Source organism: Dermacentor variabilis, chromosome 10 (genome assembly GCF_050947875.1).
Source record: "Dermacentor variabilis isolate Ectoservices chromosome 10, ASM5094787v1, whole genome shotgun sequence".
NCBI lineage: Eukaryota > Metazoa > Arthropoda > Arachnida > Ixodida > Ixodidae > Dermacentor > Dermacentor variabilis.
Genome location: NC_134577.1, coordinates 132,636,439 through 133,789,871, shown reverse-complemented (window position 1 = coordinate 133,789,871; position 1,153,433 = coordinate 132,636,439). Strand labels below are relative to the sequence as shown.

Sequence of the window (1,153,433 nt, the reverse complement as noted above, 5' to 3'; positions counted from 1 at the left end):
AGTCAGGGTGTTCGGTTTGGCAGCCGCTTTCTGGGGCTTGCCTCCCGGTCTCTGCTGCTCGGGCCCCCTGTTTTGGTTAAAGCGCGGTCTGTTCTGAGGGCCATTGCTGTAGTGGGGCTGCGGCTGGCGTTGCTGCAGGTTCATGTACTGAGCCACGGGGCCGTTCTGTTGGAGGTACGCCGTGTACTGAAGCTGCTCCGCCAGCCAAGCCTGGTAGGCCATGAGATCATTCTGCATCTGCATACTGTTTGCCGGCATTTCTGTCTTGTTCATTTGCGGCCGCTGATGGTTTTGCTGTTCGTGCGCTTGTTTTGGCTGGCGCCTACGTTTTCGCTGTTGTGCCTCGGACATGCTTGAGTGGTAGGGTGAAAAATGTGCACTTCCCGCACGCAACAAAATCTGCACCTCGTAGACCAACGGATTACTAATGCCAGACGCGAAGGGCGGGGCGACAATGACAATAGGATTAACAAGCACCGAGTCTAGTACACGACTATGCAGGCGGTCAAGTTACAAAATGATGCACGAGGTCACATACACCGAGGTGGAATCGAGCCTTGTGGCATAACCGATGCTCTCCTTTGTGCGTTGCAGGAAGCGTTGGGCTTTAGCGTCGACCGCAATTAGAGGAAGGAAAAATCGACACTCGCTTGCCTGTAGAGTTGTCCGCGCACAGCGCAAAGTGCACGAGGAGGTTTCTTAGTCGGGGGCGCAAAGCGCCAGTGAATGCTGTAGTGCGCTGAAACAACGTAATTCCTGGTTGACGGGTTCACATGGCCCCTGCTCCTCCGCTTCTCTTTGCAAATGTTTGGATTGGCTTGACTCGACCCACTTGGCCAATGCCATTCAACCGCTGTTGTCTACAAACCTTTCTTTACATGCTTTAATCAGCCTCAAAATTTTTGCTATTTAAGTACGCCTAATGTGGAAAAAAAATTGGAGCTGTGTTTGTACCATAGAGTTGGTATAACCACGGCCGCTCGATGAAAACTCGTTTTCATCGAGCGGCCGTAGTATAACCAACTCTAGAGGGAAACCTGGCCCGAAAAAGTGGGAACCGCTAGGGGCGCTAGGGCACCACGAGACGTTGGGCATTACAGGAGCATACGACAACGTAGACCGCAGCATTTTGTGGGATATTCTGGAAGGGGAAGGCTTAGGTAACGATTGTATACAGCTTTTGAGAGAGATTTACCTAGAAAATACTGTTTGCGTTGAATGGGAAGGGATGAGGAGCGCGGAGAAAGTTCATATCAACAAGGGACTGAGGCAGGGGTGCCCTTTATCCCCGCTGCTGTTTATGATGTACATGGTGAGGATGGAGAGGGCGCTAGAAGGAAGTAATATCGGGTTTAATCTCATACAAACAGGCAGGTACAGTAATAGAGCAGCAACTCCCAGGTTTATTTTATGCGGACGACATTGTGTTGCTCGCAAACAAGCAAAGTGATTTGCAACGTCTGGCTAATATCTGTGGACAGGAAGGCAACAATTTAGGTTTGAAATTTAGTGTTAGAAAATCAGGTGTTATTGTATTCAATGAAAACAGTGAACAGACAGTGGAGATACAGGGCCAAGAAATACCTCGGGTAACAGAATATAAATACCTTGGTATATGGATTAACGAAGGCAACGGATATATGGAAATACAGGAAAAAACCATCACAGTCAAGGGGAAGAGAAATGCAGCCATAATGAAGCACAGAGCGCTATGGGGATACAATAGGTACGAGGTCCTCCGAGGTATGTGGAAAGGGGTAATGGTTCCAGGACTTACTTTTGGAAATGCGGTTGTTTGCTTTAAATCAGGGGTACAATCAGGACTCGACGGAAACCAAAGGTCAGTGGGTCGCCTCGCATTGGGCGCTCACGGGAAGACTACAAATGAAGCTGTGCAAGGGGATATGGGCTGGACTAGTTTTGAAGTGAGGGAAGCTCGCAGTAAAATTGAGTATGAAGAACGGCTGAGGAATATGGATGAAAGTAAATGGGCTGGGAGAGTGTTCAGGTATCTGTACAGGCAAAACATTGATTCACAGTGGAGGAAAAGAACTAGGAAGCTTACCAGCAAGTATGCGGCCTGTGGGGTGGGCAACACAGCAACAAAGAAGGTCAAGCGAAAAGTTAGAGAGGCTGAATTAATCTCATGGGTGGCGGCAATGGAAAAGAAACCTGCCATGAGTAACTACTTAAGAGGAAAAAACGAAATCAGGAAAGAAATCATTTATGATAACTCAAAGGGAAGCTCATTACTTTTCGAAGCGAGATCGGGATGCCTTAGAACACGCACCTATAAAGCGAGATATAAGAAGGAAGAAGAAGCATGTGCTTGCTGCGGTAAAGCTAGGGAAACGACGGAGCATATTTTATTAGAATGTGAAGACGTCTACCCAGCGGTCGATTTAGGCACCACTGGCCTCCTTGAAGCCCTTGGGTTCAGTGGGAGCAGTGGTAAAGCAAACAGGTCCGCAATAGACATCAGTAAGAGGCGATCGGAGGATTGGTGGAAGAAAAGTAGGGAAACGACAAAAGACGGAGACGTACAAAAGCACAGTTCGCAATAGAGTATCAGAAAATTTGGACGTGGTAGTTCATAGTGTATTTTTTTTTCATTGGTTAACCTAGGTAAGATATTAGGTAGCATAGTAGCAAGAGCTTGGTGGCGCAAGCCACCGCCCCGTTCCAAAGGGGACGCTCATAACATCCATCCATCCATCCATCCGTTCATTTGAGGGATCGCCAGTCGTTTATGCGCAGGCGCGAGTAAGAGCGGGCGCGAGAGAGATCTGCGTGCGTCTATTTGTCGTACAAAAATCCCTCCCGTGACCTGATCCTAGTGCCTAGGGACAGCATCCTGTGCAAGGCCGATTCAAATAGGTCGCGAAGCTTCGGGCGAAAAGCGGTTCAGTACAAATTGCCACCGACATCAGCATGGGGGGTTATGGGCATAGAGTTTCTCACTACTTTACCTAGAGGGAAATCTGGCGCTGCACCCCTGTGGTATGCATGGGAATGCCGGTATATCGTGACTTCGGATTGGCATCGTTCTCGTAGAGGCAGGACACCTTGAAGACGCGCTTGGCAAGTACCGTTCCTTCTGTCACAATGATTCATTTTCTACTAGAACAGCACGTGAAAAGCTGTTTTACCTTTATTATTACGCGAAAACATGTTTTGTTTAACTATGAGAACTTGTTATTGTGTGTACGACTACATGTTACGTAAAAAGTATCAGCGGGCCGCTAAAGCTGGAGGACAGACGACAAGGTTTGCGCTCGCTTTGAAACAGTTGGTCGTCCGTTCTTGCTTTTCTTCGCTTGGTCATGCATTGTGGGTGAGTAAAGATGTGATATGGGTGAATAGAAACATTTTATGAAGATTTTACTTTGAGAACGCATTATTTGCGTAGCCATAACCACGTTTTAGACGAAGCCTCTTACAACACCAGCCAACACGAGCCTCGCAGACACATATACCGTCATTCCCATGACGGCACGGTGCCCCCTTAAGAAACTCCCATAGACGGTGGCGCCAGATTACCCTCTAGGTGTTATAGTGAGAAACTCTATGGTTATGGGCATAGAGATCATAGAGTTTCTCACTATAACACCTAGAGGGAAATCTGGCGCCACCGTCTATGGGGGTTTCTTAAAGGGACCCTGAAACGCTTTTGACGATTTTCTACAAACGTATTGAGTCGTTAGAGTAGGTCCTTCTGATCACTAATTGACACATCTAAGTGCTCCGCGTAAAGCGTGTAATTTATTATAAGGTTTTAAATATGCACATCGCTGCCGATCGCAGCGCACTGCTCGGCGGAATTTTAAGCCGCCCCTACCCATATGACCGAAATCACCCATACGACGTCAGTGGGGCGAGCTATCCGATTGGCTGACAAGGGCGCGTGATCGATAATTTTTCCAACTTTACGGTAAACAAATGATCTTCGTAATAGTTGGAATGTTAGTTAATTTGTTTTTATGAAAAGAAAGTAACATAAAGAGAATGCACAAGAATAATTTTTCAGTACACTCAAGCACTTCCGGCACACAGCATGTGTCGTCTGCTTGTGTTACAAGGTACTCCATTTTGACGAGAGCTCCGCGGTCAGAGTCGGTCTCAGTCATTTCGCGAGCACTATAATTCGACTTTGTTGCCTTGTGGACTGCAAACGTGGCGACTGGCAATATGTCAAGCTGCGACATCGTGTCCCTCTGCAAGGCAGCGTACGAGCGAACTGGCTGCTGCGCATCGGACTGCCGCTATCCGATCGGCGCCAGGATTTGCGCGTTTGTGGCCGTCACTTCACACCGGAAGATTACTAACGCAATAGCGTTTCCCGAGTCCGGTATTAGGGAAAAGGCAAGCGCAAGGGGACAGAGTCTGGCCGCTTGACTTTGCCGTAACGGGATGAGCCATGAGATGAGCAGAAGGTCAAATGCAAATGGTCTGCACGGTGCAGCCACCTGGTGGCACGGAGCTCAACCATACACAGTAGCAGCAACGAAGTGTATTCTTCTTTGCTGCTGGTGTGTATTTTTCGCAGGAGTGTAATCATGAACACGTTGTTTTTATAAATGTTTTAAATGTTTTACACTTGGTTAGAGCAATATTAGCGCTTTGTTTGGCTGGTTAAGCGCTGCACCAACAAGTGTATGGACCGTGCAGACCGATCAGGCCGCTCACGTACGTCTACGCTAATGTTCCTTCATCAGCTTGAGTTTATGCCTACAGTCATTTGCCGAAATGACCAGCTTGCCTGTGGTTACCGGAATACAAGACACGTTCGGCGCTACGACAGAATGCTCGCAACGCACGCTGCTTCGATAGCTCTCGCTTGGGGTCGACGGCCAAGCGGCTAGCGGAGCGGTCTCGCGCGGGCGGGGGCGGGCTCCAAAACAACCGGAAGTGGACGATGTGACGTCGCATCGTGACGGTGAACCAGTGAAGGCGGAGCTTAGCCCCACTCGCTCGGCGAACGAGTTGAGGAGGAAAAGCATGGCTAGGGAGGAGGGTCGCTTCTAATCGCTTGTAGCTCCATTAATACGTAACGCTTCACTTAAATTGTGGTGCGAATGTTCTACTTAAGCTGTACCCAACGCGTCTACAAAATTTGTCCGAACCGTTTCAGGGGCCCTTTAAGGGGGCACCGTGCCGTCATGGGAATGACGGTATAGACCGTTTCATCGGGCGAGGAGGATAGGGCGCGCGGAGAGCCTTTCCTCCTCTCTGGCTTGGGCGATCCGGCGCGGCGCTGCTTGAAAGTATTGCTGTCGCGTGCAGCGGAACGATTTCGAGATGTTTTAGATGGTACTTTGTGAAATTTACGCCATGTCCGTTCATATAAGGTCGTCAGGGAAGCCTTTCGGTGCATCGGTAACTACAGTAGGCGGAAATATCTCTTGGGGGCGCAAAAATGTAACGCGTTTTATCAACCGCGGTGTACGCACATTATCAGTCACGGTGTGTGTATGTGTTGCTTATATCGGTTTTAAATTCAACAAAGAAAACCGGTGACTGTATTAGCAGCATGAAATGGTAAATCTGCTGAATATCTGATCGCTTGGCGTAGGGAGTAAAACAAAGCATAAGAGCGAATGCTAGTGCACGGCCAACATAAGGCAACCACGAAGCATTTAAGCGGCAGGCGCTATCAAATATTTGTGATGCACCGGCATCGTTCTCGCGCATTTCAAGTCTAGTAGGCTCCAAATTACCACATGTCTACGCTAGCCTTCCTGCATGAGGCCGATGGCGCTGCTCAACACAGCGATAACTGCGGTTGGTGAACCAGCAAGGTACATATGTAAGCTGTGCGCTTCGGCATTGCCTTTTTGGCTTGCATACAGCCATAATATATGAGAGATCTCATAAAAAGAATGCGATGCCTATTTTTGAGGACAAAATTTCCGTAATACGTGTGAGTGCGTCGCAGAGAACGGAACGAACACAACCGAAAAAAAAAAATCGGTTATCATCCTCCTTCTCGAAAAAGCAAGAGAAAACGGGCTAACGCCTCAATAGGGCCTCGCATAGTCACGCCGCACAACATTTATAAATATATAAACGCTGATGCCGTATGCTTGGACCATGCAGTATATAGAACAAAGATATATGTAATCCAGCACCTACCACTGCTTAGGACGCTCGCGCAGTTCGTAAACAGTCCCTTTGCTGGACAAGCTTAATTCAGACTGTAAGGTATGCTGCTATTACTTGCCAAAACTATTTTATTCAGGGGCAGAAACCTCATCCATCGAACCAAGTAGTCAAGCAATGTAACCTGCAGCGAACAGTTTGAACGCTTGTCAAAGTATAACATCACAGCTCCTATCGTAGCAGAACGGTACCCACGCTCACGCTGTTACGATCGTCGCGTATGTTTCATGGCTCCTAAACCGCAGCTTAGAAATAGAGGCTAATACTGCAATACGGTCACATTAGTGATTGGAACATTCAGAAATGCACAATTGATCTCCGAGGCTGATTGTAGACTCGAATACGCGCGCACACATCGCGCTGCGTGTTCCGTGCACCTCAACGCCAGCAGAAATTCCGGCCATGACGCCTTAAACCACTTCAGCACGTCTCACAAAACCGTTTACCACGTAGAATACGCACGTCATACTAAACAGACCGCACGACCGCGAAAACAAACGCCAGAACCTACTGCCGAGCGTATATCTGCCACGCAAAAGACCGCTTTCACCCAAGCCAGTATGGCGCTGCTCATAGGCGGCGCCACTGCGCTCACAATATGGCGGCGCCTACGAAAAAACGGGCTCGTGTTGGCTAGTGTTGTAAGAGGCTTCGTCTAAAACGTGGATATGGCTACACAAATAACGCGTTTTCAAAGTAAAATCTTCATAAAATGTTTCCATTCACGCATATTACATCTTTACTCACCTACAATGCATGACGACGGGAAGAAAAGCAAGAACAGATGACAAACTGCTTCAAAGCGAGCGCGAACCTTGTCGTCTGTACTCCAACTTTAGCGGCCCGCTAATACTTTTTACGTATGATATAATCGTACGAGCAATAACAAGTTCTTATATTTAAACAAAACATGTTTTTGCGTAATAATAAAACCAAAACAGCTTTTCACGTGCTGTTTTAGTAGAAAATGAATCGTTGTGAAAGACGGAACGGTGCTAGCCGAGCGCGTCTTCAAGGTGTCCTGTCTCTCCAAGAACGATGCCAATCCGAAGTCACAATATACCGGCATTCCCATGCATACCACAGCGCAGCAGCGCCAGATTTCCCTCTAGGTAATGTAGTGAGAAACTCTATGATAGAGATAGTAGAACAACTCTAGAGGAAAAGCTGGGCCGGAAAAGTGGGAACCTCTAGGGCGCCGCCCTGTTGCTACTGGTCAATGTGGCCAGCGCAATTACTATTGAAAGAGCTGAGAACAAGTACAGGTCACCTTATGCTTTGTCATCTAAAAACGCATACCTGATGGCTTTATGAAGGTGGTACGTTAATATTAGTTTACAAAAAGCGATCGCTAAGTCCTTGACTTATGTAAATCACGATATATGCATTCATGCAATAAAGGATGACGCGAATTTCGGTTTCGAATCTGTTTTTTGGATGCGTAGTAGTTTCGTAGTTTAGGTTTGACATGCGATCGCGCGTCGACATCGGACGCTATGGCACACTCGTGCCTTATGTGCCACCGAAGCCCCGCAGTGGTCTGGCATATACCTTCACGTGTAAGTAAACGAATGTATCTCCTTGTTGAGAATATCACGCGAGTAGGCAGCTCTTGTGGTACAACACAATCGTTTGAGAAGCGTCACAGTAGAGCATTTTTCTGCATGCGGAGCGGTGTTTTTATTTGCAGGTTTCCCTTCAGTAGGAAATTGCTGGACAGGCGGACCAGCGCTCCGGAATTGTACTGGCGAAGCCACAAGCAACTGAAAGAATCTGTTTAATTGTTGCACTTTGAACAATCATGCTTCTACAAAGGCCACAGCAGAAAAACAGCCTGATGCCGAGTATTTCTGTGCCACGAAGTAATCAAGAGGCGAGTGCCTAATGCGGACGAAGTCGAGTGCATCGAGACTTAGAACGACAGAAAGCTGAGCTAGTCGCTAAGGATTCATTATGCAAAACAGAGGTGAGGCCTGCAGACAGGACACAAGAGTAGAGAAGTGGGCGGCGCTCGTGTTGTTTGCTTGTAAATACTCTACTCTTGTGTCCTGTCTGCACGCCTCACCTCCGTTTTGCATAACGAGTGCATCAACCCACATATTAATAGCGTAGGCGTTTTATAACTGTGCAATATTTTCAACACTTCCTTGCATGCCATTTCATGTGGAATATCTTTTCTGGTCACAAATTTGTGCAGCGAATCTATTTGCATGATCGACTCCGGGCCTGAGGGACCGTTCACTTGCACTTGGTGCTGAGTCTTTTGCATGTATTCATAAACTGCAGATATGCACATCAGATCCCTGCGAGCATTTTCAAAATTCAATTATTTTCGACAACAGGCACATATGCAATACTGACATAATCCCGAATACCACTAAGCAGCTGGGGCACATTTTTGTTGACCATACTCGCAGGTAAAATAAGTACATCATGTGGACAGCTCCAGCTCATTTTCCTTAAGTCAGTGTGTACAAGGGTTATGCAAAAATAATTTTCTCGCGCACCGATTATTTTGCTGTATAAGCAAGAGAACCCACCACGTTAGTGTAACGTATCTTGTGCATCACACTAATATGTGCTTTCATTTACCAAGTGAGATGAGTTACTTTTATGGCTCATTCAGTCATATCACACTGCAAGCTGCATTCACCAATCTTCAATTGGATTTTGCAAATGTTTAATGAAACATGTTTCTCTTTTATGCAGATGTGCAATGGCAAGCCCTTCCATGTGTTCGAAAAGTAAAATTTAAGCTCTAAATTAAAGAAGACATTTCTAGTCAGAAACAAGCAAAAATGGTGACTGCAGAGTATCAGAAGGCAAAGGTACAGAAATTATGAGAAGTGTCGAATGAGTTTAAGGAAAGGGTCGTATTTGAAGATGCAAGACTCTTTAGTGGAGGTCAAGCAAGTCAATATAGGTGGAATACTCTGCAAAATTATGCGAGTGAGGGGATGTCAAACAATGGGTCAGGAAATGCATTGTTTTTCTGTAAAACAAAAGCTGATTGCCATTACATAAGTCACTTCAGCATCATGATAAATTCAGAAATAAACCAAAAAACAAGACACGCAAAAATAAAAAAAAACATTTAATGATGCTCTCTCCACACTGGGATAAATAAAAACAAACACATCACATCTAATGTGGACATATCAGATGCCTTGTGAAACACTAAAGGAACAATTCAGTTTCGAGCTATGGCACTAGCCGCATAGATGTGGGGGGGGGGGGCCTTGCACTAATAGTGACAGTTACCACTGCATTTAGAAATTGAAAGCATTCGTGCAGACAAGGATGATTCTTTATATTTTTGGCTACCACTTCAAATGCCTCCACTAAGTGTTACAATGCTGCACGCAGCCATACTAAGGATGTCGCAGCAACACCTGCAGGTAAAAAGCAGAAGCAGTCAAAGTGCTGGTGTGTTCTGGACACTGTGTTTAAAAACTTTTAGGCAAGAAGAGTGCAAGAAGCAGACATAACAACTGCATTTATTTCCATAATTCCCCATTTGAATGGCCTTTTCTTTTTGCTTAGACAATGCCTACGCCTAGCCACAGCAGCTCCCTCATACAGACTCCGCAAGCCAAGAGGCCATGGAGCAAATGCAGGTAAGAGGCAATAAGCAATAGCACTGGTATCGAATTTCATCTAATTTCTTTTCATTTCATTTAGGCAGCCAGCACACCTCGAACGGCCACCTTGACTGCGTGTGTGTCACCCTAGTCGCCAAGGAAACATTCGAGGGAAAGTGACAGGCAATGTGAACAGCCACTTTTCCATGTAAACGATACTCTTTCTCTCGGATGACTCCTACGCCTCGCCACGCCAGCACACTTGTGCACAAAGATGCTGCAGAGGCACGTGCAGGTCAAAGGCAAGAAGCAGTGGCACTGGTGTCGACATTTACCCAATTTCTTTTTCTTACACTGAGGCAGCCAGCACACCTCGAACAGCCACCTTGACTGCGGGTGTGTCAGTAGATTCCTGTTGTACATATGCTCATAATAAACTTCAGTAAACTTGAACTTCATAATAAACTTGAAGGCAAATGGGACATTGATGCATTGTATTTTTGAACATTTATTGTACACATACAATATATGTTACACTTTGCAGTGCTACAGAGCGTATTTTGAAGCCTCCCCCTATATTTTGCACCTTCAGTTACGCATGTGTTGTGTGTCAATGCAGTTCATGTTGTAGCAGCTGCTTTGTCCGTGTATCGCACATTGGCTTAACGCGTGATATCCACATACTTCTCTCACATATACAAAATAAAGTTCTATGCAGTCCTCAGTGTTACAACAAAAAATGGAAGTAAACAATCCGATCATGGAATTGTGTTTATTACAGTGATGCCTATGACAGTTACTGACAAGTTGACAACTTGAACTGGTCAATCGGTCCATAGCCTCCTCTATTTTTCAGAAATAAAGGAGGCTATGATCCGTCATGGCAAGGAAGTGTATGTATACGTAAAAAAGGGGGTATATGTGTGTTTGTAGTGGGGGGTATAGGATTAGGGCGGTACGAAAAAATGTACCAACACCGTCCTCTAGACCCATTCCGTTAAGGTAGCGTAACAAAGCGTATTATGCATAAAGTTCATACAACCAACTCTGACATTACTACACACGCCAGGCGACGCGAGCTACATTTGTCATGACGCATTCGCGACTGCACCGGATGCCCTCCACATTATTCTCGTCAATCGTGTTCACTGCGCCGAGGCAAAAGAAAGATCATGGGCGCAGGTGCCTTTAAAGTATCTCGACCTTGCGAGGCACGGCTGCGCGTGCCAGGGGAGCTGTCCGTGCGAACACTCCCTGGCACACACCTGCCTCGGCGGCCCCAACCTACGTGCCGTTCTGCTTCGAGCTTTGATCCCCCCACTGTCCCTTGGGTGCCCTGGAGTTCCTGCGCCGCCTGCTCTATTATCATCTCAGGTTTTCATCAGGTTTCTTTATCATCTCAGGTTCAGGCTCTCCTGAGACTTCCGTTTGTCGGTTACATGCGCCCTACAGCTGGATCATTACTTATAATAATAAAAAAAAACGATCTATCGTCGCGACGATAGATCGCGAAAGCGGCTTTTGCAACATACTGCGCCCGTGCGAAGAGTATTACGGAACGCCAACGAGGAATCTGACGACAGCTTCGAGCTCGTAACTTCGTCGAGTGACACTCCTGCAACAGGCGTGACCGCTGAAAACCGCATACCGCCTGAAACTTGAACAGGATCATCCCTCGGTTGCATAACTGCCAGCTGTACGGCCAACATGGACCACACCCACACCGTCCCGCAACATAGAATAAAGAACCAACTTATAAAGCCCAAACACACGGCTGCACGCACACATCACAACACTACAAGCGAGACGCCATGCTGCTACGCTGCTACTGTTGCCGGATTAAAACTGACTACTGTCACCAAGTCTAGCAAGCGTCTCAGGAGCTGGCAACCTCGGCGCGTAGCAACATGGCGGCGCTCTTGCGGTTCCCGATTTTAATGCATGGGCCCTATGGGTAACTTGTCCTCTAGAGTCAGTATAGTAACTCTATGGTTATGGGAGCAGCGATTGAAGCGCGACTATGTTTGGAGGGAACAAACATTGGGGAAGAAAAACGCGTTTTTTTAATTCAAACGAGACACAGTTAGATTCATTCAACGAAAATAATATTCCTAGTTAATTTTATATATTCGTGATGAGTTAAGAAAATACAAGTTTAATTTTATTATTATTACTAAATGCATTTCTTTTCAGCGCCCATTGCTACAGGGGGCGTTGACGCCGCTATCACTCGCAATGCAATGCACGTCTTGAAATGGGCAGAAAAGCGCACTCGTAATGTTCATTTGTTGAAATACGCCCCCCTCACAGTTTGTGCTTTCTTGCTTGTCGAAGTTTGTCTGAATTTGGTGACGCGGGTAGCTTCATCGCTTCTTAATCTGTTCAGTCAAAAGCAGTGACCTGCGACCCCCAGATAATTGTGTAGTTGTTTTCGTGCGACTGCGCTGGCCGACGGGCTTGGCATCCGACAATAGGATCAGCACTCTACACCTAAAGCTTTCGTCGGCCTCCAAAAAAAGTATGTTCTGTGCAGGGATGCGATTTCGACAACCGTACGGCTGGCCTTTTCCTGCATCGCTTTCCGCGCTGAAAGCTCGAAACGCCCATCAAGTCGAATGGCGGGGCACTTGACAATATAGCTCGAAATGAAGGACAACAAAACAAATTTCGCGCCTTCGATAACAAAATGATGTCACTTCTGCTTTAAACGGACATGGCGTCACATTATTTTTTCTTCCGCCGGAAGTGTTCCCACCACATACAGATGGCGCTAAGCCCCATGAACTGCCTAAGCCCTAAGCGCTAAGCCCCATGAACTGCTTATTGAAGGCTACGTCTGGGAAGGGAGCAATAGAACAACGGAGAGGAAGGGAGGAGGAGTAGGTATGCTCATACACCAAGGAACAAATTGGCAAAGAATAAAGTTAACTTGCAAAGAACATGTCTGGGTATCAGGTACAATCGCCGGAAAAAAGGCATGGCTCGGAGTAGTTTATTTAGGGACAGGAGACAAATACAGGCAAGAGAACAAAGATCTAGTGAAGTGTCTCGATGACGATATAAAGCAGTTTGGAGAAGGTGCCGATATTTGCCTGCTGGGTGACATGAATGGCCACATAGAGGATCTGGATGGATACACAGATTGTAATAAGAAGTTGATGCTAGACTTCTGCTGTGAACGACACAACCTAGTTATAGTAAATAGGGAAACTAAGTGTGAGGGACAAATCACGTGGGAGTCCCGTAACAGACAAACGACCATTGACTACTGCTTAATGTCGCACGGGTTGTATAACAAGCTCGCAATAATGGAAATAGACGAAGAGGGGAAGTACAGCCTCGGAAGTGATCATAAGCGTATTAGTCTACAGTTGGGAGCCCTACTCAAAAGAGAAGTGCCGGGAAGCCAAAAAGAGTACGCAAAATTAAATGACGCGCAAATAGCGCAAATAGCGGCTGGCATAGAGGAAGCAATAGAGAAACATCCCATGGAAAGGTGGGATTATAATCAGTTAGAACTACTCATTAGTACAAAAAAAATGAAGTAAACGGAGTAAACCGCTGGAGAGGAAAGAGGAAGCCACGAAGTTGGTGGAATAAGGAAATTAGAGAGGCCATCGAACAACGACGGTGGGCATCTCGGGAACACAGAGAAGCAAAGAGGGCGCAGTTATCTGAAGAGGAAATAGGCCAAAAATGGGAATATTATCGACAAAAGAAACAACAAGTGCAGGTCCTCGTCCAGGCTAAAATAAAGCAGTCCTCTGATAGCTGGCTGGCTGAAGTTCGCGATGCAACTAAAGGGGGGACAAGAAAATTCTGGAATCATATAAGCTGGCTGGGTAAAGCTAATCACAGAAAACAGGAACAGATTCACGATACCGAAAGAAATTGTTTAGAGGGAGATGACGCTGTGAACTACATTGCTTCAGTTATAGCAGAGTCATTTAGGAAAGACGATAGGGTAATCGCCCCAAGTGAGGGAGCAACACAGAATAGCATAATAGGAAACAGCTTAGAACTGACCAATCTTAACTGGAAAAAGGCGGAAGCAAATGTTCCAAAATGCACGTCCGCGGCGATAGACGAAATTCCAATCAAGTTAATTAACGAACTTGGCCCAAGAAGCAAGGAAACGCTGATAAAAGCATTGGAGGCAGTCATAACAAATAAGCAAATTCCGTACAGCTGGAAACAGAGTAAAATGAATTTGATTTATAAAGGGAAAGGTGATAAGAAGAACATAAAATCCTTCCGACCAATTACGATAACATCAGTTATATATAGGCTGGCGATGCAGGCGGTGAAATTAAAAATGCAGTCATGGGTAGAAAGTAATAGAATACTCGGAGAACTTCAGAACGGGTTCAGAAGTGGTAGGCGCCTAGATGATAGTCTGTTTGTGCTTACCCAGTGCATAGAAATGGCTAAGGCGGAAAATAGACCTCTGTATTTAGCCTTCCTGGACATAAGTGGTGCATACGACAATGTGAACAGGGAAATCCTATGGAACATATTAAAGCTGAAGGTATCGCTAATGAGGTAATTGATTTTCTACAGGAACTATATCGAGAAAATAATGTTGAAATAACATGGGAAGGAATTAAGAGTACGACAACTGTCGAGGTTCACAAAGGATTAAGGCAAGGTTGTCCTCTATCACCGCTGCTGTTCATGCTTTATATGATAAGCGTGGAAAGGAGGTTAGAACGAAGCAATCTAGGGTATAATCTGTCGTACAGATTAGGCGAAAAGGTTGTTGAGCAACGACTACCGGGTTTAATGTATGCGGACGATATTGTACTGTTAGCAGATAGCCAGGAAGATTTGCAAACTCTGGTAAATTACTGTGGGGACGAAGGAGACAGTTTAGGTTTCAGTTTTAGTGCAGCTAAGTCCGGTGGGATGTTTTTCAACGATACAACTGATCAGGAGCTTACAATACAAGGCCATGAAATACCCCGAGTGGTCGAATACAAATATCTCGGGGTATGGATAAACAAAGGGCAGATGTACACGGAAAAGCACCAACAGTCTCTCATAGCAAAAGGGCGAAGAGATGCCGGGATAATGAAACATAAGGCATTGGGGGGGTACAACAGGTATGAGGTATTGAGAGGCATTTGGAAGGGAGTAATGGTGCCGGGGCTTACTTTCGGGAATGCGGTCCTGTGTTTAAGGGCAGAGGTTCAGTCGAGACTAGAAGTAAATCAGAGAGCTGTGGGAAGGTTAGCACTAGGTTCCCACGGGAAAACGACAAACGAAGCAGTACAGGGAGATATGGGCTGGGCATCGTTCGAAGCACGGGAAGCTCAGAGTAAAATCCTATACGAAAAACGTCTGAGGAAATTGGACGATAACAGGTGGGCAGCTAAGGTGTTTAAATACATATACAGAAAGAGCGTTGACTCACAATGGCGGAAAAGAACTAGGAAGCTAACCAGTAAGTATGCCAGACACGAGGACGAAGAAAGACAGAGCATTAAACGACAGGTTAGAAATGCGGAAGGTAAAAATTGGATAAATTCAATGGAAAAGAAGCATAGTGTGGAACTATATCGATACTGGAAATAGCAGATCAGGAAGGAGGCGTTTTATGATAACTCAAGAGGCAGTGCCCTACTCTTTGAAGCTAGATCAGGATGTCTTAGAACGCGGAGCTATAAAAAGAAATTTAACGAAGAAGAAGACACATGTACTGTGTGTGGTAAATATGTAGAAACAATGGAACACCTCGTACTAAAATGTGATGGTATCAATTCCGATGTCGATGCGGCCACAGTCACCCTTCCTGAGGCCCTAGGGTTCAGAGATAATGATAGTCATGCAAATAAACATGCGGTGGAAATTAGCAAAAGGCGATTGGAGGATTGGCGGCTCAAAAGCAGAGAGGTGACGTAAGGTTAAAAGGGTAGGAAGACGTATATAAAGAAAATCGAGAAATTCAATAACACACAACACAGATAAAAATAAAAGGCAAAATAAAAATCTGAGCATGGTGGCAACTGCCATCGCCCCGTTTCAAAGGGGACGCTCCTACCTTCCATCCATCCATCCATCCATGCCGATGGACCGCCATGTTTTGAACGTATGGGCTCCTATGGAAGCTTCGCTGCCAGGTGTATTTACCTTGCCCTGTGCAGCATCGTTTAGGGATTTTTGAGAAGGCGCGATGCATGCTGGCGCCGAGCGACGCCGTGGCGTGTTCGTCCTCGGCGTGATCGTTCTCTGGACCGCGCGTTGTTCAACATTGCTCATGTGATTGTGCGTGTGTTGCTTGTGTGTAGGTTGTAGGTTCTGTGTTACTTGGCGGAAAGCCGTAAGTGGTGGCGGTGCGGCAGTGCGGCTTTGGCCTCGGTGAGCTCTGGTACTACAGAATCTGCGTTGTGTGACCCGTGCTTTCTTGAGAACCCGGCGGTGGTGACAATTGAAATGTCGAAATGGCCTAGCGCCTCGGCAGCGAAGTTTTGCGAACCGCGATGTGGCGTCGCCATGTCCGACTTTGCTTAACGGACATCGAGGGATGTGCTGCTCGCTGCAAGTCATGTAAACGCAACTGCGTCGACCGCCCACTGTTCAGCGCTGAATGTGTGTTTGGTGTGCTGTGCTTGAAACGAGTGGTGCAGCGGAGGAGCAGAGGGGTGGCGGAGGAGCAGAGTGGCTTAGGGGCTCCGTTTGCGCGTTCACAGACATGTGCTCCCGTCTTGGTCTCATTAGCGGCTGTCGCGGGATTGTGGTCTGCTAGCTCCTTGCCTAGTATGAAGTTTACGACGCTAACACACGGCATGTTCACGTTTTCCCGCGCTATATGTCGTTTGCATGACGGCCGAGTTGAAAACGAGACATATGTCTGTGTTCTTTGCGTTTGTGTGTTGTAAATTACTTTCTATTGTGGAAGTTCTGGGAGTCTTATTACGCAAGGAGTGCGAACGCAAACATAAACACATATGTGTGAACTTTTGAATTACCCATAATACTCTTTACGACTGATAAGCGGACTACACGGTCTGTGTGAATCAGCTACCGTATGTTGCGACGCTCTTTCGTGTGGTAGAATGATGCATGGTGCGCGTTTATTTCTGTACTGTTGTAAAAACCATTTGTTTATTCACTCAATAGAAATGTACGGCTTCTTCGCCGCAGTACAGCTTAGTTACGCGGTGAAGCATACTAAAAGTGGGAGGGGGCCGCTATCCGCCAGCATAGTATGTCCACTTAGGCGACCTGAGAGGCGGAGGGTTCGCGAGTGTATGATTAAAGAACGCTTGCCCCTTTTCACTTTTAGTATGCTTCACCGCAGTACATTGCTTAGGCTTCACCGCGAAGTATTAGTGTATTGCGAGAAAGATAATCGTAAAAAAGCCTGATTATGCAACGTTTCTTTTGTAGCTTGCTATACCGCAATACAGGGGTGTAAATAAGCATCGTGCAGTAAAGCATACTAAAAGTGGAAAGGGCACATAGGTTTACATTGTGCTAATTATTTTCAATTATAGTTACGACACGACGACACGGCGCCGTGTCGTCGCTTTATACCTTCTTTTGTCCTTGTCTTTTGTTGTGCTGTAACAAATCTTGAAGAGCGACGATACAAGTGGCGAGATAAAATGCCCTACAATCTCGTCTTCTTCGTCTGAGCTCATGATTTTGCAGGAGTAGATAGCGCACGCGCGCGCTCCAAACCACGACGAAAACATATATCGAAAGGGCGCGTACAAACCCAAAGTGCCGCGAGATGGCGGCACGTCCCTGAAATTGCTTTAATCAGGGGTTCAATCAGCGCTCGACGGGAACCAAAGGTCTGTGGGTCGCCTCGCATTGGGCGCTCACGGGAAGACTACAAATGAAGCTGTGCAGGGGGATATGGGCTGGACTAGTTTTGAAGTGAGGGAAGCTCGCAGTAAAATTGGGTATGAAGAACGGCTGAGGAATATGGAAGAAAGTAAATGGGCTGGGAGAGTGTTCAGGTATCTGTACAGGCAAAACATTGATTCACAGTGGAGGAAAAGAACTAGGAAGCTTACCAGCAAGTATGCGGCCTGTGGGGTGGGCAACACAGCAACAAAGAAGGTCAAGCGAAAAGTTAGAGAGGCTGAATTAATCTCATGGGTGGCGGCAATGGAAAAGAAACCTGCCATGAGTAACTACTTAAGAGGAAAAAACGAAATCAGGAAAGAAATCATTTATGATAACTCAAAGGGAAGCTCATTACTTTTCGAAGCGAGATCGGGATGCCTTAGAACACGCACCTATAATGCGAGGTATAAGAAGGAAGAAGAAGCATGTGCTTGCTGCGGTAAAGCTAGGGAAACGACGGAGCATATTTTATTAGAATGTGAAGACGTCTACCCAGCGGTCGATTTAGGCACCACTGGCCTCCTTGAAGCCCTTGGGTTCAGTGGGAGCAGTGGTAAAGCAAACAGGTCCGCAATAGACATTAGTAAGAGGCGATTGGAGGATTGGTGGAAGAAAAGTAGGGAAACGACAAAAGACGGAGACGTACAAAAACACAGTTCGCAATAGGGGATCAGAAAATTTGGACGTGTTAGTTCATAGTGTTTTTTTCTTTTCTTTTTTCATTGGTTAACCTAGGTAGGATATCAGGCAGCATAATAGCAAGAGCTTGGTGGCGCAACCCACCGCCCCGTTCCAAAAGGGACGCTCATAACATCCATCCATCCATCCATGCTAAAGATATTACGAGATGCCCCGCCCTCCCGGCGGCGCGGACAGCCAGACAACGCGGCTGGTCTGAACAGGCGCGGGCGCTCGCCGCCTCGCCGCTTTGAAAATCCGCTTGTCCGCTTAGACGCTCCGCATGCTGTATGTGCGAGTGAAAGCGTGTGTGTGTGTGGGGGGGGGGATGGGTGAGCCGATGATGGTGGCTCAGTCTCTTGTGCGCAAAGAAGAAAAGCGGGGAGCAAGCGCGCCGCGCCTTCCGTCGCGCGTGATACATCGGGGGGAGTGGATGGAATTGGGGCGGGATCTAGGATTCTGTGAATCTGTGATTGCGCAACATGTTTATTTGCCTTGTTTGACCCATTATATACCATGACTTTTTCTTAGATACGTAGATTTATTGGAAACTTATACGTATGTTTAGATATCTTGTTGCTAGGTTTTGTGTATACGTGCAGTGAACTTTGTTTCCAGCGGCAATTTTTTGCCCTTTATCAAGCTGTATCTTAGCATTTGTATATTCCACTGTATCTTCGCATTTCCAATGTACGAGGGCGAGTCAAATGAAAGTGAGCCTACCCAGCCCGCGCAATGATGGTTCTGTTCATTATCTGCAAGGCCTGCGCGTAGCACGCAGGCATCTCTCATTTACAAAAGTGGCACGCAGGTGTGAGCGTAAATGTTCTTTAATGCGCTCATAAACTTGGTTGAACATGGTTGCGTGACGTAACGGACGCTCCAGAAGTTGAGCAGCGTGGTGCCGTGAGCTTTTTAACAGCTGAAGGTGTTTCCCGAAAAGAAATTACTCATCGTATGGCTGCCGTGTAGATTGAACATTGCATTTCATTGGCCACTGGGAAGCGTTAGAACAAACGGTCCAATGAAGGACGTGAAAGTTGCGAAGACGATGCCAGACTGGGACAAAGCCATCGTGCAATCACCCTTAACAAAATTTCAAAGGTTGATGAGCTGATGACACAAGAACGGAGGATAAGCATCTATGAACTGGCAGAGCGTGTGAACATCAGTCACGGTTCGGTTCACCGTCACCGTAGACGCTATAATTCATGAACATCTCGGTTATCGGCTCTTGTGTGCGCAATGTATGCCCAATATTTTGAATCTTCACCTGAATACGGAGAAGTTCGGCGCTGCCTTTACTCATCTGATCCGGTATTACAATAAGGGTGACGATTTCTTGTCTGCAAGTGTGATCGAGGACGAACCATGGTGCCACTACTACGAGCCTGAAACACGACGGCAAAGCTTACAATGGAAACACTTGAATTCACCACCCCCCAAAGAAAGCAAAGGCCACCATTTCCGCCGGAAAGGTGTTGTTGACTTTTATTTTTCGATCGTCAGGGGCCATTACTGATAGAATTTACTAAATCTCGAGAGGCTATCACTTGTTTACGATATTGTGAAACGCCGGATCGCCTGCGTATCGCAGTCAAGAACAAACAACGTGAAAAATTGACGAATGGGTTCATCTTGTTCCACGACAATGCCCATCTCCAAGTCGCTGATGTGGTTAATATAAAACTGGCGAAGTTCAAGTGGGAAATGCTACAATATCTGCCATACAACTCAGATCTGTCGCCTTGCGACTTCCACATTTTGGGGCAACCGAAAAAACGCCTCATGGGAACCAGATTCGTCTCGGACGATGACGTGAAAGTAAGCTGCAGACGTTTTGAAGCAGCAACCCAAGGAGCTTTATGAGACGGGAATTACGCGACTCGTTAGTCAATGAGAGAAATGTCTAAATGTCTAAATGCTCATGGAGGCTACTTTAAATAAAGTACCCCGTTTGTCATATATTTGCATTGGCTCACTTTCATTTGACTCGCCCTAGTATACTCTGCAGAACTCCTGCTTCTGATACGTGCTCTCTGCTGCCAGTATAATTTCGGTGCAATTACTCACGATACACGACCGGTGATAGATGTTTCTGCGTAATACATTGGAACAAATGACAGCGTCATTGAGATTTTTTACTGGCCATTGCATATGTACAAGGATGTAAACAAGGACCTTGAATGACAAAGTTTCATTAACATATTTGTCCTCAACTTGTTCATTTCATGGCCTTTACATTTTTCATATCAGCGACATGCACTGCTTTGCTGATTTCGAACTCATGTAGTTCTAAAGTTCATGTGATATTTTCTTTATTATTAAATAGACAAAAACATGGAAGCATTGACATCAGTTACGTTGGGCACGATTTTTGGCACATACGCATATAATATTTTATGAAAAAATACGTATTTTACTTGTATTGACAGTGCGTGGCGTTCAAGAATTCGTTTGCAGCATCTTTGGCAATGACAATGAGGTTATTATTCATGTATTTGATCCCTAGGCAAATTATTTAAGAGGAAGCTTAGCTTGGGCGCAACTCCGACGCGGCCTATTCAGATACATGTAAAACGCAGAAACGCTTTTCTGAGATAACTCCTGAATCGCTTTTAATGAAATTTGTTGCATTTGAGAGAGTAAGTTAAATTCTAGTGTCTGTTGGAAGCGGAATTTCGATTTAGGACCGGAACTTTGTTTAAAATATTTTGAAAAATTCGAAACTTCGAAAAAAAATAGGACCAAGTTTACAAATTAAGAGCTCTGCATCAAGAACAGATATCGCGGTTCTGTACACGGCACCCACTACACCATTTAAAGCGGACAAATAGGATATGTCTATTTGTATCTTACATGAATTGGTTATGTTATGTACAAGGGTTCTGCAAGAGCCGTATTTCCATAAAACTTAATTTTTTGAGACTCATGTGTGACATATCAATTTTGTCCGCTGTAGACGTACCATTATGTTCAATTCACGGAATTAATTGTTTCTTTTTCTGAAACTTTTCGATTTGTGCCACTTTTCAATAAAATATTGACGACATAAATTGAAAATTCGAAACAAACAGGCACTAGAATTTAAGTTTTTCTTTTAAATGCAACAAATCTAATCAAATTTGGTGCAGTGGTTGCCGAGAAAAACGAATTTTCGTTCTACGTGTATTTAGATAGGAGCATCCGACCTAATTTTTCCTCTTAGGAGGAGGCCGAGCTGCAACAAACTCGACCGCACTCCGCAATGCCGGCATGTCTGGAACGAATGCAACGCGAGCTAGAAACCTCCTCTGTAGTGCCTAGGCACAAGGGCGTAGCCAGGGGGAGGGGGGGCTTATGGGGCTTCAGCCCCCCCCCCCCCCCCCCCGAAATTTGGTCGTGCTGTCCATGCACCTCCGTCCAAAGCAACCCCCGGTGCCGGAAATCATTCTGAATTTTGTCTAGAACGTCTTTTTCGCGCTCAAAAAGACATTCCACTGCGAACATTGCGAACTCAGGCTGGATTTCCCGGCAACGCCCATGCACCGGGAGTCACATAACGCCCAAGCAGTCCCATCCGAGCACAAAGTTTCAAGGGCGTTTTGATGGCGAACGGGCTCGCCGCGGCATTTTGCGGAGGCCGCGGAATCTACGGCACGCATGGATGTCAATTCTGAAACTTGATGGGCATAAAGTTCTCATAAACTTTTTATGTGAAAGGGACATTAGCATTTCGGAAGTTGTGCTTTAGATTTTCGATTGTGGAATTTTGTGGTTTTATTGTTACTGTAAATATTTGTCGCCAAAGGTGCATTGACTTTTCTAAAGTCTTACAACGGGACATAGAAGGAGACAAGCCGAATCAACACACTATCAGACAAGTTGACAAATCCTGCTGCGAGGTCTGATGAGATGAAGCGTTGTGGTGGTTCATTTGTACTGTCATGACAAAAAAAAAAGAATATATCAACATTTCTCTTCACCTACGCCAAAGCATCCACATCAAGACGCTAAAGCCAGCCAAGGCATCTACGTTCTTATTTATTTTTTCTACTTTGACTTTTATTCGCGAGGACACATTGAGCCTCTTAAATTGTTTTGTCCTCGCTACCCTACTCACGTGCTACCAGAGCCAGCCAGAGCGCATGCGTTTTTCTCTTGTGGCACCGACCACCGCGCGACGCACTTCGATGCGCGTTCGTTTTTCTCTGGTCGAGCGGATTTTCACCTGGCAGATTTTTGGACGCTTTCTTTGTAGCAGACCTAAAAAGAAACTATGGTCGCTCGCCGCCATCAGTGTGGGGTCTCGACGAATTGCAACGCGTTCGCTTGAGTACAACCTCTCCGGAAAGTCTTGTCTCACCAGTGTAGGATGCAGGGCAGTATGCGTATGGTTCTCAGTGGACCAAGCGTCTCATGTTTTCTGCGATATTCCTTCAGTAGCCACATTAGGTGCCCAAAGTAGGCACTCTATTGTGGCCAACATACTTTTCGTTCTTTCATTTTGGTGCCCCGGCCCCACACACACACACAAAAATAAAGAAGACATTGTTGGGGCGCACCGAATTGTCCCATGGTGAAAGTTCAATTTTGTTGCTTCTTTTTTTGCGGAAAGTAATGGGCCACAGGACGCTTCAGTTGCCGCATACTCTTATTATATAGTACTGCGATAGCAATTATATGGACACTCCAGGCGCATTCCTGCCGTCGCCCTCATGTTTCGTATGAAGTCCACGGGCGATAACATCGTGACCGCGCGCCGCATGCTGTATGTGCGAATGAAAGCGTAGGGGCTCGTATGGGTGAGCCGAAGATGGTGGCTCAGTCTTTTGTGCGCAAAACATAAAAGCGGGGAGGCTTCCGTCCCGCGCGATACATCGGGGGGAGTGGAGCGACGGGGGCCGTGATCTACGAATCGGTCGTGGCGCAACATGTTTATTTGCCTTGTTTGACGCATTATATACACTGACTTTCTTTAGATACGTAGATTTATTGGAGACTTATATGGGTATCTAAATATCTTGTTGCGAGGTTTTGTGTATACGTGCAGTGAACTTTGTTTCCAGGGGTGCTATGCAGGATGCGCCGAGTTTGGCGAAACTCGGGATCTTCACGAGCTCTGGCGACACCCCAAGATGAAAGCACAAATGGCACCGAGACACAGTTTATCTTTCGACAAGCCTCCAGTTTCATTGGTTTATCTAGATTCACTCTGGCTGGCTATCATTCCTTGGGCGTTGCCTTCTGGGCGATCAACAAACTGGGGCTCACGTGATCATACCGTCGGTGCATGATCGAGCCTTCTTTCACTTGTTTGTCGTTCCACCGAGTGCATTACATGCACAAGCGAGTTATAAAACAAACGCATTTAGTACAATATTATTAGTTAGTTTAACGTGGCTTAGAAGCATTTTAAAACTTACAACATGTACACTGAATGTGCAATAGACTAATTTGTAATTTAGTACGCTTCGCATTATACCGCGAGGGAACGCTGTGGTGGCGTCATCACATCCATTCACCGGGCGAGCATGGCGGCTAAACATCGAAGAGGCCCAGTGTAAACAAACTCGTACGAGCTTGCAGTGCGCGACTTAGTGATCAGGCTTGACGATGACCACTATTTGTTGGATAGTTCTGTTCCTCCGTCAGCAATCTTTCCGTGCACCCCGTAAGACTCCCAATAGCTTCGGAGATTTTACAGATCGCAACGCGCACCTACTGTTCACGACGCAGTGCTGAACAAACAACTTGTCCGGTGTTGCTTCTGCGAGTGCGCCGAGTTCCTCCAATCTGCGTGACTGCGAGCGTCACGAACATTACATAGTGTGGGCAAAAGGCAGACAGCCTATATAGCTACGATGCGACAAGGAGGTGGTAGCGACGATAGATCTCGCTACCAACACAGTGAAGGAGACATCGACAAACTGCAGATAAGTATATTTCTACTGTTTCATATTTAGCTTAATAAGAGTGCACGGATTAAGTCACTTTCGTAGTAACGAACTAAAGCAGTTTAAGGAAGGCAGTGAGAACCAATGAGTATTCGTGCTTTTACATGCAAGTGGGCCCGCGAAAATATGGAAAAGATGAAGGTAACCTTCACTAACTTGGTGAGAAAACAGAAATTCATGAGTGACATTAAGCCCGCAAAATTTATGGAAGAGTATCTTTATCCAGGTGAAATATCAATAGCAGGTACTGATATAAAGCAGGAAACTTATACAAAAGTTTCATGGGTTGAACAGCACATGGAAGGCATTACCGAATCGTGATCGCCACGTTACCGATATCCTTGAAAAAAGTTTAGAATCATTGCATTCTACCGGTTATGCAATATGGGACACAAACCCGGAGGTTAACAAAGAAACTTGAGATGTCAAGGACTGCGCAGAAAGCGAAGTAACAAAAATTGTTGGAGATAGCATTAAGGCAGGAAGACAGTGGCGTAGTAAACCGTGGCAACTGATATGCTAGTTGAGATAAGGAAAAAAAAAAGGAATCGGCAGGCAGGCCATGCACGTATTCGATCACTTGTTGCCAATTCATAACAGGTGATTACATAAGCATGACAGAATGGATGTCAAGGAGAGAGAACTACAGCCGAGGATGGCAGAAAATTGCGTAATGGGACAAAAATATGATGTTTGTAGGCATAGGATGCAATCAGCTCGTATAAGACGGCATTGTAGGGTGAGGCATTTGTTCTGCAGCGAACAAAAATAGGTTTGTGGTGCCGACAGCAGAGACTCGTGAAGGTGCGGGGCCACCTCAGCTGCTGGCACACTAATCAACATGACAATTGGCTCTGAAAAAGAAAACCCCAGTGATGAAAAATAAAGCAACGTTGTCCCGACACATTGTTTTATTATGCATACTACATAAAGGTTTCCACAGTTAAGGGCACTTAGTACTAATAGTGCAACGAGCACTTTTCTTTGTAAATAATGGTTTGTATGCGGCCGATTCATTCCAATACACTTTTTTTGCAGCAAAACATTCTGCTGCTGGAGGCACTCAACTGCCTGGTGGCAGTAGGCGAGCGCCAGGCACGTGCTCTTGAGAGTGTGGCAGAGGTCCAAAGGGCTGCTCTGCAACAGTAGTATCGGTGCCCTCACTGCTCTCCTGTTCAAACCACAAAAGGCACCTTATAAAGGAGCTTTCAGTTTAATATTTTGTTTATTATTCAAGAACGAAAATAACATTATTGCAGTAAACATTGTGCTGTGCATATTAGGAGACTTGTAACATGCACTTGGTGTCCCTTCAAAATAGGCAAAAACATAAGACAACCTGTGCCACTCTTGGACCATGTAAATAAAAAATACACTAATGCAGCATACACATTGTGCTGTTTGTTCTTTCTATGTGCAAGAATACAGTGTGTGTTGATTAGCCACAAGATGAACGGTGTGTGTAATTCACAATGAAGACAGGAAACAGCAGGAGCTTAATAATGCTATCACCTATAGACTGTGCATATGACTGCAACACTCCCCGATTCAAATGTGCCATTACATGCATGTTCGATACCACATATTCTTTAACATTGTCTTATAATTGCATGTACTATAGTTCACACATCTTAAGCCCTTCAATAGCACACTTCTGATGTATCCATTTCATAGGCCAAATAATTGTACACTTTGTCCTTTTGTGTTGTATGAAAAGCAGCATCCTTTACAGTCGGATAAAACTTCAGAAGACAAGAGAGGCCCCGCCCAGATGACCAAAGCGCAGCAGCTGATTGCCTCCACGTCTAAAGAAATAGTCCCTCTCCAACGAGCAGGTATTAGTCTGTCTGGCGGCACGATGTCAGTCTAGAGTGCGTGCCCATTGGTGCAAGCTTGTGTTCACCTGCCTTAAAGTGCAGATTCCGCAGCCTCCTAAAGTTGTATCCGACGATAGAAACACGTAATGCCTGGCACCAGTTGCATAGACTTCTGCAACTTGATAGCACACAATGATCAGGAGCAGAAATCTATAAAGGCATCCCAGCAAATCTGGCTGGCCACACTTCCATTATGAGGGGCTGTAAAAAGGTCTCGCCAAATATTCCCATGACTTTCTTGAAAAAGAGGTGGTGTTTGGCACTTCTTTAGAATCAAAAACAGATTACAGTGAATGTTGTGTAGCACGTCAAAACAAACTGAGCTTGGTTATCTGCACAGCATGTAATGGGAGGTTGTGCTTCACATAGGATACAAACTCCTCTGTCCAGTGCAATTTTGAGGCCGGTATGGCACCTATTATGTCAACAGCGTCAATATACAAATCACACTTTTCACAGGCCATTGATTTCACCATTATTTTTGTATGATGGTTCTTTCAATCAGTGCTTGTATTACATGAGCAGGTGGATTTGAAAGCAAAGCTTTGTTTGCAAACCTTCCGACTTCCATAATTGTGTGGCAAGGCACTGGCATGTTGTCGAATAGCTCACACTTCCTCGGTCCTGCACCAAAGAAGCCGAATGCTATATTTAAAGTTGGATCGCACAACAATTCAACGGCACACAAAGAAGAGTAACACACACAGCAGAGCATTCTGCTGTGTATTTTTCTTCTTTGTGTCCCATCGAATTGTTGTGTAATTAAACTTCAAGCTTCCATACCAATACACCCAGTCTTCAACCTCACCAATGCTCTAGTTATGAGGCCACAATGGTGCACATCTTTGAAATTTCCTAACACAAATTAGCTCTCCAAAAAATCACAAGTGTTAAATTTTGCAGCACAGGTGTATGTACACGTGCCATATTCTTTACCACTAAACTCACAGGAATCAAAGGGGCAAGCATTAACCAGCCTTGCTGCTGCCGTTACCATTATCATCATGACACCAATGGAAAGACAGTGCCACGTTTCAGTAAAGGGAGTGCCGAAGGGAAAGGTGTGACAGCGAGGGCTTACAATAAAAATAACGGTTACGAGACATGTTCAATGCCAATATATGCTGCATGACACTCATCCTACTTTGGCACTGCGGCGAGCATTTACTCGTTTGAGCATATCACGTTTTGTGTAATCATTGCTCTAAAGCTGTACAAATGGTCTATTTGCTCTGCAATTTTTATTTTTATCATGGTGGGTTAAACACCCACTTTTCATTGGCATCTGCACCACATTTCTCCCGATATGTAATTTTGCCTTGGTGGTTCATGACATCTTCACGTACCGAGAGTTCTGCAGAGCATTGGGTGTGCGTTGCTCTACTGCTTAAGAATTAGAGCCCCATTATGAGACGAAAATATACAATTTATCCATCCAGAATAACGCCGCCCCCCCAAAAAATGAAGATACACTGAACCTCTGGCACATGCATCGACAATGAACAGAGCAAACAATCTGAAGTATTCTCTTCATGCAAGCCAACACACTAAGATTCTCAATGCATTTTCATTTCGCCACACATGCATAGGCACAACAGGCTTGGTGCAACATCCACATCTCGCGCTGCAACAAATTGTGCAATGCCTTGCTGTTTCATAGTGCGGCCGATAGATTACGCATAACCAAAATGCAGCATTGTGCATACTAAGTAACTTCACCAATGAAGAACCCCAAGTTCTTTATGAGATTAGGATTCATAGGTTACTTCAGACAATTTGTGATATCCATTTATCTATTTGTACTTAATTAACCTCTTTCCCAAGAAAATGAGCCATTTGGAAGGCACCCTGACAGACAAGTAGTACAATCGGCAAAAAGTCATCAACCAGCGAAAAAGTTAGTATCATAAGCAGCCGCATGTGAGATGTCGCTAACACAAAATTTAAGTCGGCAACACAGAAGTGACAAATTTGGCAATATGGCGTGTCTAAACATTGCTTCAATGTTAATCACAGTAACGCTGACACTGAGGGCGCCTTAATTCCTACGTACGTTCCGTCCACACACCCGACTACGTTTGTAATGTTCCCACGAAGTAGGAAGCATTCTTTTATATATGCCCGCTCAGCCGCAGTATTCTGGAAAGCTAGCCACCGCTTACGCACTGCCGCATCGATAAGCGCGTCAGACACATCTCTGACACAGTGGCTAACAGTAGTTTGATGGCGTCCAATGCAACGCTCGGCGCCGACGCTTCCCTGAAAACTCCCAGTCCCGTAGAAACGGAGGGCACAGATGACTTGCTCTACGACGGTGAGCGAATGAAGCCCGCCACGCTGTCTCCGCAGACGAGACTCTTCGCCTTGCTCGTCACACAGCCAGCGCACTGATGTCTTCGACAGGCGAAAATGACGCTGAAACTCCTCGTCGGTCATGTAGGTGAACGGGTCCGGACGGTCATACTGCCGCTTGCTGCCGCTGGATGCAATGAAACAGGCTGCTGCTGCCGCCGCCATGTTCCCGAGTTGAACTCGGAGGGGGTTTCGCGATGTACGAGTTTAGCACGAGTTCGCCTGTCAATCAAAACCAGAGGTCACGCCCCGCGCGAGGCGTGTAACTCTTGTGCGCGCACCCACTACAGTTGGGCCACGCCCAACTTATCTTCCGGCAACAGCGACGCGGTGTCGAGCTGAGAGGCATCAACAATCTTGACCGCCGACATAAAACACGCACAACGCACTGTCATCGGTGATGTACTGAGCACCACTATCAAAAACAAAGCGTTGACTGTCGCTGGCTTATGCATACATCTTCTCGGGCTGAGATGGCCCCACAATACGGTTTCATTGCCTGCATTGTGGCGCGTAGCACACACTAAATAATTATCGGCACGTCACTGTAGCTGCTTGCAAGGCGTCGATGCGCCGAGGGGGACGACGATGCTGAGGAGTGCGTATTGCAGCAGTCGTTTGAGATGGCTGCTCTGTCATCGGTGATGAAACGGAGCCACAGCGTCGTAAAAACGATCAGCGTCCGAGAATCACTCGCTCTCCTAGACCCAGTGCAATGGCATTTCTTCACAAGCACTGCGCACTCAACAGTTCCAACACCTTTATCCGTTCGAAGTCTGATTTCATAACTGCACACAAGAGCCCTCACCTGCCAAAATGCGAGTGCTGCGGTGTCGTTACGATATCCATCTGAGATCGCTGCTGGCTCCAGCAGAGGTAATCCGCAAGCACGTTCGACTGCACAACACACTCATATACTGCGTACATGCGCTCAGAGGCACCTTCACCGGGCAAGCGATGACAAGCGATGAATTTTGTCGCTGGGAAGCACGCACTTTTCGCAAAGTATCGCAGAGGCTTCGCGCACAAAGATAAACTGGTACATTTTCACTGAATTGCGTCACTCCGCACTCTAAAATAACATGCCGCCATTTTGCAGCGACAGCCGTTGTGTCGTTTTTAGTCGGTAAAGCGGGGGCCTTAATAGCCTAGTGAAGAGCCTGCGATGAACAGCCGTACCGCGGCGCTGCGTGTCTATTCCCCTAATAGAGAAAGAGTGGCCATGACCCTCCATGGATCATGACCGACTTTATTGAGAATAGCACTGCAGCGCCCCTAGGCGACTTATCACCGTATGAACGCCCTCGTGCGTGCGACGCGCTTCAATGTACCGCTTCTAAGCTTTCGCCTCACTGTCGCCACTCGCGGCAAGAAGTGCAAAATTTAATAATTTGCTCGATCTCCGTTTATCATCACAAATTTCTAGCGTTGAAAACGAAAAACAGATACCTAAAGAAATAAAAATGTTCGTTATTTTATTTGTTGTATTTTAACGTATTCGTTTGAGTGGAAGTGTAGGTGCGAAAATGCACCGCATGTACCCTGTTCGCATTCGACGGAGGAAAGAAAGATAGCATCAGAAAGAGGAGGCACGCCCTTGACGCGCCCGGGAAAGGCGTGGCAAGCGGCTCACGGCAAGTGTGCAGACAGACAGCGGGACAGTCACGGAATCGCTAAGTTGCGATAATCCGTTGATAACAATACGCCGCGCTGGCGCGTTTCGTTGTGCAGCCTTCTGCGCTTGAAACGTGGAAGCAGTGTGCCGCGCAGGGTGCGCTCATGTTGTCATACGCGGCTTTTTGTCTACATATTTGTTTGCCTACAGCTTCGGCGCGTTTCACGCTATCTCCGTTCACTGACTGCCGTCGAGCAAACTCGGGTAAAACTCGGGTGAACGAGAAACTCGGCGCATCCTGCATAGCACCCCAGGGACACTTTTTTGCCTTTTATCAAGCTGTATCTTCGCAGTTGTATATTAGATTGTATCTTCGCATTTCTAATGTACGAGGGCGAGTCAATTGAAAGTGAGCCTACTGAACTGAATAATGTGAGCCTACTGAACTGAATAATAATGAACTGAATGATTGATTCAGTTCATTATTTGCGAGGCATGCGCGTTGCACACAGGTATCTGTCATTTACAAAAGTGGCACGTAGGTGTAAGGAAAAATGTTTTTAATGCTCTCATACACTCGGGTGAACATGGTTGCGTGACGTAATGGACGCTACAGGAGTTGAGCAGCGTGGTGCCGTGAAGTTTTTGACAGCTGAAGGTATTTCCAAAACGAAATTACTCGCTGTAGGGTTGCCGTGTACGTTGAACATTGCATTAATTGGCCACTGTGAAGCATTCGAGCAAACGATTCAAACAAGGATGTGAAAGTTTCAAAGACGATCCAAGACCGGATCAAAGCCATCATGCAATCACCCCTAACAAAATAGCAAAGGTTGATGAGCTGATGAGACAAAAACGGTGGATAAGCATCGACAAACTGGCAGAGCGTGTGAACATCAGTCACCGTTCGGTTCGCGCCATAATTCATGGATATCTCCGTTATCGGCTCTTGTGTGCGCAATGGTTGCCCAAGATTTTGAACCACCGCCAGAAGACGGAGAAGTTCAGCGCTGCCTTGACTAATCTGAACCGGTATCACACTGAGAGTGACGACTTCTTGTCTGCAATGGTGATAGGGGACGAACCATGGTGCCACTACTGCGAGCCCAAAACACGACGGCAAAGCTTACAGTGGAAACATTCGTATTAACCACTCCCAAAGAAGGGAAAGGCCGTGATTTCCGCCCGAAAGGTGTTATTGACATTTTTTTTTCGATCGTCAGGGACTATTACTGATATAATTTGCAAAATGTTGAGAGACTAACAATTCTTTTTGTTATTGTTAAACGCCTTATCGGTTGCGTGTCACAGTCAAGAACAAACTACGTAGAAAATTGACGAATGGGGTCATCTTGTTCCACGACAATGCCGTCCCCACGTCGCTGATGTGGTTAATACAAAACTGGCAAAGTTCAAGTGGAAAACGCTGCAACATCCGCCATGCAGCACAGACCTGTCGCCTTGCGACTTCCACATTTTGGGGCAACCGAAAAGACAGCTCAAAGGAACCAGATTCGTGTCGGACAATGACGTGAAAGAGTCAGTTGTAGGCTTTTTGAAGCAGCAACCCAAGTAGCTTAATGAGACGGGAATCACGCGACTCGTTAGACGATGGGACAAATGTCTAAATGCTCATGGAGACTACTTTTAAATAAAGTACCCCATTTGTCATATATTTGCATTGGCTCATATTCATTTGACTTGCCCTCGTATATTTTGCAGAACTCCTGCTTTTTATACGTGACCTCTGTTGCCGCTGTAATTTCGGTGCAATTACTCACAATACACGACAGGTGACAGCTGCTCCTGTGTAATACATTGGAACAAATGACAGCGTCATTGAAATTTTTCACTGGCCGTTGCATATGTACAAGAATCTAAGCAAGGTTCTTGAATGACAAAGTTTCATTAACGTATTTGTCCTCAACTTGGTAATTTGATGGCCTTTACATTTTTCATATCAGCGGCATGCACTACTTTGGTGGTTTCGAACTGATAAAGTTCTAAAGTTCGTGTGATATTTTCTTTACTTATTAAAAAGACAAAAACATTGGAGCATTGATATAAGTTATTTTGGGCACAATTTTTGCACATACAATTATATTCTTTTATGAAAAAATACATATTTTACTTGTTTTGACAGTGCGTAGCATTCAAGAATTCGTTTGCAGGATCTTTGGCAATCGCAATGCAGTTATTATTCATGTATTTGATCCACAGACAAATTGTTTAAGAGGAAGGTATAGCTCGGGCCCAATTCCGATGCGGCTTATTCAAATACATGTAAAATGCAGAAACACTTTTCTATAATAAGCCCTGGATCGCTTTTAATGAAATTTGTTGCATTTGAGAGAGAAAGTTAAATTCTAGTGCCTATTGGAAGCGTGATATTGATTTAGGGCCTGAACATTGTTTAAAATATTTTGAAAAACTCGAAAGTAAAAAAAAATAGAAGCACGACGTTTACAAACTAATAGCTCTGCATCAAGAACATATGTCGCTGTTTTGTAAATTGGATCTGTTATTGCAGTCAAAGCGGACAAAGTTGGTGTGTCAATTCGTATCTTATGTGAATTGGTTACGTTGTATACAAGGTTTCTGCTAAAGCTGTATTTCCATAATACTACATTTCTTAAGATTCATGTGTAACATATCAATTTTGTCCGCTGTAGATGTACTAATAGTTGCAATTAACAGAATTGTGATTTCATTTTTCATTCCTGAGTTAGAGAGTTTTGAACTTGATAGCTTCGTTTACTGAAAATTTGCGATTTTGGTGAATTTTTATAAATAATTGGCAACCTAAATGAAGAATTCCAAACAAACAGTCACTATAATTTACGTTTTTCTTTTAAATTCAATAAAAATTGTAAATTTTGTTGCAGTTGTTGCCGAGAAAAACGAATTCTCCTTCTACATGCATTAAGGTTCGAGCACCCGAGCTGAAGCTTCCTCTTAAGTTTGTTAAAGGCTGCTTCACATCCTTGAGAGCAGAGGAAGGGTACACCAGAAACAAAGTGTAATGGTGCAGCGATGGAGGCAAAGTTCCATATAAAGCAACGGAAATAAGAAGCGATGCCAAGGAACCTTCGAAAGTCTTTCGGCTGGCGATCCCTCGAATGAACGTCTCATCTAGGGGCGCTATTCTGGCGGACGCCGTATCCACAGGAGACTGATTCTCGTTTTCATTGTTCGGTTGAAAGTATCCGTGGAACACAATTTTTCAGGAAATTTTCCGCTTCAAGAAACAGGGAAAATAAAGCCGCCCTTGGCAATACCTCCCTAGGGTACGCTATACCTGGAGCTTCGCATGCTGTCGCCCACGTGCGCCGCCGTCACTCTTGCCTTGCGCACTGCGACGGACAGCTGTGGAAGCGCTACGCCTTGGACCGCTTTGTCTAATTCGCAAGTCGTGATGCATTGTTGCAAATTTTGCGACAAGACCTTTTTCTAATCTCAGTAATTAAAAGAAACACATAAGAAATCTTCACGGAGCAGTATCTTTGCAGAACTTCGTACAGGCGGAGGCAAATATACCAAGTAAGAAACGAACCCTCGCATGTCATTTGTGTACTAAGATTTTTGCAACGCTTCGCGACTAGCGGCAGCACCACGAAAGTGAGCATAACTTCGAAGTGGAAGTAGATACATTGACGTTTGACACGTATGAAGGTAAGAAACCTCGCTCGATTATAGTTGCCATAAGGCATAACGTTTGACATGTCCTTTCACCCCTACACTAACCTGTGTGACATAATGTGCTATTTCTGTAATGACTCGAGCGTGCGCTAGTATTTGGTGTGCACGTAGTTCCGCGTAACTTGTCACAAATACAAAAATAAGTGTGTACAGAATTGTACGTAGACGTCGCCAGACTTAAACAGTTAACCATCCCGAGAATGTGTGTGACTGAAATAAATTGGCATTGCCACGATGTGCACACAGCTTTTAGGAAAGCTCACACGTGTGACAGCAATGTTTATTACTGTGTATTTTATGGCCACGTGTTCTAAAGTCTGGTGCCAGCGTACATAATAAGTCGACGTGCGCGGGATCAAATCCCAGGTACGGCGGCTACATTTCGATGGGGGCGAATGCTAAAACACCCGTGCGCTCAGATTTAGATGCACGCTAAAGAACGCCAGGTGGTCCAAATTATTCCGGAGTCCTCCTCTATGACGTGCCTCATAATCGGATGGTGGTTTTGGCGCGTAAAACCCCATAATTTATTTTTTAAATGAGTAACAAATGTCGGTACATTTGTCAACGTTTGGTGCCAAACACTGTAAATGTACTAGAAACCACAACATGCTGTACTCTACATTTTATAAATAAGTTTTTTATATAAAAAAAGCATGAGAGCTGTTGTGCGTACAACTTTTGGCAATGATGGACCCATACATGTTATACCATCAAAGTTGCTGCAATTACTGCAACCTGCTTGTTTTATGTTTGGATCAGAGTCCTTGGAATTTTCACCCTCTGGAACGAATCAGTGGAATGCAATTACAAGATACATGTGTTGATGTTTCTACTGCCTTTATTTCAGATTTCCTGTCCTGGAAAGATAATGTAGAGAGCGAGACTTGCAGCCATTTTGTTGCTTCTACTGGAAGACAAGAAAATTCGCCAGCAGTGTTCAGGCGGTATCTAAATTGTCCCCATTCCTGGACATGTACAGAACTCCCTACAAAGCAGCGCAAACGTCAGATTAAAGTTCAAGGCAGCAGCGAAATAGGCATACATTGCTTTGCAATGCTTGAAGTAACAGAAAGGGATAACAAAGTCTTTGTACTATTTCAGAAGAACCACTATGGACACCTTGATGCGATCGCTCATCAGAGGCTCTCTGTGGCTGAGACAAAAGTAATCGCAGGCGAGACTTTATGCATGCCATTCATTTCCAGTGTCACAAGGTCAGAATATAACTGCTGCATTCTCAATGACAGATCAATATTGTTTTTTAAATGCATTGCATCAACATGCTGCTAGCATTTAGTATTTAGCTACATGTACAAGAACAGACCCTAGTAAGGGAAGCTTTTTCTGAACTGAAATGTGGTTGTGTTCTTTTAGTAAAAAATAAAGGCAATTTACATTCGGACGCTATTTAAAACTGGATGTCTAGTTAACTGGGGAGGCTTATAAATAAGAAACAAATGAAAGGTGATATCTGGTAGACTATTTCATTTATAGTAATGAAACAAAAGAACAGCATATCACCAGATTAAGTTTGTAATGTGTACTACAGCCTGGATAGTGTCTTAAATGGATGCAAACATGGTTAAATTGCCCGTAGAATAAATGGACTGAATTGAGAAAATAAATTTGTAGGCTGTGTAAAGGCAAGGCGTCCTTATTTAATGAGTGAATTATTGTTTCATGCCTTTTCCCACCAACTGGTACCTCTGTGCAACAACTATGGCTCCCTGCAGCAGAATCCTTTGAAAGAGTCACAATACTTATCTGTCTCCCTGTAGACTGCAATTACTGTTGTTAGCCATTCGATCCATTTTCAAAATTCAAATAATTTGCAAACCCTTACTTTAATGGCTTTACAATAACCCTACAACAAATAAGTTTCAAAATGTCTTATCTCTGCCATTCACAGAAGCACTACGCTGCGTGTTCCTTCTGGCTCTGTCTATGTTGCGAAAAAAGGCTATGTGCGATGCCATTTGGGCAACTAGCCAATACCTTCAACATTGTAGTGGACATACTTTCTTTTTATTACTGTTATAAAATACACACTTATTTATTAGTCTGTCAGATATCGAAAACTGAATATGCACGCACTTCAGGTTGAAAACAGGGACCATTTCAATGTTAGCCAAGCTGTTCAACGGACGAAAAATATTTCAGAACATTGTGAAATATACAATTATAATATTCACAATGTTAAGTCAGAGGGCTGATGACCGAACGCCGTAGGTCTTAAAATCATGTTTTATTTTATTTTTAATATTGTTGATTGAACCGCTTGGTTAGTGTTAGCTGGGACACAAAGTGTATTGACACGTGTACTTATCTTTATCGGGCAACCACATTTCGCCGCCTAACAAATGTTATCGCACAGCGCGAGCCTGCATTTATCCGAAGTTTCTGGAAAGTTATCGATGCTTCTATCCGCTGTCTGTTGTCGCCGAACCTTATGTTATCTGATTTCATCACCTGACGCGAATGGTGTAGAACTTTGTGGAAGGCACGCGGGTCCGAACGATTAGTCTGGAACATTCGACGACTGCTCTATAAAAGCCGACGCGCTTGACCCGCAGATCAGATTTCCGACGATCGCCGACCGCGTTCGCCACCATCGTTGTGCTATAAGTGTAGCCTGTTTTTGTGGGCACAGGTTCGCCCAATAAAAGCTAGTTTTGTATTCCACCGTATTGCTGCTTTCTTCACCGTCACTACCACGTGACAATATGCATGGTTAGATTATGACACTAATTTAACAAGCCTTCTATCTGTTCCCCTATGACACGGAATTTGTCTAAATAGCAGCATGTTTAAGGCACGTGTTGATACAATTCTTAGGTTTTTGTAAGGACATCCCGGTTCAAGCTACATCAAATCTGCCGGCAAAGGTATTTTAACAACAAAGTACATGTTCACAGCTTGTATTCGAGAGGTCCGCAGCCTGAATCACTAAGTGATTAGACAAAAAGTAGTCTTGATGATATTCTTCTGCAAAGATAGCAACACGCAAATACAGTAGAGAGGGAAAGAAACTGCTTTTTAATGATTGGAAGTCCCTGCTGTGAAGAGTTTAGCTGCGTCTCTGGTATTAGTGATGAGTCCATCTGTCTGGACCTATTGATGTGCACCTGCACATCAATACGCACCTTACTGCACCTCAATACACCTCAACGCACACCTCAATAATACAATAATAATACACCTCAATAATCACTAATAAATCAATAATACACCTCAATACACACCTTATCTGCACCTTACACTATGCCGACCAGCAGTGGGTATAGTGTAAGGTGCAGCTCCTTTCATGGGGCAGTCCAGCCCTCCCAGGTGTAGTAAAAAGAGAGTGGGACGTCTGCGTAAATTAAAAAAAAAAACAGATGTGCAACCTTCTTGGTTGCTGATGAGTTGCTCTTTACAATTTTCAGGTAGACTAGCAGAAAGAGTGCCACCGAAGACCATTTTGCAAAAAAATCAAGGCAGGCACAAGTACCGCTAGCAGTCGGATGAAACTTGTCGCAAGAGAGCACCTTCGGAACATCCGCGATAAGTATAATATTGACATATCAGAGCAGCGATATCCCGATGATTTTATGAGTATGGAGTTATCGGTTAAAGAAATCGTAGAACAGAAGAATTTAACCAAAGGAAATGAGCTGATGAGCCCGGAAAATGAGCCAAGTAAGGCAGGCCTCTTTTGTAACTCGCCTCTTTTGTATTGACACGTGTACTTATCTTTATCGGGCGACCACGTTTCGCCGCCTAACAAAGGTAATCGCACGCGCGGGACGCGCCTGCATGTATCCGAAGTTTCTGGAAAGTTATCGATGCTTCTACCCGGCTGTCTGTTGTCGCCAAACCTTGTGCTATCAGATTTCATCGCGTGACGCAAATGGTGTAGAACTTTGTGGAAGGCACGCGGGTCTCAACGATTAGTCTGGAACATTCGACGACTGTTGTATAAAAGCCGACGCGCTTGACCCGCTGATCAGATTTTCGACGATCGCCAACCGTGTTCGCCGCTATCGTTGTGCTATAAGTGTAGCCTGTTTTGTGGGCACAGGTTCGCCCAATAAAAGTTAGTTTTATCGTTCACAGTATTGCTACTGCGTTATTCAACGTCACCACCACGTGACAGTATTACAGGAAAGAGGGTGATCCGAGCAGTTCTGAAGGAAACTTTGAGCTTACCTTGATGACCTTCCCACAAGGAGAACTACTTTGTAAGCTAGGGATAGAGAAATTGTGTGTTGACTCTACGCATGGCACAAATAGGTACAAGTTTCAGCTGAAAACATTGCTAACCATCTCGGAAGATGGCTCTGGTATTCCATCTGCCTACTTGATTTCCAGGAGGGTTAACACTGAAATGATAGTGAGGTTTTTCGAGGTCATCAAGGAAAAGGTAGGTGTGATAGAGTGCAAAGCATTCATGTCCGATGATTCCTCTGTTTATGGCAACACATGGGAGCAAGTGATGAGTCCCTTGAAGAATCGGTGGTTGTGTATCAGGCATGTGATCCGCAGCTGGAACGCACACCTCAATATGATTAGTAGCATAAAGTACAGGAGTGTCACAAGAGAAACCTTGCACGCACTAATCAATGCACACGAAACAGAAATAGATGAGAAAGTAAAAGAATTTCTTAACCTACCTTCCAAGTTGCACATACAGAATAACTTTGCTTCCAAAGATCTAGAGGATCTGGAAAGCTTTACTAAATAGTTTGAGAAAACTTATGCAAAGAGAGTACTTCAGTGGGCCCATTGCTATAGAAAGCTGGTAGGCTTAACGACAAACAATCGCATTGGATCAATGCACAAGACTCTGAAGCACTCCTACTTTGGTGGCCAAGTAAACGTGCGGCTGGACAAGCTAATCTATGTACTGCTTACCTTGACAGCTGACAAACTTTTCAGCAGGGCTGTTGCACTTATAAAAGGCAAAGTTATAAAAAGTAAACTTATAAAAGGCAAACCATCGCAAATCTGCTATCTTCAAAAAGCACAAAGCAGGTGTTAATATTCAGACATCCGATATTGACAGAGTGGGGGATGGCGTATGGCAAGTAAAATCTCGGAGCATAGTTAACTTTCATCATATCGCGAAAAAGACTGGCAGGGCTTCCACAGGTTGTGAGCTCCATTGCAAGCACTGTGAGGCTTGCCATAACATGTACACATGTGCATGTCTTGACCATGTAACATATGTGCACATGTGCAAGCACATTGATGCTGTTGCTTTGATGGAGCTGCAGTCAAGCAAGTTGCCGAGCCATGAAGCCAGTTGCTCTGGTGTCTATCTTGATAAAGGTGGTCAAAGATTTTGTGTCATTGATGATCCCAGCTGTTTAATGGCCAGTGGTCAAGGTATGCAGAGCACAAAGCAATGTTCGAAAGAAGAAAAAAACAGTAAAAAGAATTGAAATGTTCAAAGTGCAAGCTGAGGCTGCTTTTCAACAGATATTGAAAAACCTTCATGAAACAAGTTGCGAGAAGATGGATTCTATAGAACATGACTTAACGAAATTAGTTAAAATTCACAAGCTTGCAGACGCGAGAGAGCCTGCAGGAAAGCTTATACTGGTGCCTGCAAACAGAAACCTTCAGAAACAGCGGAGGTATGCAGCATCCAAAAAGAGCAAATCTAAAATGGCACTAGGTCATCGGCCAACTATGCTGGAGCAAGGAGCAATAAAGCGGTGTCCTTTAGGTGGGGAAATGAACAGCAAAACCTTATTTATTCATACTGGGAATGACCATCATTACTGCAGGCCTGCAAAGTAAGCTTAGTAGTAGTGTGGTAGTAGCTTAGTTGTTTTGTAGAAAGTAGAGAAAATGCTGTTTTTGTTTAGACAGGCAGAGTACGGTTGTCATAAGCAAGGCATGCTTTGCCTGCACTATGTCATAGTTCAGTTTATCAGTGTGGCATGAGAAGGATTTCTAGGCTAGTTGTGTGCAGTGTGGTGTTGCAGATGGATGCACAATACTATGTGCAGCAGTGCAACTGTGGATTGGATGGTGGTGTGTTAGAGCGCGAGAGGCATCTCTGAGTTGGTCACATATGCAGCTTGTGTAAGTGTGTGTGTACAGTGTAAATCGACATTACATGCAGATGTGATGTCCAATCGTATGGTGTGTACGTTAGAGCACTAGAGGCACCCCTGAGCTGGTCACACGTGCTGCTTGTAAGTGCATGTGTGCAGTGTAAATAGACGTTATATGCAGACGTGCTGTCTAATTGGATGGGGCATGCTGCTGGTAGATGTGCAGTGGGCTTCTGCTAAGCTGAATGGATCTGGTTAGCCATATTCGTTACACAGTAGAAACAAGACACTTAATGCAAGCTGGCTCTGATGGCTTGCACTTGTTTTTCATTAGACCAAACTTAACCAACATGAACAAAAAGCTCTACACAGTGGGAACATGAAGTGATTACAGTTGTCCGAATGGCCCCTGCGTGCTTTTAAGAGTTCAGAAAAATGTAACATTTAAGGGCAAGCAAAAGTGAACTCGTCGGAACAGCGGAGAAAGCAACAGCTGAATTCCTTGAGGCACTACTACAAGGTGCTGCTGCTGATGATGACAGCAAATGAGCTGATTCTGAGGCATCACCAATAACACACAATAGCAGTTTACTGTATTGTCTGTACAAGTCATCTGAAGTATTTCGAGCAAGTTTGGAAAATGTTTTATCCTGACAACTGAATTATGTTGCACTGAGTGTGCACATTACAGTTATCAATAAGCAATTAAAGGCTGTGTATTACCTTCTTCGGTAATACACAACACAAACTAGTCCCCATAAGACTAGTTTGTGTTGACTTCTGCAGGTGCACACAACAAAACTGTGCAGCTTTTTTGCTCCTTTAATTTCACCTTAATGGAGAGTCCACTGTACGTGTATGTAATGTGGACGTATTGCAGACTTCTGGCTGTCACTGCACAGCCCGTGAGTGTTTTCCTTGGGAAATTCGCCTGCTGTTTGAATATGGAGATACCAGGGCGGAAGTATTTCAAGCAAATGACTTGACGGTTGAAAATTTGAGATGCAGTTTGCTTGCTTTCAATCCAAACTAAAATTGGCACCAAAAGGTTGCACGAGGCATTTTCTTGCAGCATGTGTGCATGAGCAAAATTTCTCAGCCAATCCACAATCATGATGCTGCACTCTGCAATGATCTTACAGGTGCACATTCCATCATTGGCTGCCCTGGACCACCTCAGCAGATTGTCAGCATGCTACGAGAACACCAATGTCTTAATGCTAGTAACCATAATAAACATATTGTCTACCGATACTGATTGACTACTGTTATTGCTGTCTACTGTACATGAAAGCTGCGCTAAACAATTTGGGAACAACCAGCGAGATTGTGCTTATTAGCTGCATTGCGAATATCCACAGACCTCAATTAAGGAACAGCAACACTAAGTGAGGTCACTTCACCACAAGAAACCACACTTTCCATCGAACAAAGATGGCATCAATGCACATACTAAGTGCCTTTCATTTTCAGGGGCCTGCAATTCTGCAATATCTTAAAATGGTAGGTGTAAAAAACGGTAATTTTTAAAGCTACTTTAAAACATCAGTGCATTTCGGTGAGCTGCCACAAAATATGAAACACTCTGGGCAAAAGAAGAAATGTTGAAAAAGTCCCGTAGCTATGAAACAAGAACACTTTCTGTGGTAAGGGGTGGAAACCACGTTTATTTTACAGACCATGATACAATACGTTGAATGTTCTAGAGGCCAGTCATTAGCGCGATAATTCTTCTTTGTTTAATTCCAAACTTATTTACTTTTGCCAATACATACCTCAATACCTGCACACAAATGCCCAGGCATATGTTAGTACCGACTCTTCGCACCGGAACTGTAATTTAAAGTAAAGCAAGAAGGTATTAAGATGAGTAATAGCTTGTCCCCTTTCAAACGACACGCATTTGTAGCTGTGCCATGCAAAGCTTTGCATTAGGACAAATCAAACAATGTACGTTATTATGATGAACGCAAAACGGAGCAAGGTGAGTAGCTTAAAATGTGCTGCACCTTTGCAGTTCCACATATTTAGATGCAACAATATGCAGCATGTTCCAGCAAACATTCCAGAAGTCTTTAAAGGAAAATGGAGTTGTCAGTGTGGAAACGCCAACTTGAGATTGCTAGCAGCAATACGCAGAAGGTATTAGTATGTGTTTCTCTAATGAGTAGATAATAGCTTTTAAAAAATCTGCACTGGAGGAATTTATAATACTTTCATGCAGCCTTCATTTGACTGTATTCAAGGAAGCCCAGAATAGGCAAATGCCAAAACATACCACATGCCTGACTTGCTATTGCATTGGTGTTCATGTCTCATTTATTATGGTGTGGCTGTCAAGTAAGCGACATTCCAGATTTAAAAAGCTGCCAGCGGAATTTTTAAAGGGAAGCTTTCTTTTGCTCTTCCACTCACTCTATGGCTTCGGATTGCAACTGTCTTGCCGATTATACAACTTGGGCCACTAGTTATGTCCCACAGAGTATGTATCAGATGCTGCCTGCTGTCTTAGACAATTGCCGTCCCGGGTAGAGTGCAGACCAGTGCCGGATATAATGAAAACCGAGGTGACTCGGGATGCCAAATGATTTAAACAAGCGCAGACATGAACTCCAACACAAATGCGCTTTCGACCTGCCCTCCCGCATTAATATGAATCAAGTAGCTTGTTGCTTTCAAGCAAGTGTAGGAGACCACGATTTCTCATTTTCTCAAAGTCTTTGCACATACAGGTAATAAGCACGACAGGCCTGCAGCTAGCAGCCAAATGGATGACTCCTTTAATTTCTTTCCTTGAGAACAAGAACTACAATGGCTTTCTTCATGCAGAACCTGAAATGCCAGTCTGTTTGTCATAAATGAAAAAAAAAACTTTGTGTTTCGAAGTGTTTTAATATCTCATAAATGTTATTCAATCAGGTGCGAAGTGCAGACTTATCACAAACATTTGAGGCCTTATAAGTACAGCAATGTGTCAGGAATGACAAGCGTAAACAACGAAAGAAGACGAGGAAGAAGGAGGGAAGCGAGCGGGTGGAGCCGCCATCTTGGAGAAGGGGCGCGCGCGGAGAAGGAGTGGTGGCCGGGGCGCAGCGTTCCAGGAGAAGACGGCCGGAGATCGCCACTCTGGGTCCTGCCCCAGTACCTAGGCGATGCAGCGACATCTCGCCCGAGTACCAGGCTCGGCGAGCAGCTGACCGACGCCTCCGGAACTACCGCTGCCCCGGACCTACCTGCCAGGACACGTCAGCGTTTACGCCGCTGAACGTAGACGCGCGGTGGCTGGCTGCAGCCAGTCACCGTCCCGGCTAGGGAATTAAGCTGGGCCGGCGCGCACCGGGAGCTCCAGCCGGCACGAGCCCCGCTCTGCCGGAGCGCGCAAGCTCCTCAGCGACTGTGTCTTCGTCTTTCGAGGCCATAATAGTGTCTTCCGAGGCCATAATAGTGTAAACACACTGTAAAACCTTTGACCCTTTCAATTTATCTTGGAGTCTTCTACCCTTTCCTGTTAATAAGTCACTAAGCACGGGGGCTATGCATGAGCCTATGCAGACTCCCTGTCTTTGCAGGTAAAACTCGCCATCCCAGAAAATGAATGTAGAACTTAGGTACACTTGAAGTAGTGTTTTCGTTATGTAGACAACTTTCTTGTTCTTATAGACACAAGTGTGGAAAAATTTGACGCAGTCTTTACGCAGATCAAAGACACCTTTGTTCAGTGCCTTCATCCGCCTATATCAACTACTGAAGTGATAGAAAAGGATGTCATCAAATTTTTGGATATAAAACTCAGATTAATGCAACATCACACGTGTTGGTCTTACGAACCACGAATCAATAAGCCATTGCTACCTTTTACGTCATCTCATTCTAAGCTGGTTAAACGAGCAGTGGCTAAATCATGCTATCGTAACGCGCTTAAATCATGCACGCACTCCATGCAAGATAGCTTACAGATCATATGGTAAGGGCTGGTTATCCCAAGCAGTTGTTAGTGTCAGTGTCAGAAACTATCCTCAGTAGTTTGAGCAATAGCAGAAAAGAAGAAAGGGCAGATTCGACGACAGTAAAGGAAATAATTAAAAACCACTGTAGTGCCTTATATTCATCATGTCTCCCATAGAATAAAAAAGGTAGCTAACAGAGCATGTGTCAAAGTAGTTATTTCGGCGCCGGATAAGCGTGGGAAGATGGGCAAAATGGTTAACAATGAATTCGCTCCAAGAGAGTGCAATATCAAACATGAAAATAAATTCGTGTCTTGTAAATAGGGAGTTGTCTACGCTATTCCGTTGTCATGTGGCAGGCTTCATGTCGGTCAAATGGGGAGATGCCTTAAGGAACGCCTGAAGGAGCACAACAATAATGTGCATAATACAGTAAAAGGGCATCTGGGCATCCACTGCAGAGACTGCGACACCAGGGCCTGCTACCCTGACTTCGCTAGAACACAAATTTTAAGTAAACATAGCAACCAACTAACCCGTGAAATCATCGAAACAGCGCACATCGCCTGGTCAAAAGACGCATCCGTCAGTAGCCCCTCCTGATCCATTACGTCCAAAGAACTAGCATTTTTAGCGGGAAGGAAATGATGATTGCAGTTATCTCCTCTGTTCAGTGCAGCGTGTATGATTGATTGCGAATATATTTTTCGTTTTTTTTGTTTCTTCTGTTGGTTGGAGCTGTTATATATTCTTCGTTCCAAGCAATAAACTTCAGTTGCAAGTCAGTGCTCGTCCATGTCGTTTCTCCCTGCTTGTCCCCGTGAAAACTTCGCTGTTCCGTTTCAAACTGTGAATTGTCCCTTGGGTCGCACTCGCAGTTCGACGTTGAAGTGCGAGGGGTGCGGACGGCATGGATATGCAATACAAACCTGCCGAGCTAAGTCAGAAAATAAGACTGCCTGCATTCTTGCGAGCGAAAGTCACATTGATGGTTACAGGACGCAAATGAAAAGGAGTCCAGTGACAAGGCAAGCACTGTCAGGACGGCTCCGAGGTCAGAAGACCCGGAAACCTCGATGCCAGTAGTAGTGGGAGTGCTGCAAGGACGAAAGGTGTCTGTACTGAGAGACACTGGATCCAAAATTGTTCTGGTAAGGCAATCCATGGCGCCGGAAAAAGATATCACCGGTACAGAAAGGCCAGTTCGATTGGCGGATGGTACAGTACAGCGAATGCCTATGGCTCGTGTATTGCTTTTGACGCCTTATCACTGCGGTTGGATTGAAGCCCGGTGCGTCAAAGAACCGCTTTACTACGTCATTCTTGGGAATGTGCCAGGAGTCAGAAGAGTGGATGATCCAGATCGCCTCTAGAGTTTTCCCAATATCCAAATTACAAGTAGGACGGACCATGAATCCACCGACGCCGGTGGCAGAGATAACGAAAGAAGTTCGGATCCGTATACCGGAGAAGCTACCATATTGTCAGTGGAGAAAAGTACAAGGAACCAGGATAGGAAAGATGTTCATATAAAAATATTTCAGGCACCGCCATGGATATGACCGCGACGGAAATGAAAAAAAGGCAAGAAGCGGACAGTACTCTGCGACGTTATCTTGAAATTTTAGGGAAATGGGTCCAGTGTAAGAAGAGCCGGGTCGTACATAAGTTTGAGAAGGTTGGAGAATTACTGTACCGAATAGCCAGAACCCACGATGGAAGAGAAACACGACAGCTAGTAATGCCAGTGAGTTTACGAAGAGCAGTGCTCGAGCTGGCGCACGACACTATAATGGCTGGCCATCAAGGAGTAAGAAAGACGACCAGCCGAGTATCAGAAGAATTCTTTTGGCCGTGCATGCAAAGTGACAATAAACGGTTTGTGTGATCTTGTGACATATGCCAGAGAACCACAACAAATAGATTGATATCAAAAGTACCTCTAGAGACTATGCCTATTATTGAGGAACCCTTCCAGAGGGTCGCAGTGGACATTGTAGGCCCTGTTAACCCAGCATCAAATAAAGGAAACAAGTACATCCTCATGATGGTGGATGTTTCCACTAGATATCCAGACGCTGTCCCAATAAAAATGGTGGACACGTACGGTAACAATTGCTGAGGCTTTGGTAGAAATGTTTACTAGGTATGGAGTCCCGAGGGAGATACTGACGGATAGAGGAACCTATTTTACGTCAGAATTAATGACGGAGATTTGCAGACTGTTGCCTCTGCAACACCTCTTGACGACGTCACATCACCCCATGTGTAACGGGCTGGTAGAAAAGTTCAATGGCACGCTCAGGAGCACGTTACGCAAGGTGTGCCAAGAGAAACCCCCAAAAAATGGGATCGCTATCTACCTGGACTCTTTGCATATAGAGAAGTGCCACAGGCTAGCACTGGATTTTCGCCATTCGAGCTAATCTATGGCAGAGCGGTGAGAGGCCATTAATTGTTTTGAGGAAAATGTGGTCGAACACGAAGTTGAAAGAAGAACAAAAGTCCTCGTATGTCTATCTATTGGAACTGAGAGATAGGCTAGAAAAAACCTGTCGCATCGCCCGAGAGAGTCTCACCGAAGCCCAGGCATCGTACAAGAAATATTATGATAAGAAAAGCCGGAAACGAGTTCTTCAGGTTGGGGACATGGCACTGGTGCTACTTCCGAATGACACCAACAAGCTAACCATGAGTTGGAAAGAACCATTCAATGTGATGAAGAGAGTAAGCGACGTAGACTACGAATTAGGAATCGGAGAAAGAAGACAAGTATTTCACGTCAACATGCTGAACAGATACGAGTTGAGACAAGAAAATGTAGAGGAAGTTGCAGGAGTGGTCATCACAGAATCGGACGCTGAAACTCCGAAGCAGAAATCCCAACTTATAGCAGCAAGAAAACAATGGGTCGAGAGAAAGTGGTGATTAGCCCCACTTTAAGCAAGGTGGAAAGAGAAGAAGTACAGACAGTGCCAAAAGAGCTCGATGAGATATTCTCGGATCTCCCGGGCAAGACGACAGTGCTCAAATGTAGCATTCGATTAACAACTGACAAGCCAGACAACGTAAAGCAGTATCCTCTCCCATTAGCGGTGCAAGAGGACATAGATAACGAAATTGGGCAGATGTTAGAATTGGGAGTGATCGAGCGTTACACCTCTGCGTACAATTCGCTTCTGGTGGTGGCAAAGTAGCCCGACGGGTCTGACAGATTCTGTGCCGATTTTCGGGGAATAAATAAAGTGTTGGTGGATGATTGAGAACCAATACCACGAGTGGATGTGGTCTTTGCGAAGGTTGCCAAGAAAAAGTATTTTTCTAAGCTGGACCTAACTAAAGGGTATTGGCAGATACCCCTTGACGAGGAAACGAAAGAAAAAACGGCCTTCTCATGTGCGCGGGGGTTATTTCAATTCAAGTTTATGCCATTTGGACTCAAGGCTGCTGCACAGACGTTTAATAAGCTTATGCGAATAGTATACTTCAGGGACTGCACAATGTGGAACACTATATAGACGACATCCTAGAAGCGACAGATACTTGGCAGGAACACTTGGAAACGTTGCAGGAAGTGTTCGGTAGGCTTCGCGCGGCGGCGATCACAGTTAAGCCGAACAAATGCCAAATTGGGTTCCATGCAATTACATTCCTTGGTCACACGATGGGCATGGGCCACGTCGCGACCCATACGGACACCTTAGAGAAGATCCAGAGTGCTCCTAGACCATTGAATAAGAAGCAGCTGAGATCTTTCCTAGGCCTTACAGGATACTATAGAGAGTTTATCCCTCACGCGGAGATAGTGAGTCCCCTTATCGATCTCACAAAAAAGAACGCTCCGAATATATTACCCAGGTCAAAATTTCATCAACACGCATTTGAACGATTAAAGAAATGTATAGCGGAACCTCCGGTTCTGAGGGCACCGGATCTCAAGAAGAAGTTCGTTCTGCGAACAGATGAATCACAAAGGTGTGTAGGGGCTGTGCTGCTGCAGGAGGCTGATGGTGTATTGCACCCTGTCCTTTATGCAAGCCGAAAGTTGAATGACCGGGAAACTACGCTAAAGCAGAAAAGGAATGTTATGGTTTAGTGTGGGCTGTCAAACGATTTCATATTTATTTATATGGGACTCAGTTCGTCGTGCAACCTGATCATCAGCCACTAGAGTATCTAAACCAGGTAAAGCACAACGCCAATGTCATGCGCTGGAGCCTAGGTTGCACAAGTATGACTTCTCGGTGCAGTGTATTAAAGGGCGAGACAACGTGGGTGCGGACTTTATGAGTAGAGTGATGTTTTAGAAAGCCAAAAGGTGCCACTACCAAAGTATAACAGTGCTGCGTGAATGGTGGCTCCGTTGACATTGGCGTATTGTTAAGACTCGGCAGAAGCTTAGGTGATGTGCGCGTGGGTATAGTGAAGTGCGGTCCATGGAGTGCAGTGAGGTGTGAACGAAGAAACGGCGAAGTGAAGTTATATGTGGTGTAGGGAAGTGAAGGGCAGTATCCATGTAAACCCAAGAGGTGACGAAGAGTGACTGAAGCTTTCGTGGAGCGGAAACTCGGAAAATAGGGGAGGGGGGGCATTGTCAGGAGTGACAAGCGTAAACAACGAAAGAAGGCGAGGAAGAAGGAGGGAAGTGAGCGCGTGGAGCCGCCATCTTGGAGAAGGGGCGAGCGCAGAGAAGGACGTGGTGGCCGGGGCGCCGCGTTCCAGGCGAAGACGGCCGGAGATCACCACTCTGGGTCCGGCCCCAGTACCTAGGCGATGCAGCGAAGTCTCGCCAGAGTAGCAGGCTGGGCGAGCAGCTGACCGACGCTTCCAGAACTACCGCTGCCCCGGACCTACCTGCCAGGACACGTCAGAGTTTACGCCGCTGAACGTAGACGCGCGGAGGCTGGCTGCAGCCAGTCACCGTCCCGGCTAGGGAATTAAGCTGGGCCGGCGCGCACCGGGAGCGCCAGCCGGCACGAGCCCCGCTCTGCCGGAGCGCGACAGCTCCTCAGCGATTGTGCCTTCGTCACGTCGGCCGGGACATCGGTGGCGCACGACGCCAGCGACGACTGAAGACGACCGGATTGCAACGACGGACCACAGACCGGGGTGACGCCGATACCCGCCCCGTACAGAAAGCGCCCCTACTATAGCGTATAGACGATCGCCGCACAGACGTTTGTTAACGCGGTAGTGCGAGCCTAAAGCATAGCAAGGGAGGACGCAATCCGTGTGCCATAAGTGGTGAACGTTACCGTGTGTTCCTGTTAAAAGTACATATCGAATGAATGTTGTGTGTGTGCTGCAGCTTGCGTTCATGTGTTCCTTCTGCCTGCTCAAGCAAGCGTACCATGCGTTAACGTATGCGTGCCACAATGATAATGGCTCATCAAGGGCATACTTAAGTTTTTCTTCAGCTATTTCATATGAAAATATCAATAATGTAGGGCTCTAAACAAATGTTAAAAATTTGCGCCAGGTGCATTCGCCTGATTTTAAGTGTTCACTTGGTTATTGGCCCAGGACGTAGCATAGGTTTGCTTCCGTCTTAGCCTTCCACGCCTACCAAGTCATCACTTTTTGTCTCTGAGATCGGGTAACTTTACTGGGTGAGATGCACGACAGCCTGCCAAATCTCTGGCACGTGGGCAAAGAAAGCTTAAGCTTACAATTATGCGCAACAGAGGTAGCTACATCAGTTTCTTCGAGCTGAGTTGAGAGTGTTTGCACGACTCGGCAAGGCTATGATGGCAACAATATGCACAGCCTTGCAGTAGACATGGTGTCAAGACTGGGTCACTGGGTACTTCAATCTCACAAACAGTTCACAATGGCGTACTTTCATATGGTAGACAACAACTCACCCAGGGCCTGACCCTACTAATGATTGTGCGAAAATTACAGTTATACGGATCCATTGCAGTGATTATACGTCCATACTGCGGCATTTGGTTACTGCTCTCAACACAGCACATGACGATGTCAACGTGGGCATGCATGCTTGCCACAATTGTTTGTAGAAGAATAGCATACAAAACCAAGCCATGGACAGAGGAGGTAGACACACAAGCGCTAACATTCAACACATTTAGTTGAAGCATGATGGAACATATTTGAACACGAATTCAGCAACTCACTCAGGGCCTGACCCTACTAATGACGGTGCAAAAATTACAGTTATACGGATCCATTTCAGTGAATATAGGTCCATACTGTGGCAGTCGGTTACTGCTCTCAACACAGCACATGGCGATTTCAAAGTGGCGATGTCAACATCATTAAAACTTGATTCACTAACTCTATCCTGGCTTCGAAATTTTGTTTCTAACAGGCAGCAGTTTACTTTCACTCACAGCTTTTCCTTGCCACTTTCAGATGTTCCATCCGGTGTACCACAAGGAAGCGTTCTTGGTCCCTTACTCTTTCCGATATATATTAATAGCATAACGAATAACTTATCATCATGCATGCGCATTTTCGCTGATGACTGCTTTATCTATCGTTCTATTAACAGTTCCAATGACCACCTGATCCTCCAACATGATCTTAACCAAATTATTAATTTGTGTAACACCTGGCTAATGACTCTAAATTCATCAAAATATAAAGTGATGTCCTTCACCCGCAAGCGCACTAAATTGGACTATTCTTACTGTATGAAAATGTCCCATTATCTCGGACCTCATCATTTAAATATCTAGGCGTAAATCTCTCTACAAACCTCTCGTGGACTTCTCACATTAGCACCATCTGTGGCGGTGCTTCTCGATCACTGGGTTACCTGCAAAGTAACCTTCGGAACTCACCTCCACTTATCCGCAAACTGGCATTTCAAACATTTGTTCGCCCTCGACTTGAGTTAACCGCTCCAGTCTGGTCTCCCCACCAAAATTACTTAATTAACATACTGGAATCAATCCAAAATAGAGCCGCACGTTTCATTTCCCGGAATTCTGACTACCATTCTAGCGTAACTCAAATAAAGATCAACCTTTCACTTCAGCTGCTAAGTAATCGTCGCAGCATAGCCCTTTTGTCATTATTTCATAAATACGCCCACCACACTAACAAACGTTCCCTACACCTAGAAACGTCATCGCACACGTTGCACAGATTACACAATCATCACAGCTTCATGCGCATCTATGGTAAAACAGAAACATTTAACTCGTCTGCGATTCCACGTGCCATTCGGCTCTGGAACAGCCTTTCCGACAACATAATTCCGGAGACTGACCGTGAAAAATTCAAGCACTCACTCAACTCGCTTAACCCTTGTTAACCATTGATCTCACATTCACTGTTCTGTGTTATTTTTCCTACCTTTTTCTTGTACTGTAATATGTTTGTCACAAATTTATAGAGTTCCTTTTTATTCTACTCATATGCAGCTTTATGTAACTAATATGTTTCTAACTTTTAGGCTGTCCACTTGGCTGGTGTTCTTCTTTATCGTTACTAGATTGTATGTACTTGATGCTATGCCTCCTTACTCAATCCCCATGTAGGGGCCTTGTAAGGTATTTTACAAATAAAACAATAAAAAAGTAAATGTGCATGTCACACAGCTATGACTTCCAAAAATGATCTAAAATTGAACCAAGGAAATGCAGTTTCTTTTTCTAATATTCCTACAGATGGCAAGCTTACGCATTATTTTTTATTAAATTCCGGGGTATTACGCGCCAAAATGAAGATTTGATTATGAGGCACACTCTACCGGCAAACTCCGGGTTAATTTTGACCACCTGGGGTTATTTAACAAGCCCCCAATGCGCGGCATGCAGGTGTTTTTGCATTTCACCCCATTGAAATGCGGGCGCCGCGCCTGGGATTCGATACTGCACCCTCGAGCTTAGTGTTGAACCGTCATAGGTGCTCCTGCATTGTGTGCCCAGCCTGTCAACCATCATTGTCACAATAATTAACTAGCCTTTTTTTCCTTTGATGTTACGCCGGCTTCTTTAAACAGTGGATGATTTCCGCACATTCTGTAATGAGTAGGGAGAAGACTGTCCTTCTGCTACAAGACGAAACATCCAAGAATGAAGAAAATTTAGTAAGGCTGACAACTGCGGCCAAAGTGATTGACAAGTTGGGCACACAGTGCGTAAGCTCACCATCTGTAGGATTATTAGGAAAATAACTCCAGTTTCTTCAAGCCGATTTTCGAAGTTATGGCTGTATGACACTCGCACTTGATTTGAATTAATGCTATATACGTTGCGTTGTGCTTCAAATAAACATTTGTTGAATGTTAGCACTTGTGTGTCTTGCTGCTTCCATCTGTGTCTTGGTTTCGTGTTACTCATCTACAATTGTGCACCAAGCTGAAATTGCTGTAGTAAATATTATCATCTGTTGGTGGAAGAAGTTTGTGTGTGACGACGCCAGAGATGTGCATCTGTACAACGTTCCTCAGGCTCTGGGATGCCGCACGGATTACAAGATGCTGTTAAAGAATTGATTTTTTGCTCTGCAGCCTGCCATCAAACGTAATATTTTGTACTTTTCACTATTAAGTGCGAACTAATATTATTAGCAATGCATGGTATTAGAAACATTCTGTGATGACGTACTGAAGTGTTTATTCTAACTAATGTTTAAGGCAATGCTGTTTTATATTTTTTTGTAAAGTAAATGCACTTCTTAGCAGAACTTTATATATTTCAAAAATTTTTAACTGAACTTATTAAAGCACAGGAGATCCAGAAGCTGCCACTGTGTGGGTTCATCTGCGATCGTTGAGGCGAATAGTCAAACCTATGGTCTTTTGATTCACAGCTGGATCTCTAAACCATTTCACCATGAAACATGCGAAGTGATACTTCTTTATGACCAAACCTGCACAGCTTCTACAGTGTTACATGCTAAATATGAAATGGAGTATAGTAAGTATTGTGAATAAAGGAAAAATCAGACATCCACCCGTACGTAGCTATTGCTACAAAGGAAACCCATACGGGTTCCTCGAAAGAAACGCTTCTAGTTGAAGAAAAATTTGTCCTGGTCCGGGACTCGAACCCGGGACCACCGCCTTTTCGGGGCAGCCGCTCTACCATCTGAGCTAACCAGGCGGCTAGCAGATGGCAGGGCGAAGTCGAATTTGTCGACAACACGAAGCAAAGGCAAGTGTTTGACGTAGTAGTTCTGCGGAAACTTGCAAGGTGGAGAGAAGTAATGAATAAAGGGAAAATCAGACATCCACCCGTACGTAGCAATTGCTACAAAGGAAACCCATACGGCTTCCTCGAAAGAAACGCTTCTAGTTGAAGAAAAATTCGTCCTGGTCCGGGACTCGAACCCGGGACCACCGCCTCTCCGGGGCAGCCGCTCTACCATCTGAGCTAACCAGGTGGCTAGCAGATGGCAGGGTGAACTCGAATTTGTCGACAACACGAAGCAAAGGCAAGTGTTTGACGTAGTAGTTCTGCGGAAACCCGCAAGGTGGAGACTATGAAGCGTTTCTTTCGAGGAACCCGTATGGGTTTCCTTTGTAGTAATTGCTACGTACGGGTGGATGTCTGATTTTCCCATTATTCATTATTTCTCTCCACCTTGCGGGTTGCCGCAGAACTACTACGTCAAACACTTGCCTTTGCTTCGTGTTGTCAACAAATTCGACTTCGCCCTGCCATCTGCTAGCCGCCTGGTTAGCTCAGATGGTAGAGCGGCTGCCCCGGAAAGGCGGTGGTCTCGGGTTCGAGTCCCGGACCAGGACGAATTTTTCTTCAACTATGAAGCGTTTCTTTCGAGGAACCCGTATGGGTTTCCTTTGTAGCAATTGCTACGTACGGGTGGATGTCTGATTTTCCCTTTATTCATTACTTCTCTCCACCTTGCGAGTTTCCGCAGAACTACTACGTCAAAGTAAGTATTGTGGTAGCTGATAATAGGCTTGTGTCTGCTTGGCAAGATAGCAGCAAGTACACACAAAGTCTACAAGACAAAAGACATCAAAGAACAGACAAGAAAACATCATGCCCATACTTTAATTAGAAGTTTTGGAGAAGCGGGGCACAATTTGCACCGAAAACGTTTTAAATGCACAGGCTAAACATTTTTGCTACTAAAGCTGGACTTGTTTCAAGTTCAATTTCTTGTGATGCGCTATGACTATCAATTGACAGTAATGCAGATGCCTGTATATTGATATCCAATGAGCTCACAGTTCTAAAAGTTCTGTTAAAGAATTCTATAAGCTCTTAAGGAAAGGCTACGAGCATCTTTGATAAGCTCTTCAACTACATAACAAAAATGGGGGTCTTATAAACCATCAGATGATTTCTCAAGGGTACGTGCACCACCAGCTAGACTGTTTCACCACAGATCCACAGTGGCAATGCGATTATGCACAACGTGAACATGCTACCAGCGCTGTGAGACTTTTTCGTGTCCTGCATGGGATGTTGTGAAAGGTCGAAAGGTTTAACTAAGAACCCACTGCAGGATTTGCACATTTTGGAAACTGCGACATTAGTTCATCCCTTTCATTATCTATGCCCTTAAATAATGATAAAATTGGCTGGGACGTTAACCATCCCGGCACACAGCGAGAGCTCGCCCTCGTACATTATACAAATTTCATGAGCCTAAGGAACAAAATGTCCTGTTCTTTAATGTCATCTATGCAGATTTGTGCTGTCCAGCACAGTTTTCCCAGTGTGATTACACTCTTGTAAGGGCAATATCGCTACGAAACACGCTTAGTTTGCAGCAGAACTTATTGAACTACAAGCTGCATGGTAACGAAATACTGAAAAATCGGAAGAATACTGAATGTTTTATGATCACGGTAACAATAAGCATTAAAATGGAAGTGTTAAGAATAGCTCCGCAAATCGTCACAGAAAGCTAAAAGTCATTCATAAAAACACCCAGATTTATTGTAAAATTAAGCAAATCTATTATGTTGATTTAGAGATCCAGAGCACAAGAGTATACGTAGTCTATGTTTGAGGACATGCACTAAGCAAACACAAAACAACGTGTACTCATTCACCTTGATGAAATGACTGCATAATCAAATGCGCAAACCTCTAACACTGCCGCGCTGCGAAGCTCGAATGCTTCAACTTGTATCGCAGGGCATTTGCATCAGTAAGCATGACTTTTCACGGCACGTTCGCTAAATCGTTGTCAACTCTCCCGGTGTTTGCGTCTTCGAAGAGATAAATCGTCGTAAGGAAAGAGCAGGACTGACCAAAACAGATGGCTCGATTGTTCACGGGACAATTCTACTATTACACAAGCTTTTGAGTACTATTTATTTACCTACCAGTCCTAAAAGAACGGTAACAAATGATCGTGTCACAAGGTCGAAAGTGCAGAATGCAGCATTCAGTTTACTCACGTTTACAGGGAGACGAGAGCCAGACACACAATTTTCGCTGCGGCGTGTGCACTTCAGGCGTTTAACCGCTTGCAGAAAAGAATAAATCAGATTCAATGTGCTATTTACCGCGTAGCATGAGCTCGAGACTACTTATATCATATTTGAATGAATGTAAACAACCACTATGCTTTTTTTTCTTCACCAATGCAGGTGGCCCTTCACAACGCCATCATCATCATCAAGGCAGAAACTGAAACCGTAATAAAAACACAGCATAACGACTTCCGGCTTGTTAATAAATAGATAAAAATAAATCAGATTATTTTTTCTCGTGCACGAATTTGCAGCATGGATTTGCAGCTAACACGCGTACGCGTGCGTACTGGACACACACACGGATGCGGACTACAAGGGTTGACCTAAAGGATTATTCTCGCGTATTCCAAAATAATTAAAAAAGAATGAAATTTGAAATCACTGCGCATTTCAGACAGTGGAACCAAGATGAACAAAAAAGGAAGTCTAAAATGCAGCCCCTTTCAAATGAATTCAAACTCCAGAAAGAGAGAGAGTGAGAAAGCTCCATTGAAAAAGTAGCTAGAGCATTTATCCAGAGTATTTACGCCTATATGCTACTCTACAGGGAATAGGACGAAGGAGAAAGGTGCTAGAAGAAAGTGGGCAGAAGAAAAGGGAGAAAAAAATGCAGGTCTTGTGATGTTATTAGCAGTAAGTATCCGATATGATTAAGGTAGATGATAAATGCAAAATAAAATCAGTCTTGGTGAGACGACGTGTGAGTCACAGTTTAGACAACAAACCAATTGACTTAATACATAAAAACTTAGAGGTCGTTGCGCTGTTTTCATGGGCAAGGCCAGGGACTCAGCATAGATGTCTATGTCAAGGGCCTTGGTCAAGTTTTTCCATGTTCATTTTATATCGACATTGCTCGTCTCTGTAAGCTAGGCACTGAAGCAAGATGTGCTCTAGAGATTTCATGGAGTCGCAGTTGTCACTTGGAATTGTGGCGTGGCTAATGTGAAAAAGAGGATTATTCATGTGTGCAACGTTCAGTCAAAGCTAGTGATAGCGAGTCTCGAAATGCTGTGGTAGACATTTAGGTAGCCTTGATTGTAATTCTGGGTCAATGTTGAACAAAAACTTTCAATTGCCTGAAGGTGACGACCATCTTCTACACTGTTCATTGAGCACATAGCACTTCGTCATAGCTGAAGCCTCGCTTTTAGTGAAAAAACACTTTTATAGATTTTATGTGATTTTATGTTTTTTGTGGGCTGCCTCATACACTTTTTCATTACCTGATATGCCGCAATGTCCTGGAAGCCACTGAAATGTTATCACATGCCTAGCGTTATATTCCAAGTGGTGTAGGTATGCTACGTCCTGCACCAAAATGTGATTGCATGATTTAGTGCTTTACGAGCAAAGACTTTGCAATGCTGCTTTCAAGTCTAAGATTGTCCATTGTTGTTGAAGCTGCCGTAGTATGTATTTTAGTGCCTGTTTCAGCGCGTACAGCTCGGAGCTCAAACAATGCTGACGATGTTACTCACTCTAAGCACCATGAAAATATCTGGCCAGCGGAAGGAACGAAAATACCACAGGAGGAGCTACGTTGTGTGGAGTAGCCATCAGCAAATATGTGCTTCGTAGTGGAGTACTTGACGCTCAAGGTGTAAGACACTTCCATTGAATATGGAACAGTAACTCGAATACTTGAATTTTTTTAGAAGTTAGAAGGGCCACAGTGAGGTCTGTGACACAAAGAGAACAAATCAAGATAAGTTATCTACTCAGTAAAGTACTGTAAAATGTGGGGCTATGTAAGAGGGAAAAAGATTGTCACAATGATCACAAAGAAATTGCAGGAAACTATACGAGGTGTGCTCAAAAAGAAACTGAACTTTCAAAATAGCGTGCGCACCGCCAGAGGGAGCGTGCTGTGGCTACTGAGCGCACGTAGTGGCAGGTTTAGACAACAAGCTGCCATTTACCACGTGTCGCTTTGACCGTTAGTTTGTGAGCTACAGCCGCTGAAGTGAGCAAGTGAGCAAGTGCGCAAGCTGTTCGTCGGATTAGTGCCAAATTGACAATGAAAGAGCTTGAAGAACAAAATTTGTACGCAAAATTTTGCTACAAAACCTTGAAAACCTTTCACAGAGAGATTTCATTTGCTTAGCCAAGCAAATGAGGAGGACATTACGGGTCACACATAGTGTAATGAGTGGTTTAAGTGTTTTGAACACGGCAGAATGTCGATCGGTGACGATTCCAAGCCTGTAAGACCTTCCACATCAACAGATGATGACCATGTCAAGAAAGATTGTTCTATGATTCGTGGAAACTGTCGTTTAACTGTTCGAGAAGTTTCTGACGAAGTGAGCATCAGCGGGCAGTTTTACCATCAAATTTTGAGTGACGAACTTGAGATGCGTTGTGTCAGTGCCAAATTCATGCTGCCCTTGCTTACTGTCGATCAGAAACAGACCCGTGTCGAAATCAGCCAGGAACTGCTTGCCACTGCCAATGACAATGCAAACTTCCTTGACAAAATCATAATAGGTGATAAGACATGAGTTTATGGCTGTGATATTGAAACGAACGCGCAGTCATTGCAGTGGGTGGCAAAGGGTCTCCTCATCCAAAAAAGCATTATCAATGATCAAGGTGATATTGGTTGTGTTTTTTTACTGAAATGGCCCCGCCTATCAGGAACTTGTACCACGCAGTCAGGTGGTAAGCAAAGAAGTCTACCAGAAAATTCTAGCGCGTTTGAGGGATCCCGTGTGTAGTAAGGGGCCTGGATTGTGGGAAAACCAGACTTGGATGTTGCATCATGACAACGCATCGACTCACGCGTCGCTCCTCGTTCGCAGCTATCTAGCAAAACATTACACTTTTGTTGAGCCCCATCCACCGTATTCTCCAGACCTAGCCCTAGCAGACGTTTTCCTGTTTCGCAAACTTAAAACCACATTGTAAGGACATCCTTTCCAAATCACAGAGGAGATTCAAGACAATGCGACAACAGACCTGCGCGTCATCCCAGGAAGTGCATGCCAGAAGGCTTTCCAAAAATGGAACAAACGATGGGAACAGTTTATTACCGGTAGAGGAGACTACTTTAAGGGGGAAAGTGCTCAAAATGTTGCAGAATAAGCAATAAAAATGTTATAGGAAAAGTTGGATTTCTTTTTGAACACACACCGTATACTCTTTGACAACCTAATAATTACACAGAAGCTCCACCCGCAAAATTAGAGTGCGTTTGCCCTCTGCGCCTCAGCTCTCTGAGGCATAGAGCTCAAGAGAGATGACGCAGGACTTTGATTTGGGCGAGTTGGTTGACAATCAGTTGGGGAAGGCAGCGCAAAGAACACAGAAACACAGAAAACGCGGAACACCAGACGAGCACTCTCTAGTGTTCCTTGTACAAAATATGCCGATAAGGATGCGTGTTCATGCCAATATATAAGGTTGAAATTTGTGCCCTTTGAATGTAATTTCTGCAGTTATTCCTTGTCTCAGGCGCTGTGATTCACCTACTATACAATACCTGCTACTTTAGTTCATATGTTCAGCAAAGTAATTTTCGACTACATCCACTGAGAAAATGCTCCAAGATTGGCTTAATATTGCTAGCATGGTCAAAAATAATTCAGACTGTACTCAATGAACGTGTGAAAAAGAAATTATGGGGTTTAATGTGCGAAAGCCATAATCTGATTATGAGGCATGCCGTAGTGGGTCACTATCGATTAATTTTGACCACCTGGGATTCTTTAACGTGCACCTAAATATAAATACACCGGTGTCTTTTCACCTTCATCGCGTTCATCGCCTTTATCGAAATGCGGCGACCGTGGCTAGATGTGTGAAAACCATTGAAAAACAAATTTCTGAAGATATTATTATGAGGTACCTAAATCATATATAAACCAAATAGTGCAAGCTGCATTATAACACAGAATCCTGAATGCTGGTGCACCTCTGAATAACAACTGCAGTGTGCATGCTACTCATCTTGTATACAATTTGATTACTTCTTGTTTTTCTTTTTTAGTTATGCACATTTATTTATTCACACAGTCCACTCAGCTACTTCTGAAACCTCTTAAGCTCTAAAAACAAATTATGGAGCTAATCATTTTCAAATTAACACAGGGGTTATGAGGGACACTGTAGTCACAGTTTCCTACATAAATGTCTAGAGAGAACTCCGACATTATTGTCTCCGGAAGCTGCAAGTATGGCAGTTCAGCCAGAATGGGAATGACAGTGTGACGACTGGTAGTACATAGATTTGCATAAACTTTGTCCTTCTTACTTCAAACGGCTTTGTGGCTTGACATGTTTATCATACTCTACAAAACATTACTTTATAAATACAACAATTCACGATGGTTATACATTTGAACAAAGACATATTAGCTTGCGGTGTTTAGAAAACTAGTAAACTAGTATGATTGTGTGGACATTTAGAAAGTGCAATAAGCAACACCACAAGACTATTTAAAGCCACAAGCACAAACACTAGACAAATACATGTACTGTCCCATGTTCTAATGGCAGCTGCATGATCGCAGCACTACAGTTCTCTCTAGCAATCCTTGTCGGAAAATATGGCTGTAGTGGGGAGGGCATCTGATTAATTTTGAACACCTGGGTTTCTGTAATACGGACTCAAATCGTGAAACATAAGTACCTTAATACTCAGCCCTTCGGCAGTGCGACTGCTGCGGCCAGCATTACCTTAAATTCAAGTAGTTTATTTTTTAGACCGGAAGTACCACATCTCCCAACAAAAGACATAAATACATGTTTATCAAGCACATATACCATGTTTCCCGTGTTCGTCCTTTCTTCGTGTTCCATCAATTTTGCGCTGTTCTCCTACTTTCACGCCATGAACCAACTAGTCCAAGCTACAGCCCTAATATAAACCATACTATCATGTAATAGTGCATAATTTTGCTTAGTGATGACTGGGCCAACTGTAATTTTCCTGTTTGAACACACAAAAACACGAAAAAAAAATAGATATGGCTTGTAGGCAACCATCCCTAAATTGATATAAATAATGTTATACAAAAATTATTCATCTATCAAACTTAATCTTTTAAGATAGACACTCAAATATTTTAGTACTTCTGAAAGCAGTCTTTTTCGTCACCAAGTGCCTAATCAAACCGCTGCTAATCAATGCTCCTTTGAGAACACCGATAAACATCACAACCGTGGTCGCACTGTGTTAACAAACACGAAGACGCGCGACATCGTCTGTCGGCAATCTACATGACATACAAACAATGCACATGGAAAATGTGCATTAAGATCACATAGACGTCGAAAGCAAACAACGCTAAGAGAGGGAATAACCAGAATGCATACGAATGCGCTCACCAACGCGCGCAATTCCACACACACATGAAAGCAATTTAAACTGCTCGTTACACACCTGCTCGTTGTTGAAACAACTCGTTGCCACGAAACGTGCGTTGAAACATATCGAAAGAAAAAATACTTGCGCCGTTCTTGCTAGCGCAACGCCGCACAAAGATGCACAATTTATGAACTTGTACACCGCCGTGATCTGGTTCGCAGTGGTGCCATAGAATAAAAAACCCACGTGCTGGCGAGTCGAACGACATGACGGAACATTCATGTCTGAAAACTTTTGCCATGCCCCTCTGTACATGTTGCAAACAGCAGAAGGCAAAGCCAGGCTCGTATCCAGACAAGACCGCGACTTTAGGGACCTTTTCGAATATCTAAGGGCATCAGTTGTACCTCTGCGTTACCTATATTTTATGCAGAGAAATACCCAAGTGCCTAGACCATTTGGTCACGTGACTTTTGCAACCACCTGACCTGAAGATCGGTCTCCTCTCTTTACCGCGACACCTATTCTGGACATTCCGCCATTTTCTTCGATGCTTACGTGATGTAGACACGACGCGAATAAAATGGCGCTGATGGCCCCATTTTGCTTTCGTAACGTGACGCCAACTTGACGTTTTGCCTAAGAAACTGAAATGAAGGCACTGAACGTAAGGTTCTCGGTAAAGCAAAACAGTTTTCCTCCACAGTAAAAATAAAGCAGCTAGCTCAAAGCGCCTGATGATTCCGTTGAAAACGCATCTCGCTTCCGTCGTCTGCTGCGTACAAGCCGTCGTCTGCTGCATAAGCTAGGATGCGTCTCCCCGGGAAATGGAATGAGTCATCGTATGTTGGCGCCAACGCTCTTGTTTTCTTCTTTGAGACAACATACGCGAGCTACATTCGCGCGGCTCGTCGCACCACAAATTATGCGGAAAGTCTCAGCAATGGCGGCCCAGCGCAACGTCACGCATCGTCAAAATGACGTTTACAAAACAGCCCGTCCTGTGACGCTCCTCACAAGATATTCCTTCAGACAATCAGCAAGCTGGCATAGCGGATATCTTGGATCGCCACCACATATTCGCGAATTTGCAGATGCATTGCACTGGCTTCTGAATGCTACAGCTCACATTCTTTTTGAAGCGATAACGTCGTAATACAGCTGCCAAGGACCAATAGATGTATTAGTCCATAAAATTTGCAGCTCTAGGTCACGTTTCGTCATCTTGATGAAAACACAAAATTGCATTTTGCAATATCTTCCCTTCCCGGCACAAATTTCAAAGCACGTGACCTCTCGACAGCCAATCAGAGATTAAACATGGCGGATAATGACGGCCGTGCAGCCGTCATGCGTGTCGAGAATAGCACCCTAGGACGCCGCCCTGTTGCTACTCGTCAATGTTGCCAGTGCATTTACTACTGAAAAGGCTGAAAACAAGTGCTTTGTCATTTAAAAACGCATACCTGATGGCGTTATGAAGGTGCTGCGTTAATATTAACTTTACGGAAAGCGCTTGCTAAGTGCGTGACATGTAAATCACGATGTACGCATTCATGCAATAAAGGATGACACGAATTTCGGTTCCGAATCTTTGTTTTTTGGATGCGTAGTAGTTTCGTGCAGTTTAGGTTTGACATGCGATCATGCGTAAACATTGGAGGCTATGGCACATTCGTGCCTTTTGTGCCACCGAAGCCCCGAAGTGCTCTGGCATATACCTTCACATTGACAAGGACAAACAAGGAGCTTTTCCGATTGGCCAGGTCTAAGGAAAAAAAAGAAGTACAAATTTGTTTGGACGTAACGGCAGAGTTCTGGCCAATAAATCAGAAGTGAAGTCAGTCATCCGCATTGAGAAGATGTCTGACTTGGATAAGATCTGCTAAGCATGAGCAATCTTGAATGCACTCATCCACCAGCGTTGTAGCGCTAACCTCCAAATAAAGGGCTTCCACTCCGAAACGTCTGTGCGTGTGAGGATCTCGTTATACGGTGACAAAGGGAGTACATATAGCGCCGCTTCTTAGTAAACAGTAAGTTTCTCAGACGTTTTCTGCACACAGCTATGCGGAAACTCACAAACTTACGCCCACTTGATCGCCAAGGTACGAAGAATAACTGAACGGGCGCATACTTGAATCAATGCGCCGAAGCATGGGTGACGGCGACTACACCGACAACACACTGTTAGAAGCTGAACGTTTCGTAACGGTCCATCCAGCAAGGGAGTGACTAAAGATAATACGTATTTTCTACAAGCTATTACAACGTACATACCATCTACATTACAAGCCTTGTTCCCAGCAAGAACAAATCTATCGCAACTGAGCACACCCGCGGGCGATCAGGCAGAAAATAAACAACCAAATAGTGACCGCCTGGGGAACTCTGAGTCGGAAAAGTGACATGCCGCTGTTTAAAAATATTTCATAAATAAAGAACGATGCGCTTAACACATCGAACGTGATTTAATTCATAAGCTGAAAGGATAGCTTGGAACACATTTTTAGCCCCGCTTTTATTTCAAGCACCATATGCGCTGCTCGCGCCGTTTGCAGAAAGCGTAATGAGCTTACATGTCCTTAGCAGCTGTAGCCAAAGCTTCGCGTGTTGTCCACGCCATCACCGTCTACAATATCCGCCGAAACAGAGGTTTGCAGAACCGCGCCGGCGTCATGTATATCCATTGTAAACAGTGAGGAAATGGAGGCAGCAAAAGCAAGCAAAGGACGCGTCACCACGCTATCAAACAGGGCAGCGTCCACGCGATCGGAAAGAGTCAATACTTTTTGCGTCAACCGCCGAAGTAGAACGCCCCCCCCCCCCCCCCCCCTCCTGCTGGTGCCCTGCGATCGACGGAAGACGGCGCCCCTCGTCCCCGCTTTGCTGCCATGCGCACGCGAGATTGAGCCACAGAACACCTATTTAAATTTTGAGAAGGAAAACTGTACCTTCCACAATGCAATGGAAGTAAGAGTAGCGGTGGTGTTGTGAACTAAAGTATACCACCGAAACATGCCGCTAGCAAAATGAAACGTAACATCATCATTATTACGTAATGGGCAATATGGCCGCTACGGTAGCGGCTGGTGGGGCTAGTTGCGCTGCTCGCTCGCTGGTGTTGGGCACTTTGTTACCGCTTTCGGGGCGGTATTTGTGTGTGCGGTACTCTAATGTGACTACAGATATTTCTCATGTCGCCAGGTGACCGAAAGGCTTCAATTGGCAAAAAAAAAAGAACGCTTCAAACAGGTAAGCTATAAGTCATTTAGTGTCAGTGGTGAATGAAGCAGTACATGCCTCACTTTTCGTACTGGTCAGGTGGAGTTAATGCTATCAGTCACTCAGTTTACAATATACAGAGACACAGATAGCCATCCGTTTAATGTAACTGAAAGCTGAAACTGAGTTTTCTCGTAGTGTTCGGCCAAAGCAGGGAGAACGGCGAATCTTCGCACAACTATATTTATGCAGGGCTACCCTCGTACTTGTCTTGCGCACAGTGCTGCTTGACGTGTTTCATAGTATATTGTCTGTGTTCAAGGATTTCAGCTATATTAAAAAGAAAGAAACATAAAAAGTGCTCGGCAAAGATGTACTGTCAGCAAGATACGCTCGAGCTGCCATGTCCCATTGTTTTCATAACACATTAGAGAGATGCATGAAGTGTAGGGGGAAGACGTTATGCTAAATTTTACATCACACACTGGGTGCTCTTGATATTTTCGCTGCAAATTTAGTATTCAGGTGCAGCACTAAAGGATTCGACACAAGTGGAGTACTCGTAGAAAGGCGAGGAAAGTTGTGGAGACAACAGTGCTTACAAGCACCTCTGGAATTATTGTGTGAATAAACAAAGACACTAAATAAGCAAATAAGTAAGGTCAAATAATGCTCACGTATCTGTGGAAAATCCAATTTACGGTTTCATGTTGAAAAGACATCTCGATTTGTGTATTCAAACAAGTCAAAGAGGTCGCAAGGAGATGCACGTTTCAACTGAGTAACAGAGGTTAGCAAGAGAAGCCTCAGTATGGAGCCAACGTTTGAACAAGCAAACATATTTGTGAGGGCCATCCCGAAGACAAGTTCCTACTCTGAGGCTTCCCTTGCTCGTCCACTGTTGATTGGCAGAATGTTAAGCCAAACTTAGAGTATATTTCAAAAAGTTTTTGGAAACACACTACTCAGGTTTTCTATCTGCTGTATGAAGAGAAAGAAAAATAGTTTTTATTGATTTCTCATGTTTGAAAAATATTGAGTAGGCCAGCTCTTTGCATTTGCCTATTCTAGCCGTCTATTACGGTGCAGGGCTAGCCTAGTTATTGATTTCATGCAAACTGTACATAAGCCTTTTGTAGTTAACAAATTTAAAATAATGCGCACATCCAGATCTAATTCTAATCCTAGCACTTACCATCTGAACAACGTTCTCTTGGATTTCATCATGTCATATAAATATCTTGGTGTACACATTACAAATAACGTAAATTGATCCATTAATATAATGTAAGTCATTAGCAATGGGAATCACATGCTCGGGTACTTATGGCACAATTTTTCCAAAGCAGCGTCTACGTCAGAACTACGGCTTTGCTGAACGTTTGGAGCTTGAATATGCAATATGGTATCCCAGTAGCATTAATCTTATTACTTAACTCTAATCATTTCATTCTTTCTCATTATAACCGTACCCCGAGTACCTCTAAGAAAACTAACCTAGCACTTATTTCACTAGCTAACCGCCGCAATGTCACCAGTCCTTTCACTATTTCATAAAAGTTTCCATCACACACCCCCCCCCCCCCCCCCCACTTCACGACAACTTCATGCTGCGGTCTCAGCACATTTGAAACCGCGTTGGTCATCGCAGTAAGGTAGGAATTTATTCATGGTACACGAAATCTTTCTTTCAATCTGTCGTCCCCCGTACATCTCAGGAATGAAACCACCTTCCGTCAAGTATGGTAGCCGTCACCAACAGCAAACTTTTTTTGCAAAACATTAGCCAATATTGTTTACTCAGCAGAATCGTTAGGTTACCAGAACTCGCTGCGCTTGTATGTGTGTTTGCTTTACTACTTTGTAACCGCTCCCGTCTTTGATGCCATATGGCCCTGAAGGTACTTTAAGTAAAAGATAGAATAATAAACTCCAGAGTGACTGCCAGGGTTTCAGTCAACTTGAAGTATAATATCCTCAAAATGGCATAGACCATTTTGGAAGGTTTTGAAATTATTTGCATTTTCATGTAAGAAATGAACGTTGTGAGAGAGCATGTGATACTTGTGGGTAATGCCCGTCAAGCTGATTTGTAAGAAGCAGATACTATTTGGTAAACTTGCAAATATTTCATGGTGAGGCACATAGTTCAAGAGGACCTGTTGTCATTATGGTGACTGTTGAGCGGCTTATGTCTTGGCGTGGGCAGCTTGCAGACCAATAATGTCTCTTTTGTCCATCTTCCTAAAAAGAGAAATGATGGAGCCATGCCAAACAGGCAAGCAAAAATGCTGAAACAAAAGTTAGTCGAATAAATTAAGAAAGCACAGTTCTAGGTGAACCTTGCAGAAACATACCTTGAGAGGATTCTGGCCCAGTGGGGACAAATTCACTGTTGACTTGTACGTACAGAGACAGTAGAGTGCAAAAGGCCGAACAAATATGAGCAGTGTCTTGGAGGTTGTAGTAGAAAGAAAATAGAGGATCAATTACTATGGAGGAAGTGTGGGTGAATTTGTGATTCATGTATGACTAAGAACATTGCACAAAACGTTCCATCACAGAAAAGCACGGGCACACACAACGTTGATTTGAGTATGCATTTCTTTCAATGGTTTCCTTCTGTGGGCTGTGCTTAGTGAAGCCTCGATTAGATGAAATTTCTTGCCTAATACTACGTAACAAACACAGTGATCTTGTTATGCACCAAAATCAAGAAATTCAACTGTATCACCGGAGCTACATTTGCATTAATGTGCAGTGATTTTATCGCAGCGTATCATTTATGTAGAAACAGCCAAAGCTATTTATTATTTGTGCAGTACTCCTTGTGGGGAACTTTAGCAACGTGGAAAAATAACAAGAGTCTTGTTTGAATTCCCTTTGAAGAGCAATAACTTCATAATTACTATTTTCCTCTTTTAAGATGTGACTACCGGAATTTGTTTTATCCGCCTCGTAGGCAAAGAAATTCAAAGTTGAAAATGCGAAGCAGTGCTTTTTTACTCACCGGTGCACACACCTAGAGGCTGCAAGGTTAATCCGTTTTCGTGGGTAGTTTCCAAATGGACTGTACTCGGCTTCAGCGGCAAATTTTCACGCTAGCTAGCACATTTTTGACGTGGCAGATAACTAACGAAGGAAGCCGTGCATGCAGCCATTATGGCAGTGAAACGCTTCAGCTGATCAAATTCACCGTCTTTAAACACGTTCGCTTGGTGGCGGCTATCGAATGTTGGACCCATAAACTGACTGAGATACTACTGTTATTTAGTTAAAATGAACCTGCGTGATTCTGCTCAAAGAAAACGACCGCCCAGTTCGCAAACATTACCGCCGTAGAAATTGAATCGGAAAACATCACATATTGTAATCGATACTAGCGGGCTGCTGCATGTCATACGTCAGTGAGGGCTTAAAACCTTTATTCAAGTAACAAAACAAAGACTTCAATAACCAAATTTCACTAAAAACAATTGTTTACTTAATTTACAGTAAAATGACATGTTAACTATGTTTGTCTGTTATTATATGTACATACATAGATCAAATATGGATGGATGGATGGATGGATGGATGTTATCAGCGTCACCTTTGGAACGGGGCGGTCGGTTGCGCCACCAAGCTCTTGCTATTATACTGCTTAATGTCCTACCTAGGTTAAGAAAAAAAAACACGATGAACTCCCACAACCAAATTTTCAGCCCCCAATTATGAATTTCGCTGTTGTACGTCTCCGTTTTTGGTCGTTTCCGTACTTTTCTTCCACCAATCTTCCAATCGCCTCTTACTAATCTCTACTGCGGATATGTTTACTTTTCCTCTGCTCTCGCTGAACCCAAGGGCTTCAAGGAGGCCAGTGGTGCCTAAATCGACCGCTGGGCAGATATCTTCACATTCTAATAAAACATTCTCCATCGTTTTCTTAGCTTTACCGCAGCAAGAACATGCTTCTTCTTCATCCCTATATTTTGCTTTATAGGTGCGTATTCTAAGGCATCCTGATGTCACTTTGAAATGTAATCAGCTCCCATTTGAGTTATCATAAATTGTTTACTTTCTGATTTCGTTTTTTCCTCTTCAGCAGTTACTGATTGCAGGTTTCTTTTCCATTGCCGCCACTCATGAGATTATTTCAGCCTCTCTGACTTTCCGCTTGACGTTCTTTTTTGCTGTGTTGCTCACCCTACAGGCCGCATACTTGCTGGTAAGCTTTCTAGTTCTTTTTCGCTAGTGTGATTTAATGTATTTTCTGTACAGATACCTCTATACTCAAGATCTAAGATTGTAGCGCGAAGTGACATGGACAGATACTAGAAGCAGACAGGATGAGCGCTAACCCTGAACTAAACTTTTATTGAAATTGACAACATATATATAGGTGATTGAAAATACCGCAGCATATGAACATGACAAGTTCTAAAGACATCAGTTAAACATATCAAGAGGTAGGGAAGCCAAAAATCAAACAACAAAAAGACACTACTTAAGATTATCACACGTCTCGTGCAGATACTGAAATTCGCATTCTAACAGAGACAATGATGTCTGGCTAACGCGAGTCTCTCCTAATCTTTTGGTGTGAAATGCCTCGATTATTTCCGGTGTGGTTTGGAATTTGTGTCTTGAAAGAATTTTTGTGCCTTAAAACAAAGGCTTACAACCGCAAATGAAACAATGCGACGCTAGATGTGAAGCATTAGGGTTGTTAAGTGATCGATTGCGTTCTTTTAGTCTAATATTAATGCACCTGCCGCTCTGTGCAATGTAAGTTTTCCGGCACTTAAGCGGAATCTGATAAACTATACCAGTGTTACAAGGCACAAAAGGGGACACATGTCTAACGCCGCAACCATTTTTTATTTTTTTGCCACCCTGTTGCTGTTTCCTATTTATCATAGGGCACATGATAGACAACTTGCGGGAAGCTGAGAGAACTGTATTGACGTCATATCTATTGGCCACGTTCCGTAAACCATGGGGCAAACTATATACATGGTTGCATTAGTTCAAAAGTTGTGCCAGTTTTTAGCGATGTTTATTTAAGTCGCGCCAATAGAAAGCTACAAAACAATCTTAAGGAATTGGTTGTGCATACCTTTCGATACGTAGATGACTACCTGGTGTTTCGTGCTTGCGGTAACAGCACCAAGAAAGCTACGGATATTTTAAATGTTTTGGGGAATGTGGTGAAGGTCTTGGTTTCACGTTTGAGCTTATCCAGAGCAACAAATTACAGTTTTATATCTGTGCTTAACGTTCCAGGAGGAGCACGTCTTTTGACACTATTCGCCTACGGCAAAGAAACCATTGCTTGAATTTTCTTCTTGTCATTCCAAACTTGTTAAACAGGGGATAGCATACTCAGCTCTTAGGTCTGCCATTGTTAAGTCATGTCCACACAATATGTAACAAAGTTTTTCACAACCGATACGTAGGCTCGAGAAGGCTGGTTATCCTGTGCATTTGTTATCACTGACCTGCGAAAAGCTTTCGAAGTGAGTTAAAAGCGCCGCTAGGAAACAAGAAAAACAGAAAAAGGTAAAAATGTTTGCTGCGGTGTACATAGGTTGTCCCATAGTTTACGGAACGTGGCCATTAGACATGACGCCAATACAGTTCTCTCGACCCTCCGCAAATTGGCTATCGTGTGCCCTATGATAAATAGAAAACGTAAACAGGGTGGCAAAAAAAAAAAAAAAAGATGATTGCGGCGTTAGACATGTATCTCCTGTTGTGCCTTGTAACACTGCTATAGTTTATCAGATTCCACTTAAGTGCGGGAAAACTTACATTGGAGAGAGCGTCAGGTGTATTGATATTAGACGAAAAGAACACAAACAGTCGCTTAAGAACCATAATGCTTCACACCGAGCGTCACATTGTTTCAATTGCGGTTGTAAACCTTTGTTTGAAAACACAGAAATTCATTTAAGGCACAAATGTCAAACCACACGGGAAATAATCGAAGCGTTTAATATGAAAACAATAGGAGAGACTTGAGTTAGCCGCACATCGCTGTCTCTGTCAGAATGCGAATTTCAGTATCTTCACAGCACGTGTGTTAATTTCAAGTAGTTTCTTTTCGTTGTTTGCTTTTTGGTTTCCCTACCTCTTGATATGTTTAACTGATGTCTTTAGACCTTGTCATGTTCATATGCTGCGGTATTTGCAATCACCTATATATATATGTTGTTAGTTTCAATAAAAATTTAGTTGAAAGTTAGCGCTTAGTCCTGTCTGCTTCTAGTCTCTGTCCGTGTCACTGCGCGCTACAATCCAAGATGATGTTACCGTATCAACTCGCCCAACTTTATATCCTTTTGCATTACATTCCTGTACAGTCTCCCAGCCCATTTACTTTCTTCCGTATTCCTCAGTCGTTCTTCATAATCGATTTTCAAAAATACTTGGCAGCGTCGAGCGCCCCTATCAGAAAAAGTACAAATTAAGGTAGGCGACCACATTACCGTAGCTCCGCTTGCGTGCTTCATGTTGGAACGCACCGCCGTTGATTTTTCGCCCTCTGTGGCAACCGCTGGAACTTGACAGCGTGCGGGGCCGCCATCGTGGGCTCAGAAGCGTTGCAGTTGCTTTCTGAGCTGCGCTACAAGCCTAAAAGCAGTGGGCTCAGCCTCGCACGATTTCACTCGCACATACAGTATACAGCGCGTGGTGATGATGTTATCGCCCTTCATTCGGAACGTGACGAAGACGGCAGAAAGAAGCCTGGAGTGTCTTTATAAATGCTATGGCAATGAATTCACGTTAATAGCAGAGATCTGCTTACGGGGTAAGCTGTGCAAGGTGCTCCCGTCACCAGCGTGGTCGACCCGCACTTGAGCGCCGCGCAGTGCGGTGGAGGCCCGTGGCGGCAGCTGCACTTCCGCTGCTACCTGGCTGGCTCTCCGCTGCAGGTCGTCGTGATGCTGCTGGAGTCGCACGGTGAACGTGCCGCCATGACGCGGTCGATTAGGGTCTGTGACCTCGAGTTGACTGCGCGCTTTCACCGTGTACAGCGGCGGGTCTGTCGACGAGGCCGGAACACCTGCGCAGAACGTGCTTATCCGGCGATTGCTGGCAAGCTACAACTGCCACTGAGGGGGACACAACTCTTGCGCACTGTTTTGGAAGGAGGGGATGGAAACAGCTAAGTTTATGATAAGGAAGTAAATAATAAAGAAAGAAACAAGATTACAAGCCACAAGCACTAAACAACCTAAGCCGGGACCCAACGAAAGCGAGTCCAAGCTATATACAATATCTACTCACGGACGTATTTAAGTTTGCGCCACAAGCTACATAAGCTTCATTACAAGTTGCTTTGCCATAACGGTTCGGCAAGTGCAGTTTACAGTTTGCCGAAAGTTCACAAACCCGAGGTCCCCTCAAGCCCAGTAGTAGCCTTTAAGGCAGTTGAATGTTGGGCTAGCTGGTGTGTTGACATGAGCACCACCTTGATACAGCGCGCAACGCGACGACATGACAGAAAGGAAGACAAACACAGGATACTAACATTGCGCCTGAGTTTGTCTTCCTTTCTGTTGTGGCGTCCCTTCACGCTATATCAAGTTGGCCCTCATGGCAAAATAGCAGACATAATAAACGAGTTTTGCGCCAAAACCACACACACAAGAAAGGAGACAACACTGGCGCGAACAAAGGGCCCGTGTTGTTTCTTTTCTTGTGTGTGTGTGGTTGTGGCGCAAAACTACTTTAAGTAGGATAACCAACTATCCCAGAAGTTCACTCTTCAAAATAGTAGACTTTACACGCTTTCCATTGTACGAATTATCCGACTACTTGCACCGTGTCTACGCCCATTGGTAGGGCGCACATCTACTTATGTCAACCATGGTCTTTTCTGACGTGAGGCCAGTGTTTACTTGCGTGCCCGTCAATTTACGCAGTCTAGAATTGCAAGGAACTTCTCGAGAACCACGCTTCGCTGCCTTCACGCACGACATCACGCGGCTCGTGTCGGCTCCTGCGACTCTGCACGAACAACAGTCTTCCGTTTCTGTCGCCTGTTCAAATATCGCCCTAGAGGCACTTGAAAGTTCTGCGACAACCTCGTGCAAGGCGGCTCCAATTTCTTTTTTCCGGTACATAGATGACATGCCCGATATATAGACGAGCATCCTGTGCACCAAGGAAGAAGAAAATAATAGAGAAACTACCTCTCCTTAGGATCTCATAAGATGTTCGGCCAAGGGAATTACAGCTATCGTGCACCGGAAGCCGATCCTGAGGTTCGGTGCAGCGTATCCTATGGACACAAACGTGTCGCTGCTCTCTTCGCATGCCGCACCTGCTGCGATCCTGCAGAGTGTAAGCAAGAGCAAGCCATGGCAAGGAAGAACCTCTACAGCAACTACTGAACATCAGAGTATTGCGGTCTTCAGTTGCTGATTATGAAACAGTGCAAGAAAAGGAGACGCAAAGGTGCGACCGTTCACCACGCACAAAGAATCAGAGGCGTTGACTGTGAGGCGTTGAATCAGCGAGGCGTTGATTTCTGCTCTGAGCAGATGCTCAGAGCAGACATTTCTCCAGGAAGAAGCAATTTCTTCACAAATACGCTGACCAATTTTATGACACACGAGCCAAGAAAGTTCTGGCGTTAGCTAGCAAAACCGGGGGCTTCGATCGACCAAATGGAAATAGACGGAGCCGTTACAGGTGACGCAAAGTGACGCCTTGAATCACTATTTCCAGTCTCTGTTCACCCGTGCTTCTGCCTCAGAGTTCAATCAAGCGGAATACCATTCCCGCATGCCTGACCTTGTCATAACAAAATACGGCATTCTGAACTTACTGCTACAGCTTGATGAAAATAAATCACCTGGGCCCGACGGATTACCCAATACATTTCTAAAGCGATACGCGCAACAACTGCCCTTCAAAAAATTTTCTCCTTATCCATAGAAACAGCATCCGCGCCCACCGACTGACTTCGTGCGAAAGTGGTGCCGGTGTTAAAAAAAATGGAAATAGGCTCTTAGTAAGCCTGTATAGGCCTGTATCACTAACCAGCTCTTGCTGCAAGTTAATGGAGCATATAATTAACAAAGTAGTCATAACCTACCTGGAAACCAACAAACTTTTATATGTAAACCAGCACGGCTTTAGGAAGGGACTATCAACAGTTACGCAATTACTTGAAATTACACATGGCTTCGCGGCTGCTATTACCTCGGGTTTGCAAGTGGATGCAGTGTTCGTTGACTATGAAAAGGCCTTTGATTCTGTCCCACATCGTAATTTAATTGAGAATATTAATAATATTGGTATTAATTCAAACGTAGTTTCCTGGATTGCAGCTTACCTCTCAGGCCGTACTCAATACGTCTAGTAAAGCAATGAAGTTGGTGAACGTTCGTGGTTATATTGCGCTTAGCCAAATCCAATAGCCTAGACGTTTGCTCTGGTGTTCCACAGGGATCAGTATTAGGAGCTACAGTTTTTTAATCTACATGAATGACATATTTTCCTGTGTCACTCCAAATGTTGTACTGAGATTATTTGCAGACGACTGCGTTGTGTACACTGTGGTTCGTTCACAAGATGACCAAAATAATGTGCACTTAACACTGATTAACATTGATTCTTGGTGTAAAACTTGGGATATGCAAATAAATGTAAGCAAAACATCATCTGTCACCATAACAAAGAATAAAAAACGCCCAGCTATTTTACTTACCTTTTATCAGTATCTACTGTGACGCGTGATAATGAAGTAAAATAATTGAGTGCAACATTTACTGAAATATTGAGTTAGGAATCTCACATAGATAACATATGTGCAAAAGCATACCGACAACTTGGATTTATCCGACGAAAATTGTCAGCTGCGCCCCCGCATATAAAACTAAACACTTATAAGGCTGTAGTAAAAACCATTCTTGAGTACAGCGCCATAGTTTGGAACCCTTCATCAGTTTTATCTGAAAAGGAAATTTGAAAGAATTCAAAGCCTAGCACTCGATTTTATTTATTCGCGTTACTCCCGCTACGATAGCGTGACACTTCTACGTAAAAGGGGTAGCACCTCGACGTTATAATGCTGACGACTAACTGCATGTATGAAATTACTTTTCCTGTTATATCACGATTGCATCAGTATAACTAAAGATGCGTACCTAAAGAAGCCACCTCACCACCGCTCCAAAAGAATCAACCATGACATGTGCATATGACCAGTTGCTGCTAGATGTGACTTACTCAAATTTTCATTTTTTCCTCGATTCATAGAACTATGGAATAACCTTCCCCACCATATTATGAATGATGTGTCACTTGATGATTTTGTTGCAAATGTAGAATATTTCTTTGAAGAGCAGTCCCTTTTGTATATCAGTTTTTAGCCATAGCTTTCTTGATTATGAGTCATGAATTGTATGATTCTACAGCTCTGCACACTTTTGATTCGATTATTTCTGTAAGCTGTGTCTTTTCATTCATGTTCCGGAACACCAAACATGTTCTACTACCTATTGTTCATTCCACTCCCGTCAGAGCCTCAGAACGGCTCACAGTATTATGAAATAAATAAATAAATGAATGAATAAATAAATAAATAAATAAATAAATAAATAAATAAATAAATAAATAAATAAATAAATAAGGCTTTGGCACGTACGGCGTAAAAATTGCACACGTGCCAACAGGAAAAGACAAGCTCGTGCAGGGGTAAGACTCTTCGGAAAAGTCAAGGTTTACAGGGGTGATCTACAAAATACCGTGCAAGAATTGTTGTGCGTCCTACACAGGTGAAACTGGAAATTTTAAAAGAATGATTTAGCAGCGTGAGATTGATGTCCAAAAAGACAATGCAAGCTTGAACGCCTTGGCGGATCCCTACATGACTACCAGCCATATCATTGTTTGGGATGCTGTGAGTGTAATCGCGGCAGAGTAGCGTCTATACTTCACGGCTGCTCTTAGAAGGTTTGCGTGTTAAATCGACTATACGCGTGACTAACAGGACGCGGGTTAATCTGCCCGAGATTTCCTGCGCACCCTGAGCCTTCGAAACGGTTTTGAAACGTTATTATGTTTTATTTCCTTTTAAACCTTACTCTTGCTCTCCATTTCCTTTTTTTTTATTCCTTTTAAACCTTACATTTGCTCTCCATCCGTACATACGTACGGATGGAGAGCAAATGTCCGTACGTGTTTTGATGTAACAATTCTAGGCCGATAGCTTCGGAGACACGACCATGCTAAATAATGTCCATCGCTCCGCTGATCTGTTGCTTAAACTTCATAAAAACGTCAAGGCTTATGGGGGCATGTTTTATGCGCATAATACGTTCATTTCATTTTTATTTTTATTTCAGAAGAGTCCCAAAGGCCAACATAGAGGGTATTACAAAGGGGGTGGGGCTAATAGAATACGTGAGTAATACAACAATTAGTAAACGTATTATAGGGAAATCGTAACACTACTACAAACGCTGTGGATTATTCAATAATAAAAAAATAAAAATGTTTACAAAGAAAAGCACACCGCAAGCATAGCACAAAATAAGTAAATAATGATACATGTGCACTGAATGCAAGTTACAATGCATTAAGAATTAGCACAGAGCACATATGTTTTCAAGGATCACAAAACAAAATAATAAGAATAGGCAAAAACAGTAAATTATCGCTAAAGAGGATCAAAATGAAGTTCTTTGAATACAAATGGTGAAATAAAGAGAAAAATATAGTCAGTCCGCGTGCTCAGAGTGCAGTAGTTCCTGGAACTTGATTATGTGGGTTCAGTGGCGATGTGCACTCACACATTATTGCAATCCATACCAGTGGCCTGTTGGGTTAGTTGGTTCATAGTTATACCATGAGAATGTCATCAAACTTGAAAAAGGGGAAAAACTCACCGACGATTACGACACTCCCTAATGTGAAATTTGAGCGCAGCTGTATACGTGTTTTCTTAACGCGATATACTGGCTGGCGCGCACAATCTTTCTCCTGCCGCACGTTCCAAAGGGAGCGAAGTGTGGCGCGTCTGCCTCGCTAATCAGGAGATCGCGAGAAGCAGCGCGCATTTGACGCGTAGGTCCGATTTACAGCAGCTGCCGCAGACAGATCTCCGCTCATGCAGTGCTTTTGTTTCCAACAGGCGACGCGCGCTACTCTAGCGCCATATCATAGCCATCGTCGCCTCACAGCCCGTCTTGCGCAGCACTGCGCTTCTCAGGCTTTCATTCCACCAATGAGGAGAGCGGCACTTCGTCGCGGGGACGTCGTGCCACCAGTGTCAGCGGTGACATCATCCACGGGAACGTCGCATCGAGCCTTAGTCGTAGCCGCTCGCCATCGCTCCGCGCTGGAGCAGTGATCCCCGTCACACACGCTGGTACCAGGCCCCGAACACTCAAGTTCAACAAATGGCCACAGAGGGCGAAACAATCGACCGCGCGGTGCTCTTAAAAAAACAGGCACACTACACCAATTAAAAAGGTTTCCCGGTGTGCGCATTATCTCCCGCTAGAGGCGCCGTAGTAAGCGCAATTTTAACCTACAAACTTTCTTCAACCATAAACCAAGTGTTTTTATTACATGACAAAGAGTACAATATTGTCATTCCTAATTTTACATTGTACTCTTTATTACCAACATTGCTGTTTTTTTTGCCATTTTAAACGCAAAATAGCGTTCAGCCTAATTCACCTCCCACGTGACCTCTGGCCTGAATTTAAAATTTTTACCGGTATGTTTGCGTGCACGGCAGGTACGGATTCTTTGCTTCGTACATCAGCTGGTTATTTTGTACTAAAACCAGTTCATTGCGCTTCGATATGTGTAAGCCCGAAAGCTAGTTTTATGTATGTGAGCCATGTGGAACACGTCTGCATCGAAGTGGGAGCCGGATCCTGCTGCGACTGGGGACGGCAATACCGGTGAGTCGTTTAACATCGTTCCTTTAATCGCTATGTAATATATTCGTTTCGTTAACTTACAGGCGGAGGCAAGTTAACAAACTAGAGTCTGCATTACATATGGGCACTCAGGACCCTCCGTTGCTGTTTCCGAAATAAACTTTCAGTTGCGAGGCCAACATTGTGCACACATTCACGAAAGAGAAAGCGATGTCGGAACGCGCGTCACATTTTTCACCTCGTTGTATCCTTAGCCATGGGTGACTGAGTGGCCTTATCAATATATTTTTTCCGAGTCCACCAGCAACTTCTTTCGTCCACAGAACCAAATAACCCTTTGATAAACTGACGCTAAAGTACTGAATTTAACTTATTAAACAGTTGCACGCAAGATAATTCACCCATATTTCGTACCTGTTGGTTCCAAATGCTCTTGCTGTTCAGTTTGGTTTACCTGAGGACATTGATTTTTGCAGTAGTGAAGTGATGCATCCCGTTCATGCAGAAAAGGAATGCATCATTTCTAATAGGTTCATGTCTTTCATCAATTCACTTGTGAAACCATCAGTGTGATGTCTTCTAGTGTATAAACGAGCGCGTAAATGTTCTCATTTGTGATCTTAATAATACTTAAGCTGTTGACATGCATTGTAGTTAGGCAGACATCCATTTTACGGAGAGTAACGATATTTATTTGCCATGCTGCTTAAGCACCCTAGAACAAACAGTGTACGTTTGCATGCGTTCTGTAGTCACAAGCCATTACAATGTATATGTCACATCTTTTCGCATTTTAAATTGCAAAATTGTGCTTATTCAATTTCTGATGCAGTCAAAATTTCTGTTCCAAACATGCGTAATGGGGACGGCACCAGTATACAGCAACACACTCCATGCACTAGGCATGGAGTGTGTTGCTCCATGAACTAGGCATGAGTGTAGGCATTTCGCGAAGGTTGTGGGTTCGGTCCCCACCTGCGGCAAGTTGTTTTTTCATCCACTTTAATTTCCATTAATGTATCGTTTCTTTATTTCATTTATTAAGCACAAATAATTTCCCCTATGTTGTCCTCGGTGTCTGTGTTTGTTAGCTTCTTATGATATGACTAATAAAAATCGGGCCCCTCGGTTAACCCCGTTTGTTCTCGTGTATTACATAACGAGGGTCTCAAATCCGGCAACATTGATGCCTTCAGGTAGCATGTTTGGGTTTATTGACCAGTTGCCTCACCCAAAAAAGATCACGTTCTCGTGACGCCTGCGGCAAAAAGGACGTTCCACGTCCGTCGCGAAGGTCTGTGAGTGGTGGCGCTGGCTAACACTCCTAGGGTTCTTCTAGGACACATAAATACCCAAGAAAGTGGATGGGGAAATGGCGCCCCGGTAGCCAATTGGTAGAGCATCGCACGCGAAATGCGAAGGTTGTGGGTTCGGCTCCCACATACGGGAAGTTGTTTTTTCATCCACTTTAATTTCCATTAGTTTATCGTTTCTTCATTTCATTTATTAAGCACAAGTAATTTCCCCTATGTTGTCCTTGTTAGTGTTTGTTGGCTTCTTATGATACGTCATTTGTTTGTAGCCGATGAGATGAAAGTTTGTTCATGTTTACAGGTCATCTTAATTGGTTCAAACATGAAAGAAAACACTACATGAGCTTGGATAAACTTTGCTGTATCTCATGTGTCACTGTTCTGCCCCAACATAGTCTGTGCCAAGTACATCTTGGTCATCACAGGAGCCCCCATCTACACCAACAGGAAGGGGCTGGAGCCGAATTAGCAAGGCGTTACACCACGATTATGCTAGGAGAATGCCAGCAAACTTGAGAGTAGGAAAAAATCGAGAGGCAGACATAGACAAAGAGACAGGAAGGTGGCTGGACTAACAACTGAACTTTCTTCATGAAAACGACGTCCCCCAAGTCCGTACTGAACATGCGCAGGCACAACCAAACAAAAACACGGTCGACACCATATCTATACACGTCTACAGTTATCAAGAAATAATAGCTCTTTCTTGGTTAGGAACACAGATGGCGCGCTTACACACTTCTCGGGGCCAAGTTTATAAATGCGATAGGCTTCAATCAGTTCTCTTTCCTGCTGAGTCTTAGCCTTCGCCAAGATTGAAACGTCATTGAAGATAGGATTACAACCGCACTCCTTACAATGCAGCGGAAGATTCCCTCCTGTGCCTGTGGGTATTAGATTTGCATGCTCACGCATGCGATCATTGACACAGCGGCCGGTTTGTCCTATATAATCTCTACCACATGTCAAAGGAATACTGTACACTACACATGTGTCGCACGTGCGGTGCTTCACAACATGCTTGGTATTGCACGTACTCTTTCGCGAACTGTGCTGCGAGACCCTACTGCAAAGTTTTGCAAGCTTACAAGGCGCAGAACAAACCAAACTGACGTCGTTTCTTGCCGCAACCTTTTTCAATCTATGAGAAATGCCATGTACATACGGCATGACCACCAAGTTCTTTTTTATTTTGTCGCGCACTTCGCGATCCTCCCTGTTTTTCTTTTTCAAACGCTTGTACACAGATTCAGCCACTGCTGTGATCAAAGTCTTTGGATAGCCTGCCGCTAACAGTCTCCTTTCTTGCTGGGCGGCACTGTCTTGCATTAGATGCGTACAACTCTTTTCCACCGCATTCGACAAGCACAAAGAGGCTATGCTACGCTTGACCAGTTTCGAGTGAGCGGATTGGTACGGTAGCAACGTCTTTTTTGTTCTTGGACTATAAGCCCAGCAAATGTGACCTTGAGTGTGAATTGTTAGAGTCAGATCTAAAAACTTGATGGAATTTCCTTGTGGTGCCTCGTGGGTGAAACTAAGATGCCGAGAGCAATGCTGAAAAACTGATAAAATACTGCAAATGATATCAGGGAGACAATCACCTCGTCTGACATTTAAGAGAACCAGGAAATCGTCGACATACCTGAACACACGGGCAACACGGTAATCGGTAATGGCGTCTGACAACGACTTGTCGAATTTCGCTAAGAAAATAGCGCACAGTACCGGCGCAACACTTGACCCTATACAGATACCATTCTTCTGTAAAAACATCTTGCCATCGAATTTAACAAAAGTTGCCGACAAGTAAAAAAGTACCAGTTCCATAAAACTCTCAGTCGAGAGGCCACAACTACCTTGAAAAGAAGTCTCTCCTTGGCATTCGATAGCTTCCCGCACTGCCACAAAAAGTTCTTCATGCGGAATAGAATAATACAGTTCTTCAATGTCCACAGAAAATGCCGTGTTCGCTGTTAGCACTCCCGATCTCAAAGCGTCGATCACTACCCTTGAACTGTCAATGCCGAATGGGTCCTCAGTGGCAAGGGCATTCAAAGAACGTTGCAAGAACCTTCCAACAGGCTTCTGCCATGAGCCTTCTTATGTCACTATGGTTCTCATAGGGTAGTCAGGCTTGTGCGTTTTTACAGTGAAAAATGCGGAAAGTACATCACCCTTGCTCTTCTTAACAGTCTTTTCTAACAGCTCCAGGTTAAGCCTTTTTAGCAGCTCCAAGGCACTTCTTTTCACTTTTTCTGGTTTTACGCACACAGCCTTGAAGTTTTTGCTCAAAGCTTCTTTGGCTTTCTTAGTGAACGAAGTATTCGGGAGGACAACAAACCCACCTTCCTTATCGGACTGCAGAAGTCCAAGGTCATTGTCCACGCAGAAACGTACAACAGGCCTCATGAGCTTTTCCGTGGGACCACGGGAAGGTCCTGCATACTGGAGTTGTTCGATACCTTCTGATATGCACCTTTCCTTCTCCTCGGGAGGCGCTTTTCGTGATATCTCCCGCACAGTGGCTACAAGCTGGTGACCACGCAAGCTCGGCGCCAAGGCGAACTTGGGTCCCTTGACCAGTAGGTCGTGCACTCCAGCTGGAACCGAAGCGTCGTCGAGGTAGATGACGCGTCCGGTACCCGGGTTTACCTTGCTGCGCTTCGGAACATGACGAAGCACGTCACGCCAAAAGGCTTCAACCAATAATCCAGCTCGGTGGATGTGTTGACGCAACCTAGCTGGTCCCAAACAGGAATCTTGACCTTGAAGGCACGTCAACCTGAGCCAGTCTTGCCAGTGCCTGACTTGTCTCCATGTCTCCGAAATTAGAATCTTCAAAATCCTCTTCCAGTGTCCCTCCGATGGCGGAAGTGCACCGAATAGCGCAATCACATCACCGGGTGGAACACCTTTCTTCATGCACTTGGAAAGGTATCGTGCCTTGATCGTGTAGTAAACTATGCCGTCCACACACACGCTAGTACGGACTGAAGAAGGAAAACAATGTAGGAAAGAGCCCAAGGAACAAGAAAATGAGTTCATGAGAGTGGCCTGTTGGGCTAGTTGGTACATGGTTATGCTAGGAGAATGCCAGCAAACTTGAGAGTAGGAAAAAATCGAGAGGCAGACATAGACAAAGAGACAGGAAGGTGGCTGGACTAACAACTGAACTTTATTCATGAAAACGGGTCCACTGAGGACCCATTCGGCATTGACAGTTCAAGGGTAGTGATCGACGCTTTGAGATCGGGAGTGCTAACAGCGAACACGGCATTTTCTGTGGACATTGAAGAACTGTATTATTCTATTCCGCATGAAGAACTTTTTGTGGCAGTGCGGGAAGCTATCGAATGCCAAGGAGAGACTTCTTTTCAAGGTAGTTGTGGCCTCTCGACTGAGAGTTTTATGGAACTGGTACTTTTTTACTTGTCGGCAACTTTTGTTAAATTCGATGGCAAGATGTTTTTACAGAAGAATGGTATCTGTATAGGGTCAAGTGTTGCGCCGGTACTGTGCGCTATTTTCTTAGCGAAATTCGACAAGTCGTTGTCAGACGCCATTACCGATTACCGTGTTGCCCGGGTGTTCAGGTATGTCGACGATTTCCTGGTTCTCTTAAATGTCAGACGAGGTGATTGTCTCCCTGATATCATTTGCAGTATTTTATCAGTTTTTCAGCATTGCTCTCGGCATCTTAGTTTCACCCACGAGGCACCACAAGGAAATTCCATCAAGTTTTTAGATCTGACTCTAACAATTCACACTCAAGGTCACATTTGCTGGGCTTATAGTCCAAGAACAAAAAAGACGTTGCTACCGTACCAATCCGCTCACTCGAAACTGGTCAAGCGTAGCATAGCCTCTTTGTGCTTGTCGAATGCGGTGGAAAAGAGTTGTACGCATCTAATGCAAGACAGTGCCGCCCAGCAAGAAAGGAGACTGTTAGCGGCAGGCTATCCAAAGACTTTGATCACAGCAGTGGCTGAATCTGTGTACAAGCGTTTGAAAAAGAAAAACAGGGAGGATCGCGAAGTGCGCGACAAAATAAAAAAGAACTTGGTGGTCATGCCGTATGTACATGGCATTTCTCATAGATTGAAAAAGGTTGCGGCAAGAAACGACGTCAGTTTGGTTTGTTCTGCGCCTTGTAAGCTTGCAAAACTTTGCAGTAGGGTCTCGCAGCACAGTTCGCGAAAGAGTACGTGCAATACCAAGCATGTTGTGAAGCACCGCACGTGCGACACATGTGTAGTGTACAGTATTCCTTTGACATGTGGTAGAGATTATATAGGACAAACCGGCCGCTGTGTCAATGATCGCATGCGTGAGCATGCAAATCTAATACCCACAGGCACAGGAGGGAATCTTCCGCTGCATTGTAAGGAGTGCGGTTGTAATCCTATCTTCAATGACGTTTCAATCTTGGCGAAGGCTAAGACTCAGCAGGAAAGAGAACTGATTGAAGCCTATCGCATTTATAAACTTGGCCCCGAGAAGTGTGTAAGCGCGCCATCTGTGTTCCTAACCAAGAAAGAGCTATTATTTCTTGATAACTGTAGACGTGTATAGATATGGTGTCGACCGTGTTTTTGTTTGGTTGTGCCTGCGCATGTTCAGTACGGACTTGGGGGACGTCGTTTTCATGAAGAAAGTTCAGTTGTTAGTCCAGCCACCTTCCTGTCTCTTTGTCTATGTCTGCCTCTCGATTTTTTCCTGCTCTCAAGTTTGCTGGCATCTCCTAGCATAACCATGTACCAACTAGCCCAACAGGCCACTCTCATGTTACACCACGAACAAAGACGCCATTCCAGAAGTATTTGGATGAGATATGAAGTTTACGGACGACTGTGTCAAGAGTGAAAAGAGCCTCCGCCATCATTCCACCAGCACGGATATTGGCCGAGTCATGCAGGTACGTTCACAACAAAAATCATATGTCTGTAGACGCACCTGCAACCTCTGAACAAGCACAGACGACGCTGGCCAAAAGAGTAAAAGAGTTCCGTCAGCTTGCCCTTCCTTAATGAGCTTCCTGTACTTGCCAAATTCCATTTGTGCCAAGTATAATTTTTTTTCAATGAATGCAAACTTTTTCATTCCACATTCTTGCTAGAGATCATTCCTCTTCCTCAGCCAGACATTAAAGGTCAACCGATTCTTTGCTCATACTTAATACTAGTCACTGTCTAGAAGCATAACATATCTGTAGCAGTATTTTCTAGTGTACGTTGCCATGTGCAATTCCTCTCCTGAATTAGCTGATGCAGCATTGGCGTGTGTCTTGCATTAGCCTTTACACTGTGTGCTATGTAGGATTTAAATTTTCTTAATGCTTTTCACTTTCAGTGCTTGCAAGGTAGAGTGGATTCTTTCTTGAATGCAAGCTTTCTCATTCCCATATTTAATTCCTAGACTCATTCAGGATTACTATTCTTGGTCGACAGCCTGTGTTTTCGCGCAAGCTATATTGAAGTGATTGATTGCAGAATCTGGTTTCGCTGCTGTCCGACTTGGTACTTGTGAGCATGTTACTTTTCTCGTATGTAAGAGCCTGGTCAGTTGCATTGGGGAACAGTCTCTCGAGCCAAGCACCTGCTCCTGCAGTCCGCACAGTGACATAGACTGCGAATTTACATGCACCGTGGTTGGTGCTCCCCGTACCGCCCCTCCCTGCTGCTGCCGTGTTCGAATTTTGCTTGTGGCCTTCCTCGGCCATGATTTGGCGTCAAAGGAGACTCTCATGCATGATTACATGGTTCTAAGTGAACGAAGTTGATATCGACATGTGTGGAAAAGCCAGCAAAAGTGGCTGCAAAATGGTGGTGTTCACAAAATACACCAGGCCCCTATTTTGAGAATGTGGGGCACCAGGTGTGAGTTATACATTAGTGGCATGCGAAAGAGCAAAAAGAAACGTGCAGGTAGGAAAGGCGGTAACGCTAAAATGCCGGGCACCTCATGTCGCTGTGTTGGCTGCGGCAGCAGATGCTTCCGTCACCCGATTGTTTCGCAGTGCAAGTTGCTCATCTTCAACGGCGACTGTCGGTGCAAACATGTCCGACACACTGTCAAATCTACTTGCGCTGCTGGTTGCTGCTTGTTACCAGACTACCATGTGCAATGAAGGCAAGCACTATGCCTACAGTCGGACGGTTGAATGTGCCGAAAGCGACCCGTTTGCGTGTATTCTCACTGTTGTGTGGATCGTATCCAATGTATATTGTATAGTGCCAATGTATAGATTGAGCGTTATGTTAGAGTATGCTGAAGTGATTTGATTGCAGAGTCTTGTTTCAATGCTGCCCAACTTGATCATGTTTGCCATGTTACATTTCTCGGATGTGGCGGCCTTGTCAGTTGCATTGGGCAACAGCCTCTTGAGGTAAGTGCGCTCCTGGTCCTGCAGTCCGCACAGCGACACAGACTCCCTGTTTACATGTACTGTGATTGGTACTCCCTGTTCGTCCTTTCCTGCTGCAGCCGTAGGTAAAGTGAGCTTGCGGCCTTTTTTGGCTGCGATTTGGCGTGAACGGAGACTATCATACATGATTACATGGTTTGAAGTGTATGAAGTTGATAGCGACATGGGTGGTATTGCCTGCAAAAATGGCTGTGTAAAGGGGGTTTATTCGGCTCGTAGAGCAGCAGCGACAAACTCAGCACCAGCAGGTAGGGCGCAGCCAGCGAACAAACTGGGTACGTGCCACGCGATGGCAACGGGGCTTTTCAGCCTGCCGATTTTCTTCGTCACAATCACCCCCGGAATTGAAGAGTAGCCATCCTGGCGACCTTGGAAGAGGTGGGCGGATCGTAATACTGCTTCAGCAGGTCAATGTGCACAGTTTCTCGCCCCCGACGACGCAGATCGGAAGATGGCGATACGGGTTCGACCACGTAGTTCACTGGTGATATTTGTGCAACCACGCGGTAGGGCCCATGGTACTTCGGGAGGAGCTTGGACGAAAGGCCAGGAGCAGCAACAGGCGGGACCCAAAGCCACACGAGTGAGTCGAGGGGGAGGGGGTGAAGGGGAGGATTGAGGTCATGGTGTTCTTTTTGGCGGCACTGTTGAGCAGACGTCAACGAACGGGCCAGTTGGCGGCATTTCTCGGCGTGCTGAGCAACCGTAGAAACAGATGAGCATTCGGCAGGGTCCGGCCGGTACGGGAGAACCGTATCAATGGTGCTGGAGGGATGGCGGCCGTAAAGCAGAAGAAATGGAGAGAAACCGGTAGTCGCTTGAGAGGCAGTGTCATATGCGTAAGTGACGAACGGAAGTACAAGGTCCCAGTTGGAGTGGCCAAATGCAACATACATTGATAGCATGTCACCAAGAGTTCTGTTGAATCGTTCTGTTAAACCATTGGTCTGTGGATGATAAGCAGTAGTAGTGCGGTGAATAATTTGGCATTCAGATAGGAGTGACTGCAGGACATCTGAGAGGAATACGCGGCCCCGATCGCTCAACAGTTCACGAGGTGCGCCATGGCGGAGAACGAAGTTGTTTAGAATGAACGAGGCGATGTCTTTTGCTGATGTGGCAGGCAAGGCGGCGGTTTCAGCATACCGTGTCAAATGATCTACGGCGACAACAATCCATCGGTTGCCAGCGCCAGTAGATGGAAGAGGCCCATATATATCAATGCCGACACGATCAAATGGCTGAGCTGGGCAAAGAAGTGGTTGGAGAGGTGCGGTGGAGAGATGCGGGACACATTTGCGTCGCTGGCAGGCAATGCAGGAGCGTACGTATTTGTGGACGAAGGTGTACATCTCTCGCCAATAATATTGTAGGTGAAGCCGTGTGCAAGTTTTTGACACTCCACCGTGACCACACTGTGGGTCAGAATGAAAAGCGGAGCAGAACTCTTGTCGTAGGTGGCGAGGCACTACTAAGAGCCATTTGCGGCCGTCATTGTGGTAGTTGCGGCGGTATAAAAGTCCGTCCCGGATTGTGAAATGCTGCGCCTGTCGGCGTAGCGCTCGAGGTGCCGAAGTTGCCGGAGGATTTGACAAAAAGTCGAACATCATGACGATCCATGGGTCTTCGTGTTGCTCCGATGCCATGTCCAGGACGTCAAGTGGTGAGATGTCAGGTCTGTAGGTAGAAGTACTGCTGTCGGAAGTTACTGCGAAGCGCGAGAGGACATCGGCGTCAGAGTGTCTGCGTCCAGAGCGATAGACGACACGCATATCATAGTCCTGAATTCGGAGGGCCCACCGAGCGAGGCGGCCCGACGGGTCTTTGAGGTTAGACAACCAGCAAAGAGCGTGATGATCCGTCACCACGTCAAAGGGTCGACCATAGAGATATGGGCAAAATTTTTGAAGAGCCCATACGATAGCCAGACACTCTTTTTCTGTTACTGAGTATTGGCCTCAGTTTTTGTGAGTGTACGACTGGCATAAGCGACCACGTATTCGGCATTAGGGTTCTGACGCTGTGCGAGCACGGCACCAAGGCCGACACCACTGGCGTCAGTGTGAAGTTCTGTAGGTGCGCTGGGATCAAAATGGCGCAAGATCGGCGGAGATGTGAGTAGGCGACGAAGAGTTGTAAAGGCATCAACGGAGGCTTCCGACCAAGCAGAAAGTTCATTGTCGCCTTGTAGGAGTTGGTTTAGTGGTGCGATCACAGTAGCGAAACTGCAAACAAAACGTCGAAAATAGGAGCATAGGCCAATGAAGCTGCGTAGTGCTTTCAAGTTAGTGGGCTTTGGAAATTCGGATATGGCGCGAAGTTTAGCAGGATCAGGAAGAATGCCTTCTTTGGAGACAACGTGGCCTAATATAGTCAGTTTTCGAGCCGCAAATCGGCACTTTTTTAAGTTAAGCTGGAGACCAGCATTCCGGAGACAGGTCAAAACTTGATGTAAACGCCAAAGATGGGTCGGAAAATCAGGAGAAAAGACGACAACGTCGTCGAGGTAGCAGAGGCAAGTATGCCACTTCACGCCGCGTAGGATGCCGTCCATCGTGCGTTCGAAGGTGGCGGGCGCATTGCACAGACCGAACGGGATTACAAAGCCGTGTGGTGTTACAAACGCGTTTTTCGAACAGTCAGCGTCAGCAATGGGCACCTGCCAGTAGCCAGAGCGGAGATCTAAGGAGGAAAAAAACTCCGCTCCTTGCAAACAGTCAAGTGCGTCGTCAATACGTGGCAACGGGTATACATCCTTTCGGGTAATCTTGTTAAGCCTTCGATAATCGACGCAAAATTGTATGGTGCCGTCTTTCTTTTTTACTGGGACGACTGGTGATGCCCAAGGACTACTAGAAGGCTGGATGACACCGCGATTGAGCATATTGTTCACCTGGTCATTGATAACGCGTCTTTCAGTCGCCGATACTCGGTAGGGACGCTGTCGAATTGGTGCATGGCTCCCAGTGTCGATAGTGTGCGAAACAGTCGTTGTGCGGCCGAGTGATGTTTCTTGGCAGTCAAAAGACGAAGAGAAGCCTTGGAGCAAGCGAAGAACTTCGTTGCGCTGCGTCGTCGTCAGGTCACTGGCAATAGCTGGCGCAAACGAATGCGGCAGTGACTGGGGAGGCGATGCCCCGAGAGCAGCAAGATAAGTGGAGTTGTCCAGCGTGTCAAATATTGAAGATGAGGTCAGTGGCTCTGCTCTGCCAAGGCTTTCACGGCGGTGTAAAGTAATTGGTTCAGCCGATGGGTTGGAGACGCACATGAGAGAGGCGCCAGCTTTGAACTCGAGGACGGCGAACGGCAGTGGTAGTGAAGGGCGGCGAACTAAGAGTTCAGACGGAGCGAAGAGTACTGTGCCGTCATCTACAGATTCGCAAGAGATACTGACAAGAGTGGAAGACCAGGCAGGTATTATGGTGTCGTCTGAAACAGCGATTTTGCGACAATGGTCCTTATGGTCAGTGATAATATCGGTCGAAAACTGAAACAGCTCGATTTCAGCACGGGCGCAGTCAATGATCGCATGATGTGTGGAGAGAAAGTCCCAACCTAATATGATGTGGTGTGAACATGATGGCAACACGATGAATTCTATAATATAGAGGACCTCCTGAATTACGACACGAGCAATGCAGGCGCCGGATGGCTCGACGTGCTGCGCGTTGGCAGTTCGAAGAGACAGTCACTTTTCCGATCTTGCGGCAAATACGGGCATCTATTGATGAAAGTGCAGCGCCAGTGTCGACAAGTGCTAGCGTCAATGTTCCTTCGATTGCGATTTCAATAACATTCTTCGGAGAAGTGTGAGGCCTTATACATTTCGCTGGCACCGCAGTTCTCGCCTCCTGAACTGCGATATTTAGTTTTCCTGGCGCAAAGGGCTCCGCCGCCGGTGCATGGGGGAAAGCGAGCGGCGGCGAGGAGAAGGTGAACGGTGAGCGGCGGAGAATGCGGTGTCGACGGCAGAAGGAGACTCAAAGGCGTCCGAATAGTTGCGGCGTTGTTGGAAACGTGGCGCATACGGACGCACATTGTTCGAGACGTTCGGTGTAAGCAGGCGACAGCGACGTGTCACGTGTCCAGCACGGCCACAATAAAAACAAATCGAACGGTTGTCTCCCATGCGCCAATGGTCTTGAGGTCGTGCATAGTTCACCAGTGGACGGACTGGAGGGGATACGGGTGGGCGCAAAGTTGGGCGAAGGGGGCCGTAGGTCTGTGGCGCAGGCCTCATCGCGACTTCGGTTTACGTCAGGGGAGCGGGCGTCGGAGCCTGTTGAAGAGAAGGCGAAATGTGGTCGGCTGCCTGCTCCTTGATGATAGATTGGAGAGCGGGCACCAACGGAGTACTCGGCTGGCCGTGTGCAAGTGGAATCAAGGAAAGCTGACGAGCCACCTCTTCACGGACGAGCTCCTTGATCTGTAGCAGCAGCGAAGTGTTACTCCGGGCAGCAGCCAAGCTCGACATTGAAGTGGCCTGAGGTGTAGGTTGGCGGGTGGCTACGCGTTGTTTGCGCAGTTCGTCAAAGCTTTGACACAGACTGACGAGTTCAGAGACTGTCGAGGGATTTTTCGCCGACAGCTTCTAGAAGGCGTCGTCTTCAATGCCTTTTAAGATATGGCGGATCTTCTCGGCATCAGGCATTGCGACGTCAACACGATTGCAGACGTCGACAACATCTTCTATATAGCTCGTAAATGTCTCCCCGAACTGTTGCGCACGGCCACGCAAACGTTGCTCGGCGCGAAGCTTGCGAACCGCGGGGCGCCCGAAGACCTCTGTCATGTTTGTCTTGAAGGTCGTCCATGTCGTCAGATCACGTTCGTGGTTGCGGTGCCACACGCTGGCGACACCGCTCAAATAAAACGACACGACACGTAATTAAGTTTTTTGGTGTCGTCCCAGTGGTTGTGGATGCTCACCCGGTCGTAGTCAGCGAGCCAGTCTTCGACGTCATGGTCTTCTGTACCACTGAAGATGGGTGGGTCGCGTTGCCGCAACGGGCCGGGGCAGACCACGGTAGTCACCGGGGCAGCGGGTTGTGGTTGTGGTGGTCCTTCTTCCGGAATTATGAAGACGGGCTGCAGTGTCCGATTACGAAGTTCCAGAATTCTGGTTGTACCCAGCAGCTCCACCAATTGTAAAGGGGGTTTATTCGGCTCGTAGAGCAGCAGCGACAAACTCAGCACCAGCAGGTAGGGCGCAGCCAGCGAACGAACTGGGTACGTGCCACGCGATGGCAACGGGGCTTTTCAGCCTGCCGATCTTCTTCGTCACAGCTGCAACATGGTGATGCCCATATTGAGAATGTGGGGCACCAAGTATGAGTTACACAGTAGCGGCCCCCCGAAATAACAAAAAGAAACGTGCAGGTTGGAAAGGAGGTAACGTTAAAATGCCGCGTAGTCCATGTCGCTGTGTTGGCTGCGGCAGCAGATGCCTTGCGTCATCCGATTGCTTCGCAATGCAAGTTAAGGGGACTGTCGATGCAAACAGGTGGGGCACTGCCCCATTTGCTTGCGCCGCTGATTGTCGCTCGTTACCAGATCGCCATGTGCGACGACGAAAGTGATCAGTTTACGTGCTCGCGTTAATCGTTTCAGCGCATCTTGACATGCAAATTTTATTTCCGCTCTTGTACCAGAAGGTGCACTGCTTTTCTTCCGCGAATAAAGTCGCACGTCCTGTTCACTCAGTTGTGGCTTGTTTGTATCGGCGTCAGTAGAGGCTCTTTAGTCTCCTAGCAATTAAAACTCGACAGCTGAGGCATGCCGCAAAGTCAGCAAAGCGAGCACGGCGCGTACCCAGCGTACGCCACCGGAAAAAAGAGGTCACATTCGATACTAAACTAAAGAAAAGCATTTCCGCTTCCTGTTTAAGTAGCGCCATCTGTCGGGCTCCCCGCTGAGTTCCATCTGCTGCCGCTTGTTATTTTCGTACCACTGTGGAAGGTACTGGTTCCCTTCTCTAAATTTCGTTCTTTATTCTATGCTGGTACCCCGGACTGACGACGCCACGGACGAGCGTAGCCCTCCCCACCTCACGTCACCCTGACCCCCCCCCCCCCCCCATCGGAAGCGCAGATGAGATCGACCTCGCGTCTGCAGACGCCGTGGCTGCCGACAACTCGGCGCATGCGCAAGCCGTCTCCTCTTCGCTCTTCCTCGGTTTTCCCCCTCATGGTTCCTCTGCACCCTCCTCTTCGCTATGACTTTTTTTATCTACCCTTTGTGCTGCACGTTCACTTTCATTCTTCGGTACATCCCTTCGCTCGCTTACGTGGACTGCGCCGACGCTCGCCGCAGGAACGAACGTGATGTTAAGAGCAGCGCTTCAAAAATCTAGAAGCAGACATAGACAAAGCGACAGGAAGGTGGCAGAACTAACAACCAGACTTCATTCTTGAAAACGACGTCCCCCAAGTCAGTATTTCAACATGCGCAAGGCACAACATATATACACGGTAATCACTTTATCTATACACGGCAACACCGATAAAAAAATGGAAGCGCTTGGTTAGGAACACTGATGGTACGGTTATACGCTTCACGGGTTCAAGTTTTTAATGTGACAGGCTTCTATCGACTCTCTTTCCTGCTGAGTCTTAGCTTTCCCCACGATTGCTACATTGCTAAAGGTGGGAGTGCAACCGCACTACTGACAACCGCACTCCAAGCGGGAGATTACTTTCCGTGCCTGTGGGCGCCAGATCATTATGCGCACGCATCCGATCACTCACACAGCACACTGTTTTCCCTACGTGAACTTTGTCACATTTAAACGGAATACTGTACACTACAAATGTGTCCCACGTGCAAAACGTCTTGACATGCTTGGTATTCCACGCACTCCTTCACGAACTGTGCTGCGAGACCCTCATGAAAAGTTTTGCCAGCGGACAATGCGCAGAAAAATTGACGTCGTTTCTTGCCACAACCTTTTTCAATCTTCGTGAAAAAGCGTGCACACACAGCATAAGCCCTAGACGAATAACCACCAACTAGCCCAGCTTTCTGCCTTAAATAACCCGTAGGTTCCTTCTCTCGTCTCGCACTTCGCGATCACTTCTGTTTTTGATTTTCAACCGCTTGTGCACAGATTGAGCCGCTGCTGTGATGAAAGTCTTTGGTTAGGCTGCCGCTAACAGACTCCTCGCCTCGCAGTACTGGCTTGCATTTGTTGCGTACATTTCTTTTCCGCCGCATTGGAAAAGCACGAGTTGGCTATAGCACGCTTGACCAGTTTCGAGGGGTGGATTGGTACGGTAGCAGCGTCTTTTATTTCTTGGACTATAAACCCAGCAAATGTGACCACGAGTGTAAAAGGGTAGGCTCAAATATAACAACGTGATGGAATTTTCATGAGGCGCTTCGTGGGCGAAACGAAGATGTCGAGAGCAAAGCTGAAAGACTAACAAGACACTGCGAATGATGTCGTGAGGCAATCCCTTCGACCGATATTTAAAAGAACAAGGAAATCATGTACATACCTTAAAACACGGGGAACGCGGTAATCATTAATGGCGTTAGAAAGAGACTTGTCAAATTTCGGTAGGAAAATACTGCGCAGTACCGGCGCAACAATGAACCCTTTACACATACCATGCTTCTGTAAAAACACCTTGCCATCAAAATTAACAAAAGTTGCCGACAGGTAAAAAGATAAAAGCACCATCAAATTTTCATTTGAGAGGCCGCAATTACCTTGAAAAGAAGTCTCCCGTTGGCACACAATAGCTTCACGCACTGTCGTGGCGTAGTTATAGAGCGCCCGCTTCTGCTACGGGAGGTTGCGCATTCGAGTCCCACTGCCGCCGGGCGCCCTCTGGTTCAAATGGGCACAAGTGTACCCCGGCCTGGCTTCTTTCAGGGGTGATACGCTTGGGAATCGGCCATTGGAATCTGAACCTGGCAACGTTTAACGCTAGAACGTCATCTAGTGAGGCGAGTCTAGCAGTGCTATTGGAGGAATTAGAGGGCAGTAAATGGGATATAATAGGGCTCAGTGAAGTTACGAGGACAAATGAAGCATACACAGTGCTAAAAAGCGGGCACGTCCTGTGCTACCGGGGCTTAGCGGAGAGGCAAAAACTAGGAGTCAGATTCCTGATTATTAAGAATATAGCTGGTAATGTACAGGAATTCTATAGCATTAACGAGAGGATGGCAGGCCTTGTGAAGTTTAGCAGGGAAGAAGTTTGCGCGTGTTGGTGAGATACATACAGACTCGGAAACAAAGCGCAAAAAATGACACAGGGACAAGCAGGAACACAGGACGAGCGCTACGTCCTGTGCTCCTCGTGCTGTGTTCCTGCTTGTCCCTGTGTCATTTTTTTGCGCTATGTTTCCGAGGCTTGTTGTGAACCTTAATAAGAGGTACTAATTGAAGGTTGTACACCTGTGCGACCTTCAATTATCATCATGCCTATGATGACCAGGAAGTCGAAAGCTTCTATGAAGACGTGGAATCGGCGATGGGTGAGGTCAAAAGAATATACACTGTATTGATGGGCGACTTCAATGCCAAGGTAAGCAAGAAGCAGGCTGGAGACAAGGCAGTGGGGGAATCTGGCATAGGCACTAGGAATAGCAGGGGAGAGTTATTAGTAGACATTGCAGAACAGAATAATATGCGGATAATGAATACCTTCTTCCGCAAGCGGGATAGCCGAAAGTGGACGTGGAGAAGCCCGAATGGCGAGACTAGAAATGAAATAGACTTTATACTCTGCGCTAACCTTGGCATCGTACAAGATCTGGACGTGCTCGGCAACGTGCGCTGCAGTGACCACAGGATGGTAAGAACTCGAATTAGCCTAGGTCTGAGGAGGGAACGGAAGAAACGGGTACATAAGAAGCAGATCAATGAGTTAGCGGTAAGAGGAAAAATAGAGGAATTCCAGATCAAGCTACAGAACAGGTATTCGGCTTTAACTCAGGAAGAAGACCTTAGTGTTGAAGCAATGAACGACAATCTTGTGGGCATCATTGAGGAGTGTGCAATGGAAGTCGGTGGTACCTCCGTTAGGCAGGATACCAGTAAACTATCGCAGGAGACGAAAGATCTGATCAAGAAACGCCAATGTATGAAAGCCTGTAACCCTACAGCTAGAATAGAACTGGCAGAACTTTCGAAGTTAATCAACAAGCGTAAGACAGCAGACATAAGGAAGTATAATATGGATAGAATTGAACATGCTCTCAGGAACGGCGGAATACTAAAAACAGTGAAGAAGAAACTAGGAATTGGCAAGAATCAGATGTATGCGTTAAGAGACAAAGCCGGCAATATCATTACTAATATGGGTGAGATAGTTCAAGTGGCTGAGGAGTTCTATAGAGATTTATAAAGTACCAGTGGCACCCACGACGACAATGGAAGAGAGAATAGTCTAGAGAAATTTGAAATCCCACAAGTAACGCCCGGAAGAAGTAAAGAAAGCCTTGGGAGCTATGCAAACGGGGAAGGCAGCTGGGGAGGATCAGGTAACAGCAGATTTGTTGAAGGATGGTGGGGAGATTGTTCTAGAAAAACTGGCCAACCTGTATACGCAATGCTTCATGACTTCGAGCGTACCGAAATGTTGGAAAAACGCTAACACAATCCTGATCCATAAGAAAGGGGACGCCAAAGACTTGAAAAATTATAGACCGATCAGCTTACTGTCCGTCGCCTACAAAGTATTTACTAAGGTAATTGCAAATAGAGTCAGGAACACCTTAGACTTCCGTCAACTAAAGGACCAGGCAGGATTCCGTAAAGGCTACTCAACAATAGACCATATTCACACTATCAATCAGGTGATGGAGAAATGTGCGGAAAATAACCAACCCTTATATATAGCTTTCATTGATTACGAGAAAGCGTTTGATTCAGTCGAAACTTCAGCAGTCATGTAGGCATTGCGGAATCAGGGTGTAGACGAGCCGTATGTAAATATACTGAAAGATATCTGTAGCGGATCCACAGCCACCGTAGTCCTCCATAAAGAAAGCAACAAAAGACCAATAACGAAAGACGCCAGGCAGGGAGATACGATCTCTCCAATGCTATTCACAGCGTGTTTACAGGAGCTATTCAGAGACCTGGATTGGGAAGAATCGGGGATAAGATTTAATGGAGAATACTTGAGTAACTTACGATTCGCTGATGATACTGCCTTGCTTAGTAACACAGCGGACCAAGTGCAATGCATGCTCACTGACCTGGAGAGGCAAAGCCGAAGGGTGGGTCTAAAAATTAATCTACAGAAAACTAAAGTAATGTTTAACAGTCTCCGAAGAGAACAGCAGTTTATGATAGGTAGCGAGGCACTGGAAGTGGTAAGGGAATACATCTATTTAGGACAGGTAGTGACTGCGGATGCGGATCATGAGACTGAAAGAATCAGAAGAATAAGAATGGGCTGGGGTGCGTTTGGCAGGCATTCTCAGATCATCAACAGCAGGTTGCCATTATCCCTCAAGAGAATAGTGTATAATAGCTGCGTCTTGCCAGTACTCACGTACGGGGCAGAAACCTGGAGGCTTACGAAAAGGGTTCTACTTAAATTGAGGACGAGGCAACGAGCTATGGAAAGAAGAATGATAGGTGTAACGTTAAGGGATAAGAGCAGATTGGGTGAGGGAACAAACGCGAGTGAATGATATCTTAGTTGAAATCAAGAAAAAGAAATGGGCATGGGTAGGACATGTAATGAGGAGGGAAGATAACCGATGGTCATTAAGCGTTACGGACTGAATTCCAAGGGAAAGGAAGCGTAGCAGAGGGCGGCAGAAAGGTGGGCGGATGTGATTAAGAAGTTTGCAGGGACAACATGGCCACATTGAGTAGATGACCGGGCCAGTTGGAGAAGTATGGGAGAGGCCTTTGCCCTGCAGTGGGCGTAACCAGGCTGATGATGATGATGATGACGATTGGGAAAGGAGCCTGCGTCCTAATCATTATCATCAATTCTATTTATGTCCACAGCGGGACGAAGGCCTCTCCCTGCGATCTCCAATTACCCCTGTCCTGCACCAACCGATTCCAACTAGCACCAGCGAATTTTTTAATTTCGTCGCACCACCTAGTCTTCTGCCGTACTCCAGTGCGCTTCCCTTCTCTCTTCCTTGGTACCCATTCTGTCACTCTAATGGTCCAACGGTTATCTAATCTGCGCATTACGTGACCTGCCCAGCGCCACTTTTTCAACTTTTTGTCTATTAGAATATTGTCTATACCCGTTTGCTCTCTGATCCAGACCGCTCTCTTTCTGTCTATTAAAGTTATGCCTAGCAATCTTCGTTCCATCGCTCTTTGCGCGGTCCTTAATTTGTTCTCCAGCTTTGTCAGTCTCCAAGTCTCTATCCCATATGTCAGCACCGCTGAAATACACTCATTGTATACTTTCCCTTTCAATGATAACGGTAACCTCTCGATCAGCAGCTCACGATGCCTGCCGTATGTGTCCTAAATTCCCATCAAAACCCTCTTGAGCAGAAAAAAGGTGATGTTTGGGCCGCTCACATGTGGGCCATTTCCAATGTGGCGCCCCAAATGGACCTATTTAGGTGGGTTAAGCCGTTCGCGTTGAGACCGAACACCCCCTTGTAACCGTTGAGGTCTCATAAAGGCCGAGCATCAGACCGGGAACGTGCTTGTACCTATTTTACCGGTAGGTGCCCGGCGGCAGCCCTTGCCTCCCACAGCAGCGCCGGATGCTCTTCAACAAGGCTGCCTGCGGTGGTACAAGAGGCGCCCAACTCACAAATTTTTATTGGGCCCTTTTTCGAGATGTGAACTCCCCCCTACGAGCAGTCGAGCATCAGGCGAGGGAACTTTCCTGCCCATTAGAAAAAAACAGGTGGGTTTTCCGGTGGCACCAGGACTTGAACTCGTTTCCTCCCGCATACCAGCCGGATGCTCTACCGCTAGACCAAGGAGTCGCAACTTTCCGCGGCGTTAGGCAGCAGCTCTAACATGGTGCTACTATCTGCCGTTGACCTACGTGCATAGCCTTCTAGAAGCTTGTTTAGAGAGGGCCGCCACACCCTCAAGCGTCAGCTGCCGAGACACAAGTATGTCTTCTGGCGTCGTCGAAATAGATCACGTCGAGACAGACCACGGAAACCTGACGGGTGGTCTATGTCGACGATGCTTCGATTCTAGATGGAGCGCACGAGCTGCTGGCTAAGGGAACGTAATTTCGCCTTTGCACCGACCTTTCGAAGTCGCCAGTTTCTAGTCACTGTCCATGAGACCTCACTAAAAGTGCCTTCCGAGAAAGAAAGGTGCCTATCTGAAGGTACGGATGAACTGCAGAATTCAGAACCTTCTCGTGGTCCTCGGTAAATATCATGCGGCCTATTGTACTTTTCCTCACCGTCAATTACCTTGTAATTCTGCACTCCGGTAGTGAAGGCGGATTTGTCGTTCTTCCATTCTGCGCATATGGAACTTGTGAAGAGGGGAATCGCGAAGATGTGTTTCAGTGGAGCACTGAAAGAAGTCATGGCAGCACCTAATGCAGGATAGCTTCGGGCGGAAAGTCTTACGTTTAGATGCACTTGTTACTTGAGCCACGTGCTCGGGCCAGTCGCAGAATTACTTAAGGTGCAGGAAGAAGCTTCGGAGCAGATGGACGGTACAAGCACCGATATAAACAAAAGAAAGGTTGCTGTTATCCGCTACATACAAACTTTCTCCCACAGATTAAAAAATATTGTTCGAAAAAGTGACATCCACGTTGTTTTTTTGGCGCCTAATAAATTGATGAGCCTGCGTAGAAACAAGCCATGGTAGAGTGTGTAAGCGCGACTGGACGAGGACGAAGAAACAGATACACAGACACAAGGCCAGAAACAAGGCCAGAAAGAATCTCAGCTACTGCATCCTAATTATTCGTCCAATTATTCTTAGAGTTATGGACTCCAGGGATAAAGTTAGAATTTTAAGCAACTGCTGGAAACTCAGAGGTACACAATTTAGTATTAATGGATACTTTTTCAGGTGAGTCGTTGAAATCCGCAAGAAACTTTGGAAATCATCGGAAGAAGAAAGAATTAAGGGTGTCAAGGTTAAACAATTTTTTTGACAAACGCCGAGTTGATAAAACTATGTACACTTGGAATGACGTAACAAACGAGCGGAGCAAGTGGCACGCCTCTCCCGATAAAACTACGGCATGAACTCATCACCCGGAACCCTCTTCTTTTAAAATCATAAATTTAAATGCCAGAAGCCTGGTGAACAAGGCTTTGCAATGCGGTGTTTTGAAACAGGACCCAGACATCTTGGTCATAACAGAAACATGGTTACGCACGGATATATGCGATGCGGAAATAACACCTTCCGGGTATATAGTGATAAGAAAAGATCGAGGGAGAAGGGGTGGTGGTGTTGCCATTATGTATAAAAGCAACATTTCATTCACGATTCTGCCAGTTGAGAGTGATATTGAAGCAGTATGGATTAAAACTAACTTAGGCAGTCGTTTTCATAGGTAGTGTGTACTGTTACGTTTCGCCTACGACGCGCGGTTTAGCCGGCGCGGCTGCAACAAAGCGGCAGACATTTTGGCCCGTTCGGCGTCGCCGCTACGCCTCCCCGCCAAGCGCGTCCAGGCATGTTCCGATGCCACGTGTCTTCATGTGCGTGTGTGAGTGTATGTGCATATTGGTGCCCACGCTTGTCGAAGCGCGGCAGCCGGGGAGAGGAGCTCCCAACAACTGTGAAGCGAGGGGGTCTGACAGGCGCCGACACGACAGTGTGAGCCACCTTCTCCTCCCCATTGTGCCCGACCGGCGGCGACACGACAGTGTGAGCCACCTTCTCCTCCCCATTGTGCCCGACCGGCGGCGACACGACAGTGTGAGCCACCTTCTCCTCCCCATTGTGCCCGACCGGCGGCGACACGACAGTGTGAGCCACCTTCTCCTCCCCATTGTGCCCGACCGGCGGCGACACGACAGTATGCGTCACCTTATCCCATTGTGCCCGAGCGGCACAGTCACGTGCTCGTCTATAGAGGGGTTCCTTCTTGCCCTCAACTGCGAGAGTATAAAAGCAGCTGCCCCCGGACGCCAAAGGAGGGCTCCGATTTCTTCTGTTGAGTAAAGTGCTCTCCCGTCTCTCTACTTCGGTCAACCTGACCGCCAACTCTTTGCGATGTTAGAATAAACAAGTTGTTTTGTTGTTACCAGTCGACTCATGCTTTGCCGGGACCTTCGGATGCTTCCAGTTGTACCCCAGGCCGCCAGGCCAACGCTACCCTTGGGGCTTGCGACCCAGGTGCAACAACGGGCGTCAGCGCCGAGTTCCCAACAACTCGCGCCAGCGGTGCGATTACAACAACTGTCTGCCAGCGGTGAGATCGCGACAGCGGAGGCCAGCAGCGAAGAGATGCAGTTGACTGTATGCTGAGCAGCTCAACAACGATCCGGGAGCAGTGCAACGAGCCCTGTGTGATGACTGGTTGCCTGCAGCGGAACGACTGCGCTGAACTCTTGGCTGCGAGGTTTGGTGAGTGCGGGACTTTCTTCTTCTGAGCTTTGCCAGGCTTTTGTTAGTGTCAGAAACAGAGCTGGTAATTGTGGTTGTCGTTGCTGCCTGGTTAGATTGCGGCAAGACAATAATAGGCAGTAGAGAAAGCAGCATTCAGAGCAGCCATGGATTTGAAGTCGTTGCGTAAACCGAAATTGCTGGAGCTTGCAAGAGAGTTGGGTCTGGATGTCTCAGACAAACTCAGAAAACCTGAACTGCTAAGGGCTATTCTTGAGTTAGAAGCTGAGGATGACGAGCTGTCGGAATGCCTTGAGACCATTGAGGAGAGGGAGACTGCAAAAAAACAGGAGCGAGAACGTAAAGAACAAAAAGAGAAAGAAAAAGAAGAGCGCGACCACGCTTTGGAAATGAAGCGTCTCGAGGTAGAGATGGAACGCGCTCGTAATGGAAGTCAGGCACACGGTGCAGGAGAACGAGTATTGTTCAAAATGACTGACCTGATGCGGCCGTTTAAGCTTGGAGAGGACATTGGTTTGTTCCTGGTTAACTTTGAGCGAACGTGCGAGAAGCAGGGGTTCTCTCGGGAAACGTGGCCACAGCGCTTGCTCACTTTGTTACCCGGCGAGGCGGCCGACGTAGTCGCTCGCTTGGATAGAGAGGAGGCAGAGGATTTCGACAAAGTGAAATCGAGTCTGCTAAAAAAGTAGAGGCTGTCAGCGGAGGCGTTCCGTCGGAAGTTTCGGGAAAGTGAGAAAGGCAAGAATGAGTCATATACAGAGTTTGCCTACAAGCTTATGTCAAACATGCAAGAGTGGCTCAAAGAAGAGAAAGCGTTCGGTGACCACGATAAAGTTCTGCAGTGTTTTGGGCTAGAACAGTTTTATAGTCGGTTACCTGAGAACGTGCGGTACTGGGTCTTGGATAGGCCAGACGTTTGTACGGTGGCTAGAGCCGCTGAGCTAGCCGAGGAGTTTGTGACGCGTCGGGCTCGCGGAGCTAAGGACGGTCAAAAGGGTGAATTTGGCTCGAAGTTTGAGAGGCCGAAGTTCACGCCCATGAGATTAAAGAGGGACACGCGTAGTGAGGATGCGAGTGAAAGCAGTCCGACCAAACGTAAAGAGACGGCGGCAGCCGAAGCCGAGCGCAGAAAGCGGTTCGAGATGAGGCAAGCGCGCTTGTGTTATACGTGCCAGAAGCCGGGTCACTTTTCGGCGCAGTGTCCGGAAACAACACCAAAAGTTGTGTTTTTGTCATTATGCAGCACTGACGAGAACATGAAGCTTCTCGAGCCTTACATGCGAGACCTCCTCCTGAACGGGAAAGAGTGCCGAGTGCTTCGCGATTCCGCAGCTATGATGGATGTAGTTCACCCGTCTTACGTAGAACCCCATATGTTCACGGGCGAGTGCGCATGGATCAAGCAAGCCGTGGAAGCTCATAGCGTGTGTCTGCCGGTAGCAAAAGTGCTTATTGAAGAACCTTTCGGAGCACTTGAAACGGAGGCCGCAGTGTCATCTATGCTGCCCCCTCAGTACCCGTACCTATTTTCGAACAGGTCCGATCTCCTCCTGCGCGAGAAGGGGCTTTTGTTTGGTGAGGCTAGCGTTCAGGCCTTAACCAGATCGAAGGTTCGGGAGCTCGCTGCAAAGGCGGTAGTTGCGGGGCCGACGTTATCAAACAATGAAAAAGGGTCAGAGGCGCAGCAAGCTGATATTCAGAGCACGCCCGAACTGAATAAAATTGAGTCTGTAGCGTTGAAGGCGCCAGATACTGGAGAGGAAATGCCCGACACGGGAAAGTTAGAAGAGCTATCTACAGATTTGCTCATCGCGCCTACGTCAGATGGACTTAATAGGTTGCTAAAAGTCAGCCGGTCGGCTTTGATAGCCGAGCAAAAGAAGGATGGCAGCCTAGAAAACATACGCTGCGATGTCAAGGAAGGTATCGCCAGGAAAAATGCGCGTTTTGTGGAAAGAGGTGGAGTCCTGTACCGGAAGTATCTAGACCGCCGAGGAGTGGAGTTCGATCAGCTGATCGTGCCTCAATGCTATCGTCAGGATCTGTTGCGCTTGTCGCACGGGGGTTCGTGGTCCGGACACCTAGGAGTTAAGAAAACTAAGGACCGTCTCTTGCAAGAGTACTATTGGCCAGGGTGTTTTCGGGACGCAGACCATTTCGTAAGGTCATGTGACACCTGTCAGCGGGTGGGCAAACCAGGGGACAAATCGAGGGCGCCGTTGAGATTGGTACCTATCATTACGGAGCCTTTTAGACGGCTAGTTATTGATACAGTGGGACCTCTGCCGGTAACAGCCACGGGGTACAGACACATTTTGACTGTGATCTGCCCAGCGACAAAGTTCCCTGAAGCAGTGCCGCTTAAAGAACTCAGCTCAGTTGAGATAGTCAATGCACTACTGTCCATATTTGCGCGAGTTGGTTTTCCTGCGGAAATCCAATCAGATCAGGGCACAGTGTTTACTAGCGCTTTGACGACAACTTTTCTCGAAAGGTGTGGGGTAAAGCTGTTACACAGCTCAGTGTACCACCCACAGTCGAACTCCGTTGAGAAGCTCCACTCCGTCATGAAGCGCGTGTTGAGAGCATTGTGTTTTGAACATCAAACTGACTGGGAGCTGTGTCTGCCTGGGGTGATGTTTGCATTACGGACCGCGCCGCATGCGGCTACGGGGTTTTCGCCAGCTGAGCTGGTGTACGGTCGCTCGCTTCGGTCTCCGCTTCGCATGCTTCGAGAATCGTGGGAAGGCAGGGGCGACGACCCAGTCGTGGTGGAGTACGTGCTTAAGCTCCTCGAACGCTTAAGAAGGGCACAGGAGTTGTCAGGTGAAGCAATGGCAAAGGCCCAGCAGAGGGCCAAGGTTTATTATGATCGGACGCCAGGGCCCGTCGTTTTGAGGTGGGCGATGAGGTCATGATATTGCGCACATCGCTAAACAACAAACTAGACGTGCAGTGGGAGGGCCCAGCACGAATTGTTCAGAAACTGTCGGACGTTAACTACGTGGTGAGTCTGCCAGGAAAGCGGAAAGCAGAGCAAGTTTACCACTGTAATCTGCTCAAACCTTATAGACAAAGGGAAGCAGTAGTGTGCATGATGGTAAACGTTCCTGAAGAGCTTCCGGTCGAGCTTCCGGGACTAGGCTCAGTGACGAACAGGGAAGACACCGGTCAAGTCATTAGTGACTTAATCAGTAAAGCATCGCTGTCGCCTGAGCAGAAAACCGAACTACACCAGCTCTTACAAGAGTTTCAAGGTCTGTTCTCTGAGAGGCCTGGTAGGACTTCTGTCCTTACTCATGACATAGAACTTACCTCCCCAGAGCCAGTACGATCCAAGGCGTACCGGGTGTCACCCCGCCAGAACGATATTATGGAGGCTGAGGTAAAGAAAATGCTACAGCTCGGTGTTATTGAGGCAGGTGAGAGTGATTATACCTCCCCTTTGATTTTAGTTGAGGTACCGGGCAAGGAACCTCGTCCTTGCGTCGACTACCGCAGGCTTAATTCCATCACTAAGGATCAAATTTATCCGATCCCTAACATCGAGGAGCGCCTTGAGAAAGTTAGTAGCGCTCAGTTTATTTCCACCCTAGATCTTGTCAGGGGTTATTGGCAGGTTCCACTTACAGAAGAGGCTAGTAGGTATGCGGCGTTCATTTCACCAATGGGAACATTCCGTCCTAAAGTGTTGAGTTTTGGTTTGAAGAACGCGCCATACTGTTTTTCAAGCCTCATGGATAAAGTGTTGCGGGGACAGCAAGAATTCGCTTTACCGTATCTAGACGACGTAGCGATATTCTCCGCATCCTGGTCTGAGCATATGGCACACTTGCTGGCAGTGCTAACCCGCCTGCGCGAAGCGGGCTTGACAGTAAAGGCTCCTAAGTGCCAGTTAGCACAGGCCGAGGTTGTCTACCTCGGTCACGTGATTGGTCAGGGTCGTCGCCGCCCCTCTGAAATAAAGGTGGCCGCTGTGCGAGACTTCCCGCAACCGCGCACGAAGACCGATATTCGGTCGTTCTTAGGTGTCGCCGGCTACTATCAGAGGTACATCCCCAGGTACTCTGATATCGCGGCTCCCCTGACGGATGCTCTAAGAAAGACAGAGCCGCAAACAGTCGTCTGGGACGAGACAAAGGAAAGAGCTTTTAGCGCCCTAAAGAGCGCCCTAACAAGCCAGCCTGTGCTACGATCGCCAGACTACACAAAAGGGTTCGTAGTTCAGTGCGATGCTAGTGAGCGAGGCATGGGCGTTGTACTGTGCCAACGGGAAAATGGAGAAGTAGAACACCCCGTCCTGTATGCTAGTCGTAAGCTGACCAGTCGTGAGCAGGCGTATGGCGCCACCGAGAAAGAGTGTGCGTGTCTCGTGTGGGCCGTTCAGAAATTGTCATGCTATCTAGCCGGCTCGAGGTTTATCATTGAGACGGATCACTGCCCTCTCCAATGGCTGCAGACCATCTCTCCCAAAAATGGCCGCCTCCTGCGCTGGAGCCTCGCTTTGCAACAATATTCCTTTGAGGTGCGTTACAAAAAGGGGAGTCTCAACGGTAACGCCGATGGCTTAAGTCGAAGCCCCTAACGTAGGAATCAGCCTCAAAATTGTTTGTTACTGATGTTTTTCTTCCTGAGGCAGGATTTTTAACATATTGCTTTTGTTTAGTGTTTCAAAGTGATGACATGCTTTCTAGTGCAATTTTCCAATTTGTGGACGCGTTCTAAGTGCTGCTAGAGTACTGTAAGGAACTAGGCAGTGGTATAAAAGGGGAAAGAGCCTGGCAGGGCTTAGTGAGGGTTGTGCCGTGCTTGCTGACTGAGCGGTTGAGTTTGAGCGTAGTTCTAACGCTTGCCGGGAACGAGAACAAAAATGTGAACTCTCTCGAAGTCACTTTGCAGAGTCCCGTGCGAACCTGAACGAGAGAACGAGGCCTTCTCTGTGCGCTGCGCTCAAGAAACGTCGAGGGACGCCCGACTTCGGTTATGAGCATCATTGAGCGACATCCCTCCGGACAGCGGATGCAGTCCCCTGTCCATCGGGATCTCCTTCCCCCGGCGGGGCGGTCTGTTACGTTTCGCCTACGACGCGCGGTTTAGCCGGCGCGGCTGCAACAAAGCGGCAGACATTTTGGCCCGTTCGGCGTCGCCGCTACGCCTCCCCGCCAAGCGCGTCCAGGCATGTTCCGATGCCACGTGTCTTCATGTGCGTGTGTGAGTGTATGTGCATATTGGTGCCCACGCTTGTCGAAGCGCGGCAGCCGGGGAGAGGAGCTCCCAACAACTGTGAAGCGAGGGGGTCTGACAGGCGCCGACACGACAGTGTGAGCCACCTTCTCCTCCCTATTGTGCCCGACCGGCGGCGACACGACAGTGTGAGCCACCTTCTCCTCCCCATTGTGCCCGACCGGCGGCGACACGACAGTGTGAGCCACCTTCTCCTCCCCATTGTGCCCGACCGGCGGCGACACGACAGTGTGAGCCACCTTCTCCTCCCCATTGTGCCCGACCGGCGGCGACACGACAGTATGCGTCACCTTATCCCATTGTGTCCGTGCGGCACAGTCACGTGCTCGTCTATAGAGGGGTTCCTTCTTGCCCTCAACTGCGAGAGTATAAAAGCAGCTGCCCCCGGACGCCAAAGGAGGGCTCCGATTTCTTCTGTTGAGTAAAGTGCTCTCCCGTCTCTCTACTTCGGTCAACCTGACCGCCAACTCTTTGCGATGTTAGAATAAACAAGTTGTTTTGTTGTTACCAGTCGACTCATGCTTTGCCGGGACCTTCGGATGCTTCCAGTTGTACCCCAGGCCGCCAGGCCAACGCTACCCTTGGGGCTTGCGACCCAGGTGCAACAACGGGCGTCAGCGCCGAGTTCCCAACAACTCGCGCCAGCGGTGCGACCACAACAGTACCGTCCCTCCGGTTGCCCCATAGATGCGTTGTTTCAACTTCGCAACTTTGTGGATTCGAATCTGCACCAAGGTGATAACATTCTCATCCTAGGTGACTTTAACTTACCATGGGCTGATTGGCTGTCCCAATCCCCTAGACCGGTAGAAGTCGCCAGTTGTGAACAACTACTAGAGCTTGCGTTTTGTCACGAGCTAACCCAGGTTGTAACGGATTACACACGAGTATGTGGAACGACCTCCTCTATTCTTGATTTGGTTTTTGTATCACCAGGCTTGATGCAGTCTCTTGTTTGCTGTAAAGTTGTGGAGGGTCTATCCGACCATAATGTTGTTTTGTTATCTTTAAACGTTGCTGCAGACATGCCTAATACTCATTCAAAGAAGTTCATTCTAGATTTTCACGCTGCTGATGACGTCGGTGCACTTGACTTCTTAGAACAGTCCCTCGACCAGTTTTTAATGCATTATCGTTCCGGAGCCGGTACAGACCTGCTGTGGAACACTTTTTCAAACATTGTACGACAGTGCATTGAACGTTTCGTCACCAAACGTCGCAAAATTGTCAGGAAGAAAACTCCTTGGATGACGAGGGAAATTACACGTATTAAAAGGAAACTGAAAAGGAAACGAAAAGCCAGTTCGCAAAACCCCACCTCACAATGTAAGGAACCCATTCGACAACTATGTAAAGAGTTAAAACAACTTGTTCGAGAGAGCAAGGACAGGTTTTATAGCATCACACTTTAAAATTTATTGCAGATGACCCCGGAAAGTTTTGGCGCTACATTAATCTTAAGGATAAGCGACCACACGTGGATGCGAGCCAAAATAACGATAAACAGGTTGACAGCTTTAGTGATTTTTTCTCGTCTGTTTTTACGCGAGATGACGGTACGGCTCCGCACTTTGTAGATAACTCCGATAGGGTCCCAATGGAGGATATAGTGATTAGTGAAGAAGGAATTCTTAACTTGCTCCTCAACGTTGCTATAAATAAATCACCTGGACGAGATGAAATACCCAACGAATTTTTATACAGGTATGCGGAGTGGGTTTCAAAATATCTTGCCCTTATATTTCAGTCATCTATTACTACCGGATGTTTCCCCAGTCCTTGGAAGCGTGCCAAAATTATACCTATACACAAAGGCGGCACAACAGCAGACATCAACAACTACCAGCCAATTTCCCTTACCAGCGCGTGTTCAAAACTACTGGAGCATATTGTATCAAAACATTTAATTATATATCTGGATTACCATTAGGTATTGTACAGCCGTCAACAGGGGTTCAGAAGAAACCTCTCCACGACAACTCAACTTAGAGAAATTGTACATGACCGCTCTCAAACCATTAATTCACGTGGCCAAACCGACATAGTGTGCCTAGACTTTGCAAAGGTGTTTGATAAGGTTTCTCATCCTAAGTTATTACACAAAATAGACGCCATATTTAAAAATCCCGCAATCACGAAATGGTTCACGTTTTACCTTCATTGCAGAGAACAGCATGTTCAAATTGGAAACTGCCAGTCTGTACCCTCACTTGTACAGTCTGGTGTACCTCATGGCACGGTACTAGGACCACTCTTATTTCTCGTATTTATTAATGATATGCCTAAGGACATCACTGTACTGTTGCGCTTGTTTGCCGATGACTGCGTAATTTATAACAAAATTTAATCGAGAGAAGACCAAGAAGAACTTAACTCAAATCTACAAAAAATTAAAAAATGGTGCGACGATTGGCAAATGGTCATAAACCCTGAAAAATCGGTGTATATGTCTATTTCACGTAAAAAGCGTGCCCTTAGTTACTCTTACTACATTGATGACAACAAACTTGAGAACGTTGAAAAACACAAATACTTGGGTTTAACTTCTACGTCAGGTTTACGCTGGAATACAAACACAGAAAATGTGTGCATCAAATCGCTTAGAGCTCAGTGGTCTTTGAGGCGGAACCTCAATCAGGCAGCCCCTGAAATTAAATGTCTTGCTTACAAAACTCTAGTTAGACCAATTATTGAATATGCTAAAATCGTTTGGGACCCCCACACCATAACTAACTGTCCTAAACTTGTCCGAATACAGAGGCTGGCTGCCAGGTTTATATTTAATAAATATCGTCGCATCCATTCTCCAACAGAGTTATGTCAATTAGCTGATATAGCACCATTTGAGCTCAGAACTAAATACGACAGATTAAAATTCCTCTTCGAAGTTATTCACAATCAAGTAGATATAAAACCAGATGATTATTTTGCGCTTCCTATGAACGCGTCAACGAGGCATCGTCATAGTATGTACATTCCTCCTCCACTCACCCGCTATGATTGCTTCAAGTTCAGTTTGTTTCCTAGGGCGATAAGAGACTGGAATTTGCAACCCGACTCTCTTGTAACCTCGATGTCCTTAAGGACTGCCTTTTTGGAAAGTCTTAAAAGCACATTTTTTTTTTGTAATAACACATAGTGAATTGCCCAATATGTATGCATTTAGTTTTACACGTGACTCTTATTGTGTCTATGATGATGCGGTGCCAAATTGTGTATGGTTTCTTTATTACTTTCCCTTGTATGTTGTATTTCATACGTCTTTCCCATTCTAAGACAAGCTTTGTGAGTCGAAGCTTGTAACTCGGTCGCATTCTATGTTTCTTCTTGTTGTTTTTATTCTCCACTCCTGTAATAGCCCGATGAGGGCTGACAGTATGAATGAATGAATGAATGAATGAATGCGAAAAGGAACATAAAACAATTTTATTGATTGTATCGCAGGTGTGGTGTACCGCATTCGTTCCGCGTGTGGACGACTCTACATTGGTCAAACTGGTAGATGCATAAATGATAGACTACGAGAACACAATAATAAAGTAAACAACATGGCTGCTGATGGTCTTCTCGCCACTCATTGCCAAATGTAAATGCAAACCCACGTTTAAAGAAACAGTTATAATGACCAGGAGCAGTAACGAGATGACGCACTTGATAATAGAAGCTAGAAACATATAAACATTTGGTGACGCATGCGTATGTAAGCCTTCAGTTTCATGATCCACAAAAGAGCTCGATTACCTTTGTTCGCGTTGAAGGTGGGCATGTCTGCATACCTGCGTGGCGAAAAAGTGCCTGCGTGTGGTTCCCTGATTTTTGTTCATGTTGATCGACACGTGTTGTATGACGTTTCGAGGGTGTATATAGTGACGAGAACTGGAAATAAATTTATTGTTGAAAGTTAGCGCTATGTCTGTCAAATGTGCCTTTCTGTTTTCACTGTCGTTCAGCTTACGCAACAACACAATGGGAGATGCCGCACCAACATGCTCCTATGGCAACCCTCATCATCTACCGAATGCTTCCTTCACGAAGATATATATATATATATATATATATATATATATCTTGGTGAAGGAATATATATATCAAAGGAAGGTAGGGTGTTAAGCAGTCAAGAGTACGGTTGGCTATCCAACGCTGGGGAAAGGGAAAAGGGGAAGATAGAGAGAGGGTATAGAGACGTACACAGGCAGTCATTGCGTCAAAGTCACTCGTGCAAATCAGACGTTTTCAGAAAGCACAAAATGCCTTCACTGCCTTCTGAGCCGATGATCGGTGGGGACGGTGCTCTGGCGCTGTCTGTTCACTCAGCGGACGATCATCGAGTTTCCTCAATGTGTTGGACAAAGATTGTCTTTTTGCGTGAAATTCAGGACAATGGTACAATAAGTGGTCAATGTTCTCCTCGCATTCGCAAACATCACATGCAGGACTACCAGCCATTCCAATTAGTGCTGAGTAAGCTTTTGTGAACTCCCAGCTACAACTGACACAGAAGAGACGCTTCGGCGCAGTCCGGCCGGAGATCTGAGTTGCAGTGAAGGGTTTAGTCTGTGCAGTCTGGTGCGCCTTGTATGTGGGGTATTCCACTCTGCTAAGCAGAACTTATGTGCTACAATGCGAAGTTGTTTCGCCGCGTTGATCCTCGAATACGGACGCAGCGTTCTTTGTTTGACGTGCGAGCTGCCTTATCTACGTGATCGTTGCCAATGATGCCGCAATGACCTGGTATCCATTGAAATAAGATATCATGGCCTTTTTCTCTGAAGTCGTGGGCAACTTCCACGATTTCGCACGTAAGCTGATCGTGAGTTCCATGTCGGAGAAACTTGCCAAGGTTGAAGACTGGGCGTGTTAGTATAACACATTAGAGGTTGGATTGTGCAACATTTTGACGAGACACACAGAAGAGAAACAGACACGACAGAGCCGTTCTTGCTACAACAGTTTTATTCCCTTTTGAGTGGAATAAATACAGGAAGATACTCAAAGGGGGAGAGCGAAAAACTTTACAAACAGGGCGCTTTACCAATGACAAGCCGGCTTTGTCACGTGATCAATTTTGCTGCACTCGACATCGAAAAAAAAGGAACGAGGATACAAAACTTCGGATTAGCGCGCGAGGAAATCAATTTCTTTTGCACTAGGGGAGACGGAAGCCATGCTTACGCATGCCTTCCGTCTCTGTTTTCAATGTTCTCTGCTATGCATATTAATGTCCGCAGTATGAAGAACGAACGCGACGGTCTACATATGGTTCTTGGGTCAATAAACCGACCGTTTGGTCTGCTTTTGTTTAGCGAAACATGACTTACAGCACATGATGATCATCTTCCATTAAAAAATTACCTGTATCATGGCCTCCTTCGTTCGAATATGAGAGGTGGTGGTCTTGCCGTGTATGTAAAGAGTTGTTATCCACAGTGTGTGTAAGATGAAATTTCTGTAACAAATTCCAATGTTGAGTGTTTAGCCGTATCACTGTCCAGTGTTATTGTAGCTGTTGTATACAGGCCTCCCGCAGGGAACAAACTACCTTTTTTCAAGTTTTTCGAAAGCTTACTCCTGAACCTCGCCAATTCCCGGTTGCCTTTCGTAATAATGGGCAATATTAGCATTAACTTCATGCACGATGATCACAGTAAGTGCGAATTTCATAGCCTTATAGCACCTTATGGTTGTTTAAATACTATAAACATGCCTACTAGAATTAGCGTTGCTACAGCTTCTCTGCTGGATGTTTTTGTCACAAATATGGTGTCTCCAGAAACGGAGTCTGGGCTGTTATCTTCTGAAATCAGTGACCACACCCCGATTTTTTGTCTTCTTCATCTGAAACGCATTAAGTCAGTATCCAAAAAATGCCTCCAGGGTAACTAGGGCCATTTCCGACGAAAATCTCGCCAAACTTATGGCTCTTATTCGGAATATGTGTTGGGGAACGTATACAGCATACCTGAAGTCAACGCGGCATATACTGCTTTTCTTGCCAAGTTCGTGGAATGTTATAATGCTGCGTTTCCTGCAATCGAGGTAAAACACAACTTCCGAAAGTCTAGAAAGCCGGGGGCTGATAAAGTGTTATATAACAGGATGCGTATTAAAAATAAAATGTTTCATGACTTTTTACGTACTCGCGATGCAGCCCTTTTTAGAGAGTTCTAAATATTTAGGAATAAGCTAAATAAAGACCTCAAATCTGCAAAATCAGCTTACTATACAAAACGGTTCTCCAGAATTTATAATGACTGCAAGAAAGTTTGGAGTGAGATAAACGAACTATTAAACAAACACAAGTGCAGGGGCCACTCAGAAATCGCTGCATCTAATTCCCAAGCTAGCGGAACTCAATTAGCTAACACCATAAACAACTTTAGCAGGGAAGAAGTATGGGCGTGTTGGTGGGATACATACAGACTGGGATAGATAGCGCAAAAAATGACACAGGGACAAGGCCACTCGTCCTGTGTTCTGCTTGTCCCTGTGTCATAGCGCTCGTCCTGTGTTCTGCTTGTCACTGTGCCATTTTTCGCGCTATGTATCCCAGTCTGTATGTAACCATAAACCACATCTTCATTGAAGCTGGCAAGCCTACTTTAGATCAAGCTCTCTCTAATGCTCGGTATGCAACCTCATTCTCACTTTACCTAACTCTATTTCGTTGCTGCCTGTGGTCCCACAAGAAGTAGCTACCTACATTGGGAAAATAAAAAAGCAATGTCTCAGCAGGCCACGACGACTTCAAAGCGATACCTTGAAGTATGTGTCTGCATTAATATGCGAGGTTCTAGCGTACAATATAAATCTGATGTTCACAAGTGGTACGTTCCCAGATGAACTGATGATTGCTCGTGTTTGTCCTATATATAAAGGAGGAAATAGAAATGAAATCACGAACTATCGTTCCATCTCCGTGTTATCGGTGTTAACGAAGGTATTCGAAGGAGCCAATAATAGTAGATTAAAAAAGTTCTTTAGCGCTCATAACATTATTAACCCCTCTCAGTATGGCTTTTTGAAAAATAAATCTCTGAGCAAGCTGTAGTCGCCGTTAAGGAAAAGATCATTGACAACATTGAATCTTGAGCATACACTCTCGGTCTGTTCTTAGACCTCCGGAAAGCTTTTTAGAAAACTGCGTACAGCATGAAATTCTTTTGAGTAAACTGAACAGTTACGGGATACGCGGAATAGCTCTAAACCTGAGGAAAAGTTACCTAAATAACAGAATACAATACGTTAAATATAATAATTTTGTTTCAAACCGTTTGCGCATTACCCAAGGGGTTCCGCCGGGATCTATATTAGGTCCACTTTTGTTTTTATTGTATATATAAACGAAATCTGTAACATACCTGATTCCCCAGATTTGGTTATGTACGCTGAAGATACAAATATTTTTTTCACATAACGTACTCTGCCGGAATTAGAAACTATCGTGAGCGCTTATCTGGTAAAATTATAGGCGTGGATGCAGGCGAATAACTTTAGCTTAAACTTGTCAAAAACCAGGTACATAATTTTCAGACTTATTAATGCCTCTGTTCATTACACACCTAACCTAATATGCGCCAACACAAACCTGCAACAGGTAACAACTCAGAAGTTTTTCGGTGTCTGGTTTAATGAACATTTATCATGAAACACGCATATTTCAAAACTTCTTATGGACCTTAGTAAAACTGTTGGTTGTCTTTACCGGATCAGCGATCTCTTGCCCGTTTTCCTTATAGTGTCCATATACTACGCACTATTTTTTTTCCAAATTGTCCTATTGTGCACTGGTCTGGAGCACTACAACAATAAGTAATTTTCAGAAGTTATTGCTTTCGCAAAAGAAGGCATTGCGGGCTATTGAGGGTTACCATGGTAGGCCGGAAAACCTACCCACATTACCACTCTATCATAAGCATAATTTACTTAAAGCAAACCATGTTTACATATTTCGCCTGTTACAATACATACATGGTAATCGTTTGTATTCCATTGCTCCAAACCGGCCTCCTACTAGATACCCCCTTCGGCAAACAGAAACTTGGTCCCTTAAACGAGGACAAATTACGGCAAACAATAACTCGAGAACCAGATTCCAGTCGTTCTTAATAACCCATCTTTAAGTGTCATGTTTGATCTCCTTAAGAACAAATTTAAAAAAGACATCAAAAAGTTACTAATCAGCACTGACTCAATATAATCTGTTTTCTACTTAGCGAAGCATCTCTTGTTTTCGTGTCAAGTTGTTCGTGTGTGTGTTTTCTTTAGCGACCTCATGCCATGTTTATACAGTGCCTTTGATTTATGGTGCACTGTCTTTGTATCAAAATTAATATTTCTCGTGGTAATACTGTCGTTTGATGCAACGTATTTTGCTCACTATCATACTATGTTAATATTTATTTCTGTGTTGTCACTGCTGTATCGACTGTTTTGGGGAACTGTGACCTCGTCAGGCTGTACCGCCTTTTGTCGCAGTTCCCTCTTTCAACTTTGAAGGAAAATAAACCTCAACCAAAACCTCAACCTCAACATACTTCCCACACGCGCAATCTCAGCGGCTTCGATTATCTCTCGCGTCAATTGGCTGCCATCTTTCCTCACAATCTCGAATTTCTTAAAGAATGGCTGACATTTGCGATTTCTACAATGTATCCCAAGATATCCGGCGACTGCTTTTCAAACATTATAATCACGCTCCTTTAATCTTTCGTTCAAACATCGTCCAGTCTGTCCGATGTACTTTCTGCCGCACTGAAGTGGCATAGAATATACTACTCCTTAAGTGCAGTCGACGAATTTCTTTCTGTGCGGTGTTTCACAACCTCGTTTCTGCGTGGCACCTGGGTTCTGGTGGCACCTGGGTGAAAAAAATTGTGGTGATGCCGTACATTCATTCGATCGCGCACCGTATAAAGAGGATTGGTAAACGATGCCATGTAAAAGTGGTGTTTTGCGCACTGGAAAAATTGCTGTGCATGTTTGCGAAAGTCCAAGAAATAAAAAAAAGACGCTGCTACCCTATCAATCCACCCACACGGTACTGGTCAAGCGTGGTATAGCGAACTTCTGCTTTTCCAATGCGGCGGAAAAGAAATGTACGCATCAAATGCAAGACAGTACTGCCCAGCAGGAGTGGTGACTGTTAGCGGCTGGCTAACTTTCATTACTGCAGTGGCTAAATCTGTGTACAAGAGGTTGAAAATAATATTAAGGGACTGAAGGGATAGCGAAGTGTGGGGCAAGATAAATAATATCCTGGTGGTTAATATCCGTATGTACATGGTATTCCACACAATTTGAGAAAGGTTGCATGAAGAAATGAAGTCAGTTTGGTTTTTTCTGCGCCTTGTAAGCTTGCAAAACTTTTCTTGGGGGTCTCGCAGCACAGTTTGCGAATTAGTGCGTGCAATACCAAGCATGTCAAGACGTTTTGCATGTGTGACACATGTGTAGTGTACAGTGTTCCGTTTAAATGCGGCAAATTTTACATAGGGCAAGCCGGGTGCTGTGTGAATGATCGGATGCGTGAGCATGATAATCTGGCACCCGTGGCATGGGAGGTAATCTGCCGCTACATTGTCAATAGTGCGATTGCACTCCCGCTTTCAGCAACATATCAGTCGTGGGGAAAGCTGAGACTCAGCAGGAAAGAGAGTCGATCGAAGCCTATCACACCTTAAACTTGGCTCCGAGAAGTGTGTAAGCGCGCCATCGGTGTTGAAAAAGGAACAAAAAATTAGAGCGCCAGACATTGACAAAGCGACAGCAAGGTGTCTGGACTAACAAGTGAACTTTATCCTTGAAAACACGGTCCCCCGAGCCAATATTGAACATGCCCAAGGCACAACATATAATGTACACAGTAACCACCTTATCTATGCACGACAAGATTGATCAAGAAATTGAAGCTCTTTCGTGGTTAGGAACACCGATTAGTTACTGCTGCCAATCTTGCGATAGAGTGTTTGGAAAGTCGTGCTCTGGCACGACTTTTCAAACTCTCCATCCTGTCCAGTAAACACTCCAGTGTACCGGTCCAATTCAGTCCGACCGGCTAATCCCCGACCAAGAAGGCGTGCTGCCATACCCTACGTTCCAGGGATAAGGAAACCTTGTCTCGCGTTCTGAGCAGTTATTACGTTGAGGTGACGCACGTGCCCGTGTGTAAGCTGCGGCAAGCACTCGTTGGCGGTAAGGATAGGCTTCCGAGAGAATCCTTTCCCGGCGTAGTCTATAAGATACACTGCGCAGATTGCGGCTACTCATACATCGGTGAATCGGGCAACTACAAATAGAGACTGAGGCAGCATCAGAAAGATGTCGAGAAGAAACGTACAGTTTCGAATGCCCTTTCCGAGCCTACAGGTGCAACGGGCTACAAGATGGACTGGGATCGCTCGAGAGTTATCGGGCAGAAAAGAAACCTGAAATCGCGTATATATCTGGAATCACTGGAGATACAAAATACATGTCACACGCTCAATCGAAATGAGGGAACCCTCCCCCCGTCATACACGCGCTGCTTACGTCACGTTTTGAAATACACATAAGCTTCCGTGAACTTTCCTTCATGCCATCGTGAACAAGGCTTCCATAGAGAAGCCGAAACGTCTTTTAGATTTATTCCTTTTTTAGTACTTCTTTTGGTCGGTGTCCGTCGTTTTATTCCTTTAATACAACATTATACTAATTCACAAAAAGGTAGAAGTTAAAGAATGAAAACTTAAAGGCCAGTATGCTTACTTCCAGTATTGTGTAAAATATATCCACCAAGATAATTTCCAATAGAATAAGGGACACTTGACTTCAGTCAACAAAGAGAACAGGATAGCTTCAGGAAGGGATACTGCACAATGGATCACATCCATGTCGTTAATCAGGTAATCGAGAAATCTGCAGAGTACAATCAGACTTTCATAGACTGATAGCTTTCATAGATTACGACATAGAGATGGCTTTCATAGATTACGACAAGGCATTTGATTTAGTAGAGATACCAGCAGTCATTGAGGCATTACGTAATGAAGGAGTATATACATGATGCTTAGGTAAATACCCTGACAAATATCTGCAAAGATTCCACAGGTACCTCAATTCTCCACAAAAATGTAAAAATGTACTTATAAAAACAGGGGTCAGGCAAGATTACAAAATCTCGCCAATTCCATTCACTGCATGCTTAGAAGTATTCAAGCTATCAAACTGGGAACGCTTAGGCGTGAGGATCAACGGCGAATATCTCAGCAACCTTCGGTTTGCAGATGACATTGTCCTATTCATCAACACTGGGAACGAGTTACAACAAATGATTGAGGACCTTACCAGTGAGAGTGTAAAAGTGGGTTTGAAGGTTAATATGAAGAAAACAAATATAATGACAAATAGCCTGGCAAGGGAACAATACTTCAGGATCGCCAGTCAGCCTGAGAGTCTGTGAAGGAATACGTTTACCTAGGTCAATTACCCACAGGACACACTGATCATGAGAAGGAAACTTACAGAGGAATAAAAATAGGCTGGAGGGCATACGACAGACATTGTCAGATCCTCACCGGAAGCTTACCACTAACACTGAAAAGAAAAGTATACAATCAATGCATACTACTGGTGCTAACATATGGGGCAGAAACTCAGAACTTGAGAAAGAAGCTCGAGAACAAGCTAAGCACCGCGCAAAGAGCGATGGAACAAAGAATGTTAGGCGTAGTGTTAAGAGATAGGAAGAGAGCGGTGGGGATCAGAAAGCAAACGGGGATAGCCGACATTCTAATTGACGTTAAGAGAAAAAAATGGAGCTGAGCAGGCCCCGTAATGCCTAGGATAGACAACTTGTGGATCATTAGGGTTATAAATGGGTGACAAGCAAAGTGAAGCATAGTCGAGGAAGGCAGAAGAGTAGGGGGGGGGTGATGAAATTTGGAAATTCGCAGGCCCTAGTTGGAATCAGTTGGCGCCGGCCTGGGGTAATTGGAGATCTTAAGGAGAGGCCTTCATCCTGCAGTGGAGATAAAATAGGCTGCTGCTGAAGGTGAATTCTGATTCGGTAATAATAAGAATTATTTCGAACATTGTTATACCACTGCGAATGTTGGTGACAGGGCACTATGTTATGTGTTCGTGCGTAAAGAGTGACGAGAATGTATCGTTTAATAATTGAGCGCTTTCTCGATTGCATAGCACGACACCGTTCGCGTTATTAGTAATTACGGCGTCAGGGTGGCTGCTTGGGTATAGTACATGGCAAAAACATCATGGGTTTGTAACGAGGATCAAAGAAACGGCACTTAAAAAGAACTCGCGTCTTGCACTTTAAAGGGAACATTGGCAGTCATTCTCGCATATTTTGTAGCGTTGGCATAAGCTACAAAGATTATTTTTGTCAGTATTCCTATAGATTCGCTTTTTCTTGTTGGTGAGGCGTGTGGACACCCGCCATGGTTGCAGTGGCTATGGTGTTGGGCTGCTATGCGCGTGGTCACGGGATCGAATACCAGCCACGGTGGCCGCATTTGGTGGGGGCAAAATGCGAAAACAGCCGTCTACGTAGATTTAGGGGCACGTTAAAGAACCCCTGGTAGTTCAAATTTCTAGAATCATCCACTACGGCATGCCTCATAACCGGATTGTGGTTTTGGCACGTAAAACCCAATAAGTTTGTTGAGGCGTGTGGAGTTAAAACATTTTGTTTTGATTACAGGAATGTGCGTGTTAATCAGATAAATGAGCGTACTTTTGGGCCACATCCAGTTATCTTTAACTGATCTCTGTAAATGATCGTCGAAGAATTGGGTAGACAGTGCTGAGATTTCCCATTTTATTCTGTCAAAGTTAGCTCTCTTGTTACATACTTCTCCGCGATTTGGCAACTACTAGGTAAGATAGCAATGTTACCGTAATGGTGTCATGGTGAGACAAACCATCAATGAGGACCAAGTTACAGCAAGAGTCTGGATTACTTGTTAAAGTTAGATCCGCAATGTTAGCAAATAAAGCCGTCGTCCGTGCAGGACAAGTGACTAGCTGGGCTAAAAAAAACTTTGAAGAAAACAGTACTCTTCTGTTAGAGAGGGTACAAAAGATAACATCAACCAGTTAATACTCTGATGGGTAAAACCTCTGAAAATAAGCAACGCACTGTTGGAAAAGCGATTGACAAGAAGGCTGAACCCTCTTATCTTGGTCTGAAAATGTGCGATAAATTATACCAACGAGTAATAATGTGAAATAACATTTCAGCGTGACACACATACATTCAAAAATGGAACATGTGCGGCAATGAACTGTTCTTTAGCAGCGAATGAAACAACCCCGCTTTTTTGTGCTTTCCGTCATTATGAAAAAAAAAATACATGCGATATAAAACAACGCTGATCGCTTTGGCATGCTGCTCCTGCTGCGCTGAGAATCCGCTCTCCTCAGAGCGCACGATCTTTGGTGTCACTCCAGTGAGTCACGCAATGCCTCATGTGCCGAAATATTCCTAGAACAACCCCTCGAAAATTTCTAGTCTTGCAGAAAAATCCATGCGTTTATGTATAGAAATCACATGAGCTTTTTTCAAGACTAGGAATATTTGAGGGCATCTCGGTATCCACTCTAGAGACGCGACAGCAAAGCTTGCCACCCGTAACCAACTAACCAACTAACACGTGAAATCTTCGAAGAAGAGCATATCGCCTGGTCAAAAGACGCATGTGTCAGTAGCCCCTCCTTATCGATTACGTCCAAAGAACTGGCATTTTTAGTGGGGGGGGGGGGGTGAGGGGGGCATATGATGACTACAGTTATCTCCTTTGTGCAGTACGGCATCTATGATTGACTAAAAATCTATGTATGTTTTTCAGTTCTCCTGTTTTGGGAGCTGTTATATAGACACGTGTACTTGTCTTTCTTGGCGACACGTTTCACCACCTAACAAATGTTATCGCACAGCGCGGGACGCGCCTGCATGTATCCGAAGTTTCTGGAATGTTATCGATGGTTCCATCCGCTGTCTGTTGTCGCCGAACTTTGTGTATGCACGACGCGAATGGCGTAGAACTTTGTGGAAGGTATGCGGGTTCCAGCGATTACTCTGGAACATTCGACGACTGATCTATAAAACCCGACGCGCTTGACCCGCTGATCAGATTTTCGACGATCGCTGACCGTGTTCGCCGCTATCGTTGTGCTATAAGTGTAGCCTGTTTTGTGGGCACAGGTTCGCCCAATAAAAGTTAGTTTTGTCGTTCACAGTATTGCTACTGTGTTATTTAACGTCACCACCACGTGACAATATCGTACCCAGCTTTTCTGGACACGAGGGCTTAGTTTTCGTGAGTGCCAGCACGTGGCGTACTGACCTTAAACTTTTCAAACTTCCCGCGGTGACGCGTGATGACGTCAACAAAACAAAAATAAAAAAGTAAAAGCCATCCCTGCGCATTGAACTTCGCCACAATGCTTGTCCCACCGGCGTTATAAGTGTTCTTGATAAGGCGTAGCCGCTCGTCGCCTGGAAATGACTTATCATGCTAAGAGCGTTTAGTCGCGACGAGCGACGATTCATTTGGGGCTTTTGACACGGTTTTCGTTTTCTTTTCCTTTTTTTTTTGATACCAAGGAGTAAACAAGCTAGGGTAATCGCCTGAAGCACCCCGCAGCCGCCTTTCCTTAGTGGGCCCATATTCTTAACGTCCGAACATCGCACAGCGTCTACGAGAGACGCCGTCATGGACGGCTTTTGATTTTGACCTAGCGATTTCGTTAAGGTGCCCCCAATTATTTCCCTAGCGGCTTTGCTATCCGCACTCATGCGCTACCGCAGCAGCTGCAAATCGAGATGTGCATAACTATTTAGATGGATAAATGGATAACTTGGTTTTGCACCTTGAGGCAAAAGGCACGACACAAGAATTGTACAAGCTGTCTCTGTGTAGTCGTCCGTTAACATGCTATGGCCGAAGCTGCTCACAATATTACGTCCCATTACTGGCCGCCGGGAAAGGTGCACCTTTGGGCATGACATATACAGTACTTCCAGTTAGTTGTGAAAGTACGGTCCTGTCACGCTTACCCACAAGCGTGAAAGAAGACCATTATTTAAGATTATTGTGCAGTAATATGTGCGGGATTTGCCTGTTCTCCATATTGTCTACAATGTTTCCATTTTGCCTATATAATATAGCCGCAATGTAGACTAGCAGATATCGAACGCCAAAATGGTTACCCATGCACATACTCAAAGACCTCGAGCACAACTCCTGACACTCGCTTGTATTCAAGAGTTGTGTGACTCCCAAGGACATCCTTAAGGAATGGTAAATAATAAAGTATGGGGTTTCACGGGCCAAAACCACGATCTGGTTATGAGGCACGCGGTAGTGGGGGATTCCGTTATTCATATTTAAAACAGCGCCAAAAAACACGGACAAGGGAGGACACAGGACGAGCGCTGACTGCCAACAACACAAATATTTCCGATTAAACGGTCTCGGAAGGCGCAACTGATGCAGAAAAAGAAATTCTGTAAAGTCAACCTGACCGCACGTAGCCTTTTGTGATGTCAACAATAGGGCTCCGTAAGCGTGTTCCTGGTGGCCAGTCCGCTTTCGATTTTTATTAAGAGGAAGCTTTAGCTCGGGCCCAACTCCAACGCGGCCTAGTCAAATACATATAAAACGCAAAACCTTTTTCTGAGATAAACCTTGACCGATTTTATTGAAATTTGTTGCATTTGAGAGTAAAGTTAAATTCTAGTGAGTATTGGAAGTGGAATTTCCGTTTAGGGCCTCAATTTTGTTAAAAATATTTTCAAAAATTCGAAAGGTTGAAAAAAGAAATAGAAGCACAGACATTATAAATTATAGCTCTGCATCAAGAACAGATATCGTGGTTCTGTAAATGGCATCCACTAGATCATTGAAAGAGTACAAATTTTATGTCATTTGATATATTACGTGAATTCCTTACGTTGTGCACAAGGGCTCAGCAAAAGCTGTACTTACATAATACTAAATTTTTTGAGATTCATGTGTAGCATATCAATTTTGTCCGCTTTAGTTGTACTATTAGATGCAATTCACATATGTGTTGCATCATTTTTCTTTGATGAGTTACAGCGTTGTAAACTTGAATGTTCCGTTTTCTGAAATTTTCCGATTTTTGCCACAATTTAATAAAAAAATTACCACCTGAATTGAAAATCCGTAATCAACCGTCACTAGATTTTATATATTTCTTTTAAATGCAACAAGCATCCCCAAATTTGATGCAGGGGTTGCCCAGAAAAACGAATTCTCCTTTTGCATGGATACCCGCCGTGGTTGCTCAGTGGCTATGGTGTTAGGCTGCTGAGCACGAGGTCGCGGGATCGAATCCCGGCCACGGCGGCCGCATTTCGATGGGGGCGAAATGCGAAAACACCCGTGTACTTAGATTTAGGTGCACGTTAAAGAACCCCAGGTGGTCGAAATTTCCGGAGTCCTCCACTACGGCGTGCCTCATAATCAGAAAGTGGTTTTGGCACGTAAAACGCCATAATTATATATATATATTTGCATGGATTTAGACAGGAGCACCCGAGGTAAAGCTTCCTCTTAACGCTGTTTATTCGAAGGTAAGCAGTTCAGTTTTAATATATATACCAGCGAACGTGTGCTTCCAAAAGCTTGCTTAATCGTAGAAGCGACGCATGACGCAATGATGGTGCAGGTTTACCGCGTCGCTGGCTTGAAGACAGTGAGCTGCCGAATGTGAACTGCTAGGTAGCGGCTCACGGAGCCGTGCCGAAGGGAACGTGACGAAATCCGGGGTGGCGACACTGGAGGCTCAGGCGTGTTTTTTTTTGTCTTGATTTCGCTTGCAGAAAGAGATAGTGCTGTAAATGGAGTCATTCGTTCTTGTCTCGTAGATTTAAATGCGGGTTTATAAGTAAACTCTATATCCCATGCAACCCGGAATGGGCGTAAGCGGGGAAGTGCACACACACACACACACACACACACACACACACGCACGCACACGCACGCACACACACACACACACACGCGCACACACACGCACACACACACACACACGCACGCACGCACACACACACACACGCACGCACGCACGCACGGACACACGCACACACACACGCACGCACACACGCACACACACACCAAATTGTGAGTTTTGTGTTTCGGCCATCTGGTGAAAGACTGTCGAACTCAGTCCTACGCGCGGGTACAAAAAATGGCATCACGGCATCGAACCGCTGCCAGTACGACGCGGAACGATAGGTGCTAACGGTTAAACGACTTAGCCACGGTTTCCGACGTTTCCGCAAGTGATACGCTCGGCTTTTTGCAGATACCACGTGAACTCTCACGACTGTGTGTCAAAAATCACGGTTTCCGACGTTTCCGCAAGTGATACGCTCGGGTTTTTGCAGATACCACGTGAACTCTCACGACTGTGTGTCAAAAATCGCTTTTGGGAACAATGTTATGCCATGTGTAGCGAGTCAAGAGAGTCATCAATCGAAAACAGTCTCCGGACAACATACGCTGCAGTGACTTTTACGATAGACGCCGTAGTTTTATCACAGCTACCGTTTATGTCACGAAAATCGAGTACAAATTTTCGTCGTTTCCATAGGCTTCCATTGCAGAATCTTTAACCTCTCTGGGAAAAGAATTCTTGCTTGCCACAGCGCGATCACTGCATTTAGCTCGGGTGCATTGTCTTCCAGCACATGTCTGTCACCTGCCTTTTTCAATAATCGCCCTGCAGCTTTTGTTATTCGCGAAAAATCCGCTCGTTCCATTGAAAACGCGCTATCTTCGTGCTCGCACCGCTTGGGGAGCTAGTTGGCACCTGTCCAGAAAAGCAGGATATGATTGTTCATTCGAAGCAATAAACTTCAGTTGCAAGCCAGTGCTCGTCCGTGTCGTGTCTCCCTCCTTGTCCCTGTCAAAATACGCGCTGTTCTGTTTCAAATATGGCTTAATTCCTTCCCATGTTATTTCAACATTTTCTCGATATATTTCCTGTAGCAAATCAATTACCTCATGACGGATACCTTCATAGTTTAATATGTTCCACAGGTCCCTCTTCACATTGTCGTATGCGCCGCTCATGTCCAGGAATGCTAAGCACTCATGCTGGGAAAGGCTGTACTGTTAAGCATTTGTCCCCGTTTGTGCGCTGTAGAATGGGAGTTGTGTACGAACTTCCATTTTCCTGCGGTCACGCATATATCGGTCAAACAGGTCGTTGCCTCAATATTAGATTGTCTGAACATAGGCGCTCACTAACGGGTAATGCCTACTCGCATGTCGCGCGGCATTGCTCTGAGCATGGGTGCACTCCAATATATAAAGACACCACAATACTTTTCACGCACAAAAATCAGACTACGAGGGAGATTATTGAGGCCTTCTATATCAGAAAAAAAGGGTCGCGCTGTGTAAGCATGCCATCGATAAATTTGCATGATAGTGAATTTGAATTTTTAAAAAAAGCAGCTCCATAACGTAGTATTAGATTAAATGGTTTCGCGTGTTTTTGTTTTTTTGCCTGCGCATTGATATGACGCCATGGATGGGAGAGCACGTGGCTATGGGTTGTGTACTTAAGTGTATGTATGCCTTCGAATAAAGTTAGTTGGGAGTTCAGCGCTGTCCTGTGTGTTCCTGCCTTCTGTCGTCGTTTTTTCGCGCTGCCCCTTCAAGATGTTCAACCAGTACCAACTCGCCCAAATGTCGATCCTTCCACAGAGGCCTATTTTCCGCCATAGCAATTTCTATGCACTGGGTAAGCACGGGCAGGCTATCATCTAAGCGCCTACCAATCCTGAACCCGTTCTGAAGTTCTCCGAGTATTCTATTACTTTCTAACAGTGAGTGCATTTTTAATTTCACCGCCTGCATCACCAGCCTATATATACCTGATGTTATCGTAATTGGGCGGAAGGATTTTATGTTCGTCTTATCCCCTTTCCCTTTGACATAATAGTTCTGCGGAAACCCGCAAGTTGGAGAGAAGTAATTAATAAATGGAAAATGAGACATTCACCCAAACATAGCTAAGTGCTACAAAGGAAACGCGTACGGGTTCCTCGAAAGAAAAGCTTTGCAGTTGAAAAAAAATTCGTCCTGGTCCAGGACTTGAACCCGGGACGACTGCCTTTCTGGAGCATCCGCTCTACCATCTAATCTATGCAGGTGGCTAGCAGATGACAGGCGAAGTCAAATTTATGAACAACTCAGAAGCAAAGGCAACAGTTTGACAAAATAGTTCTGCCGAAACCCGCAAGGTGGAGAGAAGTAATTAATAAACGGAAAATGAGGCATCCACCCAAACGTAGCTAAGAGACACCTACCCAAACGTCTTTCCTTGTATAAATAAAATTCATTTTACTCGGTTTCCAGCTGTGCGGAATTTGCTTATTTGTTATGACTGCCTCCAATGCTTTTATTAGCGTTTCCTTGCTTCTTGGGCCAAGTTAATTAACTTGATTGGAATTTCGTCTATCCCTGCGGACGTGCATTTTGGAACATTTGCTTCCGCATTTTTACAGTTAAGATTGGTCAGTTCTAAGCTGTTTTCTATTGTACTATCCTGTGTTGCTCCTTCATTTGGGGCGATTACCCTATCGTCTTTCCTAAATGACTCAGCTTTAACTGAACCAATGCAGTTCACAGCGTCATATCCCTTTAAACGCTTTCCCTCGGCATCGTGAATCTGTTCCTGCTTTCTGTGACTCGCTTTACCCAGCCAGCTTATATGGTTCCAGAATTTTTTCGACCCCCCTTTAGTTGCATCGCGAGCTTCAGCCAGCCAGCGATGCTTTATTTTAGCATGGACGAGGACCTGCACTTCATTATGCAAAAAAAGAAGTGAGGCGTGCAGACAGGAGACGAGAGTAGAAAAGTGGACAACACGAACGCGGCGTTCGCGTTGTCCACTTCTCTACTCTTGTGTCCTGTCTGCACGCCTCACTTCTTTTTTGCATAATGAATCCTTACCAACTAGCTCAGCTTTCTGTTGTTCTGACCTGCACTTGTTGTTTCTTTTGTCGATAAGATTCCCATTTTTTTGCCTATTTCATCTTCAGATAACTGCGCCCTCATTGCTTCTCTGTGTTCCCGTGATGCCAACCGTCGTTGTTCGATGGCCTCCCTAATTTCCTTATTCATCCAACTTCGTGGCTTCCTCTTTCCTCTGAAGTGGTTTACTCCTTTTATTTCTTTTATTTTGATACTAATGAGTAGTTCTGATTATAATCCCACTTTTCCATGGGATGTTTCTCAATTTCTTCCTCTATGACGGCCGCTATATGCGCTATTTGTTCGTCATTTAATTTTGCGTACTATTTGTGACTTCCTTGCATTTCTCTTTTGAGGAGGGCTCCCAGCTGTAGACTAATACACTTGTGATCCCTTCCGAGGCTGTACTTCCCTTCTTCGTCTACCACCATTATTGCCAGCTTGCTATACATCGCCTGCGACATTAAGCAGTAGTCAATGGTCGTTTGCCGGTTACGGTATTCCCACGTGATTTGTCCCTCACACTTAGTTTCTTTATTTACTAGAGCTAGGTTGTGCAGCTCACAGAAGTCTAGCATCAACTTCCCGTAACAATCTGTGTATTTATCCAGGTCCTCGATGTGCCCATTCATGTCACCCAGCAGAATAATATCATCACCTTCTCCAAACTGCTTTATATTGTCATTGAGACACTTCACTAGATCCTTGTTCTCTTGCCTGCATTTGTCCTCTGTCCCTAAATAAACTACTCCTCGCCATGTCTTTTTACCGGCGAATGTACCTGATACCCAGACATGTTTTTTGCAAGTTGACTTTATTCTTTGCCAATTTGTTCCTTGATGCATCAGCATACCTACTCCTCCTCCATTCCTCTCCGTTGTTGTTCTATTGCTGCTTTCCCAGACGTAGCCCTCAATAAACGATGGGTCTTCCAGATCCTTGAGATATGTTTCGCATAGCGCGTATACACCTACTTCTTCGTCATTTAACTGCTGTTCTATTTCTAACCACTTCGTTCTCTTTCTACCGCCTTGCATGTTTATGTGCCTGATCCTGGTGTTAAACTTCTTTTTTGTAGTTTTCTTTCTGGGCCTCCTTGTGGTCATTTTACTGGCGTCAGCCTCTATTGTTGCACCTCATACATTGTTTCTACCTACCCCTTCGCCATGAGCCGCAAAGGACCGCCTAAAAAAGCTACTGCTCGGGCTGCCAGGTTCGAGCCGATCTCGGCTCCTAGCCTTCCATTAAAGTGGATGCCATCTCGTGTGAAGCCTCCGCCAAAGCCTGCTCTATGCACTTCTCTGTTTATGTCTTGGTATACAATTTGTAAACAGGTATAAGGTGCCTCAGAAAGGCTGGCCAACGTTTCGATAGGAGGACCTATCTTCGTCAAAGGCGGCCTCGTCATCCTCGGCATGTTAGTTTCAAACGGTTAGTGCAGTGACGTCACGTGCGGGTGTTGTCGCTCGCGACTGGTTTTAAAGGCAGGTACTTCAGAGGAAACGAGCGCTTTCGTCCGACGTCTATGAGCTTCGTTCCCAAGATGGGGGGACAATAGCGGAAGAGTGGGAGCGTGGGGAGAAAGAATAAGATAAAAGGGGGGCGGGAGCCAGGGCGACACCGAGACAGAAAAAAAAAGAGAGAGAAAGAACAAGAAAGAGGAAAAAAATTTAAAAACGAGGGGGGGGGGGGGCTGGGAGCGCGTTGGGGATGCGGGAGGTTAGGAAGCATTTAGGGGTATAGTTGGCGGCATGTTCTTGTGGCATCAGAAGAGACGGTCAGGCGGTCAGTGCGCGAGTAACACAACAGAAAAATACAAAAAAAAACATGAGTTGAAAGAGTGACTTGAGTAGCATAGCAGCAATACGTCGAGTAATCTTGAAGTAGTTAAGATGGCGACGAGGAGTCTGCGGTGCAATGTATGGGGTGACTGAAAGGTAGCGGCATGGTCTTTCAAGGGGCATTGCCCCAGTCGCTCAGCGTAGGTGTCGTTACTGCGGAATCAAGAAATGGCGATACTCTGCGTTGAGGTGCCGAAAAAGGCATATTGACTTCGGAATGTGTTGGTGAGGGGGTTCCAAAAAATATATAAAGAAAAAAGAAGGGAAAAAAGAGGGGGGGGACCGAAACCGGAATAACAAACAGGAGGGTGACGTGCGCAGAAGCGGGCGGGGGCAAGTGTACATGGGAGAAAGGATTCGTACAGTTGATATAGGCGTAAAAACCTAAAAGAGTACAATAATTCGAGTAGTAGGCAGGAAAAAAATTTTCCAAATGGAAGAGTAGGTGAGGTTAAAAATTAAGGTTAGCTGGTGGCATAATGTGTTTTGTGTCTTGGTTGATGATATGAGAATTTCAGATTTAAGTCACCGTTTTAAAGATTCTAAGTTGCCGCGTGCCAAATTAATTTCCCTCGGGTGTAGGCAATTAAACTTGTGTATGAGGTATGACTCCGTATACTTCCTTTCGCGAGGGGAACGGAAATTTGTTTGTAGTATATATAGAGCCTTGCTTTGTCAACTATATGACCATGTTCATTAAAGTGGCTGGCTACTGCTTTGGGTAAATAGTGTTTTGTGTCCGCGCGGTGACCGTTGAGTCTTGTATGAATTTGTTGTCCAGTTTCACCTATGTATTATTTGCTACAAGCGGTGCATTCTAGACAGTAGACTACGTTGCTTGAAGTGCAGGTGAAAGCCGAAGTTACCTTGTATGCGTAATTCGACGCTGTAATTTTTACTGTAGTAGTAGATTGAATATGTTTGAATGTAGAGCACCTGGGGCGGCCACAGGGGTTGGTTCCCAACTTCCTCTTTGTCTTTAGTTTGGCGTGTACAAGAACATCTTTAAATTTAGTGTTGCGTCTGTAGGCTACTCTGGGAAGGTCGGGAAAAATTTTAAGTTTCTGCTTGCTGGTGAGAATTGCGTATTACTTACTGAGGATGTTATTCACGTTTGGGAGTGCGTGTGAAAATTTAGTAGTAAGAAGAGGCGTTGTTGTTCTTGTGATCCTCGGGCGGGGCTTGAGGACCTCGGCTCGATCAAGTTTGGTTGCAGCGGTGTAGGCTGTTTGAAGGTCACTGTTTGAGTGGTTCCAGTTTGATAGAGTTTCTTTAAGGTGATCTAGTCTATCTGTGTAGTCTTGGTTTTCAACGCAAATGCGACGTAGTCGTGTGGCTTGGACTTTAAAGATGCCTTGTTTGCAATGTCTGGGATGGTGGCTGGTATATTCTAGGTACCGTTGTTTGTCGAAAGGTTTCCTATACAGCATTCTCCTTAGCTCCCCATTGTCAATGTATGTTGTTGTGTCCAGAAAGTTTATGCGCTCAGTTGAGGATTCTGATGTGAATTTTATTGTTCGGTGAACAGAGTTTAGAAATGCTACATATTTATCTGCATATTAATCTAAATATCTGCATATTTAGGCAGGTCAAAATCCAATCGGCCAGAGAAAAACGAGTGCGCACCAAAGTGCGCCACGCAGTGGGTCGGGGCAACAGGACAAAAACGCATGCGTTTTCGCCGGCTCTAGTAGCGCGCTAGTAGCGAGAACAGAACATTGAAGAGGCTGAACGTGTCCTCGCGAATAAAAGTCAAAGTAGAAAAAAATAAATAAGAAAGTTGTTACCTTTGCTGACTTTACCCGCCGTGGTTGCTCAGTGGATATGGTATTGGGCTGCTGAGCACGAAGTCGCGGGATCGAATCCCGGCCACGGCGGCCGCATCTCGATGGAGGCGAAATGAAAAAGCACCCGTGTACTTAGATTTAGGTGCATATTAAAGAAACCCAGGTGGTCCAAACTTCCGGAGTCCCACACTACGGCGTGCCTCATAATTAGAAAGTGGTTTTGGCACGTATAACCCCATAATTAATTAATTAACCTTCGCTGGCTTTACTACCTTGACATCGATGCTTTGGCGCAGGTGGAAAAGATGTTCGTATTTTTTTGTGCTACATGACGGCGCAAACGAACCACCACAACGCCTCGTCTCATGGGACCTCGCTGCGTGCGTTGCCCACTTGTATGATGTGTGTTGATTTGGCTTGTCTCGTTGTATGGTCTGATGTTCGACTTTAGAAAATTCAATGTACTTTTGGTATCAAATGTTTATAAGAGTTTTATGCCCATAAGGTTTCGCAATTGAAATCCATGCACTCCGTAGATTCCGCACGATGCCGCGACGAGCCGGCTCGCCATCAAAACGTCCTTGAAACTTTGCGCTAGGATGGCGCTTCTTGGCGTTATGTGACTCCAGGTGCATGGGAGTTGCCGCGAAATCCAGCCCGAGTTCCTAATGTTCGTGCCGAAATGTCTTTTCGAGCACAAAATAGACATTGTAGACAAAATCCAGAATGATTTCCGCTGTCAGGGTTGTTGTGGTCGGCGGTCCATGACAGCACGAAAAAATTTCGGAGGGGCATGGGCTCAAGCGCCGTAAGCCCCCCTCCCCCCCGGCTACGCCAATGATTAATAAGATGCACATTGTTTTAGGCGTAAATCTGACGTTCTTTCTCAAGCGTCGGGGGTCCAAAATTGGCCTCAATGTCTTCGATTGCCTTAAAACCGCAATTTAGAACGTCCCAAACGAGCGCCGCAAAGGCATGCCTCCTTAGCAGAGGTCGCCTCGGTGTTTCGCAGAACTGACACGGTGGCGCTGACGGCTGAGCTGATCTAAAGCCCCTTTTATCAAGGGACTTTAAGCTGATCTAGAGTCACTGGAAAACATTTCAGAGTACCGCAGTCGTTTTCACCGCGCCGCCGACGCGTTCATTGGCCCAACCGTACCACGTGAATTTGTGGTGATATATACCTTCCTTGCTCCAGGTGGGCCGGCTGAGTCAGAGGGCAGGCAGCGGAGGTTCCCTACGTTGTTTGTGTTACGACTGTCGCGCTCGCATTTGACTGCAAGGAAATCATGCCTGGCTGCTGCGCCTTTGGGTGCAGCAACCGAACTGAGTCTGGAAAGACTTTTTTCTAGATTCCGACCGGAAAAAATGACCGAGAGCGTCGTTCTGCGTGGTTACACAGAATCAGCCGGGTGAAATTCAAGCCTACAAAAAACACCCGCGTGTGCGAGGTATAAGTACACCTAGCTTGTGCACTGTTTTAGAAGATATTTAAGCGAATTGCACGCGGTGTTAGCGATGCTACGAAAATAGGAGTTCATTGCAGGGATCGTTCGCGTCTTGCACGCTTGACGCGGGTACACGTGTACGCGTTTGTTGCTCAACACACGCGGTTTTTCCGTGCTCGTGGCACGCGAAGGCACACTTGTCGCACGAGAATTCCGCGTCCTCACGTGCACCAGGTACTCGTATGATTTCTCCGCGCACGTGAGCACGCTCTCGCTTGTGTGTGTGTGAAGCGGTTTTAGAGATAATGGAAGAGATAAGTGCAGTGCCGTAACTGTCTCTCACAGGAGGACACCTCAACAGCACTGCACGGGGAAAGGGGTGTGGGGAGAAAAAGATGAGAGAGGAAATGAGGACGCGGCAAAAAAAAAGCATAAGCGAATGCGGCGCTCAGAGCCCCACTCTTAGTTGTGTCGAACTGCAACAGTCAAGAAGTGCCGCCAGCGCACTCTTGACGATAGACGAGTCAATCGATTGCGAACGAAGGGAGCAACGCGGTGCGCAAGCACGGCTCTAAATACGTTCCCTTGTTATCAATAAAGCAACCTTCTTACGGCCACCACCGTTTGCATTACGCGCGATACATGGTGTCAGAAGTGCAGCTCGCTCACGGGACAATTGCCGACCTACGCCCGCCTGAGCCACTGCAAGTGGGCGACGACAGCAGTGGCGTCCTGGCAGACATTCAAGCAAGGCATCGAGCTATACCTGGTAGCAACTGAGCCCACGAAGCCGCGCAATAAGGAGCAGAAAGCTGCAAGTTTTTTGCACGTTGCGGGTCAGGAAGCAATTGGCGTGTTTAATACTCTGAACCTTTCACAGGAGGAAGCTAAAGACTACGACGTTTTGGTTAAATCATTTGAAAACTACTGCTTGCCTTAGTGTAATGAAACTTACGAGCGATATGTGTTTCGCTCGCATCGTCAGGCACACGGAGAGTCAGTGGAACAGTGCTTTCGGGATCTGCAACTAAAAGCAAGGACGTGCAACTTCGGGGATTTAAGAAATTACATGCTGCGGGATCAAATCGCCTATGGCATTTTCAACACTTCCCTGCTAGAAAAACTTCTTCGAAAGAAAGACCTGACCCTGGCCACATCAGTGGAATGCTGCAAAGCTGAGGAACTTGCCGAATCGCAAAATAGGGCATGGACGGAGGGAAACAAGATTGAACCTGTTTTACGAACGCGAAGTGTACACGGACGCTGAAAATGCCGTTACTGCAACTTGTCGCAAGCGCCAAGGAGGTGTCCGGCGTACGGCAAAGCATGCAACAAGTGCACGAAGCCTAATCACATCGCCGCCTGCTTTACGAACAAGCGAGCAGCCGTTGATGACGTGGTCGAAGGAGCGGAGAGTGACAGTGACTTCGACGTTTTGGAGATCAGAACCGCGGGAAGCAAGCGTGGCCCCGAAAGTCGCGACTGGATTGAAGCATTGAAGGAAGTGATGTACTGCTTAAGGTCGACAGGGCACAACAAAGTTAACAACGTGGCCGCTGACGGCTTTCTTGCCATCCATTGCCAGAGATGCAAGTGCAAACCATGATTTAAAGAAACAGTCATCATGAGTAGAAGTAGGTGTGAAATGACGCACTTGATAATAGAGGCCAGACACATATCAACATTTGGCGACGCATGCGTCAGTAAACCTTCCATTTCATTATCTTCAAGAGAGCTGAATTATCTTTGTTCGCGTTGAACGTGTACATGTCTGTGAATATGTGAGTCAAGAAACTGCCTACGTCCCAGTTTATATTCTTTTGTTTATTTTTCCAAAAAATGTTACACGTGCAGTAGACGGGTCGAGGGTGTATATATAGCGACGAGAACGAGAAATAAACCTGTTGTTGAAAGCAGCGCTGTGTGTGTCAGATGTGCCTTCTGTTGTCCGTGTCAAGCTTGCGCTATAACAATATAAGATCTGCCGTACCAACAAGCCCCTATTGCTATCCTCACCACAAGCTAACTTATTGCCGCATTCGCAGTTCAAAAGGCTCGGAACTAGGCAACAGCCGTACCCCACGAGGAGCATATGCGCCATTACGGGGGCGGCGAAACACCACACAGTGGAAAGGTGCACCTCACCGTGCAGTTAGAGAAACGGCGTGTGCTGCTTGAGTTCTTCATGGTAAAGAAGAAGCAATCCATCCTGGGCATCGGGACAAGTGAGCTAATTGGTGTGGCCAACAGAGTGAACGCGGTGGACAACAGCGAGTCATACGGAAGCTTAATGTAGGCGTTCCCAAGGCTGTTCACGGGCATTGGCAGGACGCGGTGTGAGTACAAAATAGTGCTTCGGAAGGGCGCTGTCCCTGTGGTACAGCCAACCCGGCGTGTGCCTTACGCCCTCAAGAACTCGATCGGATGAAGGCTGCGACCATCATCGAGAAGGTGGAAGAACCGCCAGACTGGGCAAGTCCCTTGGTTATCGTGAGGAATAAGAATGGAGACTTCAGAGTATGCCTGGATGATGATGATGATGATGATGATGATGAGTATGCATGAACCCGCGGGCAATTATTGGGGCGGTGGAGACAGAACACTTTCAGTTGCCGTGCCGGGAAGAAATCGAAGGTGAACTAGCGCATGGAAAGTATTTCAGCGACTCGATGCAAGCAGTGGCTTCCATCAAATTCCTCTCGACAAAAAAAAGAAAAACATGAGAAATCTGGGAGGAAGAAGTAGACCACGGGGTGCCGGCGTGCTTCGTGTCGGCTCCTCTATTTTCCTATGTTTTTGGTGGATTATCAAGCTTCTCGTGGTAATTCTTCATATCAGTGATCGGCGGACTCGTCAGGACGACTCCCCCGACACCAAGTTTCGCCAGGTGGGCCCATTTTCTGGCCGATAAGCAGCGCCTTTTGTCCCGCCACGCAGGCGGGGCAAGCTAAGCCTATCTCCACGTAGGCCACTATTGCCCGGCCGCCGCGGTGGCGGGGCGTGCCAAGCCTACCGTGTCGCCGGACCCCATTGGAGCTCCCAGTCTCCGACGGCAAAGTGCCAGGCCTTTCCTGACGTTAAATGGAAGTTGTCCAGGTAGAGGGAACAGAGATTAGGCCGGAAGATTTCGGTGAGGGAGCGGGGTGGTGCGATGTCAAGAGGAAGAAACAGGCCGATAGTGCGACCGAGTCGGCGCATAACCAGCATGTGCACATGCAGCGACGGACGGTAGCCACGTCGACTACGGGAGTCACCACAGCGCCATGGGCGTACAAAAGTAAGTACGCCCATAAAGTGCAGCAGATTGCCATGGCAAGCCGAATGCCAGAGTTACCGCCGGACGATTACAAAATCGTCGTACGCCCCCGAGGCGGCTTCAACGTGCGCAATTACGGGACGGATCGCATTTACTGCTGCCTACGTAACGCGGCGCGCGTAGGCAGAGAAGCGGCCGGGGACGATAGCACTGGCCTCAACGTTAAACAGAACGTCGTGTTGCTCAGCACGCCGTCTGAAGACAGAGCCAAACGCTACAGAGCCATTAGCAAGCTTTGCATCGGAGACCGAGAGTTCAGAGGCGAACACCTATCAAGCCACCCAGGAGAACACTTCCAAGGGCCTGATTAGGAACATTTCCAAGAGCGAGAGCTCGGGAGACATCATCGCTAATCTAGTGACGCAGCGCAACCTCAGAGTGTTGCACGCGAAACGCATGAGCAACACGGACAACATTATCGTTTTGTTCGACGGACTCCACGTACCGAGATACGTATATTACGGACATATGCTCGTCAGATGCTCCCTCTACAGGAAGCAGATTGACGTGTGCTACGAGTGCGGAAGGCTGGGACACTGCGCCGACGTGTGCCCCAATCCCAACGACAAGATTTGACGTGGATGCGGACGCAACAATCCGTCGCCTGACCATCGATGCGAGCCGCGGTGTCGACTGTGCGGCAAGGGACACTTCACGGGAGACCGCAGGTGCAAGGCGAGATACAAGACCCCATACATAGTAAAGCGTCGCCAACGAGAGCGAAAAAGACGAAGAGGAAGAAGCAGCCACAGCGTACGGCAGCGGTTACAACAGCAGCAGCGACTGTAATGGTAACGCAGGCTACTACCTCAATTTTCCAGACATAGACCTTAATTCAGTCACCGACAACCGAAGAGGACGCTCGACTAGCCGCGGCGGGAAGGGCGGCGCGGGAAAATCCCGATCCCGCTCTCGCAACCGAGCACATGCAGAGACCGAGAAGCACGTCGATGACGCGCAGTGGCGGCGACCCGGGCGCCGCACCTGTGGGCCACATCAACCAATAAAGTCACCAGCAGCAGCCGTGGCAGCAACAACAAGGTCACAGGAGCACTGGGCGATAGGTGAGCTGGGCGGCTGTCGCCGCTTCTCCCGGCGGCGGAGGCGCTCCGGCGGCGGCGGTGGGAACGAGCTCGAGCGAGTGATGGAGTGAGTTTTACAACAACGTCTAGAACCATTAGAATCAATAATTGTCGAGCTTAAACGCGAAAATGAGCTCCTTAGAGAGGAAAATTTCAAATTGAAAGGTAAGGCTCCACAACCGCAGCAACCACAGCAACGTCAAACGACGATGCCGCCGTCCTCGGCGCCTCGATCACCGACTCCATCACGGCCTGAGCCGGCCGGGATGGACACGGACAACGAAGGCAGCTCGGGGGAGACGGCGGATGAACGCGATGATCGTCCAGTTACCGCGAAAAGGATCGCACTAGATCCCGCAAAACCCGACACCAAACAGCGATGCGGCCTTTATGAGAAACTACAGAAACGAGTAGACAGCATCGAGAAGAGCCTCGAGGAACGTTTTACAAGACAGACGGCTCATATGAACGAAATGTTCAATAACGCGATAGCTAAGCTCTCTGAACAAACACAAATGTTCGCCGCGCACTTGGCGTGCATAGACGACATAGAAGCGAGGCTATCGCCAGCTGCAGGCAGACCAATCAGAACAATGAGCAAGCCGTATGCTAGACAGCAACAACACAATCAGCAGCAGCAAAACACGCTCACAGACGTAGAGACGCAACCGCAGCAGCAACCAAGTCGCCTCGATGGCGACGGGTTAAATTAAATGCAAGCATCACCATGGCTACACACGCAACGAAGCACACTAAGACTGGGAAACAACAATACACAATCTGGCAGTGGAACTGCCGGGGCTACAGGAGGAAGCGGGGTAATCTCCAGCAATTCATACGCAGCCGCGAGACGAAACAGGACGTGATCCTTTTACAGGAGACAAACCATCCGGTTAAACTAGCTGGCTACAAAGCCACAGACGCGACCGCGCCGGACAACAGGCAAAGAAGGAAACGGGCTACACCCCGCGTGGCGGGTGGCGCGGGGCCGGGGCCGATGGTGGGGCGCCGGCCGTCTCCCCCGCCACGCCCGTCGCCGGTCGCCGCCGTGCTCGTTCGACGTAACGTCAATGTGACGCAGCGAGAACTTGCCTGCGTAAAGATACCTTACGTGTTCGTAGAATTAATTCCTAAGAGCGGCCGAGGACTCTTCGTCCTTAACGTGTACAGTAAACCCACGCTGCAGCCCTGATTCGGGGACCTGCTGCGGGGCGCGCGCGCGGCGTCCGGCGGCGAGCCTCTACATGTTGCAGGCGACCTTAACGCGCCCCATGGAGCCTGTGGCTACACCCGAGAAACACCCAAGAGCAAACACCTTTGGGAAAACTCGCAAGACCAAAGGCTTGAACTGATCGCGAATCCCGCCAATCCTACACGCAGAGGGAACTGCGTGAGTGCCGATACGTTACCATACCTTGCATTCGTTTCGAATGTAACAACAGCGCACTGGCAAAATACGCAGGAAGATTTGGGGAGTGACCACGCGCTGATCGAGATCACGATAGGCACGGACCCGAGCGGTCGTCGTACTAACCCTGAAGGCAAAGGTCGTAAGCTCAAACTCGTGAAGTGGGACACATTCCGCAAGAAGCGAGAAGCGGGGCGAGGCGACGAGCCGATTACGGACATAGACGAGTGGCCCGAGAAGCTCAGAAGGGACGTAGACGCGGCAAGGAGCGACGTTCCGCCCGAGGCGAACCTCGAAATAATTGACAGCAGGCTCCTCCACGTGCGGGAAGCGAAGCCAACACTCTTAAAACGATGGAAATGTCAAAGACATAATAAGGCGTTGCGCAAACGCATAGCACAATTAGACAGAGACATCGAAGAACACGCACTCCAGGTATGCAGGGCACAATGGGAAGACACGTGCAACAGCCTCGAGAGGCAGATGACCGGGGCGAGCGCATGGCGCCTTTTTAGCCACCTATTAGATCCGGAGGAGACTCGGGCCGCTCAAGGCCACACGACTCGTAGACTAGTAAGAGATTATAAAGGCGATAACTTCCCCGAAGCAATACGTGACCGTTACTTTAAGAAGGCCGAAAGCATCCAGCACGCCGAATACGATGGCGTCGCCAACGAGAAATTGGACGCGGAATTTAGCGAATCGGATGTTCGGATAGTCCTGTTCAAATTAAACACTCGATCGGCGCCCGGCCCGGACCGGGTTATCAACAAGACTCTCCGCAACCTAGACGACGAGTCTATCTCCCGATTCGCGGCCTACGTCAATGACTTCTGGCGAGGGGGTTCCCTTCCTGAAGCGTGGAAACGGGCCCGCGTTATCATGATTCCTAAACCTGGCAAGCAAGTTACGCTCGATAACCTAAGACCGATTTCGCTTACGTATTGCGTCGGCAAAGTCATGGAACACTCAGTTCTTACCCGCGTGACCATCTTTCTCGAAGATCTTGACGCGTTCCCGCACACCATGCTAGGATTCCACCGCAACCACTCCGCACAGGTCGTATTGCTTCAGCTTAAGCACAAGGTCGTACACGACACTACCAGCTGCACTAAGGCAATTCTAGGCTTAGATATTAAAAAGGCTTTTGACAACGTTAAACACGAAGCGATCTTAAAAGTAATTAGAACATTAGGACTAGGCCAAAGAACGTATTATTACGTTAGGGATTTCTTCGCAAGCAGGCACGCATGTGTCGTCGTCGGCGACGAGGAATGGCCGGAACTTGAGACGGGTCCGTGCGGCACGTCGCAAGGATCCGTAAGATTACCATTTCGCTTTAATTTAGTTTTACTCGGTCTACCCAAGAAATTAACAGATATAGAAGCATTGCATCACAGTCTCTACGCGGATGACATCACCCTCTTGGTTCCTGGGGGAGGATGTGACGGTCACGTCCTGCGAACGCTACAGGCAGGAGTAGATGCGGTTCAGAATTACTTGCGTGGAATGGGCCTCGAGTGCTCGGCTACCAAGTCCGAACTCTTACTCTACAAACCCACAAGGAGAGGTCGTAAAACCTTGCGCGAATAGGAACGGGAATACTCCAAAATACGCATTACATTGGCAGATGGTACTCCCGTACCACACGTAGAGAAAATTAGAATCCTAGGGTTACACCTGCATGCAAACGGCCATAACGGAGAGACGGTGCGAATACTTCGTCGTTCGGTAGATGACACGATCCGACTCTTGCGTCGCATCACGAATAGACGCAATGGTATGCGTGAAGAGTGCGCGATCCGTCGCGTGCAGGCGTACGCGATAAGCCGCATAACGTATGTTGCCCCCTACCTGAAGTGGATCGGGTCCGAAAAAAAAACAAAAACAAAGTCGAATGCATGATCCGAAAGGCTTTCAAGAGGGCGGTCGGCGTTCCAGTCAACGCGAGCACCGACAAGTTTCTAGAGCTCGTACTGCACAACTCACTTAACGAGGGAATCGAGGCGCACGACGTTGTGCAATACGAACGATTATCGAGGTCAAAGGCAGGTCGATGCATCCTCAAGTCGCTCGGCATGGAGAAAAGACGGCGGTTCCCGCTTCGGTTCGCGACGGGGGACGCTCGGAGGCGTTCCGTGATGTCGGACGTGCGACGCATCGGCTCCGTCGATTTTAGACTGGAACCGCGAGCCAACACACGGCACACCGAAAATCTTGGTCTTATCCGACGCCGAACATCGCAAGGATCCTGCAGACACCAACCTGAGGCAGGTGGACCAATTTTCAGCGCTCTTACGCCAATCTGAAGATCGCATCATGCCGCGGTTGAGCTGACCCTAACGAGGGCTAAGCTCGGCGCAGTCGGCGTCGGAGGTTTTCCGGACATGGCGACGCAGAAGATCACCGGGTACGACCCGACATCCATGAATTGGACCGCAATCGAGCACAAACCCCGAGATGAGGACATCCTGCCCACCGAAAGTGAGTGTCTTCAAGCACTTGTACGCCTGCGGCAACGCAAGCAACAAGCGAACATGGCTACCAAAAGCTGCGTTGGCGCGGCGTCGCCGACGTCGACGGCGGCGGGGAATCCCCTCCGCGCCGGGAATACGGACGGTGCTCGCGCTGCGCCCCTGCTGCAAATGAAGACGGCTCGCAACTGGCGCCCGAAACAGACGGCCAGACTCCGTTCCGAGGACCTAATCGTGGTGTTGAATCCCCGAAGCACCCTGGACCTGAAAATGGCGTTCAAGCATGGTGACGTGGGATCTGCGGTGGCCCAATACGTGGGTGAAGTGGCTGCCGGGGATCTCGATGTGTGGCCCGTATGGGAACAGAACGTTATCGTGTGCGGAACCCAGACAACACCGATAGCTGACAAACTGATCAAAGATTTCGACCTGCCGGTAGGGGAACGCTCCTATCCCTTCCGCGGTCATCTCAAGCTGAATGGAGAGGTATGCAAGGGAATGATCAACGTTCGCGAGAATGAAACTTCCGCCTCTCTCAAGCCCAAGCTCTACTGGACGGAGAGCGAGATCGCCTTTGTCCGAAAATTGGGAACTACTAACGTGGCGGTGGTAACCTTTGAAGGCCGAAGACTCCCCCGTTACATACAATACAATTATGAATGCGTTCTGGTAAGGGAGTATAAGAAGACCATACCCGCTTGCGACAGATGCGGCACGGTGGGCCACTGGGTGCATAACTGCCCCCACCCAGAGGAAGGAAGATGCGGCTTCTGTGGCAAACAAGCCGGCTCCACAACGGACGGACTTGCAGAACACGAGTGCGCACCATCCTGCACGATCTGCGGAGGAGCCCACCTCACTGGATCCGCAGAGTGTGTAGAAAAATTCCGGAAACTTAAGCGGCCGGGATCAACGACCCCAGAAAGAGGAGCGGCAACGCCATCAACGCGGCAGCAACGAGCAGGACTACAAGAACCACCACAACAAAACAAGACAGGCAAGTCCGGACAAGCACCACTGGGACAGAAGGAGCAGAAGACGCAAAATGCTGTACAACCCGAGACCGGGCCGCAGCCGCCTTCCTTCAAAGCAGGGGATTTTCCCCCTCTTGGTAACTCTTCAAACAGGTGAGCAACTGGGCAGGAGTCGCCTCTCATTCCTTCTCTCCCCTCTCCCAATCTTCCCCAATGGAACTCGAGATGCAGAAAGAGCTAGAAGCTCTCAGGAGACAAAACGCGCAGCTAGCTAGCAAAATTCATGCACTGGAAAATGCCATGACGAACAGTCCAATTCCGTGAGGACCCATGGATGACGAGGGGGGTTCGGCACCTCTGTGCTCAAGCAGCACTGTAAAGTCGGCAAGCGCGTCGCCTACTAACAACCTAGAAGTCCGGGGGACCGCGCTGGAGCAGCAAATGAAGGCCTTAACGGGGCAGGTGGCTCAACTCCTAAATCTAATCAGTGAGCCAGTCGAGTCTGCCATTCAACTGCAAACACAGCAAATAGCCACAATAGTCACGCAACAGGGAACTCGAAACATCAAAACATGGATCCAAACTAACCCAAGACTCTTCCGCCGCACCGGTCCCATTAGAGAGGCCGGGCGTCCGAGCAAATTCCTCCGCGTAACCGAGGACAAGGAACATGAAGAATTTGCTGATTCACTGGATACCATTCAGAGTGCTGGCACGGTTATTCATAGCCAGCCAGAGTCTACTAATGCTAATCATGGCGCAGGGATCTAGAAAAAGGCAAGCTAAATCAAGACAGGAACCACTGTCAATTGTACAGTGGAATTGTAGGGGCTTCAAGAATCGGACTAAACGAGCTCATTTTCGTCTCTGCTTATAAACATTGCAACCTCTAGCAGCCATCGTGGCTCTACAGGAACCAGGGGCCTCAGCTAAAATTTCAGGGTACAATCCATCTACTTGCATCCTTGTACACAAAGCGTACACCGCACAAGAGGTAGACCTCGACCTACAGACAACTTATTCGTACACCATGGTCACAGTGTTACCTCTGCGACGCTCTGACCCACAAGTACACATCCTTAACGTATATCGTCCGCCCAAGCTAAAACGTATCACTTTTGCAGACATCTTCACCCGGGCACTGAAGATAGCTGGTCGGGACCCCTTACTTATTTTGGGCGACTTCAATGCTCCCAGTAAGGTGTGGGGTTACAGGAAGGAGGAGGTGCGCGGTAGGAAGCTAGCGGAGCTCATCTCCACGCTCGGCATAAGCTTTCAGACCGACCCAGCACAACTAACACGTGTTGGAAACTCCGTGACTCGGGACACTTGTCCCGATCTCACGCTTTCCAAACATATACAACACGTTGAGTGGTACAACACCGAAGACAGGCTAGGAAGCGATCACTGCATCATTAACACTTTAATTCATACCCGGCCCCTAAAAAGGCAAATAACTCAAGCGAAATTGCCGGACTGGACTGCTTTCCGTAAGTCCCTGCCGCAGGCCAGTCTTCTCGAGGAAGGGTACAGCTCGTGGGCTCAAAATCTTATGACAACACTCAAGAAAGATGTGAAAACCATACAGATTGCGGAGGAATGTCCAGCGGTGGATAATCATTTACTCCATCTCTGGGAAGCTCGCCGCAGTCTCAGGAAAAGATGGAAGTGTCAAAAACACAACAAAAGACCGACAAGACGTGTAACAGACCTGATCCAGCGGGCTGCCGAGTACGCCTCTCAATTAGCTGATTCAAACTGGGTTGATCGCTGCAACACGGCGGCCCGACAGATGTGAGGGAAGAATACATGGAAGCTCTTCCGTAGCTTGATTGATCCCGCTCAATCTCGAGGAGAAACACAGAAACACTCACAACGTGCTTTACACAATTTCCAGGGCACAACAACACAACTGGCAGAAACCTTAAGGGACAAGTATCTCTGCACCAAACAGGACCCTCGAGGTCAGGAATATCTCTATGCAGGATGAGATAATCCAGAGATGGATCAGTCGTTCGAACTTTACGACCTCAAGGCAGCCTTAGCCAAAATGAAGAGAGGCACTGCGCCCGGTCGGGACAAGGTTACAGTGAAGCTGCTGGCCAACCTCCCGGATCGCGCGTATGAAGCCCTTCTTGACTACATTAATGCCATATGGAAAAGGGAGACTCCCATACCCCTCGATTGGAAAACATCCCTTGTCACCTTTATTCCTAAAGCAGGAAAGGAAATAAATACGGACAACCTGAGACCTATCTCGCTCACATCGTGTGGGGGCAAACTAATGGAGGCGATGGTGCGAGATAGGCTCTCAGAATATTTGGAAAAGCGTAACACTTTTGCAGACACCATGTTCGGCTTCCGCCCACACAAGTCGGCACAAGACATATCATTACAACTCAATCACGACATATTACAGCCAACGGAGCACCCTCACAACGACAAAGTTGTCCTGGCCTTAGATCTAAAGGGAGCTTTCGACAACGTTAAACACAGCACTATCTTAGCACACCTCCGTGAGACCCACTGTGGCAAAAACACATTAATTTATATCAAGGAATTCTTGACGGATCGAGTCGCACTCGTCAAAATCCAAGACACTGAATATGCACCCTACTAAATGGGTATAGGGGGACGCCACAAGGCGCTGTGCTTTCCCCGCTTCTATTTAACCTTGCGATGATGCATCTCACGGCCCAGCTAAACGGTATTTAAGGCGTGCGGTATGCGCAGTACGCCGACGATATGACCACGCCTAATCGCCGTGTTTTCACTATGCAGGTCTTGCTTTTTATCATCTTCGGATGGTCGTCCTGCTTATCCCGTGAACCCGCACCGTCCCATTTACTTGTGCCAGCCTCAGGCATGACCGAAGCCTATTTCAGCGATACGCCAGCCCCGATACCGGCCTTTACGCTCGACGCTTCCTTCGGCCTCCCAACCACATCGACACAACCATCACCAGGAGAGGCTGATTTAGGCTGCCAACCCATCGACCTACACTTCAGTGGACACGGGAACAGCGCTTGTGGCACCACGCCTAATCGCCTTGTTTTCACTATGCAGGTGCGTATAATTGCCTCTCTTCATGCTAAAAAATCTGATAACCGCTACCTGGTGCTGTTCCCGTGTCCACAGGTGTTATTTGACACAGTGTACAACTGTTTTTCTGTTATCCTACTGTTATTACGTTCGGGGAATGTCGAGACTAACCCTGGACCTAACACACGTTCCGAATCTCTGCTTGCTATTGAATCGCTTCCTACTGATCCTTCAGAACAAATGAACTTTTTATTCATACTGCTTAAGGATCTTCACACTCGATCGCTTCAAAATTCCAAAACACAATCCGAACTAGCTGCTGACGTAAAGTCAATCAAAAATGGCCAGAAAAGCATTGAAACAAAAATTACTGGTCTCCAAAATCGCTTAGATTTACTTGAAGAAAAATTTAAAAACGTCGACCACGTAACCAAAGAAATCTCGGAAGTAAATGACAAGGTAAACAGTACGACCAGTCGCTTGGAAGTGCTTGACTTACACCTCGTTGACTTTGAAGACAGATCGCGCCGTGATAACCTAATATTTCGCGGTATCCCTGGCACAAAAGAATCGTGGCAAGAAACCGAGACCAAGTTAATATCAACGATTAAATCATTCTGCGATACATTTCCAGATGACGCCCTCCATCGCGCACATCGCCTCGGCCCTTTCGATCCTAACAAGTGTCGCCCCATAGTTGCAAAGTTTGCACATTCAAAAACCCGGGAGAAACTGTTCGCGCTGCGCGATCAATTCAAACAAAATAACCTTACAATTAGCGAAGACTTCTCGGTTCCCACCCGCGTTGCTCGCGAAAAGTTAATCGAGTTCGGTACCAGTCACCCCGGTTCCCCCAACTTTAAACTCCGCTACAATAAATTGTTTCTGAAAAATAAATGTTATATTTACGACGCGTGTACCGACAGCGTCCGTGAAAGAGCGCCGAGTGCATCTGGCACATTACAGAATGCTTCGATTCTACTACGTGCGTTACAATAAGGAAGCGTAAGGGGTAGTGGCCTAACATCACAAAAGGCGTTACCTTACTTGCCTATTCTTTTTACAAGCATAAGAAGTCTTGTGAATAAATTTCATTCTTTATCTTCGGCAATCGATACGTGCGATGCAAAAATTATTGCCTTGACAGAAACTTGGCTTCCTGCACATGTGCGCGATTATGATACTTTCTGTGGCGCCGGCAATTTCGCTGTCTACCGCTGTGACCGATCCGCACGTCGAGGAGGAGGCGTCCTTCTCGCAATTTCTAAAGATAATTCATAATTTCATATAGATATTAACACTGAACTTGAAACCACGTGGGCTTGCCTAACACTCGGTCACACAAAGATAATCCTCGGCGTTTGCTACCGCTCACCCTCGTCATCTACCACTTTCACTGAACAGCTGCACGATGCTATTAATCTAATTTTTCCCGTTTTCCTACAACATCGTTATTCTTACTCGGCGATTTTAATTTTCCAAATTTAATATGGAATACGCATCCACCCACCATAAAGCCTTTTTCCGTTCAGGCTAAAGATTTATGTGAACTGTGTTCCCTGTTTTCATTTTCCCAACTTGTGACTCAGCCTACCAGATCATCACTCAGAACTGCTAATACGCTTGATTTAATCCTAACTAATCGACCAGAACTTGCTTCCTCTATAACATACCTACCTGGTATTAGCGACCATACCTTACTGACATTCGGTTTAAAAGTCTGCTATCCCAAAAGAACAAAAGTTAAGAAGGGGACTTCCTTGGCAGCTTTCGAACGCTGTGGTTGCATGATGCATCGGCTCCGTCTTTTTTCGTGTGCTGTGTCCAAATTCTTGCCTCGACTCTTGTGATTTTTGGATCACTGGTGCTGTAAGTGACCCGCTGTCGAACGACACCTCTTCAGCGGAAATCGGACCTGTCATCTTCAGTTCATCGCCGTTTATTCGAAACATCCGAGCCCCCGCGCCCCTGCCGCGCAACGCCGGCAGCGTGCGTCGGCGGTAGCAGCTGCAGCAGCCATGAGTCAGGACGGTGTCGTCGACAGCGTCGACATGACTCCGGAAGAGATCCTCGATTGGCGCGAGAAATTTATTTACTCCGACACCAAGAAGCCTTCGCCAGCCTCGCCCAGCACCATAAAAACTCCATCGCAAGTAAGCCACATTCTGCCTCGTCCTCCTCCACTTCCAGCCGCAGAGTACAAAATAATTCTTCGTGTACATGGTGGAGTCAACTGCGCCAACATACATCCAGTCTCTCTCCGCGACATCGTCATCAAGTCCACTGGTCTCTCCACGGCTGCAGCATCGCTAGACCGACTCCGGGCCAACGCGATTAACAACACAATCATCATAAGCACTCCCTGCATGGACAGGGCTGATCGTTATTTGAAGATCGCCACCCTCACCATCATGGGCAAGAGCTACGAAGTCTCCACGCACGTGGCAAACCCTAAAAATTCGTGTAGGGGTATCACCAAGCTGCCGGCCTCCCTGGTAGAGGGGAACGTGTTGGCTAACCTTCGAGAGTCCAATTCAGCAATCAACATCCTAGCTGCTCGAAGAATGGGCTCTACAGACTCCATCTTGGTCACTTTCGAAGGCTCAAGGGTCCCCTTCTACATTGACTACCTCCGCACAGACCTCCGCTGCCGACCACATCGACAAAAAGTGGAGGCGTGTACTAAGTGCCGGCAGCTTGGCCATCGCCAAGACGTCTGCCCCAATGTGACCATATGTCTCTGCCCAAAATGCGGCATGCCAGATCCTCCTCAGGACCACAGCTGTACTCCCACTTGCATCATCTGCACCGGAACACACGAGACTGGTTCCTCACAGTGCAAACTTCGCTACAAACCACGGACACCGCCCCCGGCACCTCCAGAATCTAAACTGCCACTTCCGGCCAGGAACGCTGTGCAGGCCCCCGATCAACGCACTGGAGAAGAGACGCCGCAGAGCAGCAGCCGCAAGAACACTGCAGAATCGGCGCAGCTCCCACCATCGAAGCAAGCTTGGCCTCCGCTGACCCCACGCAACGAGGAGACACCGCCCATCAACCATAAAAAGGTGAACTGGGCAGGAGTAGTCTCCCACAATAGCAGCTCCTCACAATATGCTGATAGCTCTCTCATCAAATACTTGCTAAATCAGAACGAAATGCTTAAAAACGAAATCAAGCAGCTCAAAGCAATGCTCCACCCCCCATCGATATCACTGACACTCCTGTTGCTACTTCCAAACCACTCCCACAAACGCTTGCGCCCACACTCGCACGTCCTCCGACAGAACGCATGGACACGCTTGCATCCACTGCTACGACGGAAGCCGCAACTCCAATGCTGCCTTCATCACACACGCAGCCCCCACCCGCAAAAACGCAGAATGCCGAAATAACAGACACCGAGAACACCGTTGAAAACGCCATATTTGTCCTCACTGACCGCATGGACATTCTGGAAAACAAACTTGTTGTCCTTGAAAATCGACTACAGGGCAAGCTTCATTCATTTATTTGCGAGGCATCTGCACAGTTTTGCCGGTTTCAAGAGCTAATCGACAGCTGGGGAAGACGCGCCGCGACGTCACAAATTCCCGTCTTTCAAAATGACAATAATGATGAAGCCTGCCCGTAGTCTAGTCATCTGGCAGTGGAACTGCAGAGGGTTCCGCAACAAGCGCGCATCTCTAACACTATTTCTACAGAGTCTTAACGAGCTCCCTGACATTATAGCCTTGCAGGAAACACACGGGAAAGTCCTGCTACCTGGATACAATACGTTTCAAGACCCTCACATAGAAAAGCTTAACACTGCCATACTTGCAAGGCGACATCTTTCTGTTAAATGGGACACATTCAGCAGTATTGAAATCCCCCACGATTTCATCAAAATTCTACCTCAACGCCACACCCAACCCTATGCGTGTTGAATGTTTATAGCCCTCCCAATGCTCGACACCACCGCTTTGAGAACATGCTTGCCCAGGCCAAAGCTAACGCCAATAAACAGCCGCTAGTCGTAACGGGCGACTTCAATGCCCCCCATCAAATGTGGGGCCACTCCGCATCCACTCCTAAGGGAAGCGCTCTATGGCAGCACATACAAAATCAAGGTTTCACCATCTACAATGACTTCACTCTTCCTACCCGGCTAGGAAATAGCGTCAGTAGGGATACATCCCCCGACCTCACCCTAACTCACCGCATCACTCAGGCGACGTGGCAAAACCTCCAAAACAACTTGGGAAGTGACCATTACATCCTCGAACTCCGCGTAGATTTTAAGCACGGACCGTTAGCCACGAAACCACTAAGGCTTAAGAATTGGACGGAATTCAGAAAATCTCGCTGCAACACTAACGAAGAAACCATTACCAACATTGAGCAATGGGCGAATGCCTTGCAAGCAGACGTAGAGGCCCATACCACCACTCTCCCGCTAGACACACCCTTGGCCACAATTGACTCCAAGCTACTACACATGTGGGAAGCGAAGCAAGCTTTACTTCGGAAATGGCTGACAGCACGTTACAATCGTAAACTCCGAATCCGAATCGCCAAATTAGATATCAGATCCAGCAATATGCTATCAAATTGGCGGCGCAGCAATGGACTCAGGTTTGCGAAGGAGCGCATGGTACTCTCAGCACTAAAAAGACCTGGCAACTGCTCCGGCACCTGCTCGACCCCACCACGTCTAGGACCCACAACAACCACCAGATGAATAAACTGCTGCATGAACATGCAGCCGACCTGCCGACCATGTTCAGCAACCTGGCTTCCAAACATATGCCCCCTCCTACGCAAATACCCATGCCTGACTATGCTGGTGAACCCAATGAGGAGCTTTGCAGCCCCATCACAGAAGCGGAGGTTCGACATGCCCTCAACCAAGTTCGAACCACCACGGCACCAGGCCCAGACTCTGTGACTAATAAAACGCTTCGGAACCTCGATGAGCAATCCATAAGCAAACTCACCGAGTATTACAACCACTGTCTCGAAGAGGGAGAGATACCCCAACAATGGAAAGCAGCCAAAGTGATCTTCATTCCAAAGCCGAATAAGCCAATTCACATTGATAACTTCCGTCCAATTTCTCTGACTTCATGCATAGGGAAGATCTTGGAGCACGTAATCCACCTACGCCTCTCCAAATACATCGAACATAATCACTTGTTCCCTTCGGAAATGACTGGCTTCCGCAAATCTCTTTCTTGTCAGGATGTCATGCTAAGGCTCAAAGAAGACATTATCGAACCGAGCGACGCATGTGACACACAAGCGTTGCTCGGCCTCGACCTCAAAGGCGCCTTCAACAACGTGTCCCACTTGGCCATACTACGCGAACTTAGCAGTATAAACTGCGGGGAGCGAATCTACAGCTATATACGCAGCTTCCTCACGAAGCGCACTGCGACGCTACAATTAGGCAGCGAACAATCTGGCCAAATAAGTTTAGGAAGCCCTGGCACGCCCCAAGGGGCAGTACTCTCCCCCCTCCTCTTCAATTTGGCTATGCGACCTTTAGCTTTCACTCTCAAGAAGATTCCTGACCTCCGATTCACACTGTACGCGGATGATATTACGCTGTGGATGACCGGAGGCTCAGACGGGCACATCCAAGACACCCTCCAAGCCGCAATTGATCAGGTCGAGCAAGTGGGTCACGAGTTGAATCTCAGGTGCTCCCCCACCAAATCACAGCTTCTCCTTCTACGCCCCACAAGACGCTTCAGGACTTCACCCCCGAATGTCCAACTCACGATTGAAGGGCACCCTATACCCCAAGTAGACAGGATAAGGGTCCTAGGATTACACCTCCAGTGCAACCGAGCAAATCAGCATACCTTGCAAACACTACAAACAACGGTAGATAATACGCTCCGCCTGAGAGGGAGGATCTCCAACAAACACGGAGGGCTTCGAGAGAAGGAACTAATTCAGCTAATCAAGGCTTTTGTCTTAAGCAAAATCACCTTCGCACTACCGTATCTCTCGCTCTCTAGGCAGGAAGAGGATACTGTGGATTGCTTTACTCGCAAGATACACAAAGTCGCTCTTGGTGTTCCAATTAGAGCATCCACACAAAGGGTGAAAGCCACCGCCACACTAAATACCCTTCAAGAATTAACCGAAGCCCATCTATCATCAAAATACCATAGACTCACCACAACTGAAGCTGGGCGTGAGATCTTGAGACAACTTCATCGTGCTCCGCCATTCAACGAGAGCAGGCGGCATCAACTTCCTCCGAACATACATGGCCAATACCACATCCAGCCCCTACCCAGAAACATGCACCCCGAATTTCACGTCAAACGCCGCAAACATCGAGCCAAGGCGCTACAACGCAGCTATGGGCAGGCTGAAGGAGTGTACTATGTGGACGCTGCAGCCTACACCCCTAAACATCGTTATGCTTTAGCGGTCGTAGACAACCAGGGCAACACTGTTCAGCATCAGTCAAAACCAACTCGGCGGGTGACGCGGAAGAGGCCGCCATTGCACTTGCATCGGGGCTACTCGATTGCGACGTCATTATTAGTGACTCTAAGACTGCTATCCGGAACTTCAGTAGCGGCTACATTAACAAGCTCGCGCACTCTCTGCTTGTAGCTCACCCACCAGAAAAAGACATCGCTCTCGTATGGGCTCCAGCACATCAAGGACTCCATGGCAACGAAATGGCTCATGCCGCTGCTCGAGGATTCACGGACCGAGTGGCCGCAAATATGGGCCTAACTCTAAAACCCAATGACTCCCAACAACACACCAATAAAGAGACACTCGTCACATTCCATGAAATTTGCACACATTACAGAAACCAACGCCTATTGTATCCACCTCTCTCTGTGTCTAGAACGCGCCAAAGAGAAATACTGTGGCGACAACTACAAACTCGCACTTTTCTTACCCCGCGCACTTTGCACTTATTCTTTCCCGCCACATACCCGACACCCAAGTGTCACTTTTGCCCTGTCCCCATAGCAGATCTCTCCCATATCATGTGGCAATGCCCCATCAAAACTCCCCCCCGCAAGCTCAAACCATTAATTAGTAGCGAGGAGCTGTGGGAGACTGCCCTGCGCAGCTCCGATCCCACCCTACAGGACCGAGTCCTGAGGTGGGCTGAGGAGCTAGCGGAGGCCTACCACGACTGGTAGACGGACTTCTAGCCACATAATGTGGTGATGGACGCCTGCTGGGACTGGACTACTTAGACCTCCCTCTCTACCTCGGCTCCTCCCCTTTCTTAAAAGGGGAATAAAGTTCATTGATTCATTCAAAAGTTAAGAAAGTAATACGCGATTACAAGAAAGCCAACTTTGAAGCCATTACCAATGAACTATCGTCATTTATTCAAACATTTTTTGTTGATTTTGAGAACCGTATGGTCCAGTCAAATTGGGATATTCATGGTTATACTGCGCTCAGTTTTACAAACACGATACTAAGGAAGGACAGGACGTGGACGGACGAAGCGCTTCGTCCGTCCACGTCCTGTCCTTCCTTAGTATCGTGTTTGTAAAACTGAGCGCAGTATAACCATGAACGTTCACCAACTAGCCCCCTTCATTGCTTTACTAAATTGGGATATATTTGTAGACCAAGTACGCGTATTAACTGAAAAGTTCATTCCTAATCGCATCATCACTTCTAGTCCTCAATCCCCTTGGTACAACTCTTATATAAAGCGCCTATCTAAAAGAAAAAACGTCTCTATCGCTTAGCTAAATCATCTGCAAGTGAAACAACTTGGAAAACCTATAACGTTGTCAATCATCTGTACTTAACTGCACTAAAAATGCTAAAGGCAATTACTTATCCCATACATTACCTGACATGCTTACGAGAGATATACGAAAGTTTTGGCGCGTCATTAACCCGTCTTCTGATAGCTCGATCACCTTGAAAGATGAGTCAGGTGAAGTTATTCCAAGTGAAGCTTGCGCAAACATTCTCTGTGAATGATTTGCAAATAATTTTTCCACTTCATCGAACATTGATCTACCACACACAAAACACTACAACTATCTCATTATGCAACCCATAGCTCTTGACTTTGCAGGTATTGCTAGGCTGATTGATGATTTGCCTTTAAACTCAGCTCCCGGTTATGATACCATTAGTAGTATATTTTTGGAAAACACTAACACATACTGTTCTGTAATACTTGCTAATATTTTCCAGCAATCAATAAACACTTGTACTCTGCCTGCTCAATGGAAAATAGGGAAGGTGGTTCCGTTGCATAGGTCTGGTAACAGGAGCTCACCCCTGAATTACAGCCCGATTTCGCTTACCAGCACCTGTTGCAAACTTCTTGAACATGTTATATTTACTAATCTCGTTAACTTTCTTGACTCGAACTCATTTTTCACCTCTGCTCAACATGGTTTTCGCAAAACATTCTCATGTGAAACCCAACTAATATCTTTCGCTCATAGATTACACTGTATTTTAGACCGCGCCTCCTCTACCGACTGTGTATTTTTAGACTTTAGCAAAGCATTCGACAAGGTTTGCCACAAACTGCTGCTATTGAAGCTGAGTCTTTTAAACCTTGATAGTAACCTGCTGAAATAAATTGAGCGTTTTCTTACGAACCGTCATCAATTTGTTACTGCAAATAATTATGATTCATCATTGACTGAGGTTCGTTCTGGTGTGCCTCAGGGGTCAGTACTAGGGCCCCTACTTTTCCTGATTTATATTAATGACCTACCTTCTTCATTGACATCTCAAATTCACTTGTTTGGTGACGATTGCGTGATATATCGTGAAATAATTACTAACGACGACACTAATGCCCTTCAGTCTGACTTGGACTATGTGATTGATAGGTGCAACACTTGGCTTATGGAACTTAATATTAATAAATGTAAAGTTATGCGCGTGCAGAGGAACACCAGTACTCTTCCTACTTACTATCTAAATAAAATTCCTCTAGAACCCGTTAACTCATACCAATACTTAGGAGTTCATATAACATCAAAACTAACCTGGAACATTCACACTGAGTACATAATAAGTAAAGCTAATAGCATGCTCGGTTACTTACGCCACAAATTTTCCAAAGCAGCACAATCCTTAAAATTACTACTTTAGCAGTCATCAGTGCGTCCTAAATTAGAATACGCTGCAGCTGTGTGGGACCCATACCGTGAAAACCTTATTTCTTCACTCTAGCTTGTCCAAAATAACTCAGTCCGATTCATATTATCGAATTACAACCGTACCGCTAGCGTAAGATCAATGAAGGACAATCTATCTCTTCCATCACTTACATCTCGTAGAACAATAGCACGTCTGACACTATTTCACAAATTTTATTATCGTTCCTCCCTTCACAGTAACTTCATTTCTCAGCCTCATTACCTGTCGAGCCGCATCGATCATCGCCATAAGGTCGGCCTTCAAACAGGCAACACTAACACTTTCAGTCAATCTTTTTTTCCCAGATCATCACGGCAGTGGAACCACCTTCCCTGTGAAATTGTATCTATTACCGACAACAAACTGTTTCGTAAGGAATTAGCTAACATTGTATAATTAGGAATTATTAACATGTTATTTCATTTACTTGCCGTACTTACAAGCGACTAAGGACGACACTGGTTAACATTGTACTAACAGGAATTATCAAGATGCTACTTTGTTTACATTGTCTGTCGTAATAACAAATGTTGGGCAAGATATTACATAGTATTGTATAATTAGTAATTACTAACACGCTGCATTGTTTATTTTCCGTACTTTATTGTTATACTTCCCGTTTTCCCACTCCCCTCTGTAATGCCTTCGGGTACCATAAATAAATAAATAAAAAAATAAATCTGGGCCACAGAGGGAAACATAGGGCATATAGAGGAAAACCTGCAAGCAGCCGCCCACGTAGTGGATCGCTACGCAGAGCGCTGTGGACTTCAGTGTGCACCAAACAAATCAGAATTTGTGCACCTTAGACCAACACCTAAGAACACTACACAAATACATCTCTTTTTGGCTAGTGGTCCCATACACGAGGCCAAGGAGCTCCGAATTCTCGGACTTTTTGTCCACAATCAAAGAAGAGTCGACACAACACTAGAAAAGCTCCGCAAGGTTGGGGACCAAGTGGGCCGAATGGTCCGGCGTGTGTCCAGCAAGAGAGGGGGATTACGAAGCAGGGACGCTGTGCGGCTAGCTCATGCTTTCGTAACAAGCCGAATTCTATATTCGGTCCCGTATCTCTATCTGCGGAAACATGATGAAGCCAAAGTCGAAGTCATCCTCCGCAAAGCGATGAAGAGGGCCCTTGACCTTCCTGTCACAACTTCGAACGCGAGTCTTCTCGCTTTGGGAGTAGTGAACACCTTTCAGGAGCTCAAGGAAGCCCACCTTACCAGCCAGTACACACGTCTAGCTCAGACAAACTCGGGACGGCATTTGTTGGACCGGCTCCCCTTGAACCACACCTTTCACATTCAGGAGCGGATCCGAGTGCCCGAACTCTGGAGACGCGCCATCAGAGTTCGACCCCTCCCCACAAAAATGGATAGGGAAGACCACAGTGGTCGTCTCCAGGCGAGGGCGGACGCCTTGCAACGCCACTACGGCAACAAACGCGGAGTCTTCTACGTGAATGTGGCCGGTCCACGCCGCGGGGGGTGGTATACGGCAGCGGTCATTCACGAGGAGAAGCAAGTAGATGGGCTCACTTTCAAAGCCTCGGGCTCAACACATGCAGAAGAGGTAGCTATTGCCCTGGCTGCCTCTGACCCCCGGTCTCAATATATCATAACCGACTTGCGCGGGGCTTGTCGAAATTATGAAGCTGGTTGGATCACCCCACTAGCGGAATGAATATTGGCGAACTACAGCAACGGGGGAATCGATCCTACCCCCCATTGTCTGGTCTGGACTCCGAGCCACCAGGGCCTAGCAGGGAATGAAGCCGCGAACACGGCGGCCCGAGCACTCATATACCGGGCGTCCCAGTTAGACCGTGAGTACCTGGAATCCGAAGGCATTTATCTTGTAACATTCAAAGATATCACGACCTTTTACAAAGATAGGCATCACCAATACCCAACTCCTGCAAAAAGGGCTTGGCAGCGCTAATGAACGGATCTTGATTCGACTTTTCACTAACACTTTATTGTGCCCGGCAATCTTGAAACATTTCGATTGTTCCTTCACTGGCAAGTGAAGGAACTGTGGGGAGGTGGCTGACACCTACCACATGGTTTGGGCTTGTCAGCTAAACTCAGCTCTTCCCCTCAACCCTAACCCAACGCGAGAGGAGTGGGAGGCGACGCTACTCGGTTGCTCGGACCTTCAGGCCCAAACGGCCTTGGTCCAGAGGGCTAAGCTGGCGGCTCGTACCAATGGGGTCCCGGAATAGAGACTCCACCCATTGCGGAGCCCCATAAGGGCTATACCTCTCTTCCTGTTTTGAATAAAAGCTTTCAATCAATCAATCGGTTCGCGGCCGCCTGATCACCCCGCCGCTTCCCAAGAACATGCACTCGACACACTACACCGGGAGAGGCAACAAACGAGCAAGCGACTTTCAGAAGAAGTTTGGTAACAGCAACGAGGCGGTGTACATAGACGCGGCGCGATATGGAGGAGGGAGAAGCGCACACGCGATCGCGGGACCGCACGGGTAAATGCCTCGCGAGCGCCACGGTGACCACGAGACACACGGAGGCAGCTGAAGAAGCCGCGATAGCCCTAGCAATTGTCGCGGTGCCGAACGCTGCGATCGTGATCAGCGACTCGCAGGCGGCAATCCGCGGCTTCGCGCGCGGTCGTGTCTCGCGGGAAGCGGCCCGCATACTCCAAATTTCTGACGACGGCGACTCGTCATCGCCCTCGCAACCCCAAAATTCTACGGTATTCCTCCTCTGGACCCCGGCACACACCAATGTTCCCCTCGCGAACAACGAGGCGGCCCACGCTACGGCTCGAGGTCTCACACGCCGAGCCGCCGCTGATTATGTGGCCGCCGCCTCTGCCCCCGAGAGCGGGGCATCGGATCTGCCGGATCGGGACATTACAACAGAAATACAGCAACAAGAAACACACTGGGCGTGGGGCGATCGTCTAACCACGTTCAGGGACCTCACCCAACACTACAGACTCGAAAGACGCACATTCCCGCCACCGCACGATAAACTGAACTGGGGTGCTATGCAGGATGCGCCGAGTTTGGCGAAACTCGGGATCTTCACGAGCTCTGGCGACACCCCAAGATGAAAGCACAAATGGTACCGAGACACAGTTTATCTTTCGACAAGCCTCCAGTTTCATTGGTTTATCTAGATTCACTCTGGGTGGCTATCATTCCTTGGGCGTTGCCTTCTGGGCGGTCGACAAACTGGGGCTCACGTGATCATACCGTCGGTGCATGGTCGCGCCTTCTTTCACTTGTTTGTCGTTCCACCGAGTGCATTACACGCACAAGCGAGTTATAAAATAAATGCATTTAATACAATATTATTAGTTAGTTTGACGTGGTTTAAAAGCATTTTAAAGCTTACAAGATGTACACTGAATGTGTATTCGACTAATTTGTAATTTAGTACGCTTCGCATTATACCACGAGGGAACGCTGTGGTGGCGTCATCACATACATTCATCGGGCGAGCATGGCGGCTAAACATCGAAGAGGCCCAGTGTAAACAAACTCGTACAACGAGCTTGCAGTGCGCGATGTAGTGATCAGGCTCGACAATGACCACTACTTCTTGGATAGTTCTGTTCTTCCGTGAGCAATCTTTCCGTGCACCCCGAAAGACTGCGAATAGCTTAGGCGATTTTACAGATCGCAACGCGTACCTACTGTTCACGGCACAATCCTGAACAAACAACTTATCCGGTGCTGCTTCTGTGAGTGCGCTGAGCTCCTCCACTCTGCGTGACTGCGAGCGTCACGAATATTGCATAGTGTGTGCAAAAGGAAGGCAGCCGATATAGCTACGATGCGACAAGGAGGTGGTGCCGACGATGGATCTCGCAACCAACACAGTGACGGAGGCATCGACAAACTGCGGATAAGTATATTTCTACCATTTCATATTCAGCATAATAATAGTGCACGGATTAAGTCACTTTCGTAGTAACGAACTAAATGTCCAGCAGTTTAAAAAAGGCATTGAGAGCATAAGAGTGTTTGTGCTTTTACATGTACGTGGGCCCGCGAAAATATGGAAAAGATAAAGGTAACCTTCACTAACTTAGTGATATAACAGAAATGCATCAATGACATTCAGCCCGCAGAATCTATGGAAGAGTATTTTATCCAGGTAAAATATCAATAGCAGGTACTGATATAAAGCAGGAAACTTATACAAAAATTTCATGGGTTGAACAGCACATGGGAGGCATTCCCGCATCGTGATCGCCACGTTACCGATATCCTTGAAAAATGTTTAGAATCGTTGCATTCTACCGGTTATGCAATATGGGACATAAACCTGGAGGTTAACAAAGAAACTTGAGAAGTCGAGGACTGTGCAGAAAGCGAAGTAACAAAAATTGTTGGAGATAGCATTAAGGCAGGAAGACAGTGGCGTAGTAAACCATGGCAACTGATATGCTAGTTGAGATTAAGAAAAAAAAATGGAATCGGTGGGCAGGCCATGCACGTCTTCAATCACTTGTTGCCAACTTATAACAGGTGATTACATAAGCGTGACAGAATGGATGTCAAGGAGAGACACCTGCAGCCGAGGATGGTAGAAAATTACGTAACGGGACAAAAATATGATGTTTGTATGCATAGGATGCAATCAGCTCGCATACGACAGGATTGTAGGGAGCGCCATTGATTTTGCAGCGAACAAAAATAGGTTTTGTGGTGCTGACAGTAGAGACTCGTGAAGGTTCGAGGACACCTCAGCTGTTGGCACACTAATAAACATTACAATTGGCTCTGAAAAAAACAGCCCGTTATGAAAAATAAAGCAATGTTGTCCCGACAAATTGTTTTATTATGCATACACTAAAGGCCTCCACAGTTAAGGGCAGTTAGTACCCATAGTGCAATGAGCATTTTTATTTGTAAATAATAATTTATATGCGGTTGATTCATTCCAACAATCCACTTTTTTTGCAGCAAAACATTCTGTTGCTGGAGGCACTCAACCGCCTGGTGGCAGTAGGCGAGCGCCAGGCACGTGCTCTGCTGTCCAGAGGGCTGCTCTGCAACAGTAGGATCAGTGCACTCACTGCTTTCCAGTCGAGCCCCCAGAACACACCTTATAAAGGAGCTTTCAGTTTATTATTTTGTTTAATATTCAAGAACATGAATAAAATTATTGCAGTAAACATTGTGCTGTGCATATGGGACACTTGTAACATGCACTTGATGTCTCTTCAAAATGGGCAAACACGTAAAAACCTGGACCGTGTAAATGAAAAAGACACTAATGCAGCATATATGTCATTGTGCTGTTTGTTCTTTCTATGTGCAAGAATACAGTGGGTGTTGATTAGCCACAAGATGAACGGTGTGTGTATTTCGGCATGACCTTAATAATGCTATCACCTATAGACTGTGCACATGAATGCAACACTCCCCGATTTAAACATGCCATTACATGCATGTTCGATACCACATATTCTTTAACAATGTCATATATTTGCATGTACAAATTTTCACACAGCTTAAGCCCATGCATAGCTCACTTGTGATGTATCCATTTCATAGGCCAAATAATTGTACACTTTGTCCTTTTGTGTTGTATGAAAAGCGGCATCCTCTAGTCGGATACAACTTCACAAGAGAGGAGAGGCCCCACCCAGATGACCAAAGCGCAGCAGCCGATTGCCTCCACGTCTAAAGAAATAGTCCCTCTCCAATGAGCGGGTATTAGTGCATCCAGCGGCACAACGTCAGTGTAGTGTGTGTGCCCATTGGTGCAGGCTTGTGTTCACCTGCCGCTGAAGTGCAGATTCTGCGGCCTCCTAAAGTTGTATCCGACTATAGAATCACGTAATGCCTTGCACTGGTTGCACAGACTTTAGAAACTTGATAGCACACAATGATCAGGAACAGAAATCTATAAAGGCACCCAAGTAAAGCTGGCTGGCCACACTTCCATTATGAGGGGCTGTAAACAGTTCTCGCCAAATATTCCCATGACATCCTTGAAAAAGAGGTGGTGTTTGACACTTTAGAATCAAAAAACAGATTACAGTGAATGTTGTGTACCTCATTAAAACAAACTGAGCTTGGTTATCTGCACAGCATGTAATGAAAGCATGTGCTTCACATAGGAAACAAAGTGCTCTGTCCAGTACAATTGTCGAGTTCGCTGTAGCACCTATTATGTCATAGTGTCAACATACAAATTTTCAAAGGCCATTCATTTCACCATTATTTTTGTATGTTGGTTCTATCAATTAGCGCTTGTATTACATGAGCAGGTGGATTTTAAAGCAAAGCTTTGTTTGCAAACCTTCAGACTTCCATAATTGTGTGGCAAGGCACTGGCATGGTGTCGAATAGCTCACACTTCCTCGGTCCTGCACCAAAGAGGCCCAATGCTCTATTTGAAGTTGGATCGCGCAACAATTTGACGGCACACAAAGAAGAGTAACACACAAAGCAGAGCGTTCTGCTGTGTGTATTTCCCTTCCTCGGTCCTGCACCAAAGAGGCCCAATGCTCTATTTGAAGTTGGATCGTGCAACGATTCGACGGCACACAAAGAAGAGCAACATACACAGCAGAGCGTTCTGCTGTGTGTATTTCTCTTCTTTGTGTCCCGTCGAATTGTGGTACAATTCAGCTTCAAGCTTCTATACCGATATAATGAGTCTTCAACCTCACCAATGATCTAGTTATTAAGCCACAATGGCGCACATCTTTGATATGTGCCAACACGAATTAAGTCTCTGACAAATCACCACAAGCATAAAATTTTTCTGCACAGGTGTATGCACGTGCCATATTCTGTACCACAAACTCGCAAGAATCAAAGGGGCAAGCATTAACCAGCCTTACTGCTGCCGTTACCATCATCATCATGACACCAATAGAAAGACAGTGCTGCGTTTCAGTAAAGGGAGTGCCGGAGGGAAAGGCGTGATAGCGAGGCTTGAGGCTTACAATAAAAATAGCATTTACAAGACATGTTCAATGCCAAAATATGCTGCATATCGCTCATCCTACTTTGGCATTGCAGCAAGCTTTTACACGTTTGAGCATGTCACAGTTTGTGTAATCATTGCTATAAAGCTGTACAAAAGGTCTATTCGCTCTGCAATCTTTATTTTTATCATGGTGGGTTAAAGACCCACTTTTCATTGGCATCTGCACCACATTTCGCCCGATATGTAATTTTGCCTTTGTGGTTCACGACATCTTCACGCACACCGAGTTCTGCAGAGCATTGGATCTGCATTGTTCTACTGCTGAAGAATTAGAGCCCCATTATGAGACTAAAATATATAGGATTTGTCCATACAGAATAACGCTGACCCCCCCCCCCCCCAAAAAGAAAATACACTGAACCACTGGCACATGCGCCAACAGTGAACACAGCAAACACTGTGAAGTATTTTTTTCATGCAAGCCAGCACACTAAGATTCTCAATGCATTTTCATTTTGCCGTAAATGCATACGCACAACAGGCTTGGCGCGACATCCACATCTCGCACTGCAACGAATTGTGCAGTGCCTTGCTGTTTCATAGTGCGGCCGATACATGACGCATGACCAAAATTCAGAATTATGCATACTAAGTAATTTGTGCTACGTACTAAGTAATCTCATAAAAAAAACCAAGTTCTTTGTGAGATTAGCATTCACAGGGTACTTCACACAATTTGTGATATCCATTTATCTATTTATACTTCATTAACCTCCTTCCCCAAAAAGTGTGCCATATGGAAGGCACCCTGATAGACAAGTAGAACAATCGGTAAAGTGTCAGCAACCAGCGAAAAAGTCAGTATCATAGGCTGCCGCATGTGTGACGTCGGTAACAAAATTTAAATCGGCTACACAGAAGTGACAAATTTGGCAATATGGTGCGTGTAGACATTGCTTCAATGCTAATCACAGTAACGCTGACATTGAAGGCACCTTAATTCCTACGTACGTTCCGTCGACATACCCGACTACGTTCGTAATGTTTCCGCGAAGTAGGAAGCGTTTTTTTATAAATTCCCGCTCAGCCGCAGTCTTCGGGAAAGCCAGCCACCGCTTCAGCACTGCCGCATCAATAAGCGCATCAGACATCGCTGACACAGAGGCTCACAGTAGTTTGATGACGTCCAATGTAACGCTCGGCGCCGACGCTTCCCTGAAAACTCCCAGTCCCGTAAAAACGGAGGGCGCAGAGGACTTGCTCTTCAACGGTGAGCGAATGAAGCCCGCCACGCTGTCTCCACAGACGAGGGTCTTCGCCTAGCTCGTCACACAGCCAGCACACTGATGTCTTCGACAGGCCAAAATGACGCTGAAACTCCACGGCGGTCATGCACGCGAACGGGTCCAGACGGTCATACTGACGCTTGCTGCCGCTGGCTGCAATAACACAGGCTGCTGCCGCCGCCGCCATGTTCCCGAGTTGAACTCGGAGGGGGTTTCGCGATGTACGAGTTTAGCACGAGTTCGCCTGTCAATCAAAGCCAGAGGTCACGCCCCGCGCGAGGCACGTAACTCTTGTGCGCGCACCCACCACGGTTGGGCCACGCCCAACTTATCTTTCGGCAACAGCGACGCGGTGCCGAGCTGAGAGGCATCAACAATATTCACCACAGACATAAAACACGCACAACACACTGTCATCGGTGATGTACTGCGCACTACTATCAAAAACAAAGCGTTGACTGTCGCTGGCTCATGCATATATCTTCTCGGGCTGAGAGGGCCCCACAGCACGGTTTCATTGCCTGCATTGTGGCGACGTAGCGCACAGTAACCAATTATCGGCACGTCACTGTAGCTGCTTGCAAGGCGTCGATGAGCCGAGGGTGACGACGATGCTGAGGAGTGCGTATCGCAGCAGACGTTTGAGATGGCTGCTCTGTCATGGGTGATGTATCGGAGCCACAACGTCGTAAACACGATCAGCGTCCGAGAATCGCTCGCTCTTCTAGACTCAGTGCAATGGCGTTTCTTCATCACAAGCACTGCGCACTAAACAGTTCCAACACCTTCCTCAGTTCGAAGTCTCATTTCATAACCGCACAAAAGAGCCCTCACCTGCCAAAATGCGATTGCTGCGGTGTCGTTACGATATCCTTCTGCGATCGCTGCTGGCTCCAGCATAAGTAATCCGCAAGCACCTTGGTGCGCACAAAACACTCAACTACTGCGTACGTACATGCGCTCAGAGGCACTTTCACTGGGCAAGCGATGACAAGCGATGAATTGTGTCGATGGGAAGCACGCACTTCTTCGCAATGCATCGCCGAGGCTTCGCGCACAAAGATAAACTGGTACATTTTCACTAAACTGCGTCACTACGGGCACTATGGACCGCCATTTTGCATTGACAGCCGTTGCTCCCGCATTTATGACTAGTATGTCGTTTTTAGTTGGTAAAGTGGAGGCCTTAAGGATCCTGCGATGAACAGCCGTACAACGGCGCTGCGTTTCTATTCCCCTAATAGAGAAAGAGCGGTGATCACTGACATTATTGAGAATAGCACTGTAGCGCCCCTAGGCGACTTCTCACCGTATGAACTGCCTCGTGCGTGCGACCCGCTTCAACGTATCAGCTTCTAAGCTTTCGCCTCACTGTCGCCACTCGCGGCAAGAAGTACAAAATTTAATAATTTGCTCGATCTCCGTTTGTCATCACAAATTTCTAGCATTCAAAACGAAAAACAGACACTTAAAGAAATAAAAATGTTCGTTATTTTATTTGTTGTATTTTAACGTATTCGTTTGAGCGAAAGCGTAGGTGCAAGAATGCGCCGCATGTACCCTGTTCGCATTCGATCGAGGATAGAAAGATATCGCCGAAAGAGGAGCCACGCCCTTGACGCGCCCGGGAAAGGCGTGGCAAGCGGCTCACGGCAAGTGTGCAGACAGACAGCGGCACAGTCACAGTATTGCTAAGTTGCGATAATCCGTTGATAACAATACGCGGCGCTGGCGCGCTTCGTTGTGCAGCCTTCTGCGCTTGAAACGTGGAAGCAGCGTGCCGCGCAGGGTGCGCTCATGTTGTCATACGCGGCTTTTTGTCTACATAATTTCTTGCCTGTAGCTTTTGCGCGTTCCGCGCTATCTCCGTTCACTGACTGCCGTCGAGCAAACTCGGGTAAAACTCGGGTGAACGAGAAACTCGGCGCATCCTGCATAGCACCCCAGGAACGAGGCCGTAACTTTACGCTTGCTCCAAACACACACCTACCCTAGCCCCGCTATCTTACACCACTGCTATCCGCGTTTATATCCAACAGACGCGTGTAAAACTTGCAGACAAAGAGCAACGCTGCGACACATGCTCTGGAAATGTGCCGGCAACAACGGTAATCAAACCAGCTCCGTTCGCAACACGTCCATAATCGCGTCCGTTGCCGGTGTACGGGAAGGCTCGAGCTCGCTTCTTCCCGACTCCGCTCCGGATGTGGGAGCCGCCGGGGACCTTCTCCGTAGGCGTCTCCGCCGCTGGGAGGTGGCTATGAAAAGTTCAGAGTTGGCAGACTAGCTCTGGGCCGTCCGGCAAGCCGAAGATGCCGCCCGAGTACAAGGACTTCGAGCCGCCACCTGAGGCCACCACAGCAAGAAGTGCCGGACTATTCTTTAATAAAGTTTCTTCTTCTTCTAAGAAATCTGCACATTGAGTTCGCCGTTTGGTCGATACCGGTATCTCAGACTGCAGTTCGGTATTGCATCTGCACCCGAAGTTTTCCAGCGTACAATGAGCCAGATATTCCACGACCTTTCGGGAACGCGTGTGCACATTAACGATGGCTCTACGCAAAAGGAACACGATGAATGCCTGTACAAACAGCTGGAAAAGGCAGAGGCCAGGCACGTACCCAAGGGGGCGCCCGGGGGGGGGGGGAGCCTGGTTCCTCCTTTCCCGGAATTATGACGCATACACCCCTCCCCGCCCCACGCCACCACTTCTAACACACATTCCTAAAGCACCGCCAAATCAGTGTTGAAACTTGACAGCTATTCGGCGGTCAACATTAAGCTGCCTTTTTCCCTCTTTTTGGATGGCGGTGGTTATATCGGCATCGCCTGGGCTGTGAAGGTCAGTTCTCTCATCGATACGGTGCCCGCGGGAATAACTCGAGATGAATTAAGTTGTCACCATCTTTTCGACAGTCACGCGCGTCGCTGTTGCTTCGTTAGTTCAACCTTCTTTGTTTAGACTGAGCGAGGGACCAGGAAAGGGATTCGGTTCGTTGTCAGCTGGTCCGTATGCACGTGGAACGAGTTGCGGCCAGAGGAAACGCAAATTGCGCTTAACTTTTCATTTTACTTCAGTATTTCCTCGAGTAACGGCTTGCCGCGAGGCTGACAGATCTTCGGAAGCACATACCGTGGTATGGGTTAGATAAGGTGGAAAATAATATAACGCGAGACAGCGTCCATCGTCAAACTCTGCAATAACCCTCAAACTCATAGGAAATATGACTGTCACCCCCTAACTCGTCTGGTATTTGCCTAATTGTAGAGCGCTTTTCGCGCGAAATTGCCAACTGGTAACAAGAGTCGCAAGGAGTGGGGAAATTAGACGATCTACTAAGGGAGAGAGCCAAGGAAACAACCAAACAGGAAGGAAAATCGAAAACCATCAAATTTAACCGTTCTTTATGAAAATAATTATGGATCAAAATATTTTTATTTAAAAGGAAAGTAGAACAGAAAAAGAAAGTGGAGAACAGTTCAGTGGGTTCTGAATGACACTTCTACAGTTATTCGAGCCGCTTAACGTAGCCACTTCTCTGCTGAGCTAATGTAGGTGGTTTTCCAACCTTCCGCGGTGGTCTAGAATCGCAGTGCCCTGCGCCCTACGGGGTTGTACGGGACTGGCAGCCACGCATCGTTACGTAACTTCCCAAATAACAATACCAGTCATTTATGGCACTTGGTAGAACATAAACGAGTGATCCAAAAGAAGTGTGATCGCTCCGCAAATATATATTTCTCTATAATTCTTCCAGAGCTAATTAAAAAAAACGCTACTAAGTCGGCTAGAAATTAAGTCTCCAGTGAAGCCCCGCCCACGCCGTCATAACCGCCAGCCACTGTTCCTCCGCGAGGCTGCAATTCGTACTTCAAACTTTTCCAGTTACCCAAATAGGCGGTAACCACAAAAATAAAATTATTAGTGATTTTTATATCTTTCCCTCGCCTATTATAGTGGAATGGCCAAAGCCTAATTCTTTATTGAACTGAAATAATATGCTTACTTTGCTGCAACTATTTATTGTCAATTTTCACTTCCGTTCGCACTGAAGTTTCATGAGTAAAACGGGTTCAGCAGTGAAATGAACGGCACCGCAGAGTTTCGAAGAGTGAACTGCTCAGACTCCATACACTTTGTTCATGTCAGTTGCACACCTCATTGCTTCCGCCGATGGAAAGACTATTCAAGAACCGCAGACGCTCTGGAGGTATGAAGTACGATACCATTTCGAAAAGGCCGCATGACGACGATTTTGTTTGCTTCTGGGATTGGCTGGCGAAATAACACAACTCCACGCGGTTTGTGTGCCTTGGTTGCCAACTGCTGTTTTTTTAAGTTGTATTATACTAAAGTAATCCTTATTTTACACTTTGACTTCTTTACTTGTTCTCTGCAGTGTTCTTCCTTCGCTTCTTTCCTGCGCTAGTCCATTTGGCGTAATTCCTTATCTGCCAAGTAAAGGAGAGGTGTATCGCACAGGCGTACCTGTAAAATGCACCTTATTTCATTTCTCTTTTCTGAGTTCATGCGTTTTTATGGCGAATGGTGGACGTTATTCACAGTTGTACTAGTAAAGGTACCCCCCTCCCTCATTTGCGTATAAGTTACCTTTGGTTGCCCCCCCCGAAAAACAAATCCTGGATACGTGCCTGGCACAGGCAGAGGGCCCAACTTTGAATGCAGAAAAGTGCATTTTTGGACGTACTGAAATAAGCATCTTGGGTTATAAGATTAGTTCCACAGGTATTGAGTCAAATCCCAACCTGATAACGTTCCGTTTTTTTAGACCACCCTCCGCCTACGAACAAGAAAGACATTCAACGTCTGCTTGGCACTGTGAAGTATTTCGGGATATACTTGCCGTTGTTGTCAGGTCCCACTGAGACCTCGCGCAGCCTGATTAGAAACGACACTGTTTTCAATGGACGCATGTTCACGAGCGTGAGTGGGCCGAGCTCAGAATAATGCGGACTGAAGCACCCGTGCTGGCTGCCTTTAATCCCGAGCTTCCGACGAAACTGTCTACGGATGCGTCAGCATTTGCACTCGGAGCAGTGTTTTTCCAACAACATGGACGAGTATGGCGCCCGGTAGGCTACACATCGCGGGCACTCACAGACACTGAGCGAAGGTACGCCCAAATAGAAAAAAAGGCCCTGTCATAACATTCGGCTGGGAAAATTTAATGATTACGTTATTCGAAGGCATGTCGTTGTCGAAACCGACCACAGTCCATTATTGAAAATTTCAAAGAAAGAAATAGGCAACACACCACCCCGTATGCAACGACTATTTCTTCGACTGATAAAGTACGAGTTTGAGTACGAGAGGCAGCAAATTGGTTGTTGCTGACACCTTGTGACGAATCCCATCACAGGAACAACCAGAAAAAGGCACAACGGACGTTGAAGTTCATGCCATGGACGCCCTCACTGCCGTTGTTGGACCAGCCACCCTATCCCGTATGCAGGCAGCAACGGCCAGTGATGCAACGGCGCAAGACGTCATCTCCAGCCTGCAGTCGTCAATACCTGTGGAGGATGAGCTAAAGTCCTTCGCACAAGAAATTTCGGTAGTTATCGGAGTACTCCTCAAGGGAACCAAACTAGTCGTACCTGCAAGCATGCGAACAGAGATGCTGCGACAGTGCACCAAGGGCATCTCGGCTTAGGAAAATGCAAATCGAGGGCTCACAAGTTGATGCATTGGCCAGGAATGTCAACAGATATTGCCATTTCATCGACAGGTGCGACGCGTGCAAGAAGTTTGCTTATCGACAGCTTGACGAGCCCCTGTGCCCGCGCACGGTTCCAAACATGCCATGGGTCAGAGTTGGTACAAATATTTTTCAACACGCCAGAAAGCATTTTTTGGTTGTCTATGACGCCTACTCTAATTTTCCCGAAGTTGAGCACCTGAAGGAGACCTCTGCAACGACTGTCATTCGTAAACTACGTCAGATTTTTGCAAGGCGTGGATCGCCAATAGAAGTTTGCAGTGATGGCGGCCCGCATGTAGCGTCGAAAGAGCAAAGATTTTGCGGCTGGTAATGACTTTGTGCATACGTGATCAAAAATAACGTACAGCACGAAGAACTAGGACTGCGAGAGACTACATAACAGCGCTGTGTTTGTCGTCTCTCGCAGTCCTTGTCCTTCGCGCTGTACGTTATTTTTGATCATGAATGAATGAATTTATTGTTTTCTGGCGCAAGGGCCAATTATGACCAAAGAGCGCCAGGTCAGTGATGATGGGTTTGCAGTGGGTAGATGAATTCCGTAAGTTATTGTGACGTAGCTGTTAAGGGGCCTAAAAGCGATCTCTGTAAATTGCATAAAAGCTATATGTAATAAAATTATGGCAATGACTAATGAGTACTAATAAGAACACAAAAGATACATTGCGATAGAATGATCAAATTTTAAAATACTTGAAAGCAAACGTTTGCAAGACGGACTACTGCCAAAGGGAGCACTTAAAACGGAAGGGCCTGAAGGCATGTGCTGTATAGAAATATCGCAGCGGCATCCTCGTGAGAGAGGATGTGCTACGAATTCGTAGGGCTAACAACATGTAAAACAGCATCGTTTAAGAAACTTAGGACTGCTCTGGTGTCAAACAATGGTTCTGTAGCAAGAAACATTACTGGATGAAGGGGGATGTGCTGCCGGTATGCTTGGTGAAAGTGTTTCTTTCTCTCAGTTTCGGCTTGCCGACACTCCAGGAGGGCGTGGAGGACGGTGAGCCTTTCACCGCATCTACAGCAGGATGGTGGTTCATTTCCAGTTAGCAGGAACTGTGTGGCATATGTGTGTCCTACTCTGAGACGACAGAATAGGACATCTGTTCGTCGTGTTTTTGTTGCGGAGGGCCAATTACCCAGTTTTGGTTTAATCAATGAAGCTTATTATTTGTTTCAGCATCCCATAAGCGCCGCCAGTGGCATCTGAGTTTCTTTCGGATGAAAGGCTTTAGATCTAAGGCCGGTATAGCAGTGGTAGGATGGATATCTTGTGATGCAATTGATGTGGCAATTTGGTCAGCCAACATATTACCCTCAATGCCCCTATGTCCAGGTACCCAGTATATTATGACTTGCTGCTGAGACATGTACGATGTGCAAATAACGGAATAAAGCTCGGTAAGTACAGCGTTTCGATGATTGTGGAGGAACAGCAGGGCTTTTACAACGCTTAGACAGTCGGTGTATATAACGGCTTTGTGCAACTTTGCTTTCTTGATTTCTTTAACAGCAGATAAAATTGAATAAGCTTCCGCGGTGAATATGCTTGCTTCCGGATGCAGTCCATCGGACTCGGAGAAGGATGGTCCGATTGCAGCATAATACACGCCGGCATGTGATTTAGAATCGTCAGTGTAAAACTCTATGCACTAGTACTTCGATTGAAGTTGCAAGAAGTACTTTCGAATATGTGCCTCTGGGGCGTGCTTCGTCACCTCTACGAACGATGTATCGCATTCTATGGGCTTCCACTGCCATGGCGGCAATGGCTTAGCTGGGACCATCTGGTTTTGCTGAAGAATTAGAACTTGCATTTCCTCATCAAGCTTTCCAATTCGTAGAGAGAATGGTTCTCTTCCTACCGGTCGATTATTAAAGAGATTTGCAGATGCCACGTCGTTAATGCTTGCATAAAGGAATGGCCACAGTTTGCGTTCACTTTTGAAAAGTACATGAAACTGGAGTATGGACTCTGAAGATGAAGCGACCACTCATTAGCTTCAACGTAGAGACTCTCTACAGGACTTATCCTGAAGGCACCGGTCACCATGCGGATACCTAAGTGGTGAACAGGGTCAAGCACTCCCAGGGCGCTTGGACGGGCAGATTGATATACTATGGCCACATAGTCTAAGCGTGAGCGTATACGCCTTTTTTACAAGTTCATCAGACACTTCCTGTCGCTGCCCCAGGTTGTATGTGATAAAAGTCTAAGAATGTTCATTGTTTTAGACATTTCTCTTTTAGGAGCTTTAAGTGTGGAATGAAGATCAGTTTTGAATCTAATATGACTCCTAAAAATTTGTGTTGTGTGACAACTGGTATGTGCTCTCCATGTACTTCTACACTGGGCTCTGCAAATAGGCCTCTTTTTCGTGTGAAAAGCACACAGGAGCTTTTAACAGGATTCAGTTTAAAGCTGTTTTTCTCTGCCCATTTACACACCTTGTTCAAGCCAAGCTGGGCATTTCGCTCACAAATAGAAAGGTTGCATGACTTGGAACCTAATTGTACGTCATCTACGTATACCTAATAAAACATGCTCTGCGGCATAGATAAGCGCAAGGAATTCATTTTGATTACAAAAAGGGTACAGCTTAATACGCCTCCTTGCGGCACTCCAGTTTCTTGTGTAAATGGCCTGGACAGAGCATTGCCCACCCTAACGCGAAATGTATGGTTTGATAGGTAACTTTCAATTACATTAAGCATATTCCCTCGAATACCCATTTCTGAGAGGTCTCGCAAAAGCCCATATCCAAGTCGTATCATATGTGTTTTCCATGTCTAGGAAAACAGAAAGAAGGAACTGCTTATGGATAAAGGCGTCGCAAATGCCTGCCTCAATGCGCACGAGCTGGTCAGTAGTCGACCTACCCTCTCTAAAGCCGCAGTGATGAGGGTCGAGCATTTTATTCGATTCAAGGAAATGTAAAAGACGACGATTTATCATTTTCTCGAAGAGTTTGCATAAGCAACTTGTCAGTGCTATTGGACTGTAACTTGAAACGTCGGATGAGTCCTTGCCCTGTTTCAAGACCGGTACTACGACAGCTTCTTTCCATGAGGATGGGAGGTATCGAGCAGCCCAGAGTTAAAAAGTTCCAAAAGTGTCATCTGTGTATCAGTGTGTAGGTTTTTAATCATGTGGTACATGATTTTGTCAACTCCAGGTGCAGAGCTCATACACGAGCTCAACGCAGCTCTAAGCTCGGCAATATTAAAAGGACAGTTGTGTGGTAGATTTGGTCTGCATTTGCGGTTTCTTGACTTAAGTTCTGCTATTTGCTTATATTTAAGGAATGTTTGTGAATAGTTTATGGACCTTGATACACGCACAAAATATAATCCCAGGGCATCGGCCTGGTTTTCTAAGGTATTTCCTCGCTCATCAATCAAAGGTGATGGGTTGATCTGCTGCCCTTTTAGCCTTCTCAGCCCATCCCATACTTTAGCCTCCTGGGTATAGGAATTGATGCCTGAGAAAAACCTCTCCCAGCTTGCTCTTCTAGCCTGCCGTCTCGTGCTCCGTGCTTGCGTCTTGATGTGTTTAAATGCGATGTAATTTTCCGCTGTATGATATTGGCGCAATCTGCCCCATGCCTTATTTTGTCTTTTTCGTTCATTCCTGCAGTCTTCATTCCACCAAGAAACACATTTCTTACATGACTGATCATTTGTTTGTGGAATGAACTTTTCAACTACATCAATAATAAAGGCGGTAAATATGCTACAGCATTATCTATGCTAAAATCGCGTATAAAATCTTGTGATAAGTAAGTAGATTCTTTAAAACGCTTCCAATCAGCGGGGTCAAGTTTCCAGCGAGGTACCTGTGGGCGAATGTCGTGTCGTGTCAGTAAGTTTTAAGTTATTGGAAAGTGGTTGGTCCCGAATGGATTTTCTATAAGATTCCAGTCTAAGTAAGAAAAAAGTGTGGAAGCTCCAAGCGCTAAATCTATCGAGGAGTATGAATTATCCGCAATATTAGAGTAGGTGGATCTTCTCCTATTAAATAGGCACACACCGGACGTAACAAGAAAGGATTCGATCAGCCGACCCCTCGAATAAGTCCTGGAATCTCCCCAGAGACTGTTATGAGCATTAAAGTCCTCGACAATAAGAAACGGCTCAGGAAGTTGATTAATAAGTTCGTAGAATTCTATTTCGCTCATGTGATAGCTTGGAGGTATGTAGATAGCGCAGACAGCTATTAATTTATTAAAAAGAATTGATTGAAGTGAAACTGCCTCGAGGGACGTCCGAAGCGGCGAGTGTTGGCAAGCAATAGTTTTATTGACAATTAAGGCTACACCGCCGGATGAGCTGTTCACCTCGTCACGATATTTACGAAAAATAGTGTGTGACCGGAGAAAATTTGTCTGTGTAGCTTTTAAGTGCGTTTCCTGAACACACAGTACCTTTGGATTAGGTTTGTGTAGAAGTTCGGTTATGGTCGTCAAGATTGTGGATGAGACCTCTCACATTCCATTGCATAATTTGTGTATCCATTTTGATAGAGTTGGGTACTGTGTGCTCTGGAAACGAAACGTTCACCGGCTCTTTTAGGCACCGTGACGGGAGTTCTGTCTCTTTTGGAGCGATCGAGAGAGCCTCGCCGCTCATTAGGCGCTGGTGGCGCCGTCTTGCTCGTGGTTGTGTCCATCGCCTCTTGCGAGGCGCTGGACACGCGCTTTTCCGAGCACTTTGTTTCACGTGAAGGCCTCGGCACGTTGGACGAGACCTTCGAGGTCACCTGCCCGGAAGTGGATGGCCCCTTCTGCTTGGGTGACGGAGCAGCGCTCGCTGCAACCGCCGTGAGGGCAGGTGGCGTAACTGCCGACTCACTGCTTGTGGGTCGGATAGCCGCCGGAAGCCGTTGTGTCGCTACCCCCTAACGCGTCAAATCGGCAAAGCTGCTCTTAGGCAAGTATGACACCAGCCTACGGGCCTCCTTGAAAGATATGTTTTCTTTGACTTTGATTGTCACAATTTCTTTTTCTCTTTTCCAAGACGGGCAGGACCGCGAGTATGCGACATGCTCGCATCACAGTTGACAAAATATGGAGTGTTCTGGCACGTTTCGGAGGAATGTTCATTGTCACTGCACTTGGCACATATCAGCCGGCCTCGACAGTTCTGTGAACTGTGGCCGAAACTTAGGCACTTAAAGCATCTAAGAGGATTGGGCACGTATGGCGTAACACGAAGTTTATATCAAACTTTCCCCCGGGTGGGTCAGTCCGCGGGTGCCGTCTACGTGAAGCAGAGGCCAAAGAGGCGTGTTGCCTCCGCTGGGGGGCCTTAAAGGTCCAAACACCCCGCATCGGCTCAACCTCCAGGATCCTCCTTTCCACAGACACGGCTACGCCGCGCATGGCTGCACGCGGGAGGGTCCAACCCTCGTGTGCTCGGGTACGTGGTGTCACAACACACCAAACGCCTGCTGACGCAGACGCCCCTGCGGGGTTTTTGATCATGCATTACCAACTAGCCCAAGCAGCCACCCTAGTTTGTGCATACGATTTCAAGTCCCTGTTTTCCCAGCTCCAATGGACTCGCTAAGAAGGGCGTACAAGTGGTCAAACAGCTCCTGGGCAAGATTAAGAGCAAGAAAGAGGACTTCTATTGGGGCCTTTTCAGCTAAAGGGTTTGTCCTCTCGAAGGCCGATCACCATCGGAACTGCTAATTGGACGAAGTCTCAGAACGCAACTTCCAGATATAACCGGCCTCGGTGGACTCGGGAAGGACACTTGAGCCGAAGGTGAGTATCAGGTGTTTCGTCTTGATCTCTTTACCATCTCGCCTCATCTTAATTCGCTTACCATTTATGACATTCTGTTCACTGAAGCCCTCCAAGAGTTCAGCTTCAGTGAGCTCCAGCATGTCGTCATCCGAGACAACGCCGCGGGTGGTGTCCATAGTACGGTGCGGGGTTGCTGTTACTTGGGTCTCCCCAAATGACACAAGTTTCGGCAGTTTCTCATATAGCTTCCGACCGTGGAGCTCCAAGGGGAGATCACCACTTGCCATTCTCGACGCCTTATATCCTGTTACAAAAACTTCAGTCAAAGACTTGGAAACAAGGAACGGTGAAATATTTCCCACTAGTTTGTCTGGCTTTTCTGAGTGAATTACGTGGAATCGAGGGCAGTTGCGGACTTGTCGTCCGAAAAACTGAAAGAAATCTTCGGTGCGCCCTCGTTTCTGAGGGCGATCAGTTAGTTTAGGAAAAGCGTTTTCCATAAGTGTAGTTGGGTTTTCGGCCGCGATGCCAACCACCCACCATGGAGCCCAACAGGGGGACGTGACAGAAGTTCCTGCTAGAGAAACCCTGTCAACGCCAGCTGTACATCGCTGCTATAACCAAATACAGCATAACCAAGGCTGACCAGCCACACAGGGTTAACCCTTGCCGCCAAGAAGAAGGAAGTAAATGGAAGAGAGAAGGAGACAGGAAAGATGAAAAAGGCGACAGAGAAAGATGACCATCGTAGAGGAGGACAGGAAAAGGCGACTGCCGATTTCACCCAGGTGGGTCAGTCTGGAGGTGCCGTCTATGTGAAGCAGGGGCCGAAGAGGTGTGTTGCCTCCGCCGGGGGGCCTTAAAGGTCCAGGCACCCATCAGCGACTCAACCTCGAGATTCCCCTTTCCCCAGACACGGCTAAGCCGCGCACGGCTACACGCGGGAGGATCCAACCCTCGTGTGCTCGGGTACGTGGTGTCACAACACACCAAACGCCTGCTGACGCAGACGCCCCTGCGGGGTTTTCGATCATGAATTACCTACTAGTCCAAGCAGATACCCTATTTTGTGCATGCGATTTCAAGTCCCCGTTTTCCCAGCTCCAATGGACTCGCTAAGAAGGGCGTACAAGTGGTCAAACAGCTCCTGGGCAAGACTGAGAGCAAGAAAGAGGACTTCTATTTGGGCCTTTTCAGCTAAAGGCTTTGTCCTCTCGAAGGCCGATCACCATCGGAACTGCTAATTGGACGAAGTCTCAGAACGCAACTTCCAGATTTTTCAACGTCATCGTCAGGTCTTGTCCAAAAAACATGTTCAAGTATGGACTGCAGGACGACGACTAGCTCCTCTACAGAAGGGAGAGGTCACCCGCATCCTCGGAAATGGTAGATGGGAAATTAAGGCGCTAGTGCAATATCTGTGGCTTTAAGGTCGTACACCGTTCTGACAGAGGATGGACGAGTTTTCCTTCGAAATAGACAGCACCTTCGCAAAACACCAGAAGCGTTCCATTGAACCATCTATTACCGGGCGGATGACTGCGACGGCGCCCCCGATTCATCTTCGAGCGCAGTATCGCAGCAGCGAGCAGAACCTCCGCAGGCCACACAGAATCGACCACCAGCAGGCCCGCCCAACATTCCAGATTCACCGAGACGATCTACCAGACCGCGAAGACCCACAGATCGCCTGGCCCACACGCACGGATTCCAGCAGACTGGAACAACCTAGGAGTGTCGACTGCTACTCATTGATGCTGAGTGCTTTCCGTGTTTTCAGTGTTTTCATTTTTCAAAGAAAGGAAGATGCAACGGCCAACCAAGACAGCAACACTGTGAGAATGAAGAGAACAACGCGGTGAGCAAGCGCAGCTATAAATACGTTCCCTTGTTGTCAATAAAGGAATGTTCTTGTGGCCACCACCTTGTGCATTACGCGCAATAGAGGCGTCTTTTGTCTCTATGGCGTAACCAGTGCGAGGCAATTGCCGCGGGACATCGTCGCCGCGATCTGTTTCCACTTCTGGAGAGACTCTTGAGCTACTGTAGTTTCTGTCAGAGGAGTTTTTCTTCCTTGGCGACGAGTTCCTTCGACAGTGGTCATGCCGCTTCCTGTCGGTGGCTGATTGGCGCGTATGGTATAATTTTTGACCAGCCTGGTTCTTGTAACCGTCATCTCGTATGCGTCATCTCGTGCACACGATCTGCAGGCCACACAGGATCGACCGCCAGCAGGCACACCAAGCCAACCCAACATTCCAGATTCACTGAGACGATCTACCAGACCACGAAGACCCACATATCGCCTGGCCTACACGGCTCGTAGCATCACTACAAAATTATGTAAAGTGTGTGTCACGTCGTCATTGTACATAACCATTGTGTACACTATATATTTAACATCATTTTATATATGCGACAATAACTTATGTGTAACTGTGCGTTTCCGTGGGTCTATGCGGTTATATGTTAGTGAGTGAAGACTCGGACGCTACTTTGAAAACGTGCCGTGCATACAATGCTTCGTACTTTGTATATGTTATCGCCTTTCTGGAATTGTGCCGTGATTGTGATTGAGTGTTCGTATCGTGTCTTGTTGAAATAAACTTTTTCTAAACGTAGGACGCCGACGCCAGATTTTCTGCGACACGGGGCCCATCACGCTATCGCTTTAATAATTACACCATTAAAGGGACGTTATTGCTCGCATACATGTACAGATATTTGTAAATCTGCTGTGTTCGTTGAAGTGTGGTACCACATCGGGCACCCAGCTTTAATAGGTTGCGGACATGGCGACACTATCAAGAAAATGTTTTCCTTGCCTGATTGAAGTTAGAAGATATACAGGCTATCCCAAAACGGGGCGTTTATGTTGAACAGAGAGAAAAGTTGCTCAGCAGACTGACTAGCAACCGTACGTTAATTCTCCGAGGAACTGATGCGCCTCTGCGCAACAGCCTGGACTGCAGCAGCACAACGATTTCGTATAAGAGTCCTCACTTGCATCGGTTCCTCACCTTCGAGACTTCAAAAGTGATGTTATGCGTTACATTCGAACTGAAATGGCTAGTAGATAATTTTTAATAGTGAATTCTCAAGTCGAATACAATCTGAATAGCAAATACCATTCCATTAGACTATATATTTCTACTTCATTTCGCCTGATGACACATTCAAGGAGATAGCCAGAGAAGCCGCGGAGATTAGATCGGTAACGAGTTGCCGGTCTACCCGATTCACTGCGTAGAACATAGGCAATATCTTTTCCCTAACCGTGGCATTCATATTAACGTCCAATAATAGCCTTGTTTCCTTTTATCGGAAAGTCGATTGGTTCACCTGGGGCGGGTGGAGCTTTTAAAAGAAACACGGTTATTCCAGTAGGTAGTTCTAACTTCTTCAATAAGTGCATTTAGAATATTTGATCACTTTCTCTTACATATATGTCGTGGATATATATGTCTATGTGCTCTCACATTTACTTAGAAGTGCATTGGATATCTGCATTTCTTCGCGGCAGTTAATTAACCTGGCTTATTTCCCTTTAATGTTGTTTTTCTTTGATCATTGCCCTTTATCAATATTCCACCAACAAGGAGCTCGTGGAGAATGGCATGATGTGTGTAACGTGCCAAGGGAGACGACGCTTACAGCAGCATGGTCAGTGCAGGAAAGAACGAAGGTTTATTGAGAGCGTGGCTTATAAAGACATGAATGCATCGCGCTCAGTACACACTGCGCATTACGGATGCGATATAATCCGTACTGATATAATTAGTGCACGTGTCGGATACATCCTCCCTCGGGCAACAAACAAGAGACTTAGATACATATACACATTTGCCAAAACTTATGGCACTTGCTGAAAATGTTCATCATAATGAAGCTTCTGGGGAGGCCGGACGACACGAGTCGACCTTCTAGCAGCATGCGTCGGTTGGATGCCAGGCGAAGGATCGCCGTCACTTGCTGGTAGCATTGATCCTACGGCTGTTTCTAGGGATGACTCCTCGGAGTCTTACGCTGTTGGATCAACTGGTACTGCAGGCGCCGGCGCACGGGAGCTTTCACATGGTGGAATCTCCTCGCAGTCGTCACTTTCACCGCTATGCTGTTCACCCGTCCTAAGTAGATGTCGGCGGTTGCGCCGCAAAACACGGTGATCTTGCGTTCGTACCAAATAGGAACGTGGAGCAGTTTCACCAACGACCTTCGCTTTTGGGGACCACGCAGTCGCATACTGAAGCCTCACCTTTGTGCCTCTGCGCAGTATTGGAAAAGGCTTCACGGCCTTGGCTTGGTGGTGCTTCCTCATAGGGGTCCGGGACACTCTACCGAAGTCAGGAAGGTTAGAACGAAGTCGCCTTCTTCGCAGAAGCTCACCCGGACAATGCCCATCTTCCAGTGATGTTGAGCGATAGGCTAGTAAACCAAGCCAGAAGTCCTCCCTCGCCTCTCGAGTCTTTTTCAGGATGCCCTTTACGATTTGCAAACCTTTCTCAGCCAAGCCGTTTGACTGCGGATAACGTGGGCTGGAGGTTACATGGTTGAAGTCGTATGTTTTGGCAAATCTGGCAAATTCATGGCTTGAATACTGGGGTCCGTTATCCGTGCAAACTTCTACAGGCACGCCGTACCTGGCGAACATGGCACTAAGGGCTGCGATCGTAGTTGCTGCAGTTGTGTCGTCAAGTTTCTCAACCTCAGGGAAATTTGAAAAGGCGTCGTAAGCAACCACGTACGAATTTCCAGCACAAGAAAAGATATCTACGCCGACCCTATACCAAGCACATTTTGGAACCGGCCTCATTAGAAGTGGTTCATGTGGTCGCCTGTACGCGTACTTTCGGCAGGTTGCGCAGCTTTCTACTAGCGCAGCGAGTTCGCCATTCCAACCGGGCCAAAATACAAGAGTTCGGGCCCTCTCCTTGCACTTTTGCAATCCGAGGTGGCCAGCATGTATCCTGTTCAGGAAGCTTTGTCGCATACTCTTCGGTATTACAACTTCCGAGCCCTTCAGCACTATTCCATTAACGACCGACAGTTCTTTCCCGAAAGGCTTCAGTTCCCCATTCACCGGCTGCCCGCTTGCTAAGCTCTTCCTCACGGTCTGTAGGTATACGTCACGAGACGTTTCTTGCTGCAGTAACCGCTGCGTTGCGGAAGTGACCATGTAGCCCAAGGACTGCACCGCATGGATCTCCACGTCGTCTGTGGTACCAGAAATAGTGCCGACTTGATCTTTGCCCTGGTCAGCCGTTGAGCGTGACAACATGTCAACGAGAACCAGCTGTTTCTCGGGAATGTACTGCAAGACAAAGTTGTATTTTAGTAGCCGCAAAAAGAATCTTTGCACTCGCGGTGGCATGTCTGCGATTTCCTTTTGCGCGATCGCTATAAACGGCTTATGGTCTGTTTCGATAAGCACTTTTCTTCCGTACACAAACTCGTGAAACCTTTCACAGCCAAAACAAATTCCGAGTGCCTCCTTTTCAATTTGTGCATAGCTTTGGTCGGCTCGGGTTAATACACGAGATGCATACGCTACCGGTCGCCATTCACCATTGTAGCCTTGCAATAATGCTGCACCGACACCTTCTTTTGATGCGTCGCACGTTATCTCAGTTTCTCGTTGCGAATCAAAGATTGCAAGCAGGGGAGCGGTAGTCAAAACTTGCGTTAAGATTTGCCACTCTTTCGCGTGGTTTTCTGTTCATTGGAACTCTGCGCGGGACTTGATAAGCTCTCGTAAAAGCGTCGTTCGCTCGGACAACCGTGGCACGAATTTGCTGAAATAGTTGAGCACTCCCAGCATCCGCTGGACGTTAGTCTTGGACGTTGGTGTCGGCATGTTCGCGAAGCTTCCGATAAGCTTTGGGTCAGGGGATATGCCCGTTCGGCTTATGACGTCACCAAGGAATTTGACTGATTTCACACAGAACTTGCATTTCTGCGCGTTGAAAGTCAATCCTGCTTTTTCGGCAGCCTTAAGCACTTCCCTTAACCGTTCATCGTGTTCTTTTTTACTGGAACCCCAAACTAAGATGTCGTCAATGTATACCAGCATCCCAGGTAGGCCCTCGAATACTTGACTCATGGTTTGTTGAAATACCTCCGGTGCGGACGAAATGCCAAAGGACAGACGCAGAAAACGGCATCCCCCCAAACAGTGAAGAGAAAATGCAGATCTTAGATGTGCGCTCGTCAAGCGGTATCTGATGATAGCCGGAGTTCGCGTCAAGAAAGCTGAAGTACACAGCATTGGTTAAACGGGCTTCCAAATCCTCGCGCCTAGGAAGCGGAAAATGCGGCCGCTTTATGTACTTGTTAACAGCTCTGGGGTCCATGCACACCCGTAGCGTGCAATATTTCTTTTTTGTCAGAACTAATGGACTGGCCCAGTCGGTAGGCTCGTTCACTTTAACAATTATGCCAGCACGCTCCATTCTTTCAAGTTCCTTCTTTAGAGGCTCTTCCAGTGCCAAAGGAACTTGTCGAGCTGGTTGCACGACTGGCACCGCTTGAGGTTGCAGGACCATGCTGTATGCCTGCTGTAAACAACTTAGGCCCTCGAAGACATGACTGGAATTCTTGAGAAGTCCATCGTTGGAAATCTTGTCTACGGCGCCTACTTTACGCTGGACCAGCCCCAAAGCCTCACTAGCTTCTAGCCCGAGCATGGCCTGACGGCCATTTTTCACAACAAAAAATGTGACCGTAGCAGAAGTATTACGAAGCCTTAGTTCCTGCGTAGACGTTCCATAGCACGCTATGGTACCGCCGTTATACGCCCTCAGCACCGAATTGGTTGGCTGCAACTCTGCAGTTCCTCTCATTTGGCGGTAAATTGACATGGGAAACAGGCTTGCCTGCGACCCCGTGTCCACTTTAAAGCTCATCTCGCGATTTCGAACTTGGGCTTTAACCGTCCAATCCCTTTCGTGACTAGATTTCGTGATCTCGAGAATGTCTAAGTCCTCGTCTTGCTGTTTTTTGACTTCGCTCACTACCGCTGACGCGCAACTACTTGCGAAGTGGTTCAGCTTGTGGCACAAGCGACACCGCTTTCCAAACGCTGGGCATTGCTTCGGTTTATGCCAGCGGTTGCACTTACGACAGTGAAATTCTCCTTTTCCATGCTTCCGCTCTTTTGAGGTTGGCGCCGTGCACCTCGATACGGCTTCGACTCTGTCTTCCCCGCTACGCCATACTTCGTTTCGCTGTGCTGCCGTCTCCGCTGCTTTACACATTCCCTCTGCTTTTTGCAAAGTGAGTTGGTTGTCCCAAAGCAATTTCTCCCGTAGTCTAGGATCGTGCGTGCCAAATACGATCTAGTCCCTTATCATGGATTCTTGCAACATACCAAAATTACACTGCCCTGCTTGCTTTTTCAGGTCACGAACAAATTTTTTAAATGGTTCTCCCTCCGCTTGCTTTGTTGAACGGAATACATATCTCTCGTGCACTTCATTGCTCACTTCGGCACAATAGGCATCATACTTTCTCACCACTGTACTGTAGTCGGTCTTGCCTTCATTCAGCTCGAACTGGAAGCTGTTGAAGACGTCCAGCGCATCGTCACCCGCCATGCTCAGCAGGAGGGCTGCCTTCGATGCTTCCGTTTTCGGTTGGTCCTTTGCCGCCGTTGGCTGCAGAAATAACTAAAACGTCTGCTTAAAACGCTTCCAGTTTTCCGTGACGTTACCCGTCAGCCGCAGTGACTGTGGTGCCTTCAGCAGGTCGATAACGCGTTCTTCGCGGGTACGATTCCCCTCAGGCGTAGACAGGCAGCGGAGCAATTTCTGACACCATGTAACGTGCCAAGGGGGACGACGCTTAGATCAGCATGGTCATTGCAGGAAAGAACGAAGGTTTATTGAGAGCGTGGCTTATAAAGGACATGAATGCAGCGCGCTATACACACTGCGCATCACGGATGCGCATCCACGCTGATATAATCAGTACACGTGTCCGATACAATGTGAACGAAATTTTCTTGCGTAACTGCATGTCACAGATAGGCGGCTTCTGTGGCGAAAATGATATCTTAAGAAAGCAATATTAAAAATAACAGTTGACCTGGCTAAAACTACAATTGGTACCGGCAGACGATAGGCGGCTTCTGTGGCAAAAATTACTTCTTGCTTTAAGAAAACAATATTTCAAATAGCAGTTGACCTGGCTAAAGCTACAATTGGTACCGGCAGACAAGAGTCGCGGGCGCACCAAAGCCATTAAAACCATAAAAATTTTACTGCGCATACTTTCTGCGAGAAAGATTGGGCGTCCACCATTTGACAACGACAGCAGGATTGAAGACGTCATGTTCTTTAACGCATGTCATAAATATGTAGGCGTAGCGAGAATGTGTGAATGTAAACTTTCAATTGAAATAATGCACCATTACAATAGAGTATGTGTGCAGTTGATCTCAGCGCCCGCAGCGAAATCACGTTGATTATGACGTGAAGCGGGTCTCCGCAGGGCTCACTCATCCCTACTGTCCCACGGCGCGGTTGACGCGGCCCTTATCTTGAAAGCGATCTGCTTTGGGGCTACAGCCTGGAGGTCCGACGACTCGTAGCCTTGCGTGCGGAGAGTTCTCGTCGCTCGTTTTGCGTTGAAGCGATAGACAGCACGAAGGTAACTTCGCAAGCTGCCGGGATCCCTCATGTCGGTGTTTTGACAGCGAGTGTCCGCAGTCATTGAGCGTGAAGTGTTCATGTTTGCCTGTGGGCGCTGACACCACACTAGGTAATTTGGATAGTAAGGGAATTTTTACAACGGGGCCTTCTACTCTGGAGCATGCTGCTTATGGCGTGGTCGCGCGAGCCCTGCCTTGGATGCGATGTGCAATCCGGACAGTGCATCTAGGCAGGCATCCAGGCATCTAGGCGCACCGAGGGCCGACATACGCATGCGCGTCACCCGGGTTCACGAAGTGAAACGTCAATGTAATTTTTTGTTTGCTTTTTCACCGGTGTAAACCATTCCAGGGTAATTAGAGATGGCCGGTTGTATTACTCATGCGTCGTTTATTCAGTAGCACTTCGGGCGAGCATTAATCACTTTTTCAGTATAGCAAAGCAAGATAATATACGGGTCATACGCAATAAATTTGTAAGGAATTATAAATATCTTCCAAAATTAATATATTATAATTCGATTTGAACGATAACGTTGGCGGCAGGCAAAAGACTGATTTTAGCACGCCGACTTTAATGCTCTATGAAATGGCTTATAAGCACCATCATGTTGATCAAATTTGTTGCCTAAATTCCAACATGCATCAAATGCACAAAATAGAGGCACGTGGACTTATCTTTTTCGGGTGAGCGTTTTTCACCGTCTAGGAAATGTTATCGTTCAGCGCGGGACGCGCCTACATGTACCGGAAGTTTCTTGAATGTTATCGACGGTTATGTTGCCACCGAAGCTTCTGTAATCTGAATTCATGCACGACGGGAATTGTGTACAACTTTCCGGAAGACACGCGGGCACCACCGATTACTCTGGAACCGTCGATTACTCGTGTATAAAAGCCGCCGAGCTTGACGGGCAGAGCAGAATTTCCACGATCGCCGACTGCGTTCGTCGCTGTCGTTGTTCTCTGAGTGTAGCCTGTTTTTGAGGGCGCAGGTTCGCCCAATAAAACTAGCTTCGGCAATCAAAGTCACCGTCTTACTACTACGTGACAACAGCAGTGCGCTTTGTGCGAAGTTCAACGCAAAAAAAAGATTAATTATGGGGTTTTACGTGCCAAAACCACTTGCTGATTATGAGGCACGCCGTAGTGGAGGACTCCGAAAATTTCGGCCACCTGGGGTTCTTTAACGTGCACCTAAATCTAAGCACACGGATGTTTTCGCGTTTCGCCCCCATAAATCTTTCCTGTCTAACGTTGGTGGTGTCAGAGTTGTTCGGCGAAGTCTGGAAGCAAGTAATCGCCAACAAAAGACGACTTGATGACGCCACGTACCACCCACAGGTCGATGCGACGCAGCCCTGATCCGACACCAAGACCTAATTGCAACGGAACACAAAGAATAACCGACCTCGACGTGTTTCTCTACGGCAAGGAAGTCACTGCGCTTGTAGACAATGGAGCCGACTACTACATCAGTGGATTATTCCCCGCCAACTTGAAGAAAGCAAGACTGCGTGGGACGGCCCTCAATTCGAGACAGCTAGAGGACATCTAATAACGCCGGCTGGAATCTTCACAGGAAGAATTACCGCTCATGACCGGACCTACCCTGCTACCCTTGTTATCCTTCAACAATATTCACCAGACGTCATTCTAGTCATGGACTTCCTGAAACAACTCGACGCAATCGTAGGACTCAATGCTAAGCCGATAACGATATCAGAAGATCAAGCGATAACGCCGGAGAGCTCTCGTAGTTACTGCGCCTTGAGTGTGCTAGAAGATCAAGTGAGCATCCCACCTTGCTCCAGCATTATGATTTCCGTCTGCATCGAAACACCCGTTGACGTAGGAGGATTAATCGAGAGTGATCAACACCTATAGTGCTCGATCAGAAAATCTGCGTCGCAAGTAGAATCACTCGACTGCACGGAGGAAAAGCGAAAGTGATGGTGACAAACTTCAGCCACTAGTTCAAGCAGGTCAACAAGGGCATGGTGATCTCACATATGAAGGAAATTGTAGAAAGCCGCAGTGCGTTCGTCTTCTCAGATTCTGCCGCATCTACCCCGACGACCATAGTTCGTGAACCAGACTTCGACATAAATCCAAGTCTGCCCGTGAGTAAGCAGCAACTGCCTAGAAATCTTCGGCGATACAAAGACTGCTTTCTGACACCATCGAGGATTCGACGAACACCACTCGCAAAGCATCTATAACCGAAGAGTGCACTCGACCACTCAGACAGAGCCCTTACCGAGCTTCGAGGCGAGCACGTGAAGCTATAAGGCAAGAGGTCGACGAAATTCTGCGCGACGACATCATCCAGCGGTCCAAAAGGCCATGGGAAGCTCCTGTAGTCCTGATGAAGAAACAGGACGGAACCCGGCGTTTCTGCGTCGATTATCGTTGACTGAGCAATATCACGAAGAAAGACTTATTCCTCCTCCCATGGATAGGCGATGCATTGTATCAGCTCTGCAACACAACGTAATTACAGTCGATGGATCTGAAGACTGGCTACTGGCAAATAGAAGTCGACGAGAGGGATGGCGAAAAGACCGCCTTCAACACGCCAGACGGCATCTACGAGCTCAAGCTCATGCCATTCGGACTGTGCTCGGCGCTTGCAACCTTCAAGCGCGTGATGGACACAATCTTAGCTGGATCGAAGTGGCGGAGCTGTCTTGTTTCCTTGGATGATGTCTTCGTCATCGCCGGAAATTTCGACGATCACCTTAGGTGGCTTGCGACAGTACTACAGGCCATCAAGTCATAAGGACTCACTATGAAGCCGGAAAAGTGCCGCTTCGCTTATGATGAGCTTCTGTCCCTGGGCCACGTCATCAGCAAACCTGAAGTCCGCCCCGACCAGCAGAAGACGGCTGCCATCTCATAGCTCCTGCAGCTCATCGACAAGAAGGCAGTGCGTAGATTCATTGACATGCGCGTCTACTACAGGCGCTTTAAAAATAAATAATGGGGTTTTACTCGCCCAAACCACTTTCTGATAACGAGGTACGCCGTAGTGTGGGACTCCAGAAATTTCGACTACCTGGGCTTCTTCAACGTGTGCCCAAATCTAAGTACACAGGTGTTTTCGCATTTCGCACCCATCTAAATGCGGCTGCCTTGGCCAGAATTCGATCCCGCGAGCTCAACAGCGAAACACCATAGCCGCTAAGCAACCACGGTGCGACAGGCGCTTTGTCAAGGACGTTTCACGTACTGCTGAGCCGCTGGCACATCTAAATAACTGTTATGTCGAGTTGAAGGGGGAAACGCCGCAGGCCGATGCATTTTTTTTTCATTTCATTACCTTAAAAGCCCTCTAGCGGCGTTATATAAGGGCTGGGCGGACACATATTTATTTACATCAGTTTTAGGATAAAGAAGCACAAGCTTTAAATACAACACACGTGAAAATTAGGTACATAATTCTATCTAGTACATTCACAGATAGCATATCCTGTATATTTCTGTTTGTTTGAAGTTTGAAGGTTATTTTTTCTTTCTTCATTACAGAAAGAAGGAGCAAGAGCTAAAGGCCATGTGGGCTGACAGGGGCTCTTGCTCCTAAGCGCGTTCGGCTTAAATTATGATCCAATGTACGAGAAAAGCAAGTATAACAAGATAGATAGAATAAACTTTATTGTCCAACGGATAAGGTGATCTACCCACCCCTTGACACGCAGGTCAGGGGGCGAGTGCCGCCGCCTCAGATGGAGGCTAGGAGGTATTGGGTCCCAGCAGCCTCTTCAGCAATTTGGACGAGCCGGAGCTGGAGCTCAGAGTCCGAGCTGCGCAGCAGGGTCTCCCAGGTGTCTCTACTACCTATTTTGTGCGTTCCCCCGGGAGAGTACAGACATTCCCATATTATGTGATCGAGGGTCCTTCTCGCTCCATAAAGATTACATATATCGCTCCTGGCCTCGGGGAACATGTGGCTCGCCATAACCGGCTGCGGATACGTATAAGTATGTAGTCGTCTCCATGCGACTGCGTGTCTGTTGTTTAATTTTGGGTCTGGCGCGGATACCAGTCTACGAGCCAATCTATAATGCTGCGTATCTCCCCATATTTTAGCAGCATGCGCTCTCCGCTCCCTCGGTCATCGAGGGGCCCCGTAGCGGCTCGGCGGTAGGGATCTCGAGCCAGCTCGTGGGCCGCCTCGTTGCAGGGGACGGCTTCGTGCGCCGGAGTCCAAATTATTTGAATTTTTCTATCTAACTTTCTCTGGCCTAGGATTCTGGCCGCTAAAGGCGAGATCCTTCCCTTGCTAAAATTTTGTATGGCAGTTTTGCTGGCACTGTTCACAAATTTCGCGTCCGTTCCAGCGCAAGCTAATGCGATCGCAATTTCCTCGGCAACTTCTATGTTGCGCCCGCGCAGAGTGACAGCGGTGACGGGAATGCCCCGGCCGCTGACAGCCGTTGCCACCATAAAACTGCCGCTACCTCCCGCCGCGTCTACATAGGCCACATCATGTTCCGAAATATTACCGAATCTAATTTTTAATGCTTCGGCTCGTTTATGCCTCCTGTCTTTGCTATGTTCCGGGTGCATGTTTTTTGGCAGGGGGGTGGGGAATAATCAGATTTTTTCTCACTCCCCTATCTACTTTTTTTTTCATTTATTGAACCCTCAGTGCCAAAGGCATTAAAGAGGGGAGTGGTTACAAAACAGAAATACATAAATAAATACAATGCATATTACAGAACAAGTATTATCATCTTCCTGTTATACAATGTTAGCTAGTGCAGAACGAAAATGCTGGTTATCAATTATGTTGACTATATCTGCGGGAAGGCGGTTCCATTGGCGTGACGTGCGAGGCAAGAAAGACTGAAATGCAGTTTTAGTGTTACATGTTTCAATGCCAACTTTGTGACGATGGTCAATGCGATTTGACACGTATCTGGGGGACGAAATGAGGGAATCGCGTAGCATGGGGTGATGGTATAGTTTATGAAAAAGGCTCAAACGAATTGTCTGCCGGCGGGATGCTAGAAGAGGTAAAGAAAGATTAGCTTTCATGCTCGTTACACTTGCGGTACGGTTAAAGTTGGACAGGATAAAACGAGCAGCGTTATTTTGAACCAGCTCAAGTAAAGTTATCGGTTTTTCATGATGCGGATCCCATATCGCGGCGGCATATTCCAAATTAGAACGTATTAGTGTTTTATAAAGCAGTAATTTCAAAGAAGATGGAGTTTTGGAAAAGTTACGGCGCACGTAGCCCAAGATGCGGTTAGCTTTGTTAGTAATGTATTCAATATGGCGCGTCCAGTTAAGGTCAGTAGAAATGTGAACACCCAGGTATTTATATGAAGTAACCGCTTCTAACGCAACGTTATTTAGGTAGTATACAGGCGGAGAGTTGGCACTTCTTGATGTTCGCATAATTTTGCACTTATTAGTATTAAGTTCCATAAGCCATTCATTACTCCAAAGAGAAATGTTAGAGAGGTCACGCTGAAGAATGTTAGCATCGTCGGGGGATTTTATTTCGCGGAAAACAGCACAGTCATCAGCAAACAAAAGAATGTTAGATGATACAATGGAAGGGAGATCATTGATGTAAATAAGAAATAAAAGGGGTCCAAGCACTGACCCTTGTGGCACGCCCGAGTAAACTTCGCTGAAAGGGGAGTTAAAATTATTAGCGTAGACGAACTGCGATCGGTTAAGAAGAAAGTATTCAATCCATTTCAGAACATTGTAGTCGATATTCAGTTGGGTTAGCTTTAAAAATAATAAGCGGTGACATACCTTGTCGAATGCTTTCGAGTAATCTAGGAAAATGCAGTCAGCTTCTGATGCGCGATCTAAAATATGGTGAAGTTTGATAGTGAAACTGGCAAGTTGTGTTTCGCAAGAAAATGACCTACGAAAACCATGCTGTGCGGGTGTAAAAAATGAATTCGACTCGAGAAAGTTCACAAGGTTAGTGAAGATTACATGTTATAATAGTTTGCAACAAGTACTAGTGAGCGAGATGGGGCGATAATTTATAGGGGATGTTCTACTTCCTGACTTGAATAATGGAACCACCTTCCCGACTTTCCATTGTGTTGGCAGAGTGGAACTCTCGAGAGTCTGCTGAAATAACCTTGTTAGTATTAAGGAACTGCTGACAATTGTATTTTTTAAAAATTTAGCATGAAGGCAGTCAAAACCGGGCGATGAATGAAATTTTAGGGCATCAATAAGTTTAGCAACGCCAGATGAATCGATGAAAATTTGAGGCATAGTTGGGAAATTATACCGGGGTGGAACGGGATGTTTGGTGTTTGATGTACGCGAGAAGTTGAGAACAAAGGTTTCGTTAAGTTCTGATGCACATAAATGAGCCGGAATAGGGTCACCTGACGCGTCAGTTAAGTTAATAGATTCTTCGGTATGCGGGTTGATGACGCGCCAGAATTTTTTAATATTGGTAGATAGCATCGATGGTAAAGTGTCAGAGAGGAAGTTATCTTTTGCTTGCTTAAGCGCAGTTACATACGCATACGCATAGCGATAGCCTGGCTGTACGATAACGGCGCTTTTTTCTGTTAGATAGGCGTCTTATATGGGCGGTATACCATGGGGCTTGAGGAATAGAAGTGATGGTGCGTCTTGGAACATATTTTTGAGTTAGTTCTTGAACTTTGGCCGTGAACATATCCCAGTTAGCTTGCACAGAGCGTTCGTTAAGGTTTCTGAAGAAGTTTTGAGTAAAAACTGATAATTCACTGTTAATGGCATCGAAGTCTGCTCCAATATAATCTAGTATGATCTTTTTCTTTCTTGCTGGTTTAGGACAGGCAGTGTTAATGTTGAAAATGAGCAAAGAGTGATCACTTATGTTAGGTAAATAGGTGATGGCTGAAGCAAAGTCGGCTCGATTGGTTAGGATCAAATCTAAAGTGTTGGCTGTGTTGACAGAGATTCTGGTAGCGTTAGTGACTAATTGGGTAAGTGAAAAAACAGCATAAATCAAGAAAATCGCTGGCATCGGATGAAAATGGAGATAGGGTGGGAGGCTGGGTAATCCAAGAAATACTCGGAAAGTTAAAATCACCTAGTAAAAAGAAGGAAGCCGATGGAAATCTAGTGTGTATTATGTTAAGTTCGTCATGAAGGTCGTTAATAAACGAGCGTGGAGAAGGAGGACGATAGCAACACCGAATATTATTTTCTGATGGTCGAGAGTAACTGATGCCCAGACGGTTTCCAAGACGCTATTAGTGTAGATGCATGATGACGGTATGTCTTTCGAAATAGCAAGGAGTACGCCGCCTCCCCGTTGATTAGTTCGGTCATTGCGATATACTGCGAAGCGGTGTGCGTTGTGAAAGAGTTCATTATCGTGAATTTGAGATGATAGCCAAGTTTCAGTAAGTGCGATGATATGCGCAGAACAGTTGTCGATTGCCGATGAAAGAGAAAGAAAAGTTTTCTTATTCAAGATACTTCTGATGTTAGTATACAGAATCGTAACATCAGATGGCGATGATGAATGACCACTGCCCCTCTCGCGTCCCTAGGACGCTCCATGTGACGAAGCGCTTGATCCTTGGGGCGCGTGTTCGGATGGCTGCTCGATTTCATCGATTGTGTCGTTAGAAGGATTGTACATGAAGCATTTGCCGCGTATGTATAGCTTATTGTAGCGAAGGCGAAATTTGGGTGATCCCGGATGGCCAATTCCAAATTCGGTAAGTTTCCGTCTCGCAGTTAGAGTGGCGGGTGAAAAATCTTCGCTTATTGAAATTTTGTGTTCCTTGAAATCATTGCGATGTGATAGGATTAGCCCTTTTATTTTGTAGTTGGTAAACTTCGCAATGATGGGTCAGCATTTATTAGCGGAAAATACCCCTAAACGATGAACACGCTGAAATGGGTCGTTTGGTAGCGAGTCAAGAACCTTCGTTAGTGCATTGGTCAGTGTGCTTTCAGTTTGTTGCCAAGTTTCAGATGAATCTGTTAGTCCATGGAAAATCAAATTATCGCGGCGTGACCTGCCCTTCATATCACCTAGGCGCTTTCGTAAAAAATTATTTTGTACAGTTAAGCTTTCAATACATCCTTGCATGCCTGCAAACTCATGGCTGAAGGTATCAAGAACTTTCCCTTTCTCTTCTAGTTCATCCAGACGCTTCTGAACGTTAGTTAGTTTTGTTTCGATGCTTTTCTGCCCAGCCTTAATGGATTTAATGTCTGCGGTCAGCTCATGTTGTGCCTTCGAACTTTGTAATGAGCGGGAGTGAACATCTTTGAGCAGTTGAAAAATTACGGCCATCTGTTCTGCAGGGTCTTCAGGGAGTGATTCAATTTCTAATAGGGATTCGGATCGAGTGGTGGGGCCAGGGTTCGTTTCTATGTCACCGGAGCACAAGAGTAGGAAAGCCATAGAAAAGCAATCATGCACAGTTTCACACAGCACCCCTGGGCACGGGAACAGCAATAAGCAGATGTCATCGCTTTTTTTTTTAGCGTACAAGGAAAACGTACACACCTGCATTGGAGTAAAGCGAAAATCAGGAGCCATGCTTCTTGCAATGTTCCCGTGCCCACTGAATCCGAGGACGGAGTGGCCACAGCTTAAATTCCTTGCGTGCGATGATGCAGTCGTCGATGGGGTTGAACGGACGAAAGCGAGCGATTCCATCGGGTGCGCAGGGATGAAATATTTGTTGAAAGGGCCGCAGTCAGGCAGTGGCGGTGGTAGCATCTGAGCTGATGGGCATGAGGGAGATAGCGATTCCGGTATCAGCCAGGTGAAGAAGAGCGTCAGCGTAACCTGCATCGGAGCAAAGCGAAAATCAGGAGCCATGCTTCTTGCAATGTTCCCGTGCCCACTGAATCCGAGGGCGGAGTGGCCACAGCTTAAATTCCTTGCGTGCGATGATGCAGTCGTCGATGGGGTTGAACGGCCGAAGGCGAGCGATTCCATCGGGTGCGCAGGAATGAAATATTTGTTAAAAGGGCCACAGTCAGGCAGTGGTGGTGGTAGCATCTGAGCTGATGGGCATGAGGGAGATAGCGATTCCGGTATCAGCCAGGTGAAGAAGAGCGTCAGCGTAACCTGCATCGGAGCAAAGCGAAAATCAGGAGCCATGCTTCTTGCAATGTTCCCGTGCCCACTGAATCCGAGGGCGGAGTGGCCACAGCTTAAATTCCTTGCGTGCGATGATGCAGTCGTCGATGGGGTTGAACGGCCGAAGGCGAGCGATTCCATCGGGTGCGCAGGAATGAAATATTTGTTAAAAGGGCCACAGTCAGGCAGTGGCGGTGGTAGCATCTGAGCTGATGGGCATGAGGGAGATAGCGATTCCGGTATCAGCCAGGTGAAGAAGAGCGTCAGCGTAACCTGCATCGGAGCAAAGCGAAAATCAGGAGCCATGCTTCTTGCAATGTTCCCGTGCCCACTGAATCCGAGGGCGGAGTGGCCACCGCTTAAATTCCTTGCGTGCGATGATGCAGTCGTCGATGGGGTTGAACGGCCGAAGGCGAGCGATTCCATCGGGTGCGCAGGAATGAAATATTTGTTGAAAGGGCCGCAGTCAGGCAGTGGCGGTGGTAGCATCTGAGCTGATGGGCATGAGGGAGATAGTGATTCCGGTATCAGCCAGGTGAAGAAGAGCGTCAGCGTAACCTGCATCGGAGCAAAGCGAAAATCAGGAGCCATGCTTCTTGCAATGTTCCCGTTTTTGGGTGGGGCCTTTGTCCGGATTTATTCCAACTTTGGCCAATATGGCTCTTCCTGTCCTCGTGGTGCTAAGTCTCTCAATGTGAGAGGTTCGCACCGCTTCCGCCAGTTCTGCCCATTTTTTGTGCACTCCTAGAGCCATCAGTCTCTCTGTTGATGTACACATGGGCAGTCCCAGCGCTTCTTTTGCGCATTTTCTCATTAGAGAATCAATCTTTTCTCTTTCCACCGCTTTCAAATCGAGATATGGCGTAGCCTAGCTCACCCGGCGGAATATGTACGCCAGCATAAAGCAAGTACGATGTAGAAAATACAAAAAAACAAGATAATGTGTACCTTATACAATGACTATGTGAAAGACATTTATGCTTCAATTTTTGTTTGTGCATTCACATTACAGCGCAGAATAGGGAATACATATATAGTGCATAAAAAATTTTAGTACTATAGCATTTTATGTATAAATAATTTGATTGTGCATGAGAAGGTTTTTTAAACATTGCTCAAAATTAGGCGCACAGAAATGATTTTGCTCAACGATGTTTAGTAGCCTTGGTATTTGATAGTTTATATCCTGACGTCCGTAGTTAGTACGCGAATTGTATTTTGTTGATTCGATAACGTAATGGGTATCGTGGAGAAGTGGGTGTGCTGACAACATGGAGCCATTTCTGACTAACAGACCATTTCTGAAAAATGATCTTTTAGTTTTTGCATGAATGTAGGTGCACAGGTTATGGCGGCAATTTGGTGGGGCTGGTTGCTCCAATCTGTTGCTGCGCGAAAAAAGAATGAGCCTGAAAAATTGGTAGTATGAGTGCGAAGGCGGCCAACTTGGTACGCGTGCCGAATGCGATGCGATATACGGACAGCAGGAATAATGTATGGTGATTGATTAAGTGAAGTATGATAAATCTTATGAAAAAGAAAGAGTTGAGATGCGGCGTCGATTAGCGAGTGTAACCAAAGCAGATTCTTTCTTCAATGACGACATGCTGACATCATAGGAATACGTTGAATGGATGAAACTTATGGCACGGTATTGCATCGACTCAAGTATGTTGATTAGATATGCTTGATGAGGGCTCCATGCGGCACATGCATATTCGAGTTTAGGTTTGATTATGCTTCTATAGGCTAGTAATATCGCCTGATTGGGCGCTTGCTTTAGGTTTCGTTTTAAAAAACCAAGAGATTTATTAGAAGGTGAGATGACGTTAGTAATATGTGTGCTCCAAATCAAGTCATTAGTAAGGGTAGACGTCTTACAAATACCAAGGTATTTGTAAGACGTCTACGTTATTTATTGAGTATGGGTAAGCTAGTGGGTTACGTTCGGCAGGAGAATGCCACTATTTTACATTTATTTGGGTTAAGTGTCATTAACCAGCAATCGCACCATTGTTGCAAGCGGTTAATATCCTCCCAAGGGAGATTTGGTCAGACAGCTTAGTAATTGTTCGATAAACGACGCAGTCATCTGCAAACATGCGAATATTGCAGGATACATGCAGAGGTAAGTCGTTAATATATATTGAGAATATCGCTGAAGTAACGTTGAGGCGCTTGTTCTTGCGCCTGTTCTTTGCGCTTATGTGAAGAATTTTTTTAGTGCAGTTCCCCATTTTTGTATTTATTTTATAAACTTACTCGTGTACCACGCTGGTAAAATTTTGTTTGGTAAGCATTATTTATAAATAAAATAAAAAAGATGAGCAGAGGCCCGAGGACTGATCCTTGTGGAACACCAGAAGTTACCGGTAGGGAAGCAGATGGGTTGTTGTTAATACGGACAAACTGCGAGCGGTTACTAAGGAAAGCTTCAATCCATCTCAATATATAGGGGTGCACGTTCGCCAAAGATGGTTTTAGTAATAGTCGTTGATGTGTTACCTTATGGAATGCTTTCGCGAAGTCTAGGAATACTGCGTCAGTCGCTGGTTAGTATCTAGATTAGTGTGGAGATCATGAAGGAAAACTGCCAATTGCGTTTCACAGGATAATTTCTTGCGAAATCCGTGGTGGTGAAAAAGTTTCCTGCGTCTAAAAATTTTATAATTTTTGTATAAATGACATGTTCTATGCTTTTGCAAGGTATGCTTGTTAGTGACATGGAGCGATAGTAAAGTGGATAGTTTTTGTTCCCTGATTTTTAGATAGGAACAACCCTTCTCACCTTCCAGTCATGTGGTATGATGCCATTTGAGAGGGACTGCGAGAACAGCAAGCACAAATAAGCAGCACTGATGTCTTTAGTATTTTTTCACACTCTTGAGTTTATGTTATCTACATCGGCTGAGGCTGTTAGTTTAAGATTGTCAATTAGAGACGAAATGCCATCGGCAAAGAAAGTTACTGATGGCCTGACACTAGTTGACTTGTTAATTCTAGATAGAAATGACCAGCAATGTTCATAGAAGAAAACTGACACAAATGCTGTGTGGCGACACACTCCGCGCATACTACTGCGCACCCTCTGTCTTTTTATCATCTGGCCCGGCATAACACAGCTGCACGCTGGATTGCATGGTAGATAAAACATAGCGCCACTGCCACGTCACCCGAGGTATGCGTCACCGACGATGGCTATAAAAACAGGCTGCCTGAATAAGAAAGACCGCCTTCTACCTTCCGCTACTGGGAAGAACGTAGTGTCGGTATGCTTGTCCGCTGCCATCGTTAGTCGAATAAAGAAGCGTTACGTTTTTATGTTGGGATTCGTCCTTCGGCAGGCAGGACATCCCACATCTGGTGACCCGGACAACGAACAACAACGCATCGCCATGGAAGAACAAGACGCCCGTCAACGACAGCTGGAACTTCTCAACAGACAGCTTCACACGCAGCAAGAGGTGATCCAGAAGCACGAGCAACAGCTTCAGGAACGGCACGACCAGCTCAATGGTTCCGTGCAGCAGCATCCTGCCAGCTCCGCCGAGGACGTCACAACCCCGGCAGATGGCATCCCGCACGCTGCCCCGCACGGCGTCTGGCGTGTCGCTGTAAAGCTTCGGCCATTTTAGGCCGACTCGCCCGAGGTATGGTTCGCCCAAGTCGAGAGGCCCTGTTCTCAATCGCGCACATCACACAAGACCGGACCCGCTACGACTATGTCGTCGCCCACCTCGATGCCCGCTACACCAACGAGGTCCGGGATGTCCTTGCCAACCCACCAACGGCCAACCTTTACGAATACCCCAAGACTGAACTCATTCGCCGCCTGTCACTCTCGGAAGACCAGAAGGTGCGACAACTTCAGTCCGCAGAACTTGCCGAGCGCAAGCCTTCGTAGCTCCTCCGCCACATGCGTGCTCTCGCGGGCAATATGGAAGTAAAGGATTCCTTACTGCGAACTCTTTGGCTTCAACGACTTCCACCGCACGTCAAGGCAATTCTGCAGGCTCATCTTACGCTACCTCTCGACCAACTTGCCGGGATCGCTGATCGCGTCATCGAGGTCTCTTTGCCGCCGTTGTCGCCCACCGTCGAGGCTGTCGCCGCACCACTGAACACCATAGAGCTTGCGCGGCGCAGCGACGATATCAACCGACAGCTCAGCTCCATTCAATGACGCCTGGATCAACACTTGCCGACGCGCCACTGGCAAAACCGTGGCCAGAACACCACCCCGTCGCAGCAGCCTGGTGACGACGACCGGTGTTACTACGATAGACGCTTCGGGGACAGAGCACGACAATGGCAACCACCCTGCTCCGCTAGAAATGAGGGAAACGCCAACGGCAGCTCGTAGCCACGGCTGCGAGCTGCCAACCTGGAGGCCGTCGCATCTTCGTCACCGACCAAATTACAAAGCAGCGGTTCCTTGTCGACAGCGGTTCCGACATTTGCTGCTACCTGCAAGCCAACCTTCAAGGTGCCCGTCCTTCTACGTCTTTCGAGCTCAGAGCGGCAAACCAGTCCACTATCAAAACTTACAGCTCGCTCCACCTGCACGTCCAGCTTAAAAACCTTCGCCATGACCTTCATTGCAATTTTGTCATCGCCGATGTCACAGAGCCAACCATCGGCTCAGACTTTTTGGCGCACTGCAACCTCCTTCCGGACTGCCACCACGACCATCTCATCGACGCGACAATGGGACATTCTGCGCCAGGACAGCGAGCGACTACCCACCAGCCAAGCATCAAAGTACTCGGCGTCGAACATAATTCACTGTACCACGCCATCCTCGCCGAATTTCCTGGTTTGACGCACCCCAGCGGGTTGCCACGCGACGTGCAGCACACGACCTTGCACTACATCCGGACCACCCCTGGCCCCCTGGTTTTCTGTCGCGCCCATTGCCTTGCCCCGGACAACATGCGCATAGCCAAAGCGGAGTTCGAAGTCATGCTCCAGGAGGGAATCGCCCGCCCCTCCGACGGCCCATGGGCCTCACCACTTCACCTCGTCTCTAAGAAGACCGAAGACTGGCGGCCCTGTGGGGACTACCGTGCCCCTCAATGCCCGCACAATTACGGACAGGTACACCGTTTACCACATACATGGCTTCGCCCATTGCATTTCTGGCTGCCACGTTTTTTTCCGTGCTAGACTTGGTCAAGGCCTGCACGCGGATACCTGTCAATCCGGACGACGTCCCGAAAACTGCAATTATTACTCCTTTTGGCTTGTACGAGTTTCCCTTCATGAGCTTTGGCATGAGGAACGCTGGACAAACCTTTCAACGCTTCATCGACGAAGTCGTCCGCGGCCTCGACTTCTGCTTCGTCTATCTTGACGACATATTGGTCTTTTCCCGCAACGCTGACGAACACTACAGGCCACTTCGTCTGCTTTCCCAACGCCTCGATGACCACGGCCTTCTCGTCAATGTCCCAAAGAGCACGCTGGGCGTTTCAGTCGTCAAATTCCTCGGCCATGAAGTTTCATCAGAGGGAACTCGACCCTTCCCTGAACGCATCTCAGACATGCAAAATTACCCTAAACCAACCACCGCTAAAGACCTTCGCCGTTTCCTCGGCATGCTGAGCATTTACAGGCGTGTATTGCTACACGCAGCCGATTACCAGGCTCCCCTCCATGATGCCTTGGCTAGTCTACGAGGAAACCAACCCGTCACGTGGACACCGGCTTTAACGGAACTTTTCGAAAAATGTAAAGCTGCTGTTTGTACTGCCACACTCCTCTCCCATCCTGTGCCAGACGCTCTCTTGGGGCTCTTCACGGATGCCTCTAGCATCACCGTAGGCGCCGCCCTTATGCAGCACGTAGACAACACCTGGCATCCCTTGGCGTTCTTCTCCAAGAAACTCTCAGCTCGCAAAATGACCCCTTCTGCGGCCAGTCCCACCGACAAAACCACGACCCCTGCGCCGTGGAGTTCGCCAGCTTACTACAGAGGACTTCTGGCGATGTGCGAAGCAGTTCAGCACTTTCGCCACCATCTCGAATCACAGCACTGCATTATCTTCACAGACCGTAAACCTCTGACCTGCGCCTTCTCTCAGCGCCGCGAAAAACTCCCGCCGGTCCAGCCGAACCAGCTCTCGTTCATCGCCCAGTTTACCACCGACATCCAACATGTCAGCGGGAAGGAGAACGTGGTCGCCGACGCGCTTTCACGTGTGGCAGCTATTAGCCCTGCGCAGATAACAGCTTATGTCCTCGCCGAGGCTCAGACTACGGACGCTGAACTGCAGGAGCTTCTTAAGGGCGGGTCCTCGCTACAGCTGCAGCAAGTCCACATACCTGAATCGACAAATACTATCTACTGCGACATTTCCACAGCATGAAGCAGGCCTTACGTGCCCATTTCCCATCGCCGTGGCCTCTTTAACCAGCTACATAACCTCAGCCATCCCGGCATAGACTTCCATGCAGCGGGATTGCCGCACCTGGGCGCGCTCCTGCATTGAATGCCAGCGCGCTAAAGTCACCAGGCATGTCACTTCACCACTCGGCGCATTCCCCCAGACCTCTGGTCGGTTTCAACACGTCCACCTTGATATCATAGGGCCCTTGCCTGCAGCTGGACGCTATCGCTACTGCCCTACCACCATCGATCGGTACACTCGATGGCCTGATGCATGTCACCTCGAGGGAATCACTGCGGAAGACGTCGCCTCGGCCTTCTTCGCCTGCTGGATTGCCCGCTTCGGGCCCCCTCACCACCGACCAAGGACGACAGTTCGAATCGCACCTTTTCCGGCTGCTCGGGCTGACCATCGGGTTCGAACGCTCGCGGACCACCAGCCACCACCCATGCGCCAACGGGATGATTGAACGTTTCCACCGACAGTTCAAAGCAGCCATCATGTGCCACCCGGACTCAACCTGGCCTGAAGCCATCCCAGCCGTCACCCTAGGAATTCGCGCCACCTGCAAGCCCGACATTCAGGCTACACCCGCAGAGCTCGTCTACGGGAAAGCCCTCCGCCTGCCAGGCGAATTTCTCGCTGCACCGCCATCCACCACTACGACGTCAGATCCCACCGATTTCATCGCCCTGCTCCGACGCAATTTCGCTACCCTTCGCCCGTCACCCGCAGCTCACCACTCTAAAACCGCCCCCTTTGTCTTCAAGGATCTGGCAACGTGCTCGCACACTTTTCTCCGCGACGACACCGTCCGCCGGCCTTTACAGCCGCCTTACAGAGGACCTTACCCAGTTCTCCGTCGCGACGACAAAACATTCACCCTGCTCATTAAAGGGAACGCCGTCCGCGTCTCTATCAACCGGCAGAAGCCGGCCTACACCGATTCCACCGAACAAGGGAATACCGGTACACCCACAGACGTCGATCCACGACCGCTGACATCGCAGCCTGCTTTTGTCACTACACGCAGCGGACGTCGCGTACGCTGCCCAGATTTTTTAAGCCCTGAGGGCTCTCCACTCCGCGGGGGGTGATGTGGCGTCACACTCCGCGCACACTTCTGCGCACCCTCCGCCTTCTTATCATCTGGCCCGACATAACACAGCTGCACGCTGGACTGCGTGGTCGATAAAACATAGCGCCACCGCCACGGCACTCGCGGTATGCGTCACCGACGGTGGCTATAAAAAGAGGCTGCCTGGCTGAGAAAGACGCCTTCTACCTTCCGCTACTGGGACGAACGTAGCGTCGTTATGCCCGTCCGCTGCCATCGTTAGTCGAATAAAGAAGCGTTACATTTTTATGTTGGGATTCGTCCTTCGGCCGACACGACATCCCACAGCTGTATTAAAAAGAATAGCACATTCATCATCGTCGACCGTTTCACCGTTCTCGTTGACTAACACAATACTGCTTATCTCCCGAGGATTGATCACTTGCCAGAACTTTCTTGAATTAGTGACCAGCATTTTTTGGTACATCTTCGTGAGAGAACAGAGTTTTTGAATAGGGGCCCCAATAGTTTGTGGCCCTAAAGAGCTTTGCGGGTGTTAGCGTTGGGGCACGCAGGAGTGAAGAGTTTTAGAATAGGATTTTACGTTTGCGGATAGCGTCTTGCACTGACAGCGCCACTACGGCGTCAAAGGAAAGTTATTAGAAATAATTAAATAAAGTATACACTTTATGTTAGGATTAATAATTTTGAATTGTTTGTATTCGCGTTTAATTACAATTTAGAGGTTATTCTGTAAGCAGCAAACAATCAGTTGCCCTTAATTTTGAGCAAAGGAACTTTAGTATCCTTCACCAGCCAAACTTAGCCGTGTTAGACCTACAAGCCACAAAATCCACAATCGAATTAAAAATCAGCGGCTTCTAATGAGTCAATCTTCTTAACACACGCTAGCTGAGAGAAAGCGATAACCGCAGTCACTTCTCCCAGCTTGCAAAGTTCACGCGTTACCGCAAATCGAACCCACTTTTGTGCTAGGTTAGAGCCGTCGCTTCGTTGGGTGCTACCATGTTTGCCGACGCAAAGCTTTTGGGGCCGCTATTTGGGCTCCCACCAAATCGGTGACATAGCGTTCTCAACGCAAAACCCAAACGCAGTTTGCGTGCTGCGCAGTGGCTACGACGCTATTTCTTTGGAGCCCCAAAACGTTTGGGGCCCCTATTCTAAAACTCTCTAATGACTGTTTTGCCTCCCGAATAGCTGATAAACATGCACGTTCCGTTGCGTCGTATTTATCACAGGCACATGTGTTTGTCCTGCCGTTTGCTGCGCTGCACAAACGTTTTTTTAAGTTTGCAACTCTCTTCAGAGAATTGCTGAACCATGGCTTTTGAAGTTGCGTTCGAAACGTTGTCTTTGGAATGAACCTGTCAGCTAGATCATTTATTGTTTGTTTGAACCTTTGCCAGTTAGCATGGATGTTGTGTTTGTTAAGGTATGCCTCGAATAAAATAACGAAGTCGTACAGATTATCAAGTATATTCCCGTAGTTGCCTTTGTTAATAAGATGTATTGTCTTTTGAAGTTTCTGGCATGGAATTGGCGCACAGTGAAAGTAGCATGAATAACCTTATGATCGCTATGTTCATGCAGATAGGTAATTGACGATAAACTGTCTGGTCGACTAGTTAGTATTAGGTCTAATACGTTAGCCGTGTCTTGTGTGACGCGCGTTGTTTCACGTACAAGTTGAGCGAGGTCAAAATTAAAACAAACATCAAGGAAATTTCTTGCTTGTGTCTGATTTACTAAAGATGGAGCTATACTGTGCCAATCGATATTTGGAAAGTTTCAGTCTCCGACGAGGAGGAGGTCAGCTTTGGGGTATTGAAACGTTAGTTTGCAGGGTACATTGCTATGTGGACAGGCAAAATCTGGGCTATTGTGAGGGGGTCTATAGCAAACGCCCAAAAGAACTGATTGTGGAGCGGCGTGACAATGAAAAGGATTTCCAAGATGTGACGCTAACAACAGAACACGATAATTGTTGACTGACAGCTATAAGGACGCCTCCCCCTCGTGTTGTCGTGCGATCCTTCCGAAACGCGTTAAAATTCGGTAAATCAGCCAGCACTTCCGATTCTGGAATATGGTCACTAAGCCAGGTTTCCGTGAGTACCAGCACGTTGCTTTTAGGTGTTAGTACAAGATTAGACACGTGTTCGCGTTTTGCAATGAAGCTTCTTATGTTAGTAAAGATTACCGAGATAGAAGTGCGTGATACAACTGCTATTCGGGGGCATCGATTTATTTTTTGGTTACGAAGTGGTTACTATACTTCTTTAATCGTCTGCGCAGCTTCATCGTATACGTAGCGCTTGGAACCTATATATAGCGTTCTGAAACGCTGGGAAAACGGCACAGACTTAGCTTTTGCGAAGGCGACAAGGTGCTTACGGATATTCCTAACAGCTGGCGAAAAATCTTCGGCAACGTTGAAGTCAATGCCTTTAAGATTACGGCCATTAGAAAGGGCAGCTTCCTTTATTTTAGAGAACACAAATTTAACTATAATTGGGCTCTTGCGATCAGGGGAATACCGACCATTTCGATGCGCTCGCTCTATTTCCTTAGGGCCAGTCGGTATTTTCACATGATCCGAGCAGCGGCGTCAGATAATTTTTTCTGATTCGTTTGAGGGTTCTGATGCTGATGGATCGGGGAGGCCATAAAAATCAAATTATTTCGCCTTGACCGGTTCTCAGCATCATCTACACGGCCATCCAGTTTATGAACCAGCTGCGTCGTTCGTTCACTGTCTACCCGTATGTATTGCATATCGGCTTGCATGGATGAAACACGTTGGTAATTGCCCTCCAGGTGTGTCAGCCTCTCGCTTAGAGTCTCTCGAAATGTAGTCGGAGGCATACATTTGTTTTTGAGATCTTTCATCTCAGCGATAATCGTATCTTGGCCAGCGGATACCTTCTTAATTTCGGCATGTAATGCGGCGTAACGCGGACCGGGGTTACTGTTAATATCCCCAGAGAGTAACAGAAGGCACCTGATAACACAAAGGCACCCAGATACAACACACAAGCAGCACTGCGGACTCGGTAGCTGCACAAGATAATAATTATTGGTTTTCTTAGCCAAAAGAGAGCTTGGTTCACAGACCGGGCATGAAGGACCGCAGCGGGTTAGTGGACCTCATCGTGTCAATGCCACCGAGCCCACAGTGCGCCAGGGGTAGTCGCTCCTCTTTTATAGGCAGCTGGATGGCTGTTGACAATGGCAGCAGAGCCAGTGGCGTTTCGTCGAGGATGCATTCTTTCACTGGCGGCGTCACCAGACGAGTTGAGTCCCTGTTGGTTCCGATATTCCATGTTATCACGTCATCGAAGCACGGATGCAATCGTCCGAAACTGACGCTCGTTGATTGTGCAAGAAAAGGCAGCAGCATTTGCATGGTAATTGACGTCAAAACCTGCACGAAGGACTGCAGCGTGTTAGTGGACCGCATCGTGGCAATGCCACCCAGCCCGCCGTTTCAAGAATTGAAATGGAGCATGCAATCGCCATCAGTACTTGTTTTGCGTATTTCGACGAGGACGCCGATACAGAAATCCACATTGACGCCAGTAGCCTAGGCCTCGATGCCATCCTAGCCCACAGGAAAGACAGACATGAACGGCAAGAACGTCGGGTGATAGCTTATCCTAGCTTGCCGTTGTCGAAAGCGAAAGAAAATTATTTTACGACCGAAAAGGAGTGCCTCGCCATCATTTGGGCTACAGCGAAATTCCTCCCTTACATTTATGGCAGGCCGGTCAAAGTTGTCATCGACCATCACGCGACGTGTTGGCTAGCGAACTTAAAGGGCCCTTGAGGACGCCTGGCGCAGTTGAGAATCATACTGCAAGAGTTTGACATCATTGTAATCTGATTGCCCATCACGCGCCCCCATGACGAGGATGACGACGCCTTGCTTAGAATAATAAGAACTGATGACTTCGCTGAACAGCAACGAGCGGACGCGGAACTAAAAAGTCTCGTTGAGTAGTTGGAAGGGAACATCGACTTTGTCCTTAGGGCATTTAATTGATGATTGTCTTCGTTTTCGCTTTAAGATCACCTACTCGTAAAGAAGAACTTCTTACCAGTCCGCACCAACTGTCTTCTTGTTGTTCCTTCAGCACTGCGTTCAGCATTACTACACGCCCTGCATGATGATTTGACTGCTGGCCACCTCGGATTCTTCCGGACGCTATTGAGGATACAGGAAAGATATTACTGGCCGCGCCTGACCGCCGACGTGGCCCGTTACGTCAAGTCATGTTGAGACTGTCAGCGGCGCAAGACACCACTGACAAGGCCAGCGGGATTACTACAGCTTACCGAGCCTCCTTTCCGACTAGATCCGGAGGAATTTGTTGGGACACTTTCCGACGTAAACAGCCGGAAATAATTGGATCGTCGCGGCGACGGACTACCTTAACCGCTTTGCTGAAACGAAAGCGCTGCCGAAAGGTAGTGCAGCCGAAGTGGCGAAGTTCTTCGTCACGAATATACTGCTACGACATGGTTCTCCAGAAGTCACCACCGACAAAGGAACGACCTTTCAAGTGGAGCTTACCCAAGCCATTCTTCAATACAGCCAGACAAGCAACAGAAGGACAATTGCAGAAGGACAACCCGCAGACGAATGGTTTTACGGGGCTCCTGAATAAGACCCTTGTCGACATGCTTGCAATGTACGTCGACGTCGAACGCAAGACCTGGGATGCCGTTTTGACGTACGTGACCTACGTGAGTGACCTACAGCGGTGCAAGAAACAACACAGATAATGCCGTTGAAACTTGTTTACGGCAGGAGCCCGACGAAGACTATCGACGCCATGCTGCCGCACGTCACCGACGAAGATAATCTTGTCGTCACCACCTATCTCCAGTGCGCCGAAGATGCCCGACAGTCCGCCCGCCTACTGATCGAGCACCAGCAGAGTACCGACAGCCGACACTACATCCTTCGACGACGCTACGTCCAGTACCAGCCCGGCGACCGTGTTTGAGTTTGGACCCCAATACGCCGACGTGGTCTTAGCGAGAAGGTTTTACACCGCTATTTGGAACCCTACAAAATAATTTGACGCCTTGGCGCACTCGACTATACGGTCGTGCCAGATGGCATTTCGCTATAACAGCGGCGCCACTCGCAACCTGAAATAGTCCACGTTGTGCGACCTGAGCTGTTCTACCAGCACTAACGAACTTTCTGACGGTGCATAGCGGAACTTTGCACTTTATTTTTTTGGACTGTGTTACTTTGGACTTTGATTCTTTGTTGTTTGGAAACTTTTGTGTAATAAGTGCGATTTTAAGTTTCGCTCTCCTGTCATGTTTGTAGCATCGGGACGATGCTTTTTGAGAGAGGCGCATTGACGCGTGGACTTTTTTACCTTTTTGGGGTGAGCGCTCTTCCCCGTCTAGTAAATGTTGTGACTCACTAGTGCCCGCGTCTTGCCACTGTCTTTCGTCCATTTTCGCGCGCTAAAAAAACCTTAGTTATCACTCAGCGCGGGATGCACCCGCGTGTAATGGAAGTTTCTCGAATGTTATCGATTGTTCGGTTGTCACCGAAGCTTCTGTAATCTGATTGCATGCGCGACGAGAATTGTGTACAACTTTCTGGAAGACACGCAGGCACCACCGATTACTATGGAACCTCCGATAACTCGTGTATACAAGCCGCCGCGCTTGATGGGCAGAGCAGATTTTCCATGATCGCCGACTGCGTTCACCGCTGTCGTTGTGTTTTGAGTGTAGCTTGTTTTTGAGGGCACAGGTTCGCCCACTAAAACTCTAGTTATGTCAATCAAAGTTTTGCTGCCTTCTTCACCGTCACTACTAAATGACAACAGCAGTGCGCTCTGTGCGAACTTCAACGCCAGTATTTCCTGTCTAACGTTGGTGGTGTCACAGTTGTTCGTAGATTCATTCTCCACCAGCGCATAAACTATGCAGTAGATATGGAATCTATTGTGCAAACTACATTGTGCAGTTAATTTTCATAAACTTCCTGCATAATGCATGGCTGCCTTCGTATTTACATTTTGCTTCTTATTTGTTCCTCTGCGCTATAAAACAAAGGTGCAAACTACATCGCAACGTTCGAAAGCAGCGCTTTTTTTCTTGCGCGTATGGTCAAAGTCATCGACAGCGTAGTCCCATTATATCAGCGCGTTATGTTTCTATCCACAAGCAAAACTTCAACACTCCAGTTTTATCTATATGGTTCACAAAATTACGTTTTTCCCTCAGGAAAAGCTAGACGGACAGCAGAAAATTGTTACGTACACACACTTTAAATCACTATAATGAGAGGCACCCGTAAGTGCGAGCGTTAAAGAGAGCACGTAAAGCTTTATTCTCAACCAACGCCATCGGGATTCGTGCCCATGGCACCAGCGTGCATTTGGGAGCTGGGCACACTAACCACTACGCTACCACCTTATCACGCATTACTTTGGGGCAGGTGTTATTTCAGATTTTGTAATATTTTTACGCGAACGAAGGATTAAGTACTGGAGACTATTTACAAAGTATGTTTACAAAGGACAAAGGATAACAGCAGCGCTGGCCAGTTCAGCCGACAGCTCGAGAGCCAGAGAGCGTTCGTCGTCCTCGTGGGGGCGCCCGCGTGCATCGTCCACAAGAAACACGCAATGTGCATGTATCCCCGGCAGCAGGTGCAGCGTCCCGGCGCGTATAAATATAGGTACTAACAGGATAGTAATATGGTTCGAGGCGTGCGACATGCACGATGTCAGCGGGATTCGGAGCAGATGAGGCACCGGTACTGACTGGGGCGATTTCGTACGTAACTGGAGGCACGGCACGCAGTACTCGATATGTGCCTATGTACTGAGACAGGACTTTTTATGACTGGCCACCGTGACGAGTCGGGGACCTCAGGAGTACCAGAGATCCAGGCAAAAAGTGGACGCCTCTGTCTTGGCGATCGTACAAACGCCGTTGCTTTTCTTGTTAGGTCAGGTGGTGAGCGCGGGCAATTTCGCGCGCTTGGGCTGCCCTGGTGATCGCGTCAAGTGCATACTCGCTGGTCTCTGCTGCGGCGCATGGAAGGGATTCGCCCAGTGGCAATGTAGGTTCTCGGCCAAACAACAGAAAGAACGGGTAGTAACAAGCAGTGTCGTGACGCGAAGAATTGAATGCAAAACTGACATAGCCTAGCGCACGGTCCCAATCAGCATGGTCGGATGAAACTTACTTTGCAAACATGTCTGTTAGGGTGCGATCCAGACACTCCGTGAGACCATTAGTCTGTGGATGGTAAGACGTAAGATGGGTAAACGCGGCAGTTTGAGCGGGGCCCCACGTAAACAGCACGTCCTTCTTCAGGAGATCAGCAAGCTGTCAGGCAATCACTGCGAAGTCTCTCACAAAGCGTCGGAAGTAGGAGCAGAGTCCTACAAAACTTCGGACGTGTTTCACAGACTGACGTATAGGAGAAGACGTGACAGCACGAATTTTCACCGGGTCTGGTTGAATAGCGGAAGTGTCAACGAGGTGGCCCAGCACTGTAATCTGCCGACGACCGAAGTGAAACTTCGATCAATTTAGTTGCAGCCCAGCCCCGCCGAACACTTGAAGAACAGCTGATAAGCGTTCAAGGTGTGTCTCGAATATAGGGGAAAATACGCGAACGTTGTCTAGGTAGCAGAGGCATGTTGAGCATTTGAACACTTGAAGCACAGAGTCCATCATACGCTCGAACGTTGCCAGGACGTTGGATAGACCGAGTGGCATAATTTTGAATTGATATAGACCATCAGCGGTGGTGAACGCGGTCTTCTATTGGTCCTTTTCATCCACAGAAATTTGCCAACGACCCGATACTTATGGAAAGCATTTGGCACCGTGGAGACAATCGGGGGCGTCGTCATTGCGAAGCAAGGGGTAGACGTCTTTCTTGTTAATGTAGTTTAGATGAGGACAATCCACGACGAAACGCCATGTGCTATCTTTCTAACAAGCCCCACGGGCGACGCCCAAGGCGTTAACGAAGAATGCCTTTGGCAAGCATCTTGTTCACTTCATCTTGAATAACCTTACGCTCTGACGCAGAAACTCTGTATGGCCGGCGATGAATAGGACTGGCATCACCAGTATTTACGTGGTGCTTAACAATCGAAGTCTGGCCCAATTCGCGATGGTTGAGGTCGAAGATGTCGTATTAGGAAACCAAAAGGCGACATAGAGCTGCTGCTTGTTCAGACAATAAGTCCGCAAAAATCATGGGACGAAATGTTGCGTCAGGGCAAATAGCATCCAGTGGACATGGTGAAGAATCTGAGCAGACATCTGCAGAAAACGTCGTGACGTTGTCATCTCACATAGCATGCAGCGTTGCAGCCGATTCGCCTTGGGGTAGAACTTCCTTTGTCGGGCCAAAATTGACGACTGGGGGTCATGTCCGGTTATCGGCGACGGTAACGACGGAGTGGGGCACAGTGATATTGCGCATCAAAAGGACATCTGGAATAGGTATGACGACGTAATCACCATCGGGCACAGGAAAAGGTGATAGCAAATCCGCGAATGTTAAGGATTTAGGCGACAGGCGGACGAAGGCGGTCGTACTGAAGTTGTTCGGCAGCTCGGCACGAATATGCGAGAGTAAAGGAAGCTCGAGGCAAAGCGCACCGGCAGATCAGTCGATCAAAGCTGAATGCGCCGTAAGAAAGCCGAGCCCGAGGATTAGGTAATGGGGGCAATTGGTCAGCACTGTAAAATAAAGAGGAAGGTGGTGGTCGGCGATACTGATACGAGAAGTGCATATTCCAGTGACGTCAACAGTGCTGTCACCGGCCATGCGTACCGCTCACGTCGTAGCAGGCGTGAGAACATTTCTAAGTCGACGACGGAGGTTACAACTCATTATGGACACCTGGGCTCCAGTAAGTAAGTTCTGGTTTGTTGGGAGCGTCAATAGAGGATTTCGACACGACGAAGATAATGCAGCACTACCCCCAGGAGCTGGATGGTCTAGTTTTAAGTCCTGGAGGGTTCATAATTGGTCGGCGATGTATAGCGGCCTGGCTGGGGCGACGGGCACCGACGGCGTTGAGATGACGGTGACCGAGCAGGACGACTCTCATCGACGGATACGCCTAAGGTTAGAGGCATACGGCGAGGCCGGTAAAGGCGCGGTTCGGCATATGGGCGAGGAGACGGGGAAGAGGTCCTCGACGTCCAGGAGGTGCGGCAGTGGCGAGCGACGTGGCCAACGCAGAGGCAACGGAAGCAAATGAGCTTGTCGTCCTGAGTTCTCCACTCGGAAGGGTTGCGGTATCTGGGAGGGGAATACAGATCGCTGCGAGGCCTAGCTGTCGGCACCCGTCGGGCGTCAGGTCGTGAGACGGAGTAGGCTGCAGGAAAACCGAGGTTTGTAAATTCTTGCCGCACAGCTGCCTGAATGAGAGTGATCGCTGGGGCTGGTTGGTCAATGGTGAGGTCAAGTGGGCCTGAATGGAACGGCCCAGGACTTGTAGACTCGAGCTCGCGGCGAACAATACGTGTGGCGTGCTCGTTTAAGGGTGTTGAAGCGGTAAGACCGACGATAGGCGACGTCGCCGCCGTGTTATGGAGTCGGGCCTACTGTGGAATGACGCGGCGGTTTTTAGCGAGCTCAAAGCGGTGGCATTCCTTTACAGTGACATCGACGGTGGCCACATTGTTGAAGACCGACAAGTTGAACGCGTCGTCCACGATCCCTTTGAGTATGTGGCACATTGTCAATCTCGGCCATTTTGTCCGGGAAAGAGTGAGCCCGTCTTGTATGAACGAGACATACGATTCAGTAAAAGATTGAACTCAGGTAGCAAGCCCTTTTCTAGCTGCCAGCTGCCGACCGGTGGGATTTCCAAAGAGGCCGCTGAGCTTCTCCTTTGAAGCATCCCAGCTACAGATCTCGTCCTCATGTGTCCGGAACCAGACACGAGGAGTTCTGAGGATAGGACATTCGCTAGCGTAATGATTGGGTCCGAGCGCTTGTTTTGGCTAACACACTCATACAGACTTAGCCAGTCTTAAACGTCGACATTATCTTGGCCGGAGAATATGCCAGGATCGCGGGCAGTGGTAACCGTAATGTATGCTGTTGGAGGGATCGCAGGTGCCTAAGCAGAAGAGGTGTTGTCGCCGGCAGGCATGGCGAAAAGCAGGACGGTGCGGCCGCTTCGGAGCTCCGTGGCGCAGTCGCGGAACTACATCATCATCATCATCAGCCTGGTTACGCCCACTGCAGGGCAATGGCCTCTCGCATACTTCTCCAACTGCCCCGGTCATGTAGTAATTGGGGCCATGTTGTCCCTGCAAACTTCTTTATCTCATCCTCCCACCTAACTTTCTGCCGCCCTCTGCTACGCTTCCCTTCCCTTGGAATCCAGCCCGTAACTCTTAATGACCGTCGGTTATCTTCCCTCCTCATTACATGTCTTGCCCATGCCCATTTCTTTTTCTTGATTTCAATTAGGACATGAATAACTCGCGTTTGTTCCCTCAACTGCGATTATCAGAGCTTGCATATTCACATTTCAAAATTGATCAGCAACTCTTCTCTTTGAGGTATACCAAACATGAATCCCATTACGAGTTTATTAGAACCAACTTCCTCAAATTTAAATGCAGGACGAATGACGGGACACAACTGTTAAATTGGCAAATTCGTAATCTGTTAAACCTATATACTGCTCTGATTGACTTCATGGAAAACTGTTCCTTTTTGCCTGCTTTCCGAAACCAGGCAAAGAGGCTTTTCTTAAATCGTGTATAAACCAGTTAGAAATTTTTTCCTCTGCTTTTTTTGTCAAGTGAACATATTTGTCATCTGAACATCTTTTTATTGTCGTATAAAAGATCCAGTTAGGATTCCTTGCTTTGTTTTCTTTTTTTTTGTCAAGTGAACATGTTTGTAGTTATTATACATTCTTAATTAGATTGATTTGAATGTACAGTGTATGTATATTGCTGGATGTGAATTTTTATAGTCTTCCTGTAAAAAAAATTGTACTTCGTAACTTACCATGTCGAAACTGTGCCTGCGTGAATTCAGGCTGTCTAGGGCCTAGTCAGGTGACCACGTGTGCCACCTTTAGCCATCTTCACCCCGACAACTGTATATTGTCTAAATTTCAATAAAGCCAAAGTCAAGTCAGCCTGGTTACGCCCACTGCAGGGCAAAGGTCTCTCTCATACTTCAACTACCCCAGTCATGTACTAATTGCGGCCATGTTGTCCCTGCAAACTTCTTAACCTCATCCGCCCACCTAATTTGCTGCCGCCCCCTGCTATGCTTTCCTTCCCTTGCAATCCAGTCCGTAGCCTTTAATGACAATCGGTTATCTTCCCTCCTCATTACATGTCCTGCCCATGCCCCCCCACCCCCATTTCTTTTTCTTGATTTCAACTAAGATGTCATTAACTCGCGTTTGTTCCCTCACCCAATCTGCTCTTTTCTTATCCCTTAACGTTACACCTATGATTCTTGTTTCCATAGGTAGTTGCGTCGCGATCAATTTAAGTAGAACCCTTTTCATAAACCTCCAGGTTTCTGCCCCGTACGTGAGTATTGGTTACAGACATGTGTTATACACTTTTCTCTAGAGGGATAATGGCAACCTGCTATTCATGATCTGAGAATGCCTGCCAAACGCACCCCAGCCCATTCTTATTCTTCTCATTATTTGAGTCTCATGATCCGGATCCGCGGATACTACCTGACCTAAGTAGATGTATTCCCTTACCCCTTCCATTGCCTCGCTACCTATCGTAAACTGCTGTTCTCTTCCGAGACTGTTAAATATTACTTTAGTTTTCTGCAGATTAATTTTTAGACGCACGCTTCTGCTTTGCCTCTCCAGGTCAGTGAGCATGCATTGCAGTTGGTCCCCTCAGTTACTAAGCAAGGCAATATCATCAGCGAATCGCAAGTTACTAAGGTATTCTTCATTAACTTTTATCCCCAATTCTTCCCAATCCAGGTCTCTGAATACCTCCTGTAAACACGCTGGGAATAGCATTGGAGAGATCGTATCTCCCTGCCTCACGCCTTTCTGCATTGGGATTTGGTTGCTTTCTTTATGGAAGACTACGGTGGCTGTGGAGCCGCTATAGATATCTTTCAGTATATTTACGTACGGCTCGTCTACACCCTGATTCTGTAATGCCTCCATGACTGCTGAGGTTTCGACAAAATCAAACGCTTTCTCGTAATCAATGAAAACTCTATATAAGGGTTGGTTTAATTCCGCACATTTCTCTGTCAACTGATTGATAGTGTGAATATGGTCTATTGTTGAGTAGCCTTTACGGAATCCTGGCTGGTCCTTTGGTTGACGGAAGTCTAAGGTGTTCCTGATTCTATTTGCAATTAGCTTAGTAAATACTTTCTAGGCAACGGACAGTAAGCTGATCGGTCTATAATTTTTCATGTCTTTGGCGTCCCCTTTCCCATGGAGTAGGATTATGTAAGCATTTTTCAAGATTCCGGTACGCTCGAAGTTATGAGGCATTGCTTATACAGGGTGGCCAGTTTTTCTAGAACAATCTGCCGACCATCCTTCAACAAATCTGCTGTTATCTGATTCTCCCCAGCTGCCTTCCTCCTTTGCATAGCTCCCAAGGCTTTCTTTACTTCTTTCGGCGTTACTTGTGCGATTTCTAATTCCTCTAGATTATTGTTTCTTCTATTATCGTCGTGGGAGCCACTGGTATTAAATAAATCTCTATAGAGCTCCTCAGCCACTTGAACGATCTCATCCAAATTAGTAATGATATTGCCGGCTTTGTCTCGTAACGCAATACATCTGATTCTTGCCTATTCCTAGTTTCTTCTTCCCTGCTTTTAGGCTTCCTCCGTTCCTGAGATCCTGTTGAATTCTATCCATATTATACTTCCTAATGTCAGCTGTCTTACGCTTGTTGATTAACTTTGAAAGTTGTGCCCGTTCTATTCTAGCTGTAGGGTTAGAGGCTTTCATACATTGGCGTTTCTTGTTCAGATCTTTCGTCTCCTGCGATAGCTTACTGGTATCCTGTTTAACGAGTTGCCACCGACTTCTATTGCAGGCTCCTTAATGATACCCATACGACTGTCGTCCATTGCTTCAACACTAAGGTCCTCTTCCTGTGTTAAAGCGGAATGCCTGTTCTGTAGCTTGATCCGGAATTCCTCTATTTTCCCTCTTACCGCTAACTCATTGATTGGTTTCTTATATAGCAGTTTCTTCCGTTCCCTCCCGAAGTCTAGGCTAATTCGAATTCTTACCATCCTATGGTCACTGCAGCGCACCTTGCCGAGCACGTCCACATCTTGTATGATGCCAGGGTTAACGGAGAGTATAAACTCTATTTAATTTCTAGTGTGGCCATTCGGGCTCCTCCACGTCCACTTTCGTCTATCCCGCTTGCGGAAGAAGGTATTCATTATCCGCATATTATTCTGTTCCGCAAGCTCTACTAATAACTCTCCCCTGCTATTCCTAGAGCCTATGCCATATTCACCCGCTGACTTGTCTCCAGCCTGCTTCTTGCCTACCCTGGTATTGAAGTCGCCCATCAGTATAGTGTATTTTGTTTTGACTTTACCCATCGCCGATTCCACGTCTTCATAGAAGCTTTCGACTTCCTGGTCATCATGAATGGATGTAGGGGCGTGCACCTGTAGGACCTTCCATTTGTACCTCTTATTAAGGTTCACAACAAGACCTGCCACCCTCTCGTTAATGCTATAGAATTCCTGTACGTTACAAGCTATTTTCTTAAGTATCAGGAATCCGACTCCTAGTTCTCGCCTCTCCGCTAAGCCACGGCAGCATAAAACGTGCTGGGGGTTTGATTGTTGTGTTCATATGGGAGGTTGTTACCAAGTACTACACCAGGGTGGCCAATCCTGCTCTGGTGAGAGAGCAGGATTGCCAGTTCTGGTCACCAGGATCAGGCCGCACTCCAGGCCTGTTTGTGCAATTTTATAAACACGCGGATTTTTTTTGATACGGTGGAAAATTTCGCGGCACCGGGATTCAAACCACGATCCTCTTGCACGCGAGGCAGTGCTCTACCTCTACGCCTCCGCTGCAATGTTACGCGAACGAAGGATTAAGAACTGGAGACTATTTACAAAGTATATTTACAAAGGAGAACTTCAGCGCTGGCCAGTGCAGTCGATAGATGGAGAGCCACAGGGCGTTCGTCGTCTTCGTCGGCGTGCCCGCATGCATCGTCCACAAGAAACACGCAATGCGCATGTATGAAGATAATTAACTCTAACTCGTTTATCACACACAGCAATAATAGTGAACGTCCTTTAATTAGTGCATTGAAACAGGTCAGCTAGATGAATTAGCTAAAATGCTGCGTATAGAGCAATTTTGTTAGGCAATTCTGAATTTCGAGTTACACATTAATAATGACCGCTTTCTCGTGTAATCCAGCTCTTTCATTTCTGTGCCACAAGTTATAAAAAAATATCTGACATTAAAAAGAATCACCCGGCCTCATATGGCCAGTGGACCTCAGCAGTGTTTCCCGAGTCGAAAGCAAAGCCCATCAAGCCCATCAAACAAGCCGCGCGAAAATCTGCAATGTAAGCCGGTAGTGACCCTTTCGCAGTTTTTGATGCGCTTGCTAAACTGCTGAGTAACATGCTGATTTCCAGGGGTGTCCGCATTTCGTGGCTGGCATTGCGTGGCAAAAAAGAAAAAAAGAAGAAAAGAACGCATGCTTGACTATACTTGCCGGATTTAGACCGAAAATTTCATTTCCGCTCATTTTGCGCGTGAGCGCCTTTATGCCTCTACTTTGAAGATTCGCAGTACGGGTTATTAGAGTTTGGGACGATGTCGCCGCTGCCACCATATGTAAGAGTTGGAGTCGGGCTTGTAGGACAATCGGAGGAACTTGTGCCGACAGCATTAGGTGAACAGGGTTTATTTACATTATTTACATTTGAACATCGGATACATTTACACAGTCTAGCGTGACTCCCAAATGGAGCTCGCAAGACGAGGCATGCAGCGAACGAGCACACAGCTCACGAGTACATTGACAAGCACAGAGCACGACGACGAGCACACTCTAGCCGCCGACAACAGCTGGTTTTATCCACTTCCTGTTCCCTAGATCCCTAGGTGAGGAGGCAAAACGTTCGACGTCTACGTGAACAAGCCGCCTGTCTGCGGGACGTTTTACCTCTCTGCGGGACGTTTTACAAACACACACACGCAAACACAGGTCTCAGTGCCCCCTCCGCGGGCAGACGACCTTTGCAACGCAGTCGTCGTGATGTCCATTGTCCTGCGTCCCCGTAGCCAGGTGGTCATGCCCGAACCCAGCCGGCGTGTCTAAATTCCAGAGCTGCCGTAGTCCGCAGTTCTTCAAAGGACGTTCACGATTGGTTAGCGCTGTCCTCGCTGGTTTTCTGAAGGGCGCCCCCACCGCGGATGGATCGAAACACGTGCAGCGGGCTGAAATAACTTGCACGTTGCCACCCTGGCACGACATTCCTAACAGGGTGTAGGAAGCGCAGCGATGAAAGTTGGCACAGCGCGAAAAGCGAGGTCGGCAGCGCAGCGGTCACGTCGGATAATGGATGACCCAGACTAGAGTAGGCGTGCGGCGCGGCAGGTGCCCTCAATCGTCGTCCTCGTCTGACTGCCTTTCATCATCTTTGATTTTATGTATTGATTGACTTCAGTGGAGTAGGATAAACAATTACATAAAAGAATAAGATAATAAATAGATAAACAATGGCAGCAGAAATGGGAGGAAATACGCTCACGCGAAAAACAGGTTCACTTCATGTAACGAGGGTCGTTTTTTATAATTGTATTAGAGTTTTTTTGAAACTATGCAGTACACCATGCATTCCTAAAATTCGTCCCCATATGACACTTAGCATATCTCTCATGTACTGGATATTTAAAACTGGCTGTAACATGCCGTTCTTAAATAATAGCGAGAAAACATGCGTATGACGATTGGATAGTGCTTACCAGCGGTAGAATAAGTAATTCCCTGCAAGAACTACAATTAAATGTCACTGATTAAAAATTTGTACTGAAAGATAAGCAGGGTAATATCAGAAATCTCGAATGTATAGCAAAAGCAACGGAAGAATTTTATACTGACCTGTACAGTACCTAGTGGAGTCAGGATACCTCCATTCGAAACAGTAATGAACAGGATACAGAAACTCCTCCTGTAATAAGCGGTGATGTGAGAAGGGCCTTGCAAGACATGAAACTGGGAAGAGCGGCGGGAGAAGATGGAATAACAGTCGACTTAATCAAAGATGGAGGAGACATAATGCTTGGAAAACTGGCGGCTCTTTATACGAAAACCATTGGCAGGGGTGACGGCAATACCTGCTGTACCTAACCACATCTTCCACACTTTGCAGAGCACCGACAAAGGGAGCCTGGATTATCGTGGGATGACTGCACACGTGCCTTCCGTGAATCTATCTGAATCTATAGAGACCGCACAACGTTGTGCACTTTGACTGAACTGCGCATCTAGTCATCAAGGCAGATCACGTCTTGGCTCAACCACGTGTTCATTCCTGCACATATCTCCTGGAACGCATTTCCTGGAAGCGGCATTGGCATTTTTGACGGCGATACTTGCTGCACCTTACCACATCTTCCGCACATTGCAGGTTAGAACTTTATTGCCTTGATTTTCGGTTATGCTACTCTGGTTCGTGCTATTCTGCTGTCACTGCTGCCAAAAATAAGACTGCTTGATCGTTGTTGTTTTGCTTCTGGATTTGAGCCTCTGATTCAGTATGACGAAGGAGCTCGTCAAGCTTTTTCAGGATCACAAGGACGAGCTTAAATCCGAATTGAAGTCATTTAAGGAAACAATCGATGGGAGCATGCGTACTGAGGAACGCAGTGTACGTGCTGACTTGGCAGAAATGAAATTTATCAGCAAAAGCTTGGAAGGCGCCAACCGTCACGCAGCAGCTACAATTGCGAAAAAGAGCTCCTTCAAAAAAGAAAATGAAACGCTTCGTCAGAGTCAACTTGCTTGAACAGGGCCTGCTTGAATGTCAAACGAGCCTTGTAAAAGAGGAACAATACTGCAGAAACGAAAACCTTGAAATCAAAGGGGTTCTGCATGAACCACATGAAATCCTTCCTGACGTCCTGAAAATATAGGCGATGCTGTAGATGTGCCCATATCTCATACTGACATTGATGTGTGCCACAGAGTACCCACAAAATACGACAAACAAACAAACCTAATCGTGCCGTTTCAAAGACGCGATAAGCATGTCCAGGTGTTAGAAAAAGCAGAAAGAAAAGACTAACCAATGCAACCCTGGGCTTGACTTCATCTTCCTAAGAGGGTACGCGAGAGAACTCGCCCATGTTCATAAATGAGCATCTTTGTCAATTTATGAAAAAGCTGCTCGGAGCGAGCAGCGCGAGAAAGCGCATGGAAGTATGTGTGTACAAAAAATGGGTCCATTTTCGTGCGTCGCACCAACACGTCTCCCGTACTGTCGATTCAGCGTGAGAGCGACATTTCACCGACACTTGAGTGAGGCTTTTACGCCCAGGTATGCAGACATCAGCATTCTAGTGGGTCATGGCTGAAAACAGCATTCCCCAGATGAACTTGCGCATATCAAAAGAATCAAGAAGGCAAGAACTTGGTTGAAATTCTTCCATTTAAATGCAAGGTCTGTCTTGCCAAAACGCGATGACCTATCTCGTATGAAAATTTCTTGCAACATTTTGTAGACTGCCTTTCGAATATTGTTGCTAGAACCTACCAACAGTCAATTGCAATCCTACCAGCTGTCTTTATACGTCCTAACAACACTCTAGTTATACCCCAGAAACAATTGGCCACCAACTCCCAATAGAAACGTGTTCATAGGATGTCTTTAGGCTTCTTACCAATTTCATATAAACCAATTACCATATATACCAATTTCATATATTTTCTGCCAGCTTCCTACCAACCACCTATTAACATTCTTCCAGTTGAAGAATGTTAGTAAACGTTCTGCCAACTTCCTACGAATCTCATATTAACAAGCCTTCTTTGAAATACCATATTAACATTTTTTTCATTTGAAGAATGTTTGTAAACGTTCTGCCAACTTCCTACCAATCCCCTATTAACAGGCCTTCTTTATACACCATATTAACATTCTTCCAATTAAACAATGTTTGTAAACGTTCTGCAAACTTCCTACCAATCACCTATTAACATTTGTCTTTATACACCCTATAGTAACATCCTATCAAGAATTGTCCAACGTGCTTCAATCGCAGCATGTTCATAGATGGTCTGTAAACATTCTATTAACCGTCAACCAACAAAAGTCTTTAGGCTCTGTAGTAACACTCTGGAAATATTTTACTTACATGTGCTTATGTACTAGCTACTGACGTCTCACTATCCCCCTAGTAACATTTGTCCCTCATACGACGTAGTAGCGTTGTGTAAAATGTTGTCAGTATGTGTGAACATGTTGGTAAAAGGCAGTATGCAACATAGAAGGTGCATGTACATGGAAAACAAATGTAATTTGCACTAAAAGAAGTTTATTCACACAAAGAAATTTGCAGGGAATTGTGAGAGAAGTAAAATAAAAATTATTCAAAATAATTAATGCATAATGACTTAGTTGATTATGGCATGGTAACTGTCGCATAATCTCTAGCAAGCGTCGATTATAATGTATTTTTTACATCCAGAGCTGATGTCTCTCACAATGTTCGCAGAGTGAACCGTGCACAGAAAGAAGATGGCCAGTGTTAACATCATGTTGAAGTTAGCACATCAAATATATAGAACAGCTTTTTAACAAGGTTCACATGCAATTTCATATGAATGCTAAAATTGTAACCGTCATCACTGTTTACTTGCAGAGCAGATGGCAAGGATGGGGCGCATTTTGCAATGCATATAATTTGCTACTTTGTATTTACTACGTGTTTTAATATTAGGAAAGTGTGCAAGGTCGTTTCCGCAAGAAAGGCAACAGCCTAAAACTATTGTTACAGCCCCCAATGTTGTGGCCTGAATAAATTCAGTTTCCCAAAATGTTTCCTTAAGCAATTCTCTGCCTAATTAATTTACTCCTGCAAAATGTTAATTACATGGTTTATTCATGGTGAAATTTGTAGCGCGCATAATAGACACGGACGCAGAGAAGGTGGACACGCGAGCGCTTACTCACAACTGTTCATTTTTGGAAAGACAGAACGTAAAAGCGCCACCTAGCTGCACCGAGCATGTGCAAAACGTGTCATCCATTTTTAGATAAACAAATTACCGAGCTTGAAGCAGTATTCAAGAATACAAATTCTTTGACAGTGATAGCAACCAATGGCTGACTGACGCATTTTTAAGCAAGCCTTATTATATGGAACGATTCTGTAATTGGACGTGTTCGTTTATTTTTACTCGAAAACAAAATATGAGTGTCAAAAAATAACGGTTCACAATGACATAGGTTGCAGTGGTTAGACAAGGGCGAATGATTTTCCTTCACACTCCCACTTGTCTAACCAGTGCAACCTATGTCATTGTGAACCGGTTCGCTGAAACATATGTCATTGTGAACCGTGAAATTATACGCTCAATAGTTTACTATCTCCCATCCTGTACAGCCAGAGTAGGAAAGAGCAAAGAATGAGCTCATGATCAGACAATATTTACCAGACGTTAAGTCATTGTGAACGCTGTGAAAACGAATAATTTGTACGCTTCGTGTTTATTTACAACTTCAAGCGAACCGCATGACGCGGCATAATTCAAGTATGTAAGAAAATCGTTCTTAAAACATTTCACGTCGTTACAGTTCGCGCTATAATAACCTGCAAAAATGCGGCATAGAAAACTGAAATGAAATAACATCGAAATAGTATGTTTATGAAGAATGATGGAAAAGAACATACCTTTTATTACAATTTGGAGACAGACAAAACTTCGACGCAGTGCTGTCTTGAGGAACAGCTGTTCGCTATTTGTGCAGTGTGCAGTTTAAAACAATGACAGTGCCAATATTAAATCACTTCACACGACACTGCATCGCAGCTGGCAGAGAAGCTGCAGAAACCTTCACATCACGGAACGAAGAAAGCACCGTGGGCTTCGCAAACACGTTGCTGGTTGGCTTGCATCAATGAATTAGCCACAACACAGCATAAGCATAAACAGCAGCAAAAATGGCTAGATTGCCTCCACAACGCGCGAGCAAACACCTACATCGCTCCAACCGTACCATGCCGGCGTCGCAAAGCAACTGATGGTGATTGCGATGGTCTCCATCTTTGCCTCGACTCGGACCACTGTCAAATTTGTGCGGATGCTCGAGATAGGTATGTGAAATTCTTTTCGCCCACCCGCTTCACCTTGACCGCCGCGGAACTAAAGCCCCTCGTTAGCCGAACCATTCCATCAACCCCCCCGCCCCCCCATACCATGCCGTGGTTGACGCACACCTAGACATTCATCGCCTCTCGGTGAAAGCTGTGGCCGGCCTTTGTGTGCGCACCCCTTTCTGGGAACTGCAATCAGCGGGAGGAATGTACCTCGTGGTCAAGGTTGAAAAAAAACTGACAAGACAGCCGGCTCAATTTGGTTGTGCAATTAGGTGCTGTATAGTTTTATCTTTCTGGAGAATTATTGTTCTGAAAACCGGCTTTTTTCTCCAAATGTAATAAACATCGAAAAATAAAATCATATAGAGTAAATTATGTGGCTATTCTATTTTGCACAAGTACATCCTTTAGCACTCGCTGCTTTCAAAGACAATACTTCGTTCCATGGTGTCCAGCGCGAAATAAGGCTGAAGCCTATTGTAGTAGTATTTTTATAGCCAAGTATACATGTCCAAAGCGTGGCGCCTATGACGTTAGCAGTCTTCAGACGCCAGGAGCACGGCAAAAGCATGGCCTTTGATATTGACACGTGTATCGTCGGGCGACCACGCATGGCCGCCTAACAAATGTTATCGCGCAGCGCAGGACGCGCCTGCATGTAAAAGAAGTTCCTGGAAGTGTCATCCAGGGTTCCGTACACTGTCTTTCAGCGCAACTTGTGTAATCTGATTGCATGTATGCGCGACGCGAATAGTGTAGCACTTTGTGGAAGACACGCGGATCCCATCGGTTAATCTGGAACATTCGACGACTGATCTATAGAAGCCGACGCGCTTGACCCGCTGATCAGATTTCCGACGATCGCCCACCGTGTTGGCCGCTATCGTTGTGCTATAAGTGTAGCCTGTTTTTGTGGGCACAGGTTCGCTATATAAAAGTTAGTTTTGTCTTTCACAGTATTGCTACTGTGTTCTTCACGTCACCAGCACGTGACATCTGGTGGAGGTGCTTTTCCTTCATGTACCGGACGCCCCCGACAAGGCGTGATCCAAGCCCGCACCGCAAAGACAGCACCAACGTAGTCCCAGACTATCGAGCAAGCCGCCGTCTTCAACAACTGCCCCCGGAGCACGGACTTCTACCGGAGAAGACCAAGAAGATTGTGACCAAGGTAACCCCAATGGCAGGCAGCGTCCCCCATCGTGCTCCAGCAGCCCAGGGAGCCTCCGACGTTGCGCGGTTCAACGTTCGAGGACCCGGAAAGCTGGCTTGAGACATACGATAAGGTTGCTGCTTTTAACAATTGAAACAGCGACGACAAACTGAGACATGTCTTCTTCGCATTGGAAGACGCTGCCAGGACGTGGTTAGAGAACCGAGAAGCCACCTCAACAACCTGGGAGCTGTTCCGAAGCGGCTTCCTGCAGACATTCGCAAGCGTCGTACGCCGAGAACGGGCCCAAGCGCTATTAGAAATCCGGGTGCAACTACCAAATGAGACCACCGCGATATTTAGAGAAGAAATGAGCCGCCTATTCCGCCACGACGACCCGGAAATGTCCGAGGAAAAGAGAGTCCACCTACGCATGCGTGGTGTGAAGGAGCCACCAGCATCGAAAAGACACTCGAGATGCGAAACCGGCAATTCGACCGCCGCACGAACTCGACATACTACACCGGAGTTCAGTCACTGGACACCGACAACCTACGCGAGACTATACGAGCGGTCATGCGGGAGGAGCTACAGAAGCTGTTCCCATCAGCACAGCCTCAAGTGGCTTCAATTGCCGATGACGTACGTGACAAGCTGCAACAACAACTCGGAGTAGCCCCTGAACCGCCGCAGCCTCAGCCGCAAGCGATGAGCTACGCCGCCGTCGCCCGCCGTCAAGGTCCCCCTTCACGACCGCGCCAGGGCCCCGTGACGCCGCCATTCCGTCGACCACCACCGCCGCCGCCAGCACGCCCACCCGTCGCCCAGCGCAGCTACCCGAGGAAGACAGACGTTTGGCGCGCTCTGCTACCCCTGCGGGGAAGCGGGTCACGTCTACCGACGATGTCCGTACCGGGAGATGGGACTGCGAGGTTTCGCCTTCAACGCTCCGCGCCCGCAGCAAGGTGAACACGGTTGTTAAGAGGAATAACTCTTAACAACCGATTAACCTGGGGCACTCATATTTCTGAGATCTGTTCAACTGCATTCTCGAAGCTCTGTTTCTTGAGACGAAAATTAAAGCATACTCTTAGCCATATTAAGCTCTTGGCTTATAAAACTTTCATTAGGTCCAAATTTGAATACTCGTCCGTAATTTGGGACCCCTACACTAAGAAAGACATCTATCAATTAGAGCTCATTCAGAGAAAGGCAGTACGTTTTGTTTTTCATAAATACAGAAGGTCAGACTCCCCAACACAACTTATGAAGGACAATAATATCCCGTTGCTTAGTACACGTAGAAAACTGAGCCGCATTTCTTTCCTTCATAAAATTTTGGCAGGAAAGCTTAGCATTGCTGCCCCCTCATTCCTATGGCACTCCACTACTCGAAGGACCCGACATTATATTGAACATGCATTACAGCCTATATTTGCTAAAATAAACTCAATTATGCGCAGTTTTTTTCCTCAAACAATAGCTGATGAGAACGCGCTTCCTGAATCGATTTTTTGCACTCCTGACGTGGAACAGGCCCTTCAAACTTTATTTCTTCAGTAAAAAGTAGGCAATTTCAATGTTCATTGCTTTAGTTTCTGCTCTGTCATTTTTTAATTTTTGATTCTCTTGTATGTTACATGCAATCTAATCTTTTTTTCTTTTTTTTTGCATATGCGTGCTGTTATGATTTGTATTTTCATGCCCCTCCTGCTTGGGCCAATCTGACCTGCAGTATTGTGAAATAAATAACAACACCCTCGCGATATCGCTGACTACCTCGCCGCTACTCAGTGGAGCTCTCGACGACCGTCGCGTTCGCCATCACCAGGCCGCTACCTCTCGCCGGAGCACCGACCATACACTGGCCCTGCCCGGGGCCGGTCAGCGAGCCCATATCCGGAAAACTAAAAGCAGCAACCGATGGAGGTGCGGTTGCTGTTCGTCGAGCTGACGAAGATCCTCCGCCACCGACGAAGACGACGAAGGAAGCATCTCGACGACCTAATGACGACACGTCGCTGTCCCGATGAAGTGAGGAAGCCAAGACTACACTGACGAAAGACGACTTGACGACACGACGTTCCAGCTTCAGTTCAACACGACGCAGCCGTGATCCGACGCCAAGACCCAACTGCATCGAGAGACAAAGAACCACCGACCTCGACGTACTTCTCGACGGCCACGCAGTCACTGCCTTAGCCGACACAGGGGCCGATTACTCCCTAATAAGTGGACACATCGCCGCCCAGATGGAGAAGGTGAAGACTGCATGGGAGGGCCCCCAAATTCGGACCGCTGGAGGACAGCTCATTACGCCGACTGGAATCTGCACGGCAAGAATAACCGTTCATGACCGGACTTATCCTGCCACCTTCGTTATCCTCCAACAGTGTTCACGAGACGTCCTTCTCGGCATGGACTTCCTGAACCATCACGGCACAATCATAGACCTGAAGTCAAAATCGATAACGCTGTCGGAAGATCAAGCGATACCGCCGGAGAGCTTTCGCAGTCACCACGCCTTGAGTGTGCTCGAAGATCAAGTGAGCATTCCGCCTCGCTCGAGCATTGTTATTTTGGTGGGCACTGAAACACCCGCTGACGTAGAAGGCGTCATCGAAGGCGACCAACGTCTACTGCTAGACCATGAAATTTGCGTCGCAAGTGGGATCGCTCGACTGCATGCAGGGAAAACTGAAGTGTTGCTGACGAACTTCAGCCGGGAGTTCAAGCACGTCAACAAGGGCACGACGATCGCGTACATCGAGGAAATTCTGGAAACCAGTAATGCGTTTGTCCTCTTGGATTCCGCCGCATCTACCCCGACGACGATAGTTCCCGAACCAGACTACGACATTAATCCAAGTCTCCCCGTGATTAAGCAAAAGCAGCTCAGAAGTCTGCTCCGACGATACAAAGGCTGCTTTTCGACGTCATCGAGGATTCGACAAACACCAGTCGCCAAGCATCGCATAATCACCGAGGAGTACGCTCGACCACTCCGCCAGAGCCCTTACCGAGTTTCGCCCCGAGAACGTGCAGCTATAAGAGAACAAGTCGGAAAATGCTGCGCAACGACATCATCCAGACGTCCAAAAGCCCGTGGGCATCCCCTGTTGTCTTGGTAAAGAAAAAGGACGGAACCCTACGTTTTCGCGTCGATTATCGTCGCCTGAACAAGATCACGAAGGAGGACGTATACCCCCTCCCACGAATAGACGACGCATTGGATCGGCTCTGCAACGCTAAATACTTCTCGTCGATGGACCGCAAGTCTGGCTATTGGCAAATAGAATTCGACGAAAGAGATTGCGAAAAGACGGCCTTCATCACCCCAGACGGCCTCTACGAGTTCAAGGTTATGCCATTCGGACTGCGCTCGGCGGCTGCAAGGTTCCAGCGCGTCATGGACACGGAATTAGCAGGATTGAAGTAGCAGACCTGTCTCGTTTATTTGGATGACGTCGTCGTCTTCGCCGGAAATTTCAACGATCACCTCAGGCGGCTTGCGACAGTACTAGAGGCCATCAAGTCGTCAGGGCCTACTCTGAAGTCGGAAAAATGCCGCTTCCCTTACGATGAGATTCTGTTCCTAGGCCACATAATCAGCAAATCTGGTGTCCGTCCAGACCCGCGAAAGACAGCTGCCATCACACAGTTCCCGCAACCCATCAACAAGAAGGCAGTGCGTAGATTCCTTGGCATGTGTGCCTACTACAGGCGCTTTGTCAAGGACTTTTCACGCATCGCCTAGCCGTTGACACGTCTAACTAAATGTGATGTTGAGTTCTAGTGGGCAACGCAGCAGGCCGACGAATTTGAAGAACTCAAACGACGCATGCAGTCTCCGACGGTACTTGCACACTTCGACGAGGTCGCCGATACAGAAATCCACACTGACGCCAATAGTCTAGGCCTCGGTGCCATCCTAGTCCAGAGGAAAGACGGACTTGAACGAGTTATATCTTATGCTAGCCGGTCGCTGTCAAAAGCGGAAGGCAATTACTCTACGACTGAAAAGGAATGCCTTGCCATCATTTGGGCTACACCAATATTCCGCCCTTACCTCTATGGCAGGCCATTCAAAGTCGTCAGTGACCATCGCGCGTTGTGTTGGCTAGCGAATATAAAGGATCCTTCAGGACGACTGGCGCGGTGGAGCCTCAGACTAGAAGAATACGACATCACTGTAACCTACAAGTCCGGACGAAAACACTCCGATGCCGATTGCCTATCACGCGCAACCATTGACCTGCCGCCGCAAGATGACGAGAATGACCACGCCTTCCTTGGAATGATAAGCGCGGAAGACTTCGCTGAACAGCAACGGGCAGACCCGGAGCTAAAAGGCCTCTTCGAATATTTGGAAGGGCACACCGACGTTGTCCCCAGGGCATTTGAGCGCGGATTATCTTCCTTCACGCTTCAAAACAATCTACTCGTGAAGAACTTCTCACCAGTCCGCGCCAACTACCTTCTTGTTGTCCCGTCAGGACTTCGTCCAGAAGTACTGCACGCCCTACATGACAATCCGACCGCTGAAAGCCTCGGATTTTCCCGAACACTATCGAGGATACAAGAAAAGTATTATTGGCCGCGCCTGACCGCCGACGTCGTCGGTTATGCCAGAACATGCCGAGACTGTCAGCGACGCAAGACACCGCCGACAAGGAAAGCCGGATTACTACAGCCAATCGCCAGCCAATCGCTACAGCCGCCTGGTGCCCCTTAAACCCTTTTATGGACGCTGACACTTCCTTATTTTGTTCTTTTCTTTGCTACGAGTGCTTCTTTTTTTATTACTTTCGTGTGTTTGCAGCAGCGGGTCGATGTTTTTTAAGAGAGGGGTATAGACACGTGTCCTTATCTTTATCGGGCGACCACGTTTGGCCGCCTAACAAATGTTATCGCGCAGTGCAGGACGCGCCTGCAAGTAAAGAAGTTTCTGGAATGTTATCGATGGTTCCGTACGCTGTCTTTCACCGCAACTTGTGTAATCTGATTGCATGTATGCGCGACGCCAATATTATAGAACTTTGTGGAAGACACGCGGGTCCCATCGATTAATGTGGAACATTCGACGACTGATCTATAAAAGCCGACGCGCTTGACCCGCTGATCAGATTTTCGAGGATCGCCGACCGTGTTCGCCGCTATCGTTGTGCTATTAAGTGTAGCCTGTTTTTGTGGGCCCAGTTTCGCCCAATAAAAGTTAGTTTTGTCTTTCACTGTATTGCTACTGTGTTCTTATCGTCACCACCACGTGACAATATCCTGGTTCTTGGTATCCGGAATGCCATCATTACGGTTGTCATGATGACCCCTTGTCGGAGCTCAAAATTTTGTCGCCGTGTTGTGAAGCGAAATCACAGAATATTAGGACTGCATAATTATTGCTTTTCAATCTGTTTTCACACACAGCAAGCTACCATCGCCGTAAAGCAGATCAGTTGACAGTGTTACTTTGCCTTCACTTTTATGCAACGTGCTATTAGTTTCCTTTAATGTGCAGAAGCCGTCGGTAGGAGGCAGGGACGAAAGCGTGCGAATAGGGACGCGTACAAAGCTACATTTTTTACACAGTAAGGATAATTTATTACTCTTTTTCAGAGAAATGTGTTACTTGAACGGAGTTCAGCTTTTCTTTCCATTCGACCTGTACGCTTCTCAGGTCTCACTCATCAGCAGCTGTATTTTGCAGCCTTTTGGACATTTGTGCAGCAACGTTCCAGCGCCGTTTTACCCTGAGTTTCGGCTCTTTCTCTGCTTTTAACAAATATCGTGACGTTACTAGGCTGACACGTTCCAGCTTAGGGCGTACGATTTATATAGCGGACTGCACTAACCTGATTATCTCGCTTTAAAGCTAATTGGTGGCCTTGCAATAGCTGTGCGTGGTAAGGGCCGATTTACGCTCGAGCCCCACGCCGCACCACCCGCCTGGCCGCACGCATGTGGTCGGGTGAACATTTGCACATTTCGCAGACTGGTGCACACATTTCGATTTACACTGCCTGCGCGAGCCCAGTGATACCAAAATTTGTGAGCCAGTGTGCGAAATGACCAGTTTTCTGCACGACCGCACGCGTCACGGCTCAAGCGTAAAGCGGCCTTTAATTAACCAGCCCCAAGGTCGGCATAAAGCTGTGCAACTGGTGCGCGGCCTGCACAGTACTCCGCTATCACACCGCTCAGGTGGTGTAGCGCAAGCAAATTTTCTCGGAGTGTACTGACGTCACCGCACTTCACGTAGTCCAGTAGAACCTTTAAAAAGATTAGTTCTAACAATTTACTAACACATTTCTTTAAACATTTTAGTAGCACTCCGTCAAGAATTCGCTACCGACTTCGATTGGGACTATGATTTAAAACAAAGAGCTTGATTGCCAAGTATGTCCTATATAGATATTAATGTGTGTTAGAAAAATTGATCAAAAACTCTCTAGTTACTTCCCATTCTAAATATTTTTCGGCAAACAGTACCAGCTGTGGACGTACTGAAGATACATGTCCTTCAGAAAAAAAAAACATAGTTTGATGATGTATAGTGAAACATTCCTTACACAAAAGCAACGAGCCTTTTGACGGAGCACTAAAGTTGTTATTTAGACAAAAGTTAAGAAGATATGTTAACGGGGCACTTAAAATATTCTATATACAAAAGTAAGAAGGAAGTCTTTTAACGGGGTATTTAAAATATTCTTTATACAAAACTGAGAAGGCAGTCTTTTAACGGTGTATTAAAGATATTCTTTATACAACAGTAAGACGGTAGTCTTTTAACGGTGCATTTGAAATATTCTTTATACAAAAGTAAAAAGGAAGTCCTTTAACGGTGTATTAAAGATATTCTTTGTACAAAAGCAAGAAGGAAGTCTTTTAACGGTGCATTTAAAATATTTTTTATACAAATGTAAAAAGGAAGTCTTTTAACGGTGTATTTAACATATTCTTTATACAAAAGTAAGAAATAAGTATTTTAACTGTAGATTTAAAATATGCTTTATACAAAAGTAAGAAGGAAGTCTTTCAACTGTGCAGTTAAAATATTCTTTATACAAAAGTACGAAGGAAGCCTTTTAACGGTGTACTTAAAATATTATTTATACAAAGCAAAAAGGAAGTCTTTCAACTGTGCAGTTAAAATATTCTTTATACAAAAGTACGAAGGAAGCCTTTTAACGGTGTATTTAAAATATTATTTATACAAAGCAAAAAGGAAGTCTTTTAACGGTGTATTTAAAATATTCTTTATACAAAAGTAAGAAGGAAGTCTTTTAACCTTGTATTAAAAATTTTCTTGGTACAAAAGTAAGAAGGAAGTCTTTTGACGATTTACTGAAAATATTCTTCATACAAACATAAGAAGGAAGTCTTTTAACGGTGTACTTAAAACATTGTTTATACAAAATTAAGAAAGAAGTATTTTGACAGTCTACGAACAAATGTTACTAGAATGTAAATGTGAATAGATGGTCAATAAAGTAAATAGAAAGTTGGTAGAAGTTCTAAATAATGTTAATAGGCATTTTTGTAAGGGATTGCTTCTCTTGGATTCCTGTGGTGCCCATTTTGATGTGCTGATGTTTACCGAGACATGGTACCGCGAGGATTCTGAGCATCTTGTGCTGCCGGGTTGCGGCCATTTCTATTTAAATCGGCGGCACAGACGCGGCGGTGGTGTGTCATTGCAGATAAATCTTCCAGGTTTCCAATTATTGAATGATTTTGCTACGACTACATTAGAGTATGAAATTTAGTGCATTAGAAACGGTAAAAACATTTTTGGCTTTGTGTATAGACCACCAAATGGCAGTATTCCAGCATTTCTTATTTTCCTTAGCAAGTAGAAAGAACGGACCAAGACCCATCATTATGCGCCTGGGAAGCCCCACAGAAAAAGATGACGTACTACGCAATCGCAATAAGCTCAGGGGCACAAATATTTTCATCAGTGAGGACTTCTCGTATGATGTAAGAAGGAAAAGACAATGCCTTTGGAAGAGCGCATTAGAAAACAGAAAAAGAAAAGAGAAAGCCGCACTAGTGTATGATAAAATGAAGAGAAACGGAGTGGTGTACGCATGGGATGAAGCCTCAAAGCAACGCTATCGGGTGACTGACAGCCCGTCTAATACAGGTACAAGAACCACTGCTTCCTTAAATGACTGACATGCGCATCCGGGCAAGCTTCGGCTACTGGACGTCAATGCCCGTAGCCTTGTTAATAAGGCTGTAGACCTGGAGCACGTTTTGCTTGAGCATCACCCAGATACAGTATTTGTAAAAGAAACGTGGCTACATGACGGTGTCCGAGATTGTGAAATATGCCCTCCGGGATATAACGTCATCAGAAATGACCGCAGTAGCAGGGGTGGGGGCGTTGCCATCTTTCTGGAATGCAGCCTTAAATACACGGTCCTTTACAAACCGTCTGACATTGAAGCAATATGTTGCGAGATTCTTGGACGTCCTGACTTGATTGTGGGATGCGTATATCGCGATCCGTGAAATACTGCCGCTAGTATTGATGCACTAAATAAGAAACTGCATGATTTACGCGTTCAGAACAAAAACGTTATCATAGCGGGGGATTTTAATGTTCCAGACGTTGAATGGGACGAAATGGAAACGGGTACACGAGACCGCGACGCAGGCTCGGCAATTATAGATATGTGCTTTTCACATGGACTTTCACAAGTAGTACGTGACTTTACTAGGGCCTGCGGTGATAGCAAATCTGTTCTTGACCTCTTTTTTTTTTAACTCATAGCATTCTATCGAGATAATATAGATTTGACATTCTGCCCGGGATCTTGGATCACTCGATTGTAAGATTGTCCTTAAATATAAGTTCCTTTTCAAGGGTCCGTAGGCTTATTTCATATTACAGACAGTTGAATGAAGCTGATGATACTGCAGTAATAGATGAACGTGCCTTCTCTTTTGAGAAGTTTGAAAAATTAAGTCAAAATGAATCTGCGCATATCGATAAGTTGTGGTTAAACTTTAAGCGAACGGTTAACAAATGTATATGCCGCTATGAACCTCTCAAATGTAAAACAAAACGAATGCACAGCCCATGGATTACGAGAGAGATCATGCAACTGGAAAGAAAAGTGGTAAGGCGTAGGGCACTTTATAAGCGTACACATGATTCCGCTGTTCGTGATGATATGTCAACCTTAAGTAAACAGCTAAAGTTAATGATGAAGGAATCCAGGGACAAGTACTATGGTGTGACTATGGATACTTTTCTACGCGAATCACCCCAAAAGTTTTGGAGGCACCTGACGTCAACTAAGAAGGTAGTCACTAAAATAAGCACAGAAGAGGGATTTATTGAGGATAAAGGTCATATAGCGGACGCCTTCAATAAATTTTTGCTAGTGTGTTCACCAGTGATGATGGAAAGGAGTCAAAGTTTGAGGTACGCCAACAGCTACCTGTTGCAGAGGAACTGCAGGTAACGTATGAAGGAATGTTAAACTTGCTGCTTAACCTAAATACAAAGAAATCGGCAGGTCCTGATGACACACCAAATATGTTTTTAAAGAGGTATGCTGAGTGGACTGCAAAGTAGCTCTTCATTATCTTCACGAAGTCACTACGGTCAGCACAGTTCCGGCAGAATGGAGAATTAGTAAAGTTATACCCGCATTTAAAGACGGTGACACCATGTCTACTGCCAATTATGGGCCCATTGCACTAACGTCTGGCTGTTGTAAAGTGTTCAAACACATTGTTCCTAAGTACATTCGGCTGTTTTTGTCATAGAAAAAATTCTTAGTAACTATCAACATGGGTTTGGCGAGGGCTGGTCAACCGTAACACAATTACTAGAAAGTGTTCACGATATCAGCAATGTAATCGATGGCAAGGGAAAAAATAGATCTGATCTTTTTCGACTTCAAAAAGGCATTTGATAAGATTAATCATAAAAAACTGTTAATTAAACTGAAGGCTATATTAGGAGATACAGGTGTAGTCAAATGGGTGGAGGACTTTCTTACTGAACGCCGACAGTAAGTCAGTATTGATGAAAATAGGTCCGAGGTCTGTGAGGTCAAATCAGGCGTGCCTCAAGGTTCAGTTTTGTGGACCTGTGCTGTTTCTGGTATATAAAAACTACCTTATCGAAGAATCGGCCACAGTTACCGCGAGGTTATTCGCAGATGACTGTGTCATATATACAGAAGTGAAATCTATTAGTGATCAGATACTTTTAAATAACTTCTTAGGGAAAGTGCACCAATGGTGCGACACGTGGCAGATGTCTCTTAACCCAGCAAATACTTTATGTATGACCACAACACACAAACATGAACCTCTGTCATTCACATACACTCTACAAGGTGAACCACTTCATCGCGTAACCGAGTACAAATATCTCGGAATTTTAATAATATCTGACCTTAGTTGGACACCACACATTAAAAAGTAGTAGGGAAAGACAACAAAGAATAGGCTATGACGTGTCCTTAAACTCGCTTCTCCAGCCACAAACTGACTGCTTAGAAAGTGCTCGCGCGCAGACACGTTAAGGAAAATCGATTTCACAAGTATTGCTACAAATACTCATTGTTCCTTTCGACAGCACGGGACTGGAATTGTCTCCCTGCAAACATTGTAAACGCAGGGACCCGCGAGCAGTTTTTCAACAACAACAACAACAACAACAACAACAACAACAACAACAACAACAACAACAACAACAACAACAACAACAACAACAACAACAACAACAACAACAACAACAACAACAACAACAACAACAACAACAACAACAACAACAACAACAACAACAACAACAACAACAACAACAACAACAACAACAACAACAACAACATTTTCCGAATATTTTCAACAATAGCGCGTATATTGCTGTATCACTGCATTCTATTGTTCCGTTCAGTGCTTGCTGTATTTTGATATATTGCTACCACTCCAGTCTTGGTCCTGATGTGGACCGACAGTATCTGTAAATAACATAAATAAAATAAAATTTGTTTTTACATGAAAATTAAAACAGATACACACTAACACTATGTGGTGATTTCAATATTGTCACGTCGTAGTAACGTTAAAGAACACAGTAGCAATACTGTTAAAGACAAAACTAGCTTTTATTGGGCAAACCGGTGCCCACAAAGACAGGCTACACTTAAAGCACAACGATAGCGGCGAACACAGTCGGCGATCGTCGAAAATCTGAGCAGCGGGTCAAGCACGTCGGCTTTTGTGGATGAGTCGTCGAATGTTCCATAGTACACCTCTGGGACCCGCGTGTCTTCCACAAGGTTCTACACTATTCGCGTCGCGCATACATGCAATCAGATTACATAACTTGCGGGGAAAGACAGCGGATGGAACTATCGATAACATTCCAGAAAATTCTTTTACAGGCAGGCGCATCCTGCGGTGTGCGAAAACATTTGTTAGGTGGTGAGAAGCGGTAACCTGCGCTAACCGTGGCATCATACAAGATGTGGACGCGCTCGGCAAGGTGCGCTGCAGTGACCACAGGATGGTAACGACTCGAATTAGCCTAGACCTGAGGAGGGAACGGAAGAAACTGGCACATAAGAAGCCGATAAATGAGTTAGCGGTAAGAGGGAGAACAGAGGAATTCCAGATCAAGCTACAGAACAGGTACTCGGCTTTAAATCAGGAAGAGGACCTTGGTGTTGAAGCAATGAACGACAATCTTGTGGGCATCATAAAGGAGTGTACAATGGAAGTCGATGGTAACTCCGTTCGGCAGGATACCAGTAAGCTATCGCAGGAGACGAAAGATCTGATCAAGAAACACCAATGTATGAAAGCCTCTAACCCTACAGCTAGACCAGGATTGGCGGAACTTTCACAGTTAATCAACAAGCATAAGACAGCTGACATACCGAAGTTTATTATGGATAGAATTGAACATGCCCTCTGGAACGCAGGAAGCCTAAAAGCAGCGAAAAAGAAATTAGGAATTGGCAAGAATCAGGTGTATGCGTTAAGAGACAAAGCCGGCAATATCATTAGTAATATGGATGAGATAGTTCAAGTGGCTGAGGAGTTCTACAGAGATTTATACAGTACCAGTGGTACGCACGACGATAATGGAAGAGGAATTCGATATAGTCTAGAGGAATTCGAAATCCGACAGGTAACGCCGGAAGAAGTAAACAAAGCCTTGGGAGCTATGCGAAGGGGGAAGGCAGCTGGGGAGGATCAGGTAACAGCAGATTTGCTGAAGGATGGTGGACAGATTGTCCTAGAGAAACTGGCCACCCTGTATACGCAAGGCCTCATGACCTCGAGCGTACCGGAATCTTGGAAGAACGCTAACATAATCCTAGTCCATAAGAAAGGGGACGCCAAAGACTTGAAAAATTATGGACCGATCAGCTTACTGTCAGTTGCCTACAAACTATTTACTCAGGTAATCGCAAATAGAATCAGGAACACCTTAGACTCCTGTCAAGCAAAGGACCAGGCAGGATTCCGTAAAGGCTACTCAACAATACACCATATTCACACTATCAATCAGGTGATAGAGAAATGTGCGGAATATAACCAACCCTTATATATAGCTTTCATTGATTACGAGAAACCGTTTGATTCTGTCGAAACCTCAGCAGTCATGGAGGCATTACGGAACCAGGGTGTAGACGAGCCGTATGTAAAAACACTGAAAGATATCTATAGCGGCTCCACAGCCACCGTAGTCCTCCATAAAGAAAGCAACGAAATCCCAATACAAAGAGGCGTCATGCAGGGAGATACGATATCTACAATGCTATTCCTAGCGTGTTTACAGGAGGTATTCAGAGACCTGGATTGGGAAGAATTGGGGATAAGAATTAATGGAGAATACCTTTGTAACTTGCGATTCGCTGATGATATTGCCTTGCTTAGTAACTCTGGGGACCAACTGCAATGCATGCTCACTGACCTGGAGAGGCGAAGCCGAAGGGCGGGTCTAAACATTAACCTGCAGAAAACTAAAGTAATGTTTAACAGTCTCGAAAGAGAACAGCAGCTTACAATAGGTAGTGAGGCACTGGAAGTGGTAAGGGAATACATCTACTTAGGATAGGTAGTGACTGCGGATCCGGATCATCAGACTGAAATAATCAGAAGAATAAGAATGGGCTGGGGTGCGTTTGGCAGGGATTCCCAGATCATGAACAGCAGGTTGCCATTATCCCTCAAGAGAAAAGTTTATAACAGCTGTGTCCTACCAGTACCCACGTACGGGGCAGAAACCTGGAGGCTTACGAAAAGGGGTTCTACTTAAATTGAGGAAGACGTACCGAGCTATGGAAAGAAGAATGATAGCTGTAACGTTCATCATCATCATCATCATCATCATCATCATCATCATCATCATCGTCGTCGTCGTCGTCGTCGTCGTCATCATCAGCCTGGTTACGCCCACTGCAGGGCAAAGGCCTCTCCCATACTTCTCCAACAACCCCGGTCATTTACTAATTGTGGCCATGCCATGCCTGCAAACTTCTTAATCTCATCCGCCCACCTAACTTCCTGCCACCCTCTGCTACGCTCACCTTCCCTTGGGATCCAGTCCGTAACCCTTAATGACCATCGGTTATCTTCCCTCCTCATTACATGTCCTGCCCATGCCCATTTCTTTTTCTTGATTTCAACTAAGATGTCATAAACTCGCGTTTGTTCCCGCACCCAATCTGCTCTTTTCTTATCCCTTAACGTTACCCCTATCATTCTTCTTTCCATGATAGGTGTAACGTTAAGTGATAAGAAAAGAGCAGATTTGGTGAGGGAACAAACGCGAGTTAATGATATCTTAGTTGAAATAAAGAAAAAGAAATGGGGGGCGGGCATGGGCAGGGCACGTAATGAGGAGGGAAGATAAACGATGGTCATTAAGAGTTACGGAATGGATTCCAATGGAAGGGAAGCGTAGCAGAGGGCAGCAGAAAGTTAGGTGGGCGGACGAGATTAAGAAGTTTGCAGGGATAACATGGCCACAATTAATAGATGACCGGGGTAGATGGAGAAGTATGGGAGAGGCCTTTGCGCTGCAGTGGGCATAACCAGGCTGATGATGATGATGATGAGCTTCACGTTCTCGTGTCAAAACTCTGTAAGGCTTCTGGCGGAGTGGTTGAGCGCACTCTTCGGTTATTATGCGATGCTTTGCAACTGGTGTTTGTCGAATCCTCGATGAGGTCGAAAAGCCCTGCTTGTATCGTCGGAGAAGACTTCTGAGCTGTTGCTGCTTGCTCATGGGGAGACTTGGATTTACGTCGAAGTCTGGTTCGGAAACTATGGTCGTCTGGGTAATTGCGGCAGAACCGGAGAGGACAAACACATTACTGGTTTCCAGAATTTCCTCGATGTACGCAATCGTAGTGCCCTTGTTGATGTGTTTGAAGACCTGGCTGAAATTTGTCATCAACACTTTAGTTTTTCGTTCGTGCAGTCGAGCAATCCCTCTTGCGACGCAAATTTCACGGTCGAGCAGTAGATGCTGGTCACCCTTGATGACACCTTCTACGTTGGCAGGTGTTTTGGTGAAGACGGAAATGACAATGCGGGAGCGAGGCGGGACGCTGACTTGACTTTCGAGCACACTCAAGGGGTGGTGACGACGAGACATCTCCGGCGGTATCGCTTGGTCTTTCGACAGCGTTAGCGATTTCAACTTCAGGTCGATGATTGCGCCGTGTTGGTTCAGGAAGTCCATGCCGTGAATGACGTCTCGTGAACACTGTTGGAGGATAACGAAGGCGGCAGGGTAAGTCTGGTCATGAACGGTAATCCTTGCCATGCAGATTCCAGTCGGCGTAATCATGTGTCCTCCAGCGGTCCGAATTTGAGGGCCTTCCCATACAGTCTCAACCTTCTTCAACTTCGCGGCGATGTGTGCACTCATGACGGAGTAATCGGCCCCTTTGTCGACTAAGGCGGTGACTGCGTGGCCGTCGAGAAGCACGTCGAGGTCTGTGGTTCTTTGTCTTGCGTTACAGTTAGGTCTTGTCGTCGGATCACGGCTGTGTCGCGTTGACGTGTGGCGGGTATGGGACGTCACCAGGTCGTCTTTCGTCGTCGTATTGTTTGCTTACACACTTCGTCGGAACGACGGCGTGTCGTTGTGCCGTCGAGGTAGTTTCTTCGGCGTCTTCATCGGCAGCGGAGGATCTTCGTCAGTTCGATGAGAAGCAACCGCACCTCCATCTGTTGCTGCTTTAATTTTCCGGATATGGGCTCTCTGACCGGCCCTGGCCTGGGCCAATGTATGGACGGCGCTGCGGCGACAAGTAGCGGCCGGGTGACGGCGAACGGGACGGTCGTCGAGGGCTCCACTGTGTAGCGGCGAGGTAGTCGGCGATGTCATGAGGGCGTTGACCTTCCCTCGGGCGTTGTGCGTTGAGGGCGAAGCCTCGCAATCCCAGGTCGCGGTATGGGCATCGGCGGTACACATGGCTGGCTTCGCCGCAGTGGTAGCAGAGCGGGAGATAGTCGGTGGCGCGCCAAATGTCCGTCTTCCTCGCGTAGGTGCGTTGGGCGACGGGTGGCCATGCTGGCGGCGACGGCGGCGGACGACGGAATTGCGGCGTTGCAGGACCCTGGCGCGGTCGCGGAGGGGGACCTGGACGGCGGGCGACGGCGGCGTAGATCATTGCTTCTGGCTTGGGATGCGTTAATTGAGGTTGCACCGCAGGAACTGCCAGCGATCGCTGGACCTCATCTTTCACGATGTCAGCGATCGAAGCTACTTGAGGCTGCGACGAAGGCAAGACATTGTACAGTTCTTCGCGCACAATGGCCCTGATGGTCTCTTGGAGATCAACGGAGCCCAGCGTTTGGATGGCGCACTGAGGCGTGAACACTTGGCGGTTGCATTGCCTAGTGCGCATTTCTAAAGTTTTCTCAATCGTCGTAGCCTCTGTCAGGAACTCAGCTACTGTCTTATGTGGGTTTCGGATTAGTCCGGCGAAAAGTTCTTGCTTTACGCCTCGTATTAAGAAACGTACTTTTTTCTCTTCGGACATTTCCGGGTCGGCGTGCCGGAAAAGACGGGTCATCTCTTCTGTGAAGATGGCGATGGTCTGATTGGGTAATTGGCCTCGGCTTTCCAGCAGAAGTTCGGCCCTTTCTTTTCGGACAACGCTCGTGAACGTCCTCAGGAAGTTACTGCGGAACAGGTCCCATGTTGCAAGGACGGACTCCCGGTTCTTGAACCAAGTCCTCGCGGCATCTTCCAAGGAGAAGTACGCATGTCGTAGCTTATCCTCAGATGTCCAGTTGTTAAAGGTCGAGATCCTTTCGAAGGTTTCGAGCCAGGTTTCCAGATCCTCCGACGTAGCTCCACGGAAGGTAGGGGGCTCTTTGGGTTGTTGAAGTACGACGGGTGACACTGGGACTGCCATTGTGGTTGTCTTGACCACAATCTTTTTGGTCTTCTCATGTAGAAGTCCGTGCTCCGGGGGCAGCTGTTGTAGACGACGGCTTGCTCGATGGTCCGGGACTACGTTAGTGCTCTTTGTGCGGTCCGGCCTTGGACCACGGCTTGTCGGGGACGTCCGGTACATGGACGAAAAGCACCTCCACAAGATGTCACGTGATAGCGATGTTAAAGAACACAGTAGCAATACTGTGAAAGACAAAGCTAGCTTTTATTGGGCGAACCTGTGCCCACAAAGACAGGCTACACTTAAAGCACAACGATAGGGGCGAACACAGTCGGCGATCGTCGAAAATCTGAGCTGCGGGTCAAGCCCGTCGGCTTTTGTAAATCAGTCGTCGAAAGTTCCAGAGTAACCGCTCTGACCCACGTGTCTTCCACAAAGTTCGACACTATTCGCGTCGCGCGTACATGTAATCAGATTACACAAGTTTCGGTGAAAGACAGTGAACGGAACCATCGATAACTTTCCAGAAACTTCTTTTACATGCCGGCTCGTCCTGCGCTGTGCGATAACATTTGTTAGGTGGTGAGAAGTGGCCACCCGTAAAGATAAAGGTGTAACCGTGCCAATATTGATATCTTAAGTGACTCTGGACCTGCTATAGATTTACTGCTGATTTTATAATGTAATGGTTTTCGGAATGAAATAGCATCTCCAACACGAATTACGACTTCATGCACATCTCTACTAGGCATATTTATCACCAACTCTCGTCCCGAAAAATTATAAGCTCCGATTATAAGCTGTGATTTGAGTGATCATTTGCCCATTGTATTCATGATGGAGAGACTGCAGCCAATCGAGAAATGAGAATCTGCAGCAATAGAGTATCGCGATATTTCAACATTCACGTTAGAAAATTTCCAAGAGAACGTCAGGCATGTTGACTGGAGCAAAGTATTGGTGGTTACATATGCAAATGCGTCCTATCAGAAATGCGTAGATCTTTTTAAACAGTGCTATTATGCGTCTTTTCCAATGAAAATATTTGGTTAGAGTGAAAAATCAAGGACACTTTGGGTTACTCGAAAGCTACTGAAAATTATTAAAATCAAAGATAATATGTTTCAGGCATTTCTTCAGTCTCGTTACCACAGTAAGCTTATAAAATTTAGGTCATTTAGAAATTAGCTTAGCAAGGTAATCAGGAAGTCGAAGGAAGAATACTATAGATGTATTTTTGATAATGATTGCCTGCATAACAGTGATGTTCTTTGGAAGAAATTAAATACAACTTTAAACAGAAACCCTATGTCTAACTGTATTGATCACCTTGTCGCTGATAATCCCATATTTAAAGGAGAGCAACTTGCGAACCGCTTTAATGAATTTTTTTGCAGATATAGGTAACGCTGCGAACACTTGTGTATCTGCTGCTGCGTGTATCCCTAGCCCTCCGCATTCTCTCTTCCTTCAGCCTACATCGATCGCAGAAGTTATAAGGGTTTTCGATGGCCATAAGAATAGCCATAGTCGAGATACCGATGACTTACAAATTTAGCCCATTAAGTATGTCTTAAATGAGATTGCACCTATCATTTCACATATCTTTAATCTCGCAATTTCTACTAACATTTTTCCAAATAACATGCAGGTAGCTAATGCAACCGTAATCCATAAAGGTGGGGATAAAAACACCCTTTCTAACTATCGTCCAGTCTCAATATTACCTGTTTTCTCGAAAGGGCTTGAAAATGTGATAATGCACGAATTGACAGTTTCTGTAGCAAACATAACGTCATAATAAGTCATGAATTTCGGTTTAGGAAACATTGTTCCACACAGAGTGCTTTTTGCTGCAAAAATAAATTAGTTTAGAGAACATGGAAAATAAATTGATGACACTCGGACTATACTTTGATTTCGGTAAAGCTTCTGATCGTGTAAATCACACCATTTTATTAGACAAAATGGAATGCTATGGATTTAGAGGAGTAGCGGTGGAATTAATTCGTTCATACGTCGGGGGTTATCACAATATACTGAAATAGGCAGATACAAATCATACGATCCTTGATCAGATACAAACCCTGATCATGAGAACGAAATTCTTAGAACGAGAGTAAGATGAGCTAGTTGAAAGGATTCATTATGCAAAAAGGTGAGACATGCAGACAGGACACAAGAGAAGGCAACTGGACAACACGAACGCCGACGATCAACTGAAGGGAGCACTGAGGCAAAAAGAAGAAAGAAAACACAAAACTCATCTGCGCAAGCTCTGGAACGGTGTCACCTCGTGTCAGTCGGGTACATGTGCAGGTCTACGTGAGAGAGATGTTAAGCCACTTAATCTCTTCCTTACGTAAAGTAATCGAATGCTGATTCACGCACGTACTTCCACCATTATAGATTTCCATGCCTCTACCATAAGACGCGTATCTTCATTCTTGTGCCTGATACAATATTGCGCATTCATCTAACTCTGGCGTGCAGTTGCAATCTTGGCAATAAATGGAAAGATTAGAAGGCGATCCACCGGTCAAAGGGACATTAACGGTTACTATAAAGTCAAGTTAAAGTGATAAAGCAATGCTCTAGAACGTCTAAGGCGTCAATATGTTCGCAAACAGAGCTTTAGTAACAGAGAAATTGACGTAAATGCATGACACGATTTGAGACCCCCCAGCGACATTCCGGTACTAGCCCGATGACGAGGGCACTCCTCATCCTAATTTATGTCACTAGAACTCAACTACCCGTATTAAAAAGATTATTTCATTAAGTTATAAGACGGAAGAAAATGCGACTTCTCTGCTTCTGTTCAATTCCAAGAAAAAATAACATTTTGACGTTACCCCTGAGTAGTATGGGTGGTCGAAAGGTTTCGTTTTCGCTCGACTCTGCGCGGCCGACTCTGTGCCGCGCGCGCCTTGGGGATTCAGTTGCTTCGTTATCGCGTCTTGCTGCGCTGGTTCTGCTGGCTCGCAAAACATGAATTTGGGACAAGCATCGAGAATGCCACGTCCATGTGATGTCGTAGGATGCACGAACGGCCCGCGGAACTTGGCCAAGGGCAGTTACAGCGGCGAATCCAACGTTACTTACCACAGTGTGCCAACGAGTGAACCTCTCCATTCGAAGTGGTTGAGTGCCGTACCTCTGCCACAGCGCCTTGGCAAAGAGCCGAAAAATCGCATAGTGTGCTCGCTGCACTTTAGTCCAGAAGATTACGAGTTCAACGCCGACTTAGTGAAGTCGTGTGGGGTGCCTTTCAAAGCAATGCTTTCCCGTAGCACTGTTCCGTCGGTCTTGCCTGCATCCTCCCAAGCGCAAGAACAACTGCAGGTCGAACACGGGGCAGTCAGTGCGGCATTTGGTTTTCACGAAGGAAAAGCTACAAATGTGCGAATATGTATAGCCATGACATACAGTTGCCGTCGTAGTAGTACGGAACGACGCCGGCAGCGCGAGCCCTCAGCAGCAGGTCATGTTCATCAGTGCTTAAATCGCTGAAGTCGAGCCCAGCATCGCGAACCAATGTGTCGTTGTCAGGGTCGTCCATTGCAACAAGCGTCAAAGTCGGCGTTATGAAATAAAGAACCAGCTTATCGTCGCGCGTTTTCCCTTCTGCTAGCCACCATAGTTCCGCTTTCGCGCTGCTGTCGGCTCTGTTTTGGCTTTGTTTCTGGTCGCGCGTTTGCGTTTTCCGCAGAAAAGCAGTAGCGCCGTCTGTGGGCACCGTTTTACTCACCAACGGCTCAACGTCAATATGAGACCATGACGTCACCACTCCTCGATCGGAGGATAGGCGATTTGAACTGCGCTACAGGTCCGCGGACGCTTCAGAACGGATTTTCTCTTAAAATAAGTCTCTTGTTCGCATGAAACAAGCGTTTCGAGGTTTCTGGAATGGTATTTCAACAGTCCACGTTTGCTTAATATAACCTTTAGTGTCCCTTTAACGACCTTTTATGTTCCATTAGCCTCTGATTGATAGACCGCCCCGTTTGTCCTCGTAGAACTGGCCGCAGCTAAAGGGAGCTTTAAAAACCACACCCATACGACACTCAGTAAAACTATTGCTCTTATTGTGCTTCACAGGACAAATATCTGTTCTTTTTCTTCCTTTTACCTGCTCCTTTTTCCTCTGAACGGCAGCGCATATCTTACCTAGCTTATTGGGAGCAGTGAAAGCAACATTACCATCATATCTACTTGCAACTTGTTTAAGCCTGTGCGATACTAAATGAATGTACGGAACAGCCACTACTCTTTTTTTCTATTACTGCTTTCTGTAATCACGTCCTCCCCCTCGAAATCGACTTCTTTAGGCGTTCAGCCACAGCGGCCACTGCTACGCTAGGATAACCTGCTTCTAACAGGCGCCTGATCTGTGCATTAAAACTGGCGCTAATTTTGTGCATGCAGGATATGGTTAGAGGAGACTTAAGGCACGACATGGAAATTCCGTTTTTTACTACTTTAGAATGCTTGAATTGAAAATTTAACAACGCCTTCGAAGATCTTGGGGAGTACTGCCAACAAACGTGATTTTGTTCGAAGACCAAGGAAATGTCTAGAAACTGAATTACGCGTCGCTGAGGAAATTCGTAAACTTCGTAAACTTTGATCCTCCTCCATAAAGTTGAAATTGCTCACTTACTGAGGTAGCAGCGGAATCGAATTCTTCCCTATTGCAGAATATCAGGTAACCATCAACGTAACGAAATATCTTATAACGCAATCGCCTAATGCTTTTTCTAAGCAGCTGTCAACCTTACACAGGTAAATATCGCTAAGAATAGGGGCAACTTTTGAGCCAATACAAATGCCTGATTTCTGCAAAAACACGCCATCTCTCCACCCGATCAGCGTTGAGTTTAAGTAAATTGAAAGAATTTCTAGAAAAGCTCCCGTGGAAGCTCCCAATGAGCTAGTTAAGATATGTGCTGCCGTGCAGAGGAAAAAAGAGCAGGCAAAAGGCAGAAAAAGAGAGATATTTGTCTTGTGAAGCACAATAAGAACGACAGTTTTACTGACTGTCGTGCGGGTGTGGTTTATAAAGTTCCCTTTAGCTGTGGCCAGTTCTACGCAGGACAAATGGGGTGGTGTATCAATCAGAGGCCAATAGAGCATAAAATGTCGTTAACCGGTGGATCGCCTTCTAATCTTTCCCTACATTGCCAAGATTGTAACTGCACGCCAGAGTTAGATGAATGCGCAATATTGTATCAGGCACAAGACTGAAGATACGCGTCTTATGGTAGAGGCATGGATATTTATAATGGTGGAAGTGCGTGCGTGAGTCAGCCTTCGATTACTTTAGTAAGGAAGAGATTAAGTGGCTTAACATCTATTATCTCACGTAGACCTGCACATGTACCCGACTGACACGAGGTGACACCATTCCAGAGCTTGCGCAGATGAGTTTTTTGTCTTCTTTCTTCTTTTCGCCTCAGTGCTTCCTTCAGTTGATAGTCGGCGTTCGTGTTGTCCACTTCTCTTCTCTTGCGTCTTGCCTGCACGCCTCACCTTTTTGCATAATGAACGAAATTCACAGAAGAATAAAAATGGGTTGGATTGTATAGGCAGACAGTGTCGGCTTCTGACTGGAAGCATAGCATTATCATTGAAAAGGAAGGTGTACAATCAGTGTGTTTTACCGGTGCTGACATACGGGGCAGAGACTTGGAAAGTGACAAAGAAGCTTGAGAACAAGTTAAGAACCGCGCAACGAGCAATGCAACGAAGAATGCTAGGAATAACGTTAAGAGACAGAGAGAGAGAGTGCGTTTTTGATCACAGAGCAAACGCGTATAACCGATATTCTAATTGACATTAGGAGAAAAGAATGGAGCTGGGCAGGTCATGCGACGGACGAGTTAGATAACTGTTGGACCATTAGGGTTACAGAGTCAGTACCAAGAAAAGTGAAGCGCAGTGGGGGTCGGCAGAAGATTAGGTGGGGCGATGAAATTAGGAAATTCGCGGGTGCTGGTTGAAAACGGTTGGCGCTGGACGGGGGTGATTCGTGAGCTCAGGAAGAGGCGTTCATCCTGCAGTGGACATGAAATAGGCTGATGATGATGTTGTTGATGATGATGATGATGATTAAATATTTGTATACATGTCCCACAACATTGCCCTATTTCAGGAAAATTCTAACGTTAAAATACATTGTTTTCTCCCAGGTCGAGAATAAATCATGCGTGCAACATTGTGAAGCGCTTGTACGAAGCTTTAGATTTGCGGCGTCGCTATTACAAACTTTGATACTTCAAGCCTTAATGACGTGTTGTGTTTGCATGTATTCAGGCGAAATGTGTTCTTGGCAGCTTACCCGACATGTTTGATTTCTTTTCCATATAAATAAATGTGGTGCTTTAAACCTTGGTGAAACCATTGGAATGTGCTTTAGGTTAGTTTCATCGCTTGGCACTGATAGGAAATTTAACATAAGATATCATCTTCGGCCGCATTGGATTTCACAGATATAAATTTGCTACAAGAAAGCACTAAACGTCAGTCACCACAGTTATCCCCCCTCTCCGCCAATAATTGTTTCTTTTCTTGGGACCGCGGTGTATGTGTTGACGAACATCAGAGGCAGGAATAAGCGTGGTATTTATAGGCATAATAAACTAAAGTCACGCGATTACCTTTTTAACTAATTCACTTAAGGTGTGGATCTCAATAAATAGATTGATATGCCCGGTTCGCACTTGCTACATGAGCATGCCAATTGCAAGAATTACGATTCCCCGCGCTTTCAATTGAGAGGAAACTCAGACGCCGGTGGGCGCGTGCACACAAACCTTCAAAGACACGTCACTGGTTCTGAATATAGGTAGCGTTTAATTAACGCTATAGAGCGTCACACACTAGACTGATAAACTAGGATAATGGATAATAAAATACTAAAAGTAATAACACGTATTTGTTCCAAGGGAAGCTTACCATATTATCCTCTCATAAGCTGGATGGCAGAAGTCAACGAGAAAATTCCATTGGCCAGCGTGTTTTCGGAGAATAAAATAACGTTCTGGGAACGCTGGAGGTGAGGTTACTTCAACACCTGACGGAGTTATTTCGACTGCTCAGAGTTTTGTTATGCGGTGTTATGTGCGAGCAAATAAAAGAAGTTGTTCCATCAGCACCTTCGTCGAATAAGCTACAAGTTCCGAATAAGTGCACGGAAGCGCAAACCTACAAGAAACGTGCAAAGTGAAAGACTCAGAGTGATATTGCGAGCGCAAATATTTCAGTGTACCTCTAGGCCAATCATATTTGATTCACTTGTCTTAGCCAAGGCACACCCCATAGGTAAGTTGTCGCGGCCATTGGACCCGCGATGCGGCAGAGAGGCTAGGCCTGTCGGTCCCGACGTGGGAGCGGCCCGCTTCGGGCTTGGAAACTAACGCGACCTGAAGGGCCTGAATAAAGTTTTTCATGCCATACCATGCGATACTCGCGTAGCAACGTTCCCCTTCCCACAGTTGCAACGAATTAAATAATAGGCGTTTCTTTGAAAACGAGCAAGAAAATTGTTCCGATTACATTCACTGAGTTAATCACTGCTGCGTACAGCATAGCATTTAGAATTAATTGGCTCTGCGCATGTTTGCGTAATGACTCCATGGGTATAGCATCCTGCCATAACGCAAAAGTTGATGGTTCTAACCCCATTTCTGCGCAAAGCTTCTTTTTTATTGAAGAGGTCCGAGGTCCCAAACCAGGCGAGACGGGAGCCTGCCTACTGTAGCGTTTTGCAAAGAAGCGAAGAAAGGGTTGCTTTAAAACTCACACGCCTATAACCGCCCCGTCTCCTGATTGGTGTTCGCGCAACCAACAAAATATATGATGGTGTTGGCGTGCGGCGTGGCACAGCGCGTGAGCGTTAGTGTAACAATACTAGCACCCCTCGTCACGCAGAAAGGCACTCACGGCGACACAATTTTTAGACCAATGCCTTCCGCTCGATTCTGTGGCACTCTTGCCCCCCCACAATTCAAGGCCGGCTGGCCCTGTTGATATCGCGGACGGAGCGTCGCTCTCACGCGAAAAGCACGAAAAGGAATATGACCGGAAACAGCACCGTTACAACATTGCGGCTTCGATACTCCACCTTCCAATTTCTGTGGGTGATCAGCATTTTTAAATAACACTAAGCGGTCCACATTATACTGCCGCCCTCAATTTGTTACTGCGTATTCAGCTATAGCAAACTCGCCCCGCGGACTCTTTGAAGGAGGTTTTTTAGCGCACGAAAAGGGACGAAAGACAGTGGCGAAACGAGGACACAGCGTTTCGCCACTGTCTTTCGTCCCTTTTCGTGCGCTAAAAAACCTCAGTTATGGAATACCAACACGCCCTAACCTACGCTCTTTGAAGGCTACGAGCCCAGCCAGCAGATCCAGCGGTCTAGGTTGAGCACTCCTACCGTGCAACAGCTTAAATTACATAGTGACTGCCCACGGTCATGATGTACGGCCAACCCCCCCCCCCCCCCCCCCCCCAAAAAAAAAAGAATGATGAGGCAATGCATCGTAGGAGCGACACCATATGTTGATCGTCAATGGCGACGGCTAGCCAAACTATGCTTCTATATATGAGTTCATCGACTGACGCAAATGGAGCTCGGGACATTATTTCCAACGCCTTTTTTGTCTCCACACTTACGCATTCATGCCACATGACTACAGGTAACACGTTAAAAGTGGCAATTAATCCAGATGCCGTACCTCTTCGCCTAGTTGATGCATTTCTGGTTTGGATGAATCTTCACCTGAGGAAGCATTAAGGTTCGGGAATTCAGGGCAGGACCACATGGTTCTCCAGCGTATGAGTAGGCGCGTGCTTCCTATGCCAATGCCACTAAATTCTATCATATCTCCCCAAATGTTTGCAAGATTTCATAAGTGAACGCATACAGAGACTCAGGCTCGCAGAGTTCTTGTTGCATATCGAGTACCATAGTGTACGAAGAGGATATCCTTCGCGGTGTATCTGATCGACTGGACACAATTTCTTCACGGCACAATGACACTGAGAATAGAATGCGACGCTCAAACCTGCTCTTTCACATAACGGAGGACGGAAAAGTTGGCTGGGCTGCGTCGGAGTAGAAAATTGTCGACGTCTGTGCCAAAAAACTTAAGCCTATCAGGCACGCACTTCGAAAGGGTGCATAGATTAGGCAAGCACGCTGATAACAAAAAGAGACGCATCATAGCGAAATTGACCTTTTATAAGGATAACGAACGCATCTTGTCAGCTGCACGAAAGGTTAAGGGCTCCGGGTTTTCGATACGAGAAGACTTCTCCCCAGCTACACGAGAAGCAAGAAGAAAACTTATCGAAATCGCGAAGGCGAAAAAAAAGTATTTTAAGCTCAGCGTCGACAGAATGCGCATAGATGATACAACCTACGTGTACGACGGCGTCACTGGCACAGTAGTGCAGCTGATCAGATAGCTGAAGCATAGCACTCGAACCCATGACTGCCAGCAGGCACCAGAACCTCGGGTCATACCGTCACTATCAATATCATTTACTAATATTCGAAGCCTGGCGCGCAAGCTTGGTCAAGTCTCTTTCCTAGACGATACAAGTTCTGACATTATCATTTTCACAGAAACATGGCTCCATCCTGACATTTCAGACAATGAAATAAGTCCCATACATGCCACGTATAATATTTACCGATGTGATCGCACTAATAAACGTTGTGGAGGCGTACTGATAGGTGTTAGGAAGACGGTAACATCACATTTAATTGATTCCGACACTAGGCTACAAATTGTCTGGGTTGCGTGCATGACTCGTTTTGATAGAGATTATGGGGTTTTACGTGCCAAAACCACTTTCTGATTATGAGGCACGCCGTAGTGGAGGACTCCGGACATTTCGACCACCTGGGGATCTTTAACGTGCACCTAAATCTAAGTACACGGGTGTTTTCGCATTTCGCCCCCATCGAAATGCGGCCGCCATGGCCGGGATTCGATCCCGCGAGACTCGTTTTGAAATGTTATTGTTAGGTTGCTCTTATCGTCCTCCTGACTCAAGTGTGTTGTTTGGTAGCGACCTGTGAAAGAGCATAACTCACGCCGTTAGAGCTTGTCCGGCTGAAAGTATTTCTCTCTTCTGCGACTTTAATCTTCCCTCCATAAACTGATAAACTTCATAAACTCCATAAACTCCATAAGCTCCATAAACTGGAAGCAGTTGCCATCGACCTGCCGCCTTTCTTCAGACTTCATCGCCTTAACATTGGATTTCAACCTGTCACAGATACTATGTTAACCAACTCGTTATTCCAATATACTGGATCTAGTATTGACAACGGTCCCTAATACTGTTGAAAAAATAACATATTTAGATGCTTTCAGCGACCATAAATTAGTGCAAGTAAACCTTAAAGTACCATCCCGTTTTTCTGGTGCCACAGCTAAGATAATTCGTGACTATAACAGAGGAAATTACAGGGTTATTAACGCTGAACTTGAAACATTTCTTGTCAGTGTATTACTTCCTTGTTTCAGTAACCGAACAGTTCAAGATAACTGCGATTTCTTCAAAAACAAGCTAATAATACGGGCTAGTCCACATGTTCCTTTAATTAAAACAACAAATGATAAACGCAACCCATGGTTCACTAAGTCCCCCCTTAACAAACTGAGAAATGAAAAGAAACGATTGTACGCGGGCGCAAAATGCGCGTCCACTCCAATATCTTGGAAAAAATACAGCTACTTCTTGGAAAGCTACTGCTCTAGAGTACGCGCTGCCCGATATATGTACTTTTCGCACGATTTGCCATCTCTGCTCACAACTAACACAAAGAAATTTTTGGAATCAGTGTCCGGAGCGACAGGACAGCAACATCATTTTGCATGATAACGACCACATTCCCATTCCAGACCATGACTGTCCAAACGCCTTCAATTCATTCTTTTCATCAGTATGCACCGTAGAAGACAATTCAAACGTACCTGAGGGGGCTGATCTTGACTATCCTTTTTTACAGCCCATCCACATTACTGTCGACGGCATCGCATTCGTTATAAATAATCTGAAAGTATCCACATAAGCAGGCGTTGACGACATAAACTCAAAGATACTAAAAACACGATATCAGTATCGAGTAAAATATTATCTCATATATTCCGGCAATCGCTATCAACAGGAATGCATCCCCAAGACTGGAAAATCGCGAAAGTCATTCCCATCTTTAAATCTGGCAATAGAAATTCCCCACTAAACTACAGACCCATTCACTTCCATCTGCTTTAGGATGCTAGAGCATATAATCACCTCCCATATTTACAATTATTTAGAGAATAATAACTTTTTCTTCGCGAACCAACATGGATTTAGGAAAGGTTTATCGTGCGACACGCAACTATTTGAGTTCACGACTGAATTACATTATAATCTGGACAAAAAACTGTAAAATGACTGCATGTTTTTAGATTTTTCAAAAGCCTTTGATCGCATAGCTCTCTGCCGACTAATTTCTAAACGGTCTTCGTTGTCCTTAGATTCACTAACGCTATCTTGGCTTCGGAACTTTTTTACAAATCGGCAACAGTTCACCATGGTTAATCATTTTTCCTCCCCGCTCTCTTACGTTTCCTCTGGTGTGCCACAGGGCAGTGTCCTCGGTCTGCTACTTTTCCTGATATATATTAACGATTTACCGAGTAACATTTCTTCTCATGTGCGGATCTTTGCGGACGATCGTATAATTTACCAAGAAATTGCTAGTACTGATGACCACGTAAAAATTCAAAATGATCTTGACCTTATTAGCAGTTGGTGTAGCACTTGGATAATGTCGCTTAATTCATATAAATGTAAAGTAATGTATTTCACTCGCAAACATTTCCTTTCGGACTTCTGATACTATATTAATAACAATCCTGTGCCTGTAGTTACTTCTTTGAATTACCTACGCGTAACCCTGACAACGAACCTTTCCTGGACTACACATATCAACAACATCTGCGGAAATGCTTCCCGATTCTTGGTATATTTACGCCGTAGCCTCCGTGAGACACCGACAAATGTGCGTAAATTAGCCTATCTCACATTTGTTTACACTAAACTTGAATTTGCTTCTTCATTTGGTCCCCTCATTACATTTATTTAACCACTATGCTAGAATCAGTTCAGAATAGAGCCGCTCGATTCATTTCACAAAATTACAACTGGAACGAAAGTATACCGCAAATTAAAAACAGTCTATCAATTCCTTCTTTGAACACTCGTCGTGATGTAGCACTTATATTGCTGCTTCACAAGTACGTTCACGGACCGAGGCCATCACCAATAGCATTTCAATTTCAGGATTCACCTCACGAAGGTTGCATAATCATCTTTCTTTCACGTGCATCTACGGCAAAACAGACGCTTTTAACTCATCTGCGCTTCCACGTGTCATTCGCTTGTGGAAAGACCTTCCCGATATCCTGGTAGCTGAAGTTAAAAAAAAGAAAATCCATCATGACATAAACATTCATTTCTTACAAGAAAAAAAAACTTCTTGTATGTTTTTTTCTTATATTGGAATTTTAGAGCTTGTGTAAACTTGACTCTTCGTTTATTATTATTAACAAAGCATTGTTTAATTTTGTATAATTGTTTGCTCTTTATACTGTGTAAACATTTTTTCCCTTCACCCGCCGTGGTTGCTCAGTGGCTATGGTGCTGGGCTGCTGAGCACGAGGTCGCGGGATCGAATCCCGGCCATGGCGGCCGCATTTCGATGGGGGGAAATGCGAAAACACCCGTGTGCTTAGATTTAGGTGCACGTTAAAGAACCCCAGGTGGTCAAAATTTCCGGAGTCCTCCACTACGGCGTGCCTCATAATCAGAAAGTGGTTTTGGCACGTAAAACCCCAAATATTATTATTATTCTTTTTTCCCTTACCCAATGCCCATTCTTCGGGCCTGTAAGGTATTTTGAATAAATAAATAAATAACCGACCTAAAGAATGAAAACCTGTGAATGCCTCTTTGCTACTTTGTTCCGTTATGTGAAAAGTACTTGCGAATAGATTACTCATGAAATTAGTATTATCAGCATGCTGAGGTGGCCGATATTTCGTGATGTCAACAGCTACGTGTACAGGGTATCATGTGTGCGCAATGAGGACAGTCGAAAATTTTAGACGCGCCAACCAGAAGAACGCAATACGAATAGCAATTTTCTTCTGCTGGGCGGCAAAAGAAATTTCAAGCAGTGCGATTGTCAGGCTCATTAGCCATGAGAGAAACCACGAAACATAGTTCAGTGTTCAGTACCCGCTTAGGCACATCAGGGTGCCTGCGGAAAACTTCCGCAAATACGTGCCCGTCTCTAGACAGCTGTGGCTCCCACACCGTCCTGCCTGAGGTGTCGAAATTGCTTCGAAGTACTCAAAACGAAATGGCAATTTATATCCCATATAAATCCTAGCTGCAACTAAATTTAACTTCGGCAATGTTGGTTACAAGCGAGTAGCGTGTATGCTATCATATTAATATTGGCACAGATGTGGGGTTGGTAATTGTCTTTTTTTGTTTCTTTAACAACCAGCAAGTATCCCCTAAAATGAGGGCGTGTGCATACCGTGGGTAGTGGATACGAGGCAATCCCTCAACGTATTTTCAATGTTTTGAGCTACCCAATTCTCAAAGTTCTGATTTCTGCGTCATTTCAGCGAAAGAGCGCCGTCTTTGTCGGTTGCCGCGTCGATGACGTCTGTTTTTTTCGAGCTCATCTTAACGGAGCGCCTTGTGGTTAAAGCTAGTATTTCTCCCGAAGGTCACCCTTGCTTACGCTTTCTGAAAGAAGGCCACTTCTGCTGCTCATAATGTTGATGCATTTGGTCTTCAAAGAAACAGAACAAAATTTAAACGGTATGGCATAGTGATGTTTTTTTCAAAAAAAGCCTTTTAGACAGCGATCCCTCTTTCAACTTCATTGGGTCCTGTATAGAGAAAGCAATGCATACCACTAATTTGCCATTTCGGCCCGTTGCTTTACTTCGCCCTGTTGCCCATTTCGCTCTAAAAAAAGTGCGCAGAAACTCCACTGGAGTTGTCTAAGTATGCGTAAGCATACCCCAAATATCAATTGGCCTACACATAACATTCAAATTAGCCCGCCTGCAAATTTAATTTGGCCCACCTCTACTACAGGCTTCTCCAGGCATTTTCTAAGGATCCCTATGTGTCCCTATGGGTATTCTCTGATCAATTTCCTGTTTTTTCGTTTCAATTCTTCCTTATCACTTATAAAGCTTCCAATCATCTACATTTACACTACCATAACGATTAAGTCTCCTAACCTCACCAATTACGCATTTTTGTGCAAATACAAGCCATTAAAGCTCTTGCGTGAAGGAGAGATCTTTCTGAGGTACTCGCTAAGGAATGCTCACGCATTAAAAACATAGGTTTGTTATTTGTTTTCTGTGCCACAATTATAGATGTCTCTATGGTTTAAGGGACTAGTTTGCGTTTTAGGTGCATTCCATGCTACAAGGCACGAAAGTTCTTTTTTCTACGTAACACAAATACACGCGAAACCCTGTAGCTATGTTTCCCAAGGAATAAAATCTGATTATAAAAGCGATGACAGAACAAATTAGTAACGCATTGCTATATTTGAGGAAGCCAAATATAAAATATAAGATTTGACTGGCACTCCTGAAAAACCCAAAACCGAAGCCAGAACTTCAGTTCTGTGTTTATGCCATCTAGTCGTAGACTGTAAAATTAAGTGCTGCGTGGCGTTAAAAAAGAAAAAAAATAACATCACGGTGCACGGTGTGGAACTGCTGTCAGCATGACGCGGAACAAAGGCTGCGAGTGACTCGTCACGGCTCCTGACATTTCCGCAGTGATACGCTCGGGTTTTAAGGATACCACGACAATTTGAACGACTGTATTCGAAAAATCGCTTTTGCGAACAGTGCTACGCCATTAGTAAAGTTTTGAGATAGGCATCAGTCGAAAGCTGAGTCATCGTAATACGAAAGTGTATTGCTGAATCTTTAACAGCTTTTCGAACAAAATTCTAGCTTTTCTCGGCATGACCATTGCATTCATCTCATGGGGATTGTCTTCTAGAACGTGTCTCTCATGTTCCTTTTTTATAATACACCTGCACTCTTAATTATTCGCGGAAAACCCACATGCTCCATTGAAAACGCGCTAGCTCCGCGCCGCGGCCGCTTGGTGCACTAGTTGATACATGTCTAGAAAAGCTGGATATGAGGGTATGAATGGAAACTAACTGGTACCAATCCGTCGGAAAAAAAAAAAACAGCGCGAAATAAGCCCGGAGGAAGAGACGTCAGCGCTTGTTCCTGCGTTGTCCGTGTTTATTTTGAGTTGTTTTTTCACCGATGGATTCCTTCTTTTGTTCGTTTTTGTCACTTCTGCGTAGAAGTAATCGTTTATTATCAATAATTAGTGGGTTCGATCTTTGAGGTTCGGTCTCTAGTACGGCCGAACTGCGACCGATAATGTAGTGCAAGTGATAGCAGATCTGTTCTGCGTAATCAAGCTATAAATGGCGTCATAAAAACTATAACAATATCAACTATAGTGTACAACTACAGTGTACTATAGTGTACAACAGTGTACGTATAATAAATAAAGGCGCCAAGACCTTAACTGGAATAGCCCATGATATTCAAGCCCTGATCGCATTTATCATATTAAGGCATATGGCAGAGCATGTATCCAGGAATGATATCACGGAATTTCAACCGAAGTGAAGAGCCCATCTCTCTTAAGGAGTGCGCGTGAAGCAAGGTTGGTTACATAACGATTTATTGGCTTAGCCCCAGCACAACGCTGTTATTCTAAAGGGTCCACTGTGACGGGACATAATACGTCTACTTTAATTATACACGCATCTTCGGTCAGAGTGCTAGCACCGAGACGCCTAATAAGTGTGCCATTGAGAGAGCTAAGGAAAGAAAGAGCGACTTTAGTTTTTCTAACAAAGTGCAAGAAGTCGTGCGATATCGCCATCGCACTGCTGTCGTCCCACGCACGTGACAGACATGCTCACCTTACACAAGCATGTTCGTACATTTGGTTGCAGCGATGCTTCATCACCCGCAGTATGCTTCGCAAAACATTGATTCCCACAGCGCGTGGCATTAATGTGATTAGCACTCTTTGGGAAGCGGTCGCACTTCTCTGTTTGATGTCAGTTTCTAGCCTCTGTCACGCCAACTTGGGCCTTTGGGTGTGTGACTGGGCACGGCAAACCGGGCGTGGAGGTTTGCCCTTGCCCGAACAGAGAGAAGTTGGCAAGTTGATTCATGCCTAATAAGAACAGCGCACTGTATGTGAATACGAAGGAAGGCGCTGACTTTCGACTGGAAAACTTGGTGAAGGAAAACGCTAATAGAGAGTCCAGCTGTGTATGCAGTTGGGCGAGCCGAAGAGGCAATTTAGAAGTGAACTTAATAGGTACTGAATGGCGTTGGCGATCCATGATATAGGAGCGGCGCACTTAAATCTGACACGCACATATAAAAGGGACATACCCAGGTGGTCACTCTTTGTAGGCGCGTCGCCCTCGGGGCATACACAACAGCGCCTGTGTTTGTCATATTTATGTGTGCTTGTCCGATTTAAGTGCGTTGCTTCTACATAACAGGAACAGAGGAGTTGGGTGATTGAGCATGTGACACCAGCAATGTGAACATTCTTGGCCAATCTTCTAGAATGGGTATGTGCCACTGGGGTATAATGCCCGGATGGGCACGCGGAACCAGAGGCAAGAAGCGAGCAAGTCTGCATCAAAAGCAGTCGACTGTGGAGCAAGAAGTGAACAGACTGCGACCAGAGAAAGGAAAAAGAGGAAAGGCCGGGAGGTCAACCGGCCCCATTCGCTACCCTACATTGGTTGTAAGATATAAGAGGGAGAGCACTGAGCGCATGTAGGAGGATGCACATGGAGCCAGTGACTAGAGCTTACATTGATCTACGTAGAACTGCAGAAGGTGTAGGTAAGAAAAGACTGCAATCGGCTACACAGATGTGAGCAATTTTTCCATGCGATGTGTCGCTTCCATGCTAATAACACTCATCGTGGGGTGGGTTATGCCAGAATACTCGATCGGAAAGATAAGTAGTACTTCCTTAGCAATACGCGTTGTTGGGCGAGTTGGTACACCGCTGGACGGTGGAAGCGAGCACGCAATGGTCGAGGCCGCAGCAGACTTTTTTGTGCTCTTTGCCACTTTGCGAAAGCTACACTTCCGTGCAAGCTACTTAATGTCTGTGGAGAGGCACTCCTTCTGTATACATGTACTTAATCAAGGCAACATCTATCTCTCCTTAAAGCACAAAGGCGTTTGATCATATCAGTATACGTGGACTTGGCGAGGCACTACCGTAGATTTCTTTCTCACACTCACTGAGACCTTCGTAGCTCTAACCTTTCTCTCGCCATAAGTTTTTCTCCCTTTGGGAGTTGTACAGCGGGCAAGTTGAAACAAATGCGCATTGCTCAAGTCATAGAAAGCACTTCTCGCGTCAGTATTCTCCATTTTGTTCGTTTCTGTGTGCATAGAACAACGTGAACATCTTTAAGACGTTATAAGCGAGAACAATACAACATGCACGACGAAGTCAGGCAATGTCGCAGACAATGGCACATACCCCTGTGGACTGCGGGCAGGGGGCTCCGGCATCTGTGACGCTCCTTTGAACGACCCTTGTCACACCTGCAGTGGTGGCGTAGAGGTGGAGCATCCTCCTCGCGTGCAAGAGGACCGTGGTTCGAATCCCGGTGCCGCGCAATTTTCCACCAAATTAAAAAAAATCCGCGCGATGATAAGATTGCACAAACAGGCCTGGACTGCGGCCTGATCCCGGTGACCAGAACCGGCAATCCTGCTCCCTCACCAGAGCAGGATTGGCCACCCTGGTCCAGTACTTGGCCACAACCTCCTATATGAATACAACAATCAAACCCCGGCCCTCTGTCCCCAGCAGCTGCGAAGCAACTGACCACGGCGGCGGTCAGACCTGCGACGCAGCAGAGCGTGCTAAGAATACCTGGATCCGGACAGGCCGCCATTGGAATCTGAACCTGGCAACGTTTAACGCTAGAACGTTATCTAGTGAGGCGGGTCTAGCAGTGCTATTGGAGGAAATAGAGGGCAGTAAATGGCATATAATAGGGCTCAGTGAAGTTAGGAGGACAAATGAAGCATATACAGTGCTAAAAAGCGGGCACGTCCTGTGCTACCGGGGCTTAGCGGAGAGGCGAGAACTAGGAGTCGGATTCCTGATAATTAGGAATATAGCTGGTAACGCTCAGGAATTCTATAGCAATAACGAAAGGGTGGCAGGTCTTGTTGCGAACTTTAATAAGAGGTACTAATTATAGGTCGTACAGGTGTACGCCTATACATCCAGTCATGATGACCAGGACGTCGAAAACTTCTATGAAGACGTGGAATCGACGATGGGTAAGGTCAAAACAAAATACATTGTACTGATGGACGACTTCAATTCCAAGGAAGGCAAGAAGCAGGCTGGAGATAAGGCAGTGGGCGAATATGGCATAGGCACTAGGATTAGCAGGGGAGAGTTATTAGTAGACTTTCTAGAACAAAATAATATGCGGATAATGAATACCTTCTTTCGCAAGCGGGATAGGCCAAAGTGGACGTGGAGGAGCCCGAACGGCGAGACTAGAAATGAAATAGACTTCATACTCTGCGCTAACCCTGGCCTCATACAATATGTGGACGTGCTCAGCAAGGTGCGCTGCAGTGAACATAGGATGGTAAGAACTCGAATTAGAATAGACCTGAGGAGGGAACGGAAGAAACTGGTACATAATAAGCCGATCAATCAGTTAGCGGTAAGAGGGATAATAGAGGAACTCCGGATCAAGCTAAAGAAAAGATATTCGGCTTTAACACAGGAAGAGGACCTTAGTATTGAAGGAACGAATGACAATCTTATGGGCATCATTAAGGAGTCTGCAATAGAAGTCGGTGGCACTCCGTTAGACAGGATACCATTAATCTATCGCAGGAGACGAAAGATCTGACCAAGAAACGCCAGTGTATGAAGGCCTCTAACCCTACAGCTAGAATAGAAGTGGCAGAACTTTCGAAGTTAATCAACAAGGGTAAGGCAGCTGACATAAGGAAGTATAATATGGATAGAATTGAACATGCTCTCAGGAACGGAGGAAGCCTAAAAGCAGCGAAAAAGAAACCAAGAATAGGCAAGAATCAGATGTATGCGTTAAGAGACAAAGCCGGCAATATCATTACTAATATGGATGAGATCGTTCAAGTGGCTGAGGAGTTCTATAGAGATTTATACAGTACCAGTGGCACCCACGACAATAATGGAAGAGAGAATAGTCTAGAGGAATTTGAAATCCCACAAGTTACGCCGGAAGAAGCAAAGAAAGCCTTGGGAGCTATGCAAAGGGGGAAAGCAGCTGGGGAGGATCAGGTAACAGCAGATTTGTTGAAGAATGGTGGGCAGATTGTTCTAGAAAAACTGGCTATCCTGTATACGCAATGCATCATGACTTCGAACGTACCGGAATCTTGGAAAAACACTAACATAATCCTAATTCACAAGAAAGAGGACGCCAAAGACTTGAAAAATTATAGGCAAATCAGCTTACTGTCCGTTGCTTACAAAGTATCTACTAAGGTAATCGCAAATAGAATCAAGAACACCTTAGACTTCCGCCAACCAAAGGACCAGGCAGGATTCCGTAAAAGCTACTCAACAATAGACCATATTCACACTATCAATCAGGTGATACAGAAATGTGCGGAATATAACCAACCCTCATATATAGCTTTCTTTGTTTACGAGAAAGCATTTGATTCAGTTGAAACCTCAGCAGCCATGGAGACATTGCGGAATCAGGGTGTAGATGTGCCACATGTAAAAATACTGAAAGATATCTATAGCGGCTCCACAGCCATCGTAGTCCTCCGTAAAGAAAGCATCAAAATCACAATAAAGAAAGGCGTCAGGCAGGGAGATACGATCTATCCATTGCTATTCACAGCATGTTTACAGGAGGTATTCAGAGACCTGGATTGGGAAGAATTGGGGATATGATTTAATGGAGAATACCTTTGTAACTTGCGATTCGCTGATGATATTGCCTATCTTAGCAACTCAGGGGACCGACTGCAATGCATTCTCACTGACCTGGAGGGGCAAAGCCGAAGGGTGGGTCTAAAAATCATTCTGCAGAAAACTAAAGTAATGGTTAACAGTCTCGGGAGAGAACAACAGTTTACTATAGGTAGCGAGGCACTGGAAGTGGTAACGGAATACATCTACTTAGAAAAGGTAGTGACTGCGGACCCGGATCATGAGACTGAAATAATGAGAAGAATAAGAATGGGCTGGGGTACGTTTGGCGGGCATTCTCAGATCAAGAACAGCAGGTTGCCATTATCCCTCAAGAGAAAAGTATATAACAGGTGTGTCTTACCAGTACTCACGTGCGGGGCACGTGAGTGTAACGCTAAGGGATAAGAAAAGAGCCGATTGGGTGAGGGAACAAACGCGAGTTAATGATATCTTAGTTGAAATCAAGAAAAATAAATGCGCATGGGTAGGACATGTAATGAGGAGGGAAGATAACATATGTTCATTAAGGGTTACGGACTGGATTCTAAGGGAAGGGAAGCGTAACAGAGGGCGGCAGAAAGTTAGGTGGGCGGATTAGATTAGGAAGTTTGCAGGGACAACATGGCCACAATTAGTACATGACCAGGGCAGTTGGAGAAGTATGGGAGAGGCCTTTGTCCTGCAGTGGGCGTAACCAGGCTGCTGCTGATGATGATTATTATGTCCCACCTGGGCCCAGAGATCGCAGACACAAGGGTAAGAATAGAGGTTTTCATCATCGTCGTTGTAAGGTAGCGCTATTTAAACCAATTGCTGGCCTAATGGTTAATCTACTTTGTCATATAACAAATTTAATCTTGACAACAGGTATTTTCCCCGAAACAATGAAGACGGGAAGAGTTGCTGTTTTGTTTAAAGGCGGTGCTTGAAGTGTGATTAGTATTTTTAGACCTATATCATTTCCACCACTGTTTTCAAAAATAGAAGAAAAAGTGAATAATACAGGGATTACTACCTAGCTTAACAATCACAAGTTAATCTCTCCCAGTCAGTATGGATTTAGAGGAAGAAATTAACTGAATCTGCGTTGCTCAGTATTAAGGATAAACTTAATAACAACGCAGAATATCAATTGCACACATTGGGTATTTTTTTATTCTATTATGTTATTTTTGTTTCTATTATGCCTAATACACTTCTTAGAAAACTACGGTATTATGGAATACGAGGCACTTCACTTAAATTATTGCAGAACTACCTTTCCGATTGTTCCCAGTATGTTGTTATTAATAATGACACGTCTAATTCAGAGCTAATAAAATTTGGGGTTCCTTAGATGGTATCTATCCCACAAACCCCTTCTGTTTTCCTTTGCGCGGACGATCCAAGTGTATTTTTTTCTGGTGACAATTTAGGTTCCTTAATTCCGTGTGTGAACTTGTGTTTTAAGAATTTATCTGACTGGCTTGTTACAAATGAACTCTCAATAAATGTTGACAAAACTAAGTACATTCTGTTTACCCCTGTTTACATAGCTCTTTATATTATTAATGATGTGGCATTCGAGTCGGGACCGCTAAAGAAGGTGTGGGGACACACTTCGCGCATATGTCTGCGCACCCTCCGTCTTCTTATCATCTGGCCCAGCATAACACAGCTGCACGCTGTACTGCTTGGTCGATAAAACATAGCGCCACCGCCACGTCACCCGAGGTATGCGTCACCGACGGTGGCTATAAAAACAGCCTGCCTGGCAAGAAAGACCGCTTTCTACCTTCCGCTACTGGGACGGAAGTAGCGTTGGTATGCCCGTCCGCTGCCATCGTTAGTCGAATAAAGACGCGTTACGTTCATACGTTGGGATTCATCCTTCGGCAGACACGACATCCCACATCTGGTGACCCGGACAACGAACAACAACGCATCGCCATGGACGAACAAGACGCCCTTCAACGACAACTGGAACTGCCCAACAGACAGCTTCACACGTTGCAAGAGGTGATCCAGAAGCAAGAGCAACAGCTTCAGGAACGGCATGACCAGCTCACTCGTTCCGTGCAGCAGCATCCTGTCGGCTCCGCCGAGGACGTCACAACCCCGGCAGATGGCATCCCGCACGCTGCCCCGCACTGCGTCTGGCGTGTCGCTGTAAAGCTTCCGCCGTTTTAGGCCGACTCGCCCGAGGTATGGTTCGTCCAAGTCGAGAGGCCCTGTTCTCCCTCGCGCACATCACACAAGACCGGACCCGCTACGACTATGTCGTCGCCCACCTCGATGCCCGCTACGCCAACGAGGTCCGGGATGTCCTTGCCAACCCACCAACGGCGAACCTTTACGAACACCTCAAGACTGAACTCATTCGCCGCCTGTCACTCTCGGAAGACCAGAAGGCGCGACAACTTCAGTCCGCAGAACTTGCCGAGCGCCAGCCTTCGCAGCTCCTCCGCCACATGCGTGCTCTCGCGGGCAACATGGAACTCCAGGATTCGTTACTGCGGACTCTGGCTTCAACGACTTCCACCGCACGTCCAGGGAATTCTGCAGGCTCATCTTACGCTACCTCTCGACCAAATTGCCGGGATCGCTGATCGTGTCATCGAGGTCTCCGTGCCGCCGTTGTTACTCACCGTTCAGGCTGTCACCGCACCACTGAACACCATGGAGCTTGCGCTCCATATAGACGATATCAACCGACAGCTCAGCTCCATTCAACGACGACTGGATCAACACTTGCCGACGCGCCACTCTCAAAGCCGTGGCCAGAACACTACCCCGTCACAGCAGCCTGGTGACAACGACCGATGCTACTACCATCGACGCTTCGTGGACAGGGCACGACAATGGCGACCACCCTGCTCCGCTAGAAATCTGGGAAACTGCAACGGCAGCTCGTAGCCACGGCTGCGAGCTGCCAACCTGTAGGCCGTCGCATCTTCGTCATCGATCAAATTAGGAAGCAGCGGTTCCTTGTCGACAGCGGTTCCGACATTTGCTGCTACCCGCGAGCCCATCTGCAAGGTTCCCGTCCTTCTACGTCTTTCGAGCTCAGCGCAGAAAACCGGTCCACAATCGAAACTTACGGCTCGCTCTGCCTGCACGTCCAGCTTAAAAACCTACGCCGTGACCTTCATTGGAATTTTGTCATCGCCGACGTCACCGAGCCAATCATCGGCTCAGACTTTTTGGCGCATTACAACCACCTTCCGGACTGCCGCCACAACCGCCTCATCGACGCGACAACGGGACATTCCACGCCAGGACAGTGATCGACTACCCACCAGCCAAGCATCAAGGTACTCAGTGTCGAACATAATTCACCGTACCACGCACTCCTCGCCGAATTTCCCGGTTTGACGCGCCCCAGCGGGTTGCCACGTGATGCGCAACACACCACTGTGCAATACCTCCGGACCACCCCAGGCCCCCCGGTTTTCTGTCGCGCCCGTCGCCTTGCCCCGGACCGCATGCGCATAGCCAAAGCAGTTCGGAGCCATGCTCCGGGAGGGAATCGCCCGCCCCTCCGACGGCCCATGGGCCTCACCACTTCGCCTTGTACCGAAGAAGACCGAAGGCTGGCGGCCCTGTGGGGACTACCGTGCCCTCAACGCCCGCACCATTCCGGACAGGTACCCCGTTCACCATATACAGAACTTCGCCCATTGCGTTTCTAGCTGCCACGTTTTCTCCGTGCTAGACTTGGTCAAGTCCTACACACACATACCCGTCAATCCAGACGACATCCCGAAAACTGCAATCATTGATCCTTTCGGGTTGTTTGAGTTTTCCTTCACGAGCTTTGGCATGAGGAACGCCGGACAAACCTTTCAACGCTTCATAGACGAAGTCGTCCACGCCCTCGACTTCTGCTTCGTCTACCTTGACGACATATTGGTCTTTTCCCGCAACACCGACGAACACCACAGGCACCTTCGTCTGCTTTTCCAACGCCTCGATGACCACGGCGTACTCGTCAATGTCCCAAAGAGCACGCTCGGCGCTTCAGTCGTCAAATTCCTCGGCCATGAAGTTTCATCAGAGGGAACTCGACCCTTACCTCAACGCATGTCAGACATGCAAAATTACACTCAACCAACCACCGCTAAAGACCTTCGTCGTTTCCTCGGCATGCTGAACTTTTACAGGCGTTTCTTGCCCCACGCAGCCGAGTACCAGGCTCCCCTCCATGATGCCTTGGCTGGTCTACGAGGAAACCAACCCGTCACGTGGACACCGCCTTTAACGCAACTTTTTGAAAAATGCAAAGCTGCTCTTTGCACCGCCACACTTGTCTCCCATCCTGTGCCAGACGCTCCCTAGGGGCTTTGCACGGACGCCTCTAGCATCGCCGTAGGCGCCGCCCTGATGCAGCGCGTAGACGACACCTGGCATCCCTTGGCGTTCTTCTCCAAGAAACTCTCAGCTCGCAAAACGACCCCTTCTGCGGCCAGTCCCACCGACGAAACCACGACCCCCGCCCCATCGAGTACGCCAGCTTACTACAGAGAACTTCTGGCGATATACGAAGCAGTTCAGCACTTTCGCCACATTCTGGAAGCGCAGCACTGCACTATCTACACCGACCATAAACCTCTGACCTACGCCTTTTCTCAATGCCGCGACAAACTCACGCCGGTCCAGCACAACCAGCTCTCGTTCATTGCCCAGTTTACCACCGACATCCAACATGTCAGCGGGAAGGACAACGTGGTCGCCGACGCGCTTTCACGTGTGGCAGCTATTAGCCCTGCGCAGATAACAGCTGATATCCTCGCCAAGGCTCAGACTACGGACGCCGAACTGCAGGAGCTTCTTAAGAGCGGGCCCTCGCTACAGCTGCAGCAAGTCCCCATACCTGAATCGACAACGACTATCTACTGCGACATTTCAACAGCGCGAAGCAGGCCTTACGTGCCCCTTTCCCATCGCCGTGGCCTCTTCAACCTGCTACATAACCTCAGCCATCCCGGCATACGCGCCTCTGCACGCCTCGTGGCCGACCGCTATGTCTGGCCCTCCATGCAGCGGGATTGCCGTACCTGGGCGCGCTCCTGCATTCAATGCCAGCGCGCTAAAGTGACCAGGCATGTCACTTCACCACTCGGTGTATTCCCCCAGACCTCTGGTCGGTTTAAACACGTCCACTTTGATATCATAGGGCCCTTGCCTCCAGCTGGACGCTATCGCTACTGCCTCACCGCCATCGATCGGTACACCCGATGGCCTGAGGCATGGCCCCTCGAGGGAATCACTGCAGAAGACGTCAGCTCGGCCTTCTTCGCCGGCTGGATTGCCCGCTTCTGGCCTCCTCACCGCGTCACCAACGACCAAGGACGACAGTTCGAATCGCACCTTTTTCGGCATCTCGGGCTGACCATCAGGATCGAACGCTCGCGGACCACCTGCTACCACCGATGCGTCAACGGGATGACCGAGCCGAACATGAGCCAACATGTGCCACCCGGACTCAACCTGGCCTGAAGCCATCCCAGACGTCACCATAGGTCTTCGCGCCACCTTCAAGCCCGACATTCAGGCTACACCCGCAGAGCTCGTCTACGGGGAACCCCTCCGTCTCCCAGGCGAATTTCTTGCTGCATCGTCATCCACCGCCGCGATGTCAGATCCCACCGATTTCATCACCCGGCTCCGACGCACCGTCGCTGCCCTCCGCCCGTCACCTGCAGCTCGCCACTGTAAGACCACCCCCTTCGTCTTCAAGGATCTGGCAACGTATTCACACACTTTTCTCCGCGACGACACCGTCCGCCGGCCTTTACAACCACCTTGCAGCGGACCAGTTCTCCGTTACTGGCCGAACAAGGCCAATAACTCCCCGTCTGCTGTGGCGTTTGATCAGAGCTGATGGTACTAGGGAGAACAGAAGTACGGACCGGATCACAGCTGTGGGTGGTTGCGAAACAGCAGTAGTCGAGATAAGCACAGAGACAGGCTGAGTGTCCTAGACGCACATGAGAACGGCGCCTTTAGAAAGCAGGACTGGCTCAGAGGTTTTGTTGAGTACATCCAAAGTGGCCGTGCGGTTGGTGACGCGAACAAGAGTGGGTGCCAGAGCAATCCCTTTCAATAAGCAACGGGCTGACGGTGCAACTAAAACGTCACCATCGGTGATGTCAGAGTTAACTAGCAGGAGTTGTTCGCGGCCAGGGGGCACCACACAATCGTCAGCAGTTCGTAAGCGAAGGCGCGTTTCGTGCACGTCGTCGGAATTGTAGGTCTCACTCAAGTTAACGAGGCGTTGACGGCACGAGATGAAAGCAGACGCCGAAGACAGAAAGTCACACCCTAGTATAAGCATGTGAGCACAGGAAGTCACCGCTGCGAACTGGATATGGCAGCGCATCCCGTCAATCGAAACTAACGGCGCATTGCGCCGATGGCCGAATGACAACAATATTTGCACCACGAAGGAGACATCCACTGTAGAGTGTAGTAACTTTGCGTATACGCGGGCATAAGCCAGCATGAATAATAGAAATAGCTGCTCCCGTATCAATCAATGCTAGAACTGGTACATCTACTACACACACGAATAAAGTATTGGCCGGGCCCGCTGGAGGAATTGTAGTCTGTGCGAGCCATGCAGCTTTCCCTAGAAAAAAAAATGCAGAATCTTGTTTTCCGGTCGGTAGTCAGGAGTGCGGGTAGCCGGTTGCAAGGGTGATGTCGAGCGTCGGAGAGGGGAGGGAGAGCGGCGGCACCCTGGACGGTAGTTGCGAGGCGCTTCCGGAGGTGGAGAAAGTGAGCGTGTGGATAGCCGGCGCTGGTAAGGACTCGGGGGAAGCAACGGGTCTCTCTCATAAATATCGTAGCCACGGCATTCTTCCTGTTGTCGTCGTCGGCAAAAACGCGATATGTGCCCAAGAATATCGCAATAATAGCAAATGGGGCGGGGAGTAGGCCGGGTAGTGTAAGATGCTGTGTCAGGCGGACGGGGTGGTAGAGTCGGCAGATGGTTGGGGGCAGTAGCAGGAGCAGTAGGCGCTGTCCGAACGAACGCTGGTTGCATGACCACAACCTGAGCAAACGAGGTTGTTGGGGATGGAGGGGCGCAGCTCGCAGTGCAGGTCATGGAGGACAGCTGCTCTTTGATGATGTCGCGCAGGCCAGGAACCGAAGGTTGAGGCTGGAGAACTGGAGGACTGAGCAGGCCGCACGCTTGAAGGTCTTCGCGTATGAAAGTCCGAATCAGCATACGCAGGAAGGAGGCGCGTCACCGGCGACAGGTTGTAAACGAATGGCCTGCAATGCGTGCAGGTGTTGGCAAGTCGCGATCACATCGTTGACGGTATTTGTATTCTTGATCGCCAGTGCGTTGAACGCGAAGTGGGCAATGCCATTTAGGATATGACGAGCACGATCAGATTCCGTCATAGTGGCTTCAACACGGCGATAAAGAGCGAGGACGTCCTCGATATAAGAGGTGTGTGTTTCTTTTTCTTGGCGACCTCAGAGCGGACGTTGGGAGCGCCAAAATTCTTCCGAAGCTGGTGTTTGAATACCGCCCAGTCAGGCAAGGTGCTCTCGTGGTTGAGAAACCAAGTGCTGACAACGTGAGTGATGTAGAATGCGACGTTCCGAAGCTTGTGCATATCATCCCAGCTGTTAGACTCACTCACGCGGTCATAATTGTCAAGCCAGTCGTCAACATGTTCAATACGAAGGCCAGCAAACATGGTGGGATCACGCTGCCGCGTGCTGACGGTTCATGAAGGAGCGGCCGGTGGGGCAGAGACGGTGATGCTGGAGGCTCCTGGAGGACCTTCTCGGGGCATCCTGGCGGAAAGGTGGAGCAAGCGGCGACCTGAACGAAGCTCCAGGGAAACTCGAAGGCATAGATGACCACGGAATCGAGAGCAGCCTCCCCCACTTGCGTGACAGCTGTTAAGCCTCAACGGTTTATTTCGCAGGTCGCGCGCTGAATACGATAACACTGGCCATGATGATGAATATATACAGATGAAGAAGATGAAAGGGTAATACAATGCTCACAATATACAAACCAGTGTTATAATGCCTTCAATTCTCTAAATAAGAAAGTTGTTACATCATGAACAAATTGTGAAGAGCAGGTGATCGCACCGATTTGATGAGGAAGGCCGTTCCAGTCTTTAGGTGCTCTGTAGAAAATGAGCCTGAAAATACATTCATGCGTGAATGTGGTTATGCTACCTGCTGGGGATGGCCAATATTTCGTGACCGGCGCGTTGGGGGAACAATGTATGGTGGTTGATTAAGCGTCGAATAGTAGAACATGTGGAACAGAGAAATTGTGGCAATGCGGCGACGAAGGGATAGAAGCGATAAGGAAGGTTCTTCAACACTCGCGACAATTTACAGAGACGATCGCTCGCAATCGCGATACCGCGCTTTGACTGAATACCTCTCTCAGAAGAACATATTTTCAAATGCCGCCATCGCAAGCCACCCCAGCGGAGGGAAACGGGAGCGCTCTTGCAGGTTTTAAAGGCAATAGAATTGGACAAGCAGCTGTAGCCTGAACAGATGTTTATAATGCTGCAAGTGCTACTTTACTGTGCGGCGACAGCATGCAGCGACAGTGACCGACTGTGATTGTGTGCCTAGGCTCATTTCTTTCTTTATCTCTACTTTGTTATAACTTTACCTCCCCCTCCCCTCTCTCACCAGCGTAGGGTAGCAAACCGGTTCTTCCCCTCTGGTTAACCTCCCTGCCTTTCGCCTTTCCTCTGTCTCTCGCTCTCTCTCTGCGTCGAAGTCGGCTATTGTGGGGATAGCAGAACCCGCGATCGTGAAGGCTGAGGGTTTGGTCTCCACCGGGCGGTGGCTGCTCAGTTGGAGAGAGCGGCAGTTGGCTGAGTTCAGCGAGAGACCCGGTTCAGACGCCAGAGCCTCAATTCGGTCAATGCGGTTCTGCAAGGCCTCTCGGCTCACCACCATTGGGGTACGATCGGATCTTAGCCCAAAATGTCGACCCTCGTCGGCCATGTCTACATTCGCATCGCCCTCTCTTTTTCGGCGTTCCAAGCGTTTGCGTATCTGGTTTACTTTCCTTCCGCTCTCCCGTGGTGGTAGTCTATCGATACGACACGCGTGTCTACTTTCCTCCGGCTCCTCGTCGCAGCGGTTCCGTCGTCTATGTGAATGTATATAAAAAGTTAGAAAGACAAGCTGCCGCTCTCCATTTTAAATTTCACATCTGTCATGGTACTGGAGAGGCCAGGTATAGTCCGGACTCCCGAGGAGCAACGCGCCTACGAAGAGCGACGTCCCGCATGCGCTTGGCGTTTTGTGATCGATATTCATCGGTCGGCATCGGGGCGGCAGAAAGTTAGGTGGGCGGATGAGATTAAGAAGTTTGCAGGCATGGCATGGCCACAATTAGTACATGACCGGGGTTGTTGGAGAAGTATGGGAGAGGCCTTTGCCCTGCAGTGAGCGTAACCAGGCTGATGATGATTCATCGGTAGCGTTTGCCGGCCGCTGGCGACAATTGCCTTCTTGTCTCTATTCCTATCTTCGCTCTTCGTAGGCGCGTTGCTCCTCGGGAATCTGGACTATGCGCGCATATGATGGGAATAATATTAGCAAATGCTGTCACAATGACCACCGATCAATACAATAAATGTGTCCTTGCCTTTGTTCAATGTTCTGTGTCACATCTGTATCGTTTGCTAAACAGCTTCGATTGTCATGCATCTTCGAAAGGTGGAATGGCTTATTGTTATTCAACTGTGTGAAATGCTAAATAGTGAGTTTCACTTGATATCCTTTTCCGAATCGTGGCTGAATGCTTGAAAGTGCCATATCACTTAAAAAGATAAAACTTATTATTCGGGATTAGATCGCCTGGTCGATACAACTATGACACGGCGGCGTCATTGGACAAGCAGCAACAGTGAACATGCACAGTGGCGTAGCACGGCGTGCGCGGTACGATACGTGATATCAATAAAGTGAGGCGAAACTTTATGTATTGCAGCTCCTCTAGGAGGCTCAGCTTTCGTTCCGCGCAATATAACGACACCTTTTTATAGGAGCTACAAAAACCAGTGCATGTTCACTGAAACTTTATTACAAAAATTATAACCGTTGCTGATATAATATCGATTTCTCATGTAAAGAATATCTGAATTACGCTTACAGTGACTTGTACATCATGGACAAGCTCAGCTAATAACAATCATGACACGAATCGGTGCGATGAAACAAAGCAAACCACATCATATAATAACCACCGATACTCCAACCTTGTTTGCAGAGGAAACAATTCCAAGCGACATAACTGTTCACTTGGTTGTTTTCGCTGTAGCGACTTCCCGCAATGAGTCTTTTACCGCTGAGTACGCTCGTGTATTGTCACGTTGTCGTGACGGCGTAGAATAACACACTGTCGAAAGCGTAACAAAATTACATTAAGACTTTGCTGGACAACCTTGTGTCTAGCAAAACAAGTGGCACTCAAAGCACAACGATAGTGGCGAACACAGTCGGCGATCGCCGAAGATCTCATCTACGGGTCACTCGCACCGGCTTTTATACATGACTCGTCGAAGGTTGCAGCGTAATCGCTGGTACCCGCCTCTTTGCTAAGCGCGACAGTGTAGTCACGTAATTATGCGTAGTTGACAATGGGAGCGAGCAATTACCAGCAAAACAGAAACCAGGACGACCTGCTAAAGACTAACCATACTTGAACTGTAGCCTAAAAAGACGGATTGTAATCAAAAGTACGCAGAAACATCCGAGAACGTGCTGGGTCGAGGGTTTTTTTCTTTGTCGTTAACAGAATTTGTAACAATCACCTGTGGCAAATACCACAATTCAAGTTTTTGACCGAATTAACTCCAAAATGGTTTCGCGTTTATTTTTAATGTTGTGAGGTACAAACGACTTCAGAGTTGTAACGCCTGTTTTTCCAAGTGATGTCAATTCAAGTATACACAAACAAAACAAATAAAAAAAAATAAATAAATAGCCTGACGTGTCATTTCACTTGTTAACGCTTATCGCATGCAATTCGTGTTCATGAACTGGGTAGCAGAGAATTCCCTCCACACGAACCCTCTCCTTAACATCAGCCATATAGCAATGCGTGAAAGCTTTTGGCAATATCAGCTAGTCTACTATTTCTGGTTGACTGAGAACATTGGCTACAACGTTATTTCGGTGTTTGAACTTTGGAAGGTGCATCTTCTGAATTGTGAGCAAATATCGGAACCGGCTTGGTTGGCACCGCGGCTGCAGTGCTCTGCCGCTGAGACGAGCTCTCGGGTTCTACTACCAGTCACCGCGGTCGCAATTCGAAGGACGTATAGTGCAATAACGCTTGTGTACTTCGATTTAGGTGCACGATTTAAAAAAGCTCTTTGGGATGCGAGACCCAAGACATGAATCAATATCTTAGCACCACTATTGAGGAGTAATGTTCTCCTTTGTTAATTTGAAATCATCATCATCATCATCATCATCATCATCATCAGCAGCAGCAGCAGCAGCAGCAAGCAAGCAAGCAAGCAAAGCAAGCAAAGCAAGCAAAGCAAGCAAGCAAGCAAGCAAGCAAGCAAAGCAAAGCAAAGCAAGCAAAGCAAGCAAAGCAAGCAAGCAAGCAAGCAAGCAAAGCAAGCAAGCAAAGCAAGCAAAGCAAAGCAAGCAAAGCAAAGCAAGCAAAGCAAAGCAAAGCAAGCAAAGCAAGCAAGCAAAGCAAAGCAAAGCAAGCAAAGCAAAGCAAAGCAAAGCGAGCAAGCAAAGCAAGCAAGCAAGAAAGCAAGCAAACAAGCAAGCAAGCAAGCAAAGCAAGCAAGCAAAACAAGCAAGCAAAGCAAGCAAGCAAAGCAAGCGAGCAAGCAAGCGAGCAAGCAAGCGAGCAAGCAAGCAAGCGAGCAAGCGAGCAAGCGAGCAAGCGAGCAAGCAGCAGCAGCAGCAGCAGCCGTTTTATGTCTACTGCAGGACGAAGGCCTCTCCCTGCGATCTGCAATTGCCCAAGTCCTGCGCCAACCGATTCCAAGTAGCACCCGCGAATTTCCTAATTTCATCGCTCCACCTAGTCTTTTGCTGTCCTCGACTGCATTTCCCTTCTCTTGGAACCCATTTTGTAAACCCAATGGTCCAACGGTTATCTAACCGGCGCATTACATGACCTGCCCAGATCAATTTCTTTCTCTTGATGTCAATCAGAATATTGGCTACACCCGTTTGCTCATCATCGAAACCGCTCTCTTTCTGTCTCTTAACCTTATGCCTAACAATCTTCGTGTCCTCGCTCTTTGCGAGGTCCTTAACTTGTTCTCAAGCTTCTTTGTTAGTCTCCAAGTCTCTGCCCCACAGGTCAGCACTGATAAAATGCACTGATTTTACACCTTACTTTTCAGTGATAATGGTAAGCTTCCAGTGAGGAGCTGAAAATGTCTGCCGTATGCGATCCAACCCATTTTTATTCTTCTATGAATTTCCTTCTCATGATCAGGGTTTCCTGTGATTAGTTGACCTAGGTAAACGTACTCCTTCACAGACCTTTGAGGCTGTCTGGCTATCCTGAACTCTTGTTCCGTTGCCCGGCTATTCATTATTATTTTTTTATTTTTTATTTTTTATGGTACCCTCAAGGCCAGAAGGCATTACAGAGGGGAGTGGGAAAATGGAAAGCACAATGAAATACGAAAAATAAAGAATGTAGCATATTAGTAGCATAGTAGCAGCCTAAGAATTATCATCATGGGGACTTTAACCTTCCAGAATTTAACTGGTAGAAAATGCAATACTCATCACGTACTTCATAAGCGCTAATTGATTTAATGCTCAACTTCAACCTACAACAAGTAGTTGATCAACCAACACGCTCACATGGTACTGCAAGTAATATACTCGATCTAATACTACTCTCTGATCACTTCTTTGTGAACAAAATACACACTAGTATTGTTCAAGGTATATCTGACCACGACATTCCAATATGTCACCTACCTCTGTCGTTTAGCGTACAAAAAGGTCTTTAAAAAGCACCGTTATCGACTTTGCGAAGTCGGACGACGCCAATGTTTTGAAGTACATGGCACATGAATTCACGGATTTTGCGGAAATGGCTTGCAATCCTTCAGCAGACGCAAATTCCCTCTGGACTAAGTTTAAAACAGTAATACATGACTGCATTGAACAATTTATACCGCTAAAAACAAGAAAATCGCGCAAATACAACCCATGGGTAACGCGTGAGGTAATTCATGCCAAACGAAAAGTGAGAAGGTTACGTCGGTCTTTGAAGAAGACTAAAAATCAATCGCTTCAGACATCAAAATTGATTGCCGCCAAGGCAGAACTTAAAATCAGACTAAGCCATTCCAGAAGAGAATATTTGATTACTACCCTGCCTAACTTCGTAAAAAGTAATCACACAAATTTCGGAATCACTTCCGTGCACGCAAAGTAATCCCGCCAGAACGACCCCACGATGAAAAAGTTTCTCAAGCTAATGCATACAACAAGTACTTCCAATCGGTATTTACTGCAGATAACGGGCTTGTCCCCTCAAGAATTCCTACAGGTTTCACCACCGACTCACTAAACATAAGTGACTCAGGAATCTTTAACCTCCTACTCGGATTAGACACGAAAAAGTCTAGTGGCCCTGACGACGTCCCGAACGAATTCTTAAAGTGATACGCAGAATGGTGCAGCAGGTATCTGGGATTATATATCGCATATCACTTTCAACCGGACGTGTGCCAGATGACTGGAAAAAAGCAAAGATAATACCAACCCATAAATCAGGTGACACAAACTCTCCTTCCAACTACAGACCGATATCACTAACTAGTACATCGTGCAAGATACTAGAGCATATAATTTCAAAACACCTAACAACATATTTTGAAGAGAATGGCATACTAACAGCCAATCCGCATAGATTTCGGCAGGCAATGTCAACAATAACACAATTGACTAAAGTTATACATGACCTAGCAAAGACTATAGACAACCGCGGTCAACCACATATAATATTTCTAGATTTTAGCAAAACATTCGACTGTGTGTGTCACAACAAGCTAATTGCAAAATTGGAGTCAATTATTGGAAATGGAAGCACTACAGCCTGGACTAGGGATTTTTTATCACAACGTTCACAGTTCGTTTTCCATGATGAAGCATCATCTGATACAGTTCCTGTGACATCTGGCATTCCCCAGGGCTCGGTCTTGGGGCCCTTACTATATTTAATTTACATCAATGATATCATCAATATCATAGCATGCAGCATAAAGCCTTTTGCAGATGATTGCATTATATATAAAGAAATAAGAAGTTATGAAGATCACCTCACTTTGAACAGATGGCTTAACGAGATAAATGCCTGGTGTGAACAAAGGCAAATGTCTATTAACATCAAGAAATCAGTGACAATGGTAGAAACAACATCATCATCATCATCAGCCTGGTTACGCCCACTGCAGGGCAAAGGCCTCTCCCATACTTCTCCAACAACCCCGGTCATGTACTAATTGTGGCCATGCCGTCCCTGCAAACTTCTTAATCTCATCCGCCCACCTGACTTTCTGCCGCCCCCTGCTACGCTTCCCTTCCCTTGGGATCCAGTCCGTAACCCTTAATGACCATCGGTTATCTTCCCTCCTCATTACATGTCCTGCCCATGCCCATTTCTTTTTCTTGATTTCAACTAAGATGTCATTAACTCGCGTTTGTTCCCTCACCCAATCTGCTCTTTTCTTATCCCTTAACGTTACACCTATCATTCTTCTTTCCATAGCTCGTTGTGTCGTCCTCAATTTGAGTAGAACCCTTTTCGTAAGCCTCCAGGTTTCTGCCCCGTAGGTGAGTACTGGTAAGACACAGCTATTATATACTTTTCTCTTGAGGGATAACGGCAACCTGCTGTTCATGATTTGGGAATGCCTGCCAAACGCACTCCAGCCCATTCTTATTCTTCTGATTATTTCCGTCTCATGATCCGGATCCGCCGTCACTACCTGCCCTAAGTAGATGTATTCCCTTACGACTTCCAGTGCCTCGCTGCCTATTGTAAATTGCTGTTCTCTCCCGAGACTGTTAAGCATTACTTTAGTTTTCTGCATATTAATCTTTAGACCCACTCTTCTGCTTTGCCTCTCCAGGTCAGTGAGCATGCATTGCAATTGGTCCCCTGAGTTACTAAGCAAGGCAATATCATCAGCGAATCGCAAGTTACTAAGGTATTCTCCATTAACTTTTATCCCCAATTCTTCCCAATCCAGGTCTCTGAATACCTCCTGTAAACACGCTGTGAATAGCATTGGAGATATCGTATCTCCCTGCCTGACGCCTTTCTTTATTGGGATTTTGTTGCTTGCTTTATGGAGGACTACGGTGGCTGTGGAGCCGCTATAGATATTTTCCAGTATTTTTACATATGGCTCATCTACACCCTGATTCCGTAATGCCTCCATGACTGCTGAGGTTTCGACTGAATCAAACGCTTTCTCGTAATCAATGAAAGCTATATACAACGGTTGCTTATATTCTGCACATTTCTCTATCACTTGATTGATAGTGTGAATATGGTCTATTGTTGAGTAGCCTTTACGAAATCCTGCCTGGTCCTTTGGTTGACAGAAGTCTAAGGTGTTCCTGATTCTATTTGCAATTACCTTAGTAAATACTTTGTAGGCAACGGACAGTAAGCTGATCGGTCTATAATTTTTCAAGTCTTTGGCGTCCCCTTTCTTATGGATTAGGATTATGTTAGCGTTCTTCCAAGATTCCGGTACGCTCGAGGTCATGAGGCATTGCGTATACAGGGTGGCCAGTTTCTCTAGAACAATCTGTCCACCATCCTTCAACAAATCTGCTGTTACCTGATCCTCCCCAGCTGCCTTCCCCCTTTGCATATCTCCTAAGGCTTTCTTTACTTCTTCCGCTGTTACCTTCGGGATTTCGAATTCCTCTAGACTATTTTGTCTTGCATTATCGTCGTGCGTGCCACTGGTACTGTATAAATCTCTATAGAACTCCTCAGCCACTTGAACTATCTCATCCATATTAGTAATGATATTGCCGGCTTTGTCTCTTAACGCATACATCTGATTCTTGCCAATTCCTAGTTTCTTCTTCACTGTTTTTAGGCTTCCTCCGCTCCTGAGAGCATGTTCAATTCTATCCATATTATACTTCCTTATGTCAGCTGTCTTACGCTTGTTCAGCTGTCTTACGCTTGTGGTAGAAACAACAAATAAGATTAAGTCAGGATTCACCTACCTTCTCAATGGTACACCCATTGAGAAGCGCAGCGGTGGCGTAGAAGTAGAACACCCGCCTCGCGTGCAAGAGGTCCGTGGTTCGAATCCCGGTGCCGGCAATTTTCCACCGGAAAAAAAAAATCCGCGTGTTGATAAAATTGCACAAACAGGCCTGGAGTGTGGCCTGATCCCGGTGACCAGAACCGGTAACGCACTCCCTCACCAGAGCAGGATTGGCCACCCTGGTGCAGTACTTGGCCACAACCTCCTATGAACACAACAATCAAACACCCCTAACTAATGTTCAGCAACACAAGTATCTAGGACTGACTCTAGCATCTGACTTGCATTGCCAACATCACTTCAGCAGCCACCCGTAAGCTTTTCTTCCTTAAGAGGTCCCTGAAATCTTCTCCCAGTCATATCAAACTGCTATGCTATAAAACGTTTGTGCGGCCAGTACTAGAATACGCCAACACGGTTTGGTTTCCTCACACAAAGACAAACATAGCCGAAGTGGAAAAAGTTCAAAGGAAAGCAATACGGTTTATTCACAACAAGTACAAAACCAGTGACTCGCCCACAGAACTCCTGGCTTTATCCGGAATGGACACACTGGTAAACAGAGCAGAGCAAGCTCGGCTAAAATTCATACACAACCTGTTGCACAACCATTTTAACATAAATCCTTCAATATACAGTACTTTCTCTGCGTCCCGTATTTCACGCCATAAGCATAATAAAATGTTAGTTGAGTACCCTTGTAAAACGGACACATTTAGACACTCTTTTTTTCCCTACTGCTGTTAGGGAGTGGAACCACCTCGACTCAGCAATAGCTGATATAGACTCGCCTTCAATTTTTAGTAACGTGATAGAAAAGAATAATGAATAACTGCTAGAAATACTTTAGTCTTATGCAAATTTGCTTTTTACATTGTTTAGATCTATCTCTTATGTTACGTTATGTTAGATTGTATCAAGTTATGCACTGTTAGGTTGTAAATGGTTGTGTTGCATTTATATTTCACGAGATTGTATTGAATGACAATTTATTGTATTTAAAACATCTCTTTTATTGTTATAGCTGACTTCACTAATTATATGCATGAAACGATGTCTTTCTTTTTATTGCATTTTGTATTTTTCCAGACTGTACTGTGTAGCTACACGTAGCGTATCTATCTAATTTATTGTACTTTATGTTTACATGTTCTATGAATAACGTTGTATCAACGCTTACATTGTAACAATATGCCCACCTGCTATGGTCTCGATAAGAAGACTGGCAGTATTGAAAATAAAAATAAATAAATAAATGAATAATATTAGTAATTCCTAGTTATACAATACTATGTAATATTTTGTCTAATGTTTGTAAGTACGACAGATAATGTAAACAGAATAGCATCTTGATGATCCCTGTTAGTACAATGTTAACCAGTGTCGTCCTTAGTCGTTTGCTGGTACGGGAAGTAAATGAAATAATATGTTAATAATACCTAATTATACAATGTTAGCTAATGCCTTACGAGAGAGTTTGTTCTCGACAACAGATACAATTTCACAGGGAAGGTAGTTTTACTGCCGTGATCATTTGGGGAAAAAAAGATGACTGAAAGTGTTAGTGCTGCCTGTTTGATGTCCGACCTTATAGCGATGATCGATGCGGCTCGACAGGTAATGAGGCTGAAAAATGAAGTTACTGTAAAGGGAGGAATGGTAATAAAATCTGTGAAACAATGTCAAACGTGCCATTGTTCTAGGAGATGCAAGTGATGGAAGAGAGAGAGAGAGAGATTGTCTTTCATTCATGTTACGCTAGCGGTACGGTTATAATTTGAAGATATGAATCGGACTGAATTAATTTGCACAAGCTCGAGTGGTGAAGTAAGGTTTTTATGGTACGGTTTACACACTGCTGCACCGTATCCTAATTTAGGACCCACTAATAACTAGTAAAGTAATACTTTTAAGGATGGTGTTGCTTTGGCAAACGGGTGCCGTAAGTAACCGAGCATGCTATTAGCTTTACTTATTATGTACTCAGTGTGAATGTTCCAGGTTAGTTTGATGTTATATGAACTCCTAAGTATTGGTATGAGTTAACGGGTTCTAGAGTAACTTTATTTAGATAATAAGCAGGAAGTGTACTGGTGTTCCTTTGAACGCGTTTGACTTTAAATTTAATAATAATAAGTTCCATTAGACAAGTGTTACACCAATCAATCACATAGTCCGAGTTAGACTGAAGAGTATTAGGGTCGTCGTTAGTAATTCTTTCACGATATATCAGGCAATCGTCAGCAAACAAGTGAATGTGAGATGTCAATGAAAAAGGTAGGTCATCAATATAAATCAGGAAAAGTAGGGGCCCTAGTACTGATCCCTGAGGCACGCCAGAACGAACATCAGTCAATGGTGAATCATAATTATTCGCAGTAGCAAACTGATAACGGTTAGTAAGAAAACAATCAATACATTTCAGCAAGTTACTGTCAAGGTTTAAAAGACTCGGCGTGAATAGCAGCAGTTTGTGGCAAACCTTGTCGAACGCTTTGCTAAAGTCTAAAAATACACAGTCTGCACAGGAAGCACGATCTAAAATATAGTGTAATCTATGAGTGAAAGATATTAGTTGGGTTTCACATGAGAATGCCTTGCGAAAACCATGTGAAAGATGATTTCGAGTCAAGAAAGTTTTCGAGGATAGTAAATATCACATGTTCAAGAAGTTCGCAACAGGTGCTGGTAAGCGAAATCAGGCGCTAATTCAGGGGTAAGCTTTTGTTACCAGACTAATGCAATGGAACTACCTTCCATATTTTCCATTGAGCAGGCTCAGTACAAGTGTTTAGTGACTGTTGGTAAATATTAGCAAGTATTACAAAACTGAATGGGTTAGTGCTTTTCAAAAACTTCCTATTAGTAATATCTTAACCGGTAGCTGAGTTTAAAGGGAAATATCAATCAGCCTAGCAATACCAGAGAGTCTAGAGCTATGGGTTGCATAATGAGATAGTTGTATTCTGTGTGTGTTGAATCAATGTTTAATGAAATGCAAATGATTCATTGAGAATGTTTGCGCAATCTTCACTTGGATTAACTTCACCTGACCCGTCTTTCAAGGTGATAAAGTTATCAGAAGACGGGTTAATTACGCACCAAAACTTTCGGAAATCTGTCGTAATCATGCCAGGTAATGTATGGGATAAGTAATTGTCTTTAGTATTCTTTAGCGCAGTTGAGTACACATGATTGGCAGCGTTATAGGTTGCGCAAGTTGTTTTACTTGTAGATGATTTAGCCAAGCGATAGAGACGTTTCTTTCTGTTAGGCGCTTTATATAAAAGTTGTACCAAGGGGATTGTGTATTAGAAGTGATGAAGCGATTAAGAATGAACTTTTCAGTGAATAGGCTTACCTGGTCTACAAATGTATCCCAATTTTACTGGGCCGAACAGTAATCAAAACCAACAAAAGAAGTTTTAATAAATGACGATAGTTCATCGTTAATGGCTTCAAAGTTGGCTTTCTTGTAATCGCGTATAACTTTCTTAACTTTTATGCTTTTGGGACAGAAGTCTGTTAAACCAAACGTTAGCAAGGAACGGTCAGTAATATCAGGTATGTTATAGAGGAAGCAAGTTCTGGTCGATTAGTTAGGATTAAATCAAGCGTGTTTGCGGTGTTGAGTGATGATCTCGTAGGCTGAGTCACAAGTTGGGAAAATGAAAACAGGAAACACAGTTCACAGAAATCTTTAGCCTGAACGGAAAAAGGCTTCGTAGGGGTGGATGCGTATTCCATATGAAATTTGGAAAATTAAAATCGCCGAGTAAGAATAATGGTGTTGTGGGAAAACGCGAAAAATGAGTTTAATAGCGTAGTGTCACTCTTCAGTGAAAGTGGCTGATGACGAGGGTGAGCGGTAGCAAACACCAAAGATTATGTTCTTGTGACAGAGTTAGGCAAGCCCACGTGGTTTGAAGTTCAGTGTTAATATCTATATGAAATGATGGCATATCTCTAAAAATTGCGAGAAAGACGCCTCTTGCAAATCGGTCACAGAGGTAGACAGCGAAATTGCCGGCGCCACAGAAAGCCTCATAAGCGAGCATATGTGCAGGAAGCCAAGTTTCTGTCAAGGCAATAATTTTTGCATCGCACGTGTCGATTGCCGAATATAAAGAATCAAATTTTTTGACGAGATTTCTGATATTTGTAAAAAGAATAGGCAAGTAAGGTAAAGCTTTTTGTGAAGTTAGGCCACAACCCCTTACGCTTCCCTGTTGTAACGCACGTAGTGGAACCGAATAATTCTGTAATGTGCCAGATGCATTCTGCGCTCTTTCACGGATGCTATCAGCAGACGCGTCGTAAATGTAGCATTTATTTATCAGAAACAATTTATTGTAGAGGAGTTTAAAGTTAGGGGGAGGGGGAATCGGGGTGACTCGTACCGAACTCGATTAAGTTTTTGCGAGCAACGTGGGTGGGAACCGAGAAGTCTTCGCCAATTGTATGGTTATTTCGTTTGAATTGATCGCGCTGCGCGAACACTTTCTCCCGGGTTTTCGAGTGTGAAAACATTGCAACTATGGGGTGATACTTGTTAGGATCGAAAGAGCCGAGGCGATGTGCGCGATGGAGTACGCCACCTGGAAATGCACCGCAAAATCATTGAATCGTTGATATTAACTTGGTCTCAGTCTCTTGCCATTATTCTTTGGCGTCAGCGATACCGCGAAATATTAGGTTATCACGACGCGATCTGTCTTCAAAGTCAACGAGGCGTAAGTCAAGCGCTTCCAAACGACAGGTCGTACTGTTTATCTTGACATGTACGTCTCACATTTCTTTGGTTATGTGGTCGACGTTCTTAATTTTTTTTTTCAAGTACATCTAAGCGATTTTGGAGACCAGTAATTTTGGTTTCAACGTTTTTCTGGTCATTTTTGATTGACTTGACGTCAGCAGCTAATTCAGATTGTGTTTTGGAAATATGAAGCGATCGAGTGTGTGAAGATCCTTAAGCAGTTTGAAGAAAACGTTCATTTGTTCTGAAGGATCAGAAGGAAGCGATTAAATACCAAGCAGCGATTCGGAACGTGTGTTAGGTCCAGGGCTAGTCTCGATATCCCCCGAACGTAATAGCAGTAGGACGACAAAAAAAAAAACAGTCGGCCTCTGTGTCGAGTAACACCCGTGGACACGGGAACAGTACCAGGTAGCAGTTATAAGATTTTTTTAGCATGACGAGAGGCAATTACACGCACCTGCATAGTGAAAACAAGACGATTAGGAGTGGTGCCGCAAGCACTGTTCCTGTGTCCACTCTTTGTCCTCTGCATAATAATCATAATAATCTTCAACCCCACCCTGTTTAGATCCTCAATCATTTGTTGTAACTCGTCTGAATTGTTGCTGAATAGAAGAATGTTATCGGCAAATCCAAGGTCGCTGAGATATTTGCCCTTGATCCTCATTCATAAGCCTTCCCTGTTAAACAGCGTGAACACGTCTTCCGAGCACGCAGGGAATAACATTGGAGAGATTGTGTCTCCCTGTCTGACCCCTTTCTTTATAGGTATCCTGCTGCTTTTCTTGTGTAGAATGATGGTGGCTGTGGAAGCTCTGTAGATATCCTCCAATGTACGTAAGCGTTCTGTACTCCTTCATTACGCAGTGCCTCTATGACTGCTGGTGTCTCCACTCAATCAAATGCTTTTTCGTAATCTATGAAAGCCATACAGAGAGGCTTATTGTACTCTGCGGATTTCTCGATAACCTGATTAATGACATGGATGTGGTCCATTGTAGAGTATCCCCTCCTGAAGTCAGCTTGTTCCTTTGGTTGACTAAATTCCAGTGTTCACCTTATTCTACTACACATTATTTTGGTAAATATTTTATATAGTACTGGGAGTAAGCTACTGGGCTTAATATTGCAATTTTTTAGCATCTCCCTTTTTGTGGTTTAGTATAATGTGTGCATTCTTCCAGTTTTCTAGGACCCTTGCGGTCGATAGACATTTAGTATGAAGAGCTGCCAGTTTTCCCAGCATTATGTCTCCTACATCTAAGATTATGTCGACTGTTACTCCAGCTCTTCCTGCCGCTCTTCCTCGTTTCATGTCTTGCAAGGCCCTTCAGACATCATCGCTAGTTATAGGAGGAGTTTCTGTATCCTATTCATTACTGTTTCTAATTGAGGTATCCTGACTCCTCTGGGTACTGTACAGGTCAGTATGGAATTCCTCCGCTGCTTTTACTATATCTTCGATATTGCTGATGATATTACCCTGCTTATCTTTCAGTGCATACATCTTGGTTCGTCCTATGCCAAGTTTCTTTCTCACTGATATCAAGCTGCGTCCATTTTTCACGGTTTCTTCAATCTTTCTCACGTTATAGTTTCGAATATCACATATTTCCGCCTTTTTGATCAGTTTTGACAGTTCCGCGAATTCTATCTTATCTCCTGAGTTGTCCACTCTCATTCTTTGACGTTCTTATTAGGTCCTTTCTTACTTGGGAGAGCTTGCCTACTGTTTGCCTTGGAGCCTTGCCTCCTATTTCCAGTCAGCCAGCCTAGTTACGGTTTCATTCATTGCCTCTGTGTCACCTTCATCTCTCTGTTCTAAGGCTACATATTTGTTTGCAAGTAACAGCCTGAATTTGTCCGCTTTTACCCTTACTGCTTCTATGTTGACCTGTTTCTTCTTGACCAATTTTACTCTTTCTCTCTTCAAATTGAAGTGAATCTTAGCCCTCACTAACCTATGATCACCGCACTTTACCCTACCTATAATTTCTACATCCTGCACTATGCTGGGATCAACAGAAAGTATGAAAACAATTTCATTTCTTGTTTCACATTAGGGCTCTTCCAGATCAACTTTCTGTTGCTATGCTTCCTGCAAGAGGTGTTCATTATTCGAACCTTATTCCTTTTTGCGAATTCTACCATCATTTCTGGTCTAGCGTTCCTAGAGTCAACGCCGTAGTTGCAAATTACTTGTTTGTCAGCTTGCTCTTTCCTGACTTTTGCATTGAAGTCGCCCATTACTACATTATACTGAGTTCGCGCTTTTCTCATCCCAAATTCAACATCTTCATAAAACTGGCGCACTTCATTATTATCGTGACTGCATGCTGGAGCGTAGGCTTGTACTACATTTATAGTATACCTCTCATTAAGTTTGATTAGGACTACAGCTACCCTCTCATTAATGCTGTAGAATTCGTCAGTGTAGTCCGCTATGTCCTTATGGATGAGGAATCCTACCCCGTATTGCTTCTTATCTGGGAGACCTCAATAGCAAATGACATGTCCGTTATTCAGCAATTTATGCGCCTCACCAGTTCTAATCTCACTAAGGTCGATGGTACCCCGGATAATGAAGTAACAAATGAGAAAAAGTTACGCAATTTCGCGCGGCTTACCTATTGTTATCGCCATGACAGTGCCCAGAAGTAGGCCACAGATCTTTAGCCTCACTCTTGGCATGTTGCTCTTTCCAGCGTCGTCCTAGTCAATGTAAGAGGTCCATTTCTAGTGTTGGTCCATCACGGAATAAGCATCAGTCTGTTGTACCTTTTTTAGAAAGCCACTAAACTGAATATTTTGAAGAACTGAAGCCGCTTCCCACCATCAAAGTTGATTCGTCACTCTTCGAGTGGGTTGTATTGTCCGCAGCACTTGACACACGCAGTACTTTCTTCTCGGATACAGAAGACCGGAAACTTGCGTCAGAGTGCAGCCCCTTTAAGTGTGGTCACGACGGAAGAACAGAGGAGTGCATTTCCGCGTAGTGGTATCCTGGCCCAGATTGTGGAAAAGTAGTGATACTACTAAAAGGAACTTAGGTGTTTTAGGGATAAAACATACCAGTGTTTCAGGTGCATTGCATGTATGAAAGCCTCACGTACAGCAAACGCCGTAAAAGCGTAAAATTTTCTTTTTCTCCTAAGACTCGTCTTGGAACTATTTTCGTGCAGCGGATAAGACGGGGCAATGCTCTGCTCAGTCACCACTGGCATCTTCAACGTAGCGGCTGCATGGCTGAATGCGCGCACGATGCTATTCACCTTGGAGCTGCTGCTGTCGTCGCGTTGCCTGAACTTGTCACGCACGCGTGGAACCGTTTGCGTCAACGTGTTGTTCGAACGTGCGCGACCGGCCGTATTCAGCCACTGCTTCAAACTTGCACGCGCGACAGTGCGCTAGCAGCGCCCCTTGTTGCTATGGCTACGGCAACATTGAGTGAGGAGGAAAAAACGACGTTCAGGTGAGGAGAATGAATCATTGAGACGACGATAGGACGATCAACGGTACGGCCTACAAGTAGAAATTGGGCTTGCTAAACAAAAAGCAAAAAGTAAAATATAAACGAAAATATGAATGCTTTGAATCTCGCGTGCCAGACGTTCCCTCAGATTTGGGTCAATGGAGCGCAAGGAAAAATAAAATAAAAATAATAAACAGAATACGGAATAAAAGCTCGAAGGCTAAGACCGCGACTTAGTGTGTTGTTCGATTCCGAGCGGCAGTGACTGTGCGTCGTCTCCATGTGCCCTCTTTGCCGTGCTTCGCAGTCGATCGTTCCGGCACGCACCGCCAACATGCACGCTTGTCCCCCGTCGCAAGTGCAGGCGACGGCGGTCTCGTCGACAGTTAGCAGACTTGCGTTCATTCCAGGGGACAGGACGCAAGACCTCAGAAACGCTCCCGTTTTCTTCTTTTATATTCTTTCGTCTTCTTCCATGCCTTCGTAAAAGCGAAGGTCAAATATAAGTCAATTCTCTGTAGCAGCTTATGTACGTCGGATCGATTCCTCGCTTGCGAACTCACAGTGGTAACATCGACTTGAATGCTCTCTAATCCGGCGGTGTTTCTGCCTTATGGTCGAAGCCTATTGCGAGCATCAGTCAAGTCTTGCAGTGACAGTACATAATACCATTCAATTAGGACGCCAGTGTCGGCAGCTCTGATTTTGAAACAATATCACGCGCATGCTGCAGCAACGTTGTATGGAGGCGCGAAACGAGACTGAGTTGCTTAGTTTAATTTTTTTTTGTAGTTTTTGCCTCAGAGAGATTTCTCCATTTTTACCGCATTTTCTCGCTACGCAGGAATGTCTGCCAACTACTGCTTTGCGCAAGTCCTTTTATAAACTTGAGATTCTGGGTTTCAACATAGCAAGATCGTAGCATTCCATCTTGGCCAGGCAACACTAGTAGGACTCACTTGAGTAAACAACTACATCTAGAGGCGATCCTTGACGATAGCCCTACCATCCGATTTCACGCCGGTAGCACCTGGGGGCTAGGTATGAAACAACTGCGGCTCGAGGTTATTCCATCTAAATTTGGTTAAACATTTTTGGTGGCCCAGGCGCTCAAGATCATAAATTACCTTTTGTTGCGCTTCCACGACGGTCACATGTATGATGAACATGGCACAGCTCACCGTATCGACTCGTATGAAGTATTTTGGCAATAGTTTGGCAGTAGCGGCAGGAGCTGACGCATCTCCGGTGAAATACGTTCTTGAAATATTACAGCCTGATTGCCGAGGCTGTGAGCCCACATCCCCGCACGGATTTCCCTGCCACATGTCTGCTATCAAAGTACCTTTCGGAGCGCCATCAGGACCAGTGGCTATAGCAAGTCCTGGCAGTCGTTTCCCTGCGTACTTTTGAAGTAGTGACACGGCCTGACGCATGTCCGATGAAACACGGTTTTGAAATGTTACAGCCTGATTGCCGCTGATGTGAGCCCGTATCACCGCATCGATTTCCCTGCCATAGATCTGCTATCAAACCACCTTTCGGTGCACCCCCGGGACCAGCGGCTATACAAAGTCCTGACAACCGTTTTCCTGCGCACTTTGGCAGTAGTGGGAGCATCTGAGGCATGTCCGATGAAACACGTTTTTGAGATGTTACAGTCTGATTGCCGATGATGTGAGCCCATGTCACCGCATGGATTTCCCTGCAGTAAATCTGCTATCAACGTACTTCTTGCAGCGCACTCGGGACCATTGGCTATATCAAGTCCTGACAACCGTTCCTGTGCACTTTGGCAGTAGCCGCAGTGTCTGATGAATGTCCGCTGAAACATGTTCTTGAAATGTTACAGCCTGATTTCCGATGACGTCAACTCATATCACCGCACGGATTTCCCTGCCATTTCCCTGCCATGCTATCAACGCACTTATTGAAGTGCCCCCTGGATCAGTGGCTATATTAAGTCCTGACAACCGTTTTTCTGCGCGCTATGGCAGTAGCGGCAGCATCTAACGCATGTCCGCTGAAACACGTTTTTGAAATATTACCGATTACCGATTACTGATTACCGATTCTGTGAGCCCAATCACCGCATGGATTTCCCTGCCATAGATCTGCTATCAACGCACTTTTCGTAGCACCCCTGGACTAGCGGTTATATCAAGTCCTGACAACACTTTTCCACCGCACTTTGGCACCAGCGGCAGCATCTGACGCATGTCCGCTAAAACGCATTTTCGAAATGTTACAGCCTGATTGCCGATGATATGAGCCCATATCAGCGCATAGCTTTCCATGCCGTAGATCTGCTATCAACGCACATTTTGAAGCGCCCCCTGGATCAGTGGCTATATGAAGTCCCTAAAACCGTTTTCCTGCGCACTATGGCAGTAGCGGCAGCATCTAACGCATGTCCGCTGAAACACGTTTTTGAAATGTTACAGCCTGATTGCCGATGATGGGAGCCCATATCACCGCACGGATTTCCCTGCCATTCAACTGCTATCCACGCACTCTTCGGAGCGCCCGTGGACTGTGGCTATATCAAGTCATGACAACCGTTATCCTGTGCACTACGGCAGTAGCGGTAGCATCTGGCGCATGTTCGCTAAACACGTCTTTGAAATATTCGAAGCTGACTGCCGATGCTTTCAGCCCTTATAACCGCATGGAGCTCCCTGCTGTAGATCTGCTGTCAACGCACTTTTCGATGCACTCCCGGGACCAGTGCCTATATTAAGTCCTGGCAACCGTTTGCCTGCGCACTTTGGCAGTAATGGGAGCACCTGAGGCATGTCGGCTAAAACACGTTTTTGACATGTTAAAGCCTGATTGCCGGTGATGAGAGCCTATGTCACCGCATGGATGTCACTGCTACATATCTGCTATCAACGAACTTCTTGGAGTGCCCTGCTGAGTGCACCTGCTGCTATATCAAATGCTGACAACCGTTTTCCGGCGCAATTTGGCAGTAGCGGCCGCACGAGACGCATGTCCGCTGAAGCAAGTTTTTGAAATGTTATAGCCTGATTGCCGATTCGCTGAGCCCATATCAACGCACGGGTTTCCCTGCCATAGGTCTGCTATCATAGCACTTTTTGGAGCTCCCGCGCGATCAGTGGCTATATGATGTCATGACAACCGTTTTGCTGCGCACTTTGGCAGTAGCAGCCGCATCTGATGCACGTCCGCAAAACACGTTTTTGAAATATTGCGAACTGATTGTGGATGCTGGGAACACATATCACCGCACGGAGTTCCCTGCCATAGATCTGCTATCAACGCACTTTTCGTAGCACCCCTGGACTAGCGGTTATATCATGTCCTGACAACACTTTTCCACCGCACTTTGGCACCAGCGGCAGCATCTGACGCACGTCCGCTAAAACGCATTTTCGAAATGTTACAGCCTGATTGCCGATGATATGAGCCCATATCAGCGCATAGCTTTCCATGCCGTAGATCTGCTATCAACGCACATTTTGAAGCGCCCCCTGGATCAGTGGCTATATGAAGTCCTTAAAACCGTTTCCCTGCGCACTATGGCAGTAGCGGCAGCATCTAACGCATGTCCGCTGAAACACGTTTTTGAAATATTACAGGCTGATTACCGATTCTGTGAGCCCATATCACCGCGCGGACTTCCCTGCCGTAGATCTGCTATCAACGCTCTTTGCGGTGCGCCGCTTGGACCTGTGGCTATATTCATCATCATCACAATCAGCCTGGTTATGTCCACAGCAGGGCTACGGCCTCTCCCATACTTCTCCGGTCATACCCCGGTTATATACTAATTGTGGCCATGTTGTCCCTGCAAACTTCTCAATGTCATCCGCCCACCTAACTTTCTGCCGCCCTCTGCTACGCTTCCCTTCCCTTGGAATCCTTTCGGTAACTCTTAATGATCATCGGTTATCTTCCCTCCTCATTACGTGTCCTGCCCACGCCCCATTTCTTTTTCTTGATTTCAACTAAGATATCATTAACTCGCGTTTGTTCCCTCACCCAGTCCGCTCTTTTCTTATCCCTTAACGTTACACATATGATTCTTCTTTCCATAGGTAGTTGCGTAGTGATCAATTTAAGTAGAACCCTTTTCATAAGCCTCCAGGTTTCTGCCCCGTACGTGAGTACTGGTAAGACACAGCTGTAATAAACCTTTCTCTTGAGGGATAATGGCAATCTGCTGATCATGATCTGAGAATGCATGCCAAACGCACCCCAGCCCATTCTTACTCTTCTGATTATTTCAGTCTCATGGTCCGGATCCGCAGTCACTACCTGTCCTAAGTAGATGTATTCCCTTACCACTTCAAGTGCCTCATTAAGTCCTGGCAACCGTTTTCCAGCGCATTTTGGCAGTAGTGGCAGCGTCTGACGCATGTCCGCTGAAACAGGTGTTTGAAATATTACAGCCTGATTACCGATTCTGTGACCGCATGGATGTCCCTGCCATAAATCTGCTATCAACGCACTTTTCGTAGCGTCTTCTGGACCAGTGGCTATATCAAGTCCTAACAACCGTTTTCCTCAGCAATTTGGTAGAAGCGGCAGCATATGACGCATGTCCGCTGCAAGAAGTTTTTGAAATATTACAACGTGATTGCCGATTCGGTGAGCTCATATCACTGCGTAGATTTCTCTGCCACATATCGGCTATCAACGCATTTCTTGGAGCGCCCTCTTGACCATAGGCTATATGCAGTCCTGAACATTGTTTTCCTGCGCAGTTTGGCAGTAGCGGCAGCGTCTGACGCATGTTCGCTGAAACACGTTTTGAAATGTTACAGCCTCATTGCCGATGATGTGAGCCCATGTCACCGCATGGATGTCTGTGCCATAAATCTGCTATCAACGCACTTTATGGAGCGTTCTCTGGACCAGTGGCTATATCAAGTCCTGACAACGCTTTTCCTGCGCACTTTTGCAGCAGGGGCAGCATCTGACGCTTGCCCGCTGAAACACGTTTTTGAAATATTACACCTTGATGGCCGAGTTTGTGAGCCCATATCACCGTTCGGATTTCCCTGCCATAGATCTGCTATCAAAGCACTTTATGGAGCTTCCGCTTCATCAGTGGCTATATGAAGTCCTGACAACCATTTTCCGGCACACTTTGGCAGTAGCAGCCGCATTGATGCATGTCCGCTAAACACCTTTTTGAAGTATGACAACCTGATTGCGGATGCTGAGAGCACATATCACTGCACGGAGAACCCTGCCATACATCTGGTATGAACGCACTTTTCGTAGCACCCCTTAACTAGTGGCTATATCAAGTCCTGACAACCGCTTTCCTGAGCACTTTCGCTGTAGTAGCAGCACCTGACGCATGTCCGCTGTAACACGTTTTTGAAATGCTACAGCCTGATTGCCGATGAAGTGAGCCCATATCATCGAATGGATTTACGTGCGATATATCTGCTATCAAAGTACTTCTTGAGCTCCCGCTGTTTTAGTGGCTATATGAAGCCCTGAAAAACGCTTACCTGCGAACTTTGGCAGTAGTGGGAGAATCTGGCGCATGTCCACTGAAACACGTTTTTGAATTGTTACAGTGAGATTGCCGATGATGTGAGGCCATGTCACCGCATGGATGTGCCTGCCATAAATCTTTTTTGGAGCACTTTTTGGAGTGCCCCTGGATCAGTGCCTATACGAAGCCCGGACAACCCCTTTTCCTGCGCACGTTGGCGGTAGCGGCAGCATCTGACACATGTCTGCTGAAACACGTTTTGGAAATATTACAGCCTGATGGCCTATTATGAGAGCCCATATCACCACGCGAATTTCCCTGCCATAGACTGCTATCAGCGCACTTTTCGGAGCACCCCTGGGCTAGTGGCTCTATCATGCCCTGACAACCATTTTCATGCGCATTTTGGCAGTAGCGGCAGCATCTGACGCGTGTCCGATGAAACATGTTTTTGAAATATTACAGCCTGACTGCTGATTATGTGGGCCCATAACGCAGCGCGGATTTCCCTGCCATAGATCCGCTATAAACGCAATTTTTGGAGCGCCCGCTAGACCAAGTCATGACAACCGTTTTCCTTCGCACTTTAGAAGTAGCGGCAGCGTCTGACGCACTTCCGCTAAAGAACTTTTCAAATGTTACAGCCTGATTGCCGATGATGTGAGCCCATGTCAGCGCATGGATGTGCCTGCCATAAGTCGGCTATCAAAGCACTTTTTGGAGCGCCCCCTGGATCAGTGGATATACGGAGTCCTGACAACACTTTCTCCTGCGCACTTTGGCAGTAGCGGCAGCATGTGACGCATGTCCGCTGAAACACGTCTTTGAAATATTACGGCCTGATTGCCGATTCGGCGTGCCCGTATAATCGCGCGGATTTCCCTGCCATAGATCTGCTATTTATGCACTTTTCGGTGCGCCCCCTGGACCAGTGGCTATATCAGGTCCCGAAAACCGTTTTCCTGCACATGTTGGCAGTAGCGGCAGCATCTGACGCATGTCCAATGAAACATGTTCTGGAAATATTACAGCCTGATGGTCGAATTTGTGAGCCCAATCACTGGGCGTATGTCCCTGCCATAGATCTGCTATCAACGCAGTTTTCGGAGCGCTCCTTGGAGCAGTGGCTATACGAAGACCTGACGAACGTTTTCCTACTCAATTCGGCAGTAGCGGCGGCACCTGACGCATGTCCGCTGTATTGGGTTTTTGAAATATTAAAGCGTGATTGCCGATTCGGCGAGCCCATATGACTGCGCGGTTTCCCCGGCCACAGCTCTGCTATCAACGCTCTTTTTGGAGCACCCCCTGGATCAGTGGCTACATAAAGTCCTGACAACCGTTTTCCTGCGCAATTTCGCTGTAGCATGTCCGCTGAAACACGTTTTTGAAATGTTACAGCCTGTTGCCGATGGACTAAGAAGTTTGCAGGGGCAACATGGCCACAATTAGTACATGACCGGGGTAGTTGGAGAAGTATGGGAGAGGCCTTTGCCCTGCAGTGGGCGTAACCAGGCTGATGATGATGATGATAATGATGATTGCCGATGATTTGAACCCATATCACCGCATGGAGTTGCCAGCCGTAGATCTGGTATCAACGCACCTTTCGTGTCCCTTCCGGAACCAGTGGCTATATGAAGCCCTGAAAACCATTTCGCTGCGCAATTTGGCAGTAGCGGCCGCATGTTGTGCATGTCCGCTAAACATGTTTTTGAAATATTACAACCTGAGTGAGGATGCTGAGAGCACATATCACCGCACGGAGTTCCCTGTCATAGATCAGATATCAATGCACTTTTCGTTGAACCATTCGACTAGTGGCTATATCAAGTCCTGACAACCATTTTCCTGCGCACTTTGGCAGTAGCGACAACATCTGACGCGTGCGCGCTGCAACACATTTTTGAAATGTTACAGCCTGATTGCTGTGATGTGAGCCAATGTCACCGCACGGATTTCTCTGCCATAGATCGGCCATCAAGGCACTTTTTGGAGCGCCCCATGGATCGACGTCAATACTAAGCCCTGTCAAACGTTTTCCTGCGCAATTTCGCTGTAGCGGCAGCATCTGAAGCTTTTCCGCAAAACACACTTTTGAAATATTACAACCTGATTGCCGATGCTGTGAGCCCATATCTCCGCACGGAGTTCGCTTCCATGGATGTGCTATCAACGAACTTTTCGGAGCACCTGAGGACCACTGGCAATATGAAGGCCTGACAACCGTTTTCCTACGCACTTTGGCAGTAACGGCCGCATCTCATGCATGTCGGCTAAAAATGTTTTTGAAGTATTACAACCTGACTGCGGATGCTGAGAGCGCATATCACCGCACGGAGTTCTCTGCCATAGATCTGCTATCAACGCACTTTACGTTGAACCCCTGGACTAGCGGCTATATCAAGTCCTGACAACCATTTTCCTGCGCACTTTGGCAGTAGCGGCAGTATCTGAGGTATGTCCGCTGAAACACGTTTTTGAATTGTTACGGCGTGATTGCCGATGATGTGAGCCCATGTCATCGCACGGATATGCCTACCATAGATCAGCTTTCAAACCACTTTTCGGTGCGCCCCCTGGACTAGTGGCTATATTAAGTCCTGAAAACCGTTTTCCTGTGAATTTTGCCAGTAGCAGCATGATCTGACTAATGTCCGATGAAACATATTTTTGAATTATTACAGCCTGATCGCCGAATTTGTGAGCCCATATTGGCACGTGTACTGATCTTTATCGGACGAGCACGTTTCGCCGCCTAACAAATATAATTGCAGAGCGCGGGACACGCCTGCATGTTGCCGAAGTTTCTTGAAAGTTATCGACGCTTCTAGCCCCTGCCTGTTGTCGCCGAACCTTGTGTTCTCTGATTTCATAGCATGACTTGAATGGTGTAGAACTTTCTGGAAGGCACGCGTGTCCCAACAATTAGTCTGGAACATTCGACGACTGCTGTATAGAAGCCCACGCGCTTGACCCGCTGATGAGATTTTCGACGATCGCCAACCGTGTTCGCCGCTATCGTTGTGCTATAAGTGTAGCCTCTTTTTGTAGGCACAGGTTCGCCCAATAAAAGTTAGTTTACCTTCACAGTATTGCTACTGTGTTATTCAACGTCACCAACACGTGACATCTGGTGGAGGTGCTTGTGCGTTCATGTACCGAACGCCCCCGCAAAGCCGCGATCCAAGCCCGAAGCCCGAGGACAAAACCAACATCGCCCAAGACCAGCGTGCTAGCCGCCGACTGCAAGGACTGCCCCCAGAGCACGGATTTCTACCTGAGACGAGCAGGAAGATTGCCACCAAGTCCACAACAATGGCAGCCCCAGTGTCCCCCGTTGTCCTGCAGCAGCCCAGGGTGCCCCGACGTTCCGCGGTTCAACATTCGAGGACCCGGAAACCTGGCACGAGACGTATCTGGGGTCGCTGCATTTAACAGCTGGAACAGCGACGACAAAGTGCGACATGTCTTCTTCGCAATGGAAGACGGTGCCAGGACGTGGTTCGAGAACAGAGAAGCCACCTTAACGACCTGGGACCTTCCCGAAGCGGCTTCCTGCAGACATTCACAAACGTCGTACGCCGCGAACGAGCCCAATTTGTAGTAGAAACCCGAGTGCAGCTGCCTAATGAGACCACCGCAATTTTTACAGAAGAAACGAGCCGCCTATTCCGACACGCCGACCCAGAAATGTAAGAGGAAAAGAAAGTCCGGCTACTGATGCGTGGTGTAAAGGAGGAACTTTTCGCCGGTAGGGTACGAAGCCCACTAAAGACTGTCGACGAGTTTCTTGGCAAAGCCACTAGCATCGAGAAGACACTGGAAATGTCGAATCGGGAATTCAACCGTCGCACGGATTCGACAAGCTACGCCGGAGTTCAGTCACTGGCCACCGACTACCTGCGCGAGACTATCCGAGCGGTCGTGCGGGAGGAGCTACTGAATCTATTCCCTTCATCGCAGCCTGAAATGGCTTAGATTGCCGACGTCGGACGTGAGGAGCTCCAACAACAACTCGGATGAATCGCCGCAGTCCCAGCCGCGAGCGATGACATACGCCGCTGTAGCCCGCCGTCACGTTCCCCCTGGGAGCACACGCAGGGCCCAGTGACAACCCAGTGCCGTCGTCCACCACCAACCCCGCCGCCAGCACGCCAACCCGTCATCCCACGCGGCATTCCAAGGAAGACCGACGTTTGGCGCGCCCCCGACCACCGTCCGATTTGCTATCACTGCGTAGAAGCCGGGCGCATCTACCGCCGATGCCCATACCGGGAGACGGGACTCCGAGGGTTCGCCGTTAACGCGCCGCGACCACAGATTGGCGAACGACCTCGCGATATCGCCGCCTACTCACTGGAGCCCTCGACGACCATCCCGTTCGCTGTCACCCGGCCGCTACTTGTCGCTGCAGCACCTTCCCTGCACTGGCCCAGCACGGGGCTGCTCTGAGAGCCCATATCCGGAAAACTAAAAGCAGCAACCGATGAAGGAGCGGCTGCTGTTCGAAGATCCTCCGCCGCCGATGAAGACGACGAAGAGACCACCTAGACGACATAATAACGACACGCCACCGTCCCGTCGAAATCGGGAAGCCAAGCCTACACCGACGAAAGACGACTCGACCACGCCACGTTCGAAATTCAGTTCATCACGACGCAGCCGTGATCCGACGCCAAGGCCCAACTGCAACGCCAGACAAAGAACCACCGACCTCGAGATGCTTCTGGACGGCCACGCAGTTACCGCCTTAGTGGACACAGGGGCTGATTACTCCGTAATGAGTAGACACATCGCCGCCCAGTTGAAGAAAGTTAAGACCGCAAGGGAAGGCCCCCAAATTCGGACCGCTGGAGGACAGCTCATTACGCCGAGTGGAATCTGCACGGCAAGAATAACCATTCATGACCGGACTTACCCTGCCACCTTCGTGATCCTCCAACAATGTTTACGAGACGTCATTCTCGGTATGGACTTCCTGGATCAACACGGCGCAATCATCGACCTGAAGTCGAAGTGAATAACGATGTCGGAAGATAAAGCGATGCCGCCGGAGAGAAACTGAAATGTTGCTGACAAACTTCAGCCAGTAGTTCAAGCACATCAACAAGGGCACGACGATTGCGTACATCGAGGAAATTCTGGAAACCAGTAATGCGTTTGTCCTCTCGGATTCCGCCACATCTACCCCGACGACCATGGTTCCGAAACCAGACTACGACATTAATCCAAGTCTACCCGTTATTAAGCAACAGAAGCTCAGAAGTCTGCTCCGACAATATAAAGGCTGCTTTTCGACGTCATCGAGGATTCGACACCAGTCGCCAAGCATCGCATAATCACCGAGGAGTCCGCTCGACCACTCCGCCAGCGCCCTTACCGAGTTTCGCCGCGAGAACGTGAGCTATAAGAGAACAAGTCGACGAAATGCTGCGCGATGACATGATCTAGCCGTCGAAAAGCCCGTGGGCATCCCCTGTTCTCCTGGTGAAGAAAAAGGACAGACCCCTACGTTTCTGCGTCGATTATCGTCGTCTGAGCAAGATCACGAAGAAGGACGTATACCCCATCCCACGGATAGACAACGCATTGGATGGGCTCTGCAACGCTAAACACTTCTCGTCGATGGACCTCAAGTCTGGCTATTGGCAAATAGAAGCCGACGAAAGAGATCGCGAAAACACCGCCTTCATCACCCCAGACGGCCTCTACGAATTCAAGGTTATGCCATTTGGACTGTGCTCAGCGCCTGCAACGTTCCAGCGCTGGATGGACACGGTGTGAGCAGGATTGAAGTGGCAGACCTGTCTCGTTTACTTGGATGGCGTCCTTGTCTTCGCCGGAAATTTCGACGATCACCTTAGGCGGATTCCAACAGTACTAGAGGCCATCAAGTAATCAGGGCTCACTCTGAAGCCAGAAAAGTGCCGCTTCGCTTACCATGAGCTTCTGTTCTTAGGCCACGTCATCAGCAAGTCTGGAGTCCGCCCCGACCCGCAGAAGACAGCCGCCATCGCAAAGTTCGCGCAGCTCATCGATAACAAGGCAGTGCGTAGATTTCTTGGCATGTGTGCCTACAACAGGCGATTTGTCAAGGCATTTTCCCGCATCGCTGAGCCGCTGACACAGCTAACCAAATGTGACGTCGAGTTCAAGTGGGAAACGCCGCAGGCCGACATATTTCAAGAACTCAAACGACGCATGCAGTCGCCGCCCGTACTTGCGCACTTCGACGAGCACGCGGATACCGAAATACACACTGACGCCTGTATCCTAGGCCTTGGTGCCGTCCTAGTCCAGAGAAAAGATGGACATGAACACGTGATAGCTTACGCTAGGCGGTCGTTGTCAAAAGTGGAAGGAAATTATTCCACAACCGAAATGGAACTCCTCGCCATCGTTTGGGCAACAGCGAAATTTCGCCCTTACCTATATGGCAGGCCATTCAAAGTGGTCAGCGACCATCACGCGTTGTGTTGGCTAGCTAACTTAAAGGACCCTTCAGGACGGCTGGCACGGTGGAGCCTCAGACTACAAGAATAGGACATCACTGTAACATACAAGTCCGGACGAAAACACTTATATGCCGATTGCCTATCACGTGCCCGCATTGACCCGCCGCCGCAAGATGACGAGGTTGACGACGCCTTCCTTGGAATAATTAGCGCGGAAGACTTCGCCAAACAGCAACGAGGAGACCCGGAGCTAAAAGCCCTAGTCGAGTATTTGGAAGGGCACAGGGACATTGTCCACGGGGCATTTTAGTGTGGATTGTCTTCGCTCACACTTCAAAACAACCTACTCATAAAGAAGAACTTCTCACGAGTCCGCGCCAACTACCTTCTTGTTGTTCCGTCGGCGCTGCGTCCAGAAGTACTGCGCGCCCTACATGACGATCTGACCGCTGGGCACCTCGGTTTCTCCCGGACGCTATCGAGGATACAAGAAAGGTATTACTGGCCGCATCTAACCGCCGATGTCGCCCGTCACGTCAAGACTTGCCGAAAGTGTCAGCGATGCAAGACACCACCGACAAGGCCAGCGGGATTGCTACAGCCGATCAAGCCTCCTTATCGACCTTTTCAGCAGATCGGGATGGACTTGTTAGGACCGTTTCCGACATCAACTTCCGGAAATAAGTGGATCGTCGTGGCGACGGACAATCTCACCCACTTCGCTGAAACTAAAGCTCTACCGAAAGGTAGCGCAGCCGAATTGGTGAAATTTTTCGTCGAGAACATCCTGCTGCGACATGGTGCCCCAGAAGTCCTCATCGCAGACAGAGGAACAGCTTTTACAGCAGAGCTCACCCAAGCCATTCTGCAATATAGCCAGACAAGCCACAGGAGGACAACTGCCTACCATCCGCAAACGAATGGTCTCACGGAGCGCCTGAACAAGACGCTCGCCGACATGCTAGCAGTGTAAGTCGACGTCGAGCACAAGACGTGGGATGCGGTCCTGCCGTACGTAACATTCGCTTACAACACGGCGGTGCACGCCATTCACGCCATTTAAGCTGGTTTACGGCAGGAACCCGACGAAGACGCTCGACGCCATGCTGCCGCATGTCACTGACGAGGAAAATCTTGAGGTAGCTACCTATCTCCAACGCGCCGAAGAAGCCCGACAGCTCCCACGCCTGCGGATCAAGAACCAGCAGAGGACTGACAGCCGACACTACAACCTACGACGATGCTTCGTCGAGTACCTCACGGCGACCGTGTTTGGGTATGGACCCCAATACGCCGACGAGGACTCAGTGAGAAACTACTGCGACGCTATTTCGGACCCTACAAGGTCATCCGACGTATTGGCGCACTGGACTATGAGGTTGTGCCAGACGGCATTTCGCATTCACAGCGGCGCCACGCACGATCTCAAGCGGTCCACGTGGTGCGCCTTGAACCCTTTTACGGACGCTGACCAACTTCCTTATTTTGTTGTTTTCTTTGCTAGGAGTGCTTTTATTTATTACTTTCGTATGTCTGCAGCATCGGGTCGATGCTTTTTAAGAGGGGGCTACTGACACGTGTACTTATCTTTATTGGGTGACCACGTTTCGCCGCGTAACAAATGTTATCGCACAGCGCTGGACGCGCCTGCATATATCCGAAGTTTCTAGAAAGTTATCGATGCTTCTAGCCGCTGTCTGTTGTCGCCGAACCTTGTGTCATCTGATTTCATCGCCTGACGCGAATGGTGTAGAACTTTGTGGAAGGCACGCGGGTCCCAACGATTAGTCTGGAACATTCGACGACTGCTGTATAAAAGCCGACGCGCTAGATCCGCTGATCAGATTTTCGACGATCACCGACCGTGTTCGCCGCTATCGTTGTGGTATAAGTGTAGCCTGTTTGTTTGGGCACAGGTTCGCGCAATAAAAGTTAGTTTTGCCTTTCACAGTATTGCTACTATGTTATTCAACGTCACCACCACGTGACAATATCACCGCGCGTATTTCACTGCCACATATCTGCTATCAACGCAGTTTTCGGAGCGCTCCCGGCACTACTGGTTATATCAAGTCCTGAAAACCTTTTCGTTGCGCATTTTGGCAGTAGCGGCAGCATCTGACGCATTGCCGATGAAACTTGTTTTTGAAATATTGCAGCCTGATTGCCGAATTTGTGAGCCCATATCACCGCGCGTATTTCCCTGCCATAGATATGTTATCAACGCAGTTTTCGGAGCGGTCCTTGGATCAGTGGCTATGTGAAGTCTTGACAAACGTTTTTCTACGCAATTTGGCAGTAGCGGCGGTATCTGACGCATGTCCGCTGTATTAGGTTGTTGAAATATTACAGCCTGATTGCCGATTCGGTGAGCCCATATGACCGCTCGCATTCCCCTGCCATAGATGTGCTAGCAACGCACTTTTCGGAGCACCACCTGTATCAGTGGCTATATAAAGTCCTGATAACCGTTGTCCTGCGCGCTTTCGCTGTAGCGGCAACATCTGACGCATGTCCGCTGAAACTCGTTTTTGAAATGTTACAGCCTGATTGCCGTTGATGTGAGCTTATGTCACCGCGTGCATTTCCCTGCCATAGATCTGCTAATAAAGTACTTTTTGGAGCGCCCGCTGGATCACTGGCTATATGACGTCCTGACAACCGTTTTCCTGCGCACTTTGGCAGTAGCGGTCGCATCTGTTGGATGTCCGTTAAACACGTTTTTGAAACGTCATAGCCTGATTGCGGATGCTGAGAGCCCATCTCACCGAACGGGTTTCCCTGCCATAGATCTGCTATCAACGCACTCTTTCGAGTGCTCGCTGGACCATGGCTATATCAAGTCCTGAAAAACGCTTCCCTGCGAAGTTTGGCAGTAGGGGGAGCATCTGACGCATGTCCGCTGTTTTAGGCTTTTGAAACATTACATCCTGATTGCCCATTCGGTGAGCCCATATGCCCGCGCGGATTCCCGTGCCATAGATCTGCTTTTAACGCACTTTTTGGAGCACCCTCTGGATCAGTGGCTGCATCAAGTCCTGACAACCCTTTTTCCTGCGTACTTTGGTAGTCGAGGCAGCATCTGACGCATGTCCGCTGAAACACGTTTTTGAAATGTTACAACATGATATCCGACGCTGTGAGCCCATATCACCACACGGAGTTCCCTGCTGTCGATCTGATATCAATGCACTTTTCGTAGCACCCACGGACCAGTGGCTATAATAATTCCTGAGAACCATTTTCCTGCGCACTATGTCAGTACCGGCAGCATCTGACACATGTTCGCAGAAAGACATTTTTGAAATGTTACTGCCTGATTGCCGATGATGTGAGATCATATCACCGCACGGATTTCCCTGCAATAGATCTACTACCATCTGACCCTCCGGAACGCCCCCTGGACCAGTAGCTATATTCAGTCCTGATTATCGTTTTCCTGTGCACTTTGGTAGTAGCGACAATGTCTGACCGATGCCCGCTGGAAGACGTTTTTGAATTGTTACAGCTTGATTGCCGATGATGTGAGCCAATGTCACCGCACGGATTTCCCTGCCATAGATCTGCCATCAAGGCACTTTTTGGAGCGCCCCATGGATCAGTGGCTATACGAAGTCCTGTCAATGGTTTTCCTGCGCATTTTCAGACCGGCTCGACGAAAAACGTCCAGGACTGCCGAGAGGCGCTCGACGTGCGTAGCGAACGTTGGGGTGAGTACTATAACGTCGTCCAAGTAGCACAGGCACGTGGACCATTTCAAACCGTGGAGAAGGGAGTCCATCATGTGTTCAAAAGTGGCAGGGCCGTTACATAGACCGAACGGCATCACTTTGAATTGATAAAGACCGTAGGGTGTTAAAAAAGCAGTCTTCTCGCGGTCGAGATCGTCCACGGCAATCTGCCAGTAGCAGGAACGAAGGTCAATAGAGGAAAAATAGCGGGCACCGTGGAGGCCGTCAAGGGCGTCATCAGTCCGAGCTAGGGAATACACGTCCTTTTTGGCAACCCTGTTAAGGTGCAGATAATCCACGCAAAAGCGCCATGAGCTATCCTTCTTTTTGACCAGTACAACAGGTGACGCCCATACATGGCGGTATAATATTGTTCTTGGCAAGCATTCTGCGAACTTCGGCATGAATAACTTGACGCTCAGCCGGTGACATTCGACACGGGCGGCGATGAATAGGAGGGGCATCGCTGGTATTAATGCGATGTTTGCCAGCTGTAGTTTGGGCCAAAGGACGATCGTTAAAGTAAAGAATATCGCGGTAGGAAAACAGAACGCGGTAGATCTCACAAGCGTGCTCGGACGGCAAGTCGGGCGCAATCATTTTCTGTAAGTCGGCGATGGTACAAGTTGCCGACTGCGATGGTAGAGGAGCATCGGCTGAATTTTCATCTACTGCAATAGATGCTACTGAGTGATCCTCGAATGAGCAAAGCTGGGCCAGAGACATCCCGCGTGGCAGCACTTGTGTCGTCAAGCCAAAATTGACCACTGGCAGGCAGACGCAATTCGCCGTAATAGATAAAACTGCATGAGGTACTGTAATCCCGTGTGTAAGGAGGACGTCTTGCATTGGAGCCGCAATGTAGTGACCGTCGGGGACTGGTGGGGATGACACTAAGTCAACGTAAGTCAGTGTCGAAGGTGGCAAGCGAACAAAGTCGACGAACTGACACGACTGGGGTGTGGTTCAGCGGGATCCAGAACAGGCAGGTCAAGGCGGAGAGTACTGGCGGAACAATCGATGAGAACAGATTGGGCGGAGAGGAAGTCTAAGCCGAGGATGATGTCGTGGGGACAGCGGGCGATGACTGTGAATAGCACGATAGTGGAGCGATCGGCGAAGGTGACGCGGGCGGCACACATACTAAATACGGGGGCTGTTCCGGTATCGGTCACACGGACAACAAGTGTCGTGGCGGGCGTGATTATTTTCTTGAGCCGGTTACGAAGGTCAGCACTCATTACCGACAAATGCGCCCCAGTGTTTGTAAGAGCAGACACAGAAACGCCGTCGACTTGCACGTCACGAAGGTTCAGATGAGTGGGCAACGTCAGTAGAGGATTTGGCAGCGTAGGGAGCAAGGCAGCGTCATCTCTAAGCGCTGCATCGTCTAGTTTTCCGGCTAGAAGCGGCGTGCGAAGGGAGTTGGCGAACAGGAGCGACGGGGCTGGGGAGAGCGGGACTGACGTCGTTGGGGCAAAGGCGAACCAGAATAGCGGTGGTTCGGTGCAGGAGAATCAGTGGCGGCATTATCGGAGCTTGCGGCATAGGAACCAGACGGCCCGTCTCGTTCCTATGGGGGGCTAGAGTAGGCAGTATAAGTAGACCGGGTCGGGGAACTCCAGCGACTGCGACAGTGCCGAAAAATGTGCCCGATTCGATGGCAGTGTAAACAAATAACTTGTCGTCAGCAGCGCGCCATTCAGATGGGTTGCGGAAACGTGGTGGGTAAGATGATGTGGGACGGTGCGGAATCGAAGAAGCTGGGTGGGTATCAGGGCGATAGGCCGAGCAGATGGTGTGAAGATCCATGTCTCCGAACTTCGGGCGTACAAATGCCTGGATCAGGGAAACCGTGACTGCAGGTGCGTTGGTGGGGCTGGAGTTGAAGGCAGCCGGATAGGTGGCCTCGATCTCACGCTGGACGATCCTGGTAACATCGCCAGTGTTGTTGGGACGAGGAGCGTCGGCACAGAAAGATATCGCTGGGGTGTTGGGCAGACGGGCAAACTGCTGGTCAATACGTCTGCTTCTAGCATGTTTCAGGAGGTGGCACTCTTTTATAACTGCATCCACCGTCGCCACGTTGTTGCAAACTAGCAAGTTGAAGGCGTCATCGGCAATGCCTTTGAGGATGTGGGAAACCTTGTCTGACTCAGTCATGTGTGCGTCAACTTTGCGGCAGAGAGCCAAGAGGTCTTGTATGTACTGTTGCGTACTCCAGGGTAGCGTATAGTACTGCTGCTGAGTAGTAGCGGCGCCTGCCCATCGAAGCTCGATCGACGTTACTTACTGGGTAGCGTGGCCTTGTCGGCGGGTTTCAGGCGTCCGGTAGACCATGGCGACCAAGCAAGGGCGAGACGATTTTCTAGTGCGAGACTTGCACGGTTTATTCAAGGGTAGATGAAAGAAAATGAGAACAGCATGCAGTCTGTAAAAGTACATTTCGGAGCCCCTTAAATAGGCTATCTACAATCCTGGGCGGGATCTTCTCCTCTCCAAAGAGGGCCTCTCCTCCTCTGGTTATACCGAGCCTGCTGAAAGGAAGAAGTCGTCCCGCCTTCTGGAATTGTAGACGCCTGTCCGCCTTCTGGAATTGTAGACGCCTGTCCGGCGGGATCTACTCCAGCGACTGCGACAGTGCCGAAAAATGTGCCCGATTCGATGGCAGTGTAAACAAATAACTTGTCGTCAGCAGCGCGCCATTCAGATGGGTTGCGGAAACGTGGTGGGTAAGATGATGTGGGACGGTGCGGAATCGAAGAAGCTGGGTGGGTATCAGGGCGATAGGCCGAGCAGATGGTGTGAAGATCCATGTCTCCGAACTTCGGGCGTACAAATGCCTGGATCAGGGAAACCGTGACTGCAGGTGCGTTGGTGGGGCTGGAGTTGAAGGCAGCCGGATAGGTGGCCTCGATCTCACGCTGGACGATCCTGGTAACATCGCCAGTGTTGTTGGGACGAGGAGCGTCGGCACAGAAAGATATCGCTGGGGTGTTGGGCAGACGGGCAAACTGCTGGTCAATACGTCGGCTTCTAGCATGTTTCAGGAGGTGGCACTCTTTTATAACTGCATCCACCGTCGCCACGTTGTTGCAAACTAGCAAGTTGAAGGCGTCATCGGCAATGCCTTTGAGGATGTGGGAAACCTTGTCTGACTCAGTCATGTGTGCGTCAACTTTGCGGCAGAGAGCCAAGAGGTCTTGTATGTACTGTTGCGTACTCCAGGGTAGCGTATAGTACTGCTGCTGAGTAGTGGCGGCGCCTGCCCATCGAAGCTCGATCGACGTTACTTACTGGGTAGCGTGGCCTTGTCGGCGGGTTTCAGGCGTCCGGTAGACCATGGCGACCAAGCAAGGGCGAGACGATTTTCTAGTGCGAGACTTGCACGGTTTATTCAAGGGTAGATGAAAGAAAATGAGAACAGCATGCAGTCTGTAAAAGTACATTTCGGAGCCCCTTAAATAGGCTATCTACAATCCTGGGCGGGATCTTCTCCTCTCCAAAGAGGGCCTCTCCTCCTCTGGTTATACCGAGCCTGCTGAAAGGAAGAAGTCGTCCCGCCTTCTGGAATTGTAGACGCCTGTCCGCCTCTTCTGCACGTTGCGGGTTCATGGAAGTTCTCTTCTAGGTCCAATTCGAGGACCTAGAAGAATTCGAGGACCTAGAAGGACCTAGAGGACCTAGAATTTCTGCCGGCGTACCTCAAGGGAGTATTCTGGGCCCATTTTTGTTTAACTTATATTTGAATGACATTGTTAACGTCGATCCTATGGTGAAATTTGTTATATATGCTGATGATGTGACACTGTTATTCTCTGCAGAAAGTACGGATGAGTTGATTCTGAGAGCAAACAGAACGCTTGCGAAATTAGACACATGGGCGCAACTTAACAAATTGAAAATAAACGTTAGTAAAACGAAGGCTGTCATATACCGTGCGAAAAACAAGAAAATTAACATTACCTCAGACATTAAGCTGCGAAACTCAAAAGTAGAACTAGTAAGCGCATTTAAAATACTTGGAGTGTATTTCAGCGAAAATATGACCTGGGACACTCATATCGACCACGTTGTGTCAAAACTGTCTCGCATCGTTGGATTGACATACGCCAACAGATACATTCTACCGTCAAAGGTTAAGCTTCTGCTGTACAATGCGTTATTCCACTCACATATGAAATATTGCCAATTAGTTTGGGGGAACACAACAAAAGGTAATTTGCAAAGAATCATGATATTACAGAAAAAAATGTTACGAAATATTCAAAACGTCCCCATGAGTCACCCTTCCCACCCTCTGTTCTTGAAGTACTGTGTAATGAAAATAGACGAGCTATATCCGCATTGCCTGTGTTCACGTTATAAGCTTGAAGTAAAAAATAACAGCTATTCCCTACTACGGTTGGCATCGCTTTCTAAAAGGACCACACCTTATGAGAATCGAAATACACAGCCATGGCTAATCAAAACGTGCAGAACCGGATACGGACAACAAATGGTAAACAGAACCCTACCGCATTTGCTAAATTTCTGCCATAAAAACGGTTTCACTCCCGAAACAGCATCGAACCAGAAACTGAAATTGTTCTTCTGTGACAAAGCTCCTTTCCCATGACAGAATTTCATGTGGTTCTTTCATCTCTGCGCATGTACGCTACACGCATTGCAATGTACTGTTTCATACTACACCAATGTGTGCCGTTTTATTTTTTGTTTTTTCCTTCATTATGTAGCGCTTTTTACTTGCAGTTTTTATGTTTGTACGTTTTTGTTTAACATTGGTCTATCACGCAGTTAACAAACTTTTTATTTCTATAGTACCTTATTGTCAATGTTATCGACAAGTTATTGCTGCATTAGTATTTATTTGTTTGTGATTTTTATGTTGCCATGCGAAAAAGTGTTTCTGTTTCTTCTATTTTGTTCTCCGGGGAGCTGGGAACTAGTCAAGCTGACTTGTCAGCTTTTTTTCCCGCACTCCCTCACTTCATGAGTGAAATAAAGATTATTATTATTATTATTATTATTATAAACCGGCACACACACACACACAAACAAAAGAGGCATGTGCACTGCGGGGATTCCGGCAGACATGTAGACACTCGAAACGGCCATGGCGAATTAGGAAGGCACGCTTCATTTCGACGAGGCCTGGTGGAAGGAGGTCGGGTGAGAGAAAGTTCTTTGTGCACGAGGTGCGGGACGCCAGCCATCGCAGGAGAAGTGACGCCTCATTTCGATGAAGGTGGTCGGACGAAATCCCTTTCGCCACGCTAACCCTAACAGTACGTGACACAGGGCTCTGTTGACGTCTGCACACGGCCGGAAAGCGCCTTCTGCGAGGCAAGTTGGTGACCGTAGGGGTTGCCGAACAAGTCCCGAAGCTTTCGCTTATGTGAATCCCAACTGGTGAACTCATCTTCGGGCGTCCGAAACCAAACTCGAGGTGTGGCCACCGAGGTAAAAGACTGCGTTGGCGAGCACGATAGTAGGGTCCCACCGGTTATTGCGGCTGACGTGTTCGTACAGGCTGAACCCGTCATCGACGTCTACCCCTTGCCCGAGAATACGCCAGGATCACGGGGAGCGGGGAGAGTGATGTAGGTCGTCGAAGTGGCAGCAAGTGTCGGAGCCGGAGGAGTCGAGTTGCCGTCGCCGGGAGCCATGAAGGAAGGCTCGACGTACCGTCCACTGCGAAGCTGCGTGACCAGGTGCAGGGAACGTCCACCTCCAGCAGATATGTTACGTAGGAAGACGCAGACGAAAACTATATACAATTATATTTACAAGAAAATACGCCGCACTCATCACTGAGCAGAGTCTCAATATAGTTGTTACCACCACCCACCCACGTCGCACTTGGCCAAGAGGCAACAGCCCACGCTAGCGTCCAATCATCGTCGTCGTCTTCTCACTGCGCGCCTCTTCGTCATCGGAAATACTGTTCCGTAGCAATATATATATATATACGGGGACACCATGACAAAAGCGCCCCCTACAAAGCAATAACCCGACATGAGTATGCATTCAAAATTCATGACCTAAGATAAACGAAAGCGCATGCGCGACCTCTGGAAAACCAGTTCTTTTTCTGCAATGCAATTGATGGTTTGCTAACTGAGTCACCATCGGCAATCGCTGCTGCTTCGATGATAAGTCCAGTACATTCATTAGAATGCGTAGATAAGATAGTGGTTTCTTCAAAACGCGGCATGCAGCCGCATTGTGTGCAATGAATACCTAGAAACCCTTCGCGCCCTTTGCGCACTTTATTGCTGTGTTCTTGTAACCTGACGTTAAGACATCTACCTGTCTGCCCTACATAAAACCGACCGCATTTCATAGGTATCTTATACACAACACCTTTCGAACAGACTGTATACCTTTTTCTATGATTAATACTGCCGATCCTTGTTCCTTAGCAAAAGGATTGGTTCTGACACAAATCTGGGCAAGTTTTTTTGGAGCAGAGAATACAACGTCGATACCTGCTCTCTGTACAATTTTTTTAAGTTTCTGGGATATTCCATGAACGTACGGGATAACAGCTGTTTTGTTTCTTTGGTCATGTACCTGAGGCTCAAAGCTGTGAGGATCGGTGCTAAACTTACTACGCAAGTTCTCCGAGACTGATACAAGAAGGCTGCTCGGGTACGCTGCCGCCCTCAACCGAGCTATCTGCGAACTGAAACTAGGTTCTCTCAAATGATAACATGAATCCTGTTATTTGACAGAACCTAGGCATTCGAATGAATGCACCAGACTTATCATCGAAGCAGCAGCGATTGCCGATGGTGACTCAGTTAGCAAGCCATCAATTGCAATAACAAAGAACTGGTTTGTCTGAGGTCGCGCATGCGCTCTCGTTCATTTTAGGTCATGACTTTTGAATGCACCCTCATGTCGGGTTGTTGCTTTGTAGGGGGCGCTTTTGTCTTGGTGTTCTTCCAGTATATATATATATATATATATATATATATGCATGTTCCTCATAATAAAAATCAGTTGGAAGTCAGCGCTTGTCTTCGTCGTCGTTTTTCGCCCCTCGTCTATGTATACGCTGTAAGTGATGATTGCTTACTAAGGCTTTCATCCAGGAAGTGAACACATCACTTAGAGGGAGCGCATGACAAGAAAGAACGTAAAATATTTCTTTTTATAAGTTTTTAGTGTGCAGAACTGTAGCTCAAGGGCGGCTTGTTAGCTCTGGGCTCATATACCCAACACATGTGTTCAGCTTTGAAATGCAAACGCAAGTCTAAAAGCCTGATGTTGCCCTGCGCAGCAAATTCAGTGGTGAACCTAAGTGGCCTATAATACTCATTGAATGAGGCAAGAATGCTGTCAACAGCAGGGTTTGAACAGTCAAAACAGCAATCTACATGAGAACTGGCGGCCAGATCAAGTAGTGATCTATCTAAAAATAGCAAAAAATCATCTACATATCTAAATACCTTTACTACGCCCATGTCGCGCAGCCGCACAGAAAGAGCTTTGTCACATCGAGCTAAAAACAGGTCCCTTAATATGGGCGCATTTGCATGAGCCTATGCAAACACCCTGCTTTTGCAGGTATATGTTATTGTCAAATTCAACAAAAGTGAGCCTGAAATAAAATGATAAAAGCTCTAAAAACCTTGCCCCACTAACACCACAAGCGTTAGAAAAAAGGACAGCGCCGTGCCCATCTATTGCCGCCTCAACACTGGGCACCAAACCCTCATGGGGCAAAGAATAAAACAAATATTTTATGTGGACAGAGAATGCAGTTAAACACTCGCCGTCGGCTCCATTTAAAAAGTTGAGCACGGCTGGAATCTTTGGTAAGGAACGGATCCGTCACGTTGATGGGTCTCAGGTTATTTTGCCGGAATTCTGCGAAGCACTTCTGCCACGTCCTGGATTCAGAAACAATGACACTAAAAGGGCAATCATCCTTATGGGTCTTGGCGGTGAAAAACATTTCTAGGCAGTCACCATGAGTGCCGTTGATTTTCTTAACAACGTTTGCCAAATTAAGACCTTACACATCTGCTTAGCTCGCAACCTTACTTTCTTCAGCGAAACGCGTCGAATAGGAATAAATACAGCACATACCGCAGCACAGACTTTACCACGGAAATCACCCTGCGTCTGCGTGGTGTATATCGCCACAGGAATAAGGTTACAAGGCAAATTGCCGAAGCAGTTGAGATAGCCAGAGCAGGTGACGATTGCGATAAAAGAAAGAGCTTCAATTTTTGGGCATAGTAGTCACATGACTGCTTTTCCTCCTTCCCTTTAGTGTGTCTCTTGCAGTGGCGTCCCATTGAGTATATGTATGCTCACCAGCAGCAATAAATCAATTGTTGAAAGTTAGCGCTCTTCCCGTGTTCCTTCTTGTCCCTGTGTCATTCTTGAGCTATGTATCCCAGTTTGTATGCAGACTAACCTGGACTTGCAGTCAAGATTAACCAAGGCTAAGCATGTATGCCTTAGCTTTCGCTAAGTACATCCTGGCATAGCCGAGCAAAGCCACTGTCAACTTTTTTGAACTGGCGCGTGTACACAAACAGAGTCGGTATTGCCATGCAGTAGTGACGGCAAAAAAACACGGTAGCAATACTGTGATTGACGAAACTAACTATTATTGGCCGAACCTGTGCCCACAAAACAGGCTACACTTAAAACAACGATAGCGGCGAACGCAGTCGGCGATTGCCAAAAATTTGATCTGCCGATCAAGCGCGTCGACGGTATACACGAGCCATCGAACGCTCGAGAGTAATCGCTGGTGCCCGCGTGCCTTCTAGCAACTTCTACACCATTCGCGTCGTGCACATATGCACTCAGATTACACAAGATTCACCGACGACATACAGCGGATAGAACGATCGACAACATTCGAGAAGCTTCCGACACATTCGGGGGCGTCCCGCGCTGAGCGATAGCATTTGTTTGACGGTGAAAAGCAGTCACCCGAGAAGGATAAACAAGTACACGTGTCTGTATGAAGTCCAGATGTCTGGGCAACAGCGAAGGTTGCCCTGAAATGTGTCATCATCATCATCATCATCATCATCATCATCATCATCATCATCATCATCATCATCATCATCATCATCATCATCATCATCATCATCATCATCATCATCATTCATCATCATCATCATCATCACCAGCCTGGTTACGCCCACTGCAGGGCAAAGGCCTCTCCCATACTTCTCCAACAACCCGGTCACGTACTAATTGTGGCCATGCCGTGCCTGCAAACTTCTTAAACTCATCCGCCCACCTAACTTTCTGCCGCACCCTGCTACGCTTCCCTTCCCATGGGATCCAGTCCGTAACCCTTAATAACCATCGGTTAGCTTCCCTCCTCATTACATGTTCTGCCCATGTCCACTTTTTTTCACTTGATTTCAACTAAGATGTCATTAACTCGCGTTTGTTCCCTCACCCAATCTGCTCTTTTCTTATCCCTTAACGTTACACCTATCATTCTTCTTTCCATAGCTCGTTGCTTCGTCCTCAATTTGAGTTGAACCCTTTTCGTAAGCCTCCAGGTTTCTGCCCCGTAGGTAGGTACTGGTAAGACACAGCTATTATAAACTTTTCTCTTGAGGGATAATGGCAACCTGCTGTTCATGATCTGAGAATGCCTCCCAAACGCACCCCAGCCCATTCTTATTCTTCTGATTATTTCCGTCTCTTGATCCGGACCCGCCGTCGCTACCTTCCCTAAGTAGATGTATTCCCTTACGACTTCCAGTGCCTCGCTGCCTATTGTAAATTGCTGTTCCCTTCCGAGACTGTTAAACATTACTTTAGTTTTCTGCAGATTCATTTTTAGACCCACTCTTCTGCTTTGCCTCTCCAGGTCAGTGAGCATGCATTGCAATTGGTCCCCTGAGTTACTAAGCAAGACAATATCATCAGCGAATCGCAAGTTACTAAGGTATTCTCCATTAACTTTTATCCCCAATTCTTGCCAATCCAGGTCTCTGAATAGCTCCTGTAAACACGCTGTGAATAGCATTGGAGAGATCGTATCTCCATGCCTGACGCCTCTCTTTATTGGGATTTTGTTGCTTTCTTTATGGAGGACTACGGTGGCTGTGGAGCCGCTATAGATATCTTTCAGTATTTTTACATACGGCTTGTCTACACCCTGATTCCGTAATGCCTCCATGACTGCTGAGGTTTCGACTGAATCAAACGCTTTCTCGTAATCAATGAAAGCTATATATAAGGGTTGGTTATATTCCGCAGATTTCTCTATCACCTTATTGATAGTGTGAATATGATCTATTGTTGAGTAGCCTTACGGAATCCTGCCTGGTCCCTTGCTTGACAGAAGTCGAAGGTGTTCTTGATTCTATTTGCGATTACCTTAGTAAATAGTTTGTAGGCATTGGACAGTAAGCTGATCGGTCTATAATTTTTCAAGTCTTTGGCGTCCCCTTTCTTATGAATTAGGATTATGTTAGGGTTCTTCCAAGACTCCGGTACGCTCGAGGTCATGAGGGATTGCGTATACAGGGTGGCCAGTTTCTCTAGAACAATCTGCCCGCCATCCTTCAACAAATCTCCTGTTACCTGATCCTCCCCAGCTGCCTTCCCCCTTTGCATATCTCCCAAGGCTTTCTTTACTTCTTCCGGCCTTACCTTTGAGATTTCTAATTGCTCTAGACTATTTTCTCTTCCATTGTCGTCGTAGGTCCCACTGGTACTGTATAAATCTCTATAGAACTCCTCAGCCACTTGAACTATCTCATCCATCTTAGTAATGATATTGCCGGCTTTGTCTCTTAACGCATACATCTGATTCTTGCCAATTCCTAGTTTCTTCTTCACTGTTTTTAGGCTTCCTCCGTTCCTGAGAGCATGTTCAATTCTATCCATATTATATTTCCTTATGTCAGCTGTCTTACGCTTGTTGATTAACTTCGAAAGTTCTGCCAGTTCTATTCTAGCTGTAGGGTTAGAGGCTTTCATACATTGGCGTTTCTTGATCAGATCTTTCGTCTCCTGCGATAGTTTACTGGTATCCTGCCTAACGGAGGTACCACCGACTTCCATTGCACACTCCTTAATGATGGCCACAAGATTGTCGTTCTTTGCTTCAGCACTAATGTCCTCTTCCTGAGTTAAAGCCGAATACCTGTTCTGTAGCTTGATTTGGAATTCCTCTATTTTCCCTCTTACCGCTAACTCATTGATCGGCTTCTTATGTACCAGTTTCTTCCGTTCCTTCCTAAGGTCTAGGCTAATTCGAGTTCTTACCATCCTGTGGTCACTGCAGCACACCTTGCCGAGCACGTCCATATCTTGTATGATGCCAGGGTTAGCGCAGAGTATGAGGCTTATTTCATTTCTAGTCTCACCGTTCGGGCTCCTCCACGTCCACTTTCGGCTATCCCGTTTGCGGAAGAAGGTATTCATTATCGGCATATCATTCTGTTCCGCAAACTCTACTAATAACTCTCCCCTGCTATTCCTAGTGCCTATGCCATATTCCCCCACTGCCTTGTCTCCAGCCTGCTTCTCGCCTACCTTTGCATTAAAGTCGCCCATTAGTATAGTGTATTTAGTTTTCACTCTGCCCATCACCGATTCCACGCCTTCACAGAAGCTTTCGACTTCATGGTCATCATGACTGGATGTAGGGGCGTAGACCTGAACAATCTTCATTTTGTACCTCTTATTAAGTTTCACAACAAGAACTGCTACCCTCTCGCTAATGCTATAGAGTTCCTGTATGTTACCAGCTATTGTCTTATTAATCAGGAATCCGACTCCTAGTTCTCGTCTCTCCACTAAGCCCCGGTAGCACAGGACGTGCCCGCTTTTTAGCACTGTATATGCTTCTTTTGGCCTTCTAGTTTCACTGAGTCCTATTATATCCCATTTACTGCTGTCTAATTCCTCCAATAGCACTGATAGACTCGCCTCACTAGATAACGTTATAGCTTTAATTGTTGCCAGGTTCATATTCCAATGGCGGCCTGTCCGGAGCCAGTGATTCTTAGCACCCTCTGCTGCGTCGCAGGTCTGACCGCCGCCGTGGTCAGTTGCTTCGCAGCTGCTGGGGACTGAGGGCCGGGGTTTGATTGTTGTGTTCATATAGGAGGTTGTGGCCAAGTACTGCACCAGGGTGGCCAATCCTTCTCTGGTAAGGGAGTGCGTTACCGGTTCTGGTCACCGGGATCAGGCCACACTCCAGGCTTGTTTGTGCAATTTTATCAACACGCGGATTTTTTTTCCTTGTTTTTATCCGGTGGAAAATTGCTGGCACCGGGATTCGAACCACGGACCTCTTGCACGCGAGGCGGATGTTCTACCTCTACGCCACCGCTGCATTGTTGAAATGTGTCATTTACACAGTAATGCGCGCCACTCGACTCCAGAAGATGCCACGCAGGGAAATCAGCCTTAGTACTTACCGTACTAAATCCCGATTTGCTAAACGAACATAAAAGCACTCTGCAAGTAAATATTACTTGCTGCCGACAAGAATGACGAAACGACAACTAACAACGATTGCTAACTAGCACTATCAGCTACTTCTACAGTGCACGCTGCTTCCCTCGTCAGCGCGACAGTGCAGGTGAGCTTGGCTCCGACAGATAACTAACCGACATCATGAGCATTCGCTGAGCGTTTATAAAGGTGCAAGTTTGCACGGTTCGAAGTTGTGAAATGACGGCATTCTAGCGACGGACGCACAGAGACCGTAGAAAAAAAAACTTCGCGTTTCACTCAGCCTGGTCGGGCGAGGTCAGAGATCATTTGTCTCGCTAGCTCAAAGATACATTTGCGTCTTCATCGAGATTATTCGTATGAGTCAGTAATGACAAAAACAGTGAGGTAAATTACCACAATACATACCTGTCACAAAGTGCAGCCCTATTCAGCCTTCATGGCGCTGTCGTGAAGCAGCTGGTAAGGAACCGATCCGCCGCGCTGAGGAGTCTCAAACACGATCTCTGTTGATCGTGTTTTACCGATGATATCGGAAAATCCGTATTGCCTGGCTGGGAGGTGCAACCGTAAACGAGACACGATATTTGTATCGCACCAAATTTCGATGGCAATAATGTTCGAAAGGCGTTCCATGAGCGCGGCAGCGAGAATGGTAAGTCTGAGAAGCGAGTGAAATAACTTTATTGGAGTTCCAGCGAAAACGCGAACTCGTCGCGCACCCCGCTAGTCCCACGTCCCGACATGCAGGTCTAACCCATGCCCACCATCCCGGGGACGGGCACTGCGGACAGCCAGGATTTGCTTGTCTAGAGCGGAGATACGTAAACGCGAGGCTCACTCCTCCTTGCTGAACTTGGGGTATCTCGACCCGCACTCCCGGAGAATGTGTACTAGCGTGGAGGTGTGCACGCTGGACGGGCAGGCGACGTCGCGATATACGTCGGGGTAAACCATGTAGAACGGCAATGCACGGATATGTGCTGGACTGTAAGTGTCTAAGAGAAACGGTTGGCGCCCTATTCCACTGAAAAGTGCAGCGGCTGCCGTGACCGTACTGCACTCACTCGGAGGAGAGAATCGCGCCCGGCCGTGCACCTGCCAAATTGCTTCGGTCCTCAGGCGCTAGGCGGCTGCGCATGCGCAGTTCGGCATCCCAAAAGGCGGATTGAGCTACCGTGACGCCGTCTTCCCATTTATTTTCTGCGGTGTTTATGTGTTACTACAGGAACTAACCCTGGGAGTGTTAGCCAGCGCCACCACTCACAAACCTTGGTGGCGGATGTGGAACATTCTTTCTGTCGGAGGCGTTACGATTACGTGATCTTTTGGGTGAAGGCAACTGGTCAATAAACCCACACGTGCTACCTGAAGGCATCAATGTTGCCGGATTCGAGACTCTCGTTATGTAATAAACGAGAAGAAAGGGCGTTCACCAAGGAGGCCGATATTTGTTATTCATATCATAAGAAGTCAACAAACATGGACACCAGGGACAACACAGTGGAAATTAGTAGCACTTACTGATTGAAATAAAGAAATAATAAATTAACGGAGTTAAAATTGAATTGCATATAGCTTGAAATTTAGCTTAAGGAATAGATTCTAAAGTTGCGTTTGAAATGTTTATTCCTACTGGTTGTAATGTCTTGAACTTGTGCATAAAGTATGATTCTCTGTATCTTCTTTCTCATTCAGAACGGAAATGACTCTAAGATGTAGAGTTTAGGTTCATCAAAGTTATGACCTGGTTGGTTGAAATTCTCGGCGACGGCTTTGGGAAGCTTCTTAGCTGTGTCCACCCGATGTCCGTTTAATCTGACCTTCATTGATTGTCCCGTTTTGCCGATATATTTTTTCTTACAGAAGGAACATTCAAGCATATGTGGCAGCTCATCCGTTGTGGGTGTAAGTGCATGACATTGGAATCAGGTTACTTAGAGGAGTAAACCTACCCAAATTTCATTTCTTTGTCTATGTCCCTTCATGCCAATAATACGAACTTTATGCATATTCCTCGCATAACCACGCGGCTTACTCAAAATTTCTGTTATAGATTCGTTATTATAAATATGGTATCAAATGAATTAATAATTTACGATATTTGTCTGCAAGAACATCGAACATGTGACTATAATACTTTAAGGAAATAGTTGGCGCCGTCGGTAGGACATTCTTAGGACCATCATTGGAAAAGTCCAAACGAGTTTCTCGCACCGCCTTTCCTCTCTGCCACGCTCCTTTCATGTATATACACACTATGAACCACCTCCCCAGACAGCGACAACAGAAGCAGCAGCAGCTGTAGCAGTTGTCGGAAAGTGAAAGGAAGAGGCTATCAAATTTCTATCAAACAACCAAGTCTTAGTAACGTGGTTGTCTGAAATTGCACTATCGTATCATAATGAAATTAACAGACGTGTGTTTAGGTGTACTGTTTTGCTGTTGCCGCGATAAATGGCTCCATTCACGCAGTCAACTCACAAAGGCATATTTTAGTACGTAAACATGGCGCCGTATTCTCAAACGTTCGCCTTCCGCGAAACTATTGCCTTGGCCACGCCTCCGCCAACGGTGCGCCCTGAATGGCTGCTTTGACAAAACTAGAAATTAACTTACGCCACCTAGTAGTTCCTATCTACGTCATTTTAACGTCAGGGTGTATTTCAGTGCTCCGGACATATATTGAATAAACGAAGACGTCTTTCCGTGTTCGGTTGCTGGTGGAGTCCAGTAGAGGGTAGAAAGGTGGTAGTTTACAGTAGTGTTTTCGATGGCATGTTGCACGTGTTGTTTCGAGTCGATTATTTGTTCTTTATTCTTGGTGTTAGGTTGTGTTCCCTTGTGGAAGTTACAAGTGTTGGTGGCAGTGTTTTGGAGCAGCTTACAGCAGCGTCATGAACAACTCACTGCTCGCGTGATTCCTCGCGCGACGGCCGGAACGACATACCCGCTCGAGCCGTGACACTTTCGCCATGACGGGTAAAGCTTTTCGGAGGAATTTCTGGATGACGAAGACTGCCATCCGGCTGCTTTGCAGTGAGCTAGCCCACTTGCTGCAGCCGCTGACCACGGGGGCCCTGAGCGTTGAGGATCAAGTCCTCTGTACACTCAGGTTCTTTGCAATAGGCAGCTTCCAGTCCTCAGTCGGCAGTGAGGCGACATGTCGCAGTCGTCTGTAAACCGCTGCATCGCGAAAGTCGCGTAGGCCATTCTAGTGGGTGGGAAGCAGCGAGGGTGGGTGGCCTTCCCACGCACCGCCAGCGAGCGATCAGCCATTAACCAGGGATTCTTGGAGCACGGCAGGCTCGGCGGCGTGACTGGGTGTGTGGATGGCACGTTCATTGCTATTGTCGCCGCGAAGCTGCCTCTTGCGCAGAAGGCAACATAAAGGTGCCGGAACGGCTATTACGCCTTCAATGCAATGGAGGTAAGCTTAAACAAAATTGCACCTGTAATGGAGCAACAAATATTGGACAGTCAATGGCATCACCGTCACACAACGGCGGAAACAGCACGTGATCAACTTATCACGCGGCGTACATAGTGCCCCGCTTTAGTTGGGCATTCCCGTCACCTACGACACTAGTCAGCCGGACGTACTTAGAAGCGATGCTTCATCGGGCTACTTCAGTGGGCCGGACGGACTGAGCGGCAGCCATGCAGCCGCTTCAAAATCCGTTCTAGTTTCTTGTACAGGTTCTAGCATTCCTCGGCACATGGCAGCCCTCATATTTATTTTACGAAGCTGTCGTCGTGTCTTTATCACAATACTACGTCAGAGGTCAACAGAATGGCGGAAACACGACGTGATCAACCCTTCACGCGGGGTACATCGTGCCCCGCTTTGGCTGGTGATTCCCAGCGCCTACGACACCAGTCAGCCGGACGTACTTAAGAGCGACGCCTTCATCGGGCTACTTCACTGGGTTGGACAGAGCGGCAGCCAAGCAGCCGCTTCAAAATCCGTTCTCGTTTCTTGTACAGGTTCTGGCGTTCCTCGGCACATGGCAGCCCTTGGATTGCTTTTACGAAGCTACCGTCGTGTCTTTATCATCATGTTACGTCAGAGGTCAAAGCAACGGCGGAAACAGCACGTGATCAACTTTTCATGCGGCGTACATCGTGCCCCGCTTTGGCTGGGCATTCCCATCGCTTACGACACTAGTCAGCCGGACGTACTTAAGAACGGCGCTTTAAACGGGCCGCTTTAGTGGGCGGGGCTGAGCTGCAGCCATGCAGCCGCTTCAAAATCCGTTCTAGTTTCTTGTACAGATTGTGGCGTTCCTCGGCAGCCCTTGGATTCCTTTTACGAATCTACCGTCGTGTCTTCATCACCATGTTACGTCTGAGGTCAACACAACGGCGGAAACAACAGCACGTGATCAACTTATCACGCTGCGTACATAGTGCCCCGCTTTGGCTGGGCATTCCCGTCACCTACGACACTAGCCAGCCGGACGTACTTAGGAGCGACGCTTCATCGGGCTACTTCAGTGGGCTAGACGGAGCGGCAGCCATGCAGCCGCTTAAAAATTCGTTGTAGTTTCTTGCACAGATTCTGGCGCTTCTCGGCACATAGCAGCCCTTGGATTCCTTCTACGAAGCTACCGTCGTGTCTTTATCACCATGTTACGTCAGAGGTCAATACAACGGCGGATACACCATGTGATCAACTTTTCATGCTGCGTATATCGTGCGCCGCTTCGGCTGGGCATTCCCATCGCCTACAACACCAGTCAGCTGGACGTACTTAAGAGCGACGCCTTCATCGGCCTACTTCAGTGGGCTGGACAAAGCGGCAGCCATACATCCGCTTCAGAATCTGTTCTCGTTTCTTGTACAGATTCTGGCTTTCCTCGGCACATGGCAGCCCTTGGATTCCTTTTACGAATCTACCGTCGTGTCTTCATCACCATGTTACGTCTGAGGTCAACACAACGGCGGAAACAACAGCACGTGATCAACTTATCACGCTGCGTACATAGTGCCCCGCTTTGGCTGGGCATTCCCGTCACCTACGACACTAGCCAGCCGGACGTACTTAGGAGCGACGCTTCATCGGGCTACTTCAGTGGGCTAGACGGAGCGGCAGCCATGCAGCCGCTTAAAAATTCGTTGTACTTTCTTGCACAGATTCTGGCGCTTCTCGGCACATAGCAGCCCTTGGATTCCTTCTACGAAGCTACCGTCGTGTCTTTATCACCACGTTACGTCAGAGGTCAATACAACGGCGGATACACCACGTGATCAACTTTTCATGCGGCGTATATCGTGCGCCGCTTCGGCTGGGCATTCCCATCACCTACGACACTTGTCAGCCGGACGAACTTAAGAGTGACGCTTTCATCGGGCTACTTCAGTGGGCTGGACGGAGCTGCAGCCATGCAGCCGCTTCAAAATCCGTTCTCGTTTCTTGTGCAGGTTGCTAAACACCCGTCGTTGCTCACTAAGCGATCCAGTGATATCTGGCTGCTCTTCTAGGGCTGCTCTTCCTAGGCCCATTATATAGCTGCTCATCCTAGGCCCACTGATGATTCTTGGTGATTTTTTACTGTCTATGTTGTTAAGTTGCTTATGTAAGCTGGGGACGTGCAACAGAACCCTGGTCCTGAAAACGAGATTCTAGATGCCATTGACGCATTGTCGGCTAAAACTGATGGACACCATACCGAGGTAATAGGGTTGCTATTAGAGGTTCGAGCTAATCAGCAAAAATTTGAGGAAGAAGTTTCCAGCTTAGACAGTAGGCTCGCCACAGTTGAGTCCCTACTGGAATTATATGAAGCAAATGAGAATGGCGATCTACCGAGAGTAGTTGATTAACCTGTGCGAGACGAAACTGCAGCAATAACTTCTTAGTTGGACGAGCTGGAAGACCGCTTTCGCCGGGACGACCTTATATTCTATGGGATTCCTGACGTCCCAGCTGAGAACTGGTCCGAATCTGAAACTAAAATTCGAAACTGGAAATCCAGTTAATTACAGATAACTATAATAGACGAAGCCATTTCCCGCGCCCGCAGGCGGAGTTCCTACGCAGTAAATAAACACCGTCCTATAATCGTAAAATTCTCGTCCTCAAAGCATAAGCAAAAGGTTTTCACTGAGCGAAATAAATTCAAAGGTTCTGACATTTCTGTAAGGGAAGACTTCTGCCGCGCCACACGCTTGTCACATTAAAAGTTGATTGGATTCGGAAAGGCTCGCGGACAGAAATATATACTACGCCTTAACCGTCTACGAATCGAAAAAAAAAGAAACTTACGTGTAGTGTTCGGTAAACTGATCGAGTCTGCGAAGTACACACAGAAGAACTTCGTTCAACAAATTCTGTCCTAGAATACAAATTCACAAACATAGTGGAGTCATGGTCCGGTGGCAAAAGAATATTTGTCTTTTGTGTTGAAATATTAGCAGCATATGCATTAAGCGGAATGCTTTATCTTCTGTTGTCGACACGTGCAGTGCCGATATTGTTACCTTGACAGAAACATGGCTTTCTAGCATAAGTGAAGACCACGAAATTTCGGCATGCGAGGCTCTATACCGTTTCTATCGACATGACCATGATATGCGGTGTGGTGGCGGTGTACTTATCGGTGTTCGTGATTCCACTACCACTGCTGCAATTGAGCTTGCGTCACCATTGGAGCTAGTGTGCACGCACGTAGGCTTCGAACGCAAAACTCTTATCATTTGCGTCGTTTACAGGCCCCCTTCGTCACTTAACACATTTTGTTCAGACATGCACGATGCCTTAACTAGTCAAATTTTACGGTTCCCTTCCACGTCACTAATACTCCTTGGATCAACTGGCACGCTGATCCCCATTCAACCCAAGAGTGCTGGTCTGAATATTCCGAATTCATCAGCCTTTGCCTCGATTTTAACCTGCACCAGCTTGTTCTGAAGCCTACTCGATGTTCCCCACACTCGGTTAATATCCTAGATTTAATCCTCACTACATCCCCGGAATTTGTTCCGCCTCTAACTTACCTACCGGGTATTAGTGACCATTGTATAATCCAGTGTAATTTGTAGTTCACAATCCCGTCTGCTACATCGTCCAAAGTTATTCGCGATTACAGAACCGCTTATTTTGCCGCAAATAATAACGAACTAGAATCTTTCAGCATTCACTACATCCTAAGTTTCCACTCCCGCTCGGTTGAAGAAAACTGGTCAATATTAAAGAAAAAGTTAAATCCCTAATTAACCGGTACATCCCACAAAAGCGTATTTATTCTAATTATCGCGCACCTTGGTTCAACTCGCGTCCTAAACGTTTACTGAACGAAAAGAAAAGGCTCTCCCGACGAGGAAAAATAACTGGCAATCATGAGCGTTGGAATGCTTACACAATAGCACTGAGCGACTACAAGAAAGCTGTAGCAGAGTCGAAAACAACATTTTTAGGAGCACACGTTGCCTTCTTTCTTGAAAGACAACCCACAGAAATTTTGGAGACTGGTCAACGGTAAAAAATTTAGTGTCATTGTGCCACTGTGCGATCTTAACAACGAAGTTGTCGATCGCAGTATCTGTTGTGAAGTGTTGAATGACGCTTTCATCTCTGTATTTTATGATTCTGTACTGTGCGCACGCGCTGATTTTTCTGATGTGCATTATTTTCCGATGCTTCCTATTACCATTGACCTTGATGGCGTTGTAAAGTTGACACAGACGTCAAAAGTTTCTGCATGCACTAGAGTAAATGGTATCAACTCGAAATTTCTTAAGGAACTATTACTTATTCATCTATGATTCTGAGCGAAATCTTTGCTCCCCCCCCCCCCCCCAGTCACTTCAAACCACCATACTTCCGAACGATTGGAAGGCAGGGATGGTGATTCCCGTACATAAATCTGCCAATCGTTACTCCCCACTTAATTAGACCTATATTCCTAACCAGTGTTCCCTACAAATTACTGGAGCGCATAATTTATTCACACCTGGTTTCATTTCTCGAGTCAAACTTATCTTTAACTCCTACCAACACGGATTTAGAACACGGCGACTGCGATACTCTTCAATCAAATATTGGCTTAGTAACATCACAGTGTTCTTGATCAGAAATTAAGCTGAATTCTAATAAATGTAAGGCGATGCATGTGTCCCGTGCTGTCAGAAATACCACCCTTCCTACGTACAACATTAGCAACATACCTGTAGAAAATGTTTCATCATGCAAATATCTTGGTATCCACAATACACACAATCTTACAAGGAACATTCATATAAATTACATTTACGGTAACACTAATCGCATGCTTGGATTTCTACGGCGTAATTTTTCGTCGGCACTGCAGCTGTCAAGTTATTTCTGTACAAATCCTTAGTGCGCCCTAAACTTGAATATGCATGCTCCATGTTCGACCTTTCTACTCTAAAGCTAAAAATACAATCGAATCCATTCAAAACCGAGCTGCTCGTTTTATTCTTTTGAATTATTCTCGTCATGTAAATGTGCCGTCAATGAAACAAACCCTTGGCTTGCCTAACCTAGAGTTACGTCGCAAATTCTTTCGCCTATGCCTTTTTCATAAAATTTATTACATTAACGAAACACCTAAGGATGAACAAATGTCCCCGCCATCATATATATCGTCATGCACGGATCATTGTTCTAACATTGAAGTTCGAACTTCTCGCACCAACGTTTATTTGGATTACTTTTTACCAAGAACGACGATTCACTGGAAGCGCCTTCCTGCCTCCATCACTGTCATTTCTGACGCCAGGAACTTCAAGAATATTGTTAACGAATTTATTTCTAATAATCACCACTTCGCCCAGTAATGCCTTCGGGCCTTGCGAGTATGACAATAAATAAACTAATTAATAAATAATTTATTAATTATTATTTTTAGTGGAGAAATAAAGTAGCAAAATAAACCATTGCCTTCATTCTGTGTTACCAGTCGTCTGTCGTACACCAAACAAAGAGTTGGTCTAATAAACTAATAACTACGGTCTAAGTGCCACTTTTGCATGCCTTGAAGAATGTAAAATGCTAGATTTGAAACTTATGCAGTAGTCGAGTTTGTCAAAAATGAGCTCCATTGCGCACTTCATAAATGGAAATAAGTTCATGCCTTTTAGTAAACCTAGATGCAGGTCGCAGTGCACTGTTTCTTGTTAGTATTGAAATGTGGGTAAGCTTGCCATAGGAAGCCTCCTTGCCCATTCTTGTAGGAACATCCAGTAATATCCATTGAACTGGATGACCATATTTTCATCCCCACTGAGCATCGTGTTTGCAAATAGGATCCTCAAATTACGGCTTGAGCAGTGGCACAACCAGAGAGGGTGCGGGGGCACACTGGGCACGTGCTTAGGATGTGTCGCAAGTGGTGTTTGTGATACATCAGACTAAAGACAGACTTATGACGTCTGACAATGACCAATATTCTGTTTATTGGTAGGAGTATCATAACATTGGCGCTGATCGAGGATGAACTGTTGGTTATTTCATTTTCCTTTAACTCTAAAAAGTGAAGTTAGTTGAGCAGTTGACTATTGCAGTAATTTAGATGTTTCGAATGCATTTCGGTAAGGAGACTAGGAGCGAAGACTTTCTTTTAGTGCCGTGACCTTATTTCTTGACTGTCTTGATGTTTGACACCATGTCCTCGTGTTTACTTTTGCACAGAATATTTTTCAGGCACCCGCTTTATATAACGCAAGAAGGCAGCTGCAAGGACACAAGGACGTCAATGAGCCAGCTCAGCACGACTCCACGTGGTGCAGAGGAGCGCACTCCAAAGAATCAAAATACATTGACATTCAATTTCGACGAGAAAACTAGAATGTGGGTATATTGTGTGTACCATTTGAACAAATGTCATCAAAGCTTTCAAAATACAGTATGTCAAACCAACATGAAAATTCTCAAGTGCTCTAGGCAGTCATTGCTGCATCGTATTTTAATGTAATGTCTCTCATGGGAAAGTCAAGAGTAAGTATGCTCTCTGGAGACAAACACATAGACGCAAGTGTCATGGAAAAGTTATAAATTTGTTTTAAAAAGTTTATTAGTATTGTGTGACGTCACTGCTCTTTTCTTACCTCTTAGCAGATATATCCATTGATAAAAAATAGTGGCGCAATGACATTGCATATTTGTGTAGTCACATAACACATATTTGCAATGAGCATGGAGCCTGTGTAAAAAGCAACAGCTCATGCTTGGTTGGGCGCTTACATAATTTAACAGCACGCAAATGGAAGGGTGCACATACAAACCATTGTCACTCTGTACTTTAAGTGCTCACATGAAGCAGACAGATTTTCATGTATTCCCTTTTATTTATTTTAGACCGAATTTTAGAGGTATGGCTTCCTCTTATGCTCCAGAAAGGGCAAGCATTGGGGGCAGAGTATCCCACGTTTAAGAAGTCATCGTTTACGTGCATGCTCACGACACCGGTTCATTAGAACCGCTAGCGGCTCCCGAAGCGATAGCAAGGAGTAATTAAGGCATTAGCATGTGTACACCGTGGTGCGCACATTACGCCTTAATTAGAGTCGCTTGCAATTGAAATTTAATTTGGCAGATGCAAAATTGTGGTTTCTCCTTCTGCAAAATAGTGATATTAGTGTTTCTGGCAGGTATAATATCTTTTCATTAGGGTTACTCAATATTGTTGCCAACCAAGTATGCTAGCGGAAGCAGGAATGTGTTCAATGCAAAGAACTGAGAGCATCTGAGTGGAACACTTGTTCATCAGTTGGCGGATGTGAACATAGAGTGTTAATCAAGCAATAGCCCCTTAGTTTGATGGCTTTAAATTAAGGCATTTTTGCACATAGTAAATTTCTGGACTTAAGGTAGAGTACATATTGAGGCGGCGTATTTGACGAAGATTCTGTGAAGCGCGATAATTTCTCTTACTTTAGCGTACCTGAACCACTTCACTAGGAAAACAGCTTTGGTTTCGCTTGGTTCGTTCATTGTGCAAGTATATGCATAACCGAATGTTAAATTCACGTGCATGAAAGCGATATATGAAACTGAAGGTTGCATTTTCTAATTTATAATTTGCTTGTTTGTTTGTCTTTTTTGTGCACTTTCCTGCCTTCACTTATGCTTATGTCGTTTGATGCATCATATTCATCACATCTGATTTTTGGTTTACATCTAAAGCCATGCTATACGTTAGTTAGATTGCATTTTCAGCTAGTCACAATATTTGATCATGTAATTATGCATGCTGCTCCTCAAAAGTATAGCATTCTTACCGTATTGCGGAATGCAAAGCTACCGTATATGAGAAGAATTCTGTTGCGCAAGATTTTAATGCGAGCGCACCTTGCAGTTTTAACTCATGTGCTACGCACTAAATACTACACGCTGGGCTTGGTGACACCACTGGCAGACGGATGCTGGTCCTGATTGCTTTTGTCCACATTGCTTGGCGGGCGCATTTCGCTGTAGGATCGATGGACCCGGCCTTGGAATGGGCTTCCTCTGACGAGCATGCGCAAGCTGACATGATCATCGCTGCATCGTCAATCAACCTTCAAGAACCTACGCCCCATGTGCGCCACGCGTGTCATCTTATCAGCTCGGTTACATCATCACATACTGACGAATTCAAGTATAAACACCGGAGCCTGTTAGAAGATTATAGCAGTGGGCTTGGTGACACTGCTGGCAGACGGATGCTGACCCCAATTCTTTTTGTCCACGTTGGTGATAAATATTTAATTTTTTTCCATTAGAGACGATTCAGTCATATTGACGGTGTTGCCAAGTCCACAGTCTTTGCTCTGTTTATTGTTTGATTGCGTGCATGGGATCAGATTTTTGCTACTAACCCCTGGAGATATAGAGCTAAACCCTGGTCCTTCTGATTCTGAGTCCGAGACACGCTTAAACAGTGAATTACTCAGAAAATTTTTTAAAGAGCAATCCAAGACAAATAAGACCCGTGTCGCACTGACTACAAACTTGAGACAGGTTGAATCAACGGTGGAAGGTGTTCAAACTAAGATTACAACTATTGAGCAACAACTTTGCCGAATGAGAAAAGCGAGCAAAGGTTGGAGAAGTGTGATGAAGCTTGCAGAAACACTACCAAACTAGTTCTTGAGTTAACTGCAAAGGTCGAACACCTTTGCAGAAATTTGCAGAAAACGAAGAAATGTTCAGAAACGTCCTTGCTGTTGAAACTAATTCCATGGAGCGCAGTCACAGAATTGGTACCAAAAAGGTAAAGCGCCTTCGTCCTATTATTTTGAGGTTTTATATCTACATCGACAAAGCTAAGGTCCTGTATTCCTGCTTCAAATTAAAACGTACGGAAATAAGCATTTCGGAGGACTTCTCTAAAAAAAATTCGCGATATACGTGCAAAATTATGGCGGTCTGCCGCTGAAGAAAAGAACAGTGGTTCTAAAGTTTCCCTCGTTTTTCAGAAGCTGAAAGTCTATGGCAAGCTGTATGTATGGGACACACTTTGAAATTGCAGAGTAGAGTTGCCCCTATCCACTGCATCTACGATATCCCAACGGTTGCCTTCTCAGTCTACTCGTACGGCCACGCGTCAGTGCGCTAAGAAGTGGCAACTATCTAGGAAGACGCTCCGGCTTGTTTCGCTCAATGCACGCACTGTTCTTAATAAGGTACGGTTACTTGAAGATGTAATTTTGACTTATCAGCCACACGTTTTAGTGATATATTCAACAGGGAGAAACGGGCTTTAGTGATAGCAGAAACGTGGCTACATTCAGATGTGCAAAATACTGAAATAGCGCCATCTTCCTACACGCTAATCGGTAGAGACAGAGGATCACGTGGCAGCGGAGTTGCAATTGCGATAAAAAACATCAAATTTACTCGCTTAGATGGCATCAACAATCACGAAAGCATATGGTGCAAATTGAAATTTTTCGATAAGAATATAACTTTTGGTGGTGTCTATCGTCCTCCGAATGCTCCCCCTGAGTATTTAGAACCTTTATATGATTACTTTCTGCAATATACCAATTCACGTTCAAACATCCTTATCACCGGCGATTTCAACTTACCCGGCATTCACTGGTCCAGTCCTTCCCATGACGGCAAGGATTCTAAAAATGCTGAGCCACTATTGCTTATTCCGTTTACCTTTTCCTTAAACCACCTCGTTTCGGAAGCTACCAGGATTTCCAATTCTTCTTATGTTCTTGGCCTTGCGCTTGCAAGCAGTTCGCTCCCTAACTGCTCTGTTAGTGTCAGAAATGGGATATCTGATCACAAGTTAATCGTGTTAGCATGTCCTATTTCTGGCTCGCCATCACCGTTCAAACTTCTGACATATTTATCAGGGACTTCACGCATGCGGATAACAATGCAGTGCTCAGCTATGTGAAGTCCATGTTCCCATATGTTGTTGAAATAAGGGACGTTAAGGGGTTATAGTCGTGTTTTATAGTATTGATATTTCACTGTGAACGCAGTTGCGTGCCCCTAAAGAAGAAGCGTGTCAACAGGGACTACCCATGGATGAATCGTTATTTGGTCCATCTAAAACGCGAGATTCAACGCTGTCGTAAGTGTGGTGACAAAGAACAGCTTGCAAGTCTTGTACAAACATTTCAGGCAAAAATGAACGCAGCAAGAAACAAATTTTTTACCTGCACTCTGTCCTCTTTCATGTTAGAACAACCCAAAAAAATTCTGGCGTTATTTGTCTAAACATAAAAGTGGTATCACAGAAATAAAAGCATCGGGCGTAATCATTGATGATTCCTCTATAATTTCTCTAAAATTCTACGCATTTTTCCAGTCCGTTTTAACGCTGACGGCGTCACACGCACACTTGCCATTTTACGCACTTTTTGAACCGATGCCTGAAGTAAACTTAAGAGGGGATTCTTCACCTCTTGTGTACACTTGATACAAAAAAATCACCCAGTCCTGACGAAATATTATACGTTTTTCCTAACAGATATGCAACCTGGGTAGCAGAGTATTTGTATAAAATATGTACAGCCTCGTTAGAATCGAACAACCTCGAACATCGCTTAATGCACCTAACCAAGCTCTTACCTCCTTGGGAGTGGCAGGTGATACAATGTGACATATCCTTTATAAAAGTTACAAAGCATGCCCCTGAGGCCGAAATCAGAATGCATTTCCTAGATTTACAGTACAAACACTCTTGCGCAGAGTTCTACACAGACGCTTCAAAGTCAACTGCCGGTGTATCCTATGCAGCCGTCGGCCCATCCTTCTCGGAATCCGTTGTACTGCATCCGGAAACAAGCATCTTTACGGCCGAGGCCTACGCATTACTCTCTGCTGTGAAGCATATAAGAAAATCAGAACTTCCAAAAGCAAAAAGCAAGAAGTTCCAAAAGCAGACTCTCTAAGCGTCGTGAAGGCCTTAATGTCACTCTACAAACATAAAAATCCCGTATTCAATGAACTGTATTCGGTATTGTGTAAAGCGTACTCATCTAAGCAGAATGTCATACTATGCTGGGTCCCTGACCATAGGGGAATCGAAGGTAACGTTCTGGCGGACGAGATGGCGACGTCAATCGCATCGCAAGCTGTTAACCCTACCGCTGATGTGCCTGTCACAGATCTGAGGCCTTTATTACGAAATAAACTGCATAACCACTGGCAGTGCACGCGGGACGCACAAACGAATAACAAACTGCACGTTATAAAGCCACAACTAAGTTTTTGGCCCTCCCCACCAAGATCTCGGCGAACAGATGTTCTATCCTGTCACCTCAGAATAGGACACACATTTGGCACCCATAATTATCTGCTGGAAGTGAACCTCCAACCTGTGGCAGATGCGGCGAGAGGTTGACCGTCCCCCATGTGCTCCTGGAGTGTCGGGAAGCCGAAACGGAGAGAAAGAAACATTTTCCGCTTGCATACCATTATTACATCCCTCTACACACGGATATGTTTCTTGGTAACGAACCACTTTTTAACACCAAGGCAGTCCTCCACTTTTTAAATGATGTTGTCCTACATGTAATAAGCCCATTAAACTCGTAGCGCATCCTCTTTCCAGAGGATGCAGCTGTGATAGATTTTTTATATAGCACATGCCTCTAGGTCCTTGTGTCTCAAGGGCTCAAACGAGGCCGTGGTGCTCTAGTGAATTTTAGAATCTTATATATTTTATGTAATATTATTATTTCGTAATGCACCTTAATGCTCAATGTGCAGGTCTTTTCTCATTGGCATAATCTTATTACACATAAACTTAATGCACATTAGAACGACCATTTTTAAGGCCCCTTTACAGCCACGTCCCATGAACTTCATAGAAGTCATAACTCCACTGCAAACTCATCAACACTGGCTTGGCGCTCTTTGGCCATACCTGGCCCTTGTGCCAATAAACACCATTCATTCATTCATTCATTCCTCATGCTATTTCATTACGGAATAAATTACCATAAGAATTAGTTAACGCTAATACTACCCAATCGCTCGTTCATCTTGTGAATGAGTTTGCTTTTGATTAAAAGCTTCATGCACATAGAGAAGGAAATTAATTAATTTTCGTCTGTGTTTTGTACTAAAATTAGGTAAAAATGCTGAATTGAGTGATCTGTTGTGTCCATGGTTTATCACTACTTTGTTGTTGAGTTGCAAACAACTATTGTTCTTAAATCGTATTTATTATTGATAATTCTAAATTACAAAGGCTGATGTTGCTTTATATTATATTCTTTATATATCTTTATTTTTGTGCTGTATTGTCGATTTCCAGCCTTGTTTGTTACAATTAATGTAAGCACTCCTGCTTGGGCCCGAATACGACTTGATGTACTTGTAAATAAATAAATAAATAATAATATTCTAAATTTATATTATTTATTTGTGAGAAACTGCACCGGATCAATCCCAACAGTACGAGGAAACTACATTCGTGAGGACACCAACAAAATAGGAAATATGATACGCCTCTGTACCACTGTGAGATCGGGCGAGATATTGCTGCAGAACCAGGACAAGAGACTGTTAGAAACAATGGGGTGCAGCCTGTACATGAATAACTTTATGTGAAATATAAGCAAAACCAGCTAGACCTGTGGCCTCAGATGAGAATATACAACACATTTCTGAATCTACTGTACTATGAGAGCCTTTTGTTGGCCTAGTTGGTGCATGTACCTGAAGTACTAAAGCGCCAAACAGACGGGACAAGAACGGACACGGACGAATGCTTACTAACAACTGATGCTTTATTGAAAGAAACACACAATATATACGCAGATATGGCAGCGAAACTCACATGTTGTCGAAAATCACTTGGTTGCCAGGTGATTTTCGACAACGTGTGAGTTACGCTGCTAGATCTGCGTATATATTGTGTTTCTGTCAATAAAGCATCAGTTATTAGTACGGGCTCGTCCATGCCTCTTCTTGTGTCGTCTTTTTGGCGCTTTAGTACTTCAGTAAATTTACTCTCTGTCCATGGGTATTTATGTGCCCTAGTAGAACCCTGGGAGTGTTAGCCAGCGCGACCACTCACAGACCTTGACGGCGGACGTGCAACGTCCTTTTTGCCGCAGGCGTCACGAGAACGTGATCTTTTTGGGTGAAGGCAACTGGTCTATAAACCCACATATGCTACCTGATGGCATTAATGTTGCCGGATTCGAGACCCTCGTTATGTAATGAAATAGAAGAAAGGGAGTTAACCGAGGGGTCCGATTTTATTTAGTCATATCATAAGAAGCAAACAAACATTGACACCAAGGACAACATTGGGGAAATTACTTGTGCTTAATAAAGGAACTAAAGAAACGATAAACTAATGGAAACTAAAGTGGATGAAAAAACAACTTGCCGCAGGTGGCAACCGAACCCACAACCTTCGCATTTCGCGTGCGATGCTCTACCAATTGAGCTACAGCGCCGCCGTTTCCCCATCCACTTGCTTGGGTATTTATGTGCCCTAGTAGAACCCTGGGAGCGTTAGCCAGAGCGACCACTCACAGACCTTGACGGCGGACGTGGAACGTCCTTTTTGCCGCAGGCGTCACGAGAACGAGATCTTTTTGGGTGAAGGCAACTGGTCAATAAACCAACATTTGCTACCTGATGGAATTAATGTTGCCGGATTCGAGACCCTCGTTATGTAAAGAACGAGATGAAAGGGAGTTAACCGAGGGGCCCGATTTTATTTATTCATATCATAAGAAGTAAACATTGACACCAAGGACAACATTGGGGAAATTACTTGTACTTAATAAATGAAATAAAGAAATGACAAACTAATGAAAATTAAAGTGAATGAAAAAACAATTTGCCGCAGGTGGGAACCGAACCCACAACCTTCGCATTTCGCGTGCGATGCTCTACCAATTGAGCTACAGCGCCGCCGTTTCCCCATCCACTTTCTTGGGTATTTATGTGCCCTAGTATAATGCTGGGAGTGTAAGCCAGTCCGACCACTCAAAGACCTTGACGGCGGACGTGGAACGTCCTTTTTGCCGCAGGCGTCACGAGAACGTGATTTTTTTGGGTGAAGGCAACTGGTCTATAAACCCACATATGCTACTTGATGGCATTAATGTTGCCGGATTCGATACCCTCGTTATGTAACAAACGAGAAGAAAGGGAGTTAACCGAGGGGCCCGGTTTTTATTAGTCATATCATAAGAAGCCAACAAACATTGACACCAAGGACAACATAGGGGAAATTACTTGTGCTTAATAAATGAAATAAAGAAACGATAAACTAATGGAAATTAAAGTGGATGAAAAAACAACTTCCCGTAGGTGGGAGCCGAACCCACAACCTTCGCATTTCGCGTGCGATGCTCTACCAATTGGGCTACAGCGGCGCCGTTTCCCCATCCAGTTTCTTGGGTATTTATGTGCCCTATTAGAACCCTGGGAGTGTTAGCCAGCGCGACCACTCAAAGACCTTGACGGCGGATGTGTAACGCCCCTTTTGCCGCAGGCGTCACGAGAACGTGATCTTTTTGGGTGAAGGCAACTGGTCAATAAACCAACATTTGCTACCTGATGGAATTAATGTTGCCGGATTCGAGACCCTCGTTATGGAAAGAACGAGAAGAAAGGGAGTTAACCGAGGGGCCCGATTTTATTTAGTCATATCATAAGAAGCCAACAAACATTGACACCAAGGACAACATATGGGAAATTACTTGTGCTTAATAAATGAAATAAAGAAACCACAAACTAATGGAAATTAAAGTGAATGAAAAAACAACTTGCCGCAGGTGGGAACCGAACCCACAACCTTCGCATTTCGCGTGCGATGCTCTACCAATTGAGCTACAGCGGCGCCGTTTCCCCATCCACTTTCTTGGGTATTTATGTGCCCTAGTGGAACACTGGGAGCGTTATCCAGCGTGGCCACTCACAGACCTTGACGGCGGACGTGGAACGTAATTTTTGTCGCAGGCGTCACGAGAACGTGATTTTTTTGGGTGAAGGCAACTGGTCTGTAAACCCACATATGCTACCTGATGGCATTATTGTTGCCGAATTCGACACCCTCGTTATGTAACAAAGGAGAAGAAAGGGAGTTAACCGAGGGGCCCGGTTTTTATTAGTCATATCATAAGAAGCCAACAAACATTGACACCAAGGACAACATATGGGAAATTACTTGTGCTTAATAAATGAAATAAAGAAACCATAAACTAATGGAAATTAAAGTGGATGAAAAAACAACTTCCCGTAGGTGTGAGCCGAACCCACAACCTTCGCATTTCGCGTGCGATGCTCTACCAATTGGGCTACAGCGGCGCCGTTTCCCCATCCAGTTTCTTGGGTATTTATGTGCCCTATTAAAACCCTGGGAGTGTTAGCCAGCGCGACCACTCAAAGACCTTGACGGCGGATGTGTAACGCCCTTTTTGCCGCAGGCGTCACGAGAACGTGATCTTTTTTGGTGAAGGCAACTGGTCAGTAAACCCACACATGCTACCTGAAGGCATCAATGTTGCCGGATTCGAGACCCTCGTTATGGAAAGAACGAGAAGAAAGGGAGTTAACCGAGGGGCCCGGTTTTTATTAGTCATATCATAAGAAGCCAACAAACATTGACACCAAGGACAACATATGGGAAATTACTTGTGCTTAATAAATGAAATAAAGAAACCACAAACTAATGGAAATTAAAGTGAATGAAAAAACAACTTGCCGCAGGTGGGAACCGAACCCACAACCTTCGCATTTCGCGTGCGATGCTCTACCAATTGAGCTACAGCGGCGCCGTTTCCCCATCCACTTTCTTGGGTATTTGTGTGCCCTAGTGGAACACTGGGAGCGTTATCCAGCGTGGCCACTCACAGACCTTGACGGCGGACGTGGAACGTAATTTTTGCCGCAGCCGTCACGAGAACGTGATTTTTTTGGGTGAAGGCAACTGGTCAGTAAACCCACACATGCTACCTGAAGGCATCAATGTTGCCGAATTCGACACCCTCGTTATGTAACAAACGAGAAGAAAGGGAGTTAACCGAGGGGCCCGGTTTTTATTAGTCATATCATAAGAAGCCAACAAACATTGACACCAAGGACAACATATGGGAAATTACTTGTGCTTAATAAATGAAATAAAGAAACGATAAACTAATGGAAATTAAAGTGGATGAAAAAACAACTTGCCGTAGGTGGGAACATAACCCACAACCTTCGCATTTCGCGTGCGGTGCTCTAACAATTGAGCTACAGCGGCGCCGTTTCCCCATCCACGTTCTTGGGTATTTAGGTGCCCTAGTAGAACCCTGGGAGCTTTAGCCAGAGCGACCACTCACAGACCTTGACGGCGGACGTGGAACGCCCTTTCTGCCGCAGGCGTCACGAGAACGTGATCTTTTTGGGTGAAGGCAACTGGTCAATAAACCAACATATGCTACCTGATGGAATTAATGTTGCCGGATTCGAGACCCTCGTTATGTAAAGAACGAGATGAAAGGGAGTTAACCGAAGGGCCCGATTTTATTTATTCATATCATAAGAAGTAAACATTGACACCAAGGACAACATTGGGGAAATTACTTGTACTTAATAAATGAAATAAAGAAACGACAAAATAATGAAAATTAAAGTGAATGAAAAAACAATTTGCCGCAGGTGGGAACCGAACCCACAACCTTCGCATTTCGCGTGCGATGCTCTACCAATTGAGCTACAGCGCCGCCGTTTCCCGATCCACTTTCTTGGGTATTTATGTGCCCTAGTATATACCTGTGAGTGTAAGCCAGTCCGACCACTCACAGACCTTGACGGCGGACGTGGAACGTCCTTTTTGCCGCAGGCATCACGAGAACGTGATTTTTTTGGGTGAAGGCAACTGGTCAATAAACCAACATATGCTACCTGATGGCACAAATGTTGCCGGATTCGAGACCCTCGTTATGGAAAGAACGAGAAGAAAGGGAGTTAACCGAGGGGCCCGATTTTATTTAGTCATATCATAAGAAGCAAGCAAACATTGACACCAAGGACAACATAGGGAAAATTACTTGCGCTTTATAAATGAAATAAAGAAACGACAAACTAATGGAAATTAAAGTGAATGAAAAAACAACTTGCCGCAGGTGGGAACCGAACCCACAACCTTCGAATTTCGCGTGCGATGCTCTACCAATTGAGCTACAGCGGTGCCGTTTCCCCATCCACTTTCTTGGGTATTTATGTGCCCTAGTAGAACCCTGGGAGTATCCCCTTCCCAAAGATTGGCGATCGGCTCGGGTTGTACCGGTGCTTAAGAAAGGCGAAGCGACATTAATAACGAACTATCGACCGATTTCCCTTACTTCATCTTGCTGCAAACTATTGGAACATATTATAGCTAACCAAATAAAAGAATTCCTAAGTGACAACAGCATCCTCACACCGGTACAGCATGGCTTTAGGAAGGGGTATTCCACCGTCACTCAGTTAGCTTCAGTCATCCACAGCTTTGCTAGCATTCTTGATAAACCTGGTCAGATTGATGTTGTATTTCTGGATTACAGAAAAGCATTTGATCTTGTTTGTCACCATAAGCTAATTGAGAAGCTCGAAATAATAAAACTGCCGCCATACTTAATTAGTTGGATTTCTGCATACTTAACTAAGCGCACACAATTCGTCAGCATAAGCGACTGCTCTTCAGATGAAGTGCCAGTTACTTCCGGTGTTCCTCAAGGAAGCGTGCTTGGCCCTTTGTTATTTTTAATATATATTAATGATATTGTAGAAGTAATCGCTCAACCCGTTCAATTAAGATTGTTTGCTGATGATTGTGTTTTATTTAATGAAATTAAATGCCACGAAGAACAAGTCCTCTTAAATTCTACCCTTCAGAGCATTAATTCCTGGTGCCAGCAGTGGAACATGGAGCTCAACATTAATAAAACAGTTTCTATGAGAATTACTAAAAAAAAGTACCCTTTACTGTTTACTTACGATCTTGCATCTCAACCCTTATCCGAAGTCGAGGAATATAGGTACCTGGGGGTAATCATAACGCACGATCTTTCCTGGAATAAACATATCTCTACTACATGTGCTTCAGCTTTAAGAAAACTTGGTCTGCTCAGGCATAAATTAAAAATGGCACTCCGGAAACCAAGCTGTTGGCTTACAACACCATTATAAGGCCTACACTAGAATATGCGGCAATTGTTTGGGACCCGCACACGAAACGCAACATCGATGCATTAGAAAAAATTCAGCGAAAAGCTGTGCGCTTTATATTTTCTAAATACCATCCAACAGACTCTCCCTCAAACTTAATGAAAATGAATAATATACAAACACTAAAATTGCGGAGGAAGATTGAAAGGATTAAGTTCCTCTATCTGCTTCAGAATAATCGGCTATCTCTTAATCCGCAGCAATACATACAACCACTAACAGGGCGATTAACAAGGCACCGGCACGCCAAGTCATTAACTCCGTATTTTGCCAGGACCAACACCTTTAAATATTCCTTGTTTCCTCGCACAATAACCGAATGGAACAACTTGCCCATATCGCTTCTTATTGACACTGACAGCATTGCATGCGTTGAAAGCTGAACATGCGACAGTTGAAAAGTTTTGTTTGCTCCTTTTTATCTTGTTTTGTTGCAGTGTTTCTGAAATTGTTTAATTTTTTTCCCTGCAATCATTCCAATGTAATTAATTCTTGCTCTTACTGTTTTGCTACTCATGTATTCTTGCATCCTTGTTGTTGTCTTTTTCTGTATTTCTGCCCCTCCTGCAAGGGCCACTACAAGGCCTGCAGTATTTTCTAAATAAAAAAAAATAAAAATAAAGAAAATGCGAAGGTTGTGGGTTCTGTTCCCACCAACGGCAAGTTGTTTCTTCATCCACTTTAATTTCCATTAGTTTATCGTTTCTTTATTTCATTTATAGCACAAGTAATTTCCCATATGTTGTCCTTGGTGTCAATGTTTGTTGGCTTCTTATGACATGACTAATAAAAATCGGGCCCCTCGGTTAACTCCCTTTCTTCTCGTTTGTTACATAACGAGGATGTCGAATTCGGCAACATTGATGCCTTCAGGTAGCATGTGTGGGTTTACTGACCAGTTGCCTTCACCCAAAAAGATCACGTTCTCATGACGCCAGCGGCAAAAAGGACGCTCCACGTCCGCCGTCAAGGTCTGTGAGTGGCCACGCTGGATAACGCTCCCAGTGTTCCACTAGGGCACATAAATACCCAAGAAAGTGGATGGGGAAACGGCACCGCTGTAGCTCAATTGGTAGAGCATCGCACGCAACACGCGAAGGTTTTGGTTCGCTTCCCACCTGCGGCAAGTTGTTTTTTTCATTCACTTGAATTTCCATTAGTTTGTCGTTTCTTTATTTCATTTATTAAGCGCAAGTAATTTCCCCTATGTTGGTGTCAATGTTTGTTTGCTTCTTGTGATATGACTAAATAAAATCGGGCCCCTCGGTTACCTCCCTTTCTTCTCGTTCTTTACATGACGAGGCTCTCGAATCCGGCAACATTAATGCCATCAGGCAGCATATGTCGGTTTATTGACCAGTTGCCTTCACCCAAAAAGATCACGTTCTCGTGACGCCTGCGACAAAAATTACGTTCCACGTCCGCCGTCAAGGTCTATGAGTGGCCACGCTGGATAACGCTCCAAGTGTTCTACTAGGGCACATAAATACCCAAGAAAGTGGATGGGGAAACGGCACCGCTGTAGCTCAATTGGTAGAACATCGCACGCAAAATGCGAAGGTTGTGGGTTCGGTTCCCGCCTGCGGCAAGTCGTTTTTTCATTCACTTTTATTTCCATTAGTTTGTCGTTTCTTTATTTCATTTATTAAGCTCAAGTAATTTCGCCTATGTTGTCCTTGGTGTCAATGTTTGTTTGCTTCTTATTATATGACTAAGTATAATCGGGCCCCCCGGTTAACTCCCTTTCTTCTCGTTCTTTACATAACGAGGGTCTCCAATCACGCAACATTAATGTCATCAGCTAGCATATGTTGGTGTATTGACCAGTTACCTTCACCCAAAAAGATCTCGTTCTCATGACGCCTGCGGCAAAAATTACGTTCCACGTCCGCCGTCAAGGTCTATGAGTGGCCACGCTGGATAACGCTCCAAGTGTTCTACTAGGGCACATAAATACCCAAGAAAGTGGATGGGGAAACGGCACCGCTGTAGCTCAATTGGTAGAGCATCGCACGCAAAATGCGAAGGTTGTGGGTTCGGTTCCCACCTGCGGCAAGTTGTTTTTTCATTCACTTTAATTTCCATTAGTTTGTCGTTTCTTTATTTCATTTATTAAGCGCAAGTAATTTCGCCTATGTTGTCCTTGGTGTCAATGTTGGTTTGGTTCTTATTATATGACTAAGTATAATCGGGCCCCTCGGTTAACTCCCTTTCTTCTCGTTCTTTACATAACGAGGGTCTCCAATCCCGCAACATTAATGTCATCAGGTAGCATATGTTGGTTTATTGACCAGTTGCCTTCACCCAAAAAGATCACGTTCTCGTAACGCCTGCAGCAAAAATTACGTTCCACGTCCGCCGTTAAGGTCTGTGAGTGGTCGGACTGGCTAACACTCCGAGGGTTCTACTAGGGCACATAAATACCCAAGAAACTGGATGGGGAAACAGCACCGCTGTAGCTGAATTGGTAGAGCATCGCACGCGAAATGCGAAGGTTGTGCGTTCGGCTCCCACCTACGGGAAGTTGTCTTTTCATCCACTTTAATTTCCATTAGTTTATCGTTTCTTTATTTCATTTATTAAGCACAAGTAATTTCTCATATGTTGTCCTTGGTGTCAATGTTTGTTGGCTTCTTATGATATGACTAATAAAAATCGCCCCCCTCGGTTAACTACCTTTCTTCTCGTTTGTTACATAACGAGATTGTCGGATTCGGCAACATTGATGGCTTCAGGTAGCATGTGTGGATTTACTGACCAGTTTCCTTCACCCAAAAAGATCACGTTCGCGTGACGCCTGCGGCAAAATGTACATTCCACGTCCGCCGTCAAGGTCTTTGAGTGGCCACGCTGGATAACGCTCCCAGTGCTCCACTAGGGCACATAAATACCCAAGAAAGTGGATGGGGAAACGGCACCGCTGTAGCTCAATTGGTAGAGCATCGCACGCAAAACGCAAAGGTTGTGGGTTCGGTTCCCACCTGCGGCAAGTTGTTTTTTTCATTCACTTGAATTTCCATTAGTTTGTCGTTTCTTTATTTCATTTATTAAGCGCAAGTAATTTCCCCTATGTTGTCCTTGGTGTCAATGTTTGTTTGCTTCTGATGATATGACTAATTAAAATCGGGCCCCTCGGTTAACTCCCTTTCTTCTCGTTCATTACATAACGAGGGTCTATTATCTGGCAACATTAATGCTATCAGGTAGCATATGTTGGTTTATTGACCAGTTGCCTTCACCCAAAAAGATCTCGTTCTCGTGACGCCTGCGGCAAAAAGGACGTTACACATCCGCCGTCAAGGTCCGTGAGTGGTCGCGCTGGCTGACACTCCCATGGTTCTACTAGAGCGCATAAATACCCAACAAAGTGGATGGGGAAACGGCACCGCTGTAGCTCAATTGGTAGAGCATCGCACGCAAAACGCGAAGGTTGTGGGTTCGGTTCCCACCTGCGGCAAGTTATTTTTTTCATTCACTTGAATTTCCATTAGTTTGTCGTTTCTTTATTTCATTTATTAAGCGCAAGTAATTTCCCCTATGTTGTGCCTGGTGTCAATGTTTGTTTGCTTCTTGTGATATCACTAAATAAAATTGGGCCCCTCGGTTAACTCCCTTTCTTCTCGTTCTTTACATAACGAGGATCTCGAATCCGGCAACATTAATGCCATCAGGTAGCATATGTTGGTTTATTGACCAGTTGCCTTCACCCAAAAAGATCTCGTTCTCGTGACGCCTGCGGCAAAAATTACGTTCCACGTCCGCCGTCAAGGTCTATGAGTGGCCACGCTGGATAACGCTCCCAGTGTTCCACTAGGGCACATAAATACCCAAGAAAGTGGATGGGGAAACGGAGCCGCTGTAGCTCAATTGGTAGAGCCTCGCACGCGAAATGGGAAGGTTATGGGTTCTGTTCCCACCTGCGGCAAGTTGTTTTTTCATTCACTTTTATTTCCATTAGTTTGTCATTTCTTTATTCCATTTATTAAGCGCAATTAATTTCCCCTATGTTGTCCTTGGTGTCAAGGTTTGTTTGCTTCTTATGATATGACTAATTAATATCGGGCCCCTCGGTTAACTCCCTTTCTTCTCGTTCATTACATAACGAGGGTCTATAATCCGGCGACATTAATGCCATCAGGTAGCATATGTTGGTTTATTGATCAGTTGCCTTCACCCAAAGAGATCACGTTCTCGTGACGCCTTGCGGCAAAAAGGACGTTCCACGTCCGCCGTTAAGGTCTGTGAGTGGTCGGACTGGCTAACACTCCCAGGGTTCTACTAGGGCACATAAATACCCAAGAAACTTGATGGGGAAACAGCACCGCTGTAGCTGAATTGGTAGAGCATCGCACGCGAAATGCGAAGGTTGTGGGTTCGGCTCCCACCTACGGGAAGTTGTCTTTTCATCCACTTTAATTTCCATTAGTTTATCGTTTCTTTATTTCATTTATTAAGCACAAGTAATTTCTCATATGTTGTCCTTGGTGTCAATGTTTGTTGGCTTCTTATGATATGACTAATAAAAATCGGGCCCCTCGGTTAACTCCCTTTCTTCTCGTTTGTTACACAACGAGATTGTCGAATTCGGCAACATTGATGGCTTCAGGTAGCATGTGTGGGTTTACTGACCAGTTTCCTTCACCCAAAAAGATCACGTTCGCGTGACGCCTGCGGCAAAATGTACATTCCACGTCCGCCGTCAAGGTCTTTGAGTGGCCACGCTGGATAATGCTCCCAGTGCTCCACTAGGGCACATAAATACCCAAGAAAGTGGATGGGGAAACGGCACCGCTGTAGCTCAATTGGTAGAGCATCGCACGCAAAACGCGAAGGTTGTGGGTTCGGTTCCCACCTGCGGCAAGTTATTTTTTTCATTCACTTGAATTTCCATTAGTTTGTCGTTTCTTTATTTCATTTATTAAGCGCAAGTAATTTCCCCTATGTTGTGCCTGGTGTCAATGTTTGTTTGCTTCTTGTGATATCACTAAATAAAATCGGGCCCCTCGGTTAACTCCCTTTCTTCTCGTTCTTTACATAACGAGGATCTCGAATCCGGCAACATTAATGCCATCAGGTAGCATATGTTGGTTTATTGACCAGTTGCCTTCACCCAAAAAGATCTCGTTCTCGTGACGCCTGCGGCAAAATGGACGTTCCACGTCCGCCGTCAAAGTCTGTGAGTGGTCGCTCTGGCTAACACTCCCAGGGTTCTATTAGGGCACCTAAATACCCAAGAAAGTGGATGGGGAAACGGCGCCGCTGTAGCTCAATTGGTAGAGCATCATCATCATCATCAGCCTGGTTACGCCCACTGCAGGGCAAAGGCCTCTCCCATACTTCTCCAACAACCCCGGTCATGTACTAATTGTGGCCATGCCGTCCCTGCAAACTTCTTAATCTCATCCGGCCACCTAACGTTCTGCCGCCCCCTGCTACGCTTCCCTTCCCTTGGGATCCAGTCCGTAACCCTTAATGACCATCGGTTATCTTCCCTCCTCATTACATGTCCTGCCCATGCCCATTTCTTTTTCTTGATTTCAACTAAGATGTCATTAACTCGCGTTTGTTCCCTGAGCCAATCTGCTATTTTCTTATCCCTTAACGTTACACCTATCATTCTTCTTTCCATAGCTCGTTGTGTCGTCCTCAATTTGAGTAGAACCCATTTAGTAAGCCTCCAGGTTTCTGCCCCGTAGGTGAGTACTGGTAAGACACAGCTATTATATACTTTTCTCTTGAGGGATAATGCAACCTGCTGTTCATGATTTGGGAATGCCTGCCAAACGCACCCCAGCCCATTCTTATTCTTCTGATTAGTAGAGCATCGCACGTGAAATGCGAAAGTTGTGGGTTCGGTTCCCAGCTACGGCAAGTTGTTTTTTCATCCACTTTAATTTCCATTAGTTTATCGTTTCTTTATTTCATTTATAGCACAAGTAATTTCCCATATGTTGTCCTTGGTGTCAATGCTTGTTTGTTTCTTATGATATGACTAAATAAAATCGGGCCCCTCGGTTAACTCCCTTTCTTCTCGTTCATTACATAACGAGGGTCTCGAATCCGGCAACATTGATGCCTTCAGGGAGCATGTGTGGGTTTCTTGACCAGTTACCTTCACCAAAAAAGATCTCGTTCTCGTGACGCCTGCGGCAAAAATTACGTTCCACGTCCGCCGTCAAGGTCTATGATTGGCCACGCTGGATAACGCTCCCAGTGTTCCACTAGGGCACATAAATACCCAAGAAAGCGGATGGGGAAACGGAGCCGCTCAAGCTCAATTGGTAGAGCATCGCACGCGAAATGCGAAGGTTATGGGTTCTGTTCCCACCTGCGGCAAGTTGTTTTTTCATTCACTTTAATTTCCATTAGTTTGTCGTTTCTTTATTTCATTTATTAAGCGCAAGTAATTTCCCCTGTGTTGTCCTTGGCGTCAATGTTTGTTTGCTTCTTATTATATGACTAAATAAAAATCGGGCCCCTCGGTTAACTCCCTTTCTTCTCGTTCTTTACATAACGAGGGTCTCCAATCCCGCAACATTAATGTCATCAGCTAGCATATGTTGGTTTATTGACCAGTTACCTTCACCAAAAAAGATATCGTTCTCGTGACGCCTGCGGCAAAAATTACGTTCCACGTCCGCCGTCAAGGTCTATGATTGGCCACGCTGGATAACGCTCCCAGTGTTCCACTAGGGCACATAAATACCCAAGAAAGTGGATGGGGAAACGGCGCCGCTGTAGCTCAATTGGTGGAGCATCGCAAGCGAAATGCGAAGGTTATGGGTTCCGTTCCCACGTACGGCAAGCGGTTTTTTCACCCACTTTAATTTCAATTTGTTTGTCGTTTCTTTATTTCCTTTATTAAGGACAAGTAATTTCCCCAATGTTGTCCTTGGTGTCAATGTTTGTTTGCTTGTTATGATATGACTAAATAAAACGGGCCCCTCGGTTAACTCCCTTTCTTCTCGTTTATTACATAACGAGGGTCTCGAATCCGGCAACATTAATGCCATCAGGTAGCATATCTGGGTTTATAGACCAGTTGCCTTCACCCCAAAAAATCACGTTCTCGTGACGCCTGCGGCAAAAAGGGCGTTACACGTCCGCCGTCAAGGTCTGTGAGTGGTCGCGCTGGCTAACACTCCCAGGGTTCTACTAGGGCCCATAAATACCCAAGCAAGTGGATGGGGAAACGGCGCCGCTGCAGCTCAATTGGTAGAGCATCGCACGAAAAATGCGAAGGTTGTGGGTTCGGTTCCCACCTGCGGCAAGTTGTTTCTTCATTCACTTTAATTTCCATTAGTTTGTCGTTTCGTTATTTCATTTATTAAGCACAAGTAATTTCCCCTATGTTCTCCTTGGTGTCAATGTTTGTTGGCTTCTTATGATATGACTAATATACATCGGGCACCTCGGTTAACTCCCTTTCTTCTCGCTTAATAAATAACGAGGGTCTCGAATCTGGCAAAATTGACGCCTTCAGGTAGCATGCGTGGGTTTATTGACCAGTTGCCTTCACCCAAAAAGATCACGTTCTCGTGACGCCTGCGGCAAAAAGTACGTTCGACGTCTGCCATCAAGGTCTGTGAGTAGCCACGCTGGATAACGCTCCCAGGGTTCTACTAGCGCACATAAATACCCAAGAAAGTGGATGGGGAAACGGGGCCGCTGTAGCTCAATCCATTCTGCTTCCGGCAGCCGAGCTGAGCGGTCAGCAGAATCATGGGCTCCAGTGGAACAGCGACAGCGGCCACTTTTTGCCGCGGAAACAGGCTGAGTGACGATAACGAATATGCATTTATCTTGCCCCAACTGCCTAAAGGACAAGTGGTGATTAACACCGTATTTTTGCACGGTGATGTTCGCGCCAGACCTTACAAGGCCGAGGAATTTAGAGACGCCCTACTGCCGACGGGACTCTTGCCTGACGTGGTATGCATAGGGGCGTACCAGATCAACCACGTCTGGGCAGTGACCCTCAGCGACGCGACTGCCACAAGAAGGATCCTGGACCTTAAGGAACTACAAGTTAAGGGACGACTGTGCGTCATCGTTGACCCGCAGTACCAGCAAGTGAAGATTAGGCTTCACTGGTTGTTGTACGGCGTTGCCGACGAGGACGTCCGGACGGCGTTCGCGGCTTTCGGAAAGGTGGAGGAGGTGAGCCGTGAGCGGTGGCGCGTGGAAGGCATGGGGACCAAGACCTCAACGACCAGGACCGTCCTCCTCAAACTGAAGGGCAGCGTGAAGGTTGAGGATCTTCCTCATCAGATCCGCCTCGGCGGTGAGTTGGACTTGGTCGTCGTTGCCGGTCGACCGATGCAGTGCCTGCGCTGTCACGGCACGGGACACGTCCGCCGAGAGTGCAGTGTCCCCCGCTGTTCCCGGTGCAGACGTTTCGGCCACGTTGACGCGGACTGCCTGAAGTCTTATGCCGCTGTGACATGCTCACCAGCTATTGACGTGGCGGCAGAGCACGTGATGGACGTGGCCGAGGCGGAGGATGCGGCTAAAGGAACCGGTGACACGGTCTCGACAGCTACAACTAGTGGGTCGACGACTCTGGAGGTGGACGGAAAGGCGGCTGAGGCTACCCAGAAACTGAGTAGGGCGCAATAGGTCGCTACGGCTGAGGGGCAGGCGACGGGAAGCGTCAGTGAAGACGCACCTGACGACGCGACCGCAATGCAGCAGGACGAGGGCGTCACCGACGACGACTGTACTGGGGCTCTTGCTGCCTCCGTCAAGCGCACCCACGACCAGATGAAGGACCGCGAGGATCGGGCGCCCAGCACCAGTGAAGGACCGCCGACGAAGACGCCTCATGGGAGTCGGATGGGTTACAAACCAAAGCCCAATGTACCGCCTGAAAGGAAGCCTGCCGACAAAGCGGCCACGTCTAAGGACATCAACAAACCGGGAGGTCCCGGAGGCGGCTAGCCGATGGCTAGTCATGAGCGGTAAGCATCATACTTTACTTTTCTTTTAGGTCAAGATGGCTCAAATACCGTCCCTTAGGATTGCCACATTAAACGTGAGAGGGCTGGCGGCTAGTCGTAGGCGAAGTCAGGTCCTACGGTTGGTCACTGACCACGACATAGACGTACTAGCCGTCCAGGAAACTAAGGTTGAAGGAGAGGAGGAGACCGGGAGCATGGTGCGACGTTTCACGACTACGTTTTTTGTGGTGGTTAACCATGCGGTAGGCACGGCTGGAGGGTGCGTTATTCTTGTGAAAAAGCTGCCTGGACTGCAGATTCAAAGTACTTTTTCGTGTCAGTCAGGAAGGATTGTTCTCTGTGATATTGTTATGTGTGATGCTGAATTCCGCGTCATATGCGTATATGCGCCGAATTCAGTAGATGAGCGCGTCCGTTTTTTTCGAACCTTACACAATATGTATGTTGTGATATGAGCGTGATGCTGTTAGGCGACTTTAATTGTGTGTTGAGTGCTGGAGACAGAGTCAATAATGCAGGTGTGCGTGACCGAAGCGGTGAAGTGTTATCAAATTTAATTAATGAAAATGAACTCGATGATGTTTATGAATGTCTGGAAGGGGGCGTCAAGTGACTTTTACACGTTTTCAGGGCAGCAGCCATGCGCGTTTGGACCGAATGTACATTTCATTGGATACAATTCCAAGATGCCACGGTTACTGTGTAGTAACAGTGTCGTTTTCAGATCACTGCCTAGTGAAATGTAACGTAGGTATAATGAAAAGGAGACATGTATTTAAATGGGACATGTGGAAAATGAATGCCTTGTTGCTAAATGACCAGCCCTTTTTACAGGTGGTACGGGATGCGGTTAATGAAGTTCAATGTGATGCTGCGGGAACAATCGTCGAGATGTGGGAATGTTTTAAACAAAAGGTTAAAATTAAAGCGATAGAAAGATCCAGTTGTAAAAAATTCGAGAAGGAAATGAAAGAAAAGGGTTTAAGAACACTGCTTGGGCAGCTGCTAACGCTTGAGTGCAGAGCGCCTGGTGCGTACGAAGACGATGTGCGAAACGTCGAAGGAAAGCTTGAACTTTTTGACAAGGAACGATATCAAGGTGCAATAGTGCGCGCACGAGCAGACACACTAGCGGCAGGGGAGACGCCCACAAGAAGGGCGCTCGGCTTGGAGAAGGCGTATGGACGAAGAAACCACGTCGACCAGATTTTAGTGAACGGGAATGTCGTTGAAGACAGTGATAGCATTCGTCAAGCCTTCTTTGAGTACTACCAGTCGCTTTTTGCATTTCAGGAAGCGAATGTTGAGGGTTTTAAAGCAGGTTTTCTGCATCGCATGCCACGTTTGAGCGATGACGTAAAAAAGCTATTGGAGGAAAAAATAATAGCGAGCGAAGTCGAAAAGGCAATCGACGATTTGAACATGGGTAAATCGCCGGGACCTGATGGAATCAGCGCGGGTCTATATAAAGCTTTTAAAAGAGAGCTGGCGCCTTTGCTTGCACATGTATTCAATGACGCATACGAAAAGAAATCATTACCACCTTCCTTTGGAAAAACGCACCCCATTCTAATACCGAAGAGCGATAAAATAGACAAACTCAGATTCGTGTCATCCTACAGACCGATTTCACTAACAAACGTCGATTATAAAATATTTATGAAAGTTTTAGCTAGCAGGCTTCAAGGCGTCATCAAGGAAATAGTCGCAGACCATCAAACTTGTGGCATCAAAGGGCGATCTATTTTTTCAAACATCCATAAGATGCGATGTGTGCTCGAGTGCTGTGACGTCACCGGAGGCGGTGTTGCAGTTCTTCAGCTCGACCTAGAGAAAGCGTTCGATTGTGTCGCACACGTTATATTGTTTGCCATCTTAGATCATGTTAATGTCGGTTCCATCATCACTGAGGGCGCGGCCTTGGCGTACCAGAATTGCACAACAAGATTAATTGTTAATAAGTCTCTCGGGGCCCCCATTAACATCATGCGTTCAGTGCGCCAAGGCTGCCCCCTCAGCCCGCTGTTATTTGCTATCTACGTAGAAGCAATGTGTGTAGCATTTAATGAAAATGATGGAATACGGGGTTTCAGATTGGCAGCGACAGAAGGGAAGTTGCTTGCATATGCAGATGAGATTGCAGTGTGTTGCACTGACAAACCGAGTGTAATGGAAGCAATATCTGTAGTAAAGCATTTCTGTGCCGTAACGGGTAGCAGAGTAAACTGGGGCAAATCGCTAGGGCTGTGGCGCGGGGACTGGTTTTCTGCACCCGACTATTTCGCGAACGCTAACTGGGTGAAAACTGCGACAAGGTATCTCGGTGTTCCCCTAGACAGGTACAATAGCAGCGATGAATACTGGAGGAACCAAACCAAAGAACTGAAAGAAAAAGTAGATAAATGGAAAGGTAATAACCTGTCCATGTTTGCAAGAGCGACAGTTTGTAACATGTTTTTTATTACTAAGTTATATTACGTCTTGCAAACACTGTATTGTTCTAGAGTAAATGTGCAAAGGCTGCACAGAGTGTTTGCGGTTTTCATCTGGGGATCAACATGGGAACGGTGCAGCCGAACAAATTTGTTCAAAAGAGTTAAGGATGGGGGTGTGGGCCTGGCGCATCTTTTTGTTCAAGTTGTAAACCGATCTTTGTTTTTTCGCGATGTGCGCCATCCTTTTCTGCGCACCGTATGCCAGCTAAGGTTGAGTAACGCTTCGCCGGCGCATGTTGTTAGCACGGCAAGCATGACGAGAACGCTGCGTGGATATTTCAAGGAAGTGGTCGACAGTGTACACTTCCTTTCTGTTCGTTTTACAAATGATTACCTTTGTGAAGTGAAAAGGAAAACATTGTATAGAGATGTATGCGACATTGTTTTCCCAGTGCCCTTATACAGAGCCATATACAGTGGAGGGCCAGGACAGGATGTACTTCAAAGAGTAAAACAAATGCAGGTACCACCAGGGGTAAAGACCTTCTTCTTTAAGCTACACACCGGAACGCTCTCCGTGAAGACGTTTCTGGAGGAAAGGGGTTGTCTCGTACCATGGGGGTCGCACTGATTGATATGCAAGAAGCCCGAAAATATAGATCACGTTTTCCTACATTGCTGGGCGGCAGTTTTCTTCTGGGACGTCTTAAAGCGAACCCTGAAGAAAGAGCTACCGGTGGACCCCCAAGGTATCAGGTATCTGGCCATTAAAGATGACGACGGGGTTCCCTATGACTTTGTAATGTTGAATGCTCTACACTGTATATGGCGGGCTCGCATGGCATGGTACCATTGCGATCCTGACGCTAGGCCAGCTCGCGTTTACTTCAAAGGATGTATGTCGCGATTTACTGAAATGCAGAAAATAGAAGAATGTGTACCAGATTGGCTGTCGATGCTAGAACCCCTGACAGCCATGAAGGAATTTTACTTAGACAACGCCAGTCCAATATGGACAGACGGCTCTATTGTACGGTTTCTTTCTTTACGTACCTTCCACTGTTTTCTTTTTCTTTCTCCTCCAGAGGTTGGAATTTTTTGATACATAAGTGTCTGCTAACTGTAACGTCTTAGTAACGTCGAAGACCGGCAATAAATAAAAAAAACCGCTGTAGCTCAATTGGTAGACCATCGCGCGCAAAATGCGAAGGTAGTGGGTTCGGTTCCCACCTGCGGCAAGTTGTTTTTTTCATTCACTTTAATTTCCATTAGTTTGTCGTTTCTTTATTTCATTTATTAGGCGCAAGTATTTTCCCCTATGTTATCCTTGGTGTCAATGTTTGTCTGCTTCTTATGATATGACTAATTAAAATCGGGCCCCTCGGTTAACTCCCTTTCTTCTCGTTCATTACATAAGGAGGGTCTCGAATCCGGCAACGTTAATGCCATCACATAGGATATGTTGGTTTATTGACCAGTTGCCTTCACCCAAAAAGATCACGTTCTCGTGACGCCTGCGGCAAAAAGGACGTTACACATCCGCCGTCAAGGTCCGTAAGTGCTCGCGCTGGCTGACACTCCCAGGGTTCTACTAGGGCGCATAAATACCCAAGAAAGTGGATGGGGAAATGGCACCGCTGTAGCTCAATTGGTAGAGCATCGCGCGCAAAACGCGAAGGTTGTGGGTTCGGTTCCTACCTGCGGCAAGTTGTTTTTTTCATTCACTTGAATTTCCATTAGTTTGTCGTTTCTTTATTTCATTTCTGAAGCGCAAGTAATTTCCGCGTTGTTGTCCTTGGTGTCAATGTTTGTTTGCTTCTTGTGATATGACTAAATAAAATCGGGCCCCTCGGTTAACTCCCTTTCTTCTCGCTCTTTACATAACGAGGATCTCGAATCCGGCAACATTAATGCCATCAGGTAGCATATGTTGGTTTATTGACCAGTTGCCTTCACCCAAAAAGATCACGTTCTCGTGACGCCTGCGGTAAAAAGGGCGTTACACATCCGCCGTCAAGGTCTGTGAGTGGTCGCGCTGGCTGACACTCCCATGTTTCTACTAGGGCGCATAAATACCCAAGAAAGTGGATGGGGAAACGGCGCCGCTGTAGCTCAATTGGTAGAGCATCGCACGCAAAATGCGAAGGTTGTGGGTTCGGTTCCCACCTGCGGCAAGTTATTTTTTCATTCACATTAATTTCCATTAGTTTGTCGTTTCTTTATTTCATTTATTAAGCGCAAGTAATTTCCCCTATGTTGTCCTTGGTGTCAATGTTTGTTTGCTTCTTATGATATGATTAATTAAATTTGGGCCCCTCGGTAAACTCCCTTTCTTCTCGTTTATTACATAACGAGGGTCTCGAATCCGGCAACATTAATTCCATCAAGTAGCATATGTGGGTTTATAGACCAGTTGCCTTCACCCAAAAAGATCACGTTCTCGTGACGCCTGCGGTAAAAAGGGCGTTACACATCCGCCGTCAAGGTCTGTGAGTGGTCGCGCTGGCTGACACTCCCAGGGTTCTACTAGGGCGCATAAATACCCAAGAAAGTGGATGGGGAAACGGCACCGCTGTTGCTCAATTGGTAGAGCATCGCACGCAAAATTCGAAGGTTGTGGGTTCCGTTCCCACCTTCGGCAAGTTGTTTTTTCATTCACTTTATTTCCATTAGTTTGTCGTTTCTTTATTTCATTTCTGAAGCGCAAGTAATTTCCCCGTTGTTGTCCTTGGTGTCAATGTTTGTTTGCTTCTTGTGATATGACTAAATAAAATCGGGCCCCTCGGTTAACTCCCTTTCTTCTCGTTCTTTACATAACGAGGATCTCGAATCCGGCAACATTAATGCCATCAGGTAGCATATGTTGGTTTATTGACCAGTTGCCTTCACCCAAAAAGATCTCGTTCTCGTGACGCCTGCGGCAAAAAGGACGTTCCACGTCCGCCGTCAAGGTCTGTGAGTGGTCGCTCTGGCTAACACTTCAAGGGTTCTACTAGGGCACATAAATACCCAAGAAAGTGGATGGGGAAACGGCGCCGCTGTAGCTCAATTGGTAGAGCATCGCACGCGAAATGCGAAGGTTGTGGATTCGGTTCCCACCTACGGGAAGTTGTTTTTTCTTCCACTTTATATTCCCTTAGTTTATCGTTTCTTTATTTCATTTATTAAGCACAAGTAATTTCTCATATGTTATCCTTGGTGTCAATGTTTGTCTGCTTCTTATGATATGACTAATTAAAATCGGGCCCCTCGGTTAACTCCCTTTCTTCTCGTTCATTACATAAGGAGGGTCTCGAATCCGGCAACGTTAATGCCATCACATAGGATATGTTGGTTTATTGACCAGTTGCCTTCACCCAAAAAGATCACGTTCTCGTGACGCCTGCGGCAAAAAGGACGTTACACATCCGCCGTCAAGGTCCGTAAGTGCTCGCGCTGGCTGACACTCCCAGGGTTCTACTAGGGCGCATAAATACCCAAGAAAGTGGATGGGGAAATGGCACCGCTGTAGCTCAATTGGTAGAGCATCGCGCGCAAAACGCGAAGGTTGTGGGTTCGGTTCCTACCTGCGGCAAGTTGTTTTTTTCATTCACTTGAATTTCCATTAGTTTGTCGTTTCTTTATTTCATTTCTGAAGCGCAAGTAATTTCCGCGTTGTTGTCCTTGGTGTCAATGTTTGTTTGCTTCTTGTGATATGACTAAATAAAATCGAACCCCTCGGTTAACTCCCTTTCTTCTCGTTCTTTACATAACGAGGATCTCGAATCCGGCAACATTAATGCCATCAGGTAGCATATGTTGGTTTATTGACCAGTTGCCTTCACCCAAAAAGATCACGTTCTCGTGACGCCTGCGGTAAAAAGGGCGTTACACATCCGCCGTCAAGGTCTGTGAGTGGTCGCGCTGGCTGACACTCCCATGTTTCTACTAGGGCGCATAAATACCCAAGAAAGTGGATGGGGAAACGGCGCCGCTGTAGCTCAATTGGTAGAGCATCGCACGCAAAATGCGAAGGTTGTGGGTTCGGTTCCCACCTGCGGCAAGTTATTTTTTCATTCACATTAATTTCCATTAGTTTGTCGTTTCTTTATTTCATTTATTAAGCGCAAGTAATTTCCCCTATGTTGTCCTTGGTGTCAATGTTTGTTTGCTTCTTATGATATGATTAATTAAATTTGGGCCCCTCGGTAAACTCCCTTTCTTCTCGTTTATTACATAACGAGGGTCTCGAATCCGGCAACATTAATTCCATCAAGTAGCATATGTGGGTTTATAGACCAGTTGCCTTCACCCAAAAAGATCACGTTCTCGTGACGCCTGCGGTAAAAAGGGCGTTACACATCCGCCGTCAAGGTCTGTGAGTGGTCGCGCTGGCTGACACTCCCAGGGTTCTACTAGGGCGCATAAATACCCAAGAAAGTGGATGGGGAAACGGCACCGCTGTTGCTCAATTGGTAGAGCATCGCACGCAAAATTCGAAGGTTGTGGGTTCCGTTCCCACCTTCGGCAAGTTGTTTTTTCATTCACTTTATTTCCATTAGTTTGTCGTTTCTTTATTTCATTTCTGAAGCGCAAGTAATTTCCCCGTTGTTGTCCTTGGTGTCAATGTTTGTTTGCTTCTTGTGATATGACTAAATAAAATCGGGCCCCTCGGTTAACTCCCTTTCTTCTCGTTCTTTACATAACGAGGATCTCGAATCCGGCAACATTAATGCCATCAGGTAGCATATGTTGGTTTATTGACCAGTTGCCTTCACCCAAAAAGATCTCGTTCTCGTGACGCCTGCGGCAAAAAGGACGTTCCACGTCCGCCGTCAAGGTCTGTGAGTGGTCGCTCTGGCTAACACTTCAAGGGTTCTACTAGGGCACATAAATACCCAAGAAAGTGGATGGGGAAACGGCGCCGCTGTAGCTCAATTGGTAGAGCATCGCACGCGAAATGCGAAGGTTGTGGATTCGGTTCCCACCTACGGGAAGTTGTTTTTTCTTCCACTTTATATTCCCTTAGTTTATCGTTTCTTTATTTCATTTATTAAGCACAAGTAATTTCTCATATGTTGTCCTTGGTGTCAATGTTTGTTGGCTTCTTATGATATGACTAATAAAAATCGGGCCCCTCGGTTAACTCCCTTTCTTCTCGTTTGTTACATAACGAGATTGTCGAATTCGGCAACATTGATGGCTTCAGGTAGCATGTGTGGGTTTACTGACCAGTTTCCTTCACCCAAAAAGATCACGTTCTCGTGACACCTGCGGCAAAATGTACGTTCCACGTCCGCCGTCAAGGTCTTTCAGTGGCCACGCTGGATAACGCTCCCAGTGCTCCACTAGGGCACATAAATACCGAAGAAAGTGGATGGGGAAACGGCGCCGCTGTAGCTCAATTGGTGGAGCATCGCACGCGAAATGCGAAGGTTGTGGGTTCCGTTCCCACGTACGGCAAGTTGTTTTTTCATCTATTTAATTTCCATTTGTTTGTCGTTTCTTTATTTCCTTTATTAAGCACAAGTAATTTCCCCAATATTGTCCTTGGTGTCAATGTTTGTTTGCTTCATATGATATGACTAAATAAAATCGGGCCCCTCGGTTAACTCGCTTTCTTCTCGTTCTTTACATAACGAGGGTCTCGAATCCGGTAACATTAATGCCATCAGGTAGCATATGTTGGTTTATTGACCAGTTGCCTTCACCCAAAAAGATCTCGTTCTCGTGACTCCTGCGGCAAAAAGGACGTTCCACGTCCGTCGTCAAGGTCTGTGAGTGGTCGCTCTGGCTAACACTTCAAGGGTTCTACTAGGGCACATAAATACCCAAGAAAGTGGATGGGGAAACGGCGCCGCTGTAGCTCAATTGGTAGAGCATCGCACGCGAAATGCGAAGGTTGTGGATTCGGTTCCCACCTGCGGCAAGTTGTTTTTTCATTCGCTTTAATTTCCATTAGTTTGTCGTTTCTTTATTTCATTTATTAAGCGCAAGTAATTTCCCCTATGCTGTCCTTGGTGTCAATGTTTGTTTGCTTCTTATGATATGACTAAATAAAATCGGGCCCCTCGGTTAACTCCCTTTCTTCTCGTTCTTTACATAACGAGGGTCTCGAATCCGGCAACATTAATGCCATCAGGTAGCATATGTTGGTTTATTGACCAGTTGCCTTCACCCAAAAAGATCTCGTTCTCGTGACTCCTGCGGCAAAAAGGACGTTCCACGTACGCCGTCAAGGTCTGTGAGTGGTCGCTCTGGCTAACACTTCAAGGGTTCTACTAGGGCACATAAATACCCAAGAAAGTGGATGGGGAAACGGCGCCGCTGTAGCTCAATTGGTGGAGCATCGCACGCGAAATGCGAAGGTTGTGGGTTCGGTTCCCACCTACGGCAAGTTGTTTTTTCATTCGCTTTAATTTCCATTTGTTTGTCGTTTCTTTATTTCCTTTATTAAGCACAAGTAATTTCCCCAATGTTGTCCTTGGTGTCAATGTTTGTTTGCTTCTTATGATATGACTAAATAAAATCGGGCCCCTCGGTTAACTCGCTTTCTTCTCGTTCTTTACATAACGAGGGTCTCGAATCCGGTAACATTAATGCCATCAGGTAGCATATGTTGGTTTATTGACCAGTTGCCTTCACCCAAGAAATCACGTTCTCTTGACGCCTGCGGCAAAAAGGGCGTTACACATCCGCCGTCAAGGTCTGTGAGTGGTCGCGCTGGCTGACACTCCCAGGGTTCTACTAGGGCGCATAAATACCCAAGAAAGTGGATGGGGAAACGGCGCCGCTGTAGCTCAATTGGTGGAGCATCGCCCGCGAAATGCGAAGGTTGTGGGTTCGGTTCCCACCTGCGGCAAGTTGTTTTTTCATTCGCTTTAATTTCCATTTGTTTGTCGTTTCTTTATTTCCTTTATTAAGCACAAGTAATTTCCCCTATGTTGTCCTTGGTGTCAATGTTTGTTTGCTTCTTATGATATGACTAAATAAAATCGGGCCCCTCGGTTAACTCCCTTTCTTCTCGTTCTTTACATAACGAGGGTCTCGAATCCGGCAACATTAATGCCATCAGGTAGCATATGTTGGTTTATTGACCAGTTGCCTTCACCCAAAAAGATCTCGTTCTCGTGACTCCTGCGGCAAAAAGGGCGTTACACATCCGCCGTCAAGGTCTGTGAGTGGTCGCGCTGGCTGACACTCCCAGGGTTCTACTAGGGCGCATAAATACCCAAGAAAGTGGATGGGGAAGCAGCGCCGCTGTAGCTCAATTGGTGGAGCATCGCACGCGAAATGCGAAGGTTGTGGGTTCGGTTCCCACCTGCGGCAAGTTGTTTTTTCATTCGCTTTAATTTCCATTTGTTTGTCGTTTCTTTATTTCCTTTATTAAGCACAAGTAATTTCCCCAATGTTGTCCTTGGTGTCAATGTTTGTTTGCTTCTTATGATATGACTAAATAAAATTGGGCCCCTCGGTTAACTCGCTTTCTTCTCGTTCTTTACATAACGAGGGTCTCGAATCCGGTAACATTAATGCCATCAGGTAGCATATGTTGGTTTATTGACCAGTTGCCTTCACCCAAAAAATTCACGTTCTATTGACGCCTGCGGCAAAAAGGGCGTTACACATCCGCCGTCAAGGTCTGTGAGTGGTCGCGCTGGCTGACACTCCCAGGGTTCTACTAGGGCGCATAAATACCCAAGAAAGTGGATGGGGAAACGGCGCCGCTGTAGCTCAATTGGTGGAGCATCGCCCGCGATATGCGAAGGTTGTGGGTTCGGTTCCCACCTGCGGCAAGTTGTTTTTTCATTCGCTTTAATTTCCATTTGTTTGTCGTTTCTTTATTTCCTTTATTAAGCACAAGTAATTTCCCCAATGTTGTCCTTGGTGTCAATGTTTGTTTGCTTCTTATGATATGACTAAATAAAATCGGGCCCCTCGGTTAACTCGCTTTCTTCTCGTTCTTTACATAACGAGGGTCTCGAATCCGGTAACATTAATGCCATCAGGTAGCATATGTTGGTTTATTGACCAGTTGCCTTCACCCAAAAAAATCACGTTCTCTTGACGCCTGCGGCAAAAAGGGCGTTACACATCCGCCGTCAAGGTCTGTGAGTGGTCGCGCTGGCTGACACTCCCAGGGTTCTACTAGGGCGCATAAATACCCAAGAAAGTGGATGGGGAAACGGCGCCGCTCTAGCTCAATTGGTGGAGCATCGCACGCGAAATGCGAAGGTTGTGGGTTCGGTTCCCACCTGCGGCAAGTTGTTTTTTCATTCGCTTTAATTTCCATTAGTTTGTCGTTTCTTTATTTCATTTATTAAGCGCAAGTAATTTCCCCTATGTTGTCCTTGGTGTCAATGTTTGTTTGCTTCTTATGATATGACTAAATAAAATCGGGCCCCTCGGTTAACTCGCTTTCTTCTCGTTCTTTACATAACGAGGGTCTCGAATCCGGTAACATTAATGCCATCAGGTAGCATATGTTGGTTTATTGACCAGTTGCCTTCACCCAAAAAGATCTCGTTCTCGTGACGCCTGCGGCAAAAAGGACGTTCCACGTCCGCCGTCAAGGTCTGTGAGTGGTCGCTCTGGCTAACACTTCAAGGGTTCTACTAGGGCACATAAATACCCAAGAAAGTGGATGGAAAAACGGCGCCGCTGTAGCTCAATTGGTAGAGCATCGCACGCGAAATGCGAAGGTTGTGGATTCGCTTCCCACCTACGGGAAGTTGTTTTTTTTCCACTTTATATTCACTTAGTTTATCGTTTCTTTATTTCATTTATTAAGCACAAGTAATTTCTTATATGTTGTCCTTGGTGTCAATGTTTGTTGTCTTCTTATGATATGACTAATAAAAATCGGGCCCCTCGGTTAACTCCCTTTCTTCTCGTTTGTTACATAACGAGATTGTCGAATTCGGCATCATTGATGGCTTCAGGTAGCATGTGTGGGTTTACTGACCAGTTTCCTTCACCCAAAAAGATCACGTTCTCGTGACACCTGCGGCAAAATGTACGTTCCACGTCCGCCGTCAAGGTCTTTCAGTGGCCACGCTGGATAACGCTCCCAGTGCTCCACTAGGGCACATAAATACCCAAGAAAGTGGATGGGGAAACGGCGCCGCTGTAGCTCAATTGGTGGAGCATCGCCCGCGAAATGCGAAGGTTGTGGGTTCGGTTCCCACCTGCGGCAAGTTGTTTTTTCATTCGCTTTAATTTCCATTTGTTTGTCGTTTCTTTATTTCCTTTATTAAGCACAAGTAATTTCCCCTATGTGTTCCTTGGTGTCAATGTTTGTTTGCTTCTTATGATATGACTAAATAAAATCGGGCCCCTCGGTTAACTCCCTTTCTTCTCGTTCTTTACATAACGAGGGTCTCGAATCCGGCAACATTAATGCCATCAGGTAGCATATTGTCGCGAAGACAATGTAACGCGGCCTTCTTTGCTGTCTTTCGGGGAATTTTGTGGGGTCCTTGACGCGGGGCAAACCTTTGTACCTCGACGGCGCCGCGGACAGTGCTGCCGCGCGGCCGCCGCCCCTGACGTCGCACCTGCACATGTCGCGTCGTCTTCTCACGCTCGGCTGTCAAAGGCCAATTAGTTATGGTCAGAGTGCTTTTGTGTGCAGAGTGTTGACGCGACCATTTCTTGACCCCTTGAACTCTGTCGCTTATTGGATGATGTCGGCTTGCCTGATTGGTCGGAGTAACGAAGTAGCCCATTGGTGGAGAAAAGTGTCTCTTGGATGCTGGGTAAACTTATTTAAGGAATAGTTTGGGGTAGTTTTGGTGTGAGCAAGTAGACCGCAGCAGACACGGCGCAACTACACCAGGGGAGACCGGGCCGGTCAGGCAGGCCGACGACGACGGGTATGACATCGTTCTATTTGTAAATATTTTTGTACAGTTTAAGCTTAAGGTAAATACCAAGAGAATAAATCTAGTTGTTCAAATGCTACTCTCGTCGTCGTACCTGCGGATTTGGACTTTCCCCTGCCAGAGCTCATCCCCATTCTTCTTCCGTCTCCCTGGTGAGTTGATGCGTCAGATATCTCACGGCTGCGTCACTTCGCTACAAAGTGGTGGAGTGTGCTGGGTACCGAAGGCCACGCACTAATATCATGGGCCGTGGCAACAAACCCCAAGAACCTAGCTCTAACAGCTCGAATATAACCGAACCCCCTACTGTTCTCGCTACCATGTCGACCCCTCAAGCTAAACCTTTCGTCGGACCGCCAGTCTTTAGAGGCACACCGGAAGAGTCAATAACCGAGTGGCTGCTTTGCTACGAACACGTAGCCTCCCTCAACAACTGGGATGAAGGGACGAAAGCAAAATTTTTATATTTGGCATTAGATGGCAATGCGAAAAAGTGGCACACCACGCAAATTCTAACGGGTGCCCCTAATACATGGGAAGAGTGGGCGACACTCTTAAAAACATCCTTCACAAGTCGTCACTCAGTTGAGATCGCATATTTGCGGCTCCAAAACCGAACGCAGCTGCCATCAGAATCTCTCGAAGATTATTATTATGACGTTGTGCAGCTGTGCGCCAGAGCCAATCCATCTATGACGGAAGAGGAGCGGATGCGGCACCTTACGCGCGGATTGCGTCCGGACGTGATGGAAAAAATCCTTATTGCAAACCCGGACAGCTGCTCTGCTTTCCTTGAAATTTTACGCCGAATTGATTGGGCAGCTTTTTTGATGACACGTGCATACCAACCAGAAGCGATCGGCACCCACCTCCCTGCCGGCCAGCAGTCGTGGTACCCACTCGCCGCGGCACCCTTCGCGGGAGTGACCCCCGCTGGAGCAACAGTGCAGCCGCCTCCAACATGTCTCGCCTCCTGCGCTGCGGCAGAGCGTCACTGCCCGCGAGAGGCCACCGACCGCGACAGGGACTTGAGGACGATCGCGGACTCTATAGCCTCATTATTTGACCGCCTGAAAGGTATCGAACAAGATGTACGTCGTCCTCCAGTGCCTTGGCCAGCGAAAAATACCCGTGACGACGACGAGCGACCACGCTGCCAGCTATGCGACCGCATCGGCCACTTTGCGCCCCAGTGCCGGCAATGGCTCCAGGAAAACGGACCCCAGGGGAAGGAGCAGCGCTCTAACTTTGAGCAAAGCAAATCCGACACTCTTTCCCGACTTCCGCATGATTCCGCACCAGCAAGCGAAGAAAATCCCTTACCGTTGCTGGTGCTGGATCATGTGGACATCGGCGAAAGGCAGAGAGAGGATTCATGGATGCGAGAAGTATTACAACACCTAGAGCAGCCGAGTGCGCCCGTTGCCAGAAAAACGAAAAGAACGGCACGGAGCTTTCGGCTGGTCGACGGTGTATTGTACAGAAGAGCGAAAGGCTTTCAGGAAGATCGCGCAGCACTCGTTGTCCCCAAGTGTTTGAGATCGGAGGTTCTGAGGCACTGCCATGACGACATCACGGCAGGCCACCTCGGTGTCAAGCGCACATGGGAGAAAATTCGCAGCCGCTATTTCTGGCCAAAGATGTTTTCCCATGTCAACAAGTACGTCCTATCCTGCTCTGAGTGCCAGAAACAGCCGCTCGCCCACAGAAAGCCAGCCGATCCCACCTGCAAGTCGCCCTTTCCAACAAGTGGGCATGGATTTTCTTGGCCCTTTCACTAAAAGCAAAGCAGGAAACCGCTACATCCTCGTGGTTACTGACTACCACACGAAATGGGTCGAGGCTGTCGCGTGTACAGCGGCCACTGCTGCAGAAGCTGCTAAAGCCTTCGTCGAGCAAATTGTCTTACGCCATGGGGCACCAGAAAAAGTGATAACAGATCGAGGGCAGCATTTTGTCGCCAACCTGACTGAAGAAATTTTCCGACTTATAGGTAGCGAGCATGCCACTACTACAGCGTACCATCCTCAAGCGAACGGCTTGTGCGAGCGCTTCAACCGCACGTTGGCCGATATGCTCAGCATGTACGTTTCTTCGCACCATCGCGACTGGGACGAATTTCTTCCGTACGTGCTCTTTGCATACAATTCTTCTACCCACGAGACCACCGGGTTCACCCCATTCTTTCTTCTTCACGGACATGAGCCCACACTTCCTATAGATGTAGCGCTAGGCGCGGAACGCGGTTTCGACTGCACACTGGACGCCAGGAAAGTGGCCCTCCGGCTGCAGCGTGCTCGCGAGCTAGTGACCGAACGGGAGAGGCGTCAGCAAGTAAAGAACAAACGTAGTTACGACGCTAAACGACGTAGTGCAGTCTACCATGCGGGGGACTTGGTGTATTTGTGGACTCCCTTCAGAGCTCGGGGAAAGACAACAAAACTCCTTCACCGGTACCACGGGCCTTTCCGTCTTGTTAGGCGAATCGGCGAGAACAACTGGGAGGTAGTGGATAGAACTGGCAAAAAACGCGACGTTGTTAATGTTGCGCGCTTAAAACCGTGCCACGTCAGACAGTGCTCGGATAATGACGACGAGTCTGTTGACGGACATCGAGAGGAGGTGTGTGATCCAAGTGGTGCTGTGCGCGAGTGCGGTTCGCGTAGTGATTGTGTGTACAAGACAGAGACTTGTGAAAGAGTGCGCGTCGTAGAAGACTCGGACGATGGGACGGAACTTTACTCCGACTGGAAGACATTCCACAACGAGGCCGATCCGAGAACTATCACTGCTTACGACACGGACACTGATGTGTATCACAGCGCAAGCGTATAACCTTCATTGTTATTTTTATTGTGTAGCGCGCGCGAATGAACTTTGTTTCTTGTCTTGTGCATTTTGTTTCCATTTTGTCAAAACTTGTTTGTTTTGTTTTACGTGATGCTAAATCTTCCTTACGGATACTTCAGTTTTTTATATGAATCCCTAATGTGCGCGTTTAACTCCTTGAGCCATGTTTTATTTTGTAGTAATGATTTGTAACGAGTGGGACACTCTTTTTCGTAGGGGGGAGGTGTCGCGAAGACAATGTAACGCGGCCTTCTTTGCTGTCTTTCGGGGAATTTTGTGGGGTCCTTGACGCGGGGCAAACCTTTGTACCTCGACGGCGCCGCGGACAGTGCTGCCGCGCGGCCGCCGCCCCTGACGTCGCACCTGCACATGTCGCGTCGTCTTCTCACGCTCGGCTGTCAAAGGCCAATTAGTTATGGTCAGAGTGCTTTTGTGTGCAGAGTGTTGACGCGACCATTTCTTGACCCCTTGAACTCTGTCGCTTATTGGATGATGTCGGCTTGCCTGATTGGTCGGAGTAACGAAGTAGCCCATTGGTGGAGAAAAGTGTCTCTTGGATGCTGGGTAAACTTATTTAAGGAATAGTTTGGGGTAGTTTTGGTGTGAGCAAGTAGACCGCAGCAGACACGGCGCAACTACACCAGGGGAGACCGGGCCGGTCAGGCAGGCCGACGACGACGGGTATGACATCGTTCTATTTGTAAATATTTTTGTACAGTTTAAGCTTAAGGTAAATACCAAGAGAATAAATCTAGTTGTTCAAATGCTACTCTCGTCGTCGTACCTGCGGATTTGGACTTTCCCCTGCCAGAGCTCATCCCCATTCTTCTTCCGTCTCCCTGGTGAGTTGATGCGTCAGATATCTCACGGCTGCGTCACTTCGCTACAATATGTTGGTTTATTGACCAGTTGCCTTCACCCAAAAAGATCTCGTTCTCGTGACTCCTGCGGCAAAAAGGGCGTTACACATCCGCCGTCAAGGTCTGTGAGTGGTCGCGCTGGCTGACACTCCCAGGGTTCTACTAGGGCGCATAAATACCCAAGAAAGTGGATGGGGAAACAGCGCCGCTGTAGCTCAATTGGTGGAGCATCGCACGCGAAATGCGAAGGTTGTGGGTTCGGTTCCCACCTGCGGCAAGTTGTTTTTTCATTCGCTTTAATTTCCATTTGTTTGTCGTTTCTTTATTTCCTTTATTAAGCACAAGTAATTTCCCCAATGTTGTCCTTGGTGTCAATGTTTGTTTGCTTCTTATGATATGACTAAATAAAATCGGGCCACTCGGTTAACTCGCTTTCTTCTCGTTCTTTACATAACGAGGGTCTCGAATCCGGTAACATTAATGCCATCAGGTAGCATATGTTGGTTTATTGACCAGTTGCCTTCACCCAAAAAAATCACGTTCTCTTGACGCCTGCGGCAAAAAGGGCGTTACACATCCGCCGTCAAGGCCTGTGAGTGGTCGCGCTGGCTGACACTCCCAGGGTTCTACTAGGGCGCATAAATACCCAAGAAAGTGGATGGGGAAACGGCGCCGCTGTAGCTCAATTGGTGGAGCATCGCCCGCGAAATGCGAAGGTTGTGGGTTCGGTTCCCACCTGCGGCAAGTTGTTTTTTCATTCGCTTTAATTTCCATTTGTTTGTCGTTTCTTTATTTCCTTTATTAAGCACAAGTAATTTCCCCAATGTTGTCCTTGGTGTCAATGTTTGTTTGCTTCTTATGATATGACTAAATAAAATCGGGCCACTCGGTTAACTCGCTTTCTTCTCGTTCTTTACATAACGAGGGTCTCGAATCCGGTAACATTAATGCCATCAGGTAGCATATGTTGGTTTATTGACCAGTTGCCTTCACCCAAAAAAATCACGTTCTCTTGACGCCTGCGGCAAAAAGGGCGTTACACATCCGCCGTCAAGGCCTGTGAGTGGTCGCGCTGGCTGACACTCCCAGGGTTCTACTAGGGCGCATAAATACCCAAGAAAGTGGATGGGGAAACGGCGCCGCTGTAGCTCAATTGGTGGAGCATCGCCCGCGAAATGCGAAGGTTGTGGGTTCGGTTCCCACCTGCGGCAAGTTGTTTTTTCATTCGCTTTAATTTCCATTTGTTTGTCGTTTCTTTATTTCCTTTATTAAGCACAAGTAATTTCCCCAATGTTGTCCTTGGTGTCAATGTTTGTTTGCTTCTTATGATATGACTAAATAAAATCGGCCCCTCGGTTAACTCGCTTTCTTCTCGTTCTTTACATAACGAGGGTCTCGAATCCGGTAACATTAATGCCATCAGGTAGCATATGTTGGTTTATTGACCAGTTGCCTTCACCCAAAAAAATCACGTTCTCTTGACGCCTGCGGCAAAAAGGGCGTTACACATCCGCCGTCAAGGTCTGTGAGTGGTCGCGCTGGCTGACACTCCCAGGGTTCTACTAGGGCGCATAAATACCCAAGAAAGTGGATGGGGAAACGGCGCCGCTCTAGCTCAATTGGTGGAGCATCGCACGCGAAATGCGAAGGTTGTGGATTCGGTTCCCACCTACGGGAAGTTGTTTTTTCTTCCACTTTATATTCCCTTAGTTTATCGTTTCGTTATTTCATTTATTAAGCACAAGTAATTTCTCATATGTTGTCCTTGGTGTCAATGTTTGTTGTCTTCTGATGATATGACTAATAAAAATCGGGCCCCTCGGTTAACTCCCTTTCTTCTCGTTTGTTACATAACGAGATTGTCGAATTCGGCAACATTGATGGCTTCAGGTAGCATGTGTGGGTTTACTGACCAGTTTCCTTCACCCAAAAAGATCACGTTCTCGTGACACCTGCGGCAAAATGTACGTTCCACGTCCGCCGTCGAGGTCTTTCAGTGGCCACGCTGGATAACGCTCCCAGTGCTCCACTAGGGCACATAAATACCGAAGAAAGTGGATGGGGAAACGGCGCCGCTGTAGCTCAATTGGTGGAGCATCGCACGCGAAATGCGAAGGTTGTGGGTTCCGTTCCCACGTACGGCAAGTTGTCTTTTCATCTATTTAATTTCCATTTGTTTGTCGTTTCTTTATTTCCTTTATTAAGCACAAGTAATTTCCCCAATGTTGTCCTTGGTGTCAATGTTTGTTTGCTTCATATGATATGACTAAATAAAATCGGGCCCCTCGGTTAACTCGCTTTCTTCTCATTCTTTACATAACGAGGGTCTCGAATCCGGTAACATTAATGCCATCAGGTAGCATATGTTGGTTTATTGACCAGTTGCCTTCACCCCAAAAAATCACGTTCTCTTGACGCCTGCGGCAAAAAGGGCGTTACACATCCGCCGTCAAGGTCTGTGAGTGGTCGCGCTGGCTGACACTCCCAGGGTTCTACTAGGGCGCATAAATACCCAAGAAAGTGGATGGGGAAACGGCGCCGCTGTAGCTCAATTGGTGGAGCATCGCACGCGAAATGCGAAGGTTGTGGGTTCGGTTCCCACCTGCGGCAAGTTGTTTTTTCATTCGCTTTAATTTCCATTAGTTTGTCGTTTCTTTATTTTGTGGCGACGAGCGACCACGTAGACCGTTAAAGTCTCGTGTTCTCGCAGGAGAGGAAGAACCGACAGTCCGTCTCTTAGCGTAGCATTCTTTTTAATGATCTCCTTCGGAACGCTAGCCCGTGCCGGAGCGCCAGCCGCTCGAGCCTCGTGTAGACGCGAGCGTCTACGTCATCCCTCGTGCGACGCCGATGCTGCTGCCGCTACAGAGGGCTCCCCCCCTAGAGAGGAGGAAAGTTCGACGAACGATGGAAAGTCCACGTGACGCGGCGTGTCTTGGCGTTGGTCTTGGGTGTCACGTGCGCAGGCGGCGGCGAAGGATGGAGCAGGGTCGCGTCGCATACTGGTGGAGCTGATGGCGCGGGTGCTTCGATGTAGGCGGGTTTGAGACGTTCCAGGGCAATTGTGTCTGATCGGCCGTTGACATTCACAACAAACGTCGTCGGACGACGCTCTAGAACACAATATGGCCCGGAGTAGTGTGGTTGCAAAGGCTTCCGCACGGCACAGTTACGCACGAAAACGTGGGTAGCAGAGCTGAGTGCGGGAGAAACGTACGGGGACCTTGCTTCTTGTGAACGTGTAGACACGGGGCGCATCTGGCTGAAGAAAGCTTGCAGTTCGGCAACGTAGTCGGCAGGTGATGGCATAGGCGTTTGGGGGGTGGCGACAAAGAAATCGCACGAAAGGCGTAGGTGGGTGCCGTAGACTAGCTGAGCACAGGAGCAACCTAGGTCACCTCTTGAGTGCGGCTCTGATGCCAAGTAAGACAAGGGGCAAATGTAGGACCCACTTCTCCGGCGATTCATGTGCCATAAGGGAGGCCTTGAGATGCCGGTGAAAACGTTCAACTAGTCCATTGGACTGAGGATGGTAAGCAGTTGTGCGAAAACGTGTCGTTCCGAGTAGTTTGAGTAGCTCGTTGAAAAGTGCTGAGTCAAACTGCCGACCGCGATCTGTGATTATTGTGGATGGGCAGCCGAACCTTGCGATCCACGTAGACATGAAAGCTGCTGCAACAGTGGGCGCTGAGATGTCAGATATAGGTGTAGCTTCTGGCCACCGTGTATAACGGTCGATGCATGCCAGTATGTAGCAGTAGCCTTTCGAGGGTGGGAGAGGGCCGACGAGGTCCAGGTGTATGGTGTCAAAACGAGCATCCGGTGGAAGAAAAGACTTGGCAGGCGGAATGGGGTGACGCTGGATCTTCGAACGTTGACACGACAAACAGCAGCGAACCCAGTCGCGAACTTGCGCGTTTAGCCGAGGCCAAACGAAACGACTGGAAAGGAGCTTCTGTGTCGCGCGTATGCCAGGGTGCGACAGGTTGTGCACGGTTTCGAATAGACGTCTGCGAAGGGATGCCGGAATGTATGGTCTAGGTTTGTCGTTAGAAGTGTCGCAGACGACGGATGTACCATCTGGGGTCACAACGACGTCTTCCAATTTCAGGGACGTTGAAGAATTCCGGAGTGTACGAAGTTCAGTGTCGTCACGCTGTTGACTGGCGAGTAAGTCGGCCTCGATGATGAAAGGTTCCGATGTCAACGTGGAAACGACATTGACACGACTGAGGACGTCGGCTGGAACGTTGTCGGTGCCCTTGATGTGGCGGAACGTTGTTGCAAACTCGGAAATGTAGGAAAGGCGTCGAACCTCGCGGGGCGAGTAACAGGACGCCGAACGATTCATTGCGTGCACAAGGGGCTTGTGGTCCGTCAAGACAGTGAATGCACGGCCTTCGAGGAAATGGCGAAAATGCTTGATAGCCAGGTAAACAGCGAGTAATTCACGGCCGAACACGCTGTAGCGGGACTGCGCAGGCTTCAGTTTCTTGGAGAAAAAAGCGAGTGGATGCCACACATTGTCGATGAATTGCTGCAGAACGGCACCAACGGCGTTGTTTGAAGCGTCGGTCATGATGGCAGTGGGTGCGTCTGGCTTTGGGTGTCTAAGCAGCGTGGCGTCGGCGAGGGCAGAATTGACTCTTGTGAAAGCGTCGGTGGCCTCTTCAGTCCACTGAAGCACTTGTTTGCGTTTGTTTACCAGGAGGGTGTCTAGCGGAGCCATAAGTCGGGCGCACTCGGGAATGAATCGGCGGTAGAAATTGACGAAACCGAGATACTGGCGAAGCTTGGTGAGTGTGGTCGGTCGGGGAAGGTTTTCGATGACGCGAATCTTGGACGGCAGCGGTCGAATGCCTTTAGCGTCGATGATATGACCGAGGAACTCGAGTTCGGTTTGACCGAATTCACTCTTGGCGGCGTTGATGACAATTCCTTTACTGGCAAGGCGTGAAAACAACAACCGCAAGTGGCGAAGATGTTCTTCTGCCGAAGAGCTTGCGATGAGAAGGTCGTCAATGTATGCAAAAACGAAAGGCAAACCTCGGGTGACGGAATCGATGAAACGCTGAAAGGACTGGCCCGCGTTCCGTAAACCGAAAGGCATGCGGAGAAATTCGAAAAGACAGAAGGGTGTGGTGATGGCGGTCTTGGGAATGTCATCTTCAGCGACCGGTAGTTGATGGTAGGCGCGAACGAGATCGATCTTAGAAAAGATCGTCGCACCGTGCAACGCTACCGTGAAGTCCTGAATGTTCGGTAGAGGGTAGCGATCAGGAACGGTGACGCTGTTTAGTGCCCGGTAATCACCGCATGGGCGCCAGTCTCCCGTCTTCTTAGGCACCATGTGAAGTGGTGATGCCCAGTTACTGGAGGAAGGGCGGATGATGCCAAGTTGCAGCATGTGTTCGAACTCCGCGCGAGCGATCTTGAGTTTCTCCGGGGACAAACGCCGGGGTCGGAAGTAGACCGGTGGGCCGGAGGTGACGATGTGATGGCACACGTCATGTTGTACCGGTTGCGTCCAGTCCGGCAGGCGCATCAAAGTGGGAAAATCGCGTAGGAGCGCGGCGAAAGGTTCGTCCAACATGGCAGAAATAGGCGCTATGGGCGATGTGCCTGATGATGGGACGCCGGGAACGGATAGCTGGGTCACGGAGTCGATGAGACGGCGTCGTTGGATGTCCACAAGGAGTCCGTAGTTATGCAAGAAGTCTGCTCCAATGACTGCATGACGGACGTCTGCAACCAGGAAGATCCAGCGGAATGCTCGTCGAAGGCCAAGGTTTAGCATGACGGAGCGTGACGAGAAAACTGGAATCCTGGTGCCGTTGACGGCTTGCAAAAACGACACAGGAGTCGCTTTTCGGTCGGAGCGCTGGGCGGGGAGAATGCTGACGTCAGCACCTGTGTCGACTAAGAATCGTTGTCCCGTAACTCTGTCCGTCACGTAGAAAAGGCGACTTGTGTGTTGGGCCGGACCACTCGTCGGCGTTAGAGGTCGGCCGGCCTGTTTCCCTGCCAAGCGCAGGGACGCCGACAGTGACGAGCGTCGTTTCCAAAACGGCGGTGGTAGTAGCAAACGCCAGGCGCTGTAGTTGAGGTTTCATTATGGGTGCCCGTGCGTCTTGATCTGCTGGAACTACGGCTGGGTGGGCGACGAGACGCGCGGCGATGTTCCGCTCCACAGATGATGCGTTCCAGGCGCTCACACAAGGAGTCGAGCGGAGATTGCACTGCGGAAGAGCAGGGAAGAGTTTGCAGAGCGGTTATATTGTCACCCGGAGACGGTGACGTGGCTGCGATGGTGGGGGTGGCTACTTCCATGACTTTGTCGGCCAAAGCGGCAAGTCCGGTAAGGTCCATGGTAGAGGCTGTCGCCAGGACCATCTGCACGTTAGCCGGGAGTCGTTGCAAAAACAGTTCGCGCAACAGCGTGTCGTCGATGGATCTCGCGTTGTTTCCGAGCAGCTGGCTCATTCGGCGAAGAAGTTGACTAGGGCGTCGGTCGCCGAGTTCTTCAGCGGACAGAAGCTGCTGGATGCGAGAACGTTGTGAAGCTGCTGTGCGCTGTAGCAGCGCTGCCTTGAGATCGTCATAGGCGGCGGCAGACAATGGGCAGTTCAGCAAATCTGCCACCTCGTCAATGGCGGCGGGCGAGAGCGCTGCGACGGCGTAATGGAACTTCGAGGCTTGAGAGCGGATACCAGCGACTTGAAATTGCGCTTCGGCCTGAAGAAACCACGGCGAAGGATGCTGGTCCCAGTACTGCTGGAGGCGGACAGCGATGGCGGAACAGGAGGGCTCACCGCGTTCCTCGGATGGGTTCTGGCCTTGAGCTCTCGTAGCGTCGGTCTGGTCCATGGTCGTCTCTACCACAGGAGCGTATGGCAGTATCACGTCCGGGTTCACCAAACTGTGGCGACGAGCGACCACGTAGACCGTTAATGTCTCGGGTTCTCGCAGGAGAGGAAGAACCGACAGTCCGTCTCTTAGCGTAGCATTCTTTTTAATGATCTCCTTCGGAACGCTAGCCCGCGCCGGAGCGCCAGCCGCTCGAGCCTCGTGTAGACGCGAGCGTCTACGTCATCCCTCGTGCGACGCCGATGCTGCTGCCGCTACAATTTCATTTATTAAGCGCAAGTAATTTCCCCTATGTTGTCCTTGGTGTCAATGTTTGTTTGCTTCTTATGAAATGACTAAATAAAATCGGGCCCCTCGGTTAACTCCCTTTCTTCTCGTTCTTTACATAACGAGGGTCTCGAATCCGGCAACATTAATGCCATCAGGTAGCATATGTTGGTTTATTGACCAGTTGCCTTCACCCAAAAAGATCTCGTTCTCGTGACGCCTGCGGCAAAAAGGACGTTCCACGTCCGCCGTCAAGGTCTTTGAGTGGTCGCTCTGGCTAACACTTCAAGGGTTCTACTAGGGCACATAAATACCCAAGAAAGTGGACGGGGAAACGGCGCCGCTGTAGCTCAATTGGTAGAGCATCACACGCGAAATGCGAAGGTTGTGGATTCGGTTCCCACCTACGGCAAGTTGTTTTTTCATCCACTTTAATTTCCATTAGTTTATCGTTTCTCTATTTCATATATAGCACAAGTAATTTCCCATATGTTGTCCTTGGTGTCAATGTTTCTTGGCTTCTTATGATATGACTAATAAAAATCGGGCCCCTCGGTTAACTCCCTTTCTTCTCGTTCTTTACATAACGAGGGTCTCGAATCCGGCAACATTAATGCCATCAGGTAGCATATGTTGGTTTATTGACCAGTTGCCTTCACCCAAAAAGATCTCGTTCTCGTGACTCCTGCGGCAAAAAGGACGTTCCACGTCCGCCGTCAAGGTCTGTGAGTGGTCGCTCTGGCTAACACTTCAAGGGTTCTACTAGGGCACATAAATACCCAAGAAAGTGGATGGGGAAACGGCGCCGCTGTAGCTCAATTGGTAGAGCATCGCACGCGAAATGCGAAGGTTGTGGATTCGCTTCCCACCTACGGCAAGTTTTTTTTCATCCACTTTAATTTCCATTAGTTTATCGTTTCTCTATTGCATTTATAGCACAAGTAATTTCCCATATGTTGTCCTTGGTGTCAATGTTTCTTGGCTTCTTATGATATGACTAATAAAAATCGGGCCCCTCGGTTAACTCCCTTTCTTCTCGTTTGTTAGATAACGAGGGTGTCGAATTCGGCAACATTGATGCCTTCAGGTAGCATGTGTGGGTTCACTGACCAGTTGCCTTCACCCAAAAAGATCTCGTTCTCGTGACGACTGCGGCAAAAAGGACGTTCCACGTCCGCCGTCAAGATCTGTGAGTGGTCGCTCTGCTAACACTTCAAGGGTTCTACTAGGGCACATAAATACCCAAGAAAGTGGATGGGGAAACGGCGCCGCTGTAGCTCGATTGGTAGAGCATCACACGCGAAATGCGAAGGTTGTGGATTCGGTTCCCACCTACGGCAAGTTGTTTTTTCATCCACTTTAATTTCCATTAGTTTATCGTTTCTCTATTTCATATATAGCACAAGTAATTTCCCATATGTTGTCCTTGGTGTCAATGTTTCTTGGCTTCTTATGATATGACTAATAAAAATCGGGCCCCTCGGTTAACTCCCTTTCTTCTCGTTCTTTACATAACATCATCATCATCATCAGCCTGGTTACGCCCACTGCAGGGCAAAGGCCTCTCCCATGCTTCTCCAACAACCCCGGTCATGTACTAATTGTGGCCATGCCGTCCCTGCAAACTTCTTAATCTCATCCGCCCACCTAACTTTCTGCCGCCCCCTGCTACGCTTCCCTTCCCTTGGGATCCAGTCCGTAACCCTTAATGACCATCGGTTATCTTCCCTCCTCATTACATGTCCTGCCCATGCCCATTTCTTTTTCTTGATTTCAACTAAGATGTCATTAACTCGCGTTTGTTCCCTCACCCAATCTGCTCTTTTCCTATCCCTTAACGTTACACCTATCATTCTTCTTTCCATAGCTCGTTGTGTCGTCCTCAATTTGAGTAGAACCCTTTTAGTAAGCCTCCAGGTTTCTGCCCCGTAGGTGAGTACTGGTAAGACACAGCTATTATATACTTTTCTCTTGAGGGATAATGGCAACCTGCTGTTCATGATTTGGGAATGCCTGCCAAACGCACCCCAGCCCATTCTTATTCTTCTGATTATTTCCGTCTCATGATCCGGATCCGCCGTTACCACCTGCCCTAAGTAGATGTATTCCCTTACGACTTCCAGTGCCTCGCTGCCTATTGTAAATTGCTGTTCTCTCCCGAGACTGTTAAGCATTACTTTAGTTTTCTGCAGATTAATTTTTAGACCCACTCTTCTGCTTTGCCTCTCCAGGTCAGTGAGCATGCATTGCAGTTGATCCCCTGAGTTACTAAGCAAGGCAATATCATCAGCGAATCGCAAGTTACTAAGGTATTCTCCATTAACTTTTATCCCCAATTCTTCCCAATCCAGGTCTCTGAATACCTCCTGTAAACACGCTGTGAATAGCATTGGAGATATCGTATCTCCCTGCCTGACGCCTTTCTGTATTGGGATTTTGTTGCTTGCTTTATGGAGGACTACGGTGGCTGTGGAGCCGCTATAGATATCTTCCAGTATTTTTACATATGGCTCATCTACACCCTGATTCCGTAATGTCTCCATGACTGCTGAGGTTTCGACTGAATCAAACGCTTTCTCGTAATCAATGAAAGCTATATATAAGGGTTGGTTATATTCTGCACATTTCTCTATCACTTGATTGATAGTGTGAATATGGTCTATTGTTGAGTAGCCTTTACGGAATCCTGCCTGGTCCTTTGGTTGACAGAAGTCTAAGGTGTTCCTGATTCTATTTGCAATTACCTTAGTAAATACTTTGTAGGCAACGGACAGTAAGCTGATCGGTCTATAATTTTTCAAGTCTTTGGCGTCCCCTTTCTTATGGATTAGGATTATGTTAGCGTTCTTCCAAGATTGCGGTACGCTCGAGGTCATGAGGCATTGCGTATACAGGGTGGCCAGTTTCTCTAGAACAATCTGTCCACCATCCTTCAACAAATCTGCTGTTACCTGATCCTCCCCAGCTGCCTTCCCCCTTTGCATATCTCCTAAGGCTTTCTTTACTTCTTCCGGCGTTACCTTTGGGATTTCGAATTCCTCTAGAGTATTTTCTCTTCCATTATCGTCGTGGATGCCACTGGTACTGTATAAATCTCTATAGAACTCCTCAGCCACTTGAACTATCTCATCCATATTAGTAATGATATTGCCGGCTTTGTCTCTTAACGCATACATCTGATTCTTGCCAATTCCTAGTTTTTTCTTCACTGTTTTTAGGCTTCCTCCGTTCCTGAGCGCATGTTCAATTCTATCCATATTATACTTCCTTATGTCAGCTGTCTTACGCTTGTTGATTAACTTCGAAAGTTCTGCCAGTTCTATTCTAGCTGTAGGGTTAGATGCTTTCATACATTGGCGTTTCTTGATCAGATCTTTCGTCTCCTGCGATAGTTTGCTGGTATCCTGTCTAACGGAGTTACCACCGACTTCTATTGCACACTCCTTAATGATGCCCACAAGATTGTCGTTCATTACTTCAACACTAAAGTCCTCTTCCTGAGTTAAAGCCGAATACCTGTTCTGTAGCTTGATCTGGAATTCCTCTATTTTCCCTCTTACCGCTAACTCATTGATCGGCTTCTTATGTACCAGTTTCTTCCGTTCCCTCCTCAGGTCTAGGCTAATTCGAGTTCTTACCATCCTGTGGTCACTGCAGCGCACCTTGCAGTGACCACAGGATGCTAAGAACGAGGGTCTCGAATCCGGCAACATTAATGCCATCAGGTAGCATATGTTGGTTTATCGACCAGTTGCCTTCACCCAAAAAGATCTCGTTCTCGTGACTCCTGCGGCAAAAAGGACGTTCCACGTCCGCCGTCAAGGTCTGTGAGTGGTCGCTCTGGCTAACACTTCAAGGGTTCTACTAGGGCACATAAATACCCAAGAAAGTGGATGGGGAAACGGCGCCGCTGTAGCTCAATTGGTAGAGCATCGCACGCGAAATGCGAAGGTTGTGGGTTCGGTTCCCACCTACGGCAAGTTGTTTTTTCATCCACTTTAATTTCCATTAGTTTATCGTTTCTCTATTTCATTTATAGCACAAGTAATTTCCCATATGTTGTCCTTGGTGTCAATGTTTCTCGAATTCTTATGATATAATTAATAAAAATCGGGCCCCTCGGTTAACTGCCTTTCTTCTCGTTTGTTAAGATAACGAGAGTGTCGAATTCGGCAAGATTGATGCCTTCAGGTAGCATGTGTGGGTTCACTGACCAGTTGCCTTCACCCAAAAACTTGATCTTTTTGGCCTTCACCCAAAAAGATCAAGTTCTCATGACGCCTGCGGCAAAAAGGACGTTCCACGTCCGCCGTCAAGGTCTGTGAGTGCTCGCGCTGGCTAACACTCCAGCGTTCTACTAGGGCACATAAATACCCAAGAAAGTGGATGGGGAAACGGCGCCGCTGTAGCTCAATTGGTAGAGCATTGCACGCAAAATGCGAAGGTTGTGGGTTCGGTTCCCACCTACGGCAAGTTGTTTTTTCATCCACTTTAATTTCCATTAGTTTATCGTTTCTTTATTTCATTAAGCACAAGTAATTTCTCATATGTTGTCCTTGGTGTCAATGTTTGTTGGCTTCTTATGATATGACTAATAAAAATCGGGCCCCTCGGTTAACTCCCTTTCTTCTCGTTTATAACATAACGAGGGTGTCGAATTCGGCTACATTGATGCCTTCATGTAGCATGTGTGGGTTTACTGACCAGTTGCCTTCACCAAAAAAGATCACGTTCTCGTGACGCCTGCGGCAAAAAGGACGTTCCACATCCGCCGTCAAGGTCTGTGAGTGGTTGCTCTGGCTAACACTTCAAGGGGTCTACTAGGGCACGTAAATACCCAAGAAAGTGGATGGGGAAACGGCGCCGCTGTAGCTCAATTGGTAGAGCATCGCAGGCGAAATGCGAAGGTTGTGGGTTCGGTTCCCATCTGCGGCAAGTTGTTTTTTCATCCACTTTATTTTCCATTACTTTATCGTTTCTTTGTTTCATATATTAAGCGCAAGTAATTTCCCCTATTTTGTCCTTGGTGTCAATGTTCGTTTGCTTCTTATGATATGACTAAATAAAATCGGGCGCCTCGGTTAACTGCCTTTCTTCTCGTTCATTACATAACGAGGGTCTCGAATCCGGTAACATTAATGCCATCAGGTAGCATATGTTGGTTTATTGACCAGTTGCCTTCACCCCAAAAAATCACGTTCTCTTGACGCCTGCGGCAAAAAGGGCGTTCCACGTCCGCCGTCAAGGTCTATGAGTGGCCACGCTGGATAACGCTCCCAGTGTTCCACTAGGGCACATAAATACCCAAGAAAGTGGATGGGGAAACGGAGCCGCTGTAGCTCAATTGGTAGAGCATCGCACGCGAAATGCAAAGGTTGTGGGTTCTGTTCCCACCTGCGGCAAGTTGTTTTTTCATTCGCTTTTTTTCCATTAGTTTGTCGTTTCTTTATTTCATTTATTAAGCGCAAGTAATTTCCCCTATGTTGTCCTTGGTGTCAATGTTTGTTTGCTTCTTATGATATGACTAAATAAAATCGGGCCCCTCGGTTAACTCCCTTTCTTCTCGTTTGTTACATAACGAGATTGTCGAATTCGGCAACATTGATGGCTTCAGGTAGCATGTGTGGGTTTATTGACCAGTTGCCTTCACCCAAAAAGATCTCGTTCTCGTGACGCCTGCGGCAAAAAGGACGTTCCACGTCCGCCGTCAAGGTCTGTGAGTGGTCGCTCTGGCTAAGACTTCAAGGGTTCTACTAGGGCACATAAATACCCAAGAAAGTGGACGGGGAAACGGCGCCGCTGTAGCTCAATTGGTAGAGCATCTCACGCGAAATGCGAAGGTTGTGGGTTCGTTTCCTACCTACGGCAAGTTGTTCTTTCATCCACTTTAATTTCCATTAGTTTATCGTTTCTTTATTTCATATATTAAGCACAATTATTTTCCCCTATGTTCTCCTTGGTGTCAATGTTTGTTGGCTTCTTATGATATGACTAATAAAAATCGGCCCCTTCCGTTAACTCCCTTTCTTCTCGCTTATCGCATAACGAGGGTCTCGAATCCGGCAACATTGATGCCATCAGGTAGCATACGTGGGTTTATAGACCAGTTGCCTTCACCCAAAAAAATCGCGTTCTCGTGACGCCTGCGGCAAAATGTACGTTCCACGTCCGCCGTCAAGGTCTATGAGTGGCCACGCTCGATAACGCTCCCAGGGTTCTACTAGGGCACTTAAATATCCAAGAAAGTGGATGGGGAAACGGCACCGCTGTAGGTCAATTGGTAGAGCATCGCACGCAAAATGCGAAGGTTCTGGATTCGGTTCCCACCTGCGGCAAGTTGTTTTTTCATTCACTTTATATGTCCATTAGTTTGTCGTTTCCTTATTTCATTTATTAAGCGCAAGTAATTTCCCCTATGTTGTCCTTGGTGTCAATGTATGTTTGCTTCTTATGATATGACTAAATAAAATCGGGCGCCTCGGTTAACACCCTTTCTTCTCGTTCATTACATAACGAGGGTCTCGAATCCGGCAACGTTAATGCCATCAGATAGCATATGTTGGTTTATTGACCAGTTGCCTTCACCCAAAAAGATCACGTTCTCGTGACGCCTGCGGCGAAAAGTACGTTCCACGTCCGCCGTCAAGGTCTGTGAGTGGTCGAGCTGGCTAACGCTCCCAGGATTCTACTAGGGCACTTAAATACCCAAGAAAGTGGATGGCGAAACGGCGCCGCTGTAGCTCAATTGGTAGAGCATCGCACGCGAAATGCGAAGGTTGTGGGTTCGGTTCCCAACTGCGGCAAGTTGTTTTTTCATTCACTTTAATTTCCATTAGTTTGTCGTTTCTTTGTTTCATATATTAAGCGCAAGTAATTTCCCCTATTTTGTCCTTGGTGTCAATGTTCGTTTGCTTCTTATGATATGACTAAATAAAATCGGGCGCCTCGGTTAACTGCGTTTCTTCTCGTTCATTACATAACGAGGGTCTCGAATCCGGCAACGTTAATGCCATCAGATAGCATATGTTGGTTTATTGACCAGTTGCCTTCACCCAAAAAGATCACGTTCTCGTGACGCCTGCGTCAAAAATTACGTTCCACGTCGGCCGTCAAGGTCTATGAGTGGCCACGCTGGATAACGCTCCCAGGGTTCTACTAGGGCACCTAAATACCCAAGAACGTGGATGGGGAAACGGCGCCGCTGTAGCTCAATTGGTAGAGCATCGCACGCGAAATGCGAAGGTTGTGGGTTCGGTTCCCATCTACGGAAAGTTGTTTTTTCATCCACTTTATTTTCCATTAGTTTATCGTTTCTTTGTTTCATATATTAAGCGCAAGTAATTTCCCCTATTTTGGCCTTGGGGTCAATGTTCGTTTGCTTCTTATGATATAACTAAATAAAATCGGGCCCCTCGGTTAACTCCCTTTCTTCTCGTTCATTACATAACGAGGGTCTCGAATCCGGCAACATTAATGCCATCAGGTAGCATATGTTGGTTTATCGACCAGTTGCCTTCACCCAAAAAGATCTCGTTCTCGTGACTCCTGCGGCAAAAAGGACGTTCCACGTCCGCCGTCAAGGTCTGTGAGTGGTCGCTCTGGCTAACACTTCAAGGGTTCTACTAGGGCACATAAATACCCAAGAAAGTGGATGGGGAAACGGCGCCGCTGTAGCTCAATTGGTAGAGCATCGCACGCGAAATGCGAAGGTTGTGGGTTCGGTTCCCACCTACGGCAAGTTGTTTTTTCATCCACTTTAATTTCCATTAGTTTATCGTTTCTCTATTTCATTTATAGCACAAGTAATTTCCCATATGTTGTCCTTGGTGTCAATGTTTCTCGGCTTCTTATGATATAATTAATAAAAATCGGGCCCCTCGGTTAACTGCCTTTCTTCTCGTTTGTTAAGATAACGAGAGTGTCGAATTCGGCAAGATTGATGCCTTCAGGTAGCATGTGTGGGTTCACTGACCAGTTGCCTTCACCCAAAAACTTGATCTTTTTGGCCTTCACCCAAAAAGATCAAGTTCTCATGACGCCTGCGGCAAAAAGGACGTTCCACGTCCGCCGTCAAGGTCTGTGAGTGCTCGCGCTGGCTAACACTCCAGCGTTCTACTAGGGCACATAAATACCCAAGAAAGTGGATGGGGAAACGGCGCCGCTGTAGCTCAATTGGTAGAGCATTGCACGCAAAATGCGAAGGTTGTGGGTTCGGTTCCCACCTACGGCAAGTTGTTTTTTCATCCACTTTAATTTCCATTAGTTTATCGTTTCTTTATTTCATTAAGCACAAGTAATTTCTCATATGTTGTCCTTGGTGTCAATGGTTGTTGGCTTCTTATGATATGACTAATAAAAATCGGGCCCCTCGGTTAACTCCCTTTCTTCTCGTTTATAACATAACGAGGGTGTCGAATTCGGCTACATTGATGCCTTCATGTAGCATGTGTGGGTTTACTGACCAGTTGCCTTCACCAAAAAAGATCACGTTCTCGTGACGCCTGCGGCAAAAAGGACGTTCCACATCCGCCGTCAAGGTCTGTGAGTGGTTGCTCTGGCTAACACTTCAAGGGGTCTACTAGGGCACATAAATACCCAAGAAAGTGGATGGGGAAACGGCGCCGCTGTAGCTCAATTGGTAGAGCATCGCAGGCGAAATGCGAAGGTTGTGGGTTCGGTTCCCATCTGCGGCAAGTTGTTTTTTCATCCACTTTATTTTCCATTACTTTATCGTTTCTTTGTTTCATATATTAAGCGCAAGTAATTTCCCCTATTTTGTCCTTGGTGTCAATGTTCGTTTGCTTCTTATGATATGACTAAATAAAATCGGGCGCCTCGGTTAACTGCCTTTCTTCTCGTTCATTACATAACGAGGGTCTCGAATCCGGTAACATTAATGCCATCAGGTAGCATATGTTGGTTTATTGACCAGTTGCCTTCACCCCAAAAAATCACGTTCTCTTGACGCCTGCGGCAAAAAGGGCGTTCCACGTCCGCCGTCAAGGTCTATGAGTGGCCACGCTGGATAACGCTCCCAGTGTTCCACTAGGGCACATAAATACCCAAGAAAGTGGATGGGGAAACGGAGCCGCTGTAGCTCAATTGGTAGAGCATCGCACGCGAAATGCAAAGGTTGTGGGTTCTGTTCCCACCTGCGGCAAGTTGTTTTTTCATTCGCTTTTTTTCCATTAGTTTGTCGTTTCTTTATTTCATTTATTAAGCGCAAGTAATTTCCCCTATGTTGTCCTTGGTGTCAATGTTTGTTTGCTTCTTATGATATGACTAAATAAAATCGGGCCCCTCGGTTAACTCCCTTTCTTCTCGTTTGTTACATAACGAGATTGTCGAATTCGGCAACATTGATGGCTTCAGGTAGCATGTGTGGGTTTATTGACCAGTTGCCTTCACCCAAAAAGATCTCGTTCTCGTGACGCCTGCGGCAAAAAGGACGTTCCACGTCCGCCGTCAAGGTCTTTGAGTGGTCGCTCTGGTTAACACTTCAAGGGTTCTACTAGGGCACATAAATACCCAAGAAAGTGGACGGGGAAACGGCGCCGCTGTAGCTCAATTGGTAGAGCATCTCACGCGAAATGCGAAGGTTGTGGGTTCGTTTCCTACCTACGGCAAGTTGTTCTTTCATCCACTTTAATTTCCATTAGTTTATCGTTTCTTTATTTCATATATTAAGCACAATTATTTTCCCCTATGTTCTCCTTGGTGTCAATGTTTGTTGGCTTCTTATGATATGACTAATAAAAATCGGCCCCTTCCGTTAACTCCCTTTCTTCTCGCTTATTGCATAACGAGGGTCTCGAATCCGGCAACATTGATGCCATCAGGTAGCATATGTGGGTTTATAGACCAGTTGCCTTCACCCAAAAAAATCGCGTTCTCGTGACGCCTGCGGCAAAATGTACGTTCCACGTCCGCCGTCAAGGTCTATGAGTGGCCACGCTCGATAACGCTCCCAGGGTTCTACTAGGGCACTTAAATACCCAAGAAAGTGGATGGGGAAACGGCACCGCTGTAGGTCAATTGGTAGAGCATCGCACGCAAAATGCGAAGGTTCTGGATTCGGTTCCCACCTGCGGCAAGTTGTTTTTTCATTCACTTTATATTTCCATTAGTTTGTCGTTTCTTTATTTCATTTATTAAGCGCAAGTAATTTCCCCTATGTTGTCCTTGGTGTCAATGTATGTTTGCTTCTTATGATATGACTAAATAAAATCGGGCGCCTCGGTTAACACCCTTTCTTCTCGTTCATTACATAACGAGGGTCTCGAATCCGGCAACGTTAATGCCATCAGATAGCATATGTTGGTTTATTGACCAGTTGCCTTCACCCAAAAAGATCACGTTCTCGTGACGCCTGCGGCGAAAAGTACGTTCCACGTCCGCCGTCAAGGTCTATGAGTGGCCACGCTGGATAACGCTCCCAGGGTTCTACTAGGGCACCTAAATACCCAAGAACGTGGATGGGGAAACGGCGCCGCTGTAGCTCAATTGGTAGAGCATCGCACGCGAAATGCGAAGGTTGTGGGTTCGGTTCCCATCTACGGAAAGTTGTTTTTTCATCCACTTTATTTTCCATTAGTTTATCGTTTCTTTGTTTCATATATTAAGCGCAAGTAATTTCCCCTATTTTGGCCTTGGGGTCAATGTTCGTTTGCTTCTTATGATATAACTAAATAAAATCGGGCCCCTCGGTTAACTCCCTTTCTTCTCGTTCATTACATAACGAGGGTCTCGAATCCGGCAACATTAATGCCATCAGGTAGCATATGTTGGTTTATCGACCAGTTGCCTTCACCCAAAAAGATCTCGTTCTCGTGACTCCTGCGGCAAAAAGGACGTTCCACGTCCGCCGTCAAGGTCTGTGAGTGGTCGCTCTGGCTAACACTTCAAGGGTTCTACTAGGGCACATAAATACCCAAGAAAGTGGATGGGGAAACGGCGCCGCTGTAGCTCAATTGGTAGAGCATCGCACGCGAAATGCGAAGGTTGTGGGTTCGGTTCCCACCTACGGCAAGTTGTTTTTTCATCCACTTTAATTTCCATTAGTTTATCGTTTCTCTATTTCATTTATAGCACAAGTAATTTCCCATATGTTGTCCTTGGTGTCAATGTTTCTCGGCTTCTTATGATATAATTAATAAAAATCGGGCCCCTCGGTTAACTGCCTTTCTTCTCGTTTGTTAAGATAACGAGAGTGTCGAATTCGGCAAGATTGATGCCTTCAGGTAGCATGTGTGGGTTCACTGACCAGTTGCCTTCACCCAAAAACTTGATCTTTTTGGCCTTCACCCAAAAAGATCAAGTTCTCATGACGCCTGCGGCAAAAAGGACGTTCCACGTCCGCCGTCAAGGTCTGTGAGTGCTCGCGCTGGCTAACACTCCAGCGTTCTACTAGGGCACATAAATACCCAAGAAAGTGGATGGGGAAACGGCGCCGCTGTAGCTCAATTGGTAGAGCATTGCACGCAAAATGCGAAGGTTGTGGGTTCGGTTCCCACCTACGGCAAGTTGTTTTTTCATCCACTTTAATTTCCATTAGTTTATCGTTTCTTTATTTCATTAAGCACAAGTAATTTCTCATATGTTGTCCTTGGTGTCAATGTTTGTTGGCTTCTTATGATATGACTAATAAAAATCGGGCCCCTCGGTTAACTCCCTTTCTTCTCGTTTATAACATAACGAGGGTGTCGAATTCGGCTACATTGATGCCTTCATGTAGCATGTGTGGGTTTACTGACCAGTTGCCTTCACCAAAAAAGATCACGTTCTCGTGACGCCTGCGGCAAAAAGGACGTTCCACATCCGCCGTCAAGGTCTGTGAGTGGTTGCTCTGGCTAACACTTCAAGGGGTCTACTAGGGCACATAAATACCCAAGAAAGTGGATGGGGAAACGGCGCCGCTGTAGCTCAATTGGTAGAGCATCGCAGGCGAAATGCGAAGGTTGTGGGTTCGGTTCCCATCTGCGGCAAGTTGTTTTTTCATCCACTTTATTTTCCATTACTTTATCGTTTCTTTGTTTCATATATTAAGCGCAAGTAATTTCCCCTATTTTGTCCTTGGTGTCAATGTTCGTTTGCTTCTTATGATATGACTAAATAAAATCGGGCGCCTCGGTTAACTGCCTTTCTTCTCGTTCATTACATAACGAGGGTCTCGAATCCGGTAACATTAATGCCATCAGGTAGCATATGTTGGTTTATTGACCAGTTGCCTTCACCCCAAAAAATCACGTTCTCTTGACGCCTGCGGCAAAAAGGGCGTTCCACGTCCGCCGTCAAGGTCTAGGAGTGGCCACGCTGGATAACGCTCCCAGTGTTCCACTAGGGCACATAAATACCCAAGAAAGTGGATGGGGAAACGGAGCCGCTGTAGCTCAATTGGTAGAGCATCGCACGCGAAATGCAAAGGTTGTGGGTTCTGTTCCCACCTGCGGCAAGTTGTTTTTTCATTCGCTTTTTTTCCATTAGTTTGTCGTTTCTTTATTTCATTTATTAAGCGCAAGTAATTTCCCCTATGTTGTCCTTGGTGTCAATGTTTGTTTGCTTCTTATGATATGACTAAATGAAATCGGGCCCCTCGGTTAACTCCCTTTCTTCTCGTTTGTTACATAACGAGATTGTCGAATTCGGCAACATTGATGGCTTCAGGTAGCATGTGTGGGTTTATTGACCAGTTGCCTTCACCCAAAAAGATCTCGTTCTCGTGACGCCTGCGGCAAAAAGGACGTTCCACGTCCGCCGTCAAGGTCTTTGAGTGGTCGCTCTGGTTAACACTTCAAGGGTTCTACTAGGGCACATAAATACCCAAGAAAGTGGACGGGGAAACGGCGCCGCTGTAGCTCAATTGGTAGAGCATCTCACGCGAAATGCGAAGGTTGTGGGTTCGTTTCCTACCTACGGCAAGTTGTTCTTTCATCCACTTTAATTTCCATTAGTTTATCGTTTCTTTATTTCATATATTAAGCACAATTATTTTCCCCTATGTTCTCCTTGGTGTCAATGTTTGTTGGCTTCTTATGATATGACTAATAAAAATCGGCCCCTTCCGTTAACTCCCTTTCTTCTCGCTTATTGCATAACGAGGGTCTCGAATCCGGCAACATTGATGCCATCAGGTAGCATATGTGGGTTTATAGACCAGTTGCCTTCACCCAAAAAAATCGCGTTCTCGTGACGCCTGCGGCAAAATGTACGTTCCACGTCCGCCGTCAAGGTCTATGAGTGGCCACGCTCGATAACGCTCCCAGGGTTCTACTAGGGCACTTAAATACCCAAGAAAGTGGATGGGGAAACGGCACCGCTGTAGGTCAATTGGTAGAGCATCGCACGCAAAATGCGAAGGTTCTGGATTCGGTTCCCACCTGCGGCAAGTTGTTTTTTCATTCACTTTATATTTCCATTAGTTTGTCGTTTCTTTATTTCATTTATTAAGCGCAAGTAATTTCCCCTATGTTGTCCTTGGTGTCAATGTATGTTTGCTTCTTATGATATGACTAAATAAAATCGGGCGCCTCGGTTAACACCCTTTCTTCTCGTTCATTACATAACGAGGGTCTCGAATCCGGCAACGTTAATGCCATCAGATAGCATATGTTGGTTTATTGACCAGTTGCCTTCACCCAAAAAGATCACGTTCTCGTGACGCCTGCGGCGAAAAGTACGTTCCACGTCCGCCGTCAAGGTCTGTGAGTGGTCGAGCTGGCTAACGCTCCCAGGACTCTACTAGGGCACTTAAATACCCAAGAAAGTGGATGGCGAAACGGCGCCGCTGTAGGTCAATTGGTAGAGCATCGCACGCAAAATGCGAAGGTTGTGGATTCGGTTCCCAACTGCGGCAAGTTGTTTTTTCATTCACTTTAATTTCCATTAGTTTGTCGTTTCTTTGTTTCATATATTAAGCGCAAGTAATTTCCCCTATTTTGTCCTTGGTGTCAATGTTCGTTTGCTTCTTATGATATGACTAAATAAAATCGGGCGCCTCGGTTAACTGCGTTTCTTCTCGTTCATTACATAACGAGGGTCTCGAATCCGGCAACGTTAATGCCATCAGATAGCATATGTTGGTTTATTGACCAGTTGCCTTCACCCAAAAAGATCACGTTCTCGTGACGCCTGCGTCAAAAATTACGTTCCACGTCGGCCGTCAAGGTCTATGAGTGGCCACGCTGGATAACGCTCCCAGGGTTCTACTAGGGCACCTAAATACCCAAGAACGTGGATGGGGAAACGGCGCCGCTGTAGCTCAATTGGTAGAGCATCGCACGCGAAATGCGAAGGTTGTGGGTTCGGTTCCCATCTACGGAAAGTTGTTTTTTCATCCACTTTATTTTCCATTAGTTTATCGTTTCTTTGTTTCATATATTAAGCGCAAGTAATTTCCCCTATTTTGGCCTTGGGGTCAATGTTCGTTTGCTTCTTATGATATAACTAAATAAAATCGGGCCCCTCGGTTAACTCCCTTTCTTCTCGTTCATTACATAACGAGGGTCTCGAATCCGGCAACATTAATGCCACCAGGTAGCATATGTAGGTTTATAGACCAGTTGCCTTCACCCAAAAAAATCGCGTTCTCGTGACGCCTGCGGCAAAAAGTACGTTCCACGTCCGCCGTCAAGGTCTATGAGTGGCCACGCTGGATAACGCTCCCAGGGTTCTACTAGGGCACCTAAATACCCAAGAACGTGGATGGGGAAACGGCGCCGCTGTAGCTCAATTGGTACAGCATCGCACGCGAAATGCGAAGGTTGTGGGTTCGGTTCCCATCTACGGCAAGTTGTTCTTTCATCCACTTTATTTTCCATTAGTTTATCGTTTCTTTGTTTCATATATTAAGCGCAAGTAATTTCCCCTATTTTGTCCTTGGTGTCAATGTTCGTTTGATTCTTATGATATGACTAAATAAAATCGGGCCCCTCGGTTAACTCCCTTTCTTCTCGTTCATTACATAACGAGGGTCTCGAATCCGGCAACATTAATGCCATCAGGTAGCATATGTGGGTTTATAGACCAGTTGCCTTCACCCAAAAAAATCGCGTTCTCGTGACGCCTGCGGCAAAAAGTACGTTCGACGTCTGCCGTCAAGGTCTGTGAGTAGCCACGCTGGATAACGCTCCCAGGGTTCTACTAGCGCACATAAATACCCAAGAAAGTGGATGGGGAAACGGGGCCGCTGTAGCTCAATCCATTCTGCTTCCGGCAGCCGAGCTGAGCGGTCAGCAGAATCATGGGCTCCAGTGGAACAGCGACAGCGGCCACTTTTTGCCGCGGAAACAGGCTGAGTGACGATAACGAATATGCATTTATCTTGCCCCAACTGCCTAAAGGACAAGTGGTGATTAACACCGTATTTTTGCACGGTGATGTTCGCGCCAGACCTTACAAGGCCGAGGATTTTAGAGACGCCCTACTGCCGACGGGACTCTTGCCTGACGTGGTATGCATAGGGGCGTACCAGATCAACCGCGTCTGGGCAGTGACCCTCAGCGACGCGACTGCCACAAGAAGGATCCTGGACCTTAAGGAACTACAAGTTAAGGGACGACGGTGCGTCATCGTTGACCAGTAGGACCAGCAAGTGAAGATTAGGCTTCAGTGATTGCTGTACGGCGTTGCCGACGAGGACGTCCGGATGGCGTTCGCGGCTTTCGGCAAGATGGAGGAGGTGAGCCGTGAGCGGTGGCGCGTGGAAGGCATGGGGACCAAGACCTCAACGGCCAGGACCGTCCTCCTCAAACGGAGGGCAGCGTGAAGGTTGAGGACCTTCCTCATCAGATCCGCGTCGGCGGTGAGTTGGCCTTGGTCTTCATTGCCGGTCGACCGATGCAGTGCCTGCGCTGTCACGGCACGGGACACGTCCGCCGAGAGTGGAGAGTCCCCAGCTGTTCCCGGTGCAGACGTTTCGGCCACGTTGACGCGGACTGTGTGAAGTCTTATGCCGCTGTGACAGGCTCACCAGCTATTGACGTGGCGGCAGAGCACGTGATGGACGTGGCCGAGGCGGAGGATGCGGCTAAAGGAACCGGTGACACGGTCTCGACAGCTACAACTAGTGGGTCGACGACTCTGGAGGTGGACGGAAAGGCGGTTGAGGCTACCCAGAAACTGAGTAGGGCGGAACAGATCGCTACGACTGAGGGGCAGGCGACGGGAAGCGCCAGTGAAGGCGCACCTGACGATGCGACCGCAATGCAGCAGGACGAGGGCGTCACCGACGACGACCCTACTGGCGCTCTTGCTGCCTCCGTCAAGCGCACCCACGACCAGACGAAGAACCGCGAGGATCGGGCACCCAGCACCAGTGAAGGACCGCCGACCAAGACGCCTCATGGGAGGCGGATGGGTTACAAGCCAAAGCCTAATGTACCGCCTGAAAGGAAGCCTGCCGACAAGACGGCCACGTCTAAGGACATCAACAAACCGGGAGGTCCCGGAGGCGGCTAGCCGATGGCTAGTCGTGAGCGGTAAGCACCATGCTCCGGGCCTAATTTACTTTTCTTTTAGGTCAAGATGGCTCAAATACCGTCCCTTAGGATTGCCACATTAAACGTGAGAGGGCTGGCGGCTAGTCGTAGGCGAAGTCAGGTCCTACGGTTGGTCACTGACCACGACATAGACGTACTAGCCGTCCAGGAAACTAAGGTTGAAGGAGAGGAGGAGACCGGGAGCATGGTGCGACGTTTCACGACTAGGTTTTTTGTGGTGGTTAGCCATGCGGTAGGCACGGCTGGAGGGTGCGTTCTTCTTGTGAAAAAGCTGCCTGGACTGCAGATTCAAAGTACTTTTTCGTGCCAGTCAGGAAGGATTGTTCTCTGTGATATTGTTATGTGTGATGCTGAATTCCGCGTCATATGCGTATATGCGCCGAATTCAGTAGATGAGCGCGTCCGTTTTTATTTCGAACCTTACACAATATGTATGTTGTAATATGCGCGTGATGCTGTTAGGCGACTTTAATTGTGTGTTGAGTGCTGGAGACAGAGTCAATAATGCAGGTGTGCGTGACCGAAGCGGTGAAGTGTTATCAAATTTAATTAATGAAAATGAACTCGATGATGTTTATGAATGTCTGGAAGGGGGCGTCAAGTGACTTTTACACGTTTTCAGGGCAGCAGCCATGCGCGTTTGGACCGAATGTACATTTCATTGGATACAATTCCAAGATGCCACGGTTACTGTGTAGTAACAGTGTCGTTTTCAGATCACTGCCTAGTGAAATGTAACGTAGGTATAATGAAAAGGAGACATGTATTTAAATGGGACATGTGGAAAATGAATGCCTTGTTACTAAATGACCAGCCCTTTTTACAGGTGGTACGGGATGCGGTTAATGAAGTTCAATGTGATGCTGCGGGAACAATCGTCGAGATGTGGGAATGTTTTAAACAAAAGGTTAAAATTAAAGCGATAGAAAGATCCAGTTGTAAAAAATTCGAGAAGGAAATGAAAGAAAAGGGTTTACGATCACTGCTTGGGCAGCTGCTAACGCTTGAGTGCAGAGCGCCTGGTGCGTACGAAGACGATGTGCGAAACGTCAAAGGAAAGCTTGAACTTTTTGACAAGGAACGATATCAAGGTGCAATAGTGCGCGCACGAGCAGACACACTAGCGGCAGGGGAGACGCCCACAAGAAGGGCGCTCGGCTTGGAGAAGGCGTATGGACGAAGAAACCACGTCGACCAGATTTTAGTGAACGGGAATGTCGTTGAAGACAGTGATAGCATTCGTCAAGCCTTCTTTGAGTACTACCAGTCGCTTTTTGCATTTCAGGAAGCGAATGTTGAGGGTTTTAAAGCAGGTTTTCTGCATCGTATGCCACGTTTGAGTAATGACGTAAAAAAGCTATTGTAGGAAAAAATAATAGCGAGCGAAGTCGAAAAGGCAATCGACGATTTGAACATGGGTAAATCGCCGGGACCTGATGGAATCAGCGCGGGTCTATATAAAGCTTTTAAAAGAGAGCTGGCGCCTTTGCTTGCACATGTATTCAATGACGCATACGAAAAGAAATCATTACCACCTTCCTTTGGAAAAACCCACACCATTCTAATACCGAAGAGCGATCAAATAGACAAACTCAGATTCGTGTCATCCTACAGACCGATTTCACTAACAAACGTCGATTATAAAATATTTATGAAAGTTTTAGCTAGCAGGCTTCAAGGCGTCATCAAGGAAATAGTCGCAGACCATCAAACTTGTGGCATCAAAGGGCGATCTATTTTTTCAAACATCCATAAGATGCGATGTGTGCTCGAGTGCTGTGACGTCACCGGAGGCGGTGTTGCAGTTCTTCAGCTCGACCTAGAGAAAGCGTTCGATTGTGTCGCACACGTTATTTTGTTTGCCATCTTAGATCATGTTAATGTCGGTTCCATCATCACTGAGGGCGTGGCCTTGGCGTACCAGAATTGCACAACAAGATTAATTGTTAATAAGTCTCTGGGGGCCCCCATTAACATCATGCGTTCAGTGCGCCAAAGCTGCCCCCTCAGCCCGCTGTTATTTGCTATCTACGTAGAAGCAATGTGTGTAGCATTTAATGAAAATGATGGAATACGGGGTTTCAGATTGGCAGCGACAGAAGTGAAGTTGTTTGCATATGCAAATGACATTGCAGTGTGTTGCACTGACAAACCGAGTGTAATGGAAACAATATCTGTAGTAAAGCATTTCTGTGCCGTTACGGGTAGCAGAGTAAACTGGGGCAAATCGCTAGGGCTGTGGCACGGGGACTGGTTTTCAGCACCCGACTATTTCGCGAACGTGAACAGGGTGAAAACTCCGACAAGGTATCTAGGTGTTCTCCTAGACAGGTACAATAGCAGCGATGAATACTGGAGGAACCAAACCAAAGAACTGAAAGAAAAAGTAGATAAATGGAAAGGTAATAACCTGTCCATGTTTGCAAGAGCGACAGTTTGTAACATGTTTTTTATTACTAAGTTATATTACGTCTTGCAAACACTGTATTGTTCTAGAGTAAATGTGCAAAGGCTGCACAGAGTGTTTGCGGTTTTCATCTGGGGATCAACATGGGAACGGTGCAGCCGAACAAATTTGTTCAAAAGAGTTAAGGATGGGGGTGTGGGCCTGGCGCATCTTTTTGTTCAAGTTGTAAACCGATCTTTGTTTTTTCGCGATGTGCGCCATCCTTTTCTGCGCACCGTATGCCAGCTAAGGTTGAGTAACGCTTCGCCGGCACATGTTGTTAGCACGGCAAGCATGACGAGAACGCTGCGTGGATATTTCAAGGAAGTGGTCGACAGTGTACACTTCCTTTCTGTTCGTTTTACAAATGATTACCTTTGTGAAGTGAAAAGGAAAACATTGTATAGAGATGTATGCGACATTGTTTTCCCAGTGCCCTTATACAGAGCCATATACAGTGGAGGGCCAGGACAGGATGTACTTAAAAGAGTAAAACAAATGCAGGTACCACCAGGGGTAAAGACCTTCTTCTTTAAGCTACACACCGGAACGCTCTCCGTGAAGACGTTTCTGGAGGAAAGGGGTTGTCTCGTACCTTGGGGGTCGCACTGCTTGATATGCAAGAAGCCCGAAAATATAGATCACGTTTTCCTACATTTCTGGGCGGCAGTTTTCTTCTGGGGCGTCTTATAGCGAACCCTGAAGAAAGAGCTACCGGTGGACCCCCAAGGTATCAGGTATCTGGCCATTAAAGATGACGACGGGGTTCCCTATGACTTTGTTATGTTGAATGCTCTACACTGTATATGGCGGGCTCGCATGGCAGGGTACAATTGCGATCCTGACGCTAGGCCAGCTCACGTTTACTTCAAAGAATGTATGTCGCGATTTACTGAAATGCAGAAAATAGAAGAATGTGCACCGGATTGGCTGTCGAGGCTAGAACCCCTGACAGCCATGAAGGAACGCCGGTCCAATATGGACAGACGGCTCTATTGTACGGTTTCTTTCTTTACGTACCTTCCATTGTTTTCTTTTTCTTTCTCCTCCAGTGGTTGGAATTTTTTGATACATAAGTATCTGCTAACTGTATGGTCTTAGTAACGTGGAAGACCGGCAATAAATAAAAAAAAACCGCTGTAGCTCAATTGGTAGAGCTACAGCTGCGGCAAGTTGTTTTTTCATCCACTTTAATTTCCATTAGTTTATCGTTTCTTTATTTCATTTATTAAGCGCAAGCAATTTCCCATATGTTCTCCTTGGTGTCAATGTTTGTTGGCTTCTTATGATATGACTAATAAAAATCGGGCCCCTCGGATTATTCCCTTTCTTCTCGTTCATTACATAACGAGGGTCTCGAATCCGGCAACATTGATGCCTTCATGGAGCATGTGTGGGTTTACTGACCAGTTGTCTTCACCCAAAAAGATCACGTTCTCGTGATGCCTGCGGCAAAAGGACGTTCCACATCCGCCGTTAAGGTCTGTGATTGGTCGCACTGGCTAACACTCCCAGCGTACTACTAGCGCACATAAATACGGAAGAAAGTGGATGGGGCAACGGCGCCGCTGTAGCGCAAATGGTAGAGCATCGCTCGCGAAATGTGAAGGTTGTGGGTTCGTTTCCTACCTGCGCCAAGTTGTTTTTTCATCCACTTTAATTTCCATTAGTTTATCGCTTCTTTATTTCATATATTAAGCACAATTAATTTCCCCTATGTTCTCCTTGGTGTCAATGTTTGTTGGCTTCTTATGATATGACTAATAAAAATCGGCCCCTTCCGTTAACTCCCTTTCTTCTCGCTTATTGCATAACGAGGGTCTCGAATCCGGCAACATTGATGCCTTCAGGTAGCATGTGTGGGTTTACTGACCAGTTGTCTTCACCCAAAAAGATCACGTTCTCGTGACGCCTGCGGCAAAAATTACGTTCCACGTCCGCCGTCAAGGTCTATGAGTGGCCACGCTGGACAACGCTCCCAGTGTTCCACTAGGGCACATAAATACCCAAGAAAGTGGATGGGGAAACGGAGCCGCTGTAGCTCAATTAGTAGAGCATCGCACGCGAAATGCGAAGGTTGTGGGTTCGGGTCATACCTGCGGCAAGTTGATTTTTCATTCACTTTAATTTTGATTAGATTGTCGTTTCTTTATTTCATTTATAAAGCGCAAGTAATTTCCCCTATGTTGTCCTTGGTGTCAATGTTTGTTTGCTTCTTATGATACGACTAATTAAAATCGGGCCCCTCGGTTAACTCCCTTTCTTCTCGTTTATTACATAACGAGGGTCTCGAATCCGGCAACATTGATGCCTTCAGGTAGCATGTGTGGGTTTACTGACCAGTTGTCTTCAGCCAAAAAGATCACGTTCTCGTGACGCCTGCGGCAAAAAGGACGTTACACATCCGCCGTCAAGGTCTGTAAGTGGTTGCGCTGGCTGACACTCCCAGTGTTCCACTAGGGCACATAAGTACCCAATAAAGTGGATGGGGAAACGGCGCCGCTGTAGCTCAATCGGTAGAGCATCGCACGCGAAATGCGAAGGTTGTGGGTTCGGTTCCCACCTGCGGCAAGTTGTTTTTTCATTCACTTTAATTTCCATTAGTTTGTGGTTTCTTTATTTCATTTATTAAGCACAAGTAATTTCCCATATGTTGTCCTTGGTGTCAATGTTTGTTGGCTTCTTATGATATGACTAATAAAAACCGGGCCCCTCGGTTAACTCCCTTTCTTCTCGTTTGTTACATAACGAGGGTGTCGAATTGGGCAACAATAATGCCATCAGGTAGCATATGTGGGTTTATAGACCAGTTGCCTTCACCCAAAAAAATCACGTTCTCGTGACGCCTGCGACAAAAATTACGTTCCACGTCCGCCGTCAAGGTCTGTGAGTGGCCACGCTGAATAACGCCCCCAGTGTTCGACTAGGGCACATAAATACCCAAGAAAGTTGATGTGGAGACGGAGCCGCTGTTGCTCAATTGGTAGAGCATTGCACGGAAAATGCGAAGGTTGTGGGTTCGGTTCCCACCTGCGGCAAGTTGATTTTTCATTCACTTAAATTTCCATTAGTTTGTCGTTTCTTTATTTCATTTATTAAGGGCAAGTAATTTCCCCTATGTTGGCCTTGGTGTCAATGTTTGTTGGCTTCTTATGATATGACTAATAAAAACCGGGCTCCTCGGTTAACTCCCTTTCTTCTCGTTCATTACATAACGAGGGTCTCGAATCCGGCAACATTAATGCCATCAGGTAGCATATGTTGGTTTATTGACCAGTTGCCTTCACCCAAAAAAATCACGTTCTCGTGACGCCTGCGGCAAAAAGGACGTTACACATCGGCCGTCAAGGTTTCGCGTGCGATGCTCTACCAAATCAGCTACAGCGGAGCAGTTTCCCCATCCAGTTTCTTGGGTATTTATGTGCCCTAGTAGAACCCTGGGAGTGTTAGCCAGCGCGACCACTCACAGACCTTGACGGCGGACGTGGAACGTCCTTTTTGCCGCAGGCATCACGAGAACGTGATCTTTTTGGGTGAAGGCAACTGGTCAATAAACCCACTCATGTTACCTGAAGGCATCAATGTTGCCGGATTCGAGACCCTCGTTATGTAAAGAACGAGAAGAAAGGGAGTTAACCGAGGGGCCCTATTTTATTTAGCCATATGATAAGAAGCAAACAAACATTGACACCAAGGACAACATAGGGAAAATTACTTGCGCTTAATAAATTAAGTAAAGAAACGACATTTTAATGAAAATTAAAGTGAATGAAAAATCAACTTGCCGCAGGTGGGAACCGAACCCACAACCTTCGCATTTTGCGTGCGATGCTCTACCAATTGAGCTACAGCGGTGCCGTTTCCCCATCCACTTTCTTGGGTATTTATGTGCCCTAGTAGAACACTGGGAGTGTTAGCCAGCGCGACCACTCACAGACCTTGACGGCGTACGTGGAACGTACTTTTTGCCGCAGGCGTCACGAGAACGTGATCTTTTTGGGTGAAGGCAACTGGTCAGTAAACCCACACATGCTACCTGAAGGCATCAATGTTGCCGAATTCGACACCCTCGTTATGTAACAAACGAGAAGAAAGGGAGCTAACCGAGGGGCCCGATTTTTATTAGTCATATCATAAGAAGCCAACAAATATTGACACCAAGGACAACATATGGGAAATTACTTGCGCTTAATAAATGGAATAAAGAAACGACAAACTAATGGAAATTAAAGTGAATGAGAAAACAACTTGCCGCAGCTGGGAACCGATCCCACAACCTTCGCATTTCGCGTGCGATGCTCTACCAATTGAGCTAAAGTGGCGCCGTTTCCCCATCCACTTTCTTGGGTATTTATGTGCCCTAGTGGAACACTGGGAGCGTTATCCAGCGTGGCCACTCATAGACCTTGACGGCGGGCGATGCTCTACCAATTGAGCTACAGGGGCGCCATTTCCCTATCCACTTTCTTGGCTATTTATATGCCCTAGTAGAAGCCTGTGAGTGTTAGCCAGCGCGACCACTCACAGACCTTCATGGCGTACGTGGAACGTCCTTTCTGCCTCAGGCATCACGACAACGTGATCTTTTTGGGTGAAGGCAACTGGTCAATAAACCCACACATGCCCCCTGAAGGCATCAATGTTGCCGGAATCGAGACCCTCGTTATGCAATGAACGAGAAGAAAGGGAGTTAACCGAAGTGTCCGGTTTTTATTAGTCATATTATAAGAAGCCAACAAACATTGACACCAAGGACAACATAGGGAAAATTAGTTGTGCTTAATAAATGAAATAAAGAAACTATAAGCTAATGGAAATTAAAATGGATGAAAAACCAACTTGCTGCTGGTGGGAACCGAACCCACAACCTTCGCATTTCGCGTGCGGTGCTCTATCAATTGAGCTAGAACGGCCCCGTTTCCCCATCCACTTTCTTGGGTATTTATGCGCCCTAGTGGAACACTGGGAGCGTTATCCAGCGTGGCCACTGATAGACCTTGACGGCGGACGTGGAACGTAATTTTTGGCGCAGCCGTCACGAGAAAGTGATCTTTTTGGGTGAAGGCAACAGGTCAGTAAACCCACACATGCTACCTGAAGGCATCAATGTTGCCGAATTCGACACCCTCGTTATGTAATGAACGAGAAGAAAGGGAGTTAACCGAGGGGCCCGATTTTATTTAGTCATATGATAAGAAGCAAACAAACATTGACACCAAGGACAACATAGGGGAAATTACTTGCGCCTAATAAATGAAATAAAAAAACGACAAACTAATGGAAATTAAAGTGAATGAAAAAAACAACTTGCCGCAGGTGCGAACCGAACCCACAACCTTCGCATTTTGCGCGCGATGCTCTACCAATTGAGCTACAGCGGCTTTCTTTTTATTTATTGACGGTCTTCGACGTTACTAAGACCATACAGTTAGCAGACACTTGTGTATCAAAAAATTCCAACCACCGGAGGAGACAGAAAAAGAAAACAATGGAAGGCACGTAAAGAAAGAAACCGTACAATAGAGCCGTCTGTCCATATTGGACCGGCGTTGTCTAACTAAAATTCCTTCATGGCTGTCAGGGCTTCTAGCCTCGACAGCCAATCCGGTACACATTCTTCTATTTTCTGCATTTCAGTAAATCGCGACATACATTCTTTGAAGTAAACGCGAGCTGGCCTAGCGTCAGGATCGCAATGGTACCATGCCATGCGAGCCCGCCATATACAGTGTAGAGCATTCAACATAACAAAGTCATAGGGAATCCCGTCGTCATCTTTAATGGCCAGATACCTGATACCTTGGCGGTCCACCGGTAGCTCTTTCTTCAGGGTTCGCTTTAAGACGTCCCAGAAGAAAACTGCCGCCCAGCAATGTAGGAAAACGTGATCTATATTTTCGGGCTTCTTGCATATCAAGCAGTGCGACCCCCAAGGTACGAGACAACCCCTTTCCTCCAGAAACGTCTTCACGGAGAGCGTTCCGGTGTGTAGCTTAAAGAAGAAGGTCTTTACCCCTGGTGGTACATGCATGTGTTTTACTCTTTTAAGTACATCCTGTGCTGGCCCTCTACTGTATATGGCTCTGTATAAGGGCACTGGGAAAACAATGTCGCATACATCTCTATACAATGTTTTCCTTTTCACTTCACGAAGGTAATCATTTGTAAAACGAACAGAAAGGAAGTGTACACTGTCGACCACTTCCTTGAAATATCCACGCAGCGTTCTCGTCATGCTTGCCGTGCTAACAACATGTGCCGGCAAAGCGTTACTCAACCTTAGCTGGCATACGGTGCGCAGAAAAGGATGGCGCACATCGCGAAAAAAGAAAGATCGGTTTACAACTTGACGAACAAGAAATGCGCCAGGCCCACACCCCCATCCTTAACTCTTTTGAACAAATTTGTTCGGCTGCACCGTTCCTATGTTGATCCCCAGATGAAAACCGCAAACACTCTGTGCAGCCCTTGCACATTTACTCTAGAACAATACAGTGTTTGCAAGACGTAATATAACTTAGTAATAAAAAACATGTTACAAACTGTCGCTCTTGCAAACATGGACAGGTTATTACCTTTCCATTTATCTACTTTTTCTTTCAGTTCTTTGGTTTGGTTCCTCCAGTATTCATCGCTGCTATTGTACCTGTCTAGGGGAACACCGAGATACCTTGTCGCAGTTTTCACCCAGTTAGCGTTCGCGAAATAGTCGGGTGCAGAAAACCAGTCCCCGTGCCACAGCCCTAGCGATTTGCCCCAGTTTACTCTGCTACCCGTTACGGCACAGAAATGCTTTACTACAGATATTGCTTCCATTACACTCGGTTTGTCAGTGCAACACACTGCAATCTCATCTGCATATGCAAGCAACTTCCCTTCTGTCGCTGCCAATCTGAAACCCCGTATTCCGTCATTTTCATTGATTGCTACACACATTGCTTCTACGCAGATAGCAAATAACTGCGGGCTGAGGGGGCAGCCTTGGCGCACTGAACGCATGATGTTAATGGGGGCCCCGAGAGACTTATTAACAATTAATCTTGTTGTGCAATTCTGGTACGCCAAGGCCGCGCCGTCAGTGATGATGGAACCGACATTAACATGATCTAAGATGGCAAACAAAATAACGTGTGCGACACAATCGAACGCTTTCTCTAGGTCGAGCTGAAGAACTGCAACACCGCCTCCGGTGACGTCACAGCACTCGAGCACACATCGCATCTTATGGATGTTTGAAAAAATAGATCGCCCTTTGATGCCACAAGTTTGATGGTCTGCGACTATTTCCTTGATGACGCCTTGAAGCCTGCTAGCTAAAACTTTCATAAATATTTTATAATCGACGTTTGTTAGTGAAATCGGTCTGTAGGATGACACGAATCTGAGTTTGTCTATTTGATCGCTCTTCGGTATTAGAATGGGGTGCGTTTTTCCAAAGGAAGGTGGTAATGATTTCTTTTCGTATGCGTCATTGAATACATGTGCAAGCAAAGGCGCAAGCTCTCTTTTAAAAGCTTTATATAGACCCGCGCTGATTCCATCAGGTCCCGGCGATTTACCCATGTTCAAATCGTCGATTGCCTTTTCGACTTCGCTCGCTATTATTTTTTCCTCCAATAGCTTTTTTACGTCATCGCTCAAACGTGGCATGCGATGCAGAAAACCTGCTTTAAAACCCTCAACATTCGCTTCCTGAAATGCAAAAAGCGACTGGTAGTACTCAAAGAAGGCTTGACGAATGCTATCACTGTCTTCAACGACATTCCCGTTCACTAAAATCTGGTCGACGTGGTTTCTTCGTCCATACGCCTTCTCCAAGCCGAGCGCCCTTCTTGTGGGCGTCTCCCCTGCCGCTAGTGCGTCTGCTCGTGCGCGCACTATTGCACCTTGATATCGTTCCTTGTCAAAAAGTTCAAGTTTTTCTTTGACGTTTCGCACATCGTCTTTGTACGCTCCAGGCGCTCTGCACTCAAGCGTTAGCAGCTGCCCAAGCAGTGTTCTTAAACCCTTTTCTTTGATTTCCTTCTCGAATTTTTTACAACTGGATCTTTCTATCGCTTTCATTTTAACCTTTTGTTTAAAACATTCCCACATCTCGACGATTGTTCCCGCAGCATCACATTGAACTTCATTAACCGCATCCCGTACCACCTGTAAAAAGGGCTGGTCATTTAGTAACAAGGCATTCATTTTCCACATGTCCCATTTAAATACATGTCTCCTTTTCATTATACCTACGTTACATTTCACTAGGCAGTGATCTGAAAACGACACTGTTACTACACAGTAAACGTGGCATCTTGGAATTGTATCCAATGAAATGTACACTCGGTGCAAACGCGCATGGCTGCTGCCCTGAAAACGTGTAAAAGTCACTTGACGCCCCCCTTCCAGACATTCATAAACATCATCGAGTTCATTTTCATTAATTAAATTTGATAACACTTCACTGCTTCGGTCACGCACACCTGCATTATTGACTGTGTCTCCAGCACTCAACACACAATTAAAGTCGCCTAACAGCATCACGCGCATATTACAACATACATATTGTGTAAGGTTCGAAAAAAAAAACGGACGCGCTCATCTACTGAATTCGGCGCATATACGCATATGACGCGGAATTCAGCATCACACATAACAATATCACAGAGAACAATCCTTCCTGACTGGCACGAAAAAGTACTTTGAATCTGCAGTCCCGGCAGCTTTTTCACAAGAAGAACGCACCCTCCAGCCGTGCCTACCACATGGCTAACCACCACAAAAAACGTAGTCGTGAAACGTCGCACCATGCTCCCGGTCTCCTCCTCTCCTTCAACCTTAGTTTCCTGGACGGCTAGTACGTCTATGTCGTGGTCAGTGACCAACCGTAGGACCTGACTTCACCTACGACTAGCCGCCAGCCCTCTCACGTTTAATGTGGCAATCCTAAGGGACGGTATTTGAGCCATCTTGACCTAAAAGAAAAGTAAAGTAGGCCCGGAGCATGATGCTTACCGCTCACGACTAGCCATCGGCTAGCCGCCTCCGGGACCTCCCGGTTTGTTGATGTCCTTAGACGTGGCCGCTTTGTCGGCAGGCTTCCTTACAGGCGGTACATTGGGCTTTGGCTTGTAACCCATCCGCCTCCCATGAGGCGTCTTCGTCGGCGGTCCTTCACTGGTGCTGGGTGCCCGATCCACGCGGACCTTCATCTGGTCGTGGGTGCGCTTGACGGAGGCAGCAAGAGCCTCAATACAGTCGTCGTCGGTGACGCCCTCGTCCTGTTGCATTGCGGTCGCGTCGTCAGGTGCGTCTTCACTGACCCTTCCCGTCGCCTGCCCCTCAGTCGTAGCGACCTGTTCCGCCCTACACAGTTTCTGGGTAGCCTCAGCCGCCTTTCCGTCCACCTCCAGAGTCGTCGACCCACTAGTTGTAGCTGTCAAGACCGTGTCACCGGTTTCTTTAGCCGCATCCTACGCCTCGGCCACGTCCATCACGTGCTCTGCCGCCACGACAATAGCTGGTGAGCCTGTCACAGCGGCATAAGACTTCACGCAGTCCGCGTCAACGTGGCCGAAACGTCTGCACCGGGAACAGCGGGGGACTCTGCACTCTCGGCGGACGTGTCCCGTGCCGTGACAGCGCAGGCACTGCATCGGTCGACCGGCAACGACGACCAAGTCCAACTCACCGCGACGCGGATCTGATGAGAAGGGTCCTCAACCTTCACGCTGCCCTTCAGTTTGAGGAGGACCGTCCTGGTCGTTGAGGTCTTGGTCCCCATGCCTTCCACGCGCCACCGCTCACGGTTCACCTCCTCCACCTTTCCGAAAGCCGCGAACGCCGTCCGGACGTCCTTGTCGGCAACGCCGTACAGCAATCACTGAAGCCTAATCTTCACTTGCTGGTCCTACTGGTCAACGATGACGCACAGTCGTCCCTTAACTTATAGTTCCTTAAGGTCCAGGATCCTTCTTGTGGCAGTCGCGTCACTGAGGGTCACTGCCCAGACGTGGTTGATCTGGTACGCCCCTATGCATACCACGTCAGGCAAGAGTCCCGTCGGCAGTAGGGTGTATCTAGAATCCTCGGCCTTGTAAGGTCTGACGCGAACATCACCGTGCAAAAATACGGTGTTAATCACCACTTGTCCTTTAGGCAGTTGGGGCAAGATAAATGCATATTCGTTATCGTCACTCAGCCTGTTTCCGCGGCAAAAAGTGGCCGCTGTCGCTGTTCCACTGGAGCCCATGATTCTGCTGACCGCTCAGCTCGGCTGCCGGAAGCAGAATGGATTGAGCTACAGCGGCCCCGTTTCCTCATCCACTTTCTTGAGTATTTATGTGCCCTAGTGGAACACTGGGAGCGTTATCCAGCGTGGCCACTCATAGACCTTCATGGCGTACGTGGAACGTCCTTTTTGCCTCAGGCGTCACGACAACGTGATCTTTTTGGGTGAAGGAAACTGGTCAATAAACCCACACATGCTACCTGATGGCATTATTGTTGCCGGATTCGAGACCCCCGTTATGTATTGAACGAGAAGAAAGGGATTTAACCGAGGGACCCGATTTTAATTAGTCATATCATAAGAAGCAAACAAAGATTGACACCAAGGACAACATAGGGGAAATTACTTGCGCTTAATAAATGAAATAAAGAAACGACAAACTAATGGAAATTAAAGTGAATGAGAAAACAACTTGCCGCAGGTGGGAACCGAACCCACAACCTTCACATTTTGCGTGCGATGCTCTACCAATTGACCTACAGCGGTGCCGTTTCCCCATCCACTTTCATGGGTAATTAGGTGCCCTAGTAGAACACTGGGAGCGTTATCCAGCGTGGCCACTCATAGACCTTGACGGCGGACGTGGAACGTACATTTTGCCGCAGGCGTCACGAGAACGTGATCTTTTTGGGTGAAGGCAACTGGTCAATAAACCCCCGCATGCTACCTGAAGGCATCAATCTTGCCGGATTCGAGACCCTCGTTATGTAATGAACGAGAAGAAAGGGAGTTAACCGAGGGGCCCGATTTTATTTAGTCATATCATAGGAAGCAAACAAACATTGACAGCAAGGACAACATAGGGGAAATTACGTGCGCTTAAGAAATGAAATAAAGAAACGACAAACTAAGGGAATATAAAGTGAATGAAGAAACAACTTGCCGCAGGTGGGAACCGAACCCACAACCTTCCGCATTTTTCGTGCGATGCTCTACCCATTGAGCTACAGCGGTGCCGTTTCCCCATCCACTTTCTTGCGTGTTTATGTGCCCTAGTAGAACCCTGGGAGTGTTAGCCAGCGCGACCACTTTCAGATCTTGACGGCGGGCGATGCTCTATCAATTGAGCTACAGGGTCGCCATTTCCCTATCCACTTTCTTGGCTATTTATATGCCCTAGTAGAAGCCAGCGATTGTTAGCCTGCTTGGCCACTCACAGACCTTCATGGCGTATGTGGAACGTCCTTTTTGCCGCAGGCGTCACGACAACGTGATCTCTTTGGGTGAAGGCAACTGGTCAATAAACCTACACATGCCCCCTGAAGGCATCAATGTTGCCGGATTCGAGACCCTCGTTATGTAATGAACGAGAAGAAAGGGAGTTAACCGAGGTGTCCAGTTTTTATTAGTCATATCATAAGAAGCAAACAAACATTGACACCAAGGACAACATAGGGAAAATTAGTTGTGCTTAATAAATGAAGTAAAGAGACAATAAAATAATGGAAATTAAAGTGCATGAAAAAACAACTTGCCGCAGGTGGGAACCGAACCCACAACCTTCGCATTTCGCCTGCGATGCTCTACACATTTGAGCTACAGCGGCCCCGTTTCCCCATCCACTTTCTTGGGTATTTATGCGCCCTAGTAGAACTCTGGGAGTGTCAGCCAGCGCGACCACTCACAGACCTTGACGGTGGATGTGGAAAGTCCTTTTTAGCCGCAGGCGTCTCGAGAACGTGATCTTTTTGGGGTGAAGGCAACTGGTCTATATACCCACATATGCTACCTGATGGCATTAATGTTGCCGGATTCGAGACCCTCGTTATGTAATGAAGCAGAAGAAAGGGAGTTAACCGAGAGGCCAAATTTTAATAAGTCATAACATAAGAAGCAAACAAACATTGACACCAAGGAGAACATAGGGGAAATTGTGCTTAATAAATGAAATAAAGAAACGACAAACTAATGGAAAATAAAGTGAATGAAAGAACAACTTGCCGCAGGTGGGAACCGAACCCACAACCTCCGCATTTTGCGTGCGATGCTCTACCAATTGAGCTACAGTGGTGCGGTTTCCCCATCCACTTTCTTGGGTGTTTATGTGCCCTAGTAGAACCCTGGGAGTGTTAGCCAGCGCGACCACTTACAGACCTTCACGGGGGACGTGAAACGTCCTTTTTGCCGCTGGCGTCACGACAACGTGATCTTTTTCGGTGAAGGCAACTGGTCAATAAACCCACACATGCTCCCTGAAGGCATCAATGTTACCGGATTCAAGACCCTCGTTATGTAATGAACGAGAAGAAAGGGAGTTAACCGTAGTGCCTGATTCATATTAGTCATATCATAAGAAGCCAAAAAACATTGACACCAAGGACAACATAGGGAAAATTAGTTGTGCTTAATAAATGAAATAAAGAAACGATAAACTAGTGAAAATTAAAATGGATGAAAAAACAACTTGCCGCTGGTGGGAACCGAACCTACAACCTTCGCATTTCGCGTGCGATGCTCTATCAATTGAGCTAGAACGGCCCCATTTCCCCATCCACTTTCTGGGGTATTTATGTGGGCTAGTAGAACCCCGGGAGCGTTATGCAGCGTGGCCACTCACAGACCTTGACGGCAGAGGTTTTTTTTTTATTTATTACCGGTTTTCAATATAACATCGTACATATGAATTTCACACTCATGACACAAATGCAAGCCTCTTGCAAGAGAAAAAAGAAGGCGAGAAACAAAAAAGCGCTATAAAGCCGTCTATCCGCGTAGGACTGACGTTGTCAAGTTAAAATTCCTTCATGACTGTCAGAGGTTCGAGCCTCGACAGCCAATCCGGTACACACTCTTGCATTTTCTGCATTTCAATAAATAAGGACATACACTCTCTGAAATATATACGCGCTGGCCAGCGTCGGCGTCGCAATGGTATCCGGCCATGCGAGCTCGCCATATAGAGTGGAGGGTGTTCAGCATAATAAGATCATACGGTACTCCGTCTTCATCTTTAATTGGCAGATACCTGATCCCTTGGGGGTCCACCGGTAACTCCTTTTTCAGCGTTCGCTTTAGCACGTCCCAAAGGAAAACAGCCGCCCAGCAATGCAAGAAAACGTGATCAATGGTCTCCGGCTTCTGACAGATCAAGCAGTGGGATCCCCACGGCACAAGACAGCCTCGTTCTTCCACAAACGTTTTCACAGAGAGCGTTCCTGTGTGGAGCTTAAAAAAGAAGGTTTTAACCCCTGGTGGCACCTGCATTCGTTTCACCCGTTTAAGGACGTCTTGTCCTGGCCCTCCACTGTATATGGTTCTGTATAACGGCACTGGGAACACAATGTCGCGCACATCATTATACAGTTTTTTCCTTTTAACTTCAAACAGATAATCATTTGAAAAACGAACTGACAGGAAACGCACGCTGTCGACCACTTCCTTAATATAACCTCGAAGTTTTCCGGTCATGCTTGCCGTACTAACAACATGTGTCGGCAATGCATCGCTCAACCTGATCTGACATACGGTGCGCAGAAACGGATCTCGCACATCTCGAAAAAACAAAAAGCGGTTGACAAGTTGTCGAACAAACAGATGCACCAAGCCCACACCCCCGTCCTTCACCCTTCTGAACAAATTTGTTCGGCTACATCTCTCCCATGATGAACTCTAGATAAAGACCGCAAACACTCTGTGCAGCCTTTGCACATTTGCTCTAGAACAATGCAGCACTTGCATAACATAATATAACTTCGCTATAAAAAACATATTACAAATTGTTGCCCTTGAAAAAATAGACTGGTTAGTGCTTGTCCATTTGTCCACTTTTTGTTTCGTTTCATTAGTTTGGTTCCTCCAGTACTCATCGCTGCTCTTGTACCTATCGAGGGGAACACCAAGATACTTCGTCGGAGTTTTCACCCACTTGACACTAGCGAAATACTCCGGTGCCGAAAACCACTCCCCGTGCCACAGCCCGAGGGATTTGCCCCAATTGACTATGCTGCCCGTGACGTCACAGAAATGTTTTACTACAGCAATTGTCTCAGTCACACTTGGTTCGTCTGTGCAACACACTGCAACGTTGTCAGCATACGCTAGCAGCTTCACTTCGGTTTCTGCTAATCTAAAACCACGTATATTGTTATTTGCGGTGATCGCTACACACATTGCTTCTATGTAGATAGCAAATAACAGAGGACTGAGGGGAGAGCCTTGGCGCACTGAACGCATGATGTTAATGGGGGCCCCCATAGACTTGTTAACAATTAACCTTGTAGTGCCGTTCTGGTACGCCAAGGCCACGCCCTCAGTGATGATGGTACCGACATTAACATGATCCAGTATGGCGAAAAAAATAACGTGAGCAACACAATCGAACGCTTTCTCAAGATCAAGCTGAAGAACTGGAACGCCGCCACCAGTGGCGTCACAGCACTCGAACACACAGCGCATCTTATGGATGTTCGAAAAAATTGATCGCCCTTTGATTCCACAAGTTTGATGGTCTGCGACGATTTCCTTTATTACGCCTTGAAGTCTAGTCGCTAAAATCTTCATAAATATCTTATAATCAATTTTTGTTAGTGATATGGGCCTGTAGGATGATACGAATCTTCAGTTTATCTAATTTATCATTCCTCGGAATAAGAATGGTGTGCGCTTTCCCAAAAGAAGGTGGCAATGATTTCTGCACGTACGCTTCATTAAATACTCCTACTAATATACGGGCCAGTTCTCTTTTAAATGTCTTATATAACGCAGCACTGAGTCCATCTGGTCCCGGTGACTTGCCCAAGTTCAAGTCGTCGATTGCCTTTTCGACTTCCCTCTCCATTATTTTCCCTTCTAATCGCTCCTTAGCTTCATCACTCAAACGCGAAATGCGGTGCAGAAAGTCCGCTTTGAAACCCTCTAAATTCGCTTCCTGAAATGCAAAGAACGACTGATAGTATTGGAAGAAGGCGTGTTCTATGCTCTCGTTGTCGTCAACAACAGCTCCATTCAATAAAAGTTGATCGACATGGTTTCGTCTTCCGTGTGCCTTCTCTAAACCGAGCACCCTTGTAGTGGGCGTCTCCCCTGCCGCCAGTGCATCTGCTCTTGCTCGCACGATGGCACCTTGATAACGTTCTTTGTCGAACTGTTCAAGCTTTTCCTTCACGCTCCGCATATCGTCTTTGTACAGACCAGGCTCTCTGCACTCAAGCGTTATCAGCTGCTGAAGTAGTATTCGCAAACCCTTTTCTTTATATTCCCTCTCAAATTTGAGGCAGCTTGACCTTCCTAAGGCTTTCATTTTAACTTTTTGTTTAACACATTCCCACTTTTCTGCTATTGTATCAGCCGCATCTTCGCGTATTTCATTAACCGCATCCCGCACTGCCTTTACAAAAGATGCATCATTTAATAACAAGTCATTGGGTTTCCATAGATGCCAATTAAATGCATGTTCCCTTTTCCTTATACCTATGTTACATTTTACCAGGCAGTGATCCGAAAATGACACGGGTACAACGCAATAACCGTGGCATCTTGGTATCGTGTCCAACGAAATGTACATGCGATCCAGTCGCGCATGACTACTGCCTTGAAAACGCGTAAATGTAACTTGACGCCCCCCTTCCAGACATTGAAAAACATCATCAAGTTCATTTTCATTAATTAATTTTGACAAAACGTCACTACTTCTATCACGCACGCCGGCATTGTTGGCTCGGTCTCTAGCACTCAACACACAATTGCAGTCCCCTAATAACACAACGCGCTTATTACAGCAAACATATTGTGAGAGGTTCGAAAAAAAGAGGACACGCTCGTCTACAGAATTCGGCGCATAAACGCATATGACGCGAAACTCAAAGTCAGAGATCGTAAAGTCACATAAAACAATCCTTCCATCCAGACAGGACCACGCACTTTGAATATGTAAACCCGGCAGCTTCTTCACCAAAAGAATGCACCCCCCGGTGGTGCCTACCGCATGACTCACCACCACAAAGTACCTAGTCGTGAATCGTCGCACCATGCTCCCGGTCTCCTCCTCTCCGTCAACCTTGGTTTCCTGGACGGCTAGTACGTCTATGTCATGGTCCGTTACCAACCGTAGGACCTGACATTGCCTACGACTAGTCGCCAACCCTCGCACATTTAGTGTGGCAATACTAAGAGACGGTATTTCATCAATCTTCATCTAGCGAGAAAAGTAGGCCCGGAGCATGGTGCTTACCCTTCACGACCAGCCCTTGGCTAGCCGCCTCCGGGGCCATCCGGCTTCCCGGCATTGTTTGTCGTCGACACTTTGATCACAGGCTTTCTTTCCGGCGGCACATTCGGCTTTGGTTTGAAGCCCACCCGCCTCCCCTGGGGCGTCTTTGTCGGTGGTCCCTCGGTGGTGCTGGTCGCACCCTCGCCTTGGTCCTTGGTCTGGTCGTGGGGGCGTTTGACCGGGCCGCCAAGAGTCTCAGTCCGGTCGCCGTCTTTCACAGCCTCGTCCTGCTGCACTGCCGTCATACCGTTGTCGGGCGGGTCTTCACTAATGGTTCCCGTCGCGGGGCCCACAGCAGTCGCGCCCTGCGCCTTCCCACTCCGCTTCTCAGTACCTTGAGCAACCGTGCCTTCTGCGCCGACGGTCGATGTCTCGCCGACTGCCGCTGTCGGTACCAGGTCTCCGATGCCTGTAGCGGCGTCCTCCGTCTCGACCACGTCCATGACGTGCTCGGCGGCCACGTCGTTCACTGCTGGGCCTGTCACGGCGGCGTAGGATTTGACGCAGTCCGCGTCAACATGACCGAACCGTCTGCAGCGAGAACAGCGCGGAACTTTACACTCCCGGCGGACGTGCCCCGTGCCTTGGCAGCGCAGGCACTGCATGGGTCTACCAGGGACGACCACCAATGCCAGCTCTCCGCCGACGCGGACCTGATGAGGAAGGTCTTCCATTTTCACGCCGCTTTTCAGCTTTAAAAGCACAGTCCTGGTTGTCGACGTCTTGTCGCCCAGGCCATGGACGCGCCACCTTTCCCGGCTTACCTCCTCCACCTTGCCGAAAGCCATGAACGCCGTCCGTATGTCCTCGTCTGCAACGCCATAGAGCAGCCAATGAAGCCTAAGCTTCACCTGCTGGTCTTGCGGGTCCACGATGACACACCGTCTACCCTTCACTTGCAGTTCTTTAAGAGCCATGAGGCGCTTCGTCGCAGTGGCGTCAGACAGGGTCACCGCCCAGACGTGGTTTATCTGGTACGCCCCTATGCATACCACGTCCGGCAGCAGTCCCGTCGGCAGCAGGGTGTCTCTAAAATCTTCGACCTTGTAAGGTCTGGCGCATACATCACCGTGTAAAAACACGGTGTTAAAGGCAACTCGTCCTTTCGGCAGCAGAGGCAAAATAAACGGATAATCCTTATCGTCGTCGGTGATCCTGTTTCCACGACCAAAAGTGGCCGCTGTCGCTGCCCCAGAAGAGGCCATGACCCTACGATCCGAACAGCTCGGCTGCCGGATGCACAATGCTACAGCGGCGCCGTTTCCCCATCCACTTTCTTGGGCATTTATGTGCCCCAGTAGAACCCTGGAAGTGTTAGCCAGAGCGACCACTCACAGACCTTGACGGCGGACGTGGAACGTCCTTTTTGCCGCAGGCGTCACGAGAACGAGATCTTTTTGGGTGAAGGCAACTGGTCAATAAACCAACATACGCTACCTGATGGCATTTATAGTTGCCGGATTCGAGACCCTCGTTATGCAATGAACGAGAAGAAAGGGAGTTAACCGAGGTGCCCGATGTATATTAGTCATATCAAAAGAAGCCAACAAACATTGACACCAAGGAGAACATTGGGAAAATTAGTTGTGCTTAGTAAATGAAATAAAGAAACGATAAACTAATGCAAATTAAAGTGCATGAAAAAACAACTTGCCGCAGGTGGGAACCGAACCCACAACCTTCGCATTTCGCCTGCGATGCTCTACCACTTGACCTACAGCGGTGCCGTTTCCCCATCCACTTTCTTGGGTATATATGTACCCTAGTAGAACCCTGGGAGTGTTATCCAGCGTGGCCACCCATAGACTTTGACGGCGGACGTGGAACGTACTTTCTCCCGCAGGCGTCAGGAGAACGTGATCTTTTCGGGTGAAGGCAACTGGTCAATAAACCCACACATGCTACCTGAAAGCATCCATGATGCCGGATTCGAGACCCTCGTTATGTAATGAGCGAGAAGAAAGGGAGTTAACGGAGGGGGCCATTTTATTTAGTCATATCATAAAAAGCCAACAAAGATTGACACCAAGCACAACGTATGGGAAATTACTTAAGCTTAATAAATGAAATAAAGAAACGATAAACTAATGGAAATTAAAGTGGAAGAAAAAACAACTTGCCGTAGGAGGGAACCTAACCGCACAACCTTGGCATTTCGCGTGCGATGCTCTACCAATTGAGCTACACCGGCGCCGTTTCCCCATCCACTTTCTTGGGTATTTACGTACCCCAGTAGAACCCTGCGAGTGTTAGCCAGCGCGACCACTCACAGACCTTGACGGCGGACGTGGAACGTCCTTTTTGGGTGAGGGCAACTGGTCAATAAACCCACGCATGCTACCTGAAAGCATCAATGTTGCCGGATTCGAGACCCTCGTTATGTAATGAACGAGAAGAAAGGGAGTTAACCGAGGGGCTCAATTTTAATTAATCATATCATAAGAAGCAAACAAACATTGACACCAAGGACAACATAGGGGAAATTACTTGAGCTTAATAAATGAAATAAAGAAACGAAAAAGTAATGGAAATCAAAGTGAATGAAGAAACAACTTGCCGCAGGTGGGAACCGAACCCCCAACCTTCGCATTTTGCGTGCGATGCTCTACCAATTGAGCTACAGGGGCGCCATTTCCCCATCGACTTTCTTGGGTATTTATGCGCCCTAGTAGAACCCTGGGAGTGTTAGCCAGCGCGACCACTCACAGACCTTGACGGCGGACGTGTAACGTCCTTCTTGCCGCAGGCGTCACGAGAACGTGATCTTTTTGGGTGAAGGCAACTGGTCTATAAACCCACATATGCTACCTGATGGAATTAATGTTGCCGGATTCGAGACCCTCGTTATGTAATGAACGAAAGGAAAGGGAGCTAACCGAGGGGCCCGATTTTAATTAGTCATATCATATAAAGCAAACAAACATCGACACCAAGGACAACATAGGGGAAATTACTTGCGCCTAATAAATGAAATAAAGAAACGACAAACTAATGGAAATTAAAGTTAATAAAAAACAACTTGCGGCAGGTGTGAACCGAACGCACAACCTTCGTATTTTGCGTGCGATGCTCTGCCAATTGAGCTACAGCGGTGCCATTTCCCCATCCACTTTCTTGGGTGTTTATATGCCTACTAGAAGCCTGGGAGTGTTAGCCAGCGTGGCCACACACTGACCTTCACGGTGGACGTGTAACGTCCTTTATGCCACGGGCGGCACGAGAACGAGATCTTTTTGGGTGAAGGCATCTCGTCAATAAGCCCACACATGCTGCCTGAAGGCATCAATGTTTTCGGATTCGAGACCCTCGTTACGTAATAAACGAGCAGAAATGGAGTTGAACGAGGAGCCTGATTTTTATAAGTCATATCATAAGAAGCCAACAAATATTGAAACCAAGGAGAACATAGGGGAAATTACTTGTGCTTAATAAATTAAATAAAGACACGATGAACTAATGGAAATTAAAGTGGATGAAAAAACAGCTTACCGCAGGTGGGAACCAAACAGACAACCTTCGCATGTCGCGTGCGATGCTCTACCAATTGAGCTACAGCGGCGTCGTTTCCCCATCCACTATCTTGGGTATTTATGTGCCCTAGTAGATCTCTGGGAGTGTTAGCCAGCGCGACCACTCACAGACCTTGACGGCGGACGTGGAACGTCCTTTTTGCCGCAGGCGTCACGAGAACGTGATCTTTTTGGGTGAAGGCAACTGGTCAATAAACCCACACATGCTCCCTGAAGGCATCAATGTTGCCGGATTCGAGGCCCTCGTTATGTAATGAAGGAGAAGAAAGGGAGTTAACCGAGTGGCCCGATTTTTATTAGTCATATCATAAGAAGCCAACAAACCTTGACACCAAGGACAACATATGGAAAATAGTTGTGCTTACTTAATGAAATAAAGAAGCGATAAACTAATGGAAATGAAAGTGGATGAAAAAACAACTTGCCGCAGGTGGGAACCGAAACCACAACCTTCCCATTTTGCGTGCGACGCTCTACCAATTTAGTTACAGCGGCACCGTTTCCCCATCCACTTTCATGGGTATTTATGTGCCCTAGTAGAACCCTGGGAGTGTTAGCCAGCGCGACCACTCACAGACTTTGACGGCGGACGTGGAACGTCCTTTTTGCCGCAGGCGTCACGAAAACCTGATCTTTTTGGGTGAAGGCAACTGGTCAATAAACCCACACATGCTCCCTGAAGGCATCAATGTTGCCGGATTCGAGACCCTCGTTTTGTAATGAACGAGAAGAAAGGGAGTTAACCGAGGGGCCCGATTTTTATTAGTCATATCATCAGAAGCCAACAAACATTGACACCAAGGAAAACATAGGGAAAATTAGTTGTGCTTACTAAATGAAATAAAGAAACGATAAACTAATGGAAATTAATGTGGATGAAAAAACAACTTGCCGTAGGTGGGAAGCGAACCCACAACCTTCGTATTTCGCGTGCGATACTCTACCAATTGAGTTGCAGCGGCGCCGTTTCCCCATCCACTTTCTTCGGTATTTATGTGCCCTAGTAGAACTCTGAGAGTGTTAGCCAGCGCGACCATTCACAGACCTTGACGGCGGACGTAGAACCTCCTTTTTGCCGCAGGCGTCACGAGAACGTGATCTTTTTGGGTGAAGGCAACTGGTCAATAAACCCACACATGCTCCCTGAAGGCATCAATGTTGCCGGATTCGAGACCCTCATTATGTAATGAAGGAGAAGAAAGGGAGTTAACCGAAGGGCCCGATTTTTATTAGTCATATCATAAGTAGCCAACAAACCTTGACACCAAGGACAACAAACGGAAAATAGTTGTGCTTACTAAATGAAATAAAGAAGCGATAAACTAATGGAAATTAAAGTGGATGAAAAAACAACTTGCCGCAGGTGGGAACCGAACCCACAACCTTCGCATTTCGCGTGCGATGCTCTACCAATTGAGTTACAGCGGCGCCGTTTCCCCATCCACTTTCGTGGGTATTTATGTGCCCTAGTAGAAGGCTGGGAGCGTTATCCAGCGTGGCCACTCATAGACCTTGACGGCGGACGTGGAACGTACTTTTTACCGCAGGCGTCACGAGAACGTGATCTTTTTGGGTGAAGGCAACTGGTCAACAAACCCACACATGCTCCCTGATGGCATCAATGTTGCCGGATTCGAGACCCTCGTTATGTAATGAACGAGAAGAAAATGAGTTAACGGAGGAAGCCTATATTTATTACTCAGATAATAAGAAGCCAACAAACATTGACACCAAGGACAACGCAGGGAAAATTTGTTGTGCTTACTAAATGAAATAAAGAAACGATAAACTAATGGAAATCAAAGTGGATAAATAAACAACTTGCCGCATGTAGGAACCGAACCCACAACGTACGTATTTCGCGTGCGTTGCTCTACCAATTGAGTTACAGCGGCGCCGTTTCCAAATCCACTTTCTTGGGTATTTATGTACCCTAGTAGAAGCCTAGGAGTGTTAGCCAGCGTGGCCACTCGCAGACCTTCACGGCGGACGTGGAACGTCTTTTTTCCACAGGCGTCACGAGAACGTGGTCTTTTTGGGTGAAGGCAACTGGTCAATAAACCCACACATGCTACCTGAAGGCATTACTTTTGCCGGATTCGAGACCCTCGTTATGTAATGAACGAGAAGAAAGGGAGTTAACCGAGGGGCCCGATTTCTATTAGTTATATCATAAGAAGCCAACAAACATTGACACCAAGGACTACATAGCGGAAATTACTTGTGCTTAATAGATGAAATAAAGAAGCGATAAACTAATGGAAATTAAAGTGGATGAAAAAACAACTTGCCGCAGGTGGGAACCGAACCCACAACCTTAGTATTTCGCGTGCGATGCTCTACCAATTGAGTTACAGCGGCGCCGTTTCCCCATCCACTTTCGTGGGTGTTTTTGTGCCCTAGTAGAAACATGGGAGTGTTAGCCAGCGTGGCCACTCACAGACCTTCACGGCGGACGTGGAACGTCCTTTTTGCCGCAGGCGTCACGAGAACGTGATCTTTTTGGGTGAAGGCAACTGGTCAATAAGCCCACACATGCTCCCTGAAGGCATCAATGTTGCCGGATTCGAGACCCTCGTTATGTAATGAACGAGAAGAAAGGGAGTTAACCGAGGGGCCCTTTTTTTTTAGTCATATCATAAGACGCCAACAAACGTTGACACCAAGGACAACTTAGGGGAAATCACTTGTGCTTAATAGATGAAATAAAGGAACGATAAACTAATGGAAATTAAAGTGAATGAAAAAACGACTTGCCGCAAATGGGAACCGAGCCCACAACCTTCGCATTTTGCGTGCGACGCTCTACCAATTTAGTTACAGCGGCACCGTTTCCCCATCCACTTTCATGGGTATTTATGTGTCCTAGTAGAACCCTGGGAGTGTTAGCCAGCGTGGCCACTCATAGACCTTGACGGCGGACGTGGAACGTCCTTTTTGCCGCAGGCGTCACGAGAACGTGATCTTTTTGGGTGAAGGCAACTGGTCAATAAACCCACACATGCTCCCTGAAGGCATCAATGTTGCCGGATTCGAGACCCTCGTTATGTAATGAACGAGAAGAAAGGGAGTTAACCGAGGGGCCCGATTTTTATTAGTCATATCATAAGACGCCAACAAACGTTGACACCAAGGACAACATAGGGGAAATTACTTGGGCTTAATAAATGAAATAAAGAAACGATAAACTAATGGAAATTAAAGTGGATGAATAAACAACTTGCCGCAAATGGGAACCGAGCCCACAACCTTCGCATTTTGCGTGCGACGCTCTACCAATTTAGTTACAGCGGCACCGTTTCCCCATCCACTTTCATGGGTATTTATGTGCCCTAGTAGAAGCCTGGGAGTGTTAGCCAGCGTGGCCACTCGCAGACCTTCACGGCGGACGTGGAACGTCCTTTTTACCGCAGGCGTCACGAGAACGTGATCTTTTTGGGTGGAGGCAACTGGTCAATAAACCCAGACATGCTCCTTGAAGGCATTAATGTTGTCGGATTCGAGACCCTCGTTATGTAATGAACGAGAAGAAAGGGAGCTAACCGAGGGGCCCGATTTTAATTAGTCCTATCATAAGAAGCAAACAAACATTGACACCAAGGACAACATAGGGGAAATTACTTGTGCTTAATAAGTGAAATAAATAAACGACAAACTAATGGAAATTAAAGAGAATGAAAAAACAACTTGCCGCAGGTGGGAACCGAACCCACAACCTTCGTATTTTGCGTGCGATGCTCTAGGAATTGAGCTACAGCGGTGCCGTTTCCCCATCCACTTTCTTGGGTGTTTTTGTGCCCTAGTAGAAACATGGGAGTGTTTAGCCAGCGTGACCACTCAGAGACTTTAACGGCGGACGTGGAACTTCCTTTTTCCCGCAGGCGTCATGAGAACGTGACATTTTTGAGTGAAGGCAACTGGTCAATAAATCCACACATGCTACCTGAAGGCATCAATGTTTTCGAATTCGAGACCCTCGTTATGTAATAAACGAGAAGAAAGGGAGTTAACCGAGGGGCCCGATTTTAATTAGTCCTATCATAAGAAGCAAACAAACATTGACACCAAGGACAACATAGGGGAAATTACTTGTGCTTAATAAGTGAAATAAATAAACGACAAACTAATGGAAATTAAAGAGAATGAAAAAACAACTTGCCGCAGGTGGGAACCGAACCCACAACCTTCGTATTTTGCGTGCGATGCTCTAGGAATTGAGCTACAGCGGTGCCGTTTCCCCATCCACTTTCTTGGGTGTTTTTGTGCCCTAGTAGAAACATGGGAGTGTTTAGCCAGCGTGGCCACTCACAGACCTTGATGGCGGACGTGGAACGTCCTTTTTGCCGCAGGCGTCACGAGAACGTGATCTTTTTGGGTGAAGGCAACTATTCAATATACCCACACATGCTACCTGAAGGCATCAATGTTGCCGGATTCGAGACCCTCGTTATGTAATGAACGAGAAGAAAGAGAGTTAACCGAGGGGCCCAATTTTTATTACTCATATCATAAGAAGCCAACAAACATTGACACCTAGGACAACATAGGGAAAATAAGTTGTGCTTGCTAAATGAAATAAAGAAACGATAAACTAATGGAAATTAAAGTGGATGAATAAACAACTTGCCGCATGTAGGAACCGAACCCACAACGTTCGTATTTCGCGTTCGTTGCTCTACCAATTGAGTTACAGCGGCGCCGTTTCCCCATCCACTTTCTTGGGTATTTATGTACCCTAGTAGGAGCCTAGGAGTGTTAGCCAGCGTGGCCACTCGCACACCTTCACGGCGGACGTGGAACGTCCTTTTTGCCGCAGGCGTCACGAGAACGTGATCTTTTTGGGTGAAGGCAACAGGTCAATAAACCCACACATGCTCCCTGAAGGCATCAATGTTGCCGGATTCGAGACCCTCGTTATGTAATGAACGAGAAGAAAGGGAGTTAACCGAGGGGCCCGATTTTTATTAGTCATATCATAAGACGCCAACAAACGTTGACACCAAGGACAACTTAGGGGAAATTACTTGGGCTTAATAAATGAAATAAAGAAACGATAAACTAATGGAAATTAAAGTGGATGAATAAACAACTTGCCGCATGTAGGAACCGAACCCACAACGTTCGTATTTCGCGTTCGTTGCTCTACCAATTGAGTTACAGCGGCGCCGTTTCCCCATCCACTTTCTTGGGTATTTATGTGCCCTAGTAGAAGCCTGGGAGAGTTAGCCAGAGTGGCCACTCGCACACCTTCACGGCGGACGTGGAACGTCCTTTTTGCCGCAGGCGTCACGAGAACGTGATCTTTTTGGGTGAAGGCAACTGGTCAATAAACCCCCACATGCTACCTGAAGGCATTACTTTTGCCGGATTCGAGACCCTCGTTATGTAATGAACGAGAAGAAAGGGAGTTAACCGAGGGGCCCAATTTTTATTACTCATATCATAAGAAGCCAACAAACATTGACACCAAGGACAACATAGGGAAAATAAGTTGTGCTTGCTAAATGAAATAAAGAAGCGATAAACTAATGGAAATTAAAGTGAATGAAAAAACAACTTGCCGCAGGTGGGAACCGAACCCACAACCTTCGTATTTCGCGTGCGATGCTCTACCAATTGAGTTACAGCGGCGCCGTTTCCCCACCCACTTTCTTGGGTATTTATGTGCCCTAGTAGAAGCCTGGGAGAGTTAGCCAGAGTGGCCACTCGCACACCTTCACGGCGGACGTGGAACGTCCTTTTTGCCGCAGGCGTCACGAGAACGTGATCTTTTTGGGTGAAGGCAACTGGTCAATAAACCCACACATGCTCCCTGAAGGCAACAATGTTGCCGGATTCGAGACCCTCGTTATGTAATGAACGAGAAGAAAGGGAGTTAACCGAGGGGCCCGATTTTTATTAGTCATATCATAAGACGCCAACAAACGTTGACACCAAGGACAACTTAGGGGAAATCACTTGTGCTTAATAGATGAAATAAAGGAACGATAAACTAATGGAAATTAAAGTAAATGAAAAAACGACTTGCCGCAAATGGGAACCGAGCCCACAACCTTCGCATTTTGCGTGCGACGCTCTACCAATTTAGTTACAGCGGCACCGTTTCCCCATCCACTTTCATGGGTATTTATGTGCCCTAGTAGAAGCCTGGGAGTGTTAGCCAGCGTGGCCACTCGCAGACCTTCACGGCGGACGTGGAACGTCCTTTTTACCGCAGGCGTCACGAGAACGTGATCTTTTTGGGTGGAGGCAACTGGTCAATAAACCCAGACATGCTCCTTGAAGGCATTAATGTTGTCGGATTCGAGACCCTCGTTATGTAATGAACGAGAAGAAAGGGAGCTAACCGAGGGGCCCGATTTTAATTAGTCCTATCATAAGAAGCAAACAAACATTGACACCAAGGACAACATAGGGGAAATTACTTGTGCTTAATAAGTGAAATAAATAAACGACAAACTAATGGAAATTAAAGAGAATGAAAAAACAACTTGCCGCAGGTGGGAACCGAACCCACAACCTTCGTATTTTGCGTGCGATGCTCTAGGAATTGAGCTACAGCGGTGCCGTTTCCCCATCCACTTTCTTGGGTGTTTTTGTGCCCTAGTAGAAACATGGGAGTGTTTAGCCAGCGTGACCACTCAGAGACTTTAACGGCGGACGTGGAACTTCCTTTTTCCCGCAGGCGTCATGAGAACGTGACATTTTTGAGTGAAGGCAACTGGTCAATAAATCCACACATGCTACCTGAAGGCATCAATGTTTTCGAATTCGAGACCCTCGTTATGTAATAAACGAGAAGAAAGGGAGTTAACCGAGGGGCCCGATTTTAATTAGTCCTATCATAAGAAGCAAACAAACATTGACACCAAGGACAACATAGGGGAAATTACTTGTGCTTAATAAGTGAAATAAATAAACGACAAACTAATGGAAATTAAAGAGAATGAAAAAACAACTTGCCGCAGGTGGGAACCGAACCCACAACCTTCGTATTTTGCGTGCGATGCTCTAGGAATTGAGCTACAGCGGTGCCGTTTCCCCATCCACTTTCTTGGGTGTTTTTGTGCCCTAGTAGAAACATGGGAGTGTTTAGCCAGCGTGGCCACTCACAGACCTTGATGGCGGACGTGGAACGTCCTTTTTGCCGCAGGCGTCACGAGAACGTGATCTTTTTGGGTGAAGGCAACTATTCAATATACCCACACATGCTACCTGAAGGCATCAATGTTGCCGGATTCGAGACCCTCGTTATGTAATGAACGAGAAGAAAGAGAGTTAACCGAGGGGCCCAATTTTTATTACTCATATCATAAGAAGCCAACAAACATTGACACCTAGGACAACATAGGGAAAATAAGTTGTGCTTGCTAAATGAAATAAAGAAACGATAAACTAATGGAAATTAAAGTGGATGAATAAACAACTTGCCGCATGTAGGAACCGAACCCACAACGTTCGTATTTCGCGTTCGTTGCTCTACCAATTGAGTTACAGCGGCGCCGTTTCCCCATCCACTTTCTTGGGTATTTATGTACCCTAGTAGAAGCCTAGGAGTGTTAGCCAGCGTGGCCACTCGCACACCTTCACGGCGGACGTGGAACGTCCTTTTTGCCGCAGGCGTCACGAGAACGTGACCTTTTCGGGTGAAGGCAACTATTCAATATACCCACACATGCTACCTGAAGGCATTACTTTTCCCGGATTCGATACCCTCGTTATATAATGAACGAGAAGAAAGGGAGTTAACCGAGGGGCCCGATTTATATTAGTCATATCATGAGAAGCCAACAAACCTTGACACCAAGGACAACATATAGAAAATAGTTGTGCTTGCTAAATGAAATAAAGAAACGATAAACTAATGGAAATTAAAGTGGATGAATAAACAACTTGCCGCATGTAGGAACCGAACCCACAACGTTCGTATTTCGCGTTCGTTGCTCTACCAATTGAGTTACAGCGGCGCCGTTTCCCCATCCACTTTCTTGGGTATTTATGTACCCTAGTAGAAGCCTAGGAGTGTTAGCCAGCGTGGCCACACGCACACCTTCACGGCGGACGTGGAACGTCCTTTTTGCCGCAGGCGTCACGAGAACGTGACCTTTTCGGGTGAAGGCAACTATTCAATATACCCACACATGCTACCTGAAGGCATTACTTTTCCCGGATTCGAGACCCTCGTTATATAATGAACGAGAAGAAAGGGAGTTAACCGAGGGGCCCGATTTTTATTAGTCATATCATGAGAAGCCGACAAACCTTGACACCAAGGACAACATATGGAAAATAGTTGTGCTTACTTAATGAAATAAAGAAGCGATAAACTAATGGAAATTAAAGTGAATGAAAAAACAACTTGCCGCAGGTGGGAACCGAACGCACAACCTTCGTATTTCGCGTGCGATGCTCTACCAATTGAGTTACAGCGGCGCCGTTTCCCCACCCACTTTCTTGGGTATTTATGTGCCCTAGTAGAAGCCTGGGAGAGTTAGCCAGCGTGGCCACTCGCACACCTTCACGGCGGACGTGGAACGTCCTTTTTGCCGCAGGCGTCACGAGAACGTGATCTTTTTGGGTGAAGGCAACTGGTCATTAAACCCACACATGCTACCTGAAGGCATTACTTTTGCCGGATTCGAGACCCTCGATATGTAATGAACGAGAAGAACGGGAGTTAACCGAGGGGCCCGATTTTTATTAGTCATATCATAAGAAGCAAACAAACATTGACACCAAGCACCACATAGGGAAAATTAGTTGTGCTTACTAAATGAAATAAAGAAACGATAAAGTATTGGAAATTAAAGTGGATGAAAAAACAACTAGCCGTAGGTGGGAACCGAACGCACAACCTTCGCATTTCGCGTGCGATGCTCTACCAATCGAGCTACAGCGGCGCCGTTTCCCCATCCACTTTCTTGGGTATTTATGTGCCCTAGTAGAACCCTGGGAGTGTTAGCCAGCGTGGCCACTCATAGACCTTGACGGCGGACGTGGAACGTCCTTTTTACCGCAGGCGTCACGAGAACGTGATCTTTTTGGGTGAAGACAACTGGTCATTAAACCCACACATGCTCCCTGAAGGCATCAATGTTGCCGGATTCGAGACCCTCGTTATGTAATGAAGGAGAAGAAAGGGAGTTAAGCGAGGGGCCCGATTTTTATTAGTCATATCATAAGTAGCCAACAAACCTTGACCCCAAGGACAACATATGGAGAATAGTTGTGCTTACTTAATGAAATAAAGAAGCGATAAACTAATGGAAATTATTGTGGATGCAAAAACAACTTGCCATAGGTTGAAACCTAACCCACAACCTTCGCATTTCGCGTGCGATGCTCTACCAATCGAGCTACAGCGGCGCCGTTTCCCCATCCACTTTCTTGGGTATTTATGTGCCCTAGTAGAACCCTGGGAGAGTTAGCCAGCGTGGCCACTCGCACACCTTCACGGCGGACGTGGAACCTCTTTTTGCCGCTGGCGTCACGAGAACGTGATCTTTTTGGGTGAAGGCAACTGGTCAATAAACCCCCACATGCTACCTGAAGGCATTACTTTTGCCGGATTCGAGACCCTCGATATGTAATGAACCAGAAGAACGGGAGTTAACTGAGGGGCCCGATTTCTATTAGTCATGTCATAAGAAGGCAACAAACATCGACACCAAGGACTACATAGCGGAAATCACTTGTGCTTAATCGACGAAATAAAGGAACGATAAACTAATGGAAGTTAAAGTGAATGAAAAAACAGCTTGTCGCAGGAGGGAACAGAACCCACAACCTTCGTATTTCGCGTGCGATGCTCTACCAATTGAGTTACAGCGGCGCCGTTTCCCCATCCACTTTCTTGGGTATTTATGTGCCCTAGTCGAAGCCTGGGAGTGTTAGCCAGCGTGGCCACTCGCAGACCTTCACGGCGGACGTGGAACGTCTTTTTGCCGCAGGCGTCACGAGAACGTGATCTTTTTGGGTGAAGGCAACTGGTCAATAAACCCCCACATGCTACCTGAAAGCATTACTTTTGCCGGATTCGAGACCCTCGATATGTAATGAACGAGAAGAACGGGAGTTAACCGAGGGGCCCGATTTTTATTAGTCATATCATAAGAAGCAAACAAACATTGACACCAAGCACAACATAGGAAAAATTAGTTGTGCTTACTAAATGAAATAAAGAAACGATAAACTATTGGAAATTGAAGTGGATGAAAAAACAACTAGCCGTAGGTGGGAACCGAACGCACAACCTTCGCATTTCGCGTGCGATGCTCTACCAATCGAGCTACAGCGGCGCCGTTTCCCCATCCACTTTCTTGGGTATTTATGTGCCCTAGTAGAACCCTCGGAGTGTTAGCCAGCGCGACCACTCACAGACCTTGACGGCGGACGTGGAACGTCCTTTTTCCCGCAGGCGTCACAAGAACGTGATCTTTTTGGGTGAAGGCAACTGGTCAATAAACCCAGACATGCTCCTTGAAGGCATTAATGTTGTCGGATTCGAGACCCTCGATATGTAATGAACGAGAAGAAAGGGAGTTAACCGAGGGGCCCGATTTTAATTAGTCATATCATTAGAAGCCAACAAACATTGACACCAAGGACAACATAGGGTAAAAACTTGTGCTTATTAAATGAAATAAAGAAAGGATAAACTAATGGAAATTACAGTGCATGAAAAACAACTTGCCGCAGGTGGGAACCGAACCCAAAACCTTCGCATTTCGCGTGCGATGCTCTACCAATTGAGCTATACAGCGGCGCCGTTTCCCCATCCACTTTCTTGGGAGTTTATGTGCCCTAGTAGAAGCCTGGGAGTGTTAGCCAGCGTGGCCACTCGCAGACCTTCATGGCGGACGTGGAACGTCCTTTTTGCCGCAGGCGTCACCAGAACGTGATATTTTTGGGTGAAGGCAACTGATCAACAAACCCACACATGCTCCCTGATGGCATCAATGTTGCCGGATTCGAGACCCTCGTTATGTAATGAACGAGAAGAAAGGGAGTTAACCGAGGGGCCCGATTTTTATTAGTCATATAATAAGAAGCCAACAAACATTGACACCAAGGACAACATAGGGAAAATAAGTTGTGCTTACTAAATGAAATAAAAAAACGATAAACTAATGGAAATTAAAGTGGAAGAAGAAACAATTTACCATAGGCGGGAACGGAACCCACAACCTTCGCATTTCGCGTGCGATGCTCTACCAATTGAGTTACAGTAGCGCCGTTTCGCCATCCACTTTCTTCGGTATTTATGCGCCGTAGTAGAACCCAGGGAGTGTTAGCCAGCGCGACCACTCACAGACTTTGACGGCGGATGTTGAAAGTCCTTTTTGCCGCAGGCGTCACGACAACGTGATCTTTTTGGGTGAAGGCAACTGGTCAATAAACCCACATATGCTACCTGATGGCATCAATGTTGCCAGATTCGAGACCCTCGTTATGTAATGAACGAGAACAAAGGGAGTTAACCGAGGTGCCCGATTTTATTAGTCATATCATAAGAAGCAAACAAACATTGACACCAAGTACAACATAGGGGAAAGAACTGGTGCCTAATAAATGAAATAAGGAAACTACAAACTAATGGAAATTAAAGTGAATGAATAAACAACTTGCCGCAGGTGGGAGCCGAACCCACAACCTTCGCATTTTGCGTGCGATGCTCTACCAATTGAGCCACAGCGGTGCCATTTCCCCATCCAATTTCTTGGGTATTTATGTACCCTAGTAGAAGCCTAGGAGTGTTAGCCATTGCGACCACTCACAGACCTTGACGGCGGATGTGGAACGTCCTTTTTGCCGCAGGTGTCACGAGAACCTGATATTTTTGGGTGAAGGCAACTGATCAACAAACCCACACATGCTCCCTGATGGCATCAATGTTGCCGGATTCGAGACCCTCGTTATGTAATGAACGAGAAGAAAGGGAGTTAACCGAGGGGCCCGATTTTTATTAGTCATATAATAAGAAGCCAACAAACATTGACACCAAGGACAACATAGGGAAAATAAGTTGTGCTTGCTAAATGAAATAAAGAAGCGATAAACTAATGGAAATTAAAGTGGATCAATAAACAACTTGCCGTATGTAGGAACCGAACCCACAACGTTCGTATTTCGCGTGCGTTGCTCTACCAATTGAGTTACAGTGGCCACGTTTCCCCATCCACTTTCTTGGGTATTTATGTACCCTAGTAGAAGCCTAGGAGTGTTAGCCAGCGTGGCCACTCGCAGACCTTCACGGCGGACGTGGAACGTCCTTTATGCCACAGGCGGCACGAGAACGAGATCTTTTTGGGTGAAGGCATCTGGTCAATAAACCCACACATGCTCCCTGAAGGCATCAATGTTGCCGGATTCGAGACCCTCGTTATGTAATGAACGAGAAGAAAGGGAGTTAACCGAGGGGCCCGATTTTTCTTAGTCATGTCTTAAGAAGCCAAGAAACATTGACACCAAGGACAACATAGGGAAAATTAGTTGTGCTTACTAAATGAAATAAAGAAACGATAAACAAATGGAAATTAAAGTGGATGAAAAAACAACTTGCCGCAGGTGGAAACCGAACCCACAACCTTCGCGTTTCCCGTGCGATGCTTTACCAATTGAGCTACAGCGGCGCCGTTTCCCCATCCACTTTCTTATGTATTTATGTGCCCTAGTAGAACCCTGGGAGTGTTAGCCAGCGTGACCACTCACAGACCTTGACGGCGGACGTGGAACGTCCTTTTTGCCGCAGGCGTCACGAGAACGCGATCTCTTTGAGTGAAGGCAACTGTTCAATAAATCCACACATGCTACCTGAAGGCATCAACGTTTTCGGATTCGAGACCCTCGTTATGTAATAAACGAGAAGGGAGTTAACCGAGGGGCCCGATTTTTATTAGTCATATCATAAGAAGCCAACAAAGATTGACACCAAGGAGAACATAGGGGAAGGTACTTGTGCTTAATAAATGAAATAAAGAATCGATAAACTAATGGAAATTAAAGTGGATGAACAACTTGCCGCAGGTGGGAACCGAACCCACAACCTTCGCATTTCGCGTGCGATGCTTTACCAATTGAGCTACAGCGGCGCCGTTTCCCCATCCACTTTCTTGGGTATTTATGTGCCCTAGTAGAACCCTGGGAGGTTAGCCAGCGCGACCACTTACAGACCTTGACGGTGGACGTGGAACGTCCTTTTTGCCGCAGGCGTCACGAGAACGCGATCTTTTTGAGTGAAGGGAACTGGTCAATACATCCACACATGCTACCTGAAGGCATCAATGTTTTCGAATTCGAGACCCTCGTTACGAAATAAACGAGAAGAAAGGCAGTTAACCGACGGTCCCGTTTTTATTAGTTATATCATAAGAAGCCAAGGAACATTGACACCAAGGACAACATAGAGGAAATTACTTGTGCTTTATAAATGAAATAAAGAAACGATAAACTAATGGAAATTAAAGTGGATGAAAAAACAGCTTGCCGCAGGTGGGAACCGAGCCCACAGCTTTTACATTTCGCGTGCGATGCTCTACCAATTGAGCTACAGCGGCGCCATTTCCCCATCCGCTTTCTTGGGTACTTATGTGCCCTGTAGAGCCCTGGGAGTGTAAGCCAGCGCGACCACTCACAGACTTTGACGGCGGACGTGGAACGTCCTTTTTGCCGCAGGCGTCACGAGAACGTGATCTTCTTGGGTGAAGGCAACTGGTCAATAAACCCACATATGCTACCTCATGGCATTAATGTTGCCGGATTCGAAAGCCTCGTTATGTAATGCACAAGAAGAAAGGGAGTTAACCGAGGGGCCCGATTTTAACTAGTCATATCATAAGAGGCAAACAAACATTGACACCAAGGACAACATAGGGAAAATTACTTGTGCTTAACAGGTGAAATAAAGAGACGATAAACCAATGGAAATTAAAGTGGATGAAAAAACAACTTGCCGAACCGAACCCACAACCTTCGCATTTCGCGAAGTTTGTAGATAGCACCCACTATAGATAGCATCCAAATCACCAAGCAAATGTGCAGTAGCTGCTTATGAAGGAATCAAACATTCCCCAGATGTAAGTACTGCGAATCTCTTCCTTTTCTTATTTATTTTATTTATTTATTTATTTATTTACCCACAGCGCCACAGTGGCATTACAGTGGGGGGTTGTACAAAAGGATATTACAAGGGCAGTCATAATGACAATGCAAACACTTCATTGTAAATAATATTAAAGAAAGGAACATAAAGCATTCCATTTTCGAACAGTGTGAGGAAAAAACGACCATCTTAAGCATATCGGTTCTTGACCTGAATTCACGCACTTTATGGTTAGGATCAACCCGCTCGGATCTGTAGTATGGATGAAAAATGTACTTCTCTCTAGGAATAGCAATCTTATCGTAATATACGTGGGATGTCGTGTCTGCCGAAGGACGAATCCCAACATAAAAACGTAAAGACTGTTTATTTGACTAACGATGGCAGCGGACGGGCATACCAGTAGCGGCAGGTAGAAAGCGGTCGTTCTCAGACGGGCAGCCTGTTTTCAAAGCCACCGTCGGTGACGTATACCTCGGGTGACGCGGCGGCGGCGCTATGTTTTATCGGCCACGCACTCCAGCATGAAGCTTTGTTATGCTGGGCCGGATGATAAGAAGGAGGAGGGTGCGCACAAATATGCGCGGCGTTTGTCGCCACATCACCCCTCCCCCGCGGAGTGGAGAGCCCTCAGGGCTTGTAAAAATCTGGGCAGCGTACCCGACATCCGCTACGTGTAGTGACAGAAGCACGCTGCGATGTCGGCGGTCGTGAAAGGACGTCTGTGGGTGCACTGGTATTCCCTGGTTCGGCAGAATCGGTGTAGGCTGGCTTCAGCCGGTCGATAGAGACGCGGACGGCGTTCCCGTTAATGCGCAGGTGAATGTTTGGTCGTCGCGACGGAGAACTGGGTGGCTGTAAGGTGGCTGTAAAGGCGGCGGATGGTGTCGTCGCGGAGAAAAGTGTGCGAGCACGTTGCCTGATCCTTGAAGACGAAGGGGGCGGTCCTACAGTGGTGAGCTGCAGGTGTCGGGCGGAGGGCAGCGATGGTGCGTCGGAGGCGGGCGATGAAATCGGCGGTGTCTGACGTCGCGGTGGTGGATGCGTGCAGGAAGAAATTCGCCTGGGAGACGGAGGCGTTCCCTGTAGACGAGCTCTGCGGGTGTACCCTGAATGTCGGGCTTGAAGGTGGCGCCAAGACCAAGGGTGACGGCTGGGATGGCTGCAGGCCAGGTTGAGTCCGGGTGGCACATGATGGCTGCTTTGAACTGTCGGTGGAAACGTTAAATCATCCCGTTGGCGTACGGGTGGTAGCTGGTGGTCCCCGACCGTTCGAACCCGATGGTGAGCCCGAGCAGCCGGAAAAGGTGCGATTCGAACTGTCGTCCTTGGTAGGTGGTGACGCGGCGAGGGGGCCCGAAGCGGGCAATCCAGCCGGCAAAGAAGGCCGAGGCGACGTCTTCCGCAGTGATTCCCTCGAGGGGCCATGCCTCAGGCCATCGAGTGTACCGATCGATGGCGGTGAGGCAGTAGCGATAGCGTCCAGCTGGAGGCAAGGGTCTTAAGATATCAAGGTGGATGTGTTGAAACCGACCAGAGGTCTGGGGAAATGCGCCGAGTGGTGAAGTGACATGCCTGGTGACTTTAGCGCGCTGGCATTGAATGCAGGAGCGCGCCCAGGTGCGGCAATCCCGCTGCATGGAGGGCCAGACATAGCGGTTGGCCACGAGGCGCGTATGCTGGGACGGCTGAGATTATGCAGCTGGTTGAAGAGGCCACGGCGATAGGAAAGGGGCACATAAGGCCTGGTTCGTGCAGTTGATATGTCGCAGTAGATAGTCGTTGTCGATTCAGGTATGGGGACTTGCTGCAGCTGTAGTGAGGACCCGTCCTTAAGAAGCTCCTGCAGTTCGGCGTCTGTGGTTTGAGCCTCGGCGAGGACATCAGCTGTTATCTGCGAAGGGCTAATAGCTGCCACACGTGAAAGCGCGTCGGCGACCACGTTGTCCTTCCCGCTGACATGTTGGATGTCGGTGGTAAACTGGCCAATGAACGAGAGCTGCTTCTGCTAGACCGGCAGGTGTTTGTCGCGGCGTTAAGAGAAGGCGTAAGTCAAGGGCTTATGGTCAGTGTAGATAGTGCAGTGCTGTGCTTTGAGAATGTGGCGAAAGTGCTGAACTGCTTCGTATATTGCGAGAAGTCCTCTGTAGTAAGCTGGCGAACTCGACGGGGCGGGGGCCGTGGTTTCGTCGGTGGGACTGGCCGGAGAAGGGGTCGTTTAGCGAGCTGAGAGTTTCTTGGAGAAGAACGCCAAGGGATGCCAGCTGGTGTCTACGCGCTGCATAAGGGCGGCGCCTACGGCGATGCTAGAGGCGTCCGTTAAAAGCCCCTAGGGAGCGTCTGGCACAGGATGCGAGAGAATTGTGGCGGTGCAGAGAGCAGCTTTGCATTTTTCCAAAAGTTCCGTTAAAGCTGGTGTCCCCGTTACATGTTGGTTTCCTCGTAGACCAGCCAAGGCATCATGGAGGGGAGCCTGGTAGTCGGCTGCGTGTGGCAAGAAACACCTGTAAATGTTCAGCATGCCGAGGAACTGGCGAAGGTCTTTAGTGGTGGTTGGTTGAATGTAATTTTGCATGTCTCAGATGCGTTAAGGTAAGGGTCGAGTTCCCTCTGATGAGACTTCATGGCCGAGAAACTTGACGACTGAAGCGTGAAGCGTGCTCTTTGAGACATTGACGAGCAGGCCGTGGTCATCGAGGCGTTGGAAAAGCAGACGAAGGTGCCTGTGGTGTTCGTCGGTGTTGCGGGAAAAGACCAATATGTCGTCAAGATAGACGAAGCAGAAGTCGAGGCCGCCACGACTTTGTCGATGAAGCGCTGAAAGGTTTGTCCAGCGTTCCTCAGGCCGAAGCTCATGAAGGGAAACTCGTACAAGCCGAAAGGAGTAATAATTGCAGTTGTCGGGACGTCGTCCGGATTGACGGGTATCTGCATGTAGGCCTTGACCAAGTCTAGCACGGAAAAAAACGTGGCAGCCAGAAATGCAATGGGCGAAGTCCTGTATGTGGTGAACGGGGTACCTGTCCGGAATTGTGCGGACGTTGAGGGCACGGTAGTCGCCACAGGGCCGCCAGCCTTCGGTCTTCTTAGGGACCAGGTGAAGTGGCGAGGCCCTAGGGCCGTCGGAGGGGCGGGCGATTCCCTCCCGGAGCACAGCTTCGAACTCTAGTTTGGCTATGCGCATGCGGTCCGGGGAAAGGCGATGTGCGCGGCAGAAAACCGGGGGGCCTGGGGTGGTCCGGATGTAGTGCAAGGTGGTGCCCTGCACGTCACGTGGCAATCCGCGGGGGCGCGTCAAACCGGGAAATTCGGCGAGGATGCCGTGGTACGGTGAATTACGCTCGACACTGAGTACTTTGATGCTTGGCTGGTGGGTAGTCGTTCGCTGTCCTGGCGCAGAATGTCCCGTTGTCGCGTCGATGAGACGGTCGTGGCGGCAGTCCGGAAGGAGGTTGTAGTGCGCCAAGAAGTCCGAGCCGATGATTGGCTCTGTGACGTCGGCGATGACAAAATTCTAATGAAGGTCACGGCGTAGGTTTTTAAACTGGACGTGCAGGTGCAGCGAGCATTAAGTTCTGATAGTGGACCGGTTTGCCGCGCTGAGCTCGAAAGACGTAGAAGGACGGAGACCTTGAAGATGGGCTCGCGGGTAGCAGCAAATGACGGAACCACCACAGACAAGGAACCGCTGCTTTGTAATTTGTTCGGTGACGAAGATGCGACGGCCTCCAGGTTGGCAGCTCGCAGCCGTGGCTACGAGGTGCCATTGGCGTTTCCATAATTTCTAGCAGAGCAGTGTGGTCGACATTACCGTGCTCTGTGCTCAAAGCGGCGATGGTAGTAGCACCGGTCGTCGTCACCAGGCTGCTGCGACGGGTTAGTGTTCTGGCCACGGCTTTGTGAGTGGCCCGTCGGCAAGTGTTCATCCAGGCGTCGTTGAATGAAGCTGAGCTGTCGGTTGATATTGTCACGTCGTGGTGACGTTGAAGAACACAGTAGCAACACTGTGAAAGACAAAACTAACGCTTTATTGGGCGAACCTGTGCCCACAAAAACAGGCTGCATTTAAAGCACGACGATAACGGCGAACACGGTCGGCGATCGTCGAAAATCTGATCAGCGGATCAAGCGCGTCCGCTTTTATACAGAAATCATCGAACGTTAGAGTCTAATCGTTGGGACCCGCATGCCTTCCAAAAAGTTCTACACCATTCGAGTCACGCGATGAAAGCAGATAGCACAAGGTTCGGCGACAACAGACAGCAGGTAGAAGCATCGATAACTTTCCAAAAGCTTCGGATACATGCAGGCGCGTGCCGCGCTGTGCGATAAGATTTGTTAGGCGGCGAAACGTGGTCGCCCGAAAAATATAAGTATACACCTCTCAATACCCCCCTCTTAAGAAGCATCGACCCGATGCTGCAAACAAACGAAAGAAATAAACAAAAGCACTCGTAGAAAAGAAAACAAAAAAATGAAGTTCGTCAGCGTCCGTAAAAGGGTTTAAGGCACACCACGTGGACAACTTCACATCGTGCGCGGCGGCGCTGTGAATGCGAAATGTCGTCTGGCATGACCTCATAGTCCAGAGCGCCAATACGTCGGATGACCTTGTAGGGTCGGAAATAGCGTCGGAGTAGTTTATCACTGAGTCCTCGTCGGCGTATCGGGGTCCATACCCAAACACGGTGGCCGGGCTGGTACTCGACGAAGCGTCGTCGGAGGTTGTAGTGTCGGCTGTCGGTCCTTTGCTGGTTCTTGATTCGCAGGCGGGCGAGCTGTCGGGCTTCTTCGGCGCACTGGAGATAGGTAGCGACGTCAAGATTCTCCTCGTCAGTGACGTGCGGCAGCATGGCATCGAGCGTCGTCGTCGATTTCCCGCCGTAAACCAGCTTGAAAGGCGTGATCTGTGTTGTTTCTTGCAACGCCGTGTTGTAAGCGAATGTTACACACGGCGGGACCGCATCCCACGCCTCGCGCTCCACGTCGACGCAAATTGCTAGCATGTCGGCGAGGGTCTTGTTCAGGCACTCCGTGAGACCATCGGCCTATGGATGGTAAGCAGTTGTCCACCTGTGGCTTGTCTGGCTGTATTACAGAATGGCTGGAGTGAGCTCTACTGTGAAAGCCCTTCCTCCGTCGGTGATAAGGCCTTCTGGGGCACCATGTCACAGCAGGATGCGCTCGACGAAAAATTTTGCCACTTCGGCTGCGCTGCCTTTTGGTAGAGCTTTAGTTTCAGCGAAGCGGGTGAGGTAGTCCGTCACCATGACGATCCACTTATCCCCGGATGTTGACGTCGGAAACGGCCCCAACAAATCCATCCCAATCTGCTGGAATGGTCGACGAGGAGGTCCGATCGGCTGTAGTAATCCTGCTGGCCTTGTCGGTGGTGTCTTGCGTCGCTGACAGTCTCGGCATGTCTTGACGTAACGGGCGATGTTGGCGGTCAGACGCGGCCAATAATACCTTTCCTGTATCCTCGACAGCGTCCGGGAGAATCTGAGGTACCCAGCGGCTGGATCGTCGTGTAGGGCGTGCAGTATTTCTGGACGCAGCGCTGACGGTACGACAAGAAGGTAGCTGGCGCGGACTGGTGAGTTCTTCTTCACGAGCAGGTTGTTTTGTAGCGTGAACGAAGACAACCTGCGCTTAAATTCCCTAGGGACAACGTCAGTGTTCCCTTCCAAGTACTCGACGAGGCCTTTTAGCTCCGGGTCTGCTCGCTGCTGTATAGTGAAGTCTCCTGGGCTTATTATTCCAAGGAAGGCGTCGTCGTCCTCGTCGTCTTGCGGCGGGGGGATCGATGGGGACGCGTGATAAGCAGTCGGCGTCCAGAGTGTTTTCCTCCGGACGGTGACGGTGACGTCATATTTCGGTGACGTCATATTCTTGCAGTCTGAAGCTCCACCGCGCCATCCTGAAGGGTCCTTTAAGTTAGCTAGCCAACACAACGCGTGATGGTCGCTGACGATATTCAACGGCCTGCCATAGAGGCAAGGGCGGAATTTTGCTGTAGCCCAAATGATGGCGAGGCACTCCTTTTCAGTCGTAGAATAATGAAAACCGACAAGTAAAAATTCTACTTGTCGGAAAACCGACAAGTAGAATAATTGCCTTTCGCTTTTGACAGCGACCGGCTAGCATAAGATATCACCCGTTCAAGTCCGTCTTTCCTCTGGAGTAGGACGGCACCGAGGCCTAGGCTGCTGGCGTCAGTGTGGATTTCAGTATCGGCGTCCTCGCCGAAGTGTGCAAGCACCAGCGGTGACTGCATGCGTCGTTTGAGTTCTTGAAATGCGTCGGCCTGCGGCGATTCCCACTTGAACTCGACGTCACATTTCGTTAGATGTGTTAGCGGCTCCGCACTGCGTGAAAAGTCCTTGAACAAGCGCCTATAGTAGGCACACATGCCAAGGAATCTGCGCACTGCCTTCTTGTCGATTGGCTGCGGGAACTTTGCGATGGCAGCTGTTTTCTGCGGGTCAGAACGTACTCCAGATTTGCTGATGACATGGCCTAGGAATAGAAGCTCATCGTAAGTGAAGCGACACTTTTCCGGCTTCACAGTGAGCCCTGATGACTTGATGGCTTCTAATACTGTCGCAAGCCGCTTAAGGTGATCGTCGAAATTTCCGGCGAAGACGACGACGTCATCTCAGTAAACAAGACAGGTCTGCCACTTCAATCCTGCTAAAACCGTGTCCATCACGCACTGGAACATTGCAGGCGCCGAGCACAGTCCAAATAGCATAACCTTAAACTCATAGAGGCCATCTGGCGTGATGAACGCGGTCATTTCGCGATCCCTTTCGTCGACGTCTATTTGCCAGAAGCCAGACTTGAGGTCCATCGATGACAAGTATTTAGCATTGCAGAGCCGATCCACTGCGTCGTCTATCCATGGGAGGGGGTATACCTCTTTCTTCGTGATTTTGATCAGTCGACGGTAATCGACGCAGAAACGTAGGGTTCCGTCCTTTTTCTTCACTAAAACAACTGGAGATGCCCATGGGCTTTTCGACGTGTGGATGTTGTCGTCGCGCAGCATTTCGTGGACTTGATGTCTTATAGCTTCGCGTTCACGCGTCGAAACTCGGTAAGGGCTCTGGCGGAGTAGTCGAGCTCACTCTTCGGTTATTACGCGATGCTTGGCGACTGGTGTTTGTCGAATCCTCGATGACGTCAAAAAGCAGTCTCTGTATTGTCTAAGCAGACTTCTGAGCTGTTGCTGCTTAATCACGGGGAGACTTGGATTTATGTCGAAGTCTGGCTCGGGAACTACGATTGTCGAGGTAGATGCGACAGAATCCGAGAGGACAAACGCATCGCTGGTTTCCTGAATTTCCTCGATGTATGCGATCGTCGTGCGCTTTTTGATGTACTTGAACTCCAGGCTGAAGTTTGTCAGCAACACTTTCGTGTTTCCTCCGTGCAGTCGAGCGATCCCTTTTGCGATGCAAATTTCACGGTCGAGCAGTAGACGTTGGTCGCCTTCGATGACGCCTTCTATGTCAGCGGGTGTTTCGGTGCCGACCTAAATAATGCTGGAGCGAGGCGGGATGCTCACTTGATCTTCGAGCACACTCAAGGCGTGGTGACTACGAGGGCTCTCCGGCGGTATCGCTTGATCTTCCGACAGCGTTTTTGACTTCGACTTCAGGTCGATGATTGCGCCGGGTTGGTTCAGGAAGTCCATGCCGAGAATGTGGTCTCGTGAACACTATTGCGGGATAACGAAGGTGGCAGGCTAAGTCCGGTCATGAATGGTAATTCTTGCCGTTCAGATTCCACTCGGCGTGATGAGGTGTCCTCCAGCGGTCCGAATTAACGGGCCTTACCATGCAGTCTTAACTTTCTTCAATTGGGCTGTGATGGGTCCACTCGTGACGGATTAATCGGCTCCTGTGTCTACTAAGTCGGTGACTGCGTGGCCGTCGAGAAGCACGTCGAGGTCGGTGGTTCTTTGTCTTGCGTTACAGTTAGGCCTTGGCGTCGGATCACGGCTGCGTCGCATTGACCTCTGGTTGGTAGGCGGCGTCGTCAGGTGGTCTTTCGTCAGCGTGTTCTTTCCTGCCAGACTTCGTCGGGACGGCGGTGTGTCGTCGTTGTTATGTCGTCGAGATAGTCTTTTCGGCATCTTCGTCGGCGGCGGAGGATCTTTGTCAGTTTGACGAACAGCAACCGCACCTCCATCCGTTGCTGCTTTTAATTTTCGGGATATGGGCTGACGGACCGGCCCCGGACTGGGCGAGTGTGTGGTCGGCGCTGCGGCAACAGATAGCGGCCTGGTGATGGCGAACGGTACGGTCGTCGAGGGCTCCACTGAGTAGCGGCGAGGTAGTCGGCGATGTCACGAGGGCGTTCACCTTCCTTTGGGCCCTGTGCGTTGACGGCGAAGCCTCGCAAACCCAGGTCGCGGTATCGGCATCGGCCGGCTTCGCCCCAGTGGTAGCAGAGCGGGCGGTGGTGGGGGGTGCGCTAAATGTCCTTCTTCCTCGCGTAGGTGCGCTGAGCGACGGGTGGTCGTGCTGGCGGCGGCGGGCGACAAAATTGCTGCGTTACAGGGCTTTGGCGTGGTGGTGGTGGCCGAGGGGGACCTTGACGGCGTGCGACGGCGGCGTAAGTCATCGCTTCTGGCTGGGGTTGCGGTAACTGTGGTTGCACCTCAGGCACTCCAAGCGATCGGTGCGCCTCTTTTTCACGATGTCGTCGATCGAGGCCACTTGAGGCTGCGACGATGGCAAGACCTTGCGCAGTTCTTCGCGCACAATGGCCCTGATGGTCTCGCACAGATCGTCCGTGGCCGGTGACTGAACTCCGGCGTAGCTTGTCGAATTTGTGCGGCCGTTGAATAGCCGGTTCCGCATTTTCAGTGTCTTCTCGATGCTAGTGGCCTCTCTAAGAAACTCGTCGACAGTCTTCGGTGGGCTTTGTACCATACCGGCGAAAAGTTCCTCCTTTACGCAATGCATCAGTAGCCGGACTTCCTTTCCTCGGACATTTCCAGGTCGACATGGCGGAATAGACGGCTCATATCTTCTGTAAATATCGCGGTGGTCTCATTAGGCAGCTGCACTCTGGTTTCTAGTAGTGCTTGGGCTCGTTCTCGGCGTACGACGCTTGTGAATGTCTGGAGGAAGCCGCTTCGGAAAAGGTCCCAAGTCGTTAAGGTGGCTTCTCTGTTTTCGAACTACGTCCTGGCAGCGTCTTCCAAGGAGAAGAAGACATGACGCTGTTTGTCGTCGCCGTTCCAGTTGTTAAATGCAGAGACTCTCTCATACGTCTCGAGCCAGGTTTCCAGGTCCTCGAAGGTTGAACCGCGGAACGTCGGAGGCTCCCTAGGCTGCTGCAGCACGATGGAGGACGCTGGGGCTGCCATTGGGGTGGACTTGGTGGCGATCTTCCTGCTCGTCTCAGAAGTCCGCGCTCTGGGGGCAGTCCTTGCAGTCGGCGGCTAGCACGCTGGTCTTGAGCGATGTTGGTTTTGTCCTCGGGCTTCGGGCTTGGATCGTGGCTTTGCACGGGCGTTCGGTACATGAACGCACAAGCACCTCCACCAGATGTCACGTGGTGGTGACATTGAAGAACACAGTAGCAATACTGTGAAAGACAAAATTTACTTTTATTGGGCGAACCTGTGCCCACAAGAACAGGCTACACTTGTAGCACACCGACAGCCGGGAACACGGTCGGCGATCGTCGAAAATCTGATCAGCGGGTCAAGCGCGTTGGCTTTTATACAGCATTCATCGAATGTTGGAGATTAATCGTTGGGACCCGCATGCCTTCCACCAAGTTTTACACCATTCGAGTCACGCGATGAAAGCAGATAACACAAGTTTCGGCGACAAGACACAGCGGGTAGAAGCATCGTAACTTTCCAGAAACTTCGGATACATGCAGGTGCGTCCCGCGCTGTGCGATAAGATTTGTTAGGCAGCGAAACGTGGGCGCGCCATAAATATAAGTACACATGTGTCAATATCGTCGATACGGCGCGCAAGTTCTATGGTGTACAGCAGTGCGGCGACAGCCTGGACGGTGGGCGACAACGGCGGCCAAGAGACCTCGATGACGCGATCAGCGATCCCTTCGAGTTGGTCGAGAGGTAGCGTGAGCTGAGCCTGCAGAATTGCCTGGATGTGCGGTGGAAGTCGTTGAAGCCAAAGTGCTCGCAGTAAGGAATCCTGGACTTCCATGTTGCCCGCGAGAGCACGCATGTGGCGGAGGTGCTCCGAAGGCTTGCGCTAGGCAAGTTCTGCGGACTGAAGTTGTCGCACCTTCTGGTCTTCCGAGAGTGACAGGTGGCGAATGAGTTCCGTCTTGAGGTGTTCGTAAAGGTTGGCCGTTGGTGGGTTGGCAAGGATATCCGGACCACCTTGGCGTGGCGGGCATCGATGTGGGCGACGACATAATCGTAGCGGGTCCGGTCTTGCGTGATGTGCGTGAGGGGGAACTGGGCCTCGACTTGGGCGAACCATGCCTCGGGCGAGTCGGCCCAAAACGGCGGAAGTTTGACAGCGACACGCCAGACGCCGTGCGGGGCAGCGTGCGTGATTCCATCTGCCGGGCTTCTGACGTCCTAGGCCGAGCAGGCAGGATGCTGCTGCACGCAACCATTGGGTTGGTCGTGACGTTCATGTAGCTCTTGCTCTTGCTTCTGGATCACCTCTTGCTGCGCGTGAAGTTGTCTGTTGAAGAATTCCAGCTGTAGTTGATGGGCGTCTTGTTCGTCCATGGCGATGCGTTCTTGTTCGTGGTCCGGGTCACCAGATGTGGGATGTCGTGTCTGCCGAAGGACGAATTCGAACATGAAAACGTAACGACTCTTTAATCGACTAAAGATGGCAGCGGACGGGCATACGAACGCTACGTTCATCCCAGTAGCGGAAGGTAGAAAGCGGTCCTTCTCTGCCAGGCAGCCTGTTTTTATAGCCACCGTCGGTGACGTATACCTCAGGTGACGCGGCGGTGGCGCTATGCTTTATCGGCCACGCACTCCAGCGTGCCGCTGTGTTATGCTGGGCTGGATGATAGGAAGACGGAGGGTGCGCAGAAATATGCGCGGAGTGCTTTGCCGCTTCTATATTTAGAAAAAAATTAAGCCTTAGCTTTCTCCCTCTTACTTCAAGGGGTTGCTGTTCTAATTCCAGTTTTATGCCAGACACACTAATGTATGTACTATAATTCCCAGAAACATAGCGGGCCGCTAAGTTCTGGGTTCTCTTTAATTTTAGTCTGTCGGTCTTTGTCGGCGGCTCCCATACAGTACAAGCATATTCTAGTACGGACCTTATATACGTTTTAAGTAGTAAATCCCTAGCGTCTTGCGGAAACATTCTCGCGTTACGGCGCAAAAAACACAAGATTTTGCAAGCTTTCCCAGCAAAGCCGCTAAGGGGCCGTGGAGAACAGACGGGCTTAGCATGGGCTCCCGCTTCTCGTGCCTGTCAACCAGGATTACGGCCAGCGACCAACTTCATTTTGCCAACTGCATAACCGACAAGACGAGAGAAATCGGCGGACACTAGCCACCATCAATTGAGTGTCATATTTACTGATTTCTGCAACGGCTGCACAGCCGCCTAGCTAAGCCCAACGCCGAACGAACGGCTGCAACCCCGTGGCGCGTGCTCGCGCCGCTCGAGCGTATCTGCGAGCATAGCACGGGCACCTGCCCACGCAGCGACGAGCTCTCGAGATGAGCGAAGCAGTAATAGAAGCAATCAGCATACCAAGAGAACAACTGAAAGATACAAACACAATGCAGATGGACCCGACTGAAGTAAACAACACAGAAACTGCCTGGAATCATGACGCAAGCAGCGGAAGAACTATTGAACGCGAGAGCATCTGGATCACGAGGGGCAGAAAAGGCAAGAAGGACGCAGAGCATCAAACGACACAAGAAAGCAACCCGTCCAAGCAACAAACGAATTGAAACCCACCACCACCGTAACAGCGAAAGCCCCGAATGCCGCCTCTACCAGTCGACGACTACAAGGTCGTATTCCCCCCACAACCAGGCCTCGAGCTTGCAAAGCGGAACAATGTCGCCATTATGCACGCCATCGGAAGAGCCACCTGTTTCTCGCAGCAGGACTTCGGCGCGAAAGTATGTGTTCAAGTGCAGAGAATTGAGAATCTGATTATTGCAAGCACGGCCGACTGGGAAGACGCGAAGAAACTCGAAAATATCAGCACAATACAACTTGGCGGCACTTTGCTCACTGTAAAATGCTACACGAGAACCCCGGACGATGTATCCAAAGGCGTAATAACGGGCTCTTACACTCCACGAGTGAAGGAGAAGTCAAGGCAAGTCTTCGCGCACAAGCGAGCTACACCGTCCTCCACGCTCGTATGCACGGGCAATCGTCCGCGGCCGTGATCTTTTTCCGAGGACCGCACGCACCTTATTATGTTCGCTTCCAGAGCCTCGACTTTCGATGCCGACCCTACCGCAAAACAGTGCAATACTGCAGAACCTGTGGAAACACGGGACACCACCAGGATGTCTGCCCAAGACCATTGCCAGCCTTCTGCTCTAAATGTGGCAAAACCTATCAACTACCCGACCCCGAGTGCAAACCCGCATGCAAGTCATGTGGAGAAGGGCACGAAACCGCAAGCAAAGATTACAAGAAAAGACTGAAACTCAACCCGCCGCCATTCAACATACGACAGCAACGCATCGACAGGCTCAAAGTGAGAGACAGTCACTGGAGCTCAGGCGGCGAACAATTCCCACAATTACGAAGCTCAACCCCCAGCTTGAGGGGCAGTGATGGCAGCACCGCGAAACGAAGTAGATCTAGATCTATACTCCAATCGCCTTCCCGATCACGCTGACGTTCGCACTCGCCCAAACGCGTGAGCTACGCAGATGTGGTAAGCGGATCGAATGGATCGAGAACCACGAGCAGCTTCAAATTCTTGTCGGCCGAAACTGCGGCCCTTCGGGCTCTCGAAAATAAGGTGCAAATTCAACATAACATGTTGCACAATCAAAACAGTCAACTACAAAACCAGCAGGCCCTCATCGACAAGCTAATCCAATGTCAACAGATACAGCGAGACAACATAAATAGGCTTCTACAAAATTGCGAGGAGCAAAACGATATGATTGATAAACTGCAACAGAGATGTACGAAAATCCAAGAGAACATTGCACAGCTGCTACCGTCACTTCCCGACGCAGATGTTCAATCCGTAGTTGACGCAAGAATCCAAATCCTCCAAGAAACTCTCATGAAAAGTACTCACGACACAATTGAGAAAATCGTCCAGGCAGCAATAACGAATTTTGCCGCAAGTATAGCCAATAAGGTCACCACGCTAGACGCCAAGGTGGAACAAAACGCGCAACAAAACAACTTCATAGCCCACATCAAGAAGACGTACGTAACAAAACAGCACCTCCACACGTCGCTAAATGACAGAAAGCGGCCGCGAGCAAACGACCGAAGTGCATCTCGTTCAGTTTCACCGACCTGCGAGCGCAGGCAGGGAACAGAAAGAACCGAAGATGGCGGTCCCTAATCACAGGACTACAAATGAGCTCTCGACTCTCCGCATATGGCAATGGAACCGTCGTTCCTATCGACCACGGCATGCTACCTTACAAGAATTTGTCAAACAAGACCCACCCGACCTCATAGCGCTGCAAGAAACAAATACACAAAACGTCGAGCTACAAGGGTACAACGCCCACGTACAAACAAAACGCACGGCAATTCTCACCAAGAAGAATCTCACTGTACAGCAATTGGAATCCGTTAATACACCGATCGAACACACCTTAATCGAAATCATACCGGAGAGGAAATCGCTCTAGAGCGTAATCGTAGTGAGTGTTTACACCCCTCCCAAAGACCCCTTTCAGACTTCGACCACCTTGTCCGAGAAATTAAGAAGCGCACCGATGGTCATCAAGTCGTTATAGTAGGGGACTTCAACGCCCAACACATGGCCTGGGGATATCAGACCACCACGAAGAAAGGAGCCCGAGTGCACGACATTGCACAGCAGCACAGACTCACCATGTGGAATGACCCACTCCAAACAACGAGGATAGGTAATAGTGTCTCCAGAGACACAAACCCGGATCTTACCTTCACGCTAAACGTGCCCTCGGCAGAATGGAGTCGACTCCCAGAAACCCTGGGCAGCGATCACCACATCCTTACCATCCTTACCACATCCTTACTAACCGTGGCTCACACTCGCAAGCCCGCTAGGCTTGGAACGGCCCGGGTAACGGAGTGGAAGTCATTCAGAGGCGTGCTAAATGTCGAGACCACCATCGAGAACATAGATAACTGGCTGAAGAAAGTCCGCGACACGGCAGAACTCCACATGAAAACAATAGAGCTGAATGAAGTTGTGCCAGCCGTCGACACGCACCTCCTCCACCTCTGGGAAGCCAGAAGAGCTCTCCTCAAGAGGTGGAAGAGACAGAAGTTAAACAAGAAATTAAAGAAGCGAATTGCCCTCCTCGCAGAGCCAGCACAGGTATACGCGGAGAGATTAGGAAGACAGAACTGGCACGCATTTTGCGAAAAACTCCAGGGAACCCTGAGCACAAAGAGGACGCGGCCTCCCCTTGCGTGCCCTTCTCGACAACGGCCCTACGAAGACGCAGCAGCGACAGAACCTCTGTAGGCTCGTGTACAACCACGCCGGATCGGAAGAGAACCTCCTCCGAGAAATTCAGAAGAAGCTGTGCGCGACCCACCGTTAATACGACGGCAGATGACAAAGTTTACGGTGGGAAACCAAACCCCGACCTTGACCAACCCTTCACGCATACTGAACTCTCCGCAGCACTATCGACGCTCACCAGAAACACCCGCCCGGGCAAAGATCGGATCATGAACAAGCATCTTCGGAACCTTCCGGAACCGAGCAGGCTACCGCAGCCCTGCTCCAGTACTTCAATGCATGCTGAGAGAAAGGAAAGCTACCGGCTGCCTGGAAGCACTCGGAGATTATCGTGATCCCCAAACCAAATAAACAGCTCGGCATCGAGAATTTGCGCCCAATTTCCCTTACCTCGTGCGTAGGGAAACTTTTACAGCATATGATTCACAACCGGCTAACCTCGTACCTCGAAGACAGTGGATATTTTCCAAACACTATGTTCGGTTTCAGGCAGAACCTGTAGACGCAAGATGTCTTCCTTCTACTCAAGGAAGACCTCATTGACCACCTGAGTACCAGAAGCAAATCATCGATTTTAGCCATCGACGTAAAGGGAGCTTTTGACAACGTCAGTCACGAAGCTATCCTCTGCAACCTCGAAGACCTCCTAGGCTACGGTTCTCGGACATATGACTATATCAGGAATTTCCTCACGGGCCGCACGGCCCCAGTTGGAATATACAACCTGCGCAGCGACAGCTTCAGACTACCTAGCAAAGGCACCCCGCAGGGTTCGGTCATATCGCCGTTGCTCTTGACCGTCGCAATGATCAAACTACCCACCCTTCTCGACGCGATACCAGACGTAAGACACGCTTTCTAGGCAGATGATATCACGTTATGGAAAAGGGCCTCAAACACTGGAAGACATGAAACACGCCTACAGGAAGCAGTAGATACCGTCGAGAGTTACTCGCACAAATGCGGCCTCCACTGTGCTCCCGAGAAGTCCGAACACCTCGTCCTCAAGTCAAGAACAAGAGGCAGACCACCCGGCTACGATGAACCCGACCCTAACGTCACCCTCAATGGAACGCCCATTCCAAAAGTGGAAACCCTATGAGTTCTAGGGCTACACATACACAAAGACGGTCCGGGGCGGCCACCCTCCCGCGACTACAGCGAACGCTATCACAGCTCACGCATTTCGTCAGGAGAGTTGCAAACAATAGAAGCGGACTTAAAGAACAAGACACCCTACGCGTGATGCAAGCACTCATCACCAGTCGAATAACATACGGCACGCCCTACCTCGCGCTGAAGAATGTAGAGGTAAAAAAATTAACATTCAAATACGGAAAGCCAAAAAAATCGCCCTGGGCCTACCATCTACGGCTTCGACAACGAGACTTCTCAAGATAGGCGTACACAACACCTGGAGCACACGCCCACCGGACGATCAGTGCTGCAAGGGCTAAGCTACGGTAAAACCTTTATAGCCACCATGGACCTAAAAGAAAGAATTCCTTCAAATTCTGCGAATCCCTGTGCATAGCCCCAATTCCACGCAACATGCACCCCACGTACCACAAGGAAAGAAGACAAGCCCGAGTGGGTGCTCTACGGCGAAGACACAGGCAAGGTCCGGACGCCAGATCCACCGACGCAGCCAAATACCCGCAAACAAACGCTTACGCCCTGAGCGTCGTAGATTCTCAAGGCCGAGACCTAGCGTCTGCCACAGTCCATGCACAAAACCCCGAGACTGCAGCAGAGACGGCGATCGCCCTAGCAACTATAACGTGCATGGACGCAGCTGTCATCTCCGATTCTCAAGCAGCCGTCAGGAACTACGCTAAGGGTCGCGTGTCGACAGCACTGAAGATATTGAAGCACCGCAGTACTCCGATCCCCTACACCTGCATGACATGGGTTCCTGGGCACGAGGGGCTGGAGGAGAACGAAGCGGCACATGCCCCGGCCCGAGGCCACACCTGCCGGGCCAACCCTTCCTACTCTCGAGACGCCCGGTCTGCGTCAGCGGAGGCTGAGACCGTACCCATCACGTACTTAGGGATCCTTCAACATCACAGGCTGAAACGCAGGGTGTACCCACCACCTCACCCAAACCTCAACAAAGAAGAAAGCACCACTGAGAAGACTGCAAAGTAATACTTACATCCACGGAATCATCATGCATCGACTGTACCCAACGCTACAAGGATACCACTGCCCAATGTGCGGCGTACCGGACACCTTAGCGCACCTGATCATCAAATGTCCATGGCATCTAGACAAAGACGCATTGCTTTCACCGAGAGACTGTTACAACGCCAGACAAAGCGAAGACCTCACATAAATGTGGGAGGCCAAGCTCGTCTCCGAGGACCTGGAACAACAACGACGCCTCGTCGCCAGGGCCAAGGAGGCAGCAAAGGCCAGAGGGTTCCTGGAATGAGGAGACCTTCCACCGAGAGTAAATCCGGGGCTTATCCCGGAATACTGTTCAAAATAAAAGTTTATTCCTGCTCCCAGCAATATAATCAACATCTCGATGCCAACATAGTTTTGAGGTGATGTACACACCTAAATACGTATATTCGAGAACAGTTTCCAGTAAGTGGCCATTTATGTTATAGACATAATTAGGTACATTCTTTTTCCTCGTGAAACACATGTACACTGTTTTTTTTTGCAAAGTTATATTCATGTGCCACTGTTCGCACCCCCGGTGCAATGCATTCAGGTCTTCCTGCAAAGCAAGTTATTCCTGGGAATTTTTCACTTCTCTGTAGACTACACAGTCATTAGCGAAGATTCGCATGCGGGAAGTAATATTCTCTAATATATCATTAATGAACACAAGAAAAAGCATTGGTCCCAAAACTGGCCCCTGTGGGACGCCTGAGATGACGGAAGTAACATTTGATTTGGCTACTGGCTTGGCATACTGACACCTTAAACTTAAATATTCCCTAATCCATTCAACGACCTTCTCATTCACATTTAAACAGCGGAACTTGGGCACTAAGAGACCATGATCTATTACGTCAAAAGCCTTTTTAATATCGATGAATATGCAGTCAATGATGCTACAACGACCCAAAGCTTCGCATACTTGATGAACATACTCGGTTAGTTGTGCAACACAGGATGCTCCTTGCCAGAAGCCGTCCTGATTTGGATTTAATAAGGGATTGAGATTATTCCTTATGTTTGCATATAGGATGTGCTCCAGAGTTTTACAGACAGTGCTTATTAAGTACACAGGACGCTAATTAGAGACTAATTCCCTAGGCCCGGTCTTATGAATAGGGACCACGCAGGCAACCTTCCAATCTCTAGGAAGAGAACTAGTGAGCAAAGATTTCTTGAATAGGAGGGCTAAAAAAGCAGATACAGATTCGGCACACAACTTTAAAAGGCCATTGGACAAACCATCATGGCCCTCAGCTTTGGACACATCTAGTCGTTGAAGTAATGCAGTAATTCCCCTTTCATATATTTCTATGGGCGCCATAAGATTAAGCTGAGCTGGTTCACGAGGGATGTCACAAGTTGTGCTGGGCCTAAATACCCAACTGTAAAAATCATTAAACGAGTGTGCCTTTTCAATACTGCCATCTATCATGTGGCCATAGTGCGCTATGGCTGGAATGTCTACATTATCTTTACCATTGCGTTTAATGCATCACCAAAATTCCTTTGGGTTCTTTTGGAACCTTGACTAGAAGGAGTCAAGGAAGCCCTCCTTGGCTTTTGCAACAGCCATCTGTAGAGCATTGTTAGCCGCCTCAAAGTTTGTTTTCGTCAAGGAGTTTCGATTCTTCTTATGTCTTTTAAACGGTCTTTGGAGTTTGTTATGAAGGCGTCGCAAATCAGCATAGAACCATGGCTTTTTCTTCCAACGCCTTGGTGACTGCACCCTTGAAGGAACAAACCTTTCCTGTAAATCTAATACATTGTTCTTGAAACTAAGCCACAGATCATTAACACTGCAAGTTTCTGACAAGGCCTCGTAAAAAGGAAAATAAGCTTCTAGCGCTAAGTCTATTTCTGCAGTATTAGCGTTCGAGTAATTCTATATTGTCAAAGTCTAGTAGGAGACGCGAAAGCCGGTGTCGAGGGCGTCTAAAGCACTTTCTCAGCGCAGTCAACGCGACGTCGTTGTCGTCTCTGTTTTTCTACTCGCGCGCTACCTCGGCGTCGTGTTCATCGCCTGGCACATATCCGCGGCGACCATAGAGGAATTGGCATTTGCCCCTCCTCTGAAAAGCTGGCATCGTCCCGATGCACCAACGTCCGAAGGCTGTGCACAGACGGTGCAAAGTTGAAGTCATGAGGAAAAGTATGGCTTTATACGAAGCACGTGCACAACCTCGGGCAGATGCCGCCGGCGTTTGGTGCAGTTATGGCTGTGGGGGACAACTTCATAATTCTCATCTCTGATGCGGCGCAGAACTGTATACGGGCCGAAGTATCTTCGCAGGAGCTTCTCAGACAGCCCTCGCCGACGAATCAGAGTCCAGACCCACACCTGATCACCGACGTTGTATGTGACAGGTCTGTGCCGATTGTTGTAGCGTTGGGCATCGTATTCCTGTTGTTCTTCAATTCGGAAACGCACAAGCTGCCTGGCTTCCTGTGCGCGCTGCGTAAACTCCTCGGCCCCAGTGTCGTCGTCACCGCACTCGTGTAGCAGCATTGCGTCCAACATTTTTGTCACTTCCCGGCCGTAAACGAGGTTGAAAGGCGTTACCCGTGTTGTCTCTTGGCGCGCCGTATTATACGCAAATGTAACGTATGGTAAAATTTCGTCCCAGTTCTTGTGGTCGACTTGGATGTACATACTCATCATGTCTGCCACAGTCTTATTCAAACGTTATGTCAGCCCATTGGTTTGGGGATGATAAGCCGAGGCCTTTCGGTGAGCGGTACCACTTAGTCGCAAAACGGTGTCCAGAAGCGCAGCCGTGAACGCAGATCCTCTGTCTGTTATGACCACTGCGGGAGCGCCATGCCTTAGAACGACGGCTTCGATGAAAAATCGCGCTGCTTCGGCTGCTGTTCCACGCTGGATAGCACCTGTTTCGGCGTACCGAGTAAAGTAATCTGTGAGGAAGATTATCCATCTCTTTCCGGCAGTAGACAGCGGAAGCGGACCTAAAAAGTCCATGCCAATTTGTTCGAACGGCGCTTGCGGTATCTGGACAGGATATAGCAGTCCAGCCGGCTTGCCGGGTAGGGCTTTGCGGCGCTGGCAATCCAGGCATGTCTGTATGTACCGTTTCACGATCGACGCAAGTCTTGGACAATAGTATTTTAGCCTAATTCTTGCAATGTGTGGGTGTAACCCAAGTGACGAATGCTCGGCTCGTTGTGACAGGCATGTTGGATTTGGTCGCGACGAGATGCGGGAATGACGAGTAAGTAGCTGCTACCATTAGGTGAAAAGTTCTTTTTATAGAGAACGTCGTGGCGCAAGCAAAACGAAAGCAGCCCTCTCGCGAATAACCTCGGCACGCTGCTTGTTTTTCCCTCCAAGTAATTGAAAAGAGGAACCAGTTTTCCGTCCTCGCATTGATGGCATAAAACGGCGACAGTATCTACCACGCCTAGAAAAGCCGCGTCTTCAACGTCGTGCATTGCAGTCTCAACAGGAGACCGAGAAAGGCAGTCGGCGTCGGTGTGTCGTTTCCCTCATTTGTAGACAACCATAAAGTCGAACTCTTGGAGCCGAAGACTGCAGCGTGCAAGCCGATCTGCTGGATCTTTTAAATTAGCCAGCCAGCAAAGTGCATGATGATCACTGACAACGGTGAAACACCGACCATACAAACATGGCGGAAATTTGAGGACGGCCAACACCAGTGCGGGGCATTCTTTTTCTGTCGTGGAATAGTTAGCCTCCGTCCTTGACAGCGTTCTGCTGGCGTAAGCAATCACTCTTTCGGTGCCGTCCTGCCGCTGTACAAGCACTGCGCCAAGGCCGACGTTACTAGCGTCGGTATGAAGAATCGTAGGAGCGTCGTCGTCAAAGTATGCGAGCACAGGAGCCGTCTGCAGCCGTTGCTGTAGGTCGTGAAATGCCCGTTGCTGGTCTTCGCCCCACACGAAGGGCACATCTTCTCTGGTGAGATGTGTTAATGGCCATGCGACGCACGAATATTCCGCAATAAAGCGTCGGTAGTAGGCACAAAGGACCAGAAAACGTCGCACAGCCTGATAATTGATCTCTGATGGCTTTGGGAAATTAGAAACGGCAGAGATTTTATCAGGGTCAGGTCGGACACCTTCACGACTAACAACGTAACCGAGAAATTGAAGTTCTTCAAAGCCAAAATGGCACTTTTCAGGTTTTAAAGTTAGACCAGCTGAGCGTATTGCTTCAAAGACAGTCTTTAGTCTCCGTAAGTGTTCCTCGAATGTGACGGAGAAAACAATCACGTCGTCGAGGTACACCAGACAGGTTTGCCATTTGAGGCCTGAGAGTATGGTGTCCATTAGTTAGTTGAAACGTTGCTGGCGCAGAACACAAACCGAAGGGGAGCACCTGAAATTCATAAAATCCGTCGGGAGTCACAAAAGCGGTCTTCTCACGGTCTCTCTCATCAATTTCTATTTGCCAGTAGGCGCTTTTCAAGTCCATCGACGAAAAGTAACGTGCGTTTCCTAGCCTGTCCAGTGAATCTTCGATACGCGGTAGCGGATAAACGTCTTTCTTTGTTATCAGGTTGAGTTTTCGATAGTCGACGCAGAATCGCAGGCTGCCGTCTTTCTTTTTTGCCAGTACGACAGGCCATGCGCAAGGACTCTTAGAGGGCCGAATAACTCCGTCCTCAAGCATGGTCTTCACTTGCGTTTGTATTGCCTCGCGCTCTTTAGGTGCTACAACATAAGGATTCTGCCGAATTGGTCTGGCGTCGGCTTCGGTGACAATACGGTGCTTAGTGAGCGGCGTCTGGCTAACTCGTGAGGTGGATGAGAAACAGCTCTTCAACTCATCGATGAGCTCAAGAAGGCTGTTGCGTTCGACGGGCGACAAGGTGGGACTGATGTCAACCACAGAGGCAGGCATAGCCACGGTGCACGTCGGGTGCTCCACTGAGAGGCCGTCTTGTACTGAGGTAAATTGGTCGAAGTAAGCAACAGCCGTGCCTTTAACAATGTGTCGACGTTCCCTGGTAAAATTCGTCAGTAGGAGTTCAGTACGTCCATCGTGTACGTTAATTACGGCCCTGGCGATAGAAACGCCTAGACACAGTACGAGTGCGTCGATGCGTTCGGCGACGCCAGCCCCGGTATTCAAGTTGTCGCAGATAACAGGTACGAGGGAATAGCTTCGCGGCGGAAGCATGACGTCGTCTTCGGCGATACGTAAGCGCAGTCGCTGGTGTTCCGCGGGGTCGACGTCGTCTGAGCTCTTAGAAAATGTGACGACGAGGTCACGGACATTAATCACTGCACCGTACTCTCTCAAGAAATCCATCCCTAATATAAGTTCCTTGCAGCACTCAAAGAGAATTACGAGGGCGGCGATGAAGGTTGCACCGGCGATTACTATTCTGGCTGTGCATATTCCAAAAGGCGTCATCAACTGGCGGCCGGCAGTTCTGATGTTGGGCCCAGTGCACGGCGTCTTCACTTTTCTCAGCCTGTCGTCCAGCTTTTGACTTATTATCGAAAAATGGGAGCCAGTATCGACGAGAGCGGCCACTTGGTGGCCGTCAATACAAACGACAAAATCGGCGCTGACGGCGTCGGTTACAGGGGGTGTGGTTGGAGTCGTCGAAGTTTAAGAGTGATGGGTCGTCGCTGATGGGGGCTCTTGCAAAGTTAGACGGTTTGCAACCTCACCCCCGGAGGTCGCTGCCTCTAGTTTCCCCGGCACGGGCTAGGGGACCTGCCCCTAGAGGTGTCAGGAAAATCGCGACGGGCCGGTGGGGTGTAACGAGCCGGAGAAGGGGAACGCGATCGAGGCGTCGCTGAACCATCCGGCCGAACATTTGCAGTATTTTCGTCGCAGGCACGTGCAGCATCAAACACAGGGTAACTGCAGTTGGGAAACCTTGGATACCCAGCTGCGCGGTAGTGCCACGCGCGGTAAACATGTCCTGCTTCGCCGCAATGAAAGCATAGCGGCCGGCGGTCAGCGGTGCGCCACAAATCGGTCTTTCGAAGCGGGTAGCCGGCAGGGGATTCGCCGTAAGACCGAGGCGCAGCGATCGGCTGGTGGCGATAGGGCATAGCCGGCGGCGGCTGTGACTGTCGAAAATAGGGCGTCGTAGGTGGCGGTGATGGCTGCGTCGTAGTGGTTGACGGTGTCAGCAGCATCGAAGTGGCGGGAGGTGGACGAGAGACAGCTTCCGCGTAGGTTAATCGTCGCGGCACCGCCTGCCGGTCGGGCGACGAAAATGCCTCTCGAACTTCCTCCCGAACGATATCAGCGACAGAAGCCAACGCTGGTGCAATAGGAGAGATCCCGAGCTGCCGGATCTCATCTCGCACAATCTCTCGGTTGACTTCACGCAGAGACGTGCCGCAGCTCTCAGATAGAATTGAAGCATTCACCGGTGAGTTCTTGCAATCATATTGGCGATACCGTTGCTGTAATGCCCCTTCTATAGCGGTAGCCTCCTTGGTGGATTCGGCCACTTTCGCCGGTGGGTTCCTCACGGGTCCGGCAAACAGTTCCTCCTTCACTCCGCGCAAGAGATAGCGTAACTTCTCTTCTTCGGCCATTTCAGGGTCTGCTCTTCGGAAAAGGCGGGTCATATCTTCTGCAAACATGGCAAGGCTCTCGTTTGGTTTTTGAATACGGGGTTCGAGCAGGTGCTGCGCGTTGTCTCTTCTGTCGCTACTAGTGAATGTATCTAGCAGCTGGGTGCGGATGGCATCCCATGTGGTCAAACTTCTCTCCCTGTTCACAAACCACGTCCGCGCACTGTCTTGAAGCGCAAAATAGACATTAGCTAGTTTTTGCTGGGAGCCCCAGTCATTATTTATTTATTTATTTATTTATTTGCAATACTGCCAGTCTCAGTTGAGACCAAAGCAGGTGGGCACAATTTTACAGAAAGAAACAAACAGGTCATGTTACATAGTACATTAAAAGAAAAAAAAGGAAAAACGCTTTCTTAACTACTGCAGAAATCACCAATAATACAATACTTTTGGTTGGTATGACAATATGGCCATAACAATATAACAACGTAGTTGGTATAACAATATAACAATATTGTATTACTTGAATTTATATAAAAAATAGCGAATGAATGACACTTGTAAGATTAGAGAACTTATACAGGTAATAGATAACCGCGCAGAAGCGGCGAGTTTGGGGTTTGAAATGCATAAATTCCACGCACAGAAATAAGTTTTACAGATATGTGGGTTAAGATTAAGATATGTGGGTGTGTTAAGTGGCGTCTTCTCTGTTTGATGTCTCCAGTAGGTTGATGAACGATGAAAGTGACGGAGAGGAAACTATGTCTGAGTGGAGGAGATTCCATTCTCTGATCGCACGAGGGAAAAGTGAAAACTTGAACGTGTCATTGCGAATACTGTACTGGTTTAGTGTAAATGGGTGATTTTTTCGCGACAGGCGTGATGTAGACAAAGTAACGTATTTAGTTCGGTCTATCTTATAACTGTCGTGCATTAGTTGGTAGATGAATTTTAAGCGGGCGTGTCTGGCCCTAACAGATAGTGTTTTAAGACCTGCATCAGCTAAGAGGTTTGTAGGAGAGTCATAGGGACTGTATTTGTTAAAAATGAACCTCACAGCTTTTCTTTGCACCTTTTCTAGTTTTGATATGTTAGTTGATGTGTGTGGAAACCAGATGATGTTAGCGCATTCTAAGACGGGGCGAACAAAAGTTGTATAGGCTAGTAGTCTGGTGTCTTTCGGTGCAAGGCATAAACATCGTCTAAGGAATAAAAGTTTGCGTAATGCGACTGAGGTAATATTATCAATATGTAAGTTCCATGAACGGGTAGAAGAGAATGTCAAACCTAGGTATTTGTGGTTATTTACTTTATTCAGGCAAGTGCCACCGAGGGCGTAAGAAAATTCTGAAGGCTTCTTTTTTGTTGTAAAGGACATGCATACCGATTTAGTGGTGTTAATTGACATTTGCCACTCTTTACACCAATTGGACACCAAATCGAGTGCTCTATTTAATAATAAGTGGTCTGCGTAACTGACAATTTCTTTATAAATAATACAATCATCCGCGAAGAGCTATAACTGGCGACACGCTCAAATGGCTCCAGCCAATCTTGGGCATCTTCAAAAGCGTCACCATGGAAACTTTCTGGGATGTTAGGATTCTGTAAGGTCACCTGCGATGGAGTTGCAGTAGCCATGGCTGAAGTAGGTAGACGCGTTCCTGCAGGGTCCTGCAAAAGGTTGAACTCGGGCGTAAGGCCTAGCAGGTGGCGGCTGTACCGGTGAACAGGAGTTTCGACGAACGCAGGTAATTCCGTGTTCGATGTATGGCTCCGCGAAGGGGTGCCGATCATGAGGCAATCCTACTCCGCACCTCCACCAGTGTCAAAGTCTAGTAGGAGACTTGAAAGCCGGTGTCGAGGATGTGTAGAAGCACTTTATCAGCGCAGTCAACGCGACGTCGTTGTCGTCTCTGTTTTTCTACTCGCGCGCTACCTCAGCGTCGTTTTGATCGCCTGGCACATACCTGTGGCGACGATAGAGGATGTGGCAATATCTTTCTTGCTGCATTCGATTTTGCCTTTGCATAAGACACCTGGATTTGGCACAGAACTTATTCATGATCACTGATTCCTGGCAGGACTAAAGTGGACGAAACCCAAGCTGGCCGATTTGTCAGCAGGAAATCTAATATATTGATTAGTGGAGTTGGTTGGGTCACCATGTGGGTCAATGTGAAATCATGCGTGATGTATACGAATTCTTTTCCTCCACCAGAGGCAGCTCCGCACGAGCTAGATCGTTGAGTGGAACAGAGCTCTGGTAAGTTGAAGTCTCCTCCTATCACTAGGCACTCTGCTTGTATCATTTCTACTGTTTTGTATAATTCTCGCATTATATCGACCGAGCTTCCAGGGGGCCTATAGAAGGAGCAAACAGATAAACCTTTCCCGTTTGGCAACCTAATCCGGCACCACACAGCTTCGCATGACCCAACTGGCACTTCAAAACGGGAGCAAGGTATAGTATGATGAACTAATATAAAGACACCCCCTCCGTGACTGTTCCTGTCTTTCCTGTAGCATGCGTAATCAGCCGGAAAAACTTCACTTTCTCCGATATCATGATCGAACCATGATTCTGTGCCCAGAACCATGGAGGGCTCTGCCATGCGCAGTAGGTTTTCCAAATTTTCCGTCTTATTTCTGATGGTTCGGCAGTTGACAACCAAAAAACAAATGTTAGATACTTATACCGGCTTGTATGATGCGCTCTCAACAACTTGCCCTAGACCTTCGTCATACACATATTTTGTATCATTTAGGTGCAGACCATCATACTTCAGTTTTACAGCACTGCCTTCACTCTTACGTGACTACGGCTCTACATCGTGCTTTCACACTATTGGGAAGAGCACCAGCACTTCATTCTGAAGGAGTGCAAGCATTCTGTTTGGGAGAGTAGAAGCACTCGGCTTGGAGGGGTAGAAACACTCTGTATGGGGAAGTACTATTATCTCTTGTGAGGAGAGTACTAGCTCTCTGCAGAAAAGTACTAGCACTCCACCGAAAGGTGGAGTGATAAAACCGTCAGGGAAAGGTCTGCGTCTCTCAAAGGGGGTCGATCTACTCTCGAAAAGAGAGTGAAATATGAGACAAGCTGATACTCCCTCGAAGAGAGTGCCCGGAACTCTCTTTGTTTTTAGAGTGCATTCGAGAAAACTTCCGATACATGTGGGCGCGTCCCGCGCTGAGCGATACCATTCGTTAGATGGTGAAAACCGCTCATGCGTAAAGATTAAGAAGTCCACCTGTCAATACTAACAAGGTTTGAATGGCGAACATTCAATTAGCCCTGTCGGCATGTGGCTATCATTTATTTATTTATTTATTTATTTATTTATTTATTTTAAATACTTTCAAGGCCCGTACGCGCTACAGGAATGAGTGGTACATATACACAGAAAAAGAATGCAGATCAATGAATTAAGTATTTGTTAGATGGCATGGAAAACAGCAGTCTCGAACCTCGATGAGTCAATAATAGTAGCGACCGATGTGGGGAGGTGGTTCCAGTCACTGCAGGTGCGAGGTAAAAAAGAGTAATAGTACGCGTTCGTGCGACAAAATAGCACGGAAACTTTATGAAGGTGATCTCTGCGGGATGAAAAGTAGGAAGGAGGAGTAAGAAGTTTTTCTTTTAATATCGGGTTGTGGTAAATCTTGTGGAAAAGGCAGAGACGACTGTATGCACGACGTACTGAAAGTTCCGGTATGTTAAGGGTTTGCTTCATGAGTGTTACGCTAGCATGATGAGAGTAATTAGATAGAATAAAGCGGGACACGCGGTTCTGAATGGCTTCGAGGGAGAGGGTTAGTGATACTTGAGGGGGATCCCATATGGCCGAGGCACATTCTAATTTTGATTGAACAAGTGTTTTGTAGAGCGTCAATTTTAAAGATGCAGGAACGGCGTAAAAATTTCTGCGTACATAGCCTAGCGTGCGATTAGCGTTAGAAGTTATAAATTCAACATGCTTGTGCCATGATAGATCGTGAGTGATGTAAAGGCCGAGATACTTGTAAAAATTAACTTGACAGAGAGGAGCGCTATTCAGAAAATACATGCGTGTGTCAGTATTGTTAGAGCGGCGTGATATGCGCATATATTTACATTTAGTTTCATGTTCAACGCATTGCAACATTTAGATAAATTGTTAAGGTCTTCTTGTAGTTTAGCGGAATCGGTGGGGTCACAAATCTTATGATATATTACGCATTCATCAGCAAATAGGTTAATTGAAGACAACTTTACGCAGTCAGGGAGATCGTTAATATAGAGCAGAAAAAGCAGAGGCCCGAGGACAGATCCCTGCGGGACCCCTGATGTAACTGACGAAAAAGCAGAGGAAGCGTTATTGGCAGTTACGTACTGAGTTAGATTGGAAAGTAAATCCTTAATCCATAATATTATTTGGGGTTTTACGTGCCAAAACCACTTTCTGATTATGAGGCACGCCGTAGTGGAGGACTCCGGAAATTTTGACCACCTGAGGTTCTTTAACGTGCACCTAAATCTAAGCACACGGGTGTTTTCGCATTTCGCCCCATCGAAATGCGGCCGCCGTGGCCGGGATTCGATCCCGCGACCTCGTGCTCAGCAGCCCAACACCATAGCCACTGAGCAACCACGGCGGGTTCCTTAATCCAGGCTAATACTAAAGGATCAATGTTAAGCTTATCGAGTTTAAGGTTTAGTAGATCGTGTGTTACGGTATGAAAGACCTTAGCATAGTCCAAGAAAATACTGTGAACGTCATAGTTATTGTCAGATGCAGCAAAAAGATAATTAATAAAGCAACCTAGTTGGGTTTCGCACGAGTACATTTTTCTGAAGCCATGTTGACAGGAATGAAAGAATGAATTGGTTTCCAAAAATTCAACAAGGTGAGAGTAAATGATGTGTTCCAAAAGTTTGCATGAGATGCTTGTGAATGAAATGGGACGGTAATTTTCGGGAGCATGCGCATTGCCTGACTTAGGGACTTGAACCACCTTTCCTTTCTTCCAGTCACGCGGCAGTGAAGAATACTGCAACGACTGAGCAAAAATTTTAGAAAGAATAAGACATGAAAACACCTCAGTCGATTTCAATATCTTTGAATTAATACTATCAGGCCCACTGGCAGACGAAATCTGCAGATTATTGATTAGCCGGCAAATACCAACACAGTCAATTATTATGGGATCCATCACAGGGAAGGTTGAACTTGGTGCACTCGGTAAATTTACGATAATATTGGCATTGAGGAAAGAGACAAACGCCTCATTCAAAACGCTGCAACATTGATTAGGTAGAACACTGGTGCCATCAGGGTAAGGTAAATGTATAGTGTTTGTTTTAGTGCCATTAACAACACTCCAAAACTCGCGCGGACTCGTTTGAAGAAACGAGGGCAGTGTAACATTCAAGAAGGTAGTTTTAGCGTTACTAGACATTTGGATGTACTCAGTTTACACTTGACGGTACGTTGACCAATGAGCGGGGTAATTTGTTTGCTTGGCCCGGCGGAATAATCGTTCCGTCTTGCTGCGCAGGCGTTTGAGGGTATCTTTCGTTGAGGTATATAACTGTCAATTAAAGATAGTAGTATATTTTTGAAAAGTTGCCAGTTATCCTCAACTGAGCGTTCGTCAAAACCGGAGATGTAAGCAGCTGTGAATGATTGCATTTCTGCCGTGATAGAAGCCGTATCGGCGTGCTTGTAATCGCGAACAGCCTTAAAGCTCTTTTTAGTAGAAACATGGGCACGCAAAGTGAAATGATTTATCAAGTGGTTACTTAAACCAGGGATATAACTAAGTTTGGAAACCAGATCAGGTGTAGTAGTAAAAATGAGATCAAGGATACTAGCGGTAACTGTGTAGTACGAGTAGGTTCATCAACAAGTTGTGCGAGGTTGAAATAGGAACAAACACCAAGAAACTGTGCGCATTCCGAATAATTTTTTGTGATAGTGGCGGTACCACTGTGCCATGAGATGTTTGGAAGGTTGAAATCTCCCAATAGAAAAAAATGCAACGTGGGGTATCGCGTAACTATATTATTTAAGATATCATGAAGTTCATCACAGAAAGAACGGGGTGCAGTTGTGGGTCTGTAATAACGCAAAAAATGCAATCCCTATTGTCAATGGTAATACGCACGCACACCACTTCTAAAGCTGACATGACTGGGACACTTGAGGAAGGAAGCTCTTCATTAACAGCGATCAAGACACCCCCACCGATACGAACATCGGGGTCATATCGATAAATAGCGTATTTTTTTTCACAGTCAAATATTTCACTGCTTTGAACTTTTGCAGAAAGCCATGTTTCGGATAGAATAACAATATCAGCGGAACATGAATCAATATAAGCCGAGAGTGCCGCTCGCTTGTTGCGCACACTACGCACATTGCTAAAAAGAAGAGACACACCATTTGCGTGGCGGGAAGATAGCTACGCAGACGAATTGCCAGTATTGCTTAAACGTGGGTTGCGATTACCATGTGACTCACGAGGGGAGTCAACTTCACAAACGTTATTAGTGGATGCGCAGTAGATGTAGCGCTTTTTGTTGATGATAAGTTTGTTAAAGCGCAGTGAAAAAGGTTGGCCGCTAGATTTTCCGTATTCAATTAATTTTTTTCGTGACAAGCGTGTTGATCTGCAGTAGTCTTCGCCTACACAGATGCCAGCTGTTTTCAGCTTAGCTTTCTGAGAAAGAACTAACTCTTTGGTTTTAAAAGAGGCAAATTTGACGATAACTGGCCGAGCCTTTAGTTGCACAAAAGAACCCAGCCTCTGCGCTCTGTCGATCATATTATCGGTAACGTTCAAGCTTAGATGACGCGACAGCAGTTCTTTAATAGTCTTCGGATTGTGCCCACGCCTCGTTCGCATTGTCAGATATGCCATAAAATAATAAATTGTCCCTTCGAGACCGAACTTTCAATTCGTCGAGCCTTGATTTGAGTACGGCATCTTTAGTTCTAACAGTTTGATGAACAAGGCGGTTAATTTCAGTTGGCGCCGACGCATTTTCAATAGATTCAACAACAGATTCTAAAGCTACAAATCTTTTTGTAAGATCTGAGACTTTTTGCGTAAGTGCCCCTTGGTTTTCCTCTAACTCGGCCAAAGATTCCATTACTTCCGTATGACGCTTGTCAAACTTTGTTCACAAGGCAGTAATGGCATCAAGCAGTTCCTTGTGCGATTTGCTAGGGTCAGGCTGAGGAGGACCGGGGTTTTGTTCTATGCATGTCAGCGCTTAACATCAGAAGTTTAACGACAAATATACAGTCAGTCAAGCTATCGCAAACAACACTTGGGCCCAGGAAGAGCAGGAGACACCGGTTGCTTGAACGTTTACAATAAAGAGACAGGGCTGCTCCAACATGCATATGAAAGCAGAAGGGGATTTTGAGCAACAACATCGTCGCTGCTCTCCCGTGTCCACTGAAGGCGGAAAGCCGATGCAAGTCCTTTAAATCACGGCGGCAAGATGCTGTCGGTGGCAGTGCTGATGCCGTGCTTGACCATGATGGGAAAGTGGCACCAGGGCAAAGCTCGTACTGGACATAATCGTTCGCTGTCGCCGAAGGTATCAACAGCGGTGATAACGGCAACGGCGTCGATGCAGGAGCAGTTGGTCCAACCGCAAGCGCAGGCGCGGATAGCCATCTGAAGAATAAGGCGATGAACTGCATATGAAAGCAGAAGGTCATTTTGAGCAACAACATCGTCGCTACTCTCCCGTACCCACTGAAGGCGGAAAGCCGATGCAAGTCCTTTAAATCCCGGCGGCAAGATGCTGTCGGTGGCAGTGCTGATGCCGTGCTTGACTATGACGGGAACGTGGCACCAGGGCAAAGCTCGTACTGGACATAATCGCTCGCTGTCGCCGAAGGTATCAAGAGCGGTGATAACGGCAACGGCGTCGATGCAGGAGCAGTTGGTCCAACCGCAAGCGCAGGCGCAGATAGCCATCTGAAGAGTAAGGCGATGAACTGCATATGAAAGCAGAAGGGGATTTTGAGCAACAACATCGTCGCTGCTCTCCCGTGCCCACTGAAGGCGGAAAGCCGATGCAAGTCCTTTAAATCCTGGCGGCAAGATGCTGTCGGTGGCAGTGCTGATGCCGTGCTTGAACATGATGGGAAGGTGGCACCAGGGCAAAGCTCGTATTGGACATAATCGTTCGCTGTCGCCGAAGGTATCAAGAGCAGTGATAACGGCAACGGCGTCCATGCAGGAGCAGTTGGTCCAACCGCAAGCGCAGGCGCGAATAGCCATCCGAAGAATAAGGCGATGAACTGCATATGAAAGCAGAAGGGGATTTTGAGCAACAGCATCGTCGCTGCTCTCCCGTGCCCACTCAATTATCAGCATTGAAAATGATGCTCCAGGTTTTTTGCCGTTAATTCACATATTGCGCATGTTAGCACCCTATATACTTATTCCCTCATGTCTTTGTTAATAAACTGTTGCAAGTCAGCGCTGTTTGCGCGTGGCTCTCTCGTATCCATGCCTGTTTTGCCTTTCGTCCTTTTATCCAGTGAATAGGCAACAAAACGACGCTTCCACCTGAGGACAGACAAAGCCGTAATAGACTTAGGTGCATGTAAAATACGCTTGTCAACAACAGTGCTTTATTGACAAGCATCGTAGTATATCGCCTTATTCAACATCACATCGCTGAATCGGCGTTTTTGAATCGACACTGTACATGGCCTGATTTCGTTTCCACATTTCGGCCTAGCATTTGAACGGCGTACTGCACAAAAAATAATCGCATGTGTCCTGTACTGCGTTGGCCACTGCTACGTTCCTCCGTCTTGTAGCGCTTTGAATTGAATCCTGGGGTTTTACATGCCAAAACAACGATTTGATTGGGAGGCAAGCCGTAGTGGGAGACTGAGGTCTTTAACTGTTACATATTTAACGACCATGAGCTTTTCAACGTGCCTCCCATACACATGACACGGGCGGTTTTGCATTTCGCTCCCATCGAGATGCGGTCGCCTCATCAGGGATTTCATCCCGCAATGTCGTCTTTATCAGCGCGATTGACACCATACACTCTAAACACCGCGGCGGGTGGTAAGGCTTCGAACAAACCAAAACGATACTCGGTATTGATCCGTACAGTACGTGGGATGTGCAACATTTTTCTGTTTATTTCGTCGTTTCTTCGTATGTTCACACCCTTGCATTCACGCTAATTTTCTTCATTGAATAAATAATTTGATCAGACGGAAGTAAATGTACTCGCATGACCACGTCTCAATTCAGTGCCTTCACAAGACTGCCGTAAAAAGCTTAACAAAGGCCCGCTTTGAAACAACCAGCATCTACATGTGCTTAAGTCATTACAAGTTTCGGAAAATATTCTTGATAGGCAGCCAGAGACCCTTGTTTCGATTCTTGCTTCCAAAGATGCAACACGTATTGCTTCTTTGAGATCAATCCAACTGGCCATGAGACTTGGCAGTCTTCTAGACCACTTCACAGTCACAGGCACGCCTAAATGTTTGCTATAAGCGGGTCCAGCTGACTACCCAGAAAGAATAGTTTCGACGTTTTGTTTGCTCAGCGATTTAAAGACGGCCCGCATGGAGGCCGGTTCCTGTCGCAGGACCAAACGTAGCAAGGGCCTTCGTCGCAGTTGATCTAGTGGTGGCGCAATAAAGAGCCGGGTGCGACGCGCTCTGAATATCCCGTTTCAATCGCCGAGCTCTGTACATACACATTGTCACACGAGGGTTGAATTGGCAATTGACTACCCAGGGGCACGGGTTTCGCCGCTCATTTTGGAGTCACAGGTGTACTAAGATGGAATTACACGCAGGACTCTCATCCGAAAGGTACCGTGCGACCGCCTGGATAGGTGTAATATGTAGAACTTGCTAATAGGCAACAGGCGCAAGCCTTAAGGAGTGTCGCAAAATATGCTGGAACCAGCCCGGCCCATTAGCGCGCTACATTTGTACAATTCTTCTTTTCACCACTTTCTTTACTTCAGAAAAGTTCTCAAACAGTACATTGCTTTTATTATTTGATGAAAAATATATATGAAGATCAGATTTCCGAAAAGAGACTTGTTGTAGACACACTATAGCATGTCATATTAGCAGATTACCTTCCTCCATTGCAAGGTCATCTGTTGTTAATGGCTGCCGATGTACAAAACGCGAATAATGAGGTCACGTACAAAAGGTGTCGTAGAGTTTTATTCCGAGAATCTGCGCTTCAAGTGAGAATATAATTACAGACACATGGGAAAGTCAACATTGGAGTGAAATCTTTATGCACCCTCTTCCCGCAGATGTCACATCTGTTACCAAACCATCAGAGGGTTTCACTCAGCGTGTAAAGTATGGCTTATGCGTATTTCGTATGAAATGCAAGGTTCTTTTTTTCCTTTTCTTCAAGGAGCGAGGGCATCTAAGTTCCTCCCGCAGCTGTTCTCCCTCAGATTAAAAAGTTTCAATATAGCGATCATGAATGATCTTGTTCGTTCATTCTGCAAGAATAATAAAGCAACAGGACAACATTGATTTGATTTGGTATCATCTACCGTGAAATTAATAGGGACAGCGAGTGAGTGAGGCGAACACGCAGGTTAACAGACGAAGAAAAAATATGCGAAGCTAATTGCACAAAGCGTGAACTACCGCGGTGTTGAAATGCAATTCTCATTTTAAATCTATTCCCGTGGCAAGCATGAGACAAACCACGGCCTTTGATCGGATGTTTTTGAAGTGAAAACAAGAGACACGGCACAAAAGGAAGGTCATACACAGGACAGGGGCTACTTGCAGCTCTTTATTCGACAACGTCGAGATTAAATATATATGAGACAGGCAAATGCGCAGATGCGTTTATGGAAAGAAATACAAGATATGAATATATGAACAACAAATGCCTAATTCATATGCGCGTCGAAGTATGCAAACTTCCTAGTTTCTTGTGCACAGGCTTAACGAAGACTCACTGACGCAACGGTCTCCCCTCTTTTTTTTTTATGCGACATTCTTCCAGCATCAAACGGGCCTGCTCACTGCGGCTTTTATCTAGACTCTTTGCGTCACGAAATATTGCCTCACATCCTTGGCAAGAGTTCATGTGATCTGACATATGCGTTCTTTTAGTCTTTTTTAATATTCAAGGCGTGCTCTCTAAATCTGTCATTCACACACCTTTCGGTTTGAGCGATATACCTTTTGCCACAGGTAAAGGGAATGTCATCGACAATTCTGCTGGTGCAGTTTAGATAGGGCCAACGGTGCTTTCGGCAACCTCGCCTTGTTTAGCATGTTGTAGCTATGCGAGGGCAAAGGCGGTGAAGTTTGCGCTTTAAGAACATTTGTCAAGTATACATAAACTAGCCCCACAGAAAGTTCTTCTAAGCCATATATGATCGGCCTCAGTTCTTTTGATGTCATGCTTCGAGAATCAAATTAAAAAGTATTGAATGGATAAATTATTTGTGTATCGCTGTTGGTGTTGCTTAGCCTTACCACTTCGTCAACAATAACTGGCGTAGAGGGAGAACAATGGCAGAAATGCTGATGCCTTTACTCCTGCAAATACAGTGTTGGATATGTCACACATTCACGAGCACTTTGCACTTAAGTGACGGACGCGAAAGACATCACTTGGCCAACGTAGGCACGAAATGAGAATTCATCAGATTTTATAATATTTCCCTCCAAGTAACACAACTCGCTATAGAAGAACCTCCTGAACTTAGTATGCTCGAGGTATAGGCTAAAGCAGCACAAGAACATGAATATACGCGGCGATTTCGTAGAAAGGCAACACACCAAAGACAGGAGACCAAGTAAATAACGGGGAAGGCAGGAGATGGAAATTCAAGACGATGAGCAAAACGAGAGCGAGATGAAAGCAGGAGCCAACGTTTCGACAAGTGGACTTGTCTTCTTCAAGGCGACATATGCTTTCCTGGCCGCAGTATATATAGGTGGGTTTCTTCTAAAGAGGAAAGGGTGTAAGGCGGGTGGGTGCGGCAACGAGCAAAGGTGTGTCAGCGTGTGAAATCGATAATAAAGGAGCGCTGTGCACAAGGCCAGTGACCTGGCCGTCTGTCAATCACGTGTCAACGCCCGCGTGTTAGCCGGCGTGTCAACGGCGTTTGACACGCCGGCTGGAAGAAAAAGAAAAGGAAGGAAAACGGAAAAGAAATGAAAGCTAAGAAACCAAAGCAAGTGCTGTTGTATATATCTTGAAATTTAGCATAGCGAATAGATTCCATAGCTCCCTTTTAAACGTTTATGCCTATTGGTTGCAATCTCTTGAACTTATGGATGAGGTATGATTCTCTGTGTTTTCTTCCCGTTCAGAACGGAAATTTGACTGTAAGATGTAGAGTTTAAGTACGTCAAAGTTATGACCTGGTTGGTTTAAATGCTCGGCGACGGCTTTGGGAAGCTTTTTAGCTGTGTCCCAGCGGTGTCCGTTTAATCTGACGTTCATTGATTGTCCTGTTTCACCGATATATTGTTTCTTACAGAAGGAACATTCAAGCATATAAATGACATCCGAACTTGTACAAGTCAAGCTAGATTTGACTTCATGTGTATAACTATTTGCGATGTTTTTAATTTTCATATCACTTTGAAGGTGTCTGCAGGTATTGCACATGGGGCGACAATATGCTTTAATTACGGGGGAATGCTGTTGACTGACTTTTGCGTGCACTAACCTGTCTTTAATGTTCCTGTTGCGGCGATAGGTAACCCTAGGTACAGTGGGGATCGCTTTTCTCAGGCGCTAGTTACTTGAAATTATTGGGTGTTATTTTCATAGGATGTTGCTTATGTTCGGGAGTATATTAGAATATTTTGTTACAAAAGCCGGCGGTCTCTCAGATTCTTGGGGGGGCTGTTTCTTCGCCAATTCCGACTGTCTCTCCAATCTTGACGTGGCATAACAGGCTCCATCGCGAGCAACTGGAGGATAGTTTCTTTCTGGTAGCTTTGTTTTAAGGTCATTATGTGGTGGATATAATCATGGTCTTCGCTGCAGATTCTTCTTATTCGCTTCGCTTGTCCGACAAAAATTTCTTGCTTGCAGGGTCACGGGTGATGACTGTTGTAGTCTAAATATTGTTGGCTATCCGTAGGCTTCCGGTAAACTGTCGTTCTCAGTTTTACGTTTTCTATGTAGACCGTCATGTCCAGGAAGTAGATCTGACTAGGCGAGTGGTGAGCAGTAAATTTAATACTCGGGTAAAAGCGATTGAAATGGCTAATCAAGTTGGTTAACGCGCTTGATCCGTGTTCCCATATTAGAAATATGTCGTCAGTGTAACGAACCTAGGTGTGGGGTTTTAAAGGGTAGGATTTCAACAGGTCTGCTTCAAGCTGTCCCATGAATATGTTCGCATAAGTGGGAGCGAAGGGAGTACCCATGCTTGTGCCGAAAGTTTGCAGGTAGTGAATAGAAACGAATTCGAAATAGTTGAGCGAAATAGTTGAACTCAACTACTTCGAATCAAATTCGAAGTGGTTAAGTTGAGCCTATTGTGTCTAATAAGAACACATCTACTGAGTCACTATCTAAATTTTTAAATCACCACTTGTCGAACATCCCCACCACCCTCCCATTTATCGTTGAAGACATGCCGCACTTCCTTAGAATTATCGACCGCATCAACGGCAACCAAATCGTTTCCGACCGCGCTATTCTAGTCACTTTGGGTGTTTGTGACCTTAACACCAACATACCCATGTGTGAGTGAATTGAAGCAGTTTCTAAATTCCTCGCAATTAATCCCCAAGCGCACACACCTGAAGTTTACCTGTCGCTCCTTAGATTAGTTCTCACGCTCAAATATGTCGAATTCCATTCTATATACTACCTGCAAATTTTCGGCACTAGCATGGGTACGCCATTCGCTCCCACGTATGTGAACATCTTCATGGGACAGCTTGAAGCAGGCCTGCTGAAATCCTACCCGTTAAAACCCCACACCTATCTACGTTACATTGACGACATATTTATAATATGGGAACACGGCACAAGCGTCTTAATCGATTTTATTAGCCATTTCAATCGCTTTCACCCAAGTATTAAATTTACTGCTCACCACTCTCCTAGTCAGATCAACTTCCTGGACACGACGGTCCACATAGGAAAAGGAAAACTGAGAACGACACTTTACCGGAAGCCAACGGATAGCCAGCAAAATTTAGACTACAACAGTCCTCACCCGCGAAGCTACAAGTAAGGAATTTTTGCCGGACAAGCGAAACGAATAAGAAGAATCCGCAGCGAAGACCACGATTATATCCACCACCTAAAGATCTTAAAACAACGCAAGCGGAAAGGAACTATCCCCAAGTCGCTCTCGATAAAGCTTATGATGCCGCGTCAAGATTGGGGAGACAGCTAGAATTGGCGAAGAAACCGCCCACACCAGAACCTGACAGACCGCTTGCCTTTACACGAAAATTTTCTAATGCACTCCCGAACATAAACAACATCTTACGAAACTATCATCCAATATTATCAAGTAACGCACGTCTGAGAAAAGCGTGTCCGGATGTACCTAGGTTTACCTATGGCCACAACAGGAACATTAAAGACATGTTAGTGCACGCAAAGGTCAGCGAACAGCATTCCCGCGTAATAAAAACATGTTGTCACCCCAGGTGCAAAACCTGCGGGCACCTTCAAAGTGATATTAAAATTAATTGCACCACAAATATTTAAACACACCAAGTCAAATCTAGGTACACTTGTACAAATTCGGATGTGATTTATATGCTTGGATGGTCCTCCTGCAAGAAACAATATATCGTTAAAACAGGACAATCAATGAACGTCAGATTAAACGAACATCACGCGGACACAGCTAAAAAGCTTCCCAAAGCCGTCGCCAAACATTTCAACCAACCAGGTCATAACTCTGATGAACTTAAACTCTACATCTTAGAGTCAAATTTCCGTTCTGAACGAGAAAGAAATTACAGAGAATCATACCTTACCCATAAGTTCAAGACTCTGCAAGCAATTGTAACCAATAGGCATAAACGTTTCAAAGGGAGCATTATAATCGGTTCGCTATGGTAAATCTCAAGCTATAGAGAACAACACTAAATTTGGTTTCTTAGCTTTCTTTTTTTTTTCCTTTTCCGCGCTTTCTCTTTTCTTCTAGCCGGCGTGTCAGACGCCGTTGACACGCCGGTTAACATGCAGGCGTTAAAACGTGATTGACAGACGGCCGGTTCACTGGCCTTGTGCACAGCGCTCCTTTATTCTCAATTCGACGCGCTAACACACCTTCGCTCGTTGCCGCACCCACCCGCTCCCTTACACCCTCTCCCCTTTAGAAGAACCCCATACTGGGCCGAGGAAAGCATATGTCACCTCGAAGAAGGGAAGTCCACATGTCGAAACGTTGTCTCCTGCTTTCGCCTTGTACTCGTTTTGCTGAAGTAAATAACGGTCATATTATAGTTCCTGTGGGACTGCACCGATATCGATACTTATCAAGTTAAAAAGCTAGCGAGGCTACGAACTTCGGCGATATTGCGGCTTATATGGATTAGCACCGACGATACAAACAGAGTACGTGAGCGCGCGTGCCCAAGTGAGCCTTTTAAAAGGCAAGTGCGTGTGAGCACCGGAACCAGACAGTGAAAATCAGCTCCACCAGTACAGCGTGCCGCCGCCAGCCCCGTCATGAGCTGGTGCGCGGCGCGCATCGGGCGGCAACGGTGAGACATTCGGTTATGGACGAAAAAATGTCAAGGCCATTAGGGTCATTTTATTGTTGCTTTCGAAGCAGCGTTTCTAAATGGAAGTTGTAGTCCGTTCACTGAACCTGACGCATTCGTATTTTTAGTTCTCATGCGGGGAGCTACAGCCTACAGCGAACTTGTAAGGATGTCTTTATATGTGGATTACATGAGCTCTCTAAATTACTGAAAGCTGAACACGGGGGTGAAACAGCACCGAACGTAAAATTTCTACGCGCTAAGAGGCAGGCTCCAAAGCTGGCAGACAACACGTGTTGGTGCATGGGTGGCAACAGCAGAGAGTAACGGAACAATTAATAGTTTGCTGTGACTGGACCACTGCGATGTGAGGCTCCATACAGAATATTCGCAAGCAGGAAAATGTAATTAGGGCTTTGCGCGCGGAATATTATGTGCGCATTAAGAATTAGCTAGAAGTAGCATGCGGTACCATTGTGCATAGAAATACCTCTCACTGCTTTCTTGAATTTGCCGCAGGCATTAACAATGAAGTCGTTGTAAGGTTAAGAACTATTTCTTCCCCTTTGATGTACAGGGGTAGCCATGCCGGTACTAGGAACAGGAGATGCAAGCCAGTGTTTACCTGTTTTAGAAGGCTTGTCAGAGTTCCGATTATCCTATACTTTTAGTAGAGATAGAGTTACTGTAGTCACAGTGGGTACTAGCAGGCTTAAAAAGGCTAACTTAACCCGGTTGTCACAGGCAAGTTTACGAGGATTGGTAGAAATGGACTTGGGCTTATTCGCTTTGTTGAACCGTTTGCATCTACTGACAACAAATTTCTCCGTGATAGCGATTGCGTACTTCGCAGTCTTGTCGTCGTTCACTTACTGACCTTTCAGGGTGGCTCACTCACCTTGGCGCTTACTTGACATCGTAAATCTAAATATTACGCGCTATCATGAGAGATGTCAAGTACGAACTGGCTGGGTAATGGATTTTCGAGTGCTGCGCTTCAGCTATTTCATCCATGGTTCAAGCACCCTCAGTCAACTGTACAAGATGTAGGCACGGAGAACAGTTTTGCTTGAAGCTCACTGGACATCTGGTGGTGGTGGTAACAACTTTATTAACAATCCGGCAAATTCGTGGCCTGGGCCTAGGCCGCCCCTGAGGAGGTCCGGAGATCCTGTCTCCTCGCCGCCTCACGGGCTTGCTGGATGGCCCATAGTTGATTTTCGAGGTTTGAGCTGCGCAACGCGGTCGTCCATCACGCCGCAGCTTCATCTGGGGAAACTGCATTTTCTTCGCATATAACGTCACATTCCCAGAGAATGTGTCTAAGAGTTGCGTGAGCCCTGCTGCATAGCTTGCAGTTATCATCTGAGTAGATGTCCGGATATATCCTCCTGAGATGGACGGGGTTGGGGAAGGTCTTTGTTTGTAGCTGCCGCCAGTCTACCGCTTGGGCCCTGTCGAGTTTGGGGTTAGGGGGCGGATAAACCCACCTTGAGTTTTGATAAAATTTTGTAATATCGCAGTATCTGGTCATTCTGTCCCTCTCTGTCCATGCCTCCGTTGGATTTCCAACCCCAAGAGAGGATCCTTCTTCGCGGGCGCGGAACGTGAGACCTCGCGCTACGCGGTGGACCTCCTCGTTGAGGTTGGGTACGGGGGTGTCGGGGGACGTGTGAGCCGGGAACCATATAATGTGTCGTTCCTCCGTCTCCTCGGAGATGACATAGTTCGCGTTGGCTTTGAGTATAGCCGCAGCCTTCGGCGAAATTCTGCCTTGTGCATAGTTTCTGACCGCCGTCTGCGAGTCACTGATTACGTATCTACAACTGGGGTTAACGACGGCTAGGGCTATCGCCACCTCTTCCGCTACCTCGGGGTTTTTTACACGTATGCTACAACAACTGACCAATTGTTTCTCGGTATTGAGGACGGCCACTGCAAAAGCACGTCGATCCTCGTATTCTGCCGCGTCTACGTACAGCGCTTCCTTGTCCCTACCGAAGGCTTGGAGTGAAGCCTTGGCTCTACTCTCTCTTCGACCCTGATTGAATTCGAGGCTCATGTTCTTGGGTATATGAGCCACCTGCAGCTTTTCCCTGATCGCGCTTGGAAGGGATGTCTTGTCGCCGTGCTGCTTGTGATAACTTATCCCGACTTTGTCCAGGATACTCCTGCCCGTTCGTGTCTTCGCTAGTCTTTCGAGTTGCGAGATTTGGTGTGCTTCAATTAACTCTTCAAGCGTGTTGTGGACGCCCAGCTGTAGCAGCAGTTCCGTGCTGGTGCTGTCTGGAAGGCCCAGTGCCATCTTGTGTGCTCTTCTAATGAGGGTGTTCAGTTTGGCATATTCGGCCGCGTACCAGTTGTGGTAGGCGGCCACATAGGTAATGTGGCTAATAACGAAGGAGTGTATGAGTCTGACGACGTTGGCCTCCCTCATACCCTGATGTCTGTTGGTGATTCTTCTGATGAGCCTCATCGTGTTCGTGATCTTAGTCTCCAAATGCCTGACCGTTTCTCCGTTGTTACCGTTCGATTCTATGATGAGTCCGAGCACCTTAATCTGCTTCACCCTGGGTATTTCTTGTCCGTCTTTGGTGCGTATGCAAATTTCTTCGTATGCAGCATGCTGGATGTAAGCCTTGGGGGGTCTTCCCCTAAGCGTCGGGCGGTAGAGGAGGAGTTCCGATTTTTCTGGTAGCAGACGAGACCGGTTCCGACGAGCTACTCCTCCACTACCTCGACCGCGGTCTGTAATCGCTGTTCGATTTCTCCGTCGCTTCCCTCGGACACCCAGATCGTAACGTCGTCCGCGTATATTGTGTGATGCACTCCCTCGATGGCGTTGAGGCGCTCGGGGAGGCCGATCATAATGAGATTAAAGAGCATCGGCGAGATGACCGAGCCTTGCGGGGTGCCGACGCTGCCTATGTTCCTGTCTTCGGATGCGAGTTTGCCCAGCGTTAAGGAGACTTTCCTGTTTGTGAGGAAATCCTTAACATAGCTGTATGCTCGGTTTCCTAGATTGAGTGCGGCAATGCTGCGTAGTATGGCTGCGTGAGCTGCATTGTCGAAGGCTTTCTTGAGGTCTAATCCTAGAATGGCCCTGGTACCTGTTGTCTTGTTGTCGAGTATCTGGTGCTTGATTTGCAACATTGCATCCTGCGTGGAGAGATGAGCTCGAAATCCGAGCATGGTGTCTGGATACGCTTCCACGTCGTCCAAGTGTGCGTCGATACGGGTGAGGAAGGCGTGCTCCATCAACTTGCCGACGCACGACGTAAGGGATATTGGTCGAAGGTTGGCCAGATCTGGGGGTTTCCCTGGTTTGGGGATGAGCACCATTTTTGCTCTTTTCCACTGATCAGGGATGCATCCTCGAGTCCAGCAATCGTTGATGCACTTGGTCAGTTCGGAGATGGTCTCGTTGTCCAAGTTACGAAGGGTCTTATTAGTTAAGCCGTCCGGTCCCGGGGCCGACTTGCTGTTGAGCTTTTGCAAAGCGGCCCGAATTTCCGCCTCGCCAAAGTCTCTGTCCAGAGAGAAATTGGGATTTCCCGTGTATTCCCCGTGTTGAATAGTCGGGCTGTGCGGAGCGTATCTGTCGCAGAGTTCGGAAAGGATTTCTTCCTCGTCCTTGGTGTGTGTGTGTATTAGCTTGCGCATGGTTTCCCGATGTGTTGCCTTGGTCTTGGTCAGGTCTAGCAGGTGTCGGAGCAGGCGCCATGTGTGACCGGTGCCAATCCGTCCGTCCATCTCGTTGCAGATCTCATCCCATTGTTGTTTACTAAGAGTTTTGCAGTCTTCTTCTATTTGTTTGTTGAGTAACGCTATGCGTTTCCTCAACTTCCTATTGTGTCTTTGTTTCTGCCTCCTGGCTTGAAGCGATCGTTTGGCCTCCCACATGTGCACCAGGCGGCTGTCGATCTTCTCGACGGGAAGTTCTGGCGTCACGGTCTTTGTTACTTCATTGACGTCAGCCATCACTTTTTCGGCCCATTGTTGAATGTCTGTGATGGGCGCGTGCGTCATTCCGGCTCGATTCTTGCGGAACTGGTCCCAGTCCGTCCATTTGAAGGTTTTATTGGGTTCGACCTTTAAATTCTCCAATAATTTCGTTTCGAGAATTCTGTGGTCACTACCAAGGTCTTCGAACGTGTTATTCCAATTCGCTCCTCTTGCGTTCTTCACCAATGTTAGATCGGGCGTGGTGTCTCTTGTCAGCCCTGTTCCCATTCTGGTGGGGGAGCTGGAGTCGGTGATGAGGGTCAGGCCTGTTTCCTGTATATCCTGCCATAAAGCCTTGCCTTTGGCTCTCGTATAGGAATAGCCCCACGCTCCGTGCGGGGCGTTAAAGTCTCCCCCGATTAGTAGGGGATGGGAGCCATCTAAAAATTTTATTTTTAATTGCGCATTTAAGTATGGTTCCACGCATTTTGGTTTGTTTTGACACTTCTGTTCGCCATGTTGCACTTGGCAAGAACGTAGTCAGGCGAGAGAAGACATCTAATGCAGAGCAATAAATTTGACACGTAACTGGTACTCAAAGATTGAGGTGTCGCACCTAAAGGAATCAGGTGATAATGCGTGCGTCAGGACGAACAACCTAGTAAGCATGCGCAAGTGCACTGACGCCGGCAGGCGCGTCTTGGTGTCGTCTGCTGTGATACTGTCCGGGTACCCGCTGTGGTTTCTCAGTGGCTATGGTGTTGGGCTGCTGAGCACGAGGTCGCGGTTTCCAATCCCAGCCTTGGCGGCCGCATTTCGATGGTGGCGAAAACACCCATGTACTTAGATTTAGGTGCACGTTAAAGAACCCCAGGTGGTCGAAATTTCCGGAGTCCTCCACTACGCCGTGCCTCATAATCAGAAAGTGGTTTCAGCACGTAAAACCCCATAAGTTATTCTTTTTTAAATACTGTCCGGGTGTTGCAGACCAGTGTTGTGGTGCAGCCAATTTTACTTGCAGAAGCACACGGCAATTTCTGCACAGCAGCCTCGCGTTTGTTCAACCGGCGTATCCCTGAACCGAAGGGTAAGCGTCGACTCGAGCAAGCTTCGAGGGAGTCTCGGGCATGACAAGAGGGTCCGTATCGTTAGACCCTGGCGGAAAGGAAGGTTTGCTGGCATCGATGCAGTTCATTCGGCTGAGCATGACCAAACCGCGGACGCTTTACAAACGGCATAAAACGCCTGTTTGGCTTTCCCGCGAATGAAATGCGAATTTAACTGCGCAACACACCTTGCTCACAGCCTGTGTAGTATGGTTGCGTGCGTCATGGTCGCGCAAGAGCGCTGGGCTAAGGTTTCTGGGTGCGCACAGTGAATGCGATGTCGCAGTGCAGACGTATGCCTAGCAATGACTCTACGCGGAGGTAATGTAGTGAAAACTGAAGGATTACGTAAAGAAGGGCAGACAAAGCAACGAACGCGATTTCTTCTGTTGGTGTGCGTTCTTTCCTGCCCTCGTATAACAAGAAAGTCAGACAAGTACGCTACTGCAAACTGGAGACCAAACACGCAAGCCGCAGTGCGCTCTTTCTTTAGCTATCATACACCCCTTTATAACTTCATCTCAATAGAGCAATAGCGCAAGGGACAGGATAACCGGAGGAAGCATCGCGTGCACTGTTACTCTATTACGTTACGACGCATACGAACCAATCCAAGCAATTGTTTCACCTGTATAAATACATCAATATGATGTAGAGATGATTACTTATTCTTGGGTGCTTTTTCTTCTCTTTGCTGGCTTCATTTTCGCTGAATACAACTCCTGCGTGTTCTGCTTAGCAGCACTATCGATCGAGTGAAAGTCATTACAAAACGATGAGGCCTCCTAGTGCAAGTTGCACGCCACTAGGAAGAAGCAAGGTTGCGACGTGCTGTATGTGGATGTAGTAATCAGGAGGATGTGTGCTGCCATTATTCGACTCCTTCACTTCAGTCTGGCGCAAGAGGTTCCTCTGTTTGCAGTGAAATGAAAAGCCTGAAGACTGTAACGTGCTCTGCTCACGCTTTATTGGGAACAAGGCAAGGCACGTTTTTTTTCCCTCTCAGCACCCCAAATTGCGGAATTGTTGGTGCACAGCAACACACAGACGGAATACAATAGAGCTGTGCCTAATTTCCGGACACAAGGTTTTTGCGACATCGTATACCCGACACTTTGTTTCAAACAGGCGCGCAGGTTTTGCGGCAACGACACAGCCCATTCACATAGAATATCTACATCATCGCCGCCCAAGGCGCAATATGAGATAAGATCTGGTGCGATGATGTTCAGATAATAATTTTGCTAATGTGATCGGTAGTAATTACCACCAACTCCTGATTGAGAACACACATACCTAAAGTCAGTCAACCTCGAGAATCTCCTTTATGCTGAAACCTAAACAAAACAGGAGGCAACCTCGAATTAAAACAATAATCACTGAATCTGGCAGCAAATTATATAGGCGCATCGAAACGTAAATTTTTGTAGTAATCAACACAAACAGCTGAAATTACCACAAGTAGCAAAGGGATCTCTCAGTGTTGTGTGAACTTTTTTATGTGAATAGCTTTTTTTTCTGCGTCAATGAAATAGTTGTCGCCCGTGCTGCTATTTTGCATAACATGAAAAATGGCAATAATGTACACCTAAGAATCTATCTACAATTTCTCAGCCCAATGAAAGAATAAACTAAGTTCATAATTACAAACTCGCATGAAGCGCATACAGCAAGAAAGTGCAAAATTGAGCAATGAAGTTTGCATTCAACACAGAAAACAGCTCAAATGATGAAATAAAGGAATCTGCGATATACACAGGTGCTAATGCATGTAAAGATATCAGATCCCATCGTAATAGATGACTCGCGTGAAGACATCGCAAAGCAACAAAGCTTGAAGTTCATCTTCACATTTCAGGGCCCCTTCGTTGGCCTTTAACAGTTGCTGCACACAATGATGTCACGTCACATCATGTCATGTCAGGATACAGAGATCAGAGTCTTTTATCTGATGGAGCAAGCGTCTGCGTGATAAATCGCTAAGGTTGAACTGTATGGTGAAAAATGCAAGAAACAATGTTGATGGCACCTGCATTCTGTTTTAACTTTCAAAAATAAAATGAAAAATTGTTGAACATGGGAGGTTCAGAATTTATATGCCCCAAATTGGGCCTTGGTGATGCATCTAGTAGTACGGTAATAGCGGCTTCGCTTGGCCAGTGGAAAGGAGACATCAGCAGGAATCAGAGTTATTCAGTGATGCACTTTGTGTTCACTCGCCCTTCAATAAAATGGCGCTTGTATACGTCATATATAATTTCTGGGTGGACACAACGTTCGGACAAACGATAAACAGCCGACGCCTACAGTTCAGTGAGAAGTAAGTCATAATGAAAATAATATAAAGCGGCTTGAGATCACAGAAATGCATCGCGGAGACTCGGCAAGAAAATATGAGAACAGTCAGGAAGTGATAATTCAAGAAGAAGTAGCCACACCAGCTACCGTTTTTCTTCCCGAAGGCCTCCCGGGTCGTGGGCATTTTTGTAGTCTCTAACAATCGGGCTTCTATGGGGGCGGCCATCGCACGGGACGGAATGGATGTCGGCGAAGGAACCTCCGCCTTCTTGAATCAGCGAAGCTTGCTGTGCTTGGGAGTAGCCAATGCGCAGGCCACTTCGTAGAGTAAGCGGTACTGGTTCTGCAGGGAGGTAGATTCCAGGTTAGTGTGCAACACAAAAGAAAGTCGCAGTTTTGGCCCGAAGCAGCAATTGCGATAGCATATTTGCAGAAGCTATACGAAATATGAATAGTACTTTTGTCGGCCGTATAAACCTGGAAACATTCGCTCGTAGCTGAATTAACGAGCATGGTGTCTGCGCGAACAAGCACCCACGAACACATCACACTCGATAACAGCGGACACTCGCAGGCAAAATACAGGTGCGAGCAAGCGCGGCAGCAGCAGAAATGAAGCGACATTGGTGCTGCGTATCGCTTCAACGCAAGAGCGGCGAGAACACAGCACGCACGAAGATATGAGCCGTCTGCAAATCCCTTTCAAGATACGGCGCACGTGACAGTGCGAAGTATGCACTTGTTGGCGGAGTCGAAGCCGCCCCCCCCCCCCCCCAACCTCCGTCCGGCGCTGCCTCCCCACTTTCCTCCCATCACGCGCGAAAATTAGCCGCGATCGTCAGAACCCCTTGCGCTCGGTCGGGAAATGTGCGGTTACTGCGGGAGAACAACGGCGCCTCCTCCTCCTTCTCTCTCGTCGGCGTTTCGCGCGACAATCTCCGCTCTCCTCCTGAACGCGCGCCAGATTGAGCCACGATCGTCGGCTTTCCTCGCGTGCTTTCACTCACAGCATAAGACGCGCGGGGATCAGCCTTGATATACGAAACATCACGGCTACGGCAAAAATGTCTCGAGTGGGAATCGCAATAAAAAGAAGAAAAAAGAAATACGGCAAAACTCATCTCACGATGACTTTCCACGGTATGTGAATAGCAATAAAGCAACGTAGCAACAAATGATATTCCTGAAGCCACGTCTGTTTAACGTGTCAAGTGGTAATTCTGAGACTGCCGTTGTTTCGGCTATATACCTCATAAATGTATCCCATCGTCCCACTTTGGTAAGACACTCGCTTGCCAAGGTTCCCCATGAGCATGGAGGGATGACGACGACCATATCAGGCTGTGCACTGAAGATGGAATCACGAAGGAATGATGTTGATTCGAACGACAAACGCATATAACGATAATGGCATGAAAAGAATGAGATTTGGTTCCTAAATTATGACGATGGTATAACGATGACAACATGACAATGACGACATGAGGACAATGAATTCATTACGACGAAGACGACAATGCCGTGACGATGACGGTGTGACTAAAACCGGCTGAACAAGTGGGAATGATCAAGATGGCAAGACGAAGACGACATGACGACGACGGTATGACAAATGCTGTTTGATCGTCGCTTTGTGACGACGAAGCAGTGATGACGTTGGCGTGAGAATAACGGCATAGTCACGCTTGAATGATGAAAGCATGATTATGGTAGAATTATGAGCAAGAATGACGCCGATGGATTGACGAAGGTAGTATGACGGCGACGGCCTGACAATAGGGCGACGATACTGAAGTGATTTGCGATGGTGAAACGACAGTGTGACGAAGAGGTGACGGCGTGACAACGACATGACGAGGATGGCGCAAAGAGAATAGTACGTTTAAGTTCAAATGATGACGATGCAACGATTACAACGGCATCTCGACGATGTTATGGCAACAAATCCACGAGACGACTGTGTGACGACGATGGGCTCACGATGATGGCTGGACAATGACGAGTGCAATGGCGTAATGGTGAATGTATTATGAAACCTGTGTGAAGGTGATGGCCTGACGACGACTGCACGATGATGGCACGACGAAAGTCTAACGATGACACATGACTCTGACCCCATGACAGCTCAGGTTCCTGAACCTGCCTTGGCATTTCCGCCCCAAACATGTAGGCTGGGCATACCTTCATAGGGGAAAAAAAAAAGCTTTGCTAGATTACTCATCTGTCCACTCCAACATAATAAGGAACGGGATATTCACTCCCTGTATTAAAGCGGCCATCTCGACGTCTTGCCCACATGCAATCAACGAAAGCTTTGCGTCCCAGGTGGAAATTCTGAGAGCGAGTTGCATGTAATTGTGGGAGCGTGTGGGAGACTGGCAAGGTGGATAAAGGCAAGGTCGCGGTCCAAACTCCTGGAAACAAACCGTCGAAATGTGGCCGTTTTACCATACGTGAACAAATTGGCACATGGCCTTAAACATGGCCTTAAACAGGTAGCAAGGCGTGACCACATTCCGAAAGTGCTTTCCGCACCTCGAAAGTTGACAGCAATCTGTTCACAGCTGCACAGGCAGAATGAAGAAGGTGGCAAAAAGAAAAACAAAGAAAAAAAATGATGCAGTATCAAACACACAGCCCCGTTGGTTCCTTGTGCCCGGGGAGTTGTGTATAAGTTACCATTATCCTGTGACGCATTGTACATCGGCCAAACTGGACGATGCGTTAATGAAAGATTAGGAGAACGCCGAAGATTACTTAGGGGACATTCCCTTGCTTAGCTCCATAAACATGGTAGCTCGTGTGGCAAGAACGACACGCAAAACAAGATCCAATGCAAACCGCTTTTCGACAAAACAACAATTCCATTTAGGCACAGGGATCACCTCGTGCATGAGCTCATGGAAGCCTTCCATATGCGGATCAGCGGAGATAAGTGCGTCAGTCAGACTTCCAGCCGCTCTTCAGACAGGAAGTTTCGGTTCCTGGCCAACTCAATCGGGTACATGTTTAAGGTGCTAGCCTTTTTTTGTTCTGTCTGGATTTTGCTATTTATTCGTGCATGAGTTTAGGGTAAACTTCATTTGTGAGTAAGCGCTCGTCCTTGTCTTTTCTCGGCTTATCCTCGTGCCTCCGCGCATGCGTTTTCTGTATGCACTTCAACCAACTAGCGCAACTATTTGCTCCCCTTCTAAACGAGCTGCCCGAGCAGAGAGTCAGTGCCACCACCGAGAGCACCTTGTCCTTCAGAACCGAATTCCTTGGTATAATATATCGCTAATTCAAAACACCTAAATAGCAGAACTGCGAGTCCGCCTAGTTGGCACAGATTCATCTTAAAACTTTTTGTGCGTAAATAAACAGGGACAAGGAATAGAAGAAACACAAGGACGAGCGCTAAATGGCTGCGAAAGAATTTCGTATTCGGGAGTATCATAATGTGAAGAAGCAGGAGCTTGATGTAGGCGAGCTCGTGCAACATACCTGAAGAGAAATCTGCGGAGTATAACCAACCCTTATGTATAGGTTTAACTGATTACGAGAAAGCGTCTGATTCAGTCAAAACCTCAGCAGTCATGGAGGCATTATGGAATCAGGGTGTAGACGAGCCGTATGTAAATATACTGAAAGATATCTATAACGGCTCCACAGCCACCGTAGTCCTCCATAAAGAAAGCAAACAAATCCCTATAAAGAAAGGCATCAGGCAGGGAGATATGATCTCTCCAATGCTATTCACGGCGTGTTTACAGGAGGTATTCAGAGGCCTGAATTGGGATGAATTGGGGATAAGAGTTAATGGAGAATACCTTAGTAAATTGCAATTCGCTGATGATATTGCCTTGCTTAGTAACTCAGGGGACTCACTCCAATGCATGCTCACTGACCTGGAGAGGCAAAGCAGAAGGGTGGGTCTAAGAATAATCTGCAGAAAACTAAAGTAGTGTTTAACATTCTCGGTAGAGAACAGCAGTTTACGATAGGTAGCGAGGCACTGAAAGTGGTAAGGGAATACATCTACCTAGGGCAGGTAGTGACCGCGGATCCGGATCATGAGACTGAAGCAATCAGAAGAATCAGAATGGGCTCGGGTGCGTTAGGCAGGCATTCTCAGATCATGAACAGCAGGTTGCCATTATCCCTAAACAGAAAAGTGTATAATAGCTTTGTCTTACCAGTACTCACGTACGGGGCAGAAACCTGGAGGCTTACGAAAAGGGTTCTACTTAAATTGAGGACGACGCAACGAGCTATGGAAAGAAGAATGATGGGTGTAACATTAAGGGATAAGAAAAGAGCAGATTGGATGAGGGAACAAAGGCGAGTTAATGATATCTTAGTTGAAATCAAGAAAAAGAAATGGGCATGGGCCGGACATGTAATGAGGAGGGAAGATACCCGATGGTCATTAAGGGTTACGGACTGGATTCCAAGGGAAGGGAAGCGTAGCAGGGGGCGGCAGAAAGTTAGGTGGGCGGATGAGATTAAGAAGTTTGCAGGGCCACAATTAGTACATGACCGGGATATTTAGAGAACTATGGGAGAGGCCCTTGCCCTGCAGTGGGCGTAACCAGGCTGATGGTGATGATGACTTGAAAACAGCGCTAAAATGACGCGGACTATAAGAAGAACTTGTACGACAGACAGGGAGCTATTGACAGTCGTATGTTTTTTTTTCTAGGCTGCGTCTTTTAACGCTGTTTTTTCTTCAAGTATCCTAATTGTCGGTGAAATTTTATATGCTCTTTCTATATTTTGGTCGCAGTGTCGTGAAAATTGCCACCCTGTAAAAGCCCTAAAGGGCTCACAGTATTGAAAATAAATAAACAAGCAAACAAACGCATAAATAATTCAGCTGTGGGTAGTTTACGCAAAATACGAGATCATTTCTAAGGGTGTGTTAAAAAAATGAAGGTTAGGGAAGTCAGTGGCAACTAATTAAAAATAATTTACGATCTCAATAAGAAGGGTGATGGTTTGGGCTAGTTGATTTCCCATGAGACTGTGTGGTGCAGCGCGGAGCGGGACATGGAAAAAAACATGGACATGGATATGGGACATCGGAAAAAACGAGGACAAGCGCTTACTGCAACCTGAAATTTTACTGTCTGATACAAGAAAAAACAACATAAAATATATGTATAGAAATAAAACATAAACAATAAACATGAGAAACCAAGATGTCATCACGGCTAACTGGTCGCGCTGCCATTTTCTAAGACTGCCTGCCAGCTCCCTTCGTGATAAGGCCTCGGGTGGCTCACTGATGCGTGGGCATACTTCACGTGCCATATTAGCCGACTCAGCGATGCCGCGTGCTCGATTCCCCCTTTGTGTGAGGATTACTTTTGTTTTTCAGCACAGAGGGGTGCATCCGCATGCGCTGCAGAATCCCCTCGAAATGTATCGCACGCTACGTAGGTCACAGTGACATTTCTAACGGTCGTCTGCGTGAGCATGCGAATAATGTTTAAAATGTAGAGGAAAGTTACCCTGAATGTTACCCGCATGCCCTGAATTGCAGCGCATGCGGATGTACCTCTCTGGTTCGAAAAACAAGGATAACCTTCCCAGAAAGGGACGATCGAGCGCGCATCATCGCAGAATCGGCTAGCATGTAACGCGAACTAAGCCCACGCATAAGTAAGCCATCCCTGGCGATATCGCGGAGTTGGCAGTAACACAATGTCAGTGCGACCAGTGAGCGGTAATGGGGTCTTTGTTTCTCCTCTTTATTGTTTATGTTTTACACACACACACACACACACGCAAACACACACACACACACATATATTTTATTTATTTATTTGTTTCCACAAGCAAGGAGGTACATGGTTGTGGCGGAAAAACAAGGGGAAAAAAGCTGCGGATATATATATATATATATATATATATATATATATATATATATATATATATATATATATATATATATATATATATATATATATATATATATATATATATATATATATATCCGCAGCTTTTTAGTCGCTTTCCCTCTGTTCTTCCTATATAGCCCCTTGTACAAGACAATCAAATTTTAGTTGGCAGCAGGCGCTTGTCCTCGCTTTCTCCTGTCCCGCTTGGCGCTGCACCACACAGTCTAAGTGAGAAGCAAGTATTTCTCGTCTAGCTGGTGCACAACCGCAAAGAAGTAGGCTTTGACTTGAAACAGACAACGTCTATAGGAACACACACATACTGCCTGCGCCGTTTATTCATGTATTCGTTTACTGCAGTCGCCTTTGTCGCACTAAAATGTACTTATTCACATTTATGATCTAGTAGCTTCGCCACAACCGCCTGAAACTTCAGCTACCAGCAGCCACTGCGGTGAATCTGGTGCATTACAAAACTTGACTTTGTTGCTCCACTTCGCTTGCGGGAGCAACACAATCTGGCTCTGAAAAAGAATAGTTACATTATAGCGCTCATTATTTATTTGGTTATCTGAGTGTAACTACTGCACAGCCCACTTTTGAGATACTGAGCCGAGATTAATTTAGGGACTTATCGTGGTCAACACTAAAAAAAAAAAACATGAAGCCTTTTGAAGCTTATCTCGTCCCTGAAGAATACTCGACATCTATGTTGCATGCATTTCCTTCCTTTGACACTGCGTGCTCGCTAATCTGCTGTCATGAACGCTGTGTCATGCAGTTCATGATTTTCAAATAGAAGGCGTGTAGCGTTAAAGAAAGTAAACGCCCGCATTATAGATGACACTTACTATGGCTATGTTTTTCTGCTTACACTGGCTAGACGAGTGTAGGTAGTGTGGAAAGTAGCCGTCTTGTTGTTTCCGTGTACAAAACGTACCACCGCCCACTTGCAGGAAAAAAGTAATTGTAGATGAGAACTACTTCCCACACCGAAGTTTTGATGAGCTTAGGTTGCAGAGGGAATACAAAGATGTTGGCGTTCAGAACGAGTAGCAGCATTTGGTCTGCGACTGTCGGCGATGTCGGTACACATAACTATACGGCGACGACAGCGAAGCTTTGCTGCAGGGACGGCATCGAAGTGTTGTCGTGAATGTATGCCATTGAGGAAGGTGAGCTTATTCTCCAAGAAAAAAAAATGACCTTACTCCCGGACAGTGTGTATACCGATAGGCTCTAAGATTCAGCTCTGTATTATATACATAAACAGGTCGTTTTCATGGGGTGTATACATTCGCGATGTATTTAGCGGCAGTTTTTAAAGATTTCTTGCTGAAAGAAAACTAATGTATCAGCTTTTAGTGTTCAGGCGAGCGAATATATGCAGCCAATGGGTGCGGGCGAAGTGCAACGTCTGCTAATGCGGAAGCGCAGCCTCTTCCGATTGACTGCATTCCAGTCAGCCAAGTCTAGCACAACACTTCATAGCTTATGCCCTGCATTGAAACACGAGCCTCCACCAAGTAGAAAAGAAAAGCCATATTGTTTGCGGACGAGCTAAGCCTCAAAAGGCGGATGATCTCCTTTCTTTTTTTGAATGTGTAGCAGTGAGCTCTACTGGAGGACCGTCACAGCGCTGCAGCACTTCTCTGAATAAGCGTGTCAAGAGGCTTCTGTCTCATTATTACCACCGCTTACGTACCAGGCAAGGCAGGAATGTGGGCCTGTGCTGTCGCACTGTGCGGGCCGCCATGAGGATGTCGGCGTGGCGCTCGGCCTTCAGCTGGTCTGCCAGGAAGGACGCCGCGCAGAAGAGGCCCGACGCAGTGGCTCCGTTGCTGCGATACGAGAACAAGGCTGTGGATATGGGAACAGCAGAACACGCGTTCTTTCCAAAACTCTGAAAGCTCAGGAGGAGTGCGTTTCCCCCCCTTTCTTCTCTATCCTTTTTTTACCACCCAATGGGAGTCACATTGACAAGCGCACTTCCATAGCATTTTTACGATGACCATGTTGCAGATATTAACAGATGTTACAAAGCTAAGTGTCGGACTCGTTCTTTTTTTATTTCTCGAATGTCGTCGGTGATTCTATAGCGAGGGAACGCTGTCTCATCAAATGGCATGCACGACGCAAATAGTGTTGCAGATTATGACACGCATGACAGCCCAAACATTTACGCTGGAACATACGACAAGTCATGTAAATATCCGACCCACTTGAGCCATAGCTGACCTTCCAAAAACAGACGGCTGTGCTTGCCGCTATCATAGTGATTTGAGTGCCACTTCAGTTTTTTCGGGACAAGTTCAACCTATAAAGATTTAAATTCCTGACATAGTCCTAAATTCCTCAAATAGTTTGGGTACTTTGCAATTCTTCATTCTCACTGCATCATCATCGTCATCAGCCTATCTTATGTCCACTGCAAGACGAAGGCCTCTCTCTCCCTGCGATCTCCAATTACCCCTGTCCTGCGCCAACCAATACCAACTTCCGTCTGCGAATTTCCTAATTTCATCACCCCACATACTTTCTTGCCGTCCTAGACTGCGCTTTCTTTCTCTTGGTACTCGTTCTGTGACCCTAATGGTCCACGGGTCATCTCACCTACGTATTACATGGCCTGCCCAGGTCCATTTGTTTTTCTCTTAATGTCAATTAGAATATCGGTTATCCCCGCTGGCTTCCTGATCCACACCACTCTCTTCCTATCTCTTAATGTTGCGCCTAGCATTCTTCGTTCCATCGCTTTTTCTGCGGTCCTTAACTTGTTTTCGGGCTTCTATGTCAACCGTCGAGTTTCTGCCCACAAGTTAGCACCGGTACAATGCATTGATTGTGTACACGTTTCTTTTCGAAGCTAGTGTTAAGCTTCCGGTCAGGATATGGCAATGTCTGGTGTATGCACTCCAACCCATTTTTATTCAATTGAATTGCAGCACTGGATCTTGACACGGACGTGAAAGAGGACAGGACGCGCTTTCATGTCCATGTCAAGATCCAGCACTATGACTTCAATTGATGCAACGAACCAACCAGCCCAAAAATCTACACTCCGTTTTTATTCTTGTACAGATTTTCTTCTCATGATCAGGCTGTCCTGTGAGTAACTTACCAAGGTAAACGAACTCCGCCGACTCTAGAGACTTACTGACGATCCTGGAATCTTGTTCCCTTGCACGGCTATTGATCATTATTCTTTGTCTTCGGCATATTAATCTTCAACCCTTTTCTTACACTGTCTCTTGAGGCCCTCAACCGTTTGTTGTAACTGGTCTGCAGTGTTACTGAACAGGATCATGTCATCTGCAAACCGAAAGTTGTTGAGATATTCACCGTTGATCCTGACTCATAGAGTGATGTGGTGGCGTAGAGGTAGAACATCCGCCTCGCGTGCAAGAGGACCGTGGTTTGAGTCCCGCTGCCGCGCAATTTTCCACCGGATTAGAAAAAATGCGCGTGTTGATAAGATTGCACAAACAGGCCTGGAGTGTGGCCTGAGCCCGGCGACCAGAACCGGTAACGCACTCCCTCACCAGAGCAAGATTGGCCACCCTGGTGCAGCACTTGGCCACAACCTCCCATATGAACACAACATTAAAACCCCGGCCCTCAGTCCCCAGCAGCTGCGAAGCAACTGACCACGGCAGCGGTCAGACCTGCGACAAAGCAGAGGGTGCTAAGAATCCCTGATTCAGGACAGGCCGCCATTGGAATCTGAACCTGGCAACGTTTAACGCTACAACGTTATCTAGTGAGGCGAGTCTAACAGTGATGTTGGAGGAATTAGAGGGCAGTAAATGGGATATAATAGGCCTCAGTGCAGTTAGGAGGACGAAAGAAGCATATACAGTGCTAAAAACCGGGCCCGTCCTGTGATACCGGGGCTAAGCGGAGAGACGAGAACTAGGAGTCGGATTCCTGATTAATAAGGATATGGCTGGTAACATACAGGAATTCTATAGCATTACCGAGAGGGCGGCCGGTCTTGTGAAACCTAATAACAGGTACAAATTGAAGGTCGTACTGGTCTACGCCCCTACGTCCAGTCGGGATGACTAGGAAGTCGAAAGCTTCTCTGAAGACGTGGAGTCGGCGATGGGTAAAGTCAAAACAAAATACACTGTACTGATGGGCGACTTCAATGCCAGGGTAGGCAAGAAGCAGAGTGGAGACAAGTAAGTGGGGGAACATGGCATAGGCTCTAGAAATAGCAGGGGAGAGTTAGTAGAGTTTGGAGAACAGAATAATATGAGGATAATGAATACCTTCTTCCGCAAGCGGGACAGCCGAGAGTGGACGTGGAGGAGCCCGAATGGCGAGACTAGAAATGAAATAGACCTTATAGTCAGCGCCGACCCTGGCATCATACAAGATGCGGACGTGCTTGGCAAGGTGCGCTGCAGTGACCAATGATGGTAAGAACTGGAATTAGCCTAGACTTGAGGAGGGAACGGAAGAATCTGGAACATAACAAGCCGATCAATGAGTTAGCGGTAAGAGAAAAAATAGAGGAATTCGAGATCAAGCTACAGTACAAATATTCGGCCTCAACTCTGGAAGAGGACCTTAGTGTTGAAGATATGAGCGACGATCTTAAGGCATCATTAAGGAGTGTGCAACAGAAGTCGGCAGTAAATCAGTTAGACAGGATACCAGTGAGCTATCGCAGGAGACGAAATATATAATCAAGAAACGCCAACGTATGAAAGGCTCTAACCCTACAGCTAGAATAGAACTGGAAGAACTTTCTATGTTAATCAACAAGCAAAAGATAGCTCACATAAGGAAGTATATTATGGATAGAATTAAACATGCTCTCAGGAACACAGGAAGCCCAAAAGCAGTGAAGAAGAAACTAGGAATAGGCAAGAATCAGATGTATGCGTTAAGATACAAAGCCGGCAATATCATTACTAATATGGATGAGATAGTTCAAGTGGCTGAGGAGTTCTATAGAGATTTATACAGACACGTGTACTTATCTTTATCGGGCGACCACGTTTCGCCGGCTAACAAATGTTATCTCACAGGGCGGGACGCGCCTGCATGTGTCCGAAGTTTCTTTAAAGTTATCGATGCTTCTATCCGCTGTATGTTGTCGCCGAACCCTATGTTATCTGATTTCATCGCCTGAAGCGAATGGTGTAGAACTTTGTGGAAGGCACGCGGGTCCCACCGATTAGTCTGGAACATTCGACGATTGATGTATAAAAGCCGACGCGCTTGACCCGTTGATCCGATTTTCGATGATCGCCCACCGTGTTCCCGGCTGCCGTTGTGCTACAAGTTTAGTCTGTTTTTGTGAGCACAGGTTCGCCCAATTAAAGTAAGTTTTGTCTTTCACAGTATTGCTACTGTGTTCTTCAACGTCACCACCACGTGACATCTGGTGGAGGTGTTTGTGTGTTCATGTACCGAACGCCCGCGCAAAGCCGCGATCCAAGCAGGAAGCAGGATCCAACCAACATCGCCCAAGACCAGCGTGCTAGCCGCCGACTGCAAGGACTGCCCCCGGAGCACGGACTTCTACGTGAGACGAGCAGGAAGATTGCCACAAAGTCCACTCCAATGGCAGCCCCAGCGTCTCCCGTCGTGCTGCATCAACCCAGGGAGCCCCCGATGTTCCAAGGTTCAACATTCGAGGAGCCGGAAACCTGGCTCGAGATGTATGATAGGGTCGCTGCATTTAACAGCTGGAACAGCGACGACAAAGTGCGACATGTCTTCTTCACATTGCAAGACGCTGCCAGGACATGGTTTGAGTACAGAGAAGCCACCTTAACGACCTGGTATCTTTTCCGAAGCGGCTTCCTGCAGACATTCACAAGCGTCGTACGCCGAGAACGAGCACAAGCACTACTAGAAACCCGAGTGCAGCTGCCTAATGAGACCACCGCGATTTTACAGAAGAAATGAGCCATCTATTCCGGCACGCCGACCCGGAAATGTCCGAGGAAAAGAAAGTCCGGCTACTGATGCGTGGTGTAAAGGAGGAACTTTTCGCCGGTATGGTACAAATCCCACCGAAGACTGTCGGCGAGTTTCTTCGGGAGGCCACTAGCTTCGAGAAGACACTGGAAATGCGGAACCGACAATTCAACCGCCCCACGAATTCGACAAGCTACGCCGGAGTTCAGTCACTGGCCACCGCCGACCTGCGCGAGACTATCCGAGTGGTCGTGCGGGAGGAGCTACAGAAGCTGTTCCCGTCATCACAGCCTCAAGTGGCTTCGATTGCCGACGTCGTACTTCAGGAGCTCCAAAAACTCGGAGTAACCCCTGAATCGCCGCAGCCTCAGCCGCAAGCGTTGACATACGCCGCTGTAGCCCGCCATCACATTCCCCCTCCGCGCCCGCGGCGGACACAGGAGCGTTTTTACTGGCCCAGAATGCGGGACACAGTCAAGCACTACGTCGCCAATTGCCCAGTACACGGGCCCATTCATCATTGTAGATCGCTTGAGTGACTTGACGTACACCCGGCGACGAAAGTTTACGGACCACGGGATTTCCGAAAACGTTTAATTACCGAGCAGCCTGCAGCAGCAGCCAGTAAAACTGCACACGACAACGCCGTTAGCATATTCTAGACGAAGTCCGAAATGCAAATACCAGACTGCGTTTCGAGGTTGCGGAGATATTCAGATTTTTGTCAGGTTTCATGGTCCGTAATATTTTCTCGCCGGGTGTACGTGGTGGCACTCCTCACGTCCGTTGGTCGTCGGTCTAGCCGGACCCAGTTAGTACATGTTGCTCGTCTAAAGCGGTTTCACCCTACGCTTTCCGAGTGATTTGGACTTGCCCAGCGGGCTTCGTCTGGCAACCGGGGAGTCCTACGGCATGAGCCGGGCGTAGAGAAGAGGAGGAAGACGTTAGCTGGCGCAGCCTCGGGACGCCATCTTGATTTTACCATCAACCCCGCCCCTTAAATAAAGCCGGCTCAACATTAACCGCAATATATATATATATATATATATATATATATATATATATATATATATATATATATATATATATATATATATATATATATATATATATATATATATATATATTGTAACGACGAGGGATCGACGAGTATGCGTAGCAGCACCGCCAAGAAACGCACTTTATCAGTCGTCCAAGGGAACAACAACAACGTCTTCGTTTTCCCCGCTTCACCTAAAAACCCGCGCTACTTCAGCGTCGTCCCCACTGGCGCATACCCGCTGAATTATGGTTCTGCGAAATATAGTTGTGACAATTGCTCCCCCTTTAGAAAAGATCATCGTCCCGATGATAGAGGCTTGGAAAGCAGCGGTAAAGAACTGCGCATTCTTGGCAGTCTTCAGAGTACGGCTTCATACGCAACACGTGAGCGACCTCGGGTAAATGCCGTCGGCGCTTTGAAGAGTGCGAGCTGTCTGGAACGACTTCGTAGTTGACGTCACTGATGCATCGGAGAACTATGTAGGGCCCGAAGTATTTGCGTAGGAGCTTTTCCGAGAGCCCACGCTGTCGAATAGGTGTCCAGACCCACACTTTGTCGCCGATGTTGTATGTTACGGCTCTGTGCCGAAGATTGTAGCGTCTGGCGTCACTGTCCTGTTGTTCGTGGATTCGCAGACGCGCAAGTTGCCTAGCTGCCTCTGCTCGGTGTCTTATCTCTTCAGCACCCGTCTCGTTGTCGTCAAATTCAAGAGGGAGCATTGCGTCTAATGTTGTTGTAACCTCACGGCCGTATACGAGACTGAAGGTCGTCTTGCGAGTGGTCTCTTGACGAGCCGTATTGTACGCGAAGGTGACATAAGGTAAAACGTCGTCCCAGTTCCTACGCTCTACATCTACATACATGCTTATCATATCAGCCAATGTCATATTGAGTCGTTCTGTCAGTCCGTTCATTTGAGGGTGATCCGCTGTTGTCTTCCGGAGGGCGGTACCACTTAGACGTAGAACGATATCTAAAAACTGGGCCATGAACGCAGTACCTCTGTCCGTGACGACTACTGCGGGAGCGCCATGCCTTAAAACGATGGATTCCAGAAAAAATCGTGCCGCTTCATCTCCTGTTGCCCGTTGCAGGGCACTTGTCTCGGCATATCTAGTGAGATAATCCGTGGTAACGATTATCCACCTATTACCAGTAGTAGACGTTGGGAAGGGGCCCAGAAAGTTCATGCCTACTTGTGCAAATGGTGTGGACAGTACGTCTACAGGGTGCAGTAAGCCGGTTGGTTTGACGGATGGCGGTTTACGATGTTGGCAATCCAGACATGTCTGAACGTAACGTTTAACGACCGCAGTAAGTCTCGGCCAGTAGTAATTCTGCCGAATCCGTGCCAATGTACGAGTGTAGCCCAAGTGCCCAGCAGACGGCTCGTTGTGGCAGGCGTGTAAGATTTCACGTCGAAGCGGTGATGGAACAAAAAGGAAGTAGTTGCTGCCGCTAGGCGAGAAGTTCTTCTTGTAGAGGACGTTGCGACGCAAGCAGTATGATGCCACCCCTCTTGCAGAGTCTCGGCACGCTGTTGGTTTATCCTTCGAGGTAATCAATAAGCGGCAGCAATTCAATGTCATCCCGTTGCTGGCGTGAAAGATCGGCAGTATCCACGAGTCCCAGAAAAACCGTGTCGTCATCGTCTTGTGCTGCCGGCTCAACAGGAGACCGATAAAGGCAGTCGGCGTCTGCATGCCGTTTTTCTGACTTCTATGTAACAACAAAGTCGAACTCTTGGAGTCGAAGACTCCAGCGTGCGAGCCGGCCGGAAGGATCTTTCAAATTAATGAGCCAGCAGAGGGAATGGTGGTCACTAACGACGGTGGAAGACCGACCATACAAATACGGACGAAATTTCAGAACTGCCCATACCATTGCGAGGCAAGCAGTATATATATATATATATATATATATATATATATATATATATATATATATATATATATATATATATATACGAGAAGAAAGGGGGTTAACCGAGGGGCCCGATCTTTACTAGTCATAGAAGCCAACAAACACTCACACCAAGGACAACCTATGGGAAATTACTTGTGCTTAATAAATGAAATAAAGAAACGAAAAATTATTGGAAATTAAAGTAGATGAAAAAAAAACTTGCCGCAGGTGGGAACCGAACCCACAACCTTCGCATTTCGCGTGCGATGCTCCACCAATTCAGCTACCGCGGCGCTGTTTTTCCATCCACTTTCTTGGGTATGTATGAGTCCTAGTAGAACCGTGGGAGTGTTAGCCAGCGCCACCACTCACAATCATTGGCGGCGGACGTGGAACGTCCTTTTTGCCGCAGGCATTACGAGAACGTGATCTTTTCTGTGTGAAGGCAACTGGTCAATAAACCCACATATGCTACCTGAAGGAATCAATGTTTCCGGATTCGAGACCTTCGTTATGTAATAACGAGAAGAAAGGTTTTCTTTTATTGTGATAAAGACTTGCCCTTAAGGCATAATTCTTGATGCGTATATGTGTATTATATGTGTGATGTCAGGCCTGCGTTGTGTATGAATTGAAGCAGTGGTTTGTGGAATCTGTTGTCATGTATCCAGCGGTCATAGCTGGTTGTCCACTGTAGCGGAGGCCGGCTTGCAGTAGGAGACGCGAGCGTTCCGATTTTAAACCAGTGCTTGTCTATATTAGTTGGTATGCATCTGCTTCGAGCACAGGAACGGAGCAGTATGGACACGTAGCACGCAGTGGTAAATGCGACCAGTTCCACCTTGAGATAACAGCCGCCATAAGGGCCACCCCGGCCTGAAGCCTCCTAAGCACAACTTCCTCCGCCCTAGTAAGGTGAACGGGGAGGGCGCAGACACACGGTGGGATAAGAGCGCGTGTGCCCTGCCGGAGAAAGTTGTTACGGGTTCGGAGCGAGTTAAAGGGTTGATGTGGGAGGGGAATAGGCGGAAGATCAGGATTAGGAGGGCAGTGTGCCTGCTGGTCAGCAACAATGTTGTGAGGGTTTGCTGAATGGCCTTGAATCCAGTGTACCTTGACGCAAGCAGCTGTCTTAGGGCACATTCACACCGGCGACTTGAGGAGGTCGCGCGACCATTTGCGACTCGCAATCAAAAAGCGACCGAAGGCGACTGATGTTCACACTGGCAAGCTCGGCTGAGCGCGACCCGCAAGTCGCAATCCCGGAGATTATCGTTCTCAGCGAGAACTCTTGGAATCTACGCGGAATTTGAACGCGACGCCAAAGGAGGCCGGATGTAGACACACGAAAGATCACTTCCGGTGCACCGCTGATTGGTTTATCAGTTTTGCGACCACGGTCGCGCGACTGAAAAATCGCGCAGAGAGCGACTGGCCCAAAATGGTCGCTTTTCAAGAAAGGCGACCGTTTGCGACCATTTGCGACTGGTCGCTTTGCGACCATCTTGGTCGCGCGACCACTGTCAGTCGCCGGTGTGAATGTGCCCTTACTATTCATAGTGTGTATTGTCTCGCAGATTTCCATCGCCTTATCAACCTTCTTGAGTTCCTGAATAGCCGCTAAAGAATCAGTGAAGATATCTAGTTGCTTGATTGTAGGCAGCTTAGAAGTCGCATCTTGCACAGCGTCGTGGATGGCTTGAAGTTCCATTACTAGAGCGCTGGCTTCCGTAGATAAATAGCGCCGGTGGCAGCTGATGAAATTATGCGTAGTACTCAGGAATGATGTCCTTCCGCCGTCTGGGAGAATGGCAGCATCCGTATAAACTTCGCAGGTGTTAGCGCATGCTGTATCGACGATATTGTGTTCGTGAATAATGCCTGTTGTATCGCTGCGTCGTAACTTCGTTGGCTTATTAGTTGTGATGCTGGTGAATTCCCAGGGGAGCATCAGACTGATTGTCAATCCGAGAGCCGCGGTGAAAATGAGCATGCAACACAGCGACAGCCGGAACAAGTTCCCTTTTTATTTCACGTGCTTTTTCACGTTGCAAAATTAGCTCTGCAATTGTGTTGAGCTGGGCATGTTCCTGTAGGGTTGGTATCGGAGTGATGCGGGGCAGTGCTGTGATTGTGCGCATAGCATCGCGATTAATCGTCTCCAACTGTGCTAGCTGTGCCAAAATCAGCCGTTGAAATTGTGCTTGGTATAAAATTCGTGGCTGCAAGACTGCACGCACCAACCGTCGAGCTACGTCAGTACGAGCTCCAGCTGCTTTTGCTGCAATGCGACGAATAAGGTGAAGTGTTTTTGTCGAACTCTGTCTGGTTTTACGGAGCCAGTGTGAACTACTGCCGGAGTGGTGAATATCGAGACCCAGTATGCGGACCTCAGAAGCCTCAGGGATTGTCACTGCGCCGAGTCTAAATGTAGAGGGGTGCTGCGAGATTCTAGTGCGTCCTTTCTTGTTGGCCACCACAACATAGCTTGATTTTTGGGCGGAAATGTCCAACCCTGCTTTCCGAGCGTAGTTGTTCAGCACATCAAGGGCTTCTTGAAGCTGTTGGGTTTGTCTAGATATATCTTTATGCATGGAACACAAAGTGACGTCATCCGCATAGATTAAGAACCTCACATCTGGAATCCGGTGTAGTTGCCAGGCTAGAGGTATTAGCGCAACGTTGAAGAGAAGAGGAGCCAAAACCGAACCTTGTGGGACACCTCTGTTCGATGTGAAGTATCCTTCTTACCTTCTATCTACTCTAATCGCAAATGTGCGATTCTGAAGGAATGAGTAGATTAATCTTATCACCCGCGGTGGAAGTCGCAGGTCGATGAGGTTGGATATAAAGATTTCATGGTCTATATTGTCATAAGCTTTCGTTATGTCTGTTGCTACTACCGTGCGCACAGCGTAACTGTGTGGAGAAACCTGTAAAACATCGTCTGAATAGATAGAGAGTCCGTCTTCAGTTCCCAAGTGAGAACGGAATCCAATTTGAGCAGGATGATATTTATCGTGGCGTTCAAGCCACCAGGAAACTCGTGTGGCCAGCATCGTTTCAGCGAGTTTGCAGACAGTTGAGGGTAGTGAAATTGGGCGTAAAGACTGCAGGCTATTTGGAGACTTTCCTGGTTTCGGAATCGCGACAACAATTGAATGGTTCCAATCAGGTGGAACGTTTCCACTCTCCCATACTTTATTAATAGCCTGAAGAAGTGCATCGAGAGCTGCTCTTTCCATGTTCTTGAAAACCTCATAAGGAATACCATCGGGACCAGGTGCTGTCAGTTGCTTCGAAGTTTCAATCGCCGCTATTAGTTCGGCCATGCTGAAAGGGATGGATATTTCGGATGTGGAGGTTGTGTCAGACTCATCAATTTGGGGGCAGTTTATAGGTGACGCTTGATCGTATTTCGGGAAAAACGCTCTAGCAGCGTGTTCTGCAAATTGATGTGGCGAACGCTGCATCGCTAACCTAACGCTCGCTGCAGGGTGAGGTTGCTTATGACCGCGGTCCATTGACCGGAACGTGAAAGGGGGTTAACCGAGGGGCCCGATCTTTATTATTCGTATCATAAGAAGCCAACAAACACTGACACAAAGGACAAGAGAAAATTACTTGTCCCTAATAAATGAAACAAATAAACCATAAATTAATGGAAATTAAAGTGGATGTGGGTGTGTATATATATGTGTCTGTGCATATATATATTATATCTTGAAGAGGCAGCGTAATATAACGATGACAGAGGGCAGGAACACACAGGACAGCGCTGAACTAAAAACTTACTTGCCTAGAGGTCATACACAAACCTATGTAGACAACCCATAGTCACGTCCTCTCCCATCGATGGCGTCATTATCAGTGCGCAGGCAAAAACGAAAAATACTGTAATCTAATACTACACTATGAGGCGGCTGAAAAACTCAGATTTGAATTTTTCAAACTTCAAACTTCAATTTATTTTTCGGTTGAGGGTCAGCTTGGACTCGATGCAGGTTCAGAGACATTTGAAAATTACCGGTTCAGGTTGCGGTTTAGTTGCGGCCGAAATTGCGGTTGGGGTACGACTTTTGGTTCGGTTCAGGTTCGGTTCCGCGCCCCTAGTTCTAAAGCTTGTAAAGCAGCACAGCCCTTTCAATGCTGGCAGGCACGATGCCTGTGTCTTGCACGCACGCGATGAACAAGGTCGTTGCTCAGCACACGAGAAGGTGGAAATAAGCAGCAGATTCTGGTGTCACGTCTCGGACGTTTGAGAAGCTGCTGCGCAAATGGAACTGCAAAGGTGTAGCAAGAAACCACAACGCAATCAAAACAAAAAAATGAAGCTTAACTAGGTCCTTCTGTGCGTCCATTAGGTTTTACACTGTCGCGTCTAGAAAAGTGGTCGGTGTGCATTCAGCTCAAGAGGGCGAGGGAAGTGATCGGCTTAAGCGCCACTGTACGAGGACGATGCTAGTTCTTCCCACACAACAAATTTGGGCAAAGGACCAGAGACCAAAAGCTACAAAAGTTTACCATAAGGAATCGCCGCAGCGGTCATCTGTCTGTCCATTGTCAAGAGCGCGTTTGCGTACCTCCGTTTATTGATTGCGCCGTCCTTGCCAGACAGAGATAAGGACGTGCACCAAATTACAGAAACACAGACTATCAGGCGGAATGACAAAACGTACGTTAACGCTGTGTCTGTCAACTTGCTTGGAGGCTATTTTGGAAGGAGCAGCATTTCAGCCTGACCGATCAGGAGTGGCGCGGTTGCGCAAGGTGTCTGAATTTCCTGGGAATAATTTGTTGAAAGGCAACGCGTTGCCATGCCTTTCGCCTTGCCCTTTCACCTTGCCGCGTGCGCTAAAACGCTGTCCGAGTTAGCATACCAATACGCCCCACACACACAAGAAAGGAGGTATTGTGTAGAAGTCCACTTGGCAGATTCTCCTGTTTGGCCGCTGCTAATTGGCTGTGGTCGCTAGTACAGCTGCATCCAATCAGCAGCGGCCGAAATCGAGAGTCCACTAGGTGAACTCTCACACAGTACCTACCCAGTGCTATAATTGTGCTGTCCAAATCTACGGCACAGCCACGAGGAGGAGGAGGAACGAACGTTTATTGCGAGTAACAGCGAGAAAGTGTTCTTTCTTCGCCCTAGGTGGGCGGCTCTCTCAGTCCAGAAAGCCGTTGGCTAATGCCGCTCCCGGGCCCGGTCCACCAGACTTCGCCTCCCACGTTTCCTCAACGGCTTGTAGCGGTTCTGAGGCATCATCTTGACTGTTTCTCTCGCCGTGTGGCCACAAGAACATCATCTGTTGGAGAGCGTCTGGTACATCACAATATCGGCATAGGTATGAGAATTTAGTGGGGTGCATCCGGTCAATGAGGATTGCATGAACATAGGTGTTCGTTTGTAGTCTGTGGAGGGCGGTGGCTTCTTCCTTGCTTAATTTTGGATGTGGTAGAGGATGTTGTCTTCTTTCCAGGCGGTAATGCTGCAATATTACGGCGTAGTTGATGGGAATGCCCTCCACCCTCGTCGCTTTCCGGAGACCGTGGGGCAGGAAATCCTGACTGGTATGCTGTCGGGCGACAGCATGTGCTTCTCGTTTCCTGCCAGGTGTTCCTGGCCTGGGGTCCATGCGACGTAGGTTTCGGGTAGTTCTTGGCGTCTTATTATTACTTTTCGAATACTTCACTGCTGCGGCCGAAATTCGGTCTTTTCGTAGGTTTCTACGTGCCGTTTGCGAGTCGCTCAATGTTATTGCTGGGACTTCGCAAGTGCCGATGCCGAGAATGATGGCCACTTCTTCCGGGGCTTCTGGATTTCTGGCCAGTATTGTGGCAGCTACTAGCTAATTCCCTTGGTTGTTGGTCACGGTAATTACGTATGCTCTTCTACCCGAGCATTCTGCCCCATCTGTATATCTCGTGTTGAGGTTCTTTGAGTATTTCTTGCTGAGCGCTCTAACTCTTCCTTGTCTTCTGTTTTTGTGGTATGTTGCAAGCATGTTGCGCGGTATTGGAGCGACTGAAATAGTCACGAAGAAGTCGCGGCATTGGGACTTTCGTGTCTGAGTATGCAATGAAGCATTCGCGGTATGCGAGTTTGCAAAGTACTGTTGTGCCTGCTCGAGTCCGCTTAAGGCGTTCCAGCTGGCAGGCTCTGTGCGCTTTACTCATTTCTTCCCCTGTGGTATGAAAGCCAATTTTGAGGAGTGTCATGGTTCAGGTCGTATTGGGAAGTTCTAGTGCTCTATTGATTCTTTTTCTGATGACGATTTTGAGTTTTTCAATTTCAGCTTTTTTGAGGAGCAGATACGGGGTGCCATATGCAATCCGGTTTGGATTAATTGAAAGACTTCTTGCTGTTTAATTGCTCTTCTTTGGGTAGTTATACGCCGAATGAGATAAGTTACTGGGGCTAGGGTCTTCTGAAGCTTCGGAAGTGTAGCTGTGCCAGAACCGCCTTTATGTATTGTGACGTCAAGGACGCGGAGGGAGCCAACTTGAGGGATATCGATTCCATTGAGTCTGGCGTTGGTATCTGGGGCGACTTAGGCTGGTAATCTTCCCCGGATTCTTGCCTTGAGTATAAATAGCTGTGATTTTTCGGTGGCGCACTCGAGAGGTAGGGCGTGGAGAGGGCGTCTTGAGAGGTACTGTTCTATCTGATAGATTGTCGCATGGAGGGTAGTTTGCTTGTTGGCCGGTTGTGGACGCTTTTGCCCATAACGTTATATCGACGGCGTATGTTGCATCGCTGAAAGCTTCGATGACATCGAGTCGTTGCGGGAGCTTAATCATGGCGATATTGACCAGCAAAGGTGAAATGGCGGACCCTTGTGGAGTTCCTTTGTTGGTAATTTCGAATTTGTCACTTCCGATGTTGCCGATGCTCACTGTAGCCATGCGATCTTTGAGAATGTCTTGTACGTGTTGGTAGGTGCGAATTCCGCAGTTTGTGTCTTGGAGACTCTGGATGATTGCTTCATAACTCACATTATTGAAGGCTCCTTTTACATCTATTGCTAAAATAGAGACCTTTTTGTGATATTCTAGATAGCCCGGGAGGTCTTCCTTGACCTGTAGGAGTATATCTTGTGCTGAGAGGAGCTGCCGGAAGCCAAACATGGCGTGAGGCATGAGTCCTGATTTTTCGAGGTATGTGGTGAGGCAATAGTGAACCATGTGTTCGAGAAACTTTCCCGCGCAAGAAATAAGGGAGGTGTGCCGTAAGCCGCTGATTTGAGGTGGCTTGTTGCTTTCGGCATCATAGCGACTTCCGCATGGTTCGATACTGCCGGGAGCTCGCCTTTTTGCGCGCAGTTATTCATTTAGTTGAGGAGTCCATTTAGGGCCTTGTCTGGGAAGTTTCGTAGGATCTTGTTGGTCACCTTGTCATTTCCTGGCCATGTGTTACGGGAAAATTTGGCAAGGGCTAGGTGCAGTTCAGCAACCGTGACAGGCCTCTGGATGGTAAGGTTTGGTTCACCTTCGTACGGTCGGGGAAAGGTGACCTTGGGGCATTGTCTCCTACAAGATTACGCTTGATTTCTTCGAAAATTCACTTTTTAGTTCCAGGATAGGAAGCAAATGATTTTCTTGAGGTCATTTCTTTGTTGGGTCTTGATTTTGGTGGTAGTTAGAAGGACTTGCAGTATATTCCAGATATTCTTCGTGCTAAGTGTGCCTTGAAGTCGGTCTAACAGCTTATGCCAGTTCGGTACGCTGAGTGATAAAAATAATAATAATAATACTTTTATTCATAAACAGAAGTGGTACAAAGTGCCAAGGCATTAGGAAAAAAGTTGCTAGAAAAGCAACTAGACTGGTCGTAGTAACCAGAAGGTCCAAAAGGCAGCGACAGGAAGGAACGAGAAAAAAAGTAGAAAAGAAAAAGAATGGAAAGAGGAACAACGAAAAGGGAAAAAGGAAAGAGAGAGTAAGGACATATAGTACATAGATCTCAAGCTTTCATCATCAGCAGGGGTAGATGATATTAATTCCACTCTTAAAAAATATTTTCACGTGGGGGTGACGTTCAATAACACAGTAGCAATACTGCGAACGACAAAACTAGCTTTTATTGCGCGAACCTGTGCCCACAAAACAGGATACACTTAGAGCACAACAATAGCGGCGAACAAGCTCGGCGATCGTCGAAAATATGATCAGCGGGTTAAGCGCGTCGGCTTTTATACAGCAGTCATCGAATGTTCCAGGCTAAACGTTGGGACCCGCATGCCTTCTACAAAGTTCCACACCATTCGTGTCAAGCGATGAAATCAGATAACACAAGGTTCGGCGACAACAGACAGCGGATAGAAGCATCGATAACTTTCCAGAATCTTCGGATACATGCAGGCGCGTCCCGCGCTGTGCGATAACATTTGTTAGGCGGCAAAAGGTGTCGCCCGATAAATAGAAGTACAGGTGTGAATACCCCCCTCTTGAAAAGCATCGACCCGATGCTGCAAACAAACGAAAGCAATAAATAAGCACTCGCAGCAAAGAAAAAAACAAAATACGGAAAGTTCGTTAGCGTCCGTAAAACGGTTTAAGACGCACCACGTGGAACACTTCAGGTCGTGCGCGACGTCGCTGTGAATGCGAAATGCCGTCTGGCACGACCTCATAGTCCAGTGCGCCAATACGTCGGATGACCTTGTAGGGTCCGAAATAGCGTCGCAATAGTTTCTCACTCAGTCCTCGTCGGCGTATCGGGGTCCATACCCAAACACGGTCGCCCGGCTGGTACTCGACGAAGCGTCGTCGGAGGTTGTAGTGTCAGCTGTCGGTCATCTGCTGGTTCTTGATTCGCAGGCGGGTGCGCTGTCGGGCTTCTTCGGCGCGCTGGAGATAGGTAGCGACGTCAAGACTCTCTTCGTCAGATACGTGCGGCAGCATGGCGTCGAGCGTCGTCGTCGGGTTCCTGCCGTAAACCAACTTGAACGGCGTGATCTGTGTTGTTTCTTGCACCGCCGTGTTGTAAGCGAATGTTACGTACGGCAGGACGGCATCCCAGGTCTTGTGTTCGACGTCGACGTACATTGCTAGCATGTCGGCGAGGGTCTTATTCAGCCGCTCCGTAAGACCATTCGTCTGTGGGTGGTAGGCAGTTGTCCTCCTGTGCCTTGTCTGACTGTATTGCAGAATGGCCTGGGTGAGCTCCGCTGTAAAGGCCGTTTCTCTGTCGGTGATGAGGACTTCTGGGGCGCCATGTCGCAGCAGGATATTTTCGATAAAGAATTTCGCTACTTCGGCGGCGCTATCTTTCGGCAGTGCTTTAGTTTCAGCGAAGCGGCTGAGGTAGTCCGTCGCCACGACGATCCACTTATTTCCGGTTGTTGACGTCGGAAAGGGTCCCAACAAGTCCATCCGGATCTGCTGGAATGGTCGGCAAGGAGGCTCAATTGGCTGTAGAAATCCGGTTGGTCTTGTCGGTGGTGTCTTGCGTCGCTGACAGTCTCGGCATGTCCTGACATAACGGGCGACGTCGGCGGTCAGGCGCGGCCAATAATACCTTTCCTGTATACTCGACAGCGTCCGGGAGAATCCAAGGTGCCCAGCGGTTGGATCGTCGTGTATGGCGTGCAATACTTCTGGACGCAGTCCTGACGGGACAACAAGAAGGTAGTTGGCGCGCACGGGGGAGAAGTTCTTCTTTACGAGTAGGCTGTTTTGAAGCGAGAACGAAGATAATCCTCGCTTAAATGCCCTAGGGACAGCGTCGATCATCATCATCATCATCATCAGCCTGGTTACGCCCACTGCAGGGCAAAGGCCTCTCCCATACTTCTCCAACAACCCCGTTCATGTACTAATTGTGGCCATGCCATCCCTGCAAACTTCTTAATCTCATCCGCCCACCTAACTTTCTGCCGCCCCCTGCTACGCTTCCCTTCCCTTGGGATCCAGTCTGTAACCCTTAATGACCATCGGTTATCTTCCCTCCTCATTACATGTCCTGCCCATGCCCATTTCTTTTTCTTGATTTCAACTAAGATGTCTTTAACTCGCGTTTGTTCCCTCACCCAATCTGCTCTTTTCTTATCCCTTAACGTTACACCTGTCATTCTTCTTTCCATAGCTCGTTGTGTCGTCCTCAATTTGAGTAGAACCCTTTTCGTAAGCCTCCAGGTTTCTGCCCCGTAGGTGAGTACTGGTAAGACACAGCTATTATATACTTTTCTCTTGAGGGATAACGGCAACTTGCTGTTCATGATTTGGGAATGCCTGCCAAACGCACTCCAGCCCATTCTTATTCTTCTGATTATTTCCGTCTCATGATCCGGATCCACCGTCATTACCTGCCCTAAGTAGATGTATTCCCTTACGACTTCCAGTGCCTCGCAGCCTATTGTAAATTGCTGTTCTCTCCAGAGACTGTTAAGCATTACTTTAGTTTTCTGCATATTAATTTTTAGACCCACTCTTCTGCTTTGCCTCTCCAGGTCAGTGAGCATGCATTGCAATTGGTCCCCTGAGTTACTAAGCAAGGCAATATCATCAGCGAATCGCAAGTTACTAAGGTATTCTCCATTAACTTTTATCCCCAATTCTTCCCAATCCAGGTCTCTGAATACCTCCTGTAAAGACGCTGTGAATAGCATTGGAGATATCGTATCTCCCTGCCTGACGCCTTTCTTTATTGAGATTTTGTTGCTTGCTTTATGAAGGACTACGGTGGCTGTGGAGCCGCTATAGATATCTTCCAGTATTTTTACATATGGCTCATCTACACCCTGATTCCGTAATGCCTCCATGACTGCTGAGGTTTCGACTGAATCAAACGCTTTCTCGCAATCAATGAAAGCTATATATAAGGGTTGGTTATATTCTGCACATTTCTCTATCACTTGATTGATAGTGTGAATATGGTCTATTGTTGAGTAGCCTTTACGGAATCCTGCCTGGTCCTTTGGTTGACAGAAGTCTAAGGTGTTCCTGATTCTATTTGCAATTACCTTAGTAAATACTTTGTAGGCAACGGACAGTAAGCTGATCGGTCTATAATTTTTCAAGTCTTTGGCGTCCCCTTTCTTATGGATTAGGATTATGTTAGCGTTCTTCCAAGATTCCGGTACGCTCGAGGTCATGAGGCATTGCGTATACAGGGTGGCCAGTTTCTCTAGAACAATCTGTCCACCATCCTTCAACAAATCTGCTGTTACCTGATCCTCCCCAGCTGCCTTCCCCCTTTGAATATCTCCTAAGGCTTCCTTTACTTCTTCCGGCGTTACCTTCGGCATTTCGAATTCCTCTAGACTATTCTCTCTTCCATTATCGCCGTGGGTGTCATTGGTACTGTATAAATCTCTATAGAACTCCTCAGCCACTTGAACTATCTCATCCATATTAGTAATGATATTGCCGGCTTTGTCTCTTAGCGCATACATCTGATTCTTGCCAATTCCTAGTTTCTTCTTCACTGTTTTTAGTCTTCCTCCGCTCCTAAGAGCATGTTCAATTCTATCCATATTATACTTCCTTATGTCTGCTGTCTTACGCTTGTTGATTAACTTCGAAAGTTCTGCCAGTTCTATTCTAGCTGTAGGGTTAGATGCTTTCATACATTGGCGTTTCTTGATCAGATCTTTCGTCTCCTGCGATAGTTTGCTGGTATCCTGCCTAACGGAGTTACCACCGACTTCGATTGCACACTCCTTAATGATGCCCACAAGATTGTCGTTCATTGCTTCAACACTAAGGTCCTCTTCCGGAGTTAAAGCTGAATACCTGTTCTGTAGCTTGATCTGCAATTTCTCTATTTTCCCTCTTACCGCTAACTCATTGTTCGGCTTCTTATGTACCAGTTTCTTCCGTTCCCTCCTCAGGTCTAGGCTAATTCGAGTTCTTACCATCCTGTGGTCACTGCAGCGCACCTTGCCGAGCACGTCCACATCTTGTATGATGCCAGGGTTAGCGCAGAGTATGAAGTCTATTTCATTTCTAGTCTCGCCGTTCGGGCTCCTCCACGTCCACTTTCGGCTATCCCGCTTGCGGAAGAAGGTATTCATTATCCTCATATTATTCTGTTCCACAACCTCTACTAATAACTCTCCCCTGCTATTCCTAGTGCCTATGCCATATTCCCCCACTGCCTTGTCTCCAGCCTGCTTCTTGCCTATCTTGGCATTAAAGTGGCCCATTAGTATAGTGTATTTAGTTTTCACTCTGCCCACCGCCGATTCCACGTCTTCATAGAAGCTTTCGTCTTCCTGGTCATCATGACTGGATGTAGGGGCGTAGACCTGCACAATCTTCATTTTGTACCTCTTATTAAGTTTCACAACAAGACCTGCCACCCTCTCGTTAATGCTATAGAATTCCTGTATGTTACCAGCTATATTCTTATTAATCAGGAATCCGACTCCTAGTTCTCTTCTATCCGCTAAGCCCCGGTAGCACAGGACGTGTCCACTATTTAGCACTGTATATGCTTCTTTCGGCCTCCTAGCTTCACTGAGCCCTATTATATCCCATTTACTGCCCTCTAATTCCTCCAATAGCACTGCTAGACTCGCCTCACTAGATAACGTTCTAGCGTTAAACGTTGCCAGGTTCATATTCCAATGGCGGCCTGTCCGGAGCCAGTGATTCTTAGCACCCTCTGCTGCGTCGCAGGTCTGACCGCCGCCGTGGTCAGTTGCTTCGCAGCTGCTGGGGACTGAGGGCCGGGGTTTGATTGTTGTGTTCATAGGAGGTTGTGGCCAAGTACTGCACCAGGGTGGCCAATCCTGCTCTGGTGAGGGAGTGCGTTACCGGTTCTGGTCACCGGGTCAAAGCGTCGATGTGCCCTTCCAAATACTTCATGAGGTTTTTCAACTACGTGTCTGCTCGCTGCTGTTCAGCGAAGTCTTCTGCGCTTAAAATGCCGAGGAAGGCGTCGTCATCTTCGTCATCTTGCGGCGGCGAGTCAATGGGGGCGCGTAATAGGCAATCGGCATCAGAGTGTTTTCGTCCGGACTTATAGGTTACAGTGATATCATATTCTTGCAGTCTTAGGCTCCACCGCGCCAGCCGTCCAGAAGGATCCTTCAAATTCGTTAGCCACCACAAAGCGTGGTGGTCGCTGACGACTTTGAATGGCCTGCCAGATAGGTACGGGCGAAATTTCGCTGTAGCCCAAACTATAGCGAGGCATTCCTTCTCGGTTGTAGAATAATTGCCTTCCGCTTTTGACAACGACCGGCTAGTGTAAGCTATCACGTGTTCATGACCATCTTTTCTCTGGACTAGCACGGCACCGAGGCCTAGGCTACTGGCATCAGTGTGGATTTCGGTATCGGCGTGCTCGTCGAAGTGCGCAAGTACGGGCGGCGACTGCATGCGTCGTTTGAGTTCTTGACATGCGTCGGCCTGCGACGTTTCCCACTTGAACTCGACGTCACATTTAGTTAGACGTGTCAACGGCTCAGCGATACATGAAAAGTCCTTGACAAATCGCCTGTAGTAGGCACACATGCCAAGAAATCTACGCACTGCCTTCTTGTCGATGGGCTGCGGGAACTTTGCAATGGCAGTAGTCTTCTGTGGGTCGGGGCGAACTCCAGACTTACTGATGACGTGGCCTAGGAACAGAAGCTCATCGTAAGCGAAGCGGCACTTTTCTGGCTTCAGAGTGAGCCCTGATGACTTGATGGCCTCTAGTACTGCCGCAAGCCGCCTAAGGTGATCGTCGAAATTTTCGGCGAAGACGACGACGTCATCTAAGTAAACAAGACAGGTCTGCCACTTCAATCCTGCTAACAGCGTATTCATGACACGCTGGAATGTTGCAAGCGCCGAGCAGAGTCCGAATGGCATGACCTTGAACTCGTAGAGGCCGTCTGGCGTGATGAAGGCGGTCTTTTTGCGATCTCTCTCGTCGACTTCTATTTGTCAGTATCCAGATCTGAGATCCATCGACGAGAAGTATTCTGCGTTGCAGAGCCGATCTAATGCGTCGTGTATGCGTGGTAGGGGGTATACATCCTTCTTTGTGATTTTGTTCAGTCGACGATAATCGACGCAGAAACGTAAGGTGCCGTCCTTTTTCTTCACCAAGACAACAGGGGATGCCCACGGGCTTTTCGACGGCTGGATGATGTCGTCACGCAGAATTTCGCCGACTTGTTGTCTTATAGCTTCACGTTCTCACTGCGAAACTCGGTACGGGCTCTGGCGGAGTGGTCGAGCGCTCTCCTCGGTTATTATGCGATGCTTGGCGACTGGTGTTTGTCGAATCCTCGATGACGTCGAAAAGCAGCGTTTGTATCGTTGGAGCAGGCATTTGAGCTGGTGTTGCTTAATCGCGGAGAGACTTGGATTAATGTCGTAGTCTGGTTCGGGAACCATGGTCGTCGGGGTAGATGCGGCGGAATCCGAGAGGACAAACGCATTACTGGTTTGCAGAATTTCCTCGATGTACGCGGTCGTCGTGCCCTTGTTGATGTGCTTGAACTCCTGGCTGAAGTTTGTCAGCAACACTTCAGTTTTCACTCCATGCAGTCGAGCGATCCCTCTTGCGACGCAAACTTCACGGTCTAGCAGTAGACATTGGTCACCCTAGATGACGCCTTCTACGTCGGCAGGCGTTTTGGTGCCTACGGATATTACAATGCTGGAGCGAGGCGGGATGCTGACTTGACTTTCGAGCACACTTAAGGCATGGTGACTACTAAAGCTCTCCGGCGGTATCGCTCGATCTTCCGACAGCGTTATGGACTTCGACTTCAGGTCAATGATTGCGCCGTGTTGGTTCCGGAAGTCCATGCCGAGAAAGACGTCTCGCGAACACTGTTGGAGGATAACGAAGGTGGCAGGGTAAGTCCGGTCATGAACGGTAATTCTTGGCGTGCAGATTCCAGTTGACGTAATGAGGTGTCCTCCAGCGGTTCGATTTTGGGGACCCTCCCATGCCGTCATAACCTTCTTCAACTTGGCGGCGATGTGTCCACTCATTACGGAGTAATCGGCCCCTGTGTCGACTAAGGCAGTGACTGCGTGGCCGTCGAGAAGCACGTCGAGGTCGGTGGTTCTTTGTCTGGCGTTGCAGTTGGGTCTTGGCGTCGGATCACGGCTGGGTCGTGTTGAACTGAAGCTGGAACGTCGCGTCGTTAAGTCGTCTTTCGTCGGTGTAGTCTTGGCTTCCCTACTTCTTCTGGACGGCGGCGTGTCTTCATTAGGTCGTCGAGATGGTTTCTTCATCGCCTTCGTCGGCAGCGGAGGATCTTCGTCAGTTCGGCGAACAGCAACCGCACCTCCATCGGCTGCTGCTTTTAGTTTTCCGGATATGGGCTCGCAGAGTGGCCCCGGCCTGGGCCCGTGTATAGTCGGCGCTGCAGCGACAGGTAGCGGCCAGGTGACGGTGAACGGGACGGTCGTCGAGGGCTCCATTGAGTAGCGGCGAGGTAGTCGGCGATGTCACGTGGGCGCTCTCCAAGCTGTGGACGCAGCGCGTTGACGGCGAACCCTCTAAGTCCCAAGTCGCGGTATGGGCATCGGCGATACACATGGCCGGCTTCTCCGTAGTGATAGAAGAGCGGGCGGTTGTCGGGGGCCGGCCAAATGTCTGTCTTTCTGGGGTAGCTGCGCTGGGCGACGGGTGGGCGTGCTGGCGGCGGCGGCGGTGGTCGACGGAATTGCGGCGTTGCAGGGCCTTGGCGCGGTCGTGGAGGGGGACCTTGACGGCGGGCGACGGCGGCGTAGGTCATCGCTTCTGGCTGGGGCTGCGATGACTGTGGTTGTAACTCGGGGACTCCGAGCGATCTCTGAACTTTGACAATTTCGGCGACTGTGGCCACTTGACGTTGAGGTCGAGCTTCTCTCTTACGACTGCCCTGATGGTCTCGCGCAGGTCGTCGGTTGCCAGTGACTGAACTCCGGCGTAGTTTGTAGAGCTTGTGCGGCGGTTGAATTGCCGGTTCCGCATTTCGAGTGTCTTCTCAATGCTGGTGGCCTCGCGAAGGAACTCTTCTACGGTCGTCGGTGGGCTTCGTATCATTGCGCCGAAAAGTTCCTCCTTTACACCACGCATCAGCAGGCGGACTTTCTTCTCCTCGGAATTTCCGGGTCGGCGTGGCGGAACAGGCGGTTCATTTTCTCAGTGAAGATCGAGATCGTCTCATTCGGCAGCTGCGCTCTGGTCTCCGGTAGAGCTTGGGCTCGCTCTTTTCGCACGACGCTTGTAAAGGTTTGCAGAAAGCCGCTTCGGAACAGGTCCCACGTCGTCAAGGTGGCTTCTCGATTCTCGAACCACGTCCTGGCGGCGTCCTCCAATGCGAAATAAACATGTCGCAGCTTGTCCTCGTTTTCCCAGCTGTTAAACGTAGCGACCCTATCATACGTTTCCAGCCAGCTCTCCGGGTCCTCAAATGTGGAACGGCGGGACGTCGGTGGTTCCCTGGGCTGCTGCAGCACGATGGGGGACGCTGGGGCTGCCATTGGAGTTGCCTTGAACACTATCTTCTTGGTCTCAGGCAAAAGTCCGTGCTCCGGGGGCAGCTGTTGAAGACGGCGGCTTGCTCGATGTTCCGGGACGGCGCTGGTGTTGTCTTTGCGGTCCGGGCTTGAATTACGGCTTGTCGGGGGAGTCCGGTACATGAACGTAAAGCGCCTCCACCAGATGTCACGTGGTGGTGACGTTGAATAACACAGTAGCAATACTGCGAACGACAAAACTAGCTTTTATTGGGCGAACCTGTGCCCACAAAACAGGCTACACTTATAGCACAACGATAGCGGCGAACACGCTCGGCGATCGTCGAAAATCTGATCAGCCGGTCAAACGCGTCGGCTTTTATACAGCAGTCATCGAATGTTTCAGGCTAAACGTTGGGACCCGCATGCCTTCTACAAAGTTCTACGCCATTTGTGTCAGGCGATGAAATCAGATAACACAAGGCTCGGCGACAACAGACAGCGGATAGAAACATCGATAACTTTTCAGAAACTTCGGATACATGCAGGCGCGTCCAGCGCTGTGCGATAACATTTGTTAGGCGGCAAAAGGTGTCTCCCGATAAAGACAAGTACACGTGTCAATAGACAGTTTTAGTTACACGTACGTAGAGGGTTTGCGTACGTAGAGCTTCTACGTGTGAGCAGTGCGCATGCGTAGAACGTAGCGGGCGCGCGCGCGTCTCACGGACGTACGTGAGATTCAATTCTTTGCGCGCGTTTCTTGCGCACGTAGACAGCTTCGCGCGGGAGTTCCGCAAGATCACGAACAAGCGATAGCGGGCCGCGCGCGCGCGGACGGCTCGCATCGAAACACGGCGACAGGATTGAATTGGCTGCCGCCGTGTTCACATTTCCCAATAGATGGAGCTACGGGGTCCCTCTTGGCGTGCGTCGCGTACGTGTAGCTAAAGCATTTCAGATGGCGTGCACGTAAGGTACGTAGGCTTCACGTTTGCGTACGTGAAGCCTCTACGCACTCGTAACTAAAACTGTCTAATATTACCCATGTATCTGCTGCGTACCTAACTTTTTTGGTTTCGCAGTCACTCTCTACAGGCATCTTACCATCCGTCTGGAAAGTGGGCAAGGTCGTTCCAGTCTTCAAATCAGGCAACAGAGACCCCTCATTAAGGTATCGTCCTATATCATTACCTAGTGTCCTCTGCAAAATCATGGAACACGCCATATACTCGCATATCATGAAAATTTTAGATTCAATCTGTTTTTTTTTCACCCTTGCCAGCACAGATTTCGAAAAGGCTATTCTTGCGAAACCCAGTTGGCAATGTTCCTTCATGACCTGCATGTTAATCTTGACAGTAACCTTGAGACTGATGCCATATTCCTGGATTTTGCAAAAGCATTTGACACAGTTCCTCATAAACGTTTACTGCTAAAATTGTCCCAGTTGAATTTACACCCCCCCGTACTGAAGTGGATAGAAGCATTCTTCACTAACCGCGCTCAGTTTGTTTTCGTTAATAACCATTATTCTGGCAGACATCAGGCGTCCCCCAGGGATCCGTCTTAGGACCTCTTCTTTTTTTATTTACATTAACGATCTACCAACGCATGTATCATGTAACATTCATATGTTTGCAGATGATTGTGTAATCTACCGCGAAGTAACCAGCACATCTGACCACACATTCATCCAGAACGATCTCAATAGTGTACAAGAATGGTGTAATCGCTGGCTAATGAACCTAAATCCTAACAAATGTAAACTCGTGTCTTTCACTCGCTGCCGTAACCCCCTCACATTTAGTTATTCCACTGCAGATGTTCCAATAGCATCAGTCGAATCATTCAAAAACCTCGATGTCACCCTATCTTGCGATCTGTCCTGGCGCTTGCACACTACTAACATCATCTCAGCTGCTATAGATGACTGGGATTTCTCAGGCGACATCTGCGTCATACACCACAACAAGTAAAAGCACTGGCCTATAAATCATTTGTAAGATCGAAACTTTAGTATGCACCTCCTATCTAGAACCCGCACCAGATTTATATCACAAATGCACTTGAGGCTGTGCAAAATCGTGCTACTAGGTTTATTCAATCCTCATATTCGTACGATATCAGCATTTCACCCATAAAAGCGGAATCTGGCTTGGAAACGCTTTCTTTCCGTCGACAGGTTGCCACCCTCTCTCTCTACCATTCTTTTTTTTTCAGCACCCTAAATCATCCACCGTACATCACGCGCCCTTCATACATATCATCGCGCCAGTAATCCACTTCAAGTTGCACGCGCACGTACCCGGACCACCACTTTTCAAGCATCATTTTTTATTCGAGCATCAAGGGACTGGAACGGCCTTGCACACGCCGTCGCAGCCATCACAAGCCCATCTGCCTTTACCGAAGCTGTTGTTACCCATATCTCAAAATGAACGCCTGTTTCTAATGTTTATTTTATTACCCACCCCTTATGTAATACCCCTCCAATGGTTTTTTTTTAAGTTATAAAGTGAAGATCTCGCTTAAACAATTTGCTTCGCACATCACACATCTCGCGAAAAACAAACAACATACATATATAGATACACAAAACTCTTAAAGAAAGGTTAGCTACATAGTCAAACCTAATTCTTGGGGCAATATAAATTATACAGTTCTCTGCCAGAACAATTAGGTACATAGATGGACGCAGATCTCAGATTATTCAGCAGAGTGGGGAAAGTGTAACGAGTCATTTGGTTACCATAGGTTGAACGCACATGCGACACATGCCAGTATTCCGTGGACCTGGTGTTATAACATGGGATGTTGTGCTCTAATCCAGCCAGAGATGAAACAAGGCTTACTTTCTGTTTGGTTTCTTTTAGGAATCCAAGAGCGAGGCGGTAGTTATACATATCACTGACTTTCATTACCCGAACTTTTAAAATAGGGGCTCAGATGGGGAGTCAAAGGCATATCACTAAATACGCGAACAATTTTAATCAGTTCATGTCCGTATTCTTCTGCTTGCTTTGTTACGTGAGCAATCCGCTTCTGCAGTTTGCGGTTACGTTTCATCTTTTTTCCACCGCTTCAGTAGTCCTCTTCTGGCATCCCAAAGATGCAGGAGGTGAGAGTCTACGGCCGGCGTGTCCATTGTGAGTTGGATGACTTTAGTGCGCTTGTCCGCCGTCTTGACGACTTCGATGAGCCACTCCAATATTTTCGATGTTTTCGTCAATGTCATGCTCTCGGAAGACCTTCCAGTCCGTCAGCCTTGCCGTTGCGGTTCTGCTCGGCTTCTTATGGCGCAGGATTTCAAGCTGAAGGATGTGGTGATCACTGCCGAGATATTCTCCCAGTCGGGTCACTTCGGCCTTGGATATCCCTGTTGTAAAGGTGAGGTCGCGATTTGTAACCCTGGACACAATGTTGCAACGAGTCCCACCGAATAACAGAAGCTGATCTCGAGAGCTATGCTTCTTGTGAGTGGGCGCGCTCGAGTGGCAATCGCAGAGATGAAAACACACGATGTTTTGAACATCAACCATAGTCAACTAAGACGTCGATGACGCAGCTCATGCTCATGAGTGGAGCCTGCAGGAACAAAATCCGCTGTCAAGAACTGGTGCAGTAACAAAACTTGGCAAGCTTGCTAATGATCCCACACAGTCCGTTTGCTCAAACAATACAAGTTTCCATGCGGCATATTCGTGTACATTGCGACTTACTCTTCCCTATGGACTATACCCAACCGAAACAGTTCTTTGCCGATTGTGGATTCGTATACGGCTCCTAAAATCTACAGGTGGAGTCCAAATCCTCGCCCAAGCGATGGCCCGCTCGGGTAACTACACAGATCTTAAAGGAGACACTTTGCTGGCTGCATGCGGCGAAAGTTATTGCTGCAGCCAGAAACACGGCATAATACAGGTTAGAGTTTGGATGACACCTGTCGCTTGTCGAGTCGGAATGGCTGGCGGTGCTGCCTGTGATGACCGCGGCACCTCGGAAACTTTCTAACGCATTTTTAGCTATAGTGCTCTATAAAAACGCATAGAGGCGGCCATTGCCGGCCCAGCAATCGGTAGCTGTGCGAGCCGGCGACCCTGGCGTGTCGGCCTACACAGACGTCATGACATCATCCACACAATGTTTTCTTTTTTCAATCCATGCATATACTTTCTTTCTCGACTTTTCTATCATTTATTTTCTTCTGCCTTAAAAGACGAGAGCAAAGCAAATGTCCGTATTCCGGTTGCCACCTTCCTTTCGGCCCCGAAAATTTATTTCAGGACTTGTAGCGTGAAAAGGACGGCGAAAGCCCAGTCATTGAGCGCCACATTTGATTTGGACAGGCGGGCGCTGTCGGCTTCAAGCGCCGCGGGCGACGCTCTACGACAGGTGCCGCTGCGTACGAAAGCTTTTTTCATCGACAGTTTAGGTCTGAAATTGAGCATTAATACATCAGGCGTGATGGCATTCAATGAAAACAGTGCAAAGACAATATCACTACAGGGCCAGGAAGTATCTCGCGTAAAAGAATATAAATACTTGGGTGCATTGATAAACAAAGGCAACTGATATATGGAAACACCGAAGAAAAGCAATAACACTAAAGGGAAAGAGAAATGCGGCCATAATGAAACACCTAGCGCAATGGGGATACAGTAGGAACGCGGTATGTGGAAACGTGTAACGGTTACAACACTTAAATTTAGAAGTGCGGTTGTTTGCCTGAGGTCAGGTGAACAATCAGGACTACATGGCAACCAAAGGTTAGTGGGAGGCCTCGCATTGGGCGCTCAAGGGAAGAACACAAATGAAGCTGTGCAGGGTGTTAAGGGCTGAACAAGTTTTGAAGTGACGGAAACTCACAGTAAAATTGATTATGAACAACGACTAAACATTTTGGAAGAATGTGAACGGGCTGGTAGGGTGTTCAGATATTTCTAGAGGAAAAACATGGAGGGAAAGGAACTAGGAAGCTTACCAGCAAGTATGCGACAGGTATGGTGGGCAACATGCCAACAAATAACATCAAGCGGAAAGTCAGGTGTGGAGATAATCTCATGGTTGATGGCAATGAACACGAAACCTGCTATGAGTGGTTTCGTGTTCGAAAAAAAAAACGAAATAAGGAAAGACGCAATTTACGATACCTCAAAGGGAAGCTCACTACTTCTCGAAATGAGATCACGAAGGCTTAGAACAAGCACTCAGAAAGCGAGATACAATAAGGAAAAAGGAGTGTGTGCTTGCTGTGGTAACGCTAGGGAAACGACGGAGCATGTTTTATTAGAATGTGAAGATATATGCCCAGCGGTCGATTTAGGCACATCTGGCCTCCTTGAAGACCTTGGGTTCAGCGAGAGCACGGTTAAAGTAAGCATGTCGGAAGTAGAGATTAGTAAAAGGCGATTGGAATATTGCTGGAAGAAAAGTGGGGAAACGACTGACACTGAAGGCGTACAAAAAAAAAGTTCCCAGTAGGGGTTCAGAAGGCTTGGACTATGGAACTTCCTCGTGTTTTTGTTTCCTTTCTTTTTTGTTTAACATAGGTAGGAAATTACGTAATATAGAAACAAGAGCTTGGTGGCGCAACCCACCACCCCGTTCCAAAGGGGACGCTCATATAATCCATCCAATCCATCCAACCATCCATCCATGCATAGATACATTTATTCATTAGCTTATTTGTCAACGCCCCGCGTCAAAAAGGGATACCAATAAATCATCATTATCATCATCAATATGGCTACGGAACAGTATTTGCAATGACAAAGAGGCGAGCCGTGAGAAGACGACGACGACGATTGGACGCTAGCGCGGGCTGTAGCCTCTTGGCCAAGTGCGGCGTATTCTTTTGTAAATATACTTCTATATAGCTTTTCGTCTGTGTCTTCCTACGCAACAATATAATCACTTGTGGGACAGTACGATGAGCGCATGGAACCTCTAGCAACGGCTTCTTGGAAAATAAGTTCCCCGATATGATATCACGATAGACCATGATAGAATATGTGACCGCGACTGAATCAGGACATAGAAAGGAAGAGCATACGCGGAAGAACGTCCATCGATCGAACTGCCAGATGCATCAATGAAAGACTAAAAGAGCATCAATATAACGTCACTAGAGTAATCTCGGGCCGTTTGGGCATTCTCTGCAAACGCACGTTTGAAAGTACTTCCCTTTTGTACAGGACTCGTAGCAGGATTAGCAAGGATGACAGGGGAAATTATGGAAGCCTGTGAAATTGCACAACTAGAGGAAAGGTACGCGAGCAAGCCATCAGTGCTGCTATCTGAAAGAGATACCATTTCTCGGTTTATCGTTGTAACTATGACCATGCCTTAACACGTGCACCACTGAATTTTTTTTTGCTGTCGCAATTGTTACTGCTCGTTCAGTAGATATTTATTGATGCGTGTGATGATGAAATCTATATTTGAAGATAGCACTGTCTCTGCGTATGTGTTTGTTTCTATTTATTTGTACAAACTGCAGTCTGAGACATCCACCCGTTCGTAGCAATTGCTACACAGGAAACCCATACGGGTTCCTCGGAACAAAAGCCTCATAGTTGAAGAAAAATTCGTCCTGATCCGGGACGGGACCAGGACGAATTTTTCTTCAACTATGAGGCTTTTCTTTCGAGGAACCCGTATGGGTTTCCTTTGTAGCAATTGCTACGAACGGGTGGATGTCTTGTTATTTATTATCCTTTTATCCTTTTATCCCTTTATTCATTACTTCTCTCCACCTTGCGGGTTTCCGCAGAACTACTACGTCATACTGCAGTCTATACAGACCAAGCAGGTGGGCGTATTTGTGCAAACACTCATGTAGGACAAGAATAATATGTGCTCTTGTGCTAGACATATGGAACAGACAAAAAAAAGAGAGCAAAGAGAAAAAAAAAGTAACAAGTTGTCCTTTTTGTGTTGCAAATAACGATATTCACACCGTCATGAAAAATGCACTTGGATAGTCAATATCACATCATAGTAACTTCTCATCAAAACAAAATTCACTTGCCTAGGCGATAGTAAAAATAACATGAATAAAAGAGGGGAAAAACAACATTCAATATCATTGTGCAAAATACATGAGTGGTGCCTGCTCAAAATTATCAGCAGAGAAAATTTCTGAGGGTAGATCATTCTACAGAACAACAGTATGAGGAAAGAATTAATTTTTAAACATGTTAGTGCGTGCACGCAAAGGGAGCAAATTGTGAGCGTGACGGTGTCGAGAGGCGCGTGACAGGTAAGGTTGAACGTATGTTCGTCCATTAAATTCAAGCGACTTGTACATCGTGAAAAGAAATTTTAGTCGGGCCACAGTTCTTCGCGCTTCTAAGGTAGGGATATGGTTTTTCGGTCATTAGTTGTGACGGCGAATCAGTGGACCTAAACTTGTTGAAAATGAACCGTACTGCTCGCCTCTGAACCATTTCAAGCTTAAGCTTATCCTTTATTCCGTATGCTAGAAGTTTTAAATTTGAAGGTGCTGTCTTCAGTTTATGACGCAGAAAGCCAAGCTTTCGAGAGGCGGATGCACAAGCGTTCGCAATGTGTTTCGACCACGATAGAGTGTTGGTAATGGTTATGCCTAGATATTTATATTACGAGACTTCCTTTATTTGTGTACAATTGATGCAATATGCAAATGCCATAGGTTGCTTTTTGTTCGTGACACGAAGTAAGACAGTTTTGTCAGAATTTAGGGTCATAGACCAGGTGGTGCACCATTCATTAAGCCTGGCCAAGCTAGTGCTTAACTGAACTTGATCATCATGGCAAGTAATCTCTTTAAAGACAAGACAATCACCTGCGAACAATCTGATGTTAATGTGTGGATGAATTGTGCTAGTTATATCATTAGCCCAGATTAAGAAAAGGATCGGGCCGAGTACGCTTCCTTGAGGTACTCCGGAAGGAACTGGTAATGCAGTAGAAGCATGGCCGTAAACCTTTACGAACTGACTACGCTTTGAAAGGTAGGCTCTTATCCAATTTATGATAAATGTAGGAAGGCCAAGTTTAGTAAGTTTTCCAAGAAGTTTACCATGAGGGACGCGATCAAACGCTTTACTGAAATCAAGGAAGATAAGATCAACTTGTCCGGAAGAATCAAGCCTTAGAGCGATTTCGTGAACAGTAGTTAAAAGTTGAGTAGATGTCGACAGTTTCTTTCGAAAGCCATGTTGAAATAGAGAGAGCAAGTAATTACTTTCAAGAGAATTAGTTATATAATGAGCGATGATGTGTTCTAGTGTTTTACAGCACGTGGATGTCAACGAAATGGGACGATAGTTTTCGATGCTTAGGCGATCACCCTTCTTGTGGACTGCAATGACACGAGCCACACGCCAGTCATCAGGTAAAGTCGCTGTGCCCATACATAAAGAAAAGACAGCTGTTAAGATGTGTGCAACAGGCTCGGCGTAACGGCGAAGAAAAGAATTTGGTATGCCATCCGGTCCCCCAGAAGATTTTTCTTTAACATTAAGCAATAAGGAAAACACGCTTTTAAAAGATATGAAGTCTGACACTTGGCACGCAGAAGAAGGAGCCTCCATAGCTCTATCAGCGCGGTTGAACACAGAATGGAAATATTCATTCATTATGTTGCATATTTCCCGAACATCGGTGATCACAATGTCGCGTTGCTTTATATCTTGAAAATGTGTGTTTCCGTTGTCAAGATATCGCCAAAATTTATCGGGATTGGTTTTTATGTGATTCGGCAAAGTATTCGGAAAATATTTTTGACGGGCAAAGGACAATGCGTCTGAAAGCTGGACTTGCAGGTGGCTAATAACTTCAGGATATTTGTTCCGGCGGTTTTTTTTTTTGGCGCGTTTTAACCTGCATTTTATATGTATAATTTTTCTGTCAATCCATGGGTTTCTTAGTTGTGGTTTAATAAGTTTAGTCGGCACGAAGGCGTCAATAGAGTAGTTAACGCAGGTCAAAAACTCACGCCACAGTGAGGTGACATCAGTTTTTGGTAAGTTGTCGATCAGCTTCCAAAGTTCATTAAGGATAGATTAATCATTGGCATTAATAAAGTCTTTAACATGCCCTCGCTGAGTCGCGCTGGCCCGTTAACATATCTTAATCACGATAGTCTTGGGCTAACATGAGATTCCCACTTGTGCACAATTGTATGAATATCAAGCCTGCGATGCTGAACTTCAAGCCCGAGAACTGAGGCGCCTGCTTTCGAGAATAGGAAGCACCTCACTTAATATTTTTTATTCAAGAATGCCAGCAGCTGGTTGGCGGTCAAGGAAGGCGTGGCACCGCTTTATGAACACGTATTACGTTAACACAAGTCGTCAGTACATCGCATGGTTTTATAATAAAGTAACTACCAGACTAATAATTAACGCGCATGACAATAACAAGTAAGCAAAAGGAGAACCCAGGCGCATCACCAAACCAGCCAAACAAACAACAAAATCACAAACATGAAAATAACTCTTTCAAGTGGCGAAGGCAAATGCAAGCTACTATAGAAGACGAGTCACGGTGGACAAAGAACAATCCTCGCAACGTCCCTTGCGTCACATTTCATGATAAGTTTCATGCCAATTTTGCTCTCGAAAAAAAAAAAAAACGCAGCGATAGGTTGTTTCTTCTCTAAATGGATGCGTTCCTTATTTTTCTTTCTCTAGAAATGGCAAGTAGACCAGGCCACGCGGTCAATATGTAGGCCGAGATGGGAAACACACTCACAAGCATGCGACCACGGTGGGCTTCTCAGATGTGCACTTCCGCTGCCAGCGCTCCACTTTGCCGAGGAGTCGCACCAGGAGGTCTACGGATGGCGGGGCGACATCGCCCTTGCGCCAGCCCTGGAGATGGAACTGCTTCAAAAGCCGGGACTTGGGAGACTGCATCGCACGGCCAAAACAAGGTAAGCTACACGTCTTAGTAGCAAACAGATGTTGGAGTAATGTTCAACTAAAAAGAAAATCGCACAAAATTAAGAATGAAAGAGCCACAATGATCAGAGGAAAAGTAAAAACATCTGCTAAACAGAATAGATCAGCGCAATCATAAGTAAACATATAGAAAATATAAATCACGCAATATAATCTTAAAATGCACCTTTCAACAAATGGTTCTGAGATTAACAGACTTAGCTGGGCTAGTTGGTTGCCGGCTTGATGGAACATGGCTATAACGACGCGTTTTGAGGACAGGGTATAGAAAGAATGCACCCAGAACAGTCGGCGACTGTCCTATGTCCATTTTTGTGTCTCCTGTCAACATAACTCGCCGTTATAACCATGGTTCGGAGATGTCACTGGAACTAAGGGTATTTTGTACAAGCGTCCATCCTAAGTAAAATCATAAGCCAACAAACACTGACACCAAGGACAACATACGGGAGTGGTTAATAAATGAAATAATGAAACGCATGCGGAGGTTGTGGGATCGTTCCCTACCTGCGGCAAGTTGTTTTTTTCATCCACTTTCATTTTAGATTAATTGATCGTTTCTTTTTTTCATTTATTAAGCACAAGTAATTTCCCCTATGTTTCCTCGGTCTCAGTGTTTGTTGGCATCTTATGATATGACTTATAAAAATCGGGCCCCTTGGTTAACCCCGTATTTTATCGCACATACTAAGTAATCGGTAGATTTTCATTCCATTTATGGGTTGTCAGCTTGCTTTTTAAATTAAAGATTCATTTCTACTGAGATACTTGTTCTGAAATACTTGTGCTCTTTCAACATTTTGCTGCAGCATGTTTTCAATATTTTTGGTTGCTGCTTATGACGGGTACCGTTTTCAAATTAATTTGGGACGCACAGTATAGATACATTCAGCAGTCTCAGCAGATGTGGCTTAACGCATCAGTTTGCCTGACTGGGCTGCATACTAACATTGTGTCCGACGAAGGTTGAAAAGTGTGTACTAAATACAAAATACAAAAAGGTATAGAAAATACATTAGCAGACACAGGCAAGAAAGAGCATATGCGGAAGAACGTATTTTGATTAAACTGCCACATGCATCAATGAGAGAATAAAAGAGCATCAATATAACGTCATTTGAGTAATCTCGGGCCATTAGGGCATTCTCTGCAAACACACGCTAGAAAGTACTTCAGTTTTATGTCTGAAAAATATAAAATACAGTTATTACAAATAATATCAACACTTAAGAAAAGTGCGCTCTCCTGCGCACAAAACAAGAGATAAATAACTGATGTGGTCAGAATTTGGTTCTTACTTGTATGACGTGTGCTTCTATTTTGGTATTTACTATGTATAAAATCTCATTTCATTTGTCTAATGTTACTCTAGTACACTGTAGGAAAATAAAAATAACAAATGGACACGTTAGGTATTTTACCAGAAACTGTCATGCAAAAAAGAAGCGAGGCATGCAGACAGGACACAAGAGTAGAGAAGTGGACAACACGAACTACTCTTGTGTCCTGTCTGCACGCCTCACTTCTTTTTTGCATAATGAATCCTTACCAACTAGCTCAGCTTTCTGTCGTTCTAAAATGTCATGCAGCAGTGCACAACCCTATTGCAAAAGTCAGCGTCTTCCAGTGCCTTCCAGTGTGAAACCAGAGCGTTTTTTGACACTGGATCGCACTGGGTACGCTGGCGCTCGCTGGGACTAACTGGGACACCAGTGAGAATGATGGATAAGAGCTGGGTCATACTAGACGAGACGCTGGTTCCACTGCCATGACGCTGGGGCGCACTGGTTTGCGCTCTACAGGTGCTGGTTCTCGCTGCAGTTCGCCGGTTCGCACTGGAAACTGCGCTGGTTGTGTTTGCGCCACACTGGTTCCAGTAGGCAAGGACGAGCGCTGCTGAATATTAAACGTTTTATAGAATTTCATGGCTTGATACTAGTCTCTTTTGCTAAATAACGCTATATCTTGGGGTGGTAAAACTCCATTTCGTGTCGCAGCTTGGAATATAAGTGCGTGAAGTGCCCTGTTTATTCAGTCACATTTGACACTGAATATCACTTTCGTTCTTTTGCATTTCCCCTTTGACTGGGCGGATAGGTAAATTCTTGAACGAAACCACGTAAGCGCAGAGGACGCCGCGTTTTTTTTTTTTTTTTTGCAGTTCGCACGTAACATACGAATGGGAGTTGTCGCCGTTATAGGAGTGTTATGGAGTGGACATGAAATCCAGAAGTCGTTCAGACGCATTTGAACGGGCCCCAAGTTCGAAGCCTACCGGCGCGCTGATTGATATTGTTGTACCAATAAGAAAGCTGAGGCGATTCGTGCACTTCCACTTTCTCTGTTGTACTATAAGAAGTTCTGAGGCTCGAATACACACATTTAACCTTTCGCCAGGTATTCGCGCCGAGATCGGTCCCCACCGAAGCTTAGGCCTAGCGTATCCGCCGAGTCCGTGTGCACGCTATCGGCGCGTCTAGGCTCAGGAATCAAGCCTAACAAGGATTAATCACTCTATATTTCAACTTTCGAATTGGTGTTCTTAAATAAACAATTTTTTTCATGTCTACAGTGCCAGCACAAGAAGCGACGAGCACCGATGTGACATGTCATACACACAGGTATATGTGCTGTCACCGAAGGCTCCAAGAAGTAGCCTACGCTTCTCTGACAAATATATGTGCCTAGACAGACGTGTTGACTCAAAGGCATCACAGAACTAAGAAAACGTTGCATATCCCTCGCGTGAAGACCAAGAAACAGGTACCAAAACCAGCAGTAATAGCCGACACAGCTTTCCGTGTCGGCGGTTCATTTAGGACATTTTTCGAAGTTAAAATACCAATTGCAAGTAAAAATTATGTGGTGGCACTTCCGAACACGCTACTGAATACGGACAGCAAATTTTTCTTTTTGGTACAGGCGTGAGTTTTAGTTGCTGGGCGACAGCGCATCTACCACGTCTGTGCGAGACGTATCTGTGAAACTAAAACTTCTCGATCTTGACATGGCAAATTATCCGCGTATGTTCAGTTGCTGTTAAAACTTGGTTAAATTCAAGGGGTTGCTTTGTGCCGTGGTCAACAAACTGTCGACTCCGTCCATGTGCCCAAACCATAAATCACTGTTTCACAGAGTGCAGGAATGCTGTATTTTTTTTTGGACAATCTCAAACGGCCGCTTAAAAAGGACATTGACATCACTCCATATTCAATTAGGTTTCTACCCTTTCAGGTTACGGGTGGTCCTCCCTATGACATGTTCATAGTGCTTGGTTTATACAGCCTATGGAAATGTAGACTGTGTGATCGCCATGCCGAAACCCGCGATCTACAAAATAACTATTTCGCGAAAGTGCTGCTTATGTAAGAAGTGTGTACACTGCGCAGGAACCTCCGCCAGATTGGATGACTTGTTGGATGCATGTGTGCGTTTGCCTGAGTTTTAAGTTTGTAGTGGTGTCCACTTTGCAATATACATTCCAGCTTTGTTTTCCATCTAAGAAAAAAAAAGCTGGCGTGGCGTAGCGGTAAAGTACCGCGTTTGGGATCTGTAGGTCCCACGATCGAACCCTAGTCAAAACATTTCAAGCTCTTTGTTGCATTCTGTATTAATATATATATATATATATATATATATATATATATATATATATATATATATATATACATATATATATGGTGTCCAGGCACCACGTATTTAACGCGTTAGAGCTGTTTTTCGCACCAGTAGCCAGCTCCTTCCAGCACGCCGCGCGTGCCCAGCGCCCGATAATCCAGCGCGCTGCACTGGACTCTGGGTTTTGCAATAGGGAAGGCCAGAAGGACCTATAGTCGGCGTTGCTCGTGGCGAAGCACAATGCTTGTATACAAGTTAGCAGACGTTAAGATGACACAGGCGAAAGATGGTGAACAGCGCGTCTAGTCCGTCTCCTCCACATCCACGCAGTTTTAGCCAAATAAATAAGACACGGACGAAGAACAGAAGCGCACGTTCACTAGTTAGGTGTCCGCGAACTTCGGAGACACAACCTCCGCTATGAATTTATTTATTTATTTACAAATACCGCTATCTCATTTTAGAGACATAGCAGAGGTGGGTTACATAACTTATGAACATAACATGTCAACCAACGTGGTTTAGGCAGCCCTTTCTGAAACTGATTAGTCGGCAATGAACGCAGAGAACCATCTAAGTTACTCCATAATTCAACAGTGTGTGGAAAAAAAGAAAACTTGTAGCAATCTATTTTTGGAACGAAGGGATCTATGTTTATTGGGTGAGTACGTCGGGTTACTCACGCAGTAGGTGTAGTTAGCGAGATAGGCGCTTGAATATTAGATAATCTGTGAACGATTTTGTGCAGCAGGATTAGGCGGTCACAAGCGCGATGAAACGACAATGGGTCCAGTGATAAAGCGTGTGCATGGGATGGCGGTTAAAACATACGGTCGTAACGGCCATAAATAAATCTAACAGCTTTTTTTCTGAATGGATTCTAATTTGGAAATATCCTATATGCGATAAGGCGACCACACTACAGAAGCATACTCTAAAACCGGTCTAATGAGTGATTTATAGGCCGTAAGCTTGCACTCTTAGTGCCGTGTTTTAAAGTTCGTTTTAGGCACCCTAGTTTTCGCATCGCTTTAGAGCTGACTATATTGATGTGATTATGCCAACTAAGGTTAGTTGTGATAGTAAGTCCAAGGTATTTGAACTCGTTAACTTCGTTAACGAGTTCAATATCTTATATAGTTATGAATAGTTATGAACGATTTGAAAGGCAATGTTAGTTGTAAGCGATTATAAACCGGTTGACGTTAGAAAAAAGAGCAGCCTCCTGCTACAGCTTGAAACCATCATTACGCTCCAAATGACACTAGCTTATCTGAAACTGCTGGTTGTATATGTTTTCATGGATTATTTGTGTTGGGAAAACGAACAGTTTTATTAAAAAAAAAAAGAGACGTATATTCAATTTACATATCGAGTCCGTGTAAGCCCGTACGGCTTGTGAGCGTGAGTGGGAAATCAGGCAAAGAATCACTTTGCGCAAGCAGTGACTGTGTGCAACATTATTTTTGTAAAATAGATGTAGCAATCTATATAGAAGTTTGACATGTGACGTTATACATACGAAAAATAATTATGTTTAAACGAGCCCAGGAAGCCTACCAATACGGTGTAGGCAATACTCATTGTATGCTGGCCGATAGTGGACAAATATTGCGTTAATGTGTATACTCACTTCCTCGGAAATTTTAAGATTTTAATCATTGAAGTATGAGAAATTTCACCATCCGTTTTATGAGAGCTTCATCATCATCATCATCATCAGCCTAGTTACGCCCACTGCAGGGCAAAGGCCTCTCCCATACTTCTCCAACTACCCCGGTCATGTACTAATTGTGGCCATGTAGTCCCTGCAAACGTCTTAATGTCATCCGCCCACCTAACTTTCTGCCGCCCCCTGCTACGCATCCCTTCCCTTGGAATCCAGTCCGTAACCCTTAGTGACCATCGGTTATCTTCCCTCCTCATTACATGTCCGGCCCATGCCCATTTCTTTTTCTTGATTTCAACTAAGATGTCGTTTACCCGCGTTTGTTGCCTCACCCAATCTGCTCTTTTCTTATCCCTTAATGTCACACCCATCATTCTTCTTTCCATAGCTCGTTGCGTCGTCCTCAATTTCAGCAGAACCCTTTTCGTAAGTCTCCAGGTTTCTGCCCCATATGTGAGTACTGGTAACACACAGCTGTTATACACTTTCCTTTTGAGGGATAGTGGCATCCTGCTGTTCATGATTTGAGAATGCCTGCCAAACGCACCCCAGCCCATTCTTATTCTTCTGGTTATTTCAGTCTCATGATCCGGATCCGTGGTCACTACCTGCCCTAAGTAGATGTAGTCCCTTACCCCTTCCAGTGCTTCGCTACCTATCGTAAACTGCTGTTCTCTTCCGAGCCTGTTAAACATTACTTTAGTTTTCTGCAGATTAATTTTCAGACCCACCCTTCTGCTTTGCCTCTCCAGGTCAGTGAGCATGCATTGCAATTGGTCTCCTGAGTTACTAAGCAAGGCAATATCATCAGCGAATCGCAAGTTGCTAAGGTATTCTCCATCAACTTTTATCCCCAATTCTTCCCACTCCAGGCCTCTGAATACCTCCTGTAAACATGCTGTGAATAGCATTGGAGATATCGTATCTCCCTGTCTGACGCCTTTCTTTATAGGGATTTTGTTGCTTTCTTTGTGGAGGACTACGGTGGCTGTGGAGCCGCTATAGATATCTTCCAGTATCTTTACATATGGCTCATCTACACCCTGATTCCGTAATGCCTCCATGACTGCTGAGGTTTCGACTGAATCAAACGCTTTCTCGTAATCAATGAAAGCTATATATAACGGTTGGTTATATTCTGCACATTTCTCTATCACTTGATTGATAGTGTGAATATGGTCTATTGTTGAGTAGCCTTTACGGAATCCTGCCTGATCCTTTGGTTGACAGAAGTCTAAGGTGTTCCTGATTCTATTTGCGATTACCTTAGTAAATACTTTGTAGGCAACGGACAGTAAACTGATCGGTCTATAATTTTTCAAGTCTTTGGCGTCCCCTTTCTTATGGATTAGGATTATGTTAGCGTTCTTCCAAGATTCCGGTACGCTCGAGGTTATGAGGCATTGCGTATACAGGGTGGCCAGTTTCTCTAGAACAATCTGACCACCATCCTTCAACAAATCTGCTGTTACCTGATCCTCCCCAGCTGCCTTCCCCCTTTGCATAGCTCCTAAGGCTTTCTTTACTTCTTCTGGCGTTACCTGTGGGATTTCGAATTCCTCTAGGCTATTCCCTCTTCCACTATCGTCGTGGGTGCCACTGGTACTGTATAAATCTCTATAGAACTCCTCAGCCACTTGAACTATCTCATCCATATTAGTAACGATATTGCCGGCTTTGTCTCTTAACGCACACATCTGATTCTTGCCTATTCCTAGTTTCTTCTTCACTGTTTTTAGGCTTCCTCCGTTCCTGAGAGCCTGTTCAATTCTATCCATATTATAGTTCCTGATGTCCGCTGTCTTACGCTTGTTGATTAACTTAGAAAATTCTGCCAGTTCTATTCTAGCTGTAGGGTTAGAGGCTTTCATACATTGGCGTTTCTTGATCAGATCTTTCGTCTCCTGCGATAGCTTACTGGTTTCCTGTCTAACGGAGTTACCACCGACTTCTATTGCGCACTCCTTAATGGTTCCCATGAGATAGTCGTTCATTGCTTCAACACTAAGGTCCTCTTCCTGAGTTAAAGCCGAATACCTGTTCTGTAGCTTGATCCGGAATTCCTCTAGTTTCCCTCTTACCGCTAACTCATTGATTGGCTTCTTGTGTACCAGTTTCTTCCGTTCCCTCCTCAAGTCTAGGCTAATTCGAGTTCTTACCATCCTATGGTCACTGCAGCGTACCTTGCCGAGTACGTCTACATCTTGTATGATGCCAGGGTTCGCGCAGAGTATGAAGTCGATTTCATTTCTAGTCTCACCATTCGGGCTCCTCCACGTCCACTTTCGACTAACCCGCTTGCGGAAAAAGGTGTTCATTATCCGCATATTATTCTGTTCTGCAAACTCTACTAATAATTCTCCTCTGCTATTCCTAGAGCCTATGCCATATTCCCCCACTGACTTGTCTCCAGCCTGCTTCTTGCCTACCCTGGCATTGAAGTCGCCCATCAGTATAGTGTATTTTGTTTTGACTTTACCCATCGCCGATTCCACGTCTTCATAAAAGCTTTCGACTTCCTGGTCATCATGACTGCATGTAGGGGCATAGACTTGTACCACCTTCAATTTGTACCTCTTATTAAGTTTCACAACAAGACCTGCCACCCTCTCGTTAATGCTATAGAATTCCTGTATGTTCCCAGCTATTTCCTTATTAATCAGGAATCCGACTCCTAGTTCTCGTCTCTCCGCTAAGCCCCTGTAACACAGTACATGCCCGCTTTTTAGCACTGTATATGCTTCTTTTGTCCTCCTAACCTCACTGAGCCCTATTATATCCCATTTACTACCCTCTAATTCCTCCAATAACACTGCTAGACTCGCCTCACTAGATAGCGTTCTAACGTTAAACGTTGCCAGGTTCAGATTCCAATGGCGGCCTGTCCGGAGCCAGGTATTCTTAGCACCCTCTGCAGCGTTACAGATCTGACCGCCGCCGTGGTCAGTTGCTTCGCGGCTGCTGGGGACTGAGGGCCGGGGTTTGATTGTTGTATTCATATAGGATGTTGTGGCCAAGTACTGCACCAGGGTGGCCAATCCTGCTCTGGTGAGAGAGTGCGTTACCGGTTCTGGTCACCGGGATCAGGCCGCACTCCAGGCCTGTTTGTGCAATTTTCTCAACACACGGTTTTTTTTTTTGTATTTCCCGGTGGAGAATTGCGCGGCACCGGGATTTGAATCACGGTCCTCTTGCACTGGAGACGGATACTCTACCGTCCCCGCAGGAGTTAAATTAAAAATTGAATTATGGTGTTTTGCGTGACAAAACCACTTTCTGATTATGCACGCCGTAGTGGAGGACTCCGAAAATTTCGACCACCTGGGGTTCTTTAACGTGCACCTAATTCTAAGTACACGGGTGTTTTCGCATTTCGCCCCCATCGAAATGCGGCCGCCGTGGCCGGGGTCCGATCCCGCGACCTCGTGCTCAGCAGTCTAACACCATGACCACTGAGCAACCACGGCGGGTCCCGCAGGAGTTGTACGCCTCATTTAACCTACAGTGGTGCCCTATTTGATCAGTCAAGGTGGACCAATCTGAGCTCGGTTATACCGCATGGATGGCACTCGGCTAGAGAACCTGGTATTTATGATCTGCACATGTGTGGCCACACATAATTGAGGATATATAATTTTTTTTTTAGGAGGGTTTCCGTACAGTGATAAAAGGAAGGAAAATACATTAAAAGAAAAACAAAAAAAAGGAAAAAAAAGGAACATAACATGTGATTTGAACTCGTGATCCTTCAATGTTGCCCGGAAAGGTAGCTCAGTCGGTTGGTTCGTCAAGCCAACGGTTACTTTCAAGCGCCAAAGCTCCTGCTCCGAGCCACATACTTATGTGGAAAGGGACTGATGTTGTCCGCGGCAGTCGATTTGCTGGCGAGGGCGAAATACCTTCGTGTAAATATAATAACCCTAATAGGACTTCTTTCAAAGAAAAAACAAAGAGAAGAAAAAGAAAAGGGAAACGGCTCAGAAGGCTATACTACGAGAGCTATGACTGATACTTTTCTATATATATGTATTCATCTCATCTATGGGATCGCATGCGCGCGCTGTTGGTTTTAAAGCGCAACCGTGGTAGGGAAACGGAAGGCGATATAAGCATGCGTACACATGCTGCGCACACAACATGCAGCAACAGCAACATGCAACAGCAACAACAGCAACATGCAACAGCATGCATGCGCACACAACAAACTGCCTTACAATATTTAGAATTGATATATATATACACACACAAAAGCCAATATAGGCTGCTCGACACTATCTCGCGCGTTTTTATAGCGAAGTACATCAGAACCGACTCGTCGTTCCACAACAACCATTTCCTGAGTGATCGCCAGATATATGCCGAATAACTTCCTGTCATTCAATAAGAATGTCTCTCTTTCATGCAGCCTACCAATTCGCGCTGTTTCGGTTTAGACAAAACAATTTATCATTCGAGGCGCACTTGCCAAGTTTGCCTCCAGTTAAAACTGCCTGCGATGCCTATAGTGCAGCTCTTATCTCGCTCAACATACACAGTTCTATATATGTGCATCCGGTGCAATGCTTTCCGCTGTATCAGCAATTTCAATGTCATGGCCGATCATGTAAGCAAAAGTAGCTGTTTACTATTTACAATATCCAGAATTGATCAAACGTGAAGTTGTCACCGGCATTCTGAGTGGTTGGAAGGCATAATTTCTTTGAAAAATGGCCGCCAGAGGAGCAGCGTGAACTCGAGCGGCTTTATACACTAGGGAAACTGCCTTAAAATATTTAGACTTGAGGGGAAGCTTCCTTAACAAACTATAACACGGCAATCAGCACTCGTATACGACGAGAGAAATTATTGAGACGTGGGAAATTCCCTTGAAATAAATCTGGTTTGCGAGACAAATGCTTGTATCTATTGAATCTCTTAAAAGATGAGGGGGGAAATATGCGCTCACCGAGAGGGCATCTTCAGCACGAGACCACCGCGAGGCACCTTACTGAGATGTAGAGAGCTTCGCGGCCGGAACGAAATCTCCCCTCTCCGTCGGCCCAGGGTGGAAAACGCGCTTTCCGATCGCTCAAGGTTGCGCGGATATTGTATAGCTCTAGCGTCTAGGAAAAAGCTTAAACAGGTGCGGGGGCGCCACGCATAGCGTGGGAAGCTAGCCGCCGGAATAGCTATCTCAAGTACTGCTGCTGGCGAGGGCGAAATACCTTCGTGTAATTATAATAACCCTAATAGGACTTCTTTCAAAGAAAAAACAAAGAGAAGAAAAAGAAAAGGGAAACGGCTCAGAAGGCTATACTACGAGAGCTATGACTGATACTTTTCTATTTATATGTATTCATCTCATCTATGGGATCGCATGCGCGCGCTGTTGCTTTTAAAGCGCAACCGTGGTAGGGAAACGGAAGGCGATATAAGCATGCGTGTCCATGATACGCACACAACAAACTGCCTTACAATATTTAGAATTGATATATATATACACACACAAAAGCCAATATAGGCTGCTCGACACTATCTCGCGCATTTTTATAGCGAAGTACATCAGAACCGACTCGTCGTTCCACAACAACCATTTCCTGAGTGATCGCCAGATATATGCCGAATAACTTCCTGTCATTCAATAAGAATGTCTCTCTTTCATGCAGCCTACCAATTCGCGCTGTTTCGGTTTAGACAAAACAATTTATCATTCGAGGCGCACTTGCCAAGTTTGCCTCCAGTTAAAACTGCCTGCGATGCCTATAGTGCAGCTCTTATCTCGCTCAACATACACAGTTCTATATATGTGCATCCGGTGCAATGCTTTCCGCTGTATCAGCAATTTCAATGTCATGGCCGATCATGTAAGCAAAAGTAGCTGTTTACTATTTACAATATCCAGAATTGATCAAACGTGAAGTTGTCACCGGCATTCTGAGTGGTTGGAAGGCACAATTTCTTTGAAAAATGGCCGCCAGAGGAGCAGCGTGAACTCGAGCGGCTTTATACACTAGGGAAACTGCCTTAAAATATTTAGACTTGAGGGGAAGCTTCGTTAACAAACTATAACACGGCAATCAGCACTCGTATACGACGAGAGAAATTATTGAGACGTGGGAAATTCCCTTGAAATAAATCTGGTTTGCGAGACAAATGCTTGTATCTATTGAATCTCTTAAAAGATGAGGGGGGAAATATGCGCTCACCGAGAGGGCATCTTCAGCACGAGACCACCGCGAGGCACCTTACTGAGATGTAGAGAGCTTCGCGGCCGGAACGAAATCTCCCCTCTCCGTCGGCCCAGGGTGGAAAACGCGCTTTCCGATCGCTCAAGGTTGCGCGGATATTGTATAGCTCTAGCGTCTAGGAAAAAGCTTAAACAGGTGCGGGGGCGCCACGCATAGCGTGGGAAGCTAGCCGCCGGAATAGCTATCTCAAGTACTGCTGCTGGAGAGGGCGAAATACCTTCGTGTAATTATAATAACCCTAATAGGACTTCTTTCAAAGAAAAAACAAAGAGAAGAAAAAGAAAAGGGAAACGGCTCAGAAGGCTATACTACGAGAGCTATGACTGATACTTTTCTATATATATGTATTCATCTCATCTATGGGATCGCATGCGCGCGCTGTTGGTTTTAAAGCGCAACCGTGGTAGGGAAACGGAAGGCGATATAAGCATGCGTGTCCATGATACGCACACAACAAACTGCCTTACAATATTTAGAATTGATATATATATATACACACACAAAAGCCAATATAGGCTGCTCGACACTATCTCGCGCGTTTTTATAGCGAAGTACATCAGAACCGACTCGTCGTTCCACAACAACCATTTCCTGAGAGCTTAAGGGATGACAAATGCGCGAGTTCTGTTCCCGAAGATCTAGCAGGTTTTACGTAGCACGTACTTATCTGTCTCTCTTAGACAGCTCGTTTTTACATTAGCTGCTGTGAAACAGTTAAGAAATGCTTTTTTTATGGCGTCAGAGATGAATTATCTACGCAGATTAAGCATTTGAAAGTGGCTATTTCATCACTGGTCTTCCCATCATGCTGCATCGCATATACGGGATGAGCAGCTCTATAGCTTAAAATTTATTCTTTTGTGTTGAGTATATAAGGAGATGCTGATCCATAAGTTTTTCATCATCAGCCTGGTTACGCCCAGTGCAGGGCAAAGGCCTCTCCCATACTTCTCCAACTACCCCGGTCATGTACTAATTGTGGCCATTTTGTCCCTGCAAACTTTTCAATATCATTCGGCCACCTAACTTTCTGCCGTCCCCTGCTACGCTTCCCTTCGCTTGGAATCCAGTCCGTAACCCTTAATGACCATCGGTTATCTTCCCTCCTCATTACATCTCCTGCCCATGCCCCTCCCCCATTTCTTTTTCTTGATTTCAACTAAGATGTCATTACCTCGCGTTTGTTCCCTCACCTTATCTGCTCTCTTCTTATCCCTTAACGTTACACCCATCATCCTTCTTTGCATAGCTCGTTGAGTCGTCCTCAATTTAAGTAGAACCCTTTTCGTAAGCATCCAGGTGTCTGCCCCGTACGTGAGTACTGGTAAGACACAGCTGTTGTACATTTTTCTCTTGAGGGATAAAGGCAAGCTACTGTTCATGATCTGAGAATGTCTGCCAAACGCGCCCCAGCCCATTCTTATTCTTCTGATTATTTCAGTCTCATGATCCGGATCCGCGGTCTCTACCTGCCCTAAGTAGATGTATTCCCTTGCCACTTCCAGTGCCTCGCTACCTGTCGTAAACTGCTGTTCTCTTCCGAGACTGTTAAACATTACTTTAGTTTTCTGTAGATTAATTTTTTAGACCCACCCTTCCGCTTTCTCTCTCCAGGTCAGTGAGCATGCATTGCAGTTTGTCTCCTGAGTTACTAAGCAAGGCAATATCATCAGGAATCGGAAGTTACTAAGGTATTCCCCATTAACTCTTATCCCCAATTCTTCCCAAAATTGTTAAGCCATGCGAGACTTTTGATATGGGTGTGCACGCACGTATTTTAACCATTTTGTGGTTATTATACGCGTGTCTCGAAATATAGATCTATGATGTAGTAGTTATGCGGAAACCTGCAAGGTGGAGAGGAGTAAATAATAAAGGCAAAATCAGACATCCATCCGTTCGTAGCAATTGCTACAAAAGAAATCCATACGGCTTCCTCGAAAGGGAAGCCCCAGTGTTGCGAGGTACGGGGCCCAGCGAATGCTCGCATGCAGAAAAAAAACATAGGTCGCATCAATCCACTAAGGCATGAAACACATCATTCGATATTACATCAACCACTGACGAGGGTAGGCAATTTACTCCCGTGCTCTGTGGGAAAGAAAGAAATCCTGAATAGTTTTGCGTGGCAAAACATTTCTCGTATTTTATGGGCGTTGTCGCCTCGAGCTGATGCATACTAAAGCTCAAGCATGCCTGTCAATACCATCTGATGTATGCAAGTAACCATGAAAAAGTGTTAACCAAGTTTTTTTCCTGCGACTTTCAAGAGACTCCCACTGTAAGTTATTCTTTGCTTGTGTAGCGCTAAAGACAACGCTATAATTTTTAGTAACAAATCTTGCAGCTATATTTTTCAGTATTTCAAAGCGTTCCTTGTCACCAACCATCGTGGGGCCCCATACATCGCATGGTTATTCTAACACAGACCTGACGAACGTCTTGTACAACAACTCTTTAGTAGCAATACTGAAATTTTTAGCGTTGCGCCATAGAAATTCTAATGACTTTCCTGTACTCGCTATTACATGATCAACGTGACGATGCCATTTTAGATGAGTGGTAAAATAAACTCCTAGGTATGTATATACATACACCCGTGACAATGCTATATTATCTAAGGTATATTGAAACGTACATGGATGTTTTTTTGCTAAATGACATGAAAACTGTGTTAGCTGGATTCAAACTCTTGTTCCAAATAAAACACCACTGAGCAATGCAGCTGAGATCACACTTTAAAATGCGGCAATCATCTTCAGAACTAATAGGCTTATGCAAAACACAATCATCAAAGTACAATTTCAAATGTGACAGGACTCCTTAACTTATATCATTGATAACTAAAGGAAACAAAGTGGACCCAGAACTAAGCCCTGGGGGACGCCATAAGGATGTCTCTATCGATGGCTGAAAACCATTCAAAACAACTACTGTTTGCGCAGCCTTAAGTATTCGGCAATCCATCCAATAACTTCTGTATTAATGTTCTATTTATGAAGTTTCTCAATTAACAAAGAATGGGGATGCAGTGTAGAATGCCTTCCTGAAATCTAAAAATATACAGTCTATGGAAAATCTTCCGCCCATAGCACTGACAATATAAGGTGTGAATTCAATGCATTGTGTCACGCAAGAAAAAAATCTTTCCTAAGCCAGGTTGAGAGCGAATAAACAGGGAATACCGATTCATATGTGCTACAATACTTGAGCACAAAACGCGCTCTTCTCATGCAACACACGTTAAAAAATCGGACGATAATTAACTACGTCATTTCACGGGCCAGATTTATGGACTGGAACTACTGCACCAATCCTCCAATCATTGGGCAGGGAAGCTTCTGCCACCTATTTTTCAGAGTATCTTCAAAAAAGGAGCTATAGGGTAAGCACAAGTTTTAAAGAAGTTATTAGTTAAACCTTCAGGCCCTCCGCCGTTAGCAGCGTTCAATTTCAAAAGCAACAGTTTTATGACACGTGTGCTGATAACAACGTCATCCATATCGCCTATCGGGGCTATGCATACTTGTGATACTTGTGTGGTCATCGTTGCTTGGAATCATAGTGGAAAACATGGAAGCAAAATACTGATTGACAGATTCTGCTTTAGCTTGGTCGTCAGAAAGAACGCCGTTTCCAGAGACAAGAGACAGAATAGATGTTGCCTCTTTTCCATTTCTTTTCACGAGCTTCCAAATTTGTTTGGGACATTCTTGATTCTCAAGTGGATAGCTTCACTAAAAACATTCTTGGCTACTCGAATTGCCTTTTTTATTTCTGAATTTCTTTCAGCTGCTTCCTGTTATGACTTGACAGCACTTGGTGAAAATTATGATAAAATATTTGCCTCTTCTGTGTAAGACCGCAACTCTTTCGGAAACCAAGGCTGACTTCTACTTTGTCTTTCATTTAGCACCCTACACGGTATAAAACGCCGCCGAAATTCTAGCGTTTTGTTTCTGAGGCAAGTCCATGATTCATCTGTATAGTCATACTCAGTTCTGTTGCAACAAGTAATACCCATCCAAACCGTCATTTATTTTATCAACCTGAGCTTTCGAATAGTTATACACATGTCTCGCCACTGTGTACGCAGGTTTTAGATGTGTAATTTCTATTTAAGATAAAATAGCACTGTGGTCACTAATTCCAGGAAAGACAACAATAGAAATTACCACTTGAGATTGGTTTGTGAAAATCAAATCCAGAGTATCATTTCCTCTAGTTGGTTCAGACACTATTTGAGATAGTGCAAACAAATGAGCAATATTCATCATTTGCTGACACAAGCGGCCCTCACTTGAAGTTAGTGATCCCTGATTTTTCCACAAAGCATTTGGGAGATTGAAACATCCGCCTATAACCAGGTAGTCCACCCGTACCGTTTCAACTTATCATCTCGAATAACATATGAACAGAGGAATCAGGTGGTTTATAAAAACTAGATACAGTCAAAACGCGTTATTTGGAAAGAGTCTGTTCACAGAAAATAGCATCACATTCTCTCACATTCTCACATACCCCCCGCCTCACTCAAAGTTCAGCCGGGCGCAGGCTACCACCCTGCGTCTACTACAAACAAACACGTACCCTTCACCCGCCCGCCTCCACCTTATATTTCCGGACGTCTACACTACCCCCCGCTGCCGGTGCTGTGGAATTCACCCGGCTACGCTTCCGCATATGCTATGGGAGTGCCCAGCACAGTACACCCAGACTAACACCACGACTCTCTCGTCGAGGTTGCATGAGGCTCTGCGGAGCTCCGCCCTCGACGACCAAGCCTGGGCGACCCAGCACGCCCGCGAGGCGGCGGCGAGGCAAGCCCTCGACGTCCCTTCGTGGGAGGCTTAGGCCCGGCCATCATAAAGTGCTGGTTCTACAATAAAAGTTTATTCCTCCTCCTCCTCCTCTCTTACAGGAATGGGCAGCTGGACAGATGAAATGTTTTTTCTACCAATATAAAAACTGCACAACCTCGAGAATCCCAATTTCTTCCGTAACTCGTGTAAGCATGTGGAAATACCTCATTATCAGCTATATTGTCACTTAGCCAGGGCTGTGCTCCTAAAATTATAGAGGGCTTAACCAAGTCAACAAGCGCGCTAAGTTCGTCAACATCATTCTTTATAGAACGACAGTTTATGACGATAAAAGAAACATCGTCATCTTTACGTTGATGTAGTCACTTCTGGGAAACAACTTGGTGTGGCCCAGCATTGTATACATCTTTCGCGCAATTGAAGAATAATGTATCGTACGGAAAGCTAACTTTATCGTCATCCTTTCTACGTGATTTTGTAAAATTGCACAGCCTTTCGCTTTTCGCACGCGCTACATCGGGAAAATCTTCATATATAGCAACCTGCCTATTTTCCAACTCTCTGGCGTTTTCTATAAAAACTGTTTCTTTTTTGTACGAGGTAAATAGTCGTATCAGAGGAAGATTTTTACCACTCTGAAACATCCCAAGGCGGTGCGCACAACCGATTGACAGGTTACGTAAGCCCAACTTAGATTCACACAGTGAAAAAATATATTCCTATAGTTCAAGAATGTTGCGCTCAAGATCTGCACTCTTTCGGGATTGTCGCTTTCATTGACGCCACAGAAAACCAAATTGCCACGCCTACTCTAGTTTTCCTGACTGTCGACTTTGGCCGACAAAGAGTTAATCAATTGAAGCTGGTCATCGCATTAGTTCTTGCACTCAGTGACGGTTGTGCAAAGTCGATCGAAGCTAGATAACTTTGTTTCCAGTGATGTAATGCTTCTGCTAAGGTCATTTATGGCGTGTTTATTCTGTCTGTGTTACTTCGATAGCGGGAAGTTTCGTCTTAATGTCTTCCTGACTGCCAAGCAGCGGCTGCAGTTTTTCTTGAGTTGTGGATCCCGGGATAATTTCGACTCTATGCCGTATAAGCATGAACACAACTTGAGACGAGCTTCACAGTCCGCGCCAGCTATAACTATTACAATAGAATGTACCATGAGTCAGGTATAAAAAACCGACGCATTTGACCCGCAGATCAACTTTCTACGATGGCTGCGTGTATTCGTCATGATCGTTGCGCTTGAGTGTCACTTGTTTCGCTGGAAACAAGCTCATTTAAGTATTATGACTGGTCCTTGTGCCACCGCTGTTCTTCGCCGTGAGTATAATGTGACAATATTGTCCAGGGATACAATGGCGATAGACAACATAAGATGCCCGAAAACACGGTCCATAACGTTGAAACGTGTCACGGGCATTGAAGAACCCATACAACAGTCGTAAGAATCTGTATAAGCCGTTGGATGACACAAACTCTCAGGATTTGGTATATTTTGGCTGTAGGATGGCGAGGGGTCGAGTGCAAAAAATATCTAGCCACCTGTATACTTTCAAGGGCGACATTTAAGCGAAGTTGTGGGTACAAGTCGAGCTTAGTTATGCTGTCAAGACGACAACAGTCTACTCAAGCGTGTTCACCCGTCTTTATTCTCTAGTACAACAACTGAAAAATATGGACTGTAGTTTTTTAACACAGAATGTTGGGCTGGTTGGTGTTGACGAATTTGCTGTGTCACAGTTACTAGCGCGATCGAGACTACGAAAAAAAAGTGGGACAAGACAACTGACAAGCTTCAAACTTCAACTAAAAATCTTTATTCAGAGAAAAAAAAACATGCAGCGGCTCAGATAAATGAGCAGACAGACGCATGAACGAATCTGCCACGTAGGAGACAAACAAATGAGCAATAAAGCCGATAAGCGCCCACAGGCCAATACAACCCACACACCAGGTTCTTCTCGAGGGACAACACTTCTTTAACAGTGAGTTCCAGTGATGGAGTGCTTACGAATTCATCCGTAGCTTTTGCAATGCAAAACGCCTCGACTATTTTCCTGACCACCTGGCTGAGCACTTGCGAGCAGAGCAACGGTGAGGACGACTACTACCACCGTGAGACCTGAAGTGGTACCGTATACTCAAAGGGTCACTCACAACCTACGGAAGGTGGCAGGCAGGTTTGGAGTCCCCCTTGTCTTCTCATCCCCTTTTACGCTGGCACGGCTGTGCCCTCGCACCTCCACTGATCCTAAAGGAAGGCAAGGCTATGGCAAGAACCATACCAAGCCTTATGAAAAATGCAATCTAGGAGTTGTGTACGAAATCCCCCTGGCGTGTGGCAAGCCCTACATGGGGCCTGAAAGATCGATCAGGGAACATGAAGAAAAGTTCACGAATGATGAATTGGCACAGTTGCCTGCGCACTGTAATGCCTGCCTCTGTGCACCACTTTTCAAGGAGATAAAGATTCTGGAGAGGAGCCAAGACCAGACTGCACGCGAACTGATGGAGGCATATCACATAAAAAAGAAAGGCCAAGACACTTTCATTAGGTTGTTTCAATCGGAGATAGATGTTTTTGATAATTCGTTGCCCCGCTAAGCTGATGAGTGTTCTTGAGTGCTGCGTTCTGCGCATGTTCTATTTGTCAATGTATTGCCACGCGTTGCCGTGAATAAACCAGCTGAAAGTTACCGCCCGTGTCGTTTTTGAGTTCTCTTCCGCCGTCCCCGTCTTTATTCGCAGTAAATGTGATATGCAGTCAACACCAACTAGGCCAAACTGAAGTTCTTCCAGAAGCGGTTGAAGTTAAAGTGGACGGATGCATCAACCCATCAGCATCCGAGATAAGCAAAAGAGGTTGAGATTACTGGTAGAAAAAAATGCAGGCAAGGGATTCATACGACCAGATCACGTACCGGCAAAGGCAGCGGTACAAGGTAGATAGAGAAGATTAAAGAGATGCATGCAAGAATGCTAGCAGGGGGGGGGGAGCATTGATAGCGTACCTGAGTAACTCAAAAAAAGTTCCTGCCCCGTTTCAAAGGGGATGGCAATATATAATCATCATCGCCATTACCACTGCAGCGGTGGCCACGCCTGTCGTGCGGGTAAAGAAAAAAGAGAGCTTGAAAACTCGCCTTCGTGCTTAGCGTTCGCCGCCCCCTTCATCCGGTAAATATTGCGGTTGCATAAGCTACAACTGCCGGTAAGCGGCAACTGCTGCATACCAAGCAGGGAGTGACTTACCTACACTTTAATATGAAAAAGAAGAACCCACCTGGCAAATATTTTTATTTGTGTTCGGCTGGTGCTACGAAAAGCCCACGCATATTTACGGCATACGATGAGCGACGACGGCCACAGCGAGGTCAATATGCAGAAGAGCGTCGTGCATAGCCTAGGTAGGACGCAGCACTTCCTGGCCAAGGCATGCCACGCACAGTAAGGACGCCTGAAGGGCAGCGCGAATACGATTAGCGACGAAAGGCACAGCAACGTCAATATGCACAACGGCGTCGTACTCAGGTTCGGCAGGACCCAGTTCAAGGCTGCGTCCCATTGGCCTGTCGGATCAGGTGATACCAAAGCTCCATTGGGCCGCACCCTTCACAGCGTGGATTGGAGCCCATTTTTGTCCATGTGGAGGCATGCCCGCGAATATGCTGTGTGTCCAACGTCACAGCTTACGCAGCGTGTCTCGTGTCTCAGTGATTGGATGAGTGTTGGTGGGCGGCGCATCGAGCACTGGTGAGTCGCCCTCGGCAGCTATTTATTTTGTTTATTTATTAATACTGTAATCCTTCACAGGTTATATAGGAGTGGGAAGAAAAATAACGAAGAGTACAGATTGCTAACAAGACAAAATAAAGAAAAAAGAATGATCCGAAAATAAGAAATGGAAGAAAATCCAAAACAGTACAAACTAACAGGAAAGGGTACACATCAGACACTGATTTTGGAATAAGAACTGCAAGCAGCAGACGCAGTAAAAGCATACACTAAAAAGAACAGCGATCAGCATACACATGAAAAACATACACTCCGTGAGCAACGCTTTTTTTTCTACAACGGCGAAACGTGCTGATCAAAATCTTGCACGTCAAAATCTTTGACGTTTAAAGTACCGACAGGGATTCGGAATGTAATGGCGACGTGTGTCTTGCAATGTCCTCCTTCAGTTGTGCCAGGAAAGGTGCTAGGTTCGAAGGCTGGCATAAGGTGATTGGTCGAGATTTTTTGCTGTAGCGTCTAATTTTTATTCTCTGAACGTTGACAACATTCTGGTCCTTCAACCCTTCCAGGAACTCAATTTCGCTGAGGTCTATGAAGCCTACCTGTGAGGTTACTTCCCGAACGGTATTCACAGAACAGTGTGGCGAGATGGCGATGGTAAGTTCACCAAACACTTTGAGGCAGCAGAGTTTCTCCTGATTGCTTTCGTGGACTTCAAGAGGCAGGCCCTGCTTGCGTGTTCTGTTGCTTTTTAACCTGTTTCGATGTGATCATTCAGAGATATTAGCACAAGGAAGGGTGTGAATACTCTTCCTGTCTTGTTTCCTTGTTCCTTGTGGATAGCATAGAATCAAGGAAAGCTTTCTTTGTTTTCATTGAGAAAAAGAAGCTTGCTTCGTAGCGCCCTATTCTAAGAGGAGATCCGTGAGTGGTTGGAAAGTACTAGCCATATCATTATCAGCAATGTTCAGCAGTAACATCAGGCGCCCACCGCGGAGCCCAACAAGGGGACGCCGCAGGACTTGTGAAAAAACGATTTCTGCGGAAGGCAGGTATACTTTATTGCTATATTCTAATATAGCCGTAATATGTAACCGTACCTCCGTGCCTTTAGACTCCACTTCAACTTGGGACATTAAAGCTTCCAAGGAAATCTATTATATTCAATCCATGAGACAGGTCAGGTCCACACATAACTAGGCTGCTCCAGTGGGCAAGAGCATGTGACTCGGGCATGTACCTTGGCTGTGTTCCTGAGCTTGAACCTCCGCTGGAGAACTCCACCGGTGACGACATCGGTGGAGACGTGATCAACGCGCAAGTGCCGGTGGTGCATGCTCCCAGTATGTGGCCAGAACACCGGGCACGTCTGCATTGGGAACACACACAAAATACATTGGTCAGTGTAAAAAGCAGAGGCGCAAGGCCCGGCGTCCGCTAAAAAAAAACTTGCGAACGCCTTCACCAGAACTGTTAGGCTGATGGAAGCCATAGTTCAGAGACGTTACCGAGCCGTCAAAGCTTGGTTGAAAACCCGTCTGGTCGGGATTATTCAGAGTCAACGGAGTCAACTTGGTGTTGGGCTAGTTGGGAACACATCTAACACAGCTCAGAGAGCGCAAATAGGTCCACTGGCAAGGAGGTACGCCCCCCCAGACGCAGACACACGAGATATGTCCCCAATGCGCAGCCCTGCGTATGGCGGACGCATCTAGTGCGTCTTTTGGTGTGCGGTCGGGAGTGTGCCTACTTGCGCTTTGTTAATTATCTATGGGGAAAAACTTGAAGACTAACAAAAAATCTTGAGAACAAGTTAAGTACCCCACAAAGAGCGATCGAAAGAAGATTGCTAGGCATAAACTTAAGACAGAAAGAGAGCTGTTTGAATCAGAGAGAAAACGGGTATAGACGATATTCTAATTGACATCAAGAGAAAAAAATTGCCGTTTTCCCGGGATTCTATAAGGAAACAAAAGCTCAAGAAAGTGGACGGAAAAACGGCGCCGCGGTCGGTGAATTGGTAGAGCATCGCACCCGAAATGTCAAGGTTGTGGAATCGTTCCCCACCTGCGACAAGATGTTCTTTTATCCACTTTCATTTCCATAATTTGTCGTTTCTTTATTCCATTTATCATTCACAAGTGAGTTGCCCTATGTTGTCCTTGGTATCAGTGTTTGTTGGCTTCTTAGGATACGACTTGTAAAAATCGGGCGCCTCGGTTAACCCCCTTTCTTCTCATTTATTACATAACGAGGGTCTAGAATCCAGCAACATGGATACCTTCAGGTAGCACGTGTGGATTTGTTGACCGGTTGCCTTCGCCAAAAATAGATCACATTCTAGTGACGCCTGCGGCGGAAAGCATGTTCCACATGCGCCGCCAAGATCTGTTAATGGTGGCGCTGGCTAACACTCCCAGTGTTCCACTAGGAAACATAAATACCCAATAAAGTGGACGGGGAAACGGCGCCGCGGTAGCTCAATTGGTAGAGCATCGCACGCAATTGCGAAAGTTGTGGGATCATTCCCCTCCTGCGGCAAGTTCTTTTTTCATCCATTCTCATTATTTATCATCTCTTCATTCAATTTATCAAGCACATGTCATTTCCCCTATGTTGCCCTTGGTGTCAGTGCTTGTTGGCTTCTTATGACTAGTAAAAATCGGCTCCCTAGGTTAACCCCCTTGCTTATCTTTTATTGATCCGAAATCATTAAATGGCCCATGAGGCGAAAATCCGGCGTTGGCGACGTGACCACGCGATTATACAACAGGGCTACGTACCCTCGGCCTTGAGGTCAGTCGACCCCAGGACTCTTGGTGTAAACTAAGGCAACTAACCCTAGGCAAAAGTCGAACCCGCAACTCTTACTGTAAATTAACGCTACGAATCTCGGCCATTGGTGGGCGACGAGCCCACGAATTTTCATGCAAATTGAGGATACGAACACTCGGCCTTTGGGGGGAGTCGAACCCACGACTTCTCCTATAAATTAAGGTTAAGAATCATCGGCCTATGCTTGGACTCGAATCCACGAATTTTGCTGCCAATTAAGCCTTTGGGAGGGAGTCGAACCCATGGCATTCACGGTAAATTGAGGCTATGAACCTCAGTCATTGGTGGCAGTAGATCCCACGACTTTTGCTGCAAATTAAGGCTACGTAGTCAGGACATTGGTGGGAGTCGAACCCTAGGCTTTGGTTGGAGTCGAATCCACGTCTTTTGCCGTAAATAAAGGCGACGAACACTCGGCCTTTGGGGGAGTCGATCTCACGACCTTTGCTGTAAATTAAGGCTACGAACTCCGGCCGTTGGTGGGAGTCGAACCCTAAGCCTTTGGTTGGAGTCGAAGCCACAACTTTTGCTGTAAAAAAGGCTACAAAGCCTCGGCCATCGGGGGGAGTCGAACCCACGACTTTTGCTGTAAATTAAAGCTACGAACCTCGGCCATTGGTGGGAGTCGAAGCCACGACTTTTGCTATAAAAAGGGTTACGAACCCTCTCCCATCGGGGGGAGTCTAACCCACAACTCTTGCGGTAAATTAAGGCTACCAAACCTCGGCCTTTGGTGGGAGTCCAACCCAGGACTTCTGCTGTAAGTAAGGCTACGTACGCTGCGCCTTTGATGGGAGTCGAATCTACAACTTTTGCTGTAAATTAAGGTATAGACCTAAGCCATTGGACGAGCCAAACCCACGACTTTTGCAGTAAATTAAGGCTACAAACCCTCGGCCTTTTCGAGGAGTCGTACCCACGACTTTTACTGCAAATTAAGGCACAAACCTCCGCCATTGGCGGAATCGAATCCACGACTTTGGCTGTAATTTAGTGCTACAAACCATCGGCCTTTGGGGGAGTCGAATCCTCGGCCTTTGGTTGGAGTCGAATCCACGGTTTTTCCTGTAAATTAGGGCTACGAACCCTCGGCTTTTTGAGGGAGTCGAACCCACGTCTTTTGCCTTAAATGAAGGCTACGAATCCTCAGCCTTTTGAGGGAGTCCAACTCATGACTTTTGCTGTAAGTTAAGGCTACGAACCCACTGCTTTTGGTTGCGGGTTCGACTGGTGGGAGTAGAACCGTAGGCCTTTCGTGGGAGTCGAATCCCCGACTTTTGCTGTAAATTAGGGCTACGAACCGTCGGCCATTGGTGGGAGTAGAACAATCAGCCTTTGGTTGGATTCGAATCACCGGCTTTTGTTGTAAATTAAGGCTACGAACCCTTGGCCTTTTGGAGGAGTCGGACCCATGACTTTTACTGTAAATTAAGGCACGAACCTCAGCCATTGGCGAAGTCGAACCCACGACTTTTGCTATCAATTAAGGCTACGAACCCTCGGCCATTGGTGGGAGTCAAACCCGCAACTTTTGCTGTAAAAGAGGCTACGAACCCTTGGCCAATGGGGGAAGTCGAACCCACGGCTTTTGTTGCAAATTAAGGCTACCAACCCTCGGCCTTCAGCGGGAGTCGTACCCAGGACTTTTGCAGTATATTAAGGCGACGAACCGTCAGCCTTTGGTTGGAGCTTAATTCACGTCTTTTGCTGTAAAATAACGCTACGAACCTCGGCCATTGGTGGGAAACAAATGCGCGAATTTTGTTCTACACTAAGGATAAGAAACCTTGGCCTTTGGTGGGAGTCGAACACTCTGGCTTTGCTGTAAATCAAGGCTACCAACCCTCGTTCTTTGGTGGGTGTCGAACCCACGACTTTTGCTGTAAATTAAGGCTACGAACCTCGGCCATTAGTGTGAGTCGAACCAAGAACTTATACTGTAAATTAGGGTACGAACGTGAGGCATCGGGGGAGCTGAACCCACGACATTTGCTGTAAATTAAGGCTATGAACCATCGGCCTTCTGGGGGAGTCGAACCCACGACTTTTGCTTTAAATTAAGGCTACGAAACCTCGACCTTTGGAGGGAGTCAAACCCAGGGCTTATGCTGTAAATTAAGGCTACGAATCCTCGGCCTTTGGTGGGAGTAAAAGCGTCGGCCTTTGATGGGAGTAGAATCCACGACTTTTGCTGTAAATTAAGGCTACGAATCCTCGGCCTCTGGTGACAGTCAAACCCACGACTTTTGCTGTAAATTAAGGCTACGAACGCTCGGCCTTTGGTTGGGGTGAAATCCACGACTTTTGCAGTAAATTGAGGCTACGAACCCGCGGCCTTTGAAGGGTGTCGAAGCCACGATTTTTTTATAAATTAAGGCTACGAACCTTCGGTCTTTAGTGGGAGTCACCCACGACCTTTGGTATTAATAAGCTCAACGTAATTAAGGCATACTTATTTAAGGCACTCGAAAGCACCACCTTTGCTGATAATGGAGGCGAATTTGCTTAAGGCGAATTTACGTAAGGTGCACTTAATTGAGGTTGAGTTAAGGCTGTAGAACCCACGACCTGGAGTGGGAGTCGAACCCACAAACGTTGTGGCATAATGCGTAAGCATCGTGCGGCAGTCTCAATGCTTTCAGCCACGTAGGAATAATTGAGTGCCCCTATGTGGAGTGACCTATTTAAATCTGACATGAAAATGGAGATAGACAGCGCAAGTCACTGCTCGCACAGAAGCCCATGCGTGGCATGTCCCGCTACTGAACATGTACAGGGCGTTCGAAATAGTACGCATCAACTGGTACATCAGCACGGATCAAACATCATTCAAGCTGTATCATTATCTTGTAATCATACCGAGTCAATGTTGTTCAGAGTGTTATTGAGAAACCACCAATTACTTTGTCATCCCTGACATTACAATAGTTAATCAAACGCAGTTATCTCACTTTGTCGTTGTTCTAATTTTCTAGACGTCAATTAGGCGGCTGTAGAGAATCCTAAGACGGGTCAATATGAAGTATTTCCAGCAAAGTAGACATCGCGCGTTCACTATTCTAGGCAAATTTAGAAAACTCGCAAAAAATGAGAAATACCACCTGATTGCCCACTCATGCTCACGTAATAGCCGCACCACCAAACAGTCTCAGTAGGAAAGCAAGGTTGTCATTCCAAGGTCGCCATTTAGGGCAGCATATTTCCTTGACCTCGGTGCCAAGTAATCGCCCGGAGCTGTTAACGAGTCGTGGAAAGAATAGAAGTGTTGTTAACGCCGCCGGTCGAGCCGATACGCGATGAACAGTTTTCCGGCTGACACTGCTGGATGGAGCTGCTACCCATGCGCATGGGCGCGCAGCCGCGCGGTATTTTCATATTTCGCGGACACTTCCTATTTGTCGCAAAACGCAAACACGCGTTATTGGGAACACCTACTTTCTTCTTGCGACTTTTCTCCAACCGCTCGATTGACATCTTGCCCACTATGACAATAATAAGCATGTTGAATAATTACTTGTAAGTAGATATGAAAATTTGGCCAGAGTATCGCTGTAGTATAAATCGTCGGAAAAGAAAAAAATACAAAGAAAAATACCCCCGCCTCACCTCATCCTTGGCATCGACATCGTTGAGAAGCACGATTGTCTGCGATCCGGAGTCGTAGACGAGCTGCCAGAAGTCCTCCACTGTGATGATCAGCGGATACTGCGTCACGATATACGTCCTCTTGCTCGCGTAGCCCTGACGAGAGTTGGAAACAGTAATGCGAAACAATGTGACTGATATACCATTATCTATGACGCTAAACCAGACGACGCATAGTAGAAGAAGACGGGATAGCTGTCATTAACGACTTTATGCTCTCAAGGTGGTACAAGACTTATATAATAGCCCTCTATTATGAGCGGAAGGACACCCATCACATAACGTTAAAAACGCTCCCGAGATACTGCACCTATCACGCATGTGTCGTGCTTTTTAGTGCTATTCCTACGAAGCTGAACGTGTACCAACAATGCGAATAATCCGCCCTATACATTCACCCCACCATTACATTGAAGCTGTATTTCTGACCTGGATAGAGTAACGTCAGGAGCTACCCGCCACATTTCTTTTTTTGCAATGGCGGCAGTTTCTTGTGTATGCGCACAGAACCCTGTATCATAAACTGAGGTCCCGGTCTAACCCATCATATATTTTACCATGTGTCTAGGATTAGTTTCAGGGCAGGAATGGAAGAGAGTTGAAAACCAGAATAAAACGCGCACTGAGGTCCTCCCTCACTAAGCGAGAAAATTGAAGAGAAAAATGTCATCATTACGAAAACGGCCAAACGAAAGCCGGCCAAAAATCCTTGATAAAATTGGGGGCGCTATACAGGAACTTATTACGTTGAACAACAGCATGTATCGTCGTGTTCTTTCTAAAGAATCTGACTTTCCCGCCATTTGCACTAAACGTTTAAAACGGCAGCTGGCATCTTGACAACGAAGGTTGCAATTAGGAGGAAGGCATGCTTGGAATCAAGGTATGATTTTCGGCGGGTTGGTGCATATGTCTACATGTTTGTGGCGCTAAAGCTTAGCGGGAGTGTGAAATAATTTTGTGCAAATAGTTTTCTTCTATTATGGCCTGGAAGTTGCCGCAGCCCATCTACAATGAAACAATTAAGGCTTACCAAATCAACGGGTTCGGATTGGAAGGCTCATTATGCAGGAAAATAAATAGCGCCTTAGCTGTGATGCATTTAGCATTATGGAAGTAAGCTAGAACCCAGTGCTGGAAAATGACGTTTTTTGTGCTCGGATGCATATACTAAGGCCAGAAGACGTCCCGATGTGTTTCACTGACCTGTGTTGAACTGTATACGAAAGCCTAGTACAGAACCTGTTTCTTACGTTGGTGTAGACGGCATTGACGTAGACGGATGATGCTCCTGCCCCCAGAATTGGTCGGCCGTCTTCATCTAAAAAGCAAACAAAACAAAGTCTCGAGGCAACCACGACAGAACGTTGCAGATTTGACGATAGTAGATGTTCGGCCTTTTACGTCATCTGTGCAGCTAACAGTTCTCGAGTTGCAGCTTTGTAAGCCGCACAACTTGTGACGTTTTTAACCCGAGAAGGACTCAATACTTCCACCATGCAACGAATGCCACCTCTTCCAGGGACTGAGCTACGTCCCGCTAGTGGGATTGGTGTTTACTATCGGCTGCTTAGGAACGTCTGCTGCCGGGCTACATGGTACATGACTATTAGAAACGGTTTTAGGCGCAAAAAGTAAGACACGGACAACAGAATAAAAGACACGGACAGGCGCACTCGCAACTGATTTTTATTTCCCCCGATGCTACGCTTATATACCTTCATGCATGGGAACAGGAACATACACAGGTGAGGTCAGATGAGATAGAAACCAAAGCTAATACAATCCTATCAGCAAGGAAAGTAAACTCATTTTCGGGAAGAGACAATGACTGAACGCTGATACACTGGTCACTACACCTTCTGATAAACATCGCCTCTGCTAGTTCCCGTGCCACCGTATCCTTAATGATACGGCAAATGTGAGTCAGTCCCATTCTTGACTGAAAGAGCATGCTCTCGCAGGCGGTCATTTATACAACGTAGTCCAGAAGGTGCCTTGCCGCAGTCTAGAAAGTACCTTCTACACGACGCCAGCGGAGCATTTTTTGAAGAAACACTTTACGTGGTTCTTTACACACTCAGCCCTCTTTATGGAAGACAAGTGCGCACAAATGCGAGAAAGCTTCCGAGGAGCCGAAAACGGTGTTTCGGTGTTTACGTTTGATGGTTACATATAGGGTAAAATAAAAATTGCTAGGACACTCGTTATCTGCCTAAATAAAGGCGTATGAAACGCCTAAAACAGGTTCGCAGGTGTCATGCGAAAACCGCACGCGCAAGCAATTTATTATTTTCTTTATTGTGGGCCAAGTACACCGAAATTTGCAAGTCTGCATATTGACACAGGGTGCCTTGAAATCACACGCTTGAGCCACCTCCTGCGCCCGTCCAGTTGTTCAGGCTACGTGCTAAAGATAGCGCTGTGCAAGTGGGCGACACGGGCTCACAAGGCATGTAGGATTGGACCAACGAGCCATCAGCGCGGGCCAGGAGGGAAAAAGATGAGGTGTGAAACTCATGCGAAAAAGACTGTGTACGTGGGAGTGAGACTGTCGCTTAGGTGTTTATCGGGCACAAGTTCACCCAACGTGAACTAATTAAAGTACCTTCACTCAAATGTCTATTAAACTTACCATGGAGGTGGTGGGTATGATTTCAAGCCCTTCTAGAACCAGAGAAAGCAGCTCGGACGCACGGCGACTCCCCGGACCCGTCAACCTGACTCCTGTTCACCAGCGCAGCAGTCGTCGCCTAGATGGTGAGCCCCCCCTCCCCCCCCCACGAGTTTTAAAGCGAAAGCTTTACTAATCGCGTCCAGCCGAGTTTCACCATCGCCAGCAATTTGACCATTTGACCGCAGCTGCGCCGTGGCCTTGGCAACGTCCCACGTTACTAGCTGCGCCGAGCTCCGTCGCCATCGGCGGCTTGGCGGATGCGCTCTTCGCAGCTGGGTCGCTGCCTGACCACGTGATTCGCCGCGCGCCTGGCTAAGAGGAGCGCCGCGCTCGCCTAGTCAGTGCACGTGAGTCAGTGCGAGGTTGGCCAAGGATGAGAGGGAGGCCAGGCAGTGTTCTCTGAGCGTTGCGCAGGAGCGGGAGGCTTTCAGCCGTCGTCGCCAAGCCGCGTGTAACCACCCCTCGGACATCGCCCGGCGAGCTGCTTCACTGTCGCCGCATCGTCGAGATGAACGTAGCGACCGCATTTGCACCCTGTCGGTTTGTGCTTCGACGCTGCGCTTTCTTGCGAATGGGGGTTCGAAGACGAGCAATGTACTTTGTTCGTGGAAGAGAAAGGGAACGTGGGGCTGAGCCCGATATCCAGAACGTTTTACAAACATGTTTATATTTACATATTTACGAGGAAATTCAATGTAGTGCTGAAAAGGCTCATGAGGTTGTTGCAGCCGATCACTCCCGCCAGCCGTTGCTCTTTTTATGCCCTGCGTGGTCATCGTTCTGTCACCTCCCCCAATCCGGCGTAAGGAGACCGGTGGCATCAGGTCGCACCAATCCGGACGTCTGTTGCCCTCTCTTTGCGAAGAGAGCTTTGTCGGAAACACACGCACATCGCTAGGCACAAACAGGGGAAAGGGGATCGTGCACCGACTCCGGTGTGGACGTGCCAATTTGTGCGGCTGACAGGAGAAGGACCATATCCTTGCTAGTTGCCCAAACCTCTCTTGACCGAGGTACTCCCGTGCTGGCCATAAATCATCCGTTTTGAGAACCATTTTGACGAGGCCGTTGGCCCGTTCCTCACAATCGCGCTAGGCGTGACGGGAAGTTCTCGCGATGTAAACGGCCAATCACAACAGCCCGTCCACTGCCAGGAAAAGGGCTCACAGGGGGCAGCTCATCGGTGCCCCTTGAAAAGGCCTTGGCCACTCAGCAGGCTAAACTGCGGCTTGAAGTCCCGGGCTCGCTGGGAGGATCACGTCCAGGGGCAATGGCCATCCTGGAGGGATGGTTGGATGCAGGTCGTAGGCTGATAAGTGGCATTTAGCGATCATATCCGCACAGCGCCCGAGCAGCGACAAGGCAAGTACACAACCCCCTCCACAATATGCCAGGTAATCATACCCTCTCCCATAACTAATTTCACGGTTAGAACCAGCGAGCGCCAGAAAGGCAGCCGTAGAGAACCGCCGCGCAAACGACCCTAAAGATAGTCCAAATGGTAGCGTGACTAACGTTTTGATAAATTTCGTTTCAATCGTGTCTCGCGCAACTCACGTAGCTCTGAGGCAATCGACAAACAAATGGACATCGTTTAGAACGCAACAATAAAAAAAACTTTTTATGTTCCTTCTCGAGGCATAAACGCTTATCAAGCAACATAGGTCAAGAAAATGACGAAAGAAATAAAAACCAAATAAGAATAAGTCAAGTGCCTGAATCAACTCAGCCCTGCCAATAATTGAACCGCCTCAGCTGAGGACAACCGCGTTCTGTTAATTCCTTACTCCGCTGTGCAGTGAAACTCGAAAATATGCTCGACTGCGCCACATTGTCTCAGTAGGCGACCATCTAGCAGACATACTTTACAGCTGTCACAACGGACAATTATTTGAAGCGCGTGCCATCCGAGGAGCGGGCAAGCACATGAGTAGGCTACTGTTAGCTACCTTTCCCTTTGTCCCTCCCCCGCGAAACGGCCCCAAGACCGCGCTGTCAGTCGGGTCACGGTACGGATGGAACGAAATTCGAAGAACTGTAATCCTCCTCCGGTAACGTGTCTTCAAACTCCGCCTTTCCGAGCTAACGTTTCTCACATGTGGCGAGCGATTCTCAAGTCGCCGAAGAAAACAAACGCGCACCCTTTGAATCACACGACCTGTTACAACGATCGAAATGGTCCAAGGGATCAGTGTCGCGTGCCGATCTGCTCGTTCGGTCAGTGCCACCTGCCACTACAAGCGCCTCAAATGCGAAACGCGCTGTGCTCTGCGGACCGCTTTGCTCTAAATTAGTTCGTAGTGGAATTTCAAACCTTAAAAAAAAGCTACACTCTATCCACGAACAAGACCTTTACAAATATTGCTTTCCTAACGCGAAAGTATTAAATTGAAAAGTGATGAAAATTGATACGTGCCTAATCACTAACAAAAAATGCATCGCTCATAATTACAAATAAAACAACAACAAAAAGTTTATTGATTCGCCCACTTCGACAATTACTCTTTCGATTAGGTCGCCTACTGAGAGTCTTTGGGCCAGGCAGAGCACAAGGGGTACAAGAACTAGATTGCCGTCTGCCGTCAACTGCCACTCCGTGTGCTGTTAGGATCGGCCTGCAGGGGTACTGCTCTGCAAAGCGATTTCAGCCCGCTGCAGGTGTTTCGATCGATACGAGGTGGCGGCACCCTTTAGAGAACCAGCGAGAATGACAGCGCTAACCAACCATGAACGACCTTTGGAGAACTTGACTACGGCGGCGTTAATCCACCATGCGTTTACTTCGGAGGATTGGCGACGACAGCAGAGCTGGCCACGTTTGGCGCCCCGTGCATTGTTGGTTGATTTGCCGGGTCCTCATGGTCTCTCTCTGCAGCAAAAAGAGCTTCCCTGACAAAGGGGTGCGTAGCGGTACGGGGGCCCCAGGATTCGTTACAGTCTGCTGACACACGTGGCGACTACAGGAGAAAGGCAGCTCTGGAATTTAGAGGCACCGGCTGCGGTCGGGCGTGACCACCTGGCTACGGGGACGCAAGACAATGGACACCACCACGGCCGCGTTGCGATGGTCAGCTCCGAGTGCGGCGCAGGTCGTCTGCCCTCGGAGGAGGGGCAGTGAAAGTGCGTACGTGTGTCTGTGAGCCCTCCTCCTGCAATAAGGCGGGTCATCTACGACGACATCGAACGATGATGTCGAACGGTGTGTTTAAAAGCAGCTGTTGGTCGCTGCTACAGTGTGCTCGTCGTCGTGCTCTGTGCTGGTGTTCGTAATCGTGAGCTGTGTGCTGTATGCTCGTCTTGCGTGCTCCATTAGGGAGCCACGCATGGTCTGTCGAATGTATCTCTTGTTTAAACTGTAAATACTGTAAATAAACCCTGTTCACCTAGTTCCTCCCAAGTTCCTCTCTACGACCTTCAACCCTTACAAATGGTGGCAGCGGCGAGAATGTCCGACAACTCCTACAACTGATAACAGCGGTGGGATCGTCCGACAACTCTCACAGTGCTCGCGGCTTACTGTTGTCTCTTCCCTGAGCGATACGCCATGCACTCGTGAAGAAAAGCCCTTCTTCCTTTGTCCTTGCCTTCGCGGCGCAATCCTCCTCAGTGACTCTTTTTTTAGAGTTGCATCTAAACTCTAACTCTAAAGATAGAGGTTGTCAGCTAAAACATGAGAAGCCGTTCATCAAGTGTTCCACAGGAGTGGTCTACGCCATTCCCTTGAAGTGTGGAAAGGCTTATGTCCGCCAAACCGGCCGCGGCATTAATGAACGCTTGGGGGAACATGCCCGAAACTTAAGTAACTTAAATTTGACCGGTTGCGTAAGTATGCACATTTGGTCGCGCACGTAATCGAATGCACAGGATGCGAGGCTCGATTGGGAGAGACGAAGATTCTCGGCAAGAGTGCCGACGCGACGGCGCGCGTCAGTTTGGAAGCGTTCCACATACAGAAATATGGCAGCAAGTGCGTAAGCACCCCTTCTGTATCGGTTTTTGCTGCATAGCTTCATTCATCGATGCGTTGATCGATGCGCAATGTCATTTTGCCCGACTGTATCACTCCCTTCCCCCTTCACTTCTGCCTTTCCCCTTATATAACGTATCCGTCTTCCGTCAATAAAATTTAGTTGACAGTCAGCGCTTGTGTCCCATCCTTGATACTTTGTGGTTTTTGCGCTGTAACAATTTTTATGTAAAAAAATGGTCCCCGTATGTGCAGCTAAATATCCCGAGCGTCGGGTTCCTGCCCTGCCTGGCCGCCGTGGCATTCTCTCCATTTGGTGATTCCGCAACGTCGCTCAAGTGCGGCGGTACGAGGAAGGTTTTCAGCGTCTCCTTTACACTGATAGGGCTACTGAAGAAAGCCAGGCCCCCACAAGGGAGGCCCTTTTGGATCATCAATGTTCGTGGCTCTCTATTCTCGGAAATGCCCGAGAGTCGCGCAAGTGCTGAGGCACGAGGAAGGCATCCAGCCTTACACTGACCCTCATAGGGTTGCTGCAACAAGCCTCGTCGCCGCAAGTAGGGCTCTCCGGGATGGCCCCGTGCTCGGTTTCGGTGTACGACTACATTGCGCCGTCACCAATGCTGGAGCCCTGAGCGATCTCCGCTCCATTATGCTGCGTCCGGTCTTTTCTCGGCTTGGCCACCACCATGGCCTTGTCTACCCTAGACAATTCCGGAAAGTCGTTCATGTGCTCTGACATGAGGAAAGTCTCCAGCGCCTCATTACCTTCTCATCGCTGCTGTAACAAGCCTCGTATCCGCAAGGAACGCCTTTCGCAATTGCCCCTCTTATAAGACCGGCGACGGCCTCGCTTTGCTCACACTCTGTCTCTGAGGGTTTCGCCACCTCGCACTTTTCATGCTCTTCATTCACTGGCGAAACCTCAGTCTCTTCCAAAGTACGAGCTTTGCACTGGTCAATTTGATCTTGTCTCTCGTTCTCGACAGAAATACTGAACCGGCGCAACAATGTCTGGTTAGCGAGTTCGTACCTCTTGAAGTCGACATCATAATGGCGAGCTAAGCAACAGGACACGTTAAAGGGAAAAACTCCCAACAGTCCAACAGACCAGCAGCGACGGTGAAGCGCAACCCACGCACCGAGGCTCTCAAAAAAGACAAGAAAGCTTTGCATGATTTCGCCGTCCTTGAAAACGCGCAGCATCGACCATGCCTGCAGCACCCTGAGATGCTGGATCTCCCTATAAATTTCTTCCATGGATTGTCTGTACTGTCGCTTTCGCTCATACCCTTCCCTATCGCGTTCTTTCTCTCGTTTGCGCTCCCTCGGGCCCTGACTATCCTCCCAAGCCTCCACGATCTCCTCGTCCTGTCTGCCGCTTGCATCTATCGCATCCATGACATCCTCCCTCTTTAGCTGCTTTCCACAATCAATCCCGAATTTCCCGCATATCGCGTTTAAGTGAGTTCTGCGCAACGTTCTCCAATCCATGGCTACCTTTCTTTTGCCCCCAAGCTTCTCAAGGAATGAAGTGTAGAAATGAAGCTTAGATCGACATAAAGCTGAGCTAGTTCGTAGGGATCCATTATGCAAAAAAGGTGTGAGGCGTGAAGACAGGACACAAGAGTAGAGAAGTGGACAACACGAACGCCGACTATCAAATGAAGGGAGCACTGAGGCGAAAAAAGAAAGAACACACAAAACTCATTTTTGATTATGCAGTCGTCAGCGAACGATTATTTGCTGACGACCGCATTGTATACCGTTCGATTAACTGTCCTTCTGACCACGCGGCACACCAAAATGATCTTGCATATATCAGTGATTGGTGTGCTAGGTGGCTCATGTCCTTGAACGTGTCGAAGTGCAAAGTAGTTTCCTTTTCTCGAAAAACTGTTAACTCTCATTTTTCTTATTATTTGGATTCCAACACAGTTGACCACACCACAGAATATAAGTACTTAGGAGTGCTCCTTAGGCATAATCTTTCATGGGCTAAACACATCACCTCCATTTCAGCTAACGCCTCCAGATCATTAGGATTTCTGCGCCGCTACTTGGGAAGTGCGCCTTCACCACTACGAAAACTAACTTACGTAACTATTCTACGGCCACAAATTGAGTACGCCTCTTGTATATGGTCTCCTCATCAAAATTACCTCATCGAACTCCTGGAGAGCATCTAGAATAGAGCGAGCCGTTTCATTTAAAAAAATTATAGTAACCGGTCAAATATCGATCTTTCGTCGCAACCACTAACTACTCGCCGTGATACTGCCCTTCTATTATTATTTCATAGATTTGTTCACACAGTTGGCCTAACCTTATCAAACCTAAAAAAAGGCATCCTCGACGTCACAACGACTGAACAATCAGTTCAGCTACACCCGAATTTATGGCAACACACACGCTTTTAATTTTTCAGCTTTGCCCCGTGCGGTCCATTTATGGAACGCTCTACCAGATAACATCGCTTGCCAATCTAAACACAGTGCCTTTCGTATTCTGCTAACCGATCAATATACCGTTTCAACCGTCTAAACACGTCATACCTTTTTTAGTTTTCTTGCATTTTTACTACAAGTTAATAAAAGAATTTCAGTGCTCCCATTTTTTTACAAGACTTAGTACTGTATAACATGCAAAAACGTTTACAATGTTATTATGCTATTATGTTATTGTTTACCATTAATTGTTATTGCTCTACACATTGTATTTGCTAATGCATTAATTTTCCATGTTGTCTGCATACTCATTTCATTATACTGATGTTTATTTTTCCTGACTCCATACTACTATATTACCGTATGTGCCCCTTTACACTATGCCTTCTCGAAGGCCTGTAAGGTACATGTAAATAAATAAATGTAAATAAATAATGCTAGCAATGCAATCCGAAATACAACGCGAGCGTTCTTCTTCCGGGACGAACCTTGTTATGCAGCGCGGCATGCTTAAAACGTCAACGGGTTTTATGTTAGGCTAAAAACAGTGCTCAGGACCTAAAGCAAGGGTTCTTCTATGGTTATCACTTACGACGGCGTATCCAAGAACCAGTACGTTATTTGACGGTGAATTATTAGAAAGGTGTTTCCTCTTACTTTGTTGAAGGTCCGGAAGTTTCATGCTCCATAGGAAGTCCGCGTGTTGCACGGCTAACCTATTCCAATCGGCGTAGTGGCGGTTCCAATGGCGACCGTCTCCCAGGGCCGCGCAACGGACCCTTAGACGCTCCTGATAGAACCAAACTTCGCGCCATGATTCAGCGGAAAGAACAGCTGCAATCCTCCTGGCATGCCCAGTTGATGACTGAAGGAAGCCGCACATCATTTGAACTTCCAATGAGACGACACGCTTACGACTAAACCACGACATGGTTCTAGTGCGGAATATACATATCGCAATTAAGGAAGCTATCGAAGCAGGATTGTGCAGATAAATAGGGGAACATGGAAAAGAGCTCAGAGTACTAGAAATGAAGCTTAGAACTACAGAAAGCTGAGCTAGTTGGTAAGGATTCATTATGCGAAAAAGAAGTGAGGCGTGCAGACAGGACACAAGAGTAGAGAAGTGGACAACACGAACGCCGACTATCAACTGAAGGAAGCACTGACGCGAAAAAAGAAAGAAGACACAAAACTCATCTGCGCATGCTCAGGAATGGTAACACCACGTGTCAGTCGGGCACACGTGCCGGTCTACTAGAGGGATAACTGTTGAGATAACTACGTGAGAGAAAACTTTGCTTTAGGTCCTAAGTACTGTTTTAAGCCTAACATAAAACCGGTTGACGTTTTAAGCATACCGCGCTGCATAACCAGGTTCGTCCCGGAAGAAGAACGCTCGCGTTGTGTTTCGGATTGTATTGCTAGCATTAAACAATCACATTCTCATTTTAAGACGTCCGACTCTGTCCGACCGATAGTTGATTACCTTCTGGAGCATAAACTTAGACCAGTAATATCTGACAAGAAAGGTTATTTCGTGATTATGCTAGATGACATGTTTTCAGAAAAAGCGATTTCAGCCATAGAAAGGAATTTACAGCCAGTAAGACTCAAGCCTTCGGTAGTTAACCAACGTGCGGTTGACCTCTTGTCAAGACATAATCTTGGTGGAATCGTCTGTAATGTCAAGAAAGCTAAAGCCGTCACCTTAGAACTGTTTTTCTCGGCCAAGACCAATAAGCAAGAAATTCCTTTTCGTGCTATAGTGTCAGAGAAAGAGACGTGGCAGGTCTGTGTCGCTAGTTACCTACAGAACTGCTTAGCTTCACTAGTTTTTTCAGACCCCTTTTGCTTACGTAATTCTCAGGCACTAGTTCAGTATTCGAGAGAGGAAAATCCTGGTGATTGTACAGCTTTTGGTATGGATATCGAAGACCTATATTATTCTTCGCCGCATGACGGGTTGCTAAATTACGTAAATGAGTGCATTAAAGAACAAGTGCGAGAGTCGGCTTTTATTGACAGATGCGGTGTTTCCACGGGAGCTTTTCTAGAAATTCTTTCAGTGTACTTGAAGTCGACGCTGATTGGGTGGAGAGATGGCGTTTTTCTACAGAAATCAGGCATTCATATTGGCTCAAAGGTTGACCCTATTCTTAGCAATATTTAGCTAAGTAAGGTTGACAACTGCTTAGAGAAAGCCTTAGGTCATAGCGTTATCCAGATAGTTCGTTACGTTGATGATTACCTGATTTTCTGCAATAGGGAAGAATTCAATTCCGCTGCTACCTCAGTAAGTGAGCAATTTAAACTTTATGGAGGAGGATTAAAGTTTACCAAGGAATTTCCTCGGCGACGCGTAATTCAGTTTCTTGACATTTCCTTGGTCTTCAAACAAAACCATGTTTGTTGGCTGTACCCCCCAAGATCTTCGAAGCCGTTGCTAAACTTTCAATCCAAGCATTCCAAAGTAGTAAAAAACGGAATCACCATGTCGTGCTTAAGTATTCCCTCACCAGATCCTGCATGCACAAAATGAGGGCGAATTTTAATTCGCAGGTCAGGCGCCTATTAAAAGCAGGTTATCATAGTGTAGCAGTGACCACTGTGGCTGAGCACCTCAAGAAGTCGGTTTCGAGAGGGACAGACGCGATTATGGAAAGGAGTAATTGCAAAAGAAGAGTAGTGGCTATTCCGTATATTCATTCAGTGTAGCACAGGCTTCAAAAAGTTGCAACTAGATATGATGTTAATGTTGCTTTCACTGATCCCAATAAGCTAAGTAAGATATGCGCTGCCGTACAAAGAAAAGAGGAGCGGGTAAAAGGCAAGAAAAGAACAGATATTTGTCCAGTGAAGCACAATAAAAACATCCGTTTTACTGACTGTCGTATGGGTGTGGTTTATAACATTCCCCTTAGCTGTGGCCATTTCTACGTAGGGCAAACGGGACGGTGTATCAATCAGAGGCTAATGAAACATGAAAGGTCGTTAAGCGGTGGATCGCCTTCTAATCTTTCGCTACATTGCCGAGATTTTAACTGCGCGCCCGAGTTAGATGGATGCGCGATATTGTACAGGCATAAGAATGAAGATACGCGTCTTATGGTAGAGGCATGGCATATCTACAATGGTGGAAGGGCGTGCGTGAGTCAGCCTTCGATTACTTTACATAAGGAAGATATTAAGTGCCTTAACAGTTATCTCTCACGTAGACCGGCACGTGTACCCGACTGACACGTGGTGTTACCATTCTTGAGCATGCGCAGATTAGTTTTGTTTCTTTCTTTTTTCGCCTCAGAGCTCCCTTCAGTTGATAGTCAGCGTTCGTGTTGTCCACTTCTCTACTCTTCTGTCCTGTCTGTACGCCTCACTTCTTTTTTGCATAATGAAGTGTAGAAGCAAGGTATCTTTCAACAAGGCTTCGTACACCCTTGCTACTAGAAAGAACCACGTTAATCCTGGCAACTCTCAAGTAGAAAAGGTCGTGCACTCACAATGTAGAAGTCGAAGCGCTGGGCAGCCTGTCTCACCGCAGCCATCTAATGTTGCGACTGGAGGTTTTAAGACGTGAAACGTACTTTGCTCGTGAAGGTGTAAGGGAACATGGGGCTGGGGCCGATATCCAGGACGTTTTATAAACCCGTTTATATTTACATATTCTCAAAGAAATTCAAACTATCACAGGAAAAGTTCATGAAGAAGTTCTTGCAGCCGATCACTCCCACCGACCGTTCCTCTTTTTATGCCCTGCGTCGCCATAGTGCTGTCACCTCCCCCAATCCGGCGTCAGGAGACCGATGACATCAGGTCCTGCCAATCCCGAGGTCTGTTGCCCTTTCCCTCCCAAGGGAGTTTTGTCGGAAACACACAATCACTGGGCACAAACAGGGGAAGGGGGATCCTACACTGACTCCGGCGTGGACGTGCCAATTTGGGCAGCTGGCAGGTCATGGACCGTGTCCTTGTTAATTGCCCAAACTTCTCCTGACCGAGGTACTCCCGTGCTGGCCATAAATCATCCGCTTTAAGAACTATTTTGACGAGGTCTTCGGACTGTTTCCTATAATCGCGCTAGCCATAACGGGAGGTTGTCGCGGGGTGAATGGCACATCACAACAGCTTGTTCGCGTCACCTCTTTGCATGTCTAGCACTTGCGCTTTTCCTATGGTACTACAGGCGTGACATCATCGAACGATACGTGTGACCCAAGCCTAATCGCAGTTATGTCTAGCCAGCGATCTAGGCACAGCCGTCATACCTGTCTTAACGATGATTGCATACCTAAGTATATTATTTACAGCTAAATCAAAGGTTAGCCAAAGAAACCAAGACTTAACCAGGCTAAACCAGCATTTCGCTTGCATATCCAGGGTTAGCTGAGCTAAGCCGCGGCCAATTTTTTTCGCTTTGCCAGTTTCTATCGAAGCGTCAACAGCTGCTAACGGAAACGTTACCGAGATGACAACTGCAGCTACGCCAACTCGCATCGTAGTGAACCCACCGATGAATCCAGAGCCTTTCCACGGTGACATTGGAAGACGAAGAAGACTGTTTGGAAGGCTTTGAGCGCGTAGCGGAGTTCAATGAATGATAATGAGAGCGCAAACTACGAAACGTTTACTTCGCGTTAGAGGACAGCGCACGAACGGAATTTGAAAACCACGAAGCGACATTTGTGTCTTGAGGTGCTTTACGACTGCAGTTGATTGCAACTTACCCTAGCAGAGCCCACAGGGTGAGAGCCGAAGCTGCCCTCCAAGCAAGAAACCAGTGGAACAATGAAAGATGGCCATGTATGTATGTACCGTCTATTCCGCCGAGCGGATCCGAACATGAGCGAGGACAAGAACCTACGCCATTAAATGCGGGGCGTAAAACGGGAACTGTTCGCACGGTTGATTCGGAGCCCGCCGCGCACCGTAGCTGAGTTTCGTTCCGAGGCGATAACAATGGAAAGCACAACAGCGATCGAGGATGCAGAACCGGGGAATGAAGATCACCTTCGTTGAAGCAGTTCCAGCAGTCTTCGGAAACAGCGTGGAGATCATGCGGGAGCTCGAGCGATCTGTAGTGCGAGAAGAACTTCAGAAGGGCTGAAATCTGGGCCAGTTGGTACGTACTTGAACGAAAAAACCAGTCAAAAACACAAAGGACAAGAGGAGAGGTTCACACCACAACGACTTGTTGTGGTGTGAACCTCTCCTCTTGTCCTTTGTGTTTGTGACTGGTTTTTTCGTTCAAGAACTTCAGAGCATGTTCCTATGGGTGGGCCCCGCAACCTGGACGAAAGACAAGAGTACACGATACGAGCGCAGACTAACAACTGGCTTACTTTTTCAAACAAGGTAATAAAATATACAGAAAATGTAAATACGTGTGAAGTGAATCCTACAAGGGTGAGAGGGTGCTAACCTATCTTGCCACTAAAAAAACGCAGTTACATTATCCTGCAGAGTGGTAGAAGTCTGGCTGACGCATGCGCCTTCCTTTACATGCATGAAGTAGGCTTCCACGATCTCGCGGTTGATTTGATTCATATTTTTATACAATATTTCCGTTTGTTCAAACATAGGTTTGCATAAGAAAACTCTACAATGCGCGGCCAGATTAGAACCTGTTGCATTCTTGGTCGCACCTTGGTGCTCCCTAAGGCGGATGTTAAGGCAGCGTCTCATTTGCCCGAAGTACTTTTTTCCGCACGAAAGTGGAATGACGTAGACCACTCCCACCGAGCATGCCACAATCTTCCCCAAGTGTTTGACGCGGCACACAGCCTTGGACGTAATGAGAGCAGCATTCCGGGCAAGTTGGTAATCCATTACTTAAATGATATTGCACGACACTAAAAAACGACACGGACGTGAGAGAAGACGACACACCAAGCGCTCGGTGTGTCGTCTTCGCTCACGTCCGTGTCGTTTTTTAGTGTCGCGCAATATCATTTAAGCCTTGGACGCCTGTTTAGGTCTACTGAAAAGATTGCAAATATTGTTTAACGAGTTTTTTGCTGAAAAGACTTGAACGCCATATTTTATGGCTGTCTTTCTTAACCTATGCACCATCTGATGTACATAAGGAATGACTGCATACTTTCTTTACTTTTTCGCTCTGTGTTTGCGGTGCTTCCCCTTTTTTATTTTCTCTACTAGCCTTTCACATATAGATACGATAATAGATTTTGGAAAACCGGCCTTCCCTAGACGATTGAGTTGTTGCGAAAAGCTCAGGTTGGCGAGGTGGTGGCATGACTTTCTAAGTGCGGAACCTAAACGCGTCATAGCAATTCCTTTTTTCACTAGTTTTGAGTGTGCCGACGCGTAGTTTAGAATTGTTTGCTTGTCCTGTGATTATATTGCCAACAAATATGTTGCGCAGTTAGTCTTAAATGCAAATCCAAGAATTTAATTTCATTATTAAACGGCAATTCATGAGTAAATCTGAGACCTACTCCTTCTTTATCAAAGGCTGGGAGAATAACTCCAATATTTTAGGAACTATTTTGAGAGCGGATAACTACCAAGTAGTCATCAACAAATCTGAACCACTTGATCAATGTTCCTGACAGGACGCTCTTGAGTGCCCGGTCAACAGCGCCGAGAAAGATCTCGCTAAGAATTGGTGCGACCTGAAAGCCAATGCAGACCCCCTGCTTCTGAATCATAATTTCATTACCCCAGATAACGAACGTGGAATTTAAATAAAAAACCAAGAGTTCGAGAAAAGACTGAACCGGGACGTCACTCTCATTCCTAAACTTTAACTCGTCGTTTTCCATTATGGAATCTTTGATTGTGTTGATCAGTTGATTTCTAGGAAGGGAATAATATAAATCCGTGACGTCGATGCTGAACGCTGTACATGGTGATTACACCCCTTCTTGTAAAAGCCTAATAACATCTTCTGAGTTTTTTACTTTGAATGGGTCTTCTAGCTAGAGCCCTGTTAAGTTCTTCTGAATATAACCAGAGACTACGTGTTACCATCTGTTTCTCTCAGACACAATTGTGCATAAAGATTTCTCAGGTTTATGCGTTTTTATCGTAAAGAAAACCTCGACTTTTGTTCACAGTACTGGATAGACGCTCAAGGTTCAATTACAGCAACAATTTTTTTGCTTGATCTTTGACTTTCTTGGGTTCAACGTCTACTTTCATGAAGTTTTTTGTTAAAGCGGTTGAGGCTTTCTCAGAAAACTGCCCTACCGTTAGGAGGACAAAGTACTCTTCATTATCAGCGGTCAGTACTTTCACTTTGTTTTCTCTTAAAAATTGCACAACGGGTTGAATCTTTCACACTCTGCCCATCCGATCTCCTTGAGCTCTAACACGTCAACGTACTCAGAAATACACCTGAATTTTTCACCTTCTTCTACATGCTTGGACACTGATCTAACAGCAGCTATCTTATTGACTGAGTCTAGGCACGGCTCTAGGCAGAACTTTGGGCGTAATTCATCATCATCATCAGCCTGGTTACGCCCACTGCAGGGCAAAGGCCTCTCCCATACTTCTCCAACAACCCCGGTCATGTACTAATTGTGGCCATGCCATCCCTGCAAACTTCTTAATCTCATCCGCACACCTAACTTTCTGCCGCCCTCTGCTACGCTTCCCTTCCCTTGGGATCCAGTCCGTAACCCTTAATGACCATCGGTTATCTTCCCTCCTCATTACATGTCCTGCCCATGCCCATTTCTTTTTCTTGATTTCAACTAAGATGTCATTAACTCGCGTTTGTTCCCTCACCCAATCTGCTCTTTTCTTATCCCTTAATGTTACGCCTATCATTCTTCTTTCCATAGCTCGTTGTGTCGTCCTCAATTTGAGTAGAATCCTTTTCGTAAGCCTCCAGGTTTCTGCCCCGTAGGTGAGTACTGGTAAGACATAGCTATTATATACTTTTCTCTTGAGGGATAACGGCAACCTGCTGTTCATGATTTGGGAATGCCTGCCAAACGCACTCCAGCCCATTCTTATTCTTTTGATTATTTCCGTCTCATGATCCGGATCCGCCGTCACTACCTGCCCTAAGTAGATGTATTCCCTAACAATACATCTACGTAATTTAAGAATGTTCATTTGCTTATGTGGAACGGCAATATCTGTCAGGTTCAGCACTTTGGTCGTGGGCTTCGGTTTCTTCTCCTTGGTGGGTAGGGTGCGCCGAACGTTGTTCCAGAGGAATTCCAGCGAAGACTGGCTTGACCTAGACCGCTCGTGGTATCGACGGCTCTCTCGTTGTCTTCCTTTCATAAAACCGCGCACAGACTTGAGGCAGTCTCTCAGAATCCTGGCCTGGCTCATCCATTCGGACCGCGAGGTCTTGCAAATCCTTCTGGTGTGGCCAACTGAGGGGCGGAAAATTCCGCGCAAATCCATAACTTCTTGTGGACACGTACCATGGCGAAGATGCCAAGACGCCACCCTTGCACGTCACTCGCACACAGCCATTCTCGAGGCCACAGCTATTGTCTTTCGTCCGGGTTGCGCTGCCCACCGATAGGAACACGCTCAATGACCTACTCGCCCAGCTTGCCGTGTTAATTGAGCTTCAGAGGCTACGGCTTGACCAGAAGTCCCCAACGCTCTTTTAGCTGGCAGAGGTGGTTCGCGAAGAGGTCAGACAGGCGGCCCGGGAACCGCAGCTCAGTGCATCGCCCAAAGCACACCCGCTGCGCCAGCCGAGCGTCTCATATGGCGATGTGCTGCGGCAAGCTCCCAGGCGTACTGATGTCACAGCCACTGCATCTTGGAACAGCCTATGCAAGGTTGATCCATGGCAGCAAGGCTGATGTATGGCACTCCTGACAACATACCTCTTGGCTACCACCGTCGTGAGGCTCGCTCACTCTACAGAATGTGCCACTATCGCCTCGCAGGACTTCGTGGTTTTCCGGTGAACGCACCTTGCCCTCGAAATGATGAGCATCTACATGAAATCGACGAGCACCTGTCTACTCTTCAAAGCTTTCCATCTGCCTATCAGGAACACCAAAGTCGATCAACGGCGCCATTGACGTATCGGTCACCGAGCCCCCGTCCGTCATCAAGCTCCCCAAGACGCTGTTCACAGAGCCCGAGTCAGGAAAACTAGAATCAGCGACCTGGGGAACTAAGGCCGCTGCCGACGCGAAAACCGAAGAATCTTATCGGTGACTCCGAACGACGATGACGGACTTGGAAACCAATGCCGTAAGAGCGACGTTGCTTCCAATTTACGTGAGTTTGTTGTCAGTTGCGAAGTGAATGCGTTAGTGAATACAGGTGCAGATTACTCGGTAATAAGTACAGAGCTTGCCAGGAAACTGAAGAAAGCGCTGACTCCTTCTAAAGGGCCACAAGTTCGCACCGCAGGAGGACACCTTATCGACCTAACGCGCAAGTGCAGGGCTAGAACGAGGCTTCACTTACGTTGGTAGCTTTATGTGCTTTCTGAGTGCTCAAAAGATTTGATTGGTGAAAAGGTAGACAAAACCCGGGGTACTACGCCGACCAAAGTAAAATTTAAAAAAAAGAAGACGTTTCGGCTCCCACACGGGAGCCTTGTTCACAGGTAAATTATGCAAAGTTGCCCGAACAGCTCGTTTCAATAGCCTTGAATACGTGACGTAGGCAGCGCGCATACACTGACGGCAGCTTACCATCGCTCCTGTTCAAAGTGTGTGGCATAATCTAAATCATGAGCGACTCAAGAGAAAGGCGTCGAGATAGCCCCTTTTCCCTGGCGAGGATACGTACCTTCCCCCAGTATATTGCGTGGCCACTGGAAGCGGCATGCTCATCCAAAGCACTGGATCTCACATTTTCATTTCTCACGTAATAATTGTGCTGTTTAAGACGCCTTTCAAAGTCACCAGTTCCGCCCATATACACGTAGTCACAATCCGCGCATAGGGCGACGTACATAAGACCTGGTAATTTCTCTTTTGGTATTTTGTCCTTCACATTGACGAGCGATTGTCGCAGTTTCTCGCTTGGAATGTGTGCCACTTGAACATTGTGAGAACGCAGAATACGGGTTAGAGCTACACTTGTGGACGGGATATATGGCGCGATTTTCACTAGAGACAGCATAGGGTAACTGTGGACGGGCCATTTGTCGGTTAACATCATTCAAGAAAAAACGGGTAACCACAGGCTAATAGTTCCCGCCGCACAACGCTTACGTCGGCTGCGTAGTATTCCTGTTCTGTGCAGAGTTTCTCCACGCGTCGTAGAACCGTGGAAACCACTGCCCTTTTGTGAGAAGCAGGTTGCAAGGAGCCGAAGTGCAAGTAGCGTGCGGTGTCAGTTGACTTTCGGAAAACTCCGAACGAGAAAGTAGACCACTTACTTTCAATCAGCACATCAAGGAACGGGAACTTGCCGTCGACTTCCTCTTCCACCGTAAACTGGATCGCTACTTCCACGCTGTTCAGGTGCGAAGTGAACGACTGAACTGCTGCTATTTGAATGATGAAAAAACAGTCGTCCAGGTAGCGAAAAAATGCCTTCGGAGCAGCGCTGAACGAAGAGAGCGCTCGACTTTCAAGTGCTTCCATTGTCAAATTAGCGGCGGTTGCCGATATAGAAGCTCCCATAGCCGTTCCGTGGACCTGTTTGCAGAAACACTTTTCGAACGTAAAGTCGGCAAATGAAGGTACTTGAACTCCAGAGATCGTGTGACTTTTTGCGTGCAAGTAGGCGAAGTTACCTGGCAGCGTCCGACCTCGCCAAAGGTGTTGGACGCGTCTGAGTATCTTTGTGGGCACACCGGGCAGCCTTGCCAGCTAGGTTGTTGCCGACGATGCCACAGTGAGCAGGAATCCTTCGAAATATAATGTTGTGCACTCTTTCCGGAGCATGGTGGTGCACTTACCTGATGTCAGATATCATCTGCTCGTAAGTTCTGTGGTGTAAAGTAGACCTGATACTGTGAAAAGCTGCCTTAGAATCACAAAATATGACCCATTTCTCTGTTGGCTGTTCGGTGACGTACGTAATAGCGGCATCGAGATGCGCAAGTTTTGCCGACGTAGATGCCATCATGTGCGAGAATTTGAATCTAACTAACCTGCTTAGCTGGAACGACGAATGCGGCAGCTAAGCAGAGGTGAGGTCGAACCATCGGTATATATATGTATGTGGTCATGATACGTCTGGTGAAGTAATAGGAACGTAGGTTGCTTCAGAGCCGGCGTTGGATGATTGGACTTTTTTGTAATTCCAGGAAGAGCAAAATTCACATGAGGCCGTCGCAGGCACCACAAGGAGGATGAAGGCATCGCCGTCGGTGTAAAAGATGACGGTATGCACTCTTTATGACCGCTAATTACTCTTGAAAAGGTCGCTTGAGGTCTCTCGGCTGGTACGGAGGCCAAATGATGGTGGGGGATCTTTGACAGATGGCGAATGTGCGCTCTGAGAGAGTCGACAGCTACATGTGTCTGGATGTTATGGTCTCCCGCGATTGCAATTGTTGCTGCTGTTGAAGTGCTGCGAGGCAGCCCTAAACACGTGCGTAGGGCTTGACACTGTATGCTCTACAAAGCGCGAAAGTTCGTCTTGCATGCATTTGACAACCCTGGTAGACTGTAACGTAGGAGTCCGAGAAATAGTACCCTGCGCAGCTATATCATATAATGAACTGGTGTACCCCAGTTTTTCTCGCAGAGAAATTTGAAAGCCTGGGCAATGGCAACTAACTTCGTCAGATAGACGCAGTGAGGGCTCCGCGAGAGGTTGCGGTCAATCATGACACCCAGAAAGCGATGTGTCTTAACATAGGATACAGCTTGATCATTGATTGAAACAGAATACAATGACATTTGTTTGCTCGTAAAGTCAACCATTGTGCACTTTCCAATAGACAAACTCGGAGATATGACGCCGTCATTATTGCCGCCCGTTGAAGCCTGGCTCGTACCTGAGGGCGAGTCACCGCAGAGCCCCAGATGCAAATGTCGTTGGCGTATATTGAGACATGAATTGTCGGCAGTAGGTACTCTGCTAGTCCTACCAGGACGAGGTTGAACAAAATAGGGCTCAACACTCCACCTTGCGGCACACCATGGCAGATGTAATGTTCTGAAGTCTTCGGTCTGTAAGAAAAAGCACCTCTCAGCAAATAGTCCCGAATCGATTGATACAACCGGCCACCAAATCCAACAATCTCAAGTGAGTTCAGTATGGCCTCATGAGCGAGGTTGTCGTATGCTCCTTTTACATCTAGAAAAAGTGCCACTGATAGGCGCATGAGGATTTTTCTGCTTTGGACCCAGGTTACGATTTCAATGATGTTGTCGGTGGAAAAGCGACCTCGACGAAAGCCCGTCATGGCGTCCGGATAGCTGCTGAATCGCTCTAGGAATCATTCGAAGCGAGCAAGAATCATTCTTTCCGTCACTTTGCCGACGTAGCTCGACAGCGCAATCGGACGATATGATAAAAGCTCAAGCGGAGACATTCCAGGATTTAGAATGGGGATCAAGCGGCTCGATCTCCATTGTTTAGGAACGGCGCCGTTCTGCCAAGGCTCATTGTAGTAGTTGAGCAGCTCATCAAGTGCGTCATTGCCAAGGCGGCATAGGGCAGCATGCGTGATGCCATCAGGTCCTGGTGCCAAAGACCGCCTGCAGGTCGCCAACGCAGCATCGAGCTCTTCGAGTGAAAATAGCAAGTTCATTTCTGGTACACGTGCATCACGCATGTCATTCAGTGCTGCGCCAGTGATGATGGCCACGGACCCAGCAACCCCTGCACAGAACTATTCAGCCACTTGAAGTTCCGAGCGGAGTTGGTAGAGGGCCAGAGCAGCAAAAGGCTTCCTTGGATGCGGAGATGAGCGAAGACCTCTAACCGTTCTCCACATGCGCGAGAGGGATTTTCGAGGACGAAGCGACTGACAGAAACTTTTCCATCGTTTGTCTTCCAATTTATCCATACGACGCTGAACTTTCTTTTGTATGCGTCATGAAGCCCTCAGATGCAAGGACTTTGTACGCCTATCCTTCCTGTCCGCCTGTCGGCGTGCTGCACGCAACCTCTCTAGTTCTATGTCCAATGCTGACCTTGTAAGCGAGCAGATGGATGTATTCAACGCATGCAATGATTGCATCTTCGAGAGTGTGGAAAAGGCCTTCCCGACATGCGTCATCCACATCCATCTTAAATTTTGACCAATGAATTGTACGCAAGACAGTAGTGGAGCGTTTCTCAACTCCTCTAATCATTATGTATGTTGGAATATGGTCGCTTCCATGTGTTTCTATGTCCGTAAACCATTAGACGCTCGAGGCAAAGCGCCGTGACACCAATGTTAAGTCCAAGCAGCTACTATAGGTCGTACCTCGCAGAAATGTAGGGCTGCCGTCTTTCACACAGCAAAATCATGTTCGGCAGCAAAGGAGGCAAGACTCCTGCCTTTGGAGTCAATTTTAGTGCTTCTCCATAGCTGGCGATGCGCGTTGAAGTCACCTGTGATAACCGAGGGGCATTGTTCATAAGTAATATTTTGTTAAGTCTTTCGCCGGCAAAGTGACCCGCTGGGGATATGTATGCTCCAATTAGTGTAAATGACACATCCTTCTTTTGGACATTCAGGCAGAGATATTGGTTGTCTTCATGAGGCTCTACCCCGTTGGCGACATATGTAAAGTCCGTGTGGATGTAGATGATTACTTTCCAGCTCGCACTGCATGTGGACGAGACGAAAGACGAACCGGACAGTCTAAGTGGAGTTGATGTATTTGGTTTGCAAATGACCAGTGTGGGGAAGGGATTTGTAAATTTGAATTGGCGGCGAAAGTCTGCTATACGGGTCCTTAGACCCCTGGCATTTCAGTACAAGATCGACGCACTTTTAACTTCAGTGCAGAAGGGTACTATTTGTCGAACCATGATGCTTAAACGATGCTAGCAAGCACTGCATTTAGTACATCCAGTATTTGCAAAGCACTTCGAGCTGCTGGTGTTTGCAGCTTGTTCACTATGATGCGCATTGTATAAATTAGCGATTACAGTATATTGTCATGTGGTAGTGACGGTGAAGAAAGCAGTCAAACTGGGAAAGAAGTTAGCGGTTCGGTGAACTTGTGCCCTCAAAAACAGGCTATACTCACAGAACGGCGACAGCGGCGAACATAGTCGGCGATCGTCGAAAATCTGATCAGCGAGTCAAGCACGTCGACTTTTATACATCAGTCGTCGAATGTTCCAGCGTAATCGCTGGGACTTGCGCTTTCTACAAAGTTCTACATTATTCGCGTCGCGCACACATGCAATCAGATTACACAAGGTTCGGTCACCAAGAGAGGATGGAAGCATCGATAACATTCCAGAAATTTCCGATACATGCAGGCGCGTCCTACGCTAATACCAATTATTAACGCTTAAATAACGCTAAAAATAACATTTGTTAGGCGCTGAAACGTGTCGCCCGATAAGGACAAACAAATACACGCGTCAATACCACCCTCTTAAAAAGCATCGACCCGATGCTGCAAACGAAAGTAATAAAGAAAAACACCCGTAGCAAAGAGAACAACAAAATAAGGAATTTCGTCAGCGTCCGTAAAATAGTTTAAGACGCACCACGTGGAGCACTTCAGTTCGCTGTGAATGCGAAATACCGTCTGGCACGGCCTCATAGTCCAGTGCGCCAATACGTCGAATGACCTTGTAGGGTCCGAAATAGCGTCGCAATAGTTTCTCACTCAGTCCTCGTCGGCGTATCGGGGTCCATACCCAAACACGGTCGCCGGGCTGGTACTCGACGAAGCGTCGTCGGAGGTTGTAGTGTCGGCTATCAGTACGCTGCTGGTTCTTGATCCGTTGGCGGACGAGCTGTTCGGCTTCTTCGGCACGCTAGAGATAGATAGCGACGTCAAGATTCTCTTCGGTAGTGACGTGCGGCAGCATGGCGTGGAGCGTTGTCGCTGGGTTCATGCCGTAAACCATCTTAAATGGCATGATCTGTGTTGTTTCTTGCACCAATGCACCGCCGTGTTGTAAGCGAAAGTTACGTACGGCAGGATGGCATCCCAGGTCGCGTGTTCGACGTCGACGTACATTGCTAGCATGACAGCGAGGGTCTTGTTCAGGCGCTCCGTGAGACCATTCGTCTGCGGGTGGTAGGAAGTTGTCCTCCTGTGGCTTGTCTGGCTGTATTGCAGAATGGCTTTGGTGAGCTCTGCTCTAAATGCAGTTATTCGTCGCTAATGAGGACTTCTGGGGCACCATATCGCAGCAGGATGTTCTCGACCCCAAATTTCACCACCTCGTGTGTGCGGCCTTTCGGTAGAGCTTTAGCTTCAGCGAAACGGGTGAGGTAGCCCATCGCCGAGGCGATCCACTTATTTCCGGTTGTTGACGTCGGAAAGGGTTCCAAAAAGTCAATCACGATCTGCTGAATTGGTCGGCAAGGAGGCTCGATTGGCTGTAGTATTCCCGCTGGCCTTGCCGGTGGGGTCCTGCGTCACTGACAGTCTCGGCATGTTCTTACATAACGGACGACGCCAATAATATCTTTCCTGTATCCTCGATACTGTCCGGCAGAATCCGAGGTGTCCAGCGATCGGATCGTCATGTACGGCGTGCAATACTTCTGGACACACCCCTAAGGGAACAAGAAGGTAGTTGGCGCGGATTGGTGAGAAGTTCTTCTTTACGAGTAGTTTGTTTTGAAGCGAGAATGAAGACAATGCTCGCCTAAATGCTCTAGGGACAGCATCGGTGTGCCCTTCCAAATACTTGACCAGGTTTTTCAGCTCCTGGTATGCTCGTTGCTCTTCAAGGAAGTCTTTAACGCTTAATATGCCAAGGAAGGCGTCGTCATCCTCGTCATCTTGTGGCGGCGAGTCAGTGGAGGCGTATGATAGGCAATCGGCGTCGGAATGTTTTCGGACGGTCTTGTAGGTTACAGTGATATCACATCCTTGCAGTCTTAGGCTCCACCGTGCCAGCCATCCAGAATGGTCCTTTAGGTTCGCTAGCCAACACAAGGCGTGTTGGTCGCTGACGACTTTGAATGGCCTGTTACATAGGTAAGAGCGAAATTTCGCTGTAGCCCAAACGATGGCGACGCAATCCTTTTCTGTTGTAGAATAATTGCCTTTCGCTTTTGACAACGACCGGCTAGTGTAAGCTATCACGCGTTCAAGTCCGTCTTTTCTCTGGACTAGGACGGCGCCGAGGCCTAGGCTACTGGCGTCAGTGTGGATTTTGGTATCGGCGTCCTCGACGAAGAGCGCAAGTACTGGGGGCGACTGCATGCGTCGTTTGAGTTCTTCAAGTGCGTCGGCCTGCGGCGTTTCCCACTTAAACTCAACATCACATTTAGTTAGATGTGTCAGCGGCTCAGCAACGCGTGAAAAGTCTTTGACAAAGCGCCTGTAGTAGGCGCAAATGCCAAGGAATCTACGCGCTGCCTTCTTGTCGGTGGGCTGTGGGAATTTTGCGATGGCAGCAGTCTTCAGCGGGTCGAGGCGGACTTGTTGATGACGTGGCCTAGGAGCAGAAGCTCATGGTAAGCGAAGCAGCACTTCTCTGGCTTCCAAGTGAGCCGTGATGACTTGATGTCCTGTAGTACTGTCGCAAACCGCCTAAGGTGATGATCCAAATTTCCGGTGAAGACGACGACGTCATCCAAGTAAGAAAGACAGGTCTGCCACTTGAATTGTGCTAACACCCTGTCCATGACGCGCTGAAACGTTGCAGGCGCCGAGCATAGTCCGAATGGCATGACCTTGAACACGTAGAGGCCGTCTGGCGTGATGAAAGCAGCCTTTTCGCGATCTCTCTCGTCGACTTCTATTTGCCAGTAGCCAGACTTGAGGTTCATCGACGAGAAGTATTTAGCGCTGCAGAGCCGACTGAATGCGTTGTCTATCCGTGGAAGGGGGTATACGTCCTTCTTCGTGATCTTGTTCAGTCGACAATAATGGACGCAGAAACGCAGGGTTCTATCCTCTTTCTTCACCAGCACTACAGGAGATACCCACGAGCTTTTCGACGGCTGGATGATGTCGTGGCGGATCGTTCCGTCGACTTGTTCTCTTATAGCTTCACGTTCTCGCGTCGACACTCGGTAAGGGCTCTGGCGGAGTGGTCGAGTGCACTCTTTGGTGATTATGCGATGCTTTGCGACTAGTGTTTTTCGAATCGTCGATGACGTGGAAAAGCAGCCTTTGTATTGTCGGAGCAGACTTCTGAGCTGTTGCTGCTTAATCATGGGGAGACTTGGATTTGAGTCGAAGACTGGTTCGGGAACTAAGGTTGTAGAGGTAGATGCGGCAGAATCCGAGAGGACAAACGCAATAATGGTTTCCAGAATTTACTCGATGTACGCGATCGTAGTGCCCTTGTTGATGTGTTTGAACTCCTGGCTGAAGTTTGTCAACAACACTTTCGTTTTTCCTCCGTGCAGTCGAGCGATCTCTCTCGCGACGAAAATTTCACTGTCTAGCAATAGACGTTGGTCACCCTCGATGACGCCTTCTACATCAGCAGGTGTTTTGGTGCCGACGAAAATTACAATGCTGGAGCGGGGCGGGGATGCAGACTTGACTTTCGAGCACGCTTACGGCGTGGTGACTGCGAGAGCTCTCCGGCGGTATCGCTCGATCTTCCTACTGTGTTATCGACTGCGACTTCAGGTCGATGATTGCGCCGTGTTGGTTCAGGAAGTCCATGCCGAGAACGACGTCTCGTGAACACTGCTGGAGGATAACGAAGGTGGCAGGGTAAGTCCGGTCATGAACGGTAATTCTTGCCGTGCAGATTCCAGTCGGCGTGGTGAGGTGTCCCCCAGCGGTCCGAATTTGACGCAGTAATCGGCTTCTCTGTCTACTAAGGCGGTGCTGCGTATCCGTCGAGAAGCACGTCGAGATCGGTGGTTCTTTGTCAAGCGTTACAGTTAGGCCTTGGCGTCGGATCACGGCTGCGTCGCGTTGATCTGCGGCTGATACGTGGCGTCGTCAGGTCGTCTTTCGTCGGCGTATTCTTTGCTTCCAGACTTCGTCGTGACGGCGGCGTGTCATTATGTCGTCGAGGTAGTTTCTTTGGCGTCTTCGTTGGCAGCGGAGGATCTTCGGCAATGGCCTTGGCGGTTTCGCGCAGATCGTCCGTGGCCAGTGATTGAATTCCTGCCTATTTGGTAGAGTTAGTGCGGCGTTTGAATTCCTGGTTCCGCATTTCGAGTGTCTTCTCGATGCTGGTCGCCTCGCGAAGGAACTCTTCTACGGTCTTCGGTGGGCTTCGTATCATTGCGCCGAAAAGTTCTTCCTTCACACCACGCATGAGTAGGCGGACGTTCTTCTCCTCGAGCATATCCGGTTCGGTGTGGCGGAAAAGACAGCTCATTTCTTCCGTAAAGATGGCAACCTTGTGGTTCGGTAGCTGCACTCGGGCGTCCAGCATAGCTTCGGCCCTTTCCTTGCGCACGACACCCGTAAAAGTGCGCAAAAAGCCGCTACGGAAAAGGTCCCATGTTGTCATGGTCGACTACCGTTTCTCAAACCACGTTCTGGCGGCGTCTTCTAAAGCAACGTATATATGCCGCAGCTGTTGTTGAAAGTCGCCATTCGTTCGTAGGTCTCAAGCCATGATTCCGGGTCTTCAGTAGCTGCTCCATGGAAGGTCGGTGGGTCACGAGGTTGTTGCAGGGTAACAGGGGAAGCCGAGGCAGCCATTGGGGTTGTCTTGGCCACGATATTCTTTGTCGTCTGAGGTAAAAGTCCGTGCTCTGGGGGCAGTCCTTGCATTCTGCGGCTAGCACGCTGGCCTTCGACGATGTTGGCTTTGTCCTCGGCTTTCCTACTTAGATGGGTGCTTTGCGGGGTCGTTAGGTACATGAACGCACAAGCACCTCCACCAGATGTCACGTGCTAGTGACGGTAAGAAAGCAGCCAAACTGGGAAAGAGAAAACTAGCGGTTTATTCGAGGAACTTGTGCCCTCAAAAACAGGCTACACTAAAGGAACGGCGACAGCGGCGTACACAGTCGGCGATCGTCGAAAATCTCATCAGCGGGTGAAGCGCGTCGGCTTTTATACATTAGTCGTCGAACGTTCCAGAGTAATGGCTGGGACCCGCGTGCCTTCCACAAAGTTCTACATAATTGGTGTCGCGCACGCATGCAATCAGATTACGCAAGGTTCGGTCACAGACAGCGGATGAAAGCAACGATAACATTCCAGAAATTTCCGATACATGCGGGCGCGTTCTGCGCTGTGCGATAACATTCGTTAGGCGGTGAAACGTGTCGCCCGATAAAGACAAACAAGTACACGTGTCAATATCAGCCACCTGCCTGTCTCGCTCGCACAAATCACCGACAGTGGACGTTGGGGTTGTCCAGAAAAAGTTTGCTGTGATTCTGTGGGTGAATGCTGTTGCTTCGGTAGAGCCGGCCAAGATTCTGCAGATGTGGTCTTCTCAGTGGCTTTGTTCTTCGCGGTTTTTTCCACAGTGTCTGGCCTGGGCGGTAGAGGAGGAGGTAGTGTTGTAGGAGGTGGCATGCGTGTTGTAGAGGCAACAGCCTTCCTTGAGGAGAGCCGGCGACAGGAACGTCGCTTCCTGATTTTATCGCCGCCTTCGCGATGTGATTAATGATCTCTCGCCATCTCTTTCAAGATGGCTATTTACTTCTTAATATGTGGGTATTTCTTCGTTGAAGCTTCATGTGACCCTCGACAGTTTGAACACTTGATTACAGTCGCACCGCATTTATCTGCAGCGCTGGAATCGGCGTAGCGAGGCATGCTGCCTGATTTTCGCAGACGCCGCTCGCGCGTTGCACTTTCATGCAGTTGCGGCACTGACGAAGTTTCGCCATGAAAGGCCGCACTGCATGTCTGAAGTGTCCCACCTTAACATGAGAGGATACATATTTATCCTTGAATGAAATCTTCGCACAGAGTGAACTGTCTAGCAGCTTAACATCAACAATGACCGCATCACTGGCTGGCTTGATAACAATCGGGAAGTCGTTAAGGATGGCGACGCCTACGTCGTAGATAACGCCCGTGACTACCTCAGATCCCAGAGGGATGTAAAAGCGCACCTGAATGCCATAGAGGTCCGTTACGCTGCGTAGAGTGGTCATAGCAGCCGCATGCTGGACATCAACCGCAAGTAGATTTTTTCGGGTCTTCATTCGAATGCCTGACATTTCATTTGGCACCAGGGCTTCCAGTGACATCGACACAGATTGCCTGTTAAGTACCCTCATGTTGACGTTGTGAAGCACGGGCACAAATATGATGATATGGGCGCCCGGCCTCTGTCTGTGTCTTACTATTTGCGTGCTTGCCTCGCGGTGATACTTCGTCTGTTGTTTTCTTTGGCGCTTTCGTTGTAATCTTATATGGCAGACCATTTGGAGCAATCAACAACCACCAAACATTATGACGGCTGGCGAATCTCACAGACACATGCGGACAGCCTGGAAGTTGGAGCCTCCGGCTGCAGGAATACGATATAACGGTCGCATACAAGTCTGGTCACAAGCACCGTGATGCTGATTTCCTGTCACGTGAACTAATTGAATTCGCGGAATCTACACGTGTGGAAAATCGACAGGATTGCCTGTTCCTCGGAACTGTTCCCTGGAGCTGTAACTCCTAATCAGAAATCTGATGCGGAGTTACGCCTGCTGATTAAATAACTAGGAGGACGTCCTGTGGACGTTCCGCGAGCTTTTGTCTGCAGCTTGTCGTCGTTCGTCCTGAGAAATAATGTCCCGTACAAAAGAAATTTCGAACACAGCGCAGCGGAATTTCTGCTCGTCGTATCATTAACGTTACGAATCGAGATATTAGAAGCGTGCCACGATAACCCATCAGTAGGACACTCAAGAGTGCTAGAAGAGCATTCGCCCCCATTAGCATGAGGTATTACTGGCGAAAGTTCTCAAATTTTGTGCAACACTATGCGACGACCTGCCGGCATTACCAAAGACGTAAAACACCACCATTGAAGCCTAAAGCCCATACAGCCACCAGAAACTCCATTCGCAGAAATGGAAACGTACTTAGTTGGCCCCTTTTCTGCATCATCGTCAGGAAAACGATGGATCGTAGTCGCAACTTACTACGTAACTCGATGTGCCGAGGCAGGGTCTCCTGTCAAGGGCACGACCAGTGAAGTAGCATACTTTTTTTATCACTAACATAGTACTAAGGCATGGCGGTCTTAAACTGCTTATCACGGACCGAGGAACCGTATTTACTGCTAATTTGACATAGTCCTATATGAAAGTAACGTAAACCAGTCACAAAAACAGACACCAGCATATCATCCGCACACAAATGGACTGACTGAGCGACTCAACAGAACGATAACTGACACGTTGTCAATATACGCGGACATGGACCAGCGAACATGGGGCAGGATACTACCGTACAGAATGTTCGCGTACAATACCGCTGTGGCACCTTTTCAACTCGTTTTCGGCCGGACCGTCACCACACCCTTAGATGCAATGCAACCTGTAGATGAGACCTCCGAAAATGACTATGATATAAGCGACTTCACACAAGGGAGAGAGAGAGAGAGAGAAATAGAAGACAGGGAGGTTAACCAGGCGTACATCCGGTTTGCTGCCTTGAATTGGGATAAGGGGGTAGGGGATGAAGAGAGAGAGATAGAGCACAGCTTCGCGCACAGTGGAAGGTTCGCACCGAGTCTACACACGGTTCCGAAGACCTGTCAACTTTAGGTATTTCAAGGGCGCTTTCGCGGCTTTGTTTGCAATCGAAGCGTGCGGCCAGGGTCCAAGGATCTTCATTGCGGAATATAGTCTAGAGTCCAGCTGGTTCAGTGCTGCCCGGAGAAAAGAAATGAGCGCTACAAAGACGCGTAGTAAAAGAACAATATGTACGACGGACAGGCGCTAATTTTCATCTAATAGTTTATTTAAAGAAACAGGATTTATACAGGTCGAAACAAGAAAAGCACAACCGTGACTTCATAACCTTTCTATCGCTTCAGAAAAACAATTTCTTTTCCCTAAGCGCCACTGACGGGCAGCTAATGCACGTGCCTTCGGCCTTTGCAATGCAGAAAGATTCCAATATGTTTATTTCTAGTCCACCTCTAGAACGTGCCAGAAACCTGGCGTCATGAAGATAAGGGCGGCATTTGTGACGTGCACAACGTTCTTTTCTGGCACGTTGGCATGCTAAACCAACTCGCCCACATCAAGATTCTGCTGCCCGGAGAACCTCGGGCTCGACGTCGTATTGGGGACAGATACATAGCGTGTTCAATGGTTTCTGCGGTTCCGCAAGAGTCTCACGTGGGCTTATCCCTCATTCCAATGCGGAAGGAGTAGGCCTTTGTAAATGCCACCCCGAACCAGACGCGGCACAATATTTATTTATTTAACAATGTCCTTACAGGCTTCGTATGAGACATTGGGTAAGGGAGGTGTTACAGTAGGATTAAACGAGTATATAGCGCATATAACAAAACATAATAGACATACATTAATGATGGACAGTGGAAAAATGTATACACATCTTATACAAGTATTAAAGCATTGTACAAATAATAGGGTCCGGAATGTACGTATTAGAAAAAGACAAACGATACAGTCCCTTCAATAAACAATGAAAAAATGTTGCTACTCCAGTACAAATACTACCCAATACTAAACAAATACAAAAATAATAAGCGAAATGATGAGCTCATAAACAAGAGAGCACATAACTGGGAAAAGAAGAAAAAACATCACGCAATTTATTGAAGTTAGGCCATGGAATATGAATTTATGGGCTGGCGGAAGTTATCGGGATTAGGTTCGGAGACGATGAAATCAGGAAGAGCGTTCCACAATCGAATGACACGAGGAAGCGCCGACCAGTTGAATGCATGTGTGTTTCCGTCGCCTCAGAGCGGGAAATTTTCGATGGCACTTGTAGCTTTAAGGAGGGATCCAGCCTATGAAGATGACACTTCCGGATGTTGAAAGAAGACCAGTGTTTACGTGTCATAGCTTTAGCCATAATATGAAGGTTTCTTGCAGCGTCAGTTCTTCTTAACGGGATTGGAACTGGTCGGGCATCTAGATGGGCAGACCACGCGGCTTCGTCGGCGAGGTCATTACCAGCAACGCCGTTATGTCCCGGTAGCCACTGGAATATAACTTCATGCCCTCCAGCGAGAGCTTGGTGGTGATCTCATTTTATATGATATGTCAGGTGCTCATGAGTCCTATGTTATAGGGCCATATGCAGACTCTGAAATGCTGCCTTAGAGTCGCAGAAAATGACCAATTTCTGAGGTGTCTCTTGTAGGAGATATTTGGCAGCAGCACGCAGGGCAGCCAGACTGCCGCTTTTGATGTCATTTCGGACAATTTGAACTTGATTGTGGTTTTCGTAGCCGAAATGACAACTGTTCCTGAAGAGCTGGTAAGGGAGACCAAACCATCAGTATAGATGTGTATTCCGTCCCCGTAAGCCTGATTGATTAATAGCAGCGTTATCTGTTTCAGAGCTATTGTCGGGTTATTGGCCGTCTTTACACCCGGAATACTTAGGCGCACCTGAGGCTCTTGGAGACACCACAAGGGTAATGAAGGCCTTGCTGTTGGTATGTAGCCTACTGGAAGACAATCTGTATGGGTGATTATAACTTCAGAAAGCGTTGCACGCGGCCTCTGCAATGGCAAGAACTCCAAGTGATCATCAGGGACGCGGGAAAGACGACGGATATGTGCCCTGAGACAGTCCACAGCAACGTATCTTTGGATGGAATGATCTTTGGCGCGCACGATTGTTGCAGCTGTTGATGAACAGCGAGAAAGTCCTAAACACGTGCGCAATGATTGGCCCTGTAAGCTCTCCAATAAGCGAATATTTGACTTGCACGTACTGAAAAACACAGGAAGGCTGTTGTGTGAATAGCCTAGGAATAGAGCTCTGTACAGCTGGGTATAGTGTCATAGGTTTACGTGTGAATGCAATCAATGCACATTTCTCGGTCGATACAGTCAAGCCTTGTGTTTGAAGGTATGCTGATGTCAAAGTTGCTGCCCGCTGTAATCGCGCGCAAACCTGAAGGCGAGTTACCGCACACGCGTATATTGAGAGGTAGCTTGTTTTAGGTAAAACTTCAGCTAGTTCCATGAGTGTTACATTGAACAACGTGGGACTCAATACTCCTCCTTGAGGCCATCTTCTGTTTGTACAAAAAAACGACCGGCGAATTATATAGTCGGATAACCAGCCAAGCATGCGGCCAAGAGCTGAAGAAGCACGGCAGCTGGCGCGATAACGCTTACTGCAGCAACATAAAACCGGCGCGGACCGATATAACTTGCGACTAAGAGACGTCCAGTACGCACCTTGAGACAGAGTATGGGTGTGGACTTCCGCACGGATGCGCGGCCTATTCGAAAACTTGCTTCATCGTTATTTTGCCCCATATAGAATAATTCGTCGAATTGGCCTCTTGAACTACGAAGTTGGCCAAGAAGGTCAAACTCCTGCCGTCGGCGCCATTAAACCGAAATCGTTCATGTCATCCGAAAAAGCCACCTTTGACACCTTTCTAACTCTGTTGTTTTGGCCGGACCGTCACCACACCCTTAGATGCAATGCAACGTGTAGATGAGTCCTCCGGAAATGACTATGATATCAGTGGCTTCACGCAAAGAGCTGAAGAAGCACGGCAGCTGGCACGACAGCGTATTCAGCAGCAGCAGCAAACCGACGCGAACCGATACAACTTGAGACTGAAAGACGTCCAGCACGCACGTTGAGATAGAGTATGTGTGTGGACTCCCGTACGGATGTGCGGCCTATCCGAAAAGCCTCGTCGTTATTTTGGCCCGTATAGAATAATTCGTCCAATTGGCCCCTTCAACTAAGAAGTTGGTCAAGAAGGTCAAGCAACCTCCTCACGACGGCGGCATCGAAGAGAAATTGTTCATGTCGTCCGAATAAAGCCACGCTACGACAGACAATGACTGCTTCCGCCTACAAGCATTGCGAATGACAGCCTAGAAACGACCGCCTGCTTTATCAGCATCGGGACAGTGCACTCTTGCACGGGGGGCAATGACACAAGGTGCCTTCAAATCACGCGTACCAGCCGCCTTCTACGACCGTCCAGTTGTTCACGGCTACGTGGGAGATAGCGGCAGTGAAGCGGGCAACACGGGCTCACAGGACACGTGCGATCGCAGCAACGTGTCATCAGCGCGGGGCACGAGAGAAACAGAAGAGGTGTAGAACCACTGCCAAAACGACTGCACGTTGGAGTGAGACTATCGCTTACCTGTTCGTCGGGCACCAGTTCGCCCAGCGGAAAATAATAAAAGTAACTTCACTCAACTGTGAGCAAAAGGAAAATAAGGTAAAAGCGGGACCCCACGTTTCGACAAGTGGACTTGTCTTTTTCAAGGTGACATATGCTTTTCTCGGTAGTGAGAAAATGGCCAGAGGTTGCCTCCCGCCTGTGTTTTGCCTTCAGAGCAGATGGCCAAGGCAAAACGCTCACTGCGCGTGCGGTGCGCGACCATGTCCACTTGCTGCTGTCGCAGTTCTGCAGCCAACCTAAGGAAGCGAGTAACTAATTCCTTGCAATCCTTCAAGCCTGTGTCCCCTTCATGTTGTTATTAATGTTGTGTTAGCGACTGTACAATGAGCACGTGCTGGTGGGCGTGTTGATTATGCATTATTGCAACGAAGGCGCCAAATAAAACAATGGACGAAGGAAGCAGACGCGAGACAACCACGAAAGCGCACTAACAACTGAACGTTTTTTCTTGATACAAGAATAAATACCTGCTATCAAGAATCAAAACAAGTAGAAGAAACAGGGCCGTTATCTGCATCGCACAAGGAAACCACAATACGGAACAACTTCTAAGTGCCGCTCCCAAGATACGCCAGTTCCTTTGTCGAAAGGGAAACGGAGGCTTCACTGATGCAATCATCACCGCGCTTCTTGATCTCAAGCGCTTCCAATATCTCTCTTGTCAGTTGATCATCAGCTCTGTTCAAAGTACAGGTTCTATCAAAATCTGGAATGCACTCGTGAGCCTTACAATGCGCACTTATGTGACCGGAGAGCTGGTTTTCCATCTTGTATCGATGCGCATGCAATCTATCACTTCACTTTTTTATATTAACGACCTCGGTTAGGGGGCATTACATAAGGGGTGGCTTTACAAATAAAGGTTACAGAGAGTGATCTTCATGACAAGCAAATGCAGTTACGTTGTCCGCAAAAGTTGATGAACACGTGATGACTGCAATGTCACGGGGAAGGCCATTCTAGTCCACTGCTGTGCGAAGAAAAAGTGAGGCCGCAAAAGTAGTGGTACGTGCACGTGCGCGTGCGATTGAGTAAGGATGGGACGTACGGGGAGATATACGCGCCGGTGGGATTATAAACGGTGCTCGATTGAGGGAACTGTGAAATAATTTGGGAAACAAACAAGGACTGGCGATGTAGCGACGCACAGCGAGATTAGCAAGATCAGTTTTACGTTTCAGGGATGATATGCTTATGTCGGTATGAATATGAAGAATGGATGAACCTAGTGGCCCGAGTTTGTACAGGTTCTAGTTCGTTTCTTAAGTGTACCTGTGCGGGCTCCAGATTGACGCTGAATATTCTAGTTTCGATCTGATGAGTGATTTGTACGCGAGAAGTTTTATGTCTGATGGTGCGTGACGCAAATTACGCTTTGAGAACCGAGAGATCTATTCGCGGATGATATGATATTGCTCATGTGTGCGTTCCATGAAAGGTCAGAGGATCAGGTGACGCCTAGGTATTTGTATGATTGAACTTGTTCGACAGTGGAGTGAGAGATTAGGTATGAAAATGACAAGGGATTAAGCTTGCGTTGAAAGGAAACGAGCTTGCATTTGGTTGCATTATGCTTCATTAACCAAAGATAAAGCCACTGTTGTACAAGGTTAAGGTCATGTTGGAGTGCAGTGTGATCAGAAATCTTTGTGATAGTGCGATAGATGACACAGTCGTCGGTAAATAAACGGATATGGGAGGATACATGTATGGAAAAGTCGTTAATATATATGAGGAATAACAGGGGTGCGAGTACAGATCCATGGGGGGCGCCGGATGTTACTGGGAGAGAGCTGGAACGGATATTTTAATTGAAGCAAACTGGAAGCGTTTGTTGAGAAATGCTGTGATCCATGCGAGAAGGTTAGGGTGCAAATTTAGCTGGGGAGATTTTTAGTATGAGGCGTTTATGTGGAACTGTATCGAATGCTTTTGCGAAGTTGAGAAAGATTGCATCGGTCTGAAGGTTGTGGTCGAGATTAGAATGCAGATCATGATGAAATATAGCAAGTTCGGTTTCACAAGATAAGTATTTACGAAATCCATGCTGGGACGGATGAAAAAGATAGTTAGTGCCAAGGAAGTGCATAATGTAAGAGTACATGACGTGTTCCATGATTTTGCATGGGACGCTCGTTAGAGAATTGAATGGGGCGGTAATTTAGGGGGAATTGTTTATTACCTGATTTGTGGACTGAAATGACCTTTCCCTCCTTCCAGTCGTCTGGTAAAATTCCTGTTTCGAGTGAAAGTGAGAAGAGGATCAAAAAATACACTGCAATAATTTCTTTAGTATTTTTTAACAGTTTGGAGTTCATATCGTCGACACCAGCCGATGATGAAAGTTTTAATTTGTCAATGAGTGATGAAACGCAAGCGAGAAAAATTTCAACAGGGGCCATCATTGGTAGTATCGTAGTAGGTGGCGTAGGAAGAGGCAAGTCGGCTTCTTCAGTGAACACGCATGAAAACGCGATGTTAAGGTATCAGCACAAACAGCGTCGCTTATAATTTTGTCTTTATCGTTTGTAAGCGTGACGTCACGTGTTTGTTGCGGGTTTAAGTCTTCCCAAAATTTTCAAGGGTTAGTTTTTAGAATTTTAGATATGTCATTCTGATAGAATGTCTCTTTCGCTTTCCCAATTGCAGTATAATGAGAGTCTTCAGCAGAATAGTACCTGTCCCATGCACTCGGACTTCCATCATATTTTGCAGTAGGAACAATGCGCTTTTTCTTATTGTCGAGTGTTTTTAAGTTTTGCAAAACGATGGTTCACCGCGGGGATGAATTTATTAGTCGGGTCAGTAATTTTGTCCTTGAGCACTATTGTCACTGAGAGAACGGGAACCGCGATTGGATTCGAAAACTGGCAGAAAATCTCTTAATTCATTATTATCTGCTGCATAGTTAGCCTTATCGTACAAGTGAATTGTGTTGCGGAAGACGAAATCAAATGTGTTGTTTGTGTTGTGTTTGTGTTTTGAATTGTGTTGTTTTGGGGACGAAATCAAATGTCGTATAAATGACTTTGTGATCGCTGATTTCCCGTAAAGATACGATAAATTGTAAGTTTTCGGGGCTATTCGTTAGTACAAGGTCTAGAATGTTTGATTATTCACAAGTGATGCGCGTCGGGTCTGTTGCTTGTTGGATGAGGCCGAAGTTGAGACAAGCATCGATAAACTCTCTTGCTTCAGTATTTCCTGAAGTTGGTGGAGCCAGATTGAGCCAATTAATGCTAGGGAAGTTGAAGTCTCCATAAAGGAGGATATGTGCATAGGGGTGTTTTTTTCATTAAGCTGGGATAATATTTCATTAAGTTCGAGGACGAAATCTGGACCAGTTCGAGGGAGCCTGTAGCATACCCCGAGTATTATTGCTTCGGGAGGGGCACAACACATTACCCATAGTGATTCCAGTTGCCAAAATGTACTGATTAGAGAGCATGATAGTTGTTTGTTAGTGGCGATGAGTACGCCCCCGCCAGGTGTATTTTTGCGGTCGTGGCGAAAAATGTTAAAGTTCGGCAAGTCAGCCAGTGCCTCCGTGTCTGAAATGTCGTAAGTCACATCATTCAGATATCAGCCCGTATGGCCTACATATGATGAGCCACACGGCAAGGAACCGAATAAACTACTTTCTTTACACATTCTACATGCTCCTGCCCATGCTTTTTGGCACACCTGTTTATTTTCCCGATTGATGGTACTGCGATAGGATGCCGTTTCAGTGGTGCAGCCCACCCGAAGGGAACCATTGGCGATTAAGGAACCACTTCGCGAAGAACTGAACCGCATGGAAGGGGCCTCTATCATTGCGAAAGTGGAGGAGCCTACTGACTGGGTAAGCCCTTTAGTAAGAAAAAAGTACGGCCGGCTTCGCATATGTATGGATCCAAGGGCCATAAACAAAAGTATAATGCGTGATTATTATCCGATGCCATCGCGGGAAGACATTGAGAGCAAAAGATGGAGCGCAAAGTACTTTTCTCAGCTTGACGCAAACGCTGGTTTCCATCAGATATCATTGGACGAAGCTACGTCGCGCGTGTGCACTTTTGCAACGCCCTTTGGGCGCTAGAGGTTTTTAAGGCTGCCGCTTGGAATCTCTTCAGCGAGCGAGGCCTTTCAGAAGACATTAATATAAATTTTTGAAGGCCGGACAGGAGTACGCGCATACATTGACGACATTCTAGTCTGGGGGGACTCGACAGAGCAGCATAATGAACGGCTTCAAGCTGTACTAAAGCGAGCGGATCAAGCTGGGCTGACGTTTAATGAGCAAAAATCTGTATTTTGTGTGACACAAATAACATTTCTTAGTGACGTGATCAGCGAAAGCGGTGTCCGCCTCAGCCCAGACTGAATTGAGAGCATACACGCCATACCACCTCCGAAGGATAAGCAGGCGGTTGGAAGAATGTTGGGCATCGTGAATTACTTTCGCAAGTATGTATCCTCACTGAGTGACAAGACGTCATTACTTCGTGGCCTTTGCGTTGTCCCAGTGCTGAAGCCCGGCAAAGAAATGACAGACTTGGCCTCGTATCGTCCTGCATCACTGACGTCGTGCGTGGCTAAGGTCATGGAGAAGCTGGCAAGTAAGCGTTTATCTTGGTGGCTCGAAGATAGAAGGGTTCTGCCAACATTCATGACTGGATTCCGAACAGGTTTAAGCGCGCAAGGTAGCGTCTTGGACTTGATAAGCCATAATGAACATCATAGAGCTTTCGGCCTTTCAACACTAGTTATTTTCCTAGACGTATCAAAGGCTTATTATAGCGTCCTTCAGAGCTCAATACTAAATAGTTTGCAGGTCATGGGCGTACAGGGCTATCTTCTGCGATTCATTCACTCATTTATCAGTGATCGTAAAATTCAAGTGCGATTAGGAAGTGCCACAAGCACCGAAAGGGCGGTATCGCGAGGTATACCCCAAGGAAGTGTTCTTTCCCCAACGCTCTTTAACGTTGCAATGGCTGGTCTTCCCGCTGAAGTGCAAAAACATGGCAGGCATGTCCATATGTAAATATACGCGGACGACATTTGTCTTTGGTTAACCGGATATCAACAGAAGCGTTTAGCTCTGATAGCTCGACAGGCATTACTTTCAGTTCAAAATTACCTTCAAGGTGTTGGGTTGACTCTATCGGTGGAAAAATCTGGCTTCATCATGTTTCCAGGTAGAGGAAGAAGGTATGCGCGGCTGAAGATGGACCTTAATCAATCTTGTCTTCGACAATTGAAACACAAGCACTTTTTGTGCGTCATTATTGACTACCGCCTACAGTGGCGACGAGCTGTGGACTCAGTTGTGACATCGATATCTTCGCGTCTCAATGTGATCCGTACAGTTGCAAGTGAGGAATGGGGAAATCACCCTTCTTCAATGATCAGGTTGCACGAGGCACTAGTGACGAGTCGAATAATGTATCAGCTCCCTTTAATTTCTCCATCGATATCACAGGTGGAACGACTTGAGGTTCTGCACAGAAAGGGCTTAAGGGTGGCTCTTGGCGTTCCGCAGACTGCTCCTAACAGTGCCGTACTTTATGAATCTCTATCGAGACCTCTTTGCCTGGTCGCTTCACAAAGGTTATTGATGCAAATTGGCCGCCTCAAACAGACGGCAGCCGGCCGAGCCCTTCTACAGCGCCTTCGTAAGAGCTCCGAGTCCCGAGCGTACTTGGCTCTTAATACTCTTGGTTACCTGGGTCTTGACGCTAGAGGTCGAACTAAGAGGTTGAAACCACCTTGGTCTTTCGTAAGCCTCGATTGTTTGTTGGCAATTCCTCACGTTCGTGCTAAGCGGAGTTCTCCTTTGGCGGCAACGCGTTTGCTCGTACTGGAACATCTTGAAACTGAATATGCAGGCCATCTTCAAATTTTTGCTAATGGCTCTGTGTACAAGGTCAGAGGATCGAGTGCAGCTGCTTTTCACGTTCTCTCTTCGAAGTATGATTGTTTCGTTCGCTTCACTGCAGTAGTGTCCTCCACAACGGCCGAAAGCGTTGCCATTTAGGCAGCTCTCAAAAATCTACGGTTTTGTACGCCTCATGCTGTTGTCATTCTTACAGATTCGAAATCCGCCCTTCAAAGGTTAGAGCGCGGGTTCCCTACTGATGCCTTATCTCTAAGCTCCCTACGTTCGGTGCAAAATCACCGTGTCAAAGGCTTCTCCATACGATTCCAATGGGTGCCATCACACATAGGTATCATAGGCAACGAGATGGCGCACAGCCTCGCCCATAAAGCGCTGTCTGGGAATCCTTTGAGAAAAGTGCCTCAAGAAGACAAGAGACTCTTCAGAGAAGCGGTGTCGTGCCACTTCAGTTCTTTGTGGAGCTCACCTCACAAGCCATGTGTGATCAAGGGTCTCAAAAGAAACCAAGCCACCTTACTGCTCCGAATTCGCACGGGCTCTGCTCGTACCCCTGCGTGGATGTATAAGACTGGCCTGGCGTTATCATCATTATGTTCAACGTGTGGCGTGTGTGATGACATAGAACATTACCTAATGTGCTGTAGTGTGTATAACGCGCAAAGGAGGGTGTTATTCGGGTCCCTCAAGAACACAGGACTTCCTCACAGTTCTCTTCAGGACATTGTTTTTCCGCGCGGGAACCGGTTGTGTAGGAAAGAGGTCTCTCGTCCTCTGTTAAATTAGCTACAGGACACGGATTTGGCTTCCACATGGTGAACTGAGAAGTGACCATGTGTAATTGGGAGGTCTGTGTCTGATTATGTGATTTATTTATTTTAAGTGTCGCTACGGTGGAGCAATTGCCGGCAACAACTGCAAGGCTAATCCCACCAGTAGCCCACAACAACTCAACTCAACTCTTCGCCTTATGAAGCCTTATGAAGGAAAGCATGGTGTTTGAATGGTTATCAGCACACGCGCATGAGTAGGCTCACATCTGCTAAGCACTGATACACCCACCTCTACTAGCCTTCTTCGATTCAAAGAAAGAAACGGTGGTAACGGCAGACGCCTCGAGAACCGGCATTGGTGCCGCCTTATTGCAAAAGCACGGAAACGGCTGGCGCCCGGTCACGTACGCGTCGCAGGTTCTGAGCGAGAGTGAAACGCGGTATGCTCTAATCGAATAGGAGGCGCTCGCTATAGTTTTTCCGTGCGAAAAGTTACATCAGTTTGTGCATGGCCGCAGGACCCTGGTCGAAACTGATCACAGGATTGCTATCGCTCAAGAAAGTGTTGTGGACATGTCACCAATGCTGCAGCCATTTTTCATCCGTCTCCTCAAATATGATTATGTCTTGCAATTCAGCGCTGGGAAAGAGTTGCTCCTCGCAGATGTGCTGTCCCGTGCTGCCACGCTGCCTGGGTGCTCTGAAGAAATGGAAGACGTGGATATCCACGCAGTTCAAGTGGTCTCGAGCCTTGTGAGCACGAGAACAAAGGAACGACTGGAAGAAGAAACCCGCACGGATCCGTATTTAAGCAGCGTTATTGAACAACAAAACAGGTGCGACCTTTCAAGGGGAACTTGAACCGTTCACATCGGAGTTGGCGGCAGTGGACGGCGTACTGATCAATGGAAGCATTTTCGGTGGTATTGCTCACGTAGGGTGCTATATTGATGATGTAATCATTGGGAGTACCACCACGTCGGACTGTCGAGAGCACGAAGAACAAGTACTCCAGCGGTTTCAGGCCCACCATGTAAATCTTCAAGGAGAAGAATTGCAAGTTTTTTTCAAAGGGAAGCTGGATACCTGGGCCACCAGATATCGGCAACCGGAATCCAGCCTTTGGGATCAAAAGTTAAAGCACTGACGGCTGCGCCAGAACCCTCAATTGCTACGGAATTGAAATAGTTATTGGGCATGGTGAACTTTTATTCCAAGTTTTTGTCGAACTTGGCGACCGTGGCAGCACCGCCGTACGCTCTTTTAAAGAAAGGCCTACGGTGGCGCTGGCCCAAACAATGCGCTGCTCCTTTCCACAAAACAAAACTGCTCACGTCGAGCCCAGTACTCTGCTACTACAACCCAAAGCGACCGCTCGTACTCAGTTGCGACGCATCCCAGTACCGACCGAGTGCAGTGACTTCGCATGTGCAACCAAACGGGGACGAAAGGCCCATTGCGTTTGCCTCTCGAACATTATCGGCAGCGGAACGCGCGTACTCGCAAATTGAAAAAGAAGCGTTGGCCATAATATATGGGTTGAATAAGTTTCATCGATATCCGAACGGCCGTCTCTTTGCGCTTTTCACGGACCACCAGCCCCTACTCGGCATTCTAGGTGCCTGCAGGCCGATACCAACTTTGGCCGCTGCGCGCATGCAACCATGAGCGCTTATCTTGGCGGCATATCGTTACGAGCTTAGGTATCGGAAAAGGCCACAATTGGAAGTGCCCGATGCATTATCGAGATTGCCCCCGCCAAGACAAGCAAACGATGGAGAGGCCGACTGTTTGGCAGTTTTCGAAACGACGCCGCCGTCGGCCAGAGATGTCGCCAAGGCTACCAGACAGGAAAGTGCTGTGCAAGGTTGGGGAATATACTGTTAGTCGACGGCCATTGCAAGTAGAAGCCGAGCCATAGAGAAAGAAATTTCAACAAGAGCTGACACTCCCATAGAGACCAGCGGCCGAATTGGTTGTGGCGCACCAAGCGGATGGTATTAACACGTTCCGATTTCGGTTTTGGGCGCGCTCGTTTTGAACGGTGGTTGGCACAGGCGACGCCTGCTCCGCTCATCGGCGCATTTATTTATTTTTTTTCGCTTCTACAACTGAGCCACGAGCGGCCTTGGGGCGGAATCGTTTTATTATTTAGTAAAAATGATTGCGAACGATCTTTACAAGCCTCCACCGAATCTGTGTCACGTGCAATTTCATAAAGAAAACGCAAGACGTCTTCTGAAATTATGAAATGTTTATTTTGCTCTACATAAATGCTCGTTCCGGGTTTCTTGTGCATTCATCCAAAATTGTGGCACCAGGTAAGCAGCAGTCGTTGCCGTACGAAGCTCCACGGGATGCCATCAGCTGGAAAAAAAAGTAAATTACAAGCATGTATCATTTTCGTGTATTGACCTAACTGGAACATTGCTAGTAGAGACGAAACGTGCGTAAATGGTGAATGAGCGGCATTACAGATAAATTCACTTTTACACACATTTCGTAGCAAATAGACTACTCCCAAACAATGCTATAAAATGTGAAGAAAACTTCCTACTTTGAAGCATCCCTCCCTTCCCGGGCATTATTTCCTGCACTTTAAGAGCACAAATACACAGGTGACTGCGCGTTTCCAGAACTTGGCCTCAGTCGACGCGATGGTACGCCAAGTACACAGAGGTGGCTACAACACAGGCTCTCAGCCAGATCTTGTTGCATGCCTTCTAGTTGCATTCAAGACAGATTCGTGGGTGTAAAGCCTGCTTTCAGACGCTCAGAAGACAGAAATGTCAAGTTCTTGAGCTCCTCGGCGTTATCTTTTACGCGTACTGCCAACGCAAGCAACACACTCCCGTGTTATCACTCTCGGCAACCGTTCGTCGCATTTTCGACAAGCGTGAGTACCGAAATAAGGTATATGTGATTGCAGGGCCATAAAAAGCGTCGCAAACTTGTCCCACTAAAATTCAGTGCACGCAAAGCTAACTCACTACGGCCGGCTTGGTTTTTTGCTAACAGCTTCACAACCCCAGGCGCGGCGAGCATGCGTCAAAAGTGCCCCAAAAAGTTACGAAATGAATTACAATAATTATTGGGGTCACAGAATGCGTCACGAACTTCTCCCAGTAAGATTCAGTACACGCGAAACTAACTGCGGCACACAGCCGAGCTCCTTTTCGCTAACTCCGCCAAGCTCAGCCACTATGCTTGAAAAGCACCCCAAAAATTTGCGAAGTTAGTTATAATAATGTCTGATGTCAGAGAAAGCGACAAAACTTGTCCCGCTGAGACTCAGTACATGCGAAACCGGGTCACACTGCCGAGGTGCTTTTCGTCACAAAGCCAGATGCGGCGAGCGTGCCCAGAAACTACCGAAATAAGTTATAATAATGTTTGGGCTCATAGAAACCGTCGCAAACATCTCTCAGTACAAGCTATTAACTCAAATTAACTAGGCCTGGACGGCGGAGCTGTTTTTCGATAACTGCGTCACTATATAGGTTCAGTTTTGTGCAGTAAGCCTAAATGTGCTTGAAGTGCGTCGTAGACTGTCAAACAAAATTCCTCACCTTGCTGTAGCCTAGTAATGCAGCAGTGCCGTGTAGAAATGCAGACGGAACGCTAGAAAACGCCGGGAGCCCGACAAACGGGCTGCATCCAAAAGGCACGAGTCGCCGAGCAGGCGAGCTTCACGCGCGCAGCCGGCCTCGCTCGCTTCGGTATCTGGCGAATGACGCATGCATATGGCGCGTCCGACGCGCCGCTAGCTTCTTGCTAGCTGACGCAAAAAAAAATAAGTCGCGAAGTATAAGTTCATTTACAGGCGAAACTTTTTAGTTCTACCGGGAAAGAATAAAAAATAATAACACGTCTGTAAGTTCATTTCAGTGTTCTTTTTCGATGCTTGCGTCAACTAACGGGTGGAGTTGACACTAGGCGTGACGTGTTTCCTGTTGCCAGTTTTTTCCGAGTGTCCCCTCTTGTATTTGTTTCTCTGTGGCCGAGCTACGGCCATACCAGAACGAACGAATGGAACTATCGCTAGAGGAAGGATGCGTGACATGGGGTAGCAGGGTCGTTGTTCCGCCCAAACTGCGAGAATATGTGTTGGCATTACTGCAAGCTGAGCACCCTGGAACAGCCGGAATAAAGATGTTAAATCGCGGCCTAGTGTGGTGGCCTGGCCTTGACGCGGCCATTGAAACCGTCGTGAAAAGTAGCGAAATCTACCAGGCAACGCAGATTAGTGCTTTCCGCGCCCCTTTAGAACCCTGGCCAATTCCCACTCGCTGCTGGCAAAGAGTAAACTTGGATTTTTTTCGAATGCGAAGGCGCTTTATTCTTGCTGTGAGCCGACCTTTATTCGAAGTAGATTGATGTTTTTCACATGAAATCGACAACGGCCTTGAGCACCATTGAAGAGATTCGTACCCTCTTTGCTGCATACGGGTTGCCGGAACAGCTAGTGTCAGGCAATGGCCTCCAGTTCGGGATTCCAGAGTTCAACGATTTCCTTGAGTCATGGACAGTGCGTCAGACATACAGCCCACCTCATCACCGGCAGTCTAATCTTGCAGCTGAGAGGTGTGCACAAACAGTAAAAAAAAAAAAAAACCTTGGGTAAGTAACTATTACATGTTAGCGCTTCCGGCAGCCACAGGACGCTACGAGCACGCTAGTAGGCGCTACGAGAACGCCTAGGCCATTTTTTCCTTGCCTCTCGGACAACTCCACGTGCATTCGCGGGCCGGCGGGTCACCAGCCGAACTGTTTCTAAAAAGTGCGCCGCGTACAAAGCTGTCGCTGCTCAAGCTATCATTTCAAGCAGGCATGCTAAAGGGGCAAGAAAAGTCCAAGGCTCAACGCGACCGAGGTCGCACTCCATGGCGCTTCTTCACGGAAAGGGACCGCGTCTACGTTAAAACTGTCAGAGGGGAGAAAATAGCGTGGTCTGAAGGCCGAATAGTGAAGGTCATTAGCGCTGTGACGTACTTGGTGGACACGATGAGCAAAGTGCATTTCGTTCACGTTGATCCTCTGCGTATGGCCAGTTATTCCCAGCACGCAGATGCGTCTACCCCATGCCGGTCATCCCAGCCAGGCGTTCCAGAGAACCTGCCGTACGTGGGCCCCCTGACAATCCCGGCGGGTATGCCCGGGAGCACGACGGGCGTGCCTGAGTGGAATCAGCCCGTGGAGGGAGACCGTCAGTCAATGGGTCAACGAGAGCATCTTCAAATGAATTCTGAGGATGAGGCAACCGTTCAGCCCACGACCCCCACACCAGCACGGCCCCCACGCCAGGTATATGTCCAAGCCACGTCACGCAAGCCTCCTTACCGCGTAGAAGTTCACGAAAGCGGCACCAACGTATTCGTTAGGAGTCGGAGGACTTTCGCAAAAGAAATTAACTTGTGGGGGAGGGAATGTGACAGCGCCGACAGGCGTCGTTCAGTGTCGGTTATCAGAAGCGGATAAGCCACCGCCCCAGAATATAAGAAGCACGTGCTGTTCCGAATAAAGCATTCTCTGTTTCGGAGCTCCTTGGTCTACTTTCCCGTCACGCTGCGCGCCTGCGCGCGTCACCATCCGCGCAGTACACAACAGCAAGCTCTCGAGTGGGGCTACGGGAAGATCGCAGCACTGTTTGCGTTTCTCGATTTCAGAAAAAATCAAAAGCTCCATCGGCACAACTGGCCCCGCATGTACGGTTGTTGCGATTTTCGCAAATTGCCACACGTGTATGCATGGCTCTCAAGTGTCACAGTACTTTGTGCTTGAGCCACCGAGCTTGTAAACATGCGTTTGTCCACAACACCACTAAATACCCCTTAGCACATATTAAAATCAGTAGCATGGAACTTTCTTGCTTTGGTTTATGTGGTTCAACGTCCCAAAGGCGACTCAAACTATGACGGATACCGTAAAGGAGGACTCCGAAAATTTCGATCAGCTGTCGTTTTTTAACGCGCATTGACTGGCCTCTATCATCTCGCCTCCATTGAAATGTGATCACCGCGTCCGGTATCAAACCCGCGTTTCTCGGTTAGAGCAGCCACTGAGCTTCCCTGGCGGCCGCGTGGACCTTGAGTTCAATTCACAGTAATGCAAGTCGGTCTTAAAATATTGCTTCTTTTAATGCATAGTTATGGAACAGAGGCCAAACTTTCTCGTTTTTTTTATTGAGTACTTGGAGCAGTCATAATAAACTGCACAAGATAGCTGAGCAAATTGAGTATGTTTTCTTTGAGGAATCAGCACGAAAAAAGTGGCTGTTACAAAAAAAAACATACGGCAAGTTGAAAGCTGCCTTCACCCATGTGATTTACCCAATACCATCCTCACTGAGTAGCAATCGTGACTGACAGCAAACTACGTCAAGCTGTTTTGGTATGTTTAGGATATTAACTGCGCGTCTCTGTCCTCTAGTACTCCATTAAATTCACTTGTGGCATGCATGATTACAACAAATTATTTAGATTGCATAAGGCCCCGTAATTCTGTCTTATAAGATATTCTCAATGCGCTGCATGCGCTCGAACAGCTGATTGTGTCGTCTCTTAAGTTGGTATTGGCAACCTATGCTTCTCCTCCTCGAGGGCAACTTTTTCTTCTCCCAGTGCCAACTGTTGTTCGTCCACTTCCACTCGACGTTTCTCTAATGTGATCTGCTCCTTCTTTACCGTAAATTCACAATCTTCACGTCGGGCTAGGTGCTCCAGGCCCATGGCCTGCAGCCCTTGAATTCCTGTGAGGACAACAAAAGGAAACATTTCCGCTGTCACCTGGACGGCAAAGGTTATTACAGTATCTAGCCAGTAACACTCATGTTATATATATATATATATATATATATATATATATATATATACACTCCTAGAAGAACTGTCACGTCTAGAACGCACTGCACACCTCTTACGCTTGAAAATATTTCATAGCAAAAGTAATCATTATGCACAGCATGCGTTAAAACTGTTTAGGCAACAGGGTGGCCCTGAAGCGGTGCATATTCTTAGTGATGTCTAGAGCCATGAAGCAATATTGCTGAAGATCGACAGCCTTACAAGGGCCAGGGTGAGAAGAATGCTTATCCTGCCTGGCTGCTGCGGAAGCCATGATTGACTTAAAAGCTGCCCCTTTTGTTCTCGACACAGTTGTCAGACGCTCTACATTGTGCTTGTAAGATATGCATCCCTGTTTTCAAGGAAGCACACATGCAACAACGTGAAAAATATATGTACATCTGAGTGATGCCATGTGATAACTATACCTATACTCTTATGTAAATTGGTTGTAGGCTGGTTTATGCGATTTTGCATGCTACAGTAGGGTTATACATGCCAACCTGTACGCTGCAAATTGTGAAGGCCTATTTGTATGGTAAAGTTAGCATTGTTAACATGAATACAACTAAGCACTATTACATGTTCAGTAGTGCCTGGGAGTTTGTGGTTGCGCGCAGTTGTAACCCACAGCATACTACGTACCCAGTGGGTTCAACGAGTGCAAGGTTCAGTAGACCGCTTTGTTCTGCACGTCTCGGCTCGTGCAAGGTATCCTGTCAGAGAGAAACTAATGTCAAGCTTGTTCCTCCGCAGTTAAGGTCCACATTCTGTAAATGAGAAAAAAAACCATGCGTTAAAATTGCAGATTTGTCTGCTGGTCATGTATATTCCGCATGTAATAAACTTGAGCTAAAAGTCTACTCTCCATGGTGCCTCTGGTCCTTTGTATTCATTTTTTGGGGCTGTTACCATATCTCACTAAATATGCACGTTTACTATAATTTCTAGCTTGAAACAGCCAAACTAAAGGTAACGTGCCAAATAGGACGGGCATAAACTGCAAAGTGCAAAGAAAGGCCAGCGCTTGCGATACAGATATGCATTAAAATGCATTTTGTAACTCACAGGTTGACACATCTGCATTATTCAAGTTTCCACACTTGTTATTATGACTAAATTATATTGATAATTCAAGACATGTACAAACAACACAAAAAAGGCAGCGTGAACATAGATAGCATTGCTCCAATATTAATAATACTGAAACATAAACAAGATATGTGCAACAGAGAACTAGAACAAATTCAACAAAAAGTACGACAAAGGACAAAGACTACCGTTACTAACCAAGTGTGCATCTATCTGCAACATAAAATACGAAAGCAGTAGCAGAACAGTACACGCACACGTCCATGTTACTTTGCTGTTTGCATATTTTTCTCTCGGTTTCTAACCTGTCACTAACGGTATTTGTACAGTGCACCCGTGGCCTCAAACATTTCAGTTGGGAGCAGTGCCATGTTCGCAAGGCAGGTGCCTCATTCTTGAGCGCACTGATATCACTACACTTGCATATGTGACGGATTTGAGAGAGCAAACCCTTACAAAAGTAATCCCTTTTGAGTGCAAGTGGAGGTTATGATATGTGGCGATTAACCGGCGGATGTTGCATGTAGATCATTGGAGATGCCAGCCGAGGACACCAGTCAGAGTGGGAAGTCCTTCTAAGTTAATGCCGTATATAAAGGCGCCCTTGTGTAATAATGTCGTAAAGATCTACATAATGTTGTACGCAAAAGCACCACACAAGAAATTCATTCTATGCAGTACTGCCACTCACCTTTCGGAGCGTTCTTAACAGGCTGCCTCTTCCGCCTTCGCGGTAGCTTTGGTTGTGTGTTGTACCATCGCAGCGCCATCATCTGTGTCTGAATTTTGCATGTCTACAGAGACCTGCCCAGTGTCGGCAGTGAGCGGGCTCTCCGGTGACAGCGGGGCCTCCAGCTCAGCTCGGCAGATTGACGTTAGCAGCTGGGAAGCCGCTGACTCACCGCAAGCTGCAAAGAGCAGCAGTAGAAAAATAGTCGTAATGCCACTGCTATGAATAACTTTTGCAAGCCCCACAACAGAATGGAAGGAAGGTATACTGCTGCCATGACCGCATCGTTCACACACACACATACACACAAACACACACACAGGCGCGCGCGCGCGCGCAGACAAATCATTGCCTTAAATGGTAGATAATTTCCCTCCACGTGCAGCTTGTGCTCTTTGAGGCAGATAAGCAAACAGTTAATCCCTTTCAGTGCCCACAACAACCACACGAGATATTCGGCAATCATATTTTTATTCCAGCTTTAGAAAGATCATCCTCATGTATTCGCTACAAGGCATGAAACTGCTCATGCGCAATATGTATTCTGCGTTCGCGACCTGAAGGAATTTGTAGTGGATTTCGAGTAAGCATGTTTACAACACTTGCCGTTCGTCAGTCCGTCGTCTGCCCGGCTTCTCTCAGCGTCCATCAACTTCAATGCACTGTCCCTTACATGCTGCGCGGCGCGCATTTAGGCAGCAGCCGAAAACGGCGCCGTCAGCGCCTCTTTGCGTGCCACCGTTGGGCTGCCTTTCCTGGGCACTGTTCTTGGCGTGTGGCCGAACTACCGAGCCATGTCTGAAACTTCCTGCAGCAATTGGTGCAGCTCATTTTACTGCTCCTCTGTTCCAGATCTGTGAAGGAGAGCGCAGGATGGGTAATGTGATCACGAATGCGAACTCAAATTAGGATATAGACGTGCACACTTACTTGCGCAGGTTAGCCCTGTCCCGTTGTCGAAAATATCCCACGGGAAGGTTCACTCTGTCGCGCACTGCACGGAGTGTGGGCTCGCGCCCCTCTGCCGAAGAATCGTTTTCCCTAACTTGCTCCCACACGCGAGGGTTTTCGAGTGGGTTCGTCGGTACCACTTCGCGCAGAAGACACAAATCATAATCAATGCGGCACATATTTCTAGGTTTGCGGCCTGTGAGTTCTGCAGATGCCGTCGAAGCACATGTTGCACCGGTGACTGCCATGTTGGAATTCGCTTCTGCCCCAACGAAGGACGAGACCAGAACGCTTTGCGTGAGGCGCGCTCGCCTAGCGGCTCCGCGCTCCGCCAAGACGCCACGCGAGCGGAAGTGCCGCTCAGCTTGCGCGCTCACATCTGAGCGTATGGCGCATGCGCAGTAACGCTCGCGTCGTGGCTGAGTGGAGCGGAAGCACAAATACGCTCTGCTAAAACACTATTTTCAAAGAGAGAGCGCATCCTTTCTCGCACTGAGGATAGCTCCTTCGTCGATAGGACTATTGAAGGTTTGGTTACCGCTTTCTGAGCATGAAATATTTTTACCTGCCCTTGTTGGTGACCGTCACGTGATATTGAGCCATGAGGCCGAGCCGTTATCCGGGCAAATTGCGAAAACAAAACTATATCTATCGGGAAACTAGTCAAAACTTAACAAAAAGGCGGTCTCTGGTCCCCAACCCTTCATAGAGGACCGCATTACATGCGCTAGCAACTGCCAAAACATTTTGCGAAATATTGCTTCCGAGTTCCCAATATCACGCAAGCTATAACTGCCAGTACGCTTCCAGTCTATGCGACCAATGGCTGCATAGACTGAGCGTGAGACCTGGGAGCACGTTTTCAAGGAAACTCGCAAACGATGGTCACTTGCGGTCGTTGAACAACACAAAGAAGAAAGAAGCTTTTCTTCCGTCATGTTCAACAGAACCAAAACAAAAGTGTAGTCTTGAGAGCAATAGAGGTCAACGTGCATAACAAGTACAGGTTGCTGAAAAACGCAAACACATTTTTGCCTTCATTTTAGTGAACTGCGGGTTTTCACAGAAATATCTATCATTCATAATGCTTTAGGGCGATTATAGGCAAAATGGTTGCGCGTGTATAGTAAGTTCAGCCGGGACTAATGCGCCGCTCGCGGTTTGTGCCGTGTGGCTGAGCCACAACTGCCTCCCCGTTAAACGCTTTATGGAGTTTTTGTAAGTATAAAATATTCCGCGTGACAAGAGATATTACTTCAATATTGTCTTCCTTTAGCAGCCGAGTGTCGAAGGATCTGGCCAATCTTCCGCATGAAAGTGGAACACCACACCTTCAGCGCGTGTGGCTGTTTCTTGGACCGCCCTTTGGAATTCTCAGAATAATTATGCTGAGCCTTTTAAGGCTTTATAAATTTACGTGTTCGCTAATCTTTTTCCGGCCATGTGATACGCCGAGATTTTGTGGCACCATGGCCACACATAAATTTGTTTCAAGTATTGCTCCAAAGCATTCCCCGGTCTACCTGGCGAATACGTGCTGCGTCTCTGTAGTTGAACATTGCAGCGCTGCTTCTTAAGCATAAGTACTTAAGTAAGCTCAGTCATTGTATGTGACGCAATGAAGTAGTCATTGTAATGAATGTTTAACGTTCAATTGTGTGCATAAAATTGATATTGTCTGCGAAATCGGCGTCAAGCTTCGCCTCCGTTTCTCTTTCACTGAATGTAAGCGCTCCAATAGGGTGTAAAAAAAGAAAAAAAAACAAGGATATGATATATTGTTGGCGTCGTGAATACCCAGGGAGTGTTCGTCTAAGCGAAAAGGCTGAAAGCGAAGTATGAGATTACGCAAAAGAAAAAAAATGACGCACCTCTGCGATGGTGCAATGCACAGTTTAGACGGCCTTTGAGCCCGACTCTTGCTAAGGGCTCGTTGTACGTACCGGGCAGTATTTCAATCGATCTGTTCTTGAGACGGTTCTCGTTGATGAGTGCGAACTGGCATTTCTCGGATGGCAGAGGAGGCGACAGCTGCTTCAATTTCTGCACGAGAGAAGAAAGTGAACACTTCATCTTTCGTTTAAGTTGGTCGAGCCGAACTATGGCGCACTTGGTTGAAAACGGTATCACAAGGCGCTACTGTTGAGCTCTGAATACAGGCTTACGGTTTACTTCCACGCGGGAAAGTATACAGAACAAATGATGCCGCATAGGCCCGATTTACTTCTTCCACTATAAATGAGAAGAAAGTGGTAAGGCGAGGGGCCCGACTTTTATTATTCATATCGTAAGAAGTCAACAAACACTGCCACCAAGGACAACACAGGGGAAATTACTTTTGCTTAATAAATGAAATAAAGAAATGATAAATTAATGGAAATGAAAGTGGATGAAAATACAACTTGCCACAGATGGGGAACGATGCGAAGGTTGTTGGATTGTTCCGCGCCTGCGGCAAGTTCTTTTTTCATCCATTTTCATTTCCAATAATTTATCGTTTCTTTATTTCATTTATTACGTAAAAGTACATTTCCCCTATGCTGTCATTGGTGTCACTTTTTGTTGGCTCCTTATGATATTCCCCTGCTAATTGTAACTTAATATTACCAACTGCGGTCCCAACTTGGCACTGGGAACTTTCCGGGACCACTCCTCTATTTAACTTCGTGCATTGGAATTACGAGTAAATTCTGTGTTTTTGGTGTGCCTGTGGTCCTTATGCTTTTGTTCCCGGATGCACATCACGACAGCCACGTTGATGAGCATCAAGCATTAAAAATTGCAACACGGTTATAGGTGCTTATCTTATTTATTTATCCAGTTATTTATTTACAAATACTGCTGTCTCACATTTGGGACATAGCATGAGGGAGTAAGTTCATTATTACAACATACAATCAACATGTCACAACTAGAGAAACTTCTTTTACAGAACGCTCATGTGGAAATTCTCCGAGAGAAGTGTGTAGGTTATTCCACAATTCAGTGGTAAGTAGCACGAAAGAAGATTTCAACGTATCTAAGCAACATTGCAAGGGAACAATATTCGAAAGATTTGCTCATCGTGCTCCCAGTGCTGAGGAGCTAATAAATGTCACAGATACACCGATGTAAACAGGAGCATGTACAATTTTGTGCTACATTATAATACTTTCACACGTTCGTCTATGTGCCAGCGACTCAAGCGATACGAGGCCAGCGTACAGAGAAGGGTAGAACTTGCGATCATATCGCTTCCAAATGAGCCTAACAGCTTTCTTCTCTAGAGTCTCAACCTCTGATACGTCAGATGCGCAGTGAGCTGACCAGAAAACAGATGCTTATTCTAGACAGAGCCTCACAAGGAATTTATAAGCTGCTAGTTTACATTACTTGGTTGCTGTTTCTAGTGTTTTTAGAAATATCGAGGTTGCTTTAGGGTACTGGCACAAATTAAATCTACGTGTTCGTGCCATTTTAGGTTCGAAGAAAAACTTACTCCAATATACTCGAACTCGTTGAAATAAGTAAACATTCTGATCATTAGTGTAGACTAATTACAGGGGTTGCTTCTTGTTCCAAAAAGTCAGATACCGTTCTATTGAACTTGTTTTCATTTTCCAGGCCTTACTACAGTTGCAAAGGTATTGAAGGTCTTATTGAGCGTCTTCTGCTCGTTGACACTCGCAACCTTAGAGTACAAGACACAGTCACTTGCATACAAATGGAACTGAACAGCAGCGTTAGTAGCAAAGTACACGACCATCCTTTTAAATAATAAATCAAACTGGTCTTAGTACTGTCACGCGGTAGTGACAGTTGTGGACACAGCAAGAGAACTGCGAATGCGAAACTAACTTTATTGGGCGAACCGGTGCCCACAAAAACCGGCTACAATCAATGCTCAACGAAAACGGCGAACACAGTCGGCGATCGTCGAAAATCTTATCAGCGGGTCAAGCGCGTCGGCTTTTATACATCAGTCATCGAATGTTCCAGAGCGATCGCTGGGAACCGCGCGCGTTGCACAAAATTCTACATTATTCGCGTCGCGCACACTTCCAATCAGATTACACAAGTTTCGGTCACAGACAGCGGATGGAAGCATCGATATCATTCCAGAAACTTCCGATACACACGGGCGCGTCCTGCGCTGAGCGATAACATCTGTTAGACGCTGAAACGTGTCGCTCGATAAAGACAAACAAATGCACGTGTCAATACGACCCGCTTAGAAAGCATCGACCCGATGCTGCAAACGAAAATAGTAAGGAAAAACACCAGTAGCAACGAGAACAACAAAATAAGGAAGTTCGTCAGCGTCCGTAAAATGGTTTAAGAGGCACCACGTGGACCCCTTCAGATCGTGCGCGGCGCTGCTGTGAACGCCATGTGGCACGACCTCATAGTCCAGTGCGCCAATACGTCGAATGACATTGTAGGGTCCGAAATAGCGTCGCAAAAGTTTCTCACTCGGTCCTCGTCGGCGTATCGGGGTCCCAGCCCAAACACGGTTACCTGGCTGGTACTCGACGAAGCCTCGTCGAAGGTTGTAGTGTCGGCTGTCAGTACGCTGCTGGTTCTTGATCCGTATGGGGGCGAGCTGTCGGGCTTCTTCGGCGCGCTAGAGATAGGTAGCGACGTCAAGATTTTCTTCGTCAGTGACGAGCGGCAGCATGGCGCTGAGCGTCGTCGTCAGGTTCATGCCGTAAACCAGCTTAAACGGCGTGATCTGTGTTGTCTCTTGCGCTGCCGTGTTGTAAGCAAAGGTTACGAACGGCAGCATGGCCTCCCAGGTCTTTGTTATCTTTATTTATTTTTTATTTAAGAATACTGCAGAGACTCTTGACTCCGAGCAGGAATAGATACAAAGAGAAATACATCAGAAATTTACAACAGCAATAAAAACCAAATACAATAAATCAAGACATCAAACAGTGCATATATAACACAATGCAGTAGGCGCAAATGGGAATACTTCAGAAATCTAGAACAACAGCAATAAAAGAAAAATACACAAAATCAAGACATAAAACACTGCATATAACACAATGCAGCTGGCAGAAGTAGAAATACATCAGAAATCCACAATAGCAATAAAGAAAAATACAATAAATCAAGACACTGCACATAACGTAACATAAAGTACCCTTTACCCATGCATCTTCAAGTTTGTAAGAAACCCTTCAAAACTTGTACTGTGTACAATATGTTTCGGTAACTTATTCCAGGCGCGTATGGTTTTGAGAAAAAAAATGAATATTTAAAAGTATCGTTTCGAGCATTGTATTTCAGTAACATTTTCCCATTATCAAAACGCGAGCTTGTGCGCAGAGTATGAGGAGTAATGAAATTGGAATTGCTGATTTGTATTATGTTGTTATACATTAAATACAAGTATTTTAATCTCCATTGGGTACCTCTAGCTTTAAGTGTATCGATACTAAGATACGCAATCATTTCTGTCACGCTGTCAGCGCGCTTATATCCGTTGCAAATGAATCTAGCCGCGGTTCTCTGAACTCTTTCTAATTTGACAACGTATTTTTCTGTATAAGGGTCCCATATACACGAAGGATACTCAAGACATGACCGGACCAACGCTTTGTATGTTGCTAATTTTACGTTCATAGGGGCTTTTGAAAGCTTTCGTCGAATGAACCAGAGAGCTTTAAAAGCTTTAGTGCAGACTGTATCAATATGAAGGTCCCAACTGAGATTTTCTTTAATAGTGATACCAAGATACTTAGCAGCAGGTGATTCATTAAGCACAATGCCATCCACAGAATAAGAATGTTGTAAAACGGTTTTGTTCCTGCATACACGGAGGACTAAGCACTTGTCAGCGTTCAAGAACATGTCCCATTTCTTGCACGAGCCTCAAACTTCTGCGAGTGCTTTATTAAGCGTAGTTTGGTCGTCTACAGATTTAACCGAGGTACAAAGAACGCAGTCGTCCGCGAAAAGCTTTATCTTAATACCACTGTGTATGACTTTCACAATGTCGTTACCATAAATGAGGAATAAGATCTGTCCTAGAACTGACCCTTGCGGTACCCCTGATGTCACCTGTAAAGTCTCCGAGCAGCACTTGTCAACTCGGACATACTGATACCTATATTGTAGGTAAGCCCTAATGAATTCAATAAGCCTGTGATTTAATCCGATGCCGTAGAGTTTCTGTAATAATTTATTATGGCGCACTTTATCAAATACTTTCGCATAGTCTAAATATATAGCATGGATCTGTTCTTTATTATTAATCGCGAGGGCAAAATCATGACACGTGCCAAGCAGCTGCGTCACCGTCGATAAACCGCGCCTAAACACGTGCTGGGCATCTGATGACAATTTGTAACCTTCGAGAAATACGGTCAGGTGTCGGCAGATTATATGCTTTAATATTTTGCATTGTTGAGGTCAGGGAAATCGGGCGGTAATTTGATGCGCACAAGCGATCAGTTTACTTGATTATGGGAATGATACGAGCTCCTCTGCCGTCTGACGGAAGGAACACTGAGCTAGGGATGCATTATAAATGACAAACAAGTAGTGCGAAATCCATTCTGCGTAACGGTGCAAAAAAACTGCAGGAATGTTATCTGGGCCGCCGGCCTCTTTGGGATCAAGGTTAAGAAGCAAGTTAAGAATACCTTCTCGACTCACAATGACGTCGGGCATAGAAGAAAGAAACCCTTTTGGCTCGGCAACAAGATCAGTATCTTTACGGGCGTATACGGATTGAAAGTATCTATTGAATTCATCGGCTATTGCTTTTGCATCCGTGACTGGTGAGTCGTTGATCATTAATGATATACTACTGAATTTGTTGCCCCCTATATACCTCAAAATTTCCCTGGTGCTTCCTTGAGAAAATTGCCTAAGGCGACAGTGAAGAAATCGCCCTTAGCTTTTCTAACCTCAGTTTTCAGTGCTCCACTTAGCGCGTTATAAGCGGAGTCTCGATGTGGTGCCTGAGCGTCTAAATCTCTTAAGCTTTCTTTTCATGTGAATTATATGTCTCGTAACCTAGGGATTATGTTTTTTTTTCTTAACCTAGTCGGGAACAAACATGGAAATGCAATGAAGACAAATATGTTTGAATTTGCCCCACAAAACATTCACGTTGCCTTCAACATTGAAACCGTCCAGATTCAATTCCAAGTAGTCTAATATACTCTCATCTTCCACCCTGCTGAAGTCTTTTACAACAATCTCAGTATTGCTTTTGCCAGAACACTTTTGAAAGAAAAAGGTGGCAAATATCAACTCGTGATCAGACAGCCCATGCATGACATCAAGAGGATCGCATGTAATAGTAGAGCTTAGAAACAATAAATCAAGAATATGTCCTGCACTAGCAGTGATTCTAGTAGGGGCAGTAACAATTTGAGCTAGACCACATGAAAATGCAATGTTCATAAGAATCTCGGAGTGCCTAGCATTCATGCGCATTGTCGTCATGGTTGACCAATCAATATACGCTAAATTAAAATCACCAGCTAAGACAAATCTTACGTTTTCACCTCGGAAACGCTGTACATAATCGTGGAGTTGCTCAAGAAATCCACGATCGGCCGTCGGAGGACGGTATACAACACCGATAACAATATAATTGCAATAAAAATCAATTTTACAGAAGAGGCTTTCGGGTTCTGGAATAGCCAGCAAAGCTGTCACATTTGTGCTCTTCTTAACTCCACCCCTTCGGGATTGTCTGTCACGCCTAAATATTTTGTATGACGGCTGAACGATTTCATTATCGAACACTCCAGCAAGCAACCAGGTCTCAGTCAGCAACGTAACGTGTGGGTCGAGGTCATAAAGGAGGGCTTCAAATTCCTCTATTTTATTCAGGATTCTTTGCCCATTAAGAAATGGCAACCGTAAATGCCAAATTTTATTTTCCCGTCAATTCGATGCCCCATTTGCGGCCCTTCGCCGGGTGATCTTTGGATCATTGCTGGGTGCAGCCTGACTTCCACTGTCCTGTGTTGTGCCGCCGCTCAAATCTCTGCCGAACTTCACAAGCCTGCGCCTTTCATTCTTATCCTCATCCCACACGTACGTTACCTTGTTGAAAACTAGCTTATCGTATTTCAGATACACTTTATCTTTAGGCGTGCGACTGCCTTTACCAGACGACCATAGCTGCTTCCTTATTTTCTGGATTCTGAGTGAATAGTCCTCCGATAGCGAATACTCAGTGCTCATTAGTTTCCTTGCATTTTTCAGAAGCTGCATTTCTTACGTTGAAATAAAAAAGCGCATTATCCCTGGGCGCGTTCAATTCGTTCGCTTTCTGCCCAAGCGGTGTATGCGCTCAAGGCTACTTACTTTTATTCCCAATTTCCTTTCAAATATTTCTGCCAAAGCAGCATCCCTGAGCGAACCCTCCGTCTCGGTTTCCAACTCCTCGACTCCATATATAATCAAGTTATTGCGTCGGTGTCTGTTTTCAAGGTCATCAATTTTTTTAGGAGCAAATCAGTTTGGCCAATTAAATATGAAACAAGACGTTCACACTCTTCTAAACTAAGTACGGTCTCTGGCAATGATAGCAATTTCTGCTCATTTGAAGTCAGCCTTTCATTCGTTTCAACAACGTGACATTCTAAGCTTTCCCGGATAGACTTAAGTTAATTTGAAGATGCCTTTTGATTATTTAGAATCGCTGCCAGTAGCTCAGGAACCGTAGGGCCAGGGTTCATTTTTATGTCGCCACATAAAAGAAGAACAATCTTTCAGTCCGCAAGATATCAAAGTTGTCAAGTGGCACAACTTCCACTTGCGAGTGGAGCCTGCGAATGGTCGTGGTCTTGCTGATGTCGCATTCCTGAAGGGGCACTGGTTCGTTGTATGCAGCAGAAACCTGCGCGAAAAAGACGAGCCAGGTTAGCCGCGTCTGAATCCTTTGCTTGGTCCCTTGCCCACTGAAGAAAACTTGAAGGGGGGGGGGGGGCTGCCGGTCAGATCGGTTGATGACGATGTTGCTCCGATGTTTCTTTGCAGAATATGAAAAGGTACGAAATTCGCGGCAATTCTTTCAGTTCGCAAGATATCAAAGTTGTTAAGCAGCACAACTTCCACTTGCCAGTGGAGCCTGCGAATGGTCGTGGTCTTGCCGATGTCGAATTCCTGAAGGGGCACCGGTTCGTTGCATGCAGCAAAAACCTGCGAGAAAAAGACGAGCCAAGTTAGCCGCGTCTGCATCCTTTGCTTGGTCCCTTGCCCACTGAAGAAAACTTGAGGGGGGGAGCCGGTCAGATCGGTTGATGACGATGTTGCTCCGATGTTTCTTTGCAGAATATGAAAAGGTACGAAATTCGAGGTCGACGTACACTGCTAGCATGTCGGCGAGGGTCTCGTTCAGGAGCTCCGTCAGACCATTCGTCTGCGGGTGGTAGCCAGTTGTCCTGCTGTGGCTTGTCTGGCTGTATTGCAGAATGGCTTCGGTGAGCTCTGCTGTAAAGGCCGTTCCACGAAGACTTCTGGTGCACCATGCCACAGCAGGATGTTCTCGACGAAAAATTTCGCCACTTCGGCTGTGCTGCCTTTCGGTAGAGCTTTAGCTTCAGCGAAGCGGGTGAGATAGTCTGTCGCTACGACGATCCCCTTATTTCCGGACGTTGACGTCAGAAATTTTCACAACAAATCCATCCCGGTCTGCTGAAATGGTCAGCAGGGAGGTTCGATCGGCTGTAGAATACTGCTGGCCTTGTCGGTGGTGTCTTGTGTCGCTGACAGTCTCGGCATGTATTGACGTACGGGCGACGTCGGCGGTGTGTGTGAAGTGATTTTAGAAAAGGAAACGGAAGAGATGAGTGCAGCGCCGTAAATGTCTCTCACAGGAGGACACCTCAACAGAACTGCACGGGGAAGGGGGAATGGGAAGAAAAAGATGAAGGAGAGAAAGACAGGACGAACGTGGCAAGGGGAAAAAAGTGAGTGCGGGGCTCAGAGCCGCGCTCTCAAGTACGTCGCATTGCAGTAGTCTAGCAGTGCCGATAGAGCGTGCTTCACGATGGACGAGTGGGCGGCAGGGAATAGCAGCGCGGTCGCCGTATCGCAAGTCAGTCTCAGTCGCCGATAGACTGTACACAAGTCCGTGCGCTCCACATCGAAGGCAGGCCAGTGAAGTAGCAAGTGGTCGAGAGTCTCCAAATCGGCGCAGTTGCTGCACGTGGGGTCGCCAATTCCCTGCAGCCTGTGTGTTCTAGCAGCCGTCTTATAGCAGCCGACGTGCAGGCGAAGTAGGAAAGAGCGGTCCACCCGGGAGAAGCCCACGCGGGGGAGGAGTCAAAGTCACGTACCTGCGGCGACGCGCTGGTCCGGGTGCTGCGCACGGAGCGTTCGCAGAATGGTTGTTTTGGCCACGTCGAAGCCGCGGACCGAGGTGGCGAGGGGGAAGCGCAGGGAGTGAGCCTGCTTTGCGAGAGCGTCGGCGGCTTCGTTCCCTTGCAGGCCGATGTGCGCTGGAACCCTTTGCAACGCCAAATCGCAGCCCTGGCTGACGAGATGGCGGAGCTTTGAGCCGAAGCGCTGCACCAACGGAGGTCCAAGGTAATCCTTCTCCAGCATACACAGTGCCGCGCGCGAGTCCGAAAGGATCGCGGCAGAAACAACACTGCACTGTTGAAGCAGGAGATCAGCTGCTAGGTCGATCGCAGCAAGCTCGGCTACCGTCGACGACCACACAACACGAAGGCGGCACTGCCGTGTAGCGCAAATATCCGGCGCCGTGCACGCTGCAGCACCGGAACCATCACTCGCCACGGAGCCGTCGGTGTAAACGAGCAGCCGGCCCCCTAGGCGTTCGTGTAGCAGTGCGGCCGTTTCCTGCTGCATAGCACAAACAGCTGTTTGACGCTTGGACTTGACGCCTGGTACCGTGGTGTTTACATCGAGTAGCGCGGAGGCGTGCGGCGATACCGGCAGAGGTAGGAGTTGCGGCGTCGACGCGACGAGTGCGCTGAACTCGGTGGAACGCTGGCCTATGCCCGAGCCCTCGAGGGTGTGGAGGCGACAAACGAGGCGTTGTCCCTGTGGCGAACGTTGAAGGCGCTCGATGTGGTTCATCGCTTGCTTCAATTGAGGGCGGCCAGTCTCCCGCTTCGGCGAGAGTTGCTCCTACTTGCGAGTTGCGAGAAAGCCCGTAAAGTTGGCGAATTACTGTGCGGTGCTCCATGTCGATGGCGTTCCAGTTGGTGGCTCTGGCGTTCGTGAGGGGAAGCGCATAGAGTGCTCGCGTTGTTGCGACCGAGTTGTAAACTCGAAGCGCAAGTTGCGGTGTACAACCATAACCACGGGCGAGCAGGGAGCGTGCGGCGCCAGCCACCTTCTTACAATTCTTGCAGAGCTGGGAGACGGCGGCGTTAAAGTTGACCCGGCAGTCGATGTCAAGTCCGAGATAGCGCACTTTTCTCTGCCACGGGAGGGGGCTTCCGCGCAGCGTGAGACAAGGCATTTCGAAGCGCGCACGAGCACGGGGGTGTACTAACAACGCCTCAGTTTTTGACGCCGAGAGCTGGAGACCTATGCTGGCGAGATATTCATCGACGGCGTTGATCGCCGACTGCAGGGATTCTCGCACTTGGAAGCCGAGGTCCGTGGGCCCGCACGCGAACAGTGCAATGTCATCGGCGTAGATCGCCACGCGGACTTCGTGGGCTGTCATCTTGGGGATGTAGTCAGGTAGCCTTGCCAGAGCCAAGTTAAAAAGAAATGGGCTGATCACGCTGCCCTTAGGAAACCCGGAGGTCACGCTGCGAGGGGCACTGAGCGTGCCGCCAACTCGCACTCTGAGCGTGCGGTCACTGAGGAAGGCCGCGATGTAGTGAAAGAGGCGGCCGGTGACGCGTAGCTCACGGAGGGTTTGAATGATGGTGGTGTGAGGGAGACCATCAAATGCGCGTTGCACATCGAGCAGCACGAGATATCCGGTTTCTTGGCGACTTGCTGCGTGCTCGAGCGTAGCCACGACATCCGCGAGCGAGTCAGCTGCTGAGCGCAGTCGCCGGAAACCACTCTGCTCAGGGGCGAAAGCGTCGAGGGCGGAGGCAATCCACTCAAGGCTGCGCAAAGCCATGGCCTCCCGAGTTTTGCCGGCTACCGAAGTAAGCGACACTGGGCGATAGGAGCTGACGCTCGTGGCAGCTTTGCCGCGCTTGAGAATAGGGACGACGATCGCCTCTTTCCAGTCAGCAGGAATAATGGCACTGCGCCAGACGCCGTTGAAGGCCTCGAGTAGGGAAGGGAGCTGCGCTGCATCGACGTTCCCGAGGACCTGATGTGTTAGTCCGTCGGCACCAGTCGCTGAGCGTCGTTTAGGCGTGTTCAAAACAATGCGCAACTCACTGAGGGTAAACTCGGCCGAACAAAGCACCTCAACGTGCTCCAAGATAGCCCTCGTAGGAAAGTAGCGCAGGGGAGCGAGGAGTTCAGCCTTTTTGTGCGGTGGTAGTTCGCACGGTGCACTGACGGGGCGCACAGGCGGTGGCGGTGGAGCGAAGGCATCGGCGAAGAGTTCGGCCAGTTGCTCTGTGCTCAAGCCCGTAGCCACCGCGATGGAGAGTGCAGGATGGCGAGGGATCTTGGGACGGAGGAGGGAAGCGAGAATGCGCCAAGGGCGCATTCTCGCTTCCCTTCTCGCTTCCCGACTTCCCGACTTGTCGCGAGTGTCCTCCAATGACACGCAGAGACTTTGCCAGCTCTGATTGCGGCACTGCCTGGCGTGACGGCGATACGCAGCGTCCAGGCGGTTGTATAAAGTCCAATGGTCCACCTTGTGGCTCTTGATGGCACGGAGTTCGGCACGACGACGGACAGCGCGCAGATTTAGAAGCTTGATATTGGGGACCAGCGTTCCAGCAGGCACCGCGCACGAATTTGTAGCGGCATTCAAACACCTCGTAAGATGCGTAATAAAGGTTGTGTTTGCCGGAGGGGGTATGGCACCGAGGACCGAAAATGGGACCCGTCCGTGACGCGGTACGTACATGTCCTCGTGCGGTTCAGGCCGAGCGGGTCGAGAGAGATCGGATAGTGATCCGACCCCTGCGTGTCAGGGCTGCGAACCCACTCGTAGTGGCATCGCTCACTCGCGAGCGACAAGTCTATCGCACTCCCGTGTACCCTCCGGCGCACAAAAGTGGGACTTCCGGTGTTGATGATTAGCAGCCCGAAGCATGAATGAAACTTAGCAGGTCCCTGCCGTTCGGCTCACTGTGGGCGCTGCCCCACGCCGTGTGGTGGGAGTTCAAATCACCGCACACGACACAGTCACCACCGATGCGCGCGGTGAGGCTTTCGATGAAGGTCGTATCCCACCGTCGTACGGGTTGCACGTACACGCTGGCGACACAAGTGTCGGCCCCCCCCAGCGCGCATGGTCACAGCCACACACTCTACGGAGCTGGGAACAATGTCGGCCACACGAACGACGGCTTGGGCAAGACGCGCACGGACGTAAATAGACGCGCCGAAGCGACCGGGTGGATGGAGCGGATCACAGAACTTCACGTTGGCGCAAGTCCGTAACTCGCGGGTGGTCGCACTGTGGTATCCCACGAATCCCGGAAGGTTGCACTCCCCGTCGCACGTGTATGTCTCTTGCAACGCGAGCACGTCGTACTCGTGCAGAAGTAGGTGTTCGGAAAGTTCGGCGTGTCGTCGGGGCAGCGGGCGCACGTTCCATTGCAGGATGCGCGGCCGACGTTTTGCTGTGCGACTAGCCATGGTGATTATATTGCTGTTGACATGCCACTGCCTGCAGGTAGATGGCCCGGAGCGGATGGTCAGCTGGCAGCATGGTGCTGACTGCTTGCATGGTGAGCAGCAGGTTTTCTACCAGCTGATCCATAGTAGTCTGGGCGGGTGGAGCAGCAGTATCCTGTGTCTGCTGGCGTTGAGAGGCACGAGGGGCTGGTACCGGATGCCTGGGTGCAGCACTGAGGCCCTTCAGCACGCTCGCATAGGACCGCGCCGGAGATGAGAGGGACTGCTGTGGCTGCTTCTCCTCCCGGACTGCTGCCCTGACAGCACGCCTCGACAATGCCGAGGTGGAGGAAGCCATGATGGTGGCCACCTCCCGTTCTTCCTGCCATTTGGGGCAGGCGGGAGTGTCGGCCCTATGGGGGCCCCCGCAGTTCCTGCAGCGGACTTTCTGGCAGGAGGCGCCCTCCACGTGGCTTTTGCCGCAGGAGATGAAGTCTGTCGGCCATCTGCAGGACTCCAGCACGTGCCCGAAGCGACCGCACTGCCGACATTGCACTGGACGGGGCCTGGCAGGTCTCACCCTGAACCCGAGCTTGAAAAGGCGCACGTGTTCAGGGGGGACCGGTCCCGCGAATCGGATGGTGATGGTGGTCTCCTCCCTCGTTGCCGACAGCACGGGAACGCTCGACTCGATGGCTCCCAGCAGGTCTGTATCCGCGGGTAACCCGACCACCCCGTGCAGGAAGCCGGTGCTCTTGCCGCGCTCGGCTGGTAGTCGGGCAGTCACTGGAATTCCGTGCAGCTCAGTGACTGCCAGCAGCTCCTCCAGGCACTCCCGGGTGGTAGTATCGGCGGCCACGATGTTGCGCTTAAGCTAACCGCGAACCACTGCAACACCGGGCCGCGAAGAGAGGGTAGCAGCGAGTGAGAGGCGCGGTGCTCCTCGGAAGGTTCCGCCGGGCCCCGAGGGACGGAAGAGCACCGTACCGACGACCGCGGGGTCAACCGGGAATGCAGCAGTCTCCAGGGCTCGTGCACGGCGCCGGTCCCTCTTTGACTGCACCAGCGTGAAGTCGTACGTGGTGGACTCGCGGGCGGATGGTGTCACTCTCTGTACTTCGGCTGTAGGCACACTGGGGGTGACCAGGGTAGCGGGTGGGCGCCGCGAGTCGTCCGTTGCCCCGGGAGACGAACGGGAAACATGGGCAGGCTCATTCCTCTTCTTCTGCTTCTTCTTCTGCCCCTTTGGCTCCGGCTGCGAAGCAGGCTGGTATGCTGGGTCCTTCAGGAACCGCGCCACGGAGTGATCAGGGCCCTGATGTGACGAAACAGTGGGTGTTGCGTCCGTCAGCTCCATCTCGTCGGCAGCGCTTTCGTTTGTTGCTGGTTCGCTAGCAGACGCTGCAGGGGACGCGCCGCCATCAGGAGCAGACGGCGCGTCGAGGATGGTTCCGGGCGCGCCCTTGCTCGGAGGGGGCGCGGAGGCGGCGGCTGTAGACTCGGCGGGATGTCGAGAGGTGGCGCTCGCCCTTCTTGGAGGGTAAAGCCCCTCAATTTTTCAAAAGTAGCGCCATTCTTAGATCTTTCCGCCACCCAGCTCACCCTGGCGCGTCCTCCTCCACGCCTCCTGTCGCCCCAGCCTCCTCTGCTCCCCCATTGGCCAATCTGTGTCACGTGGAAGCAGGCGCCGCGCTTTAGTATATTTTTTCTTGCTACCGCGGAGCAGGCGCCGCGCTTTTGTATATTTTTTTTCTTTCCAGCGCGCGCCGACCTCCATTGTTGGGCCTGCGCGACGAAAGTACGGCAGGCGCACTGACGGAATGCGTTAGCGTAATAGAATGTGTAGGGCCGAGAACTTAATTGCGATGCCATGCTGCTGCGCCTTCGGTTGCCGCAACAGACACAGCGAGGGCAAAAGCTTTTTGTTTTGCCGTCCGGCGGGCGCAACGCAAAAAGAAGTGTGGATTCGCAGGATCGGGCGGGCTGACATCGAGGAAGTGGCAAAGAACGCACGGCTTGGTGAAGTAAGGGCCACGGCTACACACAACCTCTTATTTTGAGCCTAGTTCACGCCTTCCGCTTCGAAAAAGTGTGTGTTCATGCTCTGCGTGGTTTTTAGCGCGGTGAATGACTTTTTTTTTTCGAATGTGCTCTCTTTGTTTCATGTAGTTTCGTCTTTCGGTGAAATGCACGCATCTGCAGCTGGCCTGTGACATTAGAGCGACTTTATTCAGGGTGCCTTTTGAGCTCCAGCACAATCTCTAGCACATTCTCGACGCTTTTGCAAGGCTCAATATGACTTAGGATGCAGTCTTTTAGCTTCGAATGTACGCCCGCCTGTATTGATTTGGTTTGTGGTGATTAACGTTTTTAACGTTCCGAAGCGACTAACGCTAGGGTGCAGGTCGTAGTGCATGGCTCCGGATAACTTTATCTAGCTCGCCTGGGGATGTTTAACGTGCACTTTGATCGTAGAGTCGTACGTGGGCCGGTAAATTCCTCGTTGGCGTTTCATAAGACTCGCGCGGGCGCGCTAGCGCTGCTTTAGAAGTTGGCACCTCGGCGCGATTGTATTTCTTCAATAAATTTTATGTACTAGTTGTAACACCTTGTCATTATTTCGTATTATTGACGGCGCCTCCTGGGCACCAAAGCGGGAACGGGAACACCAAAGCTAGAACCAGGGCTGGATGGGGCTCGCCGAAGCCTGTGCATGCCAAGGGGGTATAAGATCGCGGACAGCCAATTTTGTATGCGAACACTCCCTGCGACGCCTGCATTATTGTAATGTCACGTGCTCTTCAGAGGCCTCCGTTAGCCATTACATGTGCCCTCCTGGAGCAGAACTTGTAGAAAAAAAAATCGTCACGATTACCAAAGCACCCCACAATGAAAAAAAAACGGCCGTGTTGCCAGGCATTGCTGACCGCACACAGCCGGAATGGCTGTGTGCAGTCAGCAATCTCTCACGCGCCGGCCGAACAAAAGTATCCTGCAGGTACGTAAATGAACCTACGAAACCACGTACACATACTCTCACGCTGTCAACACCTGAAACTTTGGTAATTACGCGCGTGTTTGAGTACACCGCGTGCTTGCGTCGTGTTTCAGCAACACGAACTCTCAATGACGCGCGTTTTACGCCTTAAATACGCCTTGAATAATGGTCCTTTTCGCTATTTCTTCCGCATTTCCGACACGAAATTTTAAAGGCCAATTACCAACTGACGAAGAAAGATCTCGATTGAAAAAACTGCTCCGCAGGGCTCGAACGGACTTTTCTGCGGATTCCCTCCCGTAGAGTGTTAGCCGTCGTCTGCTACGGCAGGCCCACCACTGGCGGCGCCACCGTCGAGGCCGCGCCGAGCGGAGGAGGAGGGAAGTGAATGGCGCTACTTTGGGAGATTGAGGGGCTTTAAGGGTTGCTCGATCCCAGCGCCGCCGTTCAGCGTGGTGCCATTCTTTGACCACCCCCATGCCGCCTCTTTCTCGCTGCGACGCCATATTGAATCACGGCGGGCGGTCAGAGTGGTCGCAGTTGATCGGTGCTAACAGCTGAGCTTGCGTTGTTCGAGGCACTCGCTGGTGGTTCAACTTGTTTAACAGTGTTCGACTGTATGACTGACAAGCTTGTCAGGAGGAGGAGGAGGAATAAACATTTATTGATGAGGCAAAAAAAAAAAAAAAAGAGTGGCGGAAGGGAGCGGTGCAGGGTGGGTCCCTATTCCAAGACTCCAGTGGCCATCGCGACCCGCCCAGCTTGGTCCAAGAGGCCCTTCTGGGCCTCGAGGTCAGCAAGAGCGAGGATGGCCTCCCAGGGCTCCCTTAGCAAGGTGAGTACCAAAGGTGAATTAATGGCATGAGGTCTTTTGGCGCACTCCCATGTTACGTGAGGCAATGAAGGCCATGACCCGCACCACGGGCAAGAGTTAGTGTACAAGGTTGGGCTTATTTTATGGTATCTACCCAAATGTGGGTAGGTATCCGTCTGTATTCTTCTATATTTCTGCGCCTCCTCTACATTGAGTAGTTTGTGTGGTGGAGCGTACTGTTGCCGGGTTCTTCGCTGGTGCTCCAGTATATCGCGGACCAGTAAGCGATCGTCTTTTTCATCGTCGTGCGTATCTCCAGCTCGGTTAGTAAAGCCTCGAGCTAGAGTGTGTGCCTGTTCGTTTCCAAGTCCACTGAGCCATCATGACGGGCTGTTGTGTGCCAGTGTGTTCCGGGTCAACACGTAAAGGCCTGCGTTGTTTTCGCTTCCCCCGGGACTCGGAGCGAAGAAAGAAATGGGAAGCTCAAGTAAAGCGGGATCGGTGGAACGCAACTGACAGCTCATATATCTGCGAGGTGAGTTGCAAAACAGTTAAGTCTTATTGATCCGTATTTTGCAATTAAAGTAAACTCGTGTGTGCCGCTGTTGCATAGGCAGCGTATAGGTACGCGCATACGTACGGGCGCGAGCGTGTTTTTCGTTTTGAACTTAGCTTTTCTACGTCACTAGTGCCCTGATTATAGAGTCGGACGAGGGTGATTTTGATTCGCAGAATATTTAACACTAGCAAAAAATCGTAACGTCGCACACCTGTTTTATATTTTCACAGAAAGCACTGGCGTCTCCTTTGCAAAGTTCGCGTCACTATTGTTTAGACAGTAGAGTTACTTTTACGTTAAGCGAAAATAGACGAACCAAAAGTTAACTGCTCGTTATTTGCAACTGAAGGCACACACTGCTTCATCTGGAGAGTGCGGCTGTTGTACTGGTGCCACTCGAAGCCCTGCCGTTTTCTTTGAGAAATCAATAGATAATTGCGGCTCTCATGTCAAAGTGCATACAGGATTTTTTTATTGGTATATAATTGCATCGTGCTATTCGAAAGCGATGTAGCCGATGTTATGATCGCGGGCATATTTGCACTACGCTGTTCGTAAGCAGACCTTATCGCTGCATGTTCGTTCCCGATCGTGGTTGCAATTCCGTGGCGAAGCTAAATACCTAAGAAGAATGTACTCATGCAAACGTGCAGCTAACGCACATTATGGGTCAAATTTTTGCTGAGCTTTCTGGCTCGGCGTCCGTCCTAGCCTGCGCGTTGTTTGGAAACGTGCGAGGTTCCGTAACACAGCGACATTTTTTACGAACATTTTCTGTTAAGCACCTTAAATAACTGGTTATTTTTACAAGTATTTTTGTATCAGCCCAAACAAACGTGAATAATCACATTTGGTGTTTTATTTATTTTTTTAGCTCCACTTTGAAGAGGACCAGTTTGAGAAAAATCGGCATGATGGACGCCGCCTGTTAAAGTCTACAGCTCTGGCCAAGCTGTTCGACTTTAGACGTGAGTAATAATTGTAGTGGAGCGTATTATTTCCGCGATTTGCAGTTATTTCAATAAGCATTGCGACATGTCTTTTTTATTTTTATTATTCAGCTCAACCTAAACGAACGAAACTCCCTAGGAGACGAACTGCCGAATGTGGACCTGCTGGCGAGGAAGGCACCAAGTCCTCCTCAACAATTGCTACAGGCGCTGACCACGAAGACTCCGCAGAACTGAGTCGAGATAGTACCTCTACTTTCGAAGAAAATGCAGTCGGGCATGAGAGCAATGAAGATATTTCCTCGCTCTCTCTATGTGAGCTACGAAAGGCTCTGCAAGATGCGAAAAAGAAAAACACTGATTTGCAAGAAAACATGTCGACATCAAAAAAGAAGTTAAAGATTGCTGCCAGGAAAACAAAGCGGTTAGAAAAAGACCTCTCAACGCTGACCAAAAATCTGGATTTCTTGAACGAGGACCAGAAGGCTGCCTTGAAGAGAAAAAGCCGGAAAGGCAGTGCATGGAGTGCAGAAACCATAAAGAAGGCGCTGAACTCAAATTTGCTTGTGGCTCTGTAGGCTACGACCTACTTTTAAAACAGGGCAATCCTCTTCCCTCACGAAGAACACTTTGCAGACGACTCCAGCACCTGTCATTTAAGCCCGGCGTTTTTATTGATATAGTAAATATGATGAAAGTGAAAGTGGCCGCAATGTCAAACATTGAAAAAAACTGCGTCATATTTCTCGATGAAATGGAGATTCGCAAGGGTGTCAAGCTAGACCGCAGTGGTGACGGCTTCCTTGGCAAGGTGACGCTCCCTGAAACCGACCGAGCAGCAAACCATGTACTCGTCTTTATGTTTGGGGGCCTAAACACCCGCTGGAATCAGGTGATTGCTTATCACTACACAGGTGCTTTTGTCAATAGAGAGAAGCTGAGAGACTTTGTCGTCCATTTAATCAACCTTTGTGCAGACATTTCTTTGCGTGTGCTGTGCGTGACATGCGACATAGGGAGCTCCAACCGTGCTATGTGGTGGAGCTTAAACCTGTAAAGCTCCCGCTACTCTGTCACTAGATGCACTGTTCCCCACCCATGTGACAATTCTATGTCATTGTTTTTTATGCCGGATCCTTCACATGTACTAAAAAATATTAGAGGGCACCTCGCGCGATAGGATCCCATGAAACTTAGTGAAGAAATAGTGGAAAAGTACAATTTACGCAGCAGTGACGTGTCGATTGAGTACATAGAAGCAGTCTTAAAGATGGACTCAGAACAACTGAAGGTGGCACCTAACCTGAGTACCCTGCACATTTCCAACGGCCACTTCACAAAGATGAAGGTAGGGGTAGCTGTTCAGTTATTCCGGGAAGCACCTGCATCTATAAGGTACTTTGTAGAGCGTATGAAGCTGCCGCCCGAGGCTGAAACAACAACCTGGTTTTGTGACGTAATTTTCAAGTGGTACACAATCATGACTGCACGGCACCCTGTTGTTGCTCTGAGCTTATCAAATGAAAGAAAATATGAAAAGGCTATGGCAACGCTGAAACTCGCTGTTCAAGTCATTGAGAGCGTAGGCATTGGCATCAAAAAGGTCTGGAAGCCATGCCAGGCAGGGGTGCTAATGTCCACTGCTGTAGTGCTTCAACTGCATGAATTTCTGCTAAAGAAATGTGGCTATGCATTCTTCTTGACAGGACGATTGGCCCAAGATTGCCTGGAGAACTTGTTTTCGGTCATCAGGATGATTTCTCCTGTGGCCAGTACATATGATGTCAAAAATGCGCTCAGAATTGTGTCAGTTAGCCAATTCCTCAAGGTACCTAAGAACTCTGGTTATGAAGCTGACGACAGCGACTACTTAGTGCATTTCTTCTCTGCAGAGATTCAAGAAGTGCAGAAAGAATTTCAAGAACCCTCGTACGATGATGAATGCACAGAGGGCGAGCCATTGTCTCTTGTAGAAAATGACATCATTGCTCACATGGCAGGGTATTTGGTGAAGTCTTTTATATCTACTAACAAACCATGCTCCACCTGTACTGAGACCCTGATTGCTGATGAAGCGTCCGATGAGCATGCTTTTGTGCAGCTCAAGGAGTACAATCAAGGTTCTAGAAATTTGGTGTATGTAAGCCATACGGTACTGCGCTGTGTTTCTTCCTGTGAATGTGTCATTAAGAAAGTTTCACAGGAAAATGATGTTTGTCATTTGGATCACTCAATCAATACATTGACGAGCCTTATTGAGCGATCACTTTCTCTGCCACCTAGTAAACGCGCTGACCACCCAAGCGTTATGAGAAAACTGATGTGCCGTTTTGTTGTCATGCGACTGCGTATTTTCCTCCGCTGGCTGAACGAGCCTGATGATTCAGACGACGGCGTCGCTGGCATCGAAATACCCTATTGGAGGGTAGGCTGCCTCGATGCCAGCGCCGCCGTTCAGGGTGGAGACAACCTCAACGGCGCCGCCATATTGAAGCACACAGGATCGGCTGCGCTAGCGTTCGTAACGGCGCCGTTCATGCTCTCGGCGCGCTTCGAGTGCTTTGATTTGAACAATTTTTTATCAATATTGCACTGCGCATCTTTTTGCTCATAATAGCCGTTTTAACATCCGAGGGTCGAAGACGTAATTGTACTAATTAATTTTAGGGCCCTGAGTGGTCGAGGTTGAACAATTAGTGTGCCGTCAGTTGACTATCATTTTAAACAGGCTATCATTTTAAAGATCCGTTGCCCAGCAGGTGCTACCGCTCCGTGCGAGTGGAAGAAATTGTTTTTTTTCTACGTAGTTTTTGGTTTTTCAATTCCTGCGCTATGATAACAGCCGCGCGTCATCAGCGGCTCGCGCGCGGCGGTTGGTTTCGCTTCGGTCACGCGAGCTGTTTACGTTTGTCTTGCTCGCAAAGACAACCTGTCTGCTTTTTAATCTTTCAAAGTGTAACTGCGAGTTCCTCGCCTGTTTATTGCCCAGAGGGGTGCAAGCACATCTGTTTACAGGCTAGCGCTGGTACATACAAACGATGCCGCGTATACCAACTTTGCCACTGCGCGAGCGTTTTCTTTCACGAGGCCCATGAAAACTGATTGCACCTCATTGGCGGTAGGATAACCCACTACTGCAAGTTTTCCACTCGTTTTATTTTTCTGACAGGCGCACAACCACCGAGAATTCTTGCGTGCGCTCATATGCAGGCTTCGCTTGCGCTCTGGACATGCACAGCGGTTGTTCTGCTACGATTCCTCCGTTTGTGAAGCGCATTTCTGCATATATTTTTCATTGTATTTATTTTATTCATGCCCATCTGTACTCATATATAAATCATGCTTGTACACCTACACAAAAAAGGGTGAATTTGAGGTCATTAAATAACTGCAGTAATTCTTTCCTAACAATTTGAAATCCGAAATAAAAGTAACAGACTGAAAATTTATGCTTTGTGAAAAACAATCGACCAGGAAAGGTTTAGTATAAAGCTGTAGTTCTGTCGATGCCTGTGCATGCAATTCCTATTTTGCCTGCAAAATTGGGTGGTGATGGGCTACGATGTTGAAAATAACTGCTCCCTAAAGGTTGAGCTTCTAGTGCTGCAGAACAATATGTAACCTAGCTTGTCAACCTCACCCCTTACAGAGAGCAAAGGCAACAAAACAAAAAAACAGCGCAAATTATTTATTTAATGTCAAGTGCAGTCGACCATGAAAAAACGCAAACTACAATACAAGTAAGCATGACAGAGGGCCAGATAAGTGGGGTATGTATAGGGGGGTTTAACCTTAAAAGGAACACATAAAAACAAAGCATGGAAAAAGATGCAAATCTCCACATAAGCGAGCAAGACATAGGGGCAAAAAGTTGCTACGTGCACTGTGGTGTTACCTTTGCAACAAAAATGAAAACAATGCATGAAGAAAGATGCAAACTACAAAATAAGCCAGCAAGTCAGTGGTAAAAAGCAGCTATTTACGGAGTGGTGTAAGATTTAAAGCAAGGTACTCTACGACAAGTTCACGCCAGCCACAGTCTTGCTGCCATAACCGTCGTCTGAATCATCAGGCTCGTTCAGCCAGCGGAGGTAGATACGCAGTCGCATGACAACAAAACGGCACATCAGTTTTCTCATAACGCTTGGGTGGTCAGCGTATTCACTAGGTGGCAGAGAAACTGATCGCTCAATAAGGCTCGTCAATGTATTGATTGGGTGATCCAAATGACAAACATCATTTTCCTGTGAAAATTTCTTAAAGACACATACACAGGAACTAACAGAGCGCAGTACCGTATGGCTTACATACACCAAATTTCTAGAACCTTGATTGTACTCCTTGAGCTGCACAAGAGCATGCTCATCGGACGCCTCATCAGCAATCAGGGTCTCAGTACAGGTGGAGCATGGTTTGTTAGTAGATATAAAAGATTTCACCAAATACCCTGCCAAGTGAGCAATTATGTCATTTTCTACAAGACACAATGGCTCGCCCTCTGTGCATTCATCATCGTACGAGGGTTCTTGAAATTCTTTCTGCACTTCTTGAATCTCTGCAGAGAAGAAATGCACTAAGTAGTTGCTGTCGTCAGCTTCGTAACCAGAGTTCTTAGGTACCTTGAGGAACTGGCTAACTGACACAATTCTGAGCGCATTTTTGACATCATATGCACTGGGCCCAAAAGAAATCATCCTGATGACCGAAAACAAGTTCTCCAGGCAATCTTGGGCCAATCGTCCTGTCAAGAAGAATGCAGAGTCATATTTATTTAGAAGAAATTTATGCAGTTGAAACACTACAGCAGTGGACATTAGCACCCCTGCCTGGCATGGCTTCCTGACCTTTTTGATGCCAATGCCTAAGCTCTCAATGACTTCAACAGCGAGTTTCAGCGTTGCAATATCCTCTTCATATTTGCTTTCATTTGATAAGCTCAGAGCAACAACAGGGTGCCGTGCAGTCATGATTGTGTACCACTTGAAAATTACTTCACAAAACCAGGCTGTTGTTTCAGCCTCGGGCGGCAGCTTCATACGCTCTACAAAGTACCTTATAGATGCAAGTGCTTCCCGGAATAACTGAACAGCTACCCCTACCTTCATCTTTGTGAAGTGGCCGTTGGAAATGTGCAGGGTACTCAGGTTAGGTGCCACCTTCAGTTGTTCTGAGTCCATCTTTAGGACTGCTTCTATGTACTCAATCGACACGTCATTGCTGCGTAAATTGCACTTTGCCACTATTTCTTCCCTAAGTTTCATGGGATCTTTTCGCACGAGGTGCCCTCTAGTATGTTTTAGTACATGTGAACGATCGGGTATAACAAACAATGACATAGAATTGTCACATGGGTGGGGAACAGTGCATCTAGTGACAGAGTAGCGGGAGCTTTACAGGTTTAAGCTCCGCCACAAAGCACGGTTGGAGCTCCCCATGTCGCTTGTCACGCATAGCACACGCAAAGAAATGTCTGCACAAAGGTTGATTAAATGGAGGACAAAGTCTCTCAGCTTCTCTCCATTGAGAAAAGCACCTGTGTAGTGATAAGCAATCGCCTGCTTCCAGCGGGTGTTTAGGTCCGCAACAATAAAGACGAGTACATGGTTTGCTGCTCGGTCGGTTTCAGGGAGCGTCACCTTGCCAAGGAAGCCGTCACCACTGCGGTCTAGCTCGACACCCTTCCGAATCTCCATTTCATCGAGAAATATGACGCGGTCTTTTTCAATGTTTGACATTGCGGCCACTTTCACTTTCATCATATTGACTATATCAATAAAAACGCTGGGCTTAAATGACAGGTGCTGGAGTCGTCTGCAAAGTGTTCTTCGTGAGGGAAGAGGATTGCCCTGTTTTAAAAGTAGGTCGTAGCCTGCAGAGCCACAAGCAAATTTGAGTTGCAGCGCCTTCTTTATGGTTTCTGCACTCCATGCACTGCCTTTCCGGCTCTTTCTCTTCAAGGCAGCCTTCTGGTCCTCGTTCAAGAAATCCAGATTTTTGGTCAGCGTTGAGAGGTCTTTTTCTAACCGCTTTGTTTTCCTGGCAGCAATCTTTAACTTCTTTTTTGATGTCGACAAGTTTTCTTGCAAATCAATGTTTTTCTTTTTCGCATCCTGCAAAGCCTTTCGTAGCTCACATACAGAGAGCGAGGAAATATCTTCATTGCTCTCATGCCCGACTGCATTTTCTTCGAAAGTAGAGGTACTATCTCGACTCAGTTCTGCGGAGTCTTCGTGGTCAGCGCCTGTAGCAAGTGTTGAGGAGGACTTGGTGCCTTCCTCGCCAGCAGGTCCACATTCGGCAGTTCGTCTCCTAGGGAGTTTCCTTCTTTAGGTTGAGCTGAATAATAAAAATAAAAAAGACATGTCTCAATGCTTATTGAAATAACTGCAAATCGCGGAAATAATAGACTCCAATACAATTATTACTCACGCCTAAAGTCGAACAGCATGGGCAGAGCTGTAGACTTTAAGAGGCGGCGTCCATCATACCGATTTTTCTCGAACTGGTCCTCTTCAAAGTGGAGCTAAAAAAATAAAACACCAAATGTGATTATTCACGTTTGTTTGGGCTGATACAAAAATACTTGTAAAAAATAACCAGTTATTTAAGGTGCTTAACAGAAAATGTTCGTAAAAAATGTCGCTGTATTACCGAACCTCGTACGTTTCCAAACAACGCGCAGGCTACGACGGACGCCGAGCCAGAAAGCTCAGGAAAAATTTGACCCATAATGTGCGTTAGCTGCACGTTTGCATGAGTACATTCTTCTTAGGTATTTAGCTCCGTCACGGAATAGCAACTGCGATCGGGAACGAACATGCAGCGATAAGGTCTGCTTACGAACAGCGTAGTGGAAATATGCCGGCGATCATAACATCGGCTACGTCGCTTTCGAATAGAACGATGCAATTATACACCAATAAAGAAAATCCTGTATGCACTTTGACATGAGAGCCGCAATTATCTATTGAGATCTCAAAGAAAACCGCAGGGCTTCGAGTGGCACCAGCACAACACCCGCACTCTCCAGATGAAGCAGTGTGTGCCTTCAGTAGCAAATAACGAGCACTTAACTTTTGGTTCGTCTATTTTCGCTTAACGTAAAAGTAACTCTACTGTCTTAACAATAGTGACGCGAACTTTGCAATGGAGACGCCAGTGCTTTCTGTAAAAATATAAAAGAGGTGTGCGAAGTTACGATTTTTTCCTAGTGTTAAATATTCCGCGAATCAAAATCACCCTCGTCCGACTCTATAATCAGGGCACTAGTCGCGTAGAAAAGCTAAGTTCAAAACGAAAAACACGCACGGGCCCGTACGTATGCGCGTACCTATACGCTGCCTATGCAACAGCGGCGCACACGAGTTTGCTTTAATTGCAAAATACGGATCAATAAGACTTAACTGTTTTGCAACTCACCTCGCAGATATATGAGCTGTCAGTTGCGTTCCACCGATCCCGCTTTTCTTGAGCTTCCCATTTCTTTCTTTGCTCCGAGTCCCGGGGAAGCGAAAACAACGCAGGCCTTTACGTGTTGACTCGGAACACACTGGCACACAACGGCCCGTCATGATGGCTCAGTGGACTTGACAAGCTTGTCAGTCATACAGTCGAACACTGTTAAACAAGTTGAACCACCAGCGAGTGCCTCGAACTACGCAAGCTCAGCTGTTAGCACCGATCAACTGCGACCACTCTGACCGCCCGCCGCGATTCAATATGGCGTCGCAGCGAGAAAGAGGCGGCGTGGGGGTGGTCAAAGAATGGCACCACCCTGAACGGCGGCGCTGGCATCGAGGCATCCTATTGGAGGGCCTCCGTCTTGGGCGGCAGGCGGAGAGCAGGTGGCAGCTGTTTTGCGCGAGTGTGGGGAAATGGCGCTGCCGTAGTCCGGTTGCTGCACGTGCCAGCTGGCTGCCGTGTGCTGGTTCGGGCTGGGGGGAGAGCTCGACGGCTGCTTACGTCGCCCGGTTGGCTCCTCGTCCTCGCTCTCCGTCTCGCGGGCGCGTTTCCGGGAGCTGGACATATCCATGTCCTCGTCGTCGGAGGGTGGGAGCGGGACCGAAGCATGGGGCTCTTGTACTGGGTGGCCGTCCTGGAGAGGCTTCGAAGCGGTAGTAGGCAGGGGGGATCCACAGGGAGATCGAGGGCGGCGGCCCGTTGACTGAGCCACTGGCCCAGCATACGAGTGGCACGAAGTTCCAGGTCCTCCCTTGCCCGGAGTTTGTCGAGTGATGCAGGGCCGAGTGTCACCAGGCTGAAACTGGCATGGCGACGGTGGCGAACGCGTGGCGGGCACTCTCCGGGCGAAGCGAAAACCATCTTGGCCTCAGACTTCAGAGCGATACGCAGCCTATCATATCTTCCGCGAGACGACCCTCGGGCGTTGGACGCGTCGGCTTCAGCTCACAGTGCACGTGAAACCCTGTTGCTCGTGCGGCATCGAGCGGTGTCGGACTCCTTTCACGCGCCGTGTGCCTGCTGCACGTGCGACACGTGTTCTGCCCGGCGGACCGCCGTGGTCTTGCGCGGCGTTAGGCGTAGCAAGGCGCGGGGTGGTCGGCGAAGATGAAGCTCGATATATTGACCAAAACGCACTCACATTTAATGTAGGTGGTATCCGCTGGTTCCTTGAATCTTGCCGATTCTATCGGTGCAAAATGAAAGGGGTGGGTGGCCTCTCATGGACGTCGGCGGTCAGACGCGTCCAGTGATACCTTTCCTGTAATCTCCACAGCGTCCGCGAGATTCCGAGGTGCCCAGCGGTTGGATCGTCATGTAGGGCGTGGAATACTTATGGACGCTGCACTGATGGAACAACAAGAAAGTAGCCGGCGCGGACTCGCGAGAAGGTCTTCACGAGCAGGTTGTTTTGTAGCGTGAACGAAGACAATCCGCCCTTAAATGCCCTAGGGACAACGTCGGCGTTCCCTTCCAAATACTCGACGAGGCCATTTAGCTCACGATATGCTCGTTGCTGTTTATTGAAGGCTTCTGCGCTTATTACTCCTAGGAAGGCGTCGTCGTCCTCTTCGTCTTGCGGCGGGGGATCGATTAGGGCGCGTGATAGGCAGTCGGCGTCAGAGTGCTTTCGTCCGAACTTGTAGATTACCGTGACGTCATATTCTTGAAGTCTGAGGCTCCGAAGCGCCAGCCGTGCTGAAGGTTTCTTTAAGTTAGCTAGTCAACACAACGCGTGATGGTCGCTGACGACTTTGAATAGGCTTCCATTACGTAAGGGCGGAATTTTGCTGTACCCCGAATGATGGCGAGGCATTCCTTTTGAGTCGGAGAATAATTGCCTTCCGCTTTTGACAGCGACCGCCCAGCATAAGATATCACCCGTTCAAGTCCGTCTTTCCTCTGGACTAGGACGGCACCGAGGCCTAGGCTACTGGCGTCAGTGTGGATTTCGGTATCGACGTCTTCGTCGAAGTGTGCAAGTACCGGCGGCGAATGCATGCGTCGTTTTAGTTAGTGAAATGCGTCGACCTATGGCGTTTCCCACTTGAACTCAACATCACATTTGTTTAGTTTTGTTAGCGGCTCAGCGATGCGGGAAAAGTCCTTGAGAAAGCGCCTGTAGTAGGTGCATATGCCAAGGAATATACCCACTGCCTTCTTGTCGGTGGGCCGCGGGAACCTTGCGATGGCAGCTGTCTTCTGCGGGCCGGGACGTACTCCAGATTGGCTGATGACTTGGCCTAGAAACAGAAGCTCAACCTAAGCGAAGCGGCACTCTTCGGGCTTCAGATTGAGCCCTGATGGCTTGATGGCGTCTAGTACTGTCGCAAGCCGCCTAAATTCATCGTCGAAATTTCCGGCGAAAACAACAACGTCCTCCAAGTAAACAAAACACGTCTGCTACTTTAATCCTGATAACACCGTGTCCATGACGCGCTGAAACGTTGCAGGCGCCGAGCATAGTCCGAATGGCATGATCTTGAACTCGTAGAGGCCGTCTGGCGTGATGAAGGCAGTCTTTTCGCGATCTCTCTCGTCGACTTCTATTTGTCAGTAGCCAGACTTGAGGTTCATCGACGAGAAGTATTTAGCGCTGCAGAGCCGGTTCAATGCGTCGTCTATCCGTGGAAGGGGGTATACGTCCTTCTTCGTGATCTTGTTCAGTCGACGATAATCGACGCAGAAACGTAGGGTTCCGTCCTTTTTCTTCACCAGGACTACAGGAGATACTCACGGACTTTTCGACGGTTGGATGGTGTCGTCGCGCAGCTGTTCGTCGATTCGTTCTCTTATAGCTTCACGTTCTCGTGTCGAAACTCGGTAAGGGCTCTGGCGGAGTGGTCGAGCGCACTCTTCGGTTATTATGCGATGCTTTGCAACTGGTGTTTGTCGAATCCTCGATGACGTCGAAAAGCAGTCTTTGTATCGTCGGAGAAGACTTCTCAGCTGTTGCTGCTTACTCATGGTGTGACCTGGATTTACGTCGAAGTCTGGTGCGGGAACTATGGTGGTCGGGGTAGATGCGGCGGAATTCGAGAGGACAAACGCATTGCTGGTTTCCAGAAGTTCCAAGATGTACGCGATCGTCGTGCCGTTATTGACGTGCTTTAACTGCTGACTGAAGTTTGCCATCAACACTTTCGTTTTTCCTCCGTGCAGTCGAGCGACCCCCCTTGTGACGCGAGAGGTACGGTGATCGATACCCCGCACCTCCACCAGATGTCACGTGGTATTGACGGTTGAGGACACATCAAGAAAACTGTGAATGGCGAAACTAACTTTATTGGGTGGACTTGTGCCCAGAAAAACAGGCTGCACTCAATGCTAAACGAAAACGGCGAACAGAGTCGGCGATCGTCGAAAATCTGTTCAGTGGGTCAAGAGCGTCGGCTTTTATACATCAGTCGTTTTCCATTGTAACCGCTGGGACTCACGTGCCTTCCACAAAGTTCTACATTATTCGCGTCGCGCACACTTGCAATCAGATTAGACAAGGTTCGGTCCCAGACAGGGGATTCAAGCATCGATAACATTCCAGAAGCTTCGCCTACATGCAGGCGCGTCCCGCGCTTGGCGATAACATTTGTTAGGCGGTGAAACGCGTCACCCGATAAAGACAGAAAAGCACACGTGTCACTACAGAGCCCTGTGGGCCACCGGAAGAAATACCGATTGAAGATGAGTGCTCTTGATTAAATTTTCTTAGTAAATTTACCCCAAATTCTTTACGTGGAACATAACGGATGAAGCCAAGCAGGTCCTTCCAGAGTTCAATATTACTAGAAAAAAAAAGCTGTATTAAATAGTGTTGGTGCGAGCAAAAAAGACCGATAAGTTTAAGTGATTGCTGTTTCTCGTGATTAGGGGCTGTGTACGGGTCAGATATGCGTTAGGGGAAGCATAATGTGGAGAGTAAAATAGAGAGTGTAGAAATTTCAGGGAATTAACGTGACGACGGTGGGAAAGAAGAGCTAACAGAGCATATAGGTCTGCATATAGCATATAACCGAGCATATAGTTCTGGCAATAGGTCTGCCAACACTGAAGTCGCGCCGCATCATATCACGTCTTTGCTTGCTGCACTTTTTCTTTTTACAATCCACGCTCAAGGCACCACCTTCTTAAAGCACGATTACGAACTTCCTCTCGATTAAGTCACAGCTCTGCCATAGCACGTTTACCCGGCCGCTCATCTGCCATGACGACTTCCTTCTGTCCTGATGCAATCGTTTATTGGAATGCGCTCCCTGACATTTTCGTTACCTGTATTGACAGCAAAAAATTTCGTGAATACCTAACAAATCACTTTGAATAACTTTCTATTCCCAGTGTACATCGTTCATGAACCCATCATAAACAAATCGGAATAGTCTACCCTTGTCAACCCTTCCACCTAGTCTTTTTCTTTTGTTTCTTTTATTGAGAATGTATTGCCGTGTTACTTCTTTCAATTTGAATTTTTTATCTGATTGTTTAATGTCGCACGAAATCAGCAATGTGTTTATTTTTTTTCGTTGGTTTGCACGAAACCACCGTACACGTGTTTGTATTGCCCCCGCCCCCCTCCCTTGTGGCATGCCTTCGCGCCTTCAAGGTGATAATAAATGAAATGAAATATGTAGATGAGATGACGGTAAAAACATTGTCGTAGGGACGGTATATAAAACTAACCGCCTTTTTCTGAACAGATTCAATTTTGTGGACGTCCGAAATTTTGTAAGGGTTCCACATGGTAGCTGCATAATCAAGACTATGTCTTACAGTGTTTTGTACGTAATTAGTTTAGTTTGTTTCGGGGCAGTACGTAGGGTTCGGGACACGTAACCAAGTTTTCTTAGTACTTTATTGCAAGTTGTTAGAATATGTTCTGACCAGGATAACCTGGGAGTGAAAATGATGCCTAAATACATATATTCATATGCGCGCGGCAGAAATGTGGATTTATAGGAGTAATTGAAATATGAGCAAACAGCATGCTTGTGAAAGGACATGATGTCTTTTTCTTTAAATTGATGTTCATTTGCCAGAGTTCGCGCCATTCACAAAAACTTCTGAAAGATTGATACAGAGTGTTATGACCATTAGATGCAGAAATGACATATTAGAGAACGCAGTCGTCAGCGTAAAGCTGAATTTTTATTGAAACAGAGTTTCGAATGTCGTTAATATAAAGCAAAAAAAAAGCAATAGCCCTAAAATAGAACCCTGGGGTACTCCAGAAGATACTGATGAGTCAGCAGAGTTGAATGAATTAAAAGAAACATACTGCGAACGATAATAAAGAAAACTACGGATCCAGTCAAGAAGAGGGTTCGGGACAACATTCATTTGGGCGAGATGGTTCATACTTGAAATAGGAAGCAACAGCGCCAACTGAGACGATCACGAGAGGGAGAGTGACACAGGACAAGCGCCAACAAGACAAGACACATGACGAAGCGCTTGTCCTGTGTCGTTCTCCCTCTCGTGATCGTCTTAGTTGGCGCTGTTCCTTCCTAATTTGAAGAATAGGTTTATTAAGCATACGGCTTAGTTTATGCAATAGTTTAGTGTGCAGTACAGCATCAAATGCTTTGGAGAAATCAATGAAGAGCGCATCTACTTACTGATCTAAAGCAAGAGCAAAACTGATGTCATGTGTAAATTCAGTTACTTGAGTCACTGTGCTAAAACCGCTACAAAACCCATGCTGAGCGCTGCATAAAGCGTTATTTGACTCTAGAAACGTGGTAATGTGTTTATAAATTATGTGTTCAATGAGTTTGCATGCATGAGAAGTTAAAGAAATAGGTCTATAATTTAGAAAAACTTGTTTTTGCCCAGATTTGGACAATGGAATCACTCTAGCCCGTTTCCATCAACAGGGAACTGCATAAGTAGACACTGATTTCTGAAAAATTAATGTGAGGTATTGACAAGTCCAAAGCACATAACGATGAAGGAACACATTGTTGACATTGTCTGGACTGCAGCCTTTTTTGGCGTCAAGATTTAAAATAAGGTTCAGGGATCCTTGCTTAGACATTGTAATATTGTTAATTGCAGAGGACATGTTTGTTCTCGTGGAGCAGGGAGGTATTACGTCATTGTCCTCTGTAAGTACAGACTGAAAATATTCATTGAATGCTTTAGCAATAGCGCCAATATCACTTATTTCGGAATCATCTAATAGAAAGTTCTGGTGGTGTTTTTCATAGGCGAAATCGAGGTCCAAAATTTTTGCGGGTTATTTTTAACTAATTTAGGAGAAGTGAACTGATAATAGAAGTTCTTAGCTGCATCAATTTGTTGACGGAGTTCTTCTTTCCTAAAGCGAAACTGGTCATCTTGGCTACTAGGCGCAAAAACACACACGACACAAGGAAGGAGACGGGACAGAGCGCCACTTACAACTGCTTTTATTCGGAGGCACACCACACACTTATATACCCGTCTTAGACGCAAGGACACAATCACATCAAGATTGATATGGAAGCGCACTGGTTAAATATTTCTTTTCAGCCATATATAAAGATATTGACGGGTCGCTGACGCACGTGCTTCCTTTCTTTCCGATAAAGAAAGCTTCAATCACTTCCCGAGCTTTTTGATCTTTACTTTTTGCCGGAATTCGCGCCCCTGCAAAACATGGCTCACAAGAGCGTGATGGGCAGGACTTAATGTGCTTGGGAATGTTTGGCCCTTCTTTATCTTGTTCTACATTTCTCTCGTGCTCCCTAATTCGGTCGTTAACGCAGCGCCCCGTTTGCCCTATGTAGGAGCGCCCGCATGAGAGGGAGATTTCGTACACAACGCTTCCGTTGCACTTCATGAACGGTCGCGCATGCTCGGTGCCGCATCCATTTTTATCGTCTCGTATTTTGTCGATACGAGAACAAAGGCTTCCTAGCTTTCGGGGGGCTGAAAACACAAGTGGCACCCCATGCCTGCTAGCAACCTTCTTTAAATTGTGGGCCATCTTGTGTACATAGGGTACCACCACAGGCCTCACCACCTCATCTCGATGGGGATCTTCCCCAGCTCTCACAGCCGCACTCTTCATTTTTTTGTAGCAGGCTTTCAGCGACTGCCATCACAATCGAGTCAGGGAATCCAGCTGAAGACAGCCTGGTCAATTGGGTCTGGAAGCTAAGCAGCATCTTGTGAGGGCACGATTTTCCGAGGGCGGATTGCAGGCAAAGTGAAGCTATCCCCCGTTTTATTAATTTCGAATGGGCGGAGTCGTATGGCAGAAGCCCTTTCTTTGCACGAGGTGCATATGCCCAACAAACGCGATCCGCACAAAACTCAATATTTATATGTAGTAACTGTAGGTGGTTCCCCTCAGGCACTTCAATGGTAAATTGCAAGCCGTTTCATGTTGTCGGAATATGGATAAAATATCATGCACATTCTCTTCGAAGTTCAAACTTCCGTCCTTACTAAAAAATATCAAAAAATCATCCACGTATGTAAAAACTTTTAAAACGTGCCTAGCCGGTAAAACCTGATGTAAAACTTGATCCATTTGTGAGAGAAAAATATTACACAATACTGGCGCCACACAGGATCCTGTACAAATGTCGGCTTTCTGCAGGAAGAACTGCTGGTCAAATGTTATAAAAGTCGATTGCAAGTAACGCTCTCAAAGGGTTAAAATATCAGCAATGGAAATTCCCGCATTGTTCTGAAAGGAAATGGGTTCGTTTTTTTCTATACACTCTCGGACGGCAGTAAACAGGGCCTTGTGAGGGATAGAGTAGAATAAATCCACCACATCGACGGAAAAGGCGCGCCCAACTTGCGGGCGCTCCTACATAGGGCAAACGGGGTGCTGCGTTAACGACCGAATTAGGGAGCATGATAGAAATGTAGAACAAGATAAAGAAGGGCCAAACATTCCCAAGCACATTAAGTCCTGCCCATCACGCTCTTGTGAGCCATGTTTTGCAGGGGCGCGAATTCTGGCAAAAAGTAAAGATCAAAAAGCTCGGGAAGTGATTGAAGCTTTCTTTATCGGAAAGAAAGGAAGCATGTGCGTCGGCGACCCGTCAATATCTTTATATATGGCTGAAAAGAAATATTTAACCAGTGCGCTTCCATATCAATCTTGATGTGATTGTGTCCTCGCGTCTAAGACGGGTATATAAGTGTGTGGTGTGCCTCCGAATAAAAGCAGTTGTAAGTGGCGCTCTGTCCCGTCTCCTTCCCGGTGTCGTGTGTGTTTTCGCGCCTAGTAGCCAAGATGAATTGTGACCAACTCGCCCAACAAGACGTCCTTTTAAGCGAAACTGGTCATTTGTTTCAGCATTCATATAGCACTTTTGACGTGCTCTGGCTACTCGACGCTTCAAATGTGGCATTTCCCTTGTCATCCAAGGAAGGTCAAGATTTTTCTTCGTTGTTAATGGCACATAGCGCTGTATGCAAGTATGAACAATGTTTTCAAAATTTGATACTACAGTATTGATATCACTGGTAGTGCATAACTGGGAGAATCTGTCGAATGAAATGCTAAATGTATCAAGAATGGATGTATCATCTGCATGATTATAATCGTAAGAACTTATATATTCACAGTGGCACCTTGAAAATAAAAGATTAAGAGTAGCAATAACAGCTTTGTGATTGGAAATACCGTCAGTAATCTCACACTTAAAGCCACTTGTAAGGAGCGGTGCCTTTAGGAAAATCAAATCTAGTATAGAGGACTCTGTAGTAGGATTAGCTACAGTTTGTTTCAATCCAAGGTATAGTGAAAATCCAAGCAACATTCTAAAAAGAGGGATGCCGGACGACGTCTCCCGAGGCAGCATCCATGGCCTCATACAGGAAGAAGCACGTCAGAACTCATGGCAAGTATCCGAGCATTGGCACGATACACCGTTTTTCACGCCCGAGTTATGAGACAATCGATCGCGGCTGTCGTATTCTTTGAAGGACCGCACGTTCCCTACTACATCACCTTCCAGAGCGTAGGCTTCCGCTGCAGAACATATCGCAAGTCAATGCAGTACCTCGGCACTGTGCCATCACGCGACACCACCAAGACGTCAGCCCGAAACCAATCCCAGATTTCTGCTACAAGTACAGCAAGATTGGACAACCACAAGACCACGATTACAAATGGACCTGCAAGCTCTGCGGAGAAGAGCACAAAACTGTTAGTACAGAGTGCAAGAAGAGACTCGAGCCAAGTCCTCCACCCTACATATACGGCAACAGCGCCTCAACAGACTACAAGAGAGTGGTAAGCACTGGAGCTCCAGCAGTGCGCAATCCTGGCCACTGAACCCACCAAATGAAACAGAAGCAATATCTCCACAGTCTGATCCACAACCACACCGGATCAGCAGAACACCTCCTGCGAGAAAAACAAAAACTATGCACAGACTCGCCCGCGTCAACTCGCAGCAAAGAATAGTCTGGAAAACAGAATCCAGAACTCGACCAACCCTTCACGCAGGCCGAACTCCACGAAGCCCTATCCAAGCTGACTAGAAATACCAGCCGCGGCAAAAACTGGATCTTTAACAAACACCTACGCAACCAACATCAGCAGGCCACCGAGGCTCTCCTCCGTTACTACAACGAGTGCTAGGAAAAAGGAGAGCTGTATGGAAGCACTCGGAGATCACCATGATCCCCAAGCCCAACAAATCTCTCAGCATGGAGAACACACGCGTGATCTCTGTGACCTCGTGCGCGGGAAAGCTTTTCGAACATATGGTGCACGACCGCATTACCCAGAACCTGGAAGACAACGGCCACCTACCGTACACCATGTTCGGCTTCAAGCAGCACCTTACAACGCAGGACGTACTCTGACAACTAAAATAAGGCCTCCTAGATCAACTAAACATTCGAAGAAAATAGTCCATAGTTGCAGTAGACGTCAAGGGAGCCTTTGATAATGTTAGCCACGACGCGATCCTCAACAATATCGAAGGCACCGGCTGCGGCCCTAGGACCTACGCGTACATCATAAACGTTCGGTGGACCGCACGGCAGCCGCCGGGATCTGCAACATCCGCAGTGAAAGCTTCGTACTTCCAAACAGAGGCACCCGGCAAGGGTCGGTCACTTCACTGCTACTCTTTAACGTACCTATGATCAAGGTGCCCTAAATCTTGGAGACCATACCAGATCTAAGTCACGCGATGTATGCTGATGACATCATGCTCTGGACCAGATATATGAACACTGGAAGACAAGAAAGCAGCTTACAAGAAGCCGTAGACGCCATCAAAAACTATCCGAAACTGCGGCCTCCGCCGGCCCTCCGTGAAGTCTGAGCACCTTGTCCTAAAAGCTAGAACGAGAGGCCGGCCACCCAGCTACGAAGAGCCCAACCCCAGTGTCACCCTCAACGGGACAACAATTCTGAAAGTCGACACTATACGAATACATAGGCTCCACATCCACAAGGACGCGTCGGGAGCCGCCAGCCAACCAAGACTACAACGCACCCTTATGCAACTCACACCTCGTCAAGAGGATCTCAAGCCAAATAAGCGGGCTCAAGGAGCAAGACACCCTAAGAATAATACAAGAACAGTTTACCAGCCGTATCATGCACGGCACGCCGTAGTTGGCTTTCAAGAACGCTGAAAAAGAAAAGCTCAACAACATGATAAGGAAGGCAATCAAAGCCGCCCTGGGACTCCATGCCATGGCCTCCACTACACGCCTCCTTAAAATGGGCGTCCACAACGCATGGGAGGAGCTCGCCGAAGCGCACAAGAACCGCCAAGTGGAACGCTTCAAGCTCACGCCCACCGAGAGGTCAGTACTCCGACACCTGAACTACAGCGAGGCGTACAGTCGCGATCAATTTGAAGGTGATCGCGCGAGCATCGACCGGCGGGCCTTTCAAGCAGCATAGCGGCCGATTTCGGAACTGCGAAGATAAAAATTGCGCGGCCTTCTTCCCCTTTTATGCTCTTCCAGGCTGCAACTGTCACCCCCAAGACTAACTCGCAACATTTTTGTTTGTTTCCCTTTCATGGCAATGATCTGTGTGAGTTAATGTCTCATGCATATCTTGGCTAACAATCACGCCTCTGTGCAAAAGCTGATAAGGTAATCGAAATGAATTCGCAGGTTGTCACGTGAAGGGCGACGGCAGTGACAGCTGCTCATGGAACAGCAAAAAGAGAGAGAGGGGAGCTATCTGATGCTTCCCTCTCGACTGAGGGCGATGATGTAATGTGGCGCTGCTCCTAGTTTCAGTCGCCGCTCGAACGATCACCTTCAAATTGATCGCGACTGTACGTCGCAGACACGGACAAGAAAGAGTGAATCCTACTAGACGTTCGAGAGAGCATTTGCGTCGCACGTTTCCCCCGCAACATCAATCCCGTATACCACAGGAATAGAAGACAGGCTAGAGCCAAGGCCATCATACGAACTTTCAAGCACGCCCGCTACACTGACGCGGTCAATTATCCGCATCGAAACGCGTACGCTTCTCAGCGTCGTAGACTCCCGAGGCTGCGAGTAAGCATCGGCAAACGTGAAGGCACGCAACCGGAAAACGGCTGAATAAGCGGCAATCGCTCTCGCCACCACCGCATTAGCAGACACAGCAGTTATATTCACGGACTCTCAGGCCGCCTGTAGAAGCTTCTCGAGGGGCCGCATCTCGGCCGATGCACTGATGATGCTAAAAAGAAGCACTCCGCTCCCGTGCACCTGCGTAACGTGGGTACCCGGACACGAGGGACTAGAGGGTAACGAAGCGGCACACGCCGCTGCCCGCGAGCACGTCAGCCAGGCTCCCCTCACCCCACGGGATCTCTGACCCACGACAGAAGAGGCGGAGCCCATACCCATCACATTACAACACTACAGACTCGATCGTCGAATGCACCCTCCACAGTACCCTAAACTCGACAGAGAAGAAAGCATGATCCTTAGACGCCTGCGAAGTAACAGGTACACTCGCGGAACGATAATGCACCGCCTCTACCCGACACTCCGCGGCTACCTCTGCCCACTCTGCAACGTACCTGACACCTTGGCACACTTGCTACTAGAATGCCCTTGGCAAGAAGCGAGCGAAATGAAACCGAAAACCGATGCAAAACGAGCACACGAAGCAAATGAAGACCACCTATTCCGAACGTGGGATGCCAAGCTCGCCATCGGCGACCTGGAAGACCAACGACAACTCGTCGCCAGGGCCAAGAGGGCAGTAGAAGCCAGAGGGTTCCTGGACTAAGGAGCCTGCCCATCTTAGGGTGATACCGGGCCTCGCTCGGGACAGTTTCGAATAAAAAACGTCTTTTTATTTCTTATTCTTTCTATTGAAAAGTCAATACACTGAATGAGGTTCATAAAAGAGCCTATGTCATTGAAACATACAATATCATTTGTTAACGTGTTTCACTGTGAAATGGCCGACAGAAAAAGGTAGTGTATGTGAACGTCAACACGACCTCGTAGCAAAAGGATTGTCTTAGAATGATTTAGGCTGGCTGAGCGTTTAGGAGGATCACGCCGGTAATAACGTGTTATCTGGAAATGACCATGGTATAACGGACTTTAAAACTGATAAATTGATAAATTTTAGTCGAGAAAAAGTATTCTTCTCTGCGAGAGGAGTTTTACGTTCGCCCTTTCAATCGGAGCTGAGACACTAGACTGCCTTTTGTAATATGGATATGCAAACCTGACTGCTAATTTTTGAATGCGTTCTATTTTATTGAAAGGTGTTTTTGATTAGGACTCCAGATTATATCAGCGTATTCTAGGCATGGCCTTAATATAGAAAAATCAACATTTGGGCGAGCTCGTACTGGTTGAAGATTTTGAAGGAACAGCGCAAGACAACGAAAACAAAAGGCTGCAAGCAGCGCTATCCTGTATGTTTCCTGCCTTTTGTCTGCGACGTCTAGCACTGCCCTTTCAAGAAGCCTTATTAGTGCTTTGTACGCGTTTACTTTGAGGTGTGGAGGTGCAGTGCGCATTTTTCTTATTAAAAAGTATAGTTTGTCTTCGGCTTTTTGACACATGGTCGAGATATGTGGCTCCCAGTTAAGGTTAGGCGTGAGTTTAGGTTTTAATGCCTAGCTATTTGTATGGTCGCCTTTGCTGATTATTGAGCTTGCGATCCCATATAAAAGATAAGCGGGAGTTTCCTATTTGTGAAGGAAATGTCACGTGTTTTTGTAGTGTTCGGTTTCATGCCCCAAGTGTTGCACCAGGAGTGAATTGTTTGCAGTGAATTGCCGAGTTCTATGTGGTCGTCTGAGTTGTGTAAGAGTGCACACAATACAGTCGTCAGCAAACAGGTGCATCTGAACGGAGTTTTTAATTAAAACTGGATGTCGTTAATAAACATCAAGAACAAATGTGGCGCGAGAACCGATTTTGAGGTGCACTCCAGATTGTTGTTGTCCAGTGGTTGTGAAAGACGATCTTCAATTGTGACGCTCTATTTACCATTGTTTAGAAAACTGTTGATCCAGGATATTATTTAATTAGGAATATCAAAAGCCGAACGTTTTGTGAGTAAATATCGGTGCGGGACTGCGTCAAACACCTTTGAAAAGCCTAAAAAAATCGCCTTTAGTTGGCCATTTTTTTAGGTACGCTAGCTATGTCGGGATTCACCTCAGCTAATTTGGTTACTGTTGACAGGCCTGATATGAAAGTATTTCTTATAAAGAAGTTGTTTACTTTCTAGATTAGTTTATGGTCTTAAATATTACGTGTTCCATTATTTTGCGTGATGAGCTTGTTAGTGCCACTAGGCGCTAGTTACTTAACTCCAACTACGAGCCCGATTCACGCACTGGAGTTATTGCTGCCTTGTGCCAGTCGTTTGGGAAGATTGAAGTTTAAAGAGAAAAAGTGAATATTTTAATTAGATACTTTGCAGTCCAGCCTACGCATCGACCTAAGAATGAGATAGTAATCTCATCGGGGCCAGTTATTTTCTAAGATCGCGGTTATGCAATAAAAAAATTATGCGGTATTCACTTACAGTTAATTTTTCCGTGGGTAGTTTTGACAGCGTAAAGTGTTAAGACTGCTTTAGTAGCATTTTTTGTAAAAAGTGACTGAAAGAAGTTGTTCATCTCATTAGCAATTTGTTCGGGATCCTGGACATCTTGATCAGAAATATTGATTTGCGGTATTTTTTCTTGTTCAGCTGACAAATGTCCCCAGACTATGTAAGGGTCATGCATGACCTGGTCGGTTGAAATGTTCGGCGACGGCTTTGGAAAGCTTCTTACCCATAAGCAAATTTAACGTAATGTAAAGAAAGAAGCTTTTCTAGGTATTCTTTGTGGCGAAAAATAGATTTCTTGAAACGGGACAGAAGAAAGGAAGACAGTGAAGCGCCAACTGGCGATTCACTGTCTTCTTTTCTTCTGTCCCTTTTCAAGAAATGTATTTTGCGCCACAACGTATACCTTGGAAATTTACGCAAAAACTTGCCTAAGATGTAGTCCCTTTGAATCAGGCTTTTGTTTCCAAAATTTCTTGTTTTCGTGTACCGATAGAATAAATCTAACAGGCTTCTCCACCGTCGTTTTATTTTTATCTTTAGTTTGGTTATTGTGTTATCCACGGGTATTATGGTTTACTTTTTGTTCGCAATGAAGGTTTCTTTGAATTGAATTATGGGGTTTTACGCGCCAAAACCACTTTTTGATTATGAGGCACGCCGTAGTGGAGGACTCCGGAAATTTTGACCACCTGCGGTTCTTTAACGTGCACATAAATCTAAGTCATCATCATCATCAGCCTGGTTACGCCCACTGCAGGGCAAATGCCTCTCCCATACTTCTCCAACAACCCCGGTCATGTAGTAATTGTGGCCAAGCCATGCCTGCAAACTTCCTAATCTCATCCGCCCACCTAACTTTCTGCCGCCCCCTGCTACGCTTCCCTTCCCTTGGGATCCAGTCCGTAACCCTTAATGACCATCGGTTATCTTCCCTCCTCATTACGTGTCCTGCCCATGCCCATTTCTTTTGCGTTATTTCCACTAAGATGTCATTAACTCGCGTTTGTTCCCTCACCCAATCTGCTCTTTTCTTATCACTTAACGTTACACCTATCATTCTTCTTTCCATAGCTCGTTGCGTCGTCCTCAATTTGAGTAGAACCCTTTTCGTAAGCCTCCAGGTTTCTGCCCCGTAGGTGAGTACTGGTAAGACACAGCTATTATATACTTTTCTCTTGAGGGATAATGGCAACCTGCTGTTCATGATCTGAGAATACCTGCCAAACGCACCCCACCCCATTCTTATTCTTCTGATTATTTCCGTCTCATGATCCGGATCCGCCGTCGCTACCTGCCCTAAGTAGATGTATTCCCTTACGAATCCAGTGCCTCGCTGCCTATTCTAAATTACTGTTCTCTTCCGAGACTGTTAAGCATTACTTTAGTTTTCTGCAGATTAATTTTTAGACCCACTCTTCTGCTTTGCCTCTCCAGGTCAGTGAGCATGCATTGCAATTGGTCCCCTGAGTTATTAAGCAAGGCAATATCATCAGCGAATCGCAAGTTACTAAGGTATTCTCCATTAACTTTTATCCCCAATTCTTCCCAATCCAGGTCTCTGAATACCTCCTGTGAACAGGCTGTGAATAGCATTGAAGATATCGTATCTCCCCGCCTGACGCCTTTCTTTATTGGGATTTTGTTGCTTGCTTTATGGAGGACTACGGTGGCTGTGGAGCCGCTATAGATATCTTTCAGTATTTTTACATACGGCTCATCTACACCCTGATTCCGTAATGCCTCTATGATTGCTGAGGTTTCGACAGAATTAAACGCTTTCTCGTAATCAATGAAAGCTATATATAAGGGTTGGTTATATTCCGCACATTTCTCTATCACCTGATTGATAGTGTGAATATGATCTATTGTTGAGTAGCCTTTACGGAATCCTGCCTGGTCCTTTGCTTGACAGAAGTCTAAGGTGTTCCTGATTCTATTTGCGATTACCTTAGTCAATAGTTTGTAGGCAACGGACAGTAAGCTGATCGGTCTATAATTTTTCAAGTCTTTGGCGTCCCCTTTCTTATGGATTAGGATTATGTTAGCGTTCTTCCAAGATTCCGGTACGCTCGAGGTCATGAGGCATTGCGTATACAGGGTGGCCAGTTTCTCTAGAACAATCTGTCCACCATCCTTCAACAAATCTGTTGTTACCTGGTCCTCCCCAGCTGCCTTCCCCCTTTGCATATCTCCCAAGGCTTTCTTTACTTCTTCCGGCGTTACCTTTGGGGTTTCGAATTCCTCTGGACTAATTTCTCTTCCATTATTCTCGAGGGTGCCACTGGTACTGTATAAATCTCTATAGAAATCCTCAGCCACTTGAACTATCTCATCCATATTAGTAATGATATTGCTGGCTTTGTCTCTTAACGCATACATCTGATTCTTGCCAATTCCTAGTTTCTTCTTCACTGTTTTTAGGCTTCCTCCGTTCCTGAGAGCATGTTCAATTCTATCGATATTATACTTCCGTATGTCAGCTGTCTTACGCTTGTTGATTAACTTCGAAAGTTCTGCCAGTTCTATTCTAGCTGTAGGGTTAGATGCTTTTTTGTAACTTTTTTCCTTATATCCTCCATAAACTTGCATATTTATGGAAATAAATTCATTCATTCATTCATTCATACATTAGCATTTGTTGATCAGATCTTTCGTCTCCTGCGATAGTTTGCTGATATCCTTCCTAACGGAGTTACTACCGACTTCCATTGCACACTCCTTAATGATGCCCACAAGATTGTCGTTCATTGCTTCAACACTGTGGTCCTCTTCCGGAGTTAAAGCCGAATACCTGTTCTGTAGCTTGATCTGGAATTCCTCTATTTTCCCTCTTACCGCTAACTCATTAATCGGCTTCTTATGTACCAGTTTCTTCCATTCCCTCCTCAGGTCTAGGCTAATTCGAGTTCTTACCATCCTGTGGTCACTGCAGCGCACCTTGCCGAGCACGTCCACATCTTGTGTGATGCCACGGTTAGCGCAGAGTATGAAGTCTGTTTCATTTCTAGCCTCGCCGTTCGGGCTCCTCCTCTAAGTACACGGGTGTTTTCGCATTTCGCCCCCATCGTAATTCGATCCAGCGACCTCGTGCTCAGCAGCTCAACACCATAGCCACTGAGCAACCACGGCGGGTTAGGTTTCTTTGCAATATTTAACAATGTTTGTAAAACACGTCCAGTGTTTAGTTAGTTCATTGCCAGTACGTTAATTTCTGAGTTTGTTGAATGTATGAAATGGGTATTCTAGGAAACCTAGCACAGCAGGATCATTCGCGCATGTGTGATCCTTAAGTACGTAGTGTTTTTTGTGTTTTGGCGTGGTTGAAATGAGGCAGCTTAAGATAAGAGCATTGTGGTCTAAAATGCTATTCTCGGTGGTCCCGGAAGCTCCTCCTGATGATGTAATGCAGTGATTTGTGCTTGTTCGTACGACATCATGAGGCTTATAGTGCGCGAAAAGACAAGGACGAAAGGAAGACGTTATAATGAGTTACTTACAAAAGCTACCTCGAGTAAAGACGACGATGTTGAAGTGATGCGGTTGTTATCAGTTACCAGTTCATTCAGTGAAAATGTGAACGCCACGTCTAACAGTGTTTGTGAACTCGCGACGTCACTGCCGTCATGTGAGCGGTTGATCCAGTCTGTTCAGGGAAGGTTGAAATCCCCGGCAATAATAAATATTGATCCAGAATTAGTATGTTTTACGAGATAATTATGAATCTCATCGATGAATTGAGGCGCCGCGTTTAGGGGCCGATATAGGCCCCCTATACGGTTATATTTTCATTAAAATACGGTATTTTGCACACTACGCTTCCATGAACTTCCTTCTACAATAACAGATTTAAAATAATTACTGAACGCTTTCGAGATCACTAGTGTATTGGTCCACGAATGTACATTAACGACCTTACCGAAAATATATTGGCGGAAAGTGCTGAGTATCGTATCAATAGAAAATACAATTCGCTCTCGCACACCCGCAAATCAAGCAGAGATTAGAAACCGTATACGCGGTGTCCCAGTCCACGCCCCGACGATACCTATCTGTGAGTAACCAAAACACAATTCGCAGGCTAGGAATTTGCTGGCAGCATATACAGTAAATGATCTCTGGAGCTGGGAACATTTCATAGACGCCAGGTGTTGCACACCACATATTGAGGGAAAACAGGGTAAAGGCGCGGGCGATGGAAATTAAAAACGATGATTAAAACGAGAACCAGGTAAAGGCAGAAGCCAGCGTTTCGAGAAGTGGACTTGTCTTCGTCAAGGCGACATATGCTTTCCTCGCCACAGTATATTTAGGTGGGGTTCTTCTCAAGGGGAGAGTGCGTAAGACGCCTGGGTGTGGCCCCGAACGAAGGTGTGTTAGCGGCGAGGGTTTCGAACTGAGGATTATGGAGTGCTGGTGCCCAAGGCCAAGAACACGGCCGTCTGTCAATCACGTGTCAACGGTCGTGTGTCAGCCGTCTTGTCTGGCGGTCATGGGCTATCGTGTCTCTTAAAGGGATAATAAAAGAAGCGGCAGAAACCGGTCTTCGTAAAAGAAAAATAAAAGAAAATATTTAAATGTAGTAAATAAACGAAAAAAGGAAAATACGGAAAGACAGAAAGAAAAAAAACCCAAGTAACCAAACGAAGTGTTGTTGCCTAAAGCCTGAAATTTAGCATAGAGAATAGATTCGAAAGGTCCCTTTGAAACGTTTACGCCTAATGGTTGCAATGTCCTGACCATATGGATAAGGTATGATTCTCTGTATTTTATTTCTCGTTCAGACCTGAAATTTTACTGTAAGATATAGCGTTTAAATTCATTAAAGTTATGACCTCGTTGGTTGAAATGTTTTAATGCATTATTTAACCGCAAAACGACAACGGACGAAGGAGGAAACACACAGGACAAGCGCGGAACTTCAACTCGCTTGTGCGCTTGTCCTGTGTGTTTTCTTCTTCGTCAGTTGTCGGCACAGTAACATAAAGCATTCAAATATCGACCACCAACTAGCCTGCCTCTCCCTGCTACATATGGTTGAAATGCCCAGCGACAGCTTTGGGAAGCATCTTAGCTCTGTCCGCGTGATGTCTATGTAATCTGACGTTCACTGATTGTCCCATTTCACCGATATATTGTTTATTACAGAAGGAACATCCAAGCATATAAATTACGTAGGAAGTCGTAGAAATAAAGGTAGATTTGACTTCGTGTGTGTAACAATTTCCGGTGCTTTTAATTTTAATGTCACTTTGAAGGTGCCTGCAGCTTTTACACGTGGGGCGACAACATGATTTTATGATGGGGGAATGATGTTGGCTGACTTTTGCGTGCATGAACATGTCATTGAAGTTCCTGTTGCGGCGATAGGTAACCCTTGGTACCGCATTAGATCGGCAAGTTGGGCCAGTTGGTTGGGATGCATGGTAAGGTTTGTAACAGCGCACCCAAGACAAGGACAACAGAAGGAAGGTGTCGTCGTTTTATTCCTTCTGTTGTACTTGTCTTGGGTGCATTGTAAGAAACCATACCATGAAGCCTTGGTACATCCGGGATCCCCTTTCTCAGACGCTCGTTACTTGATAGTATGCGGTGGCATTTTCGTAGGATGTCGTTTATGCTTGGGAGCGCGTTCTAGGAGAGCCTTAACTTCCAATTGAACATTACAAGCGGATAATCTCATGTCTTTGATTTCTTTGACGTCGAACGCCAATTATTTTAGTTGATTCGCAATTTGTGCTAGGTCCGGACCACAATTTGATTCAATATCACCTCCAAGTAACAATAGCAATCGCAGTGAATAATGTACAACATGTGATACAAAACTCGTCAATGGGCTCGGCAGCATCATCAAACATGGGTTGCTAGATCGAAACCCCAAGATGTTTTCTCACCTACGTAAACAAGAGAACCGGATTGTGAAGCAGCCGCATGTTCCGGAAGCTGCCGTGCCCAGGGGCACGGAAATATGCTGGAAGTTCTTTCATAGAATCTCGGCCCAGTGACGCACCCTGCACGTCCCACAGGAAGCACTCAGTACTTGCTGACGTGATGCGAGGTTACACGTAATCCATTGGCATCCATATAAGATTTTGATGCACTTATCGTTGTAAGGCGTCGCGGTCTGCGCAAAGGCGGTGATCGGTTGTATAAGAAGCCCAAAAAAACTGCGTAAAGAAGAGAGCCGGATTGTGGAGAAGTCGCGTGTTCTGGAAGCTGCCGTGCCCAGGAGGAAGGAAATGTGTTGGAAGCCCTTTTACAGCGCCTCGGCCCAGTGACACACCCTGCAGGTCCCAAAGGAAGCGCTCAGTACTTGCTGACGTGATCCGATGATACAGGTAATCTCTTGGCATCTATGCAAGATTTTGATGCACGTGTCGTGGTGGGGCGTCGCGGTGATGCGCAAAGCCGGTGATCGCAGTGACATGGCGGGAGTTCGCATACGGTTTCGTAAGAAGACTAAGAAACTGCGTAAAGAACAGAACCGGATTGTGAAGCATGCGCATGTTCTGGGAGCTGCTGTGCCAAGTCACATGTCATACACAGATGTATGTGTACCGACCAAATGCTTCAGCTTTCTGCATTATTGCGTTGCCCAATTTATCGCGTGGCCGAAGCATGAGAAGCACTATGAACTTTCTGCCGAAATGCTAATTCGCCATGACTGTTGGGCTAGGCGGTTTGGCATTCTGACTAAGGTACTATAGCGCGAAGTGGTGGACGGACGTAAACAAAAACCTAACGGAGAAGGATGAACGCTACTCAACTTCACAGGCCGCTCTCCAATATATTTACTATGTGCTGCGCATGCGCACCGTCACATTATCGCATCGCAGGAAAAACAAACCGCAACTTTTCAAAAAGCGCGTAGCATAAATCCCACTCACAAGATTGCCGCCTTATGCAAGCTTAGATAATGCAGATGGACATTCTTCTAGATAAAACATAGCTGTAAGGCCAACCTAGATGTACATTGCTGAAGTGGCGATCTCAAAATTAGACACGGGGCATAAAAGGGCGACAAGGAGAAGCGCAAGGAATACCAAATAGTCCGGTCTCACACCCTGCTAGATGTACAGTTTTTGCCGCTGCTCGGTGTCTCCCAAAGTGATACCACGTCGGCCATGTGACATCATCCAAGAGCTGGCATAAGGGAGAGAAGACGGCGACGCGGTCCCAAAGAAGCCATGCTTTTTAGCTGCAGAAGCCGAAGATGCGTGTAATGCGGTGGGGTTGCGTGGCTCTGGCGCGCATGGCATTATCGGAGGCTCGTGACTGGTGTCCACAAAACTAAGTATTTCAAGCCTTTTGTATCTCTAATGAAAACGATTACTGCATCAGTGCTCCTTCTTTTGTGCTCCGGAAAAGACAAGTTGATTATCTCAGGGCAAACGTGTTTGTCGAATCCGCTAGGTAAGGCGCGAGATGAGCACGCTTGTACTTGAGTGATGTGAAACAAAAGGTTTTCTCACATATACCAGGCATTATCATCATCATCATATAACCAGGCATCATCAGCCTGGTTACGCGCACTGCAGGGCAAAGGCCTCTCCCATACTTCAACTACCCCGGTCATGTACTAATTCTGGCCATGTTGTCCCTGCAAACTTCTTAATCTCATCCGCCCACCTATCTTTCTGCCGTCCCCTGCTACGCTTGCCTTCCGTTGGAATCCAGTCCGTAACCCTTAATGACCATCGGTTATCTTCCCTCCTCATTACATGTCGTGCCCGTGCCCCCCCCCCCCCATTCCTTTTCATGATTTCAACTAATATGTCATTAACTCACACTTGTTCCCTCACCCAATCTGCTGTTTTCTTATCCCTTAACGTTACACCCACCATTCTTCTTCCCATAGCTCGCTGCATCGTCCTCAATTTAAGTAGAACCCTCTTCGTAAGCCTCCAGGTTTCTGCCCCGTACGTGAGTGCTGGTAAGATACAGCTGTTATACAGTTTTCTCTTGACGAATAATGGCAACCTGCCGTTCTTGATCTCAGAATTCCTGCCAAACGCACTCCAGCCCATTCTTATTCTTCTGATTATTTCAGTCTGATGATCCAGATGCGCGGTCACTACCTGCCCTAGGTAGATGTATTCCCTTACCACTTCCAGTGCCTCGCTAACTATCGTAAACTACTGTTCTCTTCCGAGACTGTTAAACATTACTTTAGTTTTCTGCAGCTTAACCTTTAGACCCACCGTTCTGCTTCGCCTCTCCAGGTCAGTCAGTATGCATTGCAATTGGTCCCCTGGGTTACTAAGCAAGGCAATATCATCAGCGAATCGCAAGTTACTAAGGTGTTCTCCGTTAACTTTTATCCCCAATTCTTCCCAATCCAGGTCTCTGAATATCTCATGGAAACACACCATGAATAGCATTCGAGAGATCGTATGTCCCTGCCTGACGCCTTTCTTTATTGGCATCTTGTTGCTTTCTTTATGGAGGACTACGGTGGCTGTGGAGTCGCTATCGATGTCTTTCAGTTTTTTTACGTACGGCTGGTCTACGCCCTGATTCCGTAATGCCTTCAAAACTGCTGAGGTTTCGACTAAATCAAACGCTTTCTCGTAAGATATATACTAAATTATAATATATATATATATATATATATATATATATATATATATATATATATATATATATATATGTATATATGTGTGTGTGTGTGTGTGTTATTTTTATTTGTTATTTTGGTTTTGACGCCTGTGATCCTTATCGCCCGGACCAAGGAAATATTTTAGGGTGATCCGGTGCACTAGCAGCGCCGTCCTCTCGCCCTCCCTCCACTTGTGTACATAAAGCCCTGCTTTCCGTGAATAAAATTTTGTTGAAGTCCCGCCTTCACGTTGTCCTTCTCTTCTCGTCCGTGTTCAATTGTGCGCTGGAATGATGTTTCATAAAGTTCACATGACTGGCTTGTGATCGCCAGCTCCGATTGCCATGGGATCGCACACAGACACGAACCCATGATGGTGCACTTGGTTTGAGTTGTGCGGCGCTGTAACATATGTATTCCTATCTATTTCGATTCTATTGCCTTCATTTGTCCTCTGGGATTTGTGAACCATCTTGAAGGCCACGCCCACTTCGCCTGTTTGTCGCGAGTGACGTCGCGAAAACCGCAAAAACTCTCCATACCATGATGACGTATACACACTGACTATGCATGATGAGGCGGAACAACAGAAAACTGTTTGTCCCATTCCATGCACTTGTCACCATTAGCAATCTGAGATTGGTGAAAATGCTTTCAGGCCGCGTCTAGTTCACCTTTCTGTCATGCGACGGCATAAAACCGCGGAAACTCGCCTCGTCAAGGTGACGTGTAGGCACTAAGGATGCATTAATATTGTCCCAGGCGCTAATGTGGGAAGAAAAGGAGGCACTTGGTGGCCTTGGAGACGACGAAGAAGAGTTTAGGTTTTAGTCGCTGCTGTACGCTTGTTGGCTCCGCCATTAAAAGCCATCTGTGAATGGCCGTACCCTTTTTCCTTGCCATAACATCTTCGGTGGAGGTGCTGGTTAATTACTTACTCTAGACGGAGCTCCGCATCGGACGTAACCTGGCCGCCATGTCATCCGAAGGAGAGTCTTCAACCACGGCCCAGTCGACCCCACCGACGGTCATCCTGAACAAGCCTCGCGACCCTGGGATGTTTTCCGGGATTGACAACGTTGACATCGATGACTGGTCGCAGGATTACGAACGGGTCAGCGCACACAACAAGTGGGATAACATGCTTATGCTAGCAAATACAACACTCTACCTGAACAAAACAGCACGGATCTCGTCGGAGACACATGAAAGAAGAGATTACAAGTTGGGACCAGTGCAAACAGAAGCTTAGGGACTCGTTCGGCAAGCCCGTCGGTCGCCAACGTGCTGCTAAGAAGGACCTTGGGACCCGTCCACAGATGTCCACTGAGTCTTACGCCGCGTACATCAAGGACGTCCTCGCTCTTTGCCGCAAGGTGAATAATATGACACACACAGACACGGTCAGCCACGTTTTGAAAGGCATTGCGGACGACGCGTTTAACCGGCTTGTTTACAAGAATATAACCACGGACATGAGATCATTAACGAATGTCGCTGCCTTGAAGTCGCGAAGAGCTGCCGCATAGTTCAACAGTTTACGCGTGTACCCAATACAGCAGCTTCATGGACATGCGAAGACATTTGTCTACCGCGTGGGCCCACCTCCTGCGAGAACGTTGCACATATCGGCCAGCGAGAAATCGAAGCAGCGTCTCCTGCCACGCCAGTGACGCAGTGCTTTGACGATTGTCGGCCGCTCGTGTCTCTCATTCAGTCGGTCATTCGCCAAGAACTTGCCAATGTGGATCTTCCGTCCATCTGCTTCGCTAATCATTCTGACTTTGCTTCGTCTGCTGCCACTGCGCCTGTTCACCAGAGCCAATACGATCCATATCGGTCTATCAACACATGATGATCGACCCATTTGCTTTTATTGTGAACACGCCACTGCCAAAGTTCCTGGTAAGCCCACTCTCTACCAAGCCTTCCTAGCTACCACCGCTCCGCAATGAATCCTCGCCCACCTGCACTCTCCACTGAGGTTAAAGACGCACCTGACAACGCTCGAGCCACTGCGACTAGCCACACACCACACGGTCACTTCTCCCGTTCGCCCCAGCTGCATCACTACCAGTCCCCAGCTTACCTTCGCCGTTCCCCGACGGGAAACTAACTGGGCAAGCTCCTGGAGGTGAAGCTGCTCTAGCACCCCGGCCTCAAATTCCTCTGCTGACCCTGCCTACTCGTCTGATTCTTCTGGACGTGGACGTGAATAGTTTTACCGTCACAGCACTCATCGACACTGGAGTGCAAATTCCCACCATGCATGAGGAGCTTCGAACGCGCTTGAAGAAAGTAGTCATTCCCGCTCCGAGTCGACAGCTCCAGGTCACTGACGGTGGAACTCCCGCTGTGCTTGGGATGTGTGCTGCACGTGTGAGTGTCGCCGGCCACCACACGTCGGTTTTTTTATAGTGTGCTCTAACGCTGACCTCACGATGTGATCCTCAGACTCAACATTTTGACCGCCCATTCTGCTCTGACTGTTCAGCCGGTGTTGCCCAACTTGACCTACCCCTTCCCGTTGACCTCCCTGCCCAAGCTCGAACTCAGCTTTATTCTGCGGATTTTATTCGCGTCCCGTCTCTAGCAGCTACCTGCGTCACTGTTTCAGCCTACCCCCCTGTACCTGACTACTCTGTCCTTATTCCAGCGACTTCAGTCCTGCTTTCCCACAATATCTCTTTCCCACACACCATCGTTTCTGTAGCGGACAATCAGACATATCTCCCCATCCTAAATTTCGGACAGTGCCCACAAGTACTTCCTCGGGGCATGTCTCTTGCCACGTTGTCACCGTCGCAGTGAGTGCCCGATGTCCGCTCTATCTGTGGCGCCGTCTTCGACCAATGCTCATTCTGCGCCTTCTGCATCTGCCCGCCCGACGAATTCACAAAGGTGAGTGCAACGGACCTCTCAACTTGACAAGCCGCAGAGCTCCGTGACATCCTCGACTTGGACTCCGACATTTTCCACCTGAACGATAGCCTTTTGGGTCAAAACTACGGTCTTGAAGCATCGTATAAATACAGCCGATGGAGCACCTGTTCGGCGACGCCCATATCGGGTGCCTCCGTCTGAGCGAATAGTTATCCAGAGCGAGGTTCAGAAAATTGATTGCCAAAGCGCTAATTGAACACTTTTTTGACCCCTTTGGCTTCCCGTGTTGTTCTCGTCAAAGAAAGGATAATAGATGGCGATTCTGCGATGACTATCGTCATCTAAACAGGATCATCTAGAAAGATGTATATCCACTTCCCCGCATTGACGATGCTCTGGATTGTCCCCACAGTGCTAGTTATTTTTCATCGATAGACTTTCCCTTTCGATATTGGCAAATTGTCGTGGATAAAATGGACCGTGAAAAGACCGCATTCGTCACACCAAAGGCCTATATCAGTTTAGGGTAATGCCTTTTGGCCTGTGCAATGTCTCGACGACATTTGATTGGATGATGGATACGTTCTTGCGTGGCTTGAAATGGTCTATCTGTTTGTGCTAATTGGATGACGTCATCGTATTCTATACAACTTTTGTGACCCATCTTGAAATACTATCATCTGTTTTTGCTGTTTTTCGCACCGCTGACTTCCAGCTCAACTCGTCCAAGTGCCACATCGGTCACCGCCAAATAACTAAGCTCGGAGATCTCGTTGATTCGTCAGGCACTCAACCCGACCCCGTAAAAGTTAATGCTGTGCAGAATTTCCCCGTAGCAACTTGTGCCAAAGATGTTTGATGGTTATGATGATGAAAAACTTTATCCCTCTTTAATGGGAAGGGGCAATGGAATAGAGGGTGGGGGGAGGAACTACTTGAAGTAGGCCTCCTTTATCCTCTCAGCCAACTCGAGGATGGCCTCCTGAAGATCGGGCCTGGAGTTGCGCAATTCACCCTCCCACTGCTCCTCACTACATATTAATTGCTTGAGGAAAGGGGGAAGGGGGTGCTTAGGGCATCCCCACATGATGTGGCTTAAGTCTGCTTTGGGAGAGACACAGAATTTACAATAGGGACAAAGGTAAATGGAGGGATGAATGCGGTGGAGGAGGTAAGGGGAGCGAAAGGTGCGAGTCTGCAGCTGTCGCCACAGAATTTCACACCTACGCGGGGATTTGGCCATGGGTGGCCGAAAGATTAAACTGTTTAATCGGTAGTGTGTGCAGATGTAGTGGTAGGTAATAAGTCCATCCCGCGCTGTAAACGGTACCTCCTTCTTGGCGAGGTCCGACACATCTGAAGCCTGAGCCCGGACTGTAAATCCTCGGGCACTGGCATGAGCCGCCTCGTTTCCCGCAAGGCCCGCATGCGCGGGAGTCCAGATTAATGCCACAGTTTGATGGAAAGGATGGGCCAAGAGGAGAGAAAGGGCTATGAGACCCTACGCGCTCCGAAGTTATGTATGGCTGCTTTGGAGACGCTAACGATAACTGATGAATCTGGGATGGTGAGGGCGAGGGCTATGGCCTCTTCCTCCGCCTCCTTTAGGAAGAGCCAGGAATGTAGGCTGCCGCAGCGACCCGGCCGTGAAAGTTAATGACTGATATTGCATAATGACTTCTCTTCCCATATTCGGCGGCATCAACATAGAGCACGTCTTTTGAGGTGGACAATTGTTTTTAGAGAGCCTTTGCTCGCTGCCTCCTGCGCTGTTTGTGGTGCACAGGGTGCATGTTTTTAGGAAGTGGGGGAATGCATAGGTTCTCGTGTATGTGATGTGGAATAGTGTATTTAGTCTTCATGATGGGTGCCGGAGTGATAGAAAAGGTTTGTAGAATGTGGCGACCTGTTGCGGTGTTAGAAGTTCTGCTCGATTGTGATGTTATGTGAGTATTGTAAGTGTGTTGAAAGTTCCAGTAAGCATTGGCCTTTCAGTGGAGGTACGTATGGGGACCCACCGAGCGAATTTATATATTTTGCGTAAAAGAGTGTCGATCTTATCTGATTCTGATTTAAGGTAATGTAAATATGGTGTTGCGAATGTAATCTTACTGATAGCGAAAGCCTGGATCAAGCGGAGAAGTTCGGCCTCCTTCAGTCCGCCATGTTTATTGGAGACTCGCCCCAGAAGCGCAGGGTGTGATCGACTGTGGTGTGGAGTGAATGTAGGGTATAGTTGTTGAGCCGGTTGCTTTGAATGTGTAAACCGAGCACCCAGAGCCTGTCCACTCTAGTAACGGGGATGTGGTTTAGGATGACCTGTATACTAGACATATGTTTTCCGTCCCCCCGGTGGAATGGCAGAAGTAGCTCGGATTTTTGAGGGGAGCATGTGAGATTCATAGCCCCGGCATGAGCCACGACGGCGTCTGCTGCAGCCTGTAGAGTGTCTTGAATCTCTCCATCGGAGCCGCCAGTCGTCCAAAGAGTGGTGTTATCGGCGCAGAGTGAAAACTTGAGATCAGGAATAGACCTCAATGCTTGCGCCATCGACATCATAGAAACATTAAAATGAAAAGGAGGACAGCACTGAGCCTTGGTGAGTGCCGTAGGTACCTAAAGCGCACGAAATGGATTGCTCTGTGCCTATGTGTATGGTGGCGGTACGGTTGGATATGAAGATACATATGTAGTCATATGTCTTTCCGCCAACCCCAATGAGATTAAGCTCTCGGAGGATGGCGGAATGCGAAACGTTATTGAAGGCTCCGTGGAGGTCCAGACTGAGAATTGCTTGCGTATTTAGACTGCTATTGGGTGTAATGATGTCATGCTTCATTCGAAGCATGATATCTTGGCATGAGAGTGATATTCGAAAACCTACCATTTCAGATGGATAAAGATTGTTGTCTTCCATGTATTTACTGAGTCGGTTGAGGATGACGTGTTCGAGTGTTTTTCCAAGAGAAGGGGTTAGTGATATAGGCCTGAGATTAGAAGTGTTGAGTGGTTTTTTGGCTTTGGGCTAAAAATTACCCTGGCATCTTTACACGAACTAGGGAGGGTGCCAGTGTCAAAGCAGTGATTGAAGTACGCCGTGATGGCTGTGACGAAGTTGTCGTCTAGATTGCGGAGTATTTCATTGTAAATAAGGTCGTGGCCTGTTGCTGACATTGTACGCAGGGTGGCGAGGGCATGGCGAACCTCTGCTTCCGTGATAGCGGCGCATAGTAGCTCTTTGGGTTCGCCAGTATATTTTGGCATGTCATACTTCTGAGCGGGAGGCAGATGTTTATGGCGGAGGTCCTCGAAGAATCCGTTGAAATTGTTTTTGTGTGCATGTAGCAGTTTGTTTATGCTGTGGTTGTGGTGTGTGCGTGATGTGGTAGGGTCTAATAAGTGTCGCAGGAGTTGCCATGTGCGCTTGTTGTCGAGGTTGTCATGCATGCTTTCACATACCTGGCCCCACTGCTGGCAGGCCAGTTGTGTGGCGTACTCCTGGATCTGGAGTTCTAATTTGGCAATTCTGAGTCTTAGTTTTCGGTTTTGCTGTTGCCTCATCAACCGGTTGAGAAGAGACTGTTTGGCTTCCCACATGTGTAGAAGCTTGGAATCAACCGTAGTGAGAGCGGTTTCAGGGGGCAGAGTGGTAGTATACGTCTGGGTGTCTGAGTGTAGTTGCTGAACCCATTCTGAATTGTCTTGAATGTTTGTGGGAGCTGATATCTGGCGGACCTCTCGACATTTGTCCCAACTGGTAAGGCTGAGACGTTTGGGTGCAAATGGTTTGTGTTTGAGTTGTAGTGTGACGGTAATGATGTAATGGTCGCTACCGAGGTTAACATGTGAGTTTTGCCATGTGACAATTGAATGCTGTGTGTAAGCGTAAGATCGGTGGAGGTGTCCTTAGCTAGGCTGTGCATCGATGTCGTTATGTAATGTGAGTCTGTGGGCTTGTATGTGGATCCATAGGGCTCTGCCCTTATGAGTAGAAACGAAGTGACCCCATAACTGGTTGGGTGCATTGAAATCGCCAAGAATTAGGAGGGGGTGGTGGGTGGCAGCGGCAATAGCTTGAGCGAAAAGAGAGTCAAAGCGGTGACGTTTGTCTTGTGGCCGATTATAGATGCTGAGAATGTAAATGCCAGATGCATTATTTTTTGCGAATAATTTTTATAAGATCATGCTCTATATCGACGCTGTCGAACTAGGAGTGATTGGCAGTGAGGTGCTTTTGCGTAAGAATTGCTGTATCGAGCCGGGAGACCTTATTGGTCTGATAGACATTATAAGCTGGGAAGCTGATTAGTCCGTGAGTTTCCTGAAGCGCAATGACAGCTGGGAGATTAGAATAGGAGGCTAGAAACTGCTGGAGGTGTGCTTTCGTTTTTCGAAACCCCCTACAGTTTCACTGCCACACTTCAAACTCGGAGCGTGTCGGGTTATTGGCCAGTGTAAAGCGGAGCTGGTGGAGAGGCGGGTCGAGCAGGTGCAACTATGTTAGGATGATTCGCGGTGACTCCAGCTATCCAACTTGTAGTTTGTTGGATGTGTGCTTGTACGAAGTCAATAAATTTGTCGAGCTTTTCATTCCTGGCTGTGTAATCTGTATTGATGCTTTCAATTGCAGAGAGTATATTATGTAATTTAGTCTCCAAGGCGGTTAGCCTGTCGTTATAATTTAAGATTGTCTCGTCCAGGGTGTCCTCTGATCGCGGAGTGCTCGGAGTTTTACGTCTGCTGGGGGAGGGTGAAGCGGTTCCCGTTCATTGGAGGGGCTAGTGTCCATGGCGCCGTGTGAAGAGGTTTCAGGTAGGGCTGATAGATGATGAGCCGAAAGGGCCGTGTTAGAAAAAGGGGCTTTAGAGGTTGAAGTAGAGGGGTGACGAGATTGGAGTTCTGGTTTAAGTATGTGAATTTCGGCTTTTAGAATTGTATTTTCTTAAAGGAGGGATTCATTATTAGCAGTCTGGTTTGAGGAGCAGCCGGAAGAGGCTACCTTAGCCCAGCTTACCTGGAGTTTGATGTTTGGAGATTTCTTGGCCTTTGCTCTTCTGGAGGTCTGTGGAAAATTTTGCCCATGTTGCCCGTCCCCTAACTGACCTCCTCAAGAAAGACGTTCCTTTCAGCTGGGGGCTCTGAACAAGCGTCTGCTTTCTCGCAGCTCTTCACGCTGCTCACCACACCTCATGGTCTCGCCCATTTTGACCCTCCACTCCGACAGAAATCTGCACTGACGCTAGTGGCTACGGCATCGGCACAGTTTTAGCTCAACGCCAATGTGGGCACAACCGCGTTATCGCCTACGCCACCCGCCTCCTCTCTACAGCTTACCGCAATTACTCGATTACCGAGCGCGACTGTCGCGCCCTCATTTACGCGGTAGGCAAGTTCGGACGCTTTACAGTTAGAAACATTCACCACGCCCTTTCTTGGCTTTCTTCCGTCAAGGATCCCACCTGTCGCCTCGGTCGCTGGGCTCTACCGCTGCAGGAATACACATACAGTCTGGTTTGTTGCTTTCTGCCAAATTCATAGACGACATACTTGGATCATGTTTTATTTTATTTATTTATTTATTTAGAAAATACTGCAGGCCTTGTAGTGGCCCTTGCAGGACGGGCAGAAGTACCGGAAAAAACAAGGAAATGCAAGAGTACGTGCCTAGCAAGATAGAAATAAGAATTAATTACATTGGAATTATTGCAGGAAAATAAAAAATAAAAATTTCAGAAACGCTGTGACAACACAAGATATAAAAGCAAACAACATTTTTGAACTGTCGCATGTTCAGCTGTCAGCGCATTAAACGCTTTTAGTGTTAATAACAACCGATATGGGCAAGTTATTCCATTCGGTTATTGTACGAGGAAACAAGAAATATCTAAAGGCGTTGGTCCTGGCAAAATACAGAGTTATTGACTTGGCATGCCGGTGCCTTGTTAATCGCCCTGCTAGTGGTTGTACGTACTGCTGCGGATTAATAAATAGCTGATTATTCTGAAGCAGATAGAGGAACTTAAGCTTTTGAATTTTCCTTCACAATTCCAGTGTTTGTATATTATTCATTTTCATTACGTTTGAGGGAGAGTCAGTTGGACGGCATTTAGAAAATATACAGCCTACAGCTTTTCGCCGAGTTCTTTCTATTGCATCGATGTTGCGTTTCGTGTACGGATCCCAAACAATTGTCGCATATTCTAGTGTAGCTCTTATAACACAGTTGTGTTATAAATCGCCAGCCTAAATCGCCATTACTGCTTGTGCTGGTCTATCGGCTGGGCAATTTGCCCGCTTATCGTAGCGATGATAGGTTTCTGTTGGTCCTGCCGTGCCTTAAAAGTGTTTTGCTATTTTGTCTGATTGCTGGTCGATGCTCATGTTATTGCTTGTGTCAGGTGACATAGAACAGAACCCTGGGCCCAAGGCTAATGAAATGTTGCAGGTCATTATCGATAGACTGCAAGAAAGCGACCGTAAGATGGACCGCATAAGAGAGGAAATTGCTGCTGTTAATGCTAAAACTGATAAGTTACAAGGCATTTTGACAATGTTCGAGGAAAGGAGCAACAGAATTAATAAATTGGAGTCGGTTGTCCAACAGCAAGCATTGAAGTTAATTGACTACGAAAACAGAAGTAGGCGCAACAATCTCCTAGTATGTGGAATCAATGAAAGTGCTGACGAAACAGAAACCAAACTCGGAGAACAGGTCCTAGACGGTATTTTTGACAATACTTTGGGGGTTCCCGTCAGGACAGTAGAGAGAATTCACCGTATTGGAAAAGCGAAACCGGATAAACCAAGACCAATTATTATGAAGTTCCTTGATTCCAGGGAAAAGGACAGTGTTCTAAAGAACTGTTTTAAACTGAAGGGCACTAATGTTCGGGTTAGCCAAGACTATGCTAAAGAAACAGCGGAAATAAGAAGAATGCTTTGGGAAAGTGCAGCATCGGATTGGTCAAAAGGCACGAAAGTCAAGCTTATCTACGATAAACTTAAAATAAAAGACAAAATGTACACTTGGGACCTCACTAACGATAAGCGCATAACATATGGATATAAAGAAAGTAGATTCGGTAAAGAAAAGCAAAAAAAGTTTGAAGTGGCAGGCTGCCCGCCTGACCCAGACGATTCAACAAGTTCGATGATGACGCCCGGCTACTAGATACTAGATACTATCTAGAAACTACTAGATATGTTTTCTTTTAATCTAAGTCAAATCGTTCAAGAGGACACAAGAATAACTTCTAGGTAGCGGTCATTGTAGGACCTAGTGTTCCTATCCAATAATATAGAACATCATTTGTTGACAATTGAAGACGGTATTTCGGATCACAGAATGATTGTAGTGAATGTGCCTACTATTAGTATGTCCCGTATTAAATGCTACCCTGTAATTAGGGTAAAGGACTACAAACGTGCTGATGACAATTCAATATTAGATTTTTTGGAATTCTCGTTTGGCCAATTTGAGCACCATGCAAAGGAAAAAAACTGTAGATGAGCTTTGGAATGAATTTAAGGATATAGTAAACAATTGTGTGAACCGATTTGTGCCAACTCGAAAAAGAAAGTCTAAACAACGCCGACCTTGGATTAACCGCGGCGTCATTCACATGAAAAAAAAAAAAAACTAAAGCGACTACGTAAAAAGAAAACGGGTTCGGACGAAATACCGAGACTTCGCGCAGAGTTGAGGCATACTCTGACCCTATCCAAAAAGCAATTCTTTGAACAAACACTGACAGGGTTCCTAAAAAGTTCTCCACAAAAATTCTGGAGATATCTCAGCAGTAGGAAAGATAAAATTGAAGAAATCGTAAAGGACAACATAATATTAACAGAGCCTGCGGACATTGCCGAACATTTTAATTACTTCTTTCAATCTGTGTTTACTAATAATAGAAACATGAATACAGACGAGCATTTACCATATACTACACGTTACCCAATGGAAAATCTGGAAATCAAACAAGAAGGGGTGTTCCTATTGCTGCTGAGTTTAGATGGAAAAACATTTAGTGGATCTGACAGAATTTGTCCTGAATTTCTAAAACGCTATGCTGAATGGATGTCATACTACTTAATGATAATTTTCGAGAAATCATTACATACGCATTCTCTATCCCCAGACTGGCGCAGGGCCGTAGTTATTCCAGTGCACAAAGGCGGTGATCGCACACTTGTAAATAATTACCGTCCTATTTCACTCACATGTATCAGTTTGAAACTTCCGGAACACATCATCGCAAAACATATTTTACAATTTCTAGAAGTGAATACTTTACTCATGCCTGCATGGCTTCCGTACTGGCCTATCTACCATTACACAATTAATTGAAGTATTTCATGATCTCGCTGCCGCCTTAGATGAGAAGCACCAGATCGACGTCATTTGTATAGATTTTGCGAAAGCCTTCGATAAGGTTCCGCATAATAAGCTGATCTTTAAACTGAGAGAAATAGGTATCGATGAAACATTAGTACTATGGATAAAAGAATATTTAGGTGATCGTCAACAGACTATAAGTTTAGATGGCAGCCTGTCGACTTCGCTCCAAGTGCTTTCAGGTGTTCCTCAGGGGTCAGTCTTGGGCCCACTGTTTTTTCTTATATATATATATATATATATATATATATATATATATATATATATATATATATATATATATATATATATATAAATGATATCTCTTCTGTTGTTGAAGAACCGGTAAAAATGAAGCTTTTTGCAGGTGACTGCCTAATTTATTCGACCGTAACCAATGTTCAGGGTCAACTCAGAATTAGTCGTTGTTTAGAAAATTTCAGCCGATGGTGTAAATTATGGGGTATGCATATGGACTACATTAAATCAACATACAGACATATGACTAAGAAAGTAAACGTTCTGCCTTTTAACTATACATCGATGGTAATTTGTTAGTTCGTGCTAACCAGTTTAAATATTTAGGTGTTACAGTTACACATAATCTGACATGACATACGCACATAGAAAATGTGTGCTCGAAGGCGAATCAGAGATTAGGTTTCTTAAGGCAAAAACTAGGTCAAGCTTCGCGAGATGTAAAGCTGATAGCTTATAAAGCTTTTGTTAGACATTTACTTGAATATGCCTCAGTCATCTGGAGCCCTCATCAGAAAGAAATGACTACAAAGTTAGAAAAAGTTCAACGTCGTGCCGCGCGCTTCATATGCTCAAAGTACCGCCGTTTAGATTCCGTTACACTGATGTTGCAGTCTTGTGAACTGGAAACACTAGAAGTACGAAGGCAAAAAAAGTCGTCTGAAAGTGTTTTTTAGAATACTACATGGAAATTTAAAAATCAGCAATGATGAGTATGTGCCGCTGTCAGGAAAACGAAGCACTCGTGTTAATCATCAATATGTTTTACGCCCATACTTTGCTCACAGTGATGTGTTCCGCTTTTCTTTTTACCCTGCCGTGATTGAACTCTGGAACGGGATACCAAGCTTTGTGGCAGATGGCAGTGATGTTTGTGAATTGTTAAACATGAATTTTGTTATTCCGCTGCTGCTTGATGCACCTGTATATATGGTCTGCCTGTATTTAAACCCTCCCTGTAAGAACCCTTAGAAGAGGATTGACAGTATGAATAAATAAATAAATAAATAAGCCAACAGCTTGGTTTGCGGAGGTGCCATTTTTAATTTATGCCTAAGCAGACTAAGTTTTCTTAAAGCTGAAACACATCTAGTAGAGATATGATTGTTCCAGTAAAGATCATGCGTTATGATATCCCCCAGATATTTATATTCCTCGACTTCGGATAAAGGTTGAGATGCAACATCATGATCAAACGGTAAAGGGTGCTTTTTTTTAGTCATTCTCATAGAAACTGTTTTATTAATGTTGAGCTCCATGTTCCATTGCTGGCACCAAGAATGAATGCTCTGAAGAGTAGAATTTAACAGAACTTGATCTCCGTGGCATTTAATTTCATTAAATAAAACACTATCATCAGCAAACAATCGTAATTGAACGGTGTGAGCGATTACTTCCACAATATCATTACTGTACATTAAAAATAACAAGGGGCCAAGCACACTGCCTTGAGGAACGCAAGAACTCGCACTTCATCTGAAGGGCATTCGCTTATTCTAACGCATTGTGTGCGCTTAGTTAAGTATGCAGATATCCCGCTAATTAACTATGGCGGCAGTTTTATGATTTCAAGCTTCTGAATTAGTTCATGGTGACAAACAAAATCAAATGATTTTCTGCAATCCAGGAATATAACATCAATCTGACCAGGTTTATCAAGAATGCTAGCAAAGCTGTGGATAACTGAAGCCAACTGAATGAGTGTGGAAAACCCTTTCCTAAAGCCATGCTGTACTAATGTGAGGATGCTGTTGTCACATAAGAATTGTTTTGTCTGGTTAGCTATAATATGTTTCAATAGTGTGCAGCAAGATGAATTAAGGGAAATCGGTCGATAGTTCGTTAGTAATGTCGCTGTGCCTTTCTTTTGCACCGGTACAACCCGAGCCGATCGCCAATCTTTGGGAAGGGTGGCGGAAGATAGACTAAAAATGCGCGCTAGAAAACGTGCAATCATCTCTGCAAAATGGCGCAAAAAGGCATTTGGGATGTTATCCGGTCCTGGTAATGATTTTATTTTTAAATTTAGCAGCATAGAAACCACACCAGTCGTCGACGTAACAGCAGGGCGAACACATAAGGGGTACCGCTGAAGGGTACATGATTCGAGACACTTAAAAATACGCTGTGATAAAATTGTTTAAAATGTTCCGCTATATATCGCTTCTCAGTAACAGTTACACCGTTGTGCACAATGCAACCAACGGGTCTCTTTGTGATAGCTAGATGGTTCGAGAATTTTTCTGGTGCACTGCGCATAAAGCTAGGCAGGGTATATTGAAAATACTGTTGCTTAGCCTTGAATACAGCCTGATTTAAGGCCTCTTGAATGTTCTGGATTTCAGTGCAAAGGGCCTGCCGTCGCTTTAACCTTTTTAGTTTTCGCTTAAGTTGCAGTACTTTTCGTGTAATCCACGGAGTTCGCGTGGACTTCTTTTTAACTTTGTTTCGAATAAAATTATCGAGACAGAAATGGCACATTTCTTTGGACTTATTCCAGAGCAACACAACGTCATATTAATCTAATTCTCTCAGCCTGTGATCTAAGTTGTCCAAAACACTTTCATCTCTGGCACGGGAAATGTCCTTCACAATCATTGTTTTATCAAGGGCAGTATCGCAACGTTCCATGGAACATGAAAAGTAGACAAGTTCATGATCCGAAATACCTTGTTCTACAGAGGTGACAAAATTTTCAATAGAGCGACTTATAAAAATAAGATCAAGCATAGTTTCACTATCTCCTTGTAACTGCGTCGGCTGTGTCACATTTTCTTGTAAGTTATTAGTTAGCATAATATCAAGTAATCGACATTCTGATCGTAACATTAAGCAGCATAATCCCAGCTAACACCCATCAGATCGAAGTCACCAACGAGAAGTATTTTATCCTGAGAAGAAGCTGACATATGCTCACAAAGGTCATTTAGGAACTGGGTAGGTGACTCAGGTGCGCAATAAACAGCGAATAATAAAAATGATCGCCCCCAACAGCGAAGGTTTAGGCTGATACTTTCGTGATTTTCAATCTACCACTTAGTACCACGTACCATCCTCAAAGTAACGGTTTTACCGAACGCCTGAACCGCACATTAACTGAAATGCTAGCAACGTATGTTTCCTCCGATCATCGCGACTGGGACACTGCTCTACCATTTGTCACGTTCGCTTAGAATTCCTCGCTCCACACCACAGCTGGCTACTCTACCGATTATCTCCTCTTCGGCCGTGAGCCGACTTTGCCTTTCGAGACTTTCATTTCATTTCAACACCACGCTCGACTCGCCGACAGAATACACAGCGACCCAAGCACGCCGGATTGCCCGCATTCGTCTTTCTCCTTAAAGATAAGCCAGAAGTGCCGTTACGACCAGCGCCATCACGGCGTGGACAACGAAGCAGCTGCTCTTATGCTAGTATGGCTTCCTACTCGGCGTGTTGGTCTTTCGGAGAAACACCGCTCGTGATACTACGGTCCTTACCGCATCCTCCACCAGGTGACCCCTGTCACACATGAAAAGTCTGCATTGTACGGCACCGTGCCGCAACCTTTCTCTGACATCATTCACGTCAGCCGTCTCAAAACGTGCCTTTCTCGGACCGATGAACCGCACCAATAAGTGCTTTTTCCGACAGGGGTGATGTCACAGTCTGTAATGAGGGAAGAAGAGGATGCTGATGGTGGCATTGGCGAAGACGAAGTGTTTAGGTTTTAGTTACTGCTCTACGCTTGTTGCTCCGCTATTGAAAGCAATCTGTGAGTAGCCACAGGCTTCTTCCTTCCCGTAAGATTATGTAAAACAAAGCTCAACTCTTCTTTATAGCTGAGGACTGTCCCGTTATGAAAGGAATAGATGTCGACTGATGGTGCTGTCTACTCGGAGCGGCGACGATTGATTTCTTTGCGCATACTCAATATTTTCCGTGGCTGTGTGACGCTGCCGAGCCCTTTCGGCGCGTATATGACGCAGCTCTGCCAAATCCTCTTCATTGAGCATTCGTGCTGACGGCATCTCTTACTCCCCCTTGCACGCAGTCGTAATCGTCGAAAAGCCACCGCAAGCGAGGGATCCCAGCTGACCAATGGGATACGCCGTCACCCCTCTCCTCACCCACTTCGCTAGCAGCGCACCTACTTCGTGCTCCTCGCCTTTAGTCAGTTTCCCTTTCAGCCACGTGGCGTGGAACCTCGGTCTTAATATGTACTCCAATGCGTGTATTTAATTTAAAATAAAGATCTCTCTCTCTCTCTCGCTCTCTCTCTCGGTGAAAAAAATAGGTCAGAAGATTTGGTCGGCGTAAGAAATTCTATTACATTGAAACCGAACAAAAGTAACCTCCTATAAAAGATATCATTTGATTGGGAAGTCGCAACAACCTTGCGGGTCAGCGACCGCGCTGGTCTCGCGGGTACGTAAACTTGACGTCAGAATGGAAGAACTTTACCTTACAATGCCCCTGAATAGGTTAGTTAAAAGGGCGGAGTCGGTATTCTTTGTTCGCCGCGTGGTCAAAAACATCGTATCATGATAATTTGGTCGCAGAATTGTATCATCGAAATATTAAACCAACGTAAAAGTTGTACGCCACTATTTATTCGACTAATCACGGGAAATACGCGCTATCATTATTTTTAGCTATTTCGACGTAGTGAATTTTGAACCAAAAAATATATAAACGTGTAGGAAACGTAACTGAAAGACAGTGTCTAAGGGCGATTTAGGATTGAGAATCGACTGTATGAACCGTATCATTTTTTCCGAGAGCCAGGCGTTGGATCGACGTCAACTATAGAAATTGAATCACCTTGCAAGCGTTGTCATCAATTATCATTATCATTATCATAGTATTTATCATCACAATAGTCATAACCAGCGCGGCTGTCGTAACAAATTATCTGGTTCATCACCATCAGTCATCATCACCAGCTCTGTCGCGTTTTCAGACTGAATAATCTTGTGATCAGCCCACGAATGAGGCTAGAAGCAGACGTGACATACAGGGAAAAGTGCCGGTACTTCGCCGAGGAAGACATGCTCTTTAAATGCTTCCATTGGCAGCCGAAGAAAAAATGCGCGGGCTATTTTTGGGCGGATGAGAGAACTATGCTGTCATTATAAAGTTGGAATGGCGTGTGCCATGTCTCGCGCCAGCATGTTCTCGCATAACGTGCCGCGCGCGTGCGTGCGCCGTACCTCGTACTGCCGTTCCAGGTCCGTCGTTCCGCCGGCCTTCTCCAACTGGAGGCGGGTGAAGTAAGCGGCCAGACTGCCTCGGGGCTGCCGCGTCGGTTCACCGAACAGCCGCTCCAGAAGCGCCGCGTGCACGAACTCGTACTGCTCCTGAAGGAAATGTTTTTTTTCTTTTAGAAGAAAAGCAGCAACATCAGCAGCGTCGGGATCAGCGGGATGAATGTAAACCCCAGTTGCCTTATCATTCATCCCAGTCGAAATTTGCTTAAATAGCAATAGCTGGACCGTGCTTAGATAACACACTGAAGAAATCTGGTTTTAGTTTTATGGCAATAAGTTTCGAAAGGCATGTGAAATGGGTTTTGTCGGCAGGGTATCCTGACAGTGTTCTAGTATCTATCGCTGAGGCGAAGTTGAAAAAAAGGAACACAAATAAAATATGCTTTCTAGAGGGATATAGATTACGCACTGTAGTAATTTGGTACATGCAGAATTCCTCGCACGACCTAAAAAGGACGGGAAATCGTAGCAATATCAGAGTATTGCTATGGGGCCCTGAGAAGCTAGGGTAGCTTTTCCAAATGACTAATCATTTGCAGAAAGAAGAAAGGACCGTGCCTTGTCAAACATCGTGATCTTTTTGTAACTTGTGTGTCTGGCCTCGTATAATGAATTCGCTTATCGTGTGGTTCCAGCAATGAACAGTCAGACTGGAAGGTGTCTGAATTAACGACTTCTAGAACACAGGAGGAAGGTGGAGAATTACCGCGATGGGGAATCTTTCTGTGCATTGTCATGACAGTGGAACACAGAAGAAGAAGCTGTGTAAGCCCTTGTTCAACATGTATAGGGCAGTAGCCAAAAATAAGAATCCGGACGTTAGGTAGAATATTGAAGGAGATTGCATTAGAAGGCAGGTTTGTCATGTGTCAACGCACGTTCTGTTTTTCTGTCGTCCAAAGGAACTAATTTTCTGAGCATGGTCAACTGATGTGAGCATTTCGGTCTTGTGACGTCATGAAAGAAAGTGTTCAAATAATGCAGGTCTGTAAGTACACGGCCAGTTGGATGTAAGCGCTTGTGTTGTCTGGTCCTGAATTTGTCCTTGTTTGTGCGCGCTTGAGTTATAAACTAGCTCAAAAGTCGGTGCTCTTGAGTTTATGCTGTACATCTTAAGCAAACCACCCCGCGAGCACTCACCAATTTTCTAGCCCTTTTCAATAGAGCCACAAGCGGCGGAATCATTTTCTCTGGCATTCTTAATAAGTAACATGTACTTGACGCAGGAAAGCGCTCTTCGAGAAAGTGAAGGCAGCGCTTGCGGAGAACCTCTATGCTGCAGCGCGCATGTACGCAGTGTGAGCCGTACCGCCGTCTCGACGAGGTTGACTCTCTGCTGGCGCAGCTTGTACAGCAGGCCCATAACGTCGACACGCTTCTCGGCCCGAGCCATGTCGAGCGCCGCCTCCATCAGGACGATGGTGCCCGTGCGGCCGACGCCAGCGCTGCGAAGCGAGACACATGCGATACAGATGGCTGTACACGCTCTCGCTTTTCGAATACGTGACCTTGAGTTTCGCGTCAGCTAAACTGTGCCCGTCGGTTAGAAGCTTTTGCGCGTTTTCTTGGCCTGCGCTTGTGAACACGTTTTCGTGAGTCAACGATCTCAAAGATGTAAAAAAAGCTATTATACCTACATGCCTGCGTTCAACTCTACTGCTATTAAAAATGTTTATATAGCATCATGTCAAACGCAGGCTTATTAACTTACTGTCTGATTACCGGCACTTACGCCCAACCACAGCCACCTTTCGCTACACGTTGAACTGGTTCGTCAGATTTTGTTCGCTGTGTGGACACGCGCAACCTATGCAAACTTGCCTGCGGCCTACAGTATACGCTCGCGTTGCCAACTGCCACACCAAGCTACACTTGCGAATATGAAGTAAGGGCAGCAGAGCTGATTCTGGTTTGCCCGAGCACCAACCACCAGCGATTTCATTTACAGGTAAGTCTAAGCTGATGCGCTCCAGCTTGCTGCTGTGGAATAGGGAAAAAGGGAGCACATAGCGATCGGAAGAAGAGCACCAGACGCCTACACAGCCCTTCCACAGCTTAAGTGGAAGCTTGCTATTTAGGACTACAACATTGTTCTCCGGTTCACGATAAATATCGGCACGCAAAATCCTCTTGCAGTTCCTGCGCTTCGGCATAGCTCGGGTGTGCAGGCTGGAGGTGCGCGTAATTTGCCGATGTTGGCGTCTAAAAGACGGGAACGATTTTTTACCAAGGACGAAGTGCGTGTCCGCAGAAAAAGAGTACTCAGAACGTTGGGATAGAATGGCGAGCCTAGCAAGAACCGAGGTAACATTTACTTCCCGGAGCAAAGGAATTCAAAGCTCATGGGAGCATCTGTGGAGATAAGCAAGGGATGCTTAGAGTATTGGTAGAAGAAAGGAAGGCAAAAGATCGATAAAGCTGGCGTCGTTACAGGCATAGGTAACTTTAGAGGAGTTCTAGCACAGGTAGCTAGAGATTGCAATAGATATAGTAACTGCTGATAAGGTCACGCATGAACAACCACTATCTTTTGTCTCTCCATTTTATTTCGTTTGACTTCATTTCGTTTCTCCTTAAATATCCGGATGTATTCATAAGACGGCGGGAAGGGGGAGCGCGATAAGGGGCTTAATTTGAGGTGACAATGCCAGAACCAACAAAGAGAACTTCAAAAATAGAAAGAAACAAACTGCAAAAAGTGCAAGATTGTGTCGGATGGTAAGCAAAACAAATAACAAAGACCAGATTTGGGGTGAAGTCGCGGACGAGCATGTTCCGGGAGATTTAGCAAGACATGGTTAGTTAACATTTCCCGAAAACTTTCGCAGTGAGGGCATAAAACTTTTCTGCGAGGCTGTTCCAATGATTCATTGCGTCAGGGTATAGTAGAAAGCTCCTTGCAGATGACTGGGTCACAAAACTGCGGTTTCAGCGGGAATATGGGGTGGATTTAAGAGAGAATCCTGGAGTGCAGATGGTAATGGAAGCAGTGAGGCAAGCACAGACGAGAGACAATCCGGCGGGAGGCAATCGGTGGTAATTAAAATGTTCGCTTTAGTGCGGCTATGCTAAATTCGCGGAAGTCATGGGAAGCCGAGCAGCGCGATCTTACATTGCTTCTGTGACACAGGTAAGCGAACTTATTTTCGCTTTTAAAGAAGGCAATAAGGAAGAGCATGCCATTATAAATAATTGATCGTCACATCAAATAGGTCTTTTTAGAACGTACTCTTATTGAATCCGTACATATAATAATTCAGTTGCGTACTTTCATAAAAAGTGTTCGCGGCGTCTCCCACCTGCAGTGTAGAAGGAGCGGCGCCTTGCTGGATGGCGCGTGTGCCTTGGCGAGCTCGATCATCTCGACCAGCGACAGCGGGTGGGCCGGCACGCCGTGGTCGGGCCACGCCGTGAAGTGAAACTGCTTGACTACACGCTTGGACGCCGCGCCAGACTGCGAAACACAAGAGCATATCACCTTATATGGTCACTGACGGCCACCACGCTCTGCCACTCTCCATAAATGCTTCTCCAGATACTTGCTACTAGGTCTGTCTGTGCGAAGAGCATCATCATCATCATCATCATTAGCCTAGTTAGGCCCACTGCAGGGCAAAGGCCTCTCCCATATTTCTCCAACAGCCCCGGTCATGTACTAATTGCGGCCATGCCGTCCCTGCAAACTTCTTAATCTCATCCGCCCACCTAACTTTCTGCCGCCCCCTGCTACGCTTCCCTTCCCTTGGAATCCAGTCCGTAACCCTTAATGACCAACGGTTATCTTCCCTCCTCATTACATGTCCTGCCCATGCCCATTTCTTTTTCTTGATTTCAACTAAGATGTAATTAACTCGCGTTTGTTCCCTCACCCAATCTGCTCTTTTCTTATCCCTTAACGTTACACCTATCATTCGTCTTTCCATAGCTCGTTGCGTCGTCCTCAATTTGAGTAGAACCCTTTCCGTAAGCCTCCAGGTTTCTGCCCCGTAGGTGAGTACCGGTAAGACACAGCTGTTATATACTTTTCTCTTGAGGGATAATGGCAACCTGCTGTTCATGATCTGAGAATGCCTGCCAAACGCAGCCCAGCCCATTCTTATTCTTCTGATTATTTCCGTCTCATGATCCGGATCCGCCGTCACTACCTGCCCTAAGTAGATGTATTCCCTTACGACTTCCAGTGCCTCGCTGCCTATTGTAAATTGCTGTTCTCTTCCGAGACTGTTAAACATTACTTAAGTTTTCTGCAGATTAATTTTTAGACCCACTCTTCTGCTTTGCCTCTCCAGGTCAGTGAGCATGCATTGCAGTTGATCCCCTGAGTTACTAAGCAAGGCAATATCATCAGCGAATCGCAAGTTACTAAGGTATTCTCCATTAACTTTTATCCCCATTTCTTCCCAATCCAGGTCTCCGAATACCTCCTGTAAACACGCTGTGAATAGCATTAGAGATATCGTATCTCCCTGCCTGACGCCTTTCTTTATTGGGATTTTGTTGCTTGCTTTATGGAGGACTACGGTGGCTGTGGAGCCGCTATAGATATCTGCCAGTATTTTTACATTTGGCTCATCTACACCCTGATTCCGTAATGCCTCCATGACTGCTGAGGTTTCGACTGAATCAAACGCTTTCTCGTAATCAATGAAAGCTATATATAAGGGTTGGTTATATTCTGCACATTTCTCTATCACTTGATTGATAGTGTGAATATGGTCTATTGTTGAGTAGCCTTTACGGAATCCTGCCTGGTCCTTTGGTTGACAGAAGTCTAAGGTGTTCCTGATTCTATTTGCAATTACCTTAGTAAATACTTTGTAGGCAACGGACAGTAAGCTGATCGGTCTATAATTTTTCAAGTCTTTGGCGTCCCCTTTCTTATGGATTAGGATTATGTTAGCGTTCTTCCAAGATTCCGGTACGCTCGAGGTCATGAGGCATTGCGTATACAGGGTGGCCAATTTCTCTAGAACAATCTGTCCACCATCCTCCAACAAATCTGCTGTTACCTGATCCTCCCCAGCTGCCTTCCCCCTTTGCATATCTCCTAAAGCTTTCTTTACTTCTTCCGGCGTTACCTTCGGGATTTCGAATTCCTCTAGACTATTTTCTCTTCCATCGCAGGTGATGCGGCAGAGTCCCAAGGTCCCAGAAAGTTTCCAGGGTGACGCTTTTGAAGATGTCCAACATTGGCTGGACCAATTTGAGCGTGTCGCCAATTGCAGTCTGCCAATCTGCAGTCAGTGTATCCGCGTTGCCTTCGTCACGTGCTCAAGAGTATTTAAGGGAGCTGTTCGAACACCTTTCCTTATTTTACCTGTGAACAAGGCTCCCATGTGGGAGCCGAGACGTCTTTCTTTCTTTTAAATTTTACTTTGCTCGGCGTAGTGCCCCTAGTTTAACCTGCCTTTTCACCATGTTTCATCCCGACCAGAGGGGCTTCCGCCAAACACTGAACTTCACGCCAGAGAATAAGTGAATTGATAGTTCCGACTCAGTAGCGCTACGGCAAGCAATCTTCCCTGAAAACTGTGCTGTTGAATAATTTCGCACAGCTAAGTATAAATGATTATATGATAAACTGTTTCATCCTTTGCGCACAGCATATAAAAAGCCGCTTACATCATCCGCTTTCTTTAAAATTACGGGGTATTACGCGCCAAAACCACTTTCTGATTATGAAGCACGCCGTGGAGGACTCCGGAAATTTCGTCCACCTCGGTTTCTTTGACGTGCACCTAAATCTAAGTACACGAGTGTTTTCGCATTTCGCCCCCATCGAAATGCGGCCGCCGTGACCGGGATTCGATCCCGCGACCTAGTGCTCAGCAGCCCAACACCATAGCCACTGAGCAACTACGGCGGGTCATCATCCGCTTTCTCTACAGTGACAATTTTAGCAGGCTTTTAGTAGCTCAAGATTTCAACTCATACGGCGAAGCTTTACTGACCAAGCAGCCGTACAGTTCGATCCACTATTAGAGGGAACACGCGAGTGCCGGAGTCATGTAAGGAGCCGCCAGGTCTTTCTAGCGCTATGTAGAGCTGCTGTAAATGCCACCAAACGCACATTTGCTACTAAGGTATATGCTAAAAGCTACATTTGGTAGGTTACACAGTAACTCTGGGGTCACGAATTTCTTGACTCATTGCGACTCTTGTTTCTAGTTGCCAATTTTGCACGAAATGTGCTGCACAATTAGGGAAAAAACACACGACGTAACTGGTGACAGTCACATTGCTTATGGGTGTAAGGGTTACTGCATTTTTAATAAAGCACACTGTTTCGCATTATTTTATTTGCCACCTTATCTAACTCATATCGCGGCTATATGGTTCCTAGGATCTGCCACCGTAGCGACGAGCCGTCACTCGAGGAAATCGTGAAGCAAAAGTGAAAGGCAACTGGCGTTCTTTCCGGCCGCAACTCGTTCTACGAGCATACAGTTCAGCTGACTACGGCAACTGGCGTTCTTTCCGGCCGCAACTCGTTCTACGAGCATGCAGACCCGCTGACTACGAGACGAATCCCTTCCCTGGTCTGTGGACCAGTCTAAAAAGGAATATTGAACTAACGAAGCAACAGCGATACGCGTCACCGTTGAATAGATGGTGACAGCTTAACGCATCTCGAATTAATCGCGCGGGCCGCGAATCTATGAGAAAACTGGCCTCCGCACACCAGGAGATGCCGATAACTGCCGCTTTACAAAAGCAGTGAAAAAGGCAACAAAATTTTGACCGCCGAATAGCTAGCTGTCAAGCCTCAAGATTCATTGGCGGCACTTTAGGAATATGTGTCAGAAGTGGTGGCGTGGGCACGGAGGGGCGGGGGTATGCCGCTTAATTTCGGGTGGGGGGGGACGAGGGGATCAGGCCCTCCACCGGGCCCTTCCCTGAGCATCTGTCTGCCGCAGGCATTCAGCGTGCCTTCGTATAATGAATTAGTCGCGGCTGCACCGTCCTTCATTTGTTTGTCTTCTCAATGTGAAAGTAGCTTTTGCGCTGTCGTGCCTAAGCTCAATATAATCGTTGCGCAATATCAGTAGGACCAAACTTGAGCGATCACGTGAAGATCCCTTGCACATTCCAAAAACGAAATAAGAATCGCGAGCCAATCATGCGTGCGTGACAGATCAAGTGAAAGCGAATTCAAGAACTGAAAAAAATGAAGAAACTCCTTTGTATTTGTCGAAGTATGCGTCAGCGAAATTCCAAATTTAAGTTGGCCCATCACCAAATTTAATGTTCACTCACCCCTAAAGTTCTAATTCATCATCATCATCAGCCTGGTTACGCCCACTGCAGGGTAAAGCCTTCTCCCATACTTCTCCAACAAGTTCTAGTTCGGTAAACCCTAAATTTCAAGTTGGCCCAAGTCAACTTTCAAGTTCGCCCACCCCAGATTTCAACTTGGCCTATGCCCAAGTTTAAGTTGCCAACCCCTAAATTTAAGCAGAAGGATCGACATTTGGGCGAGTTGGTACTGGTCGAACATCTTGAAGGGGCAGCGCAAAAAGACGATGACAGAAGGCAGGAACACACAGGACAGCGCTGAACTCACAAATAACTTTATTCTAAGGCATCATCATCATCATCATCATCATCATCATCAGCCTGGTTACGCCCACTGCAGGGCAAAGGCCTCTCCCATACTTCTCCAACAACCCCGGTCATGTACTAATTGTGGCCATGCCGTCCCTGCAAACTTCTTAATCTCATCCGCCCACCTAACTTTCTGCCGCCCCCTGCTACGCTTCCCTTCCCTTGGGATCCAGTCCGTAACCCTTAATGACCATCGGTTATCTTCCCTCCTCATTACATGTCCTGCCCATGCCCATTTCTTTTTCTTGATTTCCACTAAGATGTCATTAACTCGCGTTTGTTCCCTCACCCAATCTGCTCTTTTCTTATCCCTTAACGTTACACCTATCATTCTTCTTTCCATAGCTCGTTGTGTCGTCCTCAATTTGAGTAGAACCCTTTTCGTAAGCCTCCAGGTTTCTGCCCCGTAGGTGAGTACTGGTAAGACACAGCTATTATATACTTTTCTCTTGAGGGATAACGGCAACCTGCTGTTCATGATTTGGGAATGCCTGCCAAACGCACTCCAGCCCATTCTTATTCTTCTGATTATTTCCGTCTCATGATCCGGATCCGCCGTCACTACCTGCCCTAAGTAGATGTATTCCCTTACGACTTCCAGTGCCTCGCTGCCTATTGTAAATTGCTGTTCTCTCCCGAGACTATTAAGCATTACTTTAGTTTTCTGCATATTAATTTTTAGACCCACTCTTCTGCTTTGCCTCTCCAGGTCAGTGAGCATGCATTGCAATTGGTCCCCTGAGTTACTAAGCAAGGCAATATCATCAGCGAATCGCAAGTTACTAAGGTATTCTCCATTAACTTTTATCCCCAATTCTTCCCAATCCAGGTCTCTGAATACCTCCTGTAAACACGCTGTGAATAGCATTGGAGATATCGTATCTCCCTGCCTGACGCCTTTCTTTATTGAGATTTTGTTGCTTGCTTTATGGAGGATTACGGTGGCTGTGGAGCCGCTATAGATATCTTCCAGTATTTTTATATATGGCTCATCTACACCCTGATTCCGTAATGCCTCCATGACTGCTGAGGTTTCGACTGAATCAAACGCTTTCTCGTAATCAATGAAAGCTACATATAAGGGTTGGTTATATTCTGCACATTTCTCTATCACTTGATTGATAGTGTGAATATGGTCTATTGTTGAGTAGCCTTTACGGAATCCTGCCTGGTCCTTTGGTTGACAGAAGTCTAAGGTGTTCCTGATTCTATTTGCAATTACCTTAGTAAATACTTTGTAGGCAACGGACAGTAAGCTGATCGGTCTATAATTTTTCAAGTCTTTGGCGTCCCCTTTCTTATGGATTAGGATTATGTTAGCGTTCTTCCAAGATTCTGGTACGCTCGAGGTCATGAGGCATTGCGTATACATGGTGGCCAGTTTCTCTAGAACAATCTGTCCACCATCCTTCAACAAATCTGCTGTTACCTGATCCTCCCCAGCTGCCTTCCCCCTTTGCATATCTCCTAAGGCTTTCTTTACTTCTTCCGGCGTTACCTTCGGGATTTCGAATTCCTCTAGACTATTTTCTCTTCCATTATCGTCGTGGGTGCCACTGGTACTGTATAAATCTCTATAGAACTCCTCAGCCACTTGAACTATCTCATCCATATTAGTAATGATATTGCCGGCTTTGTCTCTTAACGCATACATCTGATTCTTGCCAATTCCTAGTTTCTTCTTCACTGTTTTTAGGCTTCCTCCGCTCCTGAGAACATGTTCAATTCTATCCATATTATACTTCCTTATGTCAGCTGTCTTACGGCATACATACACGTATATACACAACCCCTAGCCACGTGCTCTCCCATCCATGGCGTCATTATCAGTGGGCAGGCAAAAAACACGAAAAACCATTTAATCTAATGCTACGTTATGAAGCGGCTTAAAAATTCAAATTCACTATCATGCAAATTTATCGATGGCATGCTTACACAACGCGACCCTTTTTTTCTGATATAGAAGGCCTCAATTATCTCCCTCGTAGCCTGATTTTTGTGCGTGGAAAGTATTGTGGTGTCGTTATATATTGGAGTGCACCCATGCTCAGAGCAATGCCGCGCGACATGCGAGTAGGCATTACCCGTTAGTGAGCGCCTATGTTTAGACAATCTAATATTGAGGCAACGACCTGTTTGACCGATGTATATGTGACCGCAGGAAAATGGAAGTTCATAAACCACTCCCATTCTACAGTGCACAAACAGGGAAGTATGCCTAATAGTACAGCCTTTCCCAGCATGAGTGGAGGCAGCCTGGGCCAATTTCCTATCGGTCTTACCACAAATTTTGATCAACTTGTTAGGGGCAGAAAAAACAACCATTATATCAAATCTGCCTGCTCCATTCCTGAGATTATGCGATAGTTTATGCACATATGGAATTACAACCAGTTATTTCTTCTTGTCGGCAGGCTATGAGTTTTTCATTCTTGTGGGTGCTCCTAGTTTTACACGTTTAACAAGCTTCTGTACTGTCATGCGGATAGCATCCTCTCGAAAACCTGCCGCTCTCAAACGCTCCAATTGTGTTAAGAAACTCTTAGACGTCTTGTGAAAACACGATTTCGAAAGTGCGGAAAATAGAACCGAAAACGCAATGCCGTTTTTTACCACCTTGGAATGTGCGGAGTGAAAATTTAAAATTGGTTTTTCTGACCTTGGGCAATACGTCCAGCACACATGCGTCCAGCACACATGCGTATCAGTTTGGATGGATATCAGATGGAGCGTTTGAGAGCGGCAGGTTTTCGAGAGGATGCTATCCGCATGACAGTACAGAAGCTTGTTAAACGTGTAAAACTAGGAGCACCCACAAGAATGAATAATCCAGAGCCGGCCGACAAGAAGAAAAAACTGGTTGTAATTCCATATGTGCATAAACTATCGCATAATCTCAGGAATGGAGCAGGCAGATTTGATATAAAGGTTGTTTTTTCTGCCCCTAACAAGTTGAAAATTTGTGGTAAGATCGATAGGAAATTGGCCCAGGCTGCCTCCACTCATGCTGGGAAAGGCTGTACTATTAAGCATACTTCCCCGTTTGTGCACTGTAGAATGGGAGTGGTTTATGAACTTCCATTTTCCTGCGGTCACATATACATCGGTCAAACAGGTCGTTGCCTCAATATTAGATTGTCTGAACATAGGCGCTCACTAACGGGTAATGCCTACTCGCATGTCGCGCGGCATTGCTCTGAGCATGGGTGTACTCCAATATATAACGACACCACAATATTTTCCACGCACAAAAATCAGGCTACGAGGGAGATAATTGAGGCCTTCTATATCAGAAAGAAAGGGTCGCGTTGTGTAAGCATGCCATCGATAAATTTGCATGATAGTGAATTTGAATTTTTAAGCCGCTTCATAACGTAGCATTAGATTAAATGGTTTTGCGTGTTTTTTGCCTGCCCACTGATAATGACGCCATGGATGGGAGAGCACGTGGCTATGGGTTGTGTATATACGTGTATGTATGCCTTCGAATAAAGTTAGTTGTGAGTTCAGCGCTGTCCTGTGTGTTCGTGCCTTCTGTCATCGTCTTTTTGCGCTGCCCCTTCAAGATGTTCCCTAAATTTAAGTTGGCCGACTCCCAAATTTCAAGTTCGTAAGTTGGCCCTCCCTCAGATTTCAATGTTGCTTATCCCCAAATTTAAGTTGGCCAGACCCCAAATTTAAGTTGGCAGACCCCCAAATTTAAGTTGGCAGACCCCCAAATTTCAAGTTGGCCCACCCAAGATTTCAACGTGGCCTATCCCCAAGTTTAAGTTGCCAGCCCCCAAATTTAAGTTGGGCGACTCCTAAATTTTACGTTCATCCACCCCCAGATTTCAAGTTGGTCCACCCTCAGATTTCAATGTGGCTTATCCCCAAATTTATGTTGGCCAGCCCCAAAATTTAAGTAGGCCGACCCCTGAATTTCAAATTGGCCCAACCCGAAATTTAAGTTCTCCCATCACCAAATACAGGCCTTTATTTATTTCAGGGCCTGCATTCATGGTATCTAAGTGACTGACGCCCACGTCGAACTAAGGTGGAAAGAATTGTCCTCTACAAGCAACTATTTAGATCTTCAGTAGAACAGGCAACGCACCCTAACAATCACGAAAATTGTGATCGAGACAATGTACCTTCTTACATAATTGTTCACAGTGGAAAGCAGAACGAAGGAGATTTGGGCGTACAGGCGACAGACTGATGGACGAATCTGTTAGCCATATACAGCTTCGCTGTAAAAATGCATGACCATCTTTACGCTTCTTGCTGCAGCTATATGCCCTACAGCACGGCATAGCCCTAGCACAACACCGCAGGAAACACAGCGTGCAACGTTCGCTGTGCCGGGCTAGCCGAGCTAAGTAAAAACAGGCGCCAACGAAAAGAAAAAAAACAAGCAAAACGCAAGACGAGCGCGTTTCCAAAGGCAACGGCAGGGAGACCACTCGTCACGTAGGGAACGGGTGCAGAACTGATTCACTCGGAGGGGTAGGGCAAGGGGCGAGGAGGAGGCGCAGCGGCGGCAGAGTTCAAAGAGTGGCGGTACTTTCAAATTATCAGGATAATTTACGTGAACCAGGCGCTCGCGTGTTTCCTCTAACAGTGGACCCACTTGTAGCTTGCACACCACTCAAAATGCCTTACGAAAAAAATATGACCAAAGAAGATTTTATACGAGATATAGGGCTCGGTGGCTGTGCCATGACACAGCCTTCTCATCCACTGACTTTCGCAATGCAGGTACTCGTGCCTACCTTCGCCTACGTCTTCAGCACTCTTCAACGTTTCCTCGGTCGTCCTACCACAGCTGGAAATGCTGTTCTGCAACGGGAACTACGGAACCCTTGTTTTGAGCGCCTCGGAAGCGTTGACCAAAGCCGCGGTCCCTCACTGGATCCTCGACATCGGATGGAAAGCGCAAGCGGCAGCGACAACATCGTTCCTGCCAGCGTATAAAGAGCACCGCCTCCCACCTGCGCTTTGTAGGCTCGGTGGCTGTGCCATGACACAGCCTTCTCATCCACTGACTTTCGCAATGCAGGTCAGTAAACCATGCTGCCTCTTCGCTAAAAAAACTAATAATTAGTCTGGTACAGTTGCCGAGCCTGCAGCGTAGCATTTGTGTCGCTGGTGAATGTTTTGGTGTTATGAAATCGCTCCTGCTCTTGTCGGGCGATATAGAGACGAACCCTGGTCCTGACAAATTAGACCGTATTCTTGCTAAGCCGGAAACGTTGTCAATCGGTCAGGACCAAATAATCCCCGATGTGCAGGACCTTAAACATCAGATGTGTTCTACTGACATAACCATTTATGATTTGAACAAGCGCGGAGCAGATCTGGAAAGTGTTTTCCAGGGTGTCTCAACTCTCAAAACCGATCTGCAGTCTGCCCAATCTGTATCCGGTGAGACTGCTGCTCTTCTTACTAACCTTGAAGCTCGGTTAGATGATGCCTAAAATAGGTCACGTCGCAACAATTTGATATTTTATGGTCGTTCGGATTCTAATTCGCGCGAAACGTTCGTTGAATCGGAAGAATTGCTAATCCGCCATTGCCGTGACAAATTACGGATAACCTTGGAACCATGTCAAATTGAGCGTGCACATCGTTTGGGCCGCTACGAAGATGGCAGTCAGCGGCCGATTATAAATTTTTGTCCTCTAAAACAAAAGAAACTGTCCTCTCAAACGGGCCCAAGTTAAAGGGCACCGGTTTTAGCATCGGAGAAGACTTTTCCCTTCCTGTTCGTAAAGCACGCAAACACCTTGTCGCGTTTGCAAAAGCGAAAACCGCACCGTTCTCCCTGCGGTACAAGACATTGTTTCTCGGAAAGAAACGCTACACCTTCGATGTTGCCACAGAAACGGTTACGGAAATAGCATAGCGTTTACCTCGCCATCGTCACAAACCTAATCTTTGCGATACCGCCCCTCGAGAGAATATTTGCCTCTCGGTTATCTACACCAACATACGCAGCCTGCTTCCAAAGAGCGATCTTGTGTCCAGCCTCGTGTCTTCAACGGGCAGCAACCTGCTGATCTTGACAGAGACCTGGCTGACTGATAATATAAGCGACGCTGAAGTTCATTGTAACCTACCTAACTTTAATCTTTTCCGCACTGATCACACAAACTCTCGAGGGGGTGGCGTCCTTATTGCTACAAGCAATAAGCTACAGTGTTCCCACATCAACATCTCATCAGACCTTGAAATATTATGGCTCCTTTGTCGCGCCACAACAGTATCTATATTAATTGGCGTTTGTTATAGACCCCCTCATAATAGCCCCAAATTCCCCCGTAAACTGCACAACATTTTAAACGAACTTCAAACTAGACACCCTAAGGCACACATTCTTCTTTTTGGGGATTTTAACTATCCTGGCATAGATTGGTGTGTCCCTAATTATTCTATTTTTAAACAGGATGAATCCTGTGAATTTATGGACGTCTGCTTAACTTTTAACCTAGCCCAACTAGTAACCCAGCCTACACGCATCGCCGGAGATACTGCTAACATTCTTGACCTCATACTATCTAGCCACCCCGCCAGCCTCAACGCTATTACTTATCTCCGTGAAATCAGCGATCATAAAGCCATTCATGCATGCTTTAACTTCACCCCAATAAAAAAAAGCAACTTACCAAAAAACAATTTCTCTCTACAACAAAGGAAACCTTGAGGCCTTCAACGCGGAATTGGAGGCCTTTTTTCCGTCATATCAGGGGTCATTTGACGAACAAGAAATCCACACAAACTGGTCACTGTTTAAACATAAAATGAATGAATTCAGTAATAAATATATTCCCAAATGCAGCTTCCGCGCTAACCACCACAAGCCATGGTTCACCGAGACTCTGGGAAGATTAGAAAATAAAAAGAAACGCCTTTTCCGTAGTGCTAAACTGAGCACAACAGACTGCGCATGCTAAAAATATTACGCTGTTGAAGAGGCGTACTTAGTCGCAGTAAAAGACGCTAAACGTTCCTTTTACCAGATCGATTTGCCAAACATACTTACACATAACCCGACTAAATTCTGGCAGCTCTTAATCCCCCAATCTTCGCGCGTTGTTACTCTGACTGACGATTCTGGACCTGTTATCTCAGACGTTGAGTGCGCTAACATATTTAATTCTGCCTTTGCATCTGTATTCACTAAAGAACAAAAACCACCACCCCTCATGACAGCCAGTGATACCACAATTGCTATGCCAGCCGTTACGTTCTCAGAAAGCGGCATATCCCTTTTTATAGATGAAGAAAGTTAAAACTTTCTTCATCTACCGGCATTGATCAAATCAACACAAAGGTTTTGAAAAACACTCGCCACACGTCTGCCAAGTTTTTATGGTTGCTATTCTCGCAGTCCATTTCTACAGGTATCATACCCCACGACTGGAAAGTGGGGAAGGTCGTCCCAGTCTACAAGTCGGGTAAAAAAGATTCACCACTTAACTACTGCCCCATATCACTTACCAGCATACCCTGCAAGCTCATGGAACACGTCATTTACTCTAACAATGCAGTTTTTGGACTCAAATAATTTCTTTCATTCATAACAGCATGGATTTCGTAAAGGTTACTGCTGTGAGACTCAACTAGCCATTTTCGTTCACGCCCTGCATGCCAACCTTGACGCTAACCTCCAAACTGACGCAATCTTCCTCGACTTTGCTAAGGCATATGGCAAGGTACCCCATAACCGCCTATTTCTGAAACTTTCCGGCCTAAACTTGCATAGTGACATACTAGCATGGATAAAAGAATTCTTGACTCACCGCTCCCAATCAGTCGTCATTAATAAATGTCTAACTTACTACCAGTTTCCTCAGGGGTGCCCAAGGATCCTTCCTAGTTCCTCTTTTGTTTTAATTTACATTAACGACCTACCTCAGCAATTAGATTGCCATATTCGGATGTTTGCCGACGATTGCGTTATTAACAAAACAGTTACTGACGCCTTTAACCAACAATCCCTACAAAATAATCTAAATCTGGTACAAAACTGCTGCAACCACTGGCTAATGACACTTAATATAAACAAATGGAAATATATATCTTTCCACCGTCCCAGTAATTCTCTCCTGTTTCCCTACACTATCTCTAACGTTCCTGTCGACCCTGTCCAATCATATAAATATCTCGGTGTTCATCTTAGTCATGATCTTACGTGGAATAGCCATATCGCGAATACTATTTCATCTGATAACAAAACGCTTGGCTTCTTAAAACGTCATCTCCACTCTTCCCCCCTGCACGTTAAGCTACTCGCATACAAATCACTAGTTCGATCAAAATTAGAATACGCATCGCCCATCTGGTCCCCGAAACAAGTATACCTTGCTAATTCACTGGAATCAGTTCAAAACAGGGCAACTAGATTCATTCATTCCTCGTACTCTTTTGATATCAGCATATCATCTCTGAAATCGCAGTCCAACCTACCTACTCTTATTACACTTCGTCGCCACATTTCTAGTTTAGGCTTATTTCATAAAATCTTTTATTCCGAGCTATCACAGGAACCCTACATCTGCCCTCCCCCACCACGTTTCTCTCTTCGCACCGGACATCAGCAGCAGGTGTCTCGACCACGAGCACACACAAAAACTTTTGCTTCGTCATTCTTCCCCCGGACTGCTTGCGACTGGAACGGCCTTCCCCAAGAACTTGCTGCCATCACATGCCCATCTATGTTCCTTAACCAAATTACGCGTGTGCTTGCATCACATTAATCATTTTTGTTTGTAAAACTCGTTCAAATTTTTTCTGTATACTGTTGTTAACCTATATGTGTCCCACCCCTTATGTAATACCCTCCCATGAGGGTCTTTAAGGAAAGAAAGTGAAGAGGAAGACGGAGACTGGACTGACATAACAATGCTTGTTGGTGGGACACTTGTCTTGGATTACTTGATGTTAGATTACTTGGCAGCAGCGGGGGCAGCGATGAGCACGCCTGAAACGTCTTTCTTGTAACCGCAGATAAGCCCATCAAACAAGCCACAGCTGCTGCTTGCCGCGGATCCACGTGCCTACGTTGGGGTGTGGCAACAGTATCTTCTGGAATCTGCACCACTGTACCGCCACCAGGGGCCATCGAAGCCTACATAAACCGGACATCATCGTGCGCCGGGCCACTTGGCAGCAGCGGGGGCAGCGAAGAGCACGCCTGAAAAGTCTTTCTTGTAACCGCAGATAAGCCCATCAAACAAGCCACAGCTGCTGCTTGCCGCGGATCCGCGTGCCTACGTTGGGGTGTGGCAACAGTATCTTCTGGAATCTGCACCACTGTACCGCCACCAGGGGCCATCGAAGCCTACATAAACCGGGCATCATCGTGCGCCGGGCCACTTGGCAGCAGCGGGGGCAGCGAAGAGCACGCCTGAAACGTCTTTCTTGTAACCGCAGATAAGCCCATCAAACAAGCCACAGCTGCTGCTTGCCGCGGATCCGCGTGCCTACGTTGGGGTGTGGCAACAGTATCTTCTGGAATCTGCACCACTGTACCGCCACCAGGGGCCATCAAAGCCTACATAAACCGGGCATCATCGTGCGCCGGGCCACTTGGCAGCAGCGGGGGCAGCGAAGAGCACGCCTGAAACGTCTTTCTTGTAACCGCAGATAAGCCCATCAAACAAGCCACAGCTGCTGCTTGCCGCGGATCCGCGTGCCTACGTTGGGGTGTGGCAACAGTATCTTCTGGAATCTGCACCACTGTACCGCCACCAGGGGCCATAGAAGCCTACATAAACCGGACATCTTCGTGCGCCGGGCCACTTGGCAGCAGCGGGGGCAGCGAAGAGCACGCCTGAAAAGTACTTCTTGTAACCGCAGATAAGCCCATCAAACAAGCCACAGCTGCTGCTTGCCGCGGATCCGCGTGCCTACGTTGGGGTGTGGCAACAGTATCTTGTGGAATCTGCACCACTGTACCGCCACCAGGGGCCATCGAAGCCTACATAAACCGGGCATCATCGTGCGCCGGACCACTTGGCTGCAGCGGGGGCAGCGAAGAGTACGCCTGAAACGTCTTTCTTGTAACCGCAGGTTGGTGTTTCCTCTCGCGCTGGTTTTTAAACATGTGTTTGCTGCCGCTGCTGCCACCCTGATATTCCTGCTGTGTGTGCTCTTTTTAAGTACTTTGTTCCTGTAACCATAGTATATTCCTGCTGTGTGTGTGCTTTAACTAATTTATTCGTGCAATCAAAGTGTGCGATGACCACAGATGTCTGCTTTTCCTGTAAGGATACGTTCCCGTCAGGTGAAAGTTTTGTATTATGTGATGACTGTAACCACCCATACCATTTTAGAACGTGTGCTGCGCTCACAGAGAAACAATACAAAAAGTCAGCAAAAGAGAAATGGGTTTGCCCAACGTGCAAAACTATGAAGCGCAAAGGAGAGAACCTGCATGAAAAGATGGCTAATGAGGAGGCAGCCGACATGAGGTCAATCCTAGTTAGCATAAACGAAAAACTTGATGAATTGATGCCACTAAAGGAGACTGTGCCAAACATAGAAAGATCAGTTCAGATGATGTCAGAAAAATATGACGAAGTTCTAGAGCGACTCGCCACTCAAGAAAAGGACGCAAAAGAAATGCGCAAGAGACTGGAAGCCCTTCAACTAAAAGCACAGAGAACAGAAGCCGAAAATGAAAAACTACGAAGTGAAATTAGCGACTTTGAGTGGCTGGGCAGAAGGCTAAACCTTGAATTTCACGGAATTCAGGTATCCACTGATGAACATCTGTTAAGCAAAGTGAACCCTGTGCCCGACGTGATCGGTGTGTCCAGGCTTGACGATACAGACATTGATGCTATTCACAGATTGCCGTCCAAACTTGATAAAATTCCCGGAATTATCGTCAGATACGCAAGGCAAGCAGTGAGGGATCTGTGGTTTGAAAAAAGGCATAAACTGAAGGAGAGCAAATGTAGCACTTCCATTCTAGAAAACTTGACAAACCATAACCGTCAATTGCTACAACAAACAAAGCACTGGGCGAAGCAAAATGCGCACCAGTACGTCTGGCACAGAAATGGTAAAATTTTGGTGCGGAAAGCCAATGGTGATTCAGTGATTGTAGTGCGCAGCGCACGTGATCTTCCTACATAGTTCTTCTTATTATGTATAAGTTTGCCATGGCTAATCACAGTTACTTTCTTCCTGATGAGGTAAGCACAGTTGTAGCAAGTTATAACAAAACTTCCCTCAAATGTCTTCACTTAAACACCCGTTCACTGTGTAACAAGGAAACCGAAGTTGATGCTTTCATTTCTAGCTTTCCTTTTTTGTTTGATGTCGTCATGTTGACGGAAACTTGGTGTAAAGACGCCAAAGTAACTACACATTCTCCTCTTTTCAGTCGTTTTCGTTAAATCGAGCCACGCGCCGTGGTGGTGGTGTTATGTTGCTGATAAAACCAGGTGTCAATTGTGAACTGCTTGATTCCTATTGCGTTGTTTGCAATGACTTTGAAATACTCTCAGCACGCGTGAACAAACACGTATTTTCTGTTTGCTATCGGCCTCCTGATGGAAATGCTCCGAATTTCTTTAACTTTTATGAGCAATTCCTGGATTTCATTTCTAACAATGGTTACTATGTGATTTCGGGCGGTGATTTTAATATTGATATGCTGGAAAATACTAATCTGCAAAAAGCAATGGAAACGCTCATTATCTCAAATGGGTGTGAGAATACAATTACATTACCCACAAGAGTAACAAAAGACTGTGAAACATTACTTGACCTTTTCATAACAAACATTGACAAAACGAACATCACGACGGCAGTTGTATCATCCGATCTTAGTGATCACCTCCCGATAAGTCTCATGGTGTAAAAACACAATATGGAAGCCCGTAAAATCCGACAGCGCGTTGTTTGTCAACCCATTACGAAGGCTGGTCTAGACAGTTTTAGAAACGAATTACGGCAGTCTGACTTTGAATGGCTTCTGGAGATAGAAAATGCTGATGACGCATACAACAGGTTTATTAATAAAATAACGGAGATTTATAAGAAACATTTCCCGCTAAAAACGTTTACCCTGTGTAGAAATATTCGTACGCCCTGGATTACACCCGCACTGCGCAGCAAAATTAACTACAAAAACTCGCTTTACCATAGTTTCGTTAAAACAAAAGATCCGAATCGTCTCAAGAAGTATAAAACATATCAAAATAAGCTAAACAAGGAGATTAGAACGAGCAGATCTCGTTACCTTTACTCTGAATTCGAGAGTTGTATATACAAAAGTGATCAACTGTGGAAAATACTAAATACCTTTATAAGGCCTAGAAAATCGACACCAGGTATCTGGAAATTGTCATTGGATGGCAAAGAAGTAAGCGGCAACGCACTTGCCAATTCCTTTAATGATCACTTCCTTGAGTATTCTGATTGTGGAGTACTGAATGAGTTCGACTTCATGCCTGCTCACAACCAACGTTGCGCTTTTCTCAGTCCAGTAACCGGATCCGAGGTGATGTCAGTTTTTTCCTCTCTTAAAAATAGTCGAAGCTGTGACGCAGAACTTATGCAAATTCGTCCAATTAAATATGTTCTTGACATTCTGTGTCCCTGTATAACTTACATTTTTAACATCTGCTTGTCGAGCGCCTTATTTCCGAAAAGAATGCAAATTGCAAAAGTGACTGTAGTGTTCAAAAAGGGTGATGCGAATGACATGGGTAATTATCGACCAATTTCTGTACTACCCATATTCTCTAAGGGATTGGAGAAGGTTATCCATATTCGAATGTCCAGCTTCCTAAACACAATTAATCTAAACAATAAACACAATTTAATAAACACAATTTAATCTCACCTGCACAGTTTGGATTCAGCTAAAACAAATCTACGGAAATAGCGTTAATTGAACAGAAAGAATTTATTTTATCACATTTTGAAAAGCAAATGTTAGCACTGGGTATTTATGTGGATTTGTCTAAAGCCTTCGAGTGTATTCATCAATGTACACTACTTAATAAACTTGAAATATATGGAATCCGTAGACATTTCCTGCAACTAATTCAGTCATACCTTATTCACCGGCAACAGTTTGTAAGAATTGAATCATATCAATCTGACTTGAAATCTATTATTAGAGGTGTTCCCAAAGGGAGCATTCTGGGTCCACTGCTGTTTAATTTTTACATCAACGACCTTACAAATATCTGTGCAAAATCAAAATATATTTTATATGCGGATGACGCCAGTATTTTTATAACAGCTCCCGATTGTTATCAACTGGTAAGTGCAGCAAACTCCCTCCTTATACGCCTGAAAAAATGGTCAATAGCAAATCAGCTGAAAGTCAATGTTAATAAAACAAAAGCTGTTATATTTAGGCCGAAATCGAAACAATTCAACGCTCCAGAAAACTTAACGTATGGGGGCGAACCGCTACAAATAACTGATCAGATTAAAATCCTTGGCGTAACATTTTCCGATAATATGCTTTGGGATAACCACATCGACACTGTTTTGACAAAGTTAACTCGTGTAGTTGGCGTCTTATCTCGCCTAAGAACATACCTACCATTCCAGGGTCAAACTACTTCTCTATAATTCGCTTTTTTACTCTAATCTAAATTACTGTTTATTGGTTTGGGGCACAACTACTCAAACTAACTTACAGAAACTCTGTCCTCCAGAAAAAAATGGTCAGACTGCTTTATGACTTACCATATAACAGCCATACACACAGTTTTTTCCAAAAAACAAACATTAAACCAGTAAAAATCTTTATCACTATAAACTGACACAAGCCTTCAAACGCGACGTATTTGATAATAGAACGTTTCTACGCGACTTATCACCACTAAAAGAGAACATTTCCGTACACATTGCCCAGCACAAAGAAAAATGGAATGTTATAACCCCTCGGGCTAACTACTCTACAGAAAAACTGTCCTTCACCCTGCCCACTCTCCTGAATAATTACAACAAAACTACCACTGATATTTTAAAAGTAACTAATGCTGCAATACGACAACACTATGTATAAGGTAGCTAATCTTTCTCATTGGATAGTTTTTGTGTTCATTCCCTGTGTCGATTTCGCTGCCTATGTATGTTTTCGATGTTCTTTCCTGTAACCCTTTTACTGCCACCTTGTAGAGGGGGCTGCGGGCTCTTGTCAAGCTGCCGTTTGTTCGTGCAGCTTTTACCTGCAGCCTCCTCCATCTTGCTTGATGGGAAATAAACATTATTATTATTATTATTATTATTATTATTATGTAGACTGCAGAACAGAGCGCCCAAAAATTGTCCACCTTCGTGCTTTCATATTAATACGGACGAGGCGTGTATACCGACAGATGATGGATGAGATGAACGAGTCTAGAAAGAACAGTCCAGCACTGGTTTTGTTCTACGTTCCACACCAAAAATGTCCGTCGTCCTCTTCTTCTTCCTTTCGCCTCAAGCAAGGCGTTAAGATATGAAGGGCGTGACACATGCGCTTCAAGAAGCTCGTACATCAGTACAAACCAATAAACACATGGCAGTAGCGTTAGTGTTTGTTTGTTCGCAGTATTTGTGACCAATTTTCCTTGTTTCTTTTGCACTAGTTCTTGAATTCAACTTGGTAGACCAAGTAGCCGAACAGTCAGTCCTTGAGAAGATGGAGGCTTGAGAAGATTGTTGTCGAAGCGAGGCGGGGTGACAGAAACAACGTAAGGAAAATAGCCGAGGGCGTCGCTATTGTTATCTTTTATTTAACAACATTTATCATAATCCCAAGCAGGGTACAAGAGGCTGAGCCCAATTTGCACTCCGCGCACGAGAGGGAAGCGCGAGGGATCACGCGACGCGAAGCAGCGGACAACAGACGTTCTGCGTGGTGCATAATGCATCGGAGAAGTGCCTCTTGCCAACCCTATTACCACGACAATTTAGGATATGAAATAGTTCAATCGAAAACCGTACGACAGGAATTACCGCTCGGTCGGCCACAGGATCAACAAAAAGCGAGTGTTTCTGCAGCCAACATACCTGAACTTATTCCAGCTTGTCTTCGTCAGGGCAGCTGTACCGACGACTGCTGCGATTGAGCGTGCGCCGATTATGCTGCGATTATGCGATTGAGCGTGCGCCGTTGCGCGGCGCGGCTGACGGAAGGACATTGTGCGCAGCAACTCCTAACCTGCCGACTCAAGTCAACTTGACACTCAGCGCAGAGTGGGAGGCCCCATCGTCAGCAACAACACTCACTGTGCCAACTATAAAGGAGCAACGACCGTCCACCGCACCCTGTGGGCTCTCGAACCATCGAACTCTATTCATAAAAAAAAAAACCAGCAACTACTTTTTGGTACAGCTTCCGAGCCCCCAGTGTTGCCTTGCTACCTGTATCGAGTGCTTTCATGTTGTTCGGTCCCTATACTGATGTGCGGTGACATTGAGAGCAACCCCGGCCCTGACAAGCTAGACGTAATCCTTGGCGAACTAAAAGGGATGTCTACTCGCCAGACAGAATTGGTTAAGGAAGTTCGAGAGCTTATGGGCCAACTGCTCTCAATGGACCATAAAATGACTAATCTAACTACGCGTCTCAGCGCCTTAGAAACTCACTGCGAAAGTCTATCTACACTCCGCAGTGATCTGGAGTGGGTTCAGGCCACTTCGGCTGCAACGTCTCGTTTAGTTGGTGTGCTGGAGGCTCGTCTAGATGACGCAGAGAATCGCTCTCGGCGCAATAACCTACTTTTCTATGGTTTACCCGATACCAGCCCCACTGAAACGTATTCGCTTACAGAAGTCGTGATCATTCGCCACTGTTCTGACCACCTGGACACCCAGTTGAGCCCTAACGACATTGAACGTGCCCATCGCCTCGGACGAGACTCTAAGGACAGCAAACGCCCAATTATCGTTGAGTTTGCATCCTTTGAAACTAAAGAATTAATTCTTTCGAATGTTCAAAATTCAAAGGTACAGACTACAGCGTAGCTGAAGACTTTTCGCGCCGCGTTAAAAACTGCCGGAAACATCTTGTCGCTTTTGCCAGGGCGAAGTCCGTGCCTTTTTCCCTGAGATTTAAAAGTTTGCATATTGGCCCCAAACGTTACGTTTTTGATGAACTTTCAGAATCTGTGAAAAAATACCTTAACAATCAACTCATCCTTGCCGGTCATCGCGCTATCCCCCACCTACGCCATGTGCCAACGTTTCACTATCAGTAATGTTTACTAACATTCGCAGCTTCCTGCCGAAACGCGATAGCGTATCGGACCTAGTAACTTCGTCAGGCAGCAATCTACTTATATTAACCGAAACGTGGCTGAACAACGATATTACTGACTCAGAAATTCTGTTTGACCTGCCCAACTTTAATATTTTTCGCACTGATCGCAAGTATTCTCGTGGGGGAGGACTCCTATTTGCAGTCAGCGAACAATTGTCTTGTTCTGCCATTAATGTCACGTCAGACTTAGAAATGTTGTGGATTATGTGCCGCGCCTCACCTCTGACGTTATTAATCGGCGTGTGTTATAGGCCACTTCGCAAAAGTCCCGACTTTCCCGTAAGCTTCATAATGTTCTAAATAAACTAGTATCAAAGCACCCTAAAGCACACATCCTACTATTTGGGGACTTCAATTACCCCAATATCGACTGGAGTAACCAACCTCAGCCCATAGTTCGTCAAGAAGAGCGGAATGACTTCATTGACGTTTGCCTTAATTTTAACTTGACCCAAGTTGTATCCGAACCGACACGCGTCGCAGGGGAAGCAGCGAACACTCTGGATCTCATACTGACCACTCATCCAGACAGTCTTAATTTCATTACAGGCCTCCGAGAAATCAGCGACCATGAAGTAATCCATGACAACTTTAACTTCTCGCCTGAATTAAAACAAACTTCACAGAAAACTATTAGGCTCTACGATAAGGGAAACTACGAAGCAATCAACTCTGCAATAACGAACTTTCTGTCGGTCTTTGAAACGTTCTATCTTTCCAGAAGTGTAGATGAGAACTGGACTCTTTTCAAACGTAAAATTATCGAACTAACAAATAAATACATTCCGTCATGCAGTTTACGAAAGAGTAATCAGAAACTGGTTCACAATGACACTGAAAAGGCTCGAAAACAAGAAAAAACGCGCGTTGCGTACAGCTAAACGCCACGCAAACCCCCACGCATGGGAAAAATATTATGAAGCTGAGAACGCATACTAGGCCGAGATTGGAAGTACTAAGCGCTCATTTTACGAAGTAGTAGTACCAAAAATGATAGTTGATAACCCCGAGAGATTCTGGAAGGTGATAAAGCCGAAGGAAGCGCGCTTTCACCCTCACTAACAATGCTGGTGAAATCATGGCTGATGCCGACTGTGCAGACATCTTTAACACTGCATTTTCATCTGTTTTCACCGACAAATCCGAAGCACCATATTTTACATTACCACTTATTATTACTGCAGCCATGGACGCCATAACTTTCAGCAGTAGTGGAATTTCGTGCATAATAGATAAAATCAAAAATTCATCTGCCGCCGGCATAGATGACATCAATCCAAACATTTTGAAGAACGCTAACCTGGCCTTTTCTAGTATATTCTGTTTATTGTTTTCACAATCACTCTCCGAAAGAACCATTCCAGACGACTGGAAAGTGGGGAAGGTCGTTCCCGTGCACAAAACAGGTAATACTGATTCACCTCTTAATTATCGGCCCATTTCATTAACAAGTATTCCGTGCAAAATCATGGAACACGTCATTTACTCCCAAATCATGCAATTCTTAGATTCCAATAACTTCTTTCATCTGTCAAAGCATGGTTTTCGCAAGGGTTTTTCGTGCGAGACTCAACTAGCCATTTTTCTTCATGACATTCACGCCAACTTTGATATTAATCTACAAACTGACGCCATCTTCTTAGACTTCGCTAAGGCGTTCGATAAAGTACCTCACCAACGCTTGCTTCTTAAACTTTCCCAGTTGAGCCTACATCCAAACATCATCGCGTGGATTAACGAATTCCTCACGCATCGCTCTTAGCCTGTCTTCATTAATAACCAATCCTCCAACCCACTCCCAGTCACCTCCGGCATCCCGCAGGGTTCCGTCCTCGGTCCCTTGCTATTCCTCATTTACGTTAACGACATACCCCAGCACGTATCTTGTCGTATCCGCTGCTCGCTGATGATTGCGTTATTTGTCGTTCGGTAACTAACCCTTCTGACCAAGAGTCCCTTCAAGCAAACCTAAACCTCGTGCTAAACTGGTGTTCGCAGTGGATGATAACACTCAACCCTAACAAATGTAACTACACGTCTTTTCACCGCCGTTGCAACCCTTTTATTTTTGAATATACCGTTTCTAACTCCCCTGTTGACCTCGTCCAGTCTTACAAATACTTAGGTGTCACCATTTCTGATGACTTATCTTGGTGACTGCACGTAACTAACCTAATATCATCAGCTAATAAAACATTAGGTTTCTTAAAACGACACCTCAGGGAAGCCCCTCAACACGTCAGACTACAAGCATACATCTCACGTATCAGAACTAAACTGGAATACGCATCGCCCATCTGCAACCCTCCTCAAGCATATTCAACAAATGCCATCGAAGCTGTACAAAATCGAGCTACCAGATTTATTCACTCTTCATACTCATACGACGTTAGCATATAATCTCTAAAATTACAATCAGGCTTGTGTGATCTTTCCGCTCGCCATCGCATTGCCAATCTTGTTTTGTATCACAAGTTTTGTTTATTCGCCCCTAAGACTAGAACCATACATCTGCGCACCCCCACCACGCAGATCCCCTCGCATCGGTCACCTTCTTCAAGTTTTGCGTCCACGAGCCCGTACTACAACCTTCATGAACCCATTTTTTTCACGAACAGCAACTGACTGGAATGGCCTTCCCCACCATGTCGCTGCCATAACCTGTCCATCCACATTTTCGACTTCTGTGAACGCCTGCATCTTGTAAACCCCACCCCTTATGTAACACCTCAAATTGGGTCTTTAAGGAAAATAAAGTTAAGTGAAAGTGATGCTAGCACATGGCGTCGGGCTTGTTGGTTTTCCATTGTGCAATACCACCACTAGGGAACACGTGTGCTTAGTCTTTGTTTTGCGTTGCGTGTCTCATTTAGCGCTGGTATCGCAGAACGACCTGATGACGATAAGTGTCTACATCGAAAGGTTCACTACAATGGTATCACTTATTCGACTCCCGTGGATCTCGTGAAAAAAGGTTTCGTGTGCTTATAGAAAAGTTTTTGTTTATACCAAAATAGCTGCGAGGTATAGCGTGCTAAAACAACTGTTTCTCTTTCAAGCACACCCTAATTTTTTTATTATTTATTTATTGATACAGGGCGGTTTCAATATACCGGGAATAAAAAGATAAATATGCATATAAGGCGCTGAATATAACCCCACGTTAGCAAACGCCAATCGCAAACTGTATAAATGTAAACAATAATGTCGAAAACATTATATTCAAACAAAAGAATTTCCCAGGACACCTCAGCACTTCTTACGAGTTATGTATGAGAAAAGAATAGTGTAAAATCAAACGCCGCCGAGCGGTATTTTGAGTATTGCACTGCGAGCAATGTACCATAGATGTACGTGTTGCCCGAGCTAGCAAGAAGCAGCTGCTTCTGTTTCCAACGCTGCACGCCACCGACGTCCTGCGTGATGAGAGACTGAGGAAGCAGCAGCGGCCACCAAGGCGCGGGCAGGCACGGACAGGCGCGGGCAGCATCTAAGCCCAGTGGGTGTGAGCGAGAGACAGAGAGGAACAGCGTCCGCTTCCGAGAGCAAGGATGAAGTTGCGTCAAGGCAACACCGTTTCCTAATCCATAATCCTAATCCATAAGAAAGGGGATGCCAAAGACTTGAAAAATTATAGACCGATCAGCTTACTGTCCGTTGCCTACAAACTATTTACTAAGGTAATCGCAAATAGTATCAGGAACACCTTAGACTTCTGCCAAGCAAAGGACCAGGCAGGATTCCGTAAAGGCTACTCAACAATAGATCATATTCACACTATCAATCAGGTGATAGAGAAATGTGCGGAATATAACCAACCCTTATATATAGCTTTCATTGATTACGAGAAAGCATTTGATTCTGTCGAAACCTCAGCAGTCATGGAGGCATTACGGAATCAGGGTGTAGACGAGCCGTACGTAAAAATACTGAAAGATATCTATAGCGGCTCCACAGCTACCATAGTCCTCCATAAAGAAAGCAACAAAATCCCAATAAAGAAAGGCGTCAGGCAGGGAGATACGATCTCTCCAATGCTATTCACAGCATGTTTACAGGAGGTATTCAGAGACCTGGATTGGGAAGAAATGGGGATAAAAGCTAATGGAGAATACCTTAGTAACTTGCGATTCGCTGATGATATTGCCTTACTTAGTAACTCAGGGGACCAACTGCAATGCATGCTCACTGACCTGGAGAGGCAAAGCAGAAGAGTGGGTCTAAAAATTAATCTGCAGAAAACTAAAGTAATGTTTAACAGTCTCGGAAGAGAACAGCAATTTACAATAGGCAGCGAGGCACTGGAAGTCGTAAGGGAATACATCTACTTAGGGCAGGTAGTGACTGCAGATCCGGATCATGAGACGGACATAATCAGAAGAATAAGAATGGGCTGGGCTGCGTTTGGCAGGCATTCTCAGATCATGAACAGCAAGTTGCCATTATTCCTCAAGAGAAAAGTGTATAATAGCTGTGTCTTACCAGTACTCACCTACGGGGCAGAAACATGGAGGCTTACGAAAAGGGTTCTACTCAAATTGAGGACGACGCAACGAGCTATGGAAAGAAGAATGATAGGTGTAACGTTAAGGGATAAGAAAAGAGCAGATTGGGTGAGGGAACAAACGCGAGTTAATGACATCTGAGTTGAAATCAAGAAAAAGAAATGGGCATGGGCAGGACATGTTATGAGGAGGGAAGATAACCGATGGTTATTAAGGGTTACGAACTGGATTCCAAGGGAAGGGAAGCGTAGCAGGGGGCGGCAGAAAGTTAGATGGGCGGATGAGATTAAGAAGTTTGCAGGGACGGCATGGCCACAATTAGTACATGACCGGGGCTGTTGGAGAAATATGGGAGAGGCCTTTGCCCTGCAGTGGGCGTAACCAGGCTGATGATGATGATGATGATGATGAACACCGTTTCCCCTTGCGCAAAACCTGGTGCGCTATCAGGACAGCAGGTGTTCCGTCTCGCCCACTCTGCTCCGTCGAGGGGAGCTCGTGATGTGGCGTGGCAGTGGGAATTTGCCTGCCGTTTCGATGTTACAGACGTCAAACGCCGGCTTTTTCACTCAATGTGCCGTTTCACGCTTTCGTATCGAATGTAAGCTCACGGAATTACAGAGAAGTCACGCATGGACCGAGTAAGGGAGGGAAAGTCACGAAGAAACAGAATGGGATTTAAATGTTGATAAAAAAATAAAATGTTGACAGTTTGTGCTCCATGCATGTAACCGCGTTCCCTCTATTGTCTGCTTTTTAAGCGCAATGTGCGGATTACATTGCGGGACTACGGGACTGGAAGAAGACTAGAAGGCATAATAAAAGGATATCCTCGTTGTTCGCTTATCACAGGGGACCTTAGCGCCCATAAACCATTTCGTGAGGTTCAAAAGTCAACGGGGCTGGGCGAAGACACGCTTCATTTATTTCTAATAATGACTTGTTGCTGCTCAATTTATTTATTTATTCACTTGTTTAAATACTTTCAAGGCCCGAAGGCATTACAGAAAGGAGTGAGCGAATATAACAAAATATTCTGCAAGATACAAAGACATTCAATGTGGCGTTTCATGAATGGTGGTTTTCATGGTGTCCGTATCAGGATGGCTGCAACGGTGGCAGGAAGGTGGTTCCTATCTTTGCTTGTGCTAGGGATGAATGCATTACTGCAAAGTTTAGTACGTGAAGATGAAACGCCAACTTTGAAACTGTGGTTGGGTGACACGGTTGGGTGACAAGCTGTTCTTTCAACAAATGGTTGTTGTGGTAGATCTTATGGAATAACTAAAGGCGGAAGCATCTGCGACGGAAAGAATGTTCTGGCAAGTGTTTTCATTGAGGTAACGCTAGCATATCAGTAGTAGTTTGATAAGATGAAACGCGCTGCACGAATTTGAATGGCTTCTATGCTGTTTAGGAGTGTAGTGTGAGCTGGGTCCCAAATAGCGCATGCGTATTCTAGTTTGGAGCGAACTAATGTTTTGTACAGAGTTAGTTTCAGCGACGTTGGTGCAGATGAGAAGTTTCGGCGCAAATAGCCCAACATGCGATTGGCATTGCTACATATAATGTCGACAAGCATGTGCCAGGAAAGGTTGCTGGTGATTTTTTTGTCCAAGGTATTTGTACGATAGGACAATTGAGAGAAGGCTATTCTTGTGGAAATATGTATGCAGATTAGTAGTATTGGTACGCTGTGATACGCGCATGTATTTACATTTGCTTAAGTTATGTTTCATAGACCACTTGTTACACCATAACGAAATGTTATTAATGTCGTCTTCAAGTTTACGAGAATCCTTTACGTCAGTAATTTTATGATATAGAACGAAGTCATCAGAAAAAAGCCTAACAATTAAAATTTTCACAGGAAGCAAGATCATTATATAGAGTAGAAAACGTAGAGGACCTAGAACCAACCCTTGCGGCACGCCTGACGTTACCGCGAGGGGCGTAGACGACGAATTGTTCGCGATTACGTATTGTGTTCTATTAGTCAGATAGTTTTTAATCCAGTCCAATACTAGTGGGTCAGTGTTAAGAAAACTAAGTTTATAGGATACGGTACTGAAGGCTTTAGCAAAATCAATAAAGATGCAATCGTGTCAAATCCTAAGTCGGTGTTAAAATAGAGGTCATCAGTAAAGCAAGCTAGCTGCGTTTCGCAGGAGAACGATTTCCTAAAGCCATGCTGGCGGTTGTTAGAAAAAGTGTTCGTCTCAAGAAAATCAATTATGTGGGAATATATTGTTACGCTCTTAGGTGCATAGTGGGTTCACGAATGTGACGCTCTTAGGTGCATAGTGTGTTCACGCCTCAACAAACAGTATGCGGGGGCACCGAAGAGTGGTGAACGAGGAAGACGACGTGTGGCTGGCTGGCTGAATCTCGACAGGCGCTCAGCTGATCAAGGTCATCGCTTCTAACAACTCTCCCAATTATTACAACGGCTGCCATTCTGACTGACTCACTTTCAGTATGCTCTTGCCTTACCGCTACTAATGAGTCACCCATGCTAAAACTATTCCGCTTACTAGTTCCTGCCCATGTGCGATGTGTTCATTTGATTTGGGTGCCAGGGCATAAAGGTTTGTTTTTTAATGAAACTGCTGATTCACTGGCAAATGCATCACTATCTGGCCCTGTTCTTCCTATTCTACCAGTGACAGCACAGATCACGGCGACAAGATTTCGGATGCGATCAATAAGATTAGCCTTATCAAACCCACATTTGACTGCTTCTCCAGAGTATAAGCACCTGGCATTTCCCTGGCATAGCGAATCCTGTGACACAAAGATGCTGGAGGTCTGCCTCACCAAATTACGCTGCCGCATACCCTCGCTGAATTTCTACTTACACAGGTCGGGTTTGGTTCCCTCCCCCCTCTGTTCTTTTTGTAATGAGGAAGAGACCATACACCACTTTCTTCTATCTTGTCGCCGCTTTACTGCGCTTAGAAAAAGATGGTTGGAAATACCTTTTCGAAGAATTGGCCTGGACTTGACAGAACCTGCAATTCTTTCGTTCGGAGCGTCCCCTTTGGGATTCAGCCACACGGATGCATGCTTCGCTGTCCGAACATTCCTTATGGAATCTAAACGAATGCCCTGCTAAATTCCTTTATTTTTGTTTTTACTTTTAAGTTAATTATTACCAATTCAATATTACCTTCCTGATGTTATTTAACAGGCAATTCTGCGCTATTCAATGCTATTTCAATAACGATTAGGAAATTTATGCTCCATAATAATTTCGAATAATCCACCCATCTCTTGGCCAATCCCCCATCGTGGGTAGGAGCCACACGCATCACAGGCCACAACAACAACAACAACAACTCTTCCCGGCTTCAAAGTAACGCCTTTTGTGGGCGTACGTCGTCTTCCTCGTTCACCACTCTTCGGTGCCCCCGCATACTGTTTGTTGAGGCGTGAACCCACTATGCACCTAAGAGCGGAACAATATTATATGCTCCAGAAGCTTTCAGGGAATGCCGGTCATTGATGTGGGACGGCAGTTTTCGGGACAATGCCTGTTACCTTATTTGTGAACAGGAACCACATTACCCATCTTCCAGTCGCTTGGCAGTGATGAGCGGTGAAATGATTGTTGAAATATACTATAAAAATAATTGAATACTGCTCAGTGCATTTGAGTATTTTTGAATTATTTCATCTGAACCCGCACACGAAGATATCTTCAAGTTACCGGTTAGTTTTCTAATGCCCACCCAGTCTATAAGAATTGAATTCATTGGGGTATCATAAACTTTCGTTGAAGGTGGCAAAAGCATGGATGCAGCATCATGAAAAAATGAAGAAAAGACATTATTAAAAATTATGCAACACTGAGCACTTTGAACATGGGTGTTAAATTGTGACAATTGTGTTGTGCCTGGTGTATTACTACGAACAACACTCCTGAATTTACGTGAGTTGACATGTTAGCGTGATGGTAATGTAATGTTGAAAAAGGTCTCCTTAGCTTGGGAAAGGGCGCCACAATATTCATCGTTGATGCGGTGGTATTCACACCAACGAATCAGGCTGTTTTATTATTTTTATTTTTACGGAACGAAATAATCGTTTTTTTCTTCTTACAAAGGCATCGCAAGGCGGCCGTAAATCAAGGCGATTGGGGATTACAGTGTAATTTTTCGTTGGGGAACGTATTTTCCAATTAGTAATAACTGTTTCCACTTATAAAGGGACCAGCTTCGTTCAAGTGTTCGTTGATAGAAATCGGGCATCATTGCATCGACAAAATGCTCCATTTCTTGCGTGATTATATGAAAATCAGCTTCGGAATAATCGCGAATTGTCTTAACCTTATTCGTGTAAGAAAAGCGCGTTTTTAAATCAAACTGCAGCAATGAGTGATCACTTATCCCAGGTAGATAAGTTAAGGAGGAAACTAGGTCGGGAGTAATTGACAGCATTAGGTCAAGTGTTTTAGAAGATGTTCGAGTGAGTCGGGTAGGTTTTTGTACCAGCTGTGTTAAAGTCAAAGCACAAATTTAAGAATTCAATAGACTCGGCTGAAGTACGCTTAAAATTAACACAGTCAGTCCCCCATATTATATCTCGAAAGTGAAAGTCCTCCAAAACAAATACCAGGGAGTTGGGAAACGTAATAACCAATTTGTTAAGGACATCATGGAAATCTGCAAAGAATGTAGCGGAGGAATTTGGTGGCCTATAGCATGCACATAATATAAAGGGACGGTCTGAAATGCTCACGCGTACACATACTAATTCTAGGGGTGATGCAATGTCAATAACATAAGAATTAAGGTTATCTCTGATGGCAATCAAAAAGCCCCTTCCTGACCAGATATCGCGGTCGCACTTGCAGATGTTAAAAGCACTTTCACAGTCGAATATTTCACTTCTATTTATTTTTGCGGAAAGCCAAGTTTCAGTAAGGACAATGACGTCAGCGGAGCAAGAATCGGTAGTTGAACATAAAGCTGTTCGCTTGTTGGAAACGCTACGCACATTAGTGAAAAGAACATGCACGCTATTTTGACAAGGTCATCTTGAAGATAGCTATGCGGAATGACAGGAAGGAGTGTTAAAACCTGCGGCATCGTTGCTTACTTCAGCGGCGAAATCGGAAGGATGAAGTTCGCAGATAGTATTGGTGACAGAAGAATACACATAGGTTTTTTTGTTCATAACTAATTTATTTGTCCGCAAAGAAAATGACTGCACGTTAGCTTTCGTGAATTCAATTAATTTCTTTCGAGATTGTCGTGTAGGCCTGGAAAAATCTTCTCCCAGCGATACTTTTGTGGCCTTTAGCAGCCTTTTCAGCGACAGTATTTTTTCTCTTGTTTTGAACGATGAAAACTTCATAATAATGGGGCGAGTATTGCCGACCACGAAGGAGCCAAGACGATGTACCCAAGCAATCGCTTCATCAGAGATTTTTAATCTTAGATGGTTTTTAAATAGATCGCGGACAAGGATTTCAGTTTGTGCCCATGTTTCCGAAGCGATATGAACAACCCCATAGAACAAAAGGTTGTCCCTCAGTGATCGATCCTGCAAGTCGTCAAGCCTTGATTTTATTTCAGTGTTTTCGGCACTAACGGCAGTAGTAACTATTTTGGATATGTCTGCGCGGGGCGTGGAAGATTGAAGTGTTTTTACAACTTTTTCAAGGTACCAATCTGGTTGACAGGTCCGACACTTTGCGAGTGGGGGTTGCTTCAAGATCCGAAAGGCAACAGAGTATACGTCTTCATGACGGGACTCAGCTAAAGCGGATAAAGCAGCAATGACAGCAAGGACTGGGCTAGATGCATCACCAGGCCCAGGATTCATCTCTACATCCCTGCAGAGAACGAGCAGTTTAGAAACATTGGCACAGTCACAAAAATGGTATATAACTCACTAGGACACGGCAGCAGCGCTGGATTAAGGAGAGGGGGCTAAGGGGGCTGCAGATATACTAACCTGCTTAGTATATGGAACCATGAGCAACGGAACTTCGAGTGACCTGTTTGAAGAGAGGAAACCAGAACGAGCAGACGGGGCCCCCGCCTAATGTAAAAAATTTTCAAAGTTTATTTGTCAATACAGCATACAAATACATAAATTCAGACCTGCCTAAGCATGTTGTGCTTGTTGGGTGGTCAGGCAGCAGGTGGAGAATCTTCTAAAAATAACTTCATATACATGCATTTCCTGTTATACGCGACATTACCGATAAATCTGACAGCACAAGATAACATACAAAACGAGTAAAGCTATACACAAGGCAATAAATTTATGCACCAATCTCTTAAACCAGTCATCTTTTTCTTGTTGCTTGCAAGACATAGATCATCAGGAATTTCAATAAACATAGCTGGTACATAGTAATTGCGCATCTTTCTACCATAATTACTATAGATGCGTGGTTTAACAAAATGTTGTTTTCCTCAATGTAACATCTTTTTTTACAGGAGTTTTATATTCATTTGAATAATTATGCCGCGTCAACACAACAAAATAAAACAGCTCACGAATCTGTAGGATGCCTAACTCAACGTATTTCTCCTTAATGTCAAGCCAGTTTAATTTGGTACCGTAAGATATACTGCTCACGATTCGTTTTAGTATGATATTTAATGCTTGCTTCTTATATTCTGAGCAGTTTCCATATATTGTAATACCATATTTTAAAACAGGTTCCACTAATGCTGTGTAGATTACTCGTCTGACGCGAAGCGGAGATTTCCCCCGAAGGTGATACAACATGGCCGCAATGGCCCTAATCTTTATAGGGAGGTAAACGATGTGCTCGTTCCAAGTGAGATGTCCGCCGAAATAGATACCCAGATATTGAACTGTTCGCTCTATTTGCGTGGCTTAGCAATCACATGGGTGATTCCAAAGCCATGCAGCATACGTCTAGCCTGATCATACGTCTAGACGCAGCATACAGCCTGATCATTTGGGGAGAGCTTGTCGAGTTGCAAAAACAAGAATCCCCCGCCACTCCGGCGGGGACCCCTTTCTTACGAAGCGAGGTGCGTTTACTTAGAAGAGTTTTCCTGGTTTCCTCTCAGTCCGTCTGTCCAGTGCTGTCTGGAGAGGAGGGGCAAGGGGGAAACACCTAAAATATGTAATGTGGGATGAGGACCTAAATCTCCCTCGCCCCTCGTCATCACCACGCTACCCTACATTTTTCAACTAGTTCCGCCACTGTCCTTCTGATAGAAAGGATGTGCTTCACTACCCAACAGTGCCTCCCATTCGACTTTCCTTCACCGTGATGGTAATTTGGGCGGGAAAGGATGAGCCCGATAGCAGATGATGATGAGTCTGATAGCAGAGTCTAGGCAGGAAAGGAAAGAAGACGTCACACGTGCTTTTGTCCGCTTGCCGTGGAGCATGGAATGTTCGCTGTTCGGGCTAGGGTTGTGGAAGAGTGAAGGGGGAAGTTGGAGAGCTGGACACAAAGGCCTGTCTCCAGGGCCCATTCCTGCCTAGTGGCTATGCGTCCTCGCGCGCGCTCGACGGAAAAAGTAGGTCAGACTGGCCGCCAGACTTTCCAGAAAATAGAAAAAGATGACTCAGAGGCGAGGGAGGGCGCGTAACTTCGCCCGCGCTAGGAGTTGCCCTCTCCCCTTCGGTCTCGCACACGGCGTCGACGGGGCGAAAGAAAAATCGAGAGCCTCCCAGAACAGACGATTGCTCCTAGCCAATAGGAAGACGAGACCGGAACGGGAGAAGGAGTGAGTTTGCGCGGAGGAGGACATTTGTACAAGGAACTCCATGCGTATGTGAACGCCTGCTTTTGAGCTAGTAAGAGACAGATGCGGCTCGCGTCTATAAAAAGAAGTTGATCGCGGGCTGCGATTCAGCCCTGAGCCGCCGGTTAAGCTTCCATAAGCCCACCCGCTGAGGTGCTCCCGGGGGACGCACCACTCTCAGCCAGCCACGGACCATCCAGGCAGCGTGCGGCGGTCATCGGGACGGCCACCGTTGGACACCTGCGGTCACGTCGGACTGATGAAGTGCCCCATGAACTATTAGCATCCGTTCATGGGAAAATGCTCGGTAGAAAGCATCAAAGTGGTTCGTCTAAACGAAAGACGAACTTAGAAAGAGAAGTGCCTGAAAAGAAGCTACCAAAGATGACAGAGTACCTACTGACTGCAGCTTCCGCGGAGCAGTATGATCGCTCTACCCAGAGCCCATGTCAAACTACTAATAGTACCGACTGTGCTTCTGTGGCCGACTCGCCAATTCCATCACCACGGTTTCCTGACAAGAAGCAAGGTTTGACTCATCATGGTTGTCTGGATCCTGTGAAAACGGTGCCGACCTCGGTCGTCCATATTTCTGAGCCACCGGAACTAGCCGAGCCCTGTCCTGTTCCTGAATCAGCAACGTCTATGCTACTCGGCCGGGCACCTGCCACAGAGCTCCAGGTGTCCGGTCCGCCACGTCCGATTTATACTACTGCTGATCAACAGGTGCCAAACCTCACCGATGAGCCTCCTTCTACTGACGAGCGCCAGGAAACAACACTTAAAGAACAGACTCACTTGTTTCCTGTTAGTTTGGCTTCAAATAATCATGTTCCCACCCACAAGGAGCTTCGAGAGGACGAATTAGACGCCTTCTCGTTGCGGCAACAGAGAAGTACAGACACCCCCGCAGCAAGAGGTACGTTGCGAGATTCTGCGAACTGACCCTGCTAAGTGGCCGGACATTATTACTGACAGCTTTCGGAGTGTATGCCTTGGGAAAAAGTCATTCTGTTTTCAAAATCGGGTAGAATATTTTCCGTCTTTCGAAAAGCAATACAAAACTGAGAAACGCTATATGTCACCTCATCTTTTTGTGCGTAAGGCTGTAAATGGGAAGGCGTACGAGCGACACTGGTTAATTTTGTCGGAGTCCAAAGGTTCCGTTTACTGTTTCATGTGCAAACTATTTTCGATTTCAAGAAACCCCAGTGCTTTCACCACGCACGGCTTTTCTGATCGGAAAAGAACAGAAGAAACGGTTTGCGCACATGAAAATAGCGTCGAGCACCGGAACTATGTGGCAGCATGGCTCGCCCGCTCCAACTCGAGCAGCACAATTGACAAGGAGCTGGTTTAGCATATTGTCACTGAGACCGCTTACAGGACACAGGTGTTGAAGCGCGTAGTCGTTGTAGTTAATCTTCTAGCTGGGCGCAACCTAGCGTTTAGGGGCAGTGAGGAGATTTCTTGTTTACTGAGAAATGGCAATTATATGGGAGTGCTTGAGGCCATCGCCAAGTTTGACCCCTTTATAGAGGAGCACATCAACCGCTGCGGGAACAAAGGAAAAGTTCACCCATCGTATATGTCAAAAACAATTTGTGATGAATTTATCGAGCATATGGCAAAGGCTGTCAAGGAACGTCTCGTTGACGAAGCGAAACGCGCAAAATATTTCTCTTTAATAGTTGATTCGACTCCAGACCTTACTCACGTTGATCAGCTGTCCATTGTTTTACGATACTACTTAAATGGGAATGTGTGCGATAGCTTTCTTGGATTTGTTCCAATTGAATCGCATACAGGCTTGTATCTTTTCGATACAGTGATGTCCCTCTTTTCGACCAATGGCATCTCAATTGATGATTGTAGGGGCCAAGCTTATGATAATGCGAGTAATATGTCAGGAAAGTGCAAAGGACTGCAAGCTCAAATCAAACACGTGAACGAATTGGCAGTCTACGTCCCGTATGCTGGTTCTTCACTGAACTTAGTTGGCGCGTGTAGCGTTGACAGTTGCCTTGAGGCAGTCAAACCGTTCACTGTAATTCAGAGACTGCATGTGTTCTTCGCTGTTTCACCTAAGCGATGGATGTATAGTTTCGACAACGTGGGCGGAACTGGCCAGCAGCTTGTTTTGAAAAGTCTCTCTCAGACCAGGTGGTCAAGACTCGCTCAATCATGTAAGGCCATTCTGAAAAATGTTAATGCAGTCTTGTGTTGCCTTGGAGCTATATCAAAGAACGAGGAAGAAAACGGTGACATTAGGAACGAAGCGCACTCTCTCTTCAAGAAAATGACAAAACTAGAGACTGCATTCATGGCGATTTTCTGGAGTGAAATCTTGGAGCGCTTTGACAAAACGAGCGCAGCACTTCAGAAACCCGGGCCTAGACATTTCAACTGCTGTAGACCTGCTGAGCTCTCTAGAAGGCTTTGCTAATTCTTTGCGACCTCTCTTTGATACCTTCGAAGAGAGAGCACGCACGCTAATTAACAGTCGATGTTATCAGGATGAGGGCAAACGAATCGTTTTGAGTAAGCACCCGGACGGAAAAAGCGATAGTGCGCTACAAGGTAGAAAAAAGCTTATCGTAGAGACTTACAATGTTGTATTTGACAGTCTAGGCTCTGCGTTGCGAATGCGAAAGGCTACCTACATTGAAATCTGCGAAAGCTTCGGGTTCTTAAAATTGCTGACAGAAGTTGGGAACGAGGCCTCTCTGGCACAGCAGGCTGAGAAGTTGGTGAAAACCTACAAAAATAATTTGGAGCCAGCAGTTCCCGCCGAAAACGTTCAGTTTGCGAACATTCTGCACAACTCTGCGTGCCAGAACATCAGTCCCCTGGAATAATGAAGTTGCTGCACGAAATAAAGCTTACTGATGTGTTTCCGAACCTTTCTGTTGCTTTGAGAATGTACCTAAGCCTACCCGTGCCAAACTGTGAGACCGAACTATCATTTTCCAAGTTGGCGCTGATAACAAATCGCCTGCGATCGAGCCTCCTTGACGACAAGGTGAACTCGCTTGCTATCACATCCATTGAAAGTGACCTCCTCCGCGATTTATCATTCGAAAAGACTATATCTTATTTCGCGAAAGCGAAGGTGCGAAAGATGCCATTTTAAAAGAGGACTGCTTGCGCTATACAAAATAGTTCCAATAAGTTCGTTGTGTTGCCTCTCAGCCTCCACGTTGCTTGTGAAATGCTGAGCAGTGTAATTCAAGATATGCAAACCTTCGTTGCTCGTCTCTTGTTTGTTCTTCTTGTTATATTTAGCGTGCTTATAATGAACTGTTTTTTTGTTGTTTTTGATCATACCACGTTTATTTGGTGTCGTCCTTGCTTGTCTTACCTTTAATGAAAATATTTTCAAATAATGTTTTGTATTTACAGTTGGCAAGCTTCATTTATTTATTTATTTATTTATTTATCAATACTGTAAGCCTTGAGAGGCTCATACAGGAGTGGACATACAAACAGTACAGGCGCTTTGTCATACACGGGGTTTGCAGCAAACTCGAACAAAAAAAGCAATGGTTACAATCGGCGCGCCATGTCAGCAATATGTAAATACAAGGAAACAAAAACAACCTATACAGTGCGTACGCCACGTAAAGTGTGAGAAGCAGTTAATACAGGAAAAAATGCATTTGGGTGTGCTGTGTAATGTAGAAACAGTGTCAAGTGTAATGTATATTATCAGATTATCAGACGTGCGCAAGAACCAAGCGCAGAGAAGTACGAAGGAACATATGGACACCGGCGTGTGAAAGAAGTTGGGGCATGGCAATACGTCATTGATAACTTTTGAGGAACGCTCAGCCAAGACGACCACAATGCGGTCATCATTCCGATAATGACTCGAAGTGCAATTCGAGTGTCGACACGAATGAATGCACAGATTGTGAGCAAACGATGTTGGCAAGGAATTCCACAGATGTACTGTTGAAGGGAAAAATGAGTATTTTAGTGTGTCGCAACGCGAAAAGAATGGTCTGATACATTTATCATGGTTAGTTCGACTGGAGTGACGTCCGGGGGGCACCAAGTCGCCGGATTTTGTTAAGTTTATCAGGTCATGGTAAAGAAGGTAAAGGAACTTCAAACAGGCCAACCTTCTCCAACCAGCAAGTGTCGGTATGCCTGCTTGTGTGCGCAGCGCAGTTACGCTGTCGTACCTTGAATACTTTGTGTATATGAATCGGAGCGCCCTGCTTTGGATCTTTTCTAATGCCAAGTTTAAATACTTTTGATGCGGGTTCCATACTATGCTGCCGTATTCTAATATCGGCCTAACCAGAGTTTTATAAGCAGTTAATTTCACCGAGGTGGGGGCTGTTGCTAGCTTTCTTCGTAAAAATCCGAGTTGTTTGAACGCGCGTGCGAAATCATTATTGATATGTACGTCCCATTTCATCTGCATTCTAGTGCATTTTTATGGTGTTTCTATTGCCTTAAGTATTGTATATATCTATTGCATATTTATAGAGTAACGTTTATAACGATTACTGCAGTCTGATGCTTTAATTTTAATAAAAAATGTTTTGCATACAACCATGCGCCTGCTCACAGGATTAAACTTAGTGATGCAAACAAAGCCTAGTTTCAGAAGGATCGACATCTGAGCTGCATTGTCTTTTCTGCGTTCTTGTTTGTCTTGAGTGCAATAAACGTTCCCTTAAAGCCTAGCGTTTGGTCATCAGCTTAATCACAAAGCGAACATATGTGTTGGTGTTTACATCAGCACGCGTTTCAAGCAAGTTTTGTTGTTTTCTTTATAATAATAATAATAATAATAATAATAATAATAATAATAATAATAATAATAATAATAATAATAATCCCGTTCATCGAACGTCGTTCTTATTAATTTGGTGGAATTAAAATGAAACATGGCATATTTCCAGTAGCGTGGCAGGCGACAGGGGGGACATCAATATAGGGAAAGAGGACCTGCATGCGCATTAGCCCAGGGCCCCCATTTTTTTAAATCCGGCCCTGTACAGCAGGAGCAGAAAACAGACGTTATTTGAACGCTTGCAATGCAGTGACGAACTGCCACTAATCTGCACCTAGAAGGAGGAGACACTGAACGGCAAGCGCATTTCGGCTACTCATCCGTGCCCACTGAAGGCGGCCAGGCCGTGCCAGTCCTTTAAGTAGTGGCGCCGTTGTGACATTACGTGTGATGTGTTGAAGAAGGAGGCATGGCCGGTCTCGTGGCGGTGACGGCAGCACAAGCCACACTACTCGGCTGATGACGAAGAAGGAAGCACTCGTGCTGACGATATCTGGTAATCAGCAGCTTGCGGTACCGAGCCTAACGATCCGCCAAGGAAGAAAATCTGCACATAAAAGAAGGAGACGTTGAGTGGCGATCGCATTTGGCTGCTTCTCCATGCCCACTGAAGGCGGCCAGGCCGTGCCAGTTATTTAAGTAGTGGCGCCGTTGTGACGTTGCATGTGACGTGTTGAAGAGGGAGGCGTGGCCGGTCTCATGGTACTGACGACAGTAGAAGCCACAGTGCTCGGCTGATGTCGAAGATGGAAGCACTTGTGCTGACGATATATGGCAATCAGCAGCTTGTGGTACCGAGCCTAACGATCCGCCAAGGAAGAAATTCTGCACATAGAAGAAGGAGACATTAAGCGGCAAACGCATTCTGGCTGCTCCTCCATGCCCACGCTAGTCCGAAATTTCTACGGGGTACAGCAGCTGCTCGCACTTGACCTTTGTATCACGCCGCTTTGCCGCACGCATTAAGTGGTTTTTAGACATTATGACACGTGAGAGCGATCACATATCCACTTACCTTAAAATCGACGGGATGTCTAATACTCATCAGCCTAACACACTGCGAAAAATAGATTGGTCTGTGGTAAAAAACCTACCGGAGGACGCTTGTGAGGAGAACCTCTCCTCTTGATGCAAGAAACTATTAAAGGCGCTGACTGCTATGTGAACTTTTTTTTAAACAGAACAGCGCAGTTTTCACGGGGACAAGCAGAGAGAAACGACAGGGCCGCTGCTTGTCCCCGTGAAAACCGCGCTGTTCTGTTTCAAATATGTCTTACCAACTCGCCCAAACATCTGTTTTAACTACACTCTAAAAACAGTTTGCACTCTTTGGGATGTGTATATTTGTCCCACAACAATAATCGTCATCTGCCTTGCTTGCGTTTCCTTTCTTGAAAACTCGGCGCTCGCTATTTTCCTGTCGGGAATGCTGCGTCACACTGATAACGCGCATGCCGTTCGTGACTGGGAAGTACCAGGCTCGCAGCGTTAAAAAAAGGAAACGCGGGCAAGACAGATGACAATTATCGTTGTGGGATAACTATATACCCCAAAGGGTGCAACTGTTTCTAGAGTGTATGTGCACGGTCACGTGCGCACCGAAGCATTCTCAATTCGACCTGGAGTTGTAGCGACACCGTGCCATTCGTCATTGCGCCGAAAGAACATACTGACACGTGTACTTATATTTATCGGGCGACCACGTTTCGCCGCCTAACAAATATTTTGGCACAGCGCGGGACGCGCCTACATGTATCCGAAGTTTCTGGAAAGTTATCGATGCTTCTATCCGCTGTCTATTGTCGCCGAACCTTGTGTTATCTGATTTCAACGCGTGGCGCGAATGGTGTTGTTACGTATTCGACGGCTAGGCGCTGACGCCGGCAGGACGACCGGCCCAAGGAACAGACGACCCACGCAGCGCCAGGAAGACAATGACAGTTATTCGTTCGGCGACGCGCCAATCAGGGAGCGGCAAAAGAACGGATGATATCGTCGCAAGCGGGGCAATCTTATCCGTAGATTACAGCGGAGGATGCGACCAGCACCACGGATATTACAGCTCGGCCACAGCTACCCTTTTCGGAAGGCGTTCAAGAGGATGACGCTTCTTGAACAACTGAAGGTGGGTACCGGAGGGGAACTAGATTGTCCAAGCAAAGCACTGAAGCGTTTGCAAGATCATATTGTCCTTGCGCTGGGAAAAGACGTTGAGGTGCTAGGTGGCACAGGCGGGCAAGTTGAGCTGGACGTCGCAGTAATGGTGGAGAAGGCACCAAGCGTCTTCAGGATCAAAGAACAGGCCCGTGGAGAGGGGTTGACACGTCCAGGAGGAGGTGACGCTCATATTTAGCACTGCTCGCCGAGTGCCGGAAGGCTGCCCAGCACGTAGCGACAGGGAGCGGGCCGCAGACCTGTCTCTTCGGGGGCGTGGGTTCATATCCCTCCGCTGCCACCAGCTGTTACGTACACGACGGTTAGGCGCCGAGGGCGGCAGGACGACCGGCCCAAAGAACAGACGACCCACGCAGCTCCAGGAAAATGACGTTTATTCGGTCGGCGACGCGCCTTTTGAACGCTAAGCAGCCAATCAGGGAGTGGCAAAAGAACGGAAGATATCGTGGCAAGCGGGGCAATCTTATCTGTAGATTACAACGGAGCATGCGACCAGCACCGCGAATGTTACATTGTAGAACTTTGTGGAAGGCACGCGGGTCCCAACTATTAGTCTGGAAGATGACTGCTGTATGATGACCCGTTGATAACATTTTCAACGATCGCTGACTGTGTTCGCCGCTCTCGTTGTGCTTTAAGTGTAGCTTGCTTTGTGGGCTACAAGTCGACGAAATGCTGCGCGACGACATCATCCAGCCGTCGAAAATCCCTTGGCCGTCTCCAGTTGTTTTAGTGAACAAAAAGGACGGAACCCTACGTTTCTGCGTCGATTATCGTCGACTGAACAAAATCACGAAGAAAGGCGTATACCCCCTCCCACAGACAGACGGCGCATTGGATCGGCTCTGCAATGCTAAATTCTTCTCATCGATGGAACTCAAGTTTGGTTACTGGCGAATAGAAGTCGACGATAGGGATCGCGAAAAGACCGCCTTCATCACGCCAGACGGCCTCTATGAGTTCAAGGTTATGCCATTTGGTCTGTGCTCGGCAGCTGCAACGTTACAGCGTGTGATGGACACGGTTTTAGCAGGATTGAAGAGGCAGACCTGTCTTGTTTACTTGGTTGACGTCGTCGTCTTCGCCGGAAATTTCGACGATCCCCTTAAGCGGCTTGCGACAGTATTAGAGGCCATCAAGTCATCAGGGCTCACTCTGAAGCCGGAAGAGTGTCGCTTCGCTTAAGATGAGCTCCTATTCCTAGGCCACGTCATCAGCAAATCTGGGGTATGCCCCGACCCGCAGAAGACAGCTGCCATCGCAAAGTTCCCACAGCCAATCGACAAGAAGGCACTGCGCAGGTTCCTTGGCATGTGTGCGTACTGTAGGCGCTTTGTCAAGGACTTTTCACGCATCGCGGAGCCACTAACACATCTAACAATATGTGATGTCAAGTTCAAGTGGCAAACGCCGCAGGCCGACGAATTTCAAGAACTCAAACGACGCATGCAGTCGCCGCCGGTACTTGCACACTTCGACGAGGACGCCGATACTGAAATCCACACTGACGCCAGTAGCCTAGGCCTCGGTGCCGTGCTAGTCCAGAGGAAAGACGGACTTGAACGGGTTATATTTTATGCCAGCCGGTCGCTGTCAAAAGCGGAAGGCAATTACTCTACGACTGAAAAGGAATGCCTCGCCATCATTTGGGCTACAGCAAAATTTCGCCCTTACTTCTATGGCAGGCCATTCAAAGTTGTCAGCGACCATCACGCGTTGTGTTGGCTAGCTAACTTAAAAGACCCTTCAGGACGGCTGGCACGGTGGAGGCTCCGACTCCAACAATATGACGCCATCGTAATATACAAGTCCGGAAGAAAACACTCTGACGCCGACTGCTTATCACGCGCCCCCATCGATGGCCCGCCGAAAGACGAGGAGGACGACGACGCCTTCCTTGGAATAATAAGAGCGGAAGACTTCACTAAATAGCAGCGAGCAGATCCGGAGCTGAAAGGCCATGTCGAGTATTTGGAAGGGAACACCGACCTTGCCCCTAGGGCATTTAGGCGCAGGTTGTCTTCGTTCACGTTACAAAACAACCTGCTTGTGAAGAACTTCTCACCAGTCCGCGCCAGCTACCTTCTTGTTGTGCCGTCAGCGCTGCGTCCAGAAGTACTGCACGCCTTACACGACGATCCAACCGCTGCGCACCTCGGATTCTCCCGGATGCTGTCGAGGTGTGGAGGATACAGGAAAGGCATTACTGGCCGCGTCTGACCGCCGACGTCGCCCGTTACGTCAAGGCATGCCGAGATTGTCAACGACGCAAGACCCCACCGACAAGGCCACCAGGGTTGCTACAGCCGATCGAACCTCCTCGTCGACCATTCCAGCAGATTGGGATGGATTTGTTGGAGCCGTTTCCGATGTCAACATCCGGGAATAAGTGGATCGTCGTGGCGACGGACTATCTCACCCACTTCGCTGAAACTAAAGCTCTACCAAAAGGCAGCGCAGCCGAAGTGGCGAAATTTCTCGTCCAGAACATCCTGCTGCGACATGGTGCCCCAGAAGTCCTCATCACAGACACAGGAACGGCTTTTACAGCAGAGCTCACCCAAGCCATTCTGCAATATAGCCAGACAAGCCACAGGAGGACAACTGCCAACCATCCGCAAACGAATGGTCTCACGGAGCGCCTGAACAAGACCCTCGCCGACATGCTAGCGATGTACGTCGACGTTGAGCACAAGCAGTCCAGCCGTATGTAACTTTTGCTTACAACACGGCGGTGCACGAAACACAGACCACGCCGTTCAAGTTGGTTTACGGCAGGAACCCGACGACGACGCTCGACCCCGTGCTGCCGCACGTCACTGACGAGGAGAATCTTGACGTCGCTACCTACCTCCAGCGCGCCGAAGAAGCCCGACAGCTCGCCTGCCTACGGATCAAGAAGAAGCAGCGTACCGACAGCCGACACTACAACCTGCAACGACGCTTCGTAGAGTACCAGCCCGGCGACCGTGTTTGGGTGTGGACCTCAATACGCCGACGAGGACTGAGTGAGAAACTATGGCGACGCTATTTCGGACCCTACAAGGTCATCCGACGTATTGGCGCACGGCGAGACGGAATTTCGCATTCACAGCGGCGCCGCGCACGATCTGAAGTGGTCCACGTGGTGCACCTTAAACCCTTTTACGGACGCTGACGAACTTTTATTATTTTGTTGTTTTCTTTACTACGAGTGCTTCTTTATTACTTTCGTTTGTTTCCAGCATCGGGTCGATGCTTTTTAAGAGTGGGGTATTGACACGTGTACTTATATTTATCGGGCGACCACGTTTCGCCGCCTAACAAATATTTTCGCACAGCGCAGGACGCGCCTACATGTATCCGAAGTTTCTGGAAAGTTATCGATGCTTCTATCAGCTGTCTATTGTCGCCGAAGCTTGTGTTATCTGATTTCATCGCGTGGCACGAATGGTGTAGAACTTTGTGGAAGGCACCCGGGTCCCAACGATTAGTCTGGAACATTCGATGACTGCTATAAGTGTAGCCTGCTTTGTGGGCACAGGTTCGCCCAATAAAAGCTAGTTTTGTCTTTCACAGTATTGCTACTGTGTTCTTTGGCGCCACGACCACGTGACAATACCGACGCACGAAGTCTATTGGCAATCTAAGGACAGCCTGGCGCACTAAAAAAATGCAACATCGCATATAAAATCTGGAATCCGAGCTATAGACAAAAGATTGTGTCTCCCGACCCCCGTAACCCGCTGCCTCAAATATCGAGAACTGTGAGAGGACTACATTCTGTTTCGGAAAAACGTTTCCCATGAGAGGCCCTAGCCCTCTTCCACCACCGATGTATCAGAACATGTCTGTGCTATGATTGCAGGACAGTCAACAGGCAGAAGTTCCCTTGCTTTTAAGTACGTTCCAGGCACACACAATTCCCGCATGGATCTGCTGTTCACCACTCAAGAGCTCGACGCTGCACTTAAGTAATCAATCGTAATCACAGGCCCAAATATATATATTACCGTATATTGGCCACATCGGGGAAGTGACGCGAAATGCACTGCCGCACATCAATGAGTCCTGGCAGGACGGTAACGTTCCTCAAGAATGGATGATCCGTCGTATGATACCGCTCCTCAAACCTGTCAACTGTCCTCTACAGGTTACTCCATACCGCTCGATCGCGCTGGCTAGTTGCATTGGGGAGGTGATGGAACAAATGGTCCTCGACAGACATGAATAGTACCTTGAACGCTATAAAGTTTAATGCAAAAGGATTGACATTTGGGCGAGTTGGTACGTTAACATGATTTTGGGTTCTAGCGCGAAGTGAAACACGGACACAGAAAGGAAGCAGACAGGCTTGTCCTGTCTGCTTCCTTTCTGTGTCCGTGTTTCACTTCGCGCTAGAACCCAAAATCATGCTATAAAGTTTACCCAGACACCATAGCTGGCTTTCGACGTCACTGATGCTCCATTGACAACGTCAACGATTTCGTTACGTATGTTCAGCGTCAGGAGGAGGGTAGGCGACTTTCTGTCGCCATGTTTCTCGACATCGAAATAAGATATGACAATTTTCTTCGTGAAGCTACATTATAGGCTCTGGAAATGGTTGGCCTCGGCGGTCGACTCTGTCGTTGGGCACGCAGTTATGTATGCGGTCACTCTTTGTGAACAGCGAAGACGGCCCAATCTCCAACACTATACACACACCTTGGAGTACCGCAGGGTGATGCGTTGAGCCCACTACTATTCAATCTCGTGCCCACTGCTCTCACTGAATGCCTACGAAATACGGTGAAGTTATCAATCTATGCCAATGACATCTGCGTCTGGCAATCTGGTTTGACGCGCCCTCAAGTACACGTAAGGCTGGAAAAATCTGCGACGTTGGTAACGACGTACCTTAGTCAACAAGGTCTCAGGATTTCTCCTGAAATATGTGCATTGGTGGCATTTAGCTGGAATCCAATGACATCGCATGCGATATCCATCGACGGACAAAATAGTGTCACAGCCTAGTAGGAGACGAGAAAGCCGGTTCATAGGGCCTATAAAAGCACTTTACCTGAGCAGTCAACGCGATGTCGTTGTCGTCTCTGTTTCTCTATTACTCGCGCGCTACTTCAGCGCCGTTTTCATCGCCCAGCCCATACCCTCGGCGACCATTAGGATGTGGCATTTTTACTTCATTTATACACATACCTCACAGGCTCCAACTGTAGTATTGCGTGTGGTGGCGGGGGGATAAGAGAAACAACATGCAGCGAAAGCAGGAGTAAATAGCTAACAAAAAATCACGCAAGTGAAAAAATTGAATAGAAAGACGCCGATTAATATCAAGCAAACGAAGAACAACAACAACACTCTGGACGATCAGAAACGCGCATGGCTCATCGAACTCCTGGCAAAGAACTGCAAACGCATGTATATTTGTAAACTGCTTGCAAGGAGCGAGAATGACGACAGTCAAGTCACATGGCACAAATGAAACGTGTACGCATAACTACAGAATAAAATTTTTTAATGTTTCGCTGAACGAGTCCAGATTATTATATTTCAACATTGTGGCTTGGAAGATCGTTCAAGCTGCTAGTGCCAGAGGTAATGCAGATTCAAAAGGATAGACAGTTGGGCGAGTTGGTACGGTAGCATGATTTTGGCTTCTAGCGCGACGTGAAACAGGGACACAGAAAGGAGCAGACAGGACGAGCACTAACTCTCAGCTAAATTTTTATTAAAACGAAGAACATATATATAGGTGATTGCAAAAACCGTAGCATAAGAACATGAAAAGCTAAAGAGAATCACTTAAACATATCAGGGGGTATGGAAGTCAAAGAACAAAAAAAAATATTACTTCAGATCCGTACACGTATTGCGAAGGTACTGAAATTCGCAATCTAACAGAGACAACGAAGCATGACTGACGCAAGTGTCTCCTAATCCTTTTATGTGGAATGCCTCGATAATTTCCCGCGTGTTTTGGCATCTGTGTCTAGAAATAACTTTTGTGTCTTCAAAGAAAGGTTTGCAACCACAATAGAAACAATGTGTCCCTAAATGTGATGCATTAGGGTTGTTTAGTGAATGTTTGTGTTCTTTTGGTCTAATATTAATGCACCTGCCGCTCTGTCCAATGTAAGCTTTCCCGCACTCGAGTGGAATCTGATAAACTATACCCGTGTTGCAAGACACTAAAGGGGACACATGTTTAACTCCGCAATCATCTTTTCTTTTTTTTACCTTCCTGTTCAAGTCTCCTATTTATCATAGGGCACATGTTAGACCACTTGCGTGGGGCCGAGAAAACGGTACTGACGTCATAACAGTAAAGTTTCGTTCGTTCTCCGTCCTCGCTTCACCGTTGGAACTTGAAGCTTCTCGGACGATGATCGGCAGTTGTTGATCAAACGCAGACAGGAAGCGATGCAGATCAGATGTACAAGAAATATTTATACGCAAACTTTTCTATATACATGGCAGGTAAAACAAATACATTACAAAGTTGAACAATTGAGAAACAAAGTCTCACTCTTCGACTGTCTCAATGACTGTTAGAGCCCAGACTCGTTTTAACGTACATAGCACGGAGCCCCACTGATCTATCAGCAATCCTGATTTCAGCCAAGTCTAACGTACATGGTACGGAGCCTCACTGATCTATCAGTAATCCTGATTTCAGCCAAGTCTGAGGGACAGCATGTCGTCCCGATTTTTATAGCCCAATTACACAAAGAAAAAAAAGGCGGTAGGGCCGTTGGCCCGTCCCACAGGTTCAGTTGCCAATCAGAGTCAACCGTTTGTTAAGCCACAACCCACAGGGATGGGCTTACTCTTCAAAATAAACATATTGGAAAACAAAGCTATTTTCCTTCTTCCCTAAAACTCCGATGCCCTCTCATTTCTCCGTAGTTAGTGACGGGGTCAGCAAAACACGCCAGGCCCGAATAAGTTATCGCTAGACCGTTTCAAATCCCAACGGCGTCTAGGCCGCAAATGTCTCGGAAGCAGGGGCATCGATACCACGTAGTGCGGCCGTACTCAAAGTTTGTCCGCGTGGGAGACTGATGGCCCTCCTTGTACTTCAGAGTTATTGTCTACACGACAAAGTTCTTCGAGTGCGTGTTTCCAAGACGCCGTCGTCCGAACGCACTCTTTACGTGTGCCCCGCATTCCTGCAGCGTGCACTGTAAGCTGGCCTTCGACACCACACCGGCAAACGCACCCAACAACAAGGCTGGCGATTGCGTTCCGGACGCGTAGAAGATTAGGTCCATGCTCACTGCATGCGGAACGGGGTCAGAGTTGCTAAGCCCTTCTTAACCTCGGCGGCGCCTCCAATTAGTCAGGCACTCGGGAGCCACACTCACAATACCTTGTACAGCGGTCCCTTTCAAGGCTGGTCTGTGTGGACTCGTGTGACCGTCGGCGGACTGCCAACACCGTGCGCACAATGCCGACTTCCCGGAATCGGCACTCGCCCACCTGGCACCTGCCGCGACGCGTCACCCAACACCGCGCGGTGCCTGTGACCCCACATAACACAGCAACTGTCGCCCGGCTGACACGGGGGCAAGTGAACCCCCTCTCTATGCACAAAGCACGTGGCCGATTCGTGACACTCAAGAACCCGAACAATCAGAGCGACCTTACACGTCCCTCCTAAAGAGTATACTGGGCTCACAATGTGCCCAGCTATACTACAAGAGCCAAAGGGCGCTGTATCGTAAAATTTAGGCTCTGAAGGTTCCGTCAAAGAAAATTGACATACGCTGCCCAACACGGGTGCTGCGGAGCCCGTAAGGAACAGGAAAATGAACTGAAAGGACCACAAAAAAAAAACAATTTTCTCACAGCGATAAAAGAAAAGGGCGAAAGCTCAACACATTCATGACAGTGAGCATGCAAAAGAAACACTCTTTGTACAGGAACACTCCAACGCACTGCACGGCACAACAGCAGCAAAGTAACATATGCAGGTTATATACATAGTATGTCCACAGTCTTATAACCCTCACACACATGGACGACAACAACCACAGAAAGTTCCATCAAGGCTGAACTGTCCCACGCACACGTCCTTCGGGTGAACGGGAACATTCACGCCTGTCCCAGCTGGCATGGCTGTTTTTGTCTATCCTTTCTTTTCTGCTCTTTACTCGATTGGCTCCCATGAACGATTCGAGAGCCTTGATAATGCATCAACATTGGCGTTACATGTTCCTTTCCGGTGACGCACCGTTACATTGTAGCGCTGTAGTGAAAGCGCCCATCTTGCTAACTTGGCCCCCTGCGGGGTGCTGGTTGTCAAATATGACAATGGGTTATGGTCAGAGACAACATTCACCACTGCTCCGAAAAGCCAGTAGTCAAATTTCTTGAGTGCCCAAATAATAGCAAAGGCTTCTCTCTCTATAGTCGACCAGCGCGCCTGTGTCGGGTTAAAGCGATGGCTAGCAAAAGCGATCGGCTTTTCTTTTCCGTCGACTGACATTTGAGCTAAACAGGCACCAGCCACCGTCGCCGACGCATCAGTGAATAGCCAGTACGGCTGATGAGGCTCAGGAGTGTTCATGGCGACAGCCTGACAGAGAGTTAACTTTTGACTTTCGAACGTGCACTGCGTATCTTCTGACCATGGAATTGAATTAGGAACCCCTCGCCTTGTCAAAGTTGTAAGCGGGCTCCCAACGTCGGCGTAGTTCTCTCTCAGAGTTGAGGGCACCGCAATTTCACCCATCCAAGTTTGCTGCAATATTGATAGGGACCCATTTGGGTTTCTACCGTACAATAGCCTGAACGGCGCCCCCCCGGTGGTATCATGCGGCACGTCGTGATACGCCCACAGAACAAATGGGATCAGCTTATCCCACTTTCTTCGGTCCCGTTCCATTACATGATACAACATATTTTTGAGGACTCTGTTCCATCTCTCAACCACTCCGTTGCCGTCAGGGTGTTCGGCAGTGGAGCACCTGGGTGAACAGCCCAGTTTTTCTAACATTAACTGTGTCAGTTGAGATTTAAAGTTAGTACCTTGGCCTGAACAGATCGTTCCCGGCACTCCAGTACGACTGAAAATTTCCAGTAAAGCCTCGCATGTGGCCCTCGCTGTCAGGGATCGGAGCGGCACTACCTCATTGCGTCTTTCTTCTGGTAGGACCAGTTGTCTGACCTTGACTCCCGCTAAGGAATCCCAATGGTACAAAAGTCTGTCTGACACGAACATGCTAGCTTTTCCATTTCTCGCATCATCCGAGGCCTTTTTCAGGCTTTCATCGGCTATCTGAGCAGCTCGAAATTCCTCCCGCTGACTGGGCACCCCATTGATATCTTGTATCAAACTATTCCCTTGCAATTTAGAGATTTCATCTGTCATTTCTTCGCAACTTAGACCGCAGTCTGGCTCAGTGTTATCGACCATTTCGACTGATCGGACCCGAACGGAATTGGCTACCCGCGGAATATTTTCCTCTCCAAACTCCTCTTTTTCCTGCGCCTGTAGTAGTTCCCAATCTTCCTTTGACAGCAGGCAGTCAACCCCGTTTGCAAGTTCGTCTGTAACCGCGCACACCAGATCGATCCTCTGCGGTTGTATCACAGCCCCTGGGCGATGCATGCCTACGGGCAGCGTAGCTAGGTTAGCTCGAATGGTGTTTCCAAATGCCGACTCGAGTCTTACTGTTCGTGATGGCTCCTGTAAAACGATGGGCAACATACTTTTACGGACGACCGTTATCTCACTACCTGTGTCCAACACAACTTCTGTTGCTATATTCCCGCACATGATAGGGATAAGGTCCAGCTTTGACCTCCCTGAACTAGCATTTTGAGCTACGACTTGCACTCTAGCGCTTAGCACCCTTTCTTGCTCTGGTGGAGGTTCTTCACTTACAACAGCAACCTTCTGTACCCTTTGTTTTTGCACAGTCGGCGCCTTCCCCTGCTGTTCTTTATTTGAAGCTTTTGGGCAGTCTCTGGCTAGGTGACCCTGTACATGACACACGTGGCATTTTAAGTTTGTCCTCTGCGGGCTAGCTAGTTTTGAGTGCTGCAGCAGTGAGGCTGTTGCGGCTGGCTTAGTTGCTCGTCCTTTCCCTTTAGCTTGCTCGAAAGTCTCGAGCACTTTCGCCACCTCCACTGGCTTAAACCAATCTTCACCCTCCCGCAAAAGAACATATTCAAGGGCTTCTGAGCTTAGACTGGCTTTCATACGGTCAGCGACCATAAGCTCCGTCATAGCTTCTTTGGTGTTTGCATTTCGAGATTGAAGGTAATAGGCCAAATAAGTTCTCCCGCGAGACGCGAACTGAGCCCAAGTTTCCTCCTTTCGTTTAGATGCCTTTTCAAACCTCTCCAAGTATTTAGCTGGCGTGAGCTTAAGTTCATCTAATACCGCCTTCTTTACAGTCTCATAATCTGTACATTCCTCGTCATTGAGGCCACGCAACAGATAACGAACCCGCTCGGCCAGCGCAGGCATGATCAAATGTACACGGCTATGTGCTGGTACTTGAAAAGATGCAAACAACTTTTCGACCTCATCAAACCATATCGGAACGTCAGCGTCACACGGCAACCGGTATGCCTTAAGCACTTTAGCACATTGTGCTATTCCATCCGTGATGGCACCGCGCCGATCGCTTCCTTCCGACACCGAAGGCGGCCTGCTCGACTGCTCGAGCTCCACTCTCCGTAGAGCAATGCGCTCGCACTCTAGCTGTAGGCGCACCTTTTCCAGCTCCAGCTCCAGGCGTCTCACCGCCATGGCTTCTGGATCCGTCGTGCTCGGAGCCTGCGCAGCGCCTTGCGCCTCACTATCCATTTCAGTATCCGACGTCTCAGACTCGGTCTCTCCGACGCGTTGCAGCTCCTGCCGTCTCTGACCCTCTATTTGTTCAGATGCAGTATCAATGTTTATGTTAGCCTCAATCGCATTTGCTGTTCTGCGCGTGAACACCATTAACCTCACTGAACAACAGCCATGCCAACCTCGACAAAACGCAAGGAATCCCGCTCACCCGTTGCTGCTGGGGGCGCCGCCTGACGTCCTCGTCCAGATGAATTGCAACCCTTGCGGAATTCGCTGGTGGCCCTCTGATGCCTTGCGCCTGGCTCGCTGCTCGTTGCTCGTTGTGGGGCTTGCCGATCCTGTCGTGCTGCGCCAGTAAAGTTTCGTTCGTTCTCCGTCCTCGCTTCACCGTTGGAACTTGAAGCTTCTCGGACGATGATCGGCAGTTGTTGATCAAACGCAGACAGGAAGCGATGCAGATCAGATGTACAAGAAATATTTATACGCAAACTTTTCTATATACATGGCAGGTAAAACAAATACATTACAAAGTTGAACAATTGAGAAACAAAGTCTCACTCTTCGACTGTCTCAATGACTGTTAGAGCCCAGACTCGTTTTAACGTACATAGCACGGAGCCTCACTGATCTATCAGCAATCCTGATTTCAGCCAAGTCTAACGTACATGGTACGGAGCCTCACTGATCTATCAGTAATCCTGATTTCAGCCAAGTCTGAGGGACAGCATGTCGTCCCGATTTTTATAGCCCAATTACACAAAGAAAAAAAAGGCGGTAGGGCCGTTGGCCCGTCCCACAGGTTCAGTTGCCAATCAGAGTCAACCGTTTGTTAAGCCACAACCCACAGGGATGGGCTTACTCTTCAAAATAAACATATTGGAAAACAAAGCTATTTTCCTTCTTCCCTAAAACTCCGATGCCCTCTCATTTCTCCGTAGTTAGTGACGGGGTCAGCAAAACACGCCAGGCCCGAATAAGTTATCGCTAGACCGTTTCAAATCCCAACGGCGTCTAGGCCGCAAATGTCTCGGAAGCAGGGGCATCGATACCACGTAGTGCGGCCGTACTCAAAGTTTGTCCGCGTGGGAGACTGATGGCCCTCCTTGTACTTCAGAGTTATTGTCTACAAGACAAAGTTCTTCGAGTGCGTGTTTCCAAGACGCCGTCGTCCGAACGCACTCTTTACGTGTGCCCCGCATTCCTGCAGCGTGCACTGTAAGCTGGCCTTCGACACCACACCGGCAAACGCACCCAACAACAAGGCTGGCGATTGCGTTCCGGACGCGTAGAAGATTAGGTCCATGCTCACTGCATGCGGAACGGGGTCAGAGTTGCTAAGCCCTTCTTAACCTCGGCGGCGCCTCCAATTAGTCAGGCACTCGGGAGCCACACTCACAATACCTTGTACAGCGGTCCCTTTCAAGGCTGGTCTGTGTGGACTCGTGTGACCGTCGGCGGACTGCCAACACCGTGCGCACAATGCCGACTTCCCGGAATCGGCACTCGCCCACCTGGCACCTGCCGCGACGCGTCACCCAACACCGCGCGGTGCCTGTGACCCCACATAACACAGCAACTGTCGCCCGGCTGACACGGGGGCAAGTGAACCCCCTCTCTATGCACAAAGCACGTGGCCGATTCGTGACACTCAAGAACCCGAACAATCAGAGCGACCTTACAATAACTATTGGCCACATTCCTTAAACCATGGGATAATCTATGTATGTAGGGTACTACAGCAAACTGTTTCTTTTTTCTGTTTTTCTTGTTTCTTACCGGGGCTTTTTATCCATTTTAAACGTTTTTCGCAGGTTAGTGATAATAAATGCACGGTATAGCTAGCCTTTCTAAGCCTTTCTATCTATTGTGAAAAACTTTGTTGCATATTATACGGACATGACTTAGTAATGGCAGACCTAAGAGTTGAATAAGCTATCCCCTGTTTAACAAGTTTAGAATGACAAGAAGAAAATTCTAGCAGTATCTTCTTGGCCCTAGGCGAATAATGCCAACAGACATGCTCTACCTGGAACGTTAAGCACATATCTAAAAACTGCAATTTGTTGCCCTGGATAATCTCTAGCGTGAAACCTAGGCCCCTACTACATTCCCTAAAAACTTTTAAAATATCCGTAGCTTTCTTGGTGTAGTTATCGCGAGAACAAAACACCAAGCAATCGTCTACGTATCTAAACACATGCACCGCCAATTCCTTAAGATTGTTTTGTAGTTTTCTATTAACGCGATTTAGATAAATGTCACTCAAAACTGGCGCAACTTGTGAACCAATACAAACTCCCGATATTTGTACATACATAGAACTACCCCATTCTATAACGGTATTCCCTATGTAAAACAACAAAAGTTCTAAAAAACATTCCACGGGCATCCCACAGTCCTGAGTAAACCGGAACACATCATTGTTGAGCGTCAGTGCTTCTTTAACACTACACAGTAGTTCTGATTGCGGAAGCGAATAAAAAAGGTCTTTAACATCAACACTGATCGCTGAGCATTTACCTGGATTATTTTCTGTTAGGAAGGCTACAATTTCTTCCGAATGTCTTATCAGGAAGGGGTCATTAAGACGAACTGAAGACAATACATTATGCAAAAAAGTTGAGACTGTGTACTGCCACGTTCCTTTTTCAGAAATAATGGCTCGCAAAGGAACGTCCGGCTTATGTGTCTTAGCACTAAAAAATATGTCGAGGTGCAGACCCTTGGAATGTTTACCTCCCGACGCGAGGCGCTCCAGACAAAATTTTTCAAGCACATCAATTGCAGTTTTCTTCACTTTCTTTACATTGGTAATTTTTGGAACAAAATATTTGTCAATAGCGGTTTTCGCTTTTTGTGCGTACAATTCTTCAGGAACAACAACAAAGAAACTTAGTTTGTCCGCAGTAACCACCCTAAGCTCATGCTTGACGAAAAAACGCGACACACAAGTTAGGTTGTCTGACTTACTTGACTGAGGTACAGTCCTCGCGATCACATCAACGCACTCAGTCACACACCTTGGTCGAAAGTCTTCAGTGACCGAACGAGAAATGGATATAGACAAGCTGACCTTTTCCGGAGGTCAGCTTGTTCCGGAGCCTGTGAACCTGTGTGCCTGTGAACCTGACCTTCCGGAGGTCAGGTTCACAGGCAAACTTTGGTCCCTTGCGCAGAGTGCTTTCGATGTTAGCTGGGAGTTGTTGACCGTCGAGCACAAGCACTTTTCCTTGGTCCCGCGTAGTCTTCTTCTTCTTCGGTAACGAAAGACGAGCATGAGCCCATAGGAATTCCGTGGCCTGCTATGCGATCCTAATCTATTCCCGAAAACATCGTCGTTGGCCTTCCGCAGATGGGGCTTTCCCGCACAAAACCAGTAGCCTGTCCCTGAAGAAACTTTTTTTTTCTTTGACTTCCATACCCCCTGATATGTTTAACTGATGATTTTTACCTTGTCATGTTCTTATGCTACGGTTTTTGCAATCACCTATATATATGTTCTTCGTTTTAAGAAAAATTTGGTGGAGAGTTAGCGCTCGTCCTGTGTGCTCCTTTCTGTGTCCCTGTTTCACTCGGCGCTAGAAGCCAAAATCATGTTACCGTACCAACTCGCCCAACTGTCTATCCTTTTGCATTACATTTCTTGTACAGAGGGCTCTTTTCAATGCGTACGCTTTAACCTTTCTAGTGAAGCCAATGTTGCTGCTTTGATTGCAGTAACAGTTTGCAAAGCCAGAACTGTGGCATGGTACAGCAGAACCGGCATTTGTCCTCCGGATATTCAAGCAATCTTTGGAAGCATCAAACCTTCAACAGGACACTCCCGAAGGATGGCCCGGATCCTGAACTCGGAACACTGGCAGCGGGTCCGTTTCTTCAGGGACAGGCTACTGGTTTTGTGCGGGAAAGCCCCATCTGCGGAAGGCCAACGACAAAGTTTTTGGGAATGGATAATGATCGCAGAGCAGGCCACGGAGTTCCTATGGGCCCATGCTCGTCTTTCGTTACAGAAGAAGGATAAGACTACGCGGGACAAAGGAAAAGTGCTTGTGCTCGGCGGTCAACAACTCCCAGCGAACATCCAAAGCACTCTGCGCAAGGGACCAAAGTTTGCCTGTGAACCTGATCTGTCATCTCCGGAAAAGGTCAGCTTGTCTAGATCCATTTGTCGTTGGGTCACTGAAGACTTTCGACGAAGGTGTGTGACTGAGTGCGACGATGTGATAGCGAGAACTGTTTTTCTGTCCAGTAAGTCACACAACCTAACTGGTGTGTCGCGTTTTTTCGTCAAGCATGAACTTAGGTTGGTTACTGCGGACAAAGAAGGTTTCTTTGTTGTTGTTCCTGAAGAATTGTACGCACAAAAAGCTAAAACAGCTATTGACCAAAATATCTTCCAAAAAGTACCAATTTAAAGAAAGTGAAGAAAACTGCAATTGATTTTCTTGAGAAATTTGGTCTGGAGCGCCTCGCGTCGGGAGTTCAACATTCCAAGGGTCTGCACCTCGAAATATCTTTTAGTGCTAAGACACGTAAGCCGGAGGCTCCTTTTCGATCCATTATTTCTGAAAAAGGAACGTGGCAGTACACAGTCTCAACTTTCTTGCATAATGCACTGTCTTCAGTTCGTCTTAATGACCCCTTCTTGATAAGACATTCGGAAGAAATGGTAGTCTTCCTAACAGAAAATAATCCAGGTAAATGCTCAGCGATCAGTGTTGATGTTAAAGACCTTTTTTATTCGCTTCAGCAATCGGAACTACTGTGTAGTGTTAAAGAAGCACTGACGCTCAACAATGATGAGTTCCGGTTTACTCAGGACTGTGGGATGCCCGTGGAATCTTTTTAAGAACTTTTGTTGTTTTACATAGGGAATACCATTTTAAAATGGCTAGTTCTATGTATGTACGAAAATTGGGAGTTTGTATTGGTTCAAAAGTTGCGCCAGTTTTGAGTGACATTTATCTAAGTCGCGTTAATAGAAAACTACAAAACAATCTTAAGGAATTGGCGGTACATGCGTTTAGATACGTAGACGTCTACCTGGTGTTTTGTTCGCGCGATAACTACACCAAGAAAGCTACGGATATTTTAAATGTTTTTAGGGAATGTGGTGTGGGCCTAGGTTTCACGCTAGAGATTATCCAGGGCAACAAATTACGGTTTTGGAACTGTGCTTGACGTTCCAGGATGAGCATGTCTGTAGGCATTATTCGCCTAAGGCCAAGAAGCAACTGCTAGAATTTTCTTCTTGTCATTCTAAACTTGGTAAACAGGGGATAGCTTATTCAACTCTTAGGTCTGCCATTACTAAGTCACGTCCGCACAATATGCAGAGAAGTTTTTCACAACAGATAGAAAGGCTGGAAAGGCTAGCAATACCGTGCATTTATTATCACTAACTTGCGAAAAACTTTTAAAATGGGTAAAAAGCCCCGGTAAGAAACAAGAAAAACAGAAAAACGAAACAGTTTGCTGTAGTACCCTACATACATAGATTATCCCATGGTTTAAGGAATGTGGCCAATAGGTATGACGTCAGTACCGTTTTCTCGGCCCCACGCAAGTTGTCTAACATGTGCCCTATGATAAATAGGAGACTTGAACAGGAAGGTAGAAAAAGAAAAGGTGATTACGGAGTTAAACATGTGTCCCCTTTAGTGCCTTGCAACACGGGTATAGTTTATCAGATTCCATTCGAGTGCGGGAAAGCTTACATTGGACAGAGCGGCAGGTGCATTAACATTACACTAAAAGAACACAAACATTCAATAAACAACCCTAATGCATCACATTTAGCGGCACATTGTTTCGATTGTGGTTGCAAACCTTTCTTTGAAGACACAAAAATTCTTTCTACACAGATGCCAAACCACGCGGGAAATTATCGAGGCATTCCACATAAAAACATTAGGAGACACTTGCGTCAGTCATGCTTCGTTGTCTCTGTTAGATTGAGAATTTCAGTACCTTCGCAATACGTATACTAATCTGAAGTAATATTTTTTTTCTTTGACTTCCATAACCCCTGATATGTTACCTGATGCTTTTTACCTTGTCATGTTCTTATGCTACGGTTTTTGCAATCACCTGTATATATGTTCTTCGTTTTAATAAAAATTTAGTTGAGAGTTGGTGCTCGTCCTGTCTGCTCCTTTCTGTGTCCCTGTTTCACTTTGCGCTAGAAGCCAAAATCATGTAATGCAGATTTGTTAAATGCATTTGTGTGGCCAAACACGTGTGAAACTGCGTGCGTTATATAAGCGGCGAGATGTGCGAAATGGGCGGGAAAAGGGTATTGTAGTTTCTTGTTAACTGTGAGTGATTTTGTGCAGTAAGGAAAGCAGAGCTATCGTCCTTCTAGATTCAAGAGATGGGAGTGATAGTAATTTCTCCATAGTAGTAACGTTAGAATGCCTACTGTAATCTTTCGCGATGAAACGTGCGGCACGGTTTTGAACGAATTTGAGAGAATTGAACAAATATTCCTGATGTGGCGACCAGATGGCGTAAGCGAATTCGAGCTGAGGATGAACAAAGGTTCTGTACGCTATTTAACGAGTGGTTGAAGGGGTTTCACGTAGGTTTCGTTTTAGCTAACCAAGTGTGTTAGGTGCTTTTGCTGTAACATGTTTTATAAGGGCCTTCCATTATATGTCTGATGTAATATGAATACCGAGACATTTGTAAAAGGGGATGACAGTGACAGCACTATTAAGCGAATAAGTGTAAAGAGAGATATAAATGAATGTCGGCCTAGTTGGAGTAGATTCATCTTAAAAGTTTTTGTGCGCAAATAAACAGTCACGAAGAAGAGCAGCAACACGAAGACGAGCGCTTTCTAACAACTCAGAGTTGTTAGAAAGCGCTCGTCCTTGTGTTGCTGCTCTTCTGCGTCCCTGTTTGTTTGCGCACAAAAACTTTCAGGATAAAGAGACTTAGTTTTCTGATTGTTATTAATTTGCATTTTTCTGTATTTAGTGACATTTGCCATAACGTGCACCAGTTTGTAATTTTATCTAGATCTTTATGAAGAGCGATGTGGCCGTCGGGTGTCTCAATTTGACGATAAACTATGCAATCGTCAGGAAATAATCGGTTTACTGATGTTATGTTGAATGGAAAATCATTTCTGTAGATGAGAAACAATAGCGGACCCAGCACGCTGCCTTGAGGCACACCAAATGACACATCGGCCAAGGAAGAAGAATGATTGTCAGTAAACGTAAACTGTTGGCGGGATGTGAGGAAGATCCTTATCCATGATATTGTAAGGCTTCTTAAATGTAATTATGATAATTCGGCTATCAATCGAGAGTGGGGAACGCGATCAAAGGCTTTGGCAAAGTCAATAAAGACGCTATCAATCTGGAAACCATTGTCTATGTACGTGAATAGCTCGTTAGTGAACTCGATTAGTTGAGTCTCACAGGAAAGTCTTTTCCTAAAACCGTGTAGCTTTGGATAGAAGAAAGTGTTAGCTTCTAAGTGCTGCACAATATTAGATGCTATGACATGCTCTGGTAATTTACATGGATTGCTTGTTAATGATATGGGTCGGTAATTACTCATTTTACTTTTATCGGCAAACTTGAATATGGGAATGATTTTCCCGATTTTCCAGTCACATGGTAGTTCCCTTGTGGATAAGGATTGCTCAAAAATGCGTGATAGGATGGGGGCTGTGTATGTGGATGTATGCTTTAAAATTTTATTATGTGTACCATCAACGCCGGCTGAGGTTGAGACCTTTAGTTTTTTAATTAGAGATGAGATGCCGAAGACATCAATCTTTATTGGTGCCATATACCTGTACTACGTCTGCGATTGCGGGAATAGTAGAGTAGTCCTCGCATGTCAGCATCCAGAAAAAAAAATGTTAAAGCAACTGAGGATTCTTCTGAAATAGGCGCTCCAGAATTGTTTTGGAGTGAAATTCGGCCGAAGTCTTTTCGAGGAGAAATCAGTGCGCAGAATTATTTAGGGTTATTTTGTATCATGGATTGGAGGTCATGTGAAAAGAAGTTGTGCTTAGCGCTACGAATGTTACAGCAACAACCTTTTTCGGACTCTCTGTTTTAACCACGCCACTGGGGTTCCTTGCCGCGTAGCGATTCTGAACAGGCATCTCTTTTTATTTTTTAATGAGCGTAGCCTCCTGTGATACCATGGTTTTGAGCTATAACCGCAAGTGAATTAGCGGAATATGAGCATGTGTAAGCTGCATCAGTGTTTCCTTAAAGGGTTTCCAGTTTTCCTCAACAGGTCGGGAAACCAAATTAAGTATGAACGTTCTGTAGAAATTCTCTAAACCTATGTTGACGGCAGTGAAATCAGCCTTGTTATAATTAAATATGCGCTTAGGCATCGTAGTGCGTTTGTATAAGGGTAGTTCGATTGTAAGGTTCACGAGTAGCCAGGCATCAAACTGATGCAACTGTTTCAAGGATGGATGTGAAAACGAAGTAAAGAACATTATTGCCACGGGTGTGTTTCTGAATCATTTGCACTAGAGAAAAGTCTAGTGCAAGCGCTACGAAATCTTTGGAGTGTTGGCAGGGTGACGTTAGGTTAGCCCAGTCAATTTAGGGACAATTAAAATCACCAAATAAGATTATGTTAGCTTTAGAAAATTTTGTAGTAATTTCGCAAGGATTTTCATAGAAATAAGACGTCAACGTTTCTGTGCAGTCTGGTGGTCGATAACATATTCCAAATACGTCCTTGGAATGCAAAGGTGGAACGCAGACCCAGGTTATTTCAAGTGGGCGTGAAATTTCAAGTGGAAAGGCAGTAATGTTTTTTTACGGCTATCAATACCCCGCCGTCCCTTCTTCCATCCCTATCTTATCGATAGATGCTGTAGTCAACTGATGGTTGCAGGGTTTCGTCATGAGTGATATCGGGGTGGAGCCATGTTTCTGTGAGTAGTAGAATATCACAATTGCTGGTTTGTAGATGCGAGCAAACTTCGACACGTTTTGGGAGTAAACTGCGCAAATTCGTGAAAGATATCGAAATCTGCGCTACATCATTATGGACATTTGGATTTGGATGACAATCTGATGAGAATGCCGGCCTTTGAAATTGCTATCTAGATAATTGAATAACGCTGTAAGTACCAGCGCAGTAAGTGAACACGGTATTCTCTATCCGCAGTGTATCGACGGCTAGCTTAAACGGGACATTTTTGGACTTCGCCAATTCTATTAACTTTCTTCTGGCTACTCGTGTTTGGGGGCACGCCGCTGCGACGAACGTGGTCATGCAACCGCTCCTTTTTGCGCAGGCTTTCCTGCTATGCACCCTTGCCCCGCTACCATTTTGGTTTCGGCCTCATCGATCCCACCACCGCTGGTCAACCCGATGACGCTGCTACACAGACTCCTGTGGATAGCGACCGAGCAGCAGAAGACAGGCTGAATCCTCCGCATCCAGCTACAGTCGAGAGTTCTTCGTCTGGCAACCACGTAGTACTGCCACCTCAGCAGCTTTGCCTTGCCTACAAATACCGCTTCCGTTCTGGGGCCATTCGGGGCACGCCTCTGCGATGAACGTGGTCATGCAACCGCTCCTTTCTGCGCAGGCTTTCCTGCTACGCACCCTTGCCCCGCTACCATTCCGGTTTCGGCCTCATCGATCCCGCCACCGCTGGTCAACCCGATGACGCTGCTACACAGACTCCTGTGGATAGCGACCGAGCAGCAGAAGACAGGCTAAATCCTCCGCATCCAGCTACAGTCGAGAGTTCTTCGCCTGGCAACCACGCAGTACTGCCACCTCAGCAGCTTTGCCTTGCCTACAAATACCGCTTCCGTTCTGGGGCCATTCGGGGCACGCCGCTGCGACGAACGTGGTCATGCAACCGCTCCTTTTTGCGCAGGCTTTCCTGCTATGCACCCTTGCCCCGCTACCATTTTGGTTTCGGCCTCATCGATCCCACCACCGCTGGTCAACCCGATGACGCTGCTACACAGACTCCTGTGGATAGCGACCGAGCAGCAGAAGACAGGCTGAATCCTCCGCATCCAGCTACAGTCGAGAGTTCTTCGCCTGGCAACCACGCAGTACTGCCACCTCAGCAGCTTTGCCTTGCCTACAAATACCGCTTCCGTTCTGGGGCCATTCGGGGCACGCCGCTGCGACGAACGTGGTCATGCAACCGCTCCTTTTTGCGCAGGCTTTCCTGCTATGCACCCTTGCCCCGCTACCATTCCGGTTTCGGCCTCATCGATCCCGCCACCGCTGGTCAACCCGATGACGCTGCTACACAGACTCCTGTGGATAGCGACCGAGCAGCAGAAGACAGGCTGAATCCTCCGCATCCAGCTACAGTCGAGAGTTCTTCGCCTGGCAACCACACAGTACTGCCACCTCAGCAGCTTTGCCTTGCCTACAAATACCGCTTCCGTTCTGGGGTCATTCGGGGCACGCCTCTGCGATGAACGTGGTCATGCAACCGCTCCTTTTTGCGCAGGCTTTCCTGCTATGCACCCTTGCCCCGCTACCATTTCGGTTTCGGCCTCATCGATCCCGCCACCGCTGGTCAACCCGATGACGCTGCTACACAGACTCCTGTGGATAGCGACCGAGCAGCAGAAGACAGGCTGAATCCTCCGCATCCAGCTATAGTCGAGTTCTTCGCCTGGCAACCACGCAGCACTGCCACCTCAGCAGCTTTGTCTTGCCTACCAATCCCGCTTCCGTTCTGGGGCCATTCGGGGCACGCCGCTGCGACGAACGTGGTCATGCAACCGCTCCTTTTTGCGCAGGTTAGTTACCTCCCTCTCGCTAGTTGCCTCCGAACCAGTAGTCCTTTTTTGGTCGCAGTGTCGTGCCCCTCTGACCTGCTTGAGTGTTACCGCAGATTGTTGTGTTTTTCATGTTATTTTTGCCTCAATGTCAATTTGATATCTCTCTTGCTTGTCATGTCAGGGGATGTGGAACTGAATCCCGGACCTTCGAACGGTGACGAACTTGTATCGCTTGTTTCTATTTCACACACACTGTCCCGCCTGGAGCAGTCCCAAACCACTGTTCTCGCAGAACTTTCGCGAACCCGCGCTGCCCAAACTAATATAGAAGGTCTGGTCGGCCGCCTGTCTTCGCGTGTCGACGCACTGGAAAAAGTTGTCGAGAATAATCAATCGAACGACTCGTCTTCTTGCGCTTTGAAAACAAGCATTGAGAAATTCTCCACGGAAAACAAAGCTCTTACCAACAAATGTGATGACGTCGAGAATCGCCTTCGCCGGTCAAATTTGATTTTTTTTTCGGAATAAAGGATAGTAAAGGCGAAACCTGGGCAGAGTCCGAGATCCAGATTATTTCCTTTTGCTCAGACACTTGGCATTAACCTAAATCCTGACGACATTGAGCGAGCGCACCGGCAAGGCGATTCCAGACAGACAAGAAGCGCCCTATAGTTGTGAAATTCGGGAGTTTCAAAGTTGAATCAAACGTTCTATCAGCGGGCGCTAAGCTCAAAGATACGTCTTACGCAATTCGTGATGATTATTCAACACGCGTGCGAATTGCCTGAAAAATGCTTTTCAATTACGCCCGAGAAAGGAGCACTGACTTTAATATCCGATTCGACAAGCTCACCATGAATGGCAGACAATTCATATACAATTCCGAAACAAAGTCTGTCAAGGAAGTGCAATTATAGCAACCGTCACCCGCTTACTTGACGCTGCCACGCCCCCGGCCGCAGCCACCCTGCGGGAGATACTTCGCAGCGACGTATCATACTTTGGCGGTTCTTTTAGCCAATATTCGCAGCTATTTGCCGAAGAAAGACGCTGTTGAAGCCATCCTAAATGATAGCAGTACACACATAGCAATATCTACTGAGTCGTGGCTAACTTCTCATATCTCTAATGATGAGTTGCTACACGATGTGCGATCTTTCACGGTGTAGAGGTGCGACAGAGTGGGACAGAGGGGTGGCGGTGTGCTTGTTTTCGTGAGGTCGAGTGTGCCCTCTTTCTGTGTCTTACCAATGAGTAATCATAAAATTGGTGCTCTGAAATTAACACTGTCTTCCAGTACAATCATTTTAATTGCATGCTATCGTGCGCGGGACGCCGAAATTTCATTTGTTAACCATTTATATTCAATCCTGCTGGACCTTCAGGCCCGTTATCCCCGCGCGAGGTGCATACTTTGTGGCGATTTCAACTTCCCTGACATTAACTGGCTTGACTTATCGGCGCACAGTGGCCAATCGAAAGAGTTTATTAATTTAGTTCTTACCGTTATTCTTACACAAACACTTGACATGCCAACCCGCCAAAACATTACTCTTGACCTTGTTCTTGCTTCGAACCCTGAATCCATTCAGTCATTATTATGCGTTCCCGGATTCAGCGATCATTGCTCCTAATTTTTTAAACTGTCCGTACCTATTCCTACTCGTCAACCATCTGTCAAATATATACGAGACTATAAGAAGGCTGTCATTCAGAATATTATCAACGAGCTGGAAGAGTTTATTCATTACTTCCGCATGTCCTCATCTTCCAGAACAGCAAATGAAAATTGGCTGCTTTTCGAACAAAAATTGTTATCACTCGTTGACCGATGTGTACCCCTTGTTTGCATTCGATGCGATGCCAGCAGACCCTGGTTTTCTAATGCCCTCAGAAAACTCTCAAATAAAAAGAAACGTCTCTTCCGGGCAGCAAAACATTCGGCTAGCGCTTTGCGTTGGGAAAGGTATTTCTGTTGTCTTCGCGATTACACAAAACTTTTGCGATGCTCAAAAAGAAAATTTTATCTGGATTTACAGGACATTATTCGCTGCAATCCAAAAAAATTCTGGAAAACTTTAACTCCCGTCATTAATTCATCCCATAATATCTCATTGGTTAACAATAACGGTTCTGAAGTTCCACCAGACAAACGCAGTGATGTAATGAATTCTTACTTTTCCTCAGTTTTTTCTAATGAACCGACCTTAAATATCCTTCCACTATCTAAGTTTCCGTTTTCACAGATGCCGCCCGTTATCATCACTACACATGGTATCATAAAACTTATTGAAAGGCTCAATGTTCCAAGCGCCCCTGGACCGGATAATATATCGTGTAAGATACTGAAATGCACCAAGGACATATTGCCACCTGGTGTTTTGAGCCAGCGCTGCGTGCCCAGCAAAAGCGGTGATTGAAGACGACGAAGTCAAGGATCTTGCGCCAGCTGGTCTGACATTTTCGTGTCTGGCTGCTGATCCTGCTGCTTATTCTTGCCTTAGCGCGTGACAAACTGGTGGAGGTGCTGGGTAATCTAATCTATGCACCAAACCCCTCCGGCCAGCAGGAGCTGCAGCCCCGTACCGGTGGTTACGCCTGTGCACCGCGCCAGCAGAAGGATCCGTGAACAAGCCCCTGAGTTTGGACTCCTCCCAGAGAAAATGGCAGCTCCGACCACCCCAACCGGTATGGAAGGCACAGCGCCGATTCATTGTATGCTACTCAATCCGCGAACGCCGAATCCCTTCCACGGCGCCATACATGAGGACGTTGAAGATTGGCTGTTGCACTATGAACGTGTTGCCGCGTTCAACAAGTGGGATGACGCAGACAAGCTGAAAAATGTCTCTTTCAGCCTTAACGATGGCGCACGTGTATGGTACGAGAACCGTGCAGATGCCTTAACTTCATGGGCAGAATTCAAAAGGCGGATTCTTGAGACATATGCGAGCCCTGATCGCCGAGATCGAGCTGAGCGTGATTTCCAGTTCCGTATCCAAATGCCGAACGAGAGTGTCGCAATGTACGTCGAGGACATGACGAGTCTCTTTCGACGAGCCGACCCCAGCATGTCGGAAGAAAAGAAGGTGCGGTACCTGATGCGCGGAGTGAAAGAGCAGCTGTTCGGCGGTCTCGTGCGCAGTCCTCCCAAGACTGTGTCAGAATTTCTTTCCGAGGCCATCACCATGGAGCAGACTCTTCGCCAGCGGACACCATCATACGAACGTCAAGTGACCACTGCCTCACCTACGGACTTCTTCGGAGCTCTCGGGGGTCACGTCGATTTCTTTCGAGAGTTCATTCGTTCTGTGATCCGCGAAGAACTCCAGAAACTGTCGGTACCTTCACAGCCGACGCTCAGCTCCTTGTCCAGCGTTCTCCGTGACGAAGTTCAGCATGCGCTAACAGAACCACCCTTCAATACAGAAGCTCGACCGCTAAGACATGACAGCCCACATATGTCATATTCGCAAGCTTTGAGGCAACCTGCCCCACCTCCCTCCCCGCTTCGCGCCGCGCGCCCGGCCATGCTAGAGCCCGTCCAAGCTGCCTCGTATTACCAGGACCACCGACAGGCCCCGAGGAAATCAGACGTGTGGCGGGCACCTGATCGCCGTCCCCTTTGCTTTCACTGTGGTGAAGCTGGGCATGTCTACCGACAGTGCTCCTATCGAGAGCTCGGACTACGCGGATTCTCAGCGAACTCGCCGCGACCTAGGTTCGGCCAGCGTCCTCCTGAAATTGAAGAATACGTTGCCCAGCAGCGCGGATCTCCATCAGCTCGGCACCAGTCACGCTCCCCTTCGCCGCGGCGGTTTTCTCCGACTCGCCGTACACTCTTAAAAAAAAGGTAGTCGCAAGCGACTCTTTTCGGGGTGTATCTGCTCGTCGCACATATGATGACCTTTTGGGTGGTAACCCGTACTCTCTTGAAAATACGGTGCAGGCGACTCCCTCACAGTACCGGTGACTCTCTCCCGCAAGACCTACTGAGGTGTATGTATTACTCCCAAAGCAGGAGTTGATGCGAGTACCTCAGTGGTCCATGCAAGTACCCCTTGGTAGTCAGCGATACCCCTTTGGAATGGCAACAATGACCCTTCCTAGGGTAGTCATCTGAAGACTCACAATGGTGGTGTACATGACTACCATGGCAAGAGTTGGTTAAACTACCTTTTGGGTGGTAACACGTACTCTCTTGGAGACACAATGTGGTAGACTCCCTCAGTACCGGTGACTCTCCCGCAAGAACTACTGAGGTGTATGTATTACCCCCAAAGCAGGAGTTGATGCGACTACCTCAGCGGTCCATGCAAGTACCCCTTGGTAGTCAGTGGTACCCTTTGGAATGGCAACAATGACCCTTCCTAGGGTAGTCATTTGAAGACTCACAATGGTGGTGTACATGATTACCATCACAAGAGTTGGTGAATCTACCTCCTGGTACTTAACCAGACCCCTTGTAGCAACTGCTGTGACCTCTGCCTGGGTAGTGAATAGACTCTCTACACTAAGATGGAAGCTCACAACATAATAGATTTTAGTTTGCATGTGCAACAAATGCGTAGTTATTCAGCCACCATTATATGTTATGATAAACTGCAATACTATAAACAACTAAAAAAAACACTGAGCACATAACACTACATTGAGTGAAACACCAAGAGCAAATATTTCGCTACTATCACTGTATTAACCTCAAATGCATCAATGGACTATACCTGGCAAAAACAGACAACAGTCTGATTTGCTAAATTGGAATCAATGGCCAACCTTGAGAAACATTATGCTTCAGTTTACAAAGCATACTAAACAGCTGCAATATGTCCAAACTTATGAGGTAATTTAGCATTTCAGGCATTTGAAAAAGGATTTAATCCTTTGCCATGACAAAGGACTCATTTATTTCAATATGCCATGGAGGCATACATGGACAGAGGAATTAAATTTCAATATTGATATTAAGCGACAAATTTACAATCTCACCAAATCAAAGCAATCATACAGCATTGATGCTAATGGAAGAAAAGAAATATGCCTAAAGGCCAGATAAATGCAAACCCGGACATTATAAATAGAGCCAGTTCAATATCCTCGTGGTGCCGGCATAGTAAGTACATCCCGTAATGTTTCAAAAGTGCAACTTCTTGGCCGTCATTTCATCCAATTTGTCAAAAAAGACTATTGTCTCACCTCCTAAATGTTTCCATTAGCACTGCCTCCATGTTTGCGTCAAATGCTGCCTGCTCCGGTTAAGATCTGAAAGAACAGCACAACTGTTAAAACTTTGTAAACATTTTATTCAATAAGAACATGAACACATTACAGTAACCTTTAGCAAGAGCACATATAGTAATCACAAGGAACACTTATTTCTTATAAGCAGAGAATCCAGTTTACAGCAGGAAGAGAGGAGCCAGAGAATAGCTATAATGCATCCGTAGATGTTCTCTTTGAACGAACCATAAATGGCCTTGCCATCAGGGCATATCACAAGCCCACACACGTGGATACACAATAGGCAGAACATATTTAAATAAGTATAAGAATATATGTATAAGTTCATTTTCCAGATTCAACTGGAGGGTAGGTTTTTGGCAAAAAGCTGCCTGCACAGCTTGACTGTCCAGAAAACCCCTACAAGCAGTAGCACAAGAGTGGTGCAGGAAATCTTCAACAGACACACATAGTATAGTCACATTCAATAAAGAGAAACATTCACTATTTATGCATACGGAGTCTATTAATCTTTGCACAAAATTTGAACAGTAAAATCGAAACGCTGGAATGGTCACGCATATGTTCAGAAATAATAAAAGTAATAACCAAGCAAACATGCAGCATCTACTAGCAAAGACATAAAATCACATTTCAACAAAATATTTCCGCAGCTCAGCTTTGGTATACCCTTTTGTATGTTTATGCGTGTTTAGAACATGGGGCAGGTTATAAGACAACATTTGAAATTTATAATTAGCGCAAAAACATGGTATATTCCATGTATTAATAGGTCTTATGTGTATGTTAGCACGACACATGTCCAAAGATGCCAGAGTAGAATGAAAATTGGCAGTGGATGCCATTGAGAAATAAATTTTTTTTAACAACTTAAAGTTATACAAGTGATTGACGCGGACAGTGTTATGTGCTTCAAAAGCACACTTGGAGGTAGTTGTATTGTCAACATTAGCGATTATTCGAACAATTTTCTTTTGCAATACGAGAACATTATTTATGTTTGTTTTGGTCATTGTGGCCCATACTAAACTGCACATGTACATTGTACATGGCTTCACTTTGCTGTAAGTAATTTGAGACAACAGCTGTCTTCCAATAAAGGGGCTCACTGCTGTGAACTTATAGCATAATGCCCTCCAATGTCACATTTTCACATAAAATCTACAGAATGTTTCTATTATACATGAATGAAATGCAAGCTGTGATTCTATAGGGGAATGGCACTGAGCTAATGCCTACTAAACAATCTGCGTAAGTGTGAATGACAGCATCATTAACAAGACTACCCTGCTGCTTTGCAAGGAGTCACTCCATCTCAGTAACATCAAAAGCGGGTTGCGCTCATCACGGAGATGAGACAAAGTTCCAAATAAGGGCCAGAATTATGTAGTATTGTTTATTGATCAAATAATGCTCACTATGTTCTGTCAAGTTAAAAATGCCACAGAAAACAGCTAATTATAATGGCCGCCGGCAACTCAGTGCTGTGACATACCACGTCTAGCGACTGCCTCATAACACATTATCCTTATGTAATACTCTAATGGCACTTTCCTTTTGCAGCAAGCAGTTAAAGTATTAAAGTACTGCAATGCACTTGCAAAGCAGTTATTTCCCCATAGTGGGATCAAGACCACATAATAAAAAGTACACCACAGGTACAGCATAGAAGTGTATTCTGCAGTACTGTATAAGTGCTGAAACTTCCTTCTTGGTACTGCTGAGTGATTTTCATGCTGCCTAGTTCCTGTTTCGTGGTCTCACAAAGATTACGGAATGATCAACACATTGTGACTAGAGTCGCTAAAGTTATACATTCACATTCATTGGAACCACTTTATTTGTTTAACCCTTTAATGAGCACGCATATAAATACAACACAAATTATTTTATACCTAAATGTGCAAGAGACATTGAGAATAAGCATAATCAACGAAAATAAAGGATATTTTTTAGAAACTCCTTTAGTAGTATGGGGGAAGAAGTGGGCTTCTCCCCAAGCGACATATGGCTGCGTTTGGAATCTGTACAGAGAGCTCTTTGCATTGTGTGTCTGAGGTCACTACAGCAGATCTTGCACTGGTCTGTCTCCTCTGACCGTGCTTTCCAAAGAAAATGAGTCCCATGTCCTTTTTTTCCCATCCTGTATTCCTGCTCTAAACCGACAAATGACACTTGCTGCCATTCAGTGTTGGCTCAATACATTTAACAAGAAACTTCTTACTCAATGCCAAAAATCAGCAAGAAAAATTTATATTTTTTGGTATGCTGTATGCAGAACTCATCAATGAAGGGTTAAAACAACTGAAGTGTCAGAGAAGCATAGCCACACACTTTTCACATCTTAGTATGTATATCAATATACATTACAGTACGAATGCTGTATTACTAGTCTATAAATGCATCTACCACTACATCTTGAACTAATGTTTCACTCTAGGTTCAAGGTGGCGATGCGATATATTTTGCTTCTTTGATCACCGACAAAATCTATGACAGCATTGCAGATATAGTTGCTATGGCTGGATTGCATGTTTGCATTTGTTAAAGAAAAAGTGTAAATGAAACGAACAAGTACATCGAGAGAAGCAACTTAATGTTTCAACTAAGCCACATAACAAAGAAGGAGAGTCAGTTTATCTAGTGAAATATGCATGCAAACTTGCAGCTGATCACCCGTCTTCAAAATCCAGATTTTGAGCATGTGTCACAATTTCGCTTGCCTTTCTTGCTTTCACTTCTGCATCGACTTCAAGGCATCCTGGTGGCATTCACTTTCGCATGTTTTTGTACTTGTTTCTTGGGCACATATACCATGAGAACTGGAATGAAATGAAAGAAATTGACTTTACATACCTAATCAACAGTTCAATGACTTCCAGTTTTCAGGTTTTTAAAGAAACTGCAAACACAGCACAGTTAAACATGGAGTTGCCCTAACCTTAGCTTGCTTTTTGCACTGTTTCCTTCATGTTCCAAAATGTACCAAGTGAGCTATTTTAGCACACCTTCCAACACAATATCTGAGAATTACTTTCAGTATTGGTGTTGGTCAAAACTTTAATGCATGAAAACGGCTACAGGTACAAAAATGTATTATTTAACCAAATACATATTTAGCTGAGCATGCAATTAATTTTACAAGAGGTGGCCATATGCATCCCAGATGCAGAGGTGCTGTTGATATCTTCATATTCAGTTAAGCTGCAAAGCTTTAAAACCACCACATCTCTACTCAATCACAAGCACACAGACCTGAACAGCTGCAAGCAAGGATGGCCATAAACTTTACAAAGTAGAAAGAAAGGCTTTGGCAGCATGCTTAATGTAAAAAAAAATTATGGGGTTTTATGCGCCAAAACCACGATCTGATTAAGGGGCATGACGTAGTGGGGCACTCCGGAAATTCGGATCACCTGGAGTTCTTTAACGTACACCTAAATCTAAGTACATGGGTGTTTTTGCATTATGCCCCCATTGAAATGCGGCTGCCTTGGCCAGGATACGCTTAACATCTAAAAGTGCAAAAGAAATAATAAAAAGTTATAAGAAAATGCTATTACATGGCCAAGGTGCAATGTGTCCCTCAGAGCTGGGTACTTGTTTACGAGGCTCCTTGCAGCAACATTGCACAATTTATTTGGGTACCTGATGTTTAAAAAAGCATGCATCAACCTTCAACATCAAACAATACACAAAAAACAATATGCAACATTTCCATGAAATAATATCAAACAGTTGAACTGTGAGTCATCAGATGGGAGAATTTAAGTAAGCTGCACCATGAAAGCATTAGGTACGTGACAAGACCGAGGTTAGAGAATTGATCAGATGGATTTGACACAGGACAGGGGTAACATTTAATCCTTTTGTCCTGCAATAGCCAAGATAAACGGATAATCGTGACCAGAGTTCACAAACTCTTAAAATACTTTCACCAAACAAGATGTTATAAAAGGTTTTAATTAATATTTCAAGTTAGCTTATTACTGAAACATGCACACAAGGGAAAATTAGCCATGAATACAAACTTGAAGGAGCATCTCCTATAAGAATTTACAAGGGCAGCTTATTAAGCTAGTTGTTGATCCATTATCGTGAGTGTACAGTGCAAAGGTTAAACGAGGACATAGACACAAGCACTGACTACCAATGGAGGTTTTATTGCTGAATACACACAATAGTGATACAGCTATCTGAAAAATAACTACTAAAAAGAACAAAGCAGACCATCAAGAGGCACACGAAGAAATGTAGAGTTGCGTAAAAAATGCTGGCCGTAGGTTTGACTTCCCAGAAACTTGAGCTCTCTTTCAGATAAGGCAATGGATGGCTTGTTGATGCATGCACTCGGCTCCCATGCCAATTGTGCTACTTCAAGTATGATATGGGTAAGACCATCCCTGTGCTTGTGAATTACTGACATTCTTTCAAACCAAGGAGTGCAGCCACGCATGCTAGTATGATGTGCCAAAAAAACTTTCTCTGCCATTGCGCACATTATATGCATGTTCGCACAACCTCTCATGAAGGCATCTGGCAGTCTGCCCCATATGACAAGCGCCGCATGAAAGAGAAATTTCGTACACAACATTTTATGTGGATTCAACATGCCAAATCTTGCGCTTGACCTTACAGATGCCTTTCTGACTGCCCTATCAGAAAAAGAGCTAAAGTTATTCTGGAAGTCACGTGAACGGCCTGTATTTGTGATGCAATCATATTTTTTTTGTATCTCGATTTCCAGCATAGTTCATTTTTTGGCCACTCGTCTGCTTTTCTTGTTCTATCTTCAGAAGTTAATGTTTTTCGGATAGCTCTTTCACTTGCTTGTGTAAATTCGGCACATTGAATAATAACCTCTCTGTTGACAGTCGGCACTTCTGTCTATGTACCGTTTACCTTTGTGGTGTACACTACCTATAAGAACTGTAACCAGCAGTTAAAGAAGCTTTATTCAACGCGCCATTCTAGCGCCCTCGCCCACTCATTAACCCAAGACTCATGGCAAGGAAACCACGGAAGATATTGCTCCATTGAAGCATGACATAAATTATGACTGAGTGTTAACCTTCCTGTAGCTTTCATGACTGTTTTTTGTGAAGGAAAAGGAATGGAAGTAGAAGAAATGCTGCTGGTGGTAACCGAACTCGCAAATTTGACATGACGCATGCAGCACTGTACGAATTCATCTAGCCACAACTGTCTTTCCATCCAATTGTATACCCGCATAAAATGTAGTGCTGCTAGTGTCAGGGTTCATGTTGTTCGTCAGAATAAAGAAAATGGGCTCAGGGCTGCAATGTCGACATTGCCATTGAATATTTAAATTTCGAGGTTATGAGTGAACTGTAATTCAGAACTAGTCAACGATGTATCAGTGATAAAAAAATTTCGAACCAACAATGCCATATACACTGCTAAACACTTAAAAAGGCACTGCACAATTTGGACATTGTTCACTGCCCCAATGCAAAGCTTTAGGAAAACAATTTTTTCCCCTCGGTTATCGAGCGTTTTCAAGGGGAACTACGCAGCAACTAAGTTATAATCATGAATTAGACAACAAAAACTTGTTTTGATTATAGACACCTTCCACTTGCCTTAGTGACATAACCGCATGAGAATGGAGCGTAATACGCTAATTAACATTGTGCTTACCATTCATATTGCAATACAAGGTTGGGAAAAATGCAGGACTGAACATAATTGAGACATTACTGTGGAATGAATTCTCATTAAGTACATTCTATCCCAACTTTATTTACATCTGCCATAGGTTGGCAAACTGATGCATGAGTCGACTCACTCAGACTGATCTCGAAAGTGAGTCTCAGTGAGTCCGACTGAGTTGAATTTCTGTAGGTCTTAGCCCGAATGAACCCGGCTGAATAGAATTTTGGTGAGTGTGAGTTCTCATTATTTTGCTGACCAATGCATCCAGGTAATTGTTGTGACTTACATTGTCTGAGATGATGAATTGTAGGCAATCCATTCAATTTTCTTTTGAAGATTGTCAGGCATGCCTCCTGCTGTAATATTTCAGAGGTGTGCAGCAACGTCAATGGGCATCGGAGGCAGTGTCTACATTGACTTCCTTGTACTCCTTTGTACTCTTTCCATTCCTTGTACTCTCCTTTGATTGCATTCTCCGCATGTCGAACTGCACTACCAGACAGCCTTAAAAAGAGAAGTATTCATTGAAATCAACAACAAAATCCAGTGCTAGAAAAACATAAGATGTGGTATCACAGACTATCACTCCACATGCTCAAATTTACCTACTATATAGTTAGTGACGAGCTAAGAATACAGGAAGGGCTCTTGATAAATATGGGCACATTTGCCATAGCAAATGGAGCCCATTGATTTTCAAGGATAATGATGTACGAACAGCAAAAATCACTGACTGAGACAACTGACTCGTTACAGCATGAAAGGGCTGTTAAAACGAAATTTAAAGAGGAATTTTATCACCCCCTATACAGATACCTCCTTACTAACACACCATGATCCCTCTCCCCCTTTTCGCATTGGTACCATGCACAAGGAAGGCGCATTATTGGTCCCTTCACAGACATTGGTACCATGAGCAAGAAGCTCCCCCACCAAGGTGAAATAAGCAACCATAGTGACGCACCTGCAAACATTCCTTCTGAGGAAAACTTATTGCTAGCTAAATCGTCTACACAGGTATTGCTTTGTGAAGGACAAATACTGGGCCATAAAGTGCCAAGACCAGACTAGCGTTGTCTTGGGACCAGAAACAGAGAACAAAAGCACGTCATATGAAGGCCAAGGATGATTTGATAGAACAAAAATATACTAGAACATTCTGGTTCTCAAATACACAAACTAGACCGCTTGTGTTTATCCAAACATTATTAACTCCCTATCACATTTCTGGTGGCTAATGAATTAATATTTCAATGAACGCATTTTTTCTGATAACTTCTTGGTGCCTTTGCTTATCAGCTTTTTTGGTGAAACATGGCTATTATTTCAAACAGGAAGTCAAATTTTCCCTCAGCATTACATAAATCTGAGCTACTGAGATAGATACAAATGTCAAGGTCGGATAAGACTTTGAAGGATGATACGGAAGGATTGAGGAGTCGCAAACATGATTGTGCTTCTTAAGCTCTTCATATATCATCAGTTATATTTGGGCTGTCTAGACTGCACAAAATTAAAAAAAATATTTTGCAGCTTTTTGTTTTTATGTTTTCATAAGTACACCTCATTTGTCATATCTATTAGTAGCAGAGCATTCCAATATTTAACAAGGACAGTGGTATGCTATAAAAGTGGAACTAGGACTATATAGATACATAAAAATATTAGGGGGGAAAAAATGTTTTATTTTTACATAGTGGAATTGCCCCTATGGCATGCATTTATTTGTTTACTAAATTCCCATGAGCTTATTCCCCAAAGTTAAGATACAACCAGGGGCAGAAAAAAGCTTTAGGACAGGAATGAGTGTCCCTTGCTACTACTTTACTGAAAGCAAACAGGTTCATATTTATAGGTGAAGGTGGCCATGTGCGCACATACGTTTGCACGCAATACTCAAACAAGCTTGCCCATTATTATTCAGTCATACAGTGCAGAAACTGTCATTCAATTCAGTTCAAGCCACAGATGTATCACTGACATAGACGTCACATTTCATGTTGATGAAACAGGCCTCCATTAATTCCCATGCAGACAATCTTTGCGTTTACCAAGAATGCGGATGTGGAAAGGATATGGCTCACACGTGAAGTAATTGCAGTGCATAGGCAAATGTGCATTAATCTTATTCCTGGCAGACAGCTCATGTTCCCTTGCCAAATCGTTGGTGCAACAGCCTGTCTGGCTGATATGCACCTTGCCGCAATTAAGTGGAATTTCGTACACCATACCGACCGCGCAAGTCACATATGGCCTTGTATGATTTTTACCACAAAGGGTCAGCTTCTGTGGGTCTGAGATGCGTGGGCACAGGCCAGTAAGCTTCCATGGAGCCAAGAAAATAATAGGTACTTTGTAGCTGCTGGCCACTTTCTTTAAATCGTGGGCCACTTCATGCATGTATGGAACAACATGCAGCCTTTTCTCCACTAGTGGCTTGGCAAGGGGCATCCAAGCGTTTTTTGGCTGTGACGCTCGCCTCCTTAAATCATGGGTTTGCGGAACTGCAATATTTCTATCTCAGCTATTAATGAGCCAATTTGAAAATTTTTGCAGTAGAATGCTCCCAAGAGGGCACCTAACAACTTCCAACGTATAATTAAATTAGCTATGTGGCCTGGTGAGGGGCTCTTTAAAGTACTGCTAATAGCGATATTATAGCTTTCCAGCATACGACAGGTTTTAATGTTATACAGAGTTAATGCATGAGTACAGATTAAATAAGATCGGGTGCATACGGCTTTTTTGGTGCCTATGATGCTTCAGCGTGGCTTGGAGAGACAACCAAGTTAATCAATGCTCCATCACACACCGTCGTGCTTTCACCCATGTCGACGTAGCACTGGAACCGGTCGTTGGAAGATCTGAAAGCACACCCAGATGGTTTATCAATAGTTTTGCACATTAGAAGTGAAGCTGTGGGCACTGAACAGGCACTGATTAATTAAACAGCCTTTTTATATGGTTGCTGTACTGTCCCAAACAGGTTTGTTATTTAGAGCCATCACAGCACAGCACAGCACTAATCCTGCTGCCCATAGGTGAGCTAAGTACAGGACGCATTAAGCTAACAAGGCTAAGCTTATTTATGCAATGTCAGCAACCACCAGTGTATAAGAACAGATGATTTCACAAAGATAGAACCATATTGCTGATTGCCCAAGGTTTTCATAGTCCTATTGCTGAAAATGCCAGCAATTTTTTTTTCCTCAGTTGGTTCAATTTAACTTCATTGCTGTGTGAATGTTGCAGCGCACAAATGACGACAAAGATTGAACAGGCAAACAGCAAGTCCGTTTTCGTCGCCTTGCCTGTTTTATTAGTTAAACGCTGAAGAAATCTGCAGAATATGGCATACTGCGACCAGTTATGCTAACTAAAGCACCATTACATTGACTGAAGCTGTTACTACTCCCTCTCCTACCAGATAGGGAAGCGATTGCACACCTTACCCCAATATCAGTAGTAAACCAACTGCAGAAGTTTTCAGAAGATGGAAGTTCTGAAAAGGCTAGTTTCCTTGCGGCTTCTCGACACGGCAATAGTTATAGTTGAGCAACGTTGTGTTCGTACGGGCAAGTATGCGCTACACTTCTCAATTTAAGGTCAAGTGCATTGGCTGCGACGAAACAAAAATATTAGTAGTTGGCAGCACAGTGAAGTGACACAGAGCAATTTCCTAAGACTCGATCTGTCAGTTCAAAGCGCGGCGACCGAAGTTATTAATCGTGCTCGACATTTCCGCTACGCATACTGTTGCTACTTTGCCCATATTTATTTATTTATTTATTTACTTATCATACCCTCAAGGTACGGTTGTACATTGCAGAGGGGAGGGGCAAAGTAAATACAGAGGCAAATCACAAAATAAGGAAGGAAGGCAAACAACATTGCAAAAAACATTGTATACAAAATAACATAATATGAACCAAACAATGACCAAATCCTCTTTGCGCTCCATAACGCGCAGTACATTTACGCTCACCTGTATTAGAAGATCGTTGCCTGTCATCAGGTACACGAACCCTCCCGTCCGCAGGCTTTCGTGGAGGTCGGCGAGTTTCCGGGCGCCTGTGAGCTTCACGATTTTCTTTGATGGCTCCTGCGAAACGAGGCAAGCCGCTTCTTCCGCACCAGTCGGCGAGCGTTCAGTTGAAGCCGGATCGGACGACATACTGCCACCGTTGTCAGATTTCACAGGCGCAACGCAAGCAAGAGGCAAACCGCTCCTTCCGCACCAGTTGGCGAGCGTTCAGTTGAAGGCGGATCGGACGCCATACTGCCACCGCTGTCGGATTTCACAGGCGCAACGCAAACAAGAGGCAAACCGCTCCTTCCGCATCAGTCGGCGAGAGTTCAGTTGAAGGCGGATCGGACGACATGCTGCCACCGCTGTCAGATTTCACAGGCACAACGCAAGCAAGAGAGGAATGCCACTCGCGTTTAGATACTCGTTCACCGCCGTAGATAGCAAGGTGCCGTCAGAGCCATAGCCGTGCTTCTCATAGTTGCGAATCCAAAGTCGAAGTAAATACGAAAGCCGTAAGTCATGTGCTGGATCCTGAATATTTCGCTGCGCGCGTTCGCAAAACAGTTTTCGCTCACCGCTGCACTATCCTTGCTCAAATTTGGCAGAATGACCACATTTTGGTGCCTACTTCGTTTAGTATAACACTTAGCACAGTTAATTGCCTGATCTTTGTTTTAATGCAAACTTACCGGCGCTCATGAAAATGCGAGCTGCTGCCGCGACGGTGTACGCATAAACTTGTAGCGCCGCCTGTCGTCAGCTGCAGAAAGCAGCATATCAGGGAGCGCTGCCGCGTGTTGCCTGCTCCTGGAACAGGCGACCGTCCTCCGTTAGACGCTGCTTTTTAAAGCTGACGGCAGGCGGCGAAACTAGTTTATGCTTGCGCCGTTACGGCAGCTGTTTGCAGCCTCAAGGGCACAGGCAAATTTGCGTTTTTTTTTCTTACAAGCAAGGCACTTAACTGTGCCAAGTGTAAAGTCGACGCCAAAATGCGATCGCTCTACAAAATTTGAGCAAGAACAGAGCAGCCGTTTGCACGTTTTTTGCACAGGGGTTTGCAGAACAGTGCACAAAGTTTGCACATTCCATTGTGGCCGCAATGATGGTACAAACAGACCACAACGTTTTTAGATTCTAAATCTAAAGCGTTGACAGACCACCACGCCCCACAGAAGCCTTCGTACGAGGCAATACCCCTCTAAAGGACACTGCTTCACAGAAGTGGTGCCTTTTCGGACTGTTACCTCAGATTTTCGCTTCTAAAATTATAGAGGGAAACGAAGGCTGGGAGGTTTACCTCCTATTCAGGGAAGTTGTAGGCATGCTTTTGTATGATGAGCTTCCCTCAGAGTCTCTTGTTTATATGGAGGTGAAAATTCAAGAATTTCTCCGTTCATTCGTTACCCGCTACCCAGAAGCCCGCATAATCCCTAAATTACATTACCTTGTGCACTACCCACGCATGATCTCTTTTCGGACCACTCAAACAAATCTGGCGTATGAGGTTCAAGGCATCAAAGATGAAAAACTTCAAGAACATATGTAAAACACTTGCAGAGCTTCACCAACTTTCTCAAAGCTATGAATTCCGTGAGATTGTCTTCAACCAACGCCACACCATGTCAGGCCTGAAACCTGTGCGAAGATCTGTTTTACATACGTGCATTGAGGAGCGCCTGCCTGCAGGTAACGTATGGCAGGCGAAGTCAGTCACTATGCCGCGAATGGCATACCATGTGGGAGATGTGCTTTTAATGACCAAGGGAGACGAAATTGACTTATGGGGTTTTACGTGCCAAAACCACTTTCCGATGATGAGGCACTTGTAGTGGAGGACTCCGGAAATTTCTACCACCTGGGGTTCTTTAATGTGCACCTAAATCTAAGTACGCGGGTGTTTTCGCATTTCGCCGCCATCGAAATGCGGCAGCCGTGGCCGGGATTCGATCCCGCGACCTCGTGCTCAGCAGCCCAATACCATAGCCGCTGAGCAACCACGACGGGTAAGGCAGACGACCCACAATTTGGACAGATTGCAGGTATTTTTGCGGCTCAGGATGAGGTTCTGTTCTTGTTAGACAAGATGGGACTTGTTGAATTCAGGAGACATCGATAAGCACGTAAGGTATCTAAACGCAATGTAGTCTGTGCGGCGCAGCCAGAAGATGAGGTATTACCAGAGTTCCTCGATCTTTATCTGGCAGGGAAAGTGGTACCCAGATGTGAATTAGTGGTTTCATTAAAAATTGTAATATTTGCTTAGCTTTATGTTATGAACTCTAAGTGGGTGTACTTCACAGTTTGTGTTCTGTTGACGTTGTGTATTCATGCACTCCCCCCCCCCCCCTTAAGGTATCTTTATGTACAAAATACATATTAATGTACAATGCGTTGCATAAATATACCAACCAGTGTTATTACTTTTGGAGTTTGGTGTTGTACCACCCTGCTTCAATTATTTCTTACTGAAAAATTAAAAAAACAATTTGCCTTTCTTGCTATCCTGATTATGCTGTAACACAGCACTGCATGAAACGCATTTTACTTTTTGCGGCTATAGAGTTGAACTCGGGTAGTTACATATCGTGCTCTTTCCTTTGGTATAGTCAATCAGTTATTTGATTGAGTGAACCAACGAATCCACATTCACTGCAACCTATAACATCATATGTGCCTTTCACTGACTCCCTTCAAGCAGCATGGGAGTCATCCATTTCATGCGTCATTCCCGACTTCGTTTTGTGACTACCCTTGGAAAAAAAGGTAGTCAGCGACTGAAAAAAGAGAGTCGAGGTATTCGTGACCCTCTTTTGACTCTCTTTTTTTTAAGAGTGTACGTATGCAAGCGTGGTGCAGGGTCGGTCGCCCAGCCCACGACGGGAAAATTAACCACAGCGACCTTTGGGGGCGAGGCCGCTCAGTCTGGACGTGCTCAAGGACCCCCACTGACGCGTACGCGGACCGACGATACATCGACGACGACAGTACCTGCTGATTCCAGAAAAAGAATTTCCTTGGACATTCATGTACTGCTTGACGGTCGTGAATTGACTGCTTTAGTGGACACTGGAGCGGATTATTCTATAATCAGCGAAAAACTGGCCACCCTTCTGAAGAAAGTGACCACGCCTTGGAATCAAACGCCAGTTCGTACAGCTGGCGGGCACATCGTCACACCACTCGGCATGTGCACGGCACGAATACAGATTCGCGGCTCTACGTTTGTTGCCAGTTTGAGCATTCTCCCTCAGTGTTCTCGAGACCTAATCATCGGCATGGACTTTCTCAGGGAGCACGGCGCTATAATCAACATTCGACAACGCCTCGTCACTTTCTCGACAAAAAGCGCCACAGCGACGACCAACACCATCCACCCTCGAGCATCTCTTCGTGTCATCGATGACGCTGTCACGTTACCACCGCGTGCAAGTGTCGTGGTTCAAGTGGCATGTGACAAGCTCATACACGGTGAAGCAGTCGTAGAAAGCAATCGGTCTCTCCTGCTTTCTCATTGTGTTTGCGTAGCAAGAAGCCTTGTCGATCTCCACGATGACCACTGTGAGGTTCTTGTCACCAACTTCAGCTACGAACACCGGCACCTTTTCCCCGGTACTGTCATCGCCTACGCCGACCCGATCGCCGATGTCACTGAGTGTTTTGTTTCCGAGGCAATCGGCACTGCTGAAGCACCTCTACACAACGTCGACATTAGTCCAACGCTTCCTGAAGAGAACAGACAACCCCTGCGCGAGCTGTTGCTTGAGTTCCACTCTTGCTTTGCACGGTCGTCGAAGGTACGTCAAACACCGATTACGAAACACCGTATCATCACCTATGACGACGTGCCCCCCATACGGCAACAGCCTTATCGTGTTTCCCCGACCGAACGACATGCTATTCAAACGCAGGTGAAGGAAATGCTTCAAGACGGCGTAATCCAGCCTTCATGCAGTCCCTGGTCATCGCCAGTCGTCCTTGTTAAAAAGAAAGATGGCACGCTTCGATTTTGTGTAGACTACCGGAAGCTAAACAACGTCACAAAGAAAGACGTGTCCCCGTTGCCTCGTGTGGACGATTCTCTGGACAGGCTGAGGCACGCGAAGTATTTCTCCTCTATCGATCTGAAAAGGGGCTACTGGCAAATTGAAGTAGATGAGCGTGACCGCGAGAAAAGTGCTTTCGTAACTCCGGACGGCCTTTACGAATTTAGAGTACTCCCTTTCGGGCTCTGTTCCGCTCCAGCCACATTTCAGCGAATGATGGATACCGTTCTCGCTGACCTCAAATGGAAAAGCTGCCTCGTCTATCTCGATGATGTCGTTGTCTTTCCGGAAACTTTTGACGAGCACCTTCGACGCCTTCGGAATGTACTCGAAGCCATTCGATCGGCTGACCTTACACTCAAGCTAGAGAAATGCCATTTCGGTTACGAGGAACTGAAGTTCCTTGGTCACGTCGTAAGCGCGGCAGGTGTTCGGCCTGATCCTGAGAAGACTGCTGCCGTAGCAGCTTTTCCCGCTCCAACCGATAAGAAAAGTGTAAGACGATTTTTCGGCTTGTGTGCATATTATCGACGCTTCATTGAAAATTTTTCGAAGATTGCAGATCCGCTATTTCGCCTTACGCGTGACGACACGCCATTCCTCTGGACTGATGCACAACAGACCGCCTTTGCGGAGCTACAACGTTGCTTGTCTTCTCCTCCCGTGCTCGGTCATTTTGATGAGGATGCCGACACAGAAGTCCGCACTGACGCCAGCAATATCGGTCTCGGAGCTATCCTGGTGCAACGACTAGACGGCACTGAACGAGTTATAGCCTACGCGAGCCACACTCTGTCACGCGCAGAGTCCAATTATTCTACCACAGAGAAGGAGTGCCTCGCGGTTATTTGGGCTACCACAAAGTTTAGGCCGTATCTCTACGGGCGGCCATTTAAAGTTGTGACCGACCATCACGCTTTGTGCTGGTTGACCAACCTCCGAGACCCTTCTGGACGATTGGCACGTTGGAGTCTGCGACTCCAGGAATTCAACATCACCATCGTGTACAAGTCAGGCAGGAAACATGAAGATGCTGACACGTTATCACGGGCACCTATTAAATCTCAGAATCCTGACGAGGAAGACGACAGCGCCTTTCTGGGAGCCCTCAGCGGGCCGGATCTGCTCGCTAAACAGCGATCGGACGCTGAGTTAAGACCCGTCATCGATCACTTAGAAGGCGGCATCGCGTCCATTCCTCGCCCACTTTCGCGACGGTTGTCGTCATTTTGCCTACGAGGGGGCATCTTATACAAAAGAAACACAGGTGCCGGCGACAAACCACATCTGCTAGTAGTACCTCAAGCCCTTCGCGACGACATCCTATTAGCCTGCCACGACGAGCCGACATCTGGTCACTTGGGCTACTCAAGGACTCTGGACAGGGTACGGCAACTGAACTACTGGCCTAGATGGACTGCTTGCGTCAAACGCTACGTGAAAGGATGCTGTGAATGCCAGCGCCGCAAGTCACCACCCTGCAAGCCTGCAGGCCTTCTACAGCCCATCGACCCTCCGCGTACGCCGTTTGATCAAGTTGGAATGGACCTTCTTGGACCATTTCCCTTGTCTTCCTCCGGCAATAAGTGGATCATTGTCGCAACTGACTACTTGACGCGTTACGCTGAGACGAAGGCACTACCACGCGGGACAGCATCTGAAGTTGCCCAGTTTTTTATGCATCACATTGTGCTTCGGCACGGCGCACCGTCATTCATCATCACTGACCGAGGGACGGCATTTACGGCGAAGCTTCTGGCTGACATCTTCAAGCTGAGCTACACGAGTCATCGAAAGGCTACTGCATACCACCCTCAGACTAACGGCTTGACAGAAAGACTAAACAAAACACTGGCAGACATGCTCGCTATGTACGTGGATGTGCAGCACAAGACGTGGGACGAAATCCTACCGTACGTAACGTTTGCGTACAACACTGCCACGCAGGAAACTACACGCTTCCCGCCATTCCGCCTCGTTTATGGTCGAGATGTCCAAACTATGCTAGACGCCATGATGCCATATGAAGATACCGACCAGCTCGACCAGTTAGCTCCTGACGTCGAGGAGTACATTCAGCGCGCCGAGGAAGCGCGTCAACTGGCCCGCGTGCACGTAAGACAGCAGCAGTGTACCGATGCAATAAGGTACAATCTCCACCATCGACAAGTGACCTATGAGCCTGGTGACCAAGTTTGGGTTTGGACACCCATTAGACGGCGAGGCCTCAGCGAGAAACTCCTCAGCAAGTACTTCGGACCATACACAGTACTAAGGCGTGTAAGCGACGTGAACTATGAAGTGATCCCAGATGGAGACCTGCCATCGTCCAAGCGCTGTTTACCACGCGCAGAGACTGTACATGTGGTCCCCCTCAAGCCGTATTTTACACGGTGAAGTGTACTAGTGAAACAACCTTTTTTTTTGCGCTGTCCTCGCGTCTTCCTCCAAAGAACTGTGAAGCGTTTTTTTTTTGTTCCCGACCACAGAACACATTTTTCCGTGTGCATTTCCGTATGTGTGCTAGCGCGTCCCCCCCCCCGCACTTTTTTTTTGTCTTACCTAATTTGTGTAGTTTCCATGTACGTTTTGTGTTTGAGCATCGAGTCGATGCTCCGTTGCGAGGGGGAATAATGCCACCTGGTGTTTCGCGCCAGCGCTGCGTGCCCAGCAAAAACGGTGATTGAAGACGACGAAGTCAAGGATCTTGCGCCAGCTGGTGAACCGTCCTCCTTGTGTCTGACATTTTCGTGTCTGGCTGCTGATCCTGCTGCTTATTCTTGCCTTAGCGCGTGACAATATCAAGCCAGTTTCTGCAAATAATATTCGTGCAATCGATTGCTACCGGCTCACTTCCAGACGACTGGAAGCTGAGCAAGGTAGTACCGGTTTTCAAAGCAGGTAACCGTTCTGATCCTTCTAACTACCGACCGATTTCACTAACATGCATTGCTTGGAAACTACTGGAGCATATAATATATTCACAAGTTGCATCTCACCTTGATTCCAACAGCTTCTTTTTTCCCAACCAGCACGGCATCAGACCCGGTTACTCATGCGAAACCCAACTTTTCCATTTCACAACCGATCTTCACCTAAATTTAGATTCCTCATTTCAGACGGACGTTATATATCTCGACTTTTTAAAAGCTTTCGATCGTGTACCCCATCAACGCCTTTTAGCCAAACTTTCATGCCTGTGTCTTGATCCGCTGATATTAACATGGATTCGTTGTTTTCTATCCGGTCGTTGCCAATTCACTGTTATCAATAATGATCATTCGCCCACAACTGAAGTTCTTTCTGGTGGCCCGCAGGGCTCGGTGCTCGGCCCACTTGTTTTTAATCTTCAAAAATGATCTTCCTTCCAGCATTTCGTCGTGCATTCGTCTTTTCGCAGATGACTGCGTGTTGTACCGCCGCATACCACATCCAATGATCAGTTATTGCTTCAAAATGACTTGGACAGAATTGAAGCCTGGTGTTCGACATGGCTAATGAAGCTGAATGTATCAAAGTGCAAATACATGCAGGTAACTCGCAAGCGCACTAACCTCAGCTACGCATATTCGTTGTACTCAACCACCCTTTCCCAAGTTGAATCTTACCGTTATCTTGGAATTCACATCACCAGCAAACTCACCTGGTCTGAGCACATCACGAAGATTGCAGCTGATGCATCGAAATCACTTGGGTTCATCAGACGGCACCTCAGCTTCTCCCCTCCCTCTATTCGCAGTCTAGCTTACAAAACTTTTGTACGAACCAAACTAGAATTTGGCTCCCTAATTTGGAATCCACATCAGGCTTACCTAAACGATAACCTAGAAGTCATTCAAAACGGTGCAGCCCGATATATTTCATCCGACTACGACACTCACTCCAGTGTTACCAATATAAAATTATCGCTTGACATCGAGCCTCTGACACACAGACGACAAATCGCCCGTTTGTCATTATTTCATAAGCTATGCTTTTGTTTTCCTTCGCTTCGGGACTCTCTCCTGCTTCCACCTCTCCGAGCATCACGCCGTCTTTTCAACTCCTTGAGCATTCTACGTCTGCACGGCTCCTCTAACGCATTTAACAAGTCATTCCTGCCTCTTGCAATTGAAGAATGGAATTCACTACCAGACCATATTGTAATAGAACGCGATCCACATAAGTTCCGGCAATTGCTGACATCCTATTTGAAAACATGATGTGAAAATTCTTGCCTTCTTCTGTTTGTCTATGTCTACTGTTGCTATGTTTATATTTGTTAATGCTTATTTAAAGGGTTCTCGTACTTTTTTGCTGTATACACCCTGCTAATCACTGATTGTGACAATGTTTGACAGTGACCTACGTTGTTGTGTTCAATGTTTCCCTACCTTATGTAATGCCCCTTCCAGGGGTCTTTAAGGACCAATAAATGATGATGATGATGAAAAGTCTTCGCGAACAGCAAAATTTGTATTTTTAAACTTATACCTTTTTTAATCACTCTTTCATTATCCTTGAAGAAGGTGAATTTAGTAATAGCGGGTCTACATTTACCCACTTGATATTTGCCAAGACGATGGCAATGGCCAGAATATGATGATGGCCAAGACGATGACCATGAGTGCACGGTGGACTTCCGAATATTCAATTGTAAAGCCAAGCTCTCTTGAACAAACATAAATGACTTTGCCTTCTGACGCTGAGCATGTTTCATTGGAATTGACGGGGATGCCATAAAAGAGGAGATTACATCGCCTTAGTCGATTTTCCGTATCATCGCATCTTGATTCAATAGTCTTAATTTGCTCAGATATTGGACTAATAGCTTCAGACGAGCAGAGTGGTAACGCACTTTGGTTACTTTTTTTTTTCATTTGCCCCTCCTTTGGAAAAAAAGGCATCCTCCCGATGCACCAACCTCCGAAGGCAGTGCACAAACGGTGCAAAGTTGAGGTTATTAGGAAAAGTATGGCTTCATACAAAGCACGTGCACAACCTCGGGCAAATGCCGCCTGCGTTTGGAGCAGTTATAGCTGTCGGGGACAACTTCGTAATTCACATCGCTGATGCGGCGCAGAACTGTATACGGCCCGAAGTATCTTCGCAGGAGCTACTCAGACAGCCCCCGCTGACGAATAGGTGTCCAGACCCACACCTGGTCACCAACGTTGTATGTGACGGGTCTGCGCAGAAGATTGTAGTGTCTGGCATCGGATTCCTGTTGTTCTTGGATTCGCAAACGCGTAAGCTGCCTAGCTTCCTCTGCGCGTTATGTAAACTCCTCGGCACCAGTCTCGTCTTCACCGCACTCGTATGACAGCATTGCGTCCAACATTGTTGTCACTTCCCAGCCGTAAACGAGGTTGAAAGGCGTCAAGGATGTTGTCTCTTGGCGAGCCGTGTTATACGCAAATGTAACATACGGTAAAATCTCGTCCCGCTTCTTGTGGTCGACGTCGATGTGAATACTCATCACGCTGCCAGAGTCTTATTCAAACGTTCTGTCAGCCCATTGATTTGGGGATGAGAAGCCGTGGTCTTTCTGTGACTGGTACCACTTAGTCGCAAAACGGTGTCCAGAAGCGCAGCCATGAACGCAGCACGTGTGTCTGTTATGAACACTGCGGGAGCGCCATGCCTTAGGAAGACGGCTTCGATGAAAAATCGCGCTGCTTCAGCGGCTATTCCACGTTAAATAGCACCTGTTTCGGCGTATCAAGTAAGGTAATCTGTGACGACATTATCCATCTATTTCCGGCAGTAGACAGTGGAAACGAACCTAAAAGGTTCATGTCAGTTTGCTCGAACGGCAATTGCGGTATCTGAACAGGATGGACCAGTACAGCTGTCTTGCCGCGTAGGGCTTTGCGGGGCTGTCAATCCAGGCATATCTGTATGTAGCGTTTCACGATCGACGTAAGTCTCTGCCAGTAGTTTAGCCTAATTCTTGCCAATATGCGGGTGTAGCCCAAGTGACCAGCGGTTCGCTCGTTGTGACAGGCATGTAGGGCTTCGTCGCGAAGAAATGTGGGAATGACGAATAGGTAACTGCTGCCACTAGGTGAAAAGTTATTTTTATAGGGAACGTCATGGCGCAAGCAAAATAAAGGCAGCCGTCTGGCGAATAACCTCGGCATGCTGCTTGTTCTTCCCTATGAGTAATCTAAAAGAGGAACCAGTTCTGCATCCTCGCGTTACTGGCGTGCAACGGCGGCAGTGTCTAGCACACCTAGAAAAGCCGCGTCATCATCGTTGCAGTCATCAACTGCAGTCTCAACAGGAGTCCGAGAAAGGCAGTCGGCGTTGGTGTGTCGTTTCCGCGATTTATATACGACCGTGAAGGAGAACTTTTGGCGCCGAAGACTCCAGCGTGCAAGCCGACCAGCTGGAGCTTTTAAGTTAGTCAGCCAGCAAAGTACATCATGATCACTGACAACGGTGAAACACCGACCATACACATATGGCCGAAATTTCAGGACGGCCCACACCAATGCGAGACATTCTTTATCTGTACTGGAGTAGTTAGCCTCCATCCTTGATAGCGTCCTGCTCGTGTATAAAGCAATCACTCTTTCGGTGCCATCCTGCCGCTGTACAAGCACTGCGCCAAGGCCGTCATTACTCGCATGGGTGTGAAGAATCGTCGGAGTGTTTTCATCAGAGTGTGCGAGCACGGGAGGCGTCCGCAGCCGTTGCCGTAGGTCGTGAAATGCCAGTTGCTTGTCGTCACCCAACACGAAGGGGACATCTTCTCTGGTGAAACGTGTGCATAGCCATGCGATGCGCGAAAATTCCACAATAAACCGTCGGTAGTAGGCGCAAAGGCCCAGAAATGTCGTAAGGCCTTTATATTTGATCGCGTTGGGAAATTAGCGACGGCAGCGACTTTATCAGGGTCAGGTCGGACACATTCACGATTAACAACGTGACCGAGAATTGAATATATTTAAAACCAATATGGCACTTTTCATATATAAAAATGAGACCAGTTGAGCGTATTGCTTCAAAGGCCGTCTTTATGGCACGTTCACACTGGGGAATCCGGCGGCTACAGGGAACGGAATACTCCTGTCGCCGAAATTCGCGTCGTGCACACCGCTTGCCCACAGCGCCGCCGCAACGCGATACAGAGCCATCAACCATTTAGGACGCTCACCTCCAGGCAAGCCTGGGATATTCCGGATGTTCCTGCGACACGAAACTAGAGGGTACTGGAATGGGGGAGTGAGTCCAGCGGACGGTTTGGCAAGCGCCGATGGTGTTGCAAAAACGCTGAAATTGCTGCGGCGCTGCCGTCGCCTCCTCCTTCAGCCCCGCCTGTTTCGGCAGCGCCTATTGACTGAGGCGAGCTCACGGGCTGAGCAGCTGTCGTCTACTCGACGTACCGTCGTTGTCGGGTCGTTAGCATTGTTTTTGTCGCTCTTTCTCCATTTGATTGGCTGCAATTCGGCGGGGGAGAAAATCACTGTCCCACCACCGAGCACTAGAACTTGATGCAGCAAAGTGAAACGCCTCTCAAAGCTACCTGTAGCTGCGGTAGGGTCTCCGACGTGACAAGCGTCCGACCGGCGTGCGGAGCCGCTCACTCAGGTGAAGGCGATGGTGGCGCCACAAATTTTAAATAAAAAAATCCTCAGCGGAAAGTCCGCCGTGGGCACACTCCCCCTTTCCAGTGCACCCTATCGAAACTGCCCAGTTATCTCCGCTCGCACAGAGTTCGCGTGTTTTTATTTTGGCCGCTTCATCGCTGCTACCCAACGACAATGAGGAGGTAGCTTAGCTGACCAAGAAGCGTCAGCACTGCTAGGCCTGCTGGCAAACACCCTTCTGGCGATGCATGACGCGCAGAAGCATTCCCCGAAGAGACGAGGCCACCGGCGCTGGTAGGTTCGTCCTGCTTTGCAAGAGCGCGCGAACTTGATCACGCCGGCTTGTCATGTCCCGTAGTCCTTGTGCTTCACGTGGTACTTGTCGAAAAAGGATCGGGTTGTTACGCGCCAAGTCGATGAGCATTTGGGACGTCGCGACGCGTTCGAAGACTGCGATATGACAAAGGAGTCGGGCTTGGTCGCCATCTTTTCAACTGCTGTGTCGCACTCCGATTTGTCCGCGGTGAGGAAATCCGGCGCCAGCTGCCGCAGAAATCGGTCTGCGAGCGATAGGAGCGAAAAGAGATATCCCGGCGGATCTCGGCGCCACCAAACTGGGTACCGCGCAGCTCCAGACACCGAATGTTCCAGTGTGAACGCGCCATTAGTATCCGTAAGTGTTCTTCGAACGTGGCGGAGAAAACAATCACGGTGTCCTGGTACACCCGGCAGGATTGCCATTTGAGGCCTGAGAGTACCGTGTCCATTAGTTAGTTGAAACGTTGCTCCCGCAGAACACAAACCGAAGGGAAGCACCTGAAACTCATGAAGTCCGTCGGGGGTCACAAAAGCCGTCTTCTCACGGTCTCTCTCATCAACTTCTATTTGCGAGTAGGCGCATTTCAAGTCCATCGACGAAAAGTAACGTGCCTTTCGTAGCCTGACCAGTGAATCATAGATGCGCAGTAGCGGATAGCCGTCTTTGTGATCTGGTTGAGTTTTCGATAGTCAACGCAGAAGCGCAGGCTACCGTCCTTCTGTTTTTCGAATACGACTGGCGATGCCCAAGGACTCCTAGATGGCAGAATAACCCCGTCCTCAAGCATCGCCTTCACTTGTGTTTGTATTGCCTCGCGCTTTATCGCTGCTGCACGATAAGGATTCTGCCGAATTGGTCTGGTATCGGCTCGGTGACAATACGGTGCTCAGTGAGCGGCGTCTGGATAACTGGTGACGAAGATGAGAAGCATCTCTTAAAGTCATCGATGACCTCAAAAAGGATCTTGCGTTCGACGGGCGATAAGGTGGGACTGATATCAACCACAGGGGCAGACATAGCCACGGTGGACGTCACGAGCTCCATCATCATCATCACCATCATCAGCCTCGTTACACCCACTGCAGGGCAAAGGCCTCTCCCGTACTTCTCCAACTACCCGGGACATGTACTAATTATGGCCATGTCGTCCCCGCAAACTTCTTAATCTCATCCGCCCACCCAACTTGCTGCCGCCCCCTGCTACGCTTCCCTTCCCTTGGAATCTAGTCCGTAACCCTTAATGCCCATTGATTACCTTCCCTCCTCATTACATGTCCTGCCCATGCTACCATTTCCTTTTATTGATTTCAACTAAGATATCATTAACTCGCGTTTGTTCTTTCACCGAATCTGCACTTTCCTTATCCCTAAACGTTACACCCATCATACTTCCCATAGCTCGTTGTGTCGTCCTCAATTCAAGTAGAACCTTTACGTAAGCCTCCAGGTTTCTGCCCCGTAAATGAGTACTGGTAAGACACCGGTGTTATACACTTTTCTCTTGAGGGATAATGACAATCTGCTGTTCATGATCTGAGAAAGCCTGCCAAACGCACCCAAGCCGATTCTTATTCAGCTGATTATTTCATTCTTATGATCCGGATCCGGGGTCACTACTTGCCCTAAGTAGATGTATTCCCTTACCACTTCTAGTGCCTGGCTCCCTATCGTAAACTGCTGTTCTCTTCCGAGACTGTTAAACATTACTTTAATTTTCTGCAGATTAATTTTCGGACCCACCCTTCTGCTCTCCCTCTCCAGGTCAGTAAGCCTGCATTGCAATCGGTCTCCCGAGCTACTAAGCAAGTCAATATCATCAGTGAATCGCAAGTTAAGGTATTCTCAATTAACTCTTATCCCCAAACCTTCTCAATCTAGGTCTCTGAATACCTCCAGCAAAGACGCTATGAATAAAATTGGAGAGATCGTATCTCCCTGCCTGACGCCTTTTTTATTGGGATTTTGTTGCTTTCTTTATGGAGGACTATGGTGGCTGTGGAGCCGCTATAGATATATATCAGTATTTTTACATACGGCTCGTCTACACCCTTAATTTGCAATGCCTCCTTGACTGCTAAGGTTTCGACAGAATCAAACGCTTTCTCGTAATCAATGAAAGCTATATATAACGGTTGGTTATATTCCGCACATTTCTCTATCACCTGATTGATAGTGTGAATATGGTCTATTGTTGAGTAGCCTTTACGGAATCCTGCCTGGTCCTTGTCTTGACAGAAGTCTAAGGTGTTCCTGATTCTATATGCGATTACCTTAGTAAATAATTTGTAGGCAGCGGACAGTAAGGTGATCGGTCGATAATTTTTCAAGTCTTTGGCCTGCCCTTTCTTATGTATTAGGATTATGTTTGCGTTCTTCCAATATTCCGGTACACTCGAGGTCATGAGGCATTGAGTATACAGGGTTGCCACTTTCTCTAGCACAATCTGCCCACCATCCTTCAACAAATCTGCTGTTACTTGATCCTCCCCAGCTGACTTCCCCCTTTGTATAGCTCCCAAGGCTTTCTTTACTTCTTCCGGCGTTACCTGTGGGATTTCGAATTCCACTAGACTATTCTCACTTTCATTATCGCCGCGGGCGTCACTGCTACTGTATAAATATCTATAGAACTCCTCAGCCACTTGAACTATCTCATCCATATTAGTAATGATGTTGCTGGCTTTGTCTCTTAAAGCATACATCTCATTCTTGCCAATTCCTAGTTTCTTCTCCACTGCTTTTAGGCTTCCTCCGTTGCTGAGAGCATGCTGAATTATATCCATATTATACTTCCTTATGTCAGCTGTCTTACGCTTGTTGATTAACTTCGAAAGTTCTGCCAGTACTATTCTAGCTGTACCGTTAGAGGCGTTCATTCATTGGGGTTTCTCGATCAGATCTTTCGTCTCGTGCAATAGCTTACGGATATCCTGTCTAACGGAGTTACCACTGACTTCTATTGCACATTCCTTAATGATGCCCATAAGATTGTCGTTCATATTTTCAACACTAAGGTCCTCTGCCTTAGTTAAGGCCGAATACCTGTTCTTTAGCTTGATCTGGAATTCCTCTATTTTTTCCTCTTACCGCTAACTCATTGATCGGCTTCTTATGTACCAGTTTCTTGCGTTCCCTCCTCAGGTCTCGGCTAATTCGAGCTCTTACCATCCTATGGTCACTGCAGCGCACCTTGCCGAGCACGTCCACATCTTGAATGATGCCAGGGTTAGCGCAGAGTATAAAGTCTATTTCATTTATAGTCTCGCCATTCGCGCTCCTCCACGTCCACTTTCGGCTATGCCGCTTGCGAAAGAAGGTATTCGTCATTCGCATGTTATTTTGTTCTGCAAAGTCTACTACTAACTCTCCCCTGCTATTCCTAGTGCCTATGCCATGTTCCCCCACTTGTCTCCAGTCTGCTTCTTGCCTACCCTGGCATTGAAGTCGCCCATCAGTACAGTGTATTTTGTTTTGACTTTACCCATCGCCGACTCCACGTCTTCATAGAAGCTTTCGACAGCCTGGTCATCATTACTGGATGTAGGGTCGTAGACCTGTACGACCTTCAATTTGTACCTCTTGTACCAATTTGTACCTCTGCACCGCATGCTCCACTTAGAGGCCATACCGTATTGAGGTAAATTGGTCGAAGTAAGCAACAGTCGTGTCTTTAACGATGTGTCTACGTTCCCTGGTAAAATTCTTCAGCAGGAGTTCAGCATTTTCGTCGCGTACGTTAATTACGGCCCTGGAGATGGAAACGCCTTTACTCAGTACGAGTGCGCCGATGTGTTCAGTGACGCCAGTCTCGGTGTTCAGGTGGTCGCAGATTACAGGTACGAGGGAACAGCTTCACGGCGGAAGCGTGATGTCGTCGTCGGCGATACGTAAACGGGGTCGCTGGTGTTCCACAGGGTCGACGTCGTCTGAGCGGCGTCGGCGTCGATCGGCGCTGACGGCGTCGGTTACAGGGGTGTGGCGGGAGTCGTCGGAGATTTAGAGTCGTCGATCGTCGGTGATGGGGGCTCTTGGAATGCTAGACGGTTTGCAACCTTACGCCCGGAGGTCGCTGCCTCTAGTCTCCCGGGTGCGGGCTAGGGCAGCTGCGCCTACAGGCGTCAAAAAAAATCGCGACGGGTCGGTGGGGTGTCACGAGCCGGAGAAGGGGAACGCGATCAAGGTGCCGTTGCACCTTCAGGCCGAAAGTTTGTAGTATTGCCGTCGTAGGTACGTTCAGCATCAAACAGAGGGTAATTGCAGGTGGGAAATCTTGGATACCCAACTGGCGCGGTAGCGGTACGCGCTGTAAACGTGTCCTGCTTCGCTGCAATGAAAGCATAGCGGATGGCGGTCAACCGTGCGCAACAAATCGGTCTTTCGAAGCGGGTAGCCGACAGGGGATTCGCCGTAAAACCGAGGAGCAGCGATGGGCTGTCGGCGATACGACAAGCGGGCGGCGGCAGTGACTGTCCAAAAACACGTTGTGGGGCTAGTTGGTGCATAGCTTTCAAAAAATGGAGCGCCAACAGTTACGGCACACAAAGAAGGAAGAAAAGACAGAACAAGGCGCTACTTGCAACTGTTTATTGAAGTCAAAGGTGGCTGATTATATGGCCATGGGGACAGCGGAACAATTATGTCAGTGCGCACGCGCGAGAACACTGAAGATAATTTTGAAGGGGATGGCGAATAATCAAAATCTAAAACGTATCTAAAAACGCGCTTTCATTGTTATAAATGTTCAGAGAGAACACTGAAGATAATATTGAAGGGGATCGCGAATAATCAAAATCTAAAACTTATCTAAAAACGCGCTTTCATTGTTATAAATGTTCAGAGACGGGGTGCTCACACAGGCGTCTCCTCTTTTCTTAATCAGGTTGGCTTCCAATACCTCACGCGCCACAGAATTTTACTTGTAACCATGATTGTTGTGTCATGAAGCCTTGCTTCACATGCTTGTTTCTTTTCATTCCCACAGGCCTTGCAATGAAGCGGCAAGCTTGAACCAGTGGACTCGGCAGCACTTCCAAAGACAGTCACGTTAAAATGACTCGCGTTTACTTCGTGCAGCTGCTCTTCCTTGCCTGTTCATGGTCACCCGGTTCCTACACCTGCCGCGCTGCTGTCCCAAACGCCGGAACTTGTCGGTCCTGGAATCCTGCCTACGTCGCGGAAGCACCGTGCCAGCCGCACTTCCCTGCACTGGCCCAGGATCTACCGAACGACCGACGTTCCTGCCTCGCAGCGCCACACCCGGAATCACCATACAGCTTGCTTATCGTGCTCCCAGGACTATCAGCATCTCAATCTACACCGCCATCATCACGTATAAAGCCCCCCGGAATCAACACCCCCTTCAGTGGACTCGGCAGCACTTCTAAAGACAGTCACGTTAAAATGACTCGCCTTTACTTCGTGCAGGTAAGAACCCTTGCCCTCTTTTTGCGAAGCGTACACGTTACGCTGGTTTGATAGTGCTGCCGAGTCCACGTTGTTGTATTGCCATTGCAAGTGACTGCGCACATGCCATTTTCGCCTTTTATTGCAATGTGGGGACATTGAACTAAATCCTGGACCTGGATCTCACACCCACTCAGGCAATACAGGTTCGCACAAAGAATTGCTTGAGGCACTGGGCGAGTTAAAAGATGGGTAAACAACCCTTCTAAACGAGATGAAATCAATTCACACAAGACTGGTTCAACAAGAGAAAGCATTTAAGGAGATAAAATCAAAACTAACAAACATTGAAGAAGGATGCGCCTCACTAGAGCCCCTTAAAGCCCAAGTTAACGACGTCCAGTGCCTCACCCAAGAAAACGCAAACCTGTCAGGCCTTTAGGCTAGACGACAGCGAGGACAGGGCACGTCGTTCCAATCTTGTATTCTTTGGTGTGAAGGATGCTGACCGCGAAACCTGGGCCGAATCAGAGAATCTCGTAGTAGATATTTGCAAATCCGAACTAAATCTCACAATCCAACCCATGGACATAGAACGCGCCCACCGGCTTGGTAATTTCAATACTGAGAAGAACAGGCCAATTATTGTCAAATTCGCAAACTTCAAAACCAAGGAACTGGTTCTTTCAAACGCAAAACTCTTTAAGAGTACAATTCACAGAGTATCCAAAGACTACTCCCGTAACACTCGTATTGCCCGTAAAAACCTTATAGATTACGCTAAAAGTCATAAAAAGTTTACCCTTCGACATGACAGGATGGTTATCGGCACCATCACGTACACGTTCGATGACACATCGCAATCAGTTTTAGCTCGAACGGCATAGCTATAATCTAAACAGACCCCAAAAAAAACATTCACAACTCACTCTCAGTCCTTTACACTAACATTAGAAGCCTCCTGCCTAAATGCAATGCTCTATCTATCCTAATCAACACCACAGAAAGCAATGTAGTCGTACTAACAGAAACATGGTTAAACGAGAACATAACGGATAACGGATAGCGAAGTACGCACCGCATTCCGCAACTGTGATGTCTTCCGCGCAAAACGAGGCGGTGGCGTTCTAATAGCAACACACCGCAGCCTGAAATTTCATGTTACGCCGATTGACTCTGCCATCTAAATATTATGCATCTGTTCTAAAGCCCCATTCCCGCCGACAGTAATCTGCGCCTGCTATCGTGCTCCAGACAGTGATGCTTCGTTTATACCTTCCTTCCACAACGCCCTTAACATGATAACTTCGAAATTTCCACGCGCTTTTCTCCTTGTCCTAGGTGACTTCAACTTTCCCGAAATTAATTGGCAGAATCCATCTCACGCGGTTAATTCTTGTGCGCGCGATTTCTTGAATACTTGTCAGACTTTTGGTCTGACCCAACTGGTCACCAGCCCAACAAGGCAGAATGCTCAATCATCGAACATATTAGACCTAATACTAACATCACAAGCAGAAAACTTGATCTCACTCTTGAATCTGCCGGGAATCAGTGACCACTCAGTAATACCACGCCACGTTTTTCAACCACTTACCGCACCCAAAAAAATAACCAAAGCAATCACACTTTATGAGAAAGGAGACTATGAAAGCATCAACGGTGAACTTGATGCGCTCCGAACCTGGTTTTTAACCGATTTTCATGATCGCACTCCTGAGACTAATTGGCTACTCTGCAAAAACAAAATGCACGCTCTAAGTGAAAAAATTATACCTACCATCACCGTAACTGAGCGCCATGAATCACCTTGGTTCAATTCCGTGCTAAAACGCATGAATAACAAAAAGAAAAGACTTTTCCGAACCGCCCCCCCCAAAAAAAACGGAATAACCCCACAACGTGGCAAAATTATTACGAAGCAGAAAAATCCTATAACCTACAACTATACAAAACTAGACACTCATTTTTTTCTTCTACTCTACCCGACATGATTCGTACAAACTCACGACAATTCTGGAAATGCATCAATCCTAACCCCATCAGAAACATAACACTGTGTGACGATGATAATAATCTAATTGAAGATCATGACGTTGCGGAAGTTTTGAATTTATCATTCAGCTCAGTTTTCACCCACGAACCGGATAACGAATTGCCCGATTTCCCTTCCTTTAACTTTCCAGCTATGCCGGGCTTCAGCTTCGAACCTGATGGCATTGTAAAAATAATCGACTCTTTGAAATTAACCGCCTCAGCCGGTGTCGACAAAATTAAAACTAAAGTGTTAAAAAATACAAAACATGCAACTAGCACCATATTGTCTCATATATTTCAGCAATCCCTTTCATCAGTCATTATACCCTTGACTGTAAAATAGTTAAATTCATCCCAGTCCCCCAAAAAAGGGCCTTGATCTTCTCGCCATAATTATCGACCAATATCTATCACATGTATCACTTCTAAACTAATGGAACATATAATTTTCTCTCAAATTATAAAATTTCTAGTATCCGTCAACTACTTCCACCCTATAACCAGCATGGCTTTTTACAAGGTTTGTCTTGCGAAACACAGTTAGCCCTCTTTATTAACGACCTTAGCTCTAGCATTGACCTTAGCATTCCTACTGACGCCCTCTTCCTCGATTTCGAAAAAGCTTTTGACAAAGTTCCTCACAAACGACTGTTCCTAAAACTTTCTCGTCTCAATCCTAACGAACATGTTTTTAATTGGATATGCAGCTTTCTCACTAATCGGCAGCAGTTTGTCTTTGCTAATAAATGTTCATCTTCTTATTCTTCTGTTATATCTTGGGTACCCCTGGGCACCGTCTTGGACCCCCTTCTTTTTCTCATATATATTAGTGATTTGCCTGCTAACATATGTTCTAACATCCGCATATTCGCTGATGACTGCGTTATCTACCGGCCTATTACTAACACCGATGACATCTTTTTTCTTCAGTCTGACATTCAGCACGTATTAACGTGGTGTAATTCATGGCTAATGTCCTTAAATGTGAAAAAAAAAACATCTCTGCTATCATTCCACCGACGTCAATCACAACCATCTTCAAGATACCTAATCGAAAATGCAGAAATCGCTTCAGTATCAACTTACAAGTATTTAGGCATCCATTTGACACCTGATCTAAATTGGTCTTTTCGTATATCACTGGTTACTAACGGGGCAAATCGCGTCCTTGGTTACTTTCGACGAACCCTGAGACTAGCAGCCCCATCAGTGAAATCCCTTGCTTACTTAACACTTATCCGTCCCAAATTAGAATATACATGCGCGATCTGGGAGCCTCATCAAAATAACCTTTCCATTACTCTTGAATATGTAGCAAATCGCTCGGCTCGTTTCATTTTCTCCGCCTATTCCTATCATGTAAGTGTAACTGAACTAAAACGTAATGCTCATCTCACAACTTTAGCGAACCGCCGAAACATTTCCAGATTGTGTCTTGTTGTATCCTTCTTTATTGTTTCAGTTTCGTTTCTTTCGGTGTACATATCGTCATCGTCATTCAATATGATTTCCTATATAAGTGGCTTTAATGTGACGAATAAAAGAGGGTGCATACTGCGCTTGCGTGGTCCAGTGTCATGCGTCTGGTCTGAGCGACGCATATTGGCGACGAAGGTGGGATTGTGTGGGGCAAGACACGTGAGGAGCACCACAAGAATCAACACCAGGTGCTAAAACGCATAGGTGATTCAGGTTTAAAGCTCAACCAGAAATGCACATTTGATGTTTCAGAACTATCCTTTTTAGGGCATACGGTGAGCTCAAAAGGGCTCACACCATTGCAGTCTAAGGTTGACGCTATTGTCAAAGTGCCTGCTCCTCACGATGTTGTAACTTTGAGGTCATTTTTGGGTCTCGCTGATTACTATGCTCGGTTTGTGCCGCGATTTGCTGATCTCGCCGAGCCGCTTAGAAGGCTCCTGCGGTCTGGTCAACAGTTCACGCGGGATGATGAGGCTGAGCGTAGCTTCCAGCTTGTTAAGACAGCTTTGTCTTCAAGCCCAGTCATACAAATGTTTAACCCAGACCTTGATGTAAGTGTTACGACAGATGCTTCTGATAAGGGACTCGGAGCCGTTTTCCAGCAACGCGATGGTGACAGCGTACGCACGGTGGCCTTCGCATCGCGTACCCTGACTCCTGCTGAGCGGAAGTACTCCGCTGGGGAACGTGAGGACCTTGCTTGTCTCTTCGCGCGCGAGCGCTGCCACGTCTACTTGTGGGGTAGAAAATTTTTGTTGCGTACGGACTATCAGGCACTGGTGACGTTACTTTCAGCTGCCGGTAGAGGACGCCGACCTTTGCGTATATCCAGATGGTCAGCTCGACTTTTGTATTATAACTTCGACATAGAGTACCAAAAGGGATCGCAAAATGGTCGTGGCAGATGCACTTTCACACCTACCTCATGACTGTGATTCGCTGCAGACGATGCAGGAAGAAATTGTGTCCGTTGTATCAGAGTACCTAACAAAGGAACGGCTGCAGCTGGCCACTGCTGCAGACAGCACACTGCAACAGGTTGTCGTACACGTGGTACATGGTTAGGCGCCTAGAAAAGCTTTGCCAGAAGAAATAATGGCGTACTTTAACGTGCGGGAAGAGCTTTCTTTCGTTGATGGCCTTTTGATGCGCGGCAAGCAGGTAGTTGTTCCGAGTTAATTAACCTCGCTCCTTGTTGGTTTTGCGCACGAAGGTCACCCAGGAATTGTGAGGACGAAGCAGAGACTACGTGATCTTTACTGGTGGTCGCGTTTGAATAAACAGGTAGAAGAAGCAATCCATTCTTGTCATATTTGCCAGGCCGCGCACAAGTCCGCTAAACCGTCGTTTGCACCGCTGCAGCAGGTGACGTTTACAGCGCTACCGTGGCAGAAGTTAGCAATGGATATAGTGGGACCGATTTACTGGGCCCCTTCAAACTGTAGGTACATGATATCGCTGATCGATTATCATTCCAAGTGGCCTGAGGTAGTCTTTTCATCTACAGTGACGTCACAGAGTGTGGTCGATTTTTTGCTGCCTGTGTTCAGCCGAGAAGTCTATCCGGAAGAAATTGACACAGATAATGGGCCTGAGTTTAGATCGCAAATGTTTGAAACATTCTTGAGAGAGAGGGGTACTGCGCATCGTTCTTCTTCTCTGTACTATCCACAAGGAAACGGCGCGATTGAACGCTTTAATCGCGTGCTGAAAGATTGCATGCGGGTTGCTCGACTGGAACGGCCCCTCCAGGCTGCTGTGGTTGACTATTTCGGCATGTATAGGTCGACAACGACCTATGCGATATATGCGACAACGGGTGTGTCGCTAGCCAAGTTGCTTCACGGGCGCCAGCCAAGGACAAGGCTCAATACAGTGGGTTTGCAGGACAAGAGAGTTTGTGCATGCCAGTTCGAATAAAAATGTTCCTGCTAGAGTTAAGGCGAAGCAGACGCATGCAAAACATCTTATCCAAAACAAAACAATTTTATCCCAAAGCCAAACAAACCATTCAACACTTCTAATCTCAGGCCTATATCACTAACCTCTTGTCTAGGTAAAACATTCGAACACGTCATCCTCAACCGACTCAGTAAATACCATGGAGGACAACAATCTTTATCCATCAGAAATGGTAGGTTTTCCGAAATCTCTCTCATGCCAAGATACCATGTTTCGAATGAAGCATGACACAATTACACCCAATAGCAGTCTAGATACGCAAGCAATTCTCAGTCTGGACCTCCACGGAGCCTTCAATAATGTTTCACATTCCACCATCCTCCGACAGCTTAATCTCATTGGGGTTGGCGGAAAGACATATGACTACATATGTACTTTCTTATCCAACCGTACCCCAACGATACACATAGGCACAGAGCAATCCCTTTCATACGCTTTAGGTAGCTACGGCACGCCCCAAGGCTCAGTGCTGTCCCCTTTTCTTTTTAATCTTTCTATGATGCCGATGGCACAAGCATTGCGGTCTATTCCCGATCTCAAGTTTTCACTCTACGCCGATGACATCACTCTTTGGACGACTGGGGGCTCCGATGGAGAGATTCAAGACACTCTACAGGCCGCAGCAGACGCCGTCGTGGCTCATGCCGGGGCTATGAATCTCACATGCTCCCCTCAAAAATCCGAGCTGCTACTACTACCATCCCACCGGGGGGGCCGGAAAACACATGTCTAGTATACAGGTCATCCTAAACCACACCCCCGTTACTAGAGTGGACAGGCTCCGGGTGCTCGGTTTACACATTCAAAGCAACCGGCTCAACACATATACCCTACATACACTCCACACCACAGTCGATCACAGCCTGCGCCTTCTAGGGCGTCTCCAATAAACATGGGTGAGTGAAGGAGGCCGAACTTCTCCGCTTGATTCAGGCCTTCGTTATCAGTAAGATTACATTCGCAACATCATATCTACATTTCCTTAAATTGGAATCAGATAAGCTCGACACTCTTTTAGGCAAAATATATACATTCGCTCTGGGGGTCCCCATACGTACCTCCACTGAAAGGCTAATGCTTACTGGAACATTAAACACACTAACTGAACTCACACAAGCCTACCTCACATCCCAATATAGCAGACTTTCTAACACCGCAAGAGGTCGACACATTTTACAAACTCTTTCGATCACTCCGGCGCCCATCATCAAGACTAAATACACCATTCCAAATCACATACACAAGAACCTCTGCATCCCCCCACTTCCTAAAAACATGCACACTGTGCATCACTAATAGCGCAGCAGGCAGCGAGCAAAGGCTCTCCAAATACAATTCTCCACCTCTAAAGACGTGCTCTATGTTGATGCCGCCGAATATGGGAACAAATATCATTACGCAATATGAGTCATTAACTCTCACGGCCAGGTCGCTGCAGCCGCTTCCATTCCTGGCTCTTCCTCGGAGAAGGCGGAGGAAGCGGCCATAGCCCTGGCCCTCACAATCCCAAATTCATCATTTATCGTTTGCGACTCCAAAGCAGCCATACATAACTTCGGAGCGGGTAGGGTCTCTAAGTCAGCCCTTTCCCTCCTCTTGGCCCATCCTTTCCATCAAACTGTGGCATTAATCTGGACTCCCGCGCATGCGGGCCTTGCCGGAAACGAGGCGGCTCATGCCAGTGCCCGAGGATTAACAGTCCGGGCTCAGGCATCAGATGTGTCGGACCTCGCCACGGAGGAGGCGCCGTTTACAGCGCAGGATCTGCTTATTACTTACCGCAACATCTGCACACACTACCGATTAGACCGCTTAACCTTTCCGCCACTCATGGGCAAATGCCCGCGTATGTGTGAAGTTCTGTGGCGACAGCTGCAGACTCGCACCTTTCCATCCCCTTACCTCCTCCACCGCATTCATCCCGCCATTTACCTTTGTCCCTATTGTAAATTCTGGGTCTCTCCCAAGGCAGACTTAAGCCACATCATGTGGGGATGCCCTAAGCACCCCCTTCCCCCTTTCCTCAAGCAATTAATATGTAGTGAGGAGCAGTGGTAGGGTACATTGCGCAGCTCCAGGCCCGATCTTCAGGAGGCCATCCTCGAGTTGGCTGAGAGGATAAAAGAGGCCTACTTCAAGTAGTTCCTCCCCCCACCCTCTATTCCATTGCCCCCTTCCCTTTAAAGAGGGATAAACAAAGTTATTCATCATCATCATCATCATCTAGCGCACAGTCATTCTCAGTACAACGAGGGGGAAATAAATGAGGGAGCCCTGGGTGGTTAAGCATTCGTTGACTGTAGCAGCAGAGATCTTAGGACACAGAAAGGAATGAACAGACGTGCACGTCTGGACGGCTGCTTAAGCACGGCAGCGCCTGGTTGTCTATACTCTACACGTGCGTAAGCAGTAAGATAAGGTGCCAGGATCTCTGCTTCCACGTACAATCTGTCGTGTAAACGGCTGACACTGAGGGCATATTTTTGAGGGTTGGACAGCGCAAACCTTGTGGACTTTGAATGTCCGGATGCTGTAGTCGACGAACACCTCCTCGGACACCAGCGTCACCATGATGTCGCCATACTTGCTGCAGGTCTCAGGCCAGTACCGCTCAACCTTGCGCTGCACCACAAAGACAGAGTGAAAAAAAGACGCGGCGTAACGAAAGCCGTACTCGCTAGATGCATGCACCTCAACGCCGGTCAATAAATCCTCCGATTGTTCCGTAGCAGGCAGATGCGCTATGTTTTAGAATGGTTTGAAAGAGTAGAATTTTGAGCCAGTTCGTGAAGCATAATTGACTGTGGTGGAGCGCAAGGCATGTGACGAAATGAAGACGAAACATTACAAAAGGACTTCTTTTTGGGCAAGTTGGTGCTTATATTTCCTAGGTATACGCAATATTAGGACGCTAATAGTATCGATAACTGTGACAAGGCGCATCTTCCTGCGCACTGTAAAGCCTGTCGTTGTACGCCATGCTTTGAACAAGTATTGATTCCTGGCAAAAGTAGGGACCAAATTGCAAGGGAGTTATTGGAAGCGTTTTATATTACAAAGAAAGTGTCTGATTGTGTCAGTCATACATCTATCGTATTATATTCCCCAGAAATGTGCTTTATCCAAAGCATGTTATCATGACCATGTTATTCTGTCACACATTGGCTCCCTGCGCATGAGCGGAAGTTCTCTTTTCTCCTATACGTTTGCTCAGGCTGTCATTAAACAGTTGGTAGTCTGGCGCTTCACTGTCTTCCTTTCTTCTGCCCCTTTTCAAGAAATGTAGTTTGCGCCACGACGTGTACCTAGGAAGACGAAATAGGCGGTACAAGCACTGGTACCGTCGGTCTCTTTATTTCGTCACGTGTCTTGTGCCTCACCACAGTCAAATATGTATTATATACCAGCAGAACTTCTTGTTGGGATAGTTGGTGCATGTTACTGAAGTACTAAAGCGCCAAAAAGACGACACAAGAAGAGACACGGACGAGCGCTTGTCCGTGTCTCTTCCTGTGTCGTCTTTTTGGCGCTTTAGTACTTCAGTATGTATTATATACTTAGAAACAAACAGTTGCTTTGCAGTTGTTCTGCATACCTGCCCTGTTTAGAGCATTTAATTAGGGCTCCATCGCTAGCTGCAAAGTTAGCATACTTTATATATTAGCGCTATCTCGCTGAATGTACAATAACGTGAATATGAAGACCATTAGTTGCGATGTTTCTTTCATCCTATGTTTATTACGTGGGTACACATTAGTTACGGATGAGCGATTACGTGCAGCTGACACAAACCGAAAATTGGCATTAAAGAATGGCGCCCCAAAACCTAATGAAGGAATCACTCTTTGCGGCACTCTGTCTCACACGCTTTGCGAACGCCAAGAGAAACCAGCCAAGTAAGAACAAAGCACGCGGTTGGCACACGGTTAGTAACACTGAAAACGAGTGCGACACGACTGGTGACCAGACGACATCGAAGGAGGATGATTGCTGTCGGGAATAATTTTGATGCACTGACGTCCCCTCACATTTCCGTTCGTGTTGTGCAGTGCAGCCGGATTATTTCGTTATTGATTTGGTATATTTGAAAACAACTAGCCGGATACGGCCCAGCCTCTCCCAAATATCATCCTTAAAAACAAAGAAACGCACCCGTGCTGAACGAGCATAACCTAGCGTGAGGTGCGAAATAAAAATTTGGCACTCACTGAGATGCCCGTGGTTATCCTGATCGGCTGTGGTCCGTCCGTCCGTCCATCCAGAGAGCACAGGGATAATAGAGTAGGGCGATATTTAGACAGATAAAAACCAGAGGAGGTCGCAGAAGGGCAGCATCCTCGTTCCAGATGCGTTTGCACTCCGATGATACATTTCAGCAAGGCGTTAGGTGAAAAAATAGAGCCGCCAAAAGAAAAATAAACTGGCGTTCCATCCAAGTTGATTCACGGACCTTATTTTGCCACCTGGTCTCTCATCAAGATCAATCCGTGGGATATAAATAAAGAATAAGCGCGTAAGGATACACGTACACCTAGTTTTCACGTCTTGCACAACAGACAGCCGCCAAGCGTTGTGGACGATTATTCGCCATTTGGCGAAGCCACAGTGTTAATCTGTCTGGGGCTCTAACTGCCATTCGGAGTCAGGCGCAAAGAAAAAAAAAACTTTCGCGTTGCTTCCAATTATATGCAGGATACGTCAATTCAGGATGCCACATTGTGATTTGTGCGCTTTCCTGAAGAACGAAGACTTAGAGAAAGAGCACAAATCAAAATGCACATTCGCTCTGAACATCACATCATCGTAGGTTAAACCTTCTAGTTGAACGGTGTCTTCTTTACACCGAAGGAGGTCGGTTCCTGGCCCGAAATGTAAGTAAAACTGTTCTATAATGTTAGTCGTTCTTTTTGGTTTGAAATCCCTGCATGCGAATAGGGTATGAGACAAAACACTTTTTGGTTTGAGCTAATATAAAAACAAGGAAAAAGGGGGCCGTCCTTGTGTTGCCCGGAGAGTAAAAAAAGCCAAGCTCATGTCCATATAACCGCCGCGTATTCACTAGTAATTCGTGCAGCCTTTTTGCTGAAGTTTGCCTCTAAAGCATCGCTTCGTAATTTTCAATTACCAAAAGCGGTTCTTTCGGAGAACATAGCAAGTGCCAGCTACCTTTCCGTCTTCCACCAAGTTGGCAGCCATAATAAACTTGCAGATTTCCTCTTGCCACACCATGCGCCAGAAGTCTTGCACTGTCTTCTCGACTGGGCCTGCGCCACAGAGAAGCCACACGATATCCGTCCATGAATGAGAATGTTACGCCAATTTGAAAGGCAGCACACTTGTCGAGGCATGCGCAAGCACCAAGCGCTAGCGTTTGTGTATTTTAATATTTGTGCATTTCTCAAATGTGCGCTCCCTTTTCAATTTATGTGCCCATCAATACCTCATGAGCCGGGTATAGCACTGTGTCGTTTTTAACTACTAATATGGGTGCTCAGAACGATGTCATAGAAAAAAGTTAGGAATACCGATTAAAACGCAAAGAAACACAAAAATGGACCAACACAACAAAGCATAGACGAAGAACGGGCAAGTTTACAATTGTGCACGTGACAAATGTGCGAACCACAAAAGCCACATAAAGAAGAATTGATATGTACCTTCATTTACCCTGTGTTATCGGCTGTTTACATATATATTTCCACGCGCTTGGGCCACTTGCTCCCAGAAGACGAGGACGTGCTAACTCATGAGCTCGCGCCTTGGTCTTCTGTCGGTGCTGCGCTGCCCCTTCGATGACTCGGACTTGAACGGCCTCTTTTAGAAATCGCCTGTCAATTAAGCGTGACAATTTTTGGCGGAGGTGCGGGGTATGCTCGAGCCGTGCAACAGAACCCTCCCAGGAGCAGGAACGCTAGACCGATACCGGCGCTCACGCCAGTACACCGCGTCGGCCGGAAAATCCAAGAATTGGCCCCCGAGTTTGAGCCTTTATTTGCGAACGAGAACGACAGCGGGCATGGATGCTACATCCAATACAACAACTAACTGTACGACGGCTACTCCGGTAGCTCCTCATTAAACGTTGCGAAAACCGCGCGTGCGAAGTCACTTCCATGGCGACCTTCTTAAAGATTTGAAAGACTGCTGGCGGGCTTCGAGCGCGTAGCGGTGGTCAACAAAAGGGACGACGAATGGAAGCTCCAAGACGTCTACTTCAGCCTTTTGCATGGTGCTCGCAAGTGGTTCCAGGACCGCGAAGATGGCCTGACATCATGGCGTGAGTTCTGTCGCAGCCTCTTGGACACCCACGCAAGCTCCGATTGCCGGGAAGGAGCAGAATGGACCCTCCAGTCTCGCATTCATAAACATAACGACAGTGTGGCTATATACGTGGAAGGCATGGTGCGTCTCTTCAGGCGAGCTGACACTACCACGCCTGAAAACTTGAAGCTGCGTCACTTGATGCGAGGAGTGAAAGAGCAGCTTTTTGGTCGACTCTTTCGTAGGCCGCCCAATACGGTTGCCGAGTTTCTTACTGAAGCCGTTGCCATGGAGAATGTCCTGCACCAGCACTCGCGCCAGTAAGATCGGCAAGTGAATCTCTCCTCTGCTGCGAGTGGACTAGGAGCTCTCACGACTGGCGTCGAGTCGCTTCGCGAAATTATTCGATCGATAGTCCTCGACGAGCTGCGACAGCTGGATCAGGTGCAGCAGCCTCGAGCCAATAGCTAGCGTCATGCCTGACGAAGTGCAGCATGCGATCGGCGTACCAAGTTGCGAAGCAGCACTTCTGGCCGCTCCACCACTTCAGGCGTTTGCAACTTCAACTGAATCAGACACACAACATACGCTGACACAATACCGGGCGGCAATACTGACTGCCCAGGCGCTTTCACAGCGAAGCTGTGTAAATCTGCCCCGAAATGCATTTGTCGTGTCAGGCAGCAAAAATGTGGGCCGATCCCGGAGCTTGCGGAGTATCGGTCCGTCATGCGGCGGAGCTGAAGCACGCTTCAAGTGCTCTGCCAATAATAATAATAATAATAATAATAATAATAATAATAATAATAATAATAATAATAATAATAATAATAATAATAATAATAATAATAATAATAATAAATAGTACTTTTATTCATATCAATTCTCGTACACCAAGATCAGGCCTACCAAAGCCTCACCAAGGGCTTGAGTGGCAGCGCTTGGGAGACAGCGAACATAAGCAAAACAAAGGAAAAATAGAGATGTTGCAACGAACTCGACAAAAAAAAAAGAAAAAAATTAACAACTCAGAGAGACAGATATAGAAACATAACTATTACAACATCAAAAGGAATGACAGCAATGCGAAATTAAGACAGTAACACTCGATTAAATCATTATGGCGCAGGAAGCAACGCGGAGACATACCGCAAAAATTTTTTCAGGGTGTATTTTGTTCTCATGCGGAATACACTAGGCGGCATACTATTGAAACAGGCATGTACATAGTATTGACGTGTGCGCTTTCCGTACCGGGTTGAGGAGCAAGGAATGCAGTAACGGTATTTTGGTCTTAAATCACGTGCAGAAACATATGGAATGGTGAACTGACTGTACCAGAAATGTTTAAGCACAATAGTTTCTGTTAATAAAGCGTTAAAATTTGGAAGCTTTAATCTTCTAAAAATATTGATGTTATTACCAATGGGCAGGTCGTAGGCAATATTCTTTAAAAGTAAGCGCAGAAGCGAATTCACCCTGCGCTGCCAGCGAACCGTGCAGTGACCATAAACAGTGATTCCGTTTCTAAGCACACTATAGGCTAGAGCGTGTGTAACACATTTACGGACAGAAAAAGGCATAAAATATCTAATATTATACAGGACACAAGATACAGCACGAAGTGTTTGACAAACAAAGAAAGGTGCGAGTTCCAAGAGAGATCACTGTGGAATATCAGGCCAAGATATTTGACCGAATGCGCATATTTTACTGGTAAACAGTTACAATGAGAACAGGAGGAAGTATGCAAATAAACAGGATGACTGAACTCAAATTTTTTTTAAGGGGTTATGAAAACATATAGTTTGCGTTTTAGAAGTATTAACATTGATAAGGTTAGACTTAAACCAGTCCATGGCTTTAATAGCTGCCATCTGTAGTGCTGTAACAGCATCAGTGTATTTCTTTGAGCGCGCAACTATGACACTGTCGTCAGCATACAGGAACAATGGAACATGCACATTGTTAGCAAGATCATTAACGAATAGATTGAATAACAAATGACTCAATATAGAACCGGAAGTAATTGCCGTGAAATCGCTATGGAGTATTGAAATCGACAAATATTGGCGCCTATCTTGTAAAAAGTTAGTAAGTAAATGTAAAAAAAGAACCTCAAAATCCCAATGTAGAAAGTTTATCAAGCAGAAGAACGTGGCAGATGCTATCGAAGGCCTTGCTTATGTCAAGAAAAAGAGAGCATACGACTTTATTCTCATCAAAAGTTGAATTTACTATGTCAGAGAATTCTTCAAGAAGATCTGTTGTTCCTTTTCCTGGTATGAATCCATACTGACAAGGTGATAGAACATTGTGCGTATTCAAAAAATTCGTCATGGTAAGTAGTAGATGCTTTTCAAAAATTTGGCCAATGCATGGCAGAATAGAGATAGGTCTGTAATTACTCATCATGTTTCTGGAGCCACCCTTATACAATGGTATAACCTTAGCAGTTTTCATTGGAGTCGGTATTATACCCCTGGAAATGATACTATTAAGGATAACTAGTAGGCAACCTTTATTCGGTTCAAAATTCCTGAACAATTCAGAAACAGTGAGACCGTCATGACTAGGAGATTAGCCACGTTTAAGACGGAAAAGTATAAACCTTAAATCATTTTCGCATATGTCAGGAAGAAAAGCAGATTCCACCACACCGGGAGGCATAGGACAGTCGTTAGGCGGGGTACGAAATGCACCAGAGACCAGAGAAAATAGTTTGGTAAAGTCATTCGCAATGCTCTGTCCATCTTTATGGAAATGAGATATGAAACATGTATCACTATAAATAGCAGCGCTCACTCCTTTCAGGTTATTTACCAATAAGCATATTTTCTTGCGGTTAAAACGTGCGTCCTTAAATTGAGACCTAAAGTGGTTGCGCTTGGCCAGACGGATCATGGCATTAACTCGGTTTCCTTCATGTTTAAACTGCAGTCGTAGTTCAGAACAGGTTGGAGCACGTCTCGATCTAGCCCAGAGCAGATCTTTCTCTTTAATGGCTTCCAGTTTTGCGGGTGACATCCACTTATTGTCTAAATTTCGTTGCTTAACGATCACCATGCGTGAAGATTCGGCTTTGTGTGAACGAAAAACCTCGACGAAACTGTCATATAAGTCTGCAGGGGACACATTGTAAATAAAAGAATCCCAATCATACTTTGCTATTCTTTCATCAAAATAATAATAATAAATTATTTAATAATAATAATAATAATAATAATAATAATAATAATAATAATAATAATAATAATAATAATAATAATAATAATAATAATAATAATAATAATGTTTATTGCCAAACAATATACAAAACAACACAAGCAGGCCGGTCTAAGCCTTAGTTGGCTTGTAGGACCGTGCCAATGAATATGATAGACAAGACAAAAATATTTACAAGAATTGATGACATGAATGAAAAAAAAAATGAAAGGCAAAAAATTAAGAAGCTCAAGATAACATTTAGTTATCTACATATAACAAAATTGAAGAGGTAAATATTGCGATGCAAAAAAAAAACAATGTACAAGAGGGTAATTTTACTCTAGCTGCTTTAAGATGTGTTTGAGCGTTCTTTTTGATGTCGCGTTAAATATCTCTTCTGGTAATTTGTTAAATATGTCAGGCACATAAGCACAGCGTCTGGCCGCGCCATACCTTGTGGCTGAATGCGGAACTACGTAACGGACATGTTTTCTAAGCTCCCTTGCGGCGGCACGTTTTTGTTTGAAAGCGGAATTCCAGAAATGTTTAACTACAACTGTTTCTATAAGTAATGAATGAAAGTTTGGTAGCCCAAGTTCACGGAAGATGTTTGCAGATGTTACTATTGGGGAATTGTACGCAACGTTTTTAAGAATGTTTTTATAATCCGGTCAACCCTGCATCTCCAACAATCCCAACAAAAGCCAAAGACTGTAATGCCATACCTTAACACACTGTAACCTAGTGCCTGTGCTATAATCTTTTTTACAGACAAGGGTGCAATACTTTTGATATTAAATAACAGCCAGGCTACTGACCTCAGTTTGGAACAAATAAGTGATAAGTGATGTTGCCACGATAAATTACTATCGAAATAGATTCCGAGATATTTCACACAATCCACGTATGGAATAGGTGCGCATTTACAATGAACACAGTCTGACTCATGCAAGTAGAGAGGCAAGTTAATAACAGTAGTCTTAAGTGGGGAGCGAAAACAAACAAGTTTTGTTTTTTGGGCATTTACAACAATTCCATTATTAGAGAACCAAAGCATTGCCTTGTGCACGTCATTTTGCAACATTTCAGTGGATGTTTTATAAGAAAGGTGTTTCGCTAATAATACAGTGTCGTCAGCATACTGGAATACTGAACATTTCGAATTGCCAAAGGGAAGTCGTTAACAAAGATATTTAACAACAATGGCGACAAAATGGACCCCTGAGGAACTCCAGCTTTTACCGACAGCTTAGAACGAAATATGCCCTTATCATCGGTAGAGACCACCTGAAATCTGTTGCTCAAATAATTTTCGAGAACTTTGTAAAAAGGCCCACGAAATCCCCAAAAATGCAGTTTACTTAACAAGATTTGATGATTCAGGGTGTCAAACGCTTTCGCTACATCTAAAAATAGCGCACATGTGAAAAGATTCTGATCAAATGCCGAGAACAGTTCATCTGAAAATTCCTCAAGCAGTGCCACAGTACCACGCCCCAAAACAAAGCCAAACTGTCGATTGGTCAGGATAGAAAATTTGTTAAGAAAAGAAGACATAGTGTGGAAAAGAAATTTTTCTAAGACCTGAGCAATAATCGGCAATATTGAAATTGGCCGATAGTGTTCAATACTATCTTTTTTCCCTGACTTATGTAGTGGTACAATAACTGCAGTTTTTAAGCATTCTGGAATTTCGTCGCCTTCCAAAATACCATTCAGTATATGCAGGATAATATCTGACAGCGCATTGAAATTCCTTCTGATGGTGTGTAAAGAAATTCCATCATATCCAGTGGGCTTATTAGGACGGAAACTGAAAATAATTGCCTCCAGATCACCCTTCAAAATTTTCGGAAGAAAAGCCGTCGCAGATACGGAATGCCCTAACGGTGAAGTGCTTGTATATGGAGAGACGGCCCTTTGGGACGCTTTAACAAAGTGCCTGTTGAAAGCATCAGCCACTTCTGTGGGAGGTTGTTGAACACCGAAAATAGAACGGCTATTGGAACTCATTCCTCTGAGATGATTTACCAAAGACCAAGTTTTGCTTACATTATTTGAAGATTGTTGGAATTGATAAAAAAAGTAACGGCGTTTGGCGCCACGCAAAAGAGCAACAACTCTATTTCTTGCCGACTTGTACTCTAATCGCAGTCTTTGGTTTCTGGGATTTCTTTTGCAGCGTTTCCGCAAGTTGTCTCGATACGAAATGGAAGCAAGAATTTCCGTGTTCATCCAGCAGTGACCCTTCCTTATCGGCTTAGCTATCAGCCGTGTGCAACGCAATTCAAAGTTTTTCATTTGCATGCAGAACCTTTCATATACTTTAGCCGAAGAATCTTCTTTGGCTAAGGATGACCAGTTAAACGAAACGATAAGGTTATCAAGCTTGGATTGATTAACAGTAGGGACAAGGCATTTACGCTGCCCAGATCCAGTTTCCACCGATAACGTTCTAGACGCGTCTGGTAGAACTAGACGACATGCTACGAAATAGTGGTCCGCCATGCGCTGTAGAATAGTACATGACCTAAATGAACAGCCGGGAGCTCTGACCGCTATGTAATCTAAACAAGATTGCACTAGGCTATTATTAACTAATTCCGCTCTAGTAGGAGCTGCAATTGTACATTCCAGACCATAAGCGGACAACGTAGATAAATAATCACAAACAGTAACTTTTTCAGGGCATAAAATATTCATATTCAAGTCTCCGATCAAGCAAAATTGGTCCACTGAGCTCCACTGCCGCAGAGCTTCTTCAAGCTCAACAAGAAAACGTGAAAGGCTGCATGAGGGTGGTCGATAAATCGATAAGATATGGACAGAAAATGACCTTTTACAAACTTTGACCATCATAGATTCGGCATGTACAAAAGATGCATCAATAGAAGAAACTTCACAGTTGTCGTTTACATAGAGAGCAATGCCCCCGCCACGACGCCCGCTTCGTGTGACAAAATGTGCGGAAAAGCCCTGTAATGTAAACGTATCAAGGCAAGCCTGGGAAACATTGATTTCTGTAATCACAAATGCGTCTACAAAGTTAGCTGCCGATTCAGCCTGAAATTTAAATTCGTCCCAGTATTTACGCAGACTGCGAATATTAACGCTCATAATGGTAAAATCTTCATCAGATCTGCACAGAAATTCTGTTTTAAATGAACTGAAGTCTGGTAGTTCACTGAAAGAAAAAGGCATGTTGGCTAAGCAATGTTTTCCAGGTCTGCTTGTTTACCAATTCGAACAAGAGACGCTGTTTCATTCTTTTTCACGAAGATCTTGCCTCCTTTCGTCCAACAAAACTGATAACCCTCCTCTTTTGCCTTCGTTCTCGCTTTCCAGAAGAGATCACGGTTAACTTTGGTCAAGTTATCATTGAAGTAGATCTTTGGAAAAGATGCACTTTCACGTAGTTTCTTCAACTTTCCCCGCGCTTCAAGCCATTTTTCCTTCCAAATTACAGATTTAAAGCGCACCAAGACCACAGGTGTACCACTGATTTTGACTTTTAAGCGGTGTACGGCTACAATATCGTCAGATGAAAACCCCGAGAGGTCCAGATTTGCTGCCATTTGCGTGATTGATTGTGTAAGGCTTTCATTACTTTTCACTGGCAAACCGTGGATCTCAAGATTCTTTAGTCTGCTGTACTGCTCACTTTCATTTTGCTTTTCTTCTAGCTTTTGTATAACTGCTGCCTGAGTTACCACCGTTGTTTTCAGAGCTTCCAGTTTAGCACAATCAGACATTTGACGTTCCTGAATGTCCTGTTGTTGTTTCCAAACAGAATCATACTTCTCGGAAAAAAACGACACCGATCCTTCGAGTTCCTTAATAATAATAATAATAATAATAATAATAATAATAATAATAATAATAATAATAATAATAATAATAATAATAAAAACAAAGATGCATTGCTTCATGTCAATGGGTATGCTGGAGTCGTCTGTGAACCGCACATGGCCTTACGCGCAGAAGGCCTTGCCATATATGCAGAGGAGGCAATGTATGTACAACCATACAACCTTCACTGGTCAGAGGAGGGGGCACCGACTGTGGGGTTGTCTGTGCCGTAAAAACGAAGACGAAATTATGATATCCGCTGTCTATATATATTCAGGCCCACCTAAGTGTGGTATTGAGAAGTTCATGACCACGCACTTTGCATTGGTTAGCCGCGGTGCCACTACCCTTGTGATCACCATTGGAGACTTCAATGTTGGCAATTCAAAACCAAAAAAGAAATGGTTCACTGAGTTTGTGCAACAAATATTTGGTTTGAAGTGATACACCAATCGAAGTAAGTCAAGTAACAATGGTGGCGCATACGTTACACTTTGGCCAAGATAATATCTAAGGTTGTAACCGGGCCAACCCGTATATATCACAGTAATCACAAGGCTATCGTCGCTACCATTACCAAATGGTGAAAATAAATACATTGCCCCTTGTCTAATCCTCTGTGATGCTCTACAGCTTAGCTCGTCATCCATCTTCACAGAGTGGAATGGCTCCTAATATTTTTTTTTCTTTCTGCGTCGGCTTTGCTTTCAGAAAGCGATAATGATATAAAGGCAGTGCCATTCGTTCTTGTCTCTGTGGATATAAATAAATCTACGTCCGCGCTGTGCTTGCTCTGCCTTAGCCAGTCTGTGGTGATGGGCTGCTAAGCACGAGGTCGCGGAATCAAATCCCGGCCACGGCGGCCGCATTTCGATGGAGGCGGAGTGCTAACATACCCGTGTACTTAGATTTAGGTGCAAGTTAAGGAGTCCCAGGTGGTCGAAATTATTGCGGAGTCTCCCACTACGGTGTGCCTCATAATGAGATTGTGATCTTGACACGTAAAATCCCCATATTTTAATGTCTATATTTCATTTGCATCCGAGAGTGGGTGCAAGTAAGGAAATGCTAGCTTCTTAGACATACCTATACACATAAACAGGCATTCACCATTCTCTCTCTTTCTCTCTCTCTCTCTCGAGCACACAGAAGCACAGATAACAGGCACCTTTGCCTCCATGCACATTTACGCGCGCCAACACATGTACACACGAAGAAAAATGCGCGCGCGCCCGCACGCACGCACAATGAAATGTACGCATACACAAATGCGCGTATGCTCGCAGACGCATAAACGGGCTCGTGCGCACGCAGATTCAAATACGGAGACACAAGCACGGGCGAACACACAAACTCAAGTACACGCGCATGCGCACTCAAGACGTGCACAGGCATATACACTGCTTCTCCCTCCCTGCTGCCTCTTAAGACGCTACTGCGTTCAGAGTGAATCACACTTGCTCTGCAATTGCAGTCCCAACGCCAGCACTAACAATTTGCCTTACGGTTTAAATTTCGTGTTTCTTGCAATCAACAGGGCTATGTATTTTATCTACACTGGCTACAAGAGTGTAGTTAGTGTATGAAGTCGCCATCTTTTACTTGTCGTAGAATAGTATAGCTCCGCCTACCTACAAGAAGCCATTTTTATAGCTGTAGTGTAGCATAAAAACTACACTTTCTACACTGCGCTTTTGATGAATGCAAGCAGCGGACGTCAAACAATATTAGTGATATAGCGACGATAGTAAGTACTCCCTGCAAAGACGGTAGCGAAGTGCTTGCGTGACCATATGTCACAGAGGGAGGTGCCCAAATCTTCCAAGAAGGTAAAATTATCTTACTCATGGATGGTACAGGCTGTCTCAGACTGCGCGCTGACTTCGTGCACTGCGCTTTCGCCATGTATTTAGCTGCAGTTTGTCTAGATTTGTTGAAGAAATAAAAATCCTCCACTGGAGGTTAGCTTCGGGGTAGCGTGATGCCGGTAATGCTACGGTCGTCCGCGTCGTCGTGAGTCCCTGATACCAGCGTGTGACGGCGATTCCTGCTCCTGCAAGGGGCAATGGCAAGCGGCTACGAGTAAAGCTCGATGCGACGCTCACTTGGGCCTTGCCGCCGCTAACACAGAAATATGTAGCCCGTAAGTGCGAAATCAAGTGCTTTTCGTCTGATGATGCAGAAGACGACGCGCAGTCTCCTGTGATTGGCTACAGCGCAGCGAGCCAACTGCAGCACATGACGTCATAACCCCTGCCCAGCACTACACTCGTCTACACGAGCCTGCACGAAGGGAAGGTTAAAAAATAGCCCTAATTTTCCCTCTCCAGGGAGGGTGGTAAACAATTTGCTCCGGCAATGAAATGTGACTTCACCGCCGATCCCTGACGGAAACACTGCTTTAACGCACCACCGATGTTCCTAAGTGCCATAAGCGCATATATTGTTAGAAGGGGTTGCAATGCCGACCGTCATGTCGTCGCAGTCCCGCGACCCAGGAAAGCTCTCCGGGACGCGCAAGCTTGATGTCGATGAGCAGCTCCAAACGTACAGAAGCATCAGCGCCCACAACAGGTGGTACAAAAGTGTTATGCTGGCTCACATAATTTTCCGCCTGAAAGGAATGTCATGGCTCTGGTTTCGAAACCAAACGGAAGAGCTGACGAGCTGGGAGCAATGTAAGCAAAAGCTCCACGATTTGTTCGGGAAACCTGTTGGCGGTCAGCGAGCTGCGCAAAGGGAACTAGGGTCCCGCGTAGAGGCGTCGACCGAATCATGTGACATCCATCCAGGAAGTTTTCGTCCTTTGCCACAAGGATGGCGAGAGCATGTCAGAAGAAGACAAAGTGAACCACGTACTGAAGGACATAGCAGACGGCGCTTGTGATCTTTTCATGCATAAGATTTTTTACACCATAGCCGACGTCATTAATGAATGCCGACGCATTGAAGAAGCCAAAAGTCGTCGCATCGCACACAAGTTTACCCGTCTTCGAGATATGGCTGCTACGTCTTCGTGCGAGGATTTTCGCTCCGCGTATCAGCCATCATCGCCTGAAAGCCTCGTCTGCAACGTTCGCCGGAAGATCGGAGCCACGGCACCGGTTGGCTTCCAGACCTCTTCGAACTATTCTCGACTGACGATTTGCATTGTGGAGCCTGTCACGCGTGGCGAGTTGGCGAACCTTGGAATTCAGTCTCTATATTTCGACAACCAAGCGGACACCTACACACCTACATTTTCCTGCGATCTCTTCTTCGCGAGGCCAGTACCCCTGTCGGCCTTTTCGGAACCCAGCGGAAAGGCGAACATCCGATGACCGGCCGATATGTATCAGGTGCCGGCACGTAAGTCACATTTCCCGCCACTGCCGCAATACCTAGACGTCATCAGAATATCAGTCTGGGCTCCAACCTCACCGCCACTTCGCCCTCGACACGACGACCCCTGTCTCGCACACCCACTATTTGACGTTCTGCGTCCCCCATCTAGCTTCACTATACAGGAAACTGACGGGTGCGGCTTTGAGAGGTGACGCTGCTAGAACGACTGGAATTGCAATTGTTCTACTGACCTTACCGACGGAAAGAAATTTACTTGATGTGACTTAGATAGTGTCCCTGTCGCTGCTATGCTCGTTACAGGCGTGCACATCTATGTGATGAGCGACCAGCTTCGTAGACAACTCACTTACATTCTGACAGCTGCGGCGTCCTGTCTTGTGCGAGTCGTTAGCGGAAGAACACTGCCCACAATAGGAATGCGTGCCGCTCGTGTTGGTGTCTCTGGCCGGTAAACATCTCTTTTGTTTACTGTTCCTTCAGAGTATCCCCATGGCGTTATTCTAGTTCCTTATTTCCTATCCGTTCACCCTGACCTTATATACTGACTGCTTCGCTGGACTTCTTTCCCTTGATTGATTTGGTCCGGTTCCTCCTGAAGAAGTTCCCAGCAGGCTCCTCTTCGCTAGCACGCTCGACTCACCCAACAAGCGCCCTGCATAAACAGCTCCACCTGTGCCTGACGGTGACTACGTTGTGTCCCCTCTCGCGAAAGTCCTCTGTGCTCATCACTATCATCATCATCATCAGCCTGGTTACGCCCGCTACAGGGAAAAGGCCTCTCCCATACTTCTCCAACTACCCCGGTCATGGACTAATTGTAGACATGTCGACCTTGCGATCTTTTTAATCTCATCTGCCCACCTAACTTTCTGCCGCCCCCTGCTACGCTTCCCTTCCCTTGGAATCCAGTCCGTAACCCTTAGTGACCATCGGTTGTCTTCCCTCCTCATTACATGTCCTGCCCATGCCCCCTCCCCCCCCCCACATTTCTTGTTCTTGATTTCAACTAAGATGTCATTAACTCACGTTTGTTCCCTCACCCAATCTGCTCTTTTCTTATCCCTTAACGTTACACCCATCATTCTTCTTTCCATAGCTCGTTGCGTCGTCCTCAATTTAAGTAGAACCCTTTTCGTAAGCCTCCAGGTTTCTGCCCGGTAGGTGAGTACTGGTACGACGCAGCTATTATATACCTTTCTCTTGAGGGATAATGGCAACCTGCTGTTCATGATCTGAGAATGCCTGCCAAACACACCCCAGCCCATTCTTATTCTTCTGATTATTTTCGTCTCATGATCCGGATCCGCCGTCACTACCTGCCCTAAGTCGATTTATTCCCTTAACACTTCCAGTGCCTCGATACCTATTGTAAATTGCTGTTCTCTTCCGAGACTCTTAAACATTACTTCAGTTTCCTGCAGATTAATTTTTAGACCCACTCTTCTGCTTTGTCTCTCCAGGTCAGTGAGCATGCATTGCAATTGGTCCCCTGAGTTACTAAGCAAGGCAATATCATCAGCGAATCGCAAGTTACCAAGCTATTCTCCATTAATTGTTATCCGCAATTCTTCCCAATCCAGGTTTCTGAATGCCTCGTGTAAACACGCTGTGAATAGCAATGGAGCGATCGTATCTCCCTGCCTGACTCCTTTCTTCATCGGGATTTTGTTGCTTTCTTTATGGAGGGCTACGGTGGCTGCGGAGCCGCTATAGATATCTTTCAGTATTTTTACATACGGCTCGTGTACACCCTGACTCCGTAATGCCTCTATGACTGCTGAGGTTTCGACAGAATCAAACGCTTTCTCGTAATCAATGAAAGCTATATATAAGGGTTGGTTATATTTCGCACATTTCTCTATCACCTGATTGATAGTGTGAATATGGTCTATTGTTGAGTAGACTTGACGGAATCCTGCCTGGTCCTTCGCTTTACAAAAATGTCAGGTGTTCCTGATTCTATTTGCGATTACCTTAGTAAATAGTTTGTAGGCAACTGACACTAAGCTGATCGGTCTATAATTTTTCAAGTCTTTGGCGTCCCCTTTCTTATGGGTTAGGATTATGTTAGCGTTTTTCCAAGATTCCGGTACGCTCGAGGTCATGAGGCATTGCGTATACAAGGTTGCCAGTTTCTCGAGAACAATCTACCCACCATCTTTCAACATATCTGCTGTTACTTGATCCTCCCCAGCTGACTTCCCCCTTTGCATAGCTCCCAAGGCTTTCTTTACTTCTTCCGGCGCTACCTGTGGGATTTCTAATTCCTCTAGACTATTCTCTCTTCCATTATCGTCGTGGGTGCCACTGCTACTGTATAAATCTCTATAGAACTCCTCAGCCACTTGAACTATCTCATCCATAATAGTAATGATGTTGCCGGCTTTGTCCCTTAACGCATACATGTGATTCTTGCCAATTCCTAGTTTCTTCTTCACTGCTTTTAGGCTTCCTCCGTTCCTGAGAGCACGTTCAATTCTATCCATATTATACTTCCTCATGTCAGCTGTCTTACGCTTGTCGATGAACTTCGGAAGTTCTACCAGTTCTATTCTAGCTGTAGGGTTAGAGGCTTTCATACATTGGCGTTTCTTGATCAGATATTTCGTCTCCTGCGATAGCTTACTGGTATCCTGTCTAACGGAGTTACCACCGACTTCTATTGCACACTCCTTAATGATGCCCACAAGATTGTCGTTCATTGCTTCAAGACTAAGTTCCTCTTCCTGAGTTAAAGCCGAATACCTGTTCTGTAGCTTGATCTGGAACTGCTCTATTTTCCCTCTTACCGCTAACTCATTGATCGCCATCCTATGTACCAGTTTCTTCCGTTCCCTCCTCAGGTCTAGGCTAATTCGAGTTCTTACCATCCTATGGTCATTGCAGCGCACCTTGCCAAGCACGTCCACATCTTTTATGATGCCAGGGTTAGCGCAGAGTATGAAGTCTATTTCATTCCGGGCTCCACCACGTACACTTTCGGCTATCCTGCTTGCGGAAGAAGGTATTGGTTATCAGCATATTATTCTGTTCCGCAAACTCTACTAATAACTCTCCCCTGGTATTCCCCATTGCCTATGCCATATTCCACCACTGCCTAGTCTCCAGCCTACTTCTTGCCTACCTTGGCATTGAATCCGCCAGTATGGTGTATTTTGTTTCCACTCTACGCATCGCCGATTCTATGTCTTCATAGAAGCTTTCGACTTCCTGGTTATCATGACTGGATGTAGGGGCGTAGACCTTTACCACCTTCATTTTGTACCTTTTATTAAGTTTCACAAGAGGACTTGCCACCCTCTTGTTAATACTATAGAGTTCCTGTATGTTACCAGCTATATTCTTATAAATCAGGAATCCGACTCCTAGGTCTCATCTCTCCGCTGAGCCCCGGTATCACAGGACGTGCCCGCTTTTTAGCACTGTATATGCTTCTTTTGGCCTCCTAACTTCACTGAGCCCTATTATATCCCATTTACTACCCTCTAATTCCTCCAATAGCACTGCTAGACTCGCCTCACTAGATAACGTTCTAGCGTTAAACGTTGCCAGGTCCATATTCCAATGGCGGCCTGTCCGGAGCCAGGGATTCTTAGCATCTCTGCTGCGTCGCAGGTCTGACCGCCGCCGTGGTCAGTTGCTTCGCGGCTGCTGGGGACTGAGGGCCGGGGTTTGATTGTTGTATTCATATAGGAGGTTGTGGGCAAGTACTGCACCAGGGTGGCCAATCCTGGTCTGGTGAGCGAGTGCGTTACCGGTTCTGGTCACCGGGATCAGGCCACACTCCAGGCCTGTTTATGCAATTCATCAACACGCAGATTTCTTTTTTAATCCGGTGGAAAATTGCGTGGCTCCAGGATTCGAACCACGGACCTCCTGCGCGCGAGGCGGGTGTTCTACCTCTACGCCACCGCTGCACTGTTGCTCTTCCGCAAACCGTTGTCATTATCACCATCATATCTACCAGGCTTCAGCTCGTCAACTTCGGAATCAGTGACCACGTCCTACCACAAGGCATAGTACGCCATCTTCATCCCAAGTTTGCCTGTTTTCAGGCTCCGCCGCTTATATTACGTCGTCTCCCGTTGAGTCTTCTTTGTCGGCCGTCCTTCCTCAGCTCACAAACGTTATTGCTCCCAAATTTCCGCCCCAACAAGCCAACTACTTATGCCAGCTGCTCTCCGCGTTGAGCGTCATTTTTCATGTGGGTCGCCCTTTAGACCAGACCTCTCTCACGACACACCATACTGACATGAATGACGCACACGCTATTCAAAGCCAACTATACTGTCGGTCCTTGCACGAACCACAAGTCATTCAAAAGGAGGTAGAGGAAATTCTTTCTGGATGAATCGTTGAACCATCATCCAGTCGTTGGGCGTCCCCTGTCGTTCTAGTTGAGAAGAACGCCAGCTGATGCTTCTGCGTGGATTACTGGCACCTCAATAAGGTTATCAATAAATACGTTTATTCTCTGCCACGCGTTGATGACGCCCTCAACTGCCTCCATGGTGGGAAGTACTTTTCTTCCATCGATCTTGGTTCCGGTTACTGGCAGACTGCGCCGACGACATGGACCGAGAGAAAACCGCCTTTATAACATCCGATGACCTATACAAGTTCAAATTTATACCATTCGGCTTATGTAATGCACCATCTACTTTTGAATGCATGATGGACACACTCCTTTATAACCTCAAGTGGTCCATCTCTATTTGTTACTTAGATGACTCCGTTGTTTTTGCTCCTACATTTGTCACGCACCCGGAGTGCCTCTCGCTCGTTGTTTCTACTTCGCCCAAATGCTGGCCTTCAACTTCATTCGTCTAAATGTCACTTCGGACGCCGCTAAATTACTATCCTTGGTCATCTTGTTCATTCATCTGGTGTTCGCCCAGACCCGGGAAAAGCTCGTGCCGTACAGAAGTTTCCAGTGCTATCATGTGCTCAAGATGTCCGGAGCTTCGTGGGCCTGTTCTCGTACTACCGCCGCTTCATGCACAATTTTAGGGAGGTCACCAGCCCTCTGCTCTTCTGAAGGCAAACGCTCCATTTTGTTGAGGACCTGAACAAGCAACTGCCTTCTCGAAGCTTATCTGTCTCCTTACATCTTCATTCCTTCTTACGTATTTCGACGAGACTGACCCAAGAGAAGTCCGCACTGATGCCAGGGGTCATGGAATCAGTGCCATTTTCTGCCAACGTCAACGACACCACGACCGCGTCATGCCTACGCCGGCCATCTGCTTTCTCCAACTGAGTGGAATTACTTCAATACTGAACGTGAGTGCCCTGCACTTCTTTAGGCAGTGGCGAAATCTCGCTCTTACTTATGTGCTCGGCCCTTTACATTCACCACAGACCATGTGGACCATGCGCTCTGTTGGCTTTCGTCCCTCAAAGAACCTACCGATTCCCTAGGTCACTGGGCCTAGGCCTGTGACCTAGAAATACTCGTTCACAGTTCCTTACAAGGCCGACCGTTTATACCAAGATGCCGACTGTTTGCACCATCACCCAGATGATGTTCCTGCGACCTATGATTCTTCTCTGTATTTTCGCTATCTGCTTAGCTGACCTCGCTACCGAACGGCGCCGAGATTCAAGCACTTGGTATCATAAAAGAGTCCACACCTGGGTCATGTGATCCTTCTCTTCGCATGTGCCCACTCAAGGACGGCACATATCAGCATAGCATCTACCCCAGTGCATCTGAGATGGTGCTGGTCATTCCCCGACATGTTCGCACCATTATTCTGTCCAAGCTGCACGATCTACCAACTTTTGGTGACCTCGGGGAATAAGTACGCGCGACCGTGCCCGGCGACGATTCTTTCGGTCTGGTCTGTACCGACTTGTCCGCCGCTACGTCGCTTCTTGGGAGTTGCGTCAACGCCAGAAGAATGACGTTAATGCCTGTGCTCCCTGCTGATTTACTCACACCTCTTGGCGTTCCTACGGAACCCTTCTATCGCGTTCGTGTAGACCTCTTGGCAAGTTTTCACCTATCTGACTTATGCAACAAGTGGATTGTCGTCGCAACAGAGTATACAACTTCGTTCGCGTTCACCAGAGCCCTTTCAACAGACGTAGCCTACTTCCTGTTGCACAACGTCACTGTTCACCACGGCGATCCTCGTCAACTTCTTACCGACAGGGGTCGCTCTTTCCACTTTACAGTTTTGGGCGACTTCCCCCGTTCTTATTGTACCAAGCACAAATTTACTAATGTATGCAATTCTCAGACGAGCGGCTTAATGGAACAATAACAGACACGCTCTTCACGTATGTTTCTGATGGCCATCGTGAATGGTATACTGCTTTCCCTTTTGTCATATACGCGCACAATTCATCACGCCACGACACTGCACGTTACTCCCCATTTTATTTGTTGTGCGGCCGAGATCCAGTATTGCTTTTTAATACAATATTGCCTGTCGCTCAAGAGTCCGTGTCTCAGTATACAAGCGATGTCATCGCTCGAGCGCAAGACATGCGCCATGTTCCCCAGCGTCGCCTTTGCGCTTCTCAGAACAAGCGCAAAAGCATTTGTGACAGTAGTCACCTGGACGCCCATTATATTGCCGGGGATCTTGTCCCTCCGTGATCTCCCACCCGCCGTGTCGGCCTCTCGGAAAAACTGACGTCCCGCTACTGGGGCCCTTACCGGGTCCTCGGTCAGGTAACCAACGTAACCTACCAGATGCCTCCGGTCGCACCTACTACTCGCTCCATCCAGACTTCCCATCATGTCGTTCAGGTCAGCCGCCTAAAACGCTACCAGTCCTGCCTAAAAGGCAGCGGGACGGCGCTTCCGCGCCAAGTGGAAATAAGTTGAGCAGCTCTGCACAAAGGTGAGGAAAATGAGACAGAGCTTAGGTCTGGAGAAGTGAACGCTTCAATGACTAGCTTGCTGTAGGCTTGCTTTTGTCAATTACTGTAAATTACTGCACATTCTGTAAATTAAAAAAACATTATCTGGAAAATCTGGAAAATTTCAACCACCTCAATTTATTTAACGTCCACCTAAATTTAAGCACACGTGTGTCTTCGCATTTCGCCCCCATCGAACTGCGGCCACCATAATGCATATGCGCTACCAATCTTTCTTCTCTCAGCGAAAATAATATTCTAAACGTAGCTTAACGGGAATCTTTCGCTCCTACATGGGAAATCAGCAATCCTTTCTTCTCACAACCACTGCACTGCAATTCATGACTTATGTTGAACTTAAAAAAAAACAATTACAATGAGATTTCAGAAAGCAAATTTTTATTTGGCTTCTACTTCTTTAAATTCTAAAAAAAATTCGAAATTTCAAGATACAATACTCGGAGTATACAACTCGGTACCTCAGCAACTACAAACGCTATCGGATTTCTGTAAGCTGCACCCAAGATTTCATTTCATACGGACAAAAATGATATATCATATGCCACTCTGAAATACACCACTAACTCCTGAATATGGCATTCGCAAAATCTTTGCAGGCATTGTAACAACTTCACATAAGTTATAAATTCATAGATCGAATTTGACCGATTGAGACGCTCCAAGGGATGCAGTTTAGAGCGATGCGATATCAGTTTTTATCCGATCTAACGGATTTGTAAACGTCCTACTTCTATTCTCTTTTTCAGATTTGTCGATTTTCGATAATTCTTGTCAATAATGCCATGGCCTAAATCAAAATTATTGTTGCAGCGATCACTGTGATCTATCGTTCTCTCTTCAATGGAGCAATTTTCATTCAGATCGGTTTAGCGGTTGAGCGATTTTATCAAAAAATCATTTTTGCGTTTTACATGTATTTGAGCAGCCGGCATTGAGGAAGGGCCCGAGCTAAAGCTCCCTCTTATTGAATCGCACCGGCTCTTAGAAAACACACGAAACATAACGCTGACTAGACAGAAGCCGGCGGCCGCAGTCGAGCACAAATATTTAAAAAAAAACAATGAATAAATCAACGGAAGCGTTGCGGGAGCCGTCATCTCGGCCACACATCTCACCTGGAATGCCAACGAGCTGTCTGGCAAGGTGTCCTGCAAGATCGCCGATTCATCGCAAGTCGAGCAAGTAGCTGGTTGTCTTCAAGATAAGGCTGATACAGAAGCGCGCACGTTTCCAAGTGGCGAGGTGAAGCAACCGTATCAGGGTGCGCTTCTTTTCATCATTTTTTCTTTAGTTGTGCGTCATTTCATACGATATGGCGCGAATTTCAAATCTTTAAGGGCGATAAGCCACGTGGTGACGAAAAAATTAACTAAACGCATGTCCAGAATTCCTGGGTATGGCGTCGACTATCGCCATTTAAACAAGATCACGCGAAGAGACGTCTACTCACTACGACGCATCGATGACGCCTTGGACTGCTTGCATGGAGCTAAATACTTCTCGCCCGTCGATCTTCGGTCCGGCTACTGGCAGATTTCAGTTGATGAAATGGACCGCGAGAAGACGGCCTTCATCACACCGGATGGCTTATATCAGTTCAAAATTATGCCCTTTGGCATATGCAATGCTCTTGCGACATTTGAACGCATCATGGACTCTTCTGCGAGGCTACAATTGGACCCCCCGTTCTTGTTATCCTGACGACGTTATTTTTTCTCCCACATACGGCAGCCACTTTACCCGAATCGCAGCAATTCTTGAGGCCTTGCTAAAAGCCGGCCTCCAACTGAATTCCACGAAATGTCCATTAGGGCGCCATTGGATCACCGTGTTGGGTCACCTCCTTAAGGCATCCGGTGTAAAGCGAGATCCGGAAAAAGATCGCGCCGTTCGCTATTTCCCTGTGCAGCGTTCTGCCTCTGACGTGCGCTGCTTTGTCGGCCTGTGTTCTTACTTTCGCCGTTTCGTCAAAAACGTCGCCGACGTTGCTGGGCCTTTGACAGATCTTCTAAAGAACAACACGCCATTCTCATGGGGGCCAGAGCAGGCTCACACGTTCACCGCTCTCATCAGATTTCAAAGCACCCCTCCCATACTTGCCCACTTTGATCCATCTGCATCGACCGAAGTTAAATCTGACACAAGCGGCCACGGCATCGGCACTCTTCTCGCCCAACAACAGAATGGTACAGAGTGCTTGACAGCTTACACTAGCGGCCTGCTGTCCCCTCGCGAGAAAAATTACTCCATCACCGAGCGGTAGTGCTTGGCTTTAGTTTCGGCTGTCACCAAGTTCCGCCCATATTTGTATGGCCGCACATTTTCGGTCGTTACAGACCACCCCGTTCCCTGTTGGCTGTCTTCCCTCCGGGACCTGACAGGACGGCTTGGTCGCTGGGCTTTACGCCTCCAGGAATTTTCATTTATTGTCAACTACAAAGCTCGCCGTCTGCACAAGGACGCTGGCTGCCTCTCTCGTCACCCCACGGATCCTCCTGATCCTTTTGCGCATGATCCGGTGACCTGTGTGATAGCTTTGACTGACATGACATACATGCATGCTGAACAACAACGAGACGAATCATTACAGTCCATCGCCGGAGTGCAATTTGGCAGCACCGACGGCACGTGCCCCACGTTCGTGGTGCACGACGGCATCCTCTACCGCTGCAATATCAACCCTTACGGTCCTGAGTTGCTCCTAGTCCTGCCTCGTCATATGCGGTCCACCATTCTCGAAAAACTTCATAATGCACCGACGGCAGGACACGTTAGAGTTTTGCGTACATACGATCGCGGACGACGCCGGTTCTCGTGACAGGGTCTCTACCGCTCTGTGCGTCGTTATGTCGCAACTTGCGAATTGTGTCAGCGCTAGAAGAAACCTCCCCTGGCACCTGTCGGACGACTCCATCCAATTGAAGTTACCTCTAAAACTTTCGCGTGGGTCTTGACCTGCTTGGCCTATTTCCGACGACAACTAGAGGGAATGAGTGGATCGCCGTCGCTACTGATTATGCGACACGCTACGCGATAAGAGAGACGTTGCCGACTAGTTGCGCAACTGACGTCGCCGATTTCCTCCTTCACGACGTCATTCTCCACCGCGGCGCACCTCGACAGTTACTTACAGACCACGACCGCGCGTTCTTGTTCCGAATTGTAGACGACCTCCTCCGCCTTTGTGCCACTGAGCACAAGCTGTCCACCGCCTACGACCCACAAACGAACGGTCTTACGAAACGTCTAAACTGAACACTCACAGAGATGCTGTCGATGTACGCCTCCAACAATCACCGCGAGTGCGACGCCACGCTGGCCTACGCGACATTCGTGTGTGACTCGTCCCGACATAACACCGCAGGATATTCACCCTTTAATCTTTTGTATTGTCGCGACATCACATTGCCGTTTGACACCATCCTACCTTCTGCGCCACGTGTTCATCTGAGTGCGCTGGCGAAGTCATCGATCACGCTCACATGGCACGTAATGTCGCCTCATCTCGTTTATTAATCTCGCAGCGTATACAAAAAGAGTGTTACGACCGGTGCCATCGCGATGTTAAGTTCGCACCTGGTGCATGGGTGCACCTTTGGTCATCATGTCGTCGGGTCGGCCTCTCCCAGAAGCTTCTCTTTGACTACAGAGGGCTTTATGAAGCTCTACGTCAATTTAACGACTTCAATTACGATATCTCTCAGTTACAGTTTGACCCAATTTAAGCCCGACGCCTGTTGACATCGTGCACGTTTCGTGGTTGAAGCCATACTTCGCTCGCAGTTCTTTGCCTAACATGCGCCGCGACGGCGCGTCAGCACCGGGGGTCCTGCTACGGAAAGATAAAAGAAGAGAAAGAAGATCGCGAGACGCTGGCTGCTGCGTGTAGTTGCTGGTCAGCCATCTTAACCACACTGACTCTGCTTGTACATATATTGTAAATACTGTCTGTCTAAACATCCCCGCAGCAATATATATTATATATTATATATATATATATATATATATATATATATATATATATATATATATATATATATATATATATATATATATATATTTAATATTTATTTATTTAGTTATTTATACATACTGCAGCGCAATTTGCGCTATAGCAGGAGTGGGTTAAGAAAAGGTACAGAAAATGCATTGGAGTATACAGCGGTAAACACAAGTGAACACTTATAAAGAGCACTGATGAAAGGAAAATACACAAGAAGTTATACAAATGCTGCCAGGCATGGGTGAGCACGATTATGCATCTGGGATGGCGGTTGCGAAAATTTGGGATGAGCATGAGCGAATGCACCCAGGTAATGAATTCCAGTCTTCGATTGAGCCGGGGAAAAAGCTGAATTTGAACATGTTAGTACGTGCGTAGTAGGGTATCAAGTTTAGGTCATGATGTCTTCTCGCTGATGATCCCGGCGCGAAGTTAATGTAATTATTATTTGAGAGCCTAACTAAAGAATTGACAATGCAATGCAAGAATTTTATTGATTTGACACGGCGACGAGAAGCGAGCGTGTTTAGGTTCAAGGAATAAAGTGTTGAAGTGGGCGAAAAGTCGCGATCGTAACGATGACATATAAATCGCACAGCTTTTTTCTGTACGGCCTCTAGTTTATTAATCTCTATTTGCTTATGCGGGCTCCAAACTACAGATGCATGAAGAACAGGGCGGATTAAAGATTTATACATTAGTAACTTTGCGTCTTTAGGAGATCGGGTTAGCGTTCGCCTCAAGTAACCTAAGTTTTTAGTGCTTTACTGCATATGTAATCAATGTGTTTGGACCATGACCTGTTATGCTTAAACATGACACCAAGGTAATTATACTCAGAAACCTTATCTACAGTACGGCCATTGAACGAGTAACTGAAAAGGGAGGGGGAAGGCTTGTTGCAGAAAGACATCAGAACGGTTTTATTGAAATTAATGTTCAGTTTCGAAGTGTTACAGCAATCGCAAAACCTAGAAAACGACTCTTGAAGGCGATAATGATCATTAGAAGATTTAATCACTTCATATAGAACGCAGTCATCAGCATAGAGACGGATGTTAGAAGAGCAGTGAAGTGGCAAATCGTTTATGTATAATAAAAAAACAATCGGCCCAAGGAGGGCCGCTTCTTCTTTATATATAAATAATATCGACGACCTGGCATTCATCGGCCATGTAATACTAGTCGTGCAGATCTTGCGGTCTGAATGGAGACGCCAAGCACGTTCCTACCGATACCTTCTCAATATGCAAGCCTGCAGTAGAGCGCACACTTCCTCCCACCAACGTGAGATGCGGGCCTTTCACATTGTTGGCGAGCAAACAACGGAGTTTCTCTGGCAACAGGTGCTGGAAAGACTCAGGTTCCGGTCTACTCCGGGCAAGCAAGGCTCACAATGCGACATGCACATTGTATGCTATGTATGCAAAACATCGATGTGCACAAGGTATGCTGCGTCCTTTCACTTGGCCCAAAGTTAGCCGTGCTGCCCAGGAAGTCAAAGTGAGAGCAGCTTTCTTTTGTGCAACAGGTGTCTCGACACGCCTCACCCGTTGCGAGCGACAAAGAGGTGGCATATTTATGCATGCGCAGATGTATATCAGTGAATCTTTCATAATCATGTCGTTGGTAGTTCAGCGCTCGTCGTTGCCTCGACTCCATCCGTGCCTGTATTTTTTCTGATGCACTGACGCTTTTCAAGTATGTACCAACGCGCGCAATATGCGACATGAATGAAATTGAACGTATTTCGTTTAGTAGGTATTTGGATTTAGCAAGTTCAGATAGCTTTTATGCATCATTTATTAGATTAATCATAACAGAGGTTCACAGGACGGAGGAGGCTTGAAGAGATCTACTATGGTTCAACAGAGTAGGTCACTGGAGCCAAGTTTCGACAAGAGGGCTTGCTAGTCCCCTTGTCGGCTCCAGCGGCATTCCTTGTTCTACTATTATCTTTATTTATCCATGCAATACATCTCTTTTCTATTATAGGCGAATATGTAAGTAAATATACGCGAATTAGTAATGTAATAAAATATAATACATGAGCTCCTTTCTCGTTCCTTTATGATGCCAGATTTCAGCACACTTCTTTAAAACCAGTGTCCTTTTCAACGATGCAGCAAATTTAACCTGTTGTTTTTAATTATTTTCGGAGTGCTATTTTTAAACATATTTTTCTGACCACATGTCTGTCTTGTTTTCATTGACCGTTGGCTTCATGCGTTTGTTGCCTCTATAAAAATCGTGCCCCTTCGCTGTGTAAGTGTATAATTGGCAACCTATACATACAGGATCAATGGTAGTCTTTTGTCGTTAGGCTGCCTACCTTTATTTATTTCTCTTTTTTTTACCTTAGCTAATGTTCTAGTGACTATTGGCCCTTTCAGGGGTGAAACGTTTGAAATATGTCAGGCGTGAAGCGGCGAGTACTTATTACCACATATCTTAACTGAGGATGAGGATGAGGAAGAAGCAGACGCGCGCTTCTTACCTTGAGTACAGATGTAGGCCTTGGGCTGGCGGTAACCCTGCAAAAGAAGAAGAAGCGGCATCGTCGTTGTCACGAAATTAGTGTAGATATTGGAATGGCTGCACTTTTCAATGAGGTTCAGTCCAATCAAACATTGTCCACTATGATTGTCCAGTTCTTTCCTCACGGCGTTGAGTGACAGCTCTCCAATAATAGCATATACATGTATGTACTCTTAGTTTGAAAAAAAAAAAAGAATGTTTTTGCAGCCAATCTATCATGCAAATGCCGAACGTTATGAAATCTGCGCAAACCGGGCAGGCTGTAGAGGCTTCAACGGCCAACTGCAACACATTTTCGGACTGCGTAAAAACAGTGTAAAAATACATAAGATGCAACGGGTTAGGATCTATATACCGTCAAGCTTTAAGTGAGCGCATAAACATTTGAAACACGAGTCTTTGTTTATTGAATGTCGGCAGAAAGTGACACGGAAGGCTTTTTCAGGCATTGTTGAGAGGCTAACGAAATGCCGCTGTCATTGCTACGGATGCGCGAAGGCCAGCTTTCTGGTTATTTCTCTTGCAGCACGGCCGGTGCTGCGGCTGTCACCGATTCATTGGCATCCCATTTGAAACGGGCTGGCAACAAATAGAGCCTGCTTCAGTTTGCGCAGAGGCGAGCACCACCTGGGGCTGTGCCAGGAACCCAGTGGCGCGCGTGCTCCGCTGTGATTGGTTGGCCTATTCATAACAGCCAGGCCGCAGCACCCACGGTAGCGAAGTTCGCAAAGAAAAACTTGGCTTTGATAGTAACCCAGATATAGAGGAACCACCGCACAGAATTTACCGTCTCAAATAGGAGCGGAAGCGTCACGAAAAGTTCGCAATAGCCGTTTTTGTACCGAACCTTAAAGAAATGGCGCCAATACCGCTTACCGGAATTAACGCATAACCTAGAACATGCGGCTCCTCGGCATGACCTCCGAGACTATAGGCGGAACGCACGGCTGGCAGCAGCACGCTGGAAAATCCCAGAGATGGCGTCCTGGGTCACCTACATCATAGTGAGAACCAGCAGACCGGTTCCCACGTTGTCTGCGCTCTTTAAAGGCTTCTAACAAGAAAGCTATGCAATTACCAGGCCCACGGCTTTGATAAGGTTCCTTTGGTGATATATGATGCGTGTCGGTTGCGGCAGACATATTTGTTTTTGCAGATATCGTTAACAAAATTTATAGCACAGGCATATTTCCTGATTAGATGAAACACGGTAAAGTAATCTGTGTGTACGAAAAGGGTTCTCGTGAAAACATTAATAACTACCGCACAATTTGCATTTTGCCGTTTTTTAGTAAGGCCATTGAAAAACTTATTTACACTCGTCTAATGCACTATCTCAATAAATTCGAAATTCTTTCTCCATTTCAATATGGTTTTAGGCAGGATTATTCGACGGAATTGGCATTAATTAAGTTCACGGACAACATTAAACAATTTATTGACGAAGGATTTGTTGCAGGAGCCATATTCATCCATCTAACAAAAGCATTTGACACTCTAGATCATTCTATTCTTCTGTATAAGCTCGAATATTTCGGTATTACTGGCCCACCTTTAAATCTTATTCGTAGCTACTTGTCTAACAGGCCTCCAGTAGTGTATCTTAATGGACAATTCTACTAAAGTAATTAAATGTGGCGTTCCCCAAGGCTCTATACTAGGTCCATTGTTGTTCTTATTATTTATAAATGATCTAACTAATGTACTTACCTATTGTAACTGTGTGTTATATGCTGATAACACGACCTTTTACTCATCACATAAATCGCTTACCGCGCTTCAAGACACTTCACACTGATCTTAACAATGTGTATTCCTGGTGCACTGATAATAAACTTGAAATCAATCCTTTAAAAACAACCTTTGTACTATTTCATAATCCACAAACGTCGATTTCTTCTTCCATAACTGTCTCGTTAAATACTTATGTTATACCGACATCTGATACTGTTAAATTTCTGGGTATTACTCTCGACAAACACCTTAAGTTCAATAGCCATGCCAACTCGCTAATAAAAAAGGTTTCAAATGGGTTAGTCATTAGAGAGGATGCAAATTTATTTAGCGCGATAAGATTAGGGCACCGCAGAAAATGCGGCGTCCGGGATCCAGTGTCGGTAAAAAGAATTTCGAGCCACGCATACCAAAGCACTCCATGTGAAGCAAGGATGCCGCTGAAGAAATTGAATTTCGCAACATATAATACTCAGCAAAATCGTCAAGTGCGACTTACACGCAACCTACAGACATGGTAGTATCCGATTAAAATTGAACATAATTAAGACAAAACAAAACTATGTTACGCGAAAACTCAAAACCCTTTTCCCGCGTTTCTACCATTAATAGACCGGCCACGGCGTCCGCCATTTGCGCCGGCCGGCGCACGAATATCTCGGACTTCACGGACCGGCGCGCCCGGTTCCTCATAATACCTGCGGACGACACTTACACCCCCCCCCCCCCCCACCGCATCGCGGCCCACGCAAGGGGCGCGCGTTTCTGCCAGAAAGCCCGCCTTCATGCATAGCGTTCGCCGCGAGCATTTCCCGGTAAACACTACAGTTACATAGGCTGCGGTTGCCGGGAAGCCCGAGAAGCAGCCAGAAATCTTTGAATGCTATCGCTTTCCATTCAAGCTTAAGCGTCCTCCAAAATTTTCCCACTGCCATGCTGCCAGGAGGCAAGCTACACTGCCGACATTTTCTCCGCCTGCCTGGACTACCGTGCGGCATTTCATCCACGCCTTGTTCCAAGCTGGAGCCGACGGAACACGTCATGCTTATGCCACGAGCCACACTGCACTTTCTTCCCTCTCTTTGCTGAGCCGAGCACTTCCGCTATTGCGCCATCTACACACGATGGGTTACTAAGATCACGTGCCATAATCGGCGACGTTGTAGGCAGTGCGTTATAGATGGAGGCAGTTATGCGAATGACCTCGACACTCTGGACTTCGGTGCGGTTCCCTCAATAGGAAGAGCGCGTTGGTTTTTGTCTAAAATTTCCCTTTATTTTTCGTCGTGGCTGAATAAACGTACACTGGCCAACTGTAAAAATTCAAAACACGGATTGACGTTTCGGCGCCCAATACGGGTGCCTTGTTCACAATGAGCGAATGCATGGTGGTCTTTATTATATATGCGTCGGAAGACGTAATGCGCTTGCGTACAACTCACGGAGGGGTCCCCGTGTCCGGTTTATCCGGTTAGTAGTAGATTTTATGCAGAATGATTCAAGGAGCAATCGGGATGATAATTTTTTCTCTCTTTCGATGATAGAAGCCGAATTCCAGTTAATACTGTGTCCAGTCTTTTCGTGGTGCTCTGCCAGGGCGCTGGAAACCGTGTGTCCTTTGGCTACATCATTGCGATGCTGCTGTAGCCTTCTTTTAATGTTCCCCGTCTCACCTACGTAGCACGCATGGCAGCCCTGGCAAGGAATTTTGTAGACGACGCCCGGAAATTTTTCTTTTACGAGGCGGTCTTTCACTCGGACGAGTTGTTGTTTTAGCTTGCTTGAAGGGACGTGGCAGATTTGTACATCATAATCTTTGAAAAATCTTGATATTGACTCGCTCACGCCTCGTGCATAGGGGAGAGACGCCCGTTTTCTTGTTCTCATCGGCCTTACAGGGGGTTCAGCTGCACGCTTTTCTTCAGTCTTTATAATCTGGCCGGGGTAGCCATTGCTGACCAAATCCTGCGTCACTCTCTTCAACTCAACTCTGCGTGCGTCAGTAGTCGAGCATAATCGGAATGCACGGGTGAACAATGTGGATGCAACAGATCGTTTTTGTCCAAGGGGGTGGGCCGAATCAAAGTGGAGATATTTCCCTGTGTGTCTAGGCTTTCGGTAAACACTTGTGGATCATTCGCTCATTGTGAACAAGGCACCCGCATTGGGCGCCGAAACGTCAATCCGTGTTTTGAAATTTTTCAGTTGACGAGTGTACGTTTATTCAGCCATGTTCTTTCCTCGCGAGACGAGTTTTCGTCAAACCCTAGACTTTATTTTTCGTCGTGCGACCACGTGATACTTTGTAGGCTCGGTTGCCATCGCGTGATTTACGGGCCGTGCCTGCGTTTGCAATGCTGAAAACTGGGGGCCGTTTAAGGGGGAAAAGGTGTTCGAGAAGTTCTTTTTAATAAAAGGCTTCACTTCTAACTTCCACAGAAGTTTTTATTTTCAAAGAAAAATTTACAAAAGTCGGTGTAAAGCTGTGAAGTTCACAGAAGTAACGGACGCCCACTAACGAGTTACGAAGCCAGAAGTGCCAATGCTTACGTTTATGTAGTTTGCGTTTATGTAGTCCGAAGAGGGATCGTTCTTGAGTGGATGCAGGATCACACGCGTGTCATCGTCTGCGGGAGGAAAGAAAGGTGCACGTGAGTAGAAAAGGAACGTTCCAGAACCAACAGACGCAAACACCGACGAAACACGCTTTCAACTTTCACAAGCGCGCACTATGCACTTGACTAGTAATTGCCGCACAGATTTCACAAGTTTTTGCTATACGTTTGTACGATCGTATTGTAAAATAACACCACTTGCGCCTTGTGTACCCTCTCTGGGAGCTTTACCGTTTATTGTGTAACGTAACACGGCCAGCTTTTGCATTCCTTACGCAATGGCAACATTCTTTTACACGCTTGTCAACGAATTTTCTCGCTAGAAGCAATGTTCTCCTAGAATAAAGTTTGCATTTGGGCTTGTCGGCTTATACTATGAATGTGTAGCGTTATGCGTAAAACATAGACAAAAGAGACAACGCGGTGCCACACACAACACAACGCCTGTTGTCCGTGTTTTATGTGCAACGCTACACGTTCTTAGCGTTCTGCTCACATCACCCAGCAGCAGGCAGCCAGCGCCCCGCGACAGCTCGAAGCACGACGTGAGCTGACTGCTGGGTGACGTAAGCAGAACGCTGCTTCGAGGTGCCCGGTTTTGGGCTTCCTGCCGCCTCTTACTTTAGGGTTCGCGAGCTCTAATAGCCAAAATTCGTCGTGCCACAGTTCTGAAGGTGTTGATATGTCTTGTGCAGAGAGCTTCCTTCAATTTCCCGATTCCCATGAGCCTGCTGAAATGAAGTACACAAGTTCATTAAGGCAGTGTTGTTAAACAGCGACTAATTACTACGTATCAACCGTCACCCTGTGGCCCGCACCGGTGATGGCACCTATCGGAAGGAACTGTCCTTTTATTTAAGATCGGCTATATCTAAATATTACTGAAAGTATTCGAAGAAACACCTTGTATATATTGGTACGTGCACTTGTTTATCTTTTTCGCGCGATCGCTTTCACCGCCAAACAAATGTTATCGCTCAGCGCGGGACGCGCCCGAATGTAGTGGTAGCTTCGCTTTGAGTGTAGCCTGCTGTCCTGGGCGGTTTCGCACAATAAAGTTAATTTATCCATTCACAGTTTTGGTACTGTGTCGTTCACAGTCACTACCACGTAAGCTCTGGTGGAGGTGCTGGGTACGTTCATGCACCAAACGCCCCCGAAAAGCCGTGATCCAATCCACAACCCAGAAGACAGCACCAAGGTCTCCCTGGACCATCGAGCAAGCCGCAGACTACAAAACTTGCCCCCGGAGCACGGTCTCATACCCGAGCCGACCACGAAGATCGTCGCCAAGTCAACAACAATGGCAGCTTCAGCGTCCTCCATCGTGCTTAAACAACCCAAGGGACCACCTACGTTCCGTGGAGCTTCGTCGCACGATCCAGAAGCCTGGCTCGAGACTTTCGAAAGGAGCTTAGCCTTGAACAACTGTACCTTTGAGGATAAGGTGCGCCACGTATACTTCTCCTTGGAAGATGCCGTGAGGACATGGTTCGAGAAGTGGGAGTGCACCATTAATGTGGGGCTTGTTCTGCATAAACTTCTTCAGGACCTCCACATGAGCTGTCCGGAAAGAAATGGCCAAAGTTCTATTGGAAGTCGGAGCGCAGTTACCAAATCAGAACGTGGCCATCTGTACAGAAGAAATGACCCATCTATTACGCCACGCCCACACAGAAATGTGCGAGGAAAAGAAAGTGCGCCTACTCATGCACGGTGTGATGCAAGAGCTTATCGCTGGAGTGATACGAAACCCACCCGAAGACCGCGAAACAGTTTCCTCGCAAAGCCACCAGCATCGACAAAAAACTGGAAATGCGGAACCACCAAGTCAAATGAATGCATTGTTGCGCCAAACAGGAAAATAAAACTTGGGAGGGACAGTAAAAAACGACACATCGAGCGCTGAACTTTAAAAGATTTTATTCTTACAGCAGGGCAGGGATAATCAAAGAATGCGCATGCGTACATCAGTGTGGCCTAGAGCAATGACAGTGACATTTTAACAGCTGCATCTCCTTTTGAAACAGAGAAACAGACGCACCACTAATACAACTCGTGCCTCTCTCCTTTATGTGATATGCCTTCAAAAGTTCTCTTGCTAACGTATCACCTCTCCTGCCAAGTATCTTTATCTCAGGCAGGAGTGGCTGGCATCTGCTTTCCAGGCAAACCATGCAATACGCAGGTAAATGCGCATTACCTTTTTTTGTGGAAAGCTTGTGGAAAGCCATACGTCCACAAGCTATCCCACAACTTGAAGAAAGTTGCTACTAGCTTTGGCGTGCCAGTTGTTTTCTCGGCGCCACGCAAGTTGGCTGGACTGTGTCGGCGCATAAGCTACGTTGACAAAAATTCAGGATGCCAGAAAAAGCACACTAGACAGTACGTGAAATGTACAACGAGTGCTGTACACGAGATACCGCTGAAATGTGGGAAGTCCTACGTTGGTCCAACGGACATATGTGTTAATATACTCAGTGGAGCCCTCGACGACCATCCAGTTCACCGTAACCTAGCCGCCACCTGTCGCCACAGTCCGGGCCAAACACTAGCCCAGCCAGGAGCCGGTCCGCTAGCCCATATCCGGAAAACTTAATACAGTAACCTATTGAGGTGCGGTTCCTGTTCCTCGCACTCACGAAGATCCTACGCCGCCGACGAAGACGCCAAAGAAACTATGTCGGCGACACAACAACGACACGCCGCCCTTCCTACGAAGCCTGGAAGTAAAGTATGCACCGACCAAGGACATGACGACGTGACGTACGAGCCACAGGTCTACGCGATGCAACCGTGATTCGACGCCAAGACTTCACTACAACGCAAGAGGAAGAACTACCGGCCTCGACGTGTTTCACGACGGCCACGCAGTCACCGCCTTAGTAGACACAGGAGCCCACTACTCCATCATCAGCAGATTGTTCACCGCCAAGTGGAAGAAAGTCAAGACAGCATGGGACGCCCCACAACCTGACAGCTGGAGAACACTTCATAACGTCGACGGGAATCTGCACGGCAAGAATTCCAGTTTCAGACAGGACCTACTTTGCTACCTTCTTTACCCTCTAACAGTGTTCACGAGACGTCATTGATGGCATGGACTTCTTTAACCACCACCGCGCGATTATCGATCTGAGATTGAATTCCATAACGCTGTCCACAAACCAAGCGATACCGACTGAGGCTCTCGTGTCAGCGCGCCTTGAATGTACCTGTGGACCAAGTCAGCATCCCACCTCGGTGCAGCATTGTCATTTCCGTCGGCAGCGAAACACACGCAGACCAAGAAGGCTTCATCGAGGGTGACCAGCATTTGCTACTCGACCATGAAATTTGCGTCGCGAAAGGGATCGCTCGACTGCATGGAAGGAAAGCGAAAGTGATGCTGGCAAACTTCAGCCAGGAGTTCAAGCATATCAACAAGGGCACGACGATCGCATACACCGAAAAAATTGTGGAAACAAGCAATGCGTTTGTCCTCTCGGATTCTGCCGCATCTACCCCAAAAACCATAGTTCCCGAACCCGACTTCTTGATAAATCAAGTCTCCGTACGAGTATGAAACAGCAGCTCAAAAGTCTCCGACGATACAAAGAGTGATTTCCGACGTAATCGGGGATTCGGCAAACACCAGTTGCATTGCATCGCATAATAACCGCAGCGGGCGCGGTTATTACGTGCACTTACGTGCACGTGGCGAGTACATCCAACTAGCGTGGCCTGTTTGCAAGGATAGCTGCAAATCTAAAAACTGGAGTTTACCGTCCCTAGCGTGCACGTGGAGAGTTTTTAGATGTGCAGCTATCCTTGCAAACAGGCCACGCCTGTTGGATGTACTCGCCACGTGCACGTAAGGAACATTTACCTTACGCGTCCGCGCACTCAAAGACTCTGAAACGCGCCATTGCTCTGATGTGTTTAGAATCTTCCTTAATGAAATCTTGTGATCACTCTTCGAACATGAGTTTCATTGCACAGTTAAATAGGCTGAAGGCTGCTGGTTACCCAAGTGTGGTGGCGACGTCAGTCTTGGAGGTATTGCTTCAGAAACTGAAAGGGAAGTGGCACAAAAGTAACTGCATCACACAAAAGAAGAGGCCTGAAGTTGTGCCGTATTGCCACAGAGTGGCTCACAATCTAAAGAATGTCGCCACTAGATACAAATTCCGGTAGTGTTTTCCGCTCCTCAGAAACTGTCAATGTTGCGCAGCCGTATTTCTAAAACAAGTAAAAAACCTGATTGTGAAAAGAACCACGTGAAGTTCGTAGATTGCAGCGTCGGCGTGGTTTATAAGATTCCCTTGTCATGTGGCAAAGTGTATGTAGGGCAGTCAGGGCGCTGTGTTAACGAGCGCTTAGAGAACACGAGCGATCCATACCAACAGGCACAGGTTCCCATTTGGCTCAGCATTGTAAAACATGCAAGTGCAAACCCATGTTTCGTGATACCACGATTTTGAATAAGAGCCGTGACACCACCGCGCGAGAGTTATCGGAAGCATTTTTCATTCAGTCATTGGGGTCCCAGTGCATTAGTGTGCCTTCGTTAACCTTGTACAGCGCTGAATTTGGTTTTTTGGATTCTGTCGCATGAGTGCGCTCTTGGGATCGGATGTTGGTGGCTCCACCGCATGGTCCTCACTGCGCATGTTCCTCTGGTTTGAGCGGTCTATAAAGGAATGACGCAATAGAATGATGTCAGTTGAGAGTAGCGCCTTGTCCTGTCGTCTTTCTTGTGCCTGTCATTTTGCTCTAAACAAAGTATTCATGGATTTGCACCAACTAGCCCGCCAACGCACTGTGCTGAACAGAAATCCACACTGACGTCAGTAGCCTAGGCCTCGGTGCCGTCCTAGTCCAGAGGAAAGACGGACTTGAGCGAGTGATAGCTTACGCTAGCCGGTCGCTGTCAAAAGCGGAAGGCAATCCTTCTACGACCGAAAAGGGATCCCTCGCCATCATTTGGGCTACAGCAAATTTCCGCCCTTACCTATATGGCAGGCCGTTCAAACTCGAGACCGACCATCACGTGCTGAGTCGGCTAGTAAATTTAAAGGACCCTTCAGGACGCCTGGCGCGATGGAGCCTGAGCCTGCAATAATATGACATCACTCTAACCTACAAGTCCGGGCGAGAGCAGTCTGATGACGACTGCCTATCACGCGCTCTCGTGGACCCGCCGCCCCAAGATGAACAAGACGAGGTCGCGTTTTAGGTGCAAGTGCAGACGACTTTGCCTAGCAGCAACGAGTGGACCCAGAGCTCAGAAGCCTTACTGAGTACTTTGCATGGCAAGACCGACGTTGTCCCGAGGGTAATTAGGCGCGGATTGTCTTCGTTTTTCTTACGAAACACCGTTCTCATAAAAAAATCACTTATTACCTTCTCGTTGCGCCCGCAGCCCTCCGGTCAGATGTGCTGCACGCCCTGCAAGAGGATAAGACAGCCGAGCAGCTCGGTTTTCGCGTACGCTCGCAAGAATACAAGTACTATGGACCGCGCCTGACCGCCGACGCACCCCTCTACCTCAAGACATGCCGTGATGCCAGCGACTTGAGACACCGCCGACAAGGCCAGCGGGTTTGGTACAGCCGATCGAGCCTCCTTGCCGGCCATTTTAGCAGATCGATATGGATTTGTTGAGACCCTTTCTAACGTCAACGTCAGGAAACAAGTAAATAGTAGTGGCCGCCGGCTACCTTAGCCGCTACGCCGAAACGAAAGCTTTGCCCAAAGGTAGTGCACCGGAAGTAGCCAAAATTTAAAGCGAAGCTTTCTTTGCCTCCTCCTTCGACTTTCCCACTGCTGCTGCTGCTGTGGGCTGCTGCTGTGGCGCACACCGCGTCGGGGCGTAGTTCCGAGCGTGTATATATATCACAGGCGCGAGTCAGAGAGGAAAGGCGATAGGAGATACTTGTTTCCATCCCACTGCGTCGAATGTGCACAATGCCCTCTGGAGCTCCCTGGCTGTTGCCACCTTAGCCGCTTGACAGCTGCAATCATCCGTGACTCCTCTCAGAAGCATTGCAGAAACTGCAGCGCTTCCACTTCTACTAACGTGCGAGGCCAGAGGGGTCCCAGATAGAACTGCAGATAGGAGACGAAGAGAAGAAGGAGAGGGAGGAGAAGAGGCAGTTCCCATACAAGAGAGGGGGGAGGTGAGATAAAAGGCAAGGAAACATTACTACTATACGACAGCGGATGCGGGGAAACAAGATAAGCTTAAGTTCAAGGTACGGTACAGGACGTTCTTAATATTTTTGAAAAATTAACGCCATCCAAATATGTCAAACGGTCAACTTACGCAGGCCGTGCAGAAGCAGAGCCGCATTAATTAAAGCGCACAGAAGGGTCCAGGAGACACTACGGAAGCGGTCGACCGTCAAACCAACACTTCTGTGCCCGCCGAGTTGGCTTTGCGGCTATGTCATTGCTAGAGATCGTGGATTTGATACCAATCGTGGCAGCCGCATTTCGACGGGGGCGAAATACAAAACGCAAATGCACTTAGATTTGAGAGACGTTAAAGAACATCACGGTGTCACAATTAATCCGGTTGGTTACTGCGGTTTTGTCATGTACAGCCGCATAGTCCAATTCAAGTGTAATACTTCTGCCACAATGCGACGTGCCATATGTGAGGCACTGACAACGCTGAACCCTCTCAGAGGTTATAAAATATGGCGCACAACAACGCCTCAAGCAAACACCTCTCCCTGTGTGTTCCGTGTACTACGCAGACAAACAGCAGTGGTGCACGCAAGGTAACGTTTAACATCAACTCACCACTCTCGTCTTAGCCTAAACGTCGAAGAAATTAAGCTTTAGTTGTCAACATCACCTCTAATTATCGTCAATCAAAGCATCCAGGATAGAAAGCGTTGCTTACGTCGATTCCCACAGTGCGAGGGATCTGCATATTTTTTTCGTCAACAACATCCTGCTGCGACATGGTGCGCCAGAAGTCCTCATTACCCACAGAGGGACTGCTTTCGCAGGTGAGCTTACGCAAGCCATGCTGAAGTATAACCAGACAAGTCATCGGAGGACAACTGCCCGCAGAAGAATTGCCTAACGGAATGACTGAACAAGACGCTTGTCGATATGTTAGCAATCAACGTCGACGTCGAATACAAGACGTGGGATGCCGTCCTTCAGTACATAACCTTTGCTTACAACACGGCGGTCCGCAAGAAAAAATACAAATCACGCCCTTCAAGCTGTTTTACGGAAGGAACTCGACGACGACTCTCGACGCCATGCTGCCGCAGGTCACCGACGAAGAATATATCGACGTCGCCACCTAGCTCCAGCGCTCCGAAGAAGCCCGACAGTTCGCCAGCCTGCGCATCAAGAGTCAGCAGAAGACCGATAGCCGGCACTACAGTCTTCGATTGCGATACGCGGAATATGAGCCTGGCGACCCTGTTTGGATTTGGACGCCGATACGCCGACGAGGTCTTAGAAGCTTTTACACCGCGATTTCGTACCCGACAAGGTCATCCGACGCATAGGCGCACTCGACTATAACGATGCGCCAGACGGCATTTCGGCATCACAACGGCGCCGCTCACGACTTGAAATAGTGCATATTGTGGGACTTAAACCGTTCTACCAGCGCTAACGAATTTTGGGACTTCATATAGCTGAACATTCGACTTTCTTTTTTGGAGTGTGTTACTTTGGACTTTGTTTCCTTGCTGTTTTGTTACTTTTGTTCAATGAGTGTAATTTTGTTTTTAGCATTTCTGTTATGTTTGTAGCATCGATATGATGCTATTTCAGAGGGCGGTATTGGCTCGTGCACTTGTTTTTCTCGGCTGACGGCTTTTCACCGTCTAACAAATGCTATCGCACAGCGCTGGACGCGCCTGCATGTATCGGAAGTTTCTGGAATGTTATCAGTTGTTTTATCTGCTGTCTGTTGTCCCCGAAACTCGTGTAATCTCCTTGCCGTGCGGCGCGAAATGTGCAAAACTTTCTGGAAAACACGTGGGCACCAGCGACTACTCGATGGCGCACGTATAAAAGCCGACGCACTTGACCTGCACATCAGATTTTCAACGATCGCCGACTGTGTTCGCCGCTTTCGTTGAGCTTTGAGTGTAGCCTGTTTTTCTCGGCACAGGTTCGCCCAATAAAATTAGTATCGCCATTCACAATATTGTTACTGTGCCCCTCACCGTCACAACCACGTGGCAATATCAGGATAATGACACTGGCGGCCCAAAACAGCAATACAAACGCCATTTTGCAATATGACAATCCTGTACCCTTCTCTCTCGCGTTCACAACAATTCATGCAGCGCGAACTTCTTACGGCAGAGAAAATCAGCCTTGTAACATGCGGCATGGCAACAGCTTTGAAAGCGGAACAGTCGATTTGAATTCCGGTCGTAGAGTAGTATTTGCAGCGCTTGTAAGGGGCAGTTTTCTTTCACAGATGACATCAGGAACCGGCGGAAAGCAAGAAACAAGAATAGCAGTACTATTCAGCCTGTTTGCTTGCGGTTTGCATGCGGCCAGTATTCGCTCGCCATCGCAATGGCGTCAGCTGCGCCTACAGTAGGCGGCCGAGATTATTGCTCTTACAGGTTCAAGAGAGTAATAGCTTCTGGTCTATGATCCCACCGCAGAAAAAGACTCGAAGTGAGAACGAGGTAGCATAGCGCCTGCAAATTATTGCACGTTACAGCCCGTCGGTAATTGTAGATCGCCTCTCGAGTGGCCAATTTGACCTTGGCATATCCTGGATCCTACTCTATTAGATCTTACGCATAAAAAAAAAACCCACGGAAAAAGCTACAGTTGGGAAGGCATTTACTTTTACTTTTAATCCATTCACACACTGAAGTACCAAGATGCACAGACAAATCGGAACCCACACGCACATCACGCCTTGTCTGCAAATTCTTTTTTGAAGCAGATCGGGGCTTTTGGAGCCACTGAATGAACGCGGAAACCAGATTACAGTGCCAGTATGGCAATGAATTGTCAAACTCGTAGACAGAACTATACGGTAAGATTTAAAAGTAAATAGAATATACAGGGCATTTTACAACTATCGATTAGAACTTGGAATTTCTAACAATGATCTTCTTTTTATTATTGTTCGAAAAGCGACTCAAATCTTTGGCTTATGGTGCCTAATATCAGGGTGGAATTAATAACGTGTAGATTATTTCGCAAGCACAGTGAACAGTTAGGATGTCATGCTGTCAGTGAACAAAGTATAAGTCTTTTTCTTTAGGGCAGCACATTTCGCCAAACTTATTAGTTTGATTCTCTTAGAAAGCATTGAAACAGTTTCTTTCCTTAAGTGATGAAGCCTCGGAGCAGAACACCTTGCAAAAATATTGCAAGCTACAGTCTCTTCGCGACGGTCTGAACATGCTTCTGTTCCTCGTAGCACTGTCTAAAGAGTCACTCTTAGTTCGCCGAAAATAAGGTCAACGCTAAAGTAATGCAACTGTAGCTGCTGACACGCGGTTTGGTGAGCGGTGCATACCAAGCAGTACTCACACGGCAGAAGGTCAGCGTATCGGTTCTTGTGCTTATTCTCCGGCTTCTGGGCAACCGTCCATGGCTTCTGCTGGCCAGTCTTGAGGGTCTGGACAGCGGGATAGTAGAAAAAGTATGCACTCACTAAGTATGTGCCATCCAACCCGAAGTAGCACACTGCTGAATTACAAGGACGACTGGCTAAAAGCATTACCACTGACGTGCACAGTGCCCTTCTTCGAACAATGAAACAGAAGAACATAATGGGAGCAGTATTTTCCGCGCACCACAGACTCAGTCGCATTTGTTCCATTGTACACAAAAGTGCACATGGCAGTTCAGTGAGCGGTGTTTTGTCTGCTAAATTTCAGGAGTGGTCTGCAACTCTCCCCTTTCTTGTGGACATGTGTATTAGAGGAAAGAGGGCGGAAGACAATATGGCGACACTGTCTCCTTTATTCGTCGTCTTTAAGAAAAATTACATTTTATCTCCTCCCCTGGAGAGACGAATGATATCTCCCTAACATGCGTAATGACAGCCTATCGGTGGAAGTGAGACACGGTGCAGTTAATCTCGCAGTAGATTGAAATGTTTTCAGAGAATAGGATAAGGACCTGGTTAAAACGCTTGACGGGATAGTTGGCTTGAATGTATGATAGAATGTCTAAGCGCGACTGAACGAGGACGTACGTTCTTTCTATGTTCTCGTTCAGTCACGGTTACACATTCTATCGTGGACGATAAGGACATTCCATAACGGGGCTTAGCTTATGTCAGTTAGGATGTCATAGTGTCTCGTACAGTACTTGGTCGACAGCTGGATCTCTGCTTCCAGAAATGTCTTCTCGTAGCTTACTTTGTCTTTTTTTGATGGCAAGCAATCGAATTGCCAACAGCGTGTACACTCGCTTGTTGGAGGCTTCCTGGTGGGTAGGAAATGAGGTGTAGTTATACGGGATGCTGTTTATAAGAAGCACCGGATGCCACCACATCCAACAGAAGTCACGTGCGCGGCCTTCGAAGTTCTTAGCTGATTTTGCAGCGGATACGGGTCACAATTGTTAAATTGATGTGCTCACGATTGTTTGATTGATGTTGTGATGACGCAAGGAGCTAGTAGTCTTATTGGAAAAGGCGGAAGATAGAAATTCAAGAGGATGAGCAAAACGAGAACAAGGTAAAAGCGGGAGCCAGCGTATCGACAAGTGGGCTTGTCTTTTTCAAGGTAACATTTGCTTTTCTCCAGGCACTATATATAGGTGGGGTTGTTCTATGGGGAGAGGGTTAAGGCGGGTAAGTGCGTCAAAGACCGAACGTGTGTTAGCGGCGCGGGTGTCGAATTGAGAGAAAAGGTGTGCTGTGCAGAAGGCCAGTGAGACGGCCGTGTGCACAGCACTCCCCTATTACCTGCTTCGTTGGAGGCCGTGGGCTATTATGTCTCTGAACAAGATAATAAAAGGAGCTGCAGAAAACGATGCTCGCGAAAATTTTTTATAGAAATTACTCAAATGGAATACAGATATAAATAAAAGAAAAAACAAAGGCAGGGAGAAAACCGCTAAGCAACAAAACTAAGTTTTCTTGCCTATAGCGTGAAATTTAGCGTAGCGGATGGATTCTAAAGCTCCCTTTGAAACGCTAATGCCTATTGGTTCGCAATGTCTTGAAATTATGAATAAGGTATCATTCTCTCTACTGTCTTTCCCGTTCAGAGCATAAATTACACTGTGAGTTGTAGAGTTTGAGTTCATCAATGTTATGAGCTGGTTGGTTGAAATGCTCGGCGACACCTTTGGGAAGCTATTAAGCTCACTCAGCGTGATGTATACGTTTAATCTGACGTTTACTGATTGTCCCGCTTGACCGATATAATATTTCTTAGAGAGTAAACATTCAAGCATATAAATCACATCCGAACTTGTACAACTAAAGCTAGTTTTCACTTCGTGTGTATAACTGTTTGTTGTGCTTTTAAATTTAATGTCACTTTGAAGGTGCTTGCAGATTTTGCAGTTGGGGCGACAACATACTTTTATTACGGGGGAATGATGTTGGCTGACTTTTGCGTGCGCATTACCCGACTTTAGCAGCCATTGCAATCGCTTTCATCACAGTATTAAATTTACTGCTCACCACTCTCCTCGTCAAATTAACTTCCTCGACACGACGGTCTACATAGAAAACAGAAAACTGAGAACGACCCTCTACAGGAAGCCTACGGATAGCCAGCAATGTTTAGACCACAACATTCATCATCGGCGACACTCAAAGCAAGGAATTTTTGGCGGACAAGCGAAACGAATATGAAGAATCTGCAGCGAAGACAACGATTATATCCACCACCTAGATAACCTTTAAAAAAACGCTACCAGAACGCAGCTATCCACAAGTTAGTATCGACAGACATTATGATGTCGCGTCAAGATTGGAGAGACAGACGCAACAAACTAAGCAACAGCCTACACGAGAATGTGACAGACCACCAGCCTTTATAACAAAATATTCTAACGCCCTCACCCACTTGAGCTATCTCATCCATATTAATAATTATATTGTCGGCTTTGTCTCTTACCGCGTACATCTGATTCTTGCCTATTCCTAGTTTCTTCTTCACGGCTTTTAGGCTTCCACTGTTCCTGAGAGCATGTTCAATTCTGTCCATAAGGAAGTATAATATGGATATAATATGGGCGTAACCGAGCTGATGATGAGAACAACACCTGTTGATCGGGCCAGAGTCGCGCTACGCGGGCACATACGGCAGCAGTGTCGGCTGCATGACAGGAGGGGGGGGGGAAGAGGGCGGGAAGGGGTTTCCGTGGGACAGTAGGCCCAGCCGCAGCGGCAGTCCCCCCGTGGCCCTAGTGCGCTCGTATGGGCGTAACCGAGCTGATGATGATGACGACCTTAGTAACTTGCGATTCGCTGATGATATGGCCTTGCTTAGTAACCGAGGGGACCAATTGCAATGCATGCTCACTGACCTGAAGAGACAAAGCAGAAGGGTGAATCTAAAAATTAATCTGCAGAAAACTAAAGTAATTTTTGACAGTCTCGAAAGAGTACAGCAGTTTACGATAGGTAGCGACGCACTGGAAGTGGTAAGGGAATACATCTACTTAGGGCAGGTAGTGACCGCGGATTCGGATCATGAGACTGAAATAATCAGAAGAATAAGAATGGGCTCGGGTGCGTTTGGCAGGTATTCCCAGATCATGAACAGCAGGATGCCATTATCCCTCAAGAGCAAAGTGTACAACAGCCGTGTCTTACCAGTACTCACGTACGGTGCAGAAACCTGGAGGGCTACGAAAAGGGTTCAACTCAAATTGAGGACGACGCAACGAGCTATGGAAAGAAGAATGATGTGTGTAACGTTAAGGGATAAGAAAAGAGCAGATTGGGTGAGGGAACAAACGCGAGTTAATGATATCTTAGCTGAAATCAAGAAAAAGAAATTTGCCTGGGCAGGACATGTAATGAGGAAGGAAGATAACCGATGGTCATTAAGGGTTACGGACTGGATTCCAAGGGAAGGGAAGCAGAGGGCGTCAGAAAGTTAGGTGGGCGGATGAGATTAAGAGCTGGCAGGGACAACATAGCCACAATTAGCACATGACCGGTGTAGTTGGAGAAATATGGGAGAGGCCTTTGCCCTGCAGTTGCGTAAGCAGGCTGATGATGATAATTGTAATGCCCTCCCAAACATACATAAACAGCCTACAAAAGTACCACCTAATATTATCGAGCAACTAGCGCCCGACCAGAGCGTTCCCGTTGCCGCAGCAGAAACCCACAAAGGCGCGGCGTCCATCATTCTCCCGTAATAAACGCATGTTGACGCCCAGGTGCAAAACCTGCAGGCACCTTCAAAGTGACATTAAATTTAAAAGCAGCCCAAATAGTTATACACACCATGTGAAAACTAGCTTTAGTTGTACAAGTCCGAATGTGATTTAAATCCTTCAATGTTCCTTCTGTACGAAACAATATATTGGCGAAACAGGATAATCAATAAAGGTCAGATGAAATGGACATCGCGTGGACACGGCTAAAAAGCCTGCCAACGCCGTCGCCAAGCATTTCAACTGAACAAGTCATAACTTTGATGAACTTAAACTCTACATCTAGCACTCCGATTTCCGTTCCTAAAGAGAAAGACAATACAGAGAATCATACCTTAGCCGTAAGTTGAAGACAGGGCAACCAAAATGCATAAACGTTTCAAACAGAGCTTTAGAATCTATTCGGTATGCAAAATTTCAAGCTATAGGCAAGAACACTTAGTTTGGTTGCTTATCGGTTTTTCCCTCCTTTTCCTGCCTTTTTTTTCTTTTAGTTATATATTTATTTCATTCCAATAAATTTTCGTTTTGCTTCACGAGCCCCCTTTTCTGCATCTCCTTCTATTATCTCTTTCAGAGACACGATATCTAACGACCTCCCGCGAAGCCGGACATAGCGGGAGCCGTGCGCACGGCCGTGCCGCCGGCTCTGTGCACGGCACTCCTTATCTCAATCCTACACCGTCGCTCATAACACACCTTCGGTTGTTGCCGCACCCATCCGCCTTAGCCCCTCTCTCCTTTAGAAGAACCCTACCTATACATACTATGCCAGGGAAAGCATATGTGGCTTTGAAAAAGACAAGTCCACTTGTCGAAACGTTGGCTCCGGCTTTTACCATGTTCTCGTTTTGCTAATCATCTGGTAATATTATTGTACTTCAAGAATTGTTTAGATTTGCTGTAGTTGAATCCAATGCCATGATTGGAAAGAAACTTCTTAGGTTTCCCAGCGAGGAAAGCGCTTTTGAGGCTGTGCCTTCAGAGAACCAAGTGATCGATGGAGGTTTGTACGAGCTGGAACTACTTGAGTGCTAGCTTGTTTCTTGTTCAAAAGCATAGAGAACGGCATGAATGTATGCCATATAGTCTCGGAAGCCTGAGCATTTGAACGCTTATATTTGAGACACGTGGTAGTCCTCGCTAATATGCCTTCGTTCAGGCTAGTTTGGCCGGTAATGTCCGGTGACGATATATATTATTGATGAAAAAAACATATACCGCTTCCGCAGTGTCCAAGAAAGCGAAATTGATCTTAGTTTTGCGAGACAGGTACTTCTCTTAGAAAAAAAGCATGGAAGCACCTAATGAATCCACAGAAGTAATTTTTGCCCATTTTGCCGAATTCACATTTTAGTTAGCTACAACAGGGAAGTTGTAGTGGCTACGGCTCTAAAAATATTTCCGTTGTTTTCTTAATATTCAACCGCGACATACCTAGCGGAATTTCATCAACAATTCGCCTATTCACAGACGACTAGGTACTTTACCATCACGTTAATAGCTACCAAGATCACGTACATCTGAAGAATGGCTTAAACCTAATTGAAAACTGGTGCTCAAAGTGGATCTTGAAGCTTAATGTTTCAAAATGGATATTAATGCGTGTGTCTCGGGAACGGTTAAATTAAATTTATAGAGGTGCCTGGCCTCTCTGTCCCGACGTGGGAGCGGTAAACTGCGAGCTAATCGCACGCATCCGTCCGTCCGCCCGTCCGTCCGTCCGTCCGTCCGTCCGTCCGTCCGTCCATCCATCCATCCATCCATCCATCCATCCATCCATCCATCCATCCATCCATCCGTCCGTCCGTCCGTCCGTCCGTCCGTCCGTCCATCCATCCATCCATCCATCCATCCATCCGTCCATCCATCCATCCATCCATCCATCCATCCATCCATCCATCCATCCATCCATCCATCCATCCATTCTCGTTACACTCAACCCCGGTATCCCAGGTGCAAGAACATCACCTTGACGCCCTAACAATACAAGCCTGGGCAGAAAATTTAGTAAATGCTGCAGTAGACGCGTCGAGATTTCATCAGAAAGAATTTATCTTTGTGACCACACTGTTATACAACTGGCTTACGAAACATGCGTGCGCGCACAAAGCTCTAATGTGCTTCATATATTTGTAATAACTCCCGTAACATTTACCTCACATCCACCAGAGTGAGCACGTGCGCTGAACAATTTACATGTTCTTGTTAAGATTACAAGCACAGTTTCAGAGAAATGAAATGTTCCCTTAGTCTCTCTTCTGTAGCATACCGATGACGAATCTGCCTATTTCACAGGATATACTATACTTTGCTACATTTACATGGAGCGCTGCTTCTACCATCCGTCCGCACTTGTCCTCTTTACGATTCAATCAGCGTTCCGCAATACCACGGTTCTACTACCAACTCGTTTTTGCCTGTAGAAGGATCGACATTTGGGCGAGTTGGTACTGGTTGAACATCTTGAAGGGGCAGCGCGAAAAAACGACGACAGAAGGAACTGTCCTGTGTGTTCCTGCCTTCTGTCGTCGTTTTTTCGCGCTGCCCCTTCAAGATGTTCGTTTTTGCCTATGGCCGAATGGAATAAACTACCCTAAGAAACGTAAGCACGTAAAACACAACTTCTGTGATCAATGCATTAGCTACACCACAGCTTTCCTGTTGCTTGCTCAATGATGGTTTGTTTTTCCATCTTATTTTTTTTGTACCAAGTGTTTCTGAAATGCGCTTTTCGCTCCACTGTGTGTAAGATGTGTAATATTTTTTTTGAAATTTGTCTTTAACGGTCTCTATTAAACCATGTGCTTCCTGTTGTTTGTCAGCTTCTTTTATTAATTAAATGACTTCCCACATGTTCTTGCCCACTTTTTATTTTGCATCACTGACCAATTTCATTGCTTTATATATATGTGCTCCCCCTCCCGGTTATGCAATACCCAAGCAGGGACCTTTAAGGTGTCAAGGTGTTTATTGACAGGGTAAACAAGCAGTGAGAGGTGGAACTCGGTGCGGTAGTCTAGCCCTGCGAGCAGTACGTCGCGGATGGTAGGCGCTAGTGGTCCTGTGGACGATGTGACACTCCTTTAGAAGCGACGTCACGACTTCAGATAGAAAAGTGCGGCCTCGATCACTAAGAAATTCGCGAGGGGCTCCGTGTCGAAGAACAAAATGCCGCAGTATTAATGATCCAACGTCTTGGGCAGTGCCGGATGGAAGTGCAGCGGTTTCTGCATAGCGTGTGAGATGATCCACTGCAACGATAATCTAGCGGCTGCCAGCCCCGGAACCAGGAAGTGGACCGTAAAGGTCGATTCCGACGCGATCAAAAGGACTGGACGGACAAGGAAGCGGCTCCAAAAAGGAATAGGTACCATATAGCGGCGAATAGCGGCAGTGGAAATAGGTACCGACTTTCGGCGCTGGCAGTCGAGGGAGCAGCACACCTACTTGAGAACGAACTTGTACATGACAGGCCAAAAATACCGGAGCTTAAGGCAGGCGTAGGTCTTTCACACACGACCGTGTGCACATTGGGGATCAGCGTGAAACGATGCGCATAAATCAGCCCGAAGATGACGCGGTATTACGAGGAGCCATTGCCGACCCTCGGGCTGATAGTTGCGACGGTAGAGGAGTTGGTGGCGAACAACAAAGTGATGCGCCTGCCGCCGTAGCATTCTAGATGCTATAACAGTGGCAGGATCAGCGAGAAACTCCAAAGCGAAAAAATCCACGGGCGTTTGTTCTGCTCAGAGCGCATGTCATCGATGGCAAGTGCTGACAGGACAGAGTGGGCAAAGACTGTGCGCGCCAGGTGAAATGGGCAAGCGGGATAGAGCGTCGGCATCGGTACGCTTGCGTCCAGAGCGGTGCACGACCTGGTGCTCTTGCCAACGGAGCGCCCAGCGTGCGAGGCAGCCAGAGGGGTCTTTCAATGAGGAGAGCCAGCACAGCCCATGGTGGTCCGTTACTACATCAAATTGGCGGCCGTATAAGTAAGGTCGAAACTTCATAAGGGCCCAGAGTATGGCTAAACACTCCTGTTCTGTAACAGAGTAGTTTAGCTCCGACTGTCAGCATGCGGCTAGAATAAACAACGACGTATTCTTCAAGGCCACCGTTGCGTTGGCAAGAACCGCCCCAAGGCGGACTCCACTAGCATCTGTGTGGACCTCAGTTGGGGCAGCCGGGTCAAAATGTCGCAAAATCGGAGAGGTGAGCACATGGCGAAGAGTTGTGAACGCGTCATCGCATGCTTTCGACCAGGGGGATAGGGCGTTGTCTCCAGCCAGCAGTTGATTCAAAGGGGCGATGATCATAGTGAAGTTCTTCACGAAGCGGCGAAAATAGGAGCAGAGGCCTACGAAACTGCGTGGTGTCTTCAGGCTGGTGGGTTTGGGCAACTCCGCAACTGCACGGAGTTTTCCAGGATCCGGAAGCACACCTTCTTCGGATACGACGTGGCCAAAATGGTAAGGTTACGGGCAGCAAAGAAGCATTATTTTTACATTAAGCTGCAGACCAGCCTAAGCAAGGCAGCTTAATACCTCTCTTAGTCGTTGGAGGTGAGTCGCGAAATTAGGTGAGAACACAACGACATCATCTAGGTAGCACAAACACGTGTGCCACTTGAGACCACGCAAGATCTTTTCCATCATACGCTCGAAAGTATCGGGCGCATTAGATACGCCGAATGGCATGACATTAAGTTCGTATAATCCGTCCGGTGTGACGAAGGCAGTTTTAGAGCGCTCAGCCTCTGCCATGGGGACTTGCCAATATCCAGACCGCAAATCCAAAGAGGAAAAGAACTCGGCACCTTTCAAACAGTCAAAAGCATCCTGTATGAGCGTAATTTTGTTAAGGCGTCTGTAATCTACGCAGAAGCGAATAGAACCATCTTTCTTTTTTTACGAGGACGGTTGGCGACACCCATGGGCTGTGGGACGGCTGAATTACGCCACGCCGAAGCATATCGCTCACTTGTTCGTCGATGACAGGGCGTTCCGAAGCTGAGACATGGTAAGGATGCTGCCGGAGTGGGGCGTGCGAGCCGGTGTCGATGCTGTGCGATACTGTGGTGGTGCGGCCGAGATAATGTTGACGGCAGTCGAAGGAGGCGGTAAATTCGCGTAGGAAGCTGATAAGTTGCGCGCGTTGTGTAGTTGTCAGATAACCGGAGATTGACTGATGAAAGCAGTTCAACGGCTAGCGATTGGCCCTGTCGAGGGAAGCGAGGACGTCGAATGTGCGTCGTCAGGAGCATCGAAGAGCATTAAAGAATCCACAGTTTTCACGTAACCGAGGCACTCTCCGCGATGCAAAGTAATCGGCAGAAAATACACATTGCAAACACACATGACACCACGTCCGGCATTGAGGGCGATGACGGCAAAGTGCAATGGAAAGGAACTGTGACGGACGACGAAGTCACATGGCGTGAAAAGCACAGTTGCGTAACGTGCTTATGCGCAAGATACGGGGACAACGGCGGCTGACTGCAGAGGGATATCAGTAACTTCGGCCACGAGCATTTTTGTAGACATCACGGGATCTTGGGCCATGGCTTCATCGGCAAAAAAAGACAACTCCACTTCGGCGCGGGCACAGTCAATGATGGCGTTGTTTGACGAAAGGAAATCCCAGCCTAGGATAACATCGTGGGAGCAGGACGGCAGCACAACGAATTCAATGATATGGAGCCACTCCTCGATGACAACACGTGCAGTGCAGGCTCCCAATGGTTGGACAGGCTGTGCGTTCGCAGTACTCACACTCCGGAAAGTGAAGTCGTTACTTCTCCTATTCGTCGGCAAAGTCCTGCGCGTAACACCGAAATTGCTGCGTCCGTATCGACCAGTGCGAATGTTCGAATCCCTTCGACGTATACCTCAATGACCTTGCAGGGGTCATATATCGAGGCCTTTGGTAAATCGAAGGGGACGCAGTTCTCGTCTCGAGAACTGGGGCGCTTAGTTTCCCAGTGATAGAGGGCTTGGCCAGCGTCTCATCGGTTAGATGGAGCGACGGCGTGGGGATGAGGAACGAGGAGCATTGTTGAGAACAGGGGTTTCATCGGGCGGCACAGGAGACTGTAGCTGTCGAGGGGCCTAAGTGCTCATGGGTTGGGTTGTCATAAATATGCAGCATGCAGCGTTCACAAGAGCGGAATACGTGTCCCGGAATAACAAAATGGTAACAAATAAGGCGGTTGTCCGCGGTACGCCAAGGATTTGGCTGACGTGGTAGCTGTGGTGTAGGCAGTGAGAAAGGAATAGGGGACGGTCGAGCAACAGCTTGGGGTTAACAGCTGGGCTTGGGGAGGTGGATGTGAACCAAACGGCGGCCTTGCAGCGACGTCAGCGTACGTCAGGAGCGCCGCGACTGTAGGCGGTTGAATAACAGCTGGCAGGCGCTCGGCGACTTGCTCCTTGATGACGCTCTGTAACCCCGGTGTCAATGGAGAGTATGTTTGCGCGTTCCTAAAGGGCACAAGGGAAAGCTGCCGAGCAACTTCTCGTGCGAACTCCTTTATCTGGTGCATTAGAGGATACTCGTCAACATCTAGCGTCAGACATGAGAGAGCGGCGAATTCTGATGACGGGTGTCGTGTGACTACTCGCTGCCTTCGAAGTTCGTCGTAACTCTGACACAGTGCAATGACGACAGACACTGTGGTCGGGTTTCGGGCGACCAACATTTCAAAGGCGTCGTCCTCAATTCCCTTGAGGCCATGCCTGGTCTTGTCGCCTTCTGGCATCATTTTGTCACCTGTTTGCTCGGCGCGGCCACGCAGGCGTTGTTCGGCCTGGAGTTTGCGGACAACAGGATGACCAAAGACTTCCGTGAAGTTGGTCTTGAACACCGACCATGTTGGTATGTCGGATTCGTGTTTACGATACCACAAATGTGCAACGTTGCTCAAGTAGAAAATTGCGTTGTTGAGCTTTGCCGTATCGTCCTAGTGGTTGTGCGCGCTGACTCTGTCGTACGAAGTGTGCCAGTCCTCGACGTCCTGAGCACCGGTACCCGCAAGAATAGCAGGATCCCACTAACACTGCATGCCAGGACAGATGACAGCTGGTGCCGTGACTGCAGCTTGTTGAGCTGGATCGGCAGAAATGGTTCGAGAAGGCTGGGCAGGATCGTTCGGCATGAGCGGAGATGGTTCAAGGGTTCAGTTTCGAAGTTCCAGCGTTGACGGAGTCGTACCCCGCCCCCTCCACCAAATGTCAAGGTGTTTATTGACAGGGTACGCAAGGAGTGAGAGGTTGAACTTGGTGCGGTAGTCAAACCCTGCGAGCAGTCAGAACCAGCCCCGTGCGTAAAGCGCTGGTGATGGGCCTGACCGACCGGCACTTCATCACATTCCATACGCTGGAGAAGCGCCGCGATAACTGGCCCTTCTTTGTTACAAAGAGAATAATGAATGATGATATGAATTGGCGTGACGCATCAGCTTGGATGAGCTTGTTGATCGGTAATGTGCACAGAAAAACAAACCTTTGGTAATAGAGTTCATTTTCGTCTATTCCTTGTGTCTATGTCCCAGTTTTTTAGCTGAATTTTCTTCTCAACAAGATAGGCCAACGAGCTCAACAGTCAGCCGTGAAAGTGATGTTTTCAAGATAACGAAAAATGAGAATTCATGACGATGTTCTACACTATATGACGCAAGTAATAGGTCGGAAAGCACCTCTGCCCTCCATCCCTAGCTACTGAAATTGTCCAGCAGTTTATACAAGTGAGTCAGTGCCTTCCATACGAAATAAATCATTGCGATCAACTTCAGTAGGTCTCACGGAAATTGTGAAGCACGCACGGCACTGAAACTAAAAGCAGCAGCTTTGTGCCTTCACACATTGTGTCAAGCAGTCACACACAAGCACAGTGCCCGGCAAGCGGCAGTGCTACAAAATGGGAGAAACGAATCACGCTGTGCCCCATACTATCCCACACGCGGAGCCTCACCGCGAGTTGTTCCTTGAAGCCCCCGGAGTTTTTCATGGCGGTGACGTATCTCTCCAAGTCTTCGGTCGGTACAACGTGCTGCTTTTCGGCACCAGGGGGTGTCTCGTACTTATGAATCACCAGCGTAACCTTGCCGCTGTTGTCGCCTTCCCCACCAGGGACATCAACCATTTCTGCCGGCCGTGCAGCCACACCTGCACACAAGCAGACGGCGTCTCAGTAACGATAAACGGATAGCTCGAAATCAGGGCACGAGGGAGGCATCGCTGCTGTATTTTAGTGGCACGTGCTTTAAATGACTCTTGTTTCTTGCGACATGCGAAGGTTGTGGGTTCGGTTCCCACCTGCGGCAAGTTGTTTTTTCATCCACTTTAATTTCCATTAATTTATCATTACTTTATTTCATTTATTAAGCACATGCAATTTCCCCTATGTCGTCCTTGGTGTCAGTGTTTGTTAGCTTTTCATTATATGACTAATAAATATCGGGTCCCTCGCTTAACCCCCTTTCTTCTCGTTTATTACATAACGAGGGTCTGGAATCCGGCAACATTGATGCCTTCAGGTAGCATATGTGGGTTTAATGACCAGTTGCCTTCACCCGAAAAATATCACGTTCTCGTGACGCCTGCGGCAAAAAAAAAAAAAAAAACGTTCCACGTTCGCCGCCAAGGTCTGTGAGTGGGGGCGCTGGCTAACACTCCCAGGGTTCTACTAGTACACATAAATACCCAAGAAAGTGGATGGGGAAACGCCGCCGCGGTAGCTCAATTGGTAGAGCATCGCACGCGACATGCGAAGGTTGTGGGTTCGGTTCCCACCTGCGGCAAGTTGTTTTTTCATCCACTTTAATTTCCATTAATTTATCATTACTTTATTTCATTTATTAAGCACATGCAATTTCTCTATGTTGTCCTTGGTGTCAGTGTTGGCTTCTCAATATATAACTAATAAATATCGGGTCCCTCGCTTAACCCCCTTTTTTCTCTTGTTTCTTGCGTAGCACTTCCGGTTCGCCTCCTGAGACTACCGTGGACGAAATTCAAGATAAATCAGAAGAAAAGCAAAATAGTATAAAATGTATGGGTTTCATTATATATGTCATATCAGGGCATAATGTTAGTTCCCAGTTGAGTTACTGACGTCTCTGTAATAAACAGGATTAATTAGAAATAACTGATTAACGCACACCAAAGCCCCGAATCGTAGACATTAGGGACCCGCCACGTGAGCACGCCCTTGGCGAAATTCCTGGAAACCCGTAAGTAGAAAGCAGAAGTAATGAACTGACTAATGACGTCGCACACAAAAAAGTGGCGTGATATTTAACTGGCTAATTAATGGAAAACAGTTGCCTGGCGTAGCCTGAACATCTGCCTAGCCGAGCGAATGTGAAGTCACTGCCTCCTCTCTCGCTTTTTTCCCGGAGCTCACCTGCTCACTCGCTTGCTCGGAACAGCTGCGTGCGCTCGCTCGTTACATGCTCTGACGTCAGCACCGGAGAGTAAACGTAAGGGGCGCTTGGTGCGCCGCTCGCTAGGGCGCTACACCCCGACAGGTGGCGCGCGCTGCGCATCCTCCTGAAGTGAAACTTGATATTTTGTGGCGAGTGGACGTGCGTTTCAGGGCTCCGTGGCGGAGACGAAATGATGTTTTTGTGCATGCTTTGAGTTTGCTTCTCTTTTTGATTCGCTGATTTTTTTGCCTTTAGATAGTAATTGGGTGGCTTTGTATTCTTGTTTTTTTTCTCGTATTTCCTGTGCGCTGGTGTGTTTCGTGTAGATTTGGTTTTGCAGAATGGCTAGAGCGTCCTGTCGCAGCTACGTACAGCCGGGTTGGACGCAGAGTGAGTGGAGGTGGCAAGATTATTAGCCATTAGTGGTTTTACTGTGTGTGTTTTGGTAGGAAAGTGAGAACGTGGCCGCGTGGTGCAGCGCGCGCGATAGCGTGTCATACTTTGGATCTCTGCGGCATTGATTGCTTTTGAAACAGTCGAGAGAGTTGCTTTGCGATATTTTCAAGATTTGAATCCTGTCCGTATCACCTTTTGTTAAAGGCACCATGCTCTGCATTATTATAATATTATAGTATTTGCATCAAAAAAGCCCTGCAATACATGGCAAGAAAGCCGTGAAAGCAGGCAGTGCGCGGGGGCTCCCTCAAGGCAGAGGAGGGGACGGATGAGAATGGCCAGGGAAACGAGTCAATCGGCACACACTGTGATGTCATGTTAGGCTCAAGAAAATGGAGACTCTCCAGGAAGAGCTTGTCAAACAGGTGGAAGAGCACAAAAATGAGCTAAATGGAGAGGATGAGAATGCATAAGGAACCGAGTCAATCGGCACACACTGTGATGTCGATGCTCGGCTCAAGAAAATGGAGGCTTTCCAGGAAGAGCTTGTCAAACAGATTGAAGAGCTCAAAAATGAGTTAAATAGGGAGCGTGATGCAAGGAAGGTTGTTGAAAAATACTTGAAGCAGCCGAGGAAAACCTAAACAGGGTCACCATTGTGAAACTGGAACGCTATCCTCCGAGGTGACAGAAAAGAAGTGATAACAAAGAACGTGGGATGCGTGCAACGTGGTGAAGGGTTAGCTGGAAAGATCAGCACCTACCTTGAGGCCGCCACGCGGAAAAAGCAGAAGCTCAGGGGACAATGGGGGACAATGCTCACGGTCGAGTCCGAATCACGCGGAAAAGGACAAAGGGAAGGAGGCAAAGGTAGGAGAGTGTGAAACAGCGATAATCGCCAGCGACTCAAACCTGGCTATGAGCTCAGAAGCAATTGTGGAGAGCGTGAAAGGCGATACGAGAGTGGCAGTAGGGACATTTCCAGGGAGGACACTGGGTTTTGGCACGGAGTGAGCAAAAGAAAAGCTTGCGACAGTGCCCACGGGCGCCACCTCGTCATAGTAGCAGGTGGGCTAAATGACGTCCTAAACAGGAAAGGGACTGGACTAGCCCAGCGCTTGGCGAAGGCGGTGGACGACTTGCGCGAGTTATCCCCTCAGGTTCAGATGGTGGTGTGCACAGTGCCGGAAGTGCCCGTACGTGACAGTCACGTACAAAGAGCCGCAGTGGCTGCTAATGAGGCAATATGGAAAATGAGCCGCCCGAAAGGCTTCGGGGCAGTCGAAGTAAACAGGGAAGTGAGGTGTGGTGGTTTTAAACGAGATGGCGTCCACTTCAATTACAGGCTGGCACGAGAAGTGGGCTGGCGACTTGGTGGTCAGGAGGCCAGAGTAGGTAGTAATGAAGAAGGTCCCCTAGGGGAACCTCAGAAGAGCATCATCATCGATAAGAGAAAAAGGAGCAAAGCAGCAAACAGAGCTTGCTATGCAACAGGCTATACAAACATGAAGGGCGGCAGAAGAAATGAAAAGTGGGCAGAGATTGAGGAGCAGTTAGAGAACAAATAGGATTGTTTGCGGTAACAGAAACCCAACTTAGAGACTCGGAAGAGCCGCCAGTTATTGAGGATTATGTTTGGGAAGGGGTGCAACAGAATTAAGTCGGAAAGAAAGGGAAGGGGAGTTGGAATGTTCATCCATCAGGGAGCCAAATGGAAAACAGTAAATTCAAAATGTCAAGAGCATCTTTGTTTATCAGTTACAATGAGTGGGAAAAAAACTTGCCTGGGCATTAAGTATTTGTGGACCGGAAATAATTGCACAGAGAAGAATAAAGAGTTAGTGGAATGCATAAGCGTTGATATTAAGGCTTCCGGGAATGGTGCTGAAATTATCCGATCAGGCGAAATGAAAGCTCAAACACAGGATTTAGATGGCTATACCGACAACAACGGGAAGTCAGTGCTAGACCTTCGTGAGAAATATAACCTCGTTATCGTGAAAACAGGGCTTAAGTGTGAAGGGCAGGTCACATGGGAAGTAGGAAACCGGCAATCAACCATTGATTACTGTGTGATGACAGAAGCAATTCACGATAAGTTGAGAGAAATGGTCATTGATGAGGAAGTGTATACCAGCATAGGGAGTGACCATAAACGCATCCTTTTGAAATAGGAATATGTAGTTGGGAAAGAGAGCAAGATGGCCAGTCCAAATTTGAACGCTGAAGAAATAAAAAATATAGTCACTAGAGTCGAGGAAGAACTTGGCAAATGGCCAAATAAAAAGTGGGAATTTAGTGAGCTTCTAAGTGCAATAACGACAGAAATACGGAAAGAGAAACAACATATTCTTTGGAAAGGAAAAAAGAAACCGATAAGCTGGTGGAACAGGGAAATACCAGGAGCGATCGCTTAACGACAGAAAGCATCCCGAGAGCACAGGCAGGCAAAGAAGGCGCAATTGGCGCAGGATGAAGTAACCAGTAAACGGGAAATATACCGGGAGAAAATGTCTATGGTTAAAATACTGGCGCAAGAAAAATCAAAAGGTAAAAGTAAAGGTTGGTTGTCAGAAATACATGAGAAAAAGAAGGCCACACAGAATATTTTGCAATCACTTAAATCATTAGGCAGGAAGTCAACAATAAAACAAGATACCCTAGACAAAGATGAAAACAGACTGGAAGGAGAAGCGGCAATAAATTACATCCGAAAAATAACAGCTCAATCTTTCCAAGGCAATGACGAGGTTGTATTTGAAGAAAAAAAGAGCATGAAATAGACCCAGGGGGAAAATGAGCTGGTGCTGGAAAATTCCAAGCGGAAGAAAGCCGAAGAGAAAATTCCTAAGCGCACAGCCAAAGGGCTAGACGAGGTTCCCGTTAGGCTGATTAGTGAACTAGGACCAAAAAGTAAGCACGCTCTGGTGAAAGCAGTGGAACAAACTTTAAAAGACAGACGAATGCCAGACAGTTGGCGACAAAGTAGAATGAATTTAATTTATAAAGCTAAGGGGGACAAAGGTAAATTCATTTGTATAGACCGTTTACCGTTACATCGGTTATATAGAGGCTAACAATGAACGTAATCAAATTAAAGCTTCAAGCATGGGTAGAGAATAATGGAATATTGGAAGAACTTCAGAATGCCTTCAGAATACGTAGGCGCTTAGATGATAACTTATTTGTTCTTACTTTGTATATTGAAATATGAAAAGTAGAAAGCAGAACATTATATGTGGCCTTTTTAGACATTACGGGGGCCTATGACAACGTAGACCGCAACATTTTGTGGTGTATTCTGGAAGGGGTCTAGACCTCTAAAATACCGTTTACATTGAATGGGAAGGGATGAGGAGCGAGGATAAAGTTCATAACAACAAGGGAATGAGCAGGGGTGCCCTTTATCGCCGCTGCTGTTTATGATGTACATGGTGAGGATGGAGAGGGCGCTAGAAGGAAGTAACATCGGGTTTAACCTCTCATACAAACAGGCGGGTACCGTAATAAAGCAGCAGCTCCCAGGCTTATTTATGCGGACGACATTGTCTTGCTAGCTAACAATCAAAGTGATTTGCAACGTCTGGCTAATATCTGTCGGCAGGAAGGTAACAATGTAGGTTTGAAATTTAGTGTTAGAAAATCAGGTGTTATGGTATTCAATGAAAAAACAGGGGTAGTGGAGATAGAGGGCCAGGAAATACCTCGGGTAACAGTATATAAATACCTTGATATATGGATCAACGAAGACAATAGATATATGGAAACAGAGGAAGAAAACAATAACAGTGAAGGGGAAATGCAGCCTTAATGAAGCACAGGGCGCTATGCGGATACAATAGGCACGAGGCGCTCCGAGGTATGTGGAAAAGTAATGGTTCCAGGACTTATTTTGGAAATGTGTTTGTTTGCTTTGAATCAGGGGTACAATCAGGACTCGGTGGTAACCAAAGGTCACTGGGCCGCCTCGCATTGGGCGCTCATGGAGAGACAGCAAATGAAGCTGAGCAGGGTAATGTGGGCTGGACTAGTTTTGAAGTGAAGGAAGCTCGCAGTAAAATTGAGTATGAAGAAAGACTGGTGAATATGGACGAAAGTAAATGGGCTGGGACAGTGTTGAGGTATCTGTACAGGAAAAACATTGATTCACAGTGGAAGAAGAGAACTAGGAAGCTTACCAGCGAGTATGCGGCCGGTATAGTCGGCAACACAGAAACAAAGAACGCCAAGCGGAAAGTCAGAGAGGCGAAAATAATCTCATGGGTGGCGGCAATGGAAAACGAACCTGCCATGAGTATCTACTTAAGAGGAAGAAAACGAAATCAGGAAAGAAACAATTTATGATAACTCAAAGGGAAGCTCATAGCTCATTAATTTTCGAAGCGAGATCGGGATGCCTTAGAACAAGCACCTAAAAGCGAGATATAAGAAGGAAGAAGAAGCATGTGCTTGCTACGGTGAAGCTAGGGAAACTATGGAGCATGTTTTGTTACAATGTGAAGATGTCTACCCAGTGGCGAATTTAGGCAACACTGGCCGCCTTGAAGCCCTTAAGTTGGGCGAGAACAGTGGAAAAGTAAACATGTTCGCAATAGGGATTAGTAAGAGGCGATTGGATGATTGGTGGAAAAAAGTAGGGAAACGACAAGAAACGGAGACGTACAAAAGCACAGTTCGCAATAGGGGATCCGAAAAGTCGGTTGTGGTAACTCATCGTGTTTTTTTTCTTTGTTTTAATTGTTTAACCTAGGTAGGACATTAGGCAGTATAATAGCAAGAGCGTGGTGGCGCAACCCACCGCCCCGTTGCGAAGGGGACGCTCATAACATACATACATACATACATACATACATACATACATACATACATACATACATACATACATACATACATACATACATACATACATACATACATACATACATACATACATACATACATACATACATACATACATACATACATACATACATACATACATACATACATACATACATACATACATACATACATACATACATACATACATACATACATACGTACGTCCGTCCGTCCGTCCGTCCGTCCGTCCGTCCATCCGTCCATCCATCCATCTATCTCCATCCATCCATCTCCATCCATCCATCCATCCATCCATCCATCTTGGCGCGCCCTCGCTTCTCGGCCGCATATCGTGCCAGGGAAAATACGTTCGCCCGCTTAACCTAAGCAACACCAACGGCGAGGTGCGAGTGTCACTAAGGGGCGCCTAAGTGAAAGATTAGGGTCGCCTATAATTTTATTTTCGTCAGCTCGTGCTTATCTTCTTTATTGCCTGCCTGTCCTTCTATAAAGATTATCATGTCACCTGGCATCTTGTTATGTCATTATCATTATCATCAGGATAATTTCACTTCGACTGCAGAGCGAAAGCCACACAGAGCAATCTCCTGCACTCCGGTCTTCTGCTACTTGATTCCAATTTCTGTGCGCAAATATGTTTAATTCATCACACCATAGATATCTGGCGTCCTCGACTGCGCTTCCCTTCCCTTGGTATATGTTCTGTAACTCTAATGAAGCACATGTCTGCATTACGCATTACATATTCTGTCCAGCTCCATTTTTTTTCTAATGTAAGCTCAACAAGGATATCAGCTACCCCCACTTGCTCTTTAATCCATACCGCTGTCTTCCTCTCTGTTGACAATACGCCTAACACTTTTCGCTCTATCGTTTGTTGCGCGGACCGTAACTACTTGTCAAGTTGCTTTGTTAACCTCTATATTTAGAAGTAGGGTGAACTCCCTGAGCAAGTTGGCAGGTGTTCATTGTTAACTTTTTATCGTGATAATACACAGGGACCAAAGAGAGAACCACACGCCTCGGTGCTTGTGTCATGTGGTTCTCCCTATAGCCCTTGCGTAATTCTCGCGCTGAAAAGTGAAGTATCATGACCTCAAAGGCGTTAGTGAAATATGATATTCTTTCATGTCTTAATAGCAGTAAAATACTATGTTTGTGTACATTTCTTTTCATGATTTTTTAACGCGTGCAGTATGCGCAAAACCCCACATTTAGTCTGCTGTAGACAAAGAAAGAGAGCACGACAGAGAGAAGGAAAGTTACCCAGACGGTTTTCTATTCTTTCCATCTTCTCTGAATTTCGTGTCGTGATCACCGTCGCTTGTCAGTAATTGAACTTTATATAACAATTTCTTGAACGAAAATAATGCTACAGAGAAAATAAACTGTTGTAACAGAGAAAAGGAGGTGGAACACATTGGCCCCATCATCCTTTAATACGATGTCCATTTTTTGCGCTACTCCAAGCCGTTCTTGCCCTGCGACCATCTAACCGTGTTGCGCGATGTTTTGGATAACAAAAAAAAATTTTATAGAAAACACGGGGAATGCGGCAACCCTTACAAGAATGTCTATCAAAATTATTTAGAACTTCCTCCCACTTTCTACTTACTTTACTGACAGTCTATTTACATATAGATTCTAGTAACATTTGTTCATACACTGTCAAAATACGTATTTCTTACTTTTCTATAAAGAATATTTTCAGTACACCGTTAACAGACTTTCTCCTTACTTTTGTATTAACAATGTTTTAAACACACCGTGAAAAGACTTGCTTCTTACTTTAGTATAAATATTATTTTAAATACGCTGTTAAAAGACTTCCTTACTTTTCTATAAATAATGTATTAAATACACCTTTAATATAGCTCCTTCTTGCTTTTGTATAAAGAATATCTTAGGTACACCGTTAGAAGACTTTCTTCTTACTTTTATCTAAAGAATATTTTAAGTACAGCGTTAACATATCTTGTAGCTTACGACTAAACAAATTTAGTACTCCGTCAAATGGCTCGTTACTTATGCGTAAGGAATGCTTTACTATACATCATGAAAACATTTTTTTTTTATGAAGGACATGTATCTTCAGTACGTCAACAGCTCGTACTGTTTGCCAAAAATTTTTAGAATGAGAAATAACTTGAGAGTGTTTGACAAATTTTTCTAAAACACATTTATGCCGATATATGACATACGCAGCAATCAAGCTCTTTAATTTAAATGACAGTTCCAATCCAAGTCGGTGGCGGACTGTTGACGGAGTGCCACTAAAATGTTTAAAGAATTACGTTCGTAAACTTTTAGACCTAATCTTTTTAGAAGTTCTACTAGATTACGCGAGCGTGCGGTGACAGTCAGCACACTTGAAGAAGAGTCACTTGCGCTACACCACCTGACCGGTGTGATAGCCCAGCACTGTACCGGCTGCGCACGAGTTACACAGCTTTATCCCGGCCTTAGGGCTGGTTAACTATAGGTCGATTTACGCTTGAGCCGTGACACCTTCCGTTTGCTGTATGCGTGCCGTCGTGAGAAAAACTGCGCATTTCGCACATTGGTTCACACATTTTGGCATACACTGGGCTCACACATGCAAAGTAAACCAAAATATGTGTACCAGTCTGCGAAATTTGCAAATTGTCTTCTGACCACATGCGTACGGGCAGGCGGGTGGTGTGGCGTGCGGCTTGAGCGTAAATCGGCACTTACCGTGCACTGCTATTGCAAAGCAACCAATTAGCTTTGCAGCGAGATAATCAAGTCAGTGCACTCCGCGATATAAATTGTACGCCTTATGATGGAACATATGAGCACAGCAGCGTCACTATATTTGTTAAAAAGAAGTAAAAATGCCAAAACTCAAAGTAACAGAGTAACACGGCACTGGAACGTTGCCGCTCAAATATACAAAAGGCTGCAAAATGCAGCTGCTGCTGAGTGAGAGCGAGTGCTGACCTGAAAAAGCGAACATCTCGAATACAAAGAAAAGCTAGAATCTTTGCAAGTAACACGTTTCTGTGAAAAAAGAATGAAATTTTCGTTATTGCACAAAAAAGAAGCTTTTCTCGCGTCCCTAATCGCACGCTTTAATCCTTGGCACCTATCGACGGTTTCTGCACAATAAAGAAAACTAATAGGACTTTGCATCAAATGGAAGGCAAATTAACTATGTCGAAAAATCTGCTTTTAGGCAATGGTTGCTTCCTGTCTGAGAAAACTGATCGAAAAGGGATAATTATGCACTCTTAGTGCATCCGCTTTATACCAGGACGACAAAATTCTGCGCTTCGACAAGCTTTTGCGGAGCGCTTACGACATTCATGATTATGGTATTCCGGGTACCAAGAGCCAGGATACGAAAGGCCATGCTTTGGCCTTGCTTGGGGTGTCTCATTTTCATTTCATTTTTTATTTCCTTAAAGACCCCCTGTATGGGGTTTTACATAAGGGGTGGGTTTAACATGAAAAAGTAAAACATTTTTTTTTCCACGGTCACAGGCGGTATGCAACTTTTTCTAGGAAAGTTGATGGACTGGTGATGGCTGCAATTTCATGGGGAAGGTCGTTCCAGTCGCTCGCTGTTCGGAGGAAAAATGACTTGGAAAATGTAGTCGTACGGGCACGTTGGCGTGAAACTTTCAGCGGATGAACAATTCCGCGAGACGTGCGTGATGGCGGTGCGCAGATGTATGGCTGTTGTTTGAGCTAGGAATAATAAAATTTGTGAAATAGGCGCAGGCTAGAAATACGGTGACGGAGGGAAAGACTACATAATTGGGACAGTAGCTTGAGAGATGAAACACTAAAGTAGGATGAGTATGAGCGGTGAATGAAACGGGAGGCTCTGCTTTGCACAGCTTCTAATGAGTCAATGAGGTAAGCTTGCAGTGGACTCCAGATGGCGGATGCATGCTCGAGTGTTGGCCTGATTAATGATTTATAAGCAAGTAGTTTTACATTTTGAGGGGCGTCGTGAAGATGACGTTGAAGAAAGCCTAGTTTCTTATTCGCAGATGATATTGCCACAACCTATATGGTCGCCGCGGGCATGTGCCAGGCGACGAGAACGACGCTGAAGTAGCGCGCGAGTAGAGAAGCAGAGACGACAACGACGACAACGACGACACGTTGACTGCTCTCATCCAAATCTTGGCCAATCCTCCACAGTGGGTGTGCGCCATCCCATAAGGAATACCATACCATACCATGCTCTCATAAAGTGCTTTTACACGTCCTCGACACCGGCTTTCCCGTCTCCTACTAGACTGTGACACTGGTGCAGGTGCTGGGTAAGATTGCCTCATGATCAACACCCCTTCGCGGATCCATACATCGAACGCGGAATCACCTGCGTTCGTCGAAACTCTTGTTCATTGATACAGTCGCCGCCTGCTAGGCCTGACGCCCGAGTTCAACCCTTTGCAGGACCCTGCAAGAACGCGTCTACCGATTTCCGCCATAGCCACTGCAACTCCATCGCAGGTCATTATCATCATCAGCCTGGTTACGCCCACTGCAGGGCAAAGGCCTCTCCCATACTTCTCCAACAGCCCCGGTCATGTACTAATTGTGGCCATGCCATCCCTGCAAACTTCTTAATCTCATCCGCCCACCTAACTTTCTGCCGCCCTCTGCTACGCTTTCCTTCCCTTGGTATCCAGTCCGTAACCCTTAATGACCATCGGTTATCTTCCCTCCTCATTACATGTCCTGCCCATGCCCATTTCTTTTTCTTGATTTCAACTAAGATGTCATTAACTCGCGTTTGTTCCCTCACCCAATCGGCTCTTTTCTTATCCCTTATTGTTACGCCTATCATTCTTCTTTCCATAGCTCGTTGTGTCGTCCTCAATTTGAGTAGAATCCTTTTCGTAAGCCTCCAGGTTTCTGCCCCGTAGGTTAGTACTGGTAAGACACAGCTATTATATACTTTTCTTTTGAGGGATAACGGCAACCTGCTGTTCATGATTTGGGAATGCCTGCTAAACGCACTCCAGCCCATTCTTATTCTTCTGATTATTTCCGTCTCTTGATCCGGATCCGCCGTCACTACCTGCCCTAAGTAGATGTATTCCCTTACGACTTCCAGTGCCTCGCTGCCTATTGTAAATTGCTGTTCTCTCCCGAGACTGTTAAGCATTACTTTAGTTTTCTGCATATTAATTTTTAGACCCACTCTTCTGCTTTGCCTCTCCAGGTCAGTGAGCATGCATTGCAATTGGTCCCCTGAGTTACTAAGCAAGGCAATATCATCGGCGAATCGCAAGTTACTAAAGTATTCTCCATTAACTTTTATCCCCAATTTTTCCCAATCCAGATCTCTGAATACCTCCTGTAAACACGCTGTGAATAGCATTGGAGATATCGTATCTCCCTGCCTGACGCCTTTCTTTATTGGGATTTTGTTGCTTGCTTTATGGAGGACTAAGGTGGCTGTGGAGCCGCTATAGATATCTTCCAGTATTTTTACATATGGCTCATCTACACCCTGATTCCGTAATGCCTCCATGACTGCTGAGGTTTCGACAGAATCAAACGGTTTCTCGTAATCAATGAAAGCTATATATAAGGGTTGGTTATATTCCGCACATTTCTCTATCAGCTGATTGATAGTGTGAATATGGTCTATTGTTGAGTAGCCTTTACGGAATCCTGCCTGGTCCTTTGGTTGACAGAAGTCTAAGGTGTTCCTGATTCTATTTGCAATTACCTTAGTAAATACTTTGTAGGCAACGGACAGTAAGCTGATCGGTCTATAATTTTTCAAGTCTTTGGCGTCCCCTTTCTTATGGATTAGGATTATGTTAGCGTTCTTCCAAGATTCCGGTACGCTCGAGGTCATGAGGCATTGCGTATACAGGGTGGCCAGTTTCTCTAGAACAATCTGTCCACCATCCTCCAACAAATCTGCTGTTACCTGATCCTCCTCAGCTGCCTACCCCCTTTGCATATCTGCTAAAGCTTTCTTTACTTCTTCCGGCGTTACCTTCGGGATATCGAATTCCTCTAGACTATTTTCTCTTCCATCGCAGGTGATGCGGCAGAATCCCAAGGTCCCAGAAAGTTTCCAGGGTGACGCTTTTGAAGATGTCCAACATTGGCTGGACCAATTTGAGCGTGTCGCCAATTATAATGACTGGGGCTCCCAGCGAAAGTTGTCTAATGTCTATTTTGCGCTTCAAGACAGTGCGCGTACGTGGTTTATGAACCGAGAGAGAAATATGACCACGTGGGATGCCTTCCGCACCCAGCTGCTAGACACATTCACTAGTAGCGACAGGACAGACAACGCGCAGCGCCTTCTCGAATCCCGTATTCAAAAACCAAACGAGAGCGTTGCCATGTTTGCAGAAGATAATGCCCACCTTTTCCGCAGAGCAGACCCTGAGATGGCCGAAGAAAAGAAGTTGCGCTATCTCTTGCGCGGAGTGAAGGAGGAACTATTTGCCGGGCTTGTGAGGAACCCACCGACGACAGTGGCCGAATTCACCAAAGAGGCTACCGCTATAGAACGGGCATTACAGCAACGGTACCGTCAATATGATTGCAAGAGCTCGCCGGTGAATGCTTCAATTCTACCTGAGAGCTGCAGCACGTCTCTGCGTGAAGTCATCCGAGAGATTGTGCGCGAGGAGGGCCGGCAACTCGGGATTTCTCCTATGGCACCACCGGTGGCTTCTGTCGCTGATATCATTCGGGAGAAAGTTCGAGAGGCCTTTTCCTTGCCCGACTGGCAGGCGGTGCCGCGACGATTAACCTACGCGGAAGCTGTCTGTCGCCCACCTCCCGCCACTTCGATGCTGTTGACACCGCCGACCACTACGACGCAGCCATCACCACCACCCCCGACGCCCTATTTTCGACAGTCACAGCCGCAGCCAACTATGCTTAATCGCCGCCAGTCGATCGCTGCGCCTCGTTTCTAGAGTGAATCCCCTGCCGGCTACCCGCTTCGAAAGACCGATTTGTGGCGCACCGCTGACCGCCGGCCGCTATGCTTTCATTGCGGCGAAGCAGGACATGTTTACCGCGCGTGCCACTACCGTGCAGCTGGGTATCCAACGTTTTCCAACTGCAATTACCCTGTGTTTGATGCTGCACGTGCTTGCGAAGAAAATACTGCAAACGTTCGGCCGGATGGTTCAGCGACGCCTCGATCGCGTTCCCCTTCTCCGGCTCGTTACACCCCAGCGACCCGTCGCGATTTTTTTTTTTGACGCCTCTAGGGGCAGGTCCCCTAGCTCGCGCCGGGGAAACTAGACGCAGCGACCTCCGGGGCTGAGGTTGCAAACCGGCTAGCTACCCAAGAGCCCCCATCTCTGACCATCGACGACTCTACAACTCCGACGACTCGAACCACGCCCCCTGTAACCGACGCCGTCAGCAACGATCTTGTCGTTTGTATTGACGGCCACCCAGTGGCCGCTCTCGTCGATACTGGTTCGCATTTTTCGATAATAAGTGAAAAGCTGGCCAATAGGCTGAGAAAAGTGAAGACGCTATGGACCGGGCCCAACACCAGAACTGCCGGCGGCCAGTTGATGACGCCGATTGGAAAATGCACAGCCAGAATAGTAATCGCCGGTGCAAACTTCGTCGCCACCCTCGTCATTCTCTTTGAGTGTTGTAAGGAACTTATATTCGGGATGGATTTCTTGAGAGAGTACGGTGCAGTGATTAATGTCCGTGACCTCGTCGTCACATTTTCTACGAGCTCAGACGACGTCGAGCCTGCGGAACACCAGCGACCCCGCTTACGTATCGCCGACCACGACGTCATGCTTCCGCCGCGAAGCTGTTCCCTCGTACTTGTAATGTGCGACAACTTGAACACCGGAACTGGCGTCGCTGAACACATCGACGCACTGGTACTGAGTCAAGGGGTTTCCATCGCCAGGGCCGTAATTAATGTACATGACGGACGTGCTGCAATGCTACTGACGAATTTTACCAGGGAACGTCGAAACATTGTTAAAGGCACGGCTGTTGCTTACTTCGACGAATTTACCTCAATACAGGACTGCCTCTCAGTGGAGCACGCGACGTCGACCATGGTTATGCCTGCCCCTGTGGTTGACATCAGTCCCACCTTATCGTCCGTGGAACGCAACAGCCTGCTTGAGCTCATCGATGAGTTTAAGAGCTGTTTCTCATCCGCCTCACGAGTTAGCCAGACGCCGCTCACTAAGCACCGTATTGTCACCGAAGCCGACACCAGACCAATTCGGCAGAATCCTTATGGTGTAGCACCTAAAGAGCGCGAGGCAATACAAACGCAAGTGAAGACCATGCTTGAGGACGGAGTTATTCGGCCCTCTAAGAGTCCTTGCGCATCGCCTGTCGTACTGGCAAAAAAAAAAAGACGGCAGCCTGCGATTCTGCATCGACTATTGAAAACTCAACTTGATAACAAAGAAAGACGTTTATACGCTACCGTGTATCGACGAGTCACTGGACAGGCTACGAAACGCACGTTACTTTTCGTCGATGGACTTGAAAAGCGGCTACTGGCAAATAGAAGTTGATGAGAGAGAGTGTGAGAAGACCGCTTTTGTGACGCTCGACGCACTTTATGAATTGTGTTTTGCGCCGGCAACGTTTCAACGACTAATGGACACGGTACTCTCAGGCCTCAAATTGCTAACCTGTCTGGTGTACCTCGACGACGTGATTGTTTTCTCCGTCACGTTCGAGGAACACTTATAGAGACTAAAGATGGTCTTTGAAGCAATACGCTCAGCCGGTTTAACTTTAGAACCTGAAAAGTGCCAATTTGGTTTTGAAGAACTTCAATTTTTCGTTCAGTTTGTTAGTCGTGAAGGTGTCCGACCTCACCCTGATAAAATCTCTCCCGTCGCTAATTTCCCAACGCCATCAGATAAAAAGGCAGTGCGACGTCTTCTGGGCCTTTGCGCCTACTGCCGACGGTTTATCGCGGAATTTTCGCGTATCGCATGGCGATTAACACATCTTACCAGAGAAGATGTCCCCTTCGTGCGGGGTGAATACCAGCAACGGGCTTTTGATGACCTACGGCAACGGCTGCAGACGCCTCCCGTACTCGCACACTTTGACGAAGACGCCCCTACGATTCTCCATACCGACGCTAGTAATGTCGACCTTGGCGCAGTGCTTGTACAGCGGCAGGACGGCACCGAAAGAGTGATTGCTTACGCCAGCAGGACGCTATGAAGAACGGAGGCTAACTACTCTACTACAGAAAAAGAATGTCTCGCACTGGTGTGGACCGTCCTGAAATTTCGGCCATATTTGTATGGTCGGTGTTCCACCTTTGTCAGTGATCATCATGCACTTTGCTGGCTGACTAATTTAAAAGATCCAGCTGGTCGGCTTGCGCGCTGGAGTCTTCGGCTCCAAGAGTTCGACTTCATGGTTGTCTACAAATCGGGGAAACGACACACCGACGCCGACGGCCTTTCTCGGTCTCCTGTTGAGACTGCAATGCACGACGATGATGACGTGGCTTTTCTAGGCGTGCTAGATACTGCGGCTGTTTCACGCCACCAACGCGAGGACGCAGAACTTGTTCCTCTTTTGGATTACTTAGACGGAAGAACAAGCAGCGTGCCGAGGTTATTCGCGAGAGGGCTGCCTTCATTCTGCTTATGCCGCGACGTTCTCTGTAAAAAAAAAAACTTTTCACCTCGTGGCAGCAGCTACGTACTCGTCAATCCCGCATCTCTTCGCGACGAAGTCCTACATGCCTGCCACAATGAGCCGACCGCTGGTCACTTAGGCTACACTCGGACATTGGCAAGAATTTGGCTAAAGTGCTATTTGCCGAGACTTGCGTCGATCGTGAAACGTTACACACAGACAAGCTTGGATTGCCAGCACCGCAAAGCCCTACGCGTCAAGACAGCTGGATGATGGTGATGAAAAACGTTTATTTGCTCTATTTTGCAGTGATTTTTGCGGCTTCAGATGGAGTCTTCCATCTTCTCTCCAGGGTCGGTTCCCCTAGTCCAGGGCTCCGCGTAGGGTAGCTGCCCTGCGTGCACGCCTTACTAGTCCTTGTTGGACTTTCAGGATGTCGCAGGATAGCATCCTCTCCCACTGTTCCGCACTCGGGTTTTTTATTATGGCTAGGTCTTCTGTTTTCCGGCAAGCCCATGTGGTATGGTATAGGGTTGGTTTGTCTCCACACCATGGGCACTTGCTCTCGTACTGCGTGGGGTAGATCTTGCTTAGCATGTTTAGGCACGGGAATGTTCCCGTTTGTAGCTGTCGCCATGCTACGGCATCTTCTCTATTTAGTTGTTTGTGAGGGTCGGGTATTTTTGTCTGATGCCTCTGTAGTAGTATAGTATCTCTGAATAGCTTTGGGCTACCGGCTCTGGTTCCTCAGCGGGGTCGGGATTGTTGGATGCTCGGTTTGTTGCGTGCACTCGAGCTATCTATCGGCCTCCTGATTTCCCGTAACGTCGGTGTGTCCCGGCACCCAAACTATCGTGTGTTTGGCCTGGTTGTTGACGGTTTTGCCACTTGAGCGGAGGATGCGGAGCGCGCTGTGGCTGATTCTTCCGTTTAGGTAGTTGCGGCATGCTGCTTGTGAGTCTGTGAGTATGGTTAAGTACCTGTTGGATCGGTAGCCCTCCGCTGCCGCTAAAGCCACGGCTGCCTCTTCGGCCTCCACTACCGTAGAGTTCCGAATTGATGCGCTGGTGATTTCATTTAGGTGCGAGTTGATCACCGTTGCGACTTTCCTTTTCTTGTGGTTTCTGTCCTGAGTGTAGTTAGCGGCGTCTACGTACGCTGTGTCGTGTCTAGTTGCCAGTGTTCTTTGTACATACTCTGCTCTTGCTTGTCTTCGTGCCATGTGTAGGTTCGGGTCCATATTGCTGGGTATCGGTGATACTTTGATGGTGTTTCTGTATTCGTCCGGTATCGTCTCCGTGCTTTGTGTCTCCTTTATGGTAGCTTCACCGCTGTATCTGCTCAGGAGTCTTCTGCCCGTTGCCGTCAGCTTTAGTCTTTGCATTTGCGCAATTATCTGCGCTTCTTGGAGCTCCTCGAGACTGTTGCGTAGCCCCAGGGCCAGGAGTTTGTCGGTCGATATTGACTGCGGTAGGTGGAGCGCCGTCTTGAGGGCTTTCCTCAGGATTGCGTCCGCTTGTTTCATTTCGTGCTTCGTACAGTGGTAGTACGGGAGGCTGTACGTCACTCTACTGACCACCAGGCTTCTGACCAGTTTGAGTGTGTCTGCTTCCTTCATGCCGTGTCTTTTCCGCGAGACCCGCGTTATCATGCGGGCCACTTGGTTGGCTGCAGTTTTAAGTAGTGTTAGGGTGTGGGTACATCGTTGGTTCGATTGTATCCACATTCCTAATATCTTGATGAGCGTCTTCTCCGAGATTGGCTGTCCCTCAAGGTGGATGTTCAACTTCATGTTTACTTCCTCTGGGACTGTGCGATTCTTCATGCCTCGCCATACTCTTAGGAGCTCGGACTTCTCCGTTGAGCAGGCTAGACCTCTTGCCTTGACATATTCCTCTATGCATGTCGCAGCGTCTTGTAATCTTTCTTCCTTTTCCCTGAGTGAGCCTTTGGTGACCCATACAATGATATCGTCGGCGTACATGGCGTGGCGTACGCCGTCGATTTGGTCTAGTTGTTGGGCCAGTCCAATCATGGCAACATTGAACAGGATGGGTGAGATGACCGATCCCTGCGGTGTGCCTTTGTTAGGGGTGTTGAACTTTTCGTATCTCAGCTCGCCCAGGCCGATTGTTGCTGTTCTGTTGGACGAAAATGCCTTGACGTAGCTGTGTATTTTCATGCCGCAATTTAGGTTGTCTAGTCCTGTCAGGACGGCTTCGTGGCTTACGTAGTCAAAGGCGCCTTTGACGTCCAGTGCCATGATGATGTGCTCTCCTGGACTGGTGCATCCTGTTCAGATACCGCAATTGCCGTTCGAGCAAACTGACATGGACCTTTAAGGTCCGTTTCCACTGTCTACCGCCGGAAATAGATGGATAATTGTGGTCACAGATTACCTTACTCGATACGCCGAAACAGGTGCTGTTCAACGTGGAACAGCAGCCGAAGCAGCGCGATTTTTCATCGAAGCCGTCGTTCTAAGGCATGGCGCTCCCGCAGTGGTCATAACAGACAGAGGAGCTGCGTTCACGGCTGCGCTTCTGGATACCGTGTTGCGACTAAGTGGTACCACTCAACGAAAGCCCACGGCTTATCATCCCCAAACCAATGGGCTGACGGAACGTATGAATAAGATTCTTGCAGACATGATGAGTATGTACATCGACGTCGACCACAAGAACTGAGACGAGATTTTACCATATGTTACGTTTGCGTATAACACGGCTCGCCAAGAGAGAACACGCGTGACGCCTTTCAACCTCGTTTACGGACGCGAAGTGACAACAATATTTGACGCAATGCTGCCACACGAGTGCGGTGACGACGCGACTGGTGCGGGGGAGTTTACGCAACGCGCAAAGGAAGCCAGGCAGCTTGCCCGTTTGCGAATCCAAGAACAACAGGCATACGATGCCCGACAGTACAATCTTCGGCACAGACCCGTCACATACACATCGGAGACCAGGTGTGGGTCTGGACTCCGATTCGTCGGCGGGGGTTGTCTGAGAAGCTCCTGCGAAGATACTTCGGGCTGTATACAGTTCTGCGTCGCATCAGCGATGTGAATTATGAAGTTGTCCCCGACAGCCATAACTGTTCCAAATGCCGGCGGCATGTGCCCGAGGTTGTGCACGCGCTTCGTATGAAGCCATACATTTCCTCATGACCTCAACTTTGCACCGTCTGTCCACAGCATTCGGCGGTTGATGCATCGGGATGATGCCTTTTTTTTTTCAAAGGGGGCGGGGGGGGGGCAAATGTCACATTCTATATGGTCGCCGCGGGTATGTGCAAGGCGATGAGAACGACCCTGAAGTAGCGCGCGAGTAATAGAGAAACAGAGACGACAACGACGTCGCATTGACTGCTCTCATAAAGTGCTTTCACACGCCTTCTACGCCGGCTTTCCCATCTCCTACTAGGCTGTGACAATATTAGCTTTGTTACGTGCTCGCGCCGTGCTCGCGCTGTGCTCGCGCTGTGCTCGCGCCTCGAAACCGGTAGCGTCACAGCCGCCACGATTTGGAGATCTATTTACCTATAAAATTGTTACTACCATACATATCAGGATTCTTTCGCGCTGCGGCTCATGAAGCAAATTTTTGTGTTTGAAAGCAGGAAGTTCTAAAGGATGTCTTCGGGCCAAATAGAATAACCACATAACTTGCCCTATATGATCTGATTTTTCCATTTTTATTACATTTGGAGAAACAAGTCGGTTTTCAGAACAATAATTGTCTCCAAAGTTAAAGTTATACAGCCCCTAAAGGCAGAACAAAATTAAACCGGCTGTCTTGTCAGGTTTTTTTTCAACCTCGGACACCTGCTTCTCGGAAGTGCCCGCCTTCCTCCGAGTGCGATTCCCAGAAGGGGATGCGCACACAAAGGCCCGCTACATCTGCCACCGAGAGGTGGCGCATGTCTAGGCGTCAGTTAACCCTCACATGGTAGGGAAGGGGGGGGGGCGTGCACGCTTCGAGGTAAAGAGGGGTTTTAGTTCGACTGGGGTCAAGTGAATCGGGTGGATGGAAAGAATGTCATGTGCCTCTCTCGCGCATGCGCACAAATCGGACAGTGGTCGTAGTCAAGGCAAGAAAAGAGACCATCGCCATCGCCATCAGTTCCTTTGCGACACGGACGTGGCACGGTCGGCGCGATGTAGGTGTTTGGTCGTGTATTGTAGCAGCATTCTAGCTATTTTTGCTGCTGTTTATGCTTATGCTGTGTAGTGGCTGATTCTTCGATGCAAGCCAACTAGCAACGTGCTTGCCAACACCACGACGCTTTCTTCGTTCCGTGGTGTGAACGTTTCTGCAGCTTCTCCGCCAGCTGCGAAGCAGTGTCGTGTGAAGTGATTTAATATTGACACTTTATGTGTTTCAAAGTGCACCCTGCACAAGTAGCGAACAGCTGTTTTTCAAGACAGCGCACTGCGTCCAAGCTTTGTCTGTTTCCAAAATATAATAGAAGGTAGGTTCTTTTCCATCATTTTTCATAAACATAACATTTTGATGTTATTTGATTTACGTTTGCTGTGCCGCATTTTGGCAAGTTACTATAGCGCGAACTGTAATGACGTCAAATGTTTTAAGAGCGATTTTCTTACATTTTTGAGCTACGCCGCGTCATCCGGTTCGCTTGAAGTGGCTATAAACACGAAGGATACAAACAATACGTTTTAACAGCGGTCGCGATGACTTAATGTGTGGTACATATTGCCTGATCATGAACTCATTTGCTCTTTCCTACTCCGGCTGTACAGAATGGGAAGTAGTGAAATATTGAGCGTATAGTTTCACCGCTCACAATTACATAAGTTGCAGTGAATCGGTTCCCGATGTCATAGGTTGCACTGGTTAGACAAGTGCGAATGTGAAGGAAAATCATTCGCACTTGTATAACCACTGCAAGCTATGTCATTGTGAACTGGTATTTTTGGACACTGATATTTTGTTTCGGAATAAAAATAAACGAACACGTGAAATTTTAAAAGCGTTCCGTATTTATTTATTTATTCATTTAGGATACTTTCAAGGCCCGAAGGCATTACAGAAGGGAGTGGGTGAACATAATAAAAAAATTGTGCAAGATACAAAGACGTATTCAAGGTGGCGCTTCATGAATGCTGGTATTGAAGGTGTCGGTATCCAGGATGGAGGCAAAGGTGGCGGGAAGGTGGTTCCAATCTTTGCTTGTGCTAGGGTTTAATGCATTACTACCAAGTTTAGTACGCGAAGACGGCACACCAACTTTGAAACTGTGGTCAGAGCGAGATGATATGTATGACAGTTGGGTGATAAACTGTTCTTTCAACAAGGGGCTGTGGTGGTAGATTTTATGGAAGAGCGAAACGCGGAAGCGTCTACGACGCAAAGGAAGTTCTGGCAAGTTAAGTGTCGTTTTCATTGAGGTAACGATAGCATATCGGGAGTAGTTCGATAAGATGAAACGTGCTGCACGATTTCGAATGGCTTCTATGCTGTTTATGAGTGTATTCTTAGCAGGGTCCCAAATGGCGCATGCTTATTCTAGTTTGGAGCGAACTAATGTTTTGTACAGAGTTAGTTTCAGCGACGTTGGTGCAGATGAGTAGTTTCGGCGCAAATAGCCCAACATGCGATTGGCATTGCTACATCTAACGTCGACATGCATGTGCCAGGAAAGGTTGCTGGTGATGCTTAGTCCAAGGTATTTGCACGACGAGACAACTGAGAGGTTTATTATTGAGGAAATATATATGCAGATTAGTATTATTGGTACGCTGTGATACGCGCACGCATTTATATTTGCTTAAGTTAAGCTTCCTAGACCACTTGTTACACCATAACAAAAGGTTATTGATGTCGTCTTGAAATTTACGAGAATCGTTGGGGTCAGTAATTTTATGATATAGAAGGCAGTCATCAGCAAAAAGGCTAATAGTTGAAAATTTCGCGAGGGAAGCGAAATCATTAATATAGATTAGAAGAAGCAGAGGACCTACAACCGACCCTTGCATCACAGCGTACCAATAATACTAACCTGACGTTACCGCGAGGGGCGCAGACGATGAATTGTTCGCGATTACGTATTGGGTTCTATCAGCATGAAAGTTTTTAATTCAGTCCAGTACTAGCGGGTCAATGTTAAGAATACTTAGTCTATAGATTAGTAGGCTATGGGAAATGGTATCCAAGGCTTTAGCAAAATAGATAAAGATGCAATCGTGTCAAATCCTAAGTCGGTGTAAGAAAAGAGGTCGTTAGTAAAGCAAGCTAGTTGCATTTCGCAGGAGAACGATATCCTAGAGCCATGCTGACTGTTGTTAAAAAAAGAGTTCGTCTCAAGAAAATCAATTATGTGGGAATATATTATATGCTCCAGAATCTTACAGGGAATGCTGGTCAGTGATATGGGACGGTGGTTTTCGGGACAATGTGTGCGTGTTACCTGTTTTGTGAACAGAAACCACCTTCCCGTCGCTTAGCAGTGATGAGCAGTGTAATGATTGTTGGAATATCACAGAAAGAATAATTGATGAATACAGTTCAGTATTTTTGAGTATTTTTGAATTATTTCATCTGAACGCGCAGAGGAAGATATCTTCAAATTACCTATTACTTCTCCAATGCCCACGTAGTCTATAAGAATTGAATCCATTGGAGTATCATAAACTTTTGTTGAAGGTGGCAAAAGCATAGGTTCAGCGTTATGAAAAAAAAAAAAAGAAGCGAATACATTATTAAACATTGTGCAACACTGATTACTTTGAACAGGGGTGTTAGATAGGGTCAATTGTATTGTGGATGGTGTATTACCACGAACAACATTCCGGAATTCACGTGGATTGACATGTAGGTACGATGGTAATGTAATGTTGAAAAAGGTTTACTTAGCTTGGAAAATGGCGCTACAATATTCATCGTCGATGCGGTGGTATTAAGACCAACGAATCGGGTTTGATTTTCTTTCGGAACGAAGTAACCGTTTTTCTTGTTCCGAAGACGGCGCAAGGCGGCCGTAAACCAAGGCGACTGCGGATTACAGAGTGCTTTTCGTTGGGGAACATATTTTCGAATTAGGGGTAATAGTTTGCTCTTATGAAGGGACCAGTTTTGTTCAAGTGTTGACGAGCGGTGACGTCGAGCTTAATCCAGTCCACAGGAGACCGGCGTCTATAGTTGACAAACCTGATGAATCCCAAGAAAGCGTTCTTAACGCCCTTGAGACGTCGGCCTAGCTGGCAATGTCTAGTAGCCATAACCCTTCTCTTGTGAAGGTTCTTTCCGATTTAGTTACCTGTCAGAAAAATATTTCGCAAGACATATCTTAAATCGAAAAGGTTGCAAATACAGGTTTAGATGTGTTGTGGCTTATGGCTGCTCTCAAAACCTCATGTTTGAAGGCACTGCCTGATCAAGACTTTTATCAGCTTCGTTATCAGGCGGTCTGCCTAACTGCTGAACTGTTGCTGAACTGCCAAATATGACGATCTGGAAAACCGTTCACGAAGAAATAACACAATCCTTCATGCCAGAAGATACCAACGAGACTCGTGACACACTGCACTCCAAGGTTGCGAACGTCTTCGAAAGGCAATTGAACGCTTCCACAGGTTGGGCAGAATGCGCCGTGGGCATCCTCGCCCTATCATTCTAAAATTGCTTGATTTCAGCGAGAAGCTAGTGATGCTGAAAAACGCTTATAAACTGAAAAAGTCCGCCATGAAGCTTCCCGAAGATTTTTCGTCCAGAGTGTATGTAGTACGTAAAAAATCTATGGGACACTTCGGCTGACCAGCGGAATAACGACTCGGTTATTAAAGTGAGGTTCGATCATATATTATCGATAACGGTCGCTGCAACTGGGACTGTGCCTCAAATAGTTTAGTAATAGCTTCTGGTTTTGATTCTGCCGCAAGATTTCCTCATGTACCATCATCACTCGCTTGACAATCTCATCACTCTACCACACATCTTGCGCTTTTGAATGTTAATGCCAGAAGCACAACCAATAAATTTGCAATTTCTTTCGCTAGTTTCCTCATGTTGTCCTCAAGTTTTATGCATCACAGAAACATGGCTTCATGAAGGTATTCGCTACTCAGAATGCACGCTTCCTGGCTACATTGCTGTCCGGTATGACCGTCAGAATAAGAAAGACGGTGGTGTAGCTTTGCTTTTACGTTCATATGTTACTCGAAAGTTCTACCAAATACTCCCAAAGTACAATCGGTTTGGTGCAACTAGCGCATAAGCACAATTAACAATTTGTGGTCTTTATCGCCACCCTGATAGCCCTAGTGACTTGCTGGATAATATTTCGCATTCTATGTATGACCACAGCCTGGACAGTTCTAACGTAATCGTTCTTCGATTACGTTTGCCTTTATATGTACAGATTTAATTACGTTTTCTTTGTCCCATAACCTGATACAATTAGTTGATAGGAATACGCGACGGAATTCCACAACTGACTTAGTGTTTATGAGTGACAGTCTTGGTCATTTTGTTTTTAAGTATGATATCCGGGAAGGAACCTGGGATCACAAAGCAGTTCACGTACACATTAACTCTCCTAGACCACATGAACGTATTAGCTATTCAACATTTCATGATTGTAACAAGGCTGACGTCCATCGTCTATCGTCTGATGTGTGTCGCTTATAGTGTGGCAGACAACGGACCATTTTTTGTCACGCAGTACCGAATGTCATGTTGACGGTCTTGTTGATTCTTTTTAGTCGTAAGTAAAATCTTGCCTAAATAATTACCTTCCTTTAAAAACAATAAAGGCAAATAACAAATTTCCTTGGATTAACCAGCATATCTTGCACCTGTCATGCAGTGTAGGTAGAGTACGTAAATCAAAGGATTATAGTCCTGCGCTTCACGTTCCTTTTAAAAAAGCCGAGGAACCTGGTGCTCGTACTAAAAATGCGAAAGGTTGCTCTTCGTAAGCCCAAATCTATATACTACTTAAATCAAATCCTCGCATTTTCTGGACCTCAATATTACTTAGTGCAATATGCAATACCTCTTTGTAGATCAACGACGCTTTTACTAAAGCCCCCACTATAGTTTCGAATGCTCTTAAATCGTACTTCCAATCTGTTTTCACCTTCGATAATCATGTAGTTCCAAAGTTTAGTTATGATGCACAAACTAATAAATTCGGCAATATCGCAATAAGCTCTGATGGTCTCTTAAACTTAATATTGAATCCTCACACTAAAAAGTCTACGAGTTCATATAGCATCCCGAACTCTTTCCTTGTAATATACCCTCTATGTACAGCCCAGTACCTTACTGTAATCTTTCAGAAATCCTTAGACTCTGGTGAAGTAGCAACTAAATAGAAAACAGCCAATGTCCTGACTTTGTATAAATCAAGTAAAAAACAACTTCTCTCTAACTACAGGCCGATATCTTTCACACCTCAGTCATGCAAGATCTTGGGGGCACGACGTCGCTTTGGCCACGTTCTCACATCCGTTCGAAGCACAGGCATCGGCGCTGTCCCTCTTGAAAGCTTCCTCCGGGGGCTTCGCTACGCCGGGCATTCCTTTGCCACTGGTACGATCCTCCTCAAGCTTCATCGATGAAGATAGCTGGTTGAGTTTCACCGCTCCTGCCAATTTCGTGCCAGCATCCAAGACTCACTGCGACATCTGATCTCATCTGGCAACCAAATCCTTCCAGTGTCACGCAACCCGAGGGGCGGATATATAAGTAGCACTTCTCATCTGAGCGTCCGTGGCATGACATAGCTTTGGCTATGTTCTCGCACCCGTTCTATGCACAGGTCAGTTACTTTCAACCTGCTCAATGTTATCGTAGTTTAATTTGTTGTATAGTAGCGGTGTCGTGCCCCACCAACTTACTATATGCTTCCCAAAAGTGCCTTGTAGGGTTGGTTTCTGCTTTTGCTGCTGTATCGAGTGTTCTCTGCAGATATCGAGTGTTCTCTGGAATGTCTTTTGGAGATATCGAGATTAACCCTGGCCCCAGAACCCATGTAGCATCTACAGGTTGTGACAATGCCAAAATCGCTGAATTTTTTGATGTTGTGAAAGGCCTGGAAATGTATCAGGCGAGGTTTCTTCAGGAAATACAAGTTGCTAAAGAACAGCAAAATGTACTGAACACGTCAGTGAAAGCCCTTGTTAGCAGGGCGAATCTTTTGGAATGTGATACGCATTCTCCCAAACAGATTGATACGCGCACGCAGCCTCAGCTACGAGCGCTCTTGACGCCCTTCGTCACGATGTGATGAAACTTAGGGCGTCGCTTGATAACGAGAGCAGCAGATCAAGAAACAACCTCATTATTATTGGCCTGGATGATTCAGCCGATGAGACGTTGTCTGAAACGTTGGGAAAAGTGCTGTCTTTCTTCCAAACGCAAGTGGGTGAACAGATTACTCCCTAGACTATAGAGCGTGCTCACCGGCTTGGTAAATCTCACGAAAGCAAAGGGAGACCTGCCATTATTAGGTTTCTTAACTTCAAGGTTAAGGAACGTATCCTATCTCGTGGTATCAGGCTCAAGAGTGCTAACTTTGTAATTAGCGAGGATTTCACCCCTGATGTCAGCCTTGCGCTATCCAAACATGTACACCCGTCGACAAAATATTACGGACCATGAAGTCTGAGAAAAAGCTGAATATCTCCGCAACCTCAAAACACAGTCTGGTATTTGCACTTCGGACCTCGTCTAGAATATGCTAAGGACGTTGTCGTGTGCAGTTTTACTGGCTACTGCTACAGGCTGCTCGGTAATTGAACGTTTTCGGAGATCCCGTGGTCTGTAATCTTTTGTCGCCGGGTGTACGTTATGCAAAAAGATTGTTGTTTCAAACTTCGATACGATAAGCTACTCCTTGACCAGAAGTGCTGCGTTTACGATGGTAGTCAGGATCGTTCATTTAAGAAGTAGCAAAAGGGGTGGTGCCCGAACAATCAGTCCTCAAAGCAATGTGTGCGCGCGGGACGTTCCGGTCATCCAATCTCAGAGCTCGCCATTCGGGTCGTGAACTGGAGCAGCGTAAAAAACAAAACTGATGAATTTGCTACTAAGACATGTTCAGTCAAACCTCACGTGATCATAGGCACGGAGTCTTGGCTGGATGAACCTACTGGTAATTCCGAAGTTCTTCCGCCTGGTTTTGACGGCTGCCGTTTCGATCGCAATGCGCATAGCGGTGGATTCTTTTTACTTGTTGATTCGTGCTTGCAATCGTCTCCCGTGTTAATCCCAACGGATTGTCCCGAGTTCGTTTGCTCCAATATCCAATTTCAAACTGGGCAGTTGCTAAAAGTTGACTCCTTTTACCGTTCCCCCGCTTCCACGTCACCTGAGACCTTCACAGCACTCTCCGAGTTTCTTTCTACAATAAATAATGGCTATATTATTGACGGTTATGTCAACATGCCTGACGTCAGGTGGGTTCACAATAAGCCTGCGCTTGTTAATTCATCCTCGAAAAACTGGCCACCCTGTATACGCAATGCCTTATGACCTCGAGGGTACCAGAATCATGGAGGAACGCCAAGATAATCCTAGTCTATAAGAAAGGAAACGCCAAAGAGTTGAAAAATTGAAAAAGCTTACTGTCCGTCGCCTCAAAGTATTTACTAAGGCAACCGAAAATAGAATCAGGAACATCTTAGACTTCTGTCAACCAAAGGACCAGGCAGGATTTCATATAGCTACTTAGCAATAGACCATATTCCAACTATCAATCAGGTGATAGAGGAATTTGCGAAATATAACCAACCCTTATATATAGCTTTCATTGATTACGAGAAAAGCTTTGATTCGGTCGAAACCTAAGCAGTCATGGAGGCATTACGGAATCGGGGTGTAGAGGAGCCGTGTGTAAAAATACTCAAAAATATCTATAGCGGCTCCACAGCCACCGTAGTCCTCTCTAAAGAAAGCAACAAAATCCCAATAAATAAAGGCGACAGGCAGAGAGATACGATCTCTCCAATGTTATGCACAGCGTGTTTACAGGACGTATTCAGAGACCAGGATTGGGACTAAAGTAATGTTTACCAGTCTCGGAAGAGAACAGCAGTTTACGATAGGTAGCGAGGCACTGGAAGTGGTAAGGGAATGTATCTACTTAGGGCAGGTAGTATCCGCGGATCCGGATCATGAGAATTAAACAATCAGAAGAATAAGAATGGGCTGGGGTGCGTTTGGCAGGCATTCTCAGATCATGAACAGCAGGTTGCCATTATCCCTCAACAGAAAAATGTATAACAGCTGTGTCTTACTAGTACGGGGCAGAAACCTGGAGGCTTACGAAAATGGTTATACTTAAATTGAGGACGACGCAACGAGCTATGGAAAGAAGAATGATGGGTGTAACGTGAAGGGATAAGAAAAAAGGAGATTGGGTGAGGGAACAAACGCAAGTTAACGACATCTTAGTTTAAATCAAGAAAAAGAAATGGGGGGAGGCATGAGGAGGGTAATCTTCCCTCCTGTTTACATGAGGAGGGAAGATAACCGACGGTCATTAAAGGTTACCGACTGGATTCCAACAGGAGTGATGCGTAGCAGGGGGCGGCAGAAAGTTAGGTGGGCGGATGAGATTAAGAAGTTTGCAGGGACAACATGGCCATAATTAGCACATTACCGGGATAGTTGGAGAATTATGGGAGAGGCCTTTGCCCAGCAGTGGGCATAACCAGGCTGATGATGATGATGATGATGATGATGATGATGATGATGATGCATCAGCTCTGTCTATAGCATTCTGCGAGGCAATAGTTACTAATTATATTTATCAGTTTGCTACACCATCTACAAAGTGTGGTCCAAGTAGCTCTTCTGTGTAAGATCTGCTTTTTTCAAACCAGCCATTGCTTGTGTCTGACAACGCCGTAATTCCCGGTATTAGTGGCCATGACTGCATTGTAGCGCATGTTCAGATCGTCCCCTTATAAGCCCACGATCACCCAAGAAAAGTATATTTTTTAGAAAGGCAGTTATGTTTAATTATCTAATGATCTTGCCATAGTCCTGCAAGAATTCAGTCACTTAGCTGAGTCCGCAGATAGCAATAACCTATGGGATGCATTTTGATCCACGCTAAACCAATTGGTTGAGACACGTGTCCCATGTAAAAATTTGTCCGAAAAAAAGAGTAGTGATAAGGCTTGCTTACTCGGGAGCTCAAGCGATTGATTAATAGGCGACATCTTCTTCTGAATGCTTATAGAAAGCAGTGTAAATCTTCTGCATTTTTCATGCTAAAGCTCCTTGGAAAAGACATAAAAGTAAAAAAAAAAAACAAAGTTGCTAAGGAAAAACACTTCTTAGCATTGGACCCAAAGTTACAAAATAACGCGAAGGAAATGTGGAAGTGTTTAAAAACAATATGCAGTGAATCAGCTAGCACCCCGAGCTTAAAAAACGGCAATGTACTTTTTACTGATGACTTCCATTTAGCTTCTTGTTTCAATCTTCATTTCCAGTCTTCTTTCACAACTCCCTGTCATGATGAATACCACGTACTCCCGGCAGATCACGAGGTCGTGGGATCGAATCCCTGCCACAGCGGCCGCATTTCGATGGGGGCGAAATGCGAAAACACCCGTGTACTTAGATTTAGTTGCACGTTAAAGAACCCCAGGTGATCGAAATTTCCGGAGTCCTCCACTACGGCGTGCCTCATAATCAGCAAGTGGTTTTGGCACGTAAAGCCCCATAAATTAATTATTCCCGGCAATATGTTCCAACCTATGCCGGAACTGGTCGTGACACACGGTGGTATACTTAAGTTACTTGATAATATTGACACGTGTTTGACTCGTGACCACGTTTCACCGCCTAACAAATGTTATCGCATAGCGCAGGACGCGCCTGCATGTATAGGAAGCTTCTGGAATGTTATCGATGGTCATTCGCAGTCTCTCACTGAATTTTGTGTAATCTGATTGCATGTATGCGTAACGCGAATAGTGTAGAGCTTTGGAGAAGACACGCGGGTCCCAGCGATTACTGGGGAACATTCGACGAATGATGCATAAAAGCCAGCGCGCTTGGGCCACTGATCAGATTTGGACGACCGCCGACTGTGTTCGCCGTTGTCGCCGTTCTTTAAGTGTAGCCTGTTTTTGTGGGCACAGGATCGCCCAATAAAAGTTAGTTTCGTCTTTCACAGTATTCCTACTGTGTTCTTTATACGTCACTACTACGTAACATCTGGGGCAGGTTCTTTACGTTCATGTACCGGACGCCCCCGACAAGCCGTCATCCAAGCCCGGACCACAAAAACAACCCCAACACCGTGCCGGAACATCGAGCAAGCCGCCGCCTAAAGCAACTGTCTCCGGAACACGGATTTCTACCAGAGACGATCCAGAATATGCTGGCCAAAACAGCCCCAAAGGCCGCCGCAGCGCCCCAATAGCTCTACAGCAGCCCAAAGAGCCACCGACGTTCCGCGGTTCCACATTCGAAGACCCGGAAAGCTGGGTGGAGACGTATAAGAGGCTCGCTACGTTTAACAGCTGGGACAGCGATGAGAAGCTGCGACTTCTCTAATAAGCATTGGAAGACGCCTCCAGGACGTGGTTCGAAATCGTGAAGCCACCTTATCTACGTGGGACCTGTCCAGAAGCGGCTTCCTGCAAACATTGACAAGCGTCGTGCGAAAAGAGCGAGCCCAATCGCTACTAGAAACCAGAGCGCAGCTGCCCAAAGAGACGATCGCCATCTTCACGGAGCAGATGGCCCGTTTATTCCGCCACGTCGACCCGGAAAATCTGAAGAGGAAAAAGTCCGCCTACTCATGCGTGGTGTGAAACAGGAACTTCTCGCCGGAATGGTAAGAAGCCCACCGAAGACCGTCGACGTGTTTCTTCGCGAGGCCACGAGCATCGAGAAGACATTGGAAATGCGGAACCGGCAATTCGACCACCGCGCTAACTCAACAAACAACGCCGGAGTTCAATCACTGGCCGCCGACGACCGGCCTGAGAGGGAAATCAGGGCAGTCGTACAAGAGGAGCTCCAGAAGCTATTCCCTTCATCACAGCCTCAGGTGGACTCAATCCCCGAAATCGTCAAAGAAGAGGTCCAGCAATCGCTTAGAGTTCCCGAGGTGCAACCACAATCACCGCGGCCCCAGCCGGAAGCGGTGACCTACGGCGCCGTCGCCCGCCGTACAGATCTCCCTCCACAGCCAAGCCCGGGACCTGTAACGCCGCAGTTCCGTCGTCTATGGCCGCCGCCGCCAGCACGCCCACCTGTCGGCCAGTGCAGCTACCCGAGGAGCCGTTGTCCGATGGGAAGAGGACTTGGCACCTGAGCTTTGAACCTGACTTGGCGCCTGACTTAGTACCATGAGCTTTCCTGTACTCATCAACCCAGCAGAGCAAGACCAACATCTGAAAGACATCTGGCGCGCTCCTTACCAACGCCCGCTCTGCTACCACTGCGGTGAAGCGGCCACGTCTATCAACGATGCTCACACCGGGAGATGGGGCTGCGAGGATTCGCCGTAATGCGCTGCGACCACACCTTGGGGAACGACCTGGCGAGATCGCAGACTACCTCGCCGCTGCTCATTGGAGATCTGGAAGAGCATCCCGTTCGCCATCACCAGGCCGCTACCTGTCGCCGCAGCGCCGTCCATACACTGCCCCAGCCCGGGGCCGCTCTGCGGGCTTATATCCGGAAAACTGAAAGCAGAAACCGATGGAGGTGCGGTTGCTGTTCGTCGAACTGACGAAGATCCTCAGCCGCCGACGAAGAGGCCGATAAGACGATTTCAACAATATATCAACGCGACGCCGCCATCCCGACGAAGCCATAAAGGCCACAATACACCGACGCAAGACGACTTGACGACGCGACGTTCCAGTTTCAGTTCAACACGACGCAGCCGTGATCCGACACCAAGGGATAACTCTAGAGCAAGACAAAGAACCACCGACCTCCATCTGCTTCCTGACAGCCACACAGTCACCACCTTAGTTGACACAGGGGCCGAATACTTCCGTCACGAGTGGACCCATCACCACCCAGTTGAAGAAAGTTAAGACTGCATGGGAAGGCCCTGAAATTCAGACCTCATTATGCCGACTGGAATCTGCACGGCAATAATTACGGTTCATGACTGGACTTACCTTGCCACCTTCGTTATCCTCCAACATTATTCATGAGACTTCCTTCTCGGCATGGGCTTCTTGAACCAACACGGCGCAATAATCGATCTGAAGTCGAAATCGATAACGGTGTCGGAAGACCGAGCGATACTGCCGGAGAGCTCACGTTGTCACCATGCCTTGAGTGTGCTCGAAAATCAAGTGAGCATCCCGACGCGCTCCAGCATTATTTCCATCAGTACGGAAACACCCGCTGACGTAGAAGGCGTCATCGAGGGTGACCAACGGACCGTAAAATTTGCGTCGCAAGAGGGATCGCTCGACGGCACGGAGGAAAAACGAAATTGTTGCTGACAAACTTCAGCCAGCAGTTCAAGCACGTCAACAAAGGCACGACAATCGCGTACATCGAGAAAATTCTGGAAACTAGCAGTGCGTTTGTCCTCTCGGATTCTGCCACATCTATCCCGACGACCATAGTTCCCGAACGAGACTTCGACATAAATCCAAGTCTCCCCATGATTAAGCGGCAACTGCTCAGAAGTCTGCTTCAACGATAGAAAGACTGCTTTTCGACGTCAACGAGGAATCGAGAAACACCAGTCGAAAGCATCCCATAATGACCAAAAAATGCGCTCGATCACTCCCTCAGAGCCCTTACCCACTTTCGACGCGAGAACGTGAAGCAATTAGGCAACAAGTCGACGAAATGCTGCGCGATGACATCATCCAGCCGTCGAAAAGTCCGTCGGCATCTCCTGTAGTCTTGGTGAAGAAAAAGAACGGAACCCTGCGTTTCTGCGTCGATTACTAACGACTTAACAAGATCACGAAGAAGGACGTATACGCGCTCCCACGGCTGGACGACGTATTCGATCGGCTCTGCAACGATAAATATTTCTCGTCGATGGACCTCAAGCCTGGCTACTGGCAAATAGAAGTCGACTAGAGAGATCGCGAGGCCGACGCATTTCAAGAACTCCAGCGACGCATGCAGTCTCTGCCGGTACTTTCCCACTTCGACGAGGACACCGATACCGAAATCTACACTGACGCCAGTAGCCTAGGCCTCGGTCCCGCCCTAGTCCAGAGGAAAGACGGATTTGAAGGGGTGATAGCTTATGCTAGCAGGTCGCTGTCAAAAGCGGAAGGAAATTACTCTACGACCGACAAGGAATGCCTCGCCATCGTTTGGACAACAGAAAAATTTCGCCCTTACCTATATGGCTGGCCATCCAAAGTAGTCAGTGACCATCCCAATTTGTGTTGGCTAGCGAACTTATAGGATCCTTCAGGACGACTGGGGCGGTGGAGCCTGAGACTACAAGAATACGACATCACTAACTAACAAGTCCGGACGAAAACACTCTGATGCCGATTGCCTATCACGCGCCCCCATTGATGCGCCGCCGCAGGATGACGAGGATGACGACGCCTTCCTCGGAATAATAAGCACGCAAGACTTCGCTAAACAGCAACGGGCTGACCAGGAGCTAAAAAGGCCTCGTCCAGTATTTGGAAGAGCCACACCGACGGTGTCCCTAGAGCATTTAGGCGAGGATTGTCTTCGTTCTCCCTTCAAAGCAACCTACTAGTGAAGAACTCACCAGTCGCGCCAACTACCTTCTTGTTCCCTCAGCGCTGCATCCAGAAGTACTGACGCCCTGCATGACGATCCGACCGCTGGGCACCTCGGATTCTCCCGGACGCTATCGAGGTTTCCCGTTGCGTCCAGACATGCCGAAACTGACAGCGACGCAAGACACCAGCGCAAAGCCAGCGGGATTACTAAAACCGTTCGAGCCTCCCAGCCGACCATTTCAGCAGATCGGGATGGACTTGTTGGGACCCTTTCCGACGTCAACAACCGGAAATAGGTGGACAAACGTGGCGACGGACTACCTTGCCCGCTTCGCTGAAACGCAAGCTCTGCCGAAAGGTAGCGCAGCCTAAGTGGAGAAATTCTTCGTCGAGAACAACCTACTCCTACATGGAGCCCCAGAATTCTTCATCACCAACAGAGGAACGACCTTTACAGCGGAGCTCCCCCAAGCCATACTGCAGTGCAGTCAGACAGGGCACAGGAGGACAACTGCCTACCACCCACAGACGAAGGGTCTTAAGGAGCGCCTGAATAAGACCCTCGCCGACAGGCATGCTTGCAACAGGCTTGCAACACGGCGGTGCAAGAAACAATACAGATCACCCCGTTCAAGCTGGTTTACGGCAGGAACCTGATGACTCTTGACGCCATGCTGCCGCACGTCACCGACGAAGAGAATTATGACGTCCCCACCTGTCTCCAGCGCGCCGAAGAAGCCCGACAGTTGGCCCGCCTACGGATCAAGAACCAGCAGCGTACCCACAGCCGACACTACAACCTCCGACGACGCTAAGCCGAGTACCAGCCCGGCTACTGCGTTTGTGTTTGGACCCCTATACAGCGACGAGGACTGAGTGAGAAACTATTGCGTCGCTATTTCGGACAGTACAAGATCGTCCGACGTATTTGCGCAATGAACTATGACGTCGTGCCGGACGGCATTTTACATTCACAGCGGCGCTGCACACGATGTGAAGTGGTCCACGTGGTGCGTCTTAAGCCCTTTTATACGCCTGTTACACGGGCACTTTTACGGCCGTTAAGGAAAACGCCCGTTAGGCGGAGTTACACGGAAGCGCGAGCGCTCCTGGAAATTCAACGGCGATTGACGCCAACCGAGGTCACCGGTCTCCCTTCCTCCGCCGTTTCCGTCCGTTTTGTCGTGAAATAGGCAAGATGGCAGCCCCCAGCAGCAACGTCTCCCTGCTGCAAGCGAGCGCGCCGGCGCAAAAACGCTTTGGCAGGACAACGTCACTGACTCATTTACTCATCAGCTTGTGGCAGGATCACCTTGCCGAACTGCGAGCTCAGAAACACAATGCGCCCGTGTACACAAGGATGACGGCCTCTGTTCCGCCAGTCTGTGCAGCGAGAGGGCGACGCGCTGGTGTAGGGGTGTGCAAGCTCGCATGTTCGTATCCTCCCGAGCTAGTGAGGGACACGAGCTCGCGATGTAGGCCAATGTGGAACGGGGCACGCGAAAGTTGGCCTTGAAATCTTGATCCAACAACGTCACGACAACGGCACGGTGGTGTAGTACCAACACGGTCGTCTGGAAAGCGTCCACACACTCCTTTGCCTGGCAGACATCACCACAGAGAGTGCAGCGAGGATGCGGCATCGCTTCTCGGCCGCCTTCCGCTTCTTCTTGATTGACGCTTTCTTAATGCGCAGAGCTTGCAGTTCAGCCCTTTTTGCAGACAAGGCCTCGTAGTGCGCAACCAGGAGAAGCAAATCGGGTGGACGATCACGGTCTCATTCATAAGCGGCCGGCTCAGCGCCAATCCACGGCTGTTCTCGGGTGCGCGTCGCAAAGTCGCTCCACGTTCAACACTGCACCTGCTGAATTGCGCAGACGGTCACTCGCGGTACGAAAGAAAAAAGGAAATGCACAGTGGTGCCGCGGTTAGTACAAGCGATGGAAGGTGAAATACGATGCTTCACCGCGTTGAAAACACGACAAACGCAGCGATTCTGCAATGCAATGGATCGAATTCGATTCAGAAACAAAATTTTTTCGAGTTGGCGAGGTAAAAAGTTCGAGTCACATATAACTCGTCGACACAGAAGTGAAGCTACTTAACATGGAAAGTGCCGTGTGAGCGCAGCCACCGCCGTTTCGTTCCCACGGCCCTTACGGCGTTCAACTGCCGTTTGCGTTAACGGCCGTTGGAAGTGCCCGTGTAACAGGGGTATTACGCATGCTGACGAGCTTCCTCAGTTTGTTGTTTGATTTCTATGGGTGTTTTTGTTTATCACTTTCGTTTGTTTGCAGCAGCGGGTCGATGCTTTTTAAGAGGGGGGGGGGTTGACACTTGCAGATGTGTATCTTTATCGGGTGACCACGTTTCACCGCCTAACAAATGTTATCGCACAGTGCAGGACGCGCCTGCATGTATGGGAAACTTCTAGAATGTTATCGATGGTTCCATATGCAGTTGCGTAATCTGATTGCATGCATGCGCAACGCAAGTAGTGTGGAACTTTGTGGAATAAACGCGGGCCCCAGCGATTATTCGGGAACATTCGACGACTGATGAATAAGAGCTGACACGCTTGACCCGCTGATCAGATTTGGACGATCGCCGACTGTGTTCGCCGTTGTCGCCGTTTTTTAAATGTAGCCTGTTTTGGGGGGCACAGGATCGCCCAATAAATTTAGTTTCGTCTTTTACAGTATTGCTGGTGTGTTCTTTATAGGTCACAACCACGTGACAATAGGATATTGTATTGCATGCGAAGTGACACGGACAGAGACTAGAAGCATACAAGCGGACAGATCATGTTACTGTACCAACTCGGCCAACTTTGCATCCTTTGGCATTACGTGATAATATAAATGCTTCTTTTGCAAGTGGTCCTGTTGGTATACCTTCTTATGTGTTAAAGGCTTGTTGTGACATAATTGCGCAAAATCTGGTTATTGTGTTTGAGAAATTGTTGAGTACTTTTGTTTAGCTAAGGAGTGGGAAGTTGCAAACGAAGTACCAATCCATAAAAGTGGCCCACAAATGTTGTCGCCAGGTGCAGGCCAATTTCTCTAAAGAGTGTGTGTAGTAAAACACTGGAGCACATAGTGTACAATGTCATAATAAGACATCTAGAAAATAATTCTTTTAACTTAATTCAGCCACGATAATTGATTCAGCCAGAATCTTTCTCATTCATTTGAGCTGGGTGTACAGACTGACTGTATATTTCTAGATTTCAAAAAGGCATTTGATTCTGTTCCCCATGTTTTGGTGTACATATGTTATCATCCCTCGGTATCTCTCCTTCGTTGCTTGGTTCGATTAACTGTTATCTACAAGAACGCATGCATCGTGTTGTAGTTAATGTCTCACAATCTGATTACATTGCGGTTAATGTTCCTCAGGAATCTGTTTTGGGTCATTGCTGTTTGTGGTATACATAAGTGATATTGCTCAGGTTGTGTCGTACAAAATGCGTCTGTACGCGGATTATTGTGTGATCTATCACGGTAATGTCTCTGCCAGTGAGTGATCAGACAAAGGTTCCAACGGGGAAACAGTGTTTATTGCCCGAAGCTTACGGGCTTATGGTTACAGCAAGAATCAGCGGTAAGCGCACATAGCACGACATTATAAGCACTTGTGCGCACTGACTGCAGTCTGCTTATCGGGCGCGCTATCGCCGACACAACACTTCCTCCGCTTTTATTATAGAACTATCAAAGTTCACGTTCCTGCTTGGAAACTATAGGTGGTCGACGATTTCGAATTGGGTAGCGTCGATCCTCGTCGCCCCGTGAAGTGTCAGCCTGCGACGTCGGTAGTGGAGGAGAAACACTAGCTGGTGGTACTGAAAGTGCTGGTCTCGATCCGGGGTCGCTGTGTGGTCCCACGGAGTACCCGTCGTGTTGAACGACGTTTTCCGCAGCTGGTCCCGATCCGGGGTCGCTGTGTGGCCGCACGGAGAACTTATCGGCTTGAATGACGTTTTGTGCAAGCAGTGCTTTGAAGCAACTGGCTCTTGTGACGCCGCCACTCCAAGCATCCTGAAGGGGTTGATACACAAACCTTGAAAGACACTGATCCAGTCTGAGCCATCGCAACTGCTGGCATCCATTTTGGCTGTCCTCTGTAATTGCGTGCGAGAACATGATCAAGAGTGACTTCGCGCACTTGGCATGGTCGGTTCACAGTCTGAACTGTTCGTAAGCCACCCTGTCCACCACCACAGGTTTGAGCACGTCAAGGCGCGTATGCAAACGTCGATCCAACAAGTTGACCGGCGCCTCGTGCGATGTAGCGTGCGGAGTGTTCCGATAGGCGAGCAGAAACTTGTTTAGCTTTACCTTGAGTGGTTGGCGCGTGTCATCCTTTTGTAGCGTATTCTTCAGAGTTTGCACGAAACGTCCCGCGAGCCCATTTGCGCTAGGATTGTAGGGTGCTGTTTGCACGTGTCGGCAGCCCATCTCTCGGACGAACTGTTTCAAGTCCTGTGACGTGAAATTCGGGCCGTTATCCGGCGCAATTGTCCCGGGGAAACCAAAACGCGCAAACACATCTCTTAAAGACTGAATTGTGGCCTCTGTAGCAGTCTACTGCATCACGATCACTTCTGGCCACTTGGAGTGGGCATCGACCACTATGAGAAACATGGATTGTTGAAATCGTCCCGCAAAATTAATGTGTATGCGTTGCCACGGCGCTGTGGGCCAGGACCACGGGTGCAATGGTGCTTTGCAAGGGGCACTGCGTTGTTCTTGGCAATATACACATGATTGCACAAAACGCTCCAGGTTCCCTTCGATACAGGGCCACCAGACATAACTTCGCGCGGGTGCCTTGCTGCGCAGTATACCTGGGTGACCCTCGCGTAACTCGTCCAAAACTGCACTCTGCAGCTTTGCGGGGATGACTACTCGTGTTCCCAGCAATATGCATCCTTGATCCAAGGTTAATTCATTGCGCCTGGTGACGTAATGTTTCAGCCTGTCTTCACCGACAGATCTTGGCCAACTTGTACTTATGAACTCTTTTACTTGTACCAGCTCGCTGTCGCGTTGCGTGGCACGCGCGATTTCTTTACTCGACACTGGCAGGGAGGCCATTCGCAAGGTATAAAAAGTTTCTTGGCTTTCTTGCGTCTCGTCCTCGACATATGGAAACGGCAACCGGGAGCAAAAATCAGCTTCGGCGTTACCGGCTGACTTCTTAAAGAGAAGGTCGTAGCTGTACGCCAATAACGCCACTGCCCATCGCTGTAATCGCGCACCTACAATAGGCGGGATTCCAGTTGTTGGTCACACAATTTGCTGTCGCAGCTTATGATCCGTGATTAGAGTGAATGCTCGGCCATAAATGTAGTAGTGAAACTTCTTTATGCCAAAAATTATGGCCAGTGCCTCTTTTTCAAGCTGGTTGTATTTCTTTTCCGACTCTGACAATGTGCGCGATGCGAAAGCAACCAGTCTAGACCTGCCGTCCTCGAAAACGTGAGAAAGTACGGCACCTACTGCGTATTGCAATGAGTCACAGGCCAGCATCATCGATCCATCCGGGTCGTAATGAGCCAGCACCTGTGGTGATGATAACATTGTTTTGATTTGCTCGAAAGCTGCGCGGCAGCGGTCATCCCAGCACCACGAAGTATCCTTCTGCAAAAGCCGCCAAAAGGGGTTAGCAATAGATCACAGATTAGGCACGAACTTCCCGTGATAGTTGAAGACACCTAGGAAGGACTGCAGTTGCTTTATCGTCGGTGCCGCAGCCTTGATAACTGCCTCAACTTTGTCCGGTGACGCAGCGATTCCTTCCGCAATTATTTTGTGCCCCAGGTGGCAGAGCTAGTTTTGAAAGAACATTTTTCTTTCTTCACCCTGACACCTCGCTCTGACAGACGTATCAGCAGAGCTTCTAGGTATATCAAATGCGCTTCAGCGGTTTTTCCCGTGACTTGAATGTCATCGAGATAACAACATATTCCGCTCAGACTCTTCAGCCCCCCCCCCATCGTGTCCATTACTTTCTGAAAAATACATGGCGCTGACGCAATTCCGAAAGGTAGCCTGTTAACTGTAAATAGACTTTCTGCGTGTTTAATGTCACGTATTTCTTCGATTCTTCCGCCATGAATACTGGTTGGTATGCCCTGTTCAGACCGATCTTCGTAAAAGGCAGCCTCCCGGCCAGCGCTGCAAGTAGATAATCTATCTTTGGCAGCGGCTAGTGCGTAATGTCAAGTGAGGGGTTTATCGTCGTGTTGTAATCCTCACATAGGCGAATGCCGCCACCTTTCTTTATCACGGGCACTGCGGGCGTGGCATGCTCCGCTGTATTCAGTGGCGTGTAATTCCTAGCCGCAGGAATCTGTATTGCGACCAATGTTATTCCTACTATCCGTCAATGACATCAGCAATAATATTAAATCTACAATAAGACTATTTACAGATGATTGCGTAATTTATAGACGAATAATAATCTCTTCCGGCCCTGACATTTTGCAATATGACCTCGCGAAAATTACCGACTGGTGTAAACAGTGGCAAATGGAAATAATTGTTCCAAAAACTAAAGCTATAGGCTTTACTAGATCTAGTAACCCTAGGGTTACCCGTTACGTGATGAACGACATTAGTATTGCACATGCGCAACAATAAAATATTTGGAAATTCATTCATCTTCAAACGTTTCATTGATTACTAGCAACGCTTGTAAAACCCTTGACTACATTAGGCGTAACCTTTACCCGGCAAACATGTCCACTAAATTATTAGCATATACAACCCTAGTTCGTTCGAAAATGGAGTACGCGTCTTTTATTTGGAATCCGCATAGATCGTACCTCATAAACGAGCTTGAGTCGGTCCAAAACAGAGCAGCCCGCTTCATCACGAAAAATTACTCACGAACTTCTAGCATCACTGACATAAAAATCTCTAAATCTCCCTTCTCTAGAAAATGGAAGGCTGATAGGACTTCTTTCCGATTTTCACAAGCTATATCACTGCAGGTCATCTTTCAGCGCACGCCACATCAGGCCCGCCCATCGTATCTTCCCGCGCCTTGATCATTCCTTTAAAGTGCAGCCCGTTCTTGCGCGCACTAACTTCTTGAGACACTTGCCCCTCTTTCTCGCGATATATCATTGGAATATGTTACCACATGAAATCGTATCAGCTCTAAGTCACGACGATTTCCTAACAAAACTAAAACAGTAATTTAACGTACTAACATAGTATTCTCTTGCTCATTTGTTATAGGCATCACTGTGTTATTACGTGCCTCGTTTTCTTTTTTTTTGTTCTCCTCACCATATTTTGATGTTCTTTGCGGAAATGGTTTTGTTCTGGGTTAGCGCAGGGTCACTTGTACTGCACAAAATTTTTTCTGCTTGTGCTTTTCATTGTTTCGTGCAGTATCTGCTGGTATGTGTACGTTTTTATCAAGTATTTTTCCTTGTGCAAAATGACCAAGTTACGTTGATCTTGTGTAACACCCAGTTTATATGTATCTTCAGCGTTTAGGACGTGTCGTTGTATTGCTCTTACTGGTTTCTTTTTGTTTGTTTTTTGTTTTCCCGCTTGTGTTCGTTTTCTTGTAGCATGCATTATCTGTTTAAATGCGTATACTGTATACGTCACTAATTCATTGTAACAGCCCTATGCAATGCCCGCATGGGCCTTTAGGGTACTTGAATAAAAAAAAACAAATTTTGCTATCTCGGCTTCTACAGCTTACTGCAATGCGAACGGCACATTCCTTGCTTTTAGAAACTTCGGCCAGTGGTCTGGTTTGAAAAACAGCTCGGCCCTTTCGTCTGTGAACCTAACTCATCCTTGAACAGAGTTTCGTACTTGGCTAGCAAGGAATCGGACCTTTCCTTCGTTCGGGATGATGAGTCAAACACTGACCTTGAGATCTCGTTCGGACCCCAAATCATGTCCCAGTATAAACGTAGTGTGTGTAGCCACTCTCGTCCCAGCAGTAGTGGTCCTGCTTGGTCGACGAGGTAGAGCGACAGTTGCGCCGTCCGTTCACTATGCTGCACGCTGACAAACGCGACGCCACAAAGTTGGACGGGTGTTCCGGTATAGATGAGTTGGGTGACGTCAGTTGATCGGCAGTTGGTAGACGGAAACTGCTTCTTGAACTGCTTGAAAGGCATGATGGACACTGCAGCTCCCGTGTCTATTTCCATTTCTACCAGTGCATCATTTATATTGACACGTGTACTTGCCTTTATCGGGCGACACGTTTCACCGCCTAACAAATGTTATCGCACAGCGCAGGACGTGCTTACATGTATCGAAAGTTTCTGGAATGTTATCGATGGTTCTATCCGTAGTCTGTGACCGAACCTTGTGTAATTTCATTGCATGTGTGCGCGACGCGAATAATGCAGAACTTTGTGGAAGGCGCGCAGGTCCCAGCGATTACTCTGGAACATTCGACGACTGATGTATAAAATCCGACGCGCTTGACCCGCTCATCAGATTTTCGACGATCGCCGACCGTGTTCGCCGCTATAGTTGTGCTATAAGTGTAGCCTGTTCTTGTGGGCACAGGTTCGCCCAATAAAAGTTCGTTTTGTATTTCACAGTATTGGTACTGTGTTGAACGTCACCACCAGTTGACATCTGGTGGAGGTGCTTTTCGTTCATGTACCGGACGCCCCCGACAAGCCGTGATCCAAGCCCGGACCTCAAAGAGAATACCAACGTAGTCCCGGACCATGGAGCTAGCCGCCGTCTTCGACAGCTGCCCCCGAGGCACGGACTTCTGCCTGAGAAGACCAAGAAGATTGTGACCAAAGCAACCCAAAAGGCAGCCCCAGCGTCCCCCATCGTCCTGCAGCAGCCCAGGGAGCCTCTGACGTTCCGCGGTTCAACATTCGCGGACCCGGAAACCTGGCTTGAGACATATGAGAGGGTCGCTGCATTTAACAGCTGGAACAGCGGCGACAAACTGCGACGTGTCTTCTTCGCATTGGAAGACGCTGCCAGAACGTGGTTCGAGAACCGAGAAGCAGGCTTCACGACCTGGGACCTTCTCCGAAGCGGCTTCCTGCAGACATTCACAAGCGTCGTACGCCGAGAACGAGCCCTACCGCTACGAGAAACCCGAGCGAAGCTGCCTAATGAGACCACCGCGATTTTTACAGAAGAAATGAGCTGCCTATTCCGCCACGCAGACGCGGAAATGTCCGAGGAAAAGAGAGTCCGCCTACTGATGCGTGGTGTAAAGGAGGAACTTTTCGCCGGAATGGTACGGAGCCCACCGAAGACCATCGACGAGTTTCTTCACGAGGCACCAGCATTGAGAAGGAGCTAGAAATGCGGAACCGGCAATTCAACCGCCGCACTAACTCGATGATGATGATGATGAAAAACTTTATTTATCCCTCTTTAAAGGGAAGGGCGCAATGGAATAGAGGGTGGGAGGAGGAACTACTTGAAGTAGGCCTACTTTATCCTCTTAGCCCACTCCAGGATAGCCTCCTGAAGATCGGGCCTGGAGCTGCGCAAGGCAGCCTCCCACTGCTCCTCACTAGATATTAATTGCTTGAGAAAAGGGGGAAGGGGCTGCTTAGGACACCCCCACATGATGTGGTTTAGGTCTGCTCTGGGAGAGATACAGAACTTACAAGAGGGAAAAAGGTAAATGGCGGGATGAATGCGGTGGAGGAGGTAAGGGGACGGAAAGGTGCGAGTCTGCAGCTGTCGCCACAGAACTTCACACCTACGCGGGGATTTGCCCATGAGTGGCGGAAATGTTAAGCGGTCTAATCGGTAGTGTGTGCAGATGTCGTGGTAAGTAATAAGTCGATCCCGCGCTGTAAACGGCGCCTCCTCCGTGGCGAGGTCCGACACATCTGATGCCTGAGCCCGGACTGTAAATCCTCGGGCACTGGCATGAGCCGCCTCGTTCCCGGCAAAGCCCGCATGCGCGGGAGTCCAGATTAATGCCACAGTTTGATGCAAAGGATGGGCGAAGAGGAGAGAAACGGCTAGCTTAGAGACCCTACCCGCTCCGAAGTTATGTATGGCTGCTTTGGAGTCGCTAACGATAACTGATGAATTTGGAATTGTGAGGGCCAGGGCTATGGCCGCTTCCTCCGCCTCCTCCGAGGAAGAGCCAGGAATGGAGGCGGCCGCAGCGACCTGGCCGTCAGAGTTAATGACTGATATTGCGTAATGATTTCTGTTCCGATATTCGGCGGCATCAACATAGAGCACGTCTTTAGAGGTGGAGAATCTCGACAAACTACGCCGGAGTTCAGTCACTGGCCACTGACGACATGCGCGAGACTATCCGAGCGGCTGTGCGGGAGGAGCTACAAAAGCTGTTCCCTTCATCACAGCCTCAAGTGGCTTCAATTGCCGGCGCCGTTCATGAGGAGCTCCAACAACAACTCGTAGTAGCCCCTGAATCACCGCCGCCTCAGCCGCAAGCGATGACATACACCGCTGTAGCCCGCCGTCACGTACCCCCTCAGCGCACACGGCCGGGCCCAGTGACGACACATTACCGTAGTCCACCACCACCACCCACGCCGCCAGCACGCCAACCGATCACCCCACGCAGCACACCAAGCCCCCGACACGCCCCCGACCACCGTCGGCGTTGCTATCACTGCGGAGAAGCCGGGCACGTCCACCGTCGATGCCCATACCGGGAGATGGGACTCCGACGGATGGCCGTCAACGCGCCGCGACAACAGATTCGCGAACGACGTCGCGATATCGCCGACTACCTCGCCACCACTAAGTGGAGCCATCGACGAACGTCCCGTTGGCCGTCACCAGGCCGCTACCTGTCGCCGCAGCGCCGACCATACACTGGCCCAGCACGGGGCCGCTCTGCGAGCCCATATGCGGAAAACCGAAAGCAGCAACCGATGGAGGTGTGGTTGCTGTTCGTCGAACTGACGAAGATGCTCAGCCGCCGTCGAAGACGCCGATAAGACGATCTCGACGATAGATCAATGCGACGCCGCCATCCCGACGAAGCCATAAAATCCACAATACACAGACGCAAGACGACTTGACGACGCGACGTTCCAGTTTCATTTCAACACGACGTAGTCGCGATGCGACGCCAAGAACAAGCTGCAACGCCAGACAAAGAATCACCGACCTCGACGTGCTTTTCGACGGCCACGCAGTTACCGCATTAGTGGACACAGGGGCCGATTACTCAGTAATGAGTGGACACATCGCCGCCCCGTTGAAGAAAGTTAAAACTACATGGGAAAGCCCTAGAATTCGAACCGCTGCAGGACACCTCATTACGCCGACTTGAATCTGCACGGCAAGAATTATCTTTTATGAACGCACTTACCCTGCCACCTTCGTTATCCTCCGTCAGTGTTCAAGAGACGTCATTAAGCGCATGGACGTCTTGAACCAACACGACGCAATCATAGACCTGATGTCAAAATCGATAACGCTGTCGGAAGATCAAGCGATACCGCTGGAGACCTCTCGTAGTCACCACGCCTTGAGTGTACTGGCAGATCAAGTGAGCATCTTGACGCGCTCCAGCATTATTATATCCATCAGCACCGAAAACACGCTGACGTAGAAGGCGTCATTGAGGGTGACCAACATCTACTGCTCGACCGTGAAATTTGCGTCGCAAGACGGATTGCTCGACTCCACGGAGGGAAAGCGGAAGTTATGCTAACCAACTTCAGCCAAGAGTGCAAGCACATCAACAAGGGCACGACAAATCCCGTACATCGAGGAAATTGTGGAAACCAGCAATGCCTTTGTTCTCTCGGATTCTGCCGTATCTACCCCGATGAGCATAGCCCCCGAACCAGGCTTCGACGTAAATCCAAGTCTTCCTATGAGTAAGCAGCAACAGATCAGAAGTTTTCTCCGACGATAGAAAGACTGCGTTTCGACATCATCGAGGATTCGACAAACACCAGTTGCAAAGCATCGCATAATAACTGAAGAGTGCGCTTGGCCACTCCGCCAGAGCCCTTACCGAGTTTTCACGCGAGAACGTGAAGCTATTAGGCAACAAGTCGACGAAATGCTGCACGACGACATCATCCAGCCATTGAAAAGCCCGTGGGAATCTCGTGTAGTCCTGGTGAAGAGAAAGGACGGAACTCTACGCTTCTGCGTCGATTATCGATTGAACAAGGTCACGAAGAAGGACGTGTACCCCCTTCAACGGATGGGCGACGCATTGGATCGGCTCTTCAATGCTAAATACTTCTCGTCGACGGACGTCAAATCTGGCGGCTGGCAAATAGAAGTTCACGAGAGAGATCGCGAAAAGAGCGTCTTCATCATGCCAGACGACCTCTACGAGTTCAAGGTTAGGCCATTCGGACTGTGCTCGGCGCCTGCAACGTTCGAGCGCGTGATGGACAAGGTTTTAGCAGGACTGAAGTGGCAGAGCTGTCTCGTTTACTTGGATGACGTCGTCGTCTTCGCAGGAAATTTCGACGATCGCCTCAGGCGGCTTGCGACCGTATAGAGGCAATCAAGTCATCAGGGCTCACTCTGAAGGCGGAAAAGTGCCGCTTCGCTTACGATGAGCTTCACTTCCTAGGCCACGTCATCAGCAAATCTGGTGTCCGCCCAGACGCGCAAAAGACAGCTGCCACCGCACAGTTCCCGCAACCCATCGACAAGAGGGCAATGCGTAGATTCCTTGGCATGTGTGCCTACTACAGGCGCTTTGTCAAGGACTTTTCACGCATAGCTGAGCCGTTGACACGTCTGACTAAATGTGATGTTGAGTTTAAGTGGGAAACGCCGCAGACCGACGCATCAAAAGAACTCGAACGACGCATGCAGTTGCCGCCGGTACTTGCGCAGTTCGACGAGTACACCGATGCAGAAATCCATACTGACGCCTATAGCCTAGGCCTCGGTGCCGTTCTAGTCCCGAGGAGAAACGGAGTCGAACACGTGATAGCTTATGCTAGCCGGTCGCTGTCAAAAGCGGAAGGCAACTATTCTACGATCGAAAAGGAATGCCTCACCATCGCTTGGGCTACAGCTAAATTTCGCCCTTATCTCTATGGCAGGCCATTCAAAGTCGTCAGCGACCATCGGGCGTTGTGTTGGCTAGCGAATATAAAGGATCCTTCAGGACGACTGGCACGGTAGTGCCTCAGACTACAAGAATACGACATAACTGTAATCTACAAGTCCGGACGAAAACACTCTGATGCCGATGGCCTATCAGGCGCCCCCATTGACCCGCCTCTGCAAGATAACGAGAGTGACGACGCCTTCCTTGGAACGATAAGCGCGGAAGACTTCGCTGAACAGCAACGGGCAGACCCGGAGCTAAAAGGCCTCGTCGATTTTTTAGAAGGGCACACCGACGTTGTCCCTAGGGCATTTAAGCGCGGATTATCTTCCTTCACGCTTCAAAACAATTCACTTGTGAAGAACTTCTCACCAGTCCGCGCCAACTACCTTCTTGTTGTTCCGTTGGCGCTGCGTCCAGATGTACTGCGCGCCCGACATGACGATGCGACCGCCGGGCACCTCGGCTTCTCCCGGACGCTATCGAGGATACAAGAAAGGTATTACTGGCCGCGCCTAACCGCCGACCTCGCCCGTTACGTCGAGACATTCCGAGACTGTCAGCGACGCAAGACACCACCCACAAGGCCAGCCGGATTACTACAGCCGATCAAACCTCCTTGCCGACCTTTTCAGCAGATTGGGATGGACTTGTTGGGGCCGTTTCCGACGTCAACATCCGGGAATAAGTGGATCGTCATGGCGACGCACTATATCACCCGCTTAGCTGAAACTACAGCTCTACTGAAAGGCAGCGCAGCCGAAGTAGTTAAATTTTTCGTCGAGAACATTCTGCTGCGACATGGGGCTCAAGAAGTCCTCATCACTGACAGTGGAACGGCTTTTACAGCAGAGCTAACTCAAGCCATTCTGCAATACAGCCAGACAGGCCACAGGAGGACAACTGCCTACCATCCGCAGACGAATGGTCTCACGGAGCGCCTGAACAAGACCCTCGCCGACATGCTAGCAGTGTACGTCCATGTCGAACACAAGACCTGGGATGCCGTCCTGCCGTACGTAACCTTCGCTTAGAACACGGCGGTGCAAGAAACAACACACATCACGTCATTTAAGCTGGTTTACGGCAGGAACCTGGCGACGACGCTCGATGCCATGCTGCCGCACGTCACTGAGGAGAATCTTGATGTCGCTACCTATCTCCAGCGCGCCGAAGAAGCCCGACAGCTCGCCCGCCTACGTATCAAGAACCAGCAGCGTACAGACAGCCGACACTGCAACCTCCTACGACGCTTCGTCGAGTACCAGCCCGGTGACCGTGTTTGGGTTTGGGCCCCAGTACGCCGGCTAGGACTCGGTGAGAAACTATTGCGACGCTATTTCGGACCCTACAAGATCATCTGACGTGTTGGCGAACTGGAGTATGAGGTCGTGCCAGACGGCACTTCGCAGTCACGACGGCGCCGGGCACGATCTGAAGTGGTCCACGTGGTGCGTCTGAAGCCCTTTTACGCACGCTGATGAACTTCGTTATTTTGTTGTTTTCTTTGCTACGCGTGCTTTTCTTCATTACTTTCGTTTGTTTACAGCATCGGGTCGACGCTTTCTAAGGGGGGCGGGGGAACTGACACGTGTACTTATATTTATCGGGCGACCACGTTTCGCCGCCTAACAACTTTTATCGCAGAGCGCGGGACGAGTTTGCGTGTATCCGAAGTTTGTGGAAAGTTATCGATGCTTCTATCCGCTGTCTGTTGTAGCCGGACCTTGTGTTATCCGATTTCATCGCGTGACGCGAATCGTGTAGAACTTTGTGGAAGACACGCGGGTCCCATTGGTTACTCTTGAACATTCGACGACTGATCTATAAAAGCCGACGCGCTTGACCCACTGATCAGATTTTCGACCATCGGCGAACGTGTTCGCCGCTATCGTTGTGCTATAATTCTAGCCTGTTTTTGTGGGCACAGGTTCGCCCAATAAAAGTTAGTTTTGTATTTAACCATATTGCTCCTTTCTTCACCGCCACTACCACGTGACAATACCTTTCTTAAGCATAGGCATGCATATTTTGGTAGCGGCGGCAGCATCCAGTGATCATCGCTTACCTTGCTATTACAATTGTGCAGATACAGCGACTTGCACTCCATCCCGGATCGTGAAACGCTGCCCGGTGAAGGAGCCATCGGACGTCGCGGGTTGCTGGCTTTTCCTACCGCTGGAACCGTCGTGCTGCACAGCACTTCCGAGAGCTGTGTCGACCTTGTGCTTAGCTGCGTACGCAATCACTGCCGCAATCAGCTGCGCACGGAATCACCTAGCACCGACAGCGACTGCGCACCTGACTATAAATCACCACAACTTGGAGGGGCGGTCATTCGGCCGCGGCGGCAGCGTCCAGCGAGCATCGCTTACCTTGCTATTACAATTGCGCAGGTTAGTTTGTTCCCCTATTCTGTAGGGTAAGGGTGCTCGCGCTGCTGTCGCTGCCAATGACATCTGTATCTTGCCTTATTTCTGGGTTTGTGGTTGTATTGCTGTGGCGAAAAGAATGTCTGATGTCTGCTCCACTTCTGATGAGGAATTTCATGAAAATAAAGGGCATGTAACTTGTTCCGAGTGCGAGCACGAATACCATTCTGGAAAGTGTGCGCGAATAGCAGAGAAGTCGTACAAAGGGAAGTCCGAAGCTGCAAATAAAACATGGCGATGCCAAAATTGCCGGAGCTCTGTACCAAGTGTTAGCTGCGCTGGTGCAATCAAAACAGACATGGAAATAAAAGCTATCCTTGTATCTATTTTCTAAAGCTAGAAAGCGTACCTCCCCTCATAGCTCGAGTGGAAGCTATGGAAGAATCTGTCACGCACATGTCTGTAATTTTTCAAGAAATAAGAAATACAATCCGAGCGCAAGGAAATGAAATTAAAGTACTTGGAAAGCAAGTGCAGGAACTAGAGAAAAAGGAAGATGGGGAGCCGATCAGTTCAGGCTCTGCTTCGGCGATAATTTAACGATTTGGAATTTCCAAATAGGCAGCTGAATTTGGAAATTCATGGGGTGGCTTTCGTGCAAGGTGAAAACTTGCAGAAAGTGATAAACGAAGTTGCAGACCAGTTGGAAACACCTCGTTTGGTTGAGCATGACATTGCCTCAGTGCACAGGCTGCCCGCACAGAAACATATGGCACCTAGAATAATTGTGCGTTTCACAAGGCAGGCGATCAGGCAATCGTGGTTGAATAAGAAGAGCAAACTAAAAGATAGCCATCCGCGCATCTTGATTCAGGAAAGCTTGACCCGTCACAACAGAGACCTGCAACAAGCAACAAAAACTGGGCCAAAGAAGCTGGGTTTAAATATGTTTGGTACGTGCATGGGAATGTTCTATTGCGTACGTCTGTTGGGGCCAACGCAATTCACGTTAGATGCCGCGAGGACCTTGACCGCCTTCAGCCCAGATGATATGCCCAGCCAGTGCTATTCTTGGCCAAATAAATGCAAGGATGAATGACCACGATTTCTGTTCCCCAGATGACTTGAACAGCATAGTATCTAAAATTAGATTTCATGCACTGAAATGTGTGCATCTAAACGCCAGATCTGTTCGAAATAAAGCATTTCTTCTAGAAGAATTCTTTAGTCAATATTCTTTCAATTTCTCAGTTATCATGCTCAGTGAAACATGGAGCAAAAACGAGAGTGACGTCTTCAGAATGGAAGGTTATAATACAAATTATCTCAATCGACCTTGCGGTCGTGGAGGGGGTGTTGCACTTCTGAGTTCAGAACAAATGAACTGCGAACTAGTAGATGCTTTCAGTATTGTGACACCCGATTACGAAGTGTTATCTTTATGTGTAGATAAAGTATTATATTCTGTCTGTTATCGACCACCGAGTGGGCATATCCAAACATTTCTCGAATTTTATGAAAGATTTCTTTCGTTTGTTGTAGAAAGCAGGTGCATGTTGATTGCCGCAGGTCATTACAACATTGATATGGGAATCAATACTACTGTCAATACAAATTTAAAAAATATTTTACTGTCGAATAGGTTTGATAATGTTGTCAATGTACCAATAAGAATAACTGAATGCCAGTCAGTATTGCATATATTTATAACAACTTTTTCATTGCTAGAGGTAAAAGCTGGTGCCTTATCATGCTGTCTTAGTGACCATCTTCCTGTTTTTTTTCTTTGCCTGAATGATCCCGGCATTCCTAAACATACGCCTGCTGAAAGCTTTCACAAGCCAATAACTCACACAACTCTTAACGCGTTCAGAAATGAGCTGCTTCAAGTAGACTGGTGCAGGGTGCTCAATTCGGGCGATGCTGACAACGCCTAAAATGCATATTTAGATATCTTTAAAGGTTTTTACCAAGTTCACGTTCCTGTTAAAAGACGCGAAAGAAATAGAAAAATTCGCAAACCATGGGCAACACGCGACCTCGATCAACAAATGGAAACAAAATATAGGCTCTACAGACAATTTCACAACACTCGTAATCCTGATGACTTGACCATTTTCAAACAATATTAGAACAAGCTAACCAAGAAATTGCGCACTGCACGTAAAGAGTACTTGTCTTTCATGGATGTTACGAATGTGCCGAGCGAACTACTCTGGGACAAATGAAGTACACTACTACGTCGCGGTAGTGGTCGTAGCTGCATATCCAAACTTACCATTAAAGGTAATGATTTGCATGGGGCGGATCTGGCTGATGCTTTCAATGCTTTCTTTACAAACGTGAGTACATCGTGTAGTTCCCCAGATGCATGTCAATATGTGAACATGAGGAATGATAAGTCTTTATTTCTGCAGCCAGTCAAAGTAAACGAAGTGATTTCAATAATCACAAATTTAAAACAAAGCAGTAGAGATGATATCGACGAAATTCAAATAAAACCTGTGAAATATGTCGTAGACGTAATCGCCCTAGTTCTTGCTAATATATTTAGTACCTGGTGTTGCGTACTCCAGGGTAGCGTAGCGTACTGCTGCCGAGAAGCAGCGGCGCCTGCCTATCGAAGCTCGACCGACATTACTTATTGGGTAGCGTGGCGTTGTCGGCGGGCTGCAGGCATCCGGTAGATCATGGCGACCAAGCAGGGGCGAGACGATTCGCTAGTGCGAAACTTGCGCGGTTTATTCAAAGGTAGTTGAAAGAAAATAAGAAAAGCATGAAGTATGAAGTATATCAAAGTACATTTCGGAGCCCCTTAAATAGGCTCTCTACAAGTGTGGGCGGGATCTTGCTTCCGTCGATGTCACGTGACAGGCACAGAGAGAGGGCCCCTCCTCCTGCATTACCGAGCACGGGAGGAGAAGTCAACCCTCATTTCGACGCATCCTGGGAGATGGCCATTTGTGCGCAAGCTGACTGACGTTGGCCCTCGCAGGAGAAGTCAGCCCTCTTTTCGACGAATCCTGGGAGAAGGCCCTTTGTGCGCAAGCTGACTGACGTTGGCCCTAGCAGGAGAAGTCAGCCTCATTTCGACGAAGCCTGGTAGAAGGTCGGGTGAACGACCTGTCGCCCGTGGTGTCCGACGCCAACCCTAACAGCAACTTCGGCGGGGGAGGAAGATCCCGACGTGTAGGGGCGAGCAGCCGCTGTACGAGGGATCGGCGTTTCTGTATCAGCATTCCCCGTAGAGGTCACGAACCCTTAGTTCGTAGCAGGTAGATTCCTCGGAGTGGTCATTCGTCCTCGTGGCGCTCTTGTGACTTTTCTCCCTGGTCCGGTCCGGTGAAATTGGTCTTGCAAGCAGGTCTCGCAACTTTTCGTCTCCTGCGTGGGCAAGCAATCACCCCAGAACAGTGCCGGAACCACAACCACAAAGCAGCGAGCACAAGGCCACCCTCCCCCGAGACACACCCGGCTTTAAAAAAAAAATAAGAAAACCCGCTACACCTTTCCCATTCACTACGCGCGTCCTCACCCCCCCCCCCCCCTCAACACTAAAACCAGCCATTTCTTGAAAACGTTAGGACGTGGTTATTAAAATCAGCTAACAATCGGCTTCACTTCGGAAAACATATGAATGAACGAAAAAATGCCACGGAAACCCGGATGAGCATGAGGCTTTCGATACTCTAGGGGCAACGACTTAAACCGTCGGCATTGCCGTTAAGCTTACCCTTCTTGTAGCGATATAGCAAGCTAGCTTCTGCACCGCCCAAACTACACGAAACGCATGTTTCCAACCTATCGCAGTGGCGTACTTATCGCACGTATTCGTGCCACTGATCAGTCTGGCCATATTCGCAAGTACGTAATCACAAGCGCGCTAGCCTTGTGGTCACTATTCAGAACGCGTGCTTGCGTCGCAGGCAAACCTTTTACTACGCCTACTAACGTTTCTTCCTTTAGTCCTTACAGGACACGTAGCTTAAACGAGCAACTAAACTTGCGTAACTTACGCACTCCGCAGAACCCTAAAAAAATTGCCTCTGCTAATAACTCGTTCTACGCACACTCACTAAAGAAGTCAGAATACGGCTGCCCTCAACACACACGAGCAACCCAGTCATAATTCTGCTTCTTTCCATCCACACAGGACACGCGCTAATGGAACTAAGAACGCTTCTCGGTGCAAATCATGCACTCACAGAAAACTTACGCGGTTAACCTTAGAAAATAAAAAAAAAATTCATGAAAAGAAGAAGGTTAACTAAAACACACACGCGTTACCATAGGCCTATCAACGATAACCTTAACACTCAGGTTACTTACACACAAAAATGAAAGCCTATATACTCATTAATGAACACCTCGCGAGACTAAACTTTTTACCTAAAAGGCATCTTTCCAATCTCGGAGCTTTTCAAACGAAAACACAAACAAAGCTCCTACCTTACATATTGAAAGAAACTAGTCTCAAATCGCGAAAATTCCCGAATGTTCAAAAATAGAACAAAACACTTCATTTCTACGGAAGCTCCCGTGGTCTCCCGTTTCAAATGCTTACGTCTGACTCATACCCGAATGTTCTCGAGTTCCCGAATGTTCAAAAATAAAACAAAACACTTCATTTCTACGGAAGCTCCCTTGGTCTCCCGTTTCAAATGCTTACGTCTGACTCATACTTTGAGCTGTACCCGAGGTGGTCGCGGTCCGAAAGCTACCCTGGCTACCGAGGAACAACAAAAGGGCTGACTAAGCTCCCCCAAGACGTTGGAGTCCCCTGCCAATTTGCGTCCTGGAGCCCCGCTTTCATCATGACGTCGATTGACCGCGTCGCTACTCCCCACCTGGTCTCGTCTTGCCACCTTGCGCATCTTCGTACTGCACGCCGAGCTTCGAAAAGAACGACGGAACGACGAGGAATTTAACTGCCCCGTGCCCTTTGTCCGCGTCCGGGCAGAACATGCTTCTCAGTCCCCTTTTGACCGGTGGCTCGAACGTGTTTGATGCGTCAACATCGTCCGTGACGACCGCACCTTTCTTTTCGCCGCGCCCTGCCTTTTCGTGCCTGTCGCCGTCTTTGGCTTCGCTACTTTAGCCACCGCATTCCGATCTTTAGGGCGCTTCTTTCTGCGGCGCTTTCTCTTGGAATTCCCTTTTATGCCGCTTTCTCGCGCCTCGTGCTGGCCGTTACACATCTCATCGGCCCCGATCGGTCTCTCACCCGCACAGTCTGAGTGACTAACATTTAAATCTACCCTCACTTTGCCTCGACTGGCGGACAGCTCAACCGACTCTGGAACAATGCAGCAGGCTTTACTCGAGTTATGCAACTCGCACTCTTGCGAACTGCCCTCTACTGCATTGCCCAGCTCACGCTGTGCATCGACACACAGCCCGTCGGTCGCGAGCGCTGCCTCACGTGCACAGTCCGAATGATTCCTAATTAAATCATCCATCTCTAGGCTACCTAGACTGGCGGAGAGCCGCACCGATCCCTGAACCATGCAGTTGTTCTCTCGTGAGCTACGGAGCTCGCCATCCCGAGAACTACTCTCAACTGCCTCGCCCAGCTGGCCCCTCACTTCGGCACGCAGATCTGACTCGACATGGGTGCTCGCGTCTGTCAAGTCCGCAGTATTCTGTACCTCGCGAACGACCTCGCTACCATGAGATGCGAGCAACACGGGCGGTAACTGTGCCAATTTGTTCGCAGCTGGCCTAGCTGTCTCTACAGTCCTCTGTTGACACAGCACCTCGTCGCTCTCACTCTGGCCTTTAAAGGCCTCTGTTGTCACTAAGGCATCATTAGCAGCTAGCCCTTTCCGTTCGTGTATGAATGGGCCGCTAATCTCACAGGCAATACTTTTCTCGTCGGCTTTTGGCGAAAGTCTGCTAGATCCATTCTCATTCTTTTGCTCTGTACTGCCTACAGAATTTTCAGACAGGCCTTGTCTTTGCTCCTTTAACTGCTGAGAATATTGTATCTGTTTTTTCAATGCCGCTACCGCTTTCTCGCGCTTTTGCTTACGTTCTTCTAGGCGCTTACGCTCTTCTCTTTCCTCTAGGCGCTTGCGCTCTTCTGTTTCCTCTAGGCGCTTACGCTCTTCTTTTTCTTTAATGCTCTCGAGGCATTCCTTCAGTTCCTCGTCGTCTGCCCCGTCGCTTCGATCGCCTTGATGATCTCCGGCTTTCTTTTTGATCCGGCAATTTGGAGGCCCAACTCTTTGGCCAAGCTCAACAATTCCGGCTTCTTTAGTGCCTTCAAGTTCATGACTGCCCTTAGTCCTGCTAAACATTCACTCTATACAACCTTGACGTACTCAAACTTCCGTCAACGGTTTAAAGAAAAATCACTGCAATGTACTTTCCAAAATATACGTAAAAGCCAAGTGATATCTCTGTGAAGCAAAGCTGTGCACTCACCATATGCAGTCATGATCCAGACATCTTCCTTCCGAACGTTGTCGCCAGGACGAACAGGCTACGATCTCGTAGTTGTCCAAGTTGGGGTCTCCAGGATTCTGTATCCAAATCGCTGCCAGTCAGTTTGTTGCGTTTGGAGGCGATCCCACCGCTAGCAACCAGTTTGTTGCGTTTGGAGGCGATCCCACCGCTAGCAACCAGTTTGTTGCGTACTCCAGGGTAGCGTACCGTACTGCTGCCGAGAAGTAGCGGCGCCTGCCTATCGAAGCTCGACATACATTACTTATTGGGTAGCGTGGCGTTGTCGGCGGGCTGCAGGCATCCGGTAGATCATGGCGACCAAGCAGGGGCGAGACGACTTGCTAGTGCGAAACTTGCGCGGTTTATTCAAAGGTAGTTGAAAGAAAATAAGAAAAGCATGAAGTATCAGAGTACATTTCGGAGCCCCTTAAATAGGCTCTCTACAAGTGTGGGCGGGATTTTGCTTCCGTCGATGTCACGTGACAGGCACAGAGAGAGGGCCCCTCCTCCTGCATTACCGAGCACGGGAGGAGAAGTCAACCCTCATTTCGACGCATCCTGGGAGAAGGCCATTTGTGCGCAAGCTGACTGACGTTGGCCCTCGCAGGAGAAGTCAGCCCTCTTTTCGACGAATCCTGGGAGAAGGCCCTTTGTGCGCAAGCTGACTGACGTTGGCCCTCGCAGGAGAAGTCAGCCTCATTTCGACGAAGTCTGGTAGAAGGTCGGGCGAACTACCTGTCGCCCGTGGTGTCCGACGCCAACCCTAACACTGGCTGACTACATCAAGATTTCCAATAAAAATGCAAATTGCCAAAGTAGCAGTGCTCTTTAAAAAGGTGAATCGAAATGGCTTGGGTAATTACTGACCAGTATCTGTCTTGTCAATTTTTTCAAAGGCTCTCGAGAAAATAATTCATTGTAGGGTCTTGAACTTCGTTGAAAGCTGTATTACCACCTCACCAATTTGGGTTCTGAAAGAACATGTCAACAGAACTAGCCTTGCTTCACCAAAAGCAATATATTTTAACACAATTTGAAAGCAAGAAAATAGTGATTGGCTTACTTGTTGACTTCTCCAAGACTTTTGACTTGGTAAATCATGAAGTTTTGCTAGTTAAGTTGTCTATGTATGGTATACGTGGGCGTGGGTTATAATTACTGCGCTCATATTTATCTCATCAGCGACAAGTTGTCCAAATCAATAACTCACGATCACATGTTCTTCCCCTGCATAGTGGTGTCCCACGAGGCAGCATATTGGGGCACTTGCTATTTAACCTATATAAATGATATTGTTAATATTGACACGTGTACTTATATTTAACGGGCGACCACGTTTCGCCGCCTAACAAATGTTATCGCACAGCGCGGGACGCGTCTGCATGTATCTGAAGTTTCTGGAAAGTTATCGATGCTTCTATCCGCTGTCTGTTGTTGCCGAACCTTGTGTTATCTGATTTCATCGCGTGACTCGAATGTTGTAGAACATTGTGGAAGGCATGCGGGTCCGAACGATTAGTCTGGAACATTCGATAACTGCTGTATAAAAGCCGACGCACTTGACCCGCTGATCAGATTTTCGACAATCGCCGATCGTGTTCGCCGCTATCGTTGTGCTAAAAGTGTAGCCTGTTTTTGTGGGCACAGGTTCGCCCAATAAAAGTTAGTTTTGTCTTTCACAGTATTTGCTACTGTGTTCTTCAACGTCACCACCACGTGACAATATTATACAGAATGCAAAGTTTATCATATATGCAGATGACACTACCACATTTTTTTGTGGTGGTAACGTCGATCACCTTATCTCTAATTGTAATGATACTATAGTTCAGCTACAACGTTGGTCCTCCTATAACTGTATGAAGATTAACGAAAATAAAACAAAAGCAGTGATCTTTCGGGCCATAAATAAGCCAGTCCCTCCTCATGCCGATATCATTTTAATCTCTCGTCCTGTAGACAGTGTTGACCATTTTAAATGTCTCGGTGTGATATTTACTGCACACATGTCCTGGGAATCCTATGTGAACTCACTAGTAACAAACCTTGCTCGAATACCTGGATTAATTGGTCGTCTCAGATAATTTTCTGCAAAACTTAAAATACTCATTTATAATTCTCTTTTCTATTCACATGTTAACTACTGCTAACTTGTCTGGGGTACTACATTTTCTAACCTACAAAAAATTTACGTTATCCAGAAACGATACCTACACCACGTGTACAATGCTGATTTTAATGCAACAACTTGAGGTTTTTTCCACAGAGCGCATATTACCACGGCTTATAAATTATACCTCTATCGTTTATGTACTATAGTTAAATATGAAGTGAGATATAACATACCTAACCTAAGTAAACTGGCATAATTAGAAAAAATGAGCACTCTTATGCTACCAGACATGGAGAATACTGGAACGTTATTGCACCCCGCTTGACCTCTGGCATGGAACGTCTAGGTTATTCTTTGCGATCACTGTTAAACTATTATCAATCTACTAATTTTGACTTATTTATTTGTTCCACTGCTAAACTTAGATCTATGTTTGCAGAAGAAGAAAACTGATTTACTTATCCTGGCATTTATTTGTCTTTCAATGTTTTCGAATCATAGTGTTTTACTTTTGTTCTGCACTGATCAAGTGTTTACATTTGTTTGTTGACTGTTATTCATTGCTGATGCCCAAACGCCACTCATTACGTGGGGCTGCGGACTCGTCAAGCCGCCAACTGGCAGCTTTTTTTCCGTTGTCCTCCATTTGTATAGTACATGGTGGAAATAAAAATTTGATTTGGTACACCAGTCGCTAGAACATCTGCAAATCAGCAAAATCGTAATCTTTCATCCAAGAAGGCTATTTCTTTTCCCGACTGGGCAAGAGAGGGAGCGCTTACACATTTATCTCTTTCCTATCTATAGTAGTAAGCCTCCATTATTTTCCTTTCCGTATGAATTTTTTTTTCAAATATTGGAGTGCAGTGACACTTCTTACAATGTCCTGCTAAATGACTCCCATAGCCATGCTTTAGGTTATTGTTGCACTGACGATCTCTTTCATTGAAACACAGTCCCGTTTGACTTATATAAGCTTTTCCACAGCTCAGCGGTACCTGATATATCTATCAGATACCGCTGCCTGCAGTCAGTGAAACGGGATTTATGATTTGTGGTGCAGAGGGGACTTTCACGCGTTTTCATACGATTACATATTGAGGACAGCTTGCACGGGGCACTGAAAAGCAAATTAATATTATGTGTATTGGAAACTTTCTTCAGATTGTCTGACAACTTGTGCAAGTATGGCACCACATGCGCTTGTCTTTATTCTTTTCTTTTTGTGATGTTTCAGAACTTATTTTCGCTTTCTGCAAGATGGCTTCGCATACTAAAGTGATCACAGAACTGCGACACCCTGCGTTCTGTAATCGCGCTATCTGATATGAAAAACATCGATCGCACTCATGTTCCCACGACTTACCCTATTAACAATCGCATTCAGATTCCAGATATTATTCTATTTTTCAATGAACGAGCAATTATGCTGGGGTTATCATCCGAGATCTAAGAAAACCTTCTCGTGTGAAGACAGCGCACACTCTAAATTGATTAAGAGAGGCATAGCAACCACGTGCATTAAGGCAGCACTGAGTAAGTCGTGTAAGCTAGAGTGCGATCAAAGTTTTTCAAATCAGATAGCGCGAGAACAGAACACAGGCTTTGCCAGTTCAGTGATCACTTTAGTCTGCGAAGCCATCTTGCAGAAACAGAAAATAGTAAGTTCCGAAACATCACAAAAAGAAAAGAATAAAGACAAGAGACAGGCGCACGTGGTGCCATACTTGCACAAGTTGTCACTCAATCTGAAGAAAGTTTCCAATAGACATAATATTAATTTGCTTTTCAGTGCCAGGTGCAAGCTGGTCCTCGATATGTAATCGTATGAAAACGCACGAAAGCCCCCTGTTGACCACAAGTCTTAAATCCCGTTTCACTGACTACAGGCGCAACGTTATCTATCAGATACCGCTGAGCTGTGTAAAAGCTTATATAGGTAAAACGGGACAGTGTTTCTATGAAAGAGCTCGTCAGCACAGTAGTAACCTAAAGAATGGCTATGGGAGTCATTTAGCAGGACATTGTAACAACTGTCACTGCACTCCAATATTTGAAAAAAACAAAATTAATAGGGAAAGGAAAAGATAAGAGGGAAAGGCAAGTAATACAGGCTTACTACATTATAAAGGAAGGAGATAGATGTGTAAGCGCTCCCTCTCTTGCCTTGTCGGGAAAAAAAATCGCCTTCTTGGATGAAATATTATGATGGTGCTGATTTGCAGATGTTCTTGCGACTGGTGTACGCATGCCTATGCTGAAGAAAGGTATAAAAAGGCTGGAGAATTTCCAATAAACTTCCAGTTGGCAGTCAGCGCTTGCCTGTTGTATTTGTTCCTCGTGTCCTTGTTTTATTCGCACTGTTTAACTTCAGTTCTAAACATGAACCAACTAGCCCTTATCAAGATCTTACTAAAAATTGTTCTCTCCTCGAGGCATCAATTCAAAACAACTGAGCTGTGTGCATATGAATGTCCAGTCACTGAATAATAAAATTCCGGAATTAGAAGCCTACATTGGTGATATAAACAGACACTGCGACGTTGTTATGTTCAGTGAAACACGGTACAATGAAGATTCTGAGGGATTTAAATTGCCTAACAAAAACATATTTTACTTGAACATGACATGAAGACGTGGCGGAGGTGTGTTGTTATTGATAAATGACTCTACGAAAACTGATTTGCTAACTAATTTTTGTTGTATTACCAATGACTACGAAATGATTTGTGTTGAAAGCAAGTGTTTGCGTCTTGCCACATGTTATCGTCCCCCTGAAGGAGACTAGTGCACGTTTTTCACTTTTCCTGAGAATTTTTTTTTGTTTTTGCAAGTGAGAATAGGCAGAGAGTCATAATTGGCGGTGACGTTAACATTGACATGAAAGGTGCTACTCGAAAAACAATAGACATTGAAAGACTACTTACATATTATGGCTACGCGAATGTTATAAAGTCAGAAACAAGATTAGCCTCCACATCAGCACAACCGCTCGAGCTCTTCATCACAAACTATGACTCGACCAATGTCTCAAGTGCCGTTCTAAGCTGCTGGGCGCCGAGCGCCACACGTGTTCCGCGCAAGCGCATCGCATGTCACAGCGCAAGCACCATGTGCATGCTGTGCAAACAACTTATCTGCTATTGATAAAAAGACACCCCTTTCTAAATCCTATATATGTACACATGTGCAATAAATCAATGTTCTTTCCGCCACTGCGCAGCATGTTTCGCTTCCTAGACGCCACGATACATGGTGTTACAAGTGGGATACGTAGTCACGCACGGCTTTGATCTTCGACGCGCAGCACTGCAGGGACTACGTAATGGATTTATTGAGAGCGCCTGGTCAGTTAAACATAATGGGCGAAGCAAGCAAGAATTGGCAGACATTCAAGCAGAGATTGGAACTCTTCCTTGCGGCATCAGAACCGGATGACAAGGAGCCATCGTCGAAGACAGCGCTGTTTATTAGTGTCGCAGGTGAGGAGGCCATCGAGATATTTAATACGCTGAGCTTCGCAGAAGGCGAAGACAAGACCGACTACGCGTTGGTCATCAAGAAATTTGACAAATATTCAAGCTGCAGAACAACGAAGTACATGAACGCTACATATTTCACAAGAGAGTTCAGAGCCAAGGTGAGCCATTCGAACACTTCCTGCGGGACCTGAAGCAACAGGCACGGCCGTGCAATTTCGGCACGCTTCAGGATTCTGTGGTCCTAGACCAGATTGTGTACGGAACCCACGACAACAAGGAGAGAGAAAAGCTCCTCAGGGACTGTGAGTTGACATTGCAGAAGGCTGAGTATGTCTGCAAGGCAGCCGAAAGATCGGCTCTCCGCCAAGAAATTTGGGAACTAGGTCAAAAGCAAGGAGACACCATTCGCAATGCATGCTCGAATCCAAAAATGGCGCGAGCCAAGAAGTACAAATGCTTCAAGTGCGGACGCACGCATCAGCCTAGAGACTGTCCCGTGGTCGGACGAACGTGCTGAAAATGCCAAAAGAGCAACCACTTTGCGATTTGCTGCAGAGCCCCCGCTCTGATCGGAAAAATTCTAGATTACGAAGATGACTTCAGCGTGTTAGAGGTGTCTGCAAGAGGCGTCATAGGCGAACGCGACCTGATGGTTCGAATGAACGTCAATAACCTTTCGTTTGAACTAGAAGTCGATACAGGGTCTCAGGTCAATTTGATGCCCGTTGGAATATACAATAGCATGCGCCCAAGCCCTGAAATGAAGCAAAGTAGCGTGGTGCTACATTCGTACAGTGGAGACACGATGAAGCATCTTGGAGTCGTCCGAACGGAAGTAATGCTGGGCGACTGAACTGTTCCCCTCGAATTTTTTGTGGTGCGCAAATGTCGCGCAGACCTAGGCCTACAAGCAACCGAAGGACTTCGATTGCCCTCGCGCGTCCACGGCGTATCACAGGACGACTGTGAAGAAATCGTGAAAGACTTTCGGCATATTTTCACTGGGACAGGCTGCGTGAAAAAAGTGTATCACATGGTTCTTCGAGACAACGCCGAGCCACTCAATCAACCAGTTTGGCGCGTACCGTTGGCCCTGACAGAACCATTACGGGGTGAACTTGAGAGGATGGAGCAGGCAGGAATCATCACAAAAGTAACCGAGCCTACTGACTGCGTGAATCCCCTGGTGATTGCTAGATAAAAGAACAGGAAAATTTGTCGCTGCATTGACCCTAGGATAATCAATGAGTGCATAAAGAGGGAGCACTACATGATGCCGCGACGAGAAGATATAGAAGCTGAGTTAGCTGGTGCAAGTTGCTTGAACACATTATCGCTTCGCAGATTTACAGACATCTTGAGACTAACAAATTCCTTTTCCATAATCAGCATGGCTTTAGGAAGGACCTCTCGTGCGATACACAGTTATTTGAATTTACAACAGACCTACACATTAACTATAATTATAATTTACAAAATTAATTGTTTGTTCATTGATTTTTCGAAGGCATTCGACCGCGTCGCACATTGTCGCCTAATATCAAAGCTCTCCGCACTTAAATTGGACTGTCTTACCTTGTCATGGCTCCGAAATTTCCTGTCTAATCGTCAGCAGTTTACTATTGCAAATAACTACTCTTCCTCCGTAACAGACGTTTCTCCTGGTGTGCCACAGGGTAGCGTCCTCGGTCCCTTGCTTTTTCTAATATTTATTAACGACGTACCTCAAAATTTGTCCTCCACCATCAGAATATTCGCCGAAGACTGCATAATTTATTGCCCAATTAAAAACTCAGATGATCACCTCGTTCTTCAGCAAGACCTTCAACAAATCAATAACTGGTGCAATAAATGGCTAATGACTTTAAATACCACAAAATGCAAAGTAATGTCTTTTACCCGGAAGTCGGCAACCTCACAGTATCGCTACCATATTAACAATTACACTGTTACAACAGCTACACAATATAAATATCTAGGGGTTCTATTCACATCAAATCTTTCTTGGACAGAGCATATCACGTCCATTTCAGCTAATGCCTCCCAATCGTTGGGGTACTTGCGACGCAACTTAAGAAATGTTCCTTCAAATGTTCACAAGCTAGCTTACCTAACTCTCGTTCGTCCCAAGCTCGAGTATGCATCCCCCATTTGGTCCCCTCACCAGAAATACCTAATTGAAACACTAGAACGGATCCAGAACAGAGCAAGCCGCTTCATCATAAACGATTACAGCTACCAGTCTAGTGTTACACAAATAAAACTTAAGCTTTCATTACAATCCTTGAGCACTCGCCGAGACATTGCCCTTTTATGACTGTTCCACACATTCCTTCACTCCACTCGAACACCCGCATGCTTGAAACGGCCCTACTCCACGTCACATAGGCTTCATAATCATTTCAGCTATGCCCGCCTTTACGGGTCTACAAAAGCATTCCATTACTCTGCTCTTCCTCGTGCTATCAGAATATAGAATTCGCTCCCGGACAGCATTGCAAGCCAATCACACTACGATTCATTCCGTAATGCCTTGACTGAATATATGACTAAAGAAAAGTGCAGTTTTACGTTTGTCGCAGAATGCTTTCTATACTTGCACTATCTTTTACAGCTTATTTTTGCATTATTACCGTTATGTCGCTATGTTTACCGTTTCGTTGCAATGTCGCGTCCGTAACCTTTCTGTCATTGTTTTTAATTATTACTGGTTTTATTAATTACACGACTTCACTAAAAACAATCTGTGCGATTTATTCCTTGTTATTATATTATGTTCTTTATGTTTCTTCTTTTCCCTAGTGAATCATGAACTAATTAATTCTTTTTTCATCTCAGTTGTACTTTGGTTGTAGGTTGTAAACAGATACGGTTTATAGATGTCTTGTATTCTATGTATTTTCTATGTACTGCCCCCCTTACTCAATGCCTCACTTTGAGGTCTGTAAGATATTTTTAAATAAATAAATAAATAAACTATATTCTCCCACTTAGACACTAACTCTGGATTCCACCAAATCCCTTTGGATGACTCGACATCGCGGATTTGCCCGTTCTCTACCCCATTTGGTCGTTACCGCTTTTTACGCTGACCGTTCGACATATCGTCCGCCCTTGAGGTGTTCCAAAAAACACTGAATGAAATTTTCGAAGGCCTTCCCGGCGTGAAAATATATGTGCACGACATTCTGGAATGGGGCTCGTCGGTAGAAGAGCACAATGAACGTCTCAAATCTGTGCTGCTAGCAGCAATATGCGCCGGCTTAACCTTTAATCCTGATAAGTGCGGTATCGGCGTCCATTAAATGGAGTTTCTTGGAGATGTTTTTGGCAGTGGCAGTGGCGAGCGACGGACACACGCTTCTACGGCTTACACGATTTCTGCACTTTTTTCAGGGCACATCGGCCGTCGCCAAGTTGATCTAACAACCAAGCGCTGCATTTATCATCTACGATAACCGGCCAGGCCCCCGCTCTCAGCAGTTTGGAAGTGGCAGTGGCGAGCAACGGACACACGCTTCCACGGCTTACGCGATTTCTGCACTTTTTTCAGGTCCGCTCCTGCTTAGGCCGTCTGGCTGTCATCCAGCATTGTTCCTGGAATTTAATACTGTCTACGCGGGCTGTTAAAGGCCTGGGTTAAAGCAGTTAGCTTTTTACGACACCCAGGACACATCGGCCGTCGCCAAGTTGATCCAAGGACCATGCGTTGCTTTTCCTATCTACAATAACCGGCCACGCCTCCACTCTCAGCAGTTTGGCAGTGGCGAGCGACGCACACACGCTTCCACGGCTTACACGATTTCTGCACTTTTTTTAGATTCGTGCACTTTTTCCTGTTAATTTTGCCCTGTGGGTCTATTCTAGCGCCAGTGCTGCTGCCAAACCTGCCGCAACGTGGGTGTTGTACATAACTGCTTTTGATGATGGATACGGAGGACGAAATTTGCATCGCTTTCAACAAAACAATTGATACTCCTGAAAGCTTGGTCAAATGCAAAGACTGTCAGTACCCATATCATGTAGAAGGCTGCTCCGGAGATCCTGAGTTGGGTAAACCATTGAGTGCAAGTTCTCGTAAAGCGTTCCTCTGCCCAATATACAAAACCGGGACTTCTCGTAGCGGAAGAATGCCCACCACAGCCCAGGCTCCTGCCTTTGATATAGCCTCTGCTTTTCTGTAGCTGAATCAAAAACTAGACAGTCTAATACCGTTGAAAGATAAGGTCGAAAACAATGAACAGTCTGTTCAGACAATGTCTGACCATTTCGATGAAATCTTGAAGCGTCCGGATAATAATGAAAAACAAATGGCGCACCTGCGAAAAAGAGTGGCACGGGTCGAGAATACGCGATGTGACGAACCGCTCTCTCAGCTGAACACCGATTTGGACGAGTTGGAATTCCGAAGCAGGAAAAAGAACATAGAAATTCATGGTGTTGCTAAAACTGAGAATGACAACCTCCTAGCGAAAGTGAACGAAGTGGCTCAGCAAATCAGTGTTGCAGAAACTAACGAGAGCGACATTGAGGCCTGCCACCGCCTTCTCGCAAAAGCGAACAAGACACCGCCCATTATTGTGCGGTTTCAACGACAAGCACAAAGAGACCAATGGCTTCAAAACAGAAAGCCTTTGGCAGGGAATGGAAAAAAAACACCAACCTCTGTGGGAACTTTACCCGAAGAACTAAATTCCAACTTGTGCAAACAAAAGATCGGGCCAAGAAAAACAATTGCCGGTTTGTTTGGTGCTCATACGGCAACGTGCTTGTTAGCCAAAAGGAAGGTGATTCTGCTCAAATCATTCGAGATGAGTGACCTTGTGGATGTAACATCGTAAACAAGTTCCATTTATGTCTGTTGCACTTAATGCCCCTACAGCATGATGACACCGAATGCATATCCTCTCCCGTACGAAATCACTTACAGTGTTACCTTCGAATTGAAAAGCCCGCCAGTACTTAAATGCTTTCACCTTAACGCTAGGTCAGTTAGGAATAAGCTAGATGAATTTTCTATTTTGTTAGACAGCTTCAGTTTCCCTTTTGATGTTATTATGATCGCTGAGACTTGGCTGACCGACAGTGATACGTTTGAATTGCCATGATTTTCAACTTTTTCCTTAAATCGAAAAACCTCCCGAGGAGGCGGTGTATGCATACTTGTGAATGACCATTTGAAGTGTGAAATTTTGAACGAATTCCGTTACCTGAAAGATGATGCTGAAATCCTTTCAGTTATATCAGGAAACATTGTAATGTCCGCGGTCTACAGGCCGCCGTGTGGTAGCATGGATTCATTTCTTGAAACCATGGAATCTTATCTAAGCTTAGCAACGAGCAACAAGTACGATGTGATCATGGTTGGCGACTTCAACATAGATATGTTATGCTCAACCGTGAACAGCGTGAATTTTGATGTGTTACTTAGATGTTACTGTGTCACAACTATGATAACCACAGCAGCCCGCATAAACCATAATTTCCAAACATGCATCGATCTATTTTTAACAAATATTAATTCTCCACTCATTCACTCAGGAGTTACATGCTGTGAAATAAGCGATCATATGGGCATATATTTATTTTGCCTGAAGGAGGTCTCGAAACGTTACCTTCGTGTAAAAGCGATGTATCAATGTGTAACGGAAGATTCCCTAAAAAGCTCTCGCACGGATCTCTAGGTGTAGGCTTTTCGGACACATATAGCGAAGCTAGTGCGGACAGCACTTATGACTTATTCCTCGACGCTTTCACTCATGTCTATAACTAGCACTTTGTTCCGAAATTAAGGAGGTTAATTAAAACAATAAGAAAACTGTGGATATCACGTGAACTCTACACGCGTATTAAAGAAAAGCCCAAATTATATCAACTATTTATTGATACAAAAGATACTCTTGTTCTAGAGCGCTTTAAGAAATGCAGAAATAAATTAAATTCTGACATACGACAGGCAAAGCTGAGACATTACGAAAACTACTTTGCAGCTGCTCTTTGAACAAAAGAACCTCGTCCTGATAAGATCTGGCGTAAGATCCGGTCACTCGGCTCTGGCGTCTCGCAGGTTACAAATCCAGATAAAATTACAAGTGATGGCATAGAATACTCAGGTAATTGTCTCGCAGCAAAATTTAACAACTTTTTTGCGGCCCCACTGAACTCCTCAGCAGACACAACTCACATAACTATTGAGTGATGTCCCTCGTCTTTGTTTCTGGAACCTGTCTCTACAAGTGAAAATTTTGTCTACGTTCAGAGACCAAAAGAACAGTACATCGTGTGATGGGGAAAATATAAAGATCTGTCCAGTTAAGCACGTCATTGATATCATCGCTGCGCCATTGGAGCACATATACAACTTATGCTTAGAAACCGCTACTTTTCCCCCGAGAATGCAGATTGCTAGAGTAGCAGTCATATATAAAAAAGCTAATAAAAATGACTTTAGGAACTATAGACCAATCAGTATTCTGCCCGCCTTCTCAAAAGTGTACGAAAAGGTCATTCTTAAGCGAGTTGAAAGTTTTTTAAATGAACACAGTATACTTTCTGACTGCCAGTATGGCTTCAGAAAAAAACGGTCGATGCAGCTTGCTCTTTTGCACCAGAAAGAATATATACTAAGGAACTTTGAACAAAGGAACCTCGTCCTGGGAATTTTCTTAGATTATAGCAAAGCCTTTGATTGCATAAATCATAGCACCTTGTTTCAGAAGCTCGAATGTTATGGAATTAGAGGCACCCCCAGCATTACTCTTAATTAAATCTTACTTATCGTATAGAAAAGAATATGTCCAGATAAACGAATGTAAGTCAACTTTACGAACAATTTCGTGCGGGGTACCTAAAGGAAATATCTTAGGACCATTGCTTTTTAGCCAGTACATTAACGATATCATCAGTGTGGATACTAATGTTCGTTTCACAATCTACGCCGATGATACTAGCTTATCTTTATCTTACAACAGCAGTTGTAAGTTAAGAGAGAATGCAAAAATGCTCCTGGAAAAAAATACCATAAATGGTCTGATAAAATCTTTTGTCTGTTAATACTCAGGACAGGCCGCCATTGGAATATGAACCTGGTAACCTTTAACGCCAGAACGTTATCTAGTGAGGCGAGTCTAGCAGTGCTATTGGAGGAATTAGAGGGCAGTAAATGGGATATAATAGGGCTCAGTGAAGTTAGGAGGCCAAAAGAAGCATATCCAGTGCAAAAAGCGGGCACGTCCTGTGCTACCGGGGCTTAGCGGACAGACGATAACTAGGTGTCGGATTCCTGATTAATAAGAATATAGCTGGTAACATACAGGAATTCTATAGCCTTAACGAAAGGGTCGCAGGTCTTGTTGTGAAACTTAATAAGAGGTACAAATTAAAGGCCGTACAGGTCTGTGTCCCTACATCCAGTCATGATGACAAGGAAGTCGAAAGCTTCTATGAAGACGTGGAATCGGCGATGGGTAAATTCAAAACAAAATACGCCATACTGATGGGCGACTTCAATGCGAAGGTAGGCAACAAGCAGGCTGGAGACAAGGCAGTGGGGGAATATGGCATAGGCACTAGGAATAGCAGGGGAAACTTATTAGTAGAGTTTGCGGAACAGAATAATATGCGGATAATGAATACCTTCTTCCGCAAGCGGGATAGCCGAAAGTGGACGTGGAGGAGCCCGAACTGCAAGACTAGAAATGAAATAGACTTCATACTCTGCGCTAACCCTGGCATCATACAAGATGTGGACGTGCTCAGCAAGGTGCGCTGCAGTGACCATAGGATGGTAAGAACTCGAATTAGCCTAGACCTGAGGAGGGAACGGAAGAAACTTCTACATAAGAAGCCGATCAATGAGTTAGCGGTAAGAGGGAAAATAGAGGAACTCCAGATCAAGCTACAGAACAGGTATTCGGCTTTAACTCAGGAAGATGATCTTAGTGTTGAAGGAATGAACGACAATCTTGTGGGCATCATTAAGGAGTGTGCAATAGAAGTCGGTGGTAACTCCGTTAGACTGGATACCAGTAAGCTATCGCAGGAGACGAAAGATCTGATCAAGAAACGGCAATGTATGAAAGCCTCTAACCCTACAGCTAGAGCAGAACTGGTAGAACTTTCGAAGTTAATCAACAAGCGTAAGACAGCTGACAAAAGATAGTATAACATGGATAGAATTGGACATGCTCTCAGGAACGGAGGAAGCCTAAAAACAGTGAAGAAGAAACTAGGAATAGGCAAGAATCAGATGTATGCTTTAAGAGACAAAGCCGGTAATATCATTACTAATATGAATGAGATAGTTCAAGTGGCTGAGGAATTCTATAGATATTTATACAGTGCCAGTGGCACCCACGACGATAATGGAAGAGAGAATAGTCTAGAGGAATTCGAAATCCCACAGGTAACGCCGGAAGAAGTAAAGAAAGCCTTGGGAGCTATTCAAAGGGGCAAGGCAGCTGGGAAGGATCAGGTAACAGAACATTTGTTTAAGGATGGTGGGCAGATTGATCTAGAGAAACTGGCCACCCTGTACACGCGATGCTTCATGACTTCGAGCGAACCAGAATCTTGGAAAAACGCTAACATAATCCGAATTCATAAGAAAGGAACGCCAAAGACATGAAAAATTATAGACCGATGAGCTTACTGTCCGTTGCCTACAAAGTATTTACCAAGGTAATTGCAAAAAGAATCAGGAACACCTTAGACTTCGGTCAACCAAAGGACCAGGCAGGATTCCGTAAAGGCTGCTCAACAATAGACCATATTCACACTTTCAATCAGGTGATAGAAAAATGTGCGGAATATAACCAACCTTTATATATAGCTTTCATTCATTATGAGAAAGCGTTTGATTCAGTCGAAACCTCAGCAGTCATGGAGGCATTGCAAATTCAGGGTGTAGACGAGCCGTATGTAAAAATACTGAAAGATATCTATAGCGGCTCCACAGCCACCGTAGTCCTCCATAAAGAAAGCAACAAAATCCCAATAAAGAAAGGCGTCAGGAAGGGAGATACGATCTCTCCAATGCTATTCACAGCGTGTTTACAGGAGGTATTCAGAGACCTGGATTGGGAAGAATCGGGGATAAGAGTTAATGGAGAATACCTTAGTAACTTGCGATTCGCTGATGATATTGCCTTGCTTAGTAACTCAGGGGACCAACTGCAATGCATGCTCACTGACCTGGAGAGGCAAAGCCGAAGGGTGGGTCTAAAATTAATCTGCAGAAAACTAAAGTAATGTTTAACAGTCTCGGAAGAGAACAGCAGTTTACGATAGGTAGTGAGGCACTCGAAGTGGTAAGGGAATACATCTACTTAGGACAGGTAGTGACTGCGGATCCGGATCATGAGACTAATCAGAAGAATAAGAATGGGCTGGGGTGCCTTTGGCAGGCATTCTCAGATCAAGAACAGCAGGCTGCCATTATCTCTCAAGAGAAAAATTTATAACAGCTGTGTCTTACCAGTACTCACGTACGGGGCAGAAACCTGGAGGCTTACGCAAACGGTTCTACTTAAATTGAGGACGACGCAGCGAGCTATGGAAAGAAGAATGGTAGGTGTAACGTTAAGGGATAAGAAAAGAGCAGATTGGGTAAGGTAACAAACGCGAGTTAATAACATCTTAGCTGAAATTAGGAAAAAGAAATGGGGGGGGGCATGGGCTGGACACGTAATGAGGAGGGAAGATAACCGATGGTCATTAAGAGTTAGGGAATGAATTCCATGGGAAGGGAAGTGTAGCAGAGGGCGGCAGAAAGTTAGGTGGGCGGATGAGATTAATAAGTTAGCAGGGATAACATGGCCACAATTAGTACATGACCGGCGTAGTTGGAGAAGTATGGGAGAGGCCAGTAGGCGTAAGCAGGCTGATGATGATGATGATGACTGCGAAGTCAAAGGCAGTACTTTCCCGTTATAAACATAAAAAAATGCGGTGATTTCGGTGAGTTATGTTATAACAGAGACCAGATTGGCTTAGTAAGGTCATTCAAATCACTTGGCGTAACATTCACTGAAAACATGCTGTGGGATGACCACATAGACAATGTATCATTAAAGGCATCTAGAGCCATATAATTTATAACGCGTTCCAAAAATTATCTCCCACAAAAGGTAAAACTCTGTCTATACCATGCATTATTTCGCGCACATCTAAACTACTGCTCATTAGTATGGGGCACTGCTACACAAACCGGTCTGAAAAAACTAGGAACTCTAGGAGTTCATAACCTGCCAAGTAGACACTCAACAGGAAACGTATTTTTCAAGAACAAGATTATTAACGTTTTCAGCCTCTATGCTTAATGATTACAATGCACCTACAAACTAGAACAAAGAAGATGCATAAGTAATATATCTGACTTAGCACCGAATTAATTATTGCATTGCACATATCCACGCCGGCATAAACCACACTGGGTATTACGAAAAGCAAGAAAAAACTACGGGCTCCAAATGGTAGCACTTCAACTTTTATCCTTACTTAACGAATTAATTGATGAAAATATCGACTTAGGAAGCATTAGCTGCTCTAACCTTCGCAACTGCTTTCTCCTTATTGCGTCCCTTTGATTGCCCAACATTTAGGCATCTGTGAACGTTTCTGTGTCTAACTGATTTAGCAGCTTATTCTTGGTTGCTGTTATTGTTATTTCGCTGTTTCGTAAGCGTTCTTGTTCTCAGTTACTGTACTTGTCTTTTCAATCCGTTTATATTTTTTCACGCACGCTGGTGATAGTGTATTTTGCATACTTGTTTCTGTACTAATGCTTTTTTGACTTTGTATTTGCAGTCGTGACAGAAGTGCCATCGCATTCCACTGCTCACCTGCTGTACGGGGGGTGGGAACTTAGTCAAGCGTCAACCGCTTTCATTTCCACCCCTCCATCAAAGTAATGGTGATCGAAATAAATCGTTATTATTATTATTATTATTATAAAGCAGGCATCAGGCCGAGCCAGACGCTGATTATTTGTATGCTGCACACGCCGACCCCAGAAGACAAGCTGGCGGCGCAAAGGAGGCTAGGTGTTATCAATTATTTCGGTAAGTTTCTTCCATCTTTAGTTCAAAGAACAGCTCTTCTGAGGAGCTTTTTCAGACAAGATGTCTTTGAATGGATCAATAACCACGAAAAAGAATGGAGAGAACTATGCAACTACGTAAGCACACAGCCCATATTGTCAGTATTCGAACCGGCCAAAGCAACAAAACTATCATGCGATGCATCCCGAGACGGAATTGGAGCCTTTTTGTCGCAGTGTCAAAACGACACATGGAAGCCCGTAGCATATGCATCGCGAGCGCTTATCTAAACAGAACAGCGTTGTTCTCAAATTGAGAAAGAAGTTATGGCCATAGTTTTTGGCTGCGAAAGATCTAATCATTTCATCTATGGTCGCCAATTTACTACTGAAACAGACCACCGCCCTTTGATGGCTATCTTCCAGAAAGCGATTGGTGACATACATGCCTCCGAGGTTGCAAAAAAAATTGTTTTTTTTTTTAGATTGCTGCGTTATGATGTTCAATTAAAATTTGTGCCAGGTAAGCAGCTCCTCCTGGCTGACATGCTGTGCCGTGTCACAACGAAGACAACCACCTGCGACCTCGACCGCAACAATGTAGAGGTGTATGCCGTGAGTACGGTTTCCTTGCCTGTTAGTAAGAACACATGGAGGCGGCTGGCTGCGGAAACGGCGCGTGACGAACAACTAAGCAACGTGCTGCGAGGTTTAGAAGCTGCAAAATGCTTGGAGCGGCTGTGGAAACGATTCGAAGGCGAGTTATCACACGTGAAAGGAGCCTTCCTCAAATATTGCAAAGTAGTTATTCCGGCTAGCATGAAAAGGGAGACCAAGGCCACTTGGGAATCAACAAGAGCAAAGCCAGGGCAAGACGGTTAGTTTTTGGGCCGTGAATGAACTCGTACACAGAATTGTTCGTCCAGACATGTTCTATCTGCAAAAAGTATGCATACAGCCAACCTCGAGGGCCTCTACTGATGCGCCCTGTGCCGGAGCAACCGTAGTTCCGTGTCGGCATATACATTTTTGAATACGGCGGGAACTCGTACCCGTGCGTTTACGACGCCCTGTCAAACTTTCCCGACGTGGAACTACTCAAAGACACCACGGCCAAAGCAGTGGTTGACGCAACAAGTTCGATCTTTGCTAGACACGGTATTCCCATAGAAGTTTGTTCTGAGAATGGCCCTCAATTTTCATGTCGTGAATTCGCGTTGTTCTCACAATTGTACGAGTTTAGGCATGTCACGTCTAGCCAGGGATACCCACGTTCTAATGGGTCGCAAGGAAAAGGTGCTCACATAACTAAGCGTATCCTCAAGAAAACGACTGAAGCGAAACAAAATTGCGGATCAGGACTGCTCGCTTTCAGGACCACTCAAGTGCGGCGCATCGCCGGCTGAGCTGCTTGGGACGAAGGCTCCGAACAACAATTCCCGACGTCCAAGGCAACCCCAGTCACGAAGTGATCCGGCGCCTTCAGACAGACCAGGCGATCAATGGCACGTCCTGGAGACACGGTCCGGATCAAGAAAGGTGCATGGGTCACGAAAGCGAAGATTCGCAAGCCCGCTGTTTACCCGAGGTCGTATACAGTCGTAACAGAAGACGGCACGGTGTTGAGGCGCAACCGGCAGCACCTGCTACTGACCCGGGAGCCCATCCGACGCAACGTACAGGAAGACGACGACGAAGACTTCGAGGGAAACTCGGGCCAAGGAAATGGGTCGGCACCTAGCTACACAGAGTGTACAGCCCCGTCTATTCCCTCTGAGCCCGGTGTCCCAATAAGTGTCTCGAACCCACCAGCCCCACGGAGGTCGCTCAGACAACGTCGACCGCCTCAACTACTGGCCTACGACCACAACTTCGCGCAAGTGCCTTGAACTAAAGTGCCTGACAATTTTCATTAATGTTCCCATTTCGTGTTTTGTTTTTCGAACAAAGGAAGATGTATTCTGGGCGCCGAGTGCCACGCGTGTTCCGCGCAAGCGCATCGTGTGTCACCACGCATGCACCATGTGCAAGCTGTGCAAAACTCTTCTGTTATCGATAAAAATACACAGCCCTTTCTAAATCCTATATATGTACACATGGGCAATAAATCAGCGTTCTTTCCGCCACTGCACCGGCCCAGCATGCTTGGCTTCATAGACGCCACGACTCAACCATATGTGAATATGTATGTCTTTTAATGCACCGGAAAGCATTATTTTTGAACCGTTTATTTGAACCTAAAAAATTCACGTAGCCGTGACATAGACGACCTGCAGATATGGCCTAATAAATATGTCATTTATTAAATAGCCCCTATTTTGGTGTATATGTACAACTTGTGTATTTCTTGGGGTGCTTTTCCTGACAGAATGAAAACTGCGAGAGAAACCCCAATTTTCAAAAAAGGTGACCAACAAAATGTAAAAAACTATCGTCCAATATTAATCCTCCCAATTTCCTGAAGGAGCTTGGAGAAAATTTTCGAAAATCGGTTGTCATCATTTTGTAGCAGATACCACCTTATAACTGAAGCTCAGTATGGATTTCAGAAGCCCAAATCCACAGAACTGGCACTCTTAGATCAGAAAGAGTACATATTAAGAAACTGAAACAGGTTATTACCAATCGGTACATTGGTTGATTACACGCAGGCTTTTGACCGCATCAATCACAATAGTCTCGTCAGTAAGCTAGAATGGTATGGGCGAAGAGGCACACCACCCGCGCTATTATACTCCCACCTCTACAACCGGCATCAATTTGTCTCAACAAACGAATTCAAATCGCAACCCAAACAAATAATTTCAGTTGTATCACACGGAAGTATTCTCCGGACGCTACTTCTCAAAATTGATGTCAATGATCTAATATCAATTTACCAACAAGCAAAATTTGTAATGTATGCCGACGACACAAGTAATTTCCTATCGTCTCATAACTACAAAGAATTACTGAGAAGAGCAAATGAACTTCTTGAGAGGCTTTCTATTTGGCTATACAAGAATTGTCTACAAGTTAATTGTAATATGAACAAAGCAGTAATTTTTCGAATTTCAGGTAAAATGCCACAGCATCGCAATATAATGTTTTAGTCTATGAATATCGAGGTTGTGAACACAATTAATATTCTTCGTGTAACCTTCTCCAATAACTTACAATGGAAAGACCACATAGACTCAGCCCTCAAGAAGGTCAGCAGCACAGTTGGTATGCTAAGGCGCAATAGACACACTTTCCCCACTCATGCTTAAAATACTGCTTCATAATGTTTTGTTTGCCTCGCATATCAATTACGGTCATTTATTATGGGGTACTACCACAGAAACAAATCTTAATATTTGGTATTATTGCCAATGTATCTTACACTGTGCACACCGCACCACCCTTCGATAGGCACCGCATAAGAAAGATTCATGACTTGTACACATATAGACTCCTACGGGAGTATTGCTTCAGTATAAAGAAACGTAATGTTACGCATTATGGAACATCGTTCCAGCGCACAAATTAACAAGGACGAGAAGAGAAAGACAACACGAACGCCAGACTTCAGCTGAATTTTATTCATGCAAAACAGGGCTTTATGTACACCGGGGGAAGGAGGGGGGGGGCAGCTAGTGCACAGGACCACCCAAAAATAGTTCCTTTGTCTAGACAACACTCATCGGAAGTGTCAAACCAAAAGAAGAGAGGGATAAAAGCAAAAAATGAAAAAAGGTGAAAAAGTCAATCCCTCTCTTTTTTACATCACTCAGTACAATCTTGCTCATCAATGGCTTTTTCACCTTTCTTTTCACGTTTTGCTTTTATCCCCTTCTTTTTTTGGTTTCACACTTCTGATGACTGTTGCCTAGACCAAGGAACTATTTTTGGGTGGTCCTGCCCACTAGCTGCCCCCCTTCCTCCCCCTGTGTACATAAAGCCCTGTATTTCGCTAGAATAGCAGCTTGGGCTTGTTGGTTTTCCATCCTGCTAGTAACAGCGCAAAATATAGACAAGGGACGAGAGAAGAAGACACCACAAGCGCTGACTTTCAACAACGTTTATTCTGAAAGAAACACGGCTTCTTATAAACATTGCCCTCACGTGTCGCAGTCACGTGATCTCACATCATGTGAAACAAGCACTTTTTTTTCCTCTTTTCTTTTATACACTCAAGATAGCGGTTGCACGTGCAAAAGCTCAAGTTCTTTATTTGTCAGTAACAAGGACGGCGTGCTAACGCATTGGTCACGAAGTCTGGTAATCTCGGCCGCCTCAATTATCTCCCGGACCAGCTGGTCATTGTGCTTCTTCAGCACTTTACAGCGTCTAAATTCTGCGGCGCAATCTTTTGAGGGGCAATCCCTGATATGTATGCCTAGATTCCTGTTAGCCTGCTCGACGCTAAGTTTGTGTTCCTTCAGTCTCTCATTTGTGCATCTAGAAGTTTGCCCTACATACGTTTTTCCACATTTCAGAGGTATTGAATACACAACGGCTTCCGTGCACTCCACAAAACGATTCTGGTGATTAGTCGTGCACCCTTCCTGGTTTGTCGGCTCTTCAGCATTGACGCGTCGGCAGAGGCTTTTTAGTTTTTTCGGGGCAGTAAGCACTACATTGACACCAGCTTTATGTTTATAAGAAGCCGTGTTTCTTTCAGAATAAACGTTGTTGAAAGTCAGCGCTTGTGGTGTCTTCTTCTCTCGTCTCTTGTCTATATTTTGCGCTGTTACTAGCAGCATAAAGCCCTGTTTTCCATTAATAAAATTCAGTTGAAGTCTGGCGTTCGTGTTGTCTTTCTCTTTTCGTCCTTGTTCATTTGTGCGCTGGAACGATACTTCAGAATGCTAATCACAACCAACTAGCCCAACTGTCCATACTTAGTAAAGTTACGCTTGTGGAAATCGCCAACCTGCATCACAATGTACCTGCCTACAACACCCGCCGCGCTGAAATATGGAATGTTGTAGGACATAGGACAAATTATAGCAAACACATGCTTGAAAATAATTTAGCGAGGTTATTAAATTCTTCTGAAGAAAGAGACATTGATATTGCAAAAATAAACCCTTAAGAATCTAAGGCTTTTCTACGCTCTTATACTTAGGTGTTACTATATCAAATGTAACATATTCTACCTTCAATAATTTTTCAATAAATTTTCGATATCGCTTATCTCTTAAAACTGATTTGGAAACCTTATATTGCCTTGTTTACAAGCTTCTTTTGACCATTCTTGTGCTTTGTAAGCACTGCTCTGCCAAGTGTACAGGATGCAGGGCCGGTCAAGCCTCAAGAAGGCTTTTTACCTGCCATCCTCAACATTGCATTTCCCTTGTAATGCTTGAATAAATATTTTTATTTTATTTTATTTGAAAAATGTGTTCTGAATTAACACAGGGCTACTTAAGCTTCATAGGTTGCAGAAAAAGTTCCTCAGAATTGTTGAGGGTTTGCCCTTACTCTAAAACACTGTATTTTTCTGAGAAGTACAACGTAAGCCCAGTTGCCAAATTGTTCGACTACATCTGCGGCAAAGCATTTAAAACCGAAAAAGTAAATAATAGCCGCTTTTTACAACGTTTAGCATACCTATAGGAAAAAAGTTCTGGACGCATGACACGTAACACTATGCCTTGGAAAGTGAGAACTTATAAAACAACGTATGGTCTAGAGACACTACAGAACAAATTACTCAGGTTACTTAACAGATTTAATAATGAACACGTTAAACTTGAAGATATACCAGTCAGATAATTTCGACAGCACCTAAAGAAATTCTGGGCCGTTAACTTTAACTTCTCATTTCCGCAAACCAAGTTTTTCTCTACACCTTTGTTCCTAACAGTGTACATGGTAAGAGAATCGTTCCGTCTTCCCTTCTTTCAATTCATGTGTGCTTTATCTGTGTTGCTTCTCTATACCATCATTGTATATGTATTACTGTTATTTCTTGCGCATAAGTGAAACTGCATTGATATTGTTTTTTTTGTACTTCTCCGTGGTTGATTGTGTTGTTTTATTACATGAGTGACCTTTTAATTTGTATTTCCATCTCGCCTTATTTCATCAAAACCTGTGTACATTATATTGTACGCTCGGGAAGTGTAACTTCAAACGTGACCAAGTATTATATGCCTTGTGGGATGTCGTGTCTGCCGAAGGACGAATCCCAACATAAAAACGTAACGCTTCTTTATTCGTCTAACGATGGCAGCGGACGGGCATACCGACGCTACGTTCGTCCCAGTAGCGGAAGGTAGAAGGCGGTCTTTCTCAGCCAGGCAGCCTGTTTTTATAGCCACCGTCGGTGACGCATACCTCGGGTGACGTGGCGGTGGCGCTATGTTTTATCGACCAAGCAGTACAGCGTGCAGCTGTGTTATGCTGGGCCAGATGATAAGAAGACGGAGGGTGCGCAGAAATGTGCGCGGAGTGTGTCGCCACATCTTTTTTTGTCGTTATGTAACTTACTGTAGCTCCGTGTATGAGGGGCCCGCGGCCCTGTGAAGCTGTAATTCATGACAGCTTTTACTGCAGTTCTCCCGTGCCTTGTATTCTTATGGGACACAAATAAAGACATTATTATTAATAAAATAGTTACTGCCAAATTTTTCGGGCCATCATCCGTTCGAAATTATTGGAACATGTGCTTTACGCTCACACTGCTACATTCCTAACGTCTGTCAATTTCTTTCACGCTAACCAGCGTGGCTTCCGCAATGGTCTATCTTGTAATAGCCAATTAGCTCTACTTAAAAATGACGAAAGCTCTAACTGTGATCAGAACATCCCAGTTGATGCCCTCGCTTTACATTCCGAAAAGGCGTCGACAAAGTTCTGCCATAGACGGCTTCTCCTAAAACTTTCTTGCGTGCACCTTAATCCTCTTGTTTTAGACAGGATACGCAATTTGTTAACAGACAACAGTTTGCGTATGCTAACAACCACTCTTCCTCTTAAAGCCCCGTACTTTCCGGGGCACCCCACGGCACAGTCGTTGGGCCCCATTCTCTTCTTTATATATATATATATATATATATATATATATATATATATATATATATATACTAATAATTTACACGCTAAACTTGCTTCTAGCATTCACCTTTTTTTATGGCGATTGTATCATATATCAGGTTCAAGAGGGGGAACTTCGGGCCAGTTGGTCCGACATGTTTAAAGAGGAAAAGAACCGCGACTTCAGACGGGACGCAACACGAAGGAGTGGACAGGACGAGTGGTAACTAGCAACTGAGGTTTACTACCACGAAACACACAGCAGCAAAATGTGCTGCTTTTTTGCTACATCATATTTTGCTGCTGTTAGTCATATAATAAGAAGCCAACCAACACTGACACCAAGGACAACATAGGGGAAACTGCTTGTGCTTAATAAAAGAAATAAAGAAACGATCAATTATTGGAAATGAAAGTGGGTGAAAAAACAACTTGGCGCAGGTGGGGAACGATCCCACAACCTTCGCATTTATCGTGCGAGGCTCTACCAAGTGAGTTACCGCGGCGCCATTTCTCCACTCACTTTCTTGGGTATTTAGGTTTCCTAGTCGTACAACCCTGGGAGTGTTAGCCAGCGTCGCCATACAGAGATCTTCACGGCCGAAGTGGAACATCCTTTCTACCGCAGGCGTCACGAGAAGGTTATCTCTTTAGGTGAAGGTAACCGGTCAATAAATCCAGACATGCTACCTGAAGGCATCAATGTTGCCGGATTCGAGAACCTCCATATAGTAAACGAGAAGAAAGGGGATTAACGGAGTGGTCCGATTTTTATTATTCATATCATAAGAAGCCAACAAACACTGACACCAAGGACAGCATAGGGAAAATTCCTTGTGCTTAATAAATGAAATAAAGAAATGATCAATTACTGGTAATAAAAGTGGATGAAAAAACAACTTGCCGGCGGTGGGGAACGATCCCACAACCTACGCATTTCACGTGCGATGCGCTACCAATTGAGCTACCGCGGCGCCATTTCCTCATCCACTTCCTTGGGTATTTATGTTTCCTAATAAAACCCTGGGGGTGTTAACGAGCGCCACCACTCACAGATCTTGGCTGCCAACATGGAACATCCTTTCTGTCGCAGGCGTCACCAGAAGGTGATCTTTTTGGGTGAAGGCAACCGGTCAATAAACCCACACGTGCTACGTGAATACATTAATGTTGCCGGATACGAGATCCTCGTTTTGTAATGAGCAAGTTCCACACCCGCCGCCAAAGTCTGTGAGTAGTGGCGCTGGCTAACACTCCCAGGGTTCTACTAGGATTTACATCAGGCGACGTAACGGCAAACGGAATGGTAAATACTGGGCCAAAAAAAAACGAGGACGAACACGGTCACAGCCTTTCAGACTCCCAGACGACAAGCGGTTGGGACATCATGCAACTGTGCCAGCACAGTCTCACGCATATGCTTGGGAACGACCAGTAGCAGTTTAGGGATGCCAGTGTGCATGTTGTAACGGTGCAATATGCCATCTTGCAGCACAAACATAGCGAAGAGAGTGAAGTTGGCAGGCCTGTCAGACTGAGGATGTCTCTCATGTAAGTCCGCCGTCGTTGGTCATCGGCGATGTCACCAAACGCGGTAAGCACGAGGACGCAAGTTGACTCGCCGGTCTCAGGCTGGTCTGATAGGTCTACTGGATGACGTGGCAAGAAATCGGCGTTCTCAGGAAGTCGGCTTGTCTTATACATCACTGTGTAAGAGTACTCTTGGAGCCGTAGAGCCCACCGACCAAGACGTTCAGCTGGATGTTTTAAAGATGAAAGCCAGCATAGTGCGCGGTAATCGGTGACAACCATCGAAGGCCGTCCGTAGGGGCGAAATTTCCCTACTGTCGAAACGAGAGCGAGGCATTTACGCTCGGTGATCGAGTAAACGCGTTCGCCTGGTGACAGAAGACCGCTAGCGTACGCAACGACACGGTCTCAATCGTGCTGTCGTTGTGCCAAAACGTCGCCGATACCATGGCTGCTGGCGTCGGCACGAACCTCCGTTGGGGCGGAATGGTAAAAGTGTCTGAGAATCGGTGGCGACGTGAGTCGCGTCGTCAGCTCAGCGAATGCACTAGCTTGGTCGTGACCCCAAACAAAGATCGCGCCTTTCTTCAAGGAACAATAAACACATACTAAGTCGACGGTGACTCTTCGAATATCATACCAGGAACCTGGAAACGCTTGTTTCGTGCCAAAAAACTTAGTTTAGGAGAAAATTGCGTCTGAAGGGTCCGAATTCCATTTGGCGGTATTGGCTGCAATTAGCGGTGATTACAGCACCCTGCAATCACCGCTAACTTCGGCACTGTCTTCACGTTGTCGCAGGAATAGACGCTGTGCAGACATAGCAGTGCCTCACGCTCGGGCCCGTGGAAAGTACGCCATCGTGGTCAGCTGCGAAAGGGGTCATCTGCCTCCATATTCGGAAGCTTCGACCAACCTGAGCGCGCTGCCACGTACAGCGGGACTACGGCGTAGGTGCCATTTCAGCGGAGCACATCAAGATAAACAGCGTGCCTTCCTGCGGCGGCGGTCATTTGGGCAGCGGCAGCTGCACCCTGCAATCACCGCTAACTTCGGCACTCTCCACGTTGTCGCTGGAACAGACGCTGTGCAGACATAGCAGTGCCTGCCGCATGGGGCCAGCGGAAAGTTCGCCATCGTGGTCAGCTGAGAAAGGGGTCATCTGCCTCCATATTCAGAAGCTTCCAGCAACCTGAGCGCGCTGCCTTGTATAGCGGGACAACGGCGAAGGCGTCATATCTGCGGAGCACATCAAGATAAACAGCGTGCCTTCCTGCGGCGGCGGTCATTTGGGCATCGGCAGCAGCACTCTGCAATCACCGCTAACTTCGGCAGCCTCTTCACGTTGTCGCAGGAATATACGCTGCGCGGACATAGCAGTGCCCACAGCTCCGGCAAGTGGAAAGTTCGCCATCGTGGTCATCTGCGAAAGGGATCATCTGCCTCCGTATTCGGAAGCTTCGACCAACCTGAGTGCGCTGCCTTGTACAGCGGGACTACGGCGCAGGCGCCATTTCAGCGGAGCACATCAAGATAAACAGCGTGCCTTCCTGCGGTGGCCATAGAGAAAGAAATTCAACAAGTGGGGAACTCTTCAAAAACTGCCAACAGGAAACACGTCACGCCTGGTTTCAACTCCATCCGTTAGTTAACGCGAGCATCAGAAAAAAACGAATGTGAAATAAGCTTCCAGACAACGTTTTATTTTTTTTATTCTTTCTCACTAAAAGTGAAAAAGTTTTGCTTGTAAATGAACTTGTTCTTTTGTACTTTGTAACTTTTTTGCTGAGTTGCCTAGCAACAAGCTAGCGGCACGCCAGACGCGCGTGCATATGTCATGCGCCAGACAAGCCGCAGAAGTGAGCAAGGCCGGTTGCGCATGTCAAGCTCGCGTGCTCGGCGACCCGTCTCTTTTGGATGCAGCCCGTTTTTGGGGCTCCCGGCGTTCTCTTGTGTTCAGTCTGCATTTCGACACGGCACCGCTGCACTACTAGACTACAACAAGGTGAGGAATTTTGTTCGACAGTCTGCGACGCACTTCACGCACATTTAGGCTTACTGCACAAAACTGAACCTATGTAGTGAAGCAGTTATCGAAAAACAGCTCCGCAGTACAAGCCCAGTTAATATGAGTTAATTAATCGTACTGGGAGATGTTCGCGACGCTTTCTATGAGCCCAAGCATAACTATAACTTATTTCGGTAGTTTTTGGGCACGCTCGCCGCACCTGGCTTTCTGTCGAAAAGCACCTTGGCCGTGTGACGCAGTTTCGCGTGTACTGAATCTTACCGGGACAAGTTTTGGCGCTTTCTCTGACCCCAGACATTATTGTAACTAATTTCACTACTTTTTGGGGTACTTTTCAAGCACAGTGGCCTCGCTCGGCGTAGTGGCGCAGTTAGCGAAAAGCAACTGCGCTTTGCGCCGCAGTTAGTTTCGCGTGTGCTGCATCTTACCGGGACAAGTTTTGGCGCTTTCTCTGACCCCACACTTTATTGTAACTAATTTCACAGCTTTTTGGGGTACTTTTCAAGCACAGTGGCCTCGCTCGGCGTAGTGGCGCAGTTAGCGAAAAGCAACTGGGCTTTGCGCCGCAGTTAGTTTCGCGTGTGCTGCATCTTACTGGTAGAAGGTCGTGACGCATTCTCTGACCCGGAAAAGTATTGTAATTTCTTTGGTACCTTTTTGGAATATCTTGAGGTATGCTCGCCGCGCCTGGGGTTGTGGAGCTGTTAGCAAAAAAGGAAGCCGGCCATAGTGAGTTAGGTTTGCGTGTACAGAATTTTAGTGGGACAAGTTTTAGGCGCATTTTATAGCCCTGCAACAACATATACCTTATTTCGGTACTCACGCTTGTCGAAAACGCGACGAGCGATTGCCGAGAGTGATAACACAGGAGTGTTGCATGCGCCGGCAGGACGCGTAAAACATAACACGAAGGAGCAGCTCAAGAACATGACATTTATGTGTACTGAGCGTCTGAGAACAGGCTTTGCACCCACGAATCTGTCTTGAGTGCGACATAAAAGGCATTCTGCGAGCGTGTAACATGGTCTGGCTGAGCCTGTGTTGTAGCCACCTCTGTGTACTTGGCGTGCCATCGCGTCGACTGAGACCAAGTTGTTTTGGAAACGCGCAGTCACCCGTGTATTTGTGCACTTAAAGTGCAGGAAATAATGCCCGAGAAGGGAGCGGTGCTTGAAAATCTGATGTATCGTTCAGATTTTATGCCATTGTTTTGGAGGAGACTTTGCTGCGAAATGTACGTAAAAGTGAATTTATCTGTAATGCCGTTCATTCACCACTTACGCACGTTTCGTCTCTGCACGGAATAATCCTGTTCGGTCAATGTACCAAAATGATACATGGTAGTAATTTACTTTCTTTCAGCTGATGCCATCTGTTGGTGTTTCCTTCGTTAGGCAACGACTGCTGCTTACCAGCTGCCCCAACTTTGGATGAATGTAGAAGCCCGGAACGAGTATTTATATAGAGCAAAATAAACATTTCATCATTTCAGAAGACGTCTTGCGTTTTCTTTATGAAATTGCACCTGACGGATTCAGCGGAGTCTTGTAAAGGTCGTTCGCAATAATTTTTACTAAATAATGAAAGGCCACGCGGGGTTCAGCAGAAGCAAAAAAAAAAAATGAAGCGCCGAACAGCGGAGCCAGCGCAGCGTGTACCAACTGGTGTTGAAAACGCGCGCGCCCAAAACCGAAACCGGAAGGAATTAATACCATCCGCTCGGTGTGCTACAGTCAATTCGGCTGCTGGGCTCTAGGGGAGTATATGCTTTTGTTGAAATTTCTTTCTCTATGCGGTGGCGGTCATTAGGGCAGGGGCAGCAGCACTCAGCAATCACCTCTAACTTCGGCACTCTCTTCACGCTGTCGAAAGAATAGACGCTGTGCGGACATAGCAGTGCCTGCCGCTCGCGCCCGTGGAAAGATCGCCATCATGGTCATCTGCGAAAGGGATCATCTGCCTCCCTATACGGAAGCTTCGGCCAACCTAAGCGCGCTGCCTTATACAGAGGAACTACGGCGCGGGCGCTCTTTCAGCGGAGCCCATCAAGATAAATAGCGTGCCTTCCTGCGGTGGTACTCATTTCGGCAGCGGCAGTAGCACCCTGCAGTCACCGCTAACTTCGGCACTCTCTTCACGTTGTCGTAGGAAAAGACGCTGTGCGGACATGCAGTGGCTGCCGCTCGGGCTCGTGGAGAGTTCGCCATCGCGGTCAACAGCGAAAGGCTTCATCTGCCTCCGTATTCGGAAGCTTCGACCAACCTGGCCGCGCTGCCTTGTACAGCGGGACTATGGCGCAGGCGCCGTTTCAGCGCAGCCCATCAAGATAAACAGCGTGCCTTCCTACGGTGGCGGCCATTTTGGCAGCGGCAGCAGAACCGTCCAGTGACCGCTAACTTCGGCCCTCTCTTCAGGTTGTCGCAGGAATAGACGCTGTGCGGACATGCAGTGCCTGCCGCTCGGGCTCGTGGAATGTACACTATCGCGGTCATCTGCGCAAGGGATCTGCTGCCTCGGTATTCGGAAGCTTCGACCAACTTTAACGCACTGCCTTATACAGCGGAAATACGGCGCGGGCGCCGATTCAGCGGAACCCATCAAGATAAATAGCGCGCCTGTCTGCGATAGTAGTCATTTCGGCAGCGGCAGCAGCACCCTGCAGTCACTGCTAACTTCGGCACTCCCTTCACGTTGTCGCAGGAATAGACGCTGTGCGGACATGCAGTGCCTGCCGCTCGGGCCGGTGGAATGTTCGCCACCGCAGTCATCTGCGAATGGAGTCATCTCCTTCCGTATTCGGAAGCTTCCGCCAGCCTGAGCGCGCTGCCTTGTACAGCAGGACTACGGCGCAGGCGCCATTTCAGCGGAGCACATCAAGATAAATTGCGTGCCTTCCTGCGGTGGCAGTCATTTCGGCAGCGGCAGCAGCAACGTCAAGTCACCGCTAACTTCGGCTCTCGCTTCACGTTGTCGCAGGAATAGACGCTGTGCGGACATGCAGTGCCTGCCTCTCGGGCCCGTGAAATGTTCGCCACCGCAGTCGTCTGCGAAAGGAGTCATCTACCTCCGTATTCGGAAGCTTCCGCCAACCTGAGCGCGCTGCCTTATAAAGCGGGACTCCGGCGCGGGCGCCGTTTCAGCGGAGCCCATCAAGATAAATAGCGTGCGTTCCAGCGGTGGCTGTCATTTGGGCGGCGGCAGCATCACTCTGCAGTCACCGCTAACTTCGGCACTCTCTTCACGTTGTCGTAGGAAAAGACGCTGTGCGGACATGCAGTGGCTGCCGCTCGGGCTCTTGGAGAGTTCGCCATCGCGGTCATCTGCGAAAGGGATCATCTGCCTCCGTATTCGGAAGCTTCGGCCAACCTGAGCGCGCTGCCTTATACAGAGGAACTACGGCGCGGGCGCCGTTTCAGCGGAGCCCATCAAGATAAACAGCGTGCCTTCCTACGGTGGCGGCCATTTCGGCAGCGGCAGCAGAACCGTCCAGTGACCGCTAACTTCGGCCCTCTCTTCAGGTTGTCGCAGGAATAGACGCTGTGCAGGCACACAGTGCCTGCCGCTCGGGCCAGTGGAAAGTTCGCCATCGCGGTCATCTGCGAAAGGGATCATCTGCCTCCGTATTCGGAAGCTTCGGCCAACCAGAGCGCGCTGCCTTATACAGCTGGAATACGGCGCGGGCGCCGTTTCAGCGGAGCCCATCAAGATAAATGGCGTGTGTTCCTGCGGTGGCAGTCATTTAGGCAGCGGCAGCAGCACCCTGCAGTCACCGCTAACTTCGGCACTCGCTTAATGTTGTCGTAGGAAAAGACGCTGTGCGGACATGCAGTGGCTGCCGCTCGGGCTCTTGAAAAGTTCGCCATCGCGGTCATCTGCTAAAGGGATCATCTGCCTCCGTATTCGGAAGCTTCGGAAAACCTGAGCGCGCTGCCTTATACAGCTGGAATACGGCGCGGGCGCCGTTTCAGCGGAGCCCATCAAGATAAATTGCGTGTGTTCCTGCGGTGGCAGTCATTTAGGCAGCGGCAGCATCACTCTGCAGTCACCGCTAACTTCGGCACTCTCTTCACGTTGTCGTAGGAAAAGACGCTGTGCGTACATGCAGTGGCTGCCGCTCGGGCTCTTCGTGAGTTCGCCATCGCGGTCATCTGCGAAAGGGATCATCTGCCTCCGTATTCGGAAGCTTCAACAAACCTGAGCGTGTTGCCTTGTACAGCGGCACTACGGCGCGGGCGCCGTTTCAGCGCAGCCCATCAAGATAAACAGCGTGCCTCCCTGCGGTGGCGGCCATTTCGGCAGCGGCAGCAGCACCGTCCAGTCACCGCTAACTTCGGCACTCTCTTCAGGTTGTCGCAGGAATAGACGCCGTGCGGACATGCAGTGCCTGCCGCTCGGGCTCGTGGAATGTACGCTATCGCGGTCATCTGCGCAAGGGATCTGCTGCCTCGGTATTCGGAAGCTTCGACCAACCTTAACGCACTGCCTTATACAGTGGGACTACGGCGCAGGCGCCATTTCAGCGGAGCACATCAAGATAAATTGTGTGCCTTTCTGCGGTAGCAGTCATTTGGGCAGCGGCAGCATCACTCTGCAGTCACCGCTAACTTCGGCACTCTCTTCACGTTGTCGTAGGAAAAGACGCTGTGCGTACATGCAGTGGCTGCCGCTCGGGCTCTTCGTGAGTTCGCCATCGCGGTCATCTGCGAAAGGGATCATCTGCCTCCGTATTCGGAAGCTTCGGCCAACCTGAGCCCGCTGCCTTATACAGCTGGAATACGGCGCGGGCTCCGTTTCAGCGGAGCCCATCAAGATAAATTGCGTGTGTTCCTGCGGTGGCAGTCATTTAGGCAGCGGCAGCAGCACCCTGCAGTCACCGCTAACTTCGGAACACTCTTCACGTTGTCGCCGGAATAGACGCTGTGCGGGCATGCAGTGCCCGCACAGCGTCTATTGTTCAGCGGGACTCAGGCGCGGGCGCCGTTTCAGCGCAGCCCATCAAGATAAATAGAGTGCGTTGCTGCAGTGGCAGTCATTTAGGCAGCGGCAGCAGCACCCTGCAGTCACCGCTAACTTCGGCACTCTCTTCACTTTGTCACAGGAATAGACGCTGTGCGCACTTGCAGTGCCTGCCGCTCGGGCTCGTGGAATGTACGCTATCGCGGTATTCGCAATGTAATTCGGTAGCGCAATGGATCTGCTGCCTCCGTATTCGAAAGGTTCGACCAACCTGAACGCACTGCCTTATACAGCGGGACTACGGCGCAGGCGCCATTTCAGCGGAGCACATCAAGATAAATTGCGTGCCTTCCTGCGGTGGCAGTCATTTCGGCAGCGGCAGCAGCACCCTGCAGTCACCGCCAACTTCGGCACTCTCTTCACGTTGTCGCAGGAATAGACGCTGTGCGGACATGCAGTGGCTGCCGCTCGGGCCCGTGGAAAGTTCGCCATCGCAGTCATCTGCGAAAGGAATCGTCTGCCTTCGTATTCGGAAGCGTCGGCCAACCTGAGCGCGCAGCCTTACACCACGGGACTGCGGCGCGGGCGCCGTTTCAGCGGAGCCCATCAAGATAAATAGCCTGCGTTCCTGCGGTGGCAGTCATATAGGCAGCGGCACCCGGCAGTCACCGCTAACTTCGGCAGTCCCTTCACGTTGTCGCAGGAAAAGACGCTGTGCGTACAGAGTAGTGCCTGCCGCTCAGGCAAGCGGAAAGTTCGCCATCGGAGTCATCTGCGAAAGGGATCATCTGCCTCAGTCATCTGCGAAAGGGATCATCTGCCTCCGTACTCGGAAGCTTCGGCCAACCTGAGCGCGCTGCCTTGTACAGCGGGACTGCGGTGCGGGCGCCGTTTCAGCGGAGCCCATCAAGATAAATAGCGCGCCTGCCTGCGGTGGTAGTCATTTAGGCAGCGCCAGCAGCACCCTGCAGTCACCGCCAACTTCGGCACTCTCTTCTCGTTGTCGCAGGAATAGACGCTGTGCGGACATGCAGTGCCTGCCGCTCGGGCCCGTGGAAAGTTCGCCATCGCAGTCATCTGCGAAAGGAATCGTCTGCCTTCGTATTCGGAAGCGTCGGCCAACCTGAGCGCGCAGCCTTACACCACGGGACTGCGGCGCGGGCGCCGTTTCAGCGGAGCCCATCAAGATAAATAGCCTGCGTTCCTGCGGTGGCAGTCATATAGGCAGCGGCACCCGGCAGTCACCGCTAACTTCGGCAGTCCCTTCACGTTGTCGCAGGAAAAGACGCTGTGCGGACAGAGTAGTGCCTGCCGCTCAGGCAAGCGGAAAGTTCGCCATCGGAGTCATCTGCGAAAGGGATCATCTGCCTCAGTCATCTGCGAAAGAGATCATCTGCCTCCGTATTCGGAAGCTTCGACCAACCTGAGCGCGCTGCCTTGTACAGCGGGACTACGGCGCAGGCGCCATTTCAGCGGAGAACATCAAGATAAACAGCGTTCCTTCCTGCGGTGGCAGTCATTTCGGCAGCGGCAGCAGCACACTGCAGTCACCGCTAACTTCGGCACTCCCTTCACGTTGTCGGAGGTCGGTAATTAAGTCAAACACTTTTTGCATACTGCTGTCGCTGCTTCCGCTGCCGAAAATCTCCTGCTTCTTGCAATGTCAACATTGTGTTCAGCATGTCATCTGTCTATATTTTACGACTGTGCTGTTGATTGTAGCAAATGTCGTCGCATGTATGTTTTCGGGAAGTCTGGAGGAATCGCTGAAAAATCTTTCAAAATACATAGAAGGAAACTTCGCGGTGTCCGCCCTGCCGTACTCCGGGATCAGCTTTAGTCGATAGTAAAAACCAAGATGGTTCAGTTATGAAAGCAATGCTGTCTTCCCTTAATAAGAAGCTTGAAAGTCTTCCGATTTTGACAGAAAAGGTTCAAAAGATGAAGCACACTGTACAGTTCATGTCAAACAACTTTGACGATCTTGAACAGGACAATGAAATTAAAGAGCTAAGAAATAGGTAGAAGAACTGGAAGCAAGAGATGCTACTCGCGCAACCGCACAAAGTGATCTTCAGCGACAGACAAATGAGCTAGAATACAGAAGAAGACGGCTCAACTGGGAAATTCATGGGGTCCGTGTAGTGTCGCATGAAAACCTGATTGCATCACTAAACACTATCGATGACAAACTTAATGTTCCCCCTGTGGCCGAATCAAACGTGGTATCTGTTCATAGGCTACCAGCACGAATAGAGACAATTCCAGGAATAATTGTTCGCTTTGTTCAGCAACAAACAAGGGATGCGTGTTTATCGAACAAAAGTAACCTGAAACAGTCCGTCCCGACGGTTTTGATTCAAGAGAATCTGACGCGGCACTGAGTGGGCGGGGGGGGGGGGGAATTCCCGCGAGAATAAAAAAAATGGCTAAGGATAAAGGCTACGAATACGTCTCGTACAGACACGGTGAAGTTCAGGTCCGGAAGACGAAAGGAGTTCACATTAGGATTTATGCTGACTTTAACCGACTCTAGACAATCTAATCACCGTTATGTTACTTTGCGAAAATAACTTAGATGACCAATCACCGTTATTATCTGCCAAATGACCTTAACGATATTATATGTCGGCTACCTCCTAATTCATGCAGATATTAGGATGGATAGTTTAGCATGTTGGTTAAACATGATCTGAAGTGAAGGCACTAAAAAGACTATGGACGAAGAAGGAACACACACACACACAGGGCGCCGCTTCCAGCAATGTTTCATCAGGAAAAACGCCACTGATGTATATTAGGAGCGCGATAACAATTTCTCACTGCGCATTCGCGTTCAGGTAAAGCAGTTCTTGGCGTGATAGTCACATGGATGCAAAAATTACGCAGTTATCACCTGCTTCAATGATTCTTTTGGCTTCAATTATTAATCAGACCCATTTGTCATTTGCCATTGAGGGAGGCCCACCTGGCAATTCATTGTAGAAACTGCAAATGTAAGCCAGACTTCCACGCCTGCGCTGTGGTTGCCAGAAGCCATGGTAAATAGGTTCGATTACTCAGAAGAGTTTGGGTGCGAGCTAGTTGGTACGGATCATTCATATTTAAAACAGCGCAAATAACACGGACAAGGGAGGACACAGCGCTCGTCCTGTGTCCTCCCTTGTCCGTGTTATTTGCGCTGTTCTAAATATGAAGGGATCGATTAATAATTGAGGCTATAAGAACAGAGGATTAATAATTGAATCTTTTTTCACGAGGAAAGGTTCCGCTAGCTACGATCAGCGGCCGTCGATCTTGTCCGTCTCTGCTCGAGGTCCTGCTTAAGAGGCCTTGAATATACTCCCAAGTACATAAATACTTAGGGCGAGCTTGCGAGGCAGACGATTTACCTGTGCAAGCATGTTGCATGTCCATACAAGGCTGACTCACCACTGTGGCCATTGGCCAGCGTTCCGTTGGCAGTGGACTTGCCGCTCTCAGTGGTTCCAACATCGGTTCTTGCCAAGCTAGTCATCTTCCAATTTTTGGACTTCCTGCAAAGTTACAGAAAAGAATGCATTACACCGAGACCGCGGGCCCAGAGGGCTTTGGGAATAAGGTATAGGAGAACCATACAATGTTTCTTTCAAACTTTTCAAAGGAACGCCGGCTGACAAAATCAGTGTACGCGGCACTTTAGCGCTTGCTGCAGGGCTAGTTTCTCCATACATTCTGTGGTGTAAGCTGGTGCGAAGATATTCAATCGAAGAACCTGTTGCAGCGTAGGGTTTTTTGTTGTCCGTGAAAAGCAATCATGATCTATACTTTGAATGCGTTATCTTTAATATTGCGCCCAGTGATAATTCCAGGTCATAAATGAGCAGCATGCGCGCTATTGGCCTGCCATATATAACTCTTGATAGGAAAGTAATGGGTGCGTCATTTTCGAGGACGGAAACGCAAGCAATCCAGATGACAATTGTTTTCAGCAAGATACGACTCAGAGGACGTGAATAAACAAGAGCGTATTGAACGAAAAACATCAGAATAGCTAGAAAATAACGCTATTCAATTTTTTCTTGCGTTCCTTCCCAGAATTCCGCTTCTTTCGCAGCATAAGAAGGTAAATAGGTGCACGCTTCTTGCAGGAATTGTAGTACCTGCGCGAAAATCTATATATGTAATGAGTATTAACAGCGGAGCTGTTTTGGGGCTCGCAATGTTTCACCGGCACACTATTCTGACCGACTGTCCGATCGGCCTGACGCCAATGCGCGGTTCCAGAAAGCGCCGGCCACCGAGGGTGGCGTTAGGACCATGGAAGCTGCCCCGACCCTCTCTCTCTATAGACCTTCTTTCATCCTTAGGGACTCTCTGGAGAATCTGAGAACTGCGGGGTGCTATTTAAGCAGCTTGCAGCTGCTCTGTTTCTCTCTCCTATTACGCACGACAACACGTAAACATTGTATCAAGAATTCTTCGCCGAGAAAGCTCTCCCCGTCTCTGACTCTGCGTGAAGTGAGGTCCAGACCTCCTGCCGGCCACACATGCCTCGGCACACGCAACAATATCTGTGTGGCGAAAGGGCACAACATTCCTTTCTTATAATAATTATTTTCACGTGTACGCCACGATTTCTGGACTCAGTGGTTTTGAAACTTTCAAGAAAACGGAAACCAAAGTGAAGAATACGAGCTGAGGGCAGGTGGCACGAGAGCTGGAGAAAAAGAAAAAATATTTAGACCCCTTCGACCTTGTAAAGAGGGAAGTCCAGCGAAGATGGCGCTGTGATGGGTTTTGCTATGGTGGAGATTTAATATGTTGAATTTATCTATTATGAGATGAGTACTCAGTGAATAAAGAAATTTTCTGAAAGATCCCACTTCTAATCACAGATTTCATGACCATTGCAGCCATTGACTTGTGATCCCTGTGACACACGGCAACAGGTTTCACTTTCACTGTGGTAATGTTCTTCCCTGAAGTTAGGTCTATGCATGATCGGGGACGAGTAGTGGCTACGGTGGCATCGGTGAAACACTTGAGGCCAAAGCGCTTCAACATGCACGCTCTGTCGGGTCTGTTCACAGCGACATTGAAATTTCCAACAATGACGAAGTATGTACTGTTAACACATTGATTTGGCCGAGTTGGTTCATCTTGAAAGTTTTCACAAAAAAGCACAACAGGCGAAGACGAAGGAAAGCATACGACAGGACTGGCGCTCGTACGACATACGACAGTTCTGTCGTATGTGTTCCTTCGACTACGTCTTTGTCGTTTTCCTTATAAAAACTGTGAAGATGTACTGTCAGCGCGTTTAATCTTCCCGATGACATGCACCATAAACGTTTGAATCTCTTTCTTTGACGTAGGAGGGACGTACACAGTCGCGACCCCCATGTCTTTGTGCCACCTCAGGGCACAGGTGTTCCACATCTTCGGAGGAGACCCACTGCCGTAACGCAGCCACTTGACGCTGTTGTGAATCACGCACGCCACCGATCGTGGCCAAGTCTCCGGTGAACCAAAGACGGTCACACACGACACACGTGGCGCCAAACGGGTTCTCAATGAATTCCCTGGAACCACGAAATCGCACCAGGGCAACTTTCTTGATGGTGGGACCTCTCGGCGGCGACGTGCGTTTTGCACTGCGCCATATGCAGGGCCTTCGTCGAGTTTCGCCTCCCTGGACCGATCATCATCGGTGGCATTCGCTCGGCGGCGCCACTCGCACCGATGCTTTTGCTCACGTCGGCGCTCCACGCGTGCGAGTTGCTCTTGTTCGGCAAGAGCTTCGCCGGCACTCGATGTTGTCCCACTGGGTGCAGCGGCAAAGGCAGCCTCGCGTTGTCGGCGCGCCCGTTCGTGCTTCTGTGCGGGCCCATTCCCGCTGTTCTGGGTGAGTGCAACTGACGGCGGCAGTGGCGCGAACTCTACCTCGCAAGGAAACGATACAGCCCAATTTTACGACAGAGAGGCTTCATTATAGCGCGTCCCCGCCAATCACGGCGCGCGCTCTGCACAGGTGGCCGCTGAAAAGCGCGCGCGCAGCTGTTGTGCGCAATGTCGGGAGCAGTGGCGTAACCAGAAATTTTGATCGAGGGATGCTAACGTTGCAGCTCGGCCTCCTCCTTACAGAATTTGTCGAGAGATGAAATACATGAATTTTACTGCCGCGCCATTGCCAAAGATGCTACAAACAAATTCTTTAACGCTGTGTGCGGTCAACACAAGTAAAATATGTATTTTTCAAAAAAGAATATACTCGTACGTCTCAAATATTGTGCCCAAAATAACTGGAATCAATTATGCCATATTTTTCTGTCTATTCAGTAAGTAAAAAAATATCACACGAATTTCAGAACTACATGAGTTTGAAACCAGCAAGGCAGGACAAATATTTTAATGAAACTTTGTCAGTCAAGAACTTTGCTTATATTTTTGTAGATACACTCTAAGAAAAATCCCGGGGAAAACGGGAGTAACTTGGTTGTTGTTCCTAAAAAGGGCGCTTTCGTCCCTCAAAGGACTAACTGCATGAATATGCGTGCCGTTTGAAAATTTCGGAGAGCAAGTGTTTAGTCCCTGGTCGGAAAGAGGGCAAACGGGAGGACGAACGGCAACAGTCACTTGGCTGTTTTCGTCCGTGTAATGCAGCGATGCGGCGAAAAAGGTATTGTCTATAAATCGTGAATAGTTTCAAGTTCGTCCACTGCCTATTGAACTACATGCAAAGACACTTTCCCTCTTCGTGAGAAAATTTTGTGAAAATTAAAATGTAATGTGAAGAGCCATGCCCCTCGTGCGAACACCATAAGTGAGTGATACACATTAAACGCGCTATTCATTGATGGATGGCTAGATTTCTTTAAAAATAATAGCACCTTTATTTATGAAAAGAAGTGGTACAATGTGCCACGGCATTAGGAAAAACGTTGCAAAAGAAAGTAACTTGACTGGTCCTAATAACCAGAAGGTCAAAAAGGCAGCGGAGAGCAAGGAGCGAGAAAAAAACAGAAACAAGAAAAAAAAACAAAGTTCCTAAAAGTATCTAAGTTCCTTCCGTTCCAAGGAGGTTACGAACCTAACTGAAGAGATGTGTAGCTCAAACGGGACACGCTAAGCGACAGAGAAATTGGCCTTCTCTGTAATCTTGGGTGTCCCCTTTGAGTTCGCTACACGTATACATCGCTTAGTGCCTGAGTTTAACTCGCCCTAAGAATACTCGGGCTGAGTTCTTTTCGTAGTCGCTTACGGTTGCAAGTACACTGAACGTTAGACTCTCACTGCATAGCACGCACAAAATGCCGAGTCGCTCTGATATTGCCGCACTTGCGTTCCGATGCTTGACCTTGTCTCAATATCCGGTCCTGTCAACCGACCACCGTGGTGAAGTGAGGAAGAAGACGGCGTTCCGAACGGTCGCTTTTTTTCTTGTCCCCCGCTCCAAAGGATTTATCGGCCCTTGACCAGTTCACGCTAAGGCTTCAGCCAGCGGCAGTGACTACCGTGTTGTGCTAACTCGTCTTCCTACTGGTAAGCTGGTTGTGGACTCCGTATTCCTGCATGCTGACTTATGTGGTAGACCGCACAGAGCCCATGACATCCGAGACGCCCTTCTGAAAGCTATTTACCTGAAGGAAATAAGTTCCACGGGTCATTTTAAAATGTCGCACGTGTGGATGGTGACGCGCAAATCAGCAATGACAAAATCAAAGCTAGTCACGCGCGTAAAAGGTAGACGCCACGTCGCTATTGATCCTGAGCCCACGGAAGTAAAATGAAGCTTTTATGGCTTCCTGATTGTTTAAAAGATGACTACATTCCAGACGCGCTCCAGGCTTACGGGTAAGTGAAGCCTATATCAGCAGAAAGCTAGAGAGTATCGGAAATGGAAGAAATCCGTACTCTAAATCATGACAAGGTGTTGACTCTTGCCGATAGAGTCGGCGTGGGGGACGTTCCACATATGTTATTATGCAAAAAGGTGAGGCGTGCAGACAGGACGCAAGACAAGTGGACCATCACGAACGCCGAGTATCAACTGAAGGGAGCACTGAGGCGAAAAAAACAAAGAAGACAAAACTCATCTGCTCAAGCTCTGGAATGGTATCATCACGTGTCGGTCAGGTACATGCGCCGGTCTACGTGAGAGATAGCTGTTAAGGCACTTAATCTCTTCCTTATGTAAAGTAATCGAAGGCGGATTCACGCACGCACTTCCACCATTACAGATATGCCATGCCTCTACCATAAGACGCTTATCTTCATTCTTGTGCCTGTACAATATCGCGCATTCATCTAACTCTGGCTTGCAGTTACAATCTTCGCAGTGTAGGGAAAGATTAGAAGGCGATACACCGGTTGAATACCTTTAATGTTCCATTCTTTCCCCACATTGCCAAGATTGTAACTGCACGCCAGAGTTAGAGGAATGCGCGATATTGTAACGATGTTAATAAAACAACGATATTTATTAAGGGCGAACTTGTGCCTACAAGTAAAAGTCACTGCGGTCGTGAAGAAATCCGCGGCAGTCGCGTTCTGAAATTGGCCTCGAACAGTCTTCCTCTTTCTTCTCGCGTGACAGCTCGTGCGCGTGGCACATGCGACCAGGGTCTAATCGGCTACCCGTGCCACGAAGATCGCTGCCTGTTGCTGAAAAACGCCACGGTACGGCGTGCACAGTGTCCTACACGAAGGGCGCGCAACTTGAATGGGACCTGGTCGTGGCATTATCCCCCTGCTTACCGCATCCGCCCGATGCGTGAGAGGAAGTAGGGGTTGCTGTGGGCTCAGACTTTTTCTTCTCATGACCTTGCCTGGTAGGGTTTCATGCGGACAACATGCACAACTTCCGTGGAGTTGCGCCGTCTTGGGCTCCCGTGTCCAGCGGATTTCACTTCGTAAGGGACCTCGCTTATAAGACGAAGTATTTCGTAAGGGCTTAAGTATTGGCACAGAAGCTCTTTCAGACAGTCCACAGCGTCGCACTGGGGTCCATACCCACACCTTGTCACCGGGCTGATATGAGCTCCACTACGGCGCTGGTTGTTCCGGCTGGAGTCGATGCGTTGTTGGCGGCGTATTCGCTACCTTGCCACCTGTCGTGCCTCCTCGGCTGTTTGCGAGAAATCGTCGAGGTCCGATTAGTTTTTTTTTTATGTAACGGCAACATGGCATCCAAATTTGTGGTTACTCCTCGGCCAAATACAAGTTCAAAGAGAGCGACTCCTGTTGTTTCTTGAGCAGCCATGTCATATGCGAAGGTGATGTACGGCAAAATTTTGTCCCACAGCGTATGTTCAACGTCGACATACATCGAAAGCATGTCAGTCACTGTTCTATTGAGGCGTTCATTTAAACCGTTTGTCTGAGGGTGGTACGCCGTAGTTCTCCTATGACGAGTGTGTGTCCTTTGCAACAAGCATTTCATTAGGTCCGCAGTAAAAGTTGTTCCACGATCGGAAATAACTGAGGGTGCCATGCCTGAGTACGATATTGTTGACAAAGAATTTTGCAACTTCGACAGCCGTTGCACTGTACAAGGAACCCGTTTCTGCGTAACGGGTAAGATAGTCCGTGGCCACAACTATCCACCTTTCACCTAAAGATGAAGTTGGGAAGGGTCCAAGGAGGTCCATACAGACTTGTTGGAATGGGGCTTTTGGTGGCTCTATTGGCTGGAGGAAGCCTGCCGGTTTTACGGATGGAGTCTTGCGCCTTTGACACTCGCGACAAGTCTTGACGTAGTGCTGCACTGATGATAATAACTTAGGCCAGTAGTATTTCACACGAATCCTGGCGAATGAACGGCTCGTGCCCATGTGTCCAGATGTCGGTTCATCGTGACATGCATGCAAAATTTCTTCTGGCATAGCTGTGGGTACGACAAGTAAAAACTTTGTCTCGCTATTCTCGAAGTTTCTCTTGCAGAGGACATTTCCTCCCATACAGAACGAGGATAGCCTTCTAGAGAAAATACGCGGGAGTTGAATGTCGAGTCCCTCCAGGCGCTGTATAAGTGGAAGCAATTCTGGGTTTGTTGTTGAGCGATTTGTGAGGCGTCAACAATGCCAAAGAACGGGAAATCCTCTTCATCTGACACAGTATTCTCGACTGGTGCGCGTGACAAGCAGTCGGCATCGCTGTGTTTCCTCCCGGATCGGTATACGACAGTAATATCATACTCTTGAAGCCTAAGGCTCCATCTTGCTATTCGTTCGGTTGGATCCTTGAGATTCGTCAGCCAGCAAAGCGAATGGTGATTACTGACTGCTCTGAATGGTTTACCATAGAGGTACGGCCGAAATTTACATATTGCCCAAATGAGTGCAAGACACTCTCGGTTGCTGAGTAGTTTGCTTTTGCTTTCGAGAGCTTACGGCTGGCATAAGCTAGTACTTTCTCCTGGCCGTTCTTCCACTGTACTAGTATGGCACTGAGGCCGACCTTACTCGCATCGGTTTGAACTTCAGTGTCGGCTTTCTCATCAAAATGGACAAGGATTGGAGAAGCTTGCAGGCGTTTCCTTAACTCGTCAAAGGCGTCTTGTTTTTCGTTTTCGTTCTTCGTTTCGCAGGTTACCACAATAGTACTTAAAGTTGAACTGGATTGTGCCAAAAGCCACTGCCGCTGCTGCCTCCTCTGCTGTTAATGATTCCTTGTCTAAACGTACTTTGCGCCATTTTGCTGAAATGTCCGATCACGAAAACGAAGTGTCTAGCGTGTGTTCGTCCTGTAAGTCACCTATTCGTGACGATGGGCCGAGAGTGACATGCACGGAGTGTCAATGCGCATATCATTTCGGTAAATGTGCGGGCGTGACAGAGAAATCATTTAAAGCAAAAAACGATGCTGCCAAGCAATCGTGGCGCTTGTCTCATGTGCAGGGAAAATGTTTCTCGCACAAGTAGAAAAGAATGAATAAAGGTAAAATGAGACATCCACCCGTTCGTAGCAATTGCTACAAAGGAAACCCATGCGGGTTCCTCGAAAGAAAAGCCTCATAGTTGAAGAAAAATTCGTCCTGGTCCGGGACTCGTACCCAGGACCACCGCCTTTCCGGGGCAGCCGCACTACCATCTGAGCTAACCAGGCGGTTAGCAGATGGCAGGGCGAAGTCGAATTTGTCGACAACACGAAGCAAGGGCAAGAGTTTGACGTAGTAGTTCTGCGGTTTCCGCAGAACTACTACGTCAAGTAGAAAAGGCAACGATTCTGATCCTGATGACAGGCATGCTCTTGCCCCTATCCTCGAGAAACTTCATAATTTGCCAGAATTAACAAAAAAGCGGCAGAAATGTAAGAATCGATGCAACATATGTCTATGAAGCGTGATGAATTTGAAAGACATGTGTCCCGCCAGGACACTGACATCAAGGCGCTGAAGAAGCAAGCAGTGGAACCAGAAGCAAGCGACGACATGACCCAAGTAGTGCAAACACAGCTACAAGATGTCAATGACCTTGAGTAGCGAAGCAGGAAACTTGAAGATACACGGCATTGCGGTTGCAGCCAACGAAAATCTACTTTCCTTATTAAACGCAATTGCCCGAAACTTAAAGCCCCGCTCTTAACAGCAGAAGACATTCAAACAATACACAGATTGCCTGCTCCAGGGGCGTAGCCAGGGGGGGGGGGGGGGGAGGCTTATTGGGCTTCAGCCTCCCCCCCCCGAAATTTTTTCGTGCTGTCGTGCGCCGCCAACCAAAATGATGCCCGGCGCCCGAAATCATGCTGTATTTAGTCTAGAATGACCTTTTCATGCTCGAAAAGACATTTCAGCGCGAACATTGCGAAATCGGAGTGGATTTCGCGGCAACGCCCATGCACAAGGAGTCACATATCGTAACGCAAGGAGCCCCTACCGGGCACAAAGTTTCAAACGCGTTTTAATGGCAAGCAGGCTCGTCGTGGCATCTCGCGGAGGTCGCGCAATCGACGGAGCGCATGATTTCAATTCTGGAACTTTATGGATATGAAGTTCTCAAACTGTTGATGGAAATGATTCATTGACATTTCCAAAGTCGTGCTTCAGATTTTCAATTCCGTAACATTGTGGGCTTAATGTTGTTATAAATATTTGAAGCAAAAGGTGCGTTGACTTTTCTAAAGTCCTACATCTGACCATACAATGAGACAAGCCAAATCAACACACTATCAGACAAGTTTACAAAGCACGCAGCGAGGTCCGGTGAGACGAAGCGTTGTGGTGGTTCATTTGTGACAGTATGTCACAGAAAAGAATATCAACATTTTTCTTTCACCAGCGCCACAGCATCCATGTGAAGGTACGAAAGCCAGCAAAGGTAACTACGTTCTTATTTATTTTTCTACTCTGACTTTCGTTCCTGAGAACACATTGAGCCTCTTCATTTTTTTTTTGTTCTCGCTACCTGTGGGCTGCCGGAACCAGCCAGAGCGCATGAGTTTTTCTCGTGTTGCCCCGATCCCCGTGCAGCGCACTTCGATGCGCGTTCGTTTTTCTCTGACCGAGTGGATTATCGTCTGGCATAGTTTTGGACGCTTTCTGGCTAGCAGACGAAAAAAAGAAACAAATGCATGGCCGCTCACCGCCATCACTGCGGGGACTCGACGAATTGCAACGCGTTCGCTTGAGCGGAATTTCTCCGGATAATTAGGATACGATACCGCGCAGCATGCCTATGGTTATCTGTGGACCAATCGTCTCACGTTTTCTTCGATATTCCTTCGGTAGGCCCATTAGGCGCCAAAAGTAGGCATTCGATTATGGTCAACATGCCTTCCTTGCGTTTTTTTTCCATTCCATGCCCCCGCCCTACAAAAGGAAAAGATACATTGTTGCGGCGTCACAAATTGTCGCATAGTGAAAGTTTGATTTTGTTACTTCTTTTGTGGAAACTAATGGGCCACGGGAAGCTTCAGTTGGCGGATACTCATATTATTGCGGTAGCAATCATGTGGACACTCCAGGCGCATTCCTGCCGTGGCCCTCATGTTCCGTATAATGTTCAAGGGCGAAAGCATCGTGACCGCGTGCCGCATGCTGCATGTGCAAGTGAAAGCGTAAGAGGGGGTGGGGTGGCATGGGTTTGAGGACGATGGGGTGGCTCAATCTTGTGTGCGCAAGGGAGAAAAACAGGGAGGAAGCTCGCCGCCTCCTGTCGCGCGCGATACATCAAAGGGAGTCGAAGGAGGGGGTGGGGGCTGTGATCTGTGAATCTGTGGTTGCACAACATGTTTATTTGCCTTGTCTGACGCATTTTATATAGTGACTTTTTTTAGATACGTAGATTTATTAGAGACTTATAGTTATATTGAAATATCTTGTTGCGAGGTTTTCTGTATACGTCCAGTGAACTTTGTTTCCAGTGACACTTTTTGCCTTCTATGAAGCTGTACCTTCGCATTTCTAATGCACGAGGGCGTGTGAAATGAAAGTGAGCCAACCCACCCCGCCCAATAACGGTTCGGTTCATTATCTGCGAGGCATGCACATAGCACAGAGGCATCTCTCGTTTACGAAAGTGACACACAGCTATGAGGATATAAGTTCTTTAATGCTGTTGTACATTGGGTTGAACTTGGTGTCGTGGCATAATGGACACTCCGAAAGTGTCACAGCATGTTGTGAGGTTTTTGACAGCTGAAGATGTTTCGGAAAAAGAAATTTGTCGCCGTGTGGCTGCCGTGTACGTTGAACATTACATTTCATTGGCCACTGTGAAGCGTTGCAGCAAACGGTTCCAAGAAGGACGTGAAAGTTGCGAAGACAATCCAAGACCGTGCCAAAGCCACTGTGCAATCAACCCAACACAATTGCAAAGGCTAATTAGAAAGGAACGGGGGATAAGCGTCGGTGAATTGGCAGGGCGTGTGAACATCCCTCATGGTTCGGGTCACACCATAATTCATGAACATCTCGGTTATCGGCTCTTGTGTGCGCAATGGGTGCCCAAGATTTTGAACCACGGCCAGAAGACGGAGAGGTTCGGCGCTGCCTTGACTCATCTAATCCTGTATCGCAATGCGGGTGACGACTTTTGTCTGCAGTTGTGACCGGGAACGAATCATGGGATCCACTACTAGGAGCCTGCAAGACGACGGCAAAGCTTAAAGAGGAAACATGTCAATTCATAACCCCCAAGAAAAGCAAAGACCGTCCTTTCTGCCGAAAAGGTGTTGACTTCTTTCCTGTCGTCAGGATCGAATTTGCTAAACCTAGAGAGACTTAATTGTTTCGGATATTGTAAAACGTCGGATCGGCTGTGTGTCGCAATGAAAAACTAATGACGTGGAAATTGAGGAATGGGGTCATCTTGCTCCAAAATGTACGCGTCCCCACGTCGCTCATGTGGTTTACATAAAACTGGCAAAGTTAGTGTGGGGAACGCTGCAACATTCGCCATACAGCCTAGACCTGTCGCCTTGTGACTTCCACATTTTGGAGCATTTGAAAAAGACTGCTCGTAGGAACCAGAATTGTGTCGGACGATGACGTGAAAGAGTCAGTTACAGACTTTTTGAAGCAGCAACCCAAGGAATCTTATGAGACGGGAATCACGCGGCTCGTTAGTCAGTGGCTCAAATGTCTGAATGCTTATGGAGACTACGTTTAAACAAAGTACGCCGTTAGTCATATATTCGCATTGGCTGAATTTCATTTTACTCGCCCTCGTACACTTCGCAGAACGCCTTGTTTTTATATCTATTTCATTTATTCCATACTGATAGCCTGGGTGCGAGGCCTTAAGCAGGAATGAGCCTACATAACTTTTTTGGCAAAATAGTTGCAACATACAACACCACAAAGACATGGTGAAAAAAAATAGAAAAATAACTGTACAAAGAAGAAAAGCAGAAATAAACATGGCATTATCTATAATGAAGTGCATCGTTGTACATCCAACACAATAAGAAAAATATCAGGTTTGGTGCCTGAGCCCATTTATAAATAGTTCCACTGTTTCACATTTTACAACATCAGCTGGTAGACAATTCCATTCACGGGTTGTTCTCGGAAAAATAAATTTTTGAACGTATCAGTCGAATTTATAAAATCTGAAACTTTCTTAGAGTGACAAAAGCGCATGGTATATTCTGACAATGGTTTTATATACGATGCCTTATCAATTCCCATTTTGTCATGCAAAACTAAACAAAAGAATTTCAGCCTTCTTCTAGAAGGCTGAAATTCTTTCTGAAGTTCTGAAAAAGAAAAGAATTTCTTCTTCGTAGCCCTTGAAGTTCCGCTTTTTGTAAGACATGTGCTCTCTGTTGTGACTATAATTTCGGTGAAATTACGCACAATACACGACCGATGACAGCTGCTCCTGCGCAATGCATTCTAACAAAGGACAGTGTCATTGAGATTTTTCTCTGTCTTTGTATATGTACAAAAATGTAAACAAAGTTCTTGAACGACAGAGATAGAGAGATGCAAATGAGAGAAAAGCACGGAGGTTAACAAAGTTTCATTAAAATATTCGTCCTCAACTTGTTCATTTCATGGCCTTTACTTGTTTCATATCAGCGGCATGCACTGCTTTGCTGGTTTCAAACTGATATAGTTCGAAAGTTCGTGTGATATTTTCTTTACGCATTAACTAGACAGAAGCATGGAAGCATTCATAGCACTTATTTCGGGAACAATTTTTGAGACATACGAGTATACTATTTTATGAAAAAATACATATTTAACTCCTCTAGCTGGACAGTGCGTAGCGTTCAACTATTCGTTTGCCGCACCTTTCGCAATGGCAATGCAGTTATTATTATAGTATTTGATCCCTCGACAAATTCAAGGAGGAGGAGGCGGAGCCGGACCGTGAGACCCCCCCCCCCCCCCCCCGCCCCCCGAACGAAATTTGTGGCTACGCCACTGGCCTGCTCGAGAGGGTAGGACGCCGGGAATAATCGCACGTTTCGCCAGACAGGCACCAAGACACTCATGGCTTAAAGCTAAGAACAAAGCCATAAATGGTGAACCGCGCATCATTATCCAGGAAAACATGACTCGATATAACAGAGACTTGCTTCGAACTGCGAAAGAAAGGGTAAAAGATAGCGGTTATCATTCTGTCTGGCATACGAATGGGAAGATTCTCGTCCGCAAAGATGAAGGAACGAATGTAATTCGTATCAAATGAGCAAACGACCTGAACGATCTTGAATAAGTACTGCGTAAGCACAGTATGTAAAGAAAGAAAAAATTATACTGTTCGTATCACCTTCCGACTGACCTGAACCACATTACTTCGTCTTTTTCATCCGCTTCCATTAAAGCGGTACATATCAATGCACGATCAGTGAAAAATAAAGCAGAATTCCTAGAAGAATTTTTAGTGAATTTCAATTTGAGTTCTCCGTGATAATGTGGAGTTAAACATGGAGCACTAGCGCAGATAATGTATATAAAATGGCAAATTATAGAACATACTACCTTAACAGACCTGTTGGTCGTGGCGGGGGAGTAGTACTGCTGCTGGATGTGAATGAAAATTGTGAAATTTTGAGGCCATTCAGTACAATTACAGCGGAATATGAGATAATGTCATTGTGCCTGGGTAAATTTCTTTACTCTGTCTGTGACCGCCCACCGAGCGGAAATGCACCTTCTTTTTTTAAATTCTATGACAATTTCTTGTGTTGTGTAGCGGAGGGTGGTTACAACGCTTATTGCTGGAGGTGATTTCAACATCGATTTCAGCAGTGATAATCATTGTGCTAGAGAATTCAAGATGGTATTGGCTTCGAATGATTTTATTCATGTGCTCGAAATACCTACGAGAATAACAGTTGAAAGTCAGTCTACTTTAGATTTGTTCATTACTAATTTCTCCCATCCTAAATTTGGGACTGCTGCCTTATCATGCCCTATCAGCGATCATCTACTAGTGCTCTTGTACATGGGGACGGTAACCCTAGCACTAAAACAGCCAAAAGGTATTACATACCAACGTATAACCAATGTTACTCTTGATGATTTTCGGGATGCTGTTAAACAAGTTGATTTTACGCATATTGCTTCCCTTAAGAATGCCAATGAAGCCTATAATAAGTTTATTGATCTCTTTAGGCAGCTATACCACTCCTACTTACCCTCTAAAACATGTAAACAATCTCGATAAACTCGCAAACCGTGGATCACCCCTGAGTTGAGGAATGGAATTAAGTATAAAAATAAGCTGTACAGAAGGTTAATAATGAACTAGGGTGGTTGCTTGGGCTAGTTGGTAATTCATGATCAAAAATAACGTACAGCGCAAAGGACCAGGACAGCGATAGACGACATACACAGCGCTGACTTCCAACAATATTTTATTGCGTTGCCACATCGTGTGTATATATACAAGAAGAGGCATGCGCAGAAAATGTACGACAGTCACATGGGGTGTTCTAACAGCAAGTCATTGAACGATACATGGTCACCTCAAAAAATAATAATAACTAAGCAATACAATTTCTATCTGTCTAGAAACGCGACTTCACCAGGGGTCAGCGCGATTGAGGGCGCACTAACGCAAGAACTGCCAAGTTTTCTGATGAAATCAGCTTCCACTATTTCGCGTGTGAGTTGTGAGCAGTGTCTCGCTAAAACTTGCGTATCTTCAAAGAATGGCACGCAGCCGCAGTCCCGGCAATGGATGCCCAAGTGGCCTTGTACAGTGTTGCGGACGTTGTTAGAATGCTCTCTTAGTCGATCATTTAAGCACCTGCCCGTTTGTCCTACATAATTACGGCCGCAAGACAGGGGAATTTCGTAGACTACATTGGTTATGCACGTCACAAACCGTTTTTTGTGCCCGACAGAACAACAACTCTGGTGCGATTTAGGCGTGTTTACACGACTACAGAGCCTTGCCAATTTTTCCGGGGCCGAGAAAACGACTGCGATTCCTACACGCTGCCCAATTTTCTTTAGCCTATGGGATACATCATGCACATATGGCAGCACTGCAAATCTGCGTCTTTCAGCCCGCTGGTTTCCTGATTGAGCGGGATCATCACGTTTTGTGCGCCTCAGAAGCTGTTCAGCTATGGCTGAAATTAAGACCAAAGGGTAACCAGCCCAAGAGAGGCGATCAACCTGAGCAGCAAGACTATGTTGCATCTGGTGTGGGCACGATTTATTGAGGCTGTTAACGATACATAACTTTATAATACCTCGTTTAACGAGTTTTGAGTGTGCGGAGTTAAAGGGCAAGAGTGGCTTCTTATTTCTCGGCTCGAAGCACCAGCACACATGTTTGTTAGCAAGGCTCAGCCTGAGATCTAGAAAGCGCAAGGAATCATCGATGGGGAACTCATGCGTAAGTTCTAGAGGCTCCAGCTCCCTCTTAAAGATCTCCAAGACTTCAGAAACAACAGGCTCAAAAGCGGGATTAGTGCAATCAATGCTCCGGACACCGAATCAGAAAGGTGTGTTGCGGAAGGTGTTGATGTTTTAACGCGTTGCAAACCTTCCACAAAGGTTCTCCCGGTCGGATATGTTACATCGTTTCTGAAAGCGAACTCGTTATCACTTTTACCCTCTGACAAAGAAGGTGGTTTTGCTGTCCTGCCGTTAGGTGACTTCAATGCGAAGGCTGCCGTTGCCATTGATTCAGTTTTTAAACGTGTTGACAGTGTTTCCCTTGCAAACGTGAAATTGAAAGCAAAAAAACTATGCAAATCCCTTAACCTTGACAAGCTAGCAAAAGTGATAGAAAAAACTAAAAAGCTAAGCCTAGACATTTTCTTCTCAGCTAAGACGCATAAGAATGACTGCCCTCTGCGGGTTATCGTAACTGAAGCAACGACCTGGCAGAAAGCTGTTGGCTTGTTTTTGCAAGACAAACTAAACCTTCTAATCATTGACGATCCTTTTCTCGTTAGACATTCTGGTGAAGTTACTAGCTTTTTAAAAGAGAATGAAAAGGGACTCAACATGTTCTCGATCGACGTTAAAGATCTGTACTATTCACTTCCGCATGACAAGTTGCTTCTGGTTGTTGAAGAATGCATTGATGACTTTGGATCAGTTGGCTTTCAAAATGCTACGGGTGTTTCTGTTAGCGGCTTTCTTGAATTGCTCACCTTCTACTTGAAATCAACTTACGTCTCATGGAATGAACAAAATTACATACAAAGGAATGGTGTTTGTATAGGATCATGTCTTGCGCCCGTATTAAGTGATATTTACCTAGCTCATCATGATCGCAATATTCATGGTCACCTAGCCGCGTCCCCTGTTGTCAAGGTGTGCAGGTTTGTGGACGACTACCTGATATTTATTGATTGCACTAATCCCGCTTTTGAGCCTGTTGTTTCTGAAGTCTTGGAGATCTTTAAGAGGGAGCTGGAGCCTCTAGAACTTACGCATGAGTTCCCCATCGATGATTCCTTGCGCTTTCTAGATCTCAGGCTGAGCCTTGCTAACAAACATGTGTGCTGGTGCTTCGAGCCGAGAAATAAGAAGCCACTCTTGCCCTTTAACTCCGCACACTCAAAACTCGTTAAACGAAGTATTATAAAGTTATGTATCGTTAACAGCCTCAATAAATCGTGCCCACACCAGATGCAACATAGTCTTGCTGCTCAGGTTGATCGCCTCTCTTGGGCTGGTTACCCTTTGGTCTTAATTTCAGCCATAGCTGAACAGCTTCTGAGGCGCACAAAACGTGATGATCCCGCTCAATCAGGAAACCAGCGGGCTGAAAGACGCAGATTTGCAGTGCTGCCATATGTGCATGATGTATCCCATAGGCTAAAGAAAATTGGGCAGCGTGTAGGAATCGCAGTCGTTTTCTCGGCCCCGGAAAAATTGGCAAGGCTCTGTAGTCGTGTAAACACGCCTAAATCGCACCAGAGTTGTTGTTCTGTCGGGCACAAAAAACGGTTTGTGACGTGCATAACCAATGTAGTCTACGAAATTCCCCTGTCTTGCGGCCGTAATTATGTAGGACAAACGGGCAGGTGCTTAAATGATCGACTAAGAGAGCATTCTAACAACGTCCGCAACACTGTACAAGGCCACTTGGGCATCCATTGCCGGGACTGCGGCTGCGTGCCATTCTTTGAAGATACGCAAGTTTTAGCGAGACACTGCTCACAACTCACACGCGAAATAGTGGAAGCTGATTTCATCAGAAAACTTGGCAGTTCTTGCGTTAGTGCGCCCTCAATCGCGTTGACCCCTGGTGAAGTCGCGTTTCTAGACAGATAGAAATTGTATTGCTTAGTTATTATTATTTTTTGAGGTGACCATGTATCGTTCAATGACTTGCTGTTAGAACACCCCATGTGACTGTCGTACATTTTCTGCGCATGCCTCTTCTTGTATATATACACACGATGTGGCAACGCAATAAAATATTGTTGGAAGTCAGCGCTGTGTATGTCGTCTATCGCTGTCCTGGTCCTTTGCGCTGTACGTTATTTTTGGTTAATAATGACACGTGCGGCCGAAGATCTGCATTTATTTAAACAGTTTCGAAATAGGTTAACAAAGAAACTGCGATCAGCTCGAACGGAATATTACCCACATATCTAGACGTGAAGAAGGGCCGCCATGATGTGATTGGGACCCGTCTAAGCTCACTGCTACATCGTAATCAGTCACAAAACCATGTGCACAATTTAAATATTGGTGGCAATGAGCTAACAGGAACTGAACTCGCAAACGCCTTCAATGATTCTTTTACAAAAAGAAAAAACTAATGGGTCGTTGTCGGAAATATATGAGTACATAAACTTTCATAATGATAATACAATATTTTTAGATCTTGCGACAACGAATGAAATACTAACTGTTATACTGAGCCTAAAAAATAGCAGATGCCGAAATATTGACGACATTCAGACAAAGCCTGTAAAATATGTTGCAGATATCATAGCGCCAACCATCACACATATTTTAAACCTTTGTTTAGCTACATCGGTATTTCCAGAACAAATACAGATTGCAAAAGTAACTGTTTTATTTAAAAAGGGAGATAGAAATGATTTCGGCAGTTATAGACCTGTGTCTGTGCTACCTGTCTTCTCCAAAGCACTAGAGAAAGTCTTGCACTCTAGATTTACTAAATTTATAGATAAATACAGTTTGCTAAGACCATGTCAATTCGGATTCCGAAAAAACAAATCTACTGAACTGGCACTTTTGAAACAAAAAGCGTATATTCTGTCACAATTTGAAAACAAATGTCTTGTGATTAGAATGTTCGGCGACTTCTCAAAAGCGTTTTATCCTGTAAACCATGAATTACTTCTAGAGAAATTATGGTACTACGGAATCCGAGGACAGGCTGCAAAACTAATAAAATCTTACTTGTCTAAAAGGCAACAAACGGTTAACATACATAATGCATACTCAGAAGTAAAACCTGTTTATTCTGGTGTCCCACAAGCAGTATATTAGGACCACTACTTTTCAACATTTACCTTAATGACATTGCAAACATTAACTCAAATACCGGATTAATAATATATGCAGACGATACAAGTATTTTTTTTCTCCAGAAATAACATTCACGAACTGAGACAATCGTGCAACACGACGATGATCTTGGCGGAAGAATGGTCCCAATCTAATCATATGCGTGTTAATGAGAGCAAGACAAAAGTGGTAATCTTCAGGCCAAAAAATAAACCGGTTTCTCCTCACAAAATTATCCTATTTAAATCCAAACAAATAGAAATAGTTCACCATTTTAAATGTATTGGTGTAGTATTTTCTTCAAATATGTCATGGACAGCACATGTGGACCAAGTTGTCAAGCAATTAGCTAGAATAACGGGCGCAATTGGCTGCATTAGATACATTCTTCCTAAGCCAACTAAACTGCTTCTTCACAAATCATTTTTTGTTCTCACATTAACTATTGTGAGCTGGTATGGGGCACTGCAACACCGTCCTGCCTACAGAAAATTTATATTTTGCAAAAAAAGTTTCTTCGCAATGTCTTTAATGCAAGATACGGAACAACCACCAAACGCTTTTAAAACTGGTATAAACAAAATCTTTAATTTTTATCAATATCGGCTCAGCGTTCGTTTTCAAATAAAAACAAGAAATAATATAAGTAACATTCGGCATCTAGCAAACTTGCAAGAAGATAAACAGAGTTACCCTTTCAGACACCCCGAAAACTGGTTGGTGTCCACAGCACGCATCAATACCGGGAAATAGCGCCTTCAACACACTTCCTACCCTACTCAACGCGTACGAATCTGCTGACATCAACTGGTTTACGTGTACCCAACGCGATATACGTGCTATATGCAATTCATGTGCAAAGGAGTGTACCACTGAGTAAACTTTAGGTATAGTTAATGCTTAATATAGGATGTTATCTTTGTTCTGTATTTATTGTGTCCATTATTCTTTGCCATTTTTGCTGTTCCTTCATTAATGTTATTTGACGATTATGTTAAGTGTAATCACGCTTGTGACGAAGTAATTTGGTTTCTCCACATATAAGTGCTGATACGATTTTGTTTAGTCTTATGTCCTTGCTATATTATTATGGTATTTATCTATTTTTCTTTATCATGAAGCCATCATGTTTGCGATGAGATTACCTGTCGCTCCTGCTTTGTATTTCGGGGCAGCGGCAGAATCAAGCTGTTTATGAGAGCTTTTTCTGCAGCTTCCCCTGTCTCTATTTCTTGAGGCAGAAATAAAATTATTGTTATTATTATTACAAAGGTTGAGCTTCTATTGTTAGTATTGTAAGGGGCTCAGCAATCTTTCAAAAGTTTTCCACAAATCTTCTGTAGTATGCGCATAAACCCAAAAAACGTCGCAGTGACTTTTTGCCTGTGGGTGTCGGGAACCTCGCAACAGCTGCTGTCTTTTCGGGATTGCAAAGTATTGCATCGTTACGCACCGCGGAAAGATGTGAGATGTCAATCCGGACGCCGTTTCCCTTTTCACTCGCGGCCACCGGGCTCGAAGCCGTACGGTGACGTGATCGTGCCCCGGCATCTATGTAATCGTGTCAGCAGTGTGGCGTCGCTCGTGGTGACACGCTACTTCGAGAATTATTCAAGACAGCATCTGTTATCTGTACGACCTTTTGGTTGAATTGACGAATTGAAGTTTAGAGAAATATTAAAACACAAACGAAATGCCTGCGTGTTTTTTTTTCTTGTTTTACTTTGCACCGAAACAATAGAGATGTACTTCCGCTTCGTCTACTTGTTCCCACGGTCGTGCGGTCACGTGCACAGGTACCGAAACTATGCGATTTTTTACCGTGTTTCAGCGCGTGATCACGCTGTGCGATCCGCTTGTTATTCCTCAGTATTCGTGTAGTACTGTATTAAACCGCTAGTGATGTTCCCTCGTGCACAGCGCGCAAAATCGTGCGCTGCGCGAACGAGATAACTGCTCGCGCGTGACGCAAAAAAAAAAAAGGCGAGCAATAAAAATGAAGGCGGGGCCTCTCATGTATGCGTCATGCGTTCCTCGAGGTCTGGTATGGCAGAACGCAGGGAAGGAATTACGCTTGCGTAGGCTAGACGGCGCGAGCGGAGAGAGCGTCTTGCTTTGCAGTGGAACCAGCCTGTTGAAATTATGTGCTCGCGGCACCGCAATATTATCTCGGCTAATGAAGAGCCGATTTGAAGCATTTTTGCGGTAGAACGCTCCCTAGAGAACACGTAATAACTAGGGTGTTTGCTTGGTCTAGTTGGTAATGCATGATCAAGAATAACGTAAAGCGCGAAGGACAAGGACTGCGATATACGACATACACAGCAATGTGTATGTCGTATATCGCAGTCTTTGTCCTTCGCGCTGTACGTGATTTTTGATCACGTAACAACTTCCAGCGTATAACCGAAATTTGCTATGAGGCCCGGTCAGGGGCTCTTTCATGAATTTGCAGTGGAGCGATGAAATTTGAGAGTTAGATGTGACGTGGCTGTGAAAAAACCTAAAGAACGGTCGCTGTAAAGTGCCTAAAACCTATATGTGAGAAATTATGGCAATGGCTAATGAGGTGTAATGTTGGCATGAAATGTACATTGCAAAAGAACGATGATACACTAACATATGCCACAGGCAATCATTTGCAAGAAGCATTGCTCCCTCAATAGAGCCCTTGAAACACATCTCTATAGAGCCCTTGAAACACATCGTAGTGCATCCTCTGGAGAGAGGATGCACTACGAATTTATTGGGCTAATAATATGTAACACAGCATCGTTCCTGAAACATAGGACTGCTTTGGTGTGAAAAAATCATGAGCCATTCAACTCTGTGAAGGTGGTTGACCAGCGACGCTGTTTCAGCACACGACATGGAGGTGACACATAATTTTGAACACAGGTGCGAACTCATTTATTTTCTTAATGGGTGGTCATCGTGAGGAAATGTACGCGTACTCATTTATTGTCTTCATCGATGGTCAGTATTTCATTCGCAACTGCAAGAACATTCTTAGGTAATGTCAAATCGATGCACGTACGCCGCTGGGTGGTCGATTGGGCCGGATCGGTATCGCACCGCAAGGAATGTCTTCAACACGGTACGTGTAAACCGCCCGTTTTTCGGTGCGGACACATCCACATTGAAATCACCGACAATGACAAGAGGGGTAGTGCCATCGCAGCAAATTCACGCAAAGTTAGTAGCCATGAACGTTACGGTATGGTATGAAGAACTTTATTGAGGTCCTGAGGGATCAGTCTGGGACTGATGCGGGCCGCTCCCACGTCGGTACAGAGAGGCCGAGCCCCTCTGCCATCACACGGGCCCTCTGGACAGCCCTGAGTTGGTCCGCTAGCACTTCACTGTGCAGCATTCGCTGCCACCACTGTTCACCTCGAGAACCATCACCGGCCAACGCCAAGCAGCGCCACAGCATGTGTTGTAAATCGAGCAAACCCCCACACTTACTACAATAGACTGAAACCCCGCAGTCCGGATTAATTTTATTCATGATGACCGGGTTAGGGTACGTCCGTGTCTGCAGAAGCCTTAATGTAACCGCCTGCGGCCTACTTAATTTAGGATGTGGCAACGGGAATGCCCTGCGCCCTAAGTAATAGTGCTTGGTGATTTCGTTGAACGTTACGGGACTATGAGCATATTTTGCTTGCTTACGAGGGTATGAGCCACTGATGATGAGAGTTTTCGACATGCTGTTCTGTGTGTTGTATGCGGGAGTAGAAAGAATTTAAGCACTGTTCGCTTCACTTTGAGTGCTTGTAGCCTCTGCGTAACGGAGCTATGAGACGCAGAACTGAGAGTTCTGCGGCTCATAGCGGCTCATTAAATTTACCCATGAGATTGCTAAAAACATGAACTACAGTTTCTAGACCTTTCTCTGCGATTGCTACCCAATCACACATGCTGGATGTACAGTCCTAGATCAAAAAAAGCCCATATTACAGTACAAATCAGGACATTCGAAGATAGTAAAAAGCGGAATTGCGGTGTCTTGCCTTCGGGCCGCATTAGTCAAATCTTGTTGCCACCGACTAAAAGGAAGCTTTGTTAATCAGGTAACAAGACTAGCTTCGGTGGGATTCCCGGAACACATTACAGTCAGAGCGGCCGAAAAGGTAATAAAACATAGTAAAGGGTGTACAACCCACACATTCAAGGAACAGGCTTAGCACAAACAAAAAACGCCTTGCAGTTGTACCTTACATACATTATTTTTCCCATGGGCTAAAGAATGTTGCCAGCAGGTATGGCGTTGAAGTGGTTTTCTGCGCTCCTAACAAGGTGCAAAAACTGTGCCAAGCTATTTCCAACAAATTAGACAATAGGGTTAAAAATGTAGCTGCGGTCTAAAAGACGATCAAAAAGTCCCAAAATGCAGAATAGGTGTTGTGTACCGGCTTCCATTGACATGTGGCAACATGCACATAGGGCAAACCGGTCGGTGCATAAACACCCGTCTAAAAGAACATGAACGTTCTCTTGGTAAAGAAAATCATTCGCACTTGTCAAACTACTGCAATCTATGCCAGTGTGATCCGGTATTTTTTAACACTGACATATTGTTTTCAGATAAAAATAAACTAACACGTGAAATCACAGAAGCATTTCATATAAAAAAGTGCGCTGAAAGATGCATAAGCCAACCATCGGTTGTAATCAGTGAAAATGAATTCGTTGTTTTAAATACTGGTTGAACCTTCTTAATCTGTTTTTTAATCTGTTTCTGTTTTACTGACATGCTCAGCACATGCTCAGCGCTGATAGCTTGGGTATATATGTTCTATATCTTTCCAAAAATAAAATAGTTGTGAGTAAGCGCTCGTTTGTCCCCCCTTCACTGTGCCCTTGTCAATTGTGCGCGCAAAAATATTTTAGCTATTAGCCATTGCATTTCTTTTGCTTGCTCACGAGAGCACGAATGCTTACGAGCCATTGATCATGACAGTTTTTTTTTTTCATAGAGAACAAAAATGCACTGAAACCCAGCCACTTACAGCTTCGCTGTAAATTTTCTGAACCAAGAAAAACTACCGGATGAAGAGGCATGTGCTGCCGATATGCTTGAGCAAAATGTTTTTTTTTCTCACAGCTTGGACTTCCCGACACTACAAGAGGACGTGGACGACGGTCAGCCTCTCGATACATCTACCACAGATTGGAGGTTCATTTCCACTAAGTAGAAAATTATGGGTGCCTGCAATATCTGTTCCCTATTTAGAGACTACAGAATAGAACATAAGTTCGCCGTGTTTTCGTGGCCGAGGGCTAAAAACCTGACCGTGGCTTAATTAATCATGGTCCTTATCAGCCTATTTATTTCCACTGCAGAACGAGGACTTCTCCCTGGGATCTTCAATTATCCCTGTCCCGCGCCAACCAATTTCAACTTTTTCAACTTACACCTGTACATTTAATCGCCCCACCTAGTTTTATGCCGTCTTCGACTGCGCTTCTCTTTTCTTGGCACCCATTCTATAAATCTAATGGTCCACCGGTTATCTATACTACGCGTTACTTGGCCTGCCCAGCTCCATTTCTTTCTCTTAATGTCAATTGCAATATCAGCTATGCCCGTTTGGTCTCTGATCCACTCCACTCTCTTCCTATTTCTTAATGTTAAGCCTACTATTTTTCGTTTCATCACTCTTTGAGCGATCTCTAACTTGTACGCGAGCTTCTTTGTGAACCTCCAAGTTTCTGCCCCTTTTCTGAGCACCGCGGTGGCTTAAGTGAAGCTTCTTGTTTATAAGCATCCCATAAGCGCTGCCTGGGGCTTCTCAGTTTTTTCGGAGAAGAGGATTCAGATCTAAAGAAGGGACAGCAGCGGCACGATTGATAGCCTTCGATGCAATTGATGTGGCGAGTTGGTCTTCTAGCATATTACCCTCGATGTCCCTATGCCCAAAAACAGGATTATGGGGTTTTGCGTGCCCAAACCTTTTTCTGATTATGAAGCCGGTCGTATTTAAGAACTCCGGAAATTTCGACCACCTGGGGTTCTTTAACGTGCGCCTAAATCTAATTACCCGGGCGTTTTCGCATTTCACCCCCATCGAAATGCGGGAGCCGGGGCCAGGATCCGACCCCGCGACCTCGTGCTTACCAGCCAGACCAACACCATAGCCGTTAAGGAACCACGATGGGTGTCCCTATGATCAGGTACTCCGCATATTATAACATGCTGCTGAGACATGCACGATGTGCAAAGAACAGAATAAAGCACAGTAAGTGGAGGGCTTCTATGATTACGCAATGACATTAATTCTTTGACGACGCTTAGAGAGTCCCTGAATATAATGGTTTTGTGCAGCTTTGCTTTCTTGATTTGCTGAACAGCGGACATCATCACATAAGCTTCTGTGGTGAACAAGCTTTTTCCCGTATGCAAGAAATCGGATTCGTAGAAGGATGGTCTGACTGCTGCATAAAACGCAATGGTATATGACTTAGAAGCGTCAGTGTAGAACTCTTTGCATGAGTACATCGACTGAAGTTCTAGAAAAGGCATTCGAATATGCCTCTGCAAGTGATGTATCGCATTCTATGAGCTTCCACTGCCACGGCTCCTATAGCTTAGCTGGGAGCATCAGGTTCTGCTCAAGAATTGGAATTCGAATTTCCCCAGAAAGCTTTCTTGCGCCAAGAGTGACTCTGTAACTACAGGTAGGTTATTAAGAACGTTGCAGATGTCATGTCCTATATTGTTACATAAGAGGGATGGTCGCAGTTTGCGTTCACTACTGCAAAGTACATGAAACTGCAGTGCGACGTATGAAGATGACGTGACCACTCGTCAGCTTCAGCGCAACGACTATAAGGACTTTTCCTGAAGGCACCGGTAGTCAGGCGGATACCCAAGTGATATACAGGATCCAATATCTTCAAAGCACTACGAGAAGCCGATTGATATGCATTCACCCCGTAATCTAAGCCTGTTCGCATGAGGCTTTTGTAAGGGCTCTTGATGGACCTCCTGTCACTGCCCCACGTTGAGTGTGGCAGAATTTTGTGAATGTTCATGGTTTTCAGGCATTAGTCTAAGATATTTCAGGTGTGCAATAAAGGTCAATTTCGTGTCTAAAATCATACCTAAAAATTTGTACTCTCTGTTAACACGTTAATTTTGACCATGAAGCTGAACATGGGTACCAGGCCTCTATTTCTCGAAAACAGGACGCAGGGGCTTTTCAATGGATTAAGCTTAAATCCATTCTCCTGTGGCGATCTGGACGCTTTGTTTAGCGCAAGTTGAACCTGACGTTCCCATATTGCGAGGTTACATGAATTAAATTCCGTCGGCACGCCATCAGTATACATGCAATAGAACATACTTTGCGGAATGCGTGTACGTAATGAATTTCTATGATAAAAAGGGTTCTAATAAGTACTCCACCCTGTGGTACGCCAGTCTCCTAGATAAATGACCTGGACAGGCCATTGACAAGTAGAGCACGGAGCGATCGGTTCAATGACTAGCTTTCTATTACGTGAAGCAGGTTGCCACGTATACCCATTTCCGAGATATCTCGCAAGTTTCCGTAGCCCATCATTACCATTATCATCACCATCATCATCATCAGCCTGGTTACGCCCACTGCAGGGCAAAGGCTTCTCCAACTTCTCCAACTCCCATACTTCGCCAACTACCCCGGTCATGTACTAATTGTGGCCATGTGGTCCCTGCAAACTTCTTAATCTCATCCGCACACCTAACTTTCTGCCACCCTCTGCTACGCTTCCCTTCCTTTGAAATCCAGTCCGTCGGATGACCATCGGTTATCTTCCCTCCTAATTACATGCCCTGCCCATGCCCATTTCTTTTTCTCGATTTCCACTAAGATATCATTAACTCGCGTTAGTTCCTTCATCCATTCTGCTCTTTTCTTATCCTTTAACGTTACGCCCATCGTTCTTCTTTCCATAGCTCATTGCGTCGTCCTCAATTTAAGTAGAAGCCTTTTCGTAAGCATCCAGGTTTCTGCCCCGTACGTGAGTACTGGTAAGACACAGCTGTTATATACTTTTTTCTTGAGGGATAATGGCAACCTGCTGTTCATGATCTGAGAATGCCTGCAAAACGCACCCCACCCCATTCTTATTCTTCTGATTATTTCACTTTCATGATCCGGATCCGCACTCACTACCTGTCCTAAGTAGATGTATTCCCTTACCACTTCCAGTGCCTCACTACCTATCGTAAACTGCTGTTCTCTTCCGAGATTGTTAAACATTACGTTAGTTTTCTGCAGATTCATTTTTAGACCCACCCTTCGGCTTGCCTCTCCAGGTCAGTGAGCATGCATTGCAGTTGGTCCCCTGAGTTACTAAGCAAGGCACTATCATCAGCGAATCGCAAGTTACTAAGGTATTCTCCATTAACTCTTATCCGCAGCCCAAGATGGTGTCATAAGCCTTTTTCAATTTGAAGGAACACCGACAGGAGGAACTCTTTGTGAATAAAAGCTTCACTAATGTATACCTCAATTCGCACGAGGTGCTTGTTTGTGGATTGGCCTCTTCTAAATCCACACTGATAAGGGTCGAGCAATTGCTTGGATTCGAGGAAGTGTAGCAGCCGGCGAATAATCTTTCTTTAAATAGTTTACAGCAACAGCTAGTTAGCGTTAGAGGCCGGTAAAAACACTCTAGTACTTAGATTTAGGTGCACGTTAAAGAACCCCAGCTGGTCGAAATTTCCGGAGTCCTCCACTACGGCGTGCCTCATAATCAGAAAGTGGTTTTGGAACGTAAAACCCCATAAATAAATAATTACAGGCCGGTAACTTGCCAAAGAAGACTGTTTCAAGATCGGGGCTACTATAACCTCTTTCCACATCAATGGAATGCATCCTATTGCCGAGATAGTGTTGAAAAGAACCAAGAAAACAGTTTGGTTATCAGGGTGAAGGTGTTTGATCATCACATATATAATCCTAACAGCTCCTGGAGCAGACTTCTCACAAGTACTAAAAGCCGCTCTGAGCTCGGTTATGACAAAAGGACGGTTGTTTCGTTCGTTTCCACTGCACTTTCCATTCAACGCTTTACCCTATCCAACTTTTCTGGACATCAGGGTATAGTTTGCGTGAGTGCCACCACGTGGCGCATTGACCCTAAGATTTTCAGACTTTCCCCAGTGACGACGTGAAAAAAATAAATTAAAAGCTATCCCTGCACAATGAAGTTGGCCACAATGCTGGCACAGGGGTGAATATCCGTATGTCTGCCATGGGCTGTTTTCGAGCAGACGCTCTTTCGACGCTAGCGCCAAAGACCCCTTTAGTTATGGCCCTAATAGCAGGGCGATGCAGAAGCAAAATGGCGGAGCACACTATTGTGTACGTTGTCGTGGCAACAGGAAGAGCAGCCGCGCGGCGCCTCCGCTCCCAAACGGTTTTCTTTTCATTTTTATTATGCCTACCCACTGCGCTCCCTTTCCCCCATGCCGCGCGCGCCGCTTACATTATTTTGGATTTACCTGCACGCGGCGCGTCTTTTTTTATTGCGCGCGCTACGGCGCACCACGCGCCAGTTCGCGAGCAATGCTCGCGCTACGCGCGCATTGGCATCGCTTGCGAGCTGACGCGTGGTGCGCAGTACGCTGTGCGTTGGCACACGCGCAGTCTTGCCCATACTTATAATATACCAGCATGTGCCGGGACATAAAAAAACTCCACTTCCAACACAACAGATCTTTGGTCTCGCTTTATTGACTTATTTTCCGAAAACAACGATTTTTCTTATAACGTGGTGTGATACACGCTCAAGAAATGAGCGAAAGTGAAACATAACTGCGACAGATTCATCCTAAAGCTTTTTCTGCGCAAACAAACAGAGACGAAGAATCGGAGCGACACAAGGACGAGCGCTTTCTAACAACTGTTTTTAGTTTTGAAGAACAACCTGCTCAAATACCCACAGATCTGCGCGATCTAGTCAACAGAGCACGCCTATTGCGCATATAATACCCACAGATCTGCGCGATCAAGTCAAGAGAGCACGTCTATAGTACATTGGTTGGACTGGGCACGGCGGCTTCCACAACATGCGGCTGCTTCTCAATCCGCTTCTCTTGTTTACGCAGTTTCTTGGCCTTCTGATGCAGCCGTATGACAACTGCCTGGATGTCACTGCGATCACCGGCTTTGCGCATGACCGCGACACCCCACCACGACACGTGCATGAAAATCCGATATGGACGCCAACAGATTACCTGTATCATCACATCACGTCAGCAAGCACTGAGCGCTTCGTGTGGGACCTGCAGGGGGCGTCACTGTGCCGAGATGCTATAAAAGGACTTCCAGCAAATTTCCTTGCCACTGGGCACGGCGGCTTCCACAACATGCGGCTGCTTCACAATCCGCTTCTCTTCCTTACGCAGGTGAGAAGGCATCATGATAAATGTTTTCGATCTAGTAGCCCATGTTTGCTGATGCTGCCGTGCCCATTGATGAGTTTTGTATTGGATGTGGTACTGTATTCACTCCGACTGTTACTACTTGGAGGGGATATTGAGTCAAATCCTGGTCCTGACGTATCACACATTGCGAATCAACTGAAATTGATGGCGTCCGACATCAAAGAAATCAAAGACATAAGATTATCCGCTATTGATGTTAAATTGGATGCTCTGGCTGTCTTGGAAGAGAAAATTTCTTTATGCCAGAATCAAATTGAACACATGAGTAACACAATTCAGTCACTTTAGGCGCGAATTGACGACTCAGAGAACCATAGCAGACGATTCAATTTAATCATTTATGGTCTTCCGGAATCTGAGAAAGACGATACTGAATCACTTGAAAAGTCCGTCAATGAAGGTATTTTTAAGAACATTCTTGAAATTAATGACATTGATATAGAGCGAATTCACAGGTTGGGCCGACCAAACACTAGAAAGTTAAGGCCAGTGATTCACAAGTTAACGGACTCGCGTAATAAAGTAAAAATTTTAAAGAAAGGTTATAAACTAACAAAATACTGAATATTCTATTGGCGGAGATTTCTCGCTTAGAGTACGTGAGGTCAGAAGAAAGTTATGGGCAAGTGCAAAAACAAACCGTGAGAAGCATGATAAGGGTTCTTTGGCTTTTGATAAACTGTATATCAATAACGTGGCCTATGTGTGGGATGAGAACTAATATGATAAAGTACTTCTGCAAAAAAACGAAAACAACAAACCAAATCGCCCCTTCACGCACAGTTGCATGCAAATGCAGCACAAAACTCGAGCAGTAGTATCCCAAAGCAGCACTTTATCACGCTTCTGCAATGAAACCGTTAGTCATGTTACTCGTGCTAAGCCAAAGAAAAAGTACCTGAGACTTTTAAATATTAATGCCCGGAGCATTATTAACAAGAAAGGTACCCTGGAAATAAAGTTTATTGAACATGACCCACACATTTCAGTCCTTATTGAAACTTGGTTGCACAGCGACATAGCAGACGACTTAGTCTTTCCTTCTTCTTATAAAGTTTTTCGCAGAGACAGAGAAACGAGGGGCGGGGGCGTAGCAATCCTTGTTAAATCTTCAATCGAGGCAGTGGTACTCGACTGCTTCCGCGATCTTGAGTGTTTATGCTTAAATATATCTTGCTGGGGTCATAGCTTCATCTTGATAGCATGCTACAGGCCACCTGATTGTACTCCTGATTACCTAATTAAATTGCGAGAGTGTATGTACTTCTGTCGCAATAAAAAAGTTTTTTTGTTGGGTGATTTTAATTTGCCCAGCGTCGACTGGGAGCGACTGCAAGGAACTAGCAAATTCAACAAAAATATGAATATTGTCTTTGATATTATGCTCACTCATGACCTGGTTCAAATTGTCAAACAGCCCACTCGCATCCAGGGTTCATCTTGCTCTATATTAGACTTGACCTTTATAAACCGTGATTTTAGTGAACACACTGTCATTGTTAAAGAGGGTTTATCAGACAACTGTCTTGTATATATGTCAATTCCCATAGTGAAATTTGCTTCTCATAAAACTAGTAGCATACGCTATTTTAGAGACTACGACAGAGCTAACGACGCTTCTGTGATTGCACACATGGAAAATTGCCTTATTGATTTTGCTGAAGATCATCATAATGTATGTTTGCTATGGAAAAAGTTTGCTGATATGTGCAATTATTGTTTGAATACGTTCGTACCAAACAAGCGAAAGAAAGTGCATAAACGTACACCCTGGGGAAAGCGAAAAATTATTCATTTGAAACGTAAACTAAAACGGGCTAAAAAGTCTACTCCAAATCCTGTTATTAATGGTATCAAAAACGATCTCACACGTGCAATTCACGAGTCTAAGGACTTCTTTTTCACAACAACTTTGCCCAACTTTATGAATAATGAACCAAGAAAATTTTGGGAAATTTTGGGATGCTGACAGGCACGTGACGCAGGTTCCGGTTGATGACATCTCTATTACAGATCCACAAGTCATCGCTGAGTATTTTAATACTTACTTTACTGGAGTGTTTTCAAAGGCAAGTGCAACCGTGAATCTGCGTCACGGGGCATTTTTAGCATCCCAGGTTGATTTTATTTCATATCATGGTGTAGTCGCAATGCTGTTAAATCTGAAATCAAAATCGACTTGCGGTCCTGATGGTTTGCCCAATATTTTTCTTCGTCGTTATGCCGAAACTATCGCTAAATTTCTTGTAATCTTGTTTCGATGTTCGCTATTAAGTGCGAGGCTACCTGATGAATGGAAGACAGCTCAAGTTATACCCATCTATAAAAAAGGTGACCGTTTGTTATTAGAAAATTACCGCCCAATATCCTTAACATCTTGTTGTAAATTGTTGGAACACGTTGTAGCAAAACGCATCACTCAATTCCTTGAGGAAAACTCTATACTCTAAAGCTTTCAACACGGATTTAGAAAATATTTCTCTACTGCAACACAATTGGTCACGGTAGTACATTCATTTGCAGCATTGACGCGATATTCTTAGATTTTAGTAAATCATTCCACAGAGTCATTCATGATCAATTGCTCAATAAACTCGTAAATATTAACCTTCCCGACATTTCGGTCTCTTGGGTTTCCGATTACTTACATAAGCGAACGCAGTTTGTTTCACTTGACGGTTTTGATTCCTGCAGTCTTCCTGTAACATCAGGTGTGCCTCAAGGAAGTGTTCTAGAACCCTTGCTGTTTCTTTTATATATAAATGACATTGTCTCCGCAATTACTCCTGGAACTCAAATTAGGTTATTTGCAGATGATGTTGTCTTATTTCGTGAAATCAAAGGTGTACATGATCAGGTTGAGTTGAATTCTAATCTCATTAATGTATCTAAGTGATGCACAGATTTTGGCATGACTGTTAACACCGATAAAACTGTTTATCTTTGTGTAACGCTTAAGAAAACTCCTCTAAAATATATTTATAACCTGACATCTCTTCCTTTGAAACATGTTACCAATTACAAGTACCTAGGAGTGACAATCACTAATAACCTATCTTGGAATCTGCACATTGATAACATTTGCTCTTCAGCTTTCCGCAAACTTTGTTACTTCAGACGTAATTATCCTCCTAATGTCAAACGTCTTAGCTATTTCACATTCATTCGACCTAAGCTTGAATATTGCTCTATTGTTTGGGATCCTTATACTAAGCTTAACACTGGGAAGTTAGAAAGGATTCAGCAAAAAGCTGTCAGGTTTATCTATTACAAATTCAAGTATACTGATTCTCCTTCTGAGCTCATGAAAGCTAACATTGAGCTACTTGAATCGAGAAGAAAAAAAAATGTTTGAATTTCTTAAACTTACTTCTTAACAGTAAAATGGCTATTGATCAGACGCAGTTTCTTTCCCCTTTGGCCACAAGACCTACGCGACATTACGAAACATACTTTCTAACCCCTTACTTTGCAAGAACAGACATGTATAGGTTTTCCTTTTTTCCGCGTTCTGTGTCCGACTGCAATAGCCTAACAGAACCTTATGACGCACTATACGATAGGATGCTCATGTCTTTTTGTGTTTTTTCCTCTGGTACTACCATGCTTCTTTTCTTGTTGTTCTCCTTTTGTGTAAAACAGATATTCTGTACATTGTATTGCCCGTCCTGCTTGGACCAGATTGTCTGCAGTATGTATTAAATAATAAAAAATAAAAAATAACGCTTGTGATAAAAAGACGTAGACCAAAGCCACCCGGTCAACATAAAAAAAGCAAGGTGCATGAAACAACCACTTACGATAAAATGCCTTAAATATGTGATGATAGAAGCCAATTTTCTTTATCTAACGATGAAACAAAAGGATGGATTATGCATTTTTCTCTTTGTTTTTCAATCCAGTGTGTGTCCTCAATTTCCCTCGCGGTTTGATTCCTATCCCTGTACAGAATGCCGGTGCTACTAAGACAAGGTGAGCAATCATGTTCTTGGCAATGCACTGCCAAATGCGTACTGGGGCGACCTTTCAGACTGAACAAGTGTTTCCTTAACCTCGTGTTAATGCATCTCGCTGTCTACCCTACGTGCACATGACCACACGTCATTGGAATCTGATAAACAACGTTCTTCGCGCAATCAACAAATTGGTTCTTGCGCGGATGTTTAACACTACACGCTTCCTTTACATCATCCTTACTTTCGAACTTATTTTTAACCTTAGAACACACACTACCTATTTTGTCTTTTGCCTAAAATACCACTTTTGCTGCGTAATTACCAGCCACCTTTTTAGGTTTGCGTGAAAGGCAGTGCACATACAGAATCACAGAAACCTTGGAAGCTACATCCTTCTGCCCTTGATTCGAAAGGTCTGAAAGGTCGCCCTAGTACGCATTTGGCAATGCATTGCCAAGAACATGATTGCTCACCTTCTCTTAGTAGCACCGACATATTGTATAGGCATATGAATCAAACCGCGAGGGAAATTGAGGGAGCACACTGGAATGAATAACAAAGAAAAATGCAGCAGCTATCCTTCTGTTTCATTTTCGGATAAAGAAAATTCGCTTCTATCATCACATCTTTAACGCGTTTGATTGTAAGTGGTTGTTTTATGCACCTTGCTGTTTTTATGCTGACCGGGTGGCTTTGGTCCACGTCTTTTTATCACAAGTGTTATAGGTACTATAGACGTGCTCTCTTGACTTGATCGCGCAGATCTTTGGGTATTTAAGCAGGTGGTTCTTTAAAAATAGAACCAGTTATTAGAAAGTGCTCGTCCTTGTGTTGCTCCTTTTCTTCGTCCCTGTTTGTTTGCGCACAAAAAGTTTTAAGACAAAAGTGAAAGGTGCATGACATATACAAGAGTACTAAACACAAAAGTTCACAGACGGGGAAATAACAAAAAAGCGCTAGAAAACGCAAATGGTGTTTCTTGTACACACATATATAAAAAACAAGATTTCTATATAAAGCCCTCAAGACCGAAATGTAGACGAGCTTCTGATATATGCACTAACATATTGCACAAAATTTGACGTGTAGTAGAAAACTACTTTGTGAAAACTACTTTCAAAACTACTAACTAAGCATGTGTCAAAGTAGTTTCCGCGGCTCCGGATAAGCTTAGGTAGATGTGCAAAATCGTTAATACCGATTTCGTTCCCAGAGAGTGCAACATCACACATGAAAATCAATTCCTCTGTTATAAAGAGGGAGTTGTCTACGCCATTCCCTTGTCATGTGGCAGGCTTTATGTCAGTCAAACGGGGAGATGCCTTAATGAACGCCTGAAGGAGCACAACAACAATGTGCATAATACTGTAAAAGGGTACGTTGGCATCCACTGTAGAGATTTCGACAGCAAGGCTTGCCACCCTGACTTCGCTCGAACACAAGTTTATAGTAAACATAGTAACCAACTAGCGCGTGAAATGATCGAAGCAGCGCACATTGCCTGGTCAAAAGACGCATGCGTCAGTAGCCCCTCGTTATCGATTACGTCCAAAGAACTGGCATTTTCAGCGGGGGACATGATGATTACAGTTATCTTCCTTGTTCAGTGCGGCATGTATGATTGACTGGGATTATATCTATGTTTTTTTTGTTTTCTCCTGTTGGTTGGCGCTGTTATATATTATTCGTTCCAAGCAATAAACGTCAGTTGCAAGGCAGCGCTCATCCGTGCCGTGTCTCCCTCCTTGACCCCGTCTAACCGCCTTGTTCTGTTCCAAATAAGAACAGAAATAGCGTTGTACTAAAAACTGAAATACACATTATCACATTATTTTCCGCTTGGCCAAAACTTGGGTAACGGTGGAAAGGGGGAGCAGAAGTTAGTCCGCTTTTGCAGTAGTAAACACGAAAACATTCGCAGAAAGGCCTATTCCTCAATCAACTTTCTTTCCGTCGTAGATGCTTCCGCCTTTCGCTATTCCATAAAATCTACCACCACAACCCTTTGTTGAAAGAACAGCTTATCACCCAACCGTCATACATATCATCTCGCTCTGATCACAGTTTCAAAGTTGGTGTGCCGTCTTCACGTACTAAACATTTTAGTAATGCATTCATCCCTAGCACAAGCAAAGATTGGAACCACCTTCCGAACCACCATTGCAGCCATCCTGGATACCGACACCTTCAAAACCAGCATTCATGAAACGCCAAGTAGAACATATCTTTTTATATTGCACAAATGTTTTGTTATGTTCACCTACTCCTTTCTGTAATGCCTTCGGGCCTTGAAAGTATCTTAAATAAATGAGTAAAAGACCAGGTAAAATAAGCAAACAACACGACTTTTCTTTCGCCCCGAATGCAATGCCTAGCAGTAAGATTACGTTACTTAAGGCACTAAGTCGCACCTACTGGGCACTCCTTTGTATAATAAACACGAATTGCAAAAATCTGCACGTAGGACACTTGCAATGCTCATACTTTCCAGAAGGAAAAAAAATACAGTATCATGCCTACACATGAAGGTTGTTCGCACGGTTTTCCCATCGGCAATTACTGAGATAATACACAAACACGAACAGTAATCTTTCAGCTGTTAGTACGTTTGTAGAAGGTGACACACAGAAAAAGCACTGAGGGCGGAATGGAAAGCTGGGCAATTTGCTGAAGTTGCAGACTGAGACTTGACAAAGAAGAACACGTCATAAACCAGGTGACAATGAGGAGGAACATCTATTTGTCAGCTTTCTCTACCGGCAAAACGGAAGTGCAGTACAATGAAGGCGCAACGACGTCCGGAGGCTCATGGGGCACACACAGGGATAGGGCTGTGTTCGTGTACATGCGCCTTCTGATGTCCTTGGGTCTGCACGCCCACCTGTTGTCTTTAGGCACTCGGAACAACCTTGCAGGGCTTGTTCTTGAGGTGCTCGTGCACCACTGAACAATGCACGAGCGGTACAAGTCATGAAATGGGTGAAACATCGCAGAGCACAAGCACACAACTACCGAGGACTACGAAACTGACGAAACTACCTACGCCGGTCAACGCAAAGCCCCCAGCGCACGCTTCCCGATAACAGCAGATAACGAAACATGAAACGTCACGCAGCGTGCTAAGTTGGCGCCGGGTCGGCGGGGCCGCGTGGCGCTCGCGCGGAGACAGTCGAAGGTGAGGGAGTTACGAGGGAGGGCTAGGAGTTGAGGGAGGGGATCCGTCTTTCTTGTCGTAGATCGTCGCGCGTGCGCGCTACCATCTACGGGGCCATGCAAGAAAAACGAAGTTTCGGCTTCGCCCTCCTCATAGCTGGCGCCAATTACCTCTGCCACCGAAGCCGGGGAGTTTCCCACCACGAATGCTGGTCCCGCCGGCGTTATCAGTGTTCTTCCTAAAGCGTAGCCGCTCGTCGGTTCGAAATGACTTGTCATCCTAAGAGCCTTTAGTCGCGGCGAGCGATGATTGATTGTGGGCTTTCGATCGAATTGAATGACGGGCTAGTTGGTTCATTATCGCAGAAAGAACAGCTTTTCAAGACGGGACACAAAAGAACCACTCACACACACTGTCCTTTTTGATAGGCTTTCCGAAAGGTAGCCACGCGGTTATTTCTTTCTGTCGTTCCTTTTTTTACGACACGGATTAAACAAGCTAAAGTAATCGTCGGAAGCACTCCGCAGCAGCCTTCCTTCAGTCCGCCACAGTCTTAGCGTCCGAACACGGCAGAAGAGGCGTTCCGACGGCCCACCCGCCGCCCCTCGGGGCAGGACGCGTTTAGGGGGCCTTCCTCTCTGCCAATTCTGGTGGCGCAAGCGCGGATAATTTACGACTTCACTCAGCATTGAAACAGCTATACCTAAAGACATGCCCATTTTCGTTATTTAGACGCCTAATGAATGTTGTCCTGAATTCTGAACAGTTGAAAGGTTTCATGCGGCTTATTGGTAAAACCCAAATGACCTCGAGCGTACCGGAATCTTGGAAGAACGCTAACATAATCCTAATCCATAAGAAAGGGGACGCCATAGACTTGAAAAATTATAGACCGATTAGCTTACTGTCCGTTGTCTACAAACTATTTACTAAGGTAATCGCAAATAGAATCAGGTACACCCTAGACTTCTGTCAAGCAAAGGACCAGGCAGGATTCCGTAAAGGCTACTCAACAATAGATCATATTCACACTATCAATCAGGTGATAGAGAAATGTGCGGAATATAGCTAACCCTTATATATAGCTTTGATTGTTTACGAGAAAGCGTTTGATTCTGTCGAAACCTCGGCAGTCATGGAGGCATTACGGAATCAGGGTGTAGACGAGCCCTATGTAAAAATACTGAAAGATATATATAGCGGCTCCACAGCCACCGTAGTCCTCCATAAAGCAAGTAACAAAATCCCAGTAAAGAAAGGCGTCAGGCAGGGAGATACGATATCTCCAATGCTATTCACAGCGTGTTTACAGGAGGTATTCAGAGACCTGGATTGGGAAGAATTGGGGATAAAAGTTAATGGAGAATACCTTAGTAACTTGCGATTCGCTGATGATATTGCTTTACGTAGTAACTCAGGGGATCAATTGCAATGCATGCTCACTGACCTGGAGAGGCAAAGTAGAAGAGTGGGTCTAAAAATTAATCTGCAGAAAACTAAAGTAATGCTTAACAGTCTCGGAAGAGAACAGCAATTTACAATAGGCAGCGAGGCACTGGAAGTCGTAAGGGAATACATCTACTTAGGGCAGGTAGTGACGGCGGATCCGGATCATGAGACGGAAATAATCAGAAGAATAAGAATGGGCTGGGGTGCGTTTGGCAGGCATTCTCAGATCATGAACAGCAGGTTGCCACTATCCCTCAAGAGAAAAGTATATAACAGCTGTGTCTTACCAGTACTCACCTACGGGGCAGAAACCTGGAGGCTTACGAAAAGGGTTCTACTCAAATTGAGGACGACGCAACGAGCTATGGAAAGAAGAATGATAGGTGTAACGTTAAGGGATAAGAAAAGAGCAGATTGGGTGAGGGAACAAACGCGAGTTAACGACATCTTAGTTGAAATCAAGAAAAAGAAATGGGCATGGGCAGGACATGTAATGAGGAGGGAAGATAACCGATGGTCATTAAGGGTTACGGACTGGATCCCAAGGGAAGGAAGCGTAGCAGGGGGCGGCAGAAAGTTAGGCGGGCGGATGAGATTAAGAAGTTTTCAGGCACGGCATGGTCACAATTAGTACACGACCGGGGTTTTTGGAGAAGCATGGGAGAGGCCTTTGCCCTGCAGTGGGCGCAACCAGGCTGATGATGATGATGATGATGATGATGATGATGATGATGATGATGACTGTCAAAATACCAGAGTTTCTGACACAAGAGAGACGCGTCGTCTGCTCGAGCAGACGACGCGCGCTCAGAGGCTGTTCTTGTAAACCTCAACGCACGAGGCCGGCTGCTGCACCCAGCTGCTCAAGTATTTCAAATGTTGGAGAGAGCCCAAACAGTTTTGCGTAAACATGGTGAAAAGCCTGATGCTTACAAACTCACCATTGATGAAATGCTTGATAAGCATCCCATACAATTTCTATGTGCTAAGCACAATGTAAATATTGCAGAGGATCTTTTGAATTATTATGTTGCGATGTGGATATTACAGTTCAGCAAACAAAGAAGGTCTGACCGCTGCAAGTAGCGCAACTTGAGAAAGCTCGCGAAGCTTGTGTGCGATACATGCGCTGTTCTGCCAGTTAAAGGGTCAAATGTGAAAGCGCTTGGTGCAAAGAGCCGGCCGTCGAGTTATCGAATGGAGGCACATTTTCCGTGACTTTTGCGCGGCTTCAAATAACCAGCGGTGCACGGTAACACAGAACCAAACATCTGCGGAGCAACCGACGGCGGTATAGTCGATACCGTCGATATACTGCTTGCAACGCGCTTGTAACCGTGTGCGTCGGCTGAAGGGAACATGCGGTGCTGCTTGTGTTTCGGCGTTGCTGCTCTATTTTCAGTTTTGATTTTTTTTGTTTTAACCAATTCAAGTATATAATTACGTGTTTCCTTAAACGAGAGAGAGAGAGAATGAAGAGGAAAGGCCGGTTTGCTACCCACACTGGGGATATGAGATAGGGGTTAGAAATATGACAGAGAGGAAAACGGTAAAAAAAACACACACACACAAAGAAAAGGCGTTCAATACGTTCGCAAAGGCCGCTAGACCGCAAAAAGCGCAATAGCGCTTGCACGGCCTTCTTCTGTGACGTTAGGTCCCTTCGATGGTGTAGAATTCTTTTTCTACGATAGCGGTTGGTCGTCCAGTTGGTCAAGTTCGTGGCAAAGGCATTCCCTCTGTAGGCAGGCGCACAAAATATGGTCAATTGATTCTTCATTCGCGCGGTGGTCAAAGGTTGGGGTGTCGGTCATTCCTATGCGGAACGCATAGGCTTTGGTAAAGGCAATGCCCAACCACAGTCGATTCAAAAGGGTGGCGTCTCCACGGCGAAGCTGCAATGGCGCTCGAAGATTTAACGTTGGATCAAGTGAGTACAGCCGCGTATTTCTTAAAAGGCGGTCGTTCCATTGCGACATGGTGTACTGCCGAGCAAGTAGGCGGAGCTTCCGTACTACGTCAGTTCTGGAAAGTGGAATTGGTACTTCCTGCTCCTCAGTATGGGCTGAACGGGCAGCTTTACCGGCCCATTCATTGCCGATAATCCCGCAGTGACATGGAAGCCATTCGGAAGTTATTTTATTTCATGCATAACTTATATGGTGTACCGTCACTGTAATGTAAAATATTAGGTGTTCGTGCGGTCCGCGTCGTAAAGGTGACAATAGAGAATGCAGTGCCGCCTTAGCATCGCAGAATATCGTCCACTTGTATGGCTGTTCATTACCAATGTAATGAAGGACAGTAAAGAGCGCTGCGAGCTCTGCTGCCGTCGACGTTGTAGCGCGAGTCGTCTTAAATTTGATTGTTGTGATTGTCACTGATATCACGATTGCCGCCGCGGAGCTGTTTGGCAAGCCAGATCCATCAGTGTAGATATGTGTAGAGTCACGGTAGTTCTCACACAAAAATAGTAACGTGAGCTGTTTAAGGGATGGTGATGATAGATCAGCTTTTCCGTGATGCCAGGTACTGTCAGGATGATTTTTGGCTAAGGAAGGCACCATGGAGGAACCGAAGGTCTCACAGCCGGAGTGAAACCAGTTGGCAATGATTTATCATGCGCGGTAATTGTTTGGCTGAAAGATGTGCGAGGTCTGTCCGCTGGTAGAGAGGCTAATTGGTGATGAGGAGTCCTGGTTAGATGCCTTATATGGGTCCTGAGCACTTTAATTTCAATGTGCGACTTCACAAAGTGGTCTGTAGCCATTGCTATCGTAGCCGCTGTTCATGCACTCCGAGGCAGGCCTAGACAGATCCGGAGCGCTTGAGCCTGAACACTTTGTATTGTACGTAGATTTGTTTTACCTGTGTTGGTTATTGCTCGCAAGCTGTATCACAGAAAGCCTAGAAAATGCACCCTGTTCAGTTGTAACATGGCACTTGTCGATATTTCCCAAGTCTTGCCAGTGAAAATCTTGAACAGACGGCAGATGCCTGTCAGCCGTTTTTTCACGTATGATACGTGAGGGGTCCATGATAAGTCCCTGTCGATTATGATGCCCAGAAAGTTGTGCGATCGAACATGTGCTATTATTTGGCCATTTATCATTACGATGCAGTTTGTCATGCGTTTGCGCGTAAGTGGCACTAGTGTGCATTTCCAGGCCTCGATTCCGGAGATAGATAGCAGTTTCGGTTGCGGTTCTCTGAATTCTCGCTCGCAACTGTAGTCGTGTTACTGCGGACGTCCATATGCAGATGTCATCCGCATACATGGATAACCTGACTGTGCTTGGCACATGCTCAAGGAGAGCAATTAGAGTTATATTAGATAACAGAGGGCTAAGTACACTGTCCTGTGGGACGCTGCGGCAGCTATATAGTAGAGAAGTATGGCCTTCCGCGGTGCTTACAAAAAGGATCGCATGGAAAGATAGCTCCGTATCCATTGAAACACCCGACAACCCACTCCTACGTCTGCGAGAGCAGAGCGGATGGCTTCATGCGTAACGTTGTCATATGCCCCTTTGACGTCGATGAACAAAGAAGCGCAGAGAGGCTTACGACATTTCTCAAGCTGAATGTAGGTGACCAGGTCGAGGACGTCATCGATCGATCATCGACCACGTCGAAAGCCCGCCATGGCATCCGGGTAGGTGTTGTGGTACTCCAAGTACCACTCCAGGCGCCGTAGGACCATCCTCTGCATTACTTTGCCCACACAGCTTGCCAAAGCGATCGGGCGATATTGCGAGAGTTCCAACGGCGACTTGCCAGGCTTCAGCAGTGGAACAAGGCGACTTGTCTCCCAGCTTGCTGGCAGCGCACCATCTTTCCAAGATTCATTGTATCTTAAACGAGATAAACAACCTGCTTATAATGCTGGGCGGTACTTCTCTTACAAGAAAAATAAGGAAAGCAAATGCAGTTTTCTTTGGCTATTGCACTCCTAACACAATTCAGAAATCGGTGATAGCACCCCTCAGACTGTGCCATGACACTTTGCAGATTGACCAACGCATGACCGGTACGTTCATAATGTGAACAGCGCGAACAAGACGACGACGGAGTGAAAGGACACAGGACGAGCGCTCACTCACAACTACGTCAAAGAGTTTATTCAGACAACGTATGTTACAGTTGCCTAGGGAGCAGAGCAAAAGGCAAGTGGATGCCTGACAAGGAGTCTGCGCCCTTCTTGCTCCCATTCGAGAGAACAAGACATTCAACGCATAAAATAAGCACTAAACGAGATGGAAATAGATTGGTTGGTTAACATTGAAACTGTAGTTATTTCATATTGAACATTTATGTACAATTTGGGAAAATACTGTAGGAAACAACAGAAAAAACAAAAGGAGTGGTCATGCCTTCAGTGACAACATATACATAGTGATGCTATTTTTGAAAGCTTTGAATGATTTACTTTCCTCGATAATGTTTACAGCAGGATGGTGATCCATTAAAAAACTGGAAATTCTGTAGCTAAGTTTCTGGGTGCCATAGTTCGTACGTATTTTTTCCTTACTATAACATATGTGCCGGGTGTTGTAGGTGTGTGAATTACGTTTGTTGTAGGTGTAAACTAGTTTTACTGAAACACACATCAGGTACATAAGCGACACATGCGATCACATGGTCAATCGAGGAACGCACAACCGGGCGACGTGTATACAGGGCATCTGTTACCATATGGAGCTATCTAGCTACGTTAATTCCTGCTGAGAATGCGCGATCGAAGGCTGGCTAATACACCACGTGCCCTTTCGCTCAATGTGAGCTGCTTCCATGACTAATCTGGTGGACGCATCAGTATGTTTATATAAAATTGTTGTCTCTTTGAGCAGAGGCTTACACTTACATTGCCCTGACCAAGCTCACCAGAAATACCTATTTTTTCATCCACCTTGTTGGTAGAGTCGTCTTTGTCAATTAAGACAAAAAAATCAACATAACGAAACATCTTGATGGCTATCCCAGAAACACGCCGGTCTAAAGGGTGGGTATGAGGTTCACCTCGGAGCAACCGAAAGAGGATGCACTACAATACTTTGACCTTAGGCTATGTTTTCTAGATGATCATGTATGTTGGGAACACCTCCCCCGTTCTGCCAAGCCTCTGTTGAACTTCACCTCAGGTCATTCTAAACTAGTAAACAATGCCATTTGCACCCGCCGTGGTTGCTCAGTGGCTGCGGTCTTGGGCTGCGGAGCACAAGGTCGCGGGATCGAACCCGGCCACGGCGACCGCATTTCGATGGAGGCGAAATACGAAAATACCCGTGTACTTAGATTTACATGCACATTAAAGAACCCCAGGTGGTCAAAATTTGCGGAGTCCTCCACTACGGTGTGCCTCATAATCAGAAAGTAGTTTTGCCTCCTAAAACCCCATATTTTAAAAATGCCATTTACATCTCCGCACTTCGCGCCGTCCTGGCAAAAACATGTGGGCATGTATTGAATGAAGCCTTTGCACGTCAGGTAGTCAGACTGGAGGAAGCTTAATAACGGTCAGCTATGAGAAATTGATTACATGGGTAAAAAAACCGGGGAGGCAGGAGGCCGAAGGAAATAGCAGGAACGTGGTTGTTGTACCCTATGCACATCGCCTATCTCATGGCCTGACGAACGTTACAGGTCGTTATGGGGTGCAGGTTGTCTTTTCGGCTCGTGGAAAATTTAGTGCTATTTGTGCGGTGATCGAAACGCGAGAGAGTGGAGCAGAACGCAATCCTAACGTCAGGTGCAAAGTGAAACATGTTAACAAGTACGTAGGCTGCACTACCAATGCTTTCCCGCTCAAGTGTGGGCGAGTGTACATAGGGCAAACTGGCCGGTGCATAAATGTAATACTTAGAGAGCATGAATTCGTCCTTGGACAAGAATGATTATGCGCATGTCTCTCTACCCATTGCCGGCAATGTAAGTGTAAGCCTCTGCTCAAAGAGACAACAATTTTGTTTAAACATACTGACGCATCCATCAGACAAGTCGTGGAAGCAGCCCACATTGAGCGAAAAGGCACGTGGTGCATTAGCCAGCCTTCGATCGCGCTTTCTCAGCAGGAATTAACGTACCTAGCTACGTCGATATGGCAACAGATGCGCGGTATACACGTCGCCCGATTGTGCGTTCCTCGATTGACCATGTAATCACCTGTGTCGCTTATATCTGTGTTTCAGTAAACGTAGTTGTGAGTCAACGCTCGTCATGCGTCCTTTCACTCCGTCGTCGTCTTGTTCGCGCTTTTCCCATTATGAATGTATACCAACTCGCCCAACTTTCCACTTTAATGACTTGTACGTGTTCACAGCTGCGGATTTTTATCCAGTGCTGTAGCACTCCTTTGAATGCAGGTAACACGGTGCCCGCTTTTGAACTTTTAGCAGCTATGCGACCATATTGCCCGTGTTTCTCGTAAATATCAAAAATAGAGTAATGCAGCCACACAATGAAACGACAGCGGCTAGACCTTCAGTTAATAAATCACTCATGTGGTCTCAAGTCGAATTATAGCTCGGAGTGTTGGCAGAAACATAAACAGACGTTCCTCCAACTAAATAGAGTCGTTTTAGGCATGCGAACGGCACATATGAATCGAAATAAAACGCCTCTGTCGAGCGCGCCCATAGAAGTCCTCTCTAGTCTGTATAGTCCTGCCTAGTCTTTGGCAATCGTACTTCCCGCGCTACGATTCTAGTGTAAACCATAGAAGCGCCAGCAAAGTGAGCCAAAAAAAGTTACGCACGCCGCTGCCGCAAGGGGCAGCATCTGTTCTGGGGGCCTAAAACACGCTAATAGTATCTTCGACTGGGCGCCTCCATTCCCCGAAGCAGAGTCGGGCAGATCGGGGGTTCCCCGAGCTCTGAGGTAGAGAACAAGCACGCAAGCGGAATGTGCAACTCGCTCTCGCAGGAGGAAATGACAGGCATATAACCTCGTGACTACTGCCAACGTCCGATGTGTCGCCTATCCAAAGGTGCCGGCGCTGCCGAGAAAACCGGCGGACGCGCCGGCGGGACGAGCGTTCGTCGAGAAACCAGTGGCCTAGGTTGCCTAAGTTACGGTGGGCCGTCGCCCCCAGCAGCCACGCGGTGCTGCGATGACGTTTCAATCTCGACGACTGCTTAGACGAGAGGGCTCGGAGCGCCTCAGAGCGCTCAAAGATGGAGGAGAGCAATCCAGAAGAACCAGCCGAACGCAGGGCGCGCATCTTTTTTCAACCGGCCGAAGACAACGCTGCTCTAGAGAGCGCTCCAGAGCACTCAGAAACGACCAGCCGAGGATGGCATAAGTGTATTCCGCCTAGAATATACTGGCAGTATATTCTAGGCACTATACTAAGTGGCCGCGCCCTCACTTGGCTACAGCCACAAACTGTCCAAAAAGACAAGTCAACAAGAATATTGAACAAAAACGCTAGCCGGCTGCCGAAAGGCCACGTAGGAAATGGCAGACACAGGAGCATCAGCACCGCTATCCCGAGAGCGCAACAGAACAAAATTCATCTACACCCATGCTAAAGGCAACGCGCCAGAATTTCTATACCGGGCCACCGGTACCCCCAGCTGCACAGGCAGAGGCCAGAGGAAAAGCCACCTTCTCGGATGTACAAAACGTGAACAAGGTGAATGCAGGAGCGAACGTTTCGACAAGTGGACTTGTCTTTTTCAAGGCGACGTATGCTTTCCTCGCCACAGCATATATAGGTGGGGTTCTTCTAAAGGGGAGAGGGTGTGAGGCGGGAGGATGCGGAAACGAGGGAAAATGTGTTAGCATGACGAATTGAGAGTAAAGGAACGCTGTGTACAAGGTCAAAGCCAGGGCATCTTTCCATCTCCCGCATTCCCCGTCTCTTCTCGGATGTAGTTAGACAAGCGAACGCGCACCTAACAATCTGTTCCAGCACTGAGGTTTTTTAGCGCACGAAAAGGGACGAAAGACAGTGGCAAGACTCGAACACAGCAGTAACTTCCAAGAATTGTTTTATTCCACGAAGCGGTACACATGTATATATAGATAACAAACCACCGTACGCATGCGCATATGTACAGATTTCTAATCAAATGAGACAGCAACGAGACATGGGTAATGGAAAGTTAAGATGATATCAAAGATGAAAGAACGACCATGCATAGCCAATAATTTTTTTTTTGTATTTGCAAGATTAAAATGTCATCTCCATCAGGCCACCCTCTGTCTCACGTTTCGAAAATCGACTTCCTTTTTTTGAAAGATCGATTGAAGGCGCGCTAACACAAGCGCTCCCCAAACTAGCGATCTTCGCCGCTTCTATATTCTCACGTGGTGTTTGCGCTGGGCTTCTTCCTATCACCGTGTACTAGCTGTTTATAAATGGGACTGCACCCATGTTTTATGCAGAGAAAAGTCAGGTGCCCCAATCCTCCAGATCGCACATTATTGGCGTGTTCACGCAACCTGTCATTTACGCACTTGCCCATTTGGCCGATGTATCTTTTGCCGCACGACAGGGGCAGTTCATAAACGATATTGTTCTCACAATGAACGTAGCATTCCTTGTGATTTGTCCGGCAACTGGGCTTATCAGAACCACACTAGCTGGCCTTGCACAGGTTGGACAGCTTGATTGGCGCTGAAAAGATGACGCTTAAATTTCCGTTATGGCCACTCTTCTTCAGTCTGTGCGTGATATCTTCGATGTACGGTATTATTGCGCGTTTCTGCTTCTCTCGCGCAATTTCGGTTGAAGTAAATTGGTCATCCTGTCGCCCGCGTTTTGCGGTCTCAAGGAGACCTTCGGCCACAGCTGTGATGATATGCTGCAGGAAACCGGCCTATTTCTGGCGATCCACTTGCGCCATAAAACTGGACAAACACTTGTGAGGACATGAGCGGCGAAGCGCATTCATTAGGGTTGACTTTGCGATCCCCCTCTTAACCAACTTAGAGTGTCCCGATGAAAATGGGAGTAGCGGTTTGTTCTCCCTTGGTTCATATGCCCAGCACACCTGGTGTTCCTCAAAAAACATTCTTATATCTAGAAATCGCAAAGTACCATCCTGTGGCGTTTCATGCGTGAGAGTGAGCGGTTGTAAAGACTTGTTGAAAAGATCTAGCACTTGCGTGACATCAAGACAAACCTCCCCGCTAGCACTTGAATCGAGAAGCACAAGGTAGTCGTCAACGTACCTATACACCTTTTTTACATTTGAGTTTTCTAATTTGGCATCCAATATCCTGTTTACACGAGCAACATAAAGGTCACTTAAAATTGGCGCAATGCGGGAACCAATGCAAATTCCTTGTTTTTCAAGATAAACACTTCCATCCCACTTGGAGAACGTCGAGCGCAGGTGCATGGACAATAGTTCAAGAAAACCCTGTGTAGATATGCAGATGGTGTTTACAAACTTCAGTTTATCGTAAGCATGAATAGCCTCTTGAGCACATACTAATAACTCATCATGTGGCAGTGAATAATATAGATATTTTACATCTATAGGGAAAGCTTTCAAATTACTGCTTACATGCGTCTTCAGGTAAGCCATTGCGTCTTCTGAGTTCTTGGTCAGAAAAGAATCATTCGCTGCAAGTAACTTCATCTTGCGTTGAAGAAAAAGGCCTACGTGGTGTGTGTTACCTATATATATATATATATATATATATATATATATATATATATATATATATATATGTACCGCTTCGTGGAATAAAACAATTGATGGAAGTAAGCGCTGTGTCCGCCCGCGTCTTGTCACTGTCTTTCGTCCCTTTTCATGCGCTACAAAAACTCAGTTATGGAATACCAACACGCCCTAACCTACGCTCTTTCATGTTCCAGCAATAGTACAGCGCTTCCCTAAAGCTCAACACTCTCGTCCTCCGCGCGGCAGCCTGCCTCAGATGGAGTGACGCAGCATCAGCGAAGGGACGCAGCTCAGTCAACGGTGCTTACAAGGCCCAGCACCAATCCTTATCTGCCCGCCCCAACGACACTTCAAGATCTCGATCGGCGTCTTGAAAAGCGTATGGCGCAAACAGAAAAGTCCATCCATCAAAGCGTCCAACAGCTTATTAACCGGGCCGCAGAAACATGCATCCACACCATCATGGAACGTATCATGTTTTCCGGCACTCTCCCTTTTGGCACAACACCTCTGACAACCGCAGGAGCACCTACAATGCGAACGCCTTGGGTACCATCAAGCTTCCTTGCTTCTGACGCAACAAAGCCTCACCATGTCTAGCTCTTCAGCATCACGACCATGGGCAACTGTTCTGCAGTGGAATTATTCTCTTCGTAACAACAGGGCTGATATGATCGCCCAGTTCTCCAGCAAGCGAGGCAACATCAGTCCATTGGTCATTGCCCTTCAAGAAGTAAACGGCCATGTGCTGAGAATAATGGGCTATGACGGCCACGCTCCGTCTGTAGACGCCGCTGAACCCACGAAGACACATTGTACATACGACGGAGAACTACACACGTACAATTAGACACGCAACCGTGGCGCAGCGCTACTCTTAGCGTTGTCGGTTGCCGGTTAGAAGTCTCATCACAGCGTACAATGCTCATCTTTTGCGTCTACGTGGTTCCCGAGAACACAAGGAATAAGGCCAATAGGGCACTCGTCGAGCTATGATTCATCTCCCACTTTAAGAAGCTTTATCCGCAAGACGCCATGTTGTCGTGCGGGGACTTTACCTCGCAGCACATCGCCTGCGGATACAACAAATGCAGCCCGCGAGGCGGCGCATCATGCAAGGTACCTCGGAGTACGGGATGACACTCCTCAACACGCCTCAAGCACACAGGAGGATGGGACAGACAGATCAAGCAGACACATCAACAGATCTTACCTGGAGTACTAGTCCGCAGCTATTTCGATGGGAGGTGCGGGACGGCTGCATGGGAAGCGACCACTTTCCAATACTCATACGCTTTCGCACAGGCCATGCCAATACGAAGATGAAGCCACACGCCACTATACGGCTAAGCCACATAACACACAAATACCGCGAGTTATTGCAGCAGCAGTCTCCAGCCAAGAACATTGGCAATCTGGTATCAGAGCTATGCGCAGCAAAGCGAAGAGCCACGAAGCACTTACGGGTTCCTTCTCACCGCCCAGAGCCTGATAGACACCTGCTCACCTTATAGAATGCAAGGCACCGGATTCTCGCCCAGTACAGGCGGTCTGGTCGCGCTGCGCGCCACAAATCACGGTTGCGCAAAATACAATGTTTAATTGAAGAATGTACGACTACGCTCGCATCAGAGCTCCGGATTTGCGTATCCATCATTGGCCAAGCTCGGCCGTCCAAGGCTTGGGCCGTCCAGCGCAACACCAACAACGGCGCGACTCGTGTGGCCCTCCGCGAAGGCGTCAGCGCTCAGAAACTTCCCGAACAGGCAGCTGAAGGGTTTTTCGTGCAGACACCACATACCAGATGGATGCACAATCTGAAGATAGCGAACCACTTAACAGCCCCTTCACCATGATCGAGCTGGAGCACACCTTACAGCCCCCCCCCCCCCCGAAATTTTTTCGTACTCTCCATGCATCACCGACCAAAACAAGGGCTGGCGCCGGAAATAATTCTGGATTTTGTCTAGAATATCTTTTTCCCGCTCGAAAAGACATCTGGGCGCGTACATTGCGAACTCGGGCTGTATTTCACGGCAGCGCCTATGCACCGGGTGTCAGATAACGGAAGGAGCGCCATCCGAGCATAAAGTTCCAAGGGCATTTTGATGGCGAGTGGGCTCGTCGCGGCATCTCGCGGAGGATGCCGTATCAACGGAGGGCATGGATTTCACTTCTGAAACTTTATGGGTATAGAGTTCTCAAACCTTTGGTGCGAAAGGTGCACTGACATTTCTAAAGTCGCGCTTTAGATTTTCAATTCCAGAGCTTTGTGGGTTTGATGTTGTTATAAACATTTGACACCAACGGCGCATTGACTTTTCTAAAGTCTTAGATCGGAACATACAATGAGACAAGCCAAATCAACACACTATCAGACAAGTTAACAAAGCACGCAGCGAGGTCCGATGAGACGAAGCGTTGTGGTGGTTCATTTGTGCAGTCATATCAAAGAAAAAGATATCAACGTTTTTTTTTTCACCTGCGCCAAAGAATCCATGTGAAGACACTAAAGCCCGCAAAGGTAACTACGTCCTTATTTATTATTGCATTTTGACTTTTATTCGCGAGGATACATGAGCCTCTTCAATTTCCTTGTTCTCGCTGCCCGCGGGCTGCCAGAGCCAGCCAGAGCACATGTGTTTTTCTCGTGTTGCCCCGACGACAACGCGACGCACTTCGGTGCGCGTTCGTCTTGCGCGCGCATGCGTGCGTGGATTTTCGCCTTTGAGAGTTTTGGAGACCTTCTGGCTGGCAGACAAGAAAAACAAACAATGCATGGTCGCTCGCCGCCACCACTGCGGGGACTCGATGGATTGAAAGGCGTTCGCTTTAGTGCAACACCTCCACAAAGTCTTGACTCGCCGCTGTAGGATACCGAGCATTACGCGTATGGTTCTCTGCGTACCAAGCGTCTCACGTTTTCTTCGATATGCATTCCGTAGCCACATTAGGTGGCCAAAGTAGGCATTCGATTGTGGCCAACATGCTTTTCTTTTCGTCTTTCATTTCGCTGCCGTCGCCCCCCCCCCCCACACACAATGACATTGTTGTGGCGCAGCGAATTGTCCATGGTGAAAGTTGTGATTTTGTTACTTCTTTTGCGGAAAGGAATGGGCCACAGGACGCTTCAGTTGCCCGATATTCTTAATATATTATTGCGATATCAATTATATGGACCCTCACACTCCAAGCTCATTCCTGCTGTCGCCCTCAAGTTCAAGGGCGACAACAACGTGACGGCGCGCCGCATCCTGTATGTGCGAGTGAATGGGCGTGGGGGGCTGGCATGGGTGAGCCGACAATGGTGGCTCAGTCTTGTGTGCGCAAGGGAAAAAAGCGGGGAGGAAGCGCGGTTCCTTCCGTCGCACGCGATACATCAGGGGGAGTGGATGGAGAGGGGGGGGGGTGCTTTGTATACTGTGGTCTGTGAATCTGTAATTGCGCAACATATTTATTTGCCTTGTTTGACAGATTATACAGCGTGACTTTTCGTTAGATAGGTATATTTAATGGAGACTTAGACGCATATTTAAATATCTTATTGCGAGGTTTTGTGTATACATGCAGCGAATTTTGTTGCTAGTGGCACTTTTATGCCCTTTATCAAGCAGTTTCTTCGCATTTGTATATACCATTGTATCTCTTATGTACAAAGTTTCATTAAAACATCTGTCCTCAACTTGTTCATTTCGTCGTTTTACATTTTTCATATCAGCGGCATGCACTGCATTGCTGGTTTCGAACTGATATATTTCTAAAGTTCGTGTGATATTTTCGTTGCTTGTTATATGGACAAAAAGACATGCAAGCATTCATATCATTTATTTCCGACACAATTCTTGCATACGAATGCATAAAAGAATGCATACGAATGCATTCTTTTATGAGGACATAGATATTTTACTTGTTATTGCGTAGTGTTCTAGAATTCATTTGCAGCACCTTTCGCAATGGCAATGCAGTTATGTATTTGATCCCTCGACAAATTCAATAAGAAGGAGGCTGAGCTGCAACGTGAACCCCCCTCCCCGAACGAAATTTCTGGCTACGCCACTGGCTCCAGGAGTCTATTAGGTGGGCGTGGCTGATCAACGCAATTTGCTCCTTGAGCACAAGAACGCTCTTCTCGAAGAATTTCATCGAGTCTGGGATACCAGGACACTGCCCTCCTCTTGGAAGTTTTCGGTGATCAAGCTCATTCCGAAGCCTGGTAAGCCACCACATACCTTATCCAACCTCCGTCTGATCTATTTGACCTCGTATGTCTGTAAAGTAATGGAGAGCATGGTCAACACACGCTTGATGTACCTTGAAGATGACGACCGTTTGGCTGCTACACTGTATGGATTTCGCCCTAGGCTATCAACACAAGATGTGCTACTCCGCCTAAAACAGGACGTCCTCGACTCTAATTCGGTGCACCCACGAGCCGTTGTCGCAGTGGATATACGCAAGGCATTTGAAGACGTCCAACACAACACCATCATGATCAAAGCACGTGCCCTTAATTGGCATTAAATAGAAAATGTACAACTTCATAGCGGGTTTCCTTGAAGAGCGAAGCTACCAAGTCCAAGTTGGTCATGACGCCAGTGCCATACGAACCAACCAAGTATGCGCCCCCCAAAGTTCGGTTATTTTACCGACCCTGTTTCATATAGCTATGCACCAGCTACAAAAGCGCCTTGCCGAGGTACCGGGCCTGAAGCACGCGGCGTACGCCGGCGTCACCGTATGGACGCATCAAGGGTCCATCGGGGAGCAGGGGGGCGTGTTACAAAGAGCTCTCAACATTATTCACGCCTATGACACGGAAACAGGTTTACACACTGCCCCAGACTAAACAGAGTCTGTCGTCATTCATAGTCGCTGATCTACCTCTGGCAAACAGGAAGAAAAGCAGTCTTTCAAACTGTACATCGGTGACCGACCCATCACACGGAAATCTACAATCCGAATACTCTGCATGCACCTAGACGAGAACTGCACAGCGAGCACATGGTTCCAATGCATTATGAATACCACCAAACAAGTTCTGCACGCTTGATACAGAATCTCTAACTGCACCCGTGGAGTAAACAAACGTGAAATGTGGCAGTTCGCTCAAGCTTTTCTTGTCTCCCGTCTCATGTAAGGGCTGCCGTATCATGCAGTCTGCACACAGACGCACGCGCTCGACCGGTTACTTAACGAAGCCAAGCGCATTGTTACTGGAATTCCAAGGTACACAAGCCTCGAAGCGCTCAAAAGTTGTAGCAAACTCAACAACCTGTCCGAGATCGTCGACATGCACACCTACGGACAAGGGACGAGACTTCGCGCCTCAAATGCCGGGCGACGCACACTCATGCTCCTCGGGTATAACGTCCACAATATGCCCACTTTGCCCAACCAAACGCCGCCGTGGGAAATCACGGCGCTCACCAATGGCAAGCCGCTTTCTCTCAATATGGACCCTAATCAGCGAATGCGGCCCCTTGCATACGCCAAGAGGCATGCTAAAGATACGAGTTCACTCTTCTTGACTGAACGCATGGTATGCGCGGACGCTGCACTTCCTGCAGACGGCGCCACTTACACCTGTTATGCCACTGCGTGGTACGATCAGACAAATGAAAATCAGAACCAACGCCATCACGGATTAGTAGCAGCAACGTACAGCACCCGCGCAGAGGCAATGGCCATCCTAGATTATTTGGAGTGGGCCCTCGCAACTTCGTCTCAAACTGACCCTGTTCATCATCTTGTGTACACAGCCTCCCAGGCTACCCATCGGGCATGCGCTTATGTTCTTTACGCAGATCCCCTCCTGCAGAATATCTGGCACCAGGCACGCCTGCTCCGCGAATGCAGTCACGATGTTACCATCCACTGGGTCCCTGCACACTGTGGATCCCCGAAAACGAGAAGGTACACAGACTGGCGCGCGTACATCTATCTATCGCGCTAGCCACCTCCTTATGCTTTCCTAGCTACCACACTTGAGGTAGCAGATCCGATGGCAGACAAGCATGCGACCAAACAACGACGTGCGACCTACCTCACAGCAGTGGGCAATCCACTCTCTATATCGTCGCCTTCCCCAAAGGTATTCACACGGCGAACGTCAGTCTTGGTTCGGAAAATTCAGACAGACACTCCTCACTTGCTGAAGCGTTTCCACAGGGGTGGCACACCACCACCCGTAAGGGGGTTCCACGTGCAAATGACGTGCTGATCTCAACCAGCTGTGTTGGGAGTGCCCCCTCTACATCCCACGAAGGCTTGGTTCCCTGGCCACCATAAAGCGGGGACCCTGGCCTTCTCTTCGGACTTGGGCTTGCCCGGATACCACGTCCCCGGACCATGTATTCGAGCTTTGGCGAGCACTGCTGTTGTTCCTCCAGCACCCGGCATCGGTCGGCGCCGCGGCAGCCACAAGAGTCATGCGGCCCCCCACGTAGCTGCCTCCGTTCGTTAATAATACAAAGGCAGCCTCACCCTTCCCCTTTTGCAATAATACCCCTGCCTATCCACCGCAGCGCCCTCGGTGCATTCTAATGTGGAATAAGCGCGGTTTAATTCATTCATTCGCCTCGGATGACGGCAAAAATTCATGCTGCTGGCTAGAGTGTCTACAGCTGGCCGAGCGCTGCCTATGAGATAAAGAACGCCCGGCCTCTTCCTCGTCGCCAGTCACCATGCAGCCGACCTTGTTCACCGAACGCACGTTTGAGAGCAGCACAAATGCTCCGTCACGTGGCTTTTCTTTTTCATATTTCGTGGGCTTTCTTCGTAACCAGGAAAAAGAAAGACTGCTTGAGACGTATTGTAAAGGAAAACTCGATTGGTAGTTTCTAAAGGCGTTCTACAAATCTGCGTATCATACTTGGGGCCCTCAGCCAATAATTAAGAAATTGGGTAATTAAACTTAATTAGTGAGTTAGGGGGAAAATTGTCTGAGTAATTATACGCTATTTCGAATATTCTGCGTTCGGCTCAATTCGCTTCCGACGCGCCTTTAATTTTTAAATCCTTGGCGCAAGCTATGTGGGACACCCTGTATATTACTTACAGTTAGTTGTCAAACCTTGTAACATTTATTCAGGTGCGGGAAAGAACACCACAATTTAAAATTATTGTGTAGTAATATATGCGGCACTTGTCTATTCTTCATATTGCCTACTATGTTGCCATTGAGCCTCTAAAATATAGCAGCAATGTAGACTAGCACATATCGAACCTCAAAAAGGCTACCCACATACTCAAAGACCTCTCGCACAACTCCTAAAACTTACAGTACTTGTATTCAAGAGTTGTGCGACTGCCAATGAAATGCTTAAAGGACCCCTAAGCCACCCAGAGGTCATGATTTAGTTGTGGCGTTGCAGTTGTGCACGAGTCTGCAACGAACGTCGCGAGAATATTTCCAGACGGTGCCGCAAAAGCGCAGCTGTACGCGTTTGGTGATCCAAACGCGGCCCTCGCTCGTTCCGCTCTTCGCTACGCTGCGTCCATCGGCTGGTCTCTCATCAAGTCCTCCTCCGATGCCACACGTTACCGCGCTCTTCAAAACACCGCGACTTCTGCCCGCTGTTGCTGGCGTGCCGGCAAGTGCCCCTGCGAAGCGCGCCGCTCATGGTTGCGCGCTGCAGGCACTGCGCAGGGCGTCATCGTGAGGCGGTAGCGGTGTCGCGTCGTTTCGTTTTCACAGCTTGAAGCCAAGCACCGCACACGGATGGCGCCTTCTAGGCATCGCAAAACTCTGTCGAAAAACACTGTCGCACTCTCTTCGCGGAAATAATCAGACCGCTAAGCAAGACTATGTGGGAACGCCGGCGATTAGGCCCTTGGCACAAGCGAGCAACGCGACGAGGCAAAGCGGGCGCAACTGCCAGCAGACTAACCGGAAATCCTAGCTTTTGTTCAAACAATTGACAGCGTCTTCTCCGGGTGACATCACCAGGGGAAGACGTCACGAAAACGATTGCTCGATATAAGAATGTTTTTTGAGGGACACCAGGTGGTGCTGGGCATATGAACCGAGGGCGAACGAGCCGCTACTGCCATTTTCATCGGGCTACTTTCAGTTGGTTAAGAGGGGGATCGCAAAGCCAACCCTAATGAATGCGCTTCGCCGCTCATGTCCTCAACACGTGTTTGTCCAGTTTTCTGGCGCAAGTGGATCGCCTGAAACAAGCCGGTTTTCCGCAGCATATCATCACAGCTGTGGCCGAAGGTCTCCTTGAGACCGCAAAACGCGGGCGACGGGATGAGCAGTTTGCTTCAACAGAAATTGCGCGAGTGAAGCACAAAAGTGCAATAATACCGTACATCCACGATATCTCGCACAGACTGAAGAAGACTGGCCATAACGGAAATGTAAGCGTCATCTTTTCAGCGCCAATCAAGCTGTCCAACTTGTGCAAGGCCAGCTACTGTGGTTCTGAGAAGCCCAGCTGCCGGACAAGTCACAAGGAAGGCTATGTTCTTTGTGAGAACAATATCGTGTATGAACTGCCCTTGTCGTGCGGCAAAACATACATCGGCCAAACGGGAGGGTGCGTATATGATAGGCTGCGTGAACAAGCAAATAATGTGCGAACTGGCGGATTGGGGTATCTGGCTTTTCACTACAGAAAGCATGGGTGCAGTCCCATTTATAATCAGTGCATTGTGACAGGAAGAAGCCCAATGCGAACAACACGCGAGATCATTGAAGTGGTTAAAATCGCTAGCTTGGGGAACGCTTGTGCTAGAGCGCCTTCAATCGATCTTTCAAAAAAAGATTTCGATTTTTTTAAACTGACACAGAGGGTGGCTTGATGGAGATGGCATTTTAATGTTTCAATTACAAAAAAAAAATATTTTGCTATGCATGGTCACGTTTTCATCCTCGATATTATCTTAACTTTCCATTACACATGTCTCTTTGCTGTCTCGTTTGATTAGAAACCAGTACATATGCGTACGCTGCTGTGCTATATATATATATATATATCTATATATATATATATATATATATATATATATATATATATATATATATATATATATATATATATATATATATATATATATATATGCGTGCGTGTGTGTGTGTGTGCGCGCGCGTGCGTGCGTGCATGCGTGTACCGCTTCGCAGAATAAAACAATTGTTGGAAGTTAGCGCTTTGTCCTCGTCGCACCTCTGTCTCTCGCCCTTTTCGTGTTCTAAAAAACCTAAAGGTTATGGAATACCAACATGCCAAACCTACGCTCTTTCAGATTATAAGGCACGCCATAGTGGCGTACTCCGCATTAATTTTTATACCCTTGTTTTCTTCAATGTGCACGTAAATCTAAGTGCACGACCGTTCTGGTATTTCGAACCCGCGACGTCGAGCAGTGCTGTAGATACATAGCTACCGCGGCGGGCACAGAAGCGTTGATCTGACGTGTGACCACTTCCGTATATCGCGTAGACCTTACAGTGATTTAATACGGCTTTGCATCTGCACGACCTGTGTCAGTTTTCCGCTTGACGAATTTGCATGGTGTTTTAAGTAACACCAATAACTTGCCGTACCGTACCTTCAGTTTCCCTGCAACTGTTGTGTCTATAGTAGTTGCCTGTCCTTAACTTCCTTTCCTTAACTTCGTTTAGTTATCTACGTTTAGTTATCTTCGTTTCTATATATTCGTTTCTATATATTCGTTTCTTTACCTTCGTTTCTATATATTCGTTTCTTTATCTTCGTTTCTTTATCTTCGTTTCTTTATCTTCGTCTCTTATCTTCGTTTCTTTATCTTCGCTTCCTTAGCGTAAACAGATGAGCAAAACGATAACAAGGTGACAGCAGGAGCCAAAGTTTCGTCAAGGCGACATATGCTTTCCTCGCCACAGTATATACAGGTGGGGTTCTTCTAAAGGGGACAGGGAGTAAGGCGTATGGGTGCGGCAACGAGCGACGGTGTGTTAGCGTGTCGAATTGAGAATAAAGGAGTGCTGAGCACAAGGCCAGGTCCCGGCCCTTCTGTCAATCACGTGTCAACGCCCGTGTGTCAGCCGGCGTGTCAACGGCGCGAACAGCAGCCCTCTATTACCTGTTTCACTGGTGGTCGTGGGCTATCGTGTCTCTGAAAGAGATAATCCAAGGAGCGGCAGAAACAGGTGTTTCTTGAAAAAAAGATAGAAAGAAAAAGGAAAATACTGACATAGTGTAAGTAAATAAATAAATACATAAATAAACTGCTGCAGAACTGACAGTTGGGCGAGTTGGTACGAATTCATAGTAAAATATTTAGCGCGCCCAACTGACAAGGACACAGTAGCCAACCATTGTTTGCAATCAGTGAAAATGAATTTGCTTCTTTAAATACCGCTTGAACTTTCTTAATCTGTTTGTAATCTGTTTCGGTTTTACTCACCACTCTTGTTGCACATGCTCAGCGCTGATAGCTGGGGTATATGTGGTCTGTATCTTTCCGAAAATAAAATAGTTGTGAGTAAGCGCTCGTGTGTCCCCCTTCACTGTGTCCTTGTCAATTGTGAGCGCAAAAATATTTTACTAGAAATAAAAAAAATGAACAAAAGGGGAAAATGGAAAGAAGGGAAAAAAGGAGAAAGAAAAAGCGAAAGGAATATGCTAAGAAGCCAAACTAAGTGTTGCTAGCTATAGCTTGAAATTTATCATAGCGAATAGATTCTAAAGCTCTCTTTGAAACGTTTACGCCTATTGGTTGCAATGTCTTGAACTTATGGATAAGGTATGATTATCTCTATTTTCTTTCTCGTTCAGAACGGAAATTTGACCGTAAGATACCGAGTTTAAGTTCATCAAAGTTATGACCTGGTTGGTTGGAATGCTCGGCGACAGCTTTGGGAAGCTCTTTAGCTGTATCCGAGCGATTCCCGTTTAATCTGATGTTCATGAAGTCCGTTATTGTTTAATTTATATTTTAACGATTTATCTAATTTTGTGAACGTCAAATTATATCAGTATGCTGATGACACTGTCCTTGTTTCACACGCACGAAGTTACACTGACGCCATCTCTTCTTTACAAATGGCAACAACAAAAGTGACGGACTGGTTTCAGAATAATGTAGTCCATATCAACGCGTCCAAAACTCAACTAATCTGTTTCCACAACCCTTTCAAGCAAGTTACCCTATCGTCCCCATTATATTTGCACACATCACATTGCACTCCCTGTTCGTGTGCCCCTGTGCAATACGCTTCTTCAATTAAATACCTTAGTGTCTTTTTTGACAGTGACTTGTCCTGTAACTGTCATTTCGCATATATTTGTCAAAAACTTCGCGCAGTGTCTTGTGTTTTGTATAATATAAAATTTTACATGCCATTATCTGTCCGAAAGCTCGTAGTACATGCCTTATGCTACAGTGTAATCCGGTATGGGATATCTACATATGGTCATGGCGCTCAGCATTTGGTAAACCGGGTCAACTCCGTCCTTCGTGGCATTCTGAAGCATGTTGCTTATGATGTCTCCCTCAAATCCGATGTGTTCAAAGCTTTGTCTTTACCTGATTTCAATTCTTTGCTGCTAGAAACGGTTATCTTAAAGCATTTTTGGATAAGTCAGTATAAAATTCCTTATGTGCCTGTTCCTTCCCTGAGACCAAAAAATCCTTACGTTACAGCCCGCTGTAAGACGAGATATGGTCGAAGACTCCGTAACTATTATGTCCCAGCAATGTTTAATTTACTTCCTCAAAGCATAGAAGATGTGAAAACGAAATATGGTCTTAGAAAGGCTCTTAGACACATTAATGCGTGATGGGAAGCCTGTCATGTGTGTGTGTGTGTGTTTTTTCTGGCTGTTGTCTAATAACATGTTACTGATGGCTCTGTCTCTGTCTGCCAGGCACTGCCGTTCAAGCCCACTGCGGCTTTGGCAGGCCCGTTTCTTCCACTGTATGATTCTCATCTCATCAATAAAGTATTATTATTATTATTATTATTAGTCACTGTCCTGTTTCACCAATGTATTGTTTCTTACAGACGGAGCATTCAAGCATATAAATCACATCCAAAGTTGTAGAAATGAAGCTAGATTTGACTTCGTGTGTTTAAATATTTGCGGTGCTATTAATTTTAATGTCGCTTTGAAGGTGCCTGCATGTTTTCCACCTGAGGCGACAACATGCTTTTATTGCGGGGGAATGCTATTGGCTGAATATTGTGCGCACTAACATGTCTCTAAAGTTCCAGTTGCGGCGATAGGTACCCTAGGTACATCCGGGAACGCTTTTCTTAGACGCTCGTTACTTGATAATATTGGGTGGTATTTTCGTAGGATGTTGTTTATGTGTGGGAATGCATTAGAATATTTTGTTATAAAGGCCGGGGGTCTGGCAGATTCTGAAGAGGGCTGTTTCTTCGCCAATTCCGACTGCCTCTCCAATCTTGACGTGACATCATAAGCTCTACCGAAAGCAACTTGGGGATTGTTCATTTCTGCTAGCGTTGTTTTAAGGTCATTTAGGGGGTAGATATAATCGTGGTCTTCGCTGCACATTCTTCTTATTCGCTTTGCTTGTCCAACAAAAATTCGTTGCTTGCAGGGTACCGGTGATGACTGTTGTAGTCTAAATATTGCTGGCTATCCGTAGGCTTCCAGTAAAGTGTCGTTCGCAGTTTTCCGTTTTCTGTGTAGACCGTCGTGTCCAGGAAGTTGATCTGACTAGGATAATAGTCAGCAGTAAATTCAATACTCGGGTGAAAGCGATTGAAATGGCTAATTGAGTCGGTTAACGCGCTTGTGCCATGTGCCAATTTTATAACTATGTCGTCAATGTAACGAAGATTGTTTGGGGGGGGAGGTTTAAAGGGTAGGATTTCAACAGGTCTGCTTCAAGCTGTCCCAGGAACATGTTCGCATACGTATGGGCGAATGGTGTTCCCATGCTTGTGCGAAACTTGGCAGGTAATGAATAGAATCGAAGTCGAAATACTTGAGCGTGAGAACTAACCTAAGGCGCGACAGGTAAACTTCAAGAGCATGCGCTTGGGAATTGATTGCGAGGGATTTAGAAACGCCTTCAATTCCTTCACTCATGGGTATGTTGGTGTAAAGGGCAGAAACACAGAAAATGACTAGAATAGCGCGGTCGGAAAGGATTTCGTTGGCGTTGATGCCGTTGATAATTCGAAGGAATTGCGGCGTGTCTTGAATAAAAGACGTCATTGCCGCAGCACCACAGCATATCACACATTTTGTAATTCACTACAGGACTAATGACCTTAGCCACGATACCGGTGACAACACAGTTAACTCTATGCAAACGCTCATAAACGATTTGCACACAAACAGACCAAACACAGAAGTCACCCTGACAACAGTACTTTCCAGGATCGCAAACATAAGACACTTAACAATCAGAGACACTCCTAGCTCACGCACTAGGGACGCGTAAGCTCAATGATATTTTTTTCTGGGCATTGGAAACCAACACGAAAATGTCGATGTCATCCAGCACGCTGAAATATACCAGGGCCCCGACATTCCGCTCGCCCGGGACGGCCTACACGCCAATTTTTATGGTGTCAAGGTAATGGCTAAGAACAACAAGTATACAGGCTTAGGAACTCTTAAATCGACGCTACCTACAACCTCAATAAATTCTGCGGCCCAGTTAGCTTCAACAGAGAAACACACGCCTGAAACTTTCAACACCAGCTCGCACGCACGTTCCGCCAAAGCTAGAACACAAGCAGTATCTACACAGGCGGTGGACGCGGAACCAACACCACCCTTACAACACCCGCTCATACGGAAGCCCACAACCACCTGCGAAGCCTTCACGCAAACAGCTACATACACTAATAAACAGACAGACAGACAGACAGACAGACAGACAGACAGACAGACAGACAGACAGACAGACAGACAGACAGACAGACAGACAGACAGACAGACAGACAGACAGACAGACAGACAGACAGACAGACAGACAGACAGACAGACAGACAGACAGACAGACAGACAGACAGACAGACAGACAGACAGACAGACAGACAGACAGACAGACAGACAGACAGACAGACAGACAGACAGACAGACAGACAGACAGACAGACAGACAGACAGACAGACAGACAGACAGACAGACAGACAGACAGACAGACAGACAGACAGACAGACAGACAGACAGACAGACAGACAGACAGACAGACAGACAGACAATCGGTGCAGGCCTCGACAAGAAAATTAAGCGTAACAAGGCACCACCTGAAGATTTTTCTCCCCGGAGGTCTGCCAGAACCATGGTTACAACGAAGGTGCCAAACAAAACAACGGACAAAGGAAGGAGACACCAGACAACCACGTGGTTGTCTCGTGTCTCCTTCCTTCGTCCGTTGTTTTGTTTGACGCCTTCGTTGTAATCATGCATAACCAACCCGCCCTCCAACACGTACTCAGTGCCCGAACCAAACAGAAATGACTACCACGCACTAGGGGTAGCACACGCAACAACGAATCTCGCCCTTTCCTCCAATCCCGCCAACTAGCCGCCAAACAAAGAAATTACAGATTTCACATGAAAACTTACACTAGCTGCATTAAACAGAGGAAGATCCAAAAGGTCTCAGCATTAAGGTTAGATGCGCCCTCGGTTCTTTACCCTCCAGGCAATTATTGATGTGGAACACTGTCCTACAAATTGCATCGCTATTATTGATATTCTCGAAGAACACTGCAAGGAACAACGTATAATTGCTGATCAACTCCACAGCATAAATTTATCTCTACCAGAAAGAAGAGAACTTGAACAATTCGTCTAAACAAGTGAAGAATGCTAGATAAATACCAGAACAAAGGGGGGATATTAGAGCCACAGATCCACCCAAAGAAACTAAGCACGTAGCGCCACCGATAGTCCTACAGGCGAGCATCGAGAGCACTGCAGCAATGTAGTAGACATATCCCAGAAACTAAGACCCGAGGAAGTTGATCTCCTGAAACGTGTTATAACATTTTGTCCGAGAAAGAACGCAGTAAACGAATACGAACTCCACAAAGATATGAAAGAATTTTCAAGACGCATGCGCATCAAGGAGTTCTTTTTCGATAGACCAGACGTAGGAAAACAAGATATAGACTCTCTTACATCACCTAGCACGTGGACATCGGAAACCGAACAGTGCGCAGACCTGAATTCATACATAAAGCTGATATCAAAGGAAATTCCATAGTCAGCGCGGCATTGCCGGAAACGCAAAAATTTGTCCCACGCTCACCACCAAATCCTTAAAGAACTTGTGAAAAGGAATGATATTGTAATAAAACCAGCAGAAAAATGCGGCAGTATCTTAATCTGGCCTACAGAGAAGTACAAGAATGAGGCCTCCAAACAACTGAGCAACCACCATCCACACTCTAAAGAAAATCCCGGGAAAAACGGGACTAACGGGGCCGTTAGTGCCAAAAAGGGCCCTTTCGTCCCTCAAAGGACTAACTGCATGAATGTGCGTGCCATGTGCAAATTTCGCAGAGTAAGTGTTTAGTCCCTGGTCGGAAAGAGGGCAAACGACAACACTCCCCATGCACTTCTCTGTCCCCGTCCGTGTCATGGAGCGATGCGGCGAAAACGGTATTGTCTATAAATCGTGAATAGTTCGAAGTTCGTGCACTGTCTACTGAACTATATGCAAAGCAGCACCTTGCCTCTTCGTGAGAAAATTGCGCGAAACTTTAAATCTGGAATGTGAAAAGTCATGCCCTTCGTGCGCACACGATAACTGAGCGATACACATTAAACGCGCAAGTCAATACTATCTAAGTTCTTTCCTTTCCAAGGAGGTTACGAATTTAACTGAAGTGATGTGTAGCTCCGACGGGACACGCTAAGCGACACAGAAATTCGCCTTCTCTGTCGTATTCGGTGCCCCGTTTGAGCTCGTTACATGTATACATCGCATAGTGCCTCAGTTTAAATCACCCAAGGAATACTTGGGCTGATTTCTTTTCGCAGTCGCTTATGGTTGCAAGTACACTAAACATTACACTCTCACTCCATAACATGCATAAAAAAAATGCCGCGTCGCTTTTATATTGCCACACTTAGGTTCCGATGCTTAACCTGCTTAATGCTTAATTATACCACATTACTCACATTACGAAAAAAAAGGTACTACGAATATTTGAGGGATATTATGGTCAGCCGCAAGGTCTCAGCACGCGTCCGCTATTTACAAAACATTTCATATTGCAAGATAACCAAATCTATTATCTCAAGCTTTTTCTATATATCCGAAATAATAAGCTATACTCCACGCACAGTTCATCTACCTGTGTTCAATATTGCCTCCGTACACAAAGTATAAGAACACCGAAAATTAGAACTACATTTGGTCGGCAGCATATTCTGCATCAAATACCCAGTCTGCTTAATAAACTTGGCAACATTTTAGACCTAAATAAACAAATTTACAAAAATAGGTTTAAACAAATTCTTCTAGAAAATTTCATTGAATATGTTTACACACTGTTTAAGTGTTGATTACAACCTCCATGTGTATTTACTTTTTTTTTATCTTACTCAATGTACACTGTTTTATTTCTTAGCACACATTGTTTCTTTTTTTAGGTGCTTGTCACAATATGTGTATGTCGATCTGCTTGTTTTCTTTACTCTGTGATATTTTTTTTATAACTAGAGACAATTTAGATTGTTAAATGATTATGTCTGCTTATGACTGCTTGCTGAACTGTATCTCGGAGCAAGAGCCTCTGTCAGGCTGTATAGCCTATTGCTTTTGCTTCGATTTCTGTTGATGTACAGAAAGAAATCAATAAATAAACTTCAAACCTTGTCGCAATATCGATTCCTATCAACCGACCACCGTGAGGTTTTTTTTTCTTTTTGACTAGTACAATGCCTGGCCTATAAAACTTGGATTCGACTGGTTATGGAGTAGGCAAAAATTGTGTGAAACCCATACACTTCATCCAATCAGTCTAAGCTGGATAAAATTCAGCGGCTTGCTGCACGATTTATTTTTAACCAATATCGTCATTCTCACTCTCCTACCCAGTTATGTAAACTTTCTGAACTTCCCTCTCTAGTGTCTAGAACTGAGTATGACCATCTGAAGTTTCTTTTTGTTATTATTCATGGCCATGTTAAAATTGATAAAGATGAATATTTTCAGTTGTCTCCTAGTAACTATTTTCGTCATCGCCACAGCATATATATTGCTAGCAGGGAAGAAGTTTGGGCGTGTTGGTGGGATACATACGAACAGGGACACACAGCGCAAGAATGACACAGGGACAAGCAGGAACACGGCACGAGCGCCCGTCCCGTGTTCCAGCTTGTCCCCGTGTCATTCTTGATAAAGGGAAAATCAGACATCCACCCGTTCGTGGCAATTGCTACAAAGGAAACCCATACGGGTTCCTCGAAGGAAAAGCCTCAGAGTTGAAGAAAAATTCGTCCTGGTCCGGTACTCGAACCCGGGACCACCGCCTATCCGGGGCAGCCGCTCTACCATCTGAGCTAACCAGGCGGCTAGCAGATGGCAGGGAAAGTCCAATTTGTCGACAACACGAAGCAAATGCAAGTGTTCGACGTAGTAGTTCTGCGGAAACCCGCAAGGTTTGCGGGTTTCCGCAAAATTACTACGTGCAGATGAAACCATTTCCACTGATTATGCTCTAATAGACCTCCTGTGAGGCCTCGAGACGGGAGCGGGCGAGCTGGCGCGCGTGGTCGGCGTGTGCGATCGCGTCGCGGGCGTATTCAGTGGCGGAACGTGTGGCCGAGGGCAGCAAAGTGTCCAAGGGCAACACGGATTCTCGGCCATATAGGCGATAGAACGGTGAATAGCCGGCGGTGTCGTGACGCGATGAATTATACGCGAACGTCATATATACAGCTGGAGAGGACAAGTCGACGTGTGTCACAGAGTGAGGTGGTAGGCGAATACAATCTATGCAGCTCAGATGGCTTGGAGGCGGGTCCAGAGGGTCGGCAAGGAGAGGAAAGTCAAGGCGAAGTGAGCCGGCCGAACAGTCAATGAGGGCAGAATGATGGGCAAGAAAATCCAGACCGAGAATGAGTTCGTGAGGGCGATGCTCGATGACGGTGAAGAGAACGACGGTGTGTCTCTCAGCAATGGTGAGTCGGGCACAACACATGCCAACAATAGCGACAGACCCTCCGTCGGCGACTTGTACAACTCGGTTCGGGGCAGGCGTCAGAACTTGCTTGAGCCGACGGCGAAGAGCAGCACTCATAATGGACAGATGCGCCCCGGTGTCAATCAACGCGCACACAGGAACATTGTAGACGGGAACGTCCAAAAGATTCTTGTTCGTGGGTAAGGTGAAGCGAGGATTTTGTGCCAATGTCGTCAATGCAGCTTCCCCTCCAGAAGCTGCACTGTCTAGTTTTCCGGTCGGGGGTGCGGCGAGTAGGTCGGAGAAGGAGCACGGCGAGACGGGGCCGAGCGACATTGGCGGCGAGAGGGAGAAGGCGAGCGGGAATAGCGGGGTCGTGTCAAAGGTGTAGCAGGGCCAGATGGACGGGCATAGATGGGGCGAAGGGAAAGGACGCGCTAGAGGGGCGAGGGGGGTAATCAGGAGAATAGCGCGTCGGAGAAGTCCAGCGGCTGCGGCAGTGGCGAGCGACATGTCCAATGCGTCGGCAGTTAAAACAGATCGGCTTGTCGTCCACGGTTCGCCATTCGGAGGGGTTGCGCTGTCCATAAGAGGAGTAAGAAGAGCGCGGCGGGGACGTGCGTGGAGACAAAGGTTCCGAGCGTACGGAACGAATGGATCGCAGGCCGACGTTGGACAACTCTTGACGGACGACGGCCTGGATCAAGGAGATTGTCACCCGAGAATGATCAGGTAACGGGAATGAAGGGGCCGCCGGTTGTGCCACTTCTACCTCACGACGAATGATACGGGTCAAGTTGTCACATCGCGACGGCTGGTGGAAGAGGTCGTCACAGGATGACGTAGCAGCTGTGTTGGGAAGTCGCGTGATGAGCTGGGATAACCGGCGGCTTTTAGCATGCTCGAGACGGCGGCGCTCCTTGAGGATGGTATCGATGTTGGTGACGTTCGTAAACACCAGTAAATTGAAGGCGTCGTCAGCAATGCCTTTGAGGACGTGATTAACCTTATCATCCTCAGTCATGTTCGGGTCAGCCTTGGCACAAAGGGCCAAGACGTCGAGAATGTACGACACGTAGGACTCGGTCGACATGTGTACACGTGTGACAAGGGCTTCCTTGGCATTGACTTGTCGCCCAAACGGATTGCCAAAAAGGTCGCGTAGCTTGTCTTTGAAGAGATCCCAGCTCGAGATCTCCTCTTCGCGAGTCTGGAACCACGCCAATGGAGCTCCGTCGAGGTAGAAAAGTACGTTGGCAAGCATAATAGTCGGATCCCACCTGTGACTGGTGCTGACACGTTCGTATAAGCCCAGCCTGTCGTCAACATCAGGTCTGCCGACTCCGTTGAAAACACCAGTATCCCGAGGTGGGGAAACGGCAACGTAGGCAGGGGCTGCAGGCGGAAACGCTTGCGTAGATGAAGTGCCGCCAGCAGGAGCCGAAGTTGCATTGTCGCCGTTGCGACCGCTGTGAAGCTTCATGACGGGTACGGGGAACGTCCACCTCCACCAAATTAATGTTACCTGAAGCTGAAGCCGAATACTATTTACAATTTATTTACAGGTAAGCTCACGGAGGCCAAAATGGCGACGCTATATCAAAACGGCACACACGTCGTCTTCGTCCTCCTCAGTGCAGCCACACTGTTGCGGCTGTTCCGTAGCAATATTACTATTAGTGCATCCCCCAAAATGTACTTAATCTTTTATTTATCCTGTAAATATATTGTTGCTTGTATTGTAACCTACCACTCCTGTAATAGCGCAACATTGGGCTGGCAGTATCAATAAATGAAATAAATGAATGAAAATGAAATGACTATGCACAGCTGGTGAATGTCGGGTAGATTGTTACTGTAATAAATATTATGAAAGAAACAAAACAAAAGAGAAAGAAAATTAGAAATTAGAAATTAGATTTTTAGAAATTAGAATTAGATATCCAAAAAACAAAGATTGAATCCGACGAAAACACAGAAGTAGCTCTATCTCCATTCCTTTCTGACTAATGTTTGTGTCAGCCATGCAGTAGGCGTTTTTGCAGGCTGTATGTTATTTGTTAGAAAACATTTACCATGTGATTTGCTACATTTGTTTACAGATAGGAAAGGGCATCTAATCTGTTGCGATATCGATATCAGTGGTATGAGCTTTAGATTTGTGTGTGTTTATTCTCCGAACAAGTTACGTGAACGCGAGTGTTTCTTATCTCTAGAACATCATTTCTGTACTGATCGTGCATTGGTCCTCTTTGGTGACTTTAATTGTGTATGAAACGCGCAATATCGTACGTCCCTGAAGCTGGGACATGATCCAAGTAGTGATGTGTTGCAACGCCTGATATGTGATTATCAGCTTGTGGACATTAGGGAAAATGAAAAGGCTGGATGTCGATATGCGCACTTCCAGGGTACCTCGCATGCAAGGCTTGATCATATTTACGTTTCACTTAGCCCGCTACCTCTTATTTATGGTTACGCTGCGCACCCTGTATTCTTTAGTGACCATTGCCTAGTCTGAGCATCGTTTGGCAGCCGTCGGTATCAAAGTCGGCGTATGTGCTGGGAGCTGTGGAAGTTTTGTAACCAATTACTTTCCCGTGAATGTTCCTTAAATCGTGTTACTGAGCTTATAGCTCATGTGTCAAACCGCAAGGACTTGCCAATCTTTGCTGTGTGGGAATTATTCAAAAGAGGAAGTTAAAATGATAGCTATCGAAGAATCATCAATATTGGCCTTTGAAAAAAAGAATAATTACAAAGCATTGTATAGACTTCTGAGTGAATTGCATGAGCTTGAATGTCTACATCCGGGTCAATATATTGATGATATTTATAAGGTCAAGGCACAGTTACAAACTTTGAACGCAGAAAAATACAGAGGTGCACTAGTGCGTGCACGAGAGCAGCGTTTGCTGGAAGAACAGCCTTGCAGTAGGGCCCTTGGTGATGAACGCCGACACGCGCTGTCGAAACAAATACTAGATATAGAGTATGATGGAAACATTGTTAATGAGCCTACTCTAATAACTAAAGCGCTTTTCGAGCATTATCAAAAACCATTTCGAGACGATAAGCCATTGGATACAGATGCTGCCAAAAAATTGTATTGTTGCTGCCCCAGTTAAATCAGGATGATTACGATTATACAATTGAAAACATTGGTATTAGTGAGGTAACTGCATGCATCGATTCGTTAGCGAAGGGCAAGACGCCCGGCCCGGATGGTCTTATTGCCGAATTTTATCAGTGTTTTCGTTCCCTCTTATTGCCATTATTACTTCAGGTGTACCGTGAGGCCTTGGAGGTAGGGTATCTAACCGCCACAATGTACGAAGGACACACCGTCCTTATAGCCAAAAGCGATGATGCGACTAAATTGCAAAAAGTTGACGGATATCGACCTATCTCCTTATGCAATGTTAATTATAAAATTTTTGCTAAGATATTAGCTAACCGTTTGCAAGTTGTGATAAGATCTGTGGTCGGTGATTATCAAACATGCGGCATCAGGGGCCGCTCCATTCATACGAACATTCATGTTGCGAGATCGGTGCTAGAGTGTGTGGCTGAGGGGAGTGGACAGATGGCAATGGTAAAGCTAGATCTGGCTAAGGCGTTCAACAGGGTCAATCACTCATTCCTGTTTACTGTACTAGAGCAAATAAATATCGAATCCCTGCTCCTTAGAGGTGTCAGGATATGTTATGCTAATGGTTCAACGAGGCTGATAGTGAATGGCTCTCTCTCCGATTCCATTAGGCTTGCATTATTAGTACGACAAGGATGCCCTTTGTCACCGCTTCTGTTCAGCTTGTATTTAGAACCATTTTGTATGAGCATTCTTAAAGAACAAAATTTCCAAGGGTTTAAATTACTGACTAATGAGGCTCGGGTTCTTGCGTATGCAGACGACGTGGCCTTTTTTTCTGCAGATAAGAAGAGTGTAAAGACTGCTCTTGCAAATACAGAAGAATTTTGCGCGGCTTCAGGTGCAAGCGTTAACATTGAAAAAAGTTCAGGCTTTTGGTTTGGATTATGGGCCACAATACCATGTCATGACGCAGGCATTGAATGGAAATAAGACCTGCGTTATTTAGGTGTGCCTCTCTCACAGTGTAGAAATAGCAACGCTCATTTGTCGGACGAAGTTGGCAAAATTCAACGTAAAGTGAATGCTTGGCGAGGCCGGAATTTGTCAATGTTCTTTCGTGCTGAAGTGTGTAACGTTTTCTTAGCTTCCCGTCTTATGTATGTGCTGCAAGTACTGCACTGCTCACGACTTCGCCTTCAGGCACTGCATCGCGTATTTGCAACATTTATTTGGAGTTCGAGTTGAGAATCGATGCGGAGCGACAAACTGTTCCTCCCCCTTGAACGTGGTAGTCTAGGATTAGTCCACCTCTTCGTCAGGCAAATTGTTTCACGCCTGTTTTTCATTCGAGACAATGACCATTCATTTTTGCGTGAAATGTTGCAACTCCGTTTAGTTCATTATGTTCCTAATATAGTATTGTCATCAAATGACAAAGATGTCCCACAGCCTCCCTGGGGCTTTGTCAAGGAGGTTGTTGACACATTTCTTTTCTTGAAAGTTAGATTCAGCCTGAGAGTACGTGTTCACTGCGAGTCGAAAGGAAATTTCTGCGGCACTGGTGGACTCCCAGATCCATTGTATCGTGCACCTTATTTAAGCCGACCTTATCAGGATGTACTTAAGCGCATCCGAAAAATGTGTGTACCTCGTGGAGTAAAAACATTTTTCTTTAAGTTACATTCGGAAAGACTCCCTGTTAAAACTTGGGTGAATTCGAGGGGTTGCTTCGTGCCGGGTCAACAAACTGTCGGTTCTGTCCACGTGCCGAAACCATAGATCACTGCTTCAGACTGTAGGGACGCTGTATTCTTTTGGGACATTCTCCAACGGACGCTTAAAAGGGACATTGACACGACTCCATATACAATTAGGTTTCTACCGTTCAAGGTTACGGGTGGCCCTCCCTTTGACATGTTCATAGTACTTGGCTTATATGGCCTATGGAGAAGTAGACTATGTGATCGCCATGCCGAAAGCTCGCGATCTACAATGTCCTTCTTTCGTGAAAGTGCTACTTATGTAAGAAGTGTGTACGCTTCGCAGGAACCTCCGCCAGACTGGACGCACTTGTTGGATGCATGTGTGTGCTTGCCTGAGTATTAAGTCTGTAGTTGTGTCCACTTTGAAATACACCTGCCACGGGCTGCCGGGCACGCAGCCCGTGGCTGCGTGCCCGGCAGCTTCAGTGACTGCTACTGCGTGCACCGCGGATGCACCAACAAGCTGGCCTCTCCCGGACCCTTTCAACTATTGGACGCCACCAGTGCTTTTTGGCCGGACATCCCACGATAGCTGGCAACCTGTACCTACATCTACCGCTTCCGCTATCAATCGTGGCCTCAGACTACATAAGGATTCCTCGGCGAGCACTTCACTGGGGCACAACACCGCTGCAGGAATGGCGCACTCACCCTTAATCATGTTTCAGGTTAGATACCTTGATTGTTTTTCCGTTCGGAGTAGCAACCGTTGCCTATTCTTGGTGTTGTGCCCCACTGAGCTCTCTAACTCGTTTAAGCGTTGTAGCAGCTGCGTAGCAATGTGCGTTAAAATAATGACTCTGCTTCTATCTGGCGATGTCGAGACAAATCCGGGACCTTCTACAGAAGAATTGTTAACAACTGTTTTGGAAACCGTAACAAGGATTGAAAGCGGGCAGGCAGATATGCGTAGTGATTTACACGCACTTAAGCACTGGCAAGCATCTGTCAACGAGGAACTGCAACAGCTATCTTCAAGAATACGTGTTCTTGAGGTTGACACGTCATCGCTGAAAAAAAGCCAAAGTGCATTGCCACTCCGCTCGCCTGAAGCTATTAATTCAATATCTCAGCAAATTAAGACTATTGAATCAAGATGCGATGATACGGAAAATCGGCTAAGGCGATGTAATCTCCTCTTTTTTGGCATCCCCGACGATTCCAATGAAACATGGTCAGCGTCAGAAGGCAGAGTCATTGATATTTGTTCAAAAGAGCTTGGCGTTACAATCGAATCTTCGCAAATCGACCGTGCGCATCGTCTTGGCAAATATCAAATGGGTAAATGTAGACCGATTATTACTAAATTCACCTTCTTCAAGGATAAACAAAGAGTAATAGAAAAAGGTTATAAGTTCAAAAATACAAATTTTGCTGTGCGCGAAGACTTTTCATTGCAAACACGAGTAGCCAGAAGAAAGTTAATAGAATTTGGGATATCCAAAAATGTGCCGTTTAAGCTAGCCGTCGATAAACTGCGCATAGAGAATACCGTGTTCAGGTACTGCGCTGACACTGACAGTGTTATTAAATCATCTAGATAGCAGTTTCGAAGGCTGGCAGACTCATCTGATAGTAACCCACCTCCTAATGCAAGTGTCCATAATGATGTAGCGCAGATTTCGATATCGTTCGCGAATATGCGCAGTTTACTCCCAAAACGTGTGGAAGTTTGTTCGCATCTAGAAAACAGCAATTGTGATATTCTACTAGTCACAGAAACATGGCTCCACTCCGATATCACTGATGACGAAGTCCTACAACGATCAGTTGACTACAGCATCTATCGTAAAGACAGAGACGGAAGAAGGGGAGGCGGGGTATTGATAGCCGTAAAAAAAGACATTACTGCCTTTCCACTTGAAATCTCAAGTCCACTTGAAATAACCTGGGTCTGCATTCCACCTTCGCATTCAAAGAACGTATTTGGAATATGTTATCGACCACCAGACAGTACAGAAACGTTCACGTCATATTTGTATGAAAATCTTTGCGAAATTACTAAGAAATTTCCTAAAGGTAACATATTTTTATTTGGTGATTTTAATTACCCAGAAATTGACTGGGCTAACCTAACGTCACCCTGCCAACACTCCAACGATTTCGTAGCGCTTGCACTAGACTTTTCTCTAGTGCAAATGATTCAGAAACCCACTCGTGGCATTAATGTTCTTGACCTCGTTTTCACATCAATCCCTGAAACAGTTGCATCGGTTTCTTTGATGCCTGGTTTTAGTGATCATCTACTCATTAACCTCACAATAGAACTACCATTATACAAACGCACTACAACACCTAAGCGCATATTTAATTATAAGAAGGCTGATTTCACTGCCATCAACATAGGTTTAGAGAATTTCTACAGCTCATTCATACGTAATTTTGTTTCCCGACCTGTTGAGGAAAACTGGAAGCTCTTTAAGGAAACATTAATGCAGCTTACACATGCTCATATTCCACTAATTCACTTCCGGGTAAATAGTTCTAAACCATGGTATCACAGGGCGCTGCGCTCACTAAAAAATAAAAAGAAACGCCTGTTCAGAATTGCTAAGCGTCAAGGAACCGCAGTGGCGTGGTTAAAACATAAAGAGTCCGAAAAACATTACTGCTGTAACATTCGTAGCGCTAAGCACAAATTCTTTTCACACGACCTGCAATCCATGATGTGTTGTAATCGCAACGCTGGCACGAGTTGTTGGGAACTCAGCGCTGACGCCCGTTGTTGCACCTGGGTCGCAAGCCCCAAGGGTAGCGTTGGCCTGGCGGCCTGGGGTACAACTGGAAGCATCCGAAGGTCCCGGCAAAGCATGAGTCGACTGGTAACAACAAAACAACTTGTTTATTCTAACATCGCAAAGAGTTGGCGGTCAGGTCGACCGAAGTAGAGAGACGGGAGAGCACGTTACTCAACAGAAGAAATCGGAGCCTCCGGGCGTCCGGGGGCAGCTGCTTTTATACTCTCGCAGTTGAGGGCAAGAAGGAACCCCTCTATAGACGAGCACGTGACTGTGCCGCTCGGGCACAATGGGATAACGTGGCGCAGCCGTCGTGCCGGCGCCGCTGGGGCACAATGGGAAGAGAAGGTGGCTCAAACGTCGTGTCGGCGCCGGTCAGACCCCCTCGCTTCACAGTTGTTGGGAGCTCCTCTCCCCGGCTGCCGCGCTTCGACAAGCGTGGGCACCAACATGCACATACACACACACACGCACATGAAGACACGTGGCATTAGAACAGGCCTGGACGCGCTTGGCGGGGAGGCGTAGCGGCGGCGCCGAACGGGCCAAAAAGTCTGCCGCTTTGAACGAAGCCCCGGCGTCCGTTGCATCCGCGCCGGCTTTACCGCGCGTCGTAGGCGAAACGTAACAGACCGCCCCGCCGGGGGAAGGAGATCCCGATGGTCAGGGGACTGCATCCGCTGTCCGGAGGGATGTCGCTCGATGATGCTCATAACCGAAGTCGGACGTCCCTCGACGTTTCTTGAGCGCAGCGCACAGAGAAGGCCTCGTTCTCTCGTTCAGGTTCGCACAGGACACTGCAAAGTGACTTCGGGAGAGTTCACATTTTTGTTCTCGTTCCCGGCAAGCGTTAGAACTACGCTGAAACTCAACCGCTCAGTCAGCAAGCACGGCACAACCCTCACTAAGCCCTGCCAGGCTCTTTTCCCTTTTATACCACTGCCTAGTTCCTTACAGTAGTCTAGCAGCACTCAGAACGCGTCCACAAATTGGAAAATTGCACTAGAAAGCATGTCATCACTTTGAAACACTAAACAAAAGCAATATGTTAAAAATCCTGCCTCAGGAAGAAAAACATCAGTAACAAACAATTTTGAGGCTGATTCCTACGTTAGGGGCTTCGACTTAAGCCATCGGCGTTACCGTTGAGACTCCCCTTTTTGTAACGCACCTCAAAGGAATATTGTTGCAAAGCGAGGCTCCAGCGCAGGAGGCGGCCATTTTTGGGAGAGATGGTCTGCAGCCATTGGAGAGGGCAGTGATCCGTCTCAATGATAAACCTCGAGCCGGCTAGATAGCATGACAATTTCTGAACGGCCCACACGAGACACGCACACTCTTTCTCGGTGGCGCTGTACGCCTGCTCACGACTGGTCAGCTTACGACTAGCATACAGGACGGGGTGTTCTACTTCTCCATTTTCCCGTTGGCACAGTACAACGCCCATGCCTCGCTCACTAGCATCGCACTGAACAACGAACCCTTTTGTATAGTCTGGCGATCGTAGCACAGGCTGGCTTGTTAGGGCACTCTTTAGGGCGCTAAAAGCTCTTTCCTTTGTCTCGTCCCCGACGACTGTTTGGGGCTCTGTCTTTCTTAGAGCATCCGTCAGGGGAGCCGCGATATCAGAGTACCTCGGGATGTACCTCTGATGGTAGCCGGCGACACCTAAGAACGACCGAATATCGGTCTTCGTGCGCGGTTGCGGGAAGTCTCGCACAGCGGCCACCTTTACTTCAGAGGGGCGGCGACGACCCTGACCAATCACGTGACCGAGGTAGACAACCTCGGTTTGTGCTAACTGGCACTTGGGAGCCTTGATTGTCAAGCCCGCTTCGCGCAGGCGGGTTAGCACTGCCCGCAAGTGTGCCATATGCTCAGACCAGGATGCGGAGAATATCGCTACGTCGTCTAGATACGGTAAAGCGAATTCTTGCTGTCCCCGCAACACTTTATCCATGAGGCTTGAAAAACAGTATGGCGCGTTCTTCAAACCAAAACTCAACACTTTAGGACGGAATGTTCCCATTGGTGAAATGAACGCCGCATACCTACTAGCCTCTTCTGTAAGTGGAACCTGCCAATAACCCCTGACAAGATCTAGGGTGGAAATAAACTGAGCGCTACTAACTTTCTCAAGGCGCTCCTCGATGTTAGGGATCGGATAAGTTTGATCCTTAGTGATGGAATTAAGCCTGCGGTAGTCGACGCAAGGACCAGGTTCCTTGCCCGGTACCTCAACTAAAATCAAAGGGGAGGTATAATCACTCTCACCTGCCTCAATAACACCGAGCTGTAGCATTTTCTTTACCTCAGCCTCCATAATATCGTTCTGGCGGGGTGACACCCGGTACGCCTTGGATCGTACTGGCTCTGGGGAGGTAAGTTCTATGTCATGAGTAAGGGCAGAAGTCCTACCAGGCCTCTCAGAGAACAGACCTTGAAACTCTTGTAAGAGCTGGTGTAGTTCGGTTTTCTGCTCAGGCGACAGCGGTGCTTTACTGATAAGGTCACTAATGACTTGATCGGTGTCTTTCCTGTTCGTCACTGAGCCTAGTCCCGGAAGCTCGACCGGAAGCTCTTCGGGAACGTTTACCATCATGCACACTACTGCTTCCCTTTGTCTATAAGGTTTGAGCAGATTACAGTGGTAAACTTGCTGTGCTTTCCGCTTTCCTGGCAGACTCACCACGTAGTTAACGTCCGACAGTTTCTGAACAATTCGTGCTGGGCCCTCCCACTGCACGTCTAGTTTGTTGTTTAGCGATGTGCGCAATATCATGACCTCATCGCCCACCTCAAAACGACGGGCCCTGGCTGTCCGATCATAATAAACCTTGGCCCTCTGCTGGGCCTTTGCCATTGTTTCACCTGACAACTCCTGTGGCCTTCTTAAGCGTTCGAGGAGCTTAAGCACGTACTCCACCACGACTGGGTCGTCGCCCCTGCCTTCCCACGATTCTCGAAGCATGCGAAGCGGAGATCGCAGCGAGCGACCGCACACCAGCTCAGCTGGCGAAAACCCCGTAGCCGCATGCGGCGCGGTCCGTAATGCAAACATCACCCCAGGCAGACACAGCTCCCAGTCAGTTTGATGTTCAAAACACAATGCTCTCAACACGCGCTTCATGACGGAGTGGAGCTTCTCAACGGAATTCGACTGTGGGTGGTACACTGAGCTGTGTAACAGCTTTACCCCACACCTTTCGAGAAAAGTTGTCGTCAAAGCGCTAGTAAACACTGTGCCCTGATCTGATTGGATTCCCGCAGGAAAACCAACTCGCGCAAATATGGACAGTAGTGCATTGACTATCTCAACTGAGCTGAGTTCTTTAAGCGGCACTGCTTCAGGGAACTTTGTCGCTGGGCAGATCACAGTCAAAATGTGTCTGTACCCCGTGGCTGTTACCGGCAGAGGTCCCACTGTATCAATAACGAGCCGTCTAAAAGGCTCCGTAATGATAGGTACCAATCTCAACGGCGCCCTCGATTTGTCCCCTGGTTTGCCCACCCGCTGACAGGTGTCACATGTCCTCACGAAATGGTCTGCGTCCCGAAAACACCCTGGCCAATAGTACTCTTGCAAGAGACGGTCCTTAGTTTTCTTAACTCCTAGGTGTCCGGACCACGAACCCCCATGCGACAAGCGCAACAAATCCTGACGATAGCATTGAGGCACGATCAGCTGATCGAACTCCACTCCCCTGCGGTCTAGATACTTCCGGTACAGGACTCCACCTCTTTCCACAAAACGTGCATTTTTCCTGGCGATACCTTCCTTGACATTGCAGCGCACGTTTTCTAGGCTGCCATCCTTCTTTTGCTCGGCTATCAAAGCCGAACGGCTGACTTTTAGCAACCTATTAAGTCCGTCTGACGTAGGCGCGATGAGCAAATCTGCAGATAGCTCTTCTAACTTTCCCGCATCGGGAATTTCCTCTCCAGTATCTGGTGCCTTTAACGTTACAGACTCAATTTTACTCAGTTCAGGCGTGCTCTGAATATCAGCTTGCTGCGCCTCTGACCCTTTTTCATTGTTGGACAACGTCGGCCCCGCAACTACCGCCTTTGCAGCGAGCTCCCGAACCTTCGATCTGGTTAATGCCTGAACGCTAGCCTCACCAAACAAAAGCCCCTTCTCGCGCAGGAGGTGATCGGACCTGTTCGAAAATAGGTACGGGTACTGGGGGGGCAGCATAGATGACACTGCCGCCTCCGTCTCAAGCGCTCCGAAAGGTCCTTCAATAAGCACTTTTGCTACGGGCAGACACACGCTATGAGCTTCCACGGCTTGCTTGATCCATGCGCACTCGCCCGTGAACATATGGGGTTCTACGTAAGATGGGTGAACTACATCCATTGTAGCTGCGGAATCGCGAAGCACTCGGCACTCTTTCCCGTTCACGAGGAGGTCTCGCATGTAAGGCTCGAGAAGCTTCATGTTCTCGTCAGTGCTGCATATTGACAAAAACACAACTTTTGGTTTTGTTTCCGGACACTGCGCCGAAAAGTGACACGGCTTCTGGCGCGTATAACACACGCGCGCTTGCCTCGTCTCGAACCGCTTTCTGCGTTCGGCTTCGGCTGCCGCCGTCTCCTTAGGTTCGGTCGCACTGCTTTCACTCGCATCCGCACTACGTGTGTTCCCCTTGGCTCTCATGGGTGTGAACTTTGGCCTCTCAAACTTGGAGCCAAATTCACCCTTTTGACCGTCCATAGCTCCGCGAGCCCGACGCGTCACAAACTCCTCGGCTAGCTCGGCGGCTTTAGCCACTGTACTAACGTCTGGCCTATCCAAGACCCAGTACCGCACGTTCTCCGGTAACCGACTATAAAACTGTTCTAGCCCGAAACACTGCAGAACTTTCTCGTGGTCACCAAACGCTTTCTCTTCTTTGAGCCACTCCTGCATGTTTGACATAAGCCTGTACGCAAACTCCGTATATGACTCACTTTTGCCTTTCTCATTTTCCCGAAACTTCCGACGGAACGCCTCCGCTGACAGCCTGTACTTTTTTAGCAGACTCGATTTCACTTTGTCGAAATCCTCTGCCTCCTCTCTATCCAAGCGAGCGACTACGTCGGCCGCCTCGCCGGGTAACAAAGTGAGCAAGCGCTGTGGCCACGTTTCCCGAGAGAACCCCTGCTTCTCGCACGTTCGCTCAAAGTTAACCAGGAACAAACCAATGTCCTCTCCAAGCTTAAACGGCCGCATCAGGTCAGTCATTTTGAACAATACGCGTTCTCCTGCACCGTGTGCCTGTCTTCCATTACGAGCGCGTTCCATCTCTACCTCGAGACGCTTCATTTCCAAAGCGTGTTCGCGCTCTTCTTTTTCTTTCTGCTCTTTAAGTTCGCGCTCCTGCCTCTCTTTTTGCTCTCTAAGTTCGCGCTCCTGTCTCTCTTTTTGCTCTTTAAGTTCGCGCTCATGTCTTTTTGCCCTCTCCTCAATGGTCTCAAGGCATTCCGACAGCTCGTCATCCTCAGCTTCTAACTCAAGAATAGCCTTTAGCAGTTCTGGTTTTCTGAGTTTGTCTGAGACATCCAGACCCAACTCTCTTGCAAGCTCCAGCAATTTCGGTTTGCGCAACGACTTCAAATCCATGGCTGCTCTGAATGCTGCTTTCTCTACTGCCTATTATTGTCTTGCCGCAAACTAACCCGGCAGCAACGACAACCACAATTACCAGCTCTGTTTCTGACACTAACAAAAGCCTGGCAAAGCTCAGAAGAAGAAAGTCCCGCACTCACCAAACCTCGTAGCCAAGAATTCAGCGCAGTCGTTCCGCTGCAGGCAACCAGTCATCACACAGGGCTCGTTGCACTGCTCCCGGATGGTCGTTGAGCTGCTCAGCATACAGTCAACTGCATCTCTTCGCTGCTGGCCTCCGTTGTCGCGATCTCACCGCTGGCAGACAGTTGTTGTAATCGCACCGCTGGCACGAGTTGTTGGGAACTCGGCGCTGACGCCCGTTGTTGCACCTGGGTCGCAAGCCCCAAGGGTAGCGTTGGCCTGGCGGCCTGGGGTACAACTGGAAGCATCCGAAGGTCCCGGCAAAGCATGAGTCGACTGGTAACAACAAAACAACTTGTTTATTCTAACATCGCAAAGAGTTGGCGGTCAGGTCGACCGAAGTAGAGAGACGGGAGAGCACGTTACTCAACAGAAGAAATCGGAGCCTCCGGGCGTCCGGGGGCAGCTGCTTTTATACTCTCGCAGTTGAGGGCAAGAAGGAACCCCTCTATAGACGAGCACGTGACTGTGCCGCTCGGACACAATGGGATAAGGTGGCGCAGCCGTCGTGCCGGCGCCGCTGGGGCACAATGGGAAGAGAAGGTGGCTCATACGTCGTGTCGGCGCCGGTCAGACCCCCTCGCTTCACAGTTGTTGGGAGCTCCTCTCCCCGGCTGCCGCGCTTCGACAAGCGTGGGCACCAACATGCACATACACACACACACGCACATGAAGACACGTGGCATTAGAACAGGCCTGGACGCGCTTGGCGGGGAGGCGTAGCGGCGGCGCCGAACGGGCCAAAAGTCTGCCGCTTTGAACGAAGCCCCGGCGTCCGTTGCATCCGCGCCGGCTTTACCGCGCGTCGTAGGCGAAACATCACAGATGCAAAATAACCCTAAAAAATTCTGGGCAGTGATTTCCCCTCGAAAAGACTCGAGCCGAATTTCACTCCAAGACAATACCGGAGCACCTGTTTCAGAAGAATCCTCAGTTGCTTTTAATAATTTTTTCACCTCGATGTTTACACGCGAGGATTACTCTACCATTCCCGCAATTGCAGACGTAAACTACAGGTATATGGCACCAATAAAGATTGATGCCGCCGGCATCTCATCCCTAATTAAAAAACTAAAGGTCTCTACCTCAGCCGGCGTTGATGGTATAAATAATAAAATTTTAAAGCATACGTCCACATATACAGCCCCCATTCTATCACGTATTTTTGAGCAATCCTTATCCTCAGGGGAACTACCATGTGACTGGAAAATCGGGAAAATCATTCCCATCTTTAAGTCGGGCGATAAAAGTAGGATAAGTAATTACCGACCCATATCATTAACAAGCATTCCATGTAAATTACTGGAGCATGTGATAGCATCTAATATTGTGCAGCACTTAGAAGCTAACAATTTCTTCTATCCGAAGCAACACGGTTTTAGGAAAGAACTTTCCTGTGAGACTCAACTAATTGAATTCACTAACGAGCTACTCACATACATAGACAATGGTTTCCAGATTGATAGCATCTTTATTGACTTTGCCAAAGCCTTTGATTGCGTTCCCCTCTCTAGATTAATAGCCAAATTATCATCATTACATTTAGACAGCCTTACAATATCGTGGATAAGGAACTTCCTCACATCCCGCAAACAGTTTACGTTCACTGATAATCATTCTTCTTCCTTGGCCGATGTGTCATCGGGTGTACCTCAAGGTAGCGTACTGGGTCCGCTATTGTTTCTCATCTACATAAATGATTTGCCATCGAACATAACATCACCAATCAGATTATTTGCTGACGATTGCGTACTTTATCGCCAAATTAAGACACCCGACGATCACATAGCTCTTCAAAAAGATCTAGATAAGATTACAAGCTGGTGCAAGCTATGGGAAATGTCACTAAATACTGAAAAATGCAAATTAATGACTGTCAGCCGAAAGAAAACTAACTCTCTTTACACTTACTCGCTTAACAACAGTGCTGTCACTGTCACCCCCTTGTACAAATATCTCGGTATTCATATTACCACAAACTTATCATGGAAGACGCATATAAAACATGTTACAGCAAAAGCATCTAGCACACTTGGTTACCTAAAACGAAACCTACGTGAAGCCCCTTCAGCCACTCGTGCAATAGCGTACAGAACCTTTGTTCGTCCGCAGCTTGAATTCGCTTCCGCCATCTGGTCGCCACATCAGGAATATTTAATAAGTTCTCTCGAATCTGTTCAAAACCGTGCCGCGCGTTTCATCGCGAAAGATTACAGTAGGCATTCTAGCGTGACTGCTATAAAGAAATCACTAACACTCCCATCTCTTGAATCTAGAAGGACGATAGCTCTGCTTTGCTTACTGCACAAAATCACTCACAGTCAACACGCATCTACATTACCCCTTTCCCGCCCATTTCGCACATCTCGCCGCTTATATAACGCACACAGTTTCACACGTGTTTTCGGCCACACAAATGCATTTAACAAATCTGCATTACCTCTGGCAATAGCAGCTTGGAACGATCTTCCAAGCCACATTGTTGAAATTAATAATCTGGACACGTTTAGAGAAACATTAAAAAAATTGATTCCGTAGTTATGCGCACATGTTTCATTTGTACCATGTCACTTGACTGTCATTCTGTGGACAGCATGTCACTTGACATGCACTTGCAGTTCTTTGCAGGAATTTGATGAGCCATGCGCGTTTCTGATCGTCCAGTGTTTTTGTTCTTCGTTAGTTAGTTAGTTAAATGGGGTTTAATGGCGCAAAAGCAGCTAAGGCTATGCTGCGCCAAACACGAGGTGTTTTAAAATCTAGTTAGTGAAGGAAAAGGCTGGGTTAGTAATCTATATTTTATGTAAAAATCCAGTGTCGTGTAGAAATTTACGGACGTCACATAATGGGACTAGCGGATCATCACCTAAAATCAGAGCAGGGTGTAAAGGTATGTGTAGTTGATATAATTTGTACAAAAGTGGTCGTCTGTGTGTTTCAATCTGCGTACATGTGAGTAATATGTGCATAACTGTTAGTGGCTGTTGACATTTCTCGCATGTTGGTGTGTCTTCTTTCGTAAGTAAGTAATTGTGTGTGAGGTGTGTGTGCCCAATGCGTAGCCGGCATAAAACTACTACGATGAACCGCTCTTGATGATAACACGACTTCCACTCGCCAACTATGGGTTTCGTGAGATGTAGCTTGTTGTCAGCACAACGGTCCCATTCGCGTTGCCATTTTACCGTGAAGGCTTTTCTAATTGCACGGATGCTATCATTATATGGGAGTGCCGTGTTTGTAGTATCTTTGTGCGCTGCCATCAATGCACATCTATCAGCTGCTTCGTTACCTGGTATCCTAACATGGCTTGGGACCCAGCAGAAACGAATTGACCTCCCGTATTCGTTAAGCACCAACATGTTTAAAATGTCTCCTATCAGAGGTTCACACTCAGATTTCATATGTAGAGCCTTCAGTGTACTTAAGGAATCCGTGTATATGACTGTGTTTTTGTGCTTGCCAGTGATAATCTTTTTAACTGCAACCCATACAGCATAAACTTCAGCAGTGAAAATAGAAGCATGTATTGGTAGACGGACACTTGTTTCCCAATTTTCTGTTACGGCCCCTACACCCACGTGTTCTTTTGTTTTGGAGCCATCCGTGTAGAATTCCATGTGATTTTGATACTTGTCTTGAAGAGCACGGAATTCTTGCATGATGTGTTCGTGTGGAGTGTTTCTTTTCTTTAAATGTGTTAATGTCCAGTCGCACAACTGCGTGAAATTGTACCATGGGGCCAACCGTTGTGGTTTCTTGGCGACCTCGAGGACTTCGTGGGGGATGTCATAATCGTGACAGTATTTCTCATACCGCAGGAGAAGTGGCCTAATCATGTTCGGTTTATTTGTGTAGTGTAAGCGTGAGTTGCACTGTGTGAGGATGTTGTAGCATATGTGTTGCGGTGATGACTGAATTCTGAGTAGGTAAGAGGATATTAATAATGCTCTGCGCTGCTGTAATGAGGGTTCATTACACTCAACATATAAACTTTGAATGGGTGACGTTCTGTAGGCACCACTTGCCAGTCGCAATCCAAGGTTATGTACTGGATCAAGGAGTTGGACGTAGGACTGCCTGGCTGAGCCGTAAACCACGGAGCCGTAGTCTAAAAGGCTACACACAAGAGAACGGTAAATACGTAAAAGACAGGTTCGGTCGGATCCCCAGTGCTTATGAGACAGAACTTTTAGGATATTCAATGCTTTATTTGCCTTAATTTTTAGTGTTTTAATGTGGGCTAGGAAGTTTAGTTTTTTATCAAAGATTACTCCCAAGAATTTACATTCCTGTTTTACCGGCAGTGCGACATCATTCAATTTTAGAAGCGGGTCTGAGTACAATCCTCGTTTTTGCGAGAATAGCACTGTAACGGTTTTTTGAGTAGAGAAGCGGAAGCCATTTTTCTCAGCCCACTCGGTTAGTTTATTAATTGTTATCTGGAGCTGCCTTTTACATGTTTGTAAGTTTGAGGCGCGGCACGCTATTTGCAGATCATCGACGTATATGGAGTGCATAACAGAGGGGCGAATGACTTTGTTAACAGAGTTAATTTTTACTATAAAGAGTGTTGTGCGTAATACGCATCCTTGTGGCACACCATTTTCCTGAATGAATTCACGTGACAGCGCCGTTCCTAAACGCACCTGGAATGTTCGGTTCGACATGAAATCAGCTGGACATTTCAGCGTTCTACCCCGGATTCCTAAATCGGCTACGTCCCTTAATATACCAAACCTCCATGTTGTGTCGTACGCCTTTTCAAGATCAAAGAAAACTGTGAGACAATATTGCTTGTGTAGGAAGGCCGCACGTATCTCGTCATCCAGCCGAACTAGGTGGTCTATTGTGGAGCAACCTTTCTTGTATCCACACTGATGGTTATCTAGCATGTTGTCTGTTTCAAGGACGTATGTCAATCTTATGTTTATAATGGCTTCATAGGACTTTGCGAGACAACTTGTGAGTGCTATGGGTCTACAACTGGTTGCTGTTGTGGAAGGTTTTCCGGCTTTCAAGAACGGGATTATGATAGCTTTCTTCCACTCTTTGGGCATTTTTCCCGTTTCCCAGATTATGTTGAAGAAACGAAGCAAGGTCTCAACTGCTTTAGGGGATAGATGAGCGAGCATCGCGTAATGTACTCTGTCCGGACCAGGTGCTGTTTTTTTGTCAGTTGTTAGTACTCTATTGATTTCCGGTAGTGTTAAAGCGGCATTATACGGTCTTTCTGAACTTCCTGTGGTCGGAAGCTTTAGTTTTTCTGCTAATTGCTTATGTTTTAGAAATGCAGCTGAATAGTTTACCGAGCTTGATATAGTATGGAAGTGTTGTCCTAATATGTCTGCTTGTTCGTCTATATTTGTTTGCGTGCCTGGAGGTGATAGTATAGGGATAGTGTAAGAAGCGTAGTCGCCTCTAAACTTACGAACCTGATCCCACATTCATTTCGATGTTATTGAACTATTTATAGACGAGACATAATTTTTCCAGGACTGTATTTCGGCTTGTATGCATGTTTACCTGGCTTTCGCTTTTGCTTTTTTGAAGGAGAGTAGATGGTCTTGAGTTGGGTATCGCCGAAAGATACCCCACGCTTTGTTTTGTAGCTTTTTTGTTTGTGTACATTCCTTCGTCCACCAGGGTTTCAGGTTTTTTCTTAATAAGCCAGAGGATTGTGGGATTGTTTCTGCTGCTGCAGCAAGTATACAGGCGGTGATCTTATCATTCATTTCATCTATGGTTAGCTCATCTGATATGTTATCCAGACTCGCCTTTTCAGTAAAGAGAGGCCAGTCTGCTAGGTGGAGTTTCCAACGGGGTGGTCTTAATGGTATGGTAGGAGAAGGAGATTTTCTTTTAATAATAGCAGGCATATGGTCACTACCATAGGGGTTGTCAATAACACTCCATTGAAAATCGTCAAAGAGAGATGGAGAGCATAGTGCCAGATCTAAGCAACTCATAGCGCCTGTGCTTGGGGAGTAGTAAGTTGCCGCACCGGTTCTTAAAAGGCATATGTTATTTGTTAGGATAAAATCTTCAAGCGTTTGACCCCTGGTGTCAGTTGTTTGACTACCCCACAACGTGTTATGTGAATTAAAATCACCGGCTAATAAAAATGGTTCGGGTAGCTGGTTTAAAATTAACTCTAGGTCTCTTACGGTAAAATGTAAATGCGGCGGAATGTATACTGAACAAATGGTGATGGTTTTGTGAGCTAAAACGGTGACAGCAACGGCTTCTATTGAGTGTTAATGGGAACTTCTCTGGCTGCTATACCACCTGGCAGGACAATGGCTACACCACCTGACAGCCGGTTCGCCTGAGTACGGTCGCGCCGTAAAACAGTGAAACCTTTCAAAATGTTTTTGTGTTTTTCGCCTAGGTTTGTTTCCTGTAAACACAGGGCGACAGGAGAGAAGCTTATTAATATGTCTTTAATGTCACCTAAGTTGTGTAAAAGCCCTCTACAATTCCAGTGGATAATAAAAGCCATTTTAAAATGGAAAGATAAGAAATGGCATTACGTAAAAATTAAGAGGTGTGGTATAGGTGACATGGATTAAAAAGGCTAATACAAATGAGCGATAACCTTTAGGTTAACGCTTTCTTATTTTGAGTTGTTATTGGGATTTTGTACCTCTTACCGCGCTCGCGAGAGCGCTTATCCTTCGGTGTCAATGACACCGGAGTTTTTGTTTCGACCTCCATCGCTCTCTCTGAGGCGCTGGAGGACCGAGAGTTAGGCGCCGAGACACGTGCCTCGGGCCTTGGGGTTCGTTTGATTTTAGGGCCCTGCGGGGCTGGTGTCTGCAGGGCCGTCGAAGAGGGTGGAGCAGTACTGACTGCTTCCACCACGGGGGCGGGAGGAGTCACTGCGGCACCACTGCGCGTGGGCTCGGAGGACTCCGGAGGCCTCTGTGACGCTGCCCCCGCCTGCGTCACTTCGGCATAACTTCTTCGGAGAAGGTACGACAGTCTTTTTCTGGCTTCGAAGAACGAGATTTTTTCTTTAACAGTTAGCGCAATGACTTCTTTTTCTTTTTTCCAGCAAGGGCAGGACCGCGAATAAGCGGGGTGATCTCCCTTGCAGTTAACACAATGTGGCGAAGAAGTGCAATTCTCTGATTGGTGGTCGTTGGAGCTGCATTTAGCACAAGTTGTTTGTCCTCGGCATGCATGTGAAGCATGTCCAAATCTTTGGCACTTAAAACACCGTCTGGGATTTGGGATATACGGTCTCACATTGACTTTGACATAACCTGCATCGAGTGAAGTAGGCATTACGCTTGTTCCGAAGGTGAGTATAACATGTTTGGTGGGGATTTCTTGATCGTTTCTTCGGATTACTATTCTTTGTACTTTGGTGACATTTTGTTCCTGGAAGCCTTCCAGCAGTTCCTCGTCGCTTAAACCAATGAAGTCTTCTTCAGATATTACTCCCCTGCTTGTATTAAGTGTTCTGTGGGCTGAAACAGTCACTGTCGCTTCGCCAATACTGGTAAGTTCAGAGAGCTTATCTGCTTGATCTTTGTTATTCAGTTCTAGGAGGAAGTCCCCGCTAGACATTTTGGATGCTTTGTATGTAGGTCCGATTTTGTCTTTCAGACACCTCGCTACCAGGAAAGGAGAGAGTTTCCTTACCGGAACGTTGCTTTCACTATGCACTACATAGTACTTTGGAAATGTTGGGGCGTTGCTTTGAAAGGAAAATTGAAATGGTGCTTCGGTGCGGCATCTCTTCAGACGCCGATCATAAACAACAGAGGCTTGCGCTGCCATAGGAAAATGTGTATGTTCGGCAACAGCGCCGACCGCCCACCACGGAGCCCAACGAGGGGACGCGGCACAGCTTGTGTACAAGCCTGCACGACGCCAGCCGTACGCCATCACTATAACCCAATATGGTGTACCCAAGGTAGGATATCCACACAAGGTTAACCCTTGCCGCCGTGGAGAAAGGAAGTAATTGGAAGAGAGAAGAAGACAGGAAAGATGTAAAGTTAGAGATAAAGACGAAGGTTTGAGAAGAGAGAGACAGGAAAAGGCGACTACCGGTTTCCCCCGGGTGGGTCAGTCCGGGGGTGCCGTCTACGTGAAGCAGAGGCCAAAGAGGCGTGTTGCCTCCGCCGGGGGGCCTTAAAGGTCCGAACACCCGGCATCGGCTCAACCCCCAGGATCCCCCTTTCCCCGGACACGGCTAAGCCGCGCACGGCTACACGCGGGAGGGTCCAACCCTCGTGTGCTCGGGTCCGTGGTGTCGCAACACACCAAACGCCTGCTTGCGCAGACGCCCCTGCGGGGTTTTTGTTCTTCGTTTGCTTGATGATGTTCGGCGTATTTCGATTCAACTTTTTTTTTCTGTTTGATTTGTTGTTAGCTATGTTTTTTGCTCCTGTTTTCGACATGTTGTTTCTCTTACCCCCCTCACGCAATACTCCAGTTGGAGGCTGTGAGGTATGTGTATAAATAAATAAAAAAGACACGCCGCACTTTCCTTCAATTATCGAACGGCATCAACCCCAACCAAATCCTTTCCAACTCGCTATTCTAGTCCTTTTCGATGTTTCTGCCCTTTACACCAACATACCCATGTGTGAAGGAATTGAAGCCATTTCTAAATCCCTCGCAATCAATCCACAAGCACACACTCCTGAAGTTTACCTGTCGCTCCTTAGGTTAGTTCTCACGCTCAACTATTTCGAATTCGATTCTATTCACTACCTGCAACTTCAGGCACTAGCATGGAAACACCATTCGCCCCCACGTATGCGAATATTTTTATGAGACAGCTTGAAGCAGACCTGTTGAAATCCTACCCTTTTAAACCCCACACCAATCTTCTTTACATTTTCCCCAGCTGGTATCTCATCATTAATTGACAACCTTAAACTCACATCGTCAGCAGGCGTGGATAACATTAATTCGAAACTGTTAAAGAATACTAAACACGTCACCGCGGTGTTTCTGTGTATGCTATTCTCGCAGTCACTTTCAACTGGTGAAGTACCACATGACTGGAAGGTGGGGAGGGTTGTTCCCATCCACAAATCAGGTGACAGGAATTGCCCGATTAATTATCGCCCCATTTCATTAACGAGTGTGCCCTGTAAGCTCATGGAACACGTCATGTACACAGAAATCATGAAATTTCTTGACTCGAACAAGTACTTTCATTCTTCACAGCATGGGTTCCGCAAAGGCTTTTCCTGCGAAACACAACTGGCCATTTTCCTGCATGATATTCACACTAATTTAGATTCTAACCTCCAAACAGACGCGATATTTCTAGATTTTGCAAAAGCGTTTGACAAGGTACCACACCAACGTCTACTACTCAAACTTTCTCTTGCGAACCTTCACCCCGACATTTTGCGATGGATTGAAGCGTTCTTGACAAACAGATCTCAGTTCGTTACAGTTAACAACCGCGCATCTAACCACCTACCAGTGACTTCCGGTGTACCGCAAGGATCTGTTCTTGGACCCCTACTCTTCTTAATATACATTAATGACCTACCCCTGCACGTGTCTTGCAACGTTCGTTTGTTCGCAGACGACTGCGTCATTTATCGAACAATTACTAGCACATCTAATGAAGACTTACTTCAGGAGGACATTAACTGTTTACAGCAATGGTGCGAGCGGTGGTTAATGGAACTTAATCCTAAGAAATGCAACTTGATGGTATTTCCTCGTCGGCGCGACCCATTTCCTTACCAATACACAATTAATAACATTCCCGTGTGTGCTGCGCAGTCTTACAAGTACCTAGGTGTTACTATATCTAACGACTTAACCTGGCGAACACACGTCAGTAACATCGTTTCATCTGCTAACAAATCGCTGGGTTTTCTCAAGCGTCATCTAAAACGCACCCCCAAACCTGTTAAACTACTGGCCTACCAGTCAATAGTCCGACCAAAATTGGAATATGCATCCGCCATATGGAATCCGCACCAAACATATCTCATTAACGCACTCGAAGCCGTTCAAAACCGTGCCACAAGGTTCACCCATTCTAATTATTCATATGACGTGAGCGTGTCTTACTTAAAGAAAGAATTGAATTTACTTCCCCTTTGTACGCGCCGGCGCACTGGAACCCTTTCACTTTTCCATAAGTTTTATCACAGCTCGCTTAATCAACCACCCTATATCCTCCCCGCAGCCCGAACATCTCATCGTACACGCCACACTTTTCAAGTGGGCCGCCCTCGCATGCGCACTGCTACCTTTTCCGCCTCATTCTTTTGTCATGCCGCTACAGATTGGAACAATCTGCCCCACCAAATCTCCGCCATCATTTGCCCTAGTACATTCATGGAGAGTGTCACTGCACACTTTTCACAATAGAAATGACTTGTGTTAATAGACTTATATGCTCGTGCAAGTTTAGTTTGTATTACTTAGTTCTATGTATTTGCGTTTACGCATGTAACCCTTTATCACATACAGTTTTTTGTTGTTGTTTGCGTGTTCACTTATGTATTATGCAAATTATGTACTATTGTATTCCCACCCCTTATGTAATACCCCTATCAAGGGGTCTTTAATGTAATAAAATGAAATGAAATGTAATAAAATGAAATGAAATGAGATGAAATGAAACCTATTTATAATAGGGGAACACGGAACAAGCGCGTTAGCCGACTTAATTAGCCACTTCAATCGCTTTCACCCGAGTATTAAATTTACTGCTCACCATTCGCCTAGTCCGATCAACTTCCTGGACACGACGGTCTACATAGAAAACGGAAAACTGCGAACGACACTTTACCGGAAGCCTACGGATAGCCAACAATATTTGGACGGCAACAGTCATCACACGCGACCCTGCAAGCAAGGAATTTTTGTCGGACAAGCGAAACGAGTAAGAAAAATCTGCAGGGAAGACCACGATTATATCCACCTCCTAAATGACCTTAAAACAACGTTAGCAGAAAAGAACTATCGCCAAGTTACTCTCGATAGAGTTTATGATGTCGCGTTCAGATTGAAGAGACAGTCGGAAGTGGCGAATAAACAGGACATGTTCCTATGGGTGGGCAGCGCAACCCGGACGAAGGACAAGAGGAAGTACACAACACGAGCACAGACTAACAACTGGTTTCAAGCAACGGACTATAATATACAGAAAATGTAAACACGTGTAAAATGACGTTTGCAAGGGTGTTAGCCTATCTTGCCATTCAAGAAATCGGCTTCTTTATCCTGTAGAGTGATAAAAGGCTGGCTGACGCATGCGCCTGAGTTCACATGCATGAAGTAGGCCTCTACAATCTCGCGGTTAGTTTGATGCATATTTTTATACAGTATTTCCGTTTGTGCAAACATGGGTTTGCATGAGCAAACTCTACAATGCGCGGCCAGATTCGAACCTGTTTCATTCCTGATCGCACCTTGGTGCTCCCTAAGGCGGATGTTATGGCAGCGTCCCGTCTGCCCAAAGCACATTTTGCCGCACGAAAGTGGGATGACGTAGACCACTCCCACCGAGCTGATTTCTTGAATGGCAAGATAGGCTAACACCCATGCAGACGTCATTTTACACGTGTTTACATTTTCTGTATATTATAGTCCGTTGCTTGAAATAATAAACCAGTTGTTAGTATGCGCTCGTGTTGTGTACTTCCTCTTGTCCTTCGTCCGGGTTGCGCTGCCCACCCATAGGAACATGTTCAATCACCAACTCGCCCAGCTTGCCGTCTTAATTCAGAATAAACAGGCCGCCGGCCTTTAAAACAAAATATTCTAATGCATTCCCAAACATAAACAACAACACAATGCGTTGGCGGGCTAGTTGGTGCGAATCCATGAATACTTTGTTAAGCGCAAAAAGACAGACACAAGAAAGACGACAGGACAAGGCGCTACTCTCAACTGACATCATTTTATTGCGTCACTCCTTTATAGACCGCTCAAACCAGAGGAACATGCGCAGTGAGCACCATGCGGTGGAGCCACCAACATCCGATCCCAAGAGCGCACTCATGCGACAGAATCCAAAAAACCAAATTCAGCGCTGTACAAGGTTAAGGAAGGCACACTAATGCACAGTGACCCCAATGACTGAATGAAAAATGCTTCTGATAACTCTCGGGCGGTGGTGTCACGACTCTTCTTCAAGATTGTGGTATCACGAAACATGGGTTTGCATTGGCATGTTTTACAATGCTGAGCCAAATGCGAACCTGTGCCTGTTGGTATGGATCGCTCATGTTCTCTCAGGCGCTCGTTAACACAGCGGCCTGACTGCCCTACATACACTTTGCCACATGACAAGGGAATTTTATAAACCACACCGACGCTGCAATCTACAAACTTCACGTGGTTCTTTTCACAATCAAGTTTTTTACTTGTTTGAGAAATACGGCTGCACAACATCGACAGTTTCTGAGGAGCGGAAAACACTACCGGAATTTTGTATCTGGTGGCGACATTCTTCAGATTGTGAGCCACTCTATGGCAATACGGCACAACTTCAGGCCTTTTCTTTTGTGTGCTGCAGTTACTTTTTTGCCGCTTGCCTTTCAGTTTTTGAAGCAATACTTCCGAGACTGACGTCACCACCACACTTGGGTAACCAGCAGCCTGCAGCCTATTTAACTGTGCAAGGAAACTCATGTTCGCAGAGTGATGACAAGACTTCTTTAAGGAAGATTCTAAACACATCAAAGCAATGGCGCGTTTCACAGTCTTTGAATGTGCAGACGCGTAAGGTAAAAGTTCCTTACGTGCACGTGGCGAGTACATCCAACTCTAGTAAAAAACCTGATTGTGAAAAGAACCACGTGAAGTTTGTAGATTGCAGCGTCGGTGTGGTTTATAAAATTCCCTTGTCATGTGGCAAAGTGTATGTAGGGCAGTCAGGCCGCTGTGTTAACGAGCGCCTGAGAGAACATGAGCGATCCATACCAACAGGCACAGGTTCGCATTTGGCTCAGCATTGTAAAACATGCAAATGCAAACCCATGTTTCGTGATACCACAATTTTGAAGAAGAGTCGTGACACCACCGCCCGAGAGTTATCAGAAGCATTTTTCATTCAGTCATTGGGGTCACTGTGCATTAGTGTGCCTTCCTTAACCTTGTACAGCGCTGAATTTGGTTTTTTGGATTCTGTCGCATGAGTGCGCTCTTGGGATCGGATGTTGGTGGCTCCACCGCATGGTGCTCACTGCGCATGTTCCTCTGGTTTGAGCGGTCTATAAAGGAGTGACGCAATAAAATGATGTCAGTTGAGAGTAGCGCCTTGTCCTGTCGTCTTTCTTGTGTCTGTCTTTTTGCGCTTAACAAAGTATTCATAAACAACAACCTACGAAAATACCACCCAATATCAAGTAACGAGCGTCTGAGAAAAGCGTTCCCGGATCTACCTAGCGTTACCTATCGCGCAACTGGAACTTTAGAGACATGTTAGTGCGGACAGTAATCAGCCAACAGCATTCCCCCGCAAAGAAGCATGTTGTCGCCTCAGGTGAAAAGCATGCAGACACCTTCAAAGTGACATTAAAATTAAAAGCACCGCAAATAGTTAAACACACGAAGTCAAATCTAGCTTCATTTCTACAACTTCGGATGTGATTTATATGCTTGAATGCTCCGTCTGTAAGAAACAATATATTGGTGAAACAGGACAGTAAATGAACGTCAGATTCAACGGACATCGCGCGGACACAGCTGAAAAGCTTTCCAAAGCCGTCGCCGAGCATTTCAACCAACCAGGTCATAACTTTGATGAACTTAAACTCTACATATCACAGTCAAATTTCCTTTCTGAACGAGAAAGAAAATACAGAATGCAAGACAGAAGTGAGGTGTGCAGACAGGACACAAGAGTAGAGAAGTGGATAACACGAACGCCAACTATCAACTGAAGGGGGCACTGAGGCGAAAAAAGAAAGAAGTCACAAAACTCATCTGCGCATGTTCCGGAATGGTAACAACTTCTCACTTCGCGCCTTCTTTTTTGCATAATGAATCCTTACCAACTAGCTCAGCTTTCTGTCGTTCTAAGAAAATACAGAGAGTGATACTTTATCCATAAGTTCAAGACATTGCAACCATGAGGTATAAACGTTTCAAGGAGAGCTTTAGAATCTATTCGCTATGATAAACTTCAAGCTATTGGAAACAACATTTAGTTTGGCTTCTTAGCGTTTTCTTTCTCCTTTATTTCCCTTCTTTCCGTTTTCCCCGTTTATTTATTTATTTATGTATTTATTTATTTATTTATTTATACCATTTGAGTATTTTCCTTTTTCTTTTTCGTTGTATCCTTTATTTCAAGGAACACCTGTTTCTGCTGCTCCTTGGATTAACTCTTTCAGAGACACGATAGCCCACGAACACCAGTGAAACAGGTAATAGAGGGCTGCTGTGCGCGCCGTTGACGCGCCGGCTGACACACGGGCGTTGACACATCAGCGGCAGTGGCACGATTGAGGCCTTCTTCAAGCAGCTAACAATAATCGTTACTACGCAGGTTGGTTTTTTCCCCTTTTCACACTTATTTTTTATTTATGTTACATGCCACAGCTGCTGATTTCAGTGATACCACTACAGATTTAGTTTTACGGCACAAGCTCAAGGGCGTGCGCCTGCGTTTAAGTCTGTACTGCTGCTTCAGTGCCGCAGGCTTTTCCTTCCCGGGTGCAATGGCTAGTTCTGCTTCCGATATATGTCTGGTTTGTAAGCAATCGCTTCTAACAGATGGCTCGCGCCTTGTCTGTTCAGAGTGCGGGTGTGGTTACCATTTTTGCGCCTGTTCTGGTACGAACAAGACTACCCATAAAGCAGTCTCAGACACTGCTCGAAGCGCCCCCCCCCCCCCCCCCAATAGGTAACAAGGCAGGTGCAGAACGCGCACTCGTTCGCCGAATAGGTGCTAACAGAAATTAACAAAAAGCTTTGTGAGTTGCCCTATATTAACCAGAAACTAGATGCCCTTTTCCAGTTTAAGGAAGCTATGGAAAGTATGGAAATGTTTGTCCAGCATTTTTCAGATCAGTACGATCAAGTACTAGCAGAAATCAAGCTTCAGTCAGCTGAAAGTGCTGCTTGAAAGAAAAGTGTTGAAAAGATTGAGGCAGTGAACACTGATCAGGAAGTCGTAGAACTGCGACAACAAATGAACAGCTTGGAACAATATGGTAGAAGAAATAATTTAAATTTAGAAGTACATGGACTTGTGGAAGCCGAAAATGAAAATCTGTTCCAAAACGCCAATGCTATTGCCGAAGATTTAAACCTGGCTCAGTTGACTAAACAGGACGTAGAAGGCCTTCATACACTGCCAAATAAACGTGGTAGAACCCCGGCAGTTCTGGTTCGTTTTACTTCGCGTGCGACGACGCATCACTACGTGGCAAAGAAACAAAGTATGAGGGAAGCTAAGTCCACGGTATACTCTCTTGATAATTTAACAGCGCAGAACAAGATGCCCATGTGGATGATGAGGGCAAAGGCCACAGAGAAGCAGTATGAATATGCATGGCATAGTAATGGGAAGCTGTTTGTGCTCGAGTGCAACGGTGAACCGGCAATACAGATTGCATGTGATGCCGACCTAGAAAAGATGGTCTAACGGACGCCGCTGTTCCTGTCTTGTTTATTTGTTCGCCTTCCTTTTCTTTTTTCATGGCATAACAAACTAGGCCATTTTACTACGATGCTTTAGGCTTTAATTCTGCTGTGCGCAGTTCGCTTGTTCAGAAAAATTACAGGATATCAGTTTTTCATGTGAATACTAGAAGCCTAAAAAATAAGCACTTTGAAATACAGAGGGCCTTGGGTTGCCTAAATCATAGATTTGATATGCTTTCATACGCAGAAACATAGTTCACCAGTGAAAATGATGTATCCTTCCCTGGGTCCAAATTTGAAGGTGTGTTCAAAGAAAACCGTAGAGGCGGTGGCGTAGCACTGTACGTTAAAGAAAATCTTCAGTGTGAATTTTTCTCAGACTTTTCTTTTGTTCCTGGGCACTAAGAATCGATTGCGGTACAATGTTGTGGAGCCCTGGTTGCCTGTACTTATCGACCACCATGCATGTACCCTAAATGTGCCTGTTGTTTTAGTGGGCGTTTTCAATGTTGATATGTTGACAAACAGCTCCCCACGACATTTTTTTATGAAGCTATTGATACATTTCATTGCACCAATGTTATCCAGTCACCAACCAGAATAACCTTAGAGAGCGATACGTTAATAGATTTGTGTGTCACAAACCATGAGTTGTCTAGTGTACTATCTGGATTTATCACATTTGATTTAAGCGACCACCTACCTATTTTCTGCCTTTTTCCCCGGTTAATATGAAAACGAAAAGAACTGCCAGCTCAACAATTCCTATAGCGAAGTTTCAATCAAGATAATCTGGCAAGATAATCCTTGAAGCGCATCAACGTAAAACCACGTGACCCTGTCGTCGCCGCCTGGATCCCGAATCAACATACAACCCGTGACCTTGTCGTCACCGCCTAGATCCCGTTAAAAGGACCCCCAGACGACCAAGGCAGTCACTTGGCAGCGGAGGCAGCAAACAGTCCACACTCTGAACCGTACTGCTTCTTTCTACAGGTTTGAAATTTTCCGATTCTTTTCAAAGTGCATTGTTACGTACCTTGCTGCCTCTGCTGCCTCGTTGTGTTGACTGTTTTTTGTCCTGATTTTTGACGTTTGCATTATGACCACTGAAATTGCTGACCTGAAGCGCGAATTTCGCAAGGAATTAAGAGAGCTGAAGAACAGCATGGACTTCATAAACAAGGAATTCCAGGCTCTAAAGAAAGAATGCAGTAAAGTAAAAAAAATCAGAACGTGGCACTGAAAGAAACACAAGAGGTGCTAGCGCAAGAAACTGAGGCGTTGAAAAAGAAATTGCAGGAAAGCGCCGTGAAAATCGTTGCACAAGATCAGTATTTCAGAATTAAAAACAGTGAAGTGAAAGGAATTCCGCAGAGGCCCGAGAGCCTCGTAAGCATACTTGGAAAAGTTGGCGACGTTCTCGAGGAGACCATAAAACAAGAGGACATTGAAGTCTGCCACCGAATTCCGGCGAGAAATTCTGACTCTGCTCCTAACATAGTGGTGGTTTTCCAGATCAGGGCTAAACGCGATGTAGTCCTTAATAAGGCCAGGAAGCACAGGCTCACTACGAATGAGATCGGATTTCCTGATAACCAGTCTGTTTACATAAATGAGCACCTCTGCCCCCAGCTCAAGAAGCTGCAATGGCCATTCCTAAGAAAAAAGAAGTAAACTGGCGTTTCGCATGCGCTAGGAACGGAAAGATTTTCGCACGTCAGACAGACACATCTCCTGTCCTGCGTATTTCGTCTGAATCAGACTTGGACAAAATGCAACGTGCCACCATTGTTAGCTAAACGCGTTTTTGTTATTTGTTCGCGTTAATCTTGTCTGTTTATAAATGGATACACCTGCTGACATTGTAGTGCCGCTCGACTGCAGCTACTTGAAATTCTTGCACTTGAATGCGCACTCTGCAAAGAAGAAGTGCGATGAGTTTGCCATGTTTTTACGCAAGTTTTCTTTTCAATTTAATGTGATAATGGTTACTGAGACTTGGTACCAGCAACAGAGTCACGTTCTTCACCTACCTGGATATCAGCCTTTTTTTCCTAAACAGGCCTTCCCGTCGCGGAGGCGGCGTGGTGCACTTAGTGTCGAATGAGCTTTATTGCACCTTGATCCCCGAGTTTTCTACTATAACGCCAGATTATGAAGCTTACAGTACAAAACATACGCTTTTGTGGTTGTGTATCGCCCACCTGATGGAAAGATCGATCACTTTATTACCTTCTTTGAAAGAATTCTCAGCTTCGTGTGTCTAAACGACATGAACCTTATCGTGGGCGGGGATTTCAATGTTAATCTTTCACAAAGTACTTCGCAATCCCAAGAACTACAACTACTCCTTAACTCTTTTTATTGCAGGAATGTTATTACAGAACCTACGCGTGTAAGTCATACATCTCAAACACTACTCGATCTATTCATCACTAACTGTTCTGAAGATACCTCCAAATCGGGAGTGATTGTAGCTGATATAAGCGATTATTTTCCGATATACATGTTCTGTAGGCTTCATCAGGCTTAAAAACCAGTGCGTCAGTCTCAGTCATTTGTTTTCCAGGAAATTAATTACAAAACGCTAAACACTTTCCGGCAAAAAATAATAATATTGATTGGACTTCGGTGCTTCTATGTCAGGGCGCTGATGATGCATATGATAAACTCATGCGCTCCCTTAAGGAAGCGTATGACAACTCCTTTAAATATAAAGGAGCAATGAAGTCAACTACAAAACGGAGACTGTTGCTTAATGACGAATGCCTTAGGATGATCCTTGAGAAGGATTCACTCTATCATAAGTTTGTCAGAACAAGAAACCCTGATGATATTGCAGGCTTTAAGAAATACCGGAACTATGTTACGAAATTTATACGAAATGCAAAAAAGCTGTATTACGAGAACCTATTTCAAGAGGTGACTAATCGGAGCAGTCTATTATGGCGCGAAATTAAAAAGCTTTTGCATTCCGATGTCCACAATAGTGCTGACTTTGAACTTGTAGTTGAAGATAGAACGCTAAGAGGCAAACAATTAGCAAATGTGTTTAATGATTACTTCACAAGTCTGGAAGAAAGTACTCACGACACAGCAGTAACCAAGTATTTGGGCACACGGAACGCGTATACAGCTTTCCTTAAACCTACAGATCCATATGAAGTTTATGCAATTTTCATGTCACTAAAAAATAGTAAATCCCGCGATGTGAACGGACTTGAAATAAGACCTATTAAGATTGTGCCTGATCTCTTGCTCCCAGTACTTGCTCATATTTTTAACCTATCGCTGTCTACTGGAATTTTTACTAGAAAAATGCAACACGCGAAAGTTACAGTCCTATTTAAATCCGGTGTCAAAAATAAGCTGTCACATTACAGGCCAGTATCAGTACTGTCTGTCCTATACAAGGGAGTAGAAAAAGTTATTTCTAAAAGACTAATGTCATTTTGTGATAAACATTCCATCATATCAAATAAACAATTTGGATTCCGTGTGGGAATGTCAACTGAATTGGCTCTGCTAACCCAAAAAGAGTTCATTTTAAATGGTTTTGAACATAAAGAACTAACGGTAGGAATTTTCGTAGACTACTATAAAGCATTAGATAGGCTAAATCATCAGACTTTGCTTAGTCAACTAGAACATTATGGGTTTCGGTGCATTCCTCTCAAACTCTTACAATCGTATCTTAATCACAGAAAACAACTAGTTTCGATTTCATCAGAAGACTCGCGTCTCCGGGAAATTACACAGGGCGTTCCCCAAGGATGTATACTAGGGCCAGTATTGTTTAATATATATGTTAACGACATTGTCAACATTTCTAATGACGCTAACTTCATCATTTATGCGGACGACACCAGCCTCTTCTTTCAGTCTCGCAATATCGGTGATCTCTCGTTGTTGGCAAACATCACACTGGAACAATTGACCGAATGGAGCAAGGTTAACGCTCTCAAATTAAACACAACAAAAACAAAAGCTGTTATTTTTGCACCTCCACAAAAACATCTTAGTGAAGACATACTGTTGCAGGTTGGCTGTGAAGTAATTGAAGCTGTTCCTAACGTTAAAACTTTGGGTGTTATATTTATTCAAAAACTAACGTGGAATGAACATGTGGAACTTATTGCACCCCGTTCAGCCAAAGCTTGCGGCGTGCTTTGTAGACTCCGTGAGACGATACCAACTAAAGTTAAGCTGATCCTTTATAACGCACCATTCTCATCTCATTTAATGTATTGCCAACTTTTGTGGGGTACCACGTCCAAACAAAATATCAGTAAATTATTGCTACTACAAAAAAGGCTGTTCGTCATATCGCAAACGCGCCATTCGACGCACATACATCTGAATAAGTTTAAAGTATAATATCATTTCTCTAGCAAGATTATATGACGTTAACCTTGCCCTAAAATACCAGAGCTACTTTAAGTATAATAATGAAGCGTTCTTGCGGTTCCGCAACCTAGCAGAACCAACCGACATATTGACACGTGTACTTATCTTCATCGGGCGACCACGTTTCGCCGCCTAACAAATGTAATCGCACAGCGCGGGACGCGCCTGCATGTATCTGAAGTTTCCGGAAAGTTATCGACACTTCTACCCGGCTGTCTGTTGTCGCCGAACCTTGTGCTATCTGATTTCATCGCGTGACGCAAATGGTGCAGAACTTTTTGGAAGGCACGCGGGTCCGAACGATTAGTCTGGAACATTCTACGACTGCTGTGTAAAAGCCGACGCGCTTGACCCGCTGATCAGATTTTCGACGATCGCCGACTGTGTTCGCCGCTCTCGTTGTGCTTTAAGTGTAGCCAGTTCTGTGGGCACGGGTTCGCCCAATAAAAGCTAGTTTTTCCTTTCACAGTATTGCTACTGTGTTCTTTGACGTCATGACCACGTGACATCTGGTGGAGGTGCTTTGCGTTCATGTACCAGACGCCCCCCCCAAAGCCGTGACCCAAGCCCTCACGCGGAAGACACCAACGTCGCCAAGAACCAGCGAGGTAGCCACAGGCTGCAATCTGCCCCCGAAGCACGGACTTTTGCCTGAGACGACTAGGAAGATGGCCAACACGTCCGAGCCCCAGCGTCCCCCGTCGTGCTGCAGCAGCCCAGGGAGCCTCCGACGTTCCGGTTCCGACGTTCCGAGGACCCGGAAAGCTGGCTTGAGACGTACGAGAGAGTCGCTACGTTCAAAAACAGGAACAGCGACGACAAACTGCGATATGTCTTCTTCGCATTGGAAGACGCGGCCAGGACGTGGTTCGAGAACCCAGAAGCCACCTTAATGACCTGGGAACTTTTCCGTAGCGGCTTCCTGCAAACATTTACAAGCGTCGTGCGAAAAGAGCGAGCCCAAGCTCTACTGGAGACCAGAGCGCCGCTGCCGAATGAGACGATTGCGATCTTCACTGAGGAAATGAGCCGTCTGTTCCGCCACGCAGACCCAGAAATGTCCTAGGAGAAGAAAGTCCGCCTGCTGGTGCGTGATGTGAAGCATCAACTTTTTGCCGGAATGGTACGAAGCCCACCGAAGACCGTCGACGAGTTTCTTCGCGAGAACGCAAACATCGAGAAGACACTCGAGATGCGAAACCGGCAATTCGACCGCCGCACGAACTCGACAAACTACGCCGGAGTTCAGTCACTGGCCACCGACGACCTACGCGACACAATCCGAGCTGTCGTGCTGGAGGAGCTGCAAAAGCTGTTCCCATCATCACAGCCTCAAGTGGCTTCGATTGCCGACGCCGTGCGTGAGGAGCTCCAACAACAACTTGGAGTAGCCCCTGAATCGCCGCAGCCTGAGCCGCAAGCGATGACCTACGCCGCCGTCGCACGCCGTCAAGGTCTCCCTCCGCGACTGCGCCAGGGCCCTGTCACGCCGCAGTTCCGTCGTCAGCCGCCGCAGCCGCCAGCACGACCACCCGTCGCCAAGCGCACCTACGCAATGAAGACGGACATTTGGCGCGCTCCTGACCACCGCCCGCTCTGCTACCACTGCGGAGAAGCGGGTCACGTCTCCCGACAATGTCCATACCGGGAGATGGAACTGCGAGGTTTCGCCGGGAACGCTCCGCACCCGCAGCAAGGTGAACGCCCCCGCGATATCGCCGACTACCTCGCCGCTACTCAGTGGAGCTCTCGACGACCGTCGCGTTAGCCATCACCAGGCCACTACCTGTCACCGCAGCGCCGACCATACACTGGCCCAGCCCGGGGCCGGTCAGCGAGCCCATATCCGGAGATAAAAGCAGCAACCGATGGAGGTGCGGTTGCTGTTCGTCGAACTGACGAAGATCCTCCGCCGCCGACGAAGAAGCCGAAGGAACTACCTCGACGACATAACGACACGCCGCCGTGCCGACGAAATCAGGGAGCCAAGACTACAACGACGAAAGTCGACTTGACGACGCGACGTTCCAACTTCAGTTCAACACGACGAAGCCGTGATCCGACGCCGAGACCTAACTGTAAGGCAAGACAAAGAACCACCGACCTCGACGTGCTTCTCTACGGCCACGCAGTCACCGCATTAGTAGACACAGGAGCCAATTACTCCGTCATGAGTGGAGCCATCGCCGCCCAGTTGAGGAAAGTTAAGACTGCATGGGAAGGCCCTCAAATTGGGACCCCTGGAGGACACCTGATTACACCGACTGGGATCTGCACAGGAAGAATTACCGTTCATGACCGGACTTACCCTGCCACCTTCGTTATCCTCCAACAGTGTTCACGAGACGTCATTCTCGGCATGGACTTCCTGAATCAACATGGCGCAGTCATCGACCTGAAGTCGAGATCGATAACGCTGTCGCAAGATCAAGCGACACCGCCGGAGAGCTGTCGTAGTCACCACGCCTTGAGTGTGCTCGAAGATCAAGTGAGAATCCCGCCGCGCTCCAGCATTATTATTTCCGTCGTCACCGAAACACCCGCTGATGTAGAAGGCGTCATCGAGGGCGACCAACATCTACTGCTCGACCGTGAAATTTGCGTCGCAAGAGGGATCGCTCGACTCCACGGGGGGTAAGTGAAAGTTATGCTAACCAACTTCAGCCAAGAGTTCAAGCACAGCACCAAGGCACAAAAATCGCATACATCGAGGAAATTGTGCAAACAAGCAATGCCTTTGTCCTCTCGGATTCAGTCGCATCTACCTCGATGAGCATAGTCCCCGAATCAGACTGCGACATGAATCCAAGTCTTCCTATGAGTAAGCAGCAACAGATGAGAAGTCTTCGACGATACAAAGACTGATTTTCGACGTCATCAAGGATTCGACAAGCACCAGTTGCAAAGCATCGCATAATAACCGAATAGAGCGCTCGACCACTCCGCCAGAGCGGTTACCGAGTTTCGACGCGAGAACGTGAAGCTATTAGGCAACAAGTTGACGAAATGCTGCGCGACGACATCATCCAGCCGTCGAAAAGCCCGTCGGCCTCTCCTGTAGTCCTGGTGAAGAAAAAGGACGGAACCCTATGCTTCTGCGTCGATTATCGTCGACCGAACAAGATCACGAAGAAGGACGTGTACCCCCTTCCAAGGATAGACGACGCATTGGATCGGTTCTGCAACACTAAATACTTCTCTTCGATGGACCTCAAGTCTGGCTACTGGCAAACAGAAGTCGACGAGAGAGATCGCAAAAAGACTGCCTTCATCACGCCAGACGGCCTCTACGAGTTCAAGGTAATGACTTTCGGACTGTGCTCGGCGCCTGCAACCTTTCAGCGCGTCAATGACACGGTGTTAGCCGGACTGAAGTAGCAGACGTGCCTTCTTTACTTGGATGACGTCGTTGTCTTCGCCGGAAATTTCGACGATCAACTTAGGCGGCTTGCGACAGTGTTAGAGGCCATTAAGTCATCAGGGCTCACTCTGAAGCCGGAAAAGTGCCGCTTCGCTTACGATGAGCTTTTGTTCCTAGGCCACGTGATCAGCAAATCAGGAGTACGCCACGACCCACAGAAGACAGCTGCCATCGCAAAATTCCCACAGCCAACCGACAAGAAGGCAGTGCGCAGATTCCTTGGTATGTGTGCCTACTATAGGCGCTTTGTCAAGGACGTTTCACGCATCGCGGAGCTGTTAACACATCTAACAAATGTGACGTCGAGTTCAAGTGGGAAACGCCGCCGGCCGACGCATTTCAAGAACTCAAACGATACGTGCAGTCGCCGCCGGTACTTGCACACTTCGACGAGGACGCCGATGCCGAAATCCACACTGACGCCAGTAGCCTAGGCCTCGGTGCCGTCCGAGTCCAGAGGAAAGAAGGACTTGAACGGGTGATATTGTATGCTGGCTGGTCGCTGTCAAAAGCGGAAAGTAGAGAGAGAGATGCAAATGAGAGAAAGGCAGGGAGGTTAACCAGACTTAAAACCTCCGGTTTGCTACCCTGCACTAGGGGAAGGGAAAGGGGAAGTAAAGACGGAAAGAAGAGCGTGACAAAAATAAAAGCGTGAGAAAAAAAATATGAAAAGGGATGAAATGGGGTCCTTATAGTCTTTCTAATAGGCCACTGTCACGTAGAAAAGTCAACAAAGCCTTGACCGACTTTTGCTGCGACGACAGTTCACGTCGGCATTCCAAAACTGACTGTTCTGAAAGTGGCCTGTCGTCAAGGCGTGCCAACGTGGTCGCTAGTGACAGCCGGTGCGCGCTGTATTGAGGACAGTGGCAGAGCACGTGTTCGATGGTCTCCTCGCCGCCGCAGTGTCGGCAAGCCGCGCTGTCGTCCATACCGACTCGGAAGGCGAAGGATCTTGTGTAGGCGACACCAAGCCACAGTGGGCAAAGTACTGCTGTTTCTAGTCGAGAGAGTCCAGATGGGGGTCGAAGTCGAAGGGATGGGTCCAGTCGGTGTAGACGTGTATGCTGTAAGCTTGGTGTGTTCCATAAAGTTTTGATGGATTCATTTGCAAGCACACAAATTTTCGTTGCAGCGTCTCTTCTTGAGAATGTAATGGAGTCTTGCAAGCCCTCCTCATGTGCAGATCGTGCTGCTGCGTCGGCAAGTTCATTGCCCATTATGCCACAGAGGCTTGGAATCCACTGCAACGTGATGTCGTGTCCTTGCTCGACGAGGTGGTGAAGCAGCAGTCTGATTTCTAGAACTAGTTGTTCGTGGGGTCCTCGGCGTAAGGCAGAAACCAAACAATGAAGTGCAGCCTTGGAGTCAGTGAACACGCTCCATTTCTTGGGTAGTTCTTCAGAAATTACACGAAGTGCACAACGAATAGCAGCAAGCTCTGCGGCAGTCGATGTAGTCTGGTGAGAGAGTCGAATCTTTATGGTGGAAGGTCTTGCAGGAAAGATCACCGATCCTGCAGACCCATTCACCGTGGTTGAAGCGTCAGTATACAGATGATGATGATCGTTGTACGTCTCGTACAGCAAGAGCAGTGAAAGCTGCTCGAGTGCTGGAGACGAGAGTTGGGCTTTTGTTCGTATGCCTGGTACGATAAGTCGAACCTTTGCTTGAGCCAAGCACCATGGTGGAAACGGAACTTTCGCTGGAGCTGTATAACCTGATGGAAGGTATGCACGATAGGGCAGGACAGTTTCACAAAAGGAAGCACGTGGTCGATCCTCTGGCAGTGAGGCTAGATGATGGGCAGGGGCTCGAACAAGGTGTCTTACGTGTGCTCTGAGTGCTTCCATGACTATATGGGTCTTGGCTGGGAAATCATGTGCAATCGCAATGGTTTCAGCCGTTGACGAACACCGCGGCAATCCAAGACACACTCTTAGCGCCTGGGCCTGGACGCTTTCGAGTGTACGGATATTACTTCTGCAGGTGTTGGTCAGCACAGGCAAGCTGTATCGCAAATACCCAAGAAAGAGCGTCCTGTACAGTTGCATCATTGCATGTACTGAAGTACCCCAGACATTTCCTCCAAGAACTTAAACACATTAGAGATATCCGTCAGGCGCTTCTTTAGGTAGGCCATATGAGGACTCCAGCAGAGGTCGCGATCAATGATTACTCCTAAGAATCGGTGCGTCCTGACATAAGGAATGTTTTGACCGTCGATAGAGACATCGTATGATCTCATTGGCTTCCGGCTAAACGCGACCAATGCGCATTTTTCTGGCGAGATCTTGAGGCCTTGTTCATTTAAGTAGGCCGATGTTGACGTGGCAGCTTTTTGAAGCCTGGCGCGTACTTGCGGCCGTGTCACACCAGATGCCCGCACGCAGATGTCATCGGCATACATTGAGATTTTAACTGTGTTCGGAAGTCGTTCCACGAGACCAATGAGTACAAGGTTGAAAAGCGTTGGACTCAAGACACCACCTTGTGGAACTCCATGGTGCGTATAATATTCCGAGGTTGGGGCAGCTTCAGTGTTAAGAAATAGAGACCGCCTATGTAAATAACTGCGAGTCCAACGATATAATGGACCGCCTAGGCCCACCGATTCCAATGCTTCAAGTATGGCGTCATGAAGAACGTTGTCGTAGGCTCCCTTTATATCTAAGAACATTGCGACAGATCACCTCTTACACGTCTTTTGGTGTTGAACATAGGTTACCAGATCGATAACGTTGTCGATAGAACATCGGTGACGTCGAAAACCAGCCATGGCGTCCTGGTAGATTTCGTAATGTTCAAGATACCACTCAAGTCTGGCGAGGATCATTCGCTCCATTACCTTCCCAACGCAACTTGCCAGCGCAATCGGTCGGTAGGAAGTAATCTCTAAGGGAGACTTGCCAGGCTTAAGAAGCGGTACCAGGCGGCTGAGCTTCCAATCTTGAGGAACTTTGCCCTCTTGCCAGGACTCGTTATAGATATGAAGGAGTGCACTTCGTGCCCGTTCACCAAGGTGACATAGCATGCGGTAAGATATGTCATCCGGACCAGGCGACGACGACCGATTACAGAGGGCGAGCACCGCGTCAAGCTCTTGCGTCGTGAAAGGCAGATCCATGCGTGAATCGCGTGAATCTGGAATACGGTTCAATGTAAGCGAACCTGTGCGAGTTGGCTGGCCCGCAATCATAGCACAGAAGTCTTCCGCCTCATCAATGTCTTGTCGGCGCTGGAATAGTGCTAGGGCCTTAAACGGGAAACGCTGTTCCGGAACAGAACGTAGACCTCGCACAGTTCTCCATATTTCAGATAGCGGTTTGCGGGGATCTAGCGACGCACAAAATTTCGACCAACGCTGAGCCTCTAGTTTATCCATGCGCCGTTGTATCTTCTTTTGCATTCGCCTGGCTGTTCTGAGATCCTGAATTGACTTAGTGCGTCGATATCTCCTTTCGGCACGACGGCGAATCGCACGAAGCCGCTCCAATTCCAGGTCGAATTCAGAATACCTTGGAGAACACGTAAGTGTGCGCGTGGCCGTCTGTGCCGTTTTCTTAATAGCTTGTTGAAGTCCACAAGAGAGGCCTTTGTGACAAGCGTCCTCAATCTGGGATTTAAAGACAGACCAATCTGTTCTTCGTATCGTGGTGAACGTATACGTGTTAGACATTCCCTTGATCTTGAGGTAAGTGGGGATGTGGTCACTTCCGTGCGTTTCAATGTCCAAAAACCACTTAACATGTGTGGCGAGGCGGTGGGAGACGAAAGTCAAATCGAGGCAGCTGCTGTACGTTATTCCCCGCAGAAATGTTGGACTCGCGTCATTCAGCAGGTAGAAACCATTGTTGGAAGCTAATGAAGCTAGTCGTCTTCCCGTCGCGTTAACCTTTGAGCTTCCCCAAATGGTATGGTGAGCGTTGAAATCCCCAGTGATAATCCATGGACCAGGTTGTGTTTCCAAGATGTCTTCTAGTCTTTTGGTGTAAAATCGACTGGATGGAGACAGATACACCCCCAAGAGTGCAAAGGTGACTTTCCTATTTTTAAGTCATGCACACATACTGATTGTCGTCATGATGTTGCACCGGTTGGACGACGTAAGCGAGTTCACGGCGAATAAACACGACCACCTTGCTACTTTTGATGTCGCTTGATGAGAATATTGTCTCGTAGCCGGATAGTCTCATTGGATGGCATAATCTTGGTTCACAGATGACAATGACTGGAAAGCGGTTAGTGAGAACAAATTGACGAAAATCGGCGATGCGAGATCTTAGACCTCTCGCATTCCACTGAAGGGTCGACGCTTCTCTGACCTCCTTACGAAATGACTTGTGATTGTCAGTCATGGCTTCACTCAAGGCTTGCTAGGACGGGGCTCAGCGCGTCGAGCACTTGTAGTCCACTACGAGCAGATGGAGTGTCAATGCTTGTCAGCATGGCCCTGATGACATTCACAATGGATCGCAGCACCGGGATCATTTGGCAGTCGACTGTTGAAGCCTCACCGACAGAAGCGGGCTTCGATGAGAGCATCAAGCGTGGAGGCTTCTTAGAAGACTGAGAGCTTGCAAGCGCCGGCCACTCTTCCACGGGGGCAGCAGTTCCCCTCTGAGGCCTCCTTGAGCTCTCGGGCGTTCCATATGAAGATCATGGCGTTGGCGCAAGCGGCGCACGAGCTCCACCCTGTCTTGAGCGTTTCCATCGATGACGACGTCGACGCCGGATCTTTTCTGAGGCTTCTCTATGGGTTGAGTTATCCCTCACCAATTGCTTCAGAACTTCGAACTCTTTTTTGATTCTTGGGCATTCTTTAGACGTCGCTTCATGGGTGCCTTCACAGGACGCCAGGACGCGGAAAATGCCCCAGAGACTGATGAAAATTTGACGAAAACTGGCTAGCTGGGACAGATGCGTTCTAGCACTGAGTAACTTCGTCTTCGTCTCAGCGGAAAGTAATTATTCTACGCCTGAAAAGGAATGCCTCGCCATCATTTGGGCTACAGCTAAACTCCGCCTTTACCTCTATGGGAGGCCAATGAAAGTCATCAGTGACCATCACGTGTTGTGTTGGCTAGCTAACTTAAAGGCCCCTTCAGGACGGCTGGCGCGGTGGAGCCTCAGACTGCAGGAATATGACGCCATCGTAATATACAAGTCCGGAAGAAAACACTCCGACGCCGACTGCTTATCGCGCACCCCCATCGATCCCCCGCCGCAAGACGACGAGGATGACGACGCCTTCCTTGGGATAATAAGCGCGGAAGACTTCACTAAACAGCAACGAGCAGACCCGGAGCTAAAAGGCCTCGTCGAGTATTTGGAAGGGAACACCGACGTTGTCCCTAGGGCATTTAAGCGCGGGTTGTCTTCGTTCACGCTACAAAACAACCTGCTCGTGAAGAAGAACTTCTCACCAGTCCGTGCCAGCTACCTTCTTGTTGTACCGTCAGCGCTGCGTCCAGAAATACTGCGCGCCCTACACGACGATCCAACCGCTGGGCACCTCGGATTCTCCCGGAAGCTGTCGAGAATACAGGAAAGGTATTACTGGCCGCGTCTGACCGTCGACGTCACCCGTTACGTCAAGACATGTCGAGACTGTCAACGACGCAAGACACCACCGACAAGGATAGCAGGATTACTACAGCCGATCGAACCTCCTCGCCGACCAATCCTGCAGATTGGGATGGATTTGTTGGGGCCGTTTCCGATGTCAACAACCGGGAATAAGTGGATCGCCATGGCGACGGACTATCTCATCCGCTTTGCTGAAACTAAAGCTCTCCCAAAAGGCAGCGCAGCCGAAGTGGCGAAATTTCTCGTCGAGAACGTCCTGCTGCGACACGGTACCCCAGAAGTCCTCATCACCGACAGAGGAACGGCTTTTACAGCAGAGCTCACCCAAGACATTCTGCAAAACAGCCAGACAAGCCACAGGAGGACAACTGCCTACCATCCGCAAACGAATGGTCTCACGGTGCGCCTGAACAAGAGCCTCGCCGACACGCTAGCAATGTACGTCGACGTTGAGCACAATACTTGGGACACGGTCCTTCCGTATGTAACCTTCTATTACAACACGGCGGTGCAAGAAACAAGACAGATTACGCCGTTCAAGCTGGTATACGGCAGGAACCCGATGACGACGTCATGCTGCCGCACGTCACTGACGAGGAGAATCTTGTCGTCACTACCTATCTCCAGCGCGCCGAAGAAGCCCGACAGCTCGCCCGCCTACGGATCAAGAACCAGCAGCGTACCGCCAGCCGACACTACAACCTCCGACGACGCTTCGTCGAGTACAAGCCCGGCGACCGTGTTTGGGTTTGGACACCGATACGCCGACGAGGACTGAGTAAGAAACTATTGCGCCACTATTTCGGACCCTACAAGGTCATTCGACGTATTGGCGCACTGGACTATGAGGTCGTGCCAGACGGAATTTCGCATTCACAGCGGCGCCGCACACGATCTGAAGTGGTCCACGTGGTGCGTCTGAAAACTTTTTACAGACGCTGACGAACTTCCTTATTTTTGTTTTCTTTGCTACGGCTGTTTTTCTTTATTACTTTTATTTGTATGCAGCATCGGGTCGATGCTTTTTAAGAGGGGGATATTGACAAGTGTACTTATCTTTATCGGGCGACCATGTTTCGCCGCCTAACAAATGTGATCGCACAGCGCGGGACGCGCCTGCATGTATCCGAAGTTTCTGGAAAGTTATCGATGCTTCTACCCGGCTGTCTGTTGTTGTTGAACCTTGTGTTATCTGATTTCATGGCGTGCCGCGAATGGTGTAGAACTTTGTGGAAGGCACGCGGGTCCGAATGATTAGTCTGGAACATTCGACGACTGCTGTATAAAAGCCGATGCGCTTGACCCGCTGATCAAATTTTCGACGATCGCCGACTGTGTTCGCCGCACTCGTTGTGCTTTAAGTGTAGCCAGTTTTGTGGGCACAGGTTCGCCCAATAAAAGCTAGTTTTGCCTTTCACAGTATTGCTACTGTGTTCTTTGACGTCACGACCACGTGACAATATCCTATAACATTAGGGAAAGAAAGATGGCAGCTACCACTCTCCCGTACAAATTATGGATCAAATCGTCTATCCAGTCGCGTGCCATCCTTACTAAATTAACTTCATGAAAACGGTATAGAGATAACTTACATTAGTAGGAAAACAATACGAGACTTCCTAATTCAAACTGAGTAATTATTTTTTAACGTTACTTTGGCTAGGGGAAGTCATTACTTACCTCTTTTAAATTAAGTAGTTGTTCGTTTTGATGCCATTTTCGCATATAAGATGTACCTGCAAGAAATTTATGCACATCTTCATTTACTATCTATGTTTCCGCATGACAAGAAAACGTTATATGACAAATTTTTCAGCAGTTGAAGATAATTATGTATTTCTGTTATATACTGTATATTCATATATGTCATTTGTACTGACTAACACACTGCTTTGTATCACTGACTGTACATTTCGCCTCACACGTTTTTCACTTATACATTTGTACATTGCACACACAAAAGTGTACAAACATCATTCTGTCGCCGTTGTCGTGGATATGGGCAAGAACCTTGTCAAGCTGCAAAAAAGCAGCCTTTAGTTCTTGTCCTAGTGTTCATTTCTTGTAAATGAATGAATGCTAAATAAATATTGATTGATTGCTACGTTTAGATCTATGATAGCAGGTATTGAATGGAGCGATGTTTACAATGAAAAAAATCTGAGTATAGCGCACAATATCTTCCTTGAGTTAGTAAAAAGCAAATATAATAGTGCATTTCCATTGTTAGTAAAAAAAAAAACTAAAAGAGCCTCGAAAGCCACGGGTAACAAGGCAGTTGTATAAACTAATTCCAGCACGTGACAAACTTTCTGAAAAATTCGTCTGATTAAAAGACCCAGCCATACTTAAGGAATACAAAAAACAAGTTAGGTGGTGATATCAAAAAAGCACGGAAAGAATACTACAACAATAAGTTTGCCGCTTTTTCAAACTGTCCTAAAAATTCTGGAATTGTCTTAGTGACCTTATGGGAAGGGCTACTTGTCATGTTCCTAACGCATTAACACTCAATAATGTTGACTACAGTGGGGTTTCCCTGGTAGATAAATTTAATGCGTATTTCTTATCCTCTGGTGAAACGGTTCGAAAACAAGATAGCATGAAATTAACCAATACATTGCCTTTCCAGTTGCAACTTCTATATTCTTAAATCCGTACCGTAAACATGAAGTCTTCACGTTCCTTCGAAACCTAGATAATTCCACGGCGGCTGGAGCAGACGAAATTAAGTTCGAACCAATTATTACCGACCTAATACTCGACTTATTGGTCGAGGGGTCTGTCGAGGGGCTGTTAGTCGAGTAAGTCCAGGGGTCTGTGCTTGGACCCCTTCTTTTTCTTTTGTTTATTAATGGTATTGTCTGCAACATTTCTGTCAAAATACGATTGTATGCCGATGACTGCGTGATTTACACGGAAGTGAACAGTACAGCTGACCAAATTCTTTTAAATGATACACTCAACAAAATTGTTCAGTGGTGTGATATGTGGCAAATGTGTATTAATTCTGAAAAAAACAGTGTTCGTGAGAGTTCTTTTTTTTGGGGGGGGGGGATAAAGACTTGCCCTTAAAGGGAAACTGAAGAGTCTGTCGAATTCAATAAGACGCTCATGTACGGATGCGGGAACATTGCAAATCATGCAGGTAAATTTTTAGGGGGGATTTTTCATTTAGGAGCGACGCAATCGTCGGTTAAAATTGCGCTGTAGCTCCGCCCCCCGTCGATCGCCGCGCGCTGCTGCTGACGCTGACGATGCGAGCGGAGACCAGGGGCGCGATCGGAGATATTTTGTTCGATACGCGTTCTGTTCAGTTGCTGCAACGTCACAAAGTTGCAGTATGCAAAATTTGTGACAGCGGGGCGGAGAGAGCAGCCAATCAGGAAGCGGTGACCTCCCCGGAAGTTTATCTCCGTCGTTTGTCGTCTGCTTGCAAACAGTATACTACAAAGCCAAATGTTTCTCGTCTTCCAATTGAATGAAATCTTTATCTAAAAAAATGTATTTTTTCTTCTCAAGCCCAAACACGTTTTCAAATAGTAGTACGTGTGACTACTGCAATTTATAACTATTAGGTTCTTTGCGTCGTCCCTAGGTGGTGTCGCGCACAGCGAGAAGGAAAAAGAAAAAAAAAACGACGGGAAGAGTGGCGCACTTTTCAAGAGGCAGCGACAACATCCCAGTGGCTCGCTGGCACCGATGATGTTGTCGATTTCTCTGTACAACCAACGAATTATTTGTTTCGAGAAACAAAAACGACGCCGGAATTCACTTTCTGCCATCTCTTCAAACGCGTTTCGCACCGCCACCCGCTCTCCTCCTTCCTCTAGAAAAGCCAGCGCAACAACCTAAGTTTCCAACGGAAGCGCCATTTTCTAGAATTAAACTATGAATTGGATTCAAACGTGCCATTCCGCAGCCGAAAAGGCCGCCTGTTGGATCCAATCCAATCCACCAGACGCGCCATGCGAAGCCGTATGATCGCTCCAAACTTCTCGACTCCCGTCGCGTTCGGACGAAATGCTCGGTGGGCGGATGATTGACAGGAGCGTGTCGTCATTTTGACGTCACCAAAAAGGGGCGGCGCCCCGCGGCTGGCGACGTCGGCGCGGAGTAGGCCAATCGCGCGCGCCGGTAACCGAACGAACGCGCCGAACAACCATCTCCGATCGCACCCCAGAAACCGCGGCTTAGTGACGTATACACTGGTGTTCCGCTCCTTCGCAGTGTCCGCGACCGTGCCTGACCGTGCTAATTTCTGCGTGCGTGCCGTCCTAATCTGCTTCGCTCGACCCTACATTCCTTTGTTTGTGTGTATATAGGAGTAGCAGTTGACGTGTGCAGCATCAATTGAACTTGTAGGCCGATCATTTCGCCGTTCTGTGCAGCCTACGCTTGCACGAACACCAGCGGCCGCGACGATGTTCCGATGTTCCATTAGTTGCTGCAAGACAAGAAGCTTTCAGCTAAGTGGGAGGCTGCTGTGAAGCGAAACAACTTCAAGCGCTCAAGAACAGTGTTGTGCTCTAACCACTTCCGTGACGATTACTACCGGAGTTTATCAATAATGCGTGCTTTGGGTTCTCCTTCGTGTTAGCACACTGAACGGAAAGTGCATGTTTATCTCCCACCCTTGACGCAGGTTTCATCACCAAGCACCGCGAATTTTCTATTCGCACGTGTGTTGTGAAACAGCCTGCATGCAGCTACCATAACGCAGTGCAAGCATAAAGTTTGCATGTGTTGGAAAACCTGCTCACGCTAGGATGTTGCGCTCCCCCTTCTCTCACACACATAGGGAAACCGACCATCTCACTTAGCCGACAGAATTCGCCGGTTACGAGTAGCGTGCGGATGGCGCGCTGATGAAGGTTCTATACTACACGTGCTACAACAGCCGGTAAACTTTTCCCGCGTTTAAACCGTCTGTGTAGATTGCCGACAGCTTTGGGGCAGCGCACAAATGCCGAAGATCGCATCGCCGCTTACGTTCTACGAGGTAGGCATGCATGAACATAATAATACAGTTGTTTGCCCGGAAACGTACTCACTGGAACGCTGAATGCAGCTTAGCAAAGAACCTACTCGCCAAAGAACATTTCCAACACAAGGAGATGCTAACACTTCGCCTTCGTTCATGTGGAAAGCAGTGCTTCCACCAGCATTTTTTGCTTCTTGGAGAGGCCGTCTCTTCGCAATCAGCTCGTACATGTAGGGAGTAAAGTATAAACCCCTTAGAAGTGATCTTGCACGCGACTGCAACAGCGCGACAAGCGAGGCGATGGCTGTCGCGTTCACTCGTCGCCTGCAAGCCGAACTCCACGCCAGCGACGGCTTTGAGCGACGACTTCCCGGTATGAGGGCAGCAACATACGCGTCGAAACTAGCGTGACGCATGCTTTATCATTTTAAGTTGATGTATTTTACTGAAAAAGGAGCATAAAATATTTCTGAAGGTCTTGCACTAGGTTCTTATTCTTGCACGTGTAAAATTCAATAGTTTGCTCGTTCCGTGCGACAAACAGTAGTATTTGAGTTATGTACATCCAGTTCGGGCTTTGCACTATTGGCTAGTCGCTCATAGCACTTGCGGGCGACGAGCGACGAGTTCTAGATTTTTAGAAACGAGCGATCGAGCCACAACACCGAGCGATCTGTTCAAGCGACGGCCCGTTTTGTCGCTCGAAGCCGTCGCCCGTCGCCGTCGCGCCCAAAATAGCTCTCGTGGGGTTTGCACTTAACGCCGAACTCCTCAGAGAAACGCAAGCTCTCGAAATTTTCGATGACCGTTTCAGCAAAATAGCAGCACAACACCTTGCACGGTGCTTCGTGTGTAGCGGCAGCAGTCGGTCCGGACGAACACCATTGTTGACGTCACGAGGCGCCCGACCAATCAAAGGCGGAAACGAGGCGCGCGAGCTGGGCGTGTCTGCTGCTGCACTTTTCGTCGAAATAAAATATGTTTGCGCTTTCTTTCGCTCAAATACGATGCGATATTCGAATTCAGAGGGTTGAAAACCACGACGTACTGCTCTTCACTCGTTTTTTCTGGAAAAGCTGTCAGCTTCCATTTAAGGCATAATTCTTGATGCATATATGTGTATTATATGTGTGCTGTGAGGCCTGTGTTGTGTATGAATTGAAGCAGTGTTTTGTGGAATTTGTTGTCATGTATCCAGCGGTCATAGCTGGTTGTCACTGTAGCAGGGGCCGGCTTGCAGTAGGAGACGCGGGCGTTCCGATTTTAAACCAGTACATGTCCATATTAGGTGGTATGCATCTGCTTCCATTAGAGGAACGGAGCAGTATGGACAGGTAGCACGCAGTGGTAAATGCGACCAGTTCCACCTTGAGATAGCAGCCGGTGTAAGGGCCACCCCGGCCCGAAGCCTCCTAAGCACGACTTCCTCTGCCCTAGTAAGGTGAAGGGGAAGGGAGCAGACACACGGTGGGATAAGAGCGCGTGTGCCCTGAAGGAGAAAGTTGTTACGGGCTCGGAGCGAGTTAAGGCGTTGATGTGGGAGGGGAATAGGCGGAAGATCAGGATTAGGAGGGCAGTGTGCCTGCTGGTCAGCAACAATGTTGTGAGGGTTTGCTGAATGGCCTTGAATCCAGTGTACCTTGATGCAAGTAGCTGTCTTACTATTCATAGTGTGTATTGTCTCGCAGATTTCCATCGCCTTATCAACCTTCTTGAGTTCCTGAATAGCCGCTAAAGAATCATGAAGATATCTAGTTGCTTGCTGGCAGGCAGCTTAGATGTCGCATCTTGCACAGCGTCGTGGATGGCTTGAAGTTCCATTACTAGAGCGCTGGCTTCCGTAGATAAATAGCGCCGGTGGCCGCTGATGAAATTATGCGTAGTACTCAGGAATGATGTCCTTCCGCCGTCTGGGAGAATGGCAGCATCCGTATAGACTTCGCAGGTGTTAGCGCATGATGCATCGACGATATTGTGTTCGCCGATAATGCCTGTTGTATCGCTGCGTCGTAACTTCATTGGCTTATTAGTTGTGATGCTCGTGAATTCCCAGGGAGGCATTAGACTGATTGTCAATCCGAGAGCCGCGATGAAAATGAGCATGCAACGCAGCGACAGTCGGAATAAGGTGCTTTATTTCACGTGCTTTTTCACGTCGCAAAATAAGCTCTGCAATTGTGTTGAGCTGGGCATGTTCCTGTAAGGTTGGTATCGGAGTGATACGGGACAGTGCTGTGATTGTGCGCATAGCATCGCCATTAATCGTCTCCAACTGTGCCAGCTGTGCCAAAATCAGCCGTAAAAAATTGTGCTTGGTATAAAATTCGTGGCTGCAAGACTGCACGCACCAACCGTCGAGCTACGTCAGTACGAGCTCCATCTGCTTTTGCTGCAATGCGACGAATAAGGTGAAGTGTTTTTGTCGAACTCTGTCTGGTTTTACGGAGCCAGTGTGCACCACTGCCTGAGTGGTGAATATCAAGACCCAGTATGCGGACCTCAGAAGCCTCAGGGATTGTCACTGCGTCGAGTCTAAATTTAAAGGGGTGCTGCGCGATTCTTGTGCGTCCTTTCTTGTTGGCCACCACAACATAGCTTGATTTTTGGGGTACTCCAAAAAATAAAGACCATTAACCTTTGTCTATTCTATCAGCAGTGTTCTTCACGAAGTACCTCATTACAAATACCTGGGCTTCTGGATAACAAGTAACTTAGACTGGACTAAACACACTGATTATGTCGTAAGAAATGCAAACTGTAAGTTGTTCTTTTTACGAAGAGCTTTAAAATTTACTGCTCCTGACGTCCGCATGAGCGCATATAAAGCACTTATTTTCCCATCATTAGATTATGCAGCCATAATCTGGAACCTCTTCACTCGGACGAATATTAACAAGATTGAAAGCGTACAGAAAAAAGTGTGCGATTCATATATAACAGCTTTGGACGTTCTTCTGTTTCTGCCCTTTTAACCAGAGCCCACTTGCCACAAATAACCCAAAGAAACCGGTCATCTAGGCTAAAATTTATGTATCAAATTGTAAAGGGGCACTATAAATTATACACTTCAGACGTAATAACCTTTTCATACGGGTAAGCCACTAGACAGAGACAACAATTAACGATTGCTCCGTTTCGCACACATAACAACTCCTTTAAATAATCTTTCTTTCCGCAGACAATAACTGAATAGAATCAGCTTACAAACACCCAAGTTCAACAGCTTTCACTTACCTTGTTTACATCGTGTATAACTTAGTAGCTACCGTATGCCTTCTATATTATTTAATATTAGTTTATTTACTCTTATGTAACTATGTATTTGTTGGTTGCCTTTTTTGTGATCTTTTCAACATTTGTACTCTCCTGCCAAAATCCCCAAAGTGGGATTCCAGTATCAATAAATAAGATATATAAATAAAAATAAATAATCAACTCGCCACTACAACATATTTGTAATGATGCTTTAGACCAAGGTGTTTTTCCAGACGGCATGAAAATTTCAAGAGTGGTTGTTTTGCACGAAGCTGGCCCCTATGATAGCATAAATAACTATAGGCCTATATCTGTCCTTCCTTTATTTTCTAAACTACTGGAATATTTGATAAAACAAAGACTATGTAAGTTTGTCGACACCAGACAAATCCTTGTGAAAGAACAGTTCGGGTTTCGGGAGAGGAAGTCAACTGAAATGGCACTACTTAGTATAAAGGAAAAAAATACTTTCTGATATGGACGAAAAACGATTCACAGTCGGACTTTTCTTAAATTTCAATAAGGCATTTGATTCTACTAAACATGATCTTTTATTTTATAAGCTTCCGTTTTATCGCATTCGAGGAGTTGCCTTAAGTCTGATTCGTAGTTATCTGCCCGGTCGCGTGCAGTATACACGTTTGAATGGCCATCGGTCACAAATGAAACACTTAATATATGGTGTACCACAGGGGTCTATTCTAGGTCTAATATTCTTTATTATCTATATCAATGATATAGTAGCCATCCCTAGAACTCCTGCAATAATTCTTTATAATACCAGTGGATTTTCTTGTATGCTGTAAAGCAGTGATTTGGGGTTGTTGGTAAGACATCGTGAGGCTTATGCATCTCGCTAACGTACATGTCGACGCTAATGCATGTTTACAAGAATTGTCATTATGGTTGAATATAAATAAACTCGAATTAAATGTCAATAAAACAAAGGTTATTGTATGTAAAGCACGCAACAATCCTGATGATTCTGAACTTCAACTTACATTTGAATGCAATTGAACGTGTTTCTTTCTAGAACTATTTAGGGTGTCCTTTCTGAACAACACTTGAGCTGGTCCCAGCGCATTAATAAAATTCATGGCAAAAGAGAGAGAGAGAGAGAAAGGCAAAGGAAAGACAGGGAGGTTAACCAGAGATTATCTCCGGTTGGCTACCCTGTACTGGGGGAGGGGCAAGGGGATGCGATAGGTGAGATAGAGAAGGATAAAAAATAAAAAAAATAAAGAAAAATCAAATTACCCACACATGCACGTGCACACAAACTGTTTCTGTAGGTACTGTCACGCAGCCCGCAAAGGCGTTCCTAGTGTTATCCAGTGACACCGCACAATCCTGCGTGACACAGTGAAGTCACAATCTGTGAGAAAGTCCAGTGTCTTTTAAATACCGCAGCAGCGCCTTCATAGCCGATCGCGCTGATGTTCGCGTAGGCCAGCTTTCAAGGATCTTGTTTTTTGTCATTGGACGCTTGTCCAGTTTGTCAGGGACTGCTCTTTGCGGGTTGAAACGAGAGCACTGACAAAGAAGGTGCGCGATTGTTTCATTGCACCCGCTGAAGTCACAAAGTGGGCTGTTGGACATTCCGATAAGAAAAGAGCACGCATTTTAAAATGCTACTCCAAGCCATAGACGAACTAGAAGGGTGCAGTCGCGTCGTGGAAGCTCGGGCGGAATACGGAGTTGTGAATTAGGGATGAATTCCACTGAGCTAACGTCAGGTCATGTGCAAGTGCGGCAAGTTTTTTTCGCTGCGTCGGCTCTCGAAAGAGGAATGGCCACGCAGTTGACGCCGTCATGGGCAGATCGGGCAGCTGCGTCTGCTCGATCATTGCCATGTGTGCCACAGTAACTAGGTAGCCACTTATACAGGATATTGTGTCCTTCGTCAACTATGCGATGGTGTACTTCTCTGATCTCAGCGACGAGCTGTTCATGTGGTCCATAGCGCAGTGCTGAGAGTACACTCTGTAGGGCTGCTTTGGAATCACAGAAGACTGACCATGCATGGGGTGGTTCCTCCTGAATAAAATGAAGAGCCGCACGCAAGGCTACCAGATCAGCAGCTGTCGATGATACATGTGATGTTTTTAGCTGTATTTTGACGGATCTTGGTGGTATCACCACAGCAGCAGCTGAACTTGCCGATGTGACTGAGCCGTTGATGTAAACGTGTACGCGGCCACTGTGCACCTCATGTAAAAGCTTCAATTCGACCTGCTTCAGGGCAAACGATGGCATGTTAGCCTTCTTCGTGATTCCTGGGATGGTGAGGCGTACTTCAGGTCTGTGCAGACACTATAAAGGTGAGGATAGTCTTGCTGCTGGTATGTAGTTTGATGGCAATGAGGTACGATTGGCAACAATTATACGACTGATAGTTGCGTGTGGCCTTTCTGCGGGTAGAGCTGCAAGATGGCGAGAAGGTAGTCGGGCAACGTGTCGAATATGTGCCCTGAGAGCGTCGGTTACCAAGTACGTTGATATTGGGTGATCTCGAGCTATGACAATCGTTGCCGCTGTAGATGCACACCTCGGAAGACCAAGACACGTCCTTAGCGCATGAGCTTGTAGTCCCTGGAGTACACGCAGATTTGTTTTGCAGGTGTTACCAAGCACAGGGAGGCTGTATCTTGCGAAGCCGAGGAACAAGGCGTTATAAAGCTGCAGCATTGACCGCACCGACGTGCGCGATGACTTTCCGCCGGAAAATTTGAGGAGATGTATTATTGTCATCAACCTCCTCTCTAAGTGTGAAACGTGCGGGCTACATGATAGGTCGCGGTCGATAATTATGCCTAAAAAGCCGTGTTTCCGTCCCTTTGCAACTGCTTGTCCGTTGACACAAAGTAACGCTTCATTGCCTTCCGAGTGAAAGTAACAAGGCAGCATTTCCCTGAAGACAGCTCTAAGTTCTGTTTTCGCAAGTACAGTGATGTTAAGGTAGCTGCCTTTTGTAGCCGAGCTCGTACCTGCAGTGGTGTTACAGCATACGCCCAAATGCAGATGTCGTCGGCATAGATTGATACCTGAATTGTGCTGGGCAAGCATCGGACTAGGCCAACGAGCACTAGGCGGCGTTGCCGGACGAGACTTTTGCCTTGAACCGGAAGAGGATTTCGTAAACTTTCGTTTCCGGGAGCGCTGTCGCCTTATCGCTGCAGAAGCATCTCTGTGTGACGATCCGTCTCTAGCCATTCTTTTTTCAAGATTTTCTGCTCTTTCTTTAGACGTGGACAGTCTTTTGAGGATGCGGCGTGCGAGCCTTTACAATTTGGGCACTTAAGCTCTGTTGCACGGCAAGTGTCAGTGTCGTGTTGTTCGGAACATCGTGGGCATGTCGTTGTATTTCGGCAGACAGCGCTCACATGTCCAATTCTTTGACACTTTCTGCACTGAAGTGGTTAGGGTACCAAAGGCCGTAGCACATGCCGAAAGTGGCCTACCTTTACATGTGAAGGGAGGCAGTCACCTTTAAACACGAGCTTTACACAGGTCGACTTTCCAAGGCGCCGAGCTTATAGTAAGGCAACACTATCTGTGGCAGGCTTGGTTAAAATTGGCAGGTCGCTGTCGCTAATCGATTTGTCGATATCATAAACAACACCAGCCATGGTTTCGTTGTCCTGCGGAATGAGGTAGTGGACATTGATGTTGCCTAGGAGTTTTACTGTCATCAAAGCATTAATTGCGCTTTGGGTGTGGACATCAATAGCCAGGACATTCTTTCGAGTATTAATTCTTATATCCTTGATTTCTCCTGAGACAAGAGCCTCCAGAGAGACGGAAATCGCTTTTCTATTAAGGCGGTTGAGGTTGTCAGCAGTTGTGTCTGGCAGAAAAAAATTGTGTGCGCCGATGGCCTTCGCCGTGGCATGACGGTAGACTTACTTGGAGATCGTCCGCTGATGTTTTTCTCTTCGGCTTGCGGTGTACCACTCTTTCGAAGCCTTCGTCATCTGAGGCGTCATCGCTTGAGCAGGAGTACAGCACAGTGTCCTCGCTGTCAGCATGACTAGGAGGGCAATTTCTCTTCCTCGGGCCGGTACCTGCCGAAGCAGCCACGTCGCGTCGACATTCTGCCAACTCCACTTCCATTGCCGTGGCAATGGGAGCGGCGTCTCCCAGTAAAACACGGGAAAAAGCCGAAAAAAACTGCAGCGCGAAGAAACAGTGGTCTCTACGAGAATCACTTCGTCTTCATGGCAAAGTATCTATGTCACCCTGTGTGCACTACAAGATTAGAAACGTTGTTCCCAAATAGCTGAAATGGCAGTTAACTATACACTATAATACAATATATATATATATACACTATAATACACTCACATCTTCAATATTGTATAGTGATATGGGGGTCTACAACGAAAACTAATCTTATGAGGTTGAGAACATTACAAGAAAAAGCGACACGATATATCGAAAATCTCTCGTATAACGATCGTACAAGTTTGCGCTTTTTCGCACCATCTGTTCTTAAAGTGAATCAATTATAAGTTGAAATTGCTTTCTTATGTCTGTAACGAAATCAAGCTAGATCCTTATATATATCTTGAATTGCACTCTAGTAGTAATGTGCCCTACAAATTAAGGCACGACCAGAACAGAACTCCACTTGTGAGGACTAACTAGTCAACCGAAATGCTTTTATACTTAGTTTCCAGTCTTCTCAACAGACATACACAGGCCATAGAAATTATTCAGAAATGCGTGTCCCTGAGCTCTTTCAAAAATAATGTTAAAGCTTGCCTCTTTTCCTGTCCTAATAGTCAATAGGTTGTGTATACAGAACTTTTATTATCATAGGGTTCCTTATTTGTACGAATTTTCCTTTAAGATTGTAAAAGCTTGTACTTTGTTCGGTTGTTTACTTTTGCATAAAACTGTGTTGTGTATGTGACAGTAGTGTATTATGTTCTTTCTGTTACTACATGCTCTGAGTGTGTGTATACGGGTGCTTAGGTCCCGTCAGGCACAGCACACCTGCCTTTTGCCCTTGTATCCGAGACCTTGTCTGCAATAAAGATAATTAATATTACTGACAGACGGCCGGGTCCCTGGCCTTGTGCACTAGCACTCCTTTATTCTCAATTCGACACGCTAACACACCTTCGCTCGTTGCCGCATCCATCCGCCTTAGCCCCTCTCGCCTTTAGAACACCACCTCTATATACTGTATCGAGGAAAGCATATGTCGCCTTCAAGAAGTCAAGTCCGCTTGCCGAAACGTAGGCTCCTGCTTTCACCTTGTTCTTGTTTTGCACATCGTCTTGAATTTCCGTCTCCCGCCTTCCCCGTGTTTGCCCTGGATTTCCGCAACGCAGCCTATTCCTGTGTCGACCTTCCCCCATGTGGCGAGCTAGCAAAAGAAATGATAGGTTGGCTAGGTGGTAATGCATTATGATAAAAACTAAGAGCGCTCTTCCTACGTCCTCCTTCTACGTTCTTTGTGTTTTTAACGCTCTAACTTTTTATTGTAATGCAAGGTTGTTACTCGTTTCGCGATTGCGCTGGTTTTACCCCATTCTCTGCCTCATCTCCTTGAGCTCTCTATCATACTATTTACCTTTTATCAGGGCTTGTACCTTAGTAGAAGGGCAAGCGCTGCGGTTTCGGCAATGCTTATTCGACGGGTCACAGATAGCGTTTCTTGCACCTAAGACCCATAAACCTGAACATCCTCTACGCGTAATTGTATCGGAAAACAAAGCGCGAGAGAAATCCTTATCATCGTACGTGAAACAGCAGCTAGACAAATTGTTGGTAGATAACCACACTAAAGTAGAATATTCTGAATTAGTGGTATGCTTTCCAGCAAGAAATGATACCAAACGGATGAATGCTTTCTTCAATAGGTATCCAAGATCTGTACTTTTCGATGCCACAGGATGCCCTTCTAGCTGGCGACCGGACTGCATAGATAGCTAAGGGGCGGTGGCCTTCCAAAATGTTTCCGGTGTAGCCTAAGCTTCGTTCTTTGAACTGCTAAGCACCTACCTTGGCTCCATTTAAGTGGAGTAGAATGGGGACATCTCTTTAGAAAAGTACGGTATCTGCGTTGTGAACTAGGGTGGTTGCTTGGGCTAGTTGATAATTCATGATCGAAAATAAATTACAGTGCGAAGGACAAAAACTGTGAGAGAAGACATACACAACGCTGCACAGCGCTGTGTATGTCGTCTCTCACAGTCCTTGTCCTTCGCGCTGTACGTTATTTTTGATCTGCGTTGTATCTTGCATTAGCTCTCGTTTCGAGTGACATTTCCTCAGCGAAGTTAGACAGGCTGTTGTTATACAGGCTGTTGCAACACCGACTAACATCATGCCAGTACTACGTGCGTCTAGCAGGGTTGAGTATTGAGCGAGTTGGTATTGCATTCTAAAGCTGGTTGGATGTTGGAAGTCAGCGCTCTGCTCCTTTATCTGGGCGGCTCGGCTTGTTTCTTCCTTTCTACGTTGCGCTGTACCGGCTTTAGAGTGTATCTAGATTTGTCGATGAATTTTTAGTTGCCTTAGAATGTGACGAAAAGGACTTGCAAAAGCAGTCTTCCGACATAACTTGAGTTTTTCGTCAGTGCCTAGCACTTTTAATGCCAAACGAGCTTTCTCTTCACCGTTATCTGGGTTTTTATTATTTAGGGCTACACTTTTCATCCAAACAAGTCTGCGGGGAATGTCAGCCTAGAGAAAAAACACGGGTTTTGACGTTTCATTCTTCCCATTGTAAGCCCGTAAAGCGCAGTATCGTTCATTCAACCTTTGAAAATGCCTTAATGATATCATGCGTTATCAGTTGCGACAGAGTTTCGACGAGCAGGCTCGTCGCCTAACTGAAGAGGGGTAACCGCGAGCAATGCTCTTTGCAGTTGCAGAAAAGATGCTTACGTTAAAAAAGCAAGGTACTAACGCCACCCGTGCGGGAGCACAGAAAGGTACGAAGAATGTCTCCCCTATTCCATACATGCATCACGTTTCGCATAACCTGTTGAAAGTGGAGTAAAGATGGTTTTTACCGCACCCGACAAACTAGCAAAAGTGTGCAGGCCGGTTAATAAAGAAAATAGGGAATCTGTGTGTACTAAGAATCATCGCGCTAAGCCTGTAGTGTGCTGAAAAAGTGGTTTACACAATCCCCTTGGTTGCGGTGCGTCATACATAGGCCAGACGGGAAGCTGCCTAAATGACACATTGAAAGAACATAAGTACAACACACAAAAAAAATGGCTGCGGCTTAGCTCAGGTAACCTCGGATATGCAAAGGGAATGCTTGGTTTAGCCTGGTTAAGTCTTGGTTTAACTTGGTCCATCACAAGCCGGCCTTTGTCTAGGGTTGTGGTCCCGCTTCCGGCGTTTTGCGAGCCGAAAGGCTTGCGCTTCCTCAGTCTCCGACGCTAGCTTCGCGCGCTAGGCTTTCCGAACATTCTCTAGTGCAGCAGTTCGCCGGGGTGGTCAGACGACGGCTCCCGCGCAACGCTCACGGCTTGGCCTCGCTCTCATCCAAGCTCGCATTGACTGAAGCCCCTTAATACAGAAAGTATCAAAACTCCCCTCCACTCGCGCCCTTTCGGACTCGATATCCTCTCCCCCGGGCCGGCTGCACGCCCTGCGCACGGCACGCTGAGAAGGCCACCGTGTGGCAGACGGCCCTAGCGTTGGCTGGCGCGCGCGAGCACGCCTAAGTTAACATTTTTTTTCTTTTATACGTCGTACTACAATACAAAAACGCGAGAAAGTGGTTGGACATGCTCGACCATACCATGAGCCCCCTTAATCACCATCTCGTTAGTGCAATGAAAGCGTTAAATGTGAACGCTTGCGGCATGAACGATAACTGCGTGTTATTATAGCTGACATAGGCTTTGACATTTAAATACGTGTCTTATATAGTGCAAAGCTTTAATGGTAGCATCTTTACGTTACATATTTGTACATTCCTCAGCATTCTTCAGCCCCACTGATGTTATCCTAAATGCAGATTTTATCTAGTGCACAATTTTCGCAGAAATGCTGATGCATCTGTCGTTTTAGAGGCAGCATAGTTTCTTACTGCTTCGGAGGGATTTCGATGTAGCGGCTTTAATACTTCTTGAATAAAAAATCCACTTTTGCTTAAGACTTCATCAACACCATCATCATCAGCCTGGTTACGCCAACTGCAGGGCAAAGGTCTCTCCCATACTTCTCAAACAACCCCGGTCATGTACTAATTGTGGCCATGTTGTCCCTGCAAACTTCTTATTCTCATCCGCCACCTAACTTTCTGCCGCCCCCTGCTACGTTTCCCCTCCATTGGAATCCTTTCCGTAACCATCGGTTATCGGTTATCTTCCCTCCTCATTACATCTCCTGCCCATGCCCCCCCCCCCTTTCTTTTTCTTGATTTCAGCTAAGATGTCATTACCATCGCGTTTGTTCTCTCACCCAATCTGCTCTTTTCTTATCGCTTAACGTTACATCCATCATTATTATTCCCATAGCTCGATGCGTCGTCCTCAATTTAAGTAGGACCGTTTTCATAAGCCTCCAGGTTTCTGCACCGTAGGTGAGTACTAGTAAGACACAGCTGTTATACACTTTTCTCTTGAGGGATAATGGTAACCTGCTGTTCATGATCTGGGAATGCCTGCCAAACGCACCTCAGCCCATTCTTATTCTTCTGATTATTTCAGTCTCGTGATCCGGATCCGCCGTAACTACCTGCCCTAAGTAGATGTATTCCCTTAACACTTCCAGTGCCTCGCTACCTATTGTAAATTGCTGTTCTCTTCCGAGACTGTTAAATATTACTTGAGTTTCCTGCAGATTAATTTTTAAACCCACTCTACTGCTTTGCCTCTCCAGGTCAGTCAGCATGCATCGCAATTGGTCCCCTGAGTTACTAAGCAAGGCAATATCATCAGCGATTCGCAAGTTACCAAGGTATTCTCTATTAATTGTTATCCGCAATTCTTCCCAATCCATGCCTCTGAATACCTCCTGTAAACACGCTGTGAATGGCATTCGAGAGATCGTATCTCCCTGCCTGACGCCTTTCTTTATTGGGATTTTGTTGCTTTCTTTGTGTAGGACTACGGTGGCTGTGGAGCCGCTATATATATCTTTCAGTATTTTTACATACGGCTCGTCTACACGCTTATTCCGTAATGCCTCTCTGTCTGCTGAGGTTTCGACTGAATGAAACGCTTTCTCGTATTCAATGAAAGCTATATATAAGGGTTGGTTATATTCCGAACATTTCTCTATCACCTGATTGATAGTATGAATGTGGTCTATTGTTGAGTAGCCTTTACGGAATCCTGCCTGGTCCTTTGGTTGACCGAAGTCTAAGGTATTCCTGATTTTATTTGCGGTTACCTTAGTAACTACTTTGTAGGCAACGGACAGTAAGCTGACCGGTATATAATTTTTCAAGTCTTTCGCGTCCCCTTTCTTATGGATTAGGATTATGTTAGCGCTCTTCCAAGATTCCGGTACGGCCGAGGTCATGAGGCATTGCGTATACAGGGTGGCCAGTTTTTTCTAGAACAATCCGCCCACCATCCTTCAACAAATCTGCTGTTACCTGATCCTCCCCAGCTGTCTTCCCCTTTGCATAGCTTCCAAGGCTTTCTTTACTTCTTCCTGCGTTACCTGTGGGATTTCAAATTCCTCTAGACTATTCCCTCTATGATTATTATTGTGGGTGCCACTGGTACTGTGCAAATCTCTATAGAACTCTTCAGCCACTTGAACTATCTCATCTATATTAGTAATGATATTGCCCGTTTTGTCTCTTGCAGCATACATCTGATTCTTGCCTATTCCTAGTTTCTTCTTCACTGCTTTCAGGTTTCCTCCGTACCCGAGACATGTTGAATTCTGTCCATGTTATATTTTCTTATGACAGCTGTTTTACGCTTGTTGATTAACTTGGAAAGTTCTGAAAGGCCTCAGTCGTTTTCAATTTTGGTGAATCAATTCTGCTTCGCCATTTACAATTATACAGTGATTCTTGGTCATGTCTTGTTTTGTCTAGTCCTTCTCCGTATTAATGAGTTTTTCCTAGCCATTTAAGCTTGGTTCAGTCATTGTCTAATTTGATATTTCGTTCTTAGTCATTCCCAATTTTGTTGAGGGATTCCTAATTATTTGTAATTTTCTTGCGTTATTTCTAATTTTGCTCAGTCATTCTCAGTTCTGCTTAGTCTTTTGAAATTTTGTTTAATCATCGTTACTCATTTTTAATTTTGCATGGTAATTCTCAGTTTTGATCTGCCTTTGTCAGTATACCTGAGTCAGTCTTGTTCATTCTCTATTTTAGGAGGTCATTTTCCTTTATTCTCAATTTCGCTGACTAATCCATGGTCGTTCTTTACGTCAATGATTATTATTCAGTCATTACAGCCCAGTCTTTGTTAATTATTCTCACCATTGCTCATTCTTTCTTAATCACATTCAGTTTTACTTGTCATTATTAGTCACAGACCTCGTGGCTTCACACAAACTATGGATGGTTTGCGCCTTCGTGGTCCTCCTAATGCTGTTGCATTAAAAATCACGTTTGCTATCCTGCGCCAAGCCAGAACCGCGCTTGTGAGCTAGCAACAAAATGAACGTCTGCGCTGCAAGAGTTTTCGCAGGAAATCCACACGGATGTTAAGAAAGTGAAGAGCCTATTGAAAGTGAAGAGCCTATTATTGGCGAATTCCGCACACGAGCAGTCGTTATAACAACATACAGGGCAGTGTCAATAAGTGAAAAGAATTACGTTTAACACTACGGAAAATGATAAGCCAGTTAAGCAAAATTGTCTGCATTCTCATGAACATGCAATAAGCTTCAAGGATACACTATCGTTTAAGTAGAAAGGAATACAGAGTAGCTCATAGAGCATAGTATGCTTGGTCGGAACCAAGTACTTACGGCCGATGCTATGAATCCACTTCTTTCTACGCGCGGTGTCATTTTTTCTTCAAGGGATGGCGAACAGCGTGACGCCATTTTCACGACGGCTGGTGCACTGAAACGCGCAGCATCCGGACATTTAAAAAAAACACACTCAAAACGCCGACCTTCAGAAGTTGGAGCGTACTGTTATGTATGTGCCCTGGGGTTTGCCTGACGGTAGCCATTGCTTTGGTGTGTCGACCGTGGACGCAGCGTTCATCCCCGCATGGTGCCTGCTTCGAGCATAAGGCGTGCACGGCTCGTGTTTCGTTGGGGCTACACGGCGTCCACTCCGGCACCCGGACTGCTATTCGGCCCCTCCTCGATGCCCTCCTCGATCACTATGTGACAGAACATTTCACATATTAGGTATGCTATCATTTTTACGAGAGATGGGCTGAAGTTATCGAGACCAGGACCTCTATTTTTTAGACTCTAAATTACTATGACTATGTCTTCAGGTGTTGCGGCGTGAAGGAAAAAGCTATGAGGAACACGGGGCTAAGTCTCGGTCAATGAATCGTCGCACCCTTCATTATCTGCACAGAAGAAATTAATGAAGGAGTTTGCAATGTCCAAGGGATTATCAAGAGAAGATCGCTCGATGGTATCATAATTATTTCGGAATTATGATTGGATCGACCTAAAAAAGAGTTTAATACTTTGCGTTGCTTTTTGACATCATTTCCTGCAGACTTATTTTAATTTTCATAACGTCGTTTTAGCCTGTTTGGGTAGTTTTCCTAGTAAGTTAGAATATCTATTATACCTTTCGTGAAGTGCAGTGTTAAATGGCAGTTTTTTTTTTTTTTGCTTTTCCCTAAAGGTTTTTTTTTTCATTAAGCAATTTAGTAAACTGGTGGATATGCAAAGGTTACGAGGACCTGAGAACGCTTTTTATTTTTTACAATTCATTAGTACCGTGGAATCTAAAATAGTATTAGAAATTATTTCTGAGAATGTGTTATAGGCAGTTTCAGGGTTATCACATATCATTCTGGGGACTAGTCTGAAGCGGCGATTAATTCAATAAAAATTTATGAATTAAACTTTTTTCTGGTGAAGCTTGCATCGGTAGTGCTAGCAGTAGAAGTTAAGCGCACGAATGTTGGGTAATAATCGGTTATTGAAGCTTCGATAACGCCACAATCAGGGTTAGTAAGAAGATTGGATACTATGTGGTCGATAAGCGTCCCCTGTTTATTCGTGGGACAACGAGCTGGAAGAGTAATTAGGTTTTCATATCCGAACACATTTGGGCAGCTAACGTAATCATTAAGTAGTGGATTGGATGTATCTAAAAATTACTGTTAATATCACCCATGATGATGACATTTTTCTGTTCCGATGTTAAGTTACGCAGCAAGTTTCCTACGACCAAGCAAAACGCGCTTCCAGATGATGAGGGTGAACGATAGGTGCCGCCAACCATTAGGTTCTTCTTGTGAAAAGAATGCATCGTCAAATTCGACCCACACAGATTCACAGCTCGCCACGTTGAGTGTCAAGTCAGATCGCCTATGAGAACGCAACTCTGAGGACCCAAGAATAGCAGCACCACCATGATTACTGTTATCACGGGTAGCAGTATTCGGATGAGTACGACGGAAAGCTATACAAGTTATTGTGAGATACGGAGAGCCAGGTTGCACTAACGCAAATAACAGAAATTATGACGGGTAGATAAAAAATTTGCGATGCCATCCATGTTTTTTTGCAGACTTCGCGCATTGAAATGGGTCAGTGAACGGCAGTACGATGAAAAATAAGCATCAAATTCTTCGGGTAAAGAGTACGAAGCCATTGGACACGACTTAAAGACTAAAAGGTGAAAAGCTTATGCAAAGTTAGGTAACGATAGATAGATCGGAATCAGAAGCGATGTGAAATACCCCACTATTGGGAGATTTCCGCACTCTGATCTGACAATTTTCCGTCCAGATGAACAGCCAGCCTGGCTACGCCCATTGCAGGGCGAAGGCCTCTCCCATACTTCTACAACTACCCCGGTCATGTGCTAATTGTGGCCATGCTGTCCCTGCAAACATCCTAATTTCATCCGTCCAACTAACTTTCTGCCGCCCCCTGCTACGTTTCCCTTCTCTTGGAATCCAGTCCGTAACCCTTAATGAGCACCGGTTATCTTCCCTCCTCATTACATGCCCTGCCCATGCCCATTTCTTTTTCTTGATTTCAGCTAAGATGTCGTTAACTCGCGTTTGTTCTCTCACCCAATATGCTCTCTGCTTATCCCCTTAACGTTACAGCTTTCCTTGCTCACCTCTGTTTCCAAGTTGTGGGTACTGCGTAGTCCATTTCTTTGCAGCACCATAGCGCAGCACGTTGTGTGCACAGGAGCCGCAGCGTGGTGAGGTCGCTTTCGAACTTCGCGCGCGTGCTCCACCGCTTTCCCTCTCTCTCGTTCCTCCGATGGCGCCGAACCGCAGCGGGACCGTAAAACACTTGCTGCTGTCCGCCCCTGAACGGCCCAGGGGCTCACCCGATTGGTCCATTTGGGTGGAAACCGTGGTCCCTCTCTCCTGGCGGCTCAAGCCGACCGAGGAGCGGCAACGCCGGGAGAAGCTCTCGGACAGCGAAACGGTGCGCACTGACTGGCGATTCGCCCGGTCACCCCTTCGGTTGGCCGAAGGCCCTCGACCCGAGGCGGTTGCGTAACTATTCGCTGCTCCTGTTCTGAAGGCTACACGTACAACGTGATCGGCTTCCGCGCCGGACTCTCGACGCAGGATGCAATGAAGCTAATAAAGCATCAGATTGTGGATGGCCGTTCCACAGACGTCAAGGCTTTGCTCGGTCTGGACCTCGAGAAAGCTTTCAACAACATGCTCCACAGCTTCATCGTAAAGACCATTTCAGACCTGGGTCTCGGTTCCAGATTCAATAGCTACGTCAGCTCTTTCCTGACGGACCGGAAGGCCAAGCTTCGCATTGACGTGATCGAGGAGTATCTCCTCCCCACCGGACTTCGATGCTCCCCCGCCAAGTCGGAGCTTCTGCTTTACAGAAAAGAGAAGGGAGGCAGACCCAAAGATCGGAAGCCAGTCTCCGAAAGCAGCATCAGTCTTCGCACTTGTACGGCGGGGGGGGGGGGGGGGGGGGAGTGGAGGCGTGATACCCAGAGTCGACGTTATTCGGGTCCTGTGCATGTTTGTCACATTCACCGGCGGGAGCGGAACGGCTCTCCGCAAGATCATCGCAAAGACGGACAACGCTTTCCGCCTCCTTCGCAGAATAGCAAACCGGCACCGAGGAATGAAGGAAAACAATCTCCTCAGGCTCTCAATGCCTTCGTACTATGCCACTTTACGGACACAATTTCTATGCACAAATGGCTCAGAGCGGAGCGAGACAAGCTCAACGCTCTCATCCGCAAAGTGGTCAAGAGGGCTCTCGGGCTACCCATCAGGACCCATACCGAGGTCTCCTCAAGATGGGGATGCATAACATTGCCGATGAGATTGCCGAAGCCCAAGAACGCGCGCAACTCACTCGCCTAAGCACCGCAGCGGCAGGTAAACACATCCTCGAAGAGCTGGGTTACCAACCTGCGGGATTCCCGATGGTCAGTACCCCGATCTCTAGGTGCACTCGAGACAAGTTCGAAGTGGCCCCTGTGCCCCGAAACGTCCATCCCGTCCATAACGAGGGCAGACGCAAGGCCAGAGCCGCAGCCATCCTCAAACAGATCAAGCAACGAGACATTAGAGCAGGCTTCGTCGACGCTACGGAGTACAGCGATGGGAAGACCTTTGCCATCGTTGTGGTCTAGTCCGGCGGCAAGATTTCCAATACCGCCTCCCTTCGCACTTCAGACCCCGGAGTCGCCGAGCAAGCCGTCATCGCCCTCGCCCTGCTAGACGGTCGTGGGTCCGAGATATATAGCGATTCCAAAACGGCAGTTAGGGCTTTTCAGAAGGGTTGCATCGCCAAGCACGCTGCTCGTCTTCTTAGCAGCTCGAGTCGATATGCTCTCCCGCATCATTCAATCCACTGGTTTCCCGCTCACGTAGGGTCGGTCGAGTGTGCTCCCCCGAACCTCATTGAGTCTGCTCACGAGGCTGCGTGTGACCTCACCGACCGCACTTCCTCTGCAAGAATCACCGACTCCCCTGCTCCCTAAGGCCACAGTGACGCGCCCGCTACTAACGAGATTATTAAATTCTTCTACTTGTCTAGAAGGGTCTTCCGACCCCTCACCCCAAGTTGAATAGGGCGCAAGCCGTTTCGCTTAGGCTCTGCAGACCAGCACGTATACGTGTCTGTCCGTTCTCCACGAGGCTTACCCGGACCTGTATAGCGACGACACCTGCCCCTCCTGCGGGAAGACCTCCACTTCAGCGCACATGCTCTGGGAGTGCGGGTCAACATACCCCAAGTTCATCAAGGAGGAGTGGGACTCGCTTCTGCGTAGCCCCGCTCCAGAAAAGCAAATCCTGGCTGTCCGGCGTGCCCGCGACCGAACCAGAGGGCTGCCGGTCGCGACGTGGGACTAGCCGGGTGCGCGACGAGTTCGCGTCCTCTCCGGACCTGCAATAAAGTTTCATCACTCACTCACTCGCTCACTCACGCCAAAGAGATGCGACTCACTTCAAGTGAGCGGTCGTATTGCGCCGAGTCGCTCTCAGAGGCTACTCCGAGCTGAGGGAACGTTGCCCTGGTCGTTGGGAGCCATCCTCCCGTATAGAGGCGTGTTATCGCATTTTGAGATATTCTTTTGAAATATTGTTTAACCTCGGTCGACAGTAGGCAGTATTTTAGCAAGAGGTTGGTGGCGCAACCCACCGCTCCGTTCCAAAGGGGAAGCTCATAACATCCATCCATCCATCCCAGATACTGAGTGTCACCCTTGAATTGCGGGAGCTTCGGCTGATGGGCCCCGCGCCGATACGGTTGTAACAGCTGTCCTGAACGCCAAGTAGGTCGTATAATAAACACCTTCCTTGTTCTAGGGGCCTTCTCCTTGCGGCACTTCTCCCAGAGGAGACCGAACGAGCGTCCGCTCCGGGCACACGCTACACACGCGGCTGAGCTGATCGCCCCTCCCCCCCCCCCCCCGTGCCCCCCTGAGGGGCTCGCATCCTCGGACCCGCGCGGTGGTCTAGGTGACTCCCGGCGGAGCACCGCTATAGACGGAGACCACAAGGTTTAAGTGTTCATCCCATTGCAACCTCTTTGCATTGTTTGAATACACAAACCGAGATGTTTTTTCAGCATTAAACGATAAATTGCATTATCCCATGATCCGTAGCATTAATTGGGCTTGCTTAAATGTTTATTTAGTGTCCTTGTTTATTCATACAATATTTGCAGAAGTCCTTATTAGTACTGTTGTCTTCGTAGCGTTACTTGCCAGCACTCCACTTGTGTCATAGCCTTTACTGCCGTATCTGAACACCAAATTTGCAGAAGTGTCAAGTTTTAAAGTGGAAAGTTTGGCGAGTTGGTATACCTTCATAATGGGAACATCGCGAACAAGACGACGGAGTGAAAGGACACAGGACGAGCGCTCGGCCTGTGTCCTTTCACTCCGTCGTCGTCTTGTTCGCGCTGTTACCATTAAGAAGCGTCAAGAGCTGGCAATATGTGCAGTAAAATATAGCGTAACGTTTCTTTTTTATATAATTTTATTATTTTTATTTATAAATACTGCGATGTGAAATCAGATCATAGCAGGGTGGGTATACATAGAAATATACAAGCATGTAAACACATACAAATCCATCACATATGCAGGCATTTTCAGACATTGGTGAAGAATACATAACATACAAGAAAAAACACTAGCCGATAACACGCACGAATTTATAACATTTGCAAGCATTTTTCAAACATTGATAAGGAATTCTGGGTAACAGTATGAGAATTAAGATTATTCCAGTCTGTTATTGTCCTAGGAAAAAAGGAATATTTGAAACAGTTATTCCGTGCGTTGATGGGGGTTATCGATAAAGCATGCCTTCGTCTCGCGTTATAACCTGATGAGTAAGTAAAGAACTTGGAAGTGTTAACCTTATAATGGCCGTTTACAAGTTGAAAGAGGAACTTTAATCGACAGATACGGTTGCGCACAGTCACCGGGAGTAATCCACTGCGCCTTACGAGCTCACCAACAGACGCGCGGCCGTATGAACTAAAAACAAACCTAACTACCTTATGCTGTACACGTTCCAGTTTTTTAATATTGGTTAAAGTGAATGGGTCCCAAATAATTACGGCATATTCCAACAACGGACGAATGTAGGAATTGTACGCCAGTAAACGAACACCAGACGTAGATGATTTCAGTGAGCGCCTCAAGAAAAACAGTTTACGCAAAGAATTCGCAACAACAGTATCTATGTGCTTCGTCCAGGAAAGCTCATTGGTTATCCATAGGCCCAAATATTTGTACTCTCTTACCTCTGATAGAGATACGTTGTCAACATTATATGCAAATTGAAGAGGTTCTTTCTTATGTGTGATTCTCATAAAAACAGTTTTTTTCAAAATTAATAGACATTTGCCATTGTTCGCACCAAGCAGTGACCTTTGCCTGGTCATTATTTAGACGCACATGATCATCAACAGAAGATATCTTTTCATACAAAATACATTCATCTGCGTAAAGTTTCACGGAAACTGAAAGTTCTGCGACTATGTCATTTATAAATAATAGAAATAAAAGTGGTCCCAAAACTGATCCCCGGGGGACTCCAGACGCAACCTCTGTATTGTTAGAAGAAGTATTGTTTAAGGTGACAAATTGGTGTCTGTTAGTAAGATAGGCTCTGATCCATGTAAGTGTCTGTTCATTTTTTATATAATACTCTAATTTATGGATTAATTTGTTATGTGATACCTTGTCAAATGCTTTACGAAAATCCATGAACACAATATCTGTTTGCTTCCCTCACATTAATTGCCTGTGCGAGATCGTGAACAGCCTCAACTAATTGAGTACATGTAGAAAACTTATGCCTGAAACCATGTTGGACATCTGTAAGTACCTTGTGCTCTTCTAAGAAACTTAATATATGTTTATGAATTATATGCTCTAAAATTTTGCATGATGTAGATGTAAGAGATACTGGTCGGTAATTGTCTATGTGTGTTTTGTTCCCGGATTTATGCAAAGGTTTGATTTCGGCCGTCCTCCAGTCATCCGGTAGGGAACCATCGCGTAAAGATCTGGTGAATACGACGTACAGGTACTTGGCACACCATTCCGCATAACGCTTTAAAAACGCGTTTAGTATTTTATCTGGTCCTGGTGACTTTTTAGTATCAACATTCAATAGCAAATTAAAAACACCGTTCTCAGAAATGACAACGTCCGATATAACAGGAAGCGATATAGAAAAGCTGGGAAGGCAACCATTATCTTTGGTAAATACCGACTGGAAGAATTTGTTAAAAGCAGAACAAACGACAGTCTCATCACTTACACATTTGCCGTCTATCATGAACCCACTGGTAGAAGAAGATTTAGGTGTGATTTGGCGCCAGAATCTCTCGTGAGACGTTTTAATAAATGTAGGCAGGATCGTTCGGTAATATTTTTCTTTGTCACAAATTATTTTCTGTTTTAGTTGTTCTGAAGTGCCTTCTACGATAGATTTTAAGGTTACATTTGTTCTTGCTTTCACTTTTAACCTTTTGCCTTCGCTGTAAGCGTAACGTCTCGCGAGAAATCCATGGGTTACGGTGCACAGAAGATTTTGCAATTGTGAGAACGAATCGTTCGATACATTCAGAGACAATTCCCCTAAAAGAAAGCCACAAGTCATTTACATTGCAAGTGCTGTTTCTGAAGTCATCAAAGTAGAATGCAAGCATATCCAGAATAGATTCATCATCAGCACGTGAAAAATTGGGAAACAAATGAACACCGTTTTAGTGATCAGGGTAGACATTTGACAAGCTCAACAAGACAGCTTTGTGATCAGAAATCCCGTTTGTGACTTCACAGGTTATCGCATTTCGGATGGCGCCACTTACAAAAAATAAGCCCAGAATTGAGCATACGGCTCCCTGTACTCTCGTGAAATTATTTACCATTTGCAGTAAATCAAACGTGAATACAATATCAAAGATTGTGTTATCAATACTGTGAGCAGAATGTAATGAAAAGGTGTGCCAATCAATGTTTGGTAAATTAAAGTCCCCTGCCAGCAGTATTCTGTCATCTGATTTTACATGGCAGTGCATATATTCCCTTAAGTTTTCAAGTACCGCAGCAGAAGAGTTTGGAGGCCTATAAAACACACCAAGGATGAAGCGGGCCTTGTTGATGTATGCTTTGCAAAAGACAGCTTCAATATCTTGCGCATCGGGCATACTAAAAAGTTGCATTGATGATTTGTACAAAATGGCCACTCCTACACCTCTTCTGTCACGGTCACCCCGAAATACCTTATACCCTTAGGAACAAACTCGCTGTCAAATATTTCACTGCTCAACCATGTCTCTGTAAGCATGGCAGCGTCTGCATCATGCGAGAACAGCATGCCCTCAAGTTCTGCAGCTTTATTGACGACGCTACGACAGCTTATGTTTAAGATTTTGAATGCAGGGCTGGTCTCTTTGTGGTGTCATTTATGGTTCTTCGGGATTTCATACCGTTTGTTTTTTGCATTATCCCATCCAAACATATCACCGTTAATGCTTAACTTATCGAAAACCAGCTTAACGTTCGCAATTATGGAAAAATCGGACCACATTCTCCAATTCGTGTATACGAACTGAATATTATTTGGTTTTACAGGAACCCTTCGGACATTTTTTTTTATCTTGCAGCGATGGGCCGCCGGTGTTCCAGAATTTCCAACCCTTAACTCTACGGAACTATCGAGCTTCTAGAGATGCAAGCACTAATTATTAAAATGTGGTTCACAGGTTTGTAGGCGTGATTAAGCTTTCGCGACTAGTGGGAAACACGCAAAAAAAGAAAACGAAATAAAGAATAGTTGTTGCCTCGGACTAGCCATTGTTAGCTGAAAGTTTTTTTTTCTTTTACATTTATTAGTGAATACAATTTTATGAGATAAATGCAGCCTCCAAGGGCATGCCAGTACGACTCTGCGGCTTGAATTGATCGTTCGATAACGGAGCTGAAACGCGATAGCGCTTTCTGAGCAACACGCTCCACGCATTCCGCAGCAAACTCCAGCTCCAGTTTCGATGCAGACGCGTCCCGAGTGGCTCACGACGGAAACCTAGTTTTCGGGCTTACATGTCTGCTTGCAAACACGTCACTTCTCCCCAAGTTAAATAACGCGAGATATCGAAGCGCAATGAACTATTTCTAGCAACAAAGAAGCAAAGTGCACGAACGAATGAATCCGTGCCACCGTACACTCGAAAATACCGGTAAAAATTTCAAATACAGGCCAGAGGTCACGTGAAAGAGCGATGATGCTGGACGCTATTTGCCTTTATAGTGACAAAGAAACAATAAACTTACTACTAAATGGCGCAATATCTAATTAGGAGTGGTAATTTTGCCCTCTTCTTTATGTAATAAAAATGCTTCGGTAATTCTAAAAGGTCGTAAAATAAAATTGCGCTTATTACTGCGCCTTTAGCGGGAAATACTGGAACTAACGTAAGCATCCCGAAGTGATTGCACTATGCTGCTTTTATTAGCAGCGGCGCGCGGTCGATTTTTTCGCCCTCTGTGGCCATTTGTTGAACTTGAGAGTGTGCGGGCCCTGGGCTGCTCCTCTGTTGTTGCAACGCGGTTTCACCGGCTTCTCTGACGTCATGCCAGATGGCGCGACTAGCGGCGCTGCCAGCTGCGGCGGTTGCTAGGCAACGGCTCAGCTCGCGGTGTGGCCACCGGCCACAGCGAAACGGCGAGAATACGGCCAATGTAGCTCTCGCTACCAAAAAGTTTGCGACGTGATCTACAAGCGCTAAATGTACAGTGCACTGCTCCACTGTGATGAACAAAGCTCACAAAAGCTATAAAAGTCATCGTGCAATTTTGCCTACAACTATTAAGTAGAGTGCTTTCCTCGCAAGGAATGGCGTGTTTCGAATGCGCATATTTTTTCTTCTGATGTTGTGCGGATATTGTTTTCGCCATACCACGTCCTGGTTTGCGTGAGTCGCGATGCAGCGGAGGCGAGCGCCATCTGGAGATGTTGCAAGAAACTGGGCGCGCCACTTTATGGCCTTTGAGATTCCGGCGCGCAAATCTGGGAGGCAATGCCCGCTCTATGAATGTTGGAAACGCTGGAAAAAGTGTTTCTGATTTTTCTTTTTTTTTACAGCGAACCTGTATGCCTCCACCGCCTAAGGAAATTTTCGTGTCGTTGTGGTAAGCAAGAAACTCGCCATACGTGGGCTGAGCCCGAAGACAGTACAATGCCGGGCCGACCCGCGGCGGAGGTGAAGCAGCCGTTAAGCACTCCCCATTCGTAGACCGATCCCGAAGATGGCTGAAGTCACTAACGCAAGAGTAGACACGGAACACTAAAACGGCGACAAGTACAAGCGCTTGTCCTTGTCGCCTTTTTAGTGTCCCGTGTCCACTCTTGCGCTAGTCACATCAGCATGGAATACCAACTAGCCCGGTCTCACACCTTGCTCGCGAACATAGTGCAATGCCGGGCACACCCGCGGTGGAGGTTAAGCAGGCGTTAAGCACTCCCCATATGTGGGCCAATTCCGGAGATAGTGCTATACCGGCCCGACCCGCGGCAAAGGTGAAGCAGGCGTTAAGCACTCCCCATACGTGGGCCGATGCCGAAGATAGTGCAATGCCGGGCCAACTCGCGGCGGAGGCGCAGTTCACCATTAAGGGCCGCACGTACCCAGAGTCGCTGGTCATCCTTCTTCACAGAGCGGAAGGGCACTGAGTTTCTTTTCGCTCCAGGGAAGCACCTCTTCCTGGCTGATTATGCCATCCCGTGCTTCTAACAACTGCGACGATGCTGAAGTACCTGCCGTGAGTGTCATCTCATTCGCGTCAGCCAGGAGACTAACGCGATTGGTTGCCGAGGCAACAAAGGATCGCTATCTGATCGGGGTGATCAAAAGCCTGAGCAAAGGTGAACCGGTGGATGGCCCTCTGAAGCCAATTATTGCCGAGCTGTCGCAAGTGCAGGGCATATTGTTGAAGGGGTGCAAGATTGTAATTCCCGCCAGTATGAAGCGCGAAATGCTGAAATAAATTTAGGAAGGCGACTTGGGCATAACCAAATGCAAGTCGAGAGCACGCGGCGTTATATTCTGGTCGGGAATGAATACCAATATTGAAGCCTCTGTTCGTAAGTGCGCAGTCTGCAAAAAATACGCATAGTCAGCCAAGTGAGCCATTGCTTATGCGCCCACTGTCTGACCAAGTTTGGCCCCGAGTTGGCATCGACATTTCCTATTACGGCGGCAGGTCTTTGCGTCTGCGACGCACTGGCCCACTTCCCAGTGGTGGAACTACTTAAAGACGCAACGGCGAGCACTGTCATTGAAACAACTAGCGCTATCTTCGCGAAGTACAGAATACCAATGGAGGTATGTTCGGACAAGGGGCCGGCCTTAGCAAGCAAACAGTTTGCCGTGCTGGAGGGAGAGTACGATTTCGAGCACGTCACTTCTGGCCCTGGCTCTCCACATTCAAATGGCCTTACAGAAAAAAGGGGTGGAAGCGATGAAGCGGATATCAAAGAAAACCGCCGAAACATTGATTTTTGGCGCGGTTTGCTCGCTTACAGGACAACCCCGTTGCAAGGCACTGCTGCACCAGCGGAGATTCTTCAGGGCCAGCAGACTACGAACAACTCTACCCGACTTCCAAGGTAAACCCCGGCTCGCGAAGCATCGCCAGACAAGAGACAACAGGCAGCTGCTACCACTGCTGAGTCAAGGAGACCCAGGGTGCGTGAAGGCTCATGGGAAACAAAGGCACGTGTCCTACAGCACTGTGTGCAGCCCACGTCCTAGAACCCCATCACAGAAGACGGCAACCTTTCGCGCCACAAAGGAAAGCACTTGCTACGTACAAGAGAGACATTTCTACGTGAGCCTTTGGACGACAGCGAACACGACTGCGAGGCAGCGCTTGCGGACAGCCCATGGGCGCAGCAGCGACCAGTGGCTTCAGCTGATGGGACCACTAGCGCTCCGGGGTTAAAACAATGTGTGCTCCATGCAATACGACCAACCTTGAGCAGGTGCCTTGACTTATTGTGTGCATTGTTTTTGTATTTGAAAATTTCATGTAATGTTTTTTGAATGTATTTACTCGTATGGAATGTGCATTAATGTTTCTTGAATGTATTTACTCGTATAGAATGTGCATTAATGTTTATTTACAAGGAAGTTCGATCTGCCGTTGTGCTTTTATTGTTTGTTCCAAAAGAGGGAAGACGTATCACACCGGCGACAGGCAGCATGCGCGGTACCCGACACGCAGGACAAGAGAAAGGCACTAGCCCTCTCCGGCGCCATCGTCATAAATAACCGCCGGTCAATCAAGTCGGGGCTTTTACCACCCCAGCTCTTGGCCACGATGAATGTGATACAGTGGTCACTGCATTCAGAAAGAATGCTGTTTGTTTGGGTTTCATAGCCGTTTTGTTGGGTTTCATAGCGTGTAGCCGAATGTCCCCACTTTCGTAATCGGAGGTGGAGGGGGGGGGGGCAAATGGAATACTTTGCCCTCGCCCGTTTTTTCAGTGGCGGGAAAGTTCCCCCATCGCCCTCTAGTAGTTATGCATATGCTTGTCAGTGTATATATGTATATATATATATATATGCTACGTGACGGCCTTGCTGAGGCTATCACCTGGTAGTCACGGTGAATAGTACAGCTCCAAAACTGAAGGCCAAAACTAACTTTTTATTGGGCGAACTTGTGCCCACAAACGCAAGTTGCACTCAAAGCATTGCAATAGCGGCGAACACGGCCTGCGATCGTCCAAATCTGATCTATGCGTTAAGCGCGTCGGCTTTTATACACGAGCAATCGAAGGTTCCAGAGTAATCGGTGGTGCCTACGTGCCTTCCCGAAACTTCTACACAATTAGCGTCGATCGTGCAATCAGATTGCACAAGCTTCGGTGACAACAGAACCATCGATAACACTCAAGAAACTTCCAATACGATAACATTTGTTAGGCGGTGAAAAGATATATATACATAGGGGGTTTCTTCAAAGTTCAGCAAGCAGGACCCGACGTAACATAGGCAGGAAAGAGACGAACCTTTAGGAAGACTTATTTACGGAACGTTTTCGGCCGGTGGACCAGCCTTCGTCACGTCTGACGAGGGCTGGTCCACCAGCCGAAAACGTTTAGTAAACAAGTCGTCCTAAAAGTTCGTCGGCTCTGTCCTGCGTATATATATATATATATATATATATATATATATATATATATATATATATATATACATACATACATACATACATACGCACATACGTAGTTGTGGCTGCGGAAATTACGCTGGCCCTGGTATTACAATCACGGAAGAAAGTACGACATACGTTGAATTAGCAGAGTTTATATCACTGACCTTTCGGCTGGTGGACCAGTTTTTGTCAGAGGACTTTGACAAAGGATGGTCCACTAGCCGAAACGTCATTGAAATATAGTCTGCTAATTGAACGTACGTCGTACTCTTTCTCATTATATATATATATATATATATATATATATATATATATATATATATATATATAGGGGTTTTTTTTTTCAAAGTTCAGCACGCAGTACCCGACGTAACATACGCAGGAAGGAGACGACGAACTTTTTGGAAGACTTCTTTTACTTAACGTTTTCGGCTGGTGGACCAGCCTTCGTCAGAGTACAGTAACGCATGTACAACACATACACAGCTTTAAAGGCACCGTATCACGAGCTGAGGGCGCGCTATCTACACTGACTAGACCATACACTGCGCATCATAAATCATTATGATTGCGCATTATAAATGATTGTCCATGACACGCATTTTGGAATATACAAAAAATGCAATGCAGATGTGTTCACGATACAATACATACAAACATGACTGTCAAGTAAGTGCCAGCGGTTACAATGGTTATGTGTAGTGAAAACAAAATGACTTACACATGCAGATACAAAGGCGTGATGTTTGGGACATGGCATCTCTAAGTGCAACCTCGAATTATCTAAAAAAGTAATATGTGAAGCGTACAACTTCGAGCCACAGCGACATACGTCAAAAAAGCCACATGTAAAATAAGAGACAGAAAAAAGCGCTGAAATCATGTGTGTACTCTGTGTGGGAAGTGTATATTTGTGCTCAGTCTAAAGTTAGACAGGTTAGTTTTCCTTTGTTTTCATTTATTCCAGACGAGACAGACATTTATCCCAGACGAGGAATAAATGAAAACAAAGGAAAACTAACCTGTCTAACTTGAGATTGAGCACAAATATACACTTCCCACACAGTGTACACACATGATTTCAGCGCTTTTTTCTGTCTCTTATTTTACATGTGGCTTTTTTTACCTATGTCGCTGTGGCTCGAAGTTGTACGCTTCACATATTACTTTTTTAGATAATTCGAGGTTGCACTTAGAGATGCCATGTGCCAAACATCACGCCTTTGTATCTGCATGTGTAAGTCATTTTGTTTTCACTACACATAACCATTGTAACCGCTGGCACTTGAGAGTCATGTTTGTATGTATTGTATCGTGAACACATCTGCATTTCATTTTTTGTATATTCCAAAATGCGTGTCATGGACAATCATTTATAATGCGCAATCATAATGATTTATGATGCGCAGTGTATGGTCTAGTCAGTGTAGATAGCGCGCCCTCAGCTCGTGATACGGTGCTTTTAAAGCTGTGTATGTGTTGTACATGCGTTACTGTACTCTGACGAAGGCTGGTCCACCAGCCGAAAACGTTAAGTAAAAGAAGTCTTCCAACAAGTTCGTCGTCTCTTTCCTGCGTATGTTACGTCGGGTCCTGCGTGCTGAACTTTGAAGAAAACCCCTATATTCACCGCTATGGACCTTGCAAAGACGACTTTCTGGAAGTATCCGAAGACTGCCACCGAATCAGCGGTCATCGGCGATTCACAACTAAAGTACGTATACCAGTACTTTAATCCACATCAGATGGGTACGCCTGCGTTCATATTGCAATCTGGCGCGCGTGTCGAGGACGTGCGCTCCCTGCTAGACTTCGTACCTGACACCGCACGGACTCTTGTACTGCATGTCGGTACCAACGACCTTTCTTGTTCGAGTGCCGCAACAGTGTTCCAGAAATACCGCACGTTAATTGACCACATCCGGATAGAACTACCGAAAGTATCTCGAATCTACGTAAGCCTGATTTTGCCAAGAAGCCTAAATCGCCGTTATGGGGGTAAAAATTTAGGCTTTGTACGACGATGCAATGCGGAAGCGTGCAGGTTCAACAGGATGCTTCGCGGCCTGTGTCATCGATCAAAAACAGTATTTTTCATCGACCATGGTTTTCAATGGTTATCCCCCCCCCCTGCGTGCTTGCTGCCGGTGGGCTACATCCCAGCTTTGAGGGCGTTAGCCTGATAGCAAGCCACATCCGTCATCTTTGCGCCAAGAGTCTTCTGGGTGCCTCGTCGTTCTGGTGCGACCACGCGTCAAAAGAGTCCACACAGCCACCTGCACAAACCCCGATGTCAAGGGACAGAGCTCCATCCCGCGTTCCGTGCTGCAAATCTCCAAATGACCCAGCACCGAGTGACCAGTGACTACAAGACTCCTTTGGTAATTCAACTTTAAGTACTGTTTCCGTATCTTTTCTGAAGTGCCGGAAGGTGACTGAAAAACGCATTCGTGCGGAACTTCATGTGTCCACCCTTAGAGAGTATGTTAATACTTCCATAATCCCTAGGGGCCTTCGAATTCGTGTAAACCCAGCCACCTCTGAACTATCGATTCACTTCAATGAACTTCACTCCAGCTAGTCCGTATTATTTTAAATCACTATTAATCATCGGCAAGTTCACTTTTAAATGTAGAAAAAACCTTGGTTGGCCAACTTGCCTCGCATGAAGTACATTTGCTGAATGTTTACAAAGAAAAAAAGGTGAACGCGTTAACCAAAATAAAAAGTCGGAAACTGTTACGGGACAATGTCCCGGCGATAACATACTCTATCAAACAAACCTGTTCGGCAACTTCTGTAATCCCAGTTGCTAAAGCATTGCCGGAGACAACCAACCCGGACACTACCATAATTAACCTTTCCCATGTTGCGCTTCTGCCTACGGAAGAAAAGGTTCTTTCAAAAGGCCTCAATTTCTGTCCAGCCACCGGGGGCTTCGACGAATTCCAGTTAAAGACATTGAAAACTTCTCCCGAAACTTAAAACTCAAAGAATATTTTCATGGCCGCGCTAGCAGCAAACAGGACCACCCAGCTATACCGTCCGCGACACACTGGACGCCTGCCTCCCAACGGGACAAATGCCTAGAACTATATATCAAAGCTGTTGCTCGCGACGTGCTCGACACCTACAAGACACGCGCCCCATTCCAGAGAAATCTTTCCACTAGCGAATCCGATGCTCTTAGAAGCCTAAGCACGCGCGATGATATTGTTATTAAACCGGCGGACAAGGGTGGCTCGGTCGTGATAATGACAAAAGAAAATTACAAAAAAGAAGCCGTAAGACAGTTATCTGACGGCACATTTTATAAAGAACTTCCCCGTGATCCTACCGACGAATTCCTTTCCATCATTAAGGAGACCATAAAAGCATTGGTGAAGAAGCAGAAGATCGACGATAAAACAGCACGCTCCTTGATCCCACTTAGTCCAATAGCTGGGCGCCTTTACCTGCTGCCCAAGATACACAAACCAGGTAATCCAGGCCGTCCCATTGTATCCGGCATCAGAACAGTCACAGAATACATCTCTCGTTACGTCGACAGTCTAATCAAATTTATTCCAGCCACATTTTCTTCTTTCATTAAGGATACTAATGCTTTTCTTAATGACATAATAGATCTAACCGTTCCCGAAGGCTCGCTTCTGGTAACGATGGATGTCACTTCCCTCTAGACGAATATTCCCCATAGGAATGGCATTCAGGCTGTCTTGAAATCCTATGAACACATCCAATGTAATAGCCCGATTGATAGCTCAACCCTCGAGGTTCTGCTTAAGTTAGTTCTCGAGTTTAACAACTTCGGATTTAATAATTCTCATTATGTACAAATTAGTGGGACATCGATGGGAACTAAAATAGGCCCCAACTATGCGAACGTTTTTATGGGAGTGCTCGAAGACGCGTTCCTTAATAGTGTACGACTAAAACCGATCTACTTTAAGCGCTACATCGACGATATATTTTGTATTTGGACGCATAGCGAAACGGAACTCCTAAACTTCGTTGCGGCGTTCAACCAGGCACACCCCGCTCTCAAATTCACACATCATTACTCACCGTCATCTGTAGACTTCCTTGACGTGACGATTACCATTGCCGATGGACGCCTAATCACAAAACTCTACAAAAAGCGAACTGATAATCATCAATTTCTTCATTTTGAAAGCAGCCACGTGCGTCATTGTAAGACTGCGATTCCATATAGCCAGGCGTAGCGCTTTAAGCGCATATGTTCCGAAGAAGGCGATTTTAATTCTTGTTGCCAGGAACTCAAAAAGAAACTTCTCAACCGTAAATATCCAGAGAAGATGATCGATGACGCGATACACCGAGCGGCAGGATATGACCGGATGGACTTTCTTAAAGGCAGAAACAAGCCCAGTGGCTCCCAGTCGACTAATTTGATACTCACACATTCCGCATCTAACCCTAAGGTCTCAGGCATACTCCGCAAACACTATAACATTCTTACCCAAAGGGACAGGTTAAAAGCCATTTTTCCTGAGCCACCTCGTGTCGTGTATAGACGTTCGAAAAACATCGTTGACATACTAACGTCTTCAAAAATCGCCACGTCTAACCCGACCGGTTGCAGCCGCTGCAATAAACCACGTTGCAAAGTCTGCGCTCATATAACGCCTACATTAACTGCCACCAGCACAGCCAGCCAATTCATGTTCACTATTAAAGGCAGCTTCAACTGTGATTCATATAACGTAGTGTACTTGCTCGAGTGCGGCACTTGCCACATGCAATACATAGGCCAGACTGAAACACCTTTCAGGATCCGTTTTAACAACCACAGGTCACATGCCAAATCCCAACCAAATCTACCACTCTCGAAACATGTTAACATGCCGGGCCACTCATTTAATAATCTCAAAGTAACAATACTCGAATCTGGATTCCGCACCAACCATGACCGCGAGCTTCGCGAATCTTACCTGATTCACAAATTTAACACTGTCTCGTCTGGAATAAATGAAAACAAAGGAAAACTAACCTGTCTAACTTTAGATTGAGCACAAATATACACTTCCCACACAGTGTACACAGATGATTTCAGCGCTTTTTTCTGTCTCTTATTTTACATGTGTCTTTTTTGACGTATGTCGCTGTGGCTCGAAGTTGTACGCTTCACATATTACTTTTTTAGATAATTCAAGGTTGCACTTAGAGATGCCATGTGCCAAACATCACGCCTTTGTATCTGCATGTGTAAGTCATTTTGTGTTCACTACACATAACCATTGTAACCGCTGGCACTTACTTGAGAGTCATGTTTGTATGTATTGTATCGTGAACACATCTGCATTTCATTTTTTGTATATTCCAAAATGCGTGTCACGGACAATCATTTATAATGCGCAATGATAATGATTTATGATGCGCAGTGTATGGTCTAGTCAGTGTAGATAGCGCACCCTCAGCTCGTGATACGGTGCCTTTAAAGCTGTGTATGTGTTGTACATGCGTTACTGTACACTGACGAAGGCTGGTCCACCAGCCGAAAACGTTAAGTAAAAGAAGTCTTCCAAAAAGTTCGTCGTCTCTTTCCTGTGTATATATATATAACGCCAGCCAGTATATATATATTAAAAGCCAGCCAGCCACCGTCCGCTTCGGGCACGACATCGCTTCAAGTATGCCTTCCTCACCAATGCCATTGTTGCAGGTTAGTTACCTGGCGGGTGCTGCTTCGGTTAAATCTAGCGATTATTGTATCATAGCGATGTCGTGCCCGACAGAGTGGAGTGACGCGTTTAAGCGGTTGGTTACTTTGTTTGCAAAAATGTACTTTACTTTGTTTGAGCTGTTACTTGTCCTCGCGGGTGACGTCGAGCCGAATCCCGGCCCAATGTCGAAGGTTGAGGCAGACGCCTTCGCTGCTGCCTTGGAACGAATAAATAAGCCTGAAGACGCCGTGGCTGCTATGCAAGCCGATTGTAAAAATTTCCAAAAGGGACAGGCAGCTGCTTTGGAAACTGCACGCAAACATGCAGAAAATGAGAAGGCTTTGCGCAGTGACTTGATACGAGCGAACGAGGAACGCGCTGCCGCCGTAAACGAAATCAAAGTGCTAAATACGAAGCTAGTGGCGTTGGAATCACCTGTGCCATCTCAACCAGCTGGGGATTCTGGACCGTGTTTGGAAAGATTGCGTGACGTTTCCAATCAGCTGTATAAAATATCTTCTAGATGTGAAAATGCAGAAAACCGTATGCGACGATCCAACCTGCTCTTCTTTGGAATAGCAGATGAGGCTAAGGAAAACTGGGCAGCTTCAGAAAAAAAAGTGATACAATTTTGCTCCGAGAAATTGGGTACGGAATTCACGACTGCGCAGTTTGAGAGGGTGCACCGATTAGGGAAGTTTGCGGAAGGCAGGGTGAGGCCTATTATTGCGAAAATGACGTTTTCCAAAGACAAAGGCCGTATCTTGTCTTCTGCACGCAAACTGAAAGGGTCTGGTTTTTCAATACGCGAGGATTTTTCGCCAGCTACCCGGCAGGCGAGAAAGCAGCTAATTGCTTTTGCGAAAACTGAAGCAAAGCCATTTACGTTGTCAACCGATCGACTACGAATTGGGGACGCCATTTATATGTTTGATAGCACTCAGAATACAGTTGTTCCTTGTGTTAAATAGCAGCAAACCACACTGCATGATGTGAACTGCAGGAAGTCAAAGCCACCTGTCATCGCACCATCATTATCAATATCTTTCACAAATATCCGAAGTCTGTTGCCTAAACGCGACGATATTGCCTCATTTCTTGATGACTGCAGTTCAGATATTCTTGTTCTTACTGAAACATGGCTACACTCTGAAATAACAGATAATGAAATATTTCCACATGATAGCACATATAACATTTTAAGGTGTGATCGGACCGAAAAGAGAGGTGGTGGCGTACTCCTTGGTATCAAAAGAACAGTTACCTCACAAGTTATTAATGTAGATTCCAGTATTGAGATAGTATGGGCTGAATGTCAAACCTACAGAAACAAGCTACTGATAGGATGCTGTTATCGTCCTCCCGATGCAAACCAGTACTTTCTTGTCGAACTGCGCAATAGTATTTCTAAAGCCCTTGAGCTCTGTCAGACTGATATCGTCTATGTTTTTGGCGACTTTAATTTTCCATTGATCGACTGGAATAACCTATTATCCTCTTGTCATACATCAATGGAGTTCATTTCTTGAATGTTAGATTTCAATTTATTCCAAATAATTACCCAGCCCACCCGTGGCACTAACATATTAGATTTAGTTTTCACTAACACCCCTAAAACAATTGGTGAAGTTGTTTGCTTAGACGGTTTCAGTGATCACAAGCTACTACAACTTACTCTTAACATTTCCTTGAAATATACAGGCGTCTCAAACAAAACCATCCGTGATTACAACAGGGGAGACTATGGCAATATTAACAAAGAACTTGATACTTTTCTTTCTGGCACCTTTTTAGCTTCGTTTTCTGCTCGGTCAGTCAACGAAAACTGGCTTCTGTTTAAAGAAAAGCTGTGTGCTTTAGTGGAAACTCATATCCCCCAAATAAGAATAAAAGGCGATAGACAGAACCCTTGGTTCACCAAGCACCTTCGACGGCTCAGAAACAAGAAGAAAAGGCTATACGCAACTGCAAAGCGTACAAACTCACCCGTGGTATGGGATAAATATAGCTCATTTTTGAAAGTTTACTGTTCATCTTTAAAAGAGGCTAAAGAAAAATACTTCTCTCAAGATCTACCTTCACTACTTAAAAACAACCCCCGAAAATTCTGGCAGGTGATTTCACCCAATAGTGGCTCACTTCACATTTCACTAAGTGATGGGAATCAAGCTCCAATCAGTGACAAGGAATGCCCAGTCGTCTTTAATGAATTTTTTTCATCCATATTCACAGTAGAAGACCATTCTAATCTGCCGGAAGTCACTGATCTAGATTACCAGTACATGCAATCCATCGATATAACAGAGGATGGTATCACAGGTCTCATAAATAACCTTAAGTTGACTACTTCTTCGGGTATCGATAATATTAACTCAAAAATTTTAAAGAATACAGTCACGTTATCTAGCAAATTTTTATGCAATATCTTCCGCCAGTCGTTGTCATCAGGCCAGCTTCCCTTAGACTGGAAAATTGCAAAAGTGATACCAGTCCACAAAAATGGTAGCAAGAATTCCCCAGAAAACTATCGGCCGATATCATTGACAAGTATTTGCTGCAAAATGCTTGAACATATCATTGCATCTCACATATATCATCATTTGGAATCAAATAATTTTTTCTTTATTAACCAACATGGGTTTAGGAAAGGTTTGTCATGTGAGACGCAGTTACTAGAATTCACTACAGACTTGCATTTTAACATGGACCATAATCTTCAAACAGATTGCTTTTTTCTCGACTTCTCCAAATCCTTCGACCGTGTGGCTCACTGCCGTTTAATTTCCAAGTTATCCGTTCTCAAATTAGACTGCTTAACGCTCTCCTGGATTCGTAACTTCCTAACAAATCGTCAGCAATTTACAGTCGTTAATAATTTTACGTCACCCCTTGCATATGTCAGTTCCGGTGTACCGCAGGGTAGCGTACTAGGACCCTTGCTTTTTCTTATTTACATCAATGATCTGCCCAATAACATCTCATCCTGCATGCGTGTTTTCGCCGATGATTGTATATTATATCGACCAATTCGCAGCCTTGATGACCATCACATTCTTCAAGAGGACCTTCATCTCGTTACCAAATGGTGTGAAGACTGGCAAATGAAACTTAACTCATCTAAATGCCAACTAATGACATTCACGCGAAAAACATCAACTCATAGGTTTTCCTATTATATGAACTCAAATATAATATCTCAGGCATCAGCACATAAATATCTAGGCGTAAATCTTACACCGAGCCTTTCCTGGGCCTTTCACATTGCAACCATATGCGCAAACGCTTCCAAATTTCTTGGGTATATTCGCCGCAACTTGCGTAATAGCCCGTCTAACATCCGTAAATTAGCATTCGTATCATTTGTACGCCCTCAGCTCGAGTTCGCGTCCCCTATATGGTCTCCCTACCATGAATACCTAATCCACATGATAGAAGCCATCCAAAACCGAGCTAGTCGATTTATTTCCCGAAATTACAGCTACCAGTCAAGCATTACTCAAATAAAACTCGACCTTTCCCTTCAATCACTGAGTAGCCGACGTGACATAGCACTCCTGTCCTTGCTCCATAGATATGTTCACCAAATCAAGCCACCAAACTTGCCACTGGAACGCGCGTCTTGCACATCACGACGACTTTATAATGATTTAAGTCTCACTCGCATTTATGGCAACACTAACGCATTTAACTTCTCGGCTTTACCACGAGCGATTCGGTTATGGAATTCGCTTCCTAATAGCACTGTCGCTCAAATGAGCAATGATAAATTTAGACAACTACTGAACCTACAGTCTTCATCATAACAAATATCTTCATCTGTACATATGTCACGTCATATAATACGTGACTTTCTTTTTCTTGTTATCGTGGTTTCAATTTTGTTTGCTTTATGTACTCGCACTATGTACGTTATTTTGCGCAAGTGTTACATCGCCTTTTATGTTAGGGTGAAATGTACTTTTCATTCCTTTCCCGATAACTCTTTGTATTGATTTAGCGTTTTTTAACACTGTTTTGGAAGCATGTGATCATTACAAACATTTTTAACTCTCACATTTCTTAGCGCTCATATATCTGTGTTCTCTTGTCATTTGTTCAATGACGCCCCCCTTACTCAATGCTCCCCTTGGGGCCTGTAAGGTACTTTGAAATAAATAAATAAATATATATATATATATATATATATATATATATATATATATATATATATACCACTTATCCACTTCACGATAGCTTCGCTTTCCTTTCGATTCCCGTAAGAGTGAGGAATGCGAAGCTTTATTCCTTCGTTTCTTTGTCTGCGCAATATTAAGAGCATTCGTTCTTATGGGGCCAAACAACTATTTTCTGCGTTTTGCGCTTTTTTTGCGTGCCACAATAACTTGTGCATTACTATTCTATGCATGTTTTTCCCATTCTGTATGCTACGTTATCTGTTTGTGCAAACGACGCTAACTGATATGCGCTACGCATATTGGTAGCGCATATCAGTGAACATCGGTTGCACATACAGATAACTAATATCTTTCTAATATAATCTCTTTCACCCTACCATAACGCAACTCCGTGCAGGGCTACATGTATTGTATAAAAGTAAAACAAAGATTCCCAATACCTGCCAAAATGCCCGCTCAGTAGCGTTGGAGCCGACAATGGGAATAACTCTTCATTAGGCATGCAGGCTTGTATTTATCAAACGCCCGCTTTCTTCTTTTTTTTGTATTCGTTCTCTTAGGAATGGGCATGCACGGTAATGAGATGTGAATGGCGGCAGTAAAAGCAACGCTGATGAATGACGAAGAAACACGCAGGTCCAGATCGATTGGTCGTTTTTTCCAGGAAGGCTTCGCGTATCGATCATTGGGCCGACCTGGTGAATGCCGGAAAGCTCGAGGGGTGGGCTCAACAACTGCGTGCAGCCCACGAAATTATCGACTGAGCGAATACGATCAGTCATTACCAATGCAGCTGCTTGAGAAGAGCGCACGGCTTTCGTCTGTGTTTGCGAGTTTCGTGCACAGCCTTCAATGGTGAACCGCCATTAAAAGCAACATGTTCGACCTGTCACTGCGTCCTTTCACAGCGTTGCCTTGCCAACGGCGGTCACAAAATGAGTAGTGAGCGCAATTTTTTTAGTACGCCGATGTTCAGTTACTCATTGCTAGCTTTAGCCTGCGGGAACAGCTCCGACTTACAACTTCCGAACGTTCCGATTTACAACTGCTGGTGGTGCTGATGCCCTTGCTGTGGCCGTTTTCCTTTTAGCATTCGTTCATTTTCCAAACCCGCGCACGCCGCAAGCAGTCAAACTAGCCAGAAAACTGTGAAACGCGTTTATCGATGTGCGCTTATGGTGGCAGTGCGTTCAAGTTTAAAGCTGATGCTGGCGCTTTTCGAGTGCCCGAGATAATTCCACGCGGCAAGCAAAACGCGATGTAGGTGGAGCGAATGGCATATGATTCTAGTCAGACATTGAAGCAGGCGGCGACATGTTCCTAACAGGTTGCACGTGAAACGTGACCCTACTGCCCAGGGTAAGCTGAGAAGAACTCACCAGTTGCTCCCTTACGTGTCAGCGCGGCTGCGACCAACCAACGTCGCACACAGCTCCGGGCGCGCTCGGTGTGGCTTAGCAGACTTCGCACAAACCAGCTGGCATTGTGGGCAGAGCCGCGCTCGTCGCGCAACACTGTAGAAGGCTCTCGCAGCGACGGCCAAGGCGGTCTCGAGCCACGCACGCAACCGACGACCACGCGACGTCTGCTTGCTGCCGCCGGTCGTTGGTTGACGGCCCTCTCTCTCGCTCGATACAGCTTCCCTCTCGATTCTCGCCCTTTCTTATTTGTTACGTGACCTCATTTTATCCGCATTTCGCCACCACGGCGCTGCGTTCCTTCTCGCGCAATCAGCGCCGACGGCGCACGCTTTTCCTTCGGGTTGTTTAGGCCAGCCGCTCGCTTTCACGTGGTTCCTTCTTCCGTTGCGTCTGCTCCGCTCCCAGCAGTTTTCGAAGAACAATATTATCAACCCCCCTCCGCGCCTCCCACAGTCAGCGTAGTTTTGTTTTTGCCGGCATGCAGGCCTTGGTGGCCACCACGGAGCCTCGGTTGTAGCTACGTAACAGCTGTTCTCGGATAGGTCTATTAGAGCTAAATTAGTGGAAATTATGTTTCATCTGCACGTAGTAATTTAGCGGAAACCCGCAAACCTTGCGGGTTTCCGCAAAACTACTATGTCGAACACTTGCATTTGCTTCGTGTTGTCGACAAATTGGACTTTGCCCTGCCATCTGCCGCCTGGTTAGCTCAGATGGTTGAGCGGCTGCCCCGGAAAGGCGGTGGTCCCGGGTTCGAGTCGCGGACAAGGACGAATTTTTCTTCAACTATGAGCCTTTTCTTTTGAGGAACCGGTATGGGTTTCCTTTGTAGCAATTCCTACGAACTGGTGGATGTCTGATTTTCCCTTTATTCATGTTTCATCTTGTTTAGCATTCGCGTCTCGGTGAGTTTTGAACCGACAGATTTAGGCGTAGCTAGGAATGCGCAAACGTTGCGATGTGTTCAACTCGTATAATCACTGTCATAATAAGCGCACGAGAAAGCGGCCCTCGGACAACTGAGTTTATTCGAAAAACAAGAAGCCGCATGCACACGTACTGTTGCGTGTACTGTTTCTCTCGTTACCATTACCACGCTGTCATTGTTGCCGTGTCTTCTTTCCTCGAGTCATCAATGCACACTTTCATTTCCGACTAATCGAGCGTAATTTAATTTAATGCATTATATAAAAATGCACATTCACTCTTGTATAGAGAAATGGATGGAACACTGTTACAGCCATCAGCTGCACCAAACAATAACAATACGAAAACATTACTTAGCGCATGTGCTTTTTCCAGGCGGCAAGAAGAATCGAAAATGCTATAGCCAACTAAGCAATATTGCATATTCGTTAATAAAGGTATTGTGGCGCAATGTAGAGTAAGATACGGAAGAAAAACGGAGACGACAAAAAGAGCGCCAGACTTTCAACGAGTTCATTTCAAGCACCACACCCAAATGCAGGTATAAATGCTCGCCAAAAATCCGCAAACAGCGAACGCGCATCAGGTGAAAACATTTTACTGCAGTTTAATGCATTTTAAAACATAAAAATACACATTCATTCTTCTATAGAGAAATCGATGGCACACTGCTACAGCCTTCACCTTCCTTATGTGATACGATTTGGGCATCTGTCGGGCCCCAATGCCCCCCGGCTTCTTCCTAGCACATGGGAAGGCAAACGTGAACCCGCACCATTGCTAATTGATAACACTTGCTCCCTTCAGCGCTCGTCCTGCTTGTTTTCAATTCCTCTCCTCGCACCGGTGCAACTTGAGCGGCCGCCAGCACAGCGGCCGCTTTGACCCGCGCCGACTTCGCCGCAGCTCGACGGAAGTTCACAGCTCGCGACGGAGCGAAGAACTGGACTGGCGCGCTTCGTTTCCCAGAGAGGCTTGGAATTTCGGGACGAAACTCGGGCACATAACTTCGACAGCTTATTCGGCGATGAAAAAAACCACAGCAACATCGTGCTTGCTTGCAACTTTTTAGAGTTCTGGGCAATTCTGTGCATGTATGTATGGCCACTTCTTCTGCAACGCCTCAGGAATTTTGCTGTATCCTTTGAGCTTCCCAAGCAAGGTCTCGGACACACTGATAAGGATCGCAGAAGGAAACCCAGCTGCAATCAGCCTCGATATTTGCAACTGCAAACTGCTTTCCACAGTGTGCTCGCACGGCTTCGGTAGAGCAGACCGGAGACAGAGTGGCTATAGCCCTTTTCACTGTTTTCGATTGAGCAATGTCTTAAAGGTGCAAGTCCTCACGGGAACGCGAACTCTAATGCATTTTGCACGAGTGCCGAAGGTGTAGTAAGAGGTTAATATCTAAAATTGCAGATGCTGGTAATGAGGGAGATCAACAGTGAACCTTATGCCTGCGCCATGCTGCCTGAGCACTAAGAGAACCAAGGTCACGTCATCGGAGGTACTGAAAGAACAACTCAACAGTCGCTTTAGCATACACGCCAAAGAGGGTGAAGGCGAAAGCCTGCGCGCTCAAGAAACATTCGTTAAATTACTTGACATTCGAATGCGTTAAATTTTTACCTATTATTTGGTTTCTCCTACCAAAGGTCGTCGATTGCAGTGCCTTAATTGACGCTACCTTAATTGCGCCTTAAATAGCTTCGCACTAATTAACACCAAAGGCCGCGGGTTGGAGCGCTTTGATTCACTCTATTATTTACAGTGCCTTAATTAACATCAAACGTCGTGGGTTCGACTTCCACATAAGCTCGAGAGTTAGAGTGTCTGAATCACCTCAATCTTAATTACATTGGCTTTTTTTTTGCGTGACAAGCGGCGTGGGGGCCACTGCGGATGAAGAGGACAACTAACGCGCCAGCAGTGGCACAAGCGCATGCCTGCGCGAAGCAAGCCGACATGCCTTTCTGTACCGCACGCCGCGTTTTTGGGACCATCGGGGGCATGAGCCACTCCAGGCCTTAATAATGTCTGACCCACGGTGGAATTGAGCCTGGTTCATCAAGCACAGCAGCCCGGTGCTCTAACCATTAGGCGACGATACCATGCATACTTTGCTCGGTCCAAATCCAGCCAACTCCTTGATACGCTCGGCCTGTACACCCCATGCTTCGTTTTCTTTTAGAACTGACTTTGGGCGCAAGAACTAAGACACGGACAACAGAATAAAAGACACGGACTGGCGGACGATGATACACGGACACGGACAATGATAGAAGCCGAATGCCAGTTAATACTGTGTCCAGTCTTTTCGTTATGCTCTGCCAGGGCGCTCGAAACCGTGTGTCCTTTGACTACATCACTGCGGTGCTGCTTTAGCCTTCTTTTAATGTTCCCCGTCTCGCCTGCGTAGAACGCCTGGCAGCCCGGGCAAGGAATTTTGCAGATGACACCCGGAAATTTTTCTTCTGCGAGGCGGTCAATTGCCTTCAATTGCCGATTGCATAAACGGGACCCCACGCTGCGGCTACAACTGCCATCTAGCCTTTCCCGCGGCGAAACAACCTTGCTGTACCGCTTGTGGCTGGGAGTGGCACTCACGAACGCATTCTCCTATCGTTTGGGAATGGCCGAGAGCCCGATGTGCGACTCCTGTGGATGCGAGAAAACCATGGAGCACCTATTATGTACCTGCCCTCGCTACGATGTCCAACACCTCTCTCTGCGGGCAAGTTTACAGCGACTGGACTCGTTCACCGAGTCACCGTTCACCGAGTCAAATATACTCGGACCGCGGCCACAGCCGTCCCTGGCTCGAAAAGCGATTCGTGCACTAGTGCAATACTTGAAGTGCACCGGCTTAAGAGACCCTTTATAGTGTCCCTGTGTATATTGTCCCTCCCACACGCACTCAGTGCCTACTCTCTCCCTTTTTTCCCTCTTTCTTTTCCCCGTTCCCCACCCCCAGTGTAGGGTAGCAAATCGGATGCTTTCGTGGTTGACCTCCCTGCCTTTCCTACCCTTGTTTTCTCATTCTCTCTCTCTCGAGGCGGTCTTTGACTCGGACGAGTTGTTTCAGCTTGCTTGAAGGCACGTGGCAGATTTGTACATCATAATCTTTGAAAATTTTTGACATTGACTCGCTCACGCCTAGTGCATAGGGGCGAAACGCCAGTTTTCTTGTTCTCATCGGCCTTACAGGGGGTTCAGCTGCACGCTTTTCTTCAGTTTCATAAACTGGCCGGGGTTGCTGACCAAATCCTGCGTCCCTCTCTTCAACTCAGATATGCGTGCGTCAGCAGTCAAGCACAATCGGAATGCACGGGTGAAGAATGTCGAGGCAAATCTGCGCCCTAAAGCCCACAGCACCCGCCGTGGTTGCTCAGTGGCTATGGTGTTGGGCTGCTGAGCACGAGGTCGCGGGATCGAATCCCGGCCACGGCGGCCGCATTTCGATGGGGGCGAAATGCGAAAACACCCGTGTGCTTAGATTTAGGTGCACGTTAAAGAACCCCAGGTGGTCAAAATTTCCGGAGTCCTCCACTACGGCGTGCCTCATAATCAGAAAGTGGTTTTGGCACGTAAAACCCCAAATATTATTATTATTATTAAAGCCCACAGCATCATCCCGAAGTCCCTTCACCTACCCTTCTTGCTTCGTAGGCCGTTTGAAGAGCACGTAATCTCGCGCTTCTGGAAGCTCCTTTTAGAATCACGCATCCTTTAAACGAAGGCTACCATAAAGCTCTTGGACAACGATAATTTTTTTTTAGCCAATGCACGCCTAAGCACACCGCTCACACAGAATCCCACGAGATTTTACTCTACTCAAATGGAACAGCTACGGCGACTCGACAGAAAAGAAGAAGGTGCCAGGAAAAGAAGATTTCCTCTCTGCTGGACAAATGTCAGCCCGCTGACAACCAAGGTGGTATTTGCAACTTGTCGTCACACCACTTTGATACTGCTGAGCTTCATCTACTAAGCCGCGGCCTGAATTTCAACATTGGTATCCGCCAAGTATGCGGAATTGGCTTGTGCAGTTGAGAAGGCAATACGCCAAGCCGAGCCTTCTCTGCAAAATGTAGCACGTACCCACGATATTTGGGCTCTTTCAAAGCTTCGTAATGCTAGTACCTCAAGTATCAGCCACTTCGATAAAGTCGCCATGAAAGGACTGCAAAAGAACAAAGCCAGTGTCGTCTTGCTTGCGGACAAGGGGAATACCGCGGTTGTCGTGAATCGGGATGACTACGTTTCGAAGATGACGCAGCATCTCCAGGGCAGCACCGCGTATTCGAAGGTCAATCGGGACCCCACAAGAAAAAGCGAGTCAGAACTTCAGAAGCTACTGGCTGTCGTTTTCAATTTTGTGCCTCCCGAAAAGAAGCATCTGTATAACCAGCTGCTGTGCCACAACGGCACAGCTCCTGCAATATACGGCCTGCCCAAGGTTCACGAACCTAATGTCCCGCTGCACTCGCTCTCCGTTGCACCGTCTCTCGGCCTATCTTCATGGTGTGCTCCGACGCCTCGTTGGACGAACGCCGACGTACGTAAAAGACTCCACTGATTTTGTCGACAAGGTCAGGAACGTGACTTTAGACAGCGAAGACGTAATGGTTTCCTTTGACGTTAAGTCTATGTTCACACACATACTTGTGAATTATGCTGTTGACTGCTGCCGAAGAGCATTGCAAAACGACATATCTCTGCCTTCGCGCACCCCATTCGAAGTCGACGACGTGTGCCACCTCTCGGAGTTTTCTTGACGCAACACATATTTTTCATTTCATGGATCATTTTACAGGCAGGTGTTTGGAATGGCAATGGGAGCATCGGTGTCAGTGTCTTGTGCCAACATTGCTTTGGAAGCCCTCGAAGATAAAGCCCTCATGACGCTGCAGCGCGCCCCAGAATTGTTCCTGGGGTATGTCGACGACTGTTTTTCAATTATCCGCCGCGAAGACGTCGTACCTTTTCTGCAGAACCTGAACTCTTTCCAAAGCAAAATACAACTGACCGTTGAAGAAGAAGGTAATGGTCGCTTGGCTTTCCTTGACGTTGAAGTCATGCGCACTGCATCCGGCCTTTTCACAAGTGTTTAGCGAAAGCCTACCCACACAGGGAAATATCTGCACTTTGATTCGGCCCATCCCCTTGGAGAAAAACTATCTGTTGCCTCGACATTGTTCACCCATGCATTCCGATTCTGTTTGACTACTGACGCACGCAGATCTGAGTTGAAGAGTGTGACGCAGGATTTGGTGAGCAACGGCTACCCTGGCCGGTTTATAAAGACTAAAGAGAAGCGTGCAGCTGAACCCCCTGTAAGGCCGATGAGAACAAGAAACGGGCGTCTCTCCCCTATGCCCGAGGCGTGAGCGAGTCAATGTAAATAATATTCAAAAATTATGATGTACAAATCTGCCACGTCCTTTCAAGCAAGCTAAAACAACAACTCGTCCGAGTGAAAGAACGCCTCGAAAAAAATTTCCGGGCGTCGTCTACAAAATTCCTTGCCAGGACTGCCAGGCCTGCTACGTAGGCGAGACGGGGAACTTTAAAGAAGACTACAGCAGCACCGCAGTGATGTAGCCAAAGGACACACGGTCTCCAGCGCCCTGGCAGAGCATCACGAAAAGCCTGGACACAGTATTAACTGGCATTGGGCTTCTATCATCGAAAGAGAGAAAAAATTATCATCCCGACTGCTCCTTGAATCATTCTGCATACAATCTACTACTAACACGATATACCGGGCACGGGAACCCCTCCCTGAGTTGTACGCAAGCGCATTGCATCTTCAGACGCATATATAACACAGACCATCATGCATTCGTTAATTGTGATCAAGGCATCCGTATTGGGCGCCGAAACGTCTATCTGTGGTTTTGATTTTTTTCAGTTGGTGAGTTTACGTTTATTCAGCTAAGGCAATACTGAACAAGACCTGCGAGCACGAGTGCGCTCAAAGTTCTTTAAATCAGCGCGATTACAGAACGCAGGCTTTCCCAGTTCTGTGATCACTTCAGTACGCGAAGCCATCTTGCAGAAAGAGAAAAGAATAAGTTCCGAAACATCAAAAAAGAAAAGAATAAAACAAGAGACAAGCGCACGTGGTGCCATACTTACACGAGTTGTCACACAAACTAAAGAAAGTTTCCAATAGACATAATATCTACTGCCTCTTATTATGGGGAAACGATAATAAAAGAGATATAGAAAAATTGGCAGTACTGCAACGGCGAGCTGTTCGGTTGCTGAACTTCTCGAAACAATACATAGGATCTTCTATACTAATGATACGCTACAACATTCCTAAATTTAGAGACTCTTACATAAACAAAGATGTGCATACGGCTATTTAAGGAGACCTACATCAACAGGGAACTATTTTCAACTCGTCAACTGAGTAGAGGCACAGGATACAACCTACGTCACACATAAATAGTAATAAAGAAACCAAGGGCAAAATATGGCACGCAAACGATCGAATATGAAACCATGTGTTCATGTAATACGTACCCAAACATTGTTGACGAAGTTATAAATTCTAGAACAATTCACAAATTTAAACATGCAATACAAAACATAATATTTTCTGATCATAGTGTGTTTAACGAATGTTAACGAAGTTTCTTTGTTAAATGCCAATAGTAATGTTATTAATGTTATATTCTGAATGTATAACTTTTGGTAATACCAGAATGTTCTTATTTTTTTACTGTGCTGTATTTTAGTTACTTGCTATTTGGCAAATGGTTGATACTTTTCAATGCGTTTAAAATTTTGCTGTAAATAGTTTTTAAGTTTTGTGTCTTATTAGTTGTACTTTGTTTTATCAGTAGACTGCTACTTCTGCTGCCCCAGCGAAGTAAAGGCCTTAGTCAAGAGGATTACGCCCTCCTTTTGCCTTACCTTGCCGGCAAACCTTGTATTTGTGTTGCCCAAATAAATGAAATGACATGAAAAAAATATTAATTTGCTTTTCAGTGCCCCGTATAAGCTGTCCTCGATATGCAATCGTATGAAAGCGCGTTAAAGGCCCCTGTGCACCACAAATTATAAATTCTGTTTCACTGAATGCAGCCGCAACATTATCTATCAGATACCGCTCAGCTGTGGAAAAACTTATATAGGCCAAACGGGACAGTGTTTCATTGAAACAGCTTGTCAGCACAACAATAACCTAAAGCATGGCTATGGGAGTCACTTAGCAGGACATTGTAACAAGTGTCACTGCACTCCAATATTTGAAAAAACAAAATTCATAGAGAAAAAAATGAAAGAGGGAAAGAGAAATAATAGAGGCTTACTACATTAGAAAGGAAGGAGATAGATGTGTAAGCGCTCCCTCTCTTGCCTTGTCAGGAAAAGAAATAGCTTTTTTGGATGAAAGATTATGATGCTGCTGATTCGCAGATATTTTTTCGACTGGTGTACGCATGCCTATGCTGAAAAAGGTATAAAATGGCTGGAGAATTTAAAATAAACTTCCAGTTGGCAGTAAGCGCTTGTCTGTGGTATTTGTTTCTTCGTGTCCTTGTTTTATTTGCGCTATTTCACCTCAGTTCTAAATATGAACCAAGTAGCCCTCATCAAGATCCTACTGAAATTATGTATGGACGATAGAATACAAAGACCGTATCGTCGCACACATGGCAAAACTCCGCCAGAAAGCAGAAAAGGACCTGCGAACAGAACAAGCAGAAATGGCGGCAACGCGGGCACAGACCAACGGTCATTTGGCGGGAGCAAAGTCCAAAGTGAAAAGTATTTTGATTTTTATATTTACTGTAATCTCAAGATTGGACGTACCAGTTAGAAGGTCCCAGTTGGTTGCTTTTGGTTACACTGTGATAATGCAAACAGCGTGTATCATGCCTTATGACTTGTTGCTCGTATATCACTGCTTCATGCAGTACTGGTGTCAAGGAAGGCATCATTTGCGAATTTGCACAATTCTTCTAATGCATACACTTGCCGTTACAGTTTAGTGACCAGTTGTATATTCATTGTATTGTACTACTATTTTCATTTGTATAATTATTCTATTTGACAAGATTAATTCACCCTACTTAGTATGTCCAATGTTTTCGTTATACTGCAATAATGCAAGAATCCTGTGGATGCGTTATGTTCTATTGCTTGTATCTCACTAGCTGCTTCATTCTGTACTAGTGTCGAGCAAGGCACATTTGCCCTAGACACTCCTTATGCATATACTTGCTATCACACTTTAGTGATTGGTTGTCTTCATTGTACAGGTATTACTTTCTGTATTGCATTCATTGTATTGTATTGCCATTTTAGAGTGAATCATATGTGCTCCTATATACTTACCTTTACTGCATACCTTATTAGCAGCTGTCCCATATAGGGAGTGCAGGAAGGGCAATTCTATTGCTTTTTTTCTTCGGTCACCTATCTACCATTAACCTTAATTACGTGATGCTGAAAGACGTAGTAAATGACAAGTTATGAAGACATTGTTTAATATTGCACCTGCATTTATCACTATTGTTCGATAGTTAAACGTGCCATTTCTAGCAGTCTCATACAAGCAGTAAAATATCTCATTGCATTGAAATATGGCAGCAGTTGTAATGTTCTGTTATGTATGTATACATAATATTCTGTATTATGTATACTAAAGGGTGGTGCGGAAGAAAGTACGTGAAATGACAGAAAATTGAGCTTTACAGAATTTTTCCTGTCATTTGCCGACAGAAAAACTTGTGAAATAACAGAAAAACAAGCATAGAAAACTGAACTTCACAGACTTTTCTGTTAGCTGCAAACAGAAAAACTGTGAAATGACCGAAAAATGTTAAACACAAAACGTAGCGTAACAGAAACTTTCTGCCAATTTCACAAAAATTCTCTGTTAGCTGCAAGCAGAAAAACTGAAAAGACCGAAAAATGCTAAACAGAAAACATGGCGTAAGCCAAACTTTCTGTCAATTTCACAGAAATTTTCTGTTAGCTGCAAACAGAAAAAATCTGTGAATTGACAAAAAGAAGGAACAACAGAAAACATCGCATAACAGAAATTTTCTGGCAGGCCAGCTGCCAGAAAATTTCTGTTTTTTTTCTCAATAAAAATTTCTTACAGTGTAGGTCGAGTCCCGCTCGAAAGAAAGGCTCTGTGGGAATATCTATGGGTTGTCATGGCCCAGCTGGAGCCATGGGAGTTGGTTTCCAGCGTTGGCACAGGTCGCAAACAGTTCCATCGTATCCAGCTTTTCTGGACACAAGGGTTTAGTTCGCGCGAGTGCCACCACGTGGCGTACTCACCTTAATGTTTTCAAACTTCCCCACGGTGACGCGTGATGACCTCAACCAAACAAAAATAAAAATAATAAAAGCTATCCCTGCGCATTGAACTTCTCCACAATGCTTGTCCTGCCGGCGTTATCAGTGTTCTTGATAAAGCGTATATGCTCGTAGCCTGGAAATTACTCGTCATCCTAAGAGCGTTTAGTGGCGACGAGCAATTGCTGATTCTGGGATTTTGATGCGGTTCTTTTTTTTCAATTTTTCTTCTCCTTTTCTTTTTCTTTTTTTTTCATTCTACAGAGTAAAGAAGCTAGCCTAACAGTCAGAAGCACTTGGGGGAGCCTTTCTTCAGTCGGCACACATTGTTAACGTCCGAACATCGCACAGTGTATACTAGAGACGCCGTCGTGGACGGATTTTGATTTTCCCCTATCGAATTCGTTAAGGTGCACACAATTATTTCATTAGCGACTTTGAAATGCGCACTCATGGGCTACCGCCGAAGCTGCAAGTCTAGATCTGCTGTACTATTAAGACACATACATGGATATGTTGATTTTTCACCTTGACACAACATTCACGACACAAGAGTTGAGCAAACTGTCCCTGTGTCGTCGCAGGGTGTGAGACCGGGCTAGTTGGTATTCCATGCTAAAGTGACTATCGCAAGAGTGGACACGGGACACTAAAGAGGCGACAAGGATAAGCGTAAACTTCCAACTGGGCACTTGTCCTTATTGCGCTTGTCCTTGTCCACTCTTGCGCTAGTCACTTCAGCCTGTGCCGTCGTCAGTTAGCATGCTATGGCCGAAGCTGCTCGCAATATTACGTCACATTTACTGGCCACCAGTCCAGGTACACCCGTTGGGTACGACATATACAGTATTCTTGAAGTTAGTTTCCAAAGTAGTCTCCTATGGCGGTTATCCACGTGCGTGAAGCAAGAACGCTGTTTAAAATTATTGTGCAGCAAGATATGCGGGATTTGTACGTTCTCGACATTCTCTACCATGTTGCCGTTCCGCCTTTATTATAGAGCCGCAGTGTAGACTAGCAGCTACCGAACGCCATAAAGGTTATCCACATACTCAAAGACCTCGCGCAAAACTCCTGACAATCAATTGTATTCAAGAGTGGTGCGACTGCCCAGGACATCCTTAACGAATGTTACATAACACATTTGGAGGTTTTACTTGCCGAAACCACGACTTCATTATGAGGCACGCCGTAGTGGAGGATTCGGGAATAATTTAGACCACTTGGGATTTTTTAACGTGTGCCTAACCCTAAGTACGCGGCTTTTCGCATTTCACACCCATTGAAATATATACGGCTGGTGTAGTTGGGATTCGATCCCGAAACCTCGTGATTAGCAGCAGAACCCAATAAAAGCTAAGCAACTACGGAGGGGACGGAATGTTGGCAGTAGGAGGAAGGTGACAGCCGGCACGTGAGACAATTTGTTTTCATCTTCATTGCGCGAGAATCGGTACCATCTGTCGAAGAATGACATCGTAGAGTGCACTGTATTCAATCTGATGCAGTCCGGGCCCAATCTTTCAGACCCGAATCATACTGTAACTACTGACGACCAGGCATCTCGCTAATACGTGCAGCCGCTTGACAGCTGCCTAGCGCTGGCGTCGGCCACGGGACCTACTTGACCTTTGTTCAACACTTGCCGACATTCTCGCCTTATTTCGTACCATTGCGTTTCAGCTGAACTGCTTCAACAGCCAACTTATTTGTGCCATAATTTGGCCACCCTGTCAACGTTATGGTATATTATCTTTAAGTCATCTTTTATATTTAGGCTAATGCTGTCCTGAAATTTCCAGCGCTTTCAGCCTTCCCAAAATGCGCGCATTTTTGTCGGCCTCGGTTCACATTTCGGAGGACTTTTAATAGACGTGGAAGCCATAGCGTGGCCCCTTGACCAAGCTGCTCAAAAAGTCATTTTATATACCTGAGACCTTGTGCAAGCTTCTGCCTTCTTGCCTTTCATCAACCTCCTGATTTCCCTGTCAACTGTATCCCATTTTGACGACTTCAATCCCACGGAAGTTGGCAACTATATAATGTCCGTGGGATTAAAGCCATTTAAACCAATTCTACTGTGGACACGACAGCCGCTTTTACTCACTGTGAATGGAAATATTGTGTTAATGAGCGCCATTCTTAAGCCTTTAAATTGACAGTAAAAAAAAATTATGCGTATCCCATGTATGTGCGAATCGATGCAAGCAAAGCTTTCTGTGTTTGTTGTCATTTTGATACGTAATTTCCACAGAGTAAACAGGCACTTCCTGATAAAATGCTGTCAATGTTTGGCTGATCACGCCTGCCATTGTGGTGTAAATAAACGGAATTTAAACCCATTTTCTCAGAAATAACCGCTTAATGAAATGCTGACGTCATCCTAAACAAGATGAACAAGCGCCGTAGTGCTCGATCTTGTGATGTCCCTATTCGTAAGCTTATATTCGTGATTTATTTTTTATTTCTTTGGGGGGGGGGCGCTGTGCTTTTGTACCCTAGAAATGTCCCTCGGACGTCTCTGATGTGCTCGTTTTTATTCTCAAGTACCCAATGAAAACTCTCATCGCGGCAACTTCATGATGTCCTGGTGGCAGGCCACCATGGCGTGTCGCGCAAGTATGACCACGCTGATTCATTTGGGTTGGCATATACTATTTTGTGCGTCATACTTCGCCACATTCATTTTTCAAGCTATGCCAGAGCTCGAAAAGGGCGGCCAACTCACTACGTCCGTTTCCTCTGTTTACTTCCGCAAAGTGTGTGTTTATCGTTGTGGTTACCAAATACGCCCAGCGGTATGCTACCACTCAAGCCTTGCTGGCGGCTGACCAACTGAAGTCGCAAGCTTTATTCAAAATGGCGTCCACGTTCAATATGGCTATCCTCAATTACTTTTCGCGGACTTAGCTCACCGCCTTCTCATCAGTGTCATCTCTTACACTACTCGCTCCTGCTAGACACAACACAAACACGCAACGACCTTATTGAAATATCAATTACACACTAGTTGACACGCTGTCAATGTGTATTTCTGCTGAGCACCGGGACTGGAGCGTGGTCCTGTCTATGGTGACATTATCGGTCTACAGCCTCGCTCAACAACACCGCTCGTTACTCATCACTTTTTTTTTGTCGACAAGATCATAGTGTATTTCCTCTGAATGTGCTTTCGGCTTTAGACGTGACCTTGCACGCCCGCTTATTCTGTTACGTTGACGGCGACCGTTGTAGTCGGGCTGCCGCCTCATTCTGAGCTTCGCAGTCACCAGAGAGCACAGAAAGCTGTCTTCACAAACAAACCACCGGGATTCGAGCCCATCTCCCAAATGCACCATCTTGCATTTGGGAGATGGGCACTCTGACCATTACGCTACCACCTGCCTCCACCAGTTTCTGTTTATCTGCCTTCCCACTTCACGTTTTTGCCGAAGACGCAAGCAGAACAGATGCAGAAACGAAATGTAAAGATTGCTTGAGCCGCCAGCTGACACCTACCTTCACTTTGGCAGGTTATTCTCATTGGAGCGCATGTAGGCTTGCGGCTGCGTGCAGATTGTGGGTCGCCTTAGCTTTATTGTAAATTTGCTTTCACCGACTCTTTTCAGCTAAAACTGAAATGCCGGACAAAAATGAGACCTACCGCTAAATATTTTTTTCTTGTTTTCTGAGTTTAAAGCAAAAATGCTCATTTACACAAATAGTTATATTTTTTTTAAGAAATGGCATAAGGAAACTATGTTTTGAGGTCATGTTGTGTGAATACGGGCCGGCACCAGGTATCGACGAAAGGGTATCACAGTGCCGATGCACGCGGCAAGTTACTGAATGAAGAACACAGGAAACGACTGTTTTTTCAGTTCTCGCAACATATGGTACACAGAACACAAGGCACCCCCCACCATGACATTTTATTTTGGACAACAGCGACACACAATGGCGGACTGATATGCTTCCTAAAGGCCAACTGGCCTTTAATTTATTTTATTGCGATGATTTTATTGCGATTCTGCGATGAAAAATTTTTATTCGTTCATCGCAGAACCGCAAGCACAGGTTGCGTTGCGCGTATACAGCAGCCACGTACTATGGCCGCGCTCCTTTTCCTCTAACAATGTGGCCCCCGGTGGCTTCATGCGCTCCCGTAGGTGGCGGATTGGACTGTCACTCCATAACCTCTTTGCAAATAAGCGACGTCATCATTGTTAACATATTGTGGGCTTGGATATGTTTGGCACGCGGCCCAAGACCCTGTTTCTAACGCGTTCTTATGTTTGTGTTCGCGTCTCTGTTTTGAAGGGACGCGCACCGTAACATGCTGCAATGGTGCTTGCGTTGAGCATATGTAAGGCGAAAAACGCGGTTCTAAAATGTCTGTTCACTAACTTGTGCAGTAAACCCAGTTTATAGAATTCGCGCAGTATAGTAGTAGTATAGTAATAGTCACTAGTATAGCATCCGTACCCGCAAGCGTCAAGTTATGGTCGTAACTTGTCGGGACATCGTAGTTTTAATCCACAGACCCTGCCACTAAGGAATACGTGGCTAGGCATGGCTGATGAATAAGTAATTGCGAAGATTGGTTTTCAGTAAAGGTTTGTTACCAAGAACGGCGGGAGCTTATACTGCCGCAAAGGACGGATGTTGGGCGGTGACTCCAATCATTTACTCGGCACGTCACACATATACACTAGAATTCAACTGGTTTCGCCAACTCTTGCTTGTATTGTCTCGCCCCTAAGCTGCGACTTCGCCTGCCACCCGGGTCCCAGATTTTCATCTTTGACCCCCGCTTCTTTCCCAATCTACTGAGACGTGCTTCCACTGATGCTTGCTCCTCCTTTTCTTCAATAAATAAAGGCATTCATTCATGCATTCCTAAGTTACTGCAGAAAATAGCGTGTCTTTATCCCTATAACCACCCTGTCTCTCACCTGGACTCTCCCATCGCAAAACAATGTTGCTGTATTGCAAATGGCTGGGCGTCACATATACAATTTTCTAGGAATGGCCAGCAGCAAGGCGGGCAATTTTCGGTGGGTGACGACACAGTATACAGAAAACCTTCTCTGCCATATCCACACTCAGTGCTCTGCTTCGTAATCTACTATTAGCCGTTACGACGAAGTACGAAATGAAAGAAACCTAGCTGGGCTGGTCGCGGGCAGCACTTTTTGGATTCGTGATGCGTCGATTTAAAATATATATATATATATTTCTTATCTAAGCCTAAATGACAGCGATATAGGCGAGGGGAGTTACGGTAGCTCGTTGGCTTGGACTAACGACGCTCTTCACGCAGCACTTTCATCTTATGCGTCAGGAGGGTAACACGCCTTCCTGAAACGAAACATTCGGAATAACAATTTGTTTGGCGGTTGGACTTATGTCGGGGGACACCGATACGAACCGCCTTCAAGTCTGTATCACCATGCAAAGGGGAACTCAGATGAAACGTTGTCAAACGTATAGGCTTTTATCATAAGTATATCTTTATTGAAATTCCTTACCATGAGGTGAAAGCCGACTAATAGGCATTTAAATTTCTTGTGTTATTAAAACTTCCGGTTAATAAAAGGTTGCTGCGCTTTACAGCCCCGTAAATTAAAGAGTAAGTTATGAAAAATAAATCGGTGAGGTAAATGTGTAAACGCAGACGCAAGAAAAGGCCTAGTCCGTTTCCCAGTATTTACTCAATGAAGTTGGAGCACCTCTATACTCTCACGTTGTAGTAAAGTCAAGAACAAAACACTTCCAAAAGAGTCAGTCAGGAATGTTATTATAAGGTAAGCATGCGCTGGAAAAGAAAATAACACTCAAACATAACGATGGCTGCGCGCAAAGTGCTTCCTCTGATTGCGATCTACGGATCAAGGCGTCGGTTCGTCAGATTGGAATGCTCGTACATTGCAGCGCAATCTCGGGTCGTCAAATGTGATGGAGAATGTACACCAGTATACGCTTCACGCGCGGAATCTGATAAGATAACGCTCTTTCGCTATTGAATCCGTGACAACATACGGGATGTTAGAAACACATGCAGGCGCATCTTGAGCTAACTGATAACTTTGGAACTGTGGTTAGAGGCTAAAAAAAGCCCCCCCCCCCCCTATAAAAAAAGAATACAGTTGCTTTCAATATTAGCTGAAACATAGTGCTTGTGGTTTAAAAAGGGCCCCCAATACTGCACAGCGGCGTCGACACACAGAAATTCAAGAGCGAACCGCTTTCCCATTACTGGTATTTATTAAACCAGCATATCATGGTTCAATGTAGCCCTGTAGTCCAGGGGCCAGTTCCACCAAGGGTACTGTGTCGGAGCTCATATTTAATGTCAGCAGTAATTGTCACAAAATCACAGTATTTTTTTCTTAAGATCTTATAATCAGACAGCTAAAATACATCCAGCGAAACCTTCACATTAATATTTCAGTACTTTTCGTTCTAACGAACATATCCACGCGGATCCATATGTTACGAAGTACTTAAAATGTACCCAATGCTTTACCCTAGGAAGCTTGTTTTATTCCTTATGATGCCAGGAAACCGAGCCTAATGCCACCAACGCAAGGAAACCTAATCGGAAGCGCGCACAATGTTCTCGCACACCTTGTGTGATGTACCGTAGCGCTGAGGTGCTTCTTGTATAATGGAGGAGAATCGGTTGTAAAGACAGCCGTGCAAGGTTGGGTCACGTGCTTAAGCTCATGAAGTTGACTTGTGCCAAGATAACCTGTCCAAGCTTTCACACTTACTTTATAAGAAGTCTACAGCACCATCAATATGCCGGCTGCTTTTAACTGTACGAAACAAAACTATTGAAACGATACAAACAATGTTAACATCATTTTATCATTCGAGTGTTCAGATTGATGACTTCTATATGCGGAGTAAGTTGAGAAGTTGTTTGCGTAATTAACAAAGCTACGTTAATTAAATTTTCTGTAATGTTTCTTACGTGGCTAAAGAAAATGAGCAGTTTGGAGCCCGTCCTCGAGATTATGCAGCCAAGCGAAAAAATTTCGACTAAACATGTTTCTGTGAGAGCCATGCGAACAAAAATTTTCCAAGTAAGTAAACACTCTTGGAAGGTGTAACTGATGCAGAAAAAGAACATCTGTAAAGTCACAGAAAGAACAGCACTTCACGACGGGACAGGAGGAACCACAAACAAACTGCGCTAGCTTTAACCGCTGTTCTTTATGTGATATGAAGCAACTAGCCCGTCAGTCATTCCTTCCAAACCTGTAAAGTCAACCTGACCACATCTAGCCTTTTGTGATGCTGTAATCAATAGTATGTCCCCGTGAGCATGTTCCCCATGGCCACATAGTTGGGCTCCATTTTTATTCATGCTGATTTCCCAAAGGCAAGCATTTTAAAGTTTTAGTGTCAATAGGGCAGTGAACGTGAGCCGCTGAAAGCTTGCTTGGTCGCAGAAGCGATGCATGACGGAATGATGGTGCAGATTTAGCGCGTCGCTGGCATCAAGACAATTCGCTGCCGCCGAGGGAAGGAAGATAACGAAAGTGAACAGCTTGGTAGCTGCTCACGGAGCCGTGCCGATGGTGGCGGTGCCATCATGGCGAAATCTGAGACGGCGATATTGACGGCTGAGGCGTTTTTTTTCTTTTGTTCTTTTATTCCTTTTTTTTTAAAACGAAGTCGTTAAGCGTAAGCATTAACTAGGGCCCAACTCCAATTCGGCCTATTCAAATAGATGTAAAACGCCGAAACGCTTTTCTGAGATAACCCCTCGGCCGATTTTAATGAAATTTGCTGGATTCGGGAGAGAAAGGTAAATTCTAGTGACTATTGGAAGCGGAATTTCCATTTAGGGCTTGAATTTTGGTAAAAGATTTTCAAGAATTCGAAAGTGCGAGAAATACAGAAGCAAGAAATTTAAAAATTAATAACTCCGCATCAAGAACTGATATCGCGGTTCTGTAAACAGCATCCTTTAGACAATTCAAAGCGAACAAACAAAATATGTCGATTTATATTTTACGTGAAGTCGTTACGTTGTGAACAAGGCTTGTGGAAAAGCTGTATTTCCACATTACTAAACTGTTTTAGATTCATGCGTAATATATCAATTTTGACCGCTTTTGATGTGTTGTTAGAAGCAATGTACAGAATTGTGATAGTTTTCAATGCCGAAAGACAGAGTTGTAAACTTGATAGTTTCGTTTTCTGAAAATTTGCGATTTTTGCCAATTTTGAATAAACAAATTAAGACCTAAATCAAAAACGCTCAACCAACAATCACTAGATTTTAAGTTTTTCTTTGAAGTGCAACAAACCTTGTAAAATTTGATGCAGTGGTTGTGGAGAAAAGCGAATTCTCCTTTTACACATATTTATATAGGACCACCAGAGCTAAAGGTTCCTCTTAAGGGCTACTTTCCCCGCTATCGCGTCCGCGTGTAGAGCAAGATGGCGAAGATAGCGTAATACCGGCCTGACCCGCAGCGGAGGTGAAGCAAGCGTTAAGCTCTCCCCATACGTGAGCTGATCCCGAATGTAACGCCATGTCAGGCCGACCTGCCGCGTAGGTGAAGCAGGCATTAAGCACTCCCCATACGTGGGCGGATCCCCAAGACCGTGCAGTGCAGGGCCGACATACGGCGGAGGTGCGGTTCGCCATTAAGGCGCCCACATACACAGCTTTGCTGGTCATCTTTCTTCACAGAGTGGGAGGGCACTGAGATTTTTTTACTTATCAAACATCAGGTCATCGACGGCGAAACCGGAGACACCAAAGCCGTCCTCGGGCTCGACCTAGAAAGCGCCTTCGACAAAGTGACGCACTCTGCCATCCTCGCGCAGGTGTCCCATCTAAACCTAGGCGAGAGGTCGTACGAATATTTCAGACTTCCTCACCGGCAGAACGGCGGAGCTCAGAGCCGTCGACCTGAAGACAGACGAGAAGGCATTAAGGAGCCAGGGCACTCCCAAAGGCTCCGTCATCTCACCCATGCTATTTAACCTTGTTATGATTCAAGTTGCCAAAAGACTACGCCAGCTTGAAGGACTGAAGCACACGATATACGCGGACGACATTACGCTGTGGGTGGACGCGGGCAGTGATGCTCGCATAAAATCTACACTACAGACGGCCGTCGACACGATCGAAGAAAGCCTGGAAGGTACGAGACTGCGTTGCTCTCCGAGTAAGTCGGAGCTCCTGCTTTACCAACCGATCAAAACCCACAGAATCAAGAAGCAAAGGAAACACGAAAAGATCAAGATCCGCACCAGGGATGGTAACACAATACCGACGGTCAGCAAGATCCGAGTCCTGGGCATGACGATCGAAGCGCTCGGCAGGAAAGGAGACACCGTCACCCGCTTCATGGGTAAGGCGGCCAACGCCACCAGACTGCTCAAGCGCGTTACAACCAAGAAGGGAGTCATGAAGGAGGAAAACTTCGTCAGACTTATACACTCCTTGGTACTCTGCCACATAGTGTACGTGGCAGCCTTCCACGAGATAGTGAAAAGCGAAAAGAACAAGCTAGACTTCTTAATCCGGAGGGCTTACAAGACACCCCTCGTTCTACCCGAAACTACCAACACGAAACGTCTCCTCCAGCTGGGCATACACAACACGCTCGACGAGATCGCCGAAGCGCAAAGAGCCGCTCAGTTGGAAAGACTCTCAGCAACAAAGGCCGGCAGACAGAAAGGTGGGCTCGGTAGCTGTGTGAAAGCACAGTCTACTAATCCGTTCATCTTTACCATGCAGACACTCACCGTCGTCGCCAGCACGCTCCTGGTGGCTCTCCTGCCTGCCTACGCCGTACCTGCACCGAATCCGGCCCCCAACTACTTCGAAGATGGCTGTCACAACTGGCGCCATCCACTGACAAATCTGCACGTTACTGTCCCGCCACCAAATGTCGCAATCTTCAATCCAGCCTGGCCAATCACAACGAAACAAACGTCAACCTCAGCCGCTATAAGAGAGTTCCACCCGTCTGCGCCGCTCTGTTGGCTCGGTAGCTGTGTGAAAGCACAGTCTACTAATGCGTTCATCATTACCATGCAGACACTCACCGTCGTCGCCAGCACGCTCCTGGTGGCTCTCCTGCCTGCCTACGCCGTGCCTGCACCGAATCCGGCCCCCAACTACTTCGAAGATGGCTGTCACAACTGGCGCCATCCACTGACCACTCTGAGCGTTACTGTCCCGCCACCAGATGTCGCAATCTTCAATCCAGCCTGGCCAATCACAACGAAACAAACGTCAACCTCAGCCGCTATAGGCCGCGTGCACCGCCTATAGAGGCGCCACTGATGGCCACCTAGCGGGCGCTTCCAACAATACGCGCGTGAGCAGTAGCAGACGACAACGCTTTGCAGCAAGGGTGACTGAAGTTCGCGGCTGCGATTTGTCCTTTCTTCGGGCGCCAGACTGCTTCTTCTGCGGTGACAGCTGTAGGGAAGACGCAGACCTCTGTGGGAGCGGGTATGAACAAGATGTTACCGGTATTTGGGGCAACATGGGCCACATGCGCGCCAGGTGCGTCCCGCAGACAAACGCCATGAAGACCATTTACATGAAGTGGAGCTCATGTAAACTGGCCGACAAATTTTGTTGACTAATGCGATGTCTCGACCGTGTTTTTTTTTTAATTGTACCCTTGTCGTAATGCTGCTTCTGCACCTCAATAATAAGCACCCGTCGTTAGTGCATACTTAGATAACAAATCCGCACGGTGCGATGTCTGCATATGCCGTTGTGATTTTTCTGCCGATGAATACATGTGACCCCGCCGAATAAGTGTAGTGAAAGTCGCCTGAAGAAGAATAATTGCGAATTTATTGATAGAAACGCGTACACTATAGTCAACGAAGCCACCAAACGCACGGGTTAATAAAAGCGCGTGTTAGCGCTGTACCGCCGATGAACTGCCGTTCGCGCTGCAGTTTTTGCAATTTTAAATTCCCTAAGGGAGCTGCTTGGAAACGTACAAAGCTATAGTCTGACTAACTTTGCAGTACTTTTTTTAAATGTTACTAGAGAGAGCTGCCACATCATATATTTAAAGGCAGAGCAGCGCCAGTCAAATTAGATCCAGCGCTGGCGGCAAGGCCGGGTTTAGTCCTATGCGGCGTAAGCATAATAATAAATAATTCAGTGAGTACAAAATTCACTTGCAAGAAGCGACTACGTTGTGAAACAAACAAATCACTCGGCGTGTTAAGTCTGCTCAGACAGCATCAAGGTGTGATGACTTACCAAACGTGACGCGAACTATTCAGCGAAAAATGGATCAGCGAAAAATGGAATAAAAATACCATATGCAGCAACTATTAGCAATTCTCGCCCTGAGCTACCTATTTTCTAAACACATTTCCCAAAAAACCACAATATCTGAGATGCCCTCGGGAGAAATGAATAAAGCTGTTAAAGAAGCACTTGCTTGGTGTCATTCCGATAAGACACAGCGTGATTTATACCCTTTACAAACGAGGCAGGGTGAAAACATCGCAGCTCAAAAGAATCAAGAGTTATGCATGAAGCAACTAGCAACAGTTAAACATGTGCGAATCCAAGCATAAAATAGATGTAAAAACATGAAGTGCGCGACAGCGGGTGCGAGGATTCGCATTGTGTTTTATGGTAAAGCTACAGAAGTTTGCAAGAACTGAAATTGTTAGTTCTATGTGGCCCGGTATGCGAGGATTCGCATTGTGTTTTATGGTAAAGCTACAGAAGTTTGCAAGAACTGAAATTGTTAGTTTTATGTGGCCCGGTATACCGGGCCACATAAAACTAACAATTTCAGTTCTTGCAAACTTCTGTAGCTTTACCATAAAACACAATGCGCTCATGCAGTCGTGCTGCCTAGCTAGCCGAACGCGGTAAAGAAGCGGAAAACAAGTAAGCGGCAAACGGCATTCCGAACTTTAGCGAAATGCCTTTAAACCGCATGTTGCACTGCAGACGAACTTCGTCGCTTACGCGACTAACTACAATCGAGTAAATAAATAATAATAAAAAAAGGAAAAACACCGAAACGACAAAGGAAAGGATGAGAACCAGAAATTTCGCGCCGAAGCGACGATCCATTGCCACCGTTGCTCCTGCTGATGAGGCTTTGCGGGGAATAATTAGAACCGTATCGCCGGCACGTTTTCGTCGGTATTTGAGCCCCCCACCCTGCAACAATTCTTCTTCGACATTCTTCGGAAGCTTTGGCCATCCCACACATGCGAAGGGTGTTGCCTATTTTGCTCTGAAAACACAAATAAGACGGAGAAGCACTATCAGCGACGCAACAAACTACGGCGTGCTACGGCGCGCGGCTCGCTCCTCTCCCATGCGTTCTGCGCAAGGCCGCCACCAGTGGCGCGGCCATCGGCGTGCACGCCGCGTGTAAGAGAGTTCCACCCGTCTGCGCCGCTCTGTGGGCTCGGTAGCTGTGTGAAAGCACAGTCTACTAATCCGCTCATCTTTACCATGCAGGTTGGTAACTCGCAGGTTCTGTTTTGTAAAAGAATCAAGCAATTACTTCTTAGTGCAGCTGCCGAGCCCGCACTGCTTCGTTGTTATTATTGTCGAATGTTCGCAAGTGATCCGTTCTTTAATACTTTTGGCAGGGGATATTGAAACTAACCCGGGACCCACGCTAGATTCTGTGCTCGCTGAACTAAGAATTGTGTCCGCAGGCCAGACGAAACTAATCTCCAAACTTCAGACTGTTAAAGATCACCTGCTATCTACGGACGTAACATTGACTGACATATGCAAGCGTTTGACTGACCTTGATTCGCATTACAATCGGCTCTCAAGCATGCGCACTGAATTAGATGACCTCAAAACTTTAAGCGCTACAATAACCCGCCAGTATCATGACCTTGAATCCCGTATAGACGACAGCGAAAACCACTCGCGCCGAAACAATCTGATATTTTATGGCATTCATGATCCCAATCCTAAAGAATCCTTCGCTGATTCTGAAGCAATAGTCATTCGTCATATCAGCGAAAACCTTCAACGAACAACCGATCCTTCACGTATAGAACGCGCACACCGCCTTGGACGCCATTCGCTTATCGCGTCCGGCCTTTGATCGTAAAATTTAACTCATTTAAAGTCAAACACTCGATTTTATCGGAAGGAAAGAAATTCAAAGAAACAAATTACAGCGTTGGTGAAGATTTCTCACCCTCAGTCCGGCATGCCCAAAAGCATCTGGTAGCCTTCGCCAAAACAAAATCTACAGCATTTAAGTTGAGCTTCAAAACATTGTTCATTGGTTCAAAACGTTACGTATTTGATCAATCCTCCCAGAAAGTAAAGGAACTAACGTAGAAATCGCCACGATGTCAATTATCCTCAAACACACCCCAATCAGCACCGCAAACTACCCTATATCTTTCGGCGGTTTTTACGAATATTCGCAGCTTTATTTCAAAACGTGAACTCGTCTCTAATCTTGTTTCATCCTCCAGCAGCAACTTACTCGTATTAACAGAAACATGGCTTAATAGTGACGTCACTGATCACGAGATCCTGGCTGACTTGCCGAATTTTCAAGTATTCCGCAAAGACCGCGATGGCAGAAAGGGAGGAGGAGTGGTCATAGCGGTTAGCCAGGAACTACCATGCGAATTGATTAATCTTTCATCCGATCTCGAGATGCTATGGATAAAATGTCAAGCTACACCCCATTCCGTTTTACTTGGCGTGTGCGACAGACCCACGCAAAGAAACCCTGATTTCCCTGGCAAACTTAATTCCGTACTAAGTGAACTTTCAACCAAGCACCCTAATACACACATAATCTTGCTGGGTGACTTTAACTTTCCAAACATTGATTGGCCTAACCTAACTATTGACGGAGGATGCCACAGCGAGGCAATCGAGTTTATAAATGTTTGCCTTAATTTTAACCTTACTCAAATCATATCCAAACCAACCCGTGTAACCCAAGATTGTGAAAGCATTTTAGATTTAATACTAACCAGTATCCCTGAAACCATAGAATCCATCTCATACATGCCAGAAATAAGGGACCACAAAGTAGTTCAAGCCGACTTTATAATTACTCCATTAAAACGACAAACCACCAAAAAGACTATACGACTCTACGACAAGGGAAATTACACCGCTATAAATAACGAACTAAATCATTTTCTTCCAATATTCGAAGAAAATTTTCATTGTCGCTCAGTGCATGAAAACTGGACGCTATTTAAGGATAAAATAGACATATTAGTCGACAAAGTCATCCCTAAATTTAGTTTCCGTGCCTGCTCTCAAATACCATGCTTTACTAAAACACTTACAAGACTAGAAAACAAGAAAAAACGCCTCTTCCGCTCCGCCAAGCTACGGGATAATGAAAACGCATCGCTGAAATATTATACAGCTGAAAAAACATGCCTAACTGCAATTCGCAACGCTAAGCATTCTTTTTTCCATGCTGACTTGCCGAAAATACTGGCTACAAACCCAAGAAAATTCTGGCAGATCATAAACCCAAACCACGCATCCACTATCGCTCTTACGAAGGAATCAGCTGAAGTGGCCACCGACTTTGAATGTGCTAATATATTCAACACCGCCTTTTCATCCGTATTTAGTAAAGAAACCGACATCCCCCCCCCCCCCCCCCCGCTGTACAATCCAATGTCTTCGGAACTGTTATGCCGCCAATTTTCTTTGTTGCATCTGGAATTTCTGCCATAATTGACAAACTTAAACTATCTTCATCAGCCGGGATCGATAACATTCACTCAAAATTTCTAAGGAACACTCAAAACATTTGTGCATCATTTTTGTGTTTACTGTACTCACAGTCATTTTCCACGGGCCAGCTTCCTGGCGATTGGAAATACGGAAAGCTTATTCCAGTCTTCAAGTCAGGTATCAGAGAATCACCGCTAAACTACCGACCCATTTCTTTAACCAGTATCCCGTGCAAAACCATGGAGCATGCCATTTACACACATATCATGGACTTTCTCGATTCGAATAACTTCTTCAGTCCTGCGCAGCATGGATTTCGCAGAGGTTTTTCGTGCGAAACTCAACTGGCCATGTTTGCGCACGACTTACATGCAAACTTAGATTGCAGTTTTCAGACTGACGCCATTTTTCTGGACTTCGCGAAAGCGTTTGACAAAGTACCCCATCAGCGCCTTCTACTCAAACTTTCACTGTTAAATCTTCACCCCGACATCATAAATTGGATCCGTGAATTTCTAAATAACCGCTCTCAGGCTGTTTTTGTGAACAATACTACCTCTTCTTTCCTTCCAGTAACATCAGGTGTTCCGCAAGGGTCCGTACTTGGCCCGCTTTTATTCCTTATATACATTAACGACCTACCAACGCATGTATCTTGCAATATCCGAATGTTTGCCGATGACTGTGTTATTTATCGCACTGTTGCCAACGCCTCTGATAAATTAACCCTTCAAAGTGATCTTAACTATGTAAAGAAATGGTGCGATGGTTGGCTAATGGAACTTAACCCTCAAAAATGCAAAACCTTATCTTTCAACCGCCGCCGCTTTCCACTTGTTTTTTCATATGCGATTAGCAGCGTTCCTGTCGAAGCAGTTCAATCGTTTAAGTATCTGGGAGTCACTTTCTGCCATGACCTTTCTTGGGCTTTGCACGCTAATAACGTCATATCATCGGCAAATAAAACACTTGGATTTTTGCGACGTCATCTACATAATGCAACTAAGAACGTAAATTTGTTAGCTTATAAAACTCTCGTGCGAACAAAATTGGAATATGCTTCACCGATTTGGAAGCCGCGGCAAGCTTATATTCAAGACGCCCTTGAGTGACTTCAAAACCGTGCCACTAGATCCATTCATCGTTCGTATTCTTATGATGTGAGTGTGTCGGCACTAAAATTAGGATCTAATTTACCCCTTCTCTCATGTCGCCGCCGTATCGCCAGTCTTTCTTTATTCTATAAACTTTTTCATAGCTCGATGGGTATCCCGCCATACATTGTTCCACCAACACGCATATCTAGTCGCACTGGTCATCCTCTTCAAGTCGCGCGCCCACGTGCACGCACCGTTACCTGTTATACGTCATTTTTTCCTCGTACAGCTGCTGACTGGAATGGCCTTCCCGGCGCAACCGCTGCCATCCGTTGTCCATCCACCTTCACAGAAAGCGTCACCAATCACCTTTCCCCATAGATTAACACATGGTTTCTGCTTATTTCTGTGTAACCCACCCCTTATGTAATACCCCGTTACGGGGTCTTTAAGGAATAAAAATGAAATGAAATGAAACTAAAGATCCTGTGCAGTCTAGGCATCGGTTATCACGAACAGCAGGGACCAAAATGCCCCGTCCCCGACCACGTACGACGGAACGTGCGGGTTGACCCCTTGCCGAGGAACATGCACCCGGAATTCAACGAAAGGCAGAAGACGCGCTAGAGCCAACGCACTGACGGACCTGCATGCGGAAGACACTGGCGCCAGATACGTGGATGCAGCCAAATATGCCGGCCGCGACGGCTTCGCTATCGCGGTGCTCGACTTCGGAGGCAACGTGCGGGCGACCGCCAGCACATCGAGCAAGCAAGCGGAGGAAGCGGAAGAAATAGCCATCGCCCTGGCCTTCGTTGACCGAGAATGCCACATGATCCTCAGCGACTCCAGAGAGGCGGTGAGGAGCTACGCCAAAGGTAGAATTGCCCCAATGGCGGCCCGCGTCCTGCTACGACAGGCAGACCGCAACAAGAGGACTCGAATCAAGTGGTTCCTGGGGCGCGCGCAGAACAAGCGTCGGAGAAGCATGCCAATCGCAACGAAACGGCACACGCCTGAGCGCGAGGACTAACCGACCGCGCCCAAGGCAACGGCTGCCCGCTGTGGTTCAGTGTCAAAGACCGGACGACCAGCTATAACGAACTGACCAAGGCTTTCGGCTAGCCCGAAGACTTCTCCCGCCTCCCTGCCAAGGGCTGAGCAGGTCGCAGGCCCCGTGCTGTTCAGGCAACTACAAAAGATAACGCTTCCAAGCCCGGCGCTATTGCATAGGATGTACCCAGAATCGCACCCCCATGACAAATGCAGAGCGTGCTGCAGGAAGACGGCCACATTCGAGCACATGCTATGGGATTGCTCCAAACATCCAAGCGAAGCTAGCTTAGGACTTACACCGCCGCCGCTTGAGGAAGCAACGCGAAGCGACGACCAAGAAAAACAACTCCAGGCCGTCCAGCAGGTCACCGAGGCGCTGGCTAGGCAGGAGCCTGGCGAGCCGGCAACGGCGAGAGCCCCCGCCACGATGACGACGTAGGCCACGTCCGAAGTGCGCCTTCGCGCTTTACTGCAGGCTTAATAAACGTTTTCCCAATCCAATCCAATTACTTATCCGCGTTTGTCCTGCATGCGTCTGCGATGAAAACAAGAAGCAGGTATGCTTAGAAAATCTGAGGTGGCGGCGGCAGGTGGTAGCGCAGAAGTTAGCATGCCCAGCCCTTGCACGTACTTATATCTGCATTCACATGGGTTCGTGGTAGTGATAGCGACCAAAGCTCTAGGTTTTCTGCGCGCTCTAGCCATTGGGAAACTAAGGATGTTGTTAGAATGCCCAGCCACTGAATGCAAATTGGAGCAGTTACGAGTGGTGGAATCCCGCTGGGGCTGATTTTGAAGAAAGCTTCCTTTCTCCGTCCACTCTCGCGATGGTGAAGCTAAAATGAGGAGGAGGCCTGACGGACACAACGTTGATGGTCACCATAACAGAATGGATAGACGACGTGCGGAAAGAAAAAAGCACACCAAGTTGTAGCACTTGACCTAGATTAAAGCGCTACAATGGCTAGTATGCCCTCATGGGGATGGTAGACCGAACTGCTTCTCACTGCTAACACTGGACTGATACTAAGAAAATACTCCGTTCGCAGACACCACGCTACACTGAAATTAGCAGAACAATCTCAGTTTATAAACTGATAGTGTCAATTATCTGGTGTCCTTCTTGTGTGTGTGGAGGGCATAAAGGTCCTGGCAATAAAATGGTAGTATCTTTGCTTTTGCTGCAGTTGCACACAAACAAAATTCGTTGAAGTGATCGGACAGCGATCTACCAGCGGAGAAGACCTACCTGGAAATTAAATATTATTGCTGGATTCAGATCTTCCAATGTACTTTGCGCTTAGGTACTATCCTCTATATGTTTTTTTTCTTTTTGTGCTCTTATGAAAAGGAAAACTCCACATTACTACAATATCAATAACAGTACACAGTACTGGGGCAACAGTAGTAGTATTACAATACTACACAGTAGTATTGGGGCAACACGTTCTAGCAAAATGATTAGGTTTTCGGTCAAAGCACTGTGATAGGTGGGAAGAAATCGTTGTCATGCCCGGTCGAAACAATACCATCTGAAATCTTATTTACTTACACATATTTTTTTGAAAAATCACTATAACCCTTTGTACTTTTGCTTCGTATGAGTTATATACAAGCTTGCCTCGTCAATTTCAAAAATGTATTTTCTTTGCGGGAGAAGGGTTTCCTGAAAAACGACGCAACATAACAGTAAAACATCCAGCAAGGTTCCTGTCCAGATGATTGACGAAATTGTGCCCCGAGAACGTGTGGACGAGCGTGCGATTGAAAGTTGAATTATGATCGTTGTAAACTTGTGTTGCGTCTCGCACGAGCGAGTAGTGTTAGCGATGACAGTGGTGTGAAAATGGTCGGCTCCGTCTGCGATTTGTTCTTGTGGATCTCCACATTGAACGTCGCAGTCGTCACGATGAGAGCACTCCTGTGTCATTATTAGCTCAGTGGGCTGGGAAGGCTCGAGTGGTAGCTCATCTTTAGGGATATTGGGTAACAATTATTAATATCCGTACTTTGCGATGATGAAAAATATGCCGAAGCACCTCTGGTGTTGTCTAACTATTCGTAAACAGGCCCCTAAATTTCAATTGGCTTACCCCAAACAATAAGTAGGCTCATCCCCAAATTTCAACTTGGCACACCCTCAAATTTAAATTGGCCCACCCTCAAATTTAATGTCGGCCACGCCCGATTTTCTTTTCGCCCAGCCTTAAACTTCAAGTTGGTCGAATCCCAAATTTCAATTGGGCCAACCCTAATTTTCAAGTTGGTCCATGCACGAATTTCCATAAATCGTCCTCCAAATTTCGAGTCGAGGCATCCCAAAATTTAGGTTGGCCCACCCCCATATCAGCCCCAAACTTAGCCTGGCCCACCCTTCTATCACCTTAAATTTAGGATTGCCACTCCCACATCTATAGCCACAAACCACTCCCACATCTATAGGTTAGCCCATCACCATATCACCCCCGATTCAGCTTCGCCCAGCCCCATATCACCCCACCTGTACGTTTTGTGCGACTTATGGCCACCCTCGCAGTGCCTGCCCAGTGCGACAGCAGGAGGCTATGGCCGTCTGCACGCGCTGCGTGGGCCCACATCTCTACACACAGTGCACTGTTCGCTTCGGAGTCGTGGCAGCGTGCTGTAACGAATGCCGCAAGGCTGGACTAGCAAGCACACACCCCACTGGCGACCGCCTCTGCCCTCTTTTAGTCAACCGGATAGCCCGCTTGGGGGCTCGAACAGATTATGGATAACGCCCCCCACACTGCTCCTGGAGCGGCGCGCGACGGCCTCAGTGCAGCGGATGGTAGGTCCCGCGCTTGCACACAGTGGTGGACGTGTCCACTGGGCTCGAGTGTGCGACTGGGGCTGCCGCGCGCCGTCCTCTCTCTTCCGCGAGTTAATTTGTTCTTTCTCCACGAATCATCATTTACGGTCTCGTGCGTTGATCGTTCTATCCCCAATAGCTTCTACTCACTCCTTTTTCCTTCCTTTCCCCAGCCAATTATCGTGCTCGGTGCCTCTGCGCGCCTCCTGCTCGCCATTCCTTCCTCGACCTTATATCGGCAATTGTGCGACCTCCTCCATGAGGTATGTGCGTGCGAGGAAGCACGCCCATGGTTTAACGCGACCCGTTGGCTCTCGGACACGTGCTTGCGACCGGTATTCTGGCGGCCAGACTTTGCATCCCGGCATCAATAGTCTTTAATCGATTATGGCTAGGACGCATACCCTTAAATTCGTGCAAGCCAACATTGACCACACTAGGGACGTGATGAAGCTGTTGGCCGACCACATGGATCGGGGTGGATTCTCATTTGCCACCGTCTCGGAGCCGCACATTCGAGATGGCAAAATTGCCAATGTACAACCTACCCTAACTGCTTTCAACGCCCCTGAGAATCCGCGTGTAATGCTGCTGGCACGAGCTCCCGGGTTTGACTTGTTCCCGGTATTTATATCGCAGCACGTAGTTGCGGTCAGCTGTGCATGCCCGGGGCAGGATTTCATCCTAATAGCGACATACGCCCCACCGCACCGCCCTCTAGATCCCATCTTATATGAGCTCTGGCAATGTTTCTCGCGGCATTCCTCACAGAACTTGGTTCTGGCCGGAGACTTTGATGCCAAGCACGAACTTTGGGTCCCTGAAGTAGGTGACATGCGGGGCGTCCAGCTGGTAAGTTTTGCCAGAGGCAACGGTCATCACATCCTGAACGACCCCACATCTGCCCCTACCTTCGATACACCTTACGCCAGTTCGTGGATCGACGTTACGATGTTGGCCATACCTTTAGCCCGCAAGGGGTACACCTGGACAGCATCGGACGCGGACACGCTCTCGGGCCACAGGTATATTGAATTTTCTCTTTGTGCGACTCCCGGAATAACAGTAAAGCATCTAACCACTTACGCGCAATGTAAGATGCTGAACGCCCTGCAGAGCTCCGATTGGTTCGCACGAATGATTCGCTGTGCCTTTTCCACGACCCTCTCGTTGGACATAGTGCTAGCGCAATTCTATCGTATGTACGATGCGCTTTCCCGCAAGCCCATGCGAGTAATTCGGCAACGGGGTGAGCGGGCCAACGCGTAGTGGACCCTGCAGTTGGGGGAGGGACGGGCAAGGGTACGTGCGATGCGACGCCGGGCTCAGCGGACACGGGACCCTGCGCTACGTACGGTTTTCAGGCAGCAATATGCCAACGCATTCGCGGTCTACAAACACCACATCCGAATAGCGAAAGACAGGTTCGAAAAGACAGTCTGTCGAGATCTCACTGCGAAACACCTATTCGGCAAACCGTTTAAACTGGCTTTTGGCAAACACGTCGCACCGACGCCCCTTCCCCCGCTCGCTGTCTCTCCGGAAAGATCAACGGTCTCCATTCTATACTCCGCCGCGTTGCTCTTGCGTGAGCATGTGGCGACTGACGATCCGACCTCTGACGGCGAGTTCCACCAGCGCCTTCGACGGCTCACCGCTTCCCCCTATCCTTGGCACTGCAAGGACTGACCTTTCAGCATGGCAGAGATTGAACATGCCATCTCGCTAGGAAACCCTCGTGCAGCGGCGGGGCCCGATGGCCTCACAGGCGTGTTTGTCCGCCAGCTTTTTCAACAGCATCCCCACTTCTTTATGGCAGTGAAATTTAACAGTGCTCATAAACTGGGCCACTTCCCCTCCTGTTGGAAGGTCGGCAGGATAATGTTCACACTGAAGCCTGCTCGTCCACCGCACCTTCCATCCGCACACGGGCCCCTAGTCATGAAATCGCTTTGCGGTCCTCGAACGCCTACTCAATTCCCGGCTATACCATTTCCTGCACTCCAATAATCTTCTTCACCCCCACCAATTCGGTTTTACACATGCTCGTGGTGCCCTTCAGGCACTCTACGCATTGCGTCAGAGGCTGTACGCCCTGAAATCTACCAAAACACCAACCGTCCTGATCTCATTAGACTTTACTGGGGCTTTCGACAGCGTGTGGCACGACGCGGTTCTTTTCTTTTTCCGAAAACACCGATGCCCGGTTAACCTCTACAACCTGCTCCAGTCCTTTCTAACGGGGCGAACGGCTGTCTATCGTTCGAACGCGGGTGAGGTGACTGCACGCTCGTCGATTGGCACCCCTCAGGGATCACCGGCCAGCCCTCTATTATGGAACGTAATCATCTATTCGCTTCTAGATCTCGACCTCCCCGAGGGAGTACACATCCAGGCCTATGCGGACGACAGCATTCTCCTCATCACTGGCACGTCGCGTTTGCAACTGCTGGCCTTGGTGGAATCGGTCCTTACCTTGGTCTGTAATTGGTCTCGACAGAACAAGGTCCAAATCAGTCATCCAAAATCTTTATTTGTATTTTTTAACAACGGCCACATTGGAACATCAAAGCGGCGGCCGTCCATCCGATTGGATGGCGCTTTCTTGAAGTGCAAAGATCGCATCAAGCTGCTTGGTGTGGTCTTTGACGATAAACTTAACTTCTTCGCCCACGTCGACTATATTAAATCCAAATCAGAGGTATTGGCTGTTCGATTACTAAATTTTATCCGTTCACATCGCGCGCTTCCTCCGGCACTTATTCGCCGACTGTACCGACAGGTCCTGCAGTTGCATACGCGTCCCCGGTTTGGTGCCCTCCCTTTCCCTCCACCCGCCATACCACGCGTGTCCTCTCTGCCCAGCGGTCCCTTCTTGTAGCCATGACGGGCGCTTACCATACGACGCGCACGTCGGCACTTCATGTGTTAGCTAACTGTCGCCCCCTTACTGTGGAGTTGGAACGCTTGGCGGCACAGTTCTCTGTTTTTACACTCCGACAGGTGACTCATTATGGGGTCGAAACTTTTCATCCACACTTACTTGACTTCCCCTGTGACCCCTGGAAGGAGCACCCTAGTGAGCGCGTCCGGTTCCCCTTCACGCGCCTCACCCCTGAACAGGCAAACAAACTTTCCCGGGCTCCTGTCTATCATGTTTACACAGACGGCGCCTTCACCACCACTGCGGTGGGCGCCGCGTTTGTAGCCTTGGATTGGGGTGGTCACGTCGTCCGTGTAGGCAAATACCGGGTTGTTGGCACTTCTAGTGCATTCGGCACTGAGCTGTGTGCATTTGAAGAGGCGCTGACATATACAGCTACCCTGGGCCACACAGTCTACTTTTACACCGACTGTCTGTCGCTTTTGGTGGCCCTGACACGGTTGCGCAGTGAGGGGGAGCGGATGAGGCGAGTTAGAAACGTGCTGCGTTTCCTAGCAAGAAACGGACCTGGGGTACCATGCAGGATGCGCCGAGTTTCTCGTTCACTCGAGTTTTACGCGAGTTTGCTCGACGGCAGTCAGTGATCTGAGATAGCGTGCAACGCGCAAAAGCTACAGGCAAGAAAATATGTAGACAAAAAGCCGCGTATAACAACATGAGTGCACCCTGAGCGGCTCGCTGCTTCCACGTTTCAAGCGCAGAAGGCTTGAAACGTGGAACGCGCGAGCGCCGCGTATTGTTATCAACGGATTATCGCAACTTAGCAATACCATGACTGTCCCGCTGTCTGTCTGCACACTTGCCGTGAGCCGCTTGCCACGTCTTTCCCTGGCGCGTCAAGGACGTGCCTCTTCTTTCGGGCACTATCTTTCTATCCTCCATCGAATGCGAACAGGGCTCATGCAGCGCATTCTTGCACCTAGACTTTCGCTCAAACGAATACGTTAAAATACGACAAATAAAATTACAAACATTTCATTTCTTTAAGTATCTGTTTTTCGTTTTGAATGCTAGAAATTTCTCATGAAAAACGGAGATCGAGCAAATTATTGAGTTTTACACTTCTTGCCGCGAGTGGCGACAGTGAGGCGAAATCTTAGAAGGGTCACACGCACGAGGGAGTTCATACGGTGATAAGTCACCTAGGGGCGCTGCAGTGCTATTCTCAATAAAGTTAATCATGACCACTCTTTCTCTGTTAGCGGAATGAAAACGCAGCGCCGCGGTAGGGCAGTTCTCGCAGGCGCTTCACTGGACTGTCAAGGCTCCTGTTCAACCCACTAAACACGAGACACTAGAAACGGCTGTCGCTGCAAAATGGCGGTACTTTATTTTATGGTCCGTAGTGACGCAGTTCAGTGAAAATGTGCCCGTTTATCTTTGTGCGCGAAGCCTCTGCGATGCATTGCGACGGAGTGCGTGCTTTCCAGCGACACAATTCATCGCTTGTCATCGCTTGCCCAGTGAAGGTGCCTCTGAGCGCATGTACGCAGTATTTGAGTGTGTTGTGCACTCCTAAGGTGCTTGCGGATTACGTCTGCTGGAGCCAGCAGCGATCGCAGATGGATATCGTAACGACACCACAGCAATCACATTTTGGCAGGTGAGGGCTCTTGTGTGCAGTTATGAAATGAGTCTTCGAACGCAAGAAGGTGTTGAAACTGTTGAGTGCGCAGTGATTGTGATGAAGGAATGCCATTGCACTGTGTCTAGAAGAGAGAGCGATTTTCGGACACTGATCGTGTTTACGACGCTGTGGCTCCGATACATCACCGATGACAAAGCAGCCATCTCAATCGACTGCTGCGATACGCACTCCTCAGCATCGTCGACCCCTCGGCGCATGGACGCCTTGCAAGCAACTACAGTGACGTGCCGATAATTATTTACTGTGCGCGACGTCGCCACAATGCAGGCAATGAAACCGTGTTGTGGGGCCATCTCATTCCGAGAATATATATGCATAAGCCAGCGACAGTCAACGCTACGTTTTTGGTAGTGGTGCTCAGTACGTCACCAATGACAGTGCGTTGTGCGTGTTTTATGTCGGCGGTCAATATTGTTGATGCCTCTCAGTTCGGCACCGCGTCGCTGTTGCCGAAAGATAAGTTGGGCGTGGCCCAACCGTGGTGGGTTGGCGCACAAGAGTTACATGCTTCGCGCGGGGCGCGACCTCTGGTTTTGATTGACAGGCGAACTCGTGCTAAACTCGTACATCGCGAAACCCCCTCCGAGTTCAACTCAGGAACATGGCGGCGGCAGCAGCAGCCTGTGTCAATGCATCCAGCGGCAGCAAGCGTCAGTATGACCGTCTGGACTCGTTCACCTACATCACCGACGTGGAGTTTCAGCATCATTTTCACTTGTCGAAGACCTCAGTGCTCTGGCTGTGTGACGAGCTAGGCGAAGACTCGTCTGTGGAGACGAGTCTTCGTTGCAGCGACAGATGCGGATGTTGCGCCAAGCCGGTTGTGCCTATGCATTTGTGGCGAAATGAAAATGCATTGAGAATCTTAGTGTGTTGGCTTGCATGAAGAAAATACTTCGGAGTGTTTGCTCTGTTCACTGTTGATGCATGTGCCATAGGTTCAGTGTATCTTACTTTTTTTTTTGGGGGGGGGGCAGTGTTATTCTGGATGGACAAATCATATATTTTTCGTCTCATAATGGAGCTCTAATTCTTAAGCAGTAGAACAATACAGATTCAATTCTCTGCACAACTCGGTGTGCGTGAAGATGTCAGGAACCATCAATGCCATATTACATATCACGAGAAGTGTGGTGCAGATGCCAATGAAAAGTAGGTCTTTAGCCCGCCATGATAAAAATAAAAATTGCAGAGCGAGTAGACCTTTTGTACAGCTTTAGAGCAATAATTGAACAAAATGTAATGTGCTCAAACGTGTAAAAGCTTGTCGCAATGCCAAAGTAGAATGAACGACATGCAGCATATTTTGGCCTTGAACATGTCTTGTAACTGCAATTTTTATTGTAAGCCTCGCTGTCACTCCTTTCCCTCCGGCACTTCCTTTACTGAAACGTGGCACTGTATTTCCATCGGTGTCATGATGGTGATGGTGACGGCAGCAGTAAAGCTGGTTAATGCTTGCCCCTTTGATTCCTGTGAGTTTAGTGGTAAAGAATATGGCACGTGCATACACCTGTGCTGCAAAATTTAACGCTTGTGAGTTTTTGGAGAGCTAATTTGTGTTGCGCCATAGTGGCTTAATGACTAGAGCATTGGTGAGGTTGAAGACTGGGTGTGTTGGTACAGAAGCTTGAAGCTGAATTGCACAACAATTAGACGGGACACAATGAAGAGAAATACACACAGCAGAACACTCTGCTGTGTATGTTACTCTTCTTTGTGTGTTGTCGAATTGTTGCGCGATCCAACTTCAAATATAGCATTGGGATTTTTTGGTGCCGACCAAGGAAGTGTGAGCAGTTCGACAACATGCCAGTGCCTTGCCACACAATTATGGAAGTCTGAAGATTTGCAAACAAAGCTTTGTTTTCAAGTGTTTGTATTGCCCCCCCCCCCCTTGTGTAATGCCTTCGGGCCTTCAAGGTGATAATAAATGAAATGAAAGTCCACCTGCTCATCTAATACAACCACTGATTGAAAGAACTTTCATACAAAAATAATGGTGAAATGAATGGCCTTTGAAGAGTGTAATTTGTATATTGACACTTGACATAATAGCTGCCACACCGGATTCAACAATTGTACTGGACAGAGCAGTTTATTTCCTATGTGAAGCACAAGCTTCCACTACATGCTGTGCAGATAACTAAGCTCAGTTTGTTTTGACGTGTTACACAACATTCACTGTAATCTGTTATTCATTCTAAAAGAGTGCCAAACGCCACGTCTTTTTCAAGGATGTCATGGGAATATTTGGCGAAACCTTTTTACAGCCCCTCATAATGGAAGTGTGGCCAGCCAGCTTTGCTTGGATGCCTTTATAGATTTCTGTTCCTGATCATTGTGGGCTATCAAGTTGCTAAAGTCTATGCAACCGGTGCAAGGCATTACGTGATTCTATTGTCGGATACAACTTTAGGAGGCCGTGGAATCTTCACTTCAAAGGCAGGTGAACACAAGCCTCCACCAATGGGCACGCACTCTAGACTGATGTCATGCCGCCGGACACACAATACCGGCTCGTTGGAGAGGGACTATTTCTTTAGACATGGAGGCAGTCGGCTGCTGCGCTTTGGTCATCTGGACTGTCTCCTGTCTTCTGAAGTTGTATCCGAATGTAGGGGATGCCGCTTTTCGTACAACACAAAAGGACAACGTATACAATTATTTGGCATATGAAACGGATACATCGCAAGTGAGCTATGCTGCGTGAGCTAGGCTTAAGCTGTGTGAAAATTAGTACATGCAAATATGTGGTATCGAACATGCATATAATGGCACGTTTGAATTGGGGAGTGTTGCATTTATATGGACAGTCTATAGATGATAGCATTATTACACTCCTTCTGTGTTTCCTCTCTTTTCATTGTGAATTACACACACAGTTCACCTTGTGGCTAATCAACATGCACTGTATTCTTGTACATAGAAAGAACAAATAGCACAGTGACGTGTATGCTGCATTAGTGTTTTTCATTTACATGGTCCAAGAGTGGCACAGGTTGTCTTACGTTTTTGCCCATTTTGAAGAGACACCAAGTGCGTGTTACACGTGTCCTAATACGCACAGCACAATGTTTACTGCAGTAATTTTATTCATGCTCTTGAGTAATAAAGTGAAAGCTCCTTTATAAGGTGTCTTCTTGGGGCTTGTCTGGAGAGCAGTGAGGGCACCGATACTGCTGTTGCAGAGCAGCCCTCTGGGCCACTGCCACACTCTCAAGAGCAGGTGCCTGGTGCTTGCCTTCTGCCACCACGCGGTTGAGTGCCTCCAGCAGGAGAATGTTCTGCTGCAAAAAAAAGTGGATTGTTGGAATGAGTCAACCGCATGTAAACCATTATTTACAAAAAAATGCTCGTTGCACTATTGGTACTAAGCGCCCTTAACTGTGGAAGCATTTATTGTAGTATGCATAATAAAACAATGTGTCGGGACAACGTTGCTTTATTTTTCATAACGGGGGTTGCCTTTTTGAGAGCCAATTGTAATGTTGATTAGTGTGCCAGCAGCTGAGGTGTCCCGCACCTTCACGAGTCTTTACTGTGAGAACCATAAACCTATTTTTGGTCACTGCAAAACAAATGCCTCTCCCTCTGGTTATGCTTTATGTCCCATATTGCATAACCAGTAGAATGCAATGATTCTAAATTTTTTTGAGGATATTGGTAACGTCGCGATGACGATTCGGTAATGCCTTCCATGTGCTGTTGAACCCAAGAAATTTTTGTATACGTTTCCTCCTTTATGTCAGTACCTGCTATTGAGATTTCACCTGGGGAAAGATACTCTTCCATAGATTCTGCGGCCTGATGGTCACTTATGAATTTCTGTTATCTCACCAAGTTAGTGCAATCCAGTCTTATGCGAGCTGATTGCATCCTATGCCTACAAACATCATATTTTTGTCCCATTATGCAATTTCCTGCCATCCCCTGCTGCAGTTCTGTCTCCTTGACATTCATTCTGTCACGCTTATGTAATCGCCTTTTAAGAATTGGTAACAAGCGATTGAAGACGTGCATGGCCTCTCCGCCGACTCCATTTTTTTTCTTAATCTCGACTAGCAAATCAGTTGCCCCGGTTTACTACGCCACTGTCTTCCTGCCTTAATGCTATTTCCAACAATTTTTGTCTTTGCTTTCTGCACAGTCCTCGACTTCTCAAGTTCCTCGACTTCTCAGGTTCCTCGACTTCCCAAGTTTCTTTGTTAACCTCCTGCTTTATGTTCCATATTGCATAACCAGTAGAATGCAATGATTCAAATTTTTTTTTCAAACGTGGCGATCACGATTCAGTAATGCCTTCCATGTGCTGTTGAACCCAAGAAATTTTTGTATAAGTTTCCTCCTTTATGTCAGTACCTGCTATTGAGATTTCCCCTGGGGAAAGATACTCTTCCATAGATTCTGCGGGCTGATGGTCACTTATGAATTTCTGTTATCTCACCAAGTTAGTGAAGGTTACCTTCATCTTTCCCATGTTATTCAACCTTCCAATACTCACTCTAGGTCTAGACGCATGACGCCCCGACCTAGCCTTTTTTGCTGCAGGTAGTGCGAGTTCGCTTTCCGCCACGCTTCTGGCTATGACATATGCCTACTGTGGGGAGTGGCATGGCTTCGAAGCTCGGGCAAACGCGATCACTTATAAATTTTCGCGGGCCGATGTACATGTAAAAGAGCGAACACTCATTGGTTCTCAATGCCTTCTTTACACTGCTGGACATTCAGTTCGTTACTACGAAAGTGACTTAATCCGTGCACTATTATGCTAAATATCAAACAGTAGAAATATACTTATCTGCAGTTTGTCGATGTCTCTTTCACTGTGTCGGTTGCGAGATCCATCGTAGGCGCCACCTCCTTGTCGCATCGTAGCTATATAGGCTATCTTCCTTTCGCACATACTATGTAATATTCGTGACGCTCGCAGAGTGGAGGAACTCGGTGCACTCACAGAAACGGTACCGGACGAGTTGTTTCTTCAGCATTACACCATGAACAGTAGGAGCGCGTTACGATCTCTAAAATCACAGAAGCTATTGGCAGTTTTTCGGAGTGCACGGAAAGATTGCTCACGGAGGAACAGAACTATCCAAGAAATAGTGGCCATCGTCAAGCCTGATCGCTACGTCGCGCACTGCAAGCTCGTTGTACGAGTTTGTTTACACTGGGCCTCTCCGATGCTTAGCCGCCATGCTCGCCCGGTGAATGGATGTGATGACGCCACCACAGCGTTCCCTCGTGGTATAATGCGAAGCGTACTAAATTACAAATTAGTCTAATACGCATTCAATGCACATCTTGTGAGATTTAAAATGCTTCTAAACCACGGTAGAGTAACTAATAATATTGTACTAAATGCATTTGTTTTATAACTTGCTTCTGCATGTAGTGCACTCGGTGGAACGACAAGCAAATGAAAGAAGGCACGACCATGCACCACCGGTATGATCACGTGAGCCCCAGTTTGTCGACCGCCCAGAAGGCAACGCCCAAGGTATGATAGCCACCCAGAGTGAATCTAGATAAACCAATGAAACTGGAGGCTTGTCCAAATATAAACTGTGTCTCGGTACCATTTGTGCTTTCATCTTGGGGTGTCGTTAGAGCTCGTGAAGATACCGAGTTTCGCCAAACTCGGCGCATGCTGCATAGAACCCCTGGTGTCCTGTTATTTCACGTGCCAGGACACCGGGGCGTACTGGGCAACGAGCTTGCCGACACCGCCGCTTCTTCTGCGTGTACTACCGGTGCAGGTCGCACGAGCGCTCACTCCATCCGCTCCATCAGAAAGCGATTTTTTAGGATAGCCGTGAACCAGTGGCACGAATACTGGCAACGGGAGGGGCGAGGCACCTGCCTCCACGCTTGGGTGCCCAGTGTTCACTCGATTCCTAATTGGTTCCTTCAAACCGCATACTCGTTCACCATTTCACGGGACACGGGCACTTTCCTTATTACTTGCACCGCTTTCATCTAAGCGCCACAAATCTGTGTACCTGTGGAGCGAAGTGCGTGGGAGCGGAACACTACCTTACTGCGTGCCCACGTACTGCGTCGATAGTGGCACAATTGTGCGCTCACTCCCGGATCGAGCATGTGACGCCAGCAGTGTACCCTGCGCTGCTACAAAATAAACGACACCGGGCATTATTATTACAGTTAGCTCATGCTATTGTACGCTCTGTGCCGGCACAACCCGCCACTATTCCCTTTCCGAATGCCTCATAACTTCCCTTGTTCTCTAATGGCTTCTGTCTCTCTCCTCGCTCTGTCACGCCTTCATATTACTTTCGCATGTCTGTTCGTGCCAGTAGCACTGCACATGCCTACCGTGGTGGGGTCTATACCCCATTGCCTATGGTACTAACTGCATGCTTCATCTACATCACCTCCCTTAGTATCCACCTCTACACACATCTTCCTATCACTCTGCTGCTGCGTAATATACTACCTTGTAACCAATACTAACAGGCATCATTTATCTATGCTTGCTCGGTGACCATCCCGGGCATGTGTGATATAGAGCCTCCAGGTCATCACCATATCATGCTGCTCTCTGTCTGCCACGGACCCAGCCTCCTGTCAAGGCGAGATGCGATGTACCTGGACCCCAGCAGCAGGATGGGTGCACATAGTTCTGTCCCCTGGCACAACCGACGGAAGACGCACAACCACCGGGAGACGAATGGCCTTTATAAAACATCTCATCGTTATGCAATAAAACTGCAGCATCGGAATGACAGCGCATCACTGCCGGAGCCTAAGGCTCAATATAACATAAAGGAGCAAGCCACCTGGTAGACTTGAGCTGCTAATCTTGGTGGCTTACTTCCTCCTCCTATACCTCCTTACTTATACTACTGGCTTCAGCTCCGAACAAATTTTTCTTAGGTTATTGGCTTTTGTATGCAAATTTATTTGGATCATCATTCGTGATGATCCCTCAATCTTTTATATTTTGATTGGCGTTTAAGCCCGTTATACCTCATGGTGGTGCGGGCTTTCTCCCTTCTTTTTCTGTTCTTTTTGCTCTGGGGGAAACAATTAGGCTATGGTTAGGGTGGCCCACCCCCCAATCCCCACCAAATTTAGGTTATCCCACCCCCGTATCATCCCCAAATCCAGGCTGGCCCACCCACATATTCCCCCAAACTTAGGCTTATCCACCCCTATATCACCTCAAATTTAGTTTGGGCCACCCCCAAATCAGCCTAAAATTCAGCTTGGCTCATTACCATTTCACCCCAAATTTAGGTTTGGCCACTCCCATATCACTACCAAATTCAACCTGGCCCTTCCCTGTATGATGCCCAAATTTATGCTGATGGCCCTTCCAATTTCAAGCTGGCCACCCCAACCCTTTTTATAAAGACCTATGTATTCATGTGGGAAATGCGTTAACTTTTTTGGCGTTACAGACACGATTTTGAAGGACTGCTACCAAATTGCTGGGGTACTCGCCAAAGAATGATGCGCATTAAAAGCAACTGCACCGAATGAGCGACGCCATATGTTGATCCTAAATACTGAGGGCTAGCCAAGCTAGCTACTCTGTAGAGCGACCGGGGCCGACACAGCACGGGACATTTATTCAAATGTTTTTTTTTACGGCCACACCTACGGATTCATACCACTTGGCTGTAGGGAACACATTAACAGTAGCTATTAATCCACATGCTGCACATCTTTTCCTAGTTGGTGCATTTCTTATTTGGATGAATCTTTAGAAATAATTAAGGTTTGGACGGCGACTCAGTTTAGCAGACTCTTTGTTCCGCATGAATGTTGCATGGGAATGGCACTGACCACCGGGTGGCATTGTGGCCCAGGTGGACCTGATTCGCTCGGAGTATGTGCAATTAAGGACAGGCGAAAGTCGAAGAAAAGGGACCTTCCAGAAGAACGCAATAAGAATAGACATTTTGTTCTCCCAGGTTCCACGCTACAAAGCACGAATGTTTTCTTTTTTTGCATAACACAAAGCTATGCGCAAGTTTCTAGTTATGATGTCCAATGAATAAAATCTTCCTAAATGCGATGACTGAACAAATCAACACGACACTGCTATGTTTTATGAAGGAAAAATAGAAAGCATAATATTTCAAGAGAACCACTGGAACACCAGAACCGAAAGTAAATCATGAATTTTGTGCTTCTGCCATCTGGTGGGAGACTATAAAACTAAGTGCTGTGCGGCTTTTAAAAAGAACTGCGCCGCTGAAAAACCAGAACCGAAAGCAATTGTTGGGCTTTGTGCTTCTGCCATCTACTGAAAGATTACAAAACTAGGCCCTATGCGGCTTAAAAAGAAAGTGCGAAGCGGGAATCGAACCGCGGTCACCGCGACGCGGGACTAAATGTGCGCGCGATTCCACCACTCGGCCACGGCTTCCAAGGGTTCGGCCAGTGGTACGCTCAGCCTTTTATAGATACCAGGTGAATTTTCACGACAGTGTTACAAAAAACGCCTTTGGGAACAGTGTTACGCCACGTGTGGAGAGTCGGGATAGGCATCAATCGAAAGCCGAGTCTCCGGACTACATACGCTGCACTGGGTATTACGATAGACGCCGTAGCTTAATAACAGGCACAGTTCTCGTTTCGAAAATCGAGTGCAAATTTTCGTCGTTTCCATAGGCGACCATTGCTAAATCTTTAACAGCTGTGGCAACAAAATTGCTACGTGCCATAGAGTGATCACTGAATTTGGCTCGTGTGGATTGTCTTCCAGAGCACGTCTGTCGCCTGCCTTTTTTGATAATCGACCTGCAGCTTTGGTTATTCGCGAAAAACCCGCTCGTTCCATTGAAAACGCGCTAGCTTCGTGCCGGGGCCGCTAGTTGGTACGTGTCCACTAAAGCTGGATATGACCGTCGCGAGTGGTAGAGGTCGGGCCAGGAGAAACGGTGCCGGGCTCGGTCAAAGGTGCGAGTAACACCGAGATGCCGAGTGGTTTGTGCGTTGTGAAGTGGCTGAAGCACGGTCCATTGAAGGTATCCCGGTATGGCCAGCAGTAGATCAGCACCGTCAGGGCAAAAGTTGCCTTTGTACAGGACTCTGTCGCAAATACAGAAGAGGCGCAGGGAAGGAAACGCCTTGTCCTGTCGTCTTTCTTGTGTCCGTTGTTTTGCGCTAAAAAAGGTAATTATGGGTTCGCACCAACTAGCCCGCCAACGCATTGTGCTGAAGGATCAGGAGTCGGAGAGCTTAACCGATCTATGATGGTTTGCAGAAAGGCATCACGGCGCTGTTCATCGCCAATGTTGAATAAGCCTGAGATGGACATAACGCTGATGTCGGATTCGAGGTCTGTGGCTCCCGGTGGGTCAACAGGGTAGCGGGACAATCAGTTTGCCTCCTGAAGAAAACGGCCGTTTTAGCACTCTGCAAAGAAGATGTACTCTTGCAAGCACAGTGCCCTACCCCCAAGACGCGCTGCAGGGTCCTTCGACGAGGAGAGCCAGCAGAGTGCGTGGTGGTTGGTAATTAAGCGGAAATGGCGACCAAATAGGCATGGGTGAAATTTCGCTATCGCCCAAACCAGCGCTAGGCACTCTCGCTCTGTGATAGAATAGTAGCGCTCGGCTGTGGACAGAAGACGGCTTGCGTAAGCGATATCGCACTCTTGACCACGCTGAATCCGGGCAATAACAGCGCCAATGCCGTGACTACTACCATCTGTACGGATTGCTGAAGGGTCAAAATGGGCTAGAATTGGGGAGCTTGTCAAGAGTCTGATGAATGCGGTGAAGGTTTCGACCTGCCGTTGTCCCCGCGCGAAAGCTACGTCATTCTTTAAAAGCTTGGTGATAGGGCAAGCAACGTCAGCAAAATCTTGGACAAAGCGACGAAAGTACCAGCATAAGCATATGATGCTGCGAACGTCCTCAACTGCGCACCGCACAGGAAAGTCTTGCACGGCTCGAACTTTGGCCGAGCCAGGTTGAATTCCATTGGCATGTACAAGGTGCCCGATATTTTACTGAAGACACTGGGCACTGGGCATGGGGCTAGTGAAAAAGGAACAAGACGAGAAGTGCTTGCTTGCCCGTTTCACTATAGCCACTGACTTGTTTCAGCTTACCGCTGCAGACGTAGAACTAGTGCTGCTAGGCGAATACCCCCGTTGTACTTGGTGGAGGCGCTAGATTTCTCTTTGACATCCTGGAACTCCGCAGTCGGACGCTACCACCAGCAACTGAAATAGATGATGCGGGACCGTCCCAGGCTGCTGCTTCCGTGCCCCCGGCCATCGTCTGCTCTGGCGTCATCAGGCAGTGCGATTCTGCTATATTTAGCGGAGACAATCACGACGTTGGAGACTGGCTCGCCGAATATCAACGTGTAAGCACCTATAATAAGCGGGACGACCGCGCCCAGCTCAATAATGTGGTCTTTTACTTGTCTTAGGGTTCCGCATTCATGAATACAGTCTTACTACCTGGTCTGCTTTCACGACAACTTTGGCAGAGGTCTTCGGCCGTCCCGCCATTCGCCGGTTTCGTGCGGAGCAGCGCTTGCGTGGTCGAGCTCAACGGCAGGACGATAATTTCACCAGCTACATTGAAGACGTGCTTTAGCTCTCTAAGCGCGTCAACTCATCTATGGACGAAGCTGACAATATCAAGCATGTCATAAAGGCATCGGTGATCATGCTTTCCAGATCCTCGTCGCGAAGAGTCCCCGGACGATTGCCGAGGTCATACAGCTCAGTTAGCAGTACGACGAGCGGCGCAGCCAGCGTCAACACTCGCTGCTCAGGAGGATACGGTGAATCTATCTCCCTTGAATTTCGGCCGCGACCCTGCCGTCATCTCTGCTTTATGCAGGAAATAAAACAGTTCATCCGCCAGGAAGTCACACGCCAACGCTCTCTCGCAGCTAGTACACCCGAGCGGTCCACAGTATTGGCTCCATCGCTTCCTCACGTAATTCAGACGCAAGTTCCCGCGGCGCTTTCACCTGCCCCTCGCCCGTAGTCTGTTGCTAGACCGCTAACTTACGCTGACGCTGTCGCCCGGCCATACGCTCCTCCAGCTCCTCACGCCTACCGGGCCACCGGTACCTTCCATGTGCCGCCGCCACCTTCACGTCGAATTCTCGTCCCTTACTCGGCCGCTTGAGCCCCTGTCGTCAACCTGTGGCGAACACCTGACAACCGGCCAATATGCTACTCATGCCATTTTCCGGGCCACGTAGCACGCTACTGCCGCTGTCGCAGCTTCTGTTTACCTGACAGTGGGGAGCCTCAAGCTACATGCCTCCTTGAGTGCCACGTCCTGACTCATCTAATCTTCCTCCGGACTTGTCTTACAGTCTTACAGTCTCGTCTTACGTCTCGTCTTACAGTTGCCACCCCCTCGATTCACGTCGGTCGCCTTCCCCACGTCGCCGATCCATTTCCCAATGCTTCGCCGACCCAGCCCAGCCCGAGAGGAAAATTAACATTCGCAGTTCCAGAGACAAGCACTGCGTTTACGTCGAACATTTCGAGCCGCCGTTTCTATTACTAGTGAGAAGCTTTGCCGAATTTGAACAAAGTGACCACTCCATTTACCTCTCTTTCTCTGGGTACGGCAACCTCGTATCGCATTCAACCTTCAGCATCGCAAAAAAACGCGAGATGCAATAGGAACGAATTTCAGAGCAGTAGATCTGAAGCCCGCTGAAGTTAAGGAGCGCGCACTGTCGCTGCTTCACAACCACAACCTAAAGCAACTAGCTTCATCGGTAAAAAAGGCTAAAAATCTTAATTTGGACATTTTCTTTCCAGCAAAGACCCACAAACCTGACATTCCATTTCGAGCAATAGTCACGGAAAAGGATACATGGCAGCGGGTGGTCTCGGGGTATATACAAAGGCATTTGCAATCATTGGTGATCAGAGATTCGTTTGTGGTAAAAAACTCGTATGATCTCATCAGCTTCCTCATTCAATCTAATCCTGGTGATTGTAATATTTTCAGCATCGATGCTCAAGACCTGTACTATAGCATTCCACATGAAGAACTAATGATAAACGTTAAACTGTGTATCACCGAGGACAATGATGAGCTTAAATTTTCTAGCAGCTGTGGTATATCTGTCAGCAGTTTCCTCGAGATTCTCTCTTTTTATTTAGCTTCAACTCTTGTTGAATGGAAAGGAAATTTATAGCTACAAAAATCTGGCATTTGCATTGGGTCCAAGGTAGCACCGGTAATAACGAACATTTTCCTAGGTAGCGTGGACAGAAATATAGAAAATAACCTAGATGACCGAACATTGAAAGTGCTAAGATATGTTGATGATTTTCTGATCTTTGCGAAGAGTACTAATTTCCAACATATGGTTCATAATGTACTTCAAGTATTCCACAAATGTGGCTCAGGGTTAGTTTGCACACATGAAGTGCCAGATAAGAACGAACTACAATTTTTAGATACGAGGCTCAAACTAGCTGATACGCATGTGTGCTGGATGTATTGCCCAAAGTAAAAAAAAAACCAATTTTAAATTTTCACTCCGCACATTCCAAGGTTGTAAAAAACGGCATTGCGTTTTCGGCTCTATTTTCCGCACTTTCGAAATCGTGTTTTCACAAGACGTCTGAGAGTGTCTTAAATCAACTGGAGCGTTTGAGAGCGGCAGGTTTTCGAGAGGATGCTATCCGCATGACAGTACAGAAGCTTGTTAAGCATGTAAAATTAGAAGCAACCACAAGAATTAACAATCCAGAGCCTGCCGACAAGAAGAAAAAACTTGTTGTAATTCCATGTGTGCATAAACTATCACACTATCTCAGGAATGTAGCAGGCAGATTTGATATAAAGGTTGTTTTTTCTGCCCCTAACAAGTTGATCAAAATTTGTGGTAAGATCGATAGGAAATTGGCCCAGGCTGCCTCCACTCATGCTGGGAAAGGCTGTACTGTTAAGCACACTTCCCCGTTTGTGCACTGTAGAATCGGAGTTGTTTACGAGCTTCCATTTTCCTGCGGTCACGTATACATCGGTCAAACAGGTCGTTGCGTCAATATTAGATTGTCTAAACATAGGCGTTCACTAACGGGTAATGCCTACTCGCATGTCGCGCGGCATTGCTCTGAGCATGGGTGCACTCAAATATATAAAAACACCACAATACTTTCCGCGCATAAAAATCAGAATACGAGGGAGATTATTGAGGCCTTCTATATCAGGAAAAAAGGGTCGCGTTGTGTAAGCATGCCATCGTTAAATCTGCATGATAGTGAATTTGAAAACTTGAGCCGTTCATAGCGTAGCATTAGATTAAATGGTTTTGCGTATTTTTTGCCGACGCACTGATAATGACGCCATAGATAGGAGAGCACGTGGCTATGGGTTATGTACATAAGTGTGTGTATGCCTTCGAATAATGTTAGTTGTGAGTTTAGCGTTGTCCTGTGTGTTCCTGCTTTCTGTCATCGTCTTTTTGCGCTGCCCCTTCAAGATGTTCAACTAGTACCAACTCGCCCGAATGTCGATCCTTCTACGTCACACGCTCATGCGGCTAACAGTGACATAACGAAATGCGAAGAGAATAAATCTTTAACAATGTGCAAGAGAACTTCCTGTGGCCCCTCCATGTAACGGCGATGAAGCATACGCTGGCAGAAGAACCCAACAACGATCCTCCGATGCATTCCCCAGAAAGAGCCCGGCGACGGCGCATGACTAGGCTTCGCACGTGTTAGGTCGTGCCGCCTGTCAAGCTGCTAGCCGCAGCCGCAGCCACAGCTATTTTTTTTCTTGATGTGTTCTGCCACCTAGTGAAATCGGCGAAGCTCCATAGCTCGGCCGCGAAACAGCTCGAGTGTGTACTCCTGTCGTTTACTATGTTACTCTATGGAGCGTCTGCCGACGCCGTTTTAGAGCGCCAGGGTGGCGCCCTCTACTTGGCGCATGCGCAGAACGCGTGCCACTCTGATGACGTCACGAGCGCCCCCCCCCCCTTCTGAGCCAAAAAGAAATAACTTTAGACGCATTCAGCCGTAAGCAAATGGCACTAGGCATATACATAGAATTCTCTGAGGCTTTTGATTTAATTAATCCATCCTTCTTAAGAAATTAGAAATGTATGGTGTACGTGGAACCGCACACTCGTTTCTGACAGCTGTCGCACAAGTCAGAGTTCGTAGATGCCAGTAACGCAATATCTTCAAGGAAGCCAGTTATCACTGGTGTGCCGCAAGGAAGCATTTTGGGCCCACTTTTATTTTTAATTTACATAAGTGACATTGTCCGCTGTACAGATAACGCTACATTCGTTTGGTATGCCGATGACACAACCGTTTTTATTACTGGCAACGTGGAAACAGATATAGAAATAAAGGCTAATAAGACGCTGTCTGACTTAGAACGTTGGTCCACGATAAACTGCTTAAAAATCAGCCCTAAGAAAACAAAAGTAATCCTGTACACGCCTAGAGGTAAGTTGTTGACAACTAACATGAATTTGTGTCTGGGCAGTGACCAGTTAGAGATAGTGGATTCCGTTAATATGGTTGGGGTGCGTTTTACAAAGCACGTTACCTGGAAATGAGCATGTTGATCATCTCCAATCAAAATTGTCATCTTCCATTGGTGTCACTGCTCGTCTGCGTCGCTTACTCCCGACCAAGGTAAAAATAATGCTATACAATGCTCTGGTAGTATCTGTCATGCAGTACTGCATCATGGTGTGGGGCACAAATGGTGTGACAAACTTGCAGAAACTACATTCGCTACAAAAAAGAGTTATGCGTTACATAGCTGGTCTACATTATACGTACTTCGCATTATACGTACTAGTACTTCTCTAAACGTAAAATTCTTGCTGTGTTTTGTTTTTACAATTATAGGTTGATGTTGCGCCACAAAGGTTTCGTAAAATTTGGCATTTATGATACCATTCATCAGGCAAAACTTCGAGAGAGTACAAATATTCGTCAGACCTGACAAAGAAATGTGGTTCATACCCACCCCGACAACCTCCTATGATGAGCAATCTTTATTTTATACATTACCTTCGTTGTTCAACTTATTAGACCGACAAAATTTTGATCCCTCCAGAAGCCGAAACTCTCGCATCAAACATTTTTCTGAACTTATTTATTCGCAAGACTAGACCATGCCTTCTTAATTCTCCTATTTCTGTTCCCCAATGTTGTTTATGTGTGTTATTTGTTGCCGTCTTGTTACACTCTGTATTACTCGTTGCTTTGTGAGGCTTTTTTCATTTTTTTGTGTATGACTGGCCTTCATCTTGGTGTTATGCCAACTTGTAAGGGGTCGGGACCTAGTCAAGCCATCCGCGCTGTTAGTCCCGTACTCCTCCTTGTTTAAGGAAATAAAATGAGTGATTGATTGATTGAAATTAATTAAAGCACGCGAATCCTTGACCTTTGGTAGGAGTCGAAGCCATGACCTTTGGTGTTAATTAGGGCGAAGTTAATTCAGGTAGCGTCCATTGAGACACTCAAACCCACGACATTTGGTGGGAGAAAACAACTATGCTAAAGTGACTGTCAAATTTTTTTATCTCATGTGTAATCGGGAACTGTTCTTGTGCCGCTACCGACACCAAGGTGTCTTATCTTTAAATATTCCTTGCACAAATGCAGAACTCCAACACCACAACTTCCATGCATGAGCATAAATAAAGATTTTATATATGTATATTTGTATGCAGTATGGATTCAACAACTGCTGTGACAATAATTCAAAATGTGACGTAGGCTGCTTACAACAAGTTTGTGTGAAACAAACTACCACACACAAAGATTCATGGGATGAGTTTGGACTGACAAAGGGTACGTCCAAAGGTTGTTGTTGCTGTTACCTGCGGTATTCCTATATCAGGTGCTTTTGTACTACCTCAGATACCTGACATGGTAGCGGCTGGCAGCTTTTCTTCTGATGACCATGGATTGATTTTTTTTCTTTTGTTATTCTGCCAGCAAGTGTCGACGTATATTCTACGCTGCTTGTGCATTTATTTCTGTTCGTAACCCTCCGAATGCAACGTGTCTACCATGGGGAGGAAGGCCCTGGTCAGGCATTGTGCCTTTCGGCGTCCTCCCTGGTGTGTATGCACTTCGAATAAGTTCTATTCCATTTTAATGTATAACCTTGCAGCACTTTCCTGTGCGTCTGAATGCATGGTCATGTGCTTAGTCTTATAGAAAGACTGCGCCTGTTCTTGTGTCATGCTCTCTCTGGGGTGGTTACTTCGCAGAGTTTAAATCTTTGCTACACCTATTGTAAGCAATCCTGCACCAACTACTACACATGCGAAAAAGATACTGTGCTTCTCTGGTTCAGCAAAACCAAAATCACATTATTTTGTCGGTGAACGTCAATAGAATGCCACTCTATTTCGTATGGTTATCCAAACTTGCCAAGTTCATCATTTTAAGACCTTCTTGAAGATATCTTTTTCAAAGATTCACCCGCCTTCAAAAAGCTGAGACAAATTTGCGAAAGCCCTTGTTTGCTAAGTAATTTTCGCCACCTTTCACCCGGAGCACTGACGTACTCATTAGTAATTCAACAGCTTGTTGATTCGCTTTGCCCCTAAATCTGTTGCTTACTCAGCAGATGGCATGAAAGCAAGGTAAATTGCCTAAATGAAATGATACGAAGACGCATACCAGGTTCCAAATTTGTTTCCAGGGCTCAACTAGCTGTTCTTCTCTATAATGAGAATGCTACAAGACATAAGGCTTACACAAGGAAAGGAGCGCTACGATGGAAAGTAAAGCTGAGCAAAGCGAGGAAGGGGCCCTTCACCGTCGCCCCTTGCAAGGCACTGCCAGCCTATGGTACTGAAACAAAGTTCATTCCTTGAGAAATTTACTAGGCTTGTTGCTAATATTTACCACACCTGAAGAATGCCTACATCTGTTTCGGTAATATGTTTCTCGTGGTAGGAGCCACGCCACAAAGAGCCATGCTGTGACATAATTTATTTATTTATGTATTTATGTGTTTATAGGCTACGTTCTAAAGCTCGTCCAAGCCGTGATGATGAGGTGTGAGGCCAACTCATACCGGAGCAGCCTTGCCAGTAGCTCAACTGGGCCGCGCCTGCACATGAGAGACGCTTATGAAAAGCCATCCAAGGAGGCACTCATTGCTACACGGCAGTCAAGATTTTCTGCTACAGCTGAGTAATTTCGAAGAAAATCACTGCCTTTTTTATTTTGTCAGAACAGCAACTACTTACCTTGGCATCATCTTTATGTACACATAGCTTTATCTCCCTTTCACATGATGAGGGGAGGAGGAGAATAAGCTGGTGCACCAAGTAAGTGGAATTGAGTATGTTGAGGAAAAGAGGAGGACGGAGAAAAAGAGAGGAGGAGCTGAGGCCGGTGTTTAATTGTCAGACTGAGACAACACAGGGAAAGTGATACTGGTTTAGAAGCAAGGCTGACAAAAAATGTAAGCGGACACAAACATGCAAGTAGTTGCTGGCAATAAGTGCACGCCCAACTTCCTCCAAAAGAGGAAATGGGACGTCGTGCTGTTCGAATGCGTGGAAAGAAAAACAACAAAAATGCAGAAAATCTCAATTGTTAGAAGAAACTAAGTTATAGCATGTTCGGTTATGAGTAAAAGTAGAAATGAGCGTCTTCTTGAAGGATGACGGAGAGGTAAACAAGATTGATCAAATATCAAATAAGTTAACAATAAGCTTATACTGGGGAAGACAATAGATTAGTAAAACACTAATGTAAATGTAACATTATTGGCGCCTATTTTGCCAATATGAACAGGAGAGCCAATCAACGTTAGATTAAACGGACACCCTACGAGCACGGCTAAGAAACCTCCAAAAGCAGCTGCACATCATTTTAACCTGCCAGGTCACAATTTGAACAAGCTTGAATTTCACAGAACGACAGAAAGCGGAGCTAGTTGGTAAGGATTCATTATGAAAAAAATTGATTTCATATCCAAATTTCAAATTGAATTTCTTATCCTATGGTCACACTTTTGTTCATGCAGAGATAGAAAATATGAAGAATGGTATCGCTTTTACAAGTTAAATGCACTGCAACTAACAAGCAGAAATGTTTCAAATGTAGGTGGCCTTAATTTTTCGCAGTCTTGCAACTGGTTAGACCAGACATCACAGCGCACCCCCCCCCCCCCCCCTCCATCGTGTAAATTAATATACCACATATATCTTTACACTTAATTTTAACGCGAAAGCGTTAAGGAGCTCGTGTCGCAGAAAAGCCGGTGTCGTCGGCGTCGGCGGCATGGGCCGTGAGCGATAAATCCCGGCAGGTACTTCATGAATAAAAAAGACTTGCAAGATGGGCTGGGTGGGAATCAAACGAGGGTCTCCGGAGTGTTAGACGGAGACGCTACCACTCAGCCACGAGTTTTCTTTCTTTATTTCCAGCTTGGCTACAAGCTTCAAAAGAGTTTGTGATCATAGATCACACTCGTTTTATATGTGTCAAAGTATCAAGCATTGACACCACAGCTTCATCACAGCCATTCGTCTTGTACACGTCACGTACCTTCGCAACCATTTCCACAAAATAATCATACACAGATCGGCCTTTAACGTCACAATGTCTATATGCCAACAGACTATGCCAGGCTGCGTGCATTCCAAGTAAAAAGATGACATCCATCTGTTCAAAATCGTGTTCAGGTGGCAAAAAACGAATGCCATGTGGATTGAGGGGTAGGTCTATCTTTAACGTTCTCTGTAATATATCCCAAAAGAATACGGCATTATTACAATCAATGAAAACATGTTCGATCGTTTCAGCTTTGTTGCACAGGAAGCATCTGCTTCCCCATGGCACATAAATTCCTCTTTCCTGCAACCACGTTTTAACAGGCAAGGTTCCCGTGTGAAGCTTGAAGAAGAATGTTTTAACGTTTGCCGGTATCCACATATTTTTAACCCTTTTAAGAACGTCTTGCCCAGGCCCTTCTTGAAACATTAACCGATACAATGGAACAGGGAACACACTTTCAATGAGATCCTTCATAAGACGCTTTCTTTTTACATTGGAGAGGTACTCAAGAGAGAATCGCGCCCTAAGGAAACGATAGGACGTTACAACTTCACGCAAGAACCTTGGAATTATGTGATGAGGGCCAATGGCTGAAGAAACAAAAAAAATCAGGCATAGACACTGCTAACATTGTTTGAAAAAAACTGCAAAGAAACGGGCCTCTCTCGTCCCTTATCAATATAAAACGTGATACAACTTGCTGAAGAAACAAGTGGCACACCGACAGACCACCTTTCTTTACTCGACGAAACAAATTTGTCCTTGATGTTCGCTCCCACGTAGAACACCAGATAAACGAGGCAAAGATTCGGTGAAATTTTTGAATGTGCTTACGTGTACAATACAGTGCCTGCAGGAGATACATAATTTTTGCAGCGCGAAAAACGTTACAAATAGTGGCATGTGCAAAAATCGACAATTCGCGGCCACCCCATGCTTCGGCCATCGCACGCATCTCATCCGTTTTTTCGAGCCAGAGTGACTCGTTCTCACGATACCCATCCAAAGGCACCCCTAGGTAAGTGCTAGGTGTCGTGAGCCACCGGATATTTTCAAAAACACCGGGCGTGGCACTCCAGTGGCCATGCCAGAGACCAATGTACTTTTGCTTATTGATTTTACTACCGCTTTTCTCGCAAAACCTTTCAGTAATTCTTAATAATGCGCTAACACTCTCCCTATGTGCAGCAAATAGGGCAACGTCATCGGCATAAGCTAGAACACGTACTTCACAGGACTGTAACAATTTTTAACAAACAATATACAAACGGCTGATGCTCCCACCGCATGGCTCACGCATACATTGTACCTTAAAGAAAATTTTGCTACCAAGCCTTCGGTCGCTTCCACTCTGCTAACCTTAGTCTCCTGGACGGTAAGCAAATCTAGGTCTCTATCTTGCGTTATGCGTTTGACCTGATATAGCTTGCGACTAGCCCCTAAACCCCGTACATTGAGCGTACCGACGCGTAATGGTGCAAGTATACTAATCATGGTGATTGTAAGCGCGAACCACCAGTACAACGCTTACAGTGGCTCTACCCTGCAGTGGGAATACCGGAGTATTACTTGTCACGTCCCTGACCCCGAACCGGCGACGATGACGCCGACCGGACTTCGGGGACATATTTTAACGCGACAGCGTTAAGGAGCTCGTGTCGTAGAAAAGCCGGTGTCATCAGCGTCGGTGTCGGCGGCGTTGGCCGTGAGCGATAAATCCCAGCAGGCACTTCATGAATAAAAAACAACTTGCAAGATGGGCTGGGTGGGAATCGAACCAGGGTCTCCGGAGTGTGAGACGGAGACGTTACCACTGAGCCACGAGTGTTTTCTTTTATTACCGGCTTGGCAAAAGAAAATACAATGTGAGTATTACATGGCCATAAAAAACAACTAGTCAATGCCGGATCACTGTGGTGTGATAACAACGATGTAGGCTAGTCACTTTGTCCAGAACACTTAGCCAATCAGGAGGATCACTCCGTGGACAGAAAAATTCGCGTATATATCGATGCTTCAAAGCGGTACAAAAGCGCCTCTAGTGAACGCGGTGTTGCCTTAGAAACGAGCTGTTTCTAAGGCTCAGGAGTGCGTCGCTTGCTCAGGCGCACATTTCGTTGTCGCGCCGAACGCTGCGTTGCTCGACGCTCACCGCGTCCGATGCAGGGCGCGTAGTCGCTGCGCCGTAGCCCATTGTCTTACACTCCTTGGCGGGTCGACGGGAACGCTATCGCGTTCAACTCTTGAAGGCGAAGCTTAAGCGTCCTCCAATTTTAACGCGACAGCGTTAAGGAGCTCGTGTCGCAGAAAAGCCGGTGTCGTCGGCGTCGGTGTCGGCGTCAGCGTCCGTGGCGTTGGCCGTGAGCGATAAATCACGGCAGGCACTTCATAAATAAAAAGCAACTTCCAAGATGGGCTGGGTGGTAATCGAACCAGGGTCTCCGGAGTGTGAGACGGAGACGTTACCACTGAGCCACGAGTTTTTTTTTTCTTTATTGCCGGCTTTGACATACACAAACAATACAGAAAAAGGAAAAAAATGTCAACAAGGATTTCGCTGGCACGACATATCAAAATTTTTTCAATGCTGCAAGTTTATCTAGCATGTCAATCCATGTTGGTTGTTCAGGGAGTGCCGGATGGACATCCCTGAACCGTACTACAGATTCAATGAAGTGATCACGTGTAGGTCGCGAATTGACATCGGCATTGTTGAACTGCGTTCTAGCTTTCCACAAACTGTGGAGGCCCAGGAGCATTATAGCGTCATACGGAAAAGCCTCCGTTTCTACCGGTAAGAATCTTATTCCATGTGGATCTAAAGGTAACTCTTTTTTTAAAGTCCTTTGAAGCACATCCCAGAAAAAGATGGGATCCCAGCAATCTAGAAACGCATGCTCTATCGTTTCAGGTTTCTTACATAAGAAGCAGTTTATGGACCGCGGGACAAAAATACCCCTGTTATGCATCCATGTTTTAACTGATAATGTGTTAGTGTGTAGTTTAAAGAAAAAGGTTTTTACCGAAGGGTGTACTGGCATTCTTTTAACCCTTTTGAGGACGTCTCCTGGGCCTCCACGGTTAGACATACGGTAAATCGGTACAGGAAGCATAGTGTCAATTAGGTCCTTATACAGTTTTTTCCTATTAATATTGGCGAGATACTGCACAGAAAACCGCACATGCAACATTCTGTACGCAAGCACGACTTCTCGCAGGTAACCTTTAACGGAATCATGCATTGCTTCACACGAGCATACAACAAATCCTGGAAGGTGTCGACATAAAAGCACTTGCATGACTGTGCGAAGGAACACATCATTCTGGTCGCGAAGGTACATAAAGCGCGACACAACTTGTCGCACAAATAAATGTGCCAACCCAAGGCCCCCTTTCTTTACTGGCAAGAACAAGTTTGTGCGGCTGGACCTTTCCCAAGTTGATGCCCATATGAAAACGGCGAAGATACGGTGAATTTTTTGGATGTTGATCCGCGAAGCACATAGCACGTTCATGACATACCATATCTTGGATGTAAGAAATAGGTTACAGACCGTGGTGCGCGAGAACATTGACAGCTGTCGCCCCTGCCACGCGTTAGTCTTTTCCTTTACTCTCGCCACTTGTTCATTCCAGTACGGCTCTGGGTCGCGATAAGAGTCGAGAGGCACGCCTAGGTAGGTTGTTGCAGTGGTTGACCACCGAAGTCGAGCGAAGCAGCCTGGCGTTTCTTCCCATTCACCATGCCAAAACCCATAACTCTTCTCCCAGTTTATTTGCGCCCCGGTGCACTTGCAGTAGGATTCGACTACCGCCACGGCCTCACAAATACTATTTCTATTTGAACAGAATATGGCGATGTCATCGGCATACGCCAATATTTTCACCTGTGTGGACTGTAACCTGAAGCCAGTTATCCGTTCATTGTTTTGGATGGCCTTGCACAAAGGCTCAAGGTAAGCCGCGAATAGCAGGGGCGACAGCGGACATCCCTGCCTGACAGAAGACAGCACTTGCACGCTGTCTGTCAGCTCCCCGTTCACAGTGACCCGAGTTGAGCAGTTAGCATACGCCATCCGGACACCATCTGTTATTACGCTTCCCACGTTGCAATGCTCTAATATGGCGAAGAGAACATCGTGGGAAACACGGTCGAAGGCTTTAGCGAGATCTAGTTGCATCATTGCCACTCGATCGCCAAATACATCGCAACATTCTAGCACACTTCGAGCTACGTGTATGTTCGTGGCGATGCTTCTACCCTTTATACCACAGGTCTGATGCGTGCCAACCAGCCTCGTTATCACACCCTGCAATCGTTTGGCCAATACCTTCATAAATATCTTGTAGTCGACGTTGGTAAGGCTTATCGGGCGATAAGACCCCACTAACTGACGTTTTTCAGGTGCCTCAGTTTTTGGGATGAGAACGATGTGCGAAGTTGTGAAGGACAGTGGTATATGTTTTTGCTGATACGATTCGGCGATAACTTTGAGTAGAATCTGGGCTATAATTGTTTTGAATGTTTTATAAAATGCTACACCTAGGCCATCAGGGCCTGGTGCCTTGCCGACAGGTAGTGCATCTATTGCAGCCTCTATTTCTTTCATGGAAATTGGCTGTTCCAAACGCGCTCTTTCTTCTTCTTCCAGCTTTGGCAGTAACGACAGAAATTCAGCTTTAAAGCCCACTATAATGGTGCGCGGTTGACCGAGCAATTCTTTGAAATGGTCAGCGACGACGTGTTTGATTACACTGCGGTCCTCCGAAACGTCATTACCGTTTCTTATTTGCCGTATTTCCTTATTGCAAGCGTATTGTTTTTCGTCCGATAACGCACGTTTTGTGGGCGTTTCACCGGCCCACAGCTTCTCGGCCCGTGCACGGATAACCGCCGCCCTGTACTTTTCTGCATCGATTCTCTCTAACTGAATTTTTATGTTTCTTATTTCGTTGGTGTAAGTACCTGGTTGGGAGCATTCTATACCCGTAAGAAATACAAGTTGCTCACGAAGCAGTGTTTCGTTTCGTTTGTCTTCATAACGCAATGTGCTACTACTTTCGATGGCTTTCATTTTTACTAATTGCTTAAACTCCTCCCACTTTACACCAATACTTAAAGATTGCACTGCGAGTAGCTTCTTTAGCTTCTCATCTACATCCTTAACGAAAACCTGATCCTCCATCAATTTCGCATTAAGTTTCCAAAGTTCCCACTTGAAGTACTTTTTGTTTTCTTTTTTACCAAAGGTTGCAATAACTAGACAATGGTCACTGAAAGACACTGGCTTAACCTCGTACGATGTGCATAGTGGTACAAGTTCAAGCGACACATACAGCCTGTCCAATCGTGCATGGCTATCGCCTTGAAAATGTGTGAATTGCGGACACGCACCATTTGTGACAACACTTCCAATATCTTCTAAGTTGTGGTCGTGAACTACAACATTCAAGACCTCCGAACTCTTATCTCGCACTGGCAAACCTTTTACACGGTCTACCGAACGACAAACAGAATTGAAGTCCCCCAACAAGACTAGTACTTTTTCACAATCGAGATACATCTGAAAACGCTCAAAAAACTCTTTTCTCTCCGCCTCTACATTTGGAGCGTAAGCACAAATGACACGGAAATTCAGACCATATTGGAAATAATCGACAACCAGGAGGCGTCTACTTTGGCACGAAACGAGCGTTTGCACAGTTATACCGACACTATTGCGGATGAAAAGGGCACAACCACCAGAGGCACCGACAGAATGACACACACAAACGTCATAATGCTGACGGAAAGTGGACACCATTCGATCAGTAGCTTCCTGGCTATCAATTTTGGTTTCTTGGATTGCCACCACGTGTAGATTGTTTTCTAAGAGAAGGCGACTAAGTTGACACTGTCGCCTTCTTGCTCCAAGACCTCGTACATTCAGAGTCGCTACACGTAGTGCTTCAGGAAGGTGGATCGCCATATCGAGAGAAAAGAAACCCTATCTTATGGTGTCTACCCTCACGACAACATCACACGCCCCCAAACCCCATTTCGGGATCTACAGCACGAAACTACGGAGGCGGTTTCCCCGCCTGCCGTGAATCGGCCGGAATGTTCGGCCGCAGTTTCCAGGACGCTCGCCTCATACCTGCTGCTTTAAAAGGAGGCTCATCACCGCCTATTTCATCTTGTTGCGACGCCTTGCTCACGGCCTCATCGTGCGACCGCTTTCCGGCCATGTGGCTGGACCCTTCAGGGGAAGAGTCCATGGGCTCCGCCACCGGTTGGGTGGCGTTCTCCGAAGACGCGTCAGGCGTTTCCGCTGCGTTCTTTGACGCCGCCACGGCGTGCTGTGCCGGAGGCAGATGCGTCTGTCCAGGAGATGCGCGAGCCTTGGGTTGCGCGTCCAACTGATGCGCGCTAGGAGCAGCCGACGTGGTCTCCTGCACCGCTGATCCGCTAGCTTCTTTCGATGCCTCCTCCGCGTCAGCCTCATCCATGAGAAGTGCTGACGTCTCATCACTGCTCACTGGCCCGGCGACGCTGGCGTACGTCCGTGCGCAGTGGCCCTCTTCGTGTCCAAAGCGACGGCACGAACCACACCGTGGAATTTGACAGTCACGCCGAATATGACCTGTGCCACGGCAGCGAAGGCACAGGGGTGGCCGGCCCGATACGACAACAAGCGCCAGCTCTCCAGCAACGTTCACCTGGTGCGGCAAGTCGTCGAGCTTCACGCCAGCGTTCAACTTCAAGGTCACCATCCTCGTAGTTGACCCCTTATCAGACACGCCGTGAGCGCGCCACAGCTCTCTTGAGATGTCCGTCACCTTCCCAAATGGCGAGAAGGCAAGACGCACGTCTTCGTCTGGTACGCTGTGAAGGAGCCAGTGCAGCTTCATTCGAACATCCCGGTTTGCAGGGTCGATCACGAGACATCTCGCATTTTTCACTTTCAACTCGCCGATGTTGACAATCTTCTTCGCGGCGTCGGCATCCTTGAATGTAACCGCCCACACATGACTCATGCGGTACGCGCCTAAGGCGATAACTTCCGGCAGGAGCGAAAGTGGAGCGAGCGCGTCACGAAAATCTTCCACCCGGTATGGGCGGGCACTGATGTCCCCGTGCAGGAAAACGGTATTTAAGACAAGACGACCTGTAGGCAAAGTAGGCAGTACGACCTGGTATTCGTTGTCCGATGCAATAGCCCTGTTTCCGCGACCAGGCATGGCCGCTGTAGCCGCTCCGACGGAGCCCGTCATCGCACGTCCGTCACGCTCGGTGGCCGGAAGTAGACTCACTGAGCCACGAGTTCGATGCTTCAAAGCGGTACAAAAGCGCCTCTAGTGAACGCGGTGTTGCCTTAGAAACGAGCTGTTTGTAAGGCTCAGGCGTGCGTCGCTTGCCCAGGCGCACATTTCGTTGTCGCGCCGAACGCTGCGTTGCTCGACGCTCACCGCGTCCGATGCGGGGCGCGTAGTCGCTGCGCCGTAGCCCATTGTCTTACACCCCTTGGCGGGTCGACGGGAACGCTGTCGCGTTCCACTCTTGAAGGCGAAGCTTAAGCGTCCTCCAATTTTTTTTACCCTTGGCGCCAGCCACACGATGCCACTGACGCTCTAGGCGTTTGACTTTGCGTTCGGTGCTGTCCTCCGTCAACTTCGGAACGCCTGTTCTGGGACGCTTCCCGCGTGCCGCGGTCGCCCCCGTAGCGTCTGCTTGATCTTCGGCCGTAGTGATCTCGGTGCTGTCGCTCATGTCTTCCTCTTCACTTGCTTGACTTAAGAGCAGTGGCTCTTGCGTGAAGCCTATTTCGGCACGTTCCTCAGTTGCCTTCCTCATGTCGCGGCTGTCAGGTGTCGTCCCTCCAGTTTTCTCGGCTTCCGACTCCCGGACCTTCGCGTTCCTTGGTGTTGCTGTTCAGAGCCGACTTTTCGGCCTCCTCCGCGTCCATTATATTCTCTTGGACTTCTTCTGTAGGGAGAACCGTTTTGGTTACTCTAGCGTAGCGCCTTGCACAATCATTGCTTTCGTGTCCGAACGCCCGGTACACACCACAACGTAGCGTCTGGCAGTCCCGTCGAATGTGTCCTTGCCTGCGGCACCTCAAACACAGTGGGGACCGGCCTGGAGCCACAAGAAGGACAGTGCCACTTCCAAGCTTGAAAAGATGAGGCAGGTCATCAAGCTCAACACCTTCCTTAAGTCTCATTCGCACGACTCTCGTCGTGGACGTCGCATGTTCAAAACCGGTGACGGACCAGTTGTCGTTCGACACGTCAAGGACGTCACCAAAGCTACGCAACGCTTGACGAAAGCTCTCACTTTGGACAGCAATGTCGACCCAGTGCACTTTCACGGTGACGTCTCGTTGGACGGGGTCAATCACAGCGCAGAAGCCGCCCTTGACTTGAAGTCCACCCGTTTTCACGAGAGCATCCTTGTCCGCCTTGCTGCGCAACTTCACTAGCCAGACGTGATTCATCTGGTAGGCTCCAATACCCGTGATGTTCTTGATGATACCAGCGTCGTCCAATGGCTCGCGAAAATCTTCCAGCCGATATGGTCTTCTTGCCAGGTCCCCGTGCAAAAAAAAACGCACTGCTGCATGCTCTCGCCTGAAGGCAGTGTTGGCACCAACATCCTATAATCCGAGGGTGCAGAAGAAAACCTGTCACCGCGGCCAACGACGGCCGCCAAAGAACCTCGCACGGAGCGAGCCATCACGCGTCCTTCCTCCTCGAAAGCAGAACGCGGAGTGACCACTCAGCCACGAGTTCGATGCTTCAAATCGGTACAAAAGCGCCTCTAGTGAATGCGGTGTTGCCTTAGAAACGAGCCGTAGAAAGTTATACTGCAGTGTATATCGGTAATTATGAACATGTAACTTACAGAAGTCGCAGTTACACGTGTAGCAAAGTGCGTTTCCGCTACATTTCTTCTGCGCTTTCCGCACACGCAGAGCCATCTTGCAGTAAACACAGAAGACACCCTCTTCTCAATGTACGGCGCTGCCCCGACAGGAGGCGCGCCACGCGCGCATAGGGGCTGTGCGGGGGCCGGTGCGAGGCGCGTCGCGGCCCGGACTCCCTCTCCCCTGACGACGCTTCGCCTTGCTCCTTCACGGGTTGCAGAATCAAGCGTCCTTCCTTTCTTTAGATCACTATCTGTCTATCTCTCTACCCGTGCCGATCACGGCTTTTGGCTGGCGTGCATCGTTCCCCCCTCCGAGACACCGAGTTCTTTGGTTCGTTCCGCTTGCTCAGGCGCACGTTTCGCTGCCGCGCCGAACGCTGCGCTGCTCGACGCTCACCGCGTTCGATGCGGGGCGCCTTGTAAGTGATCGCTGCGCCGTAGCGCATTGTCTTACACCCCTTGGCGGGTCGACGGGAACGCTCTCGCGTTCCACTCTTAAAGGCGAAGCTTAAGCCGTCCTCCAATATTTTCTATAACATTTTCTCACAAAATGTTTTGCTAATCTATTTCATAGTATAAGATTATTTTTAACTGATTTAATATTCGATCAATCTTGTTTCCCTCTCTCCCAGCTTTCAAGAAGATGTGCATTTGTATTCTTACTCGTCACTGAACCTCTTGTAACTTAGTTCCTTCTAACACTTTCGCTTTCCGCTTTTTTGTTGTTTCCTTTCCACGCATTCGAACAGCACAACTTCTTATTCCCTCTTTTGCTGGAAGGTGGGCGTGCGGTTGTTGCCAGCAACTGCTTGCATGTTTGATCGGCTTACATTTTTTGTCAGCCTTGCTTCTAAACGAGGATCAGTTTCCTTATGGTGTCTCAGTCTGGCAACTAAACACCGTCCTCAGCCCTCTTTTCTTTTTTTCCTTCCTCCCCTTTTCTTCCACATTCTCAATTCCCCTTCGTGCACCAGCTTATTCACATAAACACTGAGGTAGGCAGTTGCTGTTCTAAGACAAGTTCTGTTGTCGCTGCGCTGGCTTCAGCGGCATGTTTCGTTCTACCACATTTTGCTACTTTAGGACTCCATCTACCAGCGAACCCCTCTTTTATTTTGAATAGAATAAATTTTATCGAGACTTTATCTGGGGTGGCACACCCAAATAGAAACTACTGTTTTATCCCGACGTGAGCTAATCAGAGAAGTGTGCCCGCAGTTTTTTGCCACTGTCCACTGCAGGTACCTATGTTTGTGATTTTAATGCTTGCAGTATGCACAATTTTCTTGTATTGTTCAACGTCGCAGAAGTTTATTATAGTATACTGCGGTGCTGTGTTAACGTCCCACAACTGCATTGCTTTTGTGTCTAACGCTACCTTTTTACTAATAAATCTGGAAGAAATGAGTATGTGTTCCATGCGCTAGCTCCTCTTCCTTCTTGCTTCACTTCTCCTATGTTGTTCTGCTCTGCACTTAATTTTCACCATCTTCCGAGGGGGTGACGACGCCGATTCAATGATGGGCATAGAAATGCAGACTTATTTTGCAGTCCGAAGTTTCATGTTACGCGGCTCGCCCTGCCAATCATCGGCTAAATCTGGTCACCATTTCTCAGGTCTCCATGAATGTCGTCTACTGGTGATGATTCGATGAGTTAATTGGTCATTTGCTGATCAAAAATAAACGGTCCACATGTGCTTATTGTCCCTCGTTAGAAGCTTTTTCTGAAGAGAGGTCTGCGAAAATTTCCTATCAGTTTTCTTGTTTTTCCACTCAATGACAACTCTCCACGAACCGTAAGATAGTCCCCGGAGCTCACTGCTGTGCAAGGATTGATCTCTCTTCCTTGTGCAGCTATACTTCGCCTATATGAAGACTTTGCACAGCATGCAACAGGCGTGCTCATTTGTACACCACTTTGCAGCCTTCTCCAGCTTCTAAATTTGCCGCGCTTGCTGATTTATTTGTTAAAAAAATATTAATTGGTTGACTAATCAATAAAGTAATCAAGCAACCAATTATGAATTAATTAGTGAATTAATTAATTAATTAATTAATTAATGTAGATCAATACCCAGAGGGCGTTACAGAAGGGTGGGTACAATTAGAATGTGAAGACGTCTACCCAGCGGTCGATTCCTGCGCCACTGGCCTCCTTGAAGCACTTGGGTTCAGCGAGAGCAGTGGAAAAGTAAACAGGTGCGCAATACGCATTAGTAAGAGGCGAGTAGAGGATTGGTGGAAGAAAAGTAGGGAAACGACAAAAAAACGGAGGCGTACAAAAGCACAGTTCGAAATACGGGATCAGAAAATTTGGGCAGGGTAGTTCCTGGTGTTCTTTTTCTTTTGTATTGTTTAACCTAGGTAGGACATTAGGCAGTATAATAGCAAGAGCTTCGTGGCGCAACCCACCGCCCCGTTCCAAAGGGGAGGCTCATAACATCCATCCATCCATGCAATGCAATTGAATACAAAACAAAACAATAAAGAATTACAAAAAAAACAACGTTAGTTTGCAGCTTCACCAGTAAGTGTTCAGTAACTGCAGACCTGAAGATGAATTTCAGTGATGGCCACCGATGAGCAACGGAAAACCTTTTTTTTTTTTACTTTGCAGCAGTGCCTGGGTAGCTAGTGTCCTTGTCTATCTCTTGCTTGCCAATTACACTAGCACTGAGCAGGCGTAGTTTTGTCGGCTGCAATGGCTCCATGTACCATACATCCAAAAGTGGCCTTTATTCACTGTAAGTGTAGCACTGATGCGGTCAACTCTTCCATTTGTTAATTTTCGGTAGCTGTCCACTGCAATCAAAATGCTTGCATCGTCATGGAGCAATGTTTTGTGATGGGAGCGATCAGCAATAGCATCATACTTCTTGGAGCCTAGCAGTTGAAGCACATCGCAGTTAAGTGGTGGACTAGTCATGTAGCATACCTCAGGTACTTCTAGAGCCTCATCCACCATGGTTGCTCAGTGGTTATGGTGTTGGGCTGCTGAGCACGAGGTCGCGGGATCGAATCCCGGCCGCGGTGGCCGCATTCCGATTGGGGCGAAATGCGAAAACACTCGTGTACTTAGATTTAAGTGCACGTTAAAGAACCCCAGGTGATCAAAATTTCCGGAGTCCTCCACTACGGTGTGATTCATAATCAGAAAGTGGTTTTGGCACGTTAAACCCCATTATTAAAAATATTCTAGAGCCTCCAGTGTTAGTGTTGTTGTTGAATGGTATACTAAGTGTGACAGAAATGCGTCGGCAAAGCAAGTGATGCCGTGGCTTCGCATTGCTGAACATCACCAACAGGTTCTTCAATACACAGTTCTCAGCACTACATGGCCTTGGCGATGTCGGTGTGAATGAACGAATGCAAGCTTCCGCTGTCTAGCATCACACAAACCATGAGTCGTTGGTGTCCACATTCCGCAAAAACGCGATCGGTCTGGAGCAGCACAGACTTTGCTCCTATGTCAACCGTTCTAGCTGTGGTCACAGTTGATGGAGTCAGCCCAGACGCAGCAAGCTGCGCACTTTCACTGGGTGTAGCGGCCCTTGCGATGGCGCTTAACAACTCATAAAGTACTGCTAGGTGCCTGCGTTGGCACTTGTTCATGTGAGGCCACGGCGAACTCTGCAAAAGTGAGCGACGTGATTCTGCGTTCCGCACAAGCATTGCGCGGCCTGGTTAGTTTCTCGTTGGGGGGGATGTGTGCTCTACATTCTGCGATGGCACCAGTGCTGCTCTCGCATAAAAGGCATGTGGCTCTCTGAATTGTGTCGCTGACAGAGCAAACACAGGCGGAAATCTAGGTGCACATCTTGACATTGTGCTCAGGGTATCATCCTCTTTGGTCGACTCGCTGGTTTGCTCTGCTGGCTGTTCTTGCATGCCTTTCTCCTGCATGTGGACCTGAGGCCGCAAAATTAACAAAATACATTTTGCAGAGTGCGTACCCTCCGGCCTTCGAGCACACTTATGTCGGATCACACGGTTTTGTGCTGCAGGCGCAGCTTCATGTCCTTCGCGGTCTTATCCGGTTACAACGCTAAGAGGTGGTCGATGCATTCATTAACCAAAAGTTCGTTTTAATTGAAGCGCTCTCTCAATATCTTCACAGCGATGTTGCAGTTGCTGTCGGCCAGCCCGATTCTTTCGATAGGTCATATAGCACCTCCCATCAAGTACATCAATAGATACTGTAGTTTTTCAATATGCGGCGGCTATATATTTTGGTGGATGGTCACAGTGCAGTGACCCTAAGATCCTTGCCACTGACGTACATCGCTGGCATACATAGGCTTCTAAAGCCTTAGGAGCGCAATTGAGCGGTGACATGGTGCACTGACCTGGCTTTGGGACACAGAAGTCTGCCCAATATGGATCGTTGTTCCCCGGAGATGGGTCGCTGGTGTTTGCAGACTGTTGGCGTTGCTGAAAGATGAAGTGGGAATTAGATCTCATAGTGGATCTTATCGTAGTTGGCATCAACCTCAAGTTCACTTTCTACAGCATCAAGTTCCGTAATGTCGAGGTTCTCAGCTTCTTTGCACTTCAGAAAGGTGATACTGCCTGTTGACATCACGCACCTGGGAAACACGATTCTGCAGCAGTTCTGTCAGGAGCGTAGCATTTCGAGAGACATTGGCCCCGACAGTTCCGTGTAATTTCCGAAGACACTCGTCGGAAATGTTCGAGGAAGGGCGGTTCCCAGGTTTCATTCAGCCAAAATTTACAATAAACGAGGATCCACGGCAAAAGCACTCAAAAACATCGCGCCTAAGCAAGGGCGAGCTTCTTCTTCTTTCTCTTCTCCTTGGTTCCAACGTTCTTCAGCGCCATAGCCCATTTTCAGCAAGCTATTCCAGCATGACAGGAACTACACCAGTACCTGTGCAAGTGTGACCCAAAACCAATAGTGGTGTCTTGATTGCTGCAGCTGCCAATATTCTGTCCAAGATCACAATTTATCATATCTTTAGTAGTGATATGTGGTCGTATCGTTATGAACTATTAGAGTGCATTGTTTTGACTGTGTTATCGCGTGCTAAGTGCGGGAGTTGCAGTTCGTGATTTTACATTACACGGTAGAATTTTTTTGCTTTAAAGTTTCTACGCCCACCCTTTAGTGATTTCTATTTCACAAAAATACTGATTTTCCCCATCTTTGTCGGTACCTCTACAAAAGGTAATCTGTTGCTAAGCTCTGCTTAAATATTATTTCTATGCATCTTGTTTCTGGGCTTTCCTTCTACAACATCTAACCTTCTGCACCCAATCCCATACCACCAAACTTGATTTAGTAATTCTCTCACTCATTTTCTTGCTTTAAGCCCTTTTCTCATAGAAGGCAGTTTTGTTAATCGAATTAGTAGTGACAAAACAATTAGATTCTGCGAAAGCCTACTGCCTTGCAATTAATCACCTTCCATTTTTGCTTGAAAAATCCATGCTAAGATTTTTTTAACCGTACCATTTACGAAAACTGAAACCTCTAAAAACCCTGCACTGCTTGTCACTAACTGTGTGCCGTCAAGCCAACGTTCCTCAAAGAGATGCACACCGCGATATAATTAGATGCTAAAGAAGACTGTCAAATAAGAAAAACGCCCTTTTTCCATCTCGCAAGAAACAATATTTCAATTTGTCGGGCTGCTTATTGCGACACTTCACGTGCAGAAATAAAAGCAAACCATATCCCACTTTCAACTACTTTCTTCTTTATTTCTAAGCACATTTTTCAACTACTTTACTTTTCTGCTACTTGCCAAAATTGCGGAGCATGTTTAAATATAATAAATAGCTACATACCAATGACAAATAAAGATGTTAATGTAATGAGAACTAGAATGCAAGGAATGTCAAGCAGTCTGAAACGATGCCTCTGCTAAAACTTTTTCGGATGTTCTCTTGAAGTGTCAGACGTGCCAATTACCTTTACAATTAAATGATTCCACATGTTTTTGAAAGAAAAAATTGTCATCCATATGCATGTAGCATAAAGCTACAAAGGAAACCAACCGGGTAAGGGTGGATGACAATTGTCCCTTTCATGAAGCTTCCTCCACCTTACGAGATTCCACCGCACTGGTTTGGCAGAATCCAGCGGAATACCGCAGAATCCACGTTGCAGAGATTCTAGTTTCTTCTTTTTCTTTCTTTATTCAATACTGCAAACCTTGTACAGGTCCATGCATGGTGGGTTAAATGGCAAGAAAACAATAATAACAAAGTTAAAAAACATCAAAATGGGGCGAAAGACAATAAAGAATTATTCCAGTCGGTTACAGTGCGAGGAAAAAATGAAAACTTGAATAAATCTGTTCGCGCAAAATACGGCGTCAGGGAATTACGATGATGGTGGCGTGTATGCCTCTACGTTGAAAGCGACAGATATGGAGAAGGGTTCCAAAGCAAGAAAACTAATTGCAAACGTAAATTTTTTCTTCGTTGTTCAAGACATTGGATACGGTTCATCATCATCATCATCATCATCAGCCTAGTTACGCCCACTGCAGGGCAAAGGCGTCTCCCATACTTCTCCAACTACTCCGGTCATGTACTAATTGTGGCCATGTTGTACCTGCAAACTTCTTAATCTCATCCGCCCACCTAACTTTCTGCCGCTCTCTGCTACGCCTCCCTTCCCTTGGTATCCATTCCGTAACTCTTAATGACCATCGTTTATCTTCCCTCCTCATTAGGTGTCCTGCCCATGCCCCTATTTCTTTTTCTTGATTTCAACTAAGATATCATGAACTCGCGTTTGTTCCCTCACCCAATCAGCTCTTTTCTAATCCCTTAACTTTACACCTATCATTCTTCTTTCCATAGAAAAATGAAAACAACAGCAAATCAATGAACGAAATTATTTAGATCCTTGTCAATAGGCTTTCCAACCTCTCGGTAGAAAATTTTGCATTTAGGTAAATACTTTAAATGTTAATGAAGCCTCACTGCGTATTCGTACATTTCGATGTTTCTGTCCCGCCACGTTCCTTTTGAAAGCAGTGAGAATTACACCAGAACATTTGCCATTATCCCTGTTATTTTTTCATTCCCGAACTACCAGAATTATACCACTGTGTTCTTTTATAATATGTGAAAAAAAAGACGCTGGAGGTGCATCACATCCCAAGACTAAAAGGGTTAATAAAGTATTATTATTTGATTACCTAAGCAGACGCTAAAAGAATACAGAGTTGCCCAAAAGGACATTGAACAATACTAAGTTGCATTCTCGTAAAAGATTCGTGGATTTTTTAAGCTTAGCATGAGTCAGCTGCAACATCCTGCATTTCATTATACCTTTTCCCCCAGACCAATGCTTGTAGTTGCCAGCAGAATTGGAGGTAGGGAAGTTGGTGCCTATGTTCAAATCAGGTAATGCGATCGCTTAGTGTGTTATAGCCTAGTATAGAAGTTTTTACTGCCTAACTCACTATACATACCGCGCCATTCCTTTTCATTATTTCGCTACCTGAGTAGGAAATCACGAAGTCCTTAAAGTTGAAGTACCACATATCTGTTCATTTAAGAGCGGTAGTCCCTAGAACAGAGATGTTTGCTCTTACCATCTCTTCCGTCATTATTTTTAACTTTCCTTGATACGTGTTTGTAACCAGGGGCGTAGACAGGGGCGGGAGGCATATAGGGCTTCTGCCCCGCCGCGAAATTTTTTCCTACTGTCCATGCCTTGCCCGCCAAAACAACTCACGGGGCCGGAAATCCTTCTCGATTTTGTCTAGAATGTCTTTTTCACGCTTGAAAATAGATCTCAGCGCGTGCATTGCGAACCCAGGCTGCATTTCGCGGCAATGCCGATGCACCGGAAGTCACATAAAGCAAGGAGCGCCATCCGAGCACAATGTTTCTAGGGCATTTTGATGGTGAGTGGGCTCGTCGCGGCATCTCGTGGAGGCTGCAGTATCTACGGAGCGCATGGATTTCAATTCCGAAACTTTATGGGTATTAAGTTCTCACAAACGTTTGGTGCGAAAGGTGCACTGAAATTTTTAAAGACGCGCTTTAGATTTTCAATTTCAGAACTTCGTAGGTTTAATGTTGTTATACAAATTTGACGCCAAAGGTGCACTGATATTCTAAAGTCGAACATCGGAACACAGAAGGAGACCAGCCAAATCAACACACTATCAGACAAATTGACAAAGCACGCAGCGAGGTCCGATGAGACGAAGCGTTGTGGTGGTTCATTTTTGCCGTCATATCACAGAAAAAGATATCAACGTTTTTTTTTACCTGTGCGAAAGCATCCATGTCAAGACACTAAAGCCAGCAAAGGTAACTACGTTCTTATTTATTTTTGTACTTTGTCTCTTATTCGCGAGGGCAAATTGAGCCTCTTCAATTTCCTTGTTCTCGCTACCCGCAGGCTGCCAGAGCCAGCCAGAGCACATGTATTTTTCTCGTGTTGCTTCGACCACCGCGCGGCGCACTTCAATGTGCGTTTGTATTGCGCGCGCGTGCGTGGATTTTCGCCTTTGAGAGTTTTGGAGACCTTCTGGCTGGTAGACAGGAAAAACAAACAATGCATGGTCGCTCGCCGACGTCACTGCGGGGACTCGACGGATGGCAAGGCGTTCGTCTTAGCGCAACCTCTCCGGAAAGTCTTGTCTCGCAGGTGTAGGATACCGAGCAGTGTGCGTAGGGTTCTCTGTGGACCAATCGTCTCACGTTTTCTGCGATATGCATTCGGCAGCCACATTAGGAGCGCAAAGTAGGCATTTTATTGTGGCCCACATGCTTTCCTTTGCGTATTTTTCATTTCGGTGCCTTCGACCCCCCCCCCCCCCCCCAAACACACACAAAGACATTGTTGTGGCGCAGCGGATTGCCACATGGTGAAAGTTCGATTTTGTCACTTCTTTTTCGGAAAAGAATGGGCCACACGACGCTTCAGTTGCCGGAAATTCTTATTATATTTTTGCCATAGAAACTATATGGACACTCTAGGCTCACTCCTGCCATCGCCGCCGCCCTCATGTTCCGTATAAATTTGAAGGGCGATTGCAATGTGACCGCGCGCCGCATGCTGTATGTGCGATTGAATGGGCGTGGGGGGCTGGCAAGGGTGAGCGGACCATGGTGGCTCATTCATGTGTGCGCAAGGGAAAAAAGCGGGGAGGAAGCGCGGTGCCTTCCGTCGCACGCGATACATCAGGGGGATTGGAAGGAGAGTGGGGGGAGGCTTCGGATTCTGTGGTCTTTGAATCTGTAATTGCGCAACAAATTTATTTGCCTTGTATGACACATTATATACTCTGACTTTTTCTTAGATACGTATATTTATTGGAGATTTATAAAGACATTTAAATATCTTATTGGGAGGTTTTGTGTATACATGCAGTGAATTTTGTTGCTAGTGCCAATTTCGCCCTTTATCAAGCAGTTTCTTCGCATTTGTATATTGCATTGTATCTTCGCATCTGTAATGGACGGGGAGACGAGTCAAATGAAAGTGAGCCAACCAATCCCGCGCAATAATGGTTCTGTTCAGTGTCTGCGAGGCATGTGCGTAGCTTTGAAAAAGTTTGGCCATTTGCCCAAACTTCTTTCCTGCTTATGTGCGTAGCACATGAATCTGGCATTTACAAAGGTGACACGCAGGTGTGAGCAAAAAGGTTCTGTAATGCTCTCATAGACTGGGTTGAACGCGGTTGCGTGGCATTTTGGACACTCCAAAAGTTGAGCAGCGTGGTGTCGTGAGGTTTTTGACCGCTGAAGGTCTTTCCTAAAAAGAATTTAGTAGCCATGTGGCTGCCATGTAGGTTCAACATTGAATTTCATTGGCCACTGTGAAGTGTTGGAGTAAACAGTTCTAAGAAGGACGTGAAAGTTGCAAAGACAATTCAAGACTGGGTCAAAGCCAGTGTGCAATCACACCCAACACAGTTTTACAGGTTGATGAGCTTAGTAAACAATAACGGCGGATAATTAAGCATCGATAAACTGGCTGAGTTTGTGAACATCAGTCACGGTTCGGTCCACACCAACATTCCTTAATTTCTCGGTTATCGGCTCTTGTGCGCGCAATCGATGCCCAAGATTTTCAACCACCGCCAAAAGATGAAGTTCGACACTGCCTTGACTCATCTGATCCGGTGCCACGATGAGGGTGACGACTTCTTGTCTGCAGTCGTGACCGGGAACGAACCAAGGCACCACCATTACGAGCCTGAAACACGAAGGCAAAGCTTCCAGTAGAAACATTCGAATTCACGATCCGCCAAAAAAGTAAAGGCCGTCATTTCCGCCGGAAAGGTGCCGTTGACTTTTCTTTTTCTATCGTCAGGGACTATTACTGATCGAATTTGCTAAATATGGAGAGACTATCAATCGTTTGCGTCATTGTGAAATGCCCGGTCGGTTGCGTGTCGCAATCAAGAACAAACGACATGGAGAATTAAGGAATGGGGTCATGTTGCTCTATGACAGTGCCCGTCCCAACTTCATTGATGTGGTTAACACAAAACTGGGAAAGCTCAAGTCGGAAACGCTGCAACATCCGCGATGCAGCCCAGATCTGTCGCCTGGCGACTTCCACAATATGGAACAATCGAAAAAAAATAACAGCTCAAGGGCACCACATTCGTGTCGGACGATGACGTGAAAGAGTCAGTTGGACTTTTTGAAGCAGCAACCCAAGGAGTTCTATGAGACGGGAATCACGCGACTCTTTAATCAGAGGTACACATGTCTAAATGCGCATGGACACTACTTTTAAATAAATTGCCCCGTTTTTCCCATATTCGCATTTGGCTAACTTTCATTTAGTCGCCCTCGTATATTTGCAGAATCCTGCTTGTAATATGTGCTCTCTGTTGCGACCATAATTCCGGTGCAATTACTCACAATACACGACCGGTAACAGCTCCTCCTGCGCAATACATCGGAGCGAAGGACAGCGTCATTGAGATTTTTTCTTGGCCATCGCATATGTGCGAAAATGTAAACATGGTTCTTAAATAACAAAGTTTCATTAAAATACTTGTCCTCAACTTCTCCATTTCATGGCCTTTACATTTTTCATATCGGCGGCATGCACTGCTTGGCTGGTTTCGAACTGATATAGTTCGAAAGTTAATGTGATATTTTCTTTACTTGTTAAATAGACAAAAAATGGAAACATTCGTATCAGTTATTTCGGACACAATTTTTGGAACATATGAGTGCATTCTTTTGTGAAGAAATACATATTGGACTTGCAGGGCGTAGCGTTCTAAAATTCGTTTGCAGCATCTTTCGCAGTGGCAATGCAGTTATTATTCATGTATTTGATCCCTCGGCAAATTGAATCACGTTGCCGAGCTGCAACGTGATCCCCCTCCCCGAAGGAAATTTCTGGCTACGCGGCTGTTTCTAACGTTCGAAATACCTATCTTAAGGCTCTAGATTTGCCGGGTCATTATTTTGGAACTGGCAAGCTCAGTGCCTACAGTATCCCCAGAAACGTGCAAACGCGCGGCCAGACTCGATACAGCTCCGAGCACTTCCCATGTAGCAGGTGAATTGCCTCCAGACCAGGAGACCTATCCTCTAGCAACGTTGTTTCCTTTACTATGCAGCGGCTTATGGCGTTTTTTGGGCAGTGGATAAGGGAGTAGTTCGCCACCGCTTTCTCCGTCACGGTGTCACAGCTGGTAAAGCAACGCCTGCGAGTATCTGGGCACCAGCTTGACAATTGTTGCTCATCTTGATCTAGTGAGAGTGATGGCTACACTGCTGCCTGCAGTCAGGATATTCTATTTAGTCTGGCCCTATCCTGAGGGTCTGTCTAACAAAGGTGTCCCAGCCAGTAGGTGCACTACTGCTAGCATAGCTCCTAGGGGTGGTATACATGTCCTTCCACCACATCAAGATGAGACATCAATAAACAACACAATATTTTCGTTCAGCGGTCAGACCTACGTAGCGTCTGTAAGTAGTGCTCACAATGGCTAATGGCTAATTCTCAATATCATAAATATACAGTTATGTCAGCCTCACGTCTCTCTAAACTAACTACATCATTCAGCCACAATATGACCACAACTGTACAAATACCTTGAAATTTACCTAAGCAGTAGTCTTTCCTCGTATAAAAACATTAATCATGTTACTTGTGATGCAAACTGAGCCCTTGGCTACAGCCCCGAAAATCTCCCGGGCTCTACAGCAGTTAATGTTATTAATCTACACTAATAAGACCAAACTCGAGTTTGTGTCATCAGTGTGGCATGCTGGACAAATGACATTAGCCGATGTCACTAAACCTGCTCAGAACAGATCAGCTTAGTTTGCCTCCTCCAACTTCTTCACAGCCAGCCTTGTTTTAATGTAAGCAGACCGTCTTATTTTTATTCACAGCTTTGAAGAATAACTTTATTCAGCCGTTTATTCCAAAAGATCTCTTTTTGAAATATCTAGCCATAAAAAAAGAATGATTTAAGAGCTGTCTATGTGCCATCACATCTTGACCATGCAGTTTCTGTTCCCTCCGGAAAAACAAAGTCATTCCTAACACTCGCACGGAATGGGACCACCTTCCATCATCCATCACCTGCAGTCAAGATGTATCATTGTTTTAGACTGCACTTAGTGAATACATCTTGAGATGTTTGATGAATGTGGTGTTTTGTGGCGCAAGGGCCAAATGTGGCCAAAGAGCGCCAGGCCGGTGGTAATGCGTTCGCAATGGAGGTATGAATAACGAAGGGCAGATGTTGCGGTGGCTGTAAAGGGGCCTAAAAACAGTCGGTCTAAAATGCATAAAACCTATACAAGATAAAATTATGCCGATGGTTAATGGGCTGTACAATGGACACGAAATACACATTGTGAAGTAATGATGATTTAGTGATAGATCTCACAGATATACTTTTTCCGATAAGCACTACTGCCTTACAGAGTCCTAGGGATGCACGGTCCTGTAGGCATGTGCTATGCTAGACTACCATCACAGCGGCATCCTCTAGAAAGAGGATGTGCTATGAATATCTGGGGCTAAAAACTTGCAAGTTGAGATCGTTCAAGAAATTTAGAACTGATTTGGTGTTAAAGATTGGTTCTTCACCAAGAAACATTGCTGGATGGAGAGGGGTGTGCTGACGATATACAAGGGGAAAATGTCTCTTTCTCTCAGCTTCGGCTTCCCGGCACTCCACGAGGACGTGGAGAACGGTCAGCCTCTCACCACATCTACCACACGTTGGAGGTTCATTTCCAGTCAGTAAAAAATTGTGGGTGTCATAGGTGTGTGCTATCCTGAGTCGACAGAACAGGACATCAGTTCGTCGTGTTTTCGTTTTCGGGGGCCAGAAACCTAACTTTGGCTTAATCAAGTGAAGCTTATTCGTAGCTTCCATGTCCCACAAGCGTTGCCAGTGGCTTCGCAGATTCTTCCGTAAGAGAGGCTTCAGATCGGTGACAGGGACAGCAGCCGTAGAAATAATAGCTTGCGAGGTGATTGACGTAGCCATTTCGTCAGCTAGTACATTCTCCTCGATGCCTCTATGGCCAGGCACCCAGCATATAATGACATGCTGGTTAGACATATACGTTCTACAGAAAATGGAATAGAGCTCAGTAAGTACAGGGTTTTTGTGTTTACAGAGTGACTTCAATGCTTTCACGACGCTTAAGGAATCTGTAAATATAATTGATTTTTGAAGATTTGATTTTCTGATATGTTTCACAGCCGACAACAGTGCATGGGCCTCAGCCGTAAATATACTTGTTTCAGGGTGCACCACACCGGATTCCGAGAAGGATGGCCCAGTGGCTGCGTAGGATACCCCGGCATGCGACTTATAAGCGTCTGTGCAGAACTCTGTACACGAGTACTTGTATTGGAGCTCCAAGAAATGCATTTTGATATGTGTCTCTGGCGCATGTTTACTGACCTCTACAAAGGATGTGTCACACTCTATCAGCTGCCACTGCCATGGCGCTAACAGTTTCGCTGGAGCCATAAGACAATGTTCAAGCACTGGAACACCCATTTCCTCACTGAGGTTCCTTGCGCGCAAAGAGAACGGTCTTCTCGCGGCAGGTCGGTTATTGAAGAGTATGGCATTGGTCATATCGTTTATGTGTGAATAAGAGGGGTGTTCGCGGTTAGAATTTACTTTGAGGAAATATGTAAAAGTGCTATATGATCTATGAAAATGGAGTGACCATACATTTGCTTCTGCATAAAGGCTTTGGACGGGGCTTGTCCTGAAGGCTCCAGTCGCGAGGCGGATTCCTAAATGATGGACAGGATCCAACATCCTTAATGTACTTGGTGTAGCGGACTGATATATTATAGCGCCATAGTCAAGACGTGAGCCGATAAGACATCTATACAAGTTCAAAAGACATTTCCTGTCACTGCCCCATGTTGTACTTGATAGAAGCTTCAATAAGTTCAATGTTTTGAGGCATTTAGCCTTCAAGTATTTAATATGCAGGATGAATGTCAGTTTCGAATCCAGTATGATGCCTAGAAACTTGTGTTCGGCGCTTACAGGTAATCTGCTACCACAGAGCTCAATAGCAGGAGGTGGTACTATTCCTCTCTTATTCGTGAAAAGAAGGCAGGTACTTTTCTGTGGGCTCAACCTGAAATCATTTTCGTCAGCCCATTTTGCCACTTTATTTAAGGCATGCTGGACATGTCGTTCGCAGATAGTTAAGTTGCATGATTTAAAACCAAGCTGAACGTCATCTACATATACAGAGTATGAGATCGTTCGTGGGATAGCCATGCCCAAAGAATTCATTTTCACAATAAAGAGTGTGCAGCTTAGCACACCACCTTGCGGAACACCAGTTTCCTGAGTGAAAGACCTTGACAAGGCATGGCCCACACTAACACGAAATGTGCGGTTAGAAAGGCAACTTTCAATGATACTTAACATACTCCCGCGGATCCCCATAGCGGAAAGGTCTCGAATAATACTGAAGCGCCATGTGGTGTCGTATGCTTTCTCCAAATCAAGAAATACGGAGAGAAAAAACTGTTTGTATATGAAGGCATCCCTTATATTTGACTCAACGCGGACAAGGTGGTCTGCGGTCGACCTGCCTTCTCTGTAACCACACTGGTAAGGATCTAGTAGTCTATTGCTCTCAAGGATATAGATTAGGCGCCGGTTTATCATCTTTTCAAAAAGCTTGCAGAAACAGCTTGTCAAAGCGATAGGCCTGTAACTACTAGGTAAGGACGGGTCCTTACCCTGTTTGAGTATGGGTATTATTACAGCTTCTTTCCAAGAAGACGGAATATACCCAACGGCCCACATGACATTAAAAAGTGAGAGGAGTGCTTTCTGTGTTTCCGGATGCAGGTATTTGATCATTTCATAAATGATACGGTCACTGGCTGGTGCTGAGCTGTTGCAACTAGCAAGAGAAGTTTTTAGCTCAGCTAAACTGAACGGTTGGTTGTAATCTTCATTTTGGGCACATTTCCGATCAAGGCGCTGTCGCTCTGCGCGTTCTTTGAATTTCAGGAATGACTGTGAGTAATGCGATGCACTGGAGACATACTCAAAGTGTTCCCCCAGACAGTCTGCCTGGTCTTCCAGGCCCTCTCCATGGGTACTTACTAAGGACAGGGGGTGCGTCTCTCGGCCTTTTAGTTTATTCACCCTATTCCACAGCTTTGCCTCGTCTTTGTAAGTACTTATTCGAGATATGTACCGCTCCCAGCTCTCTCTCTTCGCACGTCGACGTATTCTCCTGCCTTGAGATTCGGCTTGTTTGAAATTAATAAGGTTTTCAGCTGTTGGAGAGTTACGAAGCAATCCCCAAGCTTTGTTTTGATTTTTGCGTGCATTTGGACATTCGTCATTCCACCATGGGATGCGACGGTTCTCTGCCAGTCCTTTAAATTGTTTAATGCATTTTGTTGCAGCGTCAATAATAAAACCAGTTAGGTATGCCACAGCATCGTCTATATTAAAATCAGAAATGTCGTCCCATACTAAGCATGTGATTTCTCGAAACAGTTCCCAGTTTGCTGATTCGAGGTTTCATCGAGGGAAATGCGGCGAGCATGCATCTGGTTTGGTTAGGTTTAATGTAATTGGGAAGTGGTCACTCCCATAGGGGTTCTTGAGAACAGATCACTCCAGGTAAGGAAATAGTGAACTCGAAACGATGCTCAAGTCTATGGCCGAGTATGTGTTATGTGTAATATTGTAATACGTTGGTTCTTTTTTGTTCAATAAAGATGCACCTGAAGAAAATAGAAAATTTTCTATCAGGCGCCCACGCGCATCGGAACGCGAGTCGCCCCACAGGGCGATATGTGCGTTTAAATCACCAACAACTAAGTATGGTGGAGGATGTTCATCGAAAAGGCTTTGAAACTCGGCTTTAGAAAATTGACAGGAGGGGGAGACGTTGAGATGTTTGATCCAACATATTCATCCAATATTAGTATTCCTATTCATTGCTTCCGCGTGATTTTTATGCTAATTTATTGTACCCACACTGCCTGCGTCCTGACTGTGTTGAAATAAATAAATCAAACTGCACTTTATGAGTCAACCCTTTGCAGTCCAATTCTTCCCATAGGTAAGCACTAGGCTTCGAACCATTCTGGTGGTACACAGATGAGAGTGTATAAAGAAAAGAAAACCCTCAGCAGTTCACCAATGTTGATTGTGCGCGCACCGTGGTCATTATTAATTGTAATGGCTATTGATCAAATTCAATATGTACAAGCTTCTGCAATGGAAAAATTAACAATGACTACACCATAACATGTAAACACAGCAATTGTTAAACCACATGCTATATATGTAATATATTTATACAGGCATATAAACCATATATATATATATATATATATATATATATATATATATATAGGTCACAAATTTGTATAAATTCGTCCACGGCGAAAACTGCGAATAGCAGTTTTTGGGGACGAATCGAATATGAATCGAATTGTGCGAAAAGCGAATCAAATGTAGAATATTTTCAACATAGTTTGCAACCAGTGTCCACCCTTCTCTCCGACAATTTTGATATTCCGCTATTCACAAAGAAAATGGAAATATTCTGTCGGCACACTGCACATTATAAACCATGCTTTCTGAAAAGCGCACAGGAACCATTAGGAACAACTAGAAATTTCACAAAATTGGGGCCCTTCCAAACATCTGGCACATGTTGAATAAAGCTGAATTGAATTGAATATGTGATCATGCGTTATTGTAAAAAGATGATAAAGGTAACATTGTGGGTCAACTTATTATGTGTGTATACTGTTATGTGTGTATACTTTTGTATACGTGTGTATGTGTGTATACCAGAAGTGCACTGCCTGCAACAATGGCAGAGTGAAAAAAAACGCTATCAAGCTCAAATGGTCGCAGCAGATGGCGACGAGAGTGGGCATGGAAGTACTGCAGTGATGCAGCCGCCTCAATCGCCATTCTGCTTTATCGTGCAGGCTTTGATAACTGTTACCATGTGGATGCGGCAAAGAAGTGCAGTAACCGAGCTACCGTCTCCCCGATGTGACACCGTGTTCGCCCTTGAACTGCCATTAACACCTTTTGCCTGTTGGGATGGGCCCGCTTCACTTCTTCGCCAGTACCAGCCTGTACTCACCATAACCTGGTCTTCCACATCGCCGTATGCATCGCAAGAGGGCTTCTTAAGCAGCTGGCCTCCTCCACGCGCGCTCAGTGGGCATGGAAGTACTGCAGTGATGCAGCCGCCTCAATCGCCATTCTGCTTTATCGTGCAGGTGGGTTCTTCTTCTTCGCTGAACTCTAAAAGGTCTAGCAATCGTTGTTTGCTAGTACTTCCATGCCCACAAGTGTTATTCTCTCTTGGTGGCCAGTGTGTATATGTAACAAGGTTATTGTTTCTTGCCGGTGATGTGGAGTTGAACCCTGGGCCGCCGAAGGAGGAGGCAAGCAAAGAGCACAAAGAAATTCTTTCGTTGATAAAATCCATTCATAAGAACGTTAATGCAAATTACAATGACATTATGGCATCTCTAAACGCTCTCAAAGAAGCGCAGAATTCACTCGAGGAAAAAAATTGCGACATTCACAACAGGCTTTCTCTGGTAGAAGAAACAATGCGCTTGACTGGAGAAAACGCGACCTTGGGCGTGTCACCGCAACTGGTAACTTTAACCGAACGTCTTAACGAGCTTGAAGATCGCTGCCGCCGAGATAATCATATGCTACATGGCATTGAAGACAGTGTTACCGAAACATGGGCCCAGTGTGAAGAAAAGGTTTGTAAAATCCTTAATACAGGGTTAAAGCTTAACATGGGTACCGATGACGAACGCATATCTCGTGCGCACAGGCTGGGGAAATTCACACCGAGAAAGTGCCGGCCTGTCACTATCAAACTTGCGTCTTCCAAATTACGCGAGGGCATTCTGGCTGCAGGAGCCAAACTGAGGGCTTGTGACGTGTCGGTTAATGAAGACTTCAGCAAGGCTGCAAAAAGTGTGCGCAAAAAGCTTTTTGAATATGGTAGAGCCAGTAAGGAGCAGTTCACGGTACGTTACAACAAACTATATGTACACAAAAAGTGCTTTGTCTACTCGCGAGCAACCGATAGTATTTGTGAACTAGAATCTCGCATTGCCGCAATTTCAAACGAGTTCTCTTCCGCTTATACGTCTGCAGGTAGTGCCACTTCCTTGTCCTAGCACAAGAAACGTTACGCCCCCAGTTCAACGAAACATATCAAATGTGCGAAGCATAACAAATGAGAGACACACTTTATCGGCTATCATTGAGTCATGCTCTGCTGACGTTGTGGCGCTTACAACCAGTAGTCAACTATTTGACTGCGATAAACAATACAACATCTATCGATGTGATTGTCACACCGGAAAAAGGGGAGCTGTACTTATAGCAGTAGCCGATAACTTAGCGTCACATATGATAAGACTGAATTCTTCGTTAGAGCTTATTTGTGCGAACATCTCTTTCCGTCATCAAAGTGCTCTCTATTGTGTGTGTTACAGGCCGCCTAACGTGACACCTGATTTTTGTGAATTTTGCACGCCGCGTTGAACTCGTTAGTTCTACAATTCCCGCGTGCTCCTTTGTTTCTGTGAGGTGACTTTAACTTTCCTAATATTGATTCGTCAGGTACCGAACCTACGAACGCTGAGACGACCGTTGAGAATAAGGTATTTGTTAATTCATGTTCAGATTACAATTTCACACAAGTAGTTACCAAGCCAACAAGTGTAGGCCTTACGTCTGCTAACGCGTTGGATTTGATCCTGACCATGACACCAAACTTAGTGCACTCACTGATTTATTTTCCTGGTCTTAGAGACCATTATTGCTTTGCATTTACCTTAAACGTCGACATTTCACCCCAAACTACTATTACCAAGACAAGAAGAAATTACAAGACAGGGGACTATACAGCAATAAATAAGGAACTGGAACAGTTCATCGATATCTATATGCCTGGCTTTTACGACAGGTCATTCGAGCACAATTGGAGCCTCTATAGAGACGAAGTCGCTTCAATGATCGACAGGCACGTACCACTACAAGTTGTATCCAAAAAACAGCGAGCCCCCTGCCATTGTTTACAACAAACCTAAAAAAACTTCTTAATAAGAAAAAGCGCCTCCTCCGTTCTGCAAAGCTCGGCAGCAGTGCTTGTTGTCGGAACGCTTATCGCGAAGCTCTTTCCGCATATCGCTCTTCCAACAAAAACGCCAGGAGTGACTATGTCAACACGACGCATCCCTCGCTATTGTTTACTGACCCATCGAAGTTTTGGCAAAGCGTTAAACCAATGAAGGACACTGTAATAACACTTACTGATTTCGATGGGCGTGAGCTGCGCAACGAAGAGTGCTGTTTCGTTCTTCACGACGTTCTCTCGCAATGTTTTCCGATTCACGAGCGAGTTCGGTGCCGGTGGTATGCGACAGCAGGTTTTTTCCAATGCATTTTCTCGTGATTGAACTTGAAGGAGTCATTTACTTAATCCGGAAACTTAGGCTGTCGTCTGCCTGCGGCACTGATCATATAAACGCGAAATTTCTGAAAAACACTGAAGTGTACTCTTCCGTAATTTTGTCACACATTTTCATGCAGTCTCTCTAGTGCTCTACTTTGCCACCTGATGGGAAGGTGGGGGAGGTGATTCCCGTCTTTAAATCTGGTAACCAACACTCTGCCTTAAACTACCGACCAATTTCATTAACAAGTATCTCCTGTAAAATGCTTGAACATGTAATATATTCTAGCTTTATAACATTTCTTAAAACCAATTCATTCTTCAGCCCGTTCCAACACGGCTTTCGTAAGCACCACTCGTGCGAAACTCAGCTTCTGCCTTTTACGCATGATGTCGTAGCGATAGATAATAGAATTCCGGTTGATTGTATGCTTCTAGACTTCGCAAAAGCTTTTGAGAAAATGTCGCACCAACTATTACTTCTGAAACTCAGCACGCTGAACATCGACCCCAATATTCTCAAATGGATAGAATGCTTTCTGACTAACCGCACTCTATATGTAACTGCTAATGATTGTTCTTCACATTCCTGTGCAGTTAGATCTGGCGTTCCACAAGGCTGTTTTAGGTTCTTTGCTCTTTTTAAAATATATCAGTGACCTTCCGCGTAACATCACGTCATCCATAAAACTGTTTGCAGAGACTGTGTCATGTCATCATCATCATCATCAGCCTGGTTACGCCCACTGCAGGGCAAAGGCCTCTCCCATACTTCTCCAACAACCCCGGTCATGTACTAATTGTGGCCATGCCATGCCTGCAAACTTCTTAATCTCATCCGCCCACCTAACTTTCTGCCGCCCCCTGCTACGCTTCCCTTCCCTTGGGATCCAGTCCGTAACCCTTAATGACCATCGGTTATCTTCCCGCCTCATTACACGTCCTGCCCATGCCCATTTCTTTTTCTTGATTTCAACTAAGATGTCATTAACTCGCATTTGTTCCCTCACCCAATCTGCTATTTTCATATCCCTTAACGTTACACCTATCATTCTTCTTTCCATAGCTCGTTGCGTCGTCCTCAATTTGAGTAGAACCCTTTTCGTAAGCCTCCAGGTTTCTGCCCCGTAGGTGAATACTGGTAAGACACATCTATTATATATTTTTCTCTTGAGGGATAATGGCAACCTGCTGTTCATGATCAGAGAATGCCTGCCAAACGCACCCCAGCCCATTCTTATTCTTCTGATTATTTCCGTCTCATGATCCGGATTCGCCGTGACTACCTGCCCTTAGTAGATGTATTCCCTTACGACTTCCAGTGTCTCGCTGCCTATTGTAAATTGCTGTTCTCTTCCGAGACTGTTAAGCATTACTTTAGTTTTCTGCAGATTAATTTTTAGACCCAGCTTTCTGCTTTGAATCTCCAGGTAAAAGAGCATGCATTGCTGTTGGTCCCTTGAGTTACTAAGCAAGGCAATATCATCAGCGAGTTGAGGTGAGTTGAGTTGAGTTGTTGTAGGCTACTGATGGGATCATCAGCGAATCACAAGTTACTAAGGTATTCTCCATTAACGCTTATCCCCAATTCTTCCCAATCCAGGTCTCTGAATACCTCCTGTAAACACGCTGTGAATAGGATTGGAGATATCGTATCTCCCTGTCTGACGCCTTTCTTTATTGGGATTTTGTTGCTTGCTTTATGGAGGACTACGGTGGCTCGGGAGCCGCTATAGATATCTTTCAGTATTTTTACATACGGCTCGTCTACACCCTGATTCCGTAATGCCTCTATGACTGCTGAGGTTTCGACAGAATCAAACGCTTTCTCGTAATCAATGGAAGCTATATATAAGGGTTGGTTATATTCCGCACATTTCTCTATCACCTGATTGATTGTGTGAATATGATCTATTGTTGAGTAGCCTTTACGGTATCCTGCCTGGTCCTTTGCATGACAGAAGTCTAAGGTGTTCCTGATTCTATTTGCGATTACCTTAGTAAATAGTTTGTAGGCAACGGACAGTAAGCTGATCGGTCTATAATTTTTCAAGTCTTTGGCGTCCCCTTTCTTATGGATTAGGATTATGTTAGCGTTCTTCCAAGATTCCGGTACGCTCGAGGTCATGAGGCATTGCGTATACAGGGTGGCCAGTTTCTCTAGAACAATCTGTCCACCATCCTTCAACAAATCTGTTGTTACCTGATCCTCCCCAGCAGCCTTCCCCCTTTGCATATCTCCCAAGGCATTCTTTACTTCTTGCGGCGTTACCTTTGGGATTTCGAATTCCTCTGGACTAATTTCTCTTCCATTATCGTCGAGGGTGCCATTGGTACTGGATAAATCTCTATAGAAATCCTCAGCCACTTGAACTATCTCATCCATATTAGTAATGATATTGCCGGCTTTGTCTCTTAACGCATACATCTGATTCTTGCCTATTCCTAGTTTCTTCTTCACTGTTTTTAGGCTACCTCCGTTCCTGAGAGCATGTTCAATTCTATCCATATTATACTTCCTTATCAGCTGTCTTACGCTTGTTGATGAACTTCGAAAGTTGTGCCAGTTCTATTCTAGCTGTAGGGTTAAATGCTTTCATATACTGGCGTTTCTTGATCACATCTTTCGTCTCCTGCGATAGTTTGCTGGTATCCTGCCTAACGGAGTTACCACCGACTTCCATTGCACACTCCTTAATGATGCCCACAAGGTTGTCGTTCATTGCTTCAACACTAAGGTCTTCTTCCGGAGTTAAAGCCGAATACCTGTTCTGTAACTTGATCTGGAATTCCTCTATTTTTCCTCTTACCGCTAACTCATTAATCGGCTTCTTATGTACCAGTTTCTTCCGGTCCCTCCTCAGGTCTAGGCTAATTCGAATTCTTACCATCCTGTGGTCAATGCAGCGCACCTTGCCGAGCACGTCCACATCTTGTATGATGCCAGGGTTAGCGCAGAGTATGAAGTCTATTTCATTTCTAGTCTCGCCGTTCGGGCTCCTCCAGGTCCACTTTCGGCTGTCCCGCTTGTGGAAGAAGGTATTCATTATCCTGATATGTACCGTAGAATAACTAATGAAAACGACAACTACCCTCTTCGGCGTTTGTGTTGTCCACATCTCTACTCTTGTGTCCTGTCTGCACGCCTCACTTCTTTTTTTGCAATATGTACCCTCTTCAAGCTGACCTTAATGGCGTCTCTGAATGGTGTAATACTTGGCTAATGACCCTTACCATAAATAAATGTAAAAGTATGGCAATCTCGCGATCTAACACTTGTGAACCTTTTACCTACACTTTGAACGGAACTAAATTAGAGCAGGTTTGTACTTACATATATCTTGGTGCTTACATATCAAACGATTTGTCATGGCACTCTCACATTAACTACATTACTAAGAATGCTTGTCGTACTCTTGGTTACCTTCCCCGAAACTTTTGCCAAGCGCCAGCACCCCTTAAACTACAGCCATATCAAACATTAATCAGCACAAAGCTCGAGTACGCTTCAGTCGTCTGGGATCCAGCTCAATCAACGCTAATTGACACCTTAGAATTGGTCCAGAACCGTTCAGCTCGATTTATAATCAATAATGCTGCTCCTACTGCCAGTGTCCCCTTGATGAAATCCACTCTTAACCATCCAGACGTGGTGATGAGAAGAACGATTTCACGCCTCCTGCTTTTTTTTAATTTTCTTTCATAATCAAGTACTTCGACAGGAACTCATCTCAGAACCTCCTTAATTTTCATCACGCGTTGACCACCCGAATAAAGTAGCCATCCCTTTGCCCGGCACTAATCTTTTTTTTTACATTCTTTTCTTCCGAAGAGAAGTAGAGAGTGGAATCACCTTCCCCCCTCCATTGCTGCCACTGAGGACCAAGCGATGTTCGGGTCTGCCGTTACTGAACACTTACTGATGTAACTGCAAACTGTTGTTTCTTCCTGTATATTCCTTTTATTGGTTTGTTCTGTAGTTGCATTGTACTCACGCCCTCTGTAACGCCCTCTGGGTCTTGATGGTATACTGATAAACAAATAAGATAAATATTGTATAAAGTGTGTTGCAATGAAAGGTATCCTTATTTAAGCAGTTGAGAGTACAAAGGTGTAGGATTTCTAGAAGCTACCAATAATAGAAACTGTGGAATGCCATGCCTCGACATCATTTTATTGCGGATGATCGTGTTTAGCTGCAAAGGTATGGTGTTCTGAGCAATGAAATGTGCTCTAGTACGTCAAATCCACTGTGGAAGGGCCAAAAGTTACATTTTTTGCTTCAATTTCATGTTTGATTGTGCGCACTCGACAATATGAAGCATTAGCAAAATGATTGGATTTTCAAATGGCGGCTGTTCAATTTGATGACCTAATCGAATGGTGACTATTCCTTATTGAATAGTGAGTATTAGTATCGAGGATTGAATCAAATTGGACAATGTTTGATTCATTACTCGAAAGTTTAGAATATCCGCACACCCCTACAAATGTGCCACATATGTCCATGCTTGTTCAAGCCTAATTCATAGTGCGGAGAACTGGAAGGCGATATAAGATGCAGATGGGAACTCTTCCCTTATTCTTGCTACAACGCAAGCAGTTCTTGTTAGGCTAGTAGGTAGCTGTCAATTATAAAATATAAATACGCCAAATAACCGGATATACACACGACACCTGTTCTCCTCTCTTGTGTGTCCGTTTATTTGACGTCTTTATATTTTAGAATGAACGCAAGCAGGCAGCACCACTCGGATGTGTCGCCCAAGCATCTTCCATATCCGCCGGGTGAACATCCGATTGGCCCACGAAGCGATATTTTCTGTAAGCAAAAATAGACATGAGAAAGCCACATCAACAGCATGCTTTGCAGGTCTTACTTGTGGATCTCCCCCGTGACGTTGGTGCCATTTTCCGTCACTTTCCAGCAAATCGCTTGTAATACTGCTGGGTTCAAGAAAAGGCTTGAAAGGTGTGCATGTCGAGTTATGCAGTCGTCGTTGCCTTTTTCAGTGATCTTCGAAATATCTCGGCAGCAAATGTTCTCCAGAGCGTTTTCATTCGCCATAGACAGCCCACAGGTACACCTGCCTTCATACCCACGCAACAAGATATTTATTAAATCTTCTTTCTGGGCGAGTTGGTGCTTACTTGATCTGAATATTATAACAGCGCTAACATATGCATCCTCAAAGGAACAAGTACGAGACACAAGCGCTGACTGTCAACTAAATTGTATTCGCGTCATTTTATTGATGTTATTTTTTCCCGATTGTATCGTTCCCTTGCACTACAACTTTCAACTTTAACTTTCTTTCAACTTTATTTCGCATTTTCTTTCTTACAGCAAATGAAAATGCAAGGGTAGGAACAAAAAGCTGCACAATCGCAGCTTGACGGGGTTCCTGTCCCCTGTATTTGACGAAGAGTTGCAGCATATTTACAAAGCGAATCTGTTACATATGTGCAAAACAATTTCATATTGTACAGACATTTATTCACATCAGAACATTTATATACATATATTCACATGCGTATCTACACCAACTCAGCATCTATACATATTTGCATCTGTACATGTTGGCATACATCTGTATCCAGAAAAAGTGGAGGAAAAAAGATCATGTACAAATGATAAGCAACAATTGAATAAATACACTTTAAAAATACCAACAATTCAACTCAGAATGTAACGGCAATGTTCAGCGGAACAAAAAAAAAAGAAATGCGGAACGATGAAAACGAGATTTCGAACATGCTAAAAAATAACATGAAAAAAAAGAGGAAAATTGCAAATGTTATCATTTATAAAATTTGACCATTAATATTTAAATTTAATTTCAGTGCCTTTCTCGTAATAGCATTTAGTTCGGTATGGGAAGCATATATTACGTTTATTATTCTCGGCACCTGGTACTGCAATCGCTTGAAACCATAACTAGTTCTTGTGAAAGGTAACACCCACTGGCGCTGTTTTCTGAATTGATATAACTCTTCCCTTGATTTGACTAAGTTGCACAAGTTTATGAAAACGTTGTTGTTACAGCGAAAATATTTTTAGTTTATAAGACTAGGTTATAATCATAAAAATATTCAATTGGAAGCACATTAGGAGCACGAAATATCTCGAGTGCATTTGCATCAAACGGCGCGTTAACACCATGTCGGACAGTTATCTTTTGTAATGTTTTTAAGCTTCGTTGTTTGCTTGCGATGTCGTACCCCACACTAGATTACAATACCTAACATGTGAAAGGAAGATACTGTTACATAACATCAGTTTTACCTTAGAGCGCAGTATGTGTCGTAATCGACATATTATTCCACATGCTCTTGCCAAAGGGGACATAATATGCTCAATATGTGTATCCCGAATTAAATTTTTCTTAAAAATTACGCCGAGCGTTTTGACATTATCAACTAATTCTATCCTTTCTGTGCCCAGGTAAAGAACAGTATTGCAGTTTACTTGTTTTTGTGGTGGCGTAAACAACACAGCCTTAGTTTTATTCGAATTAATTGCTAATGAGTTTAGATTACTCCACTTTTGCAATAAGTTTAAAGTTTTATTTGCCATATTTGTAAGTTGCGCAATATCAAGTGATCTGAAAAAGAGGCTAGTATCATCTGCATAGACTATGAATTGTGCATGTTCACTAATATTCGTTATGTCATTAATGTAAATGTTAAATAGAATCGGTCCGAGTACACGCCTTGTGGAACGCCTTGTGTTAGTTCTCTTGCTGATGAAAGTTTTGATCCCATTGCGACGCACTGCCTTCTGTGCTCAAGATATGATTTCGAAAGTTTAAGGGGAATCCCGCGAAAGTCATAATGGTTTAATTTTGAAGATAGGGTTTCATAGTTAACCGAATCGAAAGCCTGGGAAAAGTCAGCGAATACATCTAGAGTTAGCATTTTGTTCCCAAAGTTATTTAAAATTATTTCTGTTTGTGTCTACAGGGAATGTCTACAGGCAAGCTCTGTAGACATTCCCTGCCGAAAAGCAAACTGCATATCTGTTAGGATGCTATGTTTATCACAAAATGACTTAATTCTTGCGCAAATGATCTTTTCGAGACCTTTCAAAATTGCGGGAAGTATAGACATTGGCCTATAATTTGTTGACTCGTTTTTGTTTCCAGACTTAAATATAACAATCACTTTCGCATGTTGCATTTTCAAAGGGAAGACGCCGTTTAATAAGGAAATGTTAAAAATGTGAGTAAGCACATGTAACAAAAGATCAAGCGAAAATTTAATGGGTTTAATCTGCAATCCATCTATATCGCGCGATGTGTTGTTCTTTAAGGGCATAAAGGTCGAGTATACTTCTTCTGGTGTAGCAGGTTCAAAAAAGGCTGTGTAAGCATTGGGAGTAACCAGAAAGGAAGTCGCATTTATATTATGCATGCTTGGGGTTAAAGACGTAAAGTGTTTGTTAGTGTTCTAGCCCTTTCGAAGAAGTTATGGCGGAACGAGAGTGTTTTGCATGCCAGAAGAAGCTTGACAAAGAGCAGTTTTTGCTATGTTTTCGCTGTAAACATTGTTACCATCTGGGCAAGTGCTCAGGCATTCAGAAAATAGATTTAAAGGTATGAAACAAGGTGACATTGACATCTGGAAATGTCAGTCGTGCGCAGATGAGGAAACTGAATCTTCGGATTCAGACAGCAGCAATGCAAGCGACCAAAACCCCGAAAGTGGCAAGGAGCCTCAGCAGCCAAGTGCTGCGGCTCAAAAAGTTGAAAGCTTGGATCAGAAATTAGCCAAAGTTTTGTGCAAGTTAGATAGTGTTGATCAGAAAGTCGACAAGCAAAACTTAACGACGAAATCAATAGAGAGCTTTATGGAACTGTTGTCAAAAAAGTATGACGAACTTCTTGCCAAAATCGTCTCCCAGGAAACTGAGATCTGTAAACTAAAGGCAAAAACTGAGGAACTTGAGAAACGGCTGACTGAAAAGGATGCTCAAGTTGCTCGCATAAGAGATAGCATTGAAACTGCAGAGCTCGCGCCTGAAAAATATTGAGATTCATGGCATTCTCGAATCACCAAAGGAAGACCTGTTCCAGGTCTTGGTGAACCTTAGCAATAAACTTGACATTCAGAGCCAGAACGGCATTCCTTGGAAGCAGCGCGCAGGTTGAAACCGCGTCAAGGCAAAATCACTCCAATTATTGTCAGATTCACCGACCAAGAAACCAAAGATCTCTGGATATCCAAAAAGAACACTCTCAGGGCTGAGAAAATATTCCTGAATGATAATCTGAGCAAAATCCAAGGACACTTATTTTGGCAGACTCGACAGCTGGCGAAAGAGAAAGGGTACAAATTTGTCTGGACAAAGAACGGCAAGGTGTTGGTCAGGAAGGAAGAAGGTTCTAATGTAATTAGTGTCAATAGCGTGGCTGATCTTGCAAAAATAGACTAATGGGGTCATTTGAATCCTTCAGCGAATGGGATAAGCATATTCTCGAAACATTAAGGGAAGAAACACTGCATGAAGAGCTAAAATTACTACACGTGAACATTCGTAGCCTGCAGCAAAATTGGGATCACTTGTGTGCGTATTTGCAAACAATGCCTGATGTGAATGTCATTGCGCTGTCTGAAATCAACATTACAGCGGAAAGGTAAAGTTTGTATTGCCTCAGAGGCTACTCGCAATATGCCGTATGTCGGGAAAAAAGGAAAGGTGGAGGTGTTTTGGTGTTTGTGAAAGATAGCTGGTTGTCATACAGTATTGAGGTAAAATTTGATAATGCCGAGCTGCTCCACTTGTCGATTAGTAAAGTGGACACTACGTACACTCTGTGTATTATCTATCGGCCGCCAATCTTGAATACACACAAATATATCGAGGAACTGCAGCTTTTACTAAATAAGTATATGAACGAGAAACACCTGATTTTAGTAGGCGACATAAATATAGATATCTTCCAAGAGTCTCAAAGAACTGTAACTGATTACCTTAATTTGCTAGCTGAACATGGGTTATACAACGCAATAAATGACTACACAAGAGAGGAATACTTGGGCTCCAAAATTTCCAAATCGTGCATTGACCACATCATCTTTCGATTAACCATCCAGAGGTATACATCCGGAGTCGTTAAGCACAAACTCGCTGACCATTATTTTGTCATGTTAGCAATTATGTCTGAACAACCAATAACGAAAGGAAAGGCTTTGGTTACAAGACCTATTATCGATAATGCACAAGTTGACACAAAAATTAAAAATACAAACCGGAGTGCACTCTTACCGCTTGATCACTTAACCATGTACACCAGTCTTATTGAAACATTCAATAGGATTTACGAGGGTTCCACTAAAATAGTAAAGGTGAAGAAGAGAAAGCCTGACAGTAAATGAATCACGCCAGATATCGTAGAATTGTGCTACCTTAAGGACAAAGCATGCCAGAAAAGCAAGAAAGAACCGCACGATGTTACTAAAACAGTAGAATACTGTTCACTAAGAAACCTGGTGACAGCGAAATTGCGACTTGCGAAACGAAGACACCTGTCACGAGAATTCTCGTTACATAAAAACGATGTAAAGAAAACGTGGGCATTGGTAAACGACCTGATGGGCCGATCGAAACATGCATGCGTTGAAGAAGTCATAAAAAAGAACTTCCCCACAGTAGACACGAAAGTAATGTGTGATAAGTTCAATGGCACGTTCTTGCATGCGGCGGAAAAACTAAGAGCAACAAGTCGCGATGGGCACACCGAATACAAACCTAAACGCACATGCGCAAACACAGCTTTTCTGCCAGAAATATCCGAAGTCGAATTATGGAATATCGTCAAGGGTTTGAAGGAATGGAAGCCACCGGGTTTTGAAAAGATTCGTAATCGAGACCTCCGTAGTAATTTTAAGGAACTAAAATACGTATTATTAAAAATACTAAACGGAATATTTCAAACTGGAGATATACCGAAAGGAATGAAAATCTGTTGTTAGGCCAATATACAAAAACGGAAAAAAGAATGACTGCAGAAATTACAGACCAATTTCTATTCTTTCATCGCTTGCCCACATAATGGAAAGGCATATAGCATCCGTGCTGCTGTCGTTCTGTGATCGATTTTCACTGAACAATAATGCGCAATTTGGCTTCACACAGAATAAAAATACAACTTCCTTGCTAGATGAGCCATCCGATTACATCTACAGTTCGATAGAAAATAACCGAGTGGTCCTGGCTTTAATGTTAGATCTAACAAAAGCTTTCGATACCATAGACCATAACATTATGCTAAAAAAGCTGCAATATCTGGGTTTTCGGAGACACTTCATTAAGTTTTTTTCAAGTTATTTTGCTGACAGATTTCAGTGTGTTAGGTTAGGAGAAACATATAGCAGTTTGGAGTCACTAAGCTATGGAGTACCTCAGGGTAGTACGTTAGGACCCCTGCTTTTTAATATTTATGTTAGAGACCTCAGCCTTCTACCATTACATTCTAATATGTTCCAGTATGCGGACGCCACTGCGATTACCATAGATGTTGCCAACATTGATACAGGGTTCCAACAACTACAAAGTGATATTGTTAAATTATGTGATTGGCTTCAGGAAAATTCTATTTACATAAATAAAGGAAAAACAAAGCTAATTTGTTTTAAGAATCCCCACAAAGCTATCACAATTAATGGGAGGATTTTTTTGCATTCATCAGACGGTAATTCATGCCGTTGCCTACCTTTGCCACTCGAATCAACTGTAAAGTATTTAGGTGTGCATTTCCAGCAATGTCTTAATTGGAATAGTCCCGTTAAACACATATGTGAGAACCTAAGATCAATTGCTGCCATGAGGTGTCACCTTCGAGACAGACCTCCGTTTAAAGTAAAGCTTACTGCATTTAAGACGCCAGCTGAGTCTTTACTTATGCATGGCATTATATTATACGGCACTTGCTCTGAAAACAAAAAACTTACCCGCCGGGGTTGCTCAGTGGCTATGGTGTTAGGCTGCTGAGCACGAGGTCGCGGGATCGAATCGTGGCAACGGCGGCGGCATTTCGATGGTGGCGAAATGCGAAAACGCCCGTGTACTTAGAGTTAGGTGCACGTTAAAGAACCCCAGGAGGTCGAAATTTCCGGAGTCCCCCACTACGGCGTGCCTCATAATCAGAAAGTGGTTTTGGCACGTAAAACCCCATCATTTAAAACAAAAAACACGAAATTAATCGCGTAATTCGTAAAATTGTCAAGAGCATAACCTACGGTACAGCGTTAGATAGCGCAGGTACAAGGGAAAAATACCAAGCCCTGGGTATACTACCAGTGACAGAACTATTTAATTATGTAGTTTTGAAGAATCACTACTTCAGCAAAGAATTCAGGGTTGCCGTAAAAAAGAACATGACATTGCGACAAACTGAGAGGTACGTGAAACCATGTGTCTACACTCACTATGGAAAAAGAACCCTGAACTACTATGTCCCTTCAGTATTTAATCAATTGAGTGATCAATTATGTATAATAAACACGAAACGAAAAATGAATAAAGCGATCAGAAAATGGTGTGCAAGCTCAATAAACATTTAGTAGGTAAGGCCAGTTGACTCATACGGAATTGTTTACCGGCTTTGTTTTCAACTTTTGTTTATGTTCTTGCTTCGATACCTGTGTATAATTTTGAATTCATCAGTTTGAAGAATTGAGTTGTAGTCCTGTAAGTGACTGGTGTATTTATGTATCGCTTCGATCTTTTGACTTTGTTTTGACTTTGATGTTTTTCTTGACAACATTGTGTAATGAAAAAAAAGAAAAAGAAACGGGAACTCGAAATGCTTGTTGTTATTTATTTTTTTGCTTACTGCATTGGACGGTGTTCAGTGTATATATACCAGAGAATGTATTAATTGTGGTAATATGAATTTAATATGTTGTTTCACCAACTGCCTGGTCATTTTACAAGCACTGCGTGCTTAGATTGACCAGCAAATTCACCTTGTACAAAGAAATTTGGATAAATAAATGAAAATGAAAATGAAAATGTGTCAGCTAATTCTTCACCACTAATTGCTTTGTTATCAATTGTCAGCTCCAATTCCTGCTTACTATGAGGTTCCAGCAGCAGAAGTTTATTTACTTCACGGCAAACGACATCGCTCCTAGTTCCCGATCTATTAAAAACGTTTTCAAAATGTCAGTTCTTGGCATTTCTCAATAATTTTTTTAAAGAGGTTCTGTATTTTTTAAAGGAAGTGAAGTCCGCAGGATCCCGAGTCTTAAGAAACTTTGCGTACAAAGAATTTTGTTTTCGAGGATCATTCTGAGGCATTCATCAGTAAGCCATGCTTTCCTAATCTTTCTCGATTTTTAAATTTTTTTACGGGAAACAAACCTCTTAACCTTTTAAAAGTGTATGGATAAATATATTATACCCTTCATTTGCGTCTTTGCAGTCAAGCACAGAGCTGCAGTAAATGTTTTTTTTTTATTTCTGTACGAAAATTTGCTAGAGTTTCCTGATTATTTGCTTGAATCTGGAGTGGCTCAGAACGATGACACTTGCAAAATGCGCGAGTAACCTTACATATCATGTACACGGGCGAGTGATCTATGTTTCCTTCAATTACACCAGACCGCTCATAGCCGTCCGAACTATTTGTGATAAACAAATCAAGCAAGCTTTCGGAATTGGTACAAATTCGTGTGGGTGCCGTAATGACGTTTCTGCAGCAGAAAGAATGAAGAATAACCTGCAATCTTCGCGACTTTGGTGTATTTACTAAAAGATTAATATTGAAATCCCCGCCAATGACAAGTTGCAAGTGATTTATGCAGATAAAGCACAACAATTTTTCAAGAAACACAAAACATTCTCAATATCGCCGCTTGGGGGACGATACACAACAGTAAGAACATACTTGTGTGATTCTAGAGTTAACACTTCGTAATCTGTTGTCAATGCAGACTAAGCTGGAAGCATGCTACATGAACTTTGATCAGATACAAGCTGTAATACACCCCCGCCACACTTATCAGAACGGTTCAAATAAAAGGTTTGGAAACCAGACATTCCAAACTCATCTTCGTCTGATCTATACCATGTTTCCGTTATCATAACATTGTCGAATTGAAACGGGAAGTCACCGAGAAGCGCGATCAACTCGTCATGCTTGTGCCTAGCCGATTGTGCGTTACAGTGAAGAAATGAAAGGTAATCGCGCGAATTCGGCTTTATGACGTCTCTTGGTGAAACCAATCCCATGGCGCAAATAAGATATGAAACAGATTAATGAAGTCATTATGTAGGCGCGTCTTTTCGCACATCTTTTGCAGATCTGCCTCGCTACCAATTCGAATAATATTAGATGTTTCGGGTTTCTGTGCGAAAATTTTACCGCCCTTCACGCAAACGAAACGCCAGTTCAGTTCCCGTTTCTTAGCGGTGGTCATACCGAGAAGCTTCTTTAGCTGCGGACAAATATGCTCATTCACATATATTGCTTGCCGCTTGTGAAATCCTAGGTCACTGGAATTAATTCTAGCCTTCCGTGCTTTCTCGACCACTTTTCACGCTTTGCACGGTGGTTGAAAACAACAACAATGCTCTGCTCCATGTCCGCCCTTCGTGACGCGACTCGATGGCAAATCTCAATGTCTCCCCTCTTAATCGGTTGACCCAGTGCGTCGCCTACGTTTCCTAGCACATTAACTAGATTTTCTGCTTTCTCATGCGCAATTCCCTTAATTTCGATGTTCTTCTGAGAGTATTGGTCTTGAACAGTGACCTTGAGCGATGTTTCATGCAATTGTTTTTTTAGTGCTTCGACTTCCTGCGTAAGTGCTAGTTGCGATGTTTTGAGAGGCACATTTGCCGCGTTCACTTCAGCGCAGTCCTGCTTGAGTGTTTCGAACTCTTTGCTGATAAACTCAAGACTATTTTTAAGCTCCCTTATTTTCTTGCGCAGTTCACGCGCTAAATTTGTGACTTCGGTTCACATCATGAAATGCAGTCAAAGACAACAGCGGTTTGGCAACAGAGGCAGCAAGCTAACAAAATGATAAGTTTTGCTATAAGGTAAAGTCTCAAACCAGGAAAATCAAGCAGGGAAATGTGAGACATGCGTTCTTCGCGCTGCCTCTGTTGCTAAATGTTGCTTTTTCGATGCGAGCGTGCTTTTATCCCAGGCTTCGGTGACGACAATCTTCACGTGAACCAGCAGGTTCAGCAGGGTCAGCTGATAGCCGGACGGTCTGGCCGCCCCCAATTGAGCAGTGGTCACGCTGCGCTTGTCTACTATTCTTCTGTGACGTTTGATCTCGATACGCCTGGAAAATCAAGCAGGGAAATGTGAGACGTCCTTCCTTCGCGCTGCCTCTGTTGCCAAAATCACTTCCGCCTTTCGTCTCATATAAGGTATCCATCCTCCGTCAATGAAATTTAGGTGACAGTCAGCGCTTGTGTGTCGTCCTTTGTGGATGTATGTATTAGCGCTGTTATAATTTTCAAAACCTAATATTTCTTGAAAGCAAGCGATGTTAACGTTTTACCAATGTAACTACCCGTTGTCGTCCTGCCCATTTGTCAGCCGCAACGCTGCTGGTAAGGATGACGCTCGTAGCCAGCGCGTAAAAAGCAGCCCGGCAGCTGAACCGGCCACGCTATATTGCCTATTAAGACGCACACGACAGTTGAAGCACAAAGGAACCGCTTGGACACAGCTCGCTTAACGCACTACAAGACAACAGCACAGCTATGTCTGGTTGCGACGTAGTACGTATACCAGCAGCCATTATCCACTCGAAAGCGTTCGCACGCAAGCCTCCAGAAAACAATGCATTTTGCACAATACGGCGTCTGGGAAGTGAATCGAACAAGCGAAACCGACCACATTTTCAGCAACTAAACTTCTGCGCAACTTATAATAGACGTTGCAACGCACACGAAAAATAGCAACACAAATGCGAGGCTTGAATGTATGTTCTAAGCTCAGTAAAGGCAACGTACAATGATGATTTAAGCTTTCACGTACCAATTGCTACCGTGACTTTCGCATTCTGAAGGCTCTCGGTCGTCCGATTCCCGAGTTGTACACCTTCGAGGCGTTGTGCCATAACGGTGGCAGCCCACTACATTAGCCTTCCGCTCAATGCGAGCACGGGGCGCGGGATCCATCGGCGAGCTCTTAGGCGCGCTACAGATCGAACTACGCACACTACTGAAACAGGCCACGCACAGACGACGTTACAAGCGGCGGCCTGGAGGACCAGAACAATGAAGAGCAGAAGTACCGCCAACACACAGTTGCACAGCCGCACGCACTCAGAAGCAGGCGACCGGAAATACCATGTTACCAAAAGCACCCGTTAATTTGCGCGAAAGTAGCAGCGAAAGAAGAAACACAACAATGAAGCCTGGTGAGGTAACGCCGTGGGCGGGGCATCACTATACGCTCCGCCTCCCTCTGCCGGAACGGAGAATGTTGAGGAATGAGACAGATAGATATTCTTCTCGTGATATCTACGCTCGTGTTAGGTCTTTTTTAAAAAAAACTCTTTCGATTATACGTTCCTGGGAGGTACAAAACTCGTCCGAAGGTGCTTTTGAGGCTTCAGAGAAAGGTGGTTCAGGGCCCCTTTATAAAGCAAACTAGGATGACAACATAATGAGATGGACACACACAGAAGCGTTACCAACAACTACTTATTCTCCCGCCACAACGCACATATATAGTACAACTACTTCCAGTGCCTCGCTACCTATCGTAAACTGCTGCTCTCTACCGAGACTGTAAAACATTAGTTTTCTGCTGAATAATTTTTAGTCTCACCCATCTGCTTTCCCTCACCAGGTCACTGAGCATGCATTGCAATTGGGCCCCTGAGTTACTAAGCAAGGTCGATATCATCAGCGAATCGCAAGTTACTAAGGTATTCTCCATTAACACTTATCCCAAATTCTTACCAATCCAGGTCTCTGAATACCTCCTGTAAACATGCTGTGGATAGAATTGGAGAGATCGTATCTCCTTGCCTGACGCCTTTCTTTATTGGGATTTGGTTGCTTTCTTTATGTGGGAATACGGTGGCTGTGGAGCTGCTATAGATATATTTTAGTATGTTTACATACGGGTCGTCTATACCCTGATTCCGTAATGCCTCCATGTCTGCTGAGATTTCGACTGAATGAAACGCTTTCTCGTAATCAATGAAAACCCGCCGTGGTTGCTCAGTGGCTATGGTGTTGGGCTGCTGGGCACGAGGTCGCGGGATCTAATCCCGGCCATGGTGGCCGCATTTCTATGGGGGCGAAATGAGAAAACACCTGTGTGCTTACATTTAGGTGCACGTTAAAGAACCCCAGGTGGTCATAATTTCCGGAGTCCTCCACTACGGTGTGCATCACAATCAGAAAGTGGTTTTGGCGCGTAAAACCCCATAATTTAATTTTAATCAATGAAAGCTATACATAAGGGTTGGTTATATTCCGAACATTTCTCTATCACCTGATTGACCGTGTGAATATGGCCTATTCTTGAGTAGCCATTACAGAATCCTGCCTGGTCCTTTGGTTGACAGAAGTATAAGGTGTTCCTGATTCTATTTGCGATTACCCTAGTTGATACTTTGTAGGCATTGGACAGTAAGCTGATTGGTCTATAACTTTTCAAGTCTTTGGCGTCCCCTTTCTTTTGGATTAGGATTATGATAGCGTTCTTCCAAGATATCGGTACGCTCGAGGTGATGAGGCATTGCGTACACAGGGTGGCACAGTTTTTCTAGAACAATCTGCTCAACAACCCTCAACAAGTCTGCTGTTTACTGATCGTCCCTTGCTGGCTTCCCCCTTTGCATACCTCCCGAGGCTTTCTTTACTTCTTCCGGCGGTTATTGTGCGATTTCAAATTCCTCTAGACTATTCTCTCTTCCATTATCGTCGTGGGTGCCACTGGTACTGTATGAATCTCTATAGAACTCCTCAGCCACTAGAGCTATCTCATCCATATTAGTAACTATATTGCTTATTTTGTCTCTTACAGCATACATCTGATTCTTGCCTATTTCTAGTTTCTTCTTCACTGCTTTTAGGCTTCCTCCATTCCTGAGAACATATTCAATTCTATCCATGTTATACTTCCTTATGTCAGCTGTCTTACGCTTGTTGATTAACTTCGAAAGTTCCGCCAGTTCTATTCTAGCTGTAGTGTTAGAGGCTTTCATAGACGCGCGTTGATTATTAGATCTTTGGTCCCGTGCGATAGCTTACTGGTATCCTGTCTAACAGAGTTGCAACCGACTTCTATTGCACACACTTTAATGATGCCCATAAGATTGTATCTCATTGCTTCAACACTAAGGTTCTCTTCCTGAGTTAAAGCCGAATACCTGTTCTGTAGCTTGATCCGGAATTCCTCTATTTTCCCTCTAACCGCTAACTCATTGATCGGCTTCTTATGTACCAGTTTCTTCCGTTGCCTCCTCAAGTCAAGGCTAATTCGAGTTCTTACCATCCTATGGTCACTGCAGCGCACTTCGCCGAGCACATCCACATCTTGTATGACGCCAGGTTTAACGCAGAATATAAAGTCTATTTCATTTCTTGTCTCGCCATTCGGGCTCCTCCACGTCCACTTTCAGCTATCCCGCTTGCGGAAAAGAAATAATCAATATCCGCACATTATTCTGTTGTGCAAGCTCTACTAATAACTCTCCCATGCTATTCCAAGAGCCTATGCCATATTCCACTACTGACTTGTCTCCAGCATGCTTCTTGCCTACCCTGGCTTTGAAGTCGCCCATCAGTACAGTGCGTCTTGTTTTGACTTTACCCATTGCCGATTCCACGTCTTCATAGAAGCTTTCGACTTCCTGGTCTTCATGACTTGACGCAGGGGCGTAGATCTGTAGGACCTTCAATTTGTACGTCTTGTTAAGTCTCACAACAAGACTTGCCACCCTCTCGTTAATGCTATAGAATTCCTGTATGTTACCAGCTATTTCCTTATTAATCTGGAATCCGACTCCTAGTTCTCGTCTCTCCACTAACCCCCGGTATCACAGGACGTGCCCGCTTTTTGCACTGTATATGCTTCTTTTGTCCTCCAAACTTCACTGAGCTCTATTATATCCCATTTACGACCCTCTAATTACTCTAATAGCAATGCTAGACTCGCTTCACTAGATAACGTTCTAGCGTTAAACCTTGCCAGGGTGAGACTCCAATGGCGGCCTGTTCGGATTCAGGCATTCTTAGCACCCTCTGCTGCGTCATAGGTCTGACCGCCGCTGTGGTCAGTTGTTTCGCAGCCGCTGAGGACTGAGGGCTAGGTTTGATTGTTGTCATCATATAGGAGGTTGTGGCCAAGTACTGCACCAGGGTGGCCAATGCTGCTCTGTTGAGGGAGTGCGTTACCGGTTCTGATCACCGAGATCAGGCCGCACTCCAGGCCCTTGCGAGCTTATGCGGAGCCATATTTGGTGATAAGTCATCACTTCCGGTTTGTGCTGTAACTCCTCCCGGCACGACCGATCCCCTGCACACGTCTTTGCTCGTGCCGTCGACGCAGAACTTAAACCTGCGCAGCCCACAACAATTAACAAGCTCCTACAGCGTTTCGGTACCTCATTTGACTTTGACGAACCATCACTGGGCCGAGCCTCCGCCGTCGTTCACCTCATCAACACCGGTCAACAAACAGCCGGGAAACACCAGACTCATCATTGACTCAGCGGCTATCGCAGAAGGCAACTGCTTCAGCAAACCATTCATAGCACTGACCGCTAAAGAATTTAAATTCCTGGGGACAGTCTGTGGGAGACCACTTTAAGCCCTGCCCCGCCATGGAGCGCTCTTGTCTGCTTGTACTAACCATGTTGTCTCGCACGTATGCAACTGATCGCAATCAAGCGCGCGAGAGTATATATTCATATCCTTTTTTGCAACAAACACCAGTTGGAAGTTGCGCTTGTCCTTGTCGCCCTTTTATGCCCCGTGTGTAATCTTGTGCTAGTCAGTTCAGGAATGAAATACCAACTAGCCGGATTCCACACCTGGGCTCTAACAGTCCCTGGGGTTCTCCGGTTGCCCTCGTTAAAATAAATGGCTCCATAGGGTGCTGCGTCGACTATCGCTGCCTTAACGAAATAATGCGCAAAGATGTATATCCTCTGCCACGCATTGACGGGAGCGGAATTCTTTTCCTTGCCGGATCTGCGCTCCGGGCACTGGCAAGTGGCAACGGCAGAGGACGATCGCCAAAAGACAGCCTTTGTAACACCTGATGGGCTATATGAATTCCCCATCATGCCGTTCGGCCTCTGCAATGCGCCTGCTACTTTCGAGTAAACGGCTACAGCAGCTGCCCCGGAACACTGTCTTATACCAGATACGACCAAGAAAACAGTCCAAGAAGATCGTCCAGAAATTTCCAAGAAGACATCCCCAATGGCAGCCGCAGCGGCCCCAATAATTCACCAGACCGTCACCAGGCCACTACTTGTCGCCGTAGCGCCGTCCATACACTGGCCTAGCACAGGGCCGCTCTGCGAGCCCATATCCGGAAAACTAAAAGCAGCAACCGATGGAGGTGCGGTTGCTGTTCGTCTAACAGAAGATCCTCCGCCGCCGACGAATACGCCAAAAATCATGTCTAGACGACATATCAAAGAGACGCCGCCATCCCGACGAAGTCTGGAAGTAAAGAATACGCCGACGAAAGACGACCTGACGACGCCACGTATCAGCCACAGGCCAACGCGACGTAGTGGTGATCCGATGCCAAGGCCTAACTGTAACGCAACACGAAGAACCACCGACCTCGACGTGCTTCTCGATGGCCATGCAGTCACCGCCTTAGCAGACACAGGAGCCAATTACTCCGTCATGAGTGGACCCATGGCCGCCATGTTGAAGAAAGTTAAGACTGCATGGAAAGGCCCTAAAATTCAGACCGCTGGAGGAAACCTCATCACGTTGACTAGAATCTGCACGGCAAGAATTACCATTCATTATCGGACATACCCTGCCACCTTCGTTATCCTCGAATAGTGTTCACCAGACGTCATTCTCGGTATGGACTTCCTGAACGAACACGGCGCAATCATCAACCTAAACTCGAAGTCAATAACGCTGTCGGAAGATAAAGCGATACCGCCGGAGAGCCCTCGTAGTCACCACGCCTTGAGTATGCTCGAAGATGAAGTGAGCATCCCCCCTCGCTCCAGCATTATTTCGGTCGGCACTGAAACACCCGCTGACGTAGAAGGCGTCATCGAAGGCGACCAACGTCTACTGCTCGACCGCGAAATTTGCGTCGCAAGAGGGATCGCTGGACCGCACGGAGGAAACAAGAAAGTGTTGCTGACAAAGTTCAGCCAGGAGTTCAAGCACACCAACAAGGGCACGACGATCGCATGCATTGACAAAATTCTGGAAACCGTTAGTGCTTGTGTCCTCCCGGATTCTGTCGCATCTACCACCACGACCGCAGTTCCCGAGTCTACTTCGACATAAATCCAAGTCTCCCCACGATTAAGCTGCAACAGCTCAGAAGTCTACTTCGAAGATACAAAGAGTGCTTTTCGACGTCATCGAGGATTCGACAAACACCAGTCGCAAAGCATCGCATAATAACCGAAGAGTGTGCTCGACCACTTCGCCAGAGCCCTTATCGAGTTTCTAAGCAAGAAGGTGGAGCCGTAAGGAACCAAGTGAACGAAATGCTGCGGGACGTCATCATCCAGCAGTCAAAAAGTGCGTGCGCATCTCCTGTAGTCTTGGTGAAGAAAAAGGACGGAGCCCTACGGTTCGGCATGGATCATCGTCGTCTGAACAAGATCACGAAGAAGGACGTATACCCCCTCCCAAGGTCAAGGATAGACAACGCATTGGATCGGATCTGCGACGCCAAATACTTCTCGTCGAAGACCTCAAGTCTGGCTATTGGCAAATTGAAGCCGACGAAAGAGATCGCGAATAGACCGCCTTCATCACCCCAGACGGCCTCTACGAGTTCAAGGTTACGCCATTTACTGTGCTCGGCGCCCGCAACGTTCCAGCGCGTGATGGACACGGTTTTAGCAAGACTGAAGTGGCAGACCTGTCGTGTTTACTTGGATGACGTCGTTGTCTTCGCCGGTAATTTCGACGATCACCTTAGGCGGCTTGCAACAGTACTAGAGGCCATCAAGTCATCAGGGCTTACTCTGAAGCCGGAAAAGTGCCGCTTCGCTCACGGCGAGCTTCTGCTTTTAGGCCACGTCATCAGGAAACCTGGAGTCCGCCCCGGCCCGCTGAAGACAGCTGCCATCGCAAAGTTCCCGCAGCCCATCGACAAAAAGGCAGTGCGTCGATTCCTTGGCATGTGCGCCTACTACAGGCGCTTTGTCAAGGACTTTTCACGCATCGCGGAGCCGCTAACGCATCTAAGCAAATGTGATGTCAAGTTCAAGTGGGAAACGCGGCATGTCGATGCATTTCAAGAACTCAAACGACGCATGCAGTCGCCGCCGGTACTTGTACACTTCGACGAGAACGCTGATACCAAAATCCACACTGACGCCAGTCACCTAGGCCTCGGTGCAGTCCTAGTCCGGAGGAAAGACGGCCTTGAATGGGTGATATCTTATGCTAGCCGGTCGCTGAAGCGGAAGGCAATTATACTACGATTGAAGAGGAATGCCTCGCCATCATTTGGGCTGCAGCAAAATTCCGCCCTTACCTATATGGGAGGCCATTCAAAGTGGTCAGAGACCATCACACGTTGAGTTGGCTAGCTAACTTAAAGGACCCTTCAGGACGGCTGGAACAGTGGAGCCTCAGACTACAAGAATACCACATCACTGTAACTTACAAGTCCGGACGAAAACACTCAGATGCCGATTGCCTATCACGCGCCCCCATTGACCCGCCGACGCACGATCACGGGGATGACGACGCCTTCCTTGAAATAATAAGCGCGCAATACTTCGCCGAACAGCAACGAGGAAACCCGGAGCTAAAAACCCTAGTCGAGTATTTGGAAGGGCACATCGACGTTGTCCCTAGGGCATTTAAGCGTGGATTGTCTTCGTACACGCTTGGAAACAACCTGCTCGTGAAGAACTTTTCACCAGTCCGTGCCAACTAGCTGCTTGTTGTTCCGTCGGCGCTTTGTGCAGACGTACTGCACGCCCTAAATGACGATCCGACCGCTGGGCACCTCGGTTTCTCCCGGACGCTATCAAGGATACAAGAAAGGTATTACTGGCCGCGCCTAACCATTGACGTCGCCCATTACATCAAGACATGCCGAGGCTGTCAGCGACGCAAGACACCACCGACAAGGCCAGCGGGATTACTACAGCCGATCAAGCCTCCTTACCGACCCTTTCAGCAGATCGGGCTGAACTTGGGACCATTTCCGGCATCAACTTCCGAAATTAGGTGGATCGTCGTTGCGACGATCTATCTCAACCGCTTCGCTGAAACTAAAGCTCTACCGAAAGGCAGCGCAGCCGAAGTGGCGAAATTTTTCGTCGAGAATATCCTGCTGCGACATGGTGCTCCAGAAGTCCTCATCACCGACATAGGAACGGCTTTTACAGCAGAGCTCACCCAAGCCATTCTACAATACAGCCAGACAAGCCACAGGAGAACAACTGCCTACCATCCACAGGCCAATGGTCTCACGGAGTGCCTGAACAAGACCCTCGCCGACATGCTAGCAATGTACGTCGACGTGGAGCGCGAGGCGTGGGATGCGGTCCTGCCGTGTGTAACATTCGCTTACAACACGGCGGTGCAAGAAACAAGACAGATCACGCCATTTAAGCTGGTTTACGGCAGGAACCCGACGACGACGCTCGACGCCATGCTGCCGCACGTCACTGACGAGGAAAATCTTGTCGTCGCTACCTATACCCAGCGCGCCGAAGAAGTTCGAAAGTTCGCCCGCCTACGGATCAAGAACCAGCAGCGTACTGACAGCCGACACTACAACCGCCGACGACGCTTCGTCGAGTACCAGCCCGGCGACCGTGATTGGGTATCGACCCAGATACGCCGACGAGGACTGAGTGAGAAACTGTTGCGATGCTATTTCGGGCCCTACAAGGTCATCTGACGTATTGGCGCACTGGACTATGAGGTCGTGCCAGGTGGTATTTCGCATTCACAGCGGCGCCGCGCACGATCTGAAGTGGTCCACGTGGTGTGCCTTAACTCCTTTTCCGGACGCTGACGAACTTCCTTATTTTGTTGTTTTCTTTGCTACGAGTGCTTTTCCTTATTGCTTTCGTTTGTTTTCAGCATCGGGTCGATGCTTTTTAAGAGGGGGGTTTTGACACGTGTACTTATCTTTATCGGGCGACTACGTTTCGCCGCCTAACACATGTTATCGCGCTGCGCCGGACGCGCCAGCATGTATCCGAAGTTTGTGGAAAGTTATCGATGCTTCTATCCGCTGTCTGTTGTCGCCGAACCTTGTGTTATCTGATTTCATCGCGTCACGCGAATGGTGCAGAACTTTGTGGAAAGCACGCGGGTCCCAACGATTGGTGTGGAACATTCAATGATTGCTGTATAAAAGCCGACGCGCCGGACCCGCTGATCAGATTTTCGATGATCGCCGCTATTGTTGCGCTGCAAGTGTAGCCTGTTTCGTGGGCACAGGTTCGCCCAATAAAAGTTAGTTTTGTCGTTCACACTATTGCTACTGTTTTCTTCAACGCCACCACCACGTGGCAATACACACACACACACACACACACACACACACACACACACACACACACACACATATATATATATATATATATATATATATATATATATATATATATATATATACTGTTAAAACATTTGCCTTACTTTACAGACAATCTGCCGGTAATGTGCGACCCAACGTTTTTCCGTAAATAAAGAACGGTCATTTCCGTAGAACGGACAGGTGGAACAGAGAGACCGTTATACAAGATATGAGTGCTTTTGTATCTAGAAAACGAGAGACTCTGTATGCTGAATCTGTACTATAACCGTTAAAGTACAGGTGCTTAACGTATTTCATCTTGCGGAACATATCCATTGTTTGGAGATTGTACCATGGGGGCAAAATTGCCCAGGACGTGCGAGAGTCGACCGAATTTTATTAGTGTGCTATTGGTTGGGATCAGCCGCGCGAACATCTGCATTCGAAATGTTCATACGTGACCCACTGTTTCCGGCTGTTTTGAACATCGAGGTGCAAGTTGGGTGAGGCTCGGCCTTCCAGGGTACTTTTGTCGACGATAGTACATCTCCTTTAATGGAAATTTCATGAAGGCAGCTCATAGCCTAAGCAGCAGGTCACCATTGAGAAAATTGTCTTGCCAATACGCTGACATGGCTGCAGAGATAAAACACTTTGCACTTTGTGATATGAATGCATTGCATAGCATATATTTATTTATTTATTTATTTATTTATTTATTTATTTATTTATTTATTAAGTACATACTGCAGACCTTTCGGTCCAAGCAGAGGGGCAATAGAACGTATACAAACAAAAGAGAACAAATTAAGAACAAACAAATACAGATTTATACAAATTTTAGTCACACTGTGTCTGTAAACTGTCGTTCCAGTCTGATACTGTTCTGGGAAAAAAAGAAAATTTAAACGTGTTAGTTCGAGCATAATAGGGTGTTAGTGAATCCGGATGATGCTGTCTTGTTTGCCGTGTTAGTGCAGGCGTTATATAAGTCGATGGTTTAATTTCAAGCCTGTTGTTGAGAAGAAGGGAAAGGAATTCAAGTCTTAGCAGCTTTCGGCGCGATTCAAGAGTAGGTATGGAGTTTTCTGTCATAATTTTAGAGGGAGAGTCCAGTCTTGCGAATTTATTAAATATAAACCTGACTGCATTTTTTTGCATTTTTTCAAGACGCACGATATTTGATTTAGTGTAAGGATCCCATGATATACATGCATACTCTAGCTTTGGTCTAATAAATGTAAAATAACACACTAATTTCACGTTAGGAGGGGCATTTTTCAGTTTGTGTCTTAGGAAACAGAGTTTGCGGAAAGCAGAAGAACAAATATCATTAATGTGCATGTTCCATGACAATGTGGAAGTCAAAGTAACACCTAAGTATTTGTAATTGTGAGTTTCACGCAGAGCTGAAGAACCTAGCGTATAAGAAAAAGTTAGTGGGCTCTTTTTACGAGTAACACGAAGAAATACGGATTTATCAGCGTTAATAAACATACCCCATTCATTACACCACCTTAATATGTTATTTAAATTCTTTTCGAGGACACTGTGATAATTCTGACAAGTTATGTCACTGTACAAAATACAATCATCGGCAAACAGTCTAATTTGCACTCCAGGAGTTATGGTTTTAACAATGTCATTTATATAAATTAAAAACAGTAAAGGCCCCAAGACACTACCTTGGGGCACCCCTGATGTGACTGGGAGAGTGGCCGAGCTATGTTCACCTATCGTAACATACTGAGTGCGTTTGCTCAGGTAAGCAATAATCCAGTTTATGAAAATGTCAGGTATGCCAATAATTCTAAGTTTGAATATTAATTTGTCGTGCGGAACCTTATCGAAGGCTTTTCTGAAATATAAAAATATTACATCAATTTGGCCATTATTGTCTAGAGATAAAGCAAATGAATGAATCACTGATACCAATTGCGTTACAGTCGAATAACCCTTTCTGAAGCCATGCTGAAACTCCGTGAGCACATTGTTTTCAGCTAAGAATTCGTTTATATAGTTTGCCAGGATGTGCTCCAAGAGCTTGCAGCATTGTGATGTCAGAGAAATGGGACGATAATTTTGTAATCTTAGTCGATCTCCTTTTTTAAATATTGGAACAACTCGGGCCACTCTCCATTCATCGGGCAGTTGTGCCGACAGCACAGACGCAGAAAAAATTCGTACAAGAAAGCTGGCAATAAGTTCAGGATAACGTTTTAGAAAGATGTTAGGGATTTCGTCAGGGCCACAAGAAGCTTTGGTTTTTAGGTTTAGCAACATGTTCACAATTCCAGCATAAGAAATAGAATCCACATCGAACACCTGTTTCACAGGAAGCATAGTAATGCAATCATCTGACACTGCAAAGACACTTTGAAAATACTCATTAAAATGTTGTGCTATGTCTTCGTCATTAGTTATTGATGTGCCCTCAATTATTATTTGTGAAATCGGTTTCTTTCTTTCCTTCATATGGTTCCAAAATTTTGTAGGATCATTTTTAAGAAAGTTAGGCAGAGAGTTGTTATAATAGTAACTCTTTGCAGCAGTCACCTTCTGTTGAAGAGAGTGAATGAATGAAGAGAATGAATATAATGAATGAATGAATAATATAATGAATGAATGAAGAGAATGAATATACAAAAAGGTTAAGAATTTCAGTCCTCAAGTTCCTAGATGACAGATGCAACTTTATTTCCTTCAATCACTCGTCTTTGACTTTTTCTGGTGAAAGTTGTTCTTGACCCCTAATACCTAGCAAGGATAAACTTGCTGCTGTTAGGAGAAACAAATAGTATTTGTGAATTTCCATCCTAAAGAAAGCGGCCAAACAGGATAATCATAGAACACAACAAAGCAGTACCTTCTGTGTTAGAAAAACATGTACGTAGGCCTACATTGTTGGAACAAGGGTTAATGCCGTAGCCGACATTTCGACATAGGTGCTTGGCTTCAGGGCAGCAAATGTTTTCCTCTGAGGCTGTGACGGAAATGTGTAAATTTGCTGTTTTTGTTTCTGTTCATTCTTTCTTTTTGTGTTATGCCTTATTACGACAATGTATCGCATTTATTAAAAGCTGTATCGCCCCCCCTTATGTAATACCGTCTCCAGGAGGGTCTTTAGCGCTAACGTGAATAAATAAATAAATAAATGTAAAGCACATTTGATGTTCTAACAAAAAGAATTGTGTGATCTTATCCCTTAATTCTCCTCACTTGATGCCTATTGTTATAATAGCATGGTGGACACCATGAGAGTCAGGGTGGTGTATAATTGTGATTATGGTGGGGTTGGAGGTGTACAATAACTTCAGCAACTTTTCCGGATGACATGAATCAGTATTGTGGAATGGTGTTTCTTTCTTTCACTCATTATTACCAAGTTTCAGTTTGATTGTGGCAACAAGTATAATGTAGTACATTACATTACAACATTACAGAATCCGGGAGGACACACGCACTAACGGTTTCCAGAATTTCGTCAATGTATGCTATCGTCGCACCCTTCTTGGTGTGCTTGAACTCCTGGCTACTT

General features: G+C 46.6%; 2 protein-coding genes, 1 long non-coding RNA gene and 15 other non-coding genes across 21 annotated transcripts; 11 read left to right on the top strand and 7 right to left on the bottom strand.

Moving 5' to 3' along the window:
• Nucleotides 1-52,750: 52,750 nt before the first annotated feature.
• On the bottom strand, nucleotides 52,751-52,825 carry TRNAF-GAA (transfer RNA phenylalanine (anticodon GAA)). Its single transcript has one exon. It is a non-coding gene; the product is annotated as a tRNA-Phe (tRNA).
• Nucleotides 52,826-329,870: 277,045 nt separating this feature from the next.
• On the top strand, nucleotides 329,871-329,943 carry TRNAL-CAA (transfer RNA leucine (anticodon CAA)). The gene has a single exon. It is a non-coding gene; the product is annotated as a tRNA-Leu (tRNA).
• A 1,329-nt stretch (nucleotides 329,944-331,272) lies between these two features.
• Nucleotides 331,273-331,345, top strand: TRNAL-CAA (transfer RNA leucine (anticodon CAA)). The gene has a single exon. It is a non-coding gene; the product is annotated as a tRNA-Leu (tRNA).
• A 1,330-nt stretch (nucleotides 331,346-332,675) lies between these two features.
• On the top strand, nucleotides 332,676-332,748 carry TRNAL-CAA (transfer RNA leucine (anticodon CAA)). The gene has a single exon. It is a non-coding gene; the product is annotated as a tRNA-Leu (tRNA).
• Nucleotides 332,749-335,085: 2,337 nt separating this feature from the next.
• Nucleotides 335,086-335,158, top strand: TRNAF-AAA (transfer RNA phenylalanine (anticodon AAA)). Its single transcript has one exon. It is a non-coding gene; the product is annotated as a tRNA-Phe (tRNA).
• Nucleotides 335,159-340,916: 5,758 nt separating this feature from the next.
• On the top strand, nucleotides 340,917-340,989 carry TRNAL-CAA (transfer RNA leucine (anticodon CAA)). Its single transcript has one exon. It is a non-coding gene; the product is annotated as a tRNA-Leu (tRNA).
• Nucleotides 340,990-341,384: 395 nt separating this feature from the next.
• TRNAL-CAA (transfer RNA leucine (anticodon CAA)) lies at nucleotides 341,385-341,457 on the top strand. The gene has a single exon. It is a non-coding gene; the product is annotated as a tRNA-Leu (tRNA).
• A 1,327-nt stretch (nucleotides 341,458-342,784) lies between these two features.
• On the top strand, nucleotides 342,785-342,857 carry TRNAL-CAA (transfer RNA leucine (anticodon CAA)). The gene has a single exon. It is a non-coding gene; the product is annotated as a tRNA-Leu (tRNA).
• Nucleotides 342,858-343,252: 395 nt separating this feature from the next.
• Nucleotides 343,253-343,325, top strand: TRNAL-CAA (transfer RNA leucine (anticodon CAA)). Its single transcript has one exon. It is a non-coding gene; the product is annotated as a tRNA-Leu (tRNA).
• A 21,064-nt stretch (nucleotides 343,326-364,389) lies between these two features.
• TRNAL-CAA (transfer RNA leucine (anticodon CAA)) lies at nucleotides 364,390-364,462 on the top strand. Its single transcript has one exon. It is a non-coding gene; the product is annotated as a tRNA-Leu (tRNA).
• Nucleotides 364,463-368,147: 3,685 nt separating this feature from the next.
• TRNAL-CAA (transfer RNA leucine (anticodon CAA)) lies at nucleotides 368,148-368,220 on the top strand. The gene has a single exon. It is a non-coding gene; the product is annotated as a tRNA-Leu (tRNA).
• A 3,218-nt stretch (nucleotides 368,221-371,438) lies between these two features.
• TRNAL-CAA (transfer RNA leucine (anticodon CAA)) lies at nucleotides 371,439-371,511 on the top strand. The gene has a single exon. It is a non-coding gene; the product is annotated as a tRNA-Leu (tRNA).
• Nucleotides 371,512-382,714: 11,203 nt separating this feature from the next.
• TRNAL-CAA (transfer RNA leucine (anticodon CAA)) lies at nucleotides 382,715-382,787 on the bottom strand. The gene has a single exon. It is a non-coding gene; the product is annotated as a tRNA-Leu (tRNA).
• Nucleotides 382,788-391,146: 8,359 nt separating this feature from the next.
• Nucleotides 391,147-391,219, bottom strand: TRNAL-CAA (transfer RNA leucine (anticodon CAA)). Its single transcript has one exon. It is a non-coding gene; the product is annotated as a tRNA-Leu (tRNA).
• A 19,352-nt stretch (nucleotides 391,220-410,571) lies between these two features.
• TRNAL-CAA (transfer RNA leucine (anticodon CAA)) lies at nucleotides 410,572-410,644 on the bottom strand. Its single transcript has one exon. It is a non-coding gene; the product is annotated as a tRNA-Leu (tRNA).
• Nucleotides 410,645-458,149: 47,505 nt separating this feature from the next.
• On the bottom strand, nucleotides 458,150-1,044,503 carry LOC142560968 (receptor-type tyrosine-protein phosphatase kappa-like). 4 transcript variants are annotated; one of them, XM_075673412.1, is made up of 20 exons: nucleotides 1,044,230-1,044,503; nucleotides 1,002,141-1,002,196; nucleotides 893,346-893,449; nucleotides 801,885-802,078; nucleotides 790,086-790,173; nucleotides 780,496-780,572; nucleotides 776,171-776,207; nucleotides 751,281-751,378; nucleotides 750,323-750,349; nucleotides 748,620-748,736; nucleotides 647,000-647,154; nucleotides 645,010-645,145; nucleotides 643,644-643,790; nucleotides 579,802-579,901; nucleotides 528,441-528,508; nucleotides 527,149-527,283; nucleotides 521,948-522,076; nucleotides 500,415-500,572; nucleotides 467,094-467,229; nucleotides 465,744-465,912 (listed from the first exon to the last, which is right to left on the bottom strand). In XM_075673412.1, the coding sequence occupies exons 3-20, from the start codon at nucleotides 893,428-893,430 to the stop codon at nucleotides 465,784-465,786; spliced, it is 2,016 nt and encodes a 671-aa protein (XP_075529527.1). In that variant the 5' UTR covers nucleotides 893,431-893,449; nucleotides 1,002,141-1,002,196; nucleotides 1,044,230-1,044,503; the 3' UTR covers nucleotides 465,744-465,783. The 4 variants fall into 4 exon arrangements, with proteins under 4 accessions (XP_075529525.1, XP_075529527.1, XP_075529528.1 ...); XM_075673411.1 differs by lacking the exon at nucleotides 1,002,141-1,002,196 and having other exon boundaries at nucleotides 465,745-465,912; nucleotides 1,044,230-1,044,502; XM_075673410.1 differs by lacking the exons at nucleotides 465,744-465,912; nucleotides 750,323-750,349; nucleotides 1,002,141-1,002,196; nucleotides 1,044,230-1,044,503 and adding exons at nucleotides 458,150-459,849; nucleotides 1,023,945-1,024,061.
• LOC142560970 (uncharacterized) lies at nucleotides 570,514-577,067 on the bottom strand. Its single transcript, XR_012823504.1, has 4 exons — nucleotides 576,869-577,067; nucleotides 575,731-575,855; nucleotides 571,813-574,991; nucleotides 570,514-570,610 (listed from the first exon to the last, which is right to left on the bottom strand). It is a non-coding gene; the product is annotated as an uncharacterized LOC142560970 (long non-coding RNA).
• Nucleotides 1,044,504-1,103,120: 58,617 nt separating the features above from the next.
• Nucleotides 1,103,121-1,104,816, bottom strand: LOC142559703 (uncharacterized). The gene has a single exon (XM_075671259.1). It carries the CDS (start codon nucleotides 1,104,585-1,104,587, stop codon nucleotides 1,103,394-1,103,396), a length of 1,194 nt encoding a protein of 397 aa, XP_075527374.1. The 5' UTR covers nucleotides 1,104,588-1,104,816; the 3' UTR covers nucleotides 1,103,121-1,103,393.
• Between the last annotated feature and the right edge of the window lie 48,617 nt (nucleotides 1,104,817-1,153,433).

Excerpts from the sequence above, each read along its gene's own strand:
- LOC142560968 (XM_075673410.1), bottom strand. The coding sequence starts at position 1,024,042 with ATGAACTTGGGGTATGTTGACCCGCACTCCCAGAGCATGTGCGCTGAA. Across the intron at positions 643,791-645,009 it reads TCAACCTCGTCGAGACGGCG|GAGCAGTACGAGTTCGTGCA; the intron begins GTACGGCTCACA and ends CATTTCCTTCAG. Across the intron at positions 467,230-500,414 it reads CCCACCGTGGTCGCATGCTT|CAACGGAGCCACTGCGTCGG; the intron begins GTGAGTGTGTTT and ends CTCGTATCGCAG.
- LOC142559703 (XM_075671259.1), bottom strand. The coding sequence starts at position 1,104,587 with ATGACGGGCTCCGTCGGAGCGGCTACAGCGGCCATGCCTGGTCGCGGA.